The 1,027,662-nt window shown below is 36.9% G+C and overlaps 2 protein-coding genes across 3 annotated transcripts; both read left to right on the top strand.

Moving 5' to 3' along the window:
• Positions 1-226,582: 226,582 nt before the first annotated feature.
• LOC141404594 (uncharacterized) lies at positions 226,583-824,433 on the top strand. Its single transcript, XM_073988048.1, has 14 exons — positions 226,583-227,465; positions 458,365-461,685; positions 530,444-530,751; positions 560,534-560,711; positions 716,267-716,399; positions 716,822-716,965; positions 726,931-727,131; positions 736,344-736,412; positions 754,327-754,436; positions 766,267-766,481; positions 783,900-784,038; positions 785,880-785,985; positions 786,280-786,442; positions 822,567-824,433. The coding sequence occupies exons 2-14, from the start codon at positions 458,864-458,866 to the stop codon at positions 824,288-824,290; spliced, it is 6,312 nt and encodes a 2,103-aa protein (XP_073844149.1). The 5' UTR covers positions 226,583-227,465; positions 458,365-458,863; the 3' UTR covers positions 824,291-824,433.
• Positions 824,434-875,644: 51,211 nt separating this feature from the next.
• Positions 875,645-896,077, top strand: Or59a (Odorant receptor 59a). Of its 2 annotated transcripts, XM_073988332.1 has the most exons (4): positions 875,645-875,949; positions 883,473-883,698; positions 883,767-884,592; positions 895,486-896,077. In XM_073988332.1, the coding sequence occupies exons 3-4, from the start codon at positions 883,847-883,849 to the stop codon at positions 895,895-895,897; spliced, it is 1,158 nt and encodes a 385-aa protein (XP_073844433.1). In that variant the 5' UTR covers positions 875,645-875,949; positions 883,473-883,698; positions 883,767-883,846; the 3' UTR covers positions 895,898-896,077. The 2 variants fall into 2 exon arrangements, with proteins under 2 accessions (XP_073844433.1, XP_073844432.1); XM_073988331.1 differs by lacking the exons at positions 875,645-875,949; positions 883,473-883,698 and having other exon boundaries at positions 883,727-884,592.
• Positions 896,078-1,027,662: the final 131,585 nt, after the last annotated feature.

Here is a 1,027,662-nt window from a genome sequence, read left to right as displayed (position 1 = left end):
CATAGGTATACATTTACAAACGATATTCGAATAGAGCCTTAACTGCAAGTTCAAGATGCTTCAACAAAAATCAAAGTGATACGAGAGCAGGTCTTAAAGTGAACTTATCCGAAATAATGTGTGGGAGGTACCCGAAAGAGTGGGCAAATATAGTCCATATTCGAACCTGATCTATATCTGGTAGGTATATTAGGATGTGTAAAGTATGGACCAAATTGATGACTCCCATGAAGAGTTGTCGTGTGCACAATTTTTCCGAACATTTTTGAACTTTTGTGGGGGAGGTACCTGAAGGAGTGGACCGATTAGCTTATCTTCGAACTTAAACTAAGTTTGCACAATATATTATGAAGGCCACATATTGGACCGAATCGACAGATCAGTTCGAGAGATATCTTGCGCTCCAACCACTACACACGGTGTCATAGGGCCTTTTTGTAACTTTCAGGCCAATTTCTCAGGAAGTACGGACTTGCCACTGATAAAACTTATACCGTCGTATGGGGGCAGTGAATACAAGTTGCTACAACAAAAATGAAAGCTATTCGAGAGCAGCCCCTAAACTGAACTTTTCCGAAATTTTGTGTGGGAGGTACCCGAAGGAGTGCCCCGATTGAGTACATAACCAAATCGCTTACTGCCTTCAAGAGTTATCGTGCGCACAAATTTTCCGAACATTTTCGAACTCTTTTGGGGGAGGTACCGGAAGGAGTGGACCGATATAACCCATCTTCGTACTTAAACTAAGTTTGGATATAAAAATTTTAATGAGAACGTTTTGTGACTACTGGTGTCTCAAATGTCAAATTGTTGGTAGTTCCATCAAATAATGTAACTAAAACCCTCAAAATACCGAAAATTGGGAGGTACCGTTATATGAAGGCTATACCAAAACATGGACTTATGTTGACGATTTTTGATGGGGAACTTTCGTGACCACTGGAAATCTCAAATGTAAAATTGCAGTTGGTTCGGTTAAAACTGGTAGCTTAAATCATCAAAATACCGAAAATCCGGAGGTACCTTTATAAGGGGGCTATACTAAAACATGTACATATGTATGTTGACGATTTTTTATGGAAAATGTTTGTGACCACTGAGAACCTCAAATGTCAAATTACAGTTAGTTCGGTTGAAAATTGTAGCTAAAACTCTCAAAATATCTAAAATCGGGAGGTACCGTTATATGGGTTCTATACCTAAACATGGATCTATGTTGACGATTTTTGATAGAGAAGTTTCGTAATCACCTTAAATGTTAAATTGCAGCTGTCAAAGCTGGTAGCTTAAATCCTTAAAATACCAAAAATCAAGAGCACGGTGCTCTTGAAGCAACTGTAAATTGGAGCTGCTGGGAAGTTTTTGTGGATTCTGAAACTAAAATGTTCGTAGATGAGAAAAATCAAAAAAAAAAAAAAAAAATCTTTTTAAATAAATCTCCATTAAAGTTGACTTTTTTTATGGTTTTTTAGGTGTTCGCGATTTTGCTTGGAAACCGCAAATCCTATCGAAATGGAGCTAAAAAAATGTTGTAGCTGTGAAAATTCTCTAGGGGACTGACCGTTATTATTTGTTCCTAGGGTTTGCCATTTTTGAGATATATAGATGTTCAGGTCACATTTTTAGCTTTTTTGTTAGTTTTTCACGATTTGCTTGAAAACGTTAAGTCTTATCGAAATGGGACTAGCGAGAATCTTTTAGATGTGCAAATTCTCTACAAGATTGGCTTTCGTAATTTTTTCCTATGTTGTACCATTTTCTAGATAGTTTAAGATGGGAAATTGCAGTGATGACATTGTTTTATAAGAAGGCGATACAGTCAATGCATTGTCCCAATTTGAACTTCTATATCTCAATAACGGTAAAACCTACGAAATTATCATAAAAGTCAATCTTGTAGAAAATTTTCATAGCTACAACATTTTTTTTTCGTCCCATTTCGATTGGACTTGGCAGTTTCCAAAAATATCGTGAAAACCCAAAAAAAAAAACCAAAAATGCCGACCTAAATCACGTTTTCTTGTTAAAGCGCTTTGGCGATTTTTTTGTTTTTCTCACCTGTGAACATTGTAGTTTCGGAATCCGCAAAAACTTCCCAGGTGTAAGCACCATCCATTTAAAGTTGCTTCAAAAGCACTGTGTTATCCAAAATGTGGTATAACTTTCGTGACCCCTTAGAACCTTTAATGTCAAAATCAGCTAGTTCGGTTAAAAATTGTAGCTAAAACCCTCAAAATGCCGAAAATCGGGAGGTACAGTTATATTGTGGCTAAACCTAAATATGGACCTATGTGGACAGTTTTTATTGGAATAGTGTTGTGACATATTAGCACATTATACATATGTCAAATTGGACCTAGATCGGTTACAAATTGTAGCTAAAACCAACAAAGTATCGAAAATCGGGAGGTGCCACCTTCGAATTTCATTTAATATTCGATGAAATATTACGATATGCAAAGTGTGAACCAACGCAATATTCGGTTTGAGAGTTGTCGTGCGCACGAGTCACTCACCTGGTGGCCGTAGGGGGTTTTCATACCCTCAGCATTTATGCTAACGAGGGTATATACACTTTCAGACGGGCAAAATGTGCCTCATCGAAATAATGGTTTTAGACTCCAAGTATGTTTGGACGAAATGTGTTTCAGACAATTTGGAGTCGATTGAGCAATGTCTGTCTGTCTGGCTGGCTGCAGCGCACGATAACTCTCGAACGGATGAATCGATTCGGTTCAAAATTTGGCCTTCGTAATTTCGTATTTTACCCAAACTTAGTTTAAGTTCGAAAATGTTCGGAAAATTTGTGCGCACGATAACTCTTGAAGGGAGTAACCGATTTGGTCCATACTTTGCCCATCGTGAAATGTGTACCAGACTTAAATAAGATTTGAATATGGACTCAATCGGTCCATTCCTTCGGGTACCTCCTACACAAAATTTCGGAAATGCTCTCGAATCGCTTTGATTTTTGTTGTAGCAACTTATATTCACTACCCCCATACGATTGTACAAGTTGCATCAGGAGAAGTCCATACTTCCTGAGAAAATAGCCTGAAAGTTGCAAAAAAAAATCCCTATGACACCGTGTGAGGTGGTTGGAGCGCAAGATAACTCTCGAACGGATCTGCCGATTCGGTCCAAAATTTGGCCTTAGTAATATTTTGTCCAAACATAATTTAAGTTTGAAGATAAGCCATATCGGTCCACTCCTTCAGGTACCTCGCCCACAAAAGTTCAAAAATGTTCGGAAAAATTGTTCGGACGGTAACTCTTAAAGGGAGTGGCCGAATTGGTCTATACCTTACACATGCTAATATATCTACCAGATATAGATCAGGTTAAAATATGGACTATATTTGCCCACTCATGCGGTACCTCCCACACAAAATTTCGGATAAGTTCACTTTAAGACCTGCTATCGAATCACTTTGATTTTTGTTGAAGCAACTTGCATTCGCTGCCTCAATTACGATGGTAAAAGTTTTTTTAGGCGCAAGTCCATACTTCTTGAGCAAACAGCCCGAAGAGTGTAAAAACCCCCTATGACACCATATGTTGGGGCTTGAGATCCACTTCCATTACTGTCAATGTCGATCTATTCCTTTTAGTATCTCATCCGCAAAACTTTTGATCTTTAATCCTAATCAATATGTTTCTCGGTTCAAACGCCCAAAATTTTTAAATCCCCCTTAATACATACGTATTTTGGGAAAAAATTGTTTCAATATACACAGAAAAACAACAAAAAAACATTGTTCCACAACATCCCATACGGGACAAGGGAGACTCCTCTCATATTAATGAGTGCACCCCGATTCATATTTAGCTTAATGATATGGGACCTACTGTTTATCGCCGAGTCCGAACGGCGCACACTGGTCGAAACCACTGATCTAGCGGCGCAAAAGTCAAAAAATCGAACTATAAAATTGAGAAATATTTTCCATTGTATCGATTACAGACACTTTGCAGACAAAGATTTTGTTTTTTCATTTTTGTTGTTGTAAATATTCACTCAGTTAGTCACTATCAAATACAAGAGTTTTTGTTGCATCAGATTTTGAAAAATAGTTGCAAAAAATTAACTTCATATTTGTTTAAATGTTAAATAAATTCGTAATGAAAATGGACAAGATATATTTTTAATTAATAGCAGAGGGTGTGATTTAAATTATAAAAATTAGTTTGGGGTCTGGAGGTACTTAGTTATATAGCAATAAATTTTCAAAAAATTCAATTTTTTAGTGTTTTTATGGGTTGTACGCGCTTGTTCCATAGAGTGCATCTTGTAAACTTGGCCGAACTTAGGTCCGATTATTTTTTGGGGAATGAAATTGGACTCTCTGGAATAACCACATTCGGGCTGCAAATATTTGCAAATCTTTTGATGACTGCACTTTTAAAATAAGGGATTTTGCATGAAATTCATACAAATTTAGCTGTGCATTTGTATGGGAGCTAAATCAAAATATGGACCTATCTTGAGAAATGTTTGCAAGGAGGTGTTCTACCCCCGGAGACACTATAATACCATATTATAGCTAAATATGTTATTAAATATGGGATAACAAGTAAAAATTCAGCGAATCGGGGGTACCATCAAAGGGGCTACATCGAAACAAAAAATCCGTATTGAAAATGTTTTTGAAGAAGATTTTATACGCAGTGAGAACAAGGAATGCAAAATTACAGCCAAGTTGAATTAAAAATGTGGTCATGATATTCAAAATACCTTAAATTGGGAGGTACGGTTACAAGGGGGTTATATCAAAACGTGGACCTATGTTCATAATTTTTGGTGGAAATATTTTATGACCACTAGGAACCCTAAGTACCAAATTACAGCTAATTTGCTACGAAATTGTGACTTAAATCCTCAAAATACCGAAAATCGGAAGGTACCGTTATATGGGGGCTATACCAAAACATTAGCCGATATTGTTCATAAGTGGCCCATTATTACCCACAGGTACAAGCTGAATTTGTGCAAAATTTCACTGACGTATCTCAATTCGTTTGCATGTTATGAATTTCGCGCCGCTAGATCAGTGCTTTCGACCACCGTGCGGCGTGTCCTAAGACACCACTTGTAGAGAAGTTTTACATGGCTCAAATACTCAGAAATGTCGCCAACATTACTGAGGGGTATTTTGCCACCGTTGAAAAACGTTTGATGTTGCCTGGCCGGGGAATCGAACCCCGACCTTCTGCGTGCAAGGCGGGTGTGCATACCATTGCACCACGGTGGCACCCTTCAATATACACAGGCTTAGGGTATATCTCTGTCGCCAAAGCCGACTGATACTTTTTTACTTGTTCAGCTTTCGGGTCATTTTCTCAAGAAGTATGGACTTGCCACTCAAAAAACTTGTACCATAGTAATAGGAGCTTTGAGCGCAAGGAGTTGACATATATAGTCCATATTCTAACCGAGTTATCGTGCGCACCAATCTAGCATAAAGGTTTGAACTTTTGTGGGGGAGGTATCCAAAGGAGTGGGCCGATATGGCCCATCATAGAACTTCTATTAATTTTGCGGAATATACTTATTACCACTGTCAAATTTTGGACCGACTAGGTTTACCCGTTCGAGAGTTAAAGTGCGCTCCAACAAAAATTCCAAAAGTAGTATAAGATATGCTCTTTTAGAGTAGAGTTGGGTAATATAGTTCCTTATTCATTGTACTAGTTCCAAAACGTATGAGTAACATCATGAAATATAACGTGTGATATTAAGTATACCCAGTTTGTTCAAAGAAAAAATGTGGGCCATTGGAACTGCGAAGTGAACTATATAGTTCTACATAGTTCGTTTGGCACAACTCTATTTTAGAGGCGAGATAGAAATGCTTAAAAATTTTGGTAGTTTCTTTGAAAAAATTCATGAAAATGTGATTTTTTGGTCTGCAAAACTAGGGATAACCCCTTAAGCCGGAAGATAGGGTTATATGGGGCTTACCAAAATATGGACGTATGTTCACAATTTTTGATGGAGACCACTGGGAACCTCAAATGTCAAATAACAGATATTTCGGCCAAAAATTTAGCTAAGATACCTAAAATCGGGAGGTATCGTTATATGGGAGCTATACCAAAACATGTACTGATAAGCCCATCTTCGAACTTGATCTGCCTATGGAAAAAATATACTCGGGTATACAAATATAGTATTCTAGCTTAATAATTGTGTGTATTCACTCTAGATTATAGGCTATATAGAATTTTATCCTGATAAAGAATATATGGGGATTTCTGAGTGAAATAGGACACAAAATTAGGTTTTTGATTTCTTTTAATTTTTGCTGTGATGCTGTTCATCAGCAAAACATTTTAGTATATATTCAGAGGGATATACAACAACTCAACTAAATTAGAGTAAACGAGCTTAAAAACTTAAAAACTGAAGCACCCGAACATCGAACTTAATAATATTACGACGCCCGCAGCATGGTACAAATACACAGGTAGCCGCATCGGCAATTGTTGGTAACATAAGGTGTCAAAATTTGACATCAATTCAATGCAGTTGACACATTATGTTACCATCAGCTGGCATGATAATGCTACCTGTATTATTGTACCATGGCCCGCAGTTTGGACCTCTACAGTGGGCCGAAAATAGGACAAAATATGTTGGAAATTTATGCCAAATTCGTTGATTTCCCATAGCTTTGTTTCTTTACTTTTTTAATGGTAAAAAAGAAAGCTGTCAAAATTGCTCTCTCATGACCAGTTCTGCCGGAAAAGTAAAGGAACGGCAAACTGATAGATCTGGTAACAATGTCAAAAAGAAACAAACAAATTAAATGTTTTTTTTTTATTTCACTGTTTTCAATTTTGTTTTGTCATCGTTCGCTTTTTTCTTTTGTTTTTGTTAATTTTTTTCTTCATTGTCGAAAAATCGTCAAACAAATGTCGAAAAATCAGTTCCACCATTTTTTACCCACAGAAATTAGTCTGATAGTCTGGGGTAGAAGAGAAAGGTCATCTTTGTTCTCTTTCTCTCTTAAAAATTGCTTCGAGTTTTGCCACTTTTTGGGGTTAACGTCAAAAATTGTAAGAAATGGTAACCTCAGGTAAGTAAAGGAACACAACTTATATAACCTCCTCATATATAACCTATCTAGCGGCTTGAGTTATAAACAAATGTTAGACATATTTTCCCACCGCATTACATTTAATTCGGCACAAAATCTATTAAAAGGAAAGAATCCCAAAATAAGAACCACTTCCTAAATGGACTATATCGGTCCATTCCTTAAAGTACATCCTCCGCAACACCTTTCAGCTTCAAACCAAATATATTTCTTGTCAGCAAATTTCAAAAAGGGCTATAAAACCCGTACTCCCTGGATCCTATATTGTCAATAGATGGACGTTTCAATCCACACAGACTGAGGGTATATCTTTGTCAGCAAAGCCGACTCATACTTTTTTACTTGTTTTTATACCCTACACCACTATGTGGTAAGGGGTATTATGTGTTAGTGCATTTGTATGTAACATACAAAAGGAAGCGAGATAGACCCATAGTTCCTTCTAGGGATATACATAGAATCACTTTCTGAGTCGATTTATGCATGTCCGTCCGTCCGTTCGCAACATACAGGTCGCATTTGTTGACCGATTTCGCTGAAAATTGGGGAATACCATTTTTTTAGCCGTCGGAAGATCAAGTTCGAAGATGGGATATATCGGTCCACGTTTTGGTATAGCCCCCATATAACCGTACCCCCCGATTTACGGTATTTTGACGTTTTCAGCTACATTTTCAGACCGATTTGGCTATAATTTGACATTTAGGGTTCTTAAGTGTCAATAAACATATATAACAAAACTTGTGGACATAGGTCCACGTTTTGGTATAGCCCCCATATAACGGTACCCCCCGATTTGCGGTATTTTGACCTTTTTAGCTATATTTTGTGACCGATTTAGCTATAACTTGACATTTAGGGTTCTTAAGTATCAATAAACTTATATAACGAAAGTTGTGGACATAGGTCCACGTTTTGGTATAGCCCCCATATAACGGTACACCCCAATTTACGGTATTTTGACGAGCTACATTTTCAGACCGATGTAGCTATAATTTAACATTTAGGGTTCTTAAGTGTCAATAACATTATATAACAAATGTTGTGGACATAGGTCCACGTTTTGGTATAGCCCCCATATAACGGTACCCTCCGATTTTCGGTATTTTGACGTTTTCAGCTACATTTTCAGACCGATGAAGCTTTAATTTAACATTTAGGGTTCATAAGTGTCAATTAACTTATATAACAAAAGTTGTGGACATAGGTCCACGTTTTGGTATAGCCCCCATATAACGGTACCCTCCGATTTGCGGTATTTTGACGTTTTTAGCTACATTTTCAGACCGATGTAGCTATAATTTGACATTTAGGGTTCTTAAATGTCAATAAACTTATATAACAAAAGTTGTGGACATAGGTCCACGTTTCGGTATAGCCCCCATATAACGGTACCCCCGATTTACGGTATTTTGACAGTTTTAGCCACATTTTCAGACCGATTTAACTATATTTTGACACTTATGGTTCTTAAGTGTCAATAAACGTATATAACCAAACTTGTGAACATAGGTCCACGTTTTGGTATAGCCCCCATATAACGGTACCCCCGATTTGCGGTGTTTTGACGTTTGTAGCTACATTTTCAGACCGATATAGCTATAATTTGACATTTATAGTTCTTAAATGTCAATAAACTTATATGACAAAACTTGTGGACATAGGTCCACGTTTTGGTATAGCCCCCATATAACGGTTCATTTAAGTTCATATTTTCGTATAGCCCAGATACCTCTGAACTAGCTGTTAATGACATTTGAAGTTCCCACGTTATGTACCGATTTTCGATATTTTGAAGATTCTAGCTAAATTTTTTAACCGAATTAGGAGTTATTTGACATTAAAGGCTCCCATCAAAAACTGTCAACATAGGCCCATGTTTTATTATAACCCCTATGTAACAGTACCTCCCAATTTCTAGCCCCCCAAAAATTGTCAACATACATAGTTAGATATAGGCACCATAAAAGAGGGCCTCCCAAATGAAGCATAAATGTACATAAAGATTATCTGACATTTTAACGTACCCACTTTAAGTTGGGGACAGGAATGAAAAGTAATTATTCCATTTTAGTTCAGAATATTTTATGGTGGAAGGTATGAAAAGTTCGGCCCGGCCGAACTTAATGCTTTTTTACTTGTTTTTTTTTTTAATTTTTTTACAGTATGTTGGCAAAGGCGACTGATTCCTTTTATTTGTTTTTGTAGTCATATATATATTGTAGTATATAGCTATCGGCAAAACTGATGTTTATGGGGCAAATTTTTGCGAACCATAATTATTATCAACACTTTGCCGATATTTGCGTCATTTCGAAAAAAAAAACAACATTTTCGATTAACAGGATTTTCAATCAACTTTTAGCATACATTTCCCCATGTGCGCCGTTCTGAGTTCGATTTTGTTACGCACGAAAATAATGATTTTAAAGTGCTTCTACTACATTCTACTGAACAAGTTCTGTTTTTAAACCACAAATTATTAAGAAATTAAAATCAAAATTCAAATGATTCAGATTCACTTTCTGCGTATTTTAAATTCCAGATTTCCTAACTAACTCTCTGCTCAGTGATCTGCCAATCAAACAAGTTCGATAGCGTTGTTAACACAACTTTTCCGTTGAACACATTCAAATTGGTTATAGATTTTATAAGTATGAAATCAAACACGCTTATGGCGTTCTGCGCGTCATGTCGCCAGTATTTTCTAAGTTTTGTATATTTCATTCGAACATATTAGAAAATGAGTTGGTCGTTATTAAACCTGCCTTTTATTTAAATTTGTTGTCAGAAAAATCCGTCATTTCAAATTGAAGCCAGCCAGCTGATATGTTTTAGAACTGAATAATTCTGAGAACTAGATATTTGAAAGTATTACCTCATACCATAAAAAAATAAACAAAAAGTAAAAAAAACTAAATAAATAATAAAAGTTCTAATGACGTGATCAGGCTTCATGTTAAACTAATTTACAAAAAAATACAAAAACAAAAAAAAAAATCAAAAAAACTTTGTTTTGAAAAATTTCTACCACAACAAAGTTTAGTGAATAGATAGGTATTATTTTTTTTTTTTTTTTGGTTGGGCGAGGGTATCGAAGGTAAATATTGGCCAGAAGGTAATGCAAAATATGTCAAGTGTCGACTTTTGTTCATCAATCTGTCAGTACATACATTTACATATTTACAGTTTAACTAAATCTAGATCTTATATCGAAGTTCATAGTTCATGACCTTCACTTAATGCCAGATTTATTTTTCCTAACAACTCTTACTTCATAGTTATAATATTTTATTTTTGCTCTTTTCCTCAGTAAAATTCCATGCTAAGTTAATTCTTGTTTCATTTAATTAACATATTTGCTGGCCTATAAACTGGTATTGTACGGAAATAGAATAATTGTTATTTGTGTTTTTGGTATTGTTGTGTTTTATGCTTTCATGAAATACCTGTAATCAGAATTTTATCAGAACTAATATTGTATGAAGTGGCTTAATTTAACGACTAGTTCTGGTCTGTTTTAAATTCAAACCAAAAAACCAATTAAAATTCATAGCTTTCAAATTTGTATTTAAGAATTGAGAAAATTAGTTTGTGGGCTGAAGCGACAATTAAATACCCTAGACTGCTACAAATGTAGTATTTACTCTAGAGATAAAAACAAATAAGAACGGAGTTAAGTTCGGCCGGGCCGACCTTTTTATACTACCCACCAAGAACTGAATTGAACAATTAGTTTTCTTTCATTTAGGAAAGTACTAAGCTCTTTCTCCACGTTAAGACATATTCCTTGGAGCAGTACAATATCTTAACTGAAGAAAATCACTTTATATTGATAATTTTCTACGTGGAGATTCCAAAATACCAAATTACATCCAGTTTACAGTAAAATGTAGAAAACTTTTTAGGGGTTCCAAAATAAGAACCAATGTTTACAATTTTCTGGATTTAGCTTTTGTATCCTCTTGCAACACACAATACCAAATTGTAGCAGTCTCGGTTCGAAAATTTGACAAAAAAACAAACCCTCGAAACTCATTGGGACATATCGGTTCATGGGGGATACACTAAAATGTGGAAAAATTTCCAATTAACAACCAATTCGGTAGAAAGATGTGACCAAAATCTTCAATAAATCTTAAATCGGGGGGTAACCGTTGTATCTATTATAATATTTTGCATCCCTAGCAAAGAAAATCGGGAATACCGTTCAATGGTGGCTGCATCAAAACGTCGACCTGCACCCAGAAATTTCTCGAAGAACGTTTTGCAACTCAAACGAAGACTAAACAGCAGATTTCAGTAATTTCTGTTTAATTTTGTGGCTAAATCTAGAACCAAAATTACTGAAGGATTATGGGATATTGGGGCTAAAATCTTGAAAATACCGAAAATTGGTAGGTATCCTTCTGTGGAGGCTATATAACGATGTGAAACTATGCCGAAACATTTCTGATGGAAAGTTTTACACCCCCAACGAAGACGAAATACCAAAATTTAGCCATTTCGGTGTGATATTGAGGCCACAACCTTTAAAATACCGAAAATCGGGAGGTATCGTTCTATGAGGGCTATATGAAGGCGTGAACCTATACCGATAAATTTCTGGTTGAACATTTACTACCCTCAACGAAGACGAAATACCAAATTTCAGGCATTTCTGTGGGGTATTGAGGCCCCAACCTTAAAAATACGGAAAATCGGGAGGTACCGTGCTATGAGGGCTATATGAAGGCGTGAACCTATACCGATAAATTCCGCGGTGGAAATTTACTACCCCTCAATGAAAGCCAAATACCAAATGTCAGCCATTTCGGTGGGATATTGCGGCCACAACCTTCAAAATACGGAAATTTGGGAGGTAACGTACTATGGGAGCTATATGAATACGTAGACCTATACCTACAAATTTCAGATGGAAAGTTTTTTGTATTCCTTATGAAGACGTAATACCAAATTTCAGTCATTCCGGTTGTATATTGAGTCCACAACCTTCAAAATACTGAAAATCGGGAGGTACCGTACTATTATATGAAAAAGTGGATCTACACCGACAAATTTCTGGGGGAAAGTTTTGTACATCCAACGAAGACTAAATACCAAATTTCAGCCATTTTCAGAGGAATGTTTAGGACACAATTTTCAAAATACCGAAAATCGGGAGGTTCCGTTCTATGGGGGCTATATGAAGGTGTGGACCTATACTGACAAATTTCATATGGAAAGATTTATACCCACAATGAAGACTAAATATCAAATTTCAGCCATTTCGGGGGAATATTGGGCCACAACCTTCTACCACCATTCTATGGGTGCTATATGAAGGCGTAGACCCATACCAACAAATTATGAGGGGAAATTTGGAAGCCCCCAACGAACACTAAATACCAAATTCCAACCATTTCGGTGGTTTATTGTGGCCATAACATTCAAAATACCGAAAATCGGGAGTTACCGTTCTATAGGAGCTATATTAAGGCGGATGGCCCTGTACCGACAATTTTCTGGGGGAAGGTTTTATACCCCGCAACGAAGAGTAAATACCAAATCTCAGCCATTTCTGTTAAATATTGAGGCCACAGCCATCAAAAAACCGAAAATGGAGGGTACAGTTCTATTGGTGCTATATGAAGGCGTAGACCCACACCGACAAATTAATAGGGTCAACTTGGCAACCCCCAATATAAACTAAATACCAAATTTTAGGCCTTTCGATTGAAAATTGTGGCCGTAACCTTCAAATTACCGAAAATAGGGAGGTAACGTTCTGTGGGGGCTATATGAAGGCGTGGACCTATAGCGACAACATTCTGGTTGAAAGTTTTCTACCCCAATGAAGACTAAGTACCCAATTTCTGCCATTTCGGTGTGCTAATGAAGCTAAAACCTTAAAAATACCGAAAATCGGGTGGTACCGTTCTATGGGGGCTATATAAAAACGTGGACCGATACAGCCCATTTGCAATACCAAACATCCTAAGAGTATTAGAAACTTCTATTCTAAATTACAAAGCTCTATCATTAAAATTGCGATCGGTATCTTGATTTCAACAGACGGACGGACGGGCATGATCAAGAATATACTTATATACTTTTTAGGGTCTCCGACGAATATTTCGATGTGTTACAAACGGAACGACAAATTTAATTATACCCTCCATATTATGGTGGAGGGTATAAAAGTGCTATTACCTGAAAAGTGGTTGCGGATTCTGAAACTACAATGTTAATAGATGAAAAAAATAAAAAAAAAAAAATTGACGGATGGATTTTTAAAAATAAATCGCGGTCAAAGTTCACATTTGTAGTTTTTTTTATTTCACGATATGCTTGAAAATCACAAACCCTTCCAAAATATAACTAAAAAAATCTTTTAGATAATTTTCACTGCTACGACATTTTCTTTAGTTCCCCACCAAAGGCGTTTGAATCCGCAACAACTTTGAATGTGTACGCACTTTTCATTTAAAGATAGATAAAGCGCACTGTACGCGCAGCGTACATGACATTGTATTATAAGGAGACGTTGCAGTATGTGCATTGTCCCAATTTGAACTGCTATATCTAAAAAACGGCAAAACCTACGAAAATGCCATATAGGACAATCTTGTAGAGAATTTCCATCGCCACAACATTTTGGTTAGTATCATTTCTATAGGACGTGCGGTTTCCAAGCAAAATTTTGAAAACCTAAAGGAACCCTAAAAATGTGAACTTAGATCGCGATTTATTTAAAAAGCGCTCCGGCGATATTTTTTGATTTTCTTCATTATGAACATTGTAGTTTCAAAATCCGCAAAAACTTTCAAGCTTCCATTTAAAGTTGGGAGACATAACCATCGTGTCAAATGACGTCACTTGGCAACCCGTCGTTTATCTTGGTTCAGAACATCTCCAAATAATTATGGGAAAACTAATTGGCCTAGTTTCAGAGAGTTAACTAATCACCACTTCAGAGATCTACCCGATCCATTAGATGTTCGGGTAGCAGAAAGGACGATCCGAGACATCATCATTGCTTCGGCCGCTCGCCGTATACCTGCTGGTTGAATAACAGTATTGAGGCCAATTTTCCCAGCAAATGAGAGTGATGATCTTCGTCGAGCTAACCTCTTTGAGCAAAGAATATGGGAGCTGTTATTGAAAGTTAACAGGTTGGTCGGTGACCATAAACGAAACCAGTGGTTAACTAAGAGTAGAAATATAAGTGTCGGAATAAATGATTTGTAGGCGGTTAAGTCACTCTCAAATAGTGGAAAGAAGGAAGATATGTCCTAAGAGGTGTGCAAGTTATTTTTATCGACGGGTAGTCGAATACCCCTGGAGCGACATGGCGAAAAGGAGAGTGCTACGTCGCATTAGATCCCTTCATGGCTAAAAAATGTCATCTGGAACGCTAAATAATTCAAAGAGTTGGGTCCGGATGGGATCTCTGTGGTAATGCTGAATCAGGCGGATGAGTCGGGAGTCGAGTATCTAACTAAAGTTCTCAAGCTACCTACATCGTTCCCGAAGTCTGGAAAATAATCAAGTTGGTCCCGCTAATAAAGTCAACTAAGGTGAATTGTATAGACCGTAGCAAAGACTCTTGAGATTTTAGTCCTTTCCAGAATCAGAAATAGCTATCCAGTTTCCGATCATCAGCATAGGCTCCGTAAGCAGCATAGCTCGACAACAGCGCTGCACACAATCTTTACAAATATTAGTCGAGGTCTCAACCAGAGCAAGCTGTGCGATGGAAAAATTATAGTGACAGTCGACTTATCAGAAGCCTTTGATACTGGCAAGCACTTCACGCTGTTTGAGATCATCGAGCAGACTATCCTCCGGCCAAGTTTGAGACGTTGAACAATGAAGTATATGTGTCGACACCAGTCGAGCGAAAAATTCAGGAACAAAATGTCCAAGACCCGTATAGTAAAACTGGGAGTTCCTAAAGGTGAGGTGATATCTCCGGAACTGTTTAACCAGAGGACGTTGAAATTGTAACGTATGCTGGTGCTTGTCCGAGCATGGCGTCGGGTACCTTCCTGATTTCATTTTTGAAGTGCTGAATTCTTATTTGATGATCTTCTACCATTTCCCACGCGAGGAACATACAAATATCCGCCACTCTGTTCACCACATGGACAGCAAAGGTGGGCAGTGAGTTAAATGTCATGGTCTATATTCCAGGGGTCAGCACTTGTTACAGCTATATGCGACAAGCTGAGATGTAGTAACAAGGTCCTCAAGCCCCTAGCCGGCAGCACATGTCACAACTACCTGCGACAAGCTGAGCTGTAGCAACAAAGAAACCTTATTGACCACATATAACGCGATAGGTCCGTCTGTGGAAACCTATGCGGTGCCATTGTGGTCCGTGCAGTCTAAGGACTCGTCTGGTCGTTTTTATATTTTTGGTAACACGTTCGGTATGCGACCCTAGTTAAGATGGTACAAACTTTTTCGAGAAACCCTCGAAAACCTCAGAATGTCAGAAGTAATGTGTTCGATTTTCTTCTTTAGGTCCGTGGCTGGGGGTATATGGGGTATATCTCAGTCGGAACAGCTGAGTGATGCTTTCCTATTTGTTTTTAACAGGACCACTTTACGGGGTTGCAACGCTTCTACATCAAAAATTGCCAACATAGGCCCACGTGTTTGTATGGCCCTATGAAATTGCAACACCGATTTTAGGGCCTTTATGGTTCTCAGTGGTTGAAAACTAGTGGACAAAGGACCACATTGTGGTATAGTACCCATATAAAGGTTCAGCACGATTTTAGGTATTTTCAATCTTTTATCAGATCGACATAGCGTTAAATAGGTTTTTTGGGTAGTCATTGGTACTTTCGTAATAGAAAGAAAATTAATTATTCCATATAAGTTCAGAATATTTCATTTCGAACACACCAAATCACAATGGTTTCTAATTTCTGAGATTCTAGTGTACTGTTGATTCATCTAGCATTTCTTTCAAAATCTACTGTCTGCCCAATTTAAATTGTTACCTCCAAAGGGGTTAGTTACCTTAACATCTTAAACACATTGTCAGAACGGATGTGGTTAGATCGACTTGGCTGATCGATCGACTGGTAACACTTCATAATATTAAAAATTAAAAATAATAGCACCACAATGACAATTGAATACGTTAAAGTGAATTAATTTGTCACGATTGTTAGCGGAACATTTTAATTCCATGTTTGAATATATAATTACTAGAATCAACAGTCTTGAGGCTTAGGCTATTTTCAATCAATTTTATTGTCATAGAAAGCTAGTTTACAATTGCAACGTCATGAATCTACACACCAACCAACCAACCAACAACGATGACTACTGTTCATGCATTTCACTGGTGCTTGTTAAGCCTGGCTGGTTGGTGTCACGTGTGCGCTGCAATGCTGAATTAGTAGTTGGCTGGCTAATTTTGGTGACTAATCGAAAGTCAATATTGAGATTTGTTAATATTGATTTTTTCTAATGTAGAAGTAATGTAGTATTATACTATTCTTATTATTTGTATAGCAAAGTGTTTAGGTTTTATTGGCTATGACGGTATCTAATTTGTAATTCAAAATTTTGTATAGTTTAATCCCAAAGAACGGCATTAATGACATTTTTGAAGGGGGCAATTTTCAAATTGATATATTAGAGTAGCTTTCAAGTGCTAGTTCTTCTGATGGAAATTTAAAATAAGAATTGTTAGTCTTTAAAACGTATCTATCCCTTTTGAACCTTTTGATTGACACATTAACATATAGTTAATCCAAAATAGAATTAATCACATTTTATGACAGTGCGAATTACTTAAGGTACTTAATTAGTACTATTAGAAGATCATTAAAATAACTGAGATTAATGTGTTATTTGTTATTACCTCTAATTGTTGAAATGTTTATTTTGTTTTTTTATTTTTTTTTTTATTTTACATTTTGCCACCAGACACGTGTCTCATTTAAATAACACTGTGCAACATTTTCAGGGTAATTGTGTGCAAACAACTTCTACTATGAAATCCAAAAAAATTCATATTGTGGTTTTCTGTTATTGTTGTTGTAGCAGCTTCTAGAAGACATGTAAATCTTTATTTTATTGATTCGGCTCTGCCTCCAGCTCCAAGTTCAGAAAGGACGCCACCAGAATAGGATTCGTCCAAAGAGAAAGTGGAGTTAAGTTAGTCGGATTGGCTGGGCAGTTAAACAGGTGCTGCGTAGTATGCGGACTGGTGACACAGGCTGGGCAGATATTCCGCGTGCCATCAGTCTTGGTCCAGGAAGAATTGAGGCGGCTGCACCAACCAGATCTTAGTTGTGTCAACACGACTCTCGTTTGTCTTGGCAGCTGTTGTTCTTCTGCTGCCACGGGTGGTGGATGATCGTCGAGGACGATATTCGCACTGTAGGCTGCCAGAGCCTCTGCAACCGCATCAGTGTGACCTATCGCGTTGTATGTGGTTAACAAGGTTTCTTTATCCGCACCCCAAGTGCTGCCGGCTAGGGACTTGAGGACCTTGTTCCTGTTTCTCAGTATATCGCAGATAACTGTAGTATGCTGGGACGACTTATACAAGCTATCGAATGTGACCCCTAGGTCTTTGGGGGTAGTTTGAGGTCGGAATAATTGCACCGTCGACCTGCACATTAAGTGGGAGCTTCATTTGCGTCGTCATTGTGGTGAACAGTGTGGCTGTTGACTTAGTGGTGGACATTTTCATATTCCTCGCCTGGAAAAACTCTACAAGATCAATGAGATAGGCATTTAGCTTATCACAAACGTTACCGATGTTGGGACCTGACGCCATGAGAGTACAATCATCAGCATGCGTAATTAACCCAATGCAGTCGAGAGGGCGTGAAATTGCAGAGAGGTAGATGTTAAACAGTTCCGGAGATATCACCCCTCCTTGAGGAACTCCCTGCTTCACTCTACGGGGTTTGGACTTCCTGTCTCTGAATTCCACGTATGACTGGCGACCACACAAATAGTTGATGACCCAGCGTTTGAGACAAAGCCGGAGTGTAGTATTCTCGATATCCTCGAACAGCCTAGCATGGCTGACCGTATCAAACGCTTTGGTCAGATACAATGCTACCATCACTGTTCTGTGACATGGTTTGTCCTGGTTAAGTCCTCGTCCAATATATGTGGAATTGGCGTGCAGTGCTGTTGTGGTACTATGCTGCTTCCGGAATCCGTGTTGATGATCCGCAACTGGATACCACGTTCCAATGCTAGGGAGGAGTAATGCCTCGAGTATCTTTGCTACTGGCGATAGAAGTGAAATCGGTCTGTATGACTTACCTCTACTGGCATCTTTGCAAGGTTTCAGCAGCGGGACCACCCTGCCCATCTTCCAGGCATCGGGAACTATTAGGGTGGCTAGCGACAAGTTGAGGACCTTGCTTAAATACTCCAGTCCTGGGTCATCCAGCTGTTTTAGCATCACCATAGAAATTCCGTCAGGTCCAAGCGCTTTGGATCTATCGTAAATTTTGGCGGTTCTTCCTCAGCTGGAAGAGATCGCAAACGATGCAAAACACTTCTCTTCGCCCGGTCGCTATAGGGGTGCTCGATAAATTGTCGGCAGAAATAGCCAGCGCACCTCTTCGGATCTGTCACAGCCACGACGTTAAACATGACAGATGTCCGATCGTCTCTCCTACCAGGGTTCGATAGCGCCTTAACCGTTGTCCACAATTTATTACAGCCGGCTCCAATGTTGCCACACTTCAGATGTTCTATCCACTTTTTCCGCATGTGTTCACCAACTAATCTATTGACTTCCTTTGTCAGTTCCCTGACTCTGGGGTCTTTAGGGTTCGTGCGGCGAAGCTCATCACGCTCATTAGCTAATCCCGTCGCCTCTTCTGGGAAATTGGGCCTTATTTCAGGTATTCGACCAGCAGGAATAAAGCGTGCGGCTGCAGCAGTGATGATGTCTCGGAATTTCCTCTCTGCTACCCGAACATCAGAGGGATTGGGCAGTTCTCTGAAGCGTTGATTAGTGAACTAACTCTCTGAAACCTTGCCAATCCGCTTTCCCATGATTAATGACAGTGGTGGTCTGTTTATGGTTCGTGGTTTTCTGTTGTTATTTTTGTAGCAACGCAAATATGTTCGTTCGCGTATTATTTCAGTTATCAAGTTCTGGTCCTCTGTATCCACACTTAAGAATTCTGCAACGTGGACTGGTGGTGTCCATAAGGAATAAGGAGACAGGTAAGTGGGGTTAGTTGGGCAGCTAAACAAAAGCAGTGTATCGTGTGGTCCCAATCCACATGCTGGGCATGTGTTGGGTATCGTGGCGTCAATTCGGGCCCAATATGGATTGAGGCGGCTGCATCGTCCGGATCTTAACTGGGCTAAAACCACTCGTGTGGTCTCTAAATACTGCATTCACACTGTATCTCTGTACTGCCTGCGCAACCATATCAGTGTGAATGCTATCCAAGCCTGCCTGATAGGCTCTTCTCTTCTCTTTTATATCGTTGAACCTCTCTCTGGATCATGAAGATCTCTCCTGACGTGCCTGGGTGGGGGAAGCCTGTCCATTAAATCGTGACAGGGATGCTCACTGCGATCGGCCTGTACGATTCACCTCTGCTGGCATCCTGCCAACTTTCCTTCTGGCTTCTGGTGGCTAACGACAGGTTGAGGGCACTTGTTAAATACTCAACTCCAGGTTCATTCAGTTGCTTAAGCATTACCATCGATATTCGGTGTGGGCTCAACGCTTTGGATGATTTCGCGTTATGGATGGCATCTGTAACATCACTTATCGTAAATTGCCGTGGTACCTCTTCGGCTGGAAGGGCTTTTCTTATTCGGCGTAGCACACTACTCTTCCCCCTATCAATCTGGGGGTGCTCTATGAACTGCCGGTTAAAATAACACGCGCACTTCTTTGCGTTAGTTACTGTCACGCCGTTGAAAGTAACTGCTGTTCTGTCATCCTTTTCTCCGGATTCCAGAGTGGTTTAACCGTTGCCCACAATTTACTTAATCCTGCACCAATGTTGCATTGCTTCAAGTGGTCTAGCCACTTTTTCCTCTAAGGTTCGCCTACTAACCTGTTGACTTCAAGAGTACGCTCTCTAATTCTCGGGTCTTTGGGGTTCGTTCGACGAAAGTCATCACGCTCATTTGCTAGTCCCATCGCCTCTGCGGGAAATGTGGTCTTATTTCGGGTATTGGACCAGCATATATATAGCGAGCGGCGCTGCAGTGATGATGTCCCGGAAAGTTTTCTCAGCCACCCGAGGATCTGAGGGAGTGGGCAATTTTCTGAGGCGGTGATTGGTAAATTCTCTGAACCCTTGCCAGTCGTCTTTCCCATGGTTCAGGAAAGTACGGCGTTCAGAGGTTATGAAATCGGTGGTCTGTTTACGAAGACGATGATAGGGAGGTGGTCTTAACTATGGAAAATGACAAATTGCCAAGATACGTCATTTATCAGAGCTGGTGCCACAATGGTGATATCTGGGGAGCTTTGGCAGTCTCCTCTAATCCGTCTTCATTCACCGTGCAAAACGTGGAGCTATTAATTTTCTCGGCCAGTGCTGCACCCTTTGGTCATTACCTAGAACGGTATACCAAAGCTCATGATGAGCATTGAAGTCCCCTAGCATAGGACGGTTATTGCCTTCTAAAATCGGACTTATATCGTACACATTAAGCAGCTCTACCTCGACAGTAACACATTTTACTGCTACCCCCACACATTCCATGTATGTGTCACTAGAGACAAGCTCAAGCGAGATAGGTCTGTACTGGACAGACTGGTGCACCAGGAAGTCAAGTCCTCCTCCTACGCTTCTTGTGCGATCCTTCCGCAAAACGTTGTAACCATCACAATGCAAGCTACAGGTGGCGGTGAGCTTTGTTTCTTGGAGAGCGGCGACCATGGTGTTTTTCCGACTCATAAAATCCACAATTTCGCTTATCTTGTTGCGGAGACCGTTGCAATAGAATTGCAGTAATGATGCATTTCCGGGCCGTTGAACAACAACTTGTGATGTTAGATGCTGCATTGGTAGTTGTTGGGGATACTGCTGGGGCGTCTCGTATTCCGACGACGACGAAGAGCCAGACGACTACGTTGAAGACGCACTGGGCGATGTTCTGAAGCAGCAAACAGCAACGTTCTTATCGCTGTAATCCCGGTGCGACTAAGGCCAGAGCACCCACGAAAATGCACCCATTCCATACATTCATTACATCTCACCGATACTTGCAGGTTGTGCATGCGGATCTGGCAAACAGAACAGATCCATACTGGCCCGGGGTTCATCTCTATTCCGGCATGGATCAGAAGAGCTCGGAGCAGGCATTCCGGGATATATTGCCACTCCCATGGTACATCCTGTTTGACACGTTAGTTCTACTACTTTAGTGTTACAATATTGCTGAAGACCGCAAAGCAAAATTCCTATTGGTTTCTGAGATAAAGCCCCGAACAGTGTAAAAAAGGGTAGTTTTTAGCCCGGTTTGGATTAGGCTATAAAATCCAAACCCAATCTCTAACAAAACGAAACCCAACTAGCGCTTTTGTAGTCTCAATATGTACTTTCAAAAAGTGACCATTAGAAGTTATTTGCATTTTCAGTGTTGCACAGTGTAATTTAAATCGAATGATGACTAACAAAAACAAACAAAAAGGAATATTAAATTTCATATACATTTAATTGGTATTTTTGACCGGTTTGTATGCTTTTAATGAAACAACTATTGCTGTTGTTGCATTTTTATTCACTTAAAATCACGCTTTTGCGGTTTCTAAGTAAGAGCAATAAAACTGGATTTTTATAAATTTTAAATTATAGTGAAACAATAGATTATTGCCATTTACGAAGATAATCTAGTTTGTGGCATAAGGCGATGCATTTTGAGTAGTAATTTAAATAATTGATTTGCTAGAAAGTGAAATGACAGCAGATGTTATGTATGGAAAGAAAACATATAGACTGGCTTTTGAATGGCACTTTTGAACATTCTTTATTTGAAACTATTTATATACATATAAACATTAAGCGAATTTAATAAAAACTAAAGAAAATCTCGAACGTGTTGCCTTTTTGCGACTCCCAACTGCATGATAACTTAGTGTAATTAGTAGTTAGTACTGATGAAATCTCCATATCGAAATCTCATTTATAATTTTGGGTATATCTAGATCTCATTTCAACAAATCATAATACAAAAGCGTGACAAATTGCGATGTTTTTGCTGCAGAATTCCATTATATACTCAATGTGGTCTATGACACCAAGTCCAACTCCATCTGTAATAGGGCAGGGAATATTTGGTCTCTCTGCTTTGTATGGTGAAAAGCTTATGATGGCTTGTTTGACCATTGAACTGTCGATTTTTGGTGTACCTTCTGATGAGTAGACATACTCAGGCGATGCCTCAGTGCGAGCCGTGGTATCTGACGGAAAGTGCGTTCTCACCAGAAGGCATATGGATTCTTCTGTTGTTTCCATCCTTTGCCCCATTTCATCGACCATTTGCTCGGTCCGTGGATAACACTTGTTTAGAAATTTCTTAATTTTTAAAACGTCGATTACTATCCACTTGTACACAAAATAGTTTTCAGGATTTTCGTTAGGCGTTTCTTCTTATTTTGTTGTATTCTTTTAATTTTGCCTGGTCGGTGTCCCGGAATAAAACTGTTTTTTTACGTTTCACCCTATTATAAAGTCCTCGGACCTTCCTGAGAAAATCACACGAACTGTAAAAAACTCTACGGCCACTATGTGTAGTGCCTCGTGCGCACGACAACTGTGGAACCGGATACTGTGTCGGTTCAAACTTTGCATATCGTATTCTGTGAATTTTAGATAAAGTTTGAAGATGGTTTTTTGGGTCCACTCCTTCCGATGACTCCACCACTGAAGTTCAAAATTATTCGCTAAAGTGGTATTCGCAATATCTCTTAAATGGATCAACCGATTTGGTCCAAACTTTGGATCTCGTAAAATTTGTTGCAAGCTCAATATGTGTTCGAAAATTGGTCAGTTCTCACAAAAGTTCAACATTTTTGTTTAAATGAAGTTTAAGGTCTATTCGAGGGTCCTTGGGAATTTTTTACCGAAGGGGTACCTTTTGGTCCTGTTCACAGCGATATTATGTTCTTCGTGGGCTCTAAATTATACGATGGAAATATGATCCACTTCCACAATGAACCCAGTTTATTCCGCCTGGTACCTCCTTGACAACACCTTTGAGCTTTAATCTACATCCATATTTCTGTCGGAAAGTTCATGCGTCAATAAAGGGCCACAAATTTCAGAAAACCCAATAAATACGTACTTTTTAGGCAAAGGATTTTGGCTGCTTAGCCGGTAGCCTATCTGTCCATAGAGAAAATTTTAAATTCACAAAGGCTGATGGTACATCTCTGTCGGCAAAGCCGACTAATACTTTTTTCCTTGTTAAAGTCTTCTTTCCCTAAAATATCTTTAGAAGGTATTCGACGCATAGAAGATCATCATAGAAGAATATAATAACTACTATTTATAGATAACCTGTAGAAGACCTTCTATCCATAGGAGACCTTTAGTGGGTCTACTTTTCATAGAGAAACTGCGGAACTTTTTCTACCCATGGAGAACCTTAAGTAGGTCTTCGATCCATAGAAGATCTTTAGAAGGTTCTTTATCCACAGACAATTTTTAGAAGATGTTCGATCCATAGAAGAACTTTAGAAGAAAGCCCTTAAATCCACAGATGGCCCTTAGAAGATCTTCGATCCGTTGAAAAACTGTGAAGGCCCCTATTCAAAGAGAACCTTTAGTTAGGGTTCGACCCACAGAAGACTTTTAGAAGGTCTTGTATTCATGGAAGACCTTTTTAAGGACTTCTATCCATAGAAGACCTTAAGAAGGTCTTCGGTCCATAGAAGACATCTAAAAGGTCTTCTATCCATTTATGACCTTCGTTCCATAAAATACCTTTAGAAGGAATAGAAGGCCTTTAAATCCAATGTGTTCACGCTTGACACGGCGGTACCGATGTTCTTCAGCAGCTTACACCCATACAACACGATTGCCAAAAAAGAGAGAACAAATGTTTTGATTTGTTTGACTAACCAGATTACTAATACATTTGCAATAATTGCGTTTTCTACAATACATTCTCTTTTTAGTCGTTCTCTTCTTGGTCACCTATGCTTTAAATCAGCATCCGGCAAAAAGGGGCACACGTGCCTTTGATGAGAATAACAACCACAGAACAACCACCATTCAGTCTTCTTTCAGAAGTCAATGAAGAAAGTTCTGCTATCGCTAGTTTCAATGATTTTTAATTTTAGCAATGAATTAACGCACACGCTGTTTGTGGAGAGAGCGAGAGAGAGTCGTATGCCTGAGACCGCAAACAATGCGTTTGTATTAGTGCCGACACCTGCTTTAATTGATCTTCGATCCATAAAAGAAGTTTGAGGGTCCCCTTTTAATAAGTTTTTCGACTCATGGAAGACCTTTACAATTTTTTGTATCCATGGAATACCTTTTCAAAGACTTCTAACCGTAAAATATAAAATACCGTAAGAAAATCTTTAGAAGGTCTTTGGTCCATAGAAGAACTTTGAAGGTCCCCTATTTATAGAGAACCTTTTAAAGGTCCATAGAAAAATCTTAGTAAGTCTTTCGAACCCTTTAGAAGGTCTAATATCCATGGATGACTTTCTAAGGTCTTTGGGCCATAGAAGGCTTTTAGAAGGACTTGGATCCATAGAGGAACTTTAGAAAGCGTTCGATCTATAGAAGTCCTTAAGATGATTTACGAAACACCAAAGACCCTTAAAAGATCCTCTATCCAGGGAAGACCTTGAAAATAAGTTTGATCCGTAGAGAACTTTACAAGTATTCATTTTACAGAAGAACTTTAGAGGTTGTTGAACCACTGGAGAGATTTAGAAGACCTCCTATCCGTAAAGGACCTTAAGAAGATCGTATATCCATGGATCCGTAGAAGAACATTAGAAAGCCCTCGATCCATAGAAGTCCTTAAGAAGGTTTACGATACATAGAAGACCCTTAAAATATCCTCTATCCAGGCAAGACCATGAACATATGTTTGATCCGTAGAAAACTTTACAAGTATTCGTTTTACAGAAGAACTTTAGAGGTTGTTGAACCACAGGAGACATTTAGAAAACCTTCTATCCGTAAAAAACCTTAAGAAGATCGTATAGCCATGGATCCGTAGAAAACCTTTAGAAAAGCAGAACTTTAGAAAGCCATCGATCCATAGAAGTCCTTATGAAGGTTTTCGATACACAGAAGACCCTTAAAAGATCCTATATCCAGGGAAGACCTTGAAAATAAGTTTCAGCCGTAGAAAACATTAGAAGTATTCGTTTCACATAATAACTTTAGAGGTTGTTGAAAAACAAGAGACATTTAGAAGACCTTCTATCCGTAAAGGACCTTAAGAAGATCGTATATCCATGGATCCATAGAAGACATTTAGAAAGTCTTATAGGACTTACATCCTTGGAAGACCTTTAGGAGGTCTTTTGTCCGTAGAATACATTTATAAGGTCTTTTTTTCCGCAGAGATACTTTACGAGTTCTTCTACTCATAAAAGACTTCTACCCATACCAGAATCTGAGGTGGTCTTCTATCCAGAGAATACCTTTATGTTGTGTTTCATCCACAGAAGAAGTCCTTTAGAATGTCTTCTATCCACAGAAGACTTTTAGAAGATCTTCGATCCATAGAAGAACTTCAAAAGCCCCCTATTCATAGAAAACCTTTTTAGGTGTTCTATCGATAGAAGATCTTCAGTCCTTAGAGGCCATGGACGGATTTTTTAAGAAGACCTTTAGAGGGTTTTAGGTCCATAGAAGGGTCCCTATTCATAGAGGAGAGAAGAGTCGGGGACCCTACCCATAGAACCCTTTAGGAGGTCTTATATTCATGGAATACCCTTTTTAAGTTATTTTATCCAAAGAAAAACTTATGTCCTTGGAAGGACTTTTTAAGGTCTTGTATTCAAAGAAAACCTTTAGAAGATCTTCGATCCATAAAGGACTTTCAGAATTCCATCTATCCCGAGAGTAGCTCGAAAGGGTCTTATATTACTGTAAAATCTTTAGAATATATAATATTCATAGAAAACCTTCAGATGATCTTCTGTCCATAGATAACCTTTAGAACGTCTGATACACACTGAAAACCTATGATAGGTCTACTATTCACAGCAAATCCAGACTAACCGTAACGTGTATGTCAAACTTAAATTGATTTCAAATCCTTCAAGTATCTTCCCCACAATAGTTAAAGATTTTCGTTCAAGTGCATCCCTCAGACCGGTATCGTTTTGATACTTTTGCTTAAGCTAGTCCTGGTGGTCCTGTTCCTAAGACTTTGACGGAGAGCTTAAATAACAAAAAAATACGACGTCTCCCAAATAACATGGCTTGTGGGCAAGATAACTATGGAAAGAAGTTCCCAGATGGACTATTGCGGAACACTCATTCAGGTAACATAATAAGCCACTTAATAGCGGGTAACACCGACGTAGAAAGGATTATGTGTTTTATTCGTACAGACTATGTTGATTGGATCTGTCAGCCGAACGGAACAAATGCCTAAAAAGTACAACTTTTTATTTTAAAAATTAGGGATTTGTTCATTGAACAATATATTGTTATACTGAGGCTATTCAGCTGTTGACAAACTCGACAGATTTTTTTTTACTAGTTTCTATTTAAAAACTACAAAACTCGCAAGGAAAGCAAACGTTTATGAAGAAAAAACAATACATTTATATTAAAAAATACATATATTTAAAAAAGGTATTGAAATAAGTGCAACTTTGACAGCTCCATGGTTTACCACTTACCTGGACAAAAAATTCAATAAAAACAAACCTTAATGCTTTCAGGAATTTCCGGACTGCACTTGTTTGTTTAGTTTTTATTTATGTATGTATATGTGATGTTTATAAAATACACTTTTTTCTATGCTATCTCTCTGTGAACATAAATGTTGTTTTGTGGTTGGTGGTTTTTTCATTCACCGCTCAAATATAACTTTTTAGCCACCAAACAAAATAAAAAAAATTAAAAACAATTTTTCTACACAATTTTATTTCAATTGCAATTTAACGAATGCGAGTGTTAGACCATTTGACTGAATGCCGACTGAATCAATTCATATGTAAATCAAATATTTTTATAACATTTTTTGTTTGTTCTAAGCTCACACACTCGCTCACTACCTCAAAGCAATGGTGTTCCAATCGATGCTGATGATGATGATGATGGCGATGGTGATGATAGTTTTCCAACCAACCATTCGAATTGTTAATGGAATAAAAATTGTTTTGAAAAAAACTAAGTTACTTTCATATCTTAGATCAGAATACACTTTGTGGTTCGATATTGTTTATTTAACAGAGAAGGCTGGATAAATGCAAATTAGGTTGTAATTACTTTAAAAGCTTTTCTATAATTCAGAATAACAAATGTATTTCAAATGATTATTTCATTTTAATATGTTTATTTTCGATTTTTAAAATTAGTAATTTATTTTGTTTTCGTTTCATAACTATCTGCCTCCTACTGTATTTCAAGTGAAAGTGAAATTTACGTTATTTATTCATATTCTCGTTTATCTTCTGCAAACTGGATGTTGTTTTTTGTTGTTGTTATTTAAAAAGTTATTTATCATAAAGTTCCTATTTGAAATTCTGTCCAGTGAATTGGGCCAAGGTCGTTTCGTGTGTTTTTATGAATTAGTTTTAAATGTTCATTTATCCAACAAATCGAAAGTTATTAGAGCATTTTAAAGTGCGGTTTACATTTCAGTAAAAATTTAAATTTATGGTTCTATTGTTGCGGAACATTGTAATATCAGCAATAGTTCAAAGAAAATAATTTCATGAAGTTAAAATTAGCTGCATCAAGGGAAAAAATGTACCTACAGACATTTAAAAGTCAAGAAGATATATAAAAGGTATCAAGCCAAGACTCTCCTTAGAAGACCTATAGGAGTTGTTGTTCATAGTAAACTTTTAAACTGTCTTCTATCAAACAAAAGCTCTTCTATCTTGGAGTTCTTCCATTCCTAGAGGAATTCAAACCCTCTTCATTAAGTATATGGATGTCTTTGATAAGTTGTTATTCATTGAATGGTCTGTCTTTTGGTGGTCTCCATCTATCCATAGAATACCTTTGGGAGGTCTTCTGTTCATAGAAGGCCTTCTATTCACAGAAGACCTTTGGGAGGTCCTCTGTCAATAGAAAACCTTTAGGAGTTCTTATACACATAGGAGACTTTTTGGAGGTCTTCTATTCACAGAAGACCTTAAGGAAGCCTTCTAACCATAGAGGGAGGTACTCTATCCAATAGAACACTTTAAGGTGGTCTCCTGTACAAACAATACCTTCAGGAGGTATTTTATCCATAGTTGATCGTTAGGAGGTCTTCTATCTATAGAAGACTGCTAGGAGGTCTTTATCCATAGAATACTTTTAAAATATCTTCTTTCCTTAGATGGACCTTAGAAGGACCTTAAGGAGGTCTTCTATCAATAGCAGCCTTTTAGAAGGTACTCTGTCCATAGCAGATCTTTAAGAAGTCCTTTATCTATAGATGACCTTTAGGAAGTCCTCTATCCATAAAATACTTTTAAACAGTCTTCTATCCGGAGATAATCTTTAGGAGGACTTACATCCTTGGAAGACCATTAGGAGGTTTTCTCTCCATAGAATACATTTATAAGGTCTCTTTTTCCGCAGAAGTACTTTATGAGGTCTTCTACTCATAAAAGACTTCTACCCATACCAGAATCTTAGTGGTCTTCTATCCAAAGAAGACCTTTATGTTGTGTTTCATCCACAGAAGACCTTTAGAAGATCTTCTATCCAGGGAAGGCCTTAATGTAATCTCCTAGACCTTAAGGTGCTCTTCTATCCATAAAAGACTTTTGCAATCTTCTGTTCTTTAAAGTCCATTAGGAGGTCTTCTCTCCACAGAATACCTTTATGAGGTCGTCTTGTCCATGGAAGACCTTTAGGTTGTTTTTTTTTACCCATGGGAAACCCTAAGGTTGTCTTCAGTCTATAAAAGACCGTCAGTAACTCTTCTATATATAGAAGAACGCTAGGAAGTCAGAATACCTTTATGAAGCCTTCTTTCCATGGAAGTCCTTAAGGAGGTATTCTATTCATAGAAGATTTTAGGTGCTCTTCTATCCGTAGAAGACTTCAACTTTGGTAGGTCTTCTAACCACAGAAGACCTTTAGGAAGTCTTCTATCCATAGGAGACCCTTAGGTGGTTTCTATATATATAAAACAGCGTCAGGCGAGAGAGTGCCCACGTGCGCTCATTTAACGTTGCTCTCTCCACACACACGTTGCTCTCTCCCGTAAAGTATGCAATAGAAAAGTATGGTGCCTGACGCTGATATAAAAGGACTTAAGTAGGTCTTCTATTCACAGAAGAACTTTAGGAGTTGTTCTATCCATAACATACCTTTAGAAGGTCCTATATTCATAGAATACCGTTTGGAGATATTTTATCCATAGAAGACTTTTAGGAGGTATTCTATCCGTAGAAGGTCTTTAGGACATATTCTATCCATAGAAGACCTTTAGGAAATCTTCTAACCTGACCTTTAAGTGGTCTTTTTCCAGAGAAGTCCTTCAGGTGGTCTTCTATCCAAAGGGACTTTTAAGTTGTCTTCAATCCTTTTAAGGCCTTAAGGTGGTCCTCTATCCATAGAAAACCTTTAGGTGCTTTTTTCAAAGAAGACCTCTAGGTAGTTTTCTATCTATAGAAACCTTTAGATGGTCTTCTTGTCTTAGAAGTTGAAAAGGTGCCGTGTGTCATGCGGGCCTGTGCCACATGTTAAGCAGATGTTTTGCATGGCGTAATCGATCCTTGCCCTATAGAAATTTAGTACCTTCCTTAACGTAGTTCAATCAAAACTACTCTGCTTAGTTGTTGTTGTAACAGTGTTTTTATTATATGTTTGTAAGTTAATTTCCCGCTTAATCTGGCTCTGGGTCTCTCTTCAGTTCTCGGAATGTCTCATCAGATCTGCTGGAGTTATATAAGTAAGTTTGACAGGGCAGCTGAAAAGGTGCAGTATATCGTGCAGACCTGTGCCACATGCTGGACAGTTGTTATGCACGGTGTCATCGATCCTTGCCCTATAGTAATTTAGACGGCTGCACCATCCCGAGCGTATTTGAGTCAAAACTTCTCGGGTTTATTGTGACAACTGACGCTCCCCAGCTGTGATAGATGGGGGAAGTTCTACGAGGACCACATTCCCACGATACTTGTTTATGGCATCTGCAACTATTTAAACCTGCTTGATAGCCTTGTCGATTTATATTGGTTCTCACTTGTAACGTTAGACCTCTTTTCCAGATCATGAAGATCCCTTCTGACATGCCTTGTAACAACCGAGCAAGTACTGCAACGAGAGCATACCATTGTTTTTCTGTACTGGAAGAATTTTTGTCTCCTCATGTAGATGGTTCACTAAAGACATGAGTAGGCACCCTGTTGCAGTTCTAAGGGCAGTATTCTGACAGGTTTGAATATTTTAGCACACTGGCGCCGCATAGCTTACCACAGACCGACCTATCGGATTATATGTGGTCAACAAGTTTTTTTTATTTGCACCCCAAGTGCTGCCGGCTAGGGATTTGAGGACCTTTTTCTCACATCTCAGCTTGTCGCAGATGGCTGTGGCATGCACGAACGAAGTAAACATGCTGTCGAATGTGACTCCTAGAATCTTGGGGTTGGCGGTCGGAATTCTGCTACCATCGACCATGACATTGCAATTAAGTGCTCACTTCTGCAGTCCATGTAGTGACCAGAGGGGCCGTAGATTTAGTGGCAGATATTTGAATAATCCTGGCGGATATTTGAATAGTGCCCAACGCTTTGGATCATTTAGGGTTCCTGATGACATTCTCAAAATCATCCATTGTGAATTGTGGTGGTTCCTCTGTTGATTTTCCAAAATAACTTGCGCACCTTTTCGGAACGTCGCCAATCGTGACTGAAGCTCTATCTACCTTCCTTCCAGGGTTCGAGAGATACTTCACTGTTTTTCAAAATTCACTTATTCCGGATCCAATGTTGCAACACTTCAGATGATATAAGACACTTGTTTCGATTATGCTCACAGGCCAATCTCTTAACTACCAGTGTCGCTTTGATCGTAGGGTCACTGGGGTTGGCACGACGAAGCTTATCACGCTCATTTACTAATCTCGTAGCCCCTGCTGGGAAATTTATTCTCACTTCGGGCATTCAACCAGCAGGTGTATTGTGAGCGGCTACGGCAGTGATGATATTTCGGAACGTCCTTTCTTCTACCCGAATATGAGAAGGGTTGGGCAGATCTCTGAAACGTGAACTCTCTGATTAATGAACTCTCTAAAACTAAGCCAATTAGCTTTCCCATGATTGAGGAGAGTGCGGCTTTCAGAGGTGATAAAATCGGGCGGTCTGCTGATAGTCAATAGTGGGGTGATGATTAGATCCAAGAGAAACGGCGGGTTGCCAAGTGACGTCAGACCCGGTGACATTATGTTTAGTTATATTTGGCGAACTGTGACGCTCTCAGATAATTCTGGTAGGGGCGTTCTTATTGACCATGAAAAACGTAAAGCTATCAATCTGCTCACCCAGCACTATACCCCTCTGGTCATTGCTGTGGGCGGAAAGACACAACTCACGATGAGCATTAAAGTCCTCCAATACCAGATGGTTATGAGCTTCTAATAAAGGGTTAATGTTGGTCATATAAGTTGCAGTACAGATGTATTGGCGGGATGTATACGTTAAGGAAATCTACCTCGGCAATTCAACTCCTTACTGCTACCCCTATATATTCCATTTACGGGCATGAGAGCCAGGCTCAAGCGAGATAGGTTTGTATTGAATAAATTGGTGCGACCTTTCATAAGTACTCTGTAACCATCTCAACGCTGTAAGCTGCAGTTGTTGTTGAGCTTGGTTTCTTGCACCGCCGCGGCCATCAGTCTTACCTAGGAGTCCACTGCATTTAAATAGCAACAAGGATGCTGCGTGTGCGGCTTCTGTTTGGTGGATTGCGGAGGAGTCTCGTATTCTGAAGACGACTCACTGGGGGCTGTGTAACATAGTCCCTGTCGTAGTCCCTGTCACATGGATGAGTGCAGAACAATCCTTGAGATGCACCCACTCTAGGCATCTATTGCATCTCACCGAAGTTTGAGTGATGCTAACAATTTTCGGTGTAGAAGTTTTGCGACTATTGGGTACATCACATGTCAAATTACTGCTATTTCGCTAACAAAATTAGCTATAATTCTCAAAATGCCGCAAATCGGGAGGTATCGTTTTATGGGGGCTATACCAAAACATGCATCTATGTTGACAAGTTTTGTGACCACTGGGAACCCTACATGTCGAATAACAGGTACATCGATTGAAAAATGTTTCTAAAATCCTCAAAGTACCCAAAATGGGGAGGTACCGTTATATGGGAGTTGCACCAAAACATGGACCTATGTTGACAATTTTTGATGGAACGATTTGTTACTACTGGGAAACTTAAAAGGCAAGATACAGGTATTTCGGTTAAAAATTGTATGTAAAATTCTCAAAATACCGAAAATCGCAATATGGACCTCAAATATCAAATTATAAATAGTTCTGTCAACAGAGATGCACCCAATCCCATCATCTATTACATCTCACCGAAGTTTTAGTGTGATCGATACGGATGAGACCGGGCACATTAATATTGGTATTGGGTTTTCCTTCGTTCCGTCAAAGATCAATAGAATCCGGAGCAGGCATTCCGGGATATGCTGCTCTCAACACAGAAAAACGATACAAATATAAACATGTGTACATTGAGGTGACAACCGCTGTTCGGAACACGCGTGTTGTGTAGTTCCGTGTCAATCCGGTATCGAAACAGCCGACGGCAGTGGATTGTGTATCTTGTTTTCGACTTGCGTACTCCATCAGAGCCTTGGCCTTTTGTTCTGCGTTTATCGGCATGCACCCGAATTTATACGTTAGTAGACTCGTCATCCAATTTTCCACACGAACTTTCATATCCAAAAAAAAGTAAACCTGAAATCAATGATAATCGAATTGAAGATAAAAACGTGTCCAACATTTGTTGAAATCTGCAATAAAGAAAACAGATTTGCAATAACAAATCAAGTGTCAATGACAAACTTATAAAGTTAAAGGACAAATAAACATAACAAGTAGAGAAGAAGGAGAACAAGGAAAAAACTTCTACCATAAGAAAACAAAGTTGCAAGATTTGCTCTACGTGTCCTGCAATAACATGTGCATTTGAGTGTTCACTAAAAAAATATTTGCATTTGTCATACCCTACAGCCATGAATCGGTTACTGAATTACATATGTGGCTTTGATAAAACGATTGTTCATGGAGGCTATAAACATCCAAGATGATAGGTCTTTTCAGCCACGGCAACGGAGACCCACAACCCTTTACATGAAGTTGTGGCTTTTGCCTTCAGTAGATTGGAACTAACAGCAATTTGTAGGTGCATAAACGCTCCACCGGCTTAGTCCTCCAACAAAGATGATAATAAATTTTTACAATGGGGTGACGGTCCTGACCGGTTTTAACATGGCAAAGCCCAGGATTTACCTTGGTCCCTCTTTCGTCTCAAGTGGACACTGACCTCCCCGGGGTGTCACCTGGGGATCTGCCTTTAACACCCGTTAAACATGTGCCGCGCGTTCACCCATAAGAACGTTAAAAACTTGGGTTTAGCAGCCTACTTTAAAAAAACGAAAGAAAAGAAAAACAAACGCCTCCGAAGTTGGCGAACCCAGCAAACGTTTTAAGGTCCATGATCTGCGAATCTGCACCTGGAATGTTCGCACTCTTTATAGAGAGGTGCAGTTTACGCATTGGCAGATGTACTTGAAAAGTACAAGGCCGACATTACTGCCATACAGGAAATACGATGGAATGGGAAAGGCGTCACAACAACACCTAAAGGCGACGCACTGTATTATAGCGCCGCCATGACACAAAGCATGAGTTTGGTTGCGGATTTGTAGTTGGTCGGTGGTTAAAACATCTGGTCTTCAGCTTCACCCCAGTGAATGAAAGACTCGCTAAAATACGATTGAAAGCAAAATTCTTCAACATCAGCTTTATTTGCGCTCATGCTCCCACTGAAGACAAGGACGAACAGACCAAAGATATATTTAACGAGGGCTTAGAAGAAACTTATGACCGTTGCCCTGCCCATGACATTAAAATTATACTAGGCGATTTTAATGCCAAAATTGGAAAGGAGAATATCTTTGCCCCAACAGTCGGGAAATTCAGTCTCCACAGTGAAACATCTGACAATGGTATTAGGCTGATTCACTTTGCAGCTGCAAAAAACATGGTAATTAGCAGTACCAGATTTAAGCATCTCGACACCTGGCTGTCCCCAGATCAAAGAACAAGTAATCAAATTGATCATGTTGTGATAGATGGAAGACATTCATCGAGCGAGTCGGTTGTACGATCGTTCCGAGGAGCAAACATAGACCACTACCTTGTTGCAACCAAGGTACGTACCAGAGATCCGCAAAATGCCACTCACTTTTAATGCATATTCGCGATTTCGTGCTTTTTTCATTGCTTGCTATTGCCATCTCTGTTTAATGCTATTGCTTGCTTTGCCTTTACTTTCATGAGTGTGTGCCAATTGCACACACACAACACACTACAAGAGCTCGTTGCCTTTTTTTGCACGCTGCCTTCGAAAAAGCACTTTGTATTACAAAAAGCAGTAGATATTTCTGGTCAAATTTACATGTTAATAAACATAAAAAAATTAATGTTGAGACAATAAAAACAATTACTAGTTTAGTTTATCCTATTATTAAAGAAACTCAAAGAAAAAGCGAAATTTGGCAAATGTATTCATTTATTCAAACAGAAGATGGTACGATACTGTGTGGTGGTATGCAGTACTGTGCATACTGCATTTGCGAATCGTGTGAATACAAATGTAAAAGCAAGCAAGCATGCACTAAAGCAGTGAATCATTTTTTGGGGTGAATCTGCTTTTTGCACATTCATATTTTTTATATGCAAGGCACTGCACTATTCTCTTTTGGGAAAAGGCAATAGAGTGTGCCTTTTATATGCATTTTGCGGACCTCTGGTACGTACCCGTCTAAACGTTGCAAATAAAGCACGCACAAACAGAACACGGAAGTTGGACATCGGTAAGCTGCAAACACAACAGATAGCCACAGCATATTCCACTCAATTAGCCCAATTGCTTAATGAAAGCACCCTCGTCCCGATAACATATCAGGACAATGGCAAAATATTGCCCACTCCATGCAAACAGCCGCAAAATCCATACTTGGATACTAGAGACCTCCACCAAGGAATCCTTGGTATGACCAGGAGTGTCGTGCTGCTACCGAAGAGAAAAATGCGGCATTGTAGCATATTACGGTTTAATCATATGGCAGATGTGATTGGGGCATATTTGCAAGCACCTGCACGCATTTCCACCGGCCTTTCTTTGCTCGTCAGTGGGGGGTTCATTGGGCCTGAATACACTTAGCACCACTCTACTACAGATAATTCATTATTGTTGTTGCGTGCAATTACAAAAGTTGGTATAGAAGATAGAAAAGAGGGTCAAGAAGTGACCGGAGGAAACGGAAATAGGACACATATGTGCATTAGCACTGAAAAAAAAGAGACATAGGAGTACCATTGCAGCATGCTGCTCTGAGAAAATAGAGAGAGTAGAAAGTACACACACAAAGAGAACTGCCATATCGAAAGATTTAAGCAACAAGATGTTTTCTGTTGCTGATAATACCCTCCCAACCATGGGCACTGTATGAAAACAAGCTCCGGCTAATAAGTCAACAGTGACCCCAAACGATGTCTATGCCAACCTTATCAGGGACTAATGGAAATTAACCAGATTATGTTTGGAATGCTCACTCAAAATTCATATTTACAAAATTTATTAAAAAGAGAATAACCATTATGACATATGATGACTTAATTCTATGTAGAAATAACCTTAACACCTAACATTAGGCTATATTAGTGTATGATGAATTCTAAATCCAATTGTAATATGATAATATGTACTTATGACGAAAAATTAATAAAAATATAAAGCATTACTATTGATATCGCTCTTAATGAATGAAAATTAACTATAAAGGGCATATCAGATAGCCAAATCTCCTAAACACAAGTAAAAAACCGTAAAGATTTACGGTTTATCAAAAATAAAGCAAGGAAAGATTTGTACACATCGAATAGCAATAGAATTCAATAGCTGGAGATTGTTCTGATTATTTTTCCTTTTGTTATTTGTTTTTCGCGTAGATGCTTTTACCATAGGCATAAAACTTCTGACTTTACAATAACGACAGTCGAACGTGAATATTTCAGCAGCAAAGTGGCTTAGTAAAGGATCAAAAAAAAAAAAAAATAAATAAATAAACAGACCACTTATTTTTAATTAGTTTATCGCATCTAACAGAAGTTTCTGGCACCGATGACCCCAATGGGGTAGGCCGAGACAAATAGCGATAATAATGAAAATTTACTTTACAAGAACCAAACGTATCTGGTCATCTACAACTCTCATAGCAAGCATAATAAAAATAATAAAAACAAGTAAAAACGTATCAGTCGGCTTTGCCGACAGAGATATACCCTCAGCCTGTGTATATTGAAACAATTTTTTCCCAAAAAACGTATGTATTTAGGTGGTTTTAAAACTTTTGGGCGTTTGAACCGACATAAATGTTGATTAGGATTAAAGATCAAAAGTTTTGCGGAGGATATACTAAAAGGAATGGATCGACATTGACCGTTATGTTACTGTTTGCTCAAGAAGTATGGACTTGCCCCTAAAAAAACGTTTACCATCGTAATTGAGGCAGCGAATGCAAGTTGCTTCAACAAAAATCAAAGTGATTCGAGAGCAGGTCTTAAAGTGAACTTATCCGAAATTTTGTGTGGGAGGTACCGGATGGAGTTGAAAAATATAATCCATATTTGAACCTGATCTATATCTGGTAGATATATTAGGATGTGTAAAGTGTAGACCAATTCGGCCACTCCCTTCAAGAGTTACCGTACGAACAATTTTTCCGAACATTTTTGAACTTTTGTGTGGCAGGTACCCGACGGAGTGGACCTATTGAGACCATATTGGAACCTCATATTACTCTGGTAGAAAGTTTACGCTATACAAAGTATGGACCAAATCGGTAACTCACTTCAAGAGTAATCGTGCGCACAAACTTTCCGAACATTTTCGAACTTTTGTGGGGGAGGTACCGAAAGGAGTAGACCGATGTAGCTCATCTTCGAACTTAAACTAAGTTTGGGCAAAATATTACGAAAGCCAAAATTTGAACCGAATCGGTTCATCCGTTCGAGAGTTATCGTGCGCTCCAGCCAGCAGGACAGACAGACAGACGGACGGACATGGCTAGATCGACTCCAAATTGTCTGAAACACATTTCGTCCAAACATACTTGGGGTCTAAAACCATTATTTCGATAAGGCACATTTTCGTCGTATCAAAGTGTATATGAGGAAAAGTCAAAATTTTGTAGTTTCCATGAAGCCAAGGTTTGCACTATTATAATACGCGAACTATTGTAGTTTGCCAGTAACTATGACTATTGCTGGATTAATTTAGATGTTTTTGTACAAAGCTCAAAAATTTAGCAAAAAAATTTAATTTACGTGGTAGTTACGACCGCGTAAAGGAAAAACCATAGGTAAAAACACGTTGAATCTAATCAGGTTTTTTACATTGCTATTCGATTTCTGATTAAACCATTCAAATGACGGACATCTGTCCAAAGTAAAAGTTGGAGAATACAAAATGAAGATTACATTTCTAATGTATCACTTTCCAAAATTTCCACTGCATCCACCTTTTATGGATGCTGACATCTTGAAGCCGGCTTTCAGGGGTTTTTTGTATTTTTTATGTAACTGGGACGCGCATTCGGATATTTCGAAAAACCAATTATAGGACTAAAGAACTCGCGATTTCGCATAATCTGATATGTATATTAAGTATGTAGCCCATACAGCAGCAGAGTAATCTACTGCCAAAGGCCAAAATTTAGTGCGATATTTTTTCTAAAAAACCTATTTTTTGGGTACAGTATTTACAATATCGTTTTGAGTGTGCTGGTACCCCGCGATATTTTAGTTTTTCGACAATCCGGATCATATGAATCACAGATCGTAAAAATCCATCTACTAGAACGGCGGAAATGGTTACTGCAAAAATTGAAAAATTTGCGAAAAATGTTTTTCAAAATATCGCTGACTAATTCGCGTTTTATGTGGATCGTTTCCATTTCAATGAAGAAAGTGAATCATCACTCGCGTTTGTGCGAAAACAGCGGTTTGAAAAATTTAGTGGCATGGGAGCTGTATCCGATTTATCCAAAAAATACTGTGTGATGCTACATCCATGGTTCTTGATGGATTTTATTGAAATATGTTTAGATCGATGTATTTTTTCACGGTTGATAGTGAAATCGGATGCGCATAAAAAGTGTATGCACTTTGTGCAAAATATAAGCGTTATACAGTTTGTTGCACACTAAACTGTAGACGATGCTACATCTTAGCGGCCAAAGTAAATCCCGGCAAATGTGTACAAATTAAAAGAGAAGAATTCGCTGTATTGGTAAACCGCATGCGCATCAAGTGATTTTGAGGATTTCGCGATTTACACGCATTTCAAAATGAACATTACCCGATACAATTTTATTTCAAGATTATACCCCATTTAAAGGAACCCAACATTTATTTGAAAGATATCCATATCTTCTGCTAGATGTTAGCGTGTTTTCGAAAAGTGATTAGAATAAAAAATGTGATTTATTGCGTGGAATTTAACTAAAATAGAAAAAAAAACTCCGACCTATTTTTCTTACATTTTGTTCAACTAACTCACAAAATAAATTTTAATAAATATTTTCTCTTACAAAAATTTTATAAATTTCCTCAATATATTTTTTTGTTTTTTGCTATAATATGCAAACCGCTAAACGGATTTGTATAGTTTTGGTTTCATTTGAATCTTCGCGATGTTTAGATTACGTACATATTTTTTATATATTTTTCAGATGCATAAACAGCTTGAATTTTATTAGAACAAGTTGTAAACTTCCAATTGTTTTGAATGCTTTCCTAATTTCCGCGAAAAGTTACAACTTTTTCACTAAAGTTATGGGACCTCAGTAACCATATAGTATGTAGGGAGCCCCTAATTAAGAGAGTTTCTCAATATAATGATTAGAGTCTTTTAAACATTTTTTCTTTTTATCAGAATTGAAACCGCCATAACTTTTGCGCGCAACAACCAAAATTAGTATCTCGAACAGATTTAAGAATGGGATTTTTTTCCCAATGTATGTACCAAAAATCATTCATGTAGCTTAAAAAAAATGTTTAATTTTTTTTTATGGAAAACTAAAAAATTTTGTCTTTTCTTCATATACCCTTCATAGCCTAAAGGCTGAGGGTATAAAAACCAATGACTTACTCTGTTTACATGATCCCACGTCGAAAGTACTTTCGTTGAGGTGATGATGTTGGTGTTTTCAGGTTGTCTGTGCTGTTAGGGAGAGTCTCGGTTACAGATAACAATTACGGTGTTGAGAGCCACTAAGTTCTTAATTATGACACTCTTTCTAGATTGAATCAGAACTAATATATGTCCATATGTAATCGTATTTAGAATGTTTGTTAGGTTAACCTTTATACAGTTTTGATACCACTGCTGTAACGACAAATTATGCCACTGCTAAGATCAGGTATTATAAAATTCGTTTTACATCTCAAACACAGGGCTATAACATTAGCAACATTTACCGCGATCGACATCCAACATACAACTTATCTTGCAAAAAAAAAAGAAAATAATGATCATTATCACAATTATTTCGAACACAGTATGTATGTCAGATTGTATATTGGATGCTGGTTCAGCACAACGGTACCGTTCACGTTACACAAGCTATTGATCGTGCTATGAATTCTTATGTACTTCGTCTCACATACATTTTGTTTCTTTTCTGTTCTTTCGACTTCAGAGAGTTTAAGCACAAAGGGAATTGGTTAAAATTTGAAATGGGAATGCAAACCGAGATCACACTATTGCACAATGGTCCCAAATCCAAATTTTCCGGCCAAAACTATTTCAACGTCCATTTTGTATTGAAATTAATTATTATTTATAATAAATGTGTACAAACAGCAATTCTTACGTTTTATCGACCAAAATGACCAAAAACTGCCAAAATTTGTTGAACAGGGTGGTCCCGTTGTGTGGGGTCTAAACCAAAACATTGACCGATGTTAATAATTTTTGGTTCGAAGGATTCATATCTTTTAAGAGGTCAAAATAACAAATTTCAACCAAATCGGTCATAAAGTGTCGCTAAAATCCACAAAATATCTCAAATCGGACGGTACTTTTATGTGGGGGCTATGACAAAAAATGGACCTATTTTCAAAAAAATTATAGATACTTGTTTTCTACACTCTGGAACCCTTAAATATGAATTTTAAGGAAAATCGGTTGATAGATGTGGGTATTACCGTCCTATTTCAATTGGATACTACGTACAGTCACAACAGGTATTTACAAAAAATTCTCCCATCTTAAAACAGAAAAATCGACTTTATTTTAACTGTGGCAAATTTGAGCACGATTTGACTTCTGAATTTATTAGTACAGACCCCCTGCTATCTTTCAAATTCGATTTGAAGGTGGACATATTTGGACATTTTTTTTAAAAGTTTAAGTATATTTAAAAAATATTTGTAAAAAATAATTTTTAATATATATAAAAACATTGATTTTATTACGATAATTTTACAAATTTCTTCGTTCTTTTTGTAAATATTATGAAAGTACTCATTAACAGCTTCCCGATTCATAATGACTTTGGTCTCACTTCTGTATATTTATGCAGCGACGCAATACAACATAAATTGTATATTTTACAGCACAAAGTCCGTTTTATTTTTACATAAAAAAGTGTCAACTTTGGTACTGCGCCAATCAACGAATACTAACGTTATTTACAAAAACTAATTATTTTCAGATGACTTGATGTGTTTTTTATTATTCTGTGAAAAAAATATTAAAATTTCGAAACTTCGAAAATAGGGTTTTGGCAAAAAATTTCCTGATTGAAACCTATGTGTATTGATATGAAATCAAGAATGGGTGTTTGAACAGTAAAATTACGTTAATTCTGGTACAAATAGATTACGAATAATTTAAGTATGGAAATTTATACGGTTAACTAAGTTTTTTTTTAAGTTTACTTAAGAGGGTATTCACTATAATAGGCTCCGGGAGTAACACTTTTAGACAATTCAACTCTGAACTAGATTATCAGAAGCACTCTTCACTATAGCCAATCTGCCTTCTCTATACCATTCACTTTACAGCAAATACTTGATACAGGACACTTCTAGACTGGTTTTCCTGCGGAAACTCAAGTTAGGACTCAATACAGCACTCCTTCGATAGTCTTTTCGATATTTTCTGCAGACTTTTTCCCACTGTTACACTCGGGATGAACAGATGACCATATCATTAGAATTAAACCCGCGATTATGACGATGTTCAATGCACGAAGGCCACTGGCAACTGATCAAAAGGAGATGAGTATAACAGGCAGTTGATGGTACGACCGTATGAGAGCGGCAATCGATTTTTTTTTGTTGATTCCTCTTTCTGTTGATGTACCAATAGAATCTTTTACATTCAATCGATGGGCAGATCTAATAAAGAGCGTGAAATTAGAACATAATGTTAAAGGAAATAGGAAAAGGGATCAAAGGTTATTACCAATGGATTTCAGCATGAACAACCACACGAATTAGGAGTTCAAATGAAATGACATCTCTGGTTGTTAGACAATTGGACCAATTAGACAATACCAGGAAATTCTAAAGAAATTAAGTTTTTTTCTTAAGGAAAAGAAAAATAGAAATTTCCTTAAACAAAACAACTTACATCAATACAAAAAGTGCAAAGCGAAACCAAAGCAACGCAGTTGCACAAGTGATGACCGAAATTTTAAGAATTTTAAAATTTTTCTTTTGGAATAGATCACTCTACTCAGTAACTCTAATACTTTAAAGATGCAATCTCAGAAGGTCAAATCAACAAAATGGACGAAATCTTTTTATGTTGGCCAATCGAAACCTCGGTCATGCAATCTGCCATGATGAACTTCCAGTTAGAAAGGGAAAACGTTAGTTGCAAAAACACCAGAAAAACGTCAAAAAGACGATAAATAAACTTAGCCAAAACTATATTATTACCCCATAGATGGCGCTGAATCTCATGTTAACAAGAAACGGCTTAAAAACTCATGCCAGGCTTCAAAAACAAAACCTTTATAAATATCCTGTTGCAAGCGCCACTACAGCATATAGGGCTACTCTACAATCAGTAGCAACGTACGTAGCGTACGAGAGAGGTATCGGGACAAAAGGAGAGAGGAGAAAATTCTTTTCCGCAGGAAAAAGAGAGAAATGGAAAGACGGGGGTATGAAAAATCGAGATGTACAGGAGCCAGAATTTAGTCCGAAAGTTCTACCAAAAAGTGAAACATCAAACTGATGGCTTTGGTACAGGCACATCCTCCTGTAGAGACAAGGAAGGTAATTTGGTAACTGATACGGATAGTGTGCTCAGGATATGGAAAGAACATGTCTGCAAACTGTTGGTATCCGATAGTAGCGAAGACGGCGAATATATTACATATCCAATCCCAGAAGATGGTATTGAATGTATTCCGCCCAGCCAAGATGAGGTAAAGACAGCAATAAGTCGGCTAAAGAATAATAAGGCAGCAGGAGCCGATGGCTTACCAGCCGAGCGACACACTGATAAGGTGTATTCATCAGCTAGTTAGCACCACCTGGCAGGAAGAACGAGTACCCGACGATTGGAACCTGAGCATCCTGTGCCCTGTCCACAAGAAAGGATATAAGAATGTATTCTCTAACTATAGGGGCATAAGTCTTCTCCCTATTGCCTACAAGATAGTGTCAGGGATAATGTGCGAACGACTAAAGACTATGGTCAATGAAATAATTGGACCATACCAAAGCGGCTTTAGACCTAGCAAATCCACCATTTACCCTGCGGCAATTCCTGGAGAAGACCCAAGAGATGCAGATCGACACTTACCACCTTTTTGTTGATTACAAAGCAGACTTCGACAGCCCCCTACGTTCAAAGGTATTCTAAGCCATGTCTGAAATTGGTATCCCTGCAATGCTCATCTGGCTTTGTAGAATGACATTAACTGATACTCGATCGTCAGTTAAAATAGGAAAGAACCTCTCCGAAGAGTTTGGTACCAGAAGAGGTTTCAGACAAGCTGATGGCCTCTCGCGTGATCTTTTCAACATTCTGCTGGAAAAGGTTATACGGGATAGGAAGGTGAAAAGAAGCGGCACAATATATACAAACAGCCATTATCAATATAGATAAACGTATCGAGATGCAACGATTGCGTTGGCTAGGCCATATCATAAGAATGAGCGATGATGAACCCGCTAAAAAGGCGTATAAATTCGGGCCGCATGGCGGTGCACGCAGAATTGGCAGGCCAAAGAATCGATGGCGCAAACAAGTGGATGAAGAGATGACAAGGCTCGGTATTTCAGAAAGCGAAGCACTAAACAGAGATAGTTGGAGATCTTTTCTTAATTCGGCTTATGGAACAAATGTTCTGTAATGGGCCAGCTAAGTAAGTAAGTAACTTTTACAATTTGGTTTGTTCAACAGTATCGATCTTTTACTTTGTCGGTCAAATATTAGCTAGCTTGCTTTGAAATGTCATCTTCGACTTGGTCTCGTCATCTGCCGAATGAAGCGTTACACATTATCATGATATAACATGGCAGCCGTCATCGTTATTTGTAAGAAATTAGTTTATACATGTGGTACAGGATAATCGTGATTCAATCCAGTCATATTAATGATATTACTCTAGTTTTCCCATTGAACTCCTTTATACTGTTTCGACCTGTCAAATATATTTTCCAATAAGCAACTCAATACCTTACAGTTTCTGGATGTTCCTTTGCATGCGCTTTAAGCACCGATTGTAAGCAAATAAAATGTTATTGCTTTCGTTTTTTCTTTTCTTTTTTTTTTTTTTTTGGATCGTCCACTTGAACCATGGAGCAACAATATTCGAAAGCAATAATATTGCACATTTATTACCAGCTGTCAGCATCGATTGGTGTACTAACGAATTTTCTTTGTGCGAGGCAAAATTTTATTTTTCCTTTCTTTAATTTTTGTCTAGTTTCTTTCCTTTCTGTTTCTTTTTTGTTGTTGGTTGACCCTTAGAAATTGCTGTCCCCTGCCATAACTTTCCCATTTGCGGAACGTTGCTGCTGCTAAATTGATGTTACTGCTCCTGCTGCTGGGTCGCTAGGTTGAATGGTAAAGCCAACATAAAATCGATTTTGTTAAGTGAATTTTGGCAATGGCTTCACGTATTCACAAGCAATTATTGTTGTTATACTCTTCCTCTCTTGTTCTGCTCCTCGCTCGATGCTGACTGTGTGCTAACGATTATTCCCTGGTGTTGTCGACTCTGTGTTTGACAGGAATTACAGCTGAAATTCTCTTGGCTATACATTGAAGTCTTGAAAGTTGCAGTTTGTATAAGAACACCAAAAACAACAAAAAAAAAATGCAAGACCAGCAAAGCAACTAAACGAAGTTATTTGCTTGGAAAAGTTTAAACTTACAAATATTATCAGCTTCTTTAAAAAGTATTTGCCGGTTAAAAGTTTTGTCGATTTCGATTCATTGTGTAAAGTGTTAAAATCGTGTTGTATTTTAACAATGGGCATGAAACGAAAAAGTTTTTTTTTTTCGTATGTTACACACTTTCTTCTTGGTGTAGTCTAATAATAATAATTGTTCGACAAACATCCCAGAAGGCACAAAGGAGACTTCTCTCATATCGATAAGTGTAGCCCGATTCATATTAGCTCAATGATATGGGGTCTACTGTTTATCGCCGAGTCTGAACGGCGTGTCTTAAGACATCATTTATAAAGAAGTTTTACATAACTGAAATACTCAGGAAATGTCGCCAACATAATACTAAGGGTTATTTTGCCATTGTTGAAAATTTGATGTTGCTTGGCCTGAGAATCGAACCCGGGCATTGCGCATGTAAGGCATGTGTGCATACCATTCCAACGCGGTGGCAAGGCTGTCTAATCTCATAAAAGTTTTAAAAGATAATAGTTTTCAAAAATACACTAGAACAAATTTCCCCAGAAGGGACTAGGTAGACCCCTATCAAAAATTTCGGGTCGAGTCTATGTTAGCTTACTGATATGGGATCTCCTTTTTTGTACCCTCCACGATAGTATGATGGTATATTAAGTAAGTTTTTTAGTTCGAAGATGGACCATATCGGTCCACTCCCTCGGATACCTCCCCGTAATTTGAACATCGTTATATTTCTACCAGATCATCTTCGAATACCTCCAACACAAAATTCGGAAAAGTGCAGTTTAAGACCTCCTTTCGAATTGTTTTGATTTTTATACCCTCAGCATTTATGCAAACGTGCCTCATCATGTCCGTCTGGCTGGCAGGTGCCCACGATAACTCTCGAACGAATGAACAGATTTGGTCCAAAATTTGGCCTTCGTAATATTTTGTCTAAACTCAGTTGTGCGAACGATAACTCTTAAAGGCAATAACCGATTTGGTCCATACTTTACACATCCTGAAATTTCTACCAGACATAGATGTGTTTCCAATATGGGCTCTATCGGTCCACTCCTTCGGGTACCTCCCACACAACATTTCTGAAAAGTTCAGTTTAGGACCTGCTCTCGAATCGCTTTGATTTTTTGTAAAAACTTGTATTTCCTGCCCCCATTACGGCAGTACAAGTTTTGTCAGGGGCAAATCCTGAGAAAATATCCCAAAGTTTTAAAAAACCTTTATGGTACCAAGTGTAGTGGTTGGAGCGCACGATAACTCTCGGACGGATGAGGCTATGTGGTGCAAAATTTGGTCATCGTAATATTTTGTCCGAGCTTAGTTTAAGTTCGAAGATAAGCCATATCGGTCCACTCTTCAGGTACCTCCCCCGCAAAAGTTCGAAAATGTTCGGAAAAAATTTGCGCAGGATAATTCTTGAGGGGCAATACCTGATTTGGTTCATACTTTGCATATTGTGACATTTCCACTATTTATACATAGATGAGGTTCCAATATGGACTCCGTCAGTCCTCTCGGTTACCTAACATAAAATAACGGAAAAGATAAGTTTAGGACCTGCTTTCGATTATCTTCGATTTTTGTTGTAACAAACTGTTTTCGCTGCCCACATTAAGACGGTACAAATTTTATTAGGGGCAGGTCCATACTTCCATGAGAAAGTAGCCCGAAAGGTTAAAAAACCTCTATGGCACAAAATGTAGTGGTTGGAGCGCATGCTAACTCCCGAACGAATCAGACGAATCGGTCCAAAATTTGGCCCTCCTAATATTCCGTCCCAACTTAGTTTATACTCGAAGGCACTATCGGTGCGCAACTTCCTCAACTTAAATCGCGATCAATGGTAAAATTTTAAGAGTTTTTTTAGGTTTTCACAATTTTGCTTGCAAACCACAAGTCCTATTGAAATGGGATTGAAATGGAACTAAAGAAAATATTGTAGAGGATTTTCTCATCTATGAGCATTGCTGTTTCAGAATCCGTAAAAATTTCCCAAGTTTAAGCGCCTTTCATTTAATGTCAGTTAAAGCGCACCGTACATGTCATTGTTTTATAGGGAGGCGATGCAGTCAGTGCATTGTCCCAACTTGATCTTCTATATCTCAAAAACGGTAACACCTAGGAAAAAGTGAGAAAGGTCAACCGTGTAGAGAACTACTACAGTATTTTCTTTTGTCCCATTACGATAGAACTTGCGGTTTTCAGGCAAAATCGTGAAAACCTAAAGAAACACTAAAAATGTGAATTTGGACCGAGATTTATTTGAAAAATCCCTAAGGCGATTTTTTTTTTGTTTTTTGATTTTTATCATCTGTGAACATCGTAGTTTCAGAATCCGCAAAAAACTTCTCAGTTGTAAGAACCTTTCACTTAAAGTTAGTGAAGGCGCACCGTGCCATGTGCAGTGGATTTAGCGCACGATAACTCTCCAACGGATAAACCAAATCGATCCTAACATTAACTCCCAAAGGCAGTAACCGATTTGGTCCACCGTAATAGTTCTACGAGACCAAGATCCTGTTAGAATATGTACCATATATTTCAACCCATTCAGGTACAAAATTTCGAAAAAGTGCAGTTTAGGACCTCCTCTGGGATAGTTTTGATTTTTCTTGCAACATGTTGCACTCAATATTCCTATTACGATGGTACTTGCGCACGAAAACTCTCAAACCGAATACTGCGTTGGTCCACAATTTGAATATCGTAATATTTCTTAGAATATTAGATGAAATTCAAAGGTGGTGCTTATAGGTCAACCTCTTTCGGTACCTCCCCCACAAAAGTTCGAAAATATTGGTTGAAATGGTACGCGCGATATCTCATAAACAGAGTAGCCGATTTCTTCTAAACTTTGGATCTCGAATTATGTTGTTCAAACTTATTTTATGTACAAAACTTTGCTTCATAGGTCCACTCCTTGGGGTACCACCCACACATATGTTTCACATTTTTGTTTAAGTGGGGTTGAGTGTCTGTTCGAAGATCCTTTGGAAATTTTTACCGAAGGTTCTCCTAGTGTCCGTGTTTAAAGTGGGCAAGTTCATGTTTCCCGATATAATGGTCCAAATGTCTAAATTATATGGTGACCAACTAAAATGACTGGTGTGCGCGATATCTATCGAGCGGAATGACTCCCAAAATAAGACCTACTTCCAAAATAAAGTATGTCATACCATTCCTATATGACCTTCCCCGCAAAACTTTTTAGTTTTCATCCAAATTAGTTTTTGTTGCCAAGTTCATACTCCAAAAAATCTTGAAATCCCCTAAATACATACGTTTTTCGAAAAAAGTGTTCCAAGTCAAACAGGCTGAGGGTATATCTCGGTCGACGAAACTGAGTGATACTTTTTCACTTCTTTACTTAACTACCTGTAATTTGACTTTCGAGGTTCATAGTTATCACAAAACCTCCCCACCAATCATTGTCAACATAAGCCCATGTTAGGGTACATCCACCTTATAACGGTATCTTTTAATTTTAGGTATTTTGAGGATTTTAGCTATATTTGAGGTTCCCATTTGTCACAAAACTTCACCATCAAAAATTTTTAACATAGGTCCATATTTTGGTATAGGCTCAAATAACTGCCACATAAGTACCAATTTTCGGTCTTTTGAGCTTTTTAGCTAATTTTTTTCACCGGGCCACAAAACTTCATCTGAAAACACATCCAACGTTTGGGTAAAGTTGTGTGTCGTTTTGGCCGTTTTTACACTGTTCGACATGATGCCGAAAAATTCAAATTCATTTGAAATATATGCCGGCAAACATATCAACGCTGGACTTTGGTGTCGGCGTCGCCCTGTTGTTGTCACAAAACATCTCCACCAAAAATTTTCAACACAGATCTATGTTTTCTGGTATAGTCCCCATATAACAGTATCTGCCGACTTTAGTTGTTTTGAAGAGTTTAACTACATTTGATGACCGAACTCTCTGTGATTTAATATTTGAGGTTTCCAGTGGTCACAAAACGTTTCCTATAAAAATTGTCATTATAGATCCATGTTTTGGTATAACGATATATAACGATTCCTGACGATTTTCGGTAGTTTGAAGAATTTAGCAAAAATTTTTTAAGCAAGTGGTCACAACATTTCTCCGCTAGAATAAAACAGTAGGAGGATTTTAGCCACAACGTGTAACCGAAATATCTGTAATATGTCATTTGAGGTTCCTAGTGGTCATAAAACTTTTCCATAAAAAATTGTAAACATATGTCCATAATTCGGTCTAGCCTCCATATAACGATACTTTACGATTTAGGTGTTTTAGGAAGTTCAGCTACTTTTGTTGACTGAACTTTCTGTAATTGACATTTGAGGTTTAAATTTTTCACAAAATTTCTTCACCAATAATTGTCGACATATGTACATAGCTCCATGTACAGGTAGAGCCCCATACAACGGTACCTCCCGACGGGTTCTTCGATACCGGATGGACCGAGAACCACACGACACCTTGCTAGCGGGTACCACCTTGGTGTACTCATGTTTATATTTGTAGCGTTTTTCTTTTGGTCCGTTCCGGGGCGGAGGAGCGCCCAGGACTAATATGGATGTGCTTAGTAAGTCACATCCGCATCCACCATACTCAAACTTGGCTGAGATGCAATAGATGCCGAGAGTAGGTTTTTCTGGACTCGTTCATGTGAGGAACTACGACAGGGACTATGTTGGTGCATGCAGCCTGCACACAGTCCCAAATGAGTCGTCATCATCACAATATGAGACTCGCTGGCAGTCCCTACAACAACGGCATCCTTTTTGCAATTTAATTGCAATGGACTCCGAGGTAAGATGGAGGAAATAGAGGATTTCATGAGTCATAAGAATATCATGGTCGCGGCGGTGCAGGAAACCAAGCTGAACAACAACTGCAGCTTACAGCGTTGTCATGGTTACAACGTACTGACAAAGGATCGCACCAGGAGTAGAGGTAGAAGATAAGCTTTCCACCAGTCTTGTCAATACCGACTTATCTCGCTTATCTGCTTGAGCTTGGCTCCAATGATCCCTACATTGAATGTTTGGTGGTAGCAGTCAGGTGTACTCCAGGTTATAAGCACAACATTAGCACGCTTTTGATCATAACCGCCTCGTCTTGGTGGACTTTAATGCTCATCATGAGTTGTGTCATTGGGTCCTCGGAAACAACCAGAGGGGTATAGTGCTGGCTGAGCAGATTGATAGCGCTACGTTTTGCACGGTCAATGACGACGCCCCTACCAGAACTAGCGGTGAGAGTAACAGTTCGCCAGACATAACCATCGCGTCACCTGGTCTGACAATTGACGTCACCTGGCAATCCGTTGTTTCCCTAGGGTCATACAATCTACCCGCCCGATTTCATCTCCTCCGAACACCGTACTTTCATCAATTATGGGAAAGTAATTGACCTAGCCAGAGATCTGTCCAATCCTTCCGATGTTCGGGTAGCAAAAATATGTTCCGGTACATCATCAATACAGCTGCAGCAGCTCGTCATATACCTGCTGATCAAATAGCTGAAGTGAGACCAAATTTCACAGCAGTGGCAAAGGGATGAGCGGTATGGGTTTTGTTATGCCAACCCCAGTAACCCCGGAGTCAGGGAGCTGACACTGGAAGTTATGAGGTTGGTCGGTAAACATAAGCGGAACAAGTGGCGAAATCATCGGAAGGATTGCAACATTAGAGCCGGAATAAGTGAATTGTGGGGTACGGTTAAGTCAAGGAAAGAATGAAGGTGGGACCTAAGTCACGTTTGGCGACATTACTCTGACTGATCCCAAGAGGTGCGCAAGTTATTTTAATCGACAGTTTATCGAGCACCCCGGGAGTGACAGCGCAAAGAGATGAGTACTGTGTCATATATCTGCCTTGCGAGGAGGAATTTTTCAAAATGGGTGATGTTGCGAATGTTATCAGGAACGCTGAATCATCCAAGGCGTTGGGTCCTGATAATTCCAACAGGTAATATTGAAAAACTCATGATGAACCAGGTGTAGAGTATCTCCGAAGTCCGGAGAATTGGCAGGGTTCTGCTACTGAAGCCAGGCAAGGATGCCAGCGAAGGTGAATCGTACAAACCAATTTACTCCTTCCCAACATCATAGGTTCCATAAGCAACACATCACGATAACTGTGCTGCACAACCTCTCCAAACATACTAGTCGAGAACTCAACCAGAGCAAGCCGTGTCATGAAAGAGTGATGGTGGCACTCGACTTATCAAAAGCCTTTGATACTGTCAAGCACTTTACGCTGTTTAAGGTCATCGAGTTGACCACCCACCGGCTAAATTTGAAACATTGGATAATCAATTATATGTGTGGGCGTCAGTCGTACGAAGAGTTTAGAAACAACAAGTCCAAGTCCCGTATAATGAAACAGGGCTATCGCAGGTGCTCTTGTGTATTTAACCCCCTCCAGACAGCATTGAGATTGTAACGTATGGTGATGATTGTATGATCTTGGCGTCACGAACCTTCTTGATGTCATTTGTGACAGGTTGAACTGCTATTTGACTGATCTCATCAACTTATTTCTCGCGAGGAATATTCAAATATCAGCCGCTATAAATAGGGCCACTCTGGTAAAGCGGATGATATTTGAATGATTCTTCCAGTCACACAAAACAAAATTGCATGCTCTCGTAGTAGTACTTGATCGAGTTGACCGCGAGAGTCATCCTAATCACTATATGGTGGATAGAACCACCCCCCACACCCAAGCATGTCATGAGGCATCCTCATGATCTTTAAGAAGGTTTGAATAGCATTCCCTGCCGTTTTCGGAGAACATCTCTCACCTATCGCGGCTGAGGAGCGACAGGTGCCACGACAAACCATAGTAGGCGATCCAGGAAACGAAGCTGAGCAACAACTGCAGTCTTCGGAGTTGTGATGGATACAACGTTCTTCGCCAAGATCGTACGAGAAGTGGTGTGAAGGGCTTGCATTCCTACTGCACCATTCTGTCCAGTACAGACCTATCTCGCCTGAGCTAGACTCTAGGGCCCCATACTTGGAGTGTATGGGGGTAGCTGTAAGGTGTGGAACCGTCGAGATAGAACTGTTCAATGTGTATATCCCGCCGGTCAATAGCTGTGCCTCGCGTTATTTGCCGAATATCAGATCCCTGTTGCGAGGTGATAACCGGCTGGTCCTAGGGGACTTCAATGCGCATCATGAGTTATGGCATTCAGCTCTATGGAATGACCAGAGAGGTACAGATCTGGCTGAGCAAATAGATAGCTCCACATTCTGCACTGCGAACGAGGACGCATCCACCAGGATTAGAGGAGACTGCCACAGTTCGCCTGACATATCCATCGTGTCACCCGGTTTGACGAATGACGTGACATGGCAACCCATCATTTCTCTTGGGTCGGACCATCTCCCAATCCTCATCACCATAAACAGACCACCAGACTTCATAACCTCTGAACGCCGCACTTTCATTAATCATGGGAAAGCGGATTGGCAAGGTTTCAGAGAGTTCACTAATCAACGCTTCAGAGAACTGCCCAATCCCTCTGATGTTCGGGTAGCAGAGAGGAAATACCGAGACATCATCACAGCTACAGCCGCTCGCTTTATTCCTGTTGGTCGAATACCTGAAATAAGACCCAATTTCCCAGCAGAGACGACGGGATTAGCTAATGAGCGTGATGAGCTTCGCCGCACGAACCCTAACGACACCAGAGTCAGGGAACTTACAATGGAAGTCAATAGATTAGTAGGTGAACATAAGCGGAAAAGGTGGCTAGAACATCTGAAGTGTTGCAACATTGGAGCCGGCTGTAATAAATTGTGGACGACGGTAAAGGCGCTATCGAACCCTGGTAGGAGAGACGATCGGACATCTGTCATGTTTAACGGCGTGGCTGTGACAGATCCAAAGAGGTTCGCTGGCTATTTCTGCCGACAATTTATCGAGCACCCCGATAGCGACCGGGCGAAGTGAAGTGTTTTGCGTCGTTTGCTATCTCTTCCAGTCGAGGAAGAACCGCCACAATTTGCGATGGATGATGTTGCAGATGTTATCCGAGGCGCAAAGTCATCTAAAGCGCTTGGACATGACGGAATTTCTATGGTGATGCTAAAACAGCTGGATAACCCAGGAGTCGAGTATTTGAGCAAGGTTCTCAACTTATCGCTAGCCACCCTAATAGTTCCCGATGCCTGGAAGATGGGCAGGGTGGCCGCGCTGCTGAAACCTGGCAAAGATGCCAGTAGAGGTGAGTCATACAGGCCGATTTCACTTCTATCGCCAGTAGCAAAGATATTCGAGGCATTACTCTTCCCCAGTATCAGAACGTGTTATCCAGTTGCGGATCATCAACACGGATTCCGGAAGCAGCATAGTACCACAACGGCACGGCACGCCATTACTACATATATTTGACGAGGACTCAACCAGGACAAACCATGTCACAGAACAGTGATGGTAGCATTGGATCTGACCAAAGCATTTGATACGGTCAGCCATGCTAGGCTGTTCGAGGATATCGAGAATACTACCCTCCGGCCTTGTCTAAAACTCTGGGTCATCAACTATTTGTGTGGTCGCCAGTCATACGTGGAATTCAGAGCCAAGAAGTCCAAACCCCGTAGAGTGAAGCAGGGAGTTCCCCAGGGGTGATATCTCCGGAATTGTTTAACCTCTACCTCTCTGCGATTCCACGTCCTCCCTACGGCATTGAGTTAATTACGTATGCGGATGCTTGTACACTCATGGCGTCATATCCCAACATCGGTAATGTTTGTGACAGGCTAAATGTTCGTTCGTGTATTATTTCAGTTATCAAGTTCCTCTGTATCCAGACTCAAGAATTCTGCAACCTGGACTGGTTGCGTCCATAAAGAATGAGGAGACAGGTGAGTGGGGTTAGCTGCGCAGTTGAATAAATGCAGAGTATCGTGTGGTCCCAATCCACATGCTGGGCATATGTTAGGTATCGTGGCGTCAATTCTGGCCCAATACGAATTGAGGCGGCTGCATCGTCCGGATCTTAACTGAGCTAAAACCACTCGTGTTTGCCTTGGCAGCTGTCGTTCTTCTGCTGCGATGGATGGGGGATGGTTTCCAAGTACGGCATTCACACTGTATCTTCGTACTGCTTGCACAACCATGTTGGTGTGAATGCGATTCCAGCCTGTCTGATAGGCTCGTTGATCTAGCGGTTCTCTTTTATACCTTTGGACCTCTCTCTCTAGATCATGAAGGTCTCTCCTGACGTGCCTGGGTGGGGGCGCCATTCCATTAAATCGTGACAGGGATGCTCACTGCGGTAACACCCAAGCAGGTACTGCATCGACAACATCTTATTGTGCTGACGCACCGGTAAAACCTTCGCCTCCTCATGAAGATGGTCCACTGGTGTCATGAGGAGGCACCCTGTTGCAGTCCTCAGGGCGGCATTCTGGCAGGTTTGAATCTTCTTCCACTGCGATGCGCTAACCTTTGCGGACCACGCTGGTGCCGCATAGCTTACCACAGACCGGCCTATTGCATTGTAGGTGGTCAACAAGGTTTCTTTATCAGCACCCCAAGTGCTGCCGGCCAGCGACTTGAGAACCTTGTTCCTACTTCTGATCTTATTGCAAATAGCTGTGGCATGCGCGGACGACTTGAACATGCTATCGAACGTTACACCCAGTATTTTAGGGTAGTTAGTGGTCGGAATCAGTGCACCATCGACCAATATGTTCAGTGGGAGCCTCATCTCAGCCGTCCATGTGGTGAACAGCGTGGCTGTGGATTTAGCGGCGGATATTTTCATATTCCTCAGATGGAAGAACTGCACTAGGTCAGCAATGTAGACATTTAACCTATCACATATGTCATCGACGATAGGACCCGACGCCAAGATCGTACAATCATCCGCATACATCACGATCTCTATGCCGTCTGGAGGGTGTGGAATTTCAGAAAGGTAGAGGTTAAACAGTTCCGGAGATATCACCCCTCCTTGGGGAACTCCCTGTTTCACTCTACGGGTTTTGGACTTCTTGTTTCTGAATTCTACAAACGACTGGCGTCCACACATATAGTTGATTACCCAACGTTTCAAACATGGCTGGAGATTAGTTTTCTCTATATCTTCGAACAGCTTGGCATGGTTGACGGTATCGAAGGCCTTCGAAAGGTCAAGAGCCACCATGACTGTTCGGTCGCACGGCCTTTTCTGGTTCAGTCCTCTACTGATATGTGTGGATATGGCGTCTAATGCATGTTGATGTTGGGCAACTGAAAAACACCTTCTCATCGTGGGGAGGAGTAGCGCCTCTAGGATCTTTGCTACTGGCGACAGGAGTGAAATCGGCCTGTACGATTCACCTCTGCTGGCATCCTTGCCAGGCTTCAGTAGCGGGACCACCCTGCCAACTTTCCAGGCATCCGGTACAACATGGGTGGCTAACGATAGGTTGAGAACACTTGTTAAATACTCAACTCCAGGTTCATCCAGCTGCTTAAGCATTACCATCGATATTCGGTGCGGGCCCAACGCTTTGGATGATTTAGCGTTTCGGATGGCATCTGCAACATCGCTCATCGTAAATTGTGGTGGTACCTCCTCCGCTGGAAGAGTTCTTCTTATATGGCGTAGCACACTTCTCTTCGCCCTATCACTCTCGGGGTGCTCTATGAACTGCCGGTTAAAATAACACGCGCACCTCTTTGGGTCAGTTACTGTCACGCCGTTGAAAGTAACAGCCGTTCTGTCATCCTTCTTTTCCGGACTCGAGAGTGATTTAACCGTTGCCCAGGAACACAAATTATGTGTTTGTGTTCCTACTGAATGTGCAGGTCGACGGTGCAATTATTCGACCTCAAACTACCCCTAGTCCTAGGGGTTACATTCGATAGCATGTATAAGTCGTCCCAGCATACTACAGTTATCTGCGATAAGCTGAGAAACAGGAACAAGATCCTCAAGTCCCTAGCCGGCAGTTTTTGGGGTGCGGATAAAGAAACCTTGTTAACCTCATACAACGCGATAGGTCGGTCTGTGGTAAGCTATGCGGCGCCAGCGTGGTTTGCTAACGTAAGTGATACGCAATGGGATAAACTACAAATCTGCCAGAATGCTGCCCTGAGAACAGCTACAGGGTGTCACCTCATGTCTGCAGTGGACCATTTACATGAGGAGACCAATATCCTTCCAGTTCTGTCGACACAACAGGATGTTGACGATGCATCACTTGCTTGGATGCTATAGGCAAGACCACCCAAATCAACATCTGCTGGATATGCCTGAACCCCCCACGCAAGTTAGGGAGGATTATCGAGATCTGGAGAGGGAGGTCCAAAGGTATAAAAGAGAACCTCTAGATCAAAGTGCATACCAGGCAGGTTTAAGGGACATTCACACTGATGCGGTTACAGAGGCTCTGGCAGCCTACAGTGCGAATATCGTCCTCGACGATCATCCACCACCCGTGGCAGCAGAAGAACAACAGCTGCCAAGACAAGCGAGAGTCGTGTTGACACAACTTAGATCTGGTTGGTGCAGCCACCTCAATTCTTACTGGGCCAGGATTGATGGCACGCGGAATATCTGCCAAGCATGTGACACCGGTCCGCATACTACGCAGCACCTGTTTAACTGCCCATCCAACCCGACTAACTTAACTCCACTCTCTCTTTGGACGAATCCTATTCAGGTGGCGTCCTTTCTGAACTTGGAGCTGGAGGCAGACCAGAATCAATAAAATAAAGATTTACATGTACTTGTGGAAGCTGCTACAACAACAAACCATAGTAGAAGTGACTCAACCACATCCAGGATGATGCAGCCTTCTAAATTTCTATAGGGCAAGGCTCGATGACGAAACGTGCAAAACGTCTGACCAACATGGGGAACAGACCCGCACGACTCTCTGCATCTTTTGAACTGCCCTGACAAACCTACTTAATTAACTCCAGTAGGTTTGTGGTTACAAACTGTGAAAGCAGCCACCTTCCTAGAACTGGAGATAGACCCAGAGCCGGATTAGGCATATACTGTCACAACAATAATCGTCAAAATTTTGATCATTCATTTACCTTACCCAAACCTTAATAAATTTAACACTCACCCAGTATTCAAATGCATAGAAAACAATTCATATTGAAATTCAATGCAACCTATGTTCATTCCCAATGGGACGGACGGTGGTAGCATTCGCTTAGAATATACTTTTACGTTTAATTAAATTTGCGTATGGTCATTTTCAATTGCGCTAAAAACAATTCAAAATATTAAACAAAAAATAAAATAATTCCCATAGAGCACCCACCAGTCTCCACGTGGACAATTTGATGACAGCCAGTGAGTGAGTGACCTTAACCCGATTTAATTTAATGCAGCTGCTTGTATTGCCAATCTTGCCGCGTGCTGTTGTTGTTGTCATGTATACGAGTATGTACAGTTCATTTCAAGCATGACAATAATCCTCATATAATGAGACTTGGAAGAGATTACGTGTTAAAATATGACATAAATAGTTTTAAATTATTTTCATTTCTTTATAGAGGTCAGCTTATTATCCGGCAAATCCGTCAACTAGCCGAACGAACGGTCATTACGCCGGATGAAGATGACGAAGAGTAGCAACATATTATTTGTGTATATTGTATATCAAAAAAAAAAATACTGCATTGAAGGTGGGTGTTTTAAGACCACAGATAAAAGTGTGATGTGGTGGCAGAAGTTGCAAGTTCATTTGATTAAAAAACTGAATTGGAATATACCATATATGTATTTATATATGTATATGTAAATGTGCATATAATATATATTTATATTTACACCATAGTGTGCTCGAGCCATGTACTGTTTAAAGTAATTAAGCGAATTTATCCGAAATTCCTTGTATGCTATTCTGCTTCGATGGACATTTTCGACCAGTTTTTAGTTTCATTGCTTTTGATAAAACTAAGTGATTTCCCTGGGTGTTGCGAATGTATAACATAGCAGTGAATAATTGGAGTCATAGATAATTGAGTTTAATTGTATTCACGATAAAAAACGCAAACATTTTCTTCATGTGAAGTGAATTCTTGTGTTTGTGGATGCGTATGATAGTGACAAAATTGTGTCTGCGTGTATCGTCGTTGTTATTCACTAATTGGATAGGAGGCTGCATTGGATAGGTGGTTGCCAACAATACTATATTAAATTTAATATGTAGATACAAGATACAAACATGTCATGGTTGGGCAAGGTCAGACGAATTTGATGTAAATTATTAGGCTATTTTTATCGAAATAATGGTTTTAGACCCCAAAGTATGTTTGGACGAAAGCCATTTCAGACATTTTGAAGTCGATTTAGCAATGTCTGCCCGGTTGGAGCACACGATAACTCTCGAAAGGACTAACCAATTTGGTCCATACTTTGGACACCAATTTGGACTAACCAATTTGGTCCATACTTTGGACATCGTCATATTTCTACTAGACATAGATCATGTTCGATTAAAGACTATATCGGTCCACTCCTTCGGGTGCTTAAGACCTCCTCTCGAATCGGTTTGATTTTTGTTGTAACAACTTCTATGAGCTGGGTGACGTAGGCGATGGAAGATACCAAAGAACGGTCCTGACCGGTTTTAACATGGCAAAGCTCAGGATTTATCTTGGTCCCTCTTTCATCTCAAGGGGACTGACCTCCCCGTGGTGTCACCTGGGGAACTGCCTTTAACACCCGTTAAAAGTAATGAGCTAACATGTGCCGTGCTTTCACCCATAAGAACGTTAGAAACATGGGTTTGGGCGTCGGGTTAGTAACCCTCCTCTAGAAAAAACAGCCTACTATGAAAAAACGAAAGAAAAGAAAAACGAACCCCTCTAAAGTTGACAAACCCCGCAAACGTTTTAAGGACCATGATCTGCGAATCTGCACCTGGAATGTTCGCACTCTTTATAGAGAAGGTGCAGTCTTCGCATTGGCAGACGTACTTGAAAAGTACAAGGATGATATTACTGCCATACAGTAAATACGATGGATTGGGAAAGGCGTCACAACAACACCTTAAGGTAACGCACTGTATTATAGCTGCCATGACGTAAAAAATGAGTTTGGTTGCGGATTTGTTGTTAGTCGGACACTAAAACATCTGTTATCCAGCTTCACCCCAGTGAATGAAAGACTTGCTGCAATTCGAATAAAAGCTAAATTCTTCAACATCAGCTTTATTTGCGCTCATGCTCCCACTGAAGAAAAGGACAAACAGACCAAAGATATATTTTACGAGCGCTTAGAAGAAACATATGACCGTTGCTCTGCCCATGACATTAAAATTATTCTAGGCGATTTTAATGCCAAAATTGGAAAGGAGAATATCTTTGGCCCAACATTCGGGAATTTCAGTCTCCACAGAGAAACATCTGACAATGGTATGAGGCTGATAGACTTTGCAGCTGCAAAAAACATGGTAGTTAGCAGTACCAGATTTAATCATCTCGATATTCAAATTGATCATGTTGTGATAGATTGAAAACATTCATCCAGCGTGTTGGATGTACGATCGTTCCGAGGCGCAAACATTGATTCGGACCACTAGCAAAGGTACGTACCCGTCTAAACGTTGCAACTAAAGCACGAACAGACACAACGCGGAAGTTGGACATCGTTAGGCTGCAAACACAACAGATAGCCACAGCATATTCCACTCAACTAGCCCAATTGCTTAACGCGAGCACTCCTTGTCCCGATAACATAACACAATGGCAAAATATTGTCCACTCCATGCAAACAGCCGCAAAATCCATACTTGGATTCCAGAGACCTCCACAAAGGAATTCATGGTATGACCAGGAGTGTCGTGCTGCTACCGAAGTTAAAAATGCGGCATATAGAGCTACTTTACAATCAGTAGCAACGCGTAGCGCACGTGAGAGATATCGGGAGAAAAGGAGATAAGAGAAACGTCTTTTCCGCAAGAAAAAGATAGACATGGAAAAGCGGGAGTGTGAAAAAATCAAGATGTACAGGAGCCAGAATGAAGTCCGAAAATTCTACCAAAGAGTGAAACATCAAACAGATGGCTTTGGTACAGGCACATCCTCCTGTAGAGACCAGCAAGGCAATCTGGTAACAGATACAGATAGCGTGGTCAGGATATGGAAGGAACATTTCTCCAATCTGCTGGTATCCAATAGTAGCGAAGACGATGATACCACAGATCCAATCCCAGAAGATGGTATAGAATGTATACCACCCGGCCAAGATGAGGTCAAAACAGCAATCAATCGGCTGAAGGATAATAAAGCAGCAGGAGCCAATGGCTTACCAGCCGAGCAGTTTAAAACCGGAGGCGACGCGCTGATAAGGTGTATGCATCAGCTAGTTAGCACCATCTGGCAGGAAGAACGTGTACCCGACGATTGGAACCTGAGCATCCTATGTCCCGTCCACAAGAAAGGAGATAAGACTGTATGCTCCAACTATAGGGGCATAAGTCTTCTCCCTATTGCCTATAAGATAGTGTCAGGGATATTGTGCGAACGACTAAAGCCAATGGTCAACGAAATAATTGGACCATACCAATGTGGCTTTAGACCTGGCAAGTCCATCATTGACCAGATATTTACCCTGCGGCAAATCCTGGAGAAGACCCAAGAGATGCAGATCGACACATATCACCCTTTTGTCGATTATAAAGCAGCATTCAACAGTCTCCTCCGATCAAAGGTATTCCATGCAATGTCTGAATTTGGTATCCCCGTAAAGCTCATCCGGATTTGTAAGATGACATTAACTGATACTAGGTCCTCAGTTAAAATTGGAAAGAAACTCTCCGAACAGTTCAGTACCAAAAGAGGTTTTAGACCAGGAAACAGCCTTTCGTGTGACCTATTCAACATTTTGTTGGAAAAGGTAATACGAGATTCAAATGTCAAAAGAAATGGCACAATTTACACCAAAAGCCACATGTTACTTGCTTATGCTGATGACATAGACATCATGGGACGATCAGAAAAGGAAGTATCTGATACCTTTAGGAAGGTCGAAGCAGGATCTGCGAAAATGGGTCTGGCGGTAAACGGCGAAAAGACCAAATTGATGGTGTCGACGCGCAAAGCGTCCATAGAGCTCGGACCAACTGTGGAAGTTGGTACCTACAATTTTGAGGTAGCTAAAGACTCCGTCTTCCTCGGCACTGCCATAAACACAACAAACAACATCACTTGTGAAATAAGAAGAATAATTGTATTGGCCAACAGATGCTACTATGGTAAGCAATTTAAAAACAAAGCCACATCTCGTCAAACAAAAATAACACTACACAAAACGCTGATACTACCCGTGCTAATGTATGGCTCCGAAGCATGGGTATTTGCGCAAGCAGATAAGGCAGTCCTTAGTGTTTTTGAGAGGAAAAATCCTTGGAAAGATCTACGGGCCGATTTGCGTTGACGGTGAGTATCGACGTCGTATGAACCACGAGCTATATCAGCTATACAAAGACATGAATATAGTTAAACGTATCGAGATGCAATGATTGCGTTGGCTAGGCGATATCATAAGAATGAGCGATGATGAACCCGCTAAAAAGGCGTATGAATACATGCCACATGGCGGTGCACGCAGAATCGGCAGGCCTAAGCTTCGATGGAGCATACAAGTGGATGAAGAAATGAAAAGGCGCGGTATTCCAGAAAGCGAAGCGAAAAACAGAGAGAATTGGAGATCTTTTCTTAGTTCAGTCTATGGAACAAATATTCTGTAATGGGTCAGCTAAGTAAGTAAGTAAGTAACTTCTATGCGCTGCCCCCATTACGATACAATTTTTTTCAGGGGCAAGTCTATACTTCCTGAGAAAAAGTGACCCGAAATCTGTAAAACCCTGTAGTGTCTACAACTGATAAACCAATTCGATCCACAATAATAGTTTGCGCAAACTTAAATCAAGTTCTAAAATGGCCCATATCGCTCCACTCCTTTGTGTACCTCCCCCACAACATTTCAAAACTTTTCGCTAAAAATTGTGAGAACGATAACTCTCGAAGGCAGTAACCTATTTGGTCCATACGTTGCAGATAGTGATATTTCTACCAGACATAGATCAGGTTATAAAATGGACTGCAGTACAGTTTAGGACCTCCTCTGGAATAGTTTCAATTTTTCTTGCAACAGGTAGCACTCAAGGCGCATATTACGATGGTACAAGTTCTTTGAGTGGCTAGTCGATACTTCTTGAGAAAATGAACCGAAACCCCTACGGCCAGCAAGTGTAGTGGCTGGTGCGCACGACAACTCTCGAAACAAATACTGCCTTGCTCCACACTTTGCATATCGTAATCTTTATAAATAACCAGTAAGGAAAGGATTTGTTGGGTAAAAATGAATAAATCCACAACAATTTAATTTTATAAAAAAATTTAATGTTTACTTTTCAAAAGACAAATTAGAACTAACTAGAAAAATGAAAATTATTTTGTTTGTCACAAAATACATAAATTATGAAAATCAATGCTAAGTTGATAATAGAAAATTACAAAGCCAAAGGCAACTTGATGAAATAAAAATAATATTTGTAAAGTAAATAATAATTGAGTATTTTCAAGCCGCCACAGATTAAAGTCGGGCGGGGCCGACTATATGGTATCCTACACCACTGTGAATATGTAAAATATAAATCGGAGCTATATCCAAATCTTAATTTGGCACACTTATTTCCAGACTGAATTCAGTCACACATTCCAAATATCATTGAAATCGGACTTATATAGCGTGTTTGGTGCAGTAAATACGTAAAATCGGGCGAAAATATATGGGAGCTATATCCAAATCTGAACCGATTTCGATATAATTTGGAACATTTATTTCTAGACCGAATTCAGTCACACATTCAAAATTTCATCGAAGTCGGACATATATAGCGTGTTTGGTACAGAAAATACGTGAAATCGGCCGAAAATATATATGGAAGCTATATCCAAATCTGATCTGATTTCGATATAATTTGGCACACTTATTTCTAGACCGAATTCAGTTACACATTCAAAATTTCATTAAAATTGGACGTATATAGCGTGTTTGGTGCAGCAAATACGTGAAATCGGGCGAAAATATATATGATATATCCAAATCGGAACCGATTTTATCCAAAAGCAATAGCGTTCTTCCTATGGATAAAAAAAATTGTAGTCCCCAATTTTCAGCTGAATCGGTCAACAAATGCGACCTGTACGTTGCGAACAAAAATACATGGAAAGACGGGTCTACTTCGTTTCCTTTTGTATGTTACATACAAATGCACAAAGACATAATACTCCTTACCACAGTGTGGTGTAGGGTATAAAAATCAAATGTCGTACGTTGGTAATGGCATCAGTTGAGAACGGCTGGACCGATTTGGGTAATTCTTTTTGTGAAACATTTGCCATAACCCGGCTTAGGTTTTTATGCAACGAAAATTTGACCACGCCCACTTTTACGTCCACTTTTTAAATTTTAATCTCTTCTACAAAAACTACTATACTGATTTTCCTGAAATTGTCAGGGAAACCACAGGGATGGCCCGCGGTAAAAATAGGCTATGTACATATTTTGTGAATTTCGGAAGGCACGGGGTATTGCCCCTATATCTTATTTCTTTAAAAATACTATATTTACAATAATTACGAATGTATCGGTTTGGAAATTAATTTGAGAGACAATTGTGATTGTGTCTCTGACCTTAGCAATTTTTTATTCCGACCACGCCTGCTTTTTAAATATGTTATATCTCCACACTACTGAACCAATTTCCATGAAATTTGCAGCAAAAGCCCAAGCTTTGCCGTTGTTAGGCATATTTTATGAATTTCGGAGGAGGTGGTACCTTCCCCACTGCTCTCTTTTAAACTCTACATGTATAAGCCAAACCTATGATTATATCAGTTTTAGCATATATTTTGGGAGACAATGGGGTTGTGTGTATACCGGATTTGGAGCCAAATTACCGGACCACGACCACTTTTTAAATATTTTATGTATTGAAAACTAATGAGCACGCCCACTCTTTTCAGTACATTATTTTTGAAAACTACTGAACCTAATTGCATGCAATTTTCAGAAAATGTTCAGGAATATCCCGTGGTCCAAAATGCTATATATTTGTAGAATTTCGGGAGCCTATTGTTTTATAATCGCTATATTTGCTAAACTTATTAGTGAATCGGCTTGCAAATTAATTTTCAAGACAATGGTGCTTGCGCCTCCGACCAAGAAAAACGATATATTTACAAATTTCCTTAAATGGTGAGGTTCAACGGTCCATCAGCCACGAAAAACTAAAACATATAAGTCTTTTCTTTTAACTTTTATAATTAGATCGCTTTAGAAAAAATACCGGAGGCATGGACGATAATAAATACTAAACATCATCAATGGGCGAAAAAATTCGACAATGTCCGTATGAGAATAGAAAGGTTACAGAAAAAATCTGTAAATACATTTAAAATCCTCCTCGATTTGACAATGAACCGAAGGACTGAAGTAGGAAGCAAGTAACTAAAATCCTCAAAATACCGAAGATCGGAAGTTAGCCTTATATGGCGACTATAATTAAACACGAACCTATGTTAACAATTTTTGTGGAGAAATGTTGTGACTCCTAGGAACCTCATGTGTCAAATTAGAGCTAGTTCGGTTAAAAAATGTAGTTAAATCCTCAAAGTACAGAAATTCGGGTAGTACCGTTATATGGGAGCTATACCTAAACATGTCCATATGTTAACAATTTTTGGTGAAGAAGTACTGTAACCCCTAGGAACATATAATGTCATATTACAGCTAGTTCCGTTAAAAATTATAGTTTAAATCTTCAAAATACCGAAAATCGGGAGGTATCGTTATATGGGGGCAATACTTAAACGTTTACCTACATATGTTTGCAATTTTTGACCTGCCTATGAATGAAATATATTTCAGATAATTGGATGCTTTTAGCTAAATTTTCAGACCATATTAGCTCTTATTTGGCATTTAAAATTCCTAGCGGTCACACAATTTATCTATCAAAACAGCCAGCTTATGGCCTGGGAACCTTTTTTCCTGTTTCTCATCTTATCGCAGATAGCTGTGACATGTGCGGACGACTTATATAAGCTATGGAATGTGTCGACCTGCTCATTCAGTGAGAGCTTTATCGTGCCGTTAAAATGTTGAACAATGTGGTTGTTGACTTAGTGGCGGATATTTTCATATTCCTTGCGTGGAATAACGCATTTAATCTGACACAAATCTTATCAACTGTGGGATCAGCGGTAGAGCTGGCAAACTATCGTTTGGACCGCTGTCGTATAGCTTTGTTTTTATTGGATTCCGAACCAACCATTTTTTAAATAATTTGCGACAGATACGCCCAAAAACATGTTTTGGTGTCCGACGAAGCCATATTTTACGACAGCAATCAAAACGATAGTCGGACTATCGATAGTTTGCCAGCTCTAATCAGAGGTCTGCTTGCCTAATTAGTATATTAATGTCATCGGAAGGGTGCGGAATTGCAGAAAATAGAAGTTAAAACTTTCGAAAATATCATACCTCCTTGGGGATCTACCGGCTTCAATCTATGGAGTTTGGACTTCTAGTTCTGGAATTCCACGTATGACTGGCGGCAATTAAACGTTTCAAACTAGGTCGGTAAGTGGTTAGAATTTTGAAATTCCCGAACAGTTTAGGATGGCTGACCGAATCAAGTGGCACTACCTGAACTGTATGTTGGTCCGCAACTGTCTGCAAAAATCAATATACAGTTCGTAATATTTAAGATAGAGCTTCATAATTTGGTACAGATCTATCTATTACTCTTATGGTCTTTGGTATTAAAAATGGGCTATATCGGTCCACCTTTTGATATAGCCACTCCAAATGTTCGTTGTTTTGAATCCAACCTAAATAGCAGAAATTTGGTACTTAGGGGGTACAAAATTTCCTCCCGGAAGTTTGTTAGTATAGGTGTACGATTAGATATAGCCCTTATGGAACGGTACGGAGGGTATATCCAGTTTGTTTTTCTGTTTGTAACACATCGAACTAATCATTTGCGACCGTATAAAGTATATATAGTCCGGATCAGGATAAAATTCTAAGACGATCTAGCCCTGTCGGTCCGTCTGTTGTAATCACTCTTGCGTTCGCAATAATTGAGTTAGGGCGCTATATTTTTCACCCGAGTGTATTTTTTCCATAGACACGTCAAGTTCGAAGATGTACCACTTTTTGGTATAGCCGCCATATAACGGTACCTCCCCATTTTCGGTATTTTGAGGAATTTAGCTACAATTTTTGACCGAACTTCCTGTAATTTGGCAGTTAAGGTTTCTAGCGATCACAAAAGATCTCCACCTAAAACTGTCAACATAGGTCCATGTTTTGGTATAGCCCCAATATAACATTACCACCCGACTTTTGGTATTTTGTGGATTTTTAACTACATTGTTTGACCAAACTATCAGCAATTGAACATTTGAGGTTCCCAGTGGTCACAAAATATCTCCACCAAAAACTGTCAACATAGGCCCATGTTTTGATATAAACCCATATAACGGTTACTCCCGATTTTCGGTATTTTGTGGATTTTAATTACATGTTTAGACCAAACTACCTGCAATTGAACATTTGAGGTTCCTAGTGGTCACAAAATATCTCCACCAAAAACCGTCAACATAGTTCCATGTTTTGGTATAGCCCCCATAAACGGTACCTCCGGATTTTCGGTATTTGGAGGATTTTAGCCACAATTTTTGACCGAACTACCTGTAATTGACAGTTAAGGATCCTATAAATCACAAAACATATTCATCTAAAACTGTCAACATAGGTCGATGATTTGGTATAGCCCCCATAATACGGTACCTCCGGATTTTCGGCAGTTGGAGAGTTTTAGCTACAAATTTTGACCGAACTTCTTGTAATTTGACGTTTGAGGTTCCCAGTGGTCACAAAACATCTCCCACAAAAACTGTTAATATAGGTCCATGTTTTGTTATAGCCCCCATATAACGGTACCTCCCGATTTTCGGAATTTTGCTGATTTTAGCTACAATTTTCGACCGAACTATTTGTAAGTCGACATTTGAGGTTCCCAGTGGACACACAACATCTCCACCAAAAACTGTCAACGTAGGTCCATGGTTTTGTATAGCCCCCCCTATAACGGTTCCTCCCCATTTTCGGTATTTTTGACCGAACTATATGTAATTCAAAAAACTGTCAACATAGGTCCATATTTTGGTAGAGCCCCCATATAACGGTACCTACTGATTTCCGGTTTTTTGGATTTTAGCTACAATTTTTCACCCAAGTATCTGCAATTCTACATTTGAAGTTCGCAATGGACACAAAATTTCTACACCAAAAACATAGGACCACACTTTAATATAGCCCCATATAAGGTTCCCGACCGATTGAATACATTGTTATGCTTTTTTACCTTATTTATGTATCAGTGGTCAAAAAATATCTCCGCCTAAAATTGTGGACAGGAAAGAAAATAATTATTCCGTTTTAGTTCAGAATATTTTATGGTGGAGGGTATGAAAAGTTCGGCCCGGCCGAACTTAACGATTTTTTACTTGTTCAGCCTCGTTTTTGGCATCATAATGTTCCTACTCACAACACCTACGATCCCATTAATCTTCCCCCGTGGACCAATAATGCTCTGAACCCAAGTATCAAACATCCGTTCAATTTCACTTTCATCCCTTGTACATGGCAATACTGTTGTTCAAATAACCACTGTTCACTTCGAAAGGGTAAAGAAAAATATCGTTTTGTATTTTTTTGTTTAATTGCATTATTTATCCGTTTTTTTACTTTCAGCGTTATTATACAAAAATCATCGAGTTTTTTGTATGTGCTATTAGTTTCAATTCTGCCTGAGTTGAGTATAAACTTGATTTGATGAAAACTATCCTCCAGAACCAGAACAAAAAATACGTGCTATCAACATAAATTAGCCAAATTTGCATAACATCGCCACCAAGTGTTAGCGCAAAAGCTACACTGATGATGACCACCAACCAACTAACCGACCATACAAGACCAGATGCCGGCAATTTGTTTCCACACTCACAAAAATAGAGAACTAAAGCATATGGTGGTAAATAAAAAAATGAATAAAAGATTCTAATCCACACAACAACAATGAAAGAACAAAATGCAACATTTGTTTAATAAAATTAAGCAAAAAAATTATTCGTATATAGAGGATATACAGATGAAAAAGTGTTGTGCTTGGTTGACAAATTAATATAGTTTCCTAAATACTCCACCGGGGGGAAATATCCGGAATGAACTGTAATTGATGCAATTTACGATTCAGAATTTGGCGAATATCAATTTTTTTTGCATCACGAATATTTTATTTACGTATTGAATTCGATAGTAAACATATCGAAACTAACATATCCAATCAATAAATTATGTCAAAATAATACAAGGTGTTGGCGGCCTTAAACTTCACACCCATCAATAGATATGGTGTACACCACTCATTCAGTTGGTTACCGTTTCATTTTTAAGATCTATCGGGTCCTTATGACTGGAAGGAAATACCATCCAATAATACCATTGGAGCTGCTGGTTTACGTGGTGGCTTTAACATTCAGTATGACCATCCACCATCGATTGTTTCAACGGTATATTAACCATACTAATTGAGGCTAATTAGGATGGTGCTGTCTTCTGCTCTGTGTGAATAGCAATTACACATTTAGAACTGCAGTAAAAGCATATGATACCATTAAGGCCAGAAAAGAATCAATAGTCGCTTGCTTTGCTTGCTTCCCCAAATGTCAAATTATAAAGGAATGCCAGCAAGCGACGATTGATTATGTTCTGGCCTTTATCGTGTAATCATGCGCATGAAATTTTTATGCCGTCCGCTGGTGGCGTGAGTCCCTAGGGGTTCAACAAAGGGCTTTAACTTCGAGTTCCTTTCGATCCTAAGCTACGTCAGTCATGTGTAGAGTCATAACTGACGTAGTTTAGGATCAAACGCATTTTAATACAGCTTTAATGTTCAGGCATTAATGTTCTCAAGCCGGATGCAAGTTGCAGACTGTATTGAATGTCTTTGACGAATCTACTGCAGCGAGTACCGTTCTGTCACACTGTTTGTTCTGCTTAAGCCCTGTAGTTAGATGGCGTGAAGGTCAGTCGTTGTTCTATGCTGCTTCCGGAAACCATGCTGGTTGGTGATCGGCAATTTGGTAACATCTTCTAAGGATCAGGATGAATAAACCTTGAGTATGTGGGAAAGAGAAGAGAGAACGACCTGTAAGATTCTCCATTACTCGCATCTCTCCCAGGTTTCGTTTACCACTAACAGAGGTTAAATACTTAACTCGAGGTTCACTTAACACGGCCATCGTCTGTGTCAATTGCTTCGGATGACTTCTGCCGCTTCAACACTGGAATACTGTGACGGTGCATCTTCGGCTGAGATAGTTTTAATGCAACGGAAAGCTCTTCGCCCCATCACCTTCCGGCGTTCCCCACACTACCTGTTGAATCAATAGACGTACTTCCGAGGATCTTTCTAAAAATCGTCGCAAAATATGACAAATGTTTCATCTGCCAGGAATGCAATATGTTGACGACAGATTATCAGTACCTGTGCTTAACTCGATTTCGATCCTAAGTTCTCTAACTCATCTCGTTTCAAGGCGATTTCTGCAGTCTCTGCTTCGGAACATAGATCTTATCTCTCGTGTTCTTCAACCAGAAATTATCCTGACTAGTGCAGAATTGATAATGTCTTTTCCCAGCGATTGTAAATAAGCACTCTGGAAGGTACCGTTATATGGAGGCTATACCAAAACATGGACTTATTTTGACAATTTTTGATGTGAAGGCGAGGGCTATATGAGGGCGTGGACTATACCGTACATTTTAGAGAGGAAAGTTGAATTTCGCCAATGAAGACTAAATACGAAATTTCACCCATTTCGAGGGAATATTGAAGCCATAACCTTCAAAATACCGAAAATCTGAAGGTACCAATCTTTGAGCATATATCAAATTTTATATGGAAAATTGTATACCTCAACTGAAGACTAAATACCAAATTTCAGCCTTTTTTGTGGAATATTGAGGCCACAACCTTCAAAATACCGGAAATGTGGAGGTACCGTTCTAGGGGCCTATATGAAGACGTGGGCCTATACCGACAAATTTCATATGGAAATTTGTATACCCCTAATGAAGACTAAATACCAAATTTCAGTCATTTCGGTGGAATATTGAGGCCACAACCTTCAAACTAACGAAAATCGGAAGGTGCCGTTCTATGGGGCCTATATGAAGACGTGGGCCTATACCGACAAATTTCATATGGAAATTTTTGTACCCCAAATGAAGACTAGATACTAAATTTCTGCCATTTCGAAGAAATGTTGAGGCCACAACCTTAAAAGTACCGAAAATCGGGAGGTAACTTTCTATGGGGGCTATATGAAGGCGTGAACCTATACCGACAAATTTCATATGGAAAGTTTTGTACCCCAAATGAAGACTAGATACCAAATGTCAGCCGTTTCGGAGGAATATTGAGGCCACAACTTTCAAAATACCGGAAATCTGGAGGTACCGTTTTATGGGGCCTATATGAAGGCGTGGGCCTATACCGACAAAAGTCTAGGGAAAAGTTGTATACCACAAACAAAGACTATGTACCGAATTTCGGTGTGGTAATGAAACCTTCAAAATAGCGAAAATCGGGTGATACCGTTTTATGGGGGCTATATCAAAACGTGGACCGACATAGCCAATTTGCAAACACCCTAAGAGTAATAGAAACTTCTATACCAAATTACAAAGCTTTATCTTAAAAATTTCGAGCAGTGTCTTGATTTCAACAGACGGACAAACGGACATAGTTATATTGACTTAGAATTTTACCCTGATCAAGAATATATATCGGCCTTTTTGTAGAAAATTTACTTATGTTGAAACTGAGGTATGGGGTATTGTAACTCGCGAATTGTTGTAATATACCATAACTTTTGAACGCATTTAGGTTAAATAAACTGTTTTAGCACGATTCACCGATGGATTTTTTAAATTTATAATTTGAGCGGAAGCTGTGGTCATATTAAGGAAAACAAATAGGAAAAAATCGTTGAAGGAAACGAGTTTTTTTAAGTCAATTTTCAATTAGTGGCTTTACAATACAATGTAGAGTATAATGTTCAAAGAAGAAGTTAAAGAATACACTTCAGAGATGAAGTTCCCAATGTATGAATTTTTAATATAACCACTGCATCAATCTCAAACGGATGCTGACAATTTGAAGACTGAAAAATTGGGTTTTTTGAATTTTTGCTCTAATCGGGACGCGCAACTGTACTCGTTTAAAAACTGATTTTGAGATTGTAATACTTGCGATTGCGCATTGTTTGATGTATAACTCGGGCGTGTAGCCTTCAAATGTTCACAACAATCTCAGCTTAAAGTCGAAATTTTTGTGCGTAAATTTTTACAAAAACCCTGTTTTTTTGATTCAATTTGCAAATGCCATTAAATTGTCGGTGAAACCCGCGTGAACTTAGTTTTTTTACGTTCTGAATCTAATAAGCCATGACGCGTCCAAATCCGTGCACTAGATCGGCGGATATGATACCCCTCAAATTTCGAAAATTTGCAAAAAATGTTTTTGAAAATTGCGCGCATTGAAAAGCGTTTTGGAAGTGAAATTTTTACTGAAATAATAGAGCTGTATGTCTGTTTAAAATGTGCGAAAACATACATTTCAAAACTATCGCTAATCCGGAGATACAATTGATTTTTTCTAAAACTTAAGTGCGATGCTACATCCACGGTTCTTCGTGGATCGCAATGGACCGACATCAAATTACGTATTTTTTAAAGGTTATCATCGAAATCGGATGCGCATAAAATGTAAATGAACTTCATGGAAATTATGACCATCTAACTGTATTTTGCGCCCTAATATGCAACAGACGCTACATCGTGGCCGCCAAACTGTACACCAAATAAAAGGGATTGATTCGCTGTGTTGGAAAATCGGTTGCGCATCATGTCATTTTCACTATTACGCGGTTTATATGCGTTTCAAATGTTGTAATATTCAGTATAACATTATTTTAATGTTATTCCACAATTGGAATTCCTTTTGATTTAATATAATGTTCTAAAAATATTCGCCAATAGGAAAACTATAAGCGAAAAAATTGTTGCAATGGAATATCTTCATTATTGCGTGAAATTTGGACGAAAATGACAAAGAACTCAAACATTTTTTCTTCAACCTTTCCTATAAAACCATAAAAAAATTAAATTAGAACAACATGATTTTTGTTTTTTTTTCGTCATATTTTCTTTGTATTTTTGCAAATAACATGAATACTATAGCTCCAAACTTCACGACTTAGGTTTCATTTTATTTCTCACAATGTCTGGACGCTGCTATAATTTTTTAATATATATTTTTTGTAAGAATAAGCGCTATTGATTCAAAAATATGTTGTAAATACGTGAAATTATTTAACAAATTAAATTTTTCGCGAATCCATTGAAACTTTTCGAATTTTTTTTGTATCATCGCAAAAGGTGCGAATTCAGTTAACGATAATAGGATATAACGCTCACTATATTAAGCCGCCATTTTTTTAAAATTTTTTCTAATTAGCATAATTAAAACGGTCATATCTTTTGCGCGCAACGATCAAAGTTGGTAACGAAAACAGATTTAGAATGACGATTTTTTCTTAATCTATGTACCAAAAATCATAGATGTAGTATCAAAAAATTTTTTTGATTTTTTTGAAGTGGAAAAGACGATTTTAGACATTTTTGCTGATATACTTTATAGGGTCTACGATGAATATTTCGATGTGTTACAAACGCAATGACAAATTTTATTATACTCTCCATATTATGGTGGAGGCTATGAAAATGGGTGACATAGGGGATAAAAGATACCAAGGAACGGTCCTGAACGGATTTAGCATAGCAAAGCCCAGGATTTACCTTGGTCCCTCTCTCATCTCAAATGGACACTGACCTTCCCGTGGTGACACCTGGGGAGCTGCCTTTAACGCCCGTTAAAGGTAGTGAGCTTACATGTGCCATAAGAACGTTAAAAACTTGGATTTCGGCGTCGGGTTAGCAACCGAAAAACGAAAGAAAGGAAAAACAAACCCCTTTAAAATCGACGACCCCCGTAAACGTTTTAAGGACCATGATCTGTAAATCTGCACCTGGCCGACATTACTGCCGTACAGGAAATACGATGGATTGGGAAAGCGCCATAACAACACCTTAAGATGACGCCCTGTATTATAGCTGCCATGCCACAAAGCATGAGTTTGGTTGCGGTTTTGTAGTTGGTAGGAGGTTAAAACATCTGGTCTCTAGCTTCACCCCATTGAAAGAAAGACTTGCTACAATACGAATAAAAGCAAAATTCGTCAACATTAGCCTTATCAGAGCTCATGCTCCAACCGAAGACAAGGACGAACAGGCTAAAGATATGTTTTACGAGCACCTAGAAGAAACATATGACCGTTGTCCAGCCCATGACATTAAAATTATTCTTGACGATTTTTATGTCAAAATTGGAAAGGAGAATATTTTTGGCCCAACAGTCGGGAAATTTAGTCTCCACAATGAAACGTCTGACAATGGAATGAGGTTGATAGACTTCGCAGGAGCAAAAAAACGTTATAGTTACCAGTACCAGATTTAAGCATCTCGGCTGTCTCCAGATCAAAGAACAAGAAATCAAATTGATCACGTTGTGATAGATGGAAGACATTCATCAAGCGTGTTGGATGTACAATCGTTCCGAGCAAACATAGACTCGGACCACTACCTTGTTGAAGCAAAGGTACGTACCCGTCTAAAAGTTGCAACTAAACAACAGATAGCCGCAGCATATTCCACTCAACCAGCCCCATTGCTTAATTAAAGCCCTCCTCGCCCCGATAACATATCAGCACAATGGCAAAATATTGCCCACTCCTTGCAAACAGCCGCAAAATCCCTACTTGTATACCAGAGACCTTCACCAAGAACCCATGGTATGACCAGGAGTGATGTGCTGCTATCGAAGGGAACAATGCGGCAGAATGAAGTCCAAAAATTGTACCAAAGAGTGAAGCATCAAACTGATGGCTTGGGAACAGGCACATCCCTCAGCATAGTAATTTGGTAACTGATACAGATAGGGTGTTCGGTATATGGAAAGAACATTTTTCAAAACTGTTAGTATCCAATACTTACGAAGAAAAGAAAGATACCACAAATCCAATCCCTGAAGATGGTATTGAATGTATACCGCCCGGACAAGATGAGGTAAAAACAGCAATAAACCGGCTGAAGAGTAACAGGGCAGCCGGAGTCGATTGTCTACCAGCCGATTTGTTCACGACACACTGATAAGGTGTATGCATCAGCTAGTTAGCACCATCTGGCAGGAAGAACGCGTTGCCGACGATTGGAACGTGAGCATCCTATGTTTAGTCCACAAGAATTGAGATAAGACTGTGTGCTCCAATTACAGGGCCAAAGTCTTCTCCCTATTGCATATAATATAGAGCTGGCTTATTGTATGAGCGACTAAATCCTATGGTCAACGAAATAATTGAACCATACCAATGCGGCTTTAGACCGGGCAAAATCACAATTGACCAGGCATTTTCCTTGAGACAAATGCTGGAAAAGAGGCAGATCGACACCTTTCACATTTTTGTCGATAATAAAGCAGCCTTCCACAGCCCTACACGTTCAAAGGAATTCCAACCCATGTCTGATTTTGGTATCCACGCAAAGCTTATTAGGCTTTGTAAGATGACATTAACTGATGCTAGGTCCTTAGATAAAATAGGAAAGAACCTCTCCGAAGAGTTAATTACCAAAAGAGTATTCAGACGATAAGACGGTCTGTCGTTCGATCTTTTCAACATCCTGTTGGAAAAGTTCATACGAGATGCGAAGGAAAAAAGAATTGGAAAAATATGTACAAACAACTATATGTTACTTGCTTATGCCGACGACATTGACTCATGGGTCGATCGGTTAAGGAAGTTACTGATACCTTTGCAAAACTCGAAAGGAAATCTCCTAAAGTCGGTCTGGCAGTAAACGGCGATAAAACGTTGGTACCTACAATTTTGAGGTAGTAAAAGACTTCGTCTACATCGGCATTGCCATAAACACAACAAACAACATCAGTTGTGAAATACGAAGAAGAATAGTGTTGGCCAACAGATGGTACTTTGGGCTAAGTAAGTAGTTTTAGAATAAAGCCACATCTCTTCAAATAAAAGTAACACTTTACAAAACACTGATACTGCCCGTCCTAATGTATGGTTCCGAAGCCTTGCGCAAGCAGATAAGGTGTTCGAGAGAAATATTCTTCGAAAGATCTAAGGGCCAATGTGCATTGACGGTGAATATCGACGTCGTATGAACAACGAGCTATATCAACTATACAACGACATCAATATAGTTGAACGAATCGAGATACAACTATTGCCATGGCTAGGTCATGTCATAAGAATGAGTGATGATGGACCCGCTAAAAAGGCGTATAAATACGGGCCGCATGGAGGTTCACGCAGAACTGGAAGGCCAAAGCTTCGCTGGAGCGAAAAAGTGAAACGAGACATCAGAAAGCTACAAATTGGGAAAATACAGATTGGGAAAATACAGCAGAAAACAGAGAGGATTTGAGATATTTTCTTAGTTCGGCTTATGGAACAAATGTTCTGTAAAAAGCCAGCAAAGTATGTAAGTAATACTAACAAGTAAGAAAAGCGTTAAGTTCGGTCGGGCCGAAGTTTTTATACCCTCCACCACAAATTTCAGCCATTTCGGTGGATTAATGTGGCCACAACCTTCAAAATACCGAAATTCGGAAGGTACCGTTCTATGGGGGCTATATGATGGCGTGGGGGAAAGTTTTATACGCCTAAAGAAGACTAAACACCAAATTTCAGCCATCTCGGTGTGATAATGAGACTAAAACGTTCAAAATATCGAAAATCGGGAGATATTGTATTATGGGGGCTATATCAACACGTGGACCTATATAAACATTTTATGGTAGAAATGTTTCTTAGCCTCTGGAAACACAAAATACAAAGTTACAACCGATTCTTTGGTCAAATGGGTCTGATACATTCAAAATATATTAAAATGACGCGTACTTTATATGGGGCCTTATACGGGGGCTATACCAAAACGTGGACCTATATAACCCAACTTTGGTAGGAATATTTGTTGGCCTCTGGAGACACAAAGTACCAAATTACAACCAATTCGGTGGTTAAATGGGACAAATATCTTATATATTCCTTAAAACGACGACGCGTCACGCGTCATTTTGTATGGGGGCTATACGAAAGCGTGGACCTACATAGCCCGCTTTCAGTACAAAAAGTCCTACGTAAATATAACATATTTTCACAAAATTTCATCAACCTACTTCAATCGGTTCGGACACTAGAGTGATTTCCACAGACGGACAGGCGGACGGACATGGCTATATCGATGTAGAATTGCACGCTGATCAAGAATATATATACTTTGTGGGGTCTACAATGATTATTTCGAGTAGTAACAAACGTAGTGACAAACTTAATATACCCCCATCCTATGGTGGAGGGTATAAAAATGTAACTTTTTTTGTGTAATTATCGTTGGTGTATATCGTCCAACTATCGAAAGCTTTTGTGTTTTCCAATAATGTTCATGTATATCTGAGCACAGTGTTCTGTGTCCATCTTGTAGTTCATTCGGTTTTCCACTGGTGCATTTATTCTGTGGAGTATTTCAAGAATGTGTCTTCATCTGTCATTCATTTTTAGGGTTCATTCATTTTTAGGTTAGTTTGTGCGCAATTTGATGCAAGGCTGTTTTTTGTTCGAGCCGGTTATTTTTAGTCTTTTGGTTCATAAATCGAACCACATAATCTCGTCTTAAACTGATTTTTCGTTGTGCCAACATATACTTTTTGGAAGGCGTTTGACACATTTTCACACAAAAGTTTTGGTCCATTTAACCCGCTAAATCATATGATCATCGCGAAAAATTGCAAGCTACTTCTTTGTCGTAAACGCAAACCTTACATTAAATTTCACGCCGATCAGACAATCATCGCGGACAACAGAGCCCCAACAAAACCGCTTAAAATGTTTGTAGTTGATCCATTTCGCCGCTTAAATATTTCACGATCATCGCCAAAAATAATCGTTTTTATTTTATAAAATTTCCTGAAGATTTGTCCATAATTGCGGTCTGTAGCATGCGTACAATTTTTAATAGACGGACGGACACACATATCAAAATCGCTTTATCTCGTCGAGATATGAATTTTGGTATACCACATGGAGGGTCTACAACGAATATTTCACGGTGTTACACGAATTTTACTGTACATTTTTATAAGCGATTTCGACTGATCCCATTCCATTGATTAAAACGCATTTTACACTTGGACTTAAAACACGGGGATTTGGGAATTTACGTCATTTACTTGACAGATTGTCTATGGAATTGACAAACTAATTGACGCACGTTTTATAAAACACCTTAGATGTAAATTGCATATTCGTCGAAGTCACAAATGTGTTCGACCTAATAAATATTGGATTCGGTGGGCTCTCTACAGCACAACTAGAGATTGGTTCTTTACTTCGCTATCCATTAATTCAAAATTTTGGTGCATACTTTAGGGGATAAAGTTATTCCCATTGCCAGTCAGATAAATGTTCAACCCTCAGCGAATTTAAATTTCCAAAAATTATGTATTTTGGGGGTTCTAGACAATGTATGTTACTGTTAAAAATGTCATTTAGGGTGGTGAATAATTTTTTTTTGAAGATTTTTCCAAGTTCTAGAATTTAAAAAAATTAGTTTGAAGATTTTTAAACAAAATTTTGTGAGTATTGATGATTTTTAAAGCTTTTTTAAGATAGGGATTTTTTTAGATGCTGGTTAAAAACTTTTTTTCTTATTTCTTAAGAATTATTTTAATATATTTGGACCTAAATAATAATTTATTTCTGTATCGTGGATTTTTAAAACAACTTTTTGTGGATCGTGGATTCTTTAAATAATAAGTTTGTGGATTGCAGATATAAAATATATGTTTTCCGAATTGTGGATTTTCAAAAATATCTCCTCCGAATCGTGGATTTTTAAAATATATGTTTTCCGAATTGTGGATTTTCAAAAATATCTCCTCCGAATCGTGGATTTTCAAAAGATATTTTTCTTTAAATCGTGAATTTTTAAAATAAATGTTTTCCGAATGCTGGATTTTTAAAATATATTTTTCCGAATCGGGTATTTAAAAAAAATTTCGGAATCGTGGAGTTTAAAAAAAATCCGAATCGTGTATTTTTAAAAGATATTTTTCGAATCGTGGATTTTTAAAAGATATTTTTTGAATCGTGGATTTTTAAAACATATTTTTCCGAATCGTGGATTTTTAAAACATATTTTTTCCGAATCGTGAATTTTTAAAACATATTTTTTCCGAATCGTCGATTTTTAAAACATATTTTTTCCGAATCGTGGATTTTTAAAACATATTTTTTCCGAATCGTGGATTTTTAAAATACCATTTGTGACTTGGGTTTTTACTTTTTACTTTTGTGTGACGTGGATCTTGAATTTTTTTCTGAATAGTGGATTTTTAATTTTTTTTTCTAAATCGTGATTTGTAATTTTTTTTCTTAATCGTTCTGGATTCTTAAAAGATATTTTAACGAATTGTGGATTTTTAATTTTTTTTCGAATCGTGGATTTTTAAAAGATATTTTTTTAAACAAATCGTGTATTTAAAAAAAATCCGTATCGTGAATTTTTAAAAGATATTTTTTACGAATAGTGGATTTTTAAATTTTTTTCTGAATGGTGGATTTTTAAAAATGTTTTTCCGAATCGTTGACTTTTAAAAGAAATTTTTTCGTACCGTGAATTTTTAAACTGCCTTTTTTGTGAATTTGTGTACTTTAATTTTTTTTCTGGATTTTTAAAAGATTTTTTTTTTTAAATTGTGGATTTTTAAAATATATTTTCTTCCGAATCGTGGATTTAAAAAAAAAAACATTTTTTCCGTATCATGGATTGTTAAAAGATATTGTTTTCGAATAGTGGATTTTTAAAAGATATTTTCTCCGATGTTTTTAAAAGATATTTTTTCCGAATTGTTGATTTTTAAAAGATAGTTTCTCCGAATCGTAGATTTTTAAAAAATACTTTTTCCGAATCGTGTATTTTTAAAAGATATTTCTTTCCGAATCGTGGATTTTTAATTTTTTTCGAATTCTGGATTTTTAAAAGATATTTTTTTGCGAATCGTGGGTTTTTAAAAGATATTTTTACGAATTGTGGATTTTTAATTTTTTTTTTCGAATCGTGGATTTTTAAAAGATATTTTTTCCGAATTGTGTTTTTAAAAACATCCGAACCATGGATTTTTAAAAGACTTTTTCAGAAAAGTGGATTTAAAAAAAATCCGAATGGTGGATTTTTAAAATATATATTTCTGTATCGTGGATTTTTAAAAGACTTTTTCCGAATAGTGAATTTTTAAAAGACCCTTTTCCGAATGGTGGATTTTTAAAATATATATTTCTGAATCGTGGATTTTTAAAAGACTTTTTTCCCGAATAGTTGATTTAAAAAAAAAAAATCCGAATGGTGGATTTTTAAAATGTATATTTCTGAATCGTGGATTTTTAAAAGGTATTTTCCGAATCGTGGATTTCTAAAAGCAATTTTTTCGAATCGTGGAATTTTAAAAGAAATTTTTTCCGAATCGTGGATTTTTAAACAAATATTTTTTCGTCTTGTGGATTTTTTAGATACCTTTTTGTGAATAGGATTTTTAACTTTTTTTGAATTTTGGATTTTTAAAATACTTTTTATGTGACGTGGATTTTTAAAATACTTTTTTGTGATGTGATTTTTAATATTTTTTTCCGAATCGTGGATTTTTAAATTTTGTTCTGAATCGTGGATTTTTAAATTTGTTTCTGAATAGCGGATTTTTAATTTTTTCCGAATCGTGAATTTTTATTTTTCTGGATCGTGGATTTTTAAAAAAAAAATTCTGAATAGTGGATTTTTAAAAAATTTTCTGAATCGTGGATTTAAAAAAAATCTGAATCGTGAATTTAAAAAATATGTTTTGAATCGTGGATTTTAAAAAAATTTTCTGAATCGTATATTATTTTTTTTTAATCGTGGATTAAAAAAAAAAAAAGTTCTGAATCGTATATTATTTTTTTTTAATCGTGGATTAAAAAAAAATGTTCTGATTCGTATATTACAATTTTTTTTTTGAATCGTGGATTTTTAAAAAAGTTTTCTGAAGCGTGGTTTAAAAGAATGCTCTGAATCGTTGATTTTTAATTTTAATTTAGGATTATTAAAATAATTTCACAATTGAGGAATTTTTGAATAATTTTTTCTAAATCTTTGATTTTTTCAATTATTTTTTCTAAATTGTAGATTTTTAAATTAATGTCTAAATTTAGAATTTTTTTGAATATTTTTTTTTAAATCGTGGGTTTAAAAATAATGTCTGAATTGATGATATTTTAAATAATTTTTTCCAAATCGTAAATTTTTTTAAATAATTTTTTCTGAATTGTGGAATTTTAAAATAATTTTGTTCTGAATTGTGGATTTTTTTCGTTTCGGATACTTTGAGATACCCTTACGAAATCTTGTCTTACTGAAGCTTATCCAAGAATTCCAGCCAGCTTTCCTCATTCACATCACTCTTTTAGTTATTGTAATATCCTTTAAGTGCCAAAACGTATTATCCTACTGACCTTCTTATATGTTCTCCTCTTTACCTTTCTGAGATTAAATACCACGAAATTGGTGGAGTGTTCCTAGTTTAAGAGTTGAATTTCATCCAATTAATCTTCTAGGCTTCCTATGGGGCGTTGCCTTTTACTTTTATACGAAACTGGAAATTGTATCGCCTTGTGATCACTGGTCCGATAGCCTCCCGATTGTTATAGATGTATACTATATATTTTTTTTTAGAATGAGGTTTGTTACTGTATCTCTTACCCTGTTCTGGAAACTGGTTGTTTTTTTACCTATGGAAAAATTATAGACTATTAATTAAAATAAACTCACTTCTGACGTTGGTGTTACTGTGAAAGCGATGAGAATATCCATTACCAACTGCACCTGCTCGATGTCTCATACCCCAGTTTGCGCCCAAAATTAGTTGGTGGGCTAGGCACTTCATGCGGCATATAGACCGAGGGTAGCACCAAGCGTCACTGCCGTATTGTTATCACTGTCTGATCCTTTGTCCACACGATTTATTGGAATTCTGCTGAATTTTACCTTTTTCTTACTTAGTTTCTAATTCCAATTTAAAACTCCAAAACAGAGATATGTCTATTTTTAGAAGTAGTTTCAATTTGAATCCATTAAAATTATTTCAGAAAAGAATATTTTATTAGCCACGTACAAACAGCTTTTTTGTGTCCTACTATACTACCGTTATTTTATTTTTATTTCAAAGGATACTAAAAAAGCAAACATTGCACATCCGCAAACATGTGTGTATGTATAAGTGATTGCTACAATTACACTGTGCGTCAAAAAAAATGACAATGAAAACGGAGAAGATTATGAAAGTAGAACTAAAAATATGAGACATGTGTATCGGCGTTTTTAAAGTTTTCATCGGAAAGTAAAAAAAAGTAAGCGGGGCAAGTTTCACCCATTTCTAGTTTTTTTCGAAATATTTGAATTAAGATATCTTGGAATCCTTGTATTTTAGGTATTTAGTGCCTTTAGCAACTTTACTGGCGAGGATATGGGGAACACTTTTGTAAAAAGTTTAAGCCTCATGATATTCATCAAAGTGGTCTTTTTGGTCCTTTTTTCAAAAATCGTTCAAAATCTCATTTTATATGTGATCATTTCCAATCCAAATATTCTTCAAAATTGTTCGTTATAAAATTTTACTATAGGTCTCAGAATACACCAAATCTGTAAATCTTATCTAATCGCCAGGGATCTCTAAAAATGAAAAACTCGTTTTAGGGACAAATTCGAACTTCATCTGAGTTTATTCAAAATTGTCCTACAAAACATAATTTTAGAAAGATGATGTCAAAGACAATAATATTCTTCATTAAATTGCACTATGGTTCACTAAAGAAATCAAATGTCTATTTATAATATATATCATGAAAAAGTCAGTATCAATTTTGCTGAAAAAACATGAAAATATTTCCCAAATTTTTTTTTTGGGAATTTTTTTCCTTCTTTTATCGAGTTGATACATGAAAGTAGTATGAAACTTGATTCTAGGTGAAAAGTGTCAAAAGAAGAAAAATTCCACATAAAATTTCACTATGAGTTTCAGAATAATATATAAATCTAGGTGTACTATTTTTTCAAGAAAATTAGATTACAAATAAATATATTTTAAGAATTAATTATTTTAGTTTTGGACTGTTAATTTTACATAATTCCATACTGGATCAAAATCTATGAAAATCATCCATTTTTTGGGATATTGTTAAAATCCTTCACTTTTTTTGGGATATTGTTAAAATTCTTCACTTTTTTGGGGATATTGTTAAAATAAAAATTTTCAAAAACAAATTTCACTATAAGTCTCTAAACAAAAGAATCTTGGATTTTTAGTTTTCTTCTGAAACGTGAATTTTTAAATCATTTTTTGTGTAACGCATTATTTTTTTCTGAATCATGGATTTTTTATTTATTCTGAATCGAAGATTTTTTGAAAAAATGTTCTGAATCGTGGATTCTTAAAAACTTGTTCTGGATCGTAGATTTTTAAAAAATGTTCTGAATCGTGGATTTTTAATTTTAATTGAGGATTATTAAAATAATTTCGGAATTGATGATTTTTACAGTGTTTTATTTAACTTGCTTTGGTGTGTGTTTAGTTCAAATCTGGTAACTCATTTTTAACACGGTTGCAGTTGACCAATCGAACTAAAACTTTGCACACTTTTCAGATTTGGATGACAATACACGAATATGAAATCTAAACCAATATTGGTCAATTCTTACAGTGTTTTTATGGTGTCTAACTTAACCCCCTTTTCAAATCTGGTAACTGATTTTTAAGACGGTTGCAGTTGACCAATTGAAGTAAAACTTAGCACACTTTTCAGATGTAGATGACAATACGTGAATATGAAACCAAAATCAATATGTGTCCATTTTTTTCTATAGCCCCCATATAACAGTACCACCCGATTTCCGGTATTTTGCTTTTCAAATCTGGTAACTCATTTTTCACACAGTTGCAGTTGACCAATCGAACTAAAACTTTGCAAACTTTTCAGATTTGGATGAATATGAAATCAAAACCGATATTGGTCCATGTTTACAGTGTTGTACAGTGTTCGATTTTACATGCTTTTCAAATATGGTAACTCATTTTTAACACAGTTGTAATTGACCAAGCGAACTAAAACTTTGCACACTTTTCAGATATGGATGACAATACATGAATATGAAATCAAAACCAGTATTTGTCCATTTTTACACTGTTTTACAGTCTTTTATCCAATTTGCTTTTCAAATCTGGTAACTCATTTTTAACACAGTTGTAGTTCACCAATCGAACTAAAACTTTGTACACTTTTCAGATTTGGATGACAATACATGAATATGAAACCAAAACCAATATGGGTCCATTTTTTCCTGTAGCTCCCATCCAGCGGTACCACTCGATTTAAGGTATTTTATCGTCATTTTAAGCCCATATTGGCTGTTTCTGACAACTAGGGTTTCCAATGGTACAGATACGTACCTATTAAAAATTATGGACGTAGGTCCAGGTTTTGGTATAGCCTCTATATAGCGGTACCGCCCGATTTCAAGTGTTTCAAGGATTTTATCTTCAATTTTATACCGAATTGCGTGTAACTTGGCATTTACAGATCCCAGTGGTACAGAAATTTCTCCACCAAAAATTGTAACATAGGACCAGGTGTTGGTATAGCCCCCATATTAGGGCTCCACCCGATTTCAAGTGTTTTTTGTCTTAATTTTTGGGCCGAAATGGCTGTAACTTTGATTTCGAGTTCCCAACATCTCCACTAAAAATTGTGGACACATTGATATAGCCTCTATAAATGGTACCACCCAATTTCAGGCATTTTAAAGTTTGTATCTACATTTTCGGCCTAAATTGGTTATGTGGCAATGAGTCGTGTAAGATCGCTGGATGGATTAAGAATAGAAGAACTGGATTGCTCGAAACTAACAGGAAAGAAGCCATGCAATAACGAAGCGTTAACTGAAATCAATAGGATGAGAAATTTAATTAATTAATTAATAAATGTAAGCCCATCATTAAATATCATTTATAATCTCAAGTATATACAAATAAAATTGAAAATCTTAAAAATGTATTTACAAAAAAATTAAAAAGAATTATAAAATTAATAACTTTCAGCGTTCTATTTTTAAATGCACTAAAAACTAGAAAATAAGTATATAATTAAAAGAAATTAAGTAACAGTGTTTTATTTATAAATGCACTTAAAAGCAGAAAATAATTTTTCATGATGGAATCTCTCAAATAAAACGCTTGCATTTGAATTTAAAATTGTGACAATATTGAACGGCAAGCGTTTTATTTGAAAGATTCCATCATGAAAAATTATTTTCTACTTTTAAGTGCATTTATAAATAAAACACTGTTACTTAATTTTTTTAATTATATACTTATTTAAATATTTTTTTGTTTTTTGTTTTTTAAATAATTTCTGAGTTGAGGATTTTTTTAATATTTTTTCTAAATCGTAGATTTTTTAAATATTTTTTTCTGAATTGTAGATTTTTGAAATAATTTTGTACGGAAATGGTGAGCACTGGACATTTTGTTGTAGTAACAACTATTTTAATTACCAATATTTAATTAAATTAATTCAATTAAATTAATTTTCCTCTACACATCAAAAGAATCGTAGTAAAAGAAATTTTTTTCCGATTCGTGAATTTCTAAAAGATATTTTTTCCGAATCGTGGATTTTTAAATAATATTTTTTCCGAATCGTGGATTTTTAAAACATATTTTTTTCGAATCGTGGATTTTTAAAAGATATTTTTTCCGAATCGTGGATTTTTAAAAGATATTTTTTCCAAATAGTGGATTTTTAAAAGATATTTTTTCCGAATCGTGGATTTTTAAAAGATTTTTTTCGAATTGTGGATGATTATCGTTTTTGTAGCGTGGATTTTTAAAAATATTTATACCGAATTGTGGATTTAAAAGAAATGAGGATCATTAAAATAATTTCTGAATTGATGAATTTTTAAATATTTTTTGTTTTGTTTTTTTTGTAAATCGGGGATTTTTAAAATAATTTCTGAATTGATGATTTTTTAAATAATTTTTTCCAATTCGTAAACTTTTTAAATATTTTTTTTCTCAATTATTGATTTTTTAAATAATTTTGTTCAGAACGTGGATTTTTTCATTTCGGATCCTTTGAGTTCACCTTACGAAATCTTGCCTCACTGAAGCTTATCCAAGAGTTCCATTCAGCTTTCCTCACTCACATCACTCTTTGAGTTATTGAGATATCCCTTAAGTCCCAAAACGTATTAAGTTAATCCCACTGACCTTGTGATATGTTCTTCTCTTTACCTTTCTGAGGTTAAATACCACTTACATAAATCCATACTGGATCAAAATCTAACAAAATCCTTCATTTCTTTTTTGGATATTGTTAAAATATGAAATGTTCCAAAAAAGAAGGAAAAAAATCATCAAACAAATTGGGAAATATTTTCATTTGAAACTGACATTTGCATTATATATATTGTAAATAGACATTTTATTTCTTTAGCGACCGCATAAGTGAACGTTATTTTTAACGTTATTTCTCTAAAATTATGTTTTGTGGGAGAATTTTGAATAAACTCAGATGAAGTCCAAATATAACCCTAAAACGTGATTTTCATTTTTAGAGATTCCTGGCGATTAGATAAGATTTATAGATTTGGTATATTCTGAGACCTATAGTAAAATGTTATGGCGACAAATTTTGTGGAACATTTGGATTTGATATGATCACATTTTAGAGGAGTTTTTGAACGATTTTTGAAAAAGGACCAAACAGAACACTTTGATGAACCTAATGAGGGTTAAAATTTTAACCAAAAAAATATTCACCATATCCTTCTGAGTAAAGTTGTTAAAGGCACTATATACCTAAAATGCAAGGATTCCAAGATATCTTAACTCAAATATTTCGAAACAAAAAAAAAACAGAAATGGACGGAACTTCCCCGCCTACTTTGCTTACTTTCCGATGTAATCTTTAAAAACTCCGATACAAGTGTGTCATATTTTTAGCTCTATTTTCATAATCTACACGGTTTTTCCCATCATTTTGAAAAAAAAATTGAATTTTGTTGCACGGTGTTACCAACGTTTACAGCCATTGTTACTTACGTTGCTGGTACTGCGCGCTAAAAATAGAACAAAATCACGAAAAGGAAAAATGTTGTCACTTCGTTCGGAATATTTGACGCTTGGACGATTGTCAATGGAATAACAACTAACAAAGCTTTTTCACGAGAAATTGAAATGTTACATGGTTTTGTGATATTTTTGAGAACTCGTGCAGAAAATTAAAAAAATAATAAAAAAACATAAAATAAAAATATGTATGTATGTGCGTGAAAAAAAATGAATTCGTGAAAATAGCAGGAAAGTTGATGTAGTTATTTAATGGACAACAATAAATGGACAGACAGCCATTTCCTTTAAATTTAAAATAAAAACCTCAGGGACCTAAACTTAAAAGGCATGTGGAAATAGTTATAATTAGTGCATCAAATGAAAGTCCCAAAATTATTAAACTAAATTCTTGAAAAATTTTAAATAATATAATTTTAACCCCCTGTTTTTGTAAAAAAATTTATTGTTCTCACACGAATTGTCAAATTTTGTAGATCGATTTACTCGCCTTAGGGCAAATGTGGAACGCTGATTTTTGAATGAGGAATTCTTTACTATATATAGAACATGCCTACGAAGAATTAGGTCTGTATGTCATCTAGGGGCTGAGCTATGGATGCTCAAATTATTACGAATATAGACGAACGAACAAAAAATAGTTACAAAAACAGGGGGTAAGTCTGCTAAAACTAATACATGGTAAATGTTTTATGCTGCTTCGACTCACGTTAGCTTGTAATTGTGTATAGTTGAACTTCGACATTTTAATTACAAACTTGCATACACAATGAAAATGTAATGCAATCTGCATTAAGTACATTCTGCTTTATGATACAAAAGGCGAAGGAATTAAGTATTCCATGAAAAGGACTTTTTTAATTTTGTTATTTTTCTCTTTTTTTTTTTAATGTTTTCCAATGAATGTGATATTAAAGTAGTGTATTGCAATGCTATTCCAGATAACTCAATTTCAGAATCTTTTTTTCCTGGTCAAAACTCTGTAACTTTTGAACGGATAGGTTTATTTTCACAATCAGCTTTCCGGTGACAATAGCGATGAAATTCGGTTTAGTATTTGCAGAAGAATTCAAAGTCAAAATTAAAAGGTTGAATTTTTTCATATTTTGCATTAAAATATGAGTGTTTTGTTTTTTTATATGTCCCGATCCGATAAAAAGGTCAAACATCAATGAATAAACTGTAGAAATAAAATATCTATCTATATATATAAAAGAGCAGTGAGGTGAGTGACTGACTGACTGATTGACTGACTGATTCATCACCGCCCAGACGAAACCGCTGAAACTAGAAAGTTGAAATTTTGGGTGTAGGTTGCTGTTGGTGTGTAGGGGTGAGATAAGGCTGGGTTTTTGGAAATTCGACCCAGAAGTGTACGGAAAGTACTAAAAGGTACTAAATATGGTACCCTTTGTATTAGGGAAACGGTAAGAGCTAGAAGTCTGAAATTTGGAATGAGGGTAACTGATGGAGTTCTAGAAAGTGTACGAAAAGTACTAAAACTTACAAAGTTTAGTACCAATTGTATATTTTGAACGGATATAGCTAGAATCATGGAATTTGGTATGGAAATCAAGGTTGGGAAGTGGAGTTGATGTAATTAAATGGTTTTGGAGAATCGTACTAATGTGTACGAAAATTACTAAATGATACTAAATTTAGTACAAATTATATTTGGGTGAACGGATAGAGCTGGAATTCTGAAATTTGGAATTAAGATTACTGTTGAAGTGTAGGAGTTAGACATGAGGGTGATTTTGGAAATTCGTACTTATGTGTACGAATATTACTAAATGGTACTAAATTTAGTACAATTTGGATTTGGGTGAACGGATAGAGCTGGAATCCTGAAATTTGGAATTAAGATTACTGCTGAAGTGTAGGATTGAGACATGAAGGTGATTTTGGAAATTCGTACTTATGTGTACGAAAAGTACTAAATTTAGTACAATTTGGATTTGTGTGAACGGATAGAGCTGGAATCCTGAAATTTGAAATTAGGGTCAATTGTGGAGAGTAACAAAGAAAGGTTTTTGGAAATTCGAACTATAAGTGCACGAACTGTACTAAATGGTACAAAATTTAGTACAATTTGGATTTGGGTGAACGGATAGAACTGGAATACAAACATTTGGAATGAGGGTCACTGATGAAGAGTAACAATGAAAGGTTTTTGGAAATTCGAACTATAAATGCACGAAAAGTTCTAAATGGTACTAAATTTAGTACAATTTAAATTTGGGTGAACGGATTTAGCTGGAATCCTGAAATTTGTAATGAGGGTCACTGATATAGAGTAACAAAGAAAGGTTTTTAGAAATTCGAACTAAAAGTGCACGAAAAGTACTAAATGGTACTTAATTTAGTACAATTTGGATGTGGGTGAACGGATAGAGCTGGAATCCTGAAATTTGGAATGAGGATCAGTAATGAAGAGTAAAAATGAAAGTTTTTGGAATTCGAACTATAAGTGTACGAAAAGTAATAAATGGTACTAAATTTAGTACAATTTGGGTTTGGGTAAACGAATAGAGCTGGAATCCTGAAATTTGGAATTAAGGAAAGGTTTTTGGAAATTCGAACTATAAGTGCACGAATAGTACTAAATGGTACAAAATTTAGTACAATTTGGATTTGGGTGAACGGATAGAACTGGAATACAAACATTTGGAATGAGGGTCACTGATGAAGAGTAACAATGAAAGGTTTTTGGAAATTCGAACTATAAGGGTACCAAAAGTACTAAATGGTACTAAATTTTGTACAATTTTGATTTGGGTGAAAGGATTGAGCTGGAATACATACATTTGGAATGAGTGTCACTGATGAAGAGTAAAAATGTAAGGTTTTTGTAAAGGTTTTATAAGGGTACGAAAAGAACTAAATGGTACTAAATTTAGTACAATTTGAATTTGGGTGAACGGATAGAGTTGGAATCCTGAAATTTGTAATGAGGGTCACTGATCGAGAGTAACAAAGAAAGGTTTTTAGAAATTAGAACTATAAATGCACGAAAAGTACTAAATGGAACTAAATTTAGTACAATTTGGATTTGGATGAACGGATAGAGCTGGAATCCTGAAATTTGGAATGAGGATCACTGATGAAGAGTAAAAATGAAAGTTTTTGGAATTCGAACTATAAGTGTACGAAAAGTAATAAATGGTACTAAATTTAGTACAATTTGGGTTTGGGTGAACGAATAGAGCTGGAATCCTGAAATTTGGAATTAAGGTCACTGATGGAGAGTAAAAAGAAAGGTTTTTGGAAATTCGAATTAAAAGTATACGAAAAGTACTAAATAGTACTAAATATAGTACAATTTGGATATGGGTTAACGAATAGGGTCGGAATCCTGAAATTTGGAATGGGGGTCACTGATGAAGAGTAAGAAAGAAGTACCAAAGGTCGAAAAGTCCTAAATGGTAGTGAGTTTAGTATGATTTGGATTTGGATTTGAAGAGCTGGAATCCTGAAATTTGGAATTAAGATTGTTGTTGGAATATAGAATTGAGATATGGAGGTAGCTTTAGAAAATCGTACTAATGTGCACGAAGCACAATTTGTATTTGCGTAAACAGATTACTGTTGGAGTGCAGGATTGAGGTAGTTTTGGAAATTCGTACTTATAGAAAAGTGCTAAATGGAACTACATTGGCTATAAATTGGGTTTAGGTGAACGGATAGAGCTGAGATATGAAAGTACATTTTGGAAATTCGTGTACGAAAAGTGCTAAATGGTACAAAATTTGGTACCTTTTGGTATTTGCTATATGGTATAGAATTTTGCACAATTTGTGATTTTGTAAAGAGTAGAACTGGAATTTTGAAATTCGGTATTAGATTAGCAATTGGTGTTTAGAGTGGAGGTAGGGAGGAGGTTTTGAAAATTCGTACTTATTTATACAAAAAGTACTAAATAGTACTATAATGGGTTTCAGAGGAACGGATAAAGCTGGAAAAGTGAATTGGGGTTAGGATATAAGTTGAATATAAGGAAGTAATTTTTGAAACGTTTACCTATGTGTACGAAAAGTTGCGTAACATGTTGGTTCCAAAACCATTTTGGCATTGTGTAAACAGTTAAGGTAATAAATTTGGTGTTGGGTGTAGGAACAAAGCTGGGATTATATAATTTGGAAATATGCTATTTGTACAAAAAATACGAAATGGAAAAATATTTGTTATGAAGATCACTCTAAAATTAGAGAAAAAGTTCTGAGTTTGAAAAATTGTACTGAATATTGTTCCATTGATTTGATGTTAACGCCAAGGCGTTTCTAAATAGTCTACTGAAATTAAGTAGTCAAACGTGAAGTATCTTTTAAAAAATGTTTTTGTTCTGACCGCTTTGGTATGTTAACTTGAAAACGTGATCCAATGCGACAATTTTGTTAACTAGAAGTTATTTACCCCCTGATAATAAAAAAACCGAAATTGAAATGCCTCCGAAAAATTTTTCGTTATATACGGTGGACATACCCGTGCACATAAGGTAAAATATTTTTTGTAAAAAAGTTTTTCTAACCTTTCATGCCACAAATTCCGAATTTCAGTTGGAAAATGTGCCGGAGATCTTCAAAATACTCTAAATCTTCAAAATATCTCTTCTAATAAACGTGGATTGAATTGGAGATTTTTTAAATTTAACTTCTATATCCTCTGAGTATTCAAGGTCCAAATTTAAAGATAATTGGACAATATAGATTTGTTCTTCTTTTAAAATACACTAAGTCGAGAGGTACCGTTATATGGGGATATACGAAAACGTGGATATTCATGTCCATTTTGAATGCCGAATGTTTAACGGACCTATTCGGGTTCTGGGCGAAACCGCTAAAGCTAGAACCTTGCATTGTAAATGTGCGGGATTGTTGTTGTGAAGGGGTGAAATAAAGTTTAGTGTTTGGAAATTCGTACTGGAAGGGAATGCTGTGTTAGTGAAGGGTTAAAACCAGGAGTCAAATCTAAAATTTGCAATATGATACGTAGTTTTGGAAATTCGATATAAAAAATATGGTAGTTGTGTAGGGATGCGATACGGCTTTTTTTTTTTTTGCAAATTCTGACTACAACCAAAAAAATATTGGTAATAAAATAGGTCTTAGTACACCAGAATCTCCAGTATTCACCATTCCCGTATTAAATATTGTTTATATATATTTTTTTCCTTTCCGCATACGAAGTAGCGGGCATTTGCTAGTAATATAATAATTTATAATGGTCGCTACTTCGTTGTGGAAAGGGAATATTATACAAATAAACAATAATTAATTACCAATATTTAATTAATTTAATTCATTTTAGTACTCCGCCCTGTAGTTCTAATTTTCAAATTTCCCCTACTCATTAAAAGAATCGTGTTTTTTTAAAAATATTTTTTCCGAATCGTGGATTTTTGAAAGATATTTTTTCGAATTGTGGATGTTTATTTTTTCGAATTGTAGATTTTTAAAAGATATTTTTTTCCAAATTTTCGATTTAAAAAATCCAAATAATGGATTTTTAAAAGATATGGTGGATTTCTAAAGATATTTTTCCGAACTGTGAATTTTTAAACATTTTTTCCAAATGGTGGATTTTTATACCCTCAGCATTTATGCTAACGAGGGTATATACACTTTCATACGGGCAAACATGTGCCTCATCAAAATAATGGTTTTAGACCCCAAGTATGTTTGGACGAAATGTGTTTCAGACAATTTGGAGTTGATTTAGCCATGTCCGTCTGTCTGTCTGGCTGGTGCGCACGGTAACTCTCGAACGGATGAACCGAGTTGGTCCAAAATTTGGCTTTCGTAATATTTTGTCCAAACTTAGTTTAAGTTCGAAGATGGGTTATATCGGTCCACTCCTTCCGGTACCTCCCCCACAAAAGTTCGAAAATGATCGGAACATTTGTGCGCATGATAACTCTGGATGAGAGTAACTGATTTGATAGATACTTTGCACATCGTGAAATTTCTACCAGACTTAGATGAGGTTCAAATATGGACTCAATCGATCCACTCCTTCCGGTACCTCCCACACAAAATTTCGCAAAAGTACAGTTTAGGACCTGCTCTCGAACCGCTTTGTTTTTGTTGCAACAGCTTGTATTCACTGCCCCCATACGATGGTATAAATTTCATCAGGGACAAGTCCATACCTCCTGAGAAAATAGCCTAAAAGGTGCAAACCGTGAAACCGTGTGTAGTGGTTGGAGGCCAAGATAACTCCCGAACGGATCAACCGAGTTAGTCCAAATTTGGCCTTCGTAATATTTTGTCCAAACATCGTTTAAGTTCGAAGATATGCCATATCGGTCCACTCCTGAACCTCCACCACAAAAGTTCAGAAATGTTCGGAAAAATTGTTCGCACGATTACTCTTGAAGGGAGCGAACGATTTGGTCCATACTTTCCACATCCTAATATACCTACCCGATATAGATCGGGTTCGAATATGGACAATTTTGTTCACTCCTTTGGGTACCTATCACACAAAATTTCGGATAAGTACACTTTAAGACCTGCTCTCGAATCAATTAGATTTTTGTTGAAGTAACTTGCATTCGCTGCCTCAATTACTACGGTGAAAGTTTTTTTAGGGGAAAGTGCATAATTCTTGAGAAAAAAAGCTTGAAAAGTGTAAAAAAACTCTATGGCACCATATGTTGTGGCTGGAGAGCACGGTAGCTCTAGAACTGATCAACCGATTTGGTAAAAAATTTGGCCTTCCTAATATTTGCACGATATCTATACAAGATATCTCTTGAACAAATTTGGTCTAAACTTTGGATATTTTGTCCAAATTTAGTTTAACTTCCAAAATGGAGATACCATAGGGTACCTCCCCCACAAAAGTTCAACATTTGTGTCTAAATGCAGTTTATGGTCTGTTCAAAAATCCTTTGGAAATGTTTACTGATGCTGTTCGTTGTGGTCCTGTTTATAGCGATATTATGTTTTCCGTGACTAGTGGGCGCGATATCTATCGAAAAGATATGACTCCCAACATATGATCTACTTCCATAATATACTATGTCGGTCCATTCCATTAATTAATTCCTTTGCAACACTTTTGAACTTTAATTATAATCCGGCAAGTTCAAATGTCCAAAAAAAGGCCACAAAATACTGAAAAGACCCTAAAAATCTAATCTGTCCGTAGATGATAGTTTCAATTCACATAGGCTGAGGGTATATATCTGTCGGCAAATACTGACAGATAAATTTTTACTTGTTATTTTCGAATTTCACACACCAACAGTGACTTACATTGCAAATTTCAGAATTCAGGTTTTACCCTTTCACTAACACAACATTTTAACTCACCCCATCACACCAACAGTACTGCACTTTAAAAATTCAACGTTCTAGCTTCAGCAGTTTCTCCAAGAACTCGAATAGGTCCATAAAATTTTCGGTACTCAAAATGGCTATAAAAATTCACGTTTTCGCATATCTCCATATAACGTGTATTCCCGTCGACTAGGGGTATTTTAAAAATAGAAGAAATCGTCATTGTCCAATTGTCTTTTAGTTTGGACCTTGAATTCTCAGAAAATATGGACGCTTAATTTAAAAAATGTTTACTTCAATCCACGTAATACCTATTATTACCTTACGTTGCCCTATAGTAGGCATTTCCAACACTACCTCCATAACTGAGCCCTTCATACCTAATTTCAGATTTTTTGCGCATTTCAAAAAAAAAAAAAACACAAACACTGATCCCATCAAAAAATTCGAAATTCAACATACAATACCAAAATGGTATAAGTTTCAAAAAGTACCCCCCAACCGCATTTCAATTTTCCAGCTCTATCTGTTCCCCTAAAACAAATTGTAGTACTATTTAGTACTTTTCGTATCATTCGTTCGAATTTCCAAAACCTCCTCCTTATCACTCTAAATATCAATTGCTATCATAATACCAAATTTCAAAATTTCAGCTTTTCCTTTTTACGCAACGACAAATTGTACCAAACCATTTAGTACTTTTCCTATACTTATGTTACGCATTTCCACACTAACATCCATATTTCAACCCTACACACCAATATCAAATATACATAAGTACTAATTTCCGAAATATCTTTCTTGTCACCGTTCTACACACCTACAGTTATGCTGACACAAAAATTCAGAATTTAAGATTAAGCAAGTACCAAAAGGTACCAAATGTACCATTTAGCACTTTTCGTACACATAAATCAAATTTCCAAAACCACTCTCCAACAGTACTCTTAATTCCAAATTTCAGAAGGACAGCTCTATCCGTTCACCCAAATCTAAATTGTACTAAATTTAGTAATACTTTTCGTACACTTATAGATTGAATTTTCAAAAAACCATTGAGTACATCTTTCTTAATTTCATCAGTAATCCTTATTTCAAATTTCAGGATTCCAGCTCCATCTGTTTAATAAAATCCAAATTGTACCAAATTTAGTACCATTTAGTAATTTTTCGGGGTCAAATCCATACTTCTTGATAAAACAGTCCGAAATATTGACTTGTTAAAAGCCTTGGATATTGTCAAGCCTTCCACGCTGTTTGTGGACATACTACCCTCTGGCCAAGTTTGAAACTTTGGATAATCGGTTATATATGTAGACACCAGTCGTGCGTGGAATTCAGAAACAAGAAGTCCAAGCCCCTTAGAGTCAAACAGGAAGTTTCCCAAAGGGGGGTGATATCTCCGGAATGGTTTAACCTCGGCATTGAGATTGTAACGTATGCGGATGATTGTACGATATTGGCATACCTTCTCTGATGTTATTTGTGAAAGGCTGATCTCCTATTTGACTGATCTTAACGCCTTTTTCCACTCGAGGACTAGATCTAGAGAAAAATGACACAAAAATGACAACGGTTTCGAGAATTGACAACGTACCGTGGTCAAAGCAAGCACGATTGTTGTCGAAATATTAAAAATCGAGCACACATGTGCTCATATTGACACTATTCGTGGTCGGATTCAAAAAAGGACAACAGCCGTGGTAAAAAAATTGACCACGCATGTTCTCAAGTTGACACCATACTGTGTTGATTTTGAATCTATGGTCACTCTGTTCACCACATGGCTGGCAGAGGTGAGAACAGAGTCAGGTTGATGGTAGCAGAATTCCCATCACAAACTAGCCCAAAATTCTTGGAGTCACATTCAACAGCATGTTCACGTTGTCCGCGCATGCCATAGCTAGGAAGGAACAAGGGCCTCCAGTCACTAGTAAACAGCACTTGAGGTGGAGATAAATAAACTATATATAAATAATAAAAAAGGCGGTAGTTCGGTCTGTGGTAAGCTATGCGGCGACAGTATGGTCAGTATGGTCCGCGAACATAAATACAACATGATGGAAAAATATTCAGAATGTCGCACTGAGAATGGCAACAGGGTGCTTCCTTCTACCTCCTGATTTTCTTTATTTTCAGGGTTTTAGCTACAATTGTTAACCGAAGATGCTGTAATTTGACATTTGAGGTTTCTAGAAGACACAACTCTTAGATATTGCCCCATATAACTATATTTGAAATTCCCTGCAAACAAGAAACTTCTCCACTAAAAATTTTCAACACTAGTCAATGTTTAGGTATAACCTTCCGACGTCCCGATTTTCGGTATTTTGTGGATATTAGCTAAAATTTTCAACCGAACTAGCTGTAATTTGATATTTCAGATTCTCAGTGGTCATACAACCTCTTCCCCCAAAATTTTTCAACATAGGTCCATGATTTGGTATAGCAACCACATAACGGTACTTCCCGACTTTCGGTATGTTGACGATTTTAGCTACATTTTTAGATCAAGCTACTTGTAGTTTGACATTTGAGGTTCCCAGCAGTCACGAAACTTCTCCACCAAAACTTGTAACAATAGGTCCATGTTTTGGTATAGCACCCAAATAATGGTACCTACGGATTTTCGGTATTTTTAGAGTTTGTGCTACAGTTTTGACGAAACAACTTGATATTTGAGGTTCCCTGCAGTCATGAAACTACTCCACCATAACTTGTCACTATGTTCCATGCTTCGGTATAGTCCCCACATAACGTTAACTTCCAAATTTCGGTATTTTTAGGGTTTTGGCTACATTTTTTGCAGTCAAGAAACTTCTTCAGCGAGATTTGTGAAAATGATCTCGAATTTTTGCCAGATTTGCTCTATCTCTTCTAGTTTCGGAGATATATGATCTCGAATTTTTGCCAGATTTGCTCTATCTCTTCTAGTTTCGGAGATACAGCGACTTTTATAAAAATGATCTCGAATTTTTGCCAGATTTGCTCTATCTCTTCTAGTTTCGGAGATATATGATCTCGAATTTTTGCCAGATTTGCTCTATCTCTTCTAGTTTCGGAGATACAGCGACTTTTATAAAAATGATCTCGAATTTTTGCCAGATTTGCTCTATCTCTTCTAGTTTCGGAGATATCGCGACTTTTATAAAAATTAAGTTGAACTTGAATTTTTCATAAAAATGATCTCGAATTTTTGCCAGATTTGCTCTATCCCTTTTAGTTTCAGAGATATCGCGACTATTATAAAAATGATCTCGAATTTTTGCCAGATTTGCTCTATCTCTTCTAGTTTCGGAGATATCGCGACTTGTATAAAAAAATAAGTTGAACTTGAATTTTTTATAAAAATGATCTCGAATTTTTGCCAGATTTGCTCTATCCCTTCTAGTTTCAGAGATATCGCGACTATTATAAAAATGATCTCGAATTTTTGCCAGATTTGCTCTATCTCTTCTAGTTTCGGAGATATCGCGACTTGTATAAAAAAATAAGTTGAACTTGAATTTTTTATAAAAATGATCTCGAATTTTTGCCAAATTTGCTCTATCCCTTCTAGTTTCAGAGATATCGCGACTATTATAAAAATGATCTCGAATTTTTGCCAGATTTGCTCTATCCCTTCTAGTTTCAGAGATATCGCGACTATTATAAAAATGATCTCGAATTTTTGCCAGATTTGCTCTATCTCTTCTAGTTTCGGAGATATCGCGACTTGTATAAAAAAATAAGTTGAACTTGAATTTTTGATAAAAATGATCTCGAATTTTTGCCAAATTTGCTCTATCCCTTCTAGTTTCAGAGATATCGCGACTATTATAAAAATGATCTCGAATTTTTGCCAGATTTGCTCTATCTCTTCTAGATTCGGAGATATCACGACTTTTATAAAAATTAAGTTTAACTTGAATTTTTATAAAAATGATCTCGAATTTTTGCCAGATTTGCTCTATCCCTTCTAGTTTCAGAGATATCGCGACTATTATAAAAATGATCTCGAATTTTTGCCAGATTTGCTCTATCTCTTCTAGTTTCGGAGATATCGCGACGTTTATAAAAATGATCTCGAACTTGCTCTACTCTTCTAGTTTCGGAGATATCGCGACTTTTATAAAAATTAAGTTGAACTTGAATTTTTCATAAAAATGATCTCGAATTTTTGCTATAAAAATTAAGTTTAACTTGAATTTTTATAAAAATGATCTCGAATTTTTGCCAGATTTGCTCTATCCCTTCTAGTTTCAGAGATATCGCGACTATTATAAAAATGATCTCGAATTTTTGCCAGATTTGCTCTATCTCTTCTAGTTTCGGAGATATCGCGACGTTTATAAAAATGATCTCGAACTTGCTCTACTCTTCTAGTTTCGGAGATATCGCGACTTTTATAAAAATTAAGTTGAACTTGAATTTTTCATAAAAATGATCTCGAATTTTTGCTATAAAAATTAAGTTTAACTTGAATTTTTATAAAAATGATCTCGAATTTTTGCCAGATTTGCTCTATCCCTTCTAGTTTCAGAGATATCGCGACTATTATAAAAATGATCTCGAATTTTTGCCAGATTTGCTCTATCTCTTCTAGTTTCGGAGATATCGCGACTTGTATAAAAAAATAAGTTGAACTTGAATTTTTTATAAAAATGATCTCGAATTTTTGCCAGATTTGCTCTATCCCTTCTAGTTTCAGAGATATCGCGACTATTATAAAAATGATCTCGAATTTTTGCCAGATTTGCTCTATCTCTTCTAGTTTCGGAGATATCGCGACGTTTATAAAAATGATCTCGAACTTGCTCTACTCTTCTAGTTTCGGAGATATCGCGACTTTTATAAAAATTAAGTTGAACTTGAATTTTTCATAAAAATGATCTCGAATTTTTGCTATAAAAATTAAGTTTAACTTGAATTTTTATAAAAATGATCTCGAATTTTTGCCAGATTTGCTCTATCCCTTCTAGTTTCAGAGATATCGCGACTATTATAAAAATGATCTCGAATTTTTGCCAGATTTGCTCTATCTCTTCTAGTTTCGGAGATATCGCGACGTTTATAAAAATGATCTCGAACTTGCTCTACTCTTCTAGTTTCGGAGATATCGCGACTTTTATAAAAATTAAGTTGAACTTGAATTTTTCATAAAAATGATCTCGAATTTTTGCTATAAAAATTAAGTTTAACTTGAATTTTTATAAAAATGATCTCGAATTTTTGCCAGATTTGCTCTATCCCTTCTAGTTTCAGAGATATCGCGACTATTATAAAAATGATCTCGAATTTTTGCCAGATTTGCTCTATCTCTTCTAGTTTCGGAGATATCGCGACTTGTATAAAAAAATAAGTTGAACTTGAATTTTTTATAAAAATGATCTCGAATTTTTGCCAGATTTGCTCTATCCCTTCTAGTTTCAGAGATATCGCGACTATTATAAAAATGATCTCGAATTTTTGCCAGATTTGCTCTATCTCTTCTAGTTTCGGAGATATCGCGACGTTTATAAAAATGATCTCGAACTTGCTCTACTCTTCTAGTTTCGGAGATATCGCGACTTTTATAAAAATTAAGTTGAACTTGAATTTTTCATAAAAATGATCTCGAATTTTTGCTATAAAAATTAAGTTTAACTTGAATTTTTATAAAAATGATCTCGAATTTTTGCCAGATTTGCTCTATCCCTTCTAGTTTCAGAGATATCGCGACTATTATAAAAATGATCTCGAATTTTTGCCAGATTTGCTCTATCTCTTCTAGTTTCGGAGATATCGCGACGTTTATAAAAATGATCTCGAACTTGCTCTACTCTTCTAGTTTCGGAGATATCGCGACTTTTATAAAAATTAAGTTGAACTTGAATTTTTCATAAAAATGATCTCGAATTTTTGCTATAAAAATTAAGTTTAACTTGAATTTTTATAAAAATGATCTCGAATTTTTGCCAGATTTGCTCTATCCCTTCTAGTTTCAGAGATATCGCGACTATTATAAAAATGATCTCGAATTTTTGCCAGATTTGCTCTATCTCTTCTAGTTTCGGAGATATCGCGACTTGTATAAAAAAATAAGTTGAACTTGAATTTTTTATAAAAATGATCTCGAATTTTTGCCAGATTTGCTCTATCCCTTCTAGTTTCAGAGATATCGCGACTATTATAAAAATGATCTCGAATTTTTGCCAGATTTGCTCTATCTCTTCTAGTTTCGGAGATATCGCGACTTGTATAAAAAAATAAGTTGAACTTGAATTTTTTATAAAAATGATCTCGAATTTTTGCCAGATTTGCTCTATCCCTTCTAGTTTCAGAGATATCGCGACTATTATAAAAATGATCTCGAATTTTTGCCAGATTTGCTCTATCTCTTCTAGTTTCGGAGATATCGCGACGTTTATAAAAATGATCTCGAACTTGCTCTACTCTTCTAGTTTCGGAGATATCGCGACTTTTATAAAAATTAAGTTGAACTTGAATTTTTCATAAAAATGATCTCGAATTTTTGCTATAAAAATTAAGTTTAACTTGAATTTTTATAAAAATGATCTCGAATTTTTGCCAGATTTGCTCTATCCCTTCTAGTTTCAGAGATATCGCGACTATTATAAAAATGATCTCGAATTTTTGCCAGATTTGCTCTATCTCTTCTAGTTTCGGAGATATCGCGACGTTTATAAAAATGATCTCGAACTTGCTCTACTCTTCTAGTTTCGGAGATATCGCGACTTTTATAAAAATTTAGTTGAACTTGAATTTTTCATAAAAATGATCTCGAATTTTTGCTATAAAAATTAAGTTTAACTTGAATTTTTATAAAAATGATCTCGAATTTTTGCCAGATTTGCTCTATCCCTTCTAGTTTCAGAGATATCGCGACTATTATAAAAATGATCTCGAATTTTTGCCAGATTTGCTCTATCTCTTCTAGTTTCGGAGATATCGCGACTTGTATAAAAAAATAAGTTGAACTTGAATTTTTTATAAAAATGATCTCGAATTTTTGCCAGATTTGCTCTATCCCTTCTAGTTTCAGAGATATCGCGACTATTATAAAAATGATCTCGAATTTTTGCCAGATTTGCTCTATCTCTTCTAGTTTCGGAGATATCGCGACTTGTATAAAAAAATAAGTTGAACTTGAATTTTTTATAAAAATGATCTCGAATTTTTGCCAAATTTGCTCTATCCCTTCTAGTTTCAGAGATATCGCGACTATTATAAAAATGATCTCGAATTTTTGCCAGATTTGCTCTATCCCTTCTAGTTTCAGAGATATCGCGACTATTATAAAAATGATCTCGAATTTTTGCCAGATTTGCTCTATCTCTTCTAGTTTCGGAGATATCGCGACTTGTATAAAAAAATAAGTTGAACTTGAATTTTTTATAAAAATGATCTCGAATTTTTGCCAGATTCGCTCTATCCCTTCTAGTTTCAGAGATATCGCGACTATTATAAAAATGATCTCGAATTTTTGCCAGATTTGCTCTATCTCTTCTAGTTTCGGAGATATCGCGACTTGTATAAAAAAATAAGTTGAACTTGAATTTTTTATAAAAATGATCTCGAATTTTTGCCAGATTTGCTCTATCCCTTCTAGTTTCAGAGATATCGCGACTTTTATAAAAATGATCTCGAATTTTTGCCAGATTTGCTCTATCTCTTCTAGTTTCGGAGATATCGCGACTTTTATAAAAAATTAAGTTGAACTTGAATTTTTTATAAAAATGATCTCGAATTTTTGCCAGATTTGCTCTATCTCTTCTAGTTTCGGAGATATCACGACTTTTATAAAAAATTAAGTTGAACTTGAATTTTTTATAAAAATGATCTCGAAATTTTGCCAGATTTGCTCTATCTCTTCTAGTTTCGGAGATATCGCGACTTTTATAAAAAATTAAGTTGAACTTGAATTTTTTATAAAAATGATCTCGAATTTCTGCCAGATTTGCTCTATCTCTTCTAGTTTCGGAGATATCACGACTTTTATAAAAATTAAGTTGAACCTGAATTTTTTATAAAAATAATCTCGAATTTTTGCCAGATTTGCTCTATCTCTTTTAGTTTCAGAGATATCGCGACTTTTATAAAAATGATCTCGAATTTTTGCCAGATTTGCTCTATCTCTTTTAGTTTCGGAGATATCGCGACTTTTATAAAAAATTAAGTTGAACTTGAATTTTTTATAAAAAAATGATCTCGAAATTTTGCCAGATTTGCTCTTTCTCTTCTAGTTTCGGAGATATCGCGACTTTTATAAAAAATTAAGTTGAACTTGAATTTTTTATAAAAATGATCTCGAACTTTGGCCAGATTTGCTCTATCCCTTCTAGTTTCAGAGGTATCGCGACTTTTATAAAAATGATCTCGAAATTTTGCCAGATTTGCTCTATCTCTTCTAGTTTCGGAGATATCGCGACTTTTATAAAAAATTAAGTTGAACTTGAATTTTTTATAAAAATGATCTCGAATTTTTGCCAGATTTGCTCTATCCCTTCTAGTTTCAGAGGTATCGCGACTTTTATAAAAATGATCTCGAATTTTTGCCAGATTTGCTCTATCTCTTCTAGTTTCGGAGATATCGCGACTTTTATAAAAATGATCTCGAATTTTTGCCAGATTTGCTCTATCTCTTCTGGTTTCGGAGATATCAAGTTCAACTTAATTTTTTATAAAAGTCGCGATATCTCCGAAACTAGAAGAGATAGAGCAAATCTGGCAACAATTCGAGATCATTTTTATAAAAGTCGCGATATCTCTGAAACTAGAAGAGATAGAGCAAATCTGGCAAAAATTCGAGATCATTTTTATAAAAGTCGCGATATCTCTGAAACTAGAAGAGATAGAGCAAATCTGGCAAAAATTCGAGATCATTTTTATAAAAGTCGCGATATCTCTGAAACTAGAAGAGATAGAGCAAATCTGGCAAAAGTTAGAGATCATTTTTATAAAAGTCGCGATATCTCCGAAACTAGAAGAGAAAGAGCAAATCTGGCAAAAATTCGAGATCATTTTTATAAAAAATTCAAGTTCAACTTAATTTTTATAAAAGTCGCGATAACTCCGAATCTAGAAGAGATAGAGCAAATCTGGCAAAAATTCGAGATCATTTTTATAAAAGTCGCGATATCTCTGAAACTAGAAGAGATAGAGCAAATCTGGCAAAAATTCGAGTTCATTTTTATAAAAAATTCAAGTTCAACTTAATTTTTTATACAAGTCGCGATATCTCCGAAACTAGAAGAGATAGAACAAATCTGGCAAAAATTCGAGATCATTTTTATAAAAAATTCAAGTTCAACTTAATTGTTTAGTTTCGATATCTCCGAAACTAGAAGAGATAGAGCAAATCTGGCAAAAATTAGAGATCATTTTTATAAAAGTCGCGATATTTCCGAAACTAGAAGAGATAGAGCAAATCTGGCAAAAATTCTAGATAATTTTTATAATAAATTCAAGTTAAACTTAATTTTTATAAAAGTCGCGATATCTCCGAAACTAAAAGAGATAGAGCAAATCTGGCAAAAATTCGAGATCATTTTTATAAAAAATTAAAGTTCAACTTAATTTTTTAGTTTCGATATCTCCAAAACTAGAAGAGATAGAGCAAATCTGGCAAAAGTTAGAGATCATTTTTATAAAAGTCGCGATATCTCCGAAACTAGAAGAGATAGAGCAAATCTGGCAAAAATTTGAGTTCATTTTTATAAAAAATTCAAGTTCAACTTAATTTTTTATACAAGTCGCGATATCTCCGAAACTAGAAGAGATAGAGCAAATCTGGCAAAAATTCGAGATCATTTTTATAAAAGTCGCGATATCTCCGAAACTAGAAGAGATAGAGCAAATCTGGCAAAAATTCGAGTTCATTTTTATAAAAAATTCAAGTTCAACTTAATTTTTTATACAAGTCGCGATATCTCCGAAACTAGAAGAGATAGAGCAAATCTGGCAAAAATTCGAGATCGTTTTTATAAAAAATTCAAGTTCAACTTAATTTTTTATAAAAGTCGCGATATTTCCGAAACTGGAAGAGATAGAGCAAATCTGGCAAAAATTCGAGATCATTTTTATAAAAGTCGCGATATCTCCGAAACTAGAGGAGATAGAGCAAATCTGGCAAAAATTCGAGATAATTTTTATAAAAAATTCAAGTTCAACTTATTTTTTTATAAAAGTCGCGATATCTCCGCAACTAGAAGAGATAGAGCAAATCTGGCAAAAATTCGAGATCATTTTTATAAAAAATTCAAGTTCAACTTATTTTTTTATAAAAGTCGCGATATCTCCGCAACTAGAAGAGATAGAGCAAATCTGGCAAAAATTCGAGATAATTTTTATAAAAAATTCAAGTTCAACTTATTTTTTATAAAAGTCGCGATATCTCCGCAACTAGAAGAGATAGAGCAAATCTGGCAAAAATTCGAGATCATTTTTATAAAAAATTCAAGTTCAACTTATTTTTTTATAAAAGTCGCGATATCTCCGCAACTAGAAGAGATAGAGCAAATCTGGCAAAAATTCAAGATAATTTTTATAAAAAATTCAAGTTCAACTTATTTTTTTATAAAAGTCGCGATATCTCCGCAACTAGAAGAGATAGAGCAAATCTGGCAAAAATTCGAGATCATTTTTATAAAAAATTCAAGTTCAACTTAATTTTTTATAAAAGTCGCGATATCTCCGAAACTAGAAGAAATAGAGCAAATCTGGCAAAAATTCGAGATCATTTTTATAAAAGTCGCGATATCTCTGAAACTAGAAGAGATAGAGCAAATCTGACAAAAATTCGAGATCATTTTTATAAAAAATTCAAGTTCAACTTAATTTTTTATAAAAGTCGCGATATCTCCGAAACTAGAAGAGATAGAGCAAATCTGGCAAAAATTCGAGATCATTTTTATAAAAAATTCAAGTTCAACTTAATTTTTTATAAAAGTCGCGATATCTCCGAAACTAGAAGAGATAGAGCAAATCTGGCAAAAATTCGAGATCATTTTTATAAAAAATTCAAGTTCAACTTAATTTTTTATAAAAGTCGCGATATCTCCAAAACTGGAAGAGATAGAGCAAATCTGGCAAAAATTCGAGATCATTTTTATAAAAGTCGCGATATCACCGAAACTAGAGGAGATAGAGCAAATCTGGCAAAAAATCGAGATCATTTTTATAAAAAATTCAAGTTCAACTTATTTTTTTTTATACAAGTCACGATATCTCCGAAACTAGAAGAGATAGAGCAAATCTGGCAAAAATTCGAGATCATTTTTATAAAAGTCGCGATATCTCTGAAACTAGAAGGGATAGAGCAAATCTGGCAAAAATTCGAGATCATTTTTATAAAAAATTCAAGTTCAACTTAATTTTTTATAAAAGTCGCGATATCTCCGAAACTAGAAGAGATAGAGCAAATCTGGCAAAAATCGAGATCATTTTTATAAAAGTCGCGATATCTCCGAAACTAGAAGAGATAGAGCAAATCTGGCAAAAATTCGAGATCATTTTTATAAAAAATTCAAGTTCAACTTAATTTTTTATAAAAGTCGCGATATCTCCGAAACTAGAAGAGATAGAGCAAATCTGGCAAAAATTCGAGATCATTTTTATAAAAGTCGCGATATCTCCGAAACTAGAAGAGATAGAGCAAATCTGGCAAAAATTCGAGATCATTTTTATAAAAAATTCAAGTTCAACTTAATTTTTTATAAAAGTCGCGATATCTCCGAAACTAGAAAAGATAGAGCAAGTTCGAGATCATTTTTATAAACGTCGCGATATCTCCGAAACTAGAAGAGATAGAGCAAATCTGGTAAAAATGCGAGATAATTTTTATAAAAGTCGCGATATCTCTAAAACTAGAAGGGATAGAGCAAATCCGGCAAAAATTCGAGATCATTTTTATAAAAAATTCAAGTTCAACTTATTTTTTTATACAAGTCGCGATATCTCCGAAACTAGAAGAGATAGAGCAAATCTGGCAAAAATTCGAGATCATTTTTATAAAAGTCGCGATATCTCCGAAACTAGAAGAGATAGAGCAAATCTGGCAAAGCATTCGAGATCATTTTTATAAAAGTCGCGATATCGCCGAAACTAGAAGAGATAGAGCAAATCTAGCAAAAATTCGAGATCATTTTTATAATAAATTCAAGTTAAACTTAATTTTTTATACAAGTCGCGATATCTCCGAAACTAGAAGAGATAGAGCAAATCTGGCAAAAATTCGAGATCATTTTTATAAAAAATTCAAGTTCAACTTAATTTTTATAAAAGTCGTGGCTTTGGTATAGCCGCCATATAATGGTACCCCATATTTTTAGTAGTTTACAGATTTTAGATACAGTTTTGAAAAAAACTTCCCCATCAAAAATTGGTAACATTGCTCCCATATCCGGTATTATCCCGAAATTTCTACCAGACATAGCACGGTGCCCTTGAATCAACTTTAAACGAAAAGTGCTTACACCTGGTAAGTTTTTGCTGATTCTGAAACTACAATGATCATAGATGAGAAAAATCACAAAACAAAACAAGTAAAAAAGTATCAGTCGGCTTTGGCGACAGAGATATACCCTCAGCCTGTGCAAATTTAAACACTTTTTTTCACAAAAAAAACTTATGTATTTAGGGGGTTTCAAAATTTTGGTCGTATGAACCGACAAAATTGTTGATTAGGATTAAAGTTCAAAAATTTTGCGGAAAAGGTACTTAAAGGAATGGACCGACATAGACCATGGGGGTGCCATAGGGGGTTTTCAAACCCTTCGGGCTGTTTTCTCAAGAAGTATGGACTTGCCCCTGAAACAAATTTTACCATCGTAATTGAGGCAGCGAATGTAAGTTGCTTCAACAAAAGTCAAAGTGATTCAATAGCAGGTCTTAAAGTGAACTTATCCAAAATTTTGTGTGGAAGGTACGGGATGGAGGGGACAAATATAGTCCATATTCGAACCTGATCTTTATATGGTAGATATTATGAGAATGTGTAAAGTATGGACCAAATCGGTCACTCCCATCAAGAGTTATCGTGAGCACAATTTTTCCGAATATTTTTGAACTTTTGTGGGGTAGGTACCTGAAGGAGTGCACCGATATGGCTTATCTACGAACTTAAACTAAGTTTGGAAACAATATTACGAAGGCCAAATTTTGGCCGGAATCGGTATTTCCGTTCGAGAATTATCTTGCGCTTCCACCCATAAACATGGTGTCATAGGGTTTGTTTTTCAACCATCAGGCTATTTTTTCAGGAAGTATGGACTTGCCCCTGAGGAAACTTGTACCTTCGTATAGGGGACAGTGAATACAAGATGTTACAACAAAAACCAAGGCGATTCGAGAGCAGGTCCTAAACGGAACTTTTCCGTAATTTTGTGTGGGAGGTATTCGAAGGAGTTTACCGATTGAGTCCATATTGGAACCTCGTCTAAGTCTGTTAGAAATTTCATAATGTGCAAAGTATGGACCAAATCGGTTACTTCCTCCAAGAGTTATCGTACGCACAAATTTTCCGAACATTTTCGAACTTTTGTTGGGCAGTTACCGGAAGGAGTGGACCGATATAATCCATCTTTGAACTTGAACTAAGTTTGGACAAAATATTACGAAAGCCAAATTTTGGACCGAATCGGCAGATCCGTTCGAGAGTTATCTTGCGCTCCAACCACTACACACGGTGTCATAGGGTATTTTGTAACTTTCAGGCGATTTGCTCAGGAAGTATGGACTTGCGCCTAATGAAACTTACAGCGTCGTATAGAGGACAGCGAATACAACTTGCGTAAACAAAAATCGAAGCGATTCGAGACCAGGTCATAAACTGAACTTTTCCGAAATTTTGTGTGGGAAGTACCCGAAGGAGTGGACCGATTGAGTCCATATTGGAACCTCATCTAAGTTTGGTAGAAATTACACGATGTGCAAAGTATTGACCAAATCGGTTATTCCCTACAAGAGTTATTGTGCGCACAAGTTTTGCGACAATTTTTGAATATTTTTGGGGGAGGTACCTGAAGGAGTGGACCTATATGGCCCATCTTCGAACTTAAATCGAATCTGGACAAAATATTTCGATACCCAAAATTTGAACCGAATCGATTGATCCGTTCGAGAGTTATCGTGCGCACCAGCCTGCCAGACAGACAGACAGACTGACGGACATTGCTAGATCTACTCAAAATTGTCTGAAACATACTTGGGGTCTAAAACCATTATTTCGATGAAGCAAATTTTTGGTCGTATCAAAGTGTAAATACCCTCTTTAGCCTAAAGGCTTAGGGTATAAAAACGCCTCAAAGCTTTTTAAATAAATCGCGATTCAAGTCGGCATTTTTAGGTGAATTTAGTTTTTCACGATTTTGCTTGGAAACCGCAAGTCCTATCGAACCGGGACAAACGAAAATGTTGTAGCTATGAAAGTTTTCTAGAAGATTGACCTTTATGACATATAGAAGTTCAAATTGGGACAATACATTGACTGTATCGCCTCCTTATAAAACAAGTAAAAAAGTATCAGTCGGCTTTGCCGACAGAGATATACCCTCAGCCTGTGTATATTGAAAAAAAATTTTCCCAACATACGTATGTATTTAGGGGGTTTTAAAATTTTTGGATATTTGAACCGACAACAATGTTGATTAGGATTAAAGTTCAAAAGTTTTGCGAAGGAGATACTAAAAGGAATGGGTCGACATTGACCGTTATGGAAGTGGATCTCCAGCCGCAACATATGGTGCCTTAGGATGTTTTTACACTCTTCAGGCTGTTTGCTCAAGAAGTATGGACTTGCCCCTAAAAAACTTTTACCATCGTAATTGAGGCAACGAATGCAAGTTGTCTCAAAAAAATCAAAGTGATTCCATAGCAGGTCTTAAAGTGAACTTATCCGAAATTTTGTGTGGGAGGTACGGGATGGAGTGGACAAATATAGTCCATATTTGAACCTGATCTATATCTGGTAGATGTATTAGGATGTGTAAAGTATAGACCAATTTGGCAACTACCTTCAAGAGTTACCGTACGAACAATTTTTCCGAACATTTTGGAACTGTTGTGGGGGAGGTACCTGAAAGAGTGGACCGATATGGCTTATCTTCAAACTTAAACTATGTTTGGACAAAATATTACTAAGGCCAAATTTTGGACCGAATCGGCAGTTCCGCTCGAGAGTTATCTTGCGCTTCAACCACCTTACACGGTGTCATAGGGTTTTTTGCAACTTTCAGGCTATTCTCTCGGGAAGTATGGTTTTGCCCCTGCTGAAACTTGTACCGTCGTATGGAGGGCAGTGAATACAAGCTGCTAAAACAAAAATCAAAGCGATTCGAGAGCTGGCCCTAAACTGAACTTTTCCGAAATTTTGTGTGGGAGGTACCCCAAGGAGTGGACCGATTGAGTCCATATTAAAACTTATGTAAGTCTGGTACACGCTCCATGATGGGCAAAGTATGGACCAAATCGGTTTCTCCCTTCAAGAGTTATCGTGCGCACAAATTTTCCGAACATTTTCGAACTTTTGTGGGGGAGGTACCGGAAGGAGTGGACCGATATAGCCCATCTTCGAACTTAAACTAAGTTTGGGTAAAATATTACGAAAGCCAAAATTTGAACCGAATCGGTTTATCCGTTCGAGAGTTATCGTGCGCTCCAGCCAGCCAGACAGACAGACAGACAGACGGACGGACATTGCTCAATCGACTCCAAATTGTCTGAAACACATTTCGTCCAAACATACTTGGGGTCTAAAACCATTATTTCGATGAGGCACATTTTGCCCGTATGAAAGTGTATATACCCTTCATAGCCTAAAGGCTGAGGGTATAACAATGTCTTGACTGCAGTTTCCCAACTTAAACTTATATATCTCAAAAATGGTACAACCTAAGGAAACATTACGGAAGCCAATCTTGTAGAGAATTTTCACAGCTAAAAGATAGTCCTATTTCGATAAGACTTACCATTTTCAAGCAAATCGTGAAAACCTAGCAAAAAAGCTAAAAATGTGATGTGAACATCTACGTATCAAAAATGGTAAAACCTAGGAACAAATCATAACGGTCAATCCTCTAGAGAATTTTCACAGCTACAACATTTTCTTAAGCCCTATTTCTATAGGACTTGCAGTTTCCAAGCAAAATCGCGAAAACCTAATAAACCTAAAAATTTGAATTTTGATCGCGATTTATTTAAAAATCGCTCTAGCGATTTTTTCTTGTTTTTGGATTTTTCTAACCTATGAACATTGCTGTTTCAAAATCCACAAGAACTTCCCAGGTGTAAGCGGTTTTCACTTAATGTTAGTTAAGGCGCATCATGTATGATATTGTTTTATAAGGTAGCGATACAGTCAATGCATTGCACAGAGGGGAAATTAGTGTTAAAAGTTGATCAAAAGCCCTAGAAAGCTCATTTATAGTCCGATTGATATAAAATTTTGCACAAAGCATATCTTCTGTATAAGGATTAATCCTATAGAAGATAATGAAAATCGGTCCAGATTTGGATGCAGCTTCCATATATAATCGCATCTGATATGAGATAAAAATGCACCAAAATCTCTGTAATTTGACACATGCAACCTGAACTAGCCTAAAAAAACAATGAGCCAATTTTCAAACAAATCGGTACAGATGTATATATAGTCTCATATACATATATTTCATTCCAAATTTTATTTTTTGAAACTTACTTAAATTAAATTTTTCTCAATTCACATGAGAAAAGCCGTGAATGTTTTTGAATAATGCAAACATATTTGATAGCTGTTGGTTTACTCTGATAAATAAGAACCCCGGTTATAAGGCGGAGCAAAATTTAGTGTGAGTAAACCTTGCAATTCCATATAAAAATATTTCATATTTTAGTTGAGAAAAATAAGATTTTTTCGGAATGGCGCAAATATGCGCAATTTTTTTATGATTGAATCTGATATTTGAGACTCAAGCGCATAAAATATTAGAAGAAACTATGGTCGGGAAACGACGGGGAAATAGACTTTTTCACTATTGAAATTGTAGTAATCTTAAAAATTATCATAAAAAAAAAAATTCATAAAGAGGATATGTATCACCATTATTAAAGAGCAAAGATGTAAAATCAATCTGAAAATTTTAAATGCTAATCTTGTTCGGAGACTGTACAAAAACAATAAATCTTGAAAAATATACATTTTCGCGAAAATTATGTCATTTTAATGTTCACCTAATTTCTTAGTTTTCGAAAATTTACTTTTTGTTTTCAGTATGGCTGAGTTCAATCGACTGCTGCATTGGATTGGTTAATCTTACAAAGTTGAGGATGGTTATAGCAAATGCAGAAAAGAGTCTGATTGCCGTTTATCAAAATTTTGTCATAAAAAACGATTTTCATATTTTGAGTTTTGAGCAACTTTAGGCCTATGTTTCCCCTCTGTGCATTGTCCCAATTTAATTCTATATCTCAATAACCGTAAAACCTACGAAAAGGTCAATCTTGTAGAGCATTTTCATAGCTACAACATTTTCTTTAGTGCCCTTTTGATAGGACTTGCGGTTTCCAAGCAAAACCCCTAAAATTGTCAACTTGAATCGCGATTTATTTAAAAAGCGCTCCAGCGATTTTTTTTCTTTTTATTTTTTTTTTCATCTATGAACATTGTAGTTTCAGAATCCGCAAGAACTTCCCAGGTGTAAACACCTTCCATTTAAAGTTGTTTCAAGTGCACCGTTGTAGACGATGCTCCAATATGGGCTCCACCGGTCCACTCCTACGGGTACCTCCCATATAAAATTTCGGGGAAGTTCAGTTTAGGACCTGCTCTCGAGACTCTTTGATTTTTGTTGTAACAATTTGTATTCGCTGCCCCCATTACCACGGTACAATTTTTTTCAGGGCAATAATAATTGTGGCCCGAAAGCTTATGGCACCATGCGTTCGACAACTCTCGAAACTAAGTTTAAGTTTGAAGATGGGCATTGCCAGTGCGCACCCCCGCAATAATTAAAAAAAAAACAAGTAAAAAAGTATCAGTCGGCTTTGCCGACAGAGATATACCCTCAGCCTGTGTTAATTGAAACCCCTTTTTCGGAAAAATTTAGGTATTTAATGGGTTTCAAAATGTTGGTCGTATAAACCGACAAAAATGTTGATTAGGATTAAAGTTCAAAAATTTTGCGGAAAAGGTACTTGAAGGAATGGACCGACATAGACCATGGGGGTGCCATTGGGGGCTTTTACACCCTTCGGGCTCTTTTCTCAAGAAGTATGGACTTGCCCCCGAAACAAATTTTACCATCGTAATTGAGGCAGCGAATGTAAGTTGCTTCAACAAAAGTCAAAGTGATTCAATAGCAGGTCTTAAAGTGAACTTATCCAAAATTTTGTGTGGGAGGTACGGGATGGAGTGGGCAAATATAGTCCATATTCGAACCTGATCTTTATCTGGTAGATATTATGAGAATGTGTAAAGTATGGACCAAATCGGTCACTCCCATCAAGAGTTGTCGTGCGTAAAATTTTTCCGAATATTTTAGAACTTTTGTGGGGTAGGTACCTGAAGAAGTGGCCCGATATGGCTTATCTACGAACTTAAACTAAGTTTGGAAACAATATTACAAAGTCCAAATTTTGGCCGCAATCGGCATATCCGTTCGAGAATTATCTTGCGCTTCCACCCATAAACATGGTGTCATAGGGTTTGTTTTTCAACTTTCAGGCTATTTTTTCAGGAAGTATGAACTTGCCCCTGAGGAAACTCGTACCTTCGTATATGGTACAGTGAATACAAGATGTCACAACAAAAACCAAAGCGATTGGAGAGCAGGTCCTAAACTGAACTTTTCCGAAATTTTGTGTGGGAGGTACTCGAAGGAGTTTACCGATAGAGTCCATATTGGAACCTCATCTAAGTCTGGTAGAAATTTCATAATGTGCAAAGTATGGACCAAATTGGTTACTCCCTTCAAGAGTTATCGTACGCACAAATTTTCGGAACATTTTTGAACTTTTGTGGGGGAGGTACCGGAAGGGGTGGACCGATATAATCCATCTTTGAACTTGAACTAAGTTTGGACAAAGTATTACGAAAGCCAAATTTTGGACCGAATCGGCAGATCCGTTCGAGAGTTATCTTGCGCTCCAACCACTACACACGGTGGCATAGGGTTTTTGGTAACTTTCAGGCTATTTTCTCAGGCAGTATGGACTTGCCCCTAATGAAACTTACAGCGTCGTATAGATGACAGCGAATACAACTTGCATAAACAAAAATCAAAGCGATTCGAGACCAGGTCCTAAACTGAACTTTTCCGAAATTTTGTGTGGGAGGTACCAGAAGGAGTGGACCTATTGAATCCATATTGGAACCTCATCTTAGTTCGGTATAAATTACACGATGTGCAAAGTATGAACCAAATCGGTTATTCCCTACAAGAGTTATCGTGCGCACAAGTTTTGCGACAATTTTTGAACATTTGTGGGGGTGGTACCTGAAGGAGTGGACCTATGTGGCCCATCTTCGAACTTAAATCGAATCTGGACAAAATATTTCGATAACCAAAATTTGAACCGAATCCATTGATCCGTTCGAGAGTTATCGTGCGCACCAGCCAGACAGACAGACAGACGGACAGACAGACAGACGGACGGACATTGCTAGATCTACTCAAAATTGTCTGAAACGGATATCGTACAAACATACTTGGGGTCTAAAACCATTATTTCGATGAGGCACATTTTTGGTCGTATCAAAGTGTAAATACCCTCTTTATCCTAAAGGCTGAGGGTATAATTAACTAAAATAGGACACGATATAGTCGTCCAAAACCTCTATGTTATGCGGTGTCCAACTAAAATGACTGGTGGTCGGGATATCTATCGAAAAGAAAATAAATGACTTCTATAGTGCATTGTAGATGAATACCTTCACATACCTCCTCCGCAACATTTTTGTCGGCAAGTTCATACGTCCAAAACGGGTCACACAATCTTAAGACCTTCTAAACCAAAATCCTTTTGCCCAATTTTATCCATATATATATAATAATTGGGCAAAAGGATTTTGGTTGCGTAGCCGGTATTCGATTCGGTATTGTCCACAGATGAAAGTTTCAATTCATCCTGGCTGACTGCATTTTTTGAACGAAGTACCTGTTATTTGACATTTGTCGACTTAGGTCCATGTTTTGGTATAGTCCTCTTACAACGGCACATCCCGATTTTACGTATTTTGAGAATTTCAGCTACATTGTTAAGCTGATGTACCGTCTTTTTCTGATTTGGTTAGTTGAGGATTTTAGCTACATTCTGTAACCGAACATCTTAGTTGACATTTGAGATTCTCTGCAGTCACGAAATTTCTCATCGCCATTTCTTCACCCAAGTTCATATCACAGTTGTATGTTAAGTTCGTAACTGGCGCCCGACTACTGCGATTCCTAGATTTAAAAAAAGTTGATTAATTTAATTGTTCCTTGTTTGACGTTATAGCCATTAAATTTAACTATGTGCGTCAGAATCCTTAACATAGTCCTAATGGAAACTACTCCATTGCATGCATTGCTTATTTAACAAACACAGATCTGCTTTTCGCTGTTGCTTCTTCTACTTATGCTAATGGCTTTTTGGTGTATGTGTATGTATGTGTGTACAGGGCGCATTAACCGCATTTACTAATTTATCTCTTAATTTAATACGTTTCGATTTATTGTTGAATGCAGCAGTGGCATATTGACGCCATAACAAGAAACTTTAAAGAAGCACAAACTACTATCTACTGGAGCCAGCCATAACGTGGTGTTTAATATTGGCGATAGCATTTATTTTATGTAAGTATATTGTACTGATGAAAGTTTGCTGAATGTATCCATATTGTCAAAGGACTCAAAAATTATAAAAGATATTTCTGGAACTAATAAAGGGACATACATATGTACATATGTGTAAAAAATATGTTCCAATTTTGTTGCTTTTCAGCATTTAAATACCTAAATATTTTCTAATTTTGTTTAAAAAAATATTCGCTTAATTATTGCTGTTGCGATGTATTCGAAACCTGGCCACATTAAAATGAAAATATCAAACAATATAATATTCTCCATAAAATCCTATTTAAATTTCACCATCATTTTTTTGGGGGGGTGGTTTATAAATAAATAATTTCGAACATAGTAAATCATTATTGTGTTGGCATTTTAATCAACTGAACAAAGAAGTGGCTAGAAATTCCATTAATAACTCATTAAACTAATGGCAAATAATGACAGCATGAACTTTTGATTATGTTTCGAAAAGTTATTCTACGCAGGCAGGATAGAGAGAAGCGATAGAGTGGGTGAGAGCTCGTGCGGCGGCAAATAGACTGTTTTGGAAAGTTTGGTATTTTACATTGCTTACAAATTTCGATTCCAAACATGTCGCACCAATAATGTCATCAACACCTACATTCTCACTCTCCCCCTTTCTATTTTACTCCCAAATTTATTTGCTGTTCAATCCAGCATCATTATTTCAGTTGTAGTGACAATTATTTCCATCTTTCACAATATTTGTAACATATTTTAAGGGTAGTTTTTCGTTCATTTTGATTTCTGACGTAGTGGATGATAAGATGGATACCAATGAATGGTAATTTGGCTCCAACTTTATCTTAAGTAGATATAGCTGTGGTATCCCAGCAAATATTTCAAGCATTCGAATAATTACAATTTTTTTCTTATTTTTCTTTTTTTTTAATTTTGTCAATACTTTCCTTTATACCAGTGTGAAACATTCGGTTTTTTTCCAATTTGTTATTTTAAATTTTTTAACATTTGTTTTGTTGTTTTATTTAGAAATTTGACAAAAATTAAAAAAAAAAAAAACAAAATACAAAAAAAGAGTATTTGGACCAATATCAAAATTCCCCATATACACTTTGATACGACCAAAATTGTGTCTCATCGAAATAATGGTTTTACACCCAAAGTATGAGATCCGTTTCAGACAATTTGGAGTTAATTTAGTCATGTCCGTCCGCCTGTCTGTATGGATGGTGCGCACGATAACTCTCAAACGGATCAACTGATGTGGTTCAAATTTTAGGTATCGCAATATTTTTTCCAAACTTAATTTAAGTTTGAATATAGACCAAATTGTAATGTGACAAAATAACAAGTAAGAAAGTATCAGTCGGCTTTGCCGACAGAGATATACCCTCAGCCTGTGGGAATTGGAACTTTCATCTACGGACAGATCAAATGAACTTAGGGTATTTTTAGAATATTGTGGCCCTTTTTGGACATTTGAACTTCCCGACAAAAATGTGGATTATCATCAAAGTTCTAAAGTGTTGCGGAGGAGGGAATGGACCGACATAGTGCATTACGGAAGTGGATCTTATTTTGAGAGTCAAATCTTTTCGATAGAACATCATCGGAATTCCAAAGAATCTTCGAACAGACCCTAAACTGCACTTGGACACAAATGTTGAACTTTTGAGGGGGAGGAATATGACGAAGGCCAAATTTTGGACCGAATCGGTTGATCAGTTCGAGAGTTATTGTGCTCTCCAGCTACTACTTATGATGCCATAGGGGGTTTTTTACAACTTTCGGGCTGCTTCAACAGAAATCAAAGTTAGTCAAGTGCAGGTCTTGAAGTGAACTTATCCAAAATTTTGTGTGGGAGGAACCCGAAGGAATGGACAAATATAGCCCATATCTGGTACATATGTACCAAATCGGTTCCTCCCTTCCAGAGTAATCGTGCGCACAATTTTTCCGAATATTCTTAAACTTTTATGGGGGAGGTACCTGAATGAGTGAACCGATATGGCTTATCTTCGAACTTAAACTAAGTTTGGACAAAATATTATGAAAGCCAAATTTTGGATCGAATCGGCAGATCCGTTCGAGAGTTATCTTGCGCTCCAACCACTACACACGGTGTCATAGGGGTTTTTTGAAACTTTCAGGCTATTTTCGCAGGAAGTATTGTTTTGCCTGTGATGAAACTTGTACCGCCGTAAGGGGGCCGTGAATACAAGATGTTACAACGAAAATCAAAACGATTCGAGATCAGGTCCTAAACGGAACTTTTCCGAAATTTTGTGTGGGAGGTACCCGATGGCGTGGACCGATTGGGTCCATATTGGAACTTCATCTAAGTTTGGTAGAAGTTTCATGATGTGGAAAGTATGGATCAAATCGGTTACTCCCTTCAAGAGTTATCGTGCGCACAAATTTTCCGAACATTTTCGAACTTTTGTGGGGGAGGTACCAGAAGGAGTGGACCGATATATCCCATCTTCGAACTTAAACTAAGTTTGGGCAAAATATAACGAAAGCCAACATTTGAACCGAATCGGTTCATCCGTTCGACAGTTATCGTGCGCACCAGCCAGACAGATGGACGGACATTGCTCAATCGACTCCAAATTGTCTGAAACACATTTCGTCCAAACATACTTGGGGTCTAAAACCATTATTTCGATGAGGCACATTTTGCCCGTATGAAAGTGTATATACCCTCGTTAGCATAAATGCTGAGGGTATCGTTATATTCCTCCCAGTTCAAAAATTCCTATTTTTATACTCTTTACCATAATATGGAGGGTATAACTAAATTTGTTATTCCGTTTGTAACACATCGAAATATACATCGGAAGCCCTATAAAGTACATATATTCGTGATCAAGGTAAAATTCGAAGTCGATATAACCATGTCCGTCTGTCCGTTGAAATCAAGATACAACTCGCAATTTTTACGATAGAGCTTTGTAATTTGGTATAGAAGTTTCTATTACTCCTAGGATGTTTGGTGTAGCAAATGGGCTATATCGGTCCACGATTTGGTATAGCCCCAATAGGACGGAACCACCCGATTTTCGGTATTTTAAAGGTTTTAGCTTCATTATCACACCGAAATGGCTGAAATTTGGTACTTAGACTTCGTTGGGGGTATTAAACTTTCCCCCAGAATTTAGTCGGTATAGGTCGACGCCTTCTTATAGACCCCATGAACGGTACATCCCAATTTTCGGTATTTTGAAGGTTGTGATCTCAATATTTCACCGAAATGGCGGAAATTTGGTATCTAGTCTTCGTTAGGGGTACAAAGCTTTCTACCTGTAATTTGTAGGTATAGGTACACGCCTTCATATTGCCTCATATAACGGTACCTCCCGGTATTAGTATTTAGTCTACGTTGGAGGAAAAAACCCCACTGAAATTCGGTATAAGTCCACGTTACGATATAGCCCTCATAGACGGCGCCTGCCGATTTTCATAATTCAGAAGGTTGTGATATCAATATCCCACCAAAATAACTGAAATTTTTTTTATTTAGTTTTCCAGAACAGAATTATTATATTATCTTCCTATGTCCCCCTTAGAAGCGTACCTCTCGATTTTTGATATTTTTTAGGTTTTAACCACATTATCTTACCGAAATATCGGAAATTTGGTATTTAGTCTTATTTGAGTCTAAAAGCTTTCCACCTGAAATTTGTCGGTATAGATCGACGTTTTGATATAGCCTCCATAGAACGGTACCTCCCGAATTTCAGTATTTTGGAGGTTAGCAATGTTGTTTTACTGAAATTGCTGGAATTTTGTATTTTGTCTTCTTCATAAGCGAACTAATTGTTAAATTTTACTTCAATACAAAGCATGGTTGAGGGTATAACAAGTTCGTCCTGGCCGAACTTAACGCCGTTCTTACTTGGTATTTTTTTCTTTGTGCAGTCATAGACCGAGGGTTTTAGCTGTAATATCATATTTAATATACCCAGTGGCCGGATAACTTACCACGAAAAATTGTCATCATATGTATACGTCCCGATACAATATTTATATATTCCGATTTGTGGTATTATAATACTCTCGGATATTTCAGTTTTCCCTAGCGGGAAGGGTGTTGAAAGTCCGGCTTGCCTTTTTTCTTTTTTTGTACTTTGTGTATCTATGCATCTCTCAACATACCTACAAATATATTATTTGCAATCCCGTATTTTATTATTCGACTGTTTGTGAATTTATTATCTCTCCGTTATGGTGTTAATATGCAAATGAAATTTTCACCTTATTTACGTGGTAAACGTGCTCTGCTACTGGCGCGCTCTTACTGACGAAGTTTATGTTCGCGGAAAATCGCAGGAACGTGTGCGCGCGTGTGTGTGTGTGAGTGTTTGGAAAGTGTAGCACATAAAAAATCCATGTGAAAACATAATCAATTTAAATATATTTAAACTTTCTGTTCCGTTTTAAGCGAAAGTTTATCCAACACAGTTTTTTTTTTATAACAAACGACAAAGAAGCAAGGAAAACTTTACATAATTTGAAGTTAAACGTTGCAAATGGGTGTGTGTGTGCGTGCACACAACAGTATATGATACGTGCTGCAAAAATACCAACATAAAAATCGCGTAACGAAATACTATCACAAACAGTTGTGTGAAAAAGGTTTTGTGATTTATCCTTTGACTTTGTTTTATTAAAAAATGGTGTGATATATTTTTTGGGAATTTAACCCGAAAGTTAAAAAATGTGCTTTACTTATTGGCTGTAATGTATGCAAACAGCATCTTATCGAGATTTTCACAAATTTTAACAAAAATATGGAAATTTTCGAATAACCCAAAAATCATAAAATTAACCCAAGTTTATTCCCCCATTGGGGACTAAATAAGCAATATGTATTCAAATTTGCTGTGTAGTGAAAAAAAACAGGTGACGGAGATAAAATATTCTTTAAGAAATTTGTAACATTTCCTATACTATGGAATGCTTTTCAATCCCTGCATTTTCAATTCTGGGGTATAGAGATTTTAAAATGATTACGAATAAATTATTACAAAATATTTGCACCACATAAAGCGGCAAATTCAAAACTACAATTTCGTATCGTAATAAATAAAATGAGTTTGGAAACAGCAAAAATATGCTACTTTGTCGTAGATTAGGTTAGACTAGGTTTAATGCGATGTGGGCAGGTAAGAATAGACAAAGAGAGAATTTGAAAGAAAAATGTGATAAAAATTGGACGGCGGTTTGACGGTACTAAGCTGTTTGGTAAGAGGGTAGAATTGATTCCATGTTATATTACCCCAACCATTTGAAGCTTCTGAAAACACTGCTGATGCTATTAGGATCCAAGTTAGAACAAGTTAAAATGAGTTAAGTTAAGAGTTAAGTTCGGGCGCCACCATTATATGGGGGCTATATCAAAGTGCGGAACCATGTTGACAATTGGTGGAGAAACTGTGTGACCACTGGGAACCTCAAATATCAAATATATCACATGAAGCTAAACTCCTGACAATTGAAAATTTTTGTGGGAAAGATTTCAGATAACAACAAGTAAAAAAGTATCAGTCGGCTTTGCCGACAGAGATATACCCTCAGCCTATATGAATCGAAACTTTTATCTACGTACAGAATTTTGTGGCTCTTTTAGGACATTTGAACTTGCCGACAAAAATTTGGATTAGAATAAAAGTTCCAAATGTTGCGGAGGAGGTACTTAAAGGAATTGACCGACATAGTTCATTATGGAGTTTGATCTTATTTTCGGGGTCATATCTTTCCGATTGATATAGTCACTTTAGTGGGTCATAGTACAACTTTTGGATCAGTATGCCAGGAAGCATGGACTTATTCACGGAAAACATAATATCGCGGTAAACGGGATATTATGTTTTCCGTTAACGGGGTCATAGTATAACTTTTGAATCAGTATGCCAGGAAGCATGGACTTGTCCACGGAAAACATAACATCACTGTAAATGGGACCACAACGAACAGCATCAGTATACATTTCCCAAGGATCTTCGAACAGACCCTAAACTGCACATAGACATAAATGTTGAACTTTTTTGGGGGAGGTACCCTAAGGAGAGAACCGATATGGACCATATTAGAAGTTAAACTAAATTTGAACAAAATATTAGTGGATCAAGAGTTTGGACCAAATTGGTTGCCCCGTTCAAGATATATCGTGCATACCATTTTAGTGACATTTTTAAATATTGGCATCTTTAAACTGAAACTTAGTTTGGACAAAATATGACGAAGACCAAATTTTATACCAAATCGGCTGATCCGGCTCTCCAAACAACCACTACACACGGTGTCATAGGGGTTTTTTGCACCTTTTGCTATTTTCTCGAGAAGTATGGACTTGTCCCTGTTAAATTCTTGCCGACGAAAAGGAGGCAGCGTATGCAAGTTGCTTCAACATAAATCAAAAAGATTCGAGAGCGGGCCTTAAAGTGAATTTATCTGAAATTTTGTGTGGGAGGTACCCAAAGTGGAAAAATATAGTTCATGTTCAAACCTGGTCTATATCTGGTAGACATATTAGGATATCGAGAGTTATCATGCGCACAATTCTTCCGAACATTTATGCACTTTTGGGGGGGAGATACCTGAAAGAGTGGACCGCTTATCGTCGAACTTAAATTATGTTTGGACAAAATATTACAATGGCAGATCCATTCGAAAGTTAGCTTGCGCTCCATCCACAACGCACGTTGTCATGGGGTTTTTTTTGCAATTTTCCAGCTATTTTCGCAGGAAGTATGGACTTGCCTCTGATGAAACTTCTACCGTCGTATGGGGGGCAGATGTATGGACTTGCCTCTGAGGAAACTTGTACCGTTGTATGGGGGGGTGTATGTTAGTATGTTTGTTTGTCTGTTTGTATGTTCAGTAAGCCAATTCTGTAACTTTTTAACAACATTACTCATTGTTTATTTTACAACAATTTCATTTGTATGTTCTGTAGTTGTTACAAAAACAAAAGAAATTTTAACAACTTTTCAATCGATAAAAGTTACAGAATTCCTATACAGAATAGACTCAAAAACGGCTGAATAGATTTTCTTGAAAATTTCAGATAATGTACTGGGAACACCGGTGATGAAAATAAGGTATATATTTTTTTGAATAGTCGTCGCGGAAGTGAAATTTTGCGGTCATCCCAAATTATTCAAAAATGTATTATTTCAGATAATATACCTAATTTTAGCAAGCGTGACTACAAAACCAATATAACACTGGGTTCAATATGTGGGATAACGCGGTCAACGCCATAGTTTGGAATACAGTAAAATCCCGATAACATGAGATGTCACTATATAGAAATTTCGAAAAATCGATTGGGAAATCTTGTGAAATGTTGTATGTGGAGTTTTCAGGTCTGAGAATAGGTCGTAATCAATTTCTTTATCCCGCTACGTGTAGTGACCGGTGGTCCTCCCCACAAATTGTTTAAGAAAATCGAGAAATTCAATATACTTTTTAATATATTGCTTACAAATTGTTTGCATTGCTATGGTAATTACTGTCTTGACACTGAATGGTCTTTGCAGAAGTGAAATATCGCGTTCATCCCAAAATTTTCAAAAATGTATTATTTCAGTTAATTAGAACGGTCGTAAGCTGTTTTTTACTGCTAAGAATAGTGACCGGTGGTCCTCCCTACAATGTTTTTAAGAAAATCTTTGATATTTGTGAACGTATTGTTTACAGATTGTTTTCCCTAAATGATAGCGGTCAGCACAATGTTTTCAAAAATGTATTATTTCAATTAATATACATAATTTTAGTAAGCGTGACACAAAAATTATGTGAACACTAGCTTGAACACGTGGGATAGGAGGTTCTCCTTCAATTTTTTTAAAGTCCATGATATTTTTGAGCGTATTGTTTACAGATTGTTTGCAATACTACTGTAATTACCGTCTTGACCCTGAATGGTCTGCGCAGAAGTGAAATATCGCGGTCATCACAAAATGTTCAAACATTTATTATTTTAGATAATATACATAATTTTGCGTGCCTTAAAAATGCTATAAACGCTGAACACTAAACAATAAGTGGGATAGCGCGATCAACTCCACATTTTGGAATACAGTAAAATCCCGATAAGTTGAGATGTCACTATCCAGAGGTTAAATCCACCAAAAATAGCGAAAATCAGGCGCAATCCTTCTTTGGGAGCTATATCAAAACGAGGACGTATACTGAAAATTCTCTGACTATATCTCCAAACTATCGAAAATCGGGAGGTACTGCCTTATGGTAGCTATATCAAAACGTGAACCTATAACTGTTGCATACCGAGTCCAAATAAAAAGGCTTGTCTTTCGGTCGATACGAATATTTATGCTCTCCTCTTTAAATTACATTAAAACCAAATTTTAGCCATTTAGGTGTGATAATGATGTTAAATCCTCAAAAATAGCGAAAATCAGCCGGTACCGTTCTATGGGAGCTATATCAAAACGTGGACCTATACTGACAATTCTCTGCAGTAATAATTACGACCCCAACCGAGACCAACAATCCAATATATAGCAATGTTAATTGACGTGCACCGATCATTATATGTGGGTCACAAAGTCCTTTAAACTGACAATTTATGGTGAAGGGTATAATAAAAGAGATTTTATATCTTAAATTTGGGGGATACCATTACATGGAATTTATGTCAAAACATTGATTTATATTATGACGTTTCTAGAGGGATGCCTAATTATGGCTGTATCAATGCTGGATAGATAACTAAAGTTTACACGGAGAACCCAAACAACGGGCCAGCAACGCGGACCGGGTCAGCTAGTTAACATATAAAATTCAAAACTCCTCAATTTCAAATTCGGCCTTGTTTGAAAAGGAAAACTGAAATATGCGGTCATTCGTATGGAAAAATAAAAAAAAACATTGTTTATAAATTGACGCCCAAGTCGAGGTAAATTAAAATAAGTACAAAATACACAAGACAGCCTTTGACTGTCAGTTAACAAATAAAAGTCAAAACTCCTCAATTTCAAAGTCGCCCTTGTTTAAAAAGGAAAACTAGAATATGCGGTAATTCGTAAGGAAAAATAAAAAAACATTGTTTATAAATTCGCGCCCAAGTCGAGGTAAATTAAAGAAATACAAAATACACAAGGCAGCATTTGAGTGTCAGTTAACAAATAAAATTCAGAACTCCCCAATTTCAAATTCGGCCTTGTTTAAAAAGGAAAACTAGAATATGCGGTCATTCGTAAGACAAAATAAAAACATTGTTTATAAATTGGGGCCTAAGTCGAGGTAAATTAAAAGAAATACAAAATACACATTGACTGTCAATTAGCAAATAAAATTCAAGATTCGTGCATATTCAAAATGGCTTCAGAATTCCTCATATAAAGTCATCCCAAAATCTTGGTTACTTATTACGAAAAATTCCATTTACCATTAAAAAGATTTTTACTCCACACGACGAACTATTTTAATTTTGTTCAATAACATCTAATAATATCATCGATTTTTTTAAGAATTTTCTTTGAGTAATCTTGTTTTTTTATTGTTTGTTGTCAATAACCATGGATTTTTTAAAAAATATTTTGTTTCAGTAATCGTGTTTTTATACCCTCCACCATAGGACGGGGGTATATTAAGTTTGTCACTACGTTAGTAACTACTCGAAATAATCATTGTAGACCCCACAAAGTATATATATTCTTGATCAGCGTGCAATTCTACATCGATATAGCCATGTCCGTCCGTCTGTCCGTCTGTGGAAATCACTCTAGCGTCCGAACGGATTGACGTAGGTTGATGAAATTTTGGGAAAATATGTTATATTTACGTAGGACTTTTGGTATTGAAAGCGGGCTATGTAGGTCCACGCTTTCGTATAGCCCCCATACAAAATGACGCGTCGTCGTTTTAAGGAATTTTTAAGATATATGGTCCATTTTACCACCGAATTGGTTGTAATTCGGTACTTTGTGTCTCCAAGGGCCAAAAAATATTCTTACCAAAGTTGGGTTATATAGGTCCACGTTTTGGTAAAGCCCCCATATAAAGTACGCGTCATTATACCCTCAGCCTTTAGGCTAAAGAGGGTATTTACACTTTGATACGACCAAAAATGTGCCTCATCAAAATAATGGTTTTAGACCCCAAGTATGTTTGTACGATATCCGTTTCAGACAATTTTGAGTAGATCTAGCAATGTCCGTCCGTCTGTCTGTCTGTCCGTCTGTCTGGCTGGCTGGTGCGCACGATAACTCTCGAACGGATCAATCGATTCGGTTCAAATTTTGGGTATCGAAATATTTTGTCTAGATTCGATTTAAGTTCGAAGATGGTCCACTCCTTCAAGTACCTCCCCCACAAATGTTCAAAAATTGTCGCAAAACTTGTGCGCACGATAACTCTTGTAGGGAATAACCGATTTGGTCCATATTTTGCACATCGTGTAATTTCTATCAAACTTAGATGAGGTTCCAATATGGACTCAATCGGTCCACTCCTTTGGGTACCTCCCACACTAAATTTCGAAAAAGTTAGGACCTGGTCTCGAATCACTTTGATTTTTGTTGACGCAAGTTGTATTCGCTGTCCTCTATACGACGCTGTAAGTTTCATTTTGGGCAAGTCCATACTTTCTGAGAAAGTAGCCTGAAAGTTACAAAAAACCCTATAACACCGTATGTAGTGGTTGGAGCGCAAGATAACTCTCGAACGGATCTGCCGATTCGGTGCAAAATTTGGCTTTCGTAATATTTTGTCCAAATTTAGTTCAAGTTCAAAGAAGGATTATATCGGTCCACTCCTTCCGGTACCTCCCCCACAAAAGTTCGAAAATGTTCGGAAATTTTGTGCGTACGATGACTCTTGAAGGGAGTAACCGATTTGGTACATACTTTGCACATTATGAAATTTCTACCAGACTTAGATGAGGTTCCAATATGGACTCAATCGGTAAACTCCTTCAAGTACCTCCCACACAAAATTTCGGAAAAGTTCAGTTTAGGACCTGCTCTCGAATCGCCTTGGTTTTTGTTGTAACATCTTGTATTCACTATCCCCTATACGAAGGTACAAGTTTCCTCAGGGGCAAGTCCATACTTCCTGAAAAAATTGCCTGAAAGTTGAAAAACAAACCCTATGACACCATGTTTATGGGTGGAAGCGCAAGATAATTCTCGAACGGAAATGCCGATTCCGGCAAAAATTTGGCCTTCGTAATATTGTGCAAAATTGTGCACAGGATAACTCTTGATGGGAGTGACCGATTTGGTCCATACTTTACACATTCTTACAATATCTACCAGATATAGATCAGGTTCGGCAAAGCCGACTGATACTTTATTACTTGTTTTAAAATATTTTGAATGTATTAGACCCATTTGACCACAGAATTGGTTGTAACTTGGTATTTTGTGTCTTCAGAGGCCAGAAAACATTCATACCATAGTTGTGTTATATAGGTCCACGTTTTGGTATAGCCCCCATATAAGGCCCCTTAAAGTACGCGTCATTTTAATATATTTTGAATGTATTAGACCCATTTGACCAAAGAATCGGTTGTAACTTTGTATTTTGTGTTTCCAGAGGCTAAGAAACATTTCTACTATAAAATGTTTATATAGGTCCACGTGTTGATATAGCCCCCATAATACAATATCTCCCGATTTTCGATATTTTGAACGTTTTAGCCTCACTATCACCCGAGATGGCTGAAATTTGGTATTTAGTCTTCTTTAGACGTATAAAACTTTCCCCCCAGAATTTTGTAAGTATAGGTCCACGCCATCATATAGCCCCCATAGAACGGTACCTTCCAATTTTCGGTATTTTTAAGGTTGTGGCCACATTAATCCACCGAAATGGCTGAAATATGTGGTGGAGGGTATAAAAAGTTCGGTCCGACCGAACTTAAAGCTTTTCTTATTTGTTTTTTTTTTAAATATATTCTCAATAACCGTGGATTTTTTTAAATATTTTTTTAATAATCGTGGATTTTTTGGGAATATTTTTTTCTGTAATCGTGATTTTAAAAAAAATGTTTTTCAAAAATCTTATTTTTTTAAAAAAATATTTTTTGAATAATAGTGTTTTTTTTTGAATAGTTTTTCAATTATTTTGGAATTAAAAAAATCAATAATTGTGGATTTTTTTTAAAAAAATATTTTTTTCAATAATCTTGAATTTTTGAAAAAAAAAAATAGTTTTCAATAATCGTGGAGTTTTTAAAAAAATATTTTTGTCAGTAATTGTGGATTTTTTAAAAAATATTTTTTTAATTATCGTGAGTTTTTTAAAAATTATTTCTTCAATAACATTTTTTTAAAGCTGTTAAAAAAATCGCAGATTTTTTAAAAAAATATTTTAATAATAATCGTGGATGTTATAAAAAATTTTTTTAAAATGTTTGTGGATTATTTAAAAAATATTTTTAAAATATTCTTGGATTTTTAAAAAAAATATTTAAAGAATAATCGTGGATTAAAAAAAAAACTATAGAATAATATTTAAAGAATAATCTTTTTTAAAAAAATATTTTGAATAATGGCAGATTTTGTAATAGCTTTTCAATAATCTTGGAGTTAAAAAATATTTTTTGAATAATCTTGGAATTAAAAAAAAAAATATTTTTTTAATAATCGTGGAATTTTTAACAAATATTTTTGTCAGTAATCGTGGATTTTTTAAAAAATATTTTGTTCAATAATCGTGAATTTTTTAAAAATATTTGATTTCAATAATCGTGAATTTTTTAAAAATATATCTTTACTAATAGCGTTAAAAAAACGAGTGGACCGATAGAACCCATCTTCGAACTTAAACTAAGTTTGGACAAAATATTACGAAAGCCAAATTTTGGACATAATCGGTTTATCTGTTCGAGAGTTATCGAGCGCTTCAGCCAGCCAGACAGACAGACGGACGGAAATTGCTAAATCGACTCCAAATTGTCTGAAACGGATTTCGTTCAAATATACTTGGGGTCTAAAACCATTATTTCGATGAGGCACATTTTGCCCGTATGAAAGTGTATATACCCTCGTTAGCATAAATGCTGAGGGTATAAAAATATTGATAAATTTCAGTAGAGGGGTGTTGTGATCGCTAGGAACCTCAAATAGCAAATTACTGCAAGTTTGGTTAAAAATTATAGCTAGGTACTGTTTTACCAAAACATTGACCTATGTTGACAACTTTTTGTGGAGATTTGTGAGCACTGTGAAACTCAAATGTCCAGTAACTGGTAGTTCAGTCAATAAGTAGTTAAAATTCTGAAAATACCTGTAATTGGGAGGTACCGTTACATGGAGGCTATACCAAAACATGGTCCTATGTAGACAGTTTTTGGTGGATAAGTGTTGTGACCACTAGGAACCTCAAATGACAAATTACAGCAAGTTCGGTTAAAAATTTTAGCTAAACTTGGTAAAAAGAACGAAAGTCGGGATATATCGTTATATGGGGGCTATACCGAAACGTGGACAAATGTTGATAATTTTTGGTAGAGGAGTTTTGTGACAACTGGGATCCTCAAACGTCAAATTGCATGTACTTCTGTCAAAAAAGGTAGCTAACATCCTCAAAATACTGAAAATCGGGAAGTACCGTTATATGGGGGCTATACCAAAGCATGGAGCTATGTTGACTTTTTTTGGTGGAAAATTGGTCACTGGGAACATAAAATGTCAAATTACAGCTAGTTCGGTTAAAAATTTTAGCTAAAATCCTCAAAATACGGAAAATCGGGAGGTACCGTTATATGGAGGCTATAGCAAACATAGACCTATGCCCATTACTTTTGGAATATAAGTTTGTTGATCACTAGGAGCCCTAAATGTCAAATTATAGCTAATTCGGTTTGAAAATGTGACTAAAAACGTCAAAATATCTGAAATCGAGCGGTACCTTTATATGGGGGCTATATCAAAACGTGGACCGATATAGCCCATCAACGAACTTGACCTGCCTGCAAACAAAAGACTCATCTTTCCAACATTTCAGCGTTCTATTTCCATTTTTGGGGATGCTAGAGTGATTACCACGGACGGACATTCATAGATAGACTCAGAATTTTACCCTGATCAAGAATATATATAGTTTATAGGGTAGCTAATCATTATTTCAATGCACTACAAACGAAAAAACATTCTTAATATACCCTCCATATAATGGTGGAGGGTATAATAAAAAGTATCCATAAATTATATTAAAATCAAATTTCAGCAAACTAAACCTGAACATCCATCAAATCGCAAAAAAAGTCCAATGAACCTTAACCACTGTAAAACAAATTCACAAGACATATGCTAATAAAGCATTCCATCCAAAACGGAGTTGGATTACAAATGGATCAACGAAGAGCCAAGCACGCACACACCAAACAAAAACAAAAAAAGTTGTTAATGCCTAAAATTGCTCGACGCATCATTTAGCATTAAATTCTATAAATAAACGTTAAAAATACATTAAGCAAGACGTTATCAATTACTGTGGATCTATTACACATGGCCTATGGGGTATAAAACTGCAAGGCAGCCCTCAATAAACTTTAGTCCCCCAAACAACAATAAATGGATATGCAAATTTTTAATATGACTTTCTAGAAATCTGGTTTGGGTGTGTGTATGCTTGTGTGCTTGCGTCTCTGGTGGAGATGGTGTCTGCATGGTGGTTTGTGGAAGAAGTGTTTTTTGTTGGGTTTGGAGAAGCTGCCCTTGCTCGTGTTAATAGTGGGAGTGTGTGTATCTTTTACCCTATCTGTGTTATGTTAAATATCTAAGGGACAAACACTATGAAGAAGAACATCCACACATATCAGGACACATATGAAGCTGTTTTAATGCTGAAAGTTTTGTTGTAGGTTTTTTGTGGAGCAAGAGATTTTCAGCTTGCATTGCATTCCCAGTACAATGAACAGTGGTATGATAATACTTGTTTTTCTAAGGTATTGAAGTATTTAGATTTTGAGAAAAATTATTGGAGATGAATTGAAACGGTGGGTGCCACCGTGGTGCAATGGTATGCACGCCCGCCTTGCACGCAGAAGGTCGGGGGTTCGATTCCCCGGCCAGGCAACATCAAACATTTTTCAACGGTGGCAAAATACCCCTCAGTAATGTTGGCGACATTTTCTGAGTATTTCAGCCTTGAAAAACTTCTCCATAAGTGGTGTCTTAAGACACGCCGTTCGGACTCGGCGATAAACAGTAGGTCCCATATCATTGAGCTAAATATGAATCGTGGTGCACTGATTAATATGAGAGATGTCTCCCTTGTCCCGTATGGGATGTTGTGGAACAATGTTTTATGTGAATTGAATAGACAAATAGGTATCTGCATATCAATATATTTAGTTTGGATATGCAACAAATATAACAAAAATGTTTCGATCATTTCGCTGGTAGTTTAAAACAGTTATATTTGTGTAAATACATAATTTTCCACAACATTCCCGAAAGGACAAGGGAGAGTTCTCTCATATCAATAAGCGACCTACTTTTTATCGCAAAGTTTGAACGGCGCACAGAGGGGAAATTTGTGTTAAAAGTTGATCAAAAGCCCTAGAAAGCTCATTTATAGTCCGATTGATATAAAATTTTGCACAAAGCATATCTTCTGTATATGGATTAATCCTATAGAAAATAATGAGAATCGGTCCAGATTTGGATGCAGCTTCCATATATATTCGCATCTGATATGAGATAAAAATGCACCAAAATCACTGAAATTTGACACATGCAACCTGAACTAGCCTAAAAAAACATTGAGCCAATTTTCAAACAAATCGGTACAGATGTATATATAGTCCCATATACATATATTTCATTTCAAATTTTATTTTTTGAAACTTACTTAAATTAAATTTTTCTCAATTCACATGAGAAAAGCCGTGAATGTTTCTGAATAATGCAAACATATTTCATAGGTGTTGGTTTAATCTGATAAATAAGAGCCCCGGTTATAAGGCGGAGCAAAATTTAGTGTGAGTAAACCTTGTACTTCCATATAAAAATATTTCATATTTTAGTTGAGAAAAATTAGATTTTTTCGGAATGGCGCAAATATGCGCAATTTTTTATGATTGAATCTGATATTTGAGACTCAAGCGCATAAAACATTAGAAGAAACTATGGTCGGGAAACGACGGGGAAATAGACTTTTTCACTATTGAAATTGTAGTAATCTTAAAAATTATCATAAAAAAAAATTCATAAAGAAGATATGTATCACCATTATTAAAGAGCAAAGATGTAAAATCAATCTGAAATTTTTAAATGCTAATCTTGTTCGGAGACTGTACAAAAACAATAAATCTTGAAAAATATACATTTTCGCGAAAATTATGTCATTTTAATGTTCACCTAATTTCTTAGTTTTCGAAAATTTACTTTCTGTTTTCAGTATGGCTGAGTTCAATCGACTGCTGCATTGGATTGGTTAATCTTACAAAGTCGAGGATGGTTATAGCAAATGTAGAAAAGAGTCTGGTTGCCGTTTATCAACATTTTTTCATAAAAAAACGATTTTCATATTTTGAGTTTTGAGCAACTTTAGGCCTATGTTTCCCCTCTGTGCGGCGTTTCGTACGTCACCACTTATAGAGAAGTTTTACATGGCTGAAATGCACAAGAAATGTAAGCCAAAAGTACGCTGAATGAATTTAACACCTCCGAAAATGTTGATGTTCCGGTCAGGGATCGAACCGCATAACTTCTATTCACCACCAAAGTACCAAAAATCCACTACTCACCCACATCTAATATGCCTAATGTGCTCTACATAACATTTGTTCTATAAGCCGAACTAAGAAAAGAGGTATACTATCATTAAAAGATCACTTTAGGGGAGCTGATTTCTATGGTAGACGCCTGTAGAATGACTTCTATCTATAGCAGACCCCTTAAAAGGTCTTCTATCTAGAGCAGACCCCGTTAAAGAGGACTTCTATCTAGAGGAAGTCTTAAATCTATAGAAGACACCATAAGGAGCTCTTAAATCTATAGAAGATCCCTTTAGGTGATCTCCCATCTAAAACAGACCCCTTAAGGTGGTCTTCTATCTATAGCAAGCACCTTTAGGAGGTATACAGAAGACCCCTTCAAAAGGTCTTTTATCTATAGAACTTCTATTTAGAAGGTTTTCTATATATAGCAAACTCTTTTAGGAGGACTTCTATCTATAGCAAACTTCTTTAGGGGGACTTCTATCTATCGAGGACCTCTTTAGGGGGACTTCTATCTATCGAGGACCTCTTTAGGGGGACTTTAATCTATAGGAGACCCCTTTTAGGAGGTTTTCTATCTATACAAGACCCCTTTAGGAGGTCTTCTATCTATAGAAGACTCCTTGGAAGGTCTTCTATATATAGAATACTCCTTTAGGAGGTCTTCTATCTATAGAGGACCCATTTAAGAGGTCTTCTATCTATTGAGAACCCCTTTAAGAGGACTTCTATCTATAGAGGACCCTTTAAGAGGTCTTCTATATATAGAAGACCCCTTTAGGAGGTCTTCTATCTATAGAAGACCCCTTTAGGAGGTCTTCTATCTATAGAAGACCCCTTTAGGAGGTCTTCTATCTATAGACCTCCTTTAGGAGGTCTTCTATCCATAGAATACCCCTTTAGGAGGTCTTCTATCCATAGAAGACCCCTTTAGGACGTCTTCTATCCATAGAAGACCCCTTAAGGAGGTCTTCTATCCATAGAAGACCCTTTTAGGAGGTCTTATATATAGGATACGCCTTTTAGGGGGTTTTCTATCTATAGAATACCCCTTTAGGAGGTCTACTATCTATAGGAGACGCCTTTTAGGAGGGTTTCTATCTATAGAAGACCCCTTTAGGAGGTCTACTATCTATAGGAGACGCCTTTTAGGAGGGTTTCTATCTATAGAAGACCCCTTTAGGAGGTCTTCTATCTATAGAAGACTCCTTTAGGAGGTCTTATATCTATAGAGGACCCCTATAGGGGACCCCTTTAAGAGGTCTTCTATCTACAGAAGACTCCTTTAGGAGGTCTTTTATCTATAGAAGACTTCTTGCGAGGTCTTCTATCAATAGAGGAACCTTTTAGGAGGTCTTCTATCTATAGAAGACCCCTTTAGGAAGTCTTCTATATAAAGCAGAGCCCTTAAGGTGGCCTTCTGTCTATAGAAGACCCCTTTAGGAGGACTTCTATCTATAGAAGCTCCCTTTAGGGGGTCTTCTATCGAGGAGGTCGACTATCTACAGAAGACCCCTTGGGAGGTCTTCTATCTATAGAAGACTACTTTAGGAGGTCTTATATCTATAGAGGACCCCTTTAGGGGGTCTTTTATCTATAGAACACCCTTTTAGGGGTCTTGTATCTATAGGATACCCCTGTAGGAGGTCTACTATCTATAGGAGACGCCTTTTAGGAGGGTTTCTATCTATAGAAGACCCCTTTAGGAGGTCTTCTATCTATAGAGGACCCCTTTAAGAGGTCTTCTATCTGTAGAGGACCCCTTTAAGAGGTATTTTACCTATAGAACACCCCTTTAGGGGGTAGCAAATACAAGTTCTTACAACAAAAATCAAAGGTATTCGGGAGGAGGTCTTAAACTTTACATATCCGAATTTTTTTGTGGGAGGTACTTGAAGAAGTGGACCGATAAAGTTCATATTGAAAATATTACGATGTGCAAAATTTGTTTCGAATCAGTTAATCCGATCGAGAGTTATCGTGCGCACCAGCCAGACAGATAGACGGACTGACATGTCTAAATCGTCTCCAAATAGTTTTAAACCAATTTCGTTCAAACATACTTGGGGTCTAAACCATTATTCCGACGAGGCACATTTTTGGTGGTATCAAAGTGTATATACCCTCGTCAGCCTAAAAGGTGTGGGTATAACAAGTTCTCGGATCGTTTTGAAATTTTTAGAGCAGGTAATCTTCGCTGCCCCTATTAGTGTAGATAAGTGTTTACTTGAAATGAAAGAAGAACCAAGATAAGTCCTGGGTTTTGCGATGATAAAGCTAATTAGTGCCGTTGCTTGGTATCTCTCCGACCAGAATTTCGCCCCGTCATCTTTGAAACATCCTTACCACTGTGAATTTATCGCAAAGTTGTATAATTGCCCCAAAGCAAGTGTAAAGTAAAGCAAAGTGTAATAATATTACGAAGCGAATAAGAATGTAAAAGGGATAACCATAACCATATTATGCAGGCTTTTGTAGCAGATTTTCACTGATTTAATATAACAATATTTATGTGGAATGTGATAAACAACAATGAGGGCAAGCAAATCCATGAAAAAATATATGTACGCATGTAAACAAGCCATAATGTGTTCTCCCAGAGTACAAATTACAGTAATAGCAATAAATGTGTGTAAAAAATAAATGGAAATATGGAACAGAGGGGATAAACCACCATATTAAATTCGTAGTTGCTAATTATGTGTAAAAAAAATATTTTTCATCTACGAATGCTAGAGGAATGTATTTAAAAATTACCACCAAAACAATATTAGATTAAATCTTCCTTCATATCAACACCACTGCAATAATATCCCGTTACTACCCACTGACATCTAAATCTCTTTTGCTTAAAATTAGAAAATGAAACCCTCAATTTTACCCAACACAGTAAATGTAGTCAACTGACTAACTAACAGACGTTGACTTTTTTTGTCTATGTTGAGGCCATTTGCAAAGATTACGCCTTCCATTTACCCCATAATTGCCAGTGATCGGGTGTCGGCACACACTCACAATGAGGGTAAATGGTATCTGCGTCGGTGGTTGGTAATGAAAGTTCAAACATTTTATTGGACCCCCACTTTGTTAAATATAGTTTCAAATCTACTTAATTTGCATTCTGGATATTTTCAATGAACTGATTGTGTGCGTATGGGTGGTTAGTTGGTTATGAGTGTGTGTGTATCTATGGTCGGATTAAAGGCAATTCTTCGCAAGTAAGTAAGCAGGCCAAACAAAAACCGATTAATATTTGCATATGACTGTGAAAGATTGAATATTTTTCTAAAACAAAATTAGCCAAAAATATGTTTTAAATTTTGGCAAAAAAAAATCGATGAAATCCCTTCGAGAATGATAATGAAATTTAAAAATTGCATATTTAATAGACTTTTAAGAGGATTTGTCTTAGTGTTTGGGTTATATGCCTTTTTTCAACTATGTAGTTAAAGAAGATTTTAAGAAGGTGGTACTGAATCGTTCATTCCACACCATACAAAGTAGATACTGTTCTCGTATTGATGGATGGATGTACTTGTAAATTTAAAGGTCGAAGATCCGGCTAAAATAGCTATTACAAGGTTCAGCATGGTTGATCCTAGTCAAGCTTCAGTATTTCGAAAGAATGGCACATAGTGTTACGAGGGCCGCACGAAAACTACCTGGCCTAGCCAACACCGCGTATTTTGCCAGGCGTCATATGTTTTTTTTTTTGAACGTTTGGCAAGTTTTAGCCTAGACTTACTCGGGACAGTTTGTGGTACGACCATGTTATGTGTTGTTTACAGTGACTTGAAAAAAATCAACAAAAAAACATTGTTCCACAACATCCCATACGGGACAAGGGAGACATCTCTCATATTAATCAGTGCACCACGATTCATATTTAGCTCAATGATATGGGACCTACTGTTTATCGCCGAGTCCGAACGCCGTGTCCTAAGACACCACTTATGGAGAAGTTTTTCAAGGCTGAAATACTCAGGAAATGTCGCCAACATTTCTGAGGGGTATTTTGCCACCGTTGAAAAAAATCACTTTGGAAAAAAATTTAATTTACTTGTGAACATTTTCTCCCAAGAATTTTTCACATTTTTTGACGTGGATAATCACTGCAAGAGTGTATCGATCAAATTAAATCTTTGTATGTCGATAAAGGACCATCCTATAGGACTGTGAAAAACTGGTTTAATGAATTCCACCGTGGTCGGCGGTCGCCAAAAAACGAAGATCGTGAGGGTCGTCCAAAATCGGTCGTTGTGCCAGACCAAAATATGCCGCACATGAACGGATAATGCAAGATCGGCATGTTAAATACCGTGAGATAGAGACATCAGTGCATAAACACCTGGCGGCAAAAATGGATTTTTCTCGTTAGATCCAGCAAAATTGAACAATCGCTCAAAAAAAGTCTTCTGTGAATTGGTTCAAAGAAATTGTGCATAAAATCGACTGGGGATCCAATGAATTCATTTGAGTCGAGCGCATCAAGAAAAAAGGCGTGGTCAACGATTTTTGTTGCCTGAAGATGCTGTAAAAGCGTTCAAAAACCATGTTTTGGAGGTGTTGGGGGCCGCTAGGTTTGAGCGCACCAAAAAGTGTATAAATCACGCTGGAGACTACTTATGAAAACAATAAAACAGTTTTTGATGGCAAATATTCGCATTTTCATTGTTAGACCAGATAGTTATCGTTCAACTCTCGTAAGCAGTCGAAAATCCGATTCTTTCAAAAGTCCGAAATTGGCATTGCCTTAGTTCAGGAACCTTATCTGTAACAGAATAAAAGTTGCTGCTAAATTAAGCGAGAGAAAATATGAAAATTGTCCTTCCTCCAGTGGAGGGAAAACTCGAGGGGGGTTTTAAATAATTCTCGCCTTGACGGCTGTAATTATGGTGCACCATAGCAACGGGGGTGGAGATACAATGCGTCGGCCAGCAACCCTTTGGAATTACCAGAGTACTCTTAGATAGTGGTAGCTCTCCACTCCTCCGGTACCAATTCGAAGATCCACAATTATGGGCTTCACTTCCTCCTTAATAAGGGGTTGAGGACCATCTTACACCTCAGCTGCTCTAAGGGTCGCAGCACCGGTTGAGAATGCAACTCCACATAGAGTCGAAGGTCTATCCGCGATTTGGGTCTAAATCACAACCACCGCGTTGCAAGCAATAGGTGCATCTCTGACTCCAGCGGTACCAGAAAGTCTGCGGTCAGACTTCGTAGTCTAAACTACTACCAGTTTTTGTTCCATACAACACGGAACTGGTCACCCAAAGTGAGAGAGTTTAGGCACGATTGGGAAATGGAAAGAGTGTAACATAAGTGTTACACTGATGTAGCAGTATAGTCACGACGTTTACATGGTCCTAGCTTTCTGACCTCTTCCGCACTGAAGCTGGAGAACGGCAACCGATTAAGTTTGCAAGTGCTCCAGACAAGATCTAAAAATCTGTGATTGCATGGTGGAAAGTTGAGATTCACCATTATTCCATACCACCAGAAAAATGACCACTGGTCAGATCTCGTAACCGAGTTACTTCCATTTTCGGTCCCATGCAACCAGGGGATTGGAAACTCTTGTGGCAATATACGCGGTAAAGCCTATATAGCCCCAACAAAACGACAGCTTAGACACAACGACCTGCACTAACGCTCTGCGACGGCGGAACGCCCTATTTGCAAAGTCCCCAAGACTAGCACGAGTAGAGCACATAACCACATCCCATTGGCCATCAACTCTGGTGACACCCAGGGATTCTAGGTTCCTGAAGTCCTGATAATGAGGACACACTTCGACTGGAGCCCCACAACTGCACGATGAAGTGCTAGAAAGGTTTCTACTATGCAAAAATGCATTGAGAGTCCAGTCAACAAGAATCCCAGATGAAAGCGGAAACCAAACTCGGGGGATTGTCATGGCAAAAGTAACATCCCGGATAAACCTGAATGTTACTCGCCCATTCTCGCACTCGTTCCATCTAGATTGCCATCTTGATGTTACGAGCTCACGCAGCCGCGCCTTGCGTGCATAGTCTCAGTAGATATTGTGCGGCATACAGGGAAACACGCCAGCATAATGATACCCTGACATTACAGTATATTGGGGGTGCCATATGATGCACATGCAATAAGCAGACCACCATACATCACCCGCAACGCAAGGCTACTCATTCTCCAAGCCGAGCGCAAAATGCCACGTACAGGACTAACAACACTGCACATTTTCTATTTGAGCCGATTTAAGTGAATGATGGAATTCATCCTCTCACCCATTGTGGTGCCCAAATACCTGACATTAGTCTTGTACGAGAACCACGACCATCAAAGACGACATTTTTATGTCGATTGCCAGACAATCTACCCCTGAGGAGCATTGTCACGCTCTTCTCTCTCTCGCAACTTTGACACCAACCCTGGTACCCCAAGTGCCAAAAAAAAGACATTATTCTGAAGCTTAACTGTTCCATCTAACAACGAGATAGAGCATCAACCAGAATGAGAAAATCATCTGCAAAGACACAGACCTTGCAAAGCGAGCTAAGTTGTTGCATCATTAGGTTCGAAATAAATGTACCCCTGTATGTTTGCACCAATAGAGCAAGCCACCCAATCAGAGAAATAGCTTTGCCAAAGCTTTATCTCCTGGTATCATACTTCCTGTAGACGAGCAATCACTCTTGACCAACAAAGGTAGTCAAAAGCACCCCTGAAATCGTCATATATGCCCAAGACAAATCGACTCGAAGACTCAGCCACACCAGGGTTGCGGAGTCGGAGTATTCGAGTCGGAGTCGAGCAATTTTGCTGGAGTCGGAGTCTGAGTTGAAAAAAATAACTCGACTCCGACTCCGGGCAAATTTTTTCCACGTTATAGAAATATAACATTAAATTTGGAAAAAGAACATTTTTTTAAATCATTATTTATTTTAAAAGAAAGGTATAAGAAAATCTATATGCAAATTATATATTATTATACTAAGTAAAATGATAATTCACAGGATATTTACTATCTCCTGAGATCGAATTAAGATTGGACCCTTAACTTATTTCGTCAGATTTCTTACTGGTCTTCTCACAAAGGTCTACTGGTATTCTCATCTTGTTTTTAATGAGAAATCATCCTTGTCTTATATTAAAGACACTGTGGTCTCTATGGGAAATCTTACTGAATACCCTGTGACACAAAATGAAAGTTAAGATCTGGGGGAGGACAATTCCTTTTGTGAATGATATCCCCAATTGAGAACCCCAAATGATCCCATAGGATTCATTATATACTCAATGAGGGCTTTAGATGGAGACATTCAAATAACGAAATCTGTCCGCCAGGAACAGATATAGTTGATGTGTATCCGAGTTTTCTACACAATTAATTGCATATACGAAATTCAATGAAATACATAATCATAAAGTTTTCATGAGAAAGGATCGGGTAAAAGTGATATAGGACAATGAAATGGCATGACAATACAATGTCGATATCTTGTCCTAGTGGAGCGACCCTACATAAAATGTTTCTAGCAACATTTTTGTAGAATATTTTCATGTACGAAATCTCATCGTTTGCTAATTTTTCAGTTCCAAAAAAACATCCATCTGCCTACGTGCTGAGTGGTGTACACAATATATCTCAAATATTTCAATAAAATTATCCACTCCACCCACACCAAAATTCAAAATGTAAGCGCTGAATTTTAGTTTAAGGGGTGATCCCTATTTGTAAATTTCAGAAAAAAGTAGAAAGTATAAATAGCATAATAGCAATAATGCCTCAGAATAAGCGTTGGGTGGGAACAATTTATTTAATTTTTTATGCAGCATATAAACTGTGTTTTTCTCGAAGTCGGCCACAAAAATATATGTATGACAATTGGTTTATCAGTGTTCGAGATAGAGTGGGCACCGCAAAATGCTTTAATAAAAACAGGGTTTCGTAGATGGCCTCAAAACTTCGTAATATTTTTCTCTTTCAGATGAAGAAAACATCTGCCAAAAAGCTACGTAGTTTTTCTCGAAAAACAATTATGAAAAATGGTTTTTATTGAGCTTTACAACTAAGGGTCTCCTTATAAGGCTAAGCACACTAAAATGTTGGCTTACATCCAGTTTGAAACTTAGTCGTGAATTTCTTATAGTCTTTATTGCATGTAGTCCTTACGATTTGTATTGCCCCATCATTTTCACATATTTTGAAAGCTTAAAGATTTTCTCACGCGAAAGAATTCCGCCCAGAATATACTTGTGCAACAAATGGAAAACCGACAAAAACTTTCGAACTTTGCTATTTTTCAATGTAAGATTCTTCAGAAACAGTAATGAATATGTAAGGAAATTAGAACATTAGCCTATATAGGCCAAAATATAGGAATTCACTCTCGGAGTCGACCCGGAGTCTGAGTCGGAGTCGGAATCGTGAAAAAAAACTCGCCTGGAGTCGGAGTCGAGCCAAAAATACCTCGACTCTGAGCCACACAGCGCTTTACATGCAACCAGGCGTCTTCTATACTACGCACTGGTTTAAATTCAAACTGTCTTTTAGACTCTGCTCCAGAAAGCATCTACTGAAGCCGATGCACCATTATCCTCTCCAGCACTTGTAACAAGCACTGAAAGAAGACTGATGCCGCGATAAGATAGAGGATTTCTTGCGACTTCAATAGGACAATCACTCTCGCGGAAACACACCCATACTAATACATTTGCACAGCAAAGCCTGTAGAAAATCCGGAATAATCATCTACCCTAGGTGACTTCATGCAGCGAACTTACCCTACAGTCTGATCAATTTTATATCTTTCCAGACCCCTCCTGTGGTAGACGTACCTCTTTCTTCCACCCTTGGGAAGTATGAGGACATTAGGGCATAAACATAATCACTCCAGGTAGATAGAACCCTATCACCTACTTTGATGCCAGAAACATCAAGAGCCTTCTTCTTCTTCGTTCTACAAAGCCGATACAGCTGACCCCAGCGGTCATCACGGTTTCTCTCCACAAAAGATTGCCATTGACAATCTCTAGCAGTTGACATCATCTCTTGGTATTCATTCAGACATTGCCTATAGGCCGCTGAATGAACGCCCACGTCATAAGCGTTCCGTCGTTTGGATATCTGGAATTTCTTCTGGAGGTGCCTAACTTCTTTTCTCTTCTGACAGTTTCCAGTGGAGAGAGAGTAAGAACTTACATACTTGCGACTCTCCAGCCGCAGTCTACTTACCATTTGAGGACACCGGAACTCCCGGATACCAGAGACCTCGAACCCATGGTATGACTAGGAGTGTTGTGCTGCTACTGGAGAGAAGAATGCGGCATATAGGACTACTGTACAATCAGTAGCAACGATAGAGGTACAGCTGTGCTGACAGAGATATATCTTCAGCCTCGAACCTAAAGAAATGAAGAAAAAACTATATTTCTGACGCCTATAGGGGTTTTTGAGTTTTTGGGCAAATTTCTCACGAAGTATGGATTCACCCCGAAAAAGAAAATTGTAGTGTTTTAATAGGGCCGCATACAAAACATGATGCCAAATTTAAAAACAATCTCAGAAGTGTTCTTAAACCACCCGAAAGAGTGATCCTATCTAGTCGATATTCGGACATAATTCGAGCCTGTAAGGAATAATAAACCCAAGTGCAACGTTTGGACAAAATCGGTTTCTCCCTTCGAGAGTAATCTTACGTACTACCAAATTTAGTTAGTGCCGGCAGGATTTTTGGAGCTTTTGTGTCATTATCTTAGGAAGTATGGACTTGCCCCGAAAAAAATTGTACCGGCCGCTAGAACAACCTACTGAAAACAAAAATTCAAAACGATCCGAATGAAGCTGTTATACTGCACTTTTCTCAAATTTTGTGAGGAGTGCAAAATATGACGAAGTGCAAAATTTGGTTCGAATCGGTTGATCCATTCGAGAGTTCACCCCAACCGGCCAAACAGACGGACGGACAAGGCTAAATCGACTCCAAATTGTCTGAAAGGAATTTCGTCCAAGCATACTTGGGGTCTAAAGGTTTTAGAAACAAGGGAGATTTCCAAAAGAATGTCAAGGGCTAAGGAAGTCTCATTAGGATAGCCGATAAGAGGGTTAAGTAGAGGGTATGGTAGCCACGAAAATCAACAACAGCTGATTTCTCTACGAGGGAAACTAGAAATCTTTTTGGCCTAGGCAACATTTGACATTTTTTCTTTTTTGGAGAGTTTGACAGGGAATCAGGACAGTTTGACATATGACCATGTATTGGGTTGTTTACAGTGACTTAAAAAAATCCCTTTCTGAACATTTTTGTGCGATAATTGTTCACAATTTTTGACGTGGATAATCAAGGCACGAGTGCATCGATCAAATTAAAACTTTGTATGTCGAAAAAGGACCATCCTATAGCACTATAAAAAACTGGTTTATTGAATTTAATCGCGGCCGACACTCGCCAAAAAACGAAGGTCTTGGGGTTCGCCCAAAATCGGACGTTGTGTCAGAAAAAAATAAAGCCGTTCATGAACGGATAATGCAAGATCGCCATGTTATATACCGTGCGATGGAGGCACCCTTGGACATTTCTTCCACAAACTAACATTTGATATTGAATGAACACCTGGCCGCAAAAATAAATTTTTCTCTTTAGATCATTGATGGCCAAAAACACACATTTGCAGATTATACATTGAGCTTGTGTGAGTATAAAAATCCGAACGACCAGCATTAGTATTACACTAACAAACCAACGTTTCTCATCGACTGATTTGCAAAATGTAAACAACACGCCAACCTAACGAAGCCATACGAAGATTTTTACTCTATACGTGTGAGTACGATCGCTTTGCCTATGCCCGCGGGTATAGGAAATTTGTTGTTGCTGGCCATCTCTGCTTCAGATCCAATCACTCAAAAAAGGCTCTTGAGGATTGGTGCAAAGAAATTGTGAGTAAAAGAAATCGCCGTGCTTCACCATTTGGGTCTTCGAAAGCGAGCCAAACCCAACGAAAGTTGTTCATGGAAGAAGACCTTCGACAATGGTTTCTTCGGCAAAACTGGCCATGTGGCGACTATACGGCTTGAGAAATGTTGGACGGTTCCTGAGTACGCATACTCTAAAAACTGTCAAACTTTCCAAAAAAAATGTCAAATGAAAGTTTTCTGGTGCACCTCGTCCCAGATAGCATTTAGAAGACTGTTTTTTCAAAAATCACATTGAGGAGTCTTTTTAGAGTCCTTTTGGTGATCAAAAATTGATTAAGTCGCTTGTGTGATCAGAAAGGGACTCGAAAGTGACTCCCTGTAATGATTAAAAAGAGTTCAATTTAAAATACAACAACAAATGTGTAGCAATCACAAATAAATCATTGAGGTGTTTAAAATGTGACAATTTTTTTTTATTTATTGTCACATTTTGATCATCTGGAAGATTGAAAAATGCTTAATCAAAAAAGGGTCATACAGGTGTTTGAAAAGTGATTATAATTATGTATACTCTGATCATATTTTGAACAGTTAGGTGATTAAAAACTAATTGCTTTGTTTTTATTTTTATTTGGTTGTAAATAAAAAAATAAAATTCTCATATACACTTTCTACAAAATTTTGATATAAATGTAACGTATAATATTAAAGGTACAGACAAACACAACACAACAGGTTTTGCCAAGTGAAATGAAGAAGCAGTATACTAACAACCAAGCAACATAAAGGATAATTAAAAGACATAACAAAGCAGAAAAGACTATAAAACAAAGGAAAGAAACAAAGAAGAATAAAAAGAAAAATTTTTTAATTTATTTCGTCTAACAAAAAGACTCATAAATGACTCCCTAAAGACTCATAAATGATTATAAACATGACTCTAAAAAGACTCGAAAAAGGGTCCGAAATTAATCAACAAAACACCAATAAATGATTGAAATACGACTCGAAAAAGACTCATTTGTGATTTGTTTAGAAGAGTCGCCTGAGGTTATGTTTTCCTACCGACAAAGGAGTCATTTATGATCAGAAAATGAGCTCATATTCTAGCTTTTTAATCGTGCAGTCGGATCAAAAAAGACTCGAATTTGATTAAAATTTTCAAAAAATGCTGACTGGGGTATCACATAAAGTCTCCCTCTCGAAAACTTGTTTGAATACTGTCCGTCCCTCCAATACCACCACACTTTCCTCACTAGAAGTGTCCGTCCGCCAGTCTCCATAATTCAACTTTTATCATCATGCTTTATTCTGGGTGTGAATTCAATACAACCTGTTTTAGCCCTTGGCTAAATGAAAGCCCCACCTGAGTGCCGTTTGGCGTCCAATGTTTTTCGATTTCATTGAGGTAAAAATAAGTACAACAAAAACAAAAGCGGTATCGTTATATGGGATCCATTCCAAAAGTTGACGGGCCTATGTCCATAATTTTTGGTGGATAACTTTTATTAGGAACCCTAGAATCCAAATTACAGTTAACTCGTTCTGAAAATGTAGCTAAAAGTAAAAAAAGTTTGACAGGGCCAAACTTTTGGAAGTACCGAAGTACAGTCCAAATTTTTGGTGGAAATAATTTATGAAAAGTTTTGGTGAAGAAGTTTTGACACCGTTGGTCAAATTACAGATAGTTCGGTCAACAAATTTAGCTAAACTACTCAAAACACCTAAATTCGGGAGATACTGTTATATGGGGACTATACCAAAATATGGTCATATGTTGAACATTCTTGATGGAGAAGTTTCCTCACTACATAAAACATCAATTGTCAAATTACGGGTAGTTCAGTCAAAAAACCCTTAATATATCGAAAATCGGGAAGTACCGTTATATGGAGGCTACACCAAAATATGATCCTATGTTGACAATTTTTCGTCACGAAGTTTTGTGACCACTATGAATCTTAAATGTCAAAAAAATTAGATAAAATCCTGAAAATACCTTAAATCGTGAGGTGCCATTATATGAGAGCTATACCAAAACGTGGACCCATGTTGGATATCTGGTAAGAGAGAAGACAGATATCATCCGCATAATATAAGTCTGCGAGTTGTCTTGCTATGTTGTACATCATTATACAGACTTCATTAATTATTTCGTCCAGTATTGTAGTGAAACCTGGTTTGTGTCTAATACCATCACGATTAGGCTACACGTAGTCATACAGGATCATCTACAGAATATTTTGGCCCAACACCATTGTTAACAGAGAGCTGTTCACACACCTACAAAATCGATTAAACGTAAGAAATCTAGTGGGGCCAATCCCCCTAGATTTCCTACGTTTAATCGCTTAAAAACTGTTCATAGCATAACCAGGATGGCGCTTTAAGGGAAACCCCAAGGATCATGAAATAGAGGTTGACCAAGATACACCTGGCACGAATAATAAGACAAGAACTAAGACAATATAAACTTACAAAAACAACGGCAACTAATCATGTAAAATTTGTGATGCTTTGTGGAGGCCCTACGCTCCCAAGAGGAGTGAGAGGGGAAAACATATCTAAGAAGTTAAGCTTTAACGGGTGGTAAATGTCACTCTGGTAAATCAGGGACCGCATGGGTTGAAAGCTGAAGCCAATCAAGAGCGCTGTTTGGTATTAAACATCCTTGGCATATCTTCTAACAGCTCTTTATTGTGGAAAATGTAAAATTTTTGGCTCTGCCTATCTTTGCCACGTTACTACATGCTTATTCCGTAAATGTCCCTAGGCCATTTCATTGACAACAAAAACTTCCACACTCATGCTTTTTATTACCAATAAAATATATTCGGTTGACTTTTATCCCGCGGCAGCAAGTTTTTCTCTTATAACTCATTATGCTTTCCTGCATTTATGAGATATGGTCGAGCATGTAGTTTTCCTTAAAATGTATTAAAAAATACATAAACATTTGCCTAAAAGGTATGTGTGTATGGTCGCTAAGCTTTGTAATAAATCTCTGTTTAAATACTACCTCCATCGTAAAAAAAGGAAAACGTCATTTGTGGCCGTACCTTTAACGAACTGGTACGAAAACATTAGCAAAAGTGTACACATAAACAATTACAATGCGGCAAAGCCATATCAAAACATTATGATTCATATAATCTCGAGCTAAGTGCCCCGAACAAGCGATGAAAAGCGTTTACAAAGAAACCAAAACAATGAAGAATTAATTGTAAGCCAGAAAGGCAGGCAGGCAGCCTGCCAGCCAAGCAGTCGTCAACGTTGAAACTGAGCTGAGCAAAGGCTTATTCATTCATTCCCACATGTATACACACGTACATTGAGATGTACCTCAGAGTACGACAGTCATTACTAACAAAAACAAAACTTAATTGCATCCTCTATGACATTCTAGACCTTTTCCGGTGCAATGCAGTGCCATGATGGGCGATGGAAATGTTACAGAGGCAGACAGTGGTTACACAATTATTAAGTTTTGTATACCCTCCACCAAAGTGTGGAGGGTATATTAGGTTTGTTTTTCCATTGTTAACGTATTGAATCAATTATTTGCGACAACATAATGTATATATGGGGATTTCTGAGTGAAATCGTACACTTTTTCAAAATGAGGGTTTTGATTTCCTTAAGTTTTGCTGTCGTGATGCTGCTTATCAGCAAAACATTTTAAAATATTTTCAGATGTTTTTTGACTTAAGATTCCAGAGATATCGCGCTTTGAAAAAGTTCTATAAAAACTATAGGCAAGGAAATGCTCATAACTTCTTTAATATTGTTCCAAATAGAAAACATATTTTTTTGTATTTTTTTACTTTTTTATCGGCTATCTATTAAAAAAAAAAAAAACAAGTAAAAAACTATCAGTCGGATTTGCCGACAGAGATATACCCTCAACCTATGTGAATTGAAACTTTCATCTACGGACAAATCGAATGTATTTAGGGTCTTTTCAGAATTTTTGGCCCTTTTTGGACATTTGAACTTTCCGACAAAAATGTGGATTAGGATTAAAGTTCAAAAAGGTTGCGGGGGAGGTGCTAAAAGGAATGGATCGACATAGTCCTTTATGGAAGTGGATCTTTTTTTGGGAGTCATATCTTTTCGATAAATATCGCGCCCACTAGTCATTACAGTGGGTCATCGTGGATGGACTTGTCCACTAAAAACATAATATTGCTGTAAACAGGACCACAACGAACAGAATCGGTATACATTTCCAAAGGATCTTCGAACAGACTCTAAACTGCACTACGACACAAATGTTGAACTTTTGTGGGGGAGGTACCCTAAGGTGAGGACCATTATGGGTCAATTTAGATGTTAAACTGAATTTGGACAAAATATTAGGAGATCCAAAGTTTGGACCAAATTGGTTGCCCCGTTCAAGAGATGCATACCATTTTAGTGACATATCTTAAATATTGGGGGGAAGTAAAGGAAGTTGTGGATCGCCCATCTTCGAACTGAAACTAAGTTTGGACAAAATGTGACAAAGGCCAAATTTTGAACCACATCGGTTGATCAGTTCGAGAGATCGTGCCCTCCAGCCACTACAGGGTTTTCTTTTACACCTTTCGGGCTGTATTCTCAAGAAGTATGGACTTGCTCCTGAAAAACTTTTGCCGTTGTAATTGAGGCTGCGAATGCAAGTTGCTCAACAAAAATCAAAGTGATTCGAGAGCAGGTCTTATCCGAAACTTTGTGTGTGAGGATCCCGAAGGAGTGGACTAAAATAGTCCATATTCGAAGCTGATCTATGTATACCTGGTATAAGAGGATATATGAGGATGTGTGAAATTTGGACCAAATCGGCAACTCCCTTCAAGATTTATCGTGCTCACAAATTTTGCGAACATTTTTGAACAATTGGGGGGAGGTACCAGAAGGAGTAGGCCGATAGGGCTTGTCTTCAAACTGAAACAAAGTTTGAACAAAATATTACGAAGGCCAAACTTTGGACCGAATCGACAGATCTGTTCTAGAGTTATCTTGCGCTCCAACCACCTAGCACGGTGTCATAGGTGTTTTGTTGCAACTTTCATGCTATTTTCTCAGGAAGTATGGACTTGCCGCTAATGAAACTTGTACCGTCGTATGGAGGGCAGTGAATACAAGTTGCTACAACGAAAAACAAAACGATTCGAGAACAGGTCCTAAACTGAACTTATCCGAAACTTTGTGTGGTAGGTAGTTGTGTGCCAGACAGACGGACGGACATTTCTAAATCGACTCCAAATTGTCTGAAACGGATTTCGTCCAAACATACTTGGGGTCTAAAACCATTATTTCGATGAGGCACATTTTGCCCGTATGAAAGTGTATATACCGTCGCACAGTGTCACGACCGTGGCCAAAAATGGTCAAAATCAAGTACTTCGGAATACTAATTTATTGATGAGAATATAAAGTAAACATTTAAATTTGAAGGAATTTTAATTATGGTATTGATTTGTCAAGTAGTTTTGTCGATGTGAAGGTTCAAATCCGATAATTGTTGGAAATGTGTATTTTTGTCCTTATTTTTCTTAAATTAATAACTTGTATTCTTCTCTAAAATTCTAATATTTAAAGATATTTATCGTTCCAAAATAAATTCTTAAGATTGTTTTGTATGTAATAAACATAGATTTAATTTTGTTTGGGAGTAAATAGTGATCATATGGTGTTTGCAGCTTCCCAAGTCTGTGATACTTAGCAAATCGATTTTGTGAAGCAAATTTTAAAATTAGTGGAGTGGGGAAAATTGTATACAAGTGTATATCGATATTTTTTGCTGTTTGAGTTGTGAAAAGTGAGTACTTCAAACGTATAAAGGTTCCAGCTGCAGAGGTTTGCAGACGAATATGTTATTTCTCTTTATCAGCGACCACCTGGTTATTAAGTACCTAATAATCTTGCTTTAAAAAGAGAGACTTTTACAAATATCAATTTAAAAAAAAATGGTGAACAGCGAAATTCAAAATTCGATTTTTATAAAAAAATGGATAGTTTTTGACCACTAATCGGTCAAAAAAAAAAAAAAAAAAAAAAAATTTAAAGGAAATTTCGCATATATAAAGACAATAGTTTGATATATTCAATATGCTCACAAACAATATGAAATTTCAGTCATATCGGGTGCATATTGAGGCCACAACACTCAAAATACCGAAAATGAGGAGGGACGATTCTATGGGGGCTATAGGAAGACGAGGACCTATACCGACATATTTCTGGTGGAAGGTTATAAGTCCTCCAACGGAGACTTAATACCAATTTTCAGCCATTTCGGTGTGATAATCAGGCTAAAACCAAAATACCGAAAATCGAGAGGTACCGTCCTGTGGGGGCTATATGAAGGCGTGGACCTATGCAGACAAATTTCAAGGTGAAGGTATAATGCCCCCTACGAAGACTAAATACCAAATTTCAGCAATTTCGGTGTAATAATGAGGCTAAAATCTTCAAAATAACGATAATCGGGAGGTACCGTTGTATGGGGGCTATATCAAAACGTGGACCTAAGACCACAATTCTCTGTTGGAATGTTTGATACCTCTGCCGAAGACTAACCACAAAATTTGAATACTTTCGGTTGGTCATTGTGTCTAAAACATTCAAAATACCGAAAATCGGGAGGTACGGTTCTATGGGGGCTATATCAAAACGTGGACCGACCAATTTTTTGTCCTGAAGATTGTGAGTCAATAATAGGTACGTATACCAAAATTGATGCACCTACGACAACTCTTCTTGGCCACAGTTAATATGAACTCGCGACATCGTGTGTCGTTGTATAGCAGATACAGCTCGTGGTTCATGCGACGTCGATATTTACCGTCAACGCAGATTTGTCCGTAGATCTTTCGAAGAATTTTTCTCTCAAACTCACCAAGCACTGCTTTATTTGCTTGCGCAAGTATCCAGGCTTCGGAACCATACATCAGCACGGGTAGTATCAGTGTTTTGTAAAGCGTTATTTTTGTTTGACGAGTTGTGGCTTTGCTTTTGAAGTGCTTACTAAAGCCAAAGTAGCATCTGTTGGCCAATACAATTCTTTTTTTATTTCACAACTGATGTCGTTTGTTGTGTTTACGCAGTGCCGAGGTATATGAAGTCTTTTACTACCTCAAAATTATAGGAACCAACTTCAACAGTTGGTCCGATCTCAATGGACGCATTGCGCGTGGACACCATCAACTTCGTCTTCTCGCCGTTTACCGCCAGACCCACTTTAGCAGATTCTCCTTCGACCTTCATAAAGGTATCGGTTACTTCTTTTACTGATCGTCCCATGATGTCTATATCATCAGCATAAGCAAGTAACATGTGGCTATTGGTGTAGATTGTGCCACTTCTTTTGACGTTTGCCTCTCGTATAACCTTTTCTAGCAGGATGTTGAAAAGATCATACGAAAGGCCGTCTCCTTGCCTGAAACCTCTTATAGAACAAAACTCTTCGGAGAGGTTTTTTCCTATTTTAATTGAAGATCTTGTGCCAGTTAGAGTAATTTTACAAAGCCGAATGAGCTTTGCGGGGATAGCAAATTCAGACATGGCTTGGAATACCTTTGAACGTAGCGGGCTGTGGAAGGCTGCTTTATAATCTACAAAAAGGTGGTAGATGTCGATCTGCATCTCTTGGGTCTTCTCCAGGATTTGCCGCAGGGTAAATATCTGGTCAATGGTGGACCTGCCAGATCTAAAGCCGCATTGGTATGGTCCAATTATTTCGTTGACCACGGGCTTTAGTCGTTCGCACAATATCCCTGAAACTATCTTGTAGGCGATAGGGAGAAGACTCATGCCCCTATAGTTGAAGCAAAAAGTCTTATCTCCTTTTTTTATGGAAGGGACACAGGATGATCAGGTTCCAATCGTCGGTAGGCTTTCTTCCCGCCAGATGGAGGTAACTAGCTGATGCATACACCTTATCAGCGTGTCGCCTCCGGTATTAAACAGCTGGGCTGGTAGGCCATCAGCTCCTGCTGCTTTATTATTCTTCAGCCAGTTTATTGCTGTCTTTACCTCATCTTGGCCGGGTGGTATACATCCAATACCATGTTTTGGGATTGGATCTGTTGTATCTTCGTCGATTGGATACAAAAAGTTTGGAAAAATGTTCTTTCCATATCCTCAGCACACTATCTGTATCAGTTACCAGATTACCTTGCTGGTCTCTACAGGAGGATGTGTGCCAGTTCCAAAGCCATCTGTTTGATGTTTCACTTTTTGGTAGAATTTTCGGACTTCATTCTGTCTCCTGTACATCTCGATTTTTTTCACACTCCCGCTTTTCCATTTCTCTCTTTTTCTTGCGGAAAAGCCGTTTCTCTTCTCTCCTTTTCTCCCGAAGGAGAGACAACGCGCTACGCGTTGTTACTGATTGTAGAGTAGCTCTATATGCCGCATTTGCTGCCGGTGGCAGCACGACACTCCTGATCATACCATGGATTCCTTGGTGGAGGTCTCTGTTATCCAAGTATGGATTTTGCGGCTGTTTGAAGATTTTATTAAAATTTATTGACCTAGCTTCAAGTAATTTGACACTTAAGGTTTCCAGATCTCATAAAATTCTTCCAACAAAAAATTGTTAACATAGGTCCATGTTTTGTTATAGCCCCATTATAACGGTACCTCCCAATTTTCGGTATTTTCAAGATTTTAGTAAAATTTTTTGACCGAGCTTCCAGTAATTTGACGCTTAAAGTTTCCAGAGCTCATAAAATTCTTCCAAAAAAATTGTCAACATAGGTCCATGTTTTGTTATAGCCCCACTATAACGCTACCTCCCGATTTTAGGTATTTTGAGAATTATAACTACATTTTGACCGAACTGTTTTCACAAATTTTCTCCAACACAAAATTGTCAACATATGTAGGTCCACCCTTTGATATAGCCCCCATATAAAAGTGGCGCCCGATTGAAGAAATTTTTTGATACATTTTCTTACCTTATATAGGCATTTGGGTTTCCGTGGTCGCAAAATATCTCCCCTTAAAATTGTGGACAGGAAGGACACTTAACTTATATGTATTTCATGGTGAAGGGTAAAAAAAGTTCGGTCCGGCCGAACTTAACACTTTTTTACTTGTTTATTCTTTTCTTATAGATTATGACAGTTATTATCCTATTAGAGGATACAACAGATACATACATATGTCGTTTGTGAAAATGTGAAGTGGTAATTTGTTATCCATGTTTCTTTTGGATTCTGTCAAATCACTGTAATTAGAATTTACATATATATGTATGTGTATAAGATCCGATGTAGGTATGTGCATTCACTTTAAGTCAATGGTCTTGTTGTAATCTACTTCAGCAACATTTAAGCGTTATTGTCACAAAATTCAAACACACACACACACACCCTCAGTAACAAATATGCATTTAGACATTTGATGTAATTATGAGCACCATTGTATGTGAATAAGAAATGCAGTTCCAGGAAGAATATGTATGTAAGCATTCCTAATGTATATTAGTCACACATACTTGAACACACAGGCACACACACATACACTCATTCATTGTAAATATCACATGCATTCGACTGCAGCAGTTAGCATTCATTTTGTGATATGTATGTTTTCCAAAGTCGCCGCCACCATCATATGTTGCTGTCTCCTTCGTTGTAGGAACGTTTCGAGTACTAATTTAGTTGGTGTTGAGACTCATGTCGTTCTTCGCTGCTTCCTGCCACTTGAGTTTCCGTCAACGGTATTTGTGATGATTATCAGTTAATTTGCGTTATTGTTTGTGTTCAATGGGTAGATGTGGATATAACAAGTGTGTGTGTGTTGCTGAGTGATAAAGACTTTCATAAGGATTCAATTGCGAGATTTTTTTCTCAGAAGATTAACAGCTAAGAAACGGGGGATGCCTTTGATAGTTGTAGTTGTTTAATTACTTCTTATATTTAATATAAAAGCGAAGATATAAAATCTATCAAATCAGAGGAAGATTAGCATAAAGGAACAAGTGAGCAAAGGCTGTAGTCTGCTCGGGGCCGAATATGTGATACCCTACACCACTACCCCTGTGCATAAGCTTTTACAATAACTTATATTTGATGTATATTTCGGCTAAAGGTCAGTGAAAAGACGTTGTTTTTGTTTAGTTTTAAATTTTTATTTTTGGTCCAATATTTCGGTTGACTTCGTCAACCATCTTCAGGGATCAACTACAAAAAGAACATTAATTTACAATTTGATGATAACAATTATAACACAAAGATGACATTTAAACAGAAGCCTCTGCTTTCTTACGTCGTTTGAACTAAACTAAGTTTTTCTTTCTTGTTGTCGTGAGTGCTTGTTGACTAAGTTCCTGTATATGTGTGCACAGTGGTCAGTATCAGTTTTATAGTTCATTCTAATGTTTGTAGGTGTATTTATTATGTGCAACATTTCTAAAGTATGTCGTCTTTTGTAATGGCTTTCTTGTGTTAATATATCCACATCTTTGAAATTTGGCGTATGTCCAGTTAATGTGCAATGTGCTGCTAAGGCCGTCTTTTGTTCTAAGGGTTTGTCAGTATTTTGATCCGACTTATGTCCGGAAAGTCTGGTTTTTAGTTTTGTTTTAGTTGTACCAACATATACCTTAGGGAATATGTTGGTTCCATCTCCATTGCACTTGATTCTGTAAACAACATTACACTTATTCTCCTTTTTTAACTTCGATTTTGTTTTTCTAAATATGTTGTTGACGTTGTTCGTAGTCCTTAGAGCTAACTGGTAATTGTCCTTATTATATATATTGGAATTCTTTAACCTCTCTGAGAATCCAGGTACATAGGTAATCGCTTTGTATACTTTTGCTTCTTTGGTTTCCTTGACAATTCTATGTTTTTCTTTCGTATGTTTTATTAATTCTTCGATAGTTTTATGTGGGAACTCATTTTTGGCTAGAATGTCGTAAATCTTTTGTTCGTTTGCCTAATGAAAATGGTCGTCACTTATGGTTAATACTCTATTAATAAAGTTTGTGGCTGTGTTGATTTTTACTCTTCGTGGATGTTTAGAGTTGAAATTTTTTAGACGTCCTGTGGCGGTTGGTTTTTGGTACCTGTCAAGTAATAATGAGTTTCCTTGTCGAATTATGGTTGAGTCCAAGTACGGCAGTTTTTATTTACTTCCAATTCATGGGTGAATTGTATGTTTTTGTCAAAGGAATTTAGGATGTTTAAAGTGTTGTCAATTTCGCTTCTCTTCACAATGCAGAAAATGTCGTCTACGTACTTCGTTATTAGTTTTGGTTTATTCGTCATCTTTTCTATTGCAGCGTCTAATAATTCCTCCATTACGATGTCCGCAATAATCGGTGACGCTGATGATCCCATTGGAAGTCCTTTTCTCTGCTCTTACACCTTGTCATTATATAAATTATATTTGCATTAACTCTGATATTTTGCCATCAATTAAAGCTCAAATGGTCTAGTTTCATTATCAAGCTCTGCTTGGAATATGTCCAACAGATGCATAAAAATCCATCATTGAAATAAATATCCACAAATTGGAAATTGGGATATCAGATCGTCTTTTTCTACATCGCTAGTATTTGACCAATTTTGGTAACGCAATTAGGAAACACATACAAACAAAGTTGGGATATTCGTCAGTACAATTCAAATAAATAAATGGAAAAATGGGATTTACGCCAACCTATTTCTTGTATCATTATAAACATATTTTGCGCAGATATTCGCATAAGAATAAAACCTTGAATTTTTCTCCATTATCCGACCATTACATAAGCTTCTTCCGCTTCGGGACCCCCGTTAGACACCAACATTTCTTGAATATCCGATTAAAATACGTGACCTGTAGCGCGATTACAAAACAAAAAATGGGATGCCTTACCGACTATTGTGATATTTCGATTGTTTGACCACCTAAGCCAACCTACTTGGTATCTTTGTAAAGGTGGGATTTTCTACTTTCGTAGTCAGGATTTGCTATGGGAATGTCCCAAGAGAAGCTCTGATATCCGTCATTACAATTAAGATCGCAAAAATGAAAAGTTGGGTTAGATCAGCGATTATTGCGATATCTCCGTTGTTTGACCACCTACGACAACCTGCTTTACATCATGGTAAAGGTCATATGTTCTTATCTCATTGCCAGGTATTACTTTTGGTAAACCCCTAATAGAAGCGGAGATATACGCTATGTAAGAAGTTGTATTTTTCTTCAAATACGCTTTTTGTCCATTCCGTCCTCTGAATATTATCCGACCATCAGCAAAGTCAATAGGCTTCTTCCCCTCCGGGATCCCCATCAACATCCAACATTTGATGACTATCCGATCAAAATTGCGACCTGTATCGTGATAACAAGGTATAGATGGACATAAGAACACGACGACAGCAACACATGGTGGTGGTGGCGATTTTGGAAAACATACCCAGCTAACAATTTTTTCCGATGGCTCTGATATCAGATTTTTTCTGAGATTTTCTGAATATTTTTTAGAATTGTGGCCGATTTCTCTAATATTTTCCAAGAAATTTGACCGATTTTCTATAAGTTTATTTTAAGAATCTCTGCACATTTTCTAAAGAATCTTAAGAATCGTCATTCCGAATTCGTTCCGATTTCTAATGGATTTTCTAAGGGAATTTTTTTTTGATTGATGTCGAAGAACAAAATGACTGGTCATAAAATTCGCATATACAATTTTAAATTTTTTTTAATATAAATGCAACATATAATAATTCAAGCTAGTGTTGATAGCTTCAACGTATATGTAGAAGTATACTTCTGCATATTGTTCTACTGTTAATCATAAAATGATAACAACAGGCAAAATCATTAGAAAGTTTGAATTCAATTTAAATTAGAATCCTCCATAAATAGCACATTGAAAGAAAATTGTGTTTGTTCTGTACAGTACGACACGTGGCGTCAGCGTCAGAATTGTTTCCGATTTTTTCAGAAAATCTGAACTTTTCTCCGAATTTTTCCAGAATTTCTTTCCGAATTCGGACGGATTTTCTTAAGAAAATCTAAATTTTTCATCGAATTTTCCAGAATTTTCTTCCGATTTCGGACCGAATTCTGTCAGAAAATCTAAATTTTTCTCCGAATTTTCCAAGAATTTACTTCCGAATACGGACGGAATTCGTCGCGAAACTCTAGTATTTTTTAAGAATTTCCTTAGAAAATTCTTTCCGAATTCGGTCACCACGTCCATACAACTTTCGTACCGAATTCGATATGAATTCGGCATCAGAATCGGATATTTTTCAGAAATTCTGTCCGAATTCGAAACGAATTCGGAAAAAATTTTAGCTGGGTACATATCACAAAATGAATGCTAACTGCTGCAGTCGAATGCATGTTATATTTACGATGCCTGAGTGTATGTGTGTGTGCCTGTGTGTTCAAGAATGTGCGACTAATATACGTTAGGAATGATTACATACACATTCTTCCTGAAACTGCATTTCTTATTCACATACAATGGTGCTCATAATTACATAAAATGTCTAAATGCATATTTGTTACTGAGGGTGTGTGTGTGTGTTTGCATTTTGTGACAATAACTCTTAAATGTTGCTGAAGTAGATTACAACAAGACCATTGACTCAAAGTGAATGCACATACCTACATCGGATTTTATACACATACATACATATGTATATTTTAATTACAGTGATTTTTTTATTATTTTATTACCACTTTACATTTTCACAAAATACATATGTATGTATCTCTTAATAGGATAACTGTCATAATTTATAAGAAAAGAATAAACAAGTAAAAAAGAGTTAAGTTCGGCCGGACCGACCATTTTTACCCTTCACCATGAACTACATAGTAGTTAATTTTCCTTCCTGTCCACAATTTGAAGTGGATATATTTTTTTACCTCGGAAACCCAAATGGATATATAAGGACAGAAAATATATCAAAAAATTTCTTCAATCGAGCGCCATATTTATATGGTGGCTATATCAAAGTGTGGACCTATGTTGACAATTTGGTGGTGGAGAAATTTTGTGACCACTGCACAGAAAAAAAAATTGTAGCCATTTGATAAAGGAATTCAAATATTCAATCAAAAATTTATCGATTTTCCGGCGATAAAAAAATTTTCATATTGACAAAATTCGATAAAATTATTTGATCACAAAGTAAAAGTACATATTGATAAAGTTAAATTGTTATATTGATCAAAATATTTATCGATTTTTTTTATTTTGAACTAATAAAATATTCCACATATTGACAAAAATATTTATCAAACTATTCCACATTTTGCTTGATAAAAACAAAATATTTTCTTGATTAAAAAAATTGTTGAATGCATTTTTTCCAATCGATAAAAAATATTCATATTCGCAATTATTTTGTTGTTTTTTTTTTGTTAAATACAAACCCAAAAGCCACAATAAAAGATACATACACACATTTATAAATGGTGGTGGTTATTTATTTAATTGAAATGCCAGTACTTGGTATTGCTAGGGTTAATTTCGTAAATGCCACCAAAGTAGGAGTGAGTCCCATCATTGTAGTTTTTTTGGACCACACCAAATTGTGCATGTGAGAGCCCATATGAGACATATATTTTCACTGGACCATAGCCGTAGACCTCTAATGTATTTTCGCATTCAATATAAGTAACCAATGGCTTATCCTAACTACGGAATTTAAGTTGAAAGTATTAAAAATACGCAATTTTGGCAGGTCCGATCTGGGTTTTTTATATTTTTCAAATATATATTCACCACAAATGTTTTTAAAGCTGTTTAAATTGAACGCACAACATCTTCTGTATGAATTTATAACGAAAAACCATCAATAAGATATTTATATTTTTCAAACACAACGACAATCTGTATGAAAATTGAAAAATATTGTCCTAAAACCTATATATCGAAAACAAGTGCTGTAGGAATGTTATATGTAATGGTTACAGATTTCTTTTATTCAGAGACTCATAATGAAATTTCATTTGGAACATTTCTTTCTTTAACAAGATCCCCAAAAAGTAAAGAATTTTGTGTAGAATTTTTCATCCTTTGACATTTTTCACCTATAACCAAGTTTTATATTACTTCCATGTATCAACTAGAAAAAAGAAGGAACAAATTTTCATCAAAAAAATTGGGAAATACTATAGGATGTAAATAGACATTTCATTTCTTTGGTGACCTATGGTGAAATTTGGCGAAGAATATTTTTGTCTCTGACATCATCTCTCTAAAATTATGTTTTGTGGGACAATTTTGAATAAACTCAGATGAAGTCCGACTTTAACCCTAAAACGTGTTTTTCATTTTTAGAGATTCCTGGCGATTATACAAGAGTTACAGATTTAATGTATTCTGAGACCTATGGCGAACAATTTTGTAGAATATTCGGATTTGATACGAACACATTTTTTATGAGTTTTTGAAAGATTTTCGAAAAAAGGACAAAAAAGACCCTTTTGATGAACCGCATGAGGGTTAAAATTTTTGACATAAATATTTCCCACACCCTCCTAAGTAAAGTTGTTGTCGCACAGTGTTATTTGTTTGAAATCGTTTATCGATCGCTTACTAGTAAAATTTTCATGTTTGATAAACATTTTCCCAATATATTCGTAATATTTTGTCACCATTCGACAAAAATATGGTGATAAAGCTTTTAATCAACATTTTCGGGGTGGCTTTTTTTCTGTGTGGGAACCTCGAATGACAAATAACGAAATTACAGATAGTTCGGTCAACACATGTGGCTAATGATTGGTAGAGTAATGAAAATGATTGGTAGAGTAGTTTTGTGACAACAGGGAGCCTCAAACGCCATATTGCAGTTATTTTTGTCTAAAAAGGTAGTTAAAATCTTCAAACTACCGAAAATCGGGAGGTACCGCTATATGAGGGCTATTCCAAAACATGGACCAACTGAGAGCCTCACACGTCAAATTGCACTTATTTCTGTCTAAAAAGGTAGCTGTGATCCTCAAAATATCGAAAATCGGGAGGTATGGGAGCTATACCAAACCATGTACCTATGTTGACAATTTTTGGTAGAGATGTTTTGTGACCTCTGGGAACCTTAAACGTCAAATTACAGGTAGTTCGTTCAAAAAATTTTGCTAAAACCCTCAAAATACCGAAAATCGAGAGGTTCCGTTATATGGGGGCTATACCAAAATATGGACCTAAATTTACAAATTTTGGTGGAAATGTTTTGTGACCTCTAAGAACCTCAAATGTCGAAATACGGGTAGTTCGTTCAAAAGCTTTTGCAAACCCCTCAAAAATACCAAAAATCGGGAGGTACCGCTATATGGGGAAACACCAAAACAATGACCTATGTTAAAAAAATTTTATGGAGATATTTTGTGACCGCCGAGAACCTCAAATGTTAAATTGCAGTTAGTTCGGACCAAAAATATGGCTGGGGATTTCAAATACCGAAAATCGGGTGGTACCGATATATGGGGGCTATACCAAAACGTGGACCTATATTTACAAATTTTGGTGGAAATGTTTTGTGACACTGGGAACCAAAACTGTGAAATTACCGGTAGTTCGATAAAAATATTTAACTAAAACCCTCAAAATACGAGAGGTGCGTTATATGGGGGCTATAACAAAACATGGACCTATGTTGACAATTTTTGGTGGAGATGGTTTGTTATCTCTAGGAATCTCAAACGTCACCCTACAGGTAGTTCGATCAAAAAATGTTGATAAAACTCTCAAAATACCGAAAAATGGGGGCTTAGAACGCTAAGACGCCGGCAACTGCGTCACTTGGTTGTCGGAGTCCCAGGTCCGAATCCCAGCCTGACTAATCCTTAAATCATTTTTTGTTTTGCCTTATTAAGGCGAAGTTCATTTTTAGAGTGATATTTGAATTAATTCTCCTTCGAGTTAAGCCGTTATGACCTAAGAGGTGCATTGAAAAATTAGGAATCCACCGAAGCCCCACACATTCAACCATTATGCTACGTTTCACGGGTGGTTAGACCGATCATCAGGCATATTAGGATGGCTAAGCTTGGAAACTAGCATTTACACCCTAATCATTATATTGTGGTAAGGGGTATTATGTCTTTGTGCATTAGTTTGTAACATTCAAAAGGAAACGAGATAGACCCATAGTTCCTTTAAGGAATATACATACAATCACTTTCTTAGTCGATTTACGCATGTCCGTCTGACTGTCTGTCCGTCTGACCGTCTGTCCATGTATTTTTGTAAACAAAGTACAGGTCGCATTTAATGTCCGATTCGCATGAAAATTGGGAAAGATAGTTTTTTTGGCCAAAGGACGAACCCTATTTATTTTGGTAAAAATCGGTTCAGATTTGGATATAGCCCCCATATTTAAGGCATTTGGTGCACGAAACACGCTATATATATATATGTCCGATTTCAATGAAATTTGGAATGTGCGAAGGAATTTAGTCTAGAAATAAGTGTGCCAACCTATATAGAAATCGGTTCAAATTTGATGCACGAAACACGCTATGTGACGGTATTTGGTCTACAAATAAATGTGAAAAATTATATTAAAATCTGTTCTGATTTGGATTTAGCTCCAATATATATTTTACATGTTCACAGTGGTGTAGGGTATTATATAGTCGGCCCCGCCCGACTTTGATCCTTTCCTTACTGGTTTTTTTTCTGGCACATCGGCCGATTTTGGGTGACCCTCACGACTCTCGTTTTTTGGGTAGTGTCGGCCACGATTGAATTTATTAAACCAGTTTTTCATTGAGATTTAATTTGAACGATGCACTCTTGCTGCGATTATCCACGTCGAAAGTTGTGAAAAATTATCGGACGAAAATGTTCACAAATAAATACCATTTTTTTTGCAAAGTTTGTAAAAACGGTCAAACTGTCCAAAATTTGTTTTCAAATGACGCCTAGCAACTCGCGGTGTTGCCTAGGCCAGATAGTTTTCGTGCAGCCCTCGCAACGATACCAGTTATTTCAGTATTTTTGAAGATTTGTCATAATTTGCTGTAGTTTGGAATTTAGGATTCAAAGTAGTAAAAAAAAACTTATCCACCAAAAATTCTAGACATATGTATCTCCCCATTTGGTATAGTCCGATTTTAGTATAGTCCGATTTAAGGTATGTGGAAGTTGTTATCTACAATTTCGACCTAATTTGATTGTAATTTGGCATTTAGGGTTTCGAGGACTCTACAATCTTCTCCATTAAAAATTATGGACATAGGTCTACGTTTTGGTATAGCCCCCATATAACGATAGCGCCCGACTTTAGATGATTTCAAGTTTTTAGCTCACAGAATCAGCTAAAATTGGGTATTTTGGTTCTCAGTGGTCAGAAAACGCCTCCACTTAATATTGCGGACATTGGTTCTTCCATAGCGAAAAGAAAAATAATTATACCGTTCAGAATATTTCACCAGGGAGTCACCAGGTGCAATGTTCATCATGTCCTCCCTGCACGCTGTATGGGTTAGACAACATTTTGTGAACGGTGGCAAAAACTCATCAGCATGGTGTTGGCTTATGTTTTCGGAGTATTTTTTTATCCGTGAAATACTACACAACAACAAGTGATGTATTCGACACTCCACATTTAATTGCCGATAAAAAGAGGTGCCATATCATTAAGGCAAAAATATAATAGGGCTACACTCATTTATATCAGACAAGTCTCCCTTTGTCCTTTAAGTTATGTTCGTAAGAAGTTTCTATTTGGTATTTAAAATATATGTGACTTACACCTCCTTGGTTTTAAGGATATAAACATTAACATCTACAAAATAGAAGACACCCATTACAGTTGCTCTTCTTCAATTAAGTTTTATTATTCTGACGCACCCATGTTGTAGTTATTTTTATTTCCCATTTGATTTCTTCAAGTACACACCTTCAGCTAACAACCTTTTTTCGTTTCCATTACCATTCGCAATTATGCTCTCATATGAGCATCTGATTAACATGCAATAACATTAACTGGCGTTATAATAGCCAGCACTCATCTTGTGCTATTTCGATTCCGACACCTCCCCACACTTTCCTCTTCTCACCTTACACAGAACTACCATTCAAATGAAGCGAAAGAAAATAATTGGCTAATTCTATGCTTGAGGACATGTGTGTTTGTCTGTGTGTGGTATGTGAACTTTCTCTCATCTCATGTTTCTGAGTGCATAGTTGAGAAGGAAAAACAATTTTATGGCATTCAGTTTGATGTATAAATAACAGAAGTTACTTTTAGCATTTTTTCTCATGTTCGGCATGGAAATTAATTTGAGTTACAGTAGCCCATTAAATTGCTACATTTTTTTGTTGCTGATGCTATTGCTGCTGCGGGTGCTAAATTAGCTCTTCTTTTTTTGTTGGTGTTGTTTTTGTACATTTGAAGATACTTTCTTGGCACTTTTTATTATGGGATATTACGGTGTTGTCATTGAACTTAACACATTAGATAGCCGTAGGAGGAACACCTACGTACATGAGAAAGCACTTATGAGAGAGTAATTTTATTGTAATATATCTTGAATCTAGTAGTCTTAATTGTTGGGATACATCCACATATGTATGTATGTATTTAAGTTAATGGAAAACTCGGTAACTGTTACATGGCTGCAATGGCAACAAATTTAGCCATTCCAGACCAGTTTAATGGCGCGCCTACGATGTGTGTAATCGTGTTGATGGGTCTTTTGTAATCATCTCACTTTTATGGAGAGTATCATCTACAAAGGTCACGTTTTAAGAGAGCAAGACTTAAATATGTCTATATATAGATAAACTTATATTTTTTAAACAAAATTTAATGCAGCTGGAAGATAAATTAATTTAAACTACCTGAGTATGAGTTAAAATATGTACAAGAACCAAATACAAAATCATATACCGGAAGAAAATTTCAGAACAGGCATAGGAAAGGGCTCTGTCTGATAATATCTTCATCTTACTGAGAAAGAAATGGAAAGTGAAAGTGCGAAGAAATCTTGACACGAGCCAGAATGAAGTCCGACAATTGTACCAATGATTGATGATAGTGGCTTCGGTACAGGCGCATCCTTCTGTAGAGGCGAGCAAGGTAATCTGTTAAGAGATAGATATAGTGTGCTCGGGATATTGAAAAAACAGTTTTCTATGTTATTGGTAACAAACAGCAGGGATGATGATATAGTCACAGCACCAAACCGAGATTACGGAATCGAATGTACGTCGCACAGTGATTCAGAATCGTTTTTTCCTGGTCAAAATTCTGTACTTTTTGAATGGATAGAGATATTTTCATAATTCCTTTGTTCGACTGATAACACAGTCAGATTTCCGGTGAGCTATAAGCGGTCGATTTCGATCTGGTAGTTGCAGAGGAATTCAAGGTCAATGGTAAACTTTTGATTTTTTTACTATTTTTATTTAAAATATGAGTGTTTTTGTGTTTTATATATCTTCCTATATATTAAAGATGATCAAACACCAATAAATAAATTATAAAAATACCAAAAAAGCAAACAAAAAATTTTTCAAAAATTTTTTTTCCAAAAGTTTTTCGATTTTTTTTAAATTTATAAAAAATTTAAGTTTTTTCAAAAATTAAAGAAAATACTCCTTGGGTTTTCATAAAACTTGCAAAACTCATATACTCCAAAAAAATTTAATCTGTGTAAAAAAGCTGTAATTCATATGGGAAATGGTATAGAAAAACACACATATTTACCCATGTAATTTCAATAATATTAAAAAACTGTTAAACTGTTCGGAACGGGACGGGTACAAAAGTGTATGGGATGTGTAACAACAAAAATTCCGCTGGTCATGTTTGTCCACACTTAACACTGTCGCCATATCCTAGTATCATCATACTCCTTAATAAATAATAGCAAAACTATTTGCCTTAATAATAAAACCATTTGCTTTTGTTCTGGTGGGCATAACTACAACCTACATAGGGACCGTCATCTCTACCCTTAGTGGCAATGAATAATAGTGTTGTTGTTGTGATAACAAATTTCTGATAAACAAGTCACCGTTACTCCTTCGTAAGATCACAATGCATTATCGCAACAACATCAAAGCATCACTGCCTTAGGTGGAGATGGTCACTTGTTATGTTATTGTGATAACCAATTCGAGTAAACAAGTTCCCGTTACTCCACCATGAAACACGTTGTGGAGACAGGTATAAAAGAGCGAACCAAACTCGAATTGGGACAGTCGGTACGAGACCACGAACGTGAACACATATTTCTGCGGTAAGTAATTTATTCAAAAGATTAGCCTTGGACATCCTTAGAGTACTTATCCAGGTCTTTTAGTCGGGAATCCTTGTATCCTTGCATATATTTGGTCCTTGGTATCCTTGCATATCCTTTTATCCTTACGTAACCTTGTAGTGCTTGAGTACTTATTAAGGTCTCTTGCAGTCGTAGTCTTGAATATCCTTGTAGTGCTTGAGTACTCATTAAAGTCTCTTGCAGCCGTAGCTTTGAATATCCTTGTAGTGCTTGACTACTTATTAAAGTCTCTTGCAGCCGTAGCTTTGAATACCCCTGTAGTGCTTGAGTACTTATTAAAGTCTCTAGCAGCCGTAGCTGTGCATTTCCTGTAGGTCCTGCTTGAGTACTTATACAGGACTCTCGCATATCAACCGATCCTGTAGCCTGAGAAGATCCATCCAATATCCTTAGGAACCAGAGTACGTATCCAGGTCTCTGGTGTACCAATCCCCGACGTTCCTGACTTATCGAGTACTTATCCAGGTCTCGAAGTGAAGAACATGTTGGCTTAGAACTCCAGTGAGGACTGAAGACCGAAGTATAGTTTCTTTATATTAAGTAGGTTAAGTGAACTATAAAGAGAAACGCTCTATTAACGAGATCAATAAAAGTACATCAAACGGTAACAACTGTCTTTTTCTTTCTGTCTCTATTAAATAAATTGTCTGTAAGGATCCCTGGACCTCGACTAGCTACTCTAGCCAAAGGGGAAAACCCGTCGTTACAGATGAAAGAGGAGACCCTCAGGCATCTTTCGTGAAAACAGTACATTGTCCCATGTTGTTCCACAAAAGTTCTAGTCCACTAAACAAGGCGCGCCGCCCAGCCATAATGAGGTTAAGACAGCAATAAATTGGCAAACAAATAATAAGGCAGCATAAGCTGACAAACTACCAGCCGAGATGTTTAAGACCGGAAGACCTTTAAGATCTTCTATATGAGACAGAAGACCTTTTCAGGTCTTCTATAGTAGACTGATGGTCTTTTAAAGTTTTCTGTAGTAGACAGAAAGGTCAAGTCAAAAGGTTAACTATAGTACAGAAGAGGTACAGAAGACCTTCTCTAGTAGACGCAAGATCTTTTCTGGTCTTCTATATAAGGCCTTTTAAGATTTTCCCTAGTAGACAAAAGAATTTTTAAGGTATTTTCTAGCAGGCAGAAGAGCTTTTAAGGTATTCTATAGTACACATAACATATTTAATGCCTTCTATAGTAGACCGAATGCCTTCTAAAGACAACTCTAGTAGACAGATGGCCTTTTAAGACCTTCTATATTGCGCAGAAGACCATTAAGGTCTTCTATAGTAAACCGAAGGCCTTTTAAGGTTCTTGTATAGTAGAAAGAAGGTATTTTAGAGTCTTCTCTAGTAGACAGAAGACTTTTCATGGTATTCTTTAGTAGGCAGAAGTAATACTTACTTAGTTGGCCTATTACAGAACCTTTGTCCTATAAACTGAACTAAGAAAATATTTCCATTCTTCTGAACTAAGAACATATTTCCATCTTTTTTCCATCTCTTCTTCCAGTTATTTGATCCATCAAAGCCTTGGACTGCCAGCTTTGCGTGTACCGCTATGTGGCCTTTTTAGCGGCCTAGCCAACGCAATCGTTGCATCTCGATACGTTTAACTGTACTGATGTCGTTGAATATCAGATACAGGTCTTGTCTCATACGTCATTCGAAATTCACCGTCAATGCAGATTGGCCTGTAGATCTTTCGAAGAATTTTGCTCTCAAACACACCAAGCACTGTCTTATCTGTTTGTGCAAGTACCCAGGCTTCGGAACCATACACTAGCACGGATAGTATCAGTGTTTTGTAAAGCGTTATTTTTGTTTGATGAGATGGGGCTAGAACGGTACCTCCCGTTTTTCGGTATTTTGAAGGTTTTTGTTTCATTATCACACCGAAATGGCTGAAATTCGGTACTTAGTCTACGTTGTGGGTATAAAACCTTCTCCCTGAATTTTTTCGATATCGGTCTATGCCTTCATATAGCCCCCATAGCACGGTACCTCCCGATTTTCGCTATTTTGAAAGTTGTGCCCTCAATATTCCACCAAAATGGCTGAAGTTTGGTATATAGACTTTGTTGGGGGTATACAACTTCCCCCTATAAATTTGCCGGTATAGGTCCACGCCTTCATGTAGCCCCCATAGAACGGTACCTCCCAATTTTCGGTATTTTGAAGGTTGTAGCTTCAACTTTCCTTCGAAATGGCTGAAATTTGGTATTTAGACACCGTTTGCGGGTTCTTAACTTTCCTCTTTAAATTTGTCGTATAGGTTCACGCCTTCATATAGTCCCCATAGAACGGTACCTCCCGATTTTCGGTATTTTGAAGATTGTGGCCTCAATTTTCATCCGAAATGGCTGAAATTTGGTATTTAGACTTGGTTGGGGATACTCAAACTTTCCCTTTAAATTTGCCGGTATAAGTCCACGCCTTCATATAGCCCCATGGAAAGGTACCTCCTGATTTTCGGTATTTTGAAGATTGTGGCTTCAATATTCCACCAAAATGGCTGAAATTTGGTATTGAATTTTCTTTGAGTCTAAAAACTTTCCGTCAGATATTTGTCGGTATAGATCGACGTTTTGAAATACCCCCGATAGAACGGTGCCTCACATTGATTTTCCCGAAATTGCTGAAATTTTGTATTAAGTCCTCTTCATACACGAATTGAAACTATTTTTTCCATTTTACTTCAATACAACTCGTGGTGGAGGGTATAACAAGTTCGGCCCGGCCGAACTTAACGCCGTTCTTACTTGTTTTCTTTTCCTCTTCGCTTGCTACGTTGGTTAACAACAACAAAGCACGAAACACACAAAACACAAAACAAACTTCCTTACCCTCCTGTCTTTGCTTCAACCGCGAGAGCCTTGTTGTTACTCTCTTTGACAAAATTCCTCTCTCCACCCATAACAAACATGTTCTAACATAAAAACAAGTAAGAAAAGGCTATACCATGTGATACCCTACACCTTTACCCCTGGGAATTAGCTTTCCACATATCAAAATTTCTTTATGGAAGAAATAAACTAATTGTAAGAAGTAACTTTGTGCATTCTGGTACCGTATCACACCAGTCTTAAATAATACTAAAATAATTGTTTCACAAACATCCTAGAAGGGACAAGGGAGACTTCTCTTATATCAATGGGTGAGTGTACCCCGATTCATATTCGCTCAATGATATGGGACCCACAGCTTATCTCCTAGTCCGAATGGCGTGTCCTAAGACACCACTTGTAGAGAAGTTTTACATGGCTGAAATGTCGCAATGTCGCAAACCTTACTGAAGGATATTTTGCCACCGTTGAAAATTTGATTTTGCTTGGCTGGGGAATCGTTTTTGAAAAAAGGTGGCAAAGCGACAATTGCTGCAATGTATGCATAAAAATCCAATTGGACAATTAAAACGTTAGGGCACCATGTAATTTGAAATAATGAAAAAACTGGGAATGGGCAAATGTGGTTCTCTACACAAAACCCATAATATATTAAACAGTAGGCCCGTTATATAGCAGACACGAAGATCAGTAAATCTATTTCCATATACAGTCTACTTTGCCGGTATATGTCTTCCAGGAAATAAAATATAGACCAAAAATTTTTTTTTGTATTTTTTCTTACAAAAGTAATGTTCCATTTTACCCGCTAAATAATATAAGATCATCATTCAAAACTGTATGCATCTACTTCGACCTAAAGTCTTACCTCGTGCAAAATTTCGTGATTATTGAGCTATAATTGCGACCTCTAGCGTGTTTATGATTACACTACAAAGAAATAACAGGGTATGTTAGGCTGTAACTCTGTTATCTTATCATGTACACCAACACAATTGACATCAATAGAAAGGTCAAGCGTTCCTCTTCCAAGTATAGCTTATTTTGTCCGAAATAAAGATAAAAGCTGTATATTAAAATTTTTCACAATTTTCACACAAAAGTTGTGGTCCATTTAACCATCTAAGTATTATCTGATCGCCATCTCAAATTGCAAACTTTTTCCTTGTCATATACTCTTACTTTATTTAAAATTTCGAGGCGATCGGACTATTATTGCGACCTACAGAGCAGCTACAAAATTGGATAAAAATTATGTTTTTGGTCCATTTCACCCGCTAAATATTTCACGATCATCACCAATTAAAATAGCGATCTATTCTGATGTGAAACCGACCTCCATACAAATTTTCGTGACGATCGGTCCATAATTGCGGCCTGGAGTTTGATTACAATTTATAATGGACAGACGGACACACGGACGGACGGACACACATCTCAAAATCGCTTTATCTCGGCGAGATATGAAGATTGGTATACCACATTGGGGGTCTCCGACGAATATTTCGCGGTGTTACATGAATTTTTACCAAAACAAACTTATAATACCCTTTCCACATTGTGGTGTAGGGTATAAGTATGTTGGTATCCAAACAAATGAAATTGAGATACGTTACAAAATATTGCAAACATATATTTGTTTGGGCACAAACAAATTATGTTTGGATCCAAAAATATTTCTAACATATATTTTTCTGCGTGCATCGTCAGCATAAGCAAGTAACACGTGGCTACTCGTGTAAAGTGTGTAATTTCTTTTAACATCTGCATCTTGTATAACCTTTTCCACCAGAATGTTGAATAAGTCACACGGGATGCTGCCTCCTTGTCTGAAACCTCTTTTGGTGCTAAACTGTTCGGAAAGGTTCTTTCCTATTTTAATTGAGGACTGAATATCATTTAATGTCACTTTACAACGCCAAATGAGCTTTGCGGGGATACCAAATTCAGACATGTCTTGGAATACATTTGAACTTAGGAGGCTGTCTAAAGCTGATTTATAATCGACAAAAATGTGGTAGGTATCGATCTGCATCTCCTGGGTCTTCTTCAGGATTTGCCCCAGGGTAAATATCTGGACAATGTTGGATTTGCCAGGTCTAAAGCCGCATTGGTATGGTCCAATTATTTCGTTGACCATAGGCTTTCATTGTTCGCACAATATCCCAGACACTATCTTGTAGGCAATAGGGAGAAGACTTATGTCTCTATCGTTAGAGCATACAGCCTTATCTTCATTCTTGTGGACAGGACACAGTATGCTCAGGTTCCAATCGTCGGGTTCTTCCTGCCAGATGGTGCTAACTAGGTGATATACCTTATCAGCGTGTCGCCTCCATTCGGCTGGTAGGCCATCGGCTCTTGCTGCCTTATTATTCTTCAACCGGTTTATTCCTGTTTTTACCTCATCTTGGCTGGGCGGTAAAAAATCAATACCATCTTCTGGTATTGGATCTGTGGTACCTTCGTCGTCTGCGCTACTATTGGATACCAACAGTTTGGAAAAGTACTCTTTCCATATCTTTATGGCACACTATATATCTGTATCAGTTACCAAGTTATTTTGCTGGTCTCTACAGGAGGACGTGCCTGTACCAAAGTCATCAATTTGATGTTTCACTCTTTGGTACAACCTTCGGACTTCATTCTGGCTCCTGTATATCTCGATTTTTTCACACTCCCGCTTTTCCATTTCTCTCTTTTTTTCTGTGGAAAATACGTTTCTCCTCTCTCCTTTTCACCCAATACCTCTCTCGTGCGCTACTGATTGTAGAGTAGTCCTATATGCCACATTTTTCTGTTCGATAGCAGCACGACACTCCTGGTCATACCATGGATTACTTGGTAGAGGTCTCTGGTGGAGGTCTCTGGTATCTGTGCCATTGTGCTAATATCTCATCGGGAGGAGGAGTGTTTTGATTAAGCAAATTGGGCCAGTTGAGTGGAATATGCTGTGGCTATCCGTTGCGATTCAAGCGTACCGATGTCTAACTTTCGTGTTGTGTTTGTTCGTATTGTATTTGAGCGCAAAAAGGAGTTGGTCCTAGAGAGACTATGTTTGCTCCTCGAAAAGACTGTACATCCAACACGCTCGATGAATATCTTCTGTCTATCACAACGTGATCAATTTGATTTGTTTTGTTTTCTTATCCGGAGACAGCCAGATGCCATCATGAATGTCGAGATGCTTAAATATGGCACTACTAACTACCATGTTTTTGCCGTTGCAAAGTCTATCAGCCTCATACGGTTGTCAGATGTTTCACTGTGGAGACTGAATGTCCCGACTGTTGTGCCAAAGATATTCTCCTTTCCAATTTTGTTTCTAAGAGCTCGTAAAATATATCTTTAGTCTGTTCGCCCTTGCCTTCAGTGGGAGCATAAGCGCAAATTGTGCTGATGTTGAAGAATTTTGCTTTAATTCGAATTGTAGCAAGTCATTCATTCACTGGGGTGAAACTGGAGACCAGATATTTTAACCTCCGACCAGCTACAAATCCGCGACCAACATTATTGCAGTAATGTCGGCCTTGTACTTTTGAAGTACATCTGTCAGTGCGTAAACTGCACCTTCTCTGTAAAGAGTGCGAACATTCCAGATGCAGATTCGCAGATCATGGTCCAAAAGACCTTTTAAAATCTTCTCTAGTAGACATAAGACCTATTCAGGTCTTCTATTCTAGATACAAGACCTTATGAGTCCTTTGTGGTATACCGAATGCCTTTTCAGGTCTTCTATAGTAGACAGATGGACTTTTAGGGATTTCTCTAGTAGACAGAAGAACTTCAAGGTTGTTTTTTAATAGGTAGAAGACCTTTTGAGGTCTTCTATAGTAGACAGAAGACCTTTTAAGGTCCTCCCTAGTAGACAAAAGACCTTTTAAGGTCTTCTATAGTACAACGAAGAACATTTAAGATTTTCTATAGTAGACAGCAGATCTTTTATGGTGTTATATTGTGTACAGAAGACCTTTAAGGTCGTCTATAGTAGACAATAATTCTATTAAGATTTTCTATAGTAGATGACCTTTTAAGGGTTTCTCTAGTAAACGAATGTTCATCTATTGTAGACAGAAGACCTTTTAAGGACTTCTCCAGTAGACAGAAGTCTTTCTAAGGTTTTCTATAGTAGAAAAAATATATTATTTTTATTATCAAAACAAAGTATTCAAGTTTGTTAAAGCAATATTTCTTCCATGAAATATTATATATTCTCGTTGTACACAACATCCATTAACGTTATTTTATTGAAGGCCTTAACTGATATCTTCTAATGCACATAATTTTTTTTCGAACTAAAATAATCTCTGCCCGCTTTTGAGACATCAAATAAAAACTCAGATTACAAAAGGATAAATCTATGGATGGACAATGTTACTATCCATCCCACCAATCATCAAAACAGTATAAAATTCTACGTAACGTAAAATTTTCTAAACCTAACTGTCTCCCCGCATCATTTTACATTGATGTCAGGGTATCCCCCTATTCTTTATGGTGTGCGTTATATTAGTTTTTACGTATCCTTGTTTCGAATGGTCATTTGTTTATGCCATCAAGTGAGCTTTTGTAGCTGTTGCTTCAGTAACTTCAGTGTTGTTACTCTCGGTATATCCCTTTTTCATATTTTATGTTATACTAGCAAAGTGCCCGCTACTTCGTATGCGGAAAGGATATAAAAACAAATAAACAATATATAATATGGAAATGGCGAACACTGAAAATTAACAGCGAGATCAACATTGCACACCAATACTCACACTAAACCCAAAAAATACAGATTCCAACACTGTCCCTACACCCAATAGTACGATTTTCCAAAACTACCTCAATCATTCACTTCACCAGTAATCTTAATTCCAAAAACAGGATTCCAGCGCTATCGGTGCACTCAAATTCAAATTGTATCATTTGGTATATTTCGTGACCATAAGTACGAATTTCAAAAACTACCTCCATGTCTCATTCCTACACTCCAACCGTACTCGAATTTTCAGGAATCCTGCTCTATACGTTCGCCCAAATCCAAATTGTACCAATATTAGCACCAATTAGTACATTTCGTATACCAAAGTGCGAATTTCCACAACTATCTCCATATCCCAATCCTAACCTCCAAAATTAATCTTAATCGCAAACTTCAGAATTTTAGCTCCATCCATTCACCCTAATCCGAATTGGTCTAAATTAAGTTCCATATATTACACATACCTACGATTTTCCAAAACTACCTTCATATCTCATATCTACACTACAACAGTCATCTTAATTCCAAACCTCAGGATTCCAGCTCTATCCGTTCACCCAAATCAAAATTATACGTTTATAGTTCGAATGTCCAAAACCCTTTGCTACATTTTTCTTATCCTCCATCAGTGACCCCCATTCCAAACTTTAGGATCCGTTCACCCAAATCCAAATTTCACTAAAGTTAGTACCGTTTAGTACTTTTCGTACATTTATAGTTCGAATTTCTAAAAACCATTTGGAAGATCTTTCCCACTCTTCACCACTGACCCTCATTATAAATTTCAGGATTCCAGCTCTATCCGTTCACCCAAATCCAAATTGTACTAAACTATGGTACTAAGTACTAAGTACTTTTCGTACATTTCCAAAAACCCTTTGTTACATCTTTCCTACTCGTCACCAACGACCCTCATTCCAAATTTCAGGATGCCAGCTCTATTCGTTCACCCAAATCCAAATTGTACTAAATTTAGTACTTACTTTTCGCACATTTACAGTTCGAATTTCCAAAAACCCTTTGTTACATCTATCCTACTCTTATCCAGTGACCCTCATTCCAAATTTCAGGATTTCAGCTCTAATCGTTCACCCAAATCCAAATTGTACTAAACTTAGTACTTTTCGTACATTTACAGTTCGAATTTCCAAAAAACCTTTGTAACATCTTTCCTACTCTTCTCCAGTGACCCTCATTCCAAATTTCATGATTCCAGCTCTATTCGTTCACCCAAATCCAAATTGTACTAAATTTAGTACCATTTAGTACTTTTCGTACATTTATAGCTCGAATTTTCAATAACCCTTCTGTACATCCTTCTTACTCTTCATCAGTGACTTTCTTTCCAAATTATAGGACTCCACCATTATCCGTTCACCCAAATGTAAATTGTACCAAATTTATAAACTTTTAGTACTTTTCGTACACTTTTTGTTCGAATTTCCAAAAATGCATCCGTAACCTTCATTCCATATTGCAGGTTTCCAGCTCTATAGGTTCACCAAATTTCAAAATGTACTAAATTTAGTACCATTTAGTACTTTTTGTACATTTATAGTTCGAATTTCCAAAAACCCTTTGGTGGATCTTTCCTACTCTTCACCAGTGACCCTCATTCGAAATTTCAGGATTCCAGCTCTATCCGTTCGCCCAAATCCAAATTGTACTAAACTTAGTACCATTCAATACTCTTCGTACACTAAATTTAGTACCATTTAGTACTTTTCGTACATTTACAGTTCGAATTTCCAAAAACCCTTTGTTACATCTTTCCTACTCTTCACCAGTGACCCTCATTTCAAATTTCAGAATTCAAGCTCTATTCGTTCACCCAAATTGTACTAAAGTTAGTACCATTTAGTACTTTTCGTAGATTTATAGTTCGAATTTCTAAAAACAATTTGGTAGATCTTTTCTACTATTCACCAGTGACCCTCATTCCAAATTTCAGGATTCCAGCTCTGTTCGTTCACCCAAATCCAAATTGTACTAAATTTAGTATCATTTAGTACTTTTCGTACATTTATAGTTCGAATTTCCAAAAACAATTTGGTAGATCTTTCCTACTCTTCACCAGTGTCCCTCATTCTAAATTTCAGGATTCCAGCTCTATCCGTTCACCCAAAACCAAATTGTACTAAAATTAGTACCATTCAGTACTTTTCGTACTTTTGCAGTTCGAATTTCCAAAAACCCTTTGTTACTCGTCACCAGTGTCCCTCATTCTAAATTTCAGGATTCCTGCTCTATTCGCTCACCCAAATCGTACTAAATTTAGTACCATTTAGTACTTTTCGTACATTTACAGTTCGAATTTCCAAAAACCCTTTGTTACATCTATCCTACTCTTATCCAGTGACCCTCATTCCAAATTTCAGGATTTCAGCTCTAATCGTTCACCCAAATCCAAATTGTACTAAATTTAGTACTTTTCGTACATTTACAGTTCGAATTTCCAAAAAAAACCTTTGTAACATCTTTCCTACTCTTCTCCAGTGACCCTCATTCCAAATTTCAGGATTCCAGCTCTATCCATTCGGCCAAATCGTAATTGTACCAAATTTAGTACCATTTAGTACTTTTCGTACCCATAAATACGAATTTTCAAAACTAATTCCGTTCTACTCTCCAACAGTAGCCTTAGTTCAAAATTTCAGGATTCCAACTCCATCGGTTCACCCAAATCGTAATTGTACCAAATTTAGTATCATTTAGTACTTTTCGTACCCATAAGTACGAATTTTCAAAACTGCTACCATTTTAGCCTCCAACTGTAGCCTTAATTCAAAATATCAGGATGCCAGCTCTATCCATTCAACTTAAATCCAAATTGTACCAAATTTAGTACCATTTAGTACTTTTCGTACCCATAAGTACGAATTTTTAAAACTACATCCATTTTACTCTCCAACAGTAGCCTTAGTTTAAAATGTCAGGATTCTAGCTCTATCCGTTTGCCCAATTCATCATTGTACCAAATTTAGTACCATTTAGTACATTTCGTACCCATAAGTACGAATTTTCAAAACTACGTCCATTCTAATCTCCAACAGTAGCCTTAATTCAAAATTTCAGGATTCCAGCTCTATCCTTTCGCCCAAATCATAATTGTACCAAATTTAGTACCATTTAGTACTTTTCGTACACATGTGTACACTTTTCCTAAACCACCTCCTTATGTGAACCGTACCTTTTAACCTTGATTCTCACACCAAATTTCAGCCTGTAACCTTTATCCGTTCACAAAATACGAATTGGTACCAAATTTAGTACAGTATAGTACTTTTCGTACACTTATAGTTCGAATTTCTAAAAACCCTTTACCACATCTTTCCTAAACTTCATCAGTTACCATCATTCCAAATTTCAAAGTTCTAGCTCTACCGGTTCGCCAAATACAAACGGTACCATATTTAGTACCTTTTAGCACTTTTCGTACCCTTCCAGTTCGAATTTCCAAAAACCCAGCCTTATCTGACCCCTTCGGACCAAGGGTGATCCACACCCAAAATTTCAAAATTCTAACTTCAGCCGTTTGGTCTGGGCGTTGATGAATCATTAAGTCAGTCAGTCAGTCAGTCAATCACTTTACTCTTTTATTAATATAGATTTTGTAACGGTTTCAATTTTCCAAACCAGAGATAAAAAACATTGTTCAATACAAATAAACTGTTCAGTGTTTTGTTGTTGCTATTGTATGGAAAACAAATTTAATGGTTTATAGCTGGTGATGACAGTGATGCTTCTGGGGGAAAAATGTCGAAGTACATATAGTTCGCTCAAAAAATAGCTAAAGTCGAGAGGTACCGTCAAAAGGGGGCTATACCAAAACATGTCGAAAAATTTAGTGGAGGCGTTTTGTGGCCACTGGGAACTTCAAATGTCAAATTGCAGGTAGTTCGGTCAAATAATGTAGCTAATATGTTCAACATGCCTAAAATCTAGAGGTACCATTATATGGGGGCTATACCAAAACATGGAATTATGTTGGCGGAGAAGTTTTGAGACCCTGTAATCCTAAAATGTCAAATAAAATTTAGTTCCGCCAAAAAATGTAGTCAAACTCCTTACCACATCTAAAATCGGGAGGTACAATTATATGGGGTTTTACCAAAATACGGGCCTATGTTCACAATTTTAAGGTGGAGATGTATTGTGGCCACTGGGAACCTCAAAGGACATATTACAAGTTGTTCTGTAAAAAATGCAGCTAATATCTTCGAAATAGGTAAAATCTGGAGGTAAGTCGAACATTTTTGCCGGAAAAGTTTTGTGGCCACTGGTTACCTCAAATATCAAATTACTGATAGTTCGGTCAACAAATGTAGTCGAAATCCTCAATACACCTAAACTCGGGATGTACCATTATATGGAGGCTATACCTAAGTATGCTCCTATGTTGAAAATTTTTGGTGGAGATGCACTGAAACTAGTCAACGCCCCTAAAATCGGGCTGTATCATGGACTTATGTCGACAGTTTTTGGAGGAGAAGTTTGAGACCCTTGAATCCTCAAATGTCGAATTACAGGTAGTTCGGTTAACAAATGTTGTCAAACTCCCCACGACATTCAAAATCGGGAGGTACCATTATATGGAAGCTATACCAAAACGTGGACCTATGTTGACAATTTTTGGCGATGAAGTTTTGTGGCCACAGGGAACCTCAAAGGTCAAATAGCAGGTAATTCGGTCAAAAATATTGATAATATTATTAAAATAGGTAAAATCAGGATGTACAATTATATGGGGGTTATACCAAAATATGGACCTATGTTGACAATTTTTGATGGAGACGTTTTTTGACTTCTGGGAACCTCAAATGTTTAATTGCAGATGTTTTGGTCAACAACGGTAGGTAAACCTTTCCAAACACCTAAAATTGGGTGGTACCGTTGTATGGGGACTATACCAAAACCTGGACCAGGGTTCATAATTTTTAGTGCAGAAGTTTTAGGACCATTGGGAATGTCAAGTTTGGTCAAAAAGTGTAACTTAACTTCAAATGTCAAATTACTGATAGTTCTGTCAACAAATGTAGTCGAAATCCTCAATAGTCCTAAACTCGTGATGTACCATTATATGGGGTCTATACCTAAGCATGCTCCTATGTTGACAATTTTTGGTGGAGATGCAGTCAAACTAGCCAACAATCCTAAAATCGGGCTGTAGCAAAACATGGACTTATGTCGACAGTTTTTGGTGGAGAAGTTTGAGACCCTGGAATCCTCAAATGTCAAATTACAGGTAGATCGGTTAACAAATGTAGTCAAACTCCTCACCACATCTAAAATCGGGAGGTACCATTATATGGTAGCTATACCAAAACGTCGAGCTATGTTGAAAATTTTTGGCGAAGAAGTTTTGTGACCACTGGGAACCTCAAAGGTCAAATTACAGATAGTTCGGTCAAAAAATGTTGCTAATATTACCAAAAAAGGTAAAATCCGGAGGAATAATTATATTGGGACTATACCAAAACCTGACAGTATTTGGTTCAGAAGTTTTGTAACAATTGGGAAAGTCAAATAGCAAGCAGTTTTGTCAAAAAATTTAACTTATATCGTGAAAATATCGAAAATCGGGAGGAACCGTTGTATGAGGGTTGTACCAAAACAGACCAATGTTGATATTTTTTGGTGGAGAAGTTTTGTGACCTCTGAGAACTTCAAGTGTCAAATTACAGATAGTTTGGTTAAGAAATGTATCTGAACTCTTCAAAACACCTAAAATCGGGAGGTACCGTTATACGGGGGCTATTCCTATGTTGAAAAATTTTGGTGGAAATTTTTTGTGACCACTGGTAACCTAAAATGTAAATTACGGGAAGTTCGGTAAAAAGTAGTGCGTAATGTGTGTCGTGCTGAAATGTACTGCATGCTGGGCAGATGTATCATATCGAGCGTAGTTGAGCCAAAACCACTCTGGTTTGTCGTGCCAGCTGACGCTCTAAAGTTGCGATATATGAGGAGTAATCTCACAGGACCGAATTAACACGATAGTGATTGCTATTTAAACCTGTTTGTTAGGCTTCGTGATCTAGGGTTTCTCCCTTGTATCGTTGGATCTCTCTTTCTAGATCATGAAAATGCCTCCTAATATGCCAGGGTGGGGGTCCTATTCACCATGTGGTGATTAATTTGGCCCTCATGGTAACACAAGAACAAGTATTGCAACGAACACTTGCCATTTTGTTGCTGTGCCGGAAAAATCTGTGTCTCCTCATGTAGATCGTCCACTGAAGACATGAGGAGGCACTCTGTTGCCGTTCTAAGGGCTGAATCTGACAAGTTTGAATATTCGTCTATGCATGCACTTATATTTGCGGATCAAACTGAAGCCGTATAGATTACAACAGACCGACCTATGGTGGTTAACAAAGTTTCTGTATCTGCACCCCAAGTAGTACCGGCTAGGAACATGAGGACCTGCTTCCTACATCTCAGCTTATGCTGCCTATTGTGGCTCATAGAATTTTTGGGTTAGTTTGTGGTCGGATTTCTGCTACCATCGGCAATCATATTCAACTCCGTTCTCACCTCTGCCATACCTGTGGTGAACAAAGTGGGGGAAGATTTAGTGGCGGATGTTTCCATATTCCTCGCGAGGAAATAGTTGGCAAGATCAGTCAAGTAGTGTCGAGCCTTTCATAATTGACATCAAGGCATCGTAAACTCATATGCATACGTTACAATCTTAATGCCGTTTTGAGGGCTTGGACTACATGAGAGGTAGGGGTTAAACCTTTGGGGAACTCTCTGTTTCACTCTACTGGATTTGGACTTCCTGTTCCTGAATTTCACGTACGATTAGCGGCCACAGATAAAATTGATTATCGAACGTTTCAAACTTGGCCGGATCGATGTCCTCAAAAAGCGTGGAGTGCTTGACAGTATCACAGCCTTTAGAAAAGTCAAGTGCCAACATTACTGTTCAGTCACACTGCTTGCTCTGGTTGATTCCTCGACTAATATGTGTGTGCATGTGGCGTGCAGCGCTGTTGTCGTGCTGTGCAGTTTACGGAACCCAACCTGATGATCGGCAACTGGATAGCTATTTCTAACGCTGGGAAGGACTAAAGGCCCACGGCTTTTTGCTTTGAAGAAACGCCACTTACGAGGGCAGTTCGGAAACTTCTTAGCCTAGCAAAAAAAGCGCGGTATAAACAGAAAAAAGTTAAGTGTTTTGGAAACTTCCATCTCCGTTATGAACACATGTTAAATTTTGTTTCGATCTGGCAACTCCTTCATATAGAAACAGGTGTTCAAAAAAGACGCATCATTAAATATTTACATCAAAAAGGTTTATCGGTACAAGAAATTCATAATGATATGGTAAATGTGTTAGGTGAAAGTGCTCCTTCATATGCAACAGTAAAAAATTGGGTTGCTAAATTTAAACGTGATCGTACAAGCATTGAAGATGAACCACGTAGTGGACGTCCAAAAACAGCAACAACAACAGAAATTGTAGCCACAGTGCATGATATGGTATTAAATGATCGACGAATAAAAGTGCGTGAAATTTCTAATATCATGGGCATCTCAAATGATCGAGTCCATTTAATTTTGCATGAAGAACTACAGATGAAAAAGCTTTCTGCAAGATGGGTGCCGCATTTGTTAACAGTCTATCAAAAACGCATAAGAATGAACATTTCTCAAGCTTGTTTGGATCGTTTTAAGCGAGATAAAATGGATTTTAAGCGTCGTTTCACAACTGTCGATGAGACATGGATCCAAACAATCCAAACAATGGACTGAAGCTGGGGGAAGTGCCCCAAAGAAGGCAAAAACAATTCAATCGGCTGGTAAGGTTATGGCAACGGTTTTTTGGGACTTCAAAGGTATTTTATTGATTGACTATCTGCAAAAGGGTAAAACTATAAATTCAGAGTACTATTGCAACCTTTTGGATCAATTAAATGTACAAATTCGAGAAAAACGTCCTGGCTTACAACACAAAAAAAATAATTTTTCATCAAGACAACGCACCTGCGCACAAGAGTGTTATAACAATGGCTAAAATCAACGAATTAAAGTACGAGTTGCTTGACCACCCACCTTATTCTCCTGATTTAGATCCCAGTGACTTTTACTTGTTCCCAAATCTAAAAAAAATCCTTGCTGGCAAGCGTTTTACCTTAAATGAAGATGCAATTACAGTTGTAAACCACTATTTTGAAGACCTTGAGGAAAACTATTTTAATCAAGGGATAGAATTGCTAGAAAAGCGTTGGACTAAGTGTATTGAAGTTTCAGGAGATTATATTGAAAAATTAAAATATTTTTGAAAAACTAACTATTCTCTTTCATTGGTAGGCTAAGAAGTTTCCGAACCGCCCTCGTACATATTTCTGGCCACAACTCCCTAAACATTAACACCAACCTATTATTGAAACGCTTCGATTTTACAACATCGTCTAATGAAATTGCCTTTGCCGATTCATTAAAAATTCATTGATGTTCGTGAAATGGAAATCACTTCTTTGATTCCACAGTACAAGGCCATGATTCACAGCTTGTTAAAATAGTCAAAGGCTTGATATCCCTCTGAAAAAAACATTCCATTTTTCTTGTTATTGTTCTATGGTCGTTTGTTACTGATTTTCCGCAAGTCCTTTGCGTTGCTTCATTCTCCAGCTATGTTCCATAGAAAACCTCTATCGTTATTGTCCTGATGCATATATCACAGGATATCATTCAATATTACCCTCAAATGATAGTTTATTAGCATTGGACAGTGAGATGTTTGATTGCCTCTCTCCTGTCTGGCTGTGTGTCCATTCAACTAACCTTACTGCATCGAATGTCTTTAACCGAGTGTTGTTGTGTTCACCATTTATTTGCCAATGTTTTGCTGATCCCAATGTCCATTAGGGTTCTTGCTTTTCATATCAATGGACCGTCCGTCCGCCCTTTAGTTCATCTTTCTTTCTAACAATGTTTTTTGTTTACTTCTTCTTCTTTTCATTTGTTCATATCCTGTGTTTTTTTCGTATTGACCCAATCAGGGTGTTTGTGACAGATATTAACATCAGCAACACACACTCGCAAGAAGAAAGGGATAAAGAGCAAATTTAGAGAAAATGATTTTGGTTTGACTTAAGCGCATCAAATGAGGTGTAAATCTACTGGAAGTGATTACCGCAATGGATGTTGCTGTAATTTATTGTTTGGTAAACAAATTTGTTTGTTGCTGCTCGTGGTGGAAGAAACAATTTATGATGGGGATATCTACGCATAACAGTAATGAGAATATAGCTGGAGAATGGGGGGAAATATATGTGTTGTGGGAATAACAAAATTGGAATGGACAAAAACATATTTGAAAGAAGAAACAAGTAGAGGAGATGTGAAGATCCAGAGGATTTCTTTAACACAAAAAAGCCTAGAGGGCTTCTTGAATAGAAAAATACCTGGAGGGTTACACGGAAAAAGGAAGAACTAAAAGTCTTCGTGAACAGAAGAATATTCAAACGCCTTCTTGAACAAAAGAAAACATAGAGATCTTCTGTTCACGAAGCTATCCAAGTCTTCTTAAACCCAGGGAACGCCCAAAAGTCTTCATGAACAGAAGAAGACCAACAGGAAAGAGAACTACTGAACTTATTTAATAGAAGAAGAAGAAGACTCTGTTCAAAAAGGCCTATTGACCCTATTTTGTCCAAAAAAATGCTATCATCATATGTTTTGAAACACTTCTCTATCAAGATTGTTAGATAGAGAAGTGTTTCAAAACATATGATGATAGCATTTTTTTGGACAAAATAGGGTCAATAGGCCTTTTTGAACAGAGTCAGATGCAATGGTATTCTAATAAGGAAGAAGACGAAGATTTCTTCTTGAACAAAAAAGATATTGAGGTCTTCTTGAACAGAAGAAAACCTAGATGACATTTTGATCAGAACGATAGAGAATTCTTCTTGTAGTAAGTCTGCTTTTATTCAAAAAGGCCTTTAGGTATTTTCTCTGCAAGAAGACCTTTAGGTCTTCTTTTGTTAATTAAGTCTCCTGTGTCCTTTTTTCCTCAAAAATACTTCTGGGTCCTTTTATTGGTTCTGGTTCTTCGTATGATCACAAGAAAGTCTTCAAGTAGACCTCTAGGTCACCTAGAAAAATCTGAATGCCTACGTTCTGAGAAAACTCATATAGACGACCTGGAGGCCTTCTCCCACATTAGACCCGGACGCTTTCTCCAATATTAGACCTGGAGTTCTTCAGCCACAGAAGAAATCTGTAGATTTCATTCTATAGAAGACGCATAGGGTTTCTTCTATAAACGACCAGGAGTTTTTCTTATATAGAAGACCTACAGGTCTTCTTCTTTGTAAGACTTAGATGTATTTGGCAGCAGAAGATCTCGAGGTCTTGTTTAACAAACGACTTGAATTTCTTTTTTAACAGAAAACCTTGAGGACTTCTTCTACAGAAGTCCTAGAGAACCTCTGGAGGTCTTCTTCTATGCCTGGAGTTCTTATTCTAGAGCAGATCTGCAGTTCTTATTCTACAGAAGCCCATGAGGTCTTCTAGAGGCCTCTACTTATCTCCTATCGAAGACCTTTGGTCTTCTTCTACAAAAGACCTAGAGCTTTTTCCTATAGAAGACCTGGAGGTCTTCTCTTATATTAGCCTCTTATTTCTTCTTCCATAGAAGACCTGGAGGTCTCCTCTTATAGAAGACCTGTAGTCTTCTCTTACAAAAGACCTGGAGGTTTTATCTTAGAGAAGACCTGGAGGTCCTATCCTATAAAAGACCTGGAGGTCTTCTCTTATAGAAGACCTGGAGGGATTTTCTTAAAGAAGAAGGGGAGGTCTTCTCTTATAGAAAACGAAGAGGTCTTTTCTTATAGAACACATATAGGTCTTCTTCTATAGAACACCTAGAGGTTTTCTTTTATAGAAGACTTCTCCTATAGAAGACTTATAGTTCTTCTCCTACGGAAGAACTCGAGGTCTTTTCGTACAGAATAAATATAGTATTTTCCTATAGAAGACGTGGAGGTCTTGTCTTATATTAGCCCTGTATTTCTTCTTCCATAGAAGTCTTCCCTTATAGAAGACCTGATTGTCTTTTCTTCTTCTACAGAACACCTAGAAGTCTTATTTTATAGAAGACTTAGATGTTTTCTTCTATAGAAGACCTAAAGGCCATCTTCTATAGTAGACCTAGAAGCCTTCTTATATAGAAGACTCAGAGGTTTTCTTCTATAGACCTGGAAGTATTCTTTTATAGAACATCTGGGGGTCATCTTCTGTAGAAGACTTGGAGGTCTTCTCCTATGGAAGAACTGGAGGTCGTCTTCTATAGAAGACTTCTTATTCAAGGTCTTCTACTAGAGTCTTCTTTTACAAAAGACCCGGAGGTCCTCTCTTATAGAAGACCTAGAGGTCTTCTCTTATAGAAGACCTGGAGGTCTTCTCTTATAGAAGACCTGGAGGTCTTCTCTTATAGAAGACCTGGAGGTCTTCTCTTATAGAACACATATAGGTCTTCTATAGAACCCCTCGAGGTCTTCTTTTATAGAAGACTTATCCTAAAGAAGACCTGGAGGTATTTTCTTATAGAAGACCTGAAGGTCTACTCTTATAGAACACCTGAAAGTCTTCTTCTATAGAACACTTAGAGGTCTTCTTTTATAGAAGACTTCTCCTATAGAAGACCTCGAGGTCTTTTCATATAGAAGACCTGGAGGTCTTCTCTTATAGAACACATATAGGTCTTCTTCTATAGAACACCTTGAGGTCTTCTTTTATAGAAGACTTCTCCTATAGAAGACCTAAATGTCTTTTCTTATAGAAGACCCGGAGGTCTTCTCTTATAGAAAACCAGGAGGTTTTCTCTTATAGAACACATATAGGTCTTTTCTATAGAACACCTAGAGGTCTTCTTTTATGGAAGACTTCTCCTATAGAAGACCTTGATTTCTTCTCCTATAGAAGAACTTCTCGTATAGAAGACCTAGAGTTTTTTCTAAAGAAGGCCTGGAGGTCTTCTCTTATGTTAGCCCCTTATTTCTACTTCCATAGAAGACCTGGAGGTCTGCTCTTATAGAAGACCTGGAGGTCTTTTCTGATAGAACACATATAGGTCTTCTTCTATAGAACACCTAGAGGTCTTCTTCTAAAGAATACCTAGAGGTTTTCTTTTATGGAATACTTAGACGTTTTCTTCTAGAGGCCATCTTCTATAGTAGACCTAGAAGCCTTCTTATATAGAAGACTCAGAGGTTTTCTTCTATAGACCTGGAAGTATTCTTTTATAGAACATCTGGGGTCATCTTCTGTAGAAGACTTGGAGGTCTTCTCCTATGGAAGAACTGGAGGTCGTCTTCTATAGAAGACTTCTTATTCAAGGTCTTCTACTAGAGTCTTCTTTTACAAAAGACCCGGAGGTCCTCTCTTATAGAAGACCTAGAGGTCTTCTCTTATAGAAGACCTGGAGGTCTTCTCTTATAGAACACATATAGGTCTTCTATAGAACCCCTCGAGGTCTTCTTTTATAGAAGACTTATCCTAAAGAAGACCTGGAGGTATTTTCTTATAGAAGACCTGAAGGTCTACTCTTATAGAACACATGAAAGTCTTCTTCTATAGAACACTTAGAGGTCTTCTTTTATAGAAGACTTCTCCTATAGAAGACCTCGAGGTCTTTTCATATAGAAGACCTGGAGGTCTTCTCTTATAGAACACATATAGGTCTTCTTCTATAGAACACCTTGAGGTCTTCTTTTATAGAAGACTTCTCCTATAGAAGACCTGGAGGTCTTTTCTTATAGAAGACCTGGGGTCTTCTCTTATAGAAAACCAGGAGGCCTTCTTTTATAGAACACATATAGAAGAGTTCTCCTTTTCTTATAGAAGAAGACCTCCAGGTTCTCTTATAGAAAACCAGGAGGTCTTCTCTTATAAAACACATATAGGTCTTTTTCTATAGAACACCTTGAGGTCTTCTTTTATAGAAGACTTCTCCTTTAGAAGACCTGGAGGTCTTTTCTTATAGAAAACCTGGAGGTCTTCTCTTATAGAACACATATAGGTCTTTTTCTATAGAACACGTAGAGGTCTTCTTTTATAGAAGACTTCTCCTATAGAAGACCTGAATGTCTTTTCTTATAGAAGACCCGGAAGTCTTCTCTTATAGAAAACCAGGAGGTTTTCTCTCATAGAACACATATAGGTCTTTTCTATAGAACACCTAGAGGTCTTCTTTTATGGAAGACTTCTCCTATAGAAGACCTCGTACAGAAGACCTAGAGTTTTTTTCTAAAGAAGGCCTGGAGGTCTTCTCTTATGTTAGCCCCTTGTTTCTTCTTCCATAGAAGACCTGGAGGCCTGCTCTTATAGAAGACCTGGAGGTCTTTTCTGATAGAACACATATAGGTCTTCTTCTATAGAACGCCTAGAGGTCTTCTTCTAAAGAACACCTAGAGGTTTTCTTTTATGGAATACTTAGACGTTTTCTTCTATAGAAGACCTAGAGGCTATATTTTATAGTAGACCTAGAGGGTCTTCTTCTATAGATCACTTAGAGGTCTTCTTTTTGAAGAAGACTTCTCCTAAAGAAGACCTGGAGGTCTTTTCTTATAGAAGACCTGGAGGTCTTCTCTTATAGAAAACCAGGAGATCTTCTCTTATAGAACACGTGAAGGTCTTCTTCTATAGAACACCTAGAGGTCTTCTTTTATAGAAGACTTCTCGTATAGAAGACCTGGAGTACTTTTCTTATAGAAGACCTGGAGGCCTTCTCTTATAGAAAACATATAGAAGACTTCTCCTTTTCTTATAGAAGACTGGAGGTCTTTTCTTATAGAAGACCTGGAGGTCTTTTCTTATAGAAGACCTGGAGGTCTTCTCTTATAGAACACATATAGGTCTTCTATAGAACCCCTCGAGGTCTTCTCTTATAGAAGACTTATCCTAAAGAAGACCTGGAGGTATTTTCTTATAGAAGACCTGAAGGTCTACTCTTATAGAACACATGAAGGTCTTCTTCTATAGAACACTTAGAGGTCTTCTTTTATAGAAGACTTCCCCTATAGAAGACCTCGAGGTCTTTCTTATAGAAGACCTGGGGTCTTCTCTTATAGAAAACCAGGAGGTCTTCTTTTATAAAACACATATAGGTCTTTTTCTATAGAACACCTTGAGGTCTTCTTTTATAGAAGACTTCTCCATTAGAAGACCTGGAGGTCTTTTCTTATAGAAAACCTGGAGGTCTTCTCTTATAGAACACATATATGTCTTTTTCTATAGAACACGTAAAGGTCTTCTTTTGTAGAAGACTTCTCCTATAGAAGACCTAAATGTCTTTTCTTATAGAAGACCCGGAGGTCTTCTCTTATAGAAAACCAGGAGGTTTTCTCTTATAGAACACATATAGGTCTTTTCTATAGAACACCTAGAGGTCTTCTTTTATGGAAGACTTCTCCTATAGAAGACCTTGATTTCTTCTCCTATAGAAGAACTTCTCGTATAGAAGACCTAGAGTTTTTTCTAAAGAAGGCCTGGAGGTCTTCTCTTATGTTAGCCCCTTATTTCTACTTCCATAGAAGACCTGGAGGTCTGCTCTTATAGAAGACCTGGAGGTCTTTTCTGATAGAACACATATAGGTCTTCTTCTATAGAACACCTAGAGGTCTTCTTCTAAAGAACACCTAGAGGTTTTCTTTTATGGAATACTTAGACGTTTTCTTCTAGAGGCCATATTCTATAGTAGACCTAGAGGGTCTTCTTCTATAGATAACCTAGAGGTCTTTTCCTGTAGAAGTCATGGAGTATTCCCTTAAAGCAGACCTGGAGGATATGATATGGAGGTCTTTTCTAATGGAAGGTCTGTAGGTCTTTTCTTTGCAACACCTCCTATGGAACACTTTGAGGTCGTCTTCTATAGAAGACATACAGGTTTTCTTCTATAGAAGATCAAGAAGTCCTCTTTTATAAAAGTCCTATGGAAGACCTGTAAGTTTTAAACTATGGAAGACCTGGAAGTCTTCTCTTATGAAAGTACTCGAGGACTTCTCTTATAGGAGACCTAGAGGTCTTCTTTTATAGTAGACCTAGAACTTGTCTCCTATGGAAGACTTCGTGGTCTTCTTTTATAGAAGACCTGGAAGTCGTCTTATATCGAAAATCTGAAGTTTCTTCTTCTGTAGAAGACTTGGAGGTCTTCTACTATGGAAGAACTGGATGTCTTCTTCTATAGGGCAGACCTAGAGGTTTTCTCCTATAGAAAACCTGGAGGTCTTTTTCCATGGTAGACCTGGACGTTTTCTTCTGTAGAGACCTGGAGGTCTTCTCTCATGAAAGACCTAGGGGTCTTCTCCCGTGGAAGACCTGGAGGTTTTCTCCTGTAGAAGACCGGTAAGACTTCTCCTGGAGACGACCTGGATGTGTTCTTCTAGGCAAGCCTTAGTCTTTTTATTCGATAGAATACAAGTTTTTCTTCTATAGAAAACCTCGATGTCTGTGGTGCTTCAATAGAAGACTGGGAGGTCCTCTTCAACAGAAGACCTGGAGATCTAGTTCAATAGAAGACCTGGAAGTCTCCTTTAAACTACACACATATTCAATATGGAACCATTACTATCATTTCATCACTTGTTACGAGCCGGCTATCCTATCTGGCCATAACAATGCTAAAGGTCATTATTCGTGAAAAAATGATTAATAACCTTGACCACATTTGTGTTAGCAGATGAAAATATTGTTCCACATGGAATGATTATCATGGCATCGATGACATTTGCCAGACCACAAATTTCTTTCATTTGTAATTGTGTTCGGACGTTTTTTTGTCGTTACAGCTGCTTGTTATGGCACATTGTTTGTTATCATTGACACTGGCTTGTTTAACATGTTGACACATTCGACATCGACTGGTAAAAACAATAATTCATGATTCAAATTGATGTTTGCCTTTAGGGGAAAAAACAAATGATTTAGCTTTTTGTCTTCGCTACTTTATTATGACACAAAAAACAATAAACAAACAAAACTGATACATAGTTTGGAAAAGGACAATGCTTTTGAAGATTTATAAGCTAGAAAACATGTGTAGTTTCGAATAACATGTGTAAATGTTACTATGCATAGATTTGCATAGTGTGAATGATGAAATTTAAGCTGCATCGTATCCTTCATACCTGTGACACCTAGTCCTTAGCAATGTTAATGTGTTTAGAGAAATTTTAAATGTTTTTAAAAGGCCAATATCTACAAGTTTCCGAACAATATATTCTTAGCCAAATTTTGCAATAATCCCACTAAACTCGCTTTCGAAAAGTTTGAAATTTAGTTTTTTGGTTTGAGCCACACAATCGCACATACAAATATCTTCGTCTTTACATTCATTTATTTATGGTCATATAGGATACATCCATCACTGGGACATGCCTATTCAAAACAGAAAAGGATATAGAAATTAATAATAAGCAATGCATTTCCATCATGTACTTTTTTCATTCTCGTGTCCTTCTTTAGTAATATTTATCATTGGTATTATTTATAGTTTCGTGACTGAAATGAATGAAAACGTGAACTAAATATTTGACCATTAAATGTGAAGGGAAAAATCAATGCCATGCTCATCAGCATGTTAATGAAGCTTTCCACTCAATTCAAGTGGAATCTTTATCAACAACCAACTGGACATTTAACGCATATTAACTCTGATAATTCTCTCAAACGCACACAGACACTACCGGTGTCCATACAGCGACGATGATGGTCAGCCGTGATAAAAGGAGAAATTCGTTATGCATAACAAATTATCTGGTAGAAAGACAAGAACGTCTTAAAGAAAGAAAACATGTTGTGGCATGTCATATTAAATATGTTTCGGTGGTACTATGAAGTTACAGAAGGAGTAAAGAGGGAGTGTACGAGTGTGCGGGTGTGTATTAAATATTGCCCAATTTGCACTAGGAAAACGTGCAGAGCGTAGAAATTAACAGACATGTTTAAATATGGACAAGAAATCATCTAAAGGGGAAAGGCGATAAAGTCAAACAGAAGGATAATGTCATACATTCAAAACTATAGTAAAATTCTATTATCTATATATCGTCTGCTACGCACGAAAAGGTCGTAAGTCCACTTTTTTTTGGAAATCGCGTTTTTGTTACAGAATGATAGTACAAGTCAAAACACGTCGCATAATACAAAGAAAATGGAGTATGTCGCGCTTTTCTATGTGTTTTGCCCTTGTCGGAAAAGGTGGTAAGTCCACAAAACGTACAGAATTGAGTACGAAAAGGTCGTAAGTCCACAGAAAACTGTATAGTTTTTTTAGATTCACTTTGGCAGTTTTGTTGAGATGTGTGTTTTATTTACTGTTTGTAGGTAAGTCAAGCTTAATCTCATATTTGTTGTTTTCAAATTTAAAACAACAAGTTTAGAGTGGGATGTAGTTAAAATTGATTACTTTAGGGGATGGCAGAGAAGACTAGTTTCGTCCAACCGCACTTGGACTCATCAGTTCTCGTTGTTCTTTGTATTGAAACAAAGAACCCTTCCCCAATGTTATGACGACTTGAGCTCAAGAATAAGTGTGACTGATGAATTCGTTTAAATGCGAATTCAACCGAAACACCTAAAAACTCTCGTAGCCGCATATGTAAGCCAAATTAACTACTCCCACTGTCATGTGTCTCCACATTGCAGAGAATGCACATAACTATTTTAATAGTTGTCGAAAAATAACAACAACCAATCGTCCAGGGTCTTTCTTGTCTTTATCTACAAATTTGCTTCAGAGATCAAAAGAAGATTCGCATTGGTTTCAGAGATATAGCCCCGAATTTCTTTAAACACTCAATATTTAACCATGTTAAGATGGGGCCATAAAATCCGAGCTGGATCTGACACAACAAAACCCAACTAGGGTTTCCTGTCGTTTGGGTCCTCAGTTCGAATTGTTTGCACAAGATCACCTTAAAAATGGTGCACAGTGTTATATAGGCATTTGCAAAGCAGTCCGTCATAATCCCGAGCCATATGATCATACATTTATATGTATTTGAATCATACATTTTTTAAAGTTTTAGAAACGTTAAATTCTTTGAAACTATTCGATCCGGTCGATGATGCAAAAGTGGCGGATATGTGTGATTTTAAATACATGCCAAATTGAGATCAATTGTTTGAACTGAAATTTTCGAATAACTGGATTGGAGTTCTAGCCCACTTTTTATACCCTCAGCATTTATGCTAACGAGGGTATATAAATTTTTATACGGGCAAAATGTGCCTCATCGAAATAATTGTTTTAGACCCCAAGTATGTTTGGACGAAATGTGTACGTCCGTCTGGCTGGCTTAAGTGCACGATAACTGTCGAACGGATCAACCGATTCAGTCCAAAATTTGGCTTTCGTAATATTTTGTCCAAACTTAGTTTAAGTTCGAAGATGTGTTATATCGTTCCGTAAATGTTCGGAAAATTTGAAGGAATTAACCGATTTGGTCCATACTTTGCACATCGTGAAATTTTTACCAGACTTAGATGATGTTCCAATATGGACTCAATCGGTCCACTCCTTCGGGTACTTCCCCCACAAAAGTTCAAAAATGTTCTGAAAAATTGAGCGCAAGATAATTATCACACCCTAATATATCTACCAGATATATATCAGGTTCGAATATGGTATATATTTGTGCATTCCTTCGGGTACCTCCCAAACAAAATTTCGGAAAAGTTCAGTTTATGACCTGCTCTTGAATCGCTTTGATTTTTTTTGTAGCAACTTGTATGCCTTCGTAATATTTTGTCCAAACTTAGTTTAAGTTCGAAGATAAGCCATATCGGTCCACTCCTTCGGGTACCTTCCCCACAAAAGTTCAAAAATGTTCTGAAAAATTATGCGCACGATAATTAACGAAGGGAGTGACCGATTTGGTCTATACTTTACACACCCTAATATATCTACCAGATATAGATCAGGTTCCAACCACACAAAATTTTGGATAAATTCACTTTAAGACCTGCTCTCGAATCACTTTAATTTTTGTTTAAGCAACTTGCATTCTCTGTCTTAATTACCACAGTAAAAGCTTTTTCAAGGGCAAGTTCATACTTCTTGAGAAAACGACCCTAAAGTTGTAAAAACCCCTATGGCACCATATGTAGTGGTTGGAGAGCTCAAACCGAATACAGCGTTCGTCCACACTTTGGATAATGTAATATTTCTTTGAATATTAGATGAAATTCGAAGTTAGTGCTAATTGGTCCATTCCTTCCGGTACCTTTCCCACAAAAGTTCGAAAATATTCGCTAAAATGGTACGCGTGATTTCTCATAGACATAGCAACCGATTTGGTTCAAACTTTGAATCTCTCAAGATTTCCGAAACTTAGTTTATGTTCAAATGTGGGCCCTATCTGTCCAATCCTTGTGGTATCACCCACAAAAATGTTCAACATTTTTGTGTGGATAAGGGTCTATTCGAGGATCATTTTGTACATTTTAAGGAAGGTTTTCCTAGTGGTCTTGTTTACAGCGACGTTATGTTTTTCGTAGGCTAGTGTGATAAAAAAGCTCTATCTATCCATATCCCCGTAAATTATTGAGCTTTAATCCCATCCATACTTTTGTCGGTTCATACGCCCAACATTTTGAAACCTCCCTAAATACATAAGTTTTTTTTTTGGGAAAAAGTATTTCAATCCACACAGGCTGAGGGTATATCTCTGTCGCCGAAGCCGACTGATATTTTTTTAATTGAATATTTGACAATTCCGTTATTTAACAGATACTTTAATTTGCATCAATGGAAAGGTCAAAAGTTCTTTTCCATATATTGTTTAAGCAACTTTACCGAAATATTTCCTGCATAAATTAAAATATGCACTAAAAATTAGACTTGGTTATTTTTAACACCATATAATAATTTCCACCCGCCAAGTAGATATTGAACTTTAAATGCGCTAAAAACAATTAAAACTGTGGATCCCGGTATATATTTGGCTGAACCTCTGTTATCTGACATGTACATTAATATATGTAGCATCAATAGAAAGACCAATATTTTCTCTTCCAAATAAAACGTACGTGGGTGGAACGTTTCTTCCAGGAATAAAGATATATTCATCATATTATAAAAATTACCATTTTCACCCAAAAGTTTTGGTCCAGTAAACCCGCTAATTATTACCTGATCATCATGTTAAATTGCAATTTCGCTCCGATTGGACTATTATTGCGATCTACAGGACAACTACCAGCGTACGTAAAAATACTTTAAATAACATTTCCAATCGTTTCGTTTCGTATTTTCCATAGGAACAATACAAAATGAAACATAACCCACGTTGGCCCGAGCTCGCTGTTTAGTTTCATTTTGTTTACATTCGTGAGTGCGAACAAAACGAAAAGCGAAAAGTACTCAACTCCACAAGAGCAGATAGAAAACGGAATGGTACTAAACACATGTGAATAAATCAAAAACGTTTGGTAGTTGATAAAATTCACTGTGGTATGCTGATGCTAACCAAGCTAACATTTTTTTCCGATTTTTTTTTCCGAATTCGGAACGAAACTCTGCACAAGTATCCGATTCTGATGCCGAATTCGTTCAGAAATCGGAACAAAATTGTGTGAAAGTGCCCACGAATTCGGAAAGTTTTATCGGAAAAAACTCGGAAGGAATATTAGAGTTTCTTTCCGAATTCTGAAAGAATTCGTAAAAAAACTCGAATGAAAAAAAGGGAAATTTTAAGGGAATTTTCGATTATCTGCACAAATTCGGAAATAAATCTGAAGGAATATTTGAAAATCGGATTATTATCGGATGTTTGATTCGATCTTCGGAAAAAAATCGGAATATTTTCGAAATATTTATCCGAAAATCGGAATCAATTCGGAAAAATATCGGATGTTTCATCCGAAGTTCGGAAAAAAATCGGCAAAATATCGGAGGTTTCATCCGAGGTTTGGAAAAAAAATCGGAAAATTGTCGAATGTTTGATGCGAACTTCTCAATAATTATCTTCTTTATTTGTTGAACTTCATAAATTGAATAATATTTATATATGTACTATTCCTTGCTGCTGATCGCTGATAATTTAAAACAAAACCTTTCCTATGAAAGTTTTCATATGTCATCACACTGTTGTTTTTATCTAAAATAGAATTACAAATTTTAATGATTAAAAAACACGTTTTAGAAAATGTGTATATAAACTTCCCATTTTTATTTAGTTGTTCCGCTACGTCTTACTCACTTAACATCTGCCAAATAACTAAAAAACAAGCTACAGCATGCAAACTAAACAGAAAAATTTCCCTTTTCTTTGAATTTCTGATACTCTCAGCACTCTCAGCAAAAGTTCGGGATTTTTGCTAGCGAGAAAAAGAAACTAACCATTTTTTCCGAGTATGTGCAGAGTACTCGGAAAGTTTTCGGAAGAAAGGGTAGAGAAATAGAGAAACACGTATAAGTAAATTCCCTTCAGACAATGTGCAGAGTACTCGGAAACTAATCGGAAAAAAACGCTACGAGATCTCGGAAAAAATCTGATATCAGAGCCCTCGGCAAAAATTGCTAGCTGGGAACTTATAGGGTTGTTAAGCAATTACATGTGTGTGTGCGTGTGTCTGAGTGTGGCATTGATCATTTCGCACAGCAATCGTTTCACAAACATTCTTTTTGTTTGAGTGGTGAATGAAACAACTCGGCAAAGCATAGCCGAAGTACGTTTGAGCAATCTTACGGTTTTCATCTTCTTACGTTGAAAAGTTTGTGGTTTTGTTTTGGTTGTGCGAATGAAACGATTCAGAGAAGCTGAAAAGTTTGTGGCTTTGTGTGATTGGTACGGGAATCGTTTTGTTTGTTTCCGTTCACTGACAACTACAAAATCAGGTTAAAATGTTGGTTTTGGTCCATTTTATCATGTTACTCTTCTGGTGGAAACTCGTCCTATCTACAAAACTTCGTAACGATCGCTTCATAACTTAGGACTGGAGTTTAATTATAATTTTTAATGGACGGACGGACACACATAGTACGATCGCTTTATCTCGTCGAGATATGACAAATGGCAAGGGGGATCTGCGAAGAATACTTCGCTATGTTACATGAATATTGGACAAAACAAACGTAAAATACCGTTTCCGCATTGTTGAGTAAAGTATAAATATATTATTTTAAAACAAGTAAGAAAAGCGTTAAGTTCGGTCGGGCCGAACTTTTTATACCCTCCACCACAAATTTCAGCCATTTCGGTGGATTAATGTGGCCACAACCTTCAAAGTACCGAAATTCGGAAGGTACCGTTCTATGGGGGCTATATGATGGCGTGGACCTATACCTACAAATTTCTGGGGGAAAGTTGTATACGCCTAAAGAAGACTAAATACCAAATTTCAGCCATATCGGTGTGATAATGAGGCTAAAACGTTCAAAATATGGAAAATCGGGAGATATTGTATTAGGGGGGCTATATCAACACGTGGACCTATATAAACATTTTATGGTAGAAATATTTCTTAGCCTCTGGAAACACAAAATACAAAGTTACAACCGATTCTTTGGTCAAATGGGTCTAATACATTCAAAATATATTAAAATGACGCGTACTTTATAAGGGGTCTTATGTGGGGACTATACCAAAACGTGGACCTATATAACCCAACTTTGGTAGGAATATTTTCTGGCCTCTGAAGACACAAAATACCAAATTACAACCAATTCTGTGGTCAAATGGGTCTAATACATTCAAAATATATTAAAATGACGCGTACTTTATTTGGGCCCTATATGGGGGCTATACCAAAACGTGGACCTATATAACCCAACTTTGGTAGGAATATTTTTTGGCCTCTGGAGACACAAAGTACCAAATTACAACCAATTCGGTGGTAAAATGGGCCAAATATCTTAAAAATTCCTTAAAACGACGACGCGTCACGCGTCATTTTGTATGGGGGCTATACGAAAGCGTGGACCTACATAGCCCGCTTTCAATACCAAAAGTCCTACGTAAATATAACATATTTTCCCAAAATTTCATCAACCTACGTCAATCCGTTCGGACGCTAGAGTGATTTCCACAGACGGACAGACAGACAGACGGACAGACTGACGGACATGGCTATATCGATGTAGAATTGCACGCTGATCAAGAATATATATACTTTGTGGGGTCTACAATGATTATTTCGAGTAGTTACAAACGTAGTGACAAACTTAATATACCCCCATCCTATGGTGGAGGGTATAAAAATCCGTAAATTGAAGGAAAAGGTCGTAAGTCCCATCAAAAATACAATACTATACAAGGAAGAGGTCGTAAGTCCAAAGACATACAATTATCTCCCAAACGGACGGAATTTGATCAAAAAAGTACATCTATTGAACGGTATAAATAAATTTCGTACCGGATTGACCCGGAACAACACAAAATCATCGTTTCGGCCAGCGGCTGCCACCTCAGTGTACATATGTTTGTATTTGTTTCGTTTTTCTGTGTTGGGAGCAGCATATCCCGGAATGCCTGCTCCGAATTCTTTTGGTCCGTGCCGGGACGGAGGAAAACCCAGGACCAATATACCTGCGCTCAGTTTGTCACATCCGCCTCGGTGCTCTTGAAGCAAATTTAAATGGAAGGTGCTTACACCTTGGAAGTTTTTGCAGATTTTGAAACTACAATGTTCATAGATGAGAAAAATCAAAAAACAAAAAAATCGCCGGAGCACTTTTTAAATAAATCGCGATTCAAGTTGACATTTTTAAGGGTTGTTTAGGTTATTGCGATGTTGCTTGGAAACCGCATGCCTTATAAAAATGGGACTAAAGAAAATGTTGTAGCTATCGAAATTCTCTTTAAGATTGACATGTATGGTATTCTCGTCGGCTTTACCGTCTTTGAGATATAGAAGTTCATATTGGGACAATTAAAATTCAATTCAATTCTGTATCGCCCCCTTATAAAACAATATCATGACTGCAAATTCCCAACTTAAACTTATATATCTAAAAAATGGTACAACCTAGGATAAGTTACTTAAGCCAGTCTTGTAGAGAATTTTCAGAGCTTTAAGATTTGCTCAGGTCCCATATCGATAAGACTTGCCATAGTCAAGCAAAATCGCGAAACCCTAACAAAAAAACCTAAAAATGTAAACTAAGCTTCTTTATCTCAAAAATGATACAGCCTGGAAACAAATCATAAACGTCAATCCTCTAGAGTATTTTCACAGCTACAACTTTTTCTTAAGCTCCATTTCGATTGGACTTGCAGTTTCCAAGCAAAATCGTGAAAACCTAAAAAACACTTAAAAATGTGAATTTTGACCGCGATTTATTTCAAAATCCCTACAGCGATTTTTTCTTGTTTTTGGATTTTTCTCATCTATGAACATTGCTGTTTCAGAATTCAGAAAAACGTCCCCTGTGTAAGCGTGTTTCATTAAAAGTTATTTAAGGCGCACCCTTCATGACATTGTTTTATAAGGGGCGATACAGAATTGAATTGAATTTTAATTGTCCCAATTTGAACTTCTATATCTCAAAAACGGTAAAACCGACGAGAATACCATAAAGGCCAATCGTGTAGAGAATTTTGATAGCTACAAAATTGTCTTTAGTCCCATTTTTATTGGGCTTGCGGTTTCCAAGCAACATCGCAAAAACCTAAAGAACCCCTAAAAATGTCAACTTGAATCCCGATTTATTTAAAAAGCGCTCCGGCGATTTTTTTGGTTTTTTAATTTTTCTCATCTACGAACATTGTAGTTTCAAAATCTGCAAAAACTTCCCAGGTGTAAGCACCTTCCATTTAAATTTGCTTCAAGAGCACCGTGCCGCATCTTCCCCTACATCCAACCTTCGGTGAGATGCAATAGTTGTCAGGAGTGGGTGTATCTAAGGAGTTGCCCTGGACCTGTCCACGTGAGGGACTATGACAGGGACTATGTTGCTGCATGCTGCGTGAACATAGTCACCAGTAAGTCGTCGTCGGAGTACGAAACTCCCTCGTCGTCTGACTACGAAATTCCCCCGCAGTCCCCTCGACAACAACCGCACACGCAGCCTTTAACACCAGCCGTTGTTGTCAGGAAATAGTAGATTTCATGAGTCGGAAGATCATCAAGGTCGCGGTGGTGCAAGAAACCAAGCTGAACTACAACCACAGCTAGAGCATTGTGATGCTTACAATGTGCTAAGGAATGATCGCACCAAAAGTGGAGGTAGGGGATTAGCTTTCCTATTGGACCAGTCTGTCCAATACAGACCTATCTCGCTTGAGCCTGTCTCTAATGACCCGTATATGGAATGTATGGGGGTAGCAGTCAGGTGTGGAACTGCCTAGATAGAGTTGCTGAACGTATACATCCCGCCGAGAAATAGCTGTATATCAAACTATAGGCCTGACATTATCCCGCTCTTCGAAGGTCATAATCGTCTGGTCCTGGGTGACTTTAATGCGCATCATGAGATGTGGCATTCGGCCCTCGGAAACGACCAGAGAGGTACAGCGCTGGCTGAGCAGATTGATAGCTCTACGTTTTGCACGATCAATGAGGACGCCCCTACCAGAATTAGAGGAGAGTGTCACAGTTCGCCAGACATAACCATCGTGTCACCTGGTCTGACAAATATCGTTACCTGGCAACCCGTCATTTCCCTTGGATCAGACCATCTCCCCATAATTGTCTCCATTAGCAGACCACCCGAATCCATCACCTCTGAACGCCGCACATTCGTCAATCATAAGAAAGCTGATTGGCAGAGTTTCAGAAAGTTCACCAATCACCTCTTCAGAGAATTTCCCAATCCTTCTGATGTTCGGGTAGCGGAAAGGACGTTCCGAGACATCATCACTGCTGCAGCCGCTCGCCATATCCTTGCTGGTCGAATACCCGAAGTAAGACCAAACTTTCCAGCAGAGGCGACGGGATTAACAAATGAGCGTGATGAGCTTCGTCGTGCCAACCCCAATGACCCCAGAGTCAAGGAGCTGACACTGGAAGTTAACAGGCTGGTTGGCGAGCAAAAGCGGAACAAATGGTTAAATCATCTGAAGAGCTGCAATATTGGAGCCAGTATAGGTGAATTGTGGGCAACGGTCAAGTCACTCTCGAATCCTGGAAGAAAGGAAGATAGGACCTCAGTCACGTTTGGCGACGTTACGTTGACTGACCCGAAGAGGTGCGCAAGTAATTTCAATCGACTGTTTGTCGAGCACCCCGTGAGTGACAGGGCGAAGAGAAGAGTGTTACGTCGCATCAGATCTCTTCCTGCCGAGGATGAACCACCACAGTTTACAATGGATGATGTTGCCAATGCCGTCAGAAACGCTAAAGCATCCAAAGCGTTGGGCCCTGATGAAATCTCCATGGTAATGCTGAAGCAGCTGGATGAGCCGGGATTGGGGTATCTCACTAAAGTTCTCAACTTCTCACTAGCCATCCTCGTTGTTCCCGAAGTCTGGAAAATGGGTAGGGTGGTCCCACTACGTAAGCCAGGTAAGGATGCCAGCAAAAGTGAATCGTACAGACCGATTTCGCTTTTGTCGCCCGTAGCAAAGACACTTGAGGCCTTACTCCTCCCCAGTATCAGAAATAGCTATCAAGTTGCCGATCATCAACATGGATTCCGTAAGCAGCACAAATTTTCATTGTTATATCTCTAAAACTCAATGGGTTACAGCTCATTTACTACGGGTTTCACATAATTCAATAATAAAGTTTTTTTGAGTTTATGATGCACTTAAACACTTAAAATCATGTTGGATCTTGAACACAAATTTAGCACTAGTATCTGGCTAGCTGTTTGCAAAATATGGTCCAAGTAGTTATTTTATTTTTTGTGTAATAATCTTTTAAATTTGGGATGTCAAATTCCTATCGCCAACTTAAAACGCGCTTTTCTCGAAACTGGATTTTTTTGAAATGTGTCACTCTTTGAGTAAATGAGCGATATGTGTGGACGCCAGTCGTACATGGAATTCAGAAACAAGAAGTCCAAACCCCGTAGAGTGAAACAGGGAGTCCCCCAAGGTGGGAAGATATCTCCGGAACTGTTTAACCTCTACCTCTCCTGTATACCGCCCTCTCCAGACGGCATCGAGATCGTAACGTATGCGGATGATTGCACGATCCTTGCATCGGGTACCTATCCTGATGACATCTGTGAGAGACTGAACAACAATTTAACCGATCTTACCACCTTTTTCCATTCGAGGAATATGCAGATTTCTGCCACAAAATCTACAGCCACTCTGTTCACATTAGCCACTCGTGGTCGACGGTAGCAGAATTCCGACCACAAACTGCCCTAAAATTGTAGGGGTCACATTCACACTACATACACGTCGTGCGCACACGTCACAGCCACAGACCCTAGCCGGCAGCACTTGGGGTGCAGATAAAGAAACCTTGTTGACCACATATAACGCGATAGGTCGGTCTGTGGTAAGCTATGGGGCTCCAGTCTGGTCCCCGAGATTATGTGATACGAATTGGAAAAAGATTCAAACTTGCCAGAATGCCGCCCTGAGAACAGCAACAGGGTGCCTCCTCAAATCTTCAGTGGACCATCTACATAAGGAGGCAAAGATTTTTCCAGTAAAGCAACACAATGAGATGCTTTCGTTGCAGTACCTGCTTGGATGTTACCGTGTGAGCCATCCCAATCACCATCTTGTGGGTAGGCCCGACACATTCAGGCAGATCAGGAAGGATGTCCATGCCCTAGAGGGAGAGGTCCAACGATACAGGAGAGAACACCAAGATCAACAAGCACATCAAGCAGGTTTGAATAGCATTCACACAGACGCAGTTGCCAAGGATTTAAGCAATTATAGTGTGAATAAAGTACTCGGAGTACATACCCCATCTATCGCAGCTGAGGAGCGTCAGCTTCCACGACAAACCAGAGTAGTTTTGGCTCAACTACGCTCAAGATATTGCAGTCGCCTAAATTCTTATTGGGCGGAAATCGATCGCGCCGTGCAAGACATCTGGCCAGTATGCGGTATGGGCCCGCACGACACAGAACACCCTTTCAACTGAATGTTTCTGTTGAATTCGCATTTAACCGAATTCGTCGGTCACATTTATTCTTGAGCTCGAGTCGTCATAAAATTGGGGAAGAGTTCTTTACTTCAATGTAAAGAACTAAGAGAATTGATGAGTCCATGTGGCGTTGGAGGAAACTAGTATTCTCTGCCCTTCCCTAAAGTAAATCAATTTTAACTACCTCCACTTTAAAAACTTGTTGTTTTTAAAATTTGAAAACAACAAATCTGTGATTAAGCTGGGTCTTACTTTAAAAATAAAAAGTAAACACACATCACAACAAAACTGCCAAAGTGAATCTAGAATTTTTGAAATTTTAGGAGTAGGTTTCGGAAATTCATACTTATGTATTCATATGTAAATTGCTATTATTGGGCTTGGAAGAACTGATGGAGCTGAAAATGAGATTCGAAGTTGGAATAAATGGTTCTTATAAGAAGGTAATTTTTTTAAGGTAATACTTAGGTGTACGAAAAGTACTACATTTGGTACAAATTTGTGAACAAATAGAGATGTACAGGAGACAGAACGAAGTCCGAAAATTCTACCAAAGAGTGAAGCATCAAACTGATGGCTTTGGTACAGGCATATCCTCCTGTAGAGACCAACAAGGTAATTTGGTAACTGATACAGATAGTGTGCTCAGGATATGGAAAGAAAATTTTTCCAAACTGTTGGTATCCGATAGCAGTGAAGACGGCGAATATACCACAGATCCAATCACAGAAGATGGTATTGAATGTATACCGTCCAGCCAAGATGAGGTAAGGACAGCAATAAGCCGGCTAAAGAATAATAAGTCGGCAGGAGCAGATGGCCTACCAGCCGAGCTGTTCAAAACCGGAGGCGACACGCTGATAAGGTGTATGCATCAGCTAGTTAGCAGCATCTGGCAGGAAGAACGCGTACCCGACGATTGGAACTTGAGCATCCTATGTCCAGTCCACAAGAAGGGTGATAAGACTGTGTGCTCCAATTACAGGGGCATAAGTCTGCTCCCTATTGCATATAAGATAGTAACTGGCATATTGTGTGAGAGACTACAGCCTATGGTCAATGAAATTATTGGACCCTATCAGTGTGGCTTTAGACCTGGCAAATCCACCATTGACCAGATATTTACCTTGAGACAAATCCTGGAAAAGACCCAAGAAAGGTAGATCGACACCTTCCATCTTTTCGTCGATTATAAAGTAGCATTCGACAGCCCTATACGTTCAAGCCATGTCTGATTTTGGTATTCCTGCAAAGCTCATTCGGCTTTGTAGAATGACATTAACTGAGACGAGATCCTCAGTTAAAATAGGAAAGAACCTCTCCGAAGAGTTTATTACCAAAAGAGGTTTCAGACAAGGAGACGGCCTGTCGTGTGATCTATTCAACATCCTGCAGGAAAAGGTCCTATGAGACGCGAAGGTCAAAAGAAATGGAACGATATACACGAACAGCCATATGTTACTGGCTTATGCCGACGACATTGACATCATGGGTCGATCGGTAAAGGAAGTAACTGACACCTTTACAAAAGTCGAAAGAGAATCTGCTAAAGTTGGTCTGGCAGTAAACGGCGAAAAAACCAAGTTGATGGTATCGACGCGTAACATTACCACAAACCCCGCACCATTTGTGAATGTTGGTACCTACAATTTTGAGGTAGTAAAGGACTTCGTCTACCTCGGCACCGCCATAAACACAACAAATAACATCAGTTGTGAAATACGAAGAAGAATAGTGTTGGCAAACAGATGCTACTTTGGGCTGAGTAAGCAGTTTAGGAATAAAGCCACCTCTCGTCAAACAAAAGTAATACTTTACAAAACACTGATACTACCCGTGCTAATGTATGGTTCCGAAGCATGGGTACTTGCTCAAGCAGATAAGGCAGTGCTTGGTGTGTTCGAGAGAAAATTTTTTCGAAAGATCTACGGGCAAATCTGTGTTGACGGCGAACATCGGCGTCGTATGAACAACGAGCTGTACCAACTATACAATGACATCAATGTAGTTGAACAAATCGAGATACAACGATTGCGATGGCTAGGCCATGTTATAAGAATGAGTGATGATGAACCCGCGTATAAATACGGGCCGCATGGAGGTTCTCGCAGATCTGGAAGGTCAAAGCTTCGTTGGAGCGAACAAGTGAAACGAGATATCAGTAAGCTACATATTCCAGATTGGGAAAATACAGCAGCAAACAGAGAGGATTGGAGATTTTTTCTTAGTTCGGCTTATGGAACAAATTATCTGTAAAAGGCCAGCTAAGTAAGTAAGTAAGTAAGTTATTTCTTTTTATATCTTTTCCGCATACGAAGTTGCGGGCACTTTGCTAGTCTTAGATATTTTAAAATAAATGATTTCTTTAAGTGGAAAGCACCTTTCCAATAAAACGGGGACTTAAGCGGACATTTTTGTAAATTAAGACTTTATATCCTCAGAGAATTTAAGGTCCTTATTTGCAGCCAATTGGACAATGCGTATTTGGGTAGTACATCAAAATATTCAGTGTTTATCATATATATAATATTGTTGATTTATATATTAGTCCTTATTAGCGGGCATACGAAGTAGCAAGCATTTTGCTGGTATAAAATATAAAATTAGAAAATAAAAATATTTTACAATATATCGCTGGGTAATACACACATGACTTCAAAACTTGTTATCTTTCAGCAAGATAACAAGTTCTTCTGTACCTAACATATCCCTGATTTCAATTAGTGATTATGAAAATTGTTCTTGCTCAAAATTATTACTGTATTGTATTACACACCACTTAGACAGTTTGAGGGGTTAACGTTCATTTGCATACCTTCATTTACCCTACCTATTGCTTTGTATGTTAATAACCATACCATAAATCTACTTTCCTACATAACAAGAGGTCCTTCAATCAAAATGATCAATAGGCAAGAAGCATTACAAGTTGGTAGTTTATGCAAAATGGCCAGACATTCATTTGCAAAGTAAACAAAACTACGTTTACCGAAAGTGTAATGCCGTAAAATTTCAAAATAAAAAATCTTGAATTAAGTAGATGCAGGCACGTTCGAAAATAAATTGTTTATACTACTATTTGCACCCTTCAAGGACACATTTCAAAACAGATGCTAGACAATGTTAAGATTCGAAGTGTTTTTCAATTGAGTAATTTTGGGTTTAAAGCATTCACTTAATGAATGCATATTAAGTACACAAGCTATAACGGGGGGAATATAATTCGTACACTTTGTGCAAAACATAGACAATATAAGCTTTGAGTGAGTTTTCAGCGCAGATTTTTTGTGAATATACAGACCAGTGTGGACAGATTGGGGTTAACTAATCAGTATTTTAATTAAAGAAAAATTAAGTTTAGATGGTACAACTTTTGGAGAATAGAAGTATTCGGGGAGCATTGCCCATAAAAGCATACAAAAAAATCAAGTGGAATAGGGCTATATATAAAAAAATCCTCATAAATCCTCAAGATGACATTTCACCATACTTTTCAATTCACTGACATGTGTCATATCGGTTAAAATCGCTTAACATGGTTTTGTTATCATAACCGCATAACTCCTATATTAATTTATTTAGTTCTATGCCACATGTATGCCACTTTGGATTATGACCTCAAAATCTGAAAATCTGTGTTCATTGTAAAACTAAATATAATACGGAGTGAATACAAAACAAAAAAATAATTCCTAATCATCCCAACACTTTCAAGTTTATTATTATGCACTGGGCAAATGAATGCCTTTGTTTATCCAATTATCTATTCCCTCGCTCATCACAAACAATTACGCACTGCGCACTCAAAGCTAAGAACAACAACAGCAGCTACAACACGTTGCCAGTTGTCTCCCCATGCAAATAAAGCATCAGACAAAAGTTAAATAAGTCGCCACTGAACTTTTCAAAAAGTGTCATTAACGGCAGTGGAAGTTCCTCTTTAGTAAAATAAAGCCGTGCGAAATATTTTAGCAAATGCTGCAAATCTGCATTGTGAAAGTCTTCAACGATGGATTATGGTGGAAGATTGTAGCGTTTGGAACCTTGTTTTTAGGGGTGACGTAGGGGATGGAAGATACCAAGGAACAGTCCTGACCGGCTTTAACATGGCAAAGCCCAAGATTTATCTTGGTCCCTCTTTCATCTCAAGTGGACACTTACAATCCCCGTGGTGTCGCCTGGGGAACTGCCTTTAACGTTAAAAACATGGGTTTGGGCGTCGGGTTAGTAACCCTCCCCTAGAAAAAACAGCCTACTATGAAAAAACGAAAGAAAAGAAAAACAAACCCCTCTAACGAACCCCGAAAACTTTTTAAGGACCATGATCTGCGAATCTGCACCTGGAATGTTCGCACTCTGTATTGAGAAGGTGACGTTTACGAATTGGCAGACGTACTTGAAAAGTACAAGGCCGACATTACCGCCATACAGGAAATACGATGGATTGGGAAAGGCGTCACAACAACACCTAAAGGTGACGCACTGTATTATAGCTGCCATGACACAAAGCATGAGTTTGGTTGCGGATTTGTAGTTGGTCGTAGGTATAAACATCTGGTCTCCAGCTTCACCCCAGTGAATGAGAGACTTGCTGCAATTCGACTAAAAGCTAAATTCTTCAACATCATCTTTATTTGCGCTCATGCTCCACTGAAGACAAGGACGAACAGACCAAAGATATATTTTACGAGCGCTTAGAAGAAAGTTATGACCGTTGCCCTGCCCATGACATTAAAATCATTCTAGGCGATTTTAATGCCAAAATTGGAAAGGAGAATAACTTTGGCCCAACTGTCGGAAAATTCAGTATCCACAGTGAAACATCTGACAATGGTATGAGGCTGATAGACTTTGCAGCTGCAAGAAACATGGTAGTTAGCAGTACCAGATTTAAGCATCTCGTTATTCATAAGAGCACCTGGCTGTCGCCAGATCAAAGAACAAGAAATCAAATAGATCACGTTGTGATAGATGGAAGACATGCATCAAGCGTGTTGGATGTACGATCGTTGCGAGGTGCAAACATAGACTCAGACAACTACCTTGTTGCAGCAAAGGTACGTACCAGATTAAACGTAGCAAACAAAGTGCGATCAGACACAACACGGAAGTTGGACATATGTATGTATGTAAACTGCAATCACAACAGATAGCCACAGCATATTCCACTCAACTAGCCCAACTGCTTAATCAAAGCACTCCTTGTCCCGATAACATATCAGGACAATGGCAAAACATTGCCCACTCCATGCAAATAGCCGCAAAATCAGTACTTGGATACCAGAGACCTCTACCAAGGAATCCATGGTATGACCAGGAGTGTCGTGATGCTACCGAAGAGAAAAAGCGGCACATAGGGCTACTTTACAATCAGTAGCAACGCGTAGCGCACGAGAGAGGTATCGGGAGAAAAGGAGAGAGGAGAAACGTCTTTTCCGTAGGAAAAAGAGAGAGATGGAAAAGCGGAAGTGTGAACAAATCGAGATGTACAGGAAACAGAATGACGTCCGAAAATTCTACCAAAAAGTGAAACACCAAACTGATGGCTTTGGAACTGGCACATCCTCCTGTAGAGACCAGCAAAGTAATCTGGTAACTGATACAGATAGTGTGCTCAGGATATGGAAAGAGCATTTTTCCATACTGTTGGTATCCAATAGTAGCGAAATCGATGAAGATACCACAGATCCAATCCCAGAAGATGGTATTGAATGTATACCACCCGGCCAAGATGAGGTAAGGACAGCAATAAACCGGCTGAAGAATAATAAGGCAGCAGGAGCTGATGGCCTAACAGTCGAGCTGTTTAAACCCGGAGGCGACACGCTGATAAGGTGTATGCATCGGCTAGTTAGCTCCATCTGGCAGGAAGAACGCGTACCCGACGATTGGAACCTGAGCATCCTGTGTCCCGTCCATAAGAAAGGAGATAAGACTTTATGCTCCAACTTTAGGGGCATAAGTCTTCTCCCTATCACCTACAAGATAGTGTCAGGGATATTGTGCGAACGACTAAAGCCCATGGTCAACGAAATAATTGGACCATACCAATGCGGCTTTAGACCAATGCCGTTCTTTGGTATTGTTGAAGTTACGAAGTTTTTCGGCAATTCACACACACACACACGGCACGAACCCAACGAAAGATGCCACACAATAGAGCAAATGTTTTGGTTTGTTTTCTTTTGCAGCATGCGTGCGTACAATCTTACTAACACACTGTCAAATTTTGCCAATATTCAGAATTTTGTGTGCCCTCTTCTTGGTCGGCAGTGCTTTAGACCTGGCAAGTCCACCATTGACCAGATATTTACCCTGCGGCAAATCCTGGAGAAGACCCAAGAGATGCAGATCGACACCTACCACCTTTTTGTCGATTATAAAGCAGCCTTCAACAGTCCGCTACGTTATAAGGTATTCCAAGCAATGTCTGAATTTGGTATCCCCGCAAAGCTCATTCGGCTTTGTAAAATGACTCTAACTGACACAAAATCTTCAGTTAAAATAGGAAAGAAACTCTCCGAAGAGTTTTGTACCAAAAGAGGTTTCAGGCAAGGAGACAGCCTTTCGTGTGATCTTTTCAAAATCCTGCTAGAAAAGGTTATACGAGGGGCAAACGTCAAAAGAAGTGGGTCAATCTATACCAATAGCCACATGTTACTTGCTTATGCTGATGATATAGACGAAGTAACCGATACCTTTATGAAGGTCGAAGGAGAATCTGCTAAAGTGGGTCTGACGGTAAACGGCGAGAAGACCAAGCTGATGGTGTCGACGCGCAATGCGTCCATTGAGATCGGACCAACTGTTGAAGTTGGTTCCTATAATTTTTAGGTAGTAAAAGACTTCGTATACCTCGGCACCGCCGTAAACACAACAAATGACATCAGTTGTGAAATAAAAAGAAGAATTGTATTGGCCAACAGATGCTACTTTGGCTTATGTAAGCACTTTAAAAATAAAGCCAAGACTCGTCAAACAAAAATAACGCTTAACAAAACACTGATACTACCCGTGCTGATGTATGGTTCCGAAGCCTAGGCAGTGCTTGGTGTGTTTGAGAGAAAAATTCTTCGAAAGATCTACGGACCAATCTGCGTTGACGGTGAATATCGACGTCGTATGAACCACGAGCTGTATCTGCAATACAACGACATCAATATAGTTAAACGTATCGAGATGCAGCGATTGCGTTGGCTAGGCCATATAATAAGAATGCGCGATGATGAACCCGCTAAAAAGGCGTATAAATTCGAGCCACATGGCAGTGCACGCAGAATTGGCAGGCCAAAGAATAGATGGCGCAAACAAGTAGATGAAGAGATGACAAGGCGCGGTATTCCAAAAAGCTAAGCACTAAACAGAGAGAATTGGAGATCTTTTCTTAGTTCGGTCTATGGAACAAATGTTCTGTAATGGGCCAGCTAAGTAAGTCATGGAACAAGTATTCTGCTTTAGACCACTTGTATAAGTGGACTAGCAAATGTCCGCTACTTCCTATGCGGTAAGGGAATAAAATATAAATAAGCAATATTTAATATGGAAATTGTGAATGACGAGTTTTTGTTTTGCTAAAACCTATTTTAATTACAGTCGAAAACGCTTATAACGTCGGTCAAGGGACCGACGGAATTTGTCGATATAACCGATATGCCGTTATAAGCGATAGATCTAAAAAGGGCCCCAGAGATTTGGGACTTTTGGATATCGTCGTTATAATCGATATGACGTTATAAACGACGACGTTATAAGCGATTTCGACTGTACTAATTTTTAATTGATTTAATTCTAGTACTGTACACTATTGTTAGAATTCCCAAGAAAAAAATCTGCAGTTTCTCACCCCTACACAGCTACCCATGTTTTTAATTTCTAATTTCCAAAACTACGCCCTCATATCACAGACATACACCAACTGCGATTCATATTGCAAATTTCAGAATTCTGGTTTTACCCTTTTCTAACACAGCATTCCCTTCCAGTACGAACTTAAAAACGCAAAGCTTTATCTTACCCCTCCATACCAAACAACAACGCACATTCAATGCCCGTAAAATGTTCGATATTCAAAATAGCCATAAAAATCCACGTTTTCGTATATCTCCATATAACGGTACCCTTTAACTTAGGATATTTTTAAAAATAGAATAAATCCATTTTGTTCAATTTACTTAAAATTTGGATCTTGAATTCACTGAGGATATACAATTTTATTTAAAAAGGTCCACTTCAATCCACGTTTATTAGAATGGATATTATAATTAGCATCAATGGAACGGTCAAGCGTTCCTGTTCTGAATATAACTTTCATTGATCATTGACCACTTCTGGGATCATATTTAAATTATAATAGCGGTTAGTATTTGTGCTCATTACTGTGACGGCAAATTATTGTATGGAAAAGCCAATACTATTCGAGATATGATATCGAAAATTCCCATTCGTTGGGTCATCCTTTCATACACCTCGTGCACAAAAGTGTACTGAAGTCCATGCAGTTTTTGTGGCCCCTCAGCGGCTAATTTGTTCCGTGTTCGTTTTAATTATTTTAATTGTTTTGAAAAATTATTCTTTTTGGTTTAATTTTAATACATTTTTCCATGAAATTGAACTTGAGCTGGTGCTCAAAGTTTTCACAACACTTTGTTATTTGCAAAATTCAAGTATTGAAGCACACACCCTCAATTGCACCTCTGTGAAGAGTTACTTACTCAGTGCGCTTGTTTTTCAATTACTTGTCCATTTCTCATTGCTCATTAGACGAAAAAAATGTTAAGCAAAGTGCTGTGTAATAAGAGTAGGGAATATGAGAGGGTTGGGTGGGTTTAAAATTGAGCTTAATGCAATTTTTTTTGTGATTTTTCTTGTTGTTTTTTTGTTTAAAGAAGTAAACGCATTTAGGGGCATGAGCTGCTTTATACTCAAAATGTAGAACAGTGGCGTTTTATTGTTTACATTTGTGGCTACCAGATTGACAATTCGAATTCAAAAATATAACAGAATAAAAGGTTTGATTAAGGGCTTTAAGAATTGTTTTGTTTAGAATGGTGCCACCGAAGTACAAAAAGTAAAAGTGTCTCATCTGAATCCCACAAATCTGGTGGAGAATGTTCTTGTTGTAACAGTATTTGATATCTTTGTATCTCCAGTTTTAGGAATGCGGCAGTTTCGATGGATTTAAAAACAAATCTAGAAGAGTTAGTTGAGTATGTTTGGCAAGGCAGTTGAAAAGGTGCGGTGTGTCAGACCGGCCTGCGCAACATGCTGGACAGATGCTTTGCACGGTGTCATCGATCATTGCCCTATAGGAATTTAGACGGCTGCAACATCCCGAGCGTAGTTGAGCCAATACTACCCTAGTTTATCGTGGCCAATACTACTCTAGACGCTCCCCAGCTGCGATAGATGGGGCATGTACTCCGAGGACCACATCTCCGACTGCACCTGTGTGAATGCTTTTTAAACCTGCTTAATTGGCTATTTAATCCAGGGGTTTTCTATTGTAAAATTGACCCTCTTGCCTGGGTGGTGGATTGAAATGACTCTCACGGTAACGCCCAAGCAAGTACTGCAAAGAAAGCAAGCCATTGCGTTGCTGTACTGGACGAATCGTTGAGTCTTCATGTAGATAATCCACTGAAAACATGAGAAGGTACCCTGTTGCATAGCTTACCACAGACACACCTATCGCGTTATATGTGGTCAACAAGGTTTCTTTATCTGCTGCCGGCTAGGGACTTGAGGGCGACATGAACGTGCTGTCGAATGTGTCCCCTAGAATTTTTTGGTAATTTGTTGTCGGAATTCTGCTACAATCGACCATGACATTTAACTCATTAATCCCCCACCTACAGCTCTGATGCGATCCTTCTTCAGTACGTTATAACCATCATCACTCTGTAAACTGCAGTTGTTGTTGAGCTGGATTTCCTGCACCGCCGCACAGTGTCACGACCGTGGCCAAAAATGGTAAAAACTAAATACTTCGTCGAACAAATTTATTGATGGGGAGTGATAGAAAACATATTAATTAAGAAGAATCTGAATTTTGGTACTGATACGTGAAGTAGTTTTTGCTATATAAGGATTTAAATCCTACAATTTTAGTTAATACGTATTTTTGTGTTTTTTTTCTAAAATTAATAAATTATATTATGCGTAAATATTTAAAATTTAAAAGTAACGGTCGCAGCAAAAATGGTTCCTAAGTTCTCTTGGGATGTAATAAACTTGGCCACACTTCTTTTTGCATGTAAATATTAATCATATGGTGTTTACATTTACCCAAACATGTATTACTAAGTTTATTAATTTTCGGAAGCAAATTTTAAATTGAGTGGAGTGGGGAAAAGTGGTATAAAAAGGTATATCGATATTTTTTGCTGTATGAGTAGTAAAAAGTGAGTACTTCAAATATATAAAGGTCCCAGCTGCAGAGGTTTGCAGACGAATGTGTCATTTCTCTTTTTCAGCGACCACCTCACTGAGAGGATACCCCCTTTTATAACAAATCGTTTTGCGGTGTTGCCTATAGCGCGAAAACGATCATCATATATTTTTGTGGGCTTATTAAGTACCTAATAATCTTGCTTTAAAACGAGAGAATTTTAAAAATATCAATTTTTAAAAAAAATTGTGAACAGCGAAAATCAACATTCGATTTTTAAAAAAAAATTGACCTTTTTTGGCCACTTATCGGTCAAAAAAAATTTTAAAGGAAATTTCTCATATATAAAGACAAGAGTTTGATATATTCAATATGCTCACAAACAATATGAAGACTAAACACCAAATCTCAGTCATATCGGGTGGATATTGAGGCCACAACACTCAAAATACCGAAAATGAGGAGGCACGGTTCTATGGGGGCTATAGGAAGACGAGGACCTATACCGACATATTTCTGGTGGAAGGTTATAAGTCCCCCAACGGCGACTTAATACCAATTTTCAGCCATTTCGGTGTGATAATCAGGCTAAAACCTCCAAAATACCGAAAATCGGGAGGTACCGTCCTATGGGGGCTATATGAAGGCGTGGACCTATGCAGACAAATTTCAAGGTGAAGGTATAGTGCCCCATACGAAGACTAAATACCAAATTTCAGCAATTTTTGTGTAATAATGAGGCTAAAATCTTCAAAAAACCGATAATCGGGAGGTACCGTTGTATGGGGGCTATATAAAAACGTGGACCTAAGCCCACAATTCTCTGTTGGAATGTTTGATACCTCTGCCGAAGACTAACCAAAAAATTTGAATTCTTTTGGTTGGCCATTGTGTCTAAAACATTCAAAATACCGAAAATTGTGAGGTACGGTTCAATGGGGGCTATATCAAAACGTGGACCGACCAACCCAATTTTCTGCCGACCATGTGGTGAACAAAAGGGCCGTAGAATTAGTGACGGATATTTGCATATTCCTGGCGTGGAAAAGGGTGGTAAGTTCAGTCAAATGTTCAGCCTTTCCGCGAAGTTACCATACTTTTTTTTTAATGTCATTTGGAGGGAGTGGAATACAGGAGAGGGAGAGCAGTTCCGGAGATATCACTCCATCTTGTGGAACTCCCTTTTGCAGACTTCGGAAACGATGTAATCGACTCGCCGCACATCCAGCTGTTTCAACATTACCATGCAGATTTCATCAGTGCCCAACGCATCATTATCCGTTGTAAATTGTGGTGGTTTATCCTTGCTGAAAGAGTTTAAATGCGTCGCAGTACTCTGCTCTTCGCGATTTCACTCCCGAGGTGATCGACAAATTGTCGATTAAATTAACTTGTACACCTCTTCGTATCAGTCAGCGTGACTTACCCAAACGTGACTGAGGACCTATGTTCCTTCTTTCTAGAGTTCGAGAATGACTTAAACGTTGCCCATAATTCACTTATTGCGGTTCCAATGTTGTAACTTTTCAGATGATTTAACCATTTGTTCCGCTTATGACCAACCTGTTAACTTCCAGTGTCACCTACCTGACTCTGGGGTTGGCACGACGAGGCTCATCACGCTCATTTGGTGATCCTCCTCCTCTGCGTCGATGTTTGGTTTCATCTCGGGTATTCAGCCAGCAGGTATATGGCGAGCGGTTGCAGCAGTTATGATATCTCGGAATGTCCTTTCTGCTACGCGAACATCAAAAGGGTTGGATGGATCTCTGAAGCGGTGATTAATGAACTCTCTAAAACTAGGTCAATTAGCTTTCCCTTGGCTGATGAAATTGCGGCGTTCAGAAGTGATAAAATCGGGCGGTCTGCTGATGGAGACGGGTTCCCAAGTAACGTAATTTGTCAGACCACACGCAGAGAAAAAAATATGATTGATCCAACAATATTCGAAGAGCAAAATATGTATTGTAAAGATATTGTTAAATTCCAAGTGTAGTATGGTGATTCCAACAATTGGGTTTTGTTAAATTCAAAAATTGTTTTTGTCAACTGGACAATAGTTCTCTCTTTCCTTCGACAATTTTTTCTTTTCTCTCGCTATTCTATGCCGTGTTGAAAAAACAACTATGGTGAGTTTTGTTTGTATGACATGATGCCTTTATCTTTGTTTTTGTGTGTATGTATACCAACAAGGAGACTCTTGTTTTAATTTGTTTCTGTTTTGTTTCATTCTTCTATCTTCACTGTGCTTTGAGGTTTGGTGTTATACCGGAGTTTGTTATGGTGTTTAATTATTCCTTATGTTGTTGTGGTGGGTGCTTGTGGCTTTTTGTTTGTCTTTGTTGTGAGCCAATGCAGCAAACCATGTATTGTGTTCATCAATGATTGCAATATTATACGCGACATTTATATCCAAGTTATGCGAAAAGTGTATATGAGAAGTATATACACTCAAATCAAAAATTTCTGGGCTGGTTTTCTGGGTTGACAATAATTTTTGTAAACAAAATTAGATTATGATAGTTCCTACAATCGGTATTGTTAACGATTTTTACAATATTGCGGAAATTCGAAAGTTGTTTTTGTTTTCTATGTTTGGAACAAAAGATGGTATTTTTGGATTTGGATTACAATGTTTGAACAAAACAAATACATTTGTGGAACCAAAACTGATATTTTTGTTCCAACAAAAGCGAAAAATATTTTTTCTCTGCGTGCAGGTGACACAATGGTTACGTCTGGCAAACTATAACTCTTTCCGCTAATTTTGGTAGGGTCGTTCTCATTGACCATGCAAAACGTAGATCTACAAATCAGCTCAGCCAAAACTGTACCTCTGGTCGTTTCCGAGGACCGAATGCCATAATTCATGATGAGCAAAGTTCCAAGACCACTCAGTTATGAGCTTCCAAATATTGGGCCTATAACCTGGAGTACAGTTATTTATCGGCGTCATGTATACGTCCAGCAACTCTATCTCGGCAGCTCCACACCTGACTGCTGCCCCCATACATTCCATGTTCGGGTCATTAGAGCCACGCTCAAGCGAAATAGGTCTGTATTGAACAGAATAGTGCAATAGGAAAGTCAATCCCCCACCTACAGCTCTGATGCGACCTTTCTTCAGTCGGCTATAACCATCATCACTCTGTAAGCTGAAGTTTTTGTTGAGCTGGGTTTCCTGCACCGTCGCAACCATGATATTCTTCCGACTCATGAAATCTGCTATTTTATCGATCTTACCTTGTAATCCATTGCAATTAAATTGCAAAAAGTATGCATTTTCAGGGATTGGACAACAAAGGCAGCTGTTAAGTGCTGCGTTTGTGGCTGCTGTTGAAGGGACTGTGGGGTAGTCGCGTGTTCTGATGAGGACGACTCACTGGATTCTGTGTACACGCAGCATGCAGCAACATAGTCCCTGTCGCAGTTCCTCGCATGGGCAAGTCCAGAAGAAACCCTGAGATGCACCCACTCCCGACATCTATTGCATCTTAGCGAAATTTAAGAGTGGTGGATGCGGATGTAATATATTGAACACATCCAAATTGGGTTTGCCTCCGTTCCGTCACTGACCAATAACATCCGGAGCAGGCATTCCGGGTTATGTTGCTCCTAACACAGAAATATGATACAAATACAAGCATGCATGCATGTGGCAGCCGCTGGCCTGAACAGGAGTTTTGTATGGTTCCGGGTCAATCCGGTATCGGAGAACCCGCCACCGTGGGATTGTGGTGGAGAATGTATGTTAAACTAATGAATGGAGATTTTGGTCTGACGAATAAGCGTGAAAGTGTTATAGAATGGGTGCCACTTTGTGCACTCCCGCCGTAAACACAGAATGTTTGTGTTCAATTCTCAGGCCAAACATCATTACTTTTTTAACTCGGGACAAAATATTCCTTGTAATGCAGGGGAAAATGTTAGTCAAATAGACGAAATTTTTCCCTCGTCCCATCTGGGATGTTTATACCCTCAGCATTTATGCTAACGAGGGTATATACACTTTCATACGGGCAAAATGTGCCTCATCGAAATAATGGTTTTAGACCCCAAATATGTTTGGACGAAATTCGTTTCAGACAATTTGGAATTGATTAAGCCATGTCCGTCAGTCTGTCTGTTTGGCTAACTGGAGCGCACTATAACTCTAGATTGGATCAACCGATTCGGTCCAAAATATGGCTTTCGTAATATTTTTCCAAACTTTATTTAAGTTAATTTTCCGAACAATTTCGAACATTTGTGGGGGAGGTACCAGAAGGAGTGGACCAATAAAGCCCATCTTCGAACTTAAACTAAGTTTGGGCAAAATATTACGAAAGACAAATTGTGGACCAAATCGGTTTATCCATTCGAGAATTATCGTGCGCTCCAGCTAGCCAGCCAGACAGACAGACGGACGGACATTGCTAAATCAACTCCAAATTGTCTGAAACCGATTTCGTCCAAACATACTTGGGGTGTAAAACCATTATTTCCATGAGGCACATTTCCATACCCTCGTTAGCATAAATGATGAGGGTATAAACATGACCACACCGTAAAAGTTAGAGTATTTGGTTTTTTGTTCACCCTTTAATGTTTACCATTTTTCCTGCCTGCCCTCCCTCCTTCTGTTCAACCCATGCCCCATTTCAACGCCTCTCTTTCTAATCATTTCATAATTAAAATCAAAACAAAATGAAGAAAAAACTCTCGTTAATTGTGATTGCATTGAGTATTGTAATTTTCCAATCGTGACTCGCTTTTGTTTCGTTGAATTTGAAATTAACCATTCAGACCATAAATGCCAAACGTAGAGGAGGGTATTGCGAAGGTAGAAACGAGAAAATTTCATTGTTTTTTTTTTTTTTTTTGGGTTGGTGATGGTAACGGTCAGTGCAGAATGAAAATAAAAGGAAACCAATTGCAATAATTAAATTTGTGCTCTCAACAGAACAGAACATTTGAAACGTGCGAAAAACGTTTAATTGCTTTAAAGCGACAAAACCAAATTGTGGTTAATTTTTTGACCCACTAGCTTAGTTTGAGTTTTAAGCATAAATTAAGCGGATGCAATACAACGGATGTCGAAAGTGCTACAGCAGAATAAATTTATATTTAAAGCAAAGAGAACCAAAGGCGCTGTGTTTTCAAGTGGTTAAATCTTAGACAATAATTGTGCCACAACAAAATCCATAACAGCAAAAAACAAGTAAAAGAGGGCTATAGTTGGACGGATCCCCCTAGGCATTAGTTTTCCGCAGAATTTATTTATATGATTGCGAAGTCTCCCTTTTTCCTACGGGGATGTTGCGGGAATGTATGTATGTATGTATGTATAATTGCGACACGTTATATATAATTTTTTATTTCCTAATGGACAGATGGACCATCTTAGCTATATATACATACACATTTCTTCAACAAATTAAAAATTTGTATTAAGAAAGAAAAAATTAATGAAAGAGATCAATATTTGCGAGTTATTACATAACTTCTAATCAAAGGTAGCATAAAAATTTTAAAATCCCGTACAGCATCGTATATTGCCTCAATTTAAAAAAAAAAAAAAAACGATATACCCTCAGCCTATGTGAATTGAAATTTTCATCTCGGACAGATCGAATGTATGTATATAGGGTCGTTTCAGAATTTTTTGGACATTTTAACTTGCAATTACAGTTGTAAACCACTATTTTGAAGACCTTTAGGAAAACTATTTTAATCAAGGGATAGAATTGCTAGAAAAGCGTTGGACTAAGTGTATTGAAGTTTGAGGAGATTATATTGAAAAATAAAAATATTTTTGAAAACCTAACTATTCTCTTTCATTGATAGGCTAAGAGGTTTCCGAACCGCCCTCGTATTTTGGACCGAATCGGCAGATCCGTTCGAGACTTATCTTGCGCTCCAACCACTACACACGGTGTCATCGGTGTTTTTTGAACCTTCCATCTATTTTCTCAGGAAGTATGGTCTTGCCGCTGATGAAACTTGTACCGCCGCACAGTGTTGCCGCGTGGACAAAAAATCAAACAATGTGATGTTAACTTTTACATATGTTTATGTTTTTTTCTTACAGTAAAAACATCCGATACAACGAATCTGAAAGAATTTTGTCGATATGTCCATCCATAATGAAATTATAGCTCTTTAAATATGCAAAATATTTCCTAGGTAATCTAAAGCGATAATCATATGAAAATTAGACGACATTTAAAATGACATTTTCTGAAAAGTTTGTTGATAACACTGTGCAACATTTTTAAGGTGATCTTGTGCAAACAATTCGAACTGAGGATTTTTTGAAAGTACAGACCCAAACGACAAGAAACCCTAGTTGGGTTTTGCTGTGTCAGATCCAGCTCGGATTTTATGGCCCCATCTAAACTTGGTTAAATATTGAGTTTTTAAAGAAATTCGGGGCTATATCTCTGAAACCAATGCGAATATTCTTCTGACCTCTGAAGCAAATTTGTAGATAGGGACAAGAATAAAATACTTGGAGAAATAATGAACTCGAAAAACTACATTTATTGCCTCAAATTTCAAAATATATGCAAAAATTCCACAATTTTTATACATTTCGCACCGTATCTCCAAAACCGTTAATTTTTTCTGAATATTTTCTTTTGCAAAAATGTTCCCTGGAATGTAATGTTGTAAAATGCCTCTATGCCGTTGTTTTCAGTATATTTTTCAACGACGATTTAATAAAAATGTCAATAATGTAGTGAAATCCGAAATGCGAGAATAAACTGTTGGTGTGAACTGTGTTTGAAATACGTCTTGTAAAAGATAAGATGCAAAATACCGCTGAAACAACATGAACTAAGCAATTTAGACTTTCAGAATGTTCTAAAGAATTGTTGAGAACTTTATTAAGAAGATTTTTGCAAAAGGTTATTTGGTTCAACTCCCAACAGTTTAGCCGATACTGACCAGAATTTCTGCAATTATGTAAAATTTTCTATATTTTATAGATTTTGATGCCCAAATGGAGTTTTTCTTATCTGGTTTTTTCAAAAGATAAGTTCTACTAGCTTAGGGCTACAATATTGCTAAAGACAGCAAAGCCAAATTCCTATTCGTTTTTGAAATAAAGGCCTAATAAATGCAAAAAAGTGTAGATTTAGCCCGGTTTAGATGAGTCCATAAAATCCGAACTGGATCTGACAGGACAAAACCATACTAGGGTTTTTGTAGTCTAAATATGTACTTTCAAAAAATGCATACTAGAAGTTGTTTGCATTTTCAGTGTTGCATAGTGTAATATTAAAAGTTTTGGATGGGTATTTGATGGGTGGGCTATAAATATAAAATTTTAGTACAAAAAGTTGACATCAGCTGCACATGGGAAAAGTACCGTTATCAAGAATTAAAAATTTAAATTTGATAAAAAATATAAATTCTTAATATTTCGTAGAGTATGGTAACATGGGGCGCCTTCGCCACTGGGCCGGGTACGCCATCGCCGATTTTCTCGCAAAATACAAGTGCTAGAAAAAATCCGTTAAAGGCAAAATTGTGAGTTTAATAAAGGTCTTTCCTCTCCTAAAAGTTGGCAGTTGTGTCATAAGTATGATAACGGACGCAAGGGGTTTTGTGTTTTGAGGGTATTGCGAAAAATAATTATGGTAAATGTTTTTTGTGATATCTTCTCTACCTTTTGTGATATCAAAAACATATTTTATACCGTTAGAAGACAACTACTGAAGAATAGAAATCCCAATAATTTGCATGAAAAAACCAATAACAAAAGTCAATATATTCATATTATGAGATATGTTGGGGTTGGGGCGCCTACGCCATGATAGGGGTGTGGTGGGTTAATGTCAGAAATTTGTCATGTTTAACTTCAATTCTTCATGCCATAGATATACCACACTATAATGTGATGTTAAAATCAAATAGTATTATAAACGTATCTTGTTTTAGTTATATTATGATTTTTGTACCTAAATTCAAGGAACCTACTTCAATTAACCGCTAGAATCGGTTACTATTTGTGAATTTTAGAATCATTTTTGATTATTCAATAGAAAGCATATTCCTTTTTCGCATAATGTTGATATTTAACGAAAAAGTAAAAGTAAAATGTTCAATATCGATGGCGAAGCTGCCCCATGGGTGGGGAGGCTTCGCCACTTTTTAGACATTTTGTACATTCTCAAAAATAATATTTTAAAAACAAAATTATAACCACTTATATATCAATACTTATAGTCAAGATATGCTAATATTTGTACTAAAAATAATATTTGAAAAAACTTTAACGGTGTCGGTATGAGAACATTTTGAACAAAAACGTGGCGAAGGTGCCCCATGTTACCATATATCTTTTGATTGCCACCTACTGCCACCTTGGATATTCATTTCCGTTAATTGGACATCTTATATATCTTTCATCAAATCTTTCCGAAGCGAAATTTGTAAAAACATTCTGCCCATCCCTGCAACCTTCCGAAATATATAGGTTTAGATTTTATATAGCCCCCATATATATCTTTTCCCGATTTTGCTACAACTTGTTCAATATTGATCGAATAGCCTTCAAATTTAATACGTGTTATTTTCTTAGGCCCCTGAATAGGTTCACGGATTTTCTCAAAAATCGGTTCAGATTTGGATATAGCCCCCATATATATCTATCCCCGATTTGGCTATAACTCGATCAATTTTAATCGAATAGCCTTCAAATTTTGTATGTGATATTTTCTTAGGCCCCTGGATAGATTCAGCGATTTTCAGATATGGATACAGCCCCCATATATATCTTCCTCCGATTTTGCTATAATTCCCTCAATTTTTGATTAATAGCCTTCAAATTTAACATGTTCCTCAGACCCCTGTTCAGTTTTACCGTTGACCTTGGTTGATGAATGTTTGCACAAGTACTTATGAGGGCACAGGAATGAAACATATCAACTTTCCATATCGGTTCAGGTATAATTTCGCCCGATGTCACTCAATTACGAATAAATACGTCACATTTTCGTATTTTAATCAATATCTCACATACATTGCGTGTTTAGTGCATCGAATACATCAAATCGTGCGAAAATATCTAAACCGATTTTTGCCAAAGTCGGTGATATTGAAAAAGGGTTTAAGAAAACATCCCATGTTAAATTTAAAGGCTATTTTTCAAAAATTTACCGATTTATAGCAAAATCCGTGAAAGATATATATGGAGGCTATATCCAAATCTCTACCGATTTTTGCGAAATAAAATCAAAATCGGTAAAACTGAACAGTGGCCTGAGTAAACATCCCATGTTAAATTTAAAGGATATTCATCAAAAATTAAGCCATTTATAGCAAAATCGGGGAAAGATATATATGGGAGCCATATCGAAATCTGAACAGATTTTTACGCAAATCGGCGAAATTACTCAGGGGCCTAAGAAAACATCACATATAAAATTCGATTAAAATTGGCCGAGTTATAGCAAAATCGGGGGAAGATATATATGGGGGCTATATCCAAATCTGAACCGATATGGACCTAAGTTTAAATTTTTCATTCCTATGCCCTTATGGGGGCAGTGAATACAAGTTGTTACAACAAAAATCAAAACGATTCGAGAGCAGGTCCTAAAATGAAGGTGTGAACCGATTGAGTCCATATTGGAACATCATCTAAGCTTGGTAGAAATTTGATGATGTTCAAAATATAGAACAAATCGGTTACTCCCCTATCGTGCGCACAAATTTTCCGAACATTTTCGAACTTTTGTGGGGGAGGTACTGGAAGGAGTGGACCGATATAACCCATCTTCGAACTTAAACTAAGTTTGGACAAAATATTGCGAAAGCCAAATTTTGGACATAATCGGTTGATGGTTCGAGAGTTATCGTGCGCTCCAGCCAGCCAGACAGACAGACGGACGGACATTGCTAAATCGACTCCAAATTGTCTGAAACGGATTTCGTCCAAACATACTTGGGGTCTAAAACCATTATTTCGATGAGGCACATTTTACCCATATGAAAGTGTATATCACCAATATTTTTGAAAATTTAACATAGCTGAAGCCAAGGTTTACCCTTTTAGAACACGCGACTTGTGATTGTATATTATACAAATTAAATGTTTATGGATAAAATGAAATGTTTTTGGACGTGGCAAAAAATATTGGCCTCAAAAGTTGATTTGCGTGGAAGCTGTGGCTATATTTATGTTAAAAAAATGGGTAAAAATGGGTTGAAGCCAACGTGTCTTTTTTTGTTTTCTCTCGATTTGTGAGTAAACCACACTTCTCACGATTTTCCTGTTAAAGTAAAAGTAGAAGCCAACTAAATAAGGATAATCTCACTAATGTATAACTTTTCAAAATTTCATCAGCGTCTACCAATAAATGACGCTGACATTTTGAAGCCAAATTTACAGTGTTTTTTAACATTTTCTTCTAGTCGCGTTCCGCAAACAGATTTTTCAAAAAGGCTTTAATAGGATTATAGTACTTGCGATTCTGAGCTTTTTGATACGTATATCGTGAATGTAGCATCCACAGCTTCACAGAAATATGTATCGAAATGACGAAATTTTGTGTGAATATTTTTCTAAAAATCATATTATATTATTCGATTTACTCGTACTTGATTGCACATTTTAGTTTTTTACGTTCCGGATCTAATAAATCATTCTCCGTGAAAATCCATCCACTAAAACGCGAGTTATAAGAAAATCCAAAGTAGAAAAATCACCTAAAATTGTTTTTGGAAATATCGCGTATTTTATCGCGTTTTCTGCGGTTCGTTTCCACTGCAATGAAACAACTAATACAGCATCTTTGTTTTAGCGGAAACAGAGATTTGAAAACTTCACTGATAAGGGAGCTACATTCATTTTATCCCAAAAAATAGTGTGTGATGCTACATCCACGGTTCTTCGTTGATCGCCTTGAAATAGATATATATCGATGTAGATTTTTATGGTGGACACTGAAATCGGATGCGGACAAAAAGCATACGCACTCCGCGCAAGTTAGCGACGTTATATAGGTTTTTAGGCACTAAGATGCAGCCGATGCTACATCTTAGCCACCAAATTAAATTTCGAAAACTATATTCAAATTCAAAGATACGGTATTACTGTACATGAAAATCACATGCGGACAAACTGGTTTTGATAATTACGCGATTTACACGTATTTAAAAATGCATATAAATAAAAATGGGTTATTTGACCTCTATTTCCATTTCAGAAGCTTTGACGTATATCCCCATCAACCCAATTAGCTTCCCTAATGGGAAAGCTTTAATATGAATGTCAATTAAGCAAAATCCGTCTATTTTGTTGGGAGATTTAAGCAAAATGAAGGAAGTATTCCTATAAATTTTTACAATATTTTCTACTACATAATGCATGTGAAAAATATTTTTTTAAACAAAAAATTATTTTTTTGACCGAAATATGTGCTTATTTTGGCTGTAACATCCAAACTATAACACCAATCTGTATGATTGTAGTCTCATTTGATTTGCCGTGAAGTTTGGATCCACAACAATTTTTTTTTGTAATTTTATGACCACTAAATGGGCCTTAATTTTGAAAAAAAGTAGACTTATATTCAATAATTTATCAACTTTTTGTACATTCCGCGAATTCTGTGAAACATTTTGCAGGTATTATGCAATCTACTCGCTGAAGTAACTTCGAGAGAACTTTTTTGTAACAATTGTGCTCATTAAAATAATTGGCGTTTTTATAATATTTTCTTTCTTAAAAAGCGAAATAAAAGCGCCATAACTTTTGTCCGCAACAACCAAAAATTGGCTCGCGACCAGATTCGTACTGAGAATTTTTTTCTTAACCTACATATCAAAAATCTTTGATGTAGCGCGAAAAAATTTTATCCTTTTTTTCTGAAATGGAATATGAAATATTTGACAATATTCGTGATATACCCTCGTTAGCATAAATGCTGAGGGTGCAACTTTTAAGTGCATTCTACTTGTTTCGCGGGGTAAATCGCAAAACTGAATATGAGGCATTTGTCATGGGATACTAAGCAATGGAATTCAACAAGTATCTCATTAGTTCTATGCGTTCCATGCGATGACGTGACTGCATGGCATCTTTTGCATTGGTTCAAACATTTTTTTCATTTGCATTTGAACCAAGGTCGTGAAAGATCCGATCTTTTCATCAGCATTTGAACCCATTCCAAGGATACAATAGAGATGAATTTTGTCTTTTCTAATGATAATGTCATTGCAAAGGGTTGGTGAAAATGACATGCCAAGGTATTGGTGAAAATGACATGCCAAGGCATTGGTGTAAATGACATGCTTTGGATCCAAAAATAAATAGAATCTTTTGGGGTCCATGCTCATATAAAAATCGTCGATGAAGATGCTAAGAAGATTATATGCCAGATCACTTGCATCCAAGATTGGATAACATCTTCGGAATCGAACATTTTGCTGGGTATCAAAGCCAATCGCTGACAGTAAAGAATTTTTGTACAGTTACGCTCTTAGTGACGATTCTGCTAGGTTTTGCAAATATTCATGCATACATATGTATGTATGTGGCAAATTTATAAATGTGTTCTGTTTAGGATTGCGGAAAATTTAAAACAATTGTTTAATAAAGAAAAAATAATTAGAAAAAATTTATAATATAAGGGTGACATTATAGATAATACTTCATTACAACAGACCTTATTTTCATTCCGCAAAATAGCATTAGGGTCTTCAAAATTGCTTCATTTATTTAATGAAACTGTCTCATGTATTTAGTGAAAATTTTTTCATTTATTTAATGAAACTCTTTTATTTATTTAATCATACTGTTTCATTTATTTAATGTAGCTGTTTCATTTATTTAATGAAACTATTTCATTAATTTTTGGAGCCAACCAAAAGCAGCAAATATATCAAATTTTTCTTCATTTTCTTAAAAGATATTTGGGTTCCAATTTTTTTGCTAGTCACTCTTATTCTTGAGCTCGAGTCGTCATAAAATTGGGGAAGGGTTCTTTGTTTCAATACAAAGAACTAAGAGAACTGATGAGTCCAAGTGGCGTTGGACGAAACTAGTCTTCTCTGCCATCCCCAAAAGTAATCAATTTTAACTACATCCCACTTTAAAGTTGTTGTTTTTAAATTTGAAAACAACAAATATGAGATTAAGCTCGACTTACATACAAATAGTAAATATGAATTTTGATAAAGATTAAAATGATATATGTTTTCGATGTTCATATTTCTTGAGATAACAATGAAAGTCCAAAGCTCCAAAAACGCAGCCGGTACCAAATTAAATTACTGATAATCTCGATAAATTACGAATTAAATCTACGATTTAGCCGAAACTTTGTATGTAGCAATATTCCTTGCAAACGTACATACAAAAATCAGAGAACTCCTTCGGTTACCTTTCTCAATCTTTTTTTCGTTGTTGAAGTTTAGGGGTCGATTATATATAGCAACCCAACTTCAGTTGCGTTGCCCACAGCAAACTTATTAATAGAATTTTCTATTTCCGCATTAAAATGTATACTTTTTCACAATTAAATTAACAGCTGAAGGTTCAAAACATTGATATTGCTTGAATTTGACAAAACTGTTCGTCTTTTTGCTCATTTTAATTGCATGAGTTTCTCTTCTGGCAACTACAGTTGGGTTGCTATCCATAATCGACCCTTTATACTTCTCCTTCATCATGACTACAGCAGTAGAATGATTTCCAAGAGATATTTTAATATTTAGGACCGCAACTAGTAGCCCTCCACCACAAAATTGCAGCTCAGGCCTGGTTTTCACTAAAGCTAGCGTTTGAGGTCTCTATTGCAACGTTATACTTTTATTCTCCATACATCTTCTCGATATTGGGTATCTTTTCTTAATTAAGGATTTGTTCACAGAACATATGTTTTTTTTTTCGCTTTCGTTACTTTTTTACAGTTAAAAAAAATAGTTCAATAAATTATATTTTTTTTTCGTTCCATCCTAATATACTAAATATGTTTATATAGGAATGCAACATATTACAAAGCACGTGCTCGATGATTGTTAACTGAAAGCAATTCAATAACAAACATTTTTATCAGCTGTTATCATGATTTGTTGTTTGATGTTTGGCCAACGAGTAAAGGTTTTTCGCTGAGGTTGCGTGTATGTGTATCTGTGTGTGAGTGAGCGTAAGTGTAAAACTACCGGTGTCGCACAGTGTTGCCGCTTCCATACAAATGTGGACAAAAATAGAAGGCCTTGACCTAGGTTGATGAATTTTTGCACAAGTACTTATGAGGGCACAGGAATGAAAAATACCAACTTTGGTCCATATCGGTTCAGATTTGGATATAGCCCCCATATATATCTTTTCCCGATTTTGCAATAACTCGGTCAATTTTAATCGAATAGCCTTCAAATTAAATATGTGATATTTTCTTAGGCTCCTGAGTAGTTTCACCAATTTTCGTCGAAATCGGTTCAGGTTTGGATATAGCTCCTATATATATCTTTCCCCGATTTTGCTATAAATCGCTCAATTTTTGATGAATAGTCTTCAAATTTAACATGGGACGTTTCCCCAGGCCCCTTTTCAGTTTTACCGATTTTGATTTGATTTCGCAAAAATCGGTACAGATTTGGATATAGCCTCCATATATATCTTTCACCGATTTTGCTATAAATCGGTCAATTTTTGAAAAATAACCTTCAAATTTAACACGGAATGTTTTCTTAGGCCGGTGCCCTCATAAGTACTTGTGCAAACATTCATCATCCCAGGTCAACGATAAAACTGAACATGGGCCTGAGGAATCCTATGTTAAATTTGAAGGCTATTCATCAAAAATTGAGCGAATTATAGCAAAATCGGGGAAAGATATATATAGGGACTGTATCAAAATCTGAACCGATTTTTGCTAAAATCGGTGAAACTACTCAGGAGCCTAAGAAAATATCTCATATTAAATTTGAAGGCCATGCGATTAAAATTGACCGAGTTAAAGCAAAATCGGGGAAAGATATATATAGGGGCTATATCTGAATCTGAACCGATTGTTTTAAAAATCGGTGTAGCTACTCAGGGTCCTAAGAAAAGAACACATACTAAATTTGAAGGCTATTAGATCAAAATTGAAGGAGTTGTAGCAAAATCGGGAAAAGATATATATGGGGGCTATATAAAATCTGAACCGATATATCTCAGAAGGTTGCAGGGATGGGCAGAATGTTTTTACACATTTTGATTTGGAAGAGATGTCCAATTAACGGAAAACAGGAGCCAAGGTGGCAATCAAAAGATCTGCTCTACTAAATATTAAGAATTTTAAATTTTTTTACCAAATTTAAATTTTGATTTCTTGATAACGGTACATTGCCCATATGCAGATAATGTCAACTTTTTGTACTAAAACGTTATATTTATAGCCCACTCATCAAATCCCCATCCAAAACTTTTAGTATTATCAACAAATTTTTGAGAAAATGTTATTTTGAATGCCGTCTAATTTTCATATGAATATCGCCTTAGATCACCTGGGAAATATTTTTCATATTTAAAGAGCTATAACTTCATTATGGATGCAAATATCGACAAAATTCTTTCAGATTCCTTGTATCGGATGTGTTTACTGTAAGAAGAAAACATAAACATATGTAAAAGTTAACATCACATTTTTTGATTTTTGTCCAAGCGGCAACACTGTGTGTCGTACTCATACTCAAAAGGAGGTGAATTTCTTCTAAGGATAGAGGAATAGAGAAGAGAAAATAGGATACTAAGAGTAAACACAAATACGTATAAGAGAACTACATTTAAGAGAGCGCATGTCAACAAAAACCGCTGCAATGTTTTCTATGTTTTTTTTTGCATTCATATTGGTAATATATATATTTTTTTAAATAAACATTTATTTATTTGTTTTTAAATTATTTTTTTTAAACATTTTTTTCAATAGCTACCAACTAAGTTGCAGTTATTTTTTAGCAGTATTTTGTTCTAAACTATGATTTTTTTTTTTAATAATTGGAGATGTTTTTATTTTGCCTTAACCTACCTTAACAATTTGCCGCTTAACTTTAAATTCTATGTTATTTTCTGTGAGATAATTTTTTCTTTTACTCTCCAGTTAGCGGGGTTTTAGTCTATTACAGTCTCTTTGAAATTTTTGAGTAAAAATTGAACTGGAGATGCCAGATTATTTTGCTAACCAACTGATGAATATTCCTTATCAGGCTGTCGCCACTTGTTTTGCTCAGTTCGGCTGGCATCCCATTATACTATGTTTACATTTACGAAATCCACTCGATTTCATCTGTCAATTCCTTTGTGTATACGTCAAATGAAAACTCATCTGAAATCGATTGCATTTCATTTGACGTTTGAGCAATGGAATTGACAGTTGAAATCGAGTGGATTTCGTTAATGTAAACATAGTATTAGCTCCAGCTGTTCAATGCCCTCGTTTGGGATTGCATCTGGGGTATTGTTGCTCAAGTTTGACAACAAAATCTTGGTAAAGTGCTTCTTCCAGATCGTCAATTTTGTATAATTTTCGAACATGATTCTAACTGCTGTTCATCTCGAGTTTCCATTGTCCACATTTTCCTGCTTTTTCTATTTTCTTTTGAAAATACGCTTTTACATATCTTCTATATATGGGTTGATCGACATATAACTTTGCAATGCACAATAGATGTTCACTTCTCGAATATATCCGACACCTTTTGCACTGGATGAGTGTTTTTCGTATTTGTTCATGTAGCTAGCTACTCGGCCAAAATTCAGCATGTTCGCTTTTATTCAGAACTTTTACAATCTGAAGCAAAATCTACTAAAATAACCAATGAATCCGTAACTCTGGCAACTACGTTTGGGAGCAATTTCACTTTCATAACAAACGAACAACCTGACACTCAACCCAACCCCACTTTACCCAATGGCCTACAGACATACTACGGCTGTTCATTGTTCGTGTTGAACTACTCTGTGTTTCGTTAAAGGTTGTTTGCTGCTAATTCAACTCCCTTTACTGTGATGTGGTGCGGTGAAATTTGTATAAGGGTGTCTCCGTCTGGCTGTGTGTTGGGGATGTGAAGGCATTGATGATGCTTTTGTTTATAACAACTGCTCTGCTATGTGTGTGGGGATGTGTGTTTGTGTTCGGTGCTCTTTGGTTTTGTCTTCGTTTATTTTTGTTGTTGTTGTTGTTATTCGCAGATTTTACTTAATTTAGGCGAACACTTTTGGATGAGAGTACAGGTTTGTGTTGATGTCGATGTTGTTGGTTGGTTGGTTGATGTTTTTCCCTATCTTGGTCTGTAGGTCGGTAATGCCATCAGTTCGATTTGGACACTCTAATCAGTCTGACGAAACTAGTAACGCGTTACGGTACTTTGACGGTCGCAAAATAGAAACGGATTACCAACAAAAAAAAAGCAAGAAACAACAAAAGCAAAATGCTTCTTTAATGTGAAACAGAAGAAGAAAATCTTTTGGAATATTAGAAAATTAAAAAAAAAAAAAACACCAACAAATATAACAAGAAATACAAAAAGAAAATATCTAAGGAAAAATTGGAAATTCTTGGTGATTGTTTACAGTGTTGGCTTAAAAGTGAAAAATTGTCACAATGGAAATTTATAAATGAAATTGAAACCATTTTCTAATAAAAAAGAAAATTCATAAATTAACCTTTTTATTATGAAAAAATAAAATATAATCAAATATAAAATATAAAACAAAATATAAAAATCAAAACTGAAACATAGAAAAAAAAAATTAAAAAGTCTATTATAAAAAAAGAAAAATTAAAAAATATCTTCAAAATATCTCCAAAAATTATATATAAAAAGAGTGCTTATTATAAAAATAAAATATCCATATTTAATTAACTAAAATTAATAACCATCTCCACCAACCCGACAACGACATTAAACTCTTGTTTTATTTTGTCTTCTGTCTCTTAAAATTAAAATTAAAAAAAAAAAAATATCTTCAAAATATCTCCAAAAAGTATATATAAATACAGTGCTTATTATAAAAGTAAAATATCCATATTTAATTAACTAAAATTAATTACCGCCACCTCCACCAACCGGACAACGACATTAAACTCTTGTTTTATTTTGTCTCTTGGCATCCTTCTTATCTTTGCATTGCTTTTAAGCCCTCAACGTTCGTCCCAGTGATTTCTTTTTCTATTTAAAACTCAACATAAAAGGTAAGATTGCCGCCACCGACACAAGCGTGCCATCCGCCAAATGAATTGAAATAATTATAAAAAGAAAACATCCATCCAACTCATATGGGATTATATTTCACACAGAATAATAATGGTGACTGACACACAACTTAAAAGCCATTGAAGAATATTTTTAATTAAAAAAGTTTCGTAAAAGTTGAATAGTTACATTTTTTATTGTTGTTAAAAATAAAATGAAATTTTAAGTGAAAATTATGCAAATTAGAAAAAAAGAAAATATTAAAAGAAAACCCCATAAATTAATGGATGAAATATAAAGAAGAATTTCTACATAAAGTGGCGAAATATTTTCCACGAATGCACCAGAAGGACAGTGGGAATTGAATGTTTTTACGGTCGAGTCATAGAATGACCGAGCGACAAAAAATTAAAAAAAAAAAAATAAATTTAAATCGAAATTTATTGCTCAAGCAGTCACATATTGTTCAGGTCTTGGACCATTGTATCAGGAAACATGTACTTGCCTACGAAGAACATTATATTGCTGTTAACAAGACCACTAGGAGTACACTCGGTAAAAATTTCCAAAGGATCCTCGAACAGACCCTCAAGGACTCCCAAGGAGTGGGCCGATAAACTAAGTTTGGACAAAATATATAGAAATCTAAAGTTTGGACCAAATCAGTTGCTCCGTTTATTAAATGATCGGAGCACAATGGTTCAGAATCGTTTTTTCCTGTTCAAAACTCTGTAACTTTAGAACGGATAGAGATATTTTCATAATTATTTTTATGTTTGACAAACAACACAATCAGCTTTCCAATGTATTGTAAGCAATAAATGTCAGTTTAGCAGTTGCAGAGGAATTTAGGGCCAAAGTTAAAATGTTGAGTTTTTGTCATATTTTGCAACAAAATATAAGTGTTTTTGAGTTTTTCACGTGTTCCAATCTATTAAAAAACGGTCAAACACAAATAAACAAATCATAAAAACAAAAAAAGTACAAAAAAATGTATTTTTTTTTTTTTGTAAAATTTAAAAAAAAAATAAAATCAAAAAATTAAAATTTGTTAAAAAAATAACGCTCCTTGGGTTTTCATAAAACTCGTGATCATTTGTGTAAAAAAGCTATATTTCATATGGGAAATCGGAGAGAAACAAGTGAAAAATTATAAGTCGTCTTTGCCGACAGAGATATACCCTCAGCCTGTGCGAGTTCAAATCTTCATCAACCAAAAACTTTTTCCATAATAATTATGTATTAAGGAGGTTTCAGATATTGTGGCCCTTTTGGGCGTATAAACTAATAATGCGGAGGAAGTAACTAAAGGAATGGTTCGACATACTCCATTTTGGAAGTAGATCTTTTTTAATTTTGGACAGAATCGGTTAATCAGTTCGAGAGTTATTGTGCTCTCCGGCCACTACATATGATGCCATAGGGCTTTTTACGCCTTTCGGGCTTTTTACGCTTTTCGGGCTTTTTACGCCTTCCTCAAAAAGTATGGACTTGCTCCTAACAAAACTCTTACCGTTGTAATTGTGGCAGCGAATGCAAGTTGCTTCAACAAAAATCAAAGTGATTCGAGGGCAGGTCTTAAAGTGAACTTATCCGAAATTTTGTGTGGGAGGTACTCGAAGAAGTGGACAAATATAGCCCATATTCGATATTCATCTATATCTGGTAAATATATTAGGATGTGTAAAATATGAACCAAATCGGCCACTCCCTACAAGAGTTATCGTGAGCACAATTTTTCCGAACATTTTCGAGCTTTTGTGGGGGAGGTACCTGAAGGAGTCGACCACTATGGCTTATCTTCGAACTTAAACTTAGCTTGGACAACATATTACGAAGGGGAAATTTTGGACCGGATCGGCAGATCCGTTCGAGAGTTATCTTGCGCTCCAACCACTACACACGGTGTAATAGGGTTTTTTTGGATTTTCAGGCTATTTTCTCAGGGAGTATGGACTTGCCCCTAAAAAAACTCATACCGTCGTATAGTGGCAGTGAATACAATTTGCTACAATAAATATTAACGCGATTCCAGAGATGGTCCTAAACCAGACTTTTCCCAAATTTTGTGTGGGAGGTACCCGAAGGAGTGGACCGATTGAGTCCATATTGGAACGTCATCTAAGTCTGGTAGAAATTTCACGATGTGCAAAGTATGGACCAAATCAGTTTATTCCTTCAAAAGTTATCGTCCGCACAAATTTTCCGAACATTTCCGAACTTTTGTGGGGGAGGTACCGGAAGGAGTGTACCGACAAAATATTACCAAACCCAAATTTTGGACCAAATCGGTTGATCCGTTCGAGAGTTATCGTGCGCTCCAGCCAGGCAAACATAGAGACGGACGGACATGGCTAAATCAACTCCAAATTGTCTGCAATGGATTTCGTCCACACATACTTGTTGTCTAAAACCATTATTTCGATGAGGCACATTTTGCCCGTATATACCCTCGTTAGCATAAATGCTGAGGGTATAGATTTAAAAAAAAGTCTTCAATGGACGGAACGGGACGGGCACAAAAGTAAATATGGGCTGAAAGACGACGCTCTCAGGCATCATTCTGCAAAAACGAAATTCTGTTCTCACTTCGTATAAAAGCTACGGTTATTTGTTAAATCAATTCTTAAAGGCAATAATCCTACATACCTAACAATGAGAACGCTAAGCAAACACCTTCCAATATTTTGACCAAATTTTTTGTTTTCCTTAGTTTCAATATGTTTACTACCGAATCCCATATAGAAATTAACAATCAGTGACAACAAAAAAATGGGGGTTTTGGTCAGGAAAATCGATTCCTGAACCACTGTGCGGCGTACCATTTTAGCGAATATTTTCGAACTTTTGTAGGGGATGTAATGGAAGGAGTGATAAGTCCACTCCTTTGAATTTCATCTAATATTCGTAGAAATATTACGATATTCAAAATGTGGACCAACGCAGTATTCGGTTCGAGAGTTGTCGTGCGTGCCAGCCACTGCACATGCTGGCCGTAGTAATAGGAGCTTTGAGCGCAACACGTTGCAAGAAAAATCAAAACGACTCGAGAGGAGGTCCTAAACTTCACTTTTCCGAAATTTTTTGTGGGAGGTACCCATATTCTAACCGATGTACAAAGTATGAATCATGACACACTTACCCAGGTAGTGACATCGTAAAATTTTGAATATGTTATGTCAAAACTTTCTTTATGTTGTTGGGGAAATTACAACAAAAATAATTTTTTATAAAGGAATTTGACTTTTCATATGTGATACCACTACCTGGTAGTTCTGCCATGGTATGAATCAAATTGATTACTGCCTTCGAGAGTTATCGAGAGAAAAGTTTTGAACTTTTGTGGGGTAGGTACCCGAAGTAGTGGACCGATATGGTACATCTTTAAACTTGTATACATTTTGCGCAAAATATTACGGCTGTTAAATTTTGGACCGAATCAGTTTATCCGTTCGAGAGTTATCGTGCGCTCCATCCGCTATACATGGTGCCGTGCGGGTGTTTTTAAAGTTTTCGCACCATTTTTTCAGGAAGTACATTGCACCCTCGTAATGGTGGCTGCGAATATAAGTTGTTACAATAAAAATCAAAACGATTCGAGAGTAGGTCTTAAACTGTACTTTTCCGAATTTTTTTGTGTGGGAGATACTCGAAGGACCGATATAGTCCATATTCAAACTTGATCTATGTCTCGTAGAAATATTGCGATGTGCAAAGTATTGACCAAATCGGTTATGGAAGTTAGCATAAATGCTGAGGGTATAAAAATGTATGTAAACATTTCTTCAGTTGAATTGACAATTTTGGTTGGAAAAATCGTGTGACCACTGAGAAACTCAAATGTCAAATTGCGGATAGTTGGGTTTGAAGTATACCGGGAGGTACCTTTAAAGGGGGGTCATAGCAAACATGGGGCTATATTGACAGTTATTAGTGAAGAAGTTTTGTGGCCACTGGGAATGTCAAGTTACGGTTGGTTAGCTAAATTGTTTTCCTTACAACTAAAAAAGTGTCAGTCGGCTTTGCCCCATGAAACTAAGTTTGGATAACATATGACGAAGACCAAATGTTGGACCAAATCGGTTGAACAGTTCGACAGTTTGTACACCTTTCGGGCTGTTCTACCACGAAATATGGACTTGACCCTGAAAAAAATTTTACCGTCGTAATGGAGGTAGCGAATGCAAATCGCTTCAACAAAAATCAAAGTGATTCGACAGCAGGTCTTAAAGTGAACTTATCCGAAATTTTGTGTGAGAGGTACCAGAAGGAGTAGACAAATATAGTCCATATTCGAACCTGATCTATATCTGGCAGACATATTAGAATGTGCAAATTATGGATTACATCGATCACTCCCTACAAGAGTTATCGTGCGCACAATTTTTCAGAACATTTTTGAACTTTTGTGGGGGAGGTACGTGAAGGAGTGGACCGATATGGCTTATCTTCGGAATTATACTATGCTTGGACAAAATATTTTGGACCGAATCGGCAGATCCGTTCGAGAGTTATCTTGCGCTCTAACCACTACACACGGTGTCATAGGGTTTTTTGAACCTTTCATGCTATTTTCTCAGGAAGTATGGTTTTGCCCCTGATGAAACCTGTACCGCCGTATGGGGAGCCGTGAATACAAGTTGTTACAAGAAAAATCAAAACGATTCGAGAGCTGGTCCTAAACTGAACTTTTCCGAAATTTTGCGTGGGAGGTAGCCGAAGGCATTAACCGCTTGAGTCCATATTGGAACCTCATATAAGTTTGGTAGAAATTTCACGATGCGCAAAGTATGGATCAAAGCGGTTACTCCCTTCAAGAGTTATCATGCGCACAAATTTTCTTAAAATTTTCGAACTTTTGTGGGGGAGGTACCGGAAGGTGTGGGCCGATATAACCCACCTTCGAACTTAAACTAAGTTTGGACAAAATATTGCGAAAGCCAAATTTTTGCCCAAATCGGTTCATTCGTTCGAGAGTTATCGTGCGCACCAGCCAGCCACACAGACAGACGGACGGACATGGCTAAATCGACTCCAAATTGTCTGAAACACATTTCGTCCAAACATACTTGGGGTCTAAAACCATTATTTCGATGAGGCAAATTTTGCCCGTATGAAAGTGTATATACCCTCGTTAGCATAAATGCTGAGGATATAAAAATACCGATAATCTGGCGGCACCATTATATGGGGCATATACCAAACATTGACCATCGCCGACTCAGAACCGGGTGTCTTAAGACACCACTTGTAGAGAAGTTTTAAAACATTACTGAGGGGTATTTTGCCAACGTTGAAAACATTGCCAGTCGAAAATCGGGAGGTACGGTTGTCAATTTGTATACCCTCAGTCTATAGAGGGTACATTCAGTTTCACACGTCCAAAATGGGACTCAAATATGTTTGTACGAATTTCGTTTCAGACAAATTGGTTTCGATTTAGCAAAGTTCGTCATGCATTCCAGACTTCCGAACTATACATTTGAACAGGAAGTATCAGTTCTTTGTAAGGTGTTATTTTGATTTGGCGAGATATGACTTTGTTTTTAAACTGTTTACTTAACTCAGAGTAGCATTTGTTGGTTAATACTACACTTTTTCTTATTTCACAACTAATGTTGTGTGTTGTGTTTGTTGCGGTGCCGAGATAGGTAAGTCTTTAACTACTTCATATTATAGGTACCAATTTCCACACTTGTTCTGAGTTCTATAGACGCATAGCTAGTCGATACCATCAACTTGGTCTTATCGTCGTTTACTTCCAGACCCACTTTAGCAGATTCTCCTTCTACCTTCTTAAATGTATCAGTTACTTCTTTTGCTCTTCGACCCATGATGGAATAACTTTGAACATAAGAGGCAGTCGAAGGCTCTTCTATAATCCACAAAATTGTGGTAAGTGTTGATGTGCATTTTTCGGGCCTTTTCAGAATTTGCTGCAGGTAAATATCTGGTTAATGGTGGATTTTCCATGACATGGCCCATTTATTTCGTTGACCAAAGGTTTAGCCTTTAGACATTCGCACATACCCGTACTCTTCCTCTTATGTAATAGGGATCAGACATATGCCCCCTTAGGTAGAGCACACAGTCTTATCGGCTTTTTTGTGGACGGTACACAAGAAGCTCAGGTTCCAATCGTTGCTTACGCTTTCTTCCCACCAGATGGTTTTAACTAACTGATGCATTCGTCTTGTCAAAGTGTCGCATGCAGTGTTTAACCTCTTGCTGCCTTATTATTCTTCAGCCGGTTTCTGGGTTTGCATCTGTGGTATCTTCGTCGTCTTCGCTAGTATTGGATACCATCAGTTTGGAACTTACATTTTCCATATCCTTAGCGTGCTACCTGTATCAGTTACAAAAATACCTTGTTAGTCTCTGAAGGATATTGTGTCTGTACCAAAACCATTACATAGTTTGATTTTTTGGGCTTCATTCTGGCCCCGGTAAATCTCTATTTTTTCACACTCCCGCTTTCCAATTTCTCACTCTTTCCTGTTTATTTTCTCTCCCTTTCTCATGATACCTACTGATTGTAGAGTAGCCCTATATGCCGCCTTTTTCTCTTCGGTAGCAGCATGACACTCCTGGTCATACGATGGGATCCTTGGTGGAGGTCTCTGGTATCAAAGTATGGATTTTGGGACTGTTTGTATGGTTTGGACAACAATTTGGCACTGTGTTGATGTATTATCGGCATGAGAAGTGTTTTGAGTAAACAATTGGGCCAGTAGAGTGGAAAACGATTTGGTTACCTGTTGTAATTACAGCTTACCGATGTCCAACTTCCGTGTTGTGTCTGTTTGTACTTTATTTGTTTCGTTTAATGGGTAAGTATCTTTGTTGAAGTAAATGGCCGCCCGATGCTATGTTTGCTCCTCGGAACGACCGTACATCCAACACGCTAGATAAATATCTTCCATATATTACAACGTGATCAATTTGATTTCTTTTTAGTGTCTGAAGACAGTCAGGTGCCCTTATTAATGTCGAGATGCTTTCATCTGGTACCGCTTGCTACTATATTTTTGCATATCCTATCAGCCTTATCCCATTGCCAGGGTATTTTTGGTATTTTTGCCATATTCTCCAATTACGAATAGCATGCCAAAAAGAGTACCACACGCTTATGGCAGAGTATGTTTTCTTTGCAGAATTCATTTTTTTTGCCGAAATGTGTTTTTATGCAAAATTAATGTATATCACCAATATTTTTGAAAATTTAACATAGCTGAAGCCAAGGTTTACCCTTTCAGAACACGCGACTTGTGATTGTATATTATACAAATTTAATATATTTGGATAAAATGAAATGTTTTTGGACGTGGCAAAAAATATTGGCATTAAAAGATAATATGCGCGGAAGCTGTGGCTATATTTATGTTAAACAAGTAAAAAAGTATCAGTCGGCTTTGCCGACAGAGATATACCCTCAGCCTGTGTATATTGAAAAAAAATTTTCCCAAAATACGTATGTATTTAGGGGGTTTTAAATATTTTGGGCGTTTGAAACGACAAAAATTTTGATTAGGATTAAAGATAAAAAGTTTTGCGGAGGAGATACTATAAGGAATGGATCGACATTGACCGTTATGTATGTGGATCTTCAGCCACAACATATAGTGCCATAGGGGGTTTTTACACTCTTCGGGCTGTTTGTTCAAGAAGTATGGACTTGCCCCTAAAAAACTTTTACCATCGTAATTGAGGCAGCGAATGCAAGTTGCTTCAACAAAAATTAAAGTGATTCGATAGCAGCTCTTTAAGTGAACTTATCCGAAATTTTGTGTGGGAGGTACCGGATGGAGTGGACAAATATAGTCCATATTTGAACCAGATCTATATCTGGTAGATATATTAGGATGTGTAAAGTATAGACAAATTCGGCCACTCCCTTCAAGAGTTACCGTACGAACAATTTTTCCGAACATTTTTTAACTTTTGTGGGGGAGGTACCAGAAGGAGTGGACCGATATGGCTTATATTCAAACTTAAACTATGTTTGGACAAAATATTACTAAGGCCAAATTTTTGACCGAATCGGCAGATCCGTTCGAGAGTTATCTTGCGCTCCAACCACCTCACACGGTGTCATTGGGGTTTTTTGCAACTTTCCTACTATTTTCTCAGGAAGTATGGACTTGCCCCTGATGATACTTGTGCCGCTGTATGGAGGGCAGTGAATACAAGTTGCTAAAACAAAAATCAAAGCGATTCGAGAGATGGTCCTAAACTGAACTTTTCTCAAATTTTGTGTGGGAGGTACCCGAAGCAGTGGACCTATTAAGACCATAATGGAACCTCATATTACTCTGGTAGAAAGTTTACGCTATACAATGTATGAACCAAATCGGTTACTCCCTTCAAGAGTTATCGTGCGCACAATTTTTCCGAACATTTTCGAACTTTTGTGGGGGAGGTACCGGAAGGATTGGACCGATGTAGCTCACCTTCGAACTTAAACTAAATTTGGGCAAAATATTACGAAAGCCAAAATTTGAACCGAATCGGTTCATCCGTTCGAGAGTTATCGTGCGCTCCAGCCAGCAGGACAGACAGACAAACAGACAGACAGACGGACGGACATGGCTAGATCGACTCCAAATTGTCTGAAACACATTTCGTCCAAACATACTTGGGGTCTAAAACCATTATTTCGATGAGGCACATTTTCATCGTATCAAAGTGTATATACCCTTCATAGCCTAAAGGCTGAGGGTATAAAAATGGTTAAAAATGGGTTGATGCCAACATGTCTTTTTTTGTTTTCTCTCGATTTGTGAGTAAACCACACTTTTCTCGATTTTCCTGTCAAAGTAAAAGTAGAAGCAAACTAAATAAGGATCATCTCACTAATGTATTACTTTTCAAAATTTGAACGGCTTCTACCATTAAATGATGCTGACATTTTCAAGCCAGATTTACAGTGTTTTTTGAAATTTTCTTCTAATTTCTTTCCGCAAACAGGTTTTTCAAAAAATCATATATAGGATTGTAATACTTGCGATCCTGAGTTATTTAATACGTATATTGTAAATGTAGTATGCACAGCTTCAAAGAAATCTGCATCCAAATGCGGAAATTTTGTGTGAACATTTTTCTAAAAATCATATTTTTCTGGCCTAATATTTGCAATTGTCTCTAGAATACCTCGTACTCCATTGCACATTTTAGTTTTTTACGTTCCGGATCCAATAAATCATTCCTCGTGAAAATCCATCTACTAAAACGCGAGTTACGAGAAATTCCAAAGTAGAAAAATCACCTAAAATTGTTTTTGAAAATATCGCGCATTTTATCGTGTTTTCTGCGGATCGTTTCCACTGCAATGAAAAAACTAGTGCAGCATCTTCGTTTTAGCGGAAACAGAGATTTGAAAACTTCACTGATAAGGAAGCTACATTCATTTTATCCCAAAAAATAGTGTGTGATGCTACATCCACGGATCTTGATTAATCGCCTTAAAATAGATATATATCGATGTAGATTTTCATGGTGGACACTGAAATCGGATGCGGACAAAAATTGTATGCGCTTTGCGCAAATTAGCGATATTTTATAGGTTTTTTAATGCTAAGATGCAGCCGATGCTACATCTTAGAGTCCAACTTATATTTCGAAAAATATATACAACTTAATAGATAGGGTCTTGCTGTACATGAAAATCATATGCGGACAAAATGATTTTGATAATTACGCGATTTACACGTATTTTAAAATGCATATAAAATAAAATGGGTTATTTGACCTCTATTTCCATTTCAGAAGCTTCGAGATATATCCTCATCAACCCAATTACCTTCCCTAATTTGAAAGCTTTAATACGAATGCCAATAAAGCCAAATCCGTCTATTTTATTGGGAGATTTAAGCAAAATGAAGGAAGTATTCCTATAGATTTTTACAATATTTTCTACTTTATAATGCATGTGAAAAAATATTATTCAAACAAAAAATTATTTTTTTGACCAAAAGATGTGCTTGTTTTGGCTGTAACATCGAAACTATAAGACCAATCTGTATGATTGTAGTCTCATTTGATTCGCCGTGAAGTTTTGATCCACAACAATTTTTTATGTAACTTTATGACCACTAAATGGGCCTTAATTTTGAAAAAAGTTAACTTATATTTAATAATTTATGAATTTTTTGTACATTCCGCGAATTCTGTGTGACATTTTGCAGGTATTATGCAATCTGCTCACTGAAGTCACTTCGAGAGAACTTTTTTGTAACAATTGTGCTCATTAAAATAATTAGCGTATTTATAATATTTTCTTTCTTAGAAAGCGAAATAAAAGCGCCATAACTTTTGTCCGCAACAACCAAAAATTGGCTCGCGACCAGATTCGTACTGGGTATTTTTTTCTTAACCTACATATCAAAAATCGTCGATGTAGCGCGAAAAAAATTTATCCTTTTTTTCTGAAATGGAATATGAAATAATTGACAATATTCGTGATATATTCCTTACTCCATTTCGGAGACTATTGAAAGTTAATGGCCTCATAACAATTATCATTTTCCAGAAAAATATTATTTTACATTACATTATTTATTTATGCCTAACTTTTGTTTATTATGAAATCATTAAATCATATTGACGATTTATTTAAAATATTCATATTAATTTCTAAAAATATTTTCATTGTAACACAAACACGTAAATCATCAATAAAAACATCATAATCATCATTCATGATTCAGCAAACGTTTCTGCATAAAATAACATTACGGATCTGCCGAATTTCCCTCAATTCTAGAATTGGATTGGCTAAAATAGAAAAATGCAAATGATTTTGCAAATTTTATTTGCTTCAACCAAAATAAATTAGAATTCATTACAAAAAGGAATATTATAACATTTTCCATGATGCGTATACAAAATATTTATTTTTGGGCATATAAATTACGTATACGCCGGGGTGTGGTGGTATGGGCGCAATAGACAGACATACACACACAGTCGTTTTGATGGTAATTTAACTATAAACAGTGTTTAAATAAAAAACACACACATAGAGAGAGTGGCATATGAATTTCATTATTAATTTTTCAGTCAGTTATTTCTAAATATAAAATAGTGAAAATATAAAAAAGTGAGAAAATGTTGGTTGTCAGCACAACCGAGAGTGTTCGGAAACTAAAATTGTTTCTCGCCAGGTGAATATGTGTTATTTGCTCAGAGATGGGATATACATACAATATGAGTAGACATTGAACTAATCAAACATAACATTTTGCTGGGGATTTAAGTATCTTCAGTAAGACAAACCAACCAATGCAAGGCGGGGTTGATTGTGAGGAACGTAAAATAAAATAGCATCTTCTAAAAAATATTATTGAAGGGTATAAGAAGATTACCAATGTTGTAATTCTCACGAAAACCTCTTCAAAGATGCTGACACAAATCTTAATATGAAAAAAGAAAATAAACAAAATAATAAGCCAACTTCAGACATATTTTTATGTTCCGAACAAAAAACTGAATGTTAACTTTTCTTATTATGTGTCTGGTTGGCATTTATTAAATATTGTTGTTTATGGTTTCGTAGGTCAAAATATTACTAAAATTTATTTCTGAAAAAAAAACCGAATCAACGTACAAATTGTTTAACAAAAATGGTTGCTGCAAAGTGTAGCAATTGTTGATGACTAAACGTCTAGACATCTGTTTAACTTCATTTATAACAATTGAAATTACGAAGAAATTCTTTATTTGCCTAACACAAGTGGATAATTGGTTACTATGGAAATCGTGAAATGTTTTAAGGAGAACTCAGTGGCATTTTTGTTATATTGTTTAAGTGCCTTTACACTGATATTATGTAAATAGAAGAAAATTGGGTCATATAGTTATACAATAACACTGTGAACCGAAATTTTGGGGTAGAGATATATATATTTTTTTGAGGATGAAAGCCCTTGGTGAGTATATTAAGAATCCCGAAGGACAGATCTGCCGTGAGTCGAACTTCCGAGTTATGGCGTGATGAAATTTCTGCTAAAAACTCTGTAAGGCATCTGAAATTAGCGTTATATCTTTGTTAACTGTTGTTTTAGCTTATTTATGAGATGACATTGAAGGAAACGAGTTAGAAGGTCGAAATGCTCTACGAAAATAATCCTCATTCGATTTGACTGCAGACATGTCATCTCATAAATAAGCTAAAACAACAGTTAACAGGGCCTTCAGCAGAAACTTCATAACGCCATAACTCGGAAATAACGCCATGAAATGAAATATACTCACCAAGGGCTTTCATCCCCAAAAGGAATTATCTCTGTCCCAGATTTTCACATCCATTTTGTGTCACAGTGTAATAAATTGTTACAAGTTAACTTTTTTTGTGTTTATTGGGCGATGACTTTTTCCAACATCTTTGCTAAAACCGTTGGTAACACATCGAAACATTCGTCGGAGATCCTGTAAAGTATATACGGGGATTTTGAGTGAAATCGGACACTTTTGCAAAATGAGGTTTCAGATTTCCTTTATTTGTTCCTTCAGTGGTAATGCTTTTTATCAGTAAAATATTTTATTGTATTTTCAGATTTTTTTTTGAAAAAGTCGAATTATTTAAAAACTATATACAAAGAAATATTCTTAACTAGTTTAATATTGTTCCAAAGAGAAAAAATCTTTTTTTGTAGTTTTTATCAGTTATCTAAAAAACAATAGAAAACATTTTTGCACAGTGGTCTTGGTTACAATTTTTGCGATTTAATATTAAAAATCAATTTTTATCGGTGATTGTACTCTTCGATTTTCTTAAAATTTGTTGTATTAAACAACGATTACTTACAAAAATTTTAAGTTCTAATTGGTAGTGGGATTACTTACTATTTACTACTTTACTACTATTTTTTCTTAATTTTTAAGAATTTGTCAATGCAATTTTTCCTTTATACTAGTATGCAACATTTGTTAGTTTACAAAAAAAATAAAAAAAATAATATCCAACGTATTTTGCGCAGTGGTATATAAGAAAAAGGTTATTGAAAAATTTAAAAAAAAAAAATAGAAAAATAGAAATTATTCGAATCTCACTACCACATATGAGTTAAAATTTGTTTAATTAATCGTAGCTAAATTAACAAAAATTCGCGAAAATTGCATCCAAGCCCACCGTACAACATTTTTTCTATTTTTTAGATAGCCCATAAGAAAATAAAAATACACAATTTTTACGTCCTCATGTAGCCCACATAGAACGGTACCTTCCGATTTTCGGTATTTTTAAAGTTATATCCCCGATTACTTATTTACTTACTTAGCTGGCCCATTATAGAACATTTGTTCCATAGGCCGAACTAAGAAAAGATCTCCATTTCTCCCTATTTGTTGCTTTGCACTCTGGAATACCGCGCTTTTTCATCTCATCATCCACTTGTTTGCGCCATCTATTCCTTGGCCTGCCAATTCTGCGTGCATCGCCATGTGGCCCGAATTTATACGCCCTTTTAGAGGGTTTATCATCGCTCATTCTTATGATCAACGCAATCGCTGCATCTCGATACGCAGATTGGTCCGTGGATCTTTCGAAAAAATTTTCTCTCAAACACCCAAGCACTGCCTTATCCGCTTGCGCAAGTACCCAGGCTTCGGAATCATACATCAGCACGGGTAATATCAGTGTTTTGTAAAGCGTTATTTTTATTTGACGAGTTGTGGCTTTGTGTTTAAAGTGCTTACTTAAGCCAAAGTAGCATCGGTTGGCCAATACAATTCTTCTTTTTATTTCACAACTGATGTCGTTTGTTGTGTTTACGGAGGTGCCGAGGTAGACGAAGTCTTTTACTACCTCAATATTATAGGAACCAACTTCCACAGTCGGTTCGAGCTCAATGGACGCATTGCGCGTCGACACCATCAACTTGGTCTTCTCACCGTTTACCGCCAGACCCACCTTGGCAGATTCTCCTTCGACCTTCATAAAGGTATCGGTTACTTCTTTTACTGATCGTCCCATGATGTCTATATCATCAGCATAAGCAAGTAACATGTGGCTATTGGTGTAGATTGTGCCACTTCTTTTGACGTTTGCCTCTCGTATAACCTTTTCCAGCAGGATGTTGAAGAGATCACACGAAAGGCTGTCTCCTTGTCTGAAACCTCTTTTGGTACCAAACTCTTCGGAGAGGTTTTTTCCTATTTTAACTGAGGACCTCGTGTCAGTTAAAGTCATTTTACAAAGCCGAATGAGCTTTGCGGGGATACCAAATTCAGACATGGCTTGGAATACCTTTGAACGCAGCGGGCTGTCGAAGGCTGCTTTATAATAGATCTGCACCTCTTGGGTCTTCTCCAGAACTTGCCGCAGGGTAAATATCTGGTCAATGGTGGACTTGCCAGGTCTAAAGCCGCATTGGTATAGTCCAATTATCTCGTTGACCATAGGCTTTAGTCGTGCGCACAATAGCTGCTGCTGCCTTATTATTCTTCAGCCGATTTATTGCTGACTTTACCTCATCTTGGCTGGGCGGTATACATACAATACCATCTTCTGGGATTGGGACTGTGGTATCTTCGTCGTATTCGCTGCAATTGGATACCAACAGTTTTGAAAAATGTTCTTTCCATATCTTTAGCACACTATCTGTATGAGTTAGCAAATTACCTTGCTGATCTCTACAGGAGGATGTGCCTGTATGTTATCGGGATGAGAAGTGCTTTGATTAAGCAATTGGGCTAGTTGAGTGGAATATGCTGTGGCTATCTGTTGTGATAGCAGCTTACCGATGTCTAACTTTCGCGTTGTGTCTGTTCGTACTTTGTTTGCTACGTTTAAGCGGGTGCGTACCTTTGCTGCAACAAGATAGTGGTCCGAATCAATGTTTGTGCCTCGGAACGATCGTACATCCAAAACGCTCGATGAATGTCTTCCATCTATCACAACATGATCAATTTGATTTCTTGTTTTCTGATCTGGAGACAGCCAGGTGCCCTTATGAATATCGAGATGATTAAATCTGGTACTGCTAACTACCATGTTTTTTTCAGCTGCAAAGTCTATCAGCCTCATACCATTGTCAGATGTTCTACTGTGGAGACTGAATTTCCCGACTGTTGGGCCAAAGATATTCTCCTTTCCAATTTTGACATTAAAATCGCCTAGAATGATTTTAATGTCATGGACAGGGCAACGGTCATATGTTTCTTCTAAGCGCTCGTAAAACATATCTTTGGTATGTTAGTCCTTTTCTTCAGTGGGAGCATGAGCGCAAATAAAGCTGATGTTAAGAATTTAGCTTTTATTCGAATTGCATCAAGTCTTTCATTCACTGGGGTGAAGCTTGATTCAAGATGTTTTAGCCTCCGACTAACTACGAATCCGCAACCAAACTCATGCTTTACGACATGGCAGCTATAATACAGTGCGTCACCTTTAGGTGTTGTTGTGACGCCTTTCCCAATCCATCGTATTTCCTGTATGGCAGTAATATCGGCCTTGTACTTTTCAAGTACGTCTGTCAATGCGAAGACTGCAGCTTCTCTATAAAGAGTGCGAACATTCCAGGTGCAGATTCGAAGATCATAGTCCTTAAAACGTTTGCGGGGTTCGTCAACTTTAGAGGGGTTTGTTTTTCTTTTCTTTCGTTTTTTCATAGTAGGCTGTTTTTTCTAGGGGAGGGAGGGTTACTAACCCGACGCCCAAACCCAAGGTTTTAACGTTCTTATGGGTGAACGCGCGGCACATGTTAGCTCACTACCTTTAACGGGTGTTAAAGGCAGTTCCCCAGATGACACCACGGGGAGGTCAGTGTCCACTTGAGATGAAAGAGGGACCAAGATAAATCCTGGGCTTTGCCATGTTAAAACTGGTCAGGACCGTTCCTTGGTATCTTCCATCCCCTACGTCACCACCCCGATATTCCACTGAAATGGCTAGAATTTGGAATTTGATCTTCATATGGGTTACAAAATGTTCTCCTAGAAATTTGTCGCTGCAGGTAAACGTTTTTATGTAGCTCCTATAGAACAGTACCTCCAGACTGTCGGTACTTTTAAGGTTTTAGCCTCGATATTCCACCGAAAATGCTGAAATTTGGTTTTGGTCTTCATTGGGCTTACAAAACTTTCCCACAGAAAAATTTCTGCGCAGGTCCGTGTTTTCATATAGCCTCCATAAACTGTTTCTTCCCGACTTTCGGCATTTTTAAATTTTCAGCGCGACTGATATTAGTTAGCCCTGGGGTCCACATTTTGATATAGCCACCATAGAACCTTACCTTCCGATTTTCAGCATTTTTAAGGTTTTAGCCTCGATATTCTAGCGAAATGGTTGACATTTTGTATTTGATCTTGATAGGGGCTACAAAACTTCCACCACGTGTTGATGTAGAACCCATTGAACGGTCAAAGTTTTTGTCTCATTATTTGGCATTTAATCTTCGTTTAGGCTACAAAAGCTTCCTCCTCCTAAAGTGGTCTTTTGCAGATTAAATATTTCCTATCATCTGCTTTCTAATGTTCGAATCCTCCCTAATTCTGTGGAGAAAAGACCCACTTGTGGGACCTTTTATAGATAGAAGTCCTCTTAAGTGGGCCTTCTCCTGGAGATAGAAGATCTGCTAAAGCGGTCTTTTGAAGATGGACTGAGATATCGTCCATCGACGGGTCGTCTGGAGATAAATACTTCCTAAAGGTGTCCTCTGTTGATAGATGACATCCTAAATGCGTCTTCTATAGATCGAGAACCTGCTAATGCCGTCTTTTATAAATAAAAGACGTCCTAAAGGAGTCTGTTCCAGAAAGATGTTCTCTATCGATTGAAGACTTCCTAAAGGGTTTTCTAAAAAGGAAGGATATTCTACGAAAACATGGCCTCATAAATGGGTCTTCTATACACGTGAGATCCCCTCTCCTCTATCCTATGTTGCTAAAAAACTTGCACAATGAAAACTTCTGTAGATAAAAGGCATCCTTATGGGGACTTTAATAGATAGAATACCTCTTTAATGGATCTTCTATAGATAGACAGATGGAAGATCTCCTAAGGGGCAATTTTGGAGTTAGAATACCTCCTAAATGAGGGGCCTGCTAGAGAGGAAGATTTCATGAAAGGGGATTTTTGGATAGATGCCCTCCTAAAGAGTCTTTTATAAATAGATGAACTCTATGGGGACTTTAATAGATAGAATACCTCTTTAATGGATCTTCTGTAGATAGAGAGATGGAAGATCCCCTAAAGGAGTCTTCTGCAGATGAAAGATCTCATAAAGGGAATTTTGGAGATAGAGTACTTCCTAAATGAGGGGCCTGCTAGAGCGGAAGATTTCATGAAAGGGGCTTTTTAAATAGATGTCCTCCTAAAGGGTATTTTATAAATAGATGAACTCCAAAAGGCGTATCCTTTAAATGGACGACCACAAAAACGGGTCTTCTATAGAAAGGAAACCTCATAAAGGGATATTTTATAGAAAGAAGACCTCCTGCAGGTATATTCCTCCTTCAGGCGTCTCCTATAAATAGAACACGTCCTAGATCGGTCTTTTAGGGATAGAAGACTTCCTATATTATCTTATTTAGATATAAGTCCTTCTAAAGGAGTATTCTTTAGACGGAAGTCTCCCTGAAAGCTCCTAAAGTCATAGTCTATAGATATTGGACCTCAGAAAGGGCTATAATTGGTACTTAGTCTTCCTTGGGAGTATAAACCATTTCTGCAGAGTATTAGCGGCATATAGGACGGTACCTCCCGAGTTTCGATAATTTGGAGGTTTTTGTATCATTATTCCACCAAAATGGCTATGGCAATTTGGTGTGTTGTCTTCATTGTGGGTATAAAACATTCCCGCATAGAATATTCGGTAGAAGCTTTTATGTAGCCTTCATTGAACGATACCTTCCGATTTTCAATATTTTCAAGGTTTTAGCGGCATTATTCAACATTATATTTGGAGGTATCAAATATTTTAGCAGAGAATTGTCGTTATAAATCCATGTTTTCATTCATAAAACGATACCTACCGATTTTTTGAGGATTTTGAATGTTTTAGCCACATTATTCAACCGGAATGGCTTAAACCTGATTTCAATATAATTTATGGTGGTGTGCATAAAAGTTGGGGCCGGTCGAATTTAACATCGTTTTTACTTCTTTTTGACAGAGAGATGTTTCATTGAACACGTTATTATTTTGCACTCCTAAACATGAAAACATCTGTGATTCATAAAAAATGACTTCAAAATGCTATTGGGCTTATCTGGATTTTGCTGTATTAAAAAAACTTGGTCTTGATCGAGTTATTCCAAACACTGAAGTCAATGTTCATGCCATGTTTGCTGTCCCACTTACTAAATTTGTAAATCTAATCAGTAAGAATAAAGTTTTCAAAAACTGGACGCAATCGCCGTATTCTGCTTCCAAAACACCCATTAATGGCAGAGGCCACAATTGCAATTGTATTGAGTACCAATACGTCTAATAATCTCTTATATTTAGCGATTTGTTAAAACCCGTTGTTAGGGAGGTCCCCCACACCCTCCATTTTCGGTATTCTCCGACCTTATGAACCTACACACAATTTCATCCAATTCGGGCCAGCCGATTCGGAAGTTTAATTTAGGAAATCATGCCAGTCTTAAAAAACCCTATATACATTTAGATAGGTTATAGATACACCTAATTGCTGGCCCATCACTTTAGTGACCAATGCACATTTTTTAGACGTTCTAGTTATTTAACCATTTTTGAAATTATGTTTTGCCTGATTTCTCAATCGATTTTTTGGAATTTCGGTCAAGGGACATTTAACATTATTTCGGTTGTACTGTATTCCAAAATGTGGGGTTGATCGCGCTTTCCCATTTATTGAAGCCAGTGTTTATAGCGTTTTTGTAGTCACGCTTACTAAAATTAAGGATATTACCTATAATTACACTTTTTTAAAAAATTGGGCTAACCGCGATATTCCACTTCCGAGATGACCATTCAGGATCAAGACAGTTATTACCATAGTATTGCAATAAATTTGTAAACAATACGTTCAAAGTTATCTTTGATTTCACGTTTTCTTAAAAATTTTTGTGGGGGAGGTACCCTGGTCACTCCACTGACCAGTATTAAAAATAGCTAAAAACCTATTCTCAGACCTAAAAACTCCACATACAAAATTTCATCGAATTCGGTCCAGCCGTTTCGGAGGAGTTTAATTTCGAACATCATGGCAGTCTCGAAGAATTTTATATATATATAGATGTCCTCCTAAAGGCGTCTTCTATAGATAAAATACCTTCTTAAGGTGTCTTCTAAAGATTTCCGTCTCCTTTAGGCTGAAGTCCTTCTAAATGTGTATTCTACAAATTAAAGTCCTCCTAAAGGGGTCTTCTATAAATAGAAATCTTTCTAAACGAATGTTCTTTACATAGAAATCTCTCTAAAAGCTCATATTCCAGATATTAGGCCTCAAAATAGGGTATTCTATAGAAAGAAGACCTAATAAAGGCGGTGTATACAGAAATAAGTCCTCCTAAAGGCGACTTCTATAGATAAAATACCTCCTAAATCTGTCTTCTATAGATAGAAGTCATACTGAATGGGCATTTTTTAGACGTAAGTCCTTCTAAAGGAGTATTCTTTAGATAGAAATACTCCTAAAGTGGCCTTCTTTAAATAGAAGACCTCATAAGGCAAATTGTTATTTGGACAGAAGTCTTTCTAAATGAGTATTCTTTAAATAGAAGTCCCCCTGAAGGCACCTAAATGCATATTCTATAGATAGGAGACCCCAGAAAGGGGTATTCTAAAGAAAGAAGACTTAATAAAGGAGGTGTATACAGAAATAAGTCATCCTACTGTCGTCTTATATAGAAATAAGTCCTCCTAAAGGGGTCTTGTATAAAAGAAATACCACCTAAATCTTTCTTTTATAGATAGAAGTCCTACTCAATGGGTCTTCTTTAGACGGAACTTCTTCTAAAGGAGTGTTCTGCAGATAGAATTCCTCTTAAAGGGGCCTCTAATAAATAGACGACTTAATAAGGTAAATTCTTATTTAGACAGAAGTCCTTCTTTCTTTAAATAGAAGCCCCCTGAAGGCTCCTAAAGGCATATTCTATAGATAGAGGACCCCAGAAGGGGGTATTCTAAAGAAAGAAGACTTAATAAAGGTGGCGCGTACAGAAATAAGTCCTTCTAAAGAGGTCTTATATAGAAATAAGTCCTGCTTAAAGGGTATTCTATAGAAGAAAGACTTCCTAAATCCTTCTTCAATAGATAGAAGTGCTACTCAATGGGTCTTATTTAGACGGAAGTCCTTCTAAAGAGTATTCTTCAGATATCAGTCTTTCGAAAGGGGTCTTCTATAGATAAAAGACCTCATAAGGCAAATTCTAAAGATAGAAGACCTCAAAAAGGAGTCCTCTATAGAAAGAAGAAATAAAAGACCTCCTAAAGAAATCTTACGCAGATAGAAATCATCCAAAAGGGTCTTTTATAAATAGAAAAAGACTTTCTATTGTGCATAGAATAGAAAGGATGGATATCACCTCAAGGCTTTTGTAATAAGCAAGACTTTCTATACGGGCAATCTGTAGATAGAAGGCCTCCTAAAGTGGTCTTCCATCTATAGAAGGGTTCTTCTTTAAATAAAAGACTTTCTAAATGTCTCCTCAAGGCTTTTGTAATAAAGAAGACTTTCTAAACGGGTCATCTGTAGTTCGAAGACTTCCGAAAGTGATCTTTTATCTATGAAAGACCACCTTAGAACGTCTTTTATCTATAGCAGAGCCCTTTATACCTTTGTAGTTGGAGCATTGTTATTTACTCTTATATCATAACCAAGCCAACATAATTATTGTAACATCATACATTCACCTACATATCGCTCATGTACTCAAAGAGTGTCACATCTAAAAAAAAACAGTTTCAAAAAACGCGTTTTAAGTTTCCTATTGAAATTTGACCTCCCAATTTTAAAATATTTTTACACAAAAAATAAAATAACTACTTGGACTAGAGGTGGGCGATTTTCGTGTTCGTGACACTAAAAACACGGCACAACAACAAATACGCACATAAACAACCACAACACTTTAGCGACGACTAAGTACTAAATCCATTAGCGTTGTTGAGCCGTGTGTTCTAGTGCCACGAACACGGCAATCGCCCACCTCTAACTTGGACCATCTGTTGCAAGGAGATACCCAGATATCAGTGCTAAAGTTTTGTACAAGATCAAGCATGATTTGAAGTGTTTAGGGCTTCATAAACTCAAACAACTTTTTTGTTGACTTATGCCAAATTCCTAGAAAATGAGCTGAGTTTTAGAGATATCAACATGAAAATTTTACACAAGCTGGAGAAGAAGTCGTAGAAAAAACATAAATAGCTATCTCAAAAACACATTTTTTGAATTATATCACTCTTTGAGTAAATGAGCGATCTTTGAATTCTACATATATGTTGTGACAATTTTAACAACTTCAATCTCAAATTAAGTCTCCTTTGTCGGCTTTTGAAGTTTTGCATTTTTTATTTTATTTCAAGTACTTCAAAGGTACAATTTCATTGACAGCTCTAAGTTTTGGCACATTTTCAACAACTTAACTATTAAAATATTCGTCCTTTTAGCTTCAAAACTCAATCACTTCAACTAATACCGTCATGGAAATTCAGTTGTTATGTATGCGTGCATGTTGTTGTTTGTAGTAACGCATCTAACAGCCATGATTTTAAGGTCTGACAGCGATGACAAGTTGACAGTTTTTGTAGCCAACTCATCAACGTAGTTGTAGTAAAATTTGTTTTAAAAGGCGGGGGGTGGAGAGACACCATTAAAACAAAACCATTTATTCGCAGACATGAAAGAGTTTCGTCTGTTCGTGACGTTAATGGTGTTGTGCAAACAAAATTGGTCATTGAAAGATTCTTTAGATATTTGATTGAAGGGAAAATTAATACTAAGGTAACCCCTTTTAACCCACAACTACGTTCCTGATGAACAACAGCAATGAAAAATCCATTGACAATTTTTGTTTGAAACTTCGCTGAATAGTTTGGTTTTTTTTGCGATAGAAAATTCACAATATGCTGACAGAAATTGAGTTATTTGATTAACAAAATTGTTTTTATCCTTTTTGTCTCTTTGTTAGCAGCAGCAGGAGCAGTGATTACTTCACGATTTTCCAATAATTGAGCCAGTTACTAACAAATCTACAGAGGAATGTTGTTGAGTAAAAAATATTTCTCTGTTTATTTAAAATTCTTTGGAGGAATTTTATTTATTGCATTTTCATATGCAATAACGAATGAAAGTATTTAAAATTGGAATGGAGTCTTAATGGAATAAGGAGAAAATGTCGTGCAAGTGGCATTTAATAAATTCATTGTTCAAAAGATCAGACTGTTGTCCTTTAATTAATTTTCCATAATCATTTATGGGCGGTGGTCAAGGGTTTCCGGTGATGATGATGATGCAGCTGACACTTTTCTGTGAAAACTAATCACATGACATTATTCAGGACATAAAGACATTTTGATTGAATGAATGCTTCTGGGAATTGACCAGTTTGTATATGTGTGTGTGTGTTACTTTCATGGAATTATGTGTTCGTGTGTTCAACTTTTGAACACTAGTTATTAGAAAAATTGAAACAAAAAAAAAGGAATCACTGCTGAAATTGGCAGGAAGTTATGAATTTAAATTATTTTTGGGAAATTCTTCCTTTGTTTTTTTCTTTTCAACAGAATCATTCTAATTGAAAATTGCCACATTTTCTCTCCACCCCTTTCATTTCACTTTAAAATTGTACATTGATATTTAAAAGCTACAAACGAAGTTCTTAGTCAAATGTCATTGATTTTGTTTCTTTTGTGAATGCAAATAAATGCCATACACTCGTATTTCCATATATTTTATTGCGTTTCATGTGAACACTGGCAAACAGAATTGTTCAAATAACTTTGGTTTATTTTAAAAATGTAAGTTTTTGTTGGAAGAATATCTTTTACGGTTTCATGCAAGGATGCTATGAAATTTTGTCATGGTATCACCAACATTTTCAAGAGTATTGAACCAATACTTTTCATATTGGCAAATAATGGCAATCAGTACAATTGTTTACATCCAAGAGCTTTTGAAAATAGTTGATGACGGTTTTATGTGAAATATTTTAACAGCAATAAACAAACAAACAAGTAAAAAAGTGTCAGTCGGCATTGCCGACAGATATATGCCCTCAGCCAGACAGATCGAATGTATTTCAGGTCTCTTCAGAATTTGGCCCTTTTTGGGCATTTGAACTTGCCGACAAAAATGTAGATTAGGAATTAACTGCACTAAGACACAAATGTTGAACTTTTGTAGGGCAGGTACCATCAGGGAGGACCTATATGGGCCATCTTAGAAGTTAAACGAAATTTTAATAAAATATTAGGAGATCCAAAGTTTGGACCAAATTGGTTGCCCCATCCAAGTGATATCGTCCTAGCATTTTAGTGATATTTTTTTAATATTGGGGAGAAGTACCGAAACTTGTGGACCGGTATTGCTATGTGACTAAGTTTGGATATAATATGACTAAGACCAAATGTTGGACCAATCGGTTGAACAGTTCGAGAGTTATCGTGTTCTCCGACCGCCACATATGGTGACATAGGGTTTTTTTACACCTTTCGGGCTGTTTTCGCAAGAAATATGGACTTGCCCCTGAAAAAAACTTTTACCGTCGTAATGGAGGTAGCGAATGCAAATCGCTTCAACAAAAATCAAAGTGATTCGAGAGCAGGTCTTAAAGTGAACTTATCCGAAATGTTGTGTGAGAGGTACCAGAAGGAGTAGACAAATTTAATCCATATTCGAACCTGATCTATATCTGGTAGATATATTAGGATGTGCAAAGTATGGATTACATCGGTCACTCCCTTCAAGAGTTATCGTGCGCAAAATTTTTCCGAACATTTCTGAAGTTTTGTGGGGGAGGTACCAGAAGGAGTGGACCGATATAGCCCATCTTCGAATTTAAACTATGTTTTGATAAAATATTACGAAGGCCAAATTTTGGACCGAATCGACAGATCCGTTCGAGAATTATCTTGCGCTCCATCTACTACACAAGGTGTCATATGGGTTTTTTGCACCTTTCCGGGCATTTTCTCGGGAAGTATAGACTTGCCCCTGATGAAACTCTTACCGTCGTATGGGGCGAAGTGAATACAAGTTGTTACAACAAAAATCAAAGCGATTCGAGAGCAGGTCCTAAATTGAACTTGTCCGAAATTTTGTGTGGGAGGTACCCGAAGGAGTGGGCCGATTGAGTCCATATTGGAACCTCATCTAAGTCTAGTAGAAATTTCACGATGTGCAAAGTATGGACCAAATCGGTTACTTCCTTCAAGAGTTATCGTGCCCACAAATGTTCCGAACATTTTGGAACTTTTGTGGGGGAGGTACCGGAAGGAGTGGACCGACATAGCTCATCTTCGAACTTAAACTAAGTTTGGCCAAAATTTTAACCGAATCGGTTCATCCGTTCGAGAGTTTTCGTGCGCACCAGCCAGCCGGACGGACATTGCTAAATCAACTCCAAATTGTCTGAAACACATTTCGTCCAAACATACTTGGGGTCTAAAACCATTATTTCGATGAGGCACATTTTGCCCGTATGAAAGTGTATATACCCTTTCTAGCCTAAAGGCTGAGGGTATAAAAATCAAATATTGATTGTGAAATTTATTAGATGTTCAAGTGAAAATGCACTCGTTTTTAGAGAACAAACCATTTACGAAAAGGGTAATGATGACAGTGTCGGTTAACACTTGTAATGATCGCTGTTCGTTTTAGTGTCTAATATGGATCGGCTCTATCTCCAGATTTAAGAATTTCTTTTAACCAGAAAGGCTACTTAAATTAGATGAGTAGGTTTGGCAGGTCATCTGAAATGGTGTAGTGTATTGTATGGGCATGTGTCTATTGCAGAGTATATGTTTTGTACGGTGTCAACAATCCCAGCGTTATGGAAATTGAGGTAACTCCACTATTTCAATGGTATATGTGTCAAAGCTACTCTGGTATATCGTGGCAGTTAAATTTCTTAAGTTGCTATAGAAGAAGTTTTTCTCCGAGGAACTCATTGACATTATAGATGTTTATGTATATGTGTGAAAGCTTGCTGATCTAGGGATTCTCTCTTGACATCGAGAAGACAGAATTCCTGTTCAAGGACATTTATTTATAGAAGGCCTGTTCGAGGAGTTTTATTGACAGAAGGCCCGTTCCAGGTCCTCTATAGATAGAAGGCATTTTTAAGGCTTCTATAGATAAAATACCAGTTTAAGATCCTCTATAAATAGAATACATGTTCAAGGTCTTCTATACACTGTAGAGCTGTTCAAGGATTTAATTGACAGAAGACCTGTTCGAGGAGTTTTATTGACAGAAGTTCTGTTCAAGGTCCTCTACATTTAGAAGAGCTGTTCAAGGTCTTCTACATTTAGAAGACCTGTTCAAGAACTTTTACTGACATAAGTCCTGTTCAAGGTCATCTATACATAGGAAACCTGTTCGAGATATTCTATAGACTGAAGACCTGTTTAAGGTCCTCCACAAATTTAAGTCCTGTTCAATGTGTTCTATAGAAAGACGACCTATTCAAGGACTTTTATTTACGGCATGCCATCTCAATATCTTCATATATACAGAAGACAAAGGACTTTTATTGACAGAAGGTTTGTTGAAGAATCTCTATAAATACAAGACCTGTTCAAGGTCTCCAATAGACAGGAGACGTGTTCAATGACTTTTATTGACAGAAGACCTCTTCATGGACTTTTATTAACAGCAGGCCTGCTCAAGGTCGTCTTTAGATAGAATACCTGTTCAAAGTATTCTATAGACAGAAGACGTGTTGAAAGACTTTTATTGACAGAAGCCCTGTTCAAGGTCCACTATAAATAAAGAACGTATTCAAGGACAGTTATTAACAGAAAACCTTTTGAAGATCCTATTTAAATAGAATACCTTTTTAAAGTCTTCTTTTTAAAGACGTGTGCAACGTCTTCTAGGGACAGAAAACCTGTTCAAGGTCCTCTCCTCCAGTTCAAAGACTTTTATTGATAGAAGACCTTTTCGAGGTTGTATGTAGATAAAAAACCTGTTCAAAAACCTGCCTCTTCAAGGTCCTCTTTAAATAGAAGACCTGTTCTTGGTCTTCTATGGACGGAAGACATGTTCAAGGACTTTTAGTGACCTAAGGTCCTCTTTAGATTGAATACCTGTTCAATGTTTTCTATAGACAGAAGATCTGTTTAAGACTTTTATTGACAGAAGACCTGTTGAAGGTCTTCTGTAGATAGATGACCTGTTCAAAGTAGTCTAAAGACAGAAGATTTGTGCAAGTACTTTTATTGACAGAATACCTATTCAATTACTTTTATTAACAGGAGGCCTGTTCAAGGACTTTTATTGACGCAAATTCTTTTCAAGGTCCCTACATATAGAAGACCAGTTCAAGGACTTTTACTCACATAAGGCCTGTTCAGGGTTCTTTATATACAGAAGACCTGTTCAAGGACTTTTATTGACGGAAGACCTGTTGAAAGACCTCTATAGATAGATGACTTGTTCAAGGTCATCTAAAGACAGAAAATTTGTTCAATAACTTTTATTGACAGAAGGCCTATTCAAGGACTTTTTTAATAGAAGGTCTGTTTAAGGACTTATATTGACAGAAGTTCTATTCAAGGTAGCTTCACATAGATGACGTGTTCAAGGACTTTTACTCACATAAGGCCTGTTCAAGGGTCTCTATAGATAGAAGACCAATTCAAGGACCTTTATTGACAGAAGACCTGTTGAAGGTCCTCAATAGATAGATGACCTGTTCAAAGTCATCTAAAGACAGAAGATTTGTTCAAGTACTTTTATTGAAAGAAGGCCTATTCAAGGACTTTTTTAATAGAAGGTCTGTTTAAGGACTTATATTGACAGAAGTTCTCTTCAAAGTCCTTTACACATAGAAGACCAGTTCAAGGACTTTTACTCACATAAGGCCTGTTCAAGGTTCTTTATATATAGAAGACCTGTTCAAGGACCTTTATTGACAGAAGACCTTTTGAAAGTCCTCTATAGATAGATGACCTGTTCAAGGTCATCTAAAGACAGAAGATTTGTTCAAGGACTTTTATTGACAGAAGACCTGTTGAAGGTCCTCAATAGAGAGATGACCTGTTCAAGGTTATATAAAGACAGAAGAAGACCTCTTCAAGGACTTTTATTGACAGAAGGTCTGTTCAAGGACTTTATTGACAGAAGTTCTCTTCAAGGTCCTCTACAAACAGAACACCTGTTGAGGGACTTTTATTGGCAGAAGGCCTGTTCATGGTTCTCCATACATACTTCTATGTGTTCAAGGACTTTTATTGACAGAATACCTGTTGAAGGTCCACAATATACAGATGACCTGTTCAAGCTCATCTAAAGACAGAAGATTTGTTCAACTACTTTCATTGACAGAAGACCTATTCAAGGACTTTTTTATAGAAGGTCTGTTTAAGTACTTTTATTGACAGAAGTTCTCTTCAAGGTCCTCTACACATGGAATACCTGTTGAGGGACTTTTAGTGGCAGAAGGCCTGTTCATTGTTCTGAATACATTGTAGTTCCGTTCAAGTACTTTTATTGACAGAAGACCTATTCAAGGACTTTTTTTACAGAAAGCCTGTTGAGGGACTTTTATTGACAGAAGTTCTCTTCAAGGTCCTCTAAACATAGAAGATCAGTTCACGGACTTTTGATTACATAAGGCCTGTTCAAGGTTCTTTATATAAATGACCTGTTGGAGGACTTTTATTGACAGAAGACCTGTTGAAGGTCCTCTATAGATAGATGATCTGTTCAATGTTTTCTATAGACAGAAGACCTGTTGAAGACTTTTATTGACAGAAGACCTGTTGATGGTCCTCTGTAGATAGATGACCCGTTCAAAGTTGACAGAAAAAGAAGGTCATCTAAAGACAGACAATGTGTTCAAGGACTTTTATTGACAGAAGACTTGTTGAAGGTCCTCAAAAGATAGATGATCTGTTCACGGTCATCTAAATACAGAAGATTTGTTCAAGTACTTTTATTGACAGAAGACTTATTCAAGGACTTTTATTAACAGAAGACCAGTTCAAGGACTTTTACTCACATAAGGCCTGTTCAAGGTTCTTTATATATAGAAGACCTGTTCAAGGACTTTTATTGACAGAAGACCTGTTGAAGGTTCTCTGTAGATAGATGACTTGTTCAAGGTCATCGAAAGAAGAAGTTTTGTTCCAGGACTTTTATTGACAGAAGACCTGTTGTAGGTCCTCAATAGAGAAATTACCTGTTCAGACAAAGGCAGAAGATTTGTTCAAGTTCAGAAAACCTATTCAAGGACTTTTTAATAGAAGGTCTGTTTAAGGACTTTTTTTGACAGAAGTTCTCTTCATGGTCCTCTACACATAGAAGACCTGTTGAGGGACTTTTGTTGACAGAAGACCTGTTGAAGGTCCTCAATAGATAGATGACCTGTTCAAGGTCATCTAAAGACTGAAGATTTGTTCAAGTACTTTTATTGACAGAAGACCTATTCAAGGGCTTTTTTTTAATAGAAGGTCTGTTTAAGGACTTTTATTGACAGAAGTTCTCTTCAAGGTCCCTTCACATAGAAGACGTGTTCAAGGACTTTTACCAACATAAGGCCTGTTCAAGGTTCTCTATAGATAGAAGACCTGTTCAAGGAGTTTTATTGACAGAAGGTCCTTAATAGATAGAGGGACTTGTCCAAGGTCATCTAAAGACAAAAGATTTGTTCAAGTACTTTTATTGGCAGAACATCTATTCAAGGACTTTTATTGACAGAAGTTCTCTTAAAGGTCCTCTACACATATAAGACCTGTTGAGGGACATTTATTGGCAGAAGGATTGTTCATGGTTCTCTATACATAGACCTGTTCAAGGACTTTTATTGACAGAAGGCCTGTTCAATGTCTCCTACAGACCTGTTCTTCGTCTTCTGATCAAGGACTTTATTGACAGTAGATTTGTTGAAGGTCTTCTTAAGGTAGGAGACCTGTTCAAGGTCCTGTACGACCTGTGTTCTATAGATTGAATGCTTTAAATAAACATTCGAGTACCTATCGAAGGTGTTATCCGTCTTGCAACGTGATGTACTTTTAGTTAGTACTACGTGAGTTGCGGATATGCCCCCGGAAAAAATAGTACCATCGTAATAAACGTCACGGCATTAAGCTCTACATTGCGACCATTTTTGGAATAATGTGTGGAAATACCTGAAGAAATGGGCTGATATTTCCCATATTCGAACGTGGATATCTCCCCGAAGAAAATAGTACCATCGTAATAAGCGTCGCGGCCTTAACCTTTGGTTTGCGAACATTTTTGGAATTATATGTGCAAATACCTGAAGAAATGGGCTGATATTTGCCCATATTTGAACCTGAGTTATGTCTGGAGGAAATATTAAGATGTGCATTACATTGCGCCACGGGTGCCCCGCCTTGCACTCTGAATGCCCGGTTTCGATTTCCAGGCCAGGCAGCATCAAAATTTCAATGGCTGCTAAATAGCCCTCAGTGTAATGTTCGAGACATTTCCTGAGTATTTAAGCCATGTAAAACTACTCTACAAATGGTGTTCTAGGACATATCAACGACCTAATGTGAATCATGCTGCCCAGGAATGTTTGAGGAACAATGATATCACAAAGTTGAGACGAAATTGGTTACTCTTTTAGTTTTGTACGCAAAGGAGTGTACGGATATGGCCCACCTTGGTATTTGATCCAAGTTTGGACAAAATAGTACGAGATCCAAAATTTTGACGATATCGTTTGATTGAGTTTGAGTTATCGTGTTCCAAACCAGCCAGTCGGACGGACAGGACTCAATCCACTCTAAGTTGTGTAAAACGGGTTTCGTCAAAACATAGTTGGGGTCGAAAAATATTGTTTTGATAATCACATCCTAGTATACAAATGTAATGACACATATAACACAGAGGGCTATTAAAGGTGTGGCGGTTAACACTTGTAATATTCGTTCGACAGTCACAGAATGCTCCCAAACGGCTGGTGACAGATTCTATAACATCTGATTGACCCAAAGTCGACTATTACGGCGTTTTGGTCGGAGACTGCCATGTTCACACAAAAACTCGAGTTTTCAGAAAACACATATTAGAATTAAAATTTTAGAATTTTACTTCGAAATTAAAAAAATATGATTTTAACACAACAATAACGAAGCAGTATGGTCTGTACTTTGTATTGCCCTGACCAGAGTGTTGTTGTTCGTTAAATTGTTCCAACTAAAAAAATAATTACACTCAATTGTTTTTTCTCATTTCACGAATATAATTTTCGTCAAAAATTTAGGTCAGCAACAAATTTTTAAATCATTTATGTCATCATTCATTTATGAAAATTATCACATAAGTGTGTACGTACATAGGTATGTTTATAAAAATTTTCATAATGTTTATCGACAAACTTAAATAAGAAAATCCCATATGTTTTCACAATGTTTATGCATGAATTGACAGTAATGCGATTAAACTGATTATGACAGCAACAATAAATAAACACTTGAAACATTTTTGCATATTTTTCATTTCCACAACAGTTGTTGTTTGTACGAATTTCGGTGTAGGAAATTCTACGAAACTTATAACTGAATTATTGTGAATTTTATATGTGAAAGAACATAGTAATCCAATTTAATTGATTTTTCATCTGAATTACATTGCATGTAAATAGTTTTCCTCTATTTTTGCAATATTTAAAGACATCCATACTACCAAGATGGTAGTTAATTATAGGAGAATATACGACCATTGTGGTTATTGGCTTGTCGACTCCGCATCTAGCATGTATGTATTCATTGTCAATTCCACAACATTGCAAACACGGCTGTCTTCAAACAGTTCAATAGCCACCATGGATGTGAATATGGCGTCTAATGCTGTTGTGATACTATGCATTTTCCTGAATTCATGATGATGTGGGGCAAAATTATTAACCATGTTCTGACATCGCAGTGTGATAGAATACCAAAAAAGGGAAGACACGTGTCTCGTCGTTTTTCTCTATCTCATCAACTTTCGCGATTATAGGCCTTTAAAGGTTTGAGGCTTTGATGTAGAAAGGGATAATTTTGTCAGGATTATATCTTCCAAACCGTTAAGAAATTTGATATAATCTCAGAGACAAAGTTGTAGCTTTTCACGTAAAGAACAAAAATTGTGTACTCAAAAATTCAATCAAACTTCATCTTCAAAGTCAACGTAAAATTTCTTTCAACACTTTTTCTCGGCTTTTGGTCTACAGATATGAAACCTATCAAGTTTGATGCAGACAACCAACTAAAAAAATGTACCTTAGATCTCAATAAACGTTTTCTAGAACATACAAGCTCCGTATAAACTGTTCTTAAAGATCAAAATAGCAAGGCAAATGCGATCTTTATCCTTTTTTTCTCTGGTCCATAGATTTAGTTCAAAAATTTTACCTTGGCGATTTTGACCTGGAAGATGAAGTTTGATGGATTTTATCTGTTCCCAATTTTTGTTCTTTACGAGAAGAGCTATGAGCTACTCATCGAAATAATGGTTTTAGACCCCAAGTATGTTTGGACGAAATGTGTTTGGCTGGTGCGCACGATAACTCTCGAACGGATGAACCGATTGGATCCAAAATTTGGCTTTCGCAATATTTTGTCCAAACATAGTTTAAGTTCGAAGATGGGTTATATCGGTCCACCCCTTCCAGTACCTCCCCCACAAAAGTTCGAAAATGTTAGAAAAATTTGTGCACACGATAACTCTTGAAGGGAGTAACCGATTTGGTCCAAAGTTTGCACATCGTGAAATTTTTACCACACTTAGATGAGGTTCCAATATGGGCTCAATCGGTCCACGCCTTCGGGTACCTCCCAAACAAAATTTCGGAAAAGTTTAGTTTAGGACCTGCTCTCGGCGGACCGTCCCCCATACGCCGGTACAAGTTTCATCAGGGGCAAAAACCTACTTCCTGAGAAAATAACCTGAAAGATTCAAAAGACCCCTATGACACCGTGTGTAGTGGTTGGAGCGCAAGATAACTCTCGAACGGATCTGCCGATTCGATCCAAAATTTGGCCTTCATAATATTTTGTCCAAACTTAGTTTAAGTTCGAAGATAAGCCATATCGGTTCATTCCTTCAGGTACCTCCCACATAAAAGTTCAAAAATGTTCTAAAAAATGGTGCACACGATAACTCTTGAAGGGACGGACCGATTTGGTTCATAGTTTACGCATCCTAATATATCCAGCAGATATAGATCAGGTTTGAATATGGACTATATTTGCCCATTCCTTCGGGTACCTCCCACACAAAATTTCGGATAAGTTCACTTTAAGTCCTGCTCTTGACTAACTTTGATTTCTGTTGAAGCAACTTGCAATCGCGGTCTCAATTACAACGGTAAAAGCCCGAAAGTTGTAAATAATCCCTATGGCACCATATGTCGTAGTTGGAGAGCACAATAACTCTCGTCATATCTTGTCCAACCTTAGTTTAACTTCTAAAATGGCCCATATCGGTCGTCTCCTTAGGATACTTCCCCCACAAAAGTTCAACATTTGTGTCCAAGTGCAGTTTAGGGTCTGTCCGGAGATCCCTTGGAAATTTCTACCTATGATGTGCAGCCATATACTGTTTTCCGTGGATAAGTCCATGCTTCCTGGCATACTGGTCCAACAGGTGTACGATAACTCACTGAAATGACTAGTGGGCGCGATATCAATCGAAAAGATATGACTCTCAAAATAAGATCCACTTCCGTAATGCACTATGTCGGTCCATTCCCTCCTCCGCAAAACTTTTGAACTCAAATCCGGCAAGTTCAAATATCCAAAAAGTGCCACAAAATTCTGAAAAGACCCTAAATATATTCGATCTGTCCGTATATGAATGTTCCAATTCACATAGGCTGAGTGTATATCTCTGTCGACAAAGCCGACTGATACTTTTTTACTTGTTGTGTCTCCTATCACGCCGCGTTGTCAGAACATGGTTAATAAAACATGACTCAAAAAACGACACACAGTGTTATTGGAGGAAGTAGTGGCTCTGGAATCGTCTATACTGGCGACAGGGAAATCGGTCTGTAAAAATCACATCCGCTGGCTTTAGTAGCGGGACCACTATGTTATCATTCCAGTCTACAGGTGCAATAGGGAAACTAACTATAAACTGAGAATACTTGTCAAATCAAGTCCAGGTTCATACAATTGCTTAATATATACCATTGAAATTCCCTGTAGCCCACAAAGCTTTGGAAGATTTCACATTTTGTCTGAGGTGGCTCTTATATGGCGTAGCACATTCCTCCTCGCCCTACTACTCTCAAGGTGATCTTAGACCCGAGCACCCATCTCTACATCCATTACATCACACCGATGTTGATATGTGGTGAACGCAAGAGATCAATGGCTCGTGTTCTACCCTACCCAAGCACGTACTAAAATAGGTCAGAACATGTATTCCAGAATATACTGCCGCAATCATGCTGAAAACAATATACAAACACAAACACATTATTGTTGAGGTGAGGATCCCACATTGAAGATTCATCCAAGTCATTCCGGTGTATTGTTGGTGCCGGCATGGTTTTTAAAGTTTTTGGGCCATTATTTCAAGCAGTGTGGACTGGGCACCTGCTACAAAAAAATTAAAATACAGAAGGACGATATGGCTAAATAGATTTCAAATTGTCTCTAACTGACTTTGTCCAAACATAATAATAATAATTGTTCTACAAACATCCCAGAAGAGACAAGATAGACTTCTCACATATCGATGCACCCGATTCATATTAGCTCAATGATATGGGACCTACAGTTTATCGCCGAGTCCGAACGGCGTGTCTAAGACACCACTTTTGTAGAGAAGTTTTACATGGCAGAAATACTCAGGAAATGTCGCCAACATTACTGAGGGGTATTTTGCCACCGTTGAAAAGTGTTTTGATATTGCCTGGCCGGGGAATCGAACCACGACCTTATGTGTGCAAGGCACCACGGTGGCACCCGAAATATACTCGGGGACTAAAACCACTACTACGATGAGACGTATTTTTGATCGTTACGCCGTCGATATGCCCCCGTTAGCCCAAAGACTGTAGGTATTATAATATTTCAACGTTCGTCCAGCTTGAACAGAAGATAGCTTTTTGAAGATATTTTCTCAACAACTCTCTCTCTCTCTCTCCGGAATATAAATGCTCTCAGCTAGCACCTCTATTTGAGACTTCTAAAAAACATCGGTGCTTCAAGACAAATGACAGTTTGAAGAAAATATTCGTAGGAGACCCTATAAAGTATATATTGTTGCCAATTCTTTAATATTCCATTTCCAAAAAAAATAAGTTTTTCTTTTCGCGCAAATCAACGACTTTTGGTACATAGGCTAACAAAAAAGTTATCGCGGATTTTTCTTCTGCTTCTAAGAAAAAAATTATTATCACAAGTAAAAAAGTATCAGTCGGCTTTGCCAACAGAGATATACCCTCAGCCTATGTGGATTGAAACTTTCATCTACGGTCAGATCAAATGTATTTAGGGTATTTCAGTATTTTGTGGCCTTTTTTTGGACATATGAACATGCGGACGAAAATATGGACTAAAGTTCAAAAGTGTTGCAGAGGAGGTACTTAAAGGAATGGATCTTATTTTGGGAGTCATACCTTTTCGTTAGATATCGCGCCCACTAGTTATTTCAGTGAGTCATTGTATAACTTTTAGACCAGTATGTCTGGAAGCATGGACTTGTCCACGGAAAACATAATATCGCTGTAAACAGGACCACAACGAACAGCATCGGTATACGTTTCGAAAGGATCTTCGAACAGACCTTTAACTCCACTTAGACACAAATGTTGAACTTTTGCAGCGTAGGTACCCTAAATTAAACTAAATTTAGACAAAATATTAGAAGATCCAAAGTTTGGACCAAGTTTGTTCAAGAGGTATCGTGAATACAATTTAAGTGGCATTTTTTAAATATTCGGGGGAAGTACCGGAAGTTGTGGACCGGTATTGCCGATCTTCGAACTTAAACAACGGCAAAATATTGGGAAGGCCAAGGCTGTTTTTTCAAGAAGTTTGGACTTGCCCCTGAAAAAACTTTTACTGTCGTAATTGTGGCATCGAATGCAAGTCGCTTCAACAAAAATCAATGTGATTCGGGAGCAGGTCTTAAAGTGAACTTATCCGAAGTTTCGTGTGATAGGTACCCGAAGGAGGGGACAAATATAGTCCATATTCCAACCTGGTTAATATTTGGTAGATATATTAGGAGGTGTAAAGTATGGACCAAATCGGTCAATATCGGAAAATTTGTGTGCACGATAACTCTTGAAGGGAGTAACCGATTTGGCCCATATTTTGCACATCGTGAAATTACCAGAATTAGATGAGGTTCAGTCCACTCCTTCCCCTACCTCCCATACAAAGTTCGGGAAAATTTCAGTTTAGGGTCTGCTCTCGAATTGCTTTGATTTTTGTTGTAACAACTTGTAGTTACTGTCTGTCCCCCATACGACGGTAGTATTTTCATCAGGTACAAGTCCGTACTTGCTGAGAAAATAGCCTGATAGGTGAAACATTGTGTAGTGGTTGGAGCGCAAGATAATTGTCGGACAGATCTGCCGATTCTTTCCAAAATTTGGCCTTCGTAATATTCTGCCCCAAACTGAATTTAAGTACGAAGATAAGCCATATCGGTCCACTTCTTCAGGTAACTCCCCCACAAAAGTTCAAAAATGTTCGGAAAAATTGTGCGCACGATAACTCTTGAAGGGAGTAACAATTTCGTCCATACGCAAATCAGGTTTGAATATGGACTATATTTGTCGACTTCTTCGGGTAGCTCCTACACAAATTGTCGGATAAGTTCGCTTTAAGACCTCCTCTCGAATCAATTTGATTTTTGTTGAACCAACGCTGACTCCTTTACGTCGGCAAGAGTTTTTTCAGAGGCAAGTCCAAATTTGGTCTTCGTCATATTTTGTCCAAGCTTATTTTCAGTTCGAAGTTGGGCAAAGTCGGTATGTCCCCCAATATTTTAAAAATGTAACTGACATGGTATGCACAATGTATCTTGACCGGGGCAACCAATTTGGTCCAAACTTTTGATCTCCTAATATTTTGTCCAAATTTAGTGTAACTTCTAAAATGGTCCATATCGGTCATCGCCTTAGGGTACCTCCTACACAAATGTTCAACATTTATGTATGTCTAAGTGCAGTTTAGGGTATGTTCAAAGATCCTTGGGAAATGTATACGGATGCTGTTCATTTTGGTCACGTTTGCAGCAAGATTATGTTTTCCGTGGACAAGTCCATGTTTCCTGTCATACCGATCCAAAAGTTATACTATGACCCACTAAAGTGACTAGTGGGCGCTATATCTATAATAGCCTATTGGAATCAAAATTTTCATTTACTTACAGGATTTTGTGGCTCTTTTTGGACATTTGAACTTGCCGAAAAAAATGATTCAAGTTCAAAATGTTGCGGATGTGGTACTTTAAGGAATGGATCGACATAGTCAATTATGGAAGTTGATCTTATTTTGGGGGTCATATCTTTTCGTTTGATATAGCGCCCACTAGTCACTTTAGTGGGTCATAGTATATTGAAAATGGGATCCACGTTTTGATATAGCCCCCAAAGAACGGTAACTCCCGATTTTCGGTATTTTTAAGGTTTTAGCTTCATTATCCTACCAAAATGGCCGAAATTTGGTATTTGGTTATCGTTGGGTGTATAAAATTTCCCCCAGAATTTGGTATGTATAGGTCGGTATAGGTCCACGCCTTCATATAGTCCCCATAGAACGGTACCTCCCGATTTACGGTATTTTGAAGGTTGTGGCCTCCATATTCCACCGATATGGCTGAAATTTGGTATTTAATCTTTATTTGGGGTATAAAACTTTCTGCCATAAATTTGTCAGTATGGATTCACGCCTTCATATAGCCCCCATAGAACGGTACCTCCCGATTTTCGGTATTTTGAAGGTTTTGGCTTCATTATCTCACCGAAATGGCTGAAATTTGGTACTTAGTCTTCGTTGGGCGTAAACAACTATCCCCCAGAATATGGTATGTATAGGTCGGTATAGGTCCACGCCTTCATATAGTCCCCATAGAACGGTACCTCCCGATTTACGGTATTTTGAAGGTTGTGGCCTCCATATTCCACCGATATGGCTGAAATTTGGTATTTAATCTTTATTTGGGGTATAAAACTTTCTGCCATAAATTTGTCAGTATGGATTCACGCCTTCATATAGCCCCCATAGAACGGTACCTCCCGATTTTCGGTATTTTATAGGTTGTGCCCCAAAATACATCAGAAATTACTGACATTTTGTACTTAGTCTTTGTCATAGTATAAAACTTTCTTCCATAAATGTGTGTATATAGGTCCACGCCTTCGTATAGCTCCCATTGAATGGTACGTCCAGATTTTCGGTATTTTGTAGGTTTTAGATTCACTATTCCACCGAAATGGCTGAAATTCGGTACTTAGTCTTGGGGTTATAATGTTTTGTTTTCTTGTTAAAGCGTAGAAGCGAACGATTTCGGTAGTTTTGTCTTCAAAATGTCAATGTTCAACCACAATGTTAAGGGAAAATCCAATCTTAAATTTATGTATGTATATGGTCAAAATTTAAATTCACAGTTTCAAATTCAAAGCACATACATCCACACAATACCACGCACAATGACCCTCTAAAAATATTATCACAAGTGGCCAAAGTAAAAAAAGAAAAATCTAAAAAAAAAGAAGTCAAAAAGACAGCTTGCCACTGGCCTAAAAACAGATAGTCACGAAAAAGCAATTAAACTGAATGAAGCGTTTAATATGCAACTGTGTTTTATTTCTTTGGAAAAAATAATAGAAAGAAAATCCAAATAGAAGAGACGGCAAAATATGGTGAATCATAAATGGGAAAAAATGGAAGACACAAAGAACCAAGGCTACAAATAAGTGGCAAAACTAAGAAATGAACAGACAACGAAAGAAAGCAAACCACTTGAGATTCAAAAGTTAATTTAGACATATCTCAGGCAATTTATGACCATAGGTTCTTTAAAGATGGGGCAAAATCTAGCCAGCACCTACACACTGACAAGAACATTTTTTGCCTAGTGGCAATGATGGGCTATGGCAAAAAATGTAAATCTTATGATTTGCTGCCTTGATTCCTTTAGATGTTATGGTGTGTTGTTAGATTTTTTTTCTCATCTTTCGGTTTGTTTTATGTTTCCTTTGAGTGGGGTGTTGGAAAAAAAAATCCATTAAATATTTGCCATGAAGATGTCTAAGGTTCTGTTTTTCTTCTTTGGTTTTAATGAAAAGCCTTGTAGCAACTGTGTTGTCTTTTGATGCAAAATTTGACCATAATTGAATGGGTTTGAGTTTAAAAAGGATTGGCATTCCATTTTTTTTTTCAAAAACGAAATTCTTGGAAAATCCGATTTTTGGGTTTTTGATGTATGTATGGAAATATACATACATATGTGTCTTTTCCAAATGTGCAAATCAAAAAGACAAAAGGTGGTCAGATTTGCGGACAGCTAACAGCAGGCCTAGTAATTCCACTGAAAAAATCATATAACACAGTCTATAAGAACAGATGTTTTTTTCGTTCCCTAGCAGCCAAATGATATACATATGTATATATAAGGCGCTCAGCGCCAAAAAATTTTCAAACAAGTAAAAAAGTGTCAGTCGGCTTTGCCGACAGATATATATCCTCAGCCAATGTGAAGTGAAACTTTCACCCACGGACAGATCTAATGTATTTAAGGCCTCTTCAGAATTTTGTGGCCCTTATTGGACATTTGAACTTGCCGAAAAAAATGTGGATTAGGAATTAACTGCGCTAAGACAAAAATGTTGCACTTTGGTAGGGGAGGTACCCTTAGGGTGGACTGATATGGGCCATTTTAGAATTTAAACTAAATTTTGACAACATATAAGGAGATCCAAAGTTTGGACCAAATTTGTTGCCCCATTCAAGTGATATCGTCCTAGCATTTTTGTGACATTTTTTAAATATTGAGGAGAAGTACCGGAAGTTGTGGACCGGTATTTCCCCATGAAACTATGTTTGGATATAATATAACGAAGACCAAATGTTGGACCAAATCGGTTGAACAGTTCGAGAGTTATCGTGCTCTTCGACCGCCAAATATAGTGACATAGGGGTTTTACACCTTTCGGGATGCTTTCCCTAAAATATGTACTTGCTCATGAAAAATCTTTTACCATGGTAATGGAGGTTTTACCATGGTAATGCAAATCGCTTCAACAAAAATAAAAGTGATTCGATATCAGGTCTTAAAGTGAACTTATCCGAAATTTTGTCTGGGAGGTACCGGATGGAGTGGACAAATATAGTCCATATTTGAACCTGATCTATATCTTGTAAGTATATTAGGAAGTGTAAAGTATAGACCAATTCGGCCACTCCCTTCAAGAGTTACCGTACGAACAAATTTTCCGAACATTTTTGAACTTTTTTGGGGGAGGTACCTGAAGGAGTGGACCGATATGGCTTATCTTCAAACTTGAACAATGTTTGGACAAAATATTATGAAAGCCAAATTTTGGATCGAATCGGCAGATCCGTTCGAGAGTTATCTTGCTCTCCAACCACCTCACACTGTGTCATATGGGTTTTTTGCAATTTTCATGCTATTTTCTCAGGAAGTATGGACTTGCCCCTAATGAAACTTGTACCGTCGTATGGGGGCAGTGAATAAAAGTTGCTAACCCAAAAACCAAATTTTGTGTGGGAGGTACCCGAATGAGTGGACCGATTCAGTCCATATTGAAACCTTATCTAAGTCTGGCACACATTTCAGGATGTGCAAAGTATGGACCAAATCGGTTACTCCCTTCAAGAGGTACCGTGCGCACAAATTTTCGAACTTTTGTGTGGGCGGTACCGGAAGGAGTGGACCGATATAGCCCATCTTCGAATTTAAACTAAGTTTGGGCAAAATAAATAAAATTTGAAACGAATCGGTACATCCGTTCGAGAGTTATCGTGCGCTCCAGTCAGACAGACAGACGGACGGACATTGCTCAATCGACTCCAAATTGTCTGAAACACATTTCGTCCAAACATACTTGGGGTCTAAAACCATTATTTCGATGAGGCACATTTTGCCCATATGAAAGTGTATATACCCTCGTTAGCATAAATGCTGAGGGTATAACAACCGAAAAGCGCCGCGGCGAAAATATTTTTGAAACAAATCGTGCGATTTTTTAAAAAAATATTATCGCCTGCGGCGCTTTTCGGTTTTATAAGAGTATTTGCAATTTAAACAAGTAAAAAAGTGTCAGTCGGCTTTGCCGACAGATAAATACCCTCAGCCAATGTGAAGCGAAACCTTCACCTACGGACAGATCGAATGTATTTAAGGTTTCTTCAGAATTTTGTGGCCATTTTTGGACATTTGAACTTGCAGACAAAAATGTTCATTAGCAATTAACTGCACCAAGACAGAAATGTTGAACTTTTGTTGGGCAGGTACCCTTAGAGAAGACCGATATGGGCCATTTTAGAAGTTATACAAAATTTTGATAAAATATTAGGAGATCCAAAGTTTGGACCAAATTGGTTGCCCCATTCAAGTGATATCGTCCCAGCATTTTAGTGTAATGTTTTAAATATTGGGGAGAAGTACCGGAAGTTGTGGACCGCTATTGCCCATGAAACTAAGTGTGGATATAATATGACGAAGACCAAATGTTGGACCAAATCGGTTGAACAGTTCGAGAGTTATCGTGCTCTCTGACCGCCACATATGGTGACATAGGAGTTGTTTACACCTTTCGGGCTGTTTTCCCAAGAAATATGGACTAGCCCCTGAAAAAACTTTTACCGTCGTAATGGAGGTAGTGAATGCAAATCGCTTCAACAAAAATCAAAGTAATTCGAGAGCAGGTCTTAAAGTGAACTTAGCCGAAATTTTCTATGGGAGGTACCCGAAGGTGTGGACCTGATCTATATGTGGTAGATATATTAGGATGTGCAAAGTATGGGTTACATCGTTACAGAGTTATCGTGCGCACAATTTTTCCGAACATTTTTGAAGTTTTGTGGGGGAGGTGCATGAAGGAGTGGACCGATATGACTTATCTTCGAATTTAAATTATGTTTGGACAAAATATTATGAATGCCACATTTTGGACCGAATCGGCAGATCCGTTCGAAAGTTATCTTGCGCTCCAACCACTACACACGGTGTTAATGGCGGCTTTTTGCACCTTTGAGGCTATTTTCTCAGGAAGTATGGACTTGCCCCTGATGAAACTTGTACCTTCGTATGGGGGGCAGTGAATACAAGTTGTCTCACCAAAAATCAAAGCGATTCGAGAGCAGGTCCTAATCTGAAATTATCCGAAATTTTGTGTGGGAGGTACCCAAAGGAGTGGACCGATTGAGTCTATATTGGAATCTTATCTAAGTCTGGTAGAAATTTCACGATGTGCAAAGTATGGTTACTTCCTTCAAGAGTTATCGTGCGCACAAATTTTCAGAATATTTTCGAACTTTTGTTGGGGAGGTACTGGAAAGAGTGGACCGATATAGCCCATTTTCGAACTTAAATTAAGTTTGGGCAAAATATTACGAAAGCCAAATTTTGGACCGAATCGGTTGATCCATTCGGGAGTTATCGTGCGGTCCAGCCAGACAGACAGACGGATGGACATTGCTCAATCGACTCCAAATTGTCTGAAACACAGTTCGTCCAAACATACTTTGGGTCTAAAACCATTATTTCGATGATGTATATACCCTCGTTAGCATAAATGCTGAGGGTATAAAAAAACACCATATTGCATTGTTTTATCAGGTAGAATAACCTAGTGTTAAATATGTATTTTAAAAGGTACCGTTTAGATCTTTATGGTCAGTTTAATTTTTTTGAGCATGTGGATTAGGCCGTTTTGTGTAGTATTTTGTGTAGTAGATATTTAGGTCGGGCTTCTCGAATATCGATATCAGATTTGTACTTACAAATACAGCCGCCAGTGCGCAGACTGTATCTGCCCCGTAAAGAGTCCAGACATTACGAGTGTTACTGGAAAACCTTCTGGCCTAGGCAACTCGCCAGGTGTCATTTGACATCTTTTTTGAAATATTGACAGTTTTTAGCCTAAGCGTACTCAGGTCAGTTTGACATATAACTATGTGTGGGGTTGTTTACAGTGACTTGAAAAAAATCACTTTGCAAAAAAATAGAATTTACTTATGCACATTTTCTTCAGAAATCACTGCGAACACACATTTTGGGGAAGAGATAATTCTCCCTGACCCTGTAAGCCGTCAGGAATTAGCTTTATATCTTTGTTCACTGTTGCTTTAGCTTATTTTTGAGATGACATGTCTTCAGTCGAATCGAATGAGGATTATTTTCGTAGAGCACTTCGACCCTCTAACTTGCCATAACGCGACTCACGGTGGATCTGTCCTTTGGGATTCTTAATATACTCACCAAGGGCTTTCATCTCCAAAAGAAATTATCCCCCCCCCCCAAAATTTGTGTTCAAAGTGTTATAAAACATTTTTGGTTTTTACCATATATGTGCTGATGGCAAATTATTTAATTTCCAAGTGCTGTGCATCAACTTAACAATCCAAAGAATTTTTTTAAGCTAATTATTACACGTCGGTGTATTTGTAAATATTCCTGCCAAGCAACAATATTTTTTTCTACACTTCCTCATTTTATAGATGCTATCCAATTACATGCCCTATACAGGTTGTACATCAAACGGGGTACACCAAATTTGATTTTTAATTGAACTTTTAACTGATGCGTGAAGACTTTCCAAAAAATAAAAATCATATTGGTGACAAAAGTAAAAACATTTCGTCATTATATGCCGTTGTACAAAAACAACACAAAAAAAATAACTCTTTGTGGATGTGTGTGTGCATTTGATATGGTCGTTCCGCTGGGCATGCGATGCGTATACGTGATGCAAACAAAATTTCCAATTATACACTCATACGCACCAGCAGTCACTAGTCATTCACTATGCACATTAGTAGAGTTGTGCCAAAGGAACTATATGGAACTATCTCGTTCACTTCGCAGTTCCAATGGCCCACCTTTTTTCTTTGAACAAACTGCGTATACTTACTATCACACGTTATATTTAATGATGTTAATCATACGCTTTGGAACTAGTACCAGGAACTAGGAACTAGATGACCCAACTCTACACATTAGGGTTATGACTTATAGACCACTTTTCTTAAAAATGATTTCTTGTAGCAGGAATGAATGAATGGACTTTTGCCTATTAATTACTAAAATAACGTTTATTTCATTTATATATTAAAAAGGTCACGCACAAACCACTTAGAACAAAAATTGAAAAAATACTATGAAATGGATTTTTTATACCCTCCACCATAGTATGGAGGGTATATTAAGTTTGTCATTCCGTTTGTAACACATCGAAGTAATCATTTGCGACCCTATAAAGTATATATATTCTTGATCAGGATAAAATTCTAAGACGATCTAGCCATGTCCGTCTGTCCGTCTGTTGTAATCACTCTAGCATCCGCAATAATTGAGATAGAGTGTTGAAATTTTGCACCCGAGGGTCTTTTTTCCATAGGCAGGTCAAGTTCGAAGATGGGCTATATCGGTCCACTATTTGGTATAGCCCCCATATAACGGTAACTCAGGATTTGAGGTATTTTGACGTTTTTCGCCACATTTGCAGACCGAATTAGCTATAATTTGGCACTTAGGGTTCCTAGTGATCAACAAACTTATATCCCAAAGGATATGGGCATAGGTCCATGTTTTGGTATAGTGCCCATATAACGGTACCTCCCGATTTTCGGTATTTTGAGAATATTATGCCACAATTTTTAATCGAAATATCTGCAATTGGACATTTGAGGTTCTCAGAGGTCATGAAACATCTCCATGATACATCGTCAACATAGTCCATGTTTTGGTATAGCCCCCACATATCGGTACCTCCCCATTTTCGGTATTTTAAGAATTTTAGCTACAAATTTTAACCGAACTAGCTGTAATTTGCAATTTGAGGTTCTCAGTGGCCATGAAATATCTCCACCAAACATCGTCAACATAGGTCCAAGTTTTGGTATAGCCCCATATAACGGTACCTCCCGATTTTCGGTATTTTGAGCATTTTAGTTACAATTTTTAACCGAACTAGCTGTAATTTGACATTTGAGGTTCTCAGTGGTCATGAAGCATCTCCACAAAACATCTTAAACATAGGTCCATGTTTTGATATAGCCCCCGTATATCGGCACCTCTCGATTTTCGGTATTTTGAGAATTTTAGCTAAAATTTTTAACCGAACTAGCTGTAATTTGCCATTTGAGGTTCTCAGTGGTCATGAAACATCTCCACCAAACATCGTCAACATAGGTCCATGTTTTGGTATAGCCCTTATATAACGGTACCCCCCGATTTTCGGTATTTTGAGAATTTTAGCTAGAGTTTTTTACCGAAATAGCTGTAATTTGACATTTAAAGTTCTCAGTGGTCATAAAACATCTCCAACGAAACATCGTCAACACAGGTCCATGTTTTGGTATAGCCCCCATATAACGGTATATCCCGATTTTCGGTATTTTGAGAATTTTAGCTACAATTTTGTCTATTCAAAAATAATCGTCAATATAGGTCCATGTTTTGATATCCCCACATATAACTGTACCTCCCGATTTTCGGGAATTTTCGGTGGTCATGAAATTTCTTCACTAAAATTCGTCAACATTGGTCCATTTTTGAGGGTCTACATTGTTTTGATGAAACTACCCTCAATTTGACTCTTGAAGTTCCCTGCAGCTATAAAACTTTTCCGCCAACAAAATTTAAAGATAGGTTGACTCTTTGATATAGCCCCGTTAGTGGTACCTTTCACCTAGCTGAACACATTTTTTTAGATTAGATTAGATAACACTGTGCAACAAAATGGAGGTGAAAGTCTGGGGCACGGAAAATTCCTCTTGGGGAAGAAAGGCCTTGGTGAGTATATTATGAACGTGATGAAATTTTTGTTAGAGACCCTGTGGGCTATCAGGAATTAGCGTTATATCTTTGTTCACTGTTGCTTAAGTGATCTACAAAAACAACAAACAAAGATATAATGTTAATTCATGATGGTTTACAGTGTCTCTTGTAAAACCTTCATCATGCCATAACGCGGAAGTTCGACTCACGGCGCATCTGTCCTTCGGGGTTTTTAATATACACACACCAAGGGCTTTCATCTTCAAAAGGAAATATCTCTGCCGAACTTAACGACTTTTTACTTGTTTTAAATGTTTTCTTTTGCACCACGGAATAACCTTTTGCCTAATATTGACTATAATATATTTTATTCCATTTAAATAATGAAAAAGGTCCCGCAAAAAATGTATTGTTTTTAAGTCTTAAGTATTACCCCAATGGCTTAAACTTTATCATTACTTTCTGTTACAGAGAGTAATGTTTTTCAAAACGAACTGACAGTGTAGCAAAATTTTTTCTGATCGCTATCAATATCATGATTTCTGACCGGCGAAGGGAATTTTCAAATGGCTTTTCAGCTTTTTGAAATGCGAAAAACCGAACTCTTTAAGTGTCTAGTATTCTCAAATAAATGAGAATCACATTCACTTTTCGGCTTTCCCAAAAAACATCAGAGCAAAAATATTTAGAAACAATTATCAGCACGTATCAACTAAGAACCCATCGAGTTCTGTAAGTTGGAGATAACATCACCGCAGTTGCCTGTGATTGAGTGTTGTTGGAATTTATTTTAAATTTCCCTGCGCATGTCATCCGCTGTTTTTGTTTGTTTTGGTTGAAGTTTCAATATCATTTGATTGTTTTTAAGTCTTGAGTATTACCCCAATGGCTTAAACTTCATCATTACTTTCTGTTACAGAGAGTAATGTTTTTCAAACCTTTTTTCGAATGATATGATATATGAAATTAAATTATATATGATATACAACAATTTATATGTAATGATATGATGATAAATTTAGTGAGAAAAAAAGTTTATGCCATTTTGGTTATGTCGTGTGGCTCCAAAGCACATTTTCAGATATTAAAAAATAAAGAAAAAATCATATTGAAACATTTTGAAATGGCTCTGTGCGTGAGCTTTTTTTTACCGAATTACCTTATACTTAAGATTTTATCTAATCTTAGGTAAAAGTTAATCAAAATATGATACACAGATACGAGGTTGTAAAAAACTCACAACTCTAATATGCATACAAATCTACATATCGTCACCAAAAATGCCCGAAGACGAATATGCATGCTCTGGCAAAGCTTCTACGTTCAAAAACAACGAACCTATTCAAGAAATGGCATTTCGGAAAATGGGATAATATTTCAGAATTTGTTGTAACGACGGATTCCAAAACCAAGCGTTTCCGCTGTTTTGCTGTTTTCGTATAGGATTGATAATATCCCGAATAGTCGCCCTCATAATAATTATACTCCATAAAACAGTTTTTCATTTTATAACGTTTTTTACTTCTCCTGTAAAGTTTTGATTTTGTGGGTTACGTCTTCGGGCATTTATGGTGACGATATGTTATCCTCTATTTACATACGATGTATGTATGTATTTACCAATGTATTTACCTATGAAAATTGAACTCATTCGAAAGTAAATTTTAAATGTCACGAAATGAAACGAAACAAGTCAAATATGTTGTCATATTCACAATGGAATACAAAACGACAGACAAGTAAATTTATAGCAAGCAAGATTTGTGTAAGTATTGGTAACTCAGAGTTAAGCAGATAGTTAAATCCTCGCCTTTATGACTAACGAAAATATATAATCGTAAGACAAAATTTGTCTCCGATAATTTTGAGTCTATCAGTGACTCTCGAAGGGAGTAAGCGGTATGTTAACAAGTAAGAAAGTATCAGTCAGCTGTGCTGACAGAGATATACCCTCAGCCACTGACCCAAAAAAAAAAAAAAAAAAAAAAAAACAAAACCAAACACAATAATTATGCCGTATATAAAATATATTGATTTTTTATCACGAGTTTGCTTTAAAATCTGTGGGTACCTATACCAAATCATTGACATATACCAAACATTTTTGGTAACCAAACTTCTTCATAAAGGACTCGAAATATTAAACTAGACTTAGAGTTATCTTGCACAATAGCCATTTTAGTATGTGCCGGCAGGGTTTTGGAGATTTTGGGCCTTTATCTTAGGAAGTATTGACTTACTCCAAAACAGGACTCGACATATTAAATTACATTAAACTAAGTTTGGAAGAAATGTTTGAAAAAGTTTTAGAGTTATCTTGCATGATAGCTTTTTAAGTATGTACCGGCAGAGTTTTGGAGCTTGGACCATTATCTCAGGAAGTATTGACTTATTCCGGAAACGATTGTACCGTTTTAAATGAGGCCGCTAGAACAACCTACTGAAAACAGAATTTAAACGATGCGAGAGGAGCTCTTAAACTTCACTTTAACCGAATTTTGTGTGGGAGGTACCCGAAGGAGTAGACCGATATAGTCCATATTCCAACGTGATACATGACTGTAGGAAATAATATGATGTGCAAAATCTGCATCAATCAGAAACTCCCTGCAAGAATTATCTTGCGGATTTGCCATTTTGGGTGGTGCCGTCAGGGTTTCTTGGAACATTTTGCCTAATATTTTAGGAAGTATGGACTTGCGCAAAAAAATTGTACCGCCGTAGATGGAGCAGCATGGAGAACTACTGAAACAAATTTCAAAACGATCCAAGAGGAGCATAAACTTCACTTTATCCGAATTTTGTGTGGGAATACCCGCATGAGTGGACCAATATAGTCCATACTCGAACCCAATCTATATTTGGAAGGAATAATATAAGTTTGGACCGATAAGGCCCATTTTCGAACTTAAACTAAGTTTGGACAAAATATTACGATACCCAAAATTTGGAATCGGTTGATCCGTCCGAGAGTTATGGTGCGCACCAGCCAGACAGACAGACGGACATGGCTAAATCGACTCCAAATTGTCTGAAACGAATCTCGTCCAAACATACTTGGGGTCTAAAACCGTTATTTCGATGAGAAGCAGTTTTGGCCGTATCAAAGTGTATATACCCTTTCCAGCCTAAAGGCTGAGGGTATAACAAGTAAAAAAGTATCAGTCGACTTTGCCGACAGAGATATACCCTCAGCCAATGTGAATTGAAAATTTCATCTACAGACAGATCGAATGTATTAAGATTATTTTTCAGAATTTTGTGGCCCTTTTTAGACATTTTAACTTGCCGACAAAAATGTGGATTAGGATTCAAGTTCAAAAGTTGATCTTATTTTAGAATCATATCTTTTTGATAGATATCGCGCATACTAGGCATTTCCGTTGGTCATCGTTTAGTTTTTAGACCAGTGTGCCAGGAAGCATGGACTTGTTTTCGGAAAACATAGTATGGCTGTAAACAGGACCACAACGAACAGCATCGGTATACATTTTCAAAGGATCTTTAAACAGACCCTAAACTGCAGTTAGATACAAATGTTGATCTTTTGTGGGGGAGGTACCCTAAAGAGAAGATCGATATCAGCTATTTAAGAAGTGAAACTAAATTTGGACAAAATCTAAAGTTTGGACCAAAGTGGAAGCCCTGTTCAAGAGACATCGTACATACCATTTTAGTGACATTTTTTAAATGTAAGGAGAGACATTCCTGAAGTTGTGGCCCGGTATTGTGCATCTTCGAACTGAAACTGGGTTTGGACTAATTATGACGAAGGCCAAATTTTAAACTATATCGGTTGATAAGTTCGAGAGTTATAATGCTCTCCAGCCACTATATACATATGATTGCATAGGGGGGTTTTAAAACTTTCGGGCTGTTTTCTCAAGAAGACTTGCCCCTGAAAAAACTTCTACCGTCGTAATTAAGGCAGCGAATGCAAGTTGTTTCAACAGAAGTCAAATTGATTCGAGACCAGGTCTTAACGTGATCTAATCCGGAATTTTGTGTAGGAGGTACTCGAAGGAGTGGAAAATATAGTCCACATTCAAACCTGATATACATATGGTAGATATATTATGATGGGTAAAGTATGGACCAAACCGATCACTTTTTTCAAAAGTTATCTTGCGCACAATTCTTCCAAACATTTTTGAACTTTTGTGGGGGAGGTACCTGAAGGATTGGGCCGATGTGGCATATCTTCGAACTTAAACTAAGTTTGGACAAAATATTACGAAGGCCAAATTTTGGACCGAATCGGCAGATCCGTTCGAGAGTAATCTTTCGCTCCAACCACTACAGACGGTGTCATAGGGGGTTTTTGTTGCACTTTTCAGTCTATCTCTCAGGAAGTATGGACTTGCCCCAGATAAAACCTGTACCTTCGTAATGGAGGCAACGAATACAAGTTGCTACAACAAAATTCAAAACGATCCGAGAGCAGCTCCTAAACTGTACTTTTCCGAAATTTTGTGTGGGAGGTACTCGATAGAGTATATAGAGTCCACATTGGAACCTTATCTATGTCTGGTAGAAATTTCAGGATGTGCCAAATACGTTCCAAATCGGTTACTCCCTGCAAGAGTTATCGTGCGCACAATTTTCCCGAAAAATTTTTAACTTTTGTGGGGGAGGTATCTGAAGGAGTAGACCGATATGGCTCACTTCGAACTTAAACTAAGTTTGGACAAAATATTAGGAAGGCCAAATTGTTGACCAAATCGGTTCATCCGTTCGAGAGTCATCGTGCGCTCCAGCCGCCAAGAGAGCCAACTTCAAATTGTCTGAAACGGATTTCGTCCAAACATACTTTAGGTCTAAAACCATTATTTCGATGAGACACATTTTGCCCGTATGAAAGTGTATATACCCCCTCGTTAGCATAAATGCTGAGGATATAAAAATGGGATAGAACTGTACCTCGCGATTTTCGGTATTTTGAAGTTGGTACTGAGGTCATCGTACTGCAATGACTGAAATTTGGTATTTAGTCTTCGCCGAGGGTATAAAAAACAAAACATTGCACCTAAAATTTGCCATATAGCACCCATTGAAGAATACCTCCAGATATTACAGAAGAGAATGATCAGTATAGGTCCACGTTTTCATAAAGCATCGACATAGAATGGTATTTTCGGTATTGTGAAGGTTGAAGTTTGACATTTTGTCTTCTTTGGGGGTATAAAATATTCCGCCTGAAATTTGTCGGTATTGGTCTATGTCTCTGTATATCCCCCACAGAAAGGTCATCCCGATTTTCGGTGTTAGTGTCATTATCAAACAAAAGTGGATGAAATTCGGTATTAAGTTTTAAATGTGGCTATAAAATATTACAGAAGAGAATGATTAGTATTGGTCCACGTTTTCATACAGGCCACCCAGAGAACGGTACCTCCCAATTTTCGGTATTTTGAAGGCTGTGGTCTCAATATTCAACCGAAGTGACTGAAGTTTGACATTTAGTCTTAATTGGATATATAAATCTTTCCGCCTGAAATTCGTTGGTAGGTTTACGCTTTATATGCCTCCATAGAAGGGTACATCCCGATTTTCGGTGTTTTAAAGGTTGTGACTTCAATATTCAAGCGAAAAAGATAAAATTTGGTATTTTGTTTTCGAGGGGTCATTTCTTCGCCCCTATCTCAAAAGTTTACAATTTTAAGATTTTTACCTCAGATGGTCCATAAGGTTCTGATTACAGCGATACATTTATTTTTAGCCGGCAGTTGGCACTTCATTAGCTTATGCCTTACTGGTTTATATAATTAATGTACAATTAATATGTGCACATCATAATGGATTTAATGATTTCATATCTTCTCTTCCTAATTTGTCGATGTATCCACTGCAAAATGCTTAAAATAATTTGCATTTAATTCATATCATTATACCCCATCTGAGTGACCTTTTTCGTCCGCTTCATTGTAAAACAACTTCCGTTTACAATCCTTTATTATCCATTATTAATTTTGACAGCTACAAAATACCAAAAGTATAAAATAATTATTCAATTTGTTTTGTTTCTCCTCTAGAAAAGGGAATACCTAACAAAATAAGAACACGATTATTTTGGATGGGGGTAGGTTTTTAATTAAAATCGAGGTTAAAAGAACAACTCAGGGATCATCAGGACTACAAGCAGCAGCTTATGTAAACACGCAAAAAGGGATACAACAATAATATTTTATGGTTACTTTCGCAATTTTTATTTCATTTCGTGTTCGTGGTAGCATTAACTCTAAAATACACTCATAAATGAACTACAATAAAATAAAGGAGAAAAAGGAAATATATAACAAGTAAAAAAGCGTTAAGTTCGGCCGGGCCGAACTTTTCATACCCTCCACCATAAAATATTCTGAACTAAAATGGAATAATTAGTTTTCATTCCTGTCCCCAACTTTAAGTGGGTACGTTAAAATGTCAGATAATGTACATAAAATGTTTCATTCGGTAGGCCCTTTTTTATGGTGCCTATATCTAACTATGTATGTTGACAATTTTTGGTGGGCTAGAAATTGGGTGGTACCGTTATATAGGGGTTATAATAAAACATGGACCTATGTTGACAGTTTTTGATGGGAGCCTTTAATGTCAAAAAAACGCCTAATTCGGTTAAAAATTGTAGCTAGAATCTTCAAAATACCGAAAATCGGTACATAACGTGGGAACTTCAAATGTCATTATCAGCTAGTTCGGAGGTATGTGGGCTATACGAAAATATTAACTTTTTGTGAACAATTTTTGTTGTCTTTTAAATTTCAAATTACAGAAAGTTCGTCCAAAAAATTAAGCTAAGGTACGGAAAATCGGGAGGTTTGTTTTGGGGCTATACCAAAACATGGACCTACGTTCGGTTAAACATTTTAAGTAAAATCCTCAAAGTACCGAAAATGGGGAAGTATCGTTATATTGGGGCTAAGTTGAAAATTGTTGATGCAGATGTGTGGTGACCACTACAGCCTTCAAATGTCAAATTACAGTTAGTTCGGTTAAAAATTTTAGCTAAAATTGCCAATTACTGAAAATTGGGAGGTACCGGTTATATGGGAGCTATATCCGAACATGGACCTATGTTGAAATTTTTTTATGGAGAGGTGTTGTGACCACTAAGTACTTCAAATGTCAAATTACTGCTTGTTCGGTTTAATATTGTAGTTAAAATCATCAAATTACTGAAAATCGGGAGGTACTTTTATATGGGAGCATTATCAATACATGGACCTTTCATGAAAATTTTTGGTGGAGAGGTGTGGTGACCACTAAGAATTTCAAATGTCAAATGTTCAAATTACAGATAATTCGGTTAAAACTTGTAGGTTAAATTATACCGGATACCGGAATCCGTTATACCAAGGTGCCGTTATATGGGTCTATTCCAAAACATGGACCTATGTCCACTAGTTATATAAGTTTATTGACATTTAAGAACTCTAAATGTCACATTATAGATAAATCGGTCTGAAAATGTAGCTAAAAACGTCAAACTACCGTAAATCGTTATATGGGGGCTATACCAAAACGTGGACCTATGTCCACAAATTTTGTTATATAAGTTTAGTGACGCTTGAGAGCCCTAAATGTCAAATTAGAGCTAAATCGGTCTGAAAATGTAGCTAAAAACGTCAAAATACCGTAAATCGGGGGGTACCGTTATATGGGGGCTATACCAAAACATGGACCTATGTCCACAACTTTTGTTATATAAGTTTATTGACACTTAAGAACCCTAAATGTTAAATTATAGCTACATCGGTCTGAAAATGTAGCCAAAAACTTCAAAATACCGTAAATCGGGGGTACCGTTATATGGGGGCTATACCAAAACGTGGACCTATGTCCACAAGTTTTGTTATATAAGTTAAGTGACGCCTAAGAGCACTAAATGTCAAATTAGAGCTAAATCGGTCTGAAAATGTAGCTAAAAACGTCAAAATATCGTAAATCGGGGGGTACCGTTATATGGGGGCTATACCAAAACGTGGACCTATGTCCACAACTTTTGTTATGTAAGTTTATTGACACTTCAGAACCCTAAATGTCAAATAATAGCTAAATCGTTTTGAAAATGTTGCTAAAAACGGCAAAATTCCGTAAATCGGGGGGTACCGTTATATGGGGGCTATACCAAAACGTGGACCTATGTCCACAAATTTTGTTATATAAGTTTATTGACACTTAAGAACCCTAAGTGTCAAATTATAGCTACATCGGTCTGAAAATGTGGCTAAAAACGTCAAAATACCGTAAATCGGAGGGTACCGTTATATGGGGGCTATACCAAAACGTGGACCTATGTCCACAAGTTTTGTTATATAAGTTTACTTACACTTAAGAACCCTAAATGTTAAATTATAGCTAAATTGGTCTGAAAATGTAGCCAAAAACATCAAAATACCGTAAATCGGGGGGTACCGTTATATGGGGGCTATACCAAAACGTGGACCGATATAGCCCATCATCGAACTTGACCTGCCTGCAAACAAAAGACGCATTTTCCCAAAATTTCAGCGTCCTAGCTCCATTTTTGTGGATGCTAGAGTGATTACCACAGACGGACGGACGGACGGACGGACGGACGGACGGACGGACGTGCACAGATCGACTTAGAATTTTACCCTGATCAAGAATATATATACTTTATAGGGTCGCAAATGAGTATTTCAATGCGTTACAAACGGAAAAACAAACTTAATATACCCTCCATACTATGGTGGAGGGTATAAAAAGAACATTTTTGGGACTATCGAAAAGGCTGCAAAGAGGGAGAGAGGGATATATAGAGCTTAAAAAGGTAGCTAACTGTAACATGGAAAGGGTCTGCCTCAAAAGAGTTTATAACTCACATCGCAATAAAATTCTAAATTTGCAACAATTTGTAAAAAGCAGGCAAGGGAATGTAAAATAAATCAACAAATGTTAGGATTACCAACGCATTTTGCGGTCAAAATATAATAAAATGCGAATTAAGTACTCATAGGATACATGTTGATTTTATCTTGGGTATAATCTTCACCATACGATAAATATTCTTTTAAATTTGTGTTTCAAGTTGCAAAATGTTTAAATTCTTCGTTGAGACTAAATATGCAATATACAGCGTTGCTCACAACATTGACGAAATCCGTTTCAAACAATATGGAGTCGATTTAGCCATCTCCGTGGCTGGAGCGCACAATATTCACGAACGGATTAACCAATCTGGTCCAGAATTTCGTTCTCGTAATATTTTGTTCATACTCATATCAAGTTCGAAAATGGGTCATATCGGTCCGCTCCTGCGGTTTATTTCCACACAAAATGTAGAAAAGTTTTCTTTAAATGGTGCCCACGGTAACTGTAGGAGAGCTAATCGATTGTATTCAAACAATACAAGTCGTAATGTTTCCTCCAGACATAGACTGGGTATGAATGTGGACAATATTGGTCCACTCCTTAAAGTACCTCGATTTTGAAGATGAGGTTTGGTGGAATTTATGTGTTCAGAATTAGTTCTACAACAAGAGCTACAACTTTGCCTCCGAGAACAAATTAAAATTCTTAGCGCTTTAGAAGATATGAGCCTGTTAAAATGATCCATTTTGACAACAAGGCCTCAAACCTTTGGGGGCCCATAACCGCGAAAGTGAAAGTGATGGGGAAAACGCCGGGACACGTGTCTTCTTATTTTTGGTCTTCTATTATGCTGCGGTGTCAGAATATGGTGCCTCATCGAAAAAATGGTTTTAGACCCCAAGTATGTTTAAACGTAATCCGTTTCAGACAATTTGGAGTTGACTTAGCCATGTCCGTCCGTCTGTTCGGAAAATTTGTGCACACGATAACTCTTGAAAGGAGCAACCGATTTGGTCCATACTGGGATGAGGTTCCAATACGGACTCGATCGGTCCACTCCTTTATTCGCTGCCTCAAGTACGACGGTAAATGTGTTTTTTTAGGGGAAACTCCATACTTCTTGAGAAAACAGTCCGAAAGTTGTAGTGACTGGAGAGCTCGAACCGAATATTTCGTTTGCCCACACTTTGGATATCGTAATATTTCTTTGAATATTAAATGAAATTCGAAAGTAGTGCTTATAGATCCATATCTTCCGGTACCCCCCCACAAAAATTCGAAAATATTCGCTAAAATTGTATGCGCGATATCTCATAAACGTAGCAACCGATTTAGTCCAAACTTAATTTATGTTCAAATGTTCAACATTTTTGTGTGGTTGATGGTCTGTTCGACGATCCTTTGGAAGTTTTTTACCGAAGGTTTTCCTAGTGGCCCTGTTTACAGCGATATTGTGTTTTTCTTAGGCAAGTATGGTACAAAAGCCCTATATACAGATATCCCCCGCAAGTTTTTGAGCTTTATTCCAATCCATATTTTTGTCGGTTCATATGCCCAAAGTTTTGAAAACCCTACCTTAAATACATACGTTTTTTGGGAAAAAAGTGTTTCAATCCACACAGACTGAGGGTATATCTTTGTCGGCAAAGCCGACTCATACTTTTTTACTTTTTTTTAATTTGGTTCGTGTCGCATAGTAACTTACAAAGCTTGGATATTGAAATTTCAAGAAGTGTGGTACTACATAAAGGATATTAAAATATAAATTTTTTTGAAAAAAAATTGCAGAATGTTTTCAAAGGATTTTTTAGTATTTAATTTTTCAAGGACATTTTTGATGTCCTTGTTATCTGTAAATGCAATAAATGAAACTTATTATGTAAAGCCAATATTCTCCTCTTTAATATGATTTAAAATATTTTTTGGAAAAATTTTGTTCTTTGAAATTTTTATGTCCTTTAAATGGTCAACAGGATGAGAAAACGAAAAATGTAAAGTTCCATTTTATTCAATTTTGCCTATAGTTTCAGACGTTCTTGTGTATTTTTGACTGTCGAGCGGTGTTTTCGGCCCACTCCATAATAAAAGTTCAAAATTTTGTTTAAGTACAGGTTAAGTTCTTTTCGATGATCCTTTCGACATTTTATTCTGAAGGTACTCTTTTTGGTCCTGTTTATGGTGATATTGTGTTTTTGGTGGGCAAGTGCATGCTTCCTGACGTAATGGGACAAAAGCTCAAAAATATACGGTTACCAACTCAAATGACTGGTGGACTCAAACAAATCATGTAACACAGCGAAATATTCGTCGTAGACCCCATGTGGTATACCACAATTCATAAAGCGATTTTGAGATGTGTGTCCGTCCGTCTGTCCGTCCATTAAAAATTGTACGAACGTTAAGGCCGCAATTATGGACCATCTTCACGAAATTTTGTATGGATGTCGGGTTCAGACCACAATAGACCCCAATAGTTATTGGCGATGATCGTGAAATATTTAGGGAGTGAAATGGACCAAAAACAACTTTTTTATCCAATTTTGTAGCGGCACTGTAGGTCGAAAAGGTTGTCTGATAGGGGCGAATTGTTATATAAGGTTTATGACAGAGAAGTAGCTTGCAATTGAACGTGATGATCAGACAATATTGAGCGGGTTAAATTGACCAGAGCTTTTGTGTGAAAATTGGTAAAGTTTTAGTGAAATGGCAATATCTTTATTCATGGAAACTATGTTAATGCAAAGTGAGTTATATTTAGAAGATGCTAATTATGTTGATGTACGTGGTCAGATAACAGAGTGACAGCCTAGTATATGCAAGGATCCCTTAGTTAATCACGCTTGAGAGCGCAGTTATAGCTCAATAGTGACAAATGTTTGAACGAGGTAATAGTTTTGATCAAGGATAGTGCCAATAATTGTTGATAATGGTCGGATATTATTTAGCGTGTAAAATTTACCATTTACTTTTGTGGGAAAAATATAAAAATTTAATTTTTATTTTTAATCAGCAATTGAAATTCTGGGGATATATTCGGACAACTTATGAAAACTAAACTTAAAATCCTACTCTTTACCTCTCACTTGATGTAAATTATATCAATGTAGCAGTTAAATAATTTGAAGGAATTACTGTTTAACATCACGGTGCACTTGAACCAACTTTATATGGAAGATGCTTACTTCTGAGAAGTTTTTGCAGATTCTGAATCTATAATGTTCATAGATGAGCAAAATCAAAAATCAAATCGACTAAGTGATTTTTAAATAAATCACGGTCAAAGTTCACATTTTTAGTTTTTTTTTAGGTTCTCACGATTTTGCTTGGAAACACACAATTCCTATTGAAATGGGATTAGAGCAAGAATTTTCGCTGCTACAACATTTTCTTTATTCCCATTTCGATAGGACTGGAGGTTTCCAAGCAAAAACCATGAAAACCTAAAAATGTGACCTTTGACCGCGATTTATTTAAAAACCATACGTCGATTTTTTTCTTGTTTGTGGATTTTTCTCATCTGTGAACATTGTAGATTCAGAATCTGCAAAAACTTACCAGGTTTAAGAACCTTCCATTTACAGTTAGCTAAGGCGCACCGTGCATGGCATTGCTTTGTAAGGAAGGGATACAGTTAGTTCATTGTCCCAATTTCAACTTCTATATCTCAAAAATGGTAAAACCTAGGAAAACGTCATAAAAGTAAATCTTGTAGAGAATTTTAACTGCTACAACATTTTTTTCATAACCATTTCGATAGGTATTGCAGTTTTCAAGCAAACTCGTGAAAACCTAAAAAACCCTAAAATGTGAACTTTGATCGGGATTAATTTAAAAAGCGCTCTGACACTTTTTTTTATTTTTCTCATAAGCATTGTAGTTTCAGAATCCGAAAAACTTTCTAGGTGTAACCAATAAAAATAAAATCAGTTTGAGTCTGGCTAGGGTTTGAACCCATGTTCTTGAAAAAACACATGAAAAAAGTTGTCACGGCTTGTCAGCGTTCAGAGCCAAACTCATAACTTTGCATGAACAAATATTCAACGGTTTAAAAAACTAATTGCATTTCAAAGAGGAAAAGTTAGATGATAGCGAAGCCGCTCCACAGCCGATATGTCTGATGCGCCTCCACCAAAGGCGAAACATGTCACATAGTGATGGTTGTGTGCGTTCTAATCGTCGGGTTTGCTTTTTCACTTGCAAAAATCATTGGTCAATAAAATAAGCTCGACTCTAACGAGAAATTAATTAAAAACTAATATTAAAAATTGTCTTCACCCTAATAGGCAAACTTTTCTAATAAAAGTAAGCAACATCCATATAAAGTTTGTTCATGCGCACCGTGACATATAAGTGCGTTTTCCTTTATACTTTCGATTTGTTTATAAAGAACTACTTTTACTTTTCATGCTACAAAATGTCGCATCCATGATAGAAAAGTATTAAGATCATGATAGAGGGATTCCCAGTTTTTTTTTTTAATGATGCAAATTACAATGCTTTACTAGAGCTGGCAAACTATCGGTAGTCGGACTATCGTTTCGATCACTGCCGTAATCCTATTTTTATATCAGACTCAGAAGCAATTATGTTTTAAATAATTCGGGACAGATAACCCAAACAACGTGTCTTGTTGGCCGACGTAACCTTTGCTTTACGTCAGTAATCCAAACGATAGTCAAACTATGGATAGTTTTCCAGCTTTATGCTAAACGGGGTTTTGAAATTTGTATGCTACTTTTGATTAAAAGTAATGTAATACCTCGAAATATTGATCTCGTTCATTTATCGAATCACCAAAAGCTATTTCTGTAGCAACGCAAATGTTTTCGTTCGCGTATTATTTCAAGAATTCTGCAACCTGGACTGGTTGCGTCCATAAGGAATCAGGAGACAGGTGAGTGGGGTTAGCTGGGCAGTTAAACAAATGCCCAACACGAATTGAGGCGGCTGCATCGTCCGGATCTTAACTGGGCTAAAACCACTCGTGTTTGCCTTAGCAACTGGCGTTCTTCTGCTGCGATGGATAGGGGTGGTCTCCAAGTACGGCATTCACACTGTATGTCTGTACTGCCTGCGCCTGCCTGTGCCTGATAGGCCTGTTTGTCTAGAGGTTCTCTTTTATATCTTTGGACCTCTCTCTAGATCATGAAGATCTCTCCTGACGTGCCTGGGTGGAGGAAGTCTGCCCATTAAATCGTGGCATGGATACTCACTGCGATAACACCCAAGCAGGTACTGCATCGACAACACATGATTGTGTTGACGCACCGGTAAAATCTTCGTCTCCTAATGAATATGGTCCACTGGTATAATGAGGAGGCACCCTGTTGCAGTCCTCAGGGCAGCATTCTGGCAGGTTTGAATCTTCTTCCACTGCGTAGTGCTAACCTTTGCTGACCACGCTGGCGCCGCATAGCTTACCGTAGACCGGCCTATTGCATTGTAGGTGGTCAACAAGATTTCTTTGTCAGCTCCACAAGTGCTGCCGGCCACCGACTTGAGTACCTTGTTCCTACTTCTGATCTTATCGCAAATAGCTGTGGAATGCGCGGACGACTTAAACATGCTATCGAACATTACATCCAGTATTTTGGGGTAGTTAGTGGTCGCAATCAGTGCATCATCGTCCAATATGTTAAGTGGGAACCTCATGTGCATGTGGTGAACAATGTGGTAGTGGATTTAGCGGCGGATATTTTCATATTCCTCAGACGGAAGAACTGCACTAGGTTAGCTACGTAGACATTTAACCTATCAAATATGTCATCGACGATAGGACCCGAAGCCAAGATCGTACAATCATCAGCATACATCACGATCTCTATGCCATCTGGAGGGTGTGGAATTTCAGAAAGGTAGAGCTTAAACAGCGGAGCGGAGGAGGAGGACTTGCCTTCCTGATACACCAGTCTGTCCAGTACAGACCTATCTCTCTTGAGTTTGTCTCTTGTGACCCATACATGGAGTGTATGGGGGTTAGGGTTATGACTGTTTTACAACCTCATATCCCTGTATCATAGCGTGATGAGTTTTGCCATAAGATTACATAAAATCTTAATTATAAGGTGATTCGGTGAAAAAACCTCACGCACAAAATGATTTTAAAATTTGAATTTATCAAAATTATGGACAATTTTTTGAAGTTACTGAAAACAGAAAATAAACTTTAGAGCCACATGAGATAATTAAAATTACATAAAATTTATTTCTCACCATTTTTCTTCAATTCTGAGAATCGTAAAAATGTCGTAAACACTTTTATTCAAAAATATAATTAAAAAAAAAAACAAAAAAATTAAAATTTTTTCAAAGTGACTTTTTTCGCGACTTTTTTAATACAAATGAAATAAACGTTATTATAGATATTAGTAGGCTTATAATTACTTATTTGTGCAACAAAAAATAATTTTTTTAAATTTTTTTTTTTTCGTTTCATATATTTTTTAAAAAAATTATTTTTTTAAAATCGATTTCTGCGTGAACTTTTTTTATATTTCAATGGAATAAACGATAGCATAATGATTAATTGCTACAGGAAATCATTTTTGAGGAAAAATGTCAAAAAGTCATAACCCTAATGGGGGTAACAGTAAAGTGTGGTACTGCCGAGGTAGAGCTGCTTAATGTGTTGATACCGCCGATGAATAGCTGTGCCCGGCGTATATGCCCGATATTAGTTCGCTTTTAGAGGGCAATAACTGTCTGGTGCTAGGGGACTTCAATGCTCATCACGAGCTTTGACATTCCGTCCTAGGTAATGACCAGAGGGGTTCAGCGCTGGCTGAGCAAATTGATAGCTCCACGTTTTGCACTGTGAATGAAGACGCTCCTACGAGGATTAAAGGAGACTGCCACAGCTCGCCAAATATCACCATTGTGGCACCAGGTCTGATAAATGACGTATGCTGGCAATCCGTCATTTCCCTTAGCTCAGACCACCTCCCTATCATCGTCTCCGTAAACAGACCACCCGATTTGAAAACCTCTGAATTGCCCACTCCCTCAGACCCTCGGGTAGCTGAGAAAACTTTCCGGGACACCATCACTGCAGCAGCCGCTCGATACATAACTGCTGGTCTAATATCCGAAATAAGACCAAATTTCCCAGCAGAGGTGACGGGACTAGCAAATGAGCGTGATGAGCTTCGTCGTACGAACCCTGAAGTCCCAAGAGTTAGAGAGGTAAGTAGGCGAACATAAGCGGAAAAAGTGGCCAGACCACCTGAAACAATGCAACATTGGTGCAGGATTAACCAAATTGTGGGCAACGGTTAAATCATTCTCGAATCCGGAAAGAAGAATGACAGAACAGCAGTTACTTTCAACGGCGTGACAGTAACTGACCCAAATAGGTGCGCGTGTTATTTTAACCGGCAGTTCATAGAGCACCCCGAGAGTGATAGGGCGAAGAGAAGTGTGCTACGCCGTATAAGAAGAACCCTTCCAACGGAGGAGGTACCACCATAATTTACGATGAGCGATGTTGCAGATGCCATCCGAAACGCGAAATCATGCAAAGCCTTGGGCCCACACCGAATATCGATGGTAATGCTTAAGCAACTGGATGAACCTAGAGTTGAGTATTTAACAAGTGTCCTCAACCTATCGTTAGCCACCCATATTATACCAGAAGCCAGAAGGAAAGTTGCCAGATTGGTCCCGCTACTGAAGCCTCGCAAGGATGCCAGCAGAGGTGAATCATACAGGCCGATTTCACTCCTTTCGCCAGTAGCAATGATCCTAGAGGCACTACTCTTCGCCACGATGAGAAGATGTTTTCCAATTGCCCGACATCAACATGGATTTCGGAAAATGCATAGAACTACAACAGCATTAGACGCCATATCAACACAGGTGATCTTGTGCAAACAATTCGAACTGAGGAGTTTTTGAAAGTACATACCCAAACGACAAAAACCCCTAGTTGGGTTTTGTTGTGTCAGATCCAGTTCGGATTTTATGGCCCCATCTAAACATGGTTAAATATTGAGTTTTTAAAGAAATTCGGGGCTATATCTCTGAAACCAATGCGAATCTTCTTCTGACCTCTGAAGCAAATTTATAGATAAGGACAAAATTAAAATATATGGGGAAATAATGAACTCGAAAAACTACATTTATTGCCTCAAATTTCAAAATATATGCAAAAATTCCACAATTTTTATACATTTCGCACCGTATCTCCAATACCGGTAATTTTTTCTGAATATTTTCTTTTGGACAAATATTCCCTGGAATGTAATACACAACTCTTCAGAAAATGGCATTGTTGTAAATAGCCTCTCTGCCGTTGTTTTAAGTACATTTTTCAACGACGATTTAATAAATATGGAATCTGTGAATCGCTATTTGTTGAAATTTTTGGTAATGAATCTTCTGTGGTTGTGGGTGTTGTATATTTACCAACCGGTTCTGTTGACTCATTTGAGGATATGCATTGTGATATATTTGACCGATTTTCAAACATTGTAATTATGGGAGATTTCAATTTTAATCTTTTTGATCCCTTGAAGTCAATATATTTCAGATCACTTGTTTCCAGGTGTGGCCTTCAGTGTGCGCATAATTGTTTACCAACTCATATTCATTTACCAAATAACAGTACTTCTTTAATTGATTATTTTTTATCGTCTTGCAGTAAAGGGACAGTTAAATTTTCCCTTTTTTTCATCTCACCATTGCTTTATTTTTATTTCGTTGGAGTTTGATTTTGTTGTACAACAGGACTGGGTAACCTTCAAAGATTATGGAAGAGTGTGTTTTGATGATCTATATGAATGTTTCAGTAACATCAATATTTCCCCGTTGTTGGAGTCAAGTGATGTTAACTTTCAATTAAATTTGCTCAACGGAGTTGTTGATAAATTGCATTCTTTAGTTCCAATGTCAAGAGCCAGAAGATTTGATGCTAATTATAATAAATGGATGAACTCGACTCTGACAATTCAAGCAAGGAGAAATAGAGATAAAGCATATGCAAATTATCTACGAAGTCGTACGAATGACAACTGGAAAATTTATTGCAAGTTGCGAAATAAGGCAAAATCGGTTCTTAGAAGAGAAAGGTTTAAATATGGAACGCGTATGTTTACGGGTTGCAATAATGCCCAGATGTGGAAAAATATTCGTAAACTTGGTTGTATAGGGAAAACTAATATGGATGCCAATATGGCTGATGTAGAATTATTAGCTGATACATTCTCAAGTACTATGAATCAAGATAATGCTACCTTTTGCTTTGATAATTTTGTAGAAAAATATGATTCTTTTTCTTTTCATATGATCAATGAAAATGATCTTGCTTTTGCTATCTATTCAATTAAATCCAATGCTTCCGGGTATGATAATATTCCGGTAAAATTTTTAAAAATGATTTTTCCTCTTATATCCCCTTATTTGTTACATTTAATTAACACAATTTTCATGGTATCCACTTTTCCAGATGCTTGGAAATTAAAGCGGATCACACCTATTTCAAAAAATGATCATAATAGCAATGAAATGAGGCCTATAACAATACTTCCCGTTATGTCAAAAGTTTTGGAAAATCTGATGAAAGCACAAATTCTGGAACATTGTGATAAATTCTCTCTTTTTCATCCGAACCAATTTGCCTTTCGACGAAACCACAGCACCATATCAGCGTTATTGGCTTTGACAGACTCAGTTAGAAAACAATTAAATACCCATAATAGCTGCACTTTGGTTTCACTGGATTTGTCTAAGGCGTTTGATAGCCTGAATCATTGCTCTCTCGTATCAAAACTTCAGAGTGGTTTTAATTTTTCCAAAACCGCCTGCAGACTGGTTTATTCTTACCTATCTGACAGATCTCTATATGTTTCTCTTAATGGTATTAATTCATCAATTCGAGAGGTTACTTCGGGAGTACCTCAAGGGTCCGTATTGGGGCCTATTCTTTTTTTAGTATATCTTAATGACGTTATTTCGAGTATGCAAAATACCCATTGTCAACCATATGTCTATGCTGATGACATTTATCTCCTGTTTACATCGCACACTACTCAAAATTGTATTAATGATCACCTTGGTTTTATTGCAAACTTGATGACTACTAATAGTCTTGTAATTAATCATTTTAAAACTAAGGCCATTATTTTTCATCCCCGAAATCGATGTTTTCCGTGCCATCAGTTGTTTATAAATGACCAGCCGATAGAAGTTGTACACTCTCTTAGATGCCTGGGTGTTATTATTGATTCATATCTTAATTTTGAAGATCATATTGACCACCTTGGTAATAAGGTATGTCTCATTTTAAGAAGGCTGTATTGCTTAAGGGTATATACTCCGAGACATGTGAGATGCCATTTAGCTCAGTCCCTATTAATGTCCCTTATGAATTATGGAATTGAAATTTATTCTGGAACATGGTCATTTTGTATTGATAGAATAGAAAGAATTTTCAGAAAAGTTATACGCTATGTGTTTGGTATTAAATGGCATGAGCATACCCGTGTATTGCAATGTGCATATACTTTTCTGGGGTGTTCATTTCGTGATTATATTAACCTCCGCTTGGTTCTACAATTCTATAAAATTATGAAAACGTCTTCTCCTGCAGTTCTTGTTAATGAATTTTCATTCATCAACTCGACTCGCAATATTCAAATCGATATCCCTTTGGTTCATTCGGTTATCTATGAACAATCATTCTTTGTTCGAGTTTATCGTTTTTGGAATTATTTGCCTACCCCTCTTAAATTATTTTCGTACTCATATAACTCGTTCAGAGACAAACTCTTAGGTTACATTAATGGTCGTTTGATCCCAATAAATTGATAAGAAGTTTTTTCACATTTTGAGCTAGCTAGCTGCCATAGGACCATCATATTGTCTTTTATTTTTAAGCAATGTTCATCTGGCTGGGGAGCCTAATATATAAAATGAGTTTATATAAATTCTTATGAAATATATGGATTATTTAGTTATTTAATTACAACTTTAGCATAGAATTTTCTGTACAATGCATTATTAATTGGCCTTATAAGGCTTCCTATGTATTGATATTTATAATAAATGAAATGAAATAATGTAGTGAAATTCAAAATGTGAAAATAAACTGTTAGAGTGAACTGTTTGAAATACGTGTTGTAAAAGATATGATGCAAAATACCGCTGAAACAACATGAAGTAAGCATTTTAGAGTTTCAGAATGTTCTAAAGAATTATTGAGAACTTCATTTGGAAGATTTTTGCAGTAGGTTACTTGGTTCAACTCCCAATACTTTAGCCGATACTGACCAGAATTTCAGCAATTATGTAACATTTTCTATATTTCATAGATTTTGATGTACTAGATGGAGTTTTTCTTATGTGGTAGATAAGTAGATAAGTTCTACTAGTTTAGGGCTACAATACTGCTAAAGACAGCAAGGCCAAATTCCTATTCGATTCTGAGCTAAAGGCCTGATAAATCCAAAAAAGTGTAGATTTAGCCCGGTTTAGATGAGGCCATAAAATCCGAACTGGATCTGACAGGACAAAACCCTACTAGGGTTTTTGTAGTCTAAATATGTACTTTCAAAAAATCCATACTAGAAGTTGTTTGCATTTTCAGTGTTGCACAGTGGAATCAACTATATGTGCGGACGCCAGTCGTTTGTGGAATTCAGAAACAAGAAGTCCGAATCCCGTAGAGTGAAGCTGAGAGTTCCCCAAGGAGGGTGATATCTCCGGAAAGTTTTTTTCTAAATGCGTTTGGTATTTTTTTCTTTCTTAATACAATTTTTTAATTTAATTTAATAAGAAGTAATATGTGAATATGTAGACAAAATGGTCCATCCGTCCCTTACGAAATAATGAATATAATATATAAAATGTTGCAATAATACATACATATATTCCCACAAGATCCCTGAAAGAACAAGGTAGACCTCGCATTCATATAAATAAATTCCGCGGAAATCTAGTTCCCAGGGGATGTGGTGTAGGGTATCACATGATCGTCCCCGTCCGACTATAGCCTTCTTTTACTTGTGTTTTCTATAAACAGTTTCACTTCTGTTAGCAACCTAACAGATTTATATGAATATCATATCATAAAATTATACGAGTTGTACTTTCTGCTTTGTGTGCAAGACATACACTCCCAAAAAAATTGTAAACTAAATATATTATCCAGCTTAGAAACGTTTCAATGGACAAAAAGTCAACTCTAATTTAAATGGTATTTGAAACTTTCCACATTTGTACCGTTCATAAAAACAAGTCTACTTCTTCATGTACATATTAAACTTGGATTTTTTAAGTTCTTTGAAAACAAGTTTTGTTCCAATTGCAAGAATTACTTTATCTGGCTTTGTTATGTGGTTTTCTTTTTTTTTTTTTTTTTTGAACTGACCTCTGTCTTTATTCAATTTGAACATAATACCCATATTAGTTTCATATGTTTTCGATTTGCAACAGATTTCATTTTCATGTCACAAAAGAGAGAGAGAGAAAAAAAGAATTTTCATATTTAACCCTTAAATGATGAAAAGAATTTTTTTCAATAACTTGTTTGAGTGCAAAACTAAAAACGGACCACATTTTTTGATATAAAAAAGTCCCATATCCCTTCCCCTATAAACCATGAAGCCTCGTGAATACTATGACTCTCATGCACCACAGTTGTTTTCGTTCGATTCTGTGGGTTAACGAATAACAAAATAATCTCACCATTGAACATTAAACAAAAAATCACAAAATGTTCTATTTCCAGTCAGAAAGCAGACATGCAGGAAGAAGAATAAACAAAAAAATTAATCCAGAGATAAATACCAAAAATGCATTTTTTAAAGCTTTCCCAAAGAGTATACGGGGCAAAAACATCCAACTGAATTTCCATATGTTTTAAACATGTTTGTGGTTTTGTGGTTATTTATACATTTATTTTTTTTTTTTTTTTTGACTTTATGGTATAAGTTGGCAAAAGGATATCAGTTTCACCTTCTTCCAACCCCCACCACTTTATCCCAATAAGGATGCTTACAAATTAAAAAAAAAAACGAATACATACAAAATTTGGCAAGTAAATACAAAAATGTTTTAAATAAAAAAGGGGAGAGAATGACGGGAATATAGAGGGGGAGGAAAGATGCAATCAGGACTTTTGTGCTTGCATTTAGAAACCACAAATCAATACTAAATGTACTACCACTGATCGAATGTTAAGCAGATTCAATAAAGGAAAGAGAAAAAAAATGAAAAAATGTATATATAACATACCAAAGGAACTCATTATTCTTTACATTTTTGGAACTATTTTGTTTCTTATGTCCGAATGACTGTAATATTCATCGGCAAGGCTTAAAAAAGCCAGTAAGCAATGGCTAGCTAGTCAGGATAAATAAAAGAAATAATGCTATATCCTTTTGTGAGATATTAGCCTAAGTGAAAGTCTTTCTATGGAATTTGTTGTTATACTATACAGCCTCATTACGCGTTTTATACCCGCAGTCTTTCAGGAAACACTTGGATACCATAAAAAATGTGCCTCATCGAAAAAATGGTTTTAGATACGAAGTATTTTTCACAGAGGGGTGAAATCTCAAAAAAAGCGGAGATTAATGAAAAAATGAAATTCAGTTTTTGGTATAACTGTCGTTACATGCCCAGCAAAATTTGAAGGAAGGGGTTCTATGCGATGACGTGATTTCATGGCATATTTTGCATTGGTTCAAAGCAAGTCGTGAAAGATCCGATCTTTTCATTAGAATTTAAACCCATGCAAAGGAAGTCGTGAAAGATCCGATCTTTTCATCAGCATTTGAATCACTTGTACAGATCACAACAAGCAAACAAGTCGATTTGTACATCCCTACAAGTGGCGACATCAAAACAAAAGAGTATACATTTCCAAAATTTTTGTTATAAAATTACAAATTAAATGTAGGTTCACGAACTAGAAATTCTTAAAGGAGTGCTGTTGGAGTCCATGTCGAAATCTGAACTGGTGATGAGAAGATAATAGAAAAGCTTTTGTAAGATGAAACAAAATCAGTGGCTGAGTGTGGACGAAGTAAACACTGTTGCGGTGCAGCGGTGGTGATTAACTTGAAAGTTTGGGTGTAAACTTTATGCTGATAAATTAGTTCTAGTCTAGGCATATTTATATAAGGTAGAAGTGACAATCAGCTGTATTCTTAATTTTTTTGTAAATTTAGTTTTCAAAATGTAATAGGGTCGACTCATGCAATTTGAAACTTCGAAAGTTTCTACCAAAAAATATTGCTTTTCATCCTAAACGTGTAACAAAAATTACCTACAAGAGTTCTGAATGCTTTACATTTACATTTTGATTTAAATTTTCTTCTATTTTAGAGGATTTTCAAAATGTATTTATGTTTTTCCTAAAAAAAATTTGGAACGACCCTATTATTAAATTTTTTCTTTGACAATTAATTTTCAATAACAACAATGTTGTTTTTGTAAATTTGTTAGTTGTTGTAATTCATGCATATACCTTATATAAAAATGCCTTGGTTCTAGTTATTTCAAGAATTAGTTTGAATTAATAAAGAGTTTGGTTTGTCATGAAAATCATATTTCAATACAGAATTTTCCATTTTCCAAACAAGACATGAAAATGTCATTCCAAAGGGTTGGTGAAAATGACATGTCAAAGAATTGGTCCAAATGACATGCTTAGGATCCGACAATGAATGTCATCTTCAGATCCGAAAATGAATGTCATCTTATGGTAGTCACGCTCATATAAAATCCATGAGTGAAAATGCTAAAAAGATGACATGCCAGATCACTTGCACCCATGATTCAATAGCATCCTTGGCATCGAACATTTTGCTGGGTGGTTATAGGATATAAAATTGTCATCTTTAGGTAGTTAGCAGAATTTTAGAAAAATATAATTAGCGCAAAAGTAGTTTAGAAACATATTCAACATTAATTTAAAATGTATCCATATTTTCCATATTTTGGAAAAGTATAGAGAGTATTAAAAAAAAGAAGGGCGAGGTAGCGCGATAATGAAAATTTTGTATTTTAGTCCTCAGTCTTGTCTTTCGAAATCACCACAAAACTCGTGCCGTTTTTTGCCGTTATTTTTTTATTGAAGAAATGGTGGAAATAGTCATTAATTAAAAATATGACAATTTTGAACATAACGTATTTTGTACTCGTTATTGGAGCTATGGTTGTTATTATTATATTGTATTTGCTGTTTAGCGTTGTGTTATTTGATTTTTTACTCCACGTACTACAGGCTATTATGGATCGTCAACGTGATATTGTTCTTGGAAAAATTTCGATAATTTATTTTCAGAAAGTAGTCTTTTTATGTACATAGAACCACTTTTCACACACTAAGAAATATATTTTGCTGTATATTTATTAGGGTACCACTATAATAAACGGTTTAACCATAATTTTTACGATATCTATTCCAAATTTGACTGCTCCTGTAAATGGGTACATGAGGGCTTCGAAAATACCTCTCCAATCCCTTAATATGCACCAAAACTGTGTTCCGTTATATTGATTGAGGCGTGAGCATTAGACCACAAAAATGGTTCCCTGAATTAATCTCCGTTTTTTGGGTTCTCACCTCTCTTTGTGTTTGGACGAATTCCGTTTCAAACTATTTGGAGACAGGAAAGGAAATCTATATCGGACAATACCTTGGAAGGCATAAGGACGATCTTAAAGCCAAAACTTTTTAAACTTTAATGGGCTAAGAGAATCGATAGAAAGTTTTTGAGAACATTAGTCACCTAGACAGACCACCTACGGGCGTCTTCCATGCTATAGAGGAACCCCTAAAGAGGTCTTCTATTCTATAGAAGACCCCTACAGAGGTATTCTATACTATAGAAGATCCCTAAAAGACTCATACAGAGGTCTTCTATACCATAGAAGATCCCTACAGAGGTCTTCTATACTACAGAAGACACATACAGAGATCTACTATGCTATAGACCCCTAAAGAGGTCTTCTATACTATAGAAGACCCCTACAGAGGTATTCTATCCCAGCAAAATAAATTGGAAGTAGTGCAATGTGGACTAGTTCTGTCACGGCATGTTTTGATGCAGTTCAACCGGAGTCGTGAAAAAGGCACTCCAGTCCTCACATTTTAACCGCATTTGAATGAAATCCAAAGAATCACATCCACTTGTCACATTTTAACAACATCCGGATGCAGTTCAGCGGAGTCGTGAAAAAGGCACTCCAATTCCTCATAATTTAACAGCATCCGGATGCAGTCCAAACGGAGTCGTGAAAAAGGCACTCCGTTCGCTACATATTATTAGCAGTTGTTAGAGATCCCTACATGTACATAAATCAGTTTGCACATCTCTACAGGCAGCGGTATACATTTTCCAATAAGAGATAAGCGTGTTAACATTTTCAAACATTTGTTAATACAAACTAAATAATATTTCATTTGTGAACATTTTTCCGGTAACTCAAGAGAAGAAAATTTCCGAATGGAGTGCTGTTGGAGTACATGTCGAAATCTTAACTGGCGATGGGAAGACATTTAGCAAATGAAGCAAAAACAGTTCAGCTTGGAACAAATGGAGAGCGGAGGAAACTCGCATGTTTGCTATTGAATTCAATGGAGGATTTTCATAATTTGTGTTAATGTAATAAAGTTCTTAATATTTTTGTTTTACACAAATAATGCATTTTATTTGTTCTGGCATATTTTGTAATGGCTTGCACAATTTCCGCAGAATGCCTGTATCAAAACACGTGCTTTGGACTGCCTCCAATTCTACCCCAAAGGATTAGTTTAAATGCAATGCCAAAGGGTCAGTTAAAATGCAGTGCAATGGAGTGCCTCTTTCCGTAGTCACGCTCTTGTAAAAATCATGAGTGAAAATGCATAATTTGATGCACTTCCAGATCAGTTGTACATATCATTTAACTGCCTCTTTGGAGGCAAACTTTTTGCTTCCTATAGAAGACCCTAAAGAGGTCTTCTATTCTACAGAAGACACATACAGAAATCTTCTATACTATAGAAGGTCCCTACAAAGGTCTTCTATACTACAGAAGACACATACAGAGATCTTCTATACTATAGAGGACCCCTACAGTGGTATTCTATACTATAGAGGACCCCTACAAAGGTATTCTCTACTATGGAAGACGCCTACAGAGTTCTTCTATACTATAGAAGACCCCAACAGAGGTCTTCTGTACTATAGAAGACCCCTACAAAAGTCTTCTATGCGATAGAAGACCCATACAGAGGTCTTTTTTACCATAGAGGACCCCTACAGATGTCTCCTATACCATAGAAGACACCTATAGAAGTCTTCTATACCATAGCAAGTAAAAAAGGATCAGTCGGCTTTACCGACAGAGATATACCCCCAGCCTGTGTGAATTGAAACACTTTTTCTTCCCAAAAAGTATATATTTAAAAGGGTTTTGAATGTTTTGGGCGTATGCACCGACAAAAATATTGATTTGGATAGAAGCTCAACAAGTTTTGCGGGGAAAGTATCCCCACGATAGATATCGCGGCCACCTGTCGTTTCAGTTGGTCACCATATAATTTACTTGCCTACGAAAAACATGATCTCGCTGTAAACAAGACCACTAGGTAAAAATGTTCAAGGGAGGACAGACCCTTAACCGGTTCGAATTTTTTGGGGGAGGTACCGGAAGGAGTGGATCTACAAGCACCACTTTCGAATTTCGAAGAAATATTACGATATGCAAAGTGGGGATCAACTCAGTACTTGGTTCGAGAGTTGTCGTGCTCTCCAGCCACTACATGGTGCCATAGTGGGGTTTTTGGACAAAATATTACGAAAGCCAAATTTTGGACCGAATCGGTTCATCCGTTCGAGATGAACGGACAGACTGACGGAAATGGCTAAATCAACTCCAAATTATCTGAAACGGATTTCGTCCAAACATGCTTGGGGTCTAAAACCGTTATTTCGATGAGGCACATTTTGCCGTATGAAAGTGTATAGAGCCTCGTTAGCATAAATGCTGAGGGTATAAAAACCCCTACGGAGGTCTTTTATACCATAGAGTTCTTAAATTCTTAAATTATATCGTATAGAGTTCTTATGTATATTCTTTAGAAGACCCCTTCGTAGTTTTATACCCTCCACAATAATATGGTGGTGGAGGGTATTCTGTCTGTAACACATCGAAATATTTGTCGGAGACCCTATAAAATATACATATTCGTGATCAGCATAATATTCTAAGTAGAGACGGTATAGAAGTTGGTATACAAAGTTTCTATCGGTCCACCTTTTGAAATAGTCCCCATAGAACCGTACCTCCAGATTTTCTGTATTTTTAAGGTTTTTGTCTCATTATCTTACCGAAATGGCTAAAATTTGGTTCAAAGACTTTGTTAGGGATATAAAAATGTACAAACGAAATTTGTCCGCATAGGTCCACGTGTCCGTATAGGCCCCATACAACGGTACCTCCCGATTTTCGGCATTTTGAAGGTTTTAGCCTCAATGTACCACCGAAATGGCTGAAATTGAATATTTGGTCTTCGTTCGGGGTATACCTGAAATTTATCAGTATAGGTCCACGTTTTCATATAGCCCCCATAGAACGGTACCTTCAGGTTTCCGCTATTTTTAAGGTTGTTTCATCAATACCCTACCGAAATGGCTGAAATTTGGCATTTAGTATTCGCTGTGCTTACAAATGTTTCCACCTGAAATTTGTAGGTATAGGTCCACGTCTTCATATAGCCCCCATAGAACGGTACCTCTCGATTTTCGGTATTTTTAAGGTTTTTTTCCTCATTATCCTAACGAAGTGGCTGAAACGCAAAACGCTACTTAAGCTTCGTTGGGGGTATAAAACTTTCCAAGTGAAGTTTATCGGTATAGGTTCACTCCCTCATATAGCCCCATAGAACCAGTACCTGCGACTTTCGGTATTTTGAAGGATGTGGCCTCAATCTTCCACCAAATTGACTGAATTTTGCATTTAGTCTTCTTTTGGGGGTTTAAAAGTTTTCACCTGAAATTTGCCGGTATAGGTTCACGTCTTCATATAACCCCCATAGGACGGTACTTCCCGATTTTCGGTATTTTGAAGTTTTTTGGCTCAATATACCACCGAAATGACTTAAATTTAGGTATTTATTTGGGGGTTTAAAACTTTCCACCTGAATTTTTTCGGTATAGATCCACGTCTTCATATAGCCCCATTAAAACGGTACCTCTTGATTTTCGGTATTTTGAAGTTTGTTTAATTTAGTTGTGGTATTTGGTCTTCGCTGCGTGTACAAAACGTTCCTCCTGAAATTTTTCAGAATAGGTCCATGGCTTCAAATAGCCACAATAGAAAGGTACCTCCCACCGCACTGTTGGAAGTTTGTTACGTTGTCTTCGTCTTCATATAGCCCCCACAGAACACAGAATGTTTTGAAGATTGTGGTATCAATATTCCACAGAAATTTTAAATTTAGTCTACGTTGGCGGTAAAAACCTTTTCAACTAAAATTCGTCGGTATAGTTCCACGTTTCGATATAGTCGCCATATAACGGTACATCCCGATTTTGCGGTATTTTAAAGGTTGTGGCCTCAATATCTCACCAAAATGGCTGAAATTTGGCATTTAATCTTTGTTGGGGGTGCAGAACTTTCCACCCGAAGTTTGTCGGTGTAGGCCCACGTCTTCATATAGCCCTCATAGGAAGGTACCCCCCGATTTTCGGTATTTTAAAGTTTGTGGCGTTAATATCGCACTGAAATCCCTGGTTTTAAGTCTACGTTATAAAATAGTCCAGAAAAGAATTACCAGAATAGGTCTACGTCTTCATATAGCCCCATAGCCATTTAGCCACATTATCTTACCGAATTGTCTGAAATTTTATAGTACGGGTTCTCAGATTGAAAGTACTACGATACCGCTTTATGTGAAGTCATTTAAAGGACTTTAGCTTGGTATTTCGAGTTTTCAATGGCTAGGGAAGCTCCGCGAAAAAATGATCATATATGTTCATGTTTTTGTATATTTCCAATAAGAAGGTACCTCCAGATTTGAAGTATTTTCAAGGTTCTACACCCACAGGAAATGTCGCCAACATTACTGAGGGGTATTTTCCCACCATAGAAAAGTGTTTGATGTTGCCTGGGTGGGGGAACGAACCCATGACCTTCAGCGTGCAAAACTGTCACTTTTTATTTGTTTTGTTTTTTTATGCATTTGTAGTTTAGCTTAAACAGGTCAACAATACATACCTTGCCATCTTGACTTGACAGCTATTTTAACATTTATTATAAAGACCATATTAAAATAACCAACAATAAGCCCAAATTCATTATTAAAAAGTGTTTTTCTATTCAAATGTTTTTTTGTCAATCTCTCACTAGCTCATATTGACAAAAACTTTCTACTAAATATTTCCATATAAATGCATCAATAATACAAGTATTTTTATTCTTAATCGGATTTGTGTTAGGTTGAAAACAAAAAAAAAAAAAACAGAAATTAAAAAAAAAATCTATGGAAAAAATATGATTTTATCCTCTTATCAGACATGCGCTTAGTTCAGAGTGTTTTTTAAGCTAACGGTGTTTGTGTTGTTGGTAGGCAGTAAGCAAGCGTTGTGTGTTTGTTTGTTTTTCTGTCTGTCTGTATTACCAATGCTACTACATAGCTAGGGCGCCAAGCAATCCACACCCTGGGAATCGGGTGAAGTAAACATTGCAGAGGGACGAATGGAAGAAGCTAAGTAATTTTTATACGATATTCTATTGCCTGGCATGAAAAACAAACATTCTAACCGAGCGAGCAACTAATAAAAGCAACAACACCACCACCACCAGTCAGGCTGGCAGGAAAAATATGTACTTAGCAGTTAAGCCTTGGCCAAGGATGCTTGTTGGAAATAGCTCTCTTATGGAATGTAGAACTAATACGAAAATTGCAAGAGGGCTTAAATGACTTTTTTTCTGCTTTCTTTCATCTGTAATTCATTAAAATGTATATTTGCATTTTAAAAGGATATCCTTATTGGTCCTCTTCTTCTTGTTTGGTGGGGGTATGACCTTAAACATAACTATTTTGGGTGTAGGGAAACTCAATAGAAATCAATATTTACATAAAAATTAAAATAAGCAATTGAATACAAGGACGCAAGTAAACATTTTTGGAGGTAGTTGTAGCCACAAGATTTATTCCTGAAAAATTATACTTTAAATAATAAAAGTTTCTTAAAAAAGGATTTACAGAAAATGCATTTCAAAAATCAATTATCTAGAACTTTTCAAAATCTACGACCCTTAAAAATGATATTGAAAATCCAAGCTCCAGAAAAATATAATTTTAAAAATCCAATATCCAGAAAAATATAATATTAAAAATCCACGATCCAAGAATTTTTTTTAAATCCAAATTTTTTATAAATCTACGATCCAGAAAAAAATCTTTAAAAAATTCAAAATCTGAAATGTATTTATTAAATTTTTTTAAAGTACCTAGAACTTTTCAAAATCTACGACATTAAAAAAATTCTTTAAAAAAAAATATTGAAAAATCCAAGATCCAAAAAATATTATTTTAAAAATCCAAAATCCAAAAAAATATTATTTTAAAAATCCAAAATCCAGAAAAATATAAATTTAAAAATCCGAGATCCAGAAAAAAATTATTTTAAAAATCCACGATCCAGAAAAAAATTATTTTAAAAATCCACGATCCAGAAAATATTACTTTAAAAATATATGACCCAAAAACAAATACAACAACAAAATTATTTTAAAAATCCATGATCCAGAAAAAAATACTTTGAAACCCCACTATCCAGAAAAAAATACTTTAAAATCCACAATACAGAAAAAAATATTTAAAAATTCATGATCCAAGAAAAATTTTTTTAAAAACCCGCGATCCGCGAAAACAAATATTTTAAAAATGCAGGATCCAGAAGAAAATCTTTCAAAAATTCAAAATAAAAAAAAATAATTGAAATTCCCTATTCAACCGCGCTAAACAAAAATTCTTGAAAAAATTCCCGACTTTGACAAATTCTGAAAAAATCCCAAATCTAAAAAAAATCTATAAAATAACCCGAGTTAGAAAAATCCTCAAAAACATTTCTTTAACATTTTAATTTTCTTAAGAAATCCCCGATTTTAAAAATAAAAAAAATTAAAAAAATACCCTACAACTTTTCAAAATATACGACCTTAAAAAAATTCTTTAAAAAATGATTGGAAAATCCAAGATCCGGAAAAATATTATTTTAAAAATCCAAAAACCAGAAAAAAATAAATTTAAAAATCCAAGATCCAGAAAAAAAGTATTTCAAAAATCCCCGATCCAGAAAAAAAATTATTTTAAAAATCCACGATCCAGAAAAAATTACTTTAAAAATCTATGACCCAAATAACAAATACAACAAAAAAAAAATTATTTTAAAAATCCATGATCCCGCAAAAATACTTTAAAACCCCACGATCCCGAAAAAATTACTTTAAAATGCACAATCCAGAAAAAATATTTAAAAATCCATGATCCAAGAAAAACTTATTTAAAAAACCCGCGATCCGCAAAAACAAATATTTTAAAAATGCAGGATCCAGAAAAAAATCTTTCAAAAATTCAAAATAAAAAAAATGAATGAAATTCCTAATTCAACCGCGCTAAACAAAATTCTTTGACAAATCCTCAAATAAATTCTTAAAAAAATCCCAAATCTAAAAAAAATTCTATAAAATAACCCGACCTACAAAAATCCTCAAAAACATTTCTTTAACATTTTTATTTTCTTGAGAAATCCGCGACTTAAAAAATTAAACAAAAAAAAAAAAAAACAAGTAAAAAACTATCATTCGGCTTTCCCGACAGAGATATACCCTCAGCCTGTGTGAATTTAAACTTTCTTTGTTATTTTGGGAGTCATATACTTTCGAAAGATATCGCGCCCACTGGTCATTTCAGTTGGTCATTGTATAACTTTTGGACCAGTATGCGAGGAAGCAAGGACTTGGTTATTGAAATTTTGTTGATATTGAGGGGAAGTACCGGAGGTTGTGGACCGGCATTGCTCATCTTCGAACTGAAACTAAGTTTGGATAAAATATGACGAAGGCCAATTTTTTGGCTAAATCGAGAGTTATCGGGCTCTCCAGCCATTACATATGGTGCTACAGGAGTTTTTTACACCTTTCGGGCTGCTTTCTCAAGAAGTATGGACTTGCCACTAAAAACCGTTTACAGTCGTAACTGAGGCAGCAAATGCAAGTTGCTTTAACAAAAATCAAATTGATTCGAGAGCTGATCTTAAAGTCAACATATCCGAAACTTTGTGGGGGAGGTACCCGCAGGAGCAGACAAATATATTCTATAATATATCTACCCTTCTGGTAGATATACTAATAAGTGTAAAGTATTGACCAAATCGGTTACTCCCTTCAAGACTTATCGTGCGCACAAATTTTACGAACATTTTTGAACTTTTGTGGTTGAGGTACCTGAAGGAGTGGGCCGATATGGCTTATCTTCGAACTTAAACTAAGTTTGAACAAAATATTACGAATGTCAAATTTTGAACCGAATCGGCAGATCCGTTTGAGACTTATCTTGCGCTACAACCACTACAAACGGTGTCATAGGGCTTTTTACACTTTTCAGGCTTTTTTTCTCAGGAAGTGTGGACTTGCCCCTGATGAAACTTGTACCGTCGTATGGGGGGCAGTGAATACAAGTTGCTAAAACAAAAATCAGAGCGATTCGAGAGCAGGTCCTAAACTGAACTTATACCAAATTTTGTGTGGGAGCTACCCGAAGGAGTGGACCGATTGAGTCCATATTGGAACCTAACTTAAGTCTGGTGGACAATTTACGATTTGCAAAGTATGGTTACTCCCTTCAAGAGTTATCGTAAGTACAAATTTTCCGAATATTTTCGAACTTTTGTGGGGGAGGTACCGGAAGGAGTGGACCGATATAACCCATCTTCGAACTTAAATCAAATCTGGACAAAATATTTTGATACCCAAAATTTGAACGGAATCGATTGATCCGTTCGAGAGTTATCGTGCGCACCAGCCAGACAGACAGACGGACGGACATTGCTAGATCTACTCAAAATTGTCTGAAACGGATATCGTACAAATATACTTGGGGTCTAAAACCATTATTTCGATGAGGCACATTTTTGGTCGTATCAAAGTGTAAATACCCTCTTTAGCCTAAAGGCTGAGGGTATAAACATTGTTCCACAACATTCTATACGGGACAAAGTCTCCCTCTCTCATATCAATGAGTGCACCCCGATTCATATTCGCTCAATGATATGGGACCTACAGTTTATCGTCGAGTCCGAACGGCGTGTCTTAAGACACCACTTGTGGAGATGTTTTTCAAGGCTGAAATACTCAGGAAATGTTGCCAACATTACTGTGGGGTATTTTGCCACCGTTGAAAAATGGTTGATGTTGCTTGGCCGGGGAATCGAACCCACGACATTCTGCGTGCAAGGCGGGCGTGCATACCATTGCACCACGGTGGCATCTAATCCAAACTATATTCTTTAAAACATCCAAGAATTCGAAAATCTTTTAAAAATCCAGGGCTTTCAAAGAATCCTTCAAAAAATCTTTAAAACTTCTCGAATTTCAAAAATTCCCCAAACAATTTCTTTACAAATCCGTGACTTTATAAAATCCTCTACCAAAGTTTTTAAAAAATCCCACGAAAATTCTTTAAAAAATCCTAAAAAAGCTCAAAAAGATCCTTTAAAATATTCTCAAAAATGTCCTGAAAAAAGCTTTAAAAATCCGAGATTTCGAAAAATATTTAAAAAATACTCGAAAAATCCTCAAAAAAATTCTTTACAAAATCTACGACTTCGAAAAATCTTTAAAATCCACATGGCTACGACTTTTCCTCGAAACATTTCTTTAAAAAATTCAAGTCTTTGAAAATAACTCAATGGATTTATTTAAAAAATTCAAGACTTTGAATAAACCTCAATAAATTTATTTAAAAAATCCACGACTTTGAAAAGTTTCAAAACAAACTCTTTAACAAAACCACGACTATGACAAAAGCTTCAAAAATTAAAACATTTCTTTTATAAATCCATCTTTTTAAAATAATTTCAAAAATATTTCTTTTAAATCTTTGATTTTAAAAAATCTTCAACAAAACTTATTTAAAAATCCACAACACAAATCGAAAAATCTTTAGAAAAAATCTTTTTATTTTAAATTCACTACTTCGCAGAATTTCCCAAAAAAAAAATCTTAAAAAATCCGCGACTTCGAAAATTAAAAAAAAAAAACTTTAAAAAATCCACGACTTCGAAATTAAAAAAAAAATTTTAAAAAATCCGCGACTTCGAAAATTAAAAAAAAATCTTTAAAAAAACCGCGACTTCGAAAATTAAAAAAAAATCTTTAGAAAAATCCACGACTTCGAAATTTAAAAAAATCTTTAAAAAATCCGCGTCGTCGAAAATTTAAAAACAAAATCTTTAAATAACACTGCTCAACAAAATTGGAAAAGTTGAATGTTTCAACCGAGGTTGTTGATGTTTCTAAATGAAATCAGCGAGTTATTTTCAAATCCGGTCGCGGTTTTTCCCCATCAGCTCTTGTTCTTGAGATATAGCTCAAAATCGGTTTTTACGAGTTTTACCCAGAATTTCGTTATTTCCGGATACAAACAAATATTTTTTGTGGGGTTTTCGGCACTAATATTTTAAGGAGATGTTGTACGTTCGATACAAACAGCTTTTGAAATAATTATTGTGAGTATATATTACTATACACTTTTTACACCATTTTTATATATATTATATATTTCAATACTGGACTATATAGTAGACACCCTAAGCATATCCGGTATGCCATATGAAGATCCTATGACTTCTCCCGATGACGTAATCACAGCGTAAAGTACTCAAAATATGCAATTTTTACAAGGTCCGTCGTATGTTTTCTATATTTTCTTGAGATATAATCACAATAATTATTTCAAAAACTGTTTGTATCGAACGTACAACATCTCCTTAATATATTAGTGCCGAAAAACCCACAAAAAATATTTGTTTGTATCCGGAAATAACGAAATTCTGGGTAAAACTCGTAAAAACCGATTTTGAGCTATATCTCAAGAACAAGAGCTGATGGGGAAAAACCGAGATCGGATTTGAAAATAACTCGACGATTTCACTTAGAAACAACAACAACTTCGGTTGAAACAAATGTCGTGTTGACCAGTGTAATCCACGACTTCGAAAAATCCTCACATCCCACAAACTTAAACAAATTAAAACCTCGGATTTAAAAAAAAATCATCAAAAAATCTTTACAATTCCACTACTATAAAAAATAACGAATATTTTTCTTAAAAAAATTTAAATTAGTCGATAGAATTTCAAAAATTTTCACTAAATCTTTAAAAATCCACGACTTTACCAAACATATAGTTAACAAATTTAGGATTTTGAACATTTTCGAAAAAATTTTAAAAATCCCTTAAAATTTCCTGCGAAAAATGTTTTAAAAAAATTATTTGAAAAACATAAAAAATTAATGTTCCTCACGTGCTGAAACCAGTTCTTTTTGACCCCAATACCCTGAAAATCATTTAAACAATACATCACTTTAAAAAAAAACTTGATTTATAAAAAATCTTTAGGAAATTCACTGCCACTGAAACCATTTATTATTAAACATCTTAAAATAAAACATTAAAATATCCAGACAGAAAAAATCATGGCTTTGATAAGAACTTTAAAAATTTGCAATCCTGAAAAAACACATACATCCACAACTCTGAAAAGTTTCTTTATCAATACAAAACTTTAATTTTTTAAATCCAAAAAATCTTGAATATCTAAAAATCTCTTAAAAAATCCGAAATCCAGTGTCCGCTTCTTCACCCCTAAACTTCCTTTATTCTTTTCTCTATCTCTCTCTCTTGCTTTGCTATGGAATCCTTTAAATAACACCAAATATTTCTTAATCTAAAGCCTTTGGCTTTAAAACATTTAACTTGTAAAATATTCACAAAAGAAGAAACTATTTGCTCGGCTGAATGTTTTGTAGCAAAAAACAGAAGCAGCAGCAGCGGTATAAATCCACTTTCCTACAAACATAAATTTTCGTTGAACATTCGAATTTCAAAGTCAAATCAGAAATTCTTTTTGATGGGTTCCTCTTGACTGGCAGGCAGGATGTGGGATATGGTTGGGTTGAATTGTTGTTGGTGTAGGTTGTGTGTGTGATGTACATGTGTCACAATGCTGCGTACGCTTGACTCTATTTCAACTTCTTTAAATCTCTTTCTCTCTCGCAACACTGAACTGACAGTTGACATATTTCTATATTTCGGATTCTTTCTTGTGCCTTTCTTAGCCACTACGCATTGTGGCAATGTCACTTTCAACAACATAAGGCTATCCATTGGCCGGTCTATTCTGGTTCTATGGCTGCAAAAAATATTTACGTTTAATACAGTGTGGCTGGCATTTGCAATGGTCATGAGGCTGTGACAAATGCCCAAGGGTCTGAGTGACACTAGCTTCGTTGCCTTACAGATAAGTGGCTTGGCCAATAAAGAAAACAAAAAAACAATACACATAAATAGAGGGAAGGAGCAAACATACTCTTTGCTTGGATGCTATAAAAGCCAGGGACACAAAAGATTAAAATTTAGCAAAAAAAAAAAAAAAATAATAATAAATAAAGTCAAAAACAAAAAACCCAAAAAGGGGGGCAGAAATGTTTATTGCTTGGACGTCTGATTTCCCACGTTTCACAAATCTTATTATGAGGATTTTCAAAATGACTTTTACCATTGTTATGTTAGCTCTTGTGGCATTTAAATCACTTCGGACATAATAATGTTTGACGTTTATAGGAAAAAAAAAGAATTGTTGCTCTTAAATTTAAGCTGTTTAAATTCGCCCCATTTGTAAAGTCATTTGTATTGAATTTAGTAAACCATTACATACATACATACATTCATACACATTTTATTGGCCATCATTGCCGTCTTCAGTAAAAGCATTTTTATTCATAATTTATTACAAATATCCGATAAGTGAATTATTTGTTGTTTTTTACAACAACTGAATTGGAATAAAATTGATGCCATTATGGTTTATTAAATAAATTATGTATGTACGTAATAAATTTAATGTGAATTTATGGCATAAAATACAGAGCAGATTTAAGATTATGTGGGGATAGTATTACATTTATTTTAAAGCTGAAAGAAAGTACTCTCTTTACTCTCTACAAAAATTTACCTTCGTTGGTTTCATTACACATATAATGACTGTAGTTATCCTTGTTGTTGTTGTAAAAATCATACTTTTGTTAACATCATTTATTCACACAGTTGTCAGTTCCAGTCATTGCTTTGACTTTGACACTCGCTTGCATGTGGATAATTTACTTAGATAAACATGATGTGTGAATGAAAATCCACCAACCAACCTACCAGCTAGCCAGCCAATCATCCATCGTTTGGTCGAACAGCTTAACTTTACTTTTGCTGAACTAATTTTGTGATTTAATGTAGATTCTTTTTTGCGTGCTTTGTGTTCACATTCATTTTCGTTATTGTCAGCCTGCTTGCCTGTCTGTTTGATTGCCTGATTAACAGTCGAATAACAAACACTTCATTTAAACAAATTGCCTTTTTATGACAACAATTAATTAAATAGTTTAAATGACTTGTGACAGTATTAAGTTAACAAGTCGTGGGAGACCGACCACACAGATACAATTAAGTTGGATTTATTTTAAGAGTTCGTTATGTGAAAGAGTTTATGTTCGGGTGGATAAGATTGCACAAGCTATTTTGCAGAAAAATTTCTTCACAAGGCAAAGGGAGACTTCTGTGATATCAAAGATTGCCGCCCAATTGTATTTAAAGCTTAATGAAATGGAACCTAGTTATTTTAAAGACTTGCGGGGGATTCATTCTCACAAACTTACATATCAGACCACATAAACTACAACTCTGAAGTACTAGTAAGGCGATGAAGAAGAGAACAAATAGAATCAGTCGGTTGTACCGACAGACATTTTGGGACATTTTCGGGTCCATATCTCAGGAAGTATATGCTTCACAAAAACAAATATAATTTGTCAGTCATGATCGCAACAACTTATCGCTGTCAAAGTTTCAATACAATTCATGAAATGACCTTAAACTAAATTAAGGCAAACAAATATTCTTTAAAATCCACTTTTCTTTGGTCTAAAGATTTTCGAACAATATTTTGACGGTACCTCCAAAAGAATTCACGTTTCATTGGTCTGATGGTAACTGAAAGATATTTTTTAAAATTCACGTTTCATGTAATTGCGATTTCTAAAAATCTCCATTACTGTGATAATAGATCAAAAAACAATTCTAAAAACCTCCATGACTATGATGTCATGGTACCTCAAAAAATAATTCTAAAAATTCTAGAGTTGGGCAATCTCGTTCAAGTGAACGATCCGGATCACTATCTTGTTCAATGGACACCGGTAATTTCTTTGATTAAACTGCGTATACTAAATTTCACACGTTGGTTTGTATGATGTTACTCATTCGTCTTTGAACGAGGATAGTGATCCGGATTGTTCAATTGAACGAGATTGCCGAACTCTAACGAATTCCGGTGTCATTTGTCTGATGATACCTCAAAAAATTTCCTTAAAAATCCACGCTTCTTTGGTCTAATGGTGCCTCAAAAAATTTTCTTAAAAATCCACATTTGATCTAATGGTACCTAAATAACATTTCTAAAAATCTCCGTTCCTTTGATGATGGATCAAATAAGTAAAAAAGTGTCAGTCGGCTTTATGCATTTAAGGTCTCTTCAGAATTTTGTGGCCCTTTTTGGACATTTAAAACGACAAAATTGTGGACTAGTAATTAACAGCACTAAGACACAAATGTTGAACTTTTGTGGGGAAGTAGAAGTTAAACTAAATTTTGACAAAATATTAGGAGATCCAAAGTTTGGACCAAATTGGTTGCCCCATTTGTCCTAGCATTTATGTGACATTTTCTAAATATTAGGGAGAAATACCGGAAATTGTGGGCCGGTATTGCCCTATAAACTAAGTTTGGATATAATATGACGAAGACAAAATGTTGCATTAAATCGGAGAACCTCATCTAAGTCTGGTACAGATTTCACGATGTGCAAAGTATGGATCAAATCGGTTACTTCCTTCAAAGGTTATCGTGCGCACAAATTTTCCAAACTTTTGTGGGGGAGGTACCGGAAGGTACCATCTTCGAACTTAAACTAAGTTTGGGCAAAATATTACGAAAGCCAAATTTTGGGCCGAATGGGATGATCCATTACAGAGTTATCGTGCGTTCCAGCCAGCCAGACAGGTAGAAAAATCCACGCTTCTTTGTTCTGATGGTGCCCCAAAAAACGTTCTTACAAATCCACGATTCTTTGTTCGGATATCACCTCAAAAAATGTTCTTAAAAATCCACGCTTCTTTGTTCGGATGGTACCTCAAAAAATGTTCTTAAAAATCCACGCTTCTTTGTTCGGATGGTACCTCAAAAAATGTTCTTAAAAATCCACGCTTCTTTGTTCGGATGGTACCTCAAAAAATGTTCTTAAAAATCCACGCTTCTTTGTTCGGATGGTACCTCAAAAAATGTTCTTAAAAATCCACGCTTCTTTGTTCGGATGGTACCTCAAAAAATGTTCTTAAAAATCCACGCTTCTTTGTTCGGATGGTACCTCAAAAAAATGTTCTTAAAAATCCACGCTTCTTTGTTCGGATGGTACCTCAAAAAATGTTCTTAAAAATCCACGCTTCTTTGTTCGGATGGTACCTCAAAAAATGTTCTTAAAAATCCACGCTTCTTTGTTCGGATGGTACCTCAAAAAATGTTCTTAAAAATCCACGCTTCTTTGTTCGGATGGTACCTCAAAAAATGTTCTTAAAAATCCACGCTTCTTTGTTCGGACGGTACCTCAAAAATGTTCTTAAAAATCCACGCTTCTTTGTTCGGATGGTACCTCAAAAAATGTTCTTAAAAATCCACGCTTCTTTGTTCGGATGGTACCTTAAAAAAGTTCTTAAAATCCACGCTTCTTTGTTCGGATGGTACCTTAAAAAAGTTCTTAAAAATCCACGCTTCTTTGTTCGGATGGTACCTCAAAAAATGTTCTTAAAAATCAACGCTTCTTTGTTCGGATGGTACCTCAAAAAATGTTCTTAAAAATCCACGCTTCTTTGTTCGGATAGTACCTCAAAAAATGTTCTTAAAAATCCACGCTTCTTTGTTCGGATGGTACCTCAAAAAAGTTCTTAAAAATCCACGCTTCTTTGTTCGGATGGTACCTCAAAAAATGTTTTTAAAAATCCACGCTTCTTTGGTCGGATGGTGCATCAAAAAATGTTTTTAAAAATCCACGCTTCTTTGGTCGGATGGTGCATCAAAAAATGTTTTTAAAAATCCACGCTTCTTTGGTCGGATGGTGGCTCAAAAAATGTTTTTAAAAATCCACGCTTCTTTAGTCGGATGGTGCCTCAAAAAATGTTTTTAAAAATCCACGCTTCTTTGTTCGGATGGTGCCTTAAAAAATGTTTTTAAAAATCCACGCTTCTTTGTTCAGAAGGTACCTCAAAAAAATAATCTTAAAAATCCACGCTTCTTTGTTCCGAAGGTGCCTCAAAAAAACTTTTTTTCAAAACCAACCCTTTGCTGGTCTGGTACCTCAAAAATATTCTTAAAATTTGACGCTTCTTTTGTCTGATGGTACTTGAAATATTTTCTTAAAAATCAACGATTTTTTCTTCGGATGCTACCTCAAAAAAATGTTTTTAAAAAATTCACGCTTCTTGCTCCGAAGGTACCTCAAAAATGTTCTTAAAAATCTAACATGCTTTTGTCAGATGGTACCTCGAAAAATGTTCCTAAAATCCACACTTCTTTTGTTCGATGGTACCTCAAAAAGTTTTCTTAAAAATCCACGTTTCTTTAGTCTGATAGGACCTCAAAAATCCACGTTTCTTGGGTCTGATGGTATCTCAAAAATATTCTTAAAAATACCCGTGTTTATGGTCTGATGGTACTTCATAATATGTTCTTAAAAATCCACCCTGCTTTGGTCTGATGGAATTTCAAAAAATGTTCTTAAAAATCCACCCTGCTTTGGTCTGATGGAATTTCAAAAAATGTTCTTAAAAATCCACCCTGCTGATGGTACCTCAAAAAATCCACGCTGCTTTTTTCTGATAGTACCTCAAAAAAGTTCTAAAAAATCCAGCATTCTTTGGTCTGATACAAACTCAAAAACTTTTGTTTAAAAACCACGCTTCTTTGGTCTGATGGTACCTCAAAAAATGTTCTTAAAAATCCCTTTTTTTTTTGTCAGATGGTATTTCAAAAATTTTTCTTTAAAATCCACGCTGCTTTGACCTCTTGGTATCTTAACAAATATTCTCAAAAATCCCGCGATAACACTGCCTGGACAACATCGTGCTGTGCGGATGCTCCGGAAAAGTATTCTTCTGCTGCTCATTATCCTTTTCGGTGAAGGAAATGTTTAAGTCCTGCTTAACTTTTCCAATGTATTTGTTACTTTTCCATACTTGGACTCCAGATACCTCCACCAAGGAACCCATGGTACTCCTTGTCGTGCTGCTACCGAAAAGAAAAATTAGGTATACGGGAGAAAAGCAGATAGGAGAAACCTTTTTTTCCGCAGCAAAATAAAGAGAAATGAAAAACGGCAATGTGAAGAAATCGAGATGTATAGCCACAATGAAATCCGAAAATGCTACAAAATGGGTCAAACAACAAACTGATGCCTTTGGTACAGGTTTATTCGTCTGTAGAGGAAATCTGGTTGGTATCCAATACTAGCGAAATCGTCGAAGATTCCTCATATCCAATCCCCGAAGATGATTTTGAGCGTATGCTGCCAGGCCAAGATGAGGTAAAAACGCAATAAACTGGCTGAAGAATAATAAGTTACCAGGATCTGATGGATTACCAGCCGAATTTTTTGAGAGCTTTCTGTTAGAAGATTTACTGCAGTCGATTTACATAGCCTATAACTTAACTGTTTTTTACGCTTGTTATATCGGCAACAATCAACATAATTTATTTGCTCAGGTTGAACACACCTAACACATTATGGAGTCCTTATGCGATTGTTGAGCGAAGCCAACTTAAATTCCATAGATTCATCCTTGAGAAACCCGTTCTAGTATTGAAAGATTTCAAGGTGTTTGTCGTCACTTCTCGAAATAAAGCTTGCTTTCCAAGAGCAATTTCATTGTAGATAGCCTTGTGGATTCCTTACTGTCATAGGGCTGCGATTTCAATGCCCTTAACTGAAAGCTGGTGGCACAGCCCTGAGCTTATAATAAAGCGTCTTGCATTGCCTGTTGGGTTCTGCTTACTTTTGATCGTTGATGCTACATTGTCAAGTCCTCCCAAGGAGTATCCGTACTGCAGATTTTTCAACAAAAGTGAACTTTATTTCTATTTTTTACAATATATATATATGTGATATATTTATTCCAATATTCTAACGCAACTTTTTCCTTTTGATACGAAGTTTTTTTACACAAAGCTTTACCTGTATTATTAATTACAATATTAAAAAAACATATTGAATGAACATTTAACCAACAAAATGTTAACATTTGATATATCTCTTCATTAAAGTAAATTCCGTTTAATTAAAATAAACTGTAATCGACGACATGACCTTTAGTCACTATTAAATAATTGTGGTAAAATATTCGACGAAAATATTGAATTATTTGAAATAAATTTTTTTTTTATTTGATTATCGTGAAGTTTAACACGAAATATACGTTATCGTACATAAAATAGAGTTGAATTTATTTCATGTTGAAATGTCCCAAAAAGAAACGGAATAAAAAAACACAACACCACAATATTGGGGTTAAGGTTAGCAATGCCATTAATGTAAATGAATTTCCTGACCTTTTGTTTGTGTTAAAGGTTATCGGGAATAGTCATCAAAATAAATAAAAACCTAGAAATAATATGAAATACCAGCAGTTAGGATAGGTTAAGTTGAATGGCATTTTATTGTGTTAAAAGAAAGTTGGAAGTTCGGACTTGTGAAATTATTTCTAGATAACTATTTTTGATTTTTATATAAATGCAGGTGAAACTCTAAGTAATAGTGTGCTGAATCCTCTAATTTTTTATTAAAATGCTTTGTCTACTCTTATTCGATTCTATTTATTGTCATAAGGATTAAGGAGACGTCCAGCTTATAAATGAGTGACCCCGATTCATATTGACTCAATGATATGGCACCTCATTAACGACACCACTTTTGAAAAAGTTTTATTTACTTATTTATATCCATATGTCCACATAACTTCATATCGGAATTTTCCTTTGTTCGAATCGAGTGCCATGGCCAACGGCCGAATTAGTTTATTTCTGTTCGACTTTGTGTTCAAAAACCATTCCAGTTAAAAATTATTATTTTTTTTCTTATCTTCTAATATATAAAAGGCAATGTGTGTATGTTAGTATGTTTGTTTGTTTGTATGTTCCGAATAGACTCAAAAACGGCTGAATAGATTTTCTTGAAAATTTCAGATAATGTACTGGGAACACCGGTGGTGAAAATAGGCTATATATTTTTTTGAATAGTCGTCACGGAAGTGAAATATCGCGGTCATCCCAAATTATTCAAAAATGTATTATTTCAGATAATATACCTAATTTTAGTAAGCGTGACTACAAAACCGCTAAAACACTGGCTTCAATATGTGGGATAACGCGGTCAACGCCATATTTTGGAATACAGTAAAATCCCGATGACTTGAGATGTCACTTTATAGAAATTCCGAAAAATCGATTGGGAAATCTTATGAAATTTTGTATGTGGAGTTTTTAGGTCTGAGAATAGGTCGTAACCTATTTTTTTATCCCGCTAAGTGTAGTGACCGGTGGTCCTCCCCACAATTTTTTTAAGAAAACCGCGAAATTCAAGATACGTTTTAATATATTGTTTACAAATTGTTTGCAATGCTATGGTAATTACAGTCTTGACCCTGAATGGTCGTCGCGGAAGTGAAAATCGCGTTCATCCCAAAATTTTCAAAAATCTATTATTTCAATTAATTAGGACTGTCGTAAGCTGTTTTTATACGGCTAGGAGTAGTGACCGGTGGTCCTCCCCCACAATGTTTTTAAGAAAATCTGAAATCTTTGATATTTTTGAACGTATTGTTTACAGATTGTTTTCCCTGAATATTCGCGGTCATCACAAAGTTTTCAAAAATGTATTATTTCAATTAATATACATAATTTTAGTAAGCGTGACACAAAAATGATGTAAACACTAGCTTGAACAAGTGGGATAGCGCGGTCGTGAGCTATTTTAATACGGCTAAGTGTAGTGACCGGAGGTTCTCCATCAATTATTTTTTTAAATCTGAAGTCCATGATATTTTTGAACGTATTGTTTACAGATTGTTTGCAATACTACTGTAATTACTGTCTTGACCCTGAATTGTCTTCGCGGAAGTGTAATATCGCGGTCATCACAAAATTTGCAAACATTTATTATTTCAGATAATATACATAATTTTGTAAGCGTGCCTAAAAAACGCTGAACACTAAACAATAAGTGGGACAGCGCGATCAACTCCACATTTTGGAATACAGTAAAATCCGGATAACTTGAGATGTCACAAGATCGAAATTCCAGAAAGATCCATTGGAAATCAGACAAAGTTATTGATATACAATACAATATCATCATTGGAATCAGAATACCGCGATCGTGTTCGATTTTTGAAAATATTATAATTACGGATAAAATCTCAAAATGTGGGAAGTGAAACTTCATGAGCATTGATTTCAGTCCTTGGAATAGCTAGGTAAAGATACATTTTTTAAATACAGCAGAATCTCGATAATAACAACTACAATTTATAGAAGTAATTTTTTTATGAATTATATAAATTTTGCCATACATATCCCGAAGGAACATACATTTCGCTGAGGGGTATTTTACCACTATTGCATATAGAGCGCGAAGAAAAAAGGCGTTACGTTCGATCGGGCTGAATGAGGTTAAATCCACCAAAAATAGCGAAAATTAGGCGCCACCGTTCTATGGGAGTTATATCAAAACGAGGACGTATACTGAACAGTGGCTATATCTCTGAACTATTGAAAATCGGGAGGTACTGTTTTATGGGAGCTGTATCAAAACGTGAACCTTTTACTGTTACATACCGAGCGCAAATAAAAAGGCGTGTCTTTCGGTCGAAACGAATATGTATGCTCTCCTCTTTAAAATATATTAAAACCAGATTTCAGCCATTTCGGTGTGATAATGATGTTAAATCCTCAAAAATAGCGAAAATCAGCCGGTACCGTTCTATTGGAGCTATATCAAAACGTGGACCTATACCAACAATTCTTTGCAGTAATAATTACGACCCCAACCGAGACCAACAATTCAATATATAGCAATGTTAATTGACGTGCACCGACCATTATATGTGGGTCACAAAGTTCTTTAAACTGTCGATTTATGGTGAACGGTATAATAAAAGAGATTTTATATCTTAAATTTGGGGGATACCATTACATGGAATTTATGTCAAAACATTGATTTATATTATGAAGTTTCTAGAGGGATGCCTAATTATGGGTGTATCAATACTGGATAGATAACTAAAGTTTACACCGAGAATCCAAATAACGGGCCAGCAACGCGGACCGGGTCAGCTAGTTTTATATATAAGTTTACTGTCTGTTTCTGACGTTTAATTATAAGAATAAAACAATTTGCAGTGTACGAGTAATTAATTAAACCTTCTCATTGTAATTACTGTCAAACTATCGCTTAGCTAAACTAATGACCACCACATTTTCTTTGTTTATTTGCAGGTAAATCGTTTAACATGACAACCATAATTAAAGCGCAGCAAGTGTCGTGAAAATCTATTTCTCAGAAGCATTAAAGGGATTCATAAATAATAAATTAAATATCAATGCGCCATTGGTTGGGGTAAGTGAAATTGTGTTAATGAAATTATTAAACGATTAGGAAAAGAATACATGGAATTATAAAGATAAAGGGGGAATTTCCTTTTTTATTTGATATGCCTAAGACATTCACAAGGGCGATGTATTGGAATATTGTATGCAGGTTGTTTGTCTTGTCCATTGAGACTCGAGCTTTTAATAGATAAATTCAAAGGATATTTTTCTAGGACCTTCATCGATTTTTCAAACTTTTAAACATGTTTTTAAAGAAAACACGTGAAAAAAGGGGTGGAAAATAGAAAGTAACAAAAAAAAAACAAGTAAAACAAGTGAGCAAAGGCTATAGTCGGGAAGGGGCCGACCATGTGATACCCTACACCACTACCCCTGTGCATAAGCTTTTCACTGGTAAACATTTCTTTTAGGGAATATAAACCGACTACCACCAAAGATAATATGCCTCTTTGTCTCTGGGACCCCCATAAGCAACCAAAATTTCGTGACCATCCGATCAAAATTACGACCTGTAGCTTGATTGCAAAAAAATGGAAGAATTGGATGCATTACCGACTATTGTGGTATCTCCCTGTTTTGACCACCTTCGCCAACCTGCTTTACACCAATGTAAAGGTAATATTTTCTTCTTCCATTGACAGGCTTTGTCGTTGGAATACCCCTACTAGAAGCCAATATATTCACAAAGAATAAAACTTTGAATGTGTCTCCAAATGAGTTTTTCCCCATTCCGACCCCTAAATATTATCCGGCTATCACCAAAATCAATAGGCTTCTTCCTATATGGGACCCGCATCAACTCCCAAAAAATTCGTGACGATCTGATTAAAATTGGGACTTGTAGCGTGATTACAAACAAATCGGAAAATGGGATGCATTACCGACTATTGCGATATCTCTGTTGTTTGAGCAGCTACGACAACCTACATCGTTGTAAAGGTGATATTTTCAACTTTCCTTGCCAGGTTTTGCTTTTGATATACCTCTTAAAGAAACAGAGATATTGGCTTTGAAATAAAACGTAGACATTTTCTCCAAATAAGTATTTGCCCATTCCGACCCTTGAATATTATCCGACCATCATTAAAATCAATAGGCTTCTTCCTATGTGGGACCCGCATCAACTCCCAAAAAATTCGTGACGATCCGATTAAAATTGCGACCTGTAGCGTGATTACAAACAAATCGGAAAATGGGATGCATTACCGACTATTGCGATATCTCTGCTATTTGACCACCTATGACAACCAATTTACATCGTTGTAAAGGTGATATTTTCTACTTTCCTTGCCAGATTTTGCTTTTGATATACCTCTTAAAGAAACAGAGATATTGGCTTTGAAATAAAACGTTGACCTTTCTCCAAATAAGTGTTTGCCCATTCCGACCTCTGAATATTATCCGACCATCACCAAAATCAATAGGCTTCTTTCTTTTTGGGACCCCCATTAACCCCCAAAATTTCGTGACCATCCGATGAAAATTGCGACCTGTAGCGTGATTACAAAAAAATCGGAAAATGGGATGCATTATCGGCTATTGCCATATCTTTGCTATTTGACCACCTACGACAACCTGCTTTACACCGTTGTAAAGGTGATATTTTCTACTTTCCTTTCCAGGTTTTGCTTTTGATATACCTCTTAAAGAAACAGAGATATTGGCTTTGAAATAAAATGTTGACTTTTCTCCAAATAAGTGTTTGCCCATTCCGGCCCCTAAATATTATCCGACCATCAGCAAAATCAATATGCTTCTTCATCTGTGAGACCCCCATTAACCCTGAAATTTTCGTGACGATCCGATCAATATTGCGACCTGTAGCGTGATTTCCAAAAAATTAGAAAAATGGGATGTATTACCGACTATTGCGATATCTCCGTTATTTGGTTACCTACGTCGACCTAGTTTGCATCATTGTAAAGACGGGATCTTCTACTTTCCGTCCGTCTGTCCATCTAAATCTTGTAATCACGCTACAGGCCGCAATTTTGATCGGATCGTCACGAAATTTTGGATGTTGATGGGGGTCCCGGAGGGGAAGAAGCCTATTGATTTTGGTGATGGTCGGATAATATTTAGGGGTCGGAAAGGGCAAAAAACTTAGGTGGATAAAAAGACAACGTTTTTTCCAAAGCCAATATCTCAGCTTCTATATGGGGTATACCAAAAGCAAAATCTGACAATGAAAGCAGAAAATATCACCTTTCTAATGATGTAAAGTAGGTGCTCGTAGGTGATCAAACAACGAAGATATCGCAATAGTAGCAAATAAAACCCCAATTTTCATTTTTGCGATTTTAATTATATTGACAAATATCACAGCTTTGGTTGAAAATTTTCCAAAAGCAAAGCCTGACTATGAAAGTAGAAGATCCCGTCTTTACAATGATGCAAACTAGGTCGACGTAGGTAACCAAATAACGGAGATATCGCAATAGTCGGTAATACAAAAAAAAAAAAAAAAAAAAAAAAAAAACATTGTTCCACAACATCCCATACGGGACAAGGGAGACTTCTCTCATATCAATGAGTGCACCCCGATTCATATTTAGCTCAATGATATGGGACCTACTGTTTATCGCCGAGTCCGAACGGCGTGTCTTAAGACACCACTTATGGAGAAGTTTTTCAAGGCTGAAATACTCAGAAAATGTCGCCAACATTACTGAGGGGTATTTTTCCACCGTTGAAAAATGATTGATGTTGCTTGGCCGGGGAATCGAACCTCCGACCTTCTCCGTGCAAGGCGGGCGTGCATACCATTGCACCACGGTGGCACCATAGTCGGTAATACATCCCATTTTTCTAATTTTTTGGAAATCACGCTACAGGTCGCAATATTGATCGGATCGTCACGAAAATTTCAGGGTTAATGGGGGTCTCACACATGAAGAAGCATATTGATTTTGCTGATGGTCGGATAATATTTAGGGGCCGGAATGGGCAAACACTTATTTGGAGAAAAGTCAACATTTTATTTCAAAGCCAATATCTCTGTTTCTTTAAGAGGTATATCAAAAGCAAAACCTGGAAAGGAAAGTAGAAAATATCACCTTTACAACGGTGTAAAGCAGGTTGTCGTAGGTGGTCAAATAGCAAAGATATGGCAATAGCCGATAATACATCCCACTTTCCGATTTTTTTGTAATCACGCTACAGGTCGCAATTTTCATCGGATGGTCACGAAATTTTGGGGGTTAATGGGGGTCCCAAAAAGAAAGAAGCCTATTGATTTTGGTGATGGTCGGATAATATTCAGGGGTCGGAATGGGCAAACACTTATTTGGAGAAAGGTCAACGTTTTATTTCAAAGCCAATATCTCTGTTTCTTTAAGAGGTATATCAAAAGCAAAATCTGGCAAGGAAAGTAGAAAATATCACCTTTACAACGATGTAAATTGGTTGTCATAGGTGGTCAAATAGCAGAGATATCGCAATAGTCGGTAATGCATCCCATTTTCCGATTTGTTTGTAATCACGCTACAGGTCGCAATTTTAATCGGATCGTCACGAATTTTTTGGGAGTTGATGCGGGTCCCACATAGGAAGAAGCCTATTGATTTTAATGATGGTCGGATAATATTCAAGGGTCGAAATGGGCAAATACTTATTTGGAGAAAATGTCTACGTTTTATTTCAAAGCCAATATCTCTGTTTCTTTAAGAGGTATATCAAAAGCAAAACCTGGCAAGGAAAGTTGAAAATATCACCTTTACAACGATGTAGGTTGTCGTAGCTGCTCAAACAACAGAGATATCGCAATAGTCGGTAATGCATCCCATTTTCCGATTTGTTTGTAATCACGCTACAAGTCCCAATTTTAATCAGATCGTCACGAATTTTTTGGGAGTTGATGCGGGTCCCATATAGGAAGAAGCCTATTGATTTTGGTGATAGCCGGATAATATTTAGGGGTCGGAATGGGGAAAAACTCATTTGGAGACACATTCAAAGTTTTATTCTTTGTGAATATATTGGCTTCTAGTAGGGGTATTCCAACGACAAAGCCTGTCAATGGAAGAAGAAAATATTACCTTTACATTGGTGTAAAGCAGGTTGGCGAAGGTGGTCAAAACAGGGAGATACCACAATAGTCGGTAATGCATCCAATTCTTCCATTTTTTTGCAATCAAGCTACAGGTCGTAATTTTGATCGGATGGTCACGAAATTTTGGTTGCTTATGGGGGTCCCAGAGACAAAGAGGCATATTATCTTTGGTGGTAGTCGGTTTATATTCCCTAAAAGAAATGTTTACCAGTGAAAAGCTTATGCACAGGGGTAGTGGTGTAGGGTATCACATGGTCGGCCCCTTCCCGACTATAGCCTTTGCTCACTTGTTTTGATATATATAAGTATGGGTCTACGACCATTATTTCGATGCGTTACAAACTTTTTGGCCAAAACCAACTTATAATACCCTCCCCACATAGTGGTGTAGGGTATAAAAAGTAACAGTCGGCTGTGTCGACAGAGATATACCCTAAGCCTCCGAGAATTGAAACGAACAATATCCAATCTAATACCGGCCCTTTTTGGAAGTATGAACTTGCCGACAAAAATATATCTACAAATTTGCAATAATGTCTATATAAATAAAAGTTGTCAAACTCAGCCTTTGTCTTCTAGCCATTCTCATCCGATATTCCTGATGAGCTGAATTAAACCACCAGCAAAATGATCGTAGCATATTGGTTGGGTGTGTGGGATTTCGCTAGAATTCACTTTTTCAATGCAAACTCCTTAGGTCATGTTAACTCGTTTAATTCTTAATTAAAAAAATATATATATTTGGTTTGAAGCTCAAAAGTGTTACGGAGGATGTACTCGGAAGACCGGACCGACATAGTCCATTTTGGAAGTCGATCTTACTTTGGGAGTCATTCCTCTCGATAGATATTGTGCCCACAAGTCATTTCAGTTGGTCACCGTATAACTTAGATGTTTTGGACCACGATGACAGGAAGAATGGACTTGCCCACGAAAAACATAAACCGGACCACAAGGAATAGCATCGGTATAATTTTCCAAAGGATCTTCGAACAGGTCCTAAACTGCACTTAAACAAACATGTTGAACTTCTGTGGGGAAGGTACCCTAAGGAGAAGACCGATATCGGCCATTTCTGAAGTAAGACTACATTTGGACAAAATATTAGGGGATCCAAAGTTTCGACGGCTACTCTGTTCAACAGATATATCGCGTACTATTTTAGTGACATTTTTTAACTTTTGTGGAAAGGTACCGGAAGGTACGCACCAAGAGTGTCTATCTTCAAAATTAAACTTAGTGTGGACAAAATATGACGAAGGGCAAATTTTGGATCGAATCGGCTGATCCTTTCGAAAGTTATCGTACGCATGGTGCCATAGAGATTTCTAAAACTGTATTTTTTTCAAAAATTTTGTGTGGGAGGTACCTGAAGGAGTTAAGATATATAGTCTATATTCAAACCTAATATATGTCTTGTAGAAATATTACGATGTGCAAAGTATGGACCAAATAGGTTACTCCTTTCAAGAGTTGTTTGAGGGGAAGGTACCGGAAGGAGTTTACCGATATAACTCGTCTTCGAATTTCAACTAAGTTTCGACAAAATATTACGAAGGTCAAATTTTGGACCGAATCGGTTGTTCCGTTCGAGAGTTACCGTGCGCAACAGCCAGCCACACAGACGGACGGACATTGCTAAATCGACTCCAAATTGTCTGAAACAGATTTCGTCCAAACATACTTGGGATCTAAAACCATAATTTCTATGAGGCACATTTTGCCCGTATGAAAGTGTATATACCCTCGTTAGCATAAATGCTGAGGGCATAAAAATCAAATCGCTCATTTACTCAAAGAGTGGCATAACTCAAAAATCGCGTTTTTTGAGATAATGATGCAGAATAATAGTTTATGATGTACTCTATGTTGTGTCAAATTTTGGTATTGATATGTTGGAAACTCTATGAGTGAGATTAGCATGTGCCGTTATTTTGATTTATCTATTCTATTTATTTTTACCCGCAAGAGTGACACATCTTAGTTAAGCCGTGATTGTTATTGAGTAATCATCTCGTAGTTCTCTCAAAGAAAGACTTAATTTGTGTTGTGACGTTGTAAGTGCTAAATGTTACATATTTTTGATGCAAATTTTTAGCAAGAATAGTGAATTATTTTTAATTACTACTGTGTTTTTGTTAAAATAATCGCTATATTGTGTTTTTAACATTTTGTGCAAATCGAAATGTGACGTTATTTTAGTAAAGAGTGTTTTAAGTTAATGTAGCATTTCTATTTATGCCGTTATTCTTAATAAAAACAACGTGAGTGAGTAATAACAAATTTGTAGTAAAGCACAATATGTTTCTTTTAATGATAACTTTGTCTGAAATACCTCAAAATTGATTTGCATAATACGAAATATAACGGTATTGCTGATATTTGTTTATGAAAATAGAAATAATTGTTTATATTTATACTAATGTTATTAGTCAGTATGAATAAAAATAGACTTGTAATAAGTAATTTGATATCGTTAGACAAGTTGTGCTACTATCTATTTTACAAGCAAAATTCAACTCTCTTAAATTTTATTCGCAAAATTTAAAGGTCTTATCGAAATGGATGACTCTAACGCTATAAATTCGCCATCAATGTGTTCATCTACATTTTCTGAAGATCATGATGATTCCATTCAAGATGTAACATATTCCCCTCATTCGGAACAAGATTCTGACGAAGAAATGCCTCAAAGTTCAACACGACAAACGGCCATATTACGGCCATTTTTTCGCTCAGTCTCCAAAAGCCATAATTTGAGAAGTTCTGAAAACCAATCATCTGACATTGATTTACAACATGGCCCATCAGCATCAAGTTCTTCATTAATTTTAACAAGTCCAGTTAGAAAAGGAAAGAAAAGACATCCAGAAAAATGGAAGCATAACATTAAGAAGAAGGATAGAAATAGTGGAAAAGCTTACGTAATGAACACATTGAGTAAAAAAATTAGACCTGAAAGGAATATTAAACCCCCTTGTTCTGAAACATGTAAGTACGAATGCTTTAAAAACTTTACCGAGGAAGAGAGAAAGCAATTGTTCGAATCATTTTGGAATCTCGGTGATATAGAAAAGCAGCGACAATATATTGGCAATTGCATGAAAGTAGTGGAACCGAGATACCAATATGTTCGTATTGAAGGTATTAGAAATGCCCGACTACCAAATAAAGCTTACTTTTTTAAGAAAGGAGAAGACGCAATTCGCGTATGTAAAACTTTTTTTTAAAAATACCCTGGACATCAACGATCGTCCCATTAGAACCGTTGTAGAGAAAGGGGAAAAACTTGTAAATCAGATATTGGAGCCCGACCAAAGAGGTAAACACAAAAAACACAAGAAACTTGATCCTAAGTTAAAAGCTACAATTAAAAGTTTTATAGACGGTATACCTAAAATTGAAAGTCATTACACGCGAGCAAACACATCAAAAATATTTATTGAAGGTAGTAAAAATGTTGCGAGCTTATATAGAGACTGCAAAGAAAAAAGGGAAAACTTTTGCACATACATTACGTTTTATAGATGTTTCACAGAGGAATTCAACATCTCATTTTTTATTCCTAAAAAAGATTTGTGTGAAGAATGTGAAGCATTTAATAATATGGATGAAATTGCAAAAGCGAACAGGAAAGAAATATATGAAAAACACTTGCGGAAGAAAGACCTATCGAGGAATGAAAAGAAAATGGACAAGGAAAACCAGAACGTTTCTGTTGCAGTCTATGATTTACAAGCAGTCATGCAATTGCCCAAAGGCGACATCTCTGCATTTTACTACAAATCTAAATTAAATGTTTTTAATTTCACTATTTACGATATACAAACCAACAAATGCCAATGTTTTGTGTGGGACAAAGCCAACGGACACCGCGGCGTTAATGAACTGGGAACATGTGTTCTCCAATATATTAAAACGTGTTCGGACGCTGGAAAAACAAATTTAATATTTTATTCAGATAACTGTGCTGGTCAACAAAAAAACAAATTTATGATTGCTTTGTATTTGTACGCCGTTCGGTATTTGGGAATAAACTCAATCACACACAAGTATCTAATTAAAGGACACACCCAAAACGAAGGTGATTCTGCGCATTCTCTAATTGAGAGAGAAACAAAACGAATGCTCAAAAGTGGCCCTATTTATACTACTGAATCATTTGCTTCAATAATTCGATCAGCCAAGAAAACAAAGGAACCATTCACTGTGACCGAGCTTTGCTTTGAAGATTTCGTTGATTTAAAATCACTTGCAAATGAAATTGGACCATTAAATATGACAGAATTTAAATTGACAACTGTCAAATTACTTAAATTACAACAAGATTTCCCAAATTCAATATTCATCAAAACGTCGTATTCTGATGAAGAATTCCGAGAGATAAATATCATTAAAAAAAAGAAACAGCCAACCGAAATTAATTTGCAAAAAGCATTTGCAGCCAAACCCGGTATACCTCAAAAGAAGAGAGATGACATAAATGATTTGATCAAGAAAAATTTGATCCCACGTTTTTACAAACATTTTTACGATAATTTGTAAAATCGCTCTATATATCACATATGTATGAATTATATTTAGTTAAAGTAAAAGCAAATAATTCTTTGAGTTAAATAAGTTTCGATGCTCAAAGATTTTTAATTAGACGCACTTTATTTATGTTTTTAAATAAAAAAGAAAATGAATTAAATGATTTAATGTTGTTTTTCTTCAATAATTACGTCATATTTGGGGTTGAAACATAGGTGTGAGTAAAGTTTATCAATATTTCATATTTCATATTTCAAAGTAGTTAAGGAATTGGTTCCTAAAACCCTAACAAATAACATGTAAGCGAACTGAAATAAATTAAATGAAAAATAAACTCCATAATTAATCTTTTGTATGATAAGAATGTCTGTTTGTTTTTATCATAAAAAAATACTATACAACTCAAACTTTAAAATGCGTTTATCTCAAAATCGATTTTTTCGAGATGTGTCACTCTTTGAGTAAATGAGCGAAATGTAGTTCGTTGGTAATGACGGCATCAGTTGAGAAATGCTGGACCGATTTGGATAATTCTTTTTTTGCAATGTTCGTCATAACCCATCTTAGGTTTTTATGCAAAGAACATTTGACTACGCCGAATTTTTTCAATTTTAATATTTTCTACTAAAGCTACTGAACTGATTTTCCAGAAATTGTCATGGAATGTAGAGTAGGGGTATTTCCAAAAATAGCATGCCAGTACCATGTGCGGAATATTGTCCTGATAACGGAAACGCGTGTTTTAGTTTGATTCGGTGAAAACAGTTTCCGACTATTTAGAAATTTAAATTTGCTTTGTTTGAATAAATATTTAAAGAAAGCAAATACAATTCTCACAGGTACATTCATTAAAAACAGTCTGCAATTTTCGCGAATTCGTTGAAAATGACCACATATTCTCTTGTCCGATAGTTACAATAAATATAAACATAAAAAAAAATTCAATATTGTCAAATGTGAATTAAATGCTCTGAAATATCGCGATTTGCTAACTAATTGGTCCAGAATGCTCCGACATTGATTTTAAATTAGAATTAAACAATGCTATATTTAAACAATGCTATATTTACAATAATTACGAATGTATCGGTTTGGAAATTAATTTGCGAGACAATTGTGGTTGTGTCTCCGACCTTACTTACTTACTTAGCTGACCCATTACAGAACATTTGTTCTTTTAGCCGAACTAACAAACGATCTTCAAATCTCTCTGTTTACCGCTTCGCTTTCTGGAATACCGCGCCTTTTCATCTCTTCATCCACTTGTTTGCTCCATCTAAGCTTAGGCCTGACAATTCTGCATGCACCGCCATGTGGCACGTATTTATACGCCTTTTTAGCGGGTTCATCATCGATCATTCTTATGATATGGTCTAGCAAACGCAACCGTTGCATCTCGATTCGTTTATCTGTACTGATGTCGTTGTATAGCAGATACAGCTCGTGGTTCATACGACGTCGATATTCACCGTCAACGCAGATTGGTCCATAGATCTTTTGAAGAATTTCTCTCTCAAACACACCAAGTACTGCCTTGCCTGCTTGCGAAAGTACCCAGGCTTCGGAACCATACATAAGCACGAGTAGTATCAGTGTTTTGTTAAGCGTTATTTTTGTTTCTCGTTGACCATTGGCTTTAGTCGTTCGCACAATATCCCTGACACGATCTTGTAGGCAATAGGGAGTACACTTATGCCCCTATAGTTAGAGCATACAGTCTTATCTCCCTTCTTGTGGACGGGGCACAGGATACTCAGGTTCCAATCGTCGGGTACTCGTTATTCCTGCCCGATGGTGCTAACTAGCTGATGAATACACCTTATCAGCGTGTCGCCTCCGGTTTTGAACAGCTCGGCTGGTAAGCCATCGGCTCCTGCTGCCTTATTATTCTTCAGCCGATTTATTGCTGTCTTTACCTCATCTTGGCTGGGCGGTATACATTCAATACCATCTTCTGGGATTGGGACTGTGGTATCTTCGTCGTCTTCGCTGCTATTGGATACCAACAGTTTTGAAAAATGTTCTTTCCATATCCTGAGTACACTATCTGTATCAGTTACCAAATTACCTTGCTGGTCTCTACAGGAGAATGTGCCTGTACCAAAGCCATCAGTTTGATGCTTGACTCTTTGGTAAAATGTTCGCACTTCATTCTGTCTCCTGTACATCTCGATTTGTTCACACTCCCGCTTTTCCATCTCTCTCTTTTTCCTGCGGAAAAGGCGTTTCTACTCTCTCCTTTTCTCTCGATACCTCTCTCGTGCGCTACGCGTTGCTACTGATTGTAAAGTAGCCCTATATGCCGCATTTTTCTCCTCGTTAGCAGCACGACACTCCTGGTCATACCATGGATTGCTTGGTGGAGGTCTCTGGTATCCAAGTACTGATTTTGCGGCTGTTTGCGTGGAGTGGGCAATGTTTTCCATTGTCCTGATATGTTATCGGGACGAGGAGTGCTTTGATTAAGCAGTTGGGCTAGTTGAGTGGAATATGCTGTGACTATCTGTTGTGATTGCAGCTTACCGATGTCCAACTTCCGTGTTGTGTCTGTTCGCACGTTGTTTGCTACGTTAAATCTGGTACATACCTTTGCTGCAACAGGGTAGTGGCCCGAGTCTATGTTTGCACCTCGGAACGATCGTACATCCAACACGCTTGATGCATCACAACGTGATCAATTTGATTTCTTGTTATTTGATCTGGCGACAGACAGGTGCCCTTGCGATTATCGAGATGCTTAAATCTGGTACTGCTAACTACCATGTTTCTTGCAGCTGCAAAGTCTATCAGCCTCATATCATTGTCAGATGTTTCACTGTGGAGACTGAATTTCACGACTGTTAGACCAAAAATGTTCTCCTTCCCAATCTTAACGTCATGGCCAGGGCAACGATCTAAAAACAAGCAATCAAATTCATGCCTTTTTCAGGATAGCTAATATGCAGAACGTCATTTTAGGAATTATGGCACCTTTCCTGTTACAACGCATTTTATGTGAGGCTATAGTTAATATTACCTTTGTATTTTCAAGGCATATCTCCCGGTCATTTTAGATCCAGACTTACAGATTATGGCTTCTAAAATGTTTGAGGTGAGGTCTTGAGGTCTTTCCGACCTCCTAGACATATTACTTCGAGCATTCTCATAGCTGTACGTATTATTGGATGTTCAAGAATAGCAAAAGACTCTGTTCCGTCATCAAGTGATATTTTAAACTTGGATATTTACTCACAGACTTACCTACCATGCTATGTATTAAATGGGAATTCCATTATACTACACTCGTGGACCCGTTCATTTTTTACAGCTATTATTTTTCGGAATAGGGGGGGTTGGCGTTTTTTATTTGGGATGACGACTTCTATTTTGTTTTTCAAAATAGTCAGGCTTTATCTCATAGCATAGCAGTGGGGAAGATTTGGTTTTGTTTGCAAGTGAAGTTGCAGTGAGTTTAGGTAGTTGAAGTGAGTTTAGGTAGTTCCTAAGTAATTCTCGATCAGAGTGTTTTTTTGCACACGTATCTATTTGAGCGGGCAATTGACACTTGGGTATAAAAAGTTTCTTGTTGAAAAACAGAAACAAGGGAACTGATGAAGATCTGTGGCGAGATCTGAAACTATAGTCTTCGCTGCCTTACCCCTTGGTAAACATCGCCAATTGTTTTCCCACTAATAAATTAAAGTTGTTTTAATAAAATACTAAAACAACGACTATGGGATTAAGCCTGACTATTTTGAAAAACATTTTTCGGAATATTTTTCTTTAAGGGCTTTCAAACCCAAACAATACATTATGAACTACATCACTCCTCTCAATCCCCAAAATATTGTATTCTATTTTATCGCATTTCTCTGTATAATAACGCCTAACTATAAATTCCGAACAACTAAATATTTCTTCGCCCAACTAAAATGTCTTTATACACTGTAAAAACACATTCAATACATGGTTGTTAACAATGTTATCTTTTAAAATGAATTTGAATTAAATTTCATGCCAAATTAGATTATGTCATTTTACAATTATTAAATTTCCAACAGATTGAATGTCAGAAGAATTGAATCATGCGTTTTTTGTCACTCCCCAAATAAAGAGTGTGGACAGACAAAAAAGCTGTTTTTTATTCTTCAGTTCACTTCAAACAAACCAACCAAAGCAGAATTCTTTGAAAATCTACAGTTCTACCTGTCATTTCAGTTGGTTGCTCTGTTGTTAGTTTCTTTTGTCCTTCCTCTTTTTTCTCTGTATTTCCAACATTGAATATTTCCGGTGAATTAAATCGTATTTTAAATTCAATTTTTTCCTTAACGAATTAGCCAAATAAAAAGAGAAACCAAAATAAAAAAGAAAAATTCAAATCACTTGAATTCCTTGCTCATCTTCCACCATTGTCGAGTGGTGATGATTTTTTATACTTTTCCGCGCGTATTGCTTGGTCTACGAATCGTTTTATTTCATTTGTGTGCGACAATTTCTTTCATCTTCATAGATTTGTATCTTAAATCCTTAGCTACCGACATCAATGGTTGGATGGTTGGTTGATGATTATGTTAATCATAATGTTGCCAAAATTTAAGATGATAAGGATGAGATACTGTATCCTTTGGTGTGGTGGTGTGTTGGTGGTGCGTCTTTATGGAAATATTCTTCCAGTTGATGGTGAAGTTGTTGCCATGACTGGGAATTTGAATCGTGTCAAAATCTTATTACAAATTTAATCTAACAAATAATTGAAGAAAACACCCCCCCCCAGCCTGTCGTACAATGTCATTTGATTTAATTTGGCCGACAAAACAAAAGTACCTGAGGTGTGCTACGTGACCCGGTCACAATGAATGGTGAGAGTAAAAATTTTCAATTTGTATTTTAATGATTTTAGTTTTACCTTATGTCCTTCTTGGCAAATGTCTTCTTGTCAGAGGTAAGAAAAAGAAAAGAAATAATATTTCCATTTTCATAGTTAGCTTTGTCATCGAGAAATGCTCCGTTTTGACTTGACAATGGGGACACAATATCCTGATTATTTCTTGTAATTATATGCTAATTTATTGTCTTTTGTCCACCTGATCGTCATTGCTTTAGTCTTAGTTTTCAATATCACAAATACTCGTACATACATGGATTTTTCAAGATTTTGTGAAGATGTAAACGTTACTTTAAGAAAATGTTTAAAAAATGTGAAATCTTCAGTAGAATTTTTTATGTGACGTAGATTTTTTAAAAATATTTATTAAAGACTTAGTTTTATTAAAGAAATTTTTTAAGGACATCGATTTTAAAAATTCTTTTTTCAAGGACGTGGATTTTTTCAAGAAAAAATTTACAATGACGTGATTTTATTAGAAATATTTGTTTCAGAACGTAGGTTTTTCGAGGACGTGGATTTTGTAAAAATATTTGTTTAAGCCGTGTATTTTTTAAGATATTATTTTTTCAAGCACTTGGATTTTTTAAAACGCTTTTACAAGGACCTGAATTTTTTTAAAAATAATATTTCAAGGACGTGGATCTTTTAAAAAATATTATCTTAAGAACGTGTATTTTAAACAATTTTTTTTCAAACACGTGGATTTTTTACAAATATTTTTTTAAGGACGTAAAGGTTTTACAAATATTTTTTTAAAGACGTTGATTTTTTAAAAATATTTTTCAAGGACGAAGGATTATTTACAAATATTTTTTTGAGGACGTGGATTTCTTACAAATATTTTTCCTAGGATGTGGAGGTTTTACAAATATTTTTTCAAGGACGTGCAGGTTTTACCAATATTTTTTCAAAGACGTTAATTTTTTAAAAATCCTTTTCAAGGACGAAGGATTATTTACAAATATTTTTTCAAGGACGTGGTATTTTTCCTAGGATCTAGAGTTTTTAAAATACTTTTAAGGTCGTGAATTTTTTAAAAATATTTTTGCAAGTTCGCGGATTTTTTCAAAATATTTTCAAGGTCGTACTTTTTAATATTTCTTCAAGGACGTGAATTTTTTAAGAATATTTTTTCGAGGACGTAGGTTTTTTAAAGAAATATTTTTTCAAGAATGTAGATTGGATTTGGATTTTTTAGAAATATTTTTTCAAGGACGTGGGTTTTTCAAAAACATTTTTAAGGGCTGGATTTGAAAAAAATATTTAACCAATGACCTTGATTTTAGACTAATATTTTGTTAAGGACGTAGATTTTTTAAAGATATTTTTCAGAACTTAGATTTTTTAAAAATATTGTTTCAAAGACGTGGATTTTTTAGAATTTTTTTCAAGGACTTGAATTTTTTTTAAAATATGTTTTCAAAGACGTCGATTTTGTAAAATTATATTTTCAAGAGCATGGATTTTTTAAAAATATTTTCAAGGACTTGGATTTAAAAAGAAATATTTTTGAACGACCTGGAATTTTTAAAAACATTTTTTCAAGAACATGAATTTTTTAAAAATATTTTTTCAGGACTTGTGAATTTTTTAAAAATACATTTTCAAAACGTGGATTTTAAAATGTTTTTTTAAGACGTTGATTTCTTTAAAAAAATATTTGTCAAGGACTTGGATTTAAAAAAAAAACATTTTTAAAAACATTTTTAATATACACTTTTTAATATTTCTTCAAGGACGTGCATTTTTTAAGAATATTTTTTCGAGGACGAGATTGGATTTGGATTTTTTAGAAATATTTTTTCAAGGACGAGGGTTTTTCAAAAACATTTTTAAGGGCTGGATTTGAAAAAAATATTTAACCAATGACCTTGATTTTTGACTAATATTTTGTTAAGGACGTAGATTTTTTAGAGATATTTTTCAGAACTTGGATTTTTTAAAAATATTGTTTCAAAGACGTGGATTTTTTAGAATTTTTTTTTCAAGGACTTGAATTTTTTTAAAAATATGTTTTCAAAGACGTCGATTTTGTAAAATTATTTTTTCAAGAGCATGGATTTTTTAAAAATATTTTTAAGGACTTGGATTAAAAAAGAAATATTTTTGAAGGACCTGGAATTTTTAAAAACATTTTTTCAAGAACATGAATTTTTTAAAAATATTTTTTCAGGACTTGTGAATTTTTTAAAAATACTTTTTCAAAACGTGGATTTTAAAATGTTTTGTTAAGACGTTGATTTCTTTAAAAAAAAATATTTTTCAAGGACTTGGATTTTTAAAAAAAACATTTTTTTGAGGACTTCGATTTAAAAAAAAAAAATTATCAAGGGCCTGGATTTTTTAAAAATATTTTTTCAAAGACGTGATTTTTTTTACAAAAATTTTTCAAAGACGTGGGTTTTTTAAAAATAATGTTTTTAGGGCGTAGATTTTTAAAATCAAATTAATTTTTAATGACATGGATTTTTTAAAAACATTTTTCCAGGACATGGATTTTTTAAAATAATTTTTCGAGGACATAGATTTTTTAAAAATATTTCAATGACGTGCATTTTTTAAAATATTTTTTCAATGACGTGGGTTTTTTTAAAAAAAATTTTCAATGACGTGCATTTTTTAAAACAATTTGTCAAGAACGTGGGTTTTTTAAAAGTAAATTTTTTTCAAGGACGTCGATTTTTCAAAAAAATATTTTTTTACCTTGTTTTTTTTTTTAAATAATTTTTTAAGGACGATGATTTAAAAGGATTTGGTAAAAGTATTTTTTCAAGTACGAAGATTTTTTTAAAATAAAAAAAATCATTGACGTGGATTTTTTAAAAATAATTTTTCAAGGACGTGGATTTTTTAAGAATAAGTTTTCAATGACGTAGATTTTTTAAAAGATTTTTTTTTGCAAGGACGTCGATTTTTTAGAAGAATTTTTTTTTTGAAGGACGTCGATTTTTTAAAAGAATTATTTTTTCAAGGACTTCGATTTTTTAAAAATATTTTTTAAGCGTGGATTTTTTTAAAAATACTTTCCAAGCTGGATTTTTTTAAAAAAGTTCTTCAAGGCGAGGATTTTTAAAAAAATTCATGGACAACGATTTTTGAAAGACAGGGAATTTTTAAAATATTTTTTTTAAGTCCATGGACTTGATAAAATTCTTTTTTCAATTACGTACATTTTTTTAGATATTTTTTTAAGCCGTGGATTTTAAATTTTTTTTTTTTCAAGGACGAGGATGTTTTAACATTTTTAGGAACATGGAGTTTTTAAAAATATTTTTCAAAGACGTGGAGTATTTAAATTTTCTTTTTCAAGGACATGATTCCTTTAAAAATATTTATTCAAGGCCGTCCATTTTTAAAATATATTTTTCAAGGACGTAGCTTTTTTAAAAGACGTCGCTTTTTTAAAATATTTTTTAAGAACTTACATTTTTTAAAAATATTTGTTCAACGGCATTGATTTTTTTAAAAAAAAAATTTTCAAAAAAAATTCAAATTAGTGGATTTTTTAAAAATATGTTTTGAAGGACATGGATTTTTCATAAACATTTTCCAGGACATGGGTTTTTTAAAAATTTGCTTCAAGGACATGGATTTTTTAAAAATAATTTTTGAAATACGTGGATTTTTTAAAAGAAAAGTTTTTTCAAGGAACTGGATTTTTTAAATGAAAAAAAATTTCAAGGATGTCGATTTTTTAAAAATAAATTTTTTTAACCGTAGATTTTTTTTAAAATAATTTTTTCAAGGACGACGAATTTTACAAAAAAATCATGGACGACTTTTTTTTAAAGACGTGGAATTTTTAAAATATTTTTCAATTTCATGACTTTGCTAAAAGGATTTTTTCAAGACCGAGCATTTAAAAAAATCAAGTGGATTTTTAAAAATAATTTTTCAAGGACGTGGATTTTTTAAAGAAAAATTGTTTAAAGGACGTCGATTTTTTAAAAATACTTTTTTAACCGTGGATTTTTTTAAAATAATTTTTTCAAGGATTTAAAAAAAATCATGGACGACGATTTTTCAAAAACATTGAACTTTTAAAATATTTTTTCTTGTCCATGGCTTTGCTAAAATGATTATTTAAAGACCGAGGATTAAAAAAACTCATGGACGACGATTTTTTAAACTTTTTTAGGAACATGGATTTCTTAAAAAATATTTTTTCAAAACACTTAATCAAGGACATGGCTTTTTTAAAAATATTTTTTTAAAGACGTGATTTTTTTTAATATCTCTTTTCAAGGACTTCGATTTTTTAAAATATTTTTTTAAGCCGTGGATTTTTTAAAAAAATATTTTTTAAGCCGTGAATTCTTTAAACATTTTTTTTCAAACACGTGGATTTTTTAAAAAAAATGTTTTTATAAAGACGTGGATTTTTTAAAAATATCTTTTCAAGGATTTTTTAAAAATATTTTTTAAGTGGATTTTTTTAAATTTTTTTATGGGCAACGATTTTTAAAAATATTTTTGTTCAAGGACGTAGATTTTTTACAAATATTTTTTCAAGTACGTGGATTTTTTAAAAATATATTTTCAAGTATGCGGACTTTTTAAATTTTTTCATGGATGGCGATTTTTAAAAATATTTTTTTTGAAGGACGTAGATTTTTTAAAAGTATTTTTTCAAGTATGTTGATTTATTAAAAATATTTTTCAATTATGTGCATTTAAAAAAAAATCATGGACGACGATTTTTAAAAAAATTGTTTTTTTAAGGACGTAGATTTCTTAAAAATATTTTTTTAACCCGTAGATGTTTTAAACATATCGTAAATTTTTACCGACTTTCCCAATGGCATTATACAGGAAGACCTAATATGTTATCGTGTGTTAAAAACCAATGGTCTTCTGTGCAAGGGACTAATGTCCCTCTATCAGAAGGCCCAAGGGTCTCTTTTAAGAGCTTCTTAATTTATTTCTAATGGTTATATGTGAGAAGACCTTGTGGTTTTTTCGGAGTGCACCCAATGAAATGGCCTAATATTTTGCTTTGAGTCGACCCACTAGTTTTCTTGTGAGAGGATCCAATGGTCTTTTAAATATACATCTAATAGAGCATCATACTTTTACTTTTGGATCTATTTCTCTTTGATCCAAAAGTCCTATGACTTAGTGGTGTATATTTTCATATTTCTACTAAAATAGGAATTTAGTCTTAATTTACTATTTGATGGCTGAATCTGGTGACTTAACTGAACTTAATGCCATTAATGAATGTGAAGAATTTTCCTTTTAAACTCATCAAACTCCTCCTACATAAGGAATTAAGGTAAAAATTTATTTTCATCAAATTTCCAAAAATATCCCGTTACAAAATCACGTCAAAGATTCAAAGGAACTAAAGAACAGCCCTAAAAGAAACAATTATTTATGAAATTCCGGAAAGCCAGTGACACTTTAACACTGAATGTACATAAGTCAAAACAACAAAGAAAGAAAGGAAACAAAAACAACACAATACTCTCTACTGTTGCCATCAACTGCCACTCACACATTTTTTGACAATCTTAAGTATGCACGTCACTGGAATCCTCTTTTGGACAATGCTAGAAATAATCCCGAAAACGAAAAAAAACGACAAAAAGAATGACTCGGGCCACACATCCAACAAAAAAGTAGCAAATAATAAATGTGACGTTAGTTCACAGGACACTCTCAAAAAACCACCTCCTCTTTTTTATTTCCTTTTTTTGGAAGCAATAGCTTGTAGTTAAATTTGTTGCCCATTCTCAGTTGTTGTTGGCTTTTTTTCGTTTTCTTCTTTTACAATTCCTATACAATCTGTCTTTAATGGCCTTTTCCTGACTAAGCACTTTACAGGCGCTGTGAGAACAAAGAGTGAGTGTGTGTGTGGGTGTATTTTAAAATTTTTGAAAATTTCAACATCAAATGATGTCTTGGCAGTGTATTTCACATTTTCTTGATATGCCAGTGATAATCATTTGGATAATAAATCACTTTTAAAGAGAAGTGGTGGTGGTGTTGGTGCGAGAATAAAGCCATCATGTTTTAAATAAACATATCTTAATTACCTTAAAGTTGATCACATGGGCGGTGGAATATGAGCCAAGGGATCAAATTTCAAAGTACATTAGTTTCAAGAAAAAAAATTTAAATAAAAATAATATTTTACAGGACATGGATCATAAAACATGATATTTAACATTCATTCGACCAATTTAACATAATATACATGATGATAAAATATTACTAAAACTTGCGTAATATGGGAGTAATAAAAAGCTAATAAAATGTTTTCCTTAAGGTGTGGGAAAAAGGAGTTAAGTTTGAGCCGAAAAGCAAATAAATGACAATGAAGTTCTTAAAATAGGACCAGTTGTTTCAATTGTTAGTATGTCTGCCTTACACACCGAGCCAATTGTGGCTTTGCGTCATTACGCCCTCAGTCCTTAGGCTCGTGAATGTATATACAAGTGACGACTACAGAAGCACACTTTCTTTCAGAAAGAGTAAATAGAAGCACACATGCTTTCACAAAGGGTCTATGGAAGCACACATTCTTTCACAAAGGGTCTATAGAAGCGCCCCTTCTTTCAAAAAGGGTCTATAGAAGCACCCTTTCTTTCATAAAGGGTCTATAGAAGCAACAATTCTTTCATAAAGGGTCTATAAAAGCACCCATTCTTTCAGAAAGGGTCAATGGAAGCATCATTTTTTAACAGGGTCTGCAGATGCACCCTCTCTTTCATAATGGGCCAACAGATGCACCCTTTCTTTCAGAATGGGTCAACAGATGCACCCTTTCTTTCAGAATGACCCAACAGATGCACCCTTTCTTTCAAAATGGGTCAACAGATGCACACTTTCTTTCAGAATGGGTCTGTAGAAGCAACCTTTCTTTCAGAATGGGTCTATAGAAGCAACCTTTTTTTCAGAGTGGATCTATAGAAGCAACCTTTCTTTCAGAATGGATCTATAGAAGCACCCTGTCTTTCAGAATGGGTCTATAGAAGCACCCTGTCTCTCAGAATGGGTCTATAGAAGTACCTTTTCTTTCAGAATGGGTCTATAGAAGTACCCGTTTTTTCAGAATGGGTCTATAGAAGCATCCTTTCTTTCAGAATGGGAGAAGCACCCTTTCTTTCAGAATGGGTCTATAGAAGCACCCTTTCTTTCAGAATGGGTCTATAGAAGAATCCTTTCTTTTAGAATAGGTCTATAGAAGCATCCTTTCTTTCAGAATGGGAGAAGCACCCTTTCTTTCAGAATGGGTCTATAGAAGCACCCTTTCTTTCAGAATGGGTCTATAGAAGCATCCTTTCTTTTAGAATGGGTCTATAGAAGCATCCTTTTCCCAGAAAGGGTATACAGAAGCACCCTTTCTTTCTGAAGGGGTCTATAGAAGCAACCTATCTTTCAGAAAGGGTCTATAGTAGCACCATTTCTTTCAGAAAGGGTCTATAGATGCACTCTTTTTTCTGAAAGGGCCTACAGAAGCACACTTTGTTTCAGAAAGGTTCAACAGAAGCGACCTTTCTTTAAAAGGGTCTACAGAAGCACCCTTTCTTTCAGAAAGGGTCTGCAGAAGCACCCTTTTTTCAGAAAGGTTCTACAGAAGAACCCTTTCTTTCAGAATGGGTCTATAGAAGCACCCTTTTTCCAGAAAGTGTCTACAGATGCATCCTTTCTTTCTGAAGGAGTCTATAGAAGCAACCTTTCTTTCAGAAAGGGTCTATAGAATCACCCTTTCTTTTAGAAAGGCTCTATAGAAGCACCCTTGTTTCTGAAAAGGCCTACAGAAGCACTCTTTGTTTCAGAAAGGTTCAAAAGAAGCGACCTTTCATTGAGAAAGGTTCAAAAGAAGCGACCTTTCATTCAGAAAGGGTCAATAGAAGCAACCTTCTTTCAGAAAGGTTCTAAAAAAGCAACCTTCTTTCAGAAAGGGTCTACAGAAGTACACTTTTCTTCAGAAAGGGTCTATAGAAGCACCCTTTTTTAGAAAGGGTCAATAGAAGCACCATTTTTAGAAACGGTCAATAGAAGCACTTTTTTCAGAAAGGGTCTACAGAAGCACGCTTTTCTTCAGAAGCACCCTTTCTTTCAGAATGGGTCTACAGAAGCACCGCTTCTTTCAGAAAGGATCTATAGAAGCACCCTTTTTCCCGAAAGTGTCTACAGAAGCATCCTTTTTCCCGAAAGTGTCTACAGAAGCACCCTTTCTTTCTGAAGGAGTCTATAGAAGCAACCTTTCTTAGAGAAAGTGTCAATAGAAGCACCCTTTCTTAGAGAAAGTGTCAATAGAAGCACCCTTTCTTAGAGAAAGTGTCAATAGAAGCACCCTTTCTTAGAGAAAGTGTCAATAGAAGCACCCTTTCTTAGAGAAAGTGTCAATAGAAGCACCCTTTCTTAGAGAAAGTGTCAATAGAAGCACTCTTTCTTAGAGAAAGTGTCAATAGAAGCACCCTTTCTTAGAGAAAGTGTCAATAGAAGCACCCTTTCTTAGAGAAAGTGTCAATAGAAGCACCCTTTCTTAGAGAAAGTGTCAATAGAAGCACCCTTTCCTAGAGAAAGTGTCAATAGAAGCACCCTTTCTTAGAGAAAGTGTCAATAGAAGCACCCTTTCTTAGAGAAAGTGTCAATAGAAGCACCCTTTCTTAGGGAAAGTGTCAATAGAAGCACCCTTTCTTAGAGAAAGTGTCAATAGAAGCACCCTTTCTTAGAGAAAGTGTCAATAGAAGCACCCTTTCTTAGAGAAAGTGTCAATAGAAGCACCCTTTCTTAGAGAAAGTGTCAATAGAAGCACCCTTTCTTAGAGAAAGTGTCAATAGAAGCACCCTTTCTTAGAGAAAGAGTCAATAGAAGCACCCTTTCTTAGAGAAAGTGTCAATAGAAGCACCCTTTCTTAGAGAAAGTGTCAATAGAAGCACCCTTTCTTAGAGAAAGTGTCAATAGAAGCACCCTTTCTTAGAGAAAGTGTCAATAGAAGCACCCTTTCTTAGAGAAACTGTCAATAGAAGCACCCTTTCTTAGAGAAAGTGTCAATAGAAGCACCCTTTCTTAGAGAAAGTGTCAATAGAAGCACCCTTTCTTAGAGAAAGTGTCAATAGAAGCACCGTTTCTTAGAGAAAGTGTCAATAGAAGCACCGTTTCTTAGAGAAAGTGTCAATAGAAGCACCCTTTCTTAGAGAAAGTGTCAATAGAAGCACCCTTTCTTAGAGAAAGTGTCAATAGAAACACCCTTTCTTAGAGAAAGTGTCAATAGAAACACCCTTTCTTAGAGAAAGTGTCAATAGAAGCACCCTTTCTTAGAGAAAGTGTCAATAGAAGCACCCTTTCTTAGAGAAAGTCTCAATAGAAGCACCCTTTCTTTGAGAAAGGGCCAATAGAAGCACCCTTTCTTTGAGAAAGGGCCAATAGAAGCACCCTTTCTTTGAGAAAGGGCCAATAGAAGCACCCTTTCTTTGAGAAAGGGCCAATAGAAGCACCCTTTCTTTGAGAAAGGGCCAATAGAAGCACCCTTTCTTTGAGAAAGGGCCAATAGAAGCACCCTTTCTTTGAGAAAGGGCCAATAGAAGCACCCTTTCTTTGAGAAAGGGCCAATAGAAGCACCCTTTCTTTCAGAAAGAGTCAAGAGAAGCACCCTTTCTTTCAGAAAGAGTCAATAGAAGCACCCTTTCTTAGAGAAAGTGTCAATAGAAGCACCCTTTCTTAGAGAAAGTGTCAATAGAAGCACCCTTTCTTAGAGAAAGTCTCAATAGAAGCAACATTTCTTTGAGAAAGGGCCAATAGAAGCACCCTTTCTTTCAGAAAGAGTCAAGAGAAGCACCCTTTCTTTCAGAAAGAGTCAAGAGAAGCACCCTTTCTTTCAGAAAGAGTCAATAGAAGCACCCTCTCTTTTAAAAATAGCCAATAGAAGCAACCTCTCTTTTAGAAAGGGTCAATAGAAGCAACCTCTCTTTTAGAAAGGGTCAATAGAAGCACCCTCTCTTTTAGAAAGGATCAATAGAAGCACCCTCTCTTTTAAAAATAGTCAATAGAAGCACCCTCTCTTTTAGAAAGGATCAATAGAAGCACCCTCTCTTTTAAAAATAGTCAATAGAAGCACCCTCTCTTTTAAAAATAGTCAATAGAAGCACCCTCTCTTTTAAAAATAGTCAATAGAAGCACCCTCTCTTTTAGAAAGGGTCAATAGAAGCACCCTCTCTTTTAGAAAGGATCAATAGAAGCACCCTCTCTTTTAAAAATAGTCAATGGAAGCACCCTCTCTTTAGAAAGGGTCAATAGAAGCACCCTCTCTTTTAGAAAGGGTCAATAGAAGCACCCTCTCTTTTACAAAGGGTCAATAGAAGCACCCTCTCTTTCAAAAAGGGTCAATAGAAGCACCCTTTCTTTCAGAAAGAGTCAATAGAAGCATCCTTTCTTAGAGAAAGGGTCAATAGAAACGCCCTTTTTCAGAAAAGTCAATAGAAGCATAATTTCTTTCAGAAAGGGTCAATAGAATAGAAGCATCCTTTCTTTCAGAAAGGGTCAATAGAAGCACCCTTTCTTTCAGAAAGAGTCAATAGAAGCATCCTTTCTTAGAGAAAGGGTCAATAGAAACGCCCTTTTTCAGAAAAGTCAATAGAAGCATAATTTCTTTGAGAAAGGGCCAATAGAAGCACCCTTTCTTTGAGAAAGGGCCAATAGAAGCACCCTTTCTTTGAGAAAGGGCCAATAGAAGCACCCTTTCTTTCAGAAAGAGTCAAGAGAAGCACCCTTTCTTTCAGAAAGAGTCAATAGAAGCACCCTTTCTTAGAGAAAGTGTCAATAGAAGCACCCTTTCTTAGAGAAAGTGTCAATAGAAGCACCCTTTCTTAGAGAAAGTCTCAATAGAAGCAACATTTCTTTGAGAAAGGGCCAATAGAAGCACCCTTTCTTTGAGAAAGGGCCAATAGAAGCACCCTTTCTTTGAGAAAGGGCCAATAGAAGCACCCTTTCTTTGAGAAAGGGCCAATAGAAGCACCCTTTCTTTCAGAAAGAGTCAAGAGAAGCACCCTTTCTTTCAGAAAGAGTCAAGAGAAGCACCCTTTCTTAGAGAAAGTGTCAATAGAAGCACCCTTTCTTAGAGAAAGTGTCAATAGAAGCACCCTTTCTTAGAGAAAATGTCAATAGAAGCACCCTTTCTTAGAGAAAGTGTCAATAGAAGCACCCTTTCTTAGAGAAAGTGTCAATAGAAGCACCCTTTCTTAGAGAAAGTGTCAATAGAAGCACCCTTTCTTAGAGAAAGTGTCAATAGAAGCACCCTTTCTTAGAGAAAGTGTCAATAGAAGCACCCTTTCTTAGAGAAAGTGTCAATAGAAGCACCCTTTCTTAGAGAAAGTGTCAATAGAAGCACCCTTTCTTAGAGAAAGTGTCAATAGAAGCACCCTTTCTTAGAGAAAGTGTCAATAGAAACACCCTTTCTTAGAGAAAGTGTCAATAGAAGCACCCTTTCTTTGAGAAAGGGCCAATAGAAGCACCCTTTCTTTGAGAAAGGGCCAATAGAAGCACCCTTTCTTTGAGAAAGGGCCAATAGAAGCACCCTTTCTTTGAGAAAGGGCCAATAGAAGCACCCTTTCTTTCAGAAAGAGTCAAGAGAAGCACCCTTTCTTTCAGAAAGAGTCAATAGAAGCACCCTCTCTTTTAAAAATAGCCAATAGAAGCAACCTCTCTTTTAGAAAGGGTCAATAGAAGCAACCTCTCTTTTAGAAAGGGTCAATAGAAGCACCCTCTCTTTTAGAAAGGATCAATAGAAGCACCCTCTCTTTTAAAAATAGTCAATAGAAGCACCCTCTCTTTTAGAAAGGATCAATAGAAGCACCCTCTCTTTTAAAAATAGTCAATAGAAGCACCCTCTCTTTTAAAAATAGTCAATAGAAGCACCCTCTCTTTTAAAAATAGTCAATAGAAGCACCCTCTCTTTTAGAAAGGGTCAATAGAAGCACCCTCTCTTTTAGAAAGGATCAATAGAAGCACCCTCTCTTTTAAAAATAGTCAATGGAAGCACCCTCTCTTTAGAAAGGGTCAATAGAAGCACCCTCTCTTTTAGAAAGGGTCAATAGAAGCACCCTCTCTTTTACAAAGGGTCAATAGAAGCACCCTCTCTTTCAAAAAGGGTCAATAGAAGCACCCTTTCTTTCAGAAAGAGTCAATAGAAGCATCCTTTCTTAGAGAAAGGGTCAATAGAAACGCCCTTTTTCAGAAAAGTCAATAGAAGCATAATTTCTTTCAGAAAGGGTCAATAGAATAGAAGCATCCTTTCTTTCAGAAAGGGTCTATAGAAGCATCCTTTCTTTCAGAAAGGGTCTATAGAAGCACCCTTTCTCTCCGAAAGGGTCTACAGAAGCAACCTTTCTTTCAGAAAGGGTCAGTAGAAGCACCATTTCTCTCCGAAAGGGTCAATAGAAGCACAGTTTCTTTCAGAAAGTTTCAATAGAAGCATCTTTATTTCAGAAAGGGTCTTTAGAAGCACCCTTTTTCAGAAAGGGTCTACATAAGCACCCTTTCTTTCAGAAAGAGTCAGTAGAAGAGCCCTTTCTTTCAGAAAGGGTCAAGAGAAGCACTCTTTTTCAGAAAGTGTCAATAGAAGCACCCTTTCTTTCAGGAAGAATCTATAGAATTACCCTTTCTTTCAGAAAGGATCTATAGAAGCACACTTTCCTTCAGAAAGGGTCAATAGAAGCACCACTTCTTTAAGAAAGGGTCAATAGAAGCAACATTTCTTTGAGAAAGGGTCAATAGAAGCACCCTTTTATTCAAAAAGGGTCAATAGAAGCACCCTTTTATTCAAAAAGGATCAATAGAAGCACCCTTTTATTCAAAAAGGGTCAATAGAAGCACCCTTTTTTTAAAAAAATGTTAAGAGAAGCACCCTTTTATTCAAAAAGGGTCAATAGAAGCACCCTTTTATACAAAAAGGGTCAATAGAAGCACCCTTTTATTCAAAAAGGGTCAATAGATGCACCCTTTTATTCAAAAAGGGTCAATATAAGCACCCTTTTATTCAAAAAGGGTCAATATAAGCACCCTTTCCTTAAGAAAGGGTCAATAGGAGCACCCTTTCCTTAAGAAAGGGACAATAGGAGCACCCTTTCCTTAAGAAAGGGTCAATAGGAGCACCCTTTCTTCAGAAAGGGTCAATAGGAGCATCCTTTTTTCAGAAAGGCTCAATAGAAGCACCCTTTTTCAGAAAGGGTCAATAGAAGCACCCTTTCTGTCAGAAAGGGTCAATAGAAGCACCCTTTCTGTCAGAAAGGGTCAATAGAAGCACCCTTTCTGTCAGAAAGGGTCAATAGAAGCACCCTTTCTGTCAGAAAGGGTCAATAGAAGCACCCTTTTTTCAGAAAGGGTCAATAGAAGCACCCTTTTTTCAGAAAGGGTCAATACAAGCACCCTTTCTTTCAGAAAGGTTGTAAAGAACCACCCTTTCTTTCAGAGTGGGTCTACAGAATCACCCCTTTCTTCAGTAAGAGTCTATAGAAAGTGTCATAGAAGCACGCATTCTTTCAGAAAGGGTCTATAGAGCACCTTTTTTGAAAGGGTTTATAGCAGCACCCTTTCTTAAAGATAAGACTTGTGTTTTTCAAGCAAAATGTGAACTTTGACCGCGATTTATTTAAGAAACTCATCGTCGAATTGTTTACATTTTTATTTTTCTCATCTATGAACATTTTAGGTTCAGAATCCGCATAAACTTCCCCGGTGTAAGCAACTTCCATTTAATGTTTGTTCAAGCGTACTGTGCATACTGCATGCCTCTATTAACCTTGAGGTTGGTGGAATAATTATGTTTAACCTATCTTTTTCAATTGCCTTGGAATATGATTAAAAAAATGTATAACTTTCCGCATTATTTTCTAATACTTTTTTTAAAAAAGGTAAATATTTTTGTTCGACTGAGAGTATAACTTCAATCTAACAACTCAATTGACGTGTCCAAAACCTTGAATTTTTTTCATTTTGCTCCCCATTAAACCTTAAAATTCAATTAAAAACATGCCGCTAAGAAAAACCACAATAAAACCGCACTCTACAAATTTAACGAAAAAAGTAAACCCACATTTTCCACCGTAATCAACCACAAAAAATATTTGTGGTTTTCCTTTGGCTCCAGCCGGGAAAATAAAGCCATGACGCCACCTATATACCACAAAATTTATTTTGATGTATCATTAAAAATAATTTTTCTTATTTCGCATTCTATGACCCTAAACATGCCAACCCTCCCACCCATCAGCCATCCTTCTTCATGTACGATGAGAATTTATAATAAAAACAAATAATTTTCTTACGCCCAAAACAGGGAAATAAAAGGAAATTTCAATCTCTTTGGCTGTCATAAAACGAGCAACAACAACAACAAAAAAACTGCCTAAGAGGAAATTTTTTGATTGATATTTTTCAATGATTTAGCATCGCCAAAGTAGAACCTCCTGCTGTTGTGATAAGATTACTGCGGTGATGGCGGCTCATCAATCAAAGGCATCACCACAAAGAAATGTTTGGTATTTTGCATAGAGACTTGGAAACATTTTTCAAGTTTTCCTTTTTCCTGGCAATTGAAGTGTGGCGTGGGTGGAGCGAGCTTACTTTAAAAAAGTTACACAAAGCAAAGAGGGGAGAAAAATAGGTTTTGATATCAGCATTTTTTTTAATTTGGAATTAAGTGTCAATATTAAGTAGCTCTAAAAATAGAAGCCTATATTAAATTTTCTAAATAAAAATTCTGGCTATGTCATCAGTAAGCAACAACAAATACTATACACAAATACATATAATAATAAAATTTTATTCAAAGCAGTGCCTTAGGGAAACGTATGCCGTATTGCCTTTTTGTCTTCCTTGAATGGAAATTGTTGACAATTGTCCAAATAGGGCACAACAAATGGTAATATTTATCTCATAGAAGTCATAAGGTTTCTGTTCAAATATTCAATATTTATTTAAGCCATATTTATTTATTCAATTGTTCCCCATTCAAGTGTTGTTGTTTTTGCTGTCATTTGTTGACCCGTAGGGAATTAAAATCCTAAAAATGAATATTTATTCTGCTAAAAGTGGAAAAGCTTTTTGGCTGGTTCAACAAACATTCAAGGCGGAAGTGTGAGGTACAATTTTATGACGAAAAAAGATATTTTAGAAAAATTCAAAGAAAGGTGTTTACATTAGGTTTTGCGCCGGATTAGTTACTTATTTCTTTTGGTATATTTATATAGACTCCTCAATAGACTCTAAATGGGGGCTTCATATAATATATCCGATTTTGTAGCTATATAAGGACAAAAATACCTAACGTTGACCAAATATGATTATTTTAGCTGTATAAGAAAAACGATGCTATTTTCACAATTCTTTGTAGGACTATTTATTTAGCCACAACAATGAGCTGGTATTTTTTTGTTGTTCATCGATTTGACCATAAATGCGGCTAATACAAATTACTATAAAAATAAAAACACGGATTAACATTAACTGAAAGCCATAAAACATCACATTTTTTCATTGGATCAAAAAACTTTATATTTGCATCATATGGAAATAAGTAAAAAAGTATCAGTCGGCTTTACCGACGGAGATATATAGGGTGTTTTTTAAACCCGATAGAACTTTAAATTGTAAAAAATAACACAAAATATTAAATTGTAATCAAACATTTTTTTTTTATTCGAAAGATACGTGACATTAACATTTGAAAATGATTTCGGGCATATGGGCACCGCGGCTGTTCTTGACGAAGTGCATTCTGGACGTCCAATTTTTGGCCACTTTTTTGAGCAATGCTGGCCGTATGTCACGAATAACACGAACAATGCTGGCCTCCAAGGCATCAATTGTTGCTGGTTTATCAGCATAAGCCAGTGACTTCACGTAGCCCCACATGAAAAAATCGAGAGGTGTCAAATCGCACGACCTTGGAGACCAATTGACAGGTCCACTTCTCGAAATCAACTTATCGCCAAATTTTGATTTCAATAAGTCGATGGTTGCGTTCGCCGTATGGCACGTAGCGCCATCCTGTTGAAACCACATCTCCTCCGGATCAATGTAATCCATATTTTCAAACAAAAAATCATTGATCATGGTGCGGTAACGATCTCCATTGACCGTAACGCGAGCTCCGGCCTCATTTTTGAAGAAATAAGGTCCGATGATGCCACCAGCGTGAAAACCGCACCATACGGTGCATTTTTCTGGATGCAATAGGGCCTGTAGGGTCTCTTGTGGATTGGTCTCACTCCATATGCGGCAATTTTGCTTATTAACAAACCCGTTAAGCCAAAAATGCGCCTCATCGCTAAACACAATTTTACGATAAAACAACGGGTCATTTGCCAACTGGTCTAGAGACCAATCGGCGAAAGAACGACGCATATAATGGTCTCGTGCTTCAATTCCTTCAAGAGTGAGTCTATTCATTATGATTTGTCAGAGTATACTGAAACAAATAAAAAAGTTTAATCAAAATTTAATTGTTTGTGTTACTTTTTACAATTTAAAGTTCTATCTAGCTTAAAAAAACACCCTTTAGTTTAATTCTTAAACTGCTAACTTAGTTCAATGAAGCATCTGTTGTTCCACTTCTTTTGACCTTCGCATCTCGTATAACCTTTTCCAACAGGTAATAAACGCTCCTCTTTTGGCAATAAACTCTTCGGAGAAGTTCTTTCCTAGTTTAACTGAGGGCCAAGTATCAGTTAATGTTATCTTACAAAGCCGAATGAGCTTTGCGGGGATAACATAATCAGACACGGCATGGAATACCTGTGAACGTATAGGCCTGTCGAAGGCTGCTTTATAATCGACAAAAATATGGTGTCGATCTGCATATCTGGTCAATGGTGGATTTGCCCTGTCTTAAGCCGCACTGATAGGAGCATGTAAATTCCAGTTTCAGCTCCCTAACTTTGTGGTTAATGGGGTAGCATTGATGATGTCTCGATATAGCCGTTCTGCTAATAAAACATCAGAAGTATTAGCCAGATTATTAGTGAACTCTCTATACCTAAGTGCGGTGTTCAGAGTTGATGAAATTGGGTTGTCTGCTAATGGTGACAGTTTTAAGGAGATTGTCTGATCCAAGGGAAACAAGGGGTGCCAGGTGACGTAATTTGTCAGGCCAAGTGACATGATGGTTATGTCTGGCGAAATGTGACACCTTCCGCTAATTCTAGCTGGGGCGTCCTCATTGACGGCGCAAAACGTAGAGTTATCAATTTGCTCAGCCAGCACTATACCACTCTGATCATTGCCGAGGACCGAATGCCGCAACTCATGATGAGCATTAAAGTCCCCCAAGACCGTGCGATTATTACCTTTTTAAAAACGGGCTAATGTTAGGCCAATAGACCTACAACCTGCAACCTATATAGCTTTTTATCGACGGGATGTATACGTTAAGCAACTCTACCTCGGGAGTTCCACGCCTGCTTGGTTCACCTATATATTCAATGTGCGGGTCATTAGGGCCAGGCATACGCGAGATATGTCTGCATTAAACATGCTGGTGAAATAGGAAAGCTAAACCCCACCTCCACTTCATGTGTGATCCTTCTTCAGTACGTTGTAATCTGTAAGCTGCAATTGTTGTTGAGCTTGGTTTCCTGCATCGCCGCGACCCTGATATTCTTCCGATTCATGCGATCCACTATTTCCTCGATCTTACCTCGGAGTCCATTGCATTTAAATAGCAAAAAGGATGTATTTTCAGGGAGCATCACACATCAAGTGCGAGAGTTGCCTATATCAATGAAAACCTCACGTTTTTCGTTTAAATATGGTTCAAGAGTACTTCTAGGATTGTTATACCCTCTGCATTTTTGCTAACGAGGATATATACACTTTCATACGGGCAAAATGTAGCTCATCGAAATAATGGTTTTAGACCCCAAGTATGTTTGGGCGTAATCCGTTTCAGACAATTTGCAGTCGATTTAGCAATGTCCGTCCGTCTGTCTGTCTGGCTGGCTGGAGCGCACGATAACTCTCGAATGGATCAACCGATTCGGTCCAAAAGTTGGCTTTCGTAATATTTTGTCCAAACTTGGTTTAAGATAGGTTATATCGGTCCACTCCTTCGGATACCTCCCCCAAAAAAGTTCGAAAATATTCGGAAAAATTGTGAACAAGATAACTCTTGAAATGAGTAATCGGTTTGGTCCATACTTTGCACATAGGGGAACTTCTACCAGATGTAGATGAGGTTCGAATATTGTTACTGTCGGTCCACTTCATCGGGTAACTTCCACCCAAAAATTAGGAAAAGTGCAGTTTTAGGCCTGCTCGCGAATAGCTTTGTTTCTGTTTGCAAAAACTTGTATTCGCTACCTCCATTACGACGGTATAATTTTATTCCTGAGAAAGTGGTCCAAAAGTTGTTAACACCCTATGGCACCATATGTAGCACACGATTCTTTCGAACGGTTCAACCGATTAAGTCCAAAATTTGGTCATCGCAACATTTTGACCAAATTTAGTATAAGTTCGAAGATGGCCCATATCGGCCCACTCCCTCGGGTACCTCACCCAAAAAGTTCAAAATTTTTCGTACGATAACTGTCGAAGGGACTAACTGATTTGTTCCATACTTTGCACATCGTAATATTTCTACCAGACGTAAATAAAATTCGAATATGGTCCATATCGGTTCACTCCTTCGGGTACCTCCCAAACAAAATTTCGGAAAAGTGTAGTTTATGACCTCCTCTCGATTCGTTTTGATTTTTTTGTAACAATTCGTATTCGCTACCCCCATTACGACAGTGCAAGTTTTTTCAGGAGCATACTTCCTGAGAAAATGGCTGTAAATATCCGCTATGGCATCATGTGTTTTGGATGGAGCGGTAACTTTGGAACTGATAAACCGATTTATATCAAGTTATAAGATGGGCTTTATCGGTCCACTTCTTTGGTTACCTTCCCCACAAGAGGTCAAAACTTTTTACTAAAATGGTGCGCACGATAACTCTCGTAATATTTCTACGAGACATAGATCAGGTTCGAATGTGGACTATATATGTATGTCAATTCCTTCGGATACCTCCCACACCAAATTGTATCCAAACTTAGTTTATGTTCAAAAGTGGTCCTTGGGGTACCACCCACCACCCACAAATGATCAACATATTCTTTAAGTGCGGTGAAGGGTATATGCGAAAATTATTTGGAAATTTTTACCGAAGGTACTCTTAGTAGCCCTGTTTATAACGACATGATGATTTTCGTGGACAAGTCCATGTTTTCTGATATAATGGTCCTGTCGAAAGTGGACTATATCGGTCCATTCCCTTAGGTACCTATCCGGCATTCTATTCTATATCTTTCTCGACAAGTTTAAATGCCCAAAATTGATTCAAATATGACTGATTTTGAAAGATTTAGCTCGAATTCGAATTGTCACTAGCCTTTCGTTCATCTATCTGTAGGATATGGGAAACAAGGGCAAATAAGGCGGAAATTTCGGTCTGATTCATTCCATGTACATACATCTGAAACGTTTTAAGAAGAAACGTAATCTGTCCTAAACCCCCCATGTATGTATTTATTTGGGATTGATATGGTGCAAATAATAACAACAGCGATGTATTCATAAACTCACATTACATACCCAACTTAGCTCAAAATAACCACAATCCTCTTTTCCCCACACAAAAAATATAAGAAATAATAAACAAATATCTTTGGTTTAACAAAAGAATTGAAACTGAATCGGTGACACACAAACCGGAATGATTTGGGTATTATTCTTTCTGTGACAAAAAACGGAAAACAACTCTTCTGTTAAATTTCCATTTATTGAAAAGTCATATCCCTCATCGACCTACAAATGTCATACAAAAACATATTCTGTCATTGTTGTTGTGGTTGTCGTTGTTGTATTTGCCATCATTCTCATCACAAGTGGCATAAAAAACACCAGCAAAGTATCAAAGGATTGAAACACAACAGTCGTGCATTGAGTTGATGACTTAGAAATAAATATTCCGTGATTCGTGATTCCTTTCGACTAACGAGTATTGTTGTCAAAAAACAATCAATTGTGTGTAGACAACAATGACAGCAGCAACAACAACAACAACAAATAGTAACAACAAGAAATCTGAGAAAATCCCCAAAAGATTTCCGCACAATATTTCTGTTTGTTTCCTATTGTGATGGAAGTGATGGGCGTATTTCATCAATATTTTATCATCATCACCGTCGTTAACGACGTCGTCGTCGTTGTTGGCTTCGTTGCCGTCGTCATCATCATCATTGTGATACTTCAAAAGCAAGGAAATCCTCAGCAGAACTTTTTTTCTCTCACATCGTGAAAACTACTCTGGCCCAAGTGGAAACCATTGACACGGAAAAGTGTTTTGTTGCCTGAATTAAACGTTCGTTCACAACAACAGCCGGCTCAGCTAGCTCTTCGTTTCGTTGGCTGTTCTGTGTGTGTGTGTCTGTGCTTAAAGCCACTTGTTTCCCTTTCTCTTTTCTTCTAGTCTCTTGTGTATCGGTAAGCTAACTGCTTCCGTGGGAAAATATCAAAAACTGATTTTGTAGGGGGTTTTGTGGAGAACAGTTAAAGTGGCTGAACGTTTTCTTTTATTCTACACCTAAAGCTTAACACATACATTCATACATACATACATGTACATGTGTTTACTCGCAAACTATGTTACCAGATTTGGAACAGTGGTATTAAAAGGAGTCTCAATTACCACAAAAAAAAAAACAGTTAAAAATCCCAAAAGTTAGTTTAGGCTGGATCGAAGAGGACAGCATTTTGCCAACGGTGGCAAAATACCCCTCAAGGTAATGTAGGCGACATTTCCTGAGTATTCCAGCCATGTAAAACTTCTCTATAAGTGGTGTCGTAAGACACGCCGTTCGAACTCTGCAATGCAAAGTAAGTTCCATATCATTGAACTAATACGAATCGGCGTGCATTCATTGATATGAGAGAAGTCGACCATCGACCATGACATTTATGACATGGCGAACAGAGCAGCAGTAAATATGCAGATTCCTCTCTTGGAAAAGGGTATTAAAATCAGTTAAATAGCAGTTCAGCCTTTCACAAAAGAAAGGAAGAATAAAGGAAAGGAAGAAGGTACCTGAAGCCAAGATCCTACAATATTCCCCACAAGTTACGATATCTAGAGGCGTTAAAAACGGGAGATGTAGAGAGTAAACAGTTCCGGAGATATCTCCCCACCTTGGGGAACTCACTGCTTCACTTTACGGGACTTGCACTCCTTGTTCCTGAATTCAACGAACGACAGGCCTCATCACATTTCAAACTTGACCGCAGGGTAGTCTGTGAAAATTTCCTTAAAAAGTGTGGAGCGCTTGACAGTATCAAAGGATTTTGATAAGTCGAACGCCACCAACACTATTCTATCGCACGGCTTGCTTTGGTTGAGTCCTCGACTAATATGTGTGGAGATAGCGTACAGCGATAATGTCATGCTGTGTGGCTTACGGAACCTACGCTGCTGAACGGCAACAGTTATTTACGATGCTGGTAAGGAATAAAGCCTGTGGAGTCTTTGTTACGGGCGAAAAAAGCGAAATCCGTCTGTACGACTCACCTTTGCTGTCATCCATGTCTTGCTTCAGTATATGGACCAACCTGCCAATCTTACAGCATTCGGGAACAATGTGGGTGACTAACGACAGGTTAAGAATTTTGGTAAGATATTCGACTCCCGGCTCTTCCAGCTGTTTCAGCATTACCATGGAGATTTCATTACGTCCCAACGCTTTGGATGATTTAGTGTTCCTGATGACATTCGCAACATAATTCGTTGTAAATTGTGGTGGTTTATCTTCGGCAGAGATCTTATGCTACTTAGTGCTTTTGTTTTCGCCTTGTCACCCTGGGGGAGCTCAATTAAAATAACTTGTGCACCTCGGATCAGTCAACCCTTCTTCGCCAAACGTGACTTCGGTCTTATCTTCTTTCATTCCAGGGTTCGAGAGTGACTTAACCGTTGCCTACAATTGACTTATCCCGGCTCCAATCTTGCAACCCTTCAAATGGTTTAACCACTTGTTCCGCTTATGCTCACCGACCAACATGTTAACTTCCAACGTCAGCTCCCTGACTCTGGGGTCTCTGGGATTGACTCAACGAAGCTAACAACTTTCATTTGCTTATTCCGTCGCTTCTGCTGGGAAATTTTGTCTCACTTCGTGTTTTCGAACGGCAGATATATAACGAGCTTTGATGAGGTCACGAAACGTTGTTTCCGCTACCCGATCATCATAAGGCTTTTGCATATCTCTGAAGCGTTTCCATGATGGATGAAAGTGCAGCGTTTAGAGGTGGTGAGGAAAAAACTATGGGGTGATGGTTTGACCCAAGAAAAATGACGGGTTGTCAGGTGATGTCATTCGTCAGTCCAGGTGACATGATGGTTATATCTGGCGAACGTTGACACTCTCTGTGACATTAATTCTGAAGGGGGCGTCCTCATTGACCTTGCAAAACGTGGAGCTATCAATATGCTTACCCAACATTATACCACTGTGGTCATTTCCGAGGACGGAATGCCACAAAACCACTATATGTATTTAATTCGCCCAAGACCAAATGCTTTTGACCTTCCAAAAACGGGTTAATACTGGGTTTATAACATGAACTGCAGCTATTTATCGGCAGTTCAACAACGAGATTCCCATACATTCAACGTGTGGCTCATTAGAGCTAGGCTCAAGCGAGAAAGGTCCGTATTAAAAAGACTGCTACAACAGGAAAGCCAATCTCCGACCTTCACTTCTGGTGTGATCCGTCCTCGCGTGGACGAGTCCAGAACAACTGCTGAGATTTACCTACTCCCGATATCTATTCAAACCGAACACATCTTCTTTGTCCCGGCAGGGACAAAAAGAATCCGGAGCAGGAATACAAGCATATATATGTTGAGGTGGTGGCCGCTGACGTAGTGAGGTTACGGAAAGGGTTGACCAGTGGACCTTTTTCTATAGAAAAAGTTCACCAGTGGGCCTTTTTGTATAGAAAAGGTTCACCAGTGGATCTTCTCTATAGAAACAGTTCATCAGTGGACTTTTTCTATAGAAAAAGTTCACCAGTGGACCAATGGACCTTTTTCTATAGAAAAACTTCACCGATGGACACTTTTCCATAGAAAAGCTTCACCATTTAATTTATATTTCTATAGAAAAAGTCAGCACTGGACCTTATTCTAAGGAAGGGGTTGACCAGTGGACCTTTTTCTATAGAAAAAGTTCACCAGTGGACCTTATTCTAAGGAAGGGGTTGACCAGTGGACCTTTTTCTATAGAAAAAGTTCACCAGTGGACCTTTTTCTATAGAAAAAGTTCACCAGTGGACCTTTTTCTATAGAAAAAGTTCACCAGTGGACCTTTTTCTATAGAAAAAGTTCACCGATGGACACTTTTCCATAGAAAAGCTTCACCATTTAATTTATATTTCTATAGAAAAAGTCAGCACTGGACTTTATTCTAAGGAAGGGGTTGACCAGTGGACCTTTTTCTATAGAAAAAGTTCACCAGTGGACCTTATTCTAAGGAAGGGGTTGACCAGTGGACCTTTTTCTATAGAAAAAGTTCACCAGTGGACCTTATTCTAAGGAAGGGGTTGACCAGTGGACCTTTTTCTATAGAAAAAGTTCACCAGTGGACCTTTTTCTATAGAAAAAGTTCACCAGTGGACCTTTTTCTATAGAAAAAGTTCACCAGTGGACCTTTTTCTATAGAAAAAGTTCACCAGTGGACCTTTTTCTATAGAAAAAGTTCACCAGTGGACCTTTTTCTATAGAAAAAGTTCACCAGTGGACCTTTTTCTATAGAAAAAGTTCACCAGTGGACCTTTTTCTATAGAAAAAGTTCACCAGTGGACCTTTTTCTATAGAAAAAGTTCACCAGTGGACCTTTTTCTATAGAAAAAGTTCACCAGTGGACCTTTTCCTATAGAAAAAGTTCACCAGTGGACCTTTTTCTATAGAAAAAGTTCACCAGTGGACCTTTTCCTATAGAAAAAGTTCACCAGTGGACCTTTTCCTATAAAAAAAGTTCGCCAGTGGACCTTTTCCTATAGAAAAAGTTCACCAGTGGACCTTTTTCTATAGAAAAAGTTCACCAGTGTACCTTTTTCTATAGAAAAAGTTCACCAGTGGACCTTTTTCTATAGAAAAAGTTCACCAGTGTACCTTTTTCTATAGAAAAAGTTCACCAGTGTACCTTTTTCTATAGAAAAAGTTCACCAGTGTACCTTTTTCTATAGAAAAAGTTCACCAGTGTACCTTTTTCTATAGAAAAAGTTCACCAGTGTACCTTTTTCTATAGAAAAAGTTCACCAGTGTACCTTTTTCTATAGAAACAGTTCACCAGTGGACCTTTTTCTATAGAAACAGTTCACCAGTGGACATTTTTCTATAGAAAAAGTTCTCCAGTGGACCTTTTTCTAGAGACATAGTTCACCAGTGGACCTTTTTCTATAGAAAAAGTTCTCCAGTGGACCTTTTTCTATAGAAAAAGTTCACCAGTGGACCTTTTTCTATAGAAAAAGTTCACCAGTGGACCTTTTTCTATAGAAAAAGTTCACCAGTGGACCTTTTTCTATAGAAAAAGTTCACCAGTGGACCTTTTTCTATAGAAAAAGTTCACCAGTGGACCTTTTTCTATAGAAAAAGTTCACCAGTGGACCTTTTTCTATAGAAAAAGTTCACCAGTGGACCTTTTTCTATAGAAACAGTTCACCAGTGGACCTTTTTCTATAGAAACAGTTCACCAGTGGACCTTTTTCTATAGAAAAAGTTCACCAGTGGACCTTTTTCTATAGAAAAAGTTCTCCAGTGGACCTTTTTCTAGAGATATAGTTCACCAGTGGACCTTTTTCTATAGAAAAAGTTCACCAGTGGATCTTCTCTATAGAAACAGTTCACCAGTGGACTTTTTCTATAGAAAAGGGTTACCAGTGGACTAATGGAAATTTTTTCTATAGAAAAAGCTCAGCACTGGAACTTATTCTAAGGAAAGGGTTGACCAGTGGACCTTTTTCTATAGGAAAATCCACCAGTGGACCTTTTTCTATAGAAAAAGTTCACCAGTGGGCCTTTTTCTATAGAAAAAGTTCACCAGTGGGCCTTTTTCTATAGAAAAAGTTCACCAGTGGGCCTTTTTCTATAGAAAAAGTTCACCAGTGGGCCTTTTTCTATAGAAAAAGTTCACCAGTGGGCCTTTTTCTATAGAAAATTTTCACCAGTGGACCTTTTTCTATAGAAAAAGTTCACCAGTGGACCTTTTTCTATAGAAAAAGTTCACCAATGGATATTTTTCTATAGAAAAAGTTCACCAGTGGATATTTTTCTATAGAAAAAGTTCACCAGTGGATATTTTTCTATAGAAAAAGTTCACCAGTGGACTTTTTCTATAGAAAAATTCACCAGTGGACCTTTTTCTATAGGAAAAGTTCACCAGTGGACCTTTTTCTATAGAAAAATTTCACCAGTAGACCTTTTTCTATAGAAAAAGTTCACCAGTGGACCTTTTTCTATAGGAAAAGTTCCTCAATGGACATTTTTCTATAGAAAGGTTCACCATTGGACTCTACCTCGGCAGTTCCACACCGAGATTCCCATACATTCCCCGTGTGGGTCATTAGAGCTAGGCTCAGGAGAGACAGGTCCGTATTGAAAAGACTGCTAAAACAGGAAAGCCAATATCCGACCTTCACTTCTGGTGTGATCCGTCCTCTGAACGTTGTAACTATCACAACGCGGTAAGCCGCAGTTGTTGTTGAGCTTTGTTTCCTACACCGCCGCGATCGTTATATTTTTCCGACTCATAAAGTCCCCATTTTCCTAGATCTTACCTAAGAGTGTATTACAATAATATTGGAAAAAGGATGCATTTTCAGGGATTGAAACAACAACTACTGTTGCGGCTGCTATTGGGAGACTGCGGGAGAGTCGCGTATTCTGATGATGACGACGCACTGTTCACGCAGCATGCAGTAGTCCCTCGCATGGACGAGTTCAGAACAACTGCTGAGATGGACCCATTCCAACATCCATTCCATCTCATCAAACATTGAGTGCCGTAGACGCTGATCTGACCAACCGAACACATACAAATTGATCCTGGTTTTTTCTTCGTCCCCGCACGGACAAAAAGTATCCGGAGCAGGAATACAAACATATACCCTGTGGTGGTGGCCACTAGCCCGAACGCTGATGTAGTGAGGTTACGGATCAATGTGGTGTCGAAGAACTCTCCGTCATGGGATTTTGTGTTCATTAGTAATTTTATTCGGTACCGACAGGTTTTTAGAGCTTTTGGGGCATTTTCTTGCCCACGTCAGTTAAACCCTCTGCAAAGAATTTCAACCCAATGAAACATATTACATTGTACCATACTGTTGCGAACATTTTTGAAGTTTGTGTGGGAGGTATCCCAAGCATTGTATGGATATAGTACATACGAGGGCTGGACGATAACTATCTGGCCTAACAATGAATACGCAAATATTTACCATCAAAAACGATTTTATTGTTTTCTTAAGTAGTCTCCAGCATGATTTATATACTTGTTCGTGCCCTCAAACCTATTGGCGAAGCAGTTTTTCCACTCTAAGTGAGACACCTCCAAAACATGGTTTTTGAACACTTTTACAGAATCTTCAGGCAACAAAAATCGTTGACCACCCCTTTTTTTCTTCATGTGCTGGAATCAAATAAATTCATTGGATCCCCAGTCAGGGCTGTACGACGGATGACCCATCAATTCCACGTCTTGTCCAGTCAAAAAGGCGCTGGTTAAAATCTATGTGTGAGAGGCCACATTGTCATGATGCAGAATGATTTGTCTTCTCTTGTTCGTTTTTCGAACTTCTCAGGAGACTTCAGGAAAACAAATTATAGTGTACCACTCAGAATTAACCGTCCTATATTTATAAAGCCGTATAGTCGCGAGAAAAATCCATTTTTGCGGCCAGGAGTTTATACAATATCAAAAGTTAGTTGGTGGAAAAAAATGCCTCTATATCACGGTATTTAACATGGAGATCTCGCATTATCCGTTCACGCACGGTATATTTTTTTTGGCACAACGACCGATTTTGGGCGACCCTCACTACCTTCGTTTTTTGTCGAGTGCCTACCACAGTTGAATTCATTAAACCAGTTGTTCATAGTCCTATAGGATGGTCCTTTATCGACATACAAAGATTTAATTTGATCGATACACTCTTGAGGTGATTATCTACGTCAAAAGTTGTAAACAATTTTTGGACGACAATGTTCAGAAGTAAATTCCATTTTTTGCAAAGTGATTTTTTCAAGTCACTATAAAAAAAAACATAACATGGTCGTACGACAAACTGTACTGAGTAAGTCTAGGCTAAAAACTGTCAAAGTGTCCAAAAAATTTCAAATGACGCCTGGCAGTACGCGGTGTTGCCTAGGTCAGGTAGTTTTCGTGCAGCCCTCGTATTACGAAGTTCAACATTAGGACCAAATTGGTTATACCCTTCGAGATTTATCGTGAGCATCATTTTCGCGAAACATTTTTAACACTTCGAACTTTATCTATGATTGATTCGTTCGAGCTGGAAAGATGGACGGACTCAAAAATATCGGAAACGGAATTCTTAAAAACTTAAGGCTGATGATATAAATCAGTTTTGGTTGGGTTCTGTGGGATTTTTTGAACATTCGGGGACTTCTTTCTCGGAATGTTGAGGCGAACTAGAAATAAAAATTACAGACCTTCACAAAGAGCGTCATGAGTTGTTGTGACGCTACTCTCATTTCATCGCATTGCCTTGACGGGGGTCATATGGACCTTTTATACCTTTTCGTAATACATACTTTGGTTAATAAATTGGGCTTTCGCTCTATGGAAAGTCCTTAAAATACTACGGTGAAATAGCCAGTAAAAACTTAACTCTCTGGGGATGCCGTACAGTACACTGATTATATGAAGAATAAACCTCTATCTTCATATAATCACTGTCCTGAAGTAACGAAAAAAATTGTCATTGCCTCCTTTCTCCAGATTGGCATTTATTTCGACACGTATCTGCATATATTCACAAACAAACATTTATGTATGTATATTTATATGTATCCAACATGTCTTTATATCATTGATGTAATGACAGCTGAAAACAATGAAAGAAAAAAAAAACAACAATGCAAATGTAAGCAAGGATATTTTTCTTTTTGCAAATATGTGGATATGTATTTTTTATACTTGTATTTACAGTTATTTTTTCACAGCACAGATTTTTTAACATTCAACAAGCGTTTGCTTTAAACGATTGCACGTTTATTGTCGTTGTTTTTATTTACTATGAGCATTGTTTACAAGAAGTGTGTAGTGTTTTTTTTTTGTATTTTTCCTAGCAATGGATTTACGTCAAGAGTAGCTTTTCATTTGTTTTTCTCTTTCCTTTCCTTTTGATCGTCTAATGAACGTTGAAAGAAATTGTTCATTATACACTTTATACGTAGAGACAGACAGCCATACATACGCACATCCTTGACATGTGTAAATTAACAAGAAGAAGATGAAATACTAGAAGAAAAGAAGAAAGTAAATAAATATAAAATAGTATATAATTCGTACGGGCGATACATAGGAGGAACCAAAAAAATTTTGTGTGGTATTAGGTCATTAGGATAAGCCATGAGATTCCCATAACATATTTTATAGTATGGAGGGTATATTAAGTTTGTTTTTCCGTTTGTAAAATATTGGAAAGATCATTTTCAATCCTATAAGGACACATTGAGCACCTTGATAAAATTCTCAATTCAAGGTTTAAGGAGAGTGATGAGATATAGAGAAAAAAAAAAAAGATTTCGGCCTATAAGATTTTCTTGTTGGTAGCTATCTGGTTGATCATCGAAAATTCGCAACTTTAGGTTCACCTAACTGCCTCGGTATAGTCATGGAGACCTGGTTTAGGCCAATTGCTTTGTATAATTTTGGCTTCCGAATGACTTCCGCGACATTGGACAATTGTGATATTTCATTTTGGGCTTTCAAGTCGGTATGCGCGCGGATCTGTCAATTATGTCAAATGTCTGGTCGTTCTTTCTACCAGGGTTGGAAAGCGCTCCAATCGTTGACCACAGTTGTCCACTACCGATGTAAAAGTTACAGCTATTCAAGCCATTTGTTTTTATGCCCTCAGCATTTAAGCTAACGAGGGTATATACGCTTTAATACGGGCAAAATGTGCCTCATCGAAATAATGGTTTTAGACCCCAAGTATGTTTGGACGAAATGTGTTTCAGACAATTTGGAGTTGATTTAGCAATGACCGTTAGTCTGTCTGGAGCGCACGATAACTCTCGAACGGATCAACCGATTCGGGTCAAAATTTGGCTTTCGTAATATTTTGTCCAAACTTAGTTTAAGTTCGAAGATAATTCACTCCTTCCGGTACCTCTCCCACAAAAGTTCGGAAATATTCGGAAAATTTGTGCGCACGATAACTCTTAAAGGGAGTAAGCAATTTGGCAATGAGGTTTCAATATGGACTCAATCGGTTCACTGCTTCGGGTATCTCCCACACAAAATTTCGGAAAAGTACAGTTTAGGAACTGCTCTCGAATCGCTTTGATTTTTGTTGTAATGACATGCTTTCACTGCCTTCCATACGACGCTATAAGCTTCTTCAGGGGCAAGTCCATACATCCTGAGAAAATAGCCCGAAAGGTGCAAAAAAACCGCTATGACACCGTGTGTAGTGGTTGGAGCGTAAGATAACTCTGGAACGGATCTGCCGTTTCGGTCCAAAATGTGGCCTTCGTAATATTTTGTGCAAACCTAGTTTAAGTTCGAAGATAAGCCATATCAGTCCACTCGTTCAGGTAACTCCCCCACAAAAGCTCAAAAATGTTCGGAAAAATTGTGTGCACCATAACTCTTGATGGGAGTGACCGATTTGGTCCATACTATACACATCCTAATATATCTACCAGGTATAAGTCATGTTAGAATATTGACTATATTTATATACTGCTTCGGGTACCTCCCACACAAAATTTTGGATAAATTCATTGATCTCTAATCACTTTGAGTTTTGTTGAAGCAACTTGCATTCACTGCCTCAATTACGACAATAAAAGTTTATTCAGAAGCAAGTCCATACTTCTTGAGAAAACAGCCCGAAACTTGTAAAAAACCCCTATGGCACCATATGTAGTGGCTGGAGAGCTCGAACCGAATACTGCTTTCGTCCACACTTTGGATATTATAACATTTCATCGAATATTAGATAAAATACGAAGGTGGTGCTTATAGGTCAACTCCTTCTAGTACCTCCCCCACAAAAATTCGAAAATATTCGCTGAAATGCTACGCGCGATTCCTCAGAAACGTAGAAACCTATTTGGTCCAAAATTTGGATCTCTAAATACTGTCAAAACTTAGTTTATGTACAAATTTAGACCCTATCTGTCCAATCCCTGTGGTACCACCCACACAAATGTGCAACATTTTTCTGTGGTTAAGGATCTGTTCGAGGATCCTTTGGACATTTTTAGCGAAGGTTTTCCTAGTGGTCCTGTTGACAGCGATATTACGTTTTTCGTAGGCTAGTGTTATAAAAAAAAGTATTTCAATCCACACAGGATGTGGGAATATCTCTCTCGACAAAGCCTACTGATACTTTTTTACTTGTTTTGTATACATATTGATTAAGAAAGCCTTGGATGTCGGGATGTTAAGTCTTACCTCCGGTATCGGAATTGGACTGGAGAATGCAGAATTGATGACGTCTCAAAATTTTGAAGTGACATATTCATCTGAGGTAAATGACAGTTTGCTGAATTGATTGTCACTGAGCTTTGAATTTTTGCGAGTGTGTATATCGGTAAAATCAGGAAATATAAACTTCTCTATGAAATCACATAAATATTATAATAAGGATAACAAGGACCAAGGACCGAACCAGCCGACAACTTTAGATTTTTTTTTATTTTTCACAGTATGTTGCTTTTGCAGGGATGGGTTACTAGCCCAACATCCAACCCAAGTTTTTAACGTTCTCATAGGTGATATAGAGATATACCCTCAGCCTGTGTATATTGAAACAATTTTTCCCAAAATACGTATGTATTGTTGATTAGGATTAAATATCAAAAGTTTTGCAGAGGAGATACTAAAAGGAATGGATCGACATTGACCGTTATGGAAGTGGATCTCCAGCCACAACATATGGTGCCATAGGGGGTTTTTACACTCTTCGGGCTGTTTGCTCAAGAAGTATGGACTTGCCCCTAAAAAAACTTTTACCATCGCAATTGAGGCAGCGAATGCAAGTTGCTTCAACAAAAATCAAAGAGATTCGATATCAGGTCTTAAAGTGTACTTATCCGAAATTTTGTGTGGGAGGTACTGGATGGAGTGGACAAATATAGTCCATATTTGAACCTGATCTATATCTGGTAGATATATTAGGATGTGTAAAGTATAGACCAATTCGGCCACTCCCTTCAAGAGTTACCGTACGAACAATTTTTCCGAAAATTTTTGAACTTTTGTGGGGGCGGTACCGGAAGGAGTGGACCGATACAGCCCATCTTGAACTTAAACTAAGTTTGGGTAAAATATTACGAAAGCTAAAATTTGAACCGAATCGGTTTATCCGTTCGAGAGTTATCGTGCGCTCCAGCCAGCCAGACAGACGGACGGACATTGCTCAATCGACTCCAAATTGTCTGAAACACATTTCGTCCAAACATACTTGGGGTCTAAAACCATTATTTCGATGAGGCACATTTTGCCCGTATGAAAGTGTATATACCCTCGTTAGCATAAATGCTAAGGGTATAAAAAATCCACGTTTTTTAGGAAGGTTAAAAAAAGCATTAAAAAATCAACATTTTATTGCAATCTTTAAAAATGACACGTTTTGTTGGAAGCTAGAAAAAATTTTCCTTAAAAATCAACGTTTTATTGGAAGGTTGAAAAACTATTCTTTAAAAAATCAATATTTTGTTGGAAGCTTGGAAAAATATTATTTAAAATATCCACGTTTTTTTAGAAGTTTAAAAAAACAATTTTAAAAAATTCACCTTTGGTTTGACGTTGGAAAAAATATACATTTAAAAAACCCACGTTTTTTTGGAAGTTGGAAAAATATACTATAAAAAAATACGCTTTTTTTGGAGTTGAAAAAAATACTTTTAAAAAAATACACGTTTTTTTAAATTAAAACAAAAAATGTTTACATAATTCACGTTTTGTTGGAAGACTGAACAAATATATTTAAAAAAATCCACGTTTTTTTAAATTAAAAAAAATGTTTACATAATTCACGTTTTGTTGGAAGACTAAACAAATATATTTAAAAAAATCCACGTTTCGTTCGAAGTTGGAGAACGTATTTTTTAAAAAAATCCACGTATTTTTGGAAAAAAATATTTTTTTTTGGAAGTTGAAAAAAATATTTTAAAAAAAAACCAGGTTTTGTTGAGATTTGGAAAGAATGTTTACATAATTTACGTTTTGTTGGAAGCCTGAACAAACATATTTGAAAACCAGTAAGAAAAGGATCAAAGTCGGGCGGGGCCGACTATATAATACCCTACACCACTGTGAATATGTAAAATATAAATCGGAGAAAATCGGGGAAAATCGTTAAAATACCTAAAATCGGGAGGTACCGTTATATGGGGGCTACAAAAAAACATGGACCTATCTTAACAATTTTAAGTGGCGAAATTTCGTGGCCACTGGGAACCACATATGTAAAATTTCAGCTAGTTTGGGCAAAAATGTGGCTAAGATCCCTAAAATACCTTAAATCGGGAGGTATCGTTATATGGGGACTATACCGAACCGTGGACCTATCTTGACAATTTTTAGTGGAGCAATTTCGCGGCCATTGAGAACCTCAAATGTAAAATTTCAGCAAGTTTGGGCAAAAAATGTGGCTAAGATCCATAAAATACCTTACATCGGGAGGTATCGTTATATGGGGACTATCCGAACCGTGGACCTATCTTGACAATTTTTACTGGAGCAATTTCGCGGCCATTGAGAACCTCAAATGTAAAATTTCAGCTAGTTTGGGCAACAAATGCGGCTAAGATCCTTAAAATACCTTAAATCGGGAGGTACCGTTATATGGGGGCTATACCAAAACTTGGACCGATATAGCCCATCTTCGAACTTGATCTTCCGACGGCTAAAAAAAATAATATTCCCCAATTTTCAGCGAAATCGGTCAACAAATGCGACCTGTATGTTGCGAACGGACGGGCGGACGGACGGACGGACATGCATAAATCGACTCAGAAAGTGATTCTATGTATATCCCTAGAAGGAACTATGGGTCTATCTCGCTTCCTTTTGTATGTTACATACAAATGCACTAACACATAATACCCCTTACCACATAGTGGTGTAGGGTATAAAAATCCACGCATATTTGGAAAAAATATTTTTTTAAAAAATTTCGCGTTTTGTTGAAAAAATATTTTCTAAAAAATTAAAAAAACAGGTATTGTTGGAAAATATTTTTTTTAAATATCTACGTATTGTTGGAAATTTTTTTTTTAAATCCACGTATTGTTGGAAGTTGGAAAAAATATAAATTTTTTTAAATTTACGTTTGATCGCTGTCGAAAATCTATGCTTATACTGTACTTCAAATTCTCCTTATTTTAAATATCTGGAGTCCCATAACCCAAAAAACTGCTTTAGCCGCCAACTTAAAGTTTGCTTAGTACAATAACAAAACTGTAATTCGACTGTCAATAGTTTGCCTGGTCTACATGGAGGTCATTGTCCACTTGAGATGAGAAAGGGAGGCCAAGATACACATTGCCATGTTATAGGGGGTCAGGACAGTTGCTGGTTATCTTTTATCCCCTCCGTCACCCATAACAAGGACTACCTTCGGTAAAAATTTCAAAAGTGCCGCAAGCAAAAACTACTAACTACAACAAAACTAAAACTACATTTAAGCTAAAACCAAGCTAGACAGACAGATCGAATTCAAATTATCTGCAATGGTTTCGGCCTTAACATTTGTGGGTTTTTCACATTATTGACCATGTCAAAGTGTATAAACCCTTACACTTTCGGTGTATCTCAGCCATGTTCAACGTTTTTACAACAGGGATCATTTTGTGTTCACCATTCGGACTAGGCGATAGCAAAACAAATTCCGTATGATTGTGGGTTGTATATGCATTGTTTTGGAGAAAGGGAGAGCCCTTTGTCCCTTCAGGGATGTACGTGGAAAATGATAATTAAATTATTTGCTGTTTTTTAAGCCCAAAGAATTTTTTAATGAAGTTGAACACCAACCATAGTGTTTGGCCCAAGCCACAAACTTGTTCATACACACGTACAGATGAATATGTCGGTTGGGTAAACATCAGCTTTATTTATGTCTAAAAAATATCTATAGTGTGACATTTCCTGTCGCGCATATGTGTCTGTGTGTTTTTATGTTGTGGTATTTATACACCCACATACATATCCAACCAACAAAATCTATATCGACAAAGCTTAATAAAGTTTACAATACACAGACCATCTATATATGTATGTGTGTGCATCTAGGAGCATGGGTAAATGAATGGCGGAGTGTGTAAACGTTCCTTTCATTTGTCATTTGATGGATGAGTGTGTTTTGCCATTATATTTATTGTATGTAGGATTTTTTATTACAAAAGCCATTCCAGAATAACGATTCCATAGCACAAATATATCTATTTCTGAAAAGTGTCTCTGTGTGTATGCGTGTTGTCAGCTGTTGAAGGGTGTGCCAAACAGAAATCTATTTCAGAAATTTTACAACCGGAAATGACATTTTTTATACCAGCAAAAAAAACGTTTATGTAGGTATGTATGTAGTTTGAACACAAGAGAAATGAAATATCAAATTACTATTTTATCACATTCCTTAAAATCACATAAAAGATAATGCATGTATTTGAGTGTGTATACGTAGATGAATTAAGACACACACACTCACTCACGATGTACTTAAGTATTTACGAGCATTTTTATAAAATATAAATATTTGTTCTACTTTTTTATTAAATGGTTATGCTTTATATATAATTTTTATGTTGTCTGTCTTTGCCAGTTTTCCATTTTTATTGAAATGCTTTCATTTAAATTGAAAGGAAACCAAGTAAAGTTGGAATTTATCGCATCCAATGATCGGTATGTGTGGAACATTGCGTGTGACATGTGTGTATTCAGTCAAGAAATATGTTTTGTTTTTTATAGTTAGTCCGGTGGAAGCTTGAAAAAAATATTCTTAAAAAAATCCACGTTTAGTTGGCAGCTTGAAAAAAATATATTCTTAAAAAAATTCACCTTTAGTTGGAAGCTTGAAAAAATATTCTAAAAAAAATCCACGTTTAGTGGGAAGCTTGAAAAAATATTCTTAAACAAATCCACGTTTAGTTGGAAGCTTGAAAAAGTATTCCTAAAAAAATCCGTGTTTAGTCGAAAGCTTGAAAAATATTCTTAAAAAATTCACTTTTATTTGGAACTTTGAAAAAAATATTCTTAAAAAAATCCACGTTTAGTTGGAAACTTGAAAAAATAGTCTTAAAAAATCTACGCTTAGTTGGAAGCTTGAAAAAATAGTCTTAAAAAATCTACGCTTAGTTGGAAGCTTGAAAAAATATTCTTGAAAAAATTCTTAAAAAATCCACGTTTAGTTGTAAGCTTGAAAAAATATTCTTAAAAAATCCATGTTTAGTTGGAAGCTTGAAAAATATTCCTTAAAAATCCACGTTTAGTTGGAAGCTTGAAAAAATATTCTTAAAAAAATCCACGTTTAGTTGGAAGCTTGAAAAAATATTCTTAAAAAAATCCACGTTTAATTGGCAGATTGAAAAAATATTTTTAAAAAATCCACGTGTAGTTGGAAGCTTGAAAAATATTCTTAAAAAATTCACGTTTAGTTGGAAGCTTGAAAAATGTTCTTAAAAACTGCACGTTTATTTGGAAGCTTGAAAAATGTTTTTAAAAAATCCACTTTTAGTTGGAAGCTTGAAAAAACATTCTTGAAAAATTCACGTTTAGTTGGAAGCTTGAAAAAAATATTCTTAAAAAATCCACATTAAGTTGGAAGCTTGAAAAAATATTCTTAAAAAATCCACTTTTATTTCTTAAAAAAATCCACGTTTTGTTGGAATTCAGAAAAAAAAATATTTTTTAAAAATCCACGATTTTTTAAATTCCACGTTTTGTTGGAATTTGGAAAAAATATTTTTTAAAAAATCCACGTTTTGTTGGAATTTGGAAAAAAATATTTTTTAAAAAATCCACGTTTTGTTGGAATTTGGAAAAAATATTTTTTAAAAAATCCACTTTTTGTTGGAATTTGGAAAAAATATTTTTTAAAAAATCCACGTTTTGTTGGAGTTTGGAAAAAATATTTTTTAAAAAATCCACGTTTTGTTGGAATTTGGAAAAAATATTTTTTAAAAAATCCACGTTTTGTTGGAATTTGGAAAAAATATTTTTTAAAAAATCCACGTTTTGTTGGAATTTGGAAAAAATATTTTTTAAAAAATCCACGTTTTGTTGGAATTTGGAAAAAATATTTTTTAAAAAATCCACGTTTTGTTGGAATTTGGAAAAAATATTTTTTAAAAAATCCACGTTTTGTTGGAATTTGGAAAAAATATTTTTTAAAAAATCCACGTTTTGTTGGAATTTGGAAAAAATATTTTTTAAAAAATCCACGTTTTGTTGGAATTTGGAAAAAATATTTTTTAAAAAATCCACGTTTTGTTGGAATTTGGAAAAAATATTTTTTAAAAAATCCACGTTTTGTTGGAATTTGGAAAAAATATTTTTTAAAAAATCCACGTTTTGTTGGAATTTGGAAAAAATATTTTTTAAAAAATCCACGTTTTGTTGGAATTTGGAAAAAATATTTTTTAAAAAATCCACGTTTTGTTGGAATTTGGAAAAAATATTTTTTAAAAAATCCTCGTTTTGTTGGAATTTGGAAAAAATATTTTTTAAAAAATCCACGTTTTTTTGGAATTTGGAAAAAATATTTTTTAAAAAATCCACGTTTTGTTGGAATTTGGAAAAAATATTTTTTAAAAAATCCACGTTCTGTTGGAAGGTTGGAAAAAATATTCTTTAAAAATCCACGTTTTGTTGGAATTTGGAAAAAAAATATTTTTTAAAAAATCCACGTTTTGATGGAATGTGGAAAAAAATATTTTTTCAAAAATCCACGTTATGTTGGAATTTGGAAAAAAATATTTTTTAAAAAATCCAAATTTTGTTGGAATTTGGAAAAAAAAAATATTTTTTAAAAAATCCACGTTTTTTTGAAATTTGGAAAAAAATATTTTTTAAAAAATCCAGTTTTGTTGGAATTTGGAAAAAAAAAATATTTTTTAAAAAATCCACGTTTTGTTGGAATTTGGAAAAAAATATTTTTTAAAAAATCCACGTTATGTTGGAATTTGGAAAAAAATATTTTTTAAAAAAATCCACGTTTTGTTGGAATGTTGAAAAAAAATATTTTTTAAAAAATCTATGCTTTGTTGGAATTTGGAAAAAATATTTTTTAAGAAACCCACGTTTTGTTGGATTTTGAAAAAAATATTTTTAAAAAATCCATGTTTTGTTGGAATTTGGAAAAAAAAAATTTTAAAAATCCACGTTTTGTTGGAATTTGAAAAAATATTTTTTAAAAAATCCACGTTTTGTTGGAATTTGGAAAAAAATATTTGTTGGCTTTGTATTGTTGGACTGCAAAATAATACTTGTTGTGTGTATTTATTTCAGATAAATTCCATATTTTGTTGCTTCAAAATTTGAAGAAACAAAATGTTTAACAGTGGGTAATGAAATTGATTACTACGAGCGGAGGCAGAGAAGACTATAGTTTCGGAAGCAGCCAAACTTCCTCATCAGTTCTCTTAACCGCTGACTCTGTATCGATAAACAGGTCAATAAGAGTGACCAGAAAATTAAACAGAACAAGAAAATTTCTGTATCCTCCTAAATCTGTTGACCGCACAATTGAGTCAGAATAATCAAAATCATATACCCACTACTGTTTTTTATGCTGTCTTTGCATCGCAAAGAAGACAAGCATAAGTAGTGTTGTTTGCAGTAAGCAGAGATAATAATTGGAATTTGGAAATTTGTTTGGAATTTTGTTGGAATTTGGAAAAAATTATTTTTAAAAAAAATCGACGTTTTGTTGGAATTTGGAAAAAATTATTTTTTAAAAAATCCACGTTTTGTTGGAATTTGGAAAAAATTATTTTTTAAAAAATCCACGTTTTGTTGGAATTTGGAAAAAATTTTTTTTAAAAAATCCACGTTTTGTCGGAATTTAGATTTTTTTTAAATCCACGTTTTGATGGATTTCGGAAAAAATATTTTTTAAAAAATAGACGTATTGTTGGAATTTTGGAAAAAAATATTTTTTAAAAAATCCACCTTTGTTACAAAAATATTTTCTAAAAAAAACCACCTTTTCAAAAAATATTTTATAATAAATCCAGGTTTTATTGTAAGTTGCAAAAAATATATTTTCAAAAACTCCTCGTTTTGTTAGAAGTGGTAAAAAACATTTTTTTTTAACTTACTATTTGTTGTAGTCAAGCTTAATCTCATATTTGTTGTTTTCAAATTTAAAAAACAACAAGTTTAAAGTGGGTTGTAGTTAAAATTGATTACTTTTGGGGATGGCAGAGAATACTAGTTTCGTCCAACGCCACTTGGACTCATCAGTTCTCTTAGTTCTTTGTATTGAAACAAAGAACCCTGATGAGTCCAAGTGGCGTTGGACGAAACTAGTATTCTCTGCCATCCCCAAAAGTAATCAATTTTAACTACAACCCACTTTAAACTTGTTGTTTTTTAAATTTGAAAACAACAAATATGAGATTAAGCTTGACTACAACAAATAGTAAGTAAAACACACATCTCAACAAAACTGCCAAAGTGAATCTAAAAATAGACACAGAGCACCGTGGACGATTGCTTGTTGTTATTTTTCGACAACTATCAAAATAGTTATGTGCATTCTCTGCAATGTGGAGACACATGACAGTGGGAGTAGTTAATTTGGGTTACATATGCGGCTACGAGAGTTTTTAGGTGTTTTCGGTTGAATTCGCATTGAAACGAATTCATCAGTCACACTTATTCTTGAGCTCGAGTCGTCATAAAATTGGGGAAGGGTTCTTTGTTTCAATACAAAGAACTAAGAGAACTGATGAGTCCAAGTGGCGTTGGACGAAACTAGTATTCTCTGCCATCCCCAAAAGTAATCAATTTTAACTACAACCCACTTTAAACTTGTTGTTTTTTAAATTTGAAAACAACAAATATGAGATTAAGCTTGACTACAACAAATAGTAAGTAAAACACACATTTTAACAAAACTGCCAAAGTGAACCATTTTTTTTTAAATTCACATGTTATTGGTAGTTGGAAAAAATATTGTTTTAAAAATAATGGTTATGTTGGAAGTGGAAAAAATATTTTTTAAAAATATACGTTTTGTTGGAAATTTGAGAAAATATTTTTTTTTTAAATCCACGTATGTTTGGAAATTGAAAAAAAAAACTTTTTTAAAAAATCCACGATTTTTTGGAAGTTGGAAAAAATATATTTTTTATAAAGTCCACCTTTTTTAGATGTTGTTAAATTATTTTAAAAAATCTGCGTTTATTTGGAAGTTGGAAAAACAATTTTTTAAAAATGCAAATTTTGTTGGAAACTTGAACAAATATTCTTTAAAAAATCGTGTTCTTAATATTTGTTAAAAATTCCGCGTATTGTTAAATGCTTTTATGTAAATTACAATATTCTTAACAAAATTTTCTCTTTGTTTTTGTTTGGATTTTTATACCCTACACCACTATGTGGGGAGGGTATTATAAGTTGGTTTTGGCCAAAAAGTTTGTAACGCATCGAAATAATGGTCGTAGATACATACTTATATATATCAAAATGAATGTCTCGACGAGCTGAGTCGATCTGGCTATGTGTGTCCGTCCGTCAGTCCGTCCGTCCGTCCGTCTGTCCGTCTGTCCATCTAAACCTTGTAATCACGCTACAGGCCGCAATTTTGATCGGATCGTCACGAAATTTTGGATGTTGATGGGGGTCCCGGAGGGGAAGAAGCCTATTGATTTTGGTGATTGTCGGATAATATTTAGGGGTCGGAATGGGCAAAAAACTTAGGTGGATAAAAAGACAACGTTTTTTTCCAAATCCAATATCTCAGCTTCTATATGGGGTATACCAAAAGCAAAACCTGACAATGAAAGCAGAAAATATCACCTTTCTAATGATGTAAAGTAGGTGCTCATAGGTGATCAAACAACGAAGATATCGCAATAGTAGCAAATAAAACCCCAATTTTCATTTTTGCGATTTTAATTATATTGACAAATATCACAGCTTTGGTTGAAAATTTTCCAAAAGCAAAGCCTGACTATGAAAGTAGAAGATCCCGTCTTTACAATGATGCAAACTAGGTCGGCGTAGGTAACCAAATAACGGAGATATCGCAATAGTCGGTAATACATCCCATTTATCTATTTTTTTGGAAATCACGCTACAGGTCGCAATATTGATCGGATCGTCACGAAAATTTCAGGGTTAATGGGGGTCTCACATATGAAGAAGCATATTGATTTTGGTGATGGTCGGATAATATTTAGGGGTCGGAATGGGCAAACACTTATTTGGAGAAAAGTCAACATTTTATTTCAAAGTCAGTATCTCTGTTTTTTAAGAGGTATATCAAAAGCAAAACCTGGAAAGGAAAGTAGAAAATATCACCTTTACAAAGGTGTAAAGCAGGTTGTCGTAGGTGGTCAAATAGCAAAGATATGGCAATAGCCGATAATGCATCCCATTTTCCGATTTTTTTGTAATCACGCTACAGGTCGCAATTTTGATCGGATGGTCACCAAATTTTGGGGGTTAATGGAGGTCCCAAAAAGAAAGAAGCCTATTGATTTTGATGATAGTCGGATAATAGTCAGGGGTCGGAATGGGCAAACACTTATTTGGAGAAAGGTCAACGTTTTATTTCAAAGCCAATATCTCTGTTTCTTTAAGAGGCATATCAAAAGCAAAATCTGGCAAGGAAAGTAGAAAATATCACCTTTACAACGATGTAAAGTAGGTTGTCGTAGCTGCTCAAACAACAGAGATATCGCAATAGTCGGTAATGCATCCCATTTTCCGATTTGTTTGTAATCACGCTACAGGTCGCAATTTTAATCGGATCGTCACGAATTTTTTGGGAGTTGATGCGGGTCCCACATAGGAAGAAGCCTATGATTTTGGTGATAGCCGGATAATATTTAGGGGTCGGAATGGGGAAAAACTCATTTGGAGACAAATTCAAAGTTTTATTCTTTGTGAATATATTGGCTTTTAGTAGGGATATTCCAACGACAAAGCCTGTCAATGGAAGAAGAAAATATTACCTTTACATTGGTGTAAAGCAGGTTGGCGAAGGTGGTCAAACAAGGGAGATACCACAATAGTCGGTAATGCATCCAATTCTTCCATTTTTTTGCAATCAAGCTACAGGTCGTAATTTTGATCGGATGTGGCAAGGAAAGTAGAAAATATCACCTTTACAACGATGTAAAGTAGGTTGTCGTAGCTGCTCAAACAACAGAGATATCGCAATAGTCGGTAATGCATCCCATTTTCCGATTTGTTTGTAATCACGCTACAGGTCGCAATTTTAATCGGATCGTCACGAATTTTTTGGGAGTTGATGCGGGTCCCACATAGGAAGAAGCCTATGATTTTGGTGATAGCCGGATAATATTTAGGGGTCGGAATGGGGAAAAACTCATTTGGAGACAAATTCAAAGTTTTATTCTTTGTGAATATATTGGCTTTTAGTAGGGATATTCCAACGACAAAGCCTGTCAATGGAAGAAGAAAATATTACCTTTACATTGGTGTAAAGCAGGTTGGCGAAGGTGGTCAAACAAGGGAGATACCACAATAGTCGGTAATGCATCCAATTCTTCCATTTTTTTGCAATCAAGCTACAGGTCGTAATTTTGATCGGATGGTCACGAAATTTTAGTTGCTTATGGGGGTCCCGGAGACAAAGAGGCATATTATTTTTGGTGGTAGTCGGTTTATATTCCCTAAAAGAAATGTTTACCAGTGAAAAGCTTATGCACAGGGGTAGTGGTGTAGGGTATCACATGGTCGGCCCCGTCCCGACTATAGCCTTTGCTCACTTGTTTTTTTTACAATTGTTATATTCAGTGAAAGGGTGAAGAACTTGAAAACTTTTAATTGCTTACAGAAATGACAGACTGTGCGATTCGTTGTTGTTAATTTTCTCCTTTCACGGTATAAAGGTAGAACAACAAAAGTAAACAAAGTGTACACATACTCGTGGACATATTCATGGCGAAATAGTTATGTTTGAGCTAAAAAAAAAACGGAATTTCTGTGGATAATGCCGACAGCAAAAATGAAAAAAATTAAATTGCTTTTCATATTGGTGCGGGGCCTGACCCTGAACAAATCACGACAAAAACCAAAACTTAATTAAAGAAGGGTTTAAAAATAAATAACAGAACAGGCTGAAGTAAAATAACAAGAAAAGAGCAAACAAATATAAATCGACATAAAAGCAATTCTCGTTTTTTATGCAAAAAAAGTAAAAAGAAAACTGTTGAGAAATAATTGCAAGAAAAACAGTCGAATGTAAACAAAATACATCACCACTTAAAATCCAATACAAATGCAAGGCAAACAAAACACAGAAAAAAGTGCTGCTTAATTATAAATCGCTTCAAAGCGTAAATAAATGAAAAACAAATAGAAATTCTATTCTGCAATGTTTAAACATCAACAATAAATGAGGATTAAGGAAATACATTGTTGCTTCAATTAAAAGATGTTAAAGGAGAAAATTAATAATTAAAAATAACTTGGGATGCCTTAACTTAAACGGGAATCAAAATTGAATGAGTTAGTACTTGGAATGCCTGAACTTAAATGAGAATGAAAATTGAGAGAGTTAAATCAAATAAAATTAAAAATTATAAATGGGGTGTAGCGTTGATTGTAGTGTGAATTAAACATATACCCCGGTGCTCTTGAAGCAACTTCAAATGGAAGGTGCTTACACCTGGGAAGTTTTTACGCATTCTGAAACTACAATGTTCATAGTTGAGAAAAATCAAAAAACAAAAAAAAAATCACCGAAGCGCTTTTTACATAAATCGCGATTCAAGTTCACATTTTTAGGGGTTTTTTGGGTTTTCACGAGTTTGCTTGGAAGCCTAATTCGTATCGAAATGAGACTAAAAAAAGTGTTGTAGCTATGAAAATTCTCTACAAAATTGATAATTTTGTTGGTTTTACCGTTATTGAGATATAGAAGTTCAAATTAGAACAATGCATTTACTGTATCGCTACCTTATAAAACAATGACATACATGGTGTACCTTAACTAACTTTAAGTGAAAACCGCTTATATCTGGGAAGTTTTTTGCAGATTTTGAAACTGCAATATTCGTAGGTGAGAAGAATCCAAGAACAGGAAAAATTCGCTGGAGGGTTCTTTCAATAAATCGCGTTCAAAGTTCGCATTTTTAGACTTTTTTAGGTTTTCACGATTTTGCTTGGAAGGCGCAAATCCTATCAAAACGGGATTTAAGAAAATGTTGTAGCAATGAAAATTCCGTACAAGATTGCCCTGCATAATATCTTCGTAGGTTTTACCGTTTTTGAGATATAGAAGTTCAAATCAATCATTCAGATTTTTTTTTCAGGTGTTCAGGACTTTGCTTGAAAACCGCAAGTCCTATCGGAATGGGACTAAAGAAATTGTTGTAGCTCTGACAATTCTCTACAAGATGGTTTTTTCATCTTTTTCCTAGGTTTTACCATTTTTGAGATATATAAGTTTAAGTTGGAAATTGTAGTCATTACACTATTTTATAAGGATACAATTAGATTTCTTTCTGTCGAGGATAAACCACCACAATTTACAATTAATCAGTTTCGCAAAATCATCGCGAATGTCATCGGGAACGCTAAATCGTCAAAAGCGCTGGGCCCTGATGGAATATCCATGGTAATGCTGAAACAGCTGGTTGTGCCCAGAGTCGAGTATCTCACTAAATTTCTCAGCCTGTCACTAGCCACCCACATCGTTCCCGAAGTCTGGAAAATGGAAAGGATGCCAGGTTAATTGTACAGGCCGATTTCGCTTTTGTCGCCTAATACGACAAACCAGAGTAGTTTTGGATCAACTACGCTCGGGATAGATGAAACCGTGCAAAACACATCTCCAGCATGCGACACACGCCCGCACTACACACTCCAGCTTTTCAGCTGCTATGCCAAAGCTACTCAACTAACTCCAATAGATTTGTGGTTACATTGAAACAGCTACATTCCTAGAACTGGAGATAGGCCCACATACAGAATAAGCGGAAATCTAAATTACAATCATATAATAAAATTACTATTACAATAACAACAACCTACAGGACTAAGTAAATTGTCTGAAACCGATTTTGTCCAAATCCTTGAAGCACATTTTTAATCGTATCAAAACCTTACGGTTGGGGGTATACAAACTATTTTAATTATCTTGTTAACCCACCTTAAGTTTGTTTTTCCGTTTATAACGCATTGAAATATTCATTTGTAACCACATAAAGTATATACATATATTCTTGAACAGGATACAAAATGTTGGGTGGATATAGCCATTTCCGTGTGTCCGTCTGTAAAAAACTCTAGCGTCAGCAATAATTGACCTAGAACCCTATATTTTTACACCCGAATTTGTTATATCCATAGGCAGATCATGTTCGAAGATGGCATATATCGGCCCACGTTTTGATATAGGCCCCCATACAACAGTACCTCGATTTTCGGTATTTTGCAGATTTTAGCTACATTTTGGATCAAAATACCTGTTATTTCACATTTGAGGTTCATAGGGTCACAAAACATCTCCACAAAAAAATCGGCGAAATAGGTCCTCATTTTGCTATGGCCCCCATATAACGGTACCTACCGATTTCCGGTATTTTACGGATTTTAAATTCATTTTCGGACCGAAATACCTGCAATTTCACATTTAATATCACTAAAGTGGTCACAAAATAACTCCACAAAAAATCGTCAGCATAGGTCCATGTTTTGGTACAGCTCCCATACAACGGTACATCCCGTTCAGTATTTTGAGGATTTTAGTTACATTTTTGAAGCGAAATACCTGTAATTTAACATTTCAAGTTCCCAGTGGTCGAAAAAAAACTCCAAAAACAAGTAAAAAAGTATCAGTCAGTTTTGCCGACCGAGATATGTGTAAATTGAAAACTTTTTTCCCAAAAAACTTATGTATTTAGGGGGTTTCAAAATTTTGGGCGTATGTACCGAAATAATGTTGATTAGGATTAAAGTTCGAAAGTTTTGCCAAGGAGGTACTTAAAGGAATGGACCGACATGAACCATGGGGTTGCCATAGGTGGTTTTTACACCCTTCGGGATGTTTTCTCAAGAAATATGGACTTGCCCCTGAAAAAACGTTTACCATCGTAATTGAGGCAGCGAATGTAAGTTGTTTCAACAAAAATCAAAGTAATTCGATAGCAGGTCTTAAAGTGAACTTATCCGAAATTTTGTGTGGGAGGTACCGGATGGAGTGGACAAATATAGTCCATATTCGAACCTGATCTATATGTTGTAGATATATTAGGATGTGTAAAGTATGAACCAAATCGACCACTCCCTTCAAGAGTTATCGTGCGCACAATTTTTCCGAATATTTTTTAACTTTTGTGGGGGAGGTACCTGAAGGAGTGGACCGATATTGTTTATCTTGAACTTAAACTAAGTTTGCACAAAAAAATACGAAGTCCAAATTTTGGACGGAATCGGCATATCCATTCGAGAATTATCTTGCTCTCCAACCACTACACACGGTGTCATAGAGGTCTTTTTGTATCTTTCAGGATATTTCCTCAGGAAGTATGCACTTGACCCTGATGAAACTTGTACCGTCGTATGGGGGGCAGTGAATATAAGGTGCTACAACAAAAATCAAAGCGATTCGAGAGCAGGTCCTTAACTGAACTTTTCCGAAAATTTGCCAAATTTTGGACCGAATCGGTTGATCCCTTCGAGAGTTATCGTGCGCACCAGCCAGACAGACGGACGGACATGGCTTAATCAAGTCCAAATTTTCTGAAACACATTTCGTCTAAACATACTTGGGGTCTAAAACCATTATTTGGATGAGGCACATTTTGCCCGTATGAAAGTGTACGAAAGTCAAAATTCGATTTTTTACAAAAAATGGGCCGTTTTTGACCATTAATTGGTTTTAGAGTTGGTTTAAGAATTTAATGTATTCAATAAGTTTACAAATTATATGAAGACTGAACACCAAATTTCAGACATTTCGGGTGGATATTGTGACCACAACCTTCAAAATACCGAAAATGGGGCTATATGAAGACGAGGGCCTATACCGACAGTTGTCAGGTGGGAAGCTTTAAACCCCCCACGAAGACTAAATACCAATTTTCAGCCATTTTGGTGTGATAATGAGGCTGAAACCTTCAAAATACCGAAAATCAGGAGGTACCGTTCTATGGAAGCTATATGAAGGCGTGGACCTGCAACGACAAATTTCAAGGCGAAAGTTGTGTACCCTCAACGAAGACTAAATACCAAATTTCAGCAATTTATGTGTAATAATAAGGCTAAAAGCTTCAAAATACCGAAAATCGGGAGGTACAGTTCTATGGGGCTATACCAAAACGTGGACCTACACCCATATTTCTCTATTGGAAGGTTTTATACCTCTGCCGAAGACTAAACACAAAATTTTAGTCATACTAAAACTCGGGAGGTACGGTTCTATGGGGGCTATAAAAAACGTGGACCGACCATCCCAGTTTTTTGTCCTGCATATTGTAACTCAATAATAAGTACTTGTACCAAAATTGATGCACCTACGATAACTCCTTCTATTTTTGGCCACAGGTTATATGAACTCGCGACATAGTGCGGCCTGAATTCGCCTTTTGGATCGCCTTATTAAATTCGCCTTGACTGGAATGAAACCACGGTGCGCCTTAACTAAATTTAAATGAAAGGTGTTTACACCTGGGAAGTTTTTGCGGTTTCTGAAACTACAATCTTCATAGATGAGAAAAATAAAAAAACAAAAAAATCGCCGGAGGGATTTTCAAATAAATCGCGGTCAAAGTTCACATTTTTAGGGCTTTTTTAGGTTTTCACGATTTTGATTGGAAACCGTATGCCGTATCCAAATGGGATTTAAGAAAATGTTGTAGCAGTGAAAATTTTCTAGAAGATTGACCTTAATGGTATTTTTGTACGTTTTACCATTTTTGAGATATAGAAGTTCAACTTGGGACAATGTAATGACTGTATGGCCCCCTATAAAATAATGTCAAGCAGGGTGCACCTTTACTAACCTGGGAAGTTTTCGCGGTTTCTGAAACAGCAGTGTTCATAGATGAAAAAAAAAAATCCAAAAACAAGAAAAAATCGCTGGAGGGAATTTTAAACAAATCGCGGTCAAATTACACATTTTTAGGTTTACTTTAGGTTTTCGCGACTTTGCTTGGAAACCTTAAGTCCAATCGAAATGGGGCTAAACAAATTGTGAAAATTCTCCAAACGATTGACCGTTATGATTTGTTAATAGGATTTTTGAGATATAGAAATTCAGGTCACATTTTTAGGTCTTTTTTTATTAAGTTTTCACGATTTGCTTGAAAACGGTAAGTCTTATCGATATGGGACTACAGAAGATCTTATAGCTGTGAAAATTCTCTATAAGATTGGTTTTCGTAATTTTTTCCTAGGTTGCACCATTTTTGAGATATATAAGTTTATGTTGGGAAATTGCAGTCATGACCTTGTTTTATAAGGAGACGATACAGTCAGTAAATTGTCAAAATTTGAACTTCTATATCTCAAAAATGGTAACACCTACGAAAACATCATAAAAGACAATCTTGTAGAGAATTTTCACTGCTACAAACAACACTTTTTTAAACCTATTTCGATAGGACTTGCGGTTTTCAAGCAAAAATCGTGAAAACCTAAAAAAAACCTTAAAGATGTGAAATTTGAGCGCGATTTATTTGAAAATCCCTCCAGCGATTTTTTGTTTTGATTATTCTCATCTATGAACATACTAGTTTCAGAAACCGTAAAAACTTCCCAGTCCACAGTGGATCCACTTGTATGGAGAAAGTGGCCAAAAATATTTCCCCTGTAAATATCAAGCTAATGCGCTGGTAACAGCTTTGTGCTGCTGCGAAGAGTGTTTTAAGAAACCACAAGCGTAACATTCTCCCCCTTTTCCCCTCTGGAGGGGGTATACGGTAAGAATTGTTTTATGCTGTTATTACAAAATAACATGAACAAAGCTTCCGATTATCATATGATGCAAAAACAGGCTTGGGGAAACAAAATAACCTCCAAAAACAACATAAAATCCAACCAATTTAGCGGATTAAAAAAATCAACATTTTTGTCTGAAAATTGGTAAAATTTTTAATACAGATCTTATAGCGTTCTTCCTGGAAGGCACGTACCGCCAACTTATGACACATTTGGAGAAAGATTTCTTCATCTTGCCATTGATACCAATTATGTTAATTTACGTGGTCAGATAACAGAGTTATACGCTAATATATCCATAGAAACCCTATTCTAGGGCAGCTTTAGTCAGTAGCCCACCATTTATAGTCTGGCACTAGATGGCAGCTGGTTTTAATACTGAATAATCATAAACCCATGAGCTACTTTGGAAAATTATTCCCGAGGTGGGCACTGGTGGGCATCATGACTAAAACCTTAAGTCAAATTAAAGTATATGATCGAATTGGCATTACAAAATACAATAAGAAAATATGCAGCTAACTAGAATTCCACAACACGCTAAAACACTATTTTGTAATGAAAATTAAGCTATTACCTCCCCCTTCAAAATCCACTATAATATTTTGCTATACGTAGTAGTTCCGCGATATTTTGAATATATTTACTTGCACTTAAGATATAGGTTGTACTCACAACAAAAAAATATTAGTCAAATGTTCCGACTTTTGAAGCTATTCTTAAGAAGATCGCGTTCGAATGAAAGAAAAACTAATATATTTTTAAAAAGGTCCATGTCATAGCTGTTAGAGTTGCCAGATGTTGTACCAAAATTTTGACATTCATTTTTTTATTTTTGGCCAATGGGTGGATCACCATGGGTGGCGCACCGTGAAACACTTTTTTCACAAACATATATAGAATCACTAAAATTGATTTTATGAAAACTGAGTATGAAAACATATTTTTAATTTCATATTTTCATATAAGGAGAATTGACCCCCTGATTATGTTATCTGTTGAAAAGTTGCAGAGTTTTGACCAGGAAAAAACTATTCTGAACCAATGTGCAGCCGGGCGAAAATCATTTTGATGTTAATTTTTCTCGTTGATTTGAGCTAATTGATCGAAGATTTTTTGTTTATTTCTATTAAATCATTTCCAAGGACAATAATATATATACGTGTGTGTGATGCTATCTCTAAATATACAAAAAATATCATAATATATTATTAACTAACGTATATCCTGTTACTTTTAGTTTCTGCTGTTTGATATTTTGTGTTGTGGGAAGCTACAATAAATACATGGCTTTCTTATGTATGTTGGTATTCTGCTACACTTTTACTAAGCCGGATGTAGGCGAGGTGTTAAACACATGTTTCGCCATATCCTGTTGTGTCATTTGCATGACATTTCCGACGAGTCATCTTTCGCACATGAATGTGTGTAACGAACGACTCCTTTATGTACATTCAAGTTTTTTGTCCTCTATGCAAATAATCTCCCGTTTGATAGTGAAAACTGTGTAAAAATCCCCTTATTATCCCACACACCAACACATTGACTGACAGTAAAAAGGAACATTTTTATCCTATCCCCTCTAATCTTTCCAACAAATAAGCAGCAGTTTTTACGCCCCAGTGAGCGTAAACATCGTTGAAGATGTTTTTTGTATTCAAATCATGATCTCTGTTCCGAATATCGATGTTGCTGCTAAATAGCTAAACCCCTTTGTTGGAATATTTTAAAGATTACTGCGGGTGTTGTTACATCCTTTTGTGTTGAAATAAAAATATCATCACAATAAAGTGCTGCACGTGTCATTCGTTTCTTTAACAACCAATGTTGGTTTTTTTCTCTTCCAGCAACAACAACAATAACAACTACAACGTCATCATCAAATTTGACAACCAGCAAAAAGTTGGGATTCGTTTTTATTTCCTAAACTCCTTCGTTCGCTTACCAAACTGTTGGTTGTTCGGCAATTTTAGTTGATTATCAGAGTTTATTGCAAACTTCCGTGTTTCATAACGCTTGCAGGCTAAACTTTTTTCTGAAAAAAAAACAACAACAAAAATATTGTGTTTTTTGTGTCTATTCTGTGTAGTTTTGTTTCAGCTGTAATCATTGTCATCGACAGCATCACCATCGGCATTGGCATCATCATCTCTGTGTACGTTACCACCAAACAACGAAAAGCACAGCTGAAAAGTAGCAAAAGAATAGAAACAAACAAAACAACTTAGTTCCGTTGTTTGTTATTTGTCGCCTCAGGACATCCGCACAAGATTGTGTCAATGATGCCAATGTTGAAAAGGGTAACGAAGGCTAATGTCAACGGTTTAAGTATCCTAGTGATTGTTCTTATTAGTTACAAGTTTGGGTATTTGTCCATTCGTCAGTTTTTTGTTTGGTTGTTTGGATTGTTTATTTGCTCATGGCAAAGTTGTTAACCGAAATAGAAATGAAAATAATAGAAAATAAGGAGTTTGTCTTCTTCGAAACACTTTACTATGTATTTGGCAAATCTTGCTTTTTTTGAAAACAGATATTTTTGTAGGCTAAATGTGGTCGAATTCTATATTTTATTTAATGAAGTACACATACACAATGGTTTATTTCTCTCTTTAGTTGGCCCTCTACAGAACATTTGAATAAACAAGTAAGCACAAGCTGTAGTCGGAACGGGGCCGGCTATGTGATACACTACACAACTACCTGTATGCATAAGCTTTTCAGGAGTGAGTGACTTTATCTCTATTGTTTGACCACCTACGCACCGTGGTTCAGAAAACGATTTCCTGGCCAAATCGCCAATTTTTGTTGTCACCAATTTGTATACCCTACACCATAATATGGAGAATACAATTAAATTTGTCATTCCATTTGTAACACATCGAAATATTCATCGGAGACCATATAAAGTATACATATTCTTGATCAGGGTAAAATGCTAAGCCGATATAACCATGTCCGTCCGTCCGTCTGTTGAAATCAAGATACAGCTCGAAATTTTTAAGAGGGAGCTTTGAAATTTGGTGTAGAAATTTATGTTGCTCCTAGGATGTTTGGTATCGAAAATGGGTTATATCGGTTCACGTTTTGATATAGCCCCCCAAGGACGTTATCACCCGATTTTCTGTATTTTGAAGGTTTTTATCTCATTATCACACCGAAATGGCTGATATTTGGTACTTAGTCTTCGTTGGGGGTACAAAACTTTCCCCAAAAAATTTGTTGGTATAGGTCCACGACTTCATATAGCCGCCATAGAACGGTACTCCTGATTTTCGTATTTTGAAGGTTGTGGTCACAATAATCCACCGAAATGGCTGAAATTTGGCATTTTCGGTTGGGGTATTAAACGTTCCATATGAAATTTGTCGGTATAGGTCCACGTTTTGATATAGCTCCCATAGAACGGTACCAACAGATTTTCGGTATTTTGAGGTGTTAGCCTCATTATTGCACCGAAATAGCTGAAATTTGGTACTTAGTCTTAGTTGGGGGTACAAAACGTTCTCCTAACAGAAGCGGATATATTCGAGTAAACATTGACTTTTTTTATTCACAGTTGTTTTTGCTCCATTCCGATGCGTGAACATGATCCGACCATCAAAAAGACTTTTTCCGCCCTTGAATCCCCACTAATACCCAAAATTTCATGACGATTTGACCAGTAGGAAAAGACCAAAGTCGGGCGGGGCCGACTATGTAATACCCTACACCAGTCGAAATATGTAAAAATGGAATAATTAGTATACATCCCAATACGCAAATTGGAGCCATATTTGGGGAAAATCGTTAAAATACCTAAACTCGGGAGGTACCGTTATATGGGGGCTACAAAAAAACATGGACCTATCTTAACAATTTTAAGTGGCGAAATTTTGTGGCCACCGGGAACCACATATGTAAAATTTGAGCTAGTTCAAGCAAAAAATGTGGCTAAGATCCCTAAAATACCTTAAATCGGGAGGTATCGTTATATGGGGACTATACCGAACCGTGGACCTATCTTGACAATTTTGAGTGGAGCAATTTCGCGGCCATTGGGAACCTCAAATGTGAAATTTCAGCTGGTTTTGGGCAACAAATGCGGCTAAGATCCTTAAAATACCTTAAATCGGGAGGTACCGTTATATGGGGGCTATACCAAAACTTGGACCGATATAGCCCATCTTCGAACTTGATCTTCCAACGGCTAAAAAAATGGTATTCCCCAATTTTCAGCGAAATCGGTCAACAAATGCGACCTGTATGTTGCGAACGGACGGACGGACGGACGGACATGCATAAATCGACTCAGAAAGTGATTCTATGTATATCCCTAGAAGGAACTATGGGTCTATCTCGCTTCCTTTTGTATGTTACATACAAATGCACTAACACATAATACCCCTTACCACATAGTGGTGTAGGGTATAAAAATACGATCTGTAGAGTGATTGCAAGGTTTAGATGGACAGACGGAAAGATGACAGTTGAGCGATCAATTTAAAGCTCAGAATATTGAATTGTATAAAACAAACAAGTAAAAAAATATCAGTCGGCTACTAAGAGTACCTTCGGTAAACATTTTCAAAGAATTCTCGCATAGATCCTTAACCGCACCAAAACAAAAATATTGCTTATTTGTGTGGGTGGTACCCTAAGAAATGGACCGATATGACCCAATTTTGAACACAAACTAAGTTCGGACAAAATATTTCTAGACAAAACATTTGGATCAAATCGGTTGCCACGTTTATAAGATATGCGCTTACCATTCTATTGAATATTTTCGAACTTTTGTGTGGGAGGTACCGAAAGGAGTATAAGCAGCATCTTCAAATTTCAACGCGTTATTCGGTTCGGGAGTTGTCGTGCGCACCAGCCACTACACATGCTGGCCTTAGGGGTACCGAAATATCGGAAATTTGGTATTTAGTCTTCTTTGAGTCTAAAAACTTTCCGCCAGAAATTTGGAGGTACAGATCGACGTTTTGATATAGCCTCCATGGAACGGAGCCTCCCGAATTTCGGTGTTTGAAGGTTAGCCACATTGTTTTACTGGTTAGCCACATTGTTTTACTGACATTTGGTATTGAGTCTTCTTCATAAATGAAAGGAAACTGTTTGTTCCATTTAGGTGAAGGGTATAACAAATTCGGCATGGCCGAACTTAACGCCTTTCTTATTTGTTATTTCACAACTGCTGTTGTTTGTTGTGTTTAAGGCGGTGCCGAGGTAGACGAATTCTTTTACTAGCTCAAAATTATAGTAGCCAACTTCAACAGTTGGTCCGAGCTCTATGGACGCATTGCGCGTTGACACCATCAACTTGGTTTTCTCGCCGTTTAGCGCAAGACCCACTTTAGCAGCTTCTCCTTCGATCTTCACAAAGGTACCAGTGACTTCTTTTACTGATCGTCCTATGATGTCTATTTTGTCAGAATAATGGAAGTAACATGTGGCTATTGGTGTAGATTGTGCCATTTCTTTTAACGTTTGCCTCTCGTATGACCTTTTCCAGCAGTGTGTTGAAGAGATCACTCGAAAGACTGTCTCATTGTCTGAAACTTATTTTGGTACAAATCTGTTCGGAGAGGTTCTTTCCTATTTTAACTGAGGATCGAGTGTCAGTTAAAGCCATTTTTAAAAGCCGTATGTGCTTTGCGCGGATATCAAATTCAGACATGGTTTGGAATACCTTTGAACGTAGGGGGCTGTCGAAGGCTGCTTTTTAAACGACAAAAAGGTGGTAGGTGTCGATCTGCATCTCTTAGGTCTTCTCTAGGATTTGCCGCAGGGTATATATCTGGTCAGTGGTGGATTTGCCAGGTCTAAAGCCGCATTGGTATGGTCCAATTATTTCGTTGACCATAGGCTTTAGTCGTTCGCACAATATCGCTGACACTATCTTGTAGGAAGGAGAAAGGAGACTTATACCCCTATAGTTAGATCATATAGTCTTATCTCCTTTCTTGTGGACGGGACACAGGATGCTCAGGTTTCAATCGTAGGGTACGTGTTCTTCCTGCCAGATGGTGCTAACTAGCTGATGCATACACTTATCAGTGTGTCGCCTCCAGTTTTGAACAACTCGGCTGGTAGGCCATCGCCTTCTGCTGCCTTATTATTTTTCAGCCGGTTTATTGCTGTCTTTACCTCATCTTGGCCGGGTGGTACCAATTCAATACCATCTTCAGGGATTGGATCTGCTGTATCCTCGTCGTCTTCAGTACTATTGGATACCAACAGTTTGGAATAGTGCTCATTCAATAGCACACCATATGCATCAGTTACCAAATTACCTTGCTGGTCCCTACTGTAGGATGTGCCTGTACCAAAGCCATCAGTTTGATGTTTCACTCTTTGGTAAAATTTACGGACTTCATTTTGGCACCTGTACATTCCGATTTTTTTCTGTGAAAAATACGTTTCTCCTCTCTTCTTTTCTCCCGATACCTCTCTTGCTCGCTACGAGTTGCTACGGATTGTAAAGTAGCCCTATATGCCGCATGTTTCTCTTCAGTAGCAGCACGACACTCCTGGTTAGGGTTCCTTAGTGGAGGTCTCTGGAATCTTAGTATGGATTCCAGAGACCTCCACTGGAGTGGGCAATAATCTGCCATGGAGTGGGCAATAATCTGCCATTTTGCTGATATGTTATCGGGACGAAGAGTGTTTTGATTAGACAATTGGCTATCTGTTTCGATTGTAGCTAAAAGATGTCCAATTTCCGAATTGTGTCTGTTCGTAACTTATTTGCTACGTTTAATCTGGTACGCACCTTTGCTGCAACGATTTGGTGGTCGGAGTTTATGTAGATGCGTTAACATTAAAATGCTTACGATTTCCGTAATTATCGAAATTTGTCGGTAAGTTAGCAACCAAAAACGAAGTTGTCGCTAAGGCCTACCGATAGCAATAGTGTTGACAACATTTATTCATAGCTTTCATTCATAATTCTGCGTTTTAAGTTTACCGATTTTTGTCGATAACAAAAAAAAAAATGCGTTAGAGAATCCCATGAATGATCAACCGATTTTGTCCAAAAATTTGGCCTTCGACATATTTTGTCCAAACTAAAAGTTTCAGTTCGAAAATGGGCAATACTGGTCCACAACTATCGGTACTTCCCCCCAATTTCCAAATCTCTTGAACGGGGTAAGCAATTTGGTCCAAACTTTGATTTCCTAATATTTTGTCTGAATTTAGTTTAACTTCAACAAGTAAAAAAGTATCAGCCGGCTTGGCCGACAGAGATATACCCTCAGCCTGTGTATATTGAAACAATTTTTTCCCAAAAACTTATGCATTTAGAGGGTTTTAAAAATTTTGGGCGTATGGAACGACAAAAATATTGATTAGGATTAAAGAGCAAAATTTTGCGGAGGAAATATTTAAAGGAATGGATCGAAATTGACCACTATGGAAGTGGATCTCCAGCCACTACATATGGTGCCATAGGGTGTTTTTACACACTTCGGTCCGTTTGCTCAAGAAGTGTGGATTTGCCCCTGAAAAAACTTTTACCATCGTAATTGAGGCAGCGAATGCAAGTTGCTTCAACAAAAATCAAAGCGATTCGATAGCAGGTGTTAAAGTGAACTTATCGGAAATTTTGTGTGGGAGGTACTGGATGAAGTGGACAAATATAGTCCATATTTGAACCTGATATATATCTGGTAGATATATAAGGATGTGTAAAGTATGGACCAATTCGGCCACAAAAGTTACCGTACGAACAATTTTTCCTAACATTTTTGAAATTTTGTGGGGGAGGTCCTGAAGGAGTGGACCGATATGACTTATCTTCGAACTTAAACAATGTTTAGACAAAATACTACTTACTTACTTACTTACTTAGCTGGCCCATTACAGAACATTTGTTCTATAGGCCGAACTAAGAAGAGATCTCCATTCCTCTCTATTTGTTGCTTTGCACACTGGAATACCGCGCCTTGTCATCTCATCATCCACTTGTTTGCGCCATCTATTCCTTGGCCTGCCAATTCTGCGTGCACCGCCATGTGGCATGTATTCATACGCCTTTTTAGCGGGTTCATCATCGCTCATTCTTATGATATGGCCTAGCCAACGCAATCGCTGCATCTCGATACGTTTAACAATATTCATGTCGTTGTATAGCAGATACAGCTCGTGGTTCATGCGACGTCGATATTCACCGTCAACGCAGATTGGTCCGTAGATCTTTCGAAGAATTTTTCTCTCAAACACACCAAGCACTGCCATGTCTGCTTGCGCAAGTACCCAGGCTTCGGAGCCATACATCAGCACGGGTAGTATCAGTGTTTTGTAGAGCGTTATTTTTGTTTGACGAGATGTGGCTTTGTTTTTAAACTGCTTACTTAATCCAAAGTAGCATCTGTTGGCCAATACAATTCTTCTTTTTATTTCACAACTGATGTCGTTTGTTGTGTTGACGGAGGTGCCGAGGTAGACGAAGTCTTTTACTACCTCAATATTATAGGAACCAACTTCCACAGTCGGTCCGAGCTCAATGGACGCATTGCGCGTCGACACCATCAACTTGGTCTTCTCACCGTTTACCGCCAGACCCACTTTAGCAGATTCTCCTTCGACCTTTATAAAGGTATCAGTTACTTCTTTTACTGATCGACCCATGATGTCTATATCATCAGCATAAGCAAGTAACATGTGACTGTTGGTGTAGATTGTGCCACTTCTTTTGACGTTTGCCTCTCGTATAACCTTTTCTAGCAGGATGTTGAAGAGGTCACACGAAAGGCTGTCTCCTTGTCTGAAACCTCTTTTGGTACCAAACTCTTCGGAGAGGTTCTTTCCTATTTTAACTGAGGACCTCGTGTCAGTTAAAGTCATTTTACAAAGCCGGATGAGCTTTGCGGGAATACCAAATTCAGACATGGCTTGGAATACCTTTGAGCGCAGCGGACTGTCGAAGGCTGCTTTATAATCGACAAAAAGGTGGTAGGTGTCGATCTGCATCTCTTGGGTCTTCTCCAGGATTTGCCGCAGGGTAAATATCTGGTCAATGGTGGACTTGCCAGGTCTAAAGCCGCATTGGTATGGTCCAATAATCTCGTTGACCATTGGCTTTAGTCGTTCGCACAATATCCCTGACACGATCTTGTAGGCAATAGGGAGTAGACTTATGCCCCTATAGTTAGAGCATACAGTCTTATCTCCCTTCTTGTGGACGGGGCACAGGATACTCAGGTTCCAATCGTCGGGTACTCGTTCTTCCTGCCAGATGGTGCTAACTAGCTGATGAATACACCTTATCAGCGTGTCGCCTCCGGTTTTGAACAGCTCGGCTGGTAAGCCATCGGCCCCTGCTGCCTTATTATTCTTCAGCCGATTTATTGCTGTCTTTACCTCATCTTGGCTGGGCGGTATACATTCAATACCATCTTCTGGGATTGGGACTGTGGTATCTTCGTCGTCTTCGCTGCTATTGTATACCAACAGATTTGAAAAATGTTCTTTCCATATCCTGAGTACACTATCTGTATCAGTTACCAAATTACCTTGCTGGTCTCTACAGGAGGATGTGCCTGTACCAAAGCCATCAGTTTGATGCTTGACTCTTTGGTAGAATTTTCGGACTTCATTCTGGCTCCTGTACATCTCGATTTTTTCACACTCCCGCTTTTCCATCTCTCTCTTTTTCCTGCGGAAAAGACGTTTCTCCTCTCTCCTTTTCTCCCTGTATCTCTCTCGTGCGCTACGCGTTGCTACGGATTGTAAAGTAGCCTTATATGCCGCATTTTTCTCTTCGGTGGCAGCACGACACTCCTCATCATACCATGGATTCCTTGGTGGAGGTCTCTGGTATCCAAGTATGGATTTTGCGGCTGTTTGCATGGAGTGGGCAATGCTATGCCATTGCGCTGATATGTTATCGGGATGAGGAGGGCTTTGATTAAGCAATTGGGCTAGTTGAGTGGAATATGCTGTGGCTATCTGTTGTGATTGCAGCTTACCGATGTCTAACTTTCGTGTTGTGTCTGTTCGTACTTTGTTTGCTACGTTTAAGCGGGTGCGTACCTTTGCTGCAACAAGGTAGTGGTCCGAATCAATGTTTGCGCCTCGGAACGATCGTACATCCAACACGCTCGATGAATGTCTTCCATCTATCACAACATGATCAATTTGGTTTCTTGTTTTCTGATCTGGAGACAGCCAGGTGCCCTTATGAATATCGAGATGATTAAATCTGGTACTGCTAACTACCATGTTTTTTGCAGCTGCAAAGTCTATCAGTCTCATACCATTGTCAGATGTTTCACTGTGGAGACTGAATTTCCCGACTGTTGGGCCAAAGATATTCTCCTTTCCAATTTTGGCATTAAAATCGCCTAGAATGATTTTAATGTCATGGGCAGGGCAACGGTCATATGTTTCTTCTAAGCGCTCGTAAAATATATCTTTGGTCTGTTCATCCTTTTCTTCAGTGGGAGCATGAGCGCAGATAAAGCTGATGTTGAAGAATTTAGCTTTTATTCGAATTGCAGCAAGTCTTTCATTCACTGGAGTGAAGCTGGATACAAGATGCTTTAGTCTCCGACTAACTACGAATCCACAACCAAACTCATGCTTTACGTCATGGCAGCTATAATACAGTGCGTCACCTTTAGGTGTTGTTGTGACGCCTTTCCCAATCCATCGTATTTCCTGTATGGCAGTAATATCGGTCTTGTACTTTTCAAGTACGTCTGCCAATGCGAAGACTGCACCTTCTCTATAAAGAGTGCGAACATTCCAGGTGCAGATTCGCAGATCATGGTCCTTAAAACGTTTGCGGGGTTCGTCAACTTTAGAGGGGTTTGTTTTTCTTTTCTTTCGTTTTTTCATAGTAGGCTGTTTTTTCTAGGGGAGGGTTACTAACCCGACGCCCAAACCCAAGTTTTTAACGTTCTTATGGGTGAACGCGCGGCACATGTTAGCTCACTACCTTTAACGGGTGTTAAAGGCAGTTCCCCAGGTGACACCACGGGGAGGTCAGTGTCCACTTGGGATGAAAGAGGGACCAAGATAAATCCTGGGCTTTGCCATGTTAAAACCGGTCAGGACCGTTCCTTGGTATCTTCCATCCCCTACGTCACCCTAGACAAAATATTGCTAAGGTCAAATTTTGGACAAAATCGGCAGATCCGTTCGAGAGTTATCTTGCGCTCCAACCACCTCTCACGGTGTCATAGGGGTTTTGTGCAACTTTCAGGCTATTTTCTCAGGAAGTATGGACTTGCCCCTGATGAAGCTTGTACAGTCGTATGGGGGGAAGTGAATACAAGTTGCTAAAACAAAAATCAAAGCGATTCGAAAGCAGGTCCTAAACTGAAATTATCCGAAATTTTGTGTGGGAGGTACCCGAAGGAGTGGACTGATTGAGTTCATATTGGAACCTCATCTAAGTCTGGTAGACATTTTAAGAGTTGCAAATTATGGACCGAATCGGTTACTTCCTTCAAGAGTTATCCTACGTACAAATGTTCCGAACATTTTCGAACTTTTGTGGGGGAGGTACCGGTAGGTGTGGACCGATATAACCCATCTTCGAACTTAAACTAAGTTTGGACAAAATATTAAGAAAACCAAATTTTGGACCGAATCGGTTGATCCGTTCGAGAGTTTTCGTGCGCTCCAGCCGGCCAGCCAGACAGACAGACGGACGGACATTGCTCAATCGAATCCAAATTGTCTGAAACACATTTCGTCCAAACATACTTGGCGTCTAAAACCATTATTTCGATGAGGCATATTTTGCCCGTATGAAAGTGTATATACCGTCGTTAGCATAAATGAGGGTATAAAAATTGCCCATATAGGTGCTCTCCTTAGGGTATCTCCCCCACAATAAATAGTTCAACATTTGTGTCTTTGTGCAGTTTAGGGTTTGTTCGAAGATGCTTTGGAAATGTATATCAAGTCCATGCTTCCTGACATACTGGTCAACAGTTATACGATGACCCAATGAAATTACGAGTGGGCGCGATATCTATAGAAAAGATATAACTCTCAAAATAACATCCACTTCCATAATGAACTATGTCAGTCCATTCTTTCAAACAACCCTTCCGCAACCTTTTTGAACTTTAATCCTAATCCACATATTTGTCGGCAAGTTCAAGTGTCCAAAAAGGGCCATAAAGTTCTGAAAATACCATAAATACATTCGATCTTCTGTGTAGATAAATGTTTAAACTCACATAGACTGAGGGTATATCTCTGTCGGCAAAACCGACTGCTACTTTTTAACCTGTTTCATAGTAGGCTGCTTTTTCTAGGGGAGGGTTACTAGCCCCACGCCCAAACCCGAGTTTTTAACGTTCTTATGGGGGAATGCGCGGCACATGTTAACTCACTACCTTTAACTGGTGTTAAAGAAGATTCGCCAGGTGACACCACGGAGAAGTCAGTGTCGACATGAGATGAAAGAGGGACCAAGATTAATTCCGGGCCTTGGCATGTTAAAGCCCGTCAGGATCGTTCCTTGGTAACTTTCATCCCCTACGTCACACAATGTCATATTAACTGTGTCAAAAAATAGAAGGAGTTGTCGTAGGTGCATCACTTTTGGTACACATACCTATTATTGATTACAAACTTCAGGACAACAAATTGGGTTGGTCGGTCCATTGATATAGCCCCCATAGAACCGTACCTCCCGATTTTCAGTATTTTAAATGTTTTATACACAATGACCAACCGAAAGTATTCAACTTTTGTGGTTAGTCTTCGGCAGAGGTATCAAACATTCCAACAGAGAATTGTGGGCTTAGGTCCACGTTTTGATATAGCCCCCAAACAACGGTACCTCCCGATTATCGGTATTTTGAAGATTTTAGCCTCATTATTACCCCGAAATTGCTGAAATTTGGTATTTAGTCTTCGCAGTGGGCATTATACCTTCACCTTGAAATTTGTCTGCATAGGTACACGCCTTCATATAGCCCCCGTAGGACGGTTCCTCCCGATTTTCGGTATTTTGGAGGTTTTAGCCTGATTATCACACCGAAATGACTGAAAATTGGTATTAAGTCTCCGTTGAGGGACTTATAACCTTCCACCAGAGATATGTCGGTATAGGTCCTCGTCTTCCTATAGCCCCATAGAACCGTGCCTTCTCATTTTCGGTATTTTGAGAGTTGTGGCCTCAATATCCACCCGATATGACTGAAATTTGGTGTTTAGTCTTCAAATTGTTTGTGAGCATATTGAATATATCAAACTCTTGTCTTTATATATGAGAAATTTTGATTTTCGCTGTTCACAATTTTTTTTTTTTTAAATTTATATTTTTAAAATTCTCTCGTTTTAAAGCAAGACTATTAGGTACTTAATAATCCCACAAAAATATATGATGATCGGTTCATTCGTTTTCGCGCTATAGCCAACACCGCAAAACGATTTGTTAAAAAAGGGGGTATCCTCTCGCTGAAAAAGAGAAATGACACATTCGTCTGCAAACCTCTGCAGCTGGGACCTTTATATATTCTAAGTACTCACTTTGTACTACTCATACAGCAAAAAATATCGATATACACTTTTTTACCATTTTTTTCCCACTCCACTCAATTTAAAATTTGCTTCAGAAAATTAATAAACTTAGTAATGCATGTTTGGGTAAATGTAAACACCATATGATTAATATTTACATGCAAACAAAAGGGTAGCTAAGTTTATTACATCCCAAGAGAACTTAGGAACCATTTCTGCAGCGACCGTTACTTTTAAATTTTAAATATTAACACATAATATAATTTATTAATTTTAGAAAAAAAACAACACAAAATGCGTATTAACTAAAATTGTCGGATTTAAATCCTCATATAGCAAAAACTACTTCACGTATCAGTACCACCATTCAGATTTTTCTTAATTAATATGTTTTCTATCACTCCCCATCAATAAATTTGTTCAACGAAGTATTTAGTTTTTACCATTTTTGGCCACGGTCGTGACACTGTGCGTCACCTTTTATAGTACGATTTTTTTATTATACGCCCATACCCAACTTTTTAACATTCTTACGTATTTATATTGTCATCCTATTGCCATTATGTGTTTCGAATGGATTTCATTTTGCGTTTAGTTATGAAATTACCATTTGGTGTAGATAATCAAGGAGCAGGGTCTGTCAAAATTAACACTTTTGGCACAACTATTGTGTATATCTATTGTTTTTATTAATTTTCCTATTCAAATAAACCGTTGTTTAAACACCAAAAATATGTTTATTCAACCTTAAACCCAAATGGAGAACAACTGTGAACATTAATTGGTTAACACCTGGTCTAACCATGACAATTGAGGATATACCACATTTGTTATAACTGTCTTTGCACAAATATTATTTACCCAACCAAAGCATATTTGTCCATTACATGTATGGGTTTATGTACTATCTATGTAAATGTGTGTGCGTTAGCTTTTTAAACAAAAGGACAATTAAATAACTATGCCAACAGTTTCAGTTTCAGTTCAGTTGATTTCACTTCATTTCATTTATTTGTTCATCGACAGGTTAAGAGCAAAGCAAATAATCCTTTAAAATCTCAAATTCATTTTGTAAATTATTCATTAAAACTTTACAAATAAGAATTTTAAATAAATTTTCGAATGCTGAGCCTGATAAATATACATGAACAAATGTAAATATATGTAACGATGTAAGAGTATATGTAAATAGACAATAAAATCACACAAAATGTTATTGGAATAAGATTTCCAAAGTGGGGCCAAGGAGGAGGAAGGCAAGCAAATCTCTTCAAATATTAACCATTATGAACTTTTATCCTTTGACTTAATAATATTATGGGGCAAACAAACTAAAAAGCCCTAAAGTATTAACAAATAAATAAACAACAACGAGAAACAGAGGAGAAAATGTTGTCGGACTTAAAAATGGCAAGCAAAGTTTGTTTGTTTAGAGATTAAAAGTGTAAACTGAAGATATACAAAGTGTTCGAAAGACAGAAAGCAGGGAAAGAAAGGAGAAAAGATAGGCAGATGGGCACGCTAGCTAATAAAATGAAACACAATGGAGCGTAGGACAACAAAAGTCTTGCAAAGTAACTATTTAGCCCTCTAGGATCAACGTATCACATCAAGAGTTTATATTTCCAAGAGAATTTATAAGTTTGCATGAATAGCCCTGCTGGGATATTTATTTAACAATTATTGGAATTTAAATGTGCATCAATTGTTGTTGCCGTTTGCTTGAATTTTAATTTAATATGAAATTGATTTACAAGGAGGAATTTTTTTGTTCGCTGGTTGGTAGTCTTGGTTTTATTTGAATATTATTTAATTAAACATATCTCTTTACTAATTAAAGCTATAGATTACAGAAGAGATAAACATAAAAATATGCAAATTTGAACATGTATACATATATCGCATTTATGTTTGTTTATATGAAAGGCATGCTAATAATTGAATGAATAATTAATTAAATTTATTTTAACAGTTAAACAAATTATCAAAGCTGATATCATATCAATTACAATATTTGTTTGTAATCGTATATGCTTGCCAGAATTTTTGTGTAGGTGTGTGATTTTTTTATGAATGATGGAAATCAATCTTCGTGTTTATTTTTTGAATTTTCAATGAATACTATTCGAATTAAAATTCCTTGGACCTATTATTAAACTACTAATTTTTGAAAAATAATTGATTGAAAAAATCACGAGTTTGGTTGAATTTTGAATTCTTAAATTGCAACTAGCTGAATTCATCATATGACTGTGGAAATGAATAAAAAGAGTCCTAGGAGCAGATCCCTAGTTTTACAAACAAATAGTATTTTTGTAGGTGAAAAAAGATGTTTTGGAAGTATCCAGCGTAAACTTTTTGGCGCTTGTGGAATAGGTATCCTAAACAGTGGGCCTAATTGTTCCTCTGATAAACCCAACCAACACAAATCACACAAAACAAGTAAAAAAGTATCAGTCGGCTTTGCCGACAGAGATATACCCTCAGCCTGTGAAAATTGAAACACTTTTTTCACAAAAAACCTATGTATTTAGGGGGTTTCAAAATTTTAGTCGCATGAACCGACAAAAATGTTGATTAGGATTAAAGTTCAAAAATTTTGCGGAAAAGGTACTTAAAGGAATGGACCGATATGGACCATGGGGGTGCCATAGGGCGTTTTTACACCCTTCGGGCTGTTTTCTCAAGCAGTATGGACTTGCCCCTGAAACAACTTTTACCATCGTAATTGAGGCAGCGAATGTAAGTCACCTCAACAAAAATCAAAGTGATTGAAGAGCAGGGTTTAAAGTGAACTTATCCAAAATTTTGCGTGGGAGGTACTCGAAGGAGTTTAGCGATTGAGTCTATATTGGAACCTCATCTAAGTCTGGTAGAAATTTCATAATGTACAAAGAATGGACCAAATCGGTTGCTCCCTTCAAAAGTTATCATACGCACAAATTTTCCGAACATTTTCGAACTTTTGTGGAGGAGGTACCGGAATGAGTGGACCGATATAATCCATCTTTGAACTTGAACTAAGTTTGGACAAAATATTACGAAAGCCAAATTTTGGACCGAATCGGAAGATCCGTTCGAGAGTTATCTTGCGCTCCAACCACTACACACGGTGTCATAGGGCTTTTTTGTAACTTTCAGGCTATTTTCTCAAGAAGTATGGACTTGCCCCTAATAAAACTTACAGCGTCGTATAGAGGACAGCGAATACAACTTGCGTAAACAAAAATCAAAGCGATTCGAGACCAGGTCCTAAACTGAACATATCCGAAGTTTTGTGTGGGAGGTACCCGAAGGAGTGGACCGATTGAGTCCATATTGGAACCTCATCTAAGTTTGGTAGAAATTACACGATGTGCAAAGTATGGACCAAATCGGTTATTCCCTACAAGCGTTATCGTGCGCACAAGTTTTGCGACAATTTTTGAACATTTGTGGGGGAGGTACCTGAAGGAGTGGACCTATATGGCCCATCTTCGAACTTAAATCGAATCTGGACAAAATATTTCGATACCCAAAATTTGAACCGAATCGATTGATCCGTTCGAGAGTTATCGTGCGCACCAGCCAGCCAGACAGACAGACGGACAGACAGACAGACGGACGGACATTGCTAGATCTACTCAAAATTGTCTGAAACGGATATCGTACAAACATACTTGGGGTCTAAAACCATTATTTCGATGAGGCACATTTTTGGTCGTATCAAAGTGTAAATACCCTCTTTAGCCTAAAGGCTGAGGGTATAAACAGAACCCTTCTCTGTATATTGCAAGAATAATATTTGGTGGGTGTTTTTATAGCCTCAGCATTTATGCTAACGAGGGTATATACACTTTCATACGGGCAAAATGTGCCTCATCGAAATAATGGTTTTAGACCCCAAGTATGTTTGGACGAAATGTGTTTCAGACAATTTGGAGTCGATTGAGCAATGTCCGTCCGTCTGTCTGTCCGTCTGTCTGTCTGGCTGGAGCGCACGATAACTCTCGAACGGATAAACCGATTCGGTTCAAATTTTGGCTTTCGTAATATTTTACCCAAACTTAGTTTAAGTTCGAAGATGGGCTATATCGGTCCACTCCTTCCGGTACCTCCCCCACAAAAGTTTGAAAATGTTCGGCAAATTTGTGCGCACGATAACTCTTGAAGGGAGTTACCGGTTTGGTCCATACTTTGCCCATCGCGAAATGGGTTCCAGACTTAGATAAGGTGTCAATATGGACTCAATCGGTCCACTCCTTCGGGTACCTCCCACACAAAATTTCGGAAAAGTTCAGTTTAGGGCCATCTATCGAATCGCTTTGATTTTTGTTTTAGCAACTTGTATTCACTGCCCTCCATACGACGGTACAAGCTCCATCAGGGGCAAGTCCATACTTCCTGAGAAAATAGCCGAAAAGATGCAAAAAACCTCTATGACACCGTGTGAGGTGGTTGGAGCGCAAAATAACTCTCGAACGGATCTGCCGATTCGGTCCAAAATTTGGCCTTAGTAATATTTTGTCCAAGCATAATTTAAGTTTGAAGATAAGCCATATCGGTCCACTGCTTCAGGTACCACCCCCCCCCCCCCCCCAAAAGTTAAAAAATGTTAGGAAAAATTGTTCGTACTGTAACTTTTGAAAGGACTGGCCGAATTGGTCTATACTTTACACATCTTAATATATTTACCAGATATAGATCAAATTCAAATATGTACTATATTTGTACACTCCATCCGGTAACTCCCACATAAAATTTCGGATAAGTTCACTTTAAGAGCTGATATCGAATCACTTTGATTTTTGTTGAAGCAACTTGCATTCGCTGCCTCAATTACGATGGTGAAAGTTTTTTTAGGGGCAAGTCCATACTTCTTGAACAAACAGCCCGAAGAGTGTAAAAACCCCGTATGACACCATATGTTGTGACTGGAGATCCACTACCATAACGGTAAATGTCGATCCATTCCTCTTAGTATCTCCTCCGCAAAACTTTTGATCTTTAATCCTAAGCAACATTTTTGTCGGTTCAAACGCCCAAATTTTTTAAATACTAAATACATAAGTTTTTTGGGAAAAATTGTTTCAATATACACAGGCTGAGGGTATATCTCTGTCAGCAAAGCCGACTGATACTTTTTTACTTGTTGATCATGATTTGTTGCTTGGGAAAGACTAAAATAATGTTTTTATACCCTCAGCCTTTAGGCTAAAGAAGGTATATACACATTGATACGACCAAAAATGTGCCTCATCGAAATAATTGTTTTAGGCCCCAAGTATGTTTGTACGATATCCGTTTCAGACAATTTTGAGTAGATCTAGCAATGTCCGTCTGTCTGGCTAGCTGGTGCGCACGATAACTCTTGAACGGATCAATCGATTCCGTTCAAAATTTGGGTATCGAAATATTTTGTCCAGATTTGATTTAAGTTCGAAGATGGGCCATATAGGTCCACTCCTTCAGGTACCTCCTCCACAAATGTCCAAAAAATATGTCACAAAATTTATGCGCACGATAACTCTCGAAGGGAGTAACCGAATTGAACCAAACTTTGCATATGGTAATACATCACGTTCGAATAAGGATTATATCGGTCCACTCCTTCAGGTACCTCCCACATAAAATTTCAAATAAGTGCAGTTTAGCGACACCTCACGAATCGCTATGAAATTTTTTGTAACAGGATGTTCGTGCGGCGCCCGTACGTCATTGTAATTTTTTTTCGAGGGCAAGTCCATAATTCCTGAGATAATGGCACATAACTTAAAAAAAAACGCTGCACTATATCGCGAGTTCAAATAAACGGTGGCCAAATATAAAAGGAGTTGGTGTTGGCAGATGAATTTTGGTATAAATACTTATAGTTCACTGACAATGTCGAGAGCAAAAAATTGGGAAGTCGGTCCACGTTTTGGGATAGTCCCCATGCAACGGTACTTCTTAATGTTTCGGTATTTTGAATATTTTAGCTAAACTTATCAACCAAATCGGTTGAATTTTGAGATGCGGGTTTTTCACTTTACAAAAAACTTTTCCGATAAAAATTATGGACATAGGTCCATGTTTTGATATAGACCTATATAACGGTACCTCCCGGTTTTCGGAATTTTGAAGATTTTACATATGTTTCAGGCCCAAATACGCCGAAATTTTGCATTAAGGGTTCCCAATGGACCAAAAAATTTTCTCATAAAAATTATGTACATAGGTCCATGTTATGATATAGCTCCAATAGAACGGTATCGCCCGATTTTCGGTATTTTCAAGGTTTTAGCCACATTAAACAACCAATGTAGCTGATATTTGGTATTTAGTCTTCGCCAGGTCTTGCGAAATATTTTTACAGAGAATTGGTGGTGTTAGTTCACGTTTTGGTATAACCCCCGTGGAACGGTACCGCTCAATTTTCGGGTTTTTAAGGTTATAGCCACAGTATCCACCCAAAATTACAGACATTTTGTGTTCAGTCTTCATATATTTTTGGGAGTTTATTGAATACATCAAAATTTTGTCTTCAAATAAGAGAATTGTCCTTAAAATTTTTTTGACCGATTAATCGTCAATAAACGGCACATTTTTTGTTAAAAATCGAAATTTTGACTTTGTATTCTTTTCCCTGACGGTGTATTCTTTTTCGGGGACAAGTCCATACTTTTTGAGATAATGGCCCTGGAGCTCCAAAAAATCTGCCGGCACTAACTAAACTTGGTTGTGCCTAACATAACACTCGCGTACATACTTGGATTACGTCCAAATATGGAACGTACATCGTACCACTCTTTAGGGTATCTCCCACACAAAATTTGAAACATGTAAAGTTTAAGGTTTTTTATACCCTCAGCATTTATGCTAACGAGGGTATATACACTTCATACGGGCAAAATTTGCCTCATCAAAATAATGATTTTAGACCCCAAGTATGTTTGAACGAAATGTGTTTCAGACAATTTGGAGTCGATTTAGCAATGTCCGTCCATCCGTCTGTCTATCTGTCTGTCTGGCTGGATGGTGCGCACTACAACTCTCGAACGGATGAACCGATTTGGTCCAAAATTTGGCTTTCGCAATATTTTGTACTAACTTAGTTTAAGTTCGAAGATGGGTTATATCGGTCCACTCCTTCCGGTACCTCACCCACAAAACTTCGAAAATGTTCGGAAAATTTGTGCGCACGATAACTCTTGAAGGGAGTAACCGTGTAGGTGTAGGTTTTGGAGCGCAAGATAATTCTTGAACGGATTTGCCGATTCTTTCCAAAATTTAGCCTTCGTAATATTTTGTTCAAAGATAAGCCATATCGGTCCACTCCTTCAGGTACCCCCCCACAAAAATTCAAAAATGTTCGGAAGTGTTCGAAAAAATGTGGCCACGATAACTCTAGAGGGAGTGACCGATTTGGTTCATACTTTATACATCCTAATATATTTACCAGATATAGATCAGGTTTGAATATGGACTATATTTGTCCACTCCTTCGGGTACCTCCCACACAAAATTTCGGATAAGTTCACTTTAAGACCTTCTCTCGAATCAATTTGATTTTTGATGAAGCTACTTGAATTTGCTGTCTCAATTATGACGGTAAAAGTTTTTTCAGAGGCAAGTCCGAAACAGTCCGAAGGGTGTAAAAAATCCCTATGGCATCATATAGTGGCTGGAGAACACGATAACTCCAGAACCGATCAACCAATTTGGTCCAAACTTTGAATCTCCTATTATTTTGTCCAAATTGAGTTTAACATCTAAAATGGCCCATACAGGTCTTCTTCTTAGGGTACCTCTCCCATAAAAGTTCAAAGATCGTTTGTAAATGTATACCGATGGTGTTCATTGTGGTCATGTCTAGAACGACTTTTTAATACCCTTCAACATAACATGGAGGGTACAATTAAATTTGTCATTCCGTTTGTAACACATCGAAATTTATATATTCTTGATCAGCATAAAATTCTAAGTCGAAATAGTCATGTCCGTCTGTTGAAATCAAGATACAGGTTGCTATTTTGAAGATAGAGCTTTATAATTTGGTATACAAGTTTCTATTACTCCTAGGATATTTGGTATTGAAAATGGGCTATATCGGTCCACGTTTTTATATAGCCCCCATAGAATGGTACCTTCCAATTTTCGGTATTTCATAGGTTTTAGCCTCATTATCCTACCGAAATGGCAGAAATTTATTACTTAAACTTCATTGGGGTTATAAAACTTTTCACCTGAAATTTGTCGGTGTAGGTACACGTCTTCCGATAGACCCCATAGATCGGAACTTCCCGATTTTCGGTATTTTTATGGTTTCAAAATCAATGTACCATCTAAATGTCTGAAATTTAGGCTTAGTTGGGGGTATAAAAATTTCCACCTGAAATATGTCGGTCTTCATATAGCCCCAATAAAACGGTACCTCCCGGTCTTCGGTATTTTGAAGGTTGTGGCCTCCTTACCCCACCAAAATGGCTGAAATTTGGAATTAAGTCTTCGTTGGAGTTATACAAATTTCCACCTGCAATTTGTCGGTATAAGACCACGTATTCATAAAGCCCCATAGAAAGGTACCTCTCGATTTTCGGTATTTTCAATGTTTTAGACTGAATATACCACCGAAAGGCTAAAATTTGGCATTTAGTCTTCGTTGTGGGTATACAACTTTCCACCAGACATTTTTCGGTATATGTCCACGTCTTCATATATCACCCGTAGAACTTTACCTCCCGATTTTCGGTATTTTGAAGGTTTTAGCCTTATTTACACACCGAAATAGCTGACACTTAGTATTTAGTCATTACGCGCTGGCAGATGTACTAGAAAAGTACAAGGCCGACATTACTGTCATACAGGAAATACGACGGACTGGGAAAGATGTCACAACAACACCTAAAGGTGACGGACTGTATTATAGCTGCCATGACACAAAGCATGAGTTTGGTTGCGGTTTTGTAGTTAGTCAGAGGTTAAAACACCTGGTCTCCAGCTTCACCCCAGTGAATGAAAGACTTGCTACAATTCGATTAAAAACTAAATTCTTCAACATCAGCTTTATCTGCGCTCATGCTCCAACCGAAGACAAGGACGAACAGACCAAAGATATATTCTACGAGCGCCTAGAAGAAACATATGACCGTTGTCCTGCCCATGACACTAAAATTGTTCTAGGCGATTTTAATGCCAAAATTGGAAAGGAGAATATCTTTGGACAAACAGTCGGGAAATTCTGTCTACATAGTGAAACATCAGACAATGGAGTGAGGCTGATATACTTCGCAGCGGCAATAAACATGGTAGTTAGCAGTTCCAGATTTAAGTATCTCGATATTCATAAGGGCACTTGGCTGTCTCCAGACCAAAGAACAAGAAATCAAATTGATCACGTTGTGATAGATGAAAGACATTCATCGAGCGTGTTGGATGTACGATCGTTCCGAGGAGCAAACATAGATTCGGACCATTACCTCGTTGCAGCAAAGGTACGTACCCGTCTAAACGTTGCAATTAAAACGTTGACAGACACAACACGAAAGTTGGACATCGCTAAGCTGCAAACACAACAGATAGCCACAGCATATTCCACTCAACTGACCCAATTGTTTAATGGAAGCGCTTCTCGTCCCGATAACATATCAGCACAATAGCAAAATATTGCCCACTCCATGCAAACATCCGCAAAATCAGTACTTGGATACCAGAGACCTCCACCAAAGAATCCATGGTATGACCAGGAGTACCGTGCTGCCACCGAAGAGAAAAATGCGGCATATAGGGCTACTTTACAATCCGTAGCAACGCGTAGCGCACGAGAGAGGTATCGGGAGAAAAGGAGAGAAGAGAAACGTCTTTTCCGCAGAAAAAAAGAGAAAGATGGAAAAGAGGGAGTCTGAACAAATAGAGATGTACAGGAGACAGAACGAAGTCCGAAAATTCTACCAAAGAGTGAAGCATCAAACTGATGGCTTTGATACAGGCATATCCTCCTGTAGAAACCAACAAGGTAATTTGGTAACTGATACAGATAGTGTGCTCAGGATATGGAAAGAGCATTTTTCCAAACTGTTGGTATCCGATAGCAGTGAAGACGATGAAGATACCACAGATCCAATCCCAGAAGATGGTATTGAATGTATACCGCCCAGCCAAGATGAGGTAAGGACAGCAACAAACCGGCTGAAGAATAATAAGGCGGCAGGAGCAGATGGCCTACCAGCCGAGCTGTTCAAAACCGGATGTGACACGCTGATAAGGTGTATGCATCAGCTAGTTAGCACCATCTGGCAGGAAGAACGCATACCCGACGATTGGAACGTGAGCATCCTATGTCCAGTCTACAAGAAGGTGATAAGACTGTGTGCTCCAATTACAGAGGCATACGTTTGCTCCCTATTGCATATAAGATAGTATCTGGCATATTGTGTGAGAAACTAAAGCCTATGGTCAATGAAATTATTGGACCCTATCAGTCCGGCTTTAGACCTGGCAAATCCACCATTTACCAGATATTTACCCTGCGGCAAATCCTGGAGAAGACCCAAGAGATGCAGATCGACACCCACCACCTTTTTGTCGATTATAAAGCAGCCTTCGACATCCCGCTACGTTTAAAGGTATTCCAAGCAATTTCTGAATTTGGTATCCCCGCAAAGCTTATTCGGCTTTGTAGAATGACATTAACTGAGACGAGATCCTCAGTTAAAATAGGAAAGAACCTCTCCGATGAGTTTAGTACCAAAAGAGGTTTCATGCAAGGAGACGGCCTCTCGTGTGATCAATTCAACATCCTGCTGGAAAAGGTCATACGGGACGCGAAGTTCAAAAGAAATGGAAGGATATACACGAACAGTCCTTCATATGCTCTGTTAAAAGCCAGCTAAGTAAGTAGTATTTAGTCTTCGTTGGGGATGTACAACTTTCCACCTGAAATAGGTCGGTATTGGTCCACGCTTTCATATAACCCCCATAGAATAGTACTTCTCGATTTTCGGTATTTTAAAGGGTGTGCAATCAATATCCTACCGAATTGCTGAAATTTGGTGTAAAATCTTCGTTGGTAGTATACAACTTTCCACCCGAAATTTGTCGGTACAAGTCCTTCATATATCTTCATATATCCCCCATAGAACGGTACATCCCGATTTTCGGTATGTATTTTGAAGATTGAGGCCTCAATATCCCACCGTAACGAAATTTTTCGTTATTTCTCCAAATATTCGGTAGTATATAGATTTTTATTCTTCCTTTGGGGCATAAAACTTTCCACCTAAATTTTAATTTTTTTTATTGACCTGTTTATCGATACAGAGTCGGCGAAAAAGGGAACTGATGAAGTTGTTTGGTGACAACTGAAACTATAGTATACCCTACCCTTCGCCCGCAACTAATCAATTTCATATCCACTTTAAAATATTTTGTTGTTATTCAAACAATTGAATTACAACAAAATATGGACTTAAGCTGAAATAAACACAAAGATGTAAAATTCTGCAGTCCAACAATAAAAAACGCCAACAACAATTTTTAAATTTTTAATATTTTAATTTTTATATTTGATATTTTTTATGTCATATCTTATATTTCAATTTTTATATTTTTTATATTATACTTTATATTTTATATTTTTTATATTTTGTATTTTATATTTTAGCCTTTTGATTTGATGCTTCTTTTTGAAAACCCGATCATCCCAATGGAAACGTCCAGAAGAGCCAAGACCAAAAAAGCACGTCAAGTTCGGTCAAATGTCAAGGCTTCGCTCACTGCTTTCTTCGATAGCATTGGCGTGGGGCATAATGAATTCATGCCACAATGTTGTACGGTCAATAATGAATACTGCCTTGAAGTTATAGTTATTATTGAAAACTTAAATTAATCTTTGATAAGTTGTATATCAAAAAGGTGACTTATTTTTTATAACTCTCATGCAAACATTATCATGAATACTTACCTCAAAGAGCATGGAATATACATATACTATTCTTTTATTTTCTCACATAATGTAGTACTTACATACATATGTACATCCCACTAAAGACACCGAGCTTCAACAGAGCAATAAAAAGTGGGGGTGCTTCTAAATTCCACTAAAAGTAATAGTGAACTTCCTTTTGTTTTGAATTGCTTTGTTAAAAGAGGATGATGAAGAGGCGTTGATATCGATGATGTTTCATGGCACCATTTGAATGGAGGTACTTCAATTTGTTTACCTTTTATGGTTCATTTGTTTTGCTGTGTAACATCTTCTATTTTTGTGATATATGGATGCTGAGAATGCATGTATGTATGTATTACTATGTTCGTTTGTATGGTGCTCATAAAATTTATAGCATGTTGTTTGAAGAGTACGCCGTACTCGTTATAAGTGTGAAGATTCATAAAATATAAATGCTAACAGCACCTGCCTTTGCAATTGATGGGTGTTGCGATTTAAATGATGATTTTTACACCACCTACGAATACATTATTACCAATTGAGTTTGTGCAATATAAAGTACATACAATGCTCATCATCTGTCGAATTATGGCGCTAAATTTTGTAGCATCTGAGGATTTTAGGTGGATTATTTGGTCATGGGATAGAATAGTGAACTCTTGGTAAATCGTTATACACACTTCAAAGTAATCTCCTTTGCAAGTACGCCTCATGTTCATTTGAAAAATAAAATAGGCTCTATATGATGTCAGTCAATATATAAAGTTGGGTTACTAAGTCGATACATACGACTCATTGAAGTGTTCTGCAGTTTGATTAGTTTTCACATTGGTTATTTACAGATGCATACGCTTGGAGGCATTATCGATGGTATTACAAATCCAAAAAAAAAAAATTAGACAGTAAGAAGAAACATGTAGGAAGGTGTACCATATAAAATTATAGCAATCTCGCTTAGAAAATTTGACAAAATACCGTCATAATATATAAACTTTGGCAATACCGGCTAGATTTAAATCAGTATATACATATACGGATAGATTTTTTTCCTGCGATTAAGTTTGCAATCTTCTGGGAACACAAAATTCCAATTAACAACCAAGCCGGTAGGAAACTGTGAATAAGATCTTCAAATGGGGCTTAAGTTCTATGACGGCTATAACAAAACTTGGACCTATACTTACTTAGCTGGCCCATCACAGAACATTTGTTCCATAGGCCGAACTAAGAAAAGATCTCCATTTCTCTCTATTTGTTGCGCCATCTATTCCTTGGCCTCCCAATTCTGCGTGTACCGCCAAGCGGTCCGTATTTATACGCCTTTTTAGCGGGTTCATCATCACTCATTCTTATGATTTGGCTTAGCCACGCAATCGCTGCATCTCGATACGTTTAACAATATTGATGTCGTTGTATAGCAGCTACAGCTCGTGGTTCATGCGACGTCGATATTCACCGTCAACGCAGATTGGTCCGTAGATTTTTTGAAGAATTTTTCTCTCAAACACACCAAGCACTGCCATGTCTGTTTGCGCAAGTACCCAGGCTTCGGAGCCATACATCAGCACGGGTAGTATCAGTGTTTTGTAGAGCGTTATTTTTGTTTGACGAGATGTGGCTTTGTTTTTAAACTGCTTACTTAAACCAAAGCAGCATCTGTTGGCCAATACAATTCTTCTTTTTATTTCACAACTGATGTCGTTTGATGTGTTTACGGAGGTGTAGAGGTAGACGAAGTCTTTTGCTACCTCAAAATTATAGGAAACAACTTCCACAGTTGGTCCGAGCTCAATGGACGCATTGCGCGTCGACACCATCAACTTGGTCTTCTCACCGTTTACCGCCAGACCCACTTTAGCAGATTCTCCTTCGACCTTCAGTAAGGTATCAGTAACTTCTTTTACTGATCGGCCCATGATGTCTATATCATCAGCATAAGCAAGTAACATGTGACTATTGGTGTAGATTGTGCCACTTCTTTTGACGTTTGCCTCTCGTATAACCTTTTCCAGCAGGATGTTGAAGAGATCACACGAAAGGCTGTCTCCTTGTCTGAAACCTCTTTTGGTACCAAACACTTCGGAGAGGTTCTTTCCTATTTTTACTAAGGACCTGGTGTCAGTTAAAGTCATTTTACAAAGCCGGATGAGCTTTGCGGGGATACCAAATTCAGACATGGCTTGGAATACCTCTGAACGCAGCGGGCTGTAGAAGGCTGCTTCATAATCAACAAAAAGGTGGTAGGTGTCTCTTGGGTCTTCTCCAGGATTTGCCGCAGTGTAAATATCTGGTCAATGGTGGACTTGCCAGGTCTAAAGCCGCATTGGTATGGTCCAATTATGTCGTTGACCATAGGCTTTAGTCGTTCGCACAATATCCCGGACACGATCTTGTAGGCAATAGGGAGTAGACTTATGCCCCTATAGTTAGAGCATACAGTCTTATCTCCCTTCTTGTGGACGGGGCACAGGATACTCAGGTTCCAATCGTCGGGTACTCGTTCTTCCTGCCAGATGGTGCTAATTAGCTGATGAATGCACCTTATCAGCGTGTCGCCTCCGGTTCTGAACAGCTCGGCCGGTAAGCCATCGGCTCCTGCTGCCTTATTATTCTTCAGCCGATTTATACCTGTCTTTACCTTATCTTGGCTGTGCGGTATACAATCAATACCGAATGACCTTGCTGGTCTCTACAGGTGGATGTGCCTGTACCAAAGCCATCAGGTTGATGCTTGACTCCTTGGTAGAATTTTCGGACTTCATACTGGCTCCTGTACATCTCGATTTTTTCACACTCTCGCTTTTCCATCTATCTCTTTCTCCTGAGGAAAAGACGTTTCTCCTCTCTCCTTTTCTCCCTGTATCTCTCTGGTGCGCTGCGCGTTGCTCCGGACTGTAAAGTAGCCCTATATGCCGCATTTTTCTCTTCGGTGGCAGCACGACACTCCTGATCATACCATGGATTCCTTGGTGGGGGTCTCTGGTATCCAAGTATGGATTTTGCGGCTGTTTGAATGGAATGGGCAATGCTTTGCCATTGCGCTGATATGGTATCGGGATGAGGAGTGCTTTGATTAAGCAATTGGGCTAGTTGAGTGGAATATGTTGTGGCTATCTGTTGTGATTGCAGCTTACCGATGTCTAACTTTCGTGTTGTGTCTGTTCGTATTTTGTTTGCTACGTTTAAGCGGATGAGTACCTTTGCTGCAACAAGGTAGTGGTCCGAATCAATGTTTGCGCCTCGGAACGATCGTACATCCAACGCGCTCGATGAATGTCTTCCATCTATCACAACATGATCAATTTGAGTTCTTGTTTTCTGATCTGGAGACAGCCAGGTGCTCTTATGAATATCGAGAAGATTAAATCTGGTACTGCTAACTACCATGTTTTTTGCAGCTGCAAAGTCTATCAGCCTCATAGCATTGTCAGATGTTTCACTGTGGACACTGAATTTCCCGACTGTTGGGCCAAAGATATTCTCCTTTCCAATTTTGTATTAAAATCGCCTAGAATGATTTTAATGTCATGGGCAGGGCAACGGTCATATGTTTCTTCTAAGCGCTCGTAAAATATATCTTTGGTCTGTTCGTCCTTTTCTTCAGTGTGAGCATGAGCGCAAATAAAGCTGATGTTGAAGAATTTAGCTTTTATTCGAGTTACAGCAAGTCTTTCATTCACTGGGGTGAAGCTTGATACCAGATGTTTTAGCCTCCGACTAACTACGAATCCGCAACCAAACTCATGCTTTACGTCATGGCAGCTATAATACAGTGCGGCACCTTTAGGTGTTGTTGTGACGCCTTTCCCAATCCATCGTATTTCATGGTCCTAAAAACGTTTGCGGGTTTCGTCAGAGGTTCGTTAGAGTGGTTTGTTTTTCTTTTCTTTCGTTTTTTCATAGTAGGCTTTTTTTCTAGGGGAGAGTTACTAACTTTTATACCCTCAACGAAGACCAATACCCAATTTCAGCCTTTTCGGTGGGATATTGGAGCCTAAATCTTCAAAATACCGAAAATTGGGAGGTACCGTTCTATGGAGGCTCTATAAAACCGTGGACCTATACCGACAAATTTCAGGTAGAAAGTTTAATATCACCAACGAATACCAAATACCACACTGCAGCCATTTCGGCGGGATATTGAGGCCACAAACTTCAAAATACAGAAAATCAGAAGGTACCGTTCTATGGGGGATATATGAGGGCGTGGACCTATTTCGACAAAATTTAAGTGGAAAGTTTTATACCCCCAACGCACATTAAATGCCAAATTTTAGCAATTTCATCGGGATATTGAGACCACAGCCTTCAAAATACCTAAAATCGGGAGGTGCCTTTCTATGGGGGTTATATAAAGGCGCGGACCTATACCGACAAATTTTAAGTGGAAAGCTTTATGCCCTCAACGAAGACTAAATACAAAGTTTCAGCCATTTCGTAGCGATATTGAGGCCACAACCTTTAAAATACCGAAAATCGGGAGGTACCTTTCTATGGGGGCTATATGTAGGCGTGGACCTATACTGGCAAAATTAAGATGAAAAGTTTCATATCCCTAATGAAGATTAAATACCAAATTTCAGTCATTTCGGCGGGATATTGAGGTCACAACCTTTAAAATACCGAAAATCGGGATGTAGCGTTCTATGGGGGCTATATGAATGCGTGGACCTATACCGACAAACAAAGCAAATATGTAAAAATATGCACGATATGCAATATGTGCAAAAATTTCTGGGCTTAATTCGTTTTCTTTTGTGATAAAACGAGTTTCAGTCTAATCAGATTTTCTCTACGACCATCCTAACTATGTATATAGGCAATTGCATAGGATTCCACTGTCTAGTCATGACAAAGAACTGGTGCTAAATGCTATAACAATGAACTGGTATCAGATGCCATGACAATGAATTCGTGAAAGCGTGTGTGACTCCCTTGCAAAAATTATCGGTGATACACCTAAATTTTCATCGATGGTATGTCAGTTGCACCCATGATTCAACTCATGATTTGTCATCGAACATTTTGCTGGGTAATTATACCCACCATATTATGGTGGAGAGTATAAAAATGTCAATGTCTAAAGAATTTGGTATTCTTCCAGAGTTAGCTTTCCAACAGTTTTTTTTCTAACAAATAGTACTATGGACATATTGTATTTTTTGCCATTACTTTTTTAGTATCCACTTATATTGTTTCTTCTTTTCCTTTCCTTGAGTTTGACTGTCGGATTTACTTGACACGCTGTTTTTATACACTGCTGCCATGAAGATAAAAAAAATAGAAGATGTCACCTTTAATCCGATTAACCAAACATCTTGAGTGTTATTTTGAGTTGTTGAAAGTAAGAAGCATTGTTGAATGCAGTACGTGAGCGTGTGCGTGTGTTCCACACCATGGTGGTATCTCCATCAAAGATTTTCAATGGTATAACTACATATGTGCATTTAAAAAGCTCTTAAAAAATGTTTCTTAGTTTTGCGCAAAAACAAGATAATAAAAACAAAAATCACTTTTCTAAAGATTTGATTTTTATTTTAAAGATTAATAACTTTATTAACAATATCTCTCTTCTCTTCTATGGAATTTATAGTCTGCACCTTACAGCTGTTATGTGTTGATATGTTGTTGTAAAAACAAGAAACAATCCTCAATCTCCCCTTTTTTGCTCTTAAATTAATAGGATTAAATCAAATGCTGTTTTGGAAAAGCTTACAAAAGAGATTCCTTCAACTAGCAATGGCACACTGACATCTTCATTAAGCTGATGGCAGCTGAACATTCTCGAGACAGCAGCAGCAGCAACACACAAGGATACAAGATAACGAATGAACATGGAAACCATTCTGTTTAGTAGCAGTGTTGAGTAATTCAGGATATCATTTTAAAGATGCAGATAGTTATAAATAATTTATAAAGAATTCAACTTTTTAATTGCTCATAAACTCTTTCAGATTTAAAGCATTTATTAATTAACGCATTTCACTATAACTATGTTTTTTTTTATTTCAGGTAATTTTTCAAGAAGCAAATGGTAAGTCCAGTCTCTAAGGATCTTCCACGCTATTTGTCTTGTAAATCAGAAATTCTATTTGAAATTCAGAATTCGTCAGTTGGAATTAGGTACATATCTTAATTATCTATCTTAAATTCCATTTAAAATTTCATTCCATTTAAATTTCAAATTTAGTTCCATCTAAACCTTGTAATCACGCTACAGGTCGCAATTTTGATCGGATCGTCACCAAATTTTGGGTGTTGATGGGGATCCCGGAGGGGAAAAGTTGGAAAAAAAGTCAATGTTTTATTCATATGAAAATAACTCAGCTTCTATAAGGGGCATATCAAAAGCAAAACCTGACAATGAAAGTAGAAAATATCACTTTTCTTACGATATAAAGTAGGTTGTCGCAGGTAGTCAGAAAAACAAAGATATCACAATAGTAGCAAATAAAACCCAACTTTTCGTTTTTGCAATTTGACGAATATCACAGCTGTGGTTGGGGACTTTCCAAAAGCAAAGCCTAACTATGAAAGTAGAAAATCCCATCTTTACAATGATGCAAAATAGTTTGGCGTAGGTGGCGAAATAACGAAGATATCGTAATAGCCGATAGTACATCTCATTTTTCCATTTTTTTATTGAAATCTACAGGTCGCAATTTTGATGGGATCGTCACGAAATTTTTGTGGTTATTCGGGACCCCAGATAGAAAGAAGGCTACTGATTTTGGTGACGGCCGGATAATAATCAAGGATCAATGGTCAAAATACTTATTTGGAGAAAAAGTCAACGTTTTATTCCAAAGCAAATATCTCAGCGTCTGTAAGGGATATACCAAAAGCAAAACCTGATAATGCAAGTAGAAAATATCGCCTTTCTAACGATGTAATGTCGTAGGTGGTCAAACAACGAATATATATATATACCTAACTTTTCATTTTTGCGATTTTAATTATAAAGACGAATATCTCAGCTTTGGTTGGGGACCTTCCAAAAACAAAGCCTGACTATGAAAGTAGAAAATTCCATCTTTACAATGATGTAAAGTAGATTGGCGTATGTGGCCAAATAACGGAGATATGTCAATAATCGCTTCAGGTCGCAATTGTGAGGGTTAATGGGGGTCCCAGAGAACAAGAAGCCTATTGAGTTTGGCGATGGCCGGATGGTATTCCGGGTCGGAATGGTCAAAAAACGTATATGAAGAAAATTCCACGTTTTATTCTGTCTGGTAAAACTTCTCCGAACTGTTACTGGCGTAATTTAGTTTTTAAATAATTTTATAAAATCTGGAGAATGTTGTGAATACTTCGGCATTAGTTCGCACTTAAGCCTCTTCAAATGTATAATTCCGCTTAAATTCTAAATTTTTCTTTAACATTTATAACAATTTATATAGCTATTAATTTAAAAATTAAGCAAAATATAATTTTGTTTCTTGTAGAAAAGCCGGGGCATATTCAGTTTGTAATGCATTTTGCTGGTTCGCGGTAAAGATTTTATGGCGCTCCATTGCTTGTAGATCGAAAGGGATCCTTCCAGCAATTACAAGTACGGCTGCTGCAGATACCGTGCGGTATGCTGATGTTACGCGCAATGCCGCTGTTCTTTGCACCAATAATATTTTATTTGCTCTTGAGTGGGTTTTTAGAGCCGGAGCCCAAATTTCTGAACCGTACAACATTACACTATTGCACGCCTCCATGAGAATCTTCCTCCTACTTGGCAGAGGGCCGCCGATATTTGCCATCAACTGACTGATTGTGAGGTTATTTTTGCAGCTTTAGTGGTTGCATACTAAATCTGCTTTGAGTTCAATCTCATGCCTAGGTATGTAAGTACCTGCTTTGTGGGGAGTAAAATGTCCCCTATGTTCATCTCTATTTTGGTGGGGATATGTCGTCTGGTAAACAAAAAAGTTCTGTTTTTTGCAGTGCTAATTGAAGACCGTGTTCATCAAGCCAATGTTTTGTGCGAATCATAGTTTGTCGCAGTTTGGGCTTCATCGGTGCTCCTGGCTTTAATAACATAACTGCAATGTCATCTGCGTATCCCACAAGGTAGGTGTCATGTGGCATTTCAATTTTCAGAATTTCGTCGTAGGTTGCGTTCCACAAGTCAGGTCCGAGTATAGACCATTGGGCTGCTCCCGACGTGACCTGTATGTTTTTATTACCTTGTTTGGTATCATACAACAGCGTTCTATTTCTTAGGTAATCTCGGATGATACTGAGTAAGTATTTCGGAATATTGAAGATTTTATCTAAAGCTTCTATAACGTCGGCCCAGCGCAGGCTATTGAAAGCGTTTTTTACATCCAGTGTGGCTAACAATATAATAGACCGGGAGTGATGATTTCCAATTTGACTGCCTTCTACAGTGTCTATCACGTCTTTGAGGGCTCTCACCGTTGATTTGCCGGGACGAAACCCGTATTGTCTTCTGGAGAGACCGCCTGCGGCTTGTATGGCTTCATTTATTCTGGGCTTGATTAGCTTCTCTAGTAGTTTCCCAGCTGTGTCGAGCATACAGAGTGCTCTGTACGCTGATGGTTCTGTGCTTTCGCCTTTTCCTTTACTTAGCAGGACCAGTTTTTGTGTTTTCTATGGATCCGGGAAAATGCCTTCCATTAAACATCTATTGTAAATTGTGAGTAGTACATCAGGGCAGTTTTTTGCAATTGCTTTAATAACTTCGGTAGGTATGCCATCGGGGCCGGGTGCTTTTTTAGTTTTGAGACTCTGAGCAGCTGCTTGCAGTTCGTCTGTGGTGAACAGTGGTATGTTTGTGGGGGATTCTGGTTCCGTTGATTCGTCTCTAATGGCGTGTTTTGGAAATAATGTGTTCACAATATTATCCATAATGTCTGCATCCATCTGGCCAACCGTGGTTTTTGATCCGAGTTTTCGCATGACGACCTTGTAACCCAGTCCCCATGGATCTTGGTTGATGTCTGCTCTCAGTTCTTCCCATTTTTGTTTTTTACTTCTCTCGATGGTGTTCTGCGTCTAGCTCTTGTGTATTTTCTCCTCATATTGAGACAGTTTCGCCTGGACTCATCGATCGTGGTGTTCCACCAATAGACCTCTTTTCGTTTTGGACTAGCTGTTGTTCTTGACATGGCTTTATTAAAGCTTCTAGTGACAATATCCATTACGTTTTTCACGGTTTGGTTTGCATCTAATTCGTCTTGTACTTCTTCAGTTAATCTGTCCATCTCTGCGAGTAGTACGGTTGTGTTGAGTTTGTTAACGTTCCATTTTCGGGTGGATACGTTGGTACATTTGTTCTGCAGTTTTTCATCTGTTTTCACACAAAATGATATGTATTGGTGGTCGCTTCCTGTGTATGTTTCCATGACACGCCGTTCTTTGACTTTCCCTAGTAATCCATCTGAAGCAAAGGTTACATCTGGAATTGTGCCTTCGCACCCTGGTCGTCTGAAAGTTGCCATGTTTCCGGTGTTTACGGTAGTTACACTTAATCGAGCTACCATATCTACAATTCGCTGCCTCTAGCGGCTGTTGTCGCCATACTCCATTTGACAGCGCGAGAGTTAAAATCTCCGGCGATTATAAGGCCTCCATGTTGGGACATTGCAAAATCTTCTATCCGTTCTAGTTTTTCTTGGAAGGTGTCAATATTGTCGCTTGGAGTAAGATAGCAGCTAGTAATTTTAAGCTTGTCAATTTGAATCCACGAAAACCCTTTTCCATGACCGCTCCTTCTTACATTATCTTTACCGAAAGGAACCCAAATTGCGGCAGTTTTTGATTCATCTTCGATCCATGTCCCGCTTGCAATGCTTGCGTACTGTTCGCTGACTATAACAATGTCAATGTTCTCTTCGTGTACAATTTGAGATAGAAGCGCATGCGCAACTTTTCCCCGAGGCATGTTAGCCTGGAGAAACCTCATTGTTTATTTTCTTTGTTTGGTTTACACCTATAACTGCTGGGAATATGGTTTGTTCGGCTGTTTTTGTACTGCGAGCAGATGCAGCAATTCACTGCGTTTGTACATTCCTTCAGTTTGTGTCCCTTCTGGCCACACCTTAAGCACATTCCCATGCATTTTCGGTCGGATCCTTTGCAGTCCCATTGCATCCGACTCGAAACATCTGTAGCATCGCTTCCCTTTTTGTTTGTATTTTATTTGGGCATATCCAAATCCAATAAATATCCTCCGCTTATCGATGAGTTTATTTGCATCTGTTGCAGATAAAGATACAAAAGCCCTCTTTTGTTTTCGCGCGTTGGTACCAGTTACTTGCACGTTCATGTCCTCTAATGGGATATTCATAGTTTTATTTATAGCATCCATATCCTCCCCTTTGGGTGGTTAGCGCGTCGAGATTTTGAATTTCAATAGTGGCCATCGTCTTCATGCTTCTCACAACGGCTTCTTCCTTTAGTGACCCTACAATTGTCTCGCGAAACTGTTCTTTGTTTCCTCATTTTCCCATCACAAGGAGTATGGCGCCAGTCTTTGACTTGCGGACGGATTGAACTGCCACGTCTGTGCTTTCGGGGTTCACCTTTTCCTTAAGCGTTCTTAACACATCTGCGTAGTTTCGGCCTTCTCTAGGTTTTATGACGACGGCATGGTCTCTCCTTTGGTCTCTTCGCACGTGGCTTCCTCCTCCTGCCTGTAGTTTTCCATTCAGGTTCGTTCTCTGTTTGGGTTCGGTGCGACACTGCTTTTAGGGGATTTTCTTCTGCTTTCTGTTTGTGTTTTTTCTCCGGATTGGTTTCAACTGGACCGGTTGCACTACGCTTCTTTTGAATTGCTTGTGGTATTGGCGTATTTAGGCATGTTGCGGAATTTTGAGCCTTCACAGAATCTCTTTTTCGGCCTTTTTCCAATTTATTCTGTAGTCACCAATAACATCTAATAGCTCGGCTTGTTCGTTAACGCCGTTTTGGACGTATCTGCTTATGTTGCGTTGTTTTGCGAAAGCTTCTCTCATTTTCCGAAGCACACTATGGCACTTCGCGAGCGCTTCTTCTTCTGATGTTCTCATCTTGAAAATAAACTCCTGTTTAGGGGAATTGTAGATCAGTGCTGATCTCTCCCTTCGTGCTGCGTCGGCGTTAGATTGTGGAGTTTCCATCACCGTCGGCGTCTCCGTTACTTCCACTCTGTTAACTTCTTCATGGAAGTTCACTGGGGTTTTTTTGGTTTTCGAACTCGTTCGAAAAGCGTTTCCTCCTTCTTCGATAGTTTTGGGGGTTTCATTATTAATCATCAGGTAAGGGGGGTCCCAACTCAGAGCCGTTATCCTTACTCGTAATGCAGTTGCCTTTGTTTGACCCCGAGGGTGCCTTTGCGAGCAGTGAGGTCCTCTCGAGGGTTGACACAAGACCTTATGAGCACTTGTATTCAGAGCCAGGTCGGCATTAATCAGGATTACATCAACTGAACCTGTAAGGTCAACTAAATTATTATTATTAGTTTTATTTTTGCTTCTTCTGTTTGTCGCAGTCTGAAGGCGAAGCCGACTGATACTTTTTTTCTTCTTGTCATTTATTCAATTCAATTTTATTCAATAATATTGCATTGGAAATATTGAAATGTTACCCAGCTTCTTGAATTCTGTTTTGGGGTCATTTGTTTAATATATGTGTATATTAATATATAATATAAATTCCTTTCTGCATCAGAAGCATTTTTCGTGAACTGTTTATGTTTTCGATTACTTGGATTCAGTTCATTATACCCTCAGCATTTATGCTAACGAGGGTATATACACGTTCATACGGGCAAAATGTGCTTCATCGAAATAATGGTTTTAGACCCCAAGTATGTTTGGACGAAATGTGTTTCAGACAATTTGGAGTTGATTTAGCCATGTCCGTCCGTCTGTCTGTCTGTCTGTCTGTCTGTCCGTCTGTCTGTCGATAACTCTCGAACGGAGCAACCGATTCGGTTCAAAATTTGGCTTTCGTAATATTTTGCTCAAACTTAGTTTAAGTTCGAAGATGGGTTATATCGGTCCACTCCTTCCGGTACCTCCCCCACAAAAGTTCGAAAATGTTCGGAAAATTTGTGCGCACGATAACTCTTGAAGGGAGTAACCGATTTGGCCCACACTTTGTACATCGTGAAAGTTCTACCAGATTTAGATGAAGTTTAAATATGGACTCAATCGGTCCACTCCTTCGGGTACCTCCCACACAAAATTTCGGAAAAGTTCAGTTTAGGACCTGCTCTCGAATCGCTTTGATTTTTGTAGTAGCAACTTGTATTCGCTGTCCCCCATACGACAGTACAAGTTTCATAAAGGGCAAGTCCATACTTCCTGAAAAAATAGCCTGAAAGGTGCAAAAAACCCCTATGACACCGTGTGTAGTGGTTGGAGTGCAAGGTAAATCTCGAACGGATCTGCTAATTCAGTCCAAATTTTGGACTTCGTAATATTTTGTTCAAACATAGTTTAAGTTCGAAGATAAACCATGTCGGTCCACTCCTTCAGGTACTTCCCTCACAAAAATTCAAAAATCTTCGGAAAAAAATATGCGCACGATAACTCTTGAAGGGAGTTACATCAGTCACAACCATACTCTGCACATCCTAATATATCTACCAGATATAGATCAGATTCGAATATGGACTATATTTGTGCACTCCTTTGGGTACCTCCCACACAAAATTTCGGATAAGTTCACTTTAAGACCTGCTCTCGAATCCCTTTGATTTTTGTTGAAACGATTTGCATTCGCTACCTCCATTACGACGGTAAAAGTTTTTCAGGAGCATATTTCTTGGGAAAACATCCCGAAAGGTGTAAAAACCCCTATGTCACCATATGTGGCTCTCGAACTGTTCTACCGGTTTGGTGCAACATTTGGTCTTCGTCATATTTTATCCAAACTTAGTTTCATGGGGTAATACCGGTCCCTAACTTCCGGTACTTCTCCCCAATATTTAAAAAATGTCAGTAAAATGTTAGAACGATATCACTTGAATGGTGCAACAATTTGGTCCCAACTTTGGATCTCCTAATATTTTGTCAAAATTTAGTTTAACTTCTAAAATGGTCCATATCGGTCCTCCCTGAGGGTACCTCCCCCACAAAAGTTCAACATTTGTGTTAATTCCTAATCCACATTTTTGTCGGCAAGTTCAAATGTTGAAAAGGGGCCACAAAATTCTGAAGAGACGCTAAATACATTCTATCTGTCCGTGGATGAAAGTTTCAATTCATATTGGCTGAGGGTATACCTCTGTCGGCAAATGCGACTGACACTTTTTTACTTGTTTTACTTAAAATAGGTTTTCTGAGAAAATTAGGAAAACATTTGGGACTTTAAACATTATATTTGAAACATAGTACTTGCTACTTATGTTGAACTATTCATATTAAGGAAGTATAAAGTATACGAGTACTTATGTATGTATACATATATTTTTCATAATTTCTCTTAGGATGATAATTATGTTTCCTCTATTATTATTATTAGCAACATTTACGATAAGCTTAAGTAGATGCTATAGAAACAGATGTGGATAATAAGAAGTTTGTTGAACAACAATAGTTCATAATTAGCACTTTTATTAAGTATGTCTGTGTTTGAAACAAACTCCAAGGAAACATAATTTACTGCCGGAGTAATTAGCACATACATACATATTTATGTAAACATTAAATTCTATTTTTGCATTAAGATTTATTTGTTATTACAGGAAGCAGGAATAAATTAAATGTTGCTTTTTTAATGATGATGGGTTTCCTTGGTAATCACTTTGCCAAAAGGGTAGAATAAGTGTGATTTAATAACGGTGAGGAATTAACGTGAATGAAAAAGGTGGGTGGGTGAAACCAAGCAACGATCCTGATTACATTTTGTAATGCGACGAAGTACTGGATTTGTTTTGGACAGCTATATTTAACAAGGGATAAATTTAGTAAACAGCGGTAATATTTTAAATATAAGAATCCGTTTAGCATCTGTTCATATCATTCCACTGTTTAAAATACAAAAAATAACCCCCATTATTATAAGTATTCTTTTGTTATAGTTTGGATTTACCGAACAGATTTATAGCGTTCCGGTTAACTTAAAATTAAAAGTGATGATTGAATTTCAAGGAGGAGCTTATTGGCATTAACTTTCAATGTAAAAATTATATTTTTAATGCCTCCAAATTGGTTTATTTTGCGTTTTCAAATCCATCAGATAGTAAAAGAACACATGTAATAATGGCCCTAAGACTAACAAACCTCCTCATACTTAAAAGCATCACGCTCAGTGAATCTGCAAGTGGAATGTCCGGACACTGTACATAGAATTTGCATTATACTTTTCATCAGGCAGATACGATAAAATATATCTCACAATAACAGCTAAAGTTGACACACGCTATCTCTTATAACTGTCATGCAAATAGACATGAATATGTCACTGGGATTGCAAACGAAATTCATATTTTGTTGGATGCTGTACCATATCAAGTTTCTCAATCACCCTCGAGTTTCACAATCACCCTCAATCCTAAAGGTTACAAAATGTATCCATGGAGATTATGGAAAAAAAGTTTTTGTTATTAAATATCTTTCTGGAATTGTAATATTACATGAACTTTATCATAATAGTTCGTGTAATATTACAATAATAGAATGACATCCTCAACATCAACAACACGAACAGCAACTATGACAATATTGTGAGAGTGAATTATGAGAGGAGTATTCCAAGAAATTATGTCGCTTGTCAAACTAAGATATATTTATAAGCTATTTTTATCATCATCTCAACTTTGGCATAGATTAGTTTTGTTTTTATTACATTGCTCGCAGGAACCTTTCAAGGTGAGCGCTATTCCCTTTTTGCTTGTTTCATCATCTTTTCAACCTTCGAATATGTTAATTGTGTAAGGAATTTACAATCCATAAGTCTTTATTGGTAAACTTTTCATATTAAACGCTATGCCATTAAGACTCAGTTTTTATTGTGTTTGTAATTTATGGATAAGCAGCATATTTTATTTAAGATACGAGGGGACAGGTTTGCTACTTTAAGGAATTTGAATGTATTTTTGTTATCTCGCCATAACAACAACAATGTTGGCTGTAACTTTGTGTTCCAAGTAACAATTTTGATAAAGAATTTTTTCCTAGCAAATATTAGAAGAAAAAGTTTTTTTTTCTTTAGGCATAAATAATATTCTTGGAAAAGTTTTAGTTTTTATTGTGTGGATGTGTGTGTGAGATTGGTATATAGCTTAAAGTCTATGTTAAAGTTTTAGGCCATTGTTAAAAGAATTTGCTACGCCACAAGAAAAAAATATTTAAACCATTGTGGCCCTTTGAAATTGATCACTTCTGTAATACACAGTACTTATTGTCGCAAAACAAAAACAAAATATTTGTGGGTGCCAGCGTAATGCGATATCACAGCCCCAGTCCGGTGACAGTGGTGCAATGGGAGCACAGCCGCTAGCATTCTGCATGTCCATGCTCCATTTTCAAACATACCCTTATGTTGGTCATAAAAATAAAGTTCCAATGAGCAAATCTGAATCAGGATGGACTTACTAATAAGAGGGAAGTCGCCCTCGAGGATGCTTGTGGGAAAATATGTATGCATGTGTATGAATAAAAAACCCTCATAAACTATCATTTGGCTGTGAGAAGCTCATCTACGTTTTTCATTGTGTCCTTTATTCAGCATTTAATAACTGTCGGATGCATTTCGTTCTAAAGGAAGATGAACTCTTGAGGTCTTTTACAAGGAGAGGTCTAGAAGCCTAGAAGTCTTCGCTAAGAAGAACACCTCTTTAGGTCTTCTATGTGCAGAAGACCTCTTGAGGTCTTCGGTAGGAAGAAGATTCCTTGAAGTCTTTTATAGAAAGAAGACACATTGAAGTCTTCTCGGGTTGTATTATTGTTCTTTATAGGAAGAAAACCTCTATAAGTCGTGAGGTATTGTATAGGAGAGGAAGAATACTTTTTTGAAGTCTTTGAAGTTATCTGTATATGTAGTTATTTTATAGACAGAAGACTTCTTGGGGTTCTCTAAAGAGTTAAAACATCTTGAGGACTCCTATATTAAGAAGATCTCTTGAGGTCTTCTATAGAGAGAAGGTCTCTGAGGTCTTCTGTAGGAAGGAGACCACCCAAAGTCTTCTCGAGAGAGAAGACCTCTTGAGCTCTTAAATAGAGATGAGATCTCTAGAGCTCTTCAAAGGAGAGAAGGTCTCTTGAGGCCTTCTGTAGGAAATAGAGATGAGATCTCTAGAGCTCTTCAATAGAGAGAAGACCTCTTAAGGTCTTCTAAAAAGGGAAGACGTCTTGAGCTCTTCAACAGATATATAACTTCTTGAGGTTTTTCTATAGAATGGAGACCTCCCAAAGCCTTACCGAGGGAGAAGACCTCTTGAGCTTCTAAATAGAGAGAAGACCTCTTGAGCTTCTAAATAGAGAGAAGATCTCTTAAGCTCTTCAATAGAGAGACCTCTTGAGGTCTTCTATAGATGGAAGATCTTTTGAGGTCTTCCAGACATAAAGAAGGCATACTGAAGTCTTCTCTAGAAAGATGACCTTTTGTATGCTCTTATAGGAAGAAGACATCTTGGGTCCCTCCATAGAGTGAAGACATCTTGAAGCTTGCCTTAGAGATAAAATATCATGGGGTCGTCTGTTGAAAGAAGGCATCCTAAATCTTTATGCGTTCTATAGGAGAAGCACTTCTTGAGCTCTTCTATAGAAATAAAACCACTTGAGGCGTTCTATAGAGAAAATACCTCTTGATGTCTTCCGTAGAGAGAAAATCTCTTGAGGTCTTCTGAAAGGAGAAGATCTCTTAACGTCTTCTATAGGTGGAAGACCTATTGAGGTCTTCTATAAATGGAAGACCTGAAGTCTTCTATAAATAGAAGACCTATTGAGGTCTACTATAGATAGACGACCTGTTGAGCTCTTCTATAGGTCGAAGATCTATTGAGGTCTTCTATAGGTAGAAGACTTATTGAGGTCTTCTATAGGCAGAAGACCTATTGAGGTCTTCCATAGATAGAATTCTTATTGAGGTCTCCTATTGATAGACGACCTATTGAGGTCTTCTATAGGTCCAAGATCTATCGAGGTCTTCTATACATAGAAGACTTAGTGAGGTCTTCTATAGATAGAATACCTATTGAGGTCTTCTTTAGGTGGAAGACCTATTGATGTCTTCTATAGGTAGAAGACCTATTGAGGTCTCCTATAGACATACGACCTGTTGAGCTCTTCTAGCCTTAGAGATAAAATATCATGGGGTCGTCTCTTGAAAGAAGGCATCCTAAATCTTGATGCGTTCTATAGGAGAAGCACTTCTTGAGCTCTTCTATTGAAATAAAACCACTTGAGGCGTTCTATAGAGAAAATACCTCTTGATGTCTTCCGTAGAGAGAAAATCTCTTGAGGTCTTCTGAAAGGAGAAGATCTCTTAACCTCTTCTATAGGTGGAAGACCTATTGAGGTCTTCTATAAATGGAAGACCTGAAGTCTTCTATAAATAGAAGACCTATTGAGGTCTACTATAGATAGACGACCTGTTGAGCTCTTCTATAGGTCGAAGATCTATTGAGGTCTTCTATAGGTAGAAGACTTATTGAGGTCTTCTATAGGCAGAAGACCTATTGAGGTCTTCCATAGATAGAATACTTATTGAGGTCTCCTATTGATAGACGACCTATTGAGGTCTTCTATAGGTCCAAGATCTATCGAGGTCTTCTATACATAGAAGACTTAGTGAGGTCTTCTATAGATAGAAGACCTATTGAGGTCTCCTATAGAGAGACGACCTGTTGACCTGTTCTATAGATAGAAGACTTATTGAGGTCTTCTATAGGTATTGGACCTCTTGAGGTATTCTATAGGTAAACGACCTCTTGAGGTATTTTATACGAAAGGAATCTCTTGAGCCCTTATGTGGAAAAAAGGCCACTTGAGGCTTTCTATAGAAAGAAGACCTGTTGAGGTCTTTTATAGACAGAAGACATCATGAGATCACAGAATACCTCATGAGAAAACTTCAGGGCTTCTTAGGGTCTCCTGCAGAAAGATGACATCTTGAGGTCTAATTTAGAGAAAAGATCTCTTGGGGCCTTCAATAGGTATAAGACCTATTGAAGTCTTCTATAGCAAGATGACTCTTTGAAGGTTCCTATAGGAAGAAGGCATCTTGAGGTCTTCTATAGTAAGAAAACCTCTTGAGGTCTTGAAGTGTACTTTGGGAAAAGGATATCTTGATAGAGGCCTCTTAGAATAAAGGCTTCTTGAGGCCTTCTATAGAATAAAGGCCTCTTGATGTGTTCTATAGAAAGAAGAACTCTTGTGACCTTCTGTAGACAGTAGACCCCTTCAGGTCTTCTATCGGAAGAAACCCTTTTCAGATATTCTATAAACGAAGTCGTCTTGGTTCGTTCTATAGGAGGAAGTCTTCTATAGACAGAATACCTCAATAAAGAGAAGAACTGTTGAGGTCTTCTATAGACACAAGTCCCTTTGAGATCTACTATAGACAGAAGATCTTTTGAGATATTCTTTAGATAAAATACCTCTTAAGGTCTTTTTAGGGCCACTAAAGACCTCTTGAGTTATTCAAAGACCTCATGATTTCTTCTATAGAGAGATAGATGACCTTTTGAGGTCTTCTGTAAAGAGACAAAAGAATTCTTGAGATATTCTTTAGATAAAATACCTCTTGAGATGTTCTATAGGAACACTGAAGACCTCTTGAGGTATTCTAAGACCTCATGAATTGTTCTATAGAGATATAGACGGGCTCTTGAGGTCTTCCGTAAAAAGACAAAAGAAATCTTGAGGTCTTTTATAGGGAGGCAAAAGACCCCTTGAGGTCTTTTGTATAGGGATTGATGACCTCTTGATAGACATAAGACCTTTTGTGGTATTTTAAAAACTCTCTAAAGACAGAAGATTTCTTGAGGACTTTTTGTAGACAGAAAACCTCCTCTAGGGAAGACCTCAAGAGTTATTCTGTATATTGAAGAACTCAGGAGGTCTTTTATCTATAGAAGACTTTAAGAAGTTCTTTATCTACAGAAGACCGCAAGTGGTGTTCTGTCTATAGGAGATATTAAGCAGTCTTCTGTAGACTTCAAGAGGTATTCTCTAGACTTCAAGGCGTGTTCTTCAGAAGATTTCAATGAACTCAAGAGACCTTCTTCCTAAAAAAAACCTCAAGAGACATTCTTCCTATAGAAGACGTAGAGAGGTCTTTTCTTTATAGAAGACCTCAAGTGGACTTTAAGAATTTTTTTTTTTTTTGTAAAGAAGACCTGTAGAGGCCTTTTGTCTATAAAACACCTCAGCAGATTTTCTGTTTATAGAAAACCTCAACATTTCTTTCTTCTATGGAAGGCCTTATGAGCTTCCCTGTCTATAGAAGACTTCAATTTGTCTTCTGTCTATAGAAGACCTTAGGAGTTCTTCCGTAGACTTCAAGAAGTCTTCTGTGAACCTCACGAGGTATTCTGTAGACCTCTTCTGTAGAGGATCTCAAGAGATATTATCTCTATGGAAAACCTTAAGAGTTCTTGTGTCTATATAAGGCTGCAAGCTGTCTTCTGTATATAGAAGCTTGCAAGCTGTCTTCTGTCTGTAGAAGGCTGACAGCCGGTTTCTTTCTATGGTGTTCTATCTATGAAAGATCTGAAAGGTATTTTGTTTATAGAAGACATCTAAGGGTTTCTGCCTAGACGATTTCAAGGGGTTTTCTATACAATGAAGACTTCAAAAATCCTCAGTAAGATGAAAAAAGATGACTTGAGGAGGTCTTCTGTCTGTCTAAAAACTTTTTTTCTGCTTATTATATAACCTTTGAAGAGATATGTAAACCGATTTTGTCTTAAATTTTTTATAACGGATTTTTATCTTCGAAACTGAGATCAAATTCGGAGATAAACTATATTAGTCCTCTCCTGAGAGTACCTACCCTAAAAACTGAACACAGTTTTGGAATTTTAACTAAAGATACTACTTATGATCCTGTTAGCCCTGACTTTCCCGTAAAGTCTATAAAATCAAATAAAATGACTAGTGCAACCGGCCGGTTAGTTCTTGTGATCATGACTACAACGTTCTTTTATGGCAACACAGCCATCAGTATGGGTGTTGTTAAGTCCAGGTTTTTACTGCATACAGTCTTTGTCGTCTTTACTACAATGCCCTAACTTTATTGTCTTTACATACCTCGATAGTGAAATGTGTTGGTTATACCTGTACCAAATTTCCATACTTCCTGAGAAAATTACCAAAAGAAGTTAAAAAAATTTAACTAAAATGGTACACGCTATATCTGTTGAACGGACAAGATGATCACGTACATAATACCAACAACAGCAACGCCCCACCACCCAACAACATCACAACTAGCCAAACAAGAACAAGGCCCCCCACTAGCCAACAACGTCACAGCCAGTCAACCAATACACACTGTTGGGTATACTTACATTGCTTTGTGTGTGTGTTACAGTGCGATTGGAGGTGATCGACATGATTACGACTGCGGTGTAATTCTCAGTCGATTTGTGCAACTGCACACACATATATTTCAGTTTGTTAGGGAAAGGTGAGGCTTGCTACTGCAGGGAGCAAGTCACACGGGCTTGAGTACAACTAAGTATTCGTAGTCCGCCAACCTACACGGGAGTGTACAGAGTGTTGGGAAGTATTTTTGAGAGCTACACCCTTTGTGCGGCGGCTAATACATTCACTCCACCTTTGGGTGTTGTTCCACTCCATCTTCGGGTGTTCTTCCACATCTACAACACGAAACATCGAGTGACCGAACCCCGAACACGGAATCGACGAGTGGCCGAACCCCTAACACCGAACCACTGAGTGGCCGAACACATACGAACTCCGAGTGGCCGCACATCTACTACACGAATCACCGAATGGCCGAACCCTGAACATTGAATCACTGAGTGGCCGAACCCTGAACACCGAATCAACGAGTGGCCGAACTTATACGAACCTCGAGTAGCCGAACATCTACAACACGAATAATCGAGATCCCGAACCCGAGTAACCAAACATCCACAAGACGAATCATCGAGATCCCGATTATCTTTAAATCGCCTACTACCGAACAGCGAATCAGCGAATTCCCGATTATCTTCAAATCGCCTACTACCGAACAGCGAATCACCGAGTTCCCGATCACCATCAAATCATTTACTACCAAACATCGAAGCACCACGTTTCCGATCATCATCTAATCATTTACTACTACAGCAACGAATCCCCAAGCCCGTCGTTCTTCCGTCGTTACTGAACACCGAGTCATCCAGCTCCAGAACATCTGCGAATCGCCGCATCTGAACCTAATAACAAGTTGTTGGGCCTTACCACACCACCAGCCACGTACATATCTCGTACGAAGCTTCCAATCACAAATACTGAATCCAAGTTGCCGATCCCCCAGTCAATTTTCCGATCTACCATTTGCTATTTAAACACTTCTTATCGTATTTAAACATCAATAGATAAAAAATAACGAGTAGTTTTACATCAATAAATATTCGATTTAACCCCCCAGCAAAGGGAGATTACCCGTCTTATTATTCCGTAAGGTTTAGTGGGCCCTTATGGCGACCCTGGACACCACTAAGTCTACCCCAGCCTACGACAAAACCACGTTACACCGATTAGGTCCACATTTTGGATATCCTAATATTTTGTTCAAATGTAGTTTAACTTCGATAATGGTTTATATCGGACTTATCCTTAGGGTACTTTCCCCACAAAAGTTCAACATTTTTGTTTAAGCGCAGTTTAGTGTCTATTAGAAGATCCTTTGGAGATTTATACTGATGCTACCCGTTGTGGTCCTGTTTACAGCAGCTCTTAGTTACAAAAGCTCTTAGTTATACGGTGACCAACTAAAATGACTTTTGAACTTTATTCCTAATCCACATATTTGTCGGCAAGTTCAAATTTTCAAAAAGGGTCACAAAATTTTGAATGCCCCCTGAATACATAATTTTGGGGGCAAAGGGTTTTGCTTTTGTAGCCCGTATTCCATCTGTCCATAGATGAAAGTTTCAATTCACGTTGGTTGAGGGTATACATATATCTGTCGGCTGATACTTTTTTCCTTGATTTATTTTTCAACTAGTAATAAAACTAAATATGAACCCATATACACATGTCCATTCACTATATTACAACTTAACAACAATTTATATGTCCTTTGAAAAAAAAATACCAACTTTAAATTTATTACTGCCTCATAGCGCAGTAATAACCCAAACAACAATGTGGTATAGTAGGTTAACAAAAAAACAAGTGAGCAAAGGCTATAATCGGGACGGGGCCGACCATGTGATACCCTACACCACTACCCCTGTGCATAAGGTTTTCCTGGTAAACATTTCTTTTAGGGAATATAATCCGACTACCACCAAAAATAATATGCCTCTTTCTCTCTGGGACCCCCATAAGCAACCAAACTTTCGTGACCATCCGATCAAAATTACGACCTGTAGCTTGATTGCAAAAAATGGAAGAATTGGATGCATTACCGACTATTGTGGTATCTCCCTTGTTTGACCACCTTCGCCAACCTCCTTTACGCCAATGTAAAGGTAATATTTTCTTCTTCTATTGACAGGTTTTGCCGTTGGAATACCCTACTAAAAGTCAACCCTTAAATATTATCCGACCCTCATTAAAATCAGTAGGCTTCTTCCTCTGTGGGACCCCCATTAACCTCTAAAATTTCCTGACGATCCGATTAAAATTGCAACCTGTGGCGTGATTACAAAATAATCGGAAAATGGGATGCATTATCGACTATTGCCATATCTCTGCTATTTGACCACCTACGACAACCTAATTTACATCGCTGGAAAGGTGATATTTTCTACTTTCCTTCGTTTTGCTTTTGATATACCTCTTAAAGAAACAGAGATATTGGCTTTGAAATAAAACGTTGACCTTTCTCCAAATAAGTGTTTGCCCATTCCGACCCATGAATATTATCCTACCATCATCAAAATCAATAGGCTTCTTTCCCTTTGGGACCCCCATTAACCCCCAAAATGTCGTGACGATCCGATCAAAATTGCGACCTGTAGCGTGATTACAAAAAAAACGGAAAATGGGATGCATTACCGACTATTGCCATATCTCTGCTATTTGACCACATACGACAACCTACTTTACATCGTTGTAAAGGTGATATTTTCTACTTTCCTGGCCAGGTCTTGCTTTTGATATACCTCTTAAAGAAACAGAGATATTGGCTTTGAAATAAAACGTTGACCTTTCTCCAAATAAGTGTTTGCCCATACCGACCCCTAAATAGTATCTGACCATCACCTAAATCAGTAAGTATCTTCATCCGTGAGACCCCCATTAACCCTCAAATTTTCGTGACGATCCGATCAAAATTGCGACCTGTAGCGTGATTTCCAAAAAAATAGAAAAATGGGATGTATTACCGACTATTGCGATATCTCCGTTATTTGGTTACATACGCCAACCTTTACGTCATTGTAATGATGGGATTTTTTAATTTCATTGTCAGACTTTGCTTTTGCAAGGTCCGGAACCAAAGCTGTGATATTCGTCATTATATTTAAAATCGCAAAAATTATAATTGGGGTTTTATTTGCTACTATTGTGATATCTTCGTTGTTTGATCACCTACGAGCACATACTTTACATCATTCGAAAGGTGATATTTTTTGCTTTCATTGTCAGGATTTGCTTTTGGTATACCCCATATAGAAGCTGAGATATTCGCTTTAGAAAAAAAAACGTTGTCTTTTTATCCGCCTAAGTTTTTTGCCCTTTCCGACCCCTAAATATTATCCGACCATCACTAAAATCAATAGGCTTCTTCCCCTCCGGGACCCCCATCAACATCCAAAATTTCGTGACGATCCGATCAAAATTGCGACCTGTAGCGTGATTACAAGGTTTAGATGGACAGACGAACAGACGGACGGACGGACGGACTGACGGACGGACACACATAGCCAGATCGACTCAGCTCGTCGAGACATTCATTTTGGTATTTACAAGTATGGGTCTACGACCATTATTTCGATGCGTTACAAACTTTTTGGCCAAAACCAACTTAAAATACCCTCCCCACATAGTGGTGTAGGGCATAAAAAAAAAGAATCGAAAACAATAAATTATTTTATATCGCACAAATAAAAAAATAATAAATTTTTCGTCAGATAAAAAGCAATTCATTAAACATCAAATTGCAGTAGAACAGCGACAATGGTCACTACATTAGAGGCCTAAATTGCCTTTGTAGAAAATTAAAACATATTCCCTGATGTCTACCACCTTACTACAACTGCTACCGCCATCGCCACCACCAACACCACGCCAATTTCCAAAATGCTACAAATGACAAAAGGAAGGCAGTTTACCAAATCTAATGGATCTTGAGTTTTTGTTTTCTAAAGCTTTTTTGTTGTTGTTGCTGTTGATTCTTTGTTCTGTCTGGGCCATAAAATATTTAACAATAGTTTAATGTGCAGCAATTTAAGTTCAAATCCAATGGTTTTTGTTGAAATGTTTCTTTGGAAAAAAAGTAGACAAAACGACAGACAGACATAAAGTCAAAAATAAAATTAATGGTTCTGCAGAAAGCAAAAAAAAAACAGAAATGATTTCGTAAGTGTGATACAATCAGTATTTTATGTCTTTTCATTTGTATTTCACTTTGTTGTGATTTTTTCCGTTGGTTCTGTTAATACACAAAATGGCTCCCTGTGATGCCATCATCATAAAATTGGGAAGCGTTTGTCAAGAAGACATTTGATTTAATGCCGCATTTGTAGAAAAAATCTCTTCTTTTTTTCTTTGAAATGCTGATTTAAATGGACATTTGTCATGATTATTTTAACATAAAATTGTTTTCCTTTTTAGGTCGGTTTCTTTTCAGTTATTATGCCTTACAATTGGTATGATATAAGTAATAGATAAATGATAATAAAAATATCCCCAACTTCCGTTATCGAAAGCTTTAAATTTTATGTACATTGCTTGATTTGGTGGACACATTTTATAGCCAAATTGTCTGTAATAGGCATTTCCGTTTTCCAATAAGGGATTCCTTAACATCTTAGAAGGAGAACTTGCCTAATAGAAAATAGTAATAGTACTGTCCGATTTTATTACTCAAAATATATTATCTCCCCGAGTCTGAAGGGTGTATTGAACAAAAATACACAAAACATGTACAGTATATCATAAACCATCAGATTATGGACAAGAGTCATATAATTGAAAATAATATTTTGTATACCCTCATACGATCATACGATATATACCCATTGATACGATCGAAATAATGGTTTAAGGCTCCAAATAGGTTTGAAATTCGTTTCAGATAATTTGAAGTCGATGTAGTCATGTCCGTGTATTTGGTTGGAGCGCGCTATCGAACGGATCAACAGGTTTGGTCCAAAATTTGGTTCTCGTACTGTTTTGTAAAAACTTATATTATGGGCCATATCGTTCCCATCGCTAACTCCACCACAAATTTTCAAAAATTTTCGCTAAAATAACGCACATGATAACTCTCGAAGTGAGAACCCGATATTTAAGTTCGAAGATGAGCTATATACCAAGGGACGGTCCTGAAGATACCAAGGAACGGTCCTGACAGGCTTTAACATGGCAAAGCCCAGGATTTATCTTGGTCCCTCTTTCATCTCAAGTGGGCACTGACCTCCCAGTGGTGTCACCTGGGGAACTGTCTTTAACACCCGTTAAAGGTAGTGAGCTAACATGTGCCGCGCTTTCGCCCTCCCCTAGAAAAAGCAGCCTACTATGAAAAAACGAAAGAAAAGAAAAACGAAACCCTAAAGTTGACGAACCCCGCAAAGTTTTTAAGACCATGATCTCCGAATCTGCACCTGGAAAATTCACACTCTTTATAGAGAAGGCACAGTTTACGCATTGGCAGATGTATTTGAAAAATACAAGGCCGACATTACTGCCATACAGGAAATACGATGGAACAGAATAGGCGTCACAACAATGTCACCTAAATGTGACGCACTGTAATATAGCTGCTATGACACAAAGCATGAATTTGGTCGCGGATTTGTAGTTGGTCGGAGGTTAAAACATATGCTCACCGGCTTCACCCCAGTGAATGAAATTCGATTAAAAGCAAAATTCTTTAACATCAGCTTTATTTGCGCTCATGCCCCCACTGAAGACAAACACGAACAGACCAAAGATATATTTTACGAGCACTTAGAATAAACTTATGATAGTTGCCCTGCCCATGACATTAAAATTATTCTAGGCGATGTTAATGCCAAAAGGAGAATATCTTTGGCCCAACAGTCGAGAAATTCAGTCTCAACAGTGAAATATCTGAAAATGGTATGAGGCTGATATACTTTGCAGCTGCAAGAAACATGGAGTTAGCAGTAACAAATTTAAGCATCTCGATATTCATAAGGGCACCTGGCTGTAGCCAGATCAAAGAACAGGAAATCTAATTGATCACGTTGTGATAGATGGAAGACATGCATCAGTCATGTTGGATGTACGATCGTTCCGAGGAGCAAAGATAGACTCGGACCACTACCTTGTTGCAGCAAAGGTGCGTACCAGATTAAACGTAGCAAATAAAGCACGAACAGATACAACTCGGAGGTTGGACATCGATACTTGGATACCAGAGACCTTCACCAAGGAATCCATGGTATGACCAGGAGTGTCGTGCTGCTACCGAAGAGAAAAATGCGGCATATAGGGCTACTTTACAATCATTAGCAACGCGTACTGCCCGAGAGAGGTATCGGAAGAAAAGGAGAGAGGAGAAACGTCTTTTCCGCAGAAAAAAAGAGATAAATGGAAAGACAGGAGTGTGAAAAAATCGAGATGTACAGGAGCCAGAATGAAGTCCGAAAGTTCTACCAAAGAGTGAAACATCAAATTGATGCCTTTTGTACAGGCACATCCTCCTGTAGAGACCAACAAGGTAATTTGGTAACTGATACAGATAGTATGCTCAGGATATGGAAAAAACATATCTTCAAACTGTTGGCATCCGATAGTCGAGAAGACGGCGAAGATCCAATGCCAGAAGATGGTATTGAATGTATAACGCTAGGCCAAGATGAGGTAAAGACAGCAATAAGTCGGCTGAAGAATAATAAGTCAGCAGGAGCCGATGGCTTACCAGCCGAGCTGTTCAAAACCGAAGGCGACACGCTGATAAGATGTATGCATTAGCTAGTTAGCACCTGAAGGGAAGAACGAGTACCCGACGATTGGAACCTGAGCATCCTGTGCCCTGTCTACAAGAAAGGAGATAAGACTGTATGGTCTAACTATAGGGGCATAAGTCTTCTCCCTATTGCCTACAAGATAGCGTCAGTGATAATGTGCGAACGACTAAAGCCTTTGGTCAATGAAATAAATGGGCCATAAATGGCCTCTCGTGTGATCTTTTCAACATTCTGCTGGAAAAGGTTATACGAGATGCGAAGGGGAAAAGAAGTGGCACAACATATACAAACAGCCATATGTTACGTGCTTATGCCGATGACATTGACATCATAGGTCCATCGGTAAAGGAAGTAACTGATACCTATGAAAAAGTTGACACTCTGCTAAAAAGGGACTGGCGGTAAACGGCGAGAAGACAAAGTTAATGGTGTCGTCGCGCAATCCTTCCACAGAGATCGGGCCAACTGTTGACGTTGGTTCCTATAATTTTGAGGTAGTAAAGAACTTCGTCTACTTCGGCACCGTCGTAAACACAACCAACAACATCAGTTGTGAAATACGAAGATGAATAGTGTTGGTCAACAGATGCTACTTTGGGCTGAGTAAGCAGTTTAGGAATAAAGCCACATCTTGTCAAACAAAACAACGCTTTACAAAACCCGCGCTGATGTATGGTTAAGAAGCCCGGGTGCTTGCAAAAGCAGACAAGGCAGTGCTTGGTGTGTTTGAAAGATAAATTTTTCGAAAGATCTATGGACCAATCTGAGTTGACGGTGAATATCGACGACGTATGTTACGTATCGAGATGCAACGATTGCGTTGGCTAGGCGTATAAATTCGGGCCGCATGGTGGTGCTCGCACAATTGGCAGGCCAAAGAATAGATGACGCAAACAAGTGGATGAAGAGATCACAAGGCGCAGTATTCCAGAAAGCGAAGTACTAAACAGAGGGAGTTTGAGACCTTTTCTTAGTTCGGCTTATGAAACAAATGTTCTGTAATGGACCAGCTAAGTAAGTACGTAGCTGTTGTTGCAAGACTGATTCAAATACTATTTTTGCCATGGAATGAATTGTTTTTCTATGAAATCGTGAAATGACCATTTTAAAATGGGAAATATTTAAATAGAAGAATGTTGTTATTAGAAAATAATTTTCAGTTCGTTAACTTGATATTCATTCAATAACTGTTGGTTATTTAACGTTACTAAGGTTACATCATGTAAGCTATTGAGGCTAATTTTTGACCAAACTTTTACTTTAAACTTTTTAATAAAAATGTACCATGATTGTAAATATGTGGGAACAAAGTTCTTGAAGTTTCTTACCAAAAATGGTCAGAAGAAATTGAGAAACAAGAAAATTCTTATGAATTTGTTTTTCTGAATCCTATCATAAGTTTTCGTAATCTTCCCAGGGATGTTATTTTTGTGTAGTGAACTGTACGAATTACGCAAATAAAAAAGTTTACTTGTTTTTCCTTTCTTGTTTCACTTTTTGTTGTCATGAAAGAGAAATGAAAACAAAAAAATGAATTTAAGTAAAATAATTTTATAAGAGTTTCGTTCCTAACTTCCGTATTTAATGCGCAGAACCAGTAGTGTGTACAATATTGTTGTAGAATATTTTCAGGTTTCAAAGAAGAGATGAAACGCAATAACTTTAGTATAAGCTAAGTAAGATTTATTATTATCCAGCTAAAGAATATTGTTGTTTTTCAGAAAATTACAGTTGACTGGATGGGATAAAATATAACCGATTACAAAATTTCTTTCAACTCACACAGGTGTTGTGATGTTGTGATTTGTTGTTGAAAAAAAAAGAACAATTTCAGGCAAATGAAGGAAAATGGAATTTTCTTATGCAGCGAACAGCGTAGTTGAGCGTCCAATGGTACTAACTTGAAATATGCCAAGTGCTAAACAATACTACAAAAATATTCACTTAAAAACACAAACACTGGTAAAACTTTTTAAATTTATAAAGTAAATAACTGCCAATATTGTAAAACTTATGTATCCTGATAGGTACCGGAACACACCAAGTACGGTATGCAAAATTAAAATTTTGTTTCTTGTACTACACCTTGACTACTTTTTTAAATGCCTCTCCATTAAGCCTTTATCAATCTTCCACAAAAAAATCCAAAAAACCATAAAATCCACTACATATTCCCGTCATAATTTATTTACTTCCTTCCGTATAAATGCCAACTGGTGATTTTTTCAGTAATACACCATAACAAGTGTACTTAGAGCGTCCACATTTCGACTAAGTGATTTTTAATGATCTTCATCACTTCATGGCATGCAAATGTTGCCGCTTTAACAATTCTGCTGTAAATTCCATTTTAAAAGACCATATCCAATAAACAACAAATTTGTTTACCAACAATTAACACCCACAATAATAATATTTATTACAGCTGTGACCTTTGTCGCATACTTAGGCCATTACAGAATAAAAGCCACTTCTCATAAAAACAAAAACAATAAATCAAAATGTTCTAAAATGTGGATATTTAAGTAAAAGAAGAAAAAAAACACCATAAAACATAGTTAACATTGCTCACAGTTGTAAATTTCTAGGTTTGTTGGGAGAAATACGATGGATTGGGAAAGGCGTCACAATAACACCTAACGCACTGTATTATAGCTGCCATGACGTAAAGTATGAGTTTGGTTGCGGATTCGTAGTTAGTCGGGGACTAAAACATCTTGTAGCCAGCTTCACCCCAGCGAATGAAATACTTGCTGCAATTCGAATAAAAGCTAAATTCTTCAACATCAGCTTTATTTGAGCTCATGCTCCCACTGAAGAAAAGGACGAACAGACTAAAGATATATTTTATGAGCGCTTAGAAGAAACATATGACCGTTGCCCTGTCCGTGACATTAAAATCATTCTAGGCGATTTTAATGCCAAAATTGGAATGAAGAATATCTTTGGCCCAACAGTCTCCACAGTGTAACATCTGACAATGGTATGAGGCTGATAGACTTTGCAGCTGCAAAACACATGGTAGTTAGCAGTACCAGATTTAATCATCTCGATATGCATAAGGGCACTTGGCTGTCTCCAGATCAAAGAACAAGTAATCAAATTGATCACGTTGTGATAGATGTAAGACATTCATCGAGCGTGTTGGATGTACGATCGTTCCGAGGCGCAAACATTGATTCGAACCACTACCTTGTTGCAGCAAAGGTACGTACCCGTCTAAATGTTGCAAATAAAGCACGAACAGACACAACGCGGAAGTTGGACATCGATAGGCTGCAAACACAACAGATAGCCACAGCATATTCCACTCAACTGACCCAATTGCTTAATGCGAGCACTCGTCCCGACAACATTACAACACAATTTCAAAATATTGCCCACTACATGTAAACAGCAGCAAAATTCATAATTGGATACCAGAGACCTCCACCATAAGGGCATAAGTCTGCTCCCTTTTGCCTACAAGAACGTGCCAGGGATATTGTGCGAACGACTAAAGCCTATGGTCAACGAGATAATTGGGCCATACCAATGCGGCTTTAGACCTGGCAAGTCCACCATTGACCAGATATTTACCCTGCGGCAAATCCTGGAGAAGACCCAAGAGATGCAGATCGCTACCTACCACCTTTTTGTCGATTATAAAGCAGCCTTCGACAGCCCACTACGTTCAAAGGTATTCCAGGCCATGTCTGAATTTGGTATCCCCGCAAAGCTCATTCGGCTTTGTAAAATTACTTTTACTGGCACGAGATCCTCAGTTAAAATAGGAAAGAATCTTTCCGAAGAATTTTGTACCAAAAGAGGTTTCAGGCAAGAAGACAGCCTCTCGTGTGATCTCTTCAACATCCTGCTGGAAAAGGTTATTCGAGAGGCAAACGTCAATAGCCACACGTTACTTATTGCTTATTGCTTATGCTGATGATATAGACATCATGGGACGATTAGTAAAAGAAGTAACAGATACCTTTATGAAGGTCAAGGGAGAATCTGCTAAAGTGGGTCTGGCGGTAAACGGCGGGAAGACTAAGTTGATGGTGTCGACGCGCAATGCGTCCATAGAGATCGGGCCAACTGTGGACGTTGGTTCCTATAACTTTGAGGTAGTAAAAGACTTCGTCTACCTCGGCACCGCCGTAAACACAACTAACGACATCAGTTGTGAAATTAAAAGAAGAATTGTATTGGCTAACAGGTGCTACTATGGCTTAAGTAAGCAGTTTAAAAACTAAGCCACATCTCGTCAAACAAAAATAACGCTTAAAAAACAAAAACGAACCATGGGTACTTGCGCAAGCAGATAAGGCATTGCTTGGTGTGTTTGAGAGAAAAATTCTTTGAAAGATCTACGGACCAATCTGCGTTGACGGTGAATATCGACGTCGCATAAACCACGAGCTGTATCTGCGATACAACGACATTAATATAGTTAAACGTATTGAGATTCAGCGATTGCGTTGGCAAGGCCATATCATAAGAAGGAGCGATGATGAACCCGCTAAAAAGGCGTATAAATATGAGCAGCTTGGCGGTTCACGCAGAATTGGCAGGCCAAAGAATGGATAGCGCCAACAAGTGTATGAAGAGATGACAAGGCGCGGTATTCCAGAAAGAGAAGCCATAGACAGAGAGAAATGGAGATGTTTTCTTAGTTCGGCCTATAGAACAAATGTTCTGTAATGGGCCAGCTAAGTAAGTAAGTTGTTAAAAATGTTTCATGCTTTTATCAGAAATTTATCATTAGATATTTGAAATCAGTAATAAATTCTCCTAAATAATCCAAAAATAAGAAATTTAGTACTGTACGATTAATATTTGGAAATGTACGTGGAGGCTGTTTATAGTTGGCAAGAGACAAAAATCGGACAAAATTTGCAAATTTCAATTACATCATTTTTTTAATAAGAATTAAAAAGAAGTAAAAAAGTATCAGTCGGCTATATACACCACATCGGTTACTACCTTCGAGAGTTATTGTGCTCACATTTTGCCGAACATTTTCAATCTTTTGTGGAGGAAGACAAAATATTTTGGACAAAAATATTACCATGGCCAAATTTTTTACGAAATCGTTTCATCCGCTGGAGAGTTATCGTGCGCGACAGCAACTGAACATGGTACCATAGGGTTTTTTAATCATTTGAGAATATTTTCTCAGGAAGTATGGACATGCCCCTGATTAACAAGTAAAACAAGTAAGAACGGCGTTAAGTTCGGCCGGGCCGAATTTGTTATACCCTCCACTACAAGTTGTATTGAAGTAAAATGGAATAATGGAATTTTCAGCAATTTCGGTAAAACAATGTGAGGCACCGTTCTATGGGGGCTATTTCAAAACGTCGATCTATACCGACAAATTTCTGACGGAAGGTTTTTAGACTCAAAGAAGACTAAATACTAAATTTCCTATATTTCGGTAAGAGAATGTGTCTAAAACTTAAAAAATAACGAAAATAAAAAAGTACGCTTCTATGGGGATATAGGAAGACGTGGACCTATACTGATAATACTCTTCTGGAATATTTTATAACTCTTGGAAGACTAAATAACGAATTTCAGCAATTTCGGTTGGATATTGACGTCACAATCTTCAGTATTACGAAAATCGGGAGGTACCGTTCTAAGGGGGCTATATCGAAACGTGGACCTATACCGACGAATTTTAGTCGAAAATGGGCCAATCTGAAAGCGTGCACCTGTATAGACAAATTTCTGGCGAACAGTTTTATATCACATTGAAAACTAAATACCAATTTTCAGCCATTTCGGTGAAATATTGAGGCCACAACGTTCAAAATACCGAAAATTGGCAGGTACCGTTCTATGGGGGCTATATGAAGTCATGGACCGATACCGACAAAGTTCTGGGGGAAAGTTTTATACCACCAACGTAGACCAAATACCAAATTTCAGCCATTTCGGTGTGATAATGAAACTAAAACCTTCAACATACCGAAAATCGGGAGGTACCGTTCTATGGGGGCTATATGAAGGTGTGGACCGATACCGACAAAATTCTGGGGGAAAGTTTTATACCCCTAAAGAAGACTACGTACCACATTTCAGCCATTTCGGGGTGATAATGAAACTAAAACCTTAAAAATACCGAAAATCTGGAGGTACCGTTCTATGGGGGCTATGTCAAAACGTGGACCGATATATCCCATTTTCAATACCAAACATCCTGCAAGTGATAAAAACTTCTGTAGCAAATATTGACTCTCTATTTTTAAAATTGCTGTATCTTGATTTCAACAGACAGACGGACGGACGGTCAGACGGACATGGTCAAATCGACATAGAATTTTATGCTGATCAATAGTATATATACTTTATAGGGTCTCCGACGAATATTTCGATGTGTTACAAACGGAATGACAAATTTAATTATACCCTCCATATGGTGGAGGGTATAAAAATATCAGTCGACATTGCCGACAGAAATATACCCTCAGCCTGTGTGGATTGAAATACTTTTTTCCAAAAAGACTTACGTATTTAGGGGGGTTTTCAAAACAATATGGATAGGATTAAAGCACAAAAGTTTGCAGGGATATCGATGGACAGGGCTTTTTTTAAACTGAGTTTCGACAATATCTAGAGTACCATTTTAGCGAATATTTTCGAACTTTTGTGGGGGAGGTATTAGAAAGTTCACTCCTTCCACCTTCGAATTTCATCTAATATTCGAAAGAATATTACGATGTACAAAGAGTGGACGAACGCAGTATTCGTTCGAGCTCTCCAGTCGCTACATATGGTGCCATAGGGGGTTTTTACAACTTTCGGACTTTTTTCTCAAGAAGTATGGACTTGCCCTTGAAAAAACTGTTACTGTCGTAATTGAGGCAGCGAATGCAAGTTGATTCAACAAAAATCAAAGAGATCCGGGAGCAGGTCTTAAAGTTAATTTATAGAAAAATGTGTGTGGGAGGTATCCGACGGAGTGGACAAATATTGTCCATATTCAAACCTGATCTATAACTGGTAGATATATTAGGATGTGCAAAGTATGGTTCAAATCGGTTACTTCCATCAAGATTTATAGTACTCAAAATTTTTCCCAATATTTTTGAACTTTTGTGGGGGAGGTACCTGAAGGAGTGAACCGATATGGCTTATTTTCGAACTTAAACTAAGTTTAGACAAAATATTATGAAGGCAAAATTGTGGATCAAATCGGCAGATCCGTTCGAGAGTTATCTTGCGCTCCAACCACTGCACACGGTGTCATTGGGGTTTTTTGAACCTTACAGGCTAGTTGCTCAGGAAGTATGGTTTTGCCCCTGATGAAACTTGTACCGCCGTATGGGGGCCCGTGAATACAAGTTGCTACAACAAAAATCAAAACGATACGAGAGCATGTCCTTAACTGAACTTATCCGAAATTTTGTGTGAGAGATACCCGAAGGCGTGGACCGAATGAGTCCATATTGGAACCTCATCTAAGTTTGGTCGAAATTTCAGGATGTGCCAAGTTTGGACCAAATCGGTTACTCTCTTCAAGAGTTATCGTGCGAACATTTTCGAACTTTTGTGGGGGAGGTACCGGATGGAGTGGACCGAAATAACCCATCTTCGAACTTAAACGAAGTTTGGACAAAATATTGCGAATGCAAAATTTTGGACCAAATCGGCTCATCCGTTCGAGAGTCATCGTGCGCACCAGCCAGCCAGACAGACAGATAGACAGACGGGCATTGCTAAATCGACTCCAAATTGTCTGAAACACATTTGGTAGAAACATACTTGGGGTCTAAAACCATTATTTCGATGAGGCACATTTTGCCCGTATGAAAGTGTATATCACCAATATTTTTGAAAATTTAACATAGCTGAAGCCAAGGTTTACCCTTTTAGAACACGCGACTTGTAATTGTATATTATACAAATTAAATGTTTATGGATAAAATGAAATGTTTTTGGACGTGGCAAAAAATATTTGTTAGAAAATGGGTAAAAATGGGTTGAAGCCAACGTGTATTTTTTTGTTTTCTCTCGATTTGTGAGTAAACCACACTTCTATCGATTTTCCTGTCAAAGTAAAAGTAGAAGCCAACTAAATAAGGATAATCTCACTAATGTATAACTTTTCAAAATTTCATCAGCGTCTACCAATAAATGACGCTGACATTTTGAAGCCAAATTTACAGTGTTTTTTGACATTTTCTTCTAGTCGCGTTCCGCAAACAGATTTTTCAAAAAGGCTTTAATAGGATTATAGTACTTGCGATTCTGAGCTTTTTGATACGTGTATCGTGAATGTTGCCTCCACAGCTTCACAGAAATATGTATCGAAATGACGAAATTTTGTGTGAATATTTTTCTAAAAATCATATTATTCGGGCCTAATTTTTACAATTGTCATTCGATTTCCTCGTACTTGATTGCATATTTTAGTTTTTTACGTTCCGGATCTAATAAATCATTCTCCGTGAAAATCCATCCACTAAAACGCGAGTTACAAGAAAATCCAAAGTAGAAAAAATCACCTAAAATTGTTTTTGGAAATATCGCGTATTTTATCGCGTTTTCTGCGGTTCGTTTCCACTGCAATGAAACAACTAATACAGCATCTTCGTTTTAGCGGACACAGAGATTTGAAAACTTCACTGATAAGGGAGCTACATTCATTTTATCCCAAAAAATAGTGTGTGAGGCTACATCCACGGTTCTTCGTTGACCGCCTTGAAATTGATATATATAGATGTAGATTTTTATGGTGGACACTGAAATCGGATGCGGACAAAAAGCATACGCACTCCGCGCAAGTTAGCGACGTTATATAGGTTTTTATGCACTAAGATGCATCCGATGCTACATCTTAGACACCAAATTCAACTTCGAAAATTATATTCAAATTAAAAGCTACGATCTTGCTGTACATGAAAATCACATGCGGACAAACTGATTTTGATAATTACGCGATTTACGCGTATTTTAAAATGCATATAAATAAAAATGGGTTATTTGACCTCTATTTCCATTTCAGAAGCTTTGACATATATCCTCATCAACCCAATTAGCTTCCCTAATGGAAAAGCTTTAATACGAATGTCAATAAAGCAAAATCCGTCTATTTTGTTGGGAGATTTAAGCAAAATGAAGAAAGTATTCCTATAAATTTTTACAACATTTTCTACTACATAATGCATGTGAAAAAAATATTTTTTCAAACAAAAAATTATTTTTTGACCAAAATATGTTCTTATTTTGGCTGTAACATCCAAACTATAACACCAATCTGTATGATTGCAGTCTCATTTGATTCGCCGTGAAGTTTTTAACCACAACAATTTTTTATGTAATTATATGACCACTAAATGGGCCTTAATTTTGAAAAAAAAGTAGACTTATATTCAATAATTTATCAATTTTATGTACATTCCGCGAATTCTGTGTAACATTTTGCAGGTATTATGCAATCTACTCGCTGAAGTCACTTCGACAGAACTTTTTTGTAACAATTGCGCTCATTAAAATAATTGGCGTTTTTATAATATTTTCTTTCTTAAAAAGCGAAATAAAAGCGCCATAACTTTTATCGGCAACAACCAAAAATTGCCTCGCGACCAGATTCGTACTTGGAATCTTTTTCTTAACCTACATATCAAAAATCGTTGATGTAGCGCGAAAAAAATTTATCCTATTTTTCTGAAATGGAATATGAAATAATTGAAAATATTCCTGATATACCCTCGCTAGCATGAGTGCTGTGCGTATAAAAATCAAAGCGATTCGAGAGCAGGTCCTAAACAAAGCTTTTCCGAAAATTTGTGTGGAAGGTAACCGAAGGAGTGGACCGAAAAAGTCTATAATGGAACCTCATCTATTACGGTGCACTTGAACCATATTTAAATGAAAGGACTTTACACCTGCGAAGATTTTGCGGATTCTAAAACTACAATGTTCATAGATGAGAAAAAAATCAAAAAATAAAAAAAAACAATCGCTGGAGCGATTTGTAAATAAATCGCGGTCAAAGATCACATTTTTAGAGTTTTTTAGGTTTTCTTGGAAACAGCAAGTCCTATAGAAATGGGACTAAAGAAAATGTTTTAGCTGTGAAAATTATCTAGAGGATTGACGTTATGATTTTCACCACGGGCATGTTACCTGCATACACATACATATATCGTAAAAGTGGACTCTAACTCCCGCAAGACATCTATGGGAAAACATAAAAGTCCTCTATGAGAAGAAATAAAGGTTTAAGATCTTTTATGAGAAGAAGACCTGAAGGTCTTCAATGAGAAGAAGACCTAAAGGTCTTCTATGAGAAGAAGACCTAAAGGTTTTCTATAAGAAAAATACCTAAAGGTCTTCTATGAGAAGACCTAAAAGCCTTCTATGAGAAGAACTAAAGGTCTCCTATGAGAAAACCTAAAAGTCTTCTACGAGAAGACCTAAAGCTCTTCTATGAGAAGACCTAAAGGTCTTCTATGAGAAGACCTAAAGGTCTTCTATGAGAAAACTTAAAGGTCTTCTATGAGAAAACTTAAAGGTCTTCTATGCGAAGACCTAAAGGTCTTCTATGCGAAGACCTAAAGGTCTTCTATGAGAAGAAGACCTAAAGGTCTTTTTGAGAAGAAGACCTAAAGGTCTTCTATAAGAAAAAGACCTAAAGGTCTTCTATGAGAAGACCTAAAGATCTTCTATGAGAAGACCTAAAGGTCTTCTATGAGAAGAAGACCTAAAGGTCTTTTTGAGAAGAAGACCTAAAGGTCTTCTATAAGAAAAAGACCTAAAGGTCTTCTATGAGAAGACCTAAAGGTCTTCTATGAGAAAACTTAAAGGTCTTCTATGAGAAAACTTAAAGGTCTTCTATGAGAAAACTTAAAGGTCTTCTATGCGAAGACCTAAAGGTCTTCTATGAGAAGAAGACCTATAGGTCTTTTTGAGAAGAAGACCTAAAGGTCTTCTATAAGAAAAAGACCTAAAGGTCTTCTATGAGAAGACCTAAAGATCTTCTATGAGAAGACCTAAAGATCTTCTATGAGAAGACCTAAAGGTCTTCTATGAGAAGAAGACCTAAAGGTCTTTTTGAGAAGAAGACCTAAAGGTCTTCTATAAGAAAAAGACCTAAAGGTCTTCTATGAGAAGACCTAAAGGTCTTCTATGAGAAAACTTAAAGGTCTTCTATGAGAAAACTTAAAGGTCTTCTATGAGAAAACTTAAAGGTCTTCTATGCGAAGACCTAAAGGTCTTCTATGCGAAGACCTAAAGGTCTTCTATGCGAAGACCTAAAGGTCTTCTATGCGAAGACCTAAAGGTCTTCTATGCGAAGACCTAAAGGTCTTCTATGCGAAGACCTAAAGGTCTTCTATGCGAAGACCTAAAGGTCTTCTATGAGAAGAAGACCTAAAGGTCTTTTTGAGAAGAAGACCTAAAGGTCTTCTATAAGAAAAAGACCTAAAGGTCTTCTATGAGAAGACCTAAAGATCTTCTATGAGAAGACCTAAAGGTCTTCTATGAGAAGAAGACCTAAAGGTCTTTTTGAGAAGAAGACCTAAAGGTCTTCTATAAGAAAAAGACCTAAAGGTCTTCTATGAGAAGACCTAAAGATCTTCTATCAGAAGACCTAAAGGTCTTCTATGAGAAGACCTAAAAGTCTTCTACGAGAAGACCTAAAGTTCTTCTATGAGAAGACCTAAAGTTCTTCTATGAGAAGACCTAAAGGTCTTTAATGAGAAGACCTAAAGGTCTTTAATGAGAAGACCTAAAGGTCTTCTATGAGAAGACCTAAAGGTCTTCTATGAGAAGACCTAAAGGTCTTCTATGAGAAGACCTAAAGGTCTTCTATGAGAAAACTTAAAGGTCTTCTATGCGAAGACCTAAAGGTCTTCTATGCGAAGACCTAAAGGTCTTCTATGCGAAGACCTAAAGGTCTTCTATGCGAAGACCTAAAGGTCTTCTATGCGAAGACCTAAAGGTCTTCTATGAGAAGAAGACCAAAAGGTCTTTTATGAGTAGATCTAAAGGTCTTCTATGAGAAGGCATAAAAGACTTCTATGGGAAGGCATAAAATTCCTCTATGAGAAGACTTAAAGGTCTTATGTGAGAAGTCCTATAGGTATTCTATGAGAAGAACTAAAGTTCTTCTACGAGAAGACCCAAAGACCTTCTCTGAGAAGACCCAAATATCTTCTCTGAGAAGACCTAATTGTCTTTTATGAGAAGAATACCTAAAGGTCTTCCATGAGAAGGAGACCTAAAGGTCTTCTATAAGAAGAAGACTTAAAGGTCTTCTATGAGAAGAAGAAGACTTAAAGGTCTTCTATGAGAAGACTTAAAGGTCTTCTATGAGAAGACCTAAACGTCTTCTATGTGATGACCTAAAAGCCTTCTATGAGAAGACTTTAAGGTCCTCTATGAGAAGAACTAAAGGTCTTCTTTGAGTACATCTAAAGGTCTTCTATGAGAAGACCTAAAAGACATCTATGGGAATACATAAAAATTATCTATGATCTTAAAGGTCTTCGATGAGAAGACCTAAAGGTCTTCTATGAGAAGAACTAAAGGTCTTCTATGAGACCTAAAGGTCTTCTCTGAGAAGACGTAAAGGTCTTCTATGAAAAGACCTGAAGGTATTCTATGAGAAGATCCAAAAGTCTTCTATGAGAAGAACTAAAGGTCTTCTACGAGTAGACCCAAAGACCTTCTCTTAGAAAACCCAAAGATCTTCTCTGAGAAGACCTAAATGTCTTCTATGAGAAGAAGACCTAAAGGTCTTCTATGAGAAGGAGACCTAAATGTATTCTATGAGAAGAAGACTTAAAGGTCTTCTATGAGAAGAAGAAGCCTTAAATGTCTTCTATGACAAGAAGAAGACTTAAAGTGAGAAGAGCTAAACGTCTTCTGTGAGTAGATCTCAAGGTCTTCTGTGAGAAGACTAAAAGGTCTTCTATGAGAAGACCTAAAGGTCTTCTATGAGAAGACTTAAAGGTCGTCTATGAGAAGACTTAAAGGTCGTCTATGAGAGGATCTTAAGGTCTTCTACGAGAGGATCTTAAGGTCTTCTACTAGAAGACCAAAACTTCTTCTATGAGCAGATCTAAAGTTCTTCTCTGAGAAGACCTAAAAGGCTTCTATGGGAAGGTATAAAATTCCTCTATGAGAAGACTTAAAGGTCTTCTATGAGAAGACCTAAAGGTCTTCTATGGGAAGAACTAAAGGTCTTCTACGAGAAGATTCAAAGACCTAAAGGTCTTCTGTGAGAAGACCTAAAGGTCTTCTATGAGAAGACTTAAAGGTCTTCTATGAGAAGAGTCCTATCTGAGTTTTTGGGTGTGACCTCATAAATTATTTTTTCGTGCCGTCAGAAAAACCATTGATCTATTTTGATTTTTTATTTTTTTCCAAAATTTTTGTTTTTCAATCCTGGGAATTTATTGTGTATTTGCTTAGCATTAAAATACATACATATATATGTGCGTGTGATTGTTGACAAAACACTGAATTTAATTGATATACACTCTAATCCAAATAATCATGCCGACAAATAAAGAGATCTAATATAAAATTCAATTAACACGTTTTTCTGAAATGTAAATAGAACATAAAACACCATAATCGCCACTAAAACAATAAACATTGTTCGTTTTGTATTTTAATTGAATAATACATTTCTATTGGAAAATATGCAATTCTAGTCATGTTGGAGGAAAGGAAGCCTTTGTGTGGGTATGCAACGGCGTGTGTGTGCGTGTGACACAGTGTAAATTTAATTGTCCATAGAATTTTCGCCACTGTGTTGACATATTAAATTATTTTAATATGCCATAATTGCTTTTGCAATGACTTTGTTTTGCTTAACAAATACACACGCACACACAATCAACAAATATTATTCAAATTGCCATTAACACTTAATTGATGCTGTGGGCTGGCTGGCTGGCTGAGCCGAGAACACAGATGTACATTTAGGCTCTCTAAAATGCGCACCAACATATTTTAATCATAAAACAATTTGCATAATTCAAGTCACTTTGCTTTGGTTGAGGATGATATCGAATGCGAACACTCAGTTCAGTTGCCAGAGGCGAATTATGTAGATAAAACAAACCATCTACCACATACCCTACATTAGTTGTCAGGAATAAACCGGAAATAAAAAAATACAAAAACATAATATGATATTTATTATGAATTATTATGGCTAAATGCAAAAAGGATCACTGTTGTAAATAGAAAATGAAAGGTAGGAATGGGTAATAGTGGGCGATCACATGGCGGTTTTATATAACTAAGTGTAGCATGGTATTGCATAATCACTTACCTCAGAATTATATTTAGACTACACAGAACATGTGATTATTTATCTCCACAATTTTAATGTCTTCCAATTATTCCATTGTTGCTATTTGGTAATTGGAGCGTATACATTATATAGAAATTGCACGTGCATAACCCATACGCTATGGTATTCTTTACGATTGATTCTCATAGAAAAATTTCATCAAATTACTAAAGTTAATGGAATTCTTTTTTCCCAGAATTTAAATCAATTTTCCCTCCAGCTACCACAATAAACCACCATTAAAGGGTGTCAACACATTCCCCAATCCGTACATTATGTATCAGTGTGTGTGTGAATACTATAATATAACAATGTGGATGCTCCCTGCAAAACCCTGAAGAATGTATAAAATGTAAAAAAAATATTTATTTGTTTCGTTTTCTTCTTTTTTGTGGTTTACAATACAACTTTAACAATGTCCTTTGAAAAAAGTTGTGTTTTACTTTTTTTCTGTACTTCGTTGACATAATTAATGAAACGGAACAGTTCCTTCGGTCAGCGTTCGAAAACTTACATTAAGGTACCGTACAATAACGTTTTGTAGCGTACCTAGCATGAAAAGTTACACTACGATAAGGTACCGTACATGTACACAAACTTTAAAAAAAAATTTTAGCGTTTGTGTACATGTACCCAACGAAAATCGTAGCGTACATGTTTGGTACGCAACCACCATTGTAAAGTAACAACCACGTACCCAACCGAAATGGTTGGGTACGTACGTTATAAATGTTGCGTGTACATTAAAAAACCACGTAGCGTACATCATTATGTACCCTAAAAAACAAATAGAGGTTGCGTACACCTGAGTGATGTTTATGAAGAGGTTGCGTACACCTGAGTGATGTTTATAAAGAAATACTAAATATGAATGGCATGAGGAAAAATACAACCATAAAAATAAGAGTGAATATCGTATAAATAAAATACAAAAGTATATATATTTATATTTAACCAGTAAATATGAAAACATTTATTTATTTTATAAAAAAAATAACGAATATATAAAAGATTAACATGTGAAAACATATGTAACAGATTATATAAAATACTAAAGAAAATAGAATTTAACAGGAGAAAGCTCAACTTTCATAATTGAAATCCCCATTGACTTTAACCATTAATATATGTTCAAGATTTGTTGCTGACATGCGGTTGCGCTGATCAGATAATATGTATTTAATAGCAGAAAATAAGCGTTCCACACTTAATTGGGTTGACGGTACAATATTATCAATCTCACTGATTATGGTTTTCTGAGAGTACCAAAATGCTATTATATTCTCATTTAGTGGCAATCTTGATTGCCGCACATAAGTGGCAAAATCAGCTTCTAAATTGTGTAAATTAGATGAACTCGGAATTTTTGTGGCAGGATCTATCATTTGCAGATAATCGGAGAAAGATTTGGCTGCATTTGGTCTGCTCGGTGATGGAGTTTCCTCTAATATTGGGTGGCTTGTATTGTGTTCTGAAACATAAACGATCATTGATATAAATAAATATGCATTGTTTTGGTTTACTTTAGCAAACTTAGCTTCTGTTGACTTCATGCGTTTATATAACGATAGTATGTAGCTCTTCGCCCTTTGTTTTTGTTCGTAAGTTATGCATACTTTGATTCGTGGATCCAAGAACACAGCTGCGTTAAACAGTTAATTTTCTAAAAGTTTATCCTTTCTTACCTTCAAGGACTCCTTGAGAAGGGTTTTCATTTTGCTATCCGGTAAAGCGTCAATTTAAAATGTTATATCCATAACAATAATATATAGTTCACTATAGCACAACTGTTCGCTTTGTAACTTAATAGGTTTATATAGTCCCAAGAATTCAGTTGCGAAAGACCATTCTTCAGATTCAAGAAATAAATCAGGATAATCCTTGCTTAGTGTTTTTATAATATCCTTCATTTCCAGGATTCTTTATATGTTGAATTCCAACGTGTTGCACAATCAATGATAGGTTTTTTGTAGAGTTCACTTCTTAGAAAATTTAAAATCATTTTACTTCTAAGTTTTTTTTACCACGAGTCGTATCTTATCGACATTGTCTTTTATTGCCGACTGTTTCAGAACATCGTTTACACACAGTTGGAGAGTGTGAGCACCACAAAGAATGCTAGTAATTGTGTTCGATGAGATGTTAAAATCTATTGATTCAATAGCTATTCGGCAATCGATATAATCTTCATCTTCTTCGAAATTCACGGCATCATTATCTATCGACAATTGCATTTCAGAGTTCAGGATTCGTACAGTTCTGAGCATATTTGATCCGTTGTCGGTTGTAATCGTTAAAATATTACGTAAATCAACATCATATTCCTTTAGAACATCCAATATAACTGTTTTTAAATATTCAGAAGTGTGACTTGATCTAAGTTCCTTTATAGCCAACGTTTTAACAACGATTTTACCATGTTTAATGTATTGAACAGCATACTTAAGTCCAGCCTTGTTGCGACATCCATCTTAAGGGAAAATAATATCCCTTTAAGATAGTTTGAGATTTCCGTTTTAATATTTTTTGAGAAAGCTATAAATCGTTCCATTCCGTTATGTTCATTTACCGTTATCCCGAGTACACTTAAAACAGGTTCTATAAGAACTTTGAAGGCTTTATCTTCGTCCATATGTAAAGGACGTTAATTTTTTTTTTTTTTTTGTAAACAGTTCCACCAATGCTGTTTCAATGTTTTTTGGATTCACATTTTTTTAATAATACTTTGACGTCACTTTTTTTCTTTTACGTTTTCCCGCTTTTGATCAATATAGTTCGCATACAAATCTGCGGAATGCCAATTTAAAACATTGTTGACGAAATTTTGTAAATTACACACTGTTTTATTTGATTCGTTTGTACTGAATATATCACGAAGAACAATATTTTTTGCTCTTGGCATTTTTATAACTATTCTCACTTAACGTTTTAAAATGAAATAAATAGCATTTGCGGGGTTCTTTGCATATATAGTTTGCAAAAAATGAATTTTCTTAAAAAAAATTAATTACCTGCAACTATTCCAAAGGGTTTTCGCGAAATTTTCCATAAATTATACAATAAGACTACGAGTGTAACAAACTCAAAAACTAGATCATTCATGTGGTAATGGTTATAATTTATTACAATACACAAGAAAGGTAAAAATCAATATTGTAGTTTACAATTTTTTAACTCATAATTTTTATGATGTCAAAAAGAAGGGACAGGTACTTTATGGTTTTGGTGTGCGGGGAATAATTTTTCTACCTAATTCTGACTTTCTAACTTATCAGAACCAAAATTCCGATAATTCTATCTGTAAACAAACTTTTAAAATATAGCAGACCCAAAGAACAGATGTTCCCTTCACTGCTAGGTACCAGTCCTTGGTTACCTCAAAGGAAAAACACAAAAAAGCAAAAAGTAAATCTTATTGTGGTGTAGCATTTCTTTTTGTAAGATGATGTTGATACTGAAAACAATTTACTTGAAACTGTTCTTCGATGCTTTCTTGACATTGCTAAAATTTGAAAATGAACCACCTGTTTTCACAATACAAATGATACGATTTTTAATAATAAAAAACTCCTCCATAAACTACAGCCCTATAGCAACCCTTTTGAAAAATGTCAAGATTTTAGATATTCGATGAGAGCGTTTTGTTTAGGCATTCCTAACTTCTTGCATAAGTATTTATGACATTTATAGTCCTAATTAATTGAAGATACATATTAATTTATATTTACTTGTATTTCATTTGTATATATTCCACAAAAATTAAACTTAATATTTTTAATACCTTATTAACCAAACAAATGTAAGTGTAACCTACCAACACTTTCTTTCTAAAGGTACATTATGATGTACTCTACGTTGTTTTTTAATGTACGCGCTGATGTACACAACCTTTTCGGTTGGGTACGTGGTTGTTACATTACGATGGAGGTTGCGTACCAAACATGTGTGTTTGACGAACTTTTCGAATCTCGTTGGGTACACGTACACAAACACTAAAATGGATTTTTAATGTTTGTGTACGTGTACATTAACTTTATAATTTTTTTTAGTGTTTGTGTACATGTACGGTACCTTATGATAAGGTACTGTTTGTTTCCGAACACTGCCTTCGGTACACTTTTTCCCACACTTGAATATTAAAAGAGTAAAGAATGTTGCGAAATTGAATTAAACCAAAGTTTTTAGAGGTCATTTTTAAACATCATAAAAGGGTTCCTATTTATATGAACGATCCTGACAATGTGCTACTTTTTGCAAACAAGATATGAACTTTTGGAATTTGTATGGTAAAATTGGACCTTTTCCATATCTTTATGTGAGAGAGAATACTTATGTATGTTTCAATAACCACAACAGAGGTAAAGGGAGATTATTTTGCTGAAATATATGGAAATTAGTTTTCGTTGCCGAGTTCGCATGGCGTTTCTTAAGACGCCCCATTGTCCTTAATTGAAAATGAATGGCTAAATTGATTCAAATATGTTGATGCACCTTTTTGGAGAACCTAATGTACATCTGTGTTCTCTGCTCACCCAGTCAGCCCACTGAATCAATTACATGTTTATGACAGTTTGAATAATATTTGATGATGATTGTGTGAGTTTGTAAAGCAAAACAAAGTCATTTCAAAAGCAATTATGGCATATTAAAATAATTTAATATATCAACACACAACACACACAAACGCCACTGGACACCTACACAAAGGCGTTGCCCATCATAAATAGAATTGTAAATTTTCCAACAGAAATGCATTCTTCAAATTTGTTACACAAAACGAACAATGCTTTTGTTTTAGTGGTGATTATGGTGACCTACCTTCTATGTACATTTCGAAAAAAAAAACGTGAGGACAATTCTCATAAGAGATGACAGGGCCTTCACAACGACAACACCACAAGGTATGCGCACAGGAAATCGCTTAGTCCTCACACAGAAGTCTTTTATGTCTTTTCGACAAGGTTTTATAATAAATGATATTTAAGTCTTCTCAAAGAAACCTTCAAGTCTTCTCATGGAAGTCCTTCAGGTGTTCTCATAGAAGACCTTTAAGCCTTCTCATAGAAGACCTTTAAGCCTTCTCATAGAAGTCCTTTAGGTCTTCCCATAGAAGTCCTTTAGGTCTTCCCATAGAAGACCTTTAGGTCTTCCCATAGAAGACCTTTAGGTCTTCTCATAGAAGACCTTTAGGTCTTCTCATAGAAGACCTTTAGGTCTTCTCATAGAAGACCTTTAGGTCTTCTCATAGAAGACCTTTAGGTCTTCTCATAGAAGACCTTTAGGTCTTCTCATAGAAGACCTTTAGGTCTTCTCATAGAACACCTTTAGGTCTTCTCATAGAACACCTTTAGGTCTTCTCATAGAACACCTTTAGGTCTTCTCATAGAAGACCTTTAGGTCTTCTCATAGAATACCTTTAGATCTTCTCATAGAAGACCTTTAAGTCTTCTCATAGAAGACCTTTAGGTCTTCTCATAGAAGACCTTTAGGTCTTCTCATAGAAGACCTTTAGGTCTTCTCATAGAAGACCTTTAGGTCTTCTCATAGAAGACCTTTAGGTCTTCTCATAGAAGACCTTTAGGTCTTCTCATAGAAGACCTTTAGGTCTTCTCATAGAAGACCTTTAGTTCTTCTCATAACAGACCCTTAGGACTTCTCATAATAGACCTTTAGGTCTGCTCATAGAAGAATTTTAGGTCTTCTCATTAAAGACCTTTTGGTCTTCTCATAAAAGACTTTTAGGTCTTCTCATAACAGACCTTTAGATATTCTCATAACAGACCTTTAGGTCTTATCATAACAGACCTTTAGGGCTTCTCATAGAAGAACTTTAGGTCTTTTCATTAAAGTCTTTTTGGTCTTCTCATAGAAGACCTTTAGGTCTTCTCATAGAAGACCGTTAGGTCTTTTTAAAGAAGACCTTCAAGTCTTCTTATAGAAGTCCTTCAGGTCATATCATAGAAGACCTTTAAGCCTTCTCATAGAAGTCCTTCATAGTCATAGAAGACCTTCTCATAGAAGACCTTTAGGTCTTCCCAAAGAAGACCTTCAAGTCTTCTCAAAGAAGTCCTTCAGGTCTTCTCATAGAAGACTTTTAAGCCTTCTCAAAGAAGACCTTTAGGTCTTCTCATAGGAGGCCATTAGGTCTTCTCATAAAAGACCTTTATGCCTTCTTATAGAATACCTTTAGGTCTTCTCAAAGAAGACCTTTAGGTCTTCTCATAGAACACCTTTACGTCTTCTCAAAGAAGACCTTCAAGTCTTCTGATAGAAGTCCTTCAGGTCTTCTCATAGAAGACATTTAAGCCTTCACATAGAAAACCCTTAAGTCTTCTCATAGGAGACCTTCTCATAGAACACCTTTCGGTATTTTCATAGAAGACTTTTAGGTCTTCTCATAGTAGATTTTAGGTCTTATCATAGTAGACCTTTAGGTCTTCTCATTAAAGACCTTTTGGTCTTCTCATAGAAGACTTTTGGTCTTCTCATAGAAGACCTTTGGGTCTTCTCATAGAGGACCTTTAGGTCTTTTCATAGAAGACCTTTAGCTCCTCTCATAAAAGACCAACAGATCTTCGCATAGGAGACCACTAAGCCGTCTCACATAGAAGACCTTTAAGCCTTCTCATAGAAGTCCTTTAGGTCTTCTCATAGAAGACCTTTAGGTCTTCTTATAGATGACTTTTAGGTATTCTCATAGAAGACTTTTAGGTCTTATCATAACAGACCTTTAGGTCTTCTCATAACAGACCTTTAGTTCTTCTCATAACGGACCTTTAGGTCTTCTAATAGAAGACCTTTAGGTCTTCTCATAAATGGAAGGCCTTTAGGTTTTCTCTTAGAAGACCTTTACTTCTTCTCATAGATGACCTTTAGGTCTTCTCATAGAAGACATTTAGGTCTTCTCAGAGAAGACATTTAGGTCTTCTCATAGAAGACATTTAGGTCTTCTCATATAAGTTCTTTAGGAATTTTCATAGAAAAATGTTAGGTCTTTTCATAGAAGACATTTAGGTCTTCACATGTAAGTTCTTAAGGTCTTCTCATAGAAAACGTTTAGGTCTTCTCATAAAAGACCTTGAGGTCTTCTCATAACAGACCTTTATGTCTTCTCACAGAAGACCTTTAGGTCTTCTCATAGATTACCTTTAATTCCTCTCATAGAAGACCTTTAGATCCTCTCATAGGAAACCACATGATCTTCGCATAGGAGACCACTAAGCCCTCCCACGAAAGACTTTTAGGTATTTTCCGCTAGGCTTTTTCCACAAAAGTTTTTAAGTCCTCTCATAGAAGTCCTTCACGTCTTCTCATAGAATACCTTTAAGCCTTCTCATAAAAAACCTTTAGGTCTTCTCATAGAAGACCTTTAGGTCTTATCATAGAAGACATTTAAGTCTTCTCATAGAAAACCTTTAGGTCTTCTCATAGAAGACTTTTAAGTCTTCTCATAGAAGACCTTTAGGTCTTCTCATAACAGACCTTTAGATCTTCTCATAACAGACCTTTAGGTCTTCTCATAACAGAACTTTAGGGTTCTCATAGAACAACTTTAGGTCTTCTCATTAAAGACCTTTAGGTCTTCTCATAGAAGACCGTTAGGTCTTTTCAAAGAAGACCTTCAAGCCTTCTTATAGAAGTCCTCCAGGTCTTCTCATAGAAGACCTTTAAGCCTTCTCATAGAAGTCCTTAAGGTCTTCTCATAGAAGACCTTCAAGTCTTCTGATAGAAGTCCTTCAGGTCTTCTCATAGAAGACATTTAAGCCTTCACATAGAAAACCCTTAAGTCTTCTCATAGAAGACCTTCTCATAGAACACCTTTCGGTATTTTCATAGAAGACTTTTAGGTGTTCTCATAGTAGATTTTAGGTCTTATCATAGTAGACCTTTATGTCTTCTCATTGAAGAACTTTAGCTCTTCTCATAGAAGACTTTTGGTCTTCTCATAGAAAACCTTTAGGTCTTCTCATAGAGGACATTTAGGTCTTTTCATAGAAGACCTTTAGGTCTTCTCATAGAAGGCCTTTAGGTCTTTTCATAGGAGACCTTTAGGTCTTCTCATAGAAGACCTTTAGGTCTTCTCATAGAAGGCCTTTAGGTCTTTTCATAGAAGACCTTTAGGTTTTTTCATATAAGACATTTAGGTCTTTTCATATAAGACCTTTAGGTCTTTTCATAGAAGACCTTTAGTCCTTATCATAGAATACCTTTAGGTCTTTTAATAGAGGATGTTTATGTCTTCCCTTAGAAGACCTTTAGGTTTTCCCATAGAAGACTTTAAGGTCTTGCCATAGAAGGCATTTAGGTCTGCTCATAGAAGACATTTAGGTCTTTTCATAGAAGACCTTTAGTCCTTATCATAGAATACCTTTAGGTCTTTTAATAGAGGATGTTTAGGTCTTCCCATAGAAGACCTTTAGGTCTTCTCATAGAAGAGGAGGGTTATTAAATAAACCTATTGCGGGCACAAAAAAGTTCATTCAGTAATACCCACTAATGCTGGTACAACCATTGCTTATTAATTTTTAAAATCGAAAAATTAAGACGTTTTTAATATGTACAAGATAAATTCCTAAATAAAACAACAAAAGTAATGAAAAAAATTTATACTGTTTTTTTTTTTTTTGTAAAAAAAAAATTTTACGCTGGTATAAAGGAAAAATTATATTGACAAATTTTATAAAGTTTAGAAAAAAAAAAAAATAGTAATTCTTCGAATTCCACTACCAAATACGACTTAAAATTTTTGTATCTTTCTATGAGATGCCATGATTTAAATGGATCTTTTGCATTGGTTCAGCATTTGAACCCATTCAAAGGAAGCCGTGAAAGATCCGATCTTTGCTTTAGCATATGAACCCACGCAAAGGAAGACGTGAAAGATCCGGTCTATTCATCAGCATTTGAACCCATTCCATCGATCCAATAGAGATGCATTTTGTGTTTTTATTTATACACATTTTATAAATATAAAAGATTAATTATTTACAATAGACTTGATGTTGTCGGAGACTCGAAATCACAACCAATGTTGTTAAAACTCTCATCTTAATCATAATGTCACTTCAAAGGGTTGGTGAAAATGACATGCCAAAGCATTGGTGGAAATGACATGCTTTGGGTCCAAAAATGAATAGAATCTTTTGGGGTCCACGCTCATATAAAATTCATTGATGATGATGCTAAAAAGATGACATGCCAGATCACTTTCACCCATGATTGAATGGCATCTTTGGCATCGAACATTTTGCTGGGTAGTTTAATGAAAAAGTCAAGAAAATCGATGAGTACAATCATTGTTGAAACTGATTTTAAATATTAAATCGCAAAAATTGCTTCCAAGCCCACTGTGCAATTGTTTTTTATATTTTTTTTTTTTTGGACCAATATCTCTGGAACCGTTAGTCAAAAAATAATCTGAAAATATACAAAAATGTTTTGCTGATGAGCAACATCAACACAGTAAAAATTAAAAGAAGTCAAAAACCACTTTTTGAAAAAATGTCCGATTTCACTCAGAAATCCTCAATATACACGGTGTGCCTTAACCAAATTTAAATGGAAGGTGCAGATTCTGAAACTACAATGGTTATAGATGAGAAATATCAAGAAACAAACAAAAAAAAATAGCCGGAGGGATTTTCAAATAAATCGCGATTTAAGTTCACATTTTTAGGGGTTTTTTAGGTTTTCACGATTTTGCTTGGAAACCGCGAGTCCTATGTAGATGGGTCTAAAGAAAATGTTACAGCAGCGAAAATTCTCCACAAGATTGGGCTTTATGATGCTTTCGTAGGTTTTACCGTTTTGGAGATATAGAAGTTCAAATTGAGGCAATGCACTGACTGTATCGCCTCCTTATAAAAAAAATGTCATTACTGCAATTTCCCAAATTAAACTTATATATCTTGAAAATGGTACAAGGCAGGAAAAATAAATCATCCAATCACATAGAGAATTTTCACAGCTTCAACATTTTCTTTTATCCCATTTTGATATGACTTTCCAAGCAAAATATTGAAGACCTAAGATAAAAACCAAAAATTTTAACTGAACCTCTATATCTCAAAAATGGTAAAACCCAAAAAAAACCTAAAAGTCTGTCTTGTAGAGAATTTTCACACCTACAACATTTTTTTTAGACTCATTTCTATACGACTTGCGATTTCCAAGCAAAATCGTGAAAACATAAAAGAACCCTAAAATTGGTAATTTTGATCGCCATTTATTTAAAAATCCCTCGGGCGATTTTTTCTGTTTTTTTTTTTATTATTTTTCTTATCTATGATCATTGGTGTTTCAGAATCCGCGAAATCTTCCAATGTGTAAGCTGTTTTCATCAAAAGTTAGTTGAGGCGCACTGAGCATGATATTGTTTTATAAGGAGGCGATACAGTCCGTGCATTGTCTCAATTTGAAATTCTATATCTCAAAAACGGTAAAACCTATGAAAATATCGTAAAGGTAAATCTTGTGGAGGATTTTCACAGCTCCAATATTTATCTTAGGCTCATTTACATAGACCTAGCCGTTTCCAAGCAAAATCGTGAAAACCTAAAGAACCCCTAAAAAATGTGATTTATTTGAAAATCCCTCCTGCGATTTTTTTGTTTCTTGATATTTCTCAGCTATGAGAAAGCACCTTTCATTTAAAATTAATTAAGACGCACCTTGTATACTTTATAGGGTCGCACATGTTTATTTCAATAAGCTACAAAAGAAAAAAAAAAAAACAAACGTAACATAGCCTCCAAACTATGGTGGGGGGTATAGAAAAATTATTGGAAGAGGAAATAAAAATTCGGAATATTCATTGATTGAATTTCAATACATTAGTCACATACTCACATGACAAGGCTCAGCGGGTTAATGGAACTCATGATGGTAAGCGGACAGCTTAGAAATTATGTTTCCATATACATGCATTTTCACCAGAATTTTTTCTATCAGTACAATATGCCATTGTAAGTTCAACATTTCCATCGTCGTTCGCATTTAGGATGCCTTGTTCCAGCTTCAATTATGTTTGTACATATGTATGTAGATGATTTTTCTGTAGTATTCTGCTTTAGGTCAAAGGGATATCATCATCTGTCATTGATGAAAAACAAAGCATTTCTGGTTTTTGCCTTACCATTTACCTGCAGGATAAGGTTTACGTCAAAAGCATTTTAGACTTTGCAAGAAACTTTTTACACTTTTGACTGCAATGTTTGTAATTTATATTTTTTCTTTTCGTTTTCCATTGCAGATTGACATTGCAACAGTGTCCTGTAAACAACAACAAAAAACTCCCGAGTCTTAAGCTTACAAAATGTTTAACTTGTCAAATGCCAAGCAATGTTCATAATGAATGCCAACAGCAGCAGCACCGGACGTAAAAACAAAAATGCAACGAATTTTTTAAAAATATTATTTCTAAAACATAAAAATCGTTTGAAAATCAAAAGATAGTCCAACGAAGTAAAAAAAGAAGCAGAATGGAGTTTTGAAATTAAAAAAAAAAAACGCAAATCAAATTAAAACTCAAAATAAAAAACAAAGTGAAATTGAAACGAAACGAAAGCAAATCCGTTACAAGTTGGACTAAATTAGACTACAAGAATCAAGGCATTTGTCTTCCCGCGTTTTTCATAGAGAGCAGAGTCACAACTTTCAGTCACAACTTTCCCTCAATTTGTCCTTTTTGCTTCTTGCCATCGCTTGCCAATCGCTAAGCTAAGTTAAACATAAAAGTTGACTGACTGAAAATGCTTGCAATTAAACTGAGAAGATTAGCAACAATTATGCTAATTTTATTCTACATTGGCATGGAAGTAACACAAACATTCGCCACCTCCTCCGCCGCCGCCGCTTCCGCCAGCTCTTCACCTTCTTCATACGGCGGCTATGCTGGCACTGCAGGTTCAAAAGTCAAGGCGAAAACAAAAAACAAATCCCCAACGCCAGTGGCAGCAACATCAGCAAAATTACCAACCAATTCAAATGGTCATCTCTTGGATCTGACATCGGCAACGCTGTCATTGTCAATGAAAAAGTTACAGGGTGGAGATGGAGAGCAAAAGCAACAACAACACGACTATTTTAGCAGCAAACAACAAAGACATGCCACGGACAAAGGGCAAACGCCAAAGCGTACACTGCGTACACTTTACGAAGCCAAAGTACTGGAGGATGTTACCCTGGATGAGATGATGCAGGGTGTGGAGGAAGTGGGTGCCAAGATGACGAAGAAGAAGCACGAAAATGATTTATCATCAGCCACCAAACACCAAGTTGGACAGACTGATAAATTTTCCAAAAAGTTCCACTTATTGTCAGATGTTAATTTGAGTAGTAATGGAGGGGAAGAAGGAGGTATTGCTGGGAATAAGAGGATATCAGAAGTAAATAATGGAATTGCTAGAAATCTCAGCAATTATGGCATGACTTCAAACATGAAAAATCCAAATAGTTATGAAAACTTTGATTTTTATGGCATTGCTGTAATTTCCAGTACCCAACACCCCGCCATCAGCATGGGGGCTGAGGGCACAAGCACAACGAAATTCCCCTTGTCAACGATAACGTCCACGATGAAAACCCCACTTCAGGGGAGAAACATTTTCAAAAAGCAATACCTAACCGAAAATCTAAGACAATTCGAAGAGGGAGGGAAGCAGCATCATCACCATGGTGTGATGGAAGAAAGGGTTAAGCAGGATGATCCATTGTTTCCATTGTTGGGAAGACATCCACCTATTGTCAAGGAAAGCATTGATTTGGATTTGAACGATGTAAATGTGGGTGATACAAATGTGGATGTTTTGGAGGATGCAGATGATATTGATGATGCTCCTATAAATGCCCATAGGGATAAGAAAAATGATGTTGGCCATGCCACCAGTTCCACCAGCGGCAGCAGCGATAGCAAAGGAAAGCAAAAGAGTTTTGCAAAATCACTTATTGGAGAGGTAGATGACTATGCCAGTGGAAATGTTGGTGATGCCGGTGATGCTGGTGGTGGTGAGGTTCTTGATGATGACGACAAAGATGATGATGATGATAACGATGAGGTTACAATGGATGATATAAATGGTTTTGATGCCAGCGATGATACTGAGGAGGAGGACAATGATGATGATGATGACGACGATGACGACAACGACATCGAAAATGATAATACCTCAGATGATGATGATGCTGCTGAAAATGTTGCTGCTAATGGGCCAGCTGTTAACAATAATGCCAATGTTGTTGCTGGCAATGAAGGTGAACCAACGGCCAGTGCTGGCGGCACTGATGATAATGTCAACCTTTCTAATGGGCTTGTTGAAGACAATAAAGCTGACATTGATGAAAATGTTGTTGAAAGCGATACAAATGATAGCCAAGATACAGATGGAGGTGGTGATGACAATGGCGATGACAACCTAGCAGCAATGGCAAATGATGATGCCGCTGAAGGCACTGGCACAGATGATGTTTTCGATAATGATTATAGTAACACGGATGATGTATTCTCTGATTTGTCAGACTATCAAAACGACGATAGTGAAGATGACAATGATGCCGATGATGATGGGGATGTTGAAGAACGTAATAATAATAGCAATGGCAATGGGCAAGACGATGATAATGATGACTATGATGGCAGCAGCACCTCTAGTCCATCGGGTGGTCCACCACCACCACCAATGGTGGATGAAAATTCCAAACGTCTTTACAGCAACTTTACCGAAACCTATATCAAAGACAAGAAAAACGAACTATCACTGGATAATTACCTAAGGAAAACCAAGATTCTAACCTTGGGGGAAGATCCCTTACCTCCCCTGCCACCCACCCCACCCTCCGTGGAGGTCTTAAAATCCGAGCTAAACATACCCATAACAAAAATAGATCAAAATTCCCTGGTGGATTTCCATGTCAATACGAATCACAGCATTAGTCTACCTCCCCAGGATCTGGATAATATTCTATTGGAACTAAACACAACAACCTTGGAGACAACATCACCAAAAGCTTTCCCAACCGAAGAGCATAGCCTAGAGCCTCAACTTTCCGCCAGCACAAGTGTGGGCGGCATTAATTTAGATCATCAGCCACACACTTCAATGTATGCCAAAGAAGAAATCAATTTCAATGATTCCGATGACACAGGGCTTTCCAAGGATCTGCTAATGGATGATGATGGTTATGCCAGTGAGAGCAGCAATACAAATGGCGGTTTTCCCCTAACCGATGCTGATACAGAAAATGATTCCGATTCAGAATCTCTTAGTTTAGATATTGCCGGTGATTCCGAGTCGGATGAATCAAATCCCTTCTTAGAAGGTGTTGTTGATGCGGCAAATGCTGAGGAAATCTATGATTGGGATGAAATATCGCGCAATAATCGCCGTAATTTAATGAGGGGACGTGATGTGGTCACAAAATTCCTACAAATTGTGGAAACTCAACATTCGTTGGGTTCCAAGTGTGAGGCAGGAACTTCACTGAATTTGGGTGAAGGTGTTGTGGATCGTTATGCCCAGGATCGTTTTAGAATTGAGGCAGAGGTGGCGGTCAATCGGGCCAACATGTTAACAAGGTGAGTACAAATTTTCATTGAAAGCTATTTATAATCTAGGAGTTCGTATAACCTCAGCCTTATCACACTTCATCACAACAAGAAAACTGTTTCATTGAGGTAATGATTTCAGACCCTTTATTGGTAAAGACCAACATTATTTTAGACAATTTGGAAAGGATTTAGCCAAGTCTTTCCGCCTCTCCAACTTCTTGACTAGTAAAGCTCTGGAAAGGAGCAACCGATTAGGTCCAAACATTGTAGATCTTAATATTTCTTCCGAGTATTACCACCGCAAAAATTTCAAAATTTTTATACCCTCCACCATAGTATGGAGGGTATATTAAGTTTGTTTTTCTGTTTGTAACTCATTGTAATATACATTTCCGACCCATTGTAATATACATTTCCGACCCTATAAAGCATATATATTCCTGATCAGGATAAAATTCTGAGTCGATATAGCCATGTCCGTCTGCCAATCTGTTGTATTCACTTAGTAAGTAAGTACTTACTTAGCTGGCCCAATACAGAACATTTGTTCCATAGACCGAACTTAGAAAAGATCCCCAATTCTCTCTGTTTAGTGCCTAGCTTTCTGGAATACCGCGCCTTGTCATCTCCTCATCCACTTGTTTGCGCCATCTATTCTTTGACCTGCCAATTCTGCGTGCACCGCCATGTGGCATGTATTCATACGCATTTTTAGCGGGTTCATCATCCCTCATTCTTATTAAATGGCCTAGCCAACGCAATCGCTGCATATCGATACGTTTAACTATATTGATGTCGATGTATAGCAGATACAGCTCGTGGTTCATACGACGTCGATATTCACCGTCAACGCAGATTGGTACATAGATCTTTCAAATAATTTTTCTCTCAAGCACACCAATCACTCACTGCCTTGTCTGGTTGCACAAGTACCGATGCTTCGGAACCATACATCAGCACGGGTAGTGTTTTGTAAAGCGTTATTTTTGTTTGACGAGTTGTGGCTTTGTTTTTGAAGTGCTTACTTAAGCCAAAGTAGCATCTGTTGGCCAATACAATTCTTCTTTTTATTTCACAACTGATGTCTTTTGTTGTGTTTACGGTGGTGCCGAGGTATACTAAATTTTTTACTACCTCAAAATTATAGGAACCAACTTCAACAGTCCGATCTCAATGGACGCATTGCGCGTCGACACCATCAACTTGGTCTTCTCGCCGTTTACCGCCAGACCCACTTTAGCAGAATCTCCTTCGACCTTCATAAAGGTATAGGTTACTTCCTTTACGGATAGTCCCATGATGTATATATCATAAGCATAAGCAAGTAACATGTGGCTATTGGTGTAGATTGTGCCACTTCTTTTGACGTTTCCCTCTCGTATAACCTTTTCTAGCAGGATGTTGACAAGATCACACGAAAGGCTGTCTCCTTGCCTGAAACCTCTTTTGGTACAAAACTCTTCGGAGAGGTTCCTTCCTATTTTAACTGAGGACCGAGTATCAGTTAATGCCATTCTACAAAGCCGAATGAGCTTTGCGGGGAAACCAAATTCAGACATTGCATGGAATACCTTTGAACGTAGCGGGCTGTCGAAGGCTGGTAGGTGTCGATCTGCATCTCTTGGGTCTTCTCCAGGATTTGCCGCAGGGTAAATATCTGGTCAATGGTGGATTTGCCAGGTATAAAGCCGCATTGGTAAGGTCCAATTATCTCGTTGACCATAGGCTTTAGTCGTTCGCACAATATCCCTGACACGATCTTGTAGGCAATAGGGAGTAGACTTATGCCCCTATAGTTAGAGCATACAGTCTTATCTCCCTTCTTGTGGACGGGGCACAGGATACTAAGGTTCCAATCGTCGGGTACTCGTTCTTCCTGCCAGATGGTGCTAACTAGCTGATGAATACACCTTATCAGCGTGTCGCCTCCGGTTTTGAACTGCTCGGATGGTAAGCCATCGGCTCCTGCTGCCTTATTATTCTTTAGCCGATTTATTGCTGTCTTTACCTCATCTTGGCTGGGCGGTATACATTCAATGTTCTTTCCATATCCTTAGTACACTATATGTATTAGTTATAGATTGCCTTGCTGGTCTCTACAGGAGGATATGCCTGTATCAAAGCCATCAGTTTGATGCTTCACTCTTTGGTACAATTTTCGGACTTCATTCTGTCTCCTGTACATCTCGATTTGTTCACACTCCCGCTTTTCCATCTCTCTCTTTTTCCTGCGGAAAAGATGTTTCTCCTCTCTCCTTTTCTCCCGATACCTCTCTCGTGCGCTACGCGTTTTTCGGTTGCAGCACGACACTCCTGGTCATACCATGGATTCCTTGATGGAGGTCTCTGGTATCCAAGTACTGATTTTGCGGATGTTTGCATGGAGTGCCAATGTTTTGCCATTGTCCTGATATGTTATCGGGACGAGGAGTGCTTTGATTAAGCAGTTGGGTCAGTTGAGTGGAATATGCTGTGGCTATCTGTTGTGATTGCAGCTTACCGATGTCCAACTTTCGTGTTATGTCTGTTCGCAGTTTGTTAGCTACGTTTAATCTGGTACGTACCTTTGCTGCAACAAGGTAGTGGTCCGAGTCTATCTTTGCTCTTCGGAACGATCGTACATCCAACACGCTTGATGCTTGTCTTCCATCTATCACAACGAGATTAATTTGATTTCGTGTTCTTTGATCTGGCGACAGCCAGGTGCCCTTATGAACATCGAGATGCTTAAATCTGATACTGCTAACTACCATGTTTTTGCAGCTGCAAAGTCTCTCAGCCTCATACCATTGTCAGATGTTTCACTGTGGATACTGAATTTCCCGACTGTTGGGCCAAAGATATTCTCCTTTTGGCATTAACATCGTCTATAATAATTTTAATGTCATGGGCAGGGCATAAGTTTCTTCTAAGTGCTCGTAAAATATATCTTTGGTCTGTTCATCTTTGTCTTCAGTGAGGGCATGAGCGCAAATAAAGCTGATGTTGAAGAATTTTTCTTTTAATCGAATTTCACTCACTGGGGTGAAGCCGGTGATCATATGTTTTAACCCCCGACCAACTACAAATCCGCAACCAAACTCATGCTTTGTGTCACGGCAACTACAATACAGTACGTCGCCTTTAGGTGTTGTTGTGACGCCTTTCCCGTTCCATCGTATTTCCTATATGGCAGTAATGTCGGCCTTGTACTTTTCAAATACATCTGTCAATGCGTAAACAGCACCTTCCAGGTGCAGATTCGCAGATCATGGTCCTTACAACGTTTGCGGGGTTCGTCAATTTAGAGGGGGTTCTTTTTCTTTTCTTTCGTTTTTTCATGGTGGGCTGTTTTTTCTAAGGGAGGGTTACTAACCCGACGCCCAAACCCAAGTTCTAACGTTCTTATGGATGAACGCGCGGCACATGTTAGCTCACTACCTTTAACGGGTGTTAAAGGCAGTCCCCCAGGTGACACCACGGGGAGGTTAGTGTCCACTTGAGATGAAAGAGGAACCAAGATAAATCCTGGGCTTTGCCATGTTAAAGCCGGTCATGACCGCTCCTTGGTATCTTTCATCCCCTACGTCACCCTGTATTCACTCTAGCGTCCACAATAATTGAGCTAGAGCGCTGTATTTTCGCACCCGAGTGTCTTTTCGGTATTTTGAGAATTTTAGCTATAATTTTTAACCGTACTAGCTATAAATTTACATTTCAGGTTCCCAGTGGTAAAAAACTTCTGCACCAAAAATCATCTACATAGGTCTATGTTTTAGTATAGCCCTCATATAACGGTTCTTCCAGATTTTCGGTATTTTGAGGATTTCAGTTAACATTTTTAACCGAACTATCTGTAATTTGACATTTGAGGTTCTCGGTGGCCACGAAACTTCTCCACCAAAAATCTCCAATATAGGTCCATGTTTTGGTATAGCCGCCATATAACGGTACCTCCCGATTTTCGTCAGTCATAGGTTGTGTGGCATTTTGATGTCGCCAGTGCCGATTTTTTTACTTTCCATTTAACTCTCCTAACTACCCATCTTCAATGATATTGTAACTCAAGCGTGGAACTTTGTTTTTGCAACAACACAGTCTTTCAATTTCCAATATTTGTCAAGCATATCTTTGCAGCAAAACCAAACCATGCTCTGAACTCCTCCCAAGTGTTGTTAACTATGTATTCTCCTCTCTGTTGTTTCTTTTCTTGTTCTTCCTTTGTTGCTCAAAACTTTATTCCCCCAATGGCATAATACATGACTTTGACATTCTTTCTCTGTATCTGCAGCTACTACTTACTTTATTTTTATGCTGATAGTTTTACAAGAAAATGTTTCTTTTCATTCACTTTTTCCTTTGACGAAAAAATTGGCCGAAGAGTATAAAAAGGACAATGCCAAGAAGAAGAAAACTGCTACAAAAGCGCAACAACATCAAAAGATTATTTTACGCTTTGACAGTTTTGTTCATTGGTTTTTGATATTTAATGCCATGCCATTCATTCATTTTTGTCTTTTCGGTCTTCATCTCTTACCATCTTTTATTATTCGACCATCGGAATATTAAAGGTCAAATTTATTTTCCTGATGAATAGCTTAGGTGACCAAGAGGAAAATTGCGAAACAATTAGCTTAGATGGCATATAATATGAAAGAGTAGGTCTTAACAAGAGAATTTTAGCCTATGAAAGATTCCTACTACGATTTAAAAATATTTTGAATTTGGAAAAACTAATAACATTCAAGCCATCCTAGGAGGTGCATGATTGGTGGTTAGTTAGTTTACGTGCCTTAGTTAGTAGGATTAATTTACCGTTTACCACCCACCACTCATCTAATGATTATTATTCCGTTATAATCTATAGGCAATTTTATCCATGAGAATTGTATTGAGAAATCTCAGAAGGTCTCCCAGACCTAGTTCGTCTCAGCTAGTGAAGATATGAATGTTCTAGAGCTTTCAGTCTTCGTTACATTTGCAATTATGAGATAGATTAAGGCACTTATCATGGTTACCAATGACGCAGTGACCGGTTAACACAGCAATAATCCTTGCCATGATCCGTCGATTTTAGTTAATCAGGAACTTTGGTGTTGTCATGTGAACATTTGATATTTGTGGATATTTGACATGTTTCAGTCTCGGTTTGCAATAGAATGATCTCGGTTTGCAATAGAATGTATTTGCGACTGACGGTTTTGAGAGTTCGTTAGAGGAGGATCCTGCTCTGCTTTGTCGTTACCAAAAATTCCCTTATGTCCTGTGATCCATGTAAGAACAACCCTTAGCCTTTTTTAGCCTCATCGAAATTATGGTTTAAGACCCGCAAGTATGCGTCAGCAATCCAACGGCTGTTGATTCTTCGATACCAGATTGAACCGGAACCACACACTACCCGTATTCCGGCCAGCATCAACAGCAGCACTTGCCACCAGCCAATGCTGTTTCAATCGCTAAAAATACATCCTTTTTGGAATTTAATTGCAGTGGATTCCGATGTAAGATCGAGCAGATATTGGTTTTTATGAGTCGGAAGAATATCATGGTGGCGGCGATGCCAAAACAAAGCGCCTGGTCTGATTAATAACGTTACCTGACAACACGTGGTGTCATAATTGCCTCCATCAACAGACCGCCCGATTTTATCACCTTTGAATGCCGCACTTTCATCAATCGTGGGAAAGCTAATAGACCTATATTCAGAGAGTTCAGCAGTAACCACTTCAGAGATCTGTGTAACACTTTAGATGTTCGGGAAGTAGAAAGGACCTTCCTAGACACCGTTACAACTGGTGTAGCCGCTTGCCAAACACCTGCAGGTCGAATACCCGAAATTAAATCGAATTTCCCAGCAGAGGCGACGGGATAAACACATGATCATGGTGAGCTTCGCCGTGCCAACCCAGTGACCCCAGTGTCAGGGAGCTGACGCTGGTAGTTAACAGGTTGGTCGGTTGGCGTAAACGAACAAGTGGCTAACTCATCTAAAGAGCTACAACATTGGTCCCAGAAAAAGTGAATTGTGGGTAACGGTTAAGTCACTCTTGAACCCGGGAAAGAGGGAAGATAACACCTCAGTCACGTTTGGCTACGTTACTTTGACTGATCCGAAGAGGTGCGCAAGTTATTTTAATCGAAAGTTTGTCGAGTACCTCTGGTGTGACAGCGTGAAGTGTAGAGTGCTACGTCGCAATAGATCTCTTCCTGTGAGGATGAACCACCACAATGGATGATGTTGCGAATGCCATCAGCAACGCTAAATAATACAAAGCGTTGGGCCCTGATGGAATCTCCATGGTAATACTGAAACAGCAGGATGTACCGGAATTCGATTTTTCACCATAGTTCTCAACCTGTCGCTAGCCACCCACATTGTTCCCGAAATCTGGATAGTGGGCAGGGTGGGTTCCATAAGCAGCACAGCACGACAACAGCGTTTCACGTCATCTCCAATATTATATTATTAGTCGAAGACTCAACCGGTGCACGCCGTGTGATTGACCAGTGATAATGGCGCTCGACTTATAAAAAAAAAAAAACTTTGATACTGTCCAGCACCTTACGCTGATGAAGGGCAATCAGATGACCACCCTGCAGCCAAATTTGAACCTTTTGATAATCAATTATATGTATGGATGCCAGTCATGTGTTGAATTGAGGAACAAAAGGCCCAGTCCCGTAGAGTGAAAAATGGAATTCCCCAAGGAGGACAGATATCTCCGGAATTGTTTAACCTCTATCTCTCCTGCATTTCCCTTTCCAGACGGCGTCATTTGTACGATCTTGGGGTGATGTACCTTCCCTAGTATCATTTGTGAAAGCCCTAACTTATATTAGAATGATCTAACCAACAATCTGAACACGAGGAATATGCAACCATCCGACACTTAATCTACGACCACTCAGTTAACCACAGGGACTGAGGAGGTGAGTACTGAGTTGATTGTCATCATGGTCGATGGTTGCAAAATTCCGACCATCATCTAACCCAAGATTCTGAGGTCACATTCGACAGCATGTTCACGTCGTAAAATAAGATTACTCAAGTCCAACTTTTTTCCACTAAAAAATTAGTTGTTTTAAAATAATAAAACAACAACAATGGGATTAAGCCAGACTATTTTGGAAAAAAAAAAACAAAGTTACTCAAGTCCCTAGTCAGCAACGTTTGGGATGCAGATAAACAAACTTTGCTGACTACATATAACATGATAGGTCGGTCTGTGTTAAGCTTTGCGGTGGTCTGCGAATATAAGTGCAACGCGTTGGAAAAATATTCAAAACTGTCAGAATTCCGACATGCGAACTACAACAGTGTACCCCCTTATGTCTTCAGTGGACCATCTACATGAGAAGACAAAGATTCTTCCAGTACAGCAACACACAATGGCATGCTTTCGTTGCAGTACTTGTTCGGGTGTTACCGTGAAGGCCATCCTAATCACCATATGGGAAAAAATTGTGCGCACGATTACTCTTGAAGGAAGTAACCGATTTGGTACATACTTTGGACATCGTAAAATTACTACTAGACATAGAGAAGATTCCAATATGAGTTCAGTATAGCACTTGCTCTCTAATGGCTTTAACTTTTGTTGTAACAACTTGTGTTCGCTGCTTCCATTTCGACGGTACAAATTCTATCAGGGCCAAGTCCATACTTCATGAGCAAATATCCCGAAATGCGTAAAAAACTTATATGGCATCATGTGTAGTGGTTGGACCGCACGATAATTTTCGAACGTATCTGCCGATTCGGTGCAAAAATTTGGCGTTCATAATATTTTGTCCAAATTTAGTTTAAAGTCGAAGATAGGTCATATCGGTCCACTCCTTCAGGTACTTCCCACCTAATTCCCCTTTTCCTGATAACTCTCTTAGGTAGCAACCGATTTGATCCATACTTTTCATATCGTAATATCTATACGGGACATAGATCAAATTCGACTATGGTCTATATAGGTCCACTGCTTCGAGTACCTCCCACACAAAATTTGGGAAAAGTGCAGTTTAAAGCCTGATTCAAAATCGTTTTCCTTTTTTTTGTAACAGCTTGTATTCGCTTTCCACATTACGACGGTATATGTTTTACGGGGCAAGTCCTTACTTCTTGAGATAATGGCTCAAAAGCTCCAAAAAAGCATGCAGACACCTACAAAACTGGGTAGTACGTAAGATAAACCTCGAAGGAAGAAACCGAATTGGTCCAAACGTTGTACATCGTATTACACTGTGCAACATTTTTAAGGTGATCTTGTGCAAACAAACAAAAACAACACATATTGCCTCAGATTTCAAAATATATGCAAAAATGCCACAATTTTTATACATTTCGCACCGTATCTCCAAAACCGTTAATTTTTTCTGAATGTTTTCTTATGGAAAATATATTCCCTGGAATATAATACACAACTCTTAAATGGATTGAGTCTTACTTATGCAATAGATGGTGCAAAGTTAAGGTTGAGAATTTTGTTTCTGACCCTTACATCCAAACTTCTGGCGTGCCCCAAGGCAGCATCTTGGGCCCGTTACTTTTTAATTTATTTATAAATGACATTTCGTCATGCTTTGTAAAATCAAATTTTCTTTTATACGCTGATGATTTGAAAATATTTCACAAAATAAAATCTCCGTACGACCTTATCGACTTACAGGAAGACCTGAATAATGTCGTTAAATGGTGCATCGATAACAAGCTTGTTTTAAACTTATCCAAGTGTTTTCATGTTTCATTCTTCAGATTGCTCAATCCTATTCAGTCTTCTTTTAAAATAGGTAATTGTGCACTTCAAACGCTTACATCAATAAGAGACCTTGGTGTTATTTTTGATTTTTCATTATCTTTTGTTCGACATATTGATTATATCGTACCGGAGGCATATAAAGCCCTTGCTTTCATAAAGAGAAACTGCTCTGAATTTTCTGACCCCAATACTTTCAAGCTAATATATACGGCATTCGTTGGATCGAAGTTGGAATATGCTTCTATCATTTGGGATCCTTATTGTAGCTCACATGCACTTCGCGTTGAACGTATTCAAAAAAAGTTTACTAAATTTGCCCTCAGACCTTTGCATTTTGTGGATCCACCGTCATATCGTTCCAGATGTTTGCTTCTTGGTTTGCAAAGCTTGGACTGTCGGAGGAAATTTCAGTCTGCAGTAGTCGTTTATGATATCATTAATAATAATATTGATTCGCCGGATTTGTTGGCTTTAATTCCATTGTATGTTCCCTCGAGAACTTTACGATTTGTTGATTTGTTTAACATTGCTTTGCATCACACAAATTATGCCATTAATGGACCCATAACTCGAACATTTATAAATTTGAATAAAATTAATGTTAACTTTCAAAAAGATATGAAGCCCTGTATTGATTTTAGTACTTCTAAAGAAATATTTAAATCCATTATTTACTATGCCTTACCCTTTTCTTAATTTTATATAATAATAATGTATTCATGAATTCGTAGTCTGTAAGGAATTATGTATATTCCATTGACTTAATAAATAAATAAATAAACTCTTCAGAACATGTCATTGTTGTAAAATGCCTCTATCCCGTTGTTTTCAGTACATTTTTCAACGACGATTTAATAAAAATGTCAATAAAGTAGTGAAATCTGAAATGCGAGAATAAACTGTTGGCGTGAACTGTGTTTGAAATGCATGTTGTAAAAGATATGATGCAAAACACCGCTGAAACAACATGAAGTAAGCATTTTAGAGTTTCAGAATGTTCTAAAGAATTGTTGAGAACTTTATTTGGAAGATTTTTGCAATAGGTTACTTGGTTCAACTCCCAATAGTTTAGCCGATACTGACCAGAATTTCAGCAATTATGTAAAATTTTCTATATTTTATAGATTTTGATGCCCTAGATGAAGTTTTTCTTATGTGGTTTTTTCAAAAGATAAGTTCTACTAGTTTAGGCCTACAATATTGCCAAAGACAAATAAGCCAAATTCCTAATCGTTTCTTGGATAAAGGACCTATAAATGCAAACAACTGTAGTTTTAGCCCGGTTTAGATGAGACCATAAAATCCGAACTGGACACTAGGGTTTTTGTAGTCTAAATATGTACTTTCAAAAAATGTATACTAGAAGTTGTTTGCATTTTCAGTGTTGCATAGTGTTATATAGACGTCAGAAGTATTGTGTGTTTCTTATTTACTTTAGGTCCGAGGCTGAGGGTATATAACTGTCGGTATAACATTTTCTTATATAAAAGACAATGTGTGTATGTTTGAATGTTAGTATGTTTGTATGTTCAGTATAGACTCCAAAACGCCTGAACCGATTTTCCGGAAAATTTCAGAGAATGTACAGGTGAAATATGGTGAAAATAGGCTATATATTTTATTGAATTTCGGACGGGGCGGGTTACCTCCTCTTGGCTCTATTTGTTAAAAACGCTATTTTTGCCAAACTTACGAACATATCGGTTAAAAAATTAATTGGCGAGGCAGCAGTAGTTGAATTTCCGACCATATTACCTATTTGGGCCTAAAGACCCGACCACGCCCACTTTTTTATATGTATATCTCTGAAACTACTAAACCTATTTTCCTGCAAGTTTCAGAGAATATACAGGGATGACCCTTGGTGACAATAGGCTATATATTCTGGAAGGGACGGGGAACCTCCCCCAAGCCGAATTTTTTAAAAATGCTATTTTTGAAGGAATCGTTTAGAAAATAAATTTGCGATACAACGGTGGTTGAATCACGGACCCTAGGATCTTATTTAGGTCCTAAAGATCCGACCACGACCAATTCTTTAAATATGTTTATCTTCGAAACTATTAAGACGATTTTCCTGACAATTCAGAGAATGTACCGGGATGACCCCTTCCTCTATACCCTATTTTTCAAAATGCTGTCTTATATATAAAAGGCAATGTGCGTATCTTTGTATGTTTCGTATAGACTCAAAAACGGCTGAACAGATTTTCTGGAAATTTCAGATCCCGACTAATTAGCGATGCAAGACAAATATAATTGACTTAAGAAATGGTAACATAAAACTGTTTCAAGGGCCAGCAACGCGGACCAGGGCTGCCAGTTTATTATAAATTACAGCATTTTTTATTGCTTATTTCCTTGGCCTGATGATATATCTCAGCCGACATGGAACATACTGAGTACTTTTATGCTCTTCTCATGATTTGCAATCTTCAAACTACTTATTTCAACTATGATCACCTATCAATATGGTAACATTCATTATCAGCTTTCAAAGTTCTGGAAAGTTTGGTTTTACTTTGGGTATTCAACCAGTAGGTATATGTATATGATGATTAGCATACTCTATGAATTTTGAAAATTGGCTTTATCATATCTCATGGCAGGGGTGAAGAAGTCAAGCGGTCTACTGATTAAAATATTGTCACATTGTCAAGGACAACATTTCTCTTATTAGCCACCTAAGTGAATCAGATTTTAACCCCCAAACAAATTTTAAATGCCACAAATGTAGCATTGTAGAAATTAAAAATTCTTAAACATAAAAAATTCTATTCACGTTTCTCAACAAAACAATTTATTTTAAATTGTAACTTGACATGTAACGACATCAAGCAATGAATGAAATTTCTAGGGTTCATTGAATTTAAAAGCGTTTAATTTTCTTTCCCTCCTTTAACTCATTACATTCACCTCATATTATAAATTGAAGTCTTACTAAGTAATTATATATAGATATACATTTTTTGTAGATATCATGACCCGTCAGATCCCCCCATACCATTGCTATCGCAAACGATATCGTTTTCGAATGTTTTGCGATAGTTTTGCGGATATTTTGTTCGAGAACGACACACGAAAACGAATCAAAAACGATTCACTGGTCGCTCAGTTTGTGGCAGTAAAACTTTCGTTTTCGAAGTATCGATAATAATATTATTTTCGAATCAAAAACAATACGGAAACATATAATTTAGCGATACTTTAACGATTCATTTTAGATATCGCTAGAAGCTCTTTAATGTTATTATTATCGATAGTTTTTGTGTTTCATTTTCCATTCGTTCCCCAATAATTAAAGGATATTTTAGGTAAATTTTAATACATATATTTTTATTGAGTTACGAAAGTGTATTGCAAAAACTAAAAATAATATAATTCAATGCAAGAAATGCAAAATAAACAGAACACATAACAATTAATACAAAGTATTAAATAGCGGAAAAACTAAGACCATATAGATATAAATTTCTTCATTTTCTTTTTTAGATTCATCGAACTTTTGCTTTTCATATGTCATTTCGCGGCTTTTACAACCCTGTCATGAGCGTTTTACAACTCTGTCATCCAGCGAAAATCCCAGGTCAGCCACCATGTCTCCCGGGTACATTTAAAACGAGAGAAAAGATATATGTCAAAAATTAATATTTAAAATAGACTTAATATAAATATACATACTCCGAATTGCAATTTTTAGTTGCTGTTCACACGCCAAGAAACCTTTTCGGCCAGGTAATCGGAGAATATTTTCGACATCGATTGAATCTTCTGACACTATGTGTCCACTTCTTCCAGGGACGCAAACCCGCGTCAAACGTTCTTCAACGTCAGGAGTCTCACCTTCAATGGATTCTTCATGCAATATGTATCCACTTCTTCCAGGGGCATAATTTTCTCATCTTATTCAAAAGTCCCTTCATCTGGTACATTTGCTCAACTCCTAGGCTTTCGATTACAGGTTTCACAAAAATATTTTCAACTTTTCTTTTATAAAAAACATATAACACAATAAAATTTCGCGATTGTTATTTACACAACTTATAAATAAACCAAATTCTTTTAATTCAACTAAATAAACGAATTCACATGAAACTTTTTACAAACTGATTTTAATTTGAAAAAATAAAATTTGACAACAATTCCAAATATTTTATTTTTGGCCTACACTATCGAAAAACCCTTGTATTCTGCTCGAAAATAATATCACTTTCGAAGTTTTGTGGCGAACTTTCGAATAATATCCGCACTTGGTATGGGGGGATACCCCTGAAATGTGTGTATGGAAGTGTACACGTACATATATGTATTTGGTGTCGTCGCATATTCGTACACTGTGTCATTACAATTAAATGTCAGACATCATCAATGGGTTTTGTATCAAACTTTTTGCCAACTCTCTAACGCTTTACTTAAAAGGTATTTTCGCAATTTGAAAATCTGGTACATTAAAAAACAACGTCTATATTTGGTCTTCTTTGATGTGTAAAAAGTTATATGTAAAATTTAAAATTCAAAAGAATAACATATTTTTGACCCCTAACAAAGCCTTTGATGTGAATAACACTTTATTACCAAGCCTTTTTTGTGTGGTAGTGCTGCAGGTTATATGGAAATGTAGAAAATGTGGTTAATGTGACACTTACGTAGACAACTAAAGCAAATCAGCGCATTTAAATGAGACACATATATGTAGTATGTATACAGACATATGTACATTAGGGTGGATTTAAAAAATCAATGTCGGATTATTTTATGCGGCAAACCCCGAAAAGTGTTTAGTTTTGTTAGATTTTACGATCTCCAAACATTGAGGACATTTGGAATTGTTAACACTTGCCACTGGAAACTCAAAGTTTTCTTATTAATTTGTATGGGGCAACAGGTGAATTTTCACGAATTCGCTCTAGAGACCTTATTTATTGCCCAATCGGTGAGAAATTTTTACCAGTTCATTCATTATGAAAATCGCATAAAATTTCCGTATTGCTTCAATAGCATATCTGGCAATTTTTATGTAATTTGGAACCTACATAAAGCTAATATTCAAATCTGAGCCGATTTCCACAATTTTTTGTAGGGTAGGTTTTTATCCACAAGAATAAACTGGTGAACTTTTTTCATCGATTAGACAATACATGTAGCCAGTAGAGCGATTTCATGAAAATTCGCCTTTGGTCCCATACATGTCACTATGGAAATAATGATGGGGTGGTAACCCATAACCGCTCATTAATATAAATTTTTGTAAAATTCGTTTTCTAGCCCGAACGTGTTAACATATTCTGATTGTCTTCAAACTTTGGCGATCTTAAAATTTGAATCGTCTGAAAAATTCTATATCGATTTTTTTCCTTTGAGTTAAAACCAGCCTAATGTACATACATATGTATATCGTCACCATAAATGCCAAAAGCCGTAACTAACAAAATAATAGTTTTAAAGGGGAAACAAAAACCGTTATAAAACGGTTTTGTGGAATATTGATCTTGTGAGGTGGGTGGGTACGAGTGGGAGTAAGTAATCAAACCAAAACCGCGGAAACGCTTGGTTTTGGGATCCATCATTTACAACAAAATCCGCAATGTTATCCCATTTTCCGAAATTCCTATTCTTGAATAGGATCGTAGAAACTTGAAATTTTGCAAAAGCATGTATTTTAGTCTTATGTATTAGATGTAATCAAAAAACATTTTTTTTTGGAGATACGACTTCGCGCATTTATGGTGACGATATACAGACAAACACAAAGCTAAATTTTCAACTGTTATTTTAATTGCTATTGATATAGTTGTCATTGTAGTTGTCATTCTTTCATTTTATCAATGTAGTTGTTATAGCGCAGACAACAACAACAACACAAACATCAATGATGACAACAACATTTTGTTGCCCTTGTTGTCTTAGCTGTCATTGGTGGTATTGTGGTATTGTTTAGATTTTGTCTCTGGCCCTTTCAATGGCAAAAATATCCTTGAAATGTCAAACTTGACAAGAGATAACTATAAAAAGCAAAAATATATAATACAGCATTTAAAAAGGCTGTGCTTGGTTTGTTGTCGGTGTTTGTATGTGTGATAGTTTACTACCACATTCATACACTCAAGCAATCACACAACAGTACTTAATTAGAGTTGAACACACAGCTAGACGATAAATTTCATTACAATGGTAAACAATGACGCGACAGCTATGATTAAAATACAATTTCTCAGAAGCTGTTATGAAAATATTTTAAATAGATTGAACATTTATTTTTTATTGAATATTTAAATAAAAATTGCGTATTTACCAAGCGATTGCTGACACTTCAAAGGAATTTTAGTGAAAAATTTGCTTGTTACGGTCTGAAAAAAACAGTGTAATAGGGACATTTTAAGATCTGCAACCTATTGAATTTTTGTTTAATCTTTTTAGCAAACCAAGTTCTAACATGAAGGTAAACGTAAGGAAACGTAATGTTATAAAAAATCTAAAAAAATATATAGTTTTCTTGGAAAGAATGATACGTAGGCGATGAAAGGTAACAAGGAACGGTCCTGACCGACTTTAACATAGAAAAGCCCAGGACTTATCTTGGTCCCTCTTTCATCTCAATTGGACACTGAACTCCCCGTTAAAGGTATTGAGCTAAAATGTGCTGCGCGTTCGGCGATAATAATAATAATTGTTCCACAAACATCCCAGGCGGGAAAGGGGAGATTTCTCTCATATTAATGAGTGCAACACGATTCATATTACCTCAATGATGTGGGACCTACCGTTTATCGCCGAATCCGAAAGGCGTGTCCTAAGACACCACTACTCAGGAAAAGTCGCCAACATTATTATTTTGCCACCGTTTGATTTTACCTAGCCGGGAAATCGAACACACGACGCCCTGCGTGCGAGCCGGATGTGCATACCATTGCACCACGGTGGCACCGTTCACCCATAAGAACGATAAAAACATAAAAAGTGCATCCTACTATGAAAAAACAAAGGAAAATAAAACAACCCCCTCTAAAGTTGACGAACCCCGAAAACGGTCAAACGGTGATAAGCAAATCTGCATCTGAAATGTTCTCGCTCTTTATAGAGAAGCTGCAATTTACCAAGACAGAGGTACTTGGCCCAAAAGTCGAGAAATTCAGTCTCCATAGTGGGACATCTGACAATAGAATGAGGCTGATAAACTCCGTAGTGGCAAACAACATGGTTGGTGCTGAACCCTTCGGAGAGGTTCATTCCTATTTTAACTGAGGACCGAGTATCAATTAATGTCATTTCACAAAACCAAAGGAGCTTTGCATGACTTGGAATACCTTAGAACGTAGGGGGCTGTCGAAGGCGGCTTTATAATCGACAAAAAGCTGGTAGGTGTCGATTTGTGTTTGTTTGGTCTTCTCCAGTATTTTCCGCAGGGTAAATATCTGATCAATGGTGGAGTTACCAGTCCTCAAGCCGCATTTGTATGTCCTAATGTTCTCGTTAACCATAATCGTTGGTCGTAATAACAATACTTTTAAGCCCCTATAGTTAGATCACACAGTCTGATTTCCTTTCTTGTGGACGGGACACGGGATGTTCAAGTTCCAATCGCCGGGTACGCGTACTTCCTGCCAGATGGTGTTAGCTAGCTGATGCACTTTGTCAGCGTGTTGCTTACGGTCTCCTGCTGCATTATAAGTATTCAGCCGGTTTGTTGTTGTCTTTACCACATCTTGGCCAGGCGGTTGCATACAATACCATCTTTTGAGATCGGATCTGTGATATCATCGGCGTCTTCGCTATTATTGGATACCAAGAGTTTGGAAAAATTATGTTTCCATATCCGGAACGTATCCGTATCAGTTACCAACGTATGTTGCTGGTCTCCACAGGAGGACATGACTGTACCGAAGCCATCAGTTTGATGTTTGACCCTTTGGTAGAATTTTCGAACTTTATTCTCGCGCCTGAACGACTTAATTTTTTCACACTCCCTCTTTTCAATTTCTCTGTTTTTCGTTTCACATCACTTCTTTTCTCCCGATACCTTCTATTCGGTAGCAGTATAAAACTCCTTTTCATACCATGGCTTCCTTTGCGGAGGTCTCTGGTATCCAAGTCCTAATTTTGCGGCTGTTTTCATGGAGTGATCAATATTTTGCCGTTATGCTGATACGTTATTGGGACGAGGAGTGTTTTGATTAAGCATTTGGGCCAGTCGAGTGGAATATTATGATGTGGCTATCTGTTGTGATTGCAGCTTATCGATGTCTAACTTTCTTCTTGTGTCTGTTCGTATTTTATTTGTTACCTTTGATCGGGTACGTCCTCTGCTGCAACAAGATGGTTGTCCGAGGCTATATTTGCTCCTCGGAACGATCGTACATCTAACACGCTTGATAAATGTCTTCCATCTATCACAACGTAATCAAATAGATTTCTTGTTTTTGGGTCTGGAGTCAACCCGGGGCCCTTATGAATGTCGAGATGCTTAAACCTGGTACTGCTAACTACCATGTGTTTTGCCGATACCAATTCTATCAGCCTCATTCCATTGTCGGATGTTTCACTGTGGAGACTAAATTTCGCGACTGTTGGGCCAAAGCTTTGCTTCAATTTTTAAACAAATCGCCTATTTTAGCATTAATGATTTCCTGGCCGAAAATCTACATTCATGTATATGGTAAAAACCAAATATCCTTTACAAATCCATTAAAAAAAAAAAAAAAATTTTGGCGAGCACATCTTCGATTTTTGGTATAGAGGTAAAGAAAAAATGTTCTAGTTTCAAATCTGTTCGCGTTCACAATATTGACCGATTCCCGCAAAAGTTATAGCGGTTTTTATTCTTTTATAAAGAAAAAATATATTTCAGAATTTCTTCTTTGTTGTACGATATTGAGAAAATGTATGCATATATCAGTAACAGCTTTCGACATACATCCGTAGATGCACCATAATTTCTAAAATTAGTTTTCAAAACACCAAAAAGGAGAAGACACGTGTCTCGCCGTTTTTTCCTATCTCATCAACTTTCGTGGTTATAGGCCTTAAAAGTTTTAAGGCTTTGATGTAAAAAGGGTAATATAGGCAGGACTATATCTTCCAAACCGTAAGGAAATTTGAATTTATCTCAGAGGCAAAGTTGTAGCTCTTGTCTTAAAGGACAACAATTGTGAACACATAAAATCCATCAAACTTCATCTGCAAAGTCAAAATCGCCATGGTCAAATTTTTTTCAGGTATTTTATACAGCTATCAAACCGATAAAATTTGAAGCAACAACCAACTAAAAAAGCAAATGTGATTTGTATCTTGTTTTCTCTGGTTCTGGTCCACAGAAAACAACCAACTACAATAATGCAGCAAAGGCATCAATAAACAGCTTTCTGGAACATGCGAAATGTCTATGAACAGTTCTTAATGGTAAAAATAGCAAACACTTTTGAAAATATTCAATTTTTACACTTTTTTCTCCGATTGTGGTCAACAGATACCGAATTGCCCGAAAATTAAGGATACTGTCAACCACAAAAATGTTCCTAAGATTTCAATAAACAACTTTTTACATTCTTTTTACATCAAATCCTCAAACCTTTGGAGGCCTATAACCGCGAAAGTTGATGAGATGAGGGAAAAAACGGCGATACATGTATCCTCTTTTTTGGTCTTCTATCACGCTGCTGTGTCAGAATTTGGTTAATAATTTTCGTGTTGCACAGTGTAATTGAACAAATGGCAAAATCAAATAAAGCCGTAGGACCACAGGTCCGAGTATGCCAACTAAACATTGAAGGCATCAACAATGCTAAGTCAGACTATCTGTCCCGAATACTGGCAGATCAAAAAATTGACGTTGTCCTAATACAGGAAACCCACACATCATCGCAGCAAATATTTTGGTCTGAAAATGTACTTCCCACTTATCCCCACCCAGCTATATATTGTGGAGATTTAAACAGCAACCGTAGTCTGTGGAGGTACGCCAACGAAGACGAAAATGGTAAACAACTATGCCAATGGGCCGAAATGAACGATTTGCACCTGCTATTCGATGCAAAAGATCCCTGTAGTTTTCACTCGGCGAGATGGAACCGCGATTACAATCCTGACTTATGTTTTGTATCCCGCGTTAACGGCACACCGCTCCATGCACCATCTTCCCACAAAGTCAACACTGGCTAGCTATAATAAATATAGCTGTTAAAATACCAGCCATACTGTCCCAAAACCAAGATGGAACTCCAGGAAAGCCGACTGGTCGAAATACACAACAAAACTTGATTGCGACATCAGATTCATCCCTCCAACTGCAAAGAATTTCGATCGACTCACCAGACTTATCATCGCAACAGCAAAAAAGTGTATCCCCCGTGGTTACCGAAAAGATTTCATCCCTTGCTTGAACGAAGAAAGTGAACGTCTTCTGGAAGAGTTTCGTTCCACACAAAGCCCAGAAGTTGCAGATGATTTAATAAAAAGCCTTGACGAAGCTAGAAAATCGGAGTGGGTCAACACCGTCAACAGTATGAACTTCAAGCACTCAAGTCGCAAAGCTTGGAGTCTCCTACGAAAGCTCGGAGCTGCTAACCCTCCTCCATCTTCAAAACCATCTGTGAATGCAAATGCCATGGCTTCACATATAATAAAACTATCTAAAGCCGATCGAGACAAGCCATTTTCACGCAAAATCAACCTCGAAATCAAACAACTACGCAACAACACAACCCCAAACTATCTCTATTCACATCCTTTCTCTACATATGAAATCGACCATGCTCTCTCAAAAATGAAACCAGAAACAGCCGCCGGCGTCGACTGCATCTACCCTGAATTTAATAAGAATTCGCTCTTTTGAAACCAGGTAAAGAGCGAGCGGAAGCATCGAGTTATGGGCCCATTGCTCTTATTTCGGTGTGCTTGAAGCTTTTCGAGCGTCCAATTTTATGCCGCATTGAAGATGAAATCGACAAATTCATCCCCAACGAACAAGCATGTTTCCGCAAGGGCCGAAGTTGCACCGACCAAGTACTGGCACTCACGAACTACATCGAGAATTGTTTCGACAAGATGCAGAAAACCGGAGTGTCTTTCATTGATCTAACGACAGCCTACGACACAGTCTGGAAGAATAGTCTGTTACTAAAACTAAACAAAATAATCCCCTACAGTAGGATATGCAACATTATACAGGCTATGCTCAGTGACAGACTTTTTACCGTCCACTTAAACGACAGCTCCAGCAGAACCAAAAAACTCAATAACGACCTTCCCCAGGATTCGGTCCTTGCCCCAACCCTATTTCCCGTAAATTCAATTATGCAGACGATATGGCAATCGCAACGTAGAGCACGAACTTCGAAATCTTAGAGAAGGTTCTGGAATCAGATTTATCTTTAATATCATCCTACTGCCACAAATGGAGACCAAAAACCTAGCTTCACAAAAACAGAAGTCTGCTGTTTCCACCTTACTCACGGCGAAGCAGACAGGAAACTTTTAATAAAATTTAATGGTGCCACCCTCTGTCACTACTTCAATCCGAAATACCTTGGTATAATTCTTGACAGAACCCTATCTTTCAAACAGCATCTAGAAAAATCGGCCCAAAAACTGAAAACAAGAAACAATTTAATCCAGAAACTCGCTGGAACAACTTGGGGAGCATGCACCAGCTGCCTTCGTACGTCTGCTCTGGCCCTGGTGCATCCGACTGCTGAATATGGTTCTCCGATCTGGCTGAATAGCCCTTACGTAAGACGCATCGGCACACAATTGAACACCTCCGTGAGAATCATAACAGGAACATAAGAGGCCACACCGACAGATTGGTTACCAATGCTAGCTAATATCCAACCCCCCCTCTTTAAGAAGAAGACAATCTCTGCTCCAAGAGTAAAAAAACAATTGGGGCAAACCCCAGTAGCCCTCTTAATCAAAATAGATCGATAAACTACGCATCGAGACTCAAGACAAGAAAACCACCACTGCTGTTAGCTAAGCAACTCCATATAGAGAATTGTAATATACAACAAGAATGGTCGATGCGGTGGAATGATTGCCGCCGCAGCAGTCCTCTATTTAATCCTTATAACCGGACAACAGGATTCAACCTTCCCAGAAAAACATGGTGCAACATAAATAGTTTACGTACTTCCACAGCCAGAACATCATAGTTTCTAACAAGGTGGGACCTTTCCGACAACGCTAGCTGTGTATGTGGTGCCTCTTCCCAGACTATAGAACACATTACCCACACCTGCCCTACCCTTTCATTACCAGGACGCATTGAGGAAATCCAATCCCTTACACCAGAAGCAATATCCTGGCTCACTTCATTAAAAATTATATATTATATAATCAATTGTAGGTGGATGCAGTGGAGATATCGAAAAATCATACACTGGTATCATGTTGCCCATGGAGCATTCTGTGATTTTTTCTTTGGGCATAGGTCTATAAAATGTAAGGTTAAGCCACAAATCGGTAGGGAACATAAAAGCTTTTTGCCTGCAACCAATTATTTTACATTGATTCCAACGCAGCTTTCATGTAAATTATTTTTAATGGTCGACATTATGGGATCCCTCCTAAAACACTTAATTTTAAAGAATTTCAGTCATACTATATAAAATATGTAAACGGTTCTGGAATTCTGAAAGGTAAAACATTTTTGGTTTTTACCATATCCTCATACTCAATTTAATACCACCAGTCCCCACTCCATGAGACAATACACAAACTACCAGAATGTATTCCACTAAATTAATTGATAAATTCCCACCAAAACCATCCATTATGGCTTCTCTTTCACCCCACTTATAAATAGTTTTCAAATCTTCAAAATAATGTTCAAGAAATATGTCAATAGTAAAATGTGCATAAATATTAAGTGAAAACTTTTCATCCAAATGAGTTTTAAATATTTGTGGTTAAAGAGTTCATGGCAGAGACACATTCAACTACCCTCCACAAATTGTGTAGAACAAGGGAGCAAATATTTAGTACAAGTTTGTTGTATGCAAAAAAGTTCCATCTCCCGAATGAATAGCGAACTACTGCATTTCCGTCTCTGTGAATATTTGAATAAATTATGGCAGAAGAAGATTCTGTTGATAAAGTCGTTGTGTTGTATTGAGGGGGTGGGAGGGAGAGGAAGTAATTGTGGAGGGCAAAGTGAATAATAAAAATTATAAACCCCATAATGTTGCTGGTGATGATGATGATGACGGTAATGATAATGCCGACTAATGCTAATGTTAGAACTTCTGTAGTACGTTGCATATTTAACAACATTTCTGGGGTTTGTTTTACTTTTTTTCCTTCTGCTGCTCTTCATTTTTTTTTTGTTTACATAAGCAGGTAAGTTGAATGTTGTTTTTTCTGTTTCTCAACTTTTTTGAATAACAAATTAGTTGAAGTTAATTCAAGAATATTGTTGAGGTTATAACAATGGCAAGGGATAAGTTGAGGGATATGTAGATGAAATGCTGAATGTTGTATGGATGCAAAGTACTTCCAGATAATAAGTTATGCATTTAGAATTTCACTTTACACATACAAATATATGTGAGCAGATAGGACTTAAGTAAAACATATCAGGGCAATAAATGTGGATTTTTAAAGAATATTTTTTTCATTGAACATCACAGCCATGAGCGTGGATTTTTTAAGAATAATTTTTCATATAACTCCAAAGCCATAAACGTGGATTTTTTTAAGAATAATTTTTCATAGAACATCATAGCCATTAGCGTGAATTATTTAAGAACAATTTTTCATTAAACATCAGAGAGATAAGCGTTGATTTTTTAAGAATAATTTTTCATAGAACATCACAGCCATAAGCGTGGATTTTTTAAGAAAATTTTTTCATTGAAAATCAGAGCCGTAAGCGTGGATTCTTTAAAAACAATTTTTCATTGAACATCATAACCGTAAACGTGGATTCTTTAAGGAAAATTTTTCATTGAACATCATAGCCGTAAGCGTGGATTCTTTAAGAACAATTTTTCATTGAACATCATAGCCGTAAGCGTGGATTCTTTAAGAACAATTTTTCATTGAACATCATAGCCGTAAGCGTGGACTTTTTAAGAATATTTTACGAAGGGTGACGTAGGAGATGGAAGATACCAAGAAACTGCCCTGACCGACTTTAAAATGGCAAAGGCCAGGATTTATCTTGGTCCCTCTTTCATCTCAAGTGGACACCGACCCGTTTAACACCCGTTAAAGGTAGTGAACTAACATGTGCGAGGTAAGTAACCCTCTCCTAGAAAAAACTACCTACTATAAAACAAAAACGAAAGAAAAGAAAACAAACCCCCCTAAAGTTGACGACCTCCGCAAACGTTTTAAGGGTCATGATCTTCGAATCTGCACCTGGAATTTTCGCACTCATTATAGAGAAGGTGCAGTTTACGCAACGGCAGATGTACTTGAAAAATACACGACACACATTACTGTCATACAGAAAATACGATGGATTGTGAAAGGCTTTACAACAACACCTAAAGGTGACACACTGTATTATAGCTGCCATGACACAAAGCATGAGTTTGGTTGCGGATTTGAAGTTGGTCTTAGATTAAAACATCTGGTCTCCAGCTTCACCCCAATAAATGAAAGACTTGCTACAATACAGATAAAAGCAAAATTCTTTACCATTAGCTTTATCTGCGCTCATTCTCCAATCGAAGACAAGGACGAACAGACCAAAGATATATTTTAAGAGCGCATAGAAGAAACATATGACCGTTGTCTTGTCCAATCGGGAAATTCAGTCTCCATAGTGAAACAATTGACAATGGTATGAGGCTGATAAACTTCGCAGGAACAAAAAACATGGTAGTAAGTAGTGCCAGATTTAAGCACCTCGGCATTCATAAGGGCACCTGGCTTTCTCCAGATCAAAGAGCAAGAAATAAAATTGATCACGTTGAGATAGATAGAAGATATTCATCGAGCGTGGTGCAAACATAGACTCGAACCACCACCTTGTTGCAGCAAAGGTACTTACCCAGTTATAGGTAACAACTAAAGTACGAAAAGACATAACACGGAAGTTGGACATCGGTAAGCTGCAATCACAACAGATAGCCACAGCATATTCAAATGGCCAAATTGCTTAATCAAAGCACTCCTCTTTAAGATAACATATCACCACAATGGCAAAGTATTCACCACTCCATGTAAACAGTCGCAAAATCCATACTTGGATACCAGAGACGTCCACTAAGGAATCCATGGTATGATCAGAAGTGTCGTGCTGCTACCGAAGAAAAAAGTGCGGTATATAGCGCACAAGGGAGGTATCAGGATAAAAGGAGAGAGGAGAAAGTTCTTTTCCGCAAGGAAAGTCCAAAACTTCTACCAAAGAGTGAAACATCAAAGTGATGGCTTTGGTACAGGCACATCCTCCTGTAGAGACCAGCAAGGTAATTTTGTAACTGATACAGCTAGTGTGCTAAGGATATGGAAAGAGCGCTTTTCCAAACTGTTGGTATCCAATAGTAGCGAAGACGGCGAAGATACCACAGATCCAACCCAGAAGATGGTATTTAATGTATTCCACCCGGTCAAGATGAGGTAAAGACAGCAATAAACCGGCTGAAGAATAATGAGGCAGCAGAAGCCGAAGGCCTGCCAGCCGAGTTGTTCAAAACCAGAGGCGATACGCTGATAAGGTGTATTCATCAGCAAGTTAGCACCATCTGGTAGGTAGAACGCCTGTCCGACGAATGGAACCTGAGCATCCTGTGTCCCGTCCACAAGAAAGAAGATAAGACTGTGTACACTAACTGTAGGGGCATACGTTTGCTCCATATTGCCTACACGATAGTGTCAGGGATATTGAGCGGACGACTAAAGTCTATTGTCAACGAAATAATTGGATCATACCAATGCGGCTTTAGACCTGGCAATTCCACCATTGACCAGATATTTACCCTACGGCAAATCCTGGAGAAAACACAAAAAATGCAGATCGATTTTGTTGATTATAAAGCAGGCATCGGCAGCACTCTACGTTCAAAAGTGATCTAAGCCATGTCTGAGTTTTGGGTCCCCGCAAAGCTCATTCGGCTTTGTAAAACGAAATTAACTGATACTCGGTCCTCAGATAAAATAGGAAAGAACCTCTCTGAACAGTTTAGTACCAAAAGAGGTTTCAGACAAGGACTCAGCTTTTCGTGTGAGGCAAAGGTTATACGGAAGGCAAACGGTAAAAGAAATGGCAAAGCCTGGGTACTTGTGAAAGTAGAAAAGGCAGGTCTTGGTGTATTTGAGAGAAAATTTCTTCGACAAATCTACGGATCAATTTGTCTTTTCCGAATTTTGTAGCCCATTTTGGAAATTTGAACTTGTCGACAAAACTGTGTGTGTGAGGAGTAAAGTTCAAAAGTGTTGCGGAGGAAGTACTTAAAGAAATGGACCGAAGTGGATCTTACTTTGGGAATCATATCTTTTCGATAGATATCACGTACACTAGTCATTTCCGTAGGCCATCGTATAGCTTTTGGACCAGTATGCCAGGAAGCATGAACTTGTCCACGGAAAACATAATATGGCTGTAAACAGGACCACAACGAACAGCATAGGTAAAGATTTCCAATGGATCTTCGAACAGAGACCAAGCTTCACTTAGACACCAATGTTGAACTTTTGTGGGGGAGGTGTCCAAAAGGGAGGACCGATATGGGTTGCCCCGCTCAAGAGATATCGTGCATACAGTTTTAACGACATTTTTTAAATATTGGTGGGAAGTACCGGAAGTTGTGGACCGGTATTGCTCATCTTCGAACTGAAACTAGGTTTGGAAAAAATATGACGTAGACCAAATTTTTGACCGAATCGGTTGATCAGATCGAGATCGTGCTGTCCAGCCACTACATATGGTGCCATAGGGGTTTTTACACATTTCGGGCTGGCTGTAAACAGGACCATAACGAACAGCATCGGTAAACATTTCCAATGGATCTTCGAACAGACACCAAGCTTCAGTTAGACACAAATGTTGAACTTTTGTGGGGGAGGTATCCAAAGGAGAGGACTGATATGGGTTGCTCCGTTCAAGAGATATCGTGCATACAATTTTAACGACATTTTTTAAATATTGGTGGAAAGTACCGGAAGTTCTGGACCGGTATTGCTCGTCTTCGAACTGAACCTAGGTTTGGACAAAATATGACGTAGGCCAAATTTTTGACCGAATCATTTGATCAGATTGAGATCGTGCTGTCCAGCCACTACATATGGTGCCATAGGGATTTTTACACATTTCGGGCTGTTTTATCATGAAATATGGACTTGCCCCTGAAAAAAACTTTTACCGTCGTTATTGAGGCCGTGAATAAAAGTTGCTTTAACAGAAATCAAAATGATTCGAGAGCAGGTCTTAAAGTGAACTTATCCGAGATTTTTCTGTGGAAGGTACCCGAAATGGCGGACCGATTATGTCCATATTGGAACCTCATCTAAATCTGGTAGAAACCTCACGATGTGCAAATTGTGGACCAAATCCGTTACTTCTTTCAAGAGTTATCTTGCGCACAAATTATCCGAATCCAATATGGCTTATCTTCGAATTTAAACAAAGCTTGGACAAAATATTACGAAGGCTAAATTTTGGACCGAATTGGCATATCCGTTCTAGAGTTATCTTGCGCTCAAACCACGGTGTCATAGGGGTTTTTTGCACCTTTCAGTCTATTTCTCAGGAAGTATGGAATTGCCCCTGATGAAAGTGTATATACCCTCGTTAGCATAAATGCTGAGGGTATAAACAGCCTAAAAATGTGACCTGAACATCTACATCTTAAAAATGGTAACACTTAGGAACAAATCATAAAGGTCAATCCTCTTAAAGAATTTTCACAGCTACTACATTTTCTTTAGCCTCATTTCGATAAGTCTTTCAGTTTCAAAGCAAAAACGAGAACCCTAAAATAAACCTAAAAATGTGAACTTTGACTGCGATTTATTGAAAAATCCATCCAGCATTTTGTTCTTGTTTTTGGATTTTTCTCAGGTGTGAGCGATACAGTCAGTGCATAGTCCCAATTTGAACGTCTATATCTCAAAACTGGTAAAACGTACGAAAATATTATAAAGGACAATCTTTTAGAAAACTTTCACAGCTACAATATTTTCTTGAATCCCATTTCGATAGGACTTGCGGTTTCCAAGCAAAATCGTGAAAACCTAAAAAACCCTATGTTTTTCTCAACTATGAACATTGTAGTTTCAGAATCCGCTTCCCAGGTGTAAGCTTATTTCATTTAAAGTTGGTTCAATAGCACCGTGAACATTAACAATAAATCTTAAATTCGTTAGCAACAAAAGAGTTCTTCGTATTTTCCCCTCATTACCACTATTATTATCAAATCGTCACTTTTAGGCAAACTTTTCATAACAAATTTTACACTACTTCGTGAAATCACCACCCATAGCCAGTGCTGCACAAATAAGTTTAGTTTGTTAGCCTAGTTTTTTCTTTAATCTCAAACAAGCTCTGCTTTTTTTCTTTAGCTTCTAATAATAACCCGCCATTTAGCGGTTGAAATACAGCTATTCTGTGCAAAATTCTTTATACATTTCTTACATTCCTCACTGTTTGTTGTTGCATAACTGTAACTTTTCAATGTTTGCCTTGGATGGCTGTTTGGCATTCCTGAGGCAATGGTTGTCGTTGTTGCAGCGGCTGTTGTTTTCTGTGTATTTGTTGCATATACAACGTTGATGACGACAACAACGATGAAGTAGAAGAAGACATGATGCCAACACTTGACATTGTTGTGGTGTCTTCATGTCATGTATCATTTGCTGCCACATTAATAATGCCAACACTCCAACCAAAGAAACTGAAACAACACGCAGACGGACCAGAAGGTTGGCATAACTTCGCTACCACAGACAAAGTTTTTTTTGCAATGTAGACGGAACGTTGGAGTGTGTGTGTGTTTTTTTTCAACAACTGTGGTTTAAAATGCAAAGCTTTGTGCTTGCAGAGATTTTTAATTTGATATAGGTAGGGATTTTATCCCAGAGATTCGAACTGTCGTACTTATATGACTTAGTTTCCAGTAGTTTGGCCTCTAATTATTATTTTGTTTCCATTCATATTTTCCTCTTGCATTACAACTGTAATTACAATTACACCCTTGAGCTCAACCTTAGAATAATGTAAAACACACCACTGTCATTTTCGACAACAGTTGTGGAAACAAGCTTTCTGACTAACTCTTACAAGCGAAAGTTCAAAGAAACATTTTGTTGATGATTGTTATTCGGTAACTTTACAACTTTTCCCAACACCCCTATACAATCTTCACCTGCCCTTCACAAGTAAACAAATCTAGCTAAAGTTCCTCTTAAAATCTTCTTTTCACATTTTCACTCTAACACCAGTTACAATGCACAGTCCCTTAAACATTTCCCTTGGCATAGTTTGTTTTGGCATTGTTGTTAGTATTCGTTGTATTATTTTTGCCTGGTTATGACTAGGCCTATACCAAGTCCTTCAAACTGAAAACACACAAACTGGGTTTTGTACTTATTATTGCAACAACTTCTGCTGCTGCTGCTATTGCCACTACCACCGATGATGTTGTTCTGCATCTAACTCATGTTGTTTCGCATTTATTGCTAAGTTTGTTACTTTGTAAACAAAAGTTGTTGATTTTTCTGTAAACTAGAACAAACACACCCATACATGCAACAACATGTCCAATGACAAGAAAAAAAAAACAACAACAACTGGCAACAAATTGTATCTCTTGTATTTTATTGCAACTTTCAAGTGGTACAGATGTCAGTTTCCATAGAAATGTTCAAAGTTTTGTAACGGCGCGAAGTAGTAGAAAAATCTCATTTATCTTTCTCAGTTTTCCCGACGGGTTTTGTAATGATGTTTATAATAATGCCAGGACTTATTTTTGCTTTTTTGCTAGGCTATGGATTATTGTTATCACAAAAAGCCAATTTTTTTAAAGAAATCATGGAAGATAATTTGTTATAGGGGATTTATAAAGAAATTTTTAGGGAATTTAGAGATTATTTTGCACATTTTTTTTAAGTTGTAAGAAAGGTAGTGACAGCAATGACCGAAAAAAATTAAAGGTGACAGGATGGCCGAAAAAAATTAAGTTAAAAATCCACGCTTAAAGGTGACAGGATGGCCGAAAAAAATTAAGTTAAAAATCCACGCTTAAAGGTGACCGGATGGCAGCAAAAAATTAAGTTAAAAATCCACGGTTAAAGGTGACAGGATGGCCGAAAAAAATTAAGTTAAAAATCCACGGTTAAAGGTGACAGGATGGCCGAAAAAAAATTAAGTTAAAAATCCAACCTTAAAGGTGACAGGATGGCCGAAAAAATTAAGTTAAAAATCCACGCTTAAAGGTGACAGGATGGCCGAAAAAAATTAAGTTAAAAATCCACGCTTAAAAGTGACAGGATGGCCGCAAAAAATTAAGTTAAAAATCCACGGTTAAAAGTGACAGGATGGCCGAAAAAAATTAAGTTAAAAATCCAAGGTTAAAGGTGACAGGATGGCCGAAAAAAAATTAAGTTTAAAATCCAAGCTTAAAGGTGACAGGATGGCCGAAAAAAATTAAGTTAAAAATCCACGCTTAAAGGTGACAGGATGGCCGAAAAAAATTAAGTTAAAAATCCACGCTTAAAGGTGACAGGATGGCCGGAAAAAATTAAGTTAAAAATCCACGCTTAAAGGTGACAGGATGGCCGGAAAAAATTAAGTTAAAAATCCACGCTTAAAGGTGACAGGATGGCCGGAAAAAAATAAGTTAAAAATCCACGCTTAAAGATGACAGGATGGCCGAAAAAAATTAAGTTAAAAATCCACGCTTAAAGGTGACAGGATGGCCGAAAAAAATTATGTTAAAAATCCACGCTTAAAGGTGACAAGATGGCCGAAAAAAATTAAGTTAAAAATCCACGCTTAAAGGTGACAGGATGGCCGAAAAAAATTAAGTTAAAAATCCACGCTTAAAGGTGACAGGATGGCCGAAAAAAATTAAGTTAAAAATCCACGCTTAAAGGTGACAGGATGGCCGGAAAAAATTAAGTTAAAAATTCACGATTAAAGGTGACAGGATGGCCGAAAAAAACTAAGTTAAAAATCCACGCTTAAAGGTGACAGGATGGCCGAAAAAATTAAGTTAAAAATCCACGCTTAAAGGTGACAGGATGGCCGAAAAAAATTAAGTTAAAAATCCACGCTTAAAGGTGACAGGATGGCCGAAAAAAATTAAGTTAAAAATCCACGCTTAAAGGTGACAGGATGGCCGAAAAAAATTAAGTTAAAAATCCACGCTTAAAGGTGACAGGATGGCCGAAAAAAATTAAGTTAAAAATCCACGCTTAAAGGTGACAGGATGGCCGAAAAAAATTAAGTTAAAAATCCACGCTTAAAGGTGACAGGATGGCCGAAAAAAATTAAGTTAAAAATCCACGCTTAAAGGTGACAGGATGGCCGAAAAAAATTAAGTTAAAAATCCACGCTTAAAGGTGACAGGATGGCCGAAAAAAATTAAGTTAAAAATCCACGCTTAAAGGTGACAGGATGGCCGAAAAAAATTAAGTTAAAAATCCACGCTTAAAGGTGACAGGATGGCCGAAAAAAATTAAGTTAAAAATCCACGCTTAAAGGTGACAGGATGGCCGAAAAAATTAAGTTAAAAATCCACGCTTAAAGGTGACAGGATGGCCGAAAAAAATTAAGTTAAAAATCCACGCTTAAGGTGACAGGATGGCCGAAAAAAATTAAGTTAAAAATCCACGCTTAAAGGTGACAGGATGGCCGAAAAAATTACTTTAAAAATCCACGTTTAAAGGTGTCAGGATGGCCGAAAAAAATTACTTTAAAAATCCACGCTTAAAGGTGTCAGGATGGCCGAAAAAAATACTTTAAAAATCCACGTTTAAAGGTGTCAGGATGGCCGAAAAAAATTACTTTAAAAATCCACGCTTAAAGGTGTCAGGATGGCCGAAAAAAATACTTTAAAAATCCACGTTTAAAGGTGTCAGGATGGCCGAAAAAAATTACTTTAAAAATCCACGCTTAAAGGTGTCAGAATGGCCGAAAAAAATTACTTTAAAAATCCACGGTTAAAGGTGTCAGGATGGCCGAAAAAATTACTTTAAAAATCCACGCTTAAAGGTGTCAGGATGGCCGAAAAAAATACTTTAAAAATCCACGCTTAAAGGTGTCAGGATGGCTGAAAAAAATTACTTTAAAAATCCACGCTTAAAGGTGTCAGGATGGCCGAAAAAAATTACTTTAAAAATCCACGCTTAAAGGTGTCAGGATGGCCGAAAAAAATTACTTTAAAAATCCACGGTTAAAGGTGTCAGGATGGCCGAAAAAAATTACTTTAAAATCCACGCTTAAAGGTGTCAAGATGGCTAAAAATATTAACTTAAAAATCCACGCCTAAAGGTGTCAGGATGGCTTAAAAAATTAACTTTAAAATCCACTCTTAAAAGTGTCAGTATACCTGAAGAATTAACCTAAAAATCCACGCTTAAAGGTGACAGGATGGCTGAAAAAATTAACTTAAAAATCCACAGTTAAAGGTGTCAGGATGGCTGAAAAAAATTAACTTAAAAATCCACGCTTAAAGGTGTCAGGATGGTTGAAAAAAATTTACTTAAAAATCCACAGTTAAAGGTGTCAGGATGGCTGAAAAAATTAACTTAAAAATCCACAGTTAAAGGTGTCAGGATGGCTGAAAAAAATTAACTTAAAAATCCACGCTTAAAGGTGACAGGATGGCTGAAAAAAAATTAACTTAAAAATCCACGCTTAAAGGTGTCAGGATGGCCGAAAAAATTACTTTAAAAATCCACGCTTAAAGGTGTCAGTATACCTGAAAAAATTAACTTAAAAATCCACGCTTAAAGGTGTCAGGATGGCTGAAAAAAATTAACTTAAAAATCCACGCTTAAAGGTGTCAGGATGGCTGAAAAAAATTAAATTAAAAATCCACGCTTAAAGGTGTCAGGATGGCTGAAAAAAAAATAAATTAAAAATCCACGCTTAAAGGTGTCAGGATGGCTGAAAAAAATTAAATTAAAAATCCACGCTTAAAGGTGTCAGGATGGCTGAAAAAAATTAAATTAAAAATCCACGCTTAAAGGTGTCAGGATGACTGAAAAAAATTAATTTAAAAATCCACGCTCAAAGGTGTCAGGATGACTGAAACAAATTAATTTAAAAATCCACGCTTAAAGGTGTCAGGATGACTGAAAAAAATTAATTTAAAAATCCACGCTCAAAGGTGTCAGGATGACTGAAAAAAATTAATTTAAAAATCCACGCTTAAAGGTGTCAGGATGGCCGAAAAAATTACTTTAAAAATCCACGCTTAAAGGTGTCAGGATGGCCGAAAAAATTACTTTAAAAATCCACGCTTAAAGGTGTCAGGATGGCCGAAAAAATTACTTTAAAAATCCACGCTTAAAGGTGTCAGTATACCTGAAAAAATTAACTTAAAAATCCACGCTTAAAGGTGTCAGGATGGCTGAAAAAAATTAAATTAAAAATCCACGCTTAAAGGTGTCAGGATGGCTGAAAAAAATTAAATTAAAAATCCACGCTTAAAGGTGTCAGGATGGCTGAAAAAAATTAAATTAAAAATCCACGCTTAAAGGTGTCAGGATGGCTGAAAATAATTAAATTAAAAATCCACGCTTAAAGGTGTCAGGATGGCTGAAAAAAATTAAATTAAAAATCCACGCTTAAAGGTGTCAGGATGGCTGAAAAAAATTAAATTAAAAATCCACGCTTAAAGGTGTCAGGATGGCTGAAAAAAATTAAATTAAAAATCCACGCTTAAAGGTGTCAGGATGGCTGAAAAAAAAATAAATTAAAAATCCACGCTTAAAGGTGTCAGGATGGCTGAAAAAAATTAAATTAAAAATCCACGCTTAAAGGTGTCAGGATGGCTGAAAAAAATTAAATTAAAAATCCACGCTTAAAGGTGTCAGGATGACTGAAAAAAATTAAATTAAAAATCCACGCTTAAAGGTGTCAGGATGGCTGAAAAAAATTAAATTAAAAATCCACGCTTAAAGGTGTCAGGATGGCTGAAAAAAATTAAATTAAAAATCCACGCTTAAAGGTGTCAGGATGGCTGAAAAAAATTAAATTAAAAATCCACGCTTAAAGGTGTCAGGATGGCTGAAAAAAATTAAATTAAAAATCCACGCTTAAAGGTGTCAGGATGGCTGAAAAAAATTAAATTAAAAATCCACGCTTAAAGGTGTCAGGATGGCTGAAAAAAAATTAAATTAAAAATCCACGCTTAAAGGTGTCAGGATGGCTGAAAAAAATTAAATTAAAAATCCACGCTTAAAGGTGTCAAGATGACTGAAAAAATTAACCAAACATCCACGCTTAAAATTAACAGCACGGTTGAAAAATTGTCATAAAACCAACATCCAACTTTTGCCTCCTTTCTTTAGTACATACATTAAAAAAATATTATGTATGTACTTTTATTCTAATTATAGTAAAGTCTGTAAAATATGTGTGTACTCTTTTTTCAATCTCTCTCTCCCTCTAACTTTCTATTTGACTATTCTAAAGCCTTGCATTTTGTCCTTGACACTGTCTAAGCCAAAAACAAGCATAGCCTTGACATGTTAATCTTTTTCATGACTTGTTTTATTTTCATTTGAATTGTTATTATCTACAGCCAGTTAACATAAATCGTATATCACGCTATGTCAGTGCTTGTTCTAAGTACTAGGCAGTCTAATCGCAGACAGCTAAAAAAAGAGAAAAAAATAAACATATTTATGCCACCATATTTCACTAATGAAGGGAATGTTGGTTGGTATGTTGGTTTGTTTGGCATTACTACTAACATGGCCATAGACAAGGCAAACCAAAACAGAAAAAATGAACAGCAAATATTTATTTGTTGGAATACAACAAAAACAACAAATTAAAAACAAAAATGCATGTCTACGCCCTCGCTACAATAGGCAGGCAGTCAGGCAGCCGTGTCACAAAAGAACAATTACTGGCTGTTGTCTATGTCATAACCGCAGACGCGCCTGTTAACTGCCAAACTGTCAGAAAATTACAAAAGTACCCTCGAATGGCGACAATTGCACCAAACTACAAGGCTGTAGCGAGCGAAATGACTTATTGTTCTCAATTTGGAAAATGAAAAAGGGAACAGCAACACAAGTTTTTTGTGATACATTTCGGTGGCTTTAAGGGGTAGCTGTTGAATAAGTTAACTATTCATTGAAATAAAAACACGTACAGTATCGGCCAAAACTAAAGCACCCCCTCAGTAATATTTTTTGAAATGATAATTTTTTTATGAAAACTAAACTATAAATTTATTTTTTATTTTTCTTTTTATTTATTTATATCTTTATAATTGAAAAATACAAAAATAAGGAGATCAGAATTTAATAAACAAAAGTTAAAATTCAAAAAACATTTTAGGTCGCAAATATAAGCGGACAAATCTAAAGCACCCCCCATTTGAGGTACAGCAAAAACTATTGATCTCAATATTTCGTTGCTTATCCTCTATTCTGGATGACACAATCACATCTTATAGGCATAAAGGTACTAAATTATTAATTACTGCAGGCGAAATAATTGATTTTCGGAAAATTTAGCTTAAATCCTCAAAATACTGAAAATCGGAAGGTACCGTTATATGGAGGCTATACCAAAACGTGAACCCAGGTCCACGATTTTTGGTAGATATGTTTTGTGACCACTAAAAACCCTAAGTACCAAATTACAGCTAATTTAGTAGGAAAATGTGGCTTAAATATCCGAAATACCGAAGATCGGAAGGTACCGCTATAAGGGGGCTATACCAAAACATTACCCGATATTGTTCATATTCATCCAAAAATGATGCTACAGCATTCTCTGGTCAAATACTAAATCCCTTAGGTTTAAAAATTAGCAAAATAACGAATTGCAAAAGAACGGTAGACGACGGCTTATTCAGTCGACGACCAGCAAAAAACCTTCCGCCTCCATGTTTTACAGCGTCTTTGCAATATTTAGGATTTAACGGTTGCCCATTTGGTCCAAGCCTTTTAACATCTGAATACTTTAAATTAAACATAGATTCATCGGAAAACAGTTCAAATGGGTGTTGGCGAATGCCAGTCTGGCTCCTTTATTTTTAGTCGATATGAAAGGTTTTTTTTTTGCTGGTCGTCGACTGAATAAGCCGGCGTCCATCGTTCTTCTGCAATTCGTTCCTTTGCTAATTTTTAAACCTAAGGTATTTAGTATTTGACCAGAAAATGCTGTAGCATCATTTTTGGATGAATATGAACAATATCGGGTAATGTTTTGGTATAGCCCCCTTATAGCGGTACCTTCCGATCTTCGGTATTTCGGATATTTAAGCCACATTTTCCTACTAAATTAGCTGTAATTTGGTACATAGGGTTCTTAAAGGTCACAAAACATATCTACCAAAAATCGTGGACCTGGGTCCACGTTTTGGTATAGCCTCCATATAACGGTACCTTCCGATTTTCAGTATTTTGAGGATTTAAGCTAAATTTTCCGAAAATCAATTATTTCGCCTGCAGTAATTAATAATTTAGTATCCTTTATGCCTAAAAGATGTGATTGTGTCATCCAGAATAGAGGATAAGCAACGAAATATTGATTTCAATAGTTTTTGCTGTACCTCAAATGGGGGGTGCTTTAGTTTTGTCCGCTTATATTTGCGACCTAAAATGTTTTTTGAATTTTAACTTTTGTTTATTAAATTCTGATCTCCTTATTTTTGTATTTTTCAATTATAAAGATATAAATAAATAAAAAGAAAAATAAAAAATAAATTTATAATTTAGTTTTCATAAAAATATTATCATTTCAAAAAAGTTTACTGAGGGGGTGCTTTAGTTTTGGCCGATACTGTAGATACATAAGCATTTTACGTGTGTGTGCTTGCAACACATATTTCTCGTTTTTCAATATGAATAAATTCCCCTACAGGTATTTACTGATAGCCCTTTGCCAACAAAGGATTACTTCAACTAATTGCCAATCATATGCTTGGGAAGTAATGCATGCTTTTTGAATCGTTTGAAGCCTGTTTTTTGGTGAGGTACATCCACCAGGAAGTCAGTGTCACTTTAATATTCAAGTGTTAAAGCCAGCCGAAAAAATACCTTAATAATCCCACACTTAAAATTACGGGAATGGCTGAAAAAAATTACCTTAAAAATCCACGCTTAAAGGTGTGGGGATGGCTGAAAGAAATTCCCTTAAAAATCCACGCTTAAAGGTGTGGGGATGGCTGAAAAAAATTACCTTAAAAATCCACGCTTATAGGTGTGGGGATGGCTGAAAAAATTGCCTTAAAAATCCACGCTTAAAGGTGTGGGGATGGCTGAAAAAAATTACCTTAAAAATCCACGCTTAAAGGTGTGGGGATGGCTGAAAAAAATTACCTTAAAAATCCACGCTTAAAGGTGTGGGGATGGCTGAAAAAAATTACCTTAAAAATCCACGCTTAAAGGTGTGGGGATGGCTGAAAAAAATTACCTTAAAAATCCACGCTTAAAGGTGTGGGGATGGCCGAAAAAAATTACCTTAAAAATCCACGCTTAAAGGTGTGGGGATGGCTGAAAAAATTACCTTAAAAATCCACGCTTAAAGGTGTGGGGATGGCTGAAAAAAATTACCTTAAAAATCCACGCTTAAAGGTGTGGGGATGGCTGAAAAAATTTCCTTAAAAATCCACGCTTAAAGGTGTGGGGATGGGTGAAAAATTACCTTAAAAATCCACGCTTAAAGGTGTGAGGATGGCTGAAAAAATTACCTTAAAAATCCACCCTTAAATGTATGGAGATGGCTGAAAAAAATTACCTTAAAAATTCACGCTTAAAGGTGTGGGGCTGGCTGAAAAAGATTACCTTAAAAATCCACGCTTAAAGGTGTGGGGATGGCTGAAAAAATTACCTTAAAAATCCACGCTTAAAGGTGTGGGGCTGGCTGAAAAAGATTACCTTAAAAATCCACGCTTAAAGGTGTGGGGATGGCTGAAAAAATTACCTTAAAAATCCACGCTTAAATGTGTGGGGATGGCTGAAAAAAATTACCTTAAAAATCCACGCTTAAAGGTGTGGGGATAGCTGAAAACATTACCTTAAAAATCCACCCTTAAAGGTGTGGGGATGGCTGAAAAAATTACGCTTAAAGGTGTGGGGATGGCTTAAAAAAACTATGTTAAAAATCCGCGCTTTTATATGTGGGGATGGCTGATAAAATACCTTAAAAATCCACGCTTATAGGTGTGGGGGTGGCTGACAAAAAAATTAACTTAAAAATCCACTCCTAAAGATGTGGGAAGCCTGAAAAAAATACCTTAAAAATCCACGCTTAAAGATGTTGAGATGGCTGAAAAAAATTACCTTAAAATTCCACGCTTAAAGGTGTGGGGATGGCTGAAAAACACCTTATAAAGCCACGCAAAAAATCCACGCTTAAAGGTGTGAAAAAAATTACCTTAAAAATCCACGCTTAAAAGTGTGGGGATGGCTGAAAAAAAACTACGTTAAAAAAAATCCACACTTAAAGGTGTGGGGATGGCTGAAAAAAATTACCTTAAAAATCCACGCTTAAAGGTGTGGGGATGGCTGAAAAAAAACTACGTTAAAAAAAATCCACACTTAAAGGTGTGGGGATGGCTGAAAAAAATTACCTTAAAAATCCACGCTTAAAGGTGTGGGGATGGCTGAAAAAAAAACTACGTTAAAAAAAATCCACACTTAAAGGTGTGGGGATGGCTGAAAAAAATTACCTTAAAAATCCACGCTTAAAGGTGTGGGGATGGCTGAAAAAAACTACGTTAAAAAAATCCACATTTAAAGGTGTGGGGATGGCTGAAAAAAATTACCTTAAAAATCCACGCTTAAAGGTGTGGGGATGGCTGAAAAAAACTACGTTAAAAAAATCCACACTTAAAGGTGTGGGGATGGGTGAAAAAAATTACCTTAAAAATCCACGCTTAAAGGTGTGGGGATGGGTGAAAAAAATTACCTTAAAAATCCACGCTTAAAGGTGTGGGGATGGGTGAAAAAAATTACCTAAAAAATCCACGCTTAAAGGTGTGGGGATGGGTGAAAAAAATTACCTTAAAAATCCACGTTTAAAGGTGTGGGGATGGCTGAAAAAAATTACCTTAAAAATCCACGCTTAAAGGTTTGGGGATGGCTGAAAAAAATTACCTTAAAAATCCACGCTTAAAGGTGTGGGGATGGCTGAAAAAAATTACCTTAAAAATCCACGCTTAATGGTGTGGGGATGGCTGAAAAAAATTAACTTAAAAATCCACGCTTAAAGGTGTGGGGATGGGTGAAAAAAAATTACCTTAAAAATCCACGCTTAAAGGTGTGGGGATGGGTGAAAAAAATTACCTTAAAAATCCACGCTTAAAGGTGTGGGGATGGGTGAAAAAAATTACCTTAAAAATCCACGCTTAAAGGTGTGGGGATGGGTGAAAAAAATTACCTTAAAAATCCACGCTTAAAGGTGTGGGGATGGGTGAAAAAAATTACCTTAAAAATCCACGCTTAAATGTGTGGGGATGGGTGAAAAAAATTACCTTAAAAATCCACGCTTAAAGGTGTGGGGATGGGTGAAAAAAATTACCTTAAAAATCCACGCTTAAATGTGTGGGGATGGGTGAAAAAAATTACCTTAAAAATCCACGCTTAAAGGTGTGGGGATGGGTGAAAAAAATTACCTTAAAAATCCACGCTTAAAGGTGTGGGGATGGGTGAAAAAAATTACCTTAAAAATCCACGCTTAAAGGTGTGGGGATGGGTGAAAAAAATTACCTTAAAAATCCACGCTTAAAGGTGTGGGGATGGGTGAAAAAAATTACCTTAAAAATCCACGCTTAAAGGTGTGGGGATGGGTGAAAAAAATTACCTTAAAAATCCACGCTTAAAGGTGTGGGGATGGGTGAAAAAAAAAATTCCTTAAAAATCCACGCTTAAAGGTGTGGGGATGGCTGAAAAAAATACCTTAAAAATCCACGCTTAAAGGTGTGGGGATGGCTGAAAAAAATACCTTAAAAATCCACGCTTAAAGGTATGGGGATGGCTGAAAAAAATACCTTAAAATCCACGCTTAAAGGTGTGGGGATGGCTGAAAAAAATTGCCTTAAAAATCCACGCTTAAAGGTGTGGGGGTGGCTGAAAAAAATTACCTTCAAAATCCACGCTTAAAGGTGTGGGAATGGCTGAAAATAATTACCTTAAATAACCACGCTTAAAGGTGTGGGGATGGCTGAAAAAATTACCTTAAAAATCCACGATTAAAGGTGTGGGGATGGCTGAAAAAAATTACCTTAAAAATCCACGCTTAAAGGTGTGGGGATGGCTGAAAAAAATTGCCTTAAAAATCCACGCTTAAAGGTGTGGGGGTGGCTGAAAAAAATTACCTTAAAATTCCACGCTTAAAGGTGTGGGGATGGCTGAAAAAATTACCTTAAAAATCCACGCTTAAAGATGTGTGGATGGCAAAAAAAAATACGTTAAATATCCACGCTTAAAGGTGTGGGGATGGCTGAAAAAAATTGCCTTAAATAACCACGCTTAAAGGTGTGGGGATGGCTGAAAAAATTGCCTTAAATAACCACGCTTAAAGGTGTGGGGATGGCTGAAAAAAATTACCTTAAAAATCCACGCTTAAAGATGTGTGGATGGCAAAAAAAATTACCTTAAATATCCACGCTTAAAGGTGTGGGGATGGCTGAAAAAAATTACCTTAAATAACCACGCTTAAAGGTGTGGGGATGGCTGAAAAAAATTACCTTAAAAATCGACGCTTAAAGGTGTGTGGATGGCTGAAAAAATTACCTTAAAAATCCACGCTTAATGGTGTGTGGATGGCTGAAAAAATTACCTTCAAAATCCAAGTTTAAAGGTGTGGGGATGGCTGAAAAAATTACCTTAAAAATCCACGCTTAAAGGTGTGGGGATGGCTGAAAAAAATTACCTTAAAAATTCACGCTTAAAGGTGTGGGATGGCTGAAAAAAATTACCTTAAAAATCCACGCTTAAAGGTGTGGGGATGGCTGAAAAAATTACCTTAAAAATCCACGCTTAAAGGTGTGGGGATGGCTGAAAAAAATTACCTTAAAAATTCACGCTTAAAGGTGTGGGATGGCTGAAAAAAATTACCTTAAAAATCCACGCTTAAAGGTGTGGGGATGGCTGAAAAAATCTTCTTATAAATAACGGATTTTTTGTGATGTCATATACGTCTTTCCTTCTACCACTGTTACATTACGTCACTTTCAAGTGTCCTTGCCTTTACACAAGCTTCCTAAACCCAGCCTTTTCATTCGTTTTTTTTTTTTATATTTTCCACGGTATCCTATATCTCCAAGCAACCAATTACAGTGAATTTACAGCAGATTTCCATTGAAGGTGTTAATTACGTTCTTTTCTCTCTCTTTCTCCGCATAGCTTAAATGACTATTTATGAAAACAATGGCCTGAGAAAATCCGTGAGTCTGTTTAATTATCACGCTTGGTTGATTCGTAGAAACCCCTAAGAATGCAAGAACTTCAATACAAATAGTTGCCATGGTTGTCATTTTTCCCCCTGAACACTATGTACTCATGAATTTTTTGTTTAGAGTCTCCTTTTTTATGCTGGCCCTATTATGGGAAGAGGAAAATTGAAATATAAGGAAAAAATTAAAGAGAAAAAAATCTGGACTGAAATTAATTTGCAGTGATACAAAGTCCAGTCTAAAAAATGAATGTGTATTTGTTGCACAAGAACTTTGTTGATTAGGGGTAGTTACGGAGTTGGTTGTGACTGTGTGTGTTTTATTTGTTGTGTTTGTTAAGAAGTGATAGCATTAAATGATCAAGTCCACAGGTTTTTTTCTTTACGTTTTATATTGTACAGAATTTATAAAAAAAGTCGATTAAAGTGTTGGGGTTTTCTTCAGTTTTCTTCGTTGTTGCCTTTTTAAGATTCTCAGTATTTTTTTCTTGTTCCATCTTCCTCTGTTAACCTAAGTGTGGGAATTCACAAAAAGTTTTATTTTATGAATTTTGTTTTCTTGAAATTTAGTTTTCTTAGATATTTCTTCACATGTACATCCTTGTTGTTGTTGATGTTGCTCCACTCATATTGATGCCTTGCTAACTTTTGTGCTGTCAGATGGGTGGAGCTTGCAAGCAAGCTAACTATTGTCGTTTACTCAACACTTTGTCCTTATGTTCTTTAATCGATATTGTTATCATGAAACTGAAAATTTATTCAATTTAATTTTTGTCATATTTTCTTGTTAGAAATTCTCAAGAACAGACATGACTAAGACCCACATGAACAGCATGGGTTACCGTGACTCATTCACATGTGACAGTGTGTGTGTGAAAACCGCCTGCAGTGATGAAAGTAAATTTTATGCAATTACAGCTGCATTCAATTTAAAAGTTTAAAGAAGTGAAAATTTGTTATCATTTTGTGTTGGCCTTTAACAGGGAAAACACACATATTCATATAACAAAGGGAGGAGACAAAAGAACTTCTGGATGTTTACAGTGAAAATGTTTGGGCGTTTGTTGTTAGATCGTAAACAATGGATTTAAATATTCTAGTGACAGATCCAAAAAAGAATCAAATATAACACTTGTTTACTCAATCGAAGCGCGTATTAATAGATCATTCTTATGGCATGACCTAGCCAGCGCAGACGCAGTATGTATATTAGGGTTATGACTTTTTGACATTTTTCCTCAAAAATGATTTCCTGTAGCAGGGATGAATGAACTTTTGCCTATTAATCACTATGCTATAGTTTATTCCATTGAAATATAAAAAAAGTTCACGCACAAATCGATTTTAAAAAAATAATTTTTTGAAAAAATATATGAAATGAAAAAAAAAATTTTTTTTCAAAAAATTATTTTTTGTTGCACGAATGAATAAATATAAGCCTACTAATTACTATAATAACATTTATTTCATTCAAATATTAAAATAGTCGCAAAAAAGTCACTTTGAAAAAATTTTAAATTTTTTGTTTTTTGTTAAAAAATTATATTTTTGAATAAAAACGTTTACGACATATTTGCCATTCTCAGAATTGAAGAAAAATAGTGAGAAATACATTTTATGTCATTTTAATTATCTCACGTGGCTCTAAAGTTTATTTTCAATTATATATCTGTTTTCAGCGACTTAAAAAAATTGTCCATAATTTTGATAAATTCAAATTTTAAAATCATTTTGTGCGTGAGGTTTTTTCACCGAATCACCTTATAATTAAAATTTTATGTGATCTTATGGGAAAACTCATCACGCTATGATACAGGGATATGAGGTTGTAAAAAAGTCATAACCCTAATGTATATACGTTTGACTAGCGAATATGGCTCATGGTTCATACGACGTCGATATTCACGTCAACGCATATTGGCCCGTAGATCTTTTGAAGAATTTTCCTCTCAAACACACCAAGGCCAATGTTAAAGTAAAGTTTTCAGACATACCCACACTTTTAAGCGTGTATTTTTAAGGTAATTTTCTCAACCATACCCACACATTTAGGTGTGGATTTTTAAGGTAATTTTTGTAATCATCCCCACACCCTAAAGCGTGAAACCTCGTACTTTTAAGCGCGGATTTTTAAAGTAATTTTAATCAACCATCCCCACATCTTTAAACATGGATTTGTAAGGTAAATTTTTTCAGCCTTCCCCACATCTTTAAGGAGTTATACCTAATTGTCAATTTCAAAACATCGAAAACATTTAATAGGCTTATTTTGAAGTACAGGTAGAATAGAGTGTGCCCAAAAAATTTCAAGTCGATCGGAGCAAAATTGGCTGAGATATGACCTTTTAAAGTGGAGAACCCGCAGTGGGTTGTGTGTTTAGGCGTACTTTATTGGTTTATTATACCACTTTTTATACCCTCAGCCTTTAGGCTAAAGAGGGTATATACACTTTGATACGGCCAAAAATGTGCCTCATCGAAATAATGGTTTTAGACTCCAAGCATGTTTGTACGATATCCGTTTCAGACAATTTTGAGTAGATCTAGCAATGTCGTCCGTCTGTCTGTCTGGCTGGCTAGTGCGCACGATAACTCTCGAACGGATCAATCGATTCGGTTCAAATTTTGGGTATCGAAATAGTTTGTCCAGATTTGATTTAAGTTTGAAGATGGGTCCACTCCTTCAGGTAACTCCCCCACAAATGTTCAAAAATTGTCGCAAAACTTGTGCGCACGATAACTCTCGAAGAGAGTAACCGAATAGAATCAAGCTTTGCATATGGTAATACTACCTCTAGGCATACATCAGGTTCGAATATGGATTTTATCGGTCCACTCCTTCAGGTACCTCCCACACAAAATTTGAAATAAGTGCAGTTTAGTGACACCTCACGAATCGTTATGAAATTTTCTGTAACAGGATGTTCGTGCGGCCCCCGTTACGTCATTGTAATTTTTTTCGTGGGCAAGTCCATAGTTCCCGAGATAATGGCGCATAACCTAAAAAAAACGCTGCACTATTTCCCGAGTTCAAATAAACAGTGGCCAAATATAAAAGGAGTTAGACTTGGCAGATGAATTTTGGTATAAATATTAATAGTTCACTGACAATGTCGAGAGCAAACAATTGGGAAGGTCGGTCCAATTTTGGATAGTCCCCATGCAACGGTACTTCTTAATGTTTCGGTATTTTGAACATTTCAGCTAAACTTATCAAACAAATTGGTTGAATTTTGAATGGCGGGGTTTTTACTTTACAAAAAACTTTTCCGATAAAAATAATGGACATAGGTCCACGTTTTGATATAGACCCCATATAACGGCACCTCCCGATTTTCGGAATTTTTGAAGATTTTAATTATGTTTCACGCCCAAATACGCATTTTGATTGAGGCATTTTCCGATAAAAATTATGGACATAGGTCCACGTTTTGATATAGACCCCATATAAAAGTACCTCCCGATTTTCGGAATTTTGTAGATTTTACATATGTTTCACGCCCAAATACGCCGAAATTTTGCAATGAGGGTTCCCAATGGACCAAAAAACTTTTCTGATAAATATTATGTACATAGGTCCACGTTTTGATATAGCTCCAATAGAACGGTATCGCCCGATTTTCGGTATTTTCAAGGTTTTAGCCACATTAAACAACCAATGTAGCTGATATTTGGTATTTAGTCTTCGCCAGGACTTGCGAAATATTTGTTGGTATTGGTTCACGTTTTGATATAACCCCCGTGGAACGGTAACGCCCAATTTCCGGTTTTTTAAGGTTTTAGCCACATTATCCACCCAAAATTACAGAAATTTGTTGTAATGGGTAATATCGGTCCACTCCTTCCTTGAAAATGTTCGGGAAATTTGTCTGCACGATAACTCACGAAGGGAGTAACCGATGTGGTCCATACTTTGGACATCGTGTAATTTCTACAAGACTTAGATGAGGTTCCAATAAGGACTCAATCGGTCCACTCCTTCGGGTACCTCCTTCACAAAATTTCGGAAAAGTTCAGTTTAGGACCAGCTATCGATTCGCTTTAATATTTGTTGTACAACAGTACAAGTTTTATCAGGAGCAAGTACATACTTCATGAGAAAATAGCCTAAAAGATGTAAAAACCCCCTATGACACCATGTGTTCGGTCCAAAATGTGACCTTCGTAATATTTTGTACAAACTTAGTTCGAAGATAAGCCTTATCGGTCCACTCCTTCAGTTACCTCCCCCACAAAAGTTCAAAAATGTTCGGAAAAATTGTGCGCACCATAACTCTTGAAGGGAGTGACCGATTTGGTCCATACTTTACACATCCTAATATATCCACCAGATATAGATTAGGTTCGAATATGGACTATACATGTCCACTCCATCGGGTTCCTCCCACACAAAATTTTTGATAAATTCACTTTAGGACCTGATCTCGAATCACTACTTTTTGTTGAAACAACCTGCATTCGCTGCCTCAATTACGACAGTAAAAGTTTTTTCTGGGGCAAGTCCATACTTCTTGACGAAACACCCCGAAAGTTGTAAAAAACCCCTATAGCACCATATGTAGTTGCTAGAGGACTCGAACCGAATACTGCGTTCGTCCACACTTTGGATATCGTAATATTTTTTCGAATATTAGATGAAATTCGAAGGTGGTGCTTATAGGTCCACTTCTTTGGATGTGTAACAATTGTCGAAACTTAGTTTATGTTCAAATTTGGGCCCTATTTGTCCAATTATTGTGGTACGACCCACACAAATGTTCAACATTTTTGTTTGGTTAAGAGTCTGTTCGAGCATCCTTTGGACTTTTTTCCAAAGGTTTTCCTAGAGGCCCTTTTACAGCGATATTATATTTTTCGTAGGCTAGTATGGTAAAAAAGGCCTATGTATCGATATCTCCGGTTTATACGCCCAAAATTTTGATTTTTTTTTTTTTTTTTTTTTTTTTGAGGAAAAAAGTTTTTCATTCCACACGGGCTGAGGCATAGTCGACTGATACTTTTCTACTTGTTGAGGCAATTTTTTCAGCAATTCCCACACCTTTAAGCGTGGATTTTAAGTTAATTTTTATCAGCCATCCCCACCTCTTTAAGCGTGGTATCTTAAGGTAATTTTTTCAGCCATCCCCACCCATTTAAGCGTATAATTTTACGGTATTTTTTTCAGCCAACCCCGCACTTTTAAACGTGGATTTTTAAGGTAATTTTTTCAGCCAACTTCACACCTTTAAGCGTGGATTTTTTCAGGTAATTTTTGTCAGCCATTCCCACACATTTAAACGTGTATTTTTGAGGTAATTTTTTCTGCCATCCCCACACCTTTAAGCGTGGATTTTTAAGGTATTTTTTCAGTCAACCCCGCACATTTAAGCGTGGATTCTGAGCACACTATCTATATTTCTTAACAAATTACCCTGCTGGTCTCTATAGGAGGATGTGCCTGTACCAAAGCCATTAGTTGAATGTTTCAATCTTTGGTACAATTTTTAGACTTCATTCCGGCTCCTGTATATCTCGATTTTTTCACACTCTCGCTTTCCATTTCCTTCTTTTTCCTGTGGAAAATCAGTTTCCCCTGTTCTTCTGATGCCTCTCTCGTGCGCCACACGTTGCTATTGATTATAGAGTAGCCTTGTATGTAGAGTTTTTCTCTTCCGTAGCAGCAGGACACCCCTGGTCATACCATCGATTCCCTCCATAAAGAGTGCGAATATTTTTTTGGAACAACATATTATTGGAACATTTCGGTGCCCATATCTGAGGAAATATGTTCTTTCTCCATAAAAAATTTAGTGCTGTAGTCATGGTTAGAAGGCCTACTCGCTATTAAATATTTACACCATCCAAGAAGTGAGCTTTAGCTCGATATAAGAGCAAAATTTTTATTTTTTGCAGAGAAAGTACCTGAAGTGATTGAATCCACATAGTTCAATGTGGATCTTGTGTCACTCAACTTCTGATTTGGTTACCGTGGGACTTCTTTCGGGCCATTATGCCAGGAAGTATGAACGTACCCACGACAAGCATTATATCACTGCAAACACGACCACAGGGACTAACTTCTGTAAAATTTGCACAAGGCTTCATGAATAGCCTATGAACTTCACTTAAGCAAACATGTTACCCTTTTGCGGGGGAGATACTCGAAGGAGCTGTCCGTCATAGTCCATCTTCGAACTTCATTTAAGTTTAACAGAAATTGTATGATGTGCAAATGTTGCACTAATGACAGTCACTTCTTTCGATACCGTTTTTAGTGAAAATTAGCAAACGATCCTCGTACAGCCCTTAAACCGCATATACTCGAAAATGTAGAATTTTTGTGGAAAAGTTTACCTAAGCAATGTGGGTTGGTGATTCTGCAATCGGCTTGTGGTATTCGGGTTGAAGGGACTCTTCTATAGTTGGCGCATTAATGATACTCGCCATTAGTAGTGATGGTAATCGGCAGTTGTAATCCAGATGTTGATACTTGGTGGTGTAGATGTGTTGCTAAGACTCGACACTCGGTCTATCGGATGAGATTGCTCGTCTTATACTACAAATTTTCTGAAACTGATTTGGTTTTTACATTTGGGCGGTCTGAAACCATTATATCTATGAGTCAAATCTCTGATCGTGTCAAAAGTCTATATTGACCCTGTAGCTAAAGGGCTGAAGGTGTGTAAAAATAATTCGCATAAGTTATTACCCACTTTCCTGGAATAACAGCATACTTCAAGTCTACTATATAAACGTAATATTAATGCAAGCGTTTGTATGTATGCATGTGCGCCACGTTGTTGTTCTTGTTGTTGTTTTCAAGGACTATAACATGGTGCATGGTGTCGGTAGTTAGTTTGTATTTCAACTATGGCATTTATGCACTTGTATGCAAAACTGTCAGACGCACATACAGACATGTTGATATTTCCTCATAAAAAACGTGTCGGTTACAATCTCTTGACAGGAATATTTATTACAGATAAAAATAACAAGAAATAATGTGAATATTGCACAGTGGTGCATAATTTGGTACGTTTGGAAAATATTTACAAAATGTTTATTCTTTAGGTATAAAGGTTAGATTTTTCTAATAATATAAGCTAATCTTATACTGAGGATGATATTTCGTTGTTGTTTGTCCAAAGGACGAATGCCATTGCTTTTGGTGAAATCGTTTCAGATTTTGATATATCTCCTATATATGTATTTCCGGCCGATTTCATGTATTTGACTCACCAAACACAAAATTAGACACACATTTTGACGAAATGTGTCAAATATTACGGAATTTTGTCTACAAAAAAAAATTCGACAAATTATATTGAAATGGTGGTGGTGTAGGGTATTATATTGCCAGCCCTGCATGACTTTTCTTCTCTCTTACTCTTCTTTCCTTACTGGTTTTAGCTTGCAGTGCATTCGCACATTCTCAAATTCCAATTTCTTTGAAATTATGGACTTCTCCATGAACAATGGGTGCAGGTTTTCAGGGAAGTGCCAGAAGGTTGTGCCTTCCCATAATTCCTTCATTTAGTTTTCAACACTTTTTGAATACTGTCTACAACAAAGTTTAAGATCTTTTCCATGTGCAATAATTTTTTGCATGTTTAATAATTTTTCCCCCTGAAAATTTTTAAAATCTTTTGTGAGCGTTTTCCTAGTGAAATGAAATGGAGAGAGAAAAAAAAACTGAAATAAAGCAGAATGCCAGAGGGTTGTGTGAGCATGTTTTTTCTTGGTAAATTGTCATAAGATGTCACAGAGTTCAAATGTGGTCATATTTTATTTGCAATTTTTAATTAAAACCATTTAAACGACTCAAGTGCCTGAGTGTCTGACATCAGGAGAGGGGCAATTTATTGTTGTGATGCTTTAAGGATTATATAATCCACATATATATGAAAAAATATATTTGAAAAATGATATTTGAGTTTGCTTTAGGCTTGTTATTGGGAAATTGTTTCTTTAATTAAAGATGGAAACAACATTTGTAGCAATAAAAATAAATTATGGATTTCATGTATAAATATTCATTTTATATTATTTTCTTAAATTGAATAGAAATTAAATATAAATTTTATAGTTTTAAATTTATGGACATAAATAAATATGTATGTAAATATGCTTAAAAAATCCAAGTTTATTTGTCCGCTGGTCGCTGAAAAAATATTCTTTAAAAAATCGACGTTTATTGTTCAGATGGTCGCTGAAAAAAAATATTTAAAAAAACACGTTTATTGGTCTGATGGTGGCTGAAAAAAATATTCTTTAAAAAATCCCAATTTATTGGTCTGATGGTGGCTTAAAAAAAATTCTTTAAAAAATCCCAATTTATTGGTCTAATGGCTTCTAAAAAATATTCTTTAAAAAATCTACGTTTTTTGGTCTAATGACTGCTGAAAAATATTCTTTAAAAAATCCACGTTTATTGGTCTAATGGTGGCTGGAAAAAATATTCTTTAAAAAATCCACGTTTAATGCTCTAATGGTGGCTGAAAAAAATATTCTTTAAAAAATCCACGTTTAATGCTCTAATGGTGGCTAAAAAAATATTCTTTAAAAAATCCACGTTTATTGCTCCATTGTTGGCTGAAAAAATATTCTTTAAAAAATCCACGTTTATTCTTCAGATGTTCGCTGAAAAAATATTCTTTAAAAAATCCACGTTTATTCTTCAGATGTTCGCTGAAAAAATATTCTTTAAAAACTCCACGTTTATTCTTCAGATGTTCGCTGAAAAAATATTCTTTAAAAAATCCACGTTTATTCTTCAGATGTTCGCTGAAAAAATATTCTTTAAAAAATCCACGTTTATTCTTCAGATGTTCGCTGAAAAAATATTCTTTAAAAAATCCACGTTTATTCTTCAGATGTTCGCTGAAAAAATATTCTTTAAAAAATCCACGTTTACTGTTCAGATTGTCGCTGAAAAAATATTCTCTAAAAAATCCACGTTTATTGTTCAGATGTTCGCTGAAAAAATATTCTTTAAAAAATCCACGTTTATGGTTCAGATGGTCGCTGATAAAAATATTCTTTAAAAAATCCACGTTTATGGTTCAGATGGTCGCTGATAAAAATACTCTTTAAAAAATCCACGTTTATGGTTCAGATGGTCGCTGATAAAAATATTCTTTAAAAAATCCACGATTATTGTTCAGATGGTCGCTGAAAAAATATTCTTTAAAAAATCCACGTTTATGGTTCAGATGTTCGCTGAAAAAATATTCTTTAAAAATCCACGTATATGGTTCAGATGTTCGCTGAAAAAATATTCTTTAAAAAATCCACGTTTATGGTTCAGATGTTCGCTGAAAAAATATTCTTTAAAAATCCACGTATATGGTTCAGATGTTCGCTGAAAAAATATTCTTTAAAAAATCCACGTTTATGGTTCAGATGTTCGCTGAAAAAATATTCTTTAAAAAATCCGCGTTTATGGTTCAGATGGTCGCTGAAAAAAATATTCTTTAAAAAATCCACGTTTATTGTTCAGATGGTAGCTGAAAAAATATTCCTTAAAAAATCCACGTTTATTGTTCAGATGGTCGCTGAAAAAATATTCTTTAAAAAATCCACGTTTATTAGTCGCTTAAAAATATTCTTTAAAAAATCCACGTTTATTAGTCGCTTAAAAATATTCTTTAAAAAATCCACGTTTATTAGTCGCTTAAAAATATTCTTTAAAAAATCCACGTTTTTTAGTCGCTTAAAAATATTCTTTAAAAAAATCCACGTTTATTAGTCGCTAAAAAATATTCTTTAAAAAATCCACGTTTATTAGTCGCTAAAAAATATTCTTTAAAAAATCCACGTTTATTAGTCGCTTAAAAATATTCTTTAAAAAATCCACTTTTATTAGTCGCTTAAAAAATATTCTTTAAAAAATCCACGTTTATTAGTCGCTTAAAAATATTCTTTAAAAAATCCACGTTTATTAGTCGCTTAAAAAATATTCTTTAAAAAATCCACGTTTATTAGTCGCTTAAAAAATATTCTTTAAAAAATCCACGTTTATTAGTCGCTTAAAAATATTCTTCAAAAAATCCACGTTTATTAGTCGCTTAAAAATATTCTTTAAAAAATCCACGTTTATTAGTCGCTTAAAAATATTCTTTAAAAAATCCACGTTTTTTAGTCGCTTAAAAATATTCTTTAAAAAAAACCACGTTTATTAGTCGCTAAAAAATATTCTTTAAAAAATCCACGTTTATTAGTCGCTAAAAAATATTCTTTAAAAAATCCACGTTTATTAGTCGCTAAAAAATATTCTTTAAAAAATCCACGTTTATTAGTCGCTTAAAAATATTCTTCAAAAAATCCACGTTTATTAGTCGCTTAAAAATATTCTTTAAAAAATCCACGTTTATTAGTCGCTTAAAAATATTCTTTAAAAAATCCACGTTTATTAGTCGCTAAAAAATATTCTTTAAAAAATCCACGTTTATTAGTCGCTAAAAAATATTCTTTAAAAAATCCACGTTTATTAGTCGCTAAAAAATATTCTTTAAAAAATCCACGTTTATTAGTCGCTAAAAAATATTCTTTAAAAAATCCACGTTTATTAGTCGCTTAAAAATATTCTTTAAAAAATCCACGTTTATTAGTCGCTTAAAAATATTCTTTAAAAAATCCACGTTTATTAGTCGCTTAAAAATATTCTTTAAAAAATCCACGTTTATTAGTCGCTTAAAAATATTCTTTAAAAAATCCACGTTTTTTAGTCGCTTAAAAATATTCTTTAAAAAAATCCACGTTTATTAGTCGCTAAAAAATATTCTTTAAAAAATCCACGTTTATTAGTCGCTAAAAAATATTCTTTAAAAAATTCACGTTTTTTAGTCGCTTAAAAATATTCTTTAAAAAAATCCACGTTTATTAGTCGCTTAAAAAATATTCTTTAAAAATCCACGTTTATTAGTCGCTTAAAAAATATTCTTTAAAAAATCCACGTTTATTGTTCAGATGGTAGCTGAAAAAATATTCCTTAAAAAATCCACGTTTATTGTTCAGATGGTCGCTGAAAAAATATTCTTTAAAAAATCCACGTTTATTAGTCGCTTAAAAATATTCTTTAAAAAATCCACGTTTTTTAGTCGCTTAAAAATATTCTTTAAAAAAACCCACGTTTATTAGTCGCTAAAAAATATTCTTTAAAAAATCCACGTTTATTAGTCGCTAAAAAATATTCTTTAAAAAATCCACGTTTATTAGTCGCTAAAAATATTCTTTAAAAAATCCACGTTTATTAGTCGCTTAAAAATATTCTTTAAAAAATCCACGTTTATTAGTCGCTTAAAAATATTCTTTAAAAAATCCACGTTTATTAGTCGCTTAAAAATATTCTTTAAAAAATCCACGTTTATTAGTCGCTTAAAAATATTCTTTAAAAAATCCACGTTTATTAGTCGCTTAAAAATATTCTTTAAAAAATCCACGTTTATTAGTCGCTTAAAAATATTCTTTAAAAAATCCACGTTTATTAGTCGCTTAAAAAATATTCTTTAAAAAATCCACGTTTATTAGTCGCTTAAAAAATATTCTTTAAAAAATCCACGTTTATTAGTCGCTTAAAAAATATTCTTTAAAAAATCCACGTTTATTAGTCGCTTAAAAATATTCTTTAAAAAATCCACGTTTATTAGTCGCTTAAAAATATTCTTTAAAAAATCCACGTTTATTAGTCGCGGAAAAATATTCCTTAAAAAATCCACGTTTATTAGTCGCTAAAAAATATTCTTTAAAAATCCACGTTTATTAGTCGCTTAAAAATATTCTTTAAAAAATCCACGTTTAGTAGTCGCTTAAAAAATATTCTTTAAAAAGTCCACGTTTATTAGTCGCTTAAAAAATATTTTTTAAAAAATCCACGTTTATTAGTCGCTTAAAAATATTCCTTAAAAAATCCACGTTTATTAGTCGCTTAAAAATATTCTTTAAAAAATCCACGTTTATTAGTCGCTTAAAAAATATTCTTTAAAAAATCCACGTTTATTAGTCGCTGAAAAAATATTCCTTAAAAAATCCACGTTTATTAGTCGCTTAAAAAATATTCTTTAAAAATCCACGTTTATTAGTCGCTTAAAAATATTCCTTAAAAAATCCACGTTTATTAGTCGCTTAAAAAATATTCTTTAAAAATCCACGTTTATTAGTCGCTTAAAAAATATTCTTTAAAAAATCCACGTTTATTAGTCGCTTAAAAATATTCTTTAAAAAATCCACTTTTATTAGTCGCTGAAAAAATATTCCTTAAAAAATCCACGTTTATTAGTCGCGGAAAAATATTCCTTAAAAAATCCACGTTTATTAGTCGCTAAAAAATATTCTTTAAAAATCCACGTTTATTAGTCGCTTAAAAATATTCTTTAAAAAATCCACGTTTAGTAGTCGCTTAAAAAATATTCTTTAAAAAGTCCACGTTTATTAGTCGCTTAAAAAATATTTTTTAAAAAATCCACGTTTATTAGTCGCTTAAAAATATTCCTTAAAAAATCCACGTTTATTAGTCGCTTAAAAATATTCTTTAAAAAATCCACGTTTATTAGTCGCTTAAAAAATATTCTTTAAAAAATCCACGTTTATTAGTCGCTGAAAAAATATTCCTTAAAAAATCCACGTTTATTAGTCGCTTAAAAAATATTCTTTAAAAATCCACGTTTATTAGTCGCTTAAAAATATTCCTTAAAAAATCCACGTTTATTAGTCGCTTAAAAAATATTCTTTAAAAAATCCACGTTAATTGTTCAGATGGTCTCTTAAAAAATCTTTAAAAAATCCAAGTTTATTGTTCAGATGGTGGCTGGAAAAATATTTTTAAAAAATCCACGTTTATTGTTTAGTTGGTCGATCAAAAATATTCATTAGAAATCCACGTTTATTGTTCATGTGGTCGCAGAAAAAATGTTATTTATTGTTCAGATGGTCGCTAAAAAATATTCTTTAAAAAATCCACGTTTATTGTTCAGAGGGTCGCTGAAAAAATTTTCTTTCAAAAATTCACGTTTATTGTTCAGGTAGTCGCTGAAAAACTATTCGTTAAAAAAATCTAAGTGTATTGGCCTGATGGTCTCTGAAAAACTATTCTTTAAAAAATCCACATTTATTGCTTTAATAAAAATTTTATTATTTTCACAATTACGTGAGTGGTCACTGCTAGCCATTTATTACTCTCCTTTATTGTGTAGCCTGGGGCGTATAATTAACACAAATTCCACACACTTTCCAAATAAAGCAATAAGTATTCGCCCCAATGACCCCTTTTTCCATATTTTTATGCAGTTCCTCTTTATTCCCCTTTCTAACCAAACATCGAAGAAAACTTTAAATGCCGCTCAAATTCTTTGATAATTTTTCATGTTTGACAAAATCTCAAATTAATGGTAATTTAATCAGAGTTTCAAAAATTAATTTGTACTTATTTTGTTATCGTTTTTCTGTTTTGTTGGCCCTTCAACAACATAGTCTGTGTTTTTTATTTCGATTTCTTTTCCCTTTAGTGATTTCCATTAGTAAAAGTTTCTGACAGTTACATCCCCATAAGACGCACAGAGAACAAGAAAAAAAAGAACACAACAGACAAAAAAGTTGTGTCACGAAAAGGCACACAAAAAAACGTAACTTTTAACAAGTGCCAAAAGTAGTGCTCGTTGGCTTTTTACAAGCGCACAGCTAAAAAGGAGATGAACAAAAATCAATTGACGAATTTTGTTGGAAAGCGGGAAAAAAGAGAAAAAAGTAGATTGTTAAGTAATTTAATAAGCTGTCACTTCAACAAAAGGGAGCTAAAAGTAAATAAGAAAAACCAAACAGAAAAGAAAAATCTGAAAAAATGCTTTGAGGATTTGTTCGTAAGAAATATGCAAATAAAGATACAGAAGTACATCTCAAAGAGTAAGCAGAAGTCAATTAGCTTCCATTACCAGAAAACAGCTCTTAATAAAGTGTATGTCCTCATACAGATATTATATAAGTTTCAGAAATACTGTTCTACCTTTGAAAATTTTTGACAAATATTTTCTTCTCCATAGCCCATAGAAAACTTTAATTTTTCGGTCCATTGCCCAAAATGCCATAAGATTCGAAACATTGCCCACAAAAAAAGCAAATAAAAAGTAAATATACACCTATCTATCTTTTACAACATTACAATAAAATAATCCATGTCCATGGCAATTCTTTTATTAAAATATCTTATCAAATAAAAAATTTCCATTAACTTAAAAGCTTTTTGTGCAAAAGAATTATTAATTTTCTGTAGATTTTTCTTGAGACATTTGTTAATTAATAAAAGTTCGTTCTGCTGCTGTTCGTTCACATAAAATTGCAATGATGGTGTAGTTTGGTCCAATGACCTGAATGAAGAAGACAAGTTGTTGTTGTTGTTGACAGCTGTAACTACTTCTTCGCCATACTCCGTTTCGGGCGACTGTGGCTGTTATCACAGTCGCCCGAAACGGAGTATGGCGAAGAACTCTTCTGCTTCTTAATGAAATGGACATTTTCTGATGACAACAAAAACTTATTTTTCTTTTCTTCTCCCAGTGACTCTCGGGGGTATTCTTTTTAAGAACTCAAAGAAGAATTGTACTTTACTTATAATTGATGACCATTTGCAATAAGAGTGACTTTTGTTGTCCTCAAAAGGATAGAGGGGAAAAATAATAAAATAAAAGAAAAAAATCACACAACTTATCAAGTGAGTGACCACAATGAACGTTGTACGTGACCAAGACTTGTGTCAGATTTAATGACGACCATGACACTTGATGATTCGGCCGCTTAAAGTGAAGTGCTTTTGAATTTTATTTTTTCCTAAAATCTAGATGAATTATTATAAATATATCAAAAAGGGAATTTATTCAGGACATATTTTAAGAGGATTTAATAAAATATTATATGTTGGAGTATGTGATTAGTTACGACAGATACTATATACGTTTCTGGGCTAATAATGAAAACGCGAATATTTGTCATTAAAAACAGTGTGACTGTTTTCAGAAGTAGTCTCCAGCATGATTTATGGAATCTTTCATGCTCTCAAACCAATTGTTTAGGCACATTCTCCACTTGTTTTAACCCTTCAACAACATGTTTTGGTGATTAATCTTTTGTATCGGGCTCATGCGCACAGATTCCTGAATCTTATGCACATCTTCCGAAGCACCGCAATAGTAATATTTCGAAATTTCTTGCACCAATCAAAGGAGATCCAACTTTATGAAATATCGAATGTATGCTGGCACGAGAAATAACCAAAGATGCCTCTATCTCACGGTATATCACAGACGATCTTGACTTATCAGTTCACGCTCGGCATCACACATCTCTACGCATCTTTGGAACTTGTTCCCGAAATATTAAGGATACGTTTCAGGGTATTTTTGTAATTTTTCAAATGTACAGGTGACTTATTTCAGCTTTTTAAATACAAAAGAATCGCGATAATTCGTACCTCGATAATTCGTAACAAACTGCCGGTCCCTTGAAGCCATTTCAATCTCATTTTAACTCCGCTAATTCGAAATCCTCGATAATTCGTAGAAAATGGACGGATTACGAATTATCGAAGTTCTACTGTATATAGAAAAAATACTGTGCCATTCAGTTATATCAAGGATACTTCAAAATGTGGTCCGCAATATAAAATTTGTAAAATTCAGCCATTTTGATTGATTATTACGGCTGGAACCCTAAAAATACCAAATATTGGACTATACAGATTTATGGGGACAACATCAAAGGGTGGACCTACATTAATCCATAATTTTCTGGGGGTGGCCGACCCCTAGGAAAGATTAAGTGGCATTTCGGTCATTTCGAATTAATAATTTATATAAAACCATCAAAATTCCGAAAATCGGGCGGGGTACCATTACATGGGAACCCTAAATTGTTTGCAAGAATGTTTTCTAACACTAGGGAACACAGATAGCCAAACTTTCATTGAAAAGTGTGGTGAAGACCCACCTAAAGTCTATACCTAAAGTTGGATCTATGTTGATTTTGTTTTTTTTATACCCTCAACATTTATGCTAACGAGGGTATATACAATTTCATACGGGCGAAATGTGCCTCATTGAAATAATGGTTTTAGACGCCAAGTATGTTTGCACGAAATCCGTTTCAGACAATTTAGAGTTGATTTAGCCATGACCAAAGCCAAATTTTGGGTATCATAATATTTTGCCTAAGCTTAGTTTAAGGTCGAAGATGGGCCATATCGGTCTATTCTTTCGGGGACCTCTCCCACAAAAGTTCTAAAATGTTCGGAAAATTTGTGCGCACGATAGGGAGTAACCGATTTAGTCCATACTTGGCACATAACGAAATGTCTACCGGACTTAGATGAGGTTTCAATATGGACTCAATCGGTCCACTCCTTTGGGTACCTCCCACACAAAATTTGGGAAATGTTCAGTTTAGGACCATCTTTCGAATTGCTTTGATTTCTGTTCTGACAACCTGTATTCACTGCCCCCCATACGATGGTACAAGTTTTATCTAGGACAAGTCCACACTTCCTAAGAAAATAGCCTAAAAGTCGCAAAAAAAACCTCATGACACCGTGTGTGGTGTATGGAGCGCAAGACAGCTCTCGAACGGATTAACCGATTCGGTCCAAAACATGACTTTCGTAATATTTTGTCCAAACATAGTTGTAGTTCGAAGATGGGTTATATTGGTCCACTCCTTCAGGTACCTCCCAACAAAAGTTCAAAATAATCGGAAAAAGTGTGCGCACGATAACTCTTGAAGGGAGTGACCGGTGTAATCCATACTTGGCACATCCTATTTTATCTACCAGATATAGATCAGGTTCGGATATGGACTATATTTGTCTACTCCTTCTGGTACCTCTCACACTGATAAGTTCACTTTAAGACCTGCTCTCGAAACACTTTGATTTTTGTTAAGCGATTTGCATTCGCTACCTCCATCACGATGGTAAACGTTTTTTCAGGGGCAAGTTCATATTTCTTGGTAAAACAGCCCGAATGGTGTAAAAAACCCCTATGTCACCATATGTGGCGGTCGGAGAGCACGATAACTCTCGAACTGTTCAACCGATTTGGTCCAACATTTGGTCTTCGTCATATTATATCCAAACTTAGATTCATGGGGCAATTCCGGTCAACAACTTCCGGTACTTCTCCCCAATATTTAAAAAATGTCACTAAACTGATAAAATGGCCCATAACGGTCGTCCCTAAGGGTACCTCCCCCACAAAAGTTCAACATTTGTGTCCTAATGCTGTCAATTTCTAATCAACCTTTTTGTCGGCAAGTTCAAATGTCCAAGAAGGGCCACAAAATTCTGAAGTGACCTTAAATACATTCGATCTGTCCGTAGGTGAGGGCACAGCAGACTGACACCTTTTTACTTGTTTTTATTTGTGTTAACATTGGCTGAGGGCACAGCAGACTGACACCTTTTTACTTTTTTAATTTGTGTTGCTAAATTAACCTTTACGGAAATTTTCGTATTGATTTCTACATAAGAAGATTTTTTTGCCGCTCTTCCTATACAAGTTCCCTGTGCTATAGAATGGTGCGTCAACGCCACCTATGCATATCTTTTTATAGAATACTACATGTTTTTTTTTATAGAAGACCACAAGGTCATCTCATGGAGGACCAGGAGGTCGTCTTATAGAAGAGAATATGGTTCTCTTATAGAAAACCAAGAAGTCTTCTTATAGAAGATCACAAGGTCTTTTCAAATAAGACCACAGGGTCTTCTTATAGACGACCACAAGTCTTCTTTTATAGGGCCACACTATATTATTTAAGAAGAGACAAAGTCTTCCTATGGAAGACCACAAAGACTTCTTATCGAAGACCACTAAGTCTTCCTATGGAAGACCACAAGTTCGTCTTATGGAAGACGGCAAGGTCTTTTTTAAAGAAGAACACAAGGTCTTCTAATAGAGACCAAAATATCTTCTTATAGAGTACTACATAATCTTCTTATAAACCACCACATTCTTTTCTTCTTGACGACCACAAGGTCCTTTTATAGAAGACCCCAAGGTCAACCTACAAATGACTCCAAGGTTGTTTTAAAGAAGACCACAAGGTCTTTGGGGGATAACGTTGGGGATGGAAGACCAGGGAACGTTCCTGACCGGCTTTAACATGGCAAAGCCCAGGATTTATCTTGGTACCTCTTTCATCTCAAGTGGACACTGACCTCCCCGTGGTGTCACTTGGAGAGCTGCCTTTAACACCCGTTAAAGCCAGTGAGCTAACATGTGTCGAGCGTTCACCCATAGCAACGTTAAAAATTTCAGTTTGGGCGTCAGTTTAGTAACCCTCCCCTAGAAAAAAGCTGCCTACTATGAAAAAAGGAAGGAAAGGAAAAAAACAAACCCCTCCAATGTAAACGACCCCCGCAAACATTTTAAGGATCTGCGAATCTGTACGTGGAATGTTCGCACTCAGTTTACGAGTAGTTTACGATCGTTCCGAGGTCCAAACATAGACTCGGAACAGCACCTTGTTGCAGCAAAGGTACACACCAGGTTAAACGTAGCAAATAAGGTACGAGACACAACACGAAAATTAGACATCGGAAAGCTGCTTTCACAACAGATAGCCACAATATATTCCATTTAACTGGTCCACTTGCTTAATCGAAGCACTTCTAGTCCCGATAACTTATCAGCACAATGGCAAAATATTGCCCACTCCATGCAAACAGCCGGAAAATCAGTACTTGGATACCAGAGATCTCCACCATGGTATGAAAAGGAGTGTCGGGCTGCTACCAAAAAAAATCGGCATATAGGGCTGCTTTACAATCATTAGCAAAGCGTAGCCCACGAGAGAGGTAATAGTAGCGAAGACGACGAAGATACCACAGATCCAAACTCAGAAGATGGTATTGAATGTGCACCACCGGACCAAGATGAGGTAAAGACAGCAATAAATCGGCTGAAGAATAATAAGGCAGTCGAGCTGTCCACAACCGGAGTCGACACGCTGATTAAGTGTGTTCATCGGCTAGTTAGCACCATCAGACATGAGAACGCGCACACGACGGTTAAAATCTGATCATCCTGTGCCCTGTCCATAAGAAAGGCGATAAGACTGTATGCTCTAACAATAGTGGCCTACAACTTCTCCATATTGCCTACAAGAGAGTGGCCTTAGGCCTGACAAATCCACCATTGACCACATATTTATCCTGCGGCAAATTCTGGAGAAAACCCAAGAGATGCAGATCGACATCTACCACCTTTTTGTCGATTATAATGCAGCCTTCGACTGCCCCCTACGTTTAAAAATATTCTACGGCGTGTCTGAATTTGGTATCCCCGCAAAGCACATTCGGCTTTGCATAATGACATTAACTGACACTCGAGCCTCAGTTAAAAAAAAGGATAGAACCTCTCCGAACAGTTTTGTACCAAAAGAGCTTTCAGACAAGGAGGCAGCCTTTCGTGTGATCTCTTCAACATCCTGCTGGAAAAGGTTGTACGAGAGGCAAACGTTAAAAGAAATGGCACAATCTACACCAAGAGCCTTATGCTGATGATATAGACATCATGAATCGATCAGTAAAAGAAGTTACTGATACCTTTATGAAGGTCGAAGGAGAATCTGCTAAAGTGGGTCTGGCGGTAAACGGAGAGAAGACCAATGCGTCCATAGAGCTCTGATTAACTGTGAAACTTGGTTCCTTTAATTTTGAAGCAGTAAAAGACTTCGTCTACATCCACACCGCCGTAAACACAAGAAACAACATCAGTTGTGAAAAAAGAAGATGAATTTTATTCGCCACCAGATGCTACTTTGGCTTAAGTAACCAGTTTATAAACAAACCTATATTTCGTCAAGCAAAATTAAAGCTTTACAAAACAATGATACTACCCGTGCTGATGTATGGTTTCGAAGCATCGGTACTTGTGCAAGCAGACAAGGCAGTGCTTGGTGTGTTTGAGAGAGAAGTTCTTTGAAAGATCTACGGACAAATCTGCGTTGACGGTGAATATCGACGTATCGAAATACAATGATTGCGTTCGCCAGGCCAAATCATAAGAATGAGCTATGATAAACCCGCTAAAAAGGCGTATAAATACGTACCACATTACGGTGCACGCGGAACTGGCAGGCCAAGGCTTCGATGGAGCAAACAAGTGCAAAAAGAGATTGAAAAACGCGGTATTCCAAAAGGCGAAGCAACAAACAAAGAGAAATTAAGATATTTTCCTATTTCGGCTTATGGAACAAATGTTCTGTAGTGGGCCAGCTAAGTAAGTGCAAGTGAAAATGTCAAAATAGTAGACTTTTGCTGGTTCTGTAACAAAACAATGATTATTTTATTTTAATTAAATTAATTTTTCAATTCAATTCAATTCAATTGTTTCTTTATTTTCTTAATAACTTAATAAAAGTGAATACAATTTTAACAAATTGGTTCTCTTAAAGATTTTTGTATAAAGAAACATACAGCATGGTTTTCCGTCTGCTGGAAAATTTAGTTAATAATAATAAGTCTTTAGGTTAATAGTTGAATTTATATATTAATATTTTTCTATATCTCAAAGCTTCTTTTTAGAACTTATGCAGTTGAGACCAGTAACAAACTTCACTACCGTTTAAAAGTGTGATATTTCATCCTGCGATAATTGATATTTATTGGGGTATTTTTGCGTATGCTATTTAATACTGGGCATCTTCCTATAAAATGGACCAGTGTTTCGGTTTCTCCTAGGTTGCACATAGAGCAGTTTTGTCCATCCCCTGCTCTATTTTTGTGAGAGTTTAGCCAGAATAAATCACCCCTAGCATTCATCATTAATGTGATTTGCTCTAGGCTCCAGTTTGCATTACAATAAAATGTGCCGACATTAACATGAAGGTGTTTATATATTCTATTTTCACTTATGCGAGCATTTTGTATCATTGCATTTCGAACACTACATTGCATTTGTATCACCAGGTTTTTTCCGGTCTCCTCCCAATTCCTTTTATTCAACATAACGTCAATTTGGTCAACGTTATATGCTACGAGTTGTGAATTAAAATCCTTGAACCAGCTCAAATTTTTATCAACAATTTTGAAAGCCAATATCTGGGACAGCCTGTGACTTTGTACGTCAAATAAAACTTTTGCCAAGTATTGTATATGTAGGGAGTATGTGAAAATGTATCCGGGCTCATATCCCGTTTCCAATGCTATTAAATAATTAGGCGTACAATCGGGGAGTCGAAGTACTTTCATGATGAAAAAACGATATAGTTTATCAACCAAATCGAAATATGAGTGTTCCCATATTTGTGCACCATAGCAATATATAGATCGACAAACAGGTAGGAACATTTTCCATTTCGCTGTTACGCTCACTGAGGGTTTTGAAATAAAGTGCTTCCATGTTGAGTTTACGGAAACCTTCACGATCTCTTCCTTTTTTGAAAGGTGTCTAGTAAAAGATAATTTTTTAATACTTATACTCGTTTCAGCATTTCACCTTTGTATTTCCATTTATCTCCAGCTGGTAGCTTATCACATCTCCTAAAGACCATTATCTCGGACTTAGACTGGTTTACATCCATACCCCATACAATAAGCTTCGTTGTTGTATTCTGGGGTTGTCTGCCAATATTACTATATCGTCATCATATAGTAGTAGACGAATATTTATGTCATAATATAGATATATTTTAATTATGTTGTACTTTCATGGATCAATTACCTGGTGCACCCTGTCGACGTTACATATGAATTAATTGCAATAAATTTCATAATTGAATGAAATAACTTTATTTAATAGTAGAATTTATTCTCCTCTGGCATTACAAATTATAATGCATTTATGTTTTAAATAAAGTATGCAATTGTTCAAAATAACTTTTTTTCATGGCAAATATTATTCGCTTTTGCGAACAAAAACCATGGCAAACAACGTATTAATTACTTACAAAATGCCACACAAATACATACATATGTACATATGTATGCATGCTGTTAATCATAATCTAAAAGGAACATATCTACGGTCTTCTATAAGATGATCTTGTGGGCTTCCATTAGATTACCTTGTAGTCTTCTATTAAATGGCTTTGTGGTCTTCTATAAAAGGATCTTGTTGTCGTCTATAAGAAGACTTGTTGGTTTTCTATATGAAGACCCTTTAGCCTTCTATCAAAAAACCTTTTGGTTGTCTATGAAAACAACTTGTGTCTTTAGAAGCTTTTGTGTTTTTCTATAAGAAGACATATGGTCCTCTTTTTTAAAAGCATATTGTTGTCTTCTATAAGAAGAGTTGGTGGTCTTCTTATAGAAGACTTTAATTTTGTTTTATGGAAGCTAAAAGGGCTTTTGTATATAGCCACAGACATTGTATAAGAAGAGCTGGTGGTCTTCTAATAGAAGACTTCTATTTTTTCTTATGGAAGGCCAAAAGGGTTTTTGAATATAGCCATCGACACGTTGAAGAATGACTTTATCTCCCCTCATATATACACTTAAATTTGCAATAAAATTAAAAATGACAAATTCACGTAACAAATGTTCAATCATGCATATGTATTTAGTCTTAATTTGGGTTACGCACCGGGTTCAGCCATTTAAATTATAAAACAAGTAAGAAAAGTCTATAGTCGGACGGAGACTACCATGGGATACCCTATACAACTATCCCTGGACAATCGCTCTCCACGGAACTTCTTTTCAATGATTGTGAAAATTTAATTATCAAATATCAGAGATGAATTGTATAATACTTATGACCAAAACCAAAAAGTTATCTAGCAGGACAAAGACATTTTTGTAGCAGGAAAATTAAGTTCACACAAACTAAAATGTAATGCAACCCACTTATGTAGTACTACTACTTCCGTTGTTTAACCGCTACGTTATTGAAGTTTTTACCAATTTCACAAAAAAGTTTCAGTCCATTTAACCCGCTAAGTATTATCTGATCTTCACGTTTATTTGTACGCTTCTTCTTCATCATAAACTCAAACTTTGTTTGGGGGTTATTATTTTGACCTATAGAGCCGCTACAAAATTGGTTAAAATTTTGTTTTTGGTCCATTTCATTCCCTGAACATTTCACGATCATCAGCAAAAACTAATAATTTCTATTCTGGCCCGAACCCAACCTCCTTAAAAAATTCGTTACAATCGGTCCATAATTGCGGCCTTAAGCTTGTTTACGATTTTTAATGTACGGACACACATCGCTAAATCGCTTTATCTCGTCGAGATATGAATTTTGGCATACCAAATAAGAGGTCTAGGACAAATATTTCGTGGTGTTACACAAACTTTTGGAGAGACAATATGTAGCATGGGATAAAAATGTGGTTCTCTACACGGAACCCATTATATATTAGGCAGTAGGCCCGTTATCTAGCAAACACTTTATTGCAATTTACATCAGAGGAAAGGTCAGTAGTTTCCCCATATGTAGGCTACTTTGCGAAATATATATGTCCTCAAGGAATTAAAATATCGACCATAAATAAAATTTTATATTTTTCATACAAAAGTAATGGTCCATTTCACCCGCTAAAGAATATCAGATCATCATTCAAAATTGCAGGCATCTTTTTCGACCTATACTCTTACCCGGTACAAAATTTCGTGATTATTGATGTATAATTGCGACTTCCAGCGAGTTTATTATTACACTACAAACAAATAACGGAATATATTAGGCTGTAACTCTGTTATCTGATCATGCACACCAATATAATTGGCATCAATTGAAAGGTCAAGCGTTCCACTTTCAAGTATATCTCACTTGTCCGGAATGTCACTTCCAGGAATTAAGATATAAGCCGTATATTAAAAATTTTCACAATTTTCACACAAAAGTTTTGGTCCATTTAACCCTCTAAATATTATCCGATCGCCATCTCAAATTGCAAGTTTCTCCTTTGTGATATACTCTTACCTTATTTAAAATTACGCGTTGATCGGACTATTATTGAGACCTACAGAGCCGCTAGAAAATTGGATAAATATTATGTTTTTGGTCCATTTCACCCGCTAAATATTTCGCGATCATCACCAATACCATACAAAATTTCGTGACGATCGGTCCATAATTGCGGCCTGGAGCGTGTTTACAATTTATAATGGACAGACGGACGGACGGACGGACGGACACACATCTCAAAATCGCTTTATCTCGTCGAGATATGAAGATTGGTATACCACATTGGGGGTCTCCGACGAATATTTCGCGGTGTTACATGAATTTTTACCAAAACAAACTTATAATACCCTTTTCCACATTGTGGTATAGGGTATAAATATATTGTTTATAGGTTAAGCTTTATGCATTTATCTGCACATTTTTCACAACAAATTATTGCACAAGCATACATATTTTCCTTACATACATACGTATGTCTTTGCGTGGCATTTTGTACGTAATTAAAACGTTGGCATGGTTTTTGTTCGCAGAAGCGAATGATATTTGCAATAAAATAAATTTATCTTCAACAATTGCATACTTTATTTCAAAAAAGTGCATTATATTGTGTAATGCGAGGGCGAGAATAAAAGCAACTATTAAAAAAGTTATTTCATTCAATTATGCAACTTACGGCAATTAATTCATATGTACAATATTCATATGACAGGGTGCACCAGGTAGGTTATCCACAATACAGTATAATAAAAATAATATAATAACTGTTTTTTTTTCCAGAACCTGCAAGAGTCTAAAATTTGTATGTTTTTAAGATTTTTTGAGAGAGAAATTTAAAAAATATTGTTCTTTTGCAGATTCTGGAACAGATTAATTAATATGATAATATATTGGAATTGGTTCGGCTACCATTGGTCAAAATAAGACACACTATTTAAAGAGCGGCCAATGAAAACCTATTCTTTAAAAAAAAAAACACGTTTTGTGGTCTAAAGGCTAATGAAAAAATATTCTTTAAAAAAATCCAAGTTTTGTTATCTAAGAGCCAATGAAAACATATTCTTTTGTGGTCAAAGGGCCAATGAAAAATATTCTTTAAAAAATCCACGTTTTGTGGTCTAAGGGCCAATGAAAAATATATTCTAAAAAATCCACGGTTTGTGGTCTAAGGGCCAATGAAAAAATATTCTTTAAAAAATCCACGTTTTGTGGTCAAAGGGCCAATGAAAAAATATTCTTTAAAAAATCCGGGTTTTGTGGTCTAAGGGCCAATGAAAAAATATTGTTTAAAAAATCCACGTTTTGTGGTCTAAGGGCCAATGAAAAAATTTTCTTTAAAAAATCCGGGTTTTGTGGTCTAAGGGCCAATGAAAAAATATTCTTTAAAAATCCACGTTTTGTGGTCTAAGGACCAATGAAAAAATATTCTTTAAAAAATCCACGTTTTGTGGTCTAAGGGCCAATGAAAAATATTGTTTAAAAAATTTACGTTTTGTGGTCTAAGGGTCAATGAAAAAATATTGTTTAAAAAATCCACGTTTTGTGGTCTAAGGGCCAATGAAAAAATATTGTTTAAAAATTCCACGTTTTGCGGTATAAGGGCCAATGAAAAATATTCTTTAAAAATTCCACGGTTTGTGGTCTAAAGACCAATGAAAAATATTTTTTAAAAAATCCACGTTTTGTGGTCTAAGGGCCAATGAAAAATATTCTTTAAAAAATCCACGTTTTGTGGTCTAAGGGCCAATGAAAAATATATTCTAAAAAATCCACGTTTTGTGGTCTAAGGGCCAATGAAAAAATATTCTTTAAAAAATCCACGTTTTGTGGTCTAAGGGCCAATGAAAAAATATTCTTTAAAAAATCCGGGTTTTGTGGTCTAAGGGCCAATGAAAAAATATTCTTTAAAAAATCCGGGTTTTGTGGTCTAAGGGCCAATGAAAAAATATTGTTTAAAAAATCCACGTTTTGTGGTCTAAGGGCCAATGAAAAATATATTCTAAAAAATCCACGTTTTGTGGTCTAAGGGCCAATGAAAAAATATTCTTTAAAAAATCCACGTTTTGTGGTCTAAAGGCCAATGAAAAAATATTCTTTAAAAAATCCACGTTTTGTGGTCTAAGGGCCAATGAAAAAATATTCTTTAAAAAATCCACGTTTTGTGGTCTAAGAGCCAATGAAAAAATATTGTTTAAAAAATCCACGTTTCGTGGTCTAAGGGCCAATGAAAAATATATTCTAAAAAATCCACGTTTTGTGGTCTAAGGGCCAATGAAAAAATATTCTTTAAAAAATCCACGTTTTGTGGTCTAAAGGCCAATGAAAAAATATTGTTTAAAAAATCCACGTTTTGTGGTCTAAGGGCCAATGAAAAAATATTCTTTAAAAAATCCACGTTTTGTGGTCTAAGGGCCAATGAAAAAATATTCTTTAAAAAATCCGGGTTTTGTGGTCTAAGGGCCAATGAAAAAATATTGTTTAAAAAATCCACGTTTTGTGGTCTAAGGGCCAATGAAAAAATATTCTTTAAAAAATCCGGGTTTTGTGGTCTAAGGGCCAATGAAAAAATATTCTTTAAAAATCCACTTTTTGTGGTCTAAGGGCCAATGAAAAATATTCTTTAAAAAATCCAGGTTTTGTGGTCTAAGGGCCAATGAAAAAATATTCTTTAAAAAATCCACGTTTTGTGGTCTAAGGGCCAATGAAAAAATATTCTTTAAAAAATCCACGTTTTGTGGTCTAAGGGCCAATGAAAAAATATTCTTTAAAAAATCCACGTTTTGTGGTCTAAGGGCCAATGAAAAAATATTCTTTAAAAAATCCACGTTTTGTGGTCTAAGGGCCAATGAAAAAATATTCTTTAAAAAATCCACGTTTTGTGGTCTAAGGGCCAATGAAAAAATATTCTTTAAAAAATCCACGTTTTGTGGTCTAAGGGCCAATGAAAAAATATTCTTTAAAAAATCCACGTTTTGTGGTCTAAGGGCCAATGAAAAAATATTCTTTAAAAAATCCGGGTTTTGTGGTCTAAGGGCCAATGAAAAAATATTCTTTAAAAAATCCGGGTTTTGTGGTCTAAGGCCCAATGAAAAAATATTCTTTAAAAAATCCATGTTTTGTGGTCTAAGGCCCAATGAAAAAATATTCTTTAAACAATCCACGTTTTGTGGTCTAAGGGCCAATGAAAAAATATTCTTTAAAAAATCCACGTATTGTGGTCTATGGGCCAATGAAAAAAATATTCTTTAAAAAATCCATGTTTTGTGGTCTAAGGCCCATTGAAAAAATATTCTTTAAAAAATCCATGTTTTGTGGTCTAAGGCCCAATGAAAAAATATTCTTTAAACAATCCACGTTTTGTGGTCTAAGGGCCAATGAAAAAATATTCTTTAAAAAATCCACGTATTGTGGTCTAAGGGCCAATGAAAAAAATATTCTTTAAAAAATCCATGTTTTGTGGTCTAAGGCCCAATGAAAAAATATTCTTTAAAAAATCCATGTTTTGTGGTCTAAGGCCCAATGAAAAAATATTCTTTAAAAAATCCATGATTTGTGGTCTAAGGCCCAATGAAAAAATATTCTTTAAAAAATCCATGTTTTGTGGTCTAAGGCCCAATGAAAAAATATTCTTTAAAAAATCCATGTTTTGTGGTCTAAGGCCCAATGAAAAAATTTTCTTTAAAAAATCCACGTTTTGTGGTCTAAGGGCCAATGAAGAAATATTCTTTAAAAAATCCACGTTTTGTGGTCTAAGGGCCAATGAAAAAATATTCTTTAAAAAATCCACGTATTGTGGTCTAAGGGCCAATGAAAAAAATATTCTTTAAAAAATCCATGTTTTGTGGTCTAAGGGCCAATGAAAAAATATTCTTTAAAAAATCCATGTTTTGTGGTCTAAGGGCCAATGAAGAAATATTCTTTAAAAAATCCACGTTTTGTGGTCTAAGGGCCAATGAAGAAATATTCTTTAAAAAATCCATCTTTTGTGGTCTAAGGGCCAATGAAGAAATATTCTTTAAAAAATCCACGTTTTGTGGTCTAAGGGCCAATGAAAAAATATTCTTTAAAAAATACACGTTTTGTGGTCTAAGGGCCAATGAAAAAATATTCTTTAAAAAATCCACGTTTTGTGGTCTAAGGGCCAATGAAAAAATATTCTTTAAACATCCACGTTTTATGGTGTAAGCAAATCTAGTTCTATTAATGTGTTAATAGAACATATACCCGGCAAAGATTTACTATGCCCCATTGCGTACAACATTCATTTGCGACTGAGTAAATAATTATTTATTTTGTGGGAATTTTTTTTTATGCATTTTTATGCGTAGCTCTGTGGAGTGCAAATAAAAACTGTAATTCATGCAAATGGCAATGTGAAAATTTGCACACGCAGTAAACCGATTTGTTCGTAACCGAACAAATGAACCAAAAAAACAACAAAAACTTCACAAACAATGCCATAGCGCAGAGAATACCATACCATAAAGTCATTTCCTTTATCCGACTATCTGCATGCCAAAGTGTACTACTCGTTGCGTATCGTTTCATTTCTTTTTCATCCACCATATTTATTTACTGCATTTTCTCCATTTTCCAGCTTTATGGCTACTGCACATTTTCCTCATATCTTTCCATTTTCTTGTTTTCTTTTGCAGAATTTTTAAAATGACTTCATCAGCTGCCCACGCCGATATAAATCTGTTGCATGCCTCGGTTTTGTCCATGGTTGAATTCGATGATGATATTTTTGCTGCTGGCCACTGTTTCGATTGGAATGAACATCCATCACAACCGGGACTTTTTTGCCCATTTGCCTATCGGCTGCCGCCACCGGATTTGGGTGCAATTCTCGCCAAAGACCTATCAATGGAATATCACTATTTGGGCAATACATCGGAATGGTTTTTTCAGGCACGTAAAAATGCCGAAAAGGTCATAGCACAAAATGAACAGTATTTAAAAGGTAAGTGCTGCGGGGTGACAATGGTTATCACATTGGGTGGTGGTATATAAATTGTAAAAAAAATTGATAAAATAAACAAAAAGTAATTGAGAAAATAAAATACATGAAAAAAGGGTAAAAATGTAACCATAGCAATAAGAGGCTGCAATCTACCATTGTTCCTTTGAACTGGACATAGCTCAAGGGTAGAGACAAATTGCATAGGGGGAATATCGTAGGTTCGTTCGATATTGAATTCGGTGTGATGACACTTGAACATGGTCGGGGTTATTTAGAGGAGAGGATATTTAAATCAAGTTTGCAACAGACCACCGGATAAAAACTAACTAACTAACTTATCTTGTAGTGCCTTTATATTTTCAAATCTTATACCGGATAATGGCGTCTGGAAGGTCCTCTTCTTGTTTGAGAGTGAACTCATATTCAAGTGCACGGTGCTCCTGAAACAACTTTAAATGGAAGGTGTTTACACCTGTGAAGTTTTTTGCGGATTCTGAAACGACAATGTTCATAGATAAGACAAATCAAACACCAAAACAAAAATCGCCGGAACGCTTTTTAAATAAATCGCGATTTAAGTTAACATTTTTAGGGGTTTTTTAGGTTTTCACGATTTTGCTTGGAAACCGCAAGTCCTATCGAAATCGGACTACAGAAAATGTTGTAGCTATGAAAATTCTCTACAAGATTGACACTTATGATTTTGTAGGTTTTACCAATTTTGAGATATAGAAGTTCAACAATGCACTGACTGTATTGCCTCATTATAAAACAATGTCATGTACGGTGCGCCTTAACTATCTTTAAATGAAAACCGCTTACACCTGGGAAGTTTTCGCGGATTTCAAAAGAGCAATGTTCATATGTGAGAAATATCCAAAAACAAGAAAAAATGGCAAAGTTCACATTCAAGGTTTTTTTAGGTTTCCACGATTTTGCTTGAAACCCGCAAGTCCTATCTAAATGGGACTACAGAAAATGAGGTAGCAGTGAAAATTCTCTACAACATTGTCATTAATCCCGTTTAGATAGGAATTTGCGTTTCCAAGCAAAACCCTCAAAACCTAAAAAATATATAAGAATGTGAACTTTGACCTCCGGTGTTTTTTTTTTGGGATTTTTCTTATCTATGAACATTGCTCTTTCAAAATCCGAAAAAACTTCCCAGGTGAAAGCTGTTTTTATTTTAAGTTAGTTAAGATGTACCGTACATGACATTACTTTGAAAGGAGGTAATACAGTTAGTGCATTGTCCCAATTTGAACTTCTATATCTCAAAAATGGTAAAACCTACGAAAAAATCGTAAAAGCTAATCTTGTAGAGAATTGTCCCTGCTATGATATTTGCTTAAGTATTATTCCGATAGGACTTACGGTTTCCAAGCAAAATCGTGAAAACCTAAAAAAATCTTTAAAAATGTAAACTTGAATCGCGATTTATATAAAAAGCGCTAACGCGATTTTTTTTATTTTTTGGATTTTTCTCATCTATGAACATTGTAGTTTTAGAATCAGCAAAAAAACCGTCTTAATCTGGAGTACGTTCATTCATAGTCACAACTTACTTACTTAGCTGGCCCATTACAGAACATTTATTCCGTAGACCGAACTAAGAAAAGATCTTCAATTCTCTCTGTTTCGTGCTCCGCTTTTTGGAATACCGCGCCTTGTCATCTCTTCATCCACTTGTTTGCGTCATCTATTCTTTGGCCTGCCAATTCTGCGTGCACCGTCATGTGGCTCGAATTTATACGCCCTTTTAGCGGGTTCATCATCGCTCATTCTTATTATATGGCCTATCCAACGCAATCGCTGCATCTCGATACGTTTAACTATATTGATGTCGTTGTATAGCAGATACAGCTCGAAGAATTTTTCTCCCAAACACGCCAAGCACTGCCTTATCTGCTTGCGCAAGTACCCAGGCTTCGGAACCATACATCAGCACGGGTAGCATCAGTGTTTTGTAAAGCGTTCTTTTTGTTTGACGAGTTGTGGCTTTGTTTTTAAAGTGCTTACTTAAGCCAAAGTAGCATCTGTTGACCAATACAATTCTTCTTTTTATTTTACAACTGATGTCGTTTGTTGTATTTACGGCAGTGCCGAGGTATACGAAGTCTTTTACTACCTCAAAATAATAGGAACCAACTTCAACAGTTGGTCCGATCTCAATGGACGCATTGCGCGTCGACACCATCAGATAGCAGATCCTCCTTCGACCTTCATAAAGGACGCATTGCGCGTCGACACCATCAGATAGCAGATCCTCCTTCGACCTTCATAAAGGCAGCATAAGCAAGTAACATGTGGCTATTGGTGTAGATGGCGCCACTTCTTTTGACGTTTGCTTCTCGCATACACCTTATCAGCGTGTCGCCTCCGGTTTTAAACAGCTCGGCTGGTAGGCCATCAGCTCCTGCAGCCTTATTATTCTTCAGTCGGTTTATTGCTGTCTTTACCTCATCTTGGCCGGGTGGTATACATTCAATACCATCTTCTAGGATTGGATCTGTGGTATCTTCGTCGACTTCGCTACTATTGGATACCAACAGTTTGAAAAAAATGCTCTTTCCATATCCTTAGCACACTATCTGTATCAGTTGCCAGATTACCTTGCTGGTCTCTACAGGAGGATGTGACATTTCCAAACCCATCAGTTTGATGTTTCACTCTTTGGCAAAATTTTTTTCTGTACATCTCGATTGGTTCACACTCCGCTTTTCCATCTCTCTCTTTTTCCTGCGGAAATGACGTTTCTCCTCTCTCCTTTTCTCGTGCGCTACGCGTTGCTACTGATTGTAAAGTAGCCCCATATGCCGCATTTTTCTCTTCGGTAGCAGCAAGACACTCCTGGTCATACCATGGATTCCTTGGTGGAGGTCTCTGGTACTTGGATACCAGATTTTGCGGCTGTTTGGAGTGTGCAATGTTTTGCCATTGCCCTGATATGTTATCGAGACGAGGAGTGCTTTGATTAAGCAGTTGGGCCAGTTGAGTGGAATATGCTGTGGCTATCTGTTGTGATTGCAGCTTACCGATGTCCAACTTTCGTGTTGCGTCTGTTCGCAATTTGTTTGCTACGTTTGATCTGTTACGTACCTTTGCTGCAACAAGGTAGTGGTCCGAGCCTATGTTTGCACCTCGGAACGATCGTACATCCAACACGCTTGATGCATGTCTTCCATCTATCACAACGTGATCAATTTGATTTCTTGTTCTTTGATCTGGCGACAGCCAGGTGCACTTATGAATATCGAGATGCTTAAATCTGGTACTGCTAACTACCATATTTCTTGCAGCTGCAAAGTCTATCAGCCTCATACCATTGTCAGATGTTTCACTGTGGAGACTGAATTTCTCGACTGTTGGGCCAAAGATATTCTCCTTTCCAATTTTGGCATTAAAATCGCCTAGTATAATTTTAATGTCATGGGCAGGGCAACGGTCATATGTTTCTTCTAAGCGCTCGTAAAATATATCTTTGGTCTGTTCGTCCTTGACTTCCGTGGGAGCATGAGCGCAAATAAATCTGATGTTGAAGAATTTTGCTTTTAATCGAATTGCAGCGAGTCTATCATTTACTGGGGTGAATCTGGAGACCAGATGTTTTAACCTCCGACCAACTACAAATCCGCAACCAAACTCATGCTTTGTGTCAAGGCAGCTATAATACAGTGCGTCAACTTTTGGTGTTGTTGTGACGCCTTTTCCGTTCCATCGTATTTCCTGTATGGCAGTAATGTCGGCCTTGTACTTTTCAAGTACATCTGCCAATGCGTAAACTGCACCTTCTCTATAAAGAGTGCGAACATTCCAGGTGCAGATTCGCAGATCATGGTCCTTAAAACGTTTGGGGGAGTCGTCAACTTTTGAGGGATTTGTTTTTCTTTTCTTTCGTTTTTTCATAGTAGGCTGTTTTTTCGAGGGGAGGGTTACTAACCCGACGCCCAAACCCAAGTTTTTAACGTTCTTATGGGTGAACGCGCGGCACATGTAAGCTCACTACCTTTAACGGGTGTTAAAGGCAGTTCCCCAGGTGACAGCACGGGGAGGTCAGTGTCCACTTGGGATGAAAGATGGACCAAGATAAATCCTGGGCTTTGCCATGTTAAAGCCGGTCAGCACCGTTCCTTGGTATCTTCTATCCTCTATGTTACCCACGCCACTCACATACTAAGTGTAAAAATTCGCTGGGATCTGTGGTGTGGTATATCACATATTCGATACTGCACAACAATACCCCGTTCCTTTATATTCAGCTCGAATGATTCCTAAAATGTTCACGAACTTATCTTCACCCATTTCCGCCTGCCCTCTATTACCAACTATTATGTGTTTGAAATAAAAATGTAATCTCCGACCTCCGTTCCGTTTTCTATCAGTTCTTTTTCAATTCCCTTACAATTGTTTTCCTCACCCTAAGGTAAGTTATTATTTATGTAGGAATGCGGAGACCAACCAATCAATACTTAGGTTCATTTTCTTTTTTTAACATCCGCCAACTCAATCCCTAGGTATTCCATTGACCTATGTATGTTTTTCATTGATAAAAAACTGGTCCGTCCATTAGTATTCATGAGACATTGTAAAAGGTAAATAAATTAAAGAGTATAGAAAAGCGTTTAAGAAACGGAAGTTGATGGTAGTTTTGATCTTTTTATGTGGTCACTAAGTTTGAACTCGAATACGAATTGGCAATACCAATTGTGGATAATGGAATTCCATAAACGAAGGGTTTTTGGTTAACTTTTCACCCTTAAATTTAATAAATGTTTTACACTAATTGAATTGAATTGAGAAAAAATACTCTTTGTAGGAATGAGAAGTGGTTAATGTCAGAAAAGAAGGAAGTTAATCTCCTACAAATAAAGGTGGTAGTTTTAAAGTATAATTAAAGAATTCAATGAAAGTTATAATTTTTCAATAAATACCAAAATAATAATGGAAAACAGGATAAACAATGCGGGAGTTTGCGCTAGAAAATACTAAACACAATATTACAACAAGCGAGTTTAATCCCACGGCAGCGGGTTCTCTCGTACCGGATTGAACCGGAGTGTACAAATATTTCTATTTGAATCGTTTTTCTGTGTTGGGAGCAACATATCCCGGAATGCCTGCTCCGGATTCTTTTGGTCCGGGCTGGACGGAGGAAAACCCAGGACCAATATATTTGCGATCGGCTTGTCACATCCGTATCTTCAACCATATTCAGCCTTCGGTTAGATGCAACAGATGTCAGGAGTGGGTGCATCAAGGAGACAAATGACGTCTCTCTGGACTTGTCCTCGTGAGGGACTACGAAAGAGATTATATTGCTGGGTGAACACAGCGTCCATCGAGTCGTCGTCAGATTACGAAACTCCCCCACAGTCCCTCAACAGCAACCACTCACGCAGCATTTAACACCAGCCGCTGTTGTTCCAATCCGATAAAATGCATCCTTTTTAATTGCAATGGACTCAGAGGTAAGATCGAGGAAATAGTGGACTTCATGAGTCGGAAGAATATCAAGGACGCAACAATTCAGGAAACAAAGCTCAACAACAACTGCAGCTTACAGCGCTGTGATACTAAAGAGGGAGTCCACCAGAAGTGAAGTTGGGGGAATAGCTTTCCTATTGCACCAGCCTGCTGTATTGAACAGACTGGTGCAATATCTCGTTTGACCCTGACCGTACATGGAATGTATGGGGGTAGCAGTTAGGTGTGGAACTTCCGAGGTAGAATTGCTGAAGATATAGATCTCGCCGATAAATAGCTGTATCTCAGGCTAAGTGGGCGACATTAGCCCGCTTTTGAAAGGCCATAACCGTCAAGTCTTTTGGGACTTTAATGTGCGTAATGGTATTTCTGAAAATACCATAGGGTTACAGCGCTTGCTGAAAAAATTGATTGATGCTCGGCCAATGATGACGCCCCTACCAGAACTAGAGGAGAGTTTCACAGTTCGTCTGACAAATAACGTCCCCTAGCGAACCGTCATTTCTCTTAGATCAGCCCACCTCCCAATAATTTTCTCCATTAACAAACCGCCCGATTTCATCACCTCTGAACGCCGCATTATCGTCATTCATGGGAAAGCTGATTGACCGAAATTCAGAGAGTTTACAAATCATAGCTTCATAGATCTGCCTAATCCTTCCGATGCAGCTCGACATATACCTGCTGGTCGAATTTCCGAAGTGAGACCAAACTTCCCAGCAGAGACGACGGGATTAGCAAATTAGCGTGATCAGCTTGGTCGAGTCAACCCCAGTGACCCCAGACTCAGGGAGCTGACACTGGAAGTTAAAAGGATAGTCGGGAAGCATAAGCGTAACGAATGGCTAAATCAACTGAAGAGTTGCAAAATCGGAGCCGGTATAAATTAATTGTGGGCAACGGTTAAGTCACCCTGGAAAGAAGCAAGATAGGATCTCAGACACGTTTGGCGACGTTACGTTGACTGACCCGAAGAGATGCACAAGATATTTCAATAGACAGTTTGTCGAGAACCAACGGGAGTGACAGGGCGAGGATAAGAGTACTACGTCGCATCAGATCTCTTCCTGCCGCGGATGAACCACCATAGTTTACAATGGATGATGTTGCGAATGCCATCAGGAACGCTTAATCATTCAAAGCGTTGGGCCCTGATGGAATCTCCATGGTAATGTCGAAACAGCTGGATGAGCCGGGAGTGGAGTATCTCACTAAAGTTCTCAACTTGTCGCTACCCACCCTCATTGTTACCGAAGCAGGGTGGTCCCTCTACTGAAGCCAGGTAAGGATGCCAGAAAAAGTAATTCGTAAAGGCCGATTTCGCAAAAACCCTTGAGGCCTTAGTCCTCGCCAGCGTCAGAAATAGTTATACAGTTGCCGATCATCGGCATGGACAACAGTCCTGCTCTACATCTCCATACATATTTATAGAGCACTCAACCAGAGATCGCCGTGTGATAGAACATTGATGATGGCGCTTGACTTATAAAAAGCCTTTGATATTGTCAGGCACTCCACGATGTTTGAGGACATTGAGCAGACAACTCTTCGGAAAAGCTACAAACGACGGATAATCAACAGGAAATAGAAGTCCAAACAGGAACACGAAGTCGAAATCCCGTAGAGTGAAACAGGGAGTTCCCCAATTTGGTGTGATATATCCTGAACTGTTTACCCTCTACCTCTCCTGTATTCCGCCCCATCCAGACGGTATTGAGATCCTAAAGTATTCGAATGATTGCACGATTCTGGCGGGTTCATTCCTTGATGACATCTGTGAAAAACTGAACGCTTATTTAACCGATCATACCAACTTTTTCCACGCGAGGAATATGCAGATATTCGGTACTAAAACTACGGCCACTCTATTCCCCACTTGGACGGCGCAGGTGAGAAGAGAGTTGAATGTCGTGGTTGACGGTAGCAGAATTCCGACAACAAACTGCATGCCGCAAACCTGCGACAAACTGAAATGTAGAAACAAGGTCCTCAAGTCTCTAGCCAGCAGCACTTGGGGTTTAGATAAAGAAACTTTGTTGATCACATAAAACACGATAGGTCGGTCAGTGGCGCAATGCGGCGCAAGTTTCGTCCGCGAGTTTATGTGATACGCAATGAAAAGTATTCAAACTTGTTGGAATTCAGTCCTGAGAACAGCAACAGGGTACCTCCTTATGTCTTCAGTGGACCGTCCACATGATGAGGCGAAGATTCTTCCAGTACAGCAACACAATGAGATGCTTTCGTTGCAGTACTTGCTAGAGTGTTACCGTGAGAGCCATCCCAAACACCATGTGGTGGATAGCCCCGACACACCCAGGCACGGAGGATATGCACGTTCTACAGGAAAAAATCCAACGATATAGGAGAGAACCCGTAGTTCAACAGGCATATAAAACAGGTTTAAGCAGCATTCCTCGGAGTACATTCCCCAACTATCGCAGCAGCTGCCACGATAAACCAGAGCAGTTTTGGCTCAACTACGCTCGGGATATTGCAGTCCTGTAAATTCTTATAGGGCAAATATCGATCGCACCGTTCAAAACATTTGCGGAGCATGCGGCATGGGTCCGCAAAACATGCTGCACCTTTTCAACTACCCTGCCAAACCTTCTCATCTAACTCCAGTAGATCTGTAGTTACATCCCATTGAGACAGCCACTTTCTTGGAACTCGATATAGACCCAAAGCCAGATTGAGCAGAAGAACGAATACACAAACATACAATAATAAACACTGTTACAACAACAACGTAACTAGAAGTTTAATCTCATTATCCCGTTGAAACTATTTCTACCAATAATAGTATAAACCCTTTGCGCATTAACTGTGTAAAGTTACAGACAATGATTTTATCCGTATGTAAATTGTTTTCGTTTTATTTTCCAATGTAATTCTTAAAATGCGAGAATTCCATCAGTGGTCTACCATCCAAATGCTATGCAGTTGCAATGCTATGATCTCCATTCTATGATAATATGTAACTAATTTAAATTGTGTTTGTCTACCAATTTCTGTGTATTGTGTGCAAAATGGACCATTACAAACGATGTTCGGTCATCGGACAACATACTCTACTCCTCCTCCATACTACTCCACACATTGTTGGTAATCTCACCCTGCCAGCAATTGGAAGTGAGTTTTATCTAATTTTATAAATGAGGATCTTTTTGGTGTCTAATTTTCTGTAAAAATGCGACATTTGTCTAATATACAATAACAATTGCATTGTTATCCCATTTGTATCGTATCCAGTCACCATTTAGAAAAGAATACGATAGACAAATAACAACAATAACATATGTGTCTAAAAATAAATGTAAGCTATCTCATTTATATCCCAATGAAGGATGGAAATTAGATAGACATATCTATTTTCCATCCTTTATTTGGATACAAATTAGACAGCTTACATTTATTTTTAGAATTGTTGTAAGTTGAACAAATAAGACATTTGTACACAGATGGTTATATACGCAGGTGGTGCAATGGTAAGCATGCTCGCTTTGCAATCTGAATGTCCGGGGTTCGATTACCAAGTCAGGCGACATCACATTTTTCAAATGACAAAATTAATATAAGCGACAATTCCTGAAACAATTATAAAAATATAAATAATGAACTAAATTAAATAATAAAAAACCAAAAAGTCTAAAATAACCCAAACAAAGGATTAACGACACAACAACAAAAATAAAACAAAACATAAAATAAAAAGGAATTAAATTAAGTTAAAAAGAAAATCAAAATAAAATTTTGTTCTTTTTTATTTATTATTATTTTTATCAAGTTCTTAGCTATATTAATGTTTTATAGTTAAAAAAAAGATTTGTCATTAAAAAATGTCGACTGGCCTGGGAATCGAACCCGGGCATTCAGATTGCAAATCGAGCATGCTTACCATTGCTCCACCGGTATTATCGTTTTAATAACTTTCTGAAGTGTCCAATTAGACACTCAAAAAAGTATCTAATGAGTGGAACAGTTCTTCCCGAGAGCTTTATCTTTTTGGATAAGAATGCGACTATCGCATTCGTTTGTGCAATCTAATTGAAGTGACTCATTGGACAATAAACAGATAGCAAATGTTGGCAGGGCATTTGGGTATGTTAATGAAGTAAACACACAATCAAGGATTGTATCACAGATTGTATGTGTATGAATGCAATCAACGATTTGTAACGAAATGAAAATAACAACAACAAAATAATGAAAAAAGAAACATGTGGAGAAAATGAAATCCAAATAATCCAAACAAGTGCAAAATGGAAAACAAAAATATTGTTTAAGATATAAATAGATAAGTAAGAAAGGACAGGGAACAAGTAAAAAACTTGCCATGCTGAACTTATATTCCCTCCATCGCAAAGCATTCTGACATAAAAAATTTTCCATCAAAGAAGCTAAAAGTAATCTGAATACATAAAGACCTTGCTTTGCGTAGTTTCACTTTGCGTTGTTTTCGAAGTTGTGTCGTTGCTTAGTTAATACCAATTTTCACAATGCGTCGTTCGATTTTCGATCTTGCTTTGTTTTAAGTTTGAGCGTTAAATTGTTTTAATATAGTAAAGAGGTCATTTTAAGTTTCTGATGCGCATCCAATTTCAAAAATACGTCAATATACACTTATTTCAAATAGATTCTTCAAGAACCGCGGATGTGCCCCACATTCTATTTTGCCTAAAAGACCCATATAACTTGCGTATCTCTGTAATTTATGACACGCGTTTTCGCACATATTATAATCGCGTACAAAGGATTCCATTTATGTAAAAAAATGTTATAGAAAATCGCGGTTTAGTACGCGAATTTGTCAAAATATATTTTTGCTAATTTTCCTATTTCCAAGGTATCTATATCCGCGGTTTTAGTGGATGGATTCGATCTAGAGATGTGCAAATTGAACTATATTGAACTACCTAGTTCACTATCTAGTTCAATGGACACCGGTCGTTTCTTTGAACAAACTGCGTATACTTATTATCTCGCGTTAGTTTGGATGATGTTACTCATACGTTTTTGAACTAGGACAGTGAAATAGGTCGTTCAATTGTCCAACTCTAATTCGATCGCGGTAGGGCTCATTAGATCCGTCGCGTAAAAAAACTAAATTAACGAAGGGTTTCTAGGAAACTGAAGGACACTTGTAAATTTTAAACGCAAAAATAGGGTTTTTTAAGAAAATCCACGCATCAAATTTTTGGCATTTAGACTCCAATTACTAGGATACTGTTAGGATATACATTAAACGACGCAAAATCACGAGTTCTATAATCCTTAGAGTTGCGTCGTTCATGAACGAACCGGCTCAAAGGAACGATTCCGTGAAAAGAAGGAACGGATCCGTATCCAGCTCATTCTTTTATATCGTTCATTTAGATCCCCGATGGACGAGTCATTGCTGCTTACAAAATTAGCAGCATTGGTTTTGCAGTCAAACTCAGAGCCAACGAACGAAGTAAACGATCCGGATCTTTTTGGTGAACGGAATGAAAAAGATCGATCCGCTCAATGAACGAGATTGCCCAACACTAATAATCCTGTTATGAAAATGTCAGCATCAATTTTAGCAGTGGATATATCGAAAAAGCATACATTAGTATCATGTTTCCCATGGAGTATTCTGTAATTCTTTGTTTGGACATAGGTTTATAAAATGTAAGGTTAACCCAGAAATCGGAAGGGAACATACAAAAACTTGTTGGCATCAACCCATTTTTCTACATTCATGCCAAGCAGCTTCCACGAAAATTAATTTTAATGGTCGATATGGTTAGGTTAGGTTTTGGGATACGTAGCTGCTGTGATGGCAGCCACTCCACTCGGAGCCCTTGAGGTCCATTGTGATCATCCTGTTTATAGATTATAGATGGGGTTATGATATGAAGGAGATGTAGATGTGTGATGATAGTAGTTATGGATATATGAAGATTGTGAGTGATGTGGTTGTAGATGGGTTGATTCCGATGGTTGAGATGTGGTGGTGATGTGAAGGTGATGGTTGCGGGTGAGATGTAGTGATGTAAAGGTGATGACTGCAGATTAGATGTCATTTTCCAATGTAACTGTAAGAGTAGAAAGGGGTTGTAGATGAGACTGTAGATGTGGTATATAGATATAGATGTAGTGAAGATTGTAGTTATGAAGATTGTGATTAGTTGTAGCTAGGACGTGCTTGAAGATGCAACTGTGTAGAGGTGCTGCTTGTCATGTTCTCAGCACGTTGCTTCCATTTTAGGCCTTTTGCCATGTGACGTAGATCCGACGGCTCTGTTTGGCAGAATGCTGTTTAAGATTGGATGTTGTGCACACCCATTGCGCACTGTCTTCTAGAAAGGAGCACAGGAAAGTGACATAATAGGTGCTCGATCGTCTCCATTTCTTCATCATCCTTACACAGCCTACAGTAGTCAGCCGTGTCGTCTTCTTTCCATTTGCTCGTCATGGATCCTATTCTGCAGTGACCCGTGATGATCCCCACTGGTAGTTTCAGGTCTGATTTCCTCATTGAGAGCAGTGAGGCGGGATTGGCCAGATTGCCCTTGATGTGTTGCAGCTGGGCGTGTTATGTCAATGTTGGCAGAATTTCTCCAGACTATTGTTGCTCTATTGTTTTCCTGAAGTGGCACCGTGGTGGCTTGATAGATTTGTCGATTTCAATGTTGCAATGCCCTGGGACCCAACACAAGGTGACGATTGATTTTAGTGGCTCCAAAGCGTGTTTGCAGTCTAGAACAGCCGCGGACTTGATATAATGTGACTTGAGTGATTTTTGGTCCGATTGACTATCGACATAGGTGACAATCTATCCAAATATTTCCCCTCTCATGTTGTTTATCAGTTCCGCGGCCTTTCTGATCGCAAAACCTTCGGGTTGGAAGACACTACAATATTCGTTCAGCTTGTATGATTGTCGGAGACCAAAGGATTTGCACCTGTGCCTTTTTCCATCCTAAGATGGAAAGCTGTCAGTAGATCTCTATACCGTCTAGAGGTGGGCCGCTGTGTGTCCATTGATCCCTGTGGGGTATGTGCACCTTCGTTGCCTCGAAGTGGTATATAATCACTAATGTTCCCGAGGCCATTGATAGTCCGAATCGACGTAGAATTGCAGTTCGTCCCTGTTCGGAACTGCGCCATGAACCTAGCTCCTTAACACGAAGCCCTCTCATTGTTGCCAGTTCCTGTACTACTAGCTCCAGCGGATGTAGATCTAGTAGCACATTTATAGCTGCTTGTGGAGTGTTCCTCATGGCTCCAGTGATTAGGAGCGATGCCGCTCTTTGGACGCCGTTCAGTTTGTTTAGATATGTCGTTTTGTTGAGAGCATTCCACCATACTGGTCGTTTTTATCCAGTGGATGACCGTTGGTCTCAGACCCCAGCTCATGCCAATGGAATTTTTGCAGGAGTATAGAGTTATTAGACCTATCTTGGTGCGCTCCTCTATATTCCTTTTCCACGTGAGTTGGTGTTCCAGGATAATGCCGAGGTATTTGGATTCCGAAGAGAGTTCAAAAATAACTCCGTTCAGCACTGGTAGCGTGAATGGTCTGACCTTCCTTTTTTGTAAGCAGAACTAGCTCAGTCTTTGATGGCTTCACTCAAAGGTCATTGTTGAGAGCCCATCTTGATAACTTGACCATAGCTCATTGCATAAGTTCTGATAGTGTCTGTGGAAACTTCCCGCTAAATTTTAGAAAAGTAAAGTTTAGGACCTACGCTCGAATCGTTTTGATTTTTCTTGCAACAGGTTGAATACAAGGCCTCTACTACGATGGTACACATTTTTTATATCCTCAGCATTTATGCTAACGAGGGTGTATACACTTTCATACGGGCAAAATGTGCGTCATCGAAAAAATTGGGTCTAAAAATGTTTGGACGAAATCCGTTTCAGACAATTTGGAGTCGATTTAGCCATGTCCGTCCGTCTGCCTGTCTGTCTGGCTGGCTGGAGCGCACGATAACTCTCGAACGGATAAACCAATTCGGTCCAAAATTTGGCTTTCGTAATATTTTGTCCAAACTTAGTTTAAGTTCGAAGATGGGCTATATCGGTACCTCCCCCACAAAACTTCGGAAATGTTCGGAAATTTTGGGTGCGCGATAACTCTTAAAGGGAATAACCGATTTTGTCCACACTTTGCACTTCGTGAAATTTCTACAAGATTTAGATGACCTGCTCTAGAATCACTTTGATTTTTGTTGTAGCAACTTGTTTTCACTGCCCCCCATACGACGGTACAAGTTTCATCAGGGGCAAGTCCATACTTCCTGAGAAAATAGCCTGAAAGGTGCAAAAAATCCCTATTACACCGTGTGTAGTGGTTGGAGCGCAAGATAACTCTTGAACGGATCTGCCGATTCGGTCCAAAATGTGACTTTCGTAATATTTTCTGCAACCTTAGTTTAAGTTCGAAATAAGCCATATCGGTCCACTCCTTCAGGTACCTCCCCCACAAAAGTTCAAAAATGTTCGGAAAAATTGTGGGCACGATAACTCTTGATGGGAGACACCGATTTGACCTGCTCTCGAATCACTTTGATTTTACACGACAGTAAAAATTTTTTCAGGGGCAAGTCTATACTTCTTGAGAAAACAGCCCGAAAGCTGTAAAAGGCCCCTATGGCGCCATATGTAGTGACTGGAGAGCTCGAACAGAATATTACGTTTGTCCACACTTTGGTTATCGTAATATTTCTTCGAATATTATATGTAATTTCAAGGTGGTGCTTATAGGCCCACTCCTTCCGGCACCTCCCTCACAAAAGTTCGAAAATATTCGCTAAAATGGTACGCACAGTATCTCATAGTCGTAGCAACCGATTTGGTCCAAACTTTGGATCTCTAAATATTGTCGAAACTAAGTTTATATTAAAATTTGGCCCTATATGTCCGATCCTTGGGACACCACCCACACAAAGGTTCAACATTTTTGTGTGGTTAAGGGTCTGTTCGAGGATCCTTCCTGTTTATAGCGATATTATGTTTTTCGTAGGCTAGTATGGTAAAAAAATCCCTATCTGTCGATTTTCCCGCAAATTTTTGCGCTTTAATGCTATCCATATTTTTGTCGGTTCATACGCCCAAAATTTTGAAAACCCCCCTATCTACATACGTTTTTTTGGGGAAAAAACTATTTCAATCCACACAGGCTTAGGGTATATCTCTGTCAGCAAAGCCGACTGATACTTTTTTACTTGTGTTTCATGAAGGTCACTGGTCAGCACAATAACTTAAAAAATTAGGGTCCAACTTGGACTGATTTTGCAAGTTCCAAGAAGGTCAATATCTGATAACATCTTCGGCTATAATTTGGATTTTTTACCGGTGGCATACCTTGTGGTAATGTTTGCAGTGATATAATGTTTTCATGGGCAAGTTCATGCGTCTTGGCATAGCCCAGTAAGAAGTTCATTACAATTCGACCTACTAACCCATTGTTTAAAAATTAGAAATAATTTGTTTGCCACTAAAAATCGACGAATAAGAAGTTAAATAAGTACTCAAATCGGCTTCCTACTTGATAGCTTGCTTGTTTAGAATCTCTTAAAGGACTCTGCAATAATCGTTAAAAATGAAGCATATTGTAATGGGTATATTTTCGCAGTAGACGCTCGCATCTGTGGCATTTGCCATCTGTATACATATATACCTTCGTTGTTGATTAAAAAACTAAACATATTTTACATATTTATTTATGCAAATAAAATGCCACAAACGTTCTGCTCTTTAATTTCCATGTTTTTATTGTTGGCATATTAAACATCAAATCTTCCTACGCAATTCGTTTACGATATTGACCTTGATTTACTATTCTTCAGCCAAAGAGAAAAAAGATTTGCCGAATTTGCATAATTTATACAACCATAAACACACACACACAAATATACCTAGGCATTAGAAAAGCGAACTCTTCCATATTTCTAAACCATTTACAATATTTGTGTGAATATTTATTATAGCTCTCTCTCTCTGTGTTTATGTGAATATTTCTTCATCGTATCACTAAAATCTGTCCTTGATACATATGTATGTATGTATGTGATGTTTAACCATTCCGCCAACCTCCTTCAGATATGTCTGGTTTTTTTGTTATTTTTTCTCTATGTTTTTTGGCCAAATCAACCAACCAACGAAACAGGCTGCCAGCCCGCCAGCCAAAGTCACATGTTGTTGTCCTCTCTCCACACACACACATATACACACACATTACGTATTTACATAACATCCTTATTTGTTGAGAAATTTGTTTTGACTATTTGTTCGACAACAGTTTCAAAAGATTCTTGATGAGGTCTTTGTGTGGTAGTAAAGCAGGGATGGGGGTTTGGTAGCAAGATGCTCCTAATGATGCTGAGAAAAGGAAAACATGAAGAAAAATATCGTTGATGTGTTTATTTATGTACATAAATGTATAAATAAAGTCTATTCCCCCCTTTTATATGCCAAGATAATCAGCAATGGCCATAACAAGAGATAAGAGCTGTGTTTGGGTAGAATGGAATTCATGTTAACAATTCAAGCGAAAATTTGTTTAGAAACTTGTTTTGGTAATAAAGCGATTGAGTTACAATAAATGTGGTATATTAGAATAAATCTTAATATTTTCTCTTTTCCGGGATTCGTAGATGGTAGCACTCATCATCCACAGATTGTGGATATTAAAGTGTTTGAAGTGCTTTTGAATTTAATAAACATATGTACAAAGAAATATTTCCCATAAACATCCACAAAGTGACTACCAAGACTTCTTTCATATCAATGAGTGCATCCCGATCAAAGTTAGCTCAATGATATGGGACCGTGTCAAAAGACACCACCTACAAAAAAGTTTTACATAGTATATTATCCAGGAAATAAACATAAACATACATTTTATTTATTTATTTTGAAAATTGAAAACAATTTTGTTAAAACGGACGTCAAATCCACGTCATTGAAAAATATTTTTTTTTTAAATCCACGTCATTGAAAAATATTTTTTTTTTAAATCCACGTCATTGAAAAATATTTTTTTTTGAAAAATCCACGTCATTGAAAAATATTTTTTTTTTTTAAATCCACGTCATTGAAAAATATTTTTTTTGAAAAATCCACGTCATTGAAAAATATTTTTTTTAAAAAACCCACGTCATTGAAAAAATATATTTTAAAAATCCACGCCATTGGAAAAAAATATTTCTTAAAAATTCACGTCATTGAAAAAAATATTTTAAAAATAATACTTAAAAATCCACGTCATTGCAAAAAAAAATTTTAAAAACTGTGTCATTGAAAAAAAATATTTTTTAAAAATACACGTCATTGAAACAATTTTTTTTTTTGAGAATCCACGCCATTGGAAAAAATAATTCTTAAAAATTCACGTCATTGAAAAAATATTTTTAAAAAATCCACGTCATTGAAAAAATATTTTTAAAAAATTCACGTCATTGAAAAAATATTTTTAAAAAATCCACGTCTTTCAAAAATTTTTTTTAAAAAATCCACGTCATTGAAAAAATATTTTTTAAAAATCAACGTCATTAAAAAAATATTTTTAAAAAATCCACGTCATTGAAAAAATATTTTTAAAAAATCCACGTCATTGAAAAAAAGTATTATTTTTTTTAAATCCACGCCATTGAAAGATTTTTTTTTTTAAATTTAAAATTATATATCCTTTTTGTAAATCCACGTCATTGAAAATTTTATTTTTTTAAAAACCCAAAAAAAAAAAAATTTAGTTCCCGTCACTGAAAAAATTATATTTATTTTTTTGTGCAGCCACGTCATTGAAAAAAAATATTTTTTAAAAATTCACGTCATTGAAAAAAAAATATTTTTTTAAAATTTCAGTCATTGAAAAAAAGTATTTTATTTTAAAGTTTTTGCCTTTTTAGGGGCGAAGGCCATTATTTGTGAGATTTAATTAATTTAATTAATCGAGCTTTTTTATGACCTAAGGAAATTACATTGAAAAATTGATATCTAGCGAAGTCCTACACACACACATCAACCACTATGCGACGATCGTTTCGTTAGCTGGTTAGGCTAACATCATCAGGCATATTAATGTGTTGTTGTTGCTAGACAATTTTCGCCATTTGGAGCTCCTATTTATACATCCAAGATTGCAAATTTTGCATTTGTGAAGTTCAAATTGCAGCTTTTTATTTCCAAAGACGACTCATTTGTCCCCCTTCTATTCCAGAAATCAATTTTTTCAATGTTACATTCATATTACAGTCGATAGCTTTTTTCCATCGTAGACTGTATATATGTCTTTCAAATCGAAAGATTTTTTAAGTGGATTGTGGTTTAGAACGCTAAGACGTCAGCAACATTGTCTGTTAGTTGGCGACGACCCAGGTTCGAATCCCAGCCGGGCTCAGCTGAATGTTTTATTTTAAAGTTTTTGCCTTTTTAGGGGCGAAGGCCATTATTTGTGAGATTTAATTAATTTAATTAATCGAGCTTTTTTATGACCTAAGGAAATTACATTGAAAAATTGATATCTAGCGAAGTCCTACACACACACATCAACCACTATGCGACGATCGTTTCGTTAGCTGGTTAGGCTAACATCATCAGGCATATTAATGTGTTGTTGTTGCTAGACAATTTTCGCCATTTGGAGCTCCTATTTATACATCCAAGATTGCAAATTTTGCATTTGTGAAGTTCAAATTGCAGCTTTTTATTTCCAAAGACGACTCATTTGTCCCCCTTCTATTCCAGAAATCAATTTTTTCAATGTTACATTCATATTACAGTCGATAGCTTTTTTCCATCGTAGACTGTATATATGTCTTTCAAATCGAAAGATTTTTTAAGTGGATTGTGGTTTAGAACGCTAAGACGTCAGCAACATTGTCTGTTAGTTGGCGACGACCCAGGTTCGAATCCCAGCCGGGCTCAGCTGAATGTTTTATTTTGTTTTTTTTTAAATCCACGTCATTGAAAGAATTTTTTTTTAAATTTAAAATTATATATACTTTTTGTAAATCCACGTCATTGAAAAAATATTTTTTTAAAAAACCCAAAAAAAAAATAAATTTAATTCCCGTTACTGAAAAAATTATATTTATTTTTTTGTGCAGCCACGTCATTGAAAAAAATATTCTTTAAAAATTCACGTCATTGAAAAAATATTTTTAAAAAATCCACGTCTTTCAAAAATTTTTTTTTAAAAGATCCACGTCATTGAAAAAATATTTTTAAAAAATCAACGTCATTAAAAAAATATTTTTAAAAAATCCACGTCATTGAAAAAATATTTTTAAAAAATCCACGTCATTGAAAAAAAGTATTATTTTTTTTAAATCCACGTCATTGAAAGAATTTTTTTTTTAAATTTAAAATTATATATCCTTTTTGTAAATCCACGTCATTGAAAATTTTATTTTTTTAAAAACCCAAAAAAAAATTTAGTTCCCGTCACTGAAAAACTTATATTTATTTTTTTTGTGCAGCCACGTCATTGAAAAAAATATTTTTTAAAAATCCACGTCATTGAAAAAAAAATATTTTTTTTAAAAATTCAGTCATTGAAAAAAAGTATTGTTTTTTTTTTAAATCCACGTCATTGAAAGAATTTTTTTTAAATTTAAAATTATATATACTTTTTAAAAATCCACGTCATTGAAAGAATTTTTTTTAAATTTAAAATTATATATACTTTTTAAAAATCCACGTCATTGAAAAAATTATTTTTAATATTCCACGTCATTGAAAAAAACATTTTTTAAAAATCCACGTCATTGAAAAAAATATTTTTTAAAAATCCACGTCATTGAAAAAAAAGATTTTTTAAAAATCCACGTCATTGAAAAAAAAGATTTTTTTAAAAATCCACGTCATTGAAAAAAATATTTTTTAAAAATCCACGTCATTGAAAAAAAATATTTTTAAAAATCCACGTCATTGAAAAAATATTTTTTAAAAGTCCACGTCATTGAATAAAAAAAATTTAAAATCCACGTCATTGAAAAAATATTTTTTAAAAGTCCACGTCATTGAATAAAAAATTTTAAAATCCACGTCATTGAAAAAAATATTTTTTTAAAAATCCACGTCATTAAAAAAAATTTTTTTTAAAAATCCACGTCATTGAAAAAAATATTTTTTTAAAAATCCACGTCATTGAAAAAAATTTCTTTTTTTTTAATCCACGCCATTGAAAAAATATTTTTTTAAAAATCCACGTCATTGAAAAAAATATTTTTTTAAAAATCCACGTCAATGAAAATTTTTTTTTTTTTTAAATCCACGTCATTGAAAAAATTTTTTTTTTAAATTGACGTCATTGAAAAAAATATTTTTTTAAAATGACGTCATTGAAAAAAATATTTTTTTAAATTGACGTCATTGAAAAAAATATTTTTTTTAAATCCACGTCATTGAAAAAAATACTTTTTTTTAAATCCACGTCATTGAAAAAATTTTTTCTTTTTTAAAAATCCACGTCATTGAAAAAAATATTTTTTTTAAAAATCCAAGTCATTGAAAAAAAAACATTTTTTTAAATACACGTCATTGAAAAATATTTTTTAAAAAAATCAAGGTAATTTAAAAAATATGCTTTTTACAAAATCCACGTCATTGAAAAAAATACTTTTTAAAAAGTCCTGGAAAAAATGCATTTTTTTAAATCAACGTAATCGAAAAAATATATATTTTTTAAAAATCCAATTCCATAGAAAAATGTTTTTTTTAATCCACGCCCTTGGAAAAATAATTTTTAAAAATCCACGTCCTTCGAAAAATATTTTCTAAAAATCCACGTCCTTCGAAAAATATTTTTTAAAAATCCACGCCTTTGGAAAAATATTTTTTAAAAATCCAAGTCCTTGAAAATGTTATTTTGAAAAATCAACAGGGGGTGCTTGGAATATACTGTGGTGTGTGGAATATGCTGTGTCATTGCAGTTTACCGATATCAAATGTCGTACTTTATTTGCTACGTTTAGTCGGGTACGCACATTTACTACAACAAGTTGGCAGTCCGAGTCTATGTTTGTTGCTCGGAATGATCATATAGCCAACGCACTCGATGAATGTCTTCCATCTGTCACAACGTGATCAGTTTGATTTCCTGTTTTTTTGGTCCGAAGACAGACAGGTGCCCTTATGAATGAAGAGATCCTTAAATCTGATACTACTAACAGCCTCATTCCATTGTCAGATATTTCACTGTGGAGACTGATTTTCCCATCTGTTGGGTCAAAGATATTTTTCCTTCCAATTTTGGCATTTATCGTCTAGAATAATTTTAAGGTCAAGTGCAGGACAACTGCCATATGTTTTTTCTAAGCGCTCGTAAAACATATTTTCGGTCTGTTCGTTCTTGTCTTCAGTGGGAGCATGAGCGCAGATAATGGTGGTGTTGAAGAATTTTGCTTTTATCCATATTTTAGCAAGTTTTTCATTCAAGGGGTAAAGCTGGACACCACATGTTTTAACCACCGATCAGCAACACCCCCACAACCAAAATCATACTTTATGTCATAACTACTATAATACCGTTCGTCACCTTTATGTGTTGTTGACACGCCTTTCCCAATTCATCATATTGCCTGTACGGCAGTAATACCGGTCTTGTATTTTTCAAGTACATCTGTCAATGCGTAGATTGCGCCTTATCTACAAAGAGGCCGAACATTCCAGGTGCAGATTCGCGAAGCATGGCCCTTAAAGCATTTGCGGCAGTAGTCATCTTTAGAGGGGTTTGTTTTTATTTTTCTTTGTTTTTTTTTTTTCAGAGTACGATGCTTAATGGGGGAACGGGTTGCTAGCCCAACGCCAAATCCAAGTTTTTATCGTTCTTATGGGTGAACGAGCGGGACATGGTGGCCCACTACAAGACGGGGAGGACAATGTCCACTTGAGATGAAAGAGGGACCAAGATAAGGCCTGGGCCGTTGCTTGTTATTTTTATACCCTACGCCAACTACATGTGTACAATGACATAGATATATCTACATTTTATCATTCTCTATTTTCGTAAAGGAAGGTTAATGGTCCGCAATCCATGTCTCCTTGTATATTGTTTATAAAATTAATAATAAATCCTGCGAATATCCACTCCCTTGAACCAACAATTTTGCCATGTGGTCTCACCCAACATTTAATAAAACTTGTACAGTTTTTATTGTGCGGTTGAAAGAGGCGAGAGGGTTCATCACTGTGTGTTACAGTTAAACACTCGCATTGTTTTTGCAAAAAATTAATTCATGTTCATAAAATATCCATCTGTCAACTGTGGTGTGGTTTTTTGCATCTCCCTCCGCTCACTCCCAGCAAAAAAAGCGGCTATTCAATATTTTGGCTTTCTTTGTCGCGCTAACCACTATTATGGATAATTAAAACTGTGTTGTTAAAAACTGCACTGAAGCCGTCAGGTATTCGAGCTGTTCAACATGCCCATAATTTGTGTAATACATTGCTTTCAATTATTGTAATTACGATAAAAATTACAACCATGAGTACTCCTACTGCGGTGGCGGCAGCTCGTGGTGTTGGTGGTTATGCGGGTGGATGGTGTTGCTTACTGCTGCGCCACAACTACTTTTATTATGATTTTATTGTACAATCGACCACAGCAAATTAAATATTTTATTACAGCGGCAAGTAGTGGTATTGTAATCGCAGGCATTCAATAAAGTAGATTGAAGTCGTGAACACGTTTATTTTTTACTGGGATTTGATTGAAGTGGAGGGAAGGAATGTGTACCTCATGTTTGTTAGGATTCATGTTGCTGCTTATTTCTAATAATTAATTTATGGATATTTATACTTTTCTTGTTAACAAAGGTAATAGTTGGAAATTTTACAATAATCTTCTAGAGGTTATGTGGTGAAATTTTACACTGTGAAAGCTTAGAGTTTGAGCCTTGGGCAAGACAACATCAACACTTCCAAGGCTAATTGAACTCTGAACATAATTTTGGTTTATATTTCAAAATTATTTCAGCCAATTAAAACTTATATAAAGAAGTGTAATTCCAGTTCAAACACCTCTCGGACTTGGTAAAAAAAATGAATAGAACCTCCATTTTCAAAATACGGCTTGAGGTATAAATATAATTGTTTTGCAATTTCTCCTTTGAAAAGAGTCTACACTTGTATCTGGTGATAAAGAGTTTATTTTTAATTCATCTCCAATAATTCTCTTTCATTTCAATGATACATTTTGAAAAAATATGTATGGTCTGTTTTTATAAGCCGATTCGAATACATTCGAACTACAATCAAACTTTTTTTAAATATCACTGTGAACACACATTTTGGGGCAGAGATAATTCCTTTTGGAGATGAAAGGCCTTGGTGAGTATATCAAGAACCCCGAAGGACAGAGTCGAACTTCCGCGTTATGCCATGATGAAGTTTTTGCTAGAGACCCTGTAAACCATCCGGAATTAGCGCTATATCTTTGTTCGCTGTTGCTTTAGCTTATTATTTAGATGACATGTCTTCAGTCAAATCGAATTAGGATTATTTTCGTAGAGCACTTCGACCTTCTAACTCGCTTCCTTCAATGTCCTTTTCGTCCTTTATTTTAAGAGCCGCTCTAAAAGTACCACAAAATGACGTTTTTCAGCCTCGAAATGTTCTGTAAAATTGTCGCTCAGAAAATTTTAGGTACGACTCTCATTTACAATTAATGGATTTTGTCTCGTTTTCATGGTCCTTTTGTGAGAGCCGTACCTAAAATTTCCTGAGCGACATTTTTGCAGAACATTTCGAAGCTTAAAAACGCCATTTTGTGGTATTTTTAGAGCGGCTCTTAAAATAAAGGACGAAAAGGACATTAAAAGAATCGAGTTAGAAGGTCGAAGTGATCTACGAAAATAATCCTCATTCGATTTGGCTGAAGGCATGTTATCTCAAGAATAAGCTAAAGCAACAGTGAACAGAGATATAACGCTAATTCCTGATGGCTTACACGGCCTTTAGCAAAAACTTCATCACCCCATAACGCGGAAGTTCGACTCACGGCGGATCTGTCCTTCGGGTTTCTTAATAGACTCACCAAGGCCTTTCTTCCCCAAGAGGAATTTTCCGTGCCCCAGACTTTCACCTCCATTTTGTTGCGCAGTGTATTTGAATTGTTTTTATTTTCAATCAAACATTTCTTGCAGCATCAGGGGTTTGCTAACAATTCGAACGAATTTGAATTCGGATCGTCTTAGGGAAATAAGTCCTTAATTCATTTTTTAGAATCTATATTCCGTCCCCACCTAATATATGTACATCAACAATACATGTTTGAAGTCTTTTCATTTATTTGCCCATTTTATATAATTTTATTTTTCCACTTGGTTATTTTATTTTATTCATTTTCGTTTATTACTCTTTGTCAATAGGTCAAATTTGACCATAAAACTTTGAGCCACAAAAAATAATAAAATAACCGCAGTAAGTAATGTGATTAACTAGCCGAAAAATATTTTACTTATTATAATATGAAAATTATACAATAAAATATATAAGAGTTGATAGAAATTTTGCAAATAGAATGTGACCTTTCCGAACATTATTTCAGTATGTAAACCAATATACATACATTCAAAGGTACATACATTCAAAGGTACATACATACATGTGTATATAAAACAAATTGTTGACCTTTTATGTTACCAACATGAATGTGGTGAATTGAATGTCGGGTAGTGATTATTTTTAGAAACAAAGCAAATTCAATCACACCTATTGGAGACCATATAGACCACCATTTAGTAAGGGTATTGTGACAAAAAAATCGCCGGAGGGCATTTGGAATAAATCGCGGTAAAAGTTCACATTTTTATACCCTTCACCATAGTATGGAGGGCATACTAAGTTTGTTTTTGCTTGTTACACATCGAACTAATTAATATAAAGTGTATATATTCTTGAACAGGATAATATTCTAGGACGATCTAGCTATATCCGTCTTTTGTAATCAATCTAGCATCCGCAAAATTGAGATAGAACCCTAAAAAATTTGCACCCTAGTGTCTTTTTTTCCATAGGCAGGTCATGTTCGAAGATGGGCTATATGTTGTAGAAGTGAAATCCTCTACAATATTTTTCAAGCAAATACAATTGTTTCCAAGAAAAATCATGAAAACTTAACATAAACTAAAAATTGGGAACTTTGACGTCAATTTTTTTAAAAAATCCCTTTAGATATTTTTGCTTGTTTTGGGCTTTTTCGCATTTGTGAACATTGCTTTTTCAGAATCGCAAAAACTTCCCAGGTGTAAGCGGTTTTTATTTAAAGTTAGTTAAGACGAATCGTGCATGACATTGTTTTATAAGGAGGCTACAGTCAATGCATTATCTCGATTTGTACTTCTATATCTCAAAAATGAAAAAAAACCTAGGAAAAAATCATAAGTCCCATTACGATAGACCATGCGATTTCCAAGAAAAATCGTGAAAACCTAGCAAACCCCTGAACATGTGAACTTCGACCGCGATTTATTTGAAAATCTCTCCGGCGATTTTTTTGTTTTTTTGATTTTTCTTATCTATGAACATTGTAGTTTCAGAAAAAAGTTTCCTTGGGGTAAGCACCTTTCATTTAAAGTTAGTTAAGACGCACCGTGAGATACAACCCAATTTATGGTAGTTTGAGGATTCCAGCTACATATTTTGCCCGAATTACCTGAAATTTGAAATTCTCAATGACCAAAAAACTTCTCCACTAAAAATTACCAAGATATATTCACGCATTGGTATAACCCCATATAATGGTACCTCTCAATTTAAGGTATTTTAAGGGTTTGAGCTACATTTTCTGACCCAATTAGCTGAAATGTTACATTTGCTATTCCCAATGACCAAAAAACTTATCTACAAATTATCAAGATAGGTCCAAGTTTTGGTACCCATATAACGGTACCTCCCGATTTAAGGTATTTGGGATTTTAGCTAATCAATCCTACACTTCCACAGTAAGTAATTCTAATTCCAAATTTCAGGTTTCCACCTCTGTCGGTTCACCAAGTCCAAATTGTACCAAATTTAGTACCGTTGAGTACTTTCCGTACACATAAGTACAACAGTAATCAACAGTAATCTTAATTCAAAATTTCAGGTTTCCAGCCCTCTACGTTCACCCAAATACAAATTGTAGTAAATTTAGTATCATTTAGTACTTTTCGAACAGAAAGTACGAATTTCCAAGACCACTTCCTTACATAAACAGAACCTTGATTCTATACCGAATTTCAAGATTCTTGCTATATCCGTTCAATATAACATGTAGTACTTTTCATACACGTATAGGCCGAATTTCCTAAAACCCTCTAGTAAATTGTTCTAACTCTCCATTAGTGACCCTTATTCCAAATTTCAGAATTCTATCTTTTCCCGTTTGTCTAATACAAAGGGTACCATATTTAGCACCTTTTAGTGCTTTTCGTACCCTTCTAGTTCGAATTTCCCAAAAACCCAACCGTATCTCACCCCTACACTCCAACAACAACCCACACTCAAAATTTCAAGCTTCAGGCGTTTCGTCTGGGGGATGATTTGCCAGTTACTCATCACTAAGCTCTTTTATACATCAAGACTAGCAGACCCGGGTCCGCGTTGCTGGCCCGTCGTATTTACTATTCAAAAATAGGTATTTTCTACCTCATTTTTTCCGGCCCATTGTGAAACCAAGTTATTCATTGAGGATATTAAATTTGTCAACAGATTTTTTCTGTAACCTTTTTTTCTCTTACGGACTTTGTCGGATTTGTTCGCCTATGTGTCCATGTCCCCTATCTTTTTCTTAAAACGATCTAATTATAAAAGTTGAAAAAATGCTAAAGTCGAATTCTCCGCTTATTGAGAATTATACGTTTTTAGTTTTTCATGGCTGATGGACCGTTGAACTTCACCATTTTAGGAGATTTGTAAATATATAGTTCTTCTAAATAGGGGAGATACCGTGCCGCCTTCGAATTTCATGCCACGGATCATTCCACAAAATTTCATGAAAATCCATTCGTTAGTTTTCTAGATATAACATACTTAAAAACTGTCCGTGGTCGGGACTTCGGGCACCGGGAAAGAACATTTGATCGGGAGCGCAACCTCTCGAAAATTAATTTGCAAGCCGATGCATTGATAATTTTAGCAAATATAGCGTTTATAAACAATAGGCCTCCGAAATTCATCAACAAATATATAGGATTTTGGACCACGGGACATTCCTGAACATTTTCTGAGAATTTCATGAAACTAGGTTTAGTAGTTTTCAAAAAATAATGTATAGAAAAAAGTGGTCGTGGTCATCACATTTAAAAAGCTTCAAAACCCTGCGGCACCTACTAAAATGTCTATTGTGCAAGATAACTCGAAATAATGGTTTTAGACCCCAAGTATGTTTGGACGAAATCAGTTTCAAACAATTTGGAGTAGATTTAGCAATGTCCGTCCGCCTGTCTGTCTGTTCGTCTAGCTGACTGGTGTGCACGATTACTCTCGAACGGATGAACCGATTTGGTCCAAAATTTGGCTTTCGTAATATTTCGTTCAAACTTAGTATAAGTTCGAAGATGGGTTATATCGGCCCACTCCTTCCGGTACCTCCAACACAAAAGTTCGAAAATATTCGGAAAAGTTGTGCGCACGACAACTCTTGAAGGGATTTGGCCCATACTTGGCACATCGTGAAATTTCTACAAAACATAGACGAGATTCCAATATGGACTCTATTGGTCCACTCCTTCGGGTACCTCCCACACAAAATTTCGGAAAAATTCAGTTTAGGACCTGCTCTCGGATCGTTTTGATTTTTGTTGTAGCAACTTGTATTCGTTGCCTCCATTACGGAGGTACAAGTTTTATTTTGGGCAAGTCCATACATACCTGAGAAAATAGCCTTAAAGGTGCAAAAAAACTCCTATGACACCGTCTGTAGTGGTTGGAGCGCAAGATAACTCTCGAACGGATCTGCCGATTCGGTCCAAAATTTGGCCTTCGTAATATTTTGTCCAAACTTAGTTTATGTTCGAATATCGGCCCAATCCTGCAGGTACCTCCCCCACAAAAGTTCAAATTTGTTCAGAAAAATTGTGCGCACGATAACTTTTGAAGGGAGTGATCGATTTGGTCCACACTTTACACGTCATAATATATCTACCAGATGTATGTCAGGCTTGAATGTGGACTATATTTTTCCACTCCTTCGGGTACCGCCCACACAAAATTCAGGATTAGTTCACTTAAAGACCTGCTCTCGAATCAATTTGATTTCTGTTGAAGCCTCACTTACGATGGTAGAAGTTTTTTCAGGGGCAAGTCGTCTTGAGAAAACAGCCCGAAAGTTTTAAACCCATGGCACCATATGTAGTGGCTGGAGAGCGCGATAACTTGCATTCGCTGCCTCATTTGCAACGGTAAAAGTTTTTTCAAGGGCAAGTCCCTACTTCTAGAGAAAACAGCCCGAAAGGTGTAAAAACCCCTATGGTCTCTCGAACTGATCAACAGATTTGGTCCAAAAAATGAGCTTCGTCATTTTTGGTCCAAACTTAGTTTCAGTTCGAAAATGGACAATACCGGTACACAACTTCCGCTACTTCCCCCCAACATTTAAAAATGTCACTAAAATCGTATGTACGATTTGGATCTCCTAATATTTTGTTCAAATTTAGTTTATATTCTAAAAGGGCCCATATCGCTCCTCTCCTTAGGGTACCTCCCCCACAACATTTGTGTCTAAGTGCAGTTTAGGGTCTGTTCGATGATCCTTTGGTAATGTAGAATGTGGTCCTGTTTACAGCGACATTATGTTTTCCGTGGATACTTCCATAATGGACTATGTCGGTCCATTCCTTTAAGTACCTCCTCCGCAATACTTTTGAACCTTAATCCTAATCCACATTTTTGTCGGCAAGTTCAAATGTCTAAAAAGGGCCACAAAGTTCTGAAAAGACCCTAAATAAATTCGATCTGTCCGTACATGAAGCTTTCAATTCACATTGGCTGAGAGTATATCTCTGTCGGCAAAGACGACTGATACTTTTTTACTTGTTTTTGTTGTAATATCCCCAACAACATAAAGAAATTTTTGACAAAACATATTCAAAATTTTACGATGCCACTACCTGGGTAATTGTGCCATGGTTTAACGTAATTTAATATTTCGAGTCCTTTATGAAGAAGTTTGTTTACTGAAAATGTTTGGTATATGTCAATGATTTGGTATAGCCCCACATTACGATACCTACATATTTTAAAGCAAACTCCAGATACAAAATCAGCATATTTTATATACGGCATAATTATTGTGTTTGGGTTTCTTTTTTTTTTTTTTTTTGGTCAGTGGCTGAGGGTATATCTCCGTCAGCACAGCTGAGTGGTACTTTCTTATATTTTATTTATAAAGCTATATCATTTTTAAAGAAATAGGTGAAGTACACCGCCCCCTCCGAAATTCAACTGAATTTGTAGCACTGTTCCCTGGCAATTTCAGGAAAATCGGTTCAGTCGTTTTTTGTAGAAAAGGTAAAAATTGAAAATTGAAAAAAATTGCGTAAATGTGGGCGTGGACAAATTTTCTTTGCATAAAAACCTAAGTCGAGTTATGTGCGAACATTTATCTTGATTATAAAAACACATTTTATCAGAAAGCATCAACTTTTTCACAGAGGCAGTAGGCATTTGGTCTATTTATAATTTTTTTTCTTAAATTCAATTATGCCTACTGCTGATTGGAGAGCGTGATAGTCTATAAATATGTTTTATAATTAAATATTTGTACAGAAAAAAAAACAGAAGCACCACAGGTTATTGAAAAAAACAGTGTACCACCTCTTCCGCTTCTGGTTGTTGTTTTTTTTTCGCATGGAAACTTTTACAGCGCACATCTGGTTTTGAGGCAACTTCACGACCACATGTTATGGTTGGAGAACAAACACAAAAAAATCAATAGCCTCTCTCGTATTTACGTGTGGATGTTTTCCCTCGTTGTGTATCTGAGGATGTGTTTTCAATTTCCGTTTCCTATGTTTCGTTCAATATCAAATGAATTTTTGGCCAGAGGCCAATGTCACGCAGAATCAAATGTAATGTAATTTAAAAGCTTAATTTTATTTAAAGCTTGTAACATTTTTTTCGCTCTGCTTCTTGTTTGAAAAATTTAATACCAAGCCCTTCAGATGATGTTAAGGGATTATTTTATTTTAATTATGAACTTTGAGTAGAATTTTTAATTACGAAAATTTAATAAAATAGACCTTTAATTCCTTTAAACAAATATAAACAAAAGCTATTGTCTGGCATGATATTAATTTTTACCCATTTTGTTGTTGTTTTATTTGGTTTACAGCTTTTCATTTGTATTCCAACAAAACCGAAGATGAACGCATCGAAGACGATACCTTGGCTGTAAAATATGAAGATGGTCGCTGGTCTAAACCCTATTATGATTGTGGTGGTGGCAATATTTGGATGCTGACCTACACGGTGCCCTTTTTTGGCTACGAAAACGGCACGTATCATTTCAAGTAAGTCTAAAGAAATTTTCAATTTTTTGAGGGGTTAAAGGGCAATTTTTGTGGTGATTAAACAAGGAAAATATTTACCGTTGCCGCCTGGGTCAGACTGCAGTTTGCCTTGTTTTAATTATGTAAATGTTTTTATTTCACTTTTAAACAAAAATATAACAAACAAACAGAATTTTCTTTTCCACTCGTGTAGGCAATAAAGCTCTTTGTTGCTTTAGAATAAAACAAGAAACAAAGACCAATTTACAATAAAATACAAACGCATAGCATAAAAATGGGTCTAATTTAGGATACAGCTAGGCCTGAACCAATTATATACCAATTCTTGACCATAAAATGTGCTTAAGAAGAGAATCATAAGGTCTTCTTTGTAGAAAACAAATGACACTTTAAGAATGAAAATCGTCAGCTCCTCTTATATAACAGGAGACCACGACCATTTGGACCATTTTGGATAAAGAAGCCACTGTTGTGATCTGAGAAGTTGGTCATGGGGACTCCTTATATACAGACTTATTAAAAAAAAACATTGTTCCACAACATCCTATACGGGACAAGGGAGACTTCTCTCATATCAATGAGTGCACCCCGATTCATATTTAGCTCAATGATATGGCACCTACTGTTTATCGCCGAGTCCGAACGGCGTATCTTAAGACACCACTTGTGGAGAAGTTTTTCAAGGCTGAAATACTCAGGAAATGTCGCCAACATTACTGAGGGGTATTTTGACACCGTTGAAAAATGTTTGATGTTGCTGGGCCGAGGAATTAAACCCCCGACCTTCTGCGTGCAAGGGGGGCGTGCATACCATTGCACCACGGTGGCACCCACAGACTTATTTTACAAAATTAAATATAAAGTCTTCTTTAATGAAGGAGACCATGCCTTCTTTTCTAATAGTTAAGACCTGTTTCTTCCTTAGAAAATGCCATAAGCTCTTCTCCCATAAAGAAGACTATAAATACTTTTTCTATACTGAAAACAATGAGTCTTCATTAGCAAAGCGATTTTATAAGAAACACTTGTTGTATTCTGCAAAAACTCCTTGTAGTCCTTGATAAGAAGACCTTCTGGTCTTCTTTAAGAAGACCTTGTGGTCTTTTATAAGAATACCTTGCGGTCTTCTATAAGAAGACTTTAGATTTTTGTTCTTCTATAAGAAGACATTGTGGTCTTCTATAAGAAGACCTTGTCGTTTTCTATAAGAATACCATGTGGTCTTCTATAAGAATACCATGGGGTCTTCTATAAGAAGACCTTGTGGTCTTCTATAAGACGACCTTGTGGTCTTCTATAAGAAGACCTTGTGGTCTTCTATAAGAAGTCCTTGTGGTCTTATATAATAAGACCTTGTGGTCTTTTATAAGAAGGCAATATGGTCTTCTATAAGCAGACCTTGTGGTCTGCTATAAGAAAACCTTGTGGTCTTCTATAAGAAGACCATGGGGTCTTCTATAAGACGATCTTGTGGTCTGCTATAAGAAGACCTTGTGGTCTTCTATAAGAAGACCTTGTGGTCTTTTATAAGAATACCTTGTGGTCTTCTATAAAAAGATCTTGTGGTCTTATATAAGAAGACCTAGTGGTCTTATATAAGAAGACCTTGTGGTCTTTTATAAGAAGGCAATGTGGTTTTCTGTAAGCAGACCTTGTGGTCTGCTATAAGAAGACCTTGTGGTCTTCTATAAGAAGACCTTTTGGTCTTCTATATGAAGACCTTGTGGTCTTCTATATGAAGACCTTGTGGTCTTCTATATGAAGACCATGTGGTCTTCTATAAGAAGACCTGGTGATCTTCTAAAAGAAGACCTTGTGGTTTTCTATAGGAAGACCTTGTGGTCTTCTATATGAGGACCTTGTGGTCTTCTATATGAAGCATTGTGGTCTTCTATATGAAGACCTTGTGGCCTTCTATAAGAAGACATTGTGGCCTTCTATAAAAAGACCTTGTGGTCTTCTATAAGAAGACCTTGTGGTCTTCTATAAGAAGACCTTGTGGTCTTCTATAAGAAGACCTTGTGGTCTTCTGTAAGAAGACCTTGTGGTCTTCTGTAAGAACCCCTTGTGGTCTTCTATAAGAAGACCTTGTGGTCTTCTATAAGAAGACCTTGTGTTCTTCTATAAGAAGACCTTGTCGTCTTCTATAAGAAGACCTTGTGGTCTTCTATAAGAAGACCTTGTGGTCTTCTATAAGAAGACCTTGTGGTCTTCTATAGAAAGACCTTGCGGTGTTCTATAAGAAGACCTTGTGATCTTCTATAAGAAGACCTTGTTGTCTTCTTTAAGAAGACCTTGTGGTCTTTTATAAGAAGGCATTGTGGTCTACAATAAGAAGACCATGCGGTCTTCTATAAGAAGACCTTGTGGTCTTCTATAAGAAGACCTTGTGGTCTTCTATAAGAAGACCTTTTGGTCTTCTATAAGAAGACCATGCGGTCTTCTATAAGAAGACCTTGTGGTCTTCTACACGACGACCTTGTATTCATCTATAAGAAGACCTTGAGGTCTTCTATAAGAAGACATTTTGGTCTTCTATAAGAATACCTTGTGGTCTTCTATAAGAAGACATTTTGGTCTTCTATAAGAAGAACTTGTGGTCTTCTATAAGAATACCTTGTGATCTTCTATAAGAAGACCTTGTGGTCTTCTATAAGAACACCTTGTGGTCTTCTGTAAGAACACCTTGTGGTCTTCTATAAGAACACCTTGTGGTCTTCTATAAGAACACCTTGTGGTCTTCTAACTTCCATCTACTATACAGTAGACGCCCCAATTTGCCATATACTCTACAGTAGACGCCCCAATGGGTCATCTACTATACAGTAGACGCCCCAATGGGCCATATACTCTACAGTAAACGCCCCAATGGGTCATATACTATACAGTAGACGCCCCAATGGGCCATCTACTATACAGTAGACGCCCCAATGGACCATCTACTATACAGTAGACGCCCCAATGGACCATCTACTATACAGTAGACGCCCCAATGGACCATCTACTATACAGTAGACGCCCCAATTAGATGCCCCAATGGACCATATACTCTACAGTAGACGCCTCAATGCGCCATCTACTCTACAGTAGACGCCCCAGTGGGCCATCTACTCTACAGTAGAAGCCACAGTGGGCCATCACTCTACAGTAGACGCCCCAGTGGGGCATCTACTCTACAGTAGACGCCCCAACGGGCCATCTACTCTACAGTAGACGCCCCAATGGGCCATCTACTATACAGTAGACGCCCCAATGGGCCATCTACTATACAGTAGACGCCCCTATGGTCCATCTACTATACAGTAGACGCCCCAATGGTCCATCTACTATACAGTAGACGCCCCAATGGCCCATCTACTATACAGTAGACGCCCCAATGGTCCATCTACTATACAGTAGACGCCCCAATGGTCCATCTACTATATAGTAGACGCCCCAATGCTTCATCTAGTATACAGTAGACGCCCCAATGGTCCATCTACTATACAGTAGACGCCCCAATGGTCCATCTACTATACAGCAGATGCCCCAATGGTCCATCTACTATACAGTAGACGACCCAATGGTCCATCTACTATACAGTAGACGCCACAATGGGCCATCCACTATAAAGTAGACGCCCCAATGGGCCATCCACTATACAGTAGACGCCCCAATGGGTCATCTACTATACAGTAGACGCCCCAATGGGCCATCTCCTATACAGTAGACGCCCCAATGGGCCATCTCCTATACAGTAGACGCCCCAATGGGTCATCTGCTATACAGTAGACGCCCCATCTAATATACAGTACAAACATAATTTCTTCCGCAATTCCTTTTATCGATACTTTCGACATTTGCGAAAAGCTGTCTTCAATACAAGAATATTCAACCTTGTTTTTTTACAATTTACGTCACTCTGTTTGTTATGTGAATGCATTCATATCGGATTACATGCAAACATAATTGAAGCATAATATTTATTTCTTTTGAGATTTTCTTTTTTTCTCTTCTCCCTTCCTTCATTTCCGATGCATCTTTGCCCAAGACTTCCTCATTGCAGTGGCGTGAATATTTCCTTTCATAAAGCGGAAGTTAAAGGAAAAATGCCACAAATTAAAATAACAATCTGTTGTGGGTAGGTAGTAGAGTCCGGATGGATGTTACTTGTTCGGTGTGGTTTCTTTTGATCGTAAATGATTGAATTTATTGGAAAAAAATCTTTATTAAAACTTACCTCATTGCCTATTTATATAAATACAATCTGAAATTAATTCAAGGCAATCATTAAATATGGCGGTTAATATGAATGGTCTGTCTCTTTGGTTGGCCATTTAATCTCATGACCTGAAAAGAGCTGCTTAACCAATCAAGAGTATTAATTGAAATTATTATGAAGGAACTGCTGAATGGTGAATAAGCAATGAATGAAAGTTAAAGAAATTATAAGTCAATGTATTTTTCCACATTGTTTATTTAAAATGAAGGAATTGATTGCAAGCAAAACGAGGGGCGGCTGTTGGGCTATTGTACCATTGAACCAGGAACTTTTATGTATTAACTCAACTAGCATTGATAACAGATACTTAGTGCAAGGATGTCTGCCCACAAGATAGTTGAAGGAGCCTTTAAGATAATCACATACTGATTTCTGCTGGCCATCATCATCCTTGATAGCAGCCAATATAGAATGAAAGGTATTCAATAAATTTCTCTTATTATTATAAGCTTATATTTATGTTTACAGGCAAGGTTGGTGTGTACACTTTGTCTCGATAACAAATAAGGGGTCAGTAGACGCCCCAATGGGTCATCTACTGTACAGTAGACGCCCCAGTGGATCATCTACTGTACAGTAGACGCCCCAGTGGGTCATCTACCCTACAAAAGACGCCCCAGTGGGTCATGTACGCCCCAGTGGGACGCCCCAGTGGGTCATCTACCCTACAGTAGACGCCCCGGTGGGTGATCTACTCTACAGTAGACGCCCCAGTGGGTGATCTACTCTACAGTGGACGCCCCAGTGGGTGATCTACTCTACCGTAGACGCCCCAGTGGGTGATCTACTCTACAGTAGACGCCCCAGTGGGTGATCTACTATACAGTAGATGCCCCAGTGGGTGATCTACTATACAGTAGATGCCCCAGTGGGTCATCTACTCTACCGTAGACGCCCCAGTGGGTCATCTACTCTACCGTAGACGCCCCAGTGGGTCATCTACTCTACAGTAGACGCTCCAGTGGGTCATCTGCTCTACAGTAGACGCCATAGTGGGTCATCTACTCTACAGTAGACGCCCCAATGGGTCATCTACTCTACAGTGAACGCCCCAATGGGTCATCTACTCTACAGTAGGCGCCCCAATGTGTCATCTACTCTACAGTAGACGCCCCAGTGGGTTATCTACTCTACAGTAGGCGCCCCAGTGGGTCATCTACTCTACAGTAAACGCCCCAGTGGGTCATCTACTCTGCAGTAGACTGGGTCATCTACTCTACAGTAGACTGTGACATCTACTCTACAGTAGACTGTGTCGTCTACTCTACAGTAGAGGCCCCAGTGTGTCATCTACTCTATAGTAGACGCCCCAGTGGGTCATCTACTCTACAGTAGACGCCCCAGTGGGTCATCTACTCTACAGTAGACGCCCCAGTGGGTCATCTACTCTACAGTAGACGCCCCAGTGGGTCATCTACTCTACAGTAGACGCCCCAGTGGGTCATCTGCTCTACAGTAGACGCCCCAGTGGGTCATCTACTCTACAGTAGACGCCCCAGTGGGCCATCTACTCTACAGTAGACGCCCCAGTGGGTCATCTAATCTACAGTAGACGCCTCAGGGCGTCATCTACTCCACAGTTGGACATCTACTCTACTCTACAGTAGACTGTGACATCTACTCTACAGTAGACTGTGTCATCTACTCTACAGTAGAGGCCCCATTGTGTCATCTACTCTATAGTAGACGCCCCAGAGGGTCATCTACTCTACAGTAGACGCCCAATGGGTCATCAACTTTACAGTAGACGCCCCAGTGGGTCATCTACTCCACAGAAGACGCCCCAGTGGGTCATCTACTTCACAGAAGACGCCCCAGTGGGTCATCTACTCCACATTAGACGCCCCGGTAGGTAATCTACTCCACAGTAGACGCCCCAGTGGGTCATCTACTCCACAGTAGACGCCCCAGTGGGTCATATACTCCACAGAAGACGCCCCAGTGGGTCATCTACTCCACAGAAGACGCCCCAGTGGGTCATCTACTCCTCATTAGACGTCCCAGTGGGTCACCTACTCCACAGTAGACGCCCCAGTAGGTAATTTACTCCACAGTAGACGCCCCAGTGGGTCATCTACTCCACAGTAGACGCCCCAGTGGGTCATCTGCTCTACACTAGACGCCCCGGTGGGTCATCTACTCCACAGTAGACGCCCCAGTGGGTTATCTACTCCACAGTAGGGGCCCCAGTCTCTCATCTTCTAAACAGTAGACGCCTTAGTGGGTCATCTACTCTATAGTAGAAGCCCCATTGGGTCATCTACTCTACAGTAGGCGCCCCAGTGGGTCATCTGCTCTATACTAGACGCCCCAGTCTGTCATCTACTCTACAGTAGACGTCCCAGTGGGTCATCTACTCTACAGTAGCCGCCCCAGTGGGTCATATACTCTACAGTAGACGCCCCAGTGGGTCATCTACTCTACAGTAGACGTCCCAGTGGGTCATCAACTCTACAGTAGAAGCCCCAGTGGGTCATCAACTCTACAGTAGACGCCCCAGTGGGTCATCAACTCTACAGTAGACGCCCCAGTGGGTCATCCACTCTACAGTAGACGCCCCAGTGGGTCATCTACTCTACAGTAGACGCCCCAGTGGGTCATCTACTCCACAGTAGACGTCCCAATGGGTCATCTACTCCACAGTAGACGCCCCAGTGGGTCATCTACTCTACAGTAGACGCCCCAATGGGTCATCTACTCTACAATAGACGCCCCACTGGGTCATCTTCTCTACAGTATACGCCCGCTGGGTCATCTGCTCTACAGTAGACGCCCCAATGGGTTACCTACTCTACAGTAGACGCCCCAGTGGGTCATCTACTCTGCTGTGGACGCCCCAGTGGGCCATCTACTCTACAGTGGACGCCCCAGGTGGGCCATATACTCTACAGTGGACGCCCCAGTGGGCCATATACTCTACAGTGGACGCCCCAGTGGGTCATCTACTCTGCAGTTGACGCCCCAGTGGGCCATCTAGTCTACAGTAGACGCCCCAGTTCTCCATTAAAGATCTCAAAAAGACCACAAGCAATCTTCTGTTGTCTACAAAAAATCGCACCAGGTCTTCTGTTGCGTTTAGAAGACCGTAAGGAATCTACAGTTGTCTGTAGGATGCCCTAATAAGTAGTTTGTTTTCTACACAATAGCTCAATAAACATAGAAGACCGTAATAGGTCCAATGTTAGTTATAGAAGATCTCAAGAGGTCTTCTGCAGGTGTTCTGAATACCGCAGTTGCTCTTCTGTTACTGTTGTCTATAAAAGACCGCACTTCCTCATTTTCATGCTCTGGATAATTGTTAACATTTTCATTTTATAAACATTATCCTAATTGTATATATATTGTATGTATGTATGTATCACCATCCCGATATAAAAAGTATTACTTAACTCTTGCTCAGGAACTTTTTCGAACTTCTCAAACAAGCTAAGATAAACGAAATAACAATTACAGAGTTTTCTTTTTAAGTGGGTTTTTCTCCAACTTCCTTGTTTACCAATGCCGATAGCACTTATGTATGTGTGTGTGTTTTGGTGTGTTAAAGGATCTCTTTCGCAGAAAATGCTTTTCCCACACACACCTACAGCTACACTTTTACTTACATTGTAGTTTTAAGAAGCTTACATGCATGTCATGCAATCTGATGCGTCCGTTTGAAAGAAGAGGAAGAGGAAGAAAACAAAAAAGTTTTGGATGTTTATGTTTCAAATTAAATTAAGCGTTAAATAAAAAGCACACACACACAACCACCAAAACAGTTAACAAAACAAGAGGTAACTTTTATTTTTGCCCACAAAAGCGGAAGCAGAACCAAACAAAAGCTTTGTTATGTTTTTCAAGGATTCTCTACGTTTGTTCGTCGGTTGTGGCAAACAATTCACTTTACATTGTTTATTTGTAAGGAATGCATGTGTGGGTGTTTGTATGTGTATGTGAATGTGTAAAACGACAACGGCAATGTATAGAAGAGTGCCTGCCATTTCCGTTTGAAGTGCTGAAAACATAACAAAATTTTATGACTTGTTTGGCTATTGTTTTTGTGCAGCAGAAAAAACCCAACCTCAGGCGGTAGAAAATACTGAAGTGAACGAAAACAATTAAAGCCTTTGACAGAAGTTGTTCTTACGTTTCTTTTTTTTCAACATTTTTGTAATTGTGCTTATTAGAAAGAGAGGAAATGTAGTTGGCAAACAATGTACAACTATTAGTTGAATAGCTTTTAATTTTTTGAAACAAATACGAATAGTTAATGAGCAAATGTTGTATTTCTCCGTTGCACAATTAGAGGTACTCATTTACAAAAATAAATAAATAAATTTAAATAAACTTTGTACCGAACTATTCAACTGACAGATCCAATCAAGACAGTCTAGAAAAATAAAATTATCCTTTTTGGTCGGAATTCTTGCAACATTGCACCCATTTTTAGGAATGTATGGAGAAATTTGTTAATAGAGACTACACAAAGACACAACATAAACATAAGGGTAGAAAGGACATTCGACTTAAATATGCACTGCGAATAAGCAGTAAGTAACGAACAAATGTCCGTCACTCTTTTGAAAGTTATCGTGGTCAGCAGCATTAAGTTGATCACCGTAGAAGTCTTAAGATCTTTTGGCTCATTATCTGACAAAATGTGTACACAAAGTCTACCTACGATAAAATTGAGAAAATCATTCCTGAACAGCTCTAATATCGAAAATCCAGAGGTAAACAGGACCACAACGAACAGCATCGGTATTAGGCCGGGCGATTTGAAAACCTTAATGGGCCCTTCGCGATTCACAGTGCCATTTTTCGAAAAGTTTGCACCTTCTCAAGGCCAAAACTGCCTGCAGGAGCGTTCCAATGATTTTGCGATATATTAGAGAGTTTTTAATTACAGCCTTGGATACAATTTTTGTCCTTGTGTTGGTTTATGCCAAAATGTCTAAAAAATGTGGATAAAAAACTTAAAGTCAAAATCGGGAGGTTCGATTTTCACCGTAGACCTATGCTCTAGTGGACTTTTTTGCTCTGTTCAATCCCAGGAATCAGAAACGCGAAGGGCCCATTAAGGTTTTTTCCTTCCATACAAATCGCCCCGGCATAATCGGTATACATTTCCAAAGTATCTTCGAACAGACCCTAAACTGCACTTAGACATAAATGTTGAACTTTTGTAGGGGAGGTACCCTAAGGAGAGGACCGCTATGGGCCATTTTAGAAGTTAAATTAAACTTGGACAATATATTAGGAGATCCGAAGTTTGGACCAAATTGGTTACTCCGTTCAAGAGACATTGTACATACAATTGTAGTGAAATTTTTTAAATATTGAGGAGAAGTCCGGATGACGATAGCCAAATTTTGGACTAAATCGGTTGATCAGTTCGAGAGTTATGGTGCTCTCCAGCCACTACATATAGTGCCAGAGGGGGTTTTTTACACCTTTCGGGCTCTTTACTCAAGAAGTATGGACTTCCCCTGAAAAAAGTTTTACCGTCGTAATTGTGGCAGCAGATGGAAGTTGCTCCTACAAAAATCAAAGGAATTCGAGAGCAGGTCCTAAAATGAACTCATCCGAAATTTTGTGTGGTAGGTACCCAAATCGGTCACTCCCATCAAGAGTTATCGTGCGCAAAATTTTTCCGAACATTTTTGAGCTTTTGTGGGGGAAGTACCTGAAGAAGTGGACCGATATGCCTTATCTTCGAACTTAAACTAAATTTTGACAGAATATTACGAAGGCCAAATTTTGGACCGCATCGGCAGATCCGTTCGAGAGTTATCTTGAGCTCCAACTCTACACACAGTGTCATAGAGTTTTTTGCAACATTCAAGCTATTTTCTCAGGAAGTATGGACTTGCCCCAGATGAAACTTGTACCGTCGTATAAGGGACAGTGAATGCAGGTTGCTACAACAAAAAAACAAAGCGATTCGAGAGCACGTCCTAAACTGAACTTTTCCGAAATTTTGTGTGCGAGGTACCCGAAGGAGTGGACCGATTGAGTCCATATTTGAACCTCATCTGAGACAGGTAGGTATATTAAGATGTGTTAAGTATGGACCAAATCCGTCACTCCTTTCAAGAGTTATCGTGTGCATAAATTTTCCGAATATTTTCGAACTTTTGGGAGGAGGGGGTACCGGAAGGAGTTGACCGATATAACCCTTCTTCAAACTTAAACTAAGTTTAGGCGAAAGCCAAATTTTTTACCGAAGTGTTTGATCCGTTCGGGAGTTGTCGTGCGCAAACTGTCTGAAACATATTTCGTCCAAACATACTTGGGGTCTAAAACCATTTTTTCGATGAGGCACATTTTGCCCGTATGAAAGTTTATATACCCTCGTTAAATGCTGAGGGTATAAACAGGTCCATGTTTTGATGTTAACAATTTTTGGTGGAGATGTTCTGTGACCACTAGGAACCTCAAACGTAAATATAACAGCTGGTTCGGTTAAAAATTTAGCTAAAGCCCTAAAAGTACCGCAAATCGGGAGGTACCATTTTATGGGGGCCATACCAAAACATGGATCTATGTTGACGATTTTTAGTGAAGAAGTTCAAAGACCACTGAGAACCTCAAATGTCAGATTACAGCTAGTTCGGTTAAAATTTGTAGCTAAAATCCTCCAAATACCGAAAATCAGGAGGTAGCATTTTATAGGGTCCATACTAAAACATGGACCTATGTTGACGAATTTAAATGAAGAAGTTTAATGCCCACTGAGAAACTCAAACGTTAAATTACGGCAAGTTCGGTTGTAAATTGTAGCTAAAATCCTCAAAATACCGAAAATCAGGAGGTACCGTTATATGGGTCCATACCAAAATATGGACCTATGTTGACGATTTTTGGTGTAGAACTGTTGTGACCACTGAGAACCTCAAATGTCAAATTACAGCTAGTTCGGTTAAAGAAATTAGCTAAAATCCTCAAAATATCGAAAATCGGGAGATGCCATTATATGGTATGAAATCCGTCATGACCTGCCTGTAAACAAAAGATGCATCTTCCCAAAACTTCGGCGTCCTATCTCCCGTTTAGAGGATGCTGGAGTGATTACAACAAACGGAAAGACATGATAAGTTCGAATCAGAATTTTACCCTCACCAGGAATATATATATTTTATAGGCTCGCAAATGATTAATTCAATGCGTTACAAACGGAAAAAACAAATTTAATTTACCCTCCATACTATGGAGGAGGATATAAAAAAGTATGAGTCAGTTGTGCCGACAGAAATATACCCTCAGTTTCGGACCTAAACAAACGAAGTAAACAAAATACTGCTGACGTCTATAGGAGTTTCTTTTTGGGTTTTGGGTCAATTTCCCAGCAAGTATGGTCTTGCCCCCAGAAAATTATACTGTCGTAATTAGAGCCGCATACCCAACATTTTGCCAAAAATTTAAAAACCGTTCAGACGAGTCCTTAAACTTCTCTCTTTACAAACTGTGTCTGGTGGGTTACCCAAAAGAGTGATCCGATGTAGTATATATTCGGACATGATCCCAGTCTGTAAGAAATAATACGATGCACAACGTTTGGACCAAATCGGTTTTCCCCCTCGAGGGTTATCTTACGAACTACCCAATTAGTTTGTGCCGGTAGGTCTTTTGGAGCTTTTGGGCCATTTTCCCAGGAAGTAAGGTCAGATCCTCCATCGTGACATCGTGAAGTTCAAGGCCCGCAAGAAGAACTTTTTGCAAAAAAAAAAAAAAAATTGAGACTACTAAACTCTACTTTTTCCAACTTTTGTGTGGAAGGTACACGAAGACTTTGCAGATTTATTCCATATTCAGACCTACTCGTAATGTATGCCATATTTAAACCATTAAAGCGAAGATTTGTGAACTTTTGTGGGGGATACATCAGAAGGAGTGGAGTATGCTCTATCTTCGAACTTAAACTAAGTTTGAACATCATTTTCAAGAGTTATCTTGCGGATCAGCCATTCAGACGTACGGACGTGGCTAAATCAACTCCAAATTGTCTGAAACGAATTTCATGCACACAGACTTGGATCAAACCAATATTTCGATGAGGCTATTTTTTGGTCGTATCAAAGTGTATCAAAGTCGTTAGCCTAAAGGCTGAGGGTATAAAAATTCAACTCTTTTGGGGTGGACCGATACTTGATCTATGTTTGGAGGATATATTACGATGTAAAATGTATGGATCAAACCAGGTATGTACTCAATTCTAGTGTTATCGCCCTTATCGATTTGTGTAGTTGGTGACCGCACTGATATCTAGAGCATTTGACAGATCCAATGAAGACAGAATTCATATTGCAGTTTTCTATAGGTAAGAGAAAACATCTCGATGTTTTCTAAGAGCAACAGAACCCCTCTTGTGTGTCTCTATAAACAAAGGAAAAAAAAACCTTTTGAATCCAAGTACATTATCTTGAGGTCTTCCAAATATAACAGAGGATATATTGAGGTCTTCTAGAAGAAAATCTCCTGAGATCTCCACAGAAGATTTCTGTAGTCCTTTTATAGTCAATAGAAAATACCTTGAGTTCCACTACAGAAGACTATCGACAACAGTAGACCTCTTTCTGTCTTCTGTAGAAAACAGAAGACATATTAAGCTCATCTATAGACCCTTTGCGTTATTCTATGGATAACAGAAAACCTCTAACGGTTTTCTACAGACAACAAAAGGCTTATAAAGGCCTGCTATATTTAACAAAAGATTTCTTGTCTTATACTACAGACCACAGAAGATTTCTTGCAATATTCTGTAGACAACATAAGACATCTGGCGATCTTCTATAGACAAGAGAAGATATCTTGATATCTTCTATAGACCACAGAAGACCTTTTTTGGTGTTATGAAAACAACGGAAGATCTCTTAAGGTTTATTGCGGTTTTCTTTTAGTAACATAAGATTTATTGCGGTAATCAACAGGCAACAGAATACCTCTTTATCTCTTCTATAGACAAGAGTAGACCTCTTGATATCTTCTTTAGACAAAAGAACATTTCTAAAGGTTTTCTGAAGGCAACATAAGACCTACTGTCATCTTGCCATCTTCTGAAGACAATATATTGCATGTGGTGTTCTTGTGGTCTTCTATGGAGTTCTGAAAAAAATATGTGGTCTTCAATAGACAACAAAAGACTAATTTTGGCCTTCTACAGAATACAAAAGCCCTCTCACATACTGACCATGGATGTGAAGAACCTATCCCCAGTACATCTTTGGGACAAGGTCGCTTATAACATTAAGGTGGTGAAGGGTCGGGCAAGGTTTACGGATACTTATTCAATGGAGGTCAAACTTCTCGGTTGCAGTCAGTCAGACAGTGCAAATTTTCTAGTTTTTAGGGTATAGCGAAGCTAAAGTAGCTCCTGGAAATGGAATGCTCGTATCTATAATGTGACATTTAAGGATCCCCGTGGTCACAAAACTTCACCACCAAAAATTTTCAACATTAGTCCATGTTTGGTATAGCCTCTATATAGCGGAACCTCTCGATTTTCGGCCTTTTGAAAATTAAACTAGGTATTTTCACGATTTTAGCTACATTTTTGGCCGAATTTGATATTTGAAGATCCGCAAAACATTTGCAAAAAAATTGTCAGCGTAGGTCCATGGTACCTCCCGATTTGTGGTGTTTTGAGGGTTTTAGCAACAATTTTTTGCTGAACTCAGAGTAAATTGTCATTTGCGGTTCCCAGTTGTCACAAAGCTTCTCCACTAAAATTGGCAACATAGGTCCAAACCTTCATATAGGCACCATATAAAGGTACCGACTGAATGAAGACATTTTTATAGTGTTTTATTTAACTTGCTTTGGTGTGTGTCTAGTTCAAACCTGGTATCTCACTTTTTAAGTAAATTTTCTGTCCTAATTTAGGCATTTGGGGTCATAAAATATAAACTCCTAAAGTTGTGGACACGAATGGAAACTAATTAATCCATTATAGTTCAAAATATTTTGTGATGAAGGGTATAACAAGTTCGGCTCGGACGAACTTAACGCTTTTTTACTTGTTTTTTTTTTTGCCTTTGTGTTATACGATGTTATGTATATCTTACATTAATTACTTAGTTGCTGCTATTGTGGCTGTTTTATTTCATTATCATTTTTGTTTATTTTAGCAATAAAAAATATTGACCACAAATATATTCACTCAGCTGAATCATCCAATTTTCCCAGAACTTTACTAGTAAATGTCAAATTGCCAAATTTAACCCTTGTCTCGATTGACTTCAAATATTAACATTGACATTATGACAAATTGTAAATAACAAAAATAAATTGTTAAGCCCATTCAGAGTTATTCATCTGTAAATACATTCATATGTGTATGTGTGTATAAATAAATGTACACTATGTTCGCCTTTGACATTATTCTATTTTAGCTGATTGCTGTGTATTTGTGAGCTGAGTAGGTAAATCCCGTAAAAATTTTACTAAAGAAAATCCATCAAACGATGAAAACTTATAATGACACATGTCAACAAATGCCTACATGAATGACAAATTACTTTTGTCTTTGCGAGGACTAAAAATAGGCTAACAAAAATACTTTGACAAGTCGCTAAGGAATTACAGAAGGACGACAAAATGTCTACTGGTGTCACTGATTTGTTAGCTTTCAGAAAAATAAAATTAACCTTAATGTAAATTAGTCTGTTATACGAATTTGTATGTTCTGAAGATATTTAAATAAATATTGAAATGGAGCAAGAGGAAGAAATGTGGACTAAAGCACTCACTTACTTAGTTGGCCTATTACATAATATTGATCCAATAACGCTGTGTATAATTTTTTGAGTCATGTTTTATTAATCATATTCTGACACCGCAGTGTGAATGAAGAGCAAAAAAATAGAAGACACGTGTCTTGCCGTTTTTCCCTATATTATACACTTTGAGACTCTGACATCAAAAGGGATCATTTTGTCAGGATCATATCTTCCAACCCGTTAAGAAATTTGATTAACTCTCAGATGCAAAGTTGTAGCTCTTGATTCAAAGAACAACAATTGTGAACACATAAAATCCATCCATCAATCCATCTGCAAGGCCAAAATCGCCAAGGTCGAATTTCTTTAAATTTTTTTCCGGTTTTGGTCTACAAATATCTAACCGATGAAATTAGAAGAATTAGAATAAGTCACACAAACGGCTGTCTCCTTGACTGAAATCTCTTTTGGTACTAAACTGTTGGAAGAGATTCATTCCTAATTTAACTAGGGGAAGGGTATCACTTGAAGTCATTTTATAAGCTGAATGAGCTTTGCGGGGATACCAAATTCAGACATGGCTTGGAATATCTTTAAACGTAGGGGGCTGTCGAAGGCCGCTTTATAACTGACAAACATGTGTTAGTTGTTGTTGTAATAGTGTTTATTATTGTATGTTTGTGTGTTCGTTCTTCTGCTGAATCTGGCTCTGGGTCTATCTCCAGATCCAGGAAAGTGGCTGTTTCGATAGCCACAGATCCACTTGAGTTAGATAAGTAGGTTTGGCGTAGCAATTGAAAAGGAGTGGGTGTGTCGGGCGGGTCCATGCCGCATGCTGGGCAGATGTTTTACATGGTGCAATCGATCTTTGCCCTTTATGAATTTAAGCTACTGCATTATCCAGAGCGTTGTTGAGCCAAAACTACTCTGGTTTATCGTGGCAGCTGACGCCCCTAAAAGGGGTATGTACTCCGAGGACTTTATTCACCCTTCATTTGCTTATGGCCTTAGCAACTGCGTCCGTCTTAATGCTATTTAAACCTGATTGATATGCCTGTTGATCTAGGGGTTCTCTGCTGTATTGTTGGACCTCTTCCTCTACAGCGTGGATATCCTTCCTGATGTGCATTGACATGTCGAGCTACCCACAAAATGGTGATTGGGATGAATCTCACGGTAACACTAAAGCCAGTACTGCAATGAAAGCATTGTGTTGCTGTATTGGAAGAATCTTTGCCTCCTTGTGTAGATGGTCCACTGAAGACATGAGGAAGCACCCTGTTGCTGTTCTCAGTGCGGCATTCTGACTGGTTTGAATCTTTCCCCGATTCGTATCACATAATCTCGGGGAACAAGCTGGAGCCGCAAAGTTTGCCACAGACCGGCCTATTGTGTTATATGTGGTCAACAAGATTTCTTTGTCTGCACTACAAGTGCTGCCGGCTAGAGACTTTAGGACCTTGTTCCTACTTCTCAGTTTGTGGCAGATAGCTGCGACGTGCGTGCACGTCTTAAACGTAGTGATCCCTAGAATTTTGGGGCAGTTTGTGGTCAGAATTCTTCTACCATCGATCATGACATTCAACTCTCTTCCAAACTGTGCAGTCCATGTGGTGAGCAGAGTGGCCGTAGATTTAGGAGCGGAAATTTGCATATTCATCGCGTGGCCGTATAAGGCCGCATTGGTATGGCCCAATTATTGCGTTATCCACAGGCTTTAGTCGTTTGTGTAGGTAATAAGGATAATACTTATGCCCCTATGGTCAGAGTATACAGTTCTATCTCCTTTCTTGTGGATAGTGCACAGGATGTTCAGGTTCAATCGTCGGGAACTCGTTCTTCCTGCCAGATGGTGCGTACTAGCTGAGAAATATCGCTAATTAACGTGTCGCCTCCGGTTTTGAACAGCTCGGCTGGTAAGCCATCTGCCTTATTATTCTTCAGCCGGTTTATTGCCTCATCTTGGCAGGGCGGTATACACTCAATACCATCTTTTGGGATTGGATCTATGGTAGTTTCGTCTTCTTCGCTACTATTGGATACCAACAGTTTGGAAAAATGGGGAAAAAATACTCATTCTATATACTGAGCACACTTTCTGTATCAGTTACCAAATTACTTTTTTGTCTCTACTGCAGGATGTGCCTGTACCAGAGCTATCAGTTTGATGTGTGACTCTTTGGTAGAATTTTTGGACTTCACTCTGGCTCCTATACATCTCGATTTTTTCACACTCCCGCTTTTCCATTTCTCTCTTTCCTGAGAAAAATACGTTTCTCTTTTTTCCTTTCCTCCCGGTACCTTTCGAGCTCTACGCGTTGTTATTGATTGCAGAGTAGCCTTATATGCCGCATTTTTATCTTCGATAGCAGTACGACACTCCTGGGCATACCATGTATTCCTCAGTGGAAGTCTATGGTATCCAAGTATGGATTTTACGGCTGTTTGCATGGTGTGGGCAATGTCTTGCCATTGTGCTGATATGTTATCGGTACGAGGAGTACTTTGATTGAGCAATTGGGCCAGTTGAGTGGAATATGCTTTGCTAGAATAATATTAATATCACGGGCAGGATAACGGTAATATTTTTCTTCTAGGCGATCGTAGAGGAAATAGTGGATTTCAAAAATTGGAAGAATATCATGGTAGCGGCGGTTCTGAAAATCAAGCTCAACAATAACTGCAGCTTACAGCATTGTTATGGTTACAACGTACTGAGGAAGGATCGCAGACGTTGGGGAAGGGCGCCCTACCAGAATTAGCGGAGAGTGTCACAGTTCGAAAGACATAACAATCGTGTCACCTGGTCTAACAAATGACATCACCAGGCAACCCGTAGTTTTTCTTGGATCACACCATCCCCCAATAATTGTCCCCGCCAGCAGACCGCCCGGTTTCATCACCACTGAACGCCGCACATTGATCAATGAACTGATGAACTGAACTGATGTTCGGGTAGCAAAAACGACTTGCCGAGATATCATCACTACTGCAGCTGCTTGCCATATACCTGCTGGTCAAATACCCGAAGGAGACCAAACTTCTCAGCAGAGGCGACGGGATTAGGAAACGAGCGTCGTACTATTTCCAGTGACCTCAGAGTCAGGGAACAGACATTGGAAGGTTGGTGAGCATAAGCGGAACAAGATCTTAAATCATCTGAAGAGTTGCAACATTGGAATAGGACCTCAGTCACGTTTAGCGACTTTACGCTAACTGATCCGAAGAGATGCCTAAGTTATTTCAATCTTCAGTTTGTCGAGCACCCTGGGACTGACCGGGCGAAGAAAAGAGTACTAGTTCGCATTTGATCGCAGGATGAACCACCACAATTTACAATGGATGATGTTGCGAATGTTCTCTGGAACGCTAAATCATCCAAAGCGTTGGGTCCTGAGGGTATCCCCATTTTAATGCTGAAACAGCTAGATGTGCTGGAAGTCGAGTGTCTCATTTAAGTTCTTAACCTGTCGCCCATTTTTCAGACTTCGGGAACGATGTACCCACTCACATCGTGGCCTTCGAGCATAATGGTCTCACTATTGCAGTCAGGCAAGATGAATCATACAGACCGATATCGCCTTTGTCGCCCGTAGCAAAGGCGCTTGAAGCATTTGTCCTGACCAGCGTCAGAAATATCATGGGTAGCGTAGGCAGCACGACAACAGCGCTGCACGACATCTCCGCACATATTAGTCGCGGTCTTAACCAGAGCAAGTCGTGTTATAGAACAGTGATGGTGGCGCCTAACTTATCTAAAGCCTTTATACTTTCAAGCATTCTACGCTGTTTAAGGACATTGAACACACTACCATCCGGCCACGTTGGATAATTAATTATTTGTGTGGACGCTAATCGAACGTGGAATTTAGGAACAAGAAGTCGAAGCCCCGTAAAGTGAAACTGGGATTTTCCCATGTTGGTGAGATAACTGTTTAACATTTTCCTATCCTGCATTCGTCCCCCTCTTGACGGCATTGTGATTGTTACGTATGCGGGCGATTGTACGATCTTGGTGTCAAGTAACTTCCCTAGTGTCTTTTGTGAAAGGCTGAACTCCTAGTTGACTGACATTACCACCTTTTGCCACGCGAGAAATATGCAAATATCCGCCACTAAATCTACGGCCACACGGTTCACCACATGGACGGCAGAGGTGAGAACAGAGTTGAATGTCATGGACTACAAACTACCCCAAAATTCTAGGGGTCACATTCGACAGCATGTTCATCTCGTCTGCGAATGTCACAGCTGTCTGCGACAAGCTGGGAACACGGTCCGCAAGTCCCTAGCCGGCACCACTTTGGGTGCAGATAAAGAAACCTTGTTGACCACATACAACGCGATAGGTCGGTCAGTGGTAAGCTTTGCGACGCCAGTTTGATCCCAGAGTTTATGTGATACGCAACGGGGAAAGACTCTAACTTGTCAGAACTTGTCAAGTTTTCAGTGGACCATCTAAATGAGTAGTCCAATATTCTTCCAGTACATCAACACACTGAGATGATTTCGTTGCAGTACTTACTCGGGTGTTCGGGTGGGTAGGCCTTACACACTCAGGCACATCAAGAAGGATATTCACGTTATAGTGGAAGAGGTCCAACGATACAGGAGAGAACCCCTAGATAAACAAGCATATAAAGCAGGTTTAAATAACATTCACACCGACGCAGTTGCTAAGGCCATAAACAAATATAGTGTGAATAAAGTCCTCTACAGAACTCTACACAATCACACTCCCGTTTTCTCTTCCTCATTTTCTTCCCATACCTTACCTTCGGTAGCAGTACGTCCTTCCTCATCATTGATCTTTTCTGGTTCCTCTACGTTCAGATTCAACAAACCTGCAAGTTGGACTGGTTGCCTCCATAAAGAATCGGGAGGCAATATGTTCAGTGGGAATTTTTTTAGCCGTCCATGTATGTCATCTATGACAGAACGCGACGCCAAAATCCTACCACCATCTGGAGGGTGTGGAATTTCAGAAAGTTAAATGTTAAACATTTCCGGATATCCTAGAGCAGCTTGGCATAATATACGATATTGTAGGCCTCGCATAGTTCAAAAAGCCACGATGACTGTAAGGTCTATACATACTGGTTCAGTTTTCAAATGAAGATGGCGTGTTAGCTGTTGTGGTAAAGGACTATAGTCCCAAGTGTGAATATTTGGTCGGAATATGAGAAAATATAAGAGTGATTTTGAAGAATTCAGTTTTTTTTTTTTGGATGGTCGCCAGTCTGTGAATGTAGAGGCGATAGGTATGAATGTAGAGGCGATAGGTATTGAACTTCGGCTAGTTAAAACCCCACAGGTAAACCCATTTTTGTGACTACAAGACTGCATGGAAGAAATACCTGCAGCACAATCAAAATATCTGTAAGAGCCAACACGAAGTACTTGTGGCAGTAGGAATGGCAGCGGATTTGCCCATATAGGCCAAGATTGGCGCCCTCAGACTTCCAAGATGATTATGGTCGTGTTTCGACGTTTTTTTGAGTGTCAGACTCTCAAAGTTCTTCTTTGTGCTCATAAGGAATGAAGGAATCCTGGCGAATTTTTTCATCAAAACAAAAAGAAAGAATCAAGCGGAATTTTAATCTCCTATGACACAGTGGCCCGCCTGTATGAAAAGGAGTGCCAAAAATAGTGCTAATCGAGTTAACGCCTCGAAATTTTAAACATAGTTTTATAACGAGCCCAAAAAGGACAAAAACTAATTGATGGATGTAGGTCCACATTTGGGTGTAGCCCCCATATAAAGGTACCCCCCGATTTTCTATATTTTGACGATTTTAGCCAAATTTTCCAGTCGATTTGGCTGTAGTTTTGCTTTTTGTGTTCTGAGGGAACAACATACCACCTTGCAAGAAATGGTCAGTATAGGTCCACGTTTAGGTATAGCTTCCATATAAACGTACCTCCCTATATTCTGTATTTTGACGATTTTAGCTTGATTTTCTAACCGAGTTGGCTGTAATTTTGTATTTTGACTTCGGAGGGAAGATCATACGTCCGTACAAAAATCTTCAATATAGGTCCAAGTTTAGGTATAGCTCCCATATAAAAGTTCCTCCCGATATTCGGTATTTTGACGATTTTAGCCAAATTTTCCAACCGATTTGGATGTAATTTTGCATTTTAAGTTCTGAGGGACCACCTTACCTTCTTGCAAAAAATGTTTAATATAGGACCACGTTTCGGTACTTAACATGGCATATTACCGCTGCAAATTGGCAAAAACAATACTGGATAATAAAAATTGAATGTGTTTAGAGAATATTTATTTCAATCGCAATCAAATTTGTCGACATAAATTTTTAGATTTTTGTCCACGGGCGGAACCACAGTGCATGAGGGCAAAGCCATATACCAAATCATCTCGCAAATGCGGCCACCTCCTCAAGTTAAGCAGCAAAGAAGAAGACAGTACAGTTCATCACTTTACGGCATTGCTTTGACGTCTTTTCTGTTCCATATCAGTATCCTGGTTCCGGTCTTAATTTCTTAGATTGGTATCAGAGGCTTCTGCAACCTTAACATTGTTCTGTCGATTTACTGCCACCCTGACGTCTTTCTGGATATATTCACTATCATTTTCAGCGATTGCTTCTGTAGCGTCTCCGTCACTCTTAATTGTGGATACCACATGTTTAGAATTTTAATGGTTTATGTAAGTCTACGCTTAAGCAAATAGTTTGATCGTAGGTAGACTCTTCTAATATTAATATTACTGGTATTAATTGCTGCTAGAAAATTGATTATTCCAAGATATTTATTTAGTTTAACTGAATTTAAAGCTCACAGAATATGTACAAAATAATTTGTACATTTGATGTAGATCTAACCTTTTCCTATTCTACCGTACCCATACTGAATTGTCATGACATCTCCCACTCCATAGAAATATTTCTTTCTAAATAATTTCCTCTACTCCCCCTCCCATTCTTACCTGACTTTAAACGGTTAACATTTTCCTACATTCACATTAACACAACTTTTTGGAATAGCTAACAATACTACAATGCCAATAACCATCATCATTTGTGAAGATTGTAATTTAGATATTTAGCCAGTACATTGGGAAAAGTTTATCAAATATTTACTCTTAATTATGCTTGGATTGCAAAACTAGAACCTTTCCAAATAAACAAAAATTATTTTCGTATAATTTGTACATCATGTAAACAGAACACTTCCACAGAAATGCTGGTTTAATCATACGTTCACTATATCGCAATCATTGAAGCAATGCTAAATTTATTCCAACAATATCTTATCGCCAGGCTACCATACCTGCCCACTTCTATTTGAATTTGAACCCAATGCTGTCAAAAGGTGCCTAGTTTTAATGCTACCTTTTCCCACAACTACTTTCCATTCGTTTAACATCCTGCATTTCGGCATTCTTTATGACTAACCAAATGCCCATTTAACGTAACCCAACTTTCTGCATAATATTATTTCATTTTGTTGCTGTAATACAAATTTCTTTCTCTCCGTGGCATCTCAAATGAAATTGCTTTTAGTTTCTTCCATCACTCAAGACCATTACTTTGAGTAAGTAATTTGTTATGTGTCATTTCTTTGGAGACTTGGAAATGAAGCTATCCTCTTTCGAAGGGAAAGGAAGCATACACATACATACATATAAGAAGAACAACAATAAGTGAAGCTTTATATCTTAAAGATGTATCTAATGTCTAATGAAAGAGAAAGCAAATAAAATGTTGAACTCAGGTGTTATTTCGTCGGTATATGCCAGACGATAATCAACCTAATAACCATAATGACTAGGCAAATAGCTTTTCAGATTGTATAGAGAGTTTTTTATTACAACCAATGTATGTGTGTTTGTGTGAGTTTTAATAAATTTTCAACATCCTGGGAAATGTTGGGAACATTTTACCGTACCGACAATTTTGCAATTGAGAAATTATCTTAAATTGACGCAAGTTAAATAAGCAGCAACTATGTCAGTAAAATGAATCGCTCATTTATTGGCAATATTGAAAGAATGATTTCAATGCACAAAATCAAATTATGATAATCAATGACATTTTGTCAGGGAGATGTTTTGTTGGGAACATTATGTCGAGTGCTACTTAAAATGGAAATACATACTTTTTAACATGTAATAGAGACAACGTTCTAGCTGTAGTAAGAACATGGACTTAAGAACATATTTTTTAAAAGTCCACGTTCTTAAGAAAATATTTTCTAAAAATCAACGCCATGGAAACAAATATTTTCTAAAGAATCCTTATCCACGAATAATAATTTGAATCCCCATCCTAAAAAAATGAAAATCATAGTCTTAAAAATCCACGTACTTAAATTAAATCAACGTTCATGAAAAACAATAAAAAAAAACTTAAAAAAAAAAATTAAAAAATATTTTTCAAGAACGGGGTTTTAAATTTTTCTAAAGGAAGGGAGGGAATTTAACTTTTTTAATGGACTGGTATTTTATGGAAAATAATTTTTCAGGGCTTGGATTTTTAAAAACATTTTTTTCAGGGACGTGGATTTAAAAAACATTTTTTTTCAATGACGTGGGTTTTAAAAAATGGATTTAAAATTTTGTTTTTCAAGATCGTTGATCTTTAAACATTATTTTTTCTAGGACGTGGATTTAAAAAATTGATTTTGATTTTTAATGAATGTTTTTTCAAAGACGTGGATATAACAAAAGAAATTTCAAGGGCGTTTACTTTAAAATATATTTTTCCAAGTACCTGGATTTCTTATTTTTTCAAAGACGTGAATTTAAAAAAATATATATTTTTTTTCAATGACTTCGATTTAAAAGAATATTTTTTCAATGAAGTCTAATTAAAAACATATTTTTTTTAAATGGCGACGATTTTCAATAAGGTCCGATAAGAAAAATATATTTATTTCCTTGACGTCGATGTAAAAACTAAATCAATGACGTCGATTTGAAATTTCTTTTTCAATGACGTCGATTTTCAATGATGTCGATTTAAAATATATATATATTTTTCCATGAAGTCGATTTAAAAACAAAATCAATGACGCCGATTTAAAACAATATTTTTTTTCAATGTCGTCGAGTTTTAAAAAATATTCTTTAAATTTTTTGCAAAGATGTTTTTTAATATTTATTCCAAAAACTGAATTTTTTTAAAAGTAATTTGTTCAATGACGTGGATTTTTGACGGACATGTTATTTTTAAAAAATATTTTTCTCAAGGACGTGGAATTAAAAAAAAAATTTAAAAATATTTTTTGTAAGTATTTTTTAATGACTGAATTTTTTAAAAATAATTTTTTCAATGACATGGATTTTTTAAGGATGTATTTCACTTTTTTTTAATATTTTTTTTCAAGGACGTGGATTTCAAAAATTGTTTTAAAAATTGATATTAAAGGCCATGGATTTTTAAAACTCTTTAAAAATTGTTTTAAGGACGTGAATTAAAAAAATTCAAGGACGTGTGTTTTAAAAAATTTTTTTTCAGAGAAGTACATTTTTAAAAATATTTGTCCAAGGACGTGTTATTTAAAAGGTAGTTTCTTAAAGGCGTGGATTTAAAAAAACCCTTTCAAGGACATGGAGTTAAAATAAATTACAAAAAGAAGAGGATATTTAAAAATTGTTCAAAGAATTGGATTTTTAAATCATATTATTTTAAGGACTTGGATTAACAAAAAATATTTTTTCGAAGACGTTGATTTTTTTAAAGAAAATTTTTTCAAGGACGTTGCATGTTAAACAAAATTTTTTTAGTGACATGGAAGTTTAGATTTTTTTATTAACGTCGGTTTTAAAGTGAATTTTCTCAATGAGCTCGATTTTTAAAATACATTTATTCAAAGTCGTGGATTTTAAAAATTTAAAAAAAATAAAAAATTAAAAAAAATATTTTTTTCAAAGACTTGAATATTTAAAAAATTCTTCAGTGATACGTGGATTTAAAAATTTAAAAAATATTTTTTTCAATGACGTGGATTTGTATTTTTTTCAATGACGTCGATCTTTAAAATAAAAATTTTCAAGACGTAGATTTTTAATATTTTTTCAAAATATATTTTTAATGACTATGATTTTTAAAGTATACTATGGGTTTTTAAAAAATATACATTTCACTGACGTGGATTTAAAAAAAATATATAATTTTCAATGACGTGGATAAAGAAAAAATATTTTTTTCAATGTTGCGAATTTTTTATTTATTTATTTCACAGCGTACATTTTTAAAAAAACTATTTTTTCAATGACGTAGATTTTTAAAAATATTTTTTAAATGACGTAGATTCTTAAAACTATTTTTTGAATGACGTAGATTTTTAAAATTATTTTTTGAATGACGTAGATTTTTAAACATAATTTTTTCAATGACGTGCATTTTATAAAAATATTTTTATTTCAATGACGTTCTTTTTTTTAAAAAAAAATTTTCCAGGACGTTGATTTGTAAAAAATATTTTTCAAGGACGTGGTTTTTTAATTTTTTTAAGGTGCCTTTTTAACATATATTTTTTCAAGGAAGTGCATTTTTAATAAATATTTTTTCGGGGACGTGGATTTTTAACAAATATTTTTTCAGGTACGTGAAGCTTTAAAAAAATATTTTTTGCATTTTTCAAAATTTTGGATTTTTAACAAATATTTTTTTCTAATGTTGATTTTAACCAATTTTTTTTCTAGAACGTGGATTTTAAGAAAAATATTGTTAACATTTTTCAAAAATAAATTTTGGATTTTCAAAAACTATTTTTTTCAAGGAAGTGAATTTTTAGAAAAATATTGTTTGCATTTTTCAAAAATAAATTTAGCATTTTCAAAAACTATTTTTTTTCAAAGACGTGGATTTTATGAAAAATATTTTTTTTTACATTTTTCAAAAATAAATGTTGGATTTTCAAAAACTATTTTTTTTCAAGGAAGTGGATTTTTAGAAAAATATTGTTTGCATTTTTCAAGAATCCCATTGTTGTTGTTTTAATATTTTAAAACAACTAATTTATTAGTGTAGAAAGTTTGACATTGTTCACCAAGGAGTAAGGCAGGGTAGACTAGTTGCGATCCTCGCCAAACGATCTCATCAGTTCCCTTGTTTCTTGTTTGTGGATATTCTCCACCGAAGTTATTTTGCAATAACTTCTTCAACAAAAAACGTTTTATACCCAAACATCAACCTAGGCTCGAAATATAAGAGTGACCAAAGAAAAAACTTCAATGTGAAGTTTTTCTTAGGCAACTTCATATAACCCCAACGAAAGGGTCAGCAAAACAAGACAAACCCTCTCCACTGTTATGTGTAGTTTTTTGCTGTAATAAGCGAACCAACGAAAATTTTGTTATGCCTGCTTCGCTGTAACTCAACGATACATAACAGTGGAGAGGGTTTGTCAATGACGTGGATTTTTAAAAAAATTTTTTTAATGACGTCGAATTTTAAAAACATTTTTAAAATTTTTTTTTTTTCACAAAAAAAAAATATTTTTCACTGTCGTGGTCTTGGATCTTGGTCCCACTTTCATCTCAAGTGGACACTGAACTCCCCGTGGTGCCACCTGGGGAACTGCCTTTAACATCCGTTAAAGGTAGTGAGCTAACATGTGCCGCGCGTTCACCCAAAAGAACGTTAAAAACTTGGGTTTGGGCGTCGGATTAGTAACCCTCCCCTAGAAAAAACAGCCTACTATGAAAAAACGAAAGAAATGGAAAACAAACCCCTCTAAAGTTGACGAACCCCGTAAACGTTTTAAGGACCATGATCTGCGAATCTGCACCTGGAATGTTCGCACTCTTTATAGAGAAGGTGCAGTTTTCGCATTGGCAGATGTACTTGAAAAGTACAAGGCCGATATTACTGCCATACAGGAAAGACGATGGATTGGGAAAGGCGTCATGACAACACCTAAAGGTGACGCACTGTATTATAGCTGCCATGACGTAAAGCATGAGTTTGGTTGCGGATTCGTAGTTAGTCGGAGACCAAAACATCTGGTATCCAACTTCACCCCAGTGAATGAAAGACTTGCTGCTATTCGAAAAAAGCTAAATTCTTCAACATCAGCTTTATTTGTGCTCATGCTCCCACTGAAGAAAAGGACGAACAGACCAAAGATATATTTTACGAGCGCTTAGAAGAAACATATGACCGTTGCCCTGCCCATGACATTAAAATCATTCTAGGCGATTTTAATGTCAAAATTGGAAAGGAGAATATCTTTGGCCCAACAGTCGGGAAATTCAGCCTCCACAGTGAAACATCTGACAATGGTATGAGGCTGATAGACTTTGCAGCTGCAAAACACATGGTAGTTAGCAGTACCAGATTTAATTCTCTCGATATTCATAAGGGCACCTGGCTGTCTCCAGATCAAAGAACAAGTAATCAAATTGATCATGTTGTGATAGATGGAAGACATTCATCAAGCGTGTTGGATGTACGATTCAGAGGCGCAAACATTGATTCGGACCACTACCTTGTTACAGCAAAGGTACATACCCGTCTAAACGTTGCAAATAAAGCACGAACAGTCACAACGCGGAAGTTGGACATCGATAGGCTGCAAACACAACGGATAGCCACAGCATATTCCACTTACTAGCCCAATTGCTTAATGCGAGCATTCCTTGCCAAGATAACATAACAACAAAATGGCAACATATTGCCCACTCCATGCAAACAGCCGCAAAATACATACTTGGATTCCAGAGATCTCCACAAAGGAATTCATGGTATGACCAGGAGTGTCGTGCTGCTACCGACGAGAAAAATGCGGCTTATAGAGCTACTTTACAATCAGTAGCAACGCGTAGCGCACGAGATAGATATCGGGAGAAAAGGAGAGAAGAGAAACGTATTTTCCGCAAGAAAAAGAGAGAAATGGAAAAGCGGGAGTGTGAAAAATCGAGATATACAGGAGCCAGAATGAAGTCCGAAAATTCTACCTAAGAGTGAAACATCAAACAGATGGCTTTGGTAAAGGCACATCGTCCTGTAGAGACCAGCAAGGTAATGGGGTACCAGATACAGATAGTGTGCTCAGGATATGGAAGGAACATTTCTCCAATCTGCTGGTATTCAATAGTAGCGAAGACGATGATATCACAGATCCAATCCCAGAAGATGGTATAGAATGTATTCCGCCCGGCCAAGATGAGGTTAAAACAGCAATTAACCGGCTGAAGAATAATAAAGCAGCAGGAGCCGATGGCTTACCAGCCGAGCTGTTTAAAACCGGAGGCAACGCGCTGATAAGGTGTATGCATCAGCTAGTTAGTACCATCTGTCAGGAAGAACGCGTACCCGACGATTGGAGCATCCTGTGTCCCGTCCACAATAAAGGAGATAAGACTGTATGCTCCAACTATAGGGCCATAAGTCTTCTCCCTATTACCTATAAGATACTGTCAGGGATATTGTGCGAACGACTAAAGCCAATGGTAAATGGAAATAATTGGACCATACCAATGTGGCTTTAGACCTGGCAAGTCCACCATTGACCAGATATTTACCCTGCGGCAAATCCTGGAGAAGACCCAAAAGATGCAGATCGACACATATCACCTTTTTGTCGATTATATAGCACCATTAGACAGTCCCCTCCGATCAAAGGTATTCCATGCAATGTCTGAATTTGTTATCCCCCCAAAGCTCATCCGGCTTTGTAAGATGATTCTAACTGATACTAGGTCTTCAGTTAACATTGGAAAGAACCTTTCCGAACAATTCAGTAGCAAAGAGGTTTCAGGAAGGGAGACAGCCTTTCGTGTGACCTATTCAACATTTTACTGGAAAAGGTAATACGAGATGCAAATGTCAAAAGAAATGGGACAATTTACGCCAATAGCCACATGTTACTTGCTTATGCTGATGATGACGATCAGTAAAGGAAGTAACTGGTACCTTTAGGAAGGTCGAAGCAGAATCTGCGAAAGTGGGTCTGGCGGTAAACGGCGAAAAGACCAAATTGATGGTGTCGACGCGAAAAGCGTCCATGGAGCTCGGACCAACTGTGAAAGTTGGTACCTATAATTTTGAGGTAGTTAAAGACTGAGCGATGATGAACCCGCTAAAAAGGCGTATGAATACATGCCACATGGCGGTGCACGCAGAATCGGCTGGCCTTAGGTTTGATGGAGCATACAAGTGGGTGAAGAAATGAAAAGGCGCGGTATTCCAAAAAGCGAAGAGAAAAACAGAGAGAATTGGAGATCTTTTCCTTGTTCGGTCTATGGAACAAATGTTCTGTAATGTAAGTAAGTAAGGATTTAAAAAAATCTTTTTAAAGGCGCGAATTTAAAAAAAAATATATTTTTTAAAGACGCGGATTTTAAAAAAATATTTTTTAAGGACGTGATTTTTAATTTTTTTTAGGTGCGTGGATATTTTTAAAAAATATTCATTTTAAGTTTCTACAAATCTCACACTTGTTGTCTTTAAAACAAATTTTCCCCAAAACAAATACCTTCGTTATCTTTTGTGTCGTCTACAGTCATAAATTATTGAATGTACACTGTTCTCCTTAGCCAAGAGAATATCGTTAATGTGTCTTGGAATTTGTAGTCCCAGAACTAATTTCTGTTTGGTACATAAAAGAAAGAAAACATCATATCGACACAAATGATAATTAAACCATTGCTACAAACCAAACAAACAATGGCAACATATGCCATGATGCTGCTTCATCATATTTTGTGGTTGATTCAGAAGCCAGAAACTATCAACCACCCGACCAGTTCATCACTGGGGTACCATAAACTTTGCGATAGTTTTCCAAAACTTGAATAAAGCTAATACAATCATGTCTCATGGTACCACAAAAAAGCCTTCGGATATTCATTACCAAAAACATATGTGTTTTTCGGTTATTTGTTTTGGTGGTTTTAGTGGTTAAATAATATTAGATATTTTTGATACGTAACAAAGTTAAACATAATTTATAGTTGGTTTATAGTTTGCATATTGTCTCTTTGTTGGGAACAGTGTATATTTACATTAGGGTAATGAGTTTTCAACATTTTAACCTCCATTTTATTTTTTTGATTTAAGAAATTTCGAAAATATTTACCAAATTATATTAAAATTTTGGCGGTGTAGGGTACCATGTAGACCCCACCCAACTTTCTTTTTTGAACCTAACCTTTAGATAAACATTAGACAGGTCCAAATTATTGGTAATCAGGTCCGGCGTTGCTTGATTTACATCATCACCTATATAACTTTATTCTAATAAATTATATTCCTTAATTTATGCTCAAATACTTCCGGCATAAATTTAATTTATCATTCAAATCCCACTCTGTGAGGGAATAATTTAAATCTTTGTCAACTAAATTGTAATATACAAAATTTTCATTTCCGTGCCCTAGGGGAAATGTCAATGGTGCAGTTGAAGTTAAACTTCAACGCGAATGCATGCATCCACACATGTGTCGGTGTGTACATTTCTCATTATTTCGGAAGCCCATTTCATGCCTTAATATTTTATGTAAATTTTGCCAAAAGCTAAATTTAATCTGTATGCCCATTTTGCTAACTCCGAAATGTTATTTTCCTCATCAAGTGCCAACACATTGGTGACAATTCCCTACATAAATATGTATTAAAGCATTAATATTAAATAAAGTTGGAAAATGAATGAGAATGAGAATGAATGTGAATGTTGGGCAAATGAAAAGCAAAAACAGACTAGAAATGGAATTGGAAATACAAATGAAATATTCCGCCTAACAACTCAAACTGTCAACGGGTCTTCAACCTCAACCGCCTACATGGTCTGTTAAAGCACTTAGCTCTTTTTCTCTTCTTGTTCTCCTCCGTTTTTTTTTTTCTTCATCTTCGTGCGATTTGCTGGTTTGTCCATTACATCGTTGATTTTGTGAAAAATGTTTATTTCATTTGAAAAATAACAACCCGTGAAAATGTAAAGCAACCAATGTTTTGGCAAAAAAAAAAAGAAACAAGAGGGACAAAAACAAGAACTGGAAACAATATTTTATTTGTGTTGTAGAGGGGGAGGGATTGATAACACAATCGTTCCTACATGAGGAAGGAAAAAAGAAAACACGCACACGTAGTCTGTGCGCAAATCTTTGCATGTACTCAACAGTTGGACAGTGATTAAAATGTATATAAAATGCCAGAATAAGTAAACTTCTTACGAATACAACACCATCTTCTATGGACACAAAACCATTTGAAGGTCTTCCATGGAGAATAGACCTTGTAAAGGTGCTCTTTAGAGAGAAGATGTTCTAAGAAGGGTAGGCATTTTTAGGGTTTCTTTGAAGAGAAGACTTCTAAAATTCGTCCGTGGAGTCAATTATTAATTTTTAAAAATCCACGTCATTGACAAAATTAATTTTTTAAAATTCACGTCATTGAAATAAATATAGTTTTTAATGATTCACTTTATTAACAAAATACTTTTATTAAAAAAACCACGTCATTGAAAAACATTTTAAAAATCAACGATGTTTTTTAAATCCATGACATCGAAAACATATTTTCTAAAATACACAACATCGAAAAATTATTTTTTTAGTAAATAAATGTAAAAATATATATTTAATATTATTATTAAAATATAAATATTAAATATCTACTTCATTAAAAAATATTTTTTAAAAGTCCACGTCCTTATTTTTTTTTTTTTAAATCAACGTCAATGAAAATAGATTATTATAAATTCACGTCATTGAAAACAAAAACAATTATAAGAACACGTCATTGAAATACTAACTATGATATCCACGTCATTGAAAAACATATTTTTTAACAATCCACGCCATTGCAATTTGTTTTTAAATTTACGTCATTGCAAATTTTTTAAATCAGCGTCATTTTTTTTTAAATCCACGTCATTGAAACAAAATAATTTTTAAAAGTCTACGTCATTGAACATATATTTTTAAAAATTCACGTCATTGAATATTTTTTTTAAATGCACGTCATTGAAAACATTTTTTTAACGTTATTGATTTGTTCTAAATGCACGTCATTGAATTTTTTTAATGCAAGTTACTAAACGTTTTTTTAAGTGCACGTCATTGAAGATTTTTGTTAAATTCACGTCATTGCAAAAAATAATTATAAAATATTCACGTCATTGAAGAAAAACTAATTTTTATACCCTCCACCATAGGATGGGGGTATATTAAGTTTGTCACTACGTTTGTAACTACTCGAAATAATCATAGTAGACCCCACAAAGTATATATATTCTTGATCAGCGTGCAATTCTACATCGATATAGCCATGTCCGTCCGTCTGTCCGTCTGTCCGTCTGTCCGTCTGTGGAAATCACTCTAGCGTCCGAACGGATTGACGTAGGTTGATGAAACTTTGGGAAAATATATTATATGTACGTAGGACTTTTGGTATTGAAAGCGGGCTATGTAGGTCCACGCTTTCGTATAGCCCCCATACAAAATGACGCGTGACGCGTCGTCGTTTTAAGGAATTTTTAAGATATTTGTCCCATTTTACCACCGAATTGGTTGTAATTTGGGACTTTGTGTCCCCAGAGGCCAAAAAACATTCCTACCAAATTTGGGTTATATAGGTCCACGTTTTGGTATAGACCCCATATAAGGCCCCATATAAAGTACGCGTCATTTTAATATACTTTGAATGTATTAGACCCATTTGACCACAGAATTGGTTGTAATTTGGTATTTTGTGTCTCCAGAGGCCAAAAAACATTCCTACCAAAGTTGGGTTATATAGGTCCAAGTTTTGGTATAGCCCCCATATAAGGCACCATATAAAGTACGCGTCATTTTAATATATTTTGAATGTATCAGACCCATTTGACCAAAGAATCGGTTGTAACTTTGTATTTGTGTTTCCAGAGGCTAAGAAACATTTCTACCATACAATATTTATATAGGTCCACGTGTTGATATAGCCCCCATAATACGATATCTCCCGATTTTCGATATTTTGAAGGTTTTACCCTCATTATCACACCGAGATGGCTGAAATTTAGTATTTAGTCTTCTTTAGGCTTATAAAACTTTCCCCCAGAAGTTTGAAGGTATAGGTCTACGCCATCATATAGCCCCCATAGAACGGAACCTTCCGAATTTCGGTTTTGTGAAGGTTGTGGTCACATTAATCCACCGAAGTGGCTGAAATTTGTGGTGGAGGGTATAAAAAGTTCGGCCCGGACGAACTTAACGCTTTTCTTACTTGTTAAAAATCAACATCATTTAAAAAAATTTAAAATTATTTATTTCCATGACGTGGATCATTGACAGAAATAATTTTTAAAAATCCACGACATTGAAATAAATATATCTTTTATAATTCACTATTTTTTTAAATTTTTAAAAAATAAAAAATTTAAAATCCACTTCATTAAAAAGTATTCTTTAAAACTCCACGTCATTGTTATTTTTTTAAATCAACGTCATTGAAACATTATTTTGTTTAAAAATTCAAAGTCATTGAAAAACTTTGTTTAAAAATACAATGTCATTAAATTTTTTTGTTAAATCCACGTCATCGTATTAAATTAAAATTTCGCGTAATTGTTTTTGTTTTTTAATCAACGTTATTGAAAAAAAAGTGAGCAAAGGCTATAGTCGGGACGGGGCCGACCATGTGATACCCTATACCACTACCCCTGTGCATAAGCTTTTCACTGGTAAACATTTATTTTAGGGAACATAATCCGACTACCACCAAACATATTTTGGTTTTTAATCAAAAAAATATGCCTCTTTCTCTCTGGGACCCCCATAAGCAACCAATAGTTCGTGACCATCCGATCAAAATTTCGACCTGTAGAATGGAAGAATTGGATGAATTACCGACTATTGTGGTATACCCCGTGTTTGACCACCTTCGCCAACCTACTTTACACCAATGTACAGGTAATATTTTCTTCTTCCATTGAAGGCTTTGCCGTTGAAATAACCCTACTAGAAATCGATATATTCACAAAGAATAAAATTTTGAATTTGTCTCCACATGAGTTTTTCCCATTCCGACCCCTAAATATTATCTGACTATCACCAAAATCAATAGGCATCTTCCACTGTGGGGCCCCCACAACCCTCAAAAATTCGTGACTATCCGATCAAAATTCCAACCTGCAGCGTGATTACAAAAAATGGAAAAATTGGATATACTATATTTTATAATATATTTTGCGATATCTCGGTTGCTTGCCCACTTACGCCAACATACTTTGCGTCAATATAAAGGACATCTTTTCTTCTTCCATTGGCGGGCTTTCCTTTTGGAATACTCCTACTAGAAGCGGAAATATTCGCATAAGAAAAAAACGTTGACTTTTCTCCACATAAGCTTTTCGCTTATTCCGACCCCTGAATATTATCCGACCATCACCAAACTAAATAGGCTTCTTCCTCTGTGGGACCCGCATCAACTCCCAAAAAATTCGTGACGGTCCGATCAAAATTGCGACCTGTAGCGTGATTACAAAAAATCGGAAAATGGGATGCATTATCGACTATTGCCATATCTCTGCTATTTGACCACCTACGACAACCTACTTAACATCGTTGTAAAGGTGATATTTTCTACTTTCTCTGCCAGGTTTTGCTTTTGATATACCTCTTAAAGAAACAGAGATATTGGCTTTGAAATAAAATGTTGACTTTTCTCCAAATAAGTTTTTTGCCCATTCCGACCCCTAAATATTATCCGACCATCACCAAAATCAATAGGCTTCTTCCTCTGTGAGACCCCCATTAACCCTCAAAATTTCGTGAAGATTCGATCAAAATTGGGACCTGTAGCGTGATTTCCAAAAAATGGATAAATGGGATGTATTACCGACTATTGCGATATCTCCGTTATTTGGTTACCTACGTCGACCTAGTTTGCGTCATTGTAAAGGCGGGATCTTTTACTTTCATAGTCAGGCTTTGCTTTTGGAAAGTTTCCAACCAAAGCTGTGATATTTGTCAATATAATTAAAATCGCAAAAATGAAAATTGGGGTTTTATTTGCTAGTATTGTGATATCTTCGTTGTTTGATCACATACGAGCACAAACTTTACATCATTAGAAAGGTGATATTTTCTTCTTTCATTGTCAGGTTCTGCTTTTGGTATACCCCATATATAAGCTGAGATATTCGCTTTGGAAAAAAACGTTGACTTTTTAGCCACCTAAGTTTTTTGCCCTTTCCGACCCCTAAATATTATCCGACCATCACCAAAATCAATAGGCTTCTTCCCCTCCGGGACCCCCATCAACATCCAAAATTTCGTGACGATCCGATCAAAATTGCGACCTGTAGCGTGATTACAAGGTTTAGATGGACAGACGGACAGACGGACGGACTGACGGACGGACACACATAGCCAGATCGACTCAGCTCGAGACATTCATTTTGGTATATATAAGTATGGGTCTACGACCATTATTTCGATGCGTTACAAACTTTTTGGCCAAAACCAACTTATAATACCCTCCCCACATAGTGGTGTAGGGTATAAATATTATGTTAAAAAATATTTTGTTTAAAAATTCAACATCATTAAAATAATATTTTGTTAAAAATTCAACGTCATTGAAAAAATATTTTTTTTAAAAATACAACGTCATTAAAAAAATATTTTCTATAAAAATTCAACGTCATTGAAAAAATATTTTGTTTAAAAATTCAACGTCATTGAAAAAATATTTTGTTTAAAAATTCAGTCATTTAAAAAATATTTTTTTTTTTTAAATTCAACGTCATTGAAAAAATCCACGTTATCGAAAAAAAATATTTAAAAATCCACGTCATCAAAAAAATATATTTAAAAATCCACGTCATTAAAAAAAATATTTAAAAATCCACGTCATTGAAAAAAATATTTAAAAATCCACGTCATTAAAAAAACGTCATTGAAAAAATAGTTTTCAAAAATCCCATTTATTTAAAAATCCAATTAATTGAAAAGAAAATTATCTAAGAATCCACATCATTGAAAAAAAAATATTTAAAAATGCACGTCATTGAAAAAATTTATTTAAAAATCCAAGTAATTGAAAAGAAAATTATCTAAGAATCCACGTCATTGAAAAAAAAATATTTAAAAATGCACGTCATTGAAAAAATTTATTTAAAAATCCAAGTAATTGAAAAGAAAATTATCTAAGAATCCACGTCATTGAAAAAAAAATAAAAATCCACGTCATTGAAAAAAAAAAATAAAAATCCACGTCATTGAAAAAAAATATTTAAAAATCCACGTCATTGAAAAAAAAATATTTAAAAATCCACGTCATTGAAAAAAAATATTTAAAAATCCACGTCATTGAAAAAAAAATATTTAAAAATCCACGTCATTGAAACAATTTATTTAAAAAATCCACGTCATGGAAAATATTTATTTTAAAATCCAAGTCATTGAAAAGAAAATTATTTAAGAATCCATGTCATTGAAAAAAATATTTAAAAATCCACGTCATTAAAAAAATATTTAAAAATCCACGTCATGGAAAATATTTATTTAAAAATCCACGTCATTACCAAAATATTTAAAAATCCACATCATTGAAAAAATATTTAAAAATTTACGTCATTGAAAATTTGTTTAAAAATTTACGTCATTGAAATTTTTTTTTAAAAATCCACGTCATTAACAAATATTTTTTTTAAAATCCACATCATTAAAAAAATATTTTTTAAAAATCCACGTCCCTGAAAGAATATTTTTGTTTTAAATCCACGACATGGAGAAAATAATTTTCGAAAAATCTACGTCATTAAAAAAAATTTTAAAAATCAACGTCATTGAAAAAATATTTTTTAAATCCAATTCAATCGAAAAAAAAAGTTTTTCAAAAACCCAAGTCATTTAAAAAATGTTAAAAGTCAACGTCATTGAAAAATATTTTTTTAATGCACGACATCGAAAAAAAATATTTTTTCAAAAATCCACGTCATTGAAAAAAATATTTTTTAAATATCCAATTAATTGAAAAAAATATTTTTTAAATATCTAATTAATTGTAATTGTAATAGAAAAGATATATTTTTTAAAAATACACTTCATTTAAAAATATTTTTTAAAACTCCTCGACATATATTTAACTAACGTCATTGATTTTTTTTAATTCAACGTCATAAAAAATTAAAAATCCACGTTATTAAAAAATTATTATAAATACACGTCATTGAAAAAAAATATAAAAAAATCCACGTCATTGAAAAAAATATTTTTTAAAAATCCATTTCATTTCATTGAAAAAATATATTTTAAAAATCCATTTCATTTCATTAAGAAAATATATTTTAAAAAACAAAAAATTTTTTACAAAATGTTTTAAAAATGCACGACATTAAAACACACATTTTTAAAAAATCCACGATAATAAAAAAATAAATTTTAAAACTCCACGATATTAAAAAAAAAAATTAAAAATCCCCGTGATTGAAAAAAATATTTTTTTAAAACTCCACGTCATTGCAAAAAATTGTTTGTTTGTTTTTAAATAGGCATCGGCGCGGCCTTTGTTGCTCAATGCGTGAAGAAAATACAAGAACTTTCTCGTTTTTTTACCTCTGTTTATGACAAGTAACAATTCTATGTTCGCATTCTCGACATAGAAAACAGCGGTGGATATGATTTTCTTTAAAGTCCACGTCATTGACAAAAATAATTTTTAAAAAGTCCACCTCATTGCAAAAAATAATTTTTAAAATTCCACGTCATTAAAAACATAATTTTTTTAAAAATCCACATCATTGAAAAAATATTTTTTTAGAAATTCACGTCATTAAAAAAATACTTTTAGAAAATCCACGTAATTGAAAAAAATATTTTATTTTGTAAACGTCTTTCATAGGGAGTATAATAATTGTTCTACAAACAACGCAGAAGGGACATGAGAGACTTCTCTCATATCACTGTTTGCACGCCGATTCATTCGCCAAACATTACGCAGAGGGGTGTCTTGTCACCGTTGAAATTTTGATGTTGCCTGGCCTGGTAATCGAACCCGAGCATTCAGCGTGTAAGGCGGGTTTTTATACCATTACACCACGTTGACACCCGGTTTTTTAATGTTAACTAACTAAAATAAAAAATTATGGTTACATATTATGTAATAAACTGTGGATATTTTGGAGCAATTTTAATACAGCAAACAACTCTTTAATTCTTAGAAACATGGCCGGTGTCTTAATTTACGAATTATTGGGATTCTACTGTAATTTGTATTGAATTAAATTATCAATTTGAAAATAGCTATTCTCTTACATTTGCACATAGCAAATTTTCCCATCAAGATAATCTTCCTGTAAACTTAAATCATTTTACATCGTATTTTTATTAATTTCCTTCAACCTTTTTCTTATTCGTACCACTGTGACAATGAACATTTGTTTCGAATAAAATCAAAACCAAGAAGAAAAAAGCGAACAAAAACAAAAAGTCAAATCAAGATGCGAATATGCATAAAAAACATTCCGCAAAAAAACCACCAAATATAAACCAAAAGCCGCCCAAACATAACTTTAAACAGTGTGAATGTGTGTGTGTTTGTATATGAGCGGCGAGGACATACTCATAAATAATATAACATTAATGTCAGAAGAAACGGAAACGGAAAATAACTGGGAAATGGTAGCAATATGGATTTATATATGTTTTTGTTGTTGTTGTGAAATTAAAATGAAGTTCTTATTCTGTGGTCGTGTAATTGAAAGCGGGTTTTTATCACAATTTTTTCAAATTTAATGCAATGACTTCGTTACGCACACACACACTCAGGCACATGCATAATGTATGATGTAATGTGTTTGTGTGTTCATTAAACGTTGCAGGAAGATATGGTAGAAAGGGATATTTATTACAAGTTTGATTTTGGGCCAACATTTGGTGATTTATGGGAATTTGTTGCGGTTATATGATATGATTTGGAGCGTAGGGGACATCCGTTCACAATTCAAAACTTATTGATTAGAGACCTAATCGATCAGGGATGATGTAGGGAATGAAAGACCCATGACTTATTTTGGTCCCTCGTTCATCTCAAATCATATCGGAACTTTCCCATCATTAACTCTTTTAGCCTTGTCTGTCCATATATCTGCCTGATTGGCTGGTTCGCACAATAAATCTCCAACGAATCACCCAATTTGTTAACAACTTGTTCTAAATTACACGATGTTTAAAGATGGTTCACATCGCAAAAATGCATTTAAAGGATCGTTTTGAAAAAAAAATTTCCGCAGGTTATTTGCGGTCCCGTTTGTGATGTTATGTTTTTGGGAGGGCAAGTCCGTACTTCCTAAGGTAATGGCCAAAAGCTCTCAAAAACGCTGCCGCCACCACCTAAAACAATTGTGTGTGTTCGTATATTATTTAACCATGGGAGCGATAGCATATCTCGGAATGCCTGCTCCGAGCCCTTTTGGTCCATGCCGGAATAGAAAAGAACACCGGGCCACGAATCTGTTCCGTTTGGCCAAAGAGTTGCGAAATTCAACTTCCACTGACACTTTGGAAATTGTTTGGCAACTGTTTGGCCAATCGGAACAGATTCGTGGCCCGGTGTTCTTTTCTATTTCGGCATGGACCAACAGGAAACTGACAATGGAATGAAGCTGAGGGACTTCACAGCAGCCAAAAACCTTGTAGTTAGTAGTGTTAGAGGTACGATCTTTCCGAAGAGCAAACATAGACTTTTGCCATCTTGGTCCTTGTTGCAGCAAAGGTACGTACACGATTAAATAGACACAACACGGAAGTTGGACATCGGTAAGCTGCAATCGCAACAGATAGCCACAACATATTCTACTCAACTGGCCCAATTGCTCAATCAAAGCACTTCTCGTCCCGATAACATATCAGCACAATGGCAAAATATTACACACCCCAAACAAACAGCCGCAAAATCCATACTTGGATACCAGAGACCTCCACCAAAGAACCCATGGTGTGACCAGGAGTGTCGTGCTGCAATCGAAGAGAAAAATGCGGCATATAGGGCTACTTTATAATCAGCAGCAACGGGTAGCATACGAGAGAGGTATAGGGAGAAAAGGAGAGAGAAGAAACTTCTTTTCCGCAGGAAAAAGAGAGAAATGGAAAAGCGGGAGTGTGAAAAATCGAGATGTACAGGAGCCAGAATGAAGTCCGAAAATTCTACCAACGAGTGATGAATTTGGTAAAGCTACATTGTCTGTAGAGTCGAGCAAGGAAATATATTAAGAGATAATGGTAGTGTGCTTAGGATATGGAAACAGCATTTTTCAAAACTGTTGGTATCCAATACTGGCCAAGACGACCAAGGAACCATAAATCGAATCCCAGAAGATGTTATACCGCCCGTTCAAGATGAGGTCAAGACAGCAATAAACCGGCTTAAGAATAATAAAGCAACAGGAGTAGATGGCGGTTGTTAAGCCATATTCAAAACCGGAGGCTACACGCTGATAAGGTATATAGATCAGCTAGTTAGCGCCATCGGACAGTAAGAACACGTACCTTACGATTGGACTTTGAGCATCCTGAGTCCCGTCCTCTAACAATACTCGTAGAGACATAAGTCCGCATATAAATTTGCTTATAAGGAAGTGTCGGGGATATTCTGCTAACGACTAAAGCCTATGGTCAACGAAACAATAGGACCGTACCCACCACATATTTAGCCTGCGGCAAATCATGGAAAAGACCCAAGATATGTAGATCGACACTTACCATCGTTTGTCGATTATAGAGAACATGTCATGTCTGAATTTGATATCCCTGCAAAGCTTATTCGGTTTTGTAAGATGACATTTTTGAAATCTAGTCCTCCGTTAAAATAGAAAAGAACCTCTACGAATAGTTCAGTACCAATATACGTCAATAGTCACATATTAATTGTTTATGCTGACGACCTTGACATCATGGGTCGATCAGTACCAGAAAGAAAGTCGAAGGAGAATCTGCTAAATTGGGTATGGTAGTAAACGCTTGCAAGACCAAGTTGATGGTATCGACCTCTTTCAGAGGTCTCCTTTCTATAGAATACCCTTTAAGAGGTCTTCTATATTCCAACGAAGAACCTTTTAGAGATCTTCAATTCCAAAGAACATCGCTTCAGAGGTCTTCTAATAAATTGAAGACCCTATTAGACGTCTTGCACACTACAAAGGACCCCTTCAAAGGTCTTATATTCTACAGAAGAATTTTTTAGTGGTCTTCTATTTAAGCACCATGATCTGCGAATCTGCACCTGGAATGTTCGCACTATTTATAGAGAAGGTGCAGTTTACGCATTAGCAGATGTACTTGAAAAGTACAAGGCCGACATTACTGCCATACAGGAAATACGATGAAACGGGAGAGGCGTCACAACATTACATAAAGGTGACGCACTGTATTATAGGTGCCATGACACAAAGCATGAGTTTGGTTGCGGATTTGTAGTTAGTCGGAGACTAAAACATCTGATATCCAGCTTCACCACAGTGACTGAAAGACTTGCTGCAATTCGAATAAAAGCAAAATTCTTCAACATCAGCTTTATTTGTGCTCATGCTCCCACTGAAGAAAAGGACGAACAGACCAAACATATATTTTACCAGCGCTTAGAAGAAACTTATGACCGTTGCCCTGCCCATGACATTAAAATTATGCTAGGCGATTTTAATGCCAAAATTGGAAAGGAGAATATATTTGGCCCAACAGTCGGGAAATTCATTCTCCACAGTGAAACATCTGACAATGGTATGAGGCTGATAGACTTTGCAGCTGCAAAAAACATGGTAGTTTGCAGTACCAGATTTAATCATCTCGATATTTATAAGGGCACCTGGCTGTCTCCAGATCAAAGAACAAGTAATCAAATTGATCATGTTGCGATAGATGAAAGACATTCATCGAGCGTGTAGGATGTACGATCGTTCCGAGGCGCAAACATTGATTCGGACCACTACCTAGTTGCAGCAAAGATACGTAAACCTAGCAAACAAAGTGCGAACAGACACAACACGGAAGTTGGACATCGGTAAGCTGCAATCACAACAGATAGCCACAGCATATTCCACTCAACTGGCCCAACTGATTAATCAAAGCACTCCTCGTCCCGATAACATATCAGGACAATGGCAAACATTGCCCACTCCATGCAAACAGCCTCAAAATCAGTACTTGGATACCAGAGACCTCCACCAAGGAATCCATGGTATGACCAGGAGTGTCGTGCTCCTACCGAAGAAAAAAATTCGGCATAAAAGGCTACTTTACAATCAGTAGCAACGCGTAGCGCCCTAGAGAGGTATCGGGAGAAAAGGAGAGAAGAAAGATGGAAAAGCACGAGTGTGACCAAATCGACACATTCTCCTCTAGAGACCAACAAGGCAATCTGGTAACTGATACAGATAGTGTGCTAAGGATATGGAAAGAGAATTTTCCAAACTGTTGGTATCCAATAGTAGCGAAGTCGACGAAGATACCACAGATCCAAGCCCATCCTGCTAGAAACATCCTGCTAGAAAAGGTTCTACGAGGGGCAAACGTCAAAAGAAGTGGCACAATCTACACCAATAGCCACATGATACTTGCTATTGCTGATGATATAGACATCATGGGACGATCAGTAAAAGAAGTAACCGATACCTTTATGAAGGTCGAAGGAGAATCTGCTAGAGTGGGTCTGGCGGTAAACGGCAAGAAGACCAAGTTGAGGACCAACTGTTGAAGTTGGTTCCTATAATTTTGAGGCAGCAAAAGACTTCGTATACCTCGGCACCGCCGTAAACACAACAAACAACATCAGTTGTGAAATAAAAAGAAGAAATGTATCGGCCAACAAATGCTACTTTGGCTTAAGTAAGCACTTCAAAAACAAAGCCACAACTCGTGAAACAAAAATAACGCTTTACACAACACTGATACTACCCGTGCTGATGTATCGTTCCGAAGCCTGGGTACTTGCGCAAGAAAATATGGCAGTGCTTTGCGTGTTTGAGAGAAAAATTCTTCAAAAGATCGACGTCGTATGAACCACGAGCTGTATCTGCTATACAACGACATCAATATAGTTAAACGTATCGAGATGCAGCGATTGCGTTGTCTAGGCCATATAATAAGAATTAGCGATGATGAACCCGCTAAAAAGGCGTATAAATTCGGGACAAATGGCGGTGCACGCAGAATTGGCAGGGCAAAGAATAGATGGCACAAACAAGTGGATGAAGAGATGACAAGGTGCGGTATTCCAGAAAGCGAAGCACTAAACAGAGAGAATTGTAGATCTTTTCTTAGTTCGGTCTATGGAACAAATGTTCTGTAATGGACCAGATAAATAAGTAAGTATTCAACAGAAAACCTGCGAAGGTCTATAGGGAATACCCTTTCCGTGTTGGCAATTTCAAAGGTCTTGCATTCTCTAGAAGACCCTTTTAAAGGTCTTCTATTGTCCTTCTTCCCGGATTCCAGAGTGGTTTAACCGTTGTCAACAATTTAATTAATCCTGTACTGCAAGTGGTTCTGCCAATTTTAGGCTTATGCTCGCCTACTACATAGTAAGTTATTTAACCCTTAGATCTTCAGAGTAGCTCTTTATGCTTATTTGTTGGTTCGTTGCCTCTAATGGAAAATTTGGTCTGATTTCGAGTTTTCTATACACCGTATTGACTCGGAGAAATCTTTGACCAGGTACCGTTACCTCAGCCATTATGTGTTTACTAATTTGTGGCAAATAGTGTTTACAAGTTTGTAGTTTGTCGAGCTGTAGGAATGCCACAGAAATTCTTAAAATAGTTTTTTTCTCGAAACTCAACTACAAATGACCCATGGGTATAAACGTTTTTGTATTATAGAACTAGCCGACCCGGTCCGCGTAGCTTGCCCTTGAAGCAGTTGTATGTTACCTTAAGTCAGCGATTATATTTTTATTGCATCCGCAAATGATTATAAATAAAAAATCTTCAGATTTTTTTTGTCGGTATGCAATTTTAACATACCGCCAAAAAGCTGATGTCTTGAGGCATGCATTTATTTCATCTGCTGGAAGTGTTTGTCTGAAATCTAAGGGTGAATTGCTTCTTAAATTATTATGTGCCATTGTAAATTCGTTCCAGGTGATAACCTATATTTAATATTGCATATGTGCATTTCATTTACATGAATGTTCAGTGGCTTAAGGGTCAACTGTGTCGTCCTTCCACCTTCTTATAATGTACATCTTATATATGTGATGAAGCTATAGCTATCGATATGTTGCCTTCTAATTTAAATACTTGCATTCCAATAAGACCAAAGCCTCGCTATGCATAACATCTGGTATTTCCATTGACTTGTAACATACATATTTAAGAAAGTATGAGTGCTCGGTAAATTTTACATATATAGCGCATTTAAAAAATAGGACGCAGGGTATAACCAGCACCTCCGAAATTTAACAAAATTTATAGCATTTTTTCACCAAGGACCATCCCTGTACATCATCTGAAAATTACATGGAAATCGGTTTAGCAGTTTTGAAGATATAACACATTTAAAAAAGTGGTCGTGGCCTGGTCTTAAAGCCACAAATAAGTCCCTCGGGTCGGAGACACAACCACCATTGTCTATCGAATTAATTTTCAAACCACGCTCCGCCGAAATTCCACAAAATATATTTTCACCAGGATTTTCCCGGTACATTCCCTGAAATTTGTAGGAAAATCGACTCAGAAATTTTAGAGATAGAAATTGGCCGTGGTCGGGTCTTAAGGTTCCAAAATGAGTACCTATGGTCGGAGAATCGAAGGGTGGAAGTTCGGAGCAGGGTGGTTCGTTGCAGAGTGGTTCGATATGTAGAAGTTCGGAGCGGGGTTGATGGGAGGGTGTGGTTCGGAGGGAAATTCCGAACGGGGATGGACATTTTGAACGGGGATGGATCGGAGGGTGTTCGAAAGGAAGTTCGAAGGAAGTTCGAAACATGGTAAATCGGAGGGTGGAAGTCCGCAGCAGGGTGGAAGGTCGAAGCAAGGTGGATCGGAAGGTGGAAGTTCGGGGCGGGGTGGTTCGGAGGGTGGGTGTTCGGAAGAATTAATTCAATCACTCGTTTCATTTTTGCTAAAATAGCGGTTTTATTAAATCAGACATAGTGGAGGTACCAAACCCCTCAAAAATTCGACCCAATGTATAGCCTATTTTATCCACGGGTCCTCCCTGTACATTCTCTGAAATTTTTAGAAAAATCGGTTCAGTATTTTTGGGTATGCAACGTATTTAAAAAGTGGGCGTATGTAAATAGGGCATGGGGAAAGTACCCCGCCTACTCCGAAATAAAAAAAATATAGCCTATTTTCGACACGGCTGTTTCCTGTACATTCCCTGAAATTTTCAAGAAAATCGGTTCAGCCGTTTTTGAGTCTATACGGAACATACAAACATACACACATTGTCTTTTATATATTAGATATCATTTTTAAAGACATAGGGTATAGGGGAAGTACCCGCCCCCCTTCCGAAATTCAACAAAATTTGTAGCCTATTTTAACCGGGGCCATCCTTGTACATTCCCTGGCCATTTAAGCCAAATCGGTTCAGTAGTTTTTGTAGAAATGACAAAAATTTAAAATTGGAAAAAGTGGGCGTGGTCAATATTTCGTTGTATAAAAACCTAAGTCGGGTTATGGCTCACATTTTACAGAAAAAGTTATCGAAATCGGTCCAGCCGTTCTCAACTGATGCCATTACCATCGAACGGCATTTGATTTTTATTTATATAGATATAGAATTTTTACTGTACGTTCCCTGGCAATTTCAGGAAAATCGGTTCAGTGGTTTTTGTAGAAATGAGAAAAATTGAAAAAGTGAGCGTAAAAGTGGGCGTGTTCAACATTTCTTTGCATAAGAGCCCAAGTCGGGATATGGCGGTTATTTTACAGAAAGAGTTATCGAAATCGGTCGAGCCGTTCTCAACTGATGCCATTACCAACGAACGACATTTGATTTTTATTTATATAGATACGATATAGCATTTTTAAAGAAATAGGGTAAAGGGAAAGTACCCCGCCCATTCCGAAATTTAACAAAATTTTTAGCCTATTTTAACCCGGGGCCATCCCTCTGTATTCCCTGGCAATTTCAGAAAAATAGGTTCAGTAGTTTTTGTGGAAATGAGAAAAATTTTAAATTGAAAAAAGTGTGCGTAAAAGTGGGCGTGGCCAATTTTTTTTTTGCATAAAAACCAAAGTCGGGTTATAGCGCACATTTTACAGACAGAATTATCGAAATCGGTTCAGCCGTTCTCAACTGATGCCATTACCAACGAACGACATTTCATTTTTATTTATATATGTAGATTTATTGTAGACTAACTTTGGCAGAGCATATCCACAAGCAAAAAACAACAACATTCCCTTCATTAGCTCTGCACGTTCACCCAATACCAGTGGTATCACTTTTCACATCTTGTGGAACTTCTACGAACCTAAGAGCCCATATCTATTTGCATTTCAATGGTCTCACTAATTGTTTAGTTCCATTCTCATTTCTCAAACGCTAATTGAAGAAACGTTTTAACTGGAATCAAATTAATACGAATTCATTGTTCGAAAGCTACATTACCAACTTTTCATTTGTATTGCATCAAACACAATATCAGTTTGATTGTACTTTAGACTGTAACCCCCATTCTAATAAGTAAGGATAATAATGGATTATACATCAAAATGCTACCATTAATACTCAATTACATCAACGTCGTTTACATTTTATCTCTCAGCAAGGCATTTATTTGCCTCTGACAATAAAATGTTTACTTTGGCAACCATTAGCTTCTTCTGGGAATCATTATATCATTTATCCCCAGTGAATGAAGAAGGCATTGTAATTGTATATATATGGGATGTAATAGCTTGATTAAACCAAATATATAAAGTAGAAAATAAAATTTTCTCAGAATAGAGGCATCTCGTAAAATAGAGACATTAAAGCCATAGGCGTCTAATTTCAGGAATTGTCCGCGGATATTTACAATATTTATTATTTCAGTTTTGAAACTATGTACATGATTTCAATTTTATATTATATAAGATTGAATTCCTCAATTTAGATGCCTATAGGTTCATGACACGTTTCACCTCATGCCAATACGACGATTTTTAGCAGAAATTAATGTATTTTAATAACCTTCAAAAATTTCCAAAAACTTATATTTTTGCCTTAAACATGTTGTCGAGTGTGAAGCTTTAAATATAAAACAATAATATTTAAACAAATGTATATAAATGGTTAGAGTGATACTACGTAAACTTTTGCAATTAGCGTTACGCATCAACACACTCACTTACGGACACACAAATGAGGAAAATATACGTTTTTCGCATAAATATTATCACAAGCAATTATTCTATGAGAGTATGTAATTTGTGTGAGTACTACATACTTTTAAGAATACACTTAAAATGTAATTTAAGAGGAAAACGGAAACATGTTCAAGACAATGGATGTCGTTTAAAAGTAAGATATTGCCAGCAATGGAGTGGGAGCCACCACTTTAACACAAAGGGCAAGACTTGCTGAAAGCCTACTTGAAAGACATTAAAATTAATTTACGATGTAGCCAAGTAATTTCAGGGCAGGGCAATGAAAGCATGAACGAACGAACATAAGTTACCTAATAATTCGTTGACTGTCGAATATCTGGAACACCCAATTATGATGATGAAGTGTTGCATGTCAGAGATGCTGAAAAGATGTTAATATGTTATGTTCGTGCCACTTAACAACTTAAAAGCTTCCTGGTAACAAATAAAAAAAAACAAATAACAAGGGCTTTAAGATATAAGATAAATGAGTATTGAATATAATATTAAAAAAAGAAATATAAAATAAATATATAACATGCATAAAATATGAAATTTACAAATAAATTTTATATAAAATATAAAATGTCAAATACAAAATATAAAATATAAAATGAAAAATATAATATAAAATAATAATTATAAAATGTATATTTAACATTGTAAAATATGAAACATAAACTATAAATTATAAAATTTATAATATAAAGTATAAAATATAAAATGTCAAATATAAAGTATAAAATACAAAATCTTCTTCATGACAAGCGCTTTTTTTGCACTGCCTTTGAAGTTATGAGCTTTGGCTTTGAACGCTTACACGCCTTGACAACATTTTTTTTCATATGTTTTCGAGGACGCGGGTTCTAATCAAAGCAGGGCTCAGCCTGTTTTTTATTTTTTGAAATTTAGCCTGTAAAGGCGAAGATAATTTTTAATGATTTTTATTAATTTTCTCGTTTAGAGTTAAGCTTGATGATCGAAAATTTTTTTGCAAGTGAAAAAGGAAAGCCAATGACTCGAACCCACACAGTCACCAAATTACGTGACCTGCTGTCGCTATTAGTTGAATAGCTCTTCAGACGTATCGACTGTGGGATGGCTTCTCTGTCCTAGAACTTTTGGTTTTTCAAATGCAAATGTGTTTTTATACATTCACGGATATTTGGCCGTTGAATTGTATTTCTTCATGACAAACCCTTTTTTTGCGCTGCCTTTGAAGTTTTGAGCTTTGGGTTTGAACGCTAACACGCCTCGACAACATTTTTGTCATATGTTTTCAAGGACGCGGGTTCAAATCCCAGCCGGGCTCAGCCTGTTTTTTATTTTTTGAAATTTAGACTGTAAAGGCTAATTTTTGAATTTTGTTAAAATTGCTACCATTTTTTGGCGTTAAGGAACGCTTTGCAGGTTAAAAATGTTAAGAAATGGTAAGAGTGGTAACCTCAGGCAAGTAACGGAACACAACTAATATAAAATATAAATTATAAAATATATAATATAAAATATATAAAATAAAAAATTAACAAATAGTAGTAAAAAATATACATATAATAAATAAAAAAAAATATTTACAAGCGACGATGATGGTGAAGCCCATCATAGTTTTTAAGCTAACTTGACACTTTTATTTTGATTTTACTTATTTCCCTGAGGATGCAAGTCACGTAAATTGCGAAATATTGGAAATGATAAATAAATAAACAACAAAAATAAGACCTCAAGCTCAAACAATTCTGGTTTTTTATTGATATCAAAAAGGTCGAACAAACACACCATAATATATAATAAATAATTTAAATCAGCTGCTATCTTACAACGACGCACAGTGGTGCCGCTCCCTCGTAAACGTGGACAAAAATAGAAGCAGTTGACCTAGCTCAATCAATTTTTGTGCAAGTACTTATGAGCGCATAGGAATGAAAAATTCAAACTTTGGTCCAAATCGGTTCAGATTTGGATATAGCCCCCATATATACCTTTCCCCGATTTTGCTATATATCAGCCAATTTTGATCGAATAGCCTTAAAGAAAATTAGTGATATTTTTGTTTTTGACAACGCAAAAATGCATTAACAAATATAAAACGAATTAGTCAAATAAAGTGAATTGGTAGTGAGGCAAAATAAGAAAACATGGATTTTTCGTTCAAACTGTCTATGATAATCTGGTTGTGTCTCAAAGAATCGGATTTTGTCGGATGTAATTTTTGCATAATTTTATTTGAAAGGGATGTCTGTTTCATGTACCAAATGGCCGAAGCTGCAATTTGCTGCAATTTTTAGATACGCTCCATGAAAGAAACGAAATGCATTGGTTTGGTATAAAATGTTATTGCTTCAATCAACTTTATATATAAACATTTTATGTAAAATTTTTTTTTCACAAACAGGAAGTCCATTGACCACTCTTTAATTCTCATTTCAAAGGATGTAATAATTCCATTAACTTCTTTAAATACAGTTCCTTGAACATGTGGTCCGTTTTTATATAAATTTCAATATAAATTACCAACGAAAAATGTTCTATGTTTGAGGGGCTCTAACTTTATAGTAACACAATATATCGACAAAATTCTTTAAGAACTGTCCTATTTGAAGTGTTCTCTATAGAATGAAATCATAAAATTTTAAAAAAGTCAACAATACATTTTTCTATTTTTGTCCACTGGGGCACCATTGTGCGACGTAGCCATGGGGGTGGCCGGGTCCCCCCGATATTATTTTAGTTTCCATAGGATATTAGCATATTCTACACATTTTTTATACCCTCCACCATATTATGGAGGGTATATTAAGTTTGTCATTCTGTTTGTAACACATCGAACTAATCATTTGCGACCCTATAAAGTATATATATTCTTGATCAGGATAAAATTCTAAGACGATCTAGCCATGTCCGTCTATCCGTCTATCCGTCTGTCCGTCTGTTGTAATCACTCTAGCGTCCGCAATAATTGAGATAGAGTGCTGAAATTTTGCACCCGAGGGTCCCTTTTCCATAGGCAGGTCAAGTTCGAAGATGGGCTATATCGGTCCACTTTTTGGTATAGCCCCCATATAACGGTACCTCCGGATTTGAGGTATTTTGACGTTCTTCGCCACATTTGCAGACCGAATTAGCTATAATTTGGCACTTAGGGTTCCTAGTGATCAACAAACTTATATCCCTAAGGATATGGGCATAGGTCCATGTTTTGGTATAGTCCCCATATAACAGTACCTCCCGATTTTCGGTATTTTGTGAATTTTAGCCACAATTTTTAACCGAACTATCTGCAATTTGACATTTGAGGTTCTCAGTGGTCATGAAACTTCCCCACCAAACATCGTCAACATAGGTCCATGTTTTGGTATAGCCCCCATATTACGGTACCTCCCAATTTTCGGTATTTTGAGAATTTTAGCTACAGTTTTTAACCGAAATAGCCGTAATTTGACATTTGAAGTTCTCAGTGGTCATAAAACATCTCCAACGAAACATCGTCAACATATGTAGGTCCATGTTTTGGTATAGCCCCCATATAACGGTATCTCCCGATTTTCGGTATTTTGAGAATTTTAGCTGCAATTTTTAACCGAACTAGCTGTAATGATCGGTATTTTGAGAATTTTAGCTACAATTTTGTCTATTCAAAAATAATCGTCAATATAGGTCCATGTTTTGGTATATCCCCCCCCCCATATAACTGTACCTACCGATTTTCCGATTTTCAGTGGTCACGAAATTTCTTCACTAAAATTCGTCAACATGGGTCCATTTTTGAGGGTCTACATTGTTTTGATGAAACTACCCTCAATTTGACTCTTGAAGTTCCCTGCAGCTATAAAACTTTTCCGCCAAAAAATTTAGAGATAGGTTGACTCTTTGATATAGCCCCGTAGGTGGTACCTTTCACCTAGCTGAACACATTTTTTAGATTAGATTAGATTACACTGTGCAACAAAATGGAGGTGAAAGTCAGGGGCACGGAAAATTACTCTTGGGGAAGAACGGCCTTGGTGAGTATATTATGAATCCCGAAGGACAGATCCGCCGTGAGTCAAACTTCCGCGTTATGGTGTAATGAAATTTTTGTTAGAGACCCTGTGGGCCATCAGGAATTAGCGTTATATCTTTGTTCACATTTGTGTTCACAGTGTAATTTAAGCAATAGTGGGAGACAGTAGGAGTCTATACATTGTCGAAAAGTTGTTCCACCTAAAATTGTAAAAGGACCCTAATTATTCCATTTTAATTAAGACTATTTTATGGTGGAGGGTATAAAAAGTTCGGCCCGGTCGAACTTAACGACTTTTTACTTGTTTCATTTCAGTGTAAAATTTTTAACTGTTTTAACTTTGTCAAGAAAAATTTAAAGTATTGGGGGAAGTATTACCGAGGATAATTTTACTAAATATATAAATTGTCCAAAAATAATGAATAATTAGACCCATGCAAAGGCAGTCATTGTATGGTTGCAGTACCTGGAGTACAACACAGGTCTCTCTTAGAAAGATTCAAGCCTTTTACAATAGATGCCTGAAACAAATCCTTCGAATTTTTTGGCCTAACTGGGTAACTAATGAGCAACTTTACGTGATGGCGACTTGCAATCCAATAGAACATGAAATCCGCAGACGCAAATCGACATGGATTGGGCACATTTTGAGGAAACCTCCTAGTGAAATCTCAAGACAAGCTCTAGATTGGAACCCACAAGGACATCGAAATCCTGGCAGGCCTCGAAATACATGGATCCGTGTTGTGAAGAAGGAATGTCTCTCTTGCAATCTTCCCTGGAACCAAGCAAAAATTCTAGCTAAGGATCGACAAAGATGGAGAGAATTTGTAGACGCCCTATGTTCCTCGTGAACTTTTGTATAATTTACAAGTTTATTTTAAAATCTGTAACTTTTTTTATAAATAAAGGTAATATATATAAAGGCAGTCATGAAAGATCCGATCTTTTTATCAGCATTTGAACCCATTCCATCGATCCAATAGAGATGAATTTTGTGTTTTTATTTATACACATTTTTCTAAATATATATGATTAATTACTTACAATAGGATTGATGTTGCCGGAGACTCGAATTCACAACTAACATTGTTAAAACTCTCGTCGAAATGATAATGTCATTGCAAAGGGTTGGGGAAAATGACATGCCAAAGCATTGGTGGAAATGACATGCTTTGGATCCAAAAATGAATAGCATCTTTGGGGGCCAACCCTCAAATAAAATTCATCGATGAAGATGCTGAAAAGATCACTTGCACCCATGATTGAATGACATCTTTGGCATCGAACATTTTGATGGGTTATGTTTTAGGCCAAATTCTTGGAAGTACAAAAGCCAAATTAAACTTTTTAAGCGTGAAACGACAGATAAGAGATAATACTATAAGAGAATGCAAGCAAAGCTCAAAAAAAAAATTGAAATAACCGAGTTTTACGTAAATTTTTGCAACCACTTTTTATGGCGTTGAAACAACCAGTGCCAAGAAGTCGGTCAATGTTTGCGGTTTTAAATTTTTCCATAACTTTTTTAATACATTTTTTAATATCATAACAATTACCAATTCCTTATTGTTATTCCATCGCAGTCCTGTCCGTTCATATTCTTTTAAACTGGTATCTTGCTACAACGTTGCTTTATTTTGAATAAGTATCCCAGGTATAGCCGTTTAAGAGTAAGCCGTATTTTCTCTGCTAAAATCTCATTAGGCGAACAGGGACTTTTTGCCGCCTATCTTTTGAACAAGAACAAAAGATGCGTATTGTCTCTTACGCATAGGAATTTGGGAAGACAAACGAAAAAAAGGACTGAAACAGATTATTGTGCCTCAAAATGTCAAAAAAATTACATTGGGAAAATTTGTGTTCGTTGGTTTTTACTAAAAGAATTCATTACATTGCACTATAGGTAATTTGCCCTGTTTTTAAGGGAAAAAGTCGATTTTGCAACTTTTAATAATAATAATTTTTAGTTGGCATTGAAAAAAGAACATGTCAAAATTTACTAACATGAATGATATTTTTCAAAATAGCGTCATTATCGCGGTTTAAGTTGCAGTCAAAGCGAGAATTTCGAAGAAGAACTAAAAAAATATATTTTGTAAGGCATATTTCAATGTATGTATTTAATCCTCGGAAAAATAAACCAAATATAAATATTTGTAAAATGAAATAGATTGGCAATTGCGAGAGGAATTTTTTAAATATATATAGTCTTATGCCAGACTATGAAAATTTTCATTGAAAACTCTTTGTCATTTTCTTCTAAAATTTCATTGACATTCACACACGTATATAAAATCAAATGAAAATTTTGTTATTTCCATTGCTTTACATTGGTTTGAGAGTTACGAATTTAAACACAAAGAATAATTTCCGATTACAGAACCTTGTGTACATAGTTTCACCCCCTTCACACCTCTTGCCTATAAACTCATTTTCACGTACATGAAAATTTTTATAGTCTGGCATAAGACATAGTTTAAACATTTTGGGTAGCGACCAAAAACACAAAAAGTAAGAAATAAATATTTTATTTTTCTTGAACTCACTTCATATAGACTTATACTAAACTAGCAAATGCCCGCTACTTCGTATGCGGAAAGGAAACAAAATATATATAAACAATATTTAATACGGGAATGGTGAATACTGGAGATTCTGTTGTACTAAGACCTATTTTTATTACCAATATTTTTTTCGATTGTAGTCAGAATTAAAAAAAAAATCTGTTGTGTCGCATCCCTACACAGCTACCATATTTTTTATTGCGAATTTCCAAAACTACGCATCATATTGCAAATTTCAGATTTGACTTCTGGTTTTACCCCTTCACTAACACAGCATTCCTTTCCAGTGCGAATTTCCAAACACTTAACTTTATCTCACCTCTTCACAACAACAAACACGCACATTCACAATTCAAGGTTATAGCTTTAGCGGTTTCGCCCAGAACCCGAATAGGTCCGACATTCAAAATGGCCATAAAAATCCACGTTTTCATATATCCCCATATAACGTACCTCTCGACATAGTGTATTTTAAAAGAAGAACAAATCTATATTGTCCAATTTTCTTTAAATAAATACTCAGAGGATATAAAAGTTTAATTTAAAAAATATCCACTTCAATCTACGTTTATTAGAAGAGATATTTTGAAGATTTAGAGTATTTTGAGGATCTTCTGCTCATTTTCCAACCGAAATTCGGAATTTGTGGCATCAAAGGATAGAAAAACTTTTTTACAAAAAATTGTACTTAATGTTCCCGGGTATGTCAACCGTATATAACCGAAAAATTTTTGGAGGCATTTCAATTTAGGCTTTTTTATTATCAGGGGGTAAATAACTTCTAGTTAACAAAATTGTCGCATTGGACCACGTTTTCAGAACAAAAAACATTTTTGAAAAGATACTTCACGTTTGACTACTTAATTTCAGTACATTATTTAGAAACGCCTTGGCGTTAACATCAAATCAATGGAACAATATTCAGGACAATTTTTCAAACTCAGAACTTTGTCTCAAATTTTAGAGTGATCTTCATAACAAATATTTTTCCATTTCGTATTTTTTGTACAAATAGCGTATTTACAAATTATATAATACCAGCTTTGTCCCTACACCCAACATCAAATTTAGTACCTTAACTGTTTACACAATACCAAAATGGTTTTGGTACCAACATGTTACCAAACTTTTCGTACACATAGGTAAACGTTTCAAAAATTACTTCCTTATATTCCAGCTTTATCTGTTCCCCTGAAACCCATTATAGTACTATTTGTATAAATAAGTACGACTTTTCAAAACCTCCTCCCTACATCCACTCTAAACACCAATTGCTAATCTAATACCGAATTTCAAAATTCCAGTTCTAACCTTTACAAAATCACAAATTGTAAAAAACTCTATACCATATAGCAAATACCAAAAGGTACCAAATTTTGTACCATTTAGCACTTTTCGTACACGATTTTCCAAAATGTACTTTCACATCTCAGGTCTATCCGTTCACCTAAACCCAATTTATAGCCAATTTAGTTCCATTTAGCACTTTTCCATAAGTACGAATTTCTAAAACTACCTCAATCCTACACTCCAAAAGTAATCTGTTCACGCAAATACAAATTGTAGCGAATTCCGTACCATTTAGTACTGCTTCGTGCACATTAGTTTTTTTCTAAAGTTACCTCCAAATACCTCAATTCTATATTCCAACAGTAATCTTAATTCCAAATTTCAGGATTCCAGCTCTTCAAATCTAAATCCAAATCATACTAAACTCACTACCATTTAGGAGTTTTCGACCTTTGGTACATCTTTCGTACTCTTCATCAGTGACCCCCATTCCAAATTTCAGAACTCCGGCCCTATTCGTTAACCCGTATCCAAATTGTACTATATTTAGTACTATTTAGTACTTTTCTTATACTTTTAATTCGAATTTCCAAAAACCTCTCTTTTTTACTCTCCATGAGTGACCTTCATTCCAAATTTCAGGATTCCAGCTCTATTCGTTCACCCAAAACCAAATAGTACTAAATTTAGTACCATTTATTACTTTTCGTACACTTATAGTTCGAATTCCAAAAACCTTTAATTTTTACTCTTCATCAGTGATTCTCATTCCAAATTTCAGGATGCCAGCTCTATCCGTTCACCCAAATCCAAATAGTACTAAATTTAGTACCATTTAGTACTTTCGTGCACTTATAGTTCGAATTTCTAAAAACTTTTTTTTGTTATTCTCCATCAGTGACCCTCATTACAAATTTCAGGATTCACGCTCAATCCGTTCACCCAAGACCAAATTGTACTAAATTTAGTACCATTTAGAACTTTTCGTGCACTTATAGTTCGAATTTCCAAAAACCCTTCTCTGTTACTCTCCACCAGTGACCCTAATTTCAAATTTCAGATCTATCCGTTCACCCAAATCCAAATTGTACTTAATTTAGTACCATTTAGTACTTTTCGTACCCTTGTAGTACGAATTTACAAAAACTTGTTGTGTATTTATTTCAGCTATAGTCCATATTTTGTTGCTTCAAAATTTGAAGAAACAAAATGTTTAACAGTGGATAATGAAATTGATTACTACGAGCGGAGGCAGAGAATACTATAGTTTCGGAAGCAGCCAAACTTCCTCATCAGTTCTCTTAACCGCTGACTCGGTGTCGATAAACAGGTCAATAAGAGTGACCAGAAAATTAAACAGAACGAGAAATTTTCTGTATCCTCCTAAATCTGTTGACCGCACAATTGAGTCAGAATAATCAAAATCATATACCCACTACTGTTTTTTTATGCTGTCTTTGCATCGCAAAGAAGACAAGCATAAGTAGTGTTGTTCTGGTCACTCTTATTGACCTGTTTATCGACACCGAGTCAGCGGTTAAGAGAACTGATGAGGAAGTTTGGCTGCTTCCGAAACTATAGTATTCTCTGCCTCCGCTCGTAGTAATCAATTTCATTATCCACTGTTAAACATTTTGTTTCTTCAAATGTTGAAGCAACAAAATATGGACTATAGCTGAAATAAATACACAACAAGTATTATTTTGCAGTCCAACAATACAAAGCCAACAATTTACAAAAACCTTTCATTATTACCCTTCATCAGTGACCCTCATTCCAAATGTCTGTATTCCAGCTCAATCCGTTCACCCAAATCAAAATTGTACCAAATTTAGTACCATTTAGTACTTCTCCTATACTTTTAATTCGAATTTCCAAAAACCTTTCTTTTTTACTCTCCATCAGCGACCTTAATTCCACATTTCAGGATTCCAGCTCTATTCGTTCACCCAAACCCAAATTGTACTAAATTTAGTACCATTTATTACTTTTCGTACACTTATAGTTCGAATTCCAAAAACCTTTAATTTTTATTCTTCATCAGTGATCCTCATTCCAAATTTCAGGATTCCATCTCTATCCGTTCACCAAAATCCAAATTGCATTAAATTTAGTACCATTTAGTACTTTTCGTACACTAATAGTTCGAATTTCCAAAAACCCTTTGGTACATCTTTCTTACTCTTCATCAGTGACCCTCATTCCAAATTTCAGAATTCTAGCTCTTCCCGTTTGCCGAATACAAAGGGTACCATATTTAGTACCTTTTAGTACTTTTCTTACACTTCTAGGTCGAATTTTCAAAAACCCAGCCTTATCTCACCCCTACACACCAACAGCAACCTACACCCAAAATTTCAACTTTCTAGCTTCAGCCGTTTCGTCTGGGCGTTGATGAATCAGTCAGTCAATCAGTCAGTCAGTCACTCAACTCACTACTCTTTTATATATATAGAAAATGAATAAGCTTCCGAATTATTGAGGTAAAAAATTTGCGGATTACAGAGCCTACAGTGTAAATATTTTTAAAAGACATCAAGATTGTTTGCCAGAATTTTGCTTGCTCCTGAACATTTTTGACAAGATGAACGATAGGAAACCGGAATTTCTCTGAGAATTAGTTTTTTAGTCAGCATTAGTTCTCTGTCAACAAAATTACTATTGGCCTTAGATATTCTTTGTGATAAAATACCCGATTGACCACCAACATTTCATTATGATTTCCAGGATTTGCACCAAAATGACTTTATGCAAATAACTACAATTGGAAATAACAAAATATCCATGATTGTTCTCTATGAAAATAACCTGTTTGAAACCCAGAATTGTCTGTTAAAAGAAACACGATTAGAAGTCACAATTTTCTATTAACAGTGTCCACTTAAAATACAAGATTGGAAGTCAGAAATTGTCTACTAATAACACATGTCTTGGCACAAGAACTTTTATTATAACAGGCCCTCGTGTGGGAACCCTAATAACACTGACTGTAATTTTTGAGTCATGGAAATTTAGCCATTTTCTGATACCGCAGCGTAATAAAAAAGAAGATGTCTCACCATTTTTCCCATCAATTTTATAACGTCTGAATCCTCCCTATCAATTAAAAAAACATATATATTACATCCAAATCTGAACTGAATTCAATATGCACAAATAAATAAATAAATATGTCGAAGCCAAAAAAACATTATTTTAAATATTTTAAGATATTCCTATGGTTTTATGATTGCATTCTCTTTCCTAAGTTTCGGTCATTAAACTACGTTGGTCTTACCGAAGTGAATGGAACTTATACCATCTCGATGTGAGTTATAGCCTATTCTTGAAGTCTACTGACGACGGCCACCAATTTGATAAATGATATGCTCAAAAATATATGTGACTATTATTGAATTGAACATTCATATATTAAAACCGATTTATGATTTTGCAAAGAGTTCTAAAAACAAGAAAAAAAATTGGTGAATATCGTCATACATCGTCAGCAACAAAAGTCTAAAACAAGGTTTACATCATTATTAAATAACAAATCTTTGCTAACATGAACTTGGTCGTATTCACCTGTAAGTCGAAAGTGGAAGATCATAACTTTCTAAAATTCTTAGAAAATAATATCCACAAGAAAGAAACAAAAATTCTGATTATAGTCCAACACTGTTAACAAACTTCATAAATCACGAAAACTTTGCCAAAAACCTGTTGGGAAATTAATGACAATTTTCGTTGCCAAATTTTTTGGAAATATTTTATGTGTACCATAACCGAATATCAAAGATTTCTAACTGTTACTGACACATACTTTTACATTTTTGTATTATAATTCCCTCTTTTATAGCTTTCACAAAACTAAGCTGTGAGATGTTTTATTTCGTTTGTTGTTTGAATTCTCGTAATATCTCATACACTTTCAATACTAAGACGACAGAGAGTATTGTATTTATGGTTACATGATGTGCCTTAAGTATTCGACATTTGTGGATTTTATTAACAAGGATTTTTAGTATAAATACTAAGTAAACCAGAATTACACGGCTTTGTCGACAACTAATGACTGTACAAAGTAAAGAACAGTTGGGTCTTATATCTCGAAAAATATTGGTTTTTGAAAAAGATTTGAAAATCTCCCTATTATTATACCCTACACCACTATGTGGGGAGGGTATTATAAGTTGGTTTTGGCCAAAAAGTTTGTAACGCATCGAAATAATGGTCGCAGACCCATACTTATATATACCAAAATGAATGTCTCGACGAGCTGAGTCGATCTGGCTATGTGTGTCCGTCCGTCAGTCCGTCCGTCCGTCTGTCCGTCTGTCCATCTAAACCTTGTAATCACGCTACAGGTCGCAATTTTGATCGGATCGTCACGAAATTTTGCATGTTGATAGGGGTCCCGGAGGGGAAGAAGCCTATTGATTTTGGTGATGGTCGGATAATATTTAGGGGTCGGAAAGGGCAAAAAACTTAGGTGGATAAAATGACAACGTTTTTTTCCAAAGCGAATATCTCAGCTTCTATATGGGGTATACCAAAAGCAAAACCTGACAATGAAAGTAGAAAATATCACCTTTCTAATGATGTAAAGTAGGTGCTTGTAGGTGATTAAACAACGAAGATATCACAATAGAAGCAAATAAAACCCCAATTTTCATTTTTGCGATTTTAATTATATTGACGAATATCACAGCTTTGCTTGAAAACTTTCCAAAAGCAAAGTCTGACTCTGAAAGTAGAAGATCCCCTCTTTACAATGACGCAAAGTAGGTCGGCGTTGGTAACCAAATAACCGAGATATCGCAATAGTCGGTAATACATCCCATTTTTCTATTTTTTTGGAAATCACGCTACAGGTCGCAATTTTGATCGGATTGTCATGAAAATTTGAGGGTTAATGGGGGTCTCATAGATGAAGAAGCCTATTGATTTTGGTGATGGTCGGATAATAATTAGGGGTCGGACTGGGCAAACACTTATTTGGAGAAAAGTCAACATTTTATTTTAAAGCCAATATCTCTGTTTCTTTAAGAGGTATATCAAAAGCAAAACCTGGCAAGGAAAGTAGGAAATATCACCTTTACAACGATGTACAATAGGTTATCGTATGTGGTCAAATAGCAGAGATATGGCAATAGTCGATAATGCATCCCATTTTCCGATTTTTTTGTAATCACGCTACAGGTCGCAATTTTGATCGGATCGTCACGAAATTTTGGGGGTTAATGGGGGTCCCAAAGAGAAAGAAGCCTATTGATTTGTGTGTCCGTCCGTCAGTCCGTCCGTCCGTCTGTCCGTCTGTCCATCTAAACCTTGTAATCACGCTACAGGTCGCAATTTTGATCGGATCGTCACGAAATTTTGCATGTTGATAGGGGTCCCGGAGGGGAAGAAGCCTATTGATTTTGGTGATGGTCGGATAATATTTAGGGGTCGGAAAGGGCAAAAAACTTAGGTGGATAAAATGACAACGTTTTTTTCCAAAGCGAATATCTCAGCTTCTATATGGGGTATACCAAAAGCAAAACCTGACAATGAAAGTAGAAAATATCACCTTTCTAATGATGTAAAGTAGGTGCTTGTAGGTGATTAAACAACGAAGATATCACAATAGAAGCAAATAAAACCCCAATTTTCATTTTTGCGATTTTAATTATATTGACGAATATCACAGCTTTGCTTGAAAACTTTCCAAAAGCAAAGTCTGACTCTGAAAGTAGAAGATCCCCTCTTTACAATGACGCAAAGTAGGTCGGCGTTGGTAACCAAATAACCGAGATATCGCAATAGTCGGTAATACATCCCATTTTTCTATTTTTTTGGAAATCACGCTACAGGTCGCAATTTTGATCGGATTGTCATGAAAATTTGAGGGTTAATGGGGGTCTCATAGATGAAGAAGCCTATTGATTTTGGTGATGGTCGGATAATATTCAGGGGTAGGAATGGGCAAACACTTATTCGGAGAAAGGTCAACGTTTTATTTCAAAGACATTATATCTGTTTCTTTAAGAGGTATATCTAAAGCAAAACCTGGCAAGGAAAGTAGAAAATATCACCTTAACAAGGATGTAAAGCAGGTTGTCGTAGGTGGTCAAATAGCAGAGATATGGCAATAGTAGATAATGCATCCCATTTTCCGATTTTTTGTAATCACGCTACAGGTCGCAATTTTGATCGGATCGTCACGAATTTTTTGGGAGTTGATGCGGGTCCCACAGAGGAAGAAGCCTATTTAGTTTGGTGATGGTCGGATAATATTCAGGAGTCGGACTAAGCGAAAAGCTTATGTGAAGAAAAGTCAACGTTTTTTTTATGCGAATATCTTCGCTCCTGGTTGGAGTATTCCAAAAGGAATACCCGTCAATGGAAGAAGAAAAGATCTCGTTTATATTGATGCAAAGTATGTTGGCGTAAGTGAGCAAACCGAGTTATTGCAAATTCAGTAATGTACCCAATATTTCCATTTTTTGTAATCACGCTACAAGTTGGAATTTTGATCGGATAGTGACGAAATTTTTAAGGGTAGATGGGGGCCCCACAGATGTAGAAGCCTATTGATTTTGGTGATAGTCGGATAATATTTAGGGGTCGGAATGGGGAAAAACTCATTTGGAGACAAATTCAAAGTTTTATTCTTTGTGAATATATCGGCTTCTAGTAGGGGTATTCCAACGGCAAAGCCTGTCAATGGAAGAAGAAAATATTACCTTTACATTGGTGTAAAGCAGGTTGGCGAAGGTGGTCAAACAAGGGAGATACCACAATAGTCGGTAATGCATCCAATTCTTCCATTTTTTGGATGGTCACGAAATTTTGATTGCTTATGGGGGTCCCAGAGAGAAAGAGGCATATTATTTTTGGTGGTAGTCGGATTATATTCCCTAAAAGAAATGTTTACCAGTGTAAAGTTTATGCACAGGGGTAGTGGTGTAGGGTATCCCATGGTCGGCCCCGTCCCGACTATAGCCTTTGCTCACTTGTTTTTAAAATTTTCCTCATCCGGATAAAATTTTATCTCAGTATACGTCTTTCCTATTTTTATGTTTCATTTTCCCTGTAGTATCCATTTTAAAAAGTATTTTAACGACACTTTGTGTATTGTGTTTGTTTTCAAATTTATATTTGTTTTTTGGACAAACTTTTCGACATTTATTTATATTTTTTCCATAACAAAAGAATGGATGCTGTAAACTTTTTTCAAATACAAAATATGTAACTATCCTCTGGAAGAAGACAACATATGATTTGTAGGAAAAAAGTTGAGAATTTCTCTTTTCAGCTTATCACGAAAACCAACAAAACAATGTAGAATGATTATACAAAGTTAAATGGATGAGTATGAGTGCTATATTAAACTATTTCCAACAACTTGTTACTGCAAATAACAAATTCCATTTGAACCATTTCGAGAGCAAACCAGAATTCTAACTAAACCAAATATCAAAAAACCCCATCGTAAGAAAAATTGTTATAGCAAGAATTCTAGGATAAATTCAAGAAATGTTCACTCTTAATGAACGGACAAATGTAATTGCTTTAAATTTCTTTTTGAAGTTCAAAATTTCTCGAAAATCATAATTATTTTTTTCATGGAATTACTGTTTTCTTTTGAGGGAATATTTATTGAGATTTCTTATATTTATTTTTTGGGAATTTTACAAAACACAAATATTGTTAGAATTAATTTCTTAAAAAGGCTTTGCCACAATTTTCCATAAATTGAATTTTTGTACAGTTTTTAAAAATAATTGAAAAAAGTATTGTAACCATATGTATAAAGAGGTCGAAAAATAGACAGTAATGTTGACAATAAAACGTTATATACCTACATGTGTACATAAACACCAAGAACTTGTTGAATTTCCAATACCATCCTGTTTTGAAAACTTGTACGTGTGCCATTTAACAGGTGCGTGTGGCTGAAAAAAAATCCTTCTAAAAGGTAACTGTCATAAAATTAAAGATAATCCCTCACACGTTGATGAAACTGTGTGATGAAAATATTTAAGACAGTTTTCGCATTTTATAGCTCTTCTTATTCTATTTATTGCTGTAATAAAATAAGCTGTAAGTTATTTTATAACCCAGCTGCAAAAACGCCTCAGATAATTCGCAACATAATTTAAACTAAACGTATGTTTACCAACAAAGTTAGTCTAAAGAATATTTTAACTTTGTTATTCGACGAAGTGATACAACAAAGTGGATAAGAAAGGGTATGCTATTTCATTTTGTACACGTAACCGTACAATGCTTGAGTTTTAAATAGAAAGTTAACATAGTTTCAGGGTTAAAAATAATTTAAGGTTAACACGGTGCTCTTGAAGCAACTTTAAATGGAAGGTGCTTACACCTGGGAAGTTTTTGCGGATTCTGAGACTACGATGTTCATAGATGAAATAGAAAAATCAAAAAACAAAAAAAAATCGCCCGAGCGCTTTTTAATAAATCGCGATTCAAGTTGACATTTTTAGGAGGATTTTAGGTTTTCACGATTTTGCTTGGAAACCGCAAGTCCAATCGAAATTGGACTTAAGAAAATGTTGTAGCTATGAGAATTCTCTACATGATTGACACAAATGATACTTTCGTAGGTTTTACCGTTTTTGAGATATAGAAGTGCAAATTGGGACAATGCATTGACTGTATCGCCTCCTTATAGAACATTGTCATGACTGCAATTTCCCAACTTAAACTTATATATCTCGAAAATGGTACAACTTAGGAAAAAATTACGAGAGAGAGAATTTTCATAGCTAAAAGATTCTCTCTAGTCCCATTTCGACAAGACTTACCATTTTCAAGCAAATCGTGAAAACCTAACAAAAAAAGCTAAAAATGTGACATGAACATCTATATATCTCAAAAATGGTAAAACCTATTAACAAATCATAACGGTCAATTCTCTAGGGATTTTTCACAGCTACAACATTTTCTTTGGCCCTATTACGATAGGACTTGCGGTTTACAAGCAAAATCGCGAAAACCTAAAATAAAACTAAAAATGTGAATTTTGACCGCGATTTATTTGAAAATCCTTCCAGCGATTTTTTTCTTGTTTTTGGATTTTTCTCATATACGAACACTGCTGTTTCAAAATCCGCAAAACCTTCCCAGGTGTAAGTGGTTTTCATGAACTTGTTTTATAAGGTAGCAATACAGTCAATGCATTGTCCCAATTTGAACTTCTATATCTCAATAATGGAAAAACCTATGAAATTATCATAAATTATCATCTTGTAGAGAATTTCCATAGCTTCAACATTTGCTTTAGTCCTATTTCGATAGGACTTGCGGTTTCCAAGCAAAACCGTGAAAACCTAAAAATGTCAACTTGAATCGCGGTTTATTAAAAAAGCGCTCCGGCGATTTTTTTGTTTATTGATTTTTCTCATCTATGAACATCGTAGTTACAGAATCCGCAAAAACTTCCCAGGTGTAAGCACCTTAAATTTAAAGTTGCTTCAAGAGCACCGTGTTAGTTTAGTTTGAAAAGAGTGGCTAGGAAAATCGCCACATGCTATACACTTAAGAAAGAAATTTATTTTTTTAATTTATTTTAGGAATGATGTATCCCTGACAGTTAAATGTTTATAACCTACACCACCTTGTGGTAAGGGGTATTATGTCTTTGTGCATTAGTTTGTAACATGCAAAAGGAAACGAGATATACTCATAGTTCCTTTTAGGGATATACATAAAATCACTTTCTGAGTCGATTAACGCATGTCCGTCTGTCTGTCCGTCAGTCCATGTATTTTTGAAAACAAAGTACAGGTCGCATTTATTGTCCGATTCGCATGAAAACTGGGGAAGATAGTTTTTTTGGCCAAAGGACGAATCGGTTCAGATTTGGATATAGTGTAACGACAAGTTCCCTCCGGTTGCTGGGATAGCTCGCGGGGGTCCAGAGCTCAGTGGTCCCACTTGTATGGGAAGGTGCCACAAAAATATTTATAATCGTCGGATCAATCTGATTTTTTCAGTATATGCTAAAAATAAGTAAAAAATACTTTAGCCAAAAAAATCATCAATATGGGTCCAGTGTTTCCTATAGCCCCCATGTAGCGGTACCACCCGATTTCAAGCTTCAAAATCTTTTATCTACATTTTCGGCCCTAATTGGCTGTACTTTGGTATTTGGGGTTCCCAATGGTGAAAAACCTTCTGCGCCAAAAATTTTGGTCTTAGGTCCAGGTTTCGGTATAGTTCTCATATTACGATACCTCCCGATTTCAGCTATTTTAAAGATTTTATCAGTTTGGCCGAATTGGTTGTAATTTGTCATTTGGAGTTCTCAATGATCAAAAACCTTCTGCGCCAAAAATTTTGGTCTTAGGTCCAGGTTTCGGTATAGCTCTCATATTACGATACCTTCCGATTTCAGGTATTTTGAAGATTTTAACAACATTTTCGTCCCGAATTTGCAGTTCTTAGTGGTTAAAAAACGTCTCCGACTGGTATCGTGGACAGGAAAAGAAACAAATTATTCCATTTGAGGTCAGAATATTTCATGGTATGGGATATAATATAGTTCGGTGTTTTTCATATTACATATATCAAAAATACATACATATATCAAAAATATACAAATGTAAAAAAACACTCATAAGTATATTTAAAGAAAAAAACCAAAACAAACAAAGAAGAAACTGAGAATACAGTAATACGGCACATTCATTGAAACGACCAGAGGCATCGTTAGTATTTTTAATGTCACACACGGAAATGCAAATATATGCAGCTGAAACCAAATTTTTTGTAAACTTTACAATATTTCGAACATTTTTCAAAAAATTTGGAGAGTGGCGAAGGATGGCGAAGTTAGTAAAACTCAACTTCAATTTTTAAGACTTGGAAAAAAATCCACAAAAAAGTATTATAAAAAATTTGATTTCCAGCACATTTTATGCGAATAATGTGTACAAATTTTTATGTAAAAGTAATTAGAAAACCTTGTACTAAAACTTCCATTTGGAAAAAAATAATTTTATCCTTTCAATTTTGAGTTACTTGCCTTGTAAGAAGTCACAACCTTACTGATGTTTTTAAAGTTTTTAATAGATCATACGTAAATGTCAACTTCTTCTGTTTTGTTTTGTTAAATACCGTTATAAATTACAAAAATTGTGCTGGATTATTAAAATATGATATGTTTAGAGATATTTGCTGAATTGTCGCGGAGATTTGCTGATATCGATTTTTCGATTTTTGTCGCAGGTTGGGACCAGTGTGCAGAGTCTGCCACAGAAATTTGAAAATGGAAAGACCGAGAGAGTGATAACACGGATTTCTTTTTGGTTTTTAATCAACGCTGTGTTTTTATTATTTCGTTTTTCTTTTAAGGAGTACACAAGTATAAATTGTTAAACATATACAAAGGTAGAGTTCCGGCCGCTCGTTCGGGGAGACCTGGATAAGTTCACCACTCCGCTCGTCGACTACAGTCCAGTCTCGACGGGAGACCCGAGTAGATTCTGGATATGGGCTGTGTAGGAGACATGGATAAGTTCTCCGTCTATACCGGCCTGTTGGGTGACCTGGATAAGTTCGCGCTCCGTCCGGGTTCTCCTCCAGATAAGTTACCGTGGAAAGGTCGGCTAAACGGACGAGTGTACTGGGAAGAGAGGACTCTGGAGTTGCAGATACCTCAAGGAATTCGGATAATGATACGCGAAGGGGTGTTCCAAGAGTTACGAACACTTCATGGAATCTGGAAAGTTTACGCGAAGACCCAAGAGTTGCGGACACTTCAAGGAGTCTACACAAGGATACGCGAAGTTCCAAGAGTTGCGAACACTTCAAGGTATCTGGGCAATAGTACGCGAAGGAGTTCCAAGAGTTAGGAACACTTCAAGGAATCTGGACAAGAGTACGCAAAGGAGTTCCAAGAGTTGCTAACACTTCAAGGAATCTGGGCAAGAGTACGCGAAGGAATTCCAAGAGTTGCGAACACTTCAAGGAATCTGGGCAAAAGTACGCGAAGGAGTTCCAAGAGTTGCGAACACTTCAAGGAATCTGGGCAAGAGTACGCGAAGGAATTCCAAGAGTTGCGAACACTTGAAGGAATCTGGGCAAAAGTACGCGAAGGAGTTCCAGGAGTTACGAACACTTCAAGGAGTCTGGGCAAGAGTACGCGAAGGAGTTCCAAGAGTTGCGATCACTTCAAGGAATCTAGGCAAGAGTACGCGAAGGAATTCCAAGAGTTGCGAACACTTCAAGGAATCTGGGCAAAAGTACGCGAAGGAGTTCCAAGAGTTACGAACACTTCAAGGAGTCTGGGCAAGAGTACGCGAAGGAGTTCCAAGAGTAGCGATCACTTTAAGGAATCTAGGCAAGAGTACGCGAAGGAGTTCCAAGAGTTGCGAACACCTCAAGGAATCTGGGAAACTGTACGCGAAGTTCCAAGAGTTCCGAACACTTGAAGGAATCTGGGCAAGAGTACGCGAAGGAGTTTCAAGAGTTGCGAACACTTCAAGGAATCTGGGCAAAAGTACGCGAAGTAGTTCCAAGAGTTAAGAACACTTCAAGGAATCGGGACAAGAAATTGAATATCACACTCGATTAAATTCGCGCACTAGTTGACTGGACTTCCTTTGAACACTGACTTATCCCCTTTCAATTTCCTCTGGTCCTTTAATAGGAAAACAGTCGGTACCTATTACCCATTAAACAAATATAATTCAGGCATTTCTTGGTAGAGGTAAACGTGGTGATAGGTGTCACCTATTACCAGACCGATCGTGGCCTTGAGTCGATCGATCAGTGAACTTAACGGTTAACACTTGAACTACTTAGTAAACAAATATGAGTGGTGGTTAAATCAGTTTGGAAATAAACATAACATAGACAAAGGGTGTCGACGAAAACGAGCGTAGCAACTTTCGTCGTTACAATAGCCCCCATATATATCTTCGCCCGATTTAAGGCATTTGGTGCACGAAACACGATTTCAATGAAATTTGGAATGTGCGACGAAATTAAGCCTAGAAATAAGTGTGCCAAATTATATAGAAATCTGTTCAGATTTGGATATAGCTCCCATATACAGTATAGTCTCGATAATCCGGACACTCGTTAATCCGGACAACGCGGTAATCCGGACACTAGAACTTTTAACATTGTAGACTCGGTAATCCGGACATCACATATTTTTCTTACCTCGACAATCCGGACATCAATATTGTTTCCTATCTTGGTCATTAGATTCTAATTTATTTCATTGGCGTTTTCATTCTTAACAATAGCAATTGGTGTATAAATAAGAAAATTTAAACTTTTCAAGGTTTTCAGTCCAAATCTCGACTTACTTGATATCCACTGTGAACTCAGTTATCAAATATCAAATAATATCAAATAATTTTCCTATCCTTCAACCAATGATGACTAGCAATGATAAGCAACAGTATTTAAAATCTAGGGTTGGGTAGCTTATTTCCTTGAAAAATCGATATTGAACGGTCCTTTCTTCTAAAGGAATTAGTTCATGTAATGTATTCCATGGATATTTTACCTAGAAGTGTTTAAATCGTTTAAAGCTTTGAGAGTAATAGGTTAGTTTTCTTGGGATTTATAGCTAAACAAAGAAGCGAATAGAATTCTTATATAGGGATTTCAATAAATTTAAAACTAATTAGTATGGCCCCTTTTATTTTCATTATTTGACGTTCAAAATCACCGGTAACTAAGGATTGTTGTATTGCATTCTCAAAATTATGCAACCAATAGATTTAAATTACAGTTTGTCTTATTCGTAAGCTATAACATTTATATAAAACAATGTTTCTTTTTGATTTCGTCGAAGAGATGAAGTCAGTGGGTGATGTTCATAGAAATATACCCCATAATGAGATGAGTGTATTTGAATTCTGAAGTTCTGTCGCGAGTCATAAGAGGCTCATGTCCCGTGGACCAGGGAAATCAATATATGCATGTACATGCCTTAATATATACCAGTTGTAGAGAAATTTTAGATGGTTTAAGTAATCAGTAAAAGTCACCTAAATTACGTTGGAGGAATATAAGACGTAAATTTGGTAGCCAGGAAAGCTGTTTCCGGTCTTAAAATGGTCGCAAACCATAATATTTGCTTAATATGGATTTGTTTGCCTTAAATATAAAGTTATTATATAGTAAAAGTACATTATTAATTATTTGAAAGTACAAAATTATATGTTTTTGTTATTATTGGGTAATCCGGAAAATTCGATAATCCGGACACCGCCGAAACATGTGGTGTCCGGATTATCGAGATTATACTGTATATTCTTGGCCGATTTTAGGTATTTGATGCACCAAAAGCGCTATAAATGTGCGATTTCAATAAAATTTGGAATGCGGATTAGATTTGGATATAGCACGTATATATATTTTCGCCCGATTTAAGGCATTTGGCGCACGAAACACGCTATATATGTCCGATTTCAATGAAATTTGGAATGTGCGACGGTATTCTAAGTGTGCCTACCCGCCCTGCACTTGTCGTTTTCCAAAAGCTGGGTTCTGAGGTTTGCAAAATATGTCCAACTGCAGAAAAAGCGTTTTAACGCTATCCGCTATCTTTAAAAAAGTGGTCTCAAGTATCTAATAACTCTGTCAGCACCAACTACTGATAAACACGATATCTTACAAATCAAAAACCCTATTTAGTCGAAACTAATTGTAAAATTCATCAAATTCCTTTGGCTATTACCCTTACAAAGTGTTCCTTTAAGTGTAGTTAAGGGCTTTTTGTGGATCATTTATAATTTGTCTTGCAATGTAGTCCTGATTATAGAGACGCATTGTTTGTACACCCTCCACCATAGTATAGAGGGTATATTATCTTTGTTTTTCCGTTTGTAACGCATTGAAATAAACCATTTATACTCTTGGTCAGCATACACCTCAGGGTCTATCTAGCCGTATTCGTCTGTTGTAATCACTGTATTTTTGCGACCCCATACAGAACATATGTTCTGGATCTGTAAATACCCTAGCATTGAAAAAACTTGAGATAGGTCGATAAAACTGTGCAAAGATACGTCTTTTGTTAGCAGCCAGGTCAAGTTCTATATCGGTCTACGATTTAAGGTAGTGCATCTTCGGATTTTACGTAGTTTTGGGTTTTAAGCTACGTTTGTTTAGCAAATTACCTGTAATTAGGAATTTGAAATTCCCAGTGGCCATAAACCACTATACCATGATTTGGTATAGCTCCCCCTTATAACAGTACCACCCGATTTTGGGTATTTTGAAGATTTAGCTGCATTCTTTTCCGAACTAGCTATAATTTTACACTTAAGGTTCCATGTGATCACAATACTTCTCCAACAAAAAATTGCCAATATAGGTACATATTTTGGTATAGCCCCAATATAACGGTACCTCCCGATTTTTTTAGAGATATTAGCTGAATTTTTGTCCGAACAAGCTGCAATTTGACATTTTAGCTTCACAGTGTGCCAAAGACAAATTCACCAAAAATTTTAGACATAGGTTCAAGTTCTGTATGTAATAGCTCCATATAACGGTACCTCCCGATTTTCGGTATTTTTTAAGGTTTTAGCTACATTTTGTTTTAGCAAACTACCTGTAATTTGATATTTGAGGTTCCCAGTGATCACAAAACTTCTCCAACAAAAATTGCCAACATAGGTGCATGTTCTGGCACAGCCCCTATATAAGGGTACCTGCAGATTTTAGGTATTTTGATGAATTTAGCTACATTTTTAACCAAACTTTCTTTTATTTCAGATTTGAGTTTAGGCATTTTGAAAATTTTGGTTACATTTCTTGATAAAACTGTCTACAATTTGACATTTGAGATTCACAGGGGCCACAAAATTGGTGGATCTTGCTAAGTCCAAATTGGCTGAAACTAATTTCGTCCAAACGTACTTGGGGTCTAAAACCGTTATTTCGATGAGGCACATTTTTGGTCGTATCAAAGTGTGTATACTAGGGTTATGCTTTTTAACATTTTTTTTAAATTGATTTCCTTTAGCATGAATGAACTTTTGCTTATTAATGCCAAAAATAACGTTTATTCCATTTAATTATTAAAAAAGATCGAGCACAAACCATTTTGAAAACGTTTTTTTTTTTTGAAAAAATACTATGAATTCAAAATATTTATTTCTCAAAAAAATTATTTCCTGTTGCGCGAATTAATGACCTTTTGCCTATTAACAACTAAAATAACTTTTATTCCATTTAAATATTGAAAAAGGTCACACACAAACAAATTGATATATACAAATGTGATATGATATGGCAAAAAATTGGTGAGAAACAAAAGCTTGTAATTTGGGTTAGGTCGTGTGGCTTTAAAGTTTGTTTTGAGTTATACATATATATGCTTAATGTGACTACAATAATTTTTCAAAAACAAAAAATCTAATATATAAAAGGCAATGTGTGTATGTTAGTATGTTTGTTTGTTTGTATGTTTGTATGTTTGTATGTTCCGAATAGACTCAAAAACGGCTGAATAGATTTTCTTGAAAATTTCAGATAATGTACTGGGAACACCGGTGGTGAAAATAGGCTATATATTTTTTTGAATGGTCGTCGCGGAAGTGAAATATCGCGGTCATCCCAAATTATTCAAAAATTTATTATTTCAGATAATATACCTAATTTTAGTAAGCGTGACTACAAAACCGCTATAACACTGGCTTCAATATGTGGGATAACGCGGTCAACGCCATAGTTTGGAATACAGTAAAATCCCGATAACATGAGATGTCACTATATAGAAATTCCGAAACATCTATTGGGAAATCTTATGAAATTTTGTATGTGGAGTTTTTAGGTTTGAGAATAGGTCGTAATCTATTTTTTTATCCCGCTAAGTGTAGTGACCGGTGGTCCTCCCCACAAATTGTTTGAGAAAACCGCGAAATTCAAGATACTTTTTAGTATATTGTTTACAAATTGTTTGCATTGCTGTGGTAATTACTGTCTTGACCCTGAATGGTCGTTGCGGAAGTGAAATATCGCGTTCATCCCAAAATTGTCAAAAATGTATTATTTCAGTTAATTAGAACGGTCGTAAGCTGTTTTTTTACTGCTAAGAATAGTGACCGGTGGTCCTCCCCACAATGTTTTTAAGAAAACCAGAAAACTTTGATATTTTTGAACGTATTGTTTACAGATTGTTTTCCCTGAATGATTGCGGTCATCACAAAGTTTTCAAAAATGTATTATTTCAATTAATATAAATAATTTTAGAAAGCGTGACACAAAAATGATATGAACAGTAGCTTGATCAAGTGGGATAGCGCGGTCGTGAGCTATTTTAATATGGCTAAGTGTAGTGACCGGAGGTTCTCCTTCAATTTTTTTAAAGTCCATGATATTTTTGAACGTATTGTTTACAGATTGTTTGCAATACTAATGTAATTACCGTCTTGACCCTGAATGGTCTTCGCGGAAGTGAAATATCGCGGTCATCACAAAATGTTCAAACATTTATTATTTCAGATAATATACATAATTTTGCGTGCCTAAAAAATGCTATAAACGCTGAACACTAAACAATAAGCGGGATAGCGCGATCAACTCCACATTTTGGAATACAGTAAAATCCCGATAACTTGAGATGTCACTATCCAGAGGTTAAATCCACCAAAAATAGCGAAAATCAGGCGCCACCCTTCTATGGGAGCTATATCAAAACGAGGACGTATACTGAAATTTCTCTGCAAGAGGGTTTACGACCCCCAAAAGTGACTATATCTCCAAACTATCGAAAATCGGGAGGTACTGCTTTATGGGAGCTATATCAAAACATGAACCTATAACGGTTGCATACCGAGCGCAAATAAAAAGGCGTGTCTTTCGGTCGATACGAATATTTATGCTCTCCTCTTTAAATTACACTAAAACCAAATTTTAGCCATTTCGGTGTGATAATGATGTTAAATCCTCAAAAATAGCGAAAATCAGCCGGTACCGTTCTATGGGAGCTATGTATATCAAAACGTGGACCTATACTGACAATTCTCTGCAGTAATAATTACGACCCCAACCGAGACCAACAATCCAATATATATCAATGTTAATTGACGTGCACCGATCATTATATGTGGGTCACAAAGTGCTTTAAACTGTCAATTTATGGTGAAGGGTATAATAAAAGAGATTTTATATCTTAAATTTGGGGGATACCATTACATGGAATTTATGTCAAAACATTGATTTATATTATGAAGCTTCTAGAGGGATGCCTAATTATGGCTGTATCAATGCTGGATAGATAACTAAAGTTTACACGGAGAACCCAAACAACGGGCCAGCAACGCGGACCGGGTCAGCTAGTCATATATAAAAACGTTAAAACCTTTCGGTGCTTGAAATTTTTTTACCTTATAATTAATTTTTGTCTAATATTAAACAAAATCTTATCACAATATGACACAGGGACATGAGGTGGTAAAAAAGTTATACCCTAGTGTATACCCCCGTTAGCCTAATGGCTGAGGTTATATCAAATGATCCTTTTTTACTTCTTTACCTCAATTTAACTTAATTTTTAAACTGCAACTTTAAATATGTCACACACACATCGTCGGTGTCTTGCTTAAGTGTCCCATACGCCATTTTTGACTTTTTAAGATACAGATGGTTTCTAGGGTTTTCCGGTATGCTCTTTCAGAATTTCTAGTCGGGTTTCTCCTATCTGCTCTAGTTTCCGAGATATCCACGCATCGACGCGAAAGCTTAAACTTTTTTCACTTATGAAATTAATATTTTAAAAACTTACAAGTTTAAAAATACATTTCAAAAAACAGAACTTTAATTTTCGATTTAGAAGTATTTAATTTATTGGGGCATAGATGGAAAATTTTTTTGTCACTTTGTTCCATGTGATTTACATGTTTCACATTTGTGTCATAAGTGTGGATATGGAACAAATCGACAAAAATTCTATATATATTTCTCTATATTTTAGCAAATATCTTCTATATACTATTGTTATATTTTGAGTCAAAAATAGAAACATTTTCTTTAGTCAGTTCCACGCAGTTGTGACGCAAATCTCAAAACGGGCAAATTGCATATGGAACACTTAAGCATGACACTGACGACATGCATACAAATATACGCAAATGTCTGTAATGAGGAAGAAATACCCTTGAAAAGAGAATAACACAAACGTAAATAATACAGTTTTACATCAATTACAACCATTTGGAGAACATGTTATTTCAGATAAATATGAGATATTCCGCGGATAACGAATGAAACCCCTATAACCCTATAACAATTGTAGACTTTTACAACATCAATATTATACAAATATAAGTGGTACTAGCAAATGCCCGCTACTTCGTATGCGGAAAGGAAACGAAATATATGTAAACAATATTTAATACGGGAATGGTGAATACTGGAGATTCTGTTGTACTAAAACCTATTTTTATTACCAATATTTTTTCGATTGTAGTCAGAATTTAAAAAAAAAAATCTGCCGTATCGCATCCCTACACAGCTACCATATTTTTTATTTCGAATTTCCAAAACTACGTATCATATTGCAAATTTCAGATTTGACTCCTGGTTTTACCCCTTTAATAACACAGCATTCCCTTCCAGTACGAATTTCCAAACACTAAACTTTATCTCACCCCTTCGCAACAACAATCACGCACATTCACAATTCAAGGTTCTAGCTTCAGTGGTTTCGCCCTGAAACCGAATAGGTACGTTAAATTTTCGGCATTCAAAATGGCCATAAAAATCCACGTTTTCGTATATCCCCATATAACGGTACCCCTCGACTTAGAGTATTTTAAAAGAAGAACAAATGTATATTGTCCAATTTTCTTTAAATTTGGACCTTGAATACTCAGAGGATATAAAAGTTTAATTCAAAAAATCTCCACTTCAATCCACGTTTATTAGAAGAGATATTTCGAAGATTTAGAGTATTTTGATGATCTTCTGTACATTTTCCAACCGAAATTCGGAAGTTGTGGCATGAAAGGTTAGAAAATTTCTATACAAAAAATTTTACTTAATGCGCACGGGTATGTCAACCGTATATAACGAAAAATTTTTTGAAGGCATTTTAATTTAGGATTTTTTAATATCAGGGGATAAATACCTTCTAGTTAACAAAATTGTCGCATGGACCACGTTTTCAAATTTACATACCAAAGCGGTCAGAACAAAAACCATTTTTTGAAAACATACTTCACGTTTAACTACTTAATTTCAGTACATTATTTAGAAACTCCTTGACGTAACATCAAATCAGTGGAACAATTTTCAGTACAATTTTTCAAACTCAGAACTTTGTCTCAAATTTTAGAGCGATCTTCATAACAAATATTTTTCCATTTCGTTTTTTTTTTTTTTTGTATAAATAGCGTATTTCCAAATTATATAATCCCAGCTTTGTTCCTACACCAAACACCAAATTTAGTACCTTAACTATTTAAAATGGTTTTGGTACCAACATGTAACCCAAATTTTCGTACACATAGGTAAACGTTTCAAAAAATACTTCCTTATATTCAACATATATTCTAAGCCCAATTCACTTTTCCAGTTTTACCAGTTCCCCTGAAACCCATTTGAGGACTATTTAGTAGTTTTTGTATAAATAAGTACGAATTTTTAAAACCTCCTCCCTAAACACCAATTGCTAATCTAATACCGAATTTCAAAATTCCAGTTTTACCCTTTACAAAATCACAAATTGTACAAAATTCTATACCATATGCAAATACCAAAAGCTACCAAATTTTTTACCATGTAGCTCTTTTCGTACACGATTTTCCAAAATGTACTTTCATATTTCAGCTCTATCCTTTCACCTAAACCCAAATTTTAGCCAATGTAGTTCCATTTAGCACTTTTCCATAAGTACGAATTTCTAAAACTACCTCAATCCTACACTCCAACAATAATCTGTTCACGCAAATACAAATTATAGCGAATTTCGTACCATTTAGTACTGCTTCGTGCACATTAGTACGATTTTCCAAAGCTACCTCCATATCTCAATTCTATATTCCAACAGTAATCTTAATTCCAAATTTCAGGATTCCAGCTTTTAAAATCCAAGTCATACTAAATTAACTACCATTTAAGACTTTTCGACCTTTGGTACATATTTCTTACTCTTCATCTGTGACCCCCATTCCAAATTTCAGGATTCCGGCCCTATTCGTTTAGTACCATTTAGTATTTTTCGTATAATTTTTATTCGAATTTCCAAAAAACCTTTCTTTTTTACTCTTCATCAGTGATCCTCAGTCCAAATTTCAAGATTCCAGCTCTATCCGTTCACCCAAATCCAAATTGTACTAAATTTAGTACAATTTATTACTTTTCGTACACTTATAGTACGAATTATAAAAACCTTTCATTTTTACTCTTCATCAGTGATCCTCATTCAAAATTTCAGGATTCCAGCTCTATTCGTTCACCCAAACCCAAATTGTACTAAATTTACTACAATTTATTACTTTTCGTACACATATAGTTCGAATTCATTTTTAATCTTCCTCAGTGATCCTCATTCCAAATTTCAGGATTCCAGCTCTATCCGTTCACCCAAATCCAAATTGTACTAAATTTAGTACCATTTAGTACTTTTCGTACCCTTGTAATTCGAATTTCCATAAACCTTTCTTTTTTACTCTCCATCAGTGACCTTCATTCCACATTTCAGGATTCCAGCTCTATTCGTTCACCCAAACCCAAATTGTACTAAATTTAGTACCATTTATTACTTTTCGTATACTTATAGTTCGAATTTCAAAAACCTTTCATTTTTACTCTTCATCAGTGACCCTCATTACAAATTTCAGGATTCCAGCTCAATCCGTTCACCCAAATCCAAATTGTACTAAATTTAGTACCATTTAGAACTTTTCGTGCACTTATAGTTCGAATTTCCAAAAACCTTTCTTTGTTACTCTCCACCAGTGACTCTAATTTCAAATTTCAGGATTATAGCTCCATCCGTTCACCCAAATCCAAATTGTACTAAATTTAGTACCATTTAGTACTTTTCGTACCCTTGTAGTTCGAATTTCCAAAAACCTTTCATTGTTACTCTTCATGAGTGACCCTCATTCCAAATGCCTGTATTCCAGCTCACCCTTGCACCCAAATCCAAGTTGTACTAAATTTAGTACCATTTAGTACTATTCGTGCACTTATAGTTCGAATTTCCAAAAACCTTTCTTTGTTACTCTCCACAAGTTACCCTAATTTCAAATTTCAAGATTCCAGCTCTATCCGTTCACACAAATCCAAATTGTACTAAATTTAGTACCATTTAGTACTTTTCGTACCCTTGTAGTTCGAATTTCCAAAAACCCTGTGGTACATATTTCTAGCTCTCCATCAGTTACCCTCATTCCAAATTTCAGAATTCTAGCTCTTACCGTTTGCCTAATACAAAGGGTACCATATTTAGTACATTTTAGTACTTTTCGTACACTTCTTGGTCGAATTTCCAAAAACCCAGCCTTATCTCACCCCTACACACCAACAGCAACCTACACCCAAAATTTCAACTTTCTAGCTTCAGCCGTTTCGTCTGGGCGTTGATGAATCAGTCAGTCAGTCACTCACCTCACTACTCTTTTATATATATAGATGAACAATTATACTTTTTGTCGCACTGCATGTGTTCGACATAAGCAATATCGAGCCCTAAGCGAAATTTTTTCGATTTTCTTTTTTTACGGAAATCGATAAAGAATATTCCAATACGCCATCTCCCAAATTTTTATAACTCTGCCATGTACCGTTACGAAATTAGAGCAAAAACTATTTTGAAGTAAGCGCCCTTTTTGTTTTGTTTACATTTTTAGGTGACAGCGAATTGTCGCTTGCATCAAAATTCCACATTTTATCCTATAATTGTTCGAATAAATACTTGCTATAAACGTAAGTTGCTTTGTTCTTAAATTGTAGATGTGAATTACACTAAAAATTATTTTGTTCAAATAATTTTTTTTAATGTAACCGCCACTTTTTAATTTAATTGCCTGATTGAAATTATTCCGTTATATTGAAGATATTCCACAAATGATTTATTTTTTTAGTAAATAGGATTTAGTTACGTAACTGTACCAAAATTTAATAACAAATTTTGATTAGATCAAAAGTTATTCAATAAAAACCGTCTCCTGTAAAATTTGCTTTTTGTCGCTTACTCCTTTTTCGCGGGAATGGCTCGATATATACCCAATATTTGTCTTTTTCGTTAAATTATATTATTTAGTCGGACTATCGTTGTTCCGGTTGCCTATATGTGCGACGAATTTGCTCAGTAAGAAAAAGGCAAATAAATGCTCCTCAATATATGTACATTCCTCAACATGCCTGAAAGTAAAGACATATTTGTGGTCAATAAGCATCCATGATCTTCTTTTCTCACAAGATTTTATCTTTCAAATTTTTAGTCAATTATTGGAACCAATCATCTGTAAAATGTCAAATGCAATTTCCCGTATGTTTATCAACAACGTGATATGTTGGTAGTACTTTCCAAACATGTGTTATTTTCCCGCTCTTTGCAATTACTTGAGAATGGTTTAAATCAACGTATATAAAAAATAAAATAAAATAAACTATGACATTTTTCCTTGCAACATATCAACACAAGGATTCTTACGTTGTAAATCACTAGGAAAACGTGCAAGCGAAAAATTATATGCTTGATGTGTACAAAAATGTTTACAATTTCCCTCTTCTTCCCCATTCACCCCACATTCTTTGATATATTCACAAGTCAGTTGTCACGGAGTAATGCAGTGATAAAAATGAATGCTTTGCATTATTTGCATCCTCTTTGAGAGATGTATACGCATTGTAAATCTTGAAGAAAAAAATGGTACATGTAAATACATACGTATATTTATATTTGTATGACGACGGTGTGAATTTCAGTAGTTGTCATCAGTATTTTTTTGTATTTTCTTAATAAATGCTTTTCTTGATTTTTTTTTTATATTAAAAATGAGTGAAGTTAAAAAAGCTTACATTCGGTACAAAAGGGTGTTAGGTATTGGAAGAATGGTTATTATCAACCAATGGCCAAATGACATTCTCCAATGTTATTAGTCAAAGAGGCCCAAAGCTGTTGTGCAAGGTACATAAAATTCACAGCGTTTCAACTTAACGACCTCTTGCACATATTTCATTTTCCACTTCATTGCGATTTACGACACTTTCTGTTCCAGCATATAACGGCTATAAAATTGTGCATTCACATGCGTACATTATTTGTATGTAATCATGTTTCTCTCACTCACTCTTTCTCTGAAATTGACATTTCATGAATGTTTACATTAACACTGAAATATTTGCTGTTGTACGCCTGTACGTAAGTGTTAAAAGGGATACTTAAATTTTGTACAAACACACGCACACACCAAACACATTCAGCATACATAAATTGCACATTAAACTGAATGAAGGATATAACCACACAGCAAGGATGTGTTACTACGCATCCTTTCAGGATTTACATGTTTGGTTACGAAAAAAAAAAAAACAAAAATTTTCATGCTGTTCCTCACAACACGAAACACCAAAATAAATGTTAATCGTGTAATATTGCGACAAGCAAAACTAGGAAACTCCTACTGTGAAGCAACCAAGTCAATTTTTATTTAGTTGACCCATTGCTAAAACTATTTAAATTGTGTGGTTATGCATTTAATGGAATGGACATTGTCAAATATTTGTCTCTTAGTGTAAAGGTTAATATGTCAAAACATTATATATTTCCCGTCAAACATTTTTATACTCTAAGCATTTTGGATAACGATGGTATCGGAGTTGGAATCTACCAGTCGGAGTCGAGCAATTTTGCTGGAGTCGGAGTCTGAGTCGAAAAAAATAACTCGACTCCGACTCCGGGCAATTTTTTTCTACATTATAGAAATATAACACTAAATTCGGGACAACAACATTTTTTCAAAAAATCATTATTTATTTTAAAACAAAAATATAAGAAAACAATTAAGCAAACGGAACGGATATCTACTGTCCTTTGAAGTAAAATTTTTTTATCTCTATTTTTATTGCATGTTGAGAATATTTTATGGTTCAATTGATGCTTTAATTTTTTTGTAAGCGAAAGTAAAGTTCTATGATATTTACGAATTATAATTGGGCATTTAACGTCTTATGTACAAGTTGTACAAGTCTTCTGTCAGAAGACCTACTGGTCTCCTCGGAAGGTCTATTTTGAAGAGCTTTTACATAAAATTAGATAAAATCTTAATTATTAGATGATTCTAAAGAAATCTAGAAAGAACATAAGTACACTCTGGTCCCAGCCCGCGACCAAAATAAAAAAATCTATGTCTATAAATTATGGTAGTAACTCTTCAAATCTTCCGTAGACCCATACAATTTAAGTATTCCGGCTTTATTTTACAACTTCTAACGGTACTTGCTAAAGCAGAGCCCCAGAAGTGAACATTTCCATTTGAAGAAATTGTGACATTGAAATTACCATTAACGTAGTGACAGGTTACAAGTGATATCACAAAAAAAGTATTGTGTAAAATTACAATAGTAAGAAATGGAAACTGAAGTCAATGGTATTGTTATTGTTTTTAGTTGATAACATCATAAAGATGTGTTTTTATTTTGTAGTAAAATTGACCACTTTTGAAATATATTTTTGGAGTGTTTTTTACATAATATTGTGAAAAGAAGTACACTTTTAGTACCTTGGATCCTCACGGATCCTCACGTTATTTTTATAAAAATGTTCTTGAAAGTGTCTAGAATTAGAAAAAACTTATCTCGTCTGCCGAAAATTGCCGAGCGATATTCAGTTTTCATTATACTGAGTATACTCGGAGTTTCATGAATGTTTAGTGTAGGGTTATTGGGTGTTTTCAAGTAATCGATGTTGTTCTTTTACATTTTCTTTCGATCTCATTGTACGCAAAATTATGTTTTTAAGTTTAAAGTGAATGCGTGTTTTCACAGTTGTATGTTTTTGAAGTATGGTGTTCAAAAAACTTTGACAATGACGGTATTTGAAGAAATTATAGCAAACCTTCAGATGGATGTGGCGGAATATGATTTTTCTGATTTGCCAGATCGTATACACTATCTCTGCAAAAGAATTTCAAAAATCTGTATACAGATCAAGATAACAAAAAAATGTATAAACATCATGCAAATAAGCTTGCTATAGAAGAAACTATTATTTTTGAAAGATATGCGCCATCTCAAGTATTATCCGCCGTTGAAAGTAAAAAATGCGGAATTCCTGCCGAAGATTTTTTAAGCTCTACACAAAAACTGTGTCTCAAGGTAGTCTTGTTTACTATTTATATATCCTGGTACATTTTTAGTCGATCTGGAAACCCTCCTAATCGAGATATCATAAAACGCCTTAGTTTTCAGATATTCCCGTTTTGAGACCTATAGGACATTGTTTACATCTATAATCCACATGTTAATCGACCTATTAAGAATATTCTTTTTTTTTTTTTTTTTTTTTTTTGGTATCCTTTATTTGCAATCTATTTTATAATATTAAGCAAATATGTTCATTTTTTTACATAATATAACAGATGTCTCCATTCTTTCTTTAGAAAGGAGACTTTATACTTATACAAAATACGTATATTTATGATATATACAAGATATGTACATTTATAATAATATTTACATTCAATGATGTTTTTCATAACATAACACATATATTTAATCAAATTTAATGTCGGAAAGGTAAATCCAAAACATGATATCTCTTCAGACGTCGAACTTCGTTGCTGTCATCTAATAAGGTAATTGCTAAGAGATTGGGATGATTGCTTAGCCTCTGTAAATATTTTGTGCTATAGTTTTTAATTTCTGCATCAACAAAAGGGATACCAAGGTCATTGTGAATAGTTTTATTGGAAACGAACCATGGAGCGGCAGTTATACTTCGTAGAATTTTCGATTGAATTGATTGAATAATTTTGATATTTGATTTGCTGCAGGTCCCCCAAAGATGTATACCGTAACACCAAATTGGTTTCAATAGTGATTTGTACAAAATTGATTTATTTTCTAGACTTAATTCTGATTTTGGTCCAAGTAGCCAATACATTCTTTTAAATTTTAAATCAATTTGATTTCTTTTGGCTTTTATATGTTCTTTCCACAGTAGTTTTCGATCTAGATGCATGCCTAAGTATTTCACAGAAGAACTATGTGGTATAATTGACCCGTTTAAATTGACATCGGGACAATCTCCTTTTCGCAGTGTGAATGTAACATGTGATGACTTTTGGGTGTTAAAGAATATTCTGTGCCTCATATTGTTGATACTTGCAGCAAGATAATCCTTGTCAAGAACAAAATTCCTAAAATGTCATGCTGTTTAGAAACGTTTCTGTAGAAAATGTATCCCAAATACTTAAATATGCCAGATACCGGGAGTTAACAAGAACATGATATAGGACTATAAAAAAAGGTGGGCATACATATATTTATATATTGATAAATTTTTGCAAGAATTTTAGATACAGGTTATGAGCTCGAAATGTCAAATTGCAGCACATTCAGTTGGAAAATATGGCTTAAATTGTGAAATTATAAAAAAAAAATTAAGCCAAACATTAATATTTTGACTTTTTCTGTTCACCATTTCTATAAAATCTAATATTTTTTTACAAAATCCATCGGTGAAGGACTGGATTTTGATGTGCTTGATAAGTCCACAGAAATATATGGCAATCGGTTTCGTTTTCGAGTTGGCACCGCAAAACGCTTTTATAAAAAGAGGGTTTTCATTTGCAACAAAACTTCGTGGTATTTTTCAAATTAAAATTCGGAAAGCAGATTTTGTTATGTTGTTTCAGATGAAGAAAATCTAAAAAAGGTTTCGCAGTTTCGCTAGATGAAACTTTCAACTCACACTTTTTTACTTATTGTAGCATTACTTTTCAAATTTGGAATGTGGTGTTCGATTTCGTCCTCCACTTGTTTACTCCATCGCAACCTTTGGCTTTCAGTTTTGCGTGGACCGTATTTATATGCCTTTTTTGGCGGGTTCATAATCGCTTATTCTTATGACATGGGTTAGACAACGGAAATGTTGTATCTCACTAGGTTTAACTATGTTGATGTCGTTGTAAGGCAGATACAACTCGTGGTTCATAACACATCGATATTTACCGACAACGCATATTAAACCGTACATTAAAATTAAAAATGATCTTGGCCCTAACAGGCAAAATTTCAAAAAATAAAAAACAGGCTGAGCCCGGCTGGGATTTGAACCCGCGTCCTTGAAAACATATGAAAAAATATGTTGTCACGGCGTGCTACCGTTCAAAGCCAAACTCGTAACTTCAAAGGCAGTGCAAAAGAGCTTTTTGTCATGAAGAAATACAATTCAACGGCCAAATATCCGTGGTTGTATAAAAATACATTTGCATTTGAAAAACCAAAAGTTGAAGGACAGAGAAGCCAGCCCACAGTCGATACGTCTGAAGAGCTGCTCAACTAACAGCGAAACCAGGTCACGTAATTTAGTGACTGTGTGGCTTCGAGTACATGCCTTTCCTTTTCCACTTTCAAAAAATTTTTTCGATCATCAAGCTTAACTCTAAACGAGAAAATTAATAAAAAAGAAGTGGCTTTGTTTTTAAACTGGTTACTTAAGTCAAGGTAGCATCTGTTGGCCAATCTTCTTCTTATTTCACAACTGATGTTGTTTTTTGTGATTATGGGGGTGCCGAGGTATATGAAATCTTTAACTACCTCAAAATTATAGGTCCCAACTTCCACAGTTAGTCTGAGTTCTATGGACGCATTTCTCATCGATATCATCAACTTAATATTGTCTCCGTTTACTGCCAGAACCACTCTAGCAGATATTTCTTCGACTTTATCAAAGGTATCAACTACCTCTTTAACTGATCGACCCATGATTTCAATGTATGAAGTATATAGTATATCATTTCTTTTGAAATATGCATCACGTAAAACCTTTTTCAACAGGATGTTGAAGAGATTAGACAAAAGACGGCCTCCTTGTCTGGAATCTGTTAATCTATTATAATCGTGAATCAAACAATGCCATATTACAATGCCAAATGAGCTTTGAATACCTTTGATCGCATAGAACTCTCAAATAATCGATAAAAAGATGGTGAATGTACATCTGCATCTCTTGGCCATGGACTCCTGCTGCCTTAGAATTCTTCAGCCCGTTTATTTCTGTCTTCACCTCATCTTGGCCGGGCGCTATACCCTGAATACCACATTCTGGGATTCGATAAGTTGTATATTCTTCGACTTTGCTATTATTGGGTACCAACAGTTTGGAAAAATCTGTTTTTCCATATCCTGAGCACACTATCTGTACCTTTTACCTTGCTCGTCTCCTGTTCCAAAGCCTTCAGTTTGATGATTTTTGGCGGTGCAAATCTTCGCTGTGTAATTTTGGCTTACATTTCTTTAGTATGTCAGCCATAAAAACCGTCTCTGCAAGTGGTGTCGTAAGACATGCCATTCGGCCTCGGCGATAAAAAGTAGGTCCCACATCATTGAGCTAATATGAATCGGAGTGCAATAACTGATATGAGAAAAGTCTCCCTTGTTCCTTTGGGGATGTTGTGGGAACATATGTATGTATGTCATCTTTAGGTGTTGTTGTGACGCCTTTCTCAATCCATCGTTTTTCTTGTTTTGCAGTAATGTCGTAGTTGTTCTTTGAAAGTACATCTGCAAGTGTATAAACGGAACTTCTCTATAAATAGTCCGAACATTCGCAGATCATGGTCCTTAAAAAGTTTGTGGGTATTGTCGACTTTAGAGGGACTTGTTTTTTATAGTATGTTACTTTTTGAGGGAATAGGCTACTAGGGTGAGCTCGCGACACATGTTAGCTCACGACATTTAAGCGGTGTTCAAGGCAGCTACACAGGTGACACCTAGGGGGGAGGTCAGTGTCCACTTGAGATGAAACACATCGCTTGTAGATATATTTTACTTGGCTGAAATACTCGGGAATTGTTTCCTACATTACGCTGAGGGTTATATTTTTCCACCGTTGAAAATGTGATGTTTTCTGACCTAGGAATCAAAAACGGTCGGATTTATGTATATTAAGGTTTTTTTAACTTAAGAGGAAAATCGGTGTCGCATTTTTTATAGGCGGCACCCCTCTAAAGTGTTTTAAAAAAGTTGAGCGCAATCGGACTATGTTCACACGTGCCATTGGGGCCTCGAAGTTTCCATAGTAATTTGTATGGGGCCAAAGGCAAATTTTCACGAAATCGCTCTACAGACCAAAAATTCTACCAATTCTTTGTTGTGGCTACAAAATTAATCGTACAAAAAATTGAGAAAATGTGCTCGGTTTTTATTATTTTATTATTTTATTATTAGCTATATACAGGGAACATGGTACTTTTGACGCCCCCGTGGCAAGTGTTAACATATTCCAATTGTGCTCAAACGTTGGCAATCTTACAATCTAACAAAACTAAACACACGCCTGATTTTTAAAACCACCCTAATGTGCATACCATTGCTACATGATTGGAATATATATATATATATATATATATATATATATATATATATATATATATATATATATATATATATATAAAGCAAAAACCTCAGATTTCCCCTTAATCATTAATTTTATACCCTACACCCTAGTATGGAAGGTATATTAAGTCTGTTTTTCCATTTGTAACGCAATACATTAATAATTTGCGACCCTACAAAGTATATACTCGTATATTCTTGATCTGGGTAAAATTCTGATTCGATCTGTGCATGTCCGTCCGTCTGGATATGGCAATCACTCTAGCATCCACAAAAATGGAGATAGGATGCCAAAATTTTGGGAACATGCGTCTTTTACTTGCAGGCAAGTCAAGTTCAAGATGATGGGCCATATCGGTCCACGTTTTGGTATAGCCCCCATATAACGGTCACCCGATTTCAGGTATTATGACGTTTTTAGTCACATTTTCAAACCGAATTAGCTTTAATTTGACATTTAGGATTCCTAGTGATCACCAAACTTATATTCCAAAAATTATGGGTATAGGTCCATGTTTTGGTATAGCCCCCACATAACGGTACCTCCCGATTTTGGGAATTTTGAGAATTTTAGCTTAAAATTTTCACCGAACTAGCTGTAATTTGACATTTAAGGTTCTCAGTGTTTACGAAATTTCTCCACCAACAATCGTCAATATAGGTCTATGTTTCGGTATAGCCCCCCATATAACGGTACCGCCCGATTTTCGGTATTTTACGAATTTTAGCTACAATTTTTAACCGAACTAGTTTGACACTTGAGGTTCTCAGTGTTTACGAAATTTCTCCACCAAAAATCGTCAACATAGGTCCATGTTTTGGTATAGACCCATATAACGGTACCTCCCGATTTTCGGTATTTTAAGGATTTTAGCAAAAATTTTTAACCTAGTTTTAACTAGCTGTAATATGATAGTTGAGGTTCTCAGTGGTCACGAAATTTCTCCACCAAAAATCGCCAATATAGTTCAATGTAACGGTACCTCCCGATTTTCGATATTTTGAGGATTTTAGTTTCATATTTTTAACCGAACTAGCTGTAATTTGTCATGTGAGGTTCAAAATAGGTCCAAGTTTTGGTATAGTCCCCATATAACGGTACTTCACGATTTTCGGTATTTTGATGGTCTTAGCAACATTGTTTGACGGAACTACCCGTAATTTGACTTTTGAGGTTCCCTTCTGTTATAAAACTTTGAAAGGAAACTAATTATTCCATTTCAATTAAGACTAGTTTATAGTGGAGGGTATAAAAAGTCCGGCCGGCCGAATTTTACGTTTTTTACTTGTTAGCTTCTCGTATATATAGTACGCCAACTGATCTGAAAAAGTATATCGAAACATTCACAATACGGCTATACCATAACATGGAGCCATATTAACAGATCTTATCTATAAAGGTTATCTAGACACTCAAAACCACTACCACTAATTTACAGCCAAATCCCATTTAAAATGCAACAAAAAATGTTGTGATTGCAATTACTTTGGGTAGGATATAAATTCCTTACATCTTAGAAAACTCCATAATATAACCCAACTATCTTTGGCATCAACCAGCCACAGTAAGAAATATGACATCCTTAATTTTTTTTATAAAAATAACATTCTGTCAACTTGCGTATAATAAATATTTGTTACCACAAGATAACAATTTATAATTTCTTTATATTCTTTTAAAGCAGAACATAAAACCACACTGCAGATGAAAGTTTATTTTTAGTGTTTATAAATGGCATTGTTAACAAGGCTAACAATCTGTATATATGTCGGTACATATACAAATGCAACGTAATAAAAAACATGAATGTCTGCAGTATCTCTTAAAAATAAATAAAAACAATAATACCGAAAAAAACTGAAGAAAAAGTGGTATACAGAAAATAATTCAAGAAGCATTAAGTCGTGCAAATGACGTCTTTTGCACTTCTTTTATTGCAGATTTTTAAATTTGGGTTTTTATAACGAAACGGTTTGTTAAGAGAATATAAATCAATGCTATTTCTTTTTACAAGAACTTTGAACTCAGAGGATGTGAATATTGAAATGCGATAAAAAGAGAAAAGAAGCAGTCGGCTTTGTCCAGAATATATATCTCAAAACTATGACCTAACATAAAATGGCATTTTCGTAGTTGGCAATAGCATTTTTGTGGGGTTTCCGACGTAAATGTTTAGATGTTTGAGGAGTAGTTTTTTTCAAGCAGTGGAAACATGGGCTCAAACGCTTTTTTGCGGAGGTGCATTAAATTTTGGGACATTTCGGCATCCATATCACAGGATGTAAGAAACAAATGCGTTGTTGTATTCACAAAGTCCGTTATTAACTTTTCAAAACAATCCGGAAATTACTGTTACACTGGATTGAAGACTTGCTGTTAAACTGCTTAACTATTTGAGAAGGAGAGGAAGGACGTAGTGGAATTACTCATTTCGGTAGTAATCACTTTCTATAGTTAACCCATTATATTGTTCACGGTGTTCTTGAACCAACTTTAAATGAAAAGAGTTTACACCTGGGAAGTTTTTGCGGATTTTGAAACAATAATGTTCATAGATGAAAAAAAAAACAAAAAAAACAAGTAAGCAAAGGCTATAGTCGGACGGCAAATCCCACGGCAGCGGGTTCTTTCGTACCGGATTGACCCGAAACCATAGTGTTTCGGCCAGCGGCTGCCAACCCAGCATTAAACCTATGCTTCTACGTAGGTTTAAATGCTGCTACAACAACAACATAGTCGGACGAGGCCGACTATCTGATACCCCACTCCACTACTTTTGCATGATATGTTATCGGATAACCAAAATTATTGATATCTCTATTGACCTAAACTCTTACCTCGTGCAAAATTTTGTTAGCATTATAATACACTAAGTACTGTGAGATCCCTTTATACATTAGGCTGTAACTCTGGGCCAAACATTAAATTTTTTTACAATTTTCACACAAAAGTTTTGGTCCATTTAAGCTGCTAAATATTATCTGATCATCTTCTATGATTGCAAGCTTCTTCTTTGTCATGAACCCAAACCTAATTTAAAATTTCCCGTCGATTAGACAACTATTGCGACCTACAGAGCAGCCACAAAATCGGGTAAACATTTTGTTTTGGTTCATTTTATACGCTAAATATTTCACGATCATCATGTGAATCCGACCTCCATCCCAAATTTCGTGACGATCGGTCCATAATTGCCGCCTGGAGTTTGATTACAATTTATATTGGGCAGACGGACACACATCGCTATATCGCTTTATCTCGTCGAGATACGAAAAATGCTATATAACATTTAGGGTCTACGACGAATATTTCGCGGTGTTACATGAATTTTTAGCAAAACAAACTTATAATAACCTTCCCGCATTGTGGAGTAGGGAATAAAAATCGTCGGAGCGCTTTTTAAATAAATCGCGATCAAAGTTAACATTTTAAGTGTTTTTTTTAGGTTTTCACGATTTTGCTGAGAAAACGCATGCTCCATCAAATTTGTAAGTTTTACCATTTTTGAGATATAGAAGTTGAAATTGGGACAAATCACTGACTTTATAGCCTTCTTATAAAACAATGTCATGGCTGCAATTTCCCATTTCCAATTTTTTATTTAATTAATTAATTTTTCAATGTATCTCTTAGGTCATGAAAGCTCAACTCGAAAGAGAATTAATTGATTGATGAAAAATAAAAATAAATAAAAAACAAGTACAAAAGTATCAGTCGACTTTGCCGACAGAGTTATACCCTCAGCCTATGTGAATTGAAACTTTCATCTACGGACAGATCGAATGTATTTAGGGTATTTTTAGAATTTCGTGGCCCTTTTTGGACATTTGAATTTGCCGACAAAAATGTGGATTAAGACTAAAGTTCAACAGTGATGCGGAGGAGGTACTTGAAGCAATGGACCGACATATTCCATTATGGAAGTGGACCTTCTTTTGGGAGTCACACCTTTTCGATAGATATCGCGCCCACTAGTCATTTCAGTTTTACCAGTATGCCAGGAAGCATGGACTTTTCCACGGAAAACATAATGTCCCTGTAAACAGAACCACGACAAACAATATCGGTATACATTTCCAAAGGATCTTTAAACAGACCCTAAACTGCACTTAGGCACAATGTATGGGCCATTTTAAAAGTGATGTTAAATTTGGAAAAAATATTAAGAGATCCAAAGTTTGCACCAAATTGGTTGCCCCGTTCAAGAGATAACGTGCATACCATTGACAGTGACATTTTTTTAATATTGGGGGGAAGTACTGCCATCTTCGAACTGAAATTATGTTTGGATAATGTATGACGAAGGCCAAATTTTTGACCAAATCGGTATATCAGTTCGAGAGTTATCGTGCTCTCCAACCACTACATATGGTGCCATAGGGGTTTTTTAACATTTCAGGCTGTTTTCTTAAAAATTACCTTCGTAATTGAGGCAGCGAATGCAAGTTGCTTCAACAAAAATCAATGAGATTCGAGAGCAGGTCTTAAAGTGAACTTATCCGAAATTTTGTGTGCAAGGTACCCGAAGGAGAAAAAAAATATAGTCCATATTCGAACCTGATCTTTATCTGGTAGATTGTGTAAAGATATATTCTACGAGCGCTTAGAAGAAACATCTGACCGTTGTCCTGTCCATGACATTATAATTATTCTAGGCGATTTTAATGCAAAAATTGGAAAGGAGAATATCTTTGCCTCATCAGTCGGGAAATTCAATCTCCATAGTGAAACATCGAACAATGGAATGGGGCTGATAGACTTCGCGGCGGCAAAAAACATGGTAGTTAGCAGAACCAGATTTAAGCATCTCGATATTCATAAGAGTTCCTGGGTGTCTCCAGATCAAAGAGCAAGAAATCAAATTGATCACGTTGTGATAGATGGAAGGCATTCATCGAGCGTGTTGGATGTGCGATCGTTCCGAGGAGCCAGCATAGACTCGGACCACCACCTTGTGGCAGCAAAGGTGCATACCAGATTAAACGTAGCAAATAAGGTACGAACAGATACGACATGAAAGTTAGACATCGGAAAGCTGCAATCACAACAGATAGCCACAACATATTCCATTCAACTGGTCCAGTTGCTTAATCAAAGCGCTCGTCGTCCCGAGTGGGCAATAATTTGCCATTGTGCTAATGGCAAATTATTGCCCACTTCATGTAAACAGCCGCACAATCCATACTTAGATACCAGAGACCTCCACCAAGGAATCCATGGTATGACCAGGAGTGTCGTGCTGCAACCGAATAGGAAATGCGGCATATAGGGCTACTCTACAATCAGTAGCAACGCGTAGCACACGAGAGAGGTATTGGGAGAAAAGGAGAGAGGAGAAACGTCTTTTCCGCAGAGAGAGATGGAAAAGCGGGAGTGTGAAAAAATCGAGATGTACAGGAGCCAAAATGAATTCCGTAAATTCTACCAAAAAGTGAAACATTAAACTGATGGTTTTGGTGCAGGAACCAGTGTTCGAAAATAAACACTATGGTATCGTACCGTACCGTTCTGTACCGTACCAAGGTGGATAGGTACACTACGATAGTGTACCGCTCCGGAACACAAACACTAAAAAATATTTTAGTGATACTGTACCGGAACACAACGATAATCGTAGTGTACCGCATGCCGGAGCACTAAAAATCGTAGTGCTCCGACTGCGGAGGACTAAAAATCGTAGTGTTCCGACTGCGGAGCACTAAAGATTTTAGTGTTCCGACTGCGGAGCAATAAAATTTTAGTGTTCCGACTGCCGGAGCACTAAAAATTTTAGTGTTCCGACTGCCGGAGCACTAAAAATCGTAGTGCTCCGACTGCGGAGGACTAACAATTTTAGTGTTCCGACTGCCGGATCACTAAAAATCATAGTGCACCACGTGTTGGAACACTAAAAAATAATGTTTTCTTAGGAAAATTAAATATTTGGTTAAATTTGATGAAATAAAAATTAAGACAAAATGTTACAACCATGTATGTTTAAATTAGTTAAACACATTGCGAAATTTGGTCAAAATTATGAAAAAACAATATTTAGTTTTTGTGGAATGAAGCACAATGATCGTCGTGCCGGAGTTTTGAAACTATAAGGTAATGAACCATACATTAATTTATTATGATTTCTGAGGAAATTAAATATTATATATATATATATATATATATATATATATATATATATATATATATATATATATATATATATATATATATATATATATATATATATATGTATATATATATATATATATATATATTTTTTTTTTTATTTTAATAAATAAAAATTAAACGAAAATGTGAAAAACATCTGATTTGGTTTTTGGACAATGGAGCATTAAAAATCGTAGTGTTCCGACTGTCGGAGCACTAAAAATCTTAGCGTACCACGAGCCGAAACGCTAATAATAATGTTAATATAATCGTCTGTTTATTAAATATTTTATGTTTTTAGAATAAATAAATATGTATTTATTATTTAATAAATTATTTATTAAATTATTATTTAATAAATAAAAATTAGAAGAAAATGTGTAAAACATCTGATTTGATTTTTAGACAATGGAGCACCAAAAATCGTAGTGTTAGACTGTGGAGCACTAAAAATCGTAGTGTTCCGACTGCTGGATCACTAAAAATTGTAGTGTTCCAACTGCCGGATATCTAAAAATCGAAACAGTGGAACAATAAAATCGTGGTGTTCGGTTGTGGAGCACTAAAAATCGTAGTATTCCTACTGCCGGATCACTAAAAATCGTAGTGTGCCGACTGCCGGATAACTAAAAATCGTAGTGTACCACGTGCAATACAATAAGGTAATGTACCACACATGAGTTTATTATGATTCGTGAGGAAAATTTAATATTTTATGTTTTTTTTTTTAATAAATACAAATTAAGAAATAAAAATTAGTAGAAAATGTGAAAAACATCTGACTGGATTTTGGACAATGGAGCAGTAAAAATTTTACTGTTCGACGTTTAGGTAATCATCTGTTTATTATGATTTATGAGGAAAATTAAATATTTGATGGCTTTTGGGTCAAGTAAAAATTAATAAATACAAAGATGAGCATGTTATATCCATGTTCTTAAAATTAGTTACAAAATTTGAGAACGTTAGTAGAAAATATGACAAGATGTATGCGGTACAAATTTTTATAAAACACTATTATATAATCTAAAAATATAATCTAAAATATTACACGTTACTCACACACATTCCAAATTTCATTGAAATTGGACGTAAATAGCATGTTTGCTACATAAAATAAGGAAATCGGCCGAAAATATATGTATGTGGGAGCTATATCCAAATCTGAACCGATTTGAGTATAATATGGTAAATATTTTTCTATATCAAATTCCGTCACGTACATAAAATTTGGAGATTGTATCTGTAACAGTTCTAAAGATATTTGCATACAAAATCTAAATTTTTTGGAGGTACCTCCGGTTTTGATGCTATATCTCCAGATCAACTCGAAATTTCAAAAAATGATATAGCCTATTTTCATTCCAGGCCATGTAGCAATGTACCCTAACAATTTCAGTAAGATCTGTTCAGCGGTTTTCGAGTCTATAAGGTACAAACAAACAAACCAACAAACGTATAAACAAATTTCAATTTTATATATATAGATTTTTACTCGTCCCACAACCCATAAAATATTTAATTTTCCTCAGAAATTATAATTAACAGCGTTTCGATTTTTAGAGATTCGGCAGTCGGAACACTACGATTTTTAGTGCTCCGGCAGTGGGAACACTACGATTTTTAGTGCTCCGCAGCCGAACAATACGATCTTTATTGTTCCATTGTTTCGATTTTTAGTGATCCGGCAGTCGGAACACTACAATTTTTAGTGATCCGGCAGTCTGAACACTACGATTTTTAGTGATCCGGCAGTCGGAACACTACGATTTTTAGTATTCCGCAGCCGGACTCTACGATTTTTATTGTTCCATTGTTTCGATTTTTAGAGATCCGGCAGTCGGAACACTAAAATTTTTTGTGATCCGGCAGTCGATTTTTAGAGATCCGGCAGTCGGAACGCTAACATTTTTAGTGATCCGGCAGTCGGAACAATAAGATTTTTAGGGATCCGGCAGACTGAACACTACGATTTTTATTGATCCATTGTCCAAAAATCAAATGAGGCGTTTTTCACGTGTTCTATTAAATTCTATTTTTTAATTTGTATTTATTTAAAAAAATTATAAAATATTTAATTTTCCTCACAAATCATAATAAACTCATGTATCCACAGTCAGAACACTACAATTTGTAGTGCGCCATTTTACAACAACCGAATCAATGTTTTTTCATATTTTCTACTTAAGTTCCCAACGTTATTAATTAATATGTATACATACATGGATTTAAGAGGTGTATCTGAGTTTTTATGTCTTAATTTGTACCTATCTGAAAAATTATAAATATTTAATTTTCCTCGCAAATCGTAATAAACTCGTGTGTGGTACATTATCATTACGTTATTTTTTAGTGTTCCGACATGTGGTACACAACGATTTTTTAGTGCTCCGACTGCGGAACACTACGATTTTTAGTGTTCCGACTGCGGAGCACTACGATTTTTAGTGTTCCGACTGCGGAGCACTACGATTTTTAGTGTTCCGACTGCGGAGCACTACGATTTTTAGTGCTCCGACTGCGGAGCACTACGATTTTTAGTGTTCCGACTGCGGTACCCAACGTTTTTAGTGTACCAAAATGTGGTACACTACGTTTATCGTTGTGCTCCGGAACAGTATCACTAAAATATTTTTTAGTGTTTGTGTTCCGGAACACTAACGCTAAAAATATTTTAGTGATACTGTTCTCGGAGCGGTACACTATGTTAGTGTACTGTTTATTTTCGAACTCTGGCAGGAACATCCTCCTGCAGGGTCCAGAAAGGTAATTTGGTAACTGATACATATAGTGTGCTAACGTCATGGAAAGAGCAATTTTCCAAACTGTTGGTAACCAATAGTAGCGAAGTCGACGAAGATACTGCAGATCCAATCCCAGAAGATGCTATTGATTGTACACCACCCGGCCAAGATGAGGTAAAGACAGCAATAAACCGGTTGAAGAATAATAAGGCAGCAGGAGCCGATGGCCTAACAGCAGAGCTGTTCAAAATCGAAGGCGACACGCTGATAAGTTGTACGTATAAGCTAGTTAGCACCATCTGGCTGGAAGAACGCGTACCCGACGATTGGAACCTGAGCATACTGTGTCCCGTCCACAAGAAGGGAGATAAGACTGTATGCTCTAACTATAGGGGCATATGTCTTCTTCCTATTGCCTACAAAATAGTGTCAGGGATATTGTGCGAACGAATAAAGCCCATGGTCAAGGAACTAATTGGACCATACCAAAACGGCTTCAGACCTGGAAAGTCCACCATTGGCCAGATATTTACCCTGCGGCAAATCCTGGAGAAGACCCAAGAGACAGATCGACACTTACCACCTTTTTGTTGATTACAAAGCAGCCTTAGATAGCCCCGTACGTTCAAAGGTACTCCAAGCCATGTCTGAATTTGATATCCCTGCAAAGCTCATCCGGCTCCGAAGAGTTTGGTACCGAAAGAGGTTTCAGACAAGGTGATGGTCTCTCGTGTGATCTTTTCAAAAGAAGTGACACAATATATACAAATAGCCATATGTTACTTGCTTATGCCGATGGCATTGACATCATAGGTCGATCGGTGAAGGAAGTAACTGATAGCTTTGAAAAAGTCGATAGGGAATCTGCTAAAGTAGGCCTGGCGGTAAACGGCGAGAAGACAAAGTTAATGGTGTCGTCGCGCAATGCTTCCATACAGATCGGGCCAACTGTTCACGTTGGTTCCTATAATTTTGAGGTAGTAAGGGGCTTCGTCTACCCCGGCACCGCCGTAAACACAACCAACACCATCAGTTGTGAAATACGAAGAAGAATAGTGTTGGCCAGCAGATGCTACTTCGGGCTGAGTAAGCAGTTTAGGAATAAAGCCACATCTCGTCAAACAAAAACAACGCTTTACAAGACACTGATACTACCTGTGCTGATGTATGGTTCAAAAGCCTGGGTATTTGCACCAGCAGACAAGGCAGTGCTTGGTGTGTTCGAGCGAAAAATTCTTCGAAAGATCTACGGACCAATTTTCATTGATGGTGAATATCGACGTCGTATGAACCAGGAGCTCTATCTGCTATGCAACGGCATCAGTATAGATAAACGCATCGAGATACAATGATTGCGTTTGCTAGGCCATATCATAACAATGAGCGATAATAAACCCGCTAAAAAGGCATATCCTTTCGAGAGATATCTTGCGCTCCAACCACTACACACGGTGTCATAGGGTTTTTTTTTGCACCTTTCAGGTTATTTTCTCAGGAAGTATGGACTTGCCACTGATAAAACTTGTGCCGTCGTGAGGAGAGCAGTGAAAGCGATTCAAAAGCAGGCCCAAAACTGAAAACTGAACGAGCTCTATCTGCTATACAACGGCATCAGTATAGATAAACGTATCGAGATACAATGATTGCGTTGGCTAGGCCATATCATAACAATGAGCGATAATGAACCCGCTAAAAAGCCAGATCTTTTCGAGAGATATATTGCGCTCCAACCACTACACGCCGTGTCATAGGGTTTTTTTGCACCTTTCAGGTTATTTTCTCAGGAAGTATGTACTTGCCACTGATGAAACTTGTACCGTCGTGAGGAGAGCAGTGAAAGCGATTCGAGAGCAGGCCCAAAACTGAACTCTTCCGAAATTTTGTGTGGGAAGTACCCGAGGGAGTGGACCGATTGTGTCCATATTGGAAGTTCATCTAAGTCTGGTAGTAATTTCACGATGTGCAAAGTATGGACCAAATCGGTTACTCCTTTCAAGAGTTATTGTCCGCAAAAATTTTCGGAATATGTTCGAACTTTTTTGGGGAAGGTGTCAGAAGGAGTGGAACAATATAACCGATATTCGAACTTAAACTAAGTATCGTCAAAATATTACGAAAGCCAAATTTTGGACCGAATCGGTTGATCCGTTCGAGAGTTATCGTGCGCTCCAGCCAGCCATACAGACAGACGAACGGACATGGCTAAGTTAACTCCAAATTGTCTGAAACGGATTTCGTCCAAACATCAAATGAGGCATATTTTGGCTGGCTGGAGCGCACGATAACTCTCGAAGTACGGATTACGTAATATTATGTCCAAACTAGGTTTAAGTTCGAAGATCGATGGTTCGGTCCACTTCTTCCGGTACCTCCTGCACAAAAGTTCGAAAATGTTCGGAAAATTTGTGTGCACGATAATTTTTGAAGGGAGTATCCGATTTGGCCCATACTGTGCTCATCCTGAAATTTCTACCAGACTTAGATGAGGTTTCAATATGGACTCAATCGGTTTAATTCTTCGGGTACCTCTCACACAAAAGTTCGGAAAAATTCAGTTTAGGGCCTGGTCTCGAATCGCTTTGATTTTTGTTGTAACAACTTGTATTCACCGCCATCATACGACGGTACAAGTTTCATCTGCGGCAAGTCCATACTTCCTGAGAATATAGCCTGAAAGCTGTAAAAAACGCCTATCACACCGTGTGTAGGGGTTGGAGCGCACGATAACTCTCGAACGGATCTACCAATTCGGTCCAGAATGTAGGCTTCGTAATATTTTGTCCAAACTTAGTCTAAGTTCGAAGATAAGCCATATCGGTCCACTCCCTCAGGTCCGTCCCTCACAAAAGTTTAAAAATGTTTGGAAAAATTGTGCACAGGATAACTCTTAAAGGGAGTGACCGATTTGTCTATACTTTACACATCCTAATATGTCTACCAGATATAGATCAGATTCGAATATGGAAATATTGTGCGCGCGAAAACTCTTGAAAGGAGTAACTGATTTAATCCGTACATTGCATATCGTAAAATTTCTACCTGACATAGATCAGCTTCGAATATGGACTATATCGGTCCACTCTTTAGCGTACCTCCCTTACCAACATTTTTGTTTAACAGCAGATTTTTTTGGAAAAGTATGCCTATGCTAGTCTTTTTGGTCCTGTTTACAGCCATATTATGTTTTCCGTGGACAAGTCCATGCTTCCTGGCATACTGGTCCAAATGTTATACCATGACCCATTGAAATGACTAGTGGGCGCGATATCTATAGAAAAGATATGACTCCCAAAATAAGATCCAGTCCCATAAGTACCTTTAAGTACCTTCTCCGCAACACTTTTGAACTTCAATCCTTATCCAAAACCCTTATATACGTACGTTTTTTGGGGAAAAAAGTGTTTCAATTTACATAGGCTGAGGGTATATCTCTGTCGGCAAAGCCGACTGATACTTTTTTACTTGTTCTAATATCAATGAGTGCACGCTGATTCATATTGGCTGAATGATATTGGGCCTACTTTTAATCGCCGAGTCCGAACGACGTGTCCTAAAGACACCACTTGTGGCTAAGTTTTACGGGAGGGGATTTGTCACCGCAGACAATTTTGTTGATCTGGTCAGGGATTAAACCACATACCTTCTGATTGCAAGGCGTGCTTACTAACGTGTGGACTAAGTATTACTAGGTGCAAAGTTTGGAAAAAATCAATTGATTCCTTCGAATAATATCGTGCGAAATCCTCAAACCGAACCGACTCAAATTGTACAAATTGATATGTGTATACCACGCCACCTAACATATCAAAATTTGCCTCACAAGGATACATCCTTAGATGCTGCTGCACCTCTTTATTACAACTTTTTTCTTTTAAACAATTTCTCAAAATTTTCAATTTAAAGAAAATAAAATATTTTCTCCTCACACAACTATTTCGCGTTATTTTCGCTCAGATAGTAAAACTAGCTTATCAAAGTTTATGGATTCACGTAGTCAAGACAAAGAATGATGAAATGACAGAATGATAGTCTAAGAGAATGGCAACTTTGGTATATACACATGTTGGCATGTGTGTCTAAACAATCTGTAATCATGCCACTACTATCCCACATGCTCCTAGGTCAAATAATGCCAATAATGGCACCTATTCTGACTGGATTGACAAACTAGCAACGTGAATAACAAAAATATGTAGAAGCTACAGCAACAACAAGAACAGCAAAAAGAAAACATTCAAAGAATTGACTTTGAAATGTTTTGCTGTCTGAGTGAAAGATAGAACGAAGAACGTTGATGGAGCATATAATGAAACTCACGTAAGCGATATCCTTAACGTGATGTTGTTTAGTTGGGTAAAGGTTGGTATCAGCAAGGCTACATGCTTAGCTTTGAAAGCAATAGGGAGAAGGAGAGGGGTAGTGAGTGAACGAGTGGGTGTGTGTTTTCGAAGTGTACTTAAATTTGTAAATCTCACAAGACAACGGGTATCTTCCATTTCTTGCTACTTTAAACAATGCAATTGCATTTCACAATTCGTTCAGTCACTCAGTCAGGACTTCTAGTGGTTATTGTGGTGGTGGTGATGATGGAGCCAATACTAGTAGTTAAAGAGATAGCACCATTTGAGCCATCAACAGTAGTTGTTGTAGTAGTAGTTGAAAAACGTTGCCACAACATTCCAACTTGACTTGTTTGTTGTCGGCAGGCATGTATTAGAAATCGCGTATACGCCCTAAAGCACACAACATTCCATGCCGTGTACGTACATACAGATGTACGTATGTGTGTCTCTCGGAGTACTCGAGGTTATACAAACATTGACTTTACATTTCTTCTTACTATTGCCATCAACTTCTTTAGGTTTCAAGATGAACTACTTAAGGTTTGCTTCTGTGGTCTGCGGATGTGACTTTGTGATCATGTGTGAAACTTAGTTTTTTTCGTTTCTTTCTTTGATAAAATTCTTTCTTTGAGCACTTTCAAGATTCCGTTAATGATGATGAAGAGGATTTTTTGTGAATTTAAATAGCTTTGAAAATTACAAAAATTCTTGTTGCAATTTATCAAATAAACTTTAATAACTGTCATATGTGTCTATCATTACAATTTAAATTTTTTTGACCTGTCTTTCGATGTGCACGTGTAGGTCTGTCTGTCTGTCTGGCACATGTTAAATTGACAATTTAAGCTTGATGACAACGTTGCAGACTTTGATAACTTTTACTTCTTCTAGGGAATGTTTATTAAAGTTTTCAATTTTGATTTGTTTTGTCTGCGAATGCCAGAAATACCTAAGAGGCCAAATAGTAAAAAAGTTTGCAGGGGAGTAGTACATTAGTCCCAATTTACATTGGGCGAGTTTACTTGCGGCAATTGTCAGTTTGTAGGTGAGAGAGGGTGCTGAGAGGCAAAGGGTTACCATATGCCTCACCTCTCTCTCCTACAAAATGACAATTGCCGCAAGTAAACTCGCCCAATGTAAATTGGGACTTACATCCAAACACCTATTGTTCGGGCGACAGCAAAGTTAAAACACAACAATAAATTTTTCTGCGATAGCTAAAAAACCCACAAGAAGATATTCCCTATATGAGAAGTTATCCCCTGAAAATGCCGCTCAAACAACCGTTTGATGACAGCTAATGTGAGAAGGCAGTCATTTGAATAACCTGATGGCTATAAATGACGTCGCGCATGCATGCCTAGATGCCGCTGAATAGAGATGGAATATTCATGGAGAATTTAACACAGATTCGGGATACAAACTTATTTCAGTGGCAGCAATGAAAGCCATACACATGGGGTTGGCATTTTGATGTCTCTAACTATCAAACATTCTTTGCCAGAACACAAATATATATCTGACAGGCTAATAACGGCAAGATTTAAAACGAAATATCGCAACATAGTCATTTTTCAATGCTATGTCCCTACTGAAAATGGCGATGAAAATGTAAAGCAGATATCTACGAACAACTGAATACAGAAATATCGAAATCAAGAAAGCGTGATATAAAAATTGCATTAGGCGATATGTACGCCAAGGTTGGCAACGACAACACCAACCTGAGATTCGTCATGGGCAATCAAGGCCTTGAATCAGTCAGCAACAACAACGGTGAGCTCCTTATCGAACTATGTGCCACTCACCAACTTTTCATCGGATGCACAAAATTCCCGCACCGCCACATACATAAATACACATGGCAATCACCGGACAATGTTACCCGTAACCAAATAGATCATTTTATGATCAGCAGGCGATTTCTAGTCAGTCTAATCGACGTGAGAACTTACCGAGGAGCTGACATCTACAGTGACCACAAGCTTCTGATTGGCGATTTAAAGCTTCGACCTAAAGGGACAGACGACAATGGTTTAACAATATCGCAACCTAGATGACAGCTAATGTGAGAAGGCAGTCATTTGAATAATCTTATGGCTATAAATGACGTCGCGCATGCATGCCTAGATGCCGCTGAATAGAGATGGAATATTCATGGAGAATTTAACACAGATTCGGGATACCAACTTATTTCAGTGGCAGCAATGAAAGCCATACACATGGGGTTGGCATTTTGATGTCTCTAACTTAACTAAAAATTCAACCGTGGAACAACTTCACATCAGTTCTTTGAATCTCCATCAACGGAACCGTTAAGAAGAAACCCAAGAAGGGACTTAGCAACCTCAGCTCCTATGCTCAATGAAATCATATACGCAATTACGAAGTTGAAAAACAACAAAGCATCTGGACTAGAAAACATTCTTTCAGAAATATTCAAATATACCCCAGCTTTGGATCAATTCATATGGCCTATAATTACGGTGACCAATATATTTGGATGAAAATAGAGTACACATACGAGGGCTACTACATAAGTTTCTGGGCTAGGCAACAATGCCAGGCGCCACTTCCATTGGAAAGCTTAACTTTTCTAGCATAAGAGTACTCAGTACGATTTGACGTACCACGTATTGCGTTTTTACTGGGCTTGACGAAGTAATTTCCAAAAAAATATGGAATTTACTTGTAAACATTGTCGTCCGACCATTTTTCACAATTTTCTACGTGATCACGACGCGATGAAACAACGTCCTATAGTCAGTAGTCACCAGGGTTTCGTAGTCTGAGTTGGAGACGAGCAATTAAGCTGTAGTCGGAGACTGAGTCGAAAAAATTACTTGGCTCCAACTCTGGACAACAATTTTTTTCATCATAAATTAAATTTCAAGAACTTTTTTGAATTTCAACTTTAGCGTGAATTTGGAAGCTGGGTCGATTTCTTAATATACGATAAGAAATGTATAATATTTTAGAATATTTTTTTAGATCCCACACATTCTTGATCTAAAATATGATAAATGATATTACAAGAAGATAATGATCTCAAATTGCTCATATTCCTGAGCGAAAGCCTGCCCACTTCAGAACCTCTTAAACAGAGTTTCAAATTTCGGTGAACTTGTATTTTTATTATAATTGTAGAAGTTTTAAACAAAGAAGTTTTGTAGTTGTGCATTATATTCGATAAATGGTCTTTTCAAAAAACTCCTCAGAAAAAGGCCAATATATAGGGAAAAATGGAAACTTGTGTATATTTTATTCATATTGAGTGCTATTAGGAATTACCGTCGGAGTCGACTCCGGAGTCGGAGTCGAAACAAAAATGGCTCGACTCCGAAACCTTGGTAGTCACACATAAAAATTTTACTGTAAAGTAATTTGAGTTTATGTGAAATTGATTGTAGAGGAGCTCTATCCTTTCCACTCTCTATCAAACACTCACACTATGATTGAATAAACCTTATACGATGCGTATAAGCCCGACACAAAACAGCAATCGACAGAACATGCATTCAAAAACCACGTTTGGAGGTGTTTCAATAGGAGTGGAAAAAGTGCTTCAACAATAAATCTAAAATAAATCAAAAATAGAGGACACGTGATGAAAATAGAGGACAAATAGAGTACGCTGAAAAAATAGAGTACGGACACCTAAAATAGAGTACTGTCCTCTATAATAGAATACGGTTGGTCACCGTACCTATAATCCATAAAGCTTGGATTTCACAAAATATTCCTTCATCCTGAAAGGAAGGAGTGATTGTTACAATACCGCAGAAAGGTGATCTTAGTGAATGCAAAAACTGGCGGGGAAAGGATCAAAGTCGGGCGGGGCCAACTATATGATACCTTACACCACTGTGAATACGTAATATATATATATATATATATATATATATATATATATATATATATATATATATATATATACTAGCAAAATGCCCGCTACTTCGTATGCGGAAATGATATAAAAAACAAATAAAAAATATATAATATGGTAATGGCAAACACTGAAAATTTGGTTGCACTAATACCAATTTTAATCAATTTTTATTTTTATCTTAGTACTGTACGTACCCCTTAAGTTCGATTTTCAAAAAGATCAGCCGTATCTCACCCTTACACATTAAAAGCGAGATCAACGTTGCACACCAATATACACCCTAACTCCAAAAAATAAAGCACTTTTGAATACCATTAAGTATACTTATGGTTCGTATTTCGACGACATATCTCAGTCATACACGGACATTAATACAAAATAATTACAGTAAATTCCATAATAATTACAGTAATTCCAAATCTCAAGATTCCAGCTGTATCCGTTCGTAAAATTCCAAATTGTACTAAACTTAGTATCAAGTCGAACTCTTCGTACCCATAAGTAAGATTTTCCAAAACTACCTCAATCCTTCACTTTAGCAGTAATCTTACTTCCAAATTTAAGGATTCAACCTCTATCCTTTAAACCAAATTAAAATTGTACTAAATTTAGAACAATTTAGAATTTTCGTACGAATTTTCAAAACTTCCTCAACGCAACAGGGCTACAATAATCATACTTTCAAATTGCAGGATTCCACCGCTTTCCGTTCACCTACATACAAATTGTACAAAATTTAGTACCATTTAGTACTTTTCGTAACCATAAGTTTGCTTTTTCAAAACAACCTGAATCCTACTCTTCGACTGTAATCGTAATTCCAAATTTCAGGATTCCAGCTCTATTAATTCACCCGAATCCAAATTGTATCAAATTTAGTACCATTTCTTTCCCATACTACCTGAATCCTACACTTATACAGTACTATTAATTCCAAATTTCAGGATTCCAGCTCTACCCGTTCACCCAAATCCATATTGTACCATACTTAGTACCATTTAGTACTTCTCGTACCCATACGTACGACTTTTCAAAATGTCCTCAATACTACACTCCAACAGTAACCTTAATTCCTAACACTATCCGTTTACTAAAATTCAAATTGTACCAAATGTAGTACTTTCTGTACCCATTAGTACGAATTTCCAAAACTACCTCATTCTACTATCCGGCAGTAATCTTAGTTCCAAATTTCAGAATTCCAGCTCTATCCGTTCATCCAAATCCAAATTGTACCAAATTTAGTACCATTTAGTACTTTTCGTACCCAAAGGTACGAATTTCCAAACCAATCTCAATCCTACACCCCTACAGTAATCTTAATTCAAAATTTTAGAATTCCTGCTCTATCCGTTCACCCAAATCCAAATTTAGTACTGCTCGTAATCATAAATACGAACTTCCAAAACAATTTCCTTATTTCAACGCCACTTCCCAACCTTGATTCCCATACCAAATTTGAAGATTCTAGCTTTATCCATTAAAAATATGCAATTGGTACCAAATTTAGAAACTTTTAGTACCTTTCGTACACTTATAGGTCGAGTTTCTAAATACCATTTGGTACATCTTCCTAACTCTCCATCAATGACCACTCGTTCAAAATTGCAGAATTCTAGCTCTTCGCGTTTGCCTAATACAATGGATTCCATATTTAGTACACTTTAGTACTTTTCGTACCTTTCTACGACGAATTTCCAAAAACCCCTTTACTCAAAAACAAATTGTACCATATTCTGTACAATTCGATTTTCCAAAACTACCTTAATCCCTCACTTCAACAGTAACCATAATTCCAAAAAACAGGATTCCAGCGCTATCCGTGCACTCAAATCCAAGTTGTACCATTTGGTACATTTCGTACCCATAAGTACGAATTTCAAAAACTACTTTCATCTCAATCCTATACCCCAACAGCAGTCTGACCAAATTCCAGGATTCCAGCTCTATTCGTTCCCCCAAATCCAAATTGTACCAAAGGTAGTACCACTTAGTACTTTTCGTACCCATAACTACCTCAGTCCTACACTCCAACAAATTTCAGGACTCAAACACTATCCGTCACCCAAATCCAAATTCTACCACATTTAGTAGCATTTGGTATTTTCATATCCATAAGTATGAATTTCCAAAACTACCTTTATCCTACACTCCAACAGTAATCTTAATTCCTAATTCCAACTCTATCCGTTTACTAAAATTCATATTTTAAATTAAAATAAACAAATATTAAAATACTTAAAATTCAGGATTCCAGTTCTATCCGTTCACCCAAATCCAAATTGTAATAAATTTAGTACCATTTAGTACTTTTCGTACACATAAATACGAATTTCCAAAATTTCCCCAATCCTATGCTCCAACAGTAATCTCAATTTAAAATTTCACGATTCCAGCTCTGTCCGTTCACTCAAATCCCTATTGTACCAAATGTATATACGTTCACCCAAATCCAAATTGTCCTAAATTTAGTACCATTTAGTACTTTTCGTACCCATAAGTACGAATTTTCAAAACTACCTCAATTCTACACCCCACCAGTAATCTCAATTCCAAATTTCGAGATTCCAACTATATCCGATCACACAAATCCCCATTGTACCAAATTTAAAAATTTAAAATAAATGGTACTAAAAATTTAAATTTAGTACCATTTAGTACTTTTCATACACATAAGTAACAATTTCCAAAACTTCCCCGATCCTACACTCCAACAGTAATATCAATTCCAAATTTCAGGAATCCAGCTCTATCCGTTCACCCAAATCCAAATTGTACTAAATTTAGTACCATTTAGTACTTTTCGTACACTCAAGTTTCCAAAAACCCTTTGGTGCATCTTTCTTACTCTTCATCAGTGATCCTCAATCCAAATTTGAGGAATCAAGCTCTAACCGTTCATCCAAATAGAAACTGTACCAAATTTAGTACTATTTAGTATTTTTCGTACCCTATGTACGAATTTCCAAAACTTCCACAATACTAAACTCCACCAGTAATCTTAGTTCCAAATTTCGAGATTCCAGCTCTATCCGTTCACCCAAATCCCCATTGTACAAAATTTATTTCCATTTAGTACTTTCCGTACACATAAGTACTAATTTCCACCACTCATATCTCTAATAACACCACCCTCATATCTCAATCCTACACTTCAACAGTAATCTTAATTCCAAATTTCAGGTTTCCAGCTCTATCGGTTCACTCACATCCAAATTGTACTAAATTTAGTACCATTTAGTACTTTTCGTACCAATAAGTACGAATTTTCAAAACTACCTCAATCCTACACCTCACCAGTAATCTCAATTCCAAATTTCGAGATTCCAGCTATTATCCGTTTACCCAAATCCCCATTGTATCAAATTTAGTACCATTTAGTACTTTTCATACACATAAGTACGAATTTCCAAAAGTTCTTCAATCCTACACTCCAACAGTAATCTCAATTCCAAATATCAGGATTCCAGCTCTATCCGTTCACTCACATCCAAATTGTACTAAATTTAGTACCATTTAGTACTTTTCGTACACATAAGCACGAATTTCCAAAACTACCCTCATATCTCAATCCTACACTACAACAGTAATCTTAATTCCAAATTTCAGGTTTCCAGCTCTTTACGTTCACCCAAATCTAAATTGTACTAAATTTAGTACAATTTAGTACTTTTCGTACACATGATTAGTAATTTTCCAAACCATTTCCTTTTAGAAGCACCACTTCCAAACCTTGATTTCCATTTCCATGATTCTAGCTATATCCGTTCAAAATATACAACTGGTACTAAATTTTAGTACTTTTCGTACACTTAGAGGGTTGAATTTCCAAAAAACCCTTTGGTACATCTTTCTAACTCTCCATCAGTTACCCTCATTCTAAATTTTAGAATTCTAGCTCTTCCCGTTTGCCTAATACAAAGGGTTCCATATTTAGTACCTTTTAGTACTTTTCGTTCCCTTCTAGGTCGAATTTCCAAAAACCCAGCCTTATCTCACCCCTACACACCGACAGCAACCCACAGTCACAATTTCAGCTTTCTAGCTTCAGCGGTTTCGTCTGGGCGATGATATGTCAGTCACTCACTCAGTCACTCAGTCTCTCAGTAACTCACTCACTCACTAAGCTCTTATATATATATAGATAGATATATATAAACCTGAACTGATATTACTAGACAAAATTCCGTCACACATTTCATCAAAATTGGACTGATACATAGGGTGTTTGTGCAGCGAATACGTGAAATCAAGGGAAAATATATGTGGGAGTTGTATCCAAATCTGAACCGATTTCGATATAATTTGGCACATTTATTATACCCTCAGCATTTATGCTAACGAGGGTATATGCAGTTTCATACGGGCAAAATGTACCTCATCGAAATAATGGTTTTAGACCCCATGTACGATTGGACGAAATCCGTTTCAGACAATTTGGAGTTGATTTAGCCATTTTCGTCCGTCTGACTGGCTGGGGCGCACGATAAATCTCGATTGGATCAACCGATTTGGTCCAAAATTTGGCTTTCGTAATATTTCGTCCAAACTTAGTTTAAGTTCGAAGATGGGTTATATCGGTCCATTGCTTCTGGTACCTCCCCCACAAACGTTCGAAAATTTTCGGAAAATTTGTGCGCACCATAAGTTTTGAATGGAGGAACCGAATTGATCAAAACTTTGCACATCGTGAAATTTGTAGCGGACTTAGATGAGGTTACAATATGGACTGAATCGGTCCACTCCATCGGGTACCTCAAACACAAAATTTCGGATAAGTTCAGATAAGGACCTGCTCTCGAATCGCTTTTATTTTTGTTGTAGCAACTTATATTCACTGCCCCCCATACGACTGTACAAGTTTCATGAGGGGCAAGTCCATAATTCCTGAGAAAATTGCCTGAAAGGTGCAAAAAACCCCTATGATACAGTGTGTAGTGGTTGGAGAGCAAGATAAATCTCGAACGGATCTGCCGAATCGGTCCATACTTTAGCCTTCGTAATATTTTGTCCAAACATAGTTTAAGTTCGAAGAGAATCCATATCGGTCCACTCGTTCGGGTACCTCCCCCACAAATGTTCAAAAATGTTCGGAAAAATTGTGCGCACAATAACTCTTGAAGGGATTGGCCGATTTGGTCCATACTTTACACATCCAAATACGTCTACCAGATATTGATCAGGTTCGAATATATTTTCACACCCCTTCGGATACCTCCCATACAAAATTTCGGATACATTCACTTTAAGACTTGCTCTTTGATATCGTAATATTTCTTCGAATATTAGATGAAATTTTGGCCAAACTTTGAATCTCTAAATATTTTGTCCAAACTTAGTTTATGTTCAAATGTGGGCCCTATCGGTACAATCCTTGGGGTACCACCAACACAAATGTTCAACATTTTTGTGTGGTTAAGGGTCTGTTCGAGGATCCTTTGGAAATTTTGACCGAAGGTTTTCCTAGTGGCCCTGTTTACAGCGATATTATGTTTTTCGTAGGCAAGTATGTAACAAAAGCCCTATCTATCGATATCCCCCGCAAATTTTTGAGCTTTAATCCAATACACTCCACACAGGCTGAGGGCATATCTCTGTCGGCAAAGCCGACTGATACTTTTTTACTTGTTATCTCTTCATCCACTTGTTTGCATCATCTATTCCTTGGCCTGCAAATTCTGCGTGCACCGCCAAGTGGCCGGTATTTAAACGCCCTTTTAGCGGGTTCACCATCGCTCATTCTTATGTTATGGCCTAGCCAACGCAATCGTTGTGTCTCCATACGTTTAACCATATTGATGTCGTTGTATAGCAGATACACCTCGTGCTTCATGCGACTTCGATATTCACCGTCAACGCAGATTGGTCCGTAAATCTTTCGAAGAATTTTTCTCTCAAACACGCCATGCACTGTCATGTCCGCTTGTGCAAGTGCCTATGCTTAGGAGCCAAACATCAGCATGGGTAGTATCAGTGTTTTGTAAAGTGTTAATTTTGTTTGACGAGATGTGGCTTTGTTTTAAAACTGCTTATTTAAGCCAAAATAGCATCTGTTGGCCAATATAATTCTTCTTTTTATTTCACAGCTGATGTTGTTTGTTGTGTTTACGACGCTGCCGGGGTAGACGAAGTCTTTTACTACCTCAAAATTATAGGAGCCAACTTCAACAGTTGGTCCGAGCTCAATGGACGCATTGCACGTCGACACCATCAACTTGGTCTTCCCGCCGTTTACCGCCAGACCCACTTTAGCAGATTCTCCTTCGACCTTCATAAAGGTATCTGTTACTTCTTTTACTGATCGTCCCATGATGTCTATATCATCAGCATAAGCAAGTAACTTGTGGCTATTGGTGTAGAGTGTGCCAATTCTTTTGACGTTTGCCTCTCGTGTAACCTTTTCCAGCAGGATGTTGAAGAGATCACACGAAAGGCAAGGAGGATAAGGACAAGGAGACGTCTCAAACCTCTTTTGGTACAAAACTCTTCGGAAAGGTTCATTCCTATTTTAACTCAGGATCTCGTGTCAGTTAAGGTCATTTTACAAAGCCGAATGAGCTTTGCGGGAACCAAATTCAGACATGCCCCTATAGTTAGAGCATACAGTATTATCTCCTTTCTTGTGGACGGGGCACCGAATACTAAGGTTCCAATCTTTGGGTACTCGTTCTTCCTGCCAGATGCTGCTAACTAGCTGATGAATACACCTTATCAGCGAGTCACATTCGGTTTTGAACAGCTCGGCTGGTAAGCCATCGGCTCCTGCCAGCCGGTTTATTGTTGTCTTTACCTCATCTCGGCTGGGCGTTATACATTCAATACCAGCTTCTGGGATTGTATCTGTGGTATCTTCGTCTTCGCTGCTATTGGATACCAACAGGTTTGAAAATATCCATATCCTGAGCACACTATCTGTATCAGTTACCAAATTACCTTGCTGGTCTCTACAGGAGGATGTGCCAGTTCCAAAGCCATCAGTTAGATGTTTCACTCTTTGGTAGAATTTTCGGACTTCATTCTGGCTCCTGTACATCTCGATTTTTTCACACTCCCGCTTTTAAAATCTCTCTTTTATCTCTCTCGTGCGCTACGCATTGCTACTGATTGTAGAGTAGCCCTATATGCCGCATTTTTCTCTTCGGTAGCAGCACGACACTCCTGGTCATACCATGGTTTCCTTGGTGGATGTCTCTGGTATCTGTTTTCATGAAGTGGGCAATGCTTTGCCATGGCGCTGATAGTTATCGGGATGAGGAGTGCTTTGATTAAGCAATGGGGCTAGTTGAGTGGAGTATGCTGTGGCTATCTGTTAGGATTTCAGCTTACCAATGTTTAACTTTCGTGTTGTGTCTGTTCGTACTTTGTTTGCTATGTTTAACCGGGTACGTACATACCTTTGCTGCAACAAGGCGGTGGTCCGAGTCTATGTTTACACCTCGGAAGGATTGTAGATCCAATACGCTCGATGAATGTCGTCCATCTATCACAACATGATCAATTTGACTTCTTGTTTTCTGATCTGGAGACAGCCAGGTGCCCTTATGGATGTCGAGAAGTTTAAATCTGTGGCTGCTAACTACCATGTTTTTTGCAGCGGCAAAGTCTATCAGCCTCATACCATTGTCAGATGTTTCACTGTAGAGACTGAATTTCCCGACTGTTGGGCCAAAGATATTCTCCTTTCCAATTTTGGCATTAAAATCGCCTAGTATTATTTTAATGTCATTGGCAGGGCAACGGTCATAAGTTTCTTCTAAGCGCTCGTAAAGTATATCTTTAGTCTGTTCGTCCTTGTCTTTAGTGGGAGCACGAGCGCAAATAAAGGTGATGTTGAAGAATTTTGCTTTTATTCGAATTATAACAAGTCTTTTATTCACTGGTGTGAAGCTGGAGTCCAGGGGCTGGATTCTTGTTCTATGAAAATTTGAAATGAAAAATATTTTCTTTATAATTTTTTTAATTTGACAGTTTTTTCCTTTATAAAAGTTTTAGTTTCACATTTTCATAGAAACAGAATTGAGCCCCAGTAGTGGGATTCTCTAACTAATTTTTTGAGTTACCGACAAATGTCGGTAAAATTAAAATGTTAATAATTTCGGTAATTAACGATGTTTTTCGGTAAGTTAGCGACGAATAAAAAGGAGTCGTAAAGTTCTACCGATAGCAAGAGTGTTGTCAACTTTTATTTGTACTTGTCTCTCATAATTTTGCGTTTTAATTTTACCGATTTTTGTCGGGAACCCAAAAAATGAGTTAGAGAATTGCACTACAGGTGTTTTAACCTCCGACCAACTACAAATTCGCAACCAAACTCATGATTTATGTCAAGGTGTTGTTGTGACGCCTTTCCCATTCCATCGTATTTCCTGTATGGCAGTAATGAGTTGGGTATTTTGCTCTGAATTCGGGCCATTTTAAAAATTGTCTTAAATTTAGAGGGACCAAAACCACCTGATTTATGGAATATATGAATACAATTTAATTATTCCCTTTTCGTCGAAATCCACAATATACAATAAAATTTTCATTTTTCGCAATAAAAAAACAAAGCCAACAAAACATACACAAAAATATGTTACCTCTTCCTCGATTAATATTTGCAATACCGTATATTTATATGATAAACGTGAGTATTCAAATACCGATTCTTCGAAAAACCTTTTAACATACTTGCAACCATCGATTCGTATAGACTTTATAATACCTTCTTTCCCTGTTTGATTATGGTAAATATGAAATGATATTTTGCCCATGATGTATTTTGCCTTTACTCCGCTTGAGCTATATATGTACGTCGTTCATTTACACAACAATTGTATAGTTTTATTGAGAATTCAACAACAGAAGCAAACAACAGTATAAATATGGGTGTAAATGTTTGTGTTATATCTGTTAATGACAGAAAGAGAATAGAGAGTGATAATAATAGGTCTTCGTATACAATTGCAAACATTTTCCATTTTCGCAAACAATAGCAAATTACTTGAAAAGAATATATCATGAACATGCACACAAGACTGTATTTCCATTGCAATCAATTAAGAATAATAGAAGATATAATAGAAAATGTTATATTTTACTAGCTGAACCCGGTGCACTTCGCAACACCGAATTAACTTGATATACATGAAATATCTGTATTACATTAATATCTAGGGTGATTTTAGATTTTAGTGCATAAATATATGAGAGATAAAATCGTTTTCCTCTTGTTCAGTATTTCTGGTGTCATCTAGGTATGGTATTGAGGTGGTCTAAACATAAGGAAGTAAGTAGTTAAGATTAAAGGTACATACCAATTGGAGGTACATACAATTGGAGGAGATTTGTACAGGACAACAGGGATGATCGCTGGGTAAATGTATATCGTGTGTGTCGATACGGTGGGTCTAAGCGTCAGGTTGACCTAGTGGCGTTGCGTCTTGGCTCCACGTCGACAGCCTCGGAGTGGGCGGGAACCGTAGGGATTCTGTTGGGGCCTTTCTTCCCAAGGTCGGAGACTCATTTACCTCCCCGCTTGTGTGGGAGTTGGGTGAGCCACCGGACTTGGAGCGTAATGAAGTTGCGGACAGTATCTGCCGAATTGGAAGTAGAAAATCGCAATGTATCGACGGTATGACCGGAAGGATGTATAAAGCCATCTGGAAGGTCATGCCTGTGTATATGGTTGGTGGTTGCAATAGCCAGGGGTACTTCCCGCGTGCGTGGAAGGATGCTCGCGTCGTGGTGCTTCTCAAGTCGCCTGATCGGGTGAGGAGTGATTCTCGCTCGTATCGGGGCAAAAGCCTTCTCCCAGTGCTTGGAAAAGTGCTGGAGAGGATTATGGGGGCAAGGCTTGGGGAGTGCCGCGGCGCGAGTCCTTCACCGCATCAGTTCGGCTTTGTCGAGGGTAGAGGTACGGTGGAAGAGCTTCCAAAGGTCTTCTATAGGCCGAAGACCTCCTGAAGGTCTTCCATGGATAGAACACCTACCAATGTTTTTCTATATAGAGAAGACCTGCTAAGGGTCTTCTATAGACAGAAAACCTTCTAAAGGTCTTCTATAGACAGAAGACCTTTTAAAGGTCTTCTATAGAAAGAAGTATTTTTAAGGGTCTTCTATAGACAAAAGACCTCCTGAAGGTCTTTATGGAGAGGAGACCTTCTAAAGGTCTTCTATAGACAGAAGACCCCCTGAACGTCTTCTATAGAAAGAATACCTCCTGAAGGTCTTCTATAGAAAGAATACCATATAAAAGACATCCATAGACAGAAGACCTTCTAAAGGTCTTCTATAGACATAAAACCTCCTGAAAATCTTCTATGGGCAGAATACCTTCTAAAGGTCTTCTATTGACAAAAGACTTCCTGAAGGTCTTCTGAGTGGGCCAAGTGCCAAAAATGTCAGGCGTATTTGTTGACTTTAAAGGCGTATTTGGCTTCCTTTCGTGGGATAGCGTGCTCGCTAAGCTGTCTCAGATCAGGTGTCGGGAGTTTGTTCTCTGGTCGAGTTGTTTCAGTGGACGAAGGGTCTGGACAGATGTGGAGCGAGGCTGCCCTCAGAGGTCTATCTGTGGTCCATTTATTTGGAATCCCATGATGGATTCTCGGCTACGGGAGTTAGCGTCCACTTTCAAGATCTGTGCATATGCTGATGATCTCCTCATCATGATCGAAGGTGAGACTCGTGTCGAACTGGAACGTCGTGCTGAGGAGGTCATGGGCATCGTGGGTGTCTGGAGTGACCGAGTGGTTGTTGAGGTGTCTAAGGAGAAGATTGAGCAATGCAGGTGCTACTTGGCGCCCTGCCCTTTGACCTGGAAGCGAGATGTAGGACTGTTCTTTACAAGCTGAAGCATGGCTCGCAACTGTCTGAGGATGATTGGCTCGGACCTTCTGATCTGGTGGATGGGGATGTTACGCGGCGCAGTGCAATCCTTCGGGAGCGTGCTGCTGTTAGGTGGCGGACTAGGTGGTCGGACAGTGACAAAAGGGAGGGTGACGTACGAATTTATTCGTAACACTACGTTCATACTGGACCGCCCAGACTTCGGCTTTAGCATGAGCCTGGGATTTTTACTGAAGGGACATGCCTCTCTAAATGCAGTTTTATATGCAAGAGGCCTGTCCGGGACAGATTTATGGTGGTGTGTGATGACTGAAGACTGGCGGCATATACTGACGAAATGCCGATACTTTGATGACATTAGAGATTTAGTCGGGGGCGGGGTGGGATTTCGGTAGTGCACTTGGGTACAGGCGGACTTTTAGTTGTTTAAGTAGGTTTGCAGGTGAAGTGTTTGTTAGGAGATGGACTAGACTTAGTGGAGGTAATTCCTCCACATAGTCATCTCAACAATTTGGGCGTGTGGTGTTGGAGGAGAGTTGGTGGAGTTGATGTGGTGCGGCGTCGGGTCCTAGTGTGGATGTCATGGCGGTCATCCGTGAGGGTGGCTTCGTCCATTGTTTGTGTTGTGTTGTCCGTTGCCGCGGTCCCTGTGGGCCCATTGTGCAGTCCGTGAGGACAGCATGTTAATTGTTTGTGGTCCTGTCTTGTATGTTTGTTCCGCTGGCTTAAATGGAGGAGGTCACCAGTCTGGGACTGTTTGGAGTCCAACTGGTAGTGGTCATTGGCCACGAAGCCTGACCGGAGGCTATATTCTGGAACCGCGGCTTAGAAGTTGGTGTTGGCCCCCTTGTGGGAGCATAGCGGTGGCTGTGGTTAAGACCCAAATCGCGGGGAGAGCTTCGGCTCGAGTGTGGAGTTGCACTTCAAACGGGTGCCTGACCCAAAGAGAGGCAGGAGTTTAGGTAGGCTCCGCTCCTAACCAAGGTGGCGATCACGTCCAAATACGTGTGAGCGAATTGGTACTCGTACTTTCTGTGCGAGGGCGTTGGTTGACGCATTGTATTCACCCGGTATTAAGAGCACTGTGTGGTAGGCCGCGTGGCAGGTACCCACATTAAACACCACTACGTATGTATCATTGAGCCAATATGAATCGGGGTGCACTCATTGATATGAGAGAAGTCTCCCTCGTCCCTTCAGGGATGTTTGTGGAACAATTATTATTATTATCTACTGTTACCAAGATATTCGCATAGAAGATCGACATTTTTGAGAGGTACCCCAACTTTTGGTGCTATATCTCAGTATCGCCGTGGGATTTCAAAAATAATTATAGCCTATGTTACATTCTGGCGATGCTTTAATATACTTTCAAAATTTCAGAAAAATCCGTTTAGCGGTTTTTGTGTTATTAAGGCACAGCAAAACAAACCTACAAACAAATTTTTTTTATTTTATATATCGTCACCTGAAATGACCAAAGACGTCATCAGAATTTTTTAATATTCCATTTAAAAAAAAATTAAAATTTTTTTGACGCTACATCAACGATTTTTGTTACATGGATTGAGAAAAAACTCCCGTTCTCAAATCTGTGCGAGAAAAAATAAATAAACATCACCATTGTTATGCATTCACACTTAAACATTTCTCTGAACTAATTTTTTATTAGTAACAAAATAAAGTAAAATAGCGTGTTAAACAAAATGTTTAAAATAAAAAAAGAACTAATTTAGCACATGTATTTTTTACACTTTTTAAACACATACATATGCATGTATGTGCATAACATTGCTCCGGTTTTGTATATAAAATTATAGTCTATCCATGGATTTATATTTTTGTGTATGTAACAGTTTTTCATTTATATGTATCTATGCTGGGTGGTCATGTGGTTCTGTGTTCCTTACTACGCTTGAGTGCCTTTGTTCATGTTTTCTTTTGCCAGTTACAAGTGGGTAATACACCGAGTTCATAAACATAAAATACTGGGAAAAAAGTGCAGAGAAAATATAACAAAATTGTACATGAAACAGACAAAAGTTCCGCAATATGAACAGACACATTCGAACACACACACACACAGACAATCCAAATTTTATAGAGTAGCTGAGATAGTATTTCAGTATTTGATACCAAGGATGTAGTATAAAATGCTGTAGGTTAAGTTATAGCAGTAAATTTGTTATACACACATCTAATGAAACAAATTCATGGAATCGTTTAAACTGCATTAAAAATTTAGTAGTCATAAATTATGTTATTAAAGGATACTAGTGAAAGTGGAAATATTTAATAATTCAGGTGTAAAGAATGGAAAGAGGAAACCACCATTTGGTATGAATGTCACTTTTCTGATTTTGATTTCATTAAAATACATTTGCAATTAATAATTACCAATATTATATAAGGTATCCGGGTGACGTAGGGGATGGAAGATACCAAGGAACGGTCCTTACCAGGATTTATCTTGGTCCCTCTTTCATCTCAAGTGGACACTGACCTCCCAGTGGTGTCACCTGTGGAACTGCCTTTAACACCCGTTACAGTAGTGAGCTAACATGTGTCGCGCTTTCACCCATAAGAACGTTAAAAACTTGGGTTTGGGCGTCGGGTTAGTAACCCTCCCCTAGAAAAAACAGCCTACTATGAAAGAAACAGAAGAAAAACAAACCCCTCAAAAGTTGACGAACCCCGCAAACGTTTTAAGGACCATGATCTGCGAATCTGTACTTGGAATGTTTGCACTCTTTATAGAGAAGGTGCAGTTTATGCATTGGCAGATGTACTTGAAAAGTACAAGGCCGACATTACTGCCATACAGGGAACGGGAATGGCGTCACAACAACACCTAAAAGTGACGCACTGTATTATAGCTGCCATGACACAAAGCATGAGTTTGGTTGCGGATTTGTAATTGGTCGGAGGTTAAAACATCACCCTAGTGAATGCAAGACTCGCTGCAATTCGATTAAAAGCCAAATTCTTCAACATCAGCTTTATTTGCGCTCATGCTCCCACTGATGACAAGGACGAACAGACCAAAGACATATTTTACGATCGCTTAGAAGAAACTTATGACCGTTGCCCTGCCTATGACATTAAAATTATACTAGGAGGTTTTAATGCCAAAATTTGGAAAGGAGAGTATCTTTGGCCCAACAGTCGGGAAATTCTGTCTCTGAGGCTGATAGACTTTCCTGCTGCAAGAAACATGGTAGTCAGCAGCACCAGATTTAAGCATCTCGATATTCGTAAGGGCACCTGGCTGTAGCCAGAGCAAAGAAGAAGAAATCAAAATGATCACGTTGTGATAGATGGAAGACAAGCATCAAGCGTGCTGTATGTACGGTCGTTCCGAGGTGCAAACATAGACTCGGACCATTACTTTGTTGCAGCAAAGGTACTTACCAGATTAAACGTAGCAAACAAAGTGCGAACAGACAAAACATCGGCAAGGTGCAATCACAACAGATAGCAACAGCATATTCCACTCAACTGACCCAACTGCTTAATCAAAGCACTCCTCCTCCCTATAACATGGCAAAATATTGCCCACTCCATGTAAACAACCGCAAAATCCATACTTGGATACCAGAGACCTCCACCAAGGAATCCATGGTATGACCAGGAGTGTGCTGCTACTTTACAAACAGTAGCAACGCCTAGCGCACGAGAGAGGTATCGGGAGAAAAGGAGAGAGGAGAAACTTCTTTTCCGCAGGAAAAAGAGAGAGATGGAAAAGCGGGAGTGTGAACAAATCGATATGTACAGGAGACAGCATGAAGTCCGAAAATTCTACCAAAGAGTGAAACATCAAACTAATGGCTTTGGAACTAGTACATCCACCTGTAGAGACCAGCAAGTTAATCTGGTAACTGATATAGACAGTGTGCTAAGGATATGGAAAAAGCATTTTTCCAAACTGTTGGTACCAATGGTAGCGAAGTCGACGAAGATACCACAGATTCAATCCCAGAAGATGGTATTGAATGTATACCACCCGGCCAAGATGAGGAAAAGACAGCAATAAACCGGCTGAAGAATAATAAGGCAGCAGGAGCTGATGGCCTACCAGCCGAGCTGTTTAAAACTGGAGGCGACACGCTGATAAGGTGTATGCATAAGCTAGTTAGCTCCATCTGGCAGGAAGAACGCGTGCCTGACTATTGGAACCTGAGCATCCTGGGTCCCGCCCATAAGAAAGGAAATAAGACTTTATGCTCCAACTATAGGGGCATAATTCTTATCCCTATCACCTACAAGATAGTGTTAGGGATATTGTGCGAACGACTAAAGCCCATGGTCAACGAAATAATTGGACCATACCAATGCGGCTTTAGACCTGGCAAGTCCACCATTGACCAGATATTTACCCTGCGGCAAATCCTGGAGAAGTCCCAAGAGATGCGGATCGACACCTACCACCTTTTTTCAAAGGTATTCCAAGCCATGTCTGAATTTGGTATCCCCGCAAAGCTCATTCGGCTTTGTAAAATGACTCTAACTGACACAAGATCTTCCGAAGAGTTCTGTACCAAAAGAGGTTTTGTGGGGTCTTTTCAACGTCCTGCTAGAAAAGGTTATACGAGAGGCAAACCTCAGAAGAAGTGGCACAATCTACACCAATAGCCACATATACACACCGATACCTTTATGAAGGTCGAAGGAGAATCCGCTAATTTATGAAGGTCCGATGCCTTTACAAAGGTCGAAGAAGAATCCGCTAAAGTAGGTCTGGCGGTAAACGGCAAGAAGACCAAGTTGATGGTGTCGTCGCGCAATGCGTCTATTGAGATCGGACCAACTGTTTAAGTTGGTTCCTATAATTTTGAGGTAGTAAAAGACTTCGTATACCTCGGCACCAACGTTAAGACAACAAACGACATCAGTTGTGAAATAAAAAGAAGAATTGTATTGGCCAATTGGATGCTACTTTGGCTTAATTAAGCACTTCAACAAGTAAGAAAGTATCAGTCGGATTTGCCGACAGAGATATACCCTCAGCCTGTGTGTATTGAAATAATTTTTTTCCCAAATACGTATGCATTTTGGGGGGTTTTAAAAATTTTTGGGCGTTTGAACCGACAAAAATGTTGATTAGGATTAAAGATCAAAAGTTTTGCGGAGGAGATACTAAAAGGAATGGATCGACATTGACCGTTATGAAAGTGGATCTCCAGCCACAACATATGGTGCCATAGGATGTTTTTACACTCTTCGGGCTGTTTGCGCAAGAAGTATGGACTTGCCCCTAAAACAACTTTTACCATCGTAATTGAGGCGGCGAATGCAAGTTGTTTCAACAAAAATCAAAGTGATTCGATATCAGGTCTTAAAGTGAACTTATCCGAAATTTTGTGTGGGAGGTACCGGATGGAGTGGACAAATATAGTCTATATTTGAACCTGATCTATATCTAGTAGATATATTAGGATGTGTAAAGTATAGACCAATTCGGCCACTCCCTTCAAGAGTTACCGTACGAACAATTTTTCCGAACATTTTTGAACTTTTGTGGGGGAGGTACCTGAAGGAGTGGACCGATATGGCTTATCTTCAAACTTTAACTATGTTTGGACAAAATATTACTAAGGCCAAATTTTGAACCGAATCGGCAGATCCGTTCGAGAGATACCTTACGCTCCAACCACCACACACGGTGTCATAGGGGTTTTATGCACCTTTCAGGCTATTTTCTCAGGAAGTATGGACTTGCTCCTGATGAAACTTGTACCGTCGTATGGAGGGCAGTGAATACAAGTTGCTACAAGAAAAATCAAAGCGATTCGAGAGATGGTATTAAACTGAACTGTTCCGAAATTTTGTGTGGGAGGTACCCGAAGGAGTGGACCGATAGAGTCCATATTGAAACCTTATTTAAGTCTGGTACACGCTCCACGATGGACAAAGTACGGACCAAATCGGTTACTCCCTTCAAGAGTTATCGTGTGCACAAATTTTCAGAACATTTTCGAACTTTTGTGGGGGAGGTACCGGAAGGAGTGGACCGATATAGCCCATCTTCGAACTTAAACTAAGTTTGAGTAAAATATTACGAAAGCCGAAATTTGAACCGAATCGGTTTATCCGTTCGAGAGTTATCGTGCGCTCCAGCCAGCCAGATAGACGGACGGACATTGCTCAATCGACTCCAAATTGTCTGAAACACATTTCGTCCAAACATACTTGGGGTCTAAAACCATTATTTCGATGAGGCACATTTTGCCCGTATGAAAGTGTATATACCCTTCATAGCCTAAAGGCTGAGGGTATAAAAACAAAGCCACAACTCGTCAAATAAAAATAACGCTTTACAAAACACTGATACTACCCGTGCTGGTGTATGGTTCCGAAGCCTGGGTATTTGCGCAAGCAGATAAGGCATTGCTTGGCGTGTTTGGGAGAAAAATTCTTCGAAAGATCTACGGACCAATCTGCGTTGACGGTGAATATGGACGTCGTATGAACCACGAGCTGTATCTGCTATACAACGACATCAATATAGATAAACGTATCGAGATGCAAGGATTGCGTTGGCTAGGCCATATAATAAGAATGAACGATGATGAGCCCGCTAAAAAGGCGTATAAATTCGGGTGGTGCACGCAGAATTGGCAGGCCAAAGAATAGATGGCGCAAACAAGTGGATGAAGAGATGACAAGGCGCGGTATTCCAGAAAGCGAAGCACTAAACAGAGTGAATTGCAGATCTTTTCTTAGTGGAACATATGTCCTGTAATGGGCCAGTTAAGTAAATAAGTAATATAAGGTAACCATGATTAGAGAACTTTGGACTGCATTCAGGTGACCTTGTCTGCCGGCCTGGCTCATAGATAAGAGGCCGAGAGGCCTCACCCAAAAGCATGTACAAAGTTATTTGCCCAGCAGGTCTAATCATTTTATCAAGTAGGCACTAAACTAAAGGTGATGATAGCTCGGGACATAAATCTAATACGTTAAACATAGGAGGTATTAAAGTTTTTTGTATTTAAAATGATTATTCATTTTGGTACGGAATCACGGCCTTCTTTATTCCAGCTTTTCTATTCTTTAATTCATTTATGTATATATTTTTGGTTATTTGATTTAAATATTATTTTATTGCTGTTTCCAAAACATGTGTGTCCCTTTGGCCATATATTGAAATATTATTTGCATTAGTTATTGAAAACATATATTCCCCAAGTCCTTTGTCAAATCTAAAGGTTACCATGACATACATAGATCTTCAATATGTTCAATATGGATAAATGATTTAGGCACCCCACATTTTAGCCTATCCTCATGCTACCGCCATCAATCATTTATGAATATATGAAATTTGTCTTCCCATTTTAATTTGATTAACTTGACTTGGTATTAATGCGCTCATCGCTAACCATGACAGCCGCCATAGACTTCATCATATCGCTGACACACAACAGTAGCAACAACAACAACGACAGCTTGCAATGCAAACAAAATCTTACCACATGTCGTATGCTGCCTGCCTGCCGCATCATCCTGGAGGTGTTTAGCATTTGCGACGCATAATGAAATAGATACGTGATACGCCAGGTTGGCAAACTCATTTGTTATTCATCCTCTTAAAATGTTTGTTGTTTGGCAACATCAACAAATTTTGGGGTTGGCGAAGCGACAGTGAATCCCGTAAATATGTAAACTAATTAAATTGAAACGTTAAATGTAATGATTTCGTTGTTGAATGGGGAAATGGGAGAGAGAGACAGAGATGTGACACGTTTTTGGGTGAATAGATTTTAAAGGTTGTGTTTTAAATGCCGGAAGTGTAACATTATCATATTTTAAATGTATCTATCTATGTTGTATGTATGTATGTGTGAGATATAAACAAACAACACAAGAACTTTAAGCAAACTTTGCGATGGTGTGAAATTACACAATTTACACTTTGAAGAGCTAAATGTTTCTTGGAACAAAAATCTGTAAACTTTGTGTAAACAATTCTAAATTCAAGCATTTTTCAATGAATTTAATATGAATTACTAATACCTAACAGCTGCCTTAAGCTCATATTTATTTTATTGCTTATGCTGTTGATATTGATTTATTTAGCTTGCAATAAAATAATTAGTGTAATTTTTTTAGTTGCCTTCGGCAATGAATAAATAACGTAAGAGGGAACAATGTCCCAGATATTGACAATAATATCCATCCTGATGAATAGAGAAATCTCAACAGGTCTCCCAGACCTAGAAATTGTGAAGGAATTGGCGTCATAACACTTTAAATCTTCGTTGCATTTGCGCAGGGCAGGAACAGAGGAGATGCTCAACGGTTTCGTTTCCGCAACTGCGGCATAGGTTGTTATGAGGTAGATTTAGGCGCTTTACATGGTAACCAATAGCCAGTTACCCATGTAGAAGTATAACTTGCGATTATTAATGGTAAGAGCGCCGCTTAACTGTCGATGGCCCTATTGAATTTTATGTGTGATGCTGTTGGTTGGTTGGTTTACGTGGTGAATATAACCTTCACAGCCTCAATTAGTATGTTAAAATATACCGTTTTGAAAACCACACCACTCGGGTAGAGATTGTTATTCCGTTATAGTATGTTGGTAAATTATATCCAGCCTGATGAATTGACAAACCTCAGAAGGTCTCCCAGATCTAGTTCGGTTGTCTCAGCAAGATCGTATAGGAACGGTCGTCCTAGAATTTTTCAATCTTCTTTGCAAGGTCAGGAGTAGAGGAGGTGTTTAACCGATTTAACCCAGTGACCGGTTAGCACCGCAATTAGTCTTGCCAGGTTACGTCGATTTTGGCTAATCAGTAACTTTGTACGTTTGATGTTGTAGTGTGGCCATGTAGATTTTAATATTTTGCAAATTTCAGTCATGTCCCATCTGATCTCCGCTTGTGAAAGATAGTATTTGAAGATATCCCCTTTAACTTCTCCCATTGGTGTTGCGACTGACGCCCTTGGAAGTTCGTTAGAGGCAGATCCCGCTCTAGCTAGTTCGTCTGCTTTTTCGTTACCAACAAGACCCTTATGACCTGGAGATCCAAGTAAGAACTACTCTGGTCAGACGCCCATCGGAATATCTTTATTCATTTTCGCCAGACATTGCAGCAGCTTGGTTCAGTCGCACTCTATCTTGGGCAACCAAACTCTGGCACGAGGTCTCATCGGGATTTCTTGGGCCGGGATCAGCCTCAGGCCGATGTCGTCCCAAGCATCGCTAAGCTTAGCTATGCTTTTTTCTAGAAATTCCTTCGAGTACTCATCCATATATTTGATCACACTGTAACCACGATGTACCTCGCTAGAGTCGAAATGGGGTACAGGAGAATCCTCGTTTGCTAGAACGTGTTCCATAACAAGTTCCGACAATTTGGTTTCTACAGTACCCCATTCCGTCGTGGTGATAGGGACAGATTACCCTCCTTTTCGTTAGCTACGGCAACCAACATGTTGTCCTTAACAACTTCATTGAAGGGTCGGTTTGTTGTAGATGAGGTTGTGCTATTGTGCTTTAACTTCTTTCGCTTTGCGGGCTTTGTGTCCTCCGTCCGAGAACGCTCTCGCTTGGAAGAAGATGGGCGATCGTTGATTTGTGAGATTTTGGCTTTCTCATAATCCTCAACAATTTTTGTCTATTTGAGCTTGTCCGCCTCATCCCGTTCATGCATTTTACCGTTAGCAGCATTATTGGTTATCTTGCCGAGAATAAACTTTGCCTTTTGGTACAGGGCCTTCCGAACGTCGGAAGGACTTTTCTTTCTTTGGTTGGAGTCAATGGATTGTCCATCTTTCGTGACGGACAGAATCGTTGCTTTTTGTGTATTTTGTTGCCGAAGTGAGTCAGAGCTGTTTGCAGAGCTGACAACACTTAGATGGCTGGCTACCAGCTCCTGGCTGGAGGCTAAGAGTTCATCCTCTTAAGAGTTGCCAGACTGCAACCGAGGAGTTTTGTTTTTGGGTTTGTGTGTTTTTATTGTATTTTTCTCCATATATTGTTCCCATCGTACGCAATGACGGCGTGCGCAGACTAGGCAATTAATAAGTACAACTCGACCCGTGCCCTGGCGTCGAGGAGAAATTGCTAGCGACCAGACTTCTTTAGACACTTGTCGGCCATTCAGATCCTCAGCACAACTTCCACTACCTTGATCTCAAAAGTGTTATATATGTCGCTCGTCCCAAGGTGAACTTTGGTGAATTCAGTCCACCCCCTGGGCTCGTGACAATTCCCTCCTTCTTTTGCAACCGGGCTTGGGACCGTCTTTGGCGGAGTGTGATGCTGTGGAAGTATAATAAGAGCTTTCTTTATGGCCGGTATCTCCTCCCGAAAAACATTGCCGTCCTCAGTCAGACAGTTGATCCGACTGCATAACTCATCTTAAAACCGTCCGTGTATACCTTGATGTCGTAACCCGTCAGTGGGGATAATTTATTCTATCCTTTCCTACATAGAAATTTGTCAAAAGTCATTGCAGTAATTGGCATTTGTTGCTATTTCCGTAGTTAGTTTCTAAGGCACACAGGTATGTCTTGTGGCATTACCAGCCGCCGTTGCTTTGATATGTAAATATATATATTGGCAGAAAATGCATCTTCATATTCGGATCTTTAGCAGTATGAGGATCTATAATGCTGTATAGTTTTTTGTATTGTTTTCTTTGCCACAGTATGCCAACATACTACTGCTCCCATTTCCAGGGCGGCGTGTTCTTCGACCCCCAATTGACAGGAAAATTTACTACTTGTATTTGCATCGTTTTTCAGTGTTAGGAGCAGCATAGCCGGAATGCTTGGCCCGGATTTATTTATGATAACGAGGGTATATACACTTTCATACGGGCAAAATGTGCCTCATCGAAATAATGGTTTTAGACCCAAAGTATGTTTTGGACGAAATCCGTTTCAGACAATTTGGAGTTGATTTAGCCATGTCTGTCTGGCTGGCTGGAGCGCACGATAACTCTCGAACGGAACAACCGATTAGGTCCCAAATTTGGCTTTCATAAAAACTTAGTTTAAATTCGAAGATGAGTTAGATAGGTCCACTTCTTGCGGTACCTCCACCACAAAAGTTCGAAAATGTTCGGAAAAAGTAGTGTACACGATAACTCTTGAAGGGAGTAACTGATTTGGTCCATACTTTGCACATAGTGAAATTTCTATGACACCGTGTGTAGTGGTTGGAGCGCAAGATAATTCTCGAACTTAATTGCCGATTTGGTCCAAAACTTTGCCTTAGTAATATTTTGTCCAAACTTAGTTTAAATTTGAATATAAGCCATATCGATCCACTCTTATTGGTACCTCCCCCACAAAAGTTCAAAAATATTTGGAAAAATTGTGCGTGCGATAACTCTTGAAGTGAGTGAGCGATTTGGTCCATACATTACACATTCTAATATATCTACTAAATATAGATTAGTTTCAAATATGGACTATCTATCGGGTACGTCCCACACAAAATTTGCTCTCGAATCACTTTGATTTTTACTGAAGCAACTTGCATTCACTGCCTCAATTACGACGGTAATTTGTTTCAGGGGCAAGTTCATACTTCTTGAGAAAAGAGCCTGAAAGTGGCAAAAAAATCCCTATGGCACCATATGTAGTGGCTGGAGAGCACGATATCTCTCGAACTGGTCAACCGATTTGGTCCAAAATGTGGTCTTCGTCATGTTTTGTCCAAACTTAGTTTCAGTTCGAAGATGGGCAATACCGGTTCACAACTTTCGGTACTTCTCTCCAATATTTACAAAATGTCACTAAAATAATATGGATAATATCTGTTGAACTTTGGACTTCCTAATATTTTTTCCAAATTAGTTTAAATTCTAAAATGGCCCATATTGGTCCTCTCCTTAGGGAAACTCCCCCACAAAAGTTCAACATATGTGTCTAAGGGTCTGTTCGAAGATCATTTGGAAATAATTTAATCTTTTGAACTTTAATCAGTTTTGAAGTTTGATCCTAATCCACGTATTTGTCAGCAAGTTCAAATGTCCTAAAAGGGCCACAAAAAATTCAGAAAAATACATTCGATCTGTCCGTAGATGAAAGTTTGAATGTATAGATGAAAGTTTTGAAGAATAGAAGACTTTATTATTGAGAAGAATATCAAGGTCGCGGCAGAACAGAAAACAAAGCTCAACAACAACTGCATATTATAGCGTTGTGGCGGTAACGTCGATATTCGCAGCACTCAGCGCTGTTTGAGAACACCGAAGAGTTTAGCCTCCGGCTAAGTTTGAAACGTTGAATAATCAATTATATGCGCGGGCGTCAGTTGGACCTTGAATTCAGAAACAAAAAGTCGAAGCTCCTTACAGTAAAACCTCTACCACTGTTTAACCTTTACCTGTACCGTTAGGTTAGCGGATCATTGTACGATCTTGGCGTCAGGTACCTTCTCTACTGTAATTTGAGAAGATGAATTCCTATATGATCGATCTTACCACATTTTGAAAATATGCGCCACTAAAGTCCACGGCCACTCTATTCACCACATGGAGAAGACCACAGTTTGAATGTCGATGGTAGCAACATTCCGACCACTAACTACCCCAAAATACCAGGGGTAACGTTCGTCGTTCTTTTAGTCCGAACATTCCAATCACCGTATAATGGATAGGACTTTTCACAACCAGGTATTTCAGTTGGGTCCTTCAAGATCCAGATAGTGAGGACCAACGACAGAAGGCAAGCCAGATATGGTTAGCATTCTCACAGATGCAGTCGATGATGCCATAAACAACTATCGTGTGACTGCGGTCCTCGGAGTACATCCCCCATCCGTCGCAGCTGAAGAACGTCAGCTGTCACGACAAACCATTGTAGTTTTGTTTAACTACGCTCGGTATAGTGCAGTCGTCTACATTCCTATAATGTACAAAACATGCGGTAGAGGGCCGAACGACCCATTACACCTATTCAACTGTCCTGCTAACCTATTCAACTGTAGCTTTGTGATTAGCTCAATTTTAGAATTCCCTGCAGTAACAAGCTCCCATCAACATCTATTTCTTAAATATTTAATTAACTGAAAAGTATTTCTTATAGGTAGTAACATCGAAGATTTCATCCCAATGAAGGGGGATAGTAATTATGCAGTGTATATTGTTTATTGAATGGTTGTTCCAGTACGACTGTCAGGTACCTCTTAGTAGCAATTGTATTAGGGTGGTTTAAAAAAAAATGGATATCCGATTTTTTAGACATTGATTGTTGCTCTATGAGTTAAAACCAGCCTAGTGTTGTGTTATATGATCAGTTTGCCAAGTTAGAGCTCTTTGTTCTTTCTTGGAATAAAAAAACTATGGAGCGAGATCTCGTCGGGATTTCCTGAACGGTTAAGTATCTCTAACTAAGGTAAACATAAAATCCCTATATCACTCCAGTTACGATAAAATATGTACCAGGCTTTAGGCTTTAAATATATTTTTCTTATTCGCAATGGTTCCCTAGTTGAGTCATTTAAAATTAAAACGAAACAAACACAAGTAAAAAAGTATCAGTCGGCTATACCGACAGAGATATACCCTCAGCCTTTGTGAATAGACTTTCAATCAATACCGGCCATGTTTTGCTTTGAAACTCAAAAGTGTTGTTGTTGATGGAATGAAACGTCATAGTCCATTTTGGAAGCGGATCTTATTTTGGTAGTCATTCCCTTCGATATATATTTTGCCCAACGGTCATTTCAGTTGGTTACCGTATAATTTGGACCACTATGCATGGGCTTGCGCATGAAAAAAATATTATCGCTTAAACAGGACCACAAAGAGTACATCATTTTCTAAAGGACCTTCGGACAGATCCTAAAGTGCACATAAACAAAAATGTTGAACTTTTGTGGGAAGGTACCCTAAAGAGAAGACCGATATGGACCACATCTGAAGTAAAACTACATTTGGACTAAATATAAGGATATCCAAAGTAGTGACTTTTTAACTTCTTCGAACGTAAAATTAAAATTTTGGACCGAATCGGCTGCTCCGTTTGAGAGTTATCGGCTGATCCAAGAGTTTCGATCCAAGAGATAGATAGTCGGTAAGTCACCGACCAAAATAAAGTAGTCGCTAACCCCTACCGATACCACAAGTGTTGTCAACTTTTATTTCCAATTTTCATTCATAAATTTTCGTTTTAGTTTTACCGTTTTGTGTCGGTAACAGCAAAAAAGTTACAGAATTCCACTACAGGTCCTAAACTGAATTTCTCCGAAATTTTGTGTGAGAGGTACACGAAGTAGTTGACCTATAGAGTCCATATTGGAAACTCATCTGAGTCAGGTAGAAATTTTACGATGTGCAACGTATGCAACAAACCGGTTATAGTTTGTGCTCACAAGTTTCCAAACATTTTCGAACTTTTGTGGGGGAGGTACCTGAAGGAGTGGACCAATATGGGTCATCTTCAAACTTAAACTAAGCTTGGACACAATATTATGAAGGCCAAATTTGGGACCGAATCGGCTGATCGGACACTACACATGGTGCCGTAAGGGTTTTTTTACAGCTTTCGGGCCATTCTCTGAGGAAGTATTGCGAATACAAGTTGCTACAAAAAAAATCAAAACGATTCGCGATGAGGTCTTAAACTGCACTTTTCCGAAATTTTGTGTGGGAGGTACCCGAAGGAGTTGACCGATATAGTCCATACTCGAACATGATCTATGCCTGGTAGAAATTTTGCGATGTGCAAAGTATTGACTAAATCGGCTACTGCCTTCGAGAGTTATCGCTTACACCATTTTACAGAAAATGTTTGAAGTTCTGTGGGGGAGGTACCCAAAGGAGTAGACCGATATGGACCATATTCGCAAAATTTGGTTCGAATCGGTCAATCCGTTCGAAAGTTATCGTGCGCACCAACCAGCCAGACAGACAGACGAAGGAACGGACATTGCTAAATCGACTCCAAATTTTCTGAAACGGGTTTCGTCCAAACATACTTGGGGTCTAAACCATTATTTCGAGAAGGCACATTTTACCCGTATGAAAGTGGATATACCCTCGTTAGCATAAATGCTGAGAGTATAAAGTGTTTCGGCCAACATAAATCCATAAAATCATCTACGAACTTTTAACACCATTTAGTCAATGTCAACACAAATTTGACCAATTGCTGGAAAAAGTTTTGTGGTACAATTCTCCATATTATCCAAGCAAATGGATAAAGTTTTTTTTATAGCTGCAAACAAAACAGACATTTTTTCTGTTAAAGAAAAGCCGAAAAATACCTACAATAGATGAGTGTGTCCACGCACATACATATATACATATGACCATATGTATGTGTGCAGCTAAACGATAATTTGAATATTCTGGTATTTTTAAGTTTGAGTAGATTTCCAAAAAAAATGTCTTTATGGAAAATTTCCATATTCAATTTCAGTGATAATTTAGTTTAGTTTTCAAGACTAGCAGGCACAATCTTGTGTCCTTTCATAAACTTTTTTTGTCTATTGTCATATGGGTTGATGTGTGTGTGTGTTTTTTCTCAATGGTTGAGAATGGATGAAAAGTAAAATTGAGTTGTTGCTACTTAATCTGAAATTCAATTTGGTCTATAGAATATTCAAAAGTTTCTTAAATTGAAAGAAAAAATATACAGCTTTTCTCAAGCATTAAGTCAAAACGATTTTCCATATGCATATTTACACACAGACATACGCCCATATACCTAAATATGAATGTCCACATGTGTGTGTATTTAGGTGTCTGCCTTTCCTAAGGACTTAAAAACAAAAATATTTTGGGCCTCAAATGGCCACAGCCCAATAAATTGAAACACACCCACACACACGCACACAAATTTAAAATATTCACAATTTAAATCCTTTGATAGCCTCTCCATAATCCTTTATCCAAATTTCATTTCAATTGTTTTGTTATTGGACAATTCTCGTAAATTGTTAGGCCTTGAGCGATACCGGCTGTTATGCTTTACAGCTGTGGGTTATTTGACTTAGTTAATAGTTTGCTGTATGATAAGCTCAAAGGATATATAATACGGCCAGTGGGCGTTTGTTTTTCAATTCATAAACTAATAAAAAGGGAAAATATACAACACAGAAAATTGGGATTCTCTGAATTTCACTTAAAAGATTATTTTAGGTTATTTATTTTTTGTTTCTTCTTTTTTTTGGGAAAATGATATATTATTAAGTTTTACAAACTGCTAGAAAATCTTTGAGCCAATACACCATTATATGTAATATATTTTTTGAAGTGTAATCCCATTAAAGGTAATTTTAATTTACTCCAGAGAAATAAACTTAAAATAAGAAGGTCATTGAGCTCCTATTACAAATGGGTCACTTAAGATTTTAACAAGAAGACTAATGGTTTTCTATTCTATAATCTATAGTCACAATGAGATTAAATTGATTTCTTTTAGCTTTATCCTTTGGCAACATACACAAAAAATGGCATTCCGAAAAATTTGATTAAAAGTTTCATCACAATTCGACAAAAAGGATGCCGATAAAATGTTACTTATTTACTTACTTAGCTGGCCCATTACAGAACATTTGTTCCATAGACCGAACTAAGGGGTAGTTTACACTATATGTAAATGTCATATGACACGAAATAAAAATATTCCATATCTACCCACGGAGGCAATGTGGAGACGTAGTTTTTTACATTTGTGCTGGTGTGGACGCACAGAGTAAATGGCGTAAGGAAAATCTCCAATATTGCACATATTAGCGAATATATAACGATGGAAAATTTCATGTCATATGACATTTACATATAGTGTAAACTACCCCTAAGAAAAGATCTCCAATTCTATCTATCTAGTGCTTCACCTCTTGGAATACAGCGCCTTGTCATCTCTGCATCCACTTGTTTGCGTCATCTATTCTTTGGCCTGCCAATTCAGCGTGCACCGCCATGTGGCTCGAATTTATACGCCTTTTTAGCGGGTTCATAATCGATCTTTCTTATTATATGGCCTAGCCAACGCAATCGCTGCATCTCGATACGTTTAACTATATTGATGTCGTTGTATAGCAGATACAGCTCGTGATTCATACGACGTCGATATTCACCGTCAACGCAGATCGGTCCGTAGATCTTTCGAAGAATTTTTCTCTCAAACACGCCAAGCACTGTCTTATCTGCTTGCTCAAGTACCCAGGATTCGGAACCACACATCAGCACGGGTAGTATCAGTGTTTTGTAAAGCGTTATTTTTGTTTGACGAGTAGTGGCTTTGTTTTTAAAGTGCTTACTTAAGCCAAATTAGCATCTGTTGGCCAATACAATTCTTCTTTTTAAATGTTTTTATTTATCTCACCCCGTTTCTTTTATTATTTATTCTTGGGTCAAATTTAGTAATTCAAATTTCACCCTCTTCCCGTCAACCGATTAATCTGAAATTTTGTATACACTTTGGATTTTGGTGACAATACAATTATATTTATTCATTATCATTATAAATTCAAGATGGCGGCCGCTACAAAATGGCGGATAACGTAGGTTTTATCAATCCCATCAATATGGGTATCAAATGAAAGGGCTCAACAAGCTCAACAACAATATACTATAAAAAATTGAAATCCAAGATGGCGGCCGCTACAAAATGGCGGATAACGTAGGTTTTATCAATCCCATCAATATGGGTATCAAATGAAAGGGCTCAACAAGCAGAATACAATATACTATAAAAAATTTAAATCCAAGATGGCGGATAACGTAGGTTTTATCAATCCCATCAATATGGGTATCAAATGAAAGGGCTCAACAAGCAGAATACAATATACTATTAAAAGTTGAAATCCAAGATGGCGGCCGCTACAAAATGGCGGATAACGTAGGTTTTATCAATCCCATCAATATGGGTATCAAATGAAAGGGCTCAACAAGCAGAATACAATATACTATAAAAAATTTAAATCCAAGATGGCGGATAACGTAGGTTTTATCAATCCCATCAATATGGGTATCAAATGAAAGGGCTCAACAAGCAGAATACAATATACTATAAAAAATTGAAATCCAAAATGGCGGCCGCTACAAAATGGCGGATAACGTAGGTTTTATCAATCCCCTCAAAATGGGTATCAAATGAAAGGTCTCAACAAGTAGAATACAATTTACTATGCAAAATTGAAATCTAAGATGGCCGCCGCTACCAAATGGCTGATAACAATTTTTATCAATCCCACCAATATGGGTATCAAATAAAAGGGCTTGACAAGAAGAATACAGTGCACTATACAGTACATTTTATACACCCGAAAGCCATACAGTTTCCAGCTAAGTACAATTACGGGACGGCTGAAAGAAGAATGTTGCCTTTAATACTATTATAGGCTTCTACTATACATAAAATGCAGGGCAGCACTGTGGATCACGCAGTCGTATACTTAGGTGCGAAACTGTTTGAAGAGGGTCAAGCCTACGTGGCTCTTAGTAGAGTAAGATTTTTGCAGGGACTACGTATAGAGGAGTTGGACTGCAATAAACTAACGGGCAAGAAACCTTGGAATAATGAAGCACTAAACGAATTAAACAGAATGCGAAATAAAAACTAAAAACTAGAAAATAAAAATAGGTAAAAAAACTTTTTAAGTTAAACGGTTTTATGTTAAACATACATTGCAATGTTTAAGATAAATGTACTAAAAACCAAAAAATAATAAAATAGATACAGTCGTGGGAATTATAAACATATGCATAGACTAGACTAAAATAAAACCGTGGGGCACGTCAATTGTCTACAAATTATCGATTTAATGTGCGATAGAAGAATCGTTTAATTCGTCGTTAGGCAGTTGGCCCGCAAACGGTGAGGAAATTACTTACTATTTCTTGCTCATGGAAATTCCAATAGTTATACACTCCATGTAAATAAAAGAGATGTTTCAACTAGTTTATCGTTGGACATTCACACTGCTGGCTGGCGAGGAATCGTTTCACTGCTCGTAGTTTGTCTTTAATCGACAAAGTACTACTCGCTCACCACTATGAAACCCTAAAACTCGCTTATAATCGAGCTTGCTAGCTTGTTTCCACATTCTAGCCCTACTTATCACACGTCCATCGTTGTCGGTTGAACAACTGCCTAATTATAGTGTAACATTACAAAACAAACATTTTAATCAACGACTGTAGACAATTGACGTGCCCCACGGTTTTATTTTAGTCTAGTCTATGCATATGTTTATAATTCCCACGACTGTATCTATTTTATTATTTTTTGGTGTTTAGTACATTAATCTTAAACATTGCAATGTATGTTTAACATAAAACCGTTTAACTTAAAAAGTTGTTTTACCTATTTTTATTATACCCTCAGCATTTATGCTAACGAGGGTATATACACTTTCATACGGGCAAAATGTGCCTCATCAAAATAATGGTTTTAGACCCCAAGTATGTTTGGACGAAATGTGTTTCAGACAATTTGGAGTCGATTTAGCAATGTCCGTCCGTCTGTCTGTTTGGCTGGTGCGCACGATAACTCTCGAACGGATGAGCCGATTGGGTTTAGAATTTGGCTTTCGTAATATTTTGTCCAAACTTAGTTTAAGTTCGAAGATGGGTTATATCGGTCCACTCCTTCCGGTACCTCCCCCACAAAAGTTCGAAAATGTTCGGAAAATTTGTGCGCACGATAACTCTTGAAGGGAGTAACCGATGTGGTCCATATTTTGCACATCATAAAATTTCTACTAGACTTAGATGATGTTCAAATATGGACTCTATCGGTCCGGGTACATCCCACAAAAAATTTCGGAAAAGTTAAGTTTAGCACCTGCTCTCGAATCGCTTCGAAATTTGGTATAACAACTTGTATTCACTGCCCTCCATACAACGGTATAAGTTTCATCATACTTCCTGAGAAAATAGCCTGAAAGTTGTTAAAACCCCTATGTCACCGTATATGGCGGTCGGAGAGCACGATAACTCTTGAACTGTTCAACCGATTTGGTCCAACATTTAGTCTTCGTTATATTATATCCAAACTTAGTTTCATGGGCAATACCGGTCCACAACTTCCGGTACTTCTCCCAAATATTTAAAAAATGTCACTAAAATACTAGGACGATATCACCTGAATGGGGCAACCAATTTGGTCCAAACTTTGGATCTCACGGGGCCACCGTGGTGCAATGGTTAGGACGTCCGCCTTGCACTCTGAAGGTCTGCGGTTCGAATCCCAGGCCAAGCAACATCAAATTTTCAACGGTGGCAAAATTCCCCCTCAGTAATGCTGGCGACATTTCCTGAGTATTTAAGCCATGAAAAACTTCTCTACGAGTGGTGTCGTATGACACGCCGTTCGGACTCGGCAATAAAAAGTAGGTCCCATATCATTGAGCCAATATGAATCGGCGTGCACTCATTGATATGAGAGAAGTCTCCCTTGTCCCTTCAGGGATGTTGTGGGAACATATGTATGTATGTAATATTTTGTCAAAATTTAGTTTAACTTCCAAAATGGCCCACATCGGTCCTCCCTAAGGGTACCTTCCACACAAAAGTCCAACATTAGAGCTGTATATTCCTAATCCACATTTTTGTCGGCAAGTTCAAATATCCAAAAAGGGCCACAAAATGCTGAAGAGATCTTAAATACATTCGATCTGTCCGTATGTGAAAGTTTCACTTCACATTGGCTGAGGGTATATATCTGTCGGCAAAGCCGACTGACACTTTTTTACTTGTTATTTCACAACTGATGTCGTTTGATGTGTTTACGGCGGTGCTGAGGTATGCGAAGTCTTTTAATACCTCAAAATTATAGGAACCAACTTCAACAGTTGGTCCGATATCAATGGACGCATTGCGCGTCGACACCATCAGCTTGGTCTTCTCGCCGTTTACCGCCAGACCCACTTTAGCAGATTCTCCTTCGACCTTCATAAAGGTATCGGTTACTTCTTTTACTGATCGTCCCATGATATCCATATCATCAGCATAAGCAAGTAACATGTGGCTATTGGTGTAGATTGTGTCACTTCGTTTGACGTTTGCCTCTCGTATTACCTTTTCTACCAGGATGTTGAAAAGATCACACGAAAGGCTGTCTCCTTGCCTGAAACCTCTTTTGGTACAAAACTCTTCTGAGAGTTTCTTTCCTATTTTAACTGAAGATCTTGTGTCAGTTAGAGTCATTTTACAAAGCCGAATGAGCTTTGCGGGGATACCAAATTCAAACATTGCTTGGAATACCTTTGAACGTAGCGGGCTGTCAAAGGCTGCTTTATAATCGACAAAAAGGTGGTAGGTGTCGATCTGCATCTATTGGGTCTTCTCCAGGATTTGCCGCTGGGTAAATAACTGGTCAATGGTGGGCTTGCCAGGTCTCAAGCCGAATTGGTATGGTCCAATAATTTCTTTGACCATGGGCTTAAGTCGTTCGCACAATATCCCTGACACTATCTTGCATGCGATGGGGAGAAGACTCATACCCCTATGGTTGGAGCATAAAGTCTTATCTCCTTTCTTATGGACGGGACAGGTTCCAATCGTCGGGTACGCATTCTTCCTGCCATATGGAGCTAACTAGCTGATGAATACACCTTATCAGCGTGTCGCCTCCAGTTTTAAACTGCTCTGTTGGTAGGCCATCAGCTCCTGCTGCCTTATTATTCTTCAGCCGGTTTATTGCTGTCTTTACCTCATCTTGGCCGGGTGGTATACATTCAATACCATCTTCTGGGATTGGATCTGTGGTATCTTCGTCGACTTCGCTACTATTGGATACCAACAGTTTGGAAAAATGATCTTTTCATATCCTTAGCTCACTATCTGTATCAGTTACCTGATTACCCTGCTGGTCTCTACAGGAGGATGTGTCAGTTCCAAAGCCATCAGTTTGATGTTTCACTCTTTGGTAGAATTTTCGGACTTCATTCTGTCTCATGTACATCTGGATTTGTTCACACTCCCGCTTTTCCATCTCTCTCTTTTTTTCTGCGGAGACCAGTTGTTTTAACCTCCGACCAACTACAAATCCGCAACCAAACTCATGCTTTACGTCATGGCAGCAATAATACAGTGCGTCACCTTTAGGGGTTGTTGTGACGCCTTTCCCTTTCCATCGTATTTCCTGTATGACAGTAATGTCGGCCTTGCACTTTTCAAGTACATCTGCTAATGCGTGAACTGTACCTTCTCTATAAAGAGTGCGAACATTTCAAGTGCAGATTCGCAGATCATGGCCCTTAAAAGGTTTGCGGGGTTCGTCAACTTTAGATGGGTTTGTTTTTCTTTTCTTCCGTTTTTTGATAGTAGGCTGTTTTTTCTAGGGGAGGGTTACTAACCCGACGCCCAAACCCAAGTTTTTAACGTTCTTATGGGTGAACGCGCGGAACATGTTAGCTCACTACCTTTAACGGGTGTTAAAGGCAGTTCCCCAGGTGACACCACGGGGAGGTCAGTGTCCACTTGAGATGAAAGAGGGTCCAAGATAAATCCTGGGCTTTGCCATGTTAAATGTGGTCAGGACCGTTCCTTGGTATCTTCCATCCCCTATGTCACCCGTCGATAAAATGTTACAAACAAAAAAACGCCCCTAGAATGCTATCGATAGACGATTTTAAACAAATAATTTATTGAGATAGGTTTATGTTTTTTAAAATTTTGTGGTTGTTAGCTATTCATCGGCTACTGCTGCCTTAGAACCAATTTTGTATATTAGGTCCCAAACTCAACTTTGTTTATAGCTTTTTGTTACAGTCATATGAATAATTAAATAACTTATTTTCCTATGCAGCAGCACTTTATGACCATCCTAGGAAAGTCGATTACAATGACAATATGCATTTTGTAGCAAACTTGTTTTTTATATGACTGATGAAAATTCGAATAGTGCTGTGTGCCCGACAAAAAATGTCTTTGTCCTGACCAAATTGGTTCGTTCCCCAATACATTAACATAAAATCAGACGATTTAATATTCATTCAAGCAATAATCCAAACAGTAGAATTTACGATGCAATCCAACGAACAATTACTTTTCCAATGTTCTCTATTCTCTCGCTTTGTGAAATCCGATAGAGCAGCATTAAAATTTCAATAGGAACTGTATGTTGGTCCTCCGATGGATCGTATTTCGTAAAATGCAATTGCCAGTTTATGTGATTGTAGCGACATTACCCTTTATCCCTTTACGCACATTCGTATATCAGTGTGTGTGTGTGTGTGCTTTCCTACTAGAAAACTACACATTGGCCCTGATGACAGATATGATTGCCCCACACTTATGTACCTTTGGACCGACCGACCAACCTTCCGGATATTTTGATTGTTTTTGTCATTCAAGTGATTGCTACCATTTCATACCAACTTTGGTACAAATCATTGAGCGACCCCACAGAGACATAAACCACACACACATGAGAGGGTAGTGAGTATGTGGTTTATGTCTACGTGCCCTACAAGCAAATGCTATCGCGGAAGTGACTTAGGCGTGTCGCCCAGGGCGATGGAAACAGTCGCGGCGATAGTCGCGGAAGGCACCCTGGAGTGCCCTCCGTTGTGAAGAAATGAACCACGCCGGCGTGTCGTCTTGGAAGTCACTCCAGGGACACTTCTGGAAGATCGTTTCCGCGATAGTTCTTGGAATTAAAAAAATATTTTTTTATTTATTTTTTTTTCAATTTATTTTTGTTTTTTATTAAGAGGATTGGCGGTTTTTATTTTTTTTTTTCATTTTACTTATTTTTTTTATTTTTTTATTTATTTTTAAGTACGCTCTTTTAGAGAAATTATTCTTTGGAATTTCCAACTACATTAATTTTGTCATTTTAAAAATGTGATGTTATGCTGCCTGACTTGGGAAGCGAGCCTGGACCTTCAGAGTGCAAAGCGAGTATGCTTACCACTGCACCACCGTCTCATTTAACACTCACATAGAAAATGTTCTATATTTGTTCAATGTGCTGAATCATGAAATAAATGTAAACAATCGCCTTAGAAGTCGCTCAGAAGTCACTCCGAAGTGTCGCCATACGCGATAAAAGGTAATCACAAGAAGGCAATAGAAATTGTTTGTGTAATTCAACAACGATCTTCCTTGGCGTGTCTCCGGAGTGACTTCCTAGGCGAGGGAGTGAGTGAGTCACTTCCAAATGCAGGCAGGGTGGGTGGATATTGGTCATACTGTCAGTTGAACTATGCATGAATGTGTGTTGTCAGTTTGATTGAGTATTGGTATCGCTATATCCTTTTATTGTTTGTCATTTAGTGTGCTTATTTATATTTCTCATGTCCAAATGTCTGCCTGCTGCTTGTTATTGTTACAATTCTATTTCTAGTTCTTGTATACACAATCAGGCCAAAAAAAGGATAACCCATAACATTTATTTGAAATTGTGTGCAAATCTAAGAGCATACACAAAATCCTACCCGGCTAAATAATGGAGAATAGCAAATGGCAAATAGAGAATCGACAGTGACATAAAATGGAAAAAAAAGTAAAAGGAAAAGAATAGTTTGCAAGTTTTGAAAATTTAAAACATAAAATGTAAAATATAAAATATAAATAATAAAATTAAAAATATAAAAATTAAATATAATATATAAAATATAACATACAAAATTAAATATAAAATATAAAACATAAAATAAAAAAATATCTATATATGAAGAAAAGACAAAATTTTTTAGTTTTCCATAAAAAAAATATTTAAAATTTTTTTTTAAGCTACCTGAAAGATTTTTGGTACATAGATTGGGAAAAAAATCCCATTCTTAAATCTGTTCGAGATACTAATTTTGGTTGTTGCGCGCAAAAGTTATGGCGGTTTCTCATTATATTGAGAAACTCTCTTAATTAGGGGCTCCCTACATACTATATGTTTACTGAGGTCCCATAACTTTAGTGAAAAAGTTGTAAATTTTCGCGGAAATTAGGAAAGCATTCAAAACAATTGGTAGTTTACAACTTGTTCTAATAAAATTCAAGCTGTTTATGCATCTGAAAAATATATAAAAAATATGTACGTAATCTAAACATCGCGAAGATTCAAATGAAACCAAAACTATACAAATCCGTTTAGCGGTTTGCATATTATAGCAAAAAACAAAAAATATATTGAGGAAATTTATAAAATTTTTGTAAGAGAAAATATTTATTAAAATTTATTTTGTGAGTTAGTTGAACAAAATGTAAGAAAAATAGGTCGGAGTTTTTCTTCTATTTTAGTTAAATTCCACGCAATAAATCACATTTTTTATTCTAATCACTTCTCGAAAACACGCTAACATCTAGCAGAAGATATGGATATCTTTCAAATAAATGTTGGGTTCCTTTGAATGCGGTATAATCTTGAATTAAAATTGTATCGAGTAATGTTCATTTTGAAATGCGTGTAAATCGCGAAATCCTCAAAATCACTTGATGCGCATGCGGTTTACCAATATCGTCTGCAGTTTAGTGTGCAACAAACTGTATAACGCTTATATTTTGGACAAAGTGCACACACTTTTAATGCGCATCCGATTTCACTATCAACCGTGAAAAAATACATCGATCTAAACATATTTCAATAAAATCCATCAAGAACCGTGGATGTAGCATCACACAGTATTTTTTGGATAAATCGGATACAGCTCCCATGCCACCAAATTTTTCAAACCGCTGTTTTCGCACAAACGCGAGTGATGATTCACTTTCTTCATTGAAATGAAAACGATCCACATAAAACGCGAATTAGTCAGCGATATTTTGAAAAACATTTTTCGCAAATTTTTCAATTTTTGCAGTAGCCATTTCCGCCGTTCTAGTAGATGGATTTTTACGATCTGTGATTCATATGATCCGGATCGTCGAAAAACTAAAATATCGCGGGGTACCAGCACACTCAAAACGATATTGTAAATACTGTACCCAAAAAATAGGTTTTTTAGAAAAAATATCGCACTAAATTTTGGCCTTTGGCAGTAGATTACTCTGCTGCTGTGTGGGCTACATACTCAATATACATATCAGATTATGCGGAATCGCGAGTTCTTTAATCCTATAATCGGTTTTTCGAAATATCCGAATGCGCGTCCCAGTTACATAAAAAATACTAAAAACACCTGAAATCCGGCTTCAAAATGTCAGCATCCATAAAAGGTGGATGCAGTGGAAATTTTGGAAAGTGATACATTAGAAGTGTAATTTTCATTTTGTATTCTCCTACTTTTACTTTGGACAGATGTCCGTCATTTGAATGGTTTAATCAGAAATCGAATAGCAATGTAAAAAACCTGTTTAGCTTCAACGTGTTTTTACCTATGTTTTGTCCTTTACGCGGTCGTAACTACCACGTAAATTAAATTTTTTTGCTAAATTTTTGAGCTTTGTACAAAAACATCTAAATTAATCCAGCAATAGTCATAGTTACTGGCAAACTACAATAGTTCGCGTATTATAATAGTGCAAACCTTGGTTTCATGGAAACTAAAAAATTTTGACTTTTCCTCATATATATAAAATAGAGCAAGTAAAAAAGTATCAGTCGGCTTTGCCAACAGGGATATACCCTCAGCCTATGTCAGGGGTTTTTCAGAATTTTGTGGCCCTTTTTGGACATTTGAACTTGCCGACAAAAATTTTGATTAGGATTAACGTTAAATAGTGTTGCAAAGGAAGTACTTGACAGAATGGACCGATATAGTCCATTAGGTACAAACGTTGAACTTTTGTAGGAGAGGTACCCTAAGAAGAAGACGTGTATGGACCATTTTAGAAGTTAAACTAAATATGGACACCATATTAGGAGATCCAATGTTTGGACCAAATTGGTTGATCGGTTGGGAAGTTATCGTGCTCTCCAATCACTACAAATGGTGCCATAGGGGTTTTTTACCACTTTCGGGCTGTTTTCTAAAGAACTATGGACTGGCTTTTGAAAAGCATTTACAATCGTAATTGAGGCAGCGAATGCAAGTTGCTTCAACAAAAATCAAAGTGATTCGAGAGCAGCTCCTAAACTGAACTTCTCCGAAATTTTGTGTGGGAGGTATTCAAAGGAGTGGACAAATATCGTCCATATTTAAACCTGATCTATCTATGCCTGGTAAATATATTAGGATATGCAAAGTATGGACCAAAGTGGTTACTCCCTTCAAGAGTTATCGTGCGCACACATTTTCCGAACATTTTTGAATTTTTGTGGGGGAGGTACCGGAAGGATTGGACCGATATAACCCATCTTCGAACTTAAACTAAGTTTGGACAAAATATTGCGAAAGCCAAATTTTGGACCAAATCGGTTGATCCGTTCGAGAGTTATCGTGCGCTCCAGCCAGCCAGAAAGACAGACGGACGGACATGGCTAAATCAACTCCAAATTGTCTGAAACACATTTCGTCCAAACATACTTGGGGTCTAAAACCATTATTTCGATGAGGCACATTTTGCCCGTATGAAAGTGTATATGGAAAATGTTGCCAATTATTTCATATTCCATTTGCAAAAAATTTAATTTTTTCTTTTCGCGCTACATAAACGATAAATAGGTTAAAAAAAATTCCGAAGTACAAATACGCTCGCGAGCAAATTTTTTGTTGTTGCGGACAAATGTTATCGCGGTTTTATTTCGGCTTTTAAGAAAAACTTTTTTTAAAAACGCTAATTATTTTATTGAACACAATTGTCACTAAAAAGTTGTCACGAAGTGACGTTATTAAGTGGATTGCATAATATTTGTAAAAGGTTACTCGGCATTAGCGGAATTTACAAAAAAAAATTGACAAAATCTTAAATGTAATCCGAATTTTTTGAAAATATAGTTCCATTTACCCGTCAAAAATTACAAAAAAATAGCAGTTTTAAATAAAGACTCAACGGGGAATCAGATGAGACCAAACTTATAATCATCGGGATAGTAGTTAGGATATTATAGCGAAAATAAGCACATATTTGTGTTACAAAAAGCAAATTTTGGTTTGGAATAATAGTTTTCACATGCATTCTAGAGTCGAAAATATTGGAAAAATTCTATAGAAGTACTTCTTTTATTTTTCTTGAAACTCCTAAGAAAATGGGCGGATTTTGCATTATCTACATTCACATAGAAGGTTTCCCATTGAGGTAAAGACAGCAATAAACCAGCAGGAGCTGATGGCCTACCAGCCGAGCTGTTTAAAACCGGATGCGACACGCTGATAAGGTGTATGCATCAGCTAGTTAGCACCATCTGGCAGGAAGAACGCGTTCCCGACGATTAGAACCTGAGCATCCTGTGTCCCTTCCACAAGAAAGCAGATAAGACTGTATGCTCCAACTATAGGGGCATATGTCTTCTCCCTATTGCCTATAAGATAGTGTCAGGGATATTGTGCGAACGACTAAAGCCCAGGGTCAACGAAATAATTGGACCATACCAATGCGGCTTTAGACCTGGCAAGTCCACCATTGACCAGATATTTACCCTGCGCCAAATCCTGGAGAAGACCCAAGAGATGCAGATCGACACCTACCACCTTTTTGTCGATTATAAAGCAGCCTTCGACAGCCCGCTACGTTCAAAGGTATTCCAAGCAATGTCTGAGTTTGGTATCCCCGCAAAGCTCATTCGGCTTTGTAAAAGGACTCTAACTGACACAAGATCTTCAGTTAAATAGGTTAGAACCTCTCCGAGGAGTTTTGTACCAAAAGATGTTTCAGGCAAGGAGACAGCCTTTCGTGTGACCTTTACAACATCCTGCTAGAAAAGGTTATACGAGAGGCAAACGTCAAAAGAAGTGGCACCATGTACACCAATAGCCACATGTTACTTGCTTATGCTGATGATATAGCCATCATGGGACGATCAGTAAAAGAAGTAACCGATACCTTTATGAAGGTCGAAGGAGAATCTGCCTAAGTGGGTCTGGCGGTAAACGGCGAGAAGACCAAGCTGATGGTGTCGACGCGCAATGCGTCCATTGAGATCGGACCAACTGTTGAAGTTGGTTCCAATAATTTTGAGGTAGTAAAATACTTCGTATACCTCGGCACCGCCGTAAACACAACAAACGACATCAGTTGTGAAATAAAAAGAAGAATTGCATTGGCCAACAGATGCTACTTTGGCTTAAGTAAGCACTTTAAAAACAAAGCCACAACTCGTCAAATAAAAATAACGCTTTACAAAACACTGATACTACCCGTGCTGATGTATGGTTCCGAAGCCTGGGTACTTGCGGAAGCAGATAAGGCAGATAAGGGCGTGTATGAGAGAAAAATTCTTCGAAAGATCTAAGGACCGATCTGCGTTGACGGTGAATATCGGCGTCGTATGAACCACGAGCTGTATCTGCTATACAACGACATCAATATTGTTAAACGTACCGAGATGCAACGATTGCGTTGGCTAGGCCATATCATAAGGATGATGAACCCGCTAAAAAGGCGTATGAATACATGTCACATGGCGGTGCACGCAGAATCGGCAGGCCTGAGTTTCGCAGTCTAATTCAAAAAATTTTCAAGAAAATCGAAGGGGTCTATCATTGTTAAAATTTGATTTTAAATTTGAAATCGAGAAATTGCATCCTAGCCCACTGTGTAAATTTTGTTTCTATTTTTTGTTAAATAACTAATAAAACAACATAGCATACAAAATTGGACCAATATTAAAGGAGCTATGAGTATTTCTTTGCATATAGCTTTTACAGAATTCAACTTTTTCAAGGCGCGATATCTCTGGAGCCGTTGGTCAAAAAAATCTGAAAATATACTGAAATGTTTTGCTGATAAGCAGCATCACCACAGCAAAAAATAAAGGAAATCAAAAACGTTTGATTCTTCAAAATAGTCTGGCTTAAACCTTTTTGTTGTATTAATATTTAAAACAACAAGTTCACTAATAAACTTGTTGTTTTAAATATTAAAACAACAAAAGGGATTAAGCCAGACTATTTTGAAGAATCAAAATTGTAACAGCTATCCCAATTAAATAAACGAAAGAGTCCGATTTCACTCAGAAATCCCCATATATATAAAATTCTCCTGTTACGGTGTTCGTAATTGAACTCCTCCAAAACGGATGGACCGAATTTTATGAAATTTTGTATGTGGCATTTGTAGATCTGAGAATAGGGTTTTAGCTATTTTTTATACGTTTCAGTGAAGTGACCAGGGTACCTCCCCCCCAAAACTGTTTAAGAAAACTTTAAATCAAAGAAATTTTGACACGTTTTGTTTAAAAAATGTTTGCAAGACTATGGTAATTACTGTCTTGACCCCGGAAGATCGTCGCGGAAGTGAAATATCGCGGTCCGCATTTTTTTAAATGTATAATATCAGATAATATACTTAATGTAAGTAAGCGATGCTTCAAAAGCACTACAAATACTGACTTCAATAAGTGAGGTATCGCCATCAACTTCACAATTTGGAATACAGTAAAATCCCGATAATTATAAATGTCACTTGACTAAAATTCCAGAAAAATCGGCTGGGAAATCAGACAAAGTTCTTCAAAATGTCTGAAATAGGGCTTACAATGCAAAAAAGATTCTCCTGTAACAGTCTTAGACATCTGTATATCTTCTATCTATATAAATATATCTATCTTCTATATATAACAATCTCCTGACACGGTGTTCGGCTTTGAACTGCTCCGAAAGGGATGGACCGAATTTGATAAAAATTTTTATGTGGAGTGCTAATGTCTGAGAATAGGCCATAAGCTGTTTTATACCCTCCACCATAGGATGGGGGTATATTAAGTTTGTCACTACGTTTGTAACTACTCGAAATAATCATTGTAGACCCCACAAAGTATATATATTCTTGATCAGCGTGCAATTCTACATCGATATAGCCATGTCCGTCCGTCTGTCCATCTGTGGAAATCACTCTAGCGTCCGAACGGATTGACGTAGGTTGATGAAATTTTGGGAAAATATGTTATATTTACGTAGGACTTTTGGTATTGGAAGCGGGCTATGTAGGTCCACGCTTTCGTATAGCCCCCATACAAAATGACGCGTGACGCGTCGTCGTTTTAGGAATTTTTAAGATATTTGGCCCATTTTACCACCGAATTGCTTGTAATTTGGTATTTTGTGTCTCCAGAGGCCAAAAAATATTCCTACCAAAGTTGGGTTATATAGGTCCACGTTTTGGTATAGCCCCCATATAAGGCCCCATATAAAGTACGCGTCATTTTAATATATTTTGAATGTATTAGACCCACTTGACCAAAGAATCGGTTGTAACTTTGTATTTTGTGTTTCCAGAGGCTAAGAAACATTTCTACCATAAAATGTTTATATAGGTCCACGTGTTGATATAGCCCCCATAATACAATATCTCCCGATTTTCGATATTTTGAACGTTTTAGCCTCATTATCACACCGATATGGCTGAAATTTGCTATTTAGTCTTCTTTAGGCGTATAAAACTTTCCCCCAGAAATTTGTAGGTATAGGTCCACGCCATCATATAGATCCCATAGAACGGTACCTTCCGAATTTCGGTATTTTGAAGGTTATGGCCACATTAATCCACCGAAATGGCTGAAATTTGTGGTGGAGGGTATAAAAAGTTCGGCCCGACCGAACTTAACGCTTTTCTTACTTGTTACGAATTAGTGTAGTGACCGGCGGTCCTTCCAAAATGCATTTTATCCGATTATGTACCTAATTTTAGTATCGTGACTACAAAAAAGCTATAAACACTGGCTTCAATAAGTGGGACAGCGCGATCAACTCCACATTTCGGAATACAGTAAAATCCCGATAACTTGATATATCAATAGATCGAAAATTCAAGAAAAATCGAATGGGATATCAGACAAAGTTATTCAAAATGTCTAAGATACCAGCTCACGGTGCTCTTGAACCAATTTTAAATGGAAGGTGCTTACACCTGGAAAGTTTTTGCGGATTCTTAAACTACAATATTCATACATGAGAAAAATCAAAAAAACAAAACAAATCGCGGGATTGGTTTTTAAATAAATCGCGATTTAACTAGATATTTTTGGGGTTTTATGTTCTATAGAAATGGGGCTAAGGAAAAAGTCTTCGCTGTAAAAATTCTCTAGAAGACTGACCATTATGATTTGTTCCTAGGTTTACCATTTTTGAGATATAGAAGTTCATGTCACATTTGTAAGTTTTTGTTGTTAGATTTTCTCGATTTTCTTGAAAACGGTAAGTCTTATAGTTGTGAAAATTCTTTACAAGATTGGCTTTCGTAAGTTTTTCCTAGGTTTTACCACTTTTGAGTTATATAAGTTTAAGTTGGGAAATTGCAGTCATTGCATTGTCCCAATTTGAATTTCTATTTCCCACTAACGTTAAACTTACGAAAATGTCATAATGGTTAATCTTGTAGAGAATTTTCATAGCTACAATATTTTCTTAAGTTCCATTTCGATAGAACTTGCGGCTTTCAAGCAAAATCGTGAAAACCTAAATACCCCTAAAAAATGTTAATTTGGATCGCGATTTATTTAAAAAGCGCTCCGGCATTTTGTTTTTTTTTCGATTTTTCTCATATATGATTATTGTAGTTTCAGAATCTGCAAAAACTTCCCAGGTGTAAGCACCTTCCATTTAAAGTTGTTTCCAGAGCACAGTGAGCTTGGACAAATGATATACAATACAATGGTAATTGTGGTTATATAATCACTGGAATCAGAATGCCGCGATCGTGTCCGATTTTTTTAAACTGTGAAACCTCATGAACGCCATGAACATTGATTTCAATCCTTGGAATAGCTAGATAAAGATAACATTTTTGAATACAGCAAAATATCGATAATTCCAGCTATAATTTATAGAAGTCAGTTCTTATGAATTATATATGTTCCCATATATATATCCCGGAAGGAACATGGGAGGGAGACTTCTCTCATATCAACGAGTGCACGGAGATTCATCAAATGTCGAATATATTACGTTGAGGGGTATTCTGCCATTGAGCGCAAATAAAACATTCGATCGGGCCGACTAATTATACTCTCCGCTTTAAATTATATTAAAACCAGATTTCAGACATTTCGGTGGGATAAAGAGCTTAAATCCTCCAGAATAGCAAAAATGAGCCGGCACCGTTCTACGGGACTGGGACGTGGACCTTCTGGAATGTTTACGAAACCCTACCTACCCAACTACAAAATTTTAGCCATTTCGGTAGGGTAATTAAGCTAAACCTCCAAACTATCGATAATCGGGAGGTACCGTTTTATTTACGACCCCCAACCGAGATCAACAAACCAAATTATAGCCATTTTTATTGAATACAAGTAAAAGAGTATCAGTCGGCTTTGCCGACAGAGATATATCCTCAGCCTGTGTGCATATTGAAACGATTTTTTCCCAAAAACGTATGTATTTAGGGGGGTTTAAACATTTTGGGCATATAAACCGACAAAAATTTTGATAAGGATTAAAGATCAAAAGTTTTGCGGAGGAGATACTTAAAGGAATGGATCGACATAGACCATTATAGAAGTGGAACTCCAGCCACTACATATGGTGCCATAGGGGGTTTTTATACCCTTCGAGCTGTTTTCTCAAGAAGTATGGGCTTGCCCCTGAAAAAACTTTTACCATCGTAATTGAGGCAGCGAATGCAAGTTGCCTCAACAAAAATCAAAGTGATTCGATAGCAGGTCTTAAAGTGAACTTATCCCATATCTTGTGGATGGAGTGGACAAATATAGTCCATATTTGAACCTGATCTATAACGGGTAGATATATTAGGATGTGTAAAGTATGGACCAAATTGGCCACTCTTTTCAAGAGTTACCGTACGAACGATTGTTCCGAACATTTTTGAACTTTTGTGGGTGAGGTACCTGAAGGAGTGGACCGTTACGAAGGCCACATTTTGGACCGAAACGGCAGATCCGTTCGAGAGTTATCTTACGCTCCAACCACTACACACGGTGTCATGAGGGTTTTTTCAGGCTATTTTTCAGGAAGTGTGGACTTGCCCCTGATGAAACTTGTACTGTCGTATGGGGGGCAGTGAATATACGAAGTTGCTACAACAAAAATCGAAGCGATTCCAGAGCAGGCCCTATACTGAACTTTTCCGAAATTGTGTGTGGGAGGTACCCGAAGGAGTGTATCAATTGAGTCCATATTCAAACCTCATCTAGGTCTGGTAGAAATTTTACGATGTGCAAAGTATGGACCAAATCGGTTATTTCATTCAAGAGTTATAGTGCGCACAAATTTTCCGAACATTTTCGAACTTTTATGGGGGAGGTACCGGAAGGAGTGGACCGATATAACCCATCTTCGAACTTAAACTAAGTTTGGACAAAATATTACTAAAGCCAAATTTTTGACCGAATCGGTTGATTCGTTCGAGAGTTATCGTGCGCTCCAGCCAGCCAGACAAGCAGACAGACATACAGACGGACGGACATTGCTAAATCAACCCCAAACTGTCTGAAACACATTTCGTCCAAACATACTTGGGGTCTAAAACCATTATTTCGATGAGGCACATTTTGCCCGTATGAAAGTGTATTTACCCTCGTTAGCATAAATGCTGAGATTATAAAAAGTATAAAATTTAAAAATAACAACAAATCGGAGGTCAAAGAGCATGACTTTGGTCAAAATGGGTGACACGGACTTTCTTACTTTTATTATTTAGCTCTCCGCTGATCAATTTATTTATTTTTCCTTATTGCGTAACTTTAATTTCGTTTGTTGCCACTGTGCACATTATTGAAAAGATACTCAGGGTCAAATTGAGGAATTCCAAAATGTTCTACGTCCACATTCTGGTAGGGAAATGTCTATGATAATTTTATTTATGTACATTCATCCTTTCAGCCTGTTCTTAACACCAGCCCAAGAGCGTGTGTGGGTGGGAATTCCAATAATCATAGAAATTTATGTATATTTTCCACACACACACGCTATCATATGAAAATACGTATGTGTTTGTGATTAAGTGGCCGCTTGGGTGTTATAGAACTAAGTATGTATATGCCCACATGTGCGTGTTTCTGTGTGTTTGTGTGCATTTTGGTTAATATGATTTGGGTAAATGATGAATTATGCTGATAACAAATGTCGTTCTTGTTGTTGACATTACCACATACACATGTTTGTATAATTTAACAACAATTCTTTAAGCTCACTTTAAGCCTATTTCTTTTTTTGTGCTGCTGCTGCTTTCCTTTTCCTTTTCTCGAATGCTGCTAATACGGATTTAGTTTGTCAATCTTATTAAAGTAACAACACTACATTTTTACTATACAATAGTATCATTTGTCAATATATCCTTTCGCGTATTCTTTTTTTGTGCTTTTGTTGCAGCTTTTTGTATGTGAAGGATATATTACTGTTGCCAAAAGGATTTTCTGGATTTTGTGTATTTAAGTTATGTAGCAGGGTTTTTTTCCCTACATAGTGTTGACAATATTTGGATTATGAAGCTTTGTAAATATTTATCGCCGAGTGATAACATAATTTATCTATTATTTGGAAAAGGATTTGAAAGAGGATACATGTATGCACTAAATTTTAAATAAAGTTGTTTTGTTCAAAGCAACTTGTTTTAAAAGTGGAAAGAAGCTATAACGATTTGATTTTAGAAAAGTCCCTTCACTAGTTAGGGAAATGTACAAACTGCAAGTTGATAGCAAAGGAAAAGGTGCGATGTGTCGTGCGGGCCTGTGTCGCATTATTTGCAACGTGTCGTAGATCCTTGCGCTATAGGAAATTAAACTACCATACGAGCATAGTTGAGCCAAAACTACTCTGGATTGTAGTGCCAGCTGACATTCGTCAGCTGCTATAGATGGGCCACATTCACAATATAATTGTTTATGGCACCTGTGCCTGTATCAGCTAGGGGTTAGGGCGCCGCATAGCTTATCTGCACTCCAAATGCTGTCGGCTAAAGACTTCATGATCTTGTTCCTACATCTCAGCTTGTCGCAGATAGCTGTGGCATCCGAGGACGACATGAAAATGCAGTCGAATGTGACCCCTAGAATCTTGGGGTTGTCGGTGGTCGAAATTCTGCTATCATCGACTATAACTTTCAACTCAGTACTCACCTCTATAGTTCATGTGATGAACAGAATGGCCGTAAATTTAGTGGCGGATATTTGCATATTCCTTGCGTGGAAAAATGTGGTGAGATTAGTCAAATAGCAATTCAGCCCTGCACAAATGACATCAGGGAAGGTGCCAGATGCTAAGGTCGCAAAATTATTCGCATACGTTACGCCGTCTAAAGAGCTGAAATACTGGGGAAGTAGATGTTAAACAGTTCCGTAGATATCACTCCACCTTGGGGAACTTCCTGTTTCACTCTACGGCCTTTAAACTTCTTGTACCTGAATTCCACGTAAGACTGCCGTCCCTACATATAAGGGATTATCCAACGTTTAAAACTTGACCGGAGGCTAGTCTGCTCAATGTTCTCAAATAGGGTGGAGAGCTTCACAGTATTAAATGCTTCTGAAAAGACGAGCGCCACCAACGCTGTCCTATCGCACTGCTTGTTCTGGTCGACTCCTTGATTTATACGTGTGGATGCCAGAACTGTTGTGCTGTGCAGCAGACGAAATCCGTTCTGATGTTCAGCATCTTGACAACTATTTGGGACACTGGGGAGAGGGAAGCCCCAAAAAATTTTCCTGCGGGCGTTGCAACTTTGCTGCTGTACGATCCATAATTGCCTGGCTTCAGTAACGGAACCACTTCGCCCATTTTCCAGACTTCGGGAACGATGTAGTTGACTAGCGACAGGTTGAGAACTTTGGTGAGGCACTCTAATCCTGGCCTATCCAATTGTTTCAGCATTACCATGGAGATTCCAGTAGGAATCAACACTTTGGGTGGTTTAGCGTTTCTGATGACTTTAGCAAGATCATCCATTGGTTCATCCTAGGTCGACCACTTCTTCCCTTTGCCATGCGCCCTGTCACATGTCACTTCGTAACATCGTTGATTGTAAGTTGTGGCGGTTCCTCCTCGACAGTAATATATCTAATGCGACGCAGTACTCCTCTCTTCGGACGGTCACTCCCGGAGAGCTCTATAAAATAGCTTGGGCACCTCTAAGGAACATCCAGCGTTACATCGCTTCTTCCTATCTTTCTTCTTTCCAGGGTTCGAGAGTGACTTAAACATTTCCCAAAATTCACTTATTCCGCTTCTAATTTTGCAACTCTTCTGAAGATTTGGCCTGTGGTAACTCCTTGATTCTGGGCACAATGAGGTTGGCATCGCCTTTGCTGGGTAATTTGGTCTCACTTCGGATAATCGACCACTTCGTGTGTGTCTCGGAACGTCCTTCCTGCTACCCGAACATTAGAAGGGTTGTGCAGATCTCTGAAGTGGTGATTAGTGAACTCTATGAAACTAGGTCAATTAGCTTTCCCATGATTGATGAATGTGCGGTGTTCAGATGTGATGAAATCGAGTGGCTGCAGATGGAGACAATTATGGGTAGACGGTCTGACCCAAGGGAAAAAACGAGTTGCCGGGTGATGCGGTAGTTATATTTTGTGAATTTTAACACTCTGCGCTATTTCTGGTAAGGGCGTCCTCATTGGCCGCGCAAAAGATATAGAGCTACCAAATCTACCCTGGTCATTTCCAAAGACCGAATGCCAAAAACTCATAACGAGCATTAAATTCCTTAAGACCAGACGGTTATAACACTCCAAAAGCGGGCTAATGTTGGGATTATAACCTGGAGTACAGCTATTTATCGACGGGATGTATACGTTATATGGCGAGCGGCTGCAGCAGTGATGATGTCTCGGAACGAGCGGTGTGCAGATGGAGACAATTACGCACAGATTATGAAAGTGGACCGAAAAAAAAGAAGCGTGTATCGGCGTTTTGAAAGTTTACGCCGGGAAGTAACCTAAATAGGCGTGGCAATTTCCGCCCATTTCTACAGGTTTTGAAATATTCGACATCAGATTCCTTGGAATCCTTGCATTTTAGGTATAAAGTGTCTTTGGCAATATTACTGACAACAAAGCGGGGTATCTTTCTATGAACAAAATTAACCCTCATGCGAGTCACTAAAGGGGTCTTATTGGTCCCTTTTTCAGAAACGTTTAAAAACTCCTTTAAAATGTGATCGTATCAGATCAAAATATTCTACAAAATTATTTGTCATAAAATTTTACTATAGGTCTCCGAATACACCAAAACTCTAAATCGTACCTAAACGCCAGGAATCTGCCAAAAGGGAAACCCCGTTTTTGGGTTAATGTTATACTTTATCTGAGTTTATTAAGTTTTGTCCCACAAAACTTCATTCTAGATAGAAGATGTCAAAGATAAAAATATTCTCCATCAAATTTCAATATAAGTCGCCGAATGAATAAAATATGTTTTTACAATATATATCAAGAAAATATATACATCAAATTTGCCCACAAATCACCCAAATATTTTTTGAATAAATTAGTTTTGTTCTTTTTTCGAGTTGATGCATGAAAGTAACATGAAATTTAGTTATAGACGAAAGATGTTAAAGGAAGAAATATTCTACACAAAATTTCACTGTAAGCCGCAGAACAAACTTGATATCTACGTAAAACACTTTGTTAAGAAAATGTATGAATTATCTGTAGTTTGACATTTGAAGATTCAGCGCTCTCAAAACTTATACACCAAAAATTGTTAATATAGGTCCACACTTAAATATAAGCCCCATATAAAGTTGCCGCCCTATTGAAGGTATTGTTAGGTATTTTTGAAGGTATTGTTAGGTATTTTTGAAGGTATTGTTAGGTATATTTTAATAAATTTTCCACAAACATACCATAAGGGACAGGGAGACTTTTCCCATATCAATGTGTGCACCCCGATTCATATTAGCTCAACCTACCGGGACCTACCGTTTATCGCCGAGTCCGAACGGCGTGTCTAAGACACCACTTTTGAAGAGAAGTTTTACATGGCTGAAATACTCAGGAAATGACGCCAACATTACTGAGGGGTATTTTGTAACCGTTGCAAAGTGTTTTGATGTTGCCTGGCCGGGGAATCGAACCCACGACCTAATGTGTGCTAAGCGGGTGGGCATACCATTGCACCACGGTGGAGTGTATAAAAAGTTCGGACCGGCAGAGTTTAATAATTTGTTACTTGTTTTTATTCTAGTGGGTTACTAACTCGACGCTGAGCCCAAATTTTTTCTCTTTCTTAAGACTAAGGTCATAAAATACCTAAAATTGTGGACAGAAAATAAAATTAATTATTCCACTTAGTTCAGAATATTTTATTGTGGAGGGTATAAAAAGTTCGAACCGCAGATTTTAACGATTTTTGTACTTGTTTTTATTGTAGCAGATTACTTACTCAACACTGAACCCAACTTTTTATACTTAGAGTGTAGATTTTTTGACGGGCTTTTTTGGTCAGTGTTTTGTTATGACAATAAAACGAATTTTATTTCATATTGTGCTCAACGTTTCGTTGGCTTTTTTCCAACTTTATCAAGAGCTTATGTTTATTTTGGATATCTGGTAAAAAAAAAGAAAGAAACTACATAGTATTATTGGTTCTGAATATTGCACAATTTTTACTCACATTATTTAAATATCATTATAATTATTATTTACTTATTACACTGTGCAACAAAATGGAGCTCAAAGTCTGGGGGGTGGAAAATTCCTATTGGAGATGAAAGCCCTTGGTGAGTATATACAGAACCCCGAAGGACAGATTCGCCGTGAGTCGAACTTTCGCGATATGGCGTGATGAATATTTGGCTGGAGACCCTAAAAGCCATCTGGAATCAGCGTTATATCTTTGTCCGCTGTTGTTTATGCTTATATTTAAGATGACATGTCTTCAGTCAAATCAAATGAGGATTTTTTCGTAGAACATTTCGACCTTCTAACATGCTTCCTTCAATGTCCTTTTCGTCCCTTATTTCAAGAACCGCAATAAAAGTGGCACAAGATGACATTTTTCAGCTTTGGAATATTCTACAAAAATGTCGCTCGGAAGATTTTAGGTACGGTTCCCAAAGACATAAAATCGATAAAATCATGTTTAAGCGGTCGTTTTTCACTTTTACCCGAATCTTGCTCAGACAGCCCTATATCTATTTATTTCAATAAATTATTGTTAACCTATTGATGATCTAGAATTCTCGGAGTCATTAAAACAGTTGTATCTTGTTTTGCTAAGCACGTTCATTTCATTATTTTTTGGAATAAATATCCGGATATCCGAATTATGGAACCGGTTATTCTGATATTAAAACCGAATTTTTATCCGGTTTTTATGAACCGAATAACCGTATATGTATATCATTAGAAAGCTATTACAATTGTTCAACAGATATGACTAATATGCATTAGACGTTTTAAGCGCTTATGGTGCTGGAACAAAAAAACCGTACTTTTGAACCGTTTCTTAACGTTTTTGAGGATACATTTCTGTGCGTGAAAAAAATTATGATCATGACCTGGGGGGTGGAAAATTCTTTTTTTGGAGGTGAAAGGCCTTGGTGTGGACATACAGAACCCTGAAGGGCAGATCCGCCGTCAGTCGAACCTTTCTGTTATGGCGGGTTGAATTCTGGGATGGTGACCCATTATTGCAAGTGTAAAAAGTTACGTAACTGAATTTCAAGTGGGTTTAGGGTTCTACTGGGACAGTATGTGCTAAGTCAAATCGATTTAAGACGATTTCGTTAGAACATTTTGTGTCTTACTCTTATCCTGCCTTGTTGTTGAAAAAGGTATAAAAATATACTTTAAAAATTCATCCGATTTGGCTAGAGCATATCACGAAAATAATCTTACGCCGACATAGCACATATTGTCCCAGTAGAACCCTAAACCCACTTGAAATTCAGTTACGTAACTTTTTACACGTGCAATAATGGGTCACCATCCCAGAATTCAACCCGCCATAACTCAAATGTTGGACTCAGGGCGGATCTGCCCTTCAGGATTCTGTATGTCCTCACAAAGAGCTTTCACCTCCAAAAAGAATTTTCCACCCCCCAGGTCATGATCATCATTTTTTTCACGCACAGAAATGTATCCTCACAAACGTTAAGAAACGGTTCGAAAATACGGTTTTTTTGTTCCAGCACCAAAGCCGCTTAAAATGTCTAATGCATATTAATCATATCTGATTGACAATTTTAATAGCTTTCAAATGATATACATATACGGTTAATCGGTTCATAAAAACCGGATAAAAATTCGGTTTTAATATCAGAATAACCGGTTCCATAATTCGGATATCCGGATCTTTATTCCAAAAAATTATTAACTTAACGTGCTTAGCAAAACGAGAAGCAACAGTTTTAATGACTCCGAGAATTCTCGGTCACCAATAGGTTAACAATAATATATTGAAATAAATAGATATAGGGCTGTCTGAGCAAGATTCGGGTAAAAGTGAAAAACAACCGCTTAAACAAGATTTTATCGATTTTATGTCTTTGGGAACCGTACCTAAAATCTTCCGAGCCACATTTTTGTAGAATATTTCGAAGCGGAAAAATGTCATCTTGTACCACTTTTATTACGCTTCTTGAAATAAAGGACGAAAAGGACATTGAAGGAAGCGAGTTAGAAGGTCGAAATGTTCTACGAAAAAAATCCTCATTTGATTTGACTGAAGACATGTCATCTTAAATATAAGCTTAAACAACAGCGAACAAAGATATAACGCTGATTTCAGATGGCTTTTAGGGTCTCCAGCAAAATATTCATCACGCCATATCGCGAAAGTTCGACTCACGGCGAATCTGTCCTTCGGGGTTCTGTATATACTCAACAAGGGCTTTTATCTCCAATAGGAATTTTCCACCCCCCAAATTTTCGGTTCACAGTGTTATTAAAACTTTTTATCTTTCTTATGAATAAACGTGCTCAACACGAATATTTAAAGAACATCTCAAAATCGTTGAGAACATTCAAAGTTTTAAGAAGCGTAATTCTTTACTATTTTTTAGGTATATTTTATTTCAAATCTACTTTTAAAGATTAATTACAAATAATCTACAAATAGCGCAATATTTACAAATATGTATTCCCTTACTTATTCCCTTTTACTTAATAAATCTTTTGTTTTTTTCCTCATATATTTTCAGAGGAACATCTGGCATAGATATTGATTTGCGACGTGTCGATATTGATCAATGTCCGCAGCGTAATATACCCGGTTCAACAAAGCCACTCAATATTTTTGCTGGTACCGACAAATGTAAACAACGCACAACAATGGTATGTTTCCAACGGAAAAAGGCCAATTGGCAACATGAAGAAGAAGAAAACTATGGCCAGAAAAAAATGCCACTGAACAAATATTCAAGAATACACAAAAGAAAAAAGATACTACACTCACACAGACATACATATGTAAAGAAGTTAAAGAAAAGAAAAAAGAACAAGAAAACATAGATAAAAAAGAAGTAGACACAGGCAAAAAACCAAACAAATATTTGCCTAGTATTTTTGATTAAAATCCACAAACATTGGAATTGTTCACGAAATACTTCTTAACTTTACATTTTGGGTTCTTTTCTAATACACCTTTCCTCATTTGCTTTCTTTTTTCATCTTCTTCTTTTTCTAATCCATTTCTTGCTTTCATGTCTGTGCCCTACAAACCTCTCTTAACATTGGCATTTCATTTCCAACCAAAGTGTGAAGCCATTCAAGGTCTAGGATTTCGTCGAGGTTCCTATAAATGTGTCTGCCGTAAAGGTTATTATTTTCCTGATACAACAAGTCATCACAAATATTTCAATGGCAGTCTACTGGAGGAGGAATACGAAAAGCTAATGCTGGTGAGTTAAAGATTTGCTTTGATGTTCCTTTTTTGTGTGTGTTTTTAAATTTGTTTGGATTTTATGGAATTTTTTGTTAAAGTTTTCATCTTTTTTGATAGGCAATTTATGGACTGTGGTCTATATTATTAAAATAAAGGCATTTCAATTGGCCATTGAGCAACGGGGCGTATGTTTAATAAATACAAATACCAAAGAGAGATCTAATACGCAGTGGGATATTGTGTTTGCTATACATATTTGTATTTATTTATTTTTTGTGGGAATTGTTCACTTAGAGGAATAAGGCCAAAGGAGATGTTGGGTTATTCTTGGAATTTTATTTCAACAAATTTTTAATCAATGACCACACTTTAAATCATCAGATTAGAAAATTCAGTAAAATGTTTAAAGGAGGAACTTAAGGACTTTAATAGGTAGAAGACCTCCTAAACGTCTTGTAGATATAACATATTTTCTCAAAGTCTTCTATAGTTAGCTGAAGTCTTAAAGGTTTTGTCGAGATAGAAGGCATTCTAAAGGTCTTCTTCAGTCTTAAAGGTTTTATCGAGATAGAAGGCATTCTAAAGGTCTTCTTCAGCTAGAAAGGGAGAGGACCTCATAAAGGTCTTCCACACATAGAATACCTCTTCAAAGTCTTCTAACCTATGCCTTCCATAGATAGAAGGCCGTACAAAGGTCTTCTATACGTAGCAGACCTCGTAAAAGTCTTCCATAAATAGAAGACCTCTTAAAGGTAGTCAAAAGATAGAACACCTCAAAAAGGTCTTCCATAGATAGAAGACCTTGGGAAGATCTTCTGTAGATAGAAGTCCTCGTGAATGTCTCCTATAGTTAGAAGACCTCAGGAAGGTCTTGCAGAGATAGAAGACTTTATGAAGATCATCCATAGATAGAAGAATACTTCCTAAATGTCTTTAAAAGACAGAAGACATCCTAAATGTGGTTTAAAGATGAAAGACTTCTTATAGACAGAAAACCTCTTAAAGGTGTTCTAAATATAGAAGACCTCATAACGGTCTTCCATAGATAGAATATCTCATAAAGTTCTTTTGTAGACAGAAAAGATAGAAGACCACCTAAATGTGGTTAAAAGATAAAAGAATTCTTATGGCCAGAATACCTCTTAAAAGTGTTCTTAATATAGAAGACCTCATAAAGGTCTTCTATACGTAGTGCGCCACGTAAAGGTCTTCCGTAGATAGAACAGCTCATTAAGGTTTTCTATACGTAGCAGAACTCGTAAAAATCTTCCATAGATAAAAGACCTCGTGAAGATATATATAGAAGTTATAGATAGAAGACCTCATAAAGGTTTTCCGTAGATGGAATTCTTAATAAAGGTCTTCTATACGAAGCAGACCTCGTAAAAGACTTCAATAGATAGTCTTCTATCTATGAAGGTCTTATTCTATCGTGAAGGTCTTCAATAGATAGAAGACCTGATAAAGGCCTGCCGCCACTGTGGTGCAATGGTTAGCACGTCCGCCTTGCACTCAAAAGGTCTGCGGTTCGAGTCCCAGGCCAAGCAACATCAAATTTTCAACGGTGGCAAAATTCCCCCTCAGTAATGCTGGCGACATTTCCTGAGTATTTAAGCCATGAAAAACTTCTTTACAAGTGGTGTCGTAAGACACGCCGTTCGGACTAGGCAATAAAAAGTAGGTCCCATATCATTGAGTGAATATGAATCGGCGTGCACTCATTGATATGAGAGAAGTCTCCCTTGTCCCTTCAGGGATGTTGTGGGAACATATGTATGTATGTAATAAAGGCCTTCCATAGATAGAAGACCTCGTGAAAATCTCCCATAGATAGAAGACCTCATAAAGATCTCCAATAGACAGAAGAATATCTCCTAAAGGCTTTCAAAAGAGAGACGACCTCTTAAAGGTGGTTTAAGATAAAAGAATTCTTATAGACAGAATACCTCTCAAATGTCTTCTAAAGATAGAAGACTTCATAAGGGTCTTCTAAAGATAGAAGACTTCATAAGGGTCTTCTAAAGATAGAATACCTCATAAAGGGCTTCTATACGCAGCAGACCTCGTAAAGATTTTCCAAAGGTAGGAGACCTCGTGAGGATCTTGTATACGCAGCTAAAGTCTTCCAAAGATTAAAGACCTCATGAATATATTCCAAAGATAAAACACCTCATAAAAGCATTCCATAGAGACAAGACCTCACGAAGGTCTTCAATAGATAGAAGAATGCTTCCTAAAGGTCTTCAAAAATGAGAAGACCTTCTACAGATGGTTTAAAGATAAAAGACTTCTTAGACATAATACCTCTTAAAGGTTTTCTAACGATAGAAGACATTTCGCAGGTCTTCTATGGGGAGTAGATCTCCTAAACGTGGTTTAAAAAGGTCTTCTATAGGTCTTCTATAGACAGAATACCTAATAAGGCTATTCTATAGATAGAAGAACTCCTCTTCAAAGTATTCTATAAACAGAAGGTCTTCTATTAAAAGAATACGTGCTGAAGGTGGGGGATTAGCTTTCCTATTGCACCAGTCAGTTCAATACAGACGTTTTTTTTCTTGAGTCTGTCACTAATGATCCGTCCATACAATGTATCTGGGTAGCACTTGGGTGTGGAACTACCGAGGTAGAACTATTTAACGTATACATCTCGCCTATAAATAGCTGTACTCCAGGTTATATTCTCAACATTAAGCCGCTTTTGGAGGATCATAACCTTGGGGGTTGGGGAACCTTAATGTCCGTCATGAATTTTTATATTCGGGCCCCGGAAATTATTCGAGCAGATTTGCACGGTCAATTAGCCCTAGTTGCAGAGTTTTCCCTAATCATTGCTTTAGAGATATGTCCAATACTTCAGATTTTCTGGTGGCAGAAAGGACGTTCCGAAACATCATCACTGATACAGCCTCTCGCCATATAACGTATAAATCCCGCCGATATATAGCTGTAATCCAAGTTATTGGCCCAACGTTAGCACTCATTGGGAGGGTCATAACGGTCTGGTTTTGGGGACTTTATGCTCTACAAGAGTTTTGCAACTAAATCCTCGAAAATTACCAGAACAGATTTGATAGCTGTACCTTTGCATGGCCAATTGGGAGGCCAGAATCCTACTAAAATAAGCGGAGAGTGTCACAATTCACCAGATTTAACCATCGTGTGGCCCGGCAATTCATCGTTTCTCTTCTGCAGACCGCTCGATTCATCACCTCTGAACGCCGCACTTTCATCAGTCATGGCAAGACTAATGGACCTAGTTTCAGACAGTTCACTAATCATCGCTTCAGAGATCTGTCCAATCTTTCAGATTTTCGGATAACAGAAAGGACGTGCCGAGACATCATCACTGTAGCAGCCTCCGCCATATAGCGTATAAATCCTGCCGATATATAGCTGTACTCCAGGATATAGGCCCAATAACCGTCTGACCTTGGGGACTTTATGCTCGACATTAGTTTTGCCACTAAGTCCTCGAAAATGACCAGAACAGATTTAATAGATGTACCTTTGCATGGCCAATTAGGTCGCCAGAATGCTACCAAAATTAGCGGAGAGTGTCACAATTCACCAGATTTAACAATCGCGTCGACCAACAACACGTCGTTTCTCTTCGATCAGACCATCTCCCCGTGATTGTTTCCATTTGCAGACCGTTCGATTTCATCATCTCTGAACGCCGCACTTTCATCAGTCATAGGAAGGCTAATGGACCTAGTTTCAGAGAGTTCACAAATCATCGTTTCTGAGATCTGTCCAATCTTTCAGATTTTCGGATAGCAGAAGGGACGTTCCGAGACATCATCACTGCTGCAGCCGCTCGCCATATAACGTATAAAACCCTCCTATAAATAGCTTCACTCCAGATTATAGGGCCAACATTAGTCCGCATTGGAGGGTCATAACCATCTGGTCTTGAGGACTTTAATGATCGTTAATTTTTCCCACTCCATCCTAGGAAATGACCAAAGCTCATTTAATAGCTCTACCTCTGCACGGTCAATTAGGATGCCCCTACCAGAATTAGCGGAGAGTGTCATAGTTCACCAGATATCACCATCGCATCACCTGACAACTCGTCGTTTCTCTTGGGTCAGGTTATCTACCTGTCATTGTCTCCATCAGCAGACCGCGCGATTTAATCGCCTATTTTCGGAGTGTTCACTAATCATCGCTTCAGAGATCTACCCAACCCTTCCCATATTAGGGTAGCAGAAAGGACGTTCCGAAACATCGTCACTGCTACAGCCGCTCGCCATATACTTTCCGGTCGAATTCACGAAGTTAGACAAAATTTCCGAGCTGACGTGACGAGATCAGCAAAAGAGAGCTTCGTCGTGCCAACCCCGGTGACGCCAGATCCAGTGAACTGGCACTGAAAGTTAACAGGCTGGTCGGTGAACATAAGCGAAACAACTGGTTAAAATCCTCTGAAGAGTTTCAGCATTAGAGTCGGAATACGTGAATTGTGGGCAACGGTTAAGTCACTCTCGAACCCTGGAAATAAGGAAAATACGACACCAGTGCACTTTTGCAACGTTACGTAGACTGATCCGAACAGGTGCGCAAGTTATTTTAATCGGCATTTTATCGAGCAACACGGAAGTGGCATTGTGAAGAGAATAGTACTACCTCGCATTAGATCTCTTCCTGCCGAGGGGGAACCAACACCATTTACAGTAGATAACATTGAGAATGCCATCAGCAACGCTTAATAATTCAGAGCGTTTCGCTCTGATGGCATATTCATGGTAATGCTAAAACAGCTGCATTTCTCGGGAGTCGAGTATTTTACCAAAGTTTTGAACCTGCTAGTCAGTCACATAGTTCCCGAAGTCTCGAAGTGGACAGGGTGGTAACGCTAATAAAATTAGCTAAAGGTATCAACAAAGTTGAATAGTACAGACGCCACCCTGTTCGAGGACATTGAGCAGACTACCCTCCGGCAAAGTTAGAAACGTTGGATAATGAATTATATGTGTGGACGAAGCAGAATTCCGATCGCATAGTTCCCAAAGTCTGGAAAGTGGACGGGGTGGTCACGCTACTAAAATTAGATAAATGTGTCAGCAAAGGTGAATAGTACAGACGCCACGCTGTTCGAGGACACTGAGCAGACTACCATCCGGCCAATTTTGAAACTTTGAATAATCAATTATATGTTTGAACGAAGCAGAATTCCGATCACCAATTACCCAAAGATTCCTAGGATAACATTCGACAGTATTTTCACGCCGTCCACGCATGCCAAAACTGTCTGCGACAAGCTGAGATGTAGGAACAACGTCCTCAAATCCTTAACCGACAGCACTTAGGGTGCAGATAAATCAACCTTGTTAACCACATTTAACGCGATAGGTCGGTCTATGGTAAAATATTTGCGCGATGGAAAAATATTTAAACCTTTCAGAATGGCTCCTTGATAACTGCCAGCCAGGCATGTCATGAGGAATCTTCATGGCCTCCAAAGAGAGGTCCAACATTACAACAGAAAATTCCTAGGTCAGCATGCCTATTAAGCAGGTTTGAATAGCAATCACAGAGATTTGTAGTCGCAGATGCCATAAAAAGAGACTCCCTGTAGATAGCCAAGCAGACTCCTTGTGCCTTATGGATTCCTAACCAGTGTGTTCTCAATGCATATTGTGTTACGCTTCCCTTTGTTTGTTGGTGCTGCCCTCAAAGACTATTTGTACTGTTGTCGTATGAGTCGGACCCTTTCCCTTCAATAGGTTCTTGGTTTTGTGGTAACCTATTTAAATTTGCAGTTTGTAGAGATTATTTACCTCTTTATACATTCATCACACCCTCAGCTTTTAGGCTAAAGAGGGTATATACACTTTGATATGACCAAAATTGTGCCTCATCGAATGAATGGTTTAAGACCCAAAGCATGCTTGTACGAATTCCGAATCCATCCGCCTGTCTGTGGGGTTGGTGCGCAAAATGGGGTATACACACTTTGATACGACCAAAATTGTGCCTCATCGAAATTATGGTTTAAGACCCAAAGTATGTTTGGACGAATTCCGAAAATTTTGTCCAAACTTTGTTCAAAAATAGGCCATATCGGTCCACTCCTTCCGGTACCTCTCCCATAAAAGTTGACAATTTTTCGCCAAAAAGCTGGTCACGATAACTTTTGAAGGGAGTAACAGAATTGGTTAGAACTTTGCATTTGGTAATATTATTTCCAGACATAGGTCAGGTTTGAATATGGATTACATCGGCATAATCCTCCCACACAAAATATGTGAAAGGTACGGTTTAACATATCATATCGGATCGTTTTGCATTTTTTGCAACAAGTTAAGGCTGCCGGCATTGTTGCGGCGGTGTAATTTTTTTCATACTGCCTGAGATAATGGCAAAAAAAATCTTCTCAAAAACTACCGGAACCAACTAAACATGGTAGTAAGTAAGATAACGTTAGCCTCGAATTATGTCCGAATATCGACTACATCGGACCACTTTTTATACCCTCAGCATTTATGCTAACGACGGTAAATACACTTTCATACAGGAAAAATGTGCCTCATCGAAATAATGGTTTTAGACCCCAAGTATGTCTCGACGAAATGGGTTTCAGACAATTTGGAGTTGATTTAGTCATGTCCGTCCGTCTGGCTGGCTAGGACGCATGATAACTCTCGAACGGATCAACCGACTCGGTCCAAAATTTGGCTTTCGTAATATTTTGTCCAAACTTAGTTTAAGTTCGAAGATGGGTTATAACGGTCCACTCTACCTCCCCCACAAAATTTCGGAAATGCTCGGAAAATTTGTGCGTGCGAAAACTCTTGAAGGAAGTAACCGATTTGGTCTATATTTTGCACATCGTGAATCTTCTACCAGACTTAGATGAGGTTCCAATATGGACTCAATCGGTCCACTCCTTCGGGTACCTCCCACACAAAATTTCGGAAAAGTTCAGTTTAGGACCTGCTCTCGAATCGCTTTGATTTTTGTTGTGGCCTCTTGTATTCACTGCCACCAACGGTACAAGTTTCTTCCGGGGCACGTTCATACTTCCTGAGAAAATAGCCTGAAAGTTGCAAAAAAAAACCCTATGACACCGTGTGTAGTGGTTGGAGCGCAAGATAAATCTCGAACGGATCTGCCGATTCGGTTCAAAATGTGACCTTCGTAATAGTTTGTGCAAACTTAGTTTAAGTTCGAAGATAAGCCATATTGGTCCTCTTCTTCAGGTACATCCCCCACAAAAGTTCAAAAATGTTGGGAGGAATTGTGCGCACGATAATTCTTGAAGGGAGTGACCGATTTCGACCATACTTTACACATCCTGATATATCTACCAGATATAGATCAGGTTCGAATATGGACTATATTTGTCCACTGCTTCGGGTACCTCCCACACAAAATGTTGGATAAATTCACTTTAAGACCTGCTCTCGAATCACTTTGATTTTTGTTGAAGCAACTTGCATTCGCTGCCTTAATTACGACGGTAAAAGATTTTTCAGGGGCAAGTCCTTACTTTTTGAGAATAAAGCCCGAAAGTTGTAAAAAAAACCCTATGGAACCATATGTAGTGGCTGGAGAACTCGAACCGAATACTGCGTTCGCCCACACTTTGGATGTTTTGAAGGTGGTGCTTATAGGTCCACTCCATCCCGTACCTCCCCCACAAAAGTTCGAAAATATTCGATAAACTGGTACGCGCGATTTTTCATAGACGTAGCAAATGATTTGATTCAAACTTTGGATCTCTAAAATTTGTCGAAACTTTACTTTATGTTTAAATTTTGGGTCCTATCTCTCCAATCCGTGTGGTACCACCTACAGAAATGTTCAACATTTCTGTGTGGTTAAGGGTCTGTTCGAAGATCCTTTGGACATTTTTACCGAAGGTTTTCCTACCGATATTATGTTTTTCGTAGGCTAGTGTGATAAAAAAGCCCTATCTATTGATATCTCCGCAAATTTTTGAGTTTCAAGGTTGGCATTTCCTGAGTTATTCAGCCATGTAAAACTTCTCTACAAGTTGTGTCTTAGGACACGCCGTTGAGACTCGGCAATAAACAGTAGGTCCCTTATCACAGAGCTAATATGAATCGGGGTGCACTCATTGATTTGAGAGAAGGCTCCCTTGTCCCTTACGGGAGTTTGTGGAACAATTAATTAATCCTATCCATACTTTTGACGGTTCATACTCCCAAAATTTTGAAAACCCCCTAAATACATAAGTTTTTTGGGAAAAAAGTATTTCAATCCACACAGGCTGAGGGTATATCTCTGTCGGCAAAGCCGACTGATACGTTTTTACTTGTTTATTTTAGTCATTAATAATTAGAAGTTGATTTATTCATTGAGCGAAAAAGTTGAAAAGTTATCGCCCTAATATTCACCTGTAGTGGAATTCTGTAACTCATTTTTTGAGTTAACGACATAATACCCCGGTTACACTTAACAAGATTAACTCAGTGGGTTTGGATTTAAAATGTCAATTCCATAGCGCAAACGTCAAATAAATACTCTCGAAGTGGGTTAACCCGGCAAAAAACTCTAGTGTAACCGTCTATAAATCGGTAAAATTAAAACTCAAATTTATGAATGAAAAGTATCAATAAAAGTTGACTTTCTCTTTTTCTATCGGTAGTATTTTACGACTACTTTTTATTGGTCGCTAACCTACCGAAAAATATCGTTTATTACTGAAATTATAAGCATTTTAATTTTACCGATTTTTATCTGTATCTCGAAAAATGAGTTAAGGAATCGCACTACTGTTTTAACAGCTCAAGTACAGTTTAACAGCTTATCTCGGATCGTTATAAATTTTTTTGCAACAAGTTGCGGTGGTGTAGTTGTTTCGGGGGCTAGTCCATACTGCCTAAGATAATGGTAAAAAAAACTCCAAAAAGCCTACCGGAACCAACCAAACGGGTAGTACGTAAGGTAACGTTAGCCTCGAATTATGTACGAATATGGACTACATCGGACCACTCTTTTATTTAAGATATTAATAATTAAAAGTTTATTTATTCATTGAGCGAAAAAGTCGAAAAGTTATCACCCTAATATTCACATGATCATCATTTAAATTTCTGTAAACTTATTAAAGCCAATACATACCACATAATTTCTTTTTGGGAAACTCTTTCTTATGGACCTTCCCCTTCACATCCATTATCTACAACCACAATGTGACAGAAAAATCTGCAACCACTTAGGTGAAACACTTTAAAACCATTTATAAGAAATTATTGAAAAATTCAATAATTACACTTACTGTCTCAGAAACACTTGGCCGCTGCTTCCTCAGTGGCCACACAACGAATGCCAGACATAATAAAAATGAAAACAAAAAGCGTTTTTAATTAACTTGTAACATAAACTATCAACAACAACAATGTGTGCGCTAAAGATTGCATTGTTATCAAAAGGTGTCTGCTACCTACGCGGCATCTTCTTGAACGATGACATGGCCGACTTACCTTTTGAAAGGGTTGGCTTAAGAAACAATGAAAAGGAAATGTGTTGCCAGTTAACGTATGCCTTTTAATAGTGGCAACAAATGACAATAATTTCTTTCGGATAGTGTCTTGGGTATGTGGACCGTTGGCTGGCACACTGGTGAATTGCAATATCTGCAAACATTACAACAATTAATATTGGCAAATGTGCGCCACTACATTGTAATGCTGAAGGCAAGACAACATAAAGGTATGGGGGTCATTGCATACCAAGGGCTCTAAAAAATATAATCAATTATTTATTTATGAAAGAACAACTTTTTTAATTCAGAAAACAACAAGAGCTGAGATTGTTGTGCATTACATAAAATATTAAAAATATACACCATTTATACGAAAGAAATAAAATTTTCCTTCTTTTTAAATATTTATTTTAAATTGCTGATCCGTATTTAACCCCATAAATATTTATTAATTAACATTAAAAGCAAATGTCTTTACTTATTCTTCTTGTTGTTTTTCACTGTCATTTTTTTTTTTGCAGGGCAAAAACTCCACATACAACATTATCAACGAATACGAATGTTTACCCTGTGCCGAAGGCTGTGAATCTTGTGAGGATGGTTCACCATGCATAGCCGCACTTAACTGGCCAATGCGTACAAGCATTTTGGTTTTGGCCTGTATTGTAATTGGATTACTGCCACCAGCTGCCTGGTTTACATTTCGTTATCAACAAGTTAAGGTAAGCAGAAATATCTTTACCGGACACAAATTTGTATACAGAACACGCTATGCGTGCCTGAGTACGCTCTCTCGTACATACCACTTAATGGACATTGTGAAAAGTGAATCTTGTCTGTTAAGTCCGTGTAAGCTCAGATAATATGCGGTCAGCCTTTTTTGAAGCATAATTTGTTGCTGTCTTAAAATTAACAGACTTAACTGACCGAGAGTAGCTCTAGTGAATGTGTCTCAGATAATAAATAAGTTTTTAATAAACCAACAACATATTTAAGTTACTTCTTTAAATATTTGTTCAATATTTCAACGAATGGCTTTAAGAGCATGAAAAGAATGGATAATATGCTCAAAATTCAATTAGGTATTTGAAATAATTTTTTATACCCTCAGCCTATAGGTTGTTGTTTATTCTGGAAAATGTTTCAAGACTCTTATGGAAATTTATTTTGGAATATTTTTCACTGCTCTAAAAGAGACGTGGTTTTCTTAAGAATATTTTTCCAAGGCTCTGAAAGTGGCGTGGTTTTCTTAAGAATATTTTTTCAAAGCTCTGAAAGTGGCGTGGTTTTCATAAGAATATTTGTTCAAGGCTATGAAAGAGGCGTGGTTTTCTTAAGAATATTTTTTCAAGGCAATGAAAGAGGCGTGGTTTTTTTAAGAATATTTTTTTCAAGGCACTGAAACAGGCGTGTTTTTCTTAAGAATATTTTTTTCAAGGCACTGAAACAGGCGTGGTGTTCTTAAGAATATTTTTTAAGGCTCTGAAAGAGGCGTGGTTTTCTTAAGAATATTTTTTAAGGCTCTGAAAGAGGCGTGGTTTTCTTAAGAATATTTTTTAAGGCTCTGAAAGAGGCGTGGTTTTCTTAAGAATATTTTTTAAGGCTCTGAAAGAGGCGTGGTTTTCTTAAGAATATTTTTTAAGGCTCTGAAAGAGGCGTGGTTTTCTTAAGAATATTTTTTCAAGGCACTGAAAGAGGCGTGGTTTTCTTAAGAATATTTTTTCAAGGCACTGAAAGAGGCGTGGTTTTCTTAAGAATATTTTTTCAAGGCACTGAAAGAGGCGTGGTTTTCTTAAGAATATTTTTTCAAGGCACTGAAAGAGGCGTGGTTTTCTTAAGAATATTTTTTCAAGGCACTGAAAGAGGCGTGGTTTTCTTAAGAATATTTTTTCAAGGCACTGAAAGAGGCGTGGTTTTCTTAAGAATATTTTTTCAAGGCACTGAAAGAGGCGTGGTTTTCTTGAGAATATTTTTTCAAGGCACTGAAAGTGGCGTGGTTTTCTTAAGAATATTTTTTCAAGGCACTGAAAGAGGCGTGGTTTTCTTAAGAATATTTTTTCAAGGCACTGAAAGAGGCGTGGTTTTCTTAAGAATATTTTTTCAAGGCACTGAAAGAGGCGTGGTTTTCTTAAGAATATTTTTTCAAGGCACTGAAAGAGGCGTGGTTTTCTTAAGAATATTTTTTCAAGGCACTAAAAGAGGCGTGGTTTTCTTAAGAATATTTTTTCAAGGCACTGAAAGAGGCGTGGTTTTCTTAAGAATATCTTTTCAAGGCACTGAAAGAGGCGTGGTTTTCTTAAGAATATCTTTTCAAGGCACTGAAAGAGGCGTGGTTTTCTTAAGAATATTTTTTCAAGGCACTGAAAGAGGCGTGGTTTTCTTAAGAATATTTTATCAAGGCACTGAAAGAGGCGTGGTTTTCTTAAGAATATTTTTTCAAGGCACTGAAAGAGGCGTGGTTTTCTTAAGAATATTTTTTCAAGGCACTGAAAGAGGCGTGGTTTTCTTAAGAATATTTTTTCAAGGCACTGAAAGAGGCGTGGTTTTCTTAAGAATATTTTTTCAAGGCACTGAAAGAGGCGTGGTTTTCTTAAGAATATTTTTTCAAGGCACTGAAAGAGGCGTGGTTTTCTTAAGAATATTTTTTCAAGGCACTGAAAGAGGCGTGGTTTTCTTAAGAATATTTTTTCAAGGCACTGAAAGAGGCGTGGTTTTCTTAAGAATATTTTTTCAAGGCACTGAAAGAGGCGTGGTTTTCTTAAGAATATTTTTTCAAGGCACTGAAAGTGGCGTGGTTTTCTTAAGAATATTTTTTCAAGGCACTGAAAGAGGCGTGGTTTTCTTAAGAATATTTTTTCAAGGCACTGAAAGAGGCGTGGTTTTCTTAAGAATATTTTTTCAAGGCACTGAAAGAGGCGTGGTTTTCTTAAGAATATTTTTTCAAGGCACTGAAAGAGGCGTGGTTTTCTTAAGAATATTTTTTCAAGGCACTGAAAGAGGCGTGGTTTTCTTAAGAATATTTTTTCAAGGCACTGAAAGAGGCGTGGTTTTCTTAAGAATATTTTTTCAAGGCACTGAAAGAGGCGTGGTTTTCTTAAGAATATTTTTTCAAGGCACTGAAAGAGGCGTGGTTTTCTTGAGAATATTTTTTCAAGGCACTGAAAGTGGCGTGGTTTTCTTAAGAATATTTTTTCAAGGCACTGAAAGAGGCGTGGTTTTCTTAAGAATATTTTTTCAAGGCACTGAAAGAGGCGTGGTTTTCTTAAGAATATTTTTTTAAGGCACTGAAAGAGGCGTGGTTTTCTTGAGAATATTTTTTCAAGGCACTGAAAGAGGCGTGGTTTTCTTGAGAATATTTTTTCAAGGCACTGAAAGTGGCGTGGTTTTCTTAAGAATATTTTTTCAAGGCACTGAAAGTGGCGTGGTTTTCTTAAGAATATTTTTTCAAGGCACTGAAAGAGGCGTGGTTTTCTTAAGAATATTTTTTCAAGGCACTGAAAGAGGCGTGGTTTTCTTAAGAATATTTTTTCAAGGCACTGAAAGAGGCGTGGTTTTCTTAAGAATATTTTTTCAAGGCACTGAAAGAGGCGTGGTTTTCTTAAGAATATTTTTTCAAGGCACTGAAAGAGGCGTGGTTTTCTTAAGAATATTTTTTCAAGGCACTGAAAGAGGCGTGGTTTTCTTAAGAATATTTTTTCAAGGCACTGAAAGAGGCGTGGTTTTCTTAAGAATATTTTTTCAAGGCAATGAAAGAGGCGTGGTTTTCTTAAGAATATTTTTACAAGGCACTGAAAGAGGCGTGGTTTTCTTAAGAATATTTTTTCAAGGCACTGAAAGAGGCGTGGTTTTCTTAAGAATATTTTTTCAAGGCACTGAAAGAGGCGTGGTTTTCTTAAGAATATTTTTTCAAGGCACTGAAAGAGGCGTGGTTTTCTTAAGAATATTTTTTCAAGGCTCTGAAAGAGGCGTGGTTTTCTTTAAAATATTTTTTTCAAAGCTCTGAAAGAGGCGTGGTTTTCTTAAGAATATTTTTCAAGGCTCTGAAAGACGTGGTTTTCTTAAGAATATTTTTTCAACGCTCTGAAAGAGGAGTGATTTTCTTAAGCATATTTTTTCAATGCTCTGACAGAGGCGTGGTTTTCTTCAGAATAGTTTTCAAAGTTTTGAAACAGGCGTGGTTTTATTAAGAATATTTTTTCAAGGATCTGAAAGAGGCGTGGTTTTCTTAAGAATATTTTTTCAAGGCTCTGAAAGAGGCGTGGTTTTCTTAAGAATATTTTTTCAAGGCTCTGAAAGAGGCGTGGTTTTCTTAAGAATATTTTTTCAAGGCTCTGAAAGAGGCGTGGTTTTCTTAAGAATATTTTTTCAAGGCTCTGAAAGAGGCGTGGTTTTCTTAAGAATATTTTTTCAAGGCTCTGAAAGAGGCGTGGTTTTCTTAAGAATATTTTTTCAAGGCTCTGAAAGAGGCGTGGTTTTCTTAAGAATATTTTTTCAAGGCTCTGAAAGAGGCGTGGTTTTCTTAAGAATATTTTTTCAAGGCTCTGAAAGAGGCGTGGTTTTCTTAAGAATATTTTTTCAAGGCTCTGAAAGAGGCGTGGTTTTCTTAAGAATATTTTTTCAAGGCTCTGAAAGAGGCGTGGTTTTCTTAAGAATATTTTTTCAAGGCTCTGAAAGAGGCGTGGTTTTCTTAAGAATATTTTTTCAAGGCTCTGAAAGAGGCGTGGTTTTCTTAAGAATATTTTTTCAAGGCTCTGAAAGAGGCGTGGTTTTCTTAAGAATATTTTTTCAAGGCTCTGAAAGAGGCGTGGTTTTCTTAAGAATATTTTTTCAAGGCTCTGAAAGAGGCGTGGTTTTCTTAAGAATATTTTTTCAAGGCTCTGAAAGAGGCGTGGTTTTCTTAAGAATATTTTTTCAAGGCTCTGAAAGAGGCGTGGTTTTCTTAAGAATATTTTTTCAAGGCTCTGAAAGAGGCGTGGTTTTCTTAAGAATATTTTTTCAAGGCTCTGAAAGAGGCGTGGTTTTCTTAAGAATATTTTTTCAAGGCTCTGAAAGAGGCGTGGTTTATTTTGAAATATTTTTTTAAGACTCTGAAAGAGGCGTGGTTTCCTTAAGAATATTTTTCAAGGCTCTGAAAGAGGCGTAATTTTCTTAAGGAAATTTTTTCAAGGCTCTGAAAGAGGCATAGTTTTCTTAAGAATATTTTTTCAAGGCTCTGAAAGAGGCGTGGTTTATTTTGAAATATTTTTTTAAGACTCTGAAAGAGGCGTGGTTTCCTTAAGAATATTTTTTCAATGCTTTGAAAGAGGCGTGGTTTTCTTAAAAATATTTTTTCAAGGCTCTGAAAGTAGCGTGGTTTTCTTTAGAATATTTTTTCAAGGCTCGGAAAGAGGCGAGGTTTATTTTGGATTATTTCTTAAAGCTCTGAAAGAGGCTGGTTTATTTTGGAATATTTTTTTTAAGGCTCTGAAGGAGGCGAGGTTTATTTTGGAACTTTTCTTCAAGGCTCTGAAAGAGACGTGGTTTATTTTGGAATATTTTTCAAGCTTACAAAGAGGCGTGGTTTATTTTGGAATATTTTTTCAAGGCTCTGAAAGAGGCGTGGTTTTCTTAAGAATATTTTTTCAAGGCTCTGAAAGAGGAGTGGTTTTCTTAAGAATATTTTTTTAAGGCTCTGAAAGAGGCGTGGTTTCCTTAAGAATATTTTTTCAAGGCTCTGAAAGAGGAGTGGTTTTCTTAAGAATTTTTTTTTAAGGCTCTGAAAGAGGCGTGGTTTTCTTAAGAATATTTTTTCAAGGCTCTGAAAGAGGCGTGGTTTTCTTAAGAATATTTTTTCAAGGCTCTGAAAGAGGCGTGGTTTTCTTAAGAATATTTTTTCAAGGCTCTGAAAGAGGCGTGGTTTTCTTAAGAATATTTTTTCAAGGCTCTGAAAGAGGCGTGGTTTTCTTAAGAATATTTTTTCAAGGCTCTGAAAGAGGCGTGGTTTTCTTAAGAATATTTTTTCAAGGCTCTGAAAGAGGCGTGGTTTTCTTAAGAATATTTTTTCAAGGCTCTGAAAGAGGCGTGGTTTTCTTAAGAATATTTTTTCAAGGCTCTGAAAGAGGCGTGGTTTTCTTAAGAATATTTTTTCAAGGCTCTGAAAGAGGCGTGGTTTTCTTAAGAATATTTTTTCAAGGCTCTGAAAGAGGCGTGGTTTTCTTAAGAATACTTTTTCAAGGCTCTGAAAGAGGCGTGGTTTTCTTAAGAATATTTTTTCAAGGCTCTGAAAGAGGCGTGGTTTTCTTAAGAATACTTTTTCAAGGCTCTGAAAGAGGCGTGGTTTTCTTAAGAATATTTTTTCAAGGCTCTGAAAGAGGCGTGGTTTATTTTGAAATATTTTTTTAAGACTCTGAAAGAGGCGTGGTTTCTCTAAGAATATTTTTCAAGGCTCTGAAAGAGGCGTAGTTTTCTTAAGGACATTTTTTCAAGGCTCTGAAAGAGGCATAGTTTTCTTAAGAATATTTTTTCAAGGCTTTGAAAGAGGCGTGGTTTTCTTAAAAATATTTTTTCAAGGCTCTGAAAGAGGCATAGTTTTCTTAAGAATATTTTTTCAAGGCTTTGAAAGAGGCGTGGTTTTCTTAAAAATATTTTTTCAAGGCTCTGAAAGTAGCGTGGTTTTCTTTAGAATATTTTTTCAAGGCTCGGAAAGAGGTGAGGTTTATTTTGAAATATTTTTTTAAGACTCTGAAAGAGGCGTGGTTTCCTTAAGAATATTTTTCAAGGCTCTGAAAGAGGCGTAATTTTCTTAAGGACATTTGTTCAAGGCTCTGAAAGAGGCGTAGTTTTTTTAAGAATATTTTTTCAAGGCTTTGAAAGAGGCGTGGTTTTCTTAAAAATATTTTTTCAAGGCTCTGAAAGAGGCATAGTTTTCTTAAGAATATTTTTGCAAGGCTTTGAAAGAGGCGTGGTTTTCTTTAAAATATTTTTTCAAGGCTCTGAAAGTAGCGTGGTTTTCTTTAGAATATTTTTTCAAGGCTCGGAAAGAGGCGAGGTTTATTTTGGATTATTTCTTAAAGCTCTGAAAGAGGCTGGTTTATTTTGGAATATTTTTTTAAGGCTCTGAAGGAGGCGAGGTTTATTTTGGAACTTTTTTTCAAGGCTCTGAAAGAGACGTGGTTTATTTTGGAATATTTTTCAAGCTTACAAAGAGGCGTGGTTTATTTTGGAATATTTTTTCAAGGCTCTGAAAGAGGCGTGGTTTTCTTAAGAATATTTTTTCAAGGCTCTGAAAGAGGAGTGGTTTTCTTAAGAATATTTTTTTAAGGCTCTGAAAGAGGAGTGGTTTCCTTAAGAATATTTTTTCAAGGCTCTGAAAGAGGAGTGGTTTTCTTAAGAATTTTTTTTAAGGCTCTGAAAGAGGCGTGGTTTTCTTAAGAATATTTTTTCAAGGCTCTGAAAGAGGCGTGGTTTTCTTAAGAATATTTTTTCAAGGCTCTGAAAGAGGCGTGGTTTTCTTAAGAATATTTTTTCAAGGCTCTGAAAGAGGCGTGGTTTTCTTAAGAATATTTTTTCAAGGCTCTGAAAGAGGCGTGGTTTTCTTAAGAATATTTTTTCAAGGCTCTGAAAGAGGCGTGGTTTTCTTAAGAATATTTTTTCAAGGCTCTGAAAGAGGCGTGGTTTTCTTAAGAATATTTTTTCAAGGCTCTGAAAGAGGCGTGGTTTTCTTAAGAATATTTTTTCAAGGCTCTGAAAGAGGCGTGGTTTTCTTAAGAATATTTTTTCAAGGCTCTGAAAGAGGCGTGGTTTTCTTAAGAATATTTTTTCAAGGCTCTGAAAGAGGCGTGGTTTTCTTAAGAATATTTTTTCAAGGCTCTGAAAGAGTCGTGGTTTTCTTAAGAATATTTTTTCAAGGCTCTGAAAGAGGCGTCGTTTTCTTAAGAATATTTTTTCAAGGCTCTGAAAGAGGCGTGGTTTTCTTAAGAAAATTTTTTAAGGCTCTAAAAGAGGCGTGGTTTTCTTAAGAATATTTTTTCAAGGCTCTGAAAGAGGCGTGGTTTCCCTTAGAATATTTTTTCAAGGCTCTGAAAGAGGCGTGGTTTTCTTAAGAATATTTTTTCAAGGCACTGAAAGAGGCGTGGTTTATTTTGGAATATTTTTTCAAGGCACTGAAAGAGGCGTGGTTTATTTTGGAATATTTTTTCAAGGCACTGAAAGAGGCGTGGTTTATTTTGGAATATTTTTTCAAGGCACTGAAAGAGGCGTGGTTTATTTTGGAATATTTGTTCAAGGCTGTGAAACAGGCGTGGTCTGTTTTGGAAAAAAAATTCAAGGCTGTGAAACAGGCGTGGTCTGTTTTGGAAAAAAAATTCAAGGCTGTGAAACAGGCGTGGTCTGTTTTGGAAAAAAAATTCAAGGCTCTGAAAGAGACGTCATTTATTTGGGAATATTTTTCAAGGCTCTAAAAGAGTCGTGGTTGAATTTTGTAATATTTTTCAAGGCTCTAAAAGAGCCACGGTTTATTCTGGAATATTTTTCAATGCTCTGAAAGAGGCGTGGTTTATTTTGAAATATTTGTTCATGGCTCTGAAAGAGTCGTAGTTTATTTTGGAATATTTTTTCAAGGCTCTAAAAGAGGCGTGGTCTATTTTGGAATATTTTTTGTAATGCTCCCAAAGAGGTGTCGTTTAATTTCAAGGCCCTGACAGAGGCGTGGTTTGTTTTGGAATATTTTTGTAATGATCCCAAAGAGGTGTCATTTATTTCCAAGGCCCTGATAGAGGCGTGGTTTATTTTGGAATATTTTTCAAGGCTCTAAAGGAGGCGTGGTTTATTTTGGAGTATTTTTCAATGCTCTAAAAGAGGCTTGGTTTGTTTTGGAATATTTTTTCAAGGCTCTGAAAGAGGCGTAGTTTATTTTGAAATATTTTTCAAAGCCCTGAAAGAGCCACGGTTTATTTTGAAATATTTTTCAAAGCCCTGAAAGAGCCACGGTTTATTCTGGAATATTTTTCAGTGCTCTGAAAGAGGCGTGGTTTATTTTAAAATATTTGTTCAATGTTTTGAAAGAGGCGTGGTTTATGTCGGAATGTTTTTCAGGACTCTGAAAGAGGCGAGCGTTTATAAAGAAAAATTTTTCAAAGCTCTTAAAGAGGCGTGCTTTTCTTAAGAATATTTTTTCAAGGCCCTCAAAGAGGCGTGGTTTTCTTTGGAATATTTTTCAAGGCTCTAAAAGAGACGTGGTTTATGTTGGAATATTTTTTTAAGTTTATTTTGGAAAATTTTTACAAGGTTCTAAAAGAGATGTGAGATCTTTTGGAATAATTTTTCTAGACTCTAAAAGAGGCGCGGTTTATTTGGGAATATTTTTTCTAGGCTGTGAAAGGGGCGTCGTTTATTTTAGAATACTTTTTCAATGCTCTGAAAGAGGAGTGGTTTATTTTGGGATATTTTTCAAGGCTCTGAAGTAGGCGTGGTTTATTTTTGAATTTTTTTCAAGGCTGAGAAGGAGGCCTGGTTTATTTTGGAACATTTTTCAAGGCCCTGATAGAGGCGTGGTTTATTTTGGAATATTTCTTCAAGTCTCTGAAAGAGGCGTGTTTTATTGTGGAATATTTCTTCAATGCTTTGAAAGAGGCGTGGTTCCATCCCACCCTTACCTGAACTATGTAGAGGATTCATTTAAGTTTCCAAAATTAATATTTAAACGTTTCTGTTTTCTTTGTTTTCTATTTAATAGAAATTTATATTATATACATACATTCATTGTAGATGGGTGGGTTGGGTGGATGTTGTAACCAACCGTATAAAATAATTGTTAATAATTCTAACCATTATTTAGGGTTGTTTTCTATGCCATTTAAAAAATTCCCTGAAGTTTATCGTTTTTTCAATTATGAATAATTGAAATTGCCCGATATAATAATCGTCGCTGGTTAATGTCTTCTTTCATTTTTTACAGGTTGTGCGTGCAGCGAGTCCCGCTTTGTTACGTGTTATTGCATTGGGTGCCTTTTTCATTTATTGTACGGTAAGTTAAAAATACCCCCTTCCCCACTTTTAATATGAGGCGTCTTTATACTACTTTTTTAACATTTTTTTGGGTTCCGTGTTTTTTTTTTATTCTGTGAATAAATAATAATTCGTGGAAAATTCACAAAGGAAACAAGAAACAATCAACTGTGTAATAATGATAATAGCAAAAAAAAAAAAAAGAAAACAACACTAATTACAGACACCGCTTTACAGAGAAAAAGTCAAGGCGACGGCAGCAACAAAACACAGCTTGACTTAATTAAATAATTTGCATTTTAATTTTCGTTTTAAACCTGAAAATAAAATAAAATTTTACACGAATACGGAAACAATGTTCATCCGTGGGCCATGACCATGATGATGCAATGCATCACGCCATTGCCGGGGCTTTTTTCTGCTGAAAATTCCTTTTTAAGTTTTAAGGCTTACATTTTGTGGAAAAAATATGAAAGCAAAGGGAAATTGGCGTAAAAGATTTATGGATAATAGAGATTACGATTTTTACTCAAAGAAGAGCCGTGTGATGATTTTGAAAATTTTCGTTACTTGGAAATGAACAAAAAAGAAAATTAGGCCACAAATGAAAACTGTTTGGGGAATGACAATTTTAGTCGTCCAATTTTCTCATTACCTACCTCATTACTTTTCCCATAGATTTTGCTGCTGGGAACGAGTTATACATTTCCTTCTTATATTATTTTTCTTATTTAGATCTTTACCTGTAAAAAACTTCCAAAGTCATATACATATGTACATATGATTTTCTAGCTAAATCATAAGTTACATATAAATCTCGGCAATACTCAGAACTGTCAATTTGCTTTGTGTACATAAATCAACCACAAAACCACCACAAAACCCACAAACTTCATAACGGCTAATGCTGCTCATAAATTTCTCCATATAAGCCATTAGATGCAATCTTATGATGGAAATGAAAGAAACAACAACACAACAACCATAAATAGAAACCCAAGAACATCTAACATCTAGAATTTGATAAAAGACAAACAAACGTACCAAAACGAAAAAAAAAAGAAATATAGATAAGAAAGAATATAGACGACATTGGCTGAAGAATATTTTTCCATGGCCCATCTATGTCTTCAATGTAACTCCAATTGACCGTTTAAATCAATTTCAAGTCAATTAAATTTGATTCATTTTCAAATGTTTGCCATGGACAAACATTCTGGAAGGAACCGAATTGGCAGCCATCATCGTATCTTTGGGTTCAATATATATTTACTTAAGCCGGTAGCTTCTAAATTACCAACAGACCACAACCAGCCAACCAACTGACCAACTAACCAAACAACAAACATCAATACTAATCAACGCTTGGCAAAGAAATTGCCTCAAGGACAACGGTTTTATTTTATTTATATTGTAACCATTACCATTAGATGATTGGTGAATTTAACATTGTTGTTCCGTTAGTAACATCAGGAAATATTCTTTGCAGAGCCTCATAAACAATGTGTTCGTAAAGGTAATGTAGGGGATAAAAGATACCAAGCAATGGCCTTGAGTGGCTTTAACATGGCAAAGCCCAGGAGTTATCTTGGTCCCTCTTTCATCTCAAATGGACACTGACCTCACCGTGGTGTTACCTAGGAATCTGCCTAACCTGTTATTTTCACAAGGGCATGTCGCTCGAGATAAGTGGTTATAATTTGACTACTAAAATAAGTAGTTATATAAGTAGTTTCGACTTTTATATTTTGGAATATTTTCAAGAGCTCTGAGATAGGCGTGGTTTTCTTAAGAATATTTTTTCAAGGCTCCAAAAGAGGCGTGGTTTTCTTAAGAATATTTTTTCAAGGCTCCAAAAGAGGCGTGGTTCTCTTAAGAACATTTTTTCAAGGCTCCAAAAGAGGCGTGGTTTTCTTAAGAATATTTTTTCAAGGCTCCAAAAGAGGCGTGGTTTTCTTAAGAATATTTTTTCAAGGCTCCAAAAGAGGCGTGGTTTTCTTAAGAATATTTTTTCAAGGCTCCAAAAGAGGCGTGGTTTTCTTAAGAATATTTTTTCAAGGCTCCAAAAGAGGCGTGGTTTTCTTAAGAATATTTTTTCAAGGCTCCAAAAGAGGCGTGGTTTTCTTAAGAATATTTTTTCAAGGCTCCAAAAGAGGCGTGGTTTTCTTAAGAATATTTTTTCAAGGCTCCAAAAGAGGCGTGGTTTTCTTAAGAATATTTTTTCAAGGCTCCAAAAGAGGCGTGGTTTTCTTAAGAATATTTTTTCAAGGCTCCAAAAGAGGCGTGGTTTTCTTAAGAATATTTTTTCAAGGCTCTAAAAGAGGCGTGGTTTTCTTAAGAATATTTTTTCAAGTCTCCAAAAGAGGCGTGGTTTTCTTAAGAATATTTTTTCAAGGCTCCAAAAGAGGCGTGGTTTTCTTAAGAATATTTTTTCAAGGCTCCAAAAGAGGCGTGGTTTTCTTAAGAATATTTTTTCAAGGCTCCAAAAGAGGCGTGGTTTTCTTAAGAATATTTTTTCAAGGCTCCAAAAGAGGCGTGGTTTTCTTAAGAATATTTTTTCAAGGCTCCAAAAGAGGCGTGGTTTTCTTAAGAATATTTTTTCAAGGCTCCAAAAGAGGCGTGGTTTTCTTAAGAATATTTTTTCAAGGCTCCAAAAGAGGCGTGGTTTTCTTAAGAATATTTTTAAGGCTCTGAAAGAGGCGTGGTTTTCATAAGAATATTTTTTAAGGCTCTCAAAGAGGCGTGGTTTTCTTAAGAACATTTTTCAAGGCTCCAAAAGTGGCGTTTTTTTTGTTAAGAATATTTTTTCAAGGCTCCAAAAGAGGCGTGGTTTTCTTAAGAATATTTTTTCAAGGCTCCAAAAGAGGCGTGGTTTTCTTAAGAATATTTTTCAAGGCTCAAAAGTGGCGTTTTTTTTGTTAAGAATATTTTTTCAAGGCTCCAAAAGAGGCGTGGTTTTCTTAAGAATATTTTTCAAGGCTCCAAAAGAGGCGTGGTTTTCTTAAGAATATTTTTTCAAGGCTCCAAAAGAGGCGTGGTTTTCTTAAGAATATTTTTTCAAGGCTCCAAAAGAGGCGTGGTTTTCTTAAGAATATTTTTCAAGGCTCCAAAAGAGGCGTGGTTTTCTTAAGAATATTTTTTCAAGGCTCCAAAAGAGGCGTGGTTTTCTTAAGAATATTTTTTCAAGGCTCCAAAAGAGGCGTGGTTTTCTTAAGAATATTTTTTCAAGGCTCCAAAAGAGGCGTGGTTTTCTTAAGTATATTTTTTCAAGGCTCCAAAAGAGGCGTGGTTTTCTTAAGAATATTTTTTCAAGGCTCCAAAAGAGGCTTGGTTTTCTTAAGAATATTTTTTCAAGGCTCCAAAAGAGGCGTGGTTTTCTTAAGAATATTTTTTCAAGGCTCCAAAAGAGGCGTGGTTTTCTTAAGAATATTTTTTCAACGCTCTGAAAGAGGCGTGGTTTTCTTAAGAATATTTTTTCAACGCTCTGAAAGAGGCGTGGTTTTCTTAAGAATATTTTTTCAAGGCTCCAAAAGAGGCGTGGTTTTCTTAAGAATATTTTTTCAAGGCTCCAAAAGAGGCGTGGTTTTCTTAAGAATATTTTTTCAAGACTCCAAAAGAGGCGTGGTTTTCTTAAGAACATTTTTTCAAGGCTCCAAAAGAGGCGTGGTTTTCTTAAGAATATTTTTTCAGGGCTCCAAAAGAGGCGTGGTTTTCTTAAGAATATTTTTTCAAGGCTCCAAAAGAGGCGTGGTTTTCTTAAGAATATTTTTTCAAGACTCCAAAAGAGGCGTGGTTTTCTTAAGAACATTTTTTCAAGGCTCCAAAAGAGGCGTGGTTTTCTTAAGAATATTTTTTCAAGGCTCCAAAAGAGGCGTGGTTTTCTTAAGAATATTTTTTCAAGGCTCCAAAAGAGGCGTGGTTTTCATAAGAATATTTTTTCAAGGCTCTGAAAGAGGCGTGGTTTTCATAAGAATATTTTTTCAAAGCTCCGAAAGAGGCGTGGTTTTCATAAGAATTTTTATTCAAGGCTCTGAAGGAGGCGTGGTTTTCATAAGAATATTTTTTCAAGGCTCTGAAAGAGGCGTGGTTTTCATAAGAATATTTTTTCAAAGCTCCGAAAGAGGCGTGGTTTTCTTAAGAATATTTTTTCAAGGCTCCAAAAGAGGCGTGGTTTTCATAAGAATATTTTTTCAACGTTCTGAAAGAGGCGTGGTTTTCTTAAGAATATTTTTTCAACGTTTTGAAAGAGGCGTGGTTTTCATAAGAATTTTTTCTAGGCTCTGAAGGAGGCGTGGTTTTCATAAGAATATTTTTTCAAAGCTCCGAAAGAGGCGTGGTTTTCATAAGAATATTTTTTCAAAGCTCCGAAAGAGGCGTGGTTTTCTTAAGAATATTTTTTCAAAGCTCCGAAAGAGGCGTGGTTTTCTTAAGAATATTTTTTCAAAGCTCCGAAAGAGGCGTGGTTTATTTCGGAATATTTTTTCAATGCTCTGAAAGAGGTGTGGTTTTTTAGGAATATTTTTTCAATGCTCTGAAAGAGGCGTGGTTTTCTTAAGAATATTTTTTCAATGCTCTGAAAGAGGCGTGGTTTTCTTAAGAATATTTTTTCAATGCTCTGAAAGAGGCGTGGTTTTCTTAAGAATATTTTTTCAATGCTCTGAAAGAGGCGTGGTTTTCTTAAGAATATTTTTTCAATGCTCTGAAAGAGGCGTGGTTTTCTTAAGAATATTTTTTCAATGCTCTGAAAGAGGCGTGGTTTTCTTAAGAATATGTTTTCAATGCTCTGAAAGAGGCGTGGTTTTCTTAAGAATATTTTTTCAATGCTCTGAAAGAGGCGTGGTTTTCTTAAGAATATTTTTTCAATGCTCTGAAAGAGGCGTGGTTTTCTTAAGAATATTTTTTCAATGCTCTGAAAGAGGCGTGGTTTTCTTAAGAATATTTTTTCAATGCTCTGAAAGAGGCGTGGTTTTCTTAAGAATATTTTTTCAATGCTCTGAAAGAGGCGTGGTTTTCTTAAGAATATTTTTTCAATGCTCTGAAAGAGGCGTGGTTTTCTTAAGAATATTTTTTCAATGCTCTGAAAGAGGCGTGGTTTTCTTAAGAATATTTTTTCAATGCTCTGAAAGAGGCGTGGTTTTCTTAAGAATATTTTTTCAATGCTCTGAAAGAGGCGTGGTTTTCTTAAGAATATTTTTTCAATGCTCTGAAAGAGGCGAAAGCTTAGAACAAACATATGACTGTTGTCCTGTTTATACGCCCCTATAAAATATTATGAACTAAAATATTCTCAACTAAAATGGAATAATTAGTTTCATGTTAGGTGCAACAATTGTTCCACGCAAATGCATAAATTAGGTCAAAAATATATCTAAAAATTTCTTCAATCTGTTGATACCTTTATATGAGAAATATACCAAATAATAAACCTATGTGGATTTTGCGGGACCACAAAGAACCTCAAATGTCAAATTTCAGCTAGTTCGGCCAAAAATTGTAGCACCGAAAATCGGGGAGTACCTTTATGGGGGCGGCTATACCAAAACATGGACCTATGTTGACGATTTTTGGTAGAGAAGTTTCGTGACCACAGAAAACCTTAAGTGTCAATTACAGTTTAAAATACCGAAAATCGGAGGGTACCTTTATATGGGGGCTATTCCAAAACATGGGCCTACATTGACGTTATTTGATGGAGAACTTTCAGAACCACTGGAACCTCAAATACCATTTAACAACTAATTCGGTTAAACAATTTAGCTAAAATCTTTAAAATGCTTTAAATCGGGATGTACCGTTCTATGGAGACTATAATGAAATTTGGACCTACCTTGGTAATTTTAAATGGAGAAGTATTTTTGGTCATTTGGAACCGCAAACGTAAAATTTCAGCTAATTAGATCGGAAAATGTAGCTTACAACCTCAACATACGTGTTGGATGTCAGATCCTTCGGAGTAACTAACATAGACTCAGACCACCACCTTTTGGATGCAAAAAAGTACGAACAGGCTCAGCACGGAAGTTGGACATCGGAAAGCTGCAATCACAACAGATAGCCACAGCATATTCCAAAGCTCCCCTCGCACCGAGCACACATAAAGTATTGACCACACCATGCAAACAGCAGGGAAACTCCATACTTGGAGACCTTCCCCAAGGATCTCATGGTATGAAGGGAAATGTCGCACTGCTACCGAAAAGAAAAATGCTGCATACATCGCTACTCTACATACAGTAGCAAGGTGTAGCACACGATAGTGGTAAAGGGAGAAAAGTAGAGAGATGTGAAAAGTCTTTTCCCCAGGAAAATAGAGAAATGGAAAAGCAAGAGTGTGGAAAAATCGAGATGTACAGGAACCAAAACGAACTCCAAAAAAGGTAAAACATTAAACTGATGACTTTGGTACAGACACATCCCCTTATAGAGACCCGCAAGCTTATTTGTTATCTGATAGATGTTGTGTGCTTAGGATATGGAAAGACCATGTTTTCCAAACTGTTGTTATCCAATACTAGTGAAGACGACAAAGATACCCCGGATTCAATCCCACATGGTGGTATTAAATGTATACCGCCTGGGCAACATGTGGTAAAGACAGTAATAAACCAGCTGAAGAATAATAATTCAGCATGATCCGAGCTGTTCAAATCCGGAGGCAACACACTGATACTCGATTATCGTTGGTCCACATTTTCTTTTAGCCCATTCCGCTATGTAGTAACATTTATAGCCTTAAGGGTATAATAAATTTGACTCAGTCGAACTTGTCTCCATTTGTATTTGCTTCTTTTCATTCGCGTTGGTCGGTGACGTGTGAATGAACCTTAAACATGCCATCTATATTTGATTTCTATATAACTGAACTTACCAAAAAGCAATGTTGAAGCAATAGTAAATATTTGGTTTTCTTTGAAAACAAACAAACATACATTTCGCCATAAGCTTGAATATTATGTCATGTTGTATATTTTGGTATGTATGTGTAATTTTAGCTATTTGCTAAATTTGTACATATCAGTATTTCTATTTAATTCACAACATTTTTGTAGGTATGACAATTTTCTTAAATATTTTTTAAATTTAAATTAAGGCTTATTAAATGGTCGGAAATAAGATCTTATACTGCAATATCGTGCTATATTTAATTTGGTGTCCCCGGGAGAACAGCAGAAAATCCAAGACATTAATTTCAGAAGACCGACTTTGACCTACAGCTCAAAAGTTCCTGAAATTTAGTCATTGTGCTACGTATCGAAATAATAAAAAATGTGGCTGACGTTAGCCTAAGGCGTTTACAAACAGCCAAAAACTTTTGTGATACTGTCTAATCACTGTATCGAACTTAGGACTTTTTGGACTGATCCTACAACATCCATAAAATCTTCAGTAATGTTGAAGACATTCGGAATATTTTGGCCATCTAAATACTTTAATTAATTTATTTGTTATAAAAATAAAAGTCATAAAAATAAAAGTCATAAACCAGCCTGATTTCAACAATTCAATTTTAACTTTCCTAAAATACCAACAATTTATTGCCAAAAACAAACGCATTCTATTCTATTTATCTATCAATATGAATTCAATTTCTTTCTTTATTGGCCATAACTGTTTATAGATCACGAACAACATATTAATTCCTAACACAACAGCAACAACAACAATAAAATCAACCACAAAATCTTTGAAATATGTGGTTTGGAAAAATGAGAATACCAATAGGTAAAAGAAGATGGAGTGCCAAACACGTAAAGCCTTGGTTAAGGCATTTTTCAATATACCAATGATAGACCGCATAGAATCCTGATCAAAGGCCACAAAAATTGCAGGGATTTTATGGGTGGGTGTACGTAATGAAATTGTTGTTGTGGATGCAGTCTAATGAATTCAAAACCAATTGAACCTATTGACAATTTAATGTACTTAATTGAGTTGGAAAGAGTATTGCATTAGAATTGGTGGTCAATTAAATATTTAATTAAATTAAAAGAAATATTACTAGGATGACATAAAGTATTGCTACGATAAAAGGTAGAAACGTTAATCGAGAAGTAACTCCTAGAAGAAAATCATGAAAACTTGTAAAGAAAATAAATTAAAAAAAAGAAAATGCATTAATGGCCTGTTTCTCTAAAACGATTCGAATGCAAATTCGTTGGAACTATTATCAAATTTCTCCCTTGTCCCACCTGGGATGTTTGCGGAACTATTATTATTATTATTATTACTATAAAACTTCTGTTTTCTGAAAAATATTTGATTCAGTTTGGTAGTAATTCGACCGAATTTGCATTCGAATCGTGCTAGTGAAACTGGCCATAGAACATTTGGAACATTACTTTTAATGACAAAACCCACCTTTCCACCAAAATGCAGCTCTGTGGCAACATTTTGCTGTTTCCCTTTATACTAGACATGTGGCCAAATATATTTTGTGATACAATTACGCAAACCAGTAAAACGAATTATTATTATTTTAATTAAATGTTACATGGTTTATATATCCATTGAAATTTTGAATTTTTATTATGAAATGAAATCTAATAGCTCAATGCAAATATGGTTTCTCTAATTTAGAGATGTAATGAACATATTTGAATAAACATTTATTTTCATAATATATATTTCAATACAATAATATGTATTGTGAACAAATCAACAAACAATTCAAGCTCATTATATTCAATGAATAATATGAATATCATGCTATGTTTGTATTTGATATACATATTCACATATATGTATACATAAGATAATGTATATGACATATGGATTTAACATACATAAACATGTAAAAAAAAAACAAGTAAAAACGTATCAGTCGCCTATGTGGATTTTGTGGCCCTTTTTGGACATTTGAACCTGCCGACAAAAATGTGGATTAGGAAGTGTTACGGAGGAGGTACATGAAGGAATGGACCGACATACTCCATTACGAAAGTGGATCTTATTTTGGGAGTCATATCTTTTGGATAGATATTGCTCCTACAAGTCATTTTAGTGGGTCATCGTATAACTTTTGGACCAGTAGGCCAGGAAGCATGGACTTGTCTACGTAAAACATAATATCGCTGTAAAAAGGACCACAACGAACAGCATCGGTATACATTTCCAAAGGATCTTCGAACAGACCATAAACTGCACTTACACACACATGTTTAACTTTTGTGAGGGAGGTACCCTAAATAAAGGACCGATGTAGGCCATTTTAGAAGTAAAACAAAATTAGGACAAAATATTAGTAGATCAAAGTTTGGATCAAATTAGTTGCCTCGTTCAAGAGATATCGTGCATAGCATTTTATTGACATTTTTTTAAATATTGGGGGAAGTACCGGAAGTTGTGGACCGGTAATGCCCATCTTCGAACTTAAAGTAAGTTTGGACAAAATATGACGAAATTTTTGAACAAATCGGTTCGAGTCCGAGAGCTACCGTGCTCTCCAGCTACTACATATAGTGTCATAGAGGGTTTTTTTTACACCTTTCGGGCTGTTTTGTCAAGAAGTATAGACTTGCCCCTGAAAAAACTTTTACCGTCTTAATGAAGGCAGGAAATGCAAGCTGGTTCAACAAAAATCAAATTGATTCGAGAGCAGGTCTTAAAGTGAACTTATCCGAAATTTTGTGTGGTCCTAAAGTGAACTTTTCCGAAATTTTGTATGGGAGGTACTCGAAGGAGTGGACCGATTAAGTCCATAATATAACCTCATCTAAGTCTGGCAGAAATTTCACGATGTGCAAAGTATGGACCAAATCGGCCACTTCCTCCAAGAGTTATCGTGCGCACAAATTTTCCGAACATTTCCGAACTTTTGTGGGGAAGGTACCGGAAGGAGAGGACCGATATAACCCATCTTCGAACTTAAACTAAGTTTGGACAAAATCTTACAAAAGCCAAATATTGGACCGAATCGGTTGATCCGTTCGAGAGTTATCGTGCGCTCCAGCCAGACAGACAGATGGACGGACATTGCTCAATCGACTCCAAATTGTCTGAAACACATTTCGACCAAATATACTTGGGGTCTAAAACCATTATTTCGATGAGGCACATTTTGCCCGTATGAAAGTGTTAGCATAAATGCTGAGGATATAAAAAGGTGGTAGGTGAAGATCTGCATCTTTTGGGTCTTCTCCAGGATTTGCCGCAGGGTAAATATCTGGTCCAATCCAGTCCAATTATTTCGTTGACCATGGTATTTAGTCGTTCGCAGAATGTCGTTGACACTACCTTGTAGGCGATAGGAAGAAGACTTATGCCCTTCCAGAAGGAGCTAACTAGCTGATGCATACACCTTATCAGCGTGTCGCCACCGGTTTTAAACAGCTCGGCTGGTAGGCCATCAGCTCCTGCTGCCTTATTATTCTTCAGCCGGTTTATTGCTGTATTTACCTCATCTTGGCCGGGTGGTATACATTAAATACCAATTTCTGGGATTGGATCTGTGGTACCTTCGTCGACTTCGCTACTATTGGATACCAACTGTTTGGAAAAATGTTCTTTCCATATCCTGAGCACACTATCTGTATCAGTTGCCAAATTACCTTGCTGGTCCCTACAGGAGGATGTGCATGTACCAAAGCCATCAGTTTGATGTTTCACTCTTTGGTAGAATTTTCGGACTTCATGCTGTCTCCTGTACATCTCGATTTGTTCACACTCCTGCTTTTCCATCTCTCTCTCTTTTTCCTGCGGAAAAGACGTTTCTCCTCTCTCCTTTTCACCCGATACCTCTCTCGTGCGCTACGCGTTGCTACTGGTTGTAGAGTAGCCCTACATGCTACATTTTTCTCTTCGGTAGCAGCACGACACTCTGGGTCATACCATGGATTCCTTGGTGGAGGTCTCTGGAATCCACGTATGGATTTTGCGGCTGTTTGCATGGATTGGGCAATGCTGTGCCATTGCGCTGATGTGTTACGGGATGAGGAGTGCTTTTATTAAACCATTTCATGGAATCTTTTGTATTGGTTCTAACGAAGTCGTAAAAGATCCGATCTTTTCACCAGCATTTGAACCCATTCCATCGATCCAATAGAGATGAATTTTGTGTTTTTATTTATACACATTGTTCGTTCCATCAATCTTGGCACAGTAAGAATTGAGGCGGCTGCACCAACCAGATCTAAGTTGTGCCAACACGACTCTCGTTTGTCTTGGCAGCTGTTGTTCTTCTACTGCCACGGGCGGTGGATGATCGTCGAGGACGATATTCGCACTGTAGTCTGCCAGAGCCTCTGCAACCGCATCTAAACCTTCCTGGTATGCACGTTGATCTAGAGGTTCTCTTTTATATTTTTGGTCCTCTCTCTGAAGATCTCGATAATCCTCCCTAACTTACCTGGGGGTTCAGGCATATCCACCAGATGGTGATTTGGGTGGTCTTGCCTATAGCATCCAAGCAAGTACTGCATCGTCAACATCCTGTTATGTCGGCGCACAGGAATGATCTTTAGCCTGTCACAACCGTTACCGATGTTGGGACCTGACGCCATGAGTGTACAAGCTTCCGCGTACGTAATTAACTCAATGCCGTCGGGAGGGCGTGAAATTGCAGAGAGGTAGAGGTTAAACAGTTCCGGAGATATTACCCCTCCTTGGGGAACTCCCTGCTACACTCTACGGGGTTTGGACTTCCTGTCTCTTAATTCCACGTATGACTGGCGACCACACAAATAGTTAATGACCCAGCGTTTCAGACAAGGCTGAAAGGTAGTGGTGAATTTTGTAGAAGACTCTTTTCTGTGTAAATAGAGTCAGGTAGATTTCTTTGTAAGCATGTCGTCTAAGAATCTATGTCTAAAAATAATCAACTGTCGGCCATAAATAATGGAACAAATGTCGTACCCAAAATAGTAAAGATAGCGAAGGGTCGATAATAAAATATGTATTTTCCATTATCGGCGCAACGTGTGTGTGCACGGCGTCATAATGTATTTATAGATGCAGCGTGCATTTCTAATGTGCGTCCAAACGGAATGTATGTGTATGTGTGTTATTGTTAGATTATAAGATTTCGTTTTAAGGTAGAATGTAAATAAAGAAGAGTCTCTCTAAAGCAACGAAACGAACAACATCGCTCGCGCGCGTTTTCTTTTCTTCGGTTTCCTTAGGTTAAATTTAGTGATGAGATTAGGAGTCGGTCTCATCATTTGGTGACCCCACAGTGATTGTTTCGTGTTTAAAAAAAGACACGTAATAGTTCGCGTAGATAGATAATAGCGGGATAAGCGCGTAGAAAAAAAGTTACTGCGTTGTATTTATCCGCTAGGATAGGCTAGGATCATAGTGAAATGTGATAGTGTATCCGTCTATTTAGTATAGTGTTAGTGACACGTAGTGAAACGAAAAAAAAGTGACTACGGTAGGTTGGTAACATGTTTATTTAAAGAAACAAAAAAAAAATTGAATTTGTTTTCTTAAAGGCGCACAATATTTCTTTGTCAAAATGAATTTTGGAGAATTCATTCAGCATCAAAAGATGTTGGGCGAATATATTGTGTCGCTATACTTAAAAATGAGCAAAATTGCTCAAACAAGTGTAGCAAGAGAAACTAGGGAAAAGTGTGAAGACATTGTTAGTTCTTTCACGGAAGCCAGAAAGGATTTTTTAGACAATGATAGGGAGCTCCGGCATATGGGAAAATTTCCATATGAAATGCATAGCATATTCGCCTCAGGTGTGCGATATGCAATAAAAAAGTTCGACTATTTAGATCGCCAGATTAGAATAGATTTGGGCTTAGAATCAGATAGGGATTCGTCGGAGTTGCGAACTCCTTCTAGATTTAAATATATAGCTGAGATGGACAGCTTAAGTCCATTGGAACAGTATGAAAATAGACACATACTGCGCCATTCTAAAACATTAAAGGGTGGTTTAATTAGAAAGTTTGAATATATTTTGAATGACTTGGAAACTGAAATCAGGACGGACTTTCCAAGTGTGGAATATATGACAGAAAGATACGATATTGCATCGTCAGTATTGATGGAATATTTGAGGGAATTTCCAAAAGAGGATGATCTCGTTGAGAATTTCAATTTTTTAACAATTTGTTACCGCATGTTGAAATATGGGAACATTTCCAGAGTATCACCTAAGAAGATGATAATAAAAAATAAAGTACAGTTTTTAGGTGGTCTAGGGATTCAGCAGGAAGTTGTTGAGATCTTGAAACATACGGAAACTGAAAATGAAAACGTTCGCGTTGATGTTTCGCGAAAGTACGAAAGTGTAATAAGTCTATTACGGAAAGAGAATGAGAAGTTGAAATCCGGTTTAGAGCAAAAAACGAATGCTTACTCAATTGCTGAAGGAAAGGCTCAAGATGAAAAAAGGAGACGTGTTGAGTTGGAAAACAACATTCAGAGTTTGCGTGAAGAACTTGCGTGCAAGGAGCAAAATCATTTTCGAGATATAAATGAAATACGCTCTCGTTGTCAAGTTGAAATAGATGAGATGGACGGTCGCATCTCTGAACAATACGAAGCCAGATTGCAACAGTCTTCGGAAGTGATACGTGAACAATACGAAGAATTACGTGCCTCACGTTCACGTATTGATGATTTAAAAGGTTACATCCGAGAATTGGAAGCTACAAATTCTACATTGAAGACCCGTAATCGTGATTTGGAGGAAGTGATCCAAAATGAACGGACACGCCATGCTGCTGAGGTAATAAATCTGGAAGCTGAATTACAACGGTGCCGTGATGAAATAGCACAACAGCAGCTAGAATATCAAGGTTTAATGGCTATCAAGGAGTCATTGGATTTCGACGTTACTGCCAAAGACAAACTACTGTGTGGCGATGAAGATATTTGCCAAATCAACAGCAGTAGTGATGACATCGAAGTTTCTAAATATGAGCCGATGGTAACGGTACAAAACAAAGGTACCAATGAGATGGAAAATGATGATTGGCGAATTGAACGTAAGGACAATCAGTTCTATTGTCCTCGCAACGTTGCGAACGCAGCTTATAAATCATCAACCAAAATTGTTATGAAGTCCCTACAAGAGCAGAGTGGTGAAAGGGAAACGAGGTCGCCGTGTAATGTCGTTGACGAAGAAGTTACCGGTTATCGCACAACCAGAGCTGATGCTAGCAATGTTTCAGGTTATCCCCTAAGAAGAAAATGGATTTACCACGTATTTCATCGAGGGAAAAGAAGTCCTCATCCTAGCTGGTTGCTGAAGGTGTTGGGTGCCATCACCTAGAATTAAGTCATGATAATGCTCTATATTTTTTTATTATTAATAATTAAACTAAATAATGCCTTCAGCAGAAAATGAAAGGTATTACATTATGACAATGTTTAAGATAATATTCCTATTTTGTAAAAAATAACATTCATACATTATTGTTAAAAGATTAGAATACACTAAGACCAGAAGAGTGTTTAGTTTTGTATCTAAACTATTTTATGTAAATTGAGTCAGATAGATAGCAAGCAAGAAAATGTTCAATGTCCTGTCCTAACAGTTAAAAGATTAGGATCTTTTAAGGCGGGGAGAATGGTGAATTTTGTAGAAGACTCTTTTCTGTGTAAATAGAGTCAGGTAGATTTCTTTGTAAGCATGTCGTCTAAGAATCTATGTCTAAAAATAATCAACTGTCGGCCATAAATAATGGAACAAATGTCGTACCCAAAATAGTAAAGATAGCGAAGGGTCGATAATAAAATATGTATTTTCCATTATCGGCGCAACGTGTGTGTGCACGGCGTCATAATGTATTTATAGATGCAGCGTGCATTTCTAATGTGCGTCCAAACGGAATGTATGTGTATGTGTGTTATTGTTAGATTATAAGATTTCGTTTTAAGGTAGAATGTAAATAAAGAAGAGTCTCTCTAAAGCAACGAAACGAACAATATCGCTCGCGCGCGTTTTCTTTTCTTCGGTTTCCTTAGGTTAAATTTAGTGATGAGATTAGGAGTCGGTCTCATCAGGTAGTATTCTCGATATCCTCGAACAGCCTAGCATGACTGACCGTATCAAACGCTTTGATCGGATACAATGCCACCATCACTGTTCTGTGACATGGTTTGTCCTGCTTGAGTCCACGTTCAATATATGTGGAAATGGCGTGCAGTGCTGCTGTTGTACTATGCTGCTTCGGGAATCCGTGTTGATGATCCGCAACTGGATAACACGTTCTGATGCTGGGGAGGAGTAATCCCTCGAGTATCTTTGCTACTGGCGATAGAAGTGAAATCGGCCTGTATGACTCACCTCTACTGGCATCTTTGCCAGGTTTCAGCAGCTATTTTAGCATCACCATAAAAATTCCGTCAGGTCCAAGCTTTTGGATGACTTTGCGCCTCGGATAACATCTGCAACATCATCCATCGTAAATTGTGGCGTTCCTTCCTCGGCTGGGGTGGTCGCAAATGACGCAAAACACTTCCCTTCACCCGGTCGCTATCGGGGTGCTCGATAAACTGTAGGCAGAAATAGCCAGCGCACCTCTTCGGATCTGTCACAGCCACGCCGTTAAACATGACAGATGTCCGATCGTCTCTCCTACCAGGGTTCGATAGCGCCTTAACCGTTGTCCACAATTTATTACAGCCGGCTCCAATGTGGCAGCACTTCATATGTTCTAGCCACTTTTCCCGCTTGTGTTCACCGACTAATCTATCGCCTTCCATTGTCAGTTCCCTGGCTCTGGGGTCGTTACGGTTCGTGCGGCGAAGCTCATCACGCTCATTAGCTAATCTCGTCGCCTCTGCTGAGAAATTGGGTCTTATTTCAGGTATTCGACAAGCAGGAATAAAGCGAGCGGTTGCAGCAGTGAATTTTCTCTCTGCTACCGGAACATCAGAGGAATTGGACAGTTCTCTGAAGCGTTGATTAGTGTAACCTTGCCAATCCGCTTTCCCATGATTAATGAAAGTGCGGCGTTCAGATGTTATGAAGTCTGGTGGTCTGTTTATGGAGATGAGGATTGGGAGATGGTCCGACCCAAGGGAAATGACAATGGAAATGTCAGGCGAACTGTGGCAGTCTCCTCTAATCCTGGTGGGTGCGTCCTCGTTCGCAGGCCAGAATGTGGAGTTATCTATTTGCTCAGCCAGATCTGTACCTCTCTGGTCATTGCATAGAGCTGAATGCCATAACTCATGATGCACATTGAAGTCCCCTAGGACCAGCCGGTTATCACTTCGCAACAGAGATCTGATGTTAGGCTAATAACGCGGGGCACAGCTATTGACTGTCGGGATATACACATTCAGCAGTTCTATCTCGGCGGTTCCACACCTTACCACACCTATCCCCATACACTCCAAGTATGGGTCTAGCTCAGGCGAGATAGGTCTGTACTGGACAGACTGGTGCAGTAGGAAGGCAAGCCCCCCAACCCCACTATGTGATGGCAGCTACAATACAGTTCGTCGCCTGTATGTGTTGTTGTGACGCCTTTCCCAATCCATCGTATTTTCTGTATGGCAGTAATGTCGGTCTGATGCTTTTCAAGTACATCTGCCAATGCCTAAACTGCTTCTTGTCTGTAAAAGAGTGCGATGTTTTTGTATAACCTCCATCTTACGGTACCTCCATCTTACGGTACGGTAAGGTTCCCAGGCCTTACAAAACATATCCGTACGTCCCGGTACGGTACGTCCCGATTTTAGGTGTTTTTGACCGAACTACCTGTTATTTGACATTTGGTGTTCAAAGCGGCCACAAAACTTCTCCCCCAGAAATTGCCTATTGGCACGAAGTCTACATGTATTGACCGAATTATCTGTTATTTGACATTAGAGATTCCCAGTGGTCAAAAACTGTCAACATATGTCCACACTTTGATATAGCCCCCACATATGCGCCATATGGAATTTTTTTTACACATTTTCTGGCCTTATATAGGCATTTCGGTTTTCGTGGTCACAAAATATCTCTATTTAAAATTATTGATAATAAGCAAAAATTAACTAATATGTATTCCATGGTGGAGTGTAGAAAAAGTTCGCCCGGCTGAACTTAATGCTTTTTTTACTTGTTTAATCTGTTAATTATTTCCTTTTACGAAAGTCACGTTGCAACCAACCAATCTATCTCCTCGAGAAATGAAAACTCGATATATCGAATAGATTTCGATCTGTTACATGATTTTTGGGCAAATCCAATTGGCTATACACATTGTTGTGTAGGGCATACAAAATGCAAAAATATTGAGTCCTTATATTAGATTTGCGGAATACCTACATATGTACACAAACACATTATTACATACGTGTGTGGATGAAGACAGCATTTTCAAACATAAAATCTAAAATTCCCAATAATCATTCCAAGAATTTATTTTCCATTATTCCTCGTTTATGTTTTCTTTTTTCTCCCTTCTCTCTAAAGTATTTAATGGCTATTTATAGGCATTACCACGAATTCTTTTAAAGGATTTCTGTTAATGGTTGTAAATTGTAAATAAAGCCAGTCAAAGACAGCTAGTATATCCCCCCAACACATTTACACATACAAGTTGTTATTGTCATTGGTAATTACACGCTAAACGAAATACAATGAATATAAAGAAAACCATATGACGTCTTACTATTTTGTGCTTTTTTTCTTCTTCTTCTTGTAAACAATCCACACCAGAAAATGGTAGTGGGTGGGTGTGCCACTGTCGAAGGAGTATCAATACTTTAACAGTATCAAAATTGCATTGTTTTTATTCAATTTTCTTAGATTATGTTATTGTATATTTATCTTTTTCACATCTTCTTCTTATTCTCCCTTCGTTACTTTCTTTCATTCCATTAATGCTGCTCAATTTTCTTTATCTGGATTCCCTCGGCGACAATATGAACGATATTTCTATCATTTCCGGTTGTGGATGGATGACTGCTGTGTTGACGATGCCGTTGCTGCTGCCTCTGGCGTTCTTTTTTTTTTTGGTATTACAACAAAACAACAGAACATTGTAATGTATCCGAATCCAAATTTATACACTTGTACTGCACGTATTTGGCTAAGAGAAATTGGATTTTCTTTAACATATGGAGCATTAATGTTGAAAACATGGCGGTAAGTAAATAAATACATGGCTGTGTAAGTTATCGCCGGTATGTGTGAGTGTGTTTTGTTTGTTTGTATGTAATCGTAGACTATTTCTTTATTGAATAATGAAATCATTATATATGAATGTTTATTGAGCCTATCGAGTGGAGAGTTACACAATTCATAGAATTTTCAACGAACCAAAACGAAATGTACAAACAAAATATAAGTTTATTTTATTTCTTTCATTTCAAGAGTGCGCGTACACAGAGAAAAGGGGATCAAAACATTTGGAATAAAATTTAATGATTATTAAAAATTCACCAGTTGTTATACCCTTAGTCTTAATGGCTAAATATGGTATATACTTGGCCAAGCCTATTTGTATTGAAGGAAAAACACCTTATTGGCCCCTTTGCGTTTCTGATTCCTGGGGCTGTACTGAACAAAAATGCCCACTAGACCAGTGCATAGTTTGGCTGTTATATACCAAAATATTCAATAAACGTGGATAAAAAACTTGAAAATCGGGAGGTTCGATTTTCATCGTAGACATATGGTCTGTTGGACTTTTTCGCTCAGTACAATCCCTCATGAGATAATCAAACTGACATAACATTTTTTTCTCAGTAATTTTTTTTAATTCTGAGAATCATATAAGTGTCGTAAACGCATTTTTTCAAAAATATAATACAATTTTTCAAAGTGGTTGGTGCATGACCTTTTTATACCCTCCACCATAGTATGGAGGGTATATTAAGTTTGTCATTCTGTTTGTAACACATCGAACTAATCATTTGCGACCCTATAAAGTATATATATTCTTGATCAGGATAAAATTCTAAGACGATCTAGCCATGTCCGTCTGTCTGTCCGTCTGTTGTAATCACTCTAGCGTCCGCAATAATTGAGATAGAGTGCTGAAATTTTGCACCCGAGGGTGTTTTTTCCATAGGCAGGTCAAGTTCGAAGATGGGCTATATCGGTCCACTTTTTGGTATAGCCCCCATATAACGGTACCTCAGGATTTGAGGTATTTTGACGTTCTTCGCCACATTTGCAGACGGAATTAGCTATAATTTGGCACTTAGGGTTCCTAGTGGTCAACAAACTTATATCCCAAAGGATATGGGCATAGGTCCATGTTTTGGTATAGCTCCCATATAACGGTACCTCCCGATTTTCGGTATTTTGAGAATTTTAGCCACAATTTGTAACCGAAATATCTGCAATTTGACATTTGAGGTTCTCAGTGATCATGAAACATCTCCACCAAACATCGTCAACATAGGTCCATGTTTTGGTATAGCCCCCAAATAACGGTACCTCCCGATTTTCGGTATTTTGAAAATTTTAGCTAAAATTTTTAACCGAACTAGCTGTAATTTGCCACTTGAGGTTCTCAGTGGTCATGAAATATCTCCACCAAGCATCGTCAACATAGGTCCATGTTTTGGTATAGCTCCCATATAACGGTACCTCCCGATTTTCGATATTTTGAGAATTTTAGCCACAATTTGTAACCGAAATATCTGCAATTTGACATTTGAGGTTCTCAGTGGTCATGAAACATCTCCACCAAACATCGTCAACACAGGTCCATGTTTTGGTATAGCCCCCATATAACGGTACCTCCCGATTTTCGGTATTTTGAGAATTTTAGCTAAAATTTTTAACCGAACTAGCTGTAATTTGCCATTTGAGGTTCTCAGTAGTCATGAAATATCTCCACCAAGCATCGTCAACATAGGTCCATGTTTTGGTATAGCTCCCATATAACGGTACCTCCCGATTTTCGATATTTTGAGAATTTTAGCCACAATTTGTAACCGAAATATCTGCAATTTGACATTTGAGGTTCTCAGTGGTCATGAAACATCTCCACCAAACATCGTCAACATAGGTCCATGTTTTGGTATAGCCCCCATATAACGGTATCCCCCGATTTTTGGTATTTTGAGAATTTTAGCTGCAATTTTTAACCGAACTAGCTGTAATGATCGCTTTTTTGAGAATTTTAGCTACAATTTTGTCTATTCAAAAATAATCGTCAACATAGGTCCATGTTTTGGTATATTCCCCCATATAACTGTATCTCCCGTTTTTTCGTGGTCACGAAATTTCTTCACTAAAATTCGTCAACATGGGTCCATTTTTGAGGGTCTACATTGTTTTGATGAAACTACCCTCAATTTGACTCTTGATGTTCCCTGCAGCTATAAAACTTTTCCGCCAAAAAATTTAATGATAGGTTGACTCTTTGATATAGCCCCGTAGGTGGTACCTTTCACCTAGCTGAACACATTTTTTTAGATTAGATCAGATAACACTGTGCAACAAAATGGAGGTGAAAGCCTGGGGCACGGAAAATTCCTCTTGGGGAAGAAAGGCCTTGGTGAGTATATTATGAACCCCGAAGGACAGATCCGCCGTGAGTCGAACTTCCGCCTTATGGCGTGATGAAATTTTTGTTGGAGACCCTGTGGGCCATCAGGAATTAGCGTTATATCTTTGTTTACTGTTGCTTAAGTGCTCTACAAAAACGACAAACAAAGATATAATGCTAATTCATGATAGCTTACAGGGTCTCTTGCAAAAACTTCATCTCGCCATAACGCGGAAGTTCGAATCACGGCGCATCTGTCCTTCGGGGTTTTTAATATACACACACCAAGGGCTTTCATCTCCAAAAGGAATTATCTCTGTCACAACATTTGTGTTCACAGTGTAATTTAAGCAATAGCGGGAGGCAGTAGAAGTCTAACCATTATCGAAAAGTTGTCCCACCTAAAATTGTAAAAGGACCCTAATTATTCCATTTTAATTAAGACTATTTTATGGTGGAGGGTATAAAAAGTTCGGCCCGGCCGAAATTAACGATTTTTACTTGTTATATATTTGAATGGAATAAACGTTATTTTACTTATTAGTAGTTTATTCATTTGTGCTACAGAAAATAATTTTTGAGAAAATATTTTTTTTTCATTTCATAATTTTTTTTCTATTTTTTTTTTTTTTTTTTTTTTGAAAACCGATTTGTGCGTAAAAATTGTTTATATTTCAATGAAATAAACGTTAGTTTAGTGATTAACAGGCAAGAGTTCATTTATCCGTGCTACAGGAAATCATTTTTATGAAAAAAATGTCGAAAATTCATAACCCTAATATACACTTCCATACGATAAAAAAATGTATCTCATTGCACAGTGGTCCCAATTGTATGGAAAAGAGTGCCAAAAATAGTTCTAATCGAGCTACCGCCTCCAAATTTTAAGCGAAGGTTTATAACAAGCTAGAAGGATCGAAAACCATGTTTAGTAGATGTAGGTTCATATTTGTGTATAGCTCCCATAGAAAGATACCGCCCGATTGTTGGTATTTTGACGATTTTGGCCAAAATTACCAACCGTTTTGGATGTTATTTTGCATTTTGAGTTCTGAGTGAATAAACTACCTCCTTCCAAAAAATATTTAATATAGGTCCGCGTTTATGTATAGCCCCCATATAAATGTACCCTCAGATTTTCGGTATTTTGAAAATTTTAGCGAAATTTTCGAACTAATTTGGCTGTAATTTTGCATTTTGACTTCTGAGTAAACCAAATACCTCCATGCAAAAAATGGTCAATATCGGTCTACGTTTAGGTATAACCCCCATATAAACGAACCTCCCGATTTTCCAAATTTTGACGATTTTACCCACATTTTTCAACCAATTTGGCTGTAATTTTGCATTTTGAGTTCTGAGTGAGCAAAATATCTCCTTGCAAACTATGTTCAGTATAGGTCCAAGTTTAGTAATAGCTCCCATATATACGTAACTGCCGATTTACGGAATTTTGACGATTTTACAGGCGTGGTATAAGAGGAAAGACTTAGAGGGTGGCAGATGGGGGCAGCTGGATATTTGTATACCCTCAGCATTTATGCTAACGAGGGTATATACACTTTCATACGTGCAAAATGTGCCTCATCGAAATAATGGTTTTAGACCCCAAGTATGTTTGGACGAAACCCATGTGTTTCAGACAATTTGGAATCGATTTAGCAACGTCCGTCCGTCTGTCTGGCTGGTGCGCACGATAACTCTCGAACGGATGAACCGATTTGGTCCAACATTTGGCTTTCGTAATATTTTGTTCAAACTTAATTTAAGTTCGAAGATGGGTTATATCGGTCCACTCCTTCCGGTACCTCCCCACAAAAGTTCGGAAATGTTCGGAAAATTTGTGCGCACTATAACACTTGAATGGAGTAACCGATTAGGTCCATACTATGTAGCAGACTTAGATGAGGTTCTAGTATGGAATCAATCGGTCCACTCCTTCGGGTACCTCAAACACAAAATTTCGGAAAAGTTCAGTTTAGGACCTGTTATCGAATCTCATTGATTTTTGTTGTAGCAACTTGTATTTACTGCCCCGCTTACGACGGTACATGTCTCATTAGGGGCAAGTCCATACTTCCTGAGAAAATAGCCTGAAAGATGCAAAAAACCCTATGACACCGTGTGTAGTGGTTGGAACGCAAGACAATTCTCGAACGGATCAACCGATTTGGTCCAAAATTTGGCCTTTGTAATATTTTGTCCAAACAAAGTTTAAGATCGAAAATAAACCATATCGGTCCACTCCTTCAGGTACCTCCCCCACAAAAGTTCAAAAAATGTTCGGAAAAATTGTTCGAACGATAACTCTTGAAGGGGGTGACCGATTTGGTTCATACTGGTCCACAACTTCCGGTACTTCCCCCGAATATTTAAAAAATATCACTCAAATGGTATGCACAATATCTCTTGAACAAATTTGGCCCAAACTTTACTTACTTACTTAGCTGGCCTTTTACAGAACATTTGTTCCATAAGCCGAACTAAGAAAAAATCTCCAATCCTCTCTGTTTGCTGCTGCATTTTCCCAATCTGGGATATGTAGCTTTCTGATGTCTCGTTTGACTTGTTCGCTCCAACGAAGCATTGGCCTTCCAGATCTGCGTGAACATCCATGCGGTCCGTATTTATACGCCTTTTTAGCGAGTTTATCATCGCTAATTCTTATGACATGGCCTAGCCATCGCAAACGTTGTATCTCGAATCGTTCAACTATATTGCTGTCGTTGTATAGTTGATACAGCTCGTTGTTCATACGACGTCGATATTGGCCGTCAATGCATATTGACCCGTAGATCTTTAAAAGAATTTTTCTCTCGAACACACCAAGCACTGCCTTATCTGCTTGCGCAAGTACCCATGCTTCGGAACCATACATGCTAGGAAGTATCAGTGTTTTGTAAAGTGTTACTTTTGTTTGACGAGATGTGGCTTTATTCCTAACTTGCTTACTCAGCCCAAAGCAGCATCTGTTGGTCAACACTATTCTTCTTCGTATTTCACAACTGATGTTCTTTGTTGTGTTTATGGCAGTGCAGAAGAAGACGAAGTCCTTCACTACCTCAAAATTATAGGTACCAACATTCACAGATGCTGCGAGATCTGTGGACATATTACGCGTCGATACCATCAACTTGGTCTTATCGCTGTTTACTGCCAGACCGACTTTAGTAGATTCCCTTTCGACTTTTGCAAAGGTGTCAGTTACTTCCTTTATCGATCGATCTATGATGTCAATTTCGTCGGTATAAGCAAGTAATATATGGCTGTTTGTGTATATTGTTCCACTTCTGTATATAAACTCTTCGGAGAGGTACTTTCCTATTTTAACTGAGGACCGAGTATCAGTCAATGTCATCTTACAAAGCCGAATGAGCTTTACGCAAATACCAAAATCAGACATGGCTTGGAACACTTTTGAACGTATAGGGCTGTCGAAGGCTGTTTTATATGGGCAAAAAGATGCAAGGTGTCGATCTGCATTTCTTGGGTTTTTTCCAGGATTTGTCTCAAGGTAAATATCTGGTCAATGGTGGATTTGGCCGTTCTAAAGCCGCACTGATAGGGTCCTATTATTTCATTGACCATAGGCTTTAGTCGCTCACACAATACCAAGATACTATCTAATATGAAATAGGGAGCAGACTTATGCCCTTGTAATTGGAACACACAGTCTTATCTTCCTTCTTGGACTGGAAATAGGATGCTCACGTTCCAATCGTCGGCTACGGGTTCCTCCTGCCAGTGATAACTAGTTGATGCATACCCCTTATCAGCATGTCGCCTCCGTATTTGAACAGCTCAGCTGGTAGGCCATCGGCTCCTGCAGTCTTATTATTGCTGTCTTTACCTCATCTTGGCCGGGCGGTATACATTCAATACCATCTTCTGGGATTGGTCTGTGGTATCTGTGGATCTGTTCGTTGTCTTCGTTTGTATTGTATACCAGTAGTTTGGGAAAAGGTTGTTTCCATATCCCGAGCACACAATCTGTATCAGTTACCATATTACCTTGCTGGTCTCTAAAGGAGGATGTGCCTGTACCAAAGCCATCAATTTGAGGCTGCACTCTTTGGTAGAATTTTCGGACTTCATTCTGACTCCTGTACATCTCGATTTTTCACACTCCCGCTTTTTCATTTCTCTATTTTTTCCTGCGGAAAAGACGAGGAGAAACCTCTCTACTTTTCTCCCTATACTTCTCTCGTGCGCTAAGCGTTCCTACTGATTGTAGAGTAGCCATATATACCGTATTTTTCTCTTCGGTAGCAGCACGATACTCCTGGTCATACCATGGTGGAGGTCTCTGGTATCCAAGTATGGATTTTGAGGCTGTTTGCCTGGTGTTGACAATACTTTGCCATTGGGCTGATATGTTATCGGGACGAGGAGTGCTTTCATTAAGCAATTGGGCCAGTTGAGTGGAATATGCTATCTAGTGTGTTTGCAGCTTACCGATGTCCAACCTCCGTGTTATGTCTGTTCGTGCTTTATTTGCAATGTTTAGACGGGTACGTACCTTTGCTGCAACAAGGTAATGGTCCGAGTCTATGTTTGCTACTCCCCCACACTAAATTTCGAAAAATTGTTGTTTATGACCTCCTCTCGAATCGTTTTAATTTTTCTTGAAACATGTTGCATGTTTTTTCAGTGGCAAGTACATACTTCTTAAAAAATGACCCCAACGCTCTAAAAACCCATATGTATTGGCTGTTGTACACGACAACTCTTGAACCGAATACTGCGTTGCTTATCGTAATATTTCGTCGAAAATCAGATGAAATTCGAAGATGGAGCTTATAGGTCCACTCCTTCTGGTGCTTCCCCCACAAAGGTTCGAAAATATTCGCTAAAATGGTACGAGCAATATCTCATAAACCGAACAGCAGATTTGGACCAAACTTTGGATCTCAAAATATTGTGGTCCAAACTTAATTTATGTTCAAAAGAGGGCCCTATCTCACCACTCCTTAGGGTACCACACACACAAATGTTCCTCATTTTTTTAAAGTTAAGAATCTGTTCGAGGATCCTTTGGACATTTTTACCGAAGGAACTCCTAGTGGCCCGGTTTAAAGCGATATTATGTTTTTCGTGGGCAAGTCCATGTTTCCTTATATAATGGTCCAAAAGCTCTAAATTATACGGGGACCAACTGAAATGACCGGTGGCCGCGATATCTATCGAGAAGAATGACTACCAAAAGAAGACCCACTTACAAAATGGACTGTGTGTGACCATTCCTTTAGGTACCTACCCCGCAAAACTTTTGCATCTTAATCCTAATCCATATTTTTGTCCGCATACGTCAAAGATTCGAAAAACCACCTAAATACATAAGTTTTTGGGAAAATGTGTTTGAATTGACACAAGCTGAGGGTATATCTCTGTCGACAAAGCCGACTGATACTTTTTTACTTGTTTTAAGGACAAATCAATATTTTCTGAGATACTGACCCGAAAGCTATAAAAACTCTGCCTGCACCAACCACAGTAACTTATGATAACACTCGAATTGTATAGTCGATTTGATCGAAACCTAAAAAATCATGATTCACGTCACACGTATACAAAATCCAAAAGTGGATTAGATTATATCGGTCCATTCTTTTGGATATCTCCCAAAAAATTTTTTTTACAATTTTTTATAATGTGCAGTTTATGGGCTCCTCAAGGATCGTTTGAAATTTTTTCACTGAAGGTAGTCCTTGCGGGCCTGAATACAATGAGCTGCTTGCTTCCTGATCATCATACGTTGATCATGCAAAATAGCTGGAGCGAACCTCTGAATCTGTTACCACTCCTTCTCTTACCTTCCCCACAACAATTCAAAATTTATGATTAATTGTAATTTAAGGACTGTTCCACTGTCGTCTTTCAATTTTTATCAAATTTGGTCCTTCATAATACGATATCCAGGGAACGGACATAATCCCACGTGTACCTCCTTCACAACATTTCGAAACTTTCGCTTAAGGCGGTTTAATAACAGTTTGTTTTGAAATTGTTATCGACGATGGTCTTTGAGGTCCTGATTAAAAAGATATAGTTGGTTTTCGTGGGCAAATCCATGCATCCTGACATAATAGCCGGAAATCTATAAAAAGCGGTGAGCAGGTTAACTATCAAAAGGAGTAACCTGTAAGCTAATATCAAGTTCCAGGGTGGAATATGTCATTGCTTTTCAATTCTTCATTTACAGCATCCACAAAAGTTAAACAACATTGAGGTTAAGTCTAATTAATAATCCTTGTCATGAATACAACATTGTATTTTTTCTTTAGGCTGTAAAAACTTCACATGAAATGGACACCTCACATTTAGTGTCACTCCTTCATACACCTTCCGCACTAAAGTCTAGGTTTTTTGCAGATAGTTGAAGTTATAGCAACGCCAATGTGTTCACTCCTATATGGTTTTCAGTTAGTTCATCTGGTTCTATATCATAAAATTCTGCAACCATTGCGAAAAATACGAGGTGGTCTCCGATTACGGCATTCGCATTATACCAAACCTGACTGATATGCTCGTTGATGCAGATGTTCCTGTTTACATCTTTGGACCTCTCTCTGGATCATGTATATTTCTCTTAACATGCCTAGGTTTGGGAAGTCAGTTCACAAGATAATGAAAGGGATACTCACTGTGATAACAACCAAGTACATAGGTACTGCATCGACAGCATTTTGTTGTGTTGATGCTCTGGTAAAATCATTCCATTCAACTGTGCACTCATCTCAGCAGTTCATGTAGGGAACAGAGTGGCTGTAGATTCAGTGGCGGATATTTTTACATTCTCTCGCGGAAACAGATGGTAAGATGCAGCAAATAGTAGTTCAGCCTTTCACGATTGACATCAGGTTGACTCTCCTGATATCTGCTGGAATTCCTCAAAAAACGTGGAGTGCTTGACAGTATCCAAGGCTTTTCATAAGTAGAGCGCCACCAACACTTTGATGAGTTACTCACCTACTGGCTTATCTAACTTTTCCAGTATTACCAAAGATATACCGTCAGAGCCTAACGTTTTGGGTGATTTAGCATTCCTAATGACATTCGCAACATCATCCCCCCTCGGCGGAAAGAGATCTAATGCGACGCAGTATTCTTCACTTCACCCTATCACTCCAGTGGTGTTCGAGAAATTATAGATTAACATTACTATTGCACCTTTTCAGATGAGTCAATATGAACGCCCCTGTACCCGACGCCAAGATCGTACAATCATCCTCATACGTTAGATCTCAGGAGAGGGGTAGAATACAAGAGTGGTAGAGGTTAAACCGTTTCGGATTATGTGAGCTCCACCATCACTGTTCTATCGCACGGCTTGCTCTTGATGATTCCTCGACTAATATGTGCGGTGATGGTGTGCAGAGTTGTTGTCGTGCTGTTCTGTTTACCGAACCCGTGATAATGATCCGCAACTTAAAAGCTGTTGGTGCCGTTGGGGAGGAGTAAAGCCTCAATAGTATTTGCTAAAGGAGACTAGAGCGGGTCAATCCTGTCCGTTTTCTAGACTTCTGGAACTTGTGATAGTTTCACCTCGGCAGGAAGAGATCCAATGCGACGTAATACTCTTCTATTCTCCATGTCAATCCCAGAGTGTTTGATAAAGTGTGAATTCAAATAACTTGTGCCTCTATTCGGATCAGTTACCCACAATTCACTTGTTCCGTTTCCAATGTTGCAAGTCTTTAGATGATTCAGCCACTTGTTCGCCGACGAACATGTTAACTTCCACCGTCAGCTAGCTAACTTACTGGGTTTGGAACGACCAAGCTCGTTATGCTCATTTGCTAATCCTGTGGCATCTGCTGGAAAATTTTGTGTCACATCGAGTATTCGACCACCAGATACATGGCGAGCAGGTGCAGAAGAAAGAGAACTTAGAGAACTTTCGGAAACAAGGCCAATTAGGCGTTCAGAGGTCATGAAATATGGCGGTCTGCTGATGGAGATAATTATTGGGAGATGATATGACCTAAAAGAAACAACGGATTGCCAGGTGACGTCATTTGTCAGACCAGGTGACACCATGGTTATATCGGGCAAAACGTGAACTAGCAAAAATTCGGATCCGTTAGTCATTATGTAACCCATTACAAAGTACAGTCGGACCTCGATTATCCGTGATGGTCGGGACCGGAGGCATAACGGATAATCGATTTTCACGGATAATGGAGGCAATGTTTTTATGCAGTTTTTCAACATATTTTTAAGTAAAAATGGCATAGTATAGTACAATAATATAGAGTCAGTAATTTTGTTATAATTCTAGAGGCAATCTACAAAATTTTAGAAGGATACATAATACCATCATCAGATTCATCTGAATTGACTTTGCCCTATGGTTTTTGTGATACCATTAATATAAAAATTGTGTGATATGGGAGAATTTCCAGTTTTCTTTTGTTTACCTCTTGTTTGCTTAATCAAATTTATTGAAAAGTGTGCTTTTACTCCCGGATAATAAAGTTTATAACGAAAAATATAGGAAATGGAAAAAAGACCAACATTTATTTTCTATCCCGGATAATGGAGGTTACCGGATAATCGATTCACGGATAATCGAGGTTCAACTGTAATGGAAACAAAAATAACTACTTATATTACTCCTTACTAAGTTATGCGTACGGTGGCACAGAGCTCACAGTCGGCACGCACATTTTTTGTTAACAAAAAAAAAAACAGATGGTGGTGCACATGTAAGCGTTTAAACAACCCTTAATGTGCGTATGCGTGGCCTAGTGTGTTCGGCAACAAATCAGAAGATCTCATGATCAAATCCAGCAGAGAGCGAAATAAAATAAAATAAAATAAAATAACATAAAATAAAATAAAATAAAATAAAATAAAATAAAAAAATAAAGTAAAATAAACGAGGACAACATCCAGCTTTGGTATATTGAGTGTTTCGATTTTCCTCTTATTCTATTTTAGAAGGATTCACCGCCAGGCCGTTTCTGTGAGCCCATTTCGCTTACTTGTCTAGTGTTCCTTGTATTAGGTCTGATATGGTCTGTATGTCTGTATGTATGGCTGAAAATATTCTCGATAATAATAAAAATTTTAGATATTTCCAAATTTCCATTAGCCGATGATTGTCGGACATTCAGTTACTAACTAGTCCTAGAATCGCCCTAAAAGTAGCTTTTAAAAACATTCGCAAGATTTGACTTTTAAAAGTTAGCAATTTTACAGGAAATTCCAGCATTTAAAAACATGTTTAGATATTTCTTCCACTGTTTTAGCGTTTATTGATTTTACAACTATAAACCCCACGCATTCATTTAGAAATTTATTGTCACACAACAGATATTGGCGAAAAGAAATTAAATTGTATTTTTCTTTCTTTCTATTTCTACTTCTGCTGCTTCGTCTTCTTCTCGTGTTTGTTCTACAATTTCTTTTGATTTTATACACCCCATTTAATACAACATACGCTGGCTGCCCATACCACTTCTCCAGTATATCGGTAATATTTCGTGTACGTTCAGCTAAAGCTGTTAAAATAACGGATGCTGCTCTGCTTAAACGTTTGGGTTGTATATGTGGCGCCATTGGAACATGTCTGCTTGTACGTACCCTGGTCTCACCACCGGATGTAGTGGTTGGAAGGACAGCGGATGATCTGAAGGCATTTTTATGTAAAACCGATTGGTGGGATTACACATTCACATCAAGTAAGTACATATACATACGTATTGAGATCTAGTATATTGAACACATACTCATACACATAGTAAAATATTCAAGGCTACTATTACGGAGTTAACATTGTACTGATGAAGAGGATGAAGTAAAAAACGCGCATAATAAAATCCTGATTTATCACTAGACATTAACTTAACTTTAAAGATTCCAGTTTCCAATTTTTATGTGAAAGTGTGTGTGTGTGTTTTTCTGACATTGTATGCTAAATGTAATTTCATCGTAAATTTTCCGCATATTCTTCTAGTCGATGTGAATCAAGTGGAGTTTAAAGCAAAATAACTAAAGGAACACAGAGTAATTTATGAAGGTTTTTTGAAATATGAAATACACAATGGTGCCGTGACATAATTCCCAAAACTATTTTGGGAGTTAAGGCCGCCTTGGTTTGCGGATATAACTCCCAAAATTGTTGGGAGCTATGTCCGTGTCCACCATTGGAAGTTATGTCCGTTTTTTTAAATTTAAGTAATTTTTTTAATACAATTTTTATTTAAAAATTAAAAAATAACATTAAATTCATATAAATTTTATTATTAAATTTAAATTTTTAAGAAAAATAAGTATACAATAGCCATACAAGAATGAATGGTAAAACGTGTAAAAATAAAATACTGCCAGGTTATGAAGCTACTCTTTGTCGGGATGTGGAAAACCGCAGGAGTAGTACATATAGTTAGTATAGTTAACGAAAATCGGGATCACCGTTCTGTGGAGGATGTACGAAGCGTTGAATTGAAAACTAAATACCAAGCTTCAGTTTTTCAGGTTGAATAATGTGGCTAAAACTTTCAAAATACCGAAAATTGGGAAGGAACGTTCTATGGGGGCTATATAAAGACACATGGAACAATACCGGAAAACTTCAGATGGAAAGTTTTATATCAAATCGGGAACTACGCTTCTATGGGGCTATTTGAAGACACTTATACTTGACTTATACTGATAATTCTCTTCTGCAATATTTTATACCCCCATTGAAATCAAATACCAAATTTCAGTCATATCGGCGGCGTATTGAGGCCACAACTTCCAAAATAGCAAAAACCGATAGGTACGGTTCTATAGGAGGTATCTGAGGACGTCGACTCACAACGACAAATTTCAGGTGGGAAGTTGTAAAGCCCCAGAATTAATCTTCTACCAAATTTCAGTCATTTTCTTCAAAATACAGAAAATCGGGAGGAGCCGTTCTTGGGACTATATGAAGGCGTGGACTTATACCGACAAATTTCAGGTGTAAAGTTTTATACTACTAACGAAGACAAAATACCACGCATCAGCCACTTCGGTGGGATATTGAGGCCACAACTTTCAAGTACATAAAATCGGGATGTATTGTTCTATGGGGGCTATATGAAGGCGTGGACCTATACCGATAAATTTGAAGTGGAAAGTTTAACACCGCCAACGAAGACTAACTACCAAATGTAAGCCATTTCGGTGGGATATTGGGGATACGACCTTCAAAATACCGAAAATCGGGAGGTACCGCTCTATGGGGGCTATATGAATACGAGGACCTATACCGACAAATTTCAGGTGGAGAGTTCTGTACCCCCGCTGTTATAATGCGGCTAAAACCTTCAAAATACCTATATTCGGGAGGTACCGTTCTAGGGGGGCTTTATCAAAACGGGGACCGATACCAACAAATTTCTGCTAGAGAGTTTTGTAGTCCAAAACACAAGACTAAATACCAAATTTCGGCCATATCGGTGGGATAATGAAGCTAAAACCTTCAAAATACCGAAAATTGGGATGTACCGTTCTATGGGTGGTACATCAAAACGTGTACCGATACCGATTTATTTCTGGGGAAAGTTTTGTAGTCCCGAGAAAGACTAAATACCAAATTTCAGCCCCTTTGGAGTGATAAAGAGTCTTACTTACTTACTTACTTACTTAGCTGGCCCATTACAGAACATTTGTTTCATAGGCCGAACTAAGAAAAGATTTCCATTTCTCTCTATTTGTTGCTTCCCACTCTGGAATACCTCGCCTTTTCATCTCATCATCCACTTGTTTGCGCCATCTATTCCTTGGCCTGCCAATTCTGCGTGCACCGCCAAGCGGTCCGTATTTATACGCCTTTTTAGCGGGTTCATAATCGCTCATTCTTATGATATGGCCTATCCAATGCAATCGCTGCACCTCGATACGTTTAACAATATTGATGTCGTTGTATAGCAGATACAGCTCGTGGCTCATGCCACGTCGATATTCACCGTCAACGCAGATTGGTCCGTAGATCTTTCGAAGAATTTTTCTCTCAAACACACCAAGCACTGCCATGTCTGCTTGCGCAAGTACCCAGGCTTCGGAACCATTCATCAGCACGGGTAGTATCAGTGTTATGTAAAGCGTTATTTTTGTTTGACGAGTTGTGGCTTTGTTTTTAAAGTGCTTACTTAAGCCAAAGTAGCATCTCTTGGCCAATACAATTCTTCTTTTTATTTCACAACTGATGTCGTTTGTTGTGTTTACTGCGGTGCCGAGGTATACGAAGTCTTTTACTACCTCAAAATTATAGGAACCAACTTCAATAGTTGTCGACACCATCAACTTGGTCTTCTCGCCGTTTACCGCCAGACCCACTTTAGCAGATTCTCCTTCGACCTTCATAAAGGTATCGATTACTTCTTTTACTGATCTGCCCTTGATGTCTATATCATCAGCATAAGCAAGTAACATGTGGCTATTGGTGTAGATCGTGCCACTTCTTTTGACGTTTGCCTCTGGCATAACCTTTTCTAGCAGGATGTTAAAAAGATCACACGAGAGGCTGTCTCCTCGCATAAAACCTCTTGTGATACAAAACTCTTCGGAGAGGTTCTTTCCTGTTTTAACTGAAGATCTTGTGTCAGTTAGAGTCATTTTACAAAGCCGAATGAGCTTTTCGGGGATACCAAATTCAGACATGGCTTGGAATACTTTTGAACGTAGCGGGCTGCCGAAGGCTGCTTTGTAATCGACAAAAAGGTGGTAGGTGTCGACCTGCATTTCTTGAGTCTTCTCCAGGATTTGCCGCAGGGTAAATATCTGGTCAATGGTGGACTTGCCACCGCGTTGGTATGGTCCAATTATTTCGATGACCATGTGCTTTAATCGTTCGCACAATATCCCTGACACTATCTTGTAGGCGATAGAGAGAAGACTTATGCCCCTATAGTTGGAGCATAAGCTCTTATCTCATTTCTTATGGACGGGACACAGGATGCTCAAGTTCCAATCGTCGGGTACGCGTTCTTCCTGCCAGATGGAGCTAACTAGCTGATGAATACACCTTATCAGCGTGTCGCCAGCCGGTTTATTGTTGTCTTTGTCTCATCTTGGCCGGGTGGTATACAATCAATACCATCTTCTGGGATTGGATCTATGGTATCTTCATCGACTTCGCTACTATTAGATATCAACAGTTTGGAAAAATGCTCTTTCCATATCCTTAGCACAATATCTGTATCAGTTACCAGATTACCTTGCTGGTCTCTACAGGAGGATGTGCCAGTTCCAAAGCCATCAGTTTGATGTTTCACTCTTTGGTGAATTTTCGCACTTCATTCTGTCTCCCGCTTTTCCATCTCTCTCTTTATCGTGTGGAAAAGACGTTTCTCCTCTCTCCGTTTTCTCCCGATACCTCACTCGTGCGATAGGCGTTGCTACTGATTGTAAAGTAGCCCTATATGCCGCATTGTTCTCTTCGGTAGCAGCACGACACACCTGATCATACCATGGATTCCTTGGTGGAGGTCTCTGGTATCCAAGAACTGATTTTGCGGCTGCATGGAGTGGGCAATGTTTTGCCATTGTCCTGATATGTTATCGGGACGAGTAGTGCTTTGATTAAGCAGTTGGGTCAGTTGAGTGGAATATGCTGTGGCTATCTGTTGTGATTGCAGCCAACATCCGTGTTGTGTCTGTTCGCACTTTGTTTGCTACGTTTAATCTGGAACGTACTTTTGCTGCAACAAGGTAGTGGTCCGAGTCCATGTTTGCCTCTCGGAACGATCGTACATCCAACACGCTTGATGCATGTCTTCCATCTATCACAACGTGATCAATTTGATTTTTTGTTCTTTGATTGGCTTGTGAATTTTGAGATGCTTAAATCTGGTACTGCTAACTACCATGTTTCTTGCAGCTGCAAAGTCTGGCAGCCTCATACCATTGTCAGATGTTTCACTGTGGAGACTGAATTTCCCGACTGTTGGGCCAAAGATATTCTCCTTTCCAATTTTGGCATTAAAATCACCTAGTATAATTTTAATGTCATGGGCAGGGCAACGGTCATAAGTTTCTTCTAAGCGCTCGTAAAATATATCTTTGGTCTGTTCGTCCTTGTCTTCAGTGGGAGCATTAGCGCAAATAAAGCTGATGTTGAAGAATTTTGCTTTTAATCGAATTGCAGCGAGTCTTTCATTCACTGGGGTGAAGCTAGAGATGTTTTAATCTCCGACCAACTACAAAGCCGCAAGCAAACTCATGCTTTGTGTCATGGCAGGTATAATACAGTGCGTCAACTAGTTGTGACGCCTTTCCCGTTCCATCGTATTTCCTATATGGCAGTAATGCCGGTCTTGTACTTTTCAAGTACTAAACTGCACTTTCTCTATAAAGAGTGCGAACATTCCAGGTGCAGATTCGCAGATCATGGCCCTTAAAACGTTTGCGGGGTTCGTCAACTTTAGAGGGGTTCGTTTTTCCTTTCTTTCATTTTTTCATAGTAGGCTGTTTTTTCTAGGGGAGGGTTACTAACCCGACACCCAAACCCAAGTTTTTAACGTTCTTATGGGTGAACGCGCGGCACATGTTAGCTCACTACCTTTAACAGGTGTTAAAGGCAGTTCCCCAGGAGACACCACGGGGAGGTCAGTGTCCACTTTAGATGAAAGAGGGACCAAGATAAATCCTGGGCTTTGCCCTGTTAAAGCCGGTCGGGACCGTTTCTGAAATAGCCGCAGGCGAAATTATTTTTAAAAAATCCAGCGATTGTGTTCTGAAATATGTTCGCTATTTAAGAAAATACAAAGTTACTGTAAAAATATGCGATTACTTTAAAAATCGCCGTAGTCTGGTAAAACTTCCCAGAACTGCTACTGACAAACTCAGACTTAATTATCTTAAAAATAATTTTTTGAAATCTGGAGGATTTTGTGACATTGATTGGCACTTAAGTCTTCTCAAATATACAATTTCGCTCTTTGCCAGATCAATAGAAAAGACTGTAAAATTTCGAAATAAAATAAAAAATAATTTGTAATTAAGAACAAGTAAGAACGGCGTTAAGTTCGGCGGGGCCGAACTTGTTATACCCTCCACCACAAGTTGTATTGAAATAAAATGGAATAATTAGTTTTCTTTCGTGTATGAAGAAGACTTAATACTAAATTTCAGCAATTTCGGTAAAACAATGTGAGGCACCATTCTATGGGGGCTATTTCAAAACGTCGATCAATACCGACAAATTTCTGACGGAAAGTTTTTAGGCTCAAAGAAGACTAAGTACCAAATTTCCTATATTACGGTAAGAGAATGTGGCTAAAACTTAAAAAATACCGAAAATCAAGAAGTTAGCTTCTATGCGGATATAGGAAGACGTGGACCTATACTGATAATACTCTTCTGGAATATTTTATAACTCTTGGAAGACGAAATAACGAATTTCAGCCATTTCGGTTGGATATTGACGTCACAATCTTCAGTATTACGAAAATCGGGAGGTACCGTTCTATGGGGGCTATATCGAAACGTGGACCTATACCGACGAATTTTAGTCAGAAATGGGGCAATATGAAAGCGTGGACCTGTACAGACATATTTCTGGCGAACAGTTTTATATCACATTGAAGACTAAATACCAAATTTCAGCCATTTTGGTGGAATATTGAAGACACAACCTTCAAAATACCGAAAATTGGGAGGTACCGTTCTATGGGGGCTATATGAAGGCGTGGACCTATACCGACAAATTTAAAGGGGAAGCTTGAGTACCCCCAACGAAGTCTAAATACCAAATTTCAGCCATTTCGGTGGAATATTGAGGCCACAACGTTCAAAATACCGAAAATCGGGAGGTACCGTTCTATGGGGGCTATATGAAGGCATGGACCGATACCGACAAAGTTCTGGGAGAAAGTTTTATACCACCAACGTTGACTAAGTACCAAATTTCAGCCATTTCGGTGTGATAATGAAGCTAAAACCTTCAAAATACCGAAAATCGGGAGGTACCGTTCTATGGGGGCTATATGAAGGTGTAGACCGATAACGACGAAATTCGAGGGAAAAGTATTATACCCCTAAAGAAGACTACGTACCGAATTGCAGCCATTTTGGTAGGATAATGAAACTAAAACCTTAAAAATACCGAAAATCGGGAGGTACCGTTCTATGGGGGCTATATGAAGGTGTGGACCGATAACGACGAAATTCGAGGGAAAAGTTTTATACCCCTAAAGAAGACTACGTACCGAATTGCAGCCATTTTGGTAGGATAATGAAGCTAAAACCTTAAAAATACCGAAAATCGGGAGGTACCGTTCTATGGGGGCTATATGAAGGTGTGGACCGATACCGACAAAATTCTGGGGGAAAGTTTTATACCCCTAAAGAAGACTACGTACCAAATTTCAGCCATTTTGGTGAGATAATGAAGCTAAAACCTTAAAAATACCGAAAATCGGGAGGTACAGTTCTATGGGGGCTATATCAAAACGTGGACCGATATATCCCATTTTCAATACCAACCATCCTGCAAGTAATAAAAACTTCTGTACCAAATTTGGACTTTCTATCTTTAAAAATGCGAGCTGTATCTTGATTTCAACAGACAGACAGACGGACGGACGGACAGACGGACATGGTCAAATCGACATAGAATTTTATGCTGATCAATAATATATATACTTTATAGGGTCTCCGACGAATATTTCGATGTGTTACAAACGGAATGACAAATTTAATTATACCCTCCATATGGTGGAGGGTATAAAAAGATCATTGGGAGTTATGTCCGCAAAGGAAAGCGGACATAAAGCCCAAAATAATTTTGGGAATTATTTCCATGGGTGTTATTTCCGACTACCATACACAATGGGATACAAAGGGATGTGTGAGACATTTTCTTATTTCATTTGTAATATGTTTACATTTCATTAAACAATTCACGTTTTACTCCTTTTAGCCACAATTCAAATTGTTGTTGCCCAAATGTAATTGAAACATTCCTCAAGCCAAAAAAGGTTTGTTGCTTCACTGAAAAACTTTTTCATTTTGTTTCTCAAATTTAATTACAATGACCCCAAGAAACAATTTCAACTCATCTCCGACACAAACCTCAATTTCATTTTGTCCAATTTCTGACAGACAGAAAGAACACTTCAACAGTTCGTCGACTTTATAAAAACTCACAAAGAAAAATCTGTAACTTCTCAGTGGCTCTCTTGCTCACCAACTGTAATCTGTTCTTCACTTGTTTGCCTCCTGTGCTAACTTTCACCTCAAGAAAAGTAAGAAAACTGTGAAGTGACATTTCATTTTATAAAAGTTTATTTTTTCTGTTTAACTACACCTTGTGGCTACTGCTGTTGCTGCTGTAACTAAAATAAGTTGTTATGCTTGATATATCTGTAAAGTAATAACAATTTCTGAAGTTTGCACACAAACACATACACACCCCTGCACAAACACACTCGTTGTAAAGCATATCGAGTTACAAATTTCTTCAAGCTCATCATAGTCTTTTTCAGTTTTCCTTTTGGCATTCCATTTAACTTTCCTAATGACAATGAGTGTTCATCAGTTTTACAGTGATGACAAACTTATGCTGCTACGACCACCATCACCACCACTCACTACAGGTGGTTATGGCCATAGTTTGTAGACTTAAGTAGATTTTCTGGACCATGGCAATCTGTACTGAAGTGAACACTAATACATGTGTATAGAACTAAAGTACACAAAGAGAGATGAAATTCTTTGTCTTCTTATGGCCAACATCTGTTCAATGTTGTATGAGTAAGTAAATTACTTTGAAATGCTATGAAAGAGGACAGTGAAAAGTGTTAAATGTTGTAGACTCTAGCGTAGTATTATGGGGAAATTAATGTCGTTTGTAACTCTTGAAGATAACCAAGATATGCCAGTATACCCAAATTTTGGCAATGCTTGGAACTTGTTGGTGATTTTGCTTATGAAAAAGTATCGATAATGGATCTTTTCAAAAACATCACTGAGGGTAATACATCAACATTTAGGGGAGTGGTTCCATGCGATGCCACGGCTTTACTGGATCGATTGCATTGTTTCAAATGAATTCCTCAAATATCGGATCTTTATACCTTCCATTTATACCTTTATTTATGCTATCATATGGTCAAAATATGCCTCATCGAAATAATGGTTTTAGACCCTAAATATGTTTGGACGAAATCCGTTTCAGACAATTTGGAGTTGATTTAACGGCGTACAGAAATAAGGCCCCATGAAATAATACCCCAAATTGAAAATTAAAATAGGCCCCAAACAGGTATATGGAAAACAACAACCAAACTTTTGGGGCGTATTTTCTAGACCTTTTTTCATTCAGCTGTTGCGCCAATTTGTCTTCACAACAAGTAAATCGAAAATTTGAAAATCAAATTTGGGTCTAAATAATAATAATAATTGGGGTCTAAATTCTTTAATAGAGAAGAATTTAGAATATAAGCAAAATTGTACATTTGGGAAGGCTTAAGTGCCAAACAATACCGAAGTCTACACAAAATCTTCCTGATTTCATAAAAGTATTTAAAAATGAAATTATATCTGAATTTGTCAGCAGAAGTTCGGAGAAATTTTGCCGGACTACGGTATTCGATGAAGACATTTCGTATACATATACATATATTAATTATTTAAGTTGAAAAAATTAAATCGGGAAAATTTTTAATGTGTTTGCATTTTTTTACAAAAATCCTGTATTTTCTTAAATAGGAAAAATATTTTTGTAAAAAATCGAAAATATTCTCGCATGCGGCGTTTTCGGTTTTGTAAAATTATTTACAATCCTTTAGAAAAACTTTGTATTTTCTAAAATTGTGGATACATTTTTGTAAAAATTCGCGCTATTTTGTAAAAATAATTTTCAACTGTGGCGCTTTTCGGTTTTATAAAAGTATTTGCAATTTTTTAGAAAAACTTAGTATTTAGTAAAGCTGTGAAAAATCTCGCGATTTTCGGTTTTATAAAAGTGTTTGCAATCTGGAAAAGCTTTGTACTTAGTAAAAATGTGAAAATAAAAAATCGTTTTTGTTCAAAAATATTTTTGCCTGCGGTGCTTTTTGGTTTTATAAAATGATTTACTATTTTTTCGAAAAAATTTGTATGTTCTAAAATTATGAAAATATTTTTGTAAAAAATCGCGCGATTCATCAAAAATATTTTCGACTGTTTCGCTTTCGGTTTTAAAAATATTTGCACATTTTTACAAGATCCTTGTACTTTCTCTCCAAATTAATTCACACAGAATTAGAAAAACTGGAGAGTAGAAGTTTTTTTTAAATATTTTAAAACGTCTATTCCAGAACCTGCAAGAAGATACTATTTTTTACTACGATAACAAATGTTCCTTTATGAAAGCGAAAAAAAGTACAAATTAGTATAAATATAAATGTGATATTTATTGGGGCCAAATTTCCTTGTTTGGGGCCTTTTTGTATTAAGGTCATTTTTCAAATTAAAAAAAAAAAAAAAACACCCCAAAATTTGGGGTCCATTTTCTTTTCCATCTGGGGTGTAATTTCATGGGGCCTTATTTCTGTACGTCGATTTAACAATGTCCGTTCGTCTGTCTGTACGTATGTCCGGCTGGTTGGAGAGCACGATAACTCTCGAACCGAATACCGATTTGGTCCAAAATTTGGCTTTCGTAATATTTTCTCCAAACTAAGTTTATGTTCGACATATCGACCGCGAAAATTATGCACACGATAACTCTCGAATGGACTTACCGATTTTGTCTATACTTTGCACATCGCAATTTTTATACCCTCAACCTTTAGGCTAAAGAGGGTATTTACACTTTGATACGACCAAAAATGTGCCTCATCGAAATAATGGTTTTAGACCCCAAGTATGTTTGTACGATATCCGTTTCAGACAATTTTGAGTAGATCTAGCAATCTCCGTCCGTCTGTCTGTCTGTCGGTCTGTCTGGCTGGCTGGTGCGCACGATAACTCTCGAACGGATCAATCGATTCGGTTCAAATTTTGGGTATCGAAATATTTTGTCCAGATTCGATTTAAGTTCGAAGATGGGCCATATAGGTCCACTCCTTCAGGTACCTCCCCCCCATTGATAAAAAATTGTCGCAAAACTTGTGCGCACGATAACTCTTGTAGGGAATAACCGATTTGGTCCATACTTTGCACATCGTGTAATTTCTACCAAACTTAGATTAGGTTCCAATATTGACTCAATCGGTTCGCTCCTTCGGGTACCTTCGGAAAAGTTCAGTTTAGGATCTGGTCTCGAATCGCTTTGATTTTTGTTTACGCAAGTTGTATTCGCTGTCCTCTATACGATGCTGTAAGTTTCATTAGGGGTAAGTCCATACTTCCTGAGAAAATAGCCTGAAAGTTACAAAAACCCTATGACACCGTGTGTAGTGGTTGGAGCGCAAGATAACTCTCGAACGGATCTGCCGATTCGGTCCAAAATTTGGCTTTCGTAATATTTTGTCCAAACTTAGTTCAAGTTCAAAGATGGATTATATCGGTCCACTCCTTCCGGTACCTCCCCCACAAAAGTTCGAAAATGTTCGGAAAATTTGTGCTTGCAATAACTCTTGAAGGAAGTAACCGATTTGGTCCATACATTGCACATTATGAAATTTCTACCAGACTTAGATGAGGATCCAATATGGACTCAATCGGTAAACTCCTTCGAGTACCTTCCACACAAAATTTCGGAAAAGTTCAGTTTAGGACCTGCTCTCGAATCGCCTTGGTTTTTGTTGTACCATATTGTATTCACTGTCCCCTATACGAAGGTACAAGTTTCCTCAGGGGCAAGACCATACTTCCTGAAAAAATAGCCTGCAAGTTGAAAAACAAACCCAATGACACCATGTTTATGGGTGGAAGGGCAAGATAATTCTCGAACGGAAATGCCGGTTCCGGCCAAAAATTGCCCTTCGAAATATTGTTTCCAAACTTAGTTTAAGTTCGTAGATAAGCCATATCGGTCCATTCCTTCAGGTACCTACCCCACAAAAGTTCAAAAATATTCGGAAAAATTGTGGGCACGATAACTCTAGATGGGAGTGACCGATTTGGTCCTTACTTTACACATTCTCATAATATCTACCAGATATAGATCAGGTTCGAATATGGACTATATTTGTCCACTCCATCCCATACCTCCCGCACAAAATTTTGGATAAGTTCACTTTAAGACCTGCTATTGAATCACTTTGATTTTTGTCGAAGCAACTTACATTCGCTGCCTCAATTACGATGGTAAAAGTTGTTTCAGGGGCAAGTCCATACTTCTTGAGAAAACAGCCCGAAGGGTGTATGTCGGTCCATTCCTTTAAGTACCTTTTCAGCAAAATTTTTGAACTTTAATCCTAATCAACATTTTTGTCGGTTCATACGAGACCAAAATTTTGAAACCCCCTAAATACATAAGTTTTTTTGAAAAAAAGTGTTTCAATTTGCACAGGCTGAGGGTATATCTACTATACTTTTTTACTTGTTCTACCAGATATAGCTGAGGTTCCAATATGGACTCTATAGGTCAACTCTCTCGGGTACCTCCCACACAAAATTTGGGAGAAGTGCAGTTTAAGGCCTGCTCTCGAATCGATTTGAAATCTTTTTGCAACGACTTCTATTCACTACCCCCTTATCGAAGGTACACATTTTTCTAGGAGCAAGACCATACTTCCTGAGAAAATGTGCCGAAATCTATTAAATACCTCTATGGCTCCATATGTAGTGGCTGAAACGCACGATAACTCTCGAACAGATCGGTCCAAAATTGGCTTTCGTAATAGCTTGACCATACGTAGTTTTAGTTCGAAGAGAGTGGACCGCTTTCAGGTACCTCCCCCACAAAAGTTAAAAAAATATTCGGAAAAATTGTGCACACAATAACCCTGGAGGGGAGTAACCGATTTGGTCCATAATTTGCGCGTCGTGAAATTTTTACAAGACATAGATAAGGTTCCAATACGGACTCCATCCGTGCACCCCTTTGGGTACCTCTTACTCAAAATGTTGGAAAAGTTTAAATTAAGGTATGCTGCCCCATTAACGAAGCTACACGTTTTTTCAGGGGCAAGACCATACTTCCTACCAACCAATTTCGTTAAATTTTGGATTACCTAATAGTTTGCCCAAATTTAGTTTAGGTCTTCTCCTTAGGGTACCTACCCCACAATAGTTAAACATTTGTTTTTAGGTGCAGTTTGAAGACCGGGTATCAGTTACAAAGTCGGATGAGGTTTGCAGGGATATCAAATTGAGACATGGCTTGGAATACCGTTGAACGTTAGGGGCTGTCACAGGCTGCTCCATACTCGACAAAAAGATGAAAAAGTGTCGATCTGCATCTCTTGGGTCTTTTCCAGAATTTGTCGCAGGACAAATATTTGGGCAATTTTGGATCTACCAGGTGTAAAGCTGCATTGATATGGCCCAGTTATTTCGTTGACCATAGGCTTTAGACGTTCGCACAATATCGTAGACACTATCTTATCAGCAATAGAGAGCAGACTTATGTCCATATAATTCGAGCACACAATTTTATCACCTTTCATGTGGACGGGATACATGATGGTCAGATTCCAATGTAGCTGATGCATACACATTACCAGCGTGTCTTTATTCTGGCTCTTGTACATCTCTATCCAGGAATAGATGTGCGGCAGTTTACATGGAAAGTGCAATACTTTACCACTGTGTATATAAATTACCGGAGTGAGGAGTTCTTACATTACGGAATTGGCCAGAGTTAATATGATGTGGTTGTTGTTGTTGTTCTAACAGTGTTTGTTATAATGTTTGTATGTTCGTTCTTCTATTCAATCTGGCTCTGGGTCTATCTCCAGTTCGATCGGATGTAACCACAGATCCACTGGAGTCAGATGAGTAGGTTTGGCTGGGCAGTTGAAAATATGTTTTGTGTCGTGCGGGCCCATGCCACATACTGGGCAGCTGACGCTCCTCACTTGCAATAGATGGGGAATGTATTTCGAGGACTTTATTCACACTATATTTGCCTATGGCCTTAGCAACTGCATCCGTGTAAATACGATTTAAACCCCAAGTTCTGCCGACTAGGGACTTGAGGACCTTGTTCCTACTTTTCGGTTTGTCGCAAATAGCAGTGGTGTGCGCGCACGACGTGAAAGTAGTGTCGAATGTGACCCCTAAAATTTTGGGTCAGTTTGTGGTCGGAATTCTGCTACCGTCGGCCACGACATTCAATTCTCTTCCAAACTGCGCTGTTCATGTGATGAACAGAGTGGTTAAATAGTTGTTCAGTCTCCCACAGATGTCATCAGGATAGGTACCTAACATCAGGATCGTGCTATCATCCGCATACGTTACGATCTCGATGCCGTCTGGAGGGGGCGGAATACAGAAGAGGTATAGGTTAAACAGTTCCGGAGATATCACCCCACGTTGGGGAACTCCCTGTTTCACTATACGGGGTTTGGACTTTTTGTTCCTGAATTCCACGTACGACTGGCGTCTACACAATACGATTCACTTTTGCTGGCATCCTTGCCTGGCTTCCACAGTGGGACCACCCTGCCCATTTTCCAGACTTCGGGAACAATGAGGGTGGATAGCGACATGTTGATAACTTACGTGAGATACTCCACTCCCTGCTCATCCAGCTGCTTCAACATTACCATGGAGATTTCATCAGGGCCCAACGCTTTGGATGATTTAGCGTTCCTGATGGCATTGGCAACATCATCCATTGTAAGCTGTGGTGGTTCCTCCTCGGCAGGAAGAGGTCTGATGCGACGTAATACTCTTCTCTTCGCCATGTCACTCTCGGGGCGCTCGACAAACTGTCGATTGAAATAACTTGCGCACCTCTTCGGGTCATTCAACGTAACGTCGCCAAACGTGACTGAGGTGCTATCTTCCCTTCTTCCAGGGTTCGAAAGTGACTTAACCGTTGCCCACAATTCACCTACTATACCGGCTCCAATGTTGCAACTCTTCAGATGATTTAACCACTTGTTCCGCTTATGCTCGCCGACCAGCCTGTTAACATCCAGTGTCTGCTCCCTGACTCTGGGGTCATTGGGCTCATTTGCTAATCTCGTCGCCTCTTCTGGGAAGTTTGGTTTTACTTCGGGTATTCGACCAGCAGGGATATGGCGAGCGGCTGCAGCAGTGATGATGTCTCGGAACGTCCTTTCCGCTATCCGAACATTAGAAGGATTGGGCAGTTATATAAAGCGGTGATTAGTGAATTCCCTGAAACCCGGCCAATCAGCTTTCTTTCTTTATTGACGAATGTGCGGCGTTCAGAGGTAATGAAATCGGGTGGTCTGCTAATGGAGACAATTATGGGGAGATGGTCTGATCCAAGGGAAATTACGGGTTGCCAGGTAACGTAATTTGTCAGACCAGGTGACACGATGGTTATGTCTGGCGAGCTGTGTCACTCTCCTCTAATTCTGGTAGGCGTCCTCATTGACCGTGCAAAACGTAGAGCTGTCAATCTGCTCAGCCAGCGCTGCACCTCTCTGGTCGTTTCCGAGGGCCGAGTGCCACATCTCATGATGCGCATTAAAGTCCCCCAGGACCAGACGATTATGACCTTCCAAAAGCGGGCTAATGTTAGGCACGTAATCTGAGGTACTGCTATTTCTCGGCGGGATGTATACGTTCAGCAACTCTATCTCGGCAGTTCCACACCTGACTGCTACCCCATACATTCCATGTACGGGTCATTAGAGGCAGGCTCAAGCGAGATAGGTCTGTATTGGACAGACAGCTGCAATAGGAAAGCTACTCCCCCACCACCACTTCTGGTGCGATCCTTTCTTAGCACGTTGTAACCATCGCAACGTTGTAACCAACAGTTGTTGTTGGGCTTGGTTTCCGCACCGCAGCTATCTTGATATTCCTCCGACTCATGAAATCTACTATTTCCTCGATCTTATCTCGGATTCCATTGCAATTAAATTGCAAAAAGAATGCATTTTCCGGGATCTGGACCACAACGGCTGGTGTTAAAGGCTGCATGTGCGGTTGTTGTCGTGGGGACTGTGGCGGAGTCTCATAATCAGACGACGAGGGAGTTTCGTAATCCTATGACGACTCACAGGGGACTGTATTCACACAGCATGCAGCAACATAGCACATGTCGTAGTCCCTCACGTTGACAAGTCCTGAGCAACCCCTTAGATGCACCCACTCCTGACATCTATTGCATTTCACCGAAGGCTGGATGTGGGTGAAGATGCGGATGTAACAAACCGAGCACAAATATATTGGTCCTGGGTTTTCCTCGGTCCCGGCACGGACCAAAAGAATTCGGAGCAGGCATTCCGGGATATGTTGCTCCCAACACAGAAAAACGAAACAAATACAAACATATGTACACTGAGGTGGCAGCCGCTGGCCGAAACAATGATGTTGTGTAGTTCCGGGTCAATCCGGTAAGAAAGAACCCGCTGCCGCGGGATTGATACGATGTGGTTAACAATTGTGATTGCAGCCTTCCGATGTCCGTCCATCGAATTATGCCTGTTCGTACTTTATTTGCCACGTTTAATCGGGTTCGTAACTTTGTTGCAACAAGGTGGTGGTCCATTTTGTTGTTTGTAACGCATTTGCGACCATATATAGTATATATATTCTTGATCAGACCAAATTATAAGATGATCTAGCCATGTCCTTCTGTCCGTATGTCGCCGAGTCCGAACGGCATGTCTAAGACACCACTTGTAGGGAAGTTTTACATGGCTGAAATACTCAGGAAATGTCGCCTACATTACTGAGCGGTATTTTGTTACCGTTGAAAAGTGCTTGATGTTGCCTGGCCGGGGAATCGAGCCCACAATCTTCATCGTGCAGGGCGGGTGTGTATACCATGGCACCACGGTGGCACCCCCACGTTTGAATATACATAGCTCCCATATTACGATACCTCTCGATTTAAGGTATTTTAAAGCTTTTAGCTACATTTTCTGACCGAATTAGCTGAAATTTTGACATATAATGTTCCCAACGACCAAACAACTTCTCTTCAAAAAAATTACCAAGATAGGTCCATGATTTAGTATAGCTTCCATACGGTACCCGCCGATTTTCGGTATTTTGAGTATTTTAATTACTACTTTTAACCGAACTAGCTGTAATTTGACACTTGAGGTTTTCAGTATCCACTTGATATGAAAGAGGGTCCAATATAAGTCCTGGGCTTTGCATGTTAAAGCCAGCCAGAGCCGTTGCTTGATATCTTTCATCCTCTACCATGACGGTACATTCTGCAGGTACCTCGTCGGCAAAAGTTCTACACTTTTGCGCTTTAGTCAGATTGTGCTAAAGTCTTAATAACGGGGGTTTCATTGCGTTCATAGCTAAAGAGGTGGGTTTTTCTTGACGAGTATTCCTGAAAACTTGTCAAGGACAAACATATTCTGAATCACAGTTAAGCCTAATTATGTTTCAAATCTTTTAGCTCTCAATTTCCAATTTTTCAATTACGAACACCATAATCCTTGACTAATTCAAAGAGCTTAATTTATGTTACGATTTTTCCACGAAATTTACTTTAAAATATGCGTATTAAACGTGATTCCACTTAATGCATAGCCCTCCACTGTATAATCACAGAATCATGTGTAAGTTGCAGAATAATAATCCCCTTTGGGGTTTTTCCTACGAATAGCAAATGACATTTCTCTCTCCCCCTCTCACTTGGTTGCTGTCAAGAATCTGAAAATGCGTAGCATTTTTTTAACTTTTCGTTCCTTCCATAAAATTTCCAGAAGTGTTTGATGTTGCTTCTGGTGTTTTTGCACTTACTTGACTTATTCTTATGCTTCGGTTGAAGTGCTGCTGGTAATTTTAATGAATACATAAAATACACTCAAACTATGGCATTGAAGGACTTCTTATTAAAAGAGATGACAATTAAAGAACACACAAAAAAATAAAAAAACTGCAACTGCATAAAGCAATGTTTCATGAGAGGTGGTGAAAAGTGATTGCGCAGAAAAAATGGGACAATTATTTCGCACAAAAAAAAAAAAACAATTTAATTAAGCAAAAAAAAACATGAAAATAATTTACTCATCCCTTTGCTGTTTCTTTTTTCTTCCTCTTTTTTTATCTCATGAATTTGCCTGCCTGTCTGCCTGCATTTTCAGTGGAAGTGGTTTTTCTCGCCTGGGGTGTACGTCTGTGCATCATGGTACGTAAGGCTCCATCCGAATTTAACGAAAGCCGTTTCATTTCCATGGCAATTTACAACGAATTCCTGTTAACTTGTTTCCTGAATGTATCAATGTAAGTATGCTGGGAATTTACTCCGATCTATGTATTTATGTGGGAGAGTCTTAATTTAATTGTGGTTTTGAATTTTTTATACCTTCAGCCTTTAGGCTAAAGAGGGTATTTACACTTTGATACGGCCAAAAATGTGCCTCATCGAAATAATGGTTTTAGACCCCAAGTATGTTTGTACGATATCCGTTTCAGACAATTTTGAGTCGATCTAGCAATGTCCGTCCGTCTGTCTGTCTGTCTGTCTGGCTGGCTGGTGCGCACGATAACTCTCGAACGGATCAATCGATTCGGTTCAAATTTTGGGTATCGAAATATTTGGTCCAGATTTGATTTAAGTTCGAAGATGGGCCATATCGGTCCACTCCTTCAGGTACCTCCCCCACAAAAGTTCAAAAATGTTCGGAAAAATTGTCCGCACGATAACTCTTGAAGGGAGTAACCGAATTAGTCCATACTTTGCACATCGTGACATTTCTACCAGACATAGATGAGGTTCCAATATGGACCCTATTGGTTCACTCTTTCGGGTACCTCCCACACAAAATTTTGCTTAAGTGCAGTTCAAGGCCTGCTCTCGAATCGCTTTGATTTTTGTTGCAGCCACTTGTATTCACTGCCCCCATTACGACGATATAATTTTTTTCAGGAGCAAGTCCATATATCCTCAGAAATCAGCACGAAAACTGCAAACAACCCATATAATACCATGTGTCGTAGTTGGAGTGCACGATAACTCTCGAACGGATCAACATATTTGGTTAAAATTTTGGGTCTTTCAATATTTTGTCCAAACTTAATTTAAATTCGAAAATAGACCATATCGGTCCACTCCTTCAGGCACCTCCCCCACAAAGGTTCAAAATTTTTCGCCAAGATTGTGGGCATGATAACTCTAGGAGGGAATAACCGAATTGAGCCAAATTTTGCTATTGGTAATATTACTTTCATTCATAGATCGAGTTCTAATATGGACTATATCGGTCCACTCATTTGAGTACCTCCCACACAAAATTTGGAAAAAGTATAGTTTAACAACTCCTGTCTGATCTTTTTAATATGTGACGCAGCAGGTTGCACTTGCGGCCCCTGTTACGACTTTGTAATTTTTCTCGTGGGAAAGTCCATACTTCCTGAGATAATGACCCAAAAAGGTCCAGAAAATCCTACCGGCACCACCTAAAATGGCTAATGTGTAAAATAATCCTTTAAGAGAGAAATCGATTTAGCTCAAACTTTGTAAATTGAAAAGTAAAATTGTAATATATTTAAATTCAGAAAATTAAGTACAACATATTTAATTATATAGTCTGTAAGGAAAATATCCATAGACTAATAAAGAAAAAAAAAATATTTCGTACAGATTTGTATTAGGTCCGAATATGTACTACATCGGATCACTCCTATGGGTACACCCTACCCAAAGATTGGAAAAAATGCACTCGTCTTGGATCATTCTGAATTTTGTTGCAACATGTAGTTTTTTGCGGCCATCCTGGAAAATTTTCCCAACAGCTAAAAAACCTACAGAAGTATTGTGTTAACTTTGTTTCTTCGGGTACGTGGCTGAGGGTATATCTCTGTCGGCTCAGCTGACTGATACTTCCTACTTGTTTTGTTTGTAGTGTGTATTGGCAAATAGATTTATCATTTAAATTTATGGTGAAACATTAAAGGAGGGAAAGTGCCATAAATTTATATTATTTTTTTCTCTTTGCTTTATTGGTTCATCCCAAAACATTATTGACGTTTTTTTTTTCGTACCTTTTTTATAACTCGCCATCAATCACAGATGATTTGTACTAATTCAAAATGTTGTATTCTTTATTTTCCTTTTCTTGCAGGCTTTTCCTACAATCTCCTGCCAATCCGGATTTATTGTACATAATATTTTTCTGTCATACTCAATTAACTATAACACTACTCTTGGCCTTAATATTTGGCAGTAAGGTAAGCCAACATTTCATCATATTCCTCACACCCTCTTTCGTTCTTGTTTTATAACTTTCCCCGTTCGCATCAAGATTATAAATCATCATGATAAGGCCAAACAACAAAAAAGAGATAAAAAAGAATAAAACCCAAATAATGGGCCAGAAATTGTGCATGCACGATTCTTGCCCCGTTATCTATCCAAAAATTATTGCCGTTTTTTTTTGGTGATTTTGTTTCATTGCTTTTATTACTCCATTTGTGTCAGAGGCTTTATACGATTTTCTTCTTTTTTATGTCTCAATTTTTTAGGTTTATATTGTCCTGCGCAGCGGTAAATCACACCAGGAAAATATTGGTATGGGAGCCAAATCGTCGGGTGCTAAATTCAATTTTCGCCCACAAGTACGCACCTTTGCCAATCCCAGTTCTGTTACCACCTCAACAGCTCCAATGGCCGCCACAACATCGGCAGGTAAGTTCACAAAAAAATGGGAAAACTATTAAGCGATAACATTGAACGAAAATGAAATATGACAATAAAAACAAAAGACAAACGGAAATTAAGATAACGAGAAGAAAAATAAAATAACTTGTGTTAAATACAATAAAAATGTCATAATTAACGTTATGGTATAAAGTTAATATGTGTGTGGAAAAATTTTTGGACTAACCGGATTCAATGAAAATAGTTTTTGAAAAAGTATTATTGAAATTATAAAGCGGTGGTGTGTGGAACATTTTTTTGGATTTACCGGTTTCAATAAAAATAGTTTTTGGAAAAGTATTATGGTTTACTTAGTTGGCCCTCTACAAAAATTTTGTCCCATAATCCGAACTAAGGATAGATTTCCATTCCGCTTTATTTGTTGCATTGCTTTTACAATTTGGAATACCGAATTTTTTCGATTTCGTCTTCCACTTGTTTGCATCAAAGCCTTGGGCTTCCTGTTCTGCTTGTACCGGGTTAACCCTTTCGGTGATTCTATGCCATATGGCATAACCAGTTTTTGAAGCCCGTTTTATGGCAAAATACTTATGGGCACTCTTTTTTTAATAATTTTGTATTTTTCCCTGAAGTATTATCTAAAAATAATTCGCATCTTTCTGTTTATTTCAGCTCGAGTCCATATTTTGTTGCAATTCAATTGTTTGAATAACAACAAAATATTTTAAAGTGGATATGAAATTGATTAGTTGCGGGCGAAAGGGTAGGGAATACTATAGTTTCAGTTGTCACCAAACAACTTCATCAGTTCCCTTTTTTCGCCGACTCTGTATCTATAAACAGGTCAATAAAGCCATCTAGCAAATTAAATAAAATGAGAAATTTGCTGTATGGCCCTAAAGCTGTTTACCCTACAATTTGAGTCGAACTAAAGAATTTCATATCCACCACTGTTTTTATGTCGTCTTTGCTTCGCAAAGAATACGAACATAGGGGTGTTGCTTCAATAAGCGAAGCAAAGAAGACATAAAAACAGTGGTGGATATGAAATTCTTTAGTTCGACTCAAATTGTAGGGTAAACAGCTTTAGGGCCATACAGCAAATTTCTCATTATATTTAATTTGCTAGATGGCTTTATTGACCTGTTTATCGATACAGAGTCGGCGAAAAAAGGGAACTGATGAAGTTGTTTGGTGACAACTGAAACTATAGTATTCCCTACCCTTTCGCCCGCAACTAATCAATTTCATATCCACTTTAAAATATTTTGTTGTTATTCAAACAATTGAATTGCAACAAAATATGGACTCGAGCTGAAATAAACACAAAGATGTACAATTCTGCAGTCCAACAATAAAAAAACGCCAACAACAAAAATAATTCGACAAAAATTTCTGATTGGTGGACCCTATACATTGTTATGTCTCAAAGAGCAAGCGCTCCTCGTTCGATTTAAAATTTGCATGAAAATACCATCTTATAATTTTATATATTTTATTAACAAAAATATTTTTTTGTTAACTTTTTTTATTTAATTTAGTAGATAATCATTGCCTTAATAATTAAAACGAAAAAAAGATCCGAAATATAGTTCAATGGAGCTGCCAGATTTTTTATATTTCATACTATGCCATATGGCATAGATTTTTCCCGACGGAAATGTTTCACTTTGTTTGACTCCCAGATCTTCTATTGTAAAACCCCTAGATCTTCTATAAGAAGACCTCCAGATCTTGGATAAATAGACCTCCAGGTCTTCTATAAGAAGACCTCCAGATCTTGTGTAAGTAGACCTCCAGGTCTTCTATACGAAAACTTCCAGGTCTTCTATAAGGAAACCTCCAGATCCACCATAGGAAAACCTCCAGATGATGTATAACAATTCTTGCAGATTTTCTAAAATAACTCCTCCAGATATTATATAAGATGGCCCCACGTCTTCTACAAGCTGACCTCCAGCCCTTCTATAGGATGACATTCAGGTGTTCTATAAGAAGTCCTTCAGATCTGCTATATGAAGACATTCAGTTCTTCTATAAGAAGTCCTCCAGTTTTTCTATAAGAAGGCCTCAAATCTTCCATAAGAAGACCCTAGGTTTTCTATAAGAAGACCCTAGCTTTTCTATAAGAAGACCCTAGCTTTTCTATAAGAAGACCCTAGGTTTTCTATAAGATGCTTTAAATCAGAGACGCGCTGTCTTTGCAAAGAAGTATAGTGAGGGCGCCCACTGAGTTGTTTTTGCATTTGCTTCTCTCTCTCACGTACTGTGTACGTGTAAATAAACAAACGATGAATATCATGTGGTTGTTGTTTTTTTTCACCAATGCATACACATATGCTGTAGTATTGATGGAAAAATTATGGGCGACGCTGCTTTAAATGTTCTAAAAGAAGACCTCCAGATATTCTATAAGAAGACCTTCTATGTGAAGACCCCCAAATCTTCTAGACCTCCAGATATTCTATGAAAAACCTTCATGTCTTCTATAAGTAGACCTCCTGGTCTTCAATGAGAAGATCTTATGCTTTTCTATAAGAAGGGTCCCTGCCCTTCTATGAGAAGACCATCTGGATTTTTATAAGAAAGTCTCCTGCTCTTCTATGAGCAGACCTCCTGCTTTTATATAAGACGACCTACTTCTCTTCTATAAGAATACCTCCTGCCCTTCTATATGCAAACGTCCTGCTCTTCTATGAGCAGACCTCCTGCTCTTGTATAAGAAGACCTCCTTCTATATGCAAACGTCCTACTCTTCTATGAAAAGACGTCCTGCTCTTCTATGAGCAGACCTCCTTCTTTCTATAAGAATACCTCCTGCCCTTCTATATGCAAACGTCCTTCTCTTCTACGAGAAGACGCCCTGCTCTTCTATGAGCAGACCTCCTGCTCTTGTATAAGAAGCCCTCCTTCTCTTCTATAAGAAGACCTCCTGCCCTTCTATATGCAAACGTCCTGCTCTTCTATGAAAAGACGTCCTGCTCTTCAAGAAGAGGACCTCCTGCTCTTTAAGGAGAGGACCTCCTGCTCTTCTATAAGAAGACCTCTTGCTCTACTATAAGAAGACCTCCTGCTCTTTTATAAGAAGACCTCCTGCACTTCTATATGCAAACGTCCTGCTCTTCTATGTGAAAACATCCTGTCCTTCTATGAGACGACCTTTTGCTCTTCCAGGAGAAGACATCCTGCCCTTCTATGAGAGGACCTTCTGCTCTTTTATGAGAAGACGTCCTGCTCTTCTATAAGAAGACCTCTTCCTCTTCTATAAGGCCTCCTGGTCTTCTATAAGATGAAATTTAATTAAAAACTTGAATATTTTAGTTTTGTTTTTTTTCCTTTAAATACATTCTATGCCATATGGCATAGTGTCCAAAAACCACTTTTCCAAACAAAATGTTAAAAAATTAGTTTTGATTATTAGGAGGGTTGGCGTTTTTTGTTTGGGATGACGACTTCTATTTTGCTTTTCAAAATAGTCAGGCTTAATCCCATAGTCGTTGTTTTAATATTTTATTAAAACAACTTTAATTTATTAGTGGGAAAAAATTGGCGATGTTTACCAAGGGGTAAGGCAGGGAATACTATAGTTTCAGATCTCGCCACAGATCTTCATCAGTTCCCTTATTTCTTGTTTTTCAACAAGAAACTTTTTATACCCAAGTGTCAATTGCTAGCTCAAATAGATACGTGCGCAAAGAAACACTCTGATCGAGAATTTCTTTGGCACTACCTAAACTCTAGCAACTTCACTTGCAAACAAATCCAAATTTTTCCCACTGCTATGCGTTCGTCGATTCTCGACGAAAAAGCACATAACTAGTTTGTTGGTATTGCATACTACAGCAATAAACAACATTTTGACGGTGCCCGGTCTCACAATTAGGAGGGTTGGCGTTTTTTGTTTGGGATGACGACTTCTATTTTGCTTTTCAAAATAGTTAGGCTTAATCCCATAGTCGTTGTTTTAATATTTTATTAAAACAACTTTAATTTATTAGTGGGAAAAAATTGGCGATGTTTACCAAGGGGTAAGGCAGGGAATACTATAGTTTCAGATCTCGCCACAGATCTTCATCAGTTCCCTTATTTCTTGTTTTTCAACAAGAAACTTTTTATACCCAAGTGTCAATTGCTAGCTCAAATAGATACGTGCGCAAAGAAACACTCTGATCGAGAATTTCTTTGGCACTACCTAAACTCTAGCAACTTCACTTGCAAACAAATCCAAATTTTTCCCACTGCTATGCGTTCGTCGATTCTCGACGAAAAAGCACATAACTAGTTTGTTGGTATTGCATACTACAGCAATAAACAACATTTTGACGGTGCCCGGTCTCACAATTAGGAGGGTTGGCGTTTTTTGTTTGGGATGACGACTTCTATTTTGCTTTTGTTGTTTATTGCTGTAGTATGCAATACCAACAAACTAGTTATGTGCTTTTTCGTCGAGAATCGACGAACGCATAGCAGTGGGAAAAATTTGGATTTGTTTGCAAGTGAAGTTGCTAGAGTTTAGGTAGTGCCAAAGAAATTCTCGATCAGAGTGTTTCTTTGCGCACGTATCTATTTGAGCTAGCAATTGACACTTGGGTATAAAAAGTTTCTTGTTGAAAAACAAGAAATAAGGGAACTGATGAAGATCTGTGGCGAGATCTGAAACTATAGTATTCCCTGCCTTACCCCTTGGTAAACATCGCCAATTTTTTCCCACTAATAAATTAAAGTTGTTTTAATAAAATATTAAAACAACGACTATGGGATTAAGCCTGACTATTTTGAAAAGCAGTTTTGATTATTCATATAGTGGGCTTAAGTATATATAAAATTGGAAAAATAGATTTTTCAGATCAAAAACAAAAAAGAAGCACCGAAAGGGTTAATCATTGCTAATTCTTATGACATGGCCTAGCCCACGCAATCGCTGTATCTCGATTGGTTTAGCTCTATTGACATCGTTGTATAGCCGATACAACTCGTGATGCCAACGACGTACAGTGGGTCAGAATAGTTTTTTACCTGGTCAAACCGGCCAATTCAAGGCCAAAGTAAACTTTTGACTTTTTTACACTTTTTATACCCTCAGCATTTATGCTAACTAGGGTATATACCCTGTCATACGGGCAAAATGTGCCTCATCGAAATAATGGTTTTAGACCCCAAGTATGTTTGGACGAAATGTGTTTCAGACATGTCCGTCTGTCTGGCTGGGTGGAGCGCACGATAACTCTCGAACGGATCGACCGATTCGGTCCAAAATTTGGCTTTCGTTATATTTTGTCCAAACTTAGTTTAAGTTCAAAGATGGGTTATATCGGTCCACTCCTTCCGGTACCTCCCCCACAAAAGTTCGGTAATGTTCGGAAAATTTGTGCGCACGATAACTCTTGAAGGGAGTAACCGATTTGGTCCATACTTTGCACATCATAAAATTTTAACCAGTCATAGATGGGGTTCTATTATGAACTCAATCAGTCCACTCCTTCGGGTACCTCCCACACACAATTTCGGATAAGTTCAGTTGTTGCAATAACTTGTATTCACTGCCTGCCATACGACGGTACAAGTTTCATCAGGGGCTAGTCCATACTTCCTGAGAAAATAACCTGAAAGATACCAAAAGCCCCTATGACACCATGTGTAGTGGTTGGAGCGCAAGATAACTCTAGAAGGGATCTGCATTCGGAAGTGACCGATATAATCCATACTTTGCACATCTTAATATATCTACCAGATATAGATTAGGTTCGAATATGGACTATATTTGTCTACTCCTTCTGGTACCTCTCACACAAAATTTCGGATAAGTTCACTTTAAGACCTGCTCTCGAATCACTTTGATTTTTGTTGAAGCAATTGGCTTTCGCTACCTCCATTACGACGGTAAAAGTTTTTTCAGAGGCAAGTCCATATTTCTCGGGAAAACAGCCCGAAAAGTGTAAAACACCCCTATGTAACCATATGTGGCGGTCGGAGAGCACGATAACTCTCGAACTGGTCTTTGATCTTCGTCATATTATATCCAAACTTAGTTTCATGGGGCAATACCGGTCCATAACTTCCGGTACTTCTCCCCAATATTTAAAAAAAATGTCACTAAAGCGCTCACTTGAATGGGGCAACCAATTTGGTCCAAACTTTGGATTTCCTAATATTTTGTCAAAATTTAGTTTAACTTCTAAAATGGCCCATATCGGTCCTCCCTAAAGGTATCTCCCCCACAAAAGTTCAACATTTGTGTCTTAGTGCAGTTAATTCCTAATCCACATTTTTGTCGGCAAGTTCAAATGCCCAAAAAGGACCCCAAATTTCTGAAGAGACCTTAAATACATTCGATCTGTCCGTAGGTGAAAGTTTCACTTCTCATCGGCTGAGGGTATATACATATCTGTCGGCAAAGCCACCTGACACTTTTTTACTTGTTATTTATACACATGTATATTTTCTTTTATTTATCTAAATACGTTTAAAGGTACATATATAAGACTTATTATGCTACGAAGTCCCAATCATTGGATTGAAAATAAAGTCGGACTGTACTCCTTGGTATTATAAAAGTTTCCTTGCCTGCTCTAGAGAACCCTGCTCTGCAGGACCTTAAAAGCAAGTCGATTTGTAGATCCCTACAAAACAAAAGAGTATACATTTCCAAAATTTTGTAAAATAAAATTTACGAAATAGTAATTTGCAGTTGGAGTCCATGTCGGAATCTGTACTGGTGATTGGAAGTAAAAAACTATTTGTAAGATGAATCAAAATCAGTTGCGGAGTAAGTAAACTCTGTTATGAGCAGCGGTGATGCTTAAACTGCAACAGCTGGACGACCGGAAATCGAGTATCTCACTAAAGTTCTCAAACTGTCGCTGCCAACATAATTGTTTCCGAAGTCTGGAAAATGGTCCCGCTACTGAAGCCTGACAAGGATGCCAGCAAAGGTGAATCGTACAGACCGATTTCGCTTTTGTCGCCCGCAGCAAAGACCCTTTGGCTTTAGTCCTCCCCAGCATCAGAAATAACAGTCCAGTTGCCAATCAATAGCATGGGAACCGTAAGCAGCACAACAACTGCGTTACACGTCATTTCCACATACATATATTAGTTTAGGACTCAATCAGAGCTAGCCGTGATAGTGGAGCATGATTTATCAAAACCCTTTGATACTGTCAAACACTCCTCGCTGTTTGAGGTCATCGAGCAGACTGCGCTCCGGTCGAGTTTGAAACGTTGGATAATAAATTATATGTGTGGATGCCAGTCGTACGTAGAATTTACGATCAAGAAGTCCAACACCCATAGAGTGAAACAGGAAGTTGTCCAAGGTGGGGTGATATTGTCGGAACTGTCTAACCTATACCTCTCCTGAATTACAACCGCTGCAGACGGCATTGAAATCGTAACGTATGCGGATGATTGTACGATCTTGGCGCCATTTGCCTTCCCGGACGACATTTGTGATAGGCTGAACTCAATTTTGTATGATCTTACCTCGCGAGGAATATATAAATATCAGCCAATAAATTTACGGCCACTCTGTTAACCACCTGGGCGGCAGAGTTGAGAACAATAAAGTTGAATGTCATGGTCGATGGTAGCAGAGTTCAGACAACAGACCGAGGCAGGCCAGGGGGTCTTCATGATCTAGAAAGAGACAACCAACGTTACAAGAGATAACCCCTATATCAACAAGCCTATCAAGCAGGTTTAAGTAGCATTCACATGAATGCAGTCGCAGATGCAATAAACAACTATCGTGTAAATGCGGTCATCGGAGAACATCCACCATCTATCGCAGCTGAGGAGCGTCAGCTGTCAGGACAAAGCAGAGTAGTTTTGGCTCAATACGCTCTGGATGGTGCAGCCGTCTAATTTTTCCATTTTCTGAACAAGGCGTGAAAATTTCATGCCTAAATGTTGGTGAAAATGACATACCAATTATTAGTAAAAACGCTATTCTAGGGAATCGGTTAAGATGACATGCCAAATGATTGGTATAGATGCCACGCCAAAGAATTGTTGAAGATGTCATTCCACCGAATTAGCGAAGATGACATGCTTAGGATCTGAAAATGAACTGCATCTTTTGGAGGTCACGCTCCAAAAAATGACATTCCGTTTCACGTGCACCCATTCTTGAATAGAATCATTGGCGTGGCAAATTTAGCTGATAAGCTAAAACAAAGATATAACGCTAATTTCAGATGCCTACAGGGTGTTCAGCAGAAACTTAATCACGCCATAACTCGGAAGTTCGACTAACGGTGGATCTGTCCTACGGGATTATTAATAAACTCACCAAGGGATTTCATTCCCAAAAGGAATTATCTCTGCCCCAGATTTTCTTCTCCATTTTGTGTCATTGAACTATATTTTTATACTATTTGATTATTATACGGGATTGTTATATAATTATTACTGGATTATTGAACTATAAATAAACATGGACTTATTTAATTGCCTACCCTCTTACCCTTTTCAAAAGGTACATCAGTCGACCGTTAAGGTCACTGGCCGACAAAGCCAAGGTCACGAAGGAGTAAAAGGTGCTACATATTACTAAAGGTGATAGGTTTTCCTAAAAACCAAAGCTCAAATTTATTTAAATTATATAAGGGGTAATAATGGTCGGCAGGAATTCGAAGAGGGATCAGTAGGAATATCCCAGGTGAGTTGGAGTGGTGTTTCCTCTTAGACTGTAGTATCCTCACGCGTTTAGCCCTCTGTGGCGCCCGTAGCCCATGTGTCGCCCACCTATAACTCCGCTCTCGAGCTTAACCCTCTGCAGCGTCCACCTAGAACTCCGCTCTCGCGCTTAGCCCTCTGTGGCGTCCGTAGCCATTGGGTCGCCCACCTAGAAGTCTGCTCCTCACGCTTAACCCTTTGAGGCGTCCGTAGCCCTTGGGTCCTCCAACTAGAACTCCTCTTTCGCGCTTAGCCCTCTGTGGCGACCATAACCCTTAGGTCCCCCACCTAAAACTCCGCCCCTCGCGCTTAACGCTCTGAGGCGTTCATCTAGAAATCCGCCCTCTGTTGTGTTCGTAGCCCTTGGGTCCCTCGCCAAGATTTCGGCCTCGCGCTTAACCCTCTATGGTATTTGTAGCCTTTGGGTCCCCTACCTAGAAACTGTCCCCGCGTTTAAACATCTGTGATGTTCGTAGCGCTTGGGTCCCTAGCCCTACCTTTAACCCTCGGAGGTGTCCGCAGCCCTTACGTTCAACCCCTTCCATGGCCCCTGGTATCAGACCACTATCGTTATACGTACAACCCAGTGGAGTACTTAATCACGTTTTCGCCAACAGTCAAACAACTGGAAATACTTCGCCAGGTCTCCGTCCCCACAACGCTAAGGTCTAAGCCGGAAGTACCTCTACAGGTCTCCGCAAACAACCGACAGTAAGGAGTACTGAACTAGGTCTCCTTCGAACGTTACAAGGGGTGCTTATCCAGGTCTCCACCAACAATAGGTTCGTAAGGCGCACTTAGTCAGGTCCCCTCCGAACGTCCCTAGGAGTACTTATCCAGGTCGTAGATCTTTCGAAGAATTTTTCCCTCAAACACACCAAGCACTGCGCAAGTACCCAGGCTTCGGAGCCGTACATCAGCACGGGTAGTATCAGTGTTTTGTAGAGCGTTATTTTTGTAAGACGAGATGTGGCTTTGCTTTTAAACTGCTTACTTAAACCAAAGTAGCATTTGTTGGCCAATACAATTCTTCTTTTTATTTCACAACTGATGTCGTTTGTTGTGTTTACGGAGGTGATGAGGTGGACGAAGTCTTTTACTACTTCAAAATTATAGGAACCAACTTCTACACTTGGTCCGAGCTCAATGGACGCATTGCGCGTCGACACCATCAACTTGGTCTTCTCACCGTTTACTGCCAGACCCACTTTAGCAGATTCTCCTTCGACCTTCATAAAGGTATCAGTTACTTCTTTTACTGATCGGCCTATGATGTCTATATCATCAGCATAAGCAAGTAACATGTGACTATTGGTGTAGATTGTGCCACTTCTTTTGACGTTTGCCTCTCGTATAACCTTTTCCAGGAGGATGTTAAAGAGATCACACGAAAGGCTGTCTCCTTGTCTGAAACCTCTTTTGGTACCAAACTCTTCGGAGAGGTTCTTTCCTATTTTAACTGAGGACCTCGTGTCAGTTAAAGTCATTTTGCAAAGACGGATAAGCTTTGCGGGGATACCAAATTCAGACATGGCTTGGAATACTTTTGAACGCAGCGGGCTGTCGAAGGCTGATTTATAATCGACAAAAAGGTGGTAGGTGTCGATCTGCATCTCTTGGGTCTTCTCCAGGATTTGCCGCAGGGTAAATATCTGGTCAATGGTGGACTTGCCAGGTCTAAAGCCGCATTGGTATGGTCCAATTATCTCGTTGACCATAGGCGTTAATCGTTCGCACAATATCCCTGACACGATCTTGTAGGCAATAGGGAGTAGACTTATGCCCCTATAGTTAGAGCATACAGTCTTATCTCCCTTCTTGTGGACGGGGCGCACGATACTCAGGTTCCAATCGTCGGGTACTCGTTATTCCTGCCAGATGGTGCTAACTAGCTGATGAATACACCTTATCAGCGTGTCGCCTCCGGTTTTGAACAGCTCGGCTGGTAAGCCATCGGCTCCTGCTGCCTTATTATTCTTCAGCCGATTTATTGCTGTCTTTACCTCATCTTGGCTGGGCGGTATACACTCAATACCATCTTTTGGGATTGGGACTGTGGTATCTTCGTCGCCTTTTGAAAAATGTTCTTTCCATATCCTGAGTACACTATCTGTATCAGTTACCAAATTACCTTGCTGGTTTCTACAGGAGCATGTGCCTGTATCTCTCTCGTGCGCTACGCGTTGCTACGGATTGTAAAGTAGCCCTATATGCCGCATTTTTCTCTTCGGTGGCAGCACGACACTCCTGATCATACCATGGATTCCTTGGTGGAGGCCTCTGGTATCCAAGTATGGATTTTGCGGCTGTTTGCATGGAGTGGGCAATGCTTTGCCATTGCGCTGATATGTTATCGGGATGAGGAGTGCTTTGATTAAGCAATTGGGCTAGTTGAGTGGAATATGCTGTGGCTATCTGTTGTGATTGCAGCTTACCGATGTCTAACTTTCGTGTTGTGTCTGTTCGTACTTTGTTTGCTACGTTTGAGCGGGTGCGTACCTTTGCTGCAAACAGGGTAGTGGTCCGAATCAATGTTTGCGCCTCGGAACGATCGTACATCCAACACGCTCGATGAATGTCTTCCATCTATCACAACATTATCAATTTGATTTCTTGTTTTCTGATCTGGAGACAGGCAGGTGCCCTTATGAATATCGAGATGATTAAATCTGGTACTGCTAACGACCATGTTTTTTTGCAGATTCAAAGTCTATCAGCCTTATACCATTGTCAGATGTTTCACTGTGGAGGCTGAATTTTCCGACTGTTGGGCCAAAGATATTCTCCTTTCCAATTTTGGCATTAAAATCGCCTAGAATGATTTTAATGTCATGGGCAGGGCAAATGTCATATGTTTCTTCTAAGCGCTCGTAAAATATTTCTTTGGTCTGTTCGTCCTTTTCTTCAGTAGGAGCATGAGCACAAATAAAGCTGATGTTGAAGAATTTAGCTTTTATTCGAATTGCAGCAAGTCTTTCAACTTCTTCGGATACCTCCCATATATGTCAAGTCCTTCGAAAAAGTGCAGCTTAGCACCTCCTCGCGAATCGTTTTCATTTTTCTTGCAACAGGTTGCACTCAAGGCCCTTATATTACACTATCCAACACTGAAAATGCAAACAACTTCTAGTATGCATTTTTTAAACGTACATATTTAGACTACAAAAACCCTAATAGGTTTTTTCCTGTCAGATCCAGTTCGGATTTTATGGCCTCATCTAAACCGGGCTAAATCATTGCATTTATCAGACCTTTATCTCATAAACGAATATGAATTTGGCTTTGCTGTCTTTAGCAATATTGTAGCCCTAAACTAGTATCTTTGAAAAAACCACATAAGAAAAACTCCATCTAGGGCATCAAAATCTATAAAATATAGAAAATTGTACATAATTGTGAAATTCTGGTCAGTATCGTCTAAACTATTGGGAGTTGAACCAAGTAACCTTCGGCAAAAATCTTCCAAATAAAGTTCTCAACAATTCTTTAGAACATTCTGAAATTCTAAAATGCTTACTTCATGTTGTTTCAGCGGTATTTTGCATCATATATTTTACAACACGTATTTCAAACACAGTTCACACCAACAGTTTATTCTCGCATTTCGAATTTCACTGCATTATTGACATTTTTATTAAATCGTCGTTGAAAAATATACTGAAAACAACGTGATGAAGGAATTTACAACAATGACATGTTCTGAAGAGTTGTGTACTGCATTTCCTAAAGAAATTATTCAGAAAAAATTAATGGTTTTGGAGATATGGTGCGAAATGTATAAAAATTGTGGAATTTTTGCATATATTTTGAAATTTGAGGCAATAAATGCAGTTTTTCGAGTTCATTATTTCCCCAAATATTTTATTCTTGTCCTTATCTATAAATTCGCTTCATAAGTCAGATGAAGATTCGCATTGGTTTCAGAAATATAGCTCAATAAAAACTCAATATTTAACCATGTTTAGATGAGGCCATAAAATCCGAGCTGGATCTGATACAACAAAACCCAACTAGGGTTTCTTGTCGTTTGGGCCTCTACTTTCAAAAAGTCCTCAGTTCGAATTGTTTGCACAGGGTCACCTTAAAAATGTTGCACAGTGTTGTGGTAGAAGTTTTTCAGTGGCAAGTCAATACTTCTTGAGACCCGAAAACTATAAGAAACCCCTACGGCCCGCATGTGTAGTGGCTGGTAAATACTACATCTCCCGAATACTGCCTTGGTCCACACTTTGCATATCGTAATATTTCTTCGAATATTAGATGAAATTCGAAAATTCATAAACGGAGCTACTGATTTGCTCCATACTTTGGATCTCGAAATATTTTGTCCAAACTTAGTTTAGGTTCAAAAATGGGCCCTATCAGTCCATTCCTTAAGGGTCTGTGCGAAAATCCTTTTGAAATGTACAGCGATATGATGTTTTTCGTGGGCAAGTCCAGGTTTCCTAATATAATGGTCTTTTCGAGAGGAATGACTCCCAAAATAATACACACTTCCAAAATGGACTATGTCGGTAGCTCCCCCGCAAAACTTTTGAGATTTTATCCTAATCCATATCTTTGTCGACAAGTTCATTCGCCCAAAATTCTGAAGACCACCTAAATACAACCTTTGGGAAAAAGGTGTTTCAATTCACACAGACTGAGCGCAAAGCCGACTGATACTTTTTTACTTGTTTCATATTATGTTGTTTTTTCACATTTTCATCAAACAATAATTGAGCCCAAGGACAAAGACGAGAGTACTCTCATGTCATGCGATTAAACAAACTAACGTTATACATATGTACATCACAGCGTATGTATGCTTCCATTTTAAGCTGTCTATTATTATTTTAGTTTATTACGTGTAATATTGTCAAATCGGATTAAATATTGGATTTGAACTAATCCATGCTGGACACACACACAAACAATAGGAAATATTTCAAAACTCATGACAAAGCCAATGTGACATCGGTATTAGATGGCATTAAAGCGTATCAACAGCAATATTTATTCCACTGATTTGATTGATTTAATCACCAACAACGGACAGCATTCCGGAAGTCATTAAATTCGCGCCTTTTAACTCTTACACATACAAAACAGCACAAAACATGTACGTGTGTACATTAGGGATATAACATGTTTTGCAAATATAAAAAATAAAGGGAAAAAATACGGAATGCGTTCCCGCACCGATTGCATCCAAGTTTTACATTGCAGTGATTTCACTTAATTTTTCATTCGATTCGTTCTGAAAAAAATAATTTTGAATGTCGGACCATTCTACTTAAGCCCAAAACATAATTTTTGAATTAAAAAAGTATATTAAGTCCGTTCTTTCGCATCTTCTGTATTTTACCATACCTCTAAGCACATTTTGGAAAACCGAAATCTTGAGCGTACCTTGCAAAGGTTTAAATTTAGTTTATTCTTCTTCTGATCTTTTTGGCTACAAAAATCCTCTCCAAGGAAACAATTCATCTATAAAAAGGTGAAAAAAACTGAGAACAATTGAACATAATGGTGTTATTTACAGCAAACAAGCTTTAAATTGCACACACACAAGAGCTATATAGAGAGAATGAGAAATATTGTAAAGAATAGAAACACAGCAACAACCGGAAAAGGGATGACCAAGCACGAGCAAGAACCAATTGCTTGCTGACTGTGTCACAGTCACGTAGACACCATGACATCCGGCAACGGTACCTTTTTCCTTCCCATACGACAAAGCAACGCTGACAATCTTTATTTATTCCCTTTTTTTATCAAAGGGATGACCGGAAAACAAAGGAAACAACAATTCACACAAAACTTTCCAATAAATATAAAAGTTAAATACCAAAAATAATGCAATATTTCCCGAACAGCAACAACAACAAAAATCCATAATAGCATTTAACATTAAATTACGGATTTATTGCAATTCAATACTATTGTTTATGATTGTTGACTTGCATTTGTGTGTTATTGTGCGTTGGCTGGTTGCGTACGCAGCCCAATAGGGGATACAAAATATTTACAAATGGAATAAACAAAATTTTAATGGTTATTAAAGATTTTTTTTTCGTTTCGTAATGAAAAGCTATTTTACCAAATTCAATTAAATTAAAGTTTATTTTAGTTTCAATGGATTTTTGTAAAATGTGAAAAAAGTACAACTGATGGGATTATTTTTATGCGAGATTTTTTTCTGTTCCTATGAAGCATTAAAGTTCAAATGCTATGTGCGCGTGAAAGCCAAATATGCAATGTTGTGTGGTCGACAAAAATTGCTTCAGTTCTATTGCAAAAAAAAGTTAATAAAAATAATTTAAAAAAATTAAGTTACAGTGTTTTATTTATAAATGCACTGAAAACTGGCAAATAATTTTCTGCTTAGCCTCAATAAGTATATTCTTCTGCCTGATGGAATTTCTCAAACAAAACGCTTGTCGTTTAATTTTGTCACCATTTTTAATTTAAAAGCCAGCGTTTGATTTGAGAGGTTCCATCATGAGGAAAAATATACTTATTAAGGCTAAGCGAAATATTATTTTTCAATGCATTTATAAATAAAACACAGCAACTTGAATTTCTGTACAATTGGTAACTCTAAATGTCAAGTAACAGCCAATTCGCACTAAAAATTAAGACAAAATCCTGAAATCGATGGTACCGCTATATGGGGGCTATAGGAAAAAATGGACCCATATTGGTTTTGGTATAATATTCATGTATTGTAATCCAAATCTGAAAAGTGTGCAAAGATTCAGTTCGATTGGTCAACTGCAACTGTATTAAAAATTTGTTACTAGATTTGAACTAAATCAGGTGGTGCCGCCATGTGGGGGCTATAGGAAAAAATCGACCCATATTAGTTTTGGTTTCATATTCAAATCTGACAAATGTGCAAGGTATCAGTTCGATTGGTGAACTGCAACTGTATTAAAAATTAGTTACTAGATTCGAACTAAACGGACACCAAAACGATTTAAATAAAACACTGTAAAAATATATTTTTTGTCCAAACTGTTAACTTTATTAAATAATGTTCTAAAGTAGGCTTGTGCACACAACTACATACATATTTTGAGATTGTGTTTGTTTGAATATACAAATATTTCCCATAGTATCCCAACATACCATTTTGTGTCATTTTATAAAATACTAAAACAAAAAATATTTATAACAAGTAAGAAAGAATCAGTCAGCTGAGCCGACAGAGATATACCCTCAGCCACATACAAGAAGAAAAAAAGTTAACACAATACTTCTGGAGGTTTTTTTAGCGTTTGGAAAAATTTTCCAGGATGGAAAGGGCCGCAAAAAACTACATGTTGCAACAAAATGCAGAATGATCCAAGATGAGTGCATTTTTTCCAAACTTTGGGTAGGGTGTACCCGTAGGAGTGATCTGATGTAGTACATATTCGGACCTAATACAAATCTGTAGGAAATAATTTTTTTCTTTATTATTCCATGGATATTTTCCTTACAGACTATATAATTGAAAATGTTGTACTTAATTTTCTGAATTTAAATATATTACAATTTTACTTTTCAATTTACAAAGTTTGAGCTAAATCGATTTCTCTCTTAAAGGGTTATTTTACATATTAGCCAGTTTAGGTGGTGCCGGTAGGATTTTCTGGACCTTTTTGGGTCATTATCTCAGGAAGTATGGACTTGCCCACGAAAAAAAATTACAACGTCGTAACAGGGACCGCAAGTGCAACCTGCTGCATCACAAATTAATAAGATCAGAGAGGAGTTGTTAAACTATACTTTTTCCAAATTTTGTGTGAGAGGTACCCAAATGAGTGGACCGATATAGTCCATATTAGAACCCGATATATGCCTGGAAGTAATATTACCAATAGCAAAGTTTGGCTCAATTCGGTTATTCCCTCCTAGAGTTATCATGCCCACAATCTTGACGAAAAATTTTAACCCTTTGTAGGGGAGGTACCGGAAGGAGTGGACCGATATGGCCTATCTTCGAACTTAAACTAAGTTTCGACAAAATATTGAAAGACCCACAATGTGAACCAAATGTGTTGATCCGTTCAAGAGTTATCGTGCGCTCCAACTACGACACATGGTATTATATGGGTTGTTTGCAGTTTTCGTGCTGATTTCTGAGGAAGTATGGACTTGCTCCTGAAAAAAAGTATGTCGTCGTAATGGGGGTAGTGAATACAAGTGGCTGCAACAGAAATCAAAGCGATTCGAGAGCAGGCCTTAAACTGCACATAAGCAAAATTTTGTGTGGGAGGTACCTGAAGGCGTGAACCGATTGAGTTCATATTGAAACCTCACCTAAGTTTGGTAGAAATTTCACGATGTGCAAACTTTGGACCAAATCGGTTACTCCCTTCAAGAGCTATCGTGCGCTCCAACCACTACACACGGTGTCATAGGGTTTTTTTGCACCTTTCAGGCTATTTGCCCAGGAAGTATGGACTTGCCCCTGATGAAACTTGTACCGTCGTATGGGGGACAGAAATACAAGTTGTTACAACAAAAATTAAATCGATTCGAGGGCAGGTCCTAAACTTAACTTTTCCGAAATTTTGTGTGGAAGGTACCCGAAAGAGTGGACCAATAGGGCCCATATTGGAACCTGATCTATGTCTGGTAGAAATGTCACGATGTGCAAAGTACGGACTAATTCGGTTACTCCCTTCAAGAGTTATCGTGCGGACAATTTTTAATTTTTGTGGTTTTTGAACTTTTGTGGGGGAGGTACCTGAAGGAGTGGACCGATATGGCCCATCTTCGAACTAAAATCAAATCTGGACAAAATATTTCGATACCCAAAATTTGAACCGAACCGATTGATCCATTCGAGAGTTATCGTGCGCACCAGCCAGCCAGACAGACAGACGGACGGACGATGAGGCACATTTTTGGTCGCATTAAAGTGTATATACCCTTTTTAGCCTAAAGGCTGAGGTTATAATTATAGTGGAATAATTGGACCCAATATTTATGTTTGGACGAAATTCGTTTCAGACAATTTGGAGTCTATTTAGCCATGTCCGTCCGTCTGTCTATCTGTCTGTATAGCTGGTGTGCACGATAACTCTTGAACGGATCAACCGAATCGAACCAAATTTTGGGTATAGTAATATTTTGTCCAAACTTAGTACCTGCTTCACAAAAGTTCAAAATTTTTCTGTAAAATAGTGTGAACGATAATTCTCGAAGGAAGCAATCGATTTGCTCCAAACTTTGCACATCGTATTATTCCTCCTAGATACAGATCGGGTTTGAATATGGACTATATCGGTCCACTCCTTCGGGTACCTCCCACACAAAATTGGGATAAAGTGAAGTTTAGGAGCAACTTGCGGCTCCCTTTACGACGGTACAATTTTTTTCTTCCGCAAGTCCATACTTCCTTAGATATTGGCCTAAAATCTCCACGAAACCCTGTCTGCACCAAACAAAACGACAAATCCGCAATATAATTCTCGCAGGGAGTATCTGATTGGTGCAGACTTTGCTCATCGTATTATTTCATCCAGTCAAAATATCCAAACAAAATATTACGAAAGCCATCCTCCAAATTTTGGATAAATCGGTAAATGCGTTCGAGAGTTGTGGTGCGCTCCAACCAGACAGGCAGACGGACGGACGGACATTGCTAAATCGACTCCTAATTGTGTGAAATAGTTTTCGTCCAAACATACTTGGGGTCTAAAGCCATTATTTCGATGAGTTTTTTCATATTTTGCATCAAAATATGAGTGTTTTTGAGTTCTTCATATGTTCTAAAAAAGGTTAAGACATCATAAAATTACAAAAAATAAATTGAAAAAACTTAAACAACATTTTAACAACAATTTTAATTTTAATTAATTTAATTAATCAAGCTATATGGCCTAAAGAGAATTACATTGAAAATTGATATCTAGCGAAGTCCTACACACACATCAACTTCTATGCGACGATCGTTTCGTTAACTGCACAGAAAAAAATTTTAACCATTTGATAAAAAATTCAAAAATTTGATTAATTATACCCTATACCACAATGTGGAAAAGGGTATAATAAGTTTGTTTTCCCAAAAATTCATGTAACGCCGCGAAATATTCGTCGTAGACCCCTCATGTGGTATACCAAACTTCATATCTCGACGAGATAAAGCGATTTAGCGATGTGTGTCCGTCCGTCCGTCCGTCCGTCTGTCCGTCCATTAAAAATTGTAATCAAGCTAGAGGCCGCAATTATGGACCGATTGTCACGAAATTTAGTATGGAGGTCGGGTTTGGACCAGAATAGAACTGATTAGTTTTTGGCGATGATCGTGAAATGTTAAAGGAATGAAATGGACCAAAAACAAAATTTTTGCTCGATTTTGTAGCCGCTCTGTAGGTCGCAATAATAGTCCGATCGGCGCGAAATTTTAAACGTAGTTTTGGTTTGAGATGAAGAAGTAGCGTGCAAGTCAACGGTATGATCGGATAATATTTAGCGGGTTAAATTGATCAAAACTTTTGTGTGAAAATTGGTAAAATTTCTAATGCACATCTTATAACTTTATCCCAAGAAGACGCGTTTCGCCCAAATATGTTTCATATGTTATCTTAATAAAATTGATTATAACATAGTTTAATGTTACATTTTCACATGAGAACAAAATTCTTGCACTTATAGTATTGCATTAGTTACTGTTTTACATTTATTGCTTTAGAACAAATATATGTATGTAGATTATTATTTCAACATGTTATTGTTTTCTTTATTACTTAATAAATGTATACATTTAAATAATGGTTATCATTTATCAAAAGCTAGCCCGGAAAGCTAGTGCACAGGGATAGTGGTATAGGGTATCACATGGTCGGCCCCGTCCGACTATAGTCTGTTCTTACTTGTTTTTAATTAATTTTTTGCCGATAAAAGTAATGTTCATATTGGCAATCGTCGATAAAAAAATTTGTTGTTTTCATTAGAAAGTATATGGAATGCCAAATACAAAACAACAACAGACGCTAGGTACATACACAATTATAAATCATACAAGAAAGAAATGAAAGAAAAACGAAATGAAACAATTTATAACAAAAGTAAAAATTTAGCGTCACACTTGAATTTAAATGGAAGAAAACAAATAAAACATTTTTAAATATAAAATACAGGAATCTTTTTGAGCGCTTCTCGTTAGTTGTGAAATAAAACAAATTCTCCTGTTAAATTAGAAATCATCAGCGGAAAATCGGCATCTGGAATAAAATGTAATAAATAGGTGCATCATATTTCAAATGTGTATATACAATAGTATTACGGTGCGACTGCTTCTTTTGCCAATAAAATATTTCGATTCTCCTTTTTCCGATTTTTGCATTACATTACAAAATTTGGTTACAATCATAAAATGTATAAGCACCATTATTCACACATAAACAATGATTTATTTCCACACTTTTCGATCTGATCACAGCGAATGACTAAAACAAACTGCCACCAAACTGTTGGTTGAAAAAATAAATACTTTTTCCGTCTTCTTTTGTTAGGTTAATAAAAACAACAAACCAAATTTTTAGTATACATACAAGCATTCGTGGTGGCAACAAGTAGATAAATACCCTCCATGCCGCAAAAACATAACAACGACACACACACACACAAACACAGCACATTGTTGTAGCGGAAAATCTCTCTATGCCATAAAAAGTTATTTTCTCTCGCTCTTGAAAGCGAAAACCGTTGAAAATATTGGTTAAAAAACGTAAACAAATTTCAATGAATTATTTATTTAAACTCGTTTATCGGCCGCATTTAAGTAACATTTTTATCTATATATATAAAAATGGTGTAAAAAATGTATAGTAATTCATAAAATGAGAACGGCTAGGCCGATTTCTGTAAAATTTTTTGTCAGTTATTCGTATTTTCGAGGAGAAGGTCTTTACGGAAGAAAATTTTGGAAAATCTCTCTGGAAAGGTCGAAAATTGAGTTTTTGTATGAAATTTTATTCCTTAATAGCGAGACGAAGTTCGCCGGGTCCGCTAGTGTTTGATAAATATTTTCCCAATAGGTTTGAAATATTTTATCGACATTCAAGAAAAATATGGTGATGAAGCTTTTAATCAAAATTTTCGGGGTGTCTTTTTTTCTGTAAGTGGACCGACATAGTCTATTTTGGAAGTGTGTCTTAGTTTGGGAGTCATTGCTCCCAATAGGACCATTAGATCAGGAAATGGATTTGCCCACGGAAAACATCATATCGCTGTTAAAAGAGCTACTTGGAGTACCTTCGGTAAAAATTTCCAAAGGATAATCGCACAAACCCTTAACCGCACTTAAACAAAAATGTTGATCATTTGTGTGGGTGGTACCCTAAAGAATGGACCGATAGGGCCCACTTTTGAACATAAACAAAGTTTGGACAAAATATTTCCAGACCCAATGTTTGAACCAAATCCGTGGCACCGTTCAACATTGAAACTTTTGGGGGGAGGTGCCAGAAGGAGTGCACCTAAAAACACCATCTACGAATTTCATTTAATATTCGAAGAAATATTACGATATGCAAGGTATGGACCAACGCAGTATTCGCTTCGGGAGTTGTCGTGCGCACCAGCCACTACACTTGCTGGCCGTAGTGGATTTTTACAACTTTCTCAAGAACTATGGAGTTGCACTGAAAAAACTTGTATCATCGTAATTGGGGTCTTGAGTGCAACCTGTTGCAAGAAATATCAAAACAATTCGAATGGAGGTCATAACCTGCACTTTTTCGAAGGAGTTAACATATATAATCCATACTCTAACCTGATCTATGTCTTGAGGAAATATTACGATGTCCAAAGTATGGACCAAATTGGTTACTGCCTTCGAGAGTTATCGTGCGCACCATTTTAGTGAAAAGTTTTGAACTTTTTTGGGGCAGGTAACCAAAGGTGTGGACCGACAAATCCATATTAGAACTTGATTTAACTTTAGGCAAAATATTACGAAAGCCAAATTTTGGAACTAATCGGCTAATCCGTTCAAGAGTTATCGGAGATTCATCCAAAACCCATTTTCTCAAGAAGTATGGACTTGCCCCTAAAAAACTTGCACCTTCGTAATGTGGGCAGCGAATACAATTTGTTACAACATAAATGAAAAGGATTCGAGTGGTGGTCTTAAACTCCACTTTTCCGAATTTTTTGGGAGGTACCCAAAGTTTTGAGCCGTTATAGTCCATATTCGAACATTATCTACATATGTCTGGTAGAAATATTGTTATGTGCAAAGTATGGATCAAATCGGTTAGTCACATAAATTTTCGCATAACTTTGGCGAAACAAATTTGAACTTTTGTGGGGGAGTTACCCTAGGAAGTGAGCCGATATGACCCATCTTCGAAGTTAAACTAAGTTTGGACAAAATATTATGAAAGCCATCCCCCCATCGGTTCATACGTTCGAGAGGGCAATACCAGTCCACAACTTCGATGACCCACTGAAATGACTAGTGGGTGCGATATCCATCCAAAATTTATGACTCCCAAAATAAAATAATGGACTATATCGGCCCATTCCTTTAAGTACCTCCTCTGCAAAACTTTTGAACTTTAATCCTAATCCACATGTTTGTCGGCAAGTTCAAATATCCAAAAAGGGTCATAAAATTCTGAAAAGACATTCGATCTGTCCGTAGATGAATGTTTCAATTCACATAGGCTCAGGGTATATCTCTGTCGGCAAAGCCGACTGATACTTGTTTACTTGTTCTGTCTGTAACCCATCAAAATAATCATTTGCGACCGCTTAAAGATTTCTTTTTGTCCTTCTGTCCGCCTGTGTTGTGATCACCCTAGCATTCGCAATAATTGAGTTAGAACAATATATTTTTGCATCCAGAGTATTTTTTCCATGGGTGCCACCGGAGTGCAATGGTATGCACACCCGCCTTGCACGCTGAAGGACGTGGGTTCGATTCCCCTGCCAGTCAACATCAAACACTTTTCAACGGTGGCAAAATACCCCTTAGTAATGTTGGCGACATTTTCTGAGTATTTCAGCCTTGTACAACTTATCTACAAGTAGAGTCCTAGACACGCCGTTCGGACTCGGCGATAAACAGTAGGTCCCATATCATTGAGCTAATATGAATCGGGGTGCACTCATTGATATGAGAGAAGTATCCCCTGTCCCGCTTGGGATGTTTGTGAAACAATTATGTAATTATGTATTTTTTCCATAAGCATGTCAAGTTTGAATATGGACTAAATCGGTGGACGCTTTGATATAACCACCATATAACGGTACCTCCCGAATGTACATATTTTGACGATTTTTGCTACATCTTTTTACCGAACTTATTTGACATTTAAGGTTCCCAGCAGTCACAAAACTTCTCCAGCAAAAATTTTCAACATAGGTCCATGTTTTGGTATAGCCCCCTTTATACAGTACATCCCGATTTTAGGTGTCTACAGTTATCGACAGCACTTCATGTAATTTGAGATTCCCAGTGGCCATAAAACTTCTCCACTCAAAATTGTCAACATATTTTTTGCAAATATAAATTTAAAAAAATGTGTGTGTGGGACTTCGCTGGAATTCCCTTTTTCAATTTAAAATCCCTAGGTCATGTTAGCTCGATTAATTCATTTTATTAAAAACTTTCATAAATAATGCCCTTTGTCCTAATAAGACAGCAATAAATAAATTAAAATAATTGGCTGTCAATTTGTATGTTGCCTTTTCTGAGTAGAGGATTTTCCGATAATTTTTCTCAAAATATGCCCTAGCATTAGTTTAATTCCAGCAACCGTAATTACTATTAACTGGTATTGAATGGAAAACCTAATTGTTTTCAAAATTCAGCAAAAAAATTTAATTGATAAATAAATAGTAAAACTGAAAGTAATTACAATGCAACAATATGTGTATTCACTAGAATTAAGTGACGACTTAAAAACCAGTCACATGAAAAATAAATAAACAATATTTACTTTATTCCACAACTATTTATTTCCAATTGTTTATTTATGATTTAAATGCTAATTTGTTTGTGTGTGTTCGTTCGTTTTTTAATGAAATGCCAATTAATTAATTATTATCTGAATTTGCAATGCCAGTCGAATAATTATATTAATATGAGAACTTCGTTGGTTTTTTTTTTTTAACAGAAGTGGCAGAGAAAATCTAAAAAAATAATAAAAACAATTTTCCATGGACACATATACGTATATTTTTATCATATCAAAGACCAATCGCCGGATTGCGGTTTTACGTAAATTAAATTGTAGAGAAGTTTAACATGCCTAAAATATGCATTTCAAACTCACAAGCTTTTCTTTCTAAGGATAAATGCCAAGAATCACCTAATCATCGTAATAATTTATTTATATCTAATGATTGAAAAATCAACAAAATTTTTTGGGGAACTCTGTAATTTACGATATTTTGAAGATTTCATCTCTGAAGAACCGTTAAAAAGTATTCTATCTACATATATAATGCCTTTAAGAGGTAACGTAGGTATAGAAAACCTTAAGGAGGAGTTCTAAGTATAGAAGGCCTTTAGGATGTCTTCTAACAAGAGAAGGTATTCAGGAGGTCTTCTGGGATTCATTGTTAGAAAACTTTTAAGAGATCTTCTAAGTATAGAAGATCTGTAGGAGGTATTCTAAATACAAAAGACCTTTAAGAGATCTTTTAAATATAGACGATTTCGGTAGGTCTTCTATGTATTAAAAGACCTTTAGGAGGTTTTCGAAATATAGAAGACACTTAATAGGTATTTTAAGTATATAATACCTTCAAGAGCAGTTCTACGTATAAAAGTGGAGGGTTTCAAGCTATAGAAGATATTATGAAGCCTTCTAAGTATAAAATACCTTTAGGATGTCTTCTAACTTTGGAAGACCTTTAAGAGGTCTTCAAACAATAGAAGACATTTAAGAGGTCTTCTAAGTATAGAATACATTTATAAGGTCTTGTACTGTATAGAAGACCTTTAGGAGGTGTTCTAACAAGGGAAGATCTTTAGTAGGTCTTCTTAAATTACAAGACCTTTAAGAGGTTTTCTAAGTTCAAAAGACATTTTGGAGGTCCTTTAAATATAGAAGACTTTAGAGTGGAAGAGTTCTAACAATAAAAGACTTTTAAGACGTCTCCTAACTATAGATGAACTATAGCAGGTCTTCTATTTATAGAAGGAGGTCTCCTTTTGACGTTTGCCTCCCGTATAATCTTTTCTAGCAGGATTTTGAAAAGATCACAGAAAGGCTGCCTCCTTGCCTGAAACCTCTTTTGGTACAAAACTCTTCGGAGAGGTTTTTTCCTATTTTAACTGAAGATCTTGTCTCAGAGTAATTTTACAAAGCCGAATGAGCTTTGTGGGGATACCAAATTCAGACATGGCTTGGAATACTTTTGAACGTAGCGGGCTGTCGAAGGCTGTTTTATAATCGTCAAAAAGGTGGTAGGTGTCGATCAGTATCTCTTGGGTCTTCTCCAGGATTGGCCGCAGGCTCAATGGTGGACATGCCAGGTCTAAAGCCGCATTTGTATGGTCCAACTATTTCGTTGACCATAGGCTTTAGTCGTTCGCACAATATCCCTGACACGATCTTGTAGGCAATAGGAAGTAGACTTATGCCCCTATAGTTAGAGCATACAGTGTTATCTCCTCTCTTGAGGACGGGGCACAGGATACTCAGGTTCCAATCGTGGGTTACTCGTTCTTCCTGCCAGATGGAGCTAACTAGCTGATGCATACACCTTATAAGCGTGTTGCCTCCGCTTTTAAACAGCTCAGCTGGTATGCCATCAGCTGCTGCTGCCTTATTATTCTTCAGCCTGTTTATTGCTGTCTTTACCTCATTTTTACCGGGTGTTATACATTCAATACTATCTTCTGGGATTGTATCTGTGGTATCTTCGTCGACTTCGCTACAATTGGATACCAACAGTTTGGAAAAATGCTCTTTCCTAAGGATATGGAACACACACACTATCTGTATCAGTTACAGATTACCTTGCTGGTATCTACAGGAACAGGATCTGGTAACTGATACAGATGATGCCACTTCCAAAGCCATCAGTTTGATGTTTCAGTCTTTGGTGGAATTTTCGGACTTCATTCTGTTTCCTGTACATCTCGATTTGTTCACACTCCCGCTTTTTCATCTCTCTCTTTTTCCTGCGGAAAAGACGTTTCTCCTCTCTCTTTTCCTCCCGATACCTCTCGTGCGCTACGCGTTGCTATATGCCGCATTTTTCTCTTCGGTAGCAGCACGACACTCCTGGTCATACCATAGATTCCTTGGTGGAGGTCTCTGGTATCCAAGTACTGATTTTGAGGATGTTTGCATGGAGTGGGCAATGTTTTGCCATTATCCTGATATGTTATCGGGACGAGGAGTGCTTTGATTATGAAATTTGTCTGTATGGGTCGTCCATATAGGTCCCATAGATCAATACCTCCCGATTTTCGGTATTTTGAAGGTTGTGGCCTCAATATTTCTCCGAAATAGCTGGCACTTGGTACTTAGTCTTCGTTGGGGGTGCACAACTTTGCCCCAAAATTTTGTAGGCCTAGGATTACGCCTTCATATAGCTCCCATAAAATGGTACCACCCGATTTTCGGTACTTTGAAGGTTTTAGTTTCATTACCACACCGAAATGGCTGAATTTTGGTACTTAGTCTTCGTTGGTTGTATACAACCTTCCCCCGGAATTTTGTCGGCATAGATCCACGCCTTCATATAGCCCCCATAGAAGGGTACCTCCGGATTTCCGGTATTTTGAAGGTTGTGATATCAATATTCCACCGAAAATGTTGAAATTTGGTATTTAGTTTTCATTTGGAGTATAAAACTTTCCATATGAAATTTGTCGGTATTGGTCCACGCCTTCGTATATATATAGAACAATATCTCCCGATTTTCGGTATTTTAAAGGTTGTGGCATCAATATTCCTACGAAATGGCTGAAATTTGGTACTAAGTCTTCGTTGGGGTTATAAAACTTTCCACCTGAAATTTGTCGGTATAGGTCCACGTCTTCGCATAGCCCCCATAGAACGGTACCTCCCGATTTGAGGTATTTTGAAGGTTGTGGCCTCAATATCCCACCGAAATGACTGAAATTTGGCATTTAGTCTTAGTTTGGAGTATAAAACGTTCCACCTGAAATTTGTCGGTATAGGTCCACGTCTTCATATAGCCCCCATAGAACAATAACTCCAGATTTTCGGTATTTTGAAGGTTGTGGCCTCAATATTCCGAAATGGCTGAGATTTGGTACTTAGTCTTCGTTGGGGGTACAAAACTTTCCCCCAGAATTTTGTCGGCATAAATCACGCCTTCATATTGCCCCATAGAACGGTACCTCCGGATTTTCGGTATTTTGAAGGTTGTGGCCCAAATATATCTCCGAAATTGCTGAAATTTGGTACTACGTCTTCGTTGGGGGTATACAACTTTCCCCCAGAATTTTGTCGTTAGAGGTCCACGCCTTCTTATAGCCCCCATAGAATGGCACCTCCAGAATTTAAGTATCTTGAATGTTAGCCACATTATTTTACCGAAATTGCTGAAATTTGGTAAAGGAAAGGAAACTAATTGTTCCATTTTAATTCAACACAACTCGTTCGGCCCGGCCGAACTTAACGCCGTTCTTATTTTTTTCAGTCTACTGCTTAGTAACGTGTTTAGATTATTGAATATCTTCAGCTCATTTGTCCTAATATTTCTGCTTAGCACGGACGCCTCTACCCGACCAGTGTCCTTTCTTCCACATAATAAATCAAAAAAGCACATATATTTTCACTTAAATTATTTCAGGATATTATTTAAGATATGTTTGTGTTTGTTGTGATAATCTCCATTAGGGAATTTTCTAAAACATTTCGAACACCTGTTTACACTTTTAAAATATGGTATTAAATAAATTTCAATTAATATAATTAATTGATGTTTAAAAACAAACAAACACACAGACTAACATGCATGTCTATGGAAAAGATTAAAAGTCATTAGACCTCTAGGACATTTTTCACTAATACATAAAAATGCCTAAACAGACGAGGTGTTGGGGTCATAAGCTATGATATCATGAAGAAGAAGACGAGGATGGCAAGTGAACTGGAAAATTAAATTAATGTCTCATTATTATTTGTTAAAGTCCAGCAGCATAATAGAGACCAGTAAAGCTCATGATAATCTAGGTAAATAATAAATATTATTATGGAGGATTTTAAAGGTGGTGACTGGTTCAATGGCTATACATATTGTGTTGAGTATTTGAGTATAAAATTGAAAGTAGTTATAGCGAGGTGAAGGTGATATTGAGTAGAACATGAACTAAAGATACAACAAATAAACAAATTGAGGTTCGAGGGAAATAATTTTTAACAAAATGACTAACTCAAGACAAAGTCTAAGACTATGAGAGAATTCTCACAGTCTGACAAAGTCTAAGACTATGAGAGGCTACACTCCGTCTGATTTCAGTTCGAAATTTGAAACAAAAGGCATCATGAAAGAAATATATAAAATGAACCCGAACATTTCTTGAGCAATTAAAGAACCCTTAAAAATGTGATGTAGTTTTGTGGGAGTTTCAAACTGCCTCTACTATGCGTTCAAGCAAATTTTGCCAATTATTGCGAAAGCCCTGCTGCCTCAATTAAATTCAAATCCTTAGGGAATTATTTCTTCCCACTTTTTGTAGTCAACTAACAAATTTCTATTAGCCATGAAGTTATTGAATAACATGCTCCTACCACCAGCAATCAACTGATTATTTAACCTCCAAAAATATCTATTTAACCCCCACAGGATAGCAACAAATGCCATTTACAAACCACACGCTCTGATTGCCACTCAAAATCAAAAATTTCCATTTAAATTGCGTTTGACAAATCACTTGATAACGCCAACGCCGCTGCCGCCAATTCTCTTCATAAATTCATCGAGATTTATTTCGGTCATTTACGCTACATCAACATTCAATATAAATTTCAAAATGGTCATTATAATTCTAGCCAACATTTGAAATTTGCCAATAGACAGGATATGATATAAAACAATCAAAAAAAGCAACAACGAACGACAACAACAACAACGACAACATAAAATCATATTTACGGTGAATGGTCATGACAAGAGGTAGAAATGTGTCGGATAGGATTATGATGATGATGATAATGGTGATGGTGATGGCGGAGCTGATGTTGATGACAACAGTATCCAGGGCAATGGCATTTAATGGTTTATTGTTGTTGTTTGTTGTTGCTGTCGTTGTTTATGGTACTCATGTTAAAACATTTATAATGATGATTATTACAATCACACAATCATCATCAACATAGTTATAGTCAGTGGCACTACAAATCCTTTTGTATTAAAATATTTATGAAAAAGCATCAAGTTCATCCATCCACTTGTCAAATGCACCAACACAACCACAACAGCCACACCACAACAACAATGACTTTTAACAAATTGTTCATTTTAGACATGAATTATAAATAGAGTTGGTTCTTCTTCATCATTTGCTTTGTCAAACTACAGACAATTTTTGTGAACATTTATCGCAAAAACGGTGGCAATTTTTTAAAGTGTTGGAAACGGTAAATGTGGTTAGTATAACCCACCAAGTTGGATATTATTACCCACCAAGGTGGAAATTATTACTTCATTTACTTACGTTGGTTGACCCTCAACAGAACATTTGTCTTATAACACTGTGCAACATTTTTAAGGTAATCTTGTGCAAACAATTTAAGCTGACGTTTTTTTTTTTTTTTGAAAGTACAGAAGACCCAAACGACAAAAACTCTAGTTGGGTTTTGTTGTGTTAGATCCAGCTTGGATTTTATGGCCTCATCTAAACATGGTTAAATATTGACTTTTTAAAGCAATACCAGGCTATATCCCTGAAACGTATGTGAATCTTCATCTCACCTCTAAAACAAATTTGTAGATGAGGGCAAGAATAAAATATTTTTAGAAACAATGAAACCGAAAAACTACATTTACGAGGGGTACTAAAAAACCTTCTGGCCTAGGCAACTCGCAGTGTCGCCAGGTATAATTTAACATTTTTTCTTTTTTTTTTTTTGAAAGTTTGAGTACTCAGGTCAGTTTGACTTATGACCATGTGTTTAGTTGTTTAGAGTAGGGCTACAATATTGCCAAATACAGGAAAGCCAAAATTTCTATTTGTTTCTGAGATAAAAGCTCGAATAATGCAAAAAAGCTGTAGATTTAGCCCGGTTTAGATCAGGCCATAAAATCCGAACTGGACCTGACAGGACAAAACCCTACTAGGGTTCTTGTTGTCTCAATATGTATTTTCAAAAAATGCATACTAGAAGTTGTTTGCATTTTCAGTGTTGCATAGTGTAAGCCGAAAAAAGAAAATATTTCCATACCTCTCTATTAGTTGCTTGACTTCTTCAATTTGGAATACCGTATTTGTATACCCTCAGCATTTATGCTAACGAGGGCATATACTAGTGGTATGACTTTTCGACATTTTTCTTCTAAAATGATTTCCTGTAGCACGGATGAATGAACTTTTGCCTAATAATCACTAAACAAGTAAAAAAGTATCAGTCGACTTTGCCGACAGAGATATACCCTCAGCCTATGTGGATTGAAATATTTTTTTCCAAAAAAAAAAAAAACGTATGTATTTAGGGGTGTTTTCAAAATTTTGGGCGTATGAACCGACAAAAATATGGATAGGACAAAACCTCAAAAATTTGCGGGGATATCGATAGATAGGGCATTTTTTATCACACTAGCCTACGAAAAACATAATATCGCTGTAAACAGGGCCACTAGGAACACCTTCGGTAAAAATGTCCATAGTATCATCGAACAGACCTTTAACCACACAAAAATGTTGAACATTTGTTTGGGTGGTACCCCAAGGGTTGGACTGATAGGACCCAAATTTGAACATTAACTATGTTTCGTCAACATTTAGAGATCCAAGGTTTGGACCAAATCGGTTGCTACGTTTAGGAGATATCGCGCGTAACATTTTAGCGAATATTTTCGAACTTTTGTGGGGAAGGTACCGGAAGGAGTGGAGCTATAAGCACCACCTTCGAATTTCATATAATATTCGAAGAAATATGTGGACGAACGCAGTATTCGGTTCGAGCTCTCTAGCCACTATATGGTGTTATAGGGGTTTTTCACAACTTTCGGGCTGTTTTCTCAAGAAGTATGGACTTGCCCTAATTGAGGCAGCAAACAAAAATCGATCTATATCTGGTAGATATATTGGGATGTGCCACTCCCATCAAGAGTTATAGTGCGCAAATTTTTTCCGAACATTTTTAAACTTTTGTGGGGTAGGTACCTGAAGGAGTGGACCGACATGGTTTATCTTCGAACTTAAATTATGTTTGGACAAAATATTACGAAGTCCAAATTTTGGACCGAACTGGCAGATCCGTTCGAGATTTATCTTGCACTCCAACCACTACACACGGTGTCAGAGGGGTTTTTTGCAACTTTCAGGATATTTTCTCAGGAAGTATGGACTTGCCCCTTATGAAACTTGTACCGTCATATGGGGGACAGCGAATACAAGTTGTTACAACAAAAATCAAAGCGATTCGAGAGCAGGTCCTAAACTGAACTTTTCCGAAATTTTGTGTGGGAGATACCCGAAGGAGTGGACCGATTGAGTCCATATTTAAACTTTATCGAAGTCTGGTAGAACTTTCACGATGTATAAAGTGTGGGCCAAATCGGTTACTCCCTTCAAGAGTTATCGTGCGCACAAATTTTCCGAACATTTTCGAACTTTTGTGGGGGATATAACCGACCGATATAACCCATCATCGAACTTAAACTAAGTTTGGGAAAAATATTACGAAATCCAAGTTTTGAACCAAATCGGTTGCTCCGTTCGAGAGTTATCGTGCGCACCAGCCAGCCAGACAGACAGACGGACAGACGGACGGATATGGCTAAATCAACCCCAAATTGTCTGAAACACATTTCGTCCAAACATACTTGGGGTCTAAAACCATTATTTCGATTAGGCACATTTTGCCCGTATGAAAGTGTATATACTCTCGTTAGCATAAATGCTGAGGGTATAAAAATAAAAATTTTGGAGCAAATCAGTTGACCAGTTCGAGAGTTATCGTGCTGTCCAGCCAAAAATATGGTGCCATAGGGGTTTTTTACACCTTTCGGGATGTTTTCTCAAGAACTATGGACTTGACCCTGGAAAAAGCTTTAGCTTCGTAATTGAGGCAGCGAATGCAATTTGTCAAATCAAAGTGATTCTAGCGCAGGTCTTAAAGTGAACTTATCCGAAATTTTGTGTGGGAGGTACCCGAAGGAGAGGACAAATATAGTCCATATTCGAACCTGATCTATATTTGGTAGATATGTTAAGTTGTGTAAATTTTGTTTGGGACGTACTGGATGAAGTGGACAAATATAGTCCATATTTGAACCTGATCTGCATCTGGTAGAAATATTAGGATGTGTAAAGTATGGACCAATTCGGCCACTCTCTTCAAAAGTTACCGTACGAAAAATTTTTCCGAACATTTTTGAAATTTTGTGGGGGAGGTACCAGAAGGAGTGGACCGATATGGCTTATCTTTAAACTTAAACTATGTTTGGACAAAATACTACCAAGGCCAAATTTTGGACCCAGATCCGTTCGAGAGTTATCTTGCGCTCCAACCACCTCACACGGTGTCATAGGGGTTTTGTGCAACTTTTAGGCTATTTTCTCAGAAAGTATGGACTTGCCCCTGATAAAGCTTGTACCGTCATATGGGGGGCAGAGAATACAAGTTGCTAAAGCAAAAATCAAAGCGATTCGAGAGCAGGTCCTAAACTGAACTTATTCGAAATTTTGTGTGTGAGATACCCGAAGGAGTGGACCGATTAAGTCCATATTGGAACCTCATCTCTGTCTGGTAGATATTTCACGAGTTGCAAATTATGGACCAAATCGGTTGCTTGCTTCAAGAGTTACCGTACGTACAAATTTTTCGAACTTTTTCGAATTTTGTGGGAGAAGTACCGGAAGGAGTGGACCGATATAACCCATCTTCGAACTTAAACTAAGTTTGGACAAAATATTACGAAAGCCAAATTTTAAACCGAATCGGATCCGTTCGAGAGTTATCGTGCGCTCCAGCCAGACAGACAGACGGACGGACATTGCTCAATCGACTCCAAATTATCTAAAACACACTTCGTCCAAACATACTTGGGGTCTAAAACCATTATTTCGATGAGGCACATTTTGCCCGTATGAAAGTGTATAAATGCTGAGGGTATAAAAATACTCCTTGTGTTTTCATAAAATGTATGTAACTCATATAAAAACTCATACACTCCAAAAAATTTAATTTGTGTAAAAAAAAAACTGAAATTCATATGGGAAATGGTATGGGAAACCACAGATTTTTACCAAATACAATAAATTTAAAAAAGTGTTAAACGGAAGGAATGGGACGGGAACAAAATTATATATGGGCTGAAAGAGGAAGGAGATTCTCGGGTATCTTTCTGTGAAAACAGAACATTGTTTCATGTTGTTCCACAAAAATTCAAGTCCACTAAATTTGGAATTTTATAAAATTTAGTACCTGAGGAAAAATAAAATAGCACATTTTGTGTAAACGCTACGGTAATTTGTTTAAACTATTTTTAAAGGCCACAATCCTATCTCCCTAAAAAAACTAAGAACGCAATATCTGTTATAGTTTTCTATTTCATTCTCCAGAAGTTTGAACAAATAACGTATTTCTCAAAAATGGGAAAATTTTCGTCTTTAGGGGCACCCCACGCCCGCACATTCCAATATTTTTTGGTCCCCTTAGTTTCAATATGTTTACTATCGAATCCCATATAGAAATTAAATATCTTTGACAAAACAAAATTTTGATTTTTGGCCAGGAAAATCCATTTCTGAACCATTGTGTGCCGCACTCATACACTTAATAGCGTCGTCTGCGATGGGATCTGTGGTATATTCGTTGTCTTCGCTAGCATTAGATACCAACAATTGAAAAAAATGCTCTTTCCGTATCCTGTGCAAACTATCTGCCTCTGTTGCCAAATTACCTTTCTGGTCTCTACAGGAGGAGGTACGAGTACCTGTTTCAAAACCATCAGTTTGTTGTTCCACTCTTTGAAAGAATTATCGGACGTTATTCTGGCTCCTATACACCTCGATTTTTTACACTCTCACTCTTTCGTTTCTCTCATTTTCCTGCGAAAAAATACGTTTCCCTTCTCTCATATTCTCCCTATACTTCTCTCGTGCATGCGCTACGCGCTGCCACCGATAGCTGTCCTATATGCCGCATTTTTCTCTTCCGTGGCACTAGAACACTCCTGGTCATACCATGGGTTCCTTAGTTGTTGTTGTTGTAACAACGCAAATATTCTCGTTCATATTATTTCAGTTATCAGGTTCTAGTTCCTCTGTATCTAGACCAGAGCCCCGAATACTCGCTCGAATCTCACTCGAGAGTGAAACTGTTCTCAAATTCGAGCAATTTAAGGGGGTAACTTGCCCCATCCCCCTACCCCCACCAAACAAAAATTTATTCCACCCCGAAATAAACTTGCCCCACCCAAACAATTGCAACCAAAAACCTTACCACCTCTCCCCTCTTTTCACCCACGAGTAAATCAGAGCTCTGATCTAGTCTCAAAAATTTTCCAACCTGGAATGGTTGAGTCCATAAAAAAATCAAGAGACAGTTAAATGAGGTTAGCTGCGCTTATAAACAAATGTATCGTGTAGGGTGGGTATCGTGGCATCAATTCGGGCCAAATACGTATTGAGTCGTCTGCATCGTCCGGATCTTAACTGGGCTAAAACAATTCGTGTTTGCCTTGGAAGCTGGTGTTCTTCTGCTGCAATGGATGGGAGGTGGTCCCCAAGTACGGCATTTACACTGTATCTTTCTACTGCCTGTGCGACTGCATCAGTTTTAATGCTATCCAAGCCTGCTTGCTAGGCTCGTTGATCTAGAGTTTCTCGTTTATACCTTTTGAAACTTATGAAGATTTCTCCGGAAGCCCAACAGATATTGCAAGCTGTGGCAGACCTCATAGCGGCATTTTGGCAGGTTTGAATATTCTTCCAGACTGGCATGGTTAACGGTGTCGAAGGCCTCCGATAGATCGTCCCACCATAAATGTTCGGTCACACTAATATCAGGCAGCGGTATATATGTACATACTAAGCAGTTATAACTAGGCAGTACCACACTTTACTTGTAACCCCATTCATTCTATGTATGGGTCACTAGAGTCAAGCCCATGGAAGATAGGTCCTTCTCCTCCGCTTTTTCTACGATCCATTCGCAAAACGTCGTAACCATTGCAACATTGCAAGCTACAGGTGACGATGAGGTTTATTTCCTGAATGGCTGATAACATTATGTTCATCCGACTCATAAAATCCACAATTTCGTTGACCTTGTTGAAATTGAAATGCAGCAACGATGCGTTTCCGTGGAGCTGAATAACAACTTCTTGTGTTAGGTGCTACATTTGTTGTTGTAGGGGACACTGTGGGGAGTTTCGACGAGGAGTAATCGGACGACGAAGTTGGAGAATCGCTGAGAGATGTTCTTGAGCAACAAGCAGCAACATAATTCCAATCGGAGTAATCCTGGAGGCGACTAAGGCCAGAGCCGCCTCGGAGAGCCCTGGGCGAAGATTCCTCCAAGTCAATCCGGTACGTAGAACCGACCGCAATGGGATTGATTGTCTGTTTATTCTATGGCTTTGGCTATCATAGCACATACTAGCATATATAATTGTTCCACAAACATCCCAGAAGGGATAAGGCAGACTTCTCTCATATCAATGAGTGCACCCCGATTCATATTAGCTCAATGATATGGGACCTACTGTTTATCGCCGAGTCCGAATGGCGTGTCTTAAGACACTACTTGTAGAGAAGATTTAGATGGCTGAAATTCTCAGGAAATGTCGCCAACATTACTGAGGAATATTTTGCCACCGTTGAAAAGTTTTGATGTTACCCGGCCGGGGAATCGAACCCACGACCTTAAAGGTGCAAGGCTGGTGTGCATACCATCGCACCACTGTGGCACCCGCACATACTAGCAATGTTAACAAAATATTCATTCCATGACACAGGGTAATCGTATTGAAATTCCTTGCTCATTTTACAGCAAAGCCCCCCAATTTGCAATTTTAGTCTTTAATAAAAACAAGTCTTAGGGAAAAATAAAAAATTATTTATGTGACTTTTTGGAGCTGATAAGATTACTTTTTAACAACTTAGCTATTTCCCCAACCATCGCAAATGTTCCACAATTTATGATTCACCAAAAGCCCATTGTAATTTTCACCACTGCTCCATGGAGCTAGGCCATAACTTAGGCCACCTTGCCAAACCTGTCTGCATGCAGGCGTATAAACCATTTTCTGCTTTTGTTATTGTCATAAAGTTGCCTATTTCACACTTTTTTTTCTTTTCTTCTCTTTTTTTTTTGTCTGCTTACAGAAAACAAATTATCCGACCAGGAAGCATTGGAGGAAATACGACAACTTAGTGTACAACTGCAACGTATACAGGAAATGGCTCCACCCAAGGGTGTGGCGGTAATGACAATATCCAGTCTCTTGGATGGCCTGAAAACTCCTGGCAGCATGGTAATGGTGGCTGCAGCAGCTTCACAGGCAGTATCAGGCGGTGGAAATCAATTAAGCGTACGACCCAATAAACCGGAAGCACTGCCGTTACTCTCGCTGAACACTGAAATGCAAAAGTATACACAAATGCAACAACAACAACAGAAAACCAATAACAATGTTGTTCAAGCCGCCAATGTACCGTCCACCAAGATAACAATGGCCACACCATCAGTGACCACTGCATCGCCCAAGGATGTTGTGGCTCCTGCTGCTCCTGCAATTGAGGAGAAGGCCATAAATACTGAGTTGAGCGGAAATTGTGTGGCCGAAGAGGAGCTTAAGCAACAACATATCATTTGCGAACGTTGCTATGAACGCTGTAGGCTGGATGGTCATCAGCAGCAGCAACAGGAGGTAGCAACAACACTAAGTAAATGTCAACTATTGGGTTCACCGGCCCACGAGGGTAGTCTTACATTTAAGGACATTAAATTGGAATGTATGTGTTCACAATCGGATGACTTGGATCAGTTGCCCACAAGAAGGGTGGCCAAGAGAACAGCAGCCACCAATACACCACCCCCAGCTGGCTTGAGAGGGTCTCGAAAGCAAAGTATGAAACATAATCGCCACAAGGATGCCAAACTGTTGAGTAGCTCAAGTCTGCCGTGTGATGATAGCAGCAGTGCAACAACAGCAACAACAAAAACTAGTTATTTAAGTCATAAACAACAACAGCGTCTGCAACAGCAGCAGCAGCAACAACCATTGATATGTGATAATTGTAAAAATAAATTCAAAAATCAAAGTGGCAAAGCCTCCACCACCACAGCAAAACAGCATAGAAAACTAAGTAGACTAAGTTCCAAATGTAGCAAACTTCTGAGCGATATAGAAAGATCGCAACAACATTCCAAGAGTGCCACAGCAACAGCCACAACGACAGTTGCTACTGCCAGTGCTGGCAGGCTGCCAATAACAGAAATTGCCGAAACAAGTTCCATACAAAAACAATACTCCACCGATGATATAATTTTCTACACAACCACCGATTCAAGTTCGACGGAGGATGATGACGATGAGGAAGATGATGACCATGATGAATTCGATCCTGAGGATGAAGAAGATCTACCACCTAAGTTATTTGGCGATGACTCTTCAAGTTTGTCCCAAAGTAAAAGTGAATCCAAGGTACCCACAAATAATCAAGGAATTGAAGAACTGCCCACAAATCAAGATTTTAAAATCATATCACAATCTTTGTTTAACATTACCACCACCACAACGGCCAGTACCAGCAGTCGCAGTAGTACACCCAAAAGATTAGCCGCCAAACATGCTGCAGCCTTGGTGCCAACAACTTCTTCAGGAAATTCCAATAATGCCTTATTAGATACCAAACAGCAAAGAGCAACAACTTCGGCTGCTGCTGCAACGGCCTCTTCCAGTGGGCCACAACAAGGCCAGCAAGCGCAGCCAGCGGCGACAAGCACAACAAGCACAGCCAATGGAAATGGCAAAACAAAACGACCCGATAAATTGGTGTTGAACCTAAACGATCGCTCTAAATTCACCAAAGAAGTTTCGGTTTGAAAGAGCCACATTAATAATATTTGGTTTCAATTGTTATAAACAAACAAATGAGTATTTTTTATAATGAATAGCTTTAGTTTTATTGTTATTTTTTCCTTAGGTTTGCTTTAGTTTAGTTTGTTTAGTTTTGAAATTGAATAAGTGGGAATTTGAATTTAAAATAAAATTATTGCGATAAGTATATTATTTTTTTTTAATTTTCTTTGTAACTTAAAAATAACTATTCCCACGAACATTTCCGAAGGCGCAGGCAGAGTCATCTCTCACATCAATGGGTGCTGATGTAATTTTATGTCAATAAAATTTTTCAAATTAATTGGACAATAAATGTGATCTGTACCCTCTATTGGCCCACGCCAATTACTATAAACACCCTGTCCCTACTCCGTTTCAGACAATTTCGATCTACTAATGTCCGTAAGTCCGTAGGGAGTAACCGATTTGCTCCAAACATTACTTACTACTTAGCTGGCCCATTAGAGAACATTTGTTCTATGGGCCGAACTAAGAAAAGATCTCCATTTCTCTCTGTCTATTGTTTCTCCTTCTGGAATACCGCGCCTTGCCATCTCTTCATCCACTTGTTTGCGCCATCTGTTCCTTGGCCTGCCATTTTTATTATTTATTATTATTTTTCATATTTATACGTCTTTTTAGCGGGTTCATCTTCGCTCATTCTTATTATATGGCCTAGCCAACGCAATCGCTGCATCTCGATACGTTTAACTTTATTGATGTCGTTGTATAGCAGATGCACCTCGTGGTTCATGCGACGTCGATATTCACCGTCAACGCAGATTGGTCCGTAGATCTTTCGAAGAATTTTTCTCTCAAACACACCAAGCACTGCCTTATCTGCTTGCGCAAGTACCCAAGCTTCGGAACTACACATCAGCACGGGTAATATCAGTGTTTTGTAGAGGGTTATTTTTGTTTGACGAGTTGTGGCTTTGTTTTTGAAGTGTTTACTTAAGCCAAAATAGCATCTGTTGGCCAATACAATTCTGCTTTTTATTTCACAACTGATGTCGTTTGTTGTGTTTACGGCGGTGCCGAGGTAGACGAAGTCTTTTACTACCTCAATATTATAGGAACCAACTTCCACAGCTGGTCCGAGCTCAATGGACGCATTGCGCGTCGACACCATCAACTAAGTCTTCCCGCCGTTTACCGCCAGACCGACTTTAGTAGATTCTCCTTCGACCTTCATAAAGGTATCTGTTACTTCTTTTACTGATCGTCCCATGATGTCTATATCATCAGCATAAGCAAGTAACATGTGGCTATTGGTGTAGATTGTGCCACTTCTTTTAAGGTTTGCCTCTCGAATAACCTTTCCCAGCAGGATGTTGAAGAGATCATAAGAGAGGCTGTCTCTTTGCCTGAAACCTCTTTTGGTACAAAATACTTCGGAGAGATTGTTTCCTATTTTAATTGAGGATCTCGTGTCAGTTAAAGTCATTTTACAAAGCCGAATGAGCTTTGCGGTGATACCAAATTCAGACATGGTCTGGAATACCTTTGAACGTAGTGGGCTGTCGAAGGCTGCTTTATAATCGACAAAAAGGTGGTAGGTGTCGATCTGTATCTCTTGGGTCTTCTCTAGGATTTGCATCTGGGTAAATATCTGGTCAATGGTGGACTTGCCAGGTCTAAAGCCACAATGGTATGGTCCAATTATTTCGTTAACCATTGGCTTTAGTCGTTCGCACAATATCCCTGACACTATCTTATAGGCAATATGGAGAAGACTTATGCATCTATAGTTGGGGCATACAGTCTTATCTCCTTTCTTGTGGACTGGACACAGGGTGCTCAGGTTCCAATCGTCGGGTACGCGTAATTCCTGCCAGATGGTGCTAACTAGCTGATGCATACACCTTATCAGCGCGTCGCCTCCGGTTTTAAACAGCTCGGCTGGTAAGCCATCGGCTCTTGCTGCCTTATTATTCTTCAGCCGGTTTATTGCTGTCTTTACCTCATCTTGGCTGGGCGGTATACATTCAATACCATCTTCTGGGATTGGATCTGTGGTATCTTCGTCGTCTTCGTTGGATACCAACAGGTTTGAAAAATTATCTTTCCATATCCTGGTGCCTTTACCAAAGCCACTCTTTGGTAGAATTTTCGGGCTTCATTCTGGCTCCTGTACATTTCGATTTTTTCACACTCTCGCTTTTCCTTCTCTCTTCTTCCAGCGGAAAAGACGCTTCTCCCCTCTCCTTTTCTCCCGATATCTCTCTCGTGCGCTACGCTTTGCTACGGATTGTAAAGTAGCCCTATATGCCGCATTTTTCTCTTCGGTAGCAGCACCACACTCCTGATCATACCATGGTTTCCTTGGTGGAGGTCTCTGGTATCCAAGTATTGATTTTGCGGCTGTTTGCATGGAGTGGGCAATACTTTGCCATTGCGCTAATATATTATCGGGATGAGGAGTGCTTTGATTAAGCAATTGGGCTAATTGAGTGGAATATACTGTGGCTATCTGTTGTGATTGCAGCTTACCGATGTCTAACTTTTGTGTTGTGTCTGTTTGTACTGTGTTTGCTACGTTTAACCGGGTGCGTACCTTTGCTGCAACTAGGTAGTGATCCGAGTCTATGTTTGCTCCTCGGAAATAGCGCACATCCAACACGCTCGATGAATGTCTTCCATCTATCACAACGTGATGAATTTGATTTCTTGTTTTCTGATCTGGAGACAGCCAGGTGCCCTTATGGATGTCGAGATGTTTAAACATAGTGCTGCCAATTACCATGTTTTTTGCCGCTGCGAAGTCTATCAGCCTCATACCATTGTCAGATGTTTCATTGTGGAGACTGAATTTTCCGACTGTTGTGCCAAAGATATTTTCCTTTCCAATTTTGGCATTAAAATCGCCTAGAATAATGTTAGTGTCATGGACAGGACAACGGTCATATGTTTCTTCTAAGCGGTCATAAAATATATCTTTGGTCTGTTCGTCCTTGTCTTCAGTGGGAGCATGAGCGCAAATAAAACTGATGTTGAAGAATTTAGGTTTTATTCGAATTGCAGCAAGTCTTTCATTCACTGATGTGAAGCTGGATACCAGATGTTTTAGTCTCCCACTAACTACAAATCCGCAACCAAACTCATGCTTTGCGTCATGGCAGCTATAATATAGTGCGTCACCTTTAGGTGTTGTTGTGACGCCTTTCCCAATCCATCGTATTTCCTGTATGGCAGTAATATCGGCCATGTACTTTCAAGTACGTCTGCCAATGCGAAGACTGCACCTTCTCTATAAAGAGTGCGATTATTCCAGGTGCAGATTCGCAGATCATGGTCCTTAAAACGTTAGCGGGGTTCGTCAACTTTAGATGGGTCTGTTTTTCTTTTCTTTCGTTTTTTCATAATAGAACGTTTTTTTTTCTAGGGGAGCGCTACTAACCCGATGCCCAAACCTAAGTTTTTAACGTTCTTATGGGTGAACGCGCGGCACATGTTAGCTCACTACCTTTAACGGGTGTTAAAGGCAGTTCCCCAGGTGACACCACGGGGAGGTGAGTGTCCACTTGAGATGAAAGAGGGACCAAGATAAATCCTGGGCTTTGCCATGTTAAAACCAGTCAGGACCGTTCCTTGGTATCTTCCATCCCCTACGACATCCCCTATAGACATAAACCCTAATAAAGGGGACTTCTTTAGATAAGAGACCTATTAAAAGTGGACTTTATTATATAGAAAAACTCCTAAAATGGTATTTTATAGATAGTAGACCTCATATAGGCGTTTTGTGCAGATAGCAGATCCCCTAAAGGTATTTTATATAGATAGAAGACCTCATAAAGTCGTATTTTATAGATATAAATCCTCATAAAGGGGGTCTTCTATAAAAAAGACCTCCTAAAGAGGCCAACAATAGATAAAAGTCCTCCAAAAGGGCACTTCTACAGTGGACTTTTGTAGAGAGAAAACTTCATAAAGTGGTTTTTTATAGACACAAGGCCTCCTAAAGTGGTCTTTTACACACAGAAGACCTCCTAGATAAGCCTTTTATAGATATATGCATATAAATCCTCGTAAAGATGACTTCGGCAGATGAAAGACCTCCGTAAGGAAGAAGACCAATAGAATACCACTTTTCTATTGGTCTTCTAAAGAAAAAAACCTCCTAAAGGGGGTTTCTAGAGATATGAGGCCCCTAAAATGGTCTTCAATACATATAAGACCTCCTAAAGTGAAAGAAGACCTCCTTAAGTAGTCTTTAACAGATGGAAGATCTCTGAAATAGGTATTCTATAGATAGAAGGCCTTCGAAAGAGTCTTCTAAATTGGTATTCTATGTGCAGTATGTCTCTTATAGGGCTCTTCTTCAGATAGAAGATATCCTAAAAGAGTTTTCTATATATAGAAGTCCTCCTAAAGGTGGAATTTATTAAATAGAAACCCGCCTTAAATGGTCATATATGTATATAGATGATCTCCTAAGGGTGGCCTTAATAGACAATAATCCACATAAAGGGGTCTTCTATAAATAGAAGATCTCATAAAGGGGTATTTTATATATAGAAGATCTCCTAATGGGATCTCCCATTAAGGCCTCTCCTACACAATACATTATCTTTCGTTGGAAGATCCATACTTCCTGAGATAATGACCCAAAAGCTCTAGAAACCCAATCGAAACCAATTTCGACGATTGTCTATATCAGAAAACTCTCTCTGTGTTAAAAATCGGTCATGTCTACATTCCTACATTTTTGAGACCGGATTTCCCAAGAAAATTTTGTGAAATTCGTGATTTTCCAATAATGGAAAAAGGCGGAAATACCCCTAATTATATCGGTCTACGTCTTGAAATAACTTCCATAGAATGGAACCTCTCGATTTTTGGTGTTTTCAAGGTAGTAGCCCCATTAACCTACAAAAGAACATGAAATTTGGTTTTAGATTTTGCTGGGGACATGAAGCATTCCCACAGAGAATCGTCTGTACAGGTCGACGTTTTGATAAGCCACCAAAGAATGGCACCTCCCTATATTCGGTTTATTTTAAGCAACATTATTCTATCGAAATGACTAAAAATCAATAGTCAGTCTTCCTTGGGAGGTATAAAAAATGCTGCCTGAGAATTGGTCCACGTTTTTAAATTTTTTCAGGTTGGTTTGGTGGTCTTTTATTCCAGATTTTTTCAGCGATCTGTATAACTGCGCCATAAGTGTTTTCGTACTCTCTAGACACGCTATTTTGCATGCCTCCGAGAAAACTATCAGCCGATATTGAATTTCTAAAAAAAGAATCGATACTATCGATAGTGCCATCAATTTTCCCCAGCTCTAGATTAAACCTCTTGTAAAACTCGTACTCTTCAAATAATCCCACTCTCGGGTATTTTTCAATCGCGAGTAAATTCGAGCAAATCGGACTCTGTTCATTTGTCTTAACGGCAATAAAATGATGGCCTCATAACATTTTACTAAAAATGGATTGAAGCTGGAATTGTGTATACGGGAGAAAAACCTTTGGGAAAATGATAAAAACAATTTATATGTATTACCTTTGATTTGTTTGTCACAGTATTAATCTATTATTTAGAATAATTTTGAACAGCAATAAGTGTCGTAGTCGTTCCAAGTTCCTTCAGGAGTGTTCGTCATGGGAAATAATAAATTTCACATAACCTAAAATATATGTAGAGTATCCTCTAGATGACAAATGTATGGAAGTCATTCTTTTGTATTTAAAGACTGGACAATTCTTAATTTGTCAGACATAAAACAATATTTGTTGTTGTTTTTTTTTATTAAAATTGTGGCTTATTGCTCTTTATTTTTAACGTATTCTATATTATGGTTCTGCATAGAATATAGGGGACATATCCCCCTGCACTCCAGCAATCAGCTGATGCATACTCAATTATTTATTTGACGATACTAGCCTAATCATACTCATTTTCATTATCACCTTTAGATATTCCCATCGGGAGTAGTTAACCTCCTGTTATTTTAAATTTAATTTCTCGCTTATTGAATATTATTCTAATAATTTTTTTTCATTCTAATATACTTTAATAATAAATATATTACCTGCGTAATCTTAAAACATTCCAAAAATAATAGTTCTACAACAAAACATGTCTTCAACAATGAAAAAAACCAAACGGTAAGAACTTGAATATTTATGCAGCTGAAAAATGAGCCCCAAGGCTGCATAAATATGGCAACACACGACAAGAGACCTGATCTGTTTAAGGTAAAACAATGACAATACAAAATTGAGAACTGAACTTAATAAAAATCGAAATCAATAACATTTTTCATTGTTCTATGCATGTTTATCTTCTAATAGCAACTAAAAAATAATTTTAGTTATTTAATATTAGTTTTCTATTATATAATACAATGTAATTATTAATTACTATTACTTATTTAATAAACAATTAGAGTGGCCAAAAGTCAAACAAATAGTACAGATTTTATATTGTAAATTTGTGTGTAAAAAATTATTTGCAAAAACACTATGCAACAAGAAATTTTTTGGTTGTCATTATGTGCGTACATGTGTGTTACAATGTTCAAATAATAAGGCAAATTATTTTTTAAAATTTCTTAAATTTCATCTAAAAACCTTATACGTATATGACATTTCATTGCGATCGAGCTTTCCCAACTACCATTGAGTGGAATTTTATGCCTGATTTAGACTATGCTGGATTTAGCAAATCCAGTGGATTTAAGTTGTCATTTTCATACTACATATGTCAAATAAAGCCAGATAATTGCTAAATCCAGTGTAATCTAAATAGACTTTTATTTCTTATTTTTTTTTTTTTGTTATTTATGATAATGGAAGTAGATTGTCTGAGCTTTACCTCAATACTAATGAATTTTTAGGTATTTATATATTAACGTTAGTGGACGTTTCACCTGAAGAAATGAACCAACATAGTCTCCTTTGAAAGAAGATCTTATTTTGGGATTCATTCCCCTCTTATTCATTGTGGCCACCAGCTAAATTAGTTGGCTATTGGGCCATTATGTCAGGAAGTATGGACTTTCACACGAAAAACATAATATCGCTGAAAACGGGATCACCAGTAGTACTTTCGATTTCAAAACGATCTATAGACAGCCCTTAAACTGAACTAAGGCGAAATGTGAACTTTTGTGAGGGAAGTATCCAAAGATATTGTACGATTGGTGCTGACAGTGTTTTGGTCATTTAGCTCAAGAAGTATTGACTTGCCCCAAAAAAACTGTACCATCTAATAGGCAATTTTGTATGGAAGGTATCTCTGAAGTAGTGGACCGTATCTTCGAACTTAATTTGGTATCTTTAATTTGGACACAATCGGGTATTCCGCTCCAGCCATCCAGACAGGCGGATCGACTTCAAAGTATCTAAAACGTACTTCGTACAAACATACATTGGGTCTAAAATCATTATTTCGATTAGACACATTTTGGCCATATGAAAGTGTACATTAGGGTTACGACTTTTTGATTTTATCTACTGGGATATGAGGTTAGTAGAGGGCTAATGCCGGTTCCAAATTAAAATTAATCATACGCCACATGAGAGAGAGGGTGTGTGAGAGATAGAGAGCAAGAGAGAGGGAGACACTCAATTTAAGCCTAGCTCTCCAAATACTCTCTCGATCTAGCGATCTCTCCCTCTCTCTTGCTCTCTCTCTCTCTCTCTCTCCAATACACACATACAGGAGGTAAAAAGGTATCAAATTACAGTCAAATCACCACTGAGATTGTAAAAAAGACATAACCTTAGTGTATATATTACCCGTAACCTAAAGTACAAAAACGGCCTAAAGAAGAAAAATGCACACTACCCGCAGAAGCATTTGTAGGAGGTTTGGAGTTTTTTTGCATGTTTCGGCTAAGGGGTTTTCCAGGTTGGTCGGTATCATGTGGCTGATGACAAGTTATAGTGAAGTGGGCTGATTGAAAATTGAATTGTAGTAGTCGCCTTTAGATGATCTGGCCCCTATTCCACCGAACAACTTATCAACTTTTCATTTTGCCCTTAGCACTATTTTTGACAATTCGCAAATTTTTGCGTTCCACAAAACCCTTATTTTTGATAAGTGATCCGTTGCTAAAGATAAGTTGAGTTTGCTAAGTTTTCAAAAAATGTTGCTCTTTTTTATTTTTCTTCCACAAACGTCCTCTTCTGCTAAGTAAAAAGTTGTGACTGTAAAGTGTATTTTGCTAAGTTTATGCAAGAAATTGTGCTCTTTTGTTCCACAGAAAACTTTGAATTTTGTTTTTGCAGACCAATTTTTGATAAGTTTACCTAAAATATGCGGGGTAAAATTCGATCTACCGATGTCCGTCTGTTGTAATTACTCTAGCGTCCACAAAAATTAAGCGCTATAACTTTTTGCACCCGAGTATTTTTTTTTTTCTATAAGCAGGTGAAGTTCAAAGATGGCCCATGTTTAAGTATAGCTCCCATATAACGGTACCTCATGATTTTCGGTATTTTGATTTTAACTACAATTTTTGAATGAACTAGATGTAATTTGACACTTGAGGTTCTTAGGAGTCACAAACACACACCTTCACCAAAAATTTTAGATTTCCTGCAGTCAAAAAAACTTCCCACCAAAAATTATCAACGTAGGTCAATGTTGTGGTATAGCCCTGTACCTCCAGATTTCTGGTATTTTGAGGGTTTTAGCAAACAATTTTAACAGAGCTAGCTGTAATTTGACATTTGAGATTCTAAGGGGTCTCAACAAGTCTTCACCAAAAATTGTCAACATAGGCCAATGTTTTAGTATATCCCTCATATAACTGTACCTCTTCGTTTCCGGTAGTTTGAGTATTTTAGCTTGATTTGTTGAACCTATACCTGTAATTTGACATTTGTTTCCAGTGGTCAAAAAACGATAGCATCGAACTCATTTATTTCTAATTTTACCTACACTTTCGGGCCAGATTGGATGTCCCTTGGCATTTATGATTTCCTGTGGTAAAAAAATTTTCTACCAAAGTTTGTTTATATAGATCCACGTTTTGGTATAGCCCCCATATAACGTCACTTTAAGATATTTTGAATGTATTAGTCCCATTTGACCACAGAATCGATTGTTAGTTTGTATTTTGTGTTTACAGAGGCTAAGAAATATTTCTACCTTAAACGGTTTATATAGGTCCACGCCTTCATATAGACCCCATAGGACGGTACCTCACGATTTGCGGTATTTTGAAGGTTGTGGCCTCAATATTTCACCGAAATGGCTGAAATTTGGTGATTAGTCTTCATTTGGGCCATAAAACATTCCATATTAATTTTGTCGCTATAGGTCACACTCCCTCATTTAGTCCCGTAGGACGATATCTCCCATATTTTCGGTATTTTTGAAGGTTTTAGCTATACTATACTACCAAAAAGCCTGAAAATTGATATTTCCTCCAGAAAATTATCGGTACAGGTAACCGTTTTATACAGCCTCCATAGAACGGTGCTCCCGATGTTGTTAACTATCCAAATCCAGAATATCTAGGTTTAGGTCTAGTCGGTTTTGTCCAATTTTTGAAGGCAGTATTATCAGTTGAGATATATGTACTACTCCTGCATTAAAAGAAGAGTTTATTACTTTCATAAACGAAATAAAACTAATTGTTCCTATTCACTTCAATACAGTTCGGGGTGGAGGGTATAAAAAGTTCGGCCTGGCCGAATTTAACGCTTTTCTTACTTGTTATACCCTCAGCATTTATGCTAACAAGGGTATATAAACTTTTATACGGGCAAAATGTGCCTCATCGAAATAATGACAATTTGAACTCGATTTAGCAATGTCCGTCCGTCTGTCTGTCTGGCTGGCTGGTGCGCACGATAACTCTCGAGCGGATGAACCGATTTGGTTCAAATTTTGGCTTTCGTAATATTTTGTCCAAACTTAGTTTAAGTTCGAAGATGAGCTATATCGGTCCACTCCTTCCGGTACCTCCCCCACAAAGGTTCGAAAATGTTCGGAAAATTTATGCAAACAATAACTCTTAAAGGGTGTAACTGATTTGTCCATCGTGAAATGTGTACCAGACTTAGATAACGTTTCAATATGGACTCAATCGGTCCACTCCTTCGGGTACCTCCCACACAAAATTTCGGAAAAGTTCAGTTTATGGCCTGCACTCGAATCGCTTTGATTTTTGTTGTAGCAACTTGTATTCACTGCCCCCCATACGACGGTACAAGTTTCATCAGGGGCAAGTCCATACTTCCTGAAAAATAGCTTGAAAGTTGAAAAACAAACCCTATGACACCATGTTTATGGGTGGAAGCGCAAGTTAATTCTCGAACGGAAATGCCGATTCCGGCCAAAATTTGGCCAAACTTACTTTAAGTTCGTAGATAAGCAATATCGGTCTACTCCTTCAGGTACCTACCCCACCGATGACCGATTTGGTCCATACTTTACACATTCTCATAAAATGTACCAGATATATATCATGTTCGAATATGGAATATATTTGTCCACTCCATCCCGTACCACCCACACAAAATTTTGGATAACTTCACTTTAAGACCTGCTATTAAATCACTTTGATTTTTGTTGAAGCAACTTACATTCGCTGCCTCAATTACGATGGTAAAAGTTGTTTCAGGGGCAAGTCCATTCCTTTAAGTACCTTTTCTGCTAAAATTTTGAACTTTAATCCTAATCAACATTTTTGTCGGTTCATACGACCAAAATTTTGAAACCTCCTAAATACATACGTTTTTGTGAAAAAAGTGTTTACACAGGCTGAGGGTATATCTCTGTCGGCAAAGCCGACTGATACTTTTTTACTTGTTATACCCTATACCACAATATGGAAAAGGGTATTATAAGTTTGTTTTGGTAAAAATTCATGTAACACCGCGAAATATTCATCGGAGACCCCCAATGTGGTATACCAATCTTCATATCTCGACGAGATAAAGCGATTTTGAGATGTGTGTCCGTCCGTCCCTCCGTCCGTCCCTCCGTCCGTCCGTCCGTCTGTCCATTATAAATTGTAAACACGCTCCAGCCCGCAATTATGGACCGATCGTCACGAAATTTTGTATGGAGATCAGATCAGAATAGATCCCTATTCTTATTGGTGATGATCGTGAAATATTTAGCGGGTGAAATGGACCGAAAACATAATATTTATCCAATTTTCTAGCGGCTCTGTTGGTCTCAATAATAGTCCGATCAACGCGAAATTTTAAATAATATAAGAGTATATCACAAAGGAGTAGCTTGCAATTTGAGATTGCGATCGCATAATATTTAGAGGGTTAAATGGACCAAAACTTTTGTGTGAAAATTGCGAATATTTTTAATATACAGCTTATATCTTAATTCCTGGAAGTGACATTCCGGACAAGTGAGATATACTTGAAAGTGGAACGCTTGAACTTTCAATTGATGTCAATTATGTTGGTGTGCATGATCAGATAACAGAGTTGCAGAGTTCCGTTATTTGTTTGTAGTGTAATAATAAACACGCTAGAAGTCGCAAATATATGTACATCAATAGTCACGAAATTTTGCACCGGGTAAGAGTATAGGTCGAAAAAGATGCCTACAATTTTGAATGATGATCTGATATTCTTTAGCGGGTGAAATGGACCATTACTTTTGTACGAAAAATATAAAAATTTTTATTTTTGGTTGAAATTTTAATTCCTTGGGTAGGCAAAGTAGCCTACATATGGAAAAAATGCTGACCTTTCCTCTGATGTAAATTGCAATAAAGTGTTTGCTAGATAACGGGCTTACTGCCTAATATATAATGGGTTCTGTGTAGAGAACCACATTTTTATCCCATGCTACTTATTGTCTCTCCAAAAGTTTATGTAACACCACGAAATATTCGTCCTAGACCCCTTATTTGGTATGCCAAAATTCATATCTCGACGAGATAAAGCGATTTAGCGATGTGTGTCGTCCATTAAAAATTTTAAACAAGCTTAAGGCCGCAATTATGGACCGATTGTAACGAATTGTTTAAGGAGGTTGCCGAACCCAGAATAGAAATGATTAGTTTTTGGTGATGATCGTGAAATGTTCAGGGGATGAAATGGACCAAAAACAAAATTTTAACCAATTTTGTAGCGGCTCTGTAGGTCAAAATAATAACCCGCAAAATTTTAAACAAAGTTTGAGTTTATGATGAAGAAGAAGCGTACAAACCAACGTGAAGATAAGATAATACTTAGGGTTAAATGGACTGAAAGTTTTGTGTGAAATTGGTAAAAATTTCAATAACGTAGCGGTTAAACAACGGTAGTAGTACTACATAAGGGGGTTTCATTTCAGTTTAGTTTGTGTGAACTAAATTTTCCTTTCCTGCTACAAAAATGTCTTTGTCATGCTGGATATCTTTTTGGTTTTGCTCTTAAGTATTATACATTACATCTCTGATATTTGATAATTAAATTTTCACAATAATTGAAAATAAGTTCCGTGGAGAGCGATTGTCCAGGGATAGTGATATAGGGTATCCCATGGTCGGCTCCGTCCGACTATAGACTTTTCTTACTTGTTTTTTTCATTTTGTTCTCGGGTCCCATTTATACTTGCCTTATTTATCATTGCCAAGTAGAAAATAATGCAAAAATGATCAAATGTTTTGTGGAACAAATTGCATCCACACTTTGCAAGAGAACGGAGAGACTTATCAAGATGGCGGAGAAATGAAGCAAGAGAGCACAACAACTTTGCGAAAGAAAACAGTGATAGTAAAATTTGCTAAGTACAAAGAGAAACTGAAAAGTAATTTTGTGGAACAAAAAAATATCACTTTTCAAAAGTGAAAAGCGATAAGTTGTTTTGTGGAATAGGGCCCTGGTCGATGGACTCGTTAACATTTAAGTTATGAAAACCGCTAGTGGTGGGTGGATTGATGGTATTCGGTTCGTTGATGATCGGACTATAATAATCGGTTCGATTACAATCGGGTAGGGCTAACCGAATTTCCTCTGTAAACCAAACAAACTTGAACAAAGCAAACTAGTCAAAGTGAGCGAACGGATTGAGATAAGCAGGAAAAAAAACGAGTCACAGAGATCGGTCTACGGATTTTTTCAAGATTGGTTCAAGTGAATACAACTGTGACCAATACCACAATACCTCATCTTGTACTTCGCAGTATAACAAATTCCCCTATTAAAATTTAAAATTAATTTCATTTCTTGGACGCTAAGGCATTTTTTATCAAAAATATGTAAATGGGTTGGATTTGGCCGGTCTATAGCTGCAATACTTTATTCACACAATATGTAGGATCCGATTTTATTAGCGATGTATAGAGAACTTATGGAAAGTAAAATGTCATATCTCACAGTACAATGTTTCCACCACAAGGTTCTTCGTTTCAGTTTCAGATTCTTCTCCATTCAGCTTATAGAACAAATGGTCAAGTCAGGAAAAATTATGTGAATTAGTACAAAAGTTTGCAAAAAAATGCAAAAAAAAATATTTTATGGAAAATGACTTTTCATTTAATTATTTTTTAAGTTGCTTCTCGATATTTCTCCTTTATTTCATCTATTATTTTATTTATAGTTATCACTATATAAATTTCTGATGATTATCATATTATATTTTATCTTTTAATGTGACATATCACATACATTACCGAGTTCATTTTATTTAAAACCATATAACTTGGTTAAAATTTCAATAATGAATTCCCTTTGCTTCTTTATACATATATTCAAATTATTAAAATGTCATACTGTGTTTACATTGGAGATTTTGCACTAATCTAACACATTGTGCAACTCCCTCTAATGTTATGATATTAAAATTTGTTGCATAGTGTAATTAGCAAACAAATCACAATCCTAATTTATGCACAAATAATCCCCAATAATACAAATCAGCAATTGAAAGTGAACTGTTATTTAAAAATTAATTTGTTTGCTTAATTTAATTATATATTTAGTGTAAATAAATTTGTAAATTACCTTTTATTAGTTAATCCAAAAACAAAAAAAAAACTTACTTTTGTTAAGAGTTATTAAAATAGTGTTTGAATAAATTTATTTGTTTGCCATTTGACATTTAAAACAATTACAACTATTTACCTAATGCGGTTAAATGCAAAAAAAGCAAAGCCTAAGGCTTAAAGCAACAACAAAAAAACAAACAATTAAACACTCAAAAACACAACTACCACACACAACAAAGCAGCCGACAAAGTGTTGAATAAATACCCTAAAAACTCATAAAAAATGTGTAAATATAATTAAGTTGTTATAAAATTTAAAAATATTATATATTTAATTAAGCCATAAGTTTGCCATAATTGAAACTTAACTCAAAACTGTAAAATAAATAAAAAAACATAAACAAAAAACACATATCTACTTTTTCATTAAATTAAATAATAAAAAACAAAACTAAAAACGGCAAACAATGTTACATTGAAACATACATAGAAATTGTATGAGTGTACAAACAACAAATGTGCTGTAATAACAAACAAACTATTGTTAAAACAAAAAACATAGAAAACAAAAAAAAAAAACTACAAATTTATGAATAAATACTATTATTGTTGATCACAAATGATTTTATCATTGTGTTGTTGTTTTTTTCTTCCTTACACATAACTTCAATTATATTTGTTATGATAATATTTTTTATAGAAATACCTACATAAGCATATGATTGGATGTATCTTGGCAGTGAAGCTTTTCATTATTACCGACCACAATTCATATAATCTCCCTTCGTTATGCAAAAAAAAAATTATGAAAAAAATTTTGTTTGTCTTAATGTAAATACATTTAAATTCCCAAGAAAAAAAAAACAAACTTTTACAAAATCCATAAAAATATTAATGAAAATGCATTTTGTGGAAGATTTTCTCTGTAATTTTTTAGAAAGTTTTATTTTCTTTTCTAAAAGCCGATTTATTTATATTTAAAAAAACCTAAAAGTTGTTTATTTCTTGTACCACAAAAGTTAGATTTGTTCTTCTTCTATTTTCTATTAAATTCTTAAACTAATGAACCGAACTAACTAATCGAAAAAAAAAACAAAATACTTTACAATATTTTCTTCATAGAAGATTAAAAATAAACAAAATATAAGACGTTCTACATATACATACATACGAACAAAGAAGCAAACAAACGAAAAACTAGAAAGAACAAACTACTTACAAAACTCATATAGCATATAAATATTGTATAAAAAGAAAATTACTCATCTTAATAAATAAAATTGTAATCTGTAAATTGTTGTGTGTTTTAATTCAAAACGAAAATAAAGGTGAGAGTATAGGTTCGGGGAAAAAATGCAGTTTTTTCGGGAGGGATTCTACAAACAAACTGTAACAGGAATGAGGGACATATGTAAATGTGATATGAACAGATCACATGCACATATAAGTTCCCACAACGTCCCCGAAGGGAGACTGCTCTCATATCAATGAGTGCAGTCCGAACACCAATAAAAACAAGTAAAAAAGTATCAGTCGGCTTTACCGACAGAGATATTCCCTCAGTCTGTGCAAATTGAAACACTTTTTTTCACAAAAAACTTATGTATTTAGGGGGTTTCAAAATTTTGGTCTCGTATGAACCGACAAAAATTTTGATTAGGATTAGAGTTCAAAAAATGTTGCTGAAAAGGTACTTAAAGAAATGGACCGACATAGACCATGGGGGTGCCATAGGGGGTTTTTACACCCTTCGGGATGTTTTCTCAAGAAGTATGGACTTGCCCCTGAAACAACTTTTACCATCGTAATTGAGGCAGCGAATGTAAGTTGCTTCAACAAAAATCAAAGTGATTCAATAGCAGGTCTTAAAATGAACTTATCCAAAATTTTGTGTGGGAGGTACGGGATGGAATCCATATTCGAACCTGATGTATATCTGGTAGATATTATGAGAATGTGTAAAGTATGGACCAAATAAGTCACTCCCATCAAGAGTTATCGTGCCCACAATTTTTCCGAATATTTTTGAACTTTTGTGGCATAGGTACCTGAAGGAGTGGACCGGTATGGCTTATCTACGAACTTAAACTAAGTTTGGAAACAATATTACGAATGCCAAATTTTGCCCGGAACCGGCATTTCCGTTCGAGAATTATCTTGCGCTTCCACCCATAAACATGGTGTCATAGGGTTTGTTTTTCAACTTTCAGGCTATTTTTTCAAGAAGTATGTACTTGCCCCTGTGGAAACTTGTACCTTCGTATAGGGGACAGTGAATACAAGATGGTACAACAAAAACCAAGGCGATTCGAGAACAGGTCCTAAACTGAACTTTTACGAAATTTTGTGTGGGAGGTACTCGAAGGAGTTTACCTGTTGAGTCCATATTGAAACCTCATCTAAGTCTGGTAGAAGTTTCATAATGTGCAAAGTATGGACCAAATCGGTTACTCCCTTCAAGAGTTATCGTACGCACAAATTTTCCGAACATTTTCGAACTTCTGTGGGGGAGGTACCGGAAGGAGTGGACCGATATAATCCATCTTTGAACTTGAACTAAGTTTGGACAAAATATTACGAAAGCCAAATTTTGGACCGAATCGGCAGATCCGTTCGAGAGTTATCGTGCGCTGCAACCAATAAACACGGTGTCATAGGGTTTTTTGTAACTTTCAGGCTATTTTCTCAGGAAGTATGGACTTGCCCCTAATAAAACTTACAGCGTCGTATAGAGGACAGCGAATACAACTTGCGTAAAGAAAAATCAAAGCGATTCAAGACCAGGTCCTAAACTGAACTTTTCCGAAACTTTGTGTGGGAGGTACCCGAAGGAGTGGACCGATTGAGTCCATATTGGAACCTAATCTAAGTTTGGTAGAAATTACACGATGTGCAAAGTATGGACCAAATCGGTTATTCCCTACAAGAGTTATCGTGCGCACAAGTTTTGCGAAAATTTTTGAACATTTGTGGGGGAGGTACCTGAAGGAGTGGACCTATATGGCCCATCTTTGAACTTAAATCGAATCTGTTCGAATCTATTTCGATACCCAAAATTTGAACCGAATCGATTGATCCGTTCGAGAGTTATCGTGCGCAACAACCAGCCAGACAGACCGACAGACAGACGGACGGACATTGCTAGATCTACTCAAAATTGTCTGAAACGGATATCGTACAAACATACTTGGGGTCTAAAACCATTATTTCGATGAGGCACATTTTTGGTCGTATCAAAGTGTAAATACCCTCTGAGGGTATAAAAATTATATTCATTTTTCAAAAAAAAATAAAATGTGTTCAAAAATTAAAAAGTAAACGAGTATGAACGCCGCGGATTTAAGTTCGACCGGCCGAACTAAAGTAAAATGGAACAATTAGTTTCCTTTCATTTATGAAAAAGTCTAAATACCAAATTTCAGCGATTTCGGTAAAACAGTGTGAATAACCTTCAATGTACCGAAATTCTGGAGGTACGTTTCTATGGGATGCTATATGAAGACGTGGACCTTTGCCGACAAATTTAGGGGAGCAAATTGAATACCCTTAACGAATATTAAATACCAAAATTCTGTCATTTCGATGGATTATTGTGGATACAACCTTCAAAATACCGAAAATTGGGAGGTACCGTTCTATGGTGGCTATATGAACGCGTGAACCTTTCAGCGTTGCCGACAGTTTTTGATCGGAAATCGTCAAAAAAAAATCGTCAAATCGTCAACAAAAATTGGAAAATCGTAAAAAATGGTCAACAAGATCCAAAACTAAGTTTGATTAACGTTTTATGCAGTTTTTTCGCAGATAGTTTTGTCAATCAGACTGGCAAGAAAAAATATCCAACTCACAGTAATAAATCTAACAAAATCTCACTTAAATACAGCTATGAAACCGCTTTCAGAAGATGATAGTTTTCCCTATGGTTATCGACTTTGTAATAAGGCAGCACGGTAAAGTTGGGTACTCTTCGTCAATTTTGAATGACAGCTTATAGCTCAAGTATCGCTTGCTTGACAGTATAACCGTGCAATATCGCTAGCTTGACAGTATAACCGTCCATGCTTGTTGGAAATCGATAAAAACCGTCATTCAAAACTGACTCATCGCTTAAAGAGGGCATTAGTAGAAAGTATTTTATCTCGAAAACTTTTCAAGGAAGATTCTCATCCATTCCATTCATCCATAATCCTAAACGAAAATTTTCAGTTGGTAATCGAAGATGAGGCAAAAACTATGAAAAAACCTGTATTCCAGATATGTGCCTAAATATAGCCAATCCGTCTGCAAATTGCTACAAACAATTAAACAAGCTCATAATCGAGTCTGGAACATTATTTTCCTTAAAGTCTGTAGTGAAATTTTGGTCAAAATATAGTTATCGTCTTTTATTTCATGCAATTCTGGTTTACGTGAAAAATCGTCAATTTGGACCATAAAATCGTCAAATCGTCATTTTTCAATTTATGACCAAAAAATCGTCAAAATGACGATAAATCGTCAAATTCGGCAACACTGGCACCTGTACCGACAAATTTCACGTGGAAAGTGTAATGCCCCAAATGAATATTAAATACCCAATTTCAGCCATTTCAACCTTCAAAGTACCGAAAATCGGGAGGTACCGTTCTATGGAGGCTATATTAAGGCATGAACTCGTACTGACAAATTTCTGGGGGAAAGTTTTATACCCCTAACGTAGACTAAATTCCAATTTCAGCCATTTCGGTAGAATATTGAGACTACAACCTTCAAAATACCTGAAATTGGGAGGTAGACTAAATACCAATTTCAGTCATTTCGGTAGAATATTGAGGCTACAACCATCAATATACCTGAAATTGGGAGGTACCGTTCTATGGGGGCTATATGAAGGAGTGGATCTGTAAAGACGATTTTTTTTTTGGGAAAGTTTTGTAGCTCCTACGAAGACTACTTACTTACTTAGCTGGCCCATTACAGAACATTTCTTCTATAGGCCGAACTAAGAAAAGATCTCCATTTCTCTCTGTCTATTGCTTCTCTTTCTGGAATACCGCGTCTTGTCATCTCTTCATCCACTTGTTTGCGCTATCTACTCTTTGGCCTGCCAATACTGCGTACACCGCCATGTGGCTCGAATTTATACGCCTTTTTAACGGGTTAATCATCGCTCATTCTTATTATATGGCCTAGCCAACACAATCGCTGCATCTCGATACGTTTAACTATATTGATGTCGTTGTATAGCGGATACAGCTCGTGGTTAATACGACGTCGATATTCACCGTCTACGCAGATCGGTCCGTAGATCTTTCGAAGAATTTTTCTCTCAAACACGCCAATCACTGCCTTATCTGCTTGTGCAAGTACCCAGGCTTCGGAACCATACATCAGCACGGGTATTATCAGTGCTTTGTAAACCGTTATTTTTGTTCGACGAGTTGTGCCTTTGTTTTTGAAGTGCTTACTTCAGCCAAAATAGCATCTGTTGGCCAATACAATTCTTCTTTTTATTTCACAACTGATGTCGTTTGTTGTGTTTACGGCGGTGCCAAGTTATACGAAGTCTTTTACTAACTCAAAATTATAGGAACCAACTTCAACAGTTGGTCCGACCTCAATGGACGCATTGTGCGTCGACACCATCAACTTAGTCTTCCCGCCGTTTACCGCCAGACCCACTTTAGCAGATTCTCCTTCGACCTTCATAAAGGTATCAGTTACTTCTTTTACTCATCGGCCCATGATGCCTATATCATCAGCATAAACAAGTAACATGTGACTATTGGTGTAGATTGTGCCACTTCTTTTGACGTTTGCCTCTCGTATAACCTTTTCTAGCAGGATGTTGAAGAGGTCACACGAAAGGCTGTCTCCTTGTCTGAAAACTCTTTTGGTGCCAAACTCTTCGGAGAGGTTCTTTCCTATTTTAACTGAGGACCTCGTGTCAGTTAAAGTAATTTTACAAAGCCGGATGAGTTTTGCGGGGATACTAAATTCAGACATGGCCTGGAATACCTTTGAACGTAGTGGGCTGTCGAAGGCTGCTTTATAATCGACAAAAAGGTGGTAGGTGTCGATCTGCATCTCTTGGGTCTTCTCCAGGATTTGCCGCTGGGTAAATATCTGGTCAATGGTGGACTTGCCAGGTCTAAAGCCACAATGGTATGGTCCAATTATTTCGTTGACCATTGGCTTTAGTCGTTCGCACAATATCGCTGACACGATCTTGTAGGCAATAGGGAGTAGACTTATGCCCTTATAGTTAGAGCATAAAGTCTTATCTCCTTTCTTGTGGACGGGACACAGGATGCTCATGTTCCAATCGTCGGGTACGCGTTCTACCTGCCAGATGGTGGTAACTAGCTGATGCATACACCTTATCCGTGTGTCGCCTCCGGTTTTAAACAGCTCGGCTGGTAGGCCATCAGCTCCTGTTCCCTTATTATTCTTCAGCCGGTTTATTGCTGTCTTTACCTCATCTTGGCCGGGTGGTATACATTCAATACCATCTTCTGGGTTTGGATCTGTGCTATCTTCGTCGACTTCGCTACTATTGGATGCCAACAGTTTGGAAAAATGCTCTTTCCATATCCTGAGCACACTATCTGTATCAGTTACCAAATTACCTTGCTGGTCTCTACAGGAGGAGGTGCCTGTACCAAAGCCATCAGTTTGATGCTTCACTCTTTAGTATAATTTTCGGACTTCGTTCTGGCTCCTGTACATCTCGATTTTTTCACACTCCCGCTTTTCCATCTCTCTCTTTTTCCTGCGGAAATGACGTTTCTCCTCTCTCCTTTTCTCCCGATATCTCTCTCGTGCGCTACGCGTTGCTACGGATTGTAAAGTAGCCCTATGTGCCGTATTTTTCTCTTCGGTAGCAGCACGACACTCCTGATCATACCACGGATTCTTTGGTGGAGGTCTCGGGTATCCAAGTATGGATTTTGAAAAACTTCTCATTGAACTTTTTTCTTTGCTTACCTTTATACTTCGAGCTGACGATTGATGTTTGGGTATAAAAAGTTTCTTGTTGAAGAAGTTATTGAAAAACAACTTCGGTGGAGAATATCCACAAACAAGAAACAAGGGAACTGATGAGATCCAGTGGCGTGGATCGAAACTATAATATTCCCTGCCTTACCCCTTGGCGAACAATGCCAAATCTTTTCCACTAATAAAATAGTTGTTTTAAAATATTAAAACAACAACAATGGGATTAAGCCAGACTATTTTGAAAAAACAAAAATGCAAACGTTACCCCAATAAAAAAAACGCCACAATGCTTCATTTTGATAAATATTTTTGTCAATATGAGAAATGTTTTATCAGTTCAAAATAAAAAAATCGATAAATCTTTTAATCAATATTACAATTTTATTTTATCAACATGTATTTTTACTTTGTGATCACAAAATTTTATCGAATTTTGTCAATATGACAATTTTTTTATTGCCGGAAAATCGATAAATTTTTTTTCTGTGTAGGCTAGTGTGATAAAAAAGCTCTATCTATCGATGTCCCGGTAAATGTTTGAGCTTTAATCCTATCCATACTTTTGTCGGTTCATACGCCCAAAATTTTGTAAACCCCCCCTAAGAACATAAATTTTCTTTGGGAAAATTGAAATACTAATCCACACAGGCTGAGGGTATATCTCTGTCGGCAAAGCCGACTGATGCTGTTTTACTTGTTTTAAATTTTTTTTACTTTTATCTTTTTAGTAAATAAATTTGTTGACCACTGAGAAGTCCATAAGCAGATTACAGTCAATTTAGGTCGAAAATGTAGATAAAAACTTTAAATTGCGGAAATCGGGTTGTATCGTTATATGGAGACTACACCAAAATGTGACCCAAGTAGGAAAAATTGGTTTTGGTTTCATATTTATGTATTGTCATCCAAATCTGAAAAAAAGTTCGATTTATCAACAGCATATCTGTCAAAAATCAGATTTGAAAAGCAAGTCAAATAAAACAGCCATGTTTGATGTCATAATCATGTATTGTCATCCAAATCTGAAAAGTGTGCAAAGTTTTATTTCGATTGGTCAACTGCAACTGTGTTAAAAATTGCAGGAATGAATATACTTAAGCCTACTAATAAATAAAATAACGTTTATTCCATTCAAATATTGAAAAAGGTCATGCACCAACCACTTTGAATTTTTATTTATTTATTTATTTATTTATTTATTTATTTATTTATTTATTTATTTATTTATTTATTTATTTATTTATTTATTTATTTATTTATTTATTTATTTATTTATTTATTTATTTATTTATTTATTTATTTATTTATTTATTTATTTATTTATTTATTTATTTATTTATTTATTTATTTATTTATTTATTTATTTATTTATTTATTTATTTATTTATTTATTTATTTATTTATTTATTTATTTATTTATTTATTTATTTATTTATTTATTTATTTATTTATTTATTTATTTATTTATTTATTTATTTATTTATTTATTTATTTTTGTTAAAAAATTATATCTCTGAAAATTGAAAAAAATTATATCTTTTATTCTCAAAATTAAAGAAAATTAGTGAAAAACAAATGTTTATTTTCAATTATATATCTGCTTATAATTCCGAAAAATTCAAATTTTAAAATCATTTTGTGGGTGACGTTTTTTTACCAAATCTCCTTATAACTAAGATTTTATATAATCTTATGCAGAAACTCATAACGAAACATGTAGAAACTCATAACGCTATGATACAGGGTTCTGATGTTGTAAAAAAGTCATTACCCTAATGGGCATATTATAACCATAACTTTTTCGGGTTTGCTTTTTGGCAAATTGAATACCTCAAATGGCCCCTTATGGGATTTGTTATAATCTTTTATGGGAAATGTAGATTCTAAAGACATTTTGCCTAGCCCATAATATTTCCATCGTTTTTTAATTCGTTGTAGTAGTTAGCAAATTGCTGGAACTATTTTTCGTTGGTATTTCCTAAGAGAGAAAAGTATCTCCTATAGCTAACTTATTTTTACTGACACCACATGTACAAAAATTATCACTTTAACATTCACATTCAGTTTTGTTCAATGATATTTGTTTGTACATACACAACAATAGGTATTATCTCAATTCGTGCAATCATGTCTGCTACATGACGATATGTGCATATTTAACTAAAATTCCAGCTTCCTTAACCATTGATACTTTGTTCTTTCTATTTTTTTGGTTAAGTCCACCACACAAACCACAACAGAATCTGTTTTTGGTTTTGGCAGCACATTTCATAGAGATTTTCTTTTTACCGTTTTTTCTCTTTTGTTTAGTTCATTTCCATTCAAACGATATGCTTTGCAATGAACTTTTATGTGCGGTGTACGTGTTCATACTCCGATATTCCAGTTGGTGACATTGTGGAATTTTTGGATATTTTTTTTTTTTTTTTTTTTTGTAAAAATACAAATGATTGTGCGTGTCTAAATGTCTTCTAGTAATAATGTGTAATGTTGGTGTCAACAAAAAAGAAGGAAAAATATCCAAAAGCAACAATCATTTTTTATTGTTGTCAGCAAAATACTCTGCGTACTTTACAAACATGCAAACACACATTATGCACACATTCATACATACATACATATGTATGTGTGTCCATATTAAATCTGTGTATTCCCTAACAAAATCTCAGTGATTATTTTTAATGTTTAAATATGAGAAAACACGCGCCAACATTAGAGAACAATGACTTGGCTTTTAACGAAATAATGTGACGCTGTATTATTTTTTTATCATCTTAAATAAATATAAAAAATCACTTACTTCCATAGTTCTCAAATTAAAGTATGTATAAAGCAGCAGTTAGATTAGGTTAAATGTACTGCCACAATCTCTGTTAGAAGTGACAAGGCGACACGTACATACATGACACAACAACAACAAAACCTTGCAAGGTAAATATGTATACATAAAGTTAAGTTAAATAAGCTAAACTAAGAACAGAACAATTTTACATACCATGTTGTGAGACGCCATCTTCTCCTTTGTCTTTACATGACAGTTCTTGACTTCCTTGAGTATATAGTCTAATGGCTCGCCCCCAATAACTTTCTGTCATCTTTATAAAAACTTAATAAAATATAGAAAATAAAATTTAATTTTTTTTATTTTTGCCTTATTAAGGCGAAAGCCTTCGGAATAAAACTTACCATAGTATTTGTGAACATTGAAAAATGGGATTACCAAGCAGGACTATAGGAAAAGTTTGGAGTTTCAATTAACTGACATAATTTCGCATATACATTTATCTAATGAAGTGCGATATATACTAGTTTCCAAGCTTTGCCTTCGTCTGCCACAACAACAATATCCTAATACACCTGAAGATCGGCTTTACCACCCGTGAAACGTAGTGTAATGGTTGGATGCGTGGGACTTCGGTAGACTCCTAATTTTTCAATGTATCTCTAAAGGCCTTACAGCTTAACTCGAAAGAGAATTAATAAAATTTAAATTGTAAAATATAAAATATGAAAAATAAAATATAAAATTTAAATTATAAAATATACATTTAAAATATAAATTATAAAATGTAAAATATAAAATATAAAATACTATCAAAGTGTCCGCTACCTCGTATGCGGAATGGACATAAAAGACAAATAAACCATTTTAAATAATTATTGTTTGCTGTCCGATTCAGCCCAGTATAAATATACAGAAAACAATAATAACAACACTACGGTCATAATAATTAAAAAAAAAACATTTTAAATAATATTAGTTTTTATTTAAGTACTATTCGTACCACTTAAGATTGATTTTTAAAAAATCAGCCGTATCCACCCATACACATCAACAGCGAGCCACATTTTGTGAGGTATTTTTATCAAGGGATTTCTGTCCTCAGAAGGTAAAAATATACCCAAGACCAATTTAGTACTTCTTCATAGCTTTATAGTAGTTATTCCAATACGATCTTAGCCCTAATACCAAATCTCAGAATCGTTCATACAATACCAAAATGGTACCAAATTGTGTACGTTTCGTACACGTGGGTATAACCCAGGGTTTCGGAGTCGGAGTCTACGAGTCGGAGTCGAGCAATTTTGCTGGAGGCGGAGTCGGAGTCTGAGTCGAAAAAAATAACTCGACTCCGACTCCGGGCAAAATTTTTCCACGTTATGGAAATATAACATTCAATTTGGAACAAGAACATTTTTTTTAAATCATCATACATATATTTTAAAAGAAAGGTATAAGAAAACATATATTCAAACGGTATATTATACTAAGTTAAAGGACCATTCACAGGGTATTTACTATCCTCTGAAGTGTAGTCTATTCAACCCTATTTTGTTGATCCAATTGATTCCTTACAGTTTTGCAAACAAGAGTAAAGTTCTATGACAATAGAATTTAGATTGGACCTTTAACCTCTTTCGTCAGAAGTCTTAGTTGTCTTCTCACAAAGGTCTATTGGTATTCTCATCTTCTTTTTTTGATGAGTCATCCTTGTCTTCTATTAAAGACATTATGGTCTCTATGGGAAATCTTACTGAATACCCTGTGACACAAAATGGAAGTCAAGAAAGACCGAATTGAGAGCCCCAAATGATCTCATAGCTGGAATTTCTGAGTTATGACATAATGAATTTTTTGATCGACCCCCATCAATCATTGAGATATCGTTTCATAATGTTTAGATGACATGTTTTCAGTTAAATAGAATGAGGAACCTTTCTCTCGAATATGCTGTCCTTCTAGCTCAATTCCTTCCACGTTCTTCTTGTTCATGAACTCAAAAAGTAAAACAAAATGAAATTTTCTACAAAAACGTTCCACCGAAAATTATATTTGGGTTTCTCTTATCCAAGAAATCGATATTGTCACGTTTTCGAAGCCCTTTATCAGTTTTACTCGTTACTTTCTCAAAAAAAAACGTATGTTTATGTATATCGGTAAATTTCGCAAAATCTATTAACTATATATGAAATTCGGATGGTTACGCCTCTGAATTAGAGCATCATAAATTCGTTGTTGGTCAACGACAGATTCATCCTGCCATAACTCAGAAGTCTGACAAACGGCGAATCTTTCTTCTAGGATTCATTATATACTCAATGAAGGCCTTAGATGCAGACATTCAAATAACCCGATTCGCCCGCCAGCATGCACGAAATTCAATTAAATACATAATCATAAAGTTTTCATAAGAAAGGATCGGGCAAAAGTGATAAAGGACAATGAAAACATGACAATATCGATTTCTCGTCCTACATAAAATTTTCCTAGCGACATTTTTGTAGAATATTTTCATGCACGAAATCTCACCGTGTGCGAATTTTTCAGTTCCAGAAAACATCCATCTGCCTTCGTGCTGGATGGTGTACACAAATATTTCAATAAAATATCCACTTCACACCAACGCTTAAAATGCAAGAGCTGAATTTTAGTTTAAGGTGTGATCCCTACTTATAAATTTCAAATTTTTAAGTCGATCGGAACAATAGATTTAGATGAAGGAAAAAATCTGCCAAAAAGTTACGTAGTTGTCTCGAAAAAATCATGAAAAATGGCTTTTATTGAGCTTTATAATGGGGGTCTCCTTTTAAGGCTAAGCACACTAAAATGTTGGCTTACATCCATTCTGAAACTCGGTCATGAATTGTTTATAATTTTTATTGCATGTAGTCCTTATGATTTGTATTGCCCCTCCATTTTCAGATATTTTAAAAGTTTAAATATTTTCTCACGCGGAAGAATTCCGTCGAGAATATACTCTTGCAAAAAAAAGGAAAACCAACAAAACCTTTCTAACTTTGCTATTTTTCAATGTAATATTCGAATGCATTCCAATGAATGCCCTTTCCAATGAATATGTAACGAAAAACTAACGCATTAGCCTATATAGGCCAATATATCGGAAAATGATAAAAATGTGTGAACATTTTATTCATTTTTATTGGTATAGGAATTCAGGAATTCACACTCGGAGTCGACCCGGAGTCTGAGTCGGAGTCGGAGTCGTGAAAAAAACTCGTCTGGAGTCGGAGTCGAGCCAAAAATACCTCGACTCCGAAACCCTGGTATAACCTTCAAAAAATTACCTTCTTATACCAACCCAATATGCCAACCGCGATTCTCATTTCCAACTCTGTCAGTTCTCCCAAAACCAGTTATAGTACTTTACATATAAATACATAAGTACGAATTTTCGAAACCTACTCCCAATATATCAAAATTCCTGCTAACTCCTTTACACTATACGAAATTGTACCAAAGTCTGTACCAATTAGTACATTTCATAGTATACATTTCCAAAGCCATCTCCATATTTAAACCCCATACCAACAATGACTCTAAAAACAAATTTTAAAATTCCAGCTCTGTTTAGACCGATTTGGAACTTTTCGTATACTTATGGTACGTATTTCGACAACCACATACATATATCAACCCTACACTGACAATAATACCAAAGAATAACAGTAATATTAGTTCCAAATCTCAGGATTCCAGCTTTAACCCATAAGTATGATTTTCTAAAACTACCTCACACCTTCATTTCAACAGCAATCTAAATTCCAAATTCCAGGATTACAGCTCTATAAGTTCACTGAAATTCACATTGTACCATATTTAGTACCATTTAGTAGTAAGTACGAATTACCAAAATTAACTGAATCCTTCACTCCAACAGCAATCTTTCAGGATTCTATCCGTTCGCTCAAACCAAATTATACCAAGTTTAGTACTTTCCGTACCCATAAGAACGAATTTCTAAAAATACCTGCAAAATACACTTCACCTAAATCTACATTGTACCAAATTTTGTTCCATTTAGTACTTTTCATAAAAATATGAAGGAATTTCCAAACCTACCTCAATCCTACATCCTCTATTCGTTTACCCAAATCTAAATTGTTCCACATTTAGTACTTTCCGTACCCACAAGTACGAATTTCCAAAACTACCCCCATATCTTAATCCTACACTAGAACATTAATCTTAATTCCAAATTTCAGGATTCCAGCGCTATCCGTTCACCCTAATCCAAATTGTACCAAATTAAGTAGCATTTAGTACTTTCCGCACCCATAAGTACGAATGTCCAAAACTACCTGAATCCTACACTTTGACAGTAATCCTTATTCCACTTCTCAGGATTCCTGCTCTATCTGTTCACCCAAATTGTACCAGTTATAGTACTATTCATAAACATAAGTACGAATTTCCAAAACTACCTCAATCCTACACTCCAGCCGTAATCTTAATTCCAAATTTCAGGATCAGGATTTTCGGTCGATTTCCTGTATTTTATGCTCCAAACACTATATGTATGTATGTTAAATTTCAATGCAATTTGGAATGTGAGACGAGATTTGGTCTAAAAGGAAATGTGCAAATTATATCGAGATCGGTTCATATCGGAATGTGGCTCTCATATATATTTTTGGTCGATTTCATGTTTTTGATACGTATGTCCAATTTAAATGAAATTTTGAAGAAACTCAGAAGTCAGTAGAAATCATCATTATATACAGAAGTACATATACATAGTTGGGAAGGAATAGACCAAGTCTACAGCTATTAAATATCATGTATGTATTTTAGAGACTTCTTATGACTTTTTTATACCCTACACCACTATGTGGGGAGGGTACTATAAGTTGGTTTTGGCCAAAAAGTTTGTAACGCATCGAAATAATGGTCGTAGACCCATACTTATGTATGTATATCAAAATGAATGTCTCGACGAGCTGAGTCGATCTGGCTATGTGTGTCCGTCCGTCAGTCCGTCCGTCCGACCGTCTGTCCATCTAAACCTTGTAATCACGCAATTTTGATCGGATCGTCACGAAATTTTGGATGTTGATGGGGGTCCCGGAGGGGAAGAAGCCTATTGATTTTGGTGATGGTCGGATAATATTTAGGGGTCGGAAAGGGCAAAAAACTTAGGTAGATAAAAATACAACGTTTTTTTTCCAAAGCCAATATCTCAGCTTCTATATTGGGTATACCAAAAGCAAGACCTGACAATGAAAGCAGAAAATATCGCCTTTCTAATGATGTAAAGTAGGTGCTCGTAGGTAATCAAACAACGAAGATATTACAATAATAGCAACTAAAACCCCAATTTTCATTTTTGCGATTTTAATTATATTGACGAATATCACAGCTTTGGTTAGAAACTTTCCAAAAGCAAAGCCTGATTATGAAAGCAGAGGATCCCGTCTTTACAATGATGCAAACTAGGTCGGCTTAGGTAACCAAATAACGGAGATATCGCAATAGTCGGTAATACATCCCATTTTTCTATTTTTTTGGAAATCACGCTACAGGTCGCAATATTGATCGGATCGTTAATGGGGGTCTCACAGATGAAGAAGCATATTGATTTTGGTGATGGTCGGATAATATTTAGGGGTCGGAATGGGCAAACACTTATTTGGAGAAAAGTCAACATTTTATTTCAAAACCAATATCTCTGTTTCTTTAAGAGGTATATCAAAAGCAAAACCTGGAAAGGAAAGTAGAAAATATCACCTTTACAACGGTGTAAAGCAGGTTGTCGAAGGTGGTCAAATAGCAAAGATATGGCAATAGCCGATAATGCATCCCATTTTCCGATTTTTTTGTAATCACGCTACAGGTCGCAATTTTGATCGGATAGTCACGAAATTTTGGGGGTTAATGGGGGTTCCCCAGAGGAAGAAGCCTACTGATTTTAATGATGGTCGGATAATATTCAAGGGTCGGAATGGGCAAAAACTTATATCGTATATCAAAAGCAAACAACAGAGATATCGCAATAGTTGGTAATGCGTCCCATTTTCCGAATTGTTTGTAATCACGCTACAGGTCGCAATTTTAATGCGGGTCCCACATAGGAAGAAGCCTATTGATTTTGGTGATAGCCGGATAATATTTAGGGGTCGGAATGGGGAAAAACTCATTTGGAGACAAATTCAAAGTTTTATTCTTTGTGAATATATTGGCTTCTAATAGCGGTATTCCAACGACAAAGCCTGTCAATGGAAGAAGAACATTTTACCTTTACATTGGTGTAAAGCAGGTTGGCGAAGGTGGTCAAACAAGGGAGATACCACAATAATCGGTAATGCATCCAATTCTTCCATTTTTTTTTTGCAATCAAGCTACAGGTTGTAATTTTGATCGTATGGTCACGAAATTTTGCGAAATGTTGCTTATGGGGGTCCCAGAGACAAAGAGGCATATTATTTTTGGTGGTAGTTGGTTTATATTCCCTAAAAGAAATGTTTACCAGTGAAAACCTTATGTACAGGGGTAGTGGTGTAGGGTATCACATGGTCGGCCCCGTCCCGACTATAGCCTTTGCTCACTTGTTATTATGATAGATATATCATCATTATTTGAGTAAAAATTATAAATAAAAATGGGAGTTATCCTAAGAGTAATTTAAAATATCACAATATGTTAATATGTATATGACCTGGAAATAAAATAAGCCCCCTGTACATATGAAAGAAATTAAAACTATACTCAAACTTAAGGTTCTATTCTTAAATTAATCCAGTCAGGTATATCTAAATCCAATCTGTAGAAATAAAGAGGAGTTAATAGTGTAGAATTATAAGGCTTTAGGAGGAGTGTTATCTATTGAAAAATAAAAAAAATACTATAGTAGCTCCATGACAGCCATGAATGGGCTTTCCTATATTAATGCGTTAAAATATAAAAAAGTTAATATAATTATAGCATTCCACTATATTTTATTTTAGTCGGGGTAGCGAAGCGCACCGGGTTTAGCTAGTAAATTATAAAATACAAACTATAAAATATTAAACCAAAAAGTTCCTTACCAGTGCCCTTACTTACTTAGCAGGCCCTTACAGAGCATTTGTTCCATAGGCCGAACTAAGAAAATATCTCAATTTCTCTCTGTTTATTGCTTCGCTATTAAAAATACCGCTCATTTTTATTTCTTCATCCACTTGTTTGCGCCATCTAATTCTTGGCCTGCCAATTCTGCGTGCACCGCCAAGAGGCCCGTATTTATACGCGTTTTTAGCGGGTTCATCATCGCATCATCGATACGTTTAGCTATATTGATGTCGTTGTATAGCAGATACAGCTCGTGGTTCATGCGACGTCGATATTCACCGTAAACGCAGATTAGTCCGTAGATCTTTCGAAGAACTTTTCTCTCAAACACACCAAGCACTGCCATTTCTGCTTGCGCAAGTACCCAGGCTTTGGAACCATACATCATCACGGGAAGTATCAGTGTTTTGTAGAGCGTTATTTTTGTTTGACGAGATGTGGCTGTGTTTTTAAACTGCTTACCTAAACCAAAGTAGCATCTGTTTGCCAATACAATTCTTTTTTTATTTCACAACTGATGTCGTTTGATGTGTTTATGGAGGTGCCGAGGTAGACGAAGTCTTTTACTACCTCAAAATTATAGGAGCCAACTTCCACAGTTGGCCCGAGCTCAATGGACACATTTCGCGTCGACAACATCAACTTGGTCTTCTCACCGTTTACCGCCAGACCCACTTTAGCAGATTCTCCTTCGGCCTTCATAAAGGTATCAGTTACTTATTTTACTGATCGTCCCATGATGTCCATATCATCCACATAAGCAATTAACATGTGGCTATTGGTGTTGATTGTGCCACTTCTTTTGACGTTTGCCTCTCGTATAACCTTTTCCAGCAGGATGTTGAAGAGATCGCACGAAAGGCTGCCTCCTTGCCTGAAACCTCTCTTGGTACAAAACTCTTCGGAGAGGTTCATTGCTATTTTATCTGAGGATCTCGTGTCAATTAAAGTCATTTTACAAAGCTAAATGAGCTTTGCGGAGATATCAAATTCAGACATGGCTTGGAATAGCTTTGAACGCAGCGGGCTGTCGAAGGCGGCTTTATAATCAACAAAAAGGTGGTAGGTGTCGATCTGCATCTCTTGGGTATTCTCCAGGATTGGCCGCAGGATATATATCTGGTCAATGGTGGACTTGCCAGGTCTAAAGCCGCGTTGGTATGGCCCAATTTGGTCGTTCGCACAATATCCCTGACACGATCTTGTAGGCAATAGGGAGTAGACTTATACCCCTATAGTTAGAGCATACAGTCTTATTTCCTTTCTTGAGGACGGGGCACAGGATACTCAGGTTCCAATGGTCGGTTATTCGTTCTTCCTGCCACCTTATCAGCGTGTCGCTAGTGCACTGCAGATTGAGAAATGTCTAAATATTAAGCCAAATCCATTACAACATTTGTTATATTTTCCTAATCTTCCATAAGAAGGGAATAATTTTCAGTATTACTTTGTTTATCCTCTTGATATATGGTATCCTTATTTAATTATATCAATGTGTTGTGGTAAGAATCACTTTTACATGTTGTAGAGCAAAGCAAAGCACAAAGAGAAAAATAAACTGCAGTGACGTCTAAATCACGAATGTCTGGCTACAAAGTGAACAGTTTACTAGTTCATAGTCATTCGTTTTAATAGATCCAAGTATGTATGTTGCGGTGTCCATGTCTGGAGAATAATTAATGGAAGTGCATTAATTGAGTGTAATTAAATAATTGCTCCAATTGCCTGTGTGGTGTGATACGTTTAACATTTAATGATGGCGATGATGATGATTATGACCACGACGATGATGTTAATAAAGAAATTAACCAATAAAATTAAACGAATTTATAATATCGATATTACAAAGTGTGGTTTTTATGGTCATGAAATGTATTTACCTGTAATGTTAATAAATGTTTATGTGAAAACATACAAGCGTACATGTTTATGCTTTAAGTGGAAAGCTTTGTTGCTGTTTTGATACGAAAATGATTACAACAAATTATTCCTCCAATCCAATCACCCTCTAAAAATAGCACATACTAAAAATACTGAGCTATGATAAGCAGCAAGTATTTAACCTGTCTAATTTTCCCTAAAGCACAACTTATGTTTGTCTGGCTACAAAAAACCGAAACACAAAAACATTTATTTACCTTTATTTGTCTGGAAAAAATTTACAAAGAAAATATGCAAATATTTCTCTTTATTTAAGAGAAAATTGCTAAATTTGTATTTATGTTAGAATGTATATTTATATAGCATGTCGTTGAAACTCAAACAGAAGTGTTACACGCGTTAAGTGGTACCACGAATTGTAGATTACACGTGTCGTTCATTTGTGTTGTTTCGTTTTCTTCTTAAAATATTTGAGTTGAAGGTTCGTCTGGACAATTTGTATGGAAATTTGAAAAACACTCAAATTTGGTAGTGTTTCCTCCACAAATCCCCACCAAGGAAGAAGAAGAAGCTAGGAGTACCCCAAGGGGGCGTACTATCCCCGCTACTTTTCAATTTTTATGTCTCTAAGGCCCAAAATCCACCCGGTAACGTCCACCTAATATCGTATGCTGACGACGGTACGGTAATCTCCCCTGGCAGGAATGTTAAAGACACAGAGGCACACATAAATAACTACCTCCCAACCCTCAAGGACTTGTTCGAAGACCGTAACCTGCAGCTATCTGCCCCAAGTCCTCAGCCACCATCTTGACATCGTGAACGAAAGAGGTCAACACAAAACTTGATATTCACATCCGCGAGCAAGTCATCCATACAATCAAGAACCCCAAAATACAGGGCGTAACCTTTGATAATATGTACCTCTTTTTATACACTCAGCCTTTAGGCTAAGGAGGGTATATGGTAAATTTCAAATTTCCTTTACAATTACATAGAAAAAAAATTAAAAACTTTTTTGGCGAGCACATCCGCCATTTTTGGTACATGGGTTAAGAAAAAAATCGTGGTTTCAAATCTGTTCGCGTTCACAAAATTGGATGCTGCACTCAAAAGTTATATGCGGTTTTACTCTCTTGTAAAGAAAAAATATTTAAAAATTCCTATTGAGTTGTAATAAGAATATGTATATATGAATCGTTAGCAGAATGTGATATCTATCCGTAGATGCTAAAATAGTTGCTAAATTCATTTTTATTTTCGCGGTAAATCAAAAAATATAGAAGAAATCTTGGAATAAATTTTATTTATTCTAAATCAAAGTCCAAAAAATCTCTAAAAAAATAATTTAAAAATACGTACAGAATCTAGACAACGCCTAGAAAAATGTGAGACCAAAATTATAAAGATCGCGTTTATAACTTGCATATTACAGCAACAACAAAGAACGGAAACTTATTGTTGGAAATTATTTCAAAAATATATTTTTGGTTAAATACGAAAAATTTGAAAAATAAATGTTGGGAGTTATTCTATTATTTCGCTAAATTTCGATCCAAATCCTGAAGTATTTTGCTTAAACTTCTACGAGAAAAGTAATTAGTCATCGTGAAAGTATATTTGCTTTCTGTGATAAGATATAGAAATAAGAAGTAGAGAGTAATATTGAAATTACAACCAAAGAAAAAACTCAAAAATTAAAAGGCGTGTAATTCGCGAATCCGTTGAAATCAGTTGGGGTGCATGTGCTTTTCGGATACAGGGAGTCCATGTCTATCAATATGCATGGATTTTCCCATGTTTCATTCAGCGGCCAAAGTGTGCCATCAGTTGCATCTTACTATTCAAAAAACCTTCAAGTGGGCAAAAATTACGCGATGTGCATATGATTATAAGGTGCATCCGATTTCAATGGCCCCCTATTAAAAATACGTCAATATAAATTATTTTAGACAGATTCGTCAAGAACTGCGGATGTGCCACCACATTCTATTTTGGGATAAATAGGGATATTACTCCCGAATCTTTGTAATTTGTGACACCTCTTTTTGGCAAATATTATAATCGCGTATAAAGGATTACATTTATGTAAAAATAATCAAAGAAAATCGCGGTTCAATTCGCGGAATTGTCAAAATATATTTTTGCAGAATTTCATACTTTCAAGGTATATATATCCGGCGTTTTAGTGGATGGATTCGAACGCGAAAGGTCTTATTAGATCCGGCACGTAAAAAAACTAAAATCACGCGGGGTTCAGGGGTACCTGTACGACAGTTGTAAATTTTAAAGCCAAAAAATAGGTTTTTTCAGAAAATTTACGCACCAAATTTTGGCCTTTGGGCTCCTATTACTAGGAAGCTGTAGGGAGCACACTCATGAGATATACATCGAACGACGTGGAATCGCGAGTTCTACAATCCTGTAACTAGTTTGAAAATATTATCCAGTTGCACCATATAATTATAAGAAAAATTCGAAAAACACTGAAATCAAAACTTCAAAATGTCAGCATCGATTTTAGGGGGATACAGTGTATATATCGAAAAGTCATACACTAGAACCATATTGCCTAAGGGGTATTCTTTAGTTCTTTCTTTGAGCATAGGTTTGAATTTTCCGTGGTTTGGCCAGAAATCATGAAAGAACACAAAAAAACTTGTAAACTTCAACACATTTTTCCCATTTTTTTATATTACCACCAGCACAGCTTCCACGAAAATTATTTGTTATGGTCCATATTATGAGATCGTAGCTAAAACACTTCAATATATATAAATGTATTCATATTTTATAAAATATATTAACAGTTCGCGACTTATTAAATGGTAAACCTCAACTTCAACGATTGTAAAACTTTTTTGAATATTACCATATACACTTTGATACGATGAAAGTGTGCCTCATCGAAATAATGGTTTTAGACCCCAAGTATGTTTCAGACAATTTTGAGTAGATCTAGCAATGTCCGTCCGTCCGTCTGACTATGGGTCTGTCTGGCTGGTGCGCACGATAATTCTCGAACGGATCAATCGATTCTGTTCAAATTTTGGGTATCGAAATATTTTGTCCAGATTCGATTTAAGTTCGAAGATGAGCCATATAGGTCCACTCCTTCAGGTACCTTCCCCACAAATGTTCAAAATTTCTCGCAAAACGTGTGCGCACGATAACTCTTGTAGGGAGTAACCAAATTGGTCCTTACTTTGCATATCGTGTAACTTCTACCAAACTTCGATGAGGTTTCAATATGGACTCAATCGATCCACTCCTTCGGGTACCTCCCACACAAAATTTCGGAAAAGTTCAGTTTAGGACGTGGTCTCGAATCGCTTTGATTTTTGTTTACGCAAGTTATATTCGCTGTCCTCTATACGACGCTGTATGTTTCATTAGGGGCAAGTCCGTACTTCCTGAGAAAATAGCCTGAAAGTTACAAAAAACCCTATGACACCGTGTGTGGTGGTTGGAGCGCAAGATAACTCTGGAACGGATCTGCCGATTTGGTCCAAAATTTGCCATAATAATATTTTGTCCAAACTTAGTTTAGGTTCGAAGATGAGCTACATCGGTCCACTCCTTCCGGTACCTCCCCCATAAAAGTTCGAAAATGTTCGGAAAGTTTCTGCGCACGATAACTTTTGAAGGGAGTGACCGATTTGGTCCATACTTAGCACATCGTGAAATTTCTACCAGACTTAGATGAGGTTTCATTATGGACTCAATCGGTTCATTCCTTCGGGTACCTCCCACACAAAATTTCGGAAAAGTTCAGTTTAGGAACTGTTCATGAATCGCTTTGATTTTTGTTGCAGTAACTTCTATTCACTGTCCTCTATACGACAGTACAAGTTTCATCAGGGGCAAGTCCATCCTGCCTGAGAAAATAGCCTGAAAGTTACGAAAAACCCCTATGATACCGTGTGTAGTGGTTGGAGAGCAAGATAACTCTTGAACGGATCTGCCGATTCGTCTAAAATTTGGCCTTCGTAATATTTTGTCTAAACTTAGTTTAAGTTCGAAGATAAGCCATATCAGTCTACTCCTTCAGGTACCTCCCCCCAAGAGTACAAAAATGTTCGGAAAAATTCTGCGCATGATAACTCTTGATGGTAGTGACCGCTTTGGTCCATGCTTTACCCATCCCAGTATATCTACCAAATATATATCAGGTTCGAATATGGACTACATTTGTCCACTCCTTCGGGTGCCTCCCAAACAATATTTTGGATAAGTTCACTTTAAAGACTGCTCTGGAATCAATTTGATTTTTGTTGAAGCAACTTTCATTCAATGCCTCAGTTACGACGGTAAAAGTTTTTTCAGGGGCAAGTCCATACTTCTTAAGAAAACAACCCTAAAAGTGTAAAAACCCTATATGGCACCATGTAGTGGCTGGGGAGCACGACAACTCACGAACCAAATACAGAGTTGATCCACACTTTGCATATCGTAATATTTATTGGAATATTAGATGAAATTCGAAAGTGGTGCTTGTAGGTCCACTCCTTCCGGTACCTCCCGCACAAAAATCGATAATATTAGCTAAAATAGTACACGCGATATTTGTCGGTTCATACGCTTAAATTTGTCAAAACCCCTTAAATATACACGTTTTTGGAAAAAAAGTGTTTCAATCCACACAGGCTGAGGGTATATCTCTGTCGGCAAAGCCGACTGATCCTTTTTTACTTGTTTAAACATGCTGAGATCGTGGCTAGGAACGCGGGAAAAAGGAATAAAATCCTTAAAGCGCTCTAAGGCAGCAGAAGACAAGGAGACCATCTTGACCACTTACAAAGCCATAGGTCGTCCCCTTCTAGACTATGCAGTTCATATATGGACAACACGTATCAGTGATACGCACTGGAAGAACCTCCAAACGGTCCAAAACACGGCCCTGCGCATTGCAACAGGGTGCTACTCCAAGGGACCCGAAGACCAACTGCACCATGAAGCCCAGCTGCTCCTGGTGAAACCACACTGTACCCACTTATCAATACAACACAGAATTAAATGCCAAAAACTTGACCACCCTAAACATGTGAGCTGTAATATACACCCATCCGAAAGACTCGAGCCTATCAGACACGGTTTCGCAAGGAATTTCCTAACATTCCCCAAATGATGATATTCAAAGCTCCCTCAAACAGGTTCGCACAATGACTGTGGAGAACCATATCTCCTCATACAGAATCAGTGTTGTGCTCGTTGGAAGACCACCTCCTATAAGCGATGATGAGAGGGTACTACCTAGGGAGACCAGATTAATACTATCACAACTTGGGTCTGGGTACCTAAACATTTACCTCTTCCTCCTGAATCTTGAGATAGTAGACTCATGCCCAAAATGTGGCCAATCTCCACACATCACAAGGCACATTTTCTCGTTTCCTGCACATCCGACTGACCTAACGCCGGAGTCACTTTGTACACATCCAGTTGAAACAGCACGCTTCCTGGGACTTGATGTGGATGCATATATGTCCACCTTATAATTTCAATTTTTTATTTTTCTTTTCTATTTTCTTTTCTTCCGATACAAATTATGCTTTCGTAATATTTTGTCCAAAACTTAGTTTAAGTTCGAAGATGGGCCATATCGGCCCACTCCCTCAGGTAACTCTCCCACAAAAGTTCAAAAATGTTCGGAAAAAATGTGCGCACGATAACTCTTGAAGGGACTAGCCGATTTGGTACATATTTTGCACGTCATGACATTTCTACCACACATAGATGAGATTTCAACATGTACTCTATCGGTCCAATCCTTCGGGTACCTCCCGCACAAAATTTCGGAGAAGTTCAGTCTAGGACATGCTCTCGAATCGCTTTGATTTTTGTTTTAACAATTTGTTTTCTCTGCCCCCATTACGACAATACAAGTTTCATCAGGAGCAAGTCCATGCTTTCTGAGAAAAAACACCGAAAGCTGTAAAGAAACCTCTAACGCCAAAATTTGGCGTGCGTAAAGTTTTGTCCAATCTTAGTATAAGTTTGGAGATAGGCCATATCGGTCTACTCCTTTAGGTATGTCCACCACAAAAGTTCACAATTTTCGGTTAAATGGTGCGCACGACAACTCTCAAAGGCAGTAACCGATTTGATCCACTCTTTTTATATCGTCATATCTCTACGGGACATAGATCAAGTTTGAATATGGACTATATAGGTTCACTTCTTCGAGTAGCTCCCACACAAAATGTGGGAAAAATGCAGTTTGCGGCCTTCCCTCGGCTCGTTTTGCTTCTTTTTGTAACAACTTGTATTCGTAATGGGGGCAGTACGACAGTAAACGTTTTTTCAAGGGCAAGTCCATATTCCTGAAGAAATGGTCCGAAAGCTGTAAAAACCCCTACGGCGTCATGTGTTACGGAGATAACTCTCGAAAGGATTAGCCAAATCGGTCCAAACCTTGGCCTTCGAATCGCTTTGATTTTTTTTTTGTAACAACTTGTATTCGCTTTCCCTTCTTGAGGTAATAATCCAAAAAATTCCAAAAAGCCTGGCTGCACCAACTAAACGGGGTAGTACGTAAGATAACCCTCGAAGGGAAAAACCGAGTTGGTGCAAACGTTGTATATCGTATTATATAGACGTCAGACGTATTGTGTGTTACTTCTTTTCTTTATGTCTGAGGCCAAGGGTATATCTCTTTCGGCCAATCCGACTGAAACTTTTTTACTTGTTAGTTGTTCTGTTGCCTGACCTTACTAATATCGTTGAAATGTTCTGTCCATCTCTGAATTTGTTTATCATTGTTCGTTATTTGTCTACCATTACGATATTTAAATGCTTGGTTTCTGCTAGACTTTCGATTTTTAAGAGTATCTATTATCCGGGGCACAGTGGTTCAGAATCGTTTTTTTTTTTTTTTTTGCTGGCCAAAACTCCGACAGAGATATTTTCATAATTTTTTCGTCGGCTGATAACGCTATCAGCTATCCAGAGTTACTTTTCTGGTCAATTCGACATTCAGCCCAGCTTGCATCAGCGTATCCGATGAACGTGTTCGGTGTGTCAGTCTCACAACTAAATCATAAATGATCGGTTATTCTCTTGATGCTCCTCAGTTGCCAAAGTTGGGCTATTTTCTCCGAGGACCACATTCACACGATACTTGTTTATGGCATCTGCGACTGCAGCTGTGTAAATGCTATTCAAACCTGCTTGATATACTTGGTGATCTAAGCGTTATCTCTTGTAACGATGGACTTCCCTTTCCAATCATGAAGATCCCTCCAGACATGCCTGGTAAGGGGTGGCGTCCTTTCCACTAAATGGCCATTAAAATCGGTCTCACGGTAATACTCGAGCAAGTACTGCAACGAAAGCATGCATGTATCGGAAGAATCTTTATCGCCTCATCTAGACGCTCCAAATAGGACTTGAGAAGGCACCCTGTTGGAGATTTCATGGCCGCATTCTGACCGTTTTGATTATTTTTTCATCCCGCTGCACTTATATTAGCGGACCACACAGGCACTACACAACTTACCACAGACGGAACAATGGTCCATATGTTTTCTTTATCTGCACCCCAAGTGCTGCCGGCTAGAGATGTGAATATCTCTAATCTCTGCAGTCCATGTGGTGAACAGAGTGACCATAGATTTGGCGTGGCGGATATATGCATATTACTCTTGTGAAAAAAGTTGGTTAGTCAGTCAAATAAGTGTTCAGTCTTTCACAAATGACATCATCCGCATACGTTAAAACCTCAATACCATCTGGAGGGAGTGGAATACAGGAGAGGTACAGATTAAACAGTTCAGGAGATATTTCCCCACCTTGGGGAACAACTTCGTCCAGTCGTGGGCAGTCTGCTCAATGTCCTCAAACAGCATGGAGTGCTTGACAATATCAAAAACTTTTGACAGTATCAAGCGCCACCAGAACTGTTCTATCGCACCGCTTGCCCTAGTTGAGTCCTCGACTATTATGTGTGGAGATGATGTGCAGCGTTGTTGTTGTTCTGTGCTGCTTACGGACCCATGCTGATGATCGACAACTGGATAGCTATTTCTGTCATTGGGGACTACACATTTTTCACATGTAATTCGAAACATTCCAGTTGTAATTCGTAGCATTTCATATGTAATTCGATTATTATATTTGTAATTCTTATTATTTTATTTGTAATTCGAGAATTCCATTTGTAATTCGCATTATTCCATTTGTATTAATTATTCTATTTGTAATTCGAATTATAAACAACAGTTTCCGCTTTACAATATGCCAAACATTCAACATATCGGCGATCAGATCAAGTTAATGTTTGAGTCTACACAGTCTAAAAGTGGTGCAAACATTCTAAAGTATTGAAGCACAATTCTAATTAACTAAACTCAAAGAATATATCAGAAGTTGATTTTAGTCAGGTATCTATTATAGTCTAGAAGTTATGGTTAATTTTTACAATTACAATAAGTTACTGATTTGTTCCATGATTTCTTTTTTTCGTGTTTTTGGCAGTTTGTTTCACATGGAACACGTTATGTCACATTTCACCAAACCAACTTTTTGCCAATTGTGTTCCACCTCCCTTACGTGAAGTGCTACTGAGAATCGGAAATTCAGGGGATTAAATAAAAAGAAAGAAATACATTAGATAACATTTTTAAATGTTTCCTTTACATTTATTTAAGGGTTTGCCACTAGTCACTTTGCAGAATCGCGATTTTTTGTTTAGTTTATCTTATATGTTTTGTGTTAAGAGGAGGCTTTAAAATTAGGCGAAAATAAATTTAGTTTCATATAACAGTACAATATTTAAAAATATTTAGATTTAAAAATACTATTCTTCAGTTTTTAAACCAAGTTCTTTAAAACAATTTGTTCCATAAGCCACATTATTCGAAACTTAAAATAAATTGGGCAATTTTTTGTTCCAAACGCCATCTTTTTTAGTGCGGAACAATTTGTTTGTCTCTTTTTGTTCCATACGCCAAACGACATGAATATGGAACTAAAAAAATCAAAGTTGTTTTGTTCCATTAGCCAGGCTTTATGGATATGGAACAAAATGATACATTTTTCGGTGTCGCAAGGCGAATATGGAACATATTATCATCTGAATATCTCAGAATAGAGAAAAACAGACTAAAAATCTGAAAGAGAATGTTTCAAAACATTGTAAGGTACCTTTATATCAAAATGTCAAAAATGGCGTATGGAACACTTAAGCATGACACCGACAATATGTTAAATTCCTACATAATTGCCCATATCTCTGTCGGTAAAGCCGATTGATACTTTCTTACTTGTAATAAATACGATGTGAAATAATTAAAATACAATATTTTGTGATCATATTAGAATCAAAAAAATCACAAATTCCACATATATTGATGGCTTCGTTTGCAGGCAGATCAATTTGGATCTAAAAGTGTTTGGCCTTTTTATATCCTCAGCATTTATGCTAACGAGGGTATATACACTTTCATACGGGCAAAATGTGCCTCATCGAAATAATGGTTTTAGACGAAATGTGTTTCAGACAATTTGGAGTCGATTTAGCAATGTCCGCCCGTCTGTCTATCTGTCTGGTTGGTGTGCACGATAACTCTCGAACGGTACCTTCCGGTACCTCCCCCACAAAAGTTCGAAAATGTTCGGAATATTTGTGCCCCCGATAACTCTTGAAGGGAGTAACTGATTTGGTCCATAGTTTGCACATCGTGAAATTTCCACTCCACTCTGGTCAACTCCTTCAGGTACCTCCCACACAAAATTTCGGAAAAGTTCAGCTAAGGACCTGCTCTTGAATCGCTTTGATTTTTGTTGTAACAACTTGTATTCACTATTCGCCATACGACGGTACAAGTTTCATCAGGGGCAAGTCCGTACTTCCTGAGCAAATGGACTGAAAGGTGGCAAAAAAAACCCTATTACACCGTGTGTAGTGGTTGTAGTAGTGGTAAATCTCGAATGGATCTGCCAATTCGGTCCAAAATTTGGTCTTCGTAATATTTCGTCCAAACATAGTTTAAGTTCGAAGATAAACCATATCGTTCCACTCCTTTAGGTACCTTGAATTGGTCAACCAATTTGGTTCAAACTTTGGTTCTCCTAATATTTTGTCAAAATTTAGTTTAACTTCTAAAATGGGGGTACCACCCCCACAAAAGTTCAACATTTGTGTCTAAGTGCAGTTAATTCCTAATCCACATTTTTGTCGGCAAGTTCAAATGTTCAAAAAGGGCCACAAAATTCTGAAGAGACCCTAATACATTCCATCTGCCCGTAGATGAAAGTTTCACTTCACATTGGCTGAGGGTATATCTCTGTCGGCAAAGCCGACTGGCGCTTTTTCACTTGTTTCTCTTTATTCTCATCTGTCGTGGTTTAGCAAAGGAAAGATTTGCTTAGAGAGACTAATGCACAAAATAATTTGAGCACGACCGGTCTATAACCATTATTTCGATGAGGCACATTTTGCCCGTATGAAAGTGTATATATACCCTCGTTAGCATAAATACTGTGGGTATAAAAAATTGAATAGTGTGATGTATTATCGATTATTGCGGTATCTCCGTTATTTGGCCACCTACGCCAACCTGCTTTGCATCATTGTAAAGATGGGATTTTCTACTTTCATAGTCAGGCTTTGCTTTTGGAAAGTCCCCAACCAACCCTGTGATATTCGTCATTATAACTAAAATCGCAAAAATGGAAAGTTGGGTTTTATTTGCGACTATTGTGATATCTTCGTTGTTTGACCACCTACGACAGCCTACTTTACATCGTTAGAAAGCTGATATTTCTACATTCATTGCCAGGGTTTGCTTTTGGTATACCCTTTATAGAAGCTGAGGTATTCGCTTTGTAAAAAACGTTGACTTTTACTCCAAATAAGTTTTTTGCCCATTCCGACTCCTGAATATTATCCGACCATCACCAAATAGGTTTCTTCCCTCCGGGACCCCCATCAACACCCAAAATTTGGTGACGATCCGATCAAAGTTTAGATGGACAGACGGACGGACACACATAGCCAGATCAACTCAGCTCGTCGAGACAATCATTTTCATATATAAAAGTATGGATCTACGACCATTATTTCGATGCATTACAAACTTTTTGGCCAAAACCAACTCTCTCCACATATTGGTGTAGGGTATACAAATCGCTAATTCCATATATATTGATGCCTCCGTTTGCGGGCAGATCAATTTGGATCTAAATGTGTTTGGCCTTTTTTTTGTAAAAATCACCTTCGCAAGTTTTCCTTATCATCAATTTATTTTATTGATTTCATGAATATTTCAAATGAATAAAGTTTTCATATAACCGACAAACTAATTCCATTTAATTGTTTCTCCTTTTTTCTCACTCCCTCTTCCAGACCCTATAATACCATACAAGACATCGTATCGTATGCAATACTTTTAAAATTCTTCGTATCGGTTGTAAACAATTGTGTTGCCATTGTGGCTTTGCTATTCGTTGTCACCGATCTCTTTGACAGAATCTATTATGTCATCAATATTCTGGGAATGGCAATACAGCTGTTCCCCACCTCTTATTAAGGCAGTGATTTTGTTTTTTACTTCGAGAAACTGCATTATGCCGTCTTTCCATGCAATTGGATTGGACAATCGCGTACTTTCAAACGTCACATGATGATTTTTACTGAACGTTCATTGCGGGAGACTGTGGCAATGGCGGGTGGTATATTTCCCATACACTTGGATACGTTCTTTAAAACCTGCAAGGCGACATATTGAAGTGAGGTTGGCTGCCAAGTGTTTTTGGAATTGAAATTCATTGAGATGATATTTTATATTTAACATTAAGTTTAAGTTTCCTGTTTCTGTGTGTATTTGATTTTTGCAACTTAAAGAGTACTCAACTAAATATATATGTATGTATAATCCTACATTGGGAAAAAACATTGAAATGTTGGAAATTGTTTTACATGAGCAATTTTTTGCACCTAAACTGTTGTGAAAATCACATTATGCGTATTTTGAAGAATATTTCAGCACAAAAATGTTAAATATTTAATTTGATATTTTGTCCATTGCTGAAGTGTTGGACTGTAAGTAATGTTGCAATGTGTGACATTTTCATTGACATGCATTTTTCCGCATATTTAACTGCAAACAGATTAATGACAGTCAATTGCAATTTCAATGAAATGTAATCTCAATGTTGGCAATATGATAACAATTCGTTTTTGCATGGTATTGAATTTGTATTTGAATTTAAATTCGTAAGTGACCAGTAAAAAAATAATAGGTCTACTAAGATATTTATTACACCCTTCACAATACAAATGTTGCAACAACCATAACAAACCTGGAAATTCAAACCCCCGACACCATATCGGCCAGGGGCGGTATTTCTCGGAATGCCTTCTCTGGATTTTTCTCTCCGTGCCGGTCCTTGTTTTGGTTAGATGCAAGCGATGCCGTGAATTTGTAAATTTCCCAAATTGTGAAAGCCTAACCTAGTTGCACGAATTTAGCGATAGGGAGTGAGGCTTCACCGCCGTCATCCGATGATAGAACTCCCTCGTATTTGCCCCAACAACATTCACTAACACTGAGTATTGATGTTTCAGTTCCTGACAATGTTACATTTTATGAGTCGGTCACAGCGATTTAAAAAACGAAGCTGAAGAACACCTGCAGTATACGTAATTATGATGGATACAAGATACTGCCTTGGATCGTACAAAAAGTAAAGGTGGTGGATTTGCAAAACCTATTGCACTGGTATGTCCAGTTCAGACCTAATTCGCTGGAGCTTAAATCTAGTGATGAAAACTTGGTGTACATGGGGTTAGAACGTGGAACCGTCGAGATTGAATTACCCCGCCGATTAACAGCTGTGTCCCGCGTTATTCGCCTGACATCAGACCGCTACGTAAATGCGGTAACCGCATCATGAGCTTTGGCATTCATTGCCAAGATATCGCTAGATAGGCACTGGCTGAGCAAGTAAATAGCTCCACATTTTGCACCGTGAACGAGGACGCTGACACCGTGATTAGAGGGAACTATCATAGTTCACCTGAGATATCCATCGTGGCAACTTGTAATTTTCCTGGACCAGCCCATCTCCCTATCCTCGCCTCCATCAATAGACCACTCAACTTCGTTACCCATTAAAGCCGCACTTTCCTCAGTTGTGGAAAAGCATGGATTCAGAGAATTTACCAAGCAACGCTTTAGACGTTCTGACGAATTACTTATCATGGCAACCCGTAATTTTTCAACTCAATCAAAATACCATACGACTTAATAACCTCTTAACACTGTTCTTTCCTTGGTCGAGGGAATGCATGGATTCAGAGCATTCACCAACCAAACGCACTAGAGAAGTGGCCAATCCTCTGAACTTCAGATAGCAATGTGAAATTACCGATAAATCATCACTGCAGGAGGTGATCTCCCTTTTCGTCCCGGTCGAATACTTGAAACAAGTCCTAGCTAATGAGCGTGTACAAACCAGAGTGAGAAGTTGTGCGAGGAGCAAAATCATCCAAACGCTTGAAACTAACTGAATTTCAATGACTAAAGCAGCTGCATAAACCGAGTCGAGAATTTGATAAAAATCCTCCTCGACTTGTCGTTAGCCAACTTAATAGTTTTCGAAGTCTGGAAAATATGCAGGGTAGTCCAACTGTTGAAGCCTGACAGAGTGAATAATACAAGCCGATCTCACATTTTTCCCCAAAATGTGCCATCCAGTTACAGATCATCACCACGGGTTCCAAAAGCAGCATAGAACGACAAATGGTGTGCCTTTTTACACATATATTAGCCGAGGTCTTAACTAGAAGAGGAAGTGATTGGACTTGACTAAAGCATTTGATATGGTTAGTCAAAAACCATGTCAAACCAAACCATGTAGAATGGGATTGGGTGATATCTCCAGAACAGTTTAACCTTTAGCTTTTTGCAATGCCACGCCCACCTGAAGGCATAAGGATAATTACGTACGTTGCGGTAATCCTTGATAACATTTGTGTCAGGCTACATAAATGACATTGATCTTGCTGAGTTCTCTCACGCGAGGAATATGAAAATATCCGCCGCTAAGCCAACAACCACAATGTTGACCTCGTGGACTATGGAGATGAAACTCCCTTAGAATATGTTGGTCATACATAGTAACTTACTTACTACTATAAGTCGAATTAAGAAAAGATTTCAATTCCTCTCTATAAGTTGCTTTATTTCTCCAATGTGAAATACCGTGGTTTTCGATCTCGTTTACCCTATGGAAGCCTTGACCGCATTTATACACCTTCAGCAGGTTCAACATCGCTCATTCTTATGACATGGCCTTGCCAACGCAATCGTTGTATCTCGATACATTTAAGTTCGTGGTTTATTGGACGTAGATATTCACAGCCAACGCATACTGGTCGGTAGACCTTCCGAACAATTTTTCTCTCAAAGACACCAAGCACATCGTTATCTGCTATCGCATGTACAGGACGCTCAAGTTCAACTCGTTGGGCACGCGTTCTTACTGCAAAATAGTGCTAACCAGCTGATGCATACACCTTATCAGTGTGTCGCCTCCGATCTTGAATAGCTTGTTTAAGCCATCCGCTCCTGCTACCTTATTATTTTTAAGTCGATTTATTGATATCTTTACCTCATTTTTGGCCGGGCGGTATACACTCACTACTATCTTATGGGATTGTATCTATGGTATCTTCCTCGTCTTCGCTAGTATTGGATACCAACATTTTTAAAAAAGCTCTTTCCACATCCTGAGTCTGCGTCTGTTACCAGATTACATTGCTCCTCTCTACATGAGGATCTGCCCGCACCAAAGCCCTCAATTCGATATTTCACTGTTTGATATAATTTTCGGATTTCATTCTGGCTCCTGTACAGCTCCATTTATTCACATTCTCGCTTTTACATTCCTCTCGTTTTCCTGTGGAATAGACTTTTCTCCTCTCTCCTTTTCTCCCGATACCTCTCTTGTGCACTATGCGTTGCTTCTATTTCTAGAGTAGCTCTATATGCCGCATTCTTCTATTATTTAGCAGCATGACACTCGTGGTCATATCATTGGTTCCGTGGTGTAGGCCTCTGGTATCCAAGTATGTATGTCGCAGCTGTTTGCATGGAGTGGCGCTCATTCCATTGTCAGACGTTTCACGGTGGAGACTGAATTTCCCGACTGTGGGCCAAGGATATTCTCCCTTCCAATTTGATATTAAAATCGCCTAGAATAATTTTAATGTCTTGGGCACGATCTTGGCTACAATTTTTGTCCGTGTGTTCGATCGGTTTGGTTGTTATATGCCAAAATGTCCAAAAAACGTAGATAAAAAACTTAAAGTCAAAATCGGGATGCTCGATTTTCACCGTAGACATATGGTCTAGTGGATTTTTTTGCTCAGTTCGATCCCTGGAATCAGAAACGCGAAGGGCCCATTAAGGTTTTCAATCGCCCCAGCCTGACTTTGATACTATCAAATCGAAATAATGGTTTTTGGACCGTAACTATGTTTGGCTGGAACGCACGATAACTCTTGAACGAATCAAACGATTTGATCAAAATTTCAATGAGATAAACCGACTTGGTCCAAATTTTGAATCTCGTGATATTTTGTCCAAAATTACAACGTCTAATTTCGAAGACGGGCCATATTGGTCCTTCAGGTACCTCCCATACAAAAGTTCTAAATTGTTCGCTAAAATTGTGCGCATGAGAACACTCGGAAGGAGTAACCGAATTGGTCTAAACTTTGCTCATCTTAATATTTCTTACAGACATAGACCAGTTTCGGCCCACTCCTTCGGGTCCCACCCTCCTAAATATTTTTGGCAAAACTGCAATTTAGTAACACTTCATGGTTCGTCCTTTTTATACCTTCCACCATAACATGGAGGGTGTAATTAAATTTATCATTTCGTTTGTAACACATCGAAATATTCATCGGAGACCCTATAAAGTATATATATTCTTGATCAGGGTAACATTTTCTGTCGATATAACCATGTCCGTGTGTCCGTCCGTCCGTCTGTTGAAATCAAGATACAGCTCGCAATTTTTAAGATGGAGTTTTGTAATTTGATACGACTACAGAAGTTTCTATTATTCCTAGGATGTTTGGTATTGCAAATGGGCTATATCGGTCCACGTCTTGATATAGCCCCCATAGAATGGTACCACCCGATTTTCGGTATTTTGAAGGTTTTAACTTTATTATAACACCGAAGTGGCTGAAATTTGATATTTAGTCTTCCTTGGGGAAATAAAACTCTCCCCCAGAAATTTGTCGGTATAGGCCTACGCCTTCATATAGCCCCCATAGAACGGTACCTCCCGATTTGCGGTATTTTGAAGGTTGTGGCCTCAATATTCCTCTGAAATTAATGAAATTTGCTATTTAGTCTTCATTTGGGATATAAAACTGTCCATATGAATTTTGTCGGTATAGGTCCACGCCTTCATATAGCCCCCATGAAACGGTACCTCCCGATTTGCAGTATTTTGAAGGCTGTGTCCTCAATATTCCACCGAAATGGGTGAAATTTGGTATTTAGTCTTCATTTGGGGTATAACATTTTCCATATGAAATTTGTTGGTATACGTCCACGATTTGGGCTAGAAAGGGTATATACACTTTGATCCAACCAAAAATGTGCCTCATTGAAATAACGGTTTTAGACCCCAAGAATGTTTGGGCGAAATTCGTTTCAGATAATTTGGAATCGATTTAGCCATGTCCGTCCGTCTGTCTGTCTGTCTGGCTGGTGCGCATGATAACTCTCGAACGGATCTACTGATTCGAACCAAAATTTGGATATCGTAATATTTTGTCCAAACATAGTTTAAGTTCGAAGATGGGCCATAACGGACCACTCCTTCGGGTACCTTCCCCACAAAAGTTCGAAATTTGTCTGTAAATGGTGTGAACGATAACTCTAGAGGGAGGCAATCGATTTGGTCCACATGGTATTACTCCTGCTATATATAGATTGGGTTCGTACTCCTTCGGGTACATCCCACACAAAATTTTCTTGAGCAAGTCCATACTTCCTGAGATATTGGCTTAAACGTTCCAACAAATCCTGACGGCACCAAACAAAATGCCAAATCCGCGAGATAGTTCTCGCAGGGTCTTTCTGATTGGTGCACACTTCGTACATCATATTATTTTATCCAGTCATGTATCAGGTTGGAATATGGACTATATCGGTCCACTTCTTCGGGTACCTCCCACACACAATTCGGATAAAGTGAAGTTTAAGAGTTCCTCTCGGATAGTCTTGAATTTTTCAGCTGGTTGTCCAAGCGACTCCCTTTATAACGGTACAATTTTTTTCTTGCGCAAGTCCCAAAATGATTTTAGGCGTTATGTCCGCTGCGCTTTGCGAACATTACTCCCAAAATTCGTTGGGAGTTATGTCCGTGAAGCAAAGCGGACATAACACCCTAAAAAATCGCGGACATAACTCCCAACAATTTTTTTTTAAATTAAAAATTATTTCTTTGCCTAGTTTTTAAATTTATAGTTATAAAAATGTTTATAAATTTTATAGTAGAAGTTAGAATGTAAACGGAATTATAAAATATTTTTTGAGGAAAACGTTAGATTTTTTCAAAAATATTTTTATTTTATTATTTATTTGAATATTGTTATAAAAACTTTTTATCTTCTTAAATTGTGAAAATATATTTGTAAACAATTGCGCGATTTTTTCAAATATTTTTTGGTTGCGGCGCTGTTTATTTTTTAGAAACCGTTACAATTTTTTACCACAAATTTGTATCTTCTTAAATTTTGAAAACATTTTTGTAAAAAATCGCGTGATTTTTTAAAAATATTTTCGTCTGCGGCGCTTTTTGTTTTTTAGAAAGTGTTTCAATATTTTTACAAAAATTTTTTATCTTATTAAATTGTGAAAATATTTTTGTAAAAAATAGCGCGATTTTTCAAAAATATTTTCGCCCGTGGCGCTTTTTGTTTTCAGAAAGTGTTTTGCAAATTTTAACAACAACTTTTTAATTTCTTAAATAATGAAAATATTTTTGTAAAAAATCGCGCGATTATCGCCTGCGGAGCTTTTCGTTTTTCAGAAAGTATTTTCAAGTTTTAACAAAAACTTTTTATTTTCCTGCAGGCAGAATTTTTCGTTTAAAATAGGTTTGATGGCAAATTTTAAATATAGTTATATTTGTATTGGCTACTACTTACTTTGTACTTAATTTTCTAAAAATTTAAAACGATTATAAATTATATTATGAAATGGAAAATGTATATAAACTTAAATTGAAATTTTTCATTTTCTTATACATTTGAAATAAAAATTGTATTTAACTTAAAATCACTTAAATTTTAAAAACGGACATAGCTCCCAACAAATTTGGGAGTTATGTCCGTTGGGAGTTATGTCACGGCACCCTAGAAATGTTTGGTATATGTCAATGATTTGGTATAGCCCCACATTACGGTACATACTGATTTTAAATCAATCAATATATTTTATATACGGCATAATTATTGTGTTTGGTTTTGTTTTTTTATGTCAGTGGCTGAGGTTATATCTCCATCAGCAAAGCTTGCTAATACTTTCTTACTTGTTTTACTTTTGCTTTATTTTTCCATAGAGGTGTATTACTTACCACAAGCCCAACTGAAATTTATATCCTTTCTATAGGAGAGCGTGCGATATATGTTAGCTCATTACCTTTAACCAAGTTTGGACCTAGATTATGCCGAACGGCGTTTCTTAAGACACCACTCTTTGGCTCAGAACATCGTTTATTCTATTCGGGATGGTTACCGTTTGATTGGCGTGCGTCATATTTGTATTATGCCGCTGCTATTGTCTATCAATCGTTTTGTATATTCTTTCAAATGATGCAAACATTTTGTAATGATAGTTTTTCACCGAAAGTCCTGTGTATTTTATCGGCTCACATAGAGTTGTTGTATATGCGAACGGCAAGAATTGGTTATGACGCAGTTGGTAAGCGACAAGCGACCTTGGCGGAAAATGAAGAGGAGTTAAATCGTTGTGTTTTGGATCAAATGAATTTGTATGAGTAAGTATAGTAACAAAATAAATTGTTGTAACATAAAACAGGTATCATAAACAGTCTACACGAATAAAGTTCAAATGAGTAAAAAACGTTAAGTTCTGTTTCCTGTACACAAATTTAGGCGGAGATATTTTGTGACCAATAGGAACCTCAAATGTGAAAAAAAATTAGGGGGCTATACGAACACACTGCAACCACTGGGAACCTCAAATGTCACATTACAGTTAGTTCGGCCAAAAAATGTAGTTAAAATCCACTAAAAATAGCGAAAATCGGTAGGTATCGTTTTATGGGGCCTATACCAAAAACATGGACCTATGTTGACGACTTTTAATGGAGATGTTTTGTGACCACTTGGAACGTCAAGGGTGGAATTACAGGTAGTTCATTAAAAAAAAATTAGCTAAAATACGTAAAATATCAAAAATCCAGAGGTACCATTATATAAGCTATACCAAAACATTGACATATGTTGATAATTTTTGATGGAGATATTTTGTGATCACTGGGAGCCTCAAATGTTAAATGACAGGTCGTTCGGTAAAAAATATAGCTAAAATCCACATATTACCGAAAATTGAGAGGTACAGTTACATGGGACTTTACCAAAACATGAGCCGATATAGCCCACCTTAGAACTTGATCTGCCTATGAAAAAAACTCTGGTGCAAAAATATAGCATGCCAGCTCACTTATTGCGGACGTGATAGCGCTGAAAACGGAAAAACAAACATAATATACCCTCCGTAGTAGGTAGAGGGTAAAATCGAGAAGATTTGTTCTCCCAGGTAAAATATATTCCTGTAAACGAGATCAGAAGGACTGCGCGTTATTAAAATTGGAAGAAGATCCACATTTAAACGCAAAAATATTTAACTTTTATTGAGGAGGTAACTGAAGACATGGACTGGCATATCATCTAGACACTTGATGCATATCATTTTGGGAGTTAGATCTTCCGATTACCACCAGTTACTGTTGTTGGTCAAATCCATACTTATTAATATGTGATCACATTAGCATCTAGAATGCATTCTTTTGCAGTCAGTTCAAGTTGGATGATAAAGTATTTTCAGTTATTATTTACTTTGTTTTATTTATTTACTAGCTAAACCCAAATCTGATAGAACAATGCTTATACAATTGGAAGCAAGACCACTAAAAATTAATATTATACAAGTATATGCACCTACCGCTGATAAAAGCAAAGAAGATGTCGAAGAGTTTTACGAAGATATTAAATACTTAATGAACATGACTAAACACCATGAAATAACAATAGTTCAAGGCGACTTTAATGCTAAAGTGGGCCAAGATATAGTGCCCGGGATTACGGGAAAACATGGCCTAGGAGAGAGGAATGAAAGAGGCAGCAGAATGATCCAATTCTGCCAGGAACATAACATGAAAATTACAAACACAATGTTCTCCCTTCCCCCTAGAAGACTGTATACCTGGAAGTCACCCCAGGATAGACCAACACACATAGTGAGGAATCAAATCGATTATATATTAATTAACAAACGCTATTCTTCTTTTGTAACAAAAACCTCTACGTATCCAGGAGCAGACGTCCCATCCGATCATGTATTACTGATGACAAAGCTACAAACAAAGCTAAGGACAAACATGAAGAAAAAAATACGTAAGAGAATTAACGTTGAGAAACTTGATGAGCCATCAATAAAAACAGAAATAAAAGCCCTCATAGGGCAAGAATTTAGTAAAATTGAAGGAATGGACAGTGAAAGCATATGGAAGTCGGTAAAACAATCGCTAAAATCAATAGCAGATAATAATTTAGGAAGCAATCCAAGAAAACGGAAGAATGAATGGATGACTACAGAAATACTGGGCCTAATGGAAGAACGTCGAAAATATAAGAATTCCAACTACGAATTATATCATGAATTAAATAAAGAAGTACAATCTGCAATCAGAGCAGCGAAAAATGACAATCTTAACAAACAATACCAGGAGATCGAAAGATTACAAGAACTTCATGACGTTTTTAATCTCCACAAAAAAATTAAGGAAACAGCGGGAATATATCGTAAATCACTGCCAAAAGTTCTATACAACAGCAACAATGAAGCTGTTTTTGATATTACGGAGAAAAAAGCTATATGGCAGAATTACATAACCTCTCTTTATACAGATGAAAACAGATCAAACTACGACATAATGGAACCCGAGCCACAAGTAGGAACTCCGATAACTAAACACGAAACTGAAGCTGCTATTAAATCTTTAAAAATGAAGAAAGCATGTGGTCCAGATGAAATCCCATCCGAAATTCTTAAACTGATTGAAGGCGATAATATCAACATACTTGTAAGGCTTTTTAATTGCATATATCGACGCCTCCAAACAATAGTATGCTAAGTCGACTTAGCATGTTTTCAAGTTCTTTACATTTTTATATTTAACGTCCTTTAACTTAAATTCTGTCAAATTTTGGTAATAATCGGACAATCCGAACAGAAGTTATAAACAAATATGTACTTAGCATAGTACTGAAGGTCAAAGAAATTTCCAAACTTTCAGAGCTTGTCCTGCAAAACTCACTGTTCAGAATTAGCAAACTATTATTTGGAGGTGTCGAACGTCCTTTAACTTAAATTCTGTAAAATTTTGGTAATGATCGGTCAATCCGAACAGAAGTTATAAACAAATATTGACTTAGCATAGTACTGAAGTTCAAAAAAAATTCCACACTTTGAGAGCTTCTCCTGCAAAACTCACTTTTTAGACTTAGCATACTATTATTTGGAGGTGTCGATATGAAACCGGTAAATATCCACAGGACTGGCTAAAATCTACGTTCATAGCTATTCCTAAAAAAGGACATCCAAAAGCATGCAACGATTATAGACTAATTAGTCTTATGAGCCATACCCTTAAAATTGTTCTCAAGATAATTCATGGCAGGATATATAAAAGATGTGAAAATGTTATGGGATTCTCTCAATTCGGCTTTAAAGAAGGAATGGGAACACGTGAGGCGCTTTTTTCAATTGAAGTTCTTTTTCAAAAATGTAAAAATGCTCAAAAAGACGTTTATATTTGCTTTATAGACTATGAAAAAGCATTTGATACAGTCAAACACGATAAACTTGTAGAAATCCTTGCATCTATTGGTATCGAAGAAAAGGAAATTCGCTGCATAAAAAGTTTATATTGGCAACAGACCGCACAGGTTGATGTTGAAGGAGAGATAACTGAAGATATAATAATATCTAAAGGTGTTAGGCAAGGATGTATATTGTCACCTTTACTATTCAATGTATACTCCGAAAAAATATTTCAGGAATCATTTAAAGATGTTCAGAAAGGAATATTTGTAAATGGCGCTTTCATCAACAATATAAGATATGCAGACGACACAACAATCTTAGCTGACAGTATGTCAGGCCTTCAATATCTCTTAAATAGGCTGGTAGCACAAAGCGAGTTGTATGGGTTAAAAATCAATATTAAGAAAACAAAATATATGATTGTGAGCAAAGAAAACCGCTGTCCCCCTTTCACACTAACAGTAAAAGATACACCAGTAGAGAGAGTATACAGCTTTAAATATCTCGGTGCAGTGATAAATGACAAGCTGGATAACTCATCCGAAATAAGATGCCGAATTGAAATGGCGAGGGAAGCATTCATCAAGTACAAGAAAATCTTTACCAGCCATGATATAAACATAAAAACCAAGCTGCGATACATGAAAACATATGTATGGTCAGTTCTGTTATACGCTGTCGAAGTTTGGACCTTAAAGGCAACAGATATTTAAAAACTAGAAGCTTTTGAAATGTGGACATACAGAAGAATATTGAAAATTCCATGGACGCAGTTTGTTTCAAACAGTGAGGTACTGCAAAGGCTACACCAGGAAAAGGAAATAATCCATATAATAAAAAAACGAAAAACAGCTATCTTGGTCATATAATGCGAAACAACAAATATAAGCTACTCCAAAATATAATCCGAACAAAAATTGAAGGAAGACCCACTAGAGGAAGAAAAGAAATGATATGGATTAATAACATACAGGAGTGGACTGGTATCCAAGATGTTGGGAATCTTCTCAGCGAAAGCCGAAACAGAGAGTCATTTGCTGAGATAAAAAGAAATTTATAAGCACCAAAATGAAATTTATAATGTAACAGATGTAATATGTATGTATATAATTGCATTGATCGCCAAAATTCGAAAAACGAATAGGCAAATAAAGAAGAAGAAACCCGGTGCGCTTCGCTACCCCGACTGTGGTAAAATATGAAGCAAGGCTATAATTATATTAGCTTTATTCTTAAAAATATTTTAATGCATATATATGGGAGATATGAAGGCGTTGTCTATCCATTCAAGGCTTTGTATGGAGCTTATGCGTTTATGCTATCGTATTTTTGTATGTTGCAGGAAGGTACACTTCTTCTAAATCATTTCTAACTATAAGTACGCCTCCGTCATATTTTCGATATTTTGTTGGTTTTAAGCACATTGAGCAATAGAAATATATGCAATTTTGATCTAGGTCTTCAGTCGAGGTACAAACATTTCTTGCCAAAAATGTTCGGCGAAGCTCCACCTTTCGGCATAGCATCCAAAGAACGACACCGCATTTCTTACTGAAAAAATAGTTCTAATCCATGTTTTGAACCACGAAACATGGCAGATTTAACACTGCGCTTTGGGTATTCTTGATCACGTATATACCGTTGATTCTGACTCGTGGTACTGGAATATGACAGAATATATAATACAACCACATAAAAGGCATTTTATCATTATTTACGGCCAATAAAACCGGAATGTATTTACTATCCCAAATAATAAACCAAAAATAATTGCATCACTCGAAACCACTAATAAACGTTGACAATTTGGATCTTTATAATTTCTTGTAAACATTTAATTGTCAATTTTACAAAAAATTTTGGTTCCAGCTGCATATATTTGCATTTCCATGTGTGACATTAAAAATACTAACGATGCTTCTGGTCGTTTCAGTGAATATGCCGTAATACTGTATTCTCAGTTTCTTCTTTGTTTTGTGTTTTAATTGTTTGTTTTGATTTTTTTTTTCTTTAAAGATTTAGAAATTTTTGTTTTATGATCTACTTATGAGTGTATTTTTTTACATTTGTATATTTTTGATATATGTATGTATGATGCTACATATAATATGAGAAAACAAGTAAAAATGTAAAGTTCGGTCGCACCGAATATTATTATGAAATATTCTGACCTCAAATGGAATAATTTGTTTCCTTTCCCGTCCACGATACCAGTCGGAGACGTTTTTTGACCAGTAAGAACTCCAAATAGCAAATTACACCAATTCGAACCGAAAATGTAGATAAAAACCTCAAAATAACTGAAATAGGGAGGTACCGTTATATGAAGGCCGAAAGCTGGACCTAAGACCACAATTTTTGGCGCAGAAGGTTTCTGATCATTGAGAACCTCCAAATGGCAATTTACAACCAATTCTGGCCGAAATGTTGATAAAATCTTCAAAATACCAGAAATCTGGAGGTATCGTAATATGAGAGCTATACCGAAACCTGAACCTAAGACCACAATTTTTGGTGCAGAAGGTTTCTGACCACTGGGAACCCCAAATACCAAAGTACAGCCAATTAGTGCCGAAAATGTAGATTAAAGCTTCAAAATACCTGAAATCGGGTGATACCGCTACATGGCTATAGGAAAAACTAGACCTGTACTGATGATTTTGTGGGCAAAGTATTTTTAACTTATTTTTAGCATATACTGAAAAAAACAGATTGATCCGACGATTATAAATATTTTTGTCGCACCTTCCCATACAAGTGGGACCACTGCGCATCGTTCACATCGACATTCATTTTGGGTATGTTGCTTATTTCGATATTTCTATCTATTAGGTTTTGCTCAAGTCTCTCAATTTTTAGATTTAGCTTTCTGTTCCCTTTTTTCATTATCTCTTGTTTTTAGGTCTCTAATTTGTGTTGTGAGTGTTGATGTGCTTTTATTCATCTCCGTTGTGTGTTGTTCGATTTTTTCACTGTTTTGTTCGAGTTTCGCACTCATAGCAGTGATACTCGTCGTTACCCAGCAAAAAAAGTCATTACCTAATAATGACTTTATTCAGTAAATTTTTTGCAGTTGTAACTACTTACTGATTGACCGTAAAAGTCATTATTTTTACATGGGGATGTCATAGGAAGGAAGTACTTCCTTAAATATGTTTTTAAGTACATATTTAAGCACTTACCAGTAGTCAAAAAAAGCTAAAAAGCGCAATTGTGGTGAAATTATATTCAAATTCAACACTCCAATTATTTTTTGTTTCTTTTTCTTTTATTCCGCTCCCTGCTGGTGTCGAACACATGAACTTCTGATTTCTAGCCAAACACACTACACACTACGCCACTCTTACAAATAGTAAGGGTTGTTTAAAAACATCCATGTACATCAACTTTTCTTCGTAATTTTGTCAACAAAAAACTTCCATGCCGAACGGTGAACACACAAACCTAGGATTTGTAGTCGGACACACTAGCTCTGTGCCACCGTACTTATTCCTTAGTAAGTAAGTAGTAAGTGAGGGAGTAAGTAGTTATGTGTAAACCATTGTATATGCACTACCTGATAATGCGGAGTGTAATGAGAACTCATTACTTGGTAATGCACCTAGTAATGACAGGTGCTTACCAAATGTTTGCTGGGTAATTGCTCTATGCAGATCTCTAGGCTAGTCAAACCAGACTTTAAGTCTTCGACATCGTTGTTTTCATTGTTGTTGTTTAACGATGATGTTGGCGTGTTCGAGTTTCTAAACCTTTTGCTGCTACTGCTAGCCCCATTACTCTCACATCGTTGTTGCTTGCCTTGTTGTTGTTGACTTTCATTCTCCGGAGGTAAAACCAAATATCCAATCCTCCAGGCAGTTTTGACCTTGAGACAGAGTAAATTTTTCGCAAAAAATGACGATGAATGACTCTGTCCTACATGAGTTGAACAAAAAATATTTAAGCGTTCTGATGCAAAAATTCGTAAATGCAGAGAAAAATTTGAATTCGAAGATTTTCAAGTTACACGGGCTTAACTTATTTTTTTCACAACGGATTTCTATTGATCCTTTTCGGTGAATAATATTAACAAATGCCTAATGGTTGAATGTGAAAAAACGCATAAAAAAACCTTTAACTAAATTTCTCATAATTTCCAAAATGTATCCAATAATATAATATTTTTTGTTTTGTTCAATATTTATTTCGAAAACTAGGAGAAATTTGGTCGATTCAGTCGATGAAGACCACTGCTCGGTATTTTCCTCACGCATGCTAATTTTTTACCCGCTTCCTAAAGAACACATTATTACCTGCCTAAGAACAAAGTTGGTAATACTTTCCGTGAAATTGATATCTCTTTCTCCGAAAATTTTCAAAAATCACATATTTTCCTATATAGAAAGCAAATAGTCCTTTTTAGGCATAGTCGCGCCTATACCTTTCAATATTTTGACCTCATTCTTTTAGCTTTCCTCAATTCCCCTATGTATCCTATCGAATTCCACATTAAATTAGGAGTCGCTGATGCCAAGATATTGTAAATTTTGGCCAAGATAATGCAATTCTGAATCGCTGTGCGTTCGTGTTAAGATTCCACTGTGTGTGTATGCAATGTGCTACTGATACCAAATCCAACTCCCCAAACGGAATATCATATTTTCCTATGAGAATGTCTCATATGCTACAGCTTGAGGTAAGTGTCCAATTAAACATCATTAAAAAAAACTATAAAATCAATGACATGCAACAATTTTAAAATAGTATCATCGGACAACAGCTCAAAAAACATTCAACAAATAAATCGGAATTTTACTACGGAACGAATAACAATTAACACCAAAATGTCGGAAGTCAACAGCAATGAATTTTTCAACATAAATTGGATCTGTTGGAAGCTACTGGGCTTAGGGCTATTGGCCAAAGATCGAAAAATGTCTAACTTTTACGTTTGTTGGGCCATTTTAGTTAATCTCGTGGCTACTTGTTCTTTTCCCATTCATCTGTTCGTGGGCATATTTCTAAGTGAAAATAAAACAATGTTTTTCGATAGCATCTCCATCACTGTGACAAGTATTGGAGCCTCAATCAAATTCCTAATTATTGCCATTAAAATGAAAAAAATCCTAGAAATGCATGCCCTGCTCAGAACTTTAGATGCACGGGTTAAGCATCGACAGGAATTACAGAATTTTCACCAACAAGTACGTCTAAGGATTTTGAATATTCAACGCCTCTATATTGTGGTATATGTTAGTGTTGGCGTGTCGGTGTTGGGGGCTTTTCTCTTTGGCTCTGAACATCGGTTATTCTATTCGGGATGGTTACCGTTTGATTGGCGTGCGTCATATTGGTATTATGCTGCGGCTATTGTCTACCAATCGATTTGTATTTTCTTTCAAATGATGCAAACATTTTGTAATGATAGTTTTTCGCCGAAAGCCCTGTGTATTTTATCGGCTCACATAGAGTTGTTGTATATGCGAACGGCAAGAATTGGTTATGACGCAGTTGGTAAGCGACAAGCGACCTTGGCGAAAGATGAAGAGGAGTTGAATCGTTGTGTTTTGGATCAAATGAATTTGTATGAGTAAGTATAGCGGCAATAGAAAATTTTTAAAGATAAAATAGGTATCATAAACAGTCTACATGAATAAAGTTCAAGCGAGTAAAAATACGATAAGTTCGTCCGGGGCGAACTTGTTATACCCTTCACCATAAAATATTGGTTTTGTCTCCTGTCCACAAATTTTGGCGGAGATATTTTTTGATTACTGGGATCCGCAAATGCTAAATTACAGGTAGTTCAGACCAAAAATGTAGAAAAAATTCGCAAAATATCGAAAATAGGATATACACTTGTTACATTACAGTTAGTTCGGCCAAAAAAATTTGTTAAAATCCACAAAATACCGAAATCGGGAGGTATCGTTTTATGGGGCCTATACCAAAAACATGGACCTATGTTTACTATTTTTAATGGAGATGTTTGTGACCACTTGGAATCTTAACTATGAAATTACGGGTAGTTCGGTAAATTGTTTAGCTAAAATACGCAAACTATCGAAAATCCGGAGGTACCCCTATAAAGGGGGGCTATACCAAAAAATTTATCTATGTTATTAATTTTTTGTAGAGACATTTTGTGACCACTGGGAACCTCAAATGTATAACTACAGGTAGTTTGGTCAAAAAAATGTAGCTAAAATCCACAAAATGCAGAAAATCGGGAGGTACCTTTATATGGAGGCTATACTAACACATGGACCTGTGATGGCAATTTTTGGTGGCGATAGTTTGTGACCACTGGGAACCTCATTACATTACAGTTAGTTCGGCCAAAAAATGTAGTTAAAATCTACAAAATACCGAAAATCGAGATGTATCGTTTTATGGGGCCTATACCAAAAACATGGACCTATGTTGACTATTTTTAATGGAGATGTTTTGTGACCACTTGGAATTTTGTGAAATTACAGGTAGTTCGGTCCAAAATTTTAGCTAAAATCCCCAAAATATCGAGGTACCTTTATATGGGGGCTGTACCAAAACAAGGATCAATGTAGATAATTTTTGGTGGAAATATGGAAATACTGGGAACCTCAAATTTTAAATTACAGGTAGTTTGGTTAAAAAATAATGCTATTACCGAAAATTAAGGGGTTCCGTTATATACCAAAATGGAACTATGCCATCTTCGAGCTTGAACTACTTATGGAAAAAACTAAACTGTTGTTCAAAAATATAGCGTTCCACCTCAATTATTACATTTGTAACAGAAAAACAAACATAATATAAAAATCGGAAAGATTAGTTCTCCCAGGAAAAATATGCTATATGCTATTAAAACTGGAAGAAGATCCGAAAAGTGGCACAAAAGTGTTTAGCTTTTATTGAGGAGTTACGAGGGCAGTTCGGAAACTTCTTAGCATAGCACAAAAAGCGCGGTATAAACAGAAAAAAAGTTAAGTGTTTTGGAAACTTCCATCTCTATTATGAACACATGTTAAATTTTGTTTCGATCTGGCAACTCCTTCATATAGAAACAGGTGTTCAAAAAAGACGCATCCGCAATTTTTGTACAATGGAAAAATTAGAAATGCGTGCTGTCATTAAATATTTACATAAAAAAGGTTTATCGGGACAAGAAATTCATAACGATATGGTGAATGTGTTAGGTGAAAGTGCTCCTTCATATGCAACAGTAAAAAATTGGGTTGCTGAATTCAAACGTGGCCGTACAAGCATTGAAGATGAACCACGTAGTGGAGTCCAAAAACAGCAACAACAACAGAAATTTTAGCCAAAGTGCATGGTATGGTATTAAACGATCGACGAATTAAAGTGCGTGAAATTGCTAATATTATGGGCATCTCAAATGATCGAGTCCATTTAATTTTGCATGAAGAACTACAGATGAAAAAGCTTTCTGCAAGATGGGTGCCGCATGTGTTAACAGGTGATCAAAAACGCATGAGAATGAACATTTCATGGATTTTAATCGTCGTTTCATAACTGTTGATGAGACATGGATCGACCACTATACTCCAGAGACAAAAGAACAATCCAAACAATGGACTGAAGCTGGAGGAAGTGCCCCAAAGAAGGCAAAAACAATTCAATCGGCTGGTAAGGTTATGGCAACGGTTTTTTGGGACTTCAAAGGTATTTTATTGATTGACTATCTGCAAAAGGGTAAAACAATAAATTCAGAGTACTATTGCAACCTTTTGGATCAATTAAATGTACAAATTCGAGAAAAACGTCCTGGCTTACAACACAAAAAAATAATTTTTCATCAAGGCAACGCACCAGCGCACAAGAGTGTTTTAACAATGGCTAGAATCAACGAATTAAAGTACGAGTTGCTTGACCACCCACCTTATTCTCCTGATTTAGCTCCCAGAGACTTTTACTTGTTCCCAAATCTAAAAAAATTCCTTGCTGACAAGTGTTTTACCACAAATGAAGATGCAATTACAGTTGTAAACCACTATTTTGAAGACCTTGAGGAAAACTATTTTAATCAAGGGATAGAATTGCTAGAAAAGCGTTGGACTAAGTGTATTCAAGTTTCAGGAGATTATATTGAAAAATAAAAATAATTTTGAAAAACTAACTATTCTCTTTCATTGATAGGCTAAGAAGTTTCCGAACCGCCCTCGTAACTGTAGGCATGGACTGACATATATCATCTAGGCATTTGATCTAATTTTGGAAGTCACACCTCTCGATAGCTATCGGACCACTAGGCATTGTTGTTGGTCAAATCCATACTTATAAATATGTGACCACATTAGCATTTAAATATCCCAAACAGGTTCCATACATATTGATGCCTTCTTTTGCAGTCACATCAAATGGGATGATAAAGTATTTTCAGTTTTTTTATTTTATTTCATTTTATTTTATTTTATAATTTTACCTTATTAAGGCGAAGGTCATAAATAGTGATATTTAATTAATTCTGTTTCGAGTTGAGCTGTTAGCCATAAGAGATACATTGGAAAATTAGGAGTCTACCGAAGTCCCACGCATCCAACCATTACGCTACGTTTTACGGGTGGTTAAGCCGATCTTCAGGCGTATTAGGATGTTGTTTTTGTGGCAGACAAAGCTTGGTAACTAGTATATATATCGCACTTCATTAGATAAATGCATATGCGAAATTATGTCAGTCAATTGAAACTCCAAACTTTCCCTAAAGTCCTGCTTGGTAATCCCATTTTTCAATGTTTACAAATGCTATGGTAACTTTTATTCCTACGTCATTACTAGTAGTAATTACTCTTCTATATCAGAAGATTGTTTGATCATCAATTATTGTCTACTAAAGTTTTGACGTAGGGGATGAATGATACCAAGCAACGGTCTTGACCGGCTTTAACATGGCAAAGCCCAGGATTTATCTTGGTCCCTCTTTCATCTCAAGTGGACACTGACCTCCCCGTGGTGTCACCTGGGGAACTGCCTTTAACACCCGTTAAAGGTAGTGAGCTAACATGTGCCGCGCGTTCACCCATAAGAACGTTAAAAACTTGGGTTTGGGCGTCGGGTTAGTAACCCTCCCCTAGAAAAAACATCCTACTACGAAAAACAAAAGAAAAGAAAAACAAACCCCTCTAAAGTTGACGAACCCCGCAAACGTTTTAAGGACCATGATCTGCGAATCTGCACCTGGAATGTTCGCACTCTTGCAGTCTTCGCATTGGCAGACGTACTTGAAAAGTACAAGGCCGATATTACTGCCATACAGGAAATACGATGGATTGGGAAAGGCGTCACAACAACACCTAAAGGTGACGCACTGTATTATAGCTGCCATGACGTAAAGCATGAGTTTGGTTGCGGATTCATAGTTAGTCGGAGACTAAAACATTTGCTATCCAGCTTCACCCCAGTGAATGAAAGACTTGCTGCAATTCGAATAAAAGCTAAATTCTTCAACATCAGCTTTATTTGCGCTCATGCTCCCACTGAAGAAAAGGACGAACAGACCAAAGATATATTTTACGAGCGCTTAGAAGAAACATATGACCGTTGCCCTGCCCATGACATTAAAATCATTCTAGGCGATTTTAATGCCAAAATTGGAAAGGAGAATATCTTTGGCCCAACAGTCCGGAAATTCAGTCTCCACAGCGAAACATCTGACAATGGTATGAGGCTGATAGACTTTGCAGCGGCAAAAAACATGGTAGTTAGCAGTACCAGATTTAATCATCTCAATATTCATAAGGTCACCTGGCTGTCTCCAGATCAAAGAACAAGTAATCAAATTGATCATGTTGTAATAGATGGAAGACATTCATCCAGCGTGTTGGATGTACGATCGTTCCGAGGCGCAAACATTGATTCGGACCACTACCTTGTTGTAGCAAAGGTACGTACTCGTCTAAACGTTGCAAATAAAGCACGAACAGACACAACGCGGAAGTTGGACATCGATAGGCTGCAAACACAACAGATAGCCACAGCATATTCCACTCAACTAGCCCAATTGCTTAACGCGAGCACTCCTTGTCCCGATAACATAACAACACAATGGCAACATATTGCCCACTCTATGCAAACATCCGCAAAAACAGAATTCATGGTATGACCAGGAGTGTCGTGCTGCTACCGAAGAGAAAAATGCGGCATATAGAGCTACTTTACAATCAGTAGCAACGCGTAGCGCACGAGAGAGATATTGGGAGAAAAGGAGAGAAGAGAAACGTCTTTTCCGCAAGAAAAAGAGAGAAATGGAAAAGCGGGAGTGTGAAAAAATCGAGATGTACAGGAGCCAGAATGAAGTCCGAAAATTCTACCAAAGAGTGAAACATCGAACAGATGGCTTTGGTACAGGCACATCCTCCTGTAGAGACCAGCAAGGTAATCTGGTAACAGATACAGATAGCGTACTCAGGATATGGAAGGAACATTTCTCCAATCTGCTGGTATCCAATAATAGCGAAGACGATGATACCAAAGATCCAATCCCAGAAGATGGTATAGAATGTATATCGCCCGGCCAAGATTAGGTAAAAACAGCAATCAACCGGCTGAAGAATAATAAAGCAGCAGGAGCCGATGGCTTACCAGCCGAGCTGTTTAAAACCGGAGGCGACGCGCTGATAAGGTGTATGCATCAGCTAGTTAGCACCATCTGGCAGGAAGAACGCGTACCCGACGATTGGAACCTGAGCATCCTATGTCCCGTCTACAAGAAAGGAGATAAGACTGTATGCTCCAACTATAGGGGCATAAGTCTTCTCCCTATTGCCTATAAGATAGTGTCAGAGATATTGTGCGAACGACTAAAGCCAATTGTCAACGAAATAATTGGACCATACCAATGTGGCTTTAGACCTGGCAAGTCCACCATTGACCAGATATTTACCCTGCGGCAAATCCTAGAGAAGACCCAAGAGATGCAGATCGACACATTTCACCTTTTTGTCGATTATAAAGCAGCATTCGGGCATTTGGGTGCCAGCGTGGTGCAATGGTATGCACGCCCGCCTTGCACGCAGAAGGTCGGTGGTTCGATTCCTCGGCCAGGCAACATCAAACATTTTTCAACGGTGGCAAAATACCCCTCAGTAATGTTGGCGACATTTCCTGAGTATTTCTGCCTTGAAAAACTTCTCCACAAATGGTGTCTTAAGACACGCCGTTCGGACTCGGCGATAAACAGTAGGTCCCATATCATTGAGCTAATATGAATCGGGGTGCACTCATTGATATGAGAGAAGTCTCCCTTGTCCCGTATGGGATGTTGTGGAACAATGTTTTTGTTTGTTAAAGCAGCATTCGACAGTCCCCTCCGATCAAAGGTATTCCACGCAATGTCTGAATTTGGTATCCCCGCAAAGCTCATCCGGCTTTGTAAGATGACTTTAACTGATACTAGGTCCTCAGTTAAAATTGGAAAGAACCTCTCCGAAGAATTTTGTACCAAAAGAGGTTTCAGACAAGGGGACAGCCTTTCGTGTGACCTATTCAACATTTTGCTGGAAAAGGTAACACGAAATGCAAATGTCAAAAGAAATGGCACAATTTACACCAAGATCTACGGGCCGATTTGCGTTGACGGTGAATATCGACGTCGTATGAACCACGAGCTATATAAGCTATACAAAGACATGCATATAGTTAAACGTATCGAGATGCAACGATTGCGTTGGCTAGGCCATATCATGAGAATGAGCGATGATGAACCCGCTAAAAAGGCGTATGAATACATGCCACATGGCGGTGCACGCAGAATCGGCAGGCCTAAGCTTCGATGGAGCATACAAGTGGATGAAGAAATGAAAAGGCGCGGTATTCCAAAATGTCAAGCGAAAAACAGAGAGGAATGGAGATCTTTTCTTAGTTCGGTCTATGGAACAAATGTTCTGTAATGGGCCAACTAAGTAAGTAAGTAAAGTTTTGACAAGTTGATGGTGGCTCAGAACGTTAAGGCTCTTAGGTCTAACAGCTCAACTCGGAAGAGAAATAATTATTTTATTTTATTGTATTTTACTTTATTTCATTTCATTTTAATTTATTTTTTTTTTTTATTTTATTATTATACCTACACCACACTGTGGTAAGGGGTATTATGTCTTTGTGCATTTGTATGTAACATGCAAAAGGAAACGAAATAGACCCATAGTTCCTTTTGGGGATATACATATAATCACTTTCTGAGTCGATTTATGCATGTCCGTCCGTCTGTCCATGTATTTTTGTTCGCAACGTACAGGTCGCATTTTTGTCCGATTCCGGTGAAAATTTGGTAATATAATTTGTTTAGCCATAGGAAGAACGCTATTGCTTTTGGTGAAAATCGGTTCAGATTTGGATATAGCTCCCATATATGTTTTCGCCCGATCTGTCAAATTTTGATGAAATTTGGAATGTGTGACGGAATTTTGTCTAGTAATAAGTGTACCGTATAGAAATTAGTTCAAATTGATATGCATATGGCGAAAACCAAAAATCCTTTGCAATTCCATTCGAAAAAAAAAATTAAAAAAAAATTTTGCGAGCACATCTACAATTTTTGGCATAGAGGTTAAGAAAAAATTCTGGTTCTGGTCAAATCTGTTCGCGTTCACAAAATTGGACGATGCGCACAAAAGTTATAGCGGTTTTTATCTCACATAAAGAAAAAATATTTAAAAATATCTTATTTGTTGTTATGAGAAAATGTATGCATAAATCGTTAACAGCATTCCATATCTATTCGTAGATGTTTAAATAGTTATTAAATTTATTATTATTTTCGCGGAAAATCAACAAATAATACAAAAAATTTGAAGAAAATCCAAATTATCCTGTCCCAGAGTCCGTACAAACCCTCAAAAATAAATTAAAAAATATATGCGGATTCTAGAGATTGGGTACATAAATTGCATATTATAGCAAAAACAAAAGAGAAAAAGTTATTGTTGGAAAATATTGTTGCAAATATATTTTTTGGTTTGATTCGAAAAATTAGAAAAAAAAAATTGGGAGTTCTCCAACTATTTCGCTAAAATCCCATACAATAATTAATGTGTACTGCTAAAACTTCATCAAGAAATATGGTTTACCATCGTGAAAGCTTATTTGCTTACTGTGATAACTTATAAGGATAGGAAATTAAGAGTAATATTGAAATTACAATCATTAAAAAAATGTGGAAATTAAAAAGAATATTATTCGCGAATTAGTTAAAAGCAGTTGATGCGCATCCGTTTTTGGATAGAGCGAAACAATTTCTTTCAATATCTATGCATATTTCGATGTCATCACACAATGCAAAAAACATTAAAGTGGGTAAAAATCGCCCAATTTGCATACAATTTTGCTGCGCATCCGGTTTCAGTAGCACCCATCATACGTCTGTATACACATATTTCAAACAGATTCTTCGAGAACCGCGGATGTGCCTCCGCATTTTATTTTTGGTAAAAAAACCCATATTACTCGCGAATCTCTGTAATTTATGACACGCGTTTTCACAAATATTGTAATCGCGTATAAAGGATTCCATTTACGTAAAAAAATTAAAGAAAATCGCGGATTAGTACGCGGATTTGTCAAAATAAATTTTTGCTGATTTTCCTATTTTCAGGGTATTTACATTCGCGGTTTTAGTGGATGGATTCGATCGCGGATGGGCTCATTAGATCCGTCGCGTAAAAAAACTAAATTCACGCGGGGTACAAAGGAAATTGAATGGCACTTGTAAATGTAAATGTTCTATCACAAATTCCCTTATAATGGACTTATTTGAGTTTGTTCCTTTGGTTCGTAGAAGGATACATTCTAACGAAAACTGGCTCAAATCTAACTCTATGACTTTTGCTCACTCTATGCGTGACTTAGCTTTTGGAGCCTATCAGTGTAACAAGAGTCGTGAGTCTTGAAAAGTCTTTTGTAGGTATCGTAATAAGGCGAAGTCTGTTATTCGGCGTGAGCGCAGAAAGTTTTATTCCAAGAAATTCAATGCAATGGATTCAATGGATCAGGATGTCTTGGTGGAGATGATATTGCTTTTGATATTGATGTTAATGTTTTGAATGCTGCGTTTGTTGGTAACAATTCTCAAACTCTAGGTATTGATTTCCCTGAATTTGATGGGTCTGATACTGGTTTTTCATTCAGCTGCGTTTACGTCGACGATATTGTCATAGCACTTAGTAAAATAAAATCCAAATCTATTGGAGTTGATGAAATACCACTGGATTTCTTAAAACTAGTTTTTCCCTATATATCTGATTATATTTTAGACTTAATAAATTTCATTATCACCTTTCCGTCTTTCCTTTACAGTGGAAAAAAGCTCGCATTGTTCTACGACGATCTCAGACCTATTTCAATTCTCCCTGTGTTGTCTAAAGTGTGTGAGCACATTATGAAGGATCAAATAATGTTACATGTAAGCAGGTATATGTATAATGGTCAGTTTGCCTTTCGTAGAAATCACAGTACTACTAGAAATAATGCTAATGCTAACATGAACACTATAGTTGTATCCTTAGACCTTACCAAGGCATTTGATTCTGTTTCTTACCACGTATTGATTCGTAAACTTAGAAATGAGTTTAATTTTTCCGTTAATGCTTGCAAGCTAATGATGTCTTACTTGAGTGATAGATCGCAATTTGTGTACTATAATGGAGAGTATTCTACGTTGCTTTCCCGAACGTGTGGTGTTCCCCAGGGGTCTATAATGGGACCCTTGTTGTTCGTCCTTTACGTTTACAGCATTGCTGATTGCTTTAACGATGCACATTGCACACCGTTGTTGTTTGCGGATGATGTTTTCCTGCTTTTCCGCGATGCTAGAGCGTCTGTTGGTACCTTCGAGAATGAAATTAATTGTTGTCTTGGTAGATTTAGTCTATGGTGCTCTGAAAATGCTCTTTTGATCAACCCGGGGAAGACAAAAGCAATTAAGTTTGGCTTTGGAAGTCAAGCTAATGACATCAATATTTTTCTAGATCAGAATCGGATCAGCTTCGTAGTTTCCCATAAAATCCTTGGAATTATTATAGATGATAAGCTTTCATTCGAATTTCACATTCGCAGATTGTATTCTATTAATGTATACCTTCCTCCATGGGTCAAACGAAGACTAGCTTCAGCTCTACTCATGCCGTGTATCAATTATGGCTTAGATGTGTTTTCTGGTACTGTAGAACGAAATTTATTGAGGCTCAGACGTATTGTCAACTCTGTTGTCCGGTTTGTCTTTGGTGTAAGATGTCGTGAACATATATCTAGTTATGTTGAGAGTTTTTTGGGTGTTGATTTCGAGGAATTTCTCAATTGTAAGCTGTTGTGCACTTTTCACAAAATAATTAAGACTGTTACACCTGCTTCATTGGCTAACATGTTTAGCTTTATTTCTTCACAGAGGAATACACAACTTTTTATACCTAGAATATACAACTCTACTTTTGATGTGAGAGTTTTTTCACATTCCAATAATGCTTTTCGGCTTAAAGTGCTGAATCATATTACTTCTCAACCTGAAATATAGACTTGCTTACAATGTTTGTGCTTATTGCTTGAGTTTCTTTTGTCTTCCATGAACGTTTGCTATGTAACAACAATTTTCCCGCTTTTTATTGAGTCTATGAAAGTCTATTAAATGACTTCTATGGTGTTTGGTTGCAATATTGAAACTCGACATGTACCTTGCTTATTGTACTGTAATTATGTTTGCTGCTTATTGGCCACTTTTTAGCTATACTTTTTTTCTCTTTCTTGATTTTCATTTTTACTAGGATGCTGTAAGGATCACACTCATGAGATATGCATTAAACGACGTAATATCAGAGTTTTATAATCCTATTATTAGTTTTGAATATTATCTTGTTGCGCGTCCAAATTATTAAAAAAAATCAAAAACCCCGAAAATCCGGCTTCAAAATGTCAGCATCAATTTTAGGTGGATGCAGTGGATATATCGAAAAATGATATACTAGTATCATATTGCCCATGAAGTATTCTTTGAGTCTTTCTAGGGGCATATGTCTATAAAATGTAAGGTTAAGCCAGAAATCGGAAGGGAGCATAAAAAAACTTGTTGGCTTCAACCCATTTTGACCTATTTTTCTACATTGATGCCAACACAGCTTCCACGTAAATTAATTTTAATGGTCGATATTATGGGATCCCTCCTAAAACACTTAATTTTAAAGAATGTATATCATACTATATAGAATATGTTAACAGTTCGCGAATTCTGAATGGGTGAAACTCGGAGTCATCGATTGTAAAACATTTTTGTTTTTCGCCATATATATATCTTATATTTTTCATATTCACAGTGGTGTAGGGTATCATATAGTCGGCCCCGACCGACTATGATCCTTTTTTTACTGGTTTTATTTTGTTTTATTTTATTTTATTAATTTATTTTTATTTTTTTAGTAAAACCATCAATTTAATAATATTTTTGTAATAATCCGCAAACTAATTCCATTTAATTGTTTCTCCTTTTCGCTCTCTCTTCCAGACTCTACAATACCATACAAGATATCATATCGTATGCAATGTTTATACAATTTTTCGTTTCGGTTGTAAATAATTGTGTTGCCATTGTGGCTTTGCTATTCTTTGTCACCGATCTCTTTGACAGAATATATTATGTCATCTATATTCTGGGAATGGGAATACAGCTGTTCCCCACCTGTTATTATGGCAGTGATTTTGTTTTGTACTTCGAGAAGCTGCATTATGCCGTCTTTTCGTGCAATTGGATTGGACAATCGCATAGTTTCAAACGTCACATGATGATATTTACCGAACGTTCGTTGCGGGAGACTGTGGCAATGGCGGGTGGTATATTTCCCATACACTTGGATACGTTCTTTAAAACCTGCAAAGCGACATATTCACTTTTTGCCGTTGTAATGACAATGAAGTGAAGTTGCCTGCCAAGTGTTTTGGAATTGAAATTCATGGCTTTGAAATGTTATAATTTATATCAAGTATCTTATTTGTGTCGTTGTGTTTGTGTTTTAAAACTTTAAAGGGCACTCAAATGAATAAATAAATAGCACCCTCCCTTAGGGATTGGAATTTGGAATGTTGGAATTTGTTTCAAATGAATGATTTTTCTCACCTAAATTGTTGTTGCAGCATTTTAGAGAATTTACGATATGATGTTAAATATTTAATTTGATATTTTGTCCATTGCTGAAGTGTTGGACAGTTGGTAATGTTGCACAGTGTGATATTTTCATTGAAATGCTTTTTTGCTTATTTAACTGAAATTGAAGATCAGAGCAGAGCAGATTAATGACAGTCAATTACAATTTCCACGAAGTATCATCTCGATACTGGCAATATGATAACAATTCGCTTTTGCATGGCATTTTGTAAAAAAAAAAATTAAATGTAAATACGTAACTGACCAATAAACAAAAAGCAATTAAAAAGAAGCACTCGTCCTGTGACACTACAAAAAAACCATAACAGAAGTGGCGGATCTAAATGTCATATGAACAAATTCGTGATTTTAAAAATAAATAGCATTTTTGTTTATGACAAACTAAGTTTTGGAAGTTTTCGGCGCATATGTAAAGATGTATTGGTTTCCCCTAGAAAAGATATATATTGTGCTGTAGGCATAACCAACAACTACTACCCGCTATTAATATTAAAACACAAATTGAGAAGTGTCCTTAAACTGGATTAAGAGCAGGAAATTGTTGACTTTATACGGAGGTGGTACCTGAAGGAATGAAAGTACATGGTCCCTCTTAAAACTGGAACAAATATTCGGAGCCAATCCTTCCGATAGTTATAGTGCCAGCCAGCCATTTTAGTTGGTCAAAGTTGGATTTTTTATGGTTATTCTTCATTATTTCAGGAAGTATGAACTCGTTTCCCACGAAGAACATTATATGGCTATAAAAAGGACCGCAAGTATTACCTACGGTAAAATCCTCGAATAGCCCTTAAACTGCACTCAGCCTCATGAGGGTGTTTTAAAATAATTATCATGAGTTTAGGATTTATTATAAGTCAGGGCATTAGTGGACACCTCAAGATGTAACATGTTAGACATTTTCAAAGTAGTCTATCATATAAAAATTCCAAATTTATGCATAGCTGTTATATTTACATGGTTGTTGTTGTAGTTTGCTACGTCAAATATATTAGTTTTTGTATTTTTATTAATCTGGTTCTGCTACAAACTCCAAGTTTGATAATGATCTCTAAGTGGTATTATGGTAATGAATATAAGCAGAGAGCTGGCTACAGGAGGGTAGCTGGCTGAAATCAGTGGGCAGGAGCTGGATACGTTTTGTTCTGGTCATTAATGTCGACTGGAAATGGACTCAGAGCTGTCCGTAAGCATGAAACTGACTACTAGCCGGAAACTGACTACAAGTAGCGAGCTGTCTCTCAGGAGCAGATCAATAGATAATACTGTTAAGGAACTAATTTAAATCCACCCGAAGTTTTATTTCCTCATTACGATTCGTACCAAATAAAACAAGGATTCGTTTAGATAAGGATTCTACAATGCTTTATTAACGTTACTTCAAACAAGACTTTACTTCTTTAGTAAGCACTTAGCTTAACTCTACTAAGCACACATCTTTACACCTTACAACCAACCTTCGCGGTCCGTAGTAAGACACACTCGCTAAAGCTTTGTCTATTCTAGAATCTTCAGTCTTGGATGTTCTACAATGGTCAAGCAAATAATGCACCTAAAACTGAATGACCAAGTTGAGTTGACCAAGAGGGGGACATGTTGAGGGCGGGGAAGTTTAAGGGGAAAACGTTAAGGAGCCCCCTCTCCTTAACGTTTTCCCCTTAAATTTTCAATTTCAATTTTTGGTGTGGAAGGCAATTTTTTTAGGTGGGGGGGGGGGGGGGGGGGTGAATTTTTAAGTTGGCAAAGGAGGGACAATTTTTTAGGGGTGTGGCAATTTTGACTCACCCCCCGAAATTACCTTCATCAAAGTGTGGTACTGCAGAGTAGAGGTGGGCGCGTGTCGTGCCGTGAGTAGTGCGTGTTCGTGCCTTCTCGAAAAACGCCGTGTTTGTGCGTGTCGTGCAGGAATACATTTTTGGCCGTGCGTGATCGTGTTTTTTTGTTCGACACGATTTTGCACGACACGACTAAACACGATCCGCACTATGTGACACGATCGTGCTAAATTTTTGGTCTCCCTTTAGAAGTCGTGCCAGAGACCATATTAAACACGAAAATCGAACAAGAATATAAAACCGACTAAAAATGCCTAAAATTATTTGCTTCGTTTTTGTAGTCTGGTACTTATTGCCGAGAGGCAATAGTATGAGTAAAAAAGTTGACGTTTGTTTGCAAGTTGTTTTGTTCATGAGAGAAGCAAACACAAAAACTACTCAGAGGGTCAACGCAATATACACTCTTTGCTTATCAGATGTTGTAGAAAATGTTAAAACAAGATATATGAACATGTTGGTTGAGAGCATACACCGAGCCCTGAATGAGATTAAGAGCATTTTGCACCAAAAGAATGAGTTGAATCGTATATCTGATTTAAAGTTTGCTAGAACCTCTATTGGGTTTTCATAAAATATTCAAAGAGTGTTCCGAAAAATTAAGCTCGGAAAAGTACCCTACTATGCACATTTTTGCCCTTCGATCTAAAAAACTTTTGAAAGTCTGCTCAATTCATACCATTGACTCAATTCATGAAAGATTTGAAAGCTAAAACTAAACAATCATTTCTTAGTTTTCTAATTTGATTCGAAGAAAGAACTTACTTACTTAGTTGGCCCATTACAGAACATTTGTTCCATAGACCGAACTAAGAAAAGATCTCCATTCCTCTCTGTTTTTCGCTTGACTTTTTGTAATACCGCGCCTTTTCATTTCTTCATCCACTTGTATGCCCGATTCTGCGTGCACCGCCATGTGGCATGTATTCATACGCCTTTTTAGCGGGTTCATCATCGCTCATTCTCATGATGTGGCCTAGCCAACGCAATCGTTGCATCTCGATACGTTTAACTATATGCATGTCTTTGTATAGCTTATATAGCTCGTGGTTCATACGACGTCGATATTCACCGTCAACGCAAATCGGCCCATAGATCTTTCGAAGAATTTTCCTCTCAAACACACCAAGCACTGCATTATCTGCTTGCGCAAGTACCCATGCTTCGGAGCCATACATTAGCACGGGTAGTATCAGCGTTTTGTATAGTGTTATTTTTGTTTGACGAGATGTGGCTTTGTTTTTAAATTGCTCACTTAGACCATAGTAGCATCTGTTGGCCAATACAATTCTTCTTCTTATTTCACAACTGATGTTGTTTGTTGTGTTTATGGCAGTGCCGAGGTAGACGAAGTCTTTAACTACCTCAAAATTGTAGGTACCAATTTCCACAGTTGGCCCGAGCTCTATGGACGCTTTGCGCGTCGACACCATCAATTTGGTCTTTTCGCCGTTTACCGCCAGAACCACTTTCGCAGATTCTGCTTCGACCTCCCAAAAGGTATCAGTTACTTCCTTTACTGATCGTCCCATGATGTCTATGTCATCAGCATAGGCAAGTAACATGTGGCTATTGGTGTAAATTGTGTCATTTCTTTTGACATTTGCATCTCGTATTACCTTTTCCAGCAAAATGTTGAATAGGTCACACGAAAGGCTGTCTCCTTGTCTGAAACCTCTTTTGGTACAAAATTCTTCGGAGAGGTTCTTTCCAATTTTAACTGAGGACCTAGTATCAGTTAAAGTCATCTTACAAAGCCGGATGAGCTTTGCGGGGATACCAAATTCAGACATTGCGTGGAATACCTTTGATCGGAGGGGACTGTCGAATGCTGCTTTATAATCGACAAAAAGGTGAAATGTGTCGATCTGCATCTCTTGGGTCTTCTCTAGGATTTGCCGCAGGGTAAATATCTGGTCAATGGTGGACTTGCCAGGTCTAAAGCCACATTGGTATGGTACAATTATTTCGTTGACCATAGGCTTTAGTCGTTCGCACAATATCCCTGACACTATCTTATAGGCAATAGGGAGAAGACTTATGCCCCTATAGTTGGAGCATACAGTCTTATCTCCTTTCTTGTGGACGGGACATAGGATGCTCAGGTTCCAATCGTCGGGTACGCGTTCTTCCTGCCAGATGGTGTTAATTAGCTGATGCATACACCTTATCACCGCGTCGCCTCCGGTTTTAAATAGCTCGGCTGGTAAGCCATCGGCTCCTGCTGCTTTATTATTCTTCAGCCGGTTGATTGCTGTTTTTACCTCATCTTGGCCGGGCGGTATACATTCTATACCATCTTCTGAGATTGGATCTGTGGTATCATCGTCTTCGCTACTATTGGATACCAGCAGATTGGAGAAATGTTCCTTCCATATCCTGAGCACGATATCTGTATCTGTTACCAGATTACCTTGCTGGTCTCTACAGGAGGATGTGCCTGTACCAAAGCCATCTGTTTGATGTTTCACTCTTTGGTAGAATTTTCGGACTTCATTCTGCCTCCTGTATATCTCGATTTTTTCACACTCCCGCTTTTCCATTTCTCTCTTTTTCTTGCGGAAAAGACGTTTCTCTTCTCTCCTTTTCTCCCGATATCTCTCTCGTGCGCTACGCGTTGCTACTGATTGTAAAGTAGCTCTATATGCCGCATTTTTCTCTTCGGTAGCAGCACGACACTCCTGGTCATACCATGAATTCCTTTGTGGAGGTCTCTGGTATCCAAGTATGGATTTAGCGGCTGTTTGCATGGAGTGGGCAATATGTTGCCATTGTGTTGTTATGTTATCGGGACAAGGAGTGCTCGCGTTAAGCAATTGGGCTAGTTGAGTGGAATATGCTGTGGCTATCTGTTGTGTTTGCAGCCTATCGATGTCCAACTTCCGCGATGTGTCTGTTCGTGCTTTATTTGCAACGTTTAGACGGGTACGTACCTTTGCTGCAACAAGGTAGTGGTCCGAATCAATGTTTGCGCCTCGGAACGATCGTACATCCAACACGCAGGATGAATGTCTTCCATCTATTACAACATGATCAATTTGATTACTTGTTCTTTGATCTGGAGACAGCCAGGTGCCCTTATGAATATCGAGATGATTAAATCTGGTACTGCTAACTACCATGTTTTTTGGAGCTGCAAAGTCTATCAGCCTCATACCATTGTCAGATGTTTCACTGTGGAGACTGAATTTCCCGACTGTTGGGCCAAAGATATTCTCCTTTCCAATTTTGGCATTAAAATCGCCTAGAATGATTTTAATGTCATGGGCAGGGCAACGGTCGTATGTTTCTTCTAAGCGCTCGTAAAATATATCTTTGGTCTGTTCGTCCTTTTCTTCAGTGGGAGCATGAGCGCAAATAAAGCTGATGTTGAAGAATTTAGCTTTTATTCGAATTGCAGCAAGTCTTTCATTCACTGGGGTGAAGCTGGATACCAGATGTTTTAGTCTCCGACTAACTACGAATCCGCAACCAAACTCATGCTTTAACGGGTGTTAAAGGCAGTTCCCCAGGTGACACCACGGGGAGGTCAGTGTCCACTTGAGATGAAAGAGGGACCAAGATAAATCCTGGGCTTTGCCATGTTAAAGTCGGTCAAGACCGTTGCTTGGTATCATTCATCCCCCTACGTCACCCTCGAAGAAAGAACATGTCAGATTATATGGATGTGCAATTTGTTTTCAAAAATATGCGGTATAATTCGAAGTTAAAATCAAAATTTCGAAAACAAAATAAAAAATATCAAAACTCAGAGCAAAATTTAAACGCAATTTGTAAGAGTTTGATAATAATCAAATACATAGATATGATATTCAGTGGAATGGTGGCGGTGTGTACTTTCTCTTTTATAAAATAATTTTCTTTAACATGTTTGTTACAGCGGAAAAAAACGTCATGTAGGATACAACCTAAGAAAACAAAATTTTAGTTTTTTATTATAGACTTGTACAAAATTCTCCAACTTTGTCTGAAATTCTGACACCGTAAATGTCTTCAGAAAAGGGTTCTGAATCAACTACATAATATACCAATGTGCGATTTCTTTTAGTTATATGACTTTTTTGAAGGCGCCCTTTTAGCAGAAAAAATATATTTTTTTAATTTTTGATTTTGTGAGGAAAATATTAAACACAAAAAAGCATCCGATTTTAACTAAAAATACATGTTCTTTAAAGATACATTCACCATGTGTTGTAAAAATGCACAGAGGTGTCGTGGTCAACTTTTTTGTTTATTATATGTATCTGTAATACGTTCTACATAGGGGTCATGATTGCGCGGTTTATCTGGTCCTTTTAAAAAAATAATATTTATAAAGATCAATATTTTAGTTCATTATACCATTTTTATGGTTTTAACTGTGTTTATTGGGTTGTAATGAATAAAATAGTTAAAATTAAAATAGGGGGTAGGAACAAGAAAATGTGTTCGTTATATCCGCCGTTCGTTAAAATCGTTTTCTACTGTAATATTCTTATTAAAGCTTACTTTTAACTATTATATATTAATATATTTAAAACGGCGCTTAAATTCGTCGCTATCCGCTTGTACTTAAAAACTGGCCTGTACCTTCTAACAAATTGTAAGAAATTCTACTCGCGGTTTGACAATTTTTGTTCGTTATAATCGCGGTCATTTTAAGAAGTTGAATGTCTGTACAAATGTTAAGAAAAAATCTTTTGGAACACAAAACTTTGTTCGTTATAAACGTAGTTTCTTATATCCGATTTTCGCTATATCCGAATTCTACTGTGTAATTCTTTGTTTTAGCTTACTTTTGCAAATAAAGCATTAAAAATGTATAAAAAACCCATAAGTTCACCGCTATTAGTTTTTGCCTCAAAAACAGGCCAAATTACCTATAGTGCACTAGTATAAAGGACAAATTTCAAAGACTACGCTAAGCGTTTGTCATGAAAGCCATACAATGATTGAAAAAATATTCAGCGTTGTAAAAAACAAATTGCATTTGAAAGAGGAAGAGTTGCATGATAGCGAAGCCGTCCCACACACACACATATGTCTAAATTATTTTCTATTTTTTATTAAATACAACAAAAAAAGATTTTTTCAAATTGGACCAATATTAAAGAAGTTATGAGTATCTCTTTAAATATGGTTTTTACAGAATTCGACTTTTTCAAGGCACGATATTTCTGGATCCGTTGGTCGAAAAAAAAAATCAGAAAATATACTGAAATGCTTCGTTGATGAAAAGCATCGCCACTGCAAAAAAATAAAGGAAATCAAAAACCTCATATTGAAAAAGTGTCCGATTTTACTCAGAAAACCCCATATGAATAATTTTTGAACAAATAAATGTACACTTATATCGATTTCTCTTTTTTTGCAATTTCGTGCGTGAGTGTGCGTGTTCGTGCCTTCTTGAAAATCGCCGTGTTTGTGCGTGAATGTGGATAAAAATTTTGGTCCGTATTCGTGCATGTTCGTGCCTAATTTTTTAGGCACGCGCCCATCTCTACTGCAGAGGTTGAGCTGCTTAATGTGTACATACCGCCGATGAATAGCTGTATCCCGCGTTAAATACCCTACATTATTTCGCTTTTAGATGGCAATAATCGTCTGGTGCTAGAGGACTTCAGTGTCCATCATGAGCTTTGTCATTCCGTCCTTGGTTATGACCAGAGAGGTACAGCGCTGGTTGAACAAATTAATAGCTCGGCGTTTTGTACGATGAAAGAGGACGCTCCTTGATGGATAAGAGAAGATTGCCACAGCTTGTCAGACATTACCATTGTGTCACTTGGTCTGACAAATGACGTCTCCTGGCAACCCCTAATTTCCCTTGGTTCGGACCAACTTTCTATCATCTTCCTGTTAACAGACCACCCGACTTCAAAAACGCTGACGGTCTTACTTTTCTAAGCCATAACATCTAAAAAGATTGGCAATGGTTCAGAGCAATTTCCAATCGCCTCTTCAATGAACTATTTATTCCCTCAGATTCCCCGGTAGCTAAGATAATTTTCGGGAACATTAGCACAGCTGCAGACGCTCGCTACATACCTGTTCGTCGAATAGCGGAAATTAGAACAATTAGCAGAGGCGACGGGACTAGCAAAAACGCGTGATGAGCTTCGATGAATGGACCCCCAAGTACCCAAAAGTTAGGGAAATTACTCTTGAAGTCTACAGGCTAAGAGGCGAACAGAAGCGGAAAAATGACTAGACCAGCTTATGCAAAGCAACATTAGCACACGATTAAATAAATTCTGGGCAACGGTTAAATCACTCGAGAATCCGGAAAAATGCTTTCAACGGCGTGGAAGTAGCAGACCCTAAGAAATGCGCGTGTTATTTTAACCGGTTATTCATAGAACAACCCGATAGAGACTGGGCGAAGATGAGCTTGCTACACGCCGTATAAGAAAAGCCCTTCCAGTCTAGGAGTTACCACCACAGTTTACGATGGGCGATATTGCAGATGTCATCCGAAATGCAAAATTACCCAAAGCGTTAGGCCAACACCCCGTCTCAATGATAATGCTTAAGCAACTGGATAAACCCGGATTTGAGTATTTGGCAATTGTCCTCAACCTATCGCTAGCCACCCATAGTGTACCCGATGCCCGCAAAGTTGGCAGCGTGGTCTCGCTACTGAAGACAGGCAAGGATGCAAATAGAGGTGAATAGTACAGGACGATTTCACTTCTGTCCTCAGTAACACAGGTTCTAGAGGCACTATACCCCCTCATGATAAGAAGCTGATTCCCGTTTTCGTAACATAAGCATGGATTCCAGGGAATGAATAGCGCTACAACAGAATTACACGTTCTAACCACAAATATCAGTCTAGGACTGAAACAAAAGAAGTCGTGCGACAGAACAGTTATGGTGGCTCTTGATCTATCGAAAGCTTTCGATACCGTCAACCATGCAAAACTGTTGTAGAATATAGAGGAGACTTCCCAACAGTTTTGTTTGAAATTTTGGATAATCAACTATGTGCCATTATTATATGTGTTATTTTACTATCTGATGGATTTGAAAACGCAAAATAAACCAATTTGGAGGCATTCAAAATATAATTTTTACATTGAAAGTTAATGCCGAGAAGCTACTCCTTGAACTTTAATCTTCACTTTTAACTTTAAGTTAAGCGGAACGCTCTAAATCTGTTCGGTAAATTCAAAATATGACAAAAGAATACTTGTAATAATGGGGGTATATCTGTGGACGCCATTAATAGTTCATTCGAAACGTCATTCAAAATTGGCAATATAAAAGAGATTCCATATCACCGAGCTAAAAATAGAAATCGTCTTGAATCTTTAATGTGAATTACATGTCCACTTCTCCCTTCTGGCAAGTTCGTGGGAAATAGATATCAGAATAGTAAATTATAAGTTAAAACCTTTAAATACCCTTAATTTTGCAATTACATTACACACACACAAGCATCTCTATACATACCCCCAAATATTCATTAAATATGTAATGTGATTGAAAATTATTTAGTAATTATAATATTAAATCATCATTTTGAATTGATGCCTGTTACACATACATATACATATTTTAAAATCTACAAGAGGTTGAATACACAACCGCACAAACTTACTTTCAATATTATTAATTGAAATAATTAACTTCTCGGTGTCGTGTCTATCTCTGTGTGTGTGTTCATGTGGTTAACATTTAATACATTTAATTGTAATTACCCAATAATATGCCACACAATTTATGTTCTCTTTTTTTGTATGGGGAAATATATGCAAATGTACATACATATGTGTGTGTGTGTGTGTTTAATGAACACAAAAACTCCGGAAGTTTGAATGCTTCCATGTCAATTTCAGGAAAAATTATTAATGTGGAAGTAATTACTTTTTGTTGAAAACGATATGACTAACAGAAAAATGCATAATAATGCACACAAAAAGCATACCTATGTACATATATTAAAAATTTAAAATAAATTCAATTGAAAGTTTAAAGAGGATTAATTTGTAAAGGACTTGATGCAATTATTTATTAAATATAAATATAAAACATAAAATATATAATTTTAAATATAAAATATAAAATGTAAAAAATAATATATAAAAAATAAAAAATTAAATATTAAATATAAAATACTAAATATAAAATATAAAGTATAAAATATAAATTTTTTTGTCCACTCAAAACATAATATCGCTATAAACAAGACCACAACGAACCACATCGGTACACATTTCTTCGACCTACAACCACTTATACACAAATGTTGAACTTTTACGAGGTGGTACCTAAGGAGAAGAGCGATATGTGCCATTTTAGAAGGTGAATTGGTTGCCACGTTCGAGAGATTTCATGCATACCATTTAGTGAAGTTTTTTAAATAGTGGGGGGAAGTACCTGAAGTTGGGAACCGGTATTGCCCATCTTCGAACTGAAACTAAGTTTGGACAAAATATGACGAAGGCCAAATTTTGGACCACATCGGTTGATCACTTCGAGAGCTTTCGTGACCTCCAGCCACTACAGATGGTGACATAGGGGATTTCCCAAGAAGTATGGACTTGCCCCTGAAAAAACGTTTACCTTCGTATGTGAAGCAGCGAATGCAAGTTGCCTCACCAAAAATCAAAGTGATCCGAGAGCAGGTCTTAAAGTGAACTTATCCGAAATTTTGTGCGGGAGCTACCCGAAGGAGTGAACAAATATAGTCCACATTCGAACCTGATCTATATATGGTAGACATATTAGGATGTGTAAAGTATTGACCAAATCATGTGCACAATTTTCCGAACATTTTTGAACATTTTTAAACTAAGTTTGGACAAAATATTAGGAATCCTATATTTTGGACCAAATCGGCAGATCCATTCGAGAGTTATGTTGTGCTCCAACTACTACACACAGTGTCATAGAGTTTTATTTTTTGCAACTTTAGGGCTATTTTCTCAGGAAGTATGGTCCTGCCCCTGATGAAACTTATACCGTCGTATGAGGGACAGTGAATACAAGTTGCTAAAACAAAAATCGAAGCGATTCGAGAGCAGGTCCTGAACTGAACTTTTCCGAAATTTTGTGAAAGAGTGGATCGATAGAGTCCATAGTGTAACCTCATCTAAGTCCTTTAGAAGTTTTACGATGTGCAAAGTATGGACCACATCGGTTACTCCCTTCAAGAGTTATAGTGCGCATAAACTTTCCGAACATTTTCGAACATTTGGGGGGAGGTACCTGAAGGAGTAGACCGATATGGCCCATCTTCGAACTTTAACTAACTTGGACTTGGACAAAATCGGTAAAATTTTGGACCAAATCGGCTCATCCGTTCGAGAGTTATCGTGCGCACCAGCCAGCCAGACAGGCAGACAGACAGATGGACAGACGGACGAACATTGCTAAATCGACTCCAAATTGTCTGAAACGGATTTGGTCCAAACATACTTGGTACTAAATATGGTATCTTTTGTATTAGGCGAACGGAAAGAGCTAGAATTCTGAAATTTGGAATGAGGGTCACTAATGGAGAGTTAGAAAGATGTACTAAAGGGTTTTTGGAAATTCGAACTACAAGTATACGAAAGTACTAACAGTTGCTGAATCTGGTAACAATTGTAAAGGGTGTTTTTTTAAGCTCGATAGAACTTTAAATTGTAAAAAGTAACACCAAAAATTAAATTTTGATGAAACTTTTTTTTATTTGTTTCAGTATACTCTAACAAATCATCATGAATAGTCTCAACGCTACGAAATTATCCAAATTTACTTTGAAAAGCAGTCGTCGATTCGCGCAACTTATAGACGACTTCGTCATTTGTATGGCGTACATAATCGTCCATCTGAACAAGCCATTCGTCGAACTGTGGATAGATTTAATAAACAAAATTGCCGCATGTGGAGTGAGACCAATCCACAAGAGACCCTACAGACTCCATTACATCCAGAAAAATGCACCGTATGGTGCGGTTTTCACGCTGGTGGCATCATCGGACCTTATTTCTTCAAAAATGAGGCCGGAGCTCGCGTTACGGTCAATGGAGATCGTTACCGCACCATGATCAATGATTTTTTGTTTGAAAATATGGAAGACATTGATCCGGAGGAGATGTGGTTTCAACAGGATGGCGCTACATGCCATACGGCGAACGCAACCATCGACTTATTGAAATCAAAATTTGGCGATAAGTTGATTTCGAGAAGTGGACCTGTCAATTGGCCTCCAAGGTCGTGCGATTTGACACCTCTCGATTATTTCCTGTGGGGCTACGTGAAGTCACTGGTTTATGCTGATAAACCAGCAACAATTGATGCCTTGGAGGCCAGCATTGTTCGTGTTATTCGTGACATACGGCCAGCAGTGCTCGAAAAAGTGGCCAAAAATTGGACGTCCAAAATGCACTTCGTCAAGAACAGCCGCGGTGCCCATATGCCCGAAATCATTTTCAAATGTTAATGTCACGTATTGATCTTTCGAATAAAAAAAATTTTGATTACAATTTAATTTTTTGTGTTATTTTTTACAATGTCAAGTTCTATCGGGCTTAAAAAAAAAAACACCCTTTATATTTTGAACGAATATAGCTAGAATTTGGTATGGCAGTCAAGTTTGGGAAGTGGTGTTGATATGTATATAGATATGATATGTATATGTATATATGTATATGTATTAGAAATTTGTATATATGTGTACAAAAAGTACTAAATGGTACTTAATTTCGTACAACTAGGATTTGGCTGAACGGATAGAGCTGGAAACTTGAAATGTGAAATTAAGATTACTTTGAAGTGTAGGATTTAGATAAGGAAGTAGTTATGGAAATTCGTACTAATGTGTACTAAATGGCACTAAATTTGGTACAATTTGAATTTGTGTGAACAGGGCTTTTGGAATTTGGAATTAAGATTACTATTAGAGGACAGGATTGAAGTTAGTTTTGGAAATTCGTACTTATGCAAACGAAAATTTTTAAACGGTAGTAAATTTGGTACAATTTGGATTTGGGTGAATGGAATCCTGAAATTTGGAATTGGTTTTTGGAATTTCGTACTTATGTGTACGAAAAGTACTAAATGGTACTAAATTTGATACAATTTAGATTTGGTGAACGCTAAAACCCTGAAATATTCAATTAAGATTACTGTTGGAATGAACGAATGAGATATTTATTGAAATTCGTACTTTCGTACGAAAAGTATTAAATGGTACTAAATTTTGGGTATGAATAGAGGTGAAATTCTTAAGATTGATATTATAGTCGCTTTAGGTGTGTTGTGTTGAGATATGGATGTGATTGTGAATATACCTCTCATAACACTGTGTGTAATTTTTTGAGTCATGGTTTATTAACCATATTCTGACACCGCAGCGTGATAGAAGACCAAAAATAAGAAGATACGTGTCCCGGCGTTTTTCCCTATCACTTCAACTTTCGCGGTTATGGGCCCCCAAAGACCTGAGGCCTTGAAGTCAAAAGGTATCATTTTGTCAGGCACATATCTTCTAAACCGCTAAGAATTTGGGTTTACTCGTAGAAGAGAAGTCGTAGCTCTCGTCTTAAAAAATAATAATTGTGAACACATAACATCCATTCAACCTCACCTTCAAGGTCAAAATCGTCAAGGTCAAATTTCCCTTTTAATTTTTTCTCGGATTTTAGTCTACAGATATCAAACCGATCAAAATTGCAGCAAACAACCAACTAGAAAAATGTAAAGTAAACAACTTTCTAGAATATACGAACTCTGTAGAAACGGTTCTTAATGGTCAAAATAGCAAACCAAATGCGATTTTCATCCTCTTTTCTCGGTTCTTGCTCCATATATACTAAACCATTCAAAATTCAAGAAAACAATGGACCACAATAATGTAGCAAAGATATCAGCGAACAACTTTCTGGAACATACGGAATGTCTGTGACCAGTTCTTAAATGTGAAAATAGCCAAAAACTTTTGAAAATATTCGGTTTTTATACTTTTTTCATCGATTCCGGTCCACAGATACCGAACCGCCCAAAAATTAAGGATACAGTCGACTACAAAAATGTACCTAAGATTTTAATAAACAACTTTCTAGAACATAAAAAGATTCTAGGAACGATTCTGAAGGTGAAGAATTTTATGTGTTCACAATTTTTATTCTTTACGATGAGAGCTAAAATTACGGTTTAGAAGATATGTGCCTGACAAAGGCCTCAGGTCTTTGGGGGCCCATAACCGCGAAAGTTGAAGTGATAGGGAAAAACGCCGGGACACGTGTCTTCTTATTTTTGGTCTTCTATTCCGCTGTGGTGTCAGAAAATGGTTAATAATTTTCGTGTCGCACTGTGTAAGTGAACGAATATTACTAAATACCATATAATTTGGTTCAAATTTTTATTGTATAAAGGGTTAGTGCTCAAATTGTGAAAATCGTTATTAGGATAGCAGTTGGCGTTTAGACTGGAGATAAATAAGGAGGAGATTTTGGTAAATAGTATACGAAAAGTACTAAATACTGCTATAACTGTTTTCGAGAGAACAGATAGAGCTGTAAATGACTATCGCGGTTGGGATATTGTTTTGGATAAGTACTAAATTTGGTACTCTTTTGATGTTGCATAAAGGGATATAGCTGGAATTTGGAATTTTAGATGCAAAAAGTACAAAATGGTACTAAATTTGGTGTTGAGTGAAACTGGAAATGTACGTATAATTAGTGTTTAGTATGGGCCTAAGGAATATAAGTGGAATTCCGATTTGTTATTTATTTTTCGGATTCACTGTGAGAGGTGGTAGTAGAATAAGTGTACTAGAATTATTAAATAATACTAAATATTGAAGCACAGGTATTGAGTGAACTGGTAAACGAATTTTGTTATGAGGATCACTGTTGAAATTGAATCAGAATGTTTATGGAAATTCGTCATTAAAATGTTTCTACATGTAATACCGTGAATTTTAAAAATTGTACTGAATTGTGAACTATTGCTTTCACCTTATAGCAAAGTCGGTTTCTAAATAATGCACTGAAATCAAAAATTCAAAAGTATTTTTTATCAAAATTGTTTTTTTTTTATTCTGAACCTCTTAGAAAGTACATTTGAAAACGTAGATGTATGCGACTATTGTTTTACGAACAGGTTTTTATCTCCTGAGAACAAAAAGGCCTAAATTAAAATGTCACAAAAAATTAACTGTTATATAGGGGTCATGTCAAATGGTGTGCATTAAGCAACATTTTGTGAATAAAGGTTTTCTACATATCGATAACACAAATTCCGAAATTACAACCGAAGTAGCGGTTGGAAAATGTGGATAAAATCTTCAAAATATCAGTACTGTTCTAATAAAACGTGGACTGAAATTTAAAATGTGGGTCGCTGCTGATGAGTAGTGGTGCGATAAGGTCTTTGTTGGAAATTCGAACTAAAGGTATACGAAGAGTACTTAAATTAAATATCAATTAAAATATGTATTAGTACATAAAAATTTTCAGTGTCCAACATGTCTATATTACACATTGTTTATTTGTATATTATTCCCTTCCGCATACGAAGTAGCGGTCATTTTGCTAGTAACATATAAAATATAACATATAAAATATGAAATATAAAATATAAAAAATAAAATATAAATTAAAAAATATAAAATAAAAAATATTTTTTTTTCGATTGCTTGAGTGGAGTAATAAAAAATATATAAATCATAAAACATCATAAAAGTTCTATCTATATATAAAATAGAAAAATGTTTGTTTGTACGTTTGTTTGTTCGTTTGTTCCTTAATAACTCAAAAACCGCTGAACGGATTTTCCCGAAATTTTGAGAGTATATTACAATATCGCCTGAAAGTAACAGCAATTGTTGAAATTCCCCGGTGATCTGGAGATATAGCATCACAATCGTAGGTAGATAGAACGATAGAACGGTAACCGATATAATGTGCTACGAGCAAAAAATCATGTTAGGAATTGACGGGGGAAATAACCCCATAGGACCAAACTACAAAAATTAAAATTTCTGACTTATAATCGAGAATTGTCAAATGTCAACAGTGATCACCACGTTATAGTTTATAATGTCAATAATGATAAGGTAAGAGAGTAGTGGCATGGGGAAGGTACCCCAAAATGCATTAAAATAATAAATTTAATATGTCAGACTCACTTTATGTTTGAGAAAAATCAGCATCGGTAAGGATCATTCTTATAGCAATATATGAAGACGCGAAAAAAAGACGAGTTGCCTCGGAGGAAGTAACAAAGAATCTTAATATCAAATTGATTATTATTCATCGCTGTATTAAGTTTGATATACATACTTCAAATACTTAATATTATATTAATAAAGTACAATTTTTGCAGTATCATTCAAAGTTGTAAGAGGTTGTCCCTTCACCAATTGCATTTTTAGGAAAATATAACAAGTTAGAAATATCCCAAATGGATATAGAGTATATATTTGAATCATTATTAGTTATAGAGTGTTTAAACTTATAAGAAGTAATGCAAAAAGCAATACTATGTGTCACAAATAAAAACGGCGGTTAGTCAAAGGGAGACAAGCAACTGCAATAGGATCCAAGTAACTAAAACTTTACAGACGATTCGAAACAAAGTTTGGTCTATAGGGATAGTCTATTAGGACAGAGTAAGCTGTACATCACATCAGACTCATTATAAGTGTAAGAAATATCAACCTCAGCAATAAGAGCTGAAGTAAAAATACTGATCCTAAGAACAATTTTAGGGTGCCATAATAGGATGGACTTGGACAATGTTACTACCATAGTATAAAAGATGAAAACAATTTATAATTATTCTCATGGTTGAAGCACTCAAACTTAGTGTCATTCCTGATTCACTCATCTGAAAAAAAAAAACAATATATAAAAAACAATAATAATAATATTGTTTAACAACATAACAATATTGTTACTACACTTGTTTTTACGGCAAAATATAAATATTTATTTTCATTTCTGCCATGTCTTGAATCTCGTCCAAGTAATACAAAATGTAATATCATGGCCAATGTTTGCATAGGACTTTATTTTTGTTTTCTTTTCCTGCTTTCTCTTCCAGTCACGCCACACCTGTAGTGTGCCACATTTCCCAGCTAACGCTTATTCAAACTAAAAACAACGATCTGAAAGTGAAATATAAACCTAGCCGGGTTTGCCGTCCGAATGCAGATAATAACAACAACATTGGTACTGGCGGCATATTTCACTTTCATATCGGTGGATACTTCGTTTGTTATTCTCTACTCCACAACTTTTGTATACACTCTTCACCATCCATCATAACTGTAAAATGAAATTGCTGTTCCGAGAATAGCGATTTCCAAATAGTTCAGAGAATTCACAATTTTGTTAGTTTTATAGTAAAGCAATTTTACCAAATATTTGCATAAAGCAGTCTTCACTCTGCTTCTCTCTCTCGCCCATATGTAGTACAAGTAGGAACATCATCTTATAAAGCGAAATGAATATTTTATACAATGCTGTGAAGTGTAAAGTACACAAAGTGGTTCGGGTAATACATTTTTAATGTGATTTTTCAGTTGTTTTAGATTTTTTTTCTATTTTTTTTCGTTTGCCACTCTACAGTTTATAGAGAATACTTACTACGTATGAGTTTTACGTTTATCGCCGCCATAAAACATACGCTCCAAAGGCCAGTGAAATTGAAAGCATAATAAATGTAGGTACTTTGAGTTTCATTACTTAATAAGTTGTGTGTTAAACAAGAAGACAAATGAGTGCAATGTTCCTACAAAACCTCAACAACAGAAATGAAATTTGTATAACGTAATCTACAAATACTTTCATGATGGGTCTAAATCTGTTACACTGCAAAGCATTTTAATGTTGCTTCTGTGTGTTTAGCAAATTTTCAGAAACATCAAACAAAAATCAGGCTTCAAACTGGATTAATCGTATTTGAAATTATCCCGTGATCCTATAACGAAGGCACGGTCATGATTTCAGACATAAAGGTTATAACGAGGGTTTTGTCTGAGGCTGAGGTGAGTTCAGTCGCAGCCAGGATCAACTCAAGGACCCACGAAAATTTAAGTGAAAACACGATTGATGACAATTAAATTCTTTATTATCACCTCTTGGTGCTTAATTTATGATTAACATGTGGATATTTATGTGATATATGAAATTATATATGTTGGTTATTCGTCTCAGCTGGATGGAATCTTACTGTGGGCTCGCAGTCAACCGTCTTCGGCGACAAGAGGAAGAGTGATGTTGGTAAAGTTGTGGTAGTTGGCTCCGGCGGTGCGCTGGTGGCAGGTGTCGGCTCGATCGTACGCAGTGGTTGTGGTTGTTGTGTCGATGCTCGGCTGTGGTACTAGCACCAAACGACTCGGCTGGTTGTATTCTGGTTTTTGTAGTGTTGTTGAATCGACTCGGGCTGATGATGCTCGGCTTGGTGTAGTAGTGTTGAAGCGACTCGGGTTGATGACACTCGGCTTAGTGTAGTCGTGTTGGAGCGTCTAGGGTTGATGTTACTCGGCTTGGTGTAGTCGCGTTGAAGTGACTTGGGTTGATGTCTTCGGGGTGATGATACTCGGCTTGGTGTCGGCTTGTTGTATTCGAGTTGATGTGGTCGAGTTGAAGCGACTCGGCTTGTTATATCCGGATTGATGTGGTCGTGTTGAAGCAACTCGGCTTGTGGTATTCGGATTGATGACACTCGGCTTGGTGTAATCGGGTTGGTGTGATTGTGTCTATGACCCTCGGCTCGGGCTGATGATACTCGGTTGATACTTAGTGTCGTCGGCTTGGTGTGACGCGTTGATAATCCTCGGCTCGGACTGATGATACTCGGCTAGCTGTCGTCGGCTTTGTGCAATCGTGTGGTGACCCTCGGCTTTGGATTCCGCTGTGGCAGTCGGGTTGGTGGTTCTCGTTGGGGCCCTTAGGTTTAGTCAGCCTGGAACGAGAAGACGATCGTATTTAGAGGGAAGCGAACGAATCGCTGAAGCGAACGAATCGCTGTGTATACACAAGAAGCGAACGAAACGCAGAAAGCTTCGATTATGTTGGGTACCAGGCGACTGCGGACACTGCCACACGTCAACTTCGTGTATCCTCGGTTAAATCCAGCACTTCACAACTTCTGGTGTCGAAAACCGAAATACTTATGTAGGTAGCAAAAGGAAGGGAATGAGAATTATATTCACATCCACAGTGTGTGAATATAATTCTCATGATTCTCATTTAAAAGCACCGAAGTAAAATAATTCCATTACATCCAGTGTTATGACTGAGGATATTTTATGAAGATTGCGGAGTATGTATTGTCCAATGGTAAATTCATAGATAGCGGGGCTCGTAGAAATATGCACATTAAGGTGGGGCATATAATGAGGTGGGTTAACCACAAAATAAAATATTTTTAAGGAAAAGAAATAAATGTAATGGTCACGTTACAAGGTCTAAAAAATGATAGAGTGACACACTAAAATCACTGAAGCAGGATAAAATGAGTCGTTATAGTCCAAGTTTCTCGTGCGGCTCATAACTTTTTCCCTAAAAAACTTTTGTTTCCCGGAAAAATCCCATAGCCAAAAAAAAACGAGAATTCCAGATGCGAGATTTTCCTACCCAAAACCCTACTGAGTGACGTATGAGATGATAGATAAGAAGAAACGGCCATGATCGGCCTTGACATCGCAAAGTCCAGGACTTATCCCACTTACATCTCAAGTAGACACGGACCTCCCCGTGGTATCACCTGGGGACCTGCTTTTAAGACTCGTTTAAGATAGCGATCAAGCATTGCTGCCCGTTCACAGATAGGAATGATAAATACTTGGATTGTGTGTTGAACTAGTAACCCATCCCAACAAATTGTGGACTTTATGAGTCGAAACAAGTAAAAAGCAGCTAAGTTCTTCTGGGCCGAACTTTTTATATCGTATTCAATCGTATTCAATGTTTGCTAAAATCCTTAAAATACCGAAAGTCGGGAGGTACCGTTATATGGGGCCATATCAAAATATGGACATATGCTGGCGATTAAAAATTTTGGCTTAAACCCTCAAAATACCAAAAATCAGGAGGTACCGTTATATGGGGCCCAGAGCAAAATATCGACCTATTCTGACGGCTTTTGGTGAAAAAGTTTCGTGACCACAGAAAAGCTCAAATTTCAAACTACAGCTAGTTCGGTTAACAATTTGTGCTGAAGCCCTCAAAATACGGAAAAGCGGGAGATACCGTTATATGGGGACTATATCTAAACATGGACCTATGTTGACAATTTCTGATGGAGAAATATCGTGCTCACAGGGAACTCAAAATGTCAAATTGCAGCTAGTTCGGTTAAAAATTTTAGCTAAAAGCCCCAAATACCGAAATTGGGGAGGTACCCTTATATGGGGGCTATAGCAAAATATGGACCTATGCTGACGACTTTTGGGGAGAAGTGTCGTGACCACAGGCCCAGAAATGTTTGCATATTTTGCATATTTTGTCACATTTTTACATAGTTGCATAAAATGAGCATATGGTAATATTCAAAAATGTTTTACAATCGTTGAAGTTGAAGTTCACCATTTAATAAGTCGCGAACTGTTAATATATTTTATAAAATATGAACATATTTATATTAATTGAAGTGTTTTAGCCACGATCTCATAATATGGACCATAACAAATAATTTATGTGGAAGCTGTGTTGGTGGTAATATTTAAAAATGGGTAAAAATGTGTTGAAGTTTACAAGTTTGTTTGTGTTCTTTCTTGATTTCTGGTGAAACCACGAAAAATTTTGACCTGAGCTCAAAGAAAGAATTGAAGAATACCCCTTGGGCAACATGGTTCTACTGTATGACTTTTCGATATATACACTGCATCCCCCTAAAATCGATGCTGACATTTTGAAGTTTTGAAATCTGGGTTTTTTGAATTTTTCTTATAATTGGAGGGCGCAACCAGATAATTACCCAAACTATTTATTGGATTGTAGAACTCGTGATTCCACGTCGTTTGACGTATATCGCATGAGTGTGCTTCATACAGCTCCCTAGTAAAAGGAGTCCAAAGTCGAAATTTTGGTGTGTAAATTTCCTTTAAAAACCTATTTTTTGGCTTCAAAATTTACAACTTGACTCAGGTACCCTTGAACCCCGCGTGATTTTAGTTTTTTTACGCGCCGGATCTAATGAACCCTTCCGCTTTCAAATCCATCCACTAAAACGGCGGTTATAGATACCTTGAAAGTAGGAAATTCTGCAAAATTATATTTTGATGATTCCGCGCATTGAACCGCGATTTTCTTTGGTTATTTTTACATAAATGGAATCCTTTATACGCAATTATATTATTTTCCAAAACCGTGTGGCATAAATTACCGAGATTCTGGAGTAATATTCGTATTTCGTATAACATAGAATATGGTAGCACATCCGCGGTTCTTGACGAATTTGTTTAAAATTTGTTATAATGACGTACTTTTTATAGGCGGTCACTGAAATCGGATGCGCCTTATAATCTTATGTACATCGCGCAATTTTTACCCACATAAAGGTTTTTTGAACAGTAAGATGCAGCTGACAGCACACTTTAGCCGCTGAATGAAAAGTGGAAAAATCGCTACATATTGATAGAGATTCACTCGCTGTATCTGAAAAGAGCATGCGCCTTAACTGATTTTAACGAATTCGCGAATTATACGTTTTTTAACTTTTATGTTTTTTCTTTGGTTGTAATTTCAATATTACTTTCTATTTCATTATCCTATTGTTTATCAAAGTAAGCAAATACACTTTCGGGTATGTCATCGCATTTTCCCTGAAGAAGTTTCAGCGAAGTCCGTCAGTCCTTTCATCGAAATTTAGCGAAATAGTAGAATAACTCCCAAAATTGTTTTTTCTATTTTTCGTATTAAACAAAAAAAATATATTTTTGAAATAATATTCCAACAATAAGTTTCGTCTTTTGTTGTTGCTGTAATATGGCAATTATAAATCCTATCGTTAAAAGTTGGTCTCATATTTTTCTACGCGTTGTCTAGAATCTGTACGTATTTTTAATTTTTTTTTCGAGTTTTATTTGGACTCTAAATTAGAATAAATTAAATTTACACTAAGATTTTTTCAGTATTTCTTGATTTTCCGCGAAAATAGAAAGGCATTTAGTAAATATTTAGGCATCTACGGATAGATATTAAATGCTGTTAACGCTTTATATATACATTTTCTTATTACAGAAAAAATGGAATTTTTTAATATTTGTTCTTTATAAGGGAATAAAACCCCCCATAACTTTGGAGCGCAGCATCCAATTTTGTGAACGCGAATGGATTTGAAACCACGACTTTTTTCTTAATCTATGTTCCAAAAACTGCAGATGTGCTCGGAAAAAATTTGTTAACATTTTTTCCAATGGAATTGCAAAGGAAATTTGAAATTTACCATATGCAAAACTATATGCAAAAATATATACAAGGGTTTGTGGTCTAAAAATCCCACCGAAATGGCTGAAATGTGGTATCAAGTCTTCGTTAGGGGTATGAAACGTTACACCTGAAAATTGTCCGCATGGGTCCACGACTTCATATAGCCCCCATAGAACGGTACCTCCCGATTTCCGATATTTTGAAGGTTGTGGGCTCAACATCACACTTAACTGGCTGACATTTTGTATGAAGTATTCGTTGGGAGTATAAAACATTCCACCTGAAATTTTTCTGCATAGGTTCACGTCTTCATACATCCCCCATAGAGCGGTACCTCCGGTTTTATGATATTTTAAAGGCTGTTTCCTCAATATCTCTCCGCAATGGCTTAAATTTGGTATAAAGTCTTCCTGGGAGTATGTAGAATTTTACACCTGAAATTTGTCGGTATAGGACCACGTCTTCAAATAGCCCCCATGGTACGGTACCTCTCGATGTCCGGTATTTTGAAGGTTGTGCCCTCAATATCCCGCCAAAAAATTTTGGTATTAAGTCTTCCTTGGGGATAAACAACTTTCCACATAAAATTTGTCGGTTTAGGTTCACGCCTTCATATAGCCCCCATAGAACTATACCTTCCGATTTTCGGTATTTTAAAGGTTAAGGCTGTGGTTATACATTTCCCTATCTTATTGACTAGTCTGAAAAGAATTTTAAACAGAAAAATTTTACATACAAAAACTTTTATACCCTCAGCATTTATGCTAACGAAGGCAAAATGTGCCTCACCGAAATAATGGTTTTAGACCCCAAGTATGTTTAGACGAAATGTGTTTCAGACAATTTGGAGTTGATTTAGCAATGTCCGTCCGTCTGGCTAGCTGGAGCGCACAATAACTATCGAACTGATTTGGTCCAAAATTTTGCTTTCGTAATATTTTTTCCAAACTTAGTTTAAGTTTGAAGATGGGTTATATCGGTCCACTCCTTCCGGTACCTCCCCCACAAATGTTCGGAAAAATTGTGCGCACTATAACTCTTGAAGAAATTAACCGATTTGGTCCATACTTTGCCCAACGTAAAATTTCCATCAGACTTAGATGATGCTCCAATATGGACTCAATCGGTCCACTCCTTCGGGTACCTCCCACACAAAATTTCGGAAAAGTTCAGTTTAGTACGTGCTCTCGAATCGCTTTGATTTTTGCTACAGCAACTTGTATTCACTGCCCCCCATACGACGGTATATGTTTCGTCAGGGGGAAGTCCATACTTCCTGAGAAAATAGCCTGAAAGGTACAAAAAGCCCTATGACACCGTGTGTAGTGGTTGGAGCGCAAGATAACTCTCGAACGGATCTACCGTTTCGGTTTAAAATGTGGCCTTCGCAATATTTTGTGCAAAATTAGTTTAAGTTCGAAGATAAGCCATATCGGTCCACTCCTTCAGATACCTCCCCCACAAAAGTTCAAAAATCTTCGGACAAATTGTACGCACGATAACTCTTGATGGGAGTGACCGATTTGGTCCATACTTTACACATCCTAATATATTTACCAGATATAGATCAGGTTCAAATATAGACTATATTTGACCACTCCGTCGGGTACCTCCCACACAAAATTTTGGATAAATTCACTTTAAGACCTGTTCTATAATCACTTTAGTTTTTGTTGAAGCAACGCTGCCTCAATTACGACAGTAAAAGTTTTTTTAGGGGCAAGTCCATAATTCTTGACAAAACAGCCATATGTTGTGGCTGGAGAGCTCGAACCCAATACTGCGTTCGTCCATACTTTGGATATTGTAATATTTCTTCGAATATAAGATGAAATTCGAAGGTGGTGCTTATAGGTCCACTCCTTCCGGCACCTCCCCCACAAAAGTTCGAAAATATTTGCTAAAATAGTACGCGCGATTTCTCATAGACGTAGCTACCGATTTGGTCCAAACTTTGGATCTCTAAATATTGTCGAAACTTGGTTAATGTTCAAATTTGAGCCTTATCCGTCCAACACAAATGTTCAAAATTTTTGTGTGGTTAAGGGTCTGTTCGAGGATCCTTTGGATATTTCTACCATAGGTTTTCCTAGTGGCCCTGTTTACAGTCATATTATGTTTTTCGTAAGCTAGTGTGATAAAAAACCTCTATCTATCGATATCCCCGCAAATTTTTGAGCTTTAATCGTATCCATACTTTTGCCGGTTCATACGCCCAACATTTTGAAAAACCCCCTTAAACACATAAGGGTATATCTCTGCCGTCAAAGCCGACTGATACTTTTTTACTTGTTGTACCTATTATTGAAATATTTGTTGCATAATTTTGCATTTGTCATATTTTTTCGATTGCAATTTAATCAGAAGCCAAAAATATGCTCAGTCCCAAAATTTGACATGAATCGGACCAAAAATAGGGGTTGCATAAAATTCCGCTGCCTAATTACACTGTGATACAAAAGTTGACAAAAACTTTTTGCAGAGGTTCTAATGCATAAATTCGGTTTTGTGGGAGTCCATCGAAGACGAAAATACCTTTGGTTCCTTTGGGTCACTTCGGTTTTTGATTTTATAACGGTAAATGTAGTGAAAAATGGGCTTTCTTGGATTTTCAACTTTAAACGGGCATTACTTCTTTTTTCCACAACCGATTTGCATTTACCGTTATAAAATCAAAAACCGAAGTGACCCAAAGAAACGAACGGTATTTTCGTCTTACATGGACTCCCACAAAACCGAATTTATGCATTAGAACCCCTGCATATTTTTCTTGTAGCACAGTGTTTTTATGGATGCTAGAGTGATTACATCAAACAGACAGGCGGACATAGCTATTTCCTAATCAAGATTATGTATATACTTTATATGGTCGCAAGTTATTACTTCAATGCTTTTCAAACGGAAAAAAAAACTTAATATACCCTTCACTACTATGGTGGAGGGTATAAAAGCATCATGTTCGCCCCGATCCAGGGAATGTATGGTGGTAGCAGTAAAGTGTGGTACTGTCGAGGTAGAGCTGCTTAATGTGTACATACCGCCGATGAGTAGCTGTGGCCTGTGTTATATGCGCGACATGAGTTCGCTCTTAGATGACAATAATAGTCTGGTGCTAGAGGTCTTAAATGTCCATCATGAGCTTTGACCAGGGGGGTACAGAGCTGGACGATCAATTTAATAGCTCCACTTTTTGCATGGTGAATGAAGACGCTGCTACGAGTATAAGAGGATATTGCCACCATCACCACTGTGTGTGGCAGCCGGTCTGATAAATTACGTGTCCTGGTAACCCGTTATTTCACTTGTATTAGACGTATTCTTCTTCCGATCATCGTCTCCGTTAACAGATTAACCGACTTCATAACCTTCTGAACACCGTACTTTTCTGAACAATGGAAAAGAAGAAATCTGGCCATTCTCTTAGATCCTCGGGTAGCTGAGAGAACTTTCCGGGACCCCATCACTTTAACAGCCGTTTGCTACATACCTTCCGGTCGAATAACCGAAATCAGACCAGAGGCGATGAGCTTGGTCGTACGAACCCTGCAGACCCTAAAGTTAGAGAACTTACATTTGAAGTCAATAGGCTAGTAGGTGAAAGTGACTAGATCACCAGAAGCAATGCAACATTGCTACCTGATTAAGTAAATTGTTGACAAAGGTTAAATCACTCTCTAAGCCGGGAAAGAAGGATGGCCGATCGTCTGTTAATTTCAACGGCATAGCTGTAACTGACCCGATGAGGTGCGCGTGGTATTGTTTAACCGGCAGTTTATAGAATATCCCCAGAGTGATAAATTGAATGCTACGCCCTCCAGCGGAGGACGTACCATCACGATGAGCGATGTTGTAGACGTTATCCGTTATCCCAAGCGTTGGGCCTACACGGAATATAAAGGGTAATGCTTAAGCATTACCTCCAGCGGAGGACGTACCTTCACGATGAGCGATGTTGTAGACGTTATCCGTTATCCCAAGCGTTGGGCCTACACGGAATATAAAGGGTAATGCTTAAGCAACTGGATAAACCTGAGGTTGAGTATTCAACTAGTGTCCTCAACCTATCGTTAGCAACCCATATTTTACCAGAAGTTTAGAAAGTTGGCAGGATAGTCCAGCTACTGAAGTTTGGCAAAATTGCCAGCATACGTGAATCGTATAGGCCGATTTCCTCCTGTCGCCAGTAGCAAGCATTCTACAGGCACTGCTCCTGCCCAACATGTGAAACTGATTCCCAGTTGCCAAACATCATTATCGATTGCGGAAAATGCATAGTACTACAACAGCTTAACACGCCATATCCACACATATCAGTGGAGGACCGAACTAGAACAGGCCGTGTGTCGGACCCTATCGTTGAGCATATATAAGTTATTTTTAAGGTCTACCTAGGGCAGTTCTTCCATCTGCGGAATATGAAAATATTAGCGCTAAATCTACTGCTGCACTGTTCGCCACTTGGACGGCTGAAATGAGGCTCCCACTGAATATATTGGTCGATGGTGTACTGGTTCCGAACACTAACTAGCCCAAAATATTGGGTGTAAAGTTCGACCAGATAGAGAGGTCCAAAGGTATAAAATAGAACCTCTAGACCAAGAAGCCTATTAGGAAGGCTTGGATAGCATTTGCACTGATGCAGTCGTGCAGGCAGTATAGAGATCTAGTGTGCATGCCATACTTGGAGACCACCCGCCAGGCTCCACAGCAGAAGAACGCCAGCTGCCAAGACAAACGCGAGTAGTTTTAGCTTAGTTAAGATCCGGACGATACAGTTAGTTAGTTAAGATCCGCCTCAATTCGTACTGGACCCAAATTAATGCCACTATACCCAACACATGCCGAGCATGTGAATTGATACAACACGACTCGCGCCTCCTGATTCTTTATGGACGCTACCAGTCTAAGTTGCAGAATTTTTGAGTCTGAATACAGAGGAACTAGAAACGTTTTTAGGACCATGATCTACGAATCTGCAGCCGGAATGTCCGGACTCTTTATAGAGAAGATGCAGTTTACACACTGGCAGATATACTTGCAGAGTAGAAGGCCGCACTGTATTATAGCTGCCGTGACATAAAAGAAGAGTTCGGTTGCGGAACTGCAGTTATTTGTAGGTTAAAACATCTGGTCGCCAGTTTCACCCCGGTGAAAGAAAGACTTGCTAAAATTCGGATAAAAGCTAAATTTTACAACATCACTTTTCTTGCGCTCATGCTCCTAAAGATATATTTTACGAGCGCTTTGAAGAAACATAAGACCGTTGTCTTGCACATGACATTAAAGTTAGTCTAGACGGTTTTAATGCGAAAATTGGAAACAATCGAGGAAATTCAGTCTCCACAGTGAAATGTCTGAATTGGGAGTAAGGCTGATAGACTTCGCTGCAGAAAATAACATGGTAGTCCTGAGAAAACAACAAAAAATTAAATTGAACACGTTGCAAGAGATGGACGAAATTCATTGAGAATGTTGGATGCACAATCGTTCCGAGGAGCAAACATAGACTCGGACCACACCTTGTTGCAGCAACGTAGCAAGTCAATTACAAACAGAAACAATACGAAAGATGGACATCGGAAAGCTACAATCACAACAGATAGCCTAAGCATATTCCAATCAACTGGCCCAATTGCTTAATGTAAGCACTACTTGTTCCGATGACATATCGGCACAGTGGCAAAGTAGTCATACTTGGATACCAGAGACCTCCCCTAAGGAATGCATGGTATGGCCAGGAGTGTCATGTTGCTACCGATGAGAAGATTTCGACATATAGGACATATGTGACATATGTATACAGTAGCAACGCGTAGGGCAAGAACTGATGGCTTATCAGCCGAACTCTTCAAAACCGGAGGCCAACCGTTGATTAGGTGTGTGTATCAGCTATTTAGCATCATCTGGCAGAAAGAACGCGGACCCGATGATTGGAAAGTGACCATCCTACATATCTCCCGTCCGCAAGAAATTAGATAAGACTGTGTGCTCAAGTTATAGGGGCATAAGAATGACTTAAGCCTGGAGTCAATCACATTATTGGGCCCTATCAATGCGGATTTAGGCCAGGCAAATCTACTATTGATTAGATATCTACTTTGCTGCGAATCTTGCAAAATACCCAAAAGGTGCAGAGATTGACCATATTTTGGTCGATAGCACCCATATATATTTTCTGCCGATTTCAGGTACTTCATGCACCAAACGCTAAACTAAAATGATATTTTGAAGAAATTTGAAAAATGTGACGAAATTTGGCCTACTTGGTAAACCATTGCGACACTGCGAAATATAGCAAAATGACCATATAACAAACCTTCCAAGAATGACCATTATTCTAATAGACAAACGAAACGTTTTCAGATTTTCGTTTCTTTCAAACATTTACTTAACCCTCAAAATAAGCATTACATTATTCTTACTATGACATCTTCTACCAAACATGTTCTATTTTCATACTGCAGCTGATTTAAATATCATTGTAGAACACAGCTAATATCCGCTATCATATTGTTTTGGCATGACATTCCACTATTTTATTTGCCATGTTCATAGCAACACAATTTCAATTTGCATTTGCAACTACTACACGCAGAAGAAAAACAGTTGAATCGGACGCACACACACACACAAAAGAGGCTCTGGAAACAGACAACAAATATTGGTAAGGAAAACACTAAAATTTTATTTATGGTCAAAATTTCCAAAAAATGCAAAGCAAAACAAATATTTGGCAGTTGAAAATGTCTCTCTTATGAATGATGTTATTGATGCTTGTGCCGCCGCCGTGGATGCCGCTGCTACCGCCTTCGTTGATTATGTTGTTCATGCCACTCCATGAATTATTGATGGCAAAATGCTTTCAAATATGAATGTATATTGCCAATATTTGTTAAAATAGGGAAAATAAATGCAATTGAGTTTTGGTGAAAATACACTATTTGATTAGAGATTTTTGCACAGCTCGTTTAATATTTTATTGATTCGATTAGAATCAATATGTGAAAAAAAAATTAAATATTAATGTGTGAGGCTTGATATTCACATTCACACATACTCGTTAATGCTTTGAATTTAAGTGTTTTTAAATATAATATATTTTAAAAATAAGATATCGGATCCAAGTAACTAAAACTTTATAGATGATTCGAAACAATATTTGGTCTATAGGGATAACTTAAGCTAGACATTACATCAGACTCACTATAAGTGTGAGAAATATCAACCTCGGCAATAAGAGCTGAAGTGAAAATATTGATACAAGGAGAGTCATCCTAAGACCCTTAGCTGGCCCATTACAGAACATTTGTTCCATAGACCGAACTAACTGGCCCATTACAGAACATTTCTTCCATAGACCGAACTAAGAAAAGATCTCCATTCCACTCTGTTTTTCGCTTCGCTTTTTGGAATACCGCGCCTTTTCATTTCTTCATCCACTTGTATGCTCCATCGAAGCTTAGGCCTACCGATTCTGCGTGCACCGCCATGTGGCATGTATTCATACGCCTTTTTGGCGGGTTCATCATCGCTCATTCTTATGATATGGCCTAGCCAACGCAATAGTTGCATTTCGATACGTTTAACTATATTCACGTCTTTGTATAGCTGATATAGCTCGTGGTTCATACGACGTCGATATTCACCGTCAACGCAAATCGGCCCGAAGATCTTTCGAAGAATTTTCCTCTCAAACACACCAAGCACTGCCATATCTGCTTGCGCAAGTACCCACGCTTAGGAGCCATACATTAGCACTGGTAGAATCAGCGTTTTGTATAGTGTTATTTTTGTTTGACGAAATGTGAATTTGTGTTTAAATTGCTGTTGGTCAATACAACTCTTCTTCTTATTTCACAACTGATGTTGTTTGTTGTGTTTATGGCAGTGCCGAGGCAGACGAAGTCTTTAACTACCTCAAAATTTTAGGTACCCACTTCCACAGTTGGTCCGAGCTTTATGGACGCTTTGCGCGTCGACACCATCAATTTGGTCTTTTCGCCGTTTACCGCCAGACCCACTCCTAAAGGTATCAGTTACTTCCTTTACTGATCGTCCCATGATGTCTATGTCATCAGCATAAGCAAGTAGCATGTGGCTATTGGTGTAAATTGTGCCATTTCTTTTGACATTTGCATCACGTATGACCTTTTCCAGCAAAATGTTGAATAGGTCACACGAAAGGCTGTCTCCTCGTCTGAAACCTCTTTTGGTAGTGAACTGTTCGGAGAGGTTCTTTCCAATTTTAACTGTGGACTTGGTATCAGCAAAAGTCATCTTACAAAGCCGGATGAGCTTTGAGGGGATACCAAATTCAGACATTGCATGGAATACGTTTGATCGGAGGGACTGTCGAAACCTGCTTTATAATCGACAAAAAGGTGATATGTCGATCTGCATCTTTTGGGTCTTCTCCAGGATTTGCCGCAGGGTAAATATCTGGTCAATGGTGAACTTGCCAGGTCTAAAGCCACATTGGTATGGTCCAATTATTTCGTTGACCATTGGCTTTAGTCGTTCGCACATTATCTTATAGGCAATAGGGAGAAGACTTATACCCTTATAGTTGGAGCATACAGTCTTATCTCCTTTCTTGTGGACGGGACACAGGATGCTCAGGTTCCAATCGTCGGGTACGCGTTCTTCCTGTCAGATGGTGCTAACTAGCTGATGCATACACCTTACCAGCGCGTCGCCTCCGGTTTTAAACAGCTCGGCTGGTAAGCCATCGGCTCCTGCTGCTTTATTATTCTTCAGCTGGTTGATTGCTGTTTTTACCTCATCTTGGCCGGGCGGTATACATTCTATAGCATCTTCTGGGATTGGATCTGTGGTATCATCGTCTTCGCTACTATTGGATACCAGCAGATTGGAGAAATGTTCCTTCCATATCCTGAGCACGCTATCTGTATCTGTTACCAGATTACCTTGCTGGTCTCTACAGGAGGATGTGCCTGTACTAAAGCCATCTGTTTGATGTTTCACTCTTTGGTAGAATTTTCGGACTTCATTCTGGCTCCTGTACATATCGATTTTTTCCACTCCCACTTTTCCATTTCTCTCTTTTTCTTGCGGAAAAGACGTTTCTCTTCTCTCCTTTTCTCCCGATATCTCTCTCGTGCGCTACGCGTTGCTACTGATTGTAAAGTAGCTCTATATGCCGCATTTTTCTCTTCGGTGGCAGTACGACACTCCTGGTCATACCATGAATTCCTTTGTGGAGGTCTCTGGAATCCAAGTATGGTTTTTGCGGCTGTTTGCATGGAGTGGACAATATTTTGCCATTGTGTTGTTATGTTATCGGGACAAGGAGTGCTCGCATTAAGCAATTGGGCTTGTTGAGTGGAATATGCTGTGGCTATCTGTTGTGTTTGCAGCCTATCGATGTCTAACTTCCGCGTTGTGTCTCTTCTTGCTTTATTTGCAACGTTTAGACGGGTACGTACCTTTGCTGCAACAAGGTAGTGGCCCGAATCAATGTTTGCGCCTCGGAACGATCGTACATCCAACACGCTTGATGAATGTCTTCCATCTATCACAACATGATCAATTTGATTACTTGTTCTTTGATCTGGAGACAGCCAGGTGCCCTTATGAATATCGAGATGATTAAATCTGGTACTGCTAACTACCATGTTTTTTGCAGCTGCAAAGTCTATCAGCCTCATACCATTGTCAGATGTTTCACTGTGGGGACTGAATTTCCCGACTGTTGGGCCAAAGATATTCTCCTTTCCAATTTTGGCAGTAAAATCGCCTAGAATGATTTTAATGTCATAGCAGGGCAACGGTCATATGTTTCTTCTAAGCGCTCGTAAAATATATCTTTGGTCTGTTCGTCCTTTTCTTCAGTGGGAACATGAGCGCAAATAAAGATGATGTTGAAGAATTTAGCTTTTATTCGAATTGCAGCAAGTCTTTCATTCACTGGGGTGAAGCTGGATACCAGATGTTTTAGTCTCCGACTAACTACGAATCCACAACCAAACTCATGCTTTACGTCATGGCAGCTATAATACAGTGCGTCACCTTTAGGTGTTGTTGTGACGCCTTTCCCAATCCATTGTATTTCCTGTATGGCAGTAATATCGGTCTTGTACTTTTCAAGTACGTCTGCCAATGCGAAGACTGCACCTTCTCTATAAAGAGTGCGAACATTCCAGGTGCAGATTCGCAGATCATGGTCCTTAAAACGTTTGCGGGGTTCGTCAACTTTAGAGGGGTTTGTTTTTCTTTTCTTTCGTTTTTTCATAGTAGGCTGTTTTTTCTAGGGGAGGGTTACTAACCCGACGCCCAAACCCAAGTTTTTAACGTTCTTATGGGTGAACGCCCGGCACATGTTAGCTCACTACCTTTAACGGGTGTTAAAAGCAGTTCCCCAGATGACACCACGGGGAGGTCAGTGTCCACTTGGGATGAAAGAGGGACCAAGATAAATCCTGGGCTTTGCCATGTTAAAACCGGTCAGGACCGTTGCTTGGTATCTTCCATCCCCTACGTCACTCTACAAATGACTACATGAAATTTAATTCGTTGTGAGTTCAATGTTGATTTCAGCAGACAGACAGACAGTTAAATCGAATTAGAAGTGTAGGCTGATCAATAATATACATATGAATGTATATACTTTATGGCTTCTCAGACAAAAAGTAGTGTTGCAATGAACGAATGAACGGAATGGCAAACATCTTATGGTGGAGGGTATTAAAATGAATATTGTTTGCCAAAAGCTTCAAAATCGAATGTAACTCTTCTATGGGGGATACCTATAATTCTCCATATGAATTATTACCCATATCGAATACTAAATACAAAGCGTCAGACATTTCGGTACGATAATGTGGCTAAAATCTTCAAAACACTGAAAATCGGGAGGTACCTTATATGGGGGCTATATCAAAACGTGGATCTATACTGACAAAAAATATTTTGTAGCTCCAAAGAAGATTTAATACGAAATTTTAGCCAGTTCGGTGTGAAAATGTAGCTAAATCCCCTTAAAACACCTAAAATCGGAGGTACCGTTCTATGAGGGCTATATTAAAACATGGATCGATATGACCCATTTTCAATACCAAACATCCTAGGAGTAATATAAACTTCTGTATCAAATTATAAAGCTCTGCGAGCTGTATCTTGATTTTAACAGGCCATACCAACTTAGAATTTTATGCTGATCAATAATATATATTTATACGGTCTTCGAAGAATATTTCTCCATATTTTGGTTGAAGGTATAAAAAACTTTATATATAACAACAAATATAATATGCATTCGAATTTAAGTAATTCCATTTCAAATTCGCCTCGCAATAGCCAAATGTCGTTCGTTGGTAATGGCATCAGTTGAGAACAGCTGCGACGATTTCGATAATTCTTTCTGTAAAATGTGCGCCATACCCCGACTTGGGTTTCTATGCAAAGAAATTTTGACCTTGCCCGCTTTTTTCACTTCTACTGAACGTAATTTCATGAAATTCTCAGAAAATGTTCAGGAATGCCTCGTGGTCCAAAATGCTATATATTTTTTGATGAATTTCGGAGGCCTATTGCTTTATAATCAGTACATTTGGTAAACTTATGAATACATTGCCTTGCAAATTAATTTTCGAGACAAATGTTCTTTCGGTGCACGAAGTCCCGATCTCGGAAACTAACGAACCGATTTTCATGAAATTTTATGGAACGTGCCGTGGTACATGTAGGTATGAAATTTGAAATTGGCACGGTATTTCCCCTATTAAGAAAAACTATATACAAATCTCCTAAAATGGTGAAGTTCAACGGTCCATCAGCCATGAAAAATTAAAAAACATATAATTCTCAATAAGCGGGAGAATTCGACTTTTTTCAACTTTTATAATTAGATCGTTTTAGAAAAAAGACAGGGGACATGGACGATAATAAACCCTAACCAGCATAAAAGGGCGAACACATCCGAAAAAGTCCGTAAGGGAAAAGAAAGGTTACAGACAAAATCTGTTGATAAATTTAATATCCTCAATGAATAACTTGGTTTGACAATGGACCCGAAGAAATGAGGTAGAAAATACCTATTTTTGAAGTGTAAAGCGTAAAGTCCATAAAAAATTGTCATAAAAACTCAATACGACGGGCCAGCAATGCGGACCCGGGTCTGCTAGTATATAATATAAAATATGAAATATAAAAAATAAAATATGAAAAAAATACAAAATATTAAATATGAAATATAAAATATAAAACACAAAATTTAAAATATAATATATAAATTAAATGTTACTTTAATTAAATCTGTGCGTATCTGTAACAAATTTAATATATCACAAAACACATGTACATATGTATTTATACATGTATTCACAACAGCATATAATTACAAGTGTCTCTGTTAATTGTTTGCCATAATTGATAATGGACAACTTTAATTCTGGCATATCCTTTTCTTTTCTACTATTTTTTCTCATTTGGCAGCTTTGTTTTGTCATTTATTGCATGCCATTATTTTCGTTGTATACAAATTCGCACAAGCACTATATTAATGTTATCCATTTAACCGAACACAATAATGTACACACATACATATATGATATTAAATGGGGGACAATACCCAGTAGGAAATTGAATCTGCGATGACCATTTCATCAACGAAAATTTTCAAAATTGTCTTTGAACAAGACGGTGTCACCGAATTTGTCACTCTTCCGGTTGCGATGTGTGACATTCTGAACGAAAATGTCTTGCAATGTGCCTTGGAGAAGTTAATGTTCATTCTACCGTCCATGAAGACAACTTCGCTTACCTTGTCGCTCAACTTTTCGTGCACGAGTTTTGCGACATTTGTGTGAAAATGTCGTCGATGATCGCAAAGGGCTGTCGTCGAGCCGTCTTCAATGGAGTGGAGACAACTTTGAAGACACATAGCAGACAACTGCCAACTGGGATATTATTAACAGGGAAATACCCAAACACATTTGTATGAGTGACTTAACGTAATACTCAAATCTTATTTCTGCGTTTTTTTTTTTCTCATGAAGCAGAAAGAATTTTTGTAGCGATAAAGAAAGAATCCAGTCTCACACACGTGGCATCTATAAATACATAGTTGGTGTGTGTGTGTGTGTTTTGGTACAGGAGACACAAATACTAAATAGGGAATTCAATTTAAGCCACCTCAAGATTATGTTCTTATTCCCTGTCATAACTTTGTTGGACGTTTGTTATTACCAAGGGAATGTTGATATTTTGAAGAACGTATTTGTGTGGAATTTATATTTAACTCAGTTCTACTTGAATACGACATTTTCCAACCAGCGGAACATCAACAGGATAAAATATATAGATTATTTTTGGGGCATTGAATCATATAAAGAGGTCAGTTTTAGATATTGAAACGTACATTTAAACAATATTTCCAAATTGTGTGTGGTATTAGTAGTAAGTAAAAGAAATCATGTGGGGGATTTCTGAATGAAATCGGACGCTATTTCAAAAAGTGGCTTTTGATTTCCTTTATTTTTTGCTGTGGTGATGCTGCTTATAAGCGAAACATTTAAGCATATTTTCAGATTTTTTTTGCCTAAAGGATCCGGAGATATCTCGCCTCTAAGTAAAATTGTTCTCATAACTTCTTTAATACTGGTACAAATATAAGAAATCTTTTTTTGTAATTTTATTTTTTATCAGACATCTAATAAAAAATAGAACAAAACGATTATTCCAATTTGTATTTTTCGAACCAACTGCATACAATTCTTCCAACGCAGTCAGATGGAATTTTGAGACAACATTTGAATACTCATCACTTTTATTTCAAGTTTTCTAGTGCAGGTTTTTTGATGAAGATTAGAATAAGGAGGTCACATAGTAGATACAGGTGTCATAGAAATATAAATAACGTGTTTTCAAGGTATCCGATGGTATCGAAAAACGAAAGATGACCCATCCATTCCTACACGCCAACATCGATCCAAATATTCGATTAAAAATATTCTTTAAAAATCCACGATCATTGATCCACACTTCCTTTAAAAATATTTTTAAACATCCATGCTCGTCGATCTGAACGCCATTTAAAAATAATCTTTAAAAATTCATGCTCATCGATCGGTGATCCCCAAGCCCTTCAAAAAATATTCCTTAAAAACCATGATCATCGATCCACGAGCGTTACAAAAAATATTCCTTAAAAATCCACGATCATCGATCCACAAGCGTTACAAAAATGTTCCTTAAAAATCCACGATCATCAATAAACGAGCGTTACAACAAATATTCCTTAAAAATCAACGATCATCGATCCACAAGCGTTATAAAATGTTCCTTAAAAATCCACGATCATCTTCTAAAAATATTCTTTAAAAATTAACGATCATCGATCCACAAGTCCTTCAAACCCAGCAAAATTTTATGGAAGTGGTTCCATGAGATGCCATGATTTCACTGGATCTTTTGCATTGGTTCAAATGAAGTCGTGAAAGATCCGATCTTTTCATCAGCATTTGAACCCATTCAAAGGAAGTCGTGATAGATCCGATCTTTTCATCAGAATTTGAACCCATTCCATCGATCCAATAGAGATGAATTTTGTATTTTTATTTATACACATGTATATATCTTTTCTTTTACTTATCTAAGATTTATTAAAGCTACGTAAGATTTTTACGCTAGGAAGTCCCAAAGTCCCAATCATTGAGCAAAAAATAGAGTCGAACTGCAATCTTTGGTATTATAAAAATTTCATTGTCTGCTCTAGAGAGCCCTGCTCTACAAGTCGATTTGTAGATCCCTACATTTCCAAAATGTTCGTAAAATAAAATTCACGAAATAGTAATTTGCAGTTAGAGTCCATGTCGAAATCTGTACTGGTGATGGGAACTGAAAAACAGTTTGTAAGATGAATCAATCAATCAGTTGCGGAGGAATTAAACTATGTTGCGAGTAGCGGCGGTGCTTATCTCAATAAAGTTCTCAACCTGTCGCTGGCTACACACATCGTTCCCTAAGTCTGGAAAATATACCAGCTACTGAAGCCTCGCAAGGATGCCAGCAAAGCAGAATCGTGCAGACCAATTTCGCTTTCGTCGCCCGTAACAAAGACCCCAGCATCAGAAATAACTGTCTAGTTGCCGATCAATAGCATGAGATCCGCAAGTAGCAAAACAACTGCGCTACACGCCATCTCTACACATATTAGTCAAAGTAAGCCGTGCGATAGAAGAGTGATAATAGTGATAGTAACCCTTTGAGACTGTCAAGCACTCCACGCTGTTTGAGTTCATCGAGCAGACTAGTTTGAAACGTTGGATAATAAATTATATTTTTGGCCGCCTGTCGTGCGTAGAATTTAGAATCAAGATGTCCGAGGAGATATTGCAGGAACTGTCTAACCTATGTATAACGTATGCGGATGATTGTACGATCTTGGTGTCAGGTGCCTTCCCTGATGAAATTTGTGAATGGCTGAACTCATTTTTCTCTGATCTTACCACCCTTTTCCACGCGAGGAATATACAATTATCAGCCAATAAATCTACGGCCACTTTGTTCACCACTTGGGCGGCAATTGAATGGGGGTCACGCTCTTGTAAAAAGAATGAGTGAAGATGCTAAAAAATGACATTTCATTTCACTTCCACCCATTCTTGAATAGCATCTTTGGCATCGAACATTTTGCTGAGAATATATTACTAAAGACTACACGATCATCGATCAACAGGTTCTTCTAAAAATGTTCTTTAAAAATCCACGACCATCGACCCGCAGATTCTTCTAAAAATGTTCTTTAAAAATCCACGACCATCGACCCGCAGATTCTTCTAAAAATGTTATTTAAAAATCCACGACCATCGACCCGCAGATTCTTCTAAAAATGTTCTTTAAAAATCCACGACCATCGACCCGCAGATTCTTCTAAAAATGTTCTTTAAAAATCCACGACCATCGACCCGCAGATTCTTCTAAAAATGTTCTTTAAAAATCCACGACCATCGACCCGCAGATTCTTCTAAAAATGTTCTTTAAAAATCCACGACCATCGACCCGCAGATTCTTCTAAAAATGTTCTTTAAAAATCCACGACCATCGACCCGCAGGTTCTTCTAAAAATGTTCTTTAAAAATCCACGATCATCGATCCACAAGCGTGACAAAAACTATTCCTTAAAAATCCACGATCATCGATCCACAGGTTCTCCTAAAAATATTCCTTAAAAATCCACGATCATCGATCCACAGGTTCTCCTAAAAATATTCCTTAAAAATCCACCATCATCGATCCACAGGTTCTCCTAAAAGTATTCTTTAAAAATCCACGATCATCGATCCACAAGTTCTTAACAAATAATACTTAAAAATCCACGATCATCGATCTACAGGTCCTTCTAAAAATATTCTTTAAAAACCACCATCATCGATCCGCAAGCCCTTAAAAAATATTTTTTAAAATCCACGACCGTCGATCCACAAGCCCTTAAAAAATATTATTTAAAAATCCACGATTTTAGATCCATAAGCCCATCAAAAAATATTCTCTAAAAATCCAAGATCATCGTTCCACAAATCCTTAAAAAAATATTTTAAAATCCACGATCATCGATTCACAATCCCTTCAAAAAATATTATTTAAAAATCCACCATCATCCATTCGAAAGACCTTAAAAAATACATATTATTTAAAAACCCACTATCGTCGATTCACAAGCCCTTAAAAATATTGTTTTAAAAATCCGCCCATAAAAAATATTATTTAAAAATCCACGATCATCTTATGGATCAGGATCAAGATCATCGATTCACAGGACCCTCAAAAATATTGTTAAAAAATCCCCGATTTTCGATCCATAATCTCTTCAAGAATTATTTTTTAATAATCCACGATTTTCCAAAAAGTTTTATTTAATAATCCACGATTTTCCAAAAAAAATATTATTTAATAATCCACGATCATCGATCCACAAGCTTTTAAAAATATATTATTTAAAAATCCACAATCATCGATCCATAAGCCCTTAAAAAATATTCTTTAAAATCCCTCGCATCTATCCACAGGTCCTTCATAAAATATTCTTTAAAAATCCACGACCATCGATCCACAAGCCCTTAGAAAAATATTCTCTAAAAATCCGCGACCATCAATCCACCAGCCGTTAGAAAAATATTCTTTAAAATTCCACGATCATCGATCCAGAAGCCCTTCAAAAATATTCTTTAAAGTCGATGATCGATCCACAAGCCCTTCACATACTATCCTTTGAAAATCCACGATCATCGATCCACAAGCCCTGCACAAAATATTCTTTAAAAATCCACTCATCTATCCATAGGTCTTTCATAAAATAATCCTTAAAAATTCACAATAATCGATACACAAGCCCTACATATAATATTCTTCAAAAATCAACGATCTTCGATACACAAGCCCCTCCAAAAATATTCTTTAAAAATACACGATCATCGATCCACAAACGCTTCAAAAATATATTTTTTAGAAATACACGATCATAGATCCACAAGCCCCTGAAAAAAAATATATATATTTTTTTTAAATTCACGTTCATCGACCAACAGACCCTTCAAAAATATTCTTTAAAAATCCACGATCATCGATCCACAGACCTTTCAAAAGATATTTTTTAAAAATCCACGATCATCGATTCACAAGTCCTTTAGAAAAATATTCTTTAAAAATCCACGATCATCGATCCACAATACCTTCAAAAAATATTCTTTAAAAATCCTCAATTTTCGATCCATAAGCCCTTCAAAAAATATTCTTTAAAAATCTTTGATCATATATCCGCAAGCCCTTCAATAAATATTATTTTAAAAATCCACGAACATCGATCCGCAAGCCCTTCAATAAATATTATTTTAAACATCCACGATCATCGAACCACAGTTCCTTCATAACATAATGTTTAAAAATCCACGATCATCGATCCACCAATCATTAAAAAATATTATTTAAATTCCACGATCATCGAACCACAATTCCTTCAAAAAATATTCTTTAAAAATCCACGATCATCGATCCACAGTTCCTTCATATCATAATGTTTAAAAATCCACGATCATCGATTAAAAATCATTAAAAAATATTCACTAAAAATCCACGATCATCGAACTACAGTTCCTTCAAAAATATTCTTTAAAAATCCACGATCACTGACCTATAAATCGGTAATAAATATTCTTTAAAAATCCACAATCACTGACCTATAAATCGGTAATAAATATTCTTTAAAAATCCACGATCACTGACCTATAAATCGGTAATAAATATTCTTTAAAAATCCACGATCACTGATCTATAAATCGTTAATTAAAAATCCACGATCATCGAACCACAAATCCTGAAAAAAATATTGTTAAAAATCTTCGATCATCGATCTAAAAATCGTTAAGAAATATTCTTTAAAAATCCACGATCATCGATCCACAAATCCTTAAAAAATAAATATAAAATATTTGTCAAACAATATTTCTTAAAAACGATGGTAGATCTGCAAACCCTTCCAAAAATAATCTTTAAAAATCCACGATGATAGATCCACAAGTCCTTCACAAAATAATATTTAAAAACCCACGATCATCGCTCCACAAGTCTTTCAAAAAATATTCTTCAAAAATTAGCCGATAGCCTTAGATGCAAAAATAGCACTAGTTTTTATATAATTTTATAGTAATTTTTATTATAATAATTGTTCTTCTTCTTTATTTGCGCATCCGTGTTTCGGATATATGCGATCATATAATAATTACAGATTATATGTTGACTTACAATTTTTCTTATCTTTAACAAAAATGGATTTTTATAAATATAGATATCTGTTTTTGGCGGCATTCAATAAACTTAACTTTCATTTTGATGTCCTTTCATCAACTTTCATTTTAATGTCCGGTCCATGTCAGAATATTTTTCAGCCAAGAAACTTCTTTTCTTCCTAAGCATGGTCTTCCATCAACTGATCCTTTGATAATTTTTTGCAGAAGAATATATTTATCATTTCTCATGATATGTCCCAGGTATGACACTTTTCTGGTTTTAACTGTTTTAAGGAGTTGGCGATCTTGATTCATTCTTCTTAGTACCCCGTGATTTCTTATGCGATCTGTCCATAATTATTTCCAATAAATAAATAAAATTCTTTAAAAATCCAGGATCATCGATCCACAAGCCCTTCAAAAATATTCTTTAAAAATCCACGATCATCGATCCACAAGTCTTTCAAGAAATATTCTTTAAAAAGTCGCGATCATCGGTCCACAAGCCCTTCAAATATTTTTTTTAAAAATACCAGATCATCGATCCAAAAGCCCTTCAAAAATATTCTTTAAAATCCACGATCATCTATCCACAAGTCTTGCAAAAAATTCTTTAAAATACCACGATCATCGATCCACAAGTCCTTTAGGAAATATTCTCTAAAATGCCACCATCATCGATTCCCAAGCCCTTCAAGAAATATTCTTTAAAAATCCAAGATAATCGATCCACAACCCATTCAAAAAATATTCTTTAAAAATCCACGATCGTCGATCCACAAGCCCTTAAAAAAATATTCTTTAGGTTGACAAATTTTCTTTGAATGGGTGACCCCAACTTGAAAATCTTTGAAAGTCGAAAAAATTATTGGCCTGTTTTAAAGTATGTATAAGTAGCATAGAATATGTGGTAAAACTTTCAAGTCGATCGGAACAAAATTAACTGTTGGAAAGGAAAAATTCATTGGTATTTGTAATACGTAGCATAGAAACTTAAGACGTGTTTTTCTCGAAATGACATTTTGAAGACGGTGCCGACTCTTGCTCAAAAACTAATAAACCGATTGTCATATAACTTTGTTAGCATAAAAAACTACCCCTTCATCGATCGATTTTATTTTTAATTTTTTCCCGTTTTATTACCTAAAAACGTCAGTTTTTTAGCCAAAGATTTAAATTATAATTTTTGCTTCCACCATTCTCGTTTATATTAGGTTTAATATTTTTTCATCTTTGTGTTTATTTCAGCTTGAGTCCATATTTTGTTGTAATTCAATTGTTTGAATAACAACAAAATATTTTAAAGTGGATATGAAATTGATTAGTTGCGGGCGAAGGGTTAATATTTTTTTTAAAAACTCGATCGATGAAGGTCTACATCTTTATGTTCGTAATAAGCATACAAAAATATGTGACGATCCGTTCATTCATTACTTCTGGCACCCCAAAATGCTTTCATAAAAACAGAAAGTACATTAAAATGTGCTCTTTCAGATGAAAAAAATATCTGCTAAAAAGTTGCATAGTTTTCTGGGAAAAAATTAATGAAAAATGGCTTTGATTGGGCTTTACAAGTGGGGGTAAACCCTTGAACAAAAAGTATATGGCAAATAACAAAATTCATTTGCAATTCCATTTGAAAAAAATTAAAAAAAATTTCGCGAGCACATCTATGTTTTATGGTATAGAGTTAAAGGAAAAAAATCTGGTTTCAAATCTGCTCGCGTTCACGAAATTGGCCGATGCGCGCAAAAGTTATAGCGGTTTTTATCCTCTTATAAAGAAAAAATATTTTAAAATTTCTTATTTTTTGTATTGAGAAAATGTAAGCATATATCAGTAACAGCATTTGATATCCATCCGTAGATGCACAAAAATTTCCAAAATGTGTTTTTATTTTCGCGGAAAATCAAAAAAAATTAAAAAAAAATCTGGCAATAAATTTAAATTATACTAACTCAGAGTCCGTATAAACCTCTAAAAACTAAAATAAAAATACGTACAGAAACTAGACAACGCGTAAAAAATGTGAAACCAAAATTATAAACATTGGCTTTATAAATTGCATATTATAACAACAACAAAAGAGAAACAACTTATTGTTGGAAAATATTGTTACAAATATATTTTTTGGTTTGTTTCGAAAAATTAGAAAAAAATATTTGAGAGTTATCCAACTATTTCGCTAAAATCTAATACATAAATTAAAGTATTCTGCTAAAATTTTATCAAAATATATGGTTTACCATCGTGAAAGCTTAACTGCTTACTGTGATAACTTATAAGGATAGGAAATTAAGAGTAATATTGAAATTACTATCATTTAAAAGATATGAAAATTAAAAAGCCTGTAATTCGCGAATTAGTTAAAGTCGGTTGATGCGCATCCGATTTTGGATAAAGCGAATCAATCTCTTTCAATATTTATGCATATTTCGATGTTTCACTCAGCGGTCATTGTGTGCCGCCAGTTGCATCATGCACTGCAAAAAACCTTAAAGTTGGTAAAAGTCGCGCAATGTGCATACGATTTTGATGCGCATCCGGTTTCATCAGCGTCCGTCAAAAATACGTCAATATACACCTATTTCAAATAGATTCTTCAAAAACCGCGGATGTGCCTCCTCATTCAATTTTTGGCGAAATACCCATATTACTCGCGTATCTCTATTTTTTTATGACACGTGTTTTCGCAAATATTATAATCGCGAGTAAAGGATTCCACTTGTGTAAAATATTTTAAAGAAAATCGCGGTTTAGTACGCGGATTTGTAAAAATATATTTTTGCTGATTTTCCGATTTTCAAGGTATCTATATCCGCGGTTTTAGTAGATGAATTCGATCGCGGAAGGCTTCATTAGAACCATCGCGTAAAAAAACTAAATTCACGCGGGTTTCAAAGGAAATTGAATGACAGTGGTAAATTTTACACGCAAAAAATATGTTTTGTACGAAAATTCACGCATGAAATTTTGGCCTTTCGACTCCAATTACTAGGATGCTGTAAGGAGCACACTCATGAGATATGCACCAAATTATTTAAAATCGCGAGTTCTATAATCGTGTTATGAGTTTGGGATACAAAATTCTTGCGCGTCCGGATTATTAAAAAAAATTCAAAAAACCTTTAAATTCCGGCTTCAAAATGTCAGCATCAATTTTAGGTGGATGCAGTGGATATATCGAAAATCATACACTGCTATATTATTGCCCATGGAGTATTCTGTGATTCATTCTTTGGGAATAGGTCTATAAAATGTAAGGTTAAGCCAGAAATCGCATGGGAACATAAAAAACTTGTTGGCTTCAACCCATTTTTACCCATTTTTCTACATTGATGCCAACACAGCTTCCACGAAAATTAATTTTAATGGTCGACATTATGGGATCCCTCCTAAAACACTTCATTTTAAAGAATTGTAGTCATATTTTATAGAATATGTTAACAGTTCGCGAATTCTGAAAGGGTGAAACTCGGATTCATCGATTGCAAAACATTTTTGTTATTTACCATATATGTACCTGTCCAATTTTAATAAAAAAAATCTCAATTGAAACTTCTACATTGTAATGTACAATACTTTTTTGTGACTTACCAACTTTATGTTTCTTTTCGCTGTCATCTGAAATTAATACAAATGCTGTTAATATACGCTTAATGACCTTTTCCAGCATACTTATACACATAAATACTTGAACACATGCCACATGTGTTGTGAATGAACAATAGTAGAGGAGGAGGCACAACAACAAGATGGGGTGGAAGCATGAACAATAACCGGATAAAAATATAAGTAATATTTGTTGTAGTAGTATTTTTCAAAATACCAGAACACAAACGAAAACTTTCATTTCACCCTTGGATGGTTATATTGAACATTAGCCAGAAATATGAAAGTTTTTTGGGAATTATGGAAAACAATAACAACAACAAAGGAAGTAGAAGCTATAAAATTAGAAAATGTTCTTACAATTTAGTACAGTAAGTTTACTTATTTCCAAGTAAGAAATTTAAAAAATTAAGTAACTTAAGCAGGTGTAGAAGATGATGGTAGAAGTGGGGAAAGTAAAAAAACTTTGGAATAATATTAACATTGTTGTGAAAAATGATGCTGAATTCTACAATATCAACAACAATGAAATAATACGGGTTTTTTATTTGCCAGGAAACTTTAACTCTTTGAATTTCCAGAAGAATTAGGAAAATCAGAAAAATTTAAAAAAACGTTATTTTACTATTCGAAGAAAATATAAATATGGAGGAAAGAAAAAAATATCTTTCAACTTTGCCAACGGAGATGTATCCTTAATCTGTGATTGTAGAAAAAAAGTAAGAACGGGGTTAAGTTCGGCCGGGTCGAACTTGTGATACCCTCCACCACAAGTTGTATTGAAGTAAAATGGAATAGTTTCCTTTCGTGTATGAAAAAGACTTAATACTAAATTTCAGCAATTTCGGTAAAACAATGGGAGGCAATTCTACCGAACATCACAGAAACGGTGTGGGATTTATAGTAAAAAGTAACATAGAGCAAAGTGTAACGGGTTTTATTTTTATGTCGGATCGGACTATGTTGCTTAAAATTCAATGTAAACCAATTGATATAAACATAATCCAAGTATATGCACCTACTGCGGACAAAAGTAATTATGAAATCGAATCTTTTTACGAGGAAATCGACGACTTATTAAGAATGACAAACAGCCACGAAATAACAATAATTCAACGCTAAACTTCAACGCTAAAATAGGAGCAGAAAACTGCCAAGGTATAACAGAAAAATACGGTCTTGGCGAAAGAAATGAAAGGGGTGATAGACTAATGCAGTTTTGTCAAAAACTATGTCTGGTCAATGCTATTGTACGCAATGGAAGTATGGACCATAAAAACTGCTGATATAAGAAGACTTGAAGCTTTTGAAATGTGGATTTATAGGAGAGTTCTGAAAATTCCTTGGACAGCCCATGTGACAAATGCCGATGTTCTAAGAAGGATGCACTGCGAAAGAGAACTTATCTCAGTTATAAAAAGACGAAAGACAGCGTATTTGGGACATATAATGAGAAACCAAAAATATAAATTACTGCAAATTGTAATCCGCACAAGGATAGAAGGAAGGCCTGCTAGAGGTAGAAAGGAGACAACATGGATCGATAACATCACAGAATGGACTGGCATCCGAGACATTACAACCCTATTGTTTAAGGCTAGAGATAGAGAGGCATTTGCAGATATACTAAGCAATCTATAAACAAAAATATTACAAATATTGTATCCATATGTATTTATAACAAAATATTTGTATTGTATTGGTCACTAACATTCGGAAAACGAATTAGCAAATAAAGAATAAGAATGGGAGGCACCATTCTATGGGGGGCTATTTCAAAACGTCGATCTATACCGAAAAATTTCTGACGGAATGTTTTTAGGCTTAAAGAAGACTAAATACCAAATTTCCTATATATCGGTAAGATAATGTGGCTAAAACTTAAAAAATACCGAAAATCAAGAAGTGCGCTTCTATGGGGATATAGGAATACGTGGACCTATACTTATAATACTCTTCTGGAATATTTTATAACTCTTGGAAGACGAAATAACGAATTTCAGCCATTTCGGTTCGATATTGACGTCACAATCTTCTGTATTACGAAAATCGGGAGGTACCGTTCTATGGGGGCTATATCGAAACGTGGACCTATACCGACGAATTTTAATCAGAAATGGGGCAATATGAAAGCGTGGACCTGTACAGACATATTTCTGGCGAACAGTTTTATATCACATTGAAGACCAAATACCAAATTTCAGCCATTTTGGTGGAATATTGAAGACACAACCTTCAAAATACGAAAAATCGGGAGGTACCTTTCCATGGGGGCTATATGAAGGCATAAACCGATACCGACAAAGTTCTGGGGGAAAGTTTTATACCACCAACGTAGACTAAGTACCAAATTTCAGCCATTTCGGTGTGATAATGAAGCTAAAACCTTCAAAATACCGAAAATCGGGAGGTACCGTTCTATGGGGGCTATATGAAAGTGTGGACCGATACCGATAAAATTCTGGGGAAAAGTTTTATACCCCTAAAGAAGATTACGTACCAAATTTCAGTAGGATAATGAACCTTAAAAATACCGAAAATCGGGAGGTACCGTTCTATGGGGGCTATATAAAGGTGTGGACCGATACCAACAAAATTCTGGGGGAAAGTTTTATACCCCTAAAGAAGACTACGTACCAAATTTTAGCAATTTTGGCAGGATAATGAAGCTAAAACCTTAAAAATACCGAAAATCGGGAGGTACCGTTCTATGGGGGCTATATCAAAACGTGGACCGATATATCCCATTTTCAATACCAACCATCCTGCAAGTAATAAAAACTTCTGTACCAAATTTTGACTCTCTATCTTTAAAATTGCGAGCTGTATCTTGATTTCAACAGACAGACGGACTGACGGACGGACGGACGGACAGACGGACATGGTCAAATCGACATAGAATTTTATGCTGATCAATAATATATATACTTTATAGGGTCTCCGACGAATATTTCGATGTGTTACAAACGGAATGACAAATTTAATTATACCCTCCATATGGTGGAGGGTATAAAAATACCGAAAGTCAAGAAGTACGCTTCTATGGGAATATAGGAAGATGTGGAGCTATACTGATAATACTCTTCTGGAATATTTTATAACTCTTGGAAGACGAAATAACGAATTTCAGCCATTTCGGTTGGATATTGACGTCACAATCTTCAGTATTACAAAAATCGGGAGGTACCGTTCTATGGGGGCTATATGAAGGCGTGGACCTATACCGACAAATTTAAGGGGGAAATTTGAGCACCCCCAACAAAGTCTAAATACCAAATTTCAGCCATTTCGGTGGAATATTGAGGCCAAAGCGTTCAAAATACCGAAAATCGGGAGGTACCGTTCTATGGGGGCTATATGAAGGCATGGACCGATACCGACAAAGTTCTGGGGGAAGTTTTATACCACCAACGTATACTAAGTACATTTCGGTTCAGCCATTTCGGTGTGATAATGAAGCTAAAACCTTAAAAATACCGAAAATCGGGAGGTACCGTTCTATGGGGGCTATATAAAGGTGTGGACCGATACCAACAAAATTCTGGGGGAAAGTTTTATACCCCTAAAGAAGACTACGTACCAAATTTCAGCCATTTTGGTAGGATAATGAAGCTAAAACCTTAAAAATATCGAAAATCGGGAGGTACCGTTCTATGGGGGCTATATGAAGGTGTGGACCGATACCGACAAAATTCTGGGGGAAAGTTTTATACCCCTAAAGAAGACTACGTACCAAATTTCAGCCATTTTGGTAGGATAATGAAGCTAAAACCTTAAAAATACCGAAAATCGGGAGGTACCGTTCTATGGGTGCTATATGAAGGTGTGGACCGATACCGACAAAATTCTGGGGGAAAGTTTTGTTCCCTTAAAGAAGACTACGTACCAAATTTTAGCAATTTTGGCAGGATAATGAAGCTAAAACCTTAAAAATACCGAAAATCGGGAGGTACCGTTCTATGGGGGCTATATCAAAACGTGGACCGATATATCCCATTTTCAATACCAACCATCCTGCAAGTAATAAAAACTTCTGTACCAAATTTTGACTCTCTATCTTTAAAATTGCGAGCTGTATCTTGATTTCAACAGACAGACAGACGGACGGACTGACGGACGGACGGACGGACGGACAGACGGACATGGTCAAATCGACATAGAATTTTATGCTGATCAATAATATATATACTTTATAGGGTCTCCGACGAATATTTCGATGTGTTACAAACGGAATGACAAATTTAATTATACCCTCCATATGGTGGAGGGTATAAATATCTGCTAAAAAGTTGCATAGTTTTCATGGAAAAAATAATGAAAAATGGCTTCAATTGGGCTTTACAAGTGGGGATCAACCCTTAAACGAAATGAATATGTATACACCTATCCAATTCTAATAAAAAAATCTCAATTGAAACTTCTACTTTGTAATGTACAATACTTTTTTGTGACTTACCAAATTTATGTTTTTTCTCGCTGTCGTCTGACATTAATACAAATGCTGTTAATATACGCTTAATAACCTTTTGCAGCATACTTATACACATAAATACTTGAACACATGCCACATGTGTTGTGACTGAACAATAGATGAGGAGGAGGCACAACCACAAGGTGGGGTGGATGCAGGAACAATAACCGGATAAAAATATAAGTAATATTTGTTGTAGTAGTATTTTTCAAAATACCAGAACAAAAACACAAACGAAAACTTTCATTTCACCCTTGGATGGTTATATTGAACATTAGCCAGAAATATGAAAGTTTTTGGGAATTATGGAAAACAATAACAACAGCAAAGGAAGCAGAAGCTATAAAATTAGAAAATTTTCTTACAATTTAGTACAGTAAGTTTACTTATTTCCAAGTAAGAAATTTAAAAAATTAAGTAACTTGAGCAGGTGTAGAAGATGATGGTAGAAGTGGAGAAAGTAAAAAAACTTTGCAATAATATTAACATTGTTGTGAAAAATGATGCTGAATTCTACAACATCAACAACAATGAAATAATACGGGTTTTTATTTGCCAGGAAACTTTAACTCTTTGAATTTCCAGAAGAATTAGGAAAATCAGAGAACGTTGAAAAGGCGTTATTTTACTATTCGAAGAAAATATAAATATGGAGGAAAGAAAAAAGGTATATTTCAACTTTGCCAATGGAGACGTATCCTTAATCTGGGACTGTAGAAAAAAAAAAACAATAGCAGATGTGGCGAATCAAATTCTGCTTAGAAAAGTTCACATTTTTAGACATTCATAAACAGTTGGCCTAATAATTCCGCTGACATCCCCAATTAATTCTGTCTACACAGAATAAAATTATGTCATTATTACATAGACTACCAAAAACTTTAGTACGAGAGATGTATGAAGAAGTGACCCCTAAATATTGAGTGATTTCGGGGTCAATATCTCTGGAAGAACTATTTTTTTCTATAAAAATACATATAATATGAAAGTCATGTTTGCTATGACTATCCCAGAAGTAACCTTAAACTGGATTAAAGGAGGAGGGTTCCTAAATGAATGTACCTACACAATCCTGCACCTAATTTTCTGGAGTCATTATTTCGATAGTTGTCGTGCCAAACAGCCATTTTAGCTGGTTACGGTATAGTTTTTATTTTGAACTTTTGGGTCCACGAAAAAAACATGTTTCATTGCATTCACAATTAAATAGACTACATTCGATGAAAATTTCAAAATAACAGCAACTAAATTGTAACCAAGCAAACTTTTGTGAGAAATCGTGGATTTTCAAAGAATATATTAAAGATTTGTAGATCGATGATAGTGGATCTTTGGACAACATTTTTTAAAGGGTTTCTCTACCGATGATCGTCGATTTTTGAAGAATATTTTTAGAAAATTCATTGGATCGACGATCGTGGATTTTTAAAGAATATTTTTTGAAGGTCTTGTAGATCAATGATCGTGGATTTGTAAAGAAACTTTTATGAAGGGCTTGTAGATCGATGATCGTTGATTTTTGAAGTATATTTTATGACGGGCTTGTAGATCAATGATGGTGGATTTTTAAGGAATATTTTATGAAGGACTTGTGGATCAATGATCTTGGATTTTTAAGGAATATTTAATGGAGGGTTCGTGGATCAATGATCTTGGATTTTTAAGGAATATTTTATGAACGGCTTGTGGATCAATGATCTTGGATTTTTAAGGAATATTTTATGAAGGGCTTGTGGATCAATGATCTTGGATTTTCACAGAATATTTAATGAAGGGCTTGTAGATCGACGATCGTAGATTTTTTAAGAATATTTTTTTGAAGGGCTTGTAGATCGATTATCTTGGATTTTTAAAGAATATTTTTTGAAGGGCTTGTGGATCGACGATCGTGGATTTTTAGAGAATATTTTATGAAGGGCTTGTAGATCGATGATGGTGTATTTTCAAAGAATGTTTTATGAAGGGCTTGTGGATCAATGATTTTGGATTTTTAAGGAATATTTAATGGAGGGTTCGTGGATCAATGATCTTGGATTTTTAAGGAATATTTTATGAACGGCTTGTGGATCAATGATCTTGGATTTTTACAGAATATTTAATGAAGGGCTTGTAGATCGACGATCGTAGATTTTTTAAAAATATTTTTTGAAGGGTTTGTGGGTCGACGATCGTAAATTCTTAGAGAATATTTTATGAAGGGCTTGTAGATCGATTATCGTGGATTTTTAGAGAATATTTTATGAAGGGCTTGTAGATCGATAATGGTGTATTTTCAAAGAATGTTTTATGAAGGGCTTGTGGATTAATGATTTTGGATTTTTAAGGAATATTTAATGGAGGGTTCGTGGATCAATGATCTTGGATTTTTAAAGAATATTTTATGAAGGGCTTGTGGATCAATGATCTTGGATTTTTAAAGAATATTTTATGAAGGGCTTTTGAATCGATGATCGTGGATTTTTAAAGAATATTTTATGAAGGGTTCGTGGATCAATGATCTTGGATTTTTAAGGAATATTTTACGAACGGCTTGTGGATCAATGATCTTGGATTTTTAAAGAATATTTTATGAAGGGCTTTTGGATCGATGATCGTGGATTTTTAAGGAATATTTTATGAAGGGCTTGTGGATCAATGATCTTGGATTTTTAAGGAATATTTTTTGAAGGGCTTGTGAATCGACGATCGTGGATTTTTAAAGAATATTTTTTGAAGGGCTTGTGGATCGACGATCGTGTACTTTAGAGAATATTTTATGAAGAGCTTGTGGATCAATGATCTTGGATTTTTAAAGAATATTTTACGAACGGCTTGTGGATCAATAATCTTGGATTTTTAAAGAATGTTTTATGAAGGGCTTGTGGATCAATGATCTTGGATTTTTAAGGAATATTTTATGAATGGCTTGTGGATCAATGATCGTGGATTTTTAAATAATATTTTATGAAGGGCTTGTAGATCGATGATCTTGGATTTTTAAAGAATATTTTATGAAGGGCTTGTGGATCAATGATCTTGGATTTTTAAAGCATATTTTATGAAGGGCTTTTGGACCAATGATCGTAGATTTTTAAAGAATATTTTATGAGGGGCTTGTAGATCGATGATCTTGGATTTTTGAAGAATATTTTATGTAGGGCTTGTGGATCAATGATCTTGGATTTTTAAAGAATATTTTATGAGGGGCTTGTGGATCGATGATCGTGGATTTTTAAAGAATATTTTATGAAGGGCTTGTGGATCAATGATCGTGGATTTTTAAAGAATATTTTATGAAGGGCTTGTAGATCGATGATCTTGGATTTTTAAAGAATATTTTATGTAGGGCTTGTGGATCAATGATCTTGGATTTTTAAAGAATATTTTATAGGGGGCTTTTGGATCAATGATCTTGGATTTTTAAAGAATATTTTATGAAGGGCTTGTGGATCAATGATCGTGGATTTTTAAAGAATATTTTATGAAGGACTTGTAGATCGATGGACTTGGATTTTTAAAGAATATTTTATGTAGGGCTTGTGGATCAATGATCTTGGATTTTTAAAGAATATTTTATGAAGGGCTTGTGGATCGATGATCGTGGATTTTTAAAGAATATTTTATGAAGGGCTTGTGGATCAATGATCGTGGATTTTGAAAGAAAATGTTAAGAAGAGCTCGGGGTTCGATGATCGTGGATTTTTAAGGAATATTTCATGAAGGGCTTGTGGATCAATGATCTTGGATTTTTAAAGAATATTTTATGAAGGGGGTTGTGGATCGATAATCCTGGATTTTTAAAGAATATTTTATGAAGTTCTTGTGAATCGATGTTGGTGGATTTTTAAAGGACAACAATTTGCAAAAATTTCAAGACGATAGATATCCTTAGAAAGTGGTGGTTGGGCCCGCATACTGCATGAGTTGCACTTCCCGTTTGGTCTTTGGTCAGACATATTTCTATAAATATAGGAGCTGGTCACGATAGGCGTACAAAATTAGGAACGCTATTAGGGAATAGGATGACTGGAAAAAGTGCCAACCTTGTCGAACTGTCTTAAAAAAAACGAGTAAAAATTCGTTATGTTCGGACGGGTCGAACTTTTCATACCCTCCACCATAAAATATTGTTAACTACCATTCAATAATTAGTTTTCTTTTTATACCCTCAGCATTTATGTTAATACCCTCGGTATATACACTTTCATGCGGGCAAAATGTGCCTCATCGAAATAATGGTTTTAGACCCCAAGTATGTTTGGACGAAATGTGTTTCAGACAATTTGGAGTCGATTGAGCAATGTCCGTCCGTCTGTCTGTCTGGCTGGAGCGCACGATAACTCTCGAACGGATGAACCGATTCAGTTCAAATTTTGGATTTCCTAATATTTTGTCCAAACTTAGTCTAAGTTCGAAGATGGGCCATATCGGTCCACTCCTCCGGGTACCTACCCCACAAAAGTTCAAAAATGTTCGGAAAAATTGTGCGCACGATAACTCTTGAAGGGAGTGACCGATGTAATCCATACTTTGCACATCCAAATATATCTACCGGATATAGATCAGCTCGAATATGGACTATATTTGTCTATTCCTTCAGGCACCTCTCAAACAAAAATTTTGGATAAGTTCACTTTAAGGCCTGCTCTCGAATCACTTTGATTTTTGTTGAAGCGATTTGCATTCGCTACCTCCATTACGACGGTAAAAGTTTTTTCAGGAGCAAGTCAATATTTCTTGGGAAAACAGCAAGAAAGGTGTAAAAACCGATAACTGCGAACTGTTCAACCGATTTGGTCCAACATTGGGTCATGTTATATCCAGACTTAGTTTCATGGGGCAATACCGGTCCACAACTTCCAGTACTTCTCCCTTATATTTAAAAAAAAAATGCCAAATAATTCTGAAGAGACCTTAACTACATTCGATCTGTCCGTAGGTGAACGTTTAACTTCACATTGACTAAGGGTATATATCTGTCGGCAAAGCCGACTGACACTTTTTTACTTGTTCTATCCACAATTTTAGGTGGAGATATTTTATGACCATTCAAGCGAAGTAGGACACTTACCAACTCACCGATACCTGATTGTATCACGGAAGTAAAAGTTGTTTTTGGAAAGATGACAATGCACCTTCGACGAACAAATGGAAGCATAACCCAACAGACATTGCAATATGCTTTGTGATAATCTCAAAGCTGACGTTCCACAAAACAGCCACCCCAACTCCATGTGAGTCAGGAATCCACAAGGCTATCTTCGAGGAAGTCCTTTGGATGTAGGAGTACATGGTATTGAATTTTAAGAAAGCAGGAGATGTGTTCAACCTCTGGGGGATAAATTGTGTTGATACAACGATACAACGAGCGTGAATACCAGCAAAACGACAGGTATTGTAGTTCGACTGCAGCAAATGTTCTTAGAGAAAGGTCACTCCAAAACCTAGTTCAGCATTATGAGCTGGATCGCGTACTTCGCGTTATCATGGAAGGCGTGCTCCATGCATCGACTAAACCACTACAGGTCAAGTAACATTTGCAATGCACTCTGAATCGCTCGTTGTATTCTACCTCCTCTTACGTTTGCTGTGATGCCTGAAATCTTACTCATGGGCTGATTGGTTCAGTAATCAATTGCTCCGCCCAAAAATATAAATAAATATTTTATTGTGCGGTAGCATCGAATCACCTTATATGTAAGTTATATCTAATCTTGAATAAAAACTCATCGACATATGATACAGGAATACGAGGTTGTAAACAAATCTTCACCCAAATGTCCAGCATTGCGGTCATATGTTATCACCAGACACGTGATGAAATTATATTAAACTATTTTCAAAACTTCTTGTACTATCCTATCCACAATATACAAAAATATTAAAACAACAATACAATTACTCCAACAATAGAAATAGAGGAATGTAGCACAAACATTGTTAAATTTCTACATTTTTGTTCAAAACAACGGTTTAACCTTTTGTCTTGCTTAGTCTTCTATTTGTTTTTTTTTTTTAATTTTTCAACACCCCGTTTTTTGTGCTCTACATATCTATGCGACATTATATTTACCAAACGATACGAAATACCATTCTTTGTCCAGGGGCGTGCTTTACTGCTACTTATTTGTCCTGTTCACAATTACATTTCAACATTCCATATTCGTTTGGAGAATATGTTCGGAATGCTTGTTGCACAAATTTATGCATTAAACCATTTGCATGGAAAGTTATGTCTATGCCATAATTTTGTTAAAAGGGGTTAACTCAAAAAATGTGGATTTTTTAAAGAATATTTTTTCAGCCATCATCAGACCACAAAACGTGGATTTTTTAAAGAATATTTTTTGCAGCGATCATCGGACCACAAAACATGGATTTTTGAAGAATATTTTTCCAGCCATCATCAGACCACAAAACGTGTATTTTTTAAGGAATATGTTTTCAGCCATCATCAGTCTACAAAACGTGGATTTTTTAAAGAATATTTTTTCAAACACCATCAGACCACAATACGTGGATTTTTTAAAGAATTTTTTTTTCATACACCATCAAACCACAAAACGTGGATTTTTTAAAGATTATTTTTTTAAACACCATCAGACCACAAAACGTAAACTTTTTAAAGATTATTTTTTTAAACACCATCAAACCATAAAACGTGGATTTTTAAAGAATATTTTTTTCTGAGACCATATGCCAATAAAACGTGGATTTTTAAAGAATATTTTTTATGAGACCATCTGTCAATAAAACGTGGATTTTTAAAGAATATTTTTTCTGAGACCATCTGCCAATAAAACGTGGATTTTTAAAGAATATTTTTTCTGAGACCATCTGCCAATAAAACGTGGATTTTTAAAGAAGATTTTTTCTGAGACCATCTGCCAATAAAACGTAGATTTTTAAAGAATATTTTTTCTGAGACCATCTGCCAATAAAACGTGGATTTTTAAAGAATATTTTTTCAGACATCCTCAGCCTATAAAACGTGGATTTTTAAAGAATATTTTTTCAGAGATCCTCAGCCTATAAAACGTGGATTTTTAAAGAATATTTTTTCAGAGATCCTCAGCCTATAAAACGTGGATTTTTAAAGAATATTTTTTCAGAGATCCTCAGCCTATAAAACGTGGATTTTTAAAGAATATTTTTTCAGAGATCCTCAGCCTACAAAACGTGGATTTTTAAAGAATATTTTTTCAGAGATCCTCAGCCTATAAAACGTGGATTTTTAAAGAATATTTTTTCAGAGATCCTCAGCCTATAAAACGTGGATTTTTAAAGAATATTTTTTCAGAGACCCTCAGCCTATAAAACGTGGATTTTTAAAGAATATTTTTCAGAGATCCTCAGCCTATAAAACGTGGATTTTTAAAGAATATTTTTTCAGAGATCCTCAGCCTATAAAACGTGGATTTTTAAAGAATATTTTTTCAGAGATCCTCAGCCTATAAAACGTGGATTTTTAAAGAATATTTTTTCAGAGATCCTCAGCCTATAAAACGTGGATTTTTAAAGAATATTTTTTCAGAGATCCTCAGCCTATAAAACGTGGATTTTTAAAGAATATTTTTTCAGAGATCCTCAGCCTATAAAACGTGGATTTTTAAAGAATATTTTTTCAGAGATCCTCAGCCTATAAAACGTGGATTTTTAAAGAATATTTTTTCAGAGATCCTCAGCCTATAAAACGTGGATTTTTAAAGAATATTTTTTCAGAGATCCTCAGCCTATAAAACGTGGATTTTTAAAGAATATTTTTTCAGAGATCCTCAGCCTATAAAACGTGGATTTTTAAAGAATATTTTTTCAGAGATCCTCAGCCTATAAAACGTGGATTTTTAAAGAATATTTTTTCAGAGATCCTCAGCCTATAAAACGTGGATTTTTAAAGAATATTTTTTCAGAGATCCTCAGCCTATAAAACGTGGATTTTTAAAGAATATTTTTTCAGAGATCCTCAGCCTATAAAACGTGGATTTTTAAAGAATATTTTTTCAGAGATCCTCAGCCTATAAAACGTGGATTTTTAAAGAATATTTTTTCAGAGATCCTCAGCCTATAAAACGTGGATTTTTAAAGAATATTTTTTCAGAGATCCTCAGCCTATAAAACGTGGATTTTTAAAGAATATTTTTTCAGAGATCCTCAGCCTATAAAACGTGGATTTTTAAAGAATATTTTTTCAGAGATCCTCAGCCTATAAAACGTGGATTTTTAAAGAATATTTTTTCAGAGATCCTCAGCCTATAAAACGTGGATTTTTAAAGAATATTTTTTCAGAGATCCTCAGCCTATAAAACGTGGATTTTTAAAGAATATTTTTTCAGAGATCCTCAGCCTATAAAACGTGGATTTTTAAAGAATATTTTTTCAGAGATCCTCAGCCTATAAAACGTGGATTTTTAAAGAATATTTTTTCAGAGATCCTCAGCCTATAAAACGTGGATTTTTAAAGAATATTTTTTCAGAGATCCTCAGCCTATAAAACGTGGATTTTTAAAGAATATTTTTTCAGAGATCCTCAGCCTATAAAACGTGGATTTTTAAAGAATATTTTTTCAGAGATCCTCAGCCTATAAAACGTGGATTTTTAAAGAATATTTTTTCAGAGATCCTCAGCCTATAAAACGTGGATTTTTAAAGAATATTTTTTCAGAGATCCTCAGCCTATAAAACGTGGATTTTTAAAGAATATTTTTTCAGAGATCCTCAGCCTATAAAACGTGGATTTTTAAAGAATATTTTTTCAGAGATCCTCAGCCTATAAAACGTGGATTTTTAAAGAATATTTTTTCAGAGATCCTCAGCCTATAAAACGTGGATTTTTAAAGAATATTTTTTCAGAGATCCTCAGCCTATAAAACGTGGATTTTTAAAGAATATTTTTTCAGAGATCCTCAGCCTATAAAACGTGGATTTTTAAAGAATATTTTTTCAGAGATCCTCAGCCTATAAAACGTGGATTTTTAAAGAATATTTTTTCAGAGATCCTCAGCCTATAAAACGTGGATTTTTAAAGAATATTTTTTCAGAGATCCTCAGCCTATAAAACGTGGATTTTTAAAGAATATTTTTTCAGAGATCCTCAGCCTATAAAACGTGGATTTTTAAAGAATATTTTTTCAGAGATCCTCAGCCTATAAAACGTGGATTTTTAAAGAATATTTTTTCAGAGATCCTCAGCCTATAAAACGTGGATTTTTAAAGAATATTTTTTCAGAGATCCTCAGCCTATAAAACGTGGATTTTTAAAGAATATTTTTTCAGAGATCCTCAGCCTATAAAACGTGGATTTTTAAAGAATATTTTTTCAGAGATCCTCAGCCTATAAAACGTGGATTTTTAAAGAATATTTTTTCAGAGATCCTCAGCCTATAAAACGTGGATTTTTAAAGAATATTTTTTCAGAGATCCTCAGCCTATAAAACGTGGATTTTTAAAGAATATTTTTTCAGAGATCCTCAGCCTATAAAACGTGGATTTTTAAAGAATATTTTTTCAGAGATCCTCAGCCTATAAAACGTGGATTTTTAAAGAATATTTTTTCAGAGATCCTCAGCCTATAAATCGTGGATTTTTAAAAAATATTTTTTCAGAGATCCTCAGCCTATAAAACGTGGATTTTTAAAGAATATTTTTTCAGAGATCCTCAGCCTATAAAACGTGGATTTTTAAAGAATATTTTTTCAGAGATCCTCAGCCTATAAAACGTGGATTTTTAAAGAATATTTTTTCAGAGATCCTCAGCCTATAAAACGTGGATTTTTAAAGAATATTTTTTCTGAGATCCTCAGCCTATAAAACGTGGATTTTTAAAGAATATTTTTTCAGAGATCCTCAGCCTATAAAACGTGGATTTTTAAAGAATATTTTTTCAGAGATCCTCAGCCTATAAAACGTGGATTTTTAAAGAATATTTTTTCAGAGATCCTCAGCCTATAAAACGTGGATTTTTAAAGAATATTTTTTCAGAGATCCTCAGCCTATAAAACGTGGATTTTTAAAGAATATTTTTTCAGAGATCCTCAGCCTATAAAACGTGGATTTTTAAAGAATATTTTTTCAGAGATCCTCAGCCTATAAAACGTGGATTTTTAAAGAATATTTTTTCAGAGATCCTCAGCCTATAAAACGTGGATTTTTAAAGAATATTTTTTCAGAGATCCTCAGCCTATAAAACGTGGATTTTTAAAGAATATTTTTTCAGAGATCCTCAGCCTATAAAACGTGGATTTTTAAAGAATATTTTTTCAGAGATCCTCAGCCTATAAAACGTGGATTTTTAAAGAATATTTTTTCAGAGATCCTCAGCCTATAAAACGTGGATTTTTAAAGAATATTTTTTCAGAGATCCTCAGCCTATAAAACGTGGATTTTTAAAGAATATTTTTTCAGAGATCCTCAGCCTATAAAACGTGGATTTTTAAAGAATATTTTTTCAGAGATCCTCAGCCTATAAAACGTGGATTTTTAAAGAATATTTTTTCAGAGATCCTCAGCCTATAAAACGTGGATTTTTAAAGAATATTTTTTCAGAGATCCTCAGCCTATAAAACGTGGATTTTTAAAGAATATTTTTTCAGAGATCCTCAGCCTATAAAACGTGGATTTTTAAAGAATATTTTTTCAGAGATCCTCAGCCTATAAAACGTGGATTTTTAAAGAATATTTTTTCAGAGATCCTCAGCCTATAAAACGTGGATTTTTAAAGAATATTTTTTCAGAGATCCTCAGCCTATAAAACGTGGATTTTTAAAGAATATTTTTTCAGAGATCCTCAGCCTATAAAACGTGGATTTTTAAAGAATATTTTTTCAGAGATCCTCAGCCTATAAAACGTGGATTTTTAAAGAATATTTTTTCAGAGATCCTCAGCCTATAAAACGTGGATTTTTAAAGAATATTTTTTCAGAGATCCTCAGCCTATAAAACGTGGATTTTTAAAGAATATTTTTTCAGAGATCCTCAGCCTATAAAACGTGGATTTTTAAAGAATATTTTTTCAGAGATCCTCAGCCTATAAAACGTGGATTTTTAAAGAATATTTTTTCAGAGATCCTCAGCCTATAAAACGTGGATTTTTAAAGAATATTTTTTCAGAGATCCTCAGCCTATAAAACGTGGATTTTTAAAGAATATTTTTTCAGAGATCCTCAGCCTATAAAACGTGGATTTTTAAAGAATATTTTTTCAGAGATCCTCAGCCTATAAAACGTGGATTTTTAAAGAATATTTTTTCAGAGATCCTCAGCCTATAAAACGTGGATTTTTAAAGAATATTTTTTCAGAGATCCTCAGCCTATAAAACGTGGATTTTTAAAGAATATTTTTTCAGAGATCCTCAGCCTATAAAACGTGGATTTTTAAAGAATATTTTTTCAGAGATCCTCAGCCTATAAATCGTGGATTTTTAAAGAATATTTTTTCAGAGATCCTCAGCCTATAAAACGTGGATTTTTAAAGAATATTTTTTCAGAGATCCTCAGCCTATAAAACGTGGATTTTTAAAGAATATTTTTTCAGAGATCCTCAGCCTATAAAACGTGGATTTTTAAAGAATATTTTTTCAGAGATCCTCAGCCTATAAAACGTGGATTTTTAAAGAATATTTTTTCAGAGATCCTCAGCCTATAAAACGTGGATTTTTAAAGAATATTTTTTCAGAGATCCTCAGCCTATAAAACGTGGATTTTTAAAGAATATTTTTTCAGAGATCCTCAGCCTATAAAACGTGGATTTTTAAAGAATATTTTTTCAGAGATCCTCAGCCTATAAAACGTGGATTTTTAAAGAATATTTTTTCAGAGATCCTCAGCCTATAAAACGTGGATTTTTAAAGAATATTTTTTCAGAGATCCTCAGCCTATAAAACGTGGATTTTTAAAGAATATTTTTTCAGAGATCCTCAGCCTATAAAACGTGGATTTTTAAAGAATATTTTTTCAGAGATCCTCAGCCTATAAAATGTGGATTTTTAAAGAATATTTTTTCAGAGATCCTCAGCCTATAAAACGTGGATTTTTAAAGAATATTTTTTCAGAGATCCTCAGCCTATAAAGCGTGGATTTTTAAAGAATATTTTTTCAGAGATCCTCAGCCTATAAAACGTGGATTTTTAAAGAATATTTTTTCAGAGATCCTCAGCCTATAAAACGTGGATTTTTAAAGAATATTTTTTCAGAGATCCTCAGCCTATAAAACGTGGATTTTTAAAGAATATTTTTTCAGAGATCCTCAGCCTACAAAACGTGGATTTTTAAAGAATATTTTTTCAGAGATCCTCAGCCTATAAAACGTGGATTTTTAAAGAATATTTTTTCAGAGATCCTCAGCCTATAAAACGTGGATTTTTAAAGAATATTTTTTCAGAGATCCTCAGCCTATAAAACGTGGATTTTTAAAGAATATTTTTTCAGAGATCCTCAGCCTATAAAACGTGGATTTTTAAAGAATATTTTTTCAGAGATCCTCAGCCTATAAAACGTGGATTTTTAAAGAATATTTTTTCAGAGATCCTCAGCCTATAAAACGTGGATTTTTAAAGAATATTTTTTCAGAGATCCTCAGCCTATAAAACGTGGATTTTTAAAGAATATTTTTTCAGAGATCCTCAGCCTATAAAACGTGGATTTTTAAAGAATATTTTTTCAGAGATCCTCAGCCTATAAAACGTGGATTTTTAAAGAATATTTTTTCAGAGATCCTCAGCCTATAAAACGTGGATTTTTAAAGAATATTTTTTCAGAGATCCTCAGCCTATAAAACGTGGATTTTTAAAAAATATTTTTTCTGAGACCGTCTGCCAATAAAACGTGGATTTTTAAAAAATATTTTTTCTGAGACCGTCTGCCAATAAAACGTGGATTTTTAAAGAATATTTTTTCTGAGACCACCTGCCAATAAAACGTGGATTTTTAAAGAATATTTTTTCTGAGACCATCTGCCAATTAAACGTGGATTTTTAAAAAATATTTTTTCTGAGACCGTCTGCCAATAAAACGTGGATTTTTAAAGAATATTTTTTCTGAGACCATCTGCCAATAAAACGTGGATTTTTAAAGAATATTTTTTCTGAGACCATCTGCCAATAAAACGTGGATTTTTAAAGAATATTTTTTCTGAGACCATCTGCCAATAAAACGTGGATTTTTAAAGAACATTTTTTCTGAGACCATCTGCCAATAAAACGTGGATTTTTAAAGAATATTTTTTCTGAGACCATCTGCGAATAAAATGTGGATTTTTAAAGAATATTTTTTCTGAGACCATCTGCCAATAAAACGTGGATTTTTAAAGAATATTTTTTCTGAGACCATCTGCCAATAAAACGTGGATTTTTAAAGAATATTTTTTCTGAGACCATCTGCCAATAAAACGTGGATTTTTAAAGAATATTTTTTCTGAGACCATCTGCCAATAAAACGTGGATTTTTAAAGAATATTTTTTCTGAGACCATCTGCCAATAAAACGTGGATTTTTAAAGAATATTTTTTCTGAGACCATCTGCCAATAAAACGTGGATTTTTAAAGAATATTTTTTCTGAGACCATCTGCCAATAAAACGTGGATTTTTAAAGAATATTTTTTCTGAGACCATCTGCCAATAAAACGTGGATTTTTAAAGAATATTTTTTCTGAGACCATCTGCCAATAAAACGTGGATTTTTAAAGAATATTTTTTCTGAGACCATCTGCCAATAAAACGTGGATTTTTAAAGAATATTTTTTCTGAGACCATCTGCCAATAAAACGTGGATTTTTAAAGAATATTTTTTCTGAGACCATCTGCCAATAAAACGTGGATTTTTAAAGAATATTTTTTCTGAGACCATCTGCCAATAAAACGTGGATTTTTAAAGAATATTTTTTCTGAGACCATCTGCCAATAAAACGTGGATTTTTAAAGAATATTTTTTCTGAGACCAAAACGTGGATTTTTAAAGAATATTTTTTCTGAGACCAAAACGTGGATTTTTAAAGAATATTTTTTCTGAGACCATCTGCCAATAAAACGTGGATTTTTAAAGAATATTTTTTCTGAGACCATCTGCGAATAAAATGTGGATTTTTAAAGAATATTTTTTCTGAGACCATCTGCCAATAAAACGTGGATTTTTAAAGAATATTTTTTCTGAGACCATCTGCCAATAAAACGTGGATTTTTAAAGAATATTTTTTCTGAGACCATCTGCCAATAAAACGTGGATTTTTAAAGAATATTTTTTCTGAGACCATCTGCCAATAAAACGTGGATTTTTAAAGAATATTTTTTCTGAGACCATCTGCCAATAAAACGTGGATTTTTAAAGAATATTTTTTCTGAGACCATCTGCCAATAAAACGTGGATTTTTAAAGAATATTTTTTCTGAGACCATCTGCCAATAAAACGTGGATTTTTAAAGAATATTTTTTCTGAGACCATCTGCCAATAAAACGTGGATTTTTAAAGAATATTTTTTCTGAGACCATCTGCCAATAAAACGTGGATTTTTAAAGAATATTTTTTCTGAGACCATCTGCCAATAAAACGTGGATTTTTAAAGAATATTTTTTCTGAGACCATCTGCCAATAAAACGTGGATTTTTAAAGAATATTTTTTCTGAGACCATCTGCCAATAAAACGTGGATTTTTAAAGAATATTTTTTCTGAGACCATCTGCCAATAAAACGTGGATTTTTAAAGAATATTTTTTCTGAGACCATCTGCCAATAAAACGTGGATTTTTAAAGAATATTTTTTCTGAGACCATCTGCCAATAAAACGTGGATTTTTAAAGAATATTTTTTCTGAGACCATCTGCCAATAAAACGTGGATTTTTAAAGAATATTTTTTCTGAGACCATCTGCCAATAAAACGTGGATTTTTAAAGAATATTTTTTCTGAGACCATCTGCCAATAAAACGTGGATTTTTAAAGAATATTTTTTCTGAGACCATCTGCCAATAAAACGTGGATTTTTAAAGAATATTTTTTCTGAGACCATCTGCCAATAAAACGTGGATTTTTAAAGAATATTTTTTCTGAGACCATCTGCCAATAAAACGTGGATTTTCAAAGAATATTTTTTCTGAGACCAAAACGTGGATTTTTAAAGAATATTTTTTCTGAGACCAAAACGTGGATTTTTAAAGAATATTTTTTCTGAGACCAAAACGTGGATTTTTAAAGAATATTTTTTCTGAGACCAAAACGTGGATTTTTAAAGAATATTTTTTCTGAGACCAAAACGTGGATTTTTAAAGAATATTTTTTCTGAGACCAAAACGTGGATTTTTAAAGAATATTTTTTCTGAGACCAAAACGTGGATTTTTAAAGAATATTTTTTCTGAGACCATCTCCCAATAAAACGTGGATTTTTAAAGAATATTTTTTCTGAGACCAAAACGTGGATTTTTAAAGAATATTTTTTCTGAGACCATCTCCCAATAAAACGTGGATTTTTAAAGAATATTTTTTCTGAGACCAAAACGTGGATTTTTAAAGAATATTTTTTCTGAGACCATCTGCCAATAAAACGTGGATTTTTAAAGAATATTTTTTCTGAGACCATCTGCCAATAAAACGTGGATTTTTAAAGAATATTTTTTCTGAGACCATCTGCCAATAAAACGTGGATTTTTAAAGAATATTTTTTCTAAGACCATCTGCCAATAAAACGTGGATTTTTAAAGAATATTTTTTCTGAGACCATCTGCCAATAAAACGTGGATTTTTAAAGAATATTTTTTCTGAGACCATCTGCCAATAAAACGTGGATTTTTAAAGAATATTTTTTCTAAGACCATCTGCCAATAAAACGTGGATTTTTAAAGAATATTTTTTCTAAGACCATCTGCCAATAAAACGTGGATTTTTAGAGAATATTTTTTCTGAGACCATCTGCCAATAAAACGTGGATTTTTAAAGAATATTTTTTCTGAGACCATCTGCCAATAAAACGTGGATTTTTAAAGAATATTTTTTCTGAGACCATCTGCGAATAAAATGTGGATTTTTAAAGAATATTTTTTCTGAGACCATCTGCGAATAAAATGTGGATTTTTAAAGAATATTTTTTCTGAGACCATCTGCCAATAAAACGTGGATTTTTAAAGAATATTTTTTCTGAGACCATCTGCCAATAAAACGTGGATTTTTAAAGAATATTTTTTCTGAGACCATCTGCCAATAAAACGTGGATTTTTAAAGAATATTTTTTCTGAGACCATCTGCCAATAAAACGTGGATTTTTAAAGAATATTTTTTCTGAGACCATCTGCCAATAAAACGTGGATTTTTAAAGAATATTTTTTCTGAGACCATCTGCCAATAAAACGTGGATTTTTAAAGAATATTTTTTCTGAGACCATCTGCCAATAAAACGTGGATTTTTAAAGAATATTTTTTCTGAGACCATCTGCCAATAAAACGTGGATTTTTAAAGAATATTTTTTCTGAGACCATCTGCCAATAAAACGTGGATTTTTAAAGAATATTTTTTCTGAGACCAACTGCCAATAAAACGTGGATTTTTAAAGAATATTTTTTCTGAGACCATCTGCCAATAAAACGTGGATTTTTAAAGAATATTTTTTCTGAGACCATCTGCCAATAAAACGTGGATTTTTAAAGAATATTTTTTCTGAGACCATCTGCCAATAAAACGTGGATTTTTAAAGAATATTTTTTCTGAGACCATCTGCCAATAAAACGTGGATTTTTAAAGAATATTTTTTCTGAGACCATCTGTCAATAAAACGTGGATTTTTAAAGAATATTTTTTCTGAGACCATCTGCCAATAAAACATGGATTTTTAAAGAATATTTTTTCTGAGACCAAAACGTGGATTTTTAAAGAATATTTTTTCTGAGACCATCTGCCAATAAAACGTGGATTTTTAAAGAATATTTTTTCTGAGACCATCTGCCAATAAAACGTGGATTTTTAAAGAACATTTTTTCTGAGACCATCTGCCAATAAAACGTGGATTTTTAAAGAATATTTTTTCTGAGACCATCTGCGAATAAAATGTGGATTTTTAAAGAATATTTTTTCTGAGACCATCTGCCAATAAAACGTGGATTTTTAAAGAATATTTTTTCTGAGACCATCTGCCAATAAAACGTGGATTTTTAAAGAATATTTTTTCTGAGACCATCTGCCAATAAAACGTGGATTTTTAAAGAATATTTTTTCTGAGACCATCTGCCAATAAAACGTGGATTTTTAAAGAATATTTTTTCTGAGACCATCTGCCAATAAAACGTGGATTTTCAAAGAATATTTTTTCTGAGACCATTTGCCAATAAAACGTGGATTTTTAAAGAACATTTTTTCTGAGACCATCTGCCAATAAAACGTGGATTTTTAAAGAATATTTTTTCTGAGACCATCTGCCAATAAAACGTGGATTTTTAAAGAATATTTTTTCTGAGACCATCTGCCAATAAAACGTGGATTTTTAAAGAATATTTTTTCTAAGACCATCTGCCAATAAAACGTGGATTTTTAAAGAATATTTTTTCTGAGACCATCTGCCAATAAAACGTGGATTTTTAAAGAATATTTTTTCTGAGACCATCTGCCAATAAAACGTGGATTTTTAAAGAATATTTTTTCTAAGACCATCTGCCAATAAAACGTGGATTTTTAAAGAATATTTTTTCTAAGACCATCTGCCAATAAAACGTGGATTTTTAGAGAATATTTTTTCTGAGACCATCTGCCAATAAAACGTGGATTTTTAAAGAATATTTTTTCTGAGACCATCTGCCAATAAAACGTGGATTTTTAAAGAATATTTTTTCTGAGACCATCTGCGAATAAAATGTGGATTTTTAAAGAATATTTTTTCTGAGACCATCTGCGAATAAAATGTGGATTTTTAAAGAATATTTTTTCTGAGACCATCTGCCAATAAAACGTGGATTTTTAAAGAATATTTTTTCTGAGACCATCTGCCAATAAAACGTGGATTTTTAAAGAATATTTTTTCTGAGACCATCTGCCAATAAAACGTGGATTTTTAAAGAATATTTTTTCTGAGACCATCTGCCAATAAAACGTGGATTTTTAAAGAATATTTTTTCTGAGACCATCTGCCAATAAAACGTGGATTTTTAAAGAATATTTTTTCTGAGACCATCTGCCAAAAAAACGTGGATTTTTAAAGAATATTTTTTCTGAGACCATCTGCCAATAAAACGTGGATTTTTAAAGAATATTTTTTCTGAGACCATCTGCCAATAAAACGTGGATTTTTAAAGAATATTTTTTCTGAGACCATCTGCCAATAAAACGTGGATTTTTAAAGAATATTTTTTCTGAGACCAACTGCCAATAAAACGTGGATTTTTAAAGAATATTTTTTCTGAGACCATCTGCCAATAAAACGTGGATTTTTAAAGAATATTTTTTCTGAGACCATCTGCCAATAAAACGTGGATTTTTAAAGAATATTTTTTCTGAGACCATCTGCCAATAAAACGTGGATTTTTAAAGAATATTTTTTCTGAGACCATCTGCCAATAAAACGTGGATTTTTAAAGAATATTTTTTCTGAGACCATCTGTCAATAAAACGTGGATTTTTAAAGAATATTTTTTCTGAGACCATCTGCCAATAAAACATGGATTTTTAAAGAATATTTTTTCTGAGACCAAAACGTGGATTTTTAAAGAATATTTTTTCTGAGACCATCTGCCAATAAAACGTGGATTTTTAAAGAATATTTTTTCTGAGACCATCTGCCAATAAAACGTGGATTTTTAAAGAACATTTTTTCTGAGACCATCTGCCAATAAAACGTGGATTTTTAAAGAATATTTTTTCTGAGACCATCTGCGAATAAAATGTGGATTTTTAAAGAATATTTTTTCTGAGACCATCTGCCAATAAAACGTGGATTTTTAAAGAATATTTTTTCTGAGACCATCTGCCAATAAAACGTGGATTTTTAAAGAATATTTTTTCTGAGACCATCTGCCAATAAAACGTGGATTTTTAAAGAATATTTTTTCTGAGACCATCTGCCAATAAAACGTGGATTTTTAAAGAATATTTTTTCTGAGACCATCTGCCAATAAAACGTGGATTTTTAAAGAATATTTTTTCTGAGACCATCTGCCAATAAAACGTGGATTTTCAAAGAATATTTTTTCTGAGACCATTTGCCAATAAAACGTGGATTTTTAAAGAATATTTTTTCTGAGACCAAAACGTGGATTTTTAAAGAATATTTTTTCTGAGACCATCTGCCAATAAAACGTGGATTTTTAAAGAATATTTTTTCTGAGACCATCTGCCAATAAAACGTGGATTTTCAAAGAATATTTTTTCTGAGACCATCTGCCAATAAAACGTGGATTTTTAAAGAATATTTTTTCTGAGACCATCTGCCAATAAAACGTGGATTTTCAAAGAATATTTTTTCTGAGACCATCTGCCAATAAAACGTGGATTTTTAAAGAATATTTTTTCTGAGACCAAAACGTGGATTTTTAAAGAATATTTTTTCTGAGACCATCTGCCAATAAAACGTGGATTTTTAAAGAATATTTTTTCTGAGACCATCTGCCAATAAAACGTGGATTTTTAAAGAATATTTTTTCTGAGACCATCTGCCAATAAAACGTGGATTTTTAAAGAATATTTTTTCTGAGACCATCTGCCAATAAAACGTGGATTTTCAAAGAATATTTTTTCTGAGACCATTTGCCAATAAAACGTGGATTTTTAAAGAATATTTTTTCTGAGACCATCTGCCAATAAAACGTGGATTTTTAAAGAATATTTTTTCTGAGACCATCTGCCAATAAAACGTGGATTTTTAAAGAATATTTTTTCTGAGACCATCTGCCAATAAAACGTGGATTTTTAAAGAATATTTTTTCTGAGACCATCTGCCAATAAAACGTGGATTTTTAAAGAATATTTTTTCTGAGACCATCTGCCAATAAAACGTGGATTTTTAAAGAATATTTTTTCTGAGACCATCTGCCAATAAAACGTGGATTTTTAAAGAATATTTTTTCTGAGACCATCTGCCAATAAAACGTGGATTTTTAAAGAATATTTTTTCTGAGACCATTTGCCAATAAAACGTGGATTTTTAAAGAATATTTTTTTTGAGACCATTTGCCAATAAAACGTGGATTTTTAAAGAATATTTTTTTCTGAGACCATTTGCCAATAAAACGTGGATTTTTAAAGAATATTTTTTTCTGAGACCATCTGCCAATAAAACGTGGATTTTTAAAGAATATTTTTTCTGAGACCATCTGCCAATAAAACGTGGATTTTTAAAGAATATTTTTTCTGAGACCATCTGCCAATAAAACGTGGATTTTTAAAGAATATTTTTTCTGAGACCATCTGCCAATAAAACGTGGATTTTTAAAGAATATTTTTTCTGAGACCATCTGCCAATAAAACGTGGATTTTTAAAGAATATTTTTTCTGAGACCATCTGCCAATAAAACGTGGATTTTTAAAGAATATTTTTTCTGAGACCATCTGCCAATAAAACGTGGATTTTTAAAGAATATTTTTTCTGAGACCATCTGCCAATAAAACGTGGATTTTTAAAGAATATTTTTCTGAGACCATTTGCCAATAAAACGTGGATTTTTAAAGAATATTTTTTTTGAGACCATTTGCCAATAAAACGTGGATTTTTAAAGAATATTTTTTTCTGAGACCATCTGCCAATAAAACGTGGATTTTTAAAGAATATTTTTTCTGAGACCATCTGCCAATAAAACGTGGATTTTTAAAGAATATTTTTTCTGAGACCATCTGCCAATAAAACGTGGATTTTTAAAGAATATTTTTTCTGAGACCATCTGCCAATAAAACGTGGATTTTTAAAGAATATTTTTTCTGAGACCATCTGCCAATAAAACGTGGATTTTTAAAGAATATTTTTTCTGAGACCATCTGCCAATAAAACGTGGATTTTTAAAGAATATTTTTTCTGAGACCATCTGCCAATAAAACGTGGATTTTTAAAGAATATTTTTTCTGAGACCATCTGCCAATAAAACGTGGATTTTTAAAGAATATTTTTTCAGCAACCCTTTGCCAATAAAACGTGGATTTTTAAAGAATATTTTTTCTGAGACCATCAGCCAATAAAACGTGGATTTTTATAGAATATTTTTTCTGCGACCATCTGCCAATAAAACGTGGATTTTTAAAGAATATTTTTCTGAGACCATCTGCCAATAAAACGTGGATTTTTAAAGAATATTTTTTCTGAGACCATCTGCCAATAAAACGTGGATTTTTAAAGAATATTTTTTCTGAGACCATCTGCCAATAAAACGTGGATTTTTAAAGAATATTTTTTCTGAGACCATCAGCCAATAAAGCGTGGATTTTTAAAGAATATTTTTTCAGCGACCCTCAGCCTATAAAACGTGGATTTTTAAAGAATATTTTTCAGCCACCATCAGACCACAAAACGTGGATTTTTTAAAGAATATTTTGTCAGCGACCCTCAGCCTATAAAACGTGGATTTTTAAAGAATATATTTTCAGCTACCCTCAGCCTATAAAACGTGGATTTTTAAAGAATATTTTTTCTGCGATATGAAACTTTGATTTTTAAAGAATATTTTTTCAGCGACCATAAGCCTATAAACGGTGTTATTTGTCTTAAATTTTCCACAATATCAAATGACATATAACCTCTTTAGCCTCAAGATCGAGTATTTAAAAACCTAGAGAAATTAATACAACTACATTCTTATTCTATTACCATATTCTATTCATATGTATTGTATCATTCACTTACAATATGAAAATGTGGTAATCCATTGTTCAAAATTGTGTTATGATATTCGAAAAACTATATGAATCTGTAGAAAAATATGATGAGAGGGGGAGGGGAGACCAAAAGGAAGGAACAAATGTATTGTCATTGCTTAAGTCCATAAAAGCAGACAACATTTCTTGTTGCTAAAATATCAGTAGTGAACTGAGTTTGTGATGCCACTTGATGTGTGTGAGTGTGTGCGTGTGATATGGGTGGCATAAAGTATAAACATTCTGTACTTTTTTTGGTGCAAAACCCAATCTCCCCCGTTTACTCAGAAATCCGTGTGACGGCGACAGTTTAGTATAAAGGCGACATTTTGGAAAAACAAAGATGAGGAAACTTTGACAATACAAGTTTCCGTATTTCATTTTTTTTCTGTTCACAATTGTTGTTGTTGCTGTTATTCTTTCCACATTTTTTGTGCATCAGTTATTGTTTATGAAAAATAAATATTCTTGGGGGGTAAATATAAACAAATGAAAATGCTACGATGATATTTTTTGTATTTTTATTGTTGTTGTTGTTCTTAGCAATAACCAAAAAAGTGTGTGTTAGATAATATTTGCCACACAAAAATATTGAGTTATTTGATACTGATTGAGATTGGATATGGAAACCCAAGGGGGAAATTCTTTAGAAAGAGCGAAAATGTAGGTATTACAAACATTAAGAAAGATAAAGAGGCGACATCTGTCATCAGAAAGAGTGCAGCACAATTATTTTTTAGCGATTCTATTTTAGAAGGGTTTCTATATAGAGAACACCTATACGCAATATATTCTCAATACAAAACATCTGTAAGGAAGTTATTTTACATAGGTGAGACCAATATAGAATATATTCTAGAGAATCTATATTAATAAAAGAGAAAAGTGATTGAATGACTGACTTAATGATTCATTAAAGCCCAGACGAAACGGCTGAAGCTAGAATCTTGAAATTTTGGGTGAGGGTCACCATTATTCCATACAACCTGCGGTAGCAGAAAAATGACCTCTGGTCAGATCTCGTAACCGAGTTACTTCCAGTTACGGTCCCATGCGACCAGGGGACTGGTAACCCCCCGTGGCAATATACGCGTTTATGCCTATAAAGCCCCAACATAACAACATAGAAACAACACCTACGACGACACTTGCACTAACGCTCTGCGACGGCGGAACGCCCTATTTGCAAAGCCCCCAAGACTAGCACGAGTAGAGCTAGTGGAGAGCACATGACTCACATCCCATTGGCCATCAACTCTGGTGACACCCATGGAATCTAGGTTGCTGAATTCCTCATAATGAGGACACTCACACAACACATGCAGACAGTCTTCGACTGGAGCCCCACAACTGCACGATGAAGTGCCAGAAAGGTTTCTACTATGCAAAAATGCATTGAGAGACCCATGTCCAGTCAACAAGTATCCCAGATGAAGGCCGAAACCAAAATAGGGGTTCGTCATGGCAAAAGTAACATCCGGGATAAACCTAAATGTTACTCGCCCATTCTCGCACTCGTTCCATCTAGATTGTCATCTAGATGTTACGAGCTCTTGCAGCCGCGCCTTGCGATTCAGAGCACCCAAACTCTCCACACCTTCTACTGCCCAATCAGTGGGAACGATCGGCAAACTTCTCTTGGCTCTTGCAGGTCAAGAGGAGGAACACCCAACAACACCTGCATAGCCTCAGTAGACACTGTGCGGCATACAGGAAGACAAGCCAGCATCATAATGCGCTGATATGACAGTATCTTGCGATACCCATACCCTGTAACTGCAGTGTGCCATATGATGGCCGCGTATGTTGCACAGGCAACAAGCAGACCACCATATACAACCCACAACGCACGTCTACTCAGAACCCAATCCGAGCGCAAAATGCGACGAACAGGACTAATAACGCTGCACATTTTCTCTTTGAGCCGATCTAAGTGAGTGATGAAATTCATCCTCTCACCCATTGTGATGCTCAAATACCTCACTTCAGTCTTATAAGAGAGACCACGCCATCGAAGACCTCGCTTGGATGTCGATTGCCAGACAATCTACCCTTGAGTAGCATTGTCACGCTCTTCTCTCTAGCGACCTGGACACCAACCCTGGTACCCCCAGTGCCAACAATAGACATCATTCTGGAGCCCAACTTTTCCATCTCAGAACGAGATTGAACCTCAACCAGTGTGAGCAAGTCGCCTGCAAAAGTACAGACCTTGCAAAGCGAGCTGAGTTGTTGCAAAAGTGGATCCATCATTAGGTTCCAAATAAATGGACCACAAATGGACCCCTGCGGACAACCCCGAACAACATCAATGGAGACTCCATTGTTTGCACCAATAGAGCAAGCCACCCGATCTGAGAAATAGCTTTGCCAAAGCTTAATCTCCTGGCATCCTACTTCCTGTATACGAAAAAGTACTCTTGACCAACAAAGGTAGTCAAAAGCACCCTTGAAATCGACGAATATGCCCAAGACATATCGACTCGAAGACTCAGCCACACAGCGCTTAACATGCAACCATGCGTCTTCTATACTACGGCCTGATTTAAACCCAAACTGTCATTCAGACTCTGCGCCAGTAAATTTCTCCTGAAGCCGATGTACCATTATCCTCTCCAGTACTTTTCCAAGCACTGGAAGAAGACTGATGCCGCGATAAGATCGAGGATTACTCCTGACCTTATCTGGCGACTTCAAGAGGACAATCACTTTAGCAGATTTCCACTCTCGTGGAAACACACCCATACTCACACATTTACACAGCAAAGCCTCTAGGAAATCCGGAATGGCCCTCCAGATGCTTTTACACATGTCTCCGGTCAGACCGTCTAACCCAGGCGACTTCCTGCCCTCAGGAGACAGGTGAGTGGGGTTAGCTGGACATCTAAACAAATGCAGCTTGTCGTGCGTCCCCAATCCAGAGCATGTGTTAGGTATAGCGCCACTAATTCAGATCTTAATTGGGATCAAACCACTCGTGTTTGTCTTGACAGCTGGGGTTCTTCTCCTGCAATCTATGGGGGATGGTATTCGATTAATTCACACTGGGCTGTAACACCCAAGCAGGTACTACATCGAGAACACGTGGTTGTGTTGATGTACCGGTAAAAACTTCATCTCCTCATGAAGACCTACTGCTGTCAATGTAGTCTTAAATTTGGCATTCTACATACCACACTGGCGCCGCAATAGTTTACCACAGACCGACCTACTGCTTTATTAGAGGTCAACAAGGTATCTTTGTTAGCATCCCTAGTGTTGATAGCCAGCGACTTGAGAAACTTGTTCCAACTTCTGATCTTGTCGCGACTTAAACATATTATCGATCGTTACACCCAATATCTTGGGGAGCCTCCTTTGAGACCTCCAGGAAGTGAACAGTGTGATAGTGGATTTAGCGTAGGATATTTTCATATTCCTGAGATTGAAGAACTGCAAAGAGTCAGCTATGTAGACATTTATTCAATCACAGTTGTCATCGACTATAGATTACGATCTCACTTCGGTTTCAGTTCCGGAGAAATTTCCCGTTTCACTCTACAGGTCCTGAACTTCTTACTTGTGAATTCTGGCGTCCACACATATAGTTGATTATCCAAATAAGACTGGATGGAAGTCTTCTCTATATCCTATAACGGCTTTGCATAGTTGACGGTATCAAAGGCCTTCAATACGTCAAGTGCCAACATAACTGTTCGACCGCACGGCCGGTTATGGTTCAACAACATCATATCGCTGTAAACACGTCTACTAGGAATACCTTCAGTAAAAATTTCCAAAGGATTCTCGCACATATCCTTAACCGCACTTAAACAAATATGTTGATCATTTGTGTGGGTGGTACCCTAGGTAATGGACTGACTTTCGAGAGAAAGTCTTAAACTGAACTTTTCCGAAATTTTGTGTGGAAGGTAATCGAAGGAGTAAACCGATATAGTCCATATTCGAACTTTATCTATGTCCGGTAGTAATATTACGATGTCCAAAGTATGGACCAAATCGGTTAGCCCCATCGAGATCATTATCGTGCGCATAATTTTTGCGAAAATTTTTGAACTTTTGTGGGCCGATATGGCCCATCTTCGAACTTAAACATCCAGCAAAACGGATTCCGTCAAAATATACTTGGGGTCTAAAATGATGAGGCACATTATGTTGATGAGGCACATTTTGCTCGTATGAAAGTCTTTAGCATAAATGCTGAGGGTATAATAAACATCTGATTTCACCCCCAAAAGGGTCAACAATTTTATTTTATTTCGTAAGTTTTAATGGGTCCTTGTAGAGACCCTGGACACGGCTGGACTTACCCTAGCCGATGAGAAAACTATGTTACAACAAGTAAAAAAGTGTCAGTCGGCTTTGCCGACAGATATACATATACCCTCAGCCAATGTGAAGTAAAATTTTCACCTACGGACAGATCGAATGTATTAAAGGTCTCTTCGGAACTTTGTGGCCCTTTTTGGACATTTGAACTTGCCGACAAAAATGTGGGTTAGGAATTAACTGCACTAATGTTGAACTTTTGTGGGGGAGGTACCCTTAGGGAGGACCGATGTGGGCCATTTTAGAAGTTAAACTAAATTTTGACAAAATATTAGGAGGTCCAAAGTTTGGACCAAATTGGTTGCCCCATTCAGGTGATATCGTCCTAGCATTTTAGTGACATTTTTAAATATTGGGGAGAAGTACCGGAAGTTGTGGACCGGTATTGCCCATGAAACTAAGTTTGGACCAAATCGGTTGAACAGTTCAAGAGTTATCGTGCTCTCCGACCCCCACATACGGTGACATAGGGATTTTTTTTACACCTTTTGGGCTGTTTTCCCAAGAAATATAGACTTGCCCCTGAAAAACTTTTAGCGTCGTAATGAAGTTAGCGAATGTAAATCGCTTCAACAAGAATCAAAGTGATTCCAGAGCAGGTCTTAAAGAGAACTTATCCGAAATTTTGTGTGGGAGGTATCCGAGGGAGTAGACAAATATAGTCCATATTCGAACATGATCCATATCTGGAAAATATATTAGGATGTGCAAAGTATGGATTACATCGGTCACTCCCTTCAAGAGTTATCGTGGGCAAAAATTGTCCGAATATTTTTCAAGTTTTGTGGGGGAGGTACCTGAAGCAGTGGACCGATATAGCTTATCTTCGAATTTAAACTATGTTTGGACAAAATATTACGAAGGCCAAATTTTGGACCGAATCGGCAAATGCTTTCGAGAGTTATCTCGAGCTCCAACCATTACACACGGTGCCATAGGGGCTTTTTGCACCTTTCAGGCTATTTTCTCAGTAAGTATGGACTTGCCCCAGGTAGAACTTGTACCGTCGTATGGGGGACGGTGAATACAAGATGCTACAACAAAAACCGAAGCGATTCGAGAGCTGGTCCTAAACTGAACTTTTCCGAAATTATGTGTGGGGGGTACCAGAAGGGGTGGACCGATTGAGTCCTTATTGGAACCTCAACTAAGTCTGGTAGAAATTTCACGATGTGCACAGTATGGACCAAATCGATTACTGCCTTCAAGAGTTATCGTGCGCACAAATTTTCCGAACATTTTCGAACTTTTGTGGGGGAGGTACCGGAAGGAGTGGACCGATATAGCCCATATTCGAACTTAAACTAAGTTTGGGCAAAATACTACGAAAGCCAAAATTTGAACCGAATCGGTTCATCCGTTCGAGAGTTATCGTGCGCTCCAGCCAGCCAGACAGACAGACGGACGGACACTGCTCAATCGGCTCCAAATTTTCTGAAACACATTTCGTCCAAACATTCTTGGGGTCTAAAACCATTATTTCGATGAGGCACATTTTGCCCGTATGAAAGTGTATATACCCTCGTTAGCATAAATGCTGAGGGTATAAAAAGTGATCTTTCAGTTAACCTTGTGTGTCTCTAATGAGAAGCAACCTGATCCCGTCATGGTTTACGTACTGATATTAATTTGCATAATGCATGGACTGGACAATACTCTGCCATTACCCTATTTCAAGTAGAGGGTACCAAAAAAATCATGTTGTGAATGTTTCAATGTGTAGGCGAAAATTATCCATAGTTGGGTCAACGAAAGTTCCTCCCCAATATTGTTTTTAAAATCGTCTACAAAAATTTTACGGCCGTGGTCAGTACATCATTCGTATTATCTTTTTAAAAGCTTTTATAAGGTATCGGTACTCAGCTTGTCCTGGCCTTTGGCCTGGCGACATAATACTCAAAAACAACATTAAATTAATTAAATATGTCTTTTAATTTTAACGCAATTACAAGGCCATTTATATGTACAAAAAATCCAAACCGCAACAAAAGATAACTTGTCAGATAAAATTTATTACCACTCCAACAAATAAATTAGTTTTTTTATTTCATTGAAAAGATTTATTGAAGAATATTGAATAAATCTAAAGTTTTTTCCCAAACTTATTCTCCTTATTGTTGCATTTGTTTTCTTGAAATTTGCATAAACATTCACATTTGAGGCAATGAATGTCTCCTTCTGAGATGCAAAACATTGAATATATAAATTTTCATTTGAAAGACATCAATCTCCTAAAACAAGCTTCTACGAGGGCATCGTGCAAAATCTTTGCTTAACCAAATGTACAAAAAAGGAAAAGTAGATTAGGACCAAGTATAGTAACGACTGTATGAAACGGTTTGAGATAGCACCCTGAGATTTGTCACTGTTGATCAATTATTGGGAGAGGGTATTTAGATGGCTGATGTTGGCCGTCCGATTCTTTATTACTTGTTTTAGTTTTGTTATGTATGGTTATATACAACATTAGGAGCTTGGTAATTCTCACAAAAATTTTAAAGGCTTAACTTTTGTTGCATTTAAACTCTTTCACTAGACCTACAATTTCGATGACACAAACTTTTTTTTTATAAATCTACACAATCTACATGCAATTTCAAAATACAACAAAATAAATATAAACGATTTTTGTCGGTTGACACGCGTGTTTTTGGGGAGGATTTTTAAACTTTTTTCCCAATCCATGGCAACTTCACATTAAACAAATAAGAAACAAACAACAAACAAATAAGAAAATAATCAGATGCGTGATATTGATTTCGACTTTATGTTGATTAATTACCGGTGTTGGCGTACACGCTTATTTCTATCGGCAATTGTGGTGGAAAATGTTCAAATATGGTTTTTAGTAAAGGAAAGGAGGAGGAGGAGATTACGAAATACCAAGTAACATCGACTTCAGAAGGAAAATATAGCAAAAAAGCGCTCAAAAGAGCGTTGTTCTTATATTCAGCCAAGCTGAATAGCAGATTTCCTATAAAAACTTCTATTCAGCCAAGCTGAATAGCAAATTTCCTATAAAAACTTCCATTCAGCCAGGCTGAATAGAAGATTTCCTATGGACACTTCTATTCAGCCAGGCTGAATAATAGATTTCCTATGGAAACTTCTATTCAGCCAGGCTAAATAGTAGATTTCCTATGGAAACTTCTATTGAGCCAGGCTGAATAGTAGATTTCCTATGGACACTTCTATTCAGCCAGGCTGAATAATAGATTTCCTATGGAAACTTCTATTCAGCCAGGCTAAATAGTAGATTTCCTATGCACACTTCTATTCAGCCAGGCTGAATAATAGATTTCCTATGGAAACTTCTATTCAGCCAGGCTGAACAGTAGATTTCCTATAAAAAAGTCTATTCAGCCCGGCTGAACAGTAGATTTCCTATGGAAACTTCTATTCAGCCCGGCTGAATAGTAGATTTCCTATGGAAACTTCTATTCAGCCCGGCTGAATAGTAGATTTCCTATGGAAACTTCTATTCAGCCCGGCTGAATAGTAGATTTCCTATGGAAACTTCTATTCAGCCCGGCTGAATAGTAGATTTCCTATGGAAACTTCTATTCATCCAAGCTGAATAGTAGTTTTCCTATGGAAACTTCTATTCAGCCAGGCTAAATAGTAGTTTTCCTATGGAAACTTCTATTCAGCCAGGCTAAATAGTAGTTTTCCTATGGAAACTTCTATTCAGCCAGGCTAAATAGTAGTTTTCCTATGGAAACTTCTATTCAGCCAGTCTGAATAGTAGTTTTCCTATGGAAACTTCTATTCAGCCAGTCTGAATAGTAGTTTTCCTATGGAAACTTCTATTCAGCCAGTCTGAATAGTAGTTTTCCTATGGAAACTTCTATTCAGCCAGTCTGAATAGTAGTTTTCCTATGGAAACTTCTATTCAGCCAGTCTGAATAGTAGTTTTCCTATGGAAACTTCTATTCAGCCAAGCTAAATAGTAGATTTCCTATGGAAACTTCTATACAGTCTATAGAGACTTCTGTTCAGCCAGTCTGAATAGTACATTTCCTATGGAAACTTCTATTCAGCCAGGCTGAAGAGTAGATTTCCTATGGAAACATCTGTTCAGCCAGGCTGAATAGTAGATTTCCTATAGAAACTTCTATTCAGCCATGGTGAATAGTAGTTTTCCTATGGAAACTTCTATTCAGCCAGGCTGAATAGTATTTTCCTATGGAAACTTCTATTCAGCCAGGCTAAATAGTAGATTTCCTATGGAAACTTCTATACAGCCAGTCTGAATAGTATATTTCCTATGGAAACTTCTATTCAGCCAGGCTGAAGAGTAGATTTCCTATGGAAACATCTAATCAGCCAGGCTGAATAGTAGATTTCCTATAGAAACTTCTATTCAGCCAGGCTTAATAGTAGTTTTCCTATAGAAACTTCTATTCAGCCAGGCTAAATTGTAGATTTCCTATGGAAACTTCTATACAGCCTATAGAGACTTCTGTTCAGCCAGTCTGAATAGTACATTTCCTATGGAAACTTCTATTCAGCCAGGCTGAAGAGTAGATTTCCTATGGAAACATCTGTTCAGCCAGGCTGAATAGTAGATTTCCTATAGAAACTTCTATTCAGCCATGGTGAATAGTAGATTTCCTATAGAAACTTCTATTCAGCCATGGTGAATAGTAGTTTTCCTATAGAAACTTCTATTCAGCCATGGTGAATAGTAGTTTTCCTATGGAAACTTCTATTCAGCCAGGCTGAATAGTATTTTCCTATGGAAACTTCTATTCAGCCAGGCTGAATAGTATTTTCCTATGGAAACTTCTATTCAGCCAGGCTAAATAGTAGATTTCCTATGGAAACTTCTATACAGCCTACAGCCAGTCTGAAGAGTAGATTTCCTATGGAAACATCTGTTCAGCCAGGCTGAATAGTAGATTTCCTATAGAAACTTCTATTCAGCCAGGCTAAATAGTAGTTTTCCTATGGAAATTTCTATTCAGCCAGGCTAAATAGTAGATTTCCTATGGAAACTTCTATACAGCCTATAGAGACTTCTGTTCAGCCAGTCTGAATAGTACATTTCCTATGGAAACTTCTATTCAGCCAGGCTGAAGAGTAGATTTCCTATGGAAACATCTGTTCAGCCAGGCTGAATAGTAGATTTCCTATAGAAACTTCTATTCAGCCATGGTGAATAGTAGATTTCCTATAGAAACTTCTATTCAGCCATGGTGAATAGTAGTTTTCCTATAGAAACTTCTATTCAGCCATGGTGAATAGTAGTTTTCCTATGGAAACTTCTATTCAGCCAGGCTGAATAGTATTTTCCTATGGAAACTTCTATTCAGCCAGGCTGAATAGTAGTTTTCCTATGGAAACTTCTATTCAGCCAGGCTGAATAGTAGTTTTCCGTTGGAAACTTCTATTCAGCCAGGCTGAATAGTAGTTTTCCTTTGGAAACTTCTATTCAGCCAGGCTGAATAGTAGTTTTCCTATGGAAACTTCTATTCAGCCAGGCTGAATAGTAGTTTTCCTATGGAAACTTCTATTCAGCCAGGCTGAATAGTAGTTTTCCTATGGAAACTTCTATTCAGCCAGGCTGAATAGTAGTTTTCCTATGGAAATCTACTATTTAGCCTGGCTGAATTGTTGTCAATTTGATTTGAATAAAGTAAATGCTTTATAAAAAATGTACGCTACAATTTTAAATTTTTGATTTAAGTTAAGTTTAAGTTCCAAATTTTTAAATTGAATCCGTTTTTTTATTCGCAACAGTATATCAACTAGTTCAACCCTTTAACAAATTTCAATTTCATTCAGTATATTACACCCTAAAGATGTCTGTCTAGGTTGCATGGGTATTGAGTTTGTTGTTGATGTTTACTTTTCCTTTTCGTGGATGTATATACATACATATGTATGAACCATAAACTGTGTATTGTTGTTATTTAATTTACGCTTGATCCTTTATTGTCGAGGATATCATAGTTCAAAGTTCTTTCATCACAAATTAAATGTTTGTTTGTTTTTCATTCTTCTTCCAGCCAAAAAGAAATGGTCCATTGCTGAAGACAAAGAATTTGTAAATTGTATTTAATGGCTGCTCACACTCTTCATCATCAATGGCAGGTCGTTCGCCGAATATATTTCAGTGTTATATTTTACATCTTGTGGTTAAACCATTTCTGTGTGTGGCTACCATGGAAACATCGTTGTCGTTTTTATGAAATGTTGACCACTCAACATCATGGCATACATACATATGTACTCGTACTTGGAAATGTTATTATTTCCATGAAATCTATACAAGCCTTCACCGCGGTTATTTGGGAAATTTATTTATTTTTATTTTTTTTTTTCAAAAAAAAAAAAACAAACAAAAAATATCCCAAACAAATGTACGTTTACTTTAATTCAAATTGTAACAAATTGTGGTTCACTTTACACGTATCCAAATTTAGAAGCATTTCAAGAAAAAAATATTAAATTTAAAAGAATTTCCAAATAAAAATTTACAGCGAAAACTCTGGGTATATATTACAATTGCTTCAGAGCTAAATAACGAGAGTGATGGGTGAAGAGAAGTGTGCTATGCGGTATCCAATGCTCGAAATCATGTTTTAGCAACTGGATGACCTCAATATAACTTTAGCCACCCATATTGTACCTGAAGCCTGGCATGATGTCAGTAGATGCAATTTTCAAAAATTATATTTTGTTTATGTTTTTAGTGCAATATGCTTTTGTTGAATGGATCGTAACTACAAAGGTTCTCTAAGCTCCAGTCCAATTTTTTTGTTACTAATTAATTTAGACTTCCTAGATTCCGAATAACCACAATTTAGCTGCAAATAGCTTAAAATCTGCTGATGGTCATGGTCTTGCAAAATAGCTTAAATCCTCAAAATACCCTAAATCTGTCGGTACAGTTATATGGGGGCTATATCAAAATGTAGACCTATGTTCACAATTTTTGGTGCAGAAGATGTATAACCAACGAGAAACTCCTATGCCAAAATTCAGCTTATTTGGTCTGAAAATGTAGAAAAAATCCTAACAATACCGAATATTGGTATGTACCGTTATGTGGAGACAATATCAAAACGTAGACCTATGTCCACAATTTTTGGTGGAGAATGTTTGTGTCCACTGGGAACCCCAAATACCAAATTATACCTAATTTGGCCGGAAAATGCAGCTTTAAACCCCCAAAATACTGAAAATCGGGAGATACCTTAAAAGGGGCCTATACCCAAACGTGGACCAATGTCCACAATTTTTGGTGGAAAGGTTTAGCGATCACTAGAAACCATAAGCACCAAATTACAACTAATTTGGAAGGAAAGGGTGGCTTAAATCCTCAAAATACCGAATACCAGGAGGTACCGTTATATGGGGGCTATACCAAAATATTAGCCGATGTTGTTCACATTTAGTCCATTATTACCCACGGACACAGACTAAGTTTGTGCAAAATTTCAGAAAGATACTTCCATTCGTTTCCAAGTTATTAATTTCGCGGCGCTAGATCAGTGATTGGATCAGTTTGATCAGTGATGGACCACTGTGCAGCGGCTCGATACATACCTTCTGGTTGAATACCCGAAATAAGACCAAATTTCCCAGCAGAGGCGACGGGATCAGCAAATGAGCGTGATGAGCTTCGTCGTACGGATCCTGAAGACCCAACAGTTAGAGAGCTTTCTCTTGAAATCAACTGGCTAATAGGCGAATATAAGCAGAAAAAGTGGCTAGACAACCTGAAGCAATGCAACATTGGCACAGGATTAAGTAAATTGTGGGCAACAGTTAAATCACTATCGAATCCGGGAAAGAATGATGGTGACAGGGAGTTCCCCAAGGAGGGGTGGTATCTCCGGAACTGTTTAATTTGATATAACTACCAGCTATTTAACTTTGTTAATGGTCACAAAATTTCTCCAACAAAAAATGTCCAAGTAGGTTAATGTTTTAAAATGTGGTCTTCGCAATGTTTTGTGCAAACTTAGTTTAAGTTCGAAGATAAGCCATATCGGTCCACACCTTTAGGTACCTCCCCCAAAAAAGTTAAAAAATGTTCCGAGCAAATCACTAACTCTGGATGGGAGTGAGCGATTTGCTCCATACTTTACACATCCTAATATATTTACCAGATATAGATCAGGTTGGAATATGGACTATATTTGTTTTGTTCAGTCCTTCGGGTATCTCCCGCACAAAATTTTGGATAATTTCACTTTAAGACCTGTTCTCGAATCACTTTGACTTTTGTTGGCGCATCTTGCATTCTCTGTCTCAATTACGACAGTAAACGTTTTTTTCAGGGGCAAAAACCCCCTATGGCACCATATGTAATGGCTGTAGAGCTCGAACCGAATACTGCGTTCGTCCACACTTTGGATATCGTAATATTTCTTCGAATATTAGATGAAATTCGATGGTACTGCTTCCGGTACCTCTCCCACAAATGTTTGAAAATATTTGCTAAAATGATAAGCGCAATATCTCACAAACGATTTGGTCCAAATTTTCGATCTCGAATTTTTGTTGTCCAAGCTTAATTAATGTTCAAATTTGGGCCCTATGGGTCCAATACTTGGGGTACCACTCATAAAAATTTTCAACACATTTTTATAGTTGAGGGTCTGTTCGAGGATCTTTTTGGACATTTTTACTGAAGGATTCCCTAGTGCTTTTCGTAGGCTAGTATGGTACAAAAGCCCTATCTATCGATATCCCTCGCAAATTTTTGAGCTTTAATCCAATCCATACGGATTTAATCCAAACGGTTCATACGCCCATACATTTTTTTTTTTTTTTTTTTTGGAAAAAAAAGTATTTCAATCCACAGAGGCTGAGGGTATATCTCTGTCGGCAAAGCCGACCGATACTTTTTTACTTCTTTGACCTAAATTATGCATTTGGGGTATCAGTGATCTAAAAATGTCCCCACCTAAAATTGTGGACAGCAAACTAATTATTCCACTGAAATTTTGTTTTGAAATTTTGCCTGTAAGGGCGAAGATCATTTTTAATGAATTTTTATTAATTTTCTCGATTAGAAATTAATCAAATAATCATTAAAAATGATCTTCGCCCTTACAGGCAAAGTTTCAAAAAATAAAAAACAGGCTGAGCCCGGCTGGGATTTGAACCCACGTCCTTGAAAACATATCAAAAAATGTTTTCACGGCGTGTTAGCGTTCAAAGCCAAAACTCATAACTTCAAAGGCAGCGCAAAAAAAGCGTTTGTCGTGAAGAAAATACATTTCTGTGGACAAGTATCCGCGTAAATATTACTTACTTACTTACTTAGTTGGCCCATTACAGAACATTTGTTCCATAGACCGAACTAAGAAAAGATCTCCATTCCTCTCTGTTTTTCGCTTGACTTTTTGGAATACCTGGCCTAGCCAATGCAATCGTTGCATCTCGATACGTTTAACTATATTCATGTCTTTGTATAGCTGATATAGCTCGTGGTTCATACTACGTCGATATTCACCGTCAACGCAAATCGACCCGTAGATCTTTCGAAGAATTTTCCTCTCAAACACACCAAGCACTGCCTTATCTGCTTGCGCAAGTACCCATGCTTCGGAGCCATACATTAGCACGGGTAGTATCAGCGTTTTGTATAGTGTTATTTTTGTTTGACGAGATGTGGCTTTGTTTTTAAATTGCTTACTTAATCCATAGTAGCATCTGTTGGCCAATACAATTCTTCTTCTTATTTCACAACTGATGTTGTTTGTTGTGTTTATGGCAGTGCCGAGGTAGACGAAGTCTTTAACTACCTCAAAATTATAGGTACCAACTTCTACGGTTGGTCCGAGCTCTATGGACGCTTTGCGCGTCGACACCATCAATTTGGTCTTTTCGCCGTTTACCGCCAGACCCACTTTCGCAGATTCTGCTTCGACCTTCCTAAAGGTATGAGTTACTTCCTTTACTGATCGTCCTATGATATCTATGTCATCAGCATAGGCAAGTAACATGTGGCTATTGGTGTAAATTGTGCCATTTCTTTTGACATTTGCATCTCGTATTACCTTTTCCAGCAAAATGTTGAATAGGTCACACGAAAGGCTGTCTCCTTGTCTGAAACCTCTTTTGGTACAAAATTCTTCGGAGAGGTTCTTTCCAATTTTAACTGAGGACCTAGTATCAGTTAGAGTCATCTTACAAAGCCGGATGAGCTTTGCGGGAATACCAAATTCAGACATTGCATGGAATACCTTTGATCGGAGGGGACTGTCGAATGCTGCTTTATAATCGACAAAAAGGTGAAATGTGTCGATCTGCATCTCTTGGGTCTTCTCTAGGATTTGCCGCAGGGTAAATATCTGGTCAATGGTGGACTTGCCAGATCTAAAGCCACATTGGTATGGTCCAATTATCTTGTTGACCATAGGCTTTATTCGTTCGCACAGTATCCCTGACACTATCTTATAGGCAATAGGGAGTAGACTTATGCCCCTATAGTTGGAGCATACAGTCTTATCTCCTTTCTTGTGGACGGGACATAGGATGCTCAGGTTCCAATCGTCGGGTACGCGTTCTTCCTTCCAGATGGTGCTAACTAGCTGATGCATACACCTTATCAGCGCGTCGCCTCCGGTTTAAAACAGCTCGGCTGGTAAGCCATCGGCTCCTTCTGCTTTATTATTCTTCAGCCGGTTGATTGCTGTTTTTACCTCATCTTGGCCGGGTGGTATACATTCTTCTGGGATTGGATCTGCGGTATCATCGTCTTCGCCACTATTGGATACCACCAGATTACCTTGCTGGTCTCTACAGGAGGATGTGCCTGTACCAAAGCCATCTGTTTGATGTTTCACTCTTTGGTAGAATTTTCGGACTTCATTCTGGCTCCTGTACATCTCGATTTTTTCACACTCCCGCTTTTCCATTTCTCTCTTTTTCTTGCGGAAAAGACGTTTCTCTTCTCTCCTTTTCTCCCGATATCTCTCTCGTGCGCTACGCGTTGCTACTGATTGTAAAGTAGCTCTATATGCCGCATTTTTATCTTCGGTAGCAGCACGACACTCCTGGTCATACCATGAATTCCTTTGTGGAGGTCTCTGGAATCCAAGTATGGATTTTGCGGCTGTTTGCATGGAGTGGGCAATATTTTGCCATTGTGTTGTTATGTTATCGGGACAAGGAGTGCTCGCGTTAATCAATTGGGCTAGTTGAGTGGAATATGCTGTGGCTATCTGTTGTGTTTGCAGCCTATCGATGTCCAACTTCCGCGTTGTGTCTGTTCGTGCTTTATTTGCAACGTTTAGACGGGTACGTACCTTTGCTGCAACAAGATAGTGGTCCGAATCAATGTTTGCGCCTCGGAACGATCGTACATCCAACACGCTGGATGAATGTCTTCCATCTATCACAACATGATCAATTTGATTACTTGTTCTTTGATCTGGGGACAGCCAGGTGCCCTTATGAATATCAAGATGCTTAAATCTGGTACTGGTAACTACCATGTTTTTTGCAGCTGCAAAGTCTATCAGCCTCAAAATCTATCAGATGTTTCACTGTGGAGACTGAATTTCCCGACTGTTGGGCCAAAGATATTCTCCTTTCCAATTTTGGCATTAAAATCGCCTAGAATGATTTTAATGTCATGGGCAGGGCAACGGTCATATGTTTCTTCTAAGCGCTCGTAAAATATATCTTTGGTCTGTTCGTCCTTTTCTTCAGTGGGAGCATAAGCGCAAATAAAGCTGATGTTGAAGAATTTAGCTTTTATTCGAATTGCAGCAAGTCTTTCATTCACTGGGGTGAAGCTGGATACCAGATGTTTTAGTCTCCGACTAACTACGAATCCGCAACCAAACTCATGCTTTACGTCATGGCAGCTATAATACAGTGCGTCACCTTTAGGTGTTGTTGTGACACCTTTCCCAATCCATCGTATTTCCTGTATGGCAGTAATATCGGCCTTGTACTTTTCAAGTACGTCTGCCAATGCGAAGACTGCACCTTCTCTATAAAGAGTGCGAACATTCCAGGTGCAGATTCGCAGATCATGGTCCTTAAAACGTTTGCGGGGTTCGTCAACTCTAGAGGGGTTTGTTTTCCTTTTCTTTCGTTTTTTCATAGTAGGCTGTTTTTTTCTAGGGGAGGGTTACTAACCCGACGCCCAAACCCAAGTTTTTAACGTTCTTATGGGTGAACGCGCGACACATGTTAGCTCACTACCTTTAACGGGTGTTAAAGGCAGTTCCCCAGATGACACCACGGGGAGGTCAGTGTCCACTTGAGATGAAAGAGGGACCAAGATAAATCCTGGGCTTTGCCATGTTATAACCGGTCAGGACCGTTCCTTGGTATCTTCCATCCCCTACGTCACCCGCGTAAATATACAAAACACATTTGCATTTGAAAAAAACGATAAGTTCTAGTTCCATTACATAGTCGATACGTCCGAAGATTTGCTTTACCACCAATGAAACCAGGTAACGTAATTTGGTGACTATGTGGGTTCGAGTCCTTGGCTTTCCTTTTTCACTTGCAAATAATTTCCGATCATCAAGCTTAACTCTAAACTAGAAAATTAATAAAAAAATCATTAAAAATTATCTTCGCCCTTACAGGCAAAATTTCAAAAAAACTTTTTATTTTCTTGCTTTTTATTTTTCTGCAGGCAGAATTTTTCATTCAAAATATGATTTGATGGCAAATTATGAATATAATTCGATTTGTATTGGCTACTCCTTATTTTGTACTTAATTTTCTTAAAAATTATAAATCCATTATAAATTTCTTATACATTTGAAATAAAATTTTTATTAAACTAAAACATCTTAAATTTAAAAAACGGACATAACTCCTATTGCGACTTTTGTATGTCGGCTAGGGGGAACGGACATAGCTCCCAAAAAATTTGGGAATTATGTCCGCAAACCAAGGCGGACATAAGTCCCAAGATCGTTTCGGGAGTTATGTCACAGCACTAAATAAATGTACCAAATTATATCGAAAGCGGTCCAGATTTAAATATATATGTAGCTACCATATATATTTTGGGCCGATTTCACGTTTTTGCATCACCACACTCGTTATATCTGTCTAATTTTGATGAAATTTGCAATGGAATTTGGTCTAGAAATAAGTATGTCATATTATATCGAAATCGATTCAGATTTAGATATAGCTTCCATATATACATTAAATTTTCACAGTGGTGTAGGCTATCATAAAGTCGGCCCGCCCGACTTTGATCCTTTCCTTACTGGTTTGTATTATTTTACTTGCTCTTGTTCCATAGTAAGATATAATTTCAAGTATGGTTTTCTAGCCTGGCCTAAAAGTGAGTCCACTGTCTTGTTAACGATGGTTGATGGTGATAACCTAGCCAGGTGTTTTCACGGAAATGTCAATATAGACCGCCCATTTTACTACACTTCTCCCATAAAAGTGTGCCTTTACTAAGTTTAAAATTTAATTGCATCCTAGACCCCTATAATTTAATGTTCTAAAATTTAATTAAACCCATATACATAACTCAAACACACAAACACACACACTAAACATCTCACACTTAATTTTGTTCATAAACACGGATTAATTGCCTTTAAAGTTTATTGAATGCTGTGAATGTAAAAACAACCTACACGTGTCCCCCCACCCCAGTAAATGCCTTCCCACTAACAATACCCCTAATATAAATAAATAAGTTTCAAGAAGTTTTAAAATGGTTAAATAGTACAAGTGTTAAATGCTTTGTGAAAATAAGTTTATGACAGTTTGTCGTAATTGTTTGTCACACGACATAAAAGTGTTAACACAGTGCATGTGTAGAGGTAATCATGTACAACTAACTAAACATGCATACATATGTACATATGTGTTCCATATGTGTAAAATGTTTCAATACGAATCTATGCTCTGCTGACGTCTCATTAAATATTATTAATGATATGACTTGACGACACCTGCGTTGACAAATTGACATAAAATTTTATGATTTTTACTGTTATGTTAGTGTTAGTTGAACATTTTCAAACATCGACAGATTGCTATACAACACGATTAAACTATGTGCAATTGAAGGTAATACATTGGGGAATAGTAATATCACCGTGATTACGATGTTCAACAAAATTCAATTTTTTTTTTCAAAATGATGAGACACTTTTATCGGCATTTTTAAAGTTTACGTCGAAAAGTAATCAAAGTAGGCGGGGCAAGTTCCGCCCATTTTTCGAAATGTGCGAGTTAGGATGTCTTGGAATCCTCGCATTTTAGGTATATATAAAGACCCTTTTGATGAATCGCATGAGGGTTAAAATTTTAATAAAAATATTCCCCATATCCTCCTCAGTAAAGTTGCCAAAAACACTATATACCTAAAATGCGAGGATTCCAAGAAATCTTAACTCGAATATTTCAAAAAAAAAAAAAAAAACTAGAAATGGGCGGAAATTGCCTCGCCTACTTTGTTTACTTTCTGACGTAAACTTTAAAAACTCCGATACACGTGTCTTATATTTTTAGCTCTACTTTCATCATTTACTCAAATTTCCTTGTAATTTTTTTGGTTGTCGCACAGTGTTATGTAACACATTGTGAGGAATAACCTCACCCACAATGGATGATTATCGACACTGTTAGCTTTCGTTGGGTGACGTAGGGGAAGAGAGATACCAAGCAACTGCCTTGAACGGCTTTAACATGACAAAGCGCTGGACGTAGCCTGGTTTCTCTTTCATCTCAAGTGGACACTGACCTCCCGTGTTATCACCTGGGGAGTTGCCTTTGTCGCCCGTTAATGACTATAGTTGGGCTAGTAACCCATCCATCAAAAAACATCGTACTACGAAAAAAAACCAAGAAAAAGAAAAAACCCCTCTACAGTTGACAACCCCCACAAACGTTTTAAGGACCATGAGCTGCGAATATGCACCTAGAATATTCGCCCTGTGTAGAAAGAAGGTGCAGTGTACGCATTGGCAGATGCACTTGAAAACAAGTAAAAAAGTATCAGTCAGCTTTGCCAACAGAGATATACCCTCAGTCTGCGTTAATTGAAACACTTATTTCCCAAAAAAAAACTTATGTATTTAGGTGGTTTTCGGAACTTTTGGCGAACTTGCCTAAAAAATAAAATTGAATTAAAGCTCAAAAATATCGCAGGGGATGTGCATAAAAAGTGGACCGATATAGTACATTTTGGAAGTGGGTCTTATTTTGGAAGACATTCCTCGCGTATTTCGAGATTCATGGTTTGGACCAAATCTGTTGCTCCGTTTATGAGATATCGCGCTTACCATTTTAGGGAATATTTTCGAACTTTTTTAAGGGAGGTACTGGAAGGAGTGGACCTATAAGCACTATCTTCGAATTTTATCTAATATTCGAAAAAATATTACGATATGCAAAGTATGAATTAACGCAGTATTTGATTCGAGAACTGTCGTGCGCAGCAGCCACTGCACTTCGTCGGTGTCATGCTAAAGTGTTTGCCCGTTTTGAGATAATCGCATTTTAATGTTTTGTGTGACAACTGCGTGGATCTGACTAAAGAAAATATTTATAATTTTGACTTGAATTATTAATAATAGTATATACAACATATTTGCATAAATATAGAGGAATATGTATTGGAATTTAAAAGTTATGGAGATTTTTTAAAACAAGAATTTTTGTCGATTTGTTCCATTCCACACTTATGACACAAATGTGAAATACTGTACATCATATGGAACAAAGTGACAAAAAAATTTCTATCCTTGCTTCAATCAATTAAAAACTTCTAAATCGAAAATTAAAGTTCTGATTTTTGAAATTTATTTTTTAAATATTAACTTATTATCTGGAAAAAGTTTAAGCTTTCACATCGAAGTGTGGATATTTCGGAAACTAGACCAGATAGGAGAAAGCCCATCGAAATTCAGGAAGAGCATACCGCAACCCTAGAAATCACCTGTATCTCAAAAAGTCAAAAATGGCGTATGGAACACTTAAGCATGACATCGACGACTTGCTGGCTGTAGGGGTTTGTTACAACTTTCGGGTCATTTTCTCAAGAAGTATGGACTTGCGAATCAAAAAACTTTTACGATCGTAATAGGGGCCTTGAGTGCAGCCTGTTGCAAGACAAATCATGACTATTCATGAGGAGGTCCTAAACTGCACTTTTCCGAAATTTTGTGTGGAGGTGGTACCCGAAGGAGAGAACCGATATAATCCAATTTCGAACTTACTCTGTGTCTGGTATAAATATTACGATGTTCAAAGTATGGAGCAAATCGATTAGTCAATTAGAATGCGCACAATTTTTGCGAACTTTTGTGAGGCCGGTTCCGGAGGGAGTTGACCGATGTGACCCTTCTTCGAACTAATGGGTCTATCTTGTATTGCCACTAAACTTGAGTTGCGTTGTCAGTTGTCTGCGCGACTGAGACGAAATGTTGTACCATTAATGTCAACTCAACTCGGTGGTCGATAAACATGTTATCGATCAGTGTTTTTCCAAACTTGTGACCTCTATTCGCAAAAAAAAACATTTTAAAAATAATTGCGCTTTGGATAACTCTTTTGTGTATTCTTGACAATATTTTAATATTTTGGAATATAACCTGCCCATTGAATCTTCGGATCGTCACGTTTTATTTGCTGTCCCAAAAAATGATAAGTTCGGTGGAATTATTTTTTGATGATGAAGAAAATGTACAGGACATTGCATCTATTAGAAGGGACAAGTCGAATTCATTGGAATTGCCATCTGCACTGTAAGCTGATGATCATGTGGAAAGATCTGTATAGTCAGTAAACTATTTCAGGTTTAAGGCGTATTTTGGATTGCCAAAGGATGCCGTAGTTTACGTTGTGGAAACGTTAGAGGATGACTTCAAAGTAAGTTACAGATCAACAGCAATACCCCCACTTTTAAAAGTGTGCGCAGCGTTGCGATTCTTTGAGGACGGAAGTTTCCAAAAGCCCCATGGCAATGATTTCAGCAATTGCATGGCTCAATCTACATTGTCGAGAGTATTGAAGGAAGTTGTCCCCTTGATAAAGGACAAATTGTGTGTTTCGAAGTTGAGAGAGCAGGAAAAAAGGCAAAATAAAAACCATTTTTATTCAAAAACGAAATTCCCTGGTGTAGGAGGATGTTCGTCATTTGTACTTAAACTGAACTTACTGTATTTGTCACCAAATTCATTTGCAAAAGATTTGCTGCTGTCCGCTCCATAGGCGATAAATTCACTTATTGTGATGGACCACCACCAGTGTCGTTGAAGTTTATTTTATTTTGAGGCATTTTCTTTTTCAACTTTGCTTTAAAGTGAATCCAGACTCTGTTCGTGTTGGAGGTTCATGGCTGTTTAAACTGTCCGAAATGGACCTCCACGCTTCATCCGCTGTGGCTTTGGTTTCACCAAAACTCCCGAACTCCTCGGGCTAAGTTTGGATTTTCACTCAGTTTATCAATTAATATTTCGAACTGTTGATTTGTCGTTATTTTCACCGTATTGATACAAAAAATTAATTAATGATGCAAAGAATCAATAATTGTTAACAAAATGTTTATTTTTTCCTTCTATTTTACTTCTTGTTTCTTCGAAAATGTTCACTGCAACTGAAAATTTGTGGTTGCTGAAAAACAGCAGCTTCGTCAACTGAGATTCGCAACTTCAGTTGAGAGTTGCCATACGTGGATCAATTTTGACAACTGGCAACGCCACTCAACGATAATTGTTATCGATGATCGACCCCTTAAACTAAGTTTGGACAAAATATTATGAAAGCCAATTTTTGGACCAAATCGATTAATCCGTTCGAGAGCTATCGTGCGCCCCAGCTAGCCAGACAGACATACGGACGGATATTGTTAAATCGATTCCAAATCGTCTGAAACGGATTTCTTCCTAACATACTTGGGGTCTAAAACCATTATTTCGATGCGGAACATTTTGTCCGTATGGAAGTGTATACATCCTCGTTAGCATAAATGCTGAGGGTATAAAAAGGGAAAAATGGAAAAACGGGAATGTGAAAAATCGAGATGTTGAGGTGCCAGAATGAATCCGAAAATTCTACCAAAGAAATAAACATCAGACAGAAGACATCCTCCACTCACTACTATTCATTACACCCAAGTTTTAAATAAAGAATTGAACTTATAAAATTCGTGTTATCACTTAAGGTTTGTGGGTCCTTGAGTTGGCCCTGCAAGCGACTGAGCTTACCTCAGTCTAAGATAAAACCACTTGTTATAAGCACCACTATCGTATTTATTAAAAATTTCTTTACACAAATCGGGAATAGCCTTTTTTGAAAAATTTTCAAATTGTGCTGGATCTTACGAGAAAACCCCATTTTTACGGCCAGGCATTCATGCAATGTCATATGTTAGTTTGTGGAAAAAATGCCCAAGGAAGCCTCTATCTCACGGTATATAACATGGCGATCTTGCATTATCCGTTAATTTGTTTTTGGCACAACACCCGTTTTTGGACGGCCCTCAAGAACTTCGTTTTTTAGCGAGTGTCGGCCACGATTGAATTCATTAAACCAATTTTTCATAGTGCTATAGAATGGTCCTTTGTCGACATACAAAGAAAGATTAAATTTGATCGATGGACTCTTGTCGAAAGTTGTTAAAATGTTCACAAGTAAATTCCATTATTTTTGCAAAGTGATTTTTTCAAATCACTGCAAACAAATTACGTCTTAGGCGAGAGAAGTCTCCCTTGTCCCTTCTGGGATTTTTGTGGAACAATTATTATATTAATGGTCCTATCGAGAGGAATGACTCCCCAAATAAGACACAATTTCAAAATGGACTATGTCGGTCCATTCCTTTAGGTACCTCCCCCGCAAAACTTTTGAGATTTTATCCTAATCCATATCTTTGTTGGCAAGTTCATACGCCCAATATTCTGAAGACCCCTCAAATAGATACGTTTTTTGGGAAAATGGTGTTTCAATTCACACAAGCTGAGGGTGTACCTCTGTCGGCAAAGCCGTATAATACTTTTTAACTTGTTTTATTTTATGACGCCTACCAAAATACATCATGGCTTTCATTAGCTACAATTGTCTCTAAAAGTCTTTCTTAGCAAAATTTTTACCCAAACGACATACAATGTAAACTTCAAGCAGCACAGTGCTTTTGCACCAACGTTAAATGAACACTACAGTGTTCATAGATGAGAAAAAAAACAAAAAACAAAAAAATCGCCGGAACGCTTTTTAAATAAATCGCGGTCAAAGTTCACACTTGTAGGGGTTTCTTTACGTTTTCTCGATTTTGCTGGGAAACCACAAGCCCTATCAACATGGAACTGAAGAAAATGTTGCAGCAGTGAAAATTCTCTACAATATTTTCCTTTATGATAATTTCGTAGGTTTTACCATTTTTATACCCTCAGCATTTATGCTAAGGAGGGTATATACACTTTCATACGGGCAAATTGTGCCTCATCGAAATAACGATTTTAGACCCCTAGTATGTTTGGACGAAATGTGTTTCAGACAATTTGGAGTTGATTTAGCAATGTCCGTGCATCTGTCTGGCTGGCTGGCTGTCTGGTTGGAGCGCACGATAACTCTCGAACGAATCAACCGATTAGGTCCATAATTTGGCTTTCGTAATATTTTGTAAAAACCGATATTTTGTCCAAACTTTAAGTTCGAAGATGAGTTATATCGGTCCACTCCTTCCGGTACATCCCCCACAAAAGTTCGAAAATGTTCGGAAAATTTGTGCGCGTGAAAACTTTTGAAAGGAGTAACCGATTTGGTCCATATTTTGCATAACGCGAAATTTCTACCAGACTTAGATGAGGTACCAATATGGACTCAATCGGTAAACTCATTTGGGTACCTCCCACACAAAATTTCGGACAAGTTCAGTTTAGGACTTGCTCTCGAATCGCCTAGGTTTTTGTTGTAACAACTTGTATTCACTGTCCCCCATACGAAGGTACAAGTTTCATCAGGGGCAAGTCCATACTTCCTGGGAAAATAGCCTGAAGGTTGCAAATATCCCCTATGACATCGTGTGTTGTGGTTGGAGCGCAAGATAATTCGGTCTTTGGCCTTCGTAATATTTTGTGCAAATTTAGTTTAAGTTCGAAGATAAGCCATATCGGTCCACTCTTCAGGTACCTCCCACACAAAAGCTCAAAAATGTTAGGAAAAATTGTGCGCACGACAACTCTTGATAAGAGTGACCGATTTGGTCCATACTTCACACATCCTTATATGTCTACCAGATATAAATCAGGTTCGAATATGGACTACATTTGTCTACTCCTTCGGGTACTTCCCGCACAAAATTTTGGGTAAATTAACTTTAAGACCTGCCCTCGAATCACTTTGATTTTTGTTGAAGCAATTTGCATTCGCTGCCTCAGTTGCGACAGTAAAAGTTTTTTAGGGGCAAGTCCATACTTCTTGAGAAAACAGCCCGAAAGTTGTAAAAAAACCCCTATGGCACCATACATATGTACTGGCTGGAGAGCACGATAACGCTCGAAGTAACCGATTTGGTCCAAAATTTTGCCTACCTTATTTATACCCTCCACCATATGGAAATATGGTCGAAATATTCGTCGGAGACCCTATAAAGTATATATATTATTGATAAGCATAAAATGCTGTGTCGATTTGACCTTGTCCGTCTGTCCGTCCGTCCGTCTGTTGAAATCAAGATACAGCTCGGAATTTTAAAGAAAGAGAGTCAAAATTTGGTACAGAAGTTTTTATTACTTGCAGGATGGTTAGTATTGAAAATGGGATATATCGGTCCAAGTTTTGATATAGCCCCCATAGAACGGTACCTCCCGATTTTCGGTATTTTTAAGGTTTTAGCTTCATTATCCTACCAAAATGGCTGAAATTTAGTACGTAGTCTTCTTTAGGGGTATACAACTTTCCCCCAGAATTTAGTCGGTATCGCTTCACTCCTTCATATAGCTCCCATGGAACGGTACCTCCCGATTTTCGGTATTTTGAAGGTTTAAGCTTCATTATCACACCAAAATGGCTGAAATTTGGTACTTAGTCTACGTTGGTGGTATAAAACTTTCCCCCAGAACTTTGTCGTTATCGGTCCATGCATTCATATAGGCCCCATAGAACGGTACCTCCCGATTTTCGGTATTTTGAACGTTGTGGCCTCAATATTCCACCGAAATAGCTGAAATTTGGTACCTAGTCTACGTTGGTGGTATAAAACTTTTCCCCAGAACTTTGTCGTTATCGGTCCATGCCTTCATATAGGCCCCATAGAACGGCACCTCCCGACTTTCGGTATTTTGAACGTTGTGGCCTCAACATTCCACCGAAATGGCTGAAATTTGGTACCTAGTCTACGTTTGTGGTATAAAACTTTTCCCCAGAACTTTGTCGTTATCGGTCTATGCCTTCATATAGGCCCCATAGAACGGTACCTCCCGATTTTCGGTATTTTGAACGTTGTGGCCTCAATATTCCACCGAAATGTCTGAAATTTGGTATTTAGACTTCGTTGGAGGTATTTAAACTTCCCCTTTAAATTTCTCGGTGTTGGTCCACGCCTCCATATAGCCCCCATGAAAAGGTGTCTTCAATATTCCACCAAAATGGCTGAAATTTGGTATTTAGTCTTCAATGTGATATAATACTGTTCGCCAGAAATATGTCTGCACAGGTCCACGCTTTCATATTGCCCCATTTCTGACTAAAATTCGTCGGTATAGGTCCACGTTTCGATGTAGCCCCCATAGAACGGTACCTCCCGATTTTCGTAATACTGAAGATTGTGACGTCAATATCCAACCGAAATGGCAGAAATTCGTTATTTCGTCTTCCAAGAGTTATAAAATATTCCAGAAGAGTATTATCAGTATAGGTCCACGTCTTCCTATATCCCCATAGAAGCGTAGATCTTGATTTTCGGTATTTTTTAAGTTTTAGCCACATTCTCTTACCGAAATATAGGACATTTGGTATTTAGTCTTCTTTGAGTCTAAAAGCTTTCCGTCGGTATAGATCGACGTTTTGAAATAGCACCCATAGAACGGTGCCTCACATTGTTTTACCGAAATTGATGAAATTTAATATTAAGTCTTCTTCATACACGAAAGGAAACTAATTATTCCATTTTACTTCAATACAACTTGTGGTGGAGGGTATAACAAGTTCAGCCCGGCCGAACTTAACGCCGTTCTTACTTGTTTTACCTTATTTAGGTATAACTGGTCACGAAATATCTCCTCCTAAAATTGTGGACAGGAAAGAAAATAATTATTCCGTTTTACTTCAGAATATTTTATGGTGGAGGGTATAAAAAGTTCAGCCCGGCCGAACTTAACACGTTTTTACTTGTTTTGTTTTTTATTTTTTTGGTTCAAGAGCACCGTGACAGAGTAACATTTGTGTGCATGCGCTCTTCAAATGCATCCAAAGTTTCATAAGTCAATTTACATAGCAAAACTATTTCCAATAACTCTATTTCGTGTTCTTTTTATTGTAATAAATTCAATGTTTCTGCGGCAAGTATTGACAGATGTCATTTAACTTAAAATGCCATTAAAACATTTCGCAAAAGTAGAAAACTTTCAAAAATGCCTTCATAGCCAGAGATAGCAAAAGTTCGTCGCGTTGGGAAATGCGTAGAAGAAGAAATTTTAGGGAAAACTTTCTTCGATCAGAGTTCGCTGAAGTAATTTATTTGAATTGATTTTATTCTGCCAGAGAAATTTGTTCAAAGTCTGAAAGTAATTTAAATATGAAAGTAATAATTGTGGTGTGATGAGGTAACAACACAAAGACTGCTGTAGGTGGGCCGGACTATAGGCGCTATATTCAGGGTTGTCCTAAATGACATTTATTCTCCTCTTCAGTAGCATGAAGTCTACTCTAGCATGTCATACCATAAATTCTTAAATATATTTTTTGGTATGCAGGTAAGCAAAGAAGAAAATTTCCTAGCGAGAATCGCTTGAAATGAAAGATCAATAGCCGTGCAATGCATGTACATACATCCAGCTTGCAATTAGTTGTTGGTATTTCCTATAAAACTATTTCAAGTAGTTTTAAATATTAGTTGTGTCTTAAAGCCTTCAATACATAATAAAGCTTGTTGTATTTATTCAATATCGGAACGTGACTAGAAATAACTAATATCCTCAGAATTAATATATTAACATATGGATTTGCAAACAGACACACTCACATAAAAAATCAAAATCTCTCAATTTTAAGCAAATTTATATTAAAAATTTCTATTCCCCCAACCCTTTTTGTTCAAAAGTAATTTTCTTGTGTATATAACTTAACACTTTTAATGTTTAATTATAGTCAGGATGCCAGTCAGTAAGTCAGTCAGCTGACTGGCTTGCTGACTGACTGTAATTTGATTGCAGTTTCATTTAGAAAATTACTTCAACACTTTACAGCGTACAATGTGCGGACTCATTCTAATGCAATTTGCAGTGTAACCATGAAAATGCAAAGTTTCCGATTTCACTCGAACAGATGTTGGATAAATGAAAACGAAACTTGTCTTTAAGACTAAAGACTTGACGGACTGAAGGAAAGCAATTATAAGTCAAGTTAATAAAAACTTTTAATGGTGACAATAATAAGAGTTTATTAAAGATCTTGTTATTGGTTGTCAAAAGGGAACTTTTATTGTGAGACATGTGCAGATGACAGACAGGTGGCCCATAAAAAGTTGCGAGTTTCTTTCTACTAATTTTTGAAATTAATGGACACCGCATCAACAAGAAATATAAGCGAAATGGACACCACAACTTGAAAAAAGTTAATCAAGAATAGTTACGTTCGGCCGGGCATAATTTTTTAAAATGTGTCGGTTTTTTGACTACGGAATTTTTCCAGGAAACAAAATAATATTTCCTGGAAATTAGCAAAACTGATATTGAATGAATAAACTATATAATAAGTAAGACCTAAAGAATAGAAGGCCTCAGTAGGAGGCTTCTACAGAATAAAAGGCCTCCGCAGGCGTCTTCTATAGAATAAAATGCCTCCCAAAGAGGCTTTCTATATGATAGAAGGCCCCCGTAGGAGGTTTCTACAGAATAGAAGGCCTCCGTAGGAGGCTTCTACAAAATAGAAGGCCTCCGTATGAGGCTTCTATAGAAAAAAAGGCCTCCGTAGGAGGCTTCTAAAGAATAAAAGGCATCCGTTGGAGGTTTCTATAGAATAGAAGGCCTCCGTATGAGGCTTCTATAGAATAGAAGGCATCCTTTGGAGGCTCCTATATAATAAAAAACCTCCGTAGGAGGCTTCTATAGTTTAGAAGTCCTCCGTAGAAGGCTTCTACGGAATAGAAGGCCTCCGTATGAGGTTTCTATAGAACAGAAGGCCTCCGTAGGAGGCTTCTATAGAAAAGAAGGCCTCCGCGGGACGCTTTTATTGAATAGAAGGCCTCCGTGGGAGGCTTCTATAGAATGGAAGGCCTCCATAGGATGCTTCTATAGAATAGAAGGCATCCGTAGGAGGCTTCAATAGAATAGAAGGCCTCCGTAGGAGGCTTCTATAGAAAAAAAGGCCTCAGTAGGAGGCTTCTAAAGAATAGAATGCCTCCGTATGAGGCTTCTATAGAATAAAAGGCATCCGTAGGAGGCTTCTATAGAGTAAAAGGCCTCCGTAGGAGGCTTCTTTAGAATAGAAGGCCTCCGTAGGAACGGAGGTTTCTGTAGAATAGAAGGCCCCCGCAGGAGGCTTCAATAGAATAGAAGGCCTCCCTAGGAGGCTTCTATAGAATAGAAGGCCTCCTTAGGAGGCTTCTATAGAATAGAAGGCCTCCGTAGGAGGCTTCTATAGAATAGAAGGCTTCCGTAGGAGGCTTCTATAGAATAGAAGGCTTCCGTAGGAGGCTTCTATAGAATAGAAGGCTTCCGTAGGAGGCTTCTATAGAATAGAAGGCTTCCGTAGGAGGCTTCTATAGAACATAGGCCTCCGTAGGAGGCTTCTATAGAATAGAAGGCCTCCGTAGGTGGCTTGTATAGAATAGAAGGTCTGCGTAGGAGGCGTCTATTGAATAGAAGGCTTCCGTAGGAGGCTTCTATAGAAAAGAAGGCCTCCGTAGGAGGCTTCTATTGAATAGAAGGCCTCCATAGTAGGCTTCTATAGAATAGTAGGCCTCCGTAGGAAGCTTCTATAGAATGGAAGGCCTCCGTCGAAGGCTTCTATAGAATAGAAGGCCTCCGTAGAAGGACCACAACGAACAGCATCGTTATACATATCCAATGGATCTTCGAACCTTAAACTGCACTTAGACGCAAATGTTGAACTTTTTTGGGGGAGGTACCCTACCTCCATTTTGGAAGTTAAACTAAATTTGGACAACATATTAGGAGATCCAAAGCTTGGACCAAATTTTTTCAAGAAATATCGTGCATACCACTTAAGTGACATTTTTTAAATATACCGGAAGTTGTGGACAGGTATATCCTATCTTCGAACTGAAATTATGACAAAATATGACGAAAGCTTTTTCGAGAGTTATCGTGCTCTCCAACCACTACATATGGTGCCATAGGGTTTCTTACAACTTTCGGGCTGCTTTCTTCACGATGAAAAAATCATCGTAATTGAGGCAGCGAGTTGCTTTAACAAAAATCAAAGTGATTCGAGAGCAGGTCTTAAAGTGAACTTATCCGTAATTTTGTGTGATATTTACCCGAATGAGTTGACAAATATGGTCCATATTCGAACCTGATATATATCTGGTAAAGTATGGACCAAATCAGTCCCTCCCTTCATAAGTTATCGTGCGAACAATTTGTCCGAACATTTTCAAACTTTTGTGAAAGAGGTACCGGAAGGAGTGGGCCAATATAACCCATCTTCAAACATAAATTAAGTTAAGACAAAATATTACGAAAGCCAAACTTTGGACCGAATCGTTTGATCCGTTTGAGAGTTATCGTGCGCTCCACTCAGCCAGACAAACAGACTTACGGAACTTTTTGAACTTTTATCGGGAAGATGACTGAATTAGTGGACCGATATAGCTTATCTCCGAACTTAAAGTACGTGTGGACAAGATATTACAAATTTTGGACCGACTCGGCAAATCTGATTGACAGTTATCGGGCGGTCCAACCACTACACACGTTGCCATAGCGGTTTTGTGCACCTTCTATGCTATTTTCTCAAGAAGTATGGACTTGCCCCTGATGAAACTTGTACCGTCGTAATAGGGGGCAGTGAATACAAGTTGTTATAACAAAAATCAAAGCGATTCGAGAGCAGGTCGTAAATTGAACTTTTTCGACGTTTTGTGAGGGAGGTACCCAAAGGAGTAGACCGATTGAGTTCCTACTAGAACCACATCTAAGTCTGGTAGAAATTTCACGACGTGCAAAGTATGGGCAAAATCAGTTACTCCCTTCAAGAGTTATTGTGCGCACAACATTTCCGAACATTTTCAAACTTTTGTGGAGGAGGTACCGGAAGGAGTGGGCGTCATCTTCGAACATAAATTAAGTTAAGTCAAAATATTACGAAAGCCAAAGTTTGGACCGAATCGGTTGATCCGTTTGAGAGTTATCGTGCGCTTCAGTCAGCCAGACAAACAGACTTACGGACATGGCTAAATCAACTCCAAATTGTCTGAAACGTATTTCGCCCAAACATACGTGGAGTCTAAAACCATTATTTCGATGAAACACATTTCGCCTTCGTTAGCATAAATACTGAGGATATAAACAGGTAAAAAACCTGTGTAAACTGGAACTTGCATCTGTAGACAGATCGAATACTGGCTACGCAACAATGATCCTTTTCTCCACAAACTATTTGTTTAAGGATTTTAAGAATATTTCAGCCCTTTTTGGATATATGAAATTACCGAAAAAATATGGTTTTGGATTAAAGCTTAAAAGTGCTGAGCAGGAGTCAGTGTGTCCATTATTTTCCACCTGGCTTTGGGCCACACTCAACCAAAAATTTTGAGATTTTTTTCACCCGATATTTAAATGAACAGGAATGTAGCTGCAATTACAAAAATTGTGTAAAAAACTGAAAAATTCACGAAATCTTTTTTCTTCTATGTGAGTTTACCAGAAAAAAGCAACAACCATTTTTCCAACCACTCCACTTCACCTTTCAATCGAAACAAAACTTGTCAAATAAAACATCACAAAACCAAATTTGCATCAACCAGAAATTAAAATTAAAATATCCTTTAAAATTCGTTCGTTTTGAAATTCACAACCACAACCCGAAGCATTCACCACATAAAATTGCTGTTTTAATATTTGTTTCATTCGCAAGAACTGCATAAAACGAAACTTAAGTGCTCTAAAGAGAAAGAGAATGAGTGTATGTACACATACATACATACGTACACACATTGAAGCATTTACACTTAACCCCTTCATATCATACATTTGCGGCCAAGCATCGACCAGAACCAGAATAGAGACAGACAGACAGACATCAGTTGCTGTTTGCAAAGATTTAACCAAAAATGAAAGATGGTCTGAAGATACCACAAAATGGTTTTTGTGCATATTCCGAAATATGTATGAACCAAAAAGAAGAAGAAGAAGAACATTAAAATTACAAGACAACAAATTGTGCACAATGTGCGTGCATTTGTATGTGTGTGGGTGGCTGTGTGTTGGACTGTGTGGTCATTAAAAGGAATACGACATGTACAAGTTATTTTGTGAAAATATGTCTGTATATCGTCATCATAAATGCCCGAAATCGTATCCCCAAAAAAATTATAAAATTCGTTTTGTTTGAGTGAATCTAATACATATAACTAAAATACATGCTCCTGCAAAAATTTAAGCTTCAACGTTAAAAAATAATGATCCTTTCCAAGAAATGCTATTTCGGAAAATGGGATAACATTGCAGATTTTTTGTAATGAAGGATCCCAAAACCAAGCGTTTTCGCGGTTTTGGTTTCATTACTTACTCCCCTTCGTATATAATTGATAATATCGCAAAAACTCGCCCTCATAAGATTTATATTCATAAAACAGTTTTCCATTTTATAACGTTTTTGCTTCTCCTGTACTTACTTACTTACTTAGCTGGCCTTTTACAGAACATTTGTTCCGAACTAAGAAAAAAATCTCCAATCCTCTCTGTTTGCTGCTGTATTTTCCCAATCTGGGATATGTAGCTTTCTGATATCTCGTTTCACTTGTTCGCTCCAACGAGGCTTCGGCCTTCCAGATCTGCGAGAACCTCCATGCGGCCCGTATTTATACGCCTTTTTAGCGGGTTCATCATCACTCATTCTTATAACATGGCCTAGCCATCGCAATCGATGTATCTCGATTTGGTCAACTACATTGATGTCATTGTATAGTTGGTACAGCTCGTTGTTCATACGTCGCCGATATTCTCCGTCAACACAGATTAGCCCGTAGATCTTGCGAAGAATTTTTTTCTCGAACACACCAAGCACTGCCTTATCTGCTTGAGCAAGTACCCATGCTTCGGAACCATACATTAGCACGTGTAGTATTAGTGTTTTGTAGAGCGTTATTTTTGTTTGACGTGAGGTGGCTTTATTCCTAAACTGCTTACTCAGCCCAAAGTAGCATCCGTTAGCCAACACTATTCTACTTCGTATATCACAACTGATGTTATTTGTTGTGTTTATGGCGGTGCCGAGGTACTTCGTCTACCTTTACTACCTCAAAATTGTAGGTACCCACATTCACAGATGGTGCGGGGTTTGTGGACGTATTACGCGTCGATACCATCAACTTGGATTTTTCACCGTTTACTGCCAGACCAACTTTAGCAGATTCTCTTTCGACTTTTGCAAAGGTGTCAGTTACTTCCTTTACCGATCGACCCATGATGTCAATGTCGTCGGCATAAGCCAGTAACATATGGCTGTTCGTGTATATCGTTCCATTTCTTTTGATCTTCGCGTATCGTATGACCTTTTCCAGGAGGATGTTGAATAGATCACACGATCTATTTGTTGTGTTTATGGCGGTGCCGAGGTAGACGAAGTCCTTTACTACCTCAAAATTGTAGGTACCCACATTCACAGATGGTGCGGGGTTTGTGGACATATTACGCGTCGATACCATCAACTTGGATTTTTCGCGGTTTACTGCCAGACCAACTTTAGCAGATTCTCTTTTGACTTTTGCAAAGGTGTCAGTTACTTCCTTTACCGATCGACCCATGATGTCAATGTCGTCGGCATAAGCCAGTAACATATGGCTGTTCGTGTATATCGTTCCATTTCTTTTGACCTTCACGTCTCGTATGACCTTTTCCAGCAGGATGTTGAATATATCACACAACAGGCCGTCTCCTTGTCTGAAACCTCCTTTGGTAATAAACTCTTCGGAGAGGTTCTTTCCTATTTTAACTGAGGATCTCGTCTCAGTTAATGTCATACTACAAAGCCGAATGAACTTTGCATGAATACCAAATTAGACATGGCTTGGAACACCTTTGAACGTATAGGGCTGTCGAATGCTGCTTTATAATCGACGAGAAGATGGAAGGTGTCGATCTGCATTTCTTGGGTCTTTTCCACGATTTGTCTCAATGTAAATATCTGGTCAATGATGGATTTGCCAGGTCTAAAGCCGCACTGATAGGGTCCAATAATTTCATTGACCATAGGCTTTAGTCTCTCACACAATATGCCAGATACTACCTTATATGCAATAGGGAGCAGACTTATGCCCCTGTAATTGGAGCACACAGTCTTATCACCCTTCTTGTGGACTGGACATAGGATGCTCACGTTCCAATCGTCGGGTACGCGTTCTTCCTGCCATATGGTGCTTACTAGCTGATGCATATACCTTATCAGCGTTTCGCCTCCGGTTTTTAACAGCTCGGCTGGTATGCCATCAGCTGCTGCTGCCTTATTATTCTTCAGCCGGTTTATTGCTGTCCTTACCTCATCTTGGCTGGGCGGTATACATTCAATACCATCTTCTGGGATTGGATCTGTGGTATCTTCTCCGTCTTCACTGCTATCGGATACCAACAGTTTGGAAAAATGTTTTTTCCATATCCTGAGTACACTATCTGCATCAGTTACCAAATTACCTTGTTGGTGTCTACAGGAGGATATGCCTGTACCAAAGCCATCAGTTTGATGCTTCACTCTTTGGTAGAATTTTCGGACTTCGTTCTGTCTCCTGTACATATCTATTTGTTCACACTCCCTCTTTTTCATCTCTCTCTTTTTCCTGCGGAAAAGACGTTTCTCCTCTCTCCTTTTCTCCCGATACCGCTCTCGTGCGCTACGCGTTGCTACTGATTGTAAAGTAGCGCTATATACCGCATTTTTTTTCTTCGGTACCAGCACGGCACTCCTGGTCATACCATGGATTCTTTGGTGGAGGTCTCTGGTATCCAAGTACTGATTTTGCGGCTGTTTGCATGGAGTGGGCAATATTTTACCATAGTGCTGATATGTTATCGGGACGAGAAGCGCTTTCATTAAGCAATTGGATCAGTTGAGTGGAATATGCTATGGCTATCTGTTGTGTTTGCAGCTTAGCGATGTCCAACTTTCGTGTTGTGTTTGCCCGTGCTTTTTATTGCAACGTTTAGACGGGTACGTACCTTTGCTGCAACGAGGTAATGGTCCGAATCTATGTTTGCTCCTCGGAACGATCGTACATCCAACACGCTCGATGAATGTCTTCGATTTATCACAACGTGATCAATTTGATTTGATGTTCTTTGGTCTGGAGACAGCCAAGTGCCCTTATGAATATCGAGATGCTTAAATTTGGTACTGCTAACTACCATAAGTTTTGCCGCTGCGAAGTCTATCAGCCTCATTCCATTGTCTGATGTTTCACTGTGGAGACTGAATTTCCCGACTGTTTGTCCAAAGATATTCTCCTTTCCAATTTCGGCATTAAAATCGCCCAGAACAATTTTAATGTCATGGGCAGAACAACGGTCATAAGTTTCTTCTAAGCGCTCGTAGAATATATCTTTGGTCTGTTCGTCCTTGTCTTCGGTTGGAGATAAAGCTGATGTTGAAGAATTTTGCTTTTAATCGAATTGTAGCAAGTCTTTCATTCACTGGGGTGAAGCTGGGGACCAGATGTTTTAACCTCTGACCAACTACAAATCCGCAACCAAACTCATGCTTTGTGTCATGGCAGCTATAATACAGTGCGTCACCTTTAGGTGTTGTGACATCTTTCCCAGTCCATCGTATTTCCTGTATGGCAGTAATGTCGGCCTTGTACTTTTCAAGTACATCTGCCAGCGCGTAAACTGCACCTTCTCTACAAAGAGTGCAAACATTCCAGGTGCAGATTCGCAGAGCATGGTCCTTAAAACGTTTGCGGGGGTCGTCAACTTTAGATGGGTTTGTTTTTCTTTTCTTTCGTTTTTTTCTTAATAATAGGCTGATTTTTTCTTGGTGGGGGGGTTACTAGCCCGACGCCCAAACCCAAGTTTTTAACGTTCTTATGTGTGAATGCGCGGCACATGTTAGCACACTACCTTTAACGGGTGTTAAAGGCAGCTCCCCAGGTGACACCACGGGGAGGTCAGTGTCCACTTCAGATGAGAGAGGGACCAAGATAAATCCTGGACTTTACCATGTTAAAGCCGGTCAGGACCGTTCCTTGGTATCTTTCATCCCCTACGTCCTGTAAAATTATGAAATTGTTACTTACGACTTTTGGCATTTATGATGACCATATGTAATTGTTTGGTTTTTTGTCGTTAAAGTTTTTCAATTGCTTTTGTTTACTAACCGAAAATGTTGACAATTCATGTTGCTAAGAATTGTTATACAAAACTGCATAAAATGTAATCCCCCTCTCCTCGAGAAAAATCAAACACTGAATACATTTTGAAAACGTTCTAGGAAGAGTTTTAATCAAGGAAACCTATTATCATGAAGAACTCATTAATGTGATAGTTTAGCAGAAAAATTTCAAAATACATATTGTTCATTGTTTTTTGGGATAAATTGAAAATATGGCATTTAAAAAAAAAATATTTGTCCTATTGTCAGCAATGTATAATACTTTGGTGATATTCTAATAATAGTATATTTTTTTTATCACACAAAATAAAGCAATTTCTCTTGTCCCTCTTTGATGGAACAAACATTTTTTTGTTTTAACATCCTCCTTATCTTTGACCTTTTACTTCATTCCCAAACAACTCCACGTTTCCTATACCATTTTTATAAAATGCTCAATTCTCTTGGCTTGACATTAACACATTTAGAAAAACATAACTATCAAATTTTACGATAACAGAGCACAAAGTAGACCATTAACGCCTAAAGTCATACAAACCACCTGCTACCATGACCATCATAAAAGAGCACAACAAACGACAGCAACACAACAGTTCCTTAACACTTAATTCTCCCAACATCTTAACTCTAGTCAAATCATCTGCACAGCCACACCACCCCGACCACCACATCACAACTCTCACCACAATTTACTTCATTATTCCATGTTGTATAATTAGGACTCATAACATCTTGTTGTTCTTCTTCTTGTTGCTGTTATTTTTTTGGCAGTTAAAAAATTATGATTATTTTTCTCTTTTGCTAAAGTTTATTCTCCAGCGTAATTACTGTCTTCCAACTTAGCTCATTAGCCAAACAACTGCGACTGACAAGTAAGTTGTCGAATGTATGCTATGAAATGACCCGCTGTTACATGTGTGTTTGTGTTTATGTGTGTCGGGATTATCATAACAAACAAACGGTAATGTGTCATATTATCCTGATGGAGCATTAAGACAATTAAAGCTAAAAAAACAATATATAGTAAGACATCTCCCATATCGAAGAGAGCAATACGACTGTAGTTGTAGCTTAAAGATATTGGATGGCTTTTATATAGCTAAGACGGAATCGAGCCGTTCATACAACGACACATTTTATGCAAAAGTTTTAAGTCGGCAAATAAAAATTACACCGAAATTATGATATTGTAGATTGAACCTACTATATTTGTTATACCCTATGCTAATGAGGGTATGTGGCAAAAACCAAAAATGTTTTACAATCGATGAATCCGAGTTTCACCGTTTCAGAACTCGTGAACTGTTAACATATTCTATATAGTATGACTGAAATTTTTATACCCTATACCACAATGTGGAAAAGTTTGGTATAAGTTTGTTTTGGTAAAAATTCATGTAACACCGCGAAATATTCGTCGGAGACCCCCAATGTGGTATACCAATCTTCATATCTCGACGAGATAAAGCGATTTTGAGATGTGTGTCTGTCCGTCCGTCTGTCCATTATAAATTGTAAACACGCTCCAGACCGCAATTATGGACCGATCGTCACGAAATTTTACATGGAGGTCGGGTTCAGACCAGAATAGACACCTATTACTTTTGATGATGATCGTGAAATAGTTAGCGGGTGAAATGTACCAAAAACATAATTTGTATTCAATTTTGTAGCGGCTCTGTAGGTACAATAATAGTCTGATCGCCTCGAAATTTTAAATAAGGTAAGAGTATATGACTGGGTACCAACGTGGTGCCATGGTATGCACACCCGACTTGAACTTAGAAGGTCTGCGGTTCGATACCCAGGTCAGGTAACAACAAATTTTCAACGGTGGCAAAAAACCCCTCAGTAATTTCCTGAGTATTTCATCCACGTAAAACTTCTCTACAAGTGGTGTCTTAAGGCACGCCATTCGGACTCGGCGATAAACTGGGGGTCCCATATCATTGAGCTAATATGAATCGGGGTGCAATCATTGATAGGAGAGAAGTCTCCCTTGTCCCGCCTGGGATCTTTGAGGAACATTAAGAGTATATGACAATGAAGAAGGTTGCAAATTGAGTTGATGATCAGATAATATTTAGAGGGTTAAATGAACAAAAACTTTTGTGTGAAAATTGTGCAAATGTTTAATATACAGCTTAAATCTTTATTTCAAGAAGACACACTTCCCCCACGTGAGTTATATTTGGAAGACGATCTCTCAACCTTTCCATTGATGCCAATTATGTTGATGTACGAGGTCCGATAACAGAGCTACAGCCTAATATATACAGTTATTTGTAGTGCTATCATAAAGCCGCTAGAGGTCGCAATTATACCTGAAGGGCATACGAGGGGCACTAAAAACAAATGATAGTGTCGCCAGGCGTCATTTGACATTTTTATGGAATTTTTGTCAGTTTTAAGCCTAAGCGTACTTAGGACAGTTTGACATGCGACCATGTGTTGGGTTGTTTTCAGTGCCTTGATTGAGACACCTCCAAAACATGGTTTTTGAACGCTTTTACAGCATCTTCTGGCGACGAAAATCGTTGACCACACCTTTTTTTCTTGATGTGCTGCAATCAAATGAAGTCATTGAAGTCATTGGATCCGAAGTCAGGGCTGTACGGCGCATGACCCATCAATTCCAAACAGGCGCTACACAGTGCGAAATATGGGCACTTTAGTGGAACTTTACTCATAACTTTTAATGTGAAGAACGTAGGTTACTAAAATTTTCCATAAATGTTTCTTATATTTGAGGGTCATATGTGGATAAATATGGGCCACATAGACCTGGGGTTTCCTATAGCCCCCACCATATCGTTGGTGACCGTTTTTACTTATTAGGTTTATTTTTCAACCGATTTTGCTGCAATTTGGTATATTGGGGTTTCAGTGGATGGAGAACATATGTACAAAATATTGTCAATATCTGTTCGCGTATTGGTATAGCCTCCATTGAGCGGTACCGGCCATTATAACATATTTTAGAGATTCCAAGCACATTTACCAATCTATTTGTTTGCATTTTGATATTTTATGTTCTCCTTTGGTAGAAAACCGTTTTGCGAAATATTAGCAACGTATTTTCTCGTTTTGCTATAGCCCCAATATGGGTGTGGCAACCCATTTGGGATATTTAATTAATTCCCAACCGAGTTTGGTTTACTTTAAAATGTGTCTTCATTGAACTGCTTTGTATAGTGTCATTGATATAACATAAATTTTACAAATTGAACGTTTCGACTGAGGATATGTTTATCTTATTACACGGTTCTGCAAATGAGTATATCACCTAAAAGCATCTGGTGGAACTATGCTTTGTTTTAGGTACTTAACGATGTCCTGAGAAAACTGCTCAAATTTGGCCATTATTTATTTCTATAAAACGTGAATGAAATTCGCAAGAATAGTCATAAAACTATTAAAAGCAACATTTCTTAGTATTGGTGAACCCATTTTGGGATAAACGAAACCAACATTGACGTCTAATGCCGGTTCTTCTATCAAATTTTCAAAAATATAGAAATATGAATATTCCAATGAATTTCTGAAAAAGTCGCATATCTCGCAAACCTGCGCGAACCTGCAGCTAATTTTTGGTTTGTCTATAGAAAAATATCCTACATCTCAGAAAATGTGCGATTTATTCTGCAATTCAACACAATACATTAAAAAATCCTCCAAAACTTATAAAAAAATAATTTAGTACACTTTTAAAAAGCACATTTTTGGGAAACGAATAGCAACCAAACTAAATTAGATATTACAAATCTATATACGCCAAATAACCAAAAAAAATTTCGAGAATTATAACAGCAACAACAACTATAGTCAATTAACGTACAATTTGTTTGTATCACTATATTACTTAAGCAAAGCTAGACGCAATTTTTTAATAAAACAAATATTGTAAAACAGAAGTGCAACTTTTAAGTGCATTTCTAGTTGTTTCGCGGGGTAAATCGCAAAACTGAATATGAGGCATTAGTCGTGGGATACTTAGTAATAGAATTCAACACGAATCTCATTATTTTTATTATACCCTCAGCATTTAGGCTAAGGAGGGTATATACACTTCGATACGATGAAAATGTGCCTCATCGAAATAATGGTTTTAGACCCCAAGATATGTTTCAGATAATTTGGAGTCGATCTAGCCATGTCCGTCCGTCTGTCCTGCTGGCTGGAGCGCACGATAACTCTCGAACGGATTAACCGACTCGGTTCAAATTTTGGGTTTCGTAATATTTTGCCCAAAATTAGTTTAAGTTCGAAGATGAGCTACATCGGTCCACTCCTTCCGGTACCTCCCCCACAAAAGTTCGAAAATGTTCGGAAAAATTGTTCGTACGGTAACTCTTGAAGGGAGTGACCGATTTGGTCCATACTTTGTATAGCGTAAACTTTCTTCCAGAGTAATATAAGGTTCCAATATGGTCTCAATAGGTCGACTCCTTCGGGTACCTCCCACACAAAATTTCGGAAAAGTTCAGTTTAGGGCCATCTCTCGAATCGCTTTGATTTTTGTTTTAGCAACTTGTATTCACTGCCCCCCCATACGACGGTACAAGTTTCATCAGGGGCAAGTCCATACTTCCTGAGAAAATAGCATGAAAGTTGCAAAAAAACCCTTATGACATCGTGTGAGGAGGTTGGTGCGCAAGATAACTCTCGAACGGATATGCCGATTCGGTCCAAAATATGGCCTTAGTAATATTTTGTCCAAACACAGTTTAAGTTTGAAGATAAGCCATATCGGTCCACTCCTTCAGGTACCTCCCCCACAAAAGTTCAAAATTGTTCGGAAAAATTGTTCGTACGGTAACTCTTGAAGGGAGTGGCCGAATTGGTCTTTACTATACACAACCTAATATATCTACCAGATATAGATCAGGTTCAAATATGGACTATATTTGTCCACTCCATTCGGTACCTCCCACACAAAATTTCGGATAAGTTCACTTTAAGACATGCTCTCGAATCACTTTAATTTTTGTTGAAGCAACTTTCATTCGCTTCCACAATTACGATGGTAAAAGTTTTTTTAGGGGCAAGTCCATACTTCTTGAGCAAACAGCCCGAAGAGTGTAAAAACCCCCTATGGCACCATATGTTGTGGCTGGAGATCCACTTCCATAACGGTCAATGTCGATACTTCCTTTTAGTATCTCCTCCGAAAACTTTTGATCTTTAATCCTAATTAACATTTTTGTCTGTTCAAACGCCCAAAAATTTTAAAACCCCCTAAATACATACGTATTTTGGGAAAAAATTGTTTCAATATGAACAGGCTGAGGGTATATCTCTGTCGGCAAAGCCGACTGATTCTTTTTTACTTGTTTACTTTAATTTTTGAGTCATGTTCCACTAAAGTTCCCATATTTCGCACTGTGCGCTGGTTTGAATCGATGTGGGAGAGCTCGCATTGTCATGATGCAGAACGATTCGATTTCTCTTGTTCGTTTTTGGAATTTCTCAGGAGACTTCAGACAAACAAATTGTAGTGTAACACTTAGAATTAACCGTCCTACATATCCCAAGCAGTATAGTCGCCACATTGTCAGTTTGGCGTAGAATCAGGGGACCATTTGCTTCGAAGGTCTTCTTCCATGAACAACTTTTGTTGGATTAAGCTCGTTTTCGAAGACCCAAACGGTCGACTCCTGTTTTGTTTCGGGCTCCTAAGCATAGATCCAAGATTCATCGTCCATGGCGATCCTAGAAATGTCGTTTGAAGCAACGCGATCACATTTTTTTCGCACAAATCCACAAGAGCCTTTTTTGAACGATTGAACAATTTTGCTGGATCCAGCGAGACAAATCAATTTTTGCGGCCAGGTGTTCATGCAATATCAAATCTTAGTTGGTGGAAGAAATGCTCAATGCCTCTATCGCACGGTATATAACATGGCGATCTTGTATTATCCGTTCACGCACAGCTTAATTTTTTTCTGGCACAACGGCTGATTTTGGCCGACCCTCACGGCCTTTGTTTTTTTGCGAGTGTCGGCCACGATTGAATTCATTAAGCCAGTTTTTCATAGTGATATAGGATGGCCCTTGATCGATGCACTGTTGCCGTGATTATCCATGTCTACATTTGTGAAAAATTATAGCACGAGAATGTTAACAAGTAAATTCCATTTTTTTGCAAAGTGATTTTTTCAAGTCCTGAGTAGGCTTAGGCTAAAATCTGTCAAACTTTTCAAAAAAAAAAGTCAAATGACGCGATGCGATAATGTGTCTGCTAGATAACGGGCCTACTCCCTAATATATATTGTTTTTTTTTTTTTGTAGAGAACAACAGTTTCCTCCCATGCTACAAATTGTCTCTATCTTGACAGAGAAATTCCCAGAAATTCCCATTATTGCAAATTACGTGAAGCCTCAGCGTATTAATTGTCCAATTGGATTTTTAAAAATATATTGCAGCATGGGATCGCTTAGCCACTTTTTGCAAATCTTGATGTGCTAGTAGCTAATTGCAGGTGTAGTGGTCAGCGTTGCCGACAGTTTTTGATCGGAAATCGTAAAAAAATCGTCAAATCGTCAACAAAATTTGGAAAATCGTCAAAAAAATCGTCAACATGGTCCAAAACTCGGTTTGGCTACCGTTTAATGCGATTTTTCGCTGATATTTTTGTGAATGAGACTGACAACATAAGATATACAACACTCAGCAATAAATCTTATACAGTATCACTTAAATACCGCTAAAAGAACAGCTCTCAGAAGATGATGGTTTTCCTATGGTTAACGAGTTTGCAGTAATGCAGCATGGTAAAGCTGGGTACACATGGCCATTTTGAATGACAGCTTAGCTTAAATATCGCTTGAGTGTGGCCGTCAATGTTTGTCGGTACACGTACATTTTAGTTGTTTGGCAGTCGTAAATCGATAAAAAAAATTCATTCAAAACTGGCTGACAGCTTAGAGAGGGCGTTAGTAGGAAGTTAATAAAGCTGGATTCATATTTTTACAACAAAATATATAATATAAATATTTTATCTCGAAAACTTTTTAAGGAAGATTTTCATCCATTAACCAAACTAAACGAAAATTTTCAGCTGATGGAATTTGAATGTGGGGCAAAAACTATGAAAATACCTGTATTCCAGATATGTGGCTAAATATAGCTAATCCGTCTAAAATTTGCTATAAAACATTAAAACAGCTCAAAAATCGAGTTTGGAACATGGTTTTCCTTAAAGTCTTTCGTAAAATTTGTGTCAAAATGTAGTTATCGTCTTTTATTTCATGCATTTCTGGCTTACTGAAAAATTGTCATTTTGGACCATAAAATCGTTAAATCGTCATTTTTCAATGTTGGTCCAAAAATCGTCAAAATGACGATAAATCGTCAAATTCGACAACACTGGTAGTGGTGTAGGGTATCACATGGTCGGTCCCGTCCGACTATAGCATTTGCTTACTTGTTATTAAATATAAAAATATTACATAAAATACAACAAATAGAAAATATAAAATAAAAAATAAAAATGTAAAATATAAAACATAAAACATAAAATATTAAATATAAAATCTATATATAAATAAAATGTCGTTCTTTAATTAATTTCTCGTTAGAGACGAGCTTACTGACCAAGATGCTTTTTGAAAAAGGAAAGCCGACGATACGAACCCACACAATCACCACTGTGTGACATGCATTTTTCGCCTTTGGTTTAGGAAGGCTCCTCAGACACATCGACTGTGGGGCGGCTTCGCTATCCTCTAACTTATTTCCTCTTTCAAATGCAAGTTGTTTTTTTTTTATTTTACAAAGTTGAATTTTTTGTTCAAATCTTTGTATGGCTTTCATGACAAACGCTTAGCGTAGCCTTTGAAAGTTATGAGTTTGGTTCTGAACACTAACACGCCGTGACAACACTTTTTTCCATGTGTTTTTCAAGGACGTGGGTTCGAACCCCAGCCTGGCACAAGCTGATTTTTATTTTTATTTGAAAATTTTGCCTATTAGGCGAAGGTCATTTTTTATTAATTTTTTAATTAATTTCTCGTTAGAGACGAGCTTACTGACCAAGATGCTTTTTGATAGTGGGGTCAGTTGAAAACGGCTGGACCGATTTGGATAATTCTTTTTTTGAAATGTTCGTCATTACCCAACTTAGGTTCTTTTTTCAATTTTATTCTCTTCTACAAATACTACTGAACTGATTTACCTGAAATTGTTATGGAATGTACATGTATGGCCCCCGGTGAAAATAGGCTACAAATTTAGTTACGGAGGGGCGGGGTACTTCGCCTATACCCTACTTTTTAAAAATGGTATATTTAAAAGAATTACGAATGTGTCGTTTTGAAAATTAATTTATGAGACAATTGTGGTTGTGTCTCCGAACTACCTAAGTTTTTAGGACCCAAAGACCACGCCCACTTTTTAAAATATGTTAAATCTCCGGTGTAGATACGATGCATATTTTCTTGAATTTTGAAGGCGTGGGGTACTTCCCTTTGCCATATTTAAAAAAACGCTATATCTTTATGAATAAAAATCAAATGCAGTCATAACCCAACTTAGGTTTTTATGGAAAGAAAAGTTTACTGCTCCCACTTTTTTCAATTCTCATTTCAATTTAAATTTAAAGCTTTTATGCAAAAAACTACTAAACCGCTTTTCCTAAAATTATCAGGGATTGTACAGGGACGGCCACCGAAAACCGGCTACATATTTCTTTGAATTGAAGAGGGGGTGGGGTACCTCCCCTAAGCGATATTTTTAAGAAATGCTATATTCGCAAAAATTGGGCATGTATCGGTTTAAAAATTTACGGATTAAGGAACAAGTGTTGTTTCGGGGCACCGCTCGGATCGGGACCCTGATTCCAACGATATATAACTTTCCGGGGGGAAGTCCATACTTCCCGAGATATGGGTCTTGACATTTCGGAAATTTCGTACTTTAACACCTATAGGTTGTTTATGGGCACCTCTTGGATCGGGTAGATAGCCCTTTTTACAGTAGATAGCCCTTAGAACACTGAACACAACTTCCGTCGGGAAGCCCGTACTTCCCGAGATATGGGTCTTGACTTTTTTACTTTATCACCATTATTTTTAAAACCTATGCAATATGGGACTCGTTTTAAAGCTCACGAAGAATACTTTACAATGCCCCCAATAACTAATAATGGTAATTAGATTTTCTAATAATAATTTATTAATTTATTATTGGACTACACGATCAAAACTCTCTTTTAAATTGAAAGTGTTCTTAAGTAGCCGGCCTTCTGCCGGGGATTTAAAACCTTCTCCTATGGACAGTGTCAAAAGTGGGCTACGCGATCAAAACTCTCTCTCTCTCTTAAATTGAAAGTGTTCTTAAGTAGGCGGTCTTCGGCGGGGATTTAAGACTTTCTCCTATGGACAGGGACAAACGTGGGCTACGCGATCAAAACTCTCTTTTAAATTGAAAGTGTTCTTAAGTAGGCGGCCTTAGGCGGGGATTTAAGACTTTCTCCTATCGACAGGGACAAACGTGGGCTACGCGATCAAAACTCTATTTTAAATTGAAAGTGTTCTTAAGTAGGCGGCCTTCGGCCGGGGTTTATTTATTGCCCACGTTAGAATTGTAAAATGCCAAGACCCATCTCTCGGGAAAGTTATATATCGTTGTATTCAGGATGCCAAGGGCTATCCAGTGTAAAAATTTCAGCCAGATCCGAGAGGTGCCCATAAACAACCTAAAGGTGTGAAAGTACGAAATTTCCGAAATGTCAAGACCGATATCTCGGGAAGTATGGACTTCCCCCGGAAAATTATATATCGTTGTATTCAGGATGCCAAGGGCTATCTGGTGTAAAAATTTCAGCCCGATCCGAGAGGTGCCCATAAACAACCTAAAGGTGTGAAAGTACGAAATTTCCGAAATGTCAAGACCCATATCTCGGGAAGTGTGGACTTCCCCCCGGAAAATTATATATCGTTGTATTCAGGATGCCATGCCAAGAGGTGCCTCTAAACGACATTTAAGCCACTTATTATTATTATATCGGTTTCAGCATAAATTTTGGGGGGCAATGGGGTAGTGTGTACCCTACCACTCTTTTCAACACATTATTTTTCCAAAACTACTGAAGCTAATTTCATGCAATTTTCAGGAATATCCAGTGGTATAAAATGCTATATATTTGACGAATTTCGACAGCCTATTGTTTTATAATTGCTATATTTGCTAAACTTATGAGTGCATCTGCTTGCAAATTATTTTTCGAGACAACGGTGGTTACTCCTCCGACCAAGAAAAACAATATATTTACAAATTTCATTAAATGGTGGAGGTTCAACTGTCCATCAGCCATGAAAAACTAAAACATATAAGTCTCAATAAGCTATTAACCATTTTTTAACTTTTATAATTAGATCGCTTTAGTAAAAAGACTGGGCCATGGACGATAATAAATCCTTAACAGCATAAATGGGCGCAAAAATCCGAGAGTCCGTAAGAAAAAAGAAAGGTAACAGACAAAATCTGTTCGTAAATTTAAAATCCTCCTCGGTTTTACAATGGACAATGGTGAGGTATAAAATACCCATTGAATTGTCAAGCATTAAGACCATAAAAAGTTGCTATTAAAACTCATTACGACGGGCCAGGAACGCGGACCGGGGTCTGCTAGTAAAAAATATGAAATATAAAATATAAAATGCAGGAGGCGACAAAAGGCGTATACGCTATGGAGTAGTTTTTAATAAATAAAAAAGGTAATACGCTCCATAGAACCAAACTGCCTTTAAAACAATGCCGAACAGACATTTGTCGCTACCCAGCAAACAAAATGTCGGATGTCCGACACGTCTGAACAATTTCGGAAGCAACGTCGTTCAGATTTCGTCCCGATTTCTAAACGATTTTTCGGAGCGGAGTAGTTCAGGTTTTGTACCGATATCGTTCAGATTTCGGAACGAATGTCGGAAAGAAATTTCCTTTCCGAATTTCCCAAAGATTTTCTTCAGATTTCGTAACGAAATCGGATCGAAATCGATCCGATGTCGCTCCGACATTTCGTTCCGAAATTATGTCAACAACTTCATACAACTTTCGTTAAGATTTCGTTACGATTTCGGATCAGACATCGGACGTATCGTCCGAATTTTGTTCCGATTTCGTTAAGATGTCGGTACGATTGGTTTGCTGGGTAGTTACCAATTTTTTCGGCAATTCACACATACACGAGCGGAACGTAAAGAAAACGCTTGCAAGAGATTTATTTTGATTTGTTTTTGTAGCTTGCGTGCATATAAATTTACTAACACACTGTCATAAATTGCCAATGTTTTGAATATATTCACATTTTTTGGTTCACTCTTTTTGGAACTAAAAAATGTTTCTTTGGCACAATAACCATCAAAAAGAATGACTCAAAATTAGTTCCAGACTATGACGTGTGGACTTCAACTTAATATTTAACATACGATTATTTTTTAATAAAATCTATTTGTGCATTATAATTACTTTTCTGTACGTAAGTCATCGAATTAATTAATTAGAAAATGAAAACATTTCTTCGTTTTCTCAATTTTATTAAAACAACAACTAATAATGAATCGTAATTGAAAAATTCAGATACACACATGCACTTAAATATGTTTCATTTCACGTCGAGAATGTTACAAGTGCACAAAACTGTCTACGATCAAAATTTTTGGAATGACCAATTAAAACTCCTTCTGCATAAACCTTTTTTAGATTTTTTAAAAAGCAAACATTTACACATCATGCAAGGGAAGGTGAAGGAAATTGGTTACACATTTATATGGGCATTTGTATGTATGCATTTATGTCATTGTCTCCACAACAGTTCATTGACTACCTCATTTGAAACATATCACCGGAGAGCCTTACTATTAGTACCTTTTCAAAAAAAGAAAAAAACATTAATTGAAAGCAATCAAACTCTAATCTTACCCTGCAATGAATGGTCACACAGATATGCTTCTTCTATCCGAATCCCGATACTAATACCTTCACTTTTCTGTGTCTACTAAGAGTACAGGTGACATTTGGCACAGTACAAACAATTTGCTCTGTTCAATGTTGTGTTTGTCAAACGTTCCATTATCGTTCAATGATAGCAACAACAACAGTTTTCAATTTGGACAATTCTTCGAAATAATTTGAAAAACTCATTAATGTCTATTGTTGTTGTAAAGCAATCTATAAACAATAGACAGAATTTTATCACATTGTCCAATCAAAGTTCAATTGAGTAAAGTAAAAAGGGTGCATAGTCTATACCAAGGCCTATAGAAGGTCGGCCATTCAAAATTCTGTTAACAACTTTTGACAACAAACATAATAGATTTTATATTATTGAGATTTGAGTTTCTTTGTATTTTAAATCACAATAATGTCTTTGACAACTGTATAAACTATGGTCTATACGCTAGGGTAATGACTTTTCGACTTTTTTTTCCCAAAATTTAATTCCTGTTACACGAATTAATGAAATGTTGCCAATTAACAAGTACGAACAAGAGTGTTCATTTCGAACGAGCCGAACTTCTAATACTGTCCACAAAAAAATATTCTGAAATGGAATAGGTAGTTTCCTTTAAAGTCAACAATTTAATGTGGAAAAGTTTTTCGACTAGGGATACCCCAAATGACTAAATTAGATCAGAAAGTGTAACTAAAAATCTGTGGAGCAATGCTGACAATTCTTGGTGGAGAATACTTATGACCACTCGGAAGATCAAATGTCAGATAAAAGGTAGTTCGGTCGCAAAATGTAGCTAACATCTTCCAAACACCCGTTATATGGGGGCTATATCAAAACATGTTCTATATTAACAATTTTTGGTGGAGAAGTTTTGCAAGCACTAGGAACCTCAAATGTCAAATTACAGCTACTTCGGTAAAAAATTTAACTAAAACTATCAAGACACCTAAAATCGGGAGGTACTGTTTTATGGGGGCTATACCAAAACATTGAGCTATGCTGACAATTTTTGGTGGAAAAGTCTTCTGATTGCTGAGAACCTCAAAAAAAGAATCCTCAAACTACCGAAAATCGGAAGGTACTATTACACTGTGCAAGTAGAGCTAAAAATATGAGACAGTGTATTGGCGTTTTTAAAGTTTACATCGGAAAGTAACCAAAGTAGGCGGGGCAAATTCCGCCCACATCTACTTTTTTCGAAATATTCGAGTTCAGATATCCCGGAATCCTTGCATTTTAGGAATATAGTGACTTTGGCAACTTTACAGAGGAGGATGTGGGGAATATTTAAAATAATTATTTTAAAATTTTTAACCCTCATGCGGTTCATCAAAAGGGTCTTTTTGGCACTTTTTTCGAAAATCTTTTTAAAACTCCTTTAAAATGTGATCATATCAAATCCAAATATTCTACAAAGCTGTCCATAAAACTTTACTATAGGTCTCAGAATACACCTAATCTGTAAATCTAATCTAATCGCCAGAAATCTTTAAAAATTACAAAAACACGTTTTACGGTTAAGGTCGGACTTCATTTGAGTTTATTCAAAACTGTACCACAAAACATAATTTTAGGGAGATGACGTCAAAGACACACAACATCAGCGTTCCCGGCCAGCGGCTGTCACCTCAGTGTACATGTGTTTGTATTTCCTTCGTTTTTTCTGTGCTGGGAGCGGCATATCCCGGAATGTCTGCTCCCGATTCTTTTGGTCCGTGCCGGGACGGAGGAAAACCCAGGGTCAATATATTTGTGCTCGGTTTATCACATCCGCATCTTCACCCATATCCAATCTTCGGTGAGATGCAATAGATGTCAGGAGTGGGTGCATTTAAGGGGTTGCTCTGGAATTGCCAGGCGAGGGACTACTATAGGGACTATGTTGCTGCATGCTGCGCGAACGCAGCCCCCAGTGAGTCGTCGTCAGATTACGAAACTCCTTCGTCGTCGGATTATGAAACTCCCCCGCAGTCCCCCCAACAGCAGCCGCACGCGCAGCATTTAACACTAGCCGTTGTTGTTCCAATCCCAGAAAATGCATCCTTTTTGCAATTTAATTGCAATGGGCTCCGAGGTAAAATCGATGAAATAGTGGATTTTATGAATCGGAAGAAGATCAAGGTGGCTGCGGTGCAAGCAACCAAGCTCAACAACAACTGTAGCCTACAACATTGTGATGGTTACAATGTGCTAAGGAAAGATCGCACCAGAAGTGGAGGCGGGGGATTAGCTTTCCTATTGCACCAGTCTGTCCAATACAGACCTATCTCGCTTGAGCCTGTCTCTAATGACCCGTACATGGAATGTGTGGGGGGGATAGCAGTCAGGTGTGGAACTGCCGAGATAAAGTTGCTGAACGTATACATCTCGCCGAGAAATAGCTGTATCGCAGATTACGTACCTAACATTAGCCCGCTTTTGGAAGGTCATAATCGTCTGGTCCTGGGGGACTTTAATGCGCATCATAAGATGTGGCATTCGGCCGTCGGAAACGACCAGAGAGGTACAGCGCTGGCTGAGCAAATTGACAGCTCTAAGTTTTGCACGCCTACCAGAAATTAGAGGAGCGTGTCACAGTTCGCAAGACATAAACATCGTGTCATCTGGTCTGACCAATTACGTCACCTGGCCACCCGGAACAAGTGGTTTAATCATCTGAAGAGTTGCAACATTGGAGCTGGTATAAGCAAATTGTGGATAACGGCGAATGCCATCAGGAACGCTAATCATTCAAAGCGTTGGGCCCTGACGGAATTTCCATGCTTATGTTGAAACAGCTGGATAAGCCGGGAGTGGAGTATCTCACTAAAGTTCTCAACCTGTCGCTAGCCACCCTTATTGTTCCCGAAGTCTGGAAAATGGGCAGGGTGGTCCCGCTACTGAAGCCAGGCAAGGATGCCAGCAAAGGCGAATCGTACAGGCCGATTTTGCGTTTTGTCACCTGTAGCGAAGACCCTTGAGGCCTTAGTCCTCCCCAGCATTAGAAATAGTTATCAAGTTGCCGATCATCAGCATGGATTCCGTAAGCAGCACAGCACGACAACTGCGCTGCACGCCATCTCCACACATATTTGTCGAGGACTCAACCAGGAGCGGCCGGGTGATAGAACAGTGATGGTGGCGCTTGACTTATCAAAAGCCTTTGATACGGTCAAGCACTCCACGCTGTTCGAGGACATCGAGCAGACAACCCTCCGGACAAGTCTGAAACGTTGGATAATCGACTATATGTGTGGTCGTCAGTCGTATGTGGAGTTCAGGAACACGAAATCCAAGCCCCGAAGAGTGAAACAGGGAGTTCCCCAAGGAGGGGTGATATCTCCGGAAATGTTTAACATCTACCTTTCCTGCATTCTGCCCCCTCCAGACAGCATTGATATCGTAACGTATGCGGATGATTGTACAATCCTGGCGTCAGGTAACTACCCTGATGACATGTGTGAGAGACTGAACACCTATTTAACCGATCTTACCACCTTTTTCCACGCGAGGAATATGCAGATATCCGCCACTAAATCGACGGCCACTCTGTTCACCACATGGACGGCGCAGTATAGAAGAGAGTTGAATATCAGGGTCGATGGTAGCAGAATTCCGACCACAAACTGCCCCAAAATTCTAGGGGTCACATTCGACACCACTTTCACGTCGTCCGCGCATGCCACAGCTATCTACGATAAACTGAAATGCAGAAACAAGGTACTCAAGTCCCTAGCTGGCAGCACTTGGGGTGCAGATAAAGAAACCTTGTTGACCACGTATAAAGCGTTAGGTCGGTCAGTTGTAAGCTATGCGGCGCCAGTTTGGTCCCCGAATTTATGTGACACGCAGTGGGATAAGATTCAAATTTGTCAGAACGCCGCCCTGAGAACAGCAACAGGGTGCCTCCTCAAATCTACAGTGGACCATTTACATGAGGAGGCAAAGATTCTTCTAGTACGACAACATAATGAGATGCTATCGTTGCAGTGCATGCTCTGGTGTTACTGTGAGAGCCATCCCAATCACCATCTGCTGACCACCGATACACCCAGGCATATCAAGAAGGATATTCATGCTCTAGAGACGAGAGTCTAACAATATAGGAAAGAACCTCTAGATCAACAGGCATATCAGGCAAGTTTGAACAGCATTCACACGTACACAGTTGCTAAGACCATAAGCAATTATTGTGTGAATGCAGTCATCGGAGCACATCTCCCATCTATCGCAGCTGAAGAGCGTCAGCTGCCACGATAAACCAGAGTAGTTTAGGCTCAATTACGCTCAGGATATTGCAGTCGCCTAAATTCCTATTGGGTGGGAATCGATCGCACCGTGCAAGACATCTGCCCAGTATGCGAAACCAAGCACCTATTCAACTGCCCCACCAAAGCCTACTCATCTGACTCTAGTGGATCTGTGGATATATCCCATCTTAGAAGCCAATTTCCTGGAACTGAAGATAGAACCAGAGCCAGATTGAACAGGAGAATGAACATACAAACACAATAATAAAACATTGTTACAACAATAACAACAGCATATGCCTACGTTGTGGTAGAGCACCCCATTAATGCTACCTTCCTATTTTAGGTGTTTTGAGGAGTTTTGCAACATTTGTTGGCCAAAATCCGTTTAATTTTACACTTAAAGGTCTCAGCGACCATGAAACTTCTCCAAAAAAAAATTTTCAACATATGTTCATGTTGTAGTATAAGCCCCATATAAGTTTGCTGCAATCTCGAAAGGAGTAACTGCATTGATAATAACTTTGCATATGGTAATGTTACTTTCAGACATTGATCATGTTAGAATATGAACCAAATTGGTACACTCCTTCGTGTACCTCCCACACAAAATTTGGAAAAAGTACAGTTTAACAGTTTGACTCGGATCATTTTTGCAAACATTTGTTTTTGCGAGCCCTGTTACGGCGGCGCAATTTTTTCTGGGTTCTTACTACCTGAGATAATAGCTCAAAATCTCCAAACAAAAGCTTACATTTTTTTGTGTGAATCAACTCAATTTTTGCCGTTTATTGATTTAATCTGGATTCTGTTGTTCGAAGGTATGTCAGTCTTTATATTGCCCGGCAACCATCTACACCAAACCTTAGTTCAATATAAAGTTTAACTGTTAGTTTCACTTTATTTCTTAAATTTTATTAAAGACTCTTTAGTTTGCTGCAATCACAGACGTAGCTGCAAATGTTTCTCAAAACACAAATAATAAATAAAAAATTGTCTATGAAAGGATATTCTACGCTCCCCCCTCTTGATGATCAATATACGTCCATGACCTCTCGTATTATTGGTTACCCCCCTTAACATTCTTATCCGTAGGTGGAACAAGTAAATCTTGATTGGCATTTCTTAGACAATTGGCACGCACTTGCAAGTTGTTGTTTTTTTTCTATTGCAAGAGATTAAGTCGACTTGTTTTCTTGTATAGTTTTAATGTATCCAGTACATCATGTGTTTTTCCTGTTGTTGCTGTTGTTTTTGTTCTCGTTGTCAACCCTACGAAGAAGAAGAATTGCATCAAACAAAATCATGTCTCAAAATGTATTCAAGTAAAACGATATAATTGAATTGTCAAACGAAAACGAAATAGATTGTAATCGAAAATAGTTACAGATGATATGATGTTGTTGTTGTTGTTTTTGCTTCATCGTTTCAATGGAACCTGTGAGCAGAAGAGTTGCCATAAGAATTTTATCAAAAATAAAATGTTGAGATTCACATGAGCAGAAAAACCCATAACCAAACAATGTAAATAAATAAATATCTGTCTTACCATCAGGTTAAAATTAATGGGTTATATTCTTTCAAACTGAAAAGGCAAAACTACTAATTGTACTTATTACAAAGTAATGAGTATATAATTGTTCCACAAACATCCTATAAGGGACAAGGGAGACTTCTCTCATATCAATGAGTGCACCCCGATTCATATTAGCTCAATGATATGGGACCTACAGTTTATCGCCGATTCCGAACGGCGTGTCTAAGACACCACTTCTGTAGAGAAGTTTTACATGGCTAAAATACTCAGGAAATGTCGCCAACATTACTGAGGGGTATTTTGCCACCGTTGAAAAGTGTTTTTGATGTTGCCTGGCCGGGGAATCGAACCCACGACCTTATGTGTGCAAGGCGGGTGTGCATACTATTGCACCACGGTGGCACCCAAATGTAATGAGTAACGATGTTATAATTTTTTCAACAGTTAAATTTGGTCTTCTATTGGAAGGATATTTGGCCCTCTAGAATAAGACACTTTGCTTTTCTATATAACTAGAAAATTAAATTATGTTTAGGGACTTGGATTACGTGGACATTTTTAGGTAATGTATTTAAAAACTGTAAGATTGAGGATTCAAAATAAAAAATTAAAAAATATATATTTGTTTAAATATATTTATAAGCACGTTGATTTTTTAAAAATATTTTTAAGGACGTGGACTTTTTAAAAATATTTTTTAAGAACGTGGATTTTTTAAAAATATTTTAAAAAGACTTGATTTTTTTAAAAATATTTTTAAAAGACGTGATTTTTTTGAAAATATTTTTTTAAGTGCGTGGATTTTTTTAAAAATATTCTTAAAAGACGTTTTTTTTTAAATATTTTAAAAGGATGTGGGTTTTTTAAATAAATTATTTTTAAGGACGTGGATTTTTTTAAATATTTTTTAAGGACTTTGATTTTTTTAAAAAATATTTTAAAGGACGTCGATTTTTTAAAAATATTTTTTATGGACCTAGATATTTTAAAAATATTTTTTTTAGACGTAGATTTTTTTAAAAAATGTTTTTTTAATATTTCTAGGTACGTTGATGTTTTAAATGTTTTTTTATATATTTTTTAAGGACGTGGTTTTTTTAAATATATTATTAAGAGCGTGGATTTTTTGAAAATGTTTTTTTATATTTTTTCTAAGGACATGGATTTTTATATATATATATATATATATATATATATATATATATATATATATATATATATATATATATATATATATATAAATATTTTAAAAATATTTTTTAAGGACGTGGATTTTTTAAAAACATTTTTAAGGATGTGGATTTTTTAAAAGTATTTTTTAAGGACGTGGATTTTTTAAAAATATTTTTAAGGACGTGGATATTTTAAAAATATTTTTTAAGGACGTGGATTTTTTAAAAATATTTTTTAAGGACGTGGATTTTTAAATACAATTTTTAAGGACGTGGATTTTTTAAAAATATTTTTTAAGGACGTGGATTTTTTAAAAATATTTTTTAAGGACGTGGATTTTTTAAAAATATTTTTTAAGGACGTGGATTTTTAAATACAATTTTTAAGGACGTGGATTTTTTAAAAATATTTTTAAGGACGTGGATTTTTTAAAAATATTTTTTAAGGACGTGGATTTTTTAAAAATATTTTTAAGGACGTGGATTTTTTAAAAATATTTTTTAAGGACGTGGATTTTTTAAAATATCTATTAAGGTCGTGGATTTTTTAAAATATCTATTAAGGTCGTGGATTTTTTAAAATATCTATTAAGGTCGTGGATTTTTTAAAAAAAAATTGTGACGTGGATTTTTTAAAAATATTATTTAGGGACGTGGATTTTTTAAAAATATTTTTTAAGGACGTGGATTTTTTAAAAATATTTTTTAAGGGTGTGGATTTTTAAGACGTTTTGTAAGGGTGTGGATTTTTTAAAAATATTTTTAAGGACGTGGATTTTTAAAACTATTTTTTAAGAAGATGTATTTTTTAAAAATATTTTTAAGAACGGGGATTTTTTTTAATGTTTTTTAATATTTTTCTAAAGACGTGGATTTTTTTAAAACTATTTTTAAGGACGCGGATTTTTTAAAAATATTTTTAAGCACGTGTTTTTTTTTAATATTTTTTAAGGAAGTGGATATTTTAAAAGTGTTTTTTATACAATTTTTAAAGACGTGGATCTTTAAAAATTGTTCTTTATATATTTTTTAAGGTCGTGTATATTTTAAAAATGTGTTTTACATATTTTAAGGACGTGGATTTTTCAAAAATGTTTTTATATATTTTTTAAAATTGTGGATTTTTTAAAAATTATTTTACACATTTTTTAAAACAGTGGATTTTTTATATATATTTTAATGCCGTGGACTTTTTGAAAATATTTATTTTAAAAAAATATTTTTATATATTCTATTAAGGGCGTGAATTTAAAAAAAAAATATATTTTTTAAGTATGTGAATTAAAAAAAAAATGCTTTAAGGACGTGGATTACTTAAATATATGTTTTAAGAACTTGGACTTTTTTTAAAAAATATTTTTAAGGGCTTTGAGTTTGTATAATTTTTTTCGGACGCGTATGTTAACAAATATTTTTTAAGGGCGTGGAGTTTTTAAAATTTTTTTTATATACTTTTAAAATCGTGGATTTTCCAATGGTTAAATTTTTGCAGCAGGTCATTCTAACTGCACATTCTCAGGTAATGGTCCTTAAACATTAACCGATGTCATTAACAATGGAGGGCTTATTAGTCTTTTTCTTCGAATTGCCTGGTAAGATATTCAAAGTAAGAGAGGGTTACAACCTCAAGCCAAATTTTATAGTCATATTGTGTTAAAATATTACCGTGCCTCAAAAATTTCTTCCCCAGCTCCGACCAAAAATGTTCGTCCAAAAAAATGTTCAACATGCTGAAAATATTTTAACTGCAACTGTATTGTGTTGTATTTAAAATTCAGCTGAGAGACAAAAGAGAGTCGAGTCGGAAACGACAAAACGGAAACTGTAAAGTATAACCAGCGTGCCAATCATGCGATTGATTGCAAATTCGATAGAATAGAATTGCATTACGTCCGAATATTAGAGTTATTTTTCTTATATTCTTCATCTTCTTCTTCTTGTTTTTTTGCAACAAAACAATGAGAGCAACAATTTCCCCAAAGAACAAAAAATACAAAATTCAATTTGAATCAAAAATCTATTTAAGAGGAAAAAATGTATAATCGTTTGATTGCGGTCGGTTTTTTTGAAATTAGAAAATGCCAAATTATCTGTTTGAGGTCAACTCGATTATTGTTCTCCATTGTGCATTATTTTATTCAATTTTGTTACAAATTTATATATACTTGTATACAGATTCTAGACTTATGTATTGTGCAGTTTGCACATACTGGAAACCTGTGTAGGAAATAGTGGAATGGAGGATCTCAGCAAAACTGGTTTTCCATACAAATATTACATGTCAGTAATTACGAAGTCTGAATGGTGACGATCCAGTATCGCGTCTTATGTAAGTGGGTGACGACTTAAAGAAAACACTAAAGCAAGATTGCAAATGTGCCACGGGAATCCTCGACTAATAATTATAGAGTTGGTGTGCAGTGCTGTTGTCGTGCTGAGAGAAAACGGTCTTTGAAATCCCATTTCTTTGAGGAAGGGTGTAGAGAAGCACCCTTTCTTTGAGGAATGGTGTAGAGAAGCACCCTTTCTTTGAGGAATGGTGTAAAGAAGCACCCTTTCTTTGAGGAAGGGTGTATAGAAGCACCCTTTCTTTGAGGAAGGGTGTATAGAAGCACCCTTTCTTTTAGAAAGGGTCTATAGATGCACCCTTTCTTTTAGAAAGGGTCTATAGAAGCACCCTTTCTTTTAGAAGGGGTCTATAGAAGCACCCTTTCTTTTAGAAAGGGTATATAGAAGCACCCTTTCTTTTAGAAGCACTTTTACTTTTAGAAAGGGTCAATAGAAGCACTTTTACTTTTAGAAAGGGTCAATAGAAGCACTTTTACTTTTAGAAAGGGTCTATAGAAGCACCCTTTCTTTTAGAAAGGGTCTATAGAAGCACCCTTTCTTTTAGAAAGGGTCTATAGAAGCACCCTTTCTTTTAGAAAGGGTCTATAGAAGCACCCTTTCTTTTAGAAAGGGTCTATAGAAGCACCCTCTCTTTTAGAAAGGGTCTATAGAAGCACCCTTTCTTTTAGAAAGGGTCTATAGAAGCACCCTCTCTTTTAGAAAGGGTCTATAGAAGGACCCTTTCTTTTAGAAAGGGTCTATAGAAGCACCCTTTCTTTTAGAAAGGGTCTATAGAAGCGCCCTTTCTTTTAGAAAGGGTCTATAGAAGCACCCTTTCTTTTAGAAAGGGTCTATAGAAGCGCCCTTTCATTTAGAAAGGGTCTATAGAAGCACCCTTTCTTTTAGAAAGGGTCTATAGAAGCACCTTTTCTTTTAGAAAGGGTCTATAGAAGCACACTTTCTTTTAGAAAGGGTCTATAGAAGCACCCTTTCTTTTAGAAAGGGTCTATAGAAGCACCCTCTCTTTTAGAAAGGGTCTATAGAAGCACCCTTTCTTTTAGAAAGGGTCTATAGAAGCACCCTCTCTTTTAGAAAGGGTCTATAGAAGGACCCTTTCTTTTAGAAAGGGTCTATAGAAGCACACTTTCTTTTAGATAGGGTCTATAGAAGCACCCTTTCTTTTAGAAAGGGTCTATAGAAGCACCCTTTCTTATAGATAGGGTCTATAGAAGCACCCTTTCTTTTAGAAAGGGTCTTTAGAAGCACCCTTTCTTTTAGATAGGGTCTATAGAAGCACCCTTTCTTTTAGAAAGGGTCTATAGAAGCACCCTTTCTTTTGGAAAGGGTCTATAGAAGCACCCTTTCTTTTAGAAAGGGTCTATAGAAGCACCCTTTCTTTTAGAAAGGGTCTATAGAAGCACCCTTTCTTTTAGAAAGGGTCTATAGAAGCACCCTTTCTTTTAAAAAGGGTCTATAGAAGCACCCTTTCTTTTAGAAAGGGTCTATAGAAGAGGGTCTATAGAAGCACCCTTTCTTTTAGAAAGGGTCTATAGAAGCGCCCTTTCTTTTAGAAAGGGTCTATAGAAGCGCCCTTTCTTTTAGAAAGGGTCTATAGAAGCAATCTTTCTTTTAGAAAGGGTCTATAGAAGCACCCTTTCTTTTAGAAAGGGTCTATAGAAGCACCCTTTCTTTTAGAAAGGGTCTATAGAAGCACCCTTTCTTTTAGAAAGGGTCTATAGAAGCACCCTTTCTTTTAGAAAGGGTCTATAGAAGCACCCTTTCTTTTAGAAAGGGTCTATAGAAGCACCCTTTCTTTTAGAAAGGGTCTATAGAAGCACCCTTTCTTTTAGAAAGGGTCTATAGAAGCACCCTTTCTTTTAGAAAGGGTCTATAGAAGCACCCTTTCTTTTAGAAAGGGTCTATAGAAGCACCCTTTCTTTTAGAAAGGGTCTATAGAAGCACCCTTTCTTTTAGAAAGGGTCTATAGAAGCACCCTTTCTTTTAGAAAGGGTCTATAGAAGCACCCTTTCTTTTAGAAAGGGTCTATAGAAGCACCCTTTCTTTTATATAGAAGCACCCTTTCTCTTAGAAAGGGTCTCTAGAAGTACCCTTTCATTTAGAAAGGGTCTATAGAAGCACCCTTTCTTTTAGAAAGGGTCTATAGAAGCACCCTTTCATTTAGAAAGGGTCTATAGAAGCACCCTTTCTTTTAGAAAGGGTATATAGAAGCACCCTTTCTTTTAGAAAGGGTCTATAGAAGCACCCTTTCTTTTAGAAAGGGTCTATAGAAGCACCCTTTCTTTTAGATAGGGTCTATAGAAGCACCTTTTCTTTTAGAAAGGGTCTATAGAAGCACACTTTCTTTTAGATAGGGTCTATAGAAGCACCCTTTCTTTTAGAAAGGGTCTATAGAAGCACCCTTTCTTATAGATAGGGTCTATAGAAGCACCCTTTCTTTTAGAAAGGGTCTTTAGAAGCACCCTTTCTTTTAGAAAGGGTCTATAGAAGCACCCTTTCTTTTGGAAAGGGTCTATAGAAGCACCCTTTCTTTTGGAAAGGGTCTATAGAAGCACCCTTTCTTTTAGAAAGGGTCTATAGAAGCACCCTTTCTTTTAGAAAGGGTCTATAGAAGCACCCTTTCTTTTAGAAAGGGTCTATAGAAGCACCCTTTCTTTTAGAAAGGGTCTATAGAAGCACCCTTTCTTCTAGAAAGGGTCTATAGAAGCACCCTTTCTTTTAGAAAGGGTCTATAGAAGCACCCTTTCTTTTAGAAAGGGTCTATAGAAGCACCCTTTCTTTTAGAAAGGGTCTATAGAAGAGGGTCTATAGAAGCACCCTTTCTTTTAGAAAGGGTCTATAGAAGCACCCTTTCTTTTAGAAAGGGTCTATAGAAGAGGGTATATAGAAGCACCCTTTCTTTTAGAAAGGGTCTATAGAAGCGCCCTTTCTTTTAGAAAGGGTCTATAGAAGCGCCCTTTCTTTTAGAAAGGGTCTATAGAAGCGCCCTTTCTTTTAGAAAGGGTCTATAGAAGCGCCCTTTCTTTTAGAAAGGGTCTATAGAAGCGCCCTTTCTTTTAGAAAGGGTCTATAGAAGCGCCCTTTCTTTTAGAAAGGGTCTATAGAAGCGCCCTTTCTTTTAGAAAGGGTCTATAGAAGCACCCTTTCTTTTAGAAAGGGTCTATAGAAGCACCCTTTCTTTTAGAAAGGGTCTATAGAAGCACCCTTTCTTTTAGAAAGGGTCTATAGAAGCACCCTTTCTTTTAGAAAGGGTCTATAGAAGCACCCTTTCTTTTAGAAAGGGTCTATAGAAGCACCCTTTCTTTTAGAAAGGGTCTATAGAAGCACCCTTTCTTTTAGAAAGGGTCTATAGAAGCACCCTTTCTTTTAGAAAGGGTCTATAGAAGCACCCTTTCTTTTAGAAAGGGTCTATAGAAGCACCCTTTCTTTTAGAAAGGGTCTATAGAAGCACCCTTTCTTTTAGAT

This window comes from Musca autumnalis, unplaced genomic scaffold, assembly GCF_047663935.1.
Source record: "Musca autumnalis isolate F117 unplaced genomic scaffold, ASM4766393v1 scaffold_5, whole genome shotgun sequence".
Lineage (NCBI taxonomy): Eukaryota > Metazoa > Arthropoda > Insecta > Diptera > Muscidae > Musca > Musca autumnalis.
The sequence above is the reverse complement of the archived record's forward strand: the minus strand, read 5'-3'. Positions and strand labels throughout refer to the sequence as shown.

What these genes read in the sequence shown, in the direction of transcription:
- LOC141404594 (XM_073988048.1), top strand. Translation starts at nt 458,864, where the DNA reads ATGCTTGCAATTAAACTGAGAAGATTAGCAACAATTATGCTAATTTTA. An exon ending in GGATTACACATTCACATCAA is followed by an intron (nt 766,482 to 783,899) that starts GTAAGTACATAT and finishes CTGCATTTTCAG; the next exon opens with TGGAAGTGGTTTTTCTCGCC. An exon ending in CCTTAATATTTGGCAGTAAG is followed by an intron (nt 785,986 to 786,279) that starts GTAAGCCAACAT and finishes TCAATTTTTTAG; the next exon opens with GTTTATATTGTCCTGCGCAG.
- Or59a (XM_073988331.1), top strand. Translation starts at nt 883,742, where the DNA reads ATGACATGCAACAATTTTAAAATAGTATCATCGGACAACAGCTCAAAA. An exon ending in GATCAAATGAATTTGTATGA is followed by an intron (nt 884,593 to 895,485) that starts GTAAGTATAGCG and finishes TCTCTCTTCCAG; the next exon opens with ACTCTACAATACCATACAAG.